At 35.3% G+C, this 1,153,433-nt stretch overlaps 19 protein-coding genes and 1 non-coding gene across 45 annotated transcripts; 10 read left to right on the top strand and 10 right to left on the bottom strand.

Annotated features, from left to right (window-relative positions):
* Positions 1-144,285: 144,285 nt before the first annotated feature.
* Positions 144,286-170,101, top strand: Pc (chromodomain protein polycomb). Its single transcript, XM_073087759.1, has 3 exons — positions 144,286-144,445; positions 145,052-145,450; positions 167,542-170,101. Exons 2-3 carry the CDS (start codon positions 145,382-145,384, stop codon positions 168,322-168,324), a joined length of 852 nt encoding a protein of 283 aa, XP_072943860.1. The 5' UTR covers positions 144,286-144,445; positions 145,052-145,381; the 3' UTR covers positions 168,325-170,101.
* A 976-nt stretch (positions 170,102-171,077) lies between these two features.
* On the top strand, positions 171,078-173,554 carry LOC140753373 (uncharacterized). Its single transcript, XM_073087932.1, has 2 exons — positions 171,078-171,532; positions 171,861-173,554. Exons 1-2 carry the CDS (start codon positions 171,206-171,208, stop codon positions 172,374-172,376), a joined length of 843 nt encoding a protein of 280 aa, XP_072944033.1. The 5' UTR covers positions 171,078-171,205; the 3' UTR covers positions 172,377-173,554.
* A 2,063-nt stretch (positions 173,555-175,617) lies between these two features.
* Positions 175,618-181,697, top strand: LOC140753179 (alpha-L-fucosidase-like). The gene is made up of 7 exons (XM_073087606.1): positions 175,618-175,781; positions 178,040-178,424; positions 178,997-179,135; positions 179,400-179,866; positions 180,216-180,356; positions 180,786-181,147; positions 181,582-181,697. The coding sequence occupies exons 2-7, from the start codon at positions 178,043-178,045 to the stop codon at positions 181,675-181,677; spliced, it is 1,587 nt and encodes a 528-aa protein (XP_072943707.1). The 5' UTR covers positions 175,618-175,781; positions 178,040-178,042; the 3' UTR covers positions 181,678-181,697.
* A 191-nt stretch (positions 181,698-181,888) lies between these two features.
* LOC140753180 (tissue alpha-L-fucosidase-like) lies at positions 181,889-188,297 on the bottom strand. Of its 3 annotated transcripts, none has more exons than XM_073087607.1 (7): positions 187,893-188,297; positions 186,922-187,179; positions 186,074-186,212; positions 185,384-185,850; positions 185,081-185,221; positions 182,948-183,309; positions 181,889-182,054 (listed from the first exon to the last, which is right to left on the bottom strand). In XM_073087607.1, exons 1-7 carry the CDS (start codon positions 187,921-187,923, stop codon positions 181,959-181,961), a joined length of 1,494 nt encoding a protein of 497 aa, XP_072943708.1. In that variant the 5' UTR covers positions 187,924-188,297; the 3' UTR covers positions 181,889-181,958. The 3 variants fall into 3 exon arrangements, with proteins under 3 accessions (XP_072943708.1, XP_072943709.1, XP_072943710.1); XM_073087608.1 differs by having other exon boundaries at positions 186,922-187,171; positions 187,893-188,296; XM_073087609.1 differs by having other exon boundaries at positions 186,922-187,171; positions 187,948-188,296.
* A 5,310-nt stretch (positions 188,298-193,607) lies between these two features.
* Positions 193,608-206,612, bottom strand: Tbc1d8-9 (TBC1 domain family member 8/9). The gene is made up of 18 exons (XM_073087317.1): positions 206,402-206,612; positions 206,135-206,301; positions 205,498-205,665; positions 204,158-204,254; positions 203,297-203,560; positions 202,756-203,020; positions 201,249-201,448; positions 199,850-199,973; positions 199,173-199,452; positions 198,533-198,726; positions 197,850-198,044; positions 197,445-197,594; positions 196,923-197,111; positions 196,475-196,654; positions 195,850-196,162; positions 195,278-195,487; positions 194,677-194,783; positions 193,608-194,191 (listed from the first exon to the last, which is right to left on the bottom strand). The coding sequence occupies exons 1-18, from the start codon at positions 206,443-206,445 to the stop codon at positions 193,958-193,960; spliced, it is 3,381 nt and encodes a 1,126-aa protein (XP_072943418.1). The 5' UTR covers positions 206,446-206,612; the 3' UTR covers positions 193,608-193,957.
* A 1,827-nt stretch (positions 206,613-208,439) lies between these two features.
* Positions 208,440-217,762, top strand: rogdi (rogdi atypical leucine zipper). Of its 2 annotated transcripts, none has more exons than XM_073087460.1 (7): positions 208,440-208,629; positions 208,727-208,798; positions 210,051-210,182; positions 210,617-210,774; positions 211,257-211,377; positions 211,668-211,874; positions 213,580-217,762. In XM_073087460.1, exons 1-7 carry the CDS (start codon positions 208,594-208,596, stop codon positions 213,646-213,648), a joined length of 795 nt encoding a protein of 264 aa, XP_072943561.1. In that variant the 5' UTR covers positions 208,440-208,593; the 3' UTR covers positions 213,649-217,762. The 2 variants fall into 2 exon arrangements, with proteins under 2 accessions (XP_072943561.1, XP_072943560.1); XM_073087459.1 differs by having other exon boundaries at positions 208,442-208,629; positions 211,665-211,874.
* A 644-nt stretch (positions 217,763-218,406) lies between these two features.
* On the top strand, positions 218,407-232,240 carry LOC140753128 (sorting nexin-13). Of its 4 annotated transcripts, XM_073087521.1 has the most exons (25): positions 218,407-218,659; positions 218,734-218,845; positions 219,073-219,287; positions 219,745-219,968; positions 220,182-220,334; positions 220,674-220,846; positions 221,041-221,157; positions 221,418-221,532; positions 221,667-221,795; positions 222,090-222,310; positions 222,659-222,720; positions 222,865-222,905; positions 223,295-223,462; positions 224,571-224,666; positions 225,051-225,164; positions 225,889-226,022; positions 226,513-226,725; positions 227,151-227,183; positions 227,764-227,860; positions 227,975-228,054; positions 228,285-228,403; positions 228,539-228,607; positions 228,709-228,815; positions 229,210-229,323; positions 229,748-232,240. In XM_073087521.1, exons 1-25 carry the CDS (start codon positions 218,547-218,549, stop codon positions 229,852-229,854), a joined length of 3,126 nt encoding a protein of 1,041 aa, XP_072943622.1. In that variant the 5' UTR covers positions 218,407-218,546; the 3' UTR covers positions 229,855-232,240. The 4 variants fall into 4 exon arrangements, with proteins under 4 accessions (XP_072943622.1, XP_072943625.1, XP_072943624.1 ...); XM_073087524.1 differs by lacking the exon at positions 223,295-223,462; XM_073087523.1 differs by lacking the exon at positions 227,151-227,183.
* Positions 232,241-255,090: 22,850 nt separating this feature from the next.
* Positions 255,091-255,543, bottom strand: LOC140753078 (uncharacterized). The gene is made up of 2 exons (XM_073087455.1): positions 255,334-255,543; positions 255,091-255,210 (listed from the first exon to the last, which is right to left on the bottom strand). Exons 1-2 carry the CDS (start codon positions 255,541-255,543, stop codon positions 255,091-255,093), a joined length of 330 nt encoding a protein of 109 aa, XP_072943556.1.
* A 72,556-nt stretch (positions 255,544-328,099) lies between these two features.
* On the bottom strand, positions 328,100-328,171 carry TRNAD-GUC (transfer RNA aspartic acid (anticodon GUC)). The gene has a single exon. It is a non-coding gene; the product is annotated as a tRNA-Asp (tRNA).
* Positions 328,172-353,891: 25,720 nt separating this feature from the next.
* On the bottom strand, positions 353,892-989,842 carry Rbp6 (RNA-binding protein 6). 11 transcript variants are annotated; one of them, XM_073088079.1, is made up of 15 exons: positions 989,452-989,833; positions 989,335-989,375; positions 759,151-759,232; positions 694,631-694,715; positions 674,703-674,744; positions 556,043-556,135; positions 492,090-492,138; positions 393,628-393,710; positions 378,759-378,843; positions 376,842-376,874; positions 375,892-375,972; positions 363,675-363,740; positions 362,682-362,902; positions 359,373-359,438; positions 353,892-358,396 (listed from the first exon to the last, which is right to left on the bottom strand). In XM_073088079.1, the coding sequence occupies exons 1-14, from the start codon at positions 989,715-989,717 to the stop codon at positions 359,397-359,399; spliced, it is 1,269 nt and encodes a 422-aa protein (XP_072944180.1). In that variant the 5' UTR covers positions 989,718-989,833; the 3' UTR covers positions 353,892-358,396; positions 359,373-359,396. The 11 variants fall into 11 exon arrangements, with proteins under 11 accessions (XP_072944180.1, XP_072944181.1, XP_072944182.1 ...); XM_073088080.1 differs by lacking the exon at positions 376,842-376,874 and having other exon boundaries at positions 989,452-989,842; XM_073088081.1 differs by lacking the exon at positions 363,675-363,740.
* Positions 989,843-999,954: 10,112 nt separating this feature from the next.
* Positions 999,955-1,006,702, bottom strand: LOC140753556 (uncharacterized). The gene is made up of 9 exons (XM_073088255.1): positions 1,006,408-1,006,702; positions 1,005,848-1,006,051; positions 1,005,291-1,005,359; positions 1,004,743-1,004,886; positions 1,004,242-1,004,445; positions 1,003,775-1,003,915; positions 1,002,952-1,003,692; positions 1,002,354-1,002,580; positions 999,955-1,001,763 (listed from the first exon to the last, which is right to left on the bottom strand). The coding sequence occupies exons 1-9, from the start codon at positions 1,006,552-1,006,554 to the stop codon at positions 1,001,130-1,001,132; spliced, it is 2,511 nt and encodes an 836-aa protein (XP_072944356.1). The 5' UTR covers positions 1,006,555-1,006,702; the 3' UTR covers positions 999,955-1,001,129.
* A 2,315-nt stretch (positions 1,006,703-1,009,017) lies between these two features.
* Positions 1,009,018-1,012,052, top strand: Idh (isocitrate dehydrogenase [NADP] cytoplasmic). Of its 2 annotated transcripts, none has more exons than XM_073087572.1 (2): positions 1,009,018-1,009,155; positions 1,010,642-1,012,052. In XM_073087572.1, the coding sequence occupies exon 2, from the start codon at positions 1,010,662-1,010,664 to the stop codon at positions 1,011,886-1,011,888; it is 1,227 nt and encodes a 408-aa protein (XP_072943673.1). In that variant the 5' UTR covers positions 1,009,018-1,009,155; positions 1,010,642-1,010,661; the 3' UTR covers positions 1,011,889-1,012,052. The 2 variants fall into 2 exon arrangements, with proteins under 2 accessions (XP_072943673.1, XP_072943674.1); XM_073087573.1 differs by having other exon boundaries at positions 1,009,061-1,009,183.
* Positions 1,012,053-1,016,586: 4,534 nt separating this feature from the next.
* On the top strand, positions 1,016,587-1,067,127 carry LOC140753233 (uncharacterized). 2 transcript variants are annotated; one of them, XM_073087707.1, is made up of 10 exons: positions 1,016,587-1,016,821; positions 1,039,454-1,039,598; positions 1,052,475-1,052,606; positions 1,056,715-1,057,359; positions 1,057,439-1,057,644; positions 1,058,100-1,058,187; positions 1,058,642-1,058,789; positions 1,061,118-1,061,243; positions 1,063,048-1,063,172; positions 1,064,648-1,067,127. In XM_073087707.1, the coding sequence occupies exons 1-10, from the start codon at positions 1,016,762-1,016,764 to the stop codon at positions 1,064,674-1,064,676; spliced, it is 1,704 nt and encodes a 567-aa protein (XP_072943808.1). In that variant the 5' UTR covers positions 1,016,587-1,016,761; the 3' UTR covers positions 1,064,677-1,067,127. The 2 variants fall into 2 exon arrangements, with proteins under 2 accessions (XP_072943808.1, XP_072943807.1); XM_073087706.1 differs by having other exon boundaries at positions 1,058,100-1,058,199.
* Positions 1,067,128-1,070,613: 3,486 nt separating this feature from the next.
* Positions 1,070,614-1,086,298, top strand: LOC140753077 (uncharacterized). The gene is made up of 9 exons (XM_073087454.1): positions 1,070,614-1,070,753; positions 1,073,652-1,073,929; positions 1,074,015-1,074,261; positions 1,074,488-1,074,788; positions 1,074,886-1,076,108; positions 1,081,395-1,081,564; positions 1,082,584-1,082,845; positions 1,084,252-1,084,537; positions 1,085,021-1,086,298. Exons 2-9 carry the CDS (start codon positions 1,073,680-1,073,682, stop codon positions 1,086,215-1,086,217), a joined length of 3,936 nt encoding a protein of 1,311 aa, XP_072943555.1. The 5' UTR covers positions 1,070,614-1,070,753; positions 1,073,652-1,073,679; the 3' UTR covers positions 1,086,218-1,086,298.
* Positions 1,086,299-1,086,836: 538 nt separating this feature from the next.
* slv (sugar transporter SWEET1) lies at positions 1,086,837-1,091,211 on the bottom strand. The gene is made up of 5 exons (XM_073087512.1): positions 1,091,017-1,091,211; positions 1,090,817-1,090,894; positions 1,090,508-1,090,734; positions 1,089,175-1,089,350; positions 1,086,837-1,088,484 (listed from the first exon to the last, which is right to left on the bottom strand). Exons 1-5 carry the CDS (start codon positions 1,091,091-1,091,093, stop codon positions 1,088,377-1,088,379), a joined length of 666 nt encoding a protein of 221 aa, XP_072943613.1. The 5' UTR covers positions 1,091,094-1,091,211; the 3' UTR covers positions 1,086,837-1,088,376.
* A 774-nt stretch (positions 1,091,212-1,091,985) lies between these two features.
* Iml1 (GATOR complex protein Iml1) lies at positions 1,091,986-1,115,440 on the top strand. Of its 6 annotated transcripts, none has more exons than XM_073087826.1 (27): positions 1,091,986-1,092,239; positions 1,092,819-1,092,956; positions 1,093,570-1,093,739; positions 1,093,997-1,094,263; positions 1,094,616-1,094,758; positions 1,095,041-1,095,228; positions 1,095,454-1,095,931; positions 1,096,377-1,096,522; positions 1,097,093-1,097,293; positions 1,097,891-1,098,043; positions 1,098,497-1,098,652; positions 1,099,905-1,099,919; positions 1,101,249-1,101,466; positions 1,101,946-1,102,109; positions 1,102,549-1,102,723; positions 1,103,083-1,103,280; positions 1,104,959-1,105,042; positions 1,107,791-1,107,831; positions 1,108,960-1,109,031; positions 1,109,259-1,109,457; positions 1,110,019-1,110,124; positions 1,110,557-1,110,778; positions 1,111,198-1,111,358; positions 1,111,883-1,112,051; positions 1,112,572-1,112,800; positions 1,114,324-1,114,423; positions 1,115,186-1,115,440. In XM_073087826.1, the coding sequence occupies exons 1-27, from the start codon at positions 1,092,197-1,092,199 to the stop codon at positions 1,115,387-1,115,389; spliced, it is 4,440 nt and encodes a 1,479-aa protein (XP_072943927.1). In that variant the 5' UTR covers positions 1,091,986-1,092,196; the 3' UTR covers positions 1,115,390-1,115,440. The 6 variants fall into 6 exon arrangements, with proteins under 6 accessions (XP_072943927.1, XP_072943925.1, XP_072943928.1 ...); XM_073087824.1 differs by lacking the exon at positions 1,107,791-1,107,831 and adding an exon at positions 1,106,696-1,106,778; XM_073087827.1 differs by lacking the exons at positions 1,104,959-1,105,042; positions 1,107,791-1,107,831 and adding exons at positions 1,103,740-1,103,757; positions 1,106,696-1,106,778.
* A 75-nt stretch (positions 1,115,441-1,115,515) lies between these two features.
* On the bottom strand, positions 1,115,516-1,118,406 carry Caspase1 (caspase-1). Its single transcript, XM_073087832.1, has one exon. The coding sequence runs from the start codon at positions 1,118,187-1,118,189 to the stop codon at positions 1,117,305-1,117,307; it is 885 nt and encodes a 294-aa protein (XP_072943933.1). The 5' UTR covers positions 1,118,190-1,118,406; the 3' UTR covers positions 1,115,516-1,117,304.
* A 405-nt stretch (positions 1,118,407-1,118,811) lies between these two features.
* BBS9 (Bardet-Biedl syndrome 9) lies at positions 1,118,812-1,124,865 on the top strand. 2 transcript variants are annotated; one of them, XM_073087866.1, is made up of 11 exons: positions 1,118,812-1,119,358; positions 1,119,740-1,119,828; positions 1,119,949-1,120,213; positions 1,120,767-1,120,878; positions 1,121,200-1,121,341; positions 1,121,554-1,121,868; positions 1,122,062-1,122,544; positions 1,122,900-1,123,216; positions 1,123,853-1,124,028; positions 1,124,268-1,124,397; positions 1,124,520-1,124,865. In XM_073087866.1, exons 1-11 carry the CDS (start codon positions 1,119,102-1,119,104, stop codon positions 1,124,766-1,124,768), a joined length of 2,535 nt encoding a protein of 844 aa, XP_072943967.1. In that variant the 5' UTR covers positions 1,118,812-1,119,101; the 3' UTR covers positions 1,124,769-1,124,865. The 2 variants fall into 2 exon arrangements, with proteins under 2 accessions (XP_072943967.1, XP_072943968.1); XM_073087867.1 differs by lacking the exon at positions 1,118,812-1,119,358 and adding an exon at positions 1,119,429-1,119,564.
* Positions 1,124,749-1,137,636, bottom strand: LOC140753333 (obg-like ATPase 1). Of its 2 annotated transcripts, none has more exons than XM_073087873.1 (11): positions 1,137,499-1,137,636; positions 1,136,682-1,136,867; positions 1,129,602-1,129,658; positions 1,129,174-1,129,301; positions 1,128,627-1,128,802; positions 1,128,076-1,128,153; positions 1,127,763-1,127,860; positions 1,127,314-1,127,451; positions 1,126,885-1,126,981; positions 1,126,176-1,126,323; positions 1,124,749-1,125,665 (listed from the first exon to the last, which is right to left on the bottom strand). In XM_073087873.1, exons 2-11 carry the CDS (start codon positions 1,136,864-1,136,866, stop codon positions 1,125,580-1,125,582), a joined length of 1,191 nt encoding a protein of 396 aa, XP_072943974.1. In that variant the 5' UTR covers position 1,136,867; positions 1,137,499-1,137,636; the 3' UTR covers positions 1,124,749-1,125,579. The 2 variants fall into 2 exon arrangements, with proteins under 2 accessions (XP_072943974.1, XP_072943975.1); XM_073087874.1 differs by having other exon boundaries at positions 1,137,448-1,137,626.
* A 457-nt stretch (positions 1,137,637-1,138,093) lies between these two features.
* On the bottom strand, positions 1,138,094-1,139,596 carry LOC140753231 (protein Asterix). Its single transcript, XM_073087703.1, has 4 exons — positions 1,139,407-1,139,596; positions 1,138,965-1,139,076; positions 1,138,530-1,138,645; positions 1,138,094-1,138,266 (listed from the first exon to the last, which is right to left on the bottom strand). Exons 2-4 carry the CDS (start codon positions 1,139,074-1,139,076, stop codon positions 1,138,171-1,138,173), a joined length of 324 nt encoding a protein of 107 aa, XP_072943804.1. The 5' UTR covers positions 1,139,407-1,139,596; the 3' UTR covers positions 1,138,094-1,138,170.
* Positions 1,139,597-1,153,433: the final 13,837 nt, after the last annotated feature.

Below are 1,153,433 nucleotides of genomic sequence, written 5' to 3'. Positions count from 1 at the left end.
ATCATATCTCCTTTATTAACAATATTTTAACAGGCTGTTGCACACTGTCTGTTAAGTAGTACTTGCCTAGTCTTAAAAAACTCAGCCTTTTGATCGAGAGGTGCGAGGTTTAAAATAAAATTGATTCAATTTTATGTTGATTAGGTACAGAATTCTACGGGCGGCAGTTACTAGACACCATGAGGGAGTAGTATTTTTATTTTTATCATTTGTTGTTATAGCTGCCACTAAATTACGGTTCACAAGATATATCCCTGTATATCTACGTTTAGCAGAAGTTTAGTAACAGAGTTTTACTCTTTACTTACGGCACCATAAAAAACGTATAGAGAATATATTTTATAGGAGCTATATGTAGGTACTTAAAACATACTAACATGTTACGTAGAAATGTTTTATTCGACATATAGTAAACAGCAACCATTTTATGAATCCTTTAAACACAAAATACTATAAATTCCGTATACCAACGTTGTTTGTGGCTGGTTGCAACGAAATTCCAATTGATGGCTTCAATGAAATAAATGCACGGCGGCGCGCGCTGCGTGCCTCGCTGTGGGGGTGACTGTGAATTTGAAATATTTGGGACATGACGTTAAAGTGAAATAATGTGGGGATTTTTTTTGGGGTAGAAAACTATGTAGGTAGTGTTGAATGGCAATTCCTAACCTTCATAAGATATATAGTCCTAAAAAGATTTTCTTGTGAAAATACGTATGAAATATGTTCCCGTAAGGATAAATTTATAATTATTATTAAATTGATCCAAATGATTAATTTCACTTATAGCTCTTCTCAACGCTTTACTGTGGCTCTTTCTGATGCTATTTTAGGGAAGAAAATAAAAGTACCTTCCTATTCTAGTGGACATTTTGCAAAAAAAAACAATAATTTAATAATATCTTTTAATTTCTTGTTCCCTTAGGAACTTCTTAATAAAAAACGTATAAAACTCTCTAAACTACTCTTAAATAGAATTTTAGAATTAAGAAAGAAAGAAACATTTATCCGGATAATTGCAACACCAATGAAATACTATAACAGAAAGAGACAAAAAAATTACAACGTTGTATTAAAAAAAATCTCTATTAGGTACCTCTATTAATTAGGTACTTAAGAGAGGAATGTATAGTATATGTAGTAATTCATTCTATTACCATAAAAGACATAAAATTGAAGAGTTTAAAAATAATAAGGGACTGTCCTCACAAAAACCTTTATCGCTTGGTGAGCGTCGTTCATCTCGAGAGGCAATTTATTTATTTTTTATCAACCCTCGCCTTTTCCCATGCTAGCCCGTTAGCCTTTTTACAAGCTATTTTTTGTTCGGAAGTAAATTAATTATGATGAATGAACCTTCAAACACGTTGTAGAACACTTCCGCTTGCGGCTTATAGAAAATAAATATTTGCTGTTAATTGAATAAATTGGTCATTATTATTTGACGGTCAACTTTATATCAGTCTACGTCTCGGTTTGTGTCTCGGTGGTAGAGTCAGGTCTCAAGCAGTGAAAGCCAAAGTCCGCCATAGGTACTTACCGAGTGTGTGGTAGCCATTATACATCTGCACAACTGTAACGTAATAATAATTATTGAAATTGTTAGGTATATATGAGTAATTCGGACATTACTAAAATAAGTTAAAAACAGTTAAAAAAGAGGTTCTACAACATTAGCGGAGGCTATTTATTTCCCATCTCTCGTGGGGCAACTCCAAAACTATATACCACCACACTTTCTTCTATTTCTGCATAATAACAGTAAGTTTACAGGGTGTAACAAGCCCTCAGTAGAGCAACGTATCTGGCGTTGCTCCTCTGAAGGCTACCATCCTCTTTTAAATCTCATCTGGCGTTGATTATCGATCTCCACAGGCAGAAGTAGCCACTGTCCATTTGGTGATGTGCATGTTCGCTTATGCGATTTCGTAATAAAAACACCTTTTGTTTGATCGCGTTAAACTTGAAAACCACTTAGTTAAGATTTAGATGGACGTTTACACAAAGACAAAGGACGGAACTTATCTTAATTATTTACAGGAATTTACCTTTAACTTCAAAATATCAAAATTTCTTCGTACACATATTATAGCCAACTCGTAAAAAACATACATTAAGTACATCTACGTCTTATATAAAACCGATTTTAATATTTTGTAAAATATTAATAGGTAATAGAAATTAAATTATAATCTCATTAATCTCATTGCCAATCTACTTATAAACTGAAATACGTAATTATCAGTTTTTGCCACTAAAACAACTAATTATTATATCTAATAATAACTGAACTAACAATTAACATACCGTAGAATTATTATTATTCGTAATTATTTTAAATTACCTAACACTATAATGTGCCATTAAATTGAGTTGCTTTAGGTAATTGTCTCAGGACCACCTATCAAGCGATGCTATAAGAAGCGGTAATCAAGCGATATTAAATTTTAAGGCAATATAAATATGAAGCAATATGAATATGCTTTGCTATTTTACAGCAAAGAAGGAGCGAACTATCTGATGTTACACGGTCTGCCGTCCAATAACAATCTCATACACCACAGGAATCGTAATTGATACGTCGCTGTTTTTGAAACCAAAGGTGGCCATCTTTGTTTTACCGTCGATCGGCTTTTTCTCGATTAGACTCTATGTCATCTATCAATCCCAAATTTCCACGCCTGCGTTATACAATGCCTGCATTCTTAATAAAGTATTTAAATAAAAACAATAGTAACAACACTGTCATAATGTTCGAATACGTGGTCGTACAGCCGCCATAATCAAAACATGCAGAGTTCGATCCTTCCACGTCAATACCTTGTTTCATGGTTGTCATATGAATAAATACGAAGACTTACATCTAAATATCTCTAAAAATCAGCGGATTGGGTCTGGGGTGTGATCCTCGGATGCCGCGAAGTCGCATGAAAGACCCAGTTTCTTAACGATTAGGCTATCACTGCTTAGACGCTTAAATACTGTGTCGCTAGTTTATCGCTTCACTCCATCAGTGAGACACCCGCTTAACGACCGTGCGTAATTAACACCAGCGCTGCTAATGACATACGATAAATGTACTGGCAGTTATAATGAGTGTTTACTTTTATTACCTGTGAATTTCTCAATAATAATGTCCATTTGCGGTTTCATGAGAATAATAAAGTGCTCGTAGTAATTGCCGTAGTGTGGTTATTGGCATAAAATATGTGCATGTATGCGCGTAAATAAGCGCATGGGTTTAACTTGTGAAGTAACGTAACGTAGTTGTTATTATAAGGCGGCACTTTGCGGATATCCTACTTATAAAGTTAGGATAAAAACATCTACTCAACACTCACTACTAATGTGTTTGATGTGATAGGTATATTTAAAATCGTTCAGTATGCACCTTCTGCTTCCAAAATTTCATACATGCGCATGCAAAATAAAATATACACCATTAACATCATGTCCATTCATAAGTGAATTCATACTACTACTAATAAGTGTTAATAGTAGTATGAATCGCTCCTTTTGTGTTTGGTAGTATAGTCCGCGCCAAACTGCTAGTCGGCTCTGAATATAGAAATAAGTCACCGCGCCATAGCAAATTGTATGACTACACCTGCTCGCAACAACTTCAAAACGGACTAGCAGTTTGGCCCGGATTATAACTGATTTACCAAAGTTGCCAACGTCACGTGGTATCTAGAATTGAATAGGTGATCTCTAGTAGTAAAATTTTATATGTTCTCTCATGCTTGGAATGATACGTCATTAAGCCATCGGTCCTGGTTGTTATCAACGGGTAACCGTCATTAAACCTTATCTGAGAGCTTACTAGTAAATTGATAATAATGCTTCGGAGGACACCTTGTACATCAGTTTTTATCACTGAAAACAGCCACTAAAATTTGTCGAAGGCTGCATAGAAGATTTAAAAACATCTAACCTAATTTGACGCGTAGTATCTCAGGCCTACCCCTGTTATCGGTAGAGACTCTTACCCAACAGTGGGACATGAAAATGATTGCAACCAATAAGTTGAAATATCCTTTATGTTTAATGTTTTTGAGACTAATATTATCGCGGACTTGACGCATTTTATTATGTCACCTTACTCATGTCTTTATGTTAAATGATTTTAACAGACAAAACAAATACATATTTGCCCATACATTTCCAGCACCCCCAAAGTACCTACTGTATCAGAACTGGTTGAAAATGTATGTAAAATGGCTGTTTTTGTATTTGTTTACGTATTAAACAAATACAGAAACAGTCATTTTTGTAAAAACGTAAAAACTCATACTAAGGGTCTGTGGATTTAAGATTAAAATTATCGCGAATGCGTTTTGTTATAATACGCGGTTGTCTATTCTTTTGTTTAGTTTATTTTATAGACTAAATATTTACTCTTATTATCTTACGAACATATTTGATAGTCATGAAGTTACCAAAACTGATCAAAACTTTTTCTATAACCAAAAATAGCAAAGTAAACTTTAGCAACTCTATAATCGAAATATTAGATGGGGAGGAGCCCCTTTATTCCCGGGGGCAAAAAGTTGTTTCCGGGAATTTGACTTCCAACTTCGGTAGGCTGTTCGAGTCCCGGGGAAAGTTTTAATAAAACTCGCTAACTTTCGACAGTATTAAGTGCTGAAACTTGTCATTTATTTCGTTAATTTAGATTTCGTGGGCTTGTCAAGCGTGATTTTATTAGTAAGTGGCAATTCGACAACTTAAATAGTCTTTGATTTTACCTTTGTTTATTTATAGAAGTGTCTATGTGTATCTATTTCAAATGTTTAGGTAAATAAGTACCTAACGCATCAAAATGTACATAAACAGTATCTATTAAGTAGGTAATGACGAATATAATTGTTTTCCGCAATGGTGACGGAAAGACGTTTTCTACTTCTACAATATACATAGGTACATCCTGCGATAATTTTAAGCGCTTAATTAAAGCGACTAATTTAAGCGATTGCGATTAATTTAAGCGCTGATTTGTTCAGGTTTGTGGGGAATGGTAAGATAGAAGCATTCAAACTTAGTCGTCAGGAGTACCTGTGGCCAAAGGTAGGACTGCAATATTATCTGGGATTATTTATAGATGTCTATATAGGACACAGGCCACTTACCTGAAGGACTCATCTGCTGCTCTCGGTTTTTTAATTCAATAAATGTAATGGCTTTACACATTTTATCTTTCTGTTTCGAACACGGCCACCACATTGCCCAAAATTGCTTGATATAAGTCACGAGGTTAATTCCCGAGAGACGGGAATCCCGGGAGAGTTGGGATTTCCGTCCCGTATATTAAATGGTGCGCCAATAAAGGGTCTTCTCGTACATATATCGCCACAATTTCTAATCTTAAAAATTAAAAATTTATTTAGGTATCAAAAGAGACTTACCTATAAGAATTTCATTTAGATACCTAAGTATGTAAGTCTTTTATTATTATCAGTGGGGTGTCACCACTGATAATAACTGACCGTCACACCGAGCAGTGCTTTGTAGCAATTTCACTTTTGAAGGTTGTGGTAAAAGCCTGTGGTAAAAAAAAACCTTATACACACAAAACTTCAAACTCAAACACACCTCAAACCTCCAGTTATCACTGAACTCAAGCACAATGAGTAAGATTAATCGAAAACACGTCGTAAGGTAAAAACGACAATACCGGTACCGTAAATTAATCGCGTGTGACAGAGGGTCCCGGCAATCCCGGCGCTGCCTCGTAATTGCCAATCCCGCGCTAAGCACACAATTAACATCCCTCTCAATTGATATTCTTTATTTGTTACTTAGAGGTTTAATTATAAGTAGGTAAATAAACATTTATGTAATAGTTTCGTAATAGTGTTCATAACATTGATATCCATGTGTCACCATTATTTTAATGTTTTATTCATAACTTTTTTTATTTGTAAGTGGAAAAAAATACTAATTTGGTAAAAAAACTGTTAAATACGCGATAAAAAAATTAAATGTTTTAAACTTGACTTCCATAAATGATAAAACAACGCGTTAAAATTATGGACGGTTTAAATGTAATTGTATGCAGAATTAATTCAGCAAATGTAATAAATATTCATAGGAAATATTTTGAGTAATACCCTATACACATAGAAAACCCATACAACTTATGTACTAAAAATATCATATAAAAACAAATACCTACCAAAAAAACTGATAAAATCTTTCCCAAAAGTTGCGTAAATAGTAATTAGGGTATATGCCACTATAATGGAAAGCGTATGTAAATAATAATTTATTCAGAGCAACGGCACAAATGTCGGCTAGTGTTGGGGTGGATAACAACTAACAAGGGGATGCAGCACTTTGTAGGGGAGGAAACACGGTAGGCACCGGCTCGCTGAGACGAATATTGAATTTAAAATAAATTGTTTTTTTACAAGGAATTTAAATCCGTGCTATAAAAATATTTTATCTTTTTATGTGTAGGTATAAATTAGCCACGTGTCGTTTTTTCGTACCTACACGCTAATATTCTAAACCGCAAAACAATTTTTAATAGATATTTGTGAGCGTGCATGGTTGGTTAAAGTTCAAAAGATAGGATAGGTAGATAGGTACTTGTAAACCTAATAGGTGGCACTGTTGCAGCTAAGTGTTATCATTTATCAAGCAAAAAATTATAGATCCCTACAAAAATACAATAATAGGCAAATAAAATACACTTTCATTAGCACTTGCGTGCACTATACAATATACAATATCATTAAATAAATAAATAAATTATAAAGATGTCCTGTACGAATTTGTCGATCAAATTATTCTACCCGTTAAATATGTATAATTTAAAATGGAAATTAAGTTACAGCGTTGAATAAAAAATCATTTTAATTCTAATATTTTATTCATTATACTCGTGTGCGAATGCAAAAAGTCTTTCAAGTTTGGTTAGTCTGTCAAGGTTAATCAAATGCAAGCCAATTTGTTATATGTATAAACTTAATAATTTTGCATGGTATGCATAATTTGCCAATTTATTATTATGAATATGATGAAATACATCAAGGATATTTCTTTGCTATTTGAATTCGAAATATTTTAACTTTAAAAGAATTCATATTAATAACTAATTTAAATATAAAATGTAAAGTATGCTACTATTAACACATTAATAACACAAAACATTATTTTTTAAGGTTTTTATGAAACCGTCAAGATCATTATGGATGCCATTAGCCAGTGATATATTCTGATTTATTTTAATATTTATTCCCTAATAAATAAGATTTTTTACTATAAATAAAAAAGAACACTAAACATATCTTTATGTAGGTACCTACAAACCGGTGCAGTATGTTTGTATCCGATAACTCAAAAAGTAATTGATGGATTGACTCGGTATTTTTACACAACATCGTATTTGTATACCTACAGAAATGATTTTATATACTCGTATTCTTAACTTTGTGTAAAAATATCGATGCCGAATTTAACTATTGAAAATGTTGTAAAATAAAATTAAAAAATAATGTTGTAGCGAGACCGCCCCCGATCTGGCACTAACTGGGGCCCTCACCCCAACCGTGAAGTTTGGACGACGGTAATCTGATTCAGAGCCAGTTAGGGACAGGTAAAGTGCTTTTTGCACGCCGATTTGAACCTGTTTACTATTGAAACCGGGCTTTAGGGGCCCTAAGTTGCTTTAATTGGACTTCACTATTCAGAATGTCGATTGAATGAAATACCAATCAATAAGTTCTGTGCTCTATACGTTCTGTTTTTTAAGTTCAAAAGACTAATATTTTTCCTGTAAAGGTAATAGTCATTGCATAATAGTCATTCACAAATTGTACTTATCTCATTAAAATATTTTTAATAACTTCCAATTTACATGTTCGTCGTATAGATATAACTTATTAATATTAATGGCTCGACTTGGCGGAGGCACTGCCGTGCCTCCAGATTATATTTCAAAACCATGTTTGTATAGTATTTTGGTATAAATAACTACTATCGGGCTTAAGTAGGTACTAGACGCTCCCAATTATAATTATAACATACCTATGCAGATATTAATGATACCTATAAATATATATTAACAAATTTCCAGTTCATAAATACGTTTCAACGACTTTAAACGAAATATTTCCATAGTCATGAAATAACACTTGCAATAAAATGTACCTAATTACCTATAGGTAAACAAAACAGTAGGAAATATGCCTACCAGCACATATTAATCCAACCTTTACTTCTTATATGAATGAAAACAATTTTAAAATTCTGATTCTCATTCTGAGAGGAGACCCGTGCCCTGCAGTGGGGCAGTAATGGGTTGATGATGGAGATGAAGAAAAAAACATTTATCATGTAGTGAGATAGTAAATAGTTGATGACGTATCATACATACCTGATTCGTTTTAAAAAAATAATTAAATATACATGCTAGTTACAAATGAAGTGTCGCATCAACAAACTATTAACAAAAAATAGCTAATCTTCAAAAGCTAATATTTAACCTACAAATGTTTTATCCGACATAATTCTATCCAAAAGTCATTAATCAATGTTCCTTCTTAATAACGTCTTTATTAAAAGTAGGCATCACGATTATTGCCGTGTAAAAAATCCCCTCCGCCTTCAAAGAAAAATGAATAAAACTCAAAGGTAAAGCTTTGATATTATATTCTTCTCATATCTTCATTTTCTTTTCATATCTTTTCACCTTTGTTTGTTAATTGAAGCGTCGATCGGGCATGTAGTTCATAGATGTCAAGTGGACATTGAGCCGGCCCGCTGAAATATACGCTTGTATTCAAGAAGGTTTAGTTCCATAGTAGGTACCTAAATTAGGGACTGCTATAATGATGGTTGTAAAATCACTTATGTCCGATTTAAAATTAAACAGCGATGGTTTTAGATTACCATCAAAGCAGTCTCCTATCGGTCTGACCGATCTGGTTCCGGGTTCAATCCCCGTCGACACCGACATGCCCGCGTAAAACTGCTAGTCCGCTCTGAATATAGAAATGCATAACGTCTCCATAGCAAATTGTACGACTACATCTGCTCGGAACAACTTCAGAGCGGAATAGTAGTTTGGCGATAACTACCTATAAATGACTAGAATGATCTATACTCTGCGGACCTATAGTTTTTTCTGTAAGCGTCTTTTTTTTTTAAATATAATATAGGAGTAGCAGACGAGCATGCATTCCACCTGATACGCCTAGATTAAACTGGAACGCCTCGGAAAAGTAGTCCTACCACACCCTTCAACCCAGAACACAGCAGCGCTGAACACTACTAATACTATTATTACATATTAGGTATTCAGCGTATTTTCAGTTTTCGAAATTTTATAGTAACCAACAGTTCAATCCAATCTTTATGGAAACTCGCTCACCGACAATTTACCGACCATAGCCTATTGCACGGGATTGGAACTATTAAAAATCACCTCATCTAAGATAACAAAATGGAAGCATAAATCAAAGTTCGAAACCGTAAATCTGCATTGAGGCCATTCATTCTCATTCAGCAATGGGATCGGAAAATAAAATTAACGCTCAATATTGGACGGAGACGCGCAATTTCATGCACCATTAGTAATACACGGAGTCATTCTGGTGCAATAGTTCACAAGGATTTCGCCCTTGTGTTTAAATGGCTAAGGGTTATAATAGCGTGGCGGGATAATGATTAGCTGATCATAGGGTTTGCACCTGTTACTAACAGAGAAGAATGTAATAGATGCTTTTAATTGCGTTGACAATTATCGTATTATTTACTTCTGTATGAAATGGTGCCGAAGCCTGGTATTCATACCATACAGTTCCAATGAATTTAGAGAGTAAGCAGAATGTACTTTTATACCGTAGGAACCTAGGTCTCTTTTAGCTTCGCTAATGGCCCCATTAGACTATAATGACCTTTTTAATTTTAATACATATTTTGACGACGACCGGCTTGACGGAGCGATCTCCAAACAAATCTGACACGCAGAGGGTTCCTGGTTCGATCTCCGGCCAGACTGATGAATTTAGAATTACTAGCGGAAGTAGAATTAGTAATTAATACTTTATCTCGCGGTTAAAACTATAACATAGCTTTTTTCTCCGGTGAAAAACACATTGTCGGTAATGCCGAAGAAATTGAACCACGAAGGGTCCTGTAAACTATTAATTAAGTGGAATTTACGAATCAACAACAATCGTCATGTAGCATCAGCGCATGTATTTTGATTTCTGATCACATTCGTAAATCGTTTATATGTACATATACTGTATTTGTCATTGAAGAAGTAAAGCATCTGTCACCAACCTCTGGCGTTTTTTATTCCTTTTAGTAACATATTAGTTGTACAATACCAGTTAGTCTAGGAACCTATTGCACATATGCTACAAGGTATGAGAGAATAAACATTCTCCTCCTAGTCTAGGATGTAGCATGCTAGCCTAGGGTTTAAAAGGCTAGCATACTACATCCTAGACTAGACCATATGCGTTGTATAATATTGTCATATTCAACTAAACGCAGGCCTATTAAATATTTTAGCGACTAGACATAGAGATATAGACATATTTTAAGCGACAGAAACAGACATTTATACAGTTTCCATTTTAAATTAACATCATTGCGGAAAAAATATTAGGGACGGCGATTCTTTCCGAAAAAGATAGATTCAAATCGATTCACAAAAAAATCGACGCCCAAAGAATCGATTCTCCAAAAATAATTAAAAAATGTCCATAATACATTTAACCAAATTCGAAAATATCGATTCATTACTGAAGAATGATTAAAATAATCGATCTTTTTGCGACAAAAATTCGATTCTTCGATTAATCGATCTTAGATCGCCATCTCTAGAAATGATATCCCGCTAATGGCAACCCTGGCCAGCATCTGTTAGACGAGCGATTACATTCGCCACGCCATTAGCGTCGCGCGCCAAATGCTAATTCATCGCCACCAATTACCGTATTATTTGATCAGGAAAGACGCATATTTTAGCGCAATTTGCAAATGGAGCTCGCTACTCTATGATATTTATGGTGTAGCCGCCGTAATTAAGATAAAATAAATGCATGCATTGATTTGATTTGATTTGAAACGAGCCGCAAACAACCCTATAGTCAATAGTGTGTAACGCGCATCGCTCGGCTCGCGAATGAAAAATAAATGACCGAGTAGTAGTATTTTTGTAATTTTAATTTCCATTTAAATTCCACATTTATTTAGCAATAAACGTAATGAATTACATTACGTGTGCTAATTAAATTCTGTATGTTTTAACAATTTGCAGAGCATTTTCATTTTTTCTATGGGATTTGATGAATTATACAGGTATATTCCGCTTCTGGGGTTTATATTACAAGTGTGGCCCGCCTTTAGTTTATTTTGCCACTGAGTGGCCCTTGACTGCTAAAAGGTTGCCGACCGCTGGATTAAGGTATTACCACAGGCAGATCCAGGATTTACCTGTTCGATCCAGCAGTGGCTGCGAATTTTTGATGACGACTGTGGAAAAACGTAGAGCTACCGGGGGTAACTAAAGATGGGGTAGCGTGGCTGAGTCCGCGCTATACTACCAAGAATGTGTGTACCTGTTTTTTTTTTGTTGACCTGGGGGAAACCTTCAAAAGTTACTCGACGCCATGTAAGTGACACCGGGTTATGTGGGGCTTTTACCGCACTAAAAACCCCCCCGTGGCCGTCCTCCGCGTATATCTGCCCTAGGGGGCACCCTGGTGATTATAGCGATATGCGACCACACAAACAGCTGTCCTTCCCGGGGTCGCTTGCTGGACAGGCAGAGAATACCGTAGCCCTATTCTGGTCCCAGTCCTACAGGGACAACACGGGTTTGAATCTATCCTTCATTGTTCATTAGCGATTCGAGCTATATCCGAATTTTACATTTATTTACTCTTGTGTCTCTTGTACTCTTGTATATTAGGTATAGGTCATACCTAATGAAATTACATATATCGAAAAAGTTTATCGTAATGACCGTATTAATTCACGGAACTACGATACTTCGATAAACTAAACAAGCCAATGGTAAATAAAAACGAAAAATATTGTAAGTATAGGTGATAGGCATGTAGAAACGTGGGGTTTAGTGGAATTTGAGGAACATTAATAGAAGCCAGAAGAACCGATGAAAATTTAATGACAACGTTTGAAGGAAGCAATGACATAGAAAAACAATATACTTAACAACGTATTGTAAAAGAAATGTACATTAAAACCTGCTGCGCTAACTAAAATATTAAAATACATAAGCAAATAGTGCGTCGCCTACAGTAAGGTTAACCGCTTATAAGGTTTAACGGCTGCTAACTAATGACAAACAAATGACAATACCACCACAATCTTAACATTTCCGCTAAATGGATACAATTAAGCCACTGGGTCACCAACCATTTTCGGAGCTTGCCTGATCTTGCATACAATTTTTGTAATTATATTAATTTATTTTATCATCATTCTTGGGTATTAGTGGTATTATTGACTTTATAATGCTTCAAGAAATTTGATAAGAGTCCATTGAGTAGCTACCTAGATTTGCATCATCAAGTGTGGCGAATAGCATGATATTAATTAGACACACAATAAGATGTTTTAATTAACTTTTATGTTTATAATTAATGTTATATTCGCCCTCTAATTGAGCGAGGCGACTCCAATTAGACTAATTGTATAGGTAAATATTGCTTGATTTTTCCAAATTTCCCGGAAAAGACAGGAAAGAAACATTGCTTAATGATTTAAGAGTTGACTTGTCGTATGAAAGTATATTTCTTTCGTACTCTTGATTCAAAGGGGACTATTTTTAACATGATATGAAAGAGACTTAAAAGCATAGCACATATATTTATTTTGTGCCTGTAGTTCCGGGACTAGAATAGGGTTACGGTATCCCCTGCCTGTCGTAAGAGGCGACTAAAAGGGGGCTTCCGCGGTTGCGGGCGGCAAGAGCTCGAACCGTCCAGTATGCTACCCCGGGAAGGACGGTGGTACGTCTGGCCGCATACAGTCGTAATCACCAGATGTTGTGGCAGGAGCGAACACTTCGCCAGGGCAGAGCCCGATTCGGGCATAGCGCTTGGAGGACTCCCGTTATGTTCCGTCGGAGATCCCGGAGTTCTCCAACAAGCGCTGAGGACGGCTACCGGGGGGGTTTTAGTGCGGTAAAAATCCCACATAACCCGACGTCGCTCCCACGTGATAGGGTACCTTTTGAAGGTTTCCCCTCGAAAAGAAAAAAAAAGGTATACGTATTTTACCATGCAAGAAAAATCGTCATTATCATCATCAACCCATTATTTCCGAACTGCTTGACAGACTCTCCGATGACAAAGATTAATCATGAGCAAGCATCATGAGCATGGGTGGATTTAGAGATTTCGCATACGTAACTTTACAAAATTTTAGAAACTTTACAAAACATTACAAAAATAAAACGCTTTCTACACTCACAACCCCACACTAGGATTCCCTGTATCGTATGCGCTATGGATGGATGTAAAGCGATTGTAATCATAATATTTAAATTTAATTGTTTTCGAACCACAAATTCATTTGTGTTAACTGCAGTTGTTAGCACTGCAGAACAATCGAGATCATAATGAGATTTGACGTCGAGTTATATTTACAGAATAGTACAGGTAGTGGTAAACAAGTCATGACGTAACATTTATTTTGGCTGAGTTGTCACAAGAGGCTGCCAACAATGCTACAAGCAGATAACATCTGACAAGCAAGGACTGCCTTATGGCCTTACGTAACTCATCTGCATTTGAAACATGTCATTAGACGACACCGTATTTGGTTTCGAATGGGCATTTATGTTAAAACTAGGTCGGAAGGCTTTTATATTGTAATCTAAGAGACTTATTAAAATAAGAATAAAATACTAAAGTTTGATACTCGATCTGTCAATCGGGGGTACAATTCCAAATCCCAGGCATCTCTAATTTTTCCAGGGTGCTATGCCGGTGAACCAGTGATAGCCTAGTGGTTAAGATACTTGGCCTCTTGATCGAGGGGTTCGAGGTTCAAATCCCAGGCACGCACTTCTGATTATTAAAATTTCTGCGCGTATTATAAATAAATTATCACTTGTGTAAACGGGGAAGGAAAACATCGTGACGAAACCAGCATTCTTGAGAAATCTTAAAAGTTTTTGAAGGTATGTGAAGTCTACCAATTCGCACTTGGCCAGAACGGTGGACTATGGCCTAATCATTGTCATTCTGAGATCTGTGCCAAGCAGTGGGACGGTAAAGTGTGGATACCGGTTGAGGCAATGATCGTGAGGAAATCTGTAGGTCTGAGTGTTCTTTAAAAATAATAGTCAGAGGTATGTGAAGTCTTTGCACTTGTCCAGATGAGAGGAAATGCCCTTGCGACCCTTGCCCACCCACACCCACACCCTTCAAACCGGTACACTGCAATAATCTACAGATACTACTAGGCAGAAATTGTTGAAATGGATGCCTTTGGATATTGAAAACGAAATACGCCAGCTTCATACGTCAAATTTCGACATTCTATTCATAAAACTAAAACACTATCACACAGTTAATTGCATCTACCGTGCTCGCATAATCTACAATAGCTACCGTCGGTCGGTATATTTATAAATCGGCCCATTGTTTGTGGCCACACGATCGGTGTTATTAAATCTGCGTGCATTCCGCGTTTCAAAACACGTACCCGTGGCCACCGGCGTGACTAAATGGAAATATACCCCGCGTGTACAAACATTGTGGTGTGGAACGACCAGTGTATGTAGAGCTCACGTGAAATTTGCGCTCATAGCTCTGCCGTACTAATTGTTAGTGCCAATTAGTAGAATGCCTCTTAATTTTACACTATGAATACCTTGTGTAGGTGCAATGTTACACAAGCCCCCGATCTCTTATCGCAAATTTTCTGTATCTCTTATTGCTAATTTTCTGTAATTCAAACCAAGTGTGAATGAATTACTGTGAAAACTTAGATGGTTGAGGTACTTACCTAGTGGAAATCTATCAGATCCAGATCGTTTTCTTTACTAAACAACTTTTTTTCTTAGAGCTAGAACGTCGCCGTACTTTATCGTACTTTTTCTTTTTGACTTTTTACGCTGGGAAGAGTGGAAAGAATCTCTTGTTGGCGTTTCATTTACTTTATGTACCTACTTTCCTACCAGGAAATATAAATAAATAGTATTAAAAGCAATACTAGCAAAGCATTATATTAAAAAGCAATGATATTTTTAATCTTGGTCTTAATTTTGGCGTCCTTTGCTCACTGTTCAGGTTTGAAAAACATAATCTTTGGAAGACGACCAATGAAGAAAATGATCGCGAACCTGAGAGTTATTAACAATTCTCAAATCGTGAAAAGTTTACCAATCCGCAGTTGACAATTAGCCATACGGCCTGGTGTTTCCCATATATAACATAATCCAATAGTGGAAGAGCAATGGGTAAATTAGAGTACATTTGTAAGGATCCGCTAAAAATTACACATAATAAATACACGTCTTAGCTAGAAGTAAAAATCGTGTAGCAACATTGACGAGCAGTTTAACTGTCCTAATAGATATGGCCTTGCCGATCTATTTTTGCACTTGTTAAAATTGCAGATACATTGACGATTGCGCTAAGTGCGTTTGTAGATCTAATTTATTAGCTTCAAGGCTAAGTCTAAGTGTAGAGTTTGCTCCAGGAATCTTTCGATTATGTAGAGACCCGTGCTCATAAGTAGGTAAAAACGATAAGATGTTATAATAAGTAAGCTGATTTGTATTATTCGTGGAGTGGCGCAGAGGTCGCCATTCCTGTCTGTTACGCGGAGAGTACTGGGTTCAATCTCTGGCCTTGCCTTCACCTGAATATAGATTACTGTTCGTGGTCAGAGTGTGACCAGAACAGTGAAAATAAACACAATCATTGTTTGAGGCTATTAGCGCAAAAAAAACCTGTTTACGTGTTAGCTTTCAAGGTTGCTTTTACTGAGCCTTTTACAGAATCCTATTGCCTAATGAGTACCAAAATATTAATAATTATGTTCCGCTCATTTATCCATTTGTCGGGCTTTTAAAGACCTGTAGCTTTTGTATGTACTGTAATCGGTAGAGAGTAGCCGATATATATTTTAACAGACAATTTGAATAGATCCCTTTAAATGTATTTAAAATAAATAAGTACGTAAAAGAAAATATATTTTTTAGAAAACACACAATATACTTTATTACTAGTTAAAAAGTATCATAATATGTAACCCTTCAAAGACTAAGTAAGTTAAAGGGTAGCCTAGGTTAAGGATATGCAAATTTATAGCACGTTATTATTAATACCTACTGTTTATTAATACGAGGACCTACTAGTACTATCTAGCATAACTGTCATACCATTATTCAACAGCTTAACACCGTCAAGTGACGGCGGATCAACTTTGAGTGGTCGCTAATACTGAATGCGTCAACACCGTGATAAGCGTGATAAGATTACGTCCAATGTTCACCGTGGCTGAAGGATTTGTATTTGATTACCGCCAATGTATTATGTACCTACCGAGTGTAGATATATGAATTTTAATTTCATTTTCAAGAGATTATTTTTTTAGTTTGTAAGTTCCTGTATATGAATGTGAAATTGGCGCGTCAATCTAGCGCACTTCACTAAAGTCAGTGCCTCTGGATATGTATAATCAAATTAAAAACATTAGTCCGATCTGAAGTCGATCACAGCACCAGCGCGTTTTTACCCCAAAAAACTTAATTTATATGCGTACAAACATCATACTAAAAACTAAATATAATTTAGGTACACTACTCACCTTAGCACTAATCTCTGTTTTAAACAGGTAATTCCGTTACAAATTTTAATCATGTATAAATAGTTAATTAGTGATAATTAGGTCACGCATTTCACCATTAACATGATTGGAAATGTCAAGGCCTCTTCGTTGGCGACTTAAATACACCAATTATAAACAAATTCTTACATTTTTTGCAACAATTCTTGCTCCATTACCACAATTCGTAATTGTGCAAGTTTTTTTACCATAACACGTGTACCGATTAACTTAAAACCCGATAGTGTAGTAAGACTGCTAATGAACATCGATTAGCTACAACTACAAAAAGACTAGCTACATCACTACAAAATACTAATAGAATGAGCAAGCCACATTGCTACACGCATACGAATCACGAATTAATGGTAATATTAATTCCTTTTACAATTTATTAACAAGTTAATGATTGTAAATTGGTATTAAGCATCTTTGTCTATGTAAAATATGCGTACATTTAAATGCATTGTAAGTTTGTGAATTAAGAAAATTGTTTCAATTGATTAAACACAAGGTGTATGGATAAATACATAGTCTATAACATCACGAAATACAAATTTTATCTTGGAATGACCTTTCTTGTACTTTTTGCAATAATTTATTTGCGTTTTACTTTTATAACTACATATTACCAATTTATGAGTTTGTTTCTCTGTTTTACAACATTTTTAATTGAAATAAGTATCAATAAATTTACATACTTTTTTAAATGTAATATTTAAAACCTGTAGTCTTGTATAGTTTTACTAAGTAAGAAACAATAATTATAACAATTATGTAAATAGAAATAAAATGTAATGATATTTTCATATACGATTACAATTTAATAAATGCAGTAATTTAAGAGGATGTGAGTGGGGTACTCATCTCTTCATCAATTATAATTATTTTTACTTCCATATGTGTTACCGATCTATTGCGTAATGACAAAGCAATTAGTTATGCTCGCTACACACCTACGTAAGTACCTATTGTCTATGGTCATTCAAACGCACACCATAAATATTACGAAACAAATTTAATTACGTCATCAGCACGCATCCCTCCACTGTTGCCGTTTCAATGGCATTTAACTGTATCAATAAAATAATTATCCAATCATGAGCAATTTACTCGGATTGTCCCGGGGGTTTCTATCTCTATCCCTCTTACAACAGTTACATACATCCGTCTCGCTCTGCTAGTAGCGGGTCCGCCGGTGACACAAGTCAATTGTGGCCTGCGGTTAACCAGTTTATCTTGACCTCTGCTAGTTCGAAAATGCGTAACACTTGTATTGACAGGTTGAGGTGCAGTTCTGTTGGTGAAGTATTGTGTTCTGAGCTTGAAACTCTATCGCAAGATAATTTATTAGCGTTTATGGATTCATCTAATCCTTCACTTTAATAAAGAGTATTATTTACCTATTGTTCTTATACTAGGTATTATTCTAATTTAACAGCGAAGGGAAACAATATTCTAATTTTAAGAGTGTAGTAATATCAAGCTTCCCAAGATAGTTCTAACATAATCTTAAGAGATGAAGTCTTAAGAACTTAGAGAGTCTTAAGACAGAATTCTTTTCATTTCTGCTGTCAAAATTACCTTACACCACGAAAACAGTTGTCACCATAAGTCTTCCACTAATCACTTAGACTACCAACTACTTGAGACACATCACACAACTCATTATGCTATCTTATTAATTTTAGTCTCATAATTTCCTCAGAATCGTCCAATTATCGGAATACTGCAAATGCACTTAGCAGGAATATACCGTCGGCGAGCAATTCGGAATCATTAATTTTTTCACACCGGATTCAATGGGACTTGAATGAAATTTCCTTCATTATTATCGTACGCAGTTTAACTATACCTCTATATACAAAACTTCTTATATAACTCCTCATTAATATAATCGCACGAGTTTTAGTCGTGCTCGTCTTTTAAACATAATCTTCATATTTTTTGGTAAAAATATTCTTCATCTTTTGGTATAAGAATTTACAATTATTTTAATAGCGAGTCATAAATAGTCCCTAACCCTCTAATTACCGATGTAAAAATAATTGATCTGATTAGCTATTCCAACGTAACTACTCTATTTCTTTCATCATCACCAAACACAAAACAAAAGTTATCATCTTTTGCCGACTTCAATCCTATAAAATCCTATTTATGATTTGTCCCAGAAGTTTATTTCTAGTAGAAGTCACTTATTATCTACTCCCTTATCAATGATTGAAATATCCTACGAAATCAAAACCAATTATTTCCTACTGTAAACTTACTGATGAAACAAAGAAACAAAACTATTGTGAAGCTTTATTTCAAAAACATCTTCATTCTCGGTCTACTAATAGACACCATATTGTTTCAGCAATAAATTATTTTAAGGACCAATAAATAATAATAGAACGTCAGGCGTTAACTTCAAAGCGGCGCTATAAAACTGAGGTTTTTAACTACCTATTCAGTTAAATTAGATTTGACCAACAATAACAGCTGAGAGAGGTATGGATTTTGGCCTCCCATGACGAATATCTGTACCTTTCCTTTTTTATAAAGGTTAATTTTAGCATACCTGTGTAAAGGTACTTATATAAAGGTGGTACAGTCCTTTGTAGTTTGACACCGCAAACTCCAGTGGCATACCTATTTCTGACTAATAACAAAAAGTTATAACTTTGCTGAGTTTTATATAAACGAGGTCTTCCAAAATATTCCTCATAAGAAGCAAAGCATCTGTGGCTGACCTTAGGTACCTACAACTCCAACCCTATCTGGAGTTGATTGCAAGTATTATAGCTTGATTATAGCTGTTGCCACTTGGCTTTCAGTTGACCTGCATGTTCCTTTGCTACTGCTAAATTATAAACAGTTTTATAGTAAGTATTATCCCTACCTACCTAGTTAGTAATATTCTACCTGTACCCTTACCATGAGTTTTTACGTTTTGACAAATATGACTGTTTTGGTATTTGTTGACGTATTTGCCCATACAATTTCCAATCAGCGCTCCTAGCGGATTGTATCAGAACTATAGTGTCAGTAACGTAACATTAAATGTCTAAATTGACAAAATGGCGCTTTATGTTTTGTCTTTCTTTTTTGCGAACATGTGAGGCAGACAAAAAAATTGAGCACTTACTTATTTTTACGTTTACTCAGTTTACTGAAGCAAACAGAACAGAATAATGGATTGAGTAAACGTAACGTAAAATTGTCGGTAGTTTTGAAAACTCATGGTGAGGATAATCTTTAAGCTACAATTCTTGAAATTTGCCGTATATAACGAGACAAAATAATCCTCAATAATCCATTCCAAAATAATCCTCAAGAGTATCAAAGCGGAATAACAATAGTTCAGTTAAATAACCTTAACCTTAGTTAGCGGAATAACCTTAGTTTAGTTCAGTTGAACTGCATGTTCCTTTGGTACTTCTTAATTGTATATTTTTTTTATATTAATGTTTACTTCTACAATTCTTTGGAAGTTCGCCGTATATTTTAACAAATTACAGCCTGCAATATCTTCGCGATATGTCAGACGTAACAAAGTCTGGCATCCTGTCTTGGTTCTTAAACTATACAGAAGCGCATACGTAAACTGTTTGCTGTGCGACCATTCCACTCACTGCACTTTACACAGTTGTGGATACAACGTGTATCCTGTTTGCACATAATATTCTATTGGAGACAAACCAGTATGATACATCATTTTTTTATTTGTTTTTTTTTGGGAACCATACAATATTTAATACATACAATAACTTTCATGTAGACGTAATAAAATCAGTGAAGTTTCTGCGTACATTATAATTGGGACCTACAGCTACAGGGACTATGCAGCCAGCCCAAACCACACACGTCGCACATAACGCACCCGACAAAGGAAAAGTGTAATTTGAGGTATATAAAACTAAAACATGAATAAAAATGTAGTCTTAAAATTATTTACTTCCTATTTAGCCCCCATAATGGATTCATCTTTAAAATTCTTTTATAGTCCTCTTGTATTTACCCGACTACAAAGTGTAATAACTCGTGGGTGTACGAATGATATTCTGATTTTAACACGCCCTGCAGCCCAAACGGCTTATCGGATCTTAATACATAAGGTGTTTTTCATTACGTATAAATTGTGGGATATAGGCGATATTTTTAAGCTAATGTTTTTTTGCGTTTTAATAATTCTCTACTTAGTTTATATAGGAAATTCCTTCGTAAAGTTAGCGCTGTCTGTCAGCCAGTGTCCAGTTATTATAAAGATAATAAATGTCGCAATTTATATCCTGTTCCTGACAGTAAATCATGGATACCGAGATGAATAGAATATCCTAAATTGGTTACAACTAAGCGACGTGTGGTCGTACTTGCGCCCGCATAGCTGCCATTTGTGGTGCGTAGTGCCATTAAATTCTATAGTGGTGAGCGTGGTCGACCACCATATACGGGCACGTTGGCCCTCGGGCAGAATGTGGTGAGGATTGATGTAAAAATGAATAATAAAAGTATTTTTCTATACGGATTTATAACAACATAGTCAATTTTGTAGAAAATTCAAGTGGATAAAAACAAATAGGTGTCGGAGGAAAAATTAGAGAAGAAAGGAAAATCGGGATTTTCTCAGAGACAGAGAAGACTTTGTTAACGACAAATAATTTTAAACGGAGTTGACCTTGAATATTAATGCCTCATTAAAAAAATAAAGACAAATAAAAATAGAAATGGTGGTACTAATCTTGTGGTTTGACTCCGGAGGCACCACCGCATCACTCAATTCTGCCTAATCAGAGCCGTGTTCATGTCTTTATATTATAAAGACTTTACATGTCCATTATGGGCACTAGCTTCCCAAAAACAATGAGAAACCTGAAGCTTACTCTACCACATTACTTATATGCATTTTCTCGCAGAACGCATTATTTTATTCATATTTTATAGAAGTGATTCCACCTGATTCGTTGTCACTTCTGCATAATGGGATGGTTGCTTAATAATTAGTGAAGAGCTATATAATAAGTAATCCACACCCTTTCACCGAAAAGTAAGTATTGCTTCACGCACGAAACGTGTGTGGTGGTTGTACGTCTCCGGTTGAAACAAATCATTTGTAGTTTGTACCACCCTTTGATGAGTAAATATACTTCGCCGCCTTGAAATTAAATGAAGCCACAAACGGCTGATTTGTCAGTTATTTTTTTAATTCTTGCCAAAAAAAACATTTTTAGAGAAAATTTACGAATAACTACTGTTTAATTTACATGATCTTTTATATAAAATTCTCGTGTCACAATGTTAGTTACCGTACTCCTCCGAAACGACTTTACCGATTTTCCCCTAAATTTTATATGCATATTCAGTAGGCCTGAGAATCAGCTTCTATCTGTTATTCATACCCCTAAGAGATAAGGGTTGTTCACTGTTAACTTTTTATTTTATATGGCAACACAACGTTTGGTCACCTATTAATGAATAAATAAGTATTTTAAATATTTTTGGGACATTTTAGCACGGAGATGTGGCAAAACTTTTTTACGCGACTATTTCAATTCTCAAAACTGGTTACATTTTCTTGTTAGGGTAAGCAATCTTTACAAATCTATTTACCTTAAAAATATTCAACATAAAGAGATTTCGTACATTATAATCCTCAAAAATATGTTTTTCGCTCATTTCCACAAATCACACGAAACACGAGTATCTATCTATGTTCATTTGCCATGTTAAGTGGGCCATCGGCCGTCAAACGGACCAAATGCACGTTCACACCGTTATCGGTTTGCATCTGACGGTCGTTGCCCCGAATTGGCGAGAACAAATCACTTCGCAGATTTCGTTCTAATCGCTGTGCGTCGCTTTCACGACACATTTTAGGCGATTTTAATAGTATAACAGTAAGTTTAAAATTTGACTAAAATTCATGTTTATTCATAATTTTAATTCAGAATTCAGACGACCCGCGTGGCGGAGCGGTCACCATGCCGGACTGACGCGCAGAGGGCCCCGGGTTCGATCCCCGGCCAGACAGATTTCTAAATGATGAATTTAGATTTCTGTTTCTGGGTCTGGGTGTTTGTGTATTTGTGTCTGTGTGTGTCCATAGCACCCACGATACAGGGAATCCTAGTGTGGAGCTGTGAGTGTGGAAAGCGTTTAAATAAAATATAGATCAAAAAAAAAAATAGAATATGTTGTTAGCGTAAATAAGATCCTATCTGTATCCTATATGTATTATTAATTTCTTTGTCGATATTAAATGCAGATTCTTCTAGATATGCATTTAGGAAGACTAATTTGAGAATTTTATAATTGAAAAAAATACATTTTACTGTAAAAAAGTGTTTGATTTGATAATATTCCAGAATCTACATAAAAGGAAATGTAAATATAAGTACTGAATTTAAAAAGGGCCAGTAACTGATTTTGTTTGCCAAATGAATCTTTGACAGATTAAATATATTCACAATTTTAAGTATTTACAGTTAGTATGACCATATACTTGCTCACAACAGCGAAAATACACTCTATTTGAAGAAAATTGTAAATACCTACTGTATTAAATTTCGCAAACAACTGAACTGTTCTAGGCAGGTCAGCTTGCACAGACTAGATATCTTCAGAATTTAAAGTAGTTGTAAGTGGGATATCAGCCGTCAAAGTAAATGCACGTTCGCACCGTTATCGGTTTGCATCTGACGGTCGTTGCCCCGAATTGGCGAGAGCAAATCACTTCGCAGATTTGGGACTATTGCTAGGGCTGGCTTGATTGATAAAAAATCTAACAGAAAAAATGTTAAATATGGATATAATACATTCTATATACATCAATTAACTTATTACTCATTTATTTTTATTGACCAAACACAGTTGTTGTATCAAACCTTGAAGACGTGCAAAAAAACTTGCTGTTGTCAAGAGACTTAGGAGCCATTTCGATGGAGAGAGTTTCTTGCAAGTTTCGGGTCGAGTATTCGTAATCAACTATCACAATCGTTTCAAAATGTTCACACACAGGCAAGAACTAAAATCTCGCTTACGATTATGTCATACGAGACTCGCATATGACTAATCGCCAGGCGATAATCGTCTATGTTTGTTTACACGACGAAATTATAGTACGGAGATTCTTTGTGAGAATCTCGACTTGTATAAACACAATCTCGTATGACATATTTTGAAGCTCGTACGAGTATTGTACAAATCAATTTGAATCGTTTTCAGTGCGAGATTTATCTTTCGAGTTTAGTGATTATCCAATTGTAATTTAAGGCACAACGTGTTATTTGCTCCCAAACCATTTCTTCTCGCTGTCCATTTTTTAACCCAACACCTTTTTCTTATGTTTCCGTTTAATCACAAGAATTAATTAGACGAAAAAATAAGATATAATTAAAAATTAAAACACCCTCGCGCACTGCACACAATTGCGCAATTGTCATAAAACCCAAAATACGATTATTGCTTTCAAGTTCTGTTTACACGGTCGCAATAAAATATTCCATACGAGGCAATTATCGCCTAAGGCAACGAGCGAGAAGAGCGAATGTTTAGACGAACAAAATATTTTATATTCCTTTGATAATCGTATATTCGAGACGAGAAACTCTCTTCATCTAAATGGGGCATTAGCGTACGAGTATTAATCTGTGGCTTTCAAGTTTCTATGTAATAGAAAATCATCTATTTATTTTTTCATTTCTTTGGTTTGCTTAGTAGTCGCTTTTTTACACTATCCTCTCTTTACCATTGAAATGAAGAAAAATAAATACTGATTATTCTGGAGACACGGTAGTGTCCCTGCAAAGTCGAGCGAAACAAAATAATAAGGACACATCCGTACCATTACTTTTTCCTTTCCACCTGTAATCTTATGGATTAAGCTAGAAGCCTAAATTTTCAGTGACCAAGTGGAAACAATTCATAACAATCTAGTTGGATAGATACTCCTTTATTTTACTGTAGGGACTGATGAGCTTATTACTTCATCACCTATGACTATGATGTATGTGTATGGATTCCTTTGTCTGCTTTGCTATATTACTATATGCTTATGTGTAGAAGTGTTTATATCGTATACCTCCTACTTAGTTCAATAATATACGTATCTGTCACAATTGTATGGTTCATGTTCAAGTTCTAAGTTATAAGATGGTTGTATTGTATGACTTCTATCATATTTGGATTGGAGTTGGTAAGAAAAAAAAAATAGGTATATCCATTCGATAATATCATTCGGAATCCATAAACGGAACGAAATGCAGAAAAATTTCTAATATACTCGTACCTAATGATAATAATCTGAAGCGAATTTTGTAAGTTTGTTTTTAAAACGTCAGCAAGAAAACCGAAGGCGTACCTAGTTTAAACACAATTCATGCTCCAGATGATAAGGGGAACAGAAGCAGATCGGCTGTCGTAATCTCATGAATCCATTTCGAACATTGATGTGTTTATCGTGCCAGAGACAGCCCTATTAATGGGGCAATTGCTAGCGAGCGGTCAACGCACCGCGCGTCACGCGACGCCGCGCGCTCTAATGCGCTTAGATTACTGCCTACTGTACTACCAGCCTTCCCTGAACTCCTGGTACCCGAACACCTACCCCGGAGCCGTCTGGCAACGTACTAAGCCTGGGAGGGGCGGCGAACAAGTTACACTGGTTAGACGACTGCAGTATTACGCGAACACAGCTATTTGCTGAGGTTTCGTACATGCCTTCTGTCAGCGTTTTAAAATAGTTTCGACTTATGCCACGAGTAGCGGCTTCCGCATGCTCTGTCTATTTAACGATGCGTCGTATAAATAAAGGAGCACAGGTATCCTTACATAATTTAAGAAGACTAGATCGTTACATAGGAGACTTCTGAGTAATTTACTGTTGTGTAGAATATATAGTTAGTAATGTAGTGTAGTGCTAAATAGAATTTTATATATTTATCATCCAAATTAATTTTAAAAAATCTTGCTAACGATATTGATATTTCTGGATTAATGTTAAACAATGCATCGATCATCGATTTCTTAAATTGCGTGATTCAAAACTCATCATGAATAAATTGTAAATGCATTTTTATTTTCCAGGGCTGAATATTTTCCCCTTAGAGGAAATGGCAATCCCAACTATCAATGTACACAATAAAACTGACCCCTCCGCTATTAGCGGATAATTTGCCAAATTCCTCACCATCCCATTCCGCAAAAATATAAAAGGGAAAAGATCCAGTTGTCATTCCTTTAATCCCATTGCATTTTACAGAACATAACTATCTACTCGTTATTAGGTCCAATATTTTATTTACTTTTACTATTAGTTCGTATTACGTCCGTATTACCTACCTATAAAGAGTAGATAGGTAAAATTTTTGGGTGATTTTCTTTACGTAAAGTTTCAAAAAAAAAGTTTAAACATGAATGGTTAATAAGTTAAAAATAAAATTATAAGTGCCTACCAAATAATAAACGGGTTTTTTCAGTCAATCAAAATATACTTAACTTTACATAACACTTCCTTAGAAGGCACTTAAAGTAAGCTGACCTTAAGTGACCATCATTATCGTATTATATAATAATTACCTACATGGACGATAAAAACGTGATTTGCAATAACTGCAGCTTTGCTAGCTCATTTAGTTTAAGTCATGAGTTATTTATTTGAAATAATATTTTTTGTGGCAAAGATGATGTTATGGAGTTTATTTTGTCGCTTCTTAGAGAACGGTAACAGAAACACTGCGAGGTACCTGATATTATATTTTATGGGCGTGCAAAAGGAATGCTAAATTAAAAATAAATAAAATAAAAATCTCATCATCATCATCATCAACCCATTACTGTCCTACTGCTGGGCACGGGTCTCCCCTCAGAATGAGAAGGATTAGGCCATAGTCCACCGCGCTGGCCAAGTGCGTATTGGTAGACTTCACATACCTTTGAGTTTTTTTAATAAAAATCTACTTTAAATAAAATCTATTATTTTGATTTTTTTTTATAAATTGCATAGCACAACAAAGCTACCATAAATTTATATATAAGAATGTCTATAGATTAAACATTTTTTTTTTTTTTTTTTTTTTTTTTATAATATAAGAGTAGCAGACGAGCATGCAGTCCACCTGATGGTAAGTGGCTACTGCCGCCCATGGACATCTGTAATCAACCCCAGATAGGATTAGATATTCCTACCTGAGGTCGGCCACAGATGCGCCGCTACCCCTGAGGACTAAGCTGGAACGCCTCGGAAAAGTCTGTCTCCCTTACCACACCCTTCAAACCGGAACACAGCAGCGCTTAACACTGCTGTTATTAGGTAGAAATAGGTGTGGCGGTGGTGCCGCCGGAGTCGAACCACAAAGGGTTCTACCACCTTTTAAACATTAGAAAACATTGATATCAACTATTTAAAATTCGAACACGAAACATTTTGCTCTCAATATTGTCAAATGTTTCGCTGTGTTTTAACAAATAACCAAAACACAACTACAAAATTACACAACTTGTGACAAATAAAACCACAAATAGAAACGAATGCCTGGATTATTATCTCGTTACGTCGAAAATTGCCAAGAATTCATCTCCCCTAAGATACATCAACACACACAATAGGATTGATCTGCCGGCCATCAAGCGATAATTTGCCGATTTTCCCTTTTCCATTCCTGAGTTTTGGGTTCCCGTTTGTTTTTGAACTACAATTATGCTCTCGATGTTTCGTTGTTATTTTGATTGGTTTAAAGGTTCGTTAAAATTTCTCTTTCCGTTTCAACGTATTTATTCGTGCCTTATTTGATATTATTTTTTGCAAAACATATTCATTTCATGTCTTTTCTCTCGACAGAATGAATTTGTAAAATTGTTTGAGTATAGTAAAATTGCTTATATGTAATGGTATTCAAGATATTCAATACATAGAAACTACCGAATTACCAGACACAAAAAGTACATATAATCAACAATTCTATTTTTTGAAGTGACGAGTTTAGGTCTCTCCCCGTTTGTTAAAAAAGAAAGACAGAAATCATGGCCAGCAGTGGCAAATATAAAAATGATATACTGACTACAAACAAAAACAACTTAAGATTAGCACAATTGTTTATTTAGACTTAAGTAAGTAAATTAAAAATAAAAGATTTTATTTCAATTCAAAACTGAAAGGTTAAATCTTTTAAATACCATCATAATAAGGATACCAGCTAAAGTACGGACTAATCTCAAACAAGCTTAATCCCTATTTACCTAAAGTGTTAAATTTGAATCCAGCTCAAATTGCCAAGCCGTATTTCATACGGAGGCAATGACCGATTTGTCGTTGAACGGCAAAGCAATTAACGAGCATCTCCGAGCGAGATGCCATCAGCACCCGCGCTTCACGCCGGATACAGATCTGCCGTTAATTTAGATGAACGCCTCACCGCTGCATATTTTTTATATATTGCTTTGCTTTTTGTATGAAATTGAAATGGCTAAAATGTATGCGGTACACTTAACGATAGGTAAATAATCATTGGCTTTAAACATTTGTTGCGGACTAGATTTTTTTGAAATCTAACTAAAGTTAGTTACAGATGAATTGCTACCCCTGAAAGGTAGCAACCACTTTCATGCCAGAACCCAGCAGGGCTTGACACTGCTATTATTAGGTAGAAAAGTGTGGCACTGATTCCGCCGAAGTCAAACTACAGGGGGTTCTACCACCTTTAAGTATGTTTCCTTTACTACATCTTTTACATGAAAAAGCAATAACAAATTGGAGACATCACTGGTAACTGAAGAGTTTTAAAGTAGTTCAGAATCACTAACAAAACCTCTAAAACACTATAACAGTATGATTATGCATCCAGAACTTCGAAACTGCAAATAGTTGGCCGGTGTCGGAACCTCGAAACTAGTTCGCCCGCAAACCTCCGTTTAACTGTGGCAAGCTTAAACTTTATGCAAATAACTGAACGCTATCTACTCTCCTACACCCACGCTAGTCTGTGCTAGAGACCTACACAAAGACCTTTAGACAAATAGCCAGAGCTAAAACAATGAAATCTAAATCTTAGTCTGAATTCGTCTAAAGTTTGTCCGTTCGAGATTAAAGTAGTACTGTCGCCCATGGATATGTGTATCTCAGTCCAAGAATGACCTGAAGGCGATCACAGTTGCGTTGACACTTCTAAGGACTAAAATGGTTTTCCACTGAAACGCAAGAACTGCTCCACGCTAGAAATAGGTGTGACGATGTTGCGTCCTCAATGGAAACATACCATTTGTCAAATATGGTAGAAGCCTTTGTGCGTCAACTGCGGGGGCACCACCCCCACACCTATTTCTGCCCAACCCAGCAGTGGTTAACATTGCTGTTATTAGGCAGAAATGGGTGTGGCGGTATCGCCGGAGTCAAACCAAAGAGAGTTCCACCACCTTTAATTATTTTTCCTTTACTACATCTTTCAGATGAGAACACAGCAGCGAATGAACGTATTTCGAAAACATCGCTGCTAACTAAAAAGTTTTAAAATTAGAATCACTAACAAAACCTCTAAAACAGTATTATTATGCATCCAGAACTTTGAAACTGCAAATAGTTGGCCGGTGTCGGAACCTCGAAACTAGTTCGCCCGCAAACCTACGCTTAACTGTGGCAAGCTTAAACTTTATGCAAATAACTGAACGCTATCTACTCTCCTACACCCACGCTAGTCTGTACCAGAGACCTACACAAAGACCTTTAGACAAATAGCCAGAGCTAAAACAATGAAATCTAAATCTTTGTCTAAAATTGCCTATACTTTGTCTGTTCGAGACATAAGTAGACAGTAGATAAGTGGAAATAAGTGCCGTCCATGGATATCTGTACCCTTAATATAAGTTTTTACGTTTTGCAAAAATGACTGTTTTTGTATTTCTTTACGTATTTACCCATACATATCCATCAGCGCCCCTAGCGGACTGTGTCAGAACTGATACTGAAGGGTACTGTATCTAAGTCCAAATAGAAGCTGCAGCCGATAACAGATGCGTTGCCACTTCTGAGGACTTTGATGGTCACTGATTTACATATAAGTCAGCCGGGATCCACATACTTATACAAAACACACTGAGAACTGAGAACTGCTTCTTGCTACAAATAGGTGTGGCATTGATGCGTCCTCAATGGAAACAAACCATTTGTCAAAGGTGGAAGAACTCCTAGTGCTTCGACTCCGACGCCACTACCGCCACACATATTTCTGCTTAATAAGCTGTTATCTGGGGTTGATCACATAGGTACGTCCATGGGGGGCAGTGGCCACTTATCATGAAGTGAACTGCATGCTTGTCTGCTACTCCTATAAAACATAATCGGTTACACTAGAAACAACTTAATGCTCTTTGCTGCATCCATCGCATTAAGAAAGCTACAATCACAACAATATCGTAGTATAGTTAGTTACCTACTGTTAGCATAACGTTATTTAATACCAATAAACTTAGTTGGAAACTGCAAATTGACTACCGACCGAAATTAAATGCTAGTTCAAAACTCTCGGAATGAGTTCGCACCGCAAACTCTGTAGTTAACAGTTGCAAACTACTTTGTGCTTCGGTGAGAACATTTGCAGCTATATTCAAGTGTAGGTCCGTGATATCAGATTATACTCTGACAAAATTTCATATGTATAATAAGATTCAACGATTCATGTCTATAACAGACAGCGAAGGCTTAAAATAATAGAGTCACGTTTATAGGTTTCCGTACTGAAAGAGCAAAAACGGAATCCTATCACTGAGCCTTCGCTGTCTGTTCTGTCTATCCGTCTGTCAAAGGGCACTATTCCTTGAACTGTAAAAGATAGACACTTGATTTTTTACACAGTAAGTATAACGGTGGCCGCTATGACAACAAATACTTAAAATAAAAATAACAACTTCTAAGCTTATATTACTCTATTTTCACTTTTGGTAGTGCCTAAGTAAGTTGGGAAGACATTTAGGGAAACTTTGTAAAAGTTAGTTGTTTTCGAATGGGTTTAAGCTCCATAAAAAGGATAAACTTTCGATTGTCGTCTTTCACTTCTTCAGTGTTTTTTTGAATAAATGCTAAGGTATTAATTATTTGTTTAACGTATTAATTATTTTGTTGTTGTGTTACTATGTGATATCATATCACATAGTTACTAAAAATAGATGTAACATTTTTGACACGGAATCCTCCTCGCACTCCTTCCACTCGCACTTAGCCACTTATTTCCCTTTGGGTACAGAACCCTAAAAAACTACACTTGACACTACAATTCTTATAACTATATCATAGTATAGTTATTTATTATCATAACAACGTTATTTGAATATAAACTAAGTTGGAAACTGCAAATTGACTACCGACCGAAATTAAATGCTAGTTCAAAACTCTCGGAATGAGTTCGCACCGCAAACTCTGTAGATAACAGTTGCAAACTACTTTGTGCTTCTGTGGGAACATCTGCAGCTATATGCAGCCTACGTTGTCTGTCCGTGTCATAGAGCTCAATCTCTTGAACCGTAAAAAGCACTTAAAATGTTTACAGAGCATATTCTGATATCACGGACATACCTACACTTTAATATATAGAACAATCGAAACACATCGTATACCTAAGTATCTACCTACCTTAGTACCAAATAGCCTTAATACCCTTCAAATCAGACCACCGCACTTACCTGTTATATTGCAGAAATATGCAGTAGTGTCGCTCACATAAATCCACCAAGTTAATTTGCGACTTTTAGACATGAACAATGATTAAACAGTAGTCAAGTGACCCATACGTAGTACCTAATCTCACAAACACCTCAAGTAGCTATGTTTATCTAACATCAACTATAATAAATCGAAGTCCACTCAAGTCACGACAGCTGAAAAAATCTCTCTGCACGCCACATGACATCATAGAGCATCTTAATTAAATGTTTAAAGTGTTTCTCATCACTAATCATAGCTTTAAATAGATTAAACATTTGTAGAGGTTACACTTCACACAATGATACCAAATAGGTATGGTGCAGGTTTTGCGGTGTTAGAGTCAATTAGGGTATTACAGTTTTAGGCAGGACAATACTGATCTACCTTAAGTTGCAAGTTACGTAGGTACTAGGTTGATATCTGTGCCTGTTATCAATAGTGAAACTTAGGTAAAATGTTTTGAGTACTGAAGATTGACATTTGACTATTAAGTATAGAGATAGACATGTGTAATTTACCCCAAATAAAATTGGAATGCTACCTAAAGACCGACACAGATGCTCCCTGAGGACTACGTTGGAACACCTTGTATAAGATTGTCTCCTTACCACACCCTTCAAAGTAGAACACAGCAGCACTTAACCATGTTGTCATTAGCCAAAAACAGATGCGGCGGTGCTGCCTCCAGAATCGAACCACAAAGGGTTTACCTTCAAAATTGGTGACAGCCCTATCAAAGTAGGCATTAACACTAGAACAAGAAATCCCTCTGCATCTTTTTAGTCATTATGATAAAATATTTAAGTGTGTTTCTCATCACAAATCACTGGCTCAGCGGACGCTGTCAAAACATAAATAAAGGCGCCTACACACGCGGTTCAAGTAAAGGGGCTCACAGACAGGAAGAGCGGCCGCTCCGGCTTAATGGATTTATTTAGATGTCATTTTTTATGTGGGCGGGGGCTCGGTGTGAGGTGTGCCCGAAGAATATGTGGATACGACCGATATTACGCGGTTTATATTTTTTAGTATTGGGGATAACGGTTGTGGAAAACTCTCGTTGGTGTTATATTTTGCTGATATCTTCACGACTAGTTTCTGGCAGCATTTGTCAGCTGCTTTTTTCTTGGTAGTTTTTTTTTCTTTAGAAGCTAATTAGTTAGGTGTAAAGCAGCAGAATAAGCAAGGCAAAACTGACTTTAGGAAGCCTCGGTTTTTTTTTTAAAAAACGTAGAGTTGATTTTTTTACAGTTTCATGTACGACAACTCAAGTTATATGAAACTTTACAAAATTCTTTTATACATACTTACAAACCTAACCTATCTGATAACTGACTTAATTTACTTTAGTTAGTATAAAGAGTATTATAAAGCGTTGATTGTATGCACAACGTCACTTGTAGAGTTAAGTTGCAATAAGGCGATGTATAGGTAACTAACTTCATAAAGCTATTTTAGTCACAACTTCATCTTTTTACGGAAAAAATCACAAATTAAATTTCGTTCGACCTTTTTCTACTTCTGCAACTATAAAATATACTGTTTCACGTATGTCTTTGGACTTTTAGGTACAAGCCTATCACAACGATTTTTCTATTGTTAAAAAATTAAAGATGTTTATATCTATATCTATCAGCTATCAGGTATAATTTAGTTAGACATCATAGCTAATTTATATATTGTTCTTGAGCACCTAATTTTATTCAAAGTTATTTATAAATTAACAAAAAAAGGAAAAAAAAAACAATCAAATTCATCTGTATTAAAATTAATAAGAAATCACAACCGTATCCATACTAATCTTTCGTTAATAAACGTAAGCCCTCCGTTATCCCTTGAACGCGTGTTCCATCTCAGCGGGCTATGCGCCTGTGTGCGTCACCCAGTGCACACATGCATGTTTTAATGCATTTCGCACCAACACACAGACGGAGACCGTGTCTGGACACACGCGTCGGTGTTAGACCTTAGTGTGTGTGGTATTTTGATTGGTCATGCATTTTACGTGTTTATGGCCAGGGTCTTCCAACGCGGCGGGCAATAAAAGTGATAATTTATATCGAGATCTCTACCTAAGGGCGTCGGAGGCTGTTTCTGATAAGGCGCCTAATTTGTGTAACTTACACTTATCGGGTTACGAGTGCGGGCTGGGTGGTAATCAACTTGTATGTTTATTGCGGCGGATTATGACAGTTTTGAGAATAAATTGATTTTGCGTCAGTATAAAGAAGTATAGAATCGCTTTTGAGTGGAACCGGTATACCTAATATAATGGGCTATTGTTAAAGTTCTTACATTTTTGTGATAGATGGAGCAAACGAGCACACAGCTGATGTAAAGGGTTACTTACTAGCACCTCCACACACTTGCGTGGAAAGAAACTACTATCAAAAATAAGTACCTATCATATACCATGTAGATACCAATAAACTGTAATTCAACCGAGGACTGAGTTAAAATGCCTCGCAAAAGCGCTTCTGCCATACCACAACCTTTAAACCAAAATATAACAACACTACACTGCTAAGCCAAGAATTTGGCCAATGATGGTCCCCAAGGATGGTAAGCGAAAGTTAGGAGTTCAACCATTTTGTTTAGTGCTTAATTTACATCGCTAACCTTGGATAGGAAAGGAAGACTAGAAGTTCCATATAAAACCGGGAAAATATACATAGCTGCCATTGCGCACCGGATATATGAAAATGGGACTTTTAGACTAAGCTATTCAGATAATTTTCTAATACGGCATACTTCAAAAAACTCTGTCCTAGCCCTCGATGTACTCAACACAATAGGCAACTCCTTTAGTATTATAATACGTCTTTAAACGGTGATAACTGATAAGATACTTTAGATCAGTGCACCTTCTACTGTAGGCATGGTTACTTTTACAGAGAAAATAAAACTATTGGGACTAAATTTCATGATTCTTCAGTAATCTCCCAATATATTTTCAAACAGAAACTCTGAGACAACAAAGCAGTAATATGACGAAACTTCTGCCGTAATGGATCAAACAGAATATTAATAAAGTTCCTTTGTAACAACTTACATAGTGAAACTACTTTTGAATCGTTTTTTTAACCTACTAAGGTAGGTACTTCATAAGGTACCTGTAGGTTATAAGTACCTTATAAGTTACGTATATCTAATAGGTAGGCCTACTATTGTCCCTGTAGTACCGGGACCAGAAAAGGGCTACGGTATCCCTTGCCTGTCGTAAGAGGCGACTAAAAGGGGCTTCCGGGGTTGCGGGCGGCAAGAGTGGGAGCTCAAACCGTCCAGCAAGCGACCCCGGGAAGGACAGCGGTGTGGTCGCATATCGCTGTAGTCACCAGGGGATGTGAGAGGAGCGTAAATTGCTCCCCCCAGGGCAGAGCCCGATAAAAGGGCATCGCGTTAGGAGGACTCCGGTTGTGTTCCGTTGGAGATCCCGGAGTTCTCAACCAAACGCTGAGGACGGCCACCGGGGGGGTTTTAGTGCGGTAAAAATCCCACATAACCCGGCGTCACTCCCATGGCGTCGGGTACCTTTTGAAGGTTTCCCCCTCGTCAACAAAAAAAAAATAAAGGTAGGCCTACTATGTATAACTTCTTTCTAGCACATAGGTAGCTATTAGGATGTTAAAAAAGAATTGTATTAGGTATTATCTAATGTATTGAATTTATATGAAATCTGTGTGGTGTGAGGTAAGGAGAGCATATCCTAGAACTAAACTCTTCTCCTGTAAAGCGAGGAAAGCAACCAATGAATTAAATCGAACAGAAAGGCCACTGCATGTATTTACAGTCTTTCATCTACCTTTTTTTTTTCTTTTTTTGATGACAAGAGATAAATTTCAAAAGGTTCCGGTTTGGTAAAGGAAGGTTCCGTTTAGTGAGAGCGACGCCGTATCATGTGGGATTTTGACAGCATTAAAATCCCGCCCCTAGTGACCGTCCTCGACTCTTGTCCACCAAGAACAACTCCCTGAACTCCAACAGAACACAACTGGAGTCCCTAAAAGACGATGCCCATATCAGGCTCTGCCCTGGAGGAGCAATTTACGCTGTTCCTATACCATCTGATTTTACAACCCTATTCGGCCACGCATACCGCCTTCCATCGCTAGTCGCTTGCTGTACGGTTCGAGCTCCCCCACTCTGACCGTCCGTGATTCCAGAAGCCCCCTTTTTTTGCCCCTTACGTCATACTGGAGATACCGTAGCCTTATTCTGATCCCGGGACTACAGAGACAATTCATCTACATACATACTGTAGGCACTAACAGGCATAGCCAAAATATGATGGCAAATTACTAGATGTATATGGTGTGTATGACTGGATGTGATAGGTAAATTAAAAAAGGCTTATTTTTAAACTGATACGCGTGTACCAAACAGACGCAGTAATCTACTGACGTTAGGCCAGGTTTGTCCCTGTAGTCTCGAGAGTAGAATAGTGCTACGGTATCCCCTGCTTGTCGTAAGAGGCGACTAAAAGCGGGCTTCCGGGGTTGCGGGCGGCAAGAGTGGGAGCTCGAACCGTCCAGCAAGCAACCCCGGGGAGGACTGCGGTATGTGTGGCCAAATACCGTCGTAAACACGAGGTGTGCGGGAGGAGCGTAAACTGCTCCCCCCAGGGCAGAGCCCGGTAGGGGCATCGCGCTCGGAGGACACCGATTGTATTCCATCGGAGATCCCGGAATTCTCTGCCAAGCGCTGAGGACGGCCACCTGGGGAGTTTTAGTGCGGTAAAAATCCCACGTACCCCGGCGTCGCTCCCACGTCATCGGGTACCTTTTGAAGGTTTCCCCATCGTAAACAAAAAAAAGACGAAGAATCGTTACTTTTATGTAGATGCCTCATTTATGTATTATTTACCAATCTGCAGGATAATCCGTAGTTTTCCAAGGACTCGAGTCACCAAGCCGGTCTGACACATAATAGGTTCTGGATTCGATCGGCGGTCAGACTGACATATGAAGGATGAATTCGGGGTCTGGGTGCTTGTCTTTGTGTCCATGGCATGGGTAGAAAGCGTCTTTTGTCCAAAGTTTTGTGCGTTCCTTACTCGGATTTATTTATCGATGTTTAATACGGGTTCACAAAGATTGAAAGATATTCATATTAACTACACTTTGATAGCTAAGCCGTTATATACTTATATCCACCCTATAAGTTGAATGTAACTGTTTCAGTGGGATTTTTAGTAGGTAGATTTCAAATTTACTTACGGTCGAATCCGAGATTTCACTGCATTTCATGACGGGAATAATCTTCCCTTGATTTCCGATAAATTAATCATCTTAAGGCTTTTCGAAAAGCGCATTATGACAGTTTTTGCAGTGAATATTAGGTACCTAATTTACTTTCGGATGGGTTCGAAGCTTCGATAGCAAATATAGGTACGTATCTACTAAGTAAAAGTAGTGTAATACTTTGTACGTTTTTACTACTATAACTTTATTAGGTATGTCTACCAACTTACAAACTTAAATAACTAACATACTTACCTACCAACTAAAATACTTTTCGTATTTTTGAAACCATAGCTCAAATTTTTCTCCCCGTAATGTATGGGACAGTACCCAAAATAGCGTTCATTCTGCAGCTGTCGTGTACATAAATAAAAGTAGGTATCTATTTGTATTATTTACGGAATAGTCCCCATCTTTACCTGTCAGTTTTGCTAAAAGCCAAACGCCCTCGCGCCAAAACGTCTAACCCACACACGAATACAATCTTCACCGTGAACATTTTGCATGAGTGTGGAATAAAAATTCTTGTTTGTGTTACAAGCACGCTTTATCGCTTCGTCTCAAATAAGCGTTTAAGCTCACAGTTACTTTGAAGCGCTGCAAATTATCATCATAACAAAGTTTTAAGCGTGTGTGCGTGGGATCCCTTTGATACTTATAGCGAATGAAGCGCTTAAGGAAAAGTTAACGTTTAAAGTAAGGTAATAATGTAGAGCTTTAAGCGCTGGGAGGTTGATCGGGCAGATCGATAGCAGCCGTGCGATGTTGCCGCACTGCCCCCCTCGGAGCAAGCTGGGTCTTTGTACTCGAGTACTCTTGCAAAGGGCGGCATTAAGTTGGAAACAGATAAATCGGAGCATTTCAAGAAACATTTCGAGAGTGGATGCGGATTCTTTATTCAAATTTTCAAAACATTCTAAGAGCCCTTTGAAGGCTTCATATTCTATACAAAATAAGTTTGTACTTTAATTAAAAGCTATCTACTTTAATAACATGTCATGTTATTTAGCATTGTTTTGGGTAGCAATAGTTAGTTGGGTAGGTAGGTATTTAGGTACATTTGCTACGTAAATAACACTTTTGTGAAAAGTTTAACTTAGGTTAAAGTTATGTTTTCTCCCTAAAAACTAATATAATTATGATAAACACTAACAATTTTCTTGATTTAAGTCACGTTAATGTACATTTTTTAAAACTTACCACCACCATAACCACTCTAAAACCAATGAAGGATTTTTATAGTTGTTACATTTTTGCAGCAAAACACATTTGTGTTACATTAGAACGCAACGTAACTCTTTAATTCAAAAATAATGAGGTAGGTTAAGTAGGTTAAGTAGGTAAAGTACTAAGGTTAAGTTGAAAGGTATGAGTTATGAAGGTGGTAGAACCCACTATGGTTCGACTCCGGTGGCACCACCGCTACATCTATTTCTTCCTTATAACAGGAGTGTTAAGCGCTGCTGTGTTCTGGTTTGAAGGGTGTGATAAGGGAAACACACTTTGCCGAGGCGTTCCAGCTTACTCCTCAGAGGTAGCGGCGCATCTGTGGCCGCCCTCAGGTACGAATATTTTATCCTATCCGGGGTTGATTACAGATGTCCATGGGCTACAGTAGCCACTTACCATCAGGCATGCATGCTCGTCTGCTATTCCTATATTATAAAAAAAAGGTAGGACTCCTGTGTTTCGACTAGGGAAGTACTACGGCTACGTAGTACTTCCCTAGTCTACCGTTCTACTTGTGCTATGGAAGGTTATGGATGTGGGCAACTTAAACATGAAGACACTATCTAGGCCTAGAAGTAGACGCTACGGCTACAGTAAGAATCTGTTCTATAAAAAGCCATAAAGCAAAAATAATTGTAGCGGTAGTGCCGCCTTCGGTACCAATTTACCTACATGAGAGTTTCTGTACCCTTACCATGAGTTTTCAAAACATCCCACAATTTTACGTTACGTTTACACAATCCATTATTCTGTTCCGTTTGCTTCAGTAGACTGAGTAAACATAACAATATGTAAGTGCTCAAGTCTTTTTGTCTGCCTCACATGTTCGCAAAAAAGAGAGACAAAACATAAAGCGCCATTTTGTCAATTTAGACATTTAATGTTACGTTACTGACACTATAGTTCTGATACAATCCACTAGGGGCACTGATTGGAAATTGTATGGGCAAATACGTAAAGAATAGGGGTCGCAATACCGGACCATCTAAGCAAAACCGGTATTTTCGGCACTGACCCCAGACAAATCCCGGTATTCCGGTTTTTTCGATATTTTCGAGATTAAGATAAAGTTACTAATTTTTATTAAGCATTTTACTATGTAATGTTAATTTAGTGGAATTCCGAAGGAAAATAGGTCCTATTACTTAATACCAAGTTAATTACAGAAGTTTATGATTTATTAACGACGTTATGAGTTCCGAATTCATCAATAAATGAATTATATAAAAATATATGTGGAAAGCTGGAAAAAAATATCTCTGTAGTCGTGCACTCTTGACAGAGTGGTCGTGGCATGATGATGACAACTGGTCAGTCATCCACAGCTGCCTTGAACAGACGCTATTGCGATCCTTCGCCACCGCCTTCTATGCTGGCCTTGCGGCAACACTCGACGAGGGAACACTGTGTGCTAGATTTAATAAGGTCTGTTCAGCGAGTAGGCGATCTGCCGCGTGACCTCTTTCCATCCACCTTTCACGGAACTACAACCGTACTACTGAGTTCTCGTCCCTAAATATGCGGCCGAAATATTTTAGTATACTAATCCAGATAATCGTAGATCCAGAGAATAGTATTTCTAGGGCATCAATTTTACGGCGATCTTGCATCCGAATCGTCTACGTCTCTGCAGCGTAGAGAAGGATAGGAAAAACTAGACTTTTCATAAGTCTTATATGTAATCTAACGATAAGGCAGACGGGCTACCTGATGGAAAGCAGTCACCGTCGCCTATGGACATTTGCAACACCAGAGGAGTCGCCAATGAATCGCCGGCTTTGAAGGAGAGCTCTTTTTACACCCCTCTTGAAGAGCCCCATGTCATAGTCCTGAGGGAATACCTCAGGAGAAAGTTCATTCCACATTTTGCACGTACGCGGCAAAAATGAACGATCAAACCGAACCGTGGAGGACCGCCACGGGTCCAGTTGATGTGGATGGAACTTCATCCTTCGGCGAGAGGTGCGATGAAGGAAAGCCGGCTTAGGCACCAGATCAAACAGTTCCTCAGAACACTCACCATTGTAAAGTCGGTAGAACTCGCAGAGGGAACCTATGTCCCTCCGCAGGCTTAAGGGTTCTAACCGATCAGAGATCGCTGGGTCATCGACGATTCGCACCGCGCGTTTCTGTACGGAGTCAAGTGGGTTAAGCTGGTATTGTGGTGCCCCTGCCCAGGGATGCAAGCAGTACTCCATGTGGGGCCTCACTTGCGCTTCATAAAGCAGAAAGAGTCGGCCCCCAGTGAAGTACTCCTTGGCTCTGTTCAGGACGCCCAGGTTCTTTGAAGCCAACTTGGCTTTAACTTCCAAATGACTCCGATACTGCACGTCACACGAGATGTTAACTCCCAGAATCCCTACACTTTTACCAATGGTGAGCGGGGTACTTTGGAACTTAGGCGCTATGACGAATGGGGCTTTTTTAGCGGTAAACGCGCAGACTTGTGTCTTCGTGGGGTTGAACTCAACAAGGGTAAGACGACCCCATTCCAAGACCTGCTCCAGAGAGTTCTCGATTTCAGACACAAGTCGGATTCTGCTTTCTTCCACGAATGTCCGAGAGGTGTCTGCACGGCCTGTGTACATACCATCTCCCGTGCTATGATTTGCATAGCAATGAATGCCACCGGTTAATAGCAGCAAATCATTGATATGCAGAATAAAAAGCGTGGGAGATAATACAGACCCTTGGGGCACGCCAGCGTTGATGAGCTCCGTGTCTGAGCAGCACCCGTCAACTACGACCTTAATATGCCGCTCAGACAGAAAGCTGGCTGTCTATGTACACAACCTCTCGGGAAGACCTTAAGATGGTAACTTCGCGAGAAGGACCCTATGCCAGAGCCGGTCAAAGGCCTTAGCGATGTCCAGGCTTTCGGCCAATGCCTTCCCGTTGCTCTCAACAGCTTGTTCCCAAAGGTGAATGAGGTACACAAGAAGATCACCAGCTGATCGGCCCTTGCGACAACCATATTGGTCTGTCTTGGTGTTTTTTGATATGTTGCGGTTCCTCCAAATCTTATCAAGCCTATCGACAGCAGATCTTGTTAAAGCGAAGATCGTGTTGGCGGGTTGTTTCTTGACGCCTAGTGTCATAATTGTCATTGTTATAAAGTATTTTGAAAATATATCATCTTCCTCTAAATGTTTCTTTTATTGTGATACACTCAAAAAATATAGCATAAAACTATAGTTACTGCACTTCGTTGTCGACCCTTTTGTATGAAGTGTAATGAAAATAGTGTGGGCCCAGTGTCGTGGTCACTGTCCATTTTCCCAGACGCGATTACATATGGTATGCAACATGTCAACCTCGAGTTCATCCATTGATCGAAACACTTCAATAGGAATATCATCTATATTAATTGCTTTGTCGCGTTTTAATAAGTTAAATAGCAGCGCGTACTTCATCTTTGAATATACATAGATGGTTCTTTTTGTATATCGGTCGGTAAGGTCGACTATTAGAGAAAAGTGATATGAAGTATTTTGCCATACATTGACGATTTCCTTAATTTCGGTAACAATCACACCATCAGAATCCTCAATAGCCCATGTTCTGGATTTAAATTGATGGGTTATACATCGGATTTTTGAAGAGATCTTTTATTTCAAATCGAACCTTTTCTTTAGCTCTCCGACGAAGTTATACAATACGCCAAGTCTCACCTGACATCCAATGCTGTATGTGTTGATTTTCATAGGTTGTGTCGATTGTAACGCTTGTTTAATATGGACTTTTGCATTGTGCCAGAGTCCATTGGAGTCAATTTATATGACTATAACTTTATTTTGTTTTATTTTACTAAAAACCGAAAATACCGAATATCCCGGTTTTTGTGAAATTAAAACCGGTATTAATAAGACCTAAATTTGGCCCGGTATCCCGGTATTTTCGAAATCTCGAATACCGGATTGCGACCCCTAGTAAAGAAATACCAAAACAGTCATATTTGTCAAAACGTAAAAACACATGGTAAGGATACTGAATACAACCCATTTTTAAGTCCCACTCAAGCATCCAATAACTTAAGAATAGAACCTGATGGAGCATATTCCACAATACTGAAGAACGTAGGTAGATGATAGAGACTTGTGAAATGAAGTTTATTCGGAATTTCAAATGTATTTACTTTAGTATTTTATTCTCTACGGCCCTACAAGGTCTGAGGTACTCATGGCTATTTAGATACAGCAGGTTTAGAATACGATCTTATTAAAGTACATACTTACCGGCACGGAAGGATTCCTATTCTGCTATAGGTACGGTCCGTTTCTCGGTAAGCTCTACCTTTTAAAGCATAATATTTAGCTGTTTGATTTTTTTTTCAGAATTGATCTGTAGGTATTATTAAAGTCATTATATAATTAAAATAAAATATAAATACTGTAACTTTTTCTATTTTTGATCCACCAGTTACGCATACCTAAGGTGACCTAAATAATAAGCCCGGACACGTGTATCTCTTGTTCGCACTAAAGATCCCGAACTAAATGAAAAAACTGTAATAGGTACATAGGCAGTTACAGCTTGGATCTAAGATACAAGCGATACGAATTCGGTACGGTACAGTAACGTTACGGTATTCCATGCCGGCTGTAAGAGGCAACTAAAAATTGGCTCTCAGAAATACGGGCGGTAAAACTGGAGCTCGCACCGTTCAGTTAGGGACCCAGGTAGGAAGATGGTATGTATCGCTGCGTACCATCGTAAGTATCCCAAGGTGCGGGACTACGTTAATGCTTTCCTGGACCGAGTCCAGAGACCCGAGACAGAGATGACTCCAGTACGTTCAGTTGGCGATTTCTGAACCCTATGTAGCTATAGGCAGGCCATCGAAAGAGTTTTAGTGCAGTCATCATCCGTACCCATTACTGTCCCAGTGCTGGATACGGGTCTCTTATCTGGAGGAAAAGGATTAGGCCATAGTCCACCGGAGCGACCACATGAATATTGGTAGACTTCACATATCTTCGTTTCCTCACGATGTTTTCCTTCACCGTTTAAGCAAGTGATAAATAATTTGTAAAATGCACATAACTTTGACAAATTAGAGGTGCTTGTCTGGGATTTGAACCTCGGACCCTTCGATTAGATAAGAGGCCGAGTTTTTTACCACTAGGCTGTCATTACTTTTTATTTATTTACTCTTTATCGACCATGTTAAAAACAGTGTGGTGCAAAAGGCGAACTTAATCATAAATAACATTTTCTCAGTAAGTAGTTCCTTCAGTAGAATCCATAAAATCCTTTGTCTCTCTCAAAATATTGTTTCAAAGTTTCGAACCTTTACTACTACTATTTCTAGCTAGCATTTATTTTATTTTAAAGACTTTTATAGCTAACTGATCCAATTAAGTCTGAGATCCAACTAAGTACCTATTTATCCATTTATCACATAAACCAAAAACCAAAAAGCCGACATAAGCCGTTTATCATAAACATGCATTATCATGCGTGTAATGACGTCATCGCATGAATATTAAGTCCCCATTATCACCCTTATCTACGTAAATTCTAAAAATAATTACCTACTTAGGTATATCAGTGGAAAACTTTATAAATACATTAGGTACTAGTAAATTTTATTTTAATTATTAGTAAAACGCTGCTATTCAATTTGATGTATATTTAACTTTTGACTTTGATCGCCGTCTTTTTAATCGACATACTTTTTATAGATAGTTATAGGTACATAGTTATTAGTAAATTAATACAGTTATACCAGCTCTCCTGATGCTTATATGGATATTTTATTATGTAACAGGTACTCACGATATGCGTTTTTTAATATCTTCATTGGAACTTCAACAAAGAAGATGGTTTTAAGTTAGCCCAAACATGGAATCCAGTGGATAGCTTATGCATGTCACTAATAGTGCACGGTAAGTACGGTGCGTAAGGATATTGTTAGTGTTGTGTGTCGTGATATGAAACCTAGAAAAAAAAACGTACTAGACGTAGGGTAGATAGATTAATCTACCACTAGTACTTGTCAATTATCGTACTCTAAAACCATGGATTCCGACAAAATTTAGGCAAGGTTTGGAAATCTGGATTGACAGCTTAACGTACCAAAGCACGGAACCGAGCTTAAGATTTAACCACCTACCGTTACCAATCTAAATTCCTACCTACATGGGTGACCATACTCCTAATCCCCGTACCCGTCATTACATATTTTTAAACCAGTTAAATGATGACCAGATAACCGACGTACACAACGCACTTAAATATTTTGCTGATGAAAGACGAAATAAAGCAAATTAGTCACTCTCCTACTCTAGTTTTTGCTCTGTCTACAGGTATTACGTATATTTTTACGTTATAACTTAATTTATACAGCTTTAAAATCAAATTAAAACTTCACTATCTTCATTCATAAAACAAGGGTAACAACAGATCCACGGTCGACATAACGTGGGACTCTTAATCTGTCTAGGGTTGATCATTGATGTCTAGGGGCGGCAGTTGCCATTAACTACAAGGTTGACTGTAATTTTCTATAAGAAAGTACTCAGTAGTAGTACGAGTAGGTACTCGTACTACTCATATATCGTACTCGTACTCATATATAGGTATATATGAGTACGAGTACGAGTTCGAACATAGGTATGTTATGTTGTAAAAACATACCTATGCTAAAATTTTAAGTAGAGAACATGACAACCAAACCTGAGTATTAAATTTTATTTGGACAAAACCAGTCCTCGTCAGCGCTGATAACATCTTAATCCGCTGTCGACCCAATTGACACAAAATAACATGGTCGTCGCATCAAAACTGCCTGTCATCAACAACATTATTTAACCAGTTGTCCTACTGGGCACAGGTCTTCTTATTGAAAAGGGTTTGGGCATACGACATGCGATTAATAAACTTCTAAATTAAACCCTATATATCTTTTCTACTGGATAATCTTACACAGACTTCTTTATTAATCCCGAGTGGATATAGCAGCACTATTTGAATTTTACATTTAATCTTGAATGTTCCGTGACATGTATGATTACAAACGAAATTACATTTAAACGTTACACTTATTGGTAAGATTTTAACCGCGGTAATTAATCATCATCATCATCATCATCAAAATTTAATTATGTCGATCATAACAAAGTCACATCTAAAAAAAAAACTATGAAATTTTATATAGCAAATGTAAATGTAAAATATGTTATCTGTATTTTTTCAGTTTATTTCTCTACACATTGCACTGCTGTGCACGGACTGAAGTGTTCGAGAGTCTTTGGAGCGTGTTCAAAAGACTATTAAGTAATAATACCAACTCGAATCTTTATAAAACCTCGGAATAATATTATTATTATCATAGTAGAAAATACAACAAGAAATTTAATTTTATAATAGTACATTTTTCTTCTACAAGAAACATGATATTATAATGAAAATACAAATATATACAAACCATACGATCAACCCACTCAAATTGATTGAATTCGTACAATCGTAAAAAAATATAAATAATATTAGGTATATATTACCTAATATTATTAATATTTTCTTATCTATCGAGCTACGCACCGCAATAATACATTTTGAATTGTACATAAAAAATAATAAGGTAAATAAAACTAAAACGCGATAAATAAAATGTAAATTATTTTTAAAACATTATTAACATATCATTACAATAAAATAAAAATAAAAATTAAATAATTAAAAGTCAGTAATTAAATTAAAAGTCATGAGTTAGTACAATTTTATCGACGCGTGAATCACGGCACACGGCGTTGATTTAGGCCTAAATGGAATGGACCAAACGGTGTGGAAATTTGTAATTAAGCTACCGTAAAGTATATTCAAGTAAAAAACCGTTTTTTGTAATTATAATGAGGAATAATTTAATTAGTGTTAATTTATAATTTAATTAAGTATGTAGTCGTCTAACTCGAAATCACACTGCTTGATGGAATATTATTAAGATAACAAACAACACTGCGAGATTTCGTTTTTCACATACATTCGTTAGTTAATAAACAACTAAAACGTACTTTAATAAAAATATCTCTATAATATTATTTGTGTATATTCAATAACTGAATTATCTTCACACTGTGTACGCACGAAAATCGATCCAACGTTGTTATAACTTATAATGTACGTTTGTGTGAAGGAGACTGTTTGTACGCGTTCGTTGCCAAGATTAATTGGATCGAGGTCGGGGGGCCGTTGCCTAGGACCCTCCCAGGGCGTTCCACGTGACCTCTGCGGGACGAGGCCGCCAGCGGCGCCGCCGCGGCCCGCGTGCGGTCGCAACCTGCCACTTTGTACGCAGCATACCAAGAGCCCAGAATACACAAAGAGATTAGATACCGACTCACAATGCCAGTCGCGAAGACCTTCCTCGTCCCCCTTTTTCTATAACAAATTAACAGTATGAAACGCCGTTGCTTCAAATGCCAGAGCTCCACATAAATTGGGCAAGATAACTCCGTTGTGTACAACCAGTCGCGTTGAACTTCCTCTCCCTTTTTTCCGCATTATAAATACACGCAAGGAAACGTCTTTGTTCCGAGTGTCAGGTCTTCACTTAAAATGGATAACTACTTTACCCGCTCTTGTGAATAACCGATTAGTATGACCTTCCCTTCTCCGCTCGCCTCGTTTGAAATGTATGCAATGTTTCTCGGGCAGGCAAAATGTGAAGGGTCTATCTGTATTGGACATATTATAACTGTTTTAGAAAAACTGAGCTGGTATAAATATTACATAGGCTAAGTACATAGATACGGTATCTATTGTTTTTATCGGTTACTTTGTTGTAATCACAAGGAAGGAAACGGATAATTAGAATTAAGTGCTTAAGTACGAACAGTAGCCGAGTATAAAGTTATACAGGTTTTTGTTACATAGCTTTCATACCTACATGGTTTAGGAATATATAGTTCAATGATCGTATTTTTGTATTATCTTTTGGCAAAAGTCACACAGTATTCATAGTTACAAATGTTAAATACTAATTTATTTGAACATCAATGTATAATGTCAAGGTAAGTACACAATGGGTAAACAGTGAAATGATATTAAGTGAAATATATTTATTTTGTATAGGCCAATGGTGCCGCCGTTACAAATTGTCAGTTACAATATTTTCTTAAACTACTACCGGATCGGAACGCGACCTCTACTGAGAAGATCCGGTAAGAAACTCAGTGGGTTTATCTTATTTAATTTTAAAAATAATTATTCTCTTGTTTCCTTTTTTTAAATGCCATTATTTTTACATATAATTAATAAAGCATTACTTACAATAAGTAAGTAATAACAATAAAGCTAGAGATGCGCCGAATAGTGGTTTCGCCGAATAACCGAATACCAAATAATATTCGGTTTAACCTTTACCGAACCGAATATTCGGCCGAATTATTCGGTTAACCATTTCTTTATTGTCAGTTTGCCAATTATGTGTGTTCATTAACACTTTACAATGTTGATTTGAGTTTTAAAAATAAATACTGATTTAAAGTTTAAAATAAATGTTCACTATACTAACTATAGATTAAGTAATAAGTGTGTTGACTTGAGGTATCAAAATAAATGTTGATTTGAAGTTTAATTGCTTTATTTTGTTAGCTTTATTCAACACATTATTCATACGATTTGAGTTTGACTTGTAATATAACTTTTGTGTTTTAGTCCTGTACCATGTCGTGTACACAAGAAAATAGAAATACTCGAACCGAATATATTCGGGACCAAAACCGAACAATTCGGCCGAATACAAATAGCAAAAAAGATGCCGAATACGCCGAATACCGAATACCAAACGAATATTCGGCGCATCTCTAAATAAAGCAGTACCTACAATAATTAAAAAAACGTGCTAGCAGGATAAATATAATAATTGGATGAATAATTTCCTGTACTTTAAGAATATTATGTGGTAACTATATACCTAAATAAATAATTTACCTTATAAAAACAAATTTAATTTTAGCGATGACCGTGTCAAACTGTCGACTTAATTCAATGTTACATTTATATTACGTATTATTATTACGTATATACGTATACGTACGTAGTATTATTACGTATTATTGCATTTATATTACGGCCATTTACAAACTACAAAGTATGTACGATAATTTTATGCATAATGTACCTACCTTCGATTTTATCGAGATCTGGACGGTGGTTCTCTTCAGCTCTGCCAGATTAACTGCAGATACATCGTGAAGTTACCGTGTGTACCTATCTGCTAAGCCGCCACCATATCAGTTTCAGTACAAAGCACGACCACGTTGATTTGTTATCAGACGCTACAGTGGGCAGTCAGACAAGGAGACGTCAAATGCCGAAGCTGTTTACCGCTGCGATGGAAGATGTGTTCAAGCGGAATGGAAGGATTAACGTTTACATTAATGGCGAATACTTCCCATACTTTCAATTTGCCGATGAAGTAGTGAAGCAATCATGAGAGACCTCAGCACAATATTAGGCGACCTAAACAATGTCTGTCTGTGAGCGTAGACAAGACAAAAATCATGTGCAATGTCTATCGAATATCACAAATCACATGTTACACGCTGTAGTGGGCGGCATTCCTCTCTTAGTTTTTATAGAGTGAGTACCAATTTTTACCTGAGACAACAATCTGGATGGGTAAGTATAGGTATAAAATAGAGGTAGTACTTACTTGAAGCATCCAACTCGACTGGGCTACTGTTAATATACGAAAAGGAAATTACGATTAAAAAATCTTTAAAGGAAGAGCGAGCGGAAGGGCTGCAAAGACTTAAAAGGGTTTAATTAGATATCTTAAATAATCAAATATTTATTTAACCGTACTCCAACATGACGAACATTAGACTTTTATTTGTCGGCATTATCATTATTATCACAAAGTAGTTTATATTAGTAACTTCACCTATGATGTGGACAATATCTTACACTGTACGAGTACTTCTTATGCAGCTATGCTATTATTTATTTTGTTCACTTTTTTACGTAGTTATGCGTCGTAATCATAGCATTTGGTGCAAGGTAGTGGCTTTTTGGCATCACGGGTCACATATTAGCTACATAAAGTCTCCTACTAAGCTACATAAGGCTACTTCCGATGGAGGGCCACAGTCGGAAATGGTGTCTAAAATTTAGACGACGCAATGACGGACGAAAAATAGTTTCTAGAAGTTTCTAGTTTCATTGGCTGCCGGTTGCCGATCGTTGACTAATGCTGTCCAGCTCGGTCGGTGTCGGATAAGAATAAATCACGAAGCGTTTTTCTTCTACTTTCCGCTGTTAACGCAGAATAGCTGTATTGTATTTTAAAAATGACATCCAATTTTTTTATATTCTTTGCTTCCGAGATTGTCTAATAAAAAACAGCGACTCAGCGTCGGCGCGAGACGGAAGAAAAACGCTCTATGAGTGTGAGCCGTGAGCGCCATGAAATAGCATTACATAAAAATACATCCGGTATAAAATAAATATCGATTCAAAATTTTAAGAATTTAACCTCATTCAGAGAATTCAACAATAAATTAATTTATACCTACGCACTTCTAATAATCAACTTAATAATCAACTTTTTACTCACCAAAAACTGAATTCACACCATTCTAATAAGCAGATATTGTCAAATGTCAATCGTGTTAGATAAGCCCGTCCTACCATAAATTGACCATCAATAAGTAGGTACCGGAGTAAAAAATGATAGAAACTACGACGGATCTATTTTTTTTCGTAAATCGCTTGATGAGGAAGATGATGAAAGAAAGAAAGAAAGTTTCCTAACTAAGACCACCGATCGGACCGGCTTTTTTGTTTAGTTACAGATGTCCATGGCAGTAGTGTCGGTCGTGAGATAGAGCTGCAGATATCAGTCTAGGCGCCAGGTGGCAAGGGATTACTAAAAGCCTAATGTAAAAAATATATTAATAATGCATATAATTTATTTTGTATAAACGCTATTTTTTTATATTCTTCAGCACTACAGTGGCGGCTCTAGAGTGTGAAAGAACTTTCCGCATAAAAAAAAGCGTTCCTATTTTTCTACCTGGGAAATTAAGAAGACCTCGCAAAACTTATACTCGTAGTATAGCACTGCCACGATAGATGTGTAATAAGAGAAATATATTTTTGAAACGTTGATAATATTATTGATTATTTAACAAAACACCGAAATAGAATTTACGCGATGTTATAGTCAGCTAAAAGGCGCTGAAAGAAAATCTTGCTCTTCCCTCTTCCCTGGACGGCCTGTGGTGGAATGATCGCTGTAGATATTCTCGGAGCGATATAACATGGGGCTCTTTAAAAAAGGTGCTAATAGAGCTCTCATATAAAGCCGGCGATGCATTGGCGACTCCCCTTGTGTTGCAAATGTCCAAAGGCGGCGTTGACTTTTTTCATCTTTTTACTTTCCATCAAGTAGCACGTCTGCCTAATCGTTAGGTTAAACAATAAAAATGTTTTTAATTCAATAAAATATGCTTCCCGCACCCAATCGATACATGTACCAAATGATCGTACAATTTAAAAAACCGACTCTATATTTCTAACCTGATAATTCCATGGTTGGACACAGGTTTCTCGTCAGAATAAGCGAGATTAAGATATACATATACTAATACATTCATACACTACGCCATGTGTATTTTACTGCATTCAGATAAGGAGACTAGTACCTAATTATTATAAAACATAAAACCCTTCTGTAAAAATAATTAACTGAAAAGAAATAAAATAGCCTATGTCGCTACCACAATTTAGAGGAATCGCACATTATATGTTAAAATCCGTCAGGCCGTCTTGGCATTATGTAGGGCTCGAATAATAAGCTTGAAATACATTACCCTCCGCAATCGGATAAAAGGAATATGACCATTTTGAAAGTACTACTGTCGTCGTCGTGAAAGTACGAACGTCGACTCTACATAATAAGGATCCGTTTACTATTCAGCTATTTCTTTACAATTAATAAAATTAATCATATTATTATTCTAGTGAAAAATGTTTACGATAATAAAACACACATAACACTAATATGGATAACACGTAATGAACTTGCTAATATTCTATTTTTAGGTGAAATATTAGTATCCCTTAGGTACTTGAACGTGTTTATCGTCTCGCTGCTTCGAAATAAAACTGAATTTCAGCCAATTAATTAAGTTAGTAATACTTTTTAACATCAACACATACGAAATAATACTTCACTTGTTAGTTATCACCGACTGATTGTTTTTTTAAGCCTGGTTTATGGTCTTATAATTGTGGTGACATTTGTTTACATTTTTCGTTTATATGTTTTGTGACTTCCTAAAGTTTATTGCATACACTCACAATATTACATCTATACGTATCTATTATATAATAAAAGTTACATCATCAAAATAATATCTATGTATAATAAAGGTACGTAATGTACTTGTAATACGTAAAGATAATAGAGTGTGTGTAACTGTGTATGAAAATACGCCTATGTAACATAATGTTTGGTCATGTAAAAATATTCGCGTTAAAACATTCCTTAGTAACCGCATTGCTAGTAATGAAACGTTCCGCGTTATTTTCGTATGAGTTCCGCGTACTATTCAACTTTGGGCACTCATGGCGAGCCGGTCCCAGTTTGCATAACGCTCGCTCGACCCGATTGCCTTGTGTGAAGCGTGTGTGACGTCGTGTGTCTGGGGAGTTGCGCAGTGCGCGCTGACTACCAGGCAATCATAACACGAAAGCGGCTGCAAACACGTTCCCCTCGTGTCTCAAAACAAATCACTACACAACATCAAATAAACCGTAAGTACACACATTACAGTCCAATCGAATAAACAAGGCACTTATGACATTACGGTGCGGCAAAATGCAATAAAAACAATAAAATGCTGCTTGAACGAAAATGAACTCTATTATCACGCAGGCCGCGTTGCGTGATAATAGAGTATTCAGTATTTTATACGGTTCTTACGCTATTATAATACTGTGTAAGTTTAATCAGTGGCCGCAGTACGTAGTACAGCGGTGTCGAGGCCAAGCGTCACAATTACCTCCTCGTGTTCGTGCGGCCCTGGTACAAATGCCCGCTATGTCGCGGCACGCGCCATCATTTCCCGTACACCGACGACCGATCGGGCCAGAGATAATATTTTATCGACTCTACTAGTGACGCTACACGAGCCCGTACCATTTGTACGCTATGCAATATTTATGATTTATATTTCTAATCTACGTTCTTTGATTTAAAATTCTGTTACTTGCCATTATCGTACACTCAAGAGATTAAATAAACTTATTCTATTTTGAGAATTAATGTTTTTAAATTAACATTATCGTAATAATAATTAACGAATGATTTTTTTTTATTTTAAGATATAATCAAAAATAATTAATACAACGGATAATATAAAAATATAGATAATCATTTCAAAGAATCTTTACTAATTAGACACGAAATATTCCTCATAATGGTTGGTCGCAATATTACGCAACGATTTTACACAAACGGCACAAAAAGAATAAACAAACTTATATCAGTCGACGATGTTGTACGACCAAGGTAGAACAGGACACATACGGAGTTAAGAACTGACACAATGCCGCTAACCAAACATTCCACTTTATAATTTCCTCCACTTTGCTTTTTATCAAGCACTAATGCGACCCGGCCGGTTCCCGAGACAAATTCATCCTACAAAAAAGGAATGTCAACCACGCCAAAATGATCCTTAAGCATCGACTCTATTAGGGCAACATGAATCTGTAAAGCATAACAGAAATTCCTCGGACGCTACAGAAAACTCGACCAATTTAGTAGTAGCGGAGTTTTTGATGACGTGCCGAGGATCATGAAACACAAATTCCTCAGTAAAAACGACTCTATCTCAATACACTACAGTTGTCGTTTTATTTGTACAATGGTACCCGATGGTTTGCTAACTCATTTCTTCGTAAGAATTTTCCATAAGCGGGAACGTGATGGAATCGTAGCCCGACTGGGCTGGCCTAAGTATGTTAGAAGAAAGAGAAGGGACTAACAGGCCCTGCCTTTTAGAGGACCGTGGGTGTCTTGTTTGTAGCAAGAAAAGGAAGGACGTAAATAATGCTTGAAAAGAAAAGGACGGAGATAAGGGGAGTTGGCTCGTCGGGAGCACGCGTGGCACGCCGAGGCACGTGGATTTAGCGCCGCGGGTTCATGGGCGCCTGGTATTCAAGATCGCTTGCGTGTCGGTCGAGGTGGCGCGGTGCGTGCCCGCGCCGCACCGCAGTCATGGCAACAAGTGCTATCGAGCGAGCGAACTACATGCGTCACGAAGCGCCGACATCGTTCGGAATATAAAGGAATCTTCACGATCATTCGCCGAACTTTCTTTGAGAATTCTACCGTTTTTACATGATAATACAGGTTATGCTTGCATTGTGCTAACATTGTACTAAGGCAATGTTCACTTGCAATGTACCAAACATAGTAAATTAATATTACATAACTTGTCAAATGATTAAAGGTCTAAATTGGCACAATTAACAATTTTATTATTATTGATTATTATTATCCTTTGGATAAATAAACGTTTGCTAAGCTCGCGAAATAGACATAAGCTGCATGTTATTCAAATGTTTGTCCGTCACCTTTTATTGATTTTGACACGTACGTTCTTATTAGTGATCGAAGCGTACAACGTACATTTCAAAAGTATATAAAAGTATGATTGAGTGAAAACATAAATGCAAGCACCTCTGTCTAACAAAAAATACATCTTAAATTATTTCAACAAAGACAAAGATTTTAAACAGCACATAAACTGCAGGTGAACGGTAATTATTCAGTATATGTAGGTATAAGCATTCCTTAATGAAAACACTAGCGCTAAAGTAGACACTTGCATTATAAATGGGCTAATTAATTGATATTGTCGATATGTATTAGGACACAAAAACGATCGAAATTATTGTTGACAACCATTTCCGTACACGGCTTTGTTTGCTTTTACTTAAAGTACGTTTTAAAAATTGTTCATAATATTTCTCGGAGTGGCTCCTGCACTACAATCTTATACTAAACATATCTTTGGGTAAAGGTCCTAATCGCTTGCACTGGTTCTATAATTAATTTAAAAAATCAAAAACCCGACTGCACCAAAAAGGCTGAAGTAGAATTTCCAAAAGCAGTGAAATAGGCATTTCATTATTTTTATCCAGAAAGCCAAATACAAAGTTTCATAGTAGGTGTCTGCTTCAAAACCAAAAAATGTTCAAACAATATTATCCTATTTTATTTTATCCTCGTAGTGTTCATTTACGCTATATAAAGAACCTATGTGTAAAATTCCAGCACGCTTAAGTTCAGCGGTTTCCCTTTGCGTTGATCTCTGGCACATCAACTCTCTCATTTAGTCAGACAGTCATCTCGATGTGTATATACGAGTATATATGTACTAGCTGACCCGGCAAACGTTGTGTTTCCATATAAATAAAAAAATGTTAAGGATGAACAAAAGGGTTGTTCATCACTTAGGTGTAAAAAAATAGATAGTGGCCGATTCTCAGACCTACTATGTATATAAAATTTGGTGAAAATCGGTGAAGCCGTTTCGGAGGAGTACGGTAACTAACACGAGAATTTTATATATAAGATATATTATATAATGTATGTGTAATCTCCTCTTAATTTCCTTTATTTTGACACCCTACTCGATAGGTTTGGTTAACTTTTTTAAAACGTGTTACTATTTCGCGAAAAAATTCACCATTTACGGTCTATAAAATATATAACTTCAGTAAATCAAAGTTTCGGTCATTATTTTACCTCGTTAGAGGTAGCATTTCATTATTTTTATCCAACAAGCCTGATACAAAATGTCATAGTGTTTGCTTCAAAATTGACGATAGTTCAAATGAACTTTTAACCCTTATTTTACCCTCTACGGGGATGATTTTTCGGAGGGGGATAAATAAGTGCGTCCTTGTTCCTATCCAGAAAGCCAAATACAAAATTTTATAGTAGTTGCTTCAAAATTAAAGGATTTTAAAAAAACTGTTTCCCCTATTTTACCCTCTTAAGGGTAGAATTTCCAAAAGGCCTTTCTTAGTACTTATTCAAGCTATATAGAGAACCTGTGTGCAAAATTTCAGAACTGTAAAGTCATTGGTTTAGGCTGTACGTTGATTTCTGAAAAATGAAAAAGTCATTTAGTTAGTCAGTCAGTCAGTCACCTTACTGTTTTATATATATACAAATATGTTTTTATAATCTCCGTTCAATTTCCTTTCATTTGATACCCTACTCGATAGGTTCGGTTAACTTTATTTTTTAAATGTGTTACTATTTCGCGCCAAAAATCCGCCATTTTGATTTTTTTTTACTAACACCAAGGACACTCGGGTCATTGAGACAAATATAATGACACTTTAACTGTTGAAATTCATCCAGCCGTTTGTTAGATCGGATCAAATAAAGAAAGACAAACATACAAGATACGCGCGAAAAACATAACCCTTCCTTGGCAGTCGGGTAAAAATTAAAATAATTTCATCTTATAAAATGCCGTAATTCTAAATTACAGACATGGCATTACATTTTTTGCATTTATCTAGATTATTTCGAAAAGTTTCATAATTAAATCGATATCTTCATGTGAAAATATGAATTAATAACTTAATCATAGCACTGCCTATTTTGTTTAAATAATTTGATTTCCTTTTATGATTGGTACCAATAACAACAATAACAACGTAACATTGGTAATGTACATACTTCATAGTAACATGTTCATGCTTAAATGTAGAAATTTGACAACATTTTATTTACAGCGGATCTTGGCATGTACAAATGTACCAACTCGACAAAAACAACAAACTCTGTGAATATTTCAAATGGTTCAAAAATACACGATCACACAGACACACCAACTTTTAATTATATATATATAAGATAAGATATAAGATAGTGACGGGAAAAAACAGTAAGTAAAATAATATTTTTATGTTACGAATATCATTATGTTAATGTATAATATACGAATGCGAATAAATGCATTGTATGACAAAGTAGTTACGGCAGATGAGTGAACACATGGCATCGAGCCTTAACTGCCTTGCCGAATGATTAATTAATATTTACTCGCTAAAAACTGAGTTCAATGATAAACGAGCGTTAATTACGAGCACGGGCGTTCTTGCCACGAGCGTGCAATTCAAATTTGAAACTGATTAAAAAGTTTTTAAAGTTGTATGAACTCTACCAATTTGCAATTGACCAGTGCGGTAGACTAGGCGAAAAGGCCCTAGGCTAGGCCCTCTCACTTTGTCCCTGTAGTACCGGGATCAGAATAGGGCTACGGTATCCCCTGCCTGTCGTAAGAGGCGACTAAAAGGGGGCTTCCGGGGTTGCGGGCGGCAAGAGTGGGAGCTCGAACCGTCCAGCAAGCAACCCCGGGAAGGACGACGATATGTGTGGTCGCATACCGACGTAAACACCAGACGGTTTGGGAGGAGCGGTAAAAACCCCACATAACCCGGCGTCGCTCCCACGTCGTCGTCAAAAAAAAAAAAAAAAAAAAAGGCCCTCTCACTTGAGAAGAGACCTGCATCCAGCAGTACCTACTACAGTAATGGGTTAACGCCGAATGAAAATAATATTACCAATGTTATCTTACATTAGTGACAACTAAAAAACTTAATTTTGACATAAAAGGTAGCACTGAGATTAAGTTCCTAAAAATCTAAACCAAAAAAATTGATTTTCACCTAAATAGAGCTAAAACATCGAGTTCATCGTGACACCTGCCAAATGTAGAACATCAGCCTCGAAAACATAAAAAACAAACAAAACATGTACCTACATAGATGAAATTTCATCTGTAATTTTTAAATTACAGCATTAATAAGATTATGACAAGAAAAACTAATATCTTTCGCTGTATTTACAGGTCAATTTAATAATCGGCGCGAGTGTTAGGCTAATTTTAGTTCTTACTTCGAACGTGCAAGAAGTGGAATATACTTCCTGCGGAGGTATTCTTGGAGAGCTATACCACAAAGCTCTTGAAAAATGGTGCATAAAGAGTTCTCCTCCGAAGGCAGTGATGCATTGGCTACTTCTCTGGTGTTACTAATGTCTATAGACGACGGTCACTGCTGTTGCAAGTAGCTCTGTTTCATCGATTAGGTAACAGTTGCCACCGCACCTGAGTCTCGAAGTTTTCCCATCTTTAAGATACAACCCTAAAACAGCTCCACCCACGTGAGCTCCTGGCGTTTTCCGATTTGTGTGGGATTATCCAGAATTACCGCAGGTTACTCACCGTAATTGCCTCTATGTTTTATAAAAATACCGTAAAAATAGAATCGCCAGTTTCTAAGACAAACAGCACATGAATGTTAAAAGTTTTGTATTAGGTTCATTGAAATAAGCGTAGGTACTTATTTTATCAGCTTATCCAAATAAATAGGTACCTATACTATGAGCATACAAAGTTGCAATCGTTTTCAAATTACACGACAGACACTTTAAACTATAACCTATATAGTTTTAAACAACTTTTAATGTACAGTCATACATCGAAATTACTTTACATGCTCATAAATAAAATAAGCGTAGGTACAAAGAATACCGATGTGCATGATGTCACGCATTACACGTAAGATATTTCTGGTAAATACTGAGTTTATTAAGACGGGAAAAGAATTTATTATGCAATAATATTTAGAATTTGGTATATGATTTCTTTTTTTTTACGTAATCACTTGATTTTACCCGAGGCCTATGTTTTTATTTTTACAGGTAATAATGTTTAATAAACGATATATTCTTAGAAAATACAAGTTAATGAATGAAATTTTTAAATTCTTTCCAACTAGTAATACAATAAGAGAAGGAAAGTATTTAACTAATATTTTATGAATGATATTATGCATGACTGAATGTAAAATATTTCCCGGCAATAATTGTGTTGTGTAGAGAACTGTAGAGTCACGAAACGAAAAACAGACGTTTTTCCAGTTTTATTAGTTGATCTTGACCTTTTTTTTCAAAATATCCAAATTATCAGATTTTCCGCCATTTAAATCACATTTAAACACATTATTGATATTAAAAGAGTACTTAGCACCGAAACCCGAACATAAAAACAATCAGAATCGTCGTTGTTTCAAGTAAGTAGTTCGAGAGCAGCGACACTACTATCAAACCTGAAGAAATCTTCTCTTTAAAATGACTGCGTAGCCTTAATGACCTGATTTAAAGACTGGACTAAGCCAGACGAATTTTAGAACCTCGTGAAGTGTTAAAACTAAAGAACTAAATCATTTGAGGCAAGAACGCATCTATGGCCGACTAAGATTTTCGACGGCGGTAAATCTGGATCCAGTTAGGTATGTTAAGAAAAAATCTTAGATATTATTGATAATATTGCCGCCTTTCCACAGAGTATATTATTCTTCATTTTCAGTTTTACTATTGGGTACTAGTAACTTTATATTAAAAATACTTTTTACGGTTATTGTCTATATTAGCTCTGTTGCGAGAGCCATATGCATACAAAACTCTCAGATCAAAACAATATAGGTTCATAGGTATCTAGGTACATTAACCAGTGTATATATTTACATGTCATTGACCTTTATGGGTCATGAGTAAAGCTGTACTTAGAACTCTCTGGACATCAATTAGGTATGGTGACGGATGCGCCACTCTTAAATTACACTAACAAACAATATCTTCGAGTATTTATATTATAAATAGCTAATATAGTTTAGATGGCTACCCAGCTTTAACCGACTTAAAACCTAGGGAAGAAGGTAAGATAAATAAACTTCATTCTTCAGCAATACCGAAGTACTATACCGTTGGACTCTTAGTATCGTAGTTATAGCAATGACAACTTTTGTACCTACATTACAAACATTTTTAGTGATCTAGAGTGCCATGTGTAACCGTTTACAGGTGTCTGTAAATCCTAAGAGTACGACTCGTATGACGTACCACAGGCTGTGTAGTGTGTAGTCCGCGTAAAACTGCTAGTCCACTCTGAATATAGATATAAATCGCGTCGCCATAGCAAATTGTATGACTATATCTGCTCGCAACAACTTCAGAGCAGACTAGTAGTTTGAAGCGGACTATACCTACTCAATTTAGCTGTATAATAAAAGCCTTCTGTGCTCTAGTTTCGATGATGAAGTAAGAATTAAATACTTGCTCTAAAGACATCTTGATCTCTAGCTCTCAGATAGAACTTCAATCCTATTTAGAGTTAACGTTCTTAGATGATATTGACTACTTGTCACCTGGTATGGCATACCCTTTTGATATTGCAGTTTGCCAAAAATCTGTATCAATCTCATACCACCACAACACTGTAAATTTCCGTGACCGAAACTTCGAAGGTGTGGCAGTGGTCTTACTGTAATCAAACTTAGATTTGCTGGTGCTATCTTTTAACACTTTCTACCTATCACACCACCCATAACGCAAAAAGCAGTACGTTTGCAGTAAAATCAAACCCACCAATAAAATTAAATCAACTTGTCAATCCTCTCAGACATCGTAAATCATCTCATCATACTAAGTGACGTCACATCACAGCAATAAATAGTCATTTCCATTTCGCGCCTACAGCGTTGGCGACGCAATCATTCCCTCATCACAAGACTATTTCTATCAATCACCTATAAACAACATTATTATGTAGTTAAAAACAAATTTTCTTTCAATTCTAAACATTATTTCTGTTGTAACAAAGATGTAGCAGACTGAATATAACCGCAATAAGTTTGTAGCGGATTCCAAAAATTCCTTCTTCAAAATTCAAACGTAACCCGAGGCGTCGTTCGGAGTTTCCCGCGCGACTCAATTCGGGTTTTAGACAAGGACAGAGCATACAAACTCGCACACGTTAGAAAGGGACAGCGAATAGTAATAGACGAGGGTTGCAATTGATTGAAAAGGGTAACGCGCCCTATTCAAACCGACTCCCTAAGGCGGGTGGGGTTTGAAAGCTATTAAAATGAAGCGTGTCCGCATTTTTTTGTTTCGTTATTTAATTTCGCGATGGAGGACCTGAATGCAATTTACATGGCAGACATGTTTGCACATATGGAGGCCGCACATGTGTGTGGTTAAGTGACCATGCGCCTCGACTCGGGCGGGACGGTATTTCTGTAGTTTTTCTGTTTGTTTCTAATTATATAAGTTTTGAAGACCCCAATAAAAGCTAAAATGTCTCATACCTATATATTATGAATCAAATAGATACGGAAACCTATCATCCTTGTTTTGTTAATACTTAAACAACAACTGGGCACAGTGCTTTCAGAATTAGTAGGATTACGTCGTGCCACTACGCTGAATAAGCGCGCATTGGTAGGTTTTGTTCATCTTTGAAGGATTTTTTCACAGAATTCTGAGGCATCTACCTACCTATCAATTTAATTTACTACACTTCAATACATTTCTTCTTGAAAACAAAACTCGATATTTGGAAATAGTTTCTCGTCGTCAACAAATATAAAATTACCCTCTAATCTTGGATTTTTATCATAATTTTAACAAAAAGCGTACCTAATAACTTTATAACATTATTCTACAATATTCCCCAACTTTCATTCATTGATTAATTTATTTACTGGAATAAGTTAGAAAAGGTCTTAAAATTATTTGCAAGTCTCTTATCCTGCCTTGTCGGCATATAATTTTACAGACAGTTATGTAATATTATGCACACTATATTTAATTCTAAAAAATAATATTTTAATTGAAAAATCGGAACATACTAAATTTATTTAAAAAATTAAATTGACTAATATAAATTGAATTCTAATAATATTAATGTCAAACAAATAAGTAAGTTTTAGTCAAATTTCATTTTCATTGTATAAAATTACACCTTAAATTAAGTAGGTACTAGATACTGATATTTTAATGAATTGGGAGGGCGATTATTTAGTACAAACGCTATAAAATACATGTTTGTCCCACCAAGGTGCCAGACATGTGGTCACGTTAGGTATGTGACATCATCCTGAGTCAACGTCAGAATTGGACGTACAAATATGGTGCTGTTAAATGTCGGTTGGCAGCAATGATATTCTACGAATTTTTTGTGATAAAATCAGCGGAAGACCTCATTTTATTTTATTTGTACGAGTTACATATTACATACACAAACTTATAAAACAGGTATTAAGTATTTCCATTTGTGTTCTGGATCTTGAAGATAGGTAGTTATGATTTCGGAATTTCTTTAAATATTTTTATTAAATAGATCTAAAGAGCAGGGGGTTATAATTTTATACTTGATCCAGTAGGTATTTTGAGGGTGGTAGAACTTTTCTTCGTACAAGTTGATATGACAACATCATTTCCTCTCCTGTATCTATACCTTCTTTTTTATTTACGAGGAGGAAACCTTCAAAAGGTACCCGTTGGAGCGATACAGGGTTATGTGGGATTCTTACCGCACTAAAACCCCCCCGGTGGCCGTCCTCGGCGTTGCCAAGAGGACTCCGGGATCTCCTACGGAACGCAACCGGATTCCTTCGAACGCGTTGCCCCTTCGGGCTCCGCCTAGGTGAGCTTCAGGGCTCACCACACCGTCTGGTGTTTACGAAGGCATGCGACCACACACACCGCCGTCCTTCCCGGAGTTGCTTGCTGGACGGCTCAACCTCCCTATCTTGCTACAAGCAATCCCGGAAGCCCGCTTTTAGTCGCCTTTAGGACAGGCAGGGGATACCGTAGCCCTATTCTAGTCCCGGGACTGCAGGGACACCTGTATCTACACCTTTATTTTTTTTTTTTGACAAGGGGGGATCCTTCAAAAGGTACCCAGTGTCGTGGGAGCGACGCGGGGTTATGTGGGATTTTTACCGCACTAAAGCCCTCCCGGTGGCCATCCTCACCGCTGCGAAGAGGACTCCGGGATCTCCAAGGGAACGCAACCGGAGTCCTCTGAACGTGTTGCCCCATCAGGCTCCGCCCAGGTGAGCCCAGGCGCTCTCCACACCGTCTGGTGTTTACGACGGCATGCGACCACACATATCGCCGTCCTTCCCGGGGTCGCCTGCTGGACGGGACGAGCTCCCAATCTTGCCGCAAGCAACCCCGGAAGTCCCCTTTTAGTCGCCTTTAACGACAGGCAGGGGATACCGTAGCCCTATTCTAGTCCCGGGACTACAGGGACACCTGTATCTACACCTAACAGTGACAGTGACTGCTGTGTTAAATTGTAGGATACAACATATAGTAAGATAGAACAACGTTTGAAGGTGGTAGAACTATTTGTGGTTCGACTCCGGCGACGTCACCGCCACACACTACGCCTACACTTTTGTTTTTTGTTTCGGGGTAGAAACATGATATACCTATGCCCTCTATTTACAGTACTACGTCCCTCTGCATTGGATGCAGAAATAGTCAAATTTAGCCCATCTAGTTCACAATAACGTATAGTGCCAACGTCCCGTCTGATACATTAGTCACGCGTTATCGCTCGCCTCCGCTATCAGCCTCTGATAACATTCGTGATATGTAACGTCATCCTGGCCACTACGCTTTACACTTTAGATATGTGCATCGTGTGTACAAATAAATAAATTTCATGTCTTTGTCTTTCCATTTGAAGCTCAAAAAGGCCTATGGCCTTAAGCAATTGACTACGTTACCATTCCTCCATCGCACCACTCGCCGAAAGGAAGCTCCATCGACATCAACTGGAATGGCCGTCCTCCACGGTTCGGTTTGCACGGACGTTCTTGCCACGAACGTGTAAGATGTGGAATGAGCTTCCTCCTGTGGTATTCTCGGACAATGACATGGGGCTGTTCAAAAAAGGTGCAAAAAGAGCTCTCATCTAAAGCCGGCGATGCATTGGCGACTCCTCTGGTGTTGCAATTGTCCATAGGCGGCGTTGACTACTTTCAATCAGGTAGCACGTCTGCTTAATCCTTAGATTAAACAATAAAAAAAATTGGTAGTGAAATCACGAGACTGAATTTATTTCAGTACAGTTTAAAATTTTAATTCTTAAAACAATTCCACCTAATTGTAAGTGGCTATTGCCGAACATGGACCTGTAATAAACCTGTAATAAACTTCAGATAAGATTAGATTCCTAACTGAGGTCGGCCACAGATTCGTTGCTGGCTCCTGGGGACTTAGACGGAATGCCTCAGAAAAAAATATTTTCCGTACCACACCCTTTAAACCAGAACGTAGTAGAGTTTATTAACAATAGTGGTGCCTTCGAAAATGAACCACAATGGGCACAATGAACTCTCATAATTGAGAACATCTATATCTTCTGATATTGTTATGCTTTACCATCCTCTTTAAACCAGGAGCCTGTATATTATTATGAAACATTTCCTACTTCAAATAATTAGGTAATTTTCAAACATCAGTTTTCGACGGATTTTATTAAAAAATAACTCTCTTAATTCATGATAATGATAATGTAAACAAATAACTGTAAGTATTTTAATAACTGCATGATATTTGGTTGCAACTTCAAGGTAAAATGAAGTAAACAAATAACTACAAGTATTTTAATACCTGCATGATATTTCGTTGCAACTTCAAAGTAAAATAAAGTAAGCAAATAACTATAAGTATTTTAATAACTGCATGATATTTCGTTCCAACTTCAAAGTAAAACGAATATACCTAAATCATTGTTTTAAATATACCAGCAATAAGCAACACATTTCCTTTATCACGTCGTGTTATCAGTGAGTTATTATGTTTATTTTTCAAGAGTTATGGCCAAGGGCGGCAGAGATAGATGTTAATTATTTACATTAATGATACGTCTCCAAGATGTTCGTTGTCCGAGATAAATGTGTTGTTTCCGCGTATATATTAGTGTGTAAGTTTTATTTATTAATACTTTATTGTACAATTAATATTTCCTTCATACGGCGTACTAAATGCTAAGTAGCTATGATAACCATCTACCAGTTAAACACGGAAGCAGAATCGAGAATTAAAACTGTACGGACGGAAAAGAAATGGATTTTTTTAATTCTAAAAAAAAATATGATCGATATTGATTAGGTATGTGAGATTTCTACCGCACTAAACCCGAAGTGGCTGTCCTCGGCGCTGCATAGGAGACTCCGGGATCTTCAAGAAAAGCAACCGGAGTCCTCTAAGCGCGTTGCCCCGTCGTGCTCCGCTCAATACACTCACCATACCATCTGGTGTGTACTTATGCGGTCATACACCGCCATCCTTCCTGTAGTCAATGGCTCGGCGGTTCGAGCTCCAATGTTTGTGACCCGCAACCCCGGATGCCCTCTTTTAGTCGTCTTCTGACCGAAAAAAATACCTGCCTAGTCTTAATATTTCCTTTTTTAAGCTAAAACTCTCATATATAGGCGAGATTGAACTATAAGCAACCAAATGACCTGGAATGCTTCTAGAAAAGGCGGTCACATTTGATCTTTTTCATTTGATACCGTTTCATTTGTATGTTTCGTATTTATGTTGGTATAAAGTACTATAAAGTCTGTAAAAGTCTATCACTATTAGCCTTAACCTCTTACATAAATAAATCGTGTCTTTCGTTTAATAATGTAAACAGAATATTATCATAAGTTTCGCAGTAATAATAAAAATCAGTTATGTCGGAGGTTATCGGGAGAAAATATTTTATTTCTGCCTACGTAGTTATCTTAACATAGTCGGCAGGACATTATTCTGATGTAACAATTTTATAACGAAATTATGATAACATGCTGAAACCTTTCGTGTAGTATATACAGTAGTAATTTGAATTTAAACTTGAACGCACTCCGTGCTTATTCATAATTGGACTTAAAAACGGCCTCACTCGATGCTCCTACTTGTAACTCATTTATTTATTAGGCAAGTTGATTTAGTCCCTGTAGTTCCGGGACCAGAATTGGGCTACGGTATCTCCTGCCTGTCGTAAGAGGCTACTAAAAGGGGCTTCCGGGGTTGCGGGTCGTAAGAGTGGGAGCTCGAACCGCCCGGACAGCGACCCCGGGAAGGACGGCGGTATGTGTGGTCGCATTCCGTTGTACACACCAGACGGTGTGGCGAGCGTCACGCTTAGCTGGGAGGAGCCCGATGGGGCAACGCGCTAAGAGGACTCCGGTTGCGTTCCTCTGGAGATCCCGGAGTCCTCTACGCAGCGGGGACGGCACCGGGGGGGTTTTAGTGCGGTAAAAATCCCACATAACCCCGTGCCGCTCCCACGGCACAGGGTACCTTTTGAAGGATTCCCCCTCGTAACCAAAAAAAAAAGTCAAGTTGATTTAAATGTATGAGGCGACTGTCCTCAGAAGCGGCAACGCATTTGTGATCGACTTTATTTAGAGTGTCTGTTCTATGTGGAGTTAATTAAAGATGTATGTTTAGAAGGTGTGGTAGAACTCTTTGTGGTTCGACTCCGGCGGCACCACCGCCACACCTATTTCTGCCTAATAACAGCAGTGTTAAGCGCTGCTGTTCCGTTTTGAAGGGTGTGGTAAGGTTAGTCCTCAGGGGTAGCGGCGCATCTGTGGTCGACCTCCGGTAGGAATATCTAACCCTATTTGGGTTTGATCACAGATGTCCATGTGCGGCAGTAGCCACTTACCAACAGGTGGACTGCATGCTCGTCTGTTTCTCCTATATTATAAAAAAAAATTTAGATTATCGGCAATGAATGCGGACTGCATGCTCGATTGCTACTTTCATCCTATAAAAAATATTTTTATATTGATTGCATTAACAATAATGACAGCGATTTCTTAGACGGAGCGTTAAGCGTTTACCCTTGAACAGTGTCTTGTGCGAACTTTAATGTATCCTCATCCTCAAGATTTATCTTGAGAGTAAAAACATATTTTATTAGTTTGGTTTAACGTGTAATACATGGTAATATAGAGCTACATAAAGTTTTATTACATTACGTTTTAGCTTATTTTTCATCTACGGTCAACCTTAGATATATTTCCAATCTATTTAAAAAGAGTAAGCGCTCGTTTACCACTTCATTTTCTTAAAAAAACCTAGACACCTATTACAATTTTTATATGTTAATATACCTACTAGCTATAATAAGCAAACTCTAATTTAATATTTAATGTTACTTTATATTAAATAAAGTATCGACCGTCAACTTATTTTATAAACCATCTGTTTACTCGAAACTGTACAGTGTAACATAAAATGTTAACATGAACAATAAACTATTGACTTCACGGCTCACTAAGCACTATATTTTACTTAAGTCTTCATTGTTCTTACTAATATTGTCTTATAACTATAGAAACTCGGAGTCTTGAACACCTGGGTTTGCGCAACCTACACGTAATCAAACATTTGCGATTCCAACGTCATATAGGTATTAATCAACTTAATAGTGGTTAAAGGTAATCATTTTAACTACATGGAATTGTTCGCGATTCGACAAGTGCATTCATTGCACCTTGCTATTTTAAGATGATAGAATCCTCGTTTGCAGCCTCGGGATGTACGCCTCTACCTTACCTCATCATCATCATCAACAACACATTGCTGGGCACAGGTCTCCTCTCATAATGAGAAGGATTAGGCCATAGTCCAACGTGCTGGCCAAGTGCGTATTGGTAGACTTACATAGCTTTGAGATTATTTTTTTATAAGTCTCTCAGGTTTGCAGGTTTTCTCGCGATGTTTTCCTTCACCGTTTAGCAAGTGATAATTAATTTCTAATACGCACATAACTTTTAAAAATCAGAGGTTGGGAGAGCCTGGGATTTGAACCTCGGACCCCTCGATCGAGAGGCCGAGTTTCTTAACCACTAGGCTATCACGGCTACCATACCTATTTCTGCTTAATAACAGGAGCGTTCAGCGCTGTTGTGTTGCGTTTTGAAAGGTGTGGTAAGGGAGACATATCTATTTGAGGCGCCCAACTTAGTCCTTAAGCTTTGAAATGCATCGGCGATCTCCGGTACCTAGGGATCTATATCGAGGGTTGATCACAGTTGTCCATGGGCGACAATGGCTCACCATCAGGTGGATGCATCCTCGTTTGATACTTGCTCTATATAATAAAAAAAAACTTAATAGTGAAGATATCGCATTTTGATCATATGTAAAATGTAATAAGGTAGACTATATATAGTATACATAGCGTTAGCTATTAAGCGTTCCAAGTTAGACCGAATGCTGGATACCATGGTCCGCGATATAACGGACGGACACGGTCCAAATGGCACTGAAGCTACTCCTGAGAGCCTACTTTGAAACGCCTAGGGTAAGTATATGTCCCTTACCTTTCAAAGCGGAAAAAGGGTTGCCGGTGGTATCTTCAAAGACGTGACTTCACAAAATTTTTTACCGCCTTCAAACCTTCACCTTCACCTCCGTGGTTCAAAAGTACGTACTTCATATTCTTTGGTCCTTACTATTTGTCTTTATGTATTGTAAGGTAAAGTTAATTTGTGGGGCTTCATTACAGTTTCAAGGCTAGAAACGTCAGCACCTGGTCGCGAGACAAAGTCCAGGATAACACGGCATTTGCGACTTAGTAGTGAGTTGGAAACCTTAGTAACGTCTCGTAATAAAGAATTTTACGAGCCATTGTGAAAATTTTACGAGACACCTCTTCACGATTGACTTCTGACTGTAAATTGTATTTTCTATGTCTCTTACGTTAATAGCTCTCGCTTAAATGTTATTGTTTGTAGCAGAGTAAGCGAATAGACTCCTAGTGCTATACAGTCCTGTGTAGTATCCGTTAGCCAATTGTATCAATTTTATTTTTATTTTATGTACTTATCATGCGATGTTCCATTTTGCTTTGAAGGACATAGTAAAGGAGAGTAATGTAATTTAGGATGAATTAGGTACAGATATCCATGGACAGTCCCTGTAGTTCCGGGACCAGAATAGGGCTACGGTATCCCCTGCCTGTCGTAAGAGGCGACTAAAAGGGGCTCTCGGGTGGCAAGATTGGGAGTTCTAACCGCCCGGCTTGCGGCCCCGGGAAGGACGGCGGTATGTGTGGTCGCATTTCGTATACATCAGACGGTGTGGTGAATCAATCTCACCTGGGCGGAGCCCGACGGGGCAGTGCGCTGAGAGGACTCCGGTTGCGTTCCTTTGGAGATCCCGGAGTCCTCTACGCAGCGCCGAGGTCGGCCACCGGGGCGGTATTTAGTGCGGTAAAAATCCTACATAACCCCGTGTCTCTCCCACGGCACTGGATACCTGTTGAAGGTTTTCCCCTGGAAAAAAAGATATCCATCACTTCCATTTTTGCTACTTCAATGTAATCTTATATAGGCATAAAATTCTCGTGTCACAATGATGGTTACCGTGCTCCTCCGAAACGGCTTTACTGATTTTCACCAAATTTTATATGCATATTCAGTATATCTGAGAATCGGCTACTATATATTTTTCATACCCCTAAGACTTAGGGGTATGAAACTTAGACTTAGGGCCTAAGTGATAACGGTTGTTCCCCCTTAACATTTTTTTACAGCTAGTTAACAGCTAGTAAAAATATATTATTCATTCATTCTATGGCTCTACGATTGAAATTTTAGTGGGCAAATTAAGATAAATACTATAATATTTTTTTTAGTAGAAACAATCTTCGTGCAAACTTTATCGTGCACGTCATGCATAGTTCACAGACTTACTTGTATGTAAAATGTTATTTGAAGTCTATCTGAGTAGTTAATCCTAGTTCGTAGTTGGGATGGAAACAACATTGTAATTATGAGTTACGGCTCATTTGACGTCAGACGTCTATTCCATCTAAGCTTATTATTATACCTGCTGCTATTCATTAGACAGTAGAACTAAAAAAGATCTACTTTCATATTAGAAAATAGCAGTTTTTTTATAATCTAGGAGTAACAGACAAGCATGCAATCCACCTGATGGTAAGTGGCTACTGCCGCCCATGGACATCTGGAATCAACAAAATTCACAGAGTTCTACCACCTTTAAGAAGGTTTAGCAGTTATTCCAACATATCAACGGTGTCCACAACTTTATTTATTCATACGTAGGTATATAAACAAGAAAGACGAATGGTGTGGACAAGTCTATGCAATCACCAGTTTCCTTGAAGCACACAATGGGCGGAGCACAAGGAAGCAACATTAGCATCGTTGAATCATCGGACTATGTTGTTTGTCGGACTATTGTTTGTATGTCATGTTTTGTTATAAACGTTTTTTTGATGATTTGTCCCAGTGCTGGTCATGAACTTGCTTGGACTTGTTTTATTTCACAGACAAAACTGTGTGGTCTGAAGTAGCTTCCATATAGCCTTATAGTGGCCTCAGCCGTTCTAATTAGATCAATAAAATAAATAAATAAATAGCATATCCCATGAGCCCTGAAGTTTTATTCATCATCAACCCGTTATTCCCCTCAGAATGAGAAGGATTAGGCTTTAGTCCACCGTGCTGGCCATGTGCGTATTGCTAGACTTCAGATAGATTTGAGATTTGTTTTTATAAATTCTCTCAGGCGTGCAGGTTTTCTTACGATGTTTTCCTTCACCGTTTAAGCAAGTGATAATTATTTTTAATACGCACATAACTTTGAAAAATGAGAGGTGCTTCCTGGTCTTTGAACCTTAGACCCTTCCATCAAGAGACCGAGTTTCTTATCCACTAGGCTCACTGCTTATATTCCATTAGCCCTGAGGTATATTCCATTAAGTCTGTAATTATAGATGAAACTTTTTTAAAAGATATACGTTATGGAGTTTCTATCGCCGCTTTTGCCATAACGGAACACGTTGCAATGTGGTGGTGGATTATTGATTTTCTGAAGGAGTTCTGTGAATTCTTATAATAAAATACACACACCGGCACAATTAGGGGAACATTAAAAAAAGGTCGAATTTTTTCAATAGTTCTCGGTATCTTGACAAGTTGTTATTATTTATGTATTGATACCCTCTCTTGAAATTGACTCACGTGCAATCATCTCATTTACAAGTATGGTGACAGGATTTATTGCTCTTTAAGAATTTGTTGACACTTAGCATTAGAATTGTTTCTGATAAGATTAACATCGTATGTGCCGGAAAAAGCGCCTAAACTCGAGACAGCTCATCGTGTGGCAAGATACGGGTTTGCTCGTGAGCATCAAGATTGGTCAAGTGAGTGGAATCGCGTTTTATTCACCGATGAAAGCCGCTTTTGCGTAAATTACGTAGACGTGAGAGAAAGGATGTGGAGGTATTGAGGAGAACGATATAATCAGACAAATTTCACAGAAACGGTGTCTTATGGTGGAGGGTCGGTGATGGTATGAGTATTTTTTTTTTTAATATAATATAAGGGTAGCAGACGAGCATGCAGTCCACCTGATGGTAAGTGGCCACTGCCGCCCATGGACATCTGCAATCAACCCCAGATAGGACTAGATATTCCTACCTGAGGTCAGCCACAGTTGCGCTGCTACCCCTGAGGACTAAGCTGGAACGCCTCGGAATAGTCTGTCTCCCTTACCACACCCTTCGAACCGGAACACAGCAGCACCTAACACTGCTGTTATTAGGTAGAAATAGGTGTGGCGGTGGTGCCGCCGGAGTCGAACACAAAGGGTTCTACCACCTTCTAAAGGTGGTGGTGGGAGGTGGCATCTGTTTAGGAGGAAAATAGTTAATCCTGATTCCTGACGATCCTGATGAGGAAAATGGGATAAAATTATTAAAATCGTGTATTGTCATCGGTTCTTGATAATTGTTCAAAAATTTAAATTAATCGGACCGTTCAAAGTGGGTAAAAATCGAGTTCAAAGATTCAGTTACATACATACAGGTGAAGTTAATTAAAGCGTGGTAAAAATAGTAGGTGTTATGGTGGCGCTGCCGTTGCGGAAACGGGAAAAAATCTATCACATTCCATAATATTGCATTGATTAAGCGAAGAGGGAAACATCACATGTCTTTGCCACATGGTGGAGAAATATCAGACATGTAGATTTACCATTAACATGAATTTTAATTAAACTATTTTAGCACAAAAATCGTCAAGGAAACTCAAATGATGCTATATCATTACCTCTATAATATAGCACCAATACTATTACTTCTATCAATACCTCTTAAAATGTGTATGGAAAATAACGAGAGGCATTTTGAAGAGAAGAGGAAAATGTTTATTGAAATTATCTCGGTTTTGAACCGTCGGCCTTCATTTTGATAAAATATTTTCGTCTGTAGCTATGCAACGGCTTCGATATTTCTTTACAGTGATGTAATTGCTCCATATTGGTTTGAAAGGTAAAACTATTACCTGGGATTTACATAAAATAGTCCCACGGCTTGTACAAATCGTAACCTATCAACAAAAGCCACGTCAGATGCGGTAAAGAGTTAATGGACGATTGAGGCTAAAGATCTTAGTGAGAAGCCTTAAGGACCGCTTTTGAATAAACATCGTATTTCTGCACTTCGGATGCCACGTTTTTTTATCTCACCTGATGTTAAGCGAGATGCAGCCTTGGACAAAACATGCTCGCCTAGAAATAGCCCGTTCAAGTATTCACCCTTGACTTAAATCCCATGTTGTACCTATGTATCGGGAAACAATGAAGGCGGAGGCAGGCCATCGGTTCAAGTTATCATTAGATAGTAGTTACTAAACTCTGACAGGGAGCTAATAAGCAGCTTAGAAACATTCGACATGGATCGGTTACTAATCCGTAGTTTCCTTCAGCAATTCGAATTAAAACAGTGACATGGAGTATCTAATATTTCTTCCATTACGCTCCAGGCCTCTCGCAGTTGTTGCAAACGGCGTTGACGACGAATTGCGGCGTTCAAAATTAACCCTTTCATCACAGCAACATATTTAGTCTTGATTACGAATGTCCACTATTTCATTTCTACTCCTACTTCGTACTTTAATTTAATATCTATACTTGTATTCCATGAAAATTACATGGTAGAGTCCACGAATGTATTACATACTAATGTTGGTAGCGTTGATGAATGCAGTCTAGATGTTTAAGCGTCGTATTCAAGGAGAAGGTTTTGGAATAAGGCTCCATATCGATTTAATAACGACTAATTACACTAATCAGGATGAACACAGATGGATCAGTAAATCAGTAGTTTACGGATTATAATAGGTAGCAATGACTGTAGATGCCACGTACCGGAACAAATGAAATAGAAAATTAATTGATATTACTCGTATATATGCATGACACGGACATTCGGACATTCCGTACCTTGTATATATTTTAATGTATGTATGAGTGAAATAGGCTAAATATGTATGGTATGTATGATGGTGTAATATGTAGGTGTATGAGAACTAATGATGTAGGAACATCCATTAATTTACTCTTTATTTGACTTTTACCCAATTGTTTATTTAAACATTCAAGTTTCATGGAACATATTGTGTATACTTTTAAGGTCAAAAAAGATTACAGCTTGCATTCAGCTGAACATATCTACCATGACGTGTTGCCAAACTGTCAATTTTAACTGTCTCGGCTGGAAACTAGTCGATTTGGATTCAAGATAAGGTCTAAATGATGCAAATTAAAGAAGGAATATGACCAAGACGAACTATTACAAGATTTAAATAAATCCCAAGCAAAAAAATGTTTAGACAAAATAAATCCCAGTTCGAATTTCGAATTATACTCAGTACAATGCCACGCAGTGTTTGCTCTACGGGCACAGAGCTCAAACAAGGCCAAAAAGCGGTAAAATAAAAAATCTGCCAACTGACATCGATTCTATCGCCGCGTAAAAAACGAACAATAACGACATCACGCGTCCCGCTACCCTCGGCGGCAGACTTCCTAACATTAAAGCGACAAGGTTCTAACTGTGAAACACGTTCTCATATACACTCTATTGCTATTAGCAAAGAGTCGGCGTTATCCTCGTACAACGCGATAGAACCGTGTCATAGTAGGCGCCAACAAATTAAAGCTATCTTGGAATCTGTCGTCGAGGCATGCGACGTTGCCGCTCTTGGCAGGCCACGGCGTTGCTTTCCTATGTATATGTGTGTTCTGGCACAACTGGCGCCGAATATTTATTGTATACTAACAGAATACTGACGCGCTGTTAGGGCGACACGGTTCTACGGCACGAAGGGAATTTCAAAGTAAACTCTATTGCGGGACCGTAAAGTTGTGATGCGAGCTCTGTTTAGTTTGAGACCTTGTGTTTATAAGGAGTTTTTCTATGTGACCGTCCAGGTGGCTATGTATAGGTCGTGTGGCGTTCAATATGCGCTCTGAATATCACGCGGCGGTCTTAAGCTGGACATTTATAGTGCGTAATTAATTTAATGTATGAGTGAACGTTATTTAGAAGGCGACTGGAATTCATGAATACATTAAATACCTAGCAATCGTGACGCAAGCTAAGATAAGTGTTTCGTACGGCCTCGTCTTAATGATTATATGAATAAATTGTTCGTTTCATTTATAATGTATGAATACGTTATTCATTGGTGAGAATACAGTGAGAATTGTTATTTCACGTGGCGTTAGTATAGGTTTCTTGGCAGTAGCTGTGGATTTAGTAGGAATTCTACTCCATTTGCTTTGCATATTTGTCTTACAAGAGTCGGGTGCAACAACCGTGAGGTTAAGAAAGAGATGAATAATAAAAGGCATATAGGTACTCACAAAATTGAAAGAATACAATTTGTTAATTGAGTTATAAACAATGATTATAGAGAATATTCTCTAGTGACTGCAATAACATATTTAGATTAAAGTAACGCCTGTTATTAATATTCAACCTATGTATTTTACTCTACCAAAGATCGATCTCTAGTTAGCAACCAATAACCAACCAACAACCAACTTAATATTCTATCATTAAAGGTATATAATATGACGTAGGTAAATGTATTTATCTACTTGTCTATGAATTAGAGTCAAAAATTTCTAAGCCTTCCTACGTCTACCTATCTATACCTAAAAGTACCTCGTTGATAGGTAATTGATATCTAGATAGGTATATTGAAATTAAAAGCATTTTTCCAATAACTTGGCAAGATTCTACTATACCTAGGAATGAAGCCACTGCTCTGGAGTAGCAAAAAGTTTCAACTAGACTACACTTTATTTGGTAAAAATTTAATTATAACTTTCATAACTACCTGGTAACACGATAACTACCCAGGCAGCACAACTACCCAGGCAGGTAGATATTATGTTCACTTATCTTGTCACCTTGCAAACTGGTTATTCGATTCTGTTAAAAACCAAGTAGCTACTTCTTAAACATCCTGGTTCCATCCATGTGAGCGGCATAATTATCATGCATGAAAATTTAATTACTACCCATATTTGACAAACATGACTGCTTAATAGGACAAAAATAAATATCGAATCGTACTAAAACTAGATGGTCTATTCTGAAAAGTACAAGAGATACGCACGAATGTTGTCATTGGTGGCAAAATTAGAACAAGTCTAGGATAGGTGTCCATGTAGTATCGGGACCAGAATAGAACTACGGTATGCCCTGCCTGCCTAATGCTTTTAGGGTTGCGGGCGGCAAAAGTTAGAGAGCTCGAACTGCCCAGCTAGCCACCCGGGAAGGATAATGCCTGCAAATCGTCCTAAACAAACAAAGGTGTAGTGAGTGTAATTCACCATAGCAGAGCCCAACCAAGGAACTGCGTTTAGAGGTCTCCGGTCGCGTTCCTTTGGAGTCCCGAAGACCTCCACGTAGCGCTGAGAAGGGTCATCGAGGGGGTTTGGTTGGTAAAAATCCCGTATAATCCAGTGTCGCTCTCACGGAACTGGGGGTTTTGAAAATTTCCTCAAAAACAAAAACAAATGGTAACAGAAAAAATATTCTTTCTAAGAACTAACACGGAACAAGTTATAAAAATGATTCTGCCCTATACATATCCTATAAACTAAAACACAACTGTGCCTCTCGGCTGCAGTAAACCAAATAAGAATGGTGATCATGCATCATAAACGAAAATTAAAAATTGTACCATTTCTAAATAATATAATGAATACTGAGACAGTGTTAGCGACAAACAAATCATGTATCATTTTAAAATATCGATTTATGTGGCTAACAGTAGCGCTCTGGAATTACAATTACCTACCTATATCGCGGTTAAATTATTCAATCACACGATCAACCAATTAGTTACCACAATTTCGGCACTTCATAAAGAAAGAATAACGAATATGATTTTGCTTTTAGGAATGTATTTGTAATAAAATTATGTCAAAAGTAGTGATAGCCTAGTGGTTAAGAAACTCAACCTCTGATTTTTCAAAGTTATGTGCCACTTCTTGATTGCGGGTGGCACAAATGAAAGCTCAAACTGCTAAACTGTGAAGGAAAACATCGCGAGGATACCTGCATACCTGAAAGATTTATAAAAAAAATACTCTCAAAAGTACGTGAAGTCTATCAATACGCACTTGGCCAGCGCGATGGACTATGGCCTAATCCTTCTCATTATGAGAGGAGACCCGTGCCTAGCAGTACAATAATGGGTTGATGATGATGATGAAATTATATCAAGACCATAGAGTTATAGGTAGATAGACATTTGACAATTGCTAGTAGGCAGAAATTGTCAAATTTCGATCTTTGGTAGGAAAAATATCAGACAGGTTGATTATTACGTATAGGCGTAACTTAAAGAACCGAAAATATAGGTAGAAGAATATAGATGCCTAGTATAAAATAACAATGTATAAAAATATACCTATGAACACCTAAATCATACAGGGAATCCCGAATGAATCCGCTATCATTAAGATTTTTGATATATGTTCGAAATCTGAGTACCTACATCGAAATCTGGATATATTGTCTGCCTTTGACGCAACCACAACTTATGATATAGAAAAAATGCAGTTTTTATGATACTTTTATGATAGTCAATATAATGTTAAGTAGATGAGGTAAGGAAAGCCTTTTCCTATGCGTTCCAGCTTATCTATTGCTCAGGAGTATCAACATATTTGTAACCTCAGGTAAGAATCTAATCCTATCTGGGGTTGATTACAGATGCCATGGGCGGCAGTATCCACTAACCATCAAATGGAGTGCATGCTCGTCTGATACTTCTATAGGTATTATAGAAAAGGTAGCTTCTGCTGTTCTGATCAGATAACTCCAAGTAAGAACCCATGATCGGTTACAGAATTGTTGCAACTCCCGAGGACTTGCTTATCACTTCTTTGCAATGTCTCTGCCTGGACCAGCAGACTTGACTTGTACAGTCACCAATACAATTTTGGACCCATAAATGAGTACATTGGACACAACTATCGGATGAAACAACTGTCAACATTGTTTTTCGGACATCTCGCAGGACTCTTCATCTCGTAGGCTTACTCCTCGTGTAGCTCATCCGGATCAGAAAATCATTATATGATCAGACAAGTAGAGTTCTGACTGACATTTTGACGACTATTGATTTCTAGAACTCTAGAACACCGTAACTTTTCGTTATTGTATCTATAGAACATAATTATGGAAAGTATGTGGCCACATTGCTGCAATAGATCCAGGGACTTATTCAACCTTAAACTTTTATAATTTCTAAAAGTTTGGAAAATCCAAAAGTGCACGACTCATAATGCTCATTTAATTATGAAATATAAAAAAAAAATACTTAAGTCGTTCAAAATTAATTGCCGAAAAAACAGCTGTAGTAGAAAGAAGGTACTGCACAAGCGCCCCTGGTGGAATAAATGTACATAATATCTATAGATATACAGTCTTGTAGTTTTCGTTTTTTATTAATTGCAATTAAACGACACTGAATTAATTAATCATTCGCATTCAGTGACCTACAATCGTCGATTAGAATTAAAAAAAAAATTAACTCAAATGATGGATTTTTTCACAAGTTACAGTGTTTTCAGGTTTCACACATGACGGACAGGAAATTTTTTTGACCTATTTTGGTGTTTTTTTCCAATTCTATTGCAGTAAATCAATTTTTAAAAAGTATGGAATTAATCTCCATTAAATGATCTCGACAATAGTATGCAAAATATCTTGATTCCGTGAACTATCAAGGCTATAATAATAAAAATAGCCGCCAAAATGAAGCGAAAAAAATTTTTCGATCGTAAAGCACTCTCTGATGCTTCGCATCATGAGTCGTGCAATAATTGATTTACCAAATATAAGCATGAGTTAAAAGATAGGTAGCTAAGTTTTAAAATTCCGTATCCAAGTTGTTTTTACATTTACTAAGAGCAATCCTTAGTTGTTCTAACTTATGTTCTAACTAATACACGATGATTAAAGCATGCTAGATAATTAATAGCCTCTATGATGAATTCTTCTTCGTATTCTAAAAGATCCCTATTATGTACTTACCGACCTATTTAAAATATAAAGGGTAAAACAGTGAACAGAGTACAAAAGTCAAATTATTTTATACACTTTAAAGAACAAGGCAAGTTAATTTTATTATCAAACAATGTTTGAACCAGTCGAAGAATCCGATATTTCATATCATGAAAGTCAGCTCAGAATTCCTTTTAGTACCTACATACCTACAAGGGTGACTTAAGTAAGACAGTAACGGCATTAGTAGAGTCAGTAAAAACAATTTAAACACATTAATTAATTAATTAATCTCTCAATTTTTTTTTTGCAACAACCCAATAAAAAATAACACACAACTAGGAGTACATAACCACACACTACACAGCCAGTTAAGTGCAATCGAATGTTTTTGAAAAGTCTGAAAGTGCGGGCTGGCAACGCCGCACTGATCCAAGCTAGTGCCGCCGTTAGAAAGCGGTGTTTCTAATCTGAACGCAGTCATTGACTCCGCGCGCCGCGTACCCGAACGTTTCGAGACCAATCCAATAATAATTCAGAAATCCTCTATCCATGCGCTGGATTATTTACTAAGTATTGGATATTTCTTTGCTTTTTACATAGATAAGTATAGATATCTCACAGCCTTGTAATTGAAGGAAGCCATTAAATGGCTTAAACAGCTGACAAATGTGTCAGCCATTTAATGGTTGTCATGATGTAATTTACGCGGAACAATGCCATGTGCAGTTGGTGCAATAACACAAAATCGAAGAAAAAGTGCGGAGAAATATCGTTTCATTCGTGAATGATCTAAAAACTACATTTAAATATTTTTCAAACACGAAAAAAGATGACAGTGACAATTTCAATTGTCAAAACTGGTTACATTTTCGTGTTAGGAGTAATCTTTACTAATCTATAGCTTTTTAGCAAAACCCTTAATCATATGTAACGGTATGTTTGTTAAGTGTTACTTATTAGCTTAAACTTGATAGGAATGTTTGAACGAACCTACAACTATTTATGTCCCACTGTTGACCACGGGTTTCTCTATAACTGGGGAAGGACTGTAACATACCACACTATGCTACTCCAATACAAATTTGGTTTTATTTAAATTCCCTACAAGGCTCTTAACAACAAATAACGGATCCTATCCTGTTAAAGCAATTGAAACTGACTAAATGACCTTCGAAGCATAGAAGCGTGCACGAAATTTAACCACCAGCGTTCACCTATGCGACTTCTTTGTAGAGCGGTACCTACTCCTCTACTTTTGATTTTAGTCCTATGGAATTCTCTATTAACTAAAATGGCTACTACCTCCAATAAATAACCCCAGAAAAGTTCAGAGTCCTACCGGGTCGGCCACAGAAACCCCTGAGCACTAAGTTGGACCGCCTCGGAGAAGTATGTCTCCTTACCTCTCTCTTTAAACCAGAAACCTGTTAGATGTTGCCTAATAACGGCAGTGGCAAGTTGTTTAGCAACGGCAGTCGCACCACAGAGGGTTCTACCACCTTCAAACAGTGTACTGGTACTGTTATAAAATACTTTAGTCTGGTTCATTAAGTTAGAAATATATATCTACTAATTTTGTTCCTGCTTAATCTTTAGCAACAATGCCCTTGTGACTAGGTTCTCACTGGTAAGCCTTTTGTGAGCGTTAAATTTACTTATTTTTAGGTATCTAGTAGGACTTATCGCGATGTTTTCCTTCGTTTACATGGTTAAAAATCGGAGAAAAGAGATCATAAAGGTCAATTAGTATTCAACTGCAGGGCATGGGTTTCTCTCAAAGTGAGAACGCTTTAAAGATGGTGGTAGAACCCTTTGTACGAGTAGTTCGACTCCGGCGGCACCACCGCTACACCTATTTCTACCTAATAACAGCAGTGTTAGGCGCTGCTGTGTTCCGGTTTGAAGGGTGTGGTAAGGGAGACATACTTTTCCGAGGCGTTCCAGCTTAGTCCTTAGGGGTAGCGGCGCATCTGTGACCGACCTCAGGTAGGAATATCTAATCATATCTGGGGTTGATTACAGATGACCATGGGCGGCAGTAGCCACTTACCATCAGGTGGGCTGCATGCTCGTCTGCTACTCCAATATTATAAAAAAAACTAAGTATGCGTAGTCCACCGCGCTACCCAAGTGTGGATCGGTAGACTTCATACACCCTTGAGAACTTTTCAAGCATGGTTTCCGATGTATTCCTCCATGGTTTAAGCAAGTAATAGGTAAATTTCTAATACTCACATACCTTTGAAAAATCAATTTCAAATTTCAAATCAAATCAACATCTGTATTTTTTGAACATATAAGAATACTAGCTGACCCGGCATACGTTGTGTTGCCATATAAATAAAAAAAATGTTAAGGGTGAACAATCCTTATCACTTAGGGATATGAAAAATACACAGTAGCCGATTCTCAGACCTACTGAATATGCATATAAAATTTGGTGAAAATCGGTAAAGCCGTTTCGGAGGAGTACGGTATATACATTGTGACACGAGAATTTTATATATAAGATGTACTTTTAGTAATAGGTATGTATTAAAATAGCCGATCACAAGATATTTCATATTGCGTATTAAATTGACTATAAGACATGTATTTGGTGGCAGCTGTTCCAGCGGAAGCGATAAGCGATAGCGTTATCAGCTGTCGACACCTGGATGGATCTACCGCCGTGTAACATCTTATTTAGATATACCATAAGAGATTAAAATAATCGTAACTTATTTTAGAGCAATCCTGTATGGAAATCGACAAATCGTTTTTCTGAAAGAGAATTGTTCCGTTTTGGTTAAATTGTACCACTTAGGTATTTAATTAAGAAGGATTTCTTAAGTGACAGCTATGTCTAGAATAAAATAGTCACAGGCAATTTCATTGGTTTATCACTCACGACTCCAACGTTACATATAACTGTGTTTAATAAGAGGAGTGTTACATGATGTATTCAGGTTTAAACGGTATGACAAAGGAAAGTTATTTTCGAAAGAGTAGGACCGGACAATCTAACTTAGCATTCAGCCACAACAACATACCAGCGGCCTGCTTCAGGTAAGAGCTCAAACCTATCTAGGGTTGATTTAAAAATCTTCGTGGTCTTAGGAACACGGTGAAGTTTTGCCGCATATCGTCGCGTGCCCCCGCGACTAACACGAACCCATATGGTTTCCACATATACCTATATACAAAATATAATAGATGAAGATTAGCAGCAGAAGCCACTTATCTTCACGTGAACTGCATGTTCGTGTGTTACTCGGGGGAAACATTTTTTGGAGGTCTTACTTATCCGTCCATCGATAGTTACTTAAAGACCTGCTAATAACGATCTCCTTTAGAAATAAAGCTCAGACATAATCACACACTTAGTTCTGTGCGTCGGTGATCACAAATCTACCTAGATAAATCGCAGAGAGACGCTACTGAAAATGTTTCGGATTTAATTCCTTACAAATTACCTACTTTTGTCACAGAAAAACGGACACGACTTTATTTTTATATGTATTGTTTACATCTCCTGAAAAGGTTTTGACTATCTCCGTGCCTAGACTAATCCATAAAACGCTTTTACTCCTTTAATGTCCCACCATTGGACGACAGAAGGGAAGCATAGGCCATACCACACAACGCTGGATTAGGTATTTAAAATACTCCATAATCGGTTTCACGCTTGGCTATTCCAACAACCCGTTCCAAAAATCGCATTTGTGGTTGCGAACCATGATGCTAAGGTACGCTTTCTACACTCACAGCCCCATACTAGGATTCCCTGTATCATGGGTTCCATGTATTTGACGACCCGCGTGGCGGAGCGGCCACCATACCGGTCTGACGCGTAAAGGGTCCCGGGTTCGATCCCCGGCCAGACAGATATCTAAATGATGAATTTAGATTTCTGTTTCTGGGTCTGGGTGTTTGTGTATTTGTCTATGTGTGTGTCCATGGCACCCACGACACAGGGAATCCTAGTGTGGGGCTATGTGTGTAGAAAGCGTTTATTTATTTATACACACAGATACAAATACACAAACACCCAGACCCAGAAACAGAAACCTAAATTCATCATTTAGATTTCTGTCTGGCCGGAGATCAAACCCGGGAACTGCGCGTCAAACCGGTATGGTGACTGCTCCGCCACGCGGGTCGCAAGTATGGAGCATATAGTACCACGCTGAGTCTGATTTAATGATCGGTATCATTCGTAATTGCACAGAAATGCTTATCAGATAGAACAGTTGCGTGACAGGCGGACTTACGTGTTACTCGTTAAGGTAGTTCCTCACTGAGAAGATATAATATGCATTCATTAAAGTAATGCGTTAATTATTGAACCCGTCAAGCTTTCTGATTGAACTTTTAGTGGAATGACCCAACTTACGTTTTTGATCTACGACTAGAGATTTTTATGAGAGATTTATTTGCTTGAATCGTGTGAAGAAGAGAGACGAATTTGTCATGTTTGTGTTTTGCATTTAAAAAGATACATTTTTTTAATACATTCTCTAGTAGATAGTAAAATTATTCATACAGACCTGCCCCGTGTCAGATACGTGCCGTGGTAGACAAAATATTATTTTCCTAACAATTTGTAGGTACTGACGTATAATGTCGTAAAGGAGACCGCGTGGACTGGGCCAGGCTAGTAAATATATTATATAGACAAACTGAATTTTGTCTGACTCGGTCCCTGTGTGATACTTTCAATTTCTGTAGATAAAAACTCATGAAGATACAATAACTACTATATGTATTGCCATTTATCATTTTCATTAGATAGTTTGGTACTCGATACGGTATTCAAATTTTTTTTATCAGCTTAAGCGATTTGAAAGCGATCAGTCCTGTGTAGTATACGGCGTTATAGTTAATACGAAATCAATTACAGTAGGATATAATTACAATAGTTCCATTATTAATCAAAATATTTCTATATCACGGAAAATGATATCACAGTGTAAAGCGGTCTTAATCCCAGATAGATTAATTAGCATCGCAATTAAATTAAATAAGCACATTCTTCCAATACCTGACGGCTTGTGTTTTCTTTTATGATAATGACGGCACATAACACGCATGTCTTTAAAATGATGATAAATACCTTCGATATAATGAACATTGTTTTTGTGTGGTAGATACGTACCTATTTAATAAAACGGGAAACTGACCATGCGATCCATCTAATGGTAACTATAACTGCCACTAGTAGTAATTAACTAAATATAACTTATATACTCCACCATAGTTAATATACATATAATAATGTTCAAGTAGCTACCTACCTTTTGTTAAGGAGGTTTTGTTACCCTTTTGATTTTGTTAACGAGAGGGAAACCTTCAAAAGGTACCCGGTGCCGTGGGAGCGACACAGGATTATGTAGGATTTTTACCGCTCTAAAACCCCCCGGTGGCCGTCCTCAGCGATGCGAAGAGGGCTCCGGGATCTCCAACAGAACGCAACCGAAGTCCTGTAAACGCGTTACCCCTTCGGGCTCCGCTCAGGCCAGCTTCAGGACTCGCCACATCGTCTGGTATTTACGACGGTATGCGACCAAACATACCGCCGTCCTCTCCGAGGTCGCTTGCCAAACGGTTCGTTCCTCCACAATTGCCGGCCGCAACCTCGGAGTTCCGTTATAGTCTCTTACAACAAGCTAGGGATACCGTAGCCCTATTCTGGTCTCGGAACTACAGGGACATTAAGGTACCTTTTTTTTATAATATAGGAGTAACAGACGAGCATGCAGTCCACATAATGATAAGTGGCTACTGCCGCCCATGGACATCTATTTTCAACCCTAGATTGGATTACATATTCCTACCTGATGTCGGCCACAGATGCGCCGTTACCCCTGAAGACGAAGTTCGAATGCCTCGGAAAAGTATGTCTCCCTTACCACACCCATCAAACCAGAACACAGCAACGCTTAACACCGCTGTTTATGAGGCACAAATAGATGTGGCGGTGGTGGCGCCGGAGTCGAACCACAAAGGGTTATACCACCTTCAAATCTATCTAGTATCTAATATCTAGCAATCGATCATTTTGTCCGGTGGATGGTAAGTGGTCACGACATATGAATGTCACCTAAGTAAGACGGCAATTACACCACCAAAACTACAACTACTTCTCGTACAAAATATTAAGATATAGCGGTGATACCTCCCCGATCGAACCATACTGATTCTCTCACAACTCCTGTATTTTTTGCGCTAAAGTCCTTTACACAAAATTAGTTAAAACCAAAAACCCACTGAATTGCTCAGTCATTGTCTGTGTAAACTGTAGCCAATCGCCGATGAATCGCCATTGTTCGGAGTTAAGCACAGGGTTTTTTACGTTTTATCCTGTTTCTTTGTTTTAAATATCCTTTTAAAGGCAGGTTTAGTCCTCGATCATGAAAGGGATTATTATGAATCTACTAATGAATAAATCTAAAAAATATTTTCTATGATAAAGGTAAACATATCGGAAATCATTTGTGTTGCCTTAAAATTATTTAATCAAGTCTTTTCGTAATCAAAAATCAATTATTTTATTAAAAAAAGGTTCTTTACAGGTCAATTTCGTTACGATTTCTACCGATGAACTTCCTTATGAGAAATACCTCGGGAGTAGGCGAAGTATACGTCTTCCATTTAAACAGTTTATATTTTTTCGGCTTTTTACAGACAATTGATACGTACCTACTACTTTTTTTGTTGAAATATTTTTTTTATTCGCGGGCAATATATTTTTTAAAATCAACGGAAAAAATGTTCCTTTTATGCGGACAAGGCCCTACGGTCGTATAAATCCGGCCCTGGTCCAATTTATCTAAACTCTTGCGTCGCTGACTGAACAAGAGCATCATTGTTTGTCACAAACAGTAGCCAATAGCTGATAGGCCGGCATTGTTCAAAGCCCTTTGTCTTGTCTGCTTTGTTAGAGTTTTTTATCAAACCTTCTAAGTCAATCGTTTTCAATGTGACTAGGATGAAAACAAATTCAGATAATGTATTTTAACAGTTTATTATCAATGTTTTTTTCTTCTTATTTGTAGATTATCTTCACTATTGATTCATCCTGAGCAAATAACTGCTTAATTTCTAATTCTCTCTAAAACATATTCAAAAAAGTTCCATGAAAGATAAAATACGTATACCTACCTACAATTGGTATTAGGTATTAGGTACCTTACTAAAATTTAGTAGGTAGGTATTTATGCTTGTATTTCTGGAATTACCACATCAATTACGGAATTTTGTAACCCATCTATTAAAATATTATTATTTAAATTAAAATAATTTATGTCCACCAAACAAAAAACTAGTTTTATTAATGTGACTACATCGACAACGTCCCTCAGACATTCCCTTTGATGCACTTGACGATAAAGACTGCGTTGATCGCCTTCTCCCTCTTATCGTGTGAATTAGAAAGGGATGTCTTGTTTTAGTTAAGGGTCCCCATCACTCACTCAAGCACAGTAGCAAATCATTGACAATGGACTATTTTATTTATTCATTCCTGATAAATCCTACAGTAATGTTTAATGGATATGATTCCTAGATAAACAAATATTCTATAATATTAAAATGATTGTTTTGTTAATAGAAAAATACCTAGGATTTTTTGATAGGTACATACTAAAAACTTTTGAATATTAATATATTAATGGTAAATGATTTTTTAAATGAAATAAAATTAAAATATATGTATTTTGTATTTTAAAATCAACCGCTTATAATGGATATATAAAAAAATGAAAAGATGACTAATCAGTTAACAACTAAACTCTTCAAAGAAATAAAAAACAATGAAGACTATAACATTAACAAACGTAAAAAACAACAAAAAGTATAATCTGTTAAAACACTTGCGTCCTTACATTCGACCAGTCATTGTCTAGTGGGAACAGTAGCCAATCAGTGGCCGACCATTGTTACATTCTTTGAACATTTCGAAGCTACTGTATTTTCTACAATATTATCTTAAGTGTGGGTCATAAACGTCAATTGCATGATTTAGGGGACTTCTTGTTAAAAATAATAAAATTTTGTTACGGTAGAAATGATACAACAGTTAAGGATATACAATTTGGTGTAATAGATAGAGATAGGTACTTTTGACTGGCTAGATAATTTTTCTTCAACTTAAGTCTCATAAATAAGAACCTGAATATAAAATAGTTGTAAGTAGGTACCTACTTGCACTATATTAGCTTATATTATTGCTGCGTTAGCTTCCATTTGTACGATTGGTTCATAAACTTAATTTTACCATACCATACCATAATTTTACCATGGTACCTTGACACATAATTACACATGTCATGCTTCGTAACTTATATATTAACAGTCAAATATGATGTAGTAGGTGTAAATTCGTATATAATTAAAATTACAGCTAATTATACTGTCGAAGAAAACATTAGCAAGTCACATCACTAGCCGCATATTCACAAAGCTACGAAACTTTAACTTGCCACCTACCGTGGGGTACCAAGGCAGCATATTCCAGTAAGTTAATACCGCGTTAATAATTAAGTAATATCCAATTTGGGCGGAACGTCAATGTTTATTAACACGTCTCGCTCCACTGCTCAGGAGCTGCTGACTCACGTCCCTACTGCCGGCAACAAGATATCGTATCTACGAAGTCTCGGATAATAAAATTAAGTTTACTGACTGGTGATAGAGTTTTACGTTTACATTTATTTTATGTATATTACTTATTTTGGATTGAAGGTGGTAGAACCCTTTGTGGTTCGACTCTGGCGGCACCACCGCCACACCTATTTCTACCTAATAACAGCAGCGTTAGGCGCTGTTGTGTTCCGGTTTGAAGGGTGTGGTAAGAGAGACATACTTTTCCGAGGCGTTCCAACTTAGTCCTCAGGGGTAGCGGCGCATCTGTGGCCGACCTCAGGTAGGAATATCTAATCCTATCTGGGGTTGATTACAGATGTCCATGGGCGGCAGTAGCCACTTACCATCTGGTAAGTGGCTACTGCCGCCTGCATGTAAGGTGGACTGCATGCTCGTCTGCTACTCTTATATTATAAAAAAAAAAAAAAAAATTAAAAAAAAAAAATGTATTCGAATGTACAATCTGCAGCCTTAGATGAGTAAAATACAAGTAATTATCGTAAGTACATAGTTACCTATCGCATGTACTTTATTCTGTCAAAACTAGTTGATTGAAGAAGAATAAGGTTCCAAAATTGGCATCTACAAACTGCAAACCTACCATTTACAACGATGTTTATGTTTGATTTATTTACTTGTGTTTTGTCTACACGTTTCTTAAATTATAAAACATTGCTTTTGACCTTCTAATCTTGCCAAATCGTACTGCTTCGCTAGAACAGGTCAACAATATTTATTTCTAATTTGGCACACATTATACATATGATTTGTCTTAAATTTAACAACATGCTTTACTATCGCCTAAACGAATGCCCCAGGAATTGATATAATATACCTACCTATACTTTACTGAATTATCCTATGTTTTTATAGAATATCATAAGTAGAACTTTCTAAAAAAAACATTATTGTCGTTAGGCATTCGGGTAATCGATAATCCGAATAATCGAATGTATTAAGAACAGCCACTTTTGTGCACGTTAGGTGCATGTACACATGTACATGTAAGTATATGTTATGTGTTTATTAAAAACAACAATTACATGCTAACGAAAATCAATGTTTATAAAAAAATATTAAAAGATACATTTTCCAACATAGGTAGGTACTATGTATTTACGTACTTGCATATTTTCTTAGGTTGGTAGTTCGGATAATCGCGAGTCCAGAAGACCAAGGTCTGGATAACCGACTTTCTACTGTATTTCCATGTCTATTCTGTGAGTGGCATTAGGTAGGTACTATTGAAACGGTGTCGCAGTCGTGACATGGCTAATCAGATTAAGTCAAGATCAATACTTTTCTAATTACCACAAATTAGTTCTTTCTTCACACTTAGTACTGAACAAATTAAGTAATTAATAAGATATTATTAAAAAGTAAATAGGTTTATAAGGTCTCTCACAAACGATCTAGTGTCTCATTATTTGTACATATTATATTATGAATAACAGTTAATCAGAAATATGTTTCCTTTTACCTGAGACATACCTATTCATTATAAAATATCTAAACCATAATATTTTTTAATATACTATGTGATATTACAACTTAATAGATGAGACATTTTAATATGCGGCAAATGCATACCGTCATTTTGTAAAAAATCTATTTCTCATGTGTAAATAGTTTAGATAAAAGAACACTTAGCGGAGGCACTGCCATGCCTCCAGATTTAAATATCGGAAAAAGAGAAACCTAAGTAAAAATACAAGAGTCTGTTAACTATGTAGGTATTAGATACCTTTCCATATTTCGACATACCTACATCCAATTCCCATTCTCAATTTATTTTTTCTACACACTTCACACTTGTAAGCTTTAGGTAGATACCAAAGCTACAATAAAAAACCTAAATGTCTAAACCAAACCTAGCTTACAGGAAGCCTAATCGTTTATTGAAACGTCTTGCGTCATTACCGCCGACCTCCCAATCGCTGAGTCACAGCTGAGTCAACCACCAGGGTGGTCAGCTACCGCTTGTGTCATGCCTAATGTTGTTTTAATGCCACTGTTTGACGATTTGAGCGGCGCCTGCGCATCATTGCTTGATGTAGTTTCTTTGAAAAATGGGATTTGATTTTTGGATTTTTTGTGATTTTGTGATTACTGAGTAGACATTGTCAAGGTTTTCCCGCTTAACACTACCACAATCCTAGATTAATTAATAGTTGACACATGAGTCCCTTTTATCAGGGAGGCTAACTACCGATATGCCATTTCTCGTTCGCATAATTCACGGTAGCTTATGCCAGTACTTGCTTTATTATACTGTATGCATAAATTATTAATCAGCATGTAGATTAATAGAATGAGAATTAGAAAGTGGTAGAGTACTTAGTGGTTCGACTCCAGAGGAACCACCGCCTTGTTTGGCTAATAACAGCAATGTTAGCACAGTATCAGAGGCCAACTTAGTCCTCACGTGTAGCAATGCACGTAGGTATTGTCAAGTTCCGCTAAAACTCCAGTTCTATTTTGAGTTCGTGCTATTGAAACATATTGCGATAATATGTGAGACATTGCAAAAACATTGCGATTCCGATTTGTTTCCTCCCTTTGGTCGTGTTTTCCCTTCCTGCACCCCACGCTACTCGTTCCTGCATCGTTAGGGCATTACGCACACTGGCGCCGATTCATTATCCATTTTGATTGCCCTTTTCATAACGATTGTACAACCCAGTGATATAGATCTCGACACTGGAAAACTTTGAAAAAGGTTTTATTCCTTGATACGCGTATTTGCAAAAATATAGTTATAAAGCGCATAATAGGTATTATGTAGACGGATATTATATTTTTCTGTTATAACATATTCTATTCTATAAATTGTCGTTTTTAGAGTCCGGTAACTATAACTAAATCTTTGTGTAACTATATATGTGTATATATTCTACGTTTTAAACGCTTTTGAAGCTGTAGTAGGTAGAATTTTTTTTTTTTTTTTTTATAATATAAGAGTAGCAGACGAGCATGCAGTCCACCTGATGGTAAGTGGCTACTGCCGCCCATGGACATCTGTAATCAACCCCAGATAGGATTAGATATTCCTACCTGAGGTCGGGCACAGATGCGCCGCTACCCCTGAGGATTAAGCTGGAACGCCTCGGAAAAGTCTGTCTCCCTTACCACATCCTTCAAACCGGAACACAGCAGCGCCTAACACTGCTGTTATTAGGTAGAAATAGGTGTGGCGGTGGTGCCGCCGGAGTCGAACCACAAAGGGTTCTACCACCTTCAAAATAATTATATAAGTGAGGCTGTGTCACCAACTATTTTAAAAAATCTTAAAAAGGAAACAAACAATAAATAAACATAAAAAAATGCCTACCTACATGAGTTCAAACCTTACTTGGACAATTTATACAGATATACTGTGCAATAATATTTTACTATCAGTAAAATAGGTAGGTAAGTAGAAAGTTAAGTTAATTAATTCGCATCACGTAACAGTCAAAGCAAGAAATACACTACTTAAATATATTCAATAAATTATTTAGAAGTTAATGAAATGTTAAAAGTTTCGAGAACATTCTTTGAGCAAATTTTAAAAACATCAAAACCCTCATGAATATTTATGACGGCGCCTGAAGAGCGTTAGAAAAACTTGTTAACGAGTTTTAAAATCGACATTGTGTTGAAAAAAACAGGATTTTATAATTTTGTTTAAACTACCAACGAATTAATTTCTATTTTGCACTCATATCTATCAAGGAACAACAAAAAATTAAATATAAAACATACTGTAAAAGAGGATTAATTGACAAATCTCCTGGCAACGGAATAAATAGGTATATAGAATCCCAAATAAACGTAAAGTCCTACCTAGATCGGCCCTAGATGTATTGCTACCTACCCCTGAAGACTAAGTTTGATCGCCTCGAATAAGTATGGTGACGTACGTAGTAACTATTTATTAATTTGTGCTATGGTTCAGAGTTTGTGAACCTGAACGAAGCACCACATAACAGTGCATGTTATAAGGCAAAAATGGGTATAGCGGTGATGCCTCCGGATTCGCTGCACAAGGAATTTTGACTTCTTCAAAAAGTTTTTTAAAGAAACTCTCAAATATGTACTCGTAGGTGTAATCTTCATAATGTTCGCCTTCAACTTTAACCCAAGTGAGTTGCATTTGCATGCATTTGTCTCATATCTGCAACGCTGAAGAATCGTGTACAAAGGCCCTATTAAACGAAGGGGGGTAGAGGGGTAGTGGAGTGCAACGGGGCGGAATAGAGCTAACATTGGCTGTAGATTGTGGATAGTTTGTATGGATACGGCTATAACTTAACTACTTAACTGAAAGTATTCAGTTTCTTTTACTTTTCTAACGACAGCTACGACTATTAATGGTTGATGGAATAATTTTTGGAGTAATTTTGGTTCAGTCTTTTGTGAAAAGTAGATTGAAATAAAATGAAAAGATAATAAAAGTATATTTAAACACGGAACAGAGGCTTGGTCATGCATTAGCGTCACAATGCTAGACACCGGGCTCTTCTCAGAGCAAAAAGAGTTTAAGTCATAGTCCACCTTGCTGGTCAATTACCTATTGATAGATTTAACACACCTTAGACAACTTCTTTGGTGGAACTCTCAGTCTTTCAGGCGTCTTACCATGATTGCCTTCAACGTCATCAATTTGTTACCACGCTTTTATTAGCTTGACCTGTTCGTTTGAACACTTATCAAGAACCGATGACAATAGATACACAATTTTAATAGTTTTGTCCCGATCTTTTCATCAGGATCGTCAGGATTAACCATTTTCCTTGTGCGATTTTAGCGTGGTTTTTAGTTTTTAAACTATAATTATTTTTATATTCATCTCTTACGAAACAACTTCATTTATGTATCCTGGCTACTACATCCTAACGTATTATATGTATTTATTACTAAGTAGTACCAAAGTAATTTTATTTATTAATAGAAATATTTCAAAGTAGGTTCATACCTAATAACCACTTCTATAGTATTATCTAAAGAAAGGACGTGTGTTCCTTCTAATAAGAATAAGAATGAATAAAATATAATACAACCACACATTTATATCACGTATTCATATCACGCAAGGCACCTATGTACTTATATAGTCCAGTCTGGTCTAGACAGTCGGATAAGCAAAGCACGAGAGCAGTAGAGCGGAAGGCTAACAGTAGCTGCTGACGTAGGGTTGTCACGTCACTACCTATCACTGACTGCAAATGTTACTGATATTCAACTTTAATGTACTATTAAATGCCAAAATATTTAATCGTATTATGCAAATATATTATACCTTATATTTACTTCCTTATAATTAGAATATTACCAACTAACGTACTTAAAAAAATATACTTATCGTGAACTTGAAAATTAATGTTTCCGATCGGAAGTTGATTTAAATGATTTGGCAATTCTCAATCACATCACCACCATCGCACCTAGCTATGTAACAATAGTATTGAACAATGTTGTATTCTAGTTAAAAGGCTATGACTGACCACCAATAGAGTAGAGTCTTCAGCCCTTCGACCCTTAGATAACTTTCATCGTTTCAGAAATAGACTGTTGATTTCCAATGCGCCTTTGCACGTAGTGTAAAAATCAGAATCAAGGGTATAATCCGCGCCAAACTGCTAGTCCGCTCTGAAGTTGTTGCGAGCATGTGTAGTCATTTGCTATGGCGACGCAATTCATTTCTATATTCAGAGCGGACGAGCAGTTTTACGCGGACTATACAAAGCGTTAACCATATACCTACCTAATAATATCAATTTCAAGTTACATTATTTTTTTCATCGCTTGCCAACCCTAACCGCCGATCGCTTACGGGCATTGGCTACCGTATTATGTATCGGGCAGGGAATTCCCATTGCTACCTAATAACGCAGTGAAACCGATTCCCATTGCCACTTAATAGTTATTAGTTATGCAACAAAACCACTGCAGTTCCCACCGCATTACGTTGCCCTGTCATACGTATTGTTCAGTGAATATGTGGTTTGGTTCAAGGTTTACCATATAATATCGAGGCTTCAAGCCATAAGGGCGTATAAGTAATATATCTTTTCAGGACACAGAAAAACTTAATACCTTTTCTTTACGTTACATTTTTTTCATTCTTTATTAAAAAAAGGATTAATATGTTACGATGAAACGAATTACTGTGAAACTAATGACGTAATAAAAAAAACCTATTCTTTGTTTATGAGCTCCTGTGGTTGAAGGTGGTAGAGACCTTTGTGGTTCGACTCCGGTGGTACCACCGCCGAACCTACTTTTATTTTGATAATTTTAAGTTAAGTTAAGTTGTTGTGAGCGGGTAGTCATACAATTTGCTATGGCGACGCGATTTTTTTCTATATCCAGAGCAGACTAGCAGTTTTATGCGGATTACCTATAAGTATAGCTCAAATTAAGTATTCAAAAAAGGAATTAAAAACAACTGGTACTTCACAACAAAGTAGAGATCGTCAGGATGCTGCGATAAGATCAAGTAGCTGACAGTCAGTTAAGGACGGCAACATTACACGATTAATTGCCAGTTTGAGACAAATTTCCTTTTTTTTATTATTAAGATTACAAAAATAGAACACGTGCATGCAGACCATCTGATGGTTGGTGGCAACTGCCGCCATGGACATTTAAAATCAACCTCAAATAGGATTAGTGTGTAAAACCTGTAATGATTGAACGTTAAACAGGTGCGTTTCTATCCTTGTTATTAGACGAAGATAAGGTAGGTACGGCGTAGATAGGTAGTGATTCCAAACCTCATGATGATGATGTCAAACCTCAGAAGTGCCACCTCTCAAGTGGTACCTAATTTAAATAATAAGCTGAAAACCTTAGAGGTCCCACCTCGATCCTACGACCTCTTAGGTGTAGTCGTTATAAAAATTAAATAATATGCTGAATTGATTGTAATAAATTAATGTCGAATTCAGCCCTCCTTTCTGCTTTAAGTATCTTCAATTGCCAAATTGATGAAAACGGAAAATTCTTTTAGTGGAACATATCAACTAAAACAACCTATAGTCTGATTCATAATTAGGTGTCCAAAATGTAAACAAAGGTGTTGACCTATCAAGGAAATACGTTTCAAATGGTAGTTTCTTATTTTTGACAATTTTAAATTAATACAACAATAATAAAATAATAATCTAAATAAATTAAAATCAATTCACATTTTCCAACATTTATACTAACTCAATTTCATTTTATATAGTAATAATAATAAAAAAACATAATTTATGGTAGAAAATCAAATTATGATAATAGTAACACAATTGGGAGCCTAAACATTTTTTTATGCCGCCATTTTTAAGTCTCGTAGTTGATATTATTCATTTTCGTGATCGTATTCGAACTCAAATGTTTTCTTGTTTTCATAGCGAGTTTTTTTTAATTGTGTGCAGTTATTAAGTTTTAATTTTTTGTTGAGTTTGTGAAAGTTTTCGTTTCTTGTTAATTTGGTAGGGTTTGCAATACCTGTAATCGTATTTCGACAATGACATTTCTTTGTTTACATTTTAGACACCTAATTATGAATCAGACTATACCTAAGTACATACTCCTAGTGGAATAGATATATTTGTGGAAATTGCGATGGATAGTATCGAACATAGCATTTTTTTCTTGTCTATGTGTCTGAGTGTCTTAGTAAGCATAGCGTATATATAAACAGCAAAATATAATTTGCAAAAAGTATTCATAAAAAATGAGACATGGTATTAACAATACAATACAATACAATACAATACAATACAATACAATACAATACAATACAATACAATACAATACAATACAATACAATACAATACAATACAATACAATACAATACTCTTTATTGTACACCAGATTTATAGTAACAAACAAAAATACAAAATAAACATTAATTAAAGGTACAACTGGCGGCCTTATCGCTAAATAGCGATATCTTCCAGGCAACCGTTTACAAATAGGAAGAAAGTAATATTGTATAAAAAGAGATCCAGGGTAGGGGTGTACATGAGTATAATGTAGCGAGAGTCATATTTTAAATATATCAGCAGCTAGAGTAGTAAAGAATGGAAGAAAAGGAGAGAAAGAGGAGAATACATAAAGTAGGAAATAATAGAATAGTATAAAAATAACAGAGTAACTAGGAAGCAGATTATAATGATAGATAAAATTCTTTTACCTGATTTTTAAAAGAATCCAGTGACTGCGCACGTCGGATAGTAATCGGTAAGGCATTCCATAGGCGCACAGCCACTGCAGTAAAAGATTTACTAAAGAATGATGAAGAAGAAGAAGGAGTTAATAGGGAAAGGTTTTTATTGGAGCGCAGTAAATGTGTATCGTGAGACAGATGCAAGTAATGGAAACGCTCTTTTAAATAATTAGGTGTGTTAGGGTTAAACAAGATGCAGTATAAAGCAGAAAGTATATGAGTATTCCGACGAAGACGAATTGGGAGCCACTTGAGTTTATTACGATACTCAGAGACGTGATCATATTTACGAATTCCAAATATGAATCGGATAAATAAGTTTTGGATACGCTCAAGCTTATTTAATTGCTCCACGGTTAGATCTAGATAGCAAACATCTGCATAATCAAGGATAGGATGTAGTAGACATAATGAAAGCGAGATTTTCGTCGCAATTGGTAGGAAATTGCGAAGCCTCCGGAGGGATCCCATGGCCGAAAACACTTTCCTGCTCACCTCGTTGACCTGAGGAACCCATGAAAGATAGCAATCCATGTAGATACCTAAGTTTTTCACATTTTCTCTTAGAGGTAGGTACGTGGACGCCGTCAAAGAAAATTAAAGGTAGATGAGCAAAATCGACCTCATGCAATAATCTAGAGCTACCAATTACAATAGCTTGGGTTTTTTTCTGGATTTACTTTTAATCCATGCAACTGGCATCAGTTCGAGATACGAGTCAGATCAGTATTTGTAATACCGATGGCTTTAGGTAAGTCATCAATCGGGGATTTATAATAAATCTGTAAGTCATCGGCATATAGGTGGTAGAATGAAGATAAATTATGAGATATTGAATCGATATAAATAGAAAAGAGGAGAGGAGACAACACGCCACCTTGCGGTACGCCAGCAGTAATGGTTGACGTTGACCAAGTTGAATAGCTGTCATTATCCATTATTCGCTGTCTGCGCCCATACAAGTAACTCTGAAACCAGTCAATCACAGCCGGAGATATTTTAAGAGACTGTAAGGTAGCAAGCAAGATGTCGAAATCCATTGTATTAAATGCATTGTAGATAAGATCATATACACAGGTAGATAAGATTTTCTAAGGCCTCCGTAATAAAATATATTATTTTTATTTCGTCCCGTGACGAACTCCGAATAATGGCTATCTGTATTTTCCGTGAGTAATGACAGAAACGTCAACATTTAAAATTTTGAATTTACTCTTTATGTATGTTCAATATTTCGGAGGTCCAACGAGCGAACCCACGTACAAGCTAGTTATTAATTAAAATCACACAAACATAACTCACGATACAGCAGTAGTTATATAGATAAGGCCGTGACATAAATTCCAGTTTAATCATAGCCTTTTCTGCCGCAAGGAGCCAAATATGGTCGCTGTCGTAAAAATAAATTCACTTCTTCGGCCGAATCCTTGTAAGAAGCGCCATACATCTTACCATCAGTTTTTATGTTGGCCGACCAAGGTGATAATTATCTTTGCATTATGCAGGTGACAAAAAAAACATAGGGCATGTGAACTGTGGCTCGGACGCTTTGAAAAATGCGCCGGGTGCTAGACGGTGCCTAGTTTACCGAAAATAAATATTTTATGACAAACTGCAAAAAACAAAAACTTTAGGCACGTGAAGGGTTGTTTGGACGAGACCACAGGTTCGGACGCTTAGAAAGTGTGCCGGATGCTAGATGATTCCTATTTTTCCGAAAATAAATATTTTCTGACAAACTGCAAAAAAAAACAAAAACTTTAGGCACGTGAACGATGGTTCGGATGCTTGAGTGCGTCCAGTGGCGAATACTGTCTAGTTTTTTTCATAATTAATATTTTATGACACAGTGCAAAAACATAAAAACTTTAGGTAGGTACGTACACTGTTGTATGGATCTTTGAAAAATGCGTCCGGCGGCTAATGGTGCCTAGTTATCCAAAAATAAACATAGGTATTCTGTGACACATTGCAAAAAGAACACATGTTATTGTACGGATACTTTTGGTTGTAGACTAGTTTTGTTGAATATATGTTACCTAAAAATGTATTGTTGTTCGTCTATTGTAACTGAATAGACAATTAAGGATCTGTTGAAATAGAGACAGTAAAAGTAAAGAGTTTTTTATATAAATTATGATAGCACGATGGTCGTCTGCCGTATCACAGGACCAATCTTTTGCTGTGAGGGCCAAATGTCGACTAGAAATCTTTAATCAATATAAGTAAAACTACTTTTAATAAGAGTACATAAATGTCTTATACTTTAACGGTAATACAATTTATACTATTCAGACATTTTTATACTATTTCGGTGTATACCTAACTACATAGGTATACAAAAATATTTTTTTGTTATTTTTTCTGTAATTTAATTGTGTTGTAAAGTAGGTATATCGTATTGTTATAATTAGGTCTAAAGTAAACTGAAACAATTACCCAATCAAACGTCATTAATTTGTAACCTGGTACCGCGTATCTTGGGTTGCCACCGAAAAAACGGCTCTCGGCCGGTCGGACCAGTTCCGAGCTTCGCAGAATCCGCGGCAACGAGAAAAGGAGAAAAAAGCAAATTGCTATTAACTGCCCGCCGCGGGAATGTCGTCAAGGCTTTCAACTCAAGCACTCTAGCTGCTCTACTCTACACTTGCGTGCTCTACTGAAACACCTTATTGTTGGCTGTACTCATAATTGGGTTATCGTTGTATTATTACCGCCTTATTATTAACGAAGGTATTTAAATATAAACCTACCACATTTTAATCTCTTTGAAGTGCTAAATAATAGTAACTCTTTTTATGTTCATATGTTTTTATGTTCTTAGATCAGGATTTCTGTATTAATGAATAGTATTGATTTATATAGATCTCACAAAAAAATGGGCTGTTTAAGGACTCAGATCCATACATAAGGAGTACGATTAAACATCGCATAGGTTTATTTTTATAAATAAATATATATTGCTCAATCTTTGGGAAGCTCTGGGATCTTCAGTGGACGGTTGCTAATTTCTCAACCGACGCTTTTAGGTTACCGCTAAGGTCTCTTAACAAATACGATAACATGAAACTTTTCACAAAACACGAAAAAGACTCCACCAAAACAAGTCTTAGCCATATAGTACGTTAAGAGTTAAAACTGACAGCAACCATTTCTATCATATGATCCATGTTCCTTGAGAGAGTTTGTGAGCTTAGAGTCAAAACAATTTGAATATGTCGCTTATGATACATAAGGCTATTTGCACGTAATAGAAACGTTAGCAAATTCAAATACATGTCATTCCGAGGCAGCCATAAAGTTAACGTTGCATGCAAGTTACTGCGAATATAACATGAACTGTTTCCATGGGATGGGAATTTGCCAATATTCGCAAACTATAAAACTGGAGCAAGTATCCGTAGTTGTGGATTGATAACTGTTATTTTGTTGGCTTATTTGCTAAATTGGACGCCATCTAGACAAGTCTGATTATGAAGCTATTTAAAATTAGTAATATTGAAAACAGTTAAACGGATTTTCACAAAACTGAGACGCAAAAATAATTATATGAAAGTACTAGCAGAACCCGCGGCTTCGCCCGCGAAAAAAAAATCATATGACTGTAATTGTAAATTTGTATCTTTAACAATTATAACTATAAAGTAGCATTAATATTTCATTAATATTTTTTTTTACATTTTTTTTTCGTCACTGTGTCCTAAATTGGTCAAGCTTTCTTCAGAAAAATACACTAAAATTCTTCCAGGTTCCTGGTTCTTTCCAGGGTCGTTGGCTGGGCGGTTAAAGCTCCCATTCTTACCGCCTGCAACCCCAGAAATCTCCCTTTAGTCTCTTGCTACAGGCGGGGGATACTGTAGCCATGTTCTAGCCCAAAATTTTAATCCAAGGTCTATGTATCTACCATACCCCACGGCAGGGAAAAAATGTCGGCAAGCAGTGTATCCAAAGTGGTTGCGATTTAATCAGTATACCAAAATGTGAATGTGATTCCAAAATTCCATGTGAATAGAATTACGCATTATCATATATGAAATTTGCACCTATCCACGTTATCGTGTAGTTGTGCTTACGTGTAAATAGACCCTATCTTAAATTTATTTTTCTAACTTGGAACGTAAAAGTTTCCCGTATAATACATTTACCAATAATTTTACCTCCTTAGTGGAAAAGCATTCCTATGTACATATATATCAATAAATAGGAATATTCATTAGTAAATTTCGGAAAGCTAATGTTCAACACCAGCGGTCAGCAAGCCGTGACCTACGGGTGGTGTATGGCCCGCGTCTCTCTTGTCGCCCGCGGGTCTACGCGTTATTAAAAAAACCGTTGCTCTGCATTTCAGCACGCGCAATACATTCCCATGTTAAAAAAATATGTTACGACGGCCCGTGGAATATCGCCCTGCACTCTGTTATTTTTCCAAACACTCCAAAGAAGTATAACTTCAATAACGGTTTTTAGAGAAACTTTCTTTACTTATAGTACTCTAATGGGGCTGATTGTTAAGTAGCTAAAAATGCTGAAACAGGTGTGTAAACAGAAAGGCATACTGTATACACCGTTTTGTAGCCGTCTTAAGGGTTGATCTACATTAAGCAGTGACTCAGATACTTCATTCTGTCTAATAATAATTTTCGTAGTGCTTCCTTCCAAATTAAAGGATTATAAAAAAAAGTTCCTACCTCTATTCAACGACCTTAAGGGTTGATTTTTCAAAAACGAAAAAAATAAGTATTAGGTATATTAATTGCAATCAGAAAGCCAAATATTAAGTTTAATAGACTTTGCTTCATAATCAGCTTATTTCTATTCTAAACACACTATCAACCCCTATATTTCCCACTTAGGCATAAGTTTTCCATAAATGGTGTTAAAAAAGTTCTATCATTCCCAACCAGAAAGCCAATTGCTAATTTTTGCAGCCTTTGCTTCCAAATTAGCGGTTTTTAAAATAAAGTTGCATCCCCTATTAAACGACCCTAAGGGTTGATTTTCCATAAACGGTGAAATAAGTGTCCTATTATTTTCAATTGGAAAGCCGAATACCAAATTCCATAGACATTGCTTCAAAATCTGCAGACTTCTAAACGTAGTTTTTACCCCTATTTAACCTTCTTAAGGGTAGATTTTCCATAAACGGTGTTAAAAAAGCTCTATTATTTCGAACCAAAAAGCTAAAAACATATTTTAACAGGCTTTGTTTCCAAATTACCGGATTTTAAAATAACGTTCCATTCCCTATTAAACGACCTTAAGGGTTGATTTTCCAAAAACGGTATAAAAGGTTCCCTATTATTTCAATCAGAAAGCCAAATACCAATTTTCATAGACTTTGCTTCAAAATCTGCGGACTTCTTAACCAAGTTTATACCCCTATTTTACCCTCTTAAGGGTATATTTTCCATAAAAATTGTTAAAGAAGCTCTATTATTTCGAACCAGAAAGATAAATGCTAGTTTTAGAGTCCTTGTTTCCAAATAAACGGATTTTTAAAAATAAAGTTCCATCCCTTATTTACCCTTAAAGACCTTAAGGGTTGATTTTCCAAAAACAATGAAATAGGTATTTACTTATTTTCTACGAAAAAGCCAAATACCGACTTTCATAGAGATTACATCAAAATTGGGGGACTTTCAAACAAACTTACAACCCTTATTTATCCCAATAAGGGTTGATTTTCCAAAAACGATATAATAGGTTCCCTATTATTTCAATGAGAAAGCCAAATACCAATTTTCATAGACTTTGCTTCAAAATCTGCGGACTTCTAAACGAAGTTTCTACTCCTATTTTACCCTCTTAAGGGATGATTTTCCAAAAACAATGAAATAGGTGTTTAATTATTTTCTACCGATAATCCAAATACCGATTTTCATAGAGATTACATCAAAACTGACTGGAGGACTTTCATACAAACTTACAACCCTTATTTAACCTACATAAGGGTTGATTTTCCATAAAAGGTAGAATTAAAGTTCCACTATATCTATCAGTAAAGCAATGGCTTACTTTCATAGTGATGGCTTTCAAATTGGCAAATTTAAAATAAACTGTCAACCCCTATTTTACCAACTTAAGGGTAGATTTTCCAAAAATGGAATAGAATAAGGTAATTATTTATTTTCTATCGTAAATCCAAATCCCTCTTTTTATAGAGTTTACATCAAAATTGGGGGAGTTTCATACAAACTTACAACCCTTATTTAACCCACGTAAGGGTTGATTTTCCATAAACGGTAGAATTAAAGTTCTACTATATGTAACCAGTCAGGCAATGGCTAACTTTCCTAGTGCTGGCTTCCAAAATGGCTGATTTTAAAATAAGCTGTCAACCCCTATTTAACCACCTTAAGGGATGATTTTGAAAAAACTCTTAAATTATATTTTTATTATTTTAAATTAGAAAGCTAAATATGAATTTTCATCGAATTTGCTTTAAAATTGACGGACTTTCATACTAACTTTCAACCCCTATTTAACCCCCTTAATGGTGGAATATCAAAAAATCCGTTCTTAGTGCGCATCTACATTGTAAAGTGAAGCTATATTCCAAATTTCATGATTGTAGCTTCAGTAGTTTAGCCAAAACCTTGATTAATACGTTTTGAACGTGAGTATCTTTTCGCTTTTATATATATAGATAGGTAAATCTTAATAGGGTGTGACTCCGGATTTTTTTCCCCCTAAATATCGTAAAATGAAATGTTTGTGTAAAACTTGCTAATCTAATTCTTGTAAAATGCTATTATATATTATAGTTTTTGAAAAAAAACCATTGTTATTGGGATATCTGAAAGAAAACAAACCAATCCATTTACCGTAAAATCATAACCATAAATGTAAAAGTTACCTTAAAAATACGATTGCAATATTACATATTCGCATACAATCATAGGATGATTCGTCTTGACATAGTCAGAAAACCGGTTATGGAAACACCACATAAGGTGGTAATTTAGCGACATTATCGCTTTACGACTTTTATAAGTAAAAAAGAAAGATACTTCACTGCCTTAAAATTGAATGAAGCCAAAAAAAGACGATTCTATCGGCTATTTTTTTAATTCTTGACAAATAAAAAACATTTTTAGAGAACATTTACGTACAATTAACTAATACTACGTTATTTGGGTAACAAATAAATAAGTATTTCAAACATTTTATAGACATTTTAGAACGGAGACGTGGCGAAACTTTATTTACGCAACATTTTCAATTCTCAAATCTTGTTACACTTTCTTGTTAGGAGTGATCAATCTATGTATTTTACTAGTCTAAGTTTACGACAGATAACTGTTGCGAGCCACTGTAGAAACTGTAGATCATCGTGTAACGCGCCTCTCGAGGGCTTTTTATGGTAATGGAAAATAAATGACACGACGCAAAGGTCGCTTGATTCATACTTTTAGGTAGCATTTTCGACGTTTTTAGATTTTTAATAGGACTTCTTTTTATGTCACTTTTAGGCATTTTGGGAGATCCCATTCCGTTAAAGGAAGAAGGACATTTTACATCTTTTTACTCTGAATTGAATTATTATTTTAATAACTTAAATTATTTTCTAGTTTTTAGTTCGGTTAGCAATAAAAGCGTGTTTTTTTTTTTTAGTTATTTTTAACTATTATTTATTTTTAATTTTTTTGTCTATGACAAACTCATAAATTGGTGAATTAATTAATCAAATAAGGATAATGAGCAACTGTTATAAAATTATTACATTGTCATCGGTCCTTAATACGTGTGCAAAGTTTCAAATTAATCAGCGTTGTGGAAATCGGCGAAAATTGAGCTCAAAGATTCCGTATATACATAGATACAATCAAGCTAATAAAAACGTATTAAAAAAGATATTATAATAGATAATAAGATGTCATAGAAAAGATTGTTAGATAAAATAAATAATTGAGCTGTTATTGAATATTTTATTATATAACATAGTTTTACAGAAATAATTAAGTTAGGTCATAGATTAGTAAAGATTACTCACTCCTAACAAGAAAATGTACCAGTTTTGACAATTGAAATTGTCACTGTCATCTATTTTCGTGTTTGAAATATATTTAAAAAATGTAGTTTTTAGATCATTTACTAATGAAACGATATTTCTCCGCACTTTTTCTTCGAGTTCGTGTTTTTGCACCACTAGACCTCTCATGTCGGCATTGTTCCGCGTAAATTACACCATGACAGCCATTAAATGTTTAAGCCATTTAATGGATTCCTTCAATTACAAGGCGGTGAGATAGCTCTTCTTTAGCTGTAGGCAAATAATGACAATACTACCTACTACCTAAGGCAGTGATAGCCTAGTGGTTAAGAAACTCAGCCTCTCGATCGAGGGTCCGAGGTTCAAATCCCAGGCACGCACCTCTGATTTTTCGAAATTATGTGCGTATTAGAAATTAATTATCACTTGCTAAAAACGGTGAAGGAAAACATCGTGAGGAAACCTGCATACCTGAGAGATTTAGAAAAAAAAACAAAATCTCAAAGGTATGTGAACTCTACCAATACGCACTTGGCCAGCGCGGTGGACTATGGCCTAATCCTTCTCATTCTGAGAGGAGACCCATGCCCAGCAGTGGGACAATAATGGGATGATGATGATGATACCTACTACTGTTCCCCGGTCGCTATGAACACATGCAAAGATGAATGCATAAACATCCAGGATAGAAATATTCAACATTTAATACGGTTAGATATGGCTGGGGATTGAATCTGGAACCCACTGAGAGTCAGACGGTGACCGTTCCGCCACATGGGTTGTCAGGTAGAAAAATGCATTTAATATTAAATTAGAGCATCACCTTTCCCATCTCATTACTCACAATGAAGAGCTTGACTATTCTATTATATCGAATCTATGTAGGTTACAACGACCTAGTGGAGCGAAGTCAATTAATAGAGGAATTAATGGTGCAAAGGTCAACCGGATGCGGCTTATCTCGAAGGTAATCAATCTGGCATCGGCGAGATTGCATTCCGTAACACGATATCTGTGTCACTTGCTTCGTATGTGGGATTCGTTTGAGAAAATACGAGCTTTCTTGTTTATTGGTGTGTGGTATTAATATGATGAAACGATCTATGATTATTTTTTCGATTGTTAACAAAATACAGCTTCCCCCGGTAACTTACGAATTGAGAAAGGCACCAAGGTTGAAGGTGGTAGAACCCTTTGTGGTTCGATTTCGGCGGCACCACCGCCACACCTATTTCTACCTAATAACAGGAGTGTTAAGCGCTGCTGTGTTCCGGTTTGAAGGGTGTGGTAAGGGAGACAGACTTTCCCGAGGCGTTCCAGCTTAGTCCTCAGGGGTAGCGGCGCATCTGTGGCCGACCTCAGGTAGAAATATCTAATCCTATCTGGGGTTGATTACAGATGTCCATGGGCGGCAGTAGCCACAGCCATCAGGTGGACTGCATGCTCGTCTGCTACTCTTATAATATAAAAAAAAAAAAAAAAAACCAAGTGAAAACTTCCCATCGTAACTTAAAAACATGGCTCTAATCTAGTAGCATTGATTTATTTCTGTAATTTTTCCACTAGTGTACACTATTTTTAGGTCCCGTTGGTAAGCATGGGCCTCTTCTCGCAAGACATATACATATTATACATTGGTGCAATTTATTGTCAGAAGTTTTAAATTGCCTAAAAAAATTTACGACTGCTATCCAATGATAATAAATAAGAGTGAAGGCTTATCGAACTCCAAATACTGGAGCATGAAATTTAGTTTAAAATCTGACTCGTTGCTCCACTCTAGGTAGTCTCTGTTTGATGAATCGGATCTTATAAACATGTGGGGAAATGCGGAACTCTACTTTTCAAACATAAGTTGATATATTCACTGAAAATCCTAATAAATATAATTGTATAAAATAGTAGCTCTTTGCATCACATGTTTTCAACCTGTGGAGAAATATGGAAGTGTATTTTTCTTTAAATAAGAATGTAACAAATCACTGAACATCCTAATAAATACAGTTGCTTGTTGCGTCAGTACCCTTACCATGAGTTTTCAAAACATCTCACAATTGTACGTTACGTTTACTCAATCCATTATTCTGTTCCGTTTGCTTCAGTAGACTGGGTAAGCGTAACAATAAGTAAGTGCTCAAGTCTTTTTGTCTGCCTCACATGTTCGCAAAAAAGAGAGAGACAAAACATAAAGCGCCATTTTGTCAATTTAGACATTTAATGTTACATTACTTACACTATAGTTCTAGTACAATCCGCTAGGGGCGCTCATTGGAATTTGTATGGGCCAATACGTAAACAAATGCCAAAACAGTCATATTTGTCAAAACGTAAAAACTCGTTTTAAGGGTACAGATCTTATGAACCTGTGGAGAAGTTCGAATGTCTACAATTCCCAAAATAAGCCGACATATTCACTGAAAATCCTAGTAAATACAATAACATTTTAATTATAATACTGTTGTTTATATTTTGCAAAGTAAGCTATCCAATTTACGTCCGACACCTTGAATAATGTTTATGGCCCGTGAAGCCATTCTAATCCATCAATTCGCTATGGCCAGACGCCAATTAGTTGAATGCAGTGTTGTACTAATGAAACCAAGGATTTCAGTTAAAGTTTTTTTAACATGGGGCCTATTAAAGCCTGTTATTAATAGTCGATCGATCCAATGTTTTGCCTACGATAGATCGATAATTAACAACTAGTATAAGCATTGTCAAATTTCAATTAGTAGGTAAAATTTAGTACCTATACAGATTATTAGCGAGTTTAGAGAAAAATTGACAAATACCTACATAGTAGATACCTATCGATTTATGGTTTTCAAAACATTCGATAGATTGATTGTTAATATCAGACCTAAGCCTAGATGCTTACCAATAGAAACACGGTGCTCAAAAATGTTCGAACTGGTAATACATATAATTGAGTTTGAAAAATATTCGTGAGTATGTCATTTACCTGCGTACCTGCTACATTAAGTACGCTATTGAAGTAGGTTACTTTATTTACTTTTATATTTTTTACATATATGCAGTGATTATAATTTTTCGAAGTTATGTGCGTATTAGAAATTAATTATCACTTGCTACAAACGGTGAAAGAAAACATCGTGAGGAAACCTGCATACCTGAGAGATAGATAAAAAAAATCTCAAAGGTATGTGAAGTCTACCAATGCGCACTTGGCCAGCGCGATGGGCTATAGCCTAATCCTTCTCATTATGAGAAGAGACCCGTGCTTAGCAGTGGGACAGTAATAGGTTGATGTTGTTGATGATGATGATATTTTTACATGACAGTTGATTGATCGTATAAGTAGACTGTAAAGACATTTATTTTTAAGCACTGAATATTTATTTGAGTAAAAGCACACCATGACATGCGTAGAGAAACGTTTATGGCCGCAAAGCTATTCCAACCCGCCATTAGTATGCCCTGGACGCCTGTCAATTAGCCGAATGGTGTTGCCAGTTTTAGCGAGAGCGGGTTTTTGCCACGGCTAATTGTTACCGGGTACGTACAACCTGACAAGTCTGTTATTTGTTTTAATACTGCCAATTTTAATACTTCTACTCGCTGTGCTATTTTAATTTAAGCAGATGCTTTTGTTATTGACGTCATTCAGATTCCTGCAATATTTTTGTCTTGTTAAGATCTGCTATAAGTACTTATATTTACACGTATAGTCTTGCAAGCCAATTTTATAGGACCTAATTTATTTACTTAAATTGTAAAGGTGTAAGAATTAAATATGAACACTTCGTAGCCTGACTCCTGCGGCGCCACCGCCTATTTCTGCATAATAACATCAATCTTAAGTGCTGATGTGTTCTGGTTTGAAGGGTGTGGTAAGAGAGACATACTTTTCCGAGGCATATCAGCTTAGTCTTCAGGAGTAGCATTGCATCTGTGGCCAAACGCAGGTAGGAATTTAACCCAAAGTGGGGTTGATTACAGATGTCAATGAGCGGCAGTATCCACTTACCATCAGGTTCGTCTGCTACTCTTACCCATATAAAAAAAAAATATCCAATATCCAGCTAACTAGCTATAATATAGAATGATAAATAGGCAATAACGTACTTATATAAATTCTTATGCCTTCTTACGGTATCTGATAGATGTATTATTCTTTTATTACTTTACGTATACAGTTATTATCATACATTTAAATATTTATGTATATTCGTAAGTTCCTTTTTGGTTTTATTACTACTTGAGTTCATTAACCTTGTCATGAAAAATATTTCTGTAGCGATAAGGCTGTTGATACTTTGCAAATATTTTGAACTTACAATGTTTTTGTTGTGTGCAATAAACTATTTATTTGGTTTGTCTATAATAAAAAAATCTATACAATTTAAGTTTTTTCTGATGGTAGTATCGCGTCTGATTCAAATGTGAGGTTCACCTTCTATTTGGTTACATCATCATCATCAACAACCCATTACTGTCCCACTGCTGGGCACGGGTCTCCACTCATAATGAGAAGAATTAGGCCATAGTCCACCGCGCTGGCCAAGTGCGTATTGGTAGACTTCACATACCTTTCAGATGATTTTTATCTATCTCTCAGGTATGCAGGTTTCCTCACGATGTTTTCCTTCACCGTTAAGCAAGTGATAATAAATTAAGAGGTGCGTGCCTGGGATTTGAACCTAGGACCCCTCGATCGAGAGGCCAACTTTCTTAACCACTAGGCCATCACTGCTTGGTTTAGCTATTTGGTTTTGTACAAACATTAGTGGCAGCCACTTATCACCAGGTGGACTGCAAGCTACTTTGGTACGTTAGTTTTACGAGAAGAAAGAGGAAATAACGTTTCACGACTGTGAATAATTACGCATTGTAATTTGTATGAACACACCTCAAAATATAACCTCTTTCGAATACATTTATAATAAAATAACATTCCTAAAAATATAGTTACATAAAAGTCGTTGAGACTCTACCATAACCGATATTATGATAGAGTGGATGCCGTAGTAACCGCACTGCTGGCTCCCCGCCAAATGTCGAGATAAAATAGTGCTTTCGAGAGCTAGCCGCAGAATTGATGATATTCCGCTCAAACTGGGTTGTAGAGTTTGGGTTTGAATTTTAAATCTACAATTTTATGAATCTTTAACTGACATTCGTTTTTAATAGTGAAGGTTCAATATGAACATTATTGAAATATTCTTCTGTAAATCTACATATCTAAAATGTTTATTTAGAAAATTTAGTTTAGTTATGTCTCTTATTCCTTTGTTCATTATTAGATTTTGATGGGATGGGTAAAATAAAAAAGAATATCTTCATTGGATCTGCTCGCATACTTTAATAGATTTTTTAAAGTAGTTGTTTTAATTATTCCGTATAAATTACTATTGTTTGCCACGAAATCTCTTTCAATCGAAATACAATTTGATTTAGTTTTCTTTTTTTGTTTTGAAATCTATATGTAGTAGGTAAGGTATGTTTAGTATAATTTCGGTTCCGAATGATGATGACGAAACTAACATTATTAGAGTGACAATGCACCGTCCATCTATACGTGACTCCATCACACCCGTAACGAAACTTCATTAACATCGTTACAGATACAACACAACCCCCCTAAAGGCACTAGTTCGCTCCACTCAGCGCAATCAGCTAAAAGCCGAAATCATTTTCCAATTTCATTTCCTCGTCCACTGGAAATGGCAGAACAAAGGCTATCCGTCCCAGCCCCGCGCCCTTCGCAAGGGGTGGCGACCCCCCAACCCCACAACCCCCTAAGGGAACGCGTACACTAATTGCGCGTCTAAATTGGGGTAATGCATGAGCGCTGGATTTTAATAAAGTATGAAGCCGGATCAAAGCGGCCATTCGTTTTAGTTAGCGAGGCTTTGCTTGTCTAGCGTAATCCGGCACTCGTTTTAATAAGGACACGACCAGTGTGACGCCTTATTTAAACTCTATGCATATTCATGTGTGCCTGGTCGCATTTTTCTGGAATAATTACACTCTGGCTTGCTTAGCGCATGTTAATTACTTCACATACGTTAAGATAGCTAGCTACTGCATTTAAAACATTAATTAGAATTGGTAGTTTTGTAAAAAGTAGGTAATATTTAAAATTTAAATAAGTAAAATTATACATTTGGAAAGTTAGTTAATTATTCCAGAAATTAAAATGCTTTATTACCTTCTTTTAAGCCTAACAAAAATATATCTTATTAAATATAACTTTCAAATTTAGCAAACATCTCATACAATACTACAAATCTTCATTCATAGCTCAATACAAGAGATCAAAGGCAAAGATCTGTAAAATGCTGTCTCGTGGAAATCGCGTAAAATCGTGGAAGCATGCAATAACGCGGAAAACAGAATAGCCTTGCGTGACAAATAAGTTTCCTCATAAACGCGGCTTAGGGCAATATCAGCAATACGCAATATCCAGGCAGCACGGCACGCACGCTACGTACTGCTGAGTCACCAAACGCCTCGGAAAACCGACATAAACTCGATTGAAACGCCGTAAATAAAACATGCCGCGGCGATCCCTTCGAAGCATTCGCGTTATTGAGTTACGTGATCCCCGAAGCGTTTTGCCGCCAAAACAACGAACATTTTGCCCCCCGGCGCGCGTAAAAACATCACCGCGCCGGGCGAGAGCGAGGAGACCGGCCGCAGGACAGAAAGGGACCGAGAACTTAATATTTTATCAGTCATCTCCTCATCAACCCGGCCCGCACCGCTCTAAAGGAAACCTTAAAGCGAAAGCCCAAAGTTCAACATGAGGCAGCAAGTATTCAGATTGCGTGTGTGCCCTTACGTCGGTGAAAGGAAACTACAACCACACCCACGTATAATGTTGCCGCAACAAAAAACGTGTGAGAAGAAATAATGAGCGGTTACTGGCGAGCCGAGACGAGACGATTTCATATTTTTTTACAAAACTTTAATTGATTAGCAAAGTTTGAGTACACGAACGTGGGCTCGGGCAATGAATGATGAATAAGGGATCCCAGTCTGATTACAAATTCAAATGCGAGATGTAGATGAGCCAGAGATCGGCGCCGGTTGAAATTCAATGAGATTTCGTGGCCATGCATGTCTCGGCGAGTCGATTGTTCGACAAATTGTCATTCCATGTTCATGCTTCAGATTTTCTTTGTGCGATAAACAGACAATGCGGAAACGCGATGTGGGTAAACACGTCATGCTGTGCGTGAGGTCGCTGAATAAAAACGATATCCAATCGATACAACCTACTGCTGAACCTCAATTATAAACCCGTAGCCCTTATTTACATACCCTTGTCAATGTTATCCTTTGTCATTTGTTTCACTGATACTATATTACCTTATTTGATTACATTTAATTAATAAAAAAGGCAAATTACAATGATAATTACATGTTTGTGGTTGAGTCCGTTGACTTACTTCTATTACATATAATAAGTCGTAAATTAATTAGAACTTTTAGAAACTACTCGTATTAAATAAACTAGAACTATTAAAGAAACTATTGAATAAACGATTCCGTATTCGCTAAATTAATATGTCAATAATCGTTATCAATGTCAAATCATCATCATCATCAACCCATTGCTGTCCCACTGCTGGGCACGGGTCTCCTCTCAGAATGAGTAGGATTAGGCCTAAATGTTGAATTACAATAGACAAACGCCAAGAAGTTTAATTAACAAACACATGATTAAGCACATGATACCTACATACCTATTTCTGTTCCCCAGCTGAACACTGCTGGTCTGTCCTACATTGAGTCGTAATATCAGGTAATGTTTTATCTTACTATTAAACCAAGTATCTACCTCATCGTGAATTCCTAATACGCTCATGATGTCATTATTCAGATGTAAGAGAATTAGAGGCTTAGTATTGAAACCTGGACGATTGCCAAAATTCCTGCAAATCGAAGTACCTATACGTGATCCCAATATAACTGTGAATGTATATATGTAAGATAATGATCTCTAACACGTTTGTTTCAATGAAAAACAGCGTTAGACGTCTTGGAATCGAAATTAAATCGCCCAAACACCATTTTGCACAACGGCGGTAAATCTTATAATCTTAACTGCAGCCTTCATCACATATAGAGGTAGTTGAAAAACTAAATTCTCTTGTGGATTCACAATAATGTTGAAGATAATAGAATCCTTTGCGTTTCAACTTCGAAGACACCACGGTTACACCTCTTCTACCTAGTAGATGCGAATTCGCAACGCAGAAAATTGCGATGCGAATTGCTGCGATGCGATATCGTGCGGCGTAGCGTCTCTCAGGGAGACCAACAACAACAACCACTGTGCGATGCGAATCAATTCGCAAGTTCTTGCGATGCGTCGAGGGAGCTCGCAGATTTTTGCGATGCGACGTCGCATCGCAGTTTTGTGTACGAACCCTTAGTCCTCAGGTGAAGCAACGCCTTTGTGGCGTTACCTTACCTACCACTAGTACCTTATCAGGATTGGCTACAGTCGGTTACAGTTGCCCATGTGTGGCAGTAGCCACGGTGCTGATCGTTTGTTATTTCAATATTATGAACAAACACAGAGGCAGATGAAAGCATTCTTCTAGATCTAAAATACTTTTTCTTTACAAATAATACTGTGAACACGCGGCATGCGTTCGGACAATAAGTACACGCTGATTGGCTTAAGCTGCACGCTCATTAGCTCGGGTTACACGCTAATTGGCTTACACGTGCCGTATGATTAGCCGGATATTTGTAGGATATTTAAGATCTATTTGACTGACGTAATATCGGATTTTTTTCATTAGAACTCGCTTTTTTACGTGGTAGACAAGTACCTAAAGGTAGAAATAGATCCGGTGGTAGTACCATTACCATTAGTAGTTAAACCACGAAAAGTTTTAGGACCTTTATATGAAATCAAGCCGTGATAGCTAGGTCTTAACTCGGCCTCTCAATGGAAAGATCCGATGTTAGAATCCCAGGCTCTATTGGCTTGTCCCTGTAGTTCCGGGACCAGAATAGGGCTACGGTATCCCCTGCCTGTCGTAAGAGGCGACTAAAAGGGGCTTCCGGGGTTGCGGGCGGCAAGAGTGGGAGCTCGAACCGCCCGGCTAGTGACCCCGGGAAGGACGGCGGTATGTGTGGTCGCATACCGTCGTGCCCACCAGACGGTGTGGCGAGCATCAGGCTCACCTGGGCAGAGCCCGATGGGGCAACGCGCTAAGAGGACTCCGGTTGCGTTCCTTTGGAGATCCCGGAGTCCTCTACGCAGCGCCGAGGACGGCCACCGGGGGGATTTTAGTGCGGTAAGAATCCCACATAACTCCGTGCCGCTCCCACGGCATAGGGTACCTTTTGAAGGTTTCCCCCTCGTAAACAAAAAAAAAAAAAAGGCTCTATTGGCTGAGAAAACCTGCATACGTAGGTATCTAAAAGATCTTTAACAAAAAGGTATGTAGACTTATAGAGGTCTATTAATTCGTAATCAGCCAGCGCTGTAGACCATGGTCAGAACTCCTCTCACTCTGAGCCCCCTGCCCTTCAGTAGGACAATATTGAGTCGATGGTGATAATGATTAGGTATAATATGAAATCATACGTCTCATCTGAAGGAATACGGATGCTTTTCTTGTAAGTATGCATGCTCGCATATACGTATGTATAATTAATATATAATTATATTAGTAGTAGTTAGTGAGTTTTAGGTGAATGGTATAATATTAACTACACCTTTCAGCTAAAACTCACTCACCTAACGCTATTTTATCCCTATAAACTAATAGATGGCGGTAGCGCACTCGACCGATGTAGAGTTCTACCACCTTTACCGCGTGTACCCATCTAATGTTAATTGGTCGTAGCGGGACTCTAACTGGGAGAGCAAACACGGCGTAGGATGGCTGGACACGGAACCCGTTTCAACGAAGTAATGGACCCCATGTAATTGTGTTGGCACGAATGGAAATTGTGTTTAAACAATATTTACATGTGAGTACAGTACAATAAACCCTTACCATGAGTTTTTACGTTTTGACAAATATGACTGTTTTGATATTTGCTTACGTATTGGCCCATACAATTTCCAAGTTCTGATACAATCCGCTAGGGGCGCTGATTGGAAATTGTATGGGCAAATACGTAAACAAATACCAAAACTGTCATATTTGTCAAAACGTAAAGACTCATGGTAATGGTACAGAATAGGTGAATACTAAGTTGCAATAGGATAAATATCAGCTTTCTTGCTTTCCCGTTATTTTTAGGGTTTCGTATCTATGTCATGACCTTATGACGAAAAAACAGACCCCTTATTAATTTACTAAGCATTCGTGTGTCTGTCTGCCTGTCCGTTTGTCACGGCCATTTCCCTGAATCCAGTGGATTGACGGTGTCCGTGCGGTCATGTTCCGGAAGATATGAATACGTTAAGTTAATACACATACTAAATTTAAAAGAATATCTATTTATATTTTACATTTACCCCCTTATTGCCCCTTTACATTCACTATCAATTGTAGGTAGGTAAGAATATGCCACTAGAAATAATGATTATTTGCTTTAACAGTGGCGAAAGACAACGTGATTAAACCTATATGGCTATATAAGGGATCTCTAAAAAAGTTCTCAAAAATCCACACTTTGCCGACGTGATGGTCTAAGCCCTTTCCACTATTAGAGAAGACCGACGTCCTGCAACGAGACAAATGGGTTTCATCATACTATCCTAAATTGGAAAAACCGATCTTCTCACCAAAAACGGATAACCCGTTTTACTCGGGCGCATTAGACTATAAATACCTTATTAATACAATAAGGATAACATTATCCGTGAAGTAATAACATATATATTTTTATCTGCGTACGAATTTTACAAAAACAAGTTATTAATAAATCGCTACATTGTTAAATACATACATATATCTACTTACCTACAATGAAGCACGGAAAAACCCACATTGTGTTTCGTAACGCTTTGAAATTCCGATTAATTAGTTTAACGAAAATTCCACGATGAAGTTATGAAGACAGCGAAAGCCAATGAATTCAAAAGGCACATGACCGAGTTTCAGTGGCGTCTTTTTGGATGGACTTATCCCAAAAACCTTATCAAATAATAACCTCGATGGCGTTCCTCGACTCCTTCCTCGACTTAATAGAAGGCTCCGGAATCTCTTAGGGACCGCAACTGAAGTCCTTTGGTACCCCAGTCAGGCTCAACAAGAACTTTCGTTCATCCAATACCTTTAAATATTTAAGACGATATGCGACCACACTTATCCTTATTATTGCAGGGATCACTGTCTGGGTGGTTACAGCTTCTTTATCACAGGATACCGGAGCTGGTGTTATGACAGGGATCTTATCTACTAAGATTATTTACGTTCAAAGCGTAGAAAATTAGTATTATATACCTGCCTGGTAAATTAATTAAGGCATCTCAATAAACTTCAAACCTATCCGCCTCGGCATCACCGCAATTAGAAGACTAACAAATCACCCTACATAATTTCAATTAACTTTTCATAATACTTAAATGGCGGCTTAGACTCACGGATTTTATATGTATTAGCTACATAGAAACCAATTGTTTGAACTTTCTTGTTGAGCGAAGTGTAATATTAAGCAGCGTCGGTCACGCACGGCAGGAGCGGTCACGGGTACGGAAGGCTGATAGTGATTATCGCCCATTATTAATAAATCAATCTATCAAATGTTTGGCCTTCCAAAGATTAAATTTTGACATCTTCTGCCTACTAGACATTGTCCAATTTCAATTTTTGGTAGGCAAGAATTGGATAGATTTATTATAAATCAGGGGCGTAAACCTTCCATATGATTCCATGCTTCGGAAGGTATCGTCATTAGTCGGTACCGGTGCACCGGTTTCGTCTTTTTATAAAAATACTCGGGTAATAATCGTCTTCATTTGTGAATTTGCCGGGTGAAAATATCGAGCTTGGATTAGCCACTTGTCTGTAAGTAGGTACCTACTCTCTTCCAGCTACCAGTTATTAAGTAGTTATAGGTTCAAGTGATGTTAGAAGTGATGAAATTCATCCGTACCCATACCGACCCGTAGTAGAGTGTTGTTCGAAAGATGTGTAGGTATCTTATAGAGTTAAAGCAAAATTGCTCTTCAACACTTACAGACTAACACCTATTTCTACATAGTACAAATATTTTGTTACGTCTATAATGTACAAAAAATACATATGCGTTATAATATTTTGCACATTTTAGATATATTTGTAATTTGTATGAAAACAATTATTATCCTCTACCTACTTCCTAAGTACCGCACATGTACCACATTTAAAATTCCCTCAATTGCATAACATATTTTATTCTTGTACATAATACCTACTTTCAAATATGTATGTACTATGTAGTTAATATTATAATATTATATTATAATACTCCGTACTCTACAGACAAACTGGAGAAACTTACCGCCTCTCGCTAAACTCTATTTAACTTTATAGTCCGTTTCTTATTCAAAGTTAGTTTACATATTACATAATAACATATGATACTTTGCAATTAAAAAAAAAGGACGTTGGAAATTCAATAGATACAAAATATAAAAAGTATTTTATGGAAGGTAACTTATAAAGAAATAAGGAGTTCTAGACCTTTCAAACGATACTTGAAAACTGATGTTGTAGCGATGAACAGGAAAAACGAGTACCGAAGTATGAATTTAATTACAATCAATATCAGAAAATTAAATTAATCATTTTCATGTTCATGTATTATTTTAAAAACATAGGTAAGTACTTAAATATAACGACAATTATAATAATTGCAAGCTCTATTACACTCATAGATATCTTAATTTTAAGATATTTAGAAATAACAGACACATACTACATTTTTATGTAAATTATTTCTCAATATAATTGCATTTTTCTCAACATTAACGTAGAGTGCCGTTGCAGTGACGAAACGGTGGTAGAGGCGGTAGAGCTAACGTAATGGTGAGGCAACTCAGTTGCGTCGCTACATTGCGCATAGCTTACATAAATTCATAAGACTTCATTACGTAGGTATTAATTTTACGGAATACATTAGTATAAAAAAAATATGTATCGTTAATATGGAGATACATAATAATATTACCACGATATGAATTATTATGATTATTTTTAGGTTTATTTCGAAATGCGGAATGCAGAATTTGTTTAAAATTATCGAGCACCCAACACTTTTATAACAGTGACATTAATTCTCATCAATCATATTATTCGTATGTTATTAATTATTTTTGACTATCAAAGCGTTGTTTTTACTTTTTTAACTATAATTTATTTTTTACCTTCCTCTCCCGTGGCTTTCTTACTAAATAACACGAACATAAGTGATGAGTCGTCAAATCATTGATTTCTATTGACAATGATTATAGTAAAAAAATACTTATTATGATAAATAGCTAATAAAATAAGATGGTATTTTCCGTGATGTTTTTTCCTTGGAACAGAAATAATTATGACAAACAACAAAAATGATAAACCATGATTGTTATTTAATCTTTTCCAGAAAATCCACGTTAGGTACCTACCTACGTACTTAAATAAAATATTTATAGGCATTACCACGTATCGAAAGTCAGTGGTTCTCGTTCATGTGTTACCAATACCTAGCTTAAAATCACCAGGCACAGAGCGTTCAAAGGAAAACCACGAAATTTTAGTCAGTAAGTGTCCGATATACCTCATTCTTTATAACCAAGGATATCTCCAAGTTGACAAGAAAGGAGGAACAAGTAGTGCGTCCCTGGTAAGCAGCTGGTAGTAGCAGTTATTACATGGTTTAGTCGAGGTGGTAGAATCCTTTGTGGTTCGACTCTGGCGGAAACACGCCATACCTATTTCTGCTTATTAACAGCAATGTTGCCGCTGCTGCGACATAATTTTCCGAGGCATCCCAACTTAGTCCTCAGAGGTAGCGGCGCACCTGTCACCGACCAGAGGTAGGAATCAATCTTATCTGGGGTTGATTACAGAAGTCCATGGGCAGCAGTAGCCACATACCATCAGGCGGACTTCATGCTCGTCTGCTACTCTTATATTATAAAAAAAAACTCTGAAGCACGTGTGCATCACAATCAATAGTTCAACATAGACAACACTGAAAGCGGTCGCTCTTTTCTTAAATTAGGTATAGTCCGCGCCAAACCGCTAGTCCGCTCTGAAGTTGTTGCGAGCAGGTGTAGTCATACAATTTGCTATGGCGACGCGACTCATTTCTTTCTATATTCAGAGCTGACTAGCAGTTTCGCGCAGACTATAGATACCTATCTAATCTTATGTCTTAATAATGGTGGCAGAGATCTCCTCATATTAAGAAAGGCTTAGATCATAGTCGATGACGTGAACCAAACAAGGATTGGTATAGATATTTCACATACTTTAAGAATACCTACCGTATTAAAATGAACTAGCCTTTCACTCGTGGCTTCGCTTGCGGCCCGAGGTTTTTATTTATCCCTCGGGAACGGTACTTTTCCGGAAAATAGGTGTCCTATTACTTTTATAAATCCCTGAGAAGTCTATACGAAATTTCATGACAATCAGTTATGTAGTTCAACGAAGTCAAACAAACAAACGCATTCGCATTTTTAATAACAGTTAGGATATAAGGCTGACCGCCCATTGTTTCAGTATCGCTTGAGTTACTTTAGCTTTAGCCGTTAAGTAGTGGTTACCGTGATCGCCAAGACTGCTGTAAAACCTCGTAAATAGTATTTAGCAGCTTATACATCTTTGCAGACACCCAAACAACAAATTGGACGCCCGAACGCCAACGGCTTAAGTAACTTTTCAGTAGATAAGTGACTAAATTGTAGTGTTTTAATTATAGTAGACAAAATTAGAGCTGCTTTACGACAAGTTTACAACCTACTACTAGTTTTGCTATAGCGGTGATATCCTAGTGGTTAAGAAACTCTGCCTCTCGATCGAGGGGTCCGAGGTTCAAATCCCAGGCATGCACCTCTGATTTTTTCAAAGTTATGTGCGTATTAGAAATTAATTATCACTTGCTAAACGGTGAAGGAAAAACATCGTGAGGAAACCTACATACCTGAGAAATTTATTAAAAAAAAAAAATCTCAAAGGTATTTGAAGTCTACCAATACGCACTTGTTCAGCGCGGTGGATTATGGCCTAATCCTTCTCATTATGAGAGGAGACCCGTGCCCAGCAGTGGGACAATAATGGATTTTTGATGATGATGATGATACTAGTTTTGCACATCCACACAGAGCTGATAGTTAATGCGACAAGATTTACCTACAGTCTGACCTATAATATGACTTACAGAAACCGTTTTCTTTTTAGGTAATGTAGGGTAAAAAAATATATGTATAACTAAAGCAATGGCGTGAGTTAACGGCATCTTCCCCAGACTTGCACTGAATAAGGTTTCGCGGAAAACCTATTTCGTATAAATTAGTAAAATGACCCTATGTACCTTGGCAACTGATGAAAAAGGGCCTCCCTGATGCGAATTCGTCCATACCTGGATAAAACTACCTATTCTATGCCACTACCAACATGTCGCTCAAAGTCAACAATTTCGGTCATGATAATAATCAACTAAGATCTTAATTGATAATTAGATATTTATTGATATTTGTTTATTACAATTAAGTTCATATAGACAGTATGCAGATAACTGATAAAGTAGTACGAAATAAAAACGTAAGTCTCTGAATAAAGTACTAGTAATATTAAAATAAATTAACAAGCAACACAGCGTATAAAAACTAGCGAGTGTTTCTCATTTACTTCGCGCCAAGCGAACGGTAACGCAAGCGTGGCAAAAACACCGCATCAGCTCTAAAAATACTCTCCACAAACACTCCAAGCTAATACCGCCTCTACCCGGCTCTACCAAATGTACACGTAGAGTTCCAATGCATTCACTACTCTTTACATGTGTGCGTAACGTTGCGATAAAGTAAACTCACTGCTAGCTTGTTTACGCTGCACATTCAAGCTATTTTGACCTTTATAATCTAAATCTTAGGTACTATAACGAGCGTCATCGTGAAATGAAACTAAAGAATCTATAGTTCTAACGCTACGCCAGTGTGTGTAACCTTGTTGCGTAAATATTGTTTGTTCGTTAGTGTGAGTGCGATTCAAATTGAGAACGTTGCGCGCGTGTGTGCGTTCCGAATGAGGTTATCAAGTTTACGTGTGTGCGATAGAGCGAGGGTTCGGGTTTTATTCTTTTTAATAATTTTATTCGGCGTCCCGGTTTCTCACTGAAAGGGTCAAGTGCGTGAATAAAGCCGTTTCCTCACTTACAATACGATGTTATTCGGGAACTGGAATATTGTGTCGTGGTACTATAATTTACATTTAATGCAAGAATTACAAGTCATTATTTTCTGACAATTATGTACCTAAGTACCTAGATGTACTGATGCAGCATTAAGTTTAGCTTCTTTATTATTTACGTATTTCAAAATTTAGTATGTATGTATTCAGTATGTTGTAGGTCTCCCAAGTCACAGCCACTCATAACTTCTCTAACATCTCATGATATACCCAAAGTACTCCACTGAATATGAGTAGGACAGACATCCTATCTAAAGCCAAACATAGACCTTGTTGTTTCTGTAAACTAAGTTTTAATGCCTCAGAATTACCAGGCTTCATACACCGTATAGCTTTGCTTCGGTGTTTTGAGGCAAACTTCAAAAATACTGTATAGTATTGCCAATACTGTGGAAGTATGAAGAGTTCCATAGCCTTCACTGTGTTCCGCAAATGTGGTAAAATTGACAAAATGTAATAGGAAGAAAAGCCAAGAATCCAGCGGATGTAACTTCATATTTCAGTAATTGAACGTATTACTCACGTTGGACGACGGTGTAAAAACTTGGCTTCAAATGTTTAGAACATGTACATTATTGTAATACTCATCTTTATACCCTTTCTTTTAATAGTCTTAAGCATATTTTGAACATTTTCTACCTTGAAGCAGTTGAATTCGTAACATACACATGAATTTCTTTCTATAAAGTCGTATCTAAGTTTTTTCTTTTTATTTTCTTTCTTAAAATTCTTCATTATTTCCGTAATATTTACATGAACATGAATTTCGTGTTTTTAACAACATGTGCTATCGTTTTCTTTCAATCTAAGGTACCTATAATGCTATAAATTTAATTTATGAATGAAACCGTCTTCTCTAGATACGTATTTTTCTTTCGAATTTTACTCGCAATATATTATTTTGCGATTTACTCTATTAGTGGTACCTATATAATTTGCTACACTACTCATGCCATTTTTTAAATCAATTACCACATTCACAATAGCAGCCGTCTTTAATTCATCTCAAATCTACACGTCATCAGTGGACACGCAGCCTTACTTCCTATAAAGACGTCTCGTGACGTGGGAACGGCTTATGACGTCCATTATTTATGACTTAGAGCTAATCCTTTGATCGTGTGCATTTCTTTGTGATTGGTTCACGGCTTTGTCCGATTTCTATGCTCAATGAAGTTGTTTAACAGAATGATTTTCAGATGAACGTTAGACAGACTCATGGATAGGTACGTTAGGCTTATAATACGTCAGTAAGCTTAACCGTTGGTGACTTATAAATACCTATTTATGAGACTAAGGGTAATTATTTTTGCGTAGTGAGTTAATGCTTAAAAGTAGTGATAACCTAATGATTAAGAAACTCGGCCTCTCGAACGAGGGATCCAAGGTTCCAATTCCAGGCACGCACCTCTGATTTTTCAAACTTATATGCGTATTAGAAATTAATTATCACTTATAGATATCACTAAACGGTGAAGGAAATCATCGTGAGGAAACCTGCATACCTGAGAGTTTTATAAAAAAAACCTCAAAGGTACACTTATGTGAAGTCTACCAATACGCACTTGGTCAGCGCGGTGGACTATGACCTAATCCTTCTCATCCTGAGAGGAGACCCGTGCCCAGCAGTGAGACAGTAATGAGTTGATGATGAGTAAAGGCTTAGATTACACATTTTGCATTTTCAAGGCGGTAGAATTCTTGCACACACTGCGGCAGCGCCTACTTCTGATTTATGATATAGCAGTCTTCATGGAAGGAGGAAGCACTTACCTACTCCAAGTATTCGAAATTAAGCTGAACCTCAGATGTAGCAACGTGTTTATTGTCGACCTCAGTAAGAACTCCAATCCTACTTAGGGTTGATTACAAATAACTGAATATCAAGGTGACCTCTTGTTATTAGATGAACTACATTTTTTATATTATAGGAGTAGCAATTGACCATGCAATCCACAGATTCTGTAACTCCATATAGAAATGGGGTAAGTACTTCAAAAAAAAAAAGAAAATGTTGAAAAAGCTCTCCTTCAAAGCCGGCGATGCATTGGCGACTCCTCAGATGTTGCAAATGTTCATTAGGCGAGGTTAACTACTTTCCATCAGGTAGCACGTCTGCATTATCGTTAGGCTCAAAAAAAAAACTTACTAAAGCCACTCCTGAGGACTAAGATGATTCCTCTTATGTTACCTAATTCAATCGCTCCTTTGCTGCCTCTGTTACATTAAACAAACATTTTATCGGAAAGGATGGCGGGAGTCGTATTAGGTAATCCAACAATAAATAAAACGTAAACCATTTGATTTTACCTCCCAGCGTTAGAATTATTGTTTGCGTTATTCCTTGGCTGAAATATTTATGATTAATGGAATTAGATCAAATAGCAGCATTTTTACTATGTTTTGCTGTGTCGTGTTATTAATTGTCGTGCTTGAGGAACGACATAATATTCAACAGCTAAGCTTGCTTTTCATATTTATAAATAACTTACTGCACTCAGTCAGTATTCCGTGTCCTGTGTACATAGCTAGCACACAAATACTACAACGTAACTAGTAAACATTTAGAGGAATACAATCTGAATTCTTCTTAACTTCGGTCTACAACGGTGGAATACATTATTTAAAATAAGGTATAGGTATTAATATGACTGCACCAGGTAGATCGACAATGTATAGACTTGCTTCAAATAGCGACAATTTAATTATCACCTCACATCGCAAGTCAACTAAGCTTTTATGAATGCAGTTACGTTAAATTAAGCCACATTTCGTAGCACACAGTACCAATACTTTACAACTGCGATAAAGATTCGATTATCCAAGTTCTAGGAACGGCGGACGTGTGCGGCGCTCGTTAGCGGCCCCTGGAATCCTGCTCCGACAACCAGTTCCACGGCTGACTCTCGGCCGGAGTTTAGGTAACTCGCACCAATTTAGACGTGCCTCTTATCGCTCGGGCTTATGTTGTGCTGGTATTCGGTGACGTAATTGTATTGCTTAATTAGTAAATTTGTAGCTTCATCCGCAGAAATTAAATAGCAAATTCGTACTGTGTATCCTATATATAGAATCTTGTCGTAAAAGGTATAAATAGCAAACAGGTACGCAGACTATTCACGGGTAATAATTCCAGCCTAACCATGAGGAAATAAACATAAATACGAGAATTGCTACACCTTATTGCATTTATTTTTAAGAGTTTGACTTCGGTAGTTAGGTTTGTAGGAAGGCAAAGCAATCTCCTTCAAATCTGGCGAAGATTTAGCGTCTCCTCTGACGTTGCACATTTTCAAACAACGATGACGGTTCCATCAGGTAGCTTCTACCCTTTTTCCTTATCGTTATTATTTGGTTTAATTATACTTATAAGAAATCAAAATTCAAATGTTAATATGTAATACTTTAAATTATAAAAGACAAAATGTAAAGGAATTTTACGACTGTTATCAAAATAACGTGGCTATAAGCAGTATATTACATAGTTCACATTTCTATAACATAGTTATATTTGAACGATAGGATACTGCGCACGCGCGGCTTTTGCGAGTGGGAAATAAATTATTATATTTTAGACGCTTTTCTACAAACACCGAGGTTTTTTTTTAATTATAATATAGAAGTAGCAGACGAGCATGCAGTCCACCTGATGGTAAGAGTCTACTGCCGCCCATGGACATCTGTAATCAACCCCAGATAGGATTAGATATTCCTACCTGAGGTCGGCCACAGATCCGCCGCTACCCCTGTGGACTAAGCTGACACGCCTCGGAAAAGTATGTCTCCCTTACCACACCCTTCAAAACGGAACACAGCAGCGCCTAGCACTGCTGTTATGAGGCAGAAATAGGTGTGGCGGTGGTACCGCCGGAGTCGAACCACAAAGGGTTCTACCACCTTCAATATACTTACTTGCCTATTGTCGAAAAATTCGCAACAACCTTATGCCGTATCCGCATGCTTGGTGTTGTTCATAAACTCCAAATCTCTATAGACATATGACTTGATTTAAAGCTATGCTACAAGCGCTTATAAACCTACACAAGCCAAGCCAAACGTTCTATCTACACCTTTAAATTTGTACCAGTTTGGAAAGCGATCATACGCGGCTCGCGTGCTCTGATTATATGGGAAGGATATGGCCGATACGTCGTGCGTTGGTTTTTATTTGTTACTTACACCTTTTGAAGGTTCTTCTCTACAATAAAAATAAGACATTTGTAATAAAATAAAATAAAATAAAATATACAAAATGATAATGTAGGTAGGTAGGTAGGTAGGTAGGTGGGTAGTTTGTAAGTGAAATTATTTATATACATGTATGTTACCTCATTAAAAGAATTTTGCTCGCTGTATATATTGCATATATCTATATCATTTTCCAATATGAAATCGATACCCACAATGTATCGCTTAATCGCTTTTATTACTACAAAAAAGGTACTTAGATACATTATCAATTTATAATTCCTAAAAGTCCGATTATCTATAATATAATCTAGAGCATATCCATAATCTATTAGACATGATTACATCAACAGTTACATAGTATAGTCAAATTTCAAAATTCAGCGTTAATTAACCTTGTTTACGTTGTAGCACGACAAAGAAATTCTAAATACTCAAATAGCAATTAGCTAATAAAATAAAATTTAAACGACTCGGATTCAGCGATCGATATTGTAAAATCGAAATATCTGCACCCTTTTTGTAATAGGAATGCTCGAGGAGATAAAAATTCAACCCAGCTCGTGTTTTTAATAAAATTACAGCAGCCCGTGGGGAGGAAACCGGGTGCCGGGTGAGGCGGCGGGGTGACAGGGTGACGGGGGTGTCGGGGTGGCGGGGGTGACAGGGTGAGCGGAAATTGAAAACCTCGCGGCTTCGCTACCCTCCCTTATCGCTCACACTCGCACTCTTATGGGTTCAATGGAGTGTGGTTTGTGATTCATGACCACTCTGTGTTAGCGCTCTGTTGTTATTTAATTAAAATTCTTTCGCGCTTCGTGGTGTCCGCTACTTTCTTTTTTGTAGCTAAAAGGTAAGGGATGTTCTACTATTAATTGTCGTAAACATGTCACATAGTTAACTAATGATTTTTGGTATGCAAATGGACGCTTGCTTGGTTAGAAGAAGCTCTGGGCTACACCAACAGTGTGAAACTGCTGCGATCTATGTTTAAGGGTTTAATACAGTTTCATAGGATACCTATCAATATTTCTTAATTTACCTAAATAATTCTACAATGAACATGAACATTATCCGTCATTGACTCGGTACAATAATTTTAAAGCCATAGTTACTTTAAACCAGCAACGCAGACCGTGCGCAAGTATCGGCACTTGTACCGGAAATGTCACGCGCAAACCGTCGCGAAAGCTATTGTTGCTGTCTAGACGTGACGCAATATCTATTTGTCACGTTCTTATATTTCACGTGTCTTCGTTTGTAATGTTAGAAAGTTCATGATATAATGTCAGAACAGCACTTGTAGGTAAAAGAAATGTCACGTCTTTCGGTCTCTGACACAAAAAAGTCTTAAAGGCACGTGACTCGGATTATTTTAAGCAAGCATCGTTCCTAGTGTGTCGTATAACTACGTAACGTGTCCCTGTCTGTGACGTTTGGAAGCGCGTAACTAGACATCCTAAACTTGGTACGCAGACTGCGCAAACGGCGGCACTTGTACGTTACGCGTCGTTGTTATCGCAAATATAGACACAACGATAAGTTATATATGAGTCTTGTGTCTGAATTGCTTGTCTTCAATTGCGCCTTATTGCGCTAGCAGACATGCTTCTATTTGCATTAGAGAATCGCGTTTTGATGATAACATCAATGCCGCATCACGGTGTGAACGGCTTTCTGCGTTCGATCGTAGTATCGAAAACACGCGTTTTAGGGACTACACAGTTACTATAGGTACCTACGACATTTTGCATCTAACTGAGTTATTTCGCTTTCGAAGAAGTGTTAATCTAGGATCGCTGCAAATAGCCGTTTTTAACTCTGTGGTGCGAACTCTCTGGTCGCTGAGTTTAGCCTAGCTGCTTCTTTTAGCGTCGTTATTGGCCGATACTTAAAGTAGTAAATTTGCTGGGGGCCCTAATAAGGGCCGCTACAGTTTTATGTGCGCTTTTGTGTGCCATTACCGGCTAGAATCGGCCAAAGATGCATTGCTATCACTGACAACCAAATTGGAACTCATCCGCCGCACCAACATATAATAAAACAGTGCAATAGATCAAAGAATATTAAAACCAGAGGTAGGTCTAACTATTAACCTACAGATTAGAGTGATACAACCACCTACAAGGGATACAAGATTTAATTAATCAAGGCGCACGAGTCGTTTATCAATCGCAACTGACAACTGTTGACTATTGTTCAATGTCTGCGACTTATACTTATTCATTTGTATTCCTTTCTATTCAATTCACAGGAACAACACTCGTATAGTATAAACGTGAGTATTAGAAATAATATGTGATTCCATAATATAAAATAACTTTTCTCTATATCTGTCCGTCTCTACATTTATCCTAATTATTTATAATACTGGGTAGTCAGCTCTCCATAATTCTTTAGTTTATTGAAACAACATCCGATAATGTCACTATTCATTTTATTTAATTTGTTGAGTAAGAATAGTAATGAATGGTTTAAAATGTAATTATGGATAATCAAGAATCTATTAAAGTCCCATTTAGGCCATAGTCAATAGTTTTTCCACAGATAATTCTTACAGCACGTTTTAATTCAAAATTCTTTTGCTTATGAGAAATTTCTTACAAATGAAGTTTTAGAGCCACTTGCCTTAACTTCCATAATTTTAAAGCTCTGAAACTAACTTATATTCCCTCAAAATTTTACACTTCCCTCAACATTTCACTTCAGTCAAATTTACACCAAATCTCACACTAAGCCCCCTTTAAACCTAAACCATCAAACCCCGTGTAAACCGTAACCAAACACTCGGGACAAGAGACAAGACAATGGGAGCAGGGGTCGATCCGTCATGCCCGTGTCCATTGAAGTGTCACACCGCGCCACTGGTAACAAAAGATACGATTAAAACAGCGCCGGCCCTGACTTCATAATCTCAGATCGTTTCAATATACAGATAGATTGATCCATGATCCATGGTTTGACTCCGGACCTTCGCCACACCTACCTATTCCTGCCTCGTAGTAGTGGCAAGCGATCCTGTGTTGTGGTTTTAAAAGTGTGGCAAAGAGAGGCATCAGAAGTAGCAGCTTATTCCTTGGGAGAAGCATAATTATGTGTCTTAGTTCCAATCCATATAGCCTCCAATCCTACTTTGGGGTTTATTACGAATTGGACTACGACATTACGATTACGAAAATGGAAAGAGGAATCATGCTTGTATCCATTTGTCATTACAATACGCCACAGGTAACAAAAGATATGATTAAAACTGTGTGCCTGAGTAAACTATTAAAAACCCTTCGCAGTACTTCGGTAGTACTTCAGGAGTGGAAACTCCTGAAGTACTACCGCCTCACCTACTTTTGCCTTGTAGCGGCAAGGGAAAGACACGAGATGCATCTTACTCCTTGGGAGAAGCAATCCATCTGTGGCTTATATTCAATTCTTAAAGACTCCCATTATATTTTGGACTTGATTACAGATTTCCATGTGCGCTAGTGACAATGGAAGGAAGTAACGCTTGTAATCCATTTGTCATTGGTTAGCAAGAGATCCATCCACTTTGCGCTCGATTGCAAATTTTCACGTGAGCCAGTGACTATGGAAGCAGGGATCGATCCGTTATGCCAGTGTCCATTGAAGTGTCACTACACTACGCCACTGGTAACAAAGGGTAGGTACGATTAAAGCAACGTGCCTTGACTTCGATATCTTTGTCGCTGCAATATAAAGATAGAACTAGTGGTTCGACTTTGGAGGCACCATCGTCAATCCTATTTCTGCCTTATAACAGTCGTGGTAAGCGCCACTAATGTGCAAAATGTAGCAGTTCTTGTTTACAGGAACCCTGTTTACTTCTATAATATTAAGGCAGATAATAAAGTTGCAGTCCACCTGATAGAAAATAGTCACTGCCTGTCTATTAAGAACTGTAACCACCTTGATATAAAACAGGACTACGATGGTCACCTTAAATGTAAGTCGGTGTGAGCAGCCTGCGGCAAGAAGAAATGAAATGAAACTAGAATACTTATCGAATTCGACCTAGGTTCATCGATCGAATTCTCCACCCACACGTTCAAGCGCCGGTCACGGGTAGTTTTGAAAAAAGCCCGGGCACGCTGGCATTCTTTTTATAATGAGAAGATTAAGACCATAGTCCACCGCGTTGGCCGAGTGTTGTAGGTATCCTTATAGCTTTATAAGTGGTAGACTTCATACACCTGTGAAAAAATTGTTTTAGAGATCCCTCTGACTAGTTTTCTTCGCGATGTTTTCGTTCACCGACAAAGCAATGGATAATTGCATATAATTACAATCATGCAATATTTGCATTAATTACAAGCTTGCATATAATTTGATACAAAAAAGCAGTACGCATCTGGAATTCGAAGCTCAGACTCTCCGATCACAAAGCCGAGTTTCAACCACCAGGATTCTGATACAGCACAATATGAAGCACAAATTCCTACAGGTACTCTGTAGGGTGGGTGTGGGTCAGGGGGCGGCGGGTGTCATGTTGACTCGAATAATAACGAGGCGGCCGGTTAATCTGCACGGAGCTGTGAATACGAGCAAACAAGCATGCAATCAACGGATAACATTGTGATAATGAACAGATACAGTATGGAAATTTATCTATGAAGCTCGTAAAGTGATTTTAGTCATCAGTAAATCTTTTTAATCTTTCTTTTATTTAATATTTAGGTATTATTACCCCAAATTGAAATACTTCTTAGCAAAACTCTTAGACATGGTCGTAACACCATCAATAGGTGTGTATAGGTAATACATAAAATAATATATTATTCAAATGTCTCTAAGAAAATTAAAAGAAAGACTTGACAAAAACTTTCTATAAGTGGGTACGTAAATAAACCAAACATATTTTACCATCTATGGTTTTTATAACCTAAAAGAAAACCAACTATTTCCTCTCTTTTAGGTAAGCAACCAATACAAGAACTCTAGAACAATCCAAAAAACCAAAAGTCGGTTATCATTCAACCACAATGCGCCATTATTCCGCCATAACCGTCCACATGCCCGCCATGTGGCGACGACAATTAGACGCCTCACAATCATTCTCTATGCATCACTGACCGGAATTAATCGGTCGGCGAGTCTCTATTGTAGAGTGCTGTAAGCACCATTAATGTACTACAAATGGGTGGTAATAACCACCTTCTAACGCATCATTTGGTATTTACACGCTGTTTAAACAAATTAACGAGTATATTATTTAATAACTGAACCTAGAGCAGGTGCTTAAAGCCTACGTGGTGTCATTATTAAGGTGCCAATACCACAACTACTTGCTTTATCACAGCAATATTAAAGGTTGCTGTAGTGTAGCTAAAATAGAGTGGTAGGGCAACGACACTTATCTGTCTACACCAGACGTTCTATCATACACCTCGGGAGTAGCAACCATCTGTGCGCATCCTCTAACTGATGCGCAAACTGATGCACATCCCTTGATCTCTGTTTGGGCTTTATTACAAGTATTCACTTACTCACCATCAGGCAGACTACAAACTCGTTAGCTAGTTCAGGTTCTCAAAAAAGCACTAGACAGGTCACCTGTTGATCAATGGCCATTACGAAACAGGGGAATCGATAATACATAATCAACATTCAAGGTCCTTTTTATTATGATGACTTTTAATATGATGGCTGTTACAAACGAGCTTACAGTCCACCTGGTGGTAAATAGGCACTGCTTAAAGACATCTGCAACCAACTCTATATAGAACAGGTGTTCTACCTGAAGCCTGACTGAGATGGTCGCCACATACTACATTCAATCGGCATCCAAACCGTCTACCGAAACACAAGCACCGAACTTCGTCATGCTTCAAATAGATGTGGCGGTCATATCCCTTCGTTTAAAGTATACTGTTTCTATCGTGCAAATAGATTTTATGGAGAATTCATCAGAAGAAATATCCTTCAAATCTTATTACATGCAAACCGGACTTTCACTTGGTAAAGTTATGTCTTCATTTAGTTGCTTTAGAGTTTCCCATATGAAATTTATCTCATTTTAATAAGCTAAAAGACTTTCGGTGTGTACCTTGACTGTAATTACTGTACATACCTACTCCACATACAAAATATGTACACAAAATAGAGCAATTAGTAGAAATAAATAGGTACAGTCCGCGCGAAACTGCCTGTCCGCTCTGAATATACGAGTAGAAATGAGTTGCGTCGCCATAGCAAATTGTATGATATCTGCTCGCAACAACTTAAGAGCGGACTAGCAGTTTGGCGTGGACTATAATTAATTTTATGACGTTGTTACTTTTCATACCAAACTTCAATATTTGTTTTAGGGCACTATTAAAAGTGTAAAATGTGTAGAATGTGTAAGCATGAATCACTTTCTATTTTACTCATCAGGTATATACACATATGTTACTCAAATATTGAATAACTGTGATACAATATTTTTAACCAACTTTGTCAGGAGGGTAAAGTTTTTGCTTATGATTTTAAACAAAATATAGATAGTTACTTCAATCAGAAATATAATGATGATATATATGGAGCATAGGTTAATGTAAAAGAGTTGGCAGAGTTCTTGTTTGAAGGGTCTAGTGAGGAAGTCGGAACGCCTGACGTGTGGAAGACCGATTTAGTCCTTTGGGATAGCACCACGTCTATGTTCGACCAGCTAGAACTCCAATCCTATTTAGGGTTGACTACAGATGTCCATTACTGCACGAATAGTAGCTCTACATATTCCTTTGGTACTTTATTTCTTGGATAGGTATTCACTTATTTATGTAATGTATATTTTAAAAGATACCTCGTTCAATTAATGACTCGTTCAATTGTGTGCTTGATAAGTGTATCCAGGCCTCCCAATTGTCCCTGTAGTTCCGGCACCAGACTAGGGCTACGATATACCTCACCTGTCGTAAGAGGCGACTAAAAGGGGGATTCCCGGGTCGCGGGCGACAAGAATAAGAGCTCAAACCGCCCGGCCACGGAGCGACTCCAGGAAGGACAGCGGAATGTGTGGTTGCATACCGTCGTACGCACCAGACGTTGTTACGAGCATCATGCCCACCTAGGCAGAGCCCAATGGGGTAACGCGTTAAGAGGACTCCGGTTGCGTTCCTTTAAAGTTTCCGTAGTCCTTTAGGCAGCGCCGAATACGGCCACCGGAGGGGTTTTAATGCGATAAGAATCCCACATAACCCTGTATCGCTCCCATAGTACCGGATACTTTTTGAAGATTTCCCCCTCGTTAAAAAAATGGCCTCCCAGTTGTAAGGAAAGCCCGTGCACCTTAGGTATCTATAAGTAGCAGACAAGCCGCTATGATATGGAACGAATCGTGGATTTCCCTACGCCGATTCAGTGTTTTCTATTTAGATTTTTAATTGAATTTGTTAGTTTCTTCCTAATCAATTTAAATGTATCCTGCTTTATAGGTTTATCCGGGTAGGTGCTTATCTAAATATTTTGTAATATATTTAATGAAATAATTGAATTATAAAAATATAAAGGTTATATGATAGGTATAAATAACACTGTGGTTTATGTAGCATACGACAAGGATACAATACATAAGTAGTCGCCTAAGTAGGTATTCATGAAAATAAAAAATAAAATTATTAACACGTTAGGTCATTGTAGGTACATAAAGTACACACCTAATTCATATACAATAATGTCTGCAATGGATTACGTAAATAACCAATTCAATGCATTGACTCAGTAAAAAACAATAGCCACAAAACACGGGAAACAATAGCTCATCATCTAAAATTATCTCTTAACAAATCATAAATAATGGGCCCGCCTCGGCAGCCATAAAAAATGGTAGGCACCCATACAAAAACCTAACTATGTGCTTCGGTTAGCAAAAAATCGGCGTCAAATTTTAAATGCCTCCACAAAACTTTTTAATTTCGAAAGCAAAGGGAAAAGGTTCCACAATGAAACTGAAAAGCACCCTGGCTTGCCACCTTTTCCTTTACACTTTTCAGCATAAAGCGCTAAATTGTTTGTCTTAACTAAACTGTATTTCGCTTTACAGCGCTGTAGCGGTTAACAGGGTTGGGTAGCCCGCAGCCACGCATAAAGGGTATCAATATCCCGCTAACAACTTCCCGCCAAGCGAAATTAAACCAAAACTACCGGTAAACAAAATGTAATATGCCGTGTTTGGTGAGATCCATTGTATTAAACCTTACATAGGGGACGCGCTTGTACAAACTGCTCGTAATATTGACAATGGATGTTCTGAGAACGAGCCGGTTTTTGCAATGCCGCGAATTTCTCAACGTCCCATCTCCATGTGGCTCGGCGTACAAAGGAATAAGTTGAGTTTCAATTGCGAAATGCCAAACAATGTTGGAATGTAATAACAAAGTGGAGTAACAGAGAGCAACTTTTGTTGTGATTTAACGTTATTAATATGTAGGTACTTTACTACCACTACCATTATAGGTAATTCTACTACCATAAACCTTAATATTTTTAAACGACGTAGTAGCACAGATTAATAAATACTAGTTACCTTATGACAAAGACCAATAATAATTTCGATGGTGTATCAATTGTACTACTTTTTATTCTCTAAAAACTTTAGATAATATTATTATTCACAAACCAAGTGATTTTATAAATAAATCTATAAAATTGTAATCCGGTATTTAAAAAAGATCTATATTATAAACTCCAATTAGGTACCAATTATTTCCACAAATATAAATATAGATTTCTATTTTTATGTGTGTCTTTGGCACCCATGACAGAGAATGCTAGGGTAGTAGGATGTAGTAAGCGTCTTTTCTAAAAAATAGCCAAACAAAATTTCCCCACTACACATTCAAGCTCTACATAACAAATAACTTATTATTTGTTCCATTCTCCATAGAAAATCAACGTATAAGTAGGTATCTACATATTAATAGTTATTTCTGTTGTGTGTTCGGTGACAAACGTCCGGCATCAGAAGACACGTTTTATTTCCATCCCGACAAAGGGGCCGCCTACAAGTAAATCATTAGGCATTTATAGCTAGGGTTGTCAACTTTTATATCTTTTTTCAAAATATTCAATCTATTTACTTACGTATACACTTCCAAAAAATAGAGAAAACGCTAAGGCTGCGGCCCTACCGGTGAAGCGATGGCGACATGACGGCGGTTTAATATGTAATTGAAAACAAATAAACATAAAGTCGTGGTCGCACCGAAACGATGGTCGAAAATTATTTGAATATCGTGAATATATAGTAAAGTATCTAATAACTGCCACGAATTTGCGCTATGATGTAAATGTGCAAAGTCTACCGCCTGACTTAACCAGCGCTGCCAGCTTTTAAGCAATTTAGCCAGTAAGCTACGATTCGCTGGGTTATCGCTCCAGGCCTAAAACGACGAAACATGCCTCCTAATAGAGGCCTATCGCACAAAGTATTTATAAGAGTAGGTTTTCACAACCAATCGCCAAGAGTTCGCCCTACCAACGCTTTTTAAGAATAGGCAATCAATGTGGCCACTGAACCACCGCAACGATATGACTTCGCTAGCGCGACTTATTCGGTTTCCTTGTCGACGCGACATTCGAAGTTTGGACTACTTAGTAGGTACCTATCGCTATTAGTCACACGAAATTTTTGTGGGAGCTGCCTGTTGGACTTGAACTTGCCAGGAAATAGGAAGGCTAAATAAAATATAGAAAAAGTCTTCTACGCATCTTCTTCTATAGAAAAAGTCTTCTTTTTATTGGTGCTAGAACCCTTTGTGATTCGACTCCAGCGGCACCACCGCCACACCTATTTCTGCCTGATAACAGCAGTGTTAAACTTTGCTGCCTTCTAGTTGTGAAGGGCCACACCTTTAAGAGAGACATACATTTCCAAGGCGTTCCAACTTAGGGGTAGCGGCGCATCTGTGACCGATATCCAGTAGAAATATCTAATCCTATCTGGGGTTATTTACAGATGTTCGTGGGCGGCAGCAGCCACTTACCATAAAACACTCACTACACATAGATACTATTTTATTATAGGTGCGATTAGCAGCCCTAGTTATAACCGTTACATTGTTTTATTTTCGGAGAATTCCGAGAAGACTATTGCATATGCACATTTAAATTATATTTTATATCTTCCTGATAAGCATACTCCTATAACATTTGTCACACCATGGGTAAGGTAATTACCATAAATAAATTTGGATTTTTTTATTTAGGTATATCTAAATTCTGTCAGTTGAGAGTTATATAATCTTCAATAGTTAAAATTTCTTGGATCATAAGTGGAGTTTCTTGGAATATAATCTATCATTCTTATAATCAAAAACCCGTAACCAAAACATATTTTTCTCTATACAAGAGTATCATCACAGAATAAATAATGAAGGGTTTGACACTAAATTTAGGTACATTTCCTTTCTGGATCTGGGTATTTGTGAACTCATCTTAATGTGGGTTCGTGGCGCAACAGAAATATCGAATGTAATATGACTGTAGAAAGCGTGAACCATTACCACCTACCTACCTATTACGTGAAAAATACAAAAGATGTAAAGAAACAGTGACACATTTCCATCACGACTACAAAGAACAGTCAACTCAAGTGATTGTAAAAGAAAACCATGTCGACCATTAACAAATCGTGTGCCGGCAAATGAGAAAGTGCACACATACACCACAGTCACGTTCTAATCGTGATTACCGTTGTGTGCGTAGATACCTCAACGATAAATACGTATCTAATATGACAATGCGTGTGAAATTTTACGTTTATAATAGGCTCTTGTGTGTGTGACTGCATATAGATACAAAGTACTTACTATTTTATTTCTTTTACGGTAATCCGGCTCGAAGGATCACTAAACATAGTTTTACTGCAACCAATATTAGGTAATATACTTAGTTAGTATCTATAGAATTTACTTAATTAAGTTTTATCGAAAATAAGGCACCAAAATAATAATTAAATTAATAGCTTTTATACCTACTTACATCAGATAGGGTTTGAATACGGATCTTAATTTATCTTAATGCCATTCACCACCAAGACACCAACTTTATGCAAAAATTAAAATAGAATATAAATATACCCACTACCTTCAATACTTTCCAATATTTATTCACGTATACCCAGATACTTGTCAAATACTGGCGTTCGCACCTATATGTACCTATGTATGTATGTATTAGCAAGATAGACACCGAAGCGTGTCGGTCATTAACTAACCCAGTCACGTCTCTCGTCACAGATATCGCACGACACGAATGTCGGTCCGCGATTACGAGACACAGCGAAACTATTTTACTAATAAACTGACGTATTTCTTACAGAGACTTGTGTTTTTTTTTTAAATATAGGTAGGAGTAGCAGACGAACGTGCAGTCGACCTGATGATAAGTGGCTACAGCCGCCCATGGACATCTGTAATCAACCTCAGATAGGATTAGATATTCCTACCTAAGGTCGGCCACAGATGCGCCGCCACCCCTGAGGACTAAGCTGGAGTGCCTCGAAAAAGTATGTCTCCCTTACCACACCCTTCAAACAAAAACACACTAGCGCTTAACGCTGCTGTTATGAGGCAGAAATAGTTGAGGCGGTGTTGCCGCCGGAGTCGAACCACAGTGTTCATTGGTCTCAAGTGGATAGAGCAGGTACATCTGAATTTTGCTTTCACTCTTGTAGATCCCGTGATTTGCAAGATCGCAAGCGAAATTACATAGACTTGCCGGGAAGAGAAGTCGTAGCACTATGAAATCACGGCCCTTTTTACACTGTTTAATCAATCCGATGTAGAGAATCACACTATCCCTGCAGAAAAACAAGAAATAAAATAGAAATCAAACATCCATGTTAGACAATTCCTATTAAAACTTGCATATAATTAAATCTACAAATAAGCCTTCGGGTCTACCTACACATTATTAGGTACTAGACATTCGAACTTTATCAAAAGTAGTTAAAACTTTGACCACGTCGCTGCCACATAAGTATTTTTCCTTATTAAATCAAGCGATGCCGAATTTTGGTTTAAGATGTAGGTAATAGGGGAGTATCATGTAGATAAAAAAATGTCATTCTAGGGCAAGCAACTTCTAGCTTACTTTGGTTGGAATCGCATCATCCGCAGAGTCCCATGAAGTGAACGCTGTTGGGGCCGCAGTAGACATCCGCAATCCCGACATATAGCGCTCCTCTCGGTATGCTGGTTAGAGTCCGGCATATCCTCTCCGTTGCTCCCAAAACAGAGAGGGACCCCGGAGTCGGATTTCCCAAAGTGAAAAAAGGTAAGACTCGCATCCTAATTGCAATTTAATCACTTATTTAAGAGGAACACAGATAGGAATCCTAGATATCTGGATTTTATTCTATATAATCCATGTTTATATGTGGCAGTAGCCACTTACCTAGGTAGGTACCATTAGGGAGACTTTATTCTATAAGATTTAATCATATCCTAGGTATCCCATTCATTTATTGGTTATGACTGTACCTTTTCTAATAGATTTTCACATTTTTAAATAATTTATTTACTCTTTTACATTATTCATGCACAAATGCGTAGATACTATAACCTACGCCTTTCTTTTAGTTACTCATTTACATTACTGACGCACAAATGCATACGTGCACCTTCACTTATTAAGTCATTTTTTTATTTTTATCAATCAATATCCAAAACCGTTATAAGACACATCCTGTGCGATTCCAAGTCCCAAGATAAACACCGCAAGGGATATAACGATACAGATAACATCTCGTGACGCTCCGGCGGGCAGGCGGTTGACTTGCGACCTGCATGTATTAACCACAGATAATAAAAACGGAATTTCTTTTTTTGTGATCACGTCATCTGGTTTTGTTATATCTGTGTTTTGTAGCAGTGTTGATTTATTTATAAATTACATCTCATTGTTAAGAGTTTAAATACATAGGATCATTGATGAAGTCTCATGTAATAAATGTTCCCTACCACCACTTTTCAAATGGGTGTAATCTGAACTCACGAAATCCATAGTTTCCGTTTCCATAGTCTGAAATTTCGGGATTTCTTACTAACGGTTGTCTCACTTGATGATGATGATTACTTACCTATATTAACACTGTTACAAATAAATCCTGCTTCGTAGAGTTCTTCGTATACCTAAATCCGTTCGAATAATTGCATACCCACCCACCTATGTCAATAAATTGTTTTCTCGGATCATAAGTGAACATTTTACTACATCGAAGAACTTTAGTCCTAAAAATATTAATTGTTTATTGCCAAAACCATCATTAGAAATACTTAACATTTACCAACTCATGTTGGAAAATTTTAGGCTCCAACGGTAGGTAAATCTTACAATTTACCGTTAAATGGTAAATCCTAAGATACAACTATACGGTAAATCGTAAGATTTACCAACTTACAAATAGTAAATCTTACGATTAACACTTCGTTCGGACTGTTACAGTAACATGTTAATCAGTACTACAAATTAATATTGGCATGAAAGAGTCTCGGAATTAAAAAAGGTCAAACAGTATTTTTTGTCTCTACAATTTAAATTATGATTAATGTGATCCAACAATATTTATGAAGTCTGTCATTCCATTAAAAATGCTGATTGATTTATAAAATAAGATTTTATAAGGGTAATCAATTATTTTTATGTAACTATATATCTACCTACCTAATTGGGTTCAATAGAAGGTTGTAGAACCATACGTGGTTGGATTCTGGAGACACCACCGCCACATATATTTCTGTCTTCTAACAACTGTAGTTTTAACCGCTGCTGCGTTCGGCAGCAGTTTGAAACGATTTGAAAGGTATGGCAAAGGACAAACTTAAGTAAGTACGACATACACTCTAGTACACCAGACGTTCCAACTTAATCCTCAGAGGGTAACAACTCATTTGTGGTCGACCTCGTGTAGGATTTCAATGCTATCCGGGAACCATAACCTTTGTTTTTGTTGACGAGGGGAAACCTTCAAAAGGTACCCGACACCATGTGAGTGATGCCGGGTTATGTGGGACTTTTACCGCACTAAAAAACCCCCGGTGGCCGTCCTCGGCGTTTGGTGGAGAACTCCGGGATCTCCGACGGAACACAACTGGAATCCGGCAACTATTACCTACAGATGTCCATGAGCGCTAACTTTTCATTAGATGATTAAATGCTCCTTTCCCATTTCTATCTACCTGATAAAAAAATACGTTAAATTTCTATTCTTTACAGGCTTATAGGGTTAAAATTCGAAACCAGTTTATACCTACGTCGCTGTTAGTTTCCACGCTTTTATTCGAGAAGAGAAGAGCCGCTCTACCAGTTACAACCTGACGATCGGTAAGTGAAATCCACTATGTATAGATACTGTAAATACTACCACTGCCACACACATCACACAAAGCTAATGTACCTATTCCCGTCTATAGTAGTTGGCACCTAAGTATAACACAAAGTTGATGCAGACCTGTTGTGGTAGATTAGGTAGGAATATCCGTGGGCTACTGAAGCTACTTCACCATCACTATGACGACCCGCGTGGCGGAACAGTCACCATACCGGTCTTACGCGCAAAGAGTTCCGGGTACGTTCCCCGGCCAGACAGATATTTTAATGATGAATTTAGATATCTATTCTGAGTCTAGATGTTTGTGTATTCGTCTATGTGTGTGGTCCATGGCACCCACGACCCAGGGAATCCTAGTGTGAGGCTGGGAGTGTAGAAAACGTTTATATATTTATTATTTTATTTATCTATACTTCTACCATTACTTCACACACATTTGCTATTTCCATCACATAAAATGTTCGTGTGATTTATCTTATCACTTTAAAGGATAAGAAGATAACAAATTCAAATTGATTAATGGATTTTCCAATAAACGCGTGTATTGTTGACGTAAATAGATATAGGTATTATCTCCACTCAAACGATTGATTAAATCCCCACAAATCGCTCGTATCAGTTACTACGCAAATGTCTTATCTACATACTGGATATATAGGCATATAAGATAAACTATATATTGAACAACAGACTAATAACATAGTTATTTATAAAGTTCAAATCGGGAGTTGGAGTTTCAAATGTTGCGCAATTCAGATTTTTAGATAATACAATCTATGAAAAATGAAATACATACCTACCTACCTGCAATAACGCCTAAAGAAAGCTAGAAGAGCGGGCCTGTGAGGTAGTCTTGGACGTAATAGTTCGCGACTGGGATCGCTCAATATAGTTCGCGGCTCCAAAACAAACTACACTCCATACCATCACCGACCCTCCACCATAAGACACCGATTCTGTGAAATTTGTCTGATTATATCGTTCTCCTCGATACCTCCACATCCTTTCTCTCCCGTCTACGTAATTTACGCAAAAGCGGCGTTCATCGGTGAATAAAACGCGATTCCACTCACTTAACCAATCTTGATGCTCACGAGCAAACCCTAATCTTGCCACACGATGAGCTGTCTCGAGTTTAGGCCCTTTTGCCGTCGAGTAACCTACCGCCTAACTCAGATACTCACCGGACATGGCTGTTTCGGTGAGTATCTGAATAGAATAGGGAGGGAAGAGACGGCCCAATGTCATCATTGTGGGCATGACGAGGATTCCGCACAGCATACGCTGCAGTACTGCCCCGCGTGGGACTCGCAGCGGCGGACCCTCATCGAAAAAGTGGGACCGGATCTCTCTCCATCGGCCATCGTTGGGGCGATGGTTCAGCGCAGCGAAGCCTGGGATGGCATGATCACCTTCTGCGACATAGTCATGTCCGCGAAGGAAGACGCCGAGCGAGCAAGGGAGCGCGCTGAACTCGCTCGAAGAAGGAGTCGCCGCAGGCGTAGGTAACGCCCACCGGCGCGGTGTCCCTGTAGTTCCGGGACCAGAATAGGGCTACGGTATCCCCTGCCTGTCGTAAGAGGCGACTAAAAGGGGGCTTCCGGGGTTGCGGACGGCAAGAGTGGGAGCTCGAACCGCCCGGCCAGCAACCCCGGGATGGACGGCGGTATGTGTGGTCGCATACCGTCGTGAACATCAGATGGTGTGGTGAGTTTCAGGCTCATCTGGGCGGAGCCCGACGGGGCAACGCGCCAAGTGGACTCCGGTTGCGTTCCGTTGGAGATCCCGGAGTCCTCTACGCAGCGCCGAGGACAGCCACCGGGGGGGTTTTAGTGCGGTAAGAATCCCACATAACCCCGTGTCGCTCCCACGGCATAGGGTACCTTTTGAAGGTTTCCCCCTCGTCAACAAAAAAAAAAAAAAAAAAAAAAAGGCCCTTTTGCCGGCACATACGATCTTAATCCAACTTCGTTGAGACGTCTCCTAACTGTTCGTTCACTGACATTAACATTACATACCTCAGCCAGTTGATTTCGAGTCTGAACAGCGGTTTGTCGAAGATTTCTTAAAGTTTGCAAGATGATAAATCGGTCATCAACGGTGGTTGTTGTCCGATTTCTGCCTTGTCCTCGCCTGCGCACGTAAGATCCCGACTCCCTGTAGCGTTGAACAACACGATGAATCACTGATGTCGATACACCCAAAGCTCGACCTACTGAGCGGTAGGTTCGAGCGGTACGTACCCTCTTCGATCATGGTTACAGCCCTGGCCACTGAAGTTGCTGGCAAATCACTCATTTCGTATCATAATGGTGTACACAATTCAAAAACAAACAGTGGAATGAGCCACGGTCACTATGTAGAGCACCCAACAAAGATCTTATCAGAAACAATTCTAACGCTAAGTGTCAATCAATTCTTAAAGAGCAATAAATCCTGTCACCACACTTGTAAATGAGATGATTGCACTTGAGCCAATTTCTAGAGAGGGTATAAATACATAAATAATAACAACTTGTCAAGATACTGCGAACTATTAAAAAAATACACCTTTTTTTAATGTTCCCGTAATTGTGCCGGTGCGTATAGTTCGCTACTTTTTATAATATAAGAGTAGCAGACGAGCATGCAGTCCACCATGGTAAGTGGCTACTGCCGCCCATGGATATCTGTAATCCACCCCAGATAGGTTTAGATATTTCTACCTGAGGCCGGCCACAGATGCACCGCTACCCCTGGGGACTAAGCTGGAACGCCTCGGAAAAGTCTGTCTCTCTTACCACACCCTTCAAACCGCGCCTAACACTGCTCTTATTATGTAGAAATAGGTGTGGCGGTGGTGCCGCCGGAGTCGAACCACAAAGGGTTCTACCACCTTCTAGTACTTTTAGTTCCTTTACTCCCAGCTGCTTACCGAACAGTTGGGATTTGTCAACTGAAGAACAGATGCCAAAAAATCTGCCTTTTTTCTATCAATTTGTTGATTTGAATTTAGTAGATTATGTGACAAGATAAAATATTCATAAAATATGACGACATTAGTTCGGTTACCGCCATTTTTTACTAGTTCAGAAGCTAACGAACTATGGAGCGAAAAATCGGGGATCTAGTTCGCGTAGTTCATCTGTGGGAGCTCTTCCGACTAGTTCGTTCGCGAACTGTACAAGAATACTGTGCGGTCTACTTAATTTAAGTTTTATACCCAAAAGTTAAAAATGGGACCCTATTAGTAAGCATCCGTTGTAGGTCCGTCTGCGAGGTAGAGTCCTATAACGGCTCTACCTATCTCTTCAACCGTAGATTGGATTGGCACTTAACTTACAGAGGGTAGGTATATACTAGGTATCTATGGTCATAATAAAACAGACATAGCCTACATATAAAAACATAACCTACTATAGTCCGCGTAAAACTGCGAGTCCGCTCTGAATTTAGAAATGAATCGCGTCGCCATAGCAAATTGTGTGACTTCACCTGCTCGCAACAACTTCAGAGCGGAATAGCAATTTGGCGCTGACTATACCTACTATGTTATGCGGGAGAGCTGGTCGAAAGTTTCAAGCTCTCACTTCGTGTAAGGGAGACATAGCTAGGTACTTATTCGAGGTATTCCAACGTAGTCTTCAGGGGTAGCAACACATCTGTACCCTTACCAGGAGTTTTTACGTTTTGACAAATATGCCTGTTTTGGTATTTGTTTACGTATTGGCCCATACTATTTCCAAGTTCTGACACAATCCGCTAGGGGCGCTGATTGGAAATTATATGGGCAAATACGTAAATAAATACCTACCAAAACAGTCATATTTGTCAAAACGTAAAAACTCCTGGTAAGGGTACTGTTGCCGATTCTAGGTAGAACTCTACAGATGTGCCAACATGGCACATAGGCACTAGTATCTATCAGTTGCAGACTGCATCTTTTTTGCTACTTCTTAGGTATAAAAAGTCCTAAATTAATTTGTTCCTAAGTCAGTATTGCTATTATTTGGTAGATACGTAGATATAACAAGGTATAACATTCAATTTTAGTTGTTATAACAAGCCGAGCCGGACCAAAGTCACAACTTGTTGAAGGGAAGGGAACGGCGGCCTTAAGCCGTGTTGCGACGCCACGTGGCTTCAATCGCTGTGCCGCGTAGAGTGAGACGGAGCGCTCTTGCTGCACTCTTCTTACCGTAGGCAAAATGGCAAGTTCTATGGCATAATTCTATGGTTAAATAAGAGTATTAGGTGCTTACGCTTCGTTTTTTAAATCATTTACATAATTCATATTTTTCATTTGGATGGCTTCGTATGCAGTTTTTTTATTCAAACCTAGCGGTAACACAGACGGGCAATGGATGTATCTAATGGAAAGCAGTCACCGTATCCTATGGACATTTGCAACACCAGGAAAGTTTCTAATTCGCCGGCTTTACCCACATAAGAGCTCTTTTTGCACCTTTCCTGAAGAGTCCCATGTCGTAGCGCTCCGGAAATAAATAGGTAGGTACATCGGGAAGAAGTTTATTCCACATTTTGCAAGATCAAGGCAGAAGGGATTGTGCAAGTTGAAATTTGGTGAACCGTTACGGTTCCAGTTGGTGTGGTTGGTTCCATCGGGTCTTCGGCAAGTGGCGCAATGGAAGAAAAGTGATGTAGGGACCAGGTCAATATTAGGTAACTAATCTGAGTTGTTAGAAGTTTGCCTGTCATATTTCTACGTCGACACATTGTTATCCTGGACTTCTTTTAAAATGAGGAGAGTTGAAATAATAAAAATATTTTTACCTAGTTATATAATACTTATACCCAAATCTGTATCAACAGCTTTCATCAACATAAGAAATCACGACACGACATCCTGTCGCCGTAAGGTCATATTGAGGTGATGCGCCGTTCCGAGGAAATCTACAATGCGCATCGCACAGAACCACAACACAGCGTCATAATTATTGTGGTGAGGCGCAGACTCTAATAAATCTACGTCGCGTAATGCACAGAACTACGACACAGCGTCATATTGCAGTGAAGCGCCGTTCCAAGGAAATCTACAACGCGCATCGCACAGAATGACTACACAGATTCATATTGCAGTGAAGCGCCGTTCCGAGTAAATCTACGACGCGCAACGCACAGAATGACGACTCAGCTTCATATTGCAGGGAAGCGCCGTTCCGAGGAAATATACGACGCTCTTCGCACAGAATGACTACACAGATTCATATTGCAGTGAAGCGCCGTTCCGAGGAAATCTACATCGCGCATCGCACAGCATGACTACACAGATTCATATTGCAGTGAAGCGCCGTTCCGAGGAAATATACGACGCGCTTCGCACAGAATGACTACACAGATTCATATTGCAATGAAGCGCCGTTCCGAGGAAATCTACGACGCGCATCGCACATAACCACGACACAGCGTCATAATTATTGTGGTGAGGCGCAGACTCTAATAAATCTACGACGCGTATTGCACAGAACTACGACACAGCGTCATATTGCGGTGATGCGCCGTTCCGAGGAAATCTACGACGCGCATCGCACAGAACCACAACACAGCGTGATATTGCGGTGATGTGCCGTTCTTAGGAATCCTAAGACGCGCATCGCACAGAGCCACGACACACGACACATTGTAGAGTATCACGATTCACGATACAACCTCATGTTGCGGAGAGGCACTGTTCCGTGGAAATCTACGACATGCATTGCAAAGAACCACGATACAGCGTCATATTGCGGTGATGCGCAGTGCCGAGTAAATCTACGACGCGCATCGCACAGAATGACGGCACAGCTTCATATTGCAGGGAAGCGCCGTTCCGAGGAAATATACGACGCGCTTCGCACAGAATGACTACACAGCTTCATATTGCAGTGAAGCGCCGTTCAGAGAAAATTTACGACGCTCATCGCACAGAATGACTACACAGATTCATATTGCAGTGAAGCGCCGTTCCGAGGAAATCTACGACGCGCATCGCACAGAATGACGACACAGCTTCATTTTGCAGTGAAGCGCCGTTCCGAGGAAATCTACGACGCGCACCGCACAGAATGACTACACAGATTCATATTGCGGTGAGGCGCAGTGCCGAGTAAATCTACGATGCACATCGCACAGAATGACGACACAGCTTCATATTGCAGTGAAGCGCCGTTCCGAGGAAATCTACGTTGCGCATCGTGCAGAGTCTCGACACAGCGTCAAATTGCGGTGATGCGCAGTGCCGAGTAAATCTACATCGCATCGCACAGAACCACGCCTCAACGTCATATTGCGGTGAAGCGCAGTGCCGAGTAAATCTAAGTCGCGCATAGCACAGAACTACGACTCAACGTCATATTGCGGTGAAGCGCAGTGCCCAGTAAATCTACGTCGCGCATTGCGCAGAATCTCGACTCAACGTCGAATATGTCTCGGCGCAGTGCCGTGAATCTCCAATACGCGGCGTAAAGGATCACAACATTCACAACACATTCAGTGGCATCTCAGTTCAGTGCCATGGAAATCTTCGATAGGTACGGATCGTATCTACAGAATTACTACAGAACATCACGGTGCGGCTCAGCAAAGTGCCGAAGAAATCTACTATGCGCGAAATATGATCGCGAAGGTTCGATCGAAATCGGTTTACTCATTTCCAAAACTAGGTAGCTTACAAAAGCCATCATAGAATATACGTAAGTGCAAAAAACCGACGTTTCATTTTGTTTTTTAAGTTTGACTAGTGAACAATCATTGCAAGCTATTTCACGTATTATAGATACGTAACCACTTGAGGGCCAGAGAGAAGAACGAGATGTTCTTACATACCTACTAGGTACCTACCTAAATGTCTAGGTAGGTACATAGGTTACATCGAATTTATAAAAATACTTAGGTACCTACATACGAATGATCAAGGTTAGTAGTCATAAAAAAACTATAAATTGCGACCCAAAATACAATACCATTCGTTCGCCACATTTACAAGACCCATAATAACGACCCATAAATCAAACGTAGTGTCAAAAAGCACACGGTATCTGCCGCTGGCAAGCCGTGTATATTATCGCGCCATATCTCCCTACAGCGACGCCGACAGAATAAATAAATGCGCCTCGCCCGGATCCGGCGACCCTTCGTCAAGCGTAATCCAAAATGTCCGTTTATTTTTCTATATGACTCGTACAAAAAACAACGCTGAGTTCGACCGATGTTCGGCTGGAGCGAGACGCAAATACCCCACGGACGGATCTCCGCGGATGGGGCGGGCTCTGCCTCCTTCCCATTGGCCGATCGCATGCATTGCCCGCCGCCTGCGCCAATCCACCAATAGCGATCGCTCGCTCGGCGCCCGTCCCGCTCCCCGCGCACCCCAAAATACCGACCTTTCACGAATGCCGAACCGATTCGATACGACCGAAAATGCCTTAGTTACTACACGCGCGCTCTCTTGGCTAGACGCTTTCGCTGACATTTTTACCGAAAATATAAATTACCGGTTTTCACTCGCTGGTAGCGGTTACGTGCGTTTCTGATGTGGATTTCGAGTTCGTTTCGGCGATTTTATTTTTTTGCTGATATATAAAGGTAATAATACTGTACAATTACTCTATAATATTACAGGAACGTAAAAATATATACAACTCTCCGTGCAGTTCGGCAGTTCAGCGAGAAAAACGCGAATTATAGCAACGTTTTAATGCCGGATGATCGAACGTAAAAGCGGTGTCCTCGTAATCAACGTAGGCCGGTCGGCGCGGCAACGTCGCGCGTAAATAATAGGGTAGGCGCTCGGTCTTTCTCTCGCAGCTGGCGCAGAGCGGCAACGTCGCGCGCCGCCGTGCCTCTCCGCGCCGCGGGGAACCGCTGCCGAACGAGACGCATTCACCGACGCAATATACCTACCAAGCCGACACGAAGTTCAATGACGATATTGTTTGTCGTGTTGCCAATAGTTATAATACGCTTACGAAACGGCGCACTGCTAATGTTAACTAACTTATCTATACTATTTATATACTTACCTACTTTTGTTATGTACTTCTATTATATACAATCGAATAAGGACAATCTTATTGGTAACTCTAAAAACAATAATCCTTTAGATAACACTTTTTGAACTCAATTTTATATTAAACGCTATCATGAGGCTGAAATTTCGAACATACCGTTGAAAATAATACTTGTTTACAGATATTGAACGGGTGTTTGTGTACCCGTGGCGCACTCTGTCGGAGTTTGGCGAAAGAAGCCGCGGGACGCGCGGGGCGGGGGCATCCTCCCCCTACTTCAGTTCGGTCGCAACTTGCCAAGGAGAGGACGTATCGCTGCGCGGTCCGTGCACAGGATCGTTCGCGCGGCAACTTTGAACAGTGACAGTGCGAACAGTGTATGTTGTGATTGTAATGTGTGTCGGATTGCGGTGCGCCACAAATTGGATGCAGTGATAGGATCACACCGATCGGATTGCAGTGTATTTTGGATTTGGATTCCTGGATTTTTAAAAAACTTTCCAAACTGGGGATGCACAAGATGGAATTGGGCGACAGCGTGTACGCTGCCGAGCGAATTATGAAGAAAAGAATTAGAAAGGTGAGCTTTAATTCTTTTGCGAAAGCGATCACGATTCTCCCCACTTGCGAAACTCGCGTCTGAGATCACATATCACCCGCCTAATATTCTTCGCCTTATAAAACTGCTTATTTGGCAACAAATGACCGGCCGCATCGCTTGCACAAAACACGCTGGAATAACGCTTTGTAGATAAAAATATGCATGGCTTTTTAATTTAGATTTTGTGTATTAATCCGAGCATTGTTCAGGAGCAGCTGTTCCACTATCGCAAGGGTTTTGGGTTCCTTTTCACCGATGTTTTCGTCCCTTATTATTATCAGGGCTCCCCTTACACCGGCTTATGTTCCGAGGGCCGCAGTGAGAAAATGAATACGTCTTTATGAATGGTTCCCTTCTTAAGATCGAATAGAGTTTTTGACAGTAATCAGGTTCGCATGAGACCAGTGTAAGGGGCAACCTTGTAGCGTTGACGACTCCTGGTTCTTTAATGTTTAGACGCTTCCCGTTACCAGGCGAGACACGACGGTGGTATTATAGTGCTTTCAGTGTTTATTTTGGTTGCACCCGCGGAAACTCGTGAATATAACGCACGTGTGTGGCATTCAACATACTAACAATTTTTTGTTACTGGGACTGTAGAACATTTAACAGGTAAGAATTGTTGTATTGTTTTGGAGCTGTTTTTAAATCACGGCCAGTCTTCACAACTTTTATTATTAGGATATCAGAAAACAAGAGAGCAATATGTAGGTAAATATTAGCTAAATGCAATTGTAGCATGTAATATAAACTAAGTAACAATGACACCAGTTAACCGCAGCGAAATTGCATCTTTGATGGTCGGATAACGAAGCTGCACCAAAACACATATTAAATTTTATGTTGTTTAAATACTTTGAATATTTTAATGGTGCAATGATTCTTTATACAATTGAAGATGTTTAATTAATATTTTGGGAGTCTGATCCAGAGATTAGGTAAGTACATAGATGTTAAGTGTTGTGAAATTTTGAAATCATATCTATTATAAATATATAGTTGCTATTGCGGTTTCAGAAAATTATAGTTTTCAATTATGACATACATGAAATATTGTTTATTGTAATGCGGCGTATTACTGACTTGATGACAAAAATAACTTAATACTTTATGTTAATAATAAAAGTTCTTGGTATTTCTAAATTTAAGCAGCCAACCATCATCTCTTTATGTACCTAAATGAATAGTCTATTCCTAAACTACCAAAAACGAATCATTTATTGAGATTCTACCAGACATCTGAGACATTCGTTGCGAATTCTAAGGACTAAGTTAGAATTCCTAATGTTTTAAGTCATCTCAATTATTTTTATAAAAAATTCAAGGAACCATAATAGTAAGAACGTGCGTTCTCAAACCTTAGTGCTTCTTTCTTAGTTAAGCTATTACAGTACCACTATCGGGCGCGGGTCCTTTCGAAATTCCATCGATATGACCATAGTTCACCACCTTGGATGGTTGTGTTAACACAGTCTTATAGGTACCTAGTTTATATATATCTAATTATAGTTTCTAAATGTTAGCATGTGTCTTGGTTCTGAAACGCCAGGAAATTACTGTACTATGCTTCACCAAGGTATAGTTAATGGTGCCACGTGCTGCCCTATCTGATAGTCGGAAGATTGTAACTTACAAAAAGGCCTCCTACGTGCGTAACGATCGCTACGTCACAGCTACAATTGAGACCGCCTTCTAATCCGTGTACTTAGGATAAATAATTAAGTGCTAAGTATTTGTTTTTCACGAAATTTGTTGCCTATAATTGTGATTTTTATTACGCTCTTTGTTATCCATTAGTAAGCAGTCTTTATTGGGGTATTTAACTCTGTCGCTGAATTACATACTTAATTTCTACATAATATTTTCCCATCAGCAATATTGTACAACATATTAAATATAGTCCTTTTGCTGAGAGTGAGATTCTCCCCATGGGTTAGGGAGCCCCCGTTACTAACGTAAGATAGTAAGAATTAGTCTGTAGTTTCTATGGCATTTCTAATAATATAATTTTGAAGGTGGTAGAACCCTTTGTGGTTCGACTCCGGCGGCACCACCGCCACACCTATTTCTACCTAATAACAGCAGTGTTAAGCACTGCTGTGTTCCGGTTTGAAGGGTGTGGTAAGGGAGACAGACTTTTCCGAGGCGTTCCAGCTTAGTCCTCAGGGGTAGCGGCGCATCTGCGGCCGACCTCAGGTAGGAATATCTAATCCTATCTGGGGTTGATTACAGATGTCCATGGGCGGCAGTATCCACTTACCATCAGGTGGACTGCATGCTCGTCTGCTACTCTTATATTATTAAAAAAAAATATATTTAATACATGACGAAGATTGTAATGTTGGATATCCTTTTATGTGGTCACGTACAACTGAATGTCTCATTTGGTTGCCCAAGACACATGTTGTTCCTACGTAAGGTGATCATGTGTATTAAGTCCGTTTTTTCTGAACTACCTCTTCGTAGATGGATGCCATCACATGTGTGCTAGTGTCCACTAGTCTTATAACAAATGTCTGCTTCACTACTTAGTAAGTGCGTATGTTATACTATTAGAATATCCATAATGATTTGCTGAGAAACTACTTACGAATAACGAGCATTTTAAGATTAAGTTATCCTGTAGCTTTAACCATGTCCGAAGAGATAGGTCATTAGACAGTAGATATCATGTTGAGAGACCCCAGCCCATTAGTGAAACATAATTTTTTTTATAAATTAAAACCTTAGAACCTTAATATTTTCCCTATCTTCACATGCAATTCCTTTTTAAGTAAATATTTCAACTAATATGACAAGTGTTTGTCTATCCTAGACGAAATTTACTTCCACAATAAGGTATCATGGAACGAAATATGAGGTAATTTTATATAGTTAATACGATCTTGCAAGGCCCTATTTTATTTTTATTATTGAACAGATTTTACATTTAGATTATTATATCGTTGACAAATATTAAATCGTTAAATATATGTATGTTACGTACAAAGTCCTTCATCATATAATGAAATCTATTTCATTAAATAATTAAAAACTAAGGGTCGCTAAGGGCTAATAATTGTTAACGTAAGTAAGTACCTACGTAAAAGTAGTCTTTACGCACGTGAGAACAATACGTCATACGTTACCGTCAAAAGTCTCATAAACGTTAGTGACAGTGCCTATATTTTAATCTCAAGCAAATCACCTCGTAAAATATTATGACGTCAATAACGTACGTTAAAGTATTCTTTGTATTTCGAATAGAAGCCGATAACAAACGTAGTGCAGGATAAGTTGTAGGCCTGGAAAACTAAATCAGAATGCCTCGTGAGTCTCTAGGTGACCACACCCTTCAAATCGGGACACATCAGCATAATATTAAGCAACAGTAAAATGACACCCTCCAATCCAATTAAGGATACGAATGACGCCTGATTTAACGTCTTCCATCATTGTCATGCAGTATTTTAAATAAAGTTTCTCTGATTGGGTACCTACTTATTATACATTAACACACATGTGAATATTCCCTTGATTTAATCCCCCTATTAACAATCTGTTATCATTTTTATTGAACAAAACATCACTACGTAAACTACATGTCACAGAGTTTCATATAACTGACAACACAGTTTACGCTTTCCAGTGTAGAATATCAGCCCTTACCCTTAAATCTCATCGGCTTTCTTTACTCAGCTCTAAATGACACACGCATAACAGTAATATTTACCTACACCGTTTAGTTTTCAGCAGGGAATCGATCCTTTGCGTGTCAGGTAAGAAGTTAGCAATGGCACGATAATAAATATCATATTTTAATGAGCATGTTTTTCAAACTAAGCTCATATAGAGTACCGTCGTAGGTACCATCGATGTATTTGACTTCATAAATTACATTCGAAGAATATTAATTAAGCACATGTGTTAATTATATAAAAAGTGCTACTCTGGGGACTCGGAAAAAGCAGATATAGCCTAGTGTTCAAGTAACTCGGCCTCTTGGTGGAGGGGTCCGAGATTCAAATCCCACGCACCCCTAAATTTTCAAAGTTATGTGCGGAAGGTGAAGGAAAACATAGTGTTGAAACTTGCATATTAATCTTAAAAAATAAAGGTTTCTAGGGTTTGTGAAGTCTACCAATTCGCACTTAGCCAGCACGGTGGACTAGAGCCTAATTTTTCTCATTATGAGAGGAGTTCCGTGCCCAGCAGTGCTCACTTTAAAAAATATGTATCTATGAATGCATACTATATTGATTTTAGGTGCCTTGGAATTTGAAATAAAGCGATGTTAAATATATTGCATAGTATTACCTACTTTTAATTGATTTGTTATTTCCGTTTGGTTCTACCGAAGAACTCGATCGATAAAACCAGAATAACATAGTATTTAGTTATTTGATTAATAAATCACTTTTGGAAAGCAAAACATAAATTATCAACATGAATAATCCATGAAACGTTATACAGAAACTATAGTCGTCACAATTTAATAGGCCCATTTTGACACATGTCATCCTAATGTCATTAATGTTTTAAACTAACTTTTTAGTAGGGAGTTTACGACCACGTGACGACTAGAACTTGCGACTTCAAACCATTCGTAAGAAACCATAATCGATTAACTTTCAAATAATCGAATCTTAGAATTACCAATAATTCATTATTTATCGCTTTTTCATCATGACAACAATAAAATAATCCAGACTTTGTTTATTAGTGAATGATAAAACGAAAAAATGCAGTTTACGAGCGATGCTTTATTTAATCTTCTAAATATGATTAAATTTTTAAATTACACTAGAATTTATTTTCTTTTCTTCTTTTTTATAAAATATTTAGATGATTTAGAAAAATATTTAATAAATATTCTGTTTACTTAATATTTATTAAGCTATACAATACGATTTGGGGTTGTTATCGATTTGTTGTAAAAATCGGTTTCTTTGGTTATTGATTTGTATATCACATTCTTAGAGCCTAGCGATGACATGTGTCAAAATGGGCCTATTAAATTGTGACGACTATAAGAAATTGCTTCTTATCGAAACACTTAAGTGTTAATTTACCGTGTTCTAATACATGTACTGTTTTTAGTTAGACGTTAAATTAATCAACAAATCTACATATTAATTTGAAGTACGTATCTAAATTTCATCCAATTAGTTCACAGTATTTTCTTAGTAAATTCATTATTATGTCAACCCGTAACCTAAAAGTTTCCAATGGCTTCTCTAGCGCCGTGTCAAATTTGGGAAACTACTTAATAGCACAAGAAAATACAAGCGACAAACAATGTACCTTATCGAAATCAAATAGAGACTACTTCAGCACAAAAAGCGTTCGCCTTGTTATCTGCCGACACGGCCTAACATAAACGATCCACATCTCTTACTTAATTTTCAACTTTGTTGCGTTCGATGTAACGCGTAGTATTGGCTGCGTATGGTCCGTAGCGAGCAACTCCTACAGAGTGCTGTGGCCCTGGTATCTTGGCGTAAACCCGCCAGTATTCGGCATCGGCCGAACACGCGTCGAGTGCGCATGCTCCCCGCCATTACGGCCGGCCAATCAGCGTCGAGCAGTCCCCGGCTGAGCAAAAATACCTCGCCGCCGCATATCACACGTAAACAAATAATCTAAGAATAGATTTACGATTAAATCGTCTAAACATAGTTTATAAATCCTCTTTCAATATTTTATCTAACACTTTAATGAGTTTATACTAAAATTCTGTTACTAGCTTTACTTATCGTATCGTACTCAAACCCCGTAGTCAGTTGTCGTACCAAATAATTCCCACAAATGTTACTAGATGGCGTTATTTCATATTTCTTGAAGTACCGTGAAAAATATATTAAGGATAAATAAAAAAATGAGTAATACATATATCTAGACACAGAATAAATATTTTTATGTTGTGATTGTTGAGACAAAATCTCAGCTCACCAACTGTGTAATAATCTGGTGTCCATTAAGAAAATGAAGAACGATATATTTATTAAAGAAGGAATAGATAGTTTAAAAAATATAGTGTATTAATGGGAATAAGGAAGTACCTATAATATTCACACGAGTGATTACGACTCTTAACGGTTTTCGATTATGTCTTGAGAAAAATAATTGTTTATAAAAAAAATTTAACACCGGTCACGCGTGGCGAAGACAAAATTCGAAAGGAGCGATTAGGCGGATCCAAAAATTTCACAAAGCTCGTTCCGATCGGATACAAAGCGGCCAAATTTTCTATAAATAATCGCCTGACAATGCGTTGCCGTAATTTTATCCGTCCCTATATCGAAATGACATAAAAAACTCAAAGGAAACAAGGCAGTGAGTAGAGACGAATGATGTAATAAAATTATTTTTTATTACTATGTTTTTTATACATTTTATATGTTAAAGATTATTGTAGATTGTTAAAGACTTTATAGAATGTTTGTAAGTCATTATTTTTGTTTAAAAATGTAGGTACAAGTTATTTACTTCGATTCGTATGAATTGTTAGAAAACAGAAAATTGCTATTAAAGTTGCTTAATGTTATTTAATTGTTAAATCAGATTTATTGTTTATTACCTTATTGTTATTTCAAGAAATATTTTGGTTATTTTATTAGGGATCTGATCTATTTTAGTTCAAGGCTATTAATTTAAACAGCGACATTGCCATTGCAATTCAATTTATTAATTCACACTGCATAACATTATAGTATTCAGTCATTTTCGGCATAAATTCCGACGTAACTTCTTTTTGCAAAACTAAATTTAGTAATAAGGCCTCTCTTTTCACGTCTTAATTCTTAAAGCATACCTTCATTATAACCACCCTATGTACCCGTTGCGTAGGTAACCCACCACCCCTCGGAACATAAAAACTTTCCTATGTGAACTCACCCTATATTTAGAGAGCATACTTAATCGCGTACGTTCGCTTCGAATATTAAAGTATTGAATGGGGCACGTCATATTGCAGCCCCACACAATTATAGCGGAGACAGCATTGTCTGTCACGCACACTCGCGAATACATTCCGTTATATTTGAGGCCACAGATAACGATAGAACAGTAGTTCAAGTTTGCTTTTATTACTGTCTGTCTGTCTTTTATTAAGTCTAAAACAACGTCTTTACTCATTACTCCTCATTTTAATAGAGTTACTCATATTACGACATGCTACAAGTTTTTAACATAAATCATGTCAAACCGAACTGAACTCGAAGGTTTAGGATGGAACAGGTTTAAAATACATAAGCCTGTGTTTGGAATGTCGACATTTTCTACCTGAAGCATACTGATAACCTACTTTACCAAAGTTGCTCTTCTAAACTAACTAGTGCCTAAATTAAAATGTGAAAAATTTATGTCAATGTAGCATACTTCCATTCTTAAATAAAACATGTTTAATTTATTGTTCAACGCTGTTAATATATTTAACAATATAATCTGACGATCACACAATGTATTCTATTGAACTACTGAATCTAAATTGTCTACGTTCGCACCGCGTGCAGGCACACCGCTGAGAACTAACGATCTGTTGATAAAAGCGATCCATTCCAATCTCAATCGTAACTGCATCTCGCGTGAGATGATATTCGATCCAACCCGTCCAGATAAGATGCATTTGAAATACGACACCTTTATCCGTGGCACTGATCTCGTTGTTTTTTTTCTTAAATTTCGCTCCATTTTCGAAACAACTCCTTTGCATTGCGGCAACAGAGTACACAATATCGAGACCGTTACAGGAGGCAGTAAAAAGTTCGAGGCGAGTTTTCGCTTCGCCGTCATTATAGTAATGCGCCTCGCCGGCGGTCGTCATGCCCCACGCATTATTATGTAAATATAAAACGAAAAGGAAAGGTCGGTGTTTTTGTGTACCCCGCTATCTGATGCAGATAAGAATTGTAATTAGTGAAGGATATAGACGTGGTAGAGACGCCGCTGCAGGTGAGATGTTCCCACGTGACTGATCGATAATTGTTTTTAGTTAATCTAGCTGTCAAAATTTATAAATTCGGGACAATTGACTCAAGATTAAATTCCAATAAAATTAGTTGGATATTTTGATTATTTGGTGTTTATTCGTGGTTCACACGACGTTTATTGATGCATAAGTGTTTAGTAAACAATATGTGGAATATCTACTTCGGTGTTCCCACGGTGCTATGACATGGGCCCCTTAAGAAGGTCTCCTTTTGTCACATTTATTCTATACTACGTTACTGCAGATATCTATGATGACAAAATTTGAATGATCAAGAGTAGCTGCTTACCAAACTGGATCTAATCGTGCCTTTAAAACATTGAAATTAGAGTTTCATTTCGGTAAGTACATATCTATTTGACGCTAGAAAACTTTTTCAAATGTCCAAAATTTTAACAACATAATTTAAAATAACTATGCCCATTTTTATATCTTTTTTATTCTCATACCTACTGAATCTTTTCATACACCAGTTTTGGAACTCGTTTTTTCACTGCCATTCTTTTCATTACAAACTGGCTGCAACGTATTGTCAGTATCGCGACTGTATCCGAATTTTCAACATCCCAAAACAATAACCATGGAAGTTGTATTGTCTGTAATAACATTATTTGTTTATTGTTTAATATTTTCAATAACAGCGGAATGCAATCAGTTACGGCATTGTTATGAAGGGTCGAGAAGGGTCATGATATCAGAATTTTTGTAGTATCTCCCTCCTGCCACGAGCAGCCGGTCTGTATCTGTAGTATCTGTACCGACAGCCACGCCGTGGGTTAGTCCCCTTAATTGAGTTATTAGTGACGTATTTATTTTGGGATTATGCTGAGTATAACTGTCATGTCGGAAATAGTACCTATATGGTCGTGTTTTTCATTTAAGTACCTATACTGAAAATCTCGTTATCTATTGTCATTCCAAACTATACTAAACTATATTTAGAATGAATGTGCAACTGTAACGAAATTCAGTAGGATAACAACTATCGTTAAGTAATTCTGTGGAACCAGTTCTATATTCTATAATCAGAAATAACTAACATTAAGAACCACAAACATGTGTTTATTCTTAGAAAATAGTTGCAATTTTTATAGAATCCTCAATTAAGCAGCAGTTTCCGTACCATTATCCTGTTAAATATTTTAATGTTTCGTTTTTACGTTACGTTCAAAAGCTTAGTACTTGGACAAACGTAATAACTAATGGTACTGCTCATTATATTAGAAATACCATAGAAAGGGTCGTCTAACACGGTCCGCACAAGTGTTTGCTCTCAGACTTAGCCGCAAGAGGGTCGGCACTGTCGGAAACCCCCTTTGTGTTCCGAGGGCTGCTTACCTTACCCGCTCGTGTAATTTGTTCAAATATCCCACTTAAGGGCTTATCGGTATTCTACAGATTCGTTTACACAAAAGTTAGAAGAAAAGATTTTACCGTATTTAAAAACGAACTCTTTATGTTGATGATGTTGTACGTACTCAACATAAAGTCTTATTTTGTAGCTTCTAATAATTTTGCCCTAGCATTAGAATTTCGTTTTAACTTAATACGTGTCTGTCTTATTCATCAATATCTACCCAATACCGAGCTCTTCTGAGAAGAATATTAAGGCAATAGTTGTATGCATGCGGAGCATTATCGAGTACAATTGCTACTAGAACAATCAATTTAGGAACCCATCAAAATAATTGGCTGCCAATTACCGCCTCTAAATTGACAAGAAGTTACGAAATAACCTGATAAAACTTTGAATCGTTTATAAAATGCAAAAGTTTTTTTTTTAAAGTGAATGCAGTTTTAGCATTGGCGTTTGTAGGAAACAATAAAAGATATCCCTGGCGTTTAATATTCTTAACAGTCCGTATCTCTCAAGAGGCCATCAGCGAACCGCGTCGCGCGCCTGACAGTGCATCGATTTAATTGTCGTCAAGTCGATGACCGTGGACCGCTAAGTAAAGTTGCCGTTACCAAACCATCCTACTCAAACATCCATTAGGCACTAAACTCCTAGTACTCATCACAACCGTTTAAACTGTTGTACGGGTGAAACGAGACGTAAGGAACACAATGTTTAGATACTCCTCCACGTTACTAATCAATTTCATTCAGATGTAATAAAATGCAAATAGCTCCATGTTTGTGTACGTAATTCTATTATCACAACCTAGTGCAGCGTACAAGACGTCACACTTGAATGAACGCATACATAATCCATTCATCGTCACAATCAAAGTACACGACTAGCCCGTAGCGCGGCTGCGCCGAGACTGACTGACGTGCGCCCGGTGCCATCTGCGAGTGCCGGGTTCGCCGTCGCGCCGGCCCGCAAACTTGCTTACCTTGTCTGACATATCAATTTTCTCCTCGCACACCGCTTCGATTGCAAACGTACCTACCAACCGCCTCGCCGCTTCTATACTCCTGGTATTTGTGTTACGAAAGAATACGCGGATAATGCAGGGCTGAAGACAAAAAAAATACTCAACGATGCTTCATCATTCACATTCATTTCGAAACACTTTTGCGAACAAAAACAAACAGCGCAGACACAGGAAACATTTCGTAAAATGCGAATATTATATATTTTATTTAATTCCATTTGTTTTGGTGTGTAGAGGTTCCCCAAAATAAATAAATAGAATAACCAAACAATTATTTATTGTAGGTACCAACTGTTTATGTATTGTTTGTTAAAAAAAAAACCTTTATTTTAGCAATCGCATTATCTATTCAAGTACTGTGAGTGACATTAGGTAGACGGCTCGAATGGTGTCCTATGGAACCGTCACGTAAGGCGCGCCGGAGGTCTGTACGCATGTAGAATAATTAACAGTTGCCGCAGGGTGTCTATACTCGTTCAAATTAACCAGGTGAGAATGTTGGTTTTATATTAACTAGTTAAGCAAACCTGTTATGCGGTTTACCTGCCTATTTAGCCAATGGTTTCTGGCCTAATCTCCCTATGTGCAACGTTTATCAGATGATTAAAATAAATTATTGCAATTCATTATAATTTTGTGAATAAAGTTGTTAGTTTAACATTATAGGTGTAATAGTTACAAGTAATAATTTATTTGTTTCATCAATCTTGACATTGATAATTGGCAAGTTTATCTAGAATAGCTCATTAATAAATGGCAGTATGAATTAGACGAACTATTTAATTGGCACCACTTCAGACGAGTCTGTATTGTTACGAAGCTTAACACGAAAGGGAGTAATGAGTACCAGTTCTGCAGTTGGAGCGTTCTATATTAGCACATTAATTGACGTAGTATCTATGTTATGAATCGAAACAATATAAGCTTTATCATATAAATCAAATATAAAAAAAAACTGTCTAAAATTTAGATGTACCTACGTATCTAAAATATATTTTCAGAACTTGTCTCTGCTTTTTATCCGGTTCGAAATTTCTAAATTGAAAGTCAATTTAGATACGATTCCCAATTACCAAATGCGTATTCTATGTATATATTTATTACTAAACTCGCTATACAAGTAGGCTAATTAAAATTGTCCAATTGCCGAAACAAGTATTTTACAATCACTATACGAAATCGTAGCCTAAATATGGAGTGATTGACATATTATTTACATGTAGTTATCGTGCATAAGTATGTAGTGCATAGACGTTTAAGCACTAACATTTTTAGTCTACGTAGATAATAACGTAACACGTAAAAAGACACTCAACAGTTCATCAATCATTTGCATTAAGATTTATTATAAATAATTAACATAATTTGTCGTTGTTATGTGTGTGTACAATGCATTTCGTAATAAAGTTATTTCTTTCTTTCTTCTTCTTTCATTACGGTAGAGTTGGCAAAAAAATAATAACAAGATCACCGCTATAATAACCCCGGGCACTCCGACCGAGATTCATCTGACGTTTTTCCACCTCCACCCACCCTGATCCCTCCAGCGCCCTTTAACACCTCGCGAGGGTCGCTCAGCGTCGAAATTAAACGCTACAATTCAATTATATTCGAATATACACCATCAGCCACTTGGAATTGGAGTCTGTATCGTTCGTAGAAATCCTTAAAGCAATAATGTTAAGTTTGGTTGTGATATTGTAATGGGACCATTTACAAAGGGATCATAGCACATGTAATTTTGGTGTAATTTACCTTTAAGCTTTAGGTGTATTTTCTTCAAAAAATCTGGAAATCATGCAAGTAGATACATCGTAGAACTTGGGATTCTTCCTGTGGTTTCTTCACTGCCACAGATATGTTATCCAAATTACGTCATGTTATTGTTAGTTTATTTTCTACCGAATAGGTATGAAATAAACCATTCTTTTCTTTTCTGTCTTTCTTATCTACCTACTCGTCCTTTCCAATATAGGTAATTGCACATAGAGCATTCATCTCGTAAATTCTTCATTATTTCAAATGGGTAGTTATACCCAAAGCATCTCCTTCTAAGTCAAAGAGATTAACGAGGAATTTGTTCTCTACTCCACCTATGTGGTCGTGAAGTGAAGTTATCTACAACAGCACCGTCCTTGTGAAGTGAACGTCGGAAGGATGGCGCTAATTGACGAGGTGTCGGCCGTGTCGTCACGCTTTCCTCGCCGCGACAATGCTCCGAAGGTTCGGTCACGCGCCACGGCTCGTACCTACCATGCTCTATTGTGCCCATAACCGCGCCACTGGGTAAAAACTTACTTGGCTTGCATTCCATCGCGTTGTTTGCGTTGAGATAAATTTAGGACTATGTTTAAGTAATTACGTCTGATATAAATATTGCTCCAGGTCTAGGTGTCTTCTGAGGCTCTGAGTTTCTGTCTATGTCCAAGCACTATATAAAAGTTTAGTGTTTTGATTTTTTTCATTTGAATATAGTTGGAAAATGTTATTTATTGTTATTTAGTTAATCTGTGTGTCACTGCCGTGCCTCCATTCTCTTTATTTCTTCTAAATATCGTTTTTAAATCAGACGCACAGATAACTTTATAAAATAGTTCTATAATATTAGATACTCGTAAGTAGAGATGGGCAAAACACCCGGTTTAAACCCAGTACTGGGTTTAAACCCGATAAAGACCCGTTTATATACCCTCCCACAGGGTATTTATTTGGGTATTTAAAAATGATTTCATAAAATCTGTAGACAGTTTTTAAAATAGTTCAAATATTTATTGAATCGATATACTAGAAGTTTATACGGTATTTTCAACGTTTTACATTTTTTAATGTTATATTTTTGATGTTTTACCTACTTTTTTACCCGACTGCCACAGAAGGGTTATGTTTTTTGCGTATATTTTGTATGTTTGTAAATCTTTTTAATACATTCGGGTCTGGCTAGATAAATCTCGACCGTTAAGGTGTCGTTATATTTGTCTAAAATACCAAAGTGTCATTTTTTCATAGATAGGAGTTTGAAATGAAGTTACGAGGCCAGTTGTAATAAAAAATTAAACTGCATTATTACATTTTTGAAAATCCGGGAATTGATCGAGTTCATTTAAAAAAAATCATCCTGTATTATTCCATCATCGCATAGTGTCGAAAAGTGTTTTTTTTTTTTTAATGAGACTTTTCCTTTAGTTTTTCGTATAACATTACTTCCTAGAATTTGATCCTTATAAGCGACACTATCCGACAGTGATTCCCGATTAGGGAAATAGATATTTTAAAAAAACTAATGCAGTTTTGGTTTATCTCAAAATCGGCCTCGTAACTCGTTCTAGAATAACAACGGGACGTGGACATTGTTTGAAATTTGCATCAAAAGCATAGGCTGATTGGCTTCTTACTTAAGTCTGCTTCTATAATGGCGTGATAAAATGCCATTTTGGCGCTGTAAATGTCTTTTTACAGTGCATATTTAGTACAGTATCATCATCATAGTAATAATTGCGCTTAAAAAGGATAGATATGCATGAAAATAGTAAATACCCGAATAAAAACCTATTTCTTCCCAAGGACCGGGTAAAACCCCGGTTTATTCCCGATGGGTTTAAACCCTTTGCCCATCTCTACTCGTAAGTAAATTGAAATAGAAATTAAACGATAAGTGATATCTAAATAACTATTAGTAGACATCTTGGCAACTAAACTTAGTTATCTTTAAATTGTAAACTAATTGAGTGCCACTTAATACTGCGCAACCACAAGATCACCTGCATTAGTTAACAAACGGTTGCCGAAATTTCACGAGCATTTAACTCAGAATAGGAGTTTCACGGGTAATTCATGGCTGCAACGGAGCGATTTGAGAGGATCCTGTTTAAACGGCTGATCGGTCCCTGCGGGCAACAGCCCGAGCCATTAATCTCCACCCTCACCCCCTTACACCCCCTACCCCAAACCAGGAAGATAGCGAACAATTTGCGACAGCCTAATAGGCGATGAAATGTGACCGCGACAAAATAAAACTTTAGATAGTTCTTTGGTGGTAACAAAATATAAAGATAATTGTGAACGAAACCAAAGTAAAATATATAAAAAATAATAAACTAAGTCTCAAATTAATTAAAAAAACATGAGTTTTATTTACTTAAACAAAATTCCATTAATCCGCATGAGAGCAGCGTTTACGCTTTATGCTATTAAGGAAAAGACGCCTCACTACCAGAAAATAGTGGACATAAAATACCTTTTGATAAACTAACCATTTATTTATTTGTATAATAGTTGTCTTTCACACAAACTTCAATGTGTTCAATGCTTTTCTCATGTTTATGACGTAGTCTCCAGTCCAATAAAAGATACTGGTTTAGCCTTCAAAAAAGTTAAAGGACTTTTTATGGCTGTTCTTTATAGATAATTATGACCATGTTATTATGAGGTGCGGGACAAAGATGAAAAGATTATTAGTTCTAAGGACCGCGGTAAAAAATAGGCGTCAGTAAAGCGTGAAGCTTGAGAAAGATTTATTGTTCTTAAGTATAGTAATGCGGTTGTGACATGTAATAAAATAACAATCGATGTGAATTAAGTATCTATTGAATTATTGTGTATTACTAAATTCTTTGAAGTACTTAAAACCGACGGTTTGCGTGCACATTCGCACGCATATTTTTTTTATTCCGAATGTATCCCATTCATTTTGAAACAATAAACATATTAAAAGTCACTCAGTTAGCTTGAAATTTAAAGACATGTTAGTCATCTCCATGAGATATATTTTTTTAATCAGTGGTAGATACCATCGCAATATGTCACAGAATTGTTCCTATTGCGACGTCCTTTTCGTCATGATGTTTCGAAGTCTATACGAAGAACATCACGACGTGATTTTCTATGTTCTATAGCGATTCACGGAATTCCACAGGACAAAGCTTTACGGGACTGGTTCCGTCCGTGTCCACATTTCCGCTGGAGCAGTTAATTATCATTGCAACAGCCGCTGGCGCCGTGCCAGCTAGTTTTGTCCTTTGTCTATCTTTCCTATCTACATCTACCCCATTCACTTCACACCCAATACCGTACGAGTGCATCGTAAATTGTGATAGAAATTGTCCATCCTTTGCCTGTTTCTGTATAGGTACATGTGAAGTCGCTGGTGATAGTTTCGAAGTAATTGCAAATTTCTAGCTCGTAATTTTATAAGCTTATTTGCGAGTTTCGACTTATACTGCTTGGCTGTTCTAAAAAGTTATTGAACAGATTAGTATTATTCTTTCTATGATGAGGACAAGGAATAAAAACATAAGCTAGGGCTACTTTCAAGCATTAAAATGTCTAGAGTAACTGAGTAAAATCGAAAATCCGTATGTTGAAGTTACGAGGACATTACCGTTAGATACGTAAAAAGGTTTTAGATTAATGCTGCCACTAAAAATGTCATCCTCTCAAAAAATCTACTGTTAAGAAAATAACAAGACGCTTCGTTCCTACGTCGGTATTTAAACTTGTGAACTAGCTTACAACTAAGTATTTTACTGGTTACTATTCTCGTTTTACGTTCCTCTAATAACCTTCAGCGACTGGCGTTCATCCAACAAGCCTTGTCATCGTCATCCTAATTATCCATTACAAACAGTTTGTTTTGAAAACAGTATTATAAAATGAGACAAGAGGATTATAAGCTTATTCCTTAAACCGTTCCTATGGTCCTGGCGTTCCTCCAACTATTGATTTCTTCGTATCTCATCTACCTGTCATCCATAGTTCATGTCGTGTATTTATTTGAAAACAAATCTTCACGGTTGTCCTAACTACGAGAGTAGTGTAAATTGCAATAACTGTCTTGTATATTTAGACTCGGTGACTCTACAGATTGAAATATTAGTGCGTCTAATGAATTACGCCTCCTTTATTTTAATGTTTTCTACGTAAGTGTCGCTAATACAGTAAAATGGTTACAGGCACTCTGTACAAATTATGTAAATTATAAGCCCTGCGTTTAAGTGAAGTGTTGAGTTGGACATTTTGATACTTACCTAGTTCCTTATAAAATGGTTTTCCATTCTACTATCCTAATATCTGGCTATCTCATTACTCACATTTTCCAATTGACAAAGTTATGTAGGTATCTACCCGATAAATATATAGTTAAAAAAAGGAAATAGATATAAATATCATGTAGCCACATTTCGATCAAGATAATCACTAACCAAGAACTGCGATTAATTCCTAATGACCCCTATATTCTTAAACCCTTTTCGAATATCTTTTCCCTAATAAGAATTGATTGGAACCGGCTTAAGTCATTATTTGACCTCTGGTCTGACTGCAGCTACTGATTTATGCCCATTACAATGCAGATCAACTGCGACATTATTTAAATATGCGGGCCCCCGACTCGAGGGAGCCCACGGTTCACGTTATTATGATTTGTAGCGTCACCGGCCTACGAATGGATTAGAATTGAAAAATGTAACCAGATTATATCGAACAACAGTAGGTACGTGCCCACTCACGACATTAGATATATTTAAGATTTATCTAAAATTAAAGATACATTTCTTTACTGCACGTACCTACATACTAAATCGAAAATTACTTTTTTTCAAAATATCCTGAATGAATTATTTTTGTATTTCATATTACACTAACAGTCATAGATGCGTAGATCATCTACGTAAGTTTCAATCTTCTTATTCAGATTGAAATATAAATTTATTAATTCAAAAACTGTTTGTCTGTCCAGCCAATCTTAAAAACATGAAGTAAGATTAACGGATCTTAAAAACGATTCAATTGATCACACAATTAAAAATTTCTATTGCTGTATCAAATTTAATTTAAAGAGTAATATAATAGCAAATACGTGGATACTCAAAATACTACATACAGAAAATTGTAATACAGGAAAATTAGGTATTTCTTGAAATATTTGAAAACAACGAAACAAAATCCCAGTTACCTTGAAACATTTAAATAATCAAAGATTACCAATTTAGAGGGAATTGGACTTAAAGAGGTATATTTATTTTACCATTGGTAAATGATGTCACCATATTATAAGTACCAATGAAATGACTAAAAAATAGGTATATTTCCCGCATCATACAGGTAAACTATTATATAACAAACGGGGGCAGTTTGAACCTGATTGAATATGCAAATACTGCAGCCGCTAGCGCCCCGATATCGTTCAAAGTAACGTCGGTTCCATAACTTCCCAGCGGAAGAAATGTCTGCTTGATATTTATTAAACTGAATAGGTGCCTATTGAAATCTTTGCCTATAAAAATAATATTCAGAATTGTATTCGCAACTTACTTTTGTAACATTGCCAAAGCCAAAACATATAAACATTACACGATTTTTTTTTCTATCATTTATTCATCTGTATAAATGCAGTATTATTATCTATTCATGAATTAAACGTGGTAGAACCCTTAGTGGTTCGACTCCGGCGGTACCACCGCCACACCTATTTCTACCTAATAACAGCAGTGTTAGGCGCTGCTGTGTTCCGGTTTGAAGGGTGTGGTAAGGGAGACAGACTTTTCCGAGGCGTTTCAGTTTTATCCTCAGGGGTAGCAGCGCATCTGTGGCCGACCTCAGGTAGGAATATCTAATCCTATCTGGGGTTGATTACAGATGTCCATGGGCGGCAGTAGCCACTTACCATCAGGTGGACTGTATGCTCGTCTGCTACTCCTATATTATAAAAAAGATCGTGTATCTGCGTCTATCTTCTAGCGAATTATCTAAAAAGCTAATTCAATTTTGCCGTAATTTTGTTTCAAAAAGTGTTACAAATGACGTGAGCTCTTGTTTTCCCGAAAATTAAGATTCATATCGAAAACGTAAGACGATGTCCGGAAATTTAATCAATTTAAGTGAAAACGAAAAGTCGCCTCGGTCCCGTAGTGAATCTGTAACAATAGTTTTGTTCCAGTAACAAATATGTTGTTTCGGTAAATAGAGATGTAATTCCGTAGCTCATAAAACCGGCTATTCTGAATAACAATACCTATTGAAACTGCAGCAAAAATATAAGAATATAAACTTTGAATAAGATAAAACTTTATTTAAGACTCAAGGTTCAAACGAACAAGCAGACCAACTAAGGGTAAGATCACTGCTCGTGAACAGCTGTAACAAACTCTATAACACCTAATATTAGAACATCGATTCTAACGAAAGGCGAATTACAAATGCGTTTTCACTAGTGAAGTAGTGAGGACTACGATATTCGCCTTATATTATGTCAGTCAACCGTCATCAACCTCCTTCCATGGAAATGCATAAGCTTCACGCTACGAATAGTTTGGGGGTGGCACCACCTACACAGATTCTACCGTATTTTAGTTATTCTTCTTTGGCGTTTCTTTCTTAACGGAGCAGTCGTGATCATCGCAACACATTTTTGGATGAGGGCTAATGTAGCTCCCTTAACGATGTTAGGTACCTACTAGCATTTACCTCGCCCAGCAGATTTTCTGGTACAAACATGAAATAGCTCGCCCAAATCTTAAATATTAATTAATATAAAGAACCAAGATATGTTACTTTTCTTGTCCCCTTGGTAATGTTTTACATAAAACTAGCACAGCGAGGGATTGAATAATCAAAAGAAAAGTCCGAAATTAGAACAGTAGATAGCAAAGTTATCAAAACTATATACCTAATAGCTAGCTCGTTAACAAACCAGGTAAAATTAATGAGAATAAATTTTGCGAATTATCCGAATACGCATGGACAAAGAGATTACCAAGTAGATATTGAGTAGCTATCTAATGTTTCTTTCCCTGTGGATTTGGCTAAGACCTGTTAATGATCAATCTATCCAATTTTTGCTTGTCAAAGAGCGATATTTTGACGATTACTAGATCTAAAGTTGATAGACTTTGATATTGACTATTTTTGATATGCAAAACATAAGGAACATAAAACGATTATTAATAACACGTGTAAGTCCTATAAAAATACTAAAGCCTCCTCTTTTTACGAAGACTTAAAGTATTATGTATGTTAAGCTATAATTATTGTTAGAATGGACTCACCGTTTGCAAGAACCTGACTAAACCGCTTACCAAAAAACTGAAATTCTGAAATAAATGAAACAACAGACGCATATTACGAGTAGCAACATAACAGCAATACTACACAAAACTAAAATTTTCGTCGTAAAAGGTGAAAAGTGGACTGCGTTCGTAGTGATCGAGCGAAGGCGTCAAATCCGTAGCTGGAGTACGAACTTTCTAATACCCCTTAGAATATAATTTTGGACAGTTCTAGAAATAATATCTACTCGATGTCATAAAACTTGGATAATGAGGATTTTAAATATTAAAATCTACAAGTAAGATAAAATGGAGCATTTCAAAAATTACCTATATCCAAATGAAAATTCATCATTAGAAATGTTTTTGGCTCTCAGAGACTATTTTTAAGTTAAATCTGGAAATTTAAACATACGTAAATTTACTTGGCTATCTTAATTGGGCAAGCATTTGATCAAATCACAATAGAACCATGATAGAAATATGTGAATCTGAATAAAAATTAATTGTTTAATATCTAGAAGTTTTCGCTATATTGATTCCAGTTACATATCTTCTTTAACTATTGTATCTAGGCCCGACGCTGGCCGAAACTGGCTAGTCGGGAGCATACTCTGCCAAGCTACTCCAGTCTCTTGTCTGTTCATCAATACATTCAACAACAGCGTATTGCGAACCCATCCAAACCGGCAAGACCACAGTATCATTGGCCCATCGATGGTACCTGCGGATTAGCGTAATTACGCCGCGCATTAATTACTCGACGACCGATCGGCTCTAATTGGCGTCTATGCTCCCGAGACATGGTCCGCCCATGGCGCGATTATAACCATCAAACCTGCCACGGTATACCAACTCGTCTTAGGAGGGATTGTAGACCTTATGCGGAGATATGAAGAGCGATGTTAACAGTAAAGTTACCGTGGGAGGTTCGGCACAGGCGGGCGGGGGTGGAGGGAGACGCGGCGGGGGCGGGGCCCCTCTCCCTTCGCCCCGCCTGTCGTCCAATCGTCGCTCGTCAGCCGCACGACCTCACCTTGCCCACACGTCCCAACGGGTCCTTTTATTATTTTTTATTTTAATATGCAACGTTTTTGTTCGGTTACGGCTTAATGTTATTGTTAACGGAGACCCGTGGAGCTTATTTAGTGCGCCTTTTACACTTTACACGCTATTTGGTATATTTTTCTTTGGGGTTTATCATGACTAGTTTTCATACTTTATTGAATTAGTGTATTAATTTGGAATAAAAATATTTTTTGTGTATCAATACTAGATTTGTGATATAATATGGCAATGAACATGGTTCACTGAAATTAAAAACTAATTTGTATAATCAATGGAGAATATTAGTACAGAAGTTTTATAAAACACAGGACGTCGCTGCAAAGTCACAGCGTTCGAAACGAATTTCCGACTCACCCTCCATCAGTAAAACCAATAAGACTCGAGGGTTTGAAATACGCGCGTCGGGACAGGAACGCCCTAAGTGTTCCGTGGCGTAACTTAATTTGAACCTTGAAGGATCGGGTTTAAAGGTGTTTAGTCGGACCAGAAGTGAAAGGTCGGTGATAAAGTGCGGTTTTATATTGGGCCCGGTTGTAATTTGCGACGTCGCCACAGGTGTCGGTTACGAGTGTTGCGACGTTTTCCTGTGCTTTTAGTGTTCTTTGGCGATGGATTTATACACTCATTCGCCAGTTATAATTGGAAAAGCATAGCTGCACACTTTTAGATGGAACTGTCACTGTGTTCTTCACCTTAGTGTGGATGAAAAGTTTCAATTCTTATCATGCATGTAAATTTGGTTGTCGATAAGTCTTTATCATGTTATATCTACAATATAAAATGGTAGGTCAACTTTTTCATACCGCATTTTTTTTTATAAGTCTTTATCATGTTATATCTACAATATAAAATGGTAGGTCAACTTTTTCATACCGCATTTTTTTTTGGCCATGGACAATGATTTTATTAACATGGCAAGCTGCTTTATTTTTGTTATTTAGTTATAAGTGCCTACATATGCTTTACTTTTCTATGTACATATGTGCTCTTCATAGAAATTGTCTGCTTACCTACCACCTAATAGTATTTATGATAATGAGGTACCTATGTAAATACCTATTCCTACCTATTTCAAAATTGGCAACAGGTTTTATATTTTTAAGATCCACGTTTAGTATTGCATGTTATTCACACTGCATGTATAGAATAACGGGGCACGTATGTGGTTATCAGGGGTATGTTTCGGGTTCGATCCCGGGGGAGATACCGCGACAGCTGGCAGGAGCAGGTGCGCCCGAAATGGCTCGCGAACCGCTCGGCGTGGCTTTTCGACCTTTTTTAGGCCCTTTTCAATTTATTTATCTACCTGTCTGGTTTTCTCGGATATAGGAATAAAAATGTAAGTTAACCCTTTAACGGATCCAAACGCAAGTTCAGTAAGATGGGTATTATTAACCCGACAGACTCTGCTAATAACCGTTATTTCAAACGGCTGCACGTTACATTTGTGGGAATTGCGAATACTAATCTGCAAGGTTGTGCAACCCTCCCCCGAGCACGCCACCGGCGGCAGCGGCCAGGCCGGCCAGTCACGCCACGCCAGCGCGCCAGTTCGGCCGCTCCCTTCCGTCGTCATGAACCGTGACTAATCGCACACTTTTTCAATTCCAGAACAAGGTGGAGTACTTCGTGAAATGGAAAGGGTGGAAGCCGAAACACAACACCTGGGAGCCGGAGGAGAACATTCTGGACCCGAGGCTCATCCAGAGCTTCGAGCGCGAGGAGGGGCGCCGGCACGGCCGCAAGCGCGAGCGCGAGCACTCGCCCGTCGAGCGCGCGCGCAGCGCCTCCGAGGAGCGCCACCCCGTGCCCGGCAAGCGCAAGGCCGAGGTGCTGTCCATGGAGTCCGGCAAGATCGGCGTCACGATCACCATGAGCCCGCCCGCCAAGCGCCACGACTCCGCCAAGCCGAACGGCGCGCGGACGACCCTCGCCGCGCCGCCGCCGCCCGCCGCGCCGCCCGGCGGAGCGCCCGCGCCCGCCTCGCCCGCCGCCGAGGCCGCCGCGCCCAAGACCGGGCCCCGTCGGCCGCCGCACTCCCCGGAGGAGGCGGACGCGCACACGCCGCCGGAGCGCGAGCGGCGCACCGACACGCAGCCGACGGCGACGACGCCCGCGGAGCCACGAGGCGCACGCCCGCCGCCGCCCGCGCCGCAACCCGAGGACGAGGACTCGTGGGGCGAGCCGCCCGCGCCGCTAGCCGCGCCGCCGCCGCCGCCGCCGCCGCCGCAGCCCCGCCGCGGCGCCGCCTACTGGATGGCGCGCTCGCCGGTCGTCGACCAGATCTTCATCACGGACGTCACCGTCAACCTGCAGACGGTCACCATCCGGGAGTGCCGCACCGAGAAGGGCTTCTTCAGGGCGCGTGAGCCGCGCCCGCTCGACGTCACGTAAGGGACCGCCGGCCCCGGACTGTACATATGTAGGTAGCTAGTATTTATTTGGGCGCCGCGTCGAGTCGCGCCAGAGCGAAGGACGAACCTCGATGCCCTTTCGTAGGCCTAAACGATTCGTATGGTTGTACCTGTTGTGGACCGAGTGAAATTATTGTAGGTAATCGTAATGTGACCACCGTTTACCTGTAGGCAAGAGAGTAAGCAGATTATTGTCAATTGTTAAAAATAGATTATCTATTGTTTGTTGAATTATTGATAACGCAGACTGGTTACTGTACCTCCAGTGAACACCAATCCTAATTGCTATAAGTACATTTACAGTAGATTTAGATGATGGCTTGAAGGCGATTTTTTATATTTCTAGTGATTGTAATAAACAATAATTGCAGCTTTTCTAATACCTAATTTACGATAATATTGAGCAGCAACGATAATATTTATATAGAATATACGCCTATTACGATTAAATTTATGTTAGAATGAATTAAATTTGTGAAATGACGAAATATAATTCATTTTATCATAGGGTATTTTACATTGTAATTTTATTAAATGATATTAATTTACCATACCTAAATATTAATTTGAATCTCTTGGCAATGTCTTAAGACAAGAGTCATCTTTGTATTATTTAAGATCAACGATAATAATGTGGCAACCCTCTTTATAAATAGTGTACCTATAATGAATTCGTTAAAATTCGTTTACATTTTGTTTTATTTTTTGTTGTTGTTATTTATGTCAACTTATTTTTAATTATTGTTCCACTAAATGTCTTTCGTGAATTATATTAACTGTAATGTAAGTTATTTATGGACTTAATGTATGGGCGATTTTCTTTGAAATGATGGACAAAGTCTACCCAATTGAAGATAATAATTAATTTATATTTTTTCATGTTTCTACCAATGTATTCAATGAATGAATAAGCCGTTTATAACGAATAATAATGAATTATGTATCTATTATAATTTTAGGGCCTTGTCAAACGATACAAAGTACTAATTAATGTTTCTATATATGTATTTATTATTATCAGAATGTAGTAGTATAGTAGGCATAAATTATAATTTTGTCATGTAAGTAATCAAGACTTAAGAATATTTTCCAATATAATTGATAACGAAAATTGCAAAATTTTATGCAATGTATTGAATCCATGATTTTTAAATTTACTGTTATTAAAACCAAACTTTGAAATCTTTTTACGATAGTGTGTAAAAAGCAATAGATCATATGTTTATCTAATCATGAACTTGCCTTAATTAAATAAAAGTATATGATATTTTGTTTCAAATCAATAATCTTATTACAAGAATGTTGAATAACTTGTGCTACATATCCTATGTGATGGTACTGCCAATATAAATGTTATACTTAATTCTCTATATAACTAAATTATATAATTTCTAATTAAAAGTGCAAAATCACCAGTATAAACCAGTTAAATGTATGTTTGACAAGGTATAAACAGCTCTTGGTTTATGAAATGAACTGATTGTTTTATTTAGTGCATAGTTGCAAATAAGTTTTATTTTAGAAGGAGGATTCAGAACGCTTCTGTTGTGTTCCTTATCTCTTATTGTTACATTTTTGGTTCCTCTTATCACTAGAGAATGCGTAGCTGTATTGTTTGAGTTAATGCATTTTTAAGGAGACGGTTTTTGTAAATATTGTACATAATTATATATAAGAATAGAGAGCACTTGTTTTATAATGTGATAGCCTCTCACATTGTAGTCTGTAAATAAATGAAAATGAATTAGTAATTATAATTATGATGTTTTCTTTACCTATCCCTGCCTACATACTATTAAATAATGATCACTTAACTCTTACACAGTAACAAACACAAACTGTACTTACACTTTGTATGATATTCTTGTATTTCGGATGCGTTGCTACCCCTGATGATGTAATTAAAGATTTTGTTTTAATGCACATCATGTAGCGTCATAAACGTAATATAACACTGATACACTGACTGCAAATAGAACTATACTATTAGCAACGATCTATTAGTCACTGCGACCGTCACTGAAAAAGTTTAAATTCAAATTGGTTCATTGGTTCTTAATTTAAACTCAGTCTTGTTTAACTATAACTTCCTTTGGGCTGTCATAGGCTAGTAATTTATTAAGAAAGAAAGAATATAAGAAGAAAGAATAGTAATTTATTAAGAAAAAATAATAGTACATTACGATACGAGGACGAAAAATTTTTTTCTGACAAGTGTGAGTTTGCAGGCCGAGCCGCAGGCGAGGACTGCAATCACACGAGTCAGAAAAACATTTTTCGTCCGCGTGTTGTATAAAATTTTATATTACGGGGTCGGAAATGGGGGTTTTGCGCACGCGAAGCGTGCGTAAAACGTCAATTTACGCACGCCGTGATATAAATTACTATTTTGTGGATCAATGTTTTGTTTCTGTTATTTAATTTGACATTAAAAGAGGTTACAGATATCTGAAATCCGTGTATAACATAAATTATTGTAAATAATTATAGATATTAGATTTCACCGATTTAAGACTTTTTCTAATTTTTAACTGGACGTTATTCAATATTCAGTTCGATACTAGATGGCGCTGATATGCAGCGGCAGGAATTTAGCAATATTTATTATTAATCAAGTCTATTTTTGATTAAAATATATAAACATATGCATAAAAAAATTAATAACATTTTAATCAAATTATAGTTAAGATCATACATTTTATGAAGTATTGAAAACTGGTCATATTGTTGTATTGAGTTAGCAACACCGGATAGTTTAGTTTAGCAAACGATCTAACGATCGGTCGTCAAATGCTATTTTACGTGTGCTCAAAATCTGCTGTTTACGTTTAATTCCATCGATTTCGCTAACAAATCGTGCGATGGAGTGGTCAAAAGAGAAGACTCTTAAGTTGATCGAGTTGTTGCAACTGAACGCAACTCTATGGAACCCGTCACTGTGCGATACACGGAGAGATAAACAAAAACGCAAAGAAGAACTTCGTGTGATAGCGGAGGTTTTAGGCATTTCTGTTCCAGATACGACTAAGAAAATACAGCACCTTAGGACACAATACAACAGAGAATCAGCTAGGGAAGCTAGGGCTAACGCTGAGGATCCTAACTACAGATATGTCAGTAATTGGTACGCCTTCGAATACTTACACTTCATGAAGGATTCAAGCAAACCTTACAGAGTCTTTCTTTCGGTAAGTCAATTGCCCAATAATTAAAATAATTAATTTCATAATATGTGACCTCTAAATAAAGATAAAATTTGAATTTAGAAAACATCATTATATTTTTTATTTAAATTAAATAGTTGAAATTTTATTATAAAGTGCCTAGATTTGTTAATATAATAACTAGATAATATACTGAACAGCAACAGCAGTTTGCTATATTTAGCCTGATTCAGCTTAAAAAATATAATCAAAACTATAATCTTTATGTCCAAAAAAACAAATAACAATAGGAAAATAAATAATAATTACATACATCTGCTCTATACTTTATATAGTTTTTCTCAAATTTCAGGAGGATAATGCTGAAGTGAATAGCTCAGTCAATTCAAATGACACCACCACATCTGCTGAAACTAAAGTTGCAAATGTTTCACCACAGCACAAAGTGGCCCGGACTGAATTATATCAAAGCTTTAAACCTGAAATTGTATATCCATCAGCACCGCCCACCAGAGATGAGTTCACAGTATTTGGAGAATACATAGCCAATGAGTTACGGTCCTTAAAGGGGGAGAAAAACCTGCTGGTTGCAAAGAAGAAAATTCAAGATGTGATATTTGAAGTTAAAATGAGTATGATTAGTGAATCTCGAGAACAAGGCTCTACTTGTACTGTATACACCCATACTACACAACCTCATAATGCCACATCAATTCACAGTGGGAAGCTATTCACCACCCCTATAATGAGTACTATAGCTAATATTGATCAGTTGAACAGTACCCACACCCCGCCTACTGCAGCAATAAGTGAAATCATAATTAATGGTGCATGCCACTATACAAACTTTAAAGTGGACACCCAATAGCAATCCCAAATATATCCATCAGTAAATCTGAAGGTTTCACCAACACAAATTGACTTTTCAAGAGCAATGTTTATGTGAAAAAAAAAGTATTCCTACTGTGAGTTGATAGTGAACTTTCTAAAGCATCAGATGAAGATATTTCTTATTTTATTGCATTTTACTGTTGAGTATTCAGTTTAGTTAAATAATTGAATGTCCTTTCTGTACTTATACTTTAAGTAATTGTTTCAAAGAGAAGCCAGGGTCTAATTTTGGTATATATCCCTATAAGGGATTGCAACAGAATATTAATGGGTAAATAGTTAAACTTCATGATGAAATTTTTACACAAATGAGAAACAACATTACAGGGAGTAATGGCTATCATGTTACTGCCTAGTTCTGCCTGGTTTATATATCAAAAACCACAGAAGCTTGTCATGAATATATGTCTTGTTATCTCATAAGTCAAGCATTGCTCACATCAGTGCCATAATACTAATGTATAATATATATTTGTTAAATACCATGTTTGTAATGCATAAGTGTCTATTCCATTAGTTTGTAAGGTGTTATGTAGAAATTTCTAGTCATATTATGTCATTATGCTAAGGACTATATTTTTATGACATCATTGTAAGTTTAGACTAAAGTCATACAATATACTCATAAACTATTTTTTCACCTAAAATATAAAACAGTGTTAGTTATGCTAGCTTATAAAAATTGTGATTGTATAACTGTATTTCTGTATTTTTAGACACTAATGTTTAAATAGGATATCTATTTAAAATAAACGACATACAGAAAGCACCGAATTGATTTTATAACATGTAGGTTTTTTTTTTAATCTACACTTAGCCATAAACAGCGATAAAATAATGCACTATTTTATTACTATATGTAATATTTTTTTGAATTGTTTTTTTATCGCACTGTGAATTAAAAGCATGTGGAACTATTTGTACAACAATTGATTGGGAAAGTCCGCGCCAAACTGCTAGTACGCTATGAATTTTCTATGGCGACGCGATTCATTTCTATATTCAGAGCGGACTATCAGTTTTACGCTGATTTCTATTATGTCAGGTACAATGCAAGAATTTGTAATAAGTATTTTTATTTTATATAATGATCTCAATGTGGCTTGACCATATGTTATGAAATAAAGCAGTGATAAATAAACATTTCAATTTCTTCATATCATCCCTGTTAAAAAATCCTCTTCCCTAAACAAATGATATATTGAAACTATATCAATGCCTGTAACAAAATTATTTATCTAATGATTCTAGCCAAGTTCTTCACAGCCATTACCATTACCACGCAGCATTTTTTAGAATATGTGTATGATTTTAAGAATTAATTTTCGAAACCGTTTTGACTACATAATTATGATTTTACATAGGCCTCTGATTTTTCAATGTTATATGCGTAGGTATTAGAAATTAATTATATTATCTGTTGCTTTATCGACGAGGGAAAACATCGTAAGAAAAACCAGAATATCTGTGAAAACTTAAAAAAAATAACTTCAAAGATATGTAAAGTCTACGAATACGCACTTGGCCCATACTTGGCCAGTGCAGTGGACTAAGGCCTAATGTCATTCTGAGTGGAGACCTGTGCCCAGCAGGACTAATTATTATATCATTTAAAAAAGTATTGTGGTTAAAATAAATTTGTAGCGACGGGAGGGCTAAGCGATATTCCGGCGGTAACTCGTACATAAATTACACAATACGTATACCTAATATTGATTTTCCTTAACAAATAGTAATACAGTGTATTCATTAGCCACTGTTATCTTCGATTCTTATAGTACAGCAACATATAAATAAATACGAACTCCTGCTGGCTGATAATAAATAAATGTTAAGGCTGGTTCACACTAGGTTGTATCAAGTTTTTAAGAACTTTCATTCAATTACTTTTAACATTTTTGTGGTTACATATAAATAACCACTGACTCATGGTTTCAGTTTTATGGTAAATAATAATAATAATCATTTAAAATAGGTATAGAAGTAGCTCCCCAGCCACATCAGACATAATAGAACCGTATAGCCCGAGCACAGTATCATATACCCCATCATTAGCTTCAATTGACGAGGAGGTCAGAGATTTAGAAACACCCAACTTAGATGTTGCGCGGGAGAGGAACACCCTGTTACCCGCGTCCACTAAGGCTGGGAGACCGAGAGTGCGCATGAGATGGAATGATGATGTAAACTTGTTTATCATGCGCACATATTACTATATTACTAAATTAGAAACAGATAAAACTATATACAGAAAGCGGCTATTTGACAGATTTAAACTTAATTATCCTGACGTAAAAGTTACGGAGCAACGTATTTCCGAACAAATGCGAGCAATTCTTAGAAATAAACTCCTTTCAGATGCGGTAATTAAACAAATAAAGACAGACAGTTTACATAGTGCCTCTGGTACTTTCCACTACAGGTGTAATTCCGAAACATTTATTAAATAGTTTAAAAATCCTTAACCTTCCACCTCAAACATATTACACAATGCAAAAAGCCGCCATACTCAACACCTGTCGAATAGTACGCAAGTTCCTAACAAATAATGATAACGAAACGACAGACATGACTGACTTACCCACTTTATAAACCACTCAGATACACTTGGTGAATAACCCGTGTGTCTGAAGGATTAACCCCGTAAAAGGGAGAAGAAAATTAGGAATCAATAAAAATAATCATTTATTTCAGACAATATAGACAAAGATACAAAAGTATAATTGAATACAGAGGTCCATATCATATATACCTTACAGACTAACATACATACTAATATATACATAAATGCGACGATACAAAGAGTAAGGATTTGGTGTAGCAATTTTGAAACGAGAAGAATCCTACTAATCATCATATTTCTGTCTTATAGTAAATCTAAAAGCCCTTGTCCTACTAGGTACTAGTTTGACTGAACAAGAGGTCGCAATAGGCACGCTAGATCAGAATCATACTTAGCTAAATTGTGCAACGGATTTTTTATCCCGTATTTTATTTTACTAATTACAGGTTAGGACTTATTTTGTTCTAGCCTGAAAATGGCACGCTCCTGTAAATACAGTTCATCTTACCACACTTCGAGACTAACCACTTCGTGAAAATGTATCCCAACCGTTATACATCGCCATATGTATATTTACCTAATAAACATGTTTAACATAAATATTATTGTTTTCGATATCACTCGTTTGCTTGTTATGTACAATGTTTAATAATTATATATTTTATTTGTAATTTACCCATATAACATTTCAGTGTCGATTGTTAGTTGTACTTGTTAAATCATAAATAGAATTAAAAAAAGTCTTAACTTTTTGTGCGAGTACTTATGGTTGAACCACTGTTTAGGTAGATATATACCTATAACAGTTTAATTCTACAGGTAAGAGTTATTTAATTTGAATACCTATGTAGGCGTACCTAGGTACCTAGTTTTTTCATATTTTACGTACCTATTTAGTACTTATGTATGAAGTAGCAAACGGATAAGTAATCCAATGATATTGTGGTCAGTGTCGTCCATCGATATTTGTAATCGAGTTGACCCAAAGAGTCACGAGTCCACCGGTCCATTTTAGACGCGTTGTACTTCTGAAGACTTGGATTTTCTCCTATTTTAAATTTACCTTATGAGATCATTTTCACACGACATTTATACAGCGGATACCTTTTACCTACGGATACTTATGTGTGACGGCAGATATTATAAATACCTAATCTTGGCGACCGGTATGCCCTTAAAAAATACATGACACGTAATACCATAAGCGGCCGATAAAGGTCACCTTGATCAAATCGCGATACGTACCTCGATGATTGATATTGTGTTTGTAATGTGGTATTTATGGTTTGAGAATCAAATATCAATAGTCTGCAAATAAAGATTATCGAGTAGTCCTAAAGTAGAACACATTTAACTACCCCGCGCTTTTTTACTAGTATGTAGGTAGGAAGGTTCATGTTAATCAGCTAAATATCTATATAAATAAACCAGACGCGGTAGTCAAAGATATTCTTGAATGATTTTGACCATGTTGGGAGTGCGTGGTACGCAAAACTCCATGAATACCAGTAGGTTTCATTGGTAGGTTCACCATTCATGAAGTTGGTTGAACCCTATGTGGTGCGATTCCAGACATTCCACCGTCACACCTGTTTCTGCCTTTTAACCGTGTTAAGTGCTTCTGTGTACTTGGTTAAAGCGTGTGCTAATGATATTACGATATACTAATACAGAATAAGGCGTTCCAACTAAGTCTTCAGGTCCCTCAGGAGTAGCAACGAGTCTGTGTGTCGCCGACTTCAATAATTATATCAGGGGCTGACTACAGATCTCTATAAGCGGCAGTAGCCACATACTATCAGATATAGCTCTCAGCCACAGTATAAGGATCTATATTTGTAACGTGTCTCAGCTCAGCTCATTCGCTTTTATAATAAAAATGGTAACGCTTGTCGGCTAGATGATTGGTGATCGAGTTTTTTGCTCTTCACTTACGTATTTGCATTAATTGATTAGATTCGTTATTGTAAATTAAACATGCTAAAGCAAAGTAAATCGTTCACAATGATGCTATTTACAATTTTTATTAAAGTGTAACTAAGAAATTTTCGAATAAAAAGATAAAGATTAACTAAGAATATTTAAAAAATAGAGATAGGAAATGTAGGGCCTAAAATAACTTAAGACCAATGATATATATAAAAAAACTAGAGGTAGGTATATAGTTATTATATCATTGCTAAAAGATAATAAAAAGGCCAGTAAAACTACTTAAAAAAGATTAGAGAAATTTAAATGCAATAATAGTAATTTTCCTAATAAGCCCCTGTTTTAAATACTTATTCATTATTTTTATTGTTATTTTCCAAGTCTTATTGGGGGAAATGAATATAAGGCCACATTTTTATTCCTCCGCGAACGTTGGCCATATTTGAGTAACACAACATATTTTTTATTACGTATAAATTAAGGCAAAAGCCTGAAATATCTTAAGCACCCGCCACCAATAACAGCCACAAAATGGCATGATTTCAGTACATACTTAATAATATAATATACATATTTTGTGCGCTCGTGTTAGCTCGCAATGGATTGGTTAATACACTTACCTATATCTAAGACCTATTCTATGCTCCACGGTATGCTATATACAATTTGATCACTTGATTAGAGCGTTGTAGTTCCTTCATTATTTTTTAGTAATCTTTGATAAACAATTTCATATAATAATAGATCTGATTACTATAATAAAGTCATTTCCATTTAGGACATGTTAACGCATATCGTGCAATAATTATTCTAAAAACGTGATCATCATAAATATATATTATTAAAATTATAACTTATAAAATTAACTAGTTTAAATTTCTGTATCTAATTTGTCTAAATTTTTGAAGAAGAACATGATGATACTTTTATAAAAATACTAACTCAAAAATAAAGGCCAATAACCTGGTAGCTGGGTCTGCGATTTATAGAAGAAACATTTAAAAAAGGTGAATGTTTAGGCGGTGAAGTGAAATAATTTGAAAAATATATTATTGATGACATTTTATCATTATGTGCATTGAATGAATTGTTTCAAATAGTATTAGAAACAGTGAAATAACGTACTCAAAGTATTACTTACTTTACAGAAAATGAATTTGCTGATGCTTTTTGTTCTGGTGGGCATAACCAGTGCTAAAGTAAGAAAAGTTAAAACTTCCACTACACAATTTTCCGTCAAAACCGCCGAAAAGGTATATGACAATAGCGACGATTTTTTAAATAAAATAATAGAAAGTGAGACATTGAACGTATTTCCAACATCACCCACATTAGAAGATGAAGTTACAGAAGAGACAGTTACGGAATACGTAAGTCCTACGGTGGGCAAGAGGTATGCGCCGCAGTGGAGCTCCTTGGACACTAGGCCGCTTCCGGAGTGGTATGACCGGGCTAAGGTGGGCATCTTTCTCCATTGGGGGGTGTACTCAGTGCCAGGGTTTGGCTCCGAGTGGTTCTGGAGTAACTGGGAAGGTAAGAAGATCTTCATGCCGTCATTATAATTATTTATGAACGTCTCTATAGAAATGATTTACTTAATCATCCGATAGTGGAATTTTTACGACTTTACAGATTTTTGAATAAAAGCCATATAATTCATTAATTATACGATTATTAGCAACGGTCTATTGTTCGATATGTTCTAAATATTTTCTTATAAGGTACATAATATTTTCTTAACATACTTTATAAGTAATAATATGAATATGTTTGTATGTTAAGACAAAACATAGGTATATAATTCTGTGAATATTATTAAATATATTCTACTATACACATAAAGTAGTTAGTTGGTATTGTTGATCAAAGATGTTATTTTATTATGTCTGCTTGTTTAGCGCTTATATCTATCACAATACATTATAAAAATAGGAGATATTATAGACTTGATATTTTAATGGTCTATTTTTTAAGTATAATTACTAATGATATTCATCCAACATATACATTAAACTGCTAACTTATATGGCTAAGCTATAATTCATCGATACACGAACTTGTGTCAATTATATACACTGTTAGTAAAGATTAATTGTCATAAACAGGTGGCAACAAAGACATTGAGGACTTTATGAACAAGACGTACCCCCCAGGATTCACATACCAAGAGTTTGCTCCTCTGTTCAAAGGAGAGTTCTTCGATCCTAATGCTTGGGCAGAATTATTTTCTAAAGCAGGTGCCAAGTAAGTGAATTATAAAACTGATAATGATAGTCAGTTATACTGATGTTAGATAATATGTTGAGATTTATTTATTATTTATTATAACTATATTGTAAGACATCCACCTAGTTGAAACTGTTTAAAAAGAACTGTTCTATAAAATCAATGTGCAAAAGCTATTATTAATATGACATAATATGCTAAATATAGATCACATTATAATTAATAATAATTAGATAATGTTTCAATCTCTTAAATATCTAAAGACTCTTCATTCCCTTCTAGGTATGTAGTTCTCACAAGCAAACATCATGATGGTTTCACAATGTTCCCATCAAGACGTTCCTTTAGTTGGAACTCAGTTGATGTTGGACCAAAACGTGACATTGTTGGAGAATTAGCTCAAGCTGTGAGGAACAATGACATGAAGTTTGGAGTCTACCACTCTCTGTATGAGTGGTACAACCCTATATACTTGGAGGATAAGAAAGCACTATTTCTAAGACGCAACTACCCTCAGACTAAAGTGTGGCCGGATATCCAGCAACTGGTAAATGACTACAAGCCGTCAGTGTTATGGTCTGATGGGGATTGGGAAGCCTTTGATTCATACTGGAACTCGACAGATCTCCTTGCTTGGCTCTACAATGACAGTCCGGTGAAAGATGAAATAGTTGTGAATGACCGCTGGGGTATTGGGATACCGTGTCATCATGGTGACTTCTACAACTGTGCTGATAGATACAATCCTGGTAAGACTTTATGATAATTGCCAATTTTTAATTACACCCAAAAATATATGTTAAATCAGTTGGTACTTGATGAAGAACAGAGATGAGAAGTGAGGTTTTTAAAATAAATATCCAATTTAAATTCAGTATTCGTTGAATGTTCCAATAATGTCTTCCTGTCTTTGTTCTGTGGAATGGAAATGGTGGACATAGAAAATGTTTGTCTATTAAATATTATATCGATAAATGTTATATTATTCTCTTCTGTTTTATGCATTCATATAATTGTGTATTGTAGATCTTAAGCAGCAACATTTGTTTGTTGTATATCAACATTATATAACGTTAATAATTGCTTGACTTGTTACAGGAACTCTCCAAAATCACAAGTGGGAGAATGCATTTACTGTTGATTCCAAGTCTTGGGGCTACAGACGGAACATGGCTTTGAGTGAAATACTGAGCATCAACCAGCTGATTAAGGAAGTTGTCACTACAGTCAGTTGTGGAGGTAATATTCAGTTTCTGTAGGGCAATAAAAATCTTCAAGCTGTTGTGTTCTGGTTGGAAGGGTGTGATGACACACAGTCAGTATTTAACAAAGGGGTAGTAACACATTTGCAATCAAATCCAGATAGGACTTCTGTTTCTACTGTTTCGAGTAGACTACAGATTTCGACACGAGGCAATGACTAATACGGTACTCACGATATGCGGTTTACCCGTTACATAGTAAAATGTCTCGATTCCGCGATAATTTTAGTTGTAATTGGTTGTGTAGTTGGTTAATGTTTATTATTATTTTAATTTTAAAAGTGGGATACATAAAGTCCGTCTACAAATAACACATCAAAATTGCCGACAACACATCTGTGTAAGAAGCACATAACTTTAAAATAATAATAAAAAAAATGACTTAAAAAGGGAATAATCATTACAGGAAACGTTTTAATCAACATTGGTCCAACGAAAGAAGGGACGATAGCTCCCATATTCCAAGAGCGACTGCTGACCCTCGGATTGTGGTTATCAATCAACGGAGAGGCAATATACGACACCTCTCCGTGGACCTACCAGAATGACACCTTGAATCCAGATGTTTGGTACACCTGCAAGAAGACTGAGTATGATGGATTACACCCAACATCCCCTCCACAAAATGCTAATGATGTGCCGGTTATATACGCGATACTGCTGCGATGGCCAGCAGATGATGTACTGAAACTAGAGAACGTGGCAAACTCCCTCCACGCTGGAACTTACCAAATTCAAATGCTTGGCGTTAACGGGCCTTCCTTAAACGTAAGTTTTATTTTTATGCGCTTACACTCTGGGGATTGCGTGTAATGTAAGAATAAGGAAACTGTGACAATTAAGCGAGAATAAATTTTCCGAAAAGGTGAATACGTAGGTTTTCACGAACTGTTGAATAGGAGTGCCGGATTCGTTGAATACAGCTTCCTGATCGAAGAAATACCGCTTCAAGTAGTAGTAGGCATAAGATTACTTCAGCAACCCCTCTCAAGTCGAAACTAGATTCGTACCCAACATTGGGAAAGTACAGGGTTGACGACGAGCGGTTAAATTTAAACGGTTTAAAATTTCACTACTAAAACTATTTCGCTTAAATAAGACAATTTCATATCACAGAAATGAAGTGTAGCTACTAAAAGGAGTATAAGGAAATTTAAATTTTAGGGTACTTAATTTAAAACTACATTTTTGTTTTGTTTCAGTGGAGAATTAACAGAGGGATAGCTTACATTCATCTTCCCGATAGAAATACAGTTTCGTCGAGGCACGCCTGGGCATTGCGATTTGTGCGTAAATAAAATATAAATTTTGTAATTAAGTATTTGTTTCATTTTATTAACCGATTTTGTATTTTACAAATAATCCTATAATACAATGTTTCGTGGACATATTTCGGAAATTAAATATTCTATTTCTCATCCTTTTTGTGGCATAAAGTTTTTAAGGCGTGTAGCTTTATGGTTCCGCCCAGAACCGTGCCTAGGGGGTTAATAAAAAAGACACAACTAATCAATTTTATAATTATTCATATTTTTGTTTATTATTGTACAATCAGTTTAATAAAGTCACTACCAGCTTGCTAGTTAGTAAAGAGTTTCAACGCCCATGCATGTTGTGATTTCGTCGTCGATCTATCAGGCAGCTGGATACTAATAAGGCCATTGGAATACGTCCACTGAAATAAAGGTATTTCGTGTTAACTAGATAAGAATGAGTGAAAGGTACCAATAGATATAATTTCCTCCTTCCACAATATTAACAGCAAGTTCACAAACAAACGTACCTATAGTTTGATACATATATAATGACCCAAATCGTATACAGATGAAGGTGGCAGATCGTTCTGTGGTTCGCTTTCGGCGGCATCACAGCTACAGCTATTTCTGCCTTATAACAGCAATGGTAGGCGCTGCTGTGTTCTGGTTTGAGTTGTGTGGTAAGGGACATACTTTTGTGATTCGACTAGCGAATCTGTGGCCGACTTCAGGAATCTAATCTTATTTGGAGTTGATTACAGATGTCTGTGAGAGGCAGTGGCCACTTACCATTAGTTGGACCGCATACTCGTTTTCAATACTTGACTTTGCATAGCGTAGTGGTGTATTGTGGTTTTCGATGTTTACAAAAGTTGTATATGACATCGTATTTTCCTATAATAATAGCAGGAAACTGCGTAACGCTCGCTCATAATTAGCAGCTAACCATAGGTACGTTTGATCTGAATACATTGGAGAGAGATTAACACCACCTTCCCATACTATATAAAGTTGGCAATTTGTTGAGGTCTTCTACATGCAAAACGCAGTTACTACGGAATGTCCTTATTAAGGGAGGTTTTCATTCGTCAGTGCCAAGATTTACTAATCCGAATTATAAAGTTCATAAGTCAGTGAACGAAACAAAATATGGGTCGGCATTACTTTTAAACCATTTAAAAGTTGAGAGGTAATAGTGTGTTATTACAAAAAAGGGTCCACTTAAACTAAGTGGGTCATTTGAAAATGTCAATAAACATGACTATGAGACATTACTAACTATTCAAGTATGTACTTAACCTAAATTACTTACTTTTAAGTATGTGTCATTGTTGCCCATCAGTTGTATTTGGTAATTGCCTCTTTGTAGATAAGACCAGAGGTCTCTTACTTTAAGGACATTATCTGAAGGCCATTTAAGGAACATCGCGTATATCGCTGTAACAACATCGTTTCTTCGAGGAACTGCTGTTGGGTGAACGTCGTCATACCGAGTCTTGGTGCATGTATACCATACGTCGTGATTTTCCGAGTCATTCTGATAAAACCATGGAGATGTTCCGTATATAGCTTCCCCGTTGACACTGAGCCAGTCGCCCAAGGAAACTAGTCTCTCTTGAAATATGGGCGCTATTGTACCTTCTTTAGTAGGGCCCACGTTGATTAAAACGTTGCCTGTAATGCATAAAAAAGGCTAAAAAAATATGTACCTACCTACTTTGGCTTAAATAGTAATGAATTTGATTTTATCATAAGGCAGCCCCATTTATATGAGACGCACAAAGGAGATGTTTCATTTTCGGCCATCTCATGTACACTATATCTAAAAAACACGAATAATTTGTATAATTGAAGAAAAATACACATATATTTTGATAACTTGAAGTATTCCTGTTTAAAAATATTTAAAATAAGCATTCCTCATTGAAATATTAAATATGGCGGAATACTGTCAATGTCAAGTTTTCAAAACTGTCGATGTCGGTCTGGAACCTATGTGTTGTGTACCCCACACATAGGTTATTATACTCTTTGGATGTCGGTAATTCAGTATTTCGCTGTTTTTGTCGTAAAGTTATTGTTACCTTAGTACTTTACAACCTGGCTTTTGTTTTGGGTATCCTGTCATTATTTCTGAATTTAATTAATTATTTATAATAATTATAACAAAACCACCATTTAAATAGTATCTGGTTTTATAGATGTAAGTGACATGTCAAATTAAAAAAGAAGAAGTTATCAATTTGATATGTGTAAAAGTGGATATATACGTATTATAATAATATAATAGTGGACTCCAATGTAAACGTTGAATAAATATGTACTGATGAGAAGATTCCATTTTAATCCTGAATATGTTTCTGCGCTGTGCTGCTTACGATTTTGGACTGATTCTACCTTACTTGTTTATCCAGCTTATGTTTTATGGACTCTTGTCATTTTCGTGCGATCGCTGTGGATTGTGTTGACAAGGATTCGATATCATCAGGTTGAAATAATCGTTAATAATTTTAAACTAGAGAAGCTAATCTTTTTACATTTCTCTTCTTTTAGATAATTACAATAGCAAGACAAGGACATTCTTGGGATGACAAAATAATCAGTTATTATTGCAACTGTATCGCTGGGCAACGAAACGTACTCGTAGGTAGTTGCGCTCACATTATGACCATTGTTTGATGTTTGGGCTGAGCTCGTCACAGGATATTACAGAACCTGCTACATGATTGGATGAAAATATTGATAAGGGAAGATTTTGAAAATGAATAAATAATGTATCTAAGTGAAGAATAAGTAAAATATTACCAAATGTGTACTTAAAGTTGTTTTATTTACACACTTAAATGTTTTAACTAAAATAAATTGGTATAGAAGTACATATTTTGGTATGTTTGTTTTAAGTCAAGATTTATGAAAGTAAATATAATTAATGTTTATCAAATATAGGCATTGTTTCTCAATACATACAATACAATATTTATATATCTACGCCCATTCGCGTAAAAAATATATTAAAAAGTATATAATGTATATAGTAAGTTAAAATAGAATGACAGATGACATTATTACGGTAATCATTACCGCCATGATGTTTTTCCACTGTTATGTTGCAAGTTTAAGTGTAAATTATTGTTTTTTAACAATTAAACGAACATGATTTGAAGAAAATGAACCCCTACGAATTGTTCTTTGCAAGTTTTCTTAGTTTTTAGTATAGTGTACAAAAGGTGGCCGGGAGCCCATACATTTTGAAACATCTCCTTTACACAAGTTCACAAAAGTAACAAAACATCTGTGTCATCATTGTGGTCAAACAAATAAATCCAGTCATTTAAGTGTCCATGAATTGTCATAAAAGTTTTAATACCCTCACTCATATAAATAATATACTTATAACTCTTCTTATAACTTATATAAGTAATGTAATTATAACTTAAATAAATACCCCCACAGCTGACTGTAGTCACAACTTCTTTGATTAGTCGGTTGATACTCAATATATCAAATATTGCTATGTTTCTCCTGTATCCCCAGGCCTTTGAGTCAAGAGGAAAAGCGTTTTCCCATTTGTGGTTTTGAAGTTCACCTAAAAATAAAATTAAGTGGTATACAATTAGTTTAATCGTTAATTTTGTATCTATTAATTAATTTAATAATTAAATAGCAACCTGGGCATTATCAAAAACGATTATGATAATATTTAAGATACTACCTGGCTAAGAAATATAGGTATATGAAATTTTATTACCAGGGTTATAAGCATCCGCGCAATTGAAGAAGTCTCCATGGTGGCAATAAGACCCGATGCCCCATCTATCGTTGACGACTATTTCATCTTTTACTGGACTATCGTTGTACAACCAAGCCAGCAGTTCTGTGGAATTCCAGTACTTATCCGTAGCATCCCAGTCGCCGTCCGCCCATAGCACTGACGGCTTGTAATCGTTGATCAGCTGTTTTATATCCGGCCACAGTTTTCCCTTGGGATAAATTTGGGTAGTAAAGTCGGCTCCTTTGTCTTCCAAATACATTGGATTGAACCATTCATACAAGGAATGATAGATGCCAAATTTCATATTTCTTTTCCGGATGGATGTAGCGAGTTCCCTGACTAAATCTCGCTTCGGACCGACTTCTAGTGCGTTCCAACTAAAAGAGCGTCTTGATGGATATAAAGTGTAACCGTCGTGGTGTTTGGTAGTGAGGACGACGTATCTAAAAGAAAGATTGCAATCAAACTACTCGTAAGTAAGTAGGTACATAATGATCCAAATTTCTAAGGAAATTATATTAGGTAGATAGGTACCTATATGATAAATGACTGTATCCATTTAAACAGTTAATGTATGTTAACATAAAGTCTATCATTCTTAAGCAATATACAAGATAAACCGCAAAAGGACACTCGTAAAGCCGATAGAAAAAACAAAAATATTACTTAGCGCCTGCTTTTTCAAACAATGCTGCCCAAAAGTCAGGATCGAAGAATTCAGCCTTAAACATAGGAGCAAACTCTTGGTACGTGAACCATGGAGGATAGTTATTTTTCATAAAATCCTTAATATTCTTATCTCCTCCTGGAAAAACATTATGGGTTAAGATTGTCAATCATGTATTTCGTAGAAATTATCTAGAAAAATAGATAGTTAGAAGTTTGAGGGTAGTAGAACCCTTTGTGGTTCGACTGTGGCGGTGGTGCCGCCGCATAACAGCAGTGTTAAACGCTGCCGTGATCTGGTTTGAAGGAGTGGTAAGTGAGACACTTTTCCGAGGGGTTCCAGCTTAGTCCTCAGGGGTAACGACGCATCTGTGGTAGGATATTTAAAAATCAGATAGGAATATTTAATCCTATCTGAGGGTGATTAAAGATGTCTAAAGGCGGCAGTAGCAACTTACCATCAGGTGGACTGCATGCTCGTCTGCTACTTCTATATTATAAAGAAAAACAGTTAGGTACAAAACATTTAAGTACTTATAAGTAAACTTCTTATGAATAACCAATGGAAATACCGACTGAAATTTACTAGAAACCGCGGTTAACTGAACAGGATATTTAAAATGTTAACTCTTGTGTGTAGGCAGAAGTAATGCCAGTGTTTAGTTCCCGGCCAGCCAAATAAAATTAAGCAGATTTCTGCTTTCGGTCTGCCCCTTCGTGTTTTCGTTTTTACGTCAGTGTTTTGAACCCCAACAGAGAATATAACGAAGCTATGAATTAAAAAGTGAGCACTTATCAGGTGGTTTGCAAGTTCCTTATCACAACACACTTGGTATACGAACACTCACCGATCCAATGATTCCAAAACCACTCAGAGCCGTATCCTGGCACGGAGTACACTCCCCAGTGGACGAAGATGCCAACCTTGGCGCGATCATACCATTCAGGCAGCGGCCGGCTGTCCAAGTCGCTCCAATCGGGCAAATACCGATGTTCCGTGTCATTAACTATATGAAGTGTGTTGTCGACCACACCACGTGGAGTTCTCTTCGCGTATATGCAACATATCAAGACTAGAAGCGTCGGTATTTTCATTTCCTGCAATTTTAATAATCGGATAATTATTGGCGGTAGTGTTCTTTTTATAAGGTTACAATACGTACTTAAGTATCAAATGAAATCAGCTCCGATTAACGATTTACATATTTCAAACTTTAATAATGAAAAATACCTCTATTAGATTATCTAGATCTTAGATATTAACATTAAGTATCAGTTGCTAAAACATTTTGAGAAAGTCAACACGCACGAGAATTTTTAAATAAAATTGAGATGAGAGGAGTCTACCAGTCCGCATTTGGCCATTGTGGTTAACTATAGCCGTCTATGTCTTAAGCCCTATTTATTTTAGGAGTAGACCCGTGAAACAGTGGGATAGTAATGAGTCGACGACCATTAAAATAATAGCTCTTTGTAGATATGCTAAAAGTGTGAATGCTATTGACATATGCAGTCCACTCAGAAAATAAACTCTTATTATAATTTTATAATTAAGATGATTTAATTAGTATCTAGTAATACGCCAATTTTATTACGACAATAAAATTTATTATATCGACGACGCTATCCGCATTCAATAAAATAAGTTATCAGATATAATTATAATATTAGACTGGTAAATGTAAGCATGAACGATTCATAAGGAAAACTTTTAAGATGAAAATAATGTTATGAGCTCACATTCGAATATACACCAGACAGGTTTTAAAAGATGATTAAGAAAAAATAATAAAGGTATGATTAGGAAAATATCACTTACCGTAATAGGTGCTTACATATATTGGGTTCATAGAATTATCTATAGTTTAACTTACTTCACTTCACTTCATTCACTGCATTAATAATATATATTTGTTTCTCCTTAATTATTAAGCCGATTTAATAATAACATGTCAGCTCTTCATCGCGTCTTGTTTACAACTAACTAACTAAGTAGTGAACCTAAAAGGATGGGTCAACCAACGCAAGACAACGCATTTAAATAAGTTATAACAAGATTTTGCTCATCGCAAAATCGATATTATGTAACTGATAGTTACCCGAGAATGCTCGGGGTAATTAAACTTTGTTTAACGATAAACTTAGAATATAATGACCTCGCAACACCGATTAACCTTAGCCAGCTTACTACTGCTGCTTCCGTGGTTCAAACACGTGTTGGTAGTTGGTACTATGTAAGGTAGGACATATTTTTATAATACGTGTGTTGTGCTGAAGGTGGGCGGTGCACAATGCACGTATTAAAATATATAATAACTGGTTTACGGATTGCTGCAAATTTTCTTCGAACTTTATAGCGTGGATTTCCGCATAGTAACGCCTATGCATTCCGCATAGTTTTACGATTTCCATTCATATTTTGTTAAGGTTGCAGGAAATACCCAATTCGTTATACAAAAAAGCAGATGTAGTTTCTGAGGTATTCCCAAAGTACGGTACGATAAATGTACCTACTGAATTCTTAAAACAGGCGTAAAAAGGACTTTTCTAATTAATTTTATGTTTTTAAGAGCTGTGGATTTTGTAATAATTAAATAAATAAATAAATAAAATTCAGACTACGCATTAGGACGATTAACATAAGTGATATATTTTAATGAAGTACATTCATAAAAACAATTTTAAAATATTTTTTAGGGATAGATATTTCAAATAATTAAGGTAATTTAACTCTAGGTAGTTAGAGTTTGCTGAGACTTTGGTTTCGGTAGTCAGTTATCACCAGATTGTCAAGGGTAATTTTTTGAACGATTCAACCGAGTTAAGTGTTTTTTAAAAAATCAATAAAACGATCGAACAACGTCGAACAAATATTTATTTCATAACCAAGTTACATTATCTTAGTAACCTCACAGACATAACTTATTTTAAACGAAAAAATGCTATATAATAAATTAATAAGCCGTGATTAGGTATGTCGTTCGTGGAAAGTTTATTGATACTCGTACATTCAGAAAATAAGTTACATATGTATCTATACGAAACACATTTGATTTTTCAGTAACTTAGTTCGCTGTTGATTTTGTGAAAACTATGCTAATATATTCGTATACTATCACCAACGATGACCTACTAATGTTTAACAGAGTACAGTAATATGCTATTTTTGTTAAATGTTATCATGCTATTTTATTATGCAATTTGCAGTAGGTAAGCATAATTGCTTAAATAGGTAATCGTAATTTAGTTCTCAGATAAACTTAATTAGCATGAATTTTATAACTATTAGTGAAATGCAAAGTGTCGTTATGATGTGGAGTCGCATATTAAGGTCGCTGCAGAGTTTAGAGATACCACGAACAAATGCAGCAAGTATATGAAACGTAACTGGCTAAAAGAGAAAGAAAATGCGTGCTCGTTCTCTTTTGACCTTAAAGTAATATATGAAACGAAGCCTCTCTTTCTATCTTCACTTATATCTCCCTGTCAGCTTCCGTTCGCCTCACACGATCGCACTTTTCGTAACGCTCTCGTCACGCATCCAACTTACTCCCCAAGTCAAGCGTAGGTAAAGAAATTTTACTTCAAAAATGGCATAAGAAAATAGCCTGACATAAATAGAATTACGTAGAATAAAATAATGCTTTAAGAGGATTAAGGTCAATGTGGTATTGTATAATAATATACCATGGTATGATTGCATAACTATATTTTTGCTTACTATTATATTGCGAGCCGTAAAAATATACATAAAAATATTTAGCCGCAAATTATATACACTATTGTTAGTAGGTACATATACATTATACATTTTGGTTAAGTATACACAATTTCATAAAACAGTGGTATGTATTATAGGTTCAAGTATAAATCAATTTGCCGCATCATATTTTACCATGGTTCTTAACTGTGACTAATTTTAAAGACCATACAAACATACTTAACTGGAAATAACAGTAACTGACTTTTTCCTCCATCAAGCTACAAAATGGTATCATATTAACTAAAGGAAATCTGGAGTACTAATTATATTGAACATAAATCATTAACCTCAGACCGAAGATTTTTTGTTCATACGTTTAATATAAATAGCATAGATTAGTAAAGATTACTCACTCCTAACAAGAAAATGTAACCAGTTTTGACGATTGAAATTGTCACTGTCATCTATTATCGTGTTAGAAAAATGTCGTTTTTAGATCATTTACGAAACGATGTTTCCGCACTTTTCTTAGATTTTTTTGCACCACTTAAATGCGTCGGTATTGTTTTGCCTAAATTACACCATGAAAGCCATTAGATGGCTGACAGAATTGTCAGCCGTTTAAGCCATTTTCATTTACAAGGTAGTGAGATATCTATACTTATCTATGATAAATAGTAATAAGAATAGCGAAACGATTCATTCACAATTGCTGATTTACAAAGTTTAGAGGCTCAGCCTTACTCCTTTTTGTCCGACGCGGTAACCATTAAATAAGTAAATGGTTTTGGCAGAATCAGGAGGTACTTTTGTAAAAGATCTTTATCCAAGCCCTTACATTATGTTCACTGATAATCACAAACTTCTTTCAGAGAGATTTTATCCTAGTCACCGTGATTGGCTGTACAATACGAGTTGGTGACAGAAGTAGAGGAATAACTTATTATAACAGGGAGATTGTAATATCAACTGAAGAAAGAAGTGGAACTATTTCTGGATGACACCACACCATAATTTAAATCGTTGCAACATTAAAATTACTTTTTACCTTAATATATAAATTAAATAGTTTACCGATATTGAAAAATAAAATTATGATTGACACAAGCACAGAAATCTTAAGCTATTAACAAAATTTTAATGTGGGTACATTTTTAATATGGAAATACTTATTTTACTTGTGCAAATACACCTCGACAAACATGCTTTAAACATTATTATATTTCAGCTAGGTAAAACAGTTCGAAGCACAATTCACCGTAACTCATACATACTAGTTATAATAATAGTAGCTGACCCGGCAAACGTTGTGTTGCTATATAAATAAAGAAATGTTAAGGGTGAACAGCCCTTATCACTTGGGGGTATAAAAAATAGATAGTAGCCGATTCTCAGACCTACTGAATATGCATATGAAATTTGATGAAAATCGGTAAAGCCATTTCGGAGGAGTACGGTAACTAACATTGTGACACGAGAATTTTATATATAAGACCAATCTTAGTTACAAGAATAACAAATTCCATCCAAATAGTGTGGTGTAGAAAAAATTTAGGAAACTAACGCTTTATTTTAACAGCATGGCCATAATATCATAAAATGAACTATAAGTACGCTTGTACGCAAAAAACGTAAGTACCTATGTATGAGTTACGGTATGTTATAACTTTATTTATGATATGATTACGATAATTATACTAATAAGCTACACATACGTTTAGAGTGTATTGTCTAATTTTGTATTGCTTATTTATCGTACGCTTAATTTGTATCGACTGTATTTATTTATTTATTTATTATATAACAGGTTGTGTGCCAAACTTGAACTTGGACACAGATCTTGTAAAACTGGGGAAAGGTAAGTTAGGAAGGTTCCGATAGGAGGAACAAGATACGGATTACTTGCGTTGGATGTTTTTAAACCGCCCATAAGGCCTCCAGGAAGGTTTAAAGGCTGCTATCCAACTAGGGTCAACAGCTCAACGTACCTTCCAAAGCACATAAGTGAGCAAACAGTTATTCCACTAGCGGTTATCCATCCAATTCCTAACCGCGCTCACGTTGCTTAACTTCACTATATTTAGTGTTTATTAAGAGTGCATATATACATGCACTTTTATTTAAAATTCGTTGTAACGTCTAACCTAAGGGCTAAATTGTAAGCAGACAAAAATAAAAGATAATAATATATACACTTCTTTGATTAATTAGCTTATAGAAAAATATATTGCTTTATTTGTATTGCAGCGATCAGTGCAATAAACATAGTGCATTTTGAAACATTCGAATTTTACGACATAATTATCAGACAATGATCGAATAAAAGCATGTATTTTAAAAACGAGTGATTTTTTTTACAAGTTGCCAGTTAGAAATAGGGAAATAAACAGTTTTTTTTTTAAATAGTGAAATAGTTCAATTGACAAATAATACACACCCAATCCTACTTGAGAATGCTATTTTGAACAAAATAACAGTTTAGATCAACCACACTGTTTTTTGGATGCCGTTACAACATCATTCGTTCAATATTATTAAACAATCATTTGATACTAGGACAATATTACTAATTTTAACATTATTAATATAAACAAAAAACTATTTGTTAAAACGAAATTATGCTATTAAAGATACATTTTTCAATTGCCTAATAAATTTTATTTTCATACAGCGGGCGTTCTAACTATTAGCCACTCTATCAGCAGGGTAGTTTAAAATGTATGTATTGCTTAAAATATTCGTGTTCAATTACTTTCAGTTGCAAACATTATTTTTAGGAAATACTCCAATACTGTAGCACATGATATACAGAGTTATATATGATCACTAGGGAAATACGTGTGGCAACATATTATGTTGATGAATAAGGGGACATAAGCACATTTTTGCGTTTATCGTGCATATGCATATCCTAGTAGTCGGTCTAAGCTTAAAATAAACTTAAAACATCTTAATAACTAATCTTTGTTAGTTAAATTCCTTCTATACATATATAACTTGGTTGTGTTATTAGCAAATGACATTGAAACTTAGGATTAATATTGTTTGCTGCTTATAACTAATATGGCTACATATTTGTTTATTAGTAACTTTAATATTATATATTGTTACATAAAGGCATCAGAAAAGTTAATTCGTGGCATTCAAAAAAGTAGTTGCCATCGGTAATTTTATTGGGAATGTATATTTAAGTTTACCGCGAAAAGCTTAATTTTATAAAAATACATCTTGCAACGCTAACTCCTTAATTGTTCTAGACGTTATAATTTCGTTATTTATTGTATTTCCAAGCTCCTATTTTACGTACATACAAACTTTTTGACTACAATATTTTATGATACATAAATAGAAATAGAACGATTACAGAAATAATCAATTCCCGTCGTTTTAAATCCATGTTTAAATTAGGGTAAGCATTTTTATTATATTAATTATAAGATAAGGCTAACGACGACTTCATTTACGCAGCAACTCTATAAACTATTGTTTCTTAAATAATTTTAATATACAATTCCGGCTTAATCAAGTACATGTGCCAAATTAAAAAAAAAATGTCCAATTATTTCAGTTTTAGTAGATTTTTTTAAAAACACTTATTTATTACGTATTATAACCAAAAACAAATATGCGGAAAAGGCAAAAACATGAAAACGGTCAAGATATTTGGTTAGCTTATATAAAAAACATCTTGAATCATGATTGTTTGCGATATTTTTATTTATTTATTTTTGTTTAGTTTGTAAGTAATATATTAAAAGCTATAAATTATTATAATAGCAGAATTTTACATGAAGATTTTTTTATTGACTTTTTAATGTGTTACATTGAAAAATCATGATTATTTGTCAACACATACATACTGACCAATATGACAGATTACCTGTGGTCAGTGAAGTTATAAATAAAAAGTTTATATTTATTGGCATAATTGGAATTATGATTATGTATGTAAACTTAAAATATTTTTTAATAATTTACGGCATATAGCCTTTATAGGTAGAGCTTACAACAAAATCGCTAATTTCAAAAATGTTCACATTGTAGACTTTGTTATTTCTACAAATGTTCTAATAACATCATGTTTGCATGATTTAAGAAAATCAAATAAAAATGATGTTTTAATTTAAAAAATAGATTTACACCAGTCAATGCAGGGTTATTCAACCCTGAGTAACTCTTTTCTACGAAACCGATTGGAGTCTGTCCCGTTGCCTCAGCGCTTCGAGTTTGGGCATCAGTGGCCACTGCTTGTTGAAGAACTCCTCTAAAGGTGGCTCGGCCAGCATGGTAGCGAGGAACTGCTCCAGGGTTATGGACCATACTCCGTCGGATGAGGGCTCACTCTCCCTGGATGGGGAAGGTGGTCCTTGACGGCTCTCTTGGTCTGGGTCCGTGGTGTTGCCATTGGGGTCCACCTGTAAACAGTTTTATAGTATTTTTGGAAAATTCTATTTTAATTACATTTAAAAAAAAAATATGGCATTTTTGATCAGTAATCTAAAAAACTTTGAAACATTATTTAACTGGATGTTTTTTCGGAATATATCTAGGATTTTTGTAAATTTTGAAGCTCATCGACTTAGGCTGGTTCCACACCGATTAATGTAGACGGAAAGAAATAAACTAGGACACTGTCACATCACAAATGGACTGAAAGGGTTTACCCGTTAAATGCGCGTCTATTACACACATTGTAACTTTTTTAAATATGGAAAATCAATTTAAATATATACGTTATGTATTGTATACTGCACGTATATTGCTTGTTTTGATTAAGATTCAAAATGGCGTTATTTCTCTATTATCTTTGTTTTGTATCGCAAGTGAGTAAGAGACACAATCAAAACTGTTTTGTATTACATTTTTTATTGAGACAAGTGATAAATAACTGAATACTGACCACAAAACTGGGTTGTGCAGCTGCCGCTAAGTAGAGACTGTCTTGCGATATCTCGCGACCCAACTCTGGTCTATGGTTCAGTTCGCCAAGTTGCAACAGGATCGTACCTGCAGTACATAAAGTACAGTGTTAAAAATTATACATACAAGGTGGCATATATTATATAGGGTAATTTTTACAAGTAGGCCTGGGTCATAAATCTGAAACTATATGGATTGGCAAAAACATTAAAAGGAGTTACGTACGATTTAGAAGTTATATATACACTACACACCGCAAAGGTTTCAGCACCGGTCATACACGCGGTCCGGCACAGCACTTTTACTTACTTTATTTGGATGCTTGGTGGAGCAACTGAACTTAAAAAAAATATGTGAATTAATTAATTGTCGCACCCGTTAAAAGCGCGTTTTTGATACTAATACGAATTTAGTATGTTAAGCGTGCCAGAAAGGTGTGGATGATGTCGGATGTCGGGTCCGCCAGCGCGCACGACGGCCCCGCTTCACCCGCTAGCGCCCGGGCGGGCGAGTCTCGGCCGCACTCCGTCCGTCTGCCGGGCGTCAGCTGCACGCCGCTCGCGTTCGTCCGGCACACTCACCCGCGGCGGCCACGGCCTCGTACAGCAGCGCGGAGTGGTGTGCGAGGTGGTGCAGCGCAGCCAGCAGGCGCAGGAAGTGCGCGCGCGGCAGCGGCGGCGCGGCGCGCGGCGCGGCGGGCGAGCCCGGCGTGGACGCGCCGCCCGCCGGCAGCCCCGCCAGCGCGCACGCCCGCACGCACTCCGCCGCGCTCGCACCCGCTTGAGACCATTCTAGAAAATAATCGTTTTAATAATAATAATGCAATACAGACAAAACTACAATCAAACTTTTCTTATAATATAGGGGTAGCAGATAAGCATGCAGTCCACCTGATAGTAGGTGGCTACTGCCACCCATGGACATCTGAAATCTACCCCAGATAGGATATTCCTACCTGAGATCGGCCACAGATGCGCTGCTACCCCAGAGGACTAAGCTAGAACGCCTCGGAAAGTATGTATCTCTTACCACACCCTTCAAACCAGAACACAGCAGCACTTAGCACCGCTGTTATGAGGCAGAAATATTATAAGTGTGGCGGTCGTGCCACCGAAGTCAAACCAAACCTGTTATTAAATTACAATATTCTCACCTGATTGACTATACGCGCTGTCACTAGATTTGTCCATATTGTAGCTATCGTCCGCCTGCGTGGCAGAAGTGGCACCTGGCTCTGGAGTTGAAGAATTTTCCATACTCTCGAAGAACGACATAGCATCAGCCGCGACCTCTTCCCCGGTGTCGGTGAAGTGCGCGGGCCGGAGCTCGGTAGGGGAGAGTAGGGGTGGCGCGTGCGCACAGTATAACGCACGTAATCGCTGCGGGGCGTCGCCGCGCGCTGACAGCCCTATCGCCACGCTGAGCCCCCGAGCGGATACCAGACCATCGTCGTCGTTGTCCACTAGCTAGAAGCGTACAATTAATAAATTAATTCTGGCTGTTTTTGAACCTATTTTTTTCTATTATTATTATACTAACTGATAGATTACGTACACAATACACATTTAGCTGGCAAGACTAAAAGCATAAAATTTTGCACAAGGTTTCCTAAATACGAATTCAAAATTTATTTATTCAAATTATAAATTCTTGTAGCCTTATATAGGCCAAAATTTGACTTTGACTATAGGTATATTATTAGATTAATCTTCGATAAGACTTTGACGTAATATTTGTTGACAACTAAATAAATTAAAAAATCAAATTGAAACATTCACCTTAAACATCCTAGCTGCAATCGCCTCAGCATAATCCCCATTAGCCCAAGGAGAGAGTGCAGTGAACAAGGTCTTGAATTGTCCATAGTCTAATCTGTACGCTTCATAAGGGGCCTCGAGTCGCTCGCATGGCACCCGCTTCGCCCAGAGAAGTTCTTCCCTGATCACACTTAGTAACTCCTACAAAATAAATAAAACATAGTCTAACCAAGATCTTTTAAGATCATGCGTGCGGCTGTATGTATGTATTCATGTGTGTGTCTGTTTATTTGCGCGCGTGTGTACATATATGTATAAGAGCGCGTGCTTGCGTCTGAATGTATGTATTCATGTGTGTGTGTGTGTGTGTGTGTGTTTGTCAGCATGTAGATTTATTTAGCAAAACGTTAATTACTACTGTCTTACACACTATCTTATAGCTTATGCCCGTAAAAATACTATGAAATACCTGTAACTCATTAGGCTCGAGCAGCTTGTCCTGTTGCAAGGCTCTAAGCGTGTTCTTCTCGAGACTCTCTTCCAGTTGTCTGACCACCCTCAAGCGGTGCTTCAGACGCAAATGTTCTATATTCTCGCTGCTTACACTCGCACCGAACGATCGGTAGGACTGATAGACCAATTCTTGGACTTTTATGGTCTGTAAAATAAAAATACGAATTTTACCACCATTTTCTTTTAAATTTCTGTTAAAAAATGTGATGGACAATTGTACATTAACAACGTGTGGTGATTTTGGCAATTTTTGGACACCCCATTCCCGATTTTTGCAATGTCGAAGGAGTCGTTCCGACCCCCTCCTTTTCCCCCACCCTCCCTGGAATCTCACATGAGATAGTGCAAAATTCACATTCGAATTTAACCTATTCTTCTCGCAATTTTACATTGCTTCTTGCAGAAATGCAGTTTCATTTATTGCATCATTACATTATATCATTGCATTATAATGTTTAGTGCATCAACTTGTACATACCCTCTCAGCAGTCCTTGGTTCAGTGGACAGCGCCATCGCCTCCTCATTGTATATCCCCTCAAGGTAGTCGTTCAGCACTTGCATCGCTTGTCCGTCCTCCGAGCACTTGAGAAGCTTATCACGGTTTATGTCCAAAATTGTTAATGTTACCTGAGAAAAAAAGAAATCTAGGTTTTAATTTAGGTTATCACTTGACCCCTTGGACAATATGAATAACCTCGCCGGACTATATTTCCACCTCATAACAACAGTGTTAGTATGTAATGATATATTATAGAAGTGACAAGTAGGAGGAGACAACAGTAATATCTTCTGCAAAGTTATTAATCTGCTGCAGTCATCAAAATTAAATGGAATATAAAATCAGCTTTTTCTAAAATACAGTCAAGATAGGACAAATCTCACCTGAAAGATAACCTTAGCCCCATCATAGAAGAAGCAGTCCATCACGTTGACAGCACACTCGTACGGCATCACACTGATGAAGAGCGTCAGGAACCAGGATAGGGAGATCATCTTCATCATGCCCAGCTCGTTCAACTTCGCATGCAATTCCGGCAGGTGGGTCTTAGTCAGGTCTTCTAAGACGCCTTGGTCTACCTGTTGTAACAAGCGGTTCGGTAGAGTAACAACCATCTATTTATCTACTTATTTATTTATTTAATTAGAACCAGTTTACCACCAAAAAAATACTACAATATTTCTTAACATGGTCTCCATTAACAAGCCTGCCTAATTTATATACCTTGGTAGGAGACCCCTGTTATTGGATATGAGAAGTACAGTGAAATATGTAATTTGATTTATTTTATGAAGGTACCAAATGTTTGCCTGTTTTTTTTGCTATATAATGTAATAATCTTGGTTGTATATAAAGTATTGTTTGACGACAGCCAAAAATTAAAATAATATTACGAGAAAAAATTATAAAATAAGTGACTTAGGCTAGTGTCAACTACGTTCACATAAAAATCGCATTAAAATCGATTTTGCCGTTTCTAAATAAAAATATAAAGTACCGGTAATTAACTTATTAAAATTAACAGATAAAAAATAATAATTTACAAATAGAATGTATAAATACATACCAAAGCACCAACGACCCTTGTGTTGTAGTAATCAGGAAGTAGGGTCTCGCATATGGTCGCTAGTAGCCAGAAAGCCTGCTCTTCGGGACAGTAGATGAGCAACACGGAGGCCACTATGTTCATCGCTTGGCAGTACCCTATCGTCGGGTTCTTCAGTGCATACGCGCATAGTACGCGACGTAGTGCTGATATACCTGTGCAAATGTAAAAACAATATCAATCATTTGAAAATGGGTATAATTTATGGATTGTTGTTAATTTATTAGTGCTGAATACTGTTCCACAATTGGGCACGGGTAGTTTTTAAGAATAAGAAGTGTTTAGACTTCAAGCAAATATTATTACTTATTTATTTATTTTAAGGTTCACCAACACAAGAAGTTTATCCGTCCTTCATTTCTAACACATAATTTATTGGTCAATCGTGTTCTTGCAATTACAGGTGAACACAGCTTACATATTTATTCTCACAAAAAATCGTTATAATCATTACATAGGTACTACATAATTATTATTACTTAAAAAAGCTGAATAACAATATTATGATTAAAATTTTATTACATTATAATGAGAAAGTCCCAAATAAATTATCAGCTATCAAATTACATATTGTTACACAATCAAATCTTCTGGCACTTACCAACATCATTTTGAAAGGCTGGATGTTCAGGCAGGGACCTGTGGAGATCCCGTTCGATTTCATCATTAGCCTGGTTCTTCGAGGATAAGGCCTCGTTCACCAGTCTCTCGTACAAGCCCTTATTCTGGGCCTTTTGGAGTATGGACCCCGAGAACACGCTCCACAGTTCCCCCCGTAGAAACTCTGGTATGCCATGGACCACTAGTTCACTGCCAGCGGTCGTTTGGTACATGCTGACGCCTCGGCCGACCTCTGCCATATGGTCTTCCCATTGCTTTTCCTGCAATAATATATTATTACATAAGAAGTAAAAAATCTTATCAGATAAAAAATATGCAATGCAAGTTGCATTAAAAGAACTGTAAGATACGAGTACTTCTTAAAAGAGAAACTGTATGATTTCAACTGTAGTTACTATAAGAACTTTACATTAAAACTGAGTTAAAAGAGATTGGCAAATACAGTAAAAATAAATATGATGAAGGATTCAACAAATGTTGGTACTCACTGCATGTAATCTAATATTCTGTCATGAAGGAAGCACTTGACTTAAAAAAATTGATAGAAGTGCGCCAACCAGTATATTCTGATTATAGGTGAACAAAAAATATAAAGAAATTTTAATGACAACCATTTCCTATAAGAACAATTCTAAAAAGATATTTATATAAACCTACCTTCTTCTGCTGGATCTGTTTGATGGTGGAAGTTTGGTGTGTCCGAAACAGTGTCATCAGGGGTGGTTGTGGCGTCCATTCACCCTCTTCCGGCACCCTGGCGACCGCCTTCGATGCCTTCTCCCTATACATATCACTGTCCACTCACAATTTAGAAATGGTTTCAACTAGTAAATCATTGAATTTCAAACCATATTCCAAAATGCAGTAAGCACCCAAGATTTAGTAGTGGTTATAGGCCCATTCCTTTGTCAGCTATAGATACCAAAAATCCATCATCCTGATGTAATTTTGATAAAAATGAAATTAGTTAGAGGAATTTCCATTAGTATTAAGTATGCGAATAATATTTATTAATAAGCTATTATACCCAGTACCAGGGATGCAACTACGCGTAAATAAGTTTATTTTTCGTACTTATACTCGTACACATATATTCCTACAGGAAGAATAAGGATTATATTCAGTTTCTTATCATACCAGAACACAGATTAAACAAATAAATGAGACAGAAATAAGGGAAAAGTGAGGGTATGACACTGAAATGAATAGAGTACAATTTTCCCTACAATAAACACGAAGGATGTTGAGTTTATAGATTCATTTTGCTATCCTGGTACCATAAAATATTATGATATTTCATACAAATTCCACAATGCAACGATTATAACGTATGCATGTCTTAAAATGTTTTTATTACACCATATAACAACCGAGAATACAGTGGGTGATGTCACGCTAACGAATAATTAACAGGCGGATCACGTAAAACTCATCTGCATTACAGCTGTAACAAATTAGAGTAGTTAACATGTTAGTTGGATTTCAATAGAAGAGGCAAAAATATATGAAACATCATTTCATCTATATTGTCTACATTTTTTGTCGAAAACGGTTTGTTTGTTTGTTTGACTATACCAATGAAGGCTATATTCTTACAGCGTTAAAGATTACTATGTACAAATAAAACAACAACGTGAATGAGGAGTCATTCTCAGAATTTTGTCAAAAATTACTGTTATTACTATTTCAGTCCTAAAGTTGAAGAGTTGATTTTGTATCTAAAGGTGGTTTCATTCAATTAACGTTTCACTTTTTGCGGTGATTTAATTCGAATCCGATAAATTTCATACATTTTGTCCTGAGAAACTTTTCATTGTTATTGTGAATCAGTAAGTCAGTCATTCACAAATCATGCACATTTAGTAAAGTATAAATTGATCAGTTAGTTTTATAAGAAATCCAATAAGGTTATCTAATTTTTTAGAAGATCCATTCATTACACCAAAGCAAACCTGCAAACTTCAAATTAAAATAAACTGCAAGTATCCATATTATGCACTTGGTTAAATGTTAAAATCTTGGTTTACATGCACCCATATTGTTCCATCATACTCACTTAGGCAGCTTAGCGAGCAGCTCGGATATCTTATGCACGAGGAAGTCGCGGTCGGAGATGTTGCCGAAGAGGAAGCTGGTGTGGTGCGCGGTGGTGATGAGGATGCTGCCCGTATCCCCACCCCCCGCGCCACCAGCATCCGCGCGCTCCACTTGATGCACGTTGCGGAGCGGGATCGTTAAACGGACTAGGTGTGGCACCTGAAATGGTAATACATCAGTAATCAACCCCCTGTGTCAATGCTGGACACGGGTCTCGTTTCAGAATGGGAAAAAATATGCAATGGTCCACCGGGCTTGCCTAGTGTTACGTACAAGACGCCACATACTCTTATACAATTTTTTTAAGATCAGGTATGCAGGTTTCCTCACGATATTCCTCACGGTTACAGGAAGTGATAATTTATTACTCACATAACTTGAAAAAATCATAGATGCGTGCCTGGGATTCGAATCTCGGACACCTTCATCAATAGGCTGAGTTTCAACCACCAGGCTATCACTGCTTATAAAATATTTATTTTACCATAATCATTTAAGTAAATTTGAGGATTTTATCGATAGCACTAAACCCCGATAGCCATCAATTTGAAAAAAAAAACAATACGGTCGTCAAACAAAAAAGATGAAAATGTTAATTGTTTTGTCGCAACCTATTTATATAACAATGATGGCGATGACTTATATGTTATGAGGTGATTCTCTATCAACTTTTAGGGGAACTGGAAAACATAGAATAACTTTAGAATATACGTAAACTGAAAAGTATGCTGTTAATCTCCTCCAAAACCATACCCAAATATGTCTAATGTGAATCAAATTTCATACCACTAGGCTATCAATTTTACTTATACACGATTACAAAATAATTGTGAAATAGAGCATCTGTTTAGACGTGAGTCACGATAGGTATATTTGAGATATTCGCAGTAAAATATGTTTGTGCGGTATTGATGTATTGAACAATATCGGTCAGTCATTACGGGTCATCACGCGCGCAAATATACTAACAAGGTTACTTTGTTTATGTACTAAGCTTTATCTGGATTTGTTTTTGTTTTAAACATCGACTATGTTACTAATACTTATTCGAAAATTTGCTTTCGAAAAATAAATATTTTCTTAAATAAAGAATATCTGTTAGAACCCGTTAAGGGTATATATGTAACCCTGTATCGTGAATTCGTGTAAATATGGTAGAATAAAGGCCGAAAATAGTTAATTAATTGTCTATTCCCTAAAGAGCGTTATAGTAATAAACTGCTTTGGAGGTCACACTCAGCTATCGCACGATCGCGGTTGGTATCATTAAAGTAGTCGTTAAACCCTCTAAAACGCCTTTTGGGCGGTTCAAAAATAGAAACGATAGGCTTGCGACTAATCCGTAAGTTCTCCCATCAATTCGCATCGCATTATTATGGAGTATGTTATTGGTTATTAAATTGAATAAAATCTTTTATTTTTAATTCAAAATAGGTTCTTATCAAAGCAAGTTGTTAGAAACTCACCCGACTATCGAAGCAGATGAAATTCTGCGACAGAAACAATCTTCCCCAGTTGTGTTTCTTATTGTACGGAGTCCACAGCGTACATTCTTCAGTGCCGTCCAGTTTCTCGTACTGCGGTAGACGGAACCTCAGCGTGTACAGATTGGACTGTTTCCTCGCGTCTAAGTCACGCTTTAGGAACGACGGCTTCTTGGGAACGTTCTTGCTGAGTTTAGTCAGGAGGTCTTTGTCGATGTTGAAGCTTCCAGATTTATCGTCGATTAATCTATAAAGAATATACAGTATTTAGTAAAGCAGAATATGCTTAATAAAACACTCATATTGTATGATACAAAAACTTACACTAATGGAGTCACCATGAAATTTTGCTTAGAAGTTTATGAACTTTATAGCACAAATGAGCGCTAATAAGGGATATTTACATCAAGGAGTAAATATAGGAGATGGAAACATGCAGCTAAGTAAAGAGAGTAGCATATTAAAATGTCAACCCGTACTACATACTTATTATTATTAACTTTGTTATTGATTGTTAACTTACTGTTTCATAGCAATGTTAGCTAACTGCTGCATCAAGGCAAATGTCTCATTCTTCTTCAGGAACATGGTGAAGTAATGTTCTCCATCTCTCGTGACAATCTTGATTGAATCAGGGAACAGCAAACTGTTTGTTTTGGCAAGTTCTGTCACGTCAGCCCATCGGATTTTGATTGTGGTTTTTGTTCCAAAAATGAATGAGTAGAAGCACATGTAGTGCACTGAGAGATAGATCCATCCTTGACGGGGAAGCTTGCCCTTCCAGTAACTAAAAATAAGAGTAATTATAATTTTGTAGTGAACATGAATTACCATCTGCATCTGATATTCTGACTACAGTTTTTAGTTACACACATAATAGGAATTTGTAAATGATAAAGATGTGTCTAAAATAGTCATATTATATAATATTATTAAATAGAGATTAGTGAATTGTTTTTATTTGATCCCAATAGTTCACCAAGTACAATAGTAAGTCTTAACTACTACTTGAGTGTATAGGGGTGGCTCCAATGCTACATTTATTTCTTTGAGCCCTTTCTATATAGTCTTTTGTTTTAAAAATCCATAATAAGCCATTATATCTTTAACAGAAGTTAGTTATCTTATTATTTCCTTTTTTAAAGTTGCATTTGTATGCTGAGTACATAATAGTGAATAAAATGAACTTGTAGATAAATCTATGAATATTATTACAATATAACTTTATCTGAGAGAATTTTTAAACCTAAGTGCACTTAGTACATTGACGACAAACAATGACATGTGATAAGCTCTGTTAGTCATGTATAACAAAGTGGTTTAAAGCTTATCACTTGATACCTGCACTTTATGAATATCTATATTATCTAACTCTATCAGTTACCTGCACGAGTAGTAACAGACCAGCTTCTCATCTTTGGGCATATTGAATCTTTGGTGGAAATCATAATCAACATTTTTATATGTGATTGTATCTTCATCTGTAAACAAGAAAACATTTTTTTTTTGTTTTATTCGTTAAAAAAAACTAATATAAAATTTAATATCAAAATATAATTGGTTATATGTGTGTCAATGACACATACAACAACAATTTATGCACAACATAGGGAAATCTAGTGTGTGTCTATAAGTGTCGATAGTGCCTCACATATTAACTTATAAGTATACCAGTTTAGGAGATACACATTATTTATTTGGATATTTGCTATACAAATAGGAATTAAATTTATTACATTTTTAAATGTACATTTTTTATAAGACAATATTTAAGTATATAATTACAATATACCCTATTAATTAGATGTAATCAATATGACATCTATTAACTATGTATTATATCTATATATGTTTTACTAAGTAAATTATATAAAGCAAATATGTACTTAAACTTATAACTAATAACATTACATATTTACGATGAATATTTAAGTGCACCCAACCCCAATAAAAACAATCTTATCAGTATGCAACATTCTATTGAAGGTTTGTCCAACTGTCAGCATGGATGATGCAAAACTGAACTACATATACTATGAACTACATTATGAACTTCTTTATTATGTATTTCAGAATTCATTAAAATTGAAATCTCAGGAACACATGTACATTTCAGAAATAAATATTACTTGATTTACTTGTAAAATTATACTTTGTGAAAACAGACATGCTTAGAGCTTGATTATAATGTTATTTAAGATGTCTATAATTTACAAGTGGCTAACATAGTGTGCCAAACACATGTTATCCAAAGGAGAGAAACATCCCCATCAATAGCCATGACCTTGTATGACATGGAGAGTATTGAGGAGTTTGATCGTGATTAAATCATTGATGCTGTTCATTGGTGGCTATAAAGCAGAAGAATCTCCCAATTACTTCAATAATTCGAAAGTAAATGTTTATATGAAATATGTAGTACATAATTATATGATCTGGTAACGTAAGACTTCTTTTAATAGAAGAAAACAAAACACTGTTGCATACATTAAAAATTTTAAAGCAATATCTGCAACTAAAACAAACAAACCTTCCCACTTCACACTTCAACATTCAAAAGCCTAAAAAGAGAGTCCCCTAGAGATTTATAGGGAATAATAAACACAAGGGGCGTACGTCGCTCGACTGACTGCCCCCCCACGATACTCATATAAATTCATAACCCTGTGCTGAATGTTCACAAGAAACAGATTGCATAAATAACATATTAAAAAAAAAACAAACCTTCCGTCAAGTTTTCTTGCTCTGTAGCTATTATGGAATTTATTTTACAGCAGACAAACTCGGTTATCTCCTCCTCAGTGTCAAAGGAATGTAAAGTCGGGCTGACATTCTCAAACAGCCAACGCCAGTCTTGTCGTATCTCTTGTTCAGTTAGAGCTGTGGCTATCACTAGTACAAAATAGTATTATATTTAACATAGTTCATGGTGTATAATAAAATCAAAATAACTTTCTTTATTTTATTGTCAGTAAGACATTAACATTGCTGCTAACATAGATGAAAATGAAATAACTAAATTGACTCCTATTGTACCCTATTTCATAATAAGATAACCCTGTGAACTTGCTGCAATATATCAAATGAAAGCTCAAATTTGATTGGTTTACACTGCAAACTGGTGGGTATGACCCTTGTTCACTTAATTTGTGTAAGATAATACCATAAACCATATCTTCAATTAGGAATCAACTTACTTCTGCCATCTATTTTTTAAAACCTAAAGAAACTGGATAATATTTTATTAACTAAAATATATTAATTTCAGAAACATCAGATGGTTACAGACAGCATTAATAAAGTAAAGAGCAGATAATATTAAGTCTAGTTAAGGTCACTATAAAAAAAAAAATCATAGTACCATAATAAATTTCTGAGTTCGGAGTTTGATGCAATATTCTGTAGGGCGCCGGTTTTGTGTCTCGTACGCTGTCGAGAGTCCCGACGAGTAAAGACGAGAGCCCTTTCGATTTTCCGTGCCCCTTTCGTCTTTGTAGCACGAAATACAACGTTACTTCGTCACTGTCCCTATAGAATAAACATTAGGCACATACATTACTTTATGAATAAAACAACAATTTAAGCGTTTGCGTATGGAAGATAAGAAACAAATAAATAGTCAAATTACCACAGCGCAGTCTTGATAAACACCTCCTGAGGTTTGATCCACATCTTAAATTTTTACACTAATAATGTTCTCATTAACTGCTGACTCGCTCAGGGAAAGTGTTCAACATTTTTGGGATTTCGGGACTTTTTTACCAATAACAAAACAATGAAAAGGTGTAAGTAAGCACTGCAATCAGATCAACTTTTGAAATTGACAATTTGACAGTAAAAGTCAAAGACGTCATAGGTGTATGTCAGATGTCATTCTCTAACGTCATAATATATTATGAGCATAGATTATATTAAACATTAAAGGCCCACGCATACAAAAGCGTTTAGCAGTGCGAACTGAGACAACGTGTTGCACAGCATGCCTTTACCAAGATCATTTCTCAACGCAAATACTTCTCGGTTCATCTGCGGCTATGGGCATAACTTTTGGGCATACAAAATCATAATTTTTCAGTTGAAAGCAGAAATCTTTATCACAAAAAACGTTGCGCTACAATCCGCAGCATTTTTTTAAGCGTGTCAGCTTTAATAGGGATCTTTCACAACAAAGCTTAATTTGAAGGAGGATATATTTAATGTCTAGAAAAGTTTATTGCGTTGAAATGGTTCAAAATCATTAAATTAGGTTACGTAAGTGTAGTACAAAAAATGCGCCAAAATGTTACGATTTATTTTAGACCCGAATAGTAGAGGTTCTGTATATTATTGTCCACTGCTCTAAAATTTCATACCCTTTTGCCACACTATCTTCAAAATAGTTCAAGAGTTTTCAAACTGTTACTTTTCGGTTTTGTATCATGTCTTTCATTTATGATCACTAATAATAACAAAACCAGTTTGTTTTAAAATTATTGTTGACAACCCAATCAGGATGTTCGTGTCATGAAGAAGGTTAAATTATTGGTTTGTATTTTAAACATTAAATTTAATGTTAAGGAAAAGAAGAATTCTCATTTTAAGGACTTTATTGACAACAATGGGACTCAATTTAAGAAAGGAAAATAAATTATATAGCTATAATAGTAATAATAATAATCAGTAACAGTTTTAATTTAATGAGGTCTATTGAAATTCAACCTATAGAGATCTCAAAATTAATGATGTTGCTCCTTTTCTGCAATTCGTCTTTGTGTTTCAGCCCAATTTTTAACATTTGCATCAGAGTTTGCCAAGGCATGTATTTTGCTAATGAAGTACAGGGAGACGACGCATGAAAGTGGATAATACATCCAAATGTTATTATTTTTCATATAATAAAAATATGGGAATTGAGCCATTTTTGCTGAAAATGTATATGGATACTTCATATGTCGTCCAGATTTTCTGAAAAAATAAAGAGATTAGTACAAGAAAATCTTATCTTACTTTGCTACAATATTATTTTCAAAATACTAGTTAGGTATATTAGAACGATAGCGATTATTGCTGGTATATTGCTTTTCTGGTATAATTTAAGAAGGCGGCATACATGACTTTTACATATATATTAAAATAGAAAACGTAATACAATGTAAATATTTTTATTTACCCAGCAATGATTCCAGCTTCTCTCAAAGCATTTTCCATTTGAGTGTATAAAGCTTGAAGTTGCTTAGGAAAAACCATCCTGGATCTTTTTGAATAACGTAAAATTTCTGATAAACTATAGAATGATAATGCTCAAATAATGGTGTAGGTGAATCAAATTTAATAAACCGTCAAATATTCTTACTTTTTTATAACTACCATTCCATTAAGTTGTAATGGCCTATTCGATAATAATATATTAAATAATATTTTATAATAAAATAATGTATGAGATTGATGTAAGTACCTTTTTTAAATTCAACTGTTTGTCCTCTGCCATACAGTTAAATAAGTAAGGAAAATTAAGTAGAAATTGAGACAAAAGGAAAAGGAAGGCAAAAGGAAAACAGTCGGGCGGACCGAATATGTTGTTAACCGTTTAGATGAAAGATGATTGGCACATTTATGTTATAATCTGTTTTATAGATTACCTACATTTTTTAATCATGTCATTGTCAATTTATGTATTTCATTTGGCAAATTGGCAACGGCAACACTTACAATCATCTCTCAATGACTTGAGGGCGAGTACTTTGTATGCTGAATAGTGAATAGTGAATATTTGTCTTTTCCATAGCTCTTTTTATAATAAACGTTTAATCAAAAGCAAAAGTGTTATTAGAATATATAGCAATGAACGACAACGAAAAAGAAGAGGCTGCTAATTTGGTGTGAATCCTTATACACTCTTGTGAATAATTGATACTATTGTAATGGTAATTGATTGCCTATTTTCAATTTTACAATGCCTGCAATTTGGTTTTAGAAAGAAGAGTTTGAATGGGTGCTCCGTGAAGAAGTTCACGCCATATTACATCAACTCCATACGGTTTTAGTGGTAAGTGATATTTAGTTCAACATGTTATGCTGCAAATAATATTGTTATCGTTATTTCATTGAATTGCCGCAAAGCAGCTCAAGTATACTTTATAGTATCCAACTTATGCTTTAGGCTGGTACCAAAATTGTCATATAATAAGTGTAAAAATATGATATAACAAAATATCTTGTAAGTATTTTCGTATTATGTACTATTCACTCTTTGAGGGATTAACATTTGAAATTGTTAAACACCTCTATATAACTATTACCTATATAAAATGTATAAAAAACCTTCCTGATGTGGCATATAAGCCATTTCCTTCTATACTATTTACCTCTTAAGTTAAAACACCTTTGGTTATGATGGACAGGTTTCCTTCAAGGCTTTAGAACTATATATGGTATACACAGTTTAAAAAAGGTAATTTTAGATGGAAGCAGTTATATACCCCTCTATATACATTGGTTGTATGATTACTCAATATAACCTTAATAACTCAAGTGTTGCTTGCATTCAATTGTCAATTAAACAGATATCCTGTTATCACAATGTGTTAATCCAATTGCTTGATTGTTTGTCAATGAAACCTAATCTTTGCAAATCAATATTAATAAATTAATACTCAGTCTTTGGAATGAAATATAATATCAGTGCATCTTAAGAGATACATGTCAATGTAATAATGATAAACTGTTCATTTGTGATGATGAAATTGTAATAAATTCATTTTATGAATCCATTTTTCTTTTGTTGCCTCTCCAATTAGTCATGGTTGGCAATGAGCTGAGCATATTTCTCTGTAATCAATGTAAGCCGAAAGAGATCTGTGGCTCTCTTAATCCCTGTCTATTCCTAGAAGTACCTTAATCACAATTTCCTCCCATGACTAAGCCTACTTTTCCCAATTTTTTCCATTTTTATGAGTTGTAAGACTTGTAACTACTGTGCTTATACATAAATGCGTCAGAAATTTAACACTGGTGGTTTGCAAGTCATTGTGTTGCTAGGTGACATGTCCTTTAAATTCCTCAATGGTGAGTTTTTGAATCCAAGATATTAACATTATGCATCTTATTTCTACATTTTGACCACAATCATCATTACTATTGCTCCATTAAATAGTAAATCAATAATTGGAAGAATACCTACATAAACATATAATTTCATACCTGAGATGTGACTCAAATGTTCTTCAAGATGTGTGGATTTTACCTAAAACTATCCTAGGATTGGGATTAGGATTTTACCTTCATTATTTTATCCTCAGGAATGCGCTCACAGATTTCCAGTGCCTTTATATGGCAACGAAGGGCAGAAACAGGACAAGTTTATTTTGACCTCCCAACCTGAACAGCTGAAATGTATTGTCACTTTAACTGGTGATAGCATCACACATGCAGTAAGTATATAATATAACAGTTTATAAGCAGATAATATAGGTGATTTCTTTTTCAAAATAAATTCATTTGATTCCTGGCTAAGGAAAATGATTTTTTAATAATGTAATGAGGCAGTTTTGGTTTTTATCAAAAATGACCTCAAACCTCCTTTCATCATTATTTTGCTATTTCTAATAAGTTTGGGTTTGGCCAGGCCTGTATAAAAAATTCAACCTGTATATTATTTCACACCACTCTTTAAATAATATGCAATGGACAGGTATTGTTATAAACATTTAACAATATTTAGATTATATATTTCAAAGTTTATGACAGGATTTTACAATATGACTTTATACTATCACAATTTGATAATCTCTTTTGTCATAATCATTATTATGTTACTAGCAGTTCTGAGTATCATAATCCAAAGTGTTCTTATATCACTTATTAGGACATAAGCTTCAAAGTGTTGCGTCAAATGCACACAATATGCCGCACATCCATCAATCAAGATGGGCCGTGGAAACTGCAACAGATTCAGGATGCAGCTAATCATCTCCAGCAAGCCATCGGCTACATTGACAATGTAGATAAGCACTATGTATTTAGGTATGGTATAATATATTACTTATGTATTAATAAGGCATGTTATTTAGACTATATCTAACATAGAATACCTATGAGTGATTATTTTTATTATGAGGAATAGTTAACATTAAAAGAAATTTCAAACATTTTTCGGCCCCTCGAATCTGGGGTGTTATAGTAAAGACACAATTTTCCATCTTTTTCTGTTAGATACATCTTATATATAATATTCTTGTGTCACAATGTTAGTTACCATACTCCTCCGAAACGACTTAACCAATTTTCACCAAATTTTATATATGTATATATATATATTCAGTAGGTCAGAGAGTCCGCTACTATCTATTTTTCATACCCCTAAGGGTTGTTCACCCTTAACATTTTTTTATATATATGGCAACATAACGTTTGCCAGGTCAGCTAGTTTTCATTTTACATATATAATTACTGAAAAATAAAGAAATATCCAATAGTAACTTGTAAATATCTTAATGTTTACTCAGGTGTTCAGAAGAGGTGTTGCACATAATACAATGTTTGCTTGGATCTCTTCAGCGAGCTCGCACTGCTTTAGTACTGCCAAAGAAAAAGACTATTGATGAACTTATGAAAAGTAGGAACATGGTAAGTACTCGTAAATGTTCCACAGACCACAAGTCTAAACGTTTTTTTTCATTTCGCAAATAAATATGCAATCCACTGATTGTAACCGCTATTTGACATGTATTCAACTCAAATATAATTGAACTTGCACATGAGAAAACTCACAGACATTGCTCTTGAGAACAAACTTGAAATGCCACATAAAAATATGTAAATAAATCCTTCACAAGATTTATATATCATATTAACATACAATATAATGAAAAATTAAATTTTCAGTTAAAAAAATATTATTAAAATGTTCACAGAAGGCCCTCTCGCCAAACCTGCCGGAAGACCTAGCGATATCCTTCTACATCCAATCACATAAGTTGATATTTGTGTCGTACCAACTGAGTTCAGTGCATGGTACCATGCGTATAGACTCGTGCCAAGCGGACTGTGCTGTGCCGTGGCTGAGCGATGTGCTGTTCATGCTGACAGCGGCTCTGCATATGTGTCAGCAGCTGAAGGATAAGGTGAGTTGAATTCTTCTATCAGTTGCTCTGTCTCTTTGGGTCAATCTGCCAAATTCTAATTTAAAGATTGAAGAAAAAAATGTTTAACATAGTAAATAATCTTGTGTAGAGATAATGTAACATGATAATACAGATATATACATTTCCTGATATAGACAAGTATTGGATTAGTTAGAGTAACATGTCTGTGATTTGTTAGGGTTACTGGGTTACATAACTGAAATAAAAAAGACCTCACTGGATGAGTTGGTTATTCATCTTTCTTTTTTTCTGTAATAAGAGTGTTAAACTATTTAAACTTACAACATATTAACAAATATAAATAAATAATACAAAATGGTCGCACTTGTATGTTTCTCGCTCATACGTCATAGAGAATGAGCGAAAGGCAAATAGAAATAAAAATGAATTTTATTTTCCATTAAAATTATTGTTCACTCAAATTTACTCCAGAAATAAGTTTTAGATGTTAAGTTATTACAAAATACTTTATAGTACAGAACCATCTATTTTAAATCCAAACTCACTCTTAACGAATGCTGTATCTGGTATTCTGATTTGTGTAAGATGAAGAGTAATTGATTTGGACAAAATCCTTTCGTTATCTCGATGTGTTGACGTGCGTACTGATAAGATTTCGGCAATTGTTAAATTTACGGTAGTATCTCATTACTATACAGTGATAACAGTATGATAACGGGAAGGCTAGGTCGCATGGTAATAAAGTTAAAGGACCAATTACAAGTTTTAAAAGTTTTCACTCATGCCATATAGTGGAAATTGTTATCTAATCTTAATATGGTATATAAATATACGATAGGCCTTGTAACAATTCGGAGTATCCACACTTAGTGGGTTGGTTAGTTTATTTAAATAAGACCAAAGACAAAGGCATAAACAGATGACGTCACTAATGTTATCAATGACCAACCTATGTTTTAGGTGGTCATCATACCAGTCTGTAAAGAACTCTGGGTATGATCTCTAGTCTAATGACTGGCTTTTTGGTCAGAGTAGGGTTATTTGTGTAATCATCCTTGCCTGATTTGTCTATTAGTATAGGAAGCGTCAATCAAATGATGAATTTATCATGGCTAAGTGTTTCTGATTCTGTGCACATAACAGTAGAGTTAAACGGTGACGGAAAACATCGTGAGGAAACCTGCACACCTGAGAGATTGATATAAAAAAAAAAAACTCAAAGGTATGTGTGAAGTCTACCAATACGCACTTGGCCAGCGCGGTGGACTATGGCCTAATCCTTTTCATTCTGAGAGGAGACCCGTGCCCAGCATTGGGACAATAATGGGTTCATGATGAACATTAGAGTTGGACTAGAAAAGCTTTTCACAAGAAAGAATAGGTTTAAAGCTCGAAGGCGTGATCGTTGATAATATGTAGGAGGGGGAAGTTTATTAGGTCCGAATAATGTACTTAACGTACTTTTTTTTCGCCGATTCATTAGAGGAGCGAAAATCTACTCTATGGTACATGAGATATTATCTGATGTACATATTTAATGTTTGAAATTAAACCATTTTACTAAGAAATCAGTCAAGGGGTAGATAAGCTTGGGGGCCCCCACGGAAGTTATCCCATCTGCTAAACGCCACATCAACTATACAATCAGTTTGTGCGTCCTAAAAAAATCTGAGACTATTAAGCTTTCATCTGATATTTATATTTGTAATTGTTTTTTTTTCAGCTTTGTGTCTTCTCTCAGTACAAAGATTTCACAGTTGGATCAAGATCTGCATCAATGGTATTGAACTAAACTTCTACTGTTTCTCAAAACGTATTAAACATTGTCAACACCAATCCTAACATGCTCATGGGGTGATGCGACAAGGAAATTATCTCCAATAGGCAACAAACATTTGCCTTGTCATTATCACGTGATTATGATAGGACAGTAGAAAAAATCTACAGAGTATAAATAGTTTTATTTTAGTAGAATATTTTGTTCTAAGAGTATATTTATAATAGTCTTTTATCTCTTTAATGGATGTCATTATTTAATAATTATTAGTATTATCATGACAGTGTGTTAGTTTACAGATTAACATTTTTCTTTATCAAAGTTGAATTTAGTTAGATAATTACAACTCGATTAACTTAAATAGACACCTGGCTGGGATGCGATCCTCTTTCCGTTCGTCTTAGCCATGTTAGCTTAGTACAGATAACATCTTTGTTAATAAAAAATAAACAATTGATTTATTTATTTTTTAATTACCATATTTAAAAAAAGGTGGGACAAAGGCGGACTAATGCTAAATAGCATTTTCCAGCAGACAACCTTAGGCATGTGCAGAACAACTATAAAGGAAATATATAAATTTTAGTATTTTTAATAAAAGTAACAAGTAAGTATAGCCAAACACCTTGTTCTTTCCTAAACATATGCCGAAAGAATATATATTATGTTATGTATCTCATATTTAATTTGAAACATGCCATATTAAAATATCCAAAGTAATGAAAATATATTTGACCAGGCACTCAGTCAAATAACAGATATAAATAACAGGTGTTAGTATTTATTTTTACATTGGGCTTTTTTGTAGCGTATGAATATGATTTCTTAGGGTCAGGTGTCTAGTTAAATTACCCTTACCATAGATATACTTTTTCTCTAATCGGTGTTGACATTTGTAACTAGATTAAAAAAAAAAACAAATAATTGTACTGTATCCCTACGTGTATTTATTTAATAATAGTTATCAAGTCCATTGTTGATATTCTTGTTGACTATGTTGTAACATTTGTAACATAATGTATAGATAAAGTATAAACTAATATTAGATATACAAACAATGAGGATTGGAGGTCAGGTTTAGTCAATATTTATTTAGCGACTTAACTCAAACGTATGACATTGTATCGACATAAATGTTATTGCTTTTTTGTAAAACTGTAACAAGTAATTGGAATACAATTTTGTTAGATGTTATTAATTAAAACCATAGATTTAAATAGCAGATACATCCTTATTTAATAAAGCCGTGCGTCACAATGACGTTGACATGTGACATTGAAAGGAATTAAGAGATAAAAGTTGTCTTCTACTCTTGATATTATTGTCCGACGGTTATTCTCACAAAATTTAATACAATGACCGAACTGAACTTTATTGATAAAAATCACGTAAATTTGTTGATAAAAGCTTAATTCCAAATAATAATGATCAATCGTTATGTCGATGTCTTGTCGTACGTGTGAATTAAGGCTTACTTCAGATCAAAGTTGCTAATCTTGATCTATATGCAATATAATTTGCTGACCGTAAGATAAATGATACTGTAGCTTTTGTATTACTTTACCAGGAATTCTGTTGTGTCCAAAATGCTATGAATGCTAGTATGATATAAAAATATACACTTTGTGTGAATATGGATTAGTTGAAAAGTATACATGAATGAACCTTTAAAACTCCAGTCTTTATCTTCCAAACATTCTTCAATCTATTCTCTTAAGGAGTCAATCCACTTTCCGATCGAACGCCGATAGAGTTGGTTAATGAAACACTTATCAGATTAGAGATTATCGGAATGTGGATAGAGCCCTTTAATATTCCTATTATTAGTATCTTAGTACGTCCTGTTACCTGTTTAACTTTAAAAAATACGTAATATATAAGAAAATATAACTTTTCTATATAACGTAATGTGCGATTGCTGCGTACAATAAGTACAAAACGGGGGTAGATGTAACTGTTATATTGAAATTTAACTTTATTTATTATTTAAATACTAACTTTCATTTACTTACTCCGTATTTCCTACGACTTCTTTATAACGCTAGAAACTATATACCTACCATTTTATAATAAAGGAGGTATTTATTTACATATTAATTGGCAAAAAATAAATTTATTGGGTAATCAAACATTGCGAAATGTTTAGTCTGAATTTTAAGTTCCATTATTTATTCGAAAATATATTAGAGGGCAGAATAGGAGGCTACTTTTAGATATGTTCGTATTAGTATTAGAAAAAGCGACATTTATTTCCTATATTTTATAATAAGGTTATTTATTCTATCAGTGCACAATTGGGATAGATCTGAAAGTTATAATGTTGTATGTAAGAGTATAGACCACTTCGAGTGTGTGCATTGTTAATTTTAAGGTTATTTTCATTCACTTGTAATATTTAAAAGTACTCGAAGGGCGCCCGCTAAACTGACGCGGATGCACGCTCGCGTGTTTGTATTAAAAAATTGTGTGAAGCGTCAATGACGCGCGGGCGTGCGATGGGTTTTTCACGAACGAGTATACTGTTTCTCCAAATTAATTACTTGAGCGCCCCCGTTACATACCGCATGTTATAGTCCGCGCTAAACTTCTAGTCCGCTCGCAAGTTGTTGCGCGCAGGTTTAGTTAGCATATACTCCGTAACGTAAGCACACTAACGCAGCTATGTACCCGATGGTGCGAGCGAGCAGCGCACGAGTGCTGGGGGGGTGCCAGCGCTGTCTTCGTCCCGCTAATATCTAGAATTTACTACTGCGTCGCGACTCGTTTCTATATTCGGAGCGGGCTAGCAATTTGGCGCGGACTATACACGCGGCGAACGACTACAGCGCGTCTCAAGCGGAGCGGTTGCCTGCTCTGTGCACAAGGCTCTGTTTAGCGGACGCCCTAAACATTTCCCTTTTGTCCTTTGATCTATAAAACAACCTACAAAATTACTGGTTGTTTAAATGTATTAGTGGTTGTCAAAAAGAATGATATTGTTTTATTTTAAATTTAAAACGAAGAAGTTAAATTTTAATCTGAAAAAATTGAAACGATTTGTATCTGAACAAAATGAACCGGTCCATTTGATTGCATTTAAAACACTTTTATAAAAAAAATATATGATATGTGCCAGCCTACTCGTATACATTCATTGCAGTCATTATTTAAGTTATCCAAAAAATATTCCACAATAATTGTTAATACTAATAAAGCATGTTTTATTTTACCGTAATTAGTGTAATTAATCAGCATTGCATTTTAAATTTACAATATTGGCAAAGAAATGTGATAGTAGATAATGTTAAGATGTAGTATTTGATTAATTTATCTTCCTTTGTTTTGTGTGTACATTTTATAAATACTAAACAGAATGAGTACCTATAATTAAATTTGGGAATGTACGATTTCTCCTTAATATGCAAAATTTCAATAATTTAAGTAAAATGTAATGGTTCCGCGACGGTATAGAGTTTAAAATCACACCTAACCATGGCGTTATTGTCCGTCAATTAATAAGTAAAAAATCTCTTTATTTTTTGCCTACCAAAGATTGATATTTGACTACATTTACTAGAGAGATTTCAATCTTTCGTTGACAAACATTGGATAGATTGTGTATTAACGGACGTACGACGTACAAAGAAGAGGTATTCAGTATAACTTTATTGGTGGTATTCATATTTATCAAAATTTGTTAAATAAAAATGTCCACAGTCAATCCACTTCTAGTATTATTTAATTAACATCAACTAAAATTAAAAGTTATAAAATTGCACATTAAAATTATATAAAATGCACATTTGGCAATTTTGGAGTAGTTAGTTATGTAATATAGCAACCCTTATAAACTGCTTAAAATATTTATTCACACCTATTCATAAGTTTTATTTCGTTAAATGAGTGCCGCTATATTTTATAGGATGAGTGCATAGATAATTTATAATCTTAATGTTCACTGTATGTTTTATTTAATATTTTAGATGCGTGTTAATGTTTTCGACTGTGAAGCAATGACCACTTTATTTAACACGTTCGACAATAAAATTGTAATCTAGTATTAAAATATTAGGTAGTCTAAAGACTAACTATATTGCATAAACAGTTCTCGTGGTCGTGTTGTATTTGAATAAACTGAAATGCTGTTACATTTATGCCTTTTATTTCTTTGTTGTTTTTGTAATTTTTACAGAAATCCTTGTATAATACCCTATTAATTTTATTGTAATGTCAATATTATTCTTATATTATCTTTTATTTATGGTTTTCGCTAAATAATAATACGCTTAAACCTAGGGTACCGTTAATAAAAAAATTGAGAGTTAAAAAAGGGAAGAGAGACAATCCTTATGCTATTTTTTATAACCGAAGCCGTAGATCCGTAGATCCGTAGACAAACAAACAGATAAACTGTAGAACCTTCTATTTTAGATCTAATTATTTTTCAAAGTAAAATTAAGGTTATAACAAGCTGACTGCCAGTGAAAGTTTTATCAAAATCGTTTCAGCCGTTTTAGGGACTACCTGTAATAAACATACAGACAGATGGATGGGATGGATGGATGGAATGGATGGATGGATGGGCAGACGGCGAAAATAATAATTATTGCGTATACTATATATACACTACCTCTTATGAATTTAGTAAAAAAACTTATTTTTGCATTACAGAATCTTCAATTTTATTTTGGGGGTTTTATCTTAGGCGGCGCTATAATTAGAAGCTAGAACCACAATACATCTTTAAAAAACAGAACTGCCACTTTACTGTCAATGTCAAGTGGACAGTGACAAATTCCGGGACGTCAGACGTGACAGCAGCTTTATTTATTTTTTAGCGAAGTATTTCGTATTCGTGTTTTCTTCTAAAATGTTTATTTTTGTTCGTTATTATTAAAATTTACAGTAAACGACCAAAATATTCCACGAACGCAATGGCCAAACGAATTCTCGGGTGGTTCGGCCTCATTTCCGTAATAACCATTGCCTTACTTGGATTTAGTGTCTACTTAACGCTCATTACTTTTCTCATTTCATTTATATTGGGGTGAGTAAACAGGGTAAGTAATCTCTATGTGTACAATGATCCGATGGTTGTATTAACTGCTTATTTCTTTTTAGTGTGACGACTATCTTGTATCTTAACTACGACAATAAGAAAATATTCTCAGCGGATATAGATTGTCTAGATGATCCGTTGCAGCAAACTAACTATTCTATTCAATCGTCCAAGGTAAGTGAAGTGCTTGTTATTTTTCATTTTTTTAGTATTTGAGATAATATAATATAAAGATGTTTGATTTGATTTAAATTTTAACTTCAAGGCAAGTTTTCTTCCTAATTATTTTTCATTAAGAGTTGTAGTGGCCCCTAGATTAGGTGAATTGTTATGTCTGTTTTCTTGTTTTCATGATAATCAAATTAATATGATAACTATGTGAAATCCTGTTTATTTTCCAGGTACTGCAATTATTCTACAATGATGCCCCATTACCAAAATTTGACAGTAGGATCACAGGTAGTGAGACTGTGGACTCTTTCCTCAATGAAATTATAGCAATAATAATTGGTGACTATGTAACCCCATGGTACGAGGTGATGACCAATGATCAGGAGTTCACATCACATGCAATAAAGCGCTTGGTGGTGACTGCTGGAGCTAATATTGCTAATAGGTAAGTTTAGAGTGACTGACCTTCTAAGATGTTTGATATAAAATATTATCTATAATACCAATGAAATACTGGTAGCAATGGATTGATACTAATTTTAATTTTTTACTAGTCAACCAGTCTGAGATGGTTGGTGAAAATGTATTGATGCAAATAGATAACAGTTATATGAATTAAAATAATATTAATTTAGCAAATAACATTATTCTCAAATCAATTATGGATTGTTCAGAGTTTCTCACTGTATTCAATGATATAAATCACACTAAATTTTACTATTAAGTGAATTGGTTACAAGTTTTTTTTAAGAACATCTTTATTTATGGTTAATACAAACATTTATAATAAAAATATACAGTAGTGGGGAAAAACTGGCCTGGCAGTGGTCATAAAAAGTATTGCAGTCATTAAAATGTACATTATACTGATATAAATCTAATGTAGACATTAAAAATTGCAGAGTAAAAAGTGTGGATTGGATCCACCTCCTCTCCACAAAGTTTCCTGAAGAGTTGACAATGCATTTGAAGCTATTCAAGCAGTCCAGGGTTAGACTGAAGCATATACAGCTGGTAAATGCAAAGGAGGTTGCCAATGGAAGCATGAGACAGAGTCCAAAGAAACAAGAAGAGAAGAAAACTCATAGGCGAAATAAGAGTGATACAGATATTTCTTGGCCACCAGGTATATTGTTAGCCTAAATTACTCTTATGTAACATGAAATGTTTTATTTTAAAATAAATAAATATAGAATATAGTGAAATTGATACAAGTTACTATATGTATTCAATCAAATAGTTAATAGTTTTTACTTTTATGGGGTATTTGGGAAAATCATGACGGTGACTTTTTCATATTATTATAATTTTAATAAAACTAGTAAATATCTTTTTACAGATACTCAAACATGTGGTAAATCAAAATTTTACGACAGCTCTGAGCACTTAAGTGGGAATAATTTGAAAGATCTATTTTTTGACTTGGAGTGTTCAATAGAGAACTTACAGTTATGCCGGGACATTTATTGCACAGATTCTGAGAAAGAATATGGTAAGGGTTACATAAGCTTTATTATTCAGTTTTACAGTAATGTACATTATACATATTGTATACAAATATTTGAATGATATTTATAAAGGATAAGCATGGTCAAAATAACTGTAGATGTTTTGTTGCTGCGAAAAGTATGTTTGTGTCTGTATTTGTGTAAATTGTAAATGTATAATGTGTGTAAATAATAAATAGTAAAAAAAATAGACTAAAATATTTTTAACAAAATATAAATGTAACATCAGTTGTTATGAATTGGAATAATCAATTGCTATTTTCTTACAATATATTTAAATTTAATGCTATGTACTGTTGTTCTAAGTTTAAATTGTTTTACAGCATTGTTATGTGAAGTGTCCGAGACTGTGCTATACTTGGTAGCCCCTGAAGAAACATGGCGTTGTCATGCATTGAAGATGATTCTAATTGAGTTGCTATCGTCTGTTGTGTTGCGACCCCTAATTAATTTGTTGAGCGACCCTGATATAATTAATAGAGCAATTATAAGAACTGTAAGTACATCAGAATATATTTTTCAATTGAAAATTTAAACATGAAAAGTACTAAGATTAATCGATTTATATATAAAAGTAACCATTAACCAATGCTATGACTTTTGAACGGCGATCATGTTATAACATAATATAATAATAATTACATAAGAGAGTCAATTAATTATTGTAACATATTTTATAATTCTTTTCAGTGTTGTCGAGACAATTGCTTGTCGTCTGAACTGTTCTTAATGGTTATAAGATGCTGTGGAGATGCTGAGGAACTCGACGCAACCCTGGAGTTAGTACAAAAGGATATTCAAAAACTTGTAAGTATGTTCAGAATGCTTAGAATAATATTATTCTTAGAATAGTAACTAAAATGAAACAATTTCTTCACCTAAGTCAATGTGCTACTAGGATTAGATAGATGTATTGAGGAAACTTTATGCATACGTAGTGTGTGCACAGCACCACAAGAATGTTATTAAAAATATATTAAGGTTGGTGATACACATAACGACTTTTTACAATATCCACCCTATAGTTATAAATTTTGTAAAATTGGTTCTATGGTATATTTTTAAAGCATTCGAGAGATAGTGCCGGCGAGTGGGAGCTGCAGGACAGGCAGAAGTTATCGTCTTTACAGTATTTATCTAGAATTATACAAGCCAGAAGAGCTACTTTGGGACCACAAGAAGGTAAATGAATATTTTATGTTCTTCACCTTTATATTTTTACCTTAAAATTTCTTTTTTGCTTAATACTATGTAAAAAAAATTCTTTGAGGCAGAGTATCAGTAATATTTTTTTTCAAAATCTTGAAATGTTTTAGGCGCATCAAACACAAGCAATACTGAGAAGGTATCAGAGGAAGTAATGCGATCGTTGAAGTTCATTCGAGCGACTGCCGCGTGGAGATCGAATGCCCAGTACTTACTAGAAATAGAGCTGAATGAAGCAGGTAAGACTTCCAGTTAGAAATGTATTGTTAGAGGCCAATAACGTATAGAAGTGTGTAGTTTGAACCCCATAACTATACTTTGGTTGGCCTATCGGTAGAAACACCGGATTTAGAGTCACATATTTGACCAATAAGGTCTGATTCTTTCTAGAACTGAGTAATTTTATACTGAAATTACAATATAAAAAAATAGTTTTCTATAATACCTTATTTCTTACTCTTCTCGCGTTTTTTTTTGTCTGCATAATCCACTGTCAAAATCGTCGGTTACATTTATTTGGCCTATTATTTTAGACGCGGCTAATACTTCCAAAGCTGTTATCGACAACCTTCGCTCGTCTGCTCTGGAACTGTGCGATTTGTATCTATCACCGAACAGACCTCCGGTAATGGGTATACCAGAGAACTGTCATGCGGAGTTAGTTAGGAAGATCACCACTGAAGGCGAGGACTTCACTAATAACCCGGTCGCTTGCTTTGACGACGTCCAGAAATGTGTCTGTGATGCCTTGGAGGTGAGTTGTTTTAGACATACTTTTGAGATACAAAATGAAAATATAAATGAATATGTTTATTTCTAAATGACGCCAATACGCAATGTATTAACTTGGGGAACTATTATAGTACATATTAATCATGGATTCAATTGTTTCATTTTAAATTTATCATTGTCAGTTTAAGGAAATCAATACGAAATAAACTATTTTAAACAATGTCCAACAACTACCATCCATGTCTTGCAAAAAATTAAATGCAATCAATAAATTGTAATTGATTTAAAGTACATATTGTTATATGGTAGTTTATTATTTCTTTTATATATTGCAAAATATCTTTACTCGTTCATATTTTTATCCATTTAGGATGACCCTTCATGGCAATCTGACTTTATGATGGACAGTGAAGATGGTTTAGATAAAAATAGGTAAATATTCTATAAGTTATTTTATAAATAATAGCTATAATTTAAACAGTAATTAAATATTTTTTATACATGTTATTGAAAATATCAAACAAGAAACTTTTATATACTTTAATGTTGTTATTATACTAGAAAATATATTTTCAGCGACTGTAAAAAGGACACGAAATCGGAAAAGAAATACGGCGGTAAGTGTTTTAGCTATTATTAAGTATATAACTATTACTAACAATTATAATTATTGTATACACTTGTAGTGTATCATTAACACCTTTATGTTATTAGAGTTTATAACAATAAGTGCAGAATACAGTTTCTATATACAGAAGTGTTCTGTATAATTAATGCCTCTAAGACACAAATTTAATCTTATTTGTGTTGCATAAGACGTCAACCGCAAACATAATATTCTATTATTAGAAAATACCCTACGTATGTTTGCACTAAAATATATTTTTTGTTACATGTCTAACCAAAAATCGCTTAACCGAACACATGTCATGCAACATGTCCATTGTAAATGTACAAACATGTTCAAACATGTCATATAACAAACACATAATTTACTCACACGCAGACAAATGCAAGCGTATAATGAAGACGTGTCTGAACCAGTTGCCGAGGTTGTTCCACAAGTCCAAGTACAAATATGACTTTCAGAGCAAATCGTCCACTTTCCCCCGTACTTTCACCCGGCGGGCACCTTGTAACAAGAATCACACGATACCCAAATGCAGTACTTGTGGTATTGTTATGTATATAACATGGATTTAAATCACAGATGCGCCCTAGGTCTGATAAATGTGCCAAAAAACTTTAAAATCATAATTTTAAAAACCGTCCAGAAATTCTAAACGGTACAAAGGTGTTTGTAGTGTTTAGTATTCTGTCTTCTACGGATTGAAATGGTGGTATTATTTATTAATGTTGTACTATAATGCATTTGGATTAAAGTACATAATTACTTTAATCCAAATGCATATATAATGAGAAGATAAAAAATTGTAATATCCTTGTAATTATGAATATTTTTTTACATTTTTTGCATCTTTTGTATGGTAAAGCAAAAAACTTTTGATGTATAAAATTAATTTGTATTATCAACCTATTTTGTCTAGATTTATAAGACAATTTATTTGAATTCAGTTTTACCCATTCGAGGTATCAAATATGTCATACTATTGAATTAAAAAAGGTGTATCTATGATTTAAATCTATGTATACGAGTTTCAAAGTGTGTCTTTAATAAATAGTATAGAGTTTGGCAGTTTGAAGAGAGATTTAGTTAGTCATAGGATGTTAGAAAATTACATAGCTATTATGAATATTATGTAAAAAAATATAACATTTCTTATATAGATATAAAATTAGTTTTTGTATATTTATCTATACAAATGAATCGATTTTCAAAGCATTTTATTTTTGCGCAAATATAGAATGACAGGGAAACATAGCTAATCGAAAATATATGTAGTCAAATATCTATGCTTTTCTATTTTAACTGAAAACTTTCTTAATATGATATTATTATTATATTTACATGATTTAAACATTGTATTTTGTTGTACAAAGCAGTTGTATACAGTGAATCAATAGGATTGGATAAAAATGTGTATGGTATTTTAAAGTAAACCATTTTTGAAAAGTGCGTATTTTGCGTGTGACATGTTATTTATTGCAATAAGTATAATAATTTAATTATTAATTAATTACAGTTCAGTGTTCGTATTTCTCACATACATTTATATTTTGTTTCATTGGTACTTTATGTAGGCTTAGTAGTTTTGAGGGAGTGTATTTATTTAAAGGAAATTAATGTTTTTGGAGTACAAGTAACTGTATAATGCTTGTAGGTGAAACGATGTTGCCAGTTCCTGGCGCGAGGCACAATAGGTCGCGTTCGGATATAGTTGGCAACTTTGCACAGAGGATGATCAATGAGAGTGCTGGTATGTCATTTTAATTCTTTTATCGCTATTAGCAACACATTAGCGTTCAATTGCATGTAACAGTTCCCCATTGCTGAAGCCTTCACCTACAATAAAATATACATCTTTCTATTTGAATCAATTTAAAAGTAACTTGTTATATTTTCTATTTTTAAAATAAAAATATGAAAAGGTGCAACTCCCAGACATGTATATCTTTTTATTTCCCCATAAAGCAAGTGTTGCAGTAAGCTTAAAGGATGAATTCTTGGACTTATCCTTGTTATCATTAGAAAAATCGTTATGAAAAGAATATTCTTTTCATCGTTAATCTCATTGTAGATTATGTTTCGAAGAATAAAATGTCAATAAAATAGGTGATTCATTCTCATTGTGCTTTTACAGGGCCTTCAAATTTATCGTCGACCAGCTCTGGCAGTTTGTCATTTTCACATACAGAGATAAGTGAAAGAGCCAAAAATATGATGTCACCTTTGACAGCGTATATAATTGAAACCGGTGAGAGATTTCATTACAATATATCAAATCAAATCAAATCAATACTTTTTATTGTACCCAATAAAAGAAGATACATATAAAAAAAATATATATTTTATTTTAAAACTGTTTTATATGGTGCAAGTGCACATGATCTATAAGCAAGCATAGACTCGTATGCTTATTGTAAGCTACATATAGTCTACGTGATTAGTGACTATGGCACTTATAATTGGATTAATGGAGTGGCATATACACTATATGTGCGAGCAACTTAAACAAAATCTTGATTTAACCTTAATTCTTTAATAGAGATATTGTTTGATTGTATCTTAGAAACCTAACTAGTATATGATAATCTTTTTTTTATAATATATGAGTAGCAAACGAGCATGCAGTCCACCTGATGGTAAGTGACTATTGCCGCCCATGAACATTTGCAATCAACCCCAGGTAGGATTAGATATTCCTACCTGCGGTCGACCACAGATGCGCCGTTACCCCTGAGGACTAAGCTGGAACGCCTCGGAAATGTCTCCCTTACCACATCCTTCAAACCAGAATACAGCGCTTAAATAATACTGTTAATTGCCAGAAATAGATATGGCAGTGTTGTCGCCGGAGTCGAACCACAGAGGGTTCCATCACTCTACTACACTTTTCCCTTTATAACTTTATATATGTCCTTTAAATTATTGGAAATATGTATACTAGATAAACCCTATAAATATGTTTCCGTTTCCAGCTCTGGTACAAGACAAGGGGCGTACGTTTGGTATCTACGCGATAGCGGTGACGCGCGCCTCCGACAACGAGGTGTGGCACATCTACCGGCGGTACAGCGACTTCTATGACCTGCACACAGCCATTAAAGATAAGGTTGGCTTGTATAATTAATAAAAACAGTTATTTATGATTCTTAAAATGCTGCTAAAATTAAAATTTAAACATTATCGCTATTTATTTTATTTTAAGAAAGGTCGTCTTCTATGACTTGCATACAGCCATTAAAGATAAGGTTGGCTTGTATAAATAAAAAATAGATTTTTGTTATTTGTTATTTAAAATGCCGTCAAGACTCCGCCCTATGGAACATTAGTCTTATTTATATCTTATTTTTTCATTTTGGAAATGGGCGGGATCATTTGTTTTAATAAAAATGTAATCTAAAATGGCAAAACGATTTACCTCTCACTTGTTACCTACAATGTCAACGAAAAATATACAAAAGCCTGACATTTTTCATTTCAATTTTTATTGAATTAAGTTAAATATGTGGCGAAATTGTTTTTTATATTTCTGTAGACTGAAGTTTGTTACATGATAAAACTACATGTTTAAATGTAACATTCTAATAAATTTTCCCCAGTGGCCCGAGTTGTCAAATTTGCCGTTCCCGGCGAAGAAAACGTTTCAGAACACGTCGCGTTCCGTCCTCGAGAACCGCAAGAGGATGCTCAACAACTACCTGCAAAGTTTGACGAGCATTTCCCGAGACTCCAGATATATGGCGTTGCTGTCGGCCGACTATCTTGGTGGCTTCCTCAGTCCAGAGATTCAGACTGAGAGGCACGGGAATACGGTAGGTGGCAAATGTTATATACTAATGCAAAATTGAATTGAGACGTACATAAAAATACAAATTTTGTAATTTCGAATATGTCTACTGAACGGGGTAATTGTGTAGCCATGTCAGAATATAATAAATTAAAGTATGTCACATACTGAACCTTTAAATTCAAATTCATTAAAATTATAAACATAGGGATCAGGTTCGCCTCTTAGCAGTTAAGTAACATCTAATAATTATCATTGGTCCATAATAAGACGATATGTCCCACACGTTATTGCCCGTTATTGATACTCATTCTATCATATTTTTTCTTACCAACAACATTGTAGTCGAACATTGAATGAATTAACTGTTGTGTCATTCAAAGATTGTCGAATAGAATGTAAAATTATTGTTGCATTATTGACATATTATGACAGTATTATTGTTCATAGCCTGTCGAATTGGAATATCGCAAACTACCAAAGGTATGAACTCTAAGTGCTATGCATGTTTTGTGACGGCAATATATTTTACACACCTATGTACGAGTATTTAGATTAATTAATATTTCGAAATTATTTAAAATATGATGTTTATTTTATTTCTCTTTTTCAGCGTATTTATAATTAAAATATACGTATTTATCTAATAGAAAAATTGTATATGAGCGATTAATAAGAATGTTTTTGTGCTTCTATATGCATTATTTTTATTTAGATATTTACTATAATGTAATATTATGTTATAATATGTATTAGTCGGTACTCAACTGGTTTTCAAAAATAACTTAAAATATAACATTGGTAGTATTAGCCATTTACAATTTGATTGATACATGTAATTTAGTGACTTGCGTAGCTCATAGATATTGCTTTGCAATATGATTTAGTTTTGTCTTTTGCTTTATAATAATGCCAAATTAGAGAAGGAAAAACATACATGCATACGATATCATTTGCTTTTAGTTTCTTGCGTGTTAAATAGAAACTTTTCTTACTCTAAAATATCTAGATACTCTAAAATAACTTTATTTCCTTTGGGACATAATGATTTATCCTTTCTTAGATCGACGCCCTTCTGGTTAATTCCTTAAGGGCTGGTATGCGGACCTTGAAGAACATGCCTGATCAATTCGCGAACACAGTTGATGGTGTCATGGACGGTAATAAAATATTATATTACCAAAAAAGATAAATATATAGAAGATACATAATTTGGTATTAATTTATTACCATAAATGTGAATAGTTTATAGTTATGTTCTCATATTGTTTTAGGCATTTCGAAGGTGTTTCAAGGCAAAAGCGGCGAGAATTTTGATGGCTTTAAAAGTGGAAATTCCTCAGACGGACCGGACGTAAGTTTTCATTGTGACGTAAGCACAATGTCATAATTCTTATCAGAGGATGTAATCATACATTCTTGGATGAATTTAACGTCATTCGTAAATGGTTTTTAATATAAAAATATCGTGTACCAATAAAATCTAATATGTAAATTGCATTAATGATAATGAATATAAATTTCAATATTTAATTTTAAAGACAACTGTCATAAAATTCTTACTGAAACTTAATATTATTATAGGACGGCGATGAAAGTGTACCTTTACGGTTGCTAGAAGAAGTCCTCGGTATCAAAGGGCTTTGGTTGAGGCGACGATTGCTGGCACCCCTTAGGACTTTGATCGCAGATCGAGTTAATAAGTGAGTTCTAATTACTTCTATAACTTTATGGCTATGTAGAGTGTAATTTTTATATCCTATTCAACTGGTATCTAGATATTGTGTTATTTTTTATTTATTTACCTTTGCTGATATCGATCCTATTTTTTTTCCCAGGAAAGTATTAGAGCTGGTATCGTCTCTGACTTCTCCACGTAACGTCGTACAATATCTAAAAACGTTTAAGTAAGTTACGCGATTTGATTTATTTTCATAGAAGGAATGAATGAATGAACGAATGAATAAAAATAGAACAATATAATAATTAACGAATATGGTGTGTTTAGGCAATGGTTGACCAGTCGGAATAACCCGAGCCAGGCGAATAGAGACGCGGCGACTAAAGCCCGGACACGAGTTGCTGCGAAGGTGGCTTTGCTGTCCGCTGCATCAGGTGACTACGATATAGTATTTTAATGGTATAAATGTCAGGTTGCAAAGAAAATAAGGATCGAATCTGAAGAAGAGTATAATTACTAGTAATTAGATTGAGACCGCACCACTCACGGGAATAGGTATTTGTTTTTATTTTAATGCTTTATATTCTGACATTTTTCGCACTGTAAAAATAAGTTTTTATTAAACTTGTTTGAATAATGAATGTAATTGAAAATAACGGATTTCGTCTGTGTTTGTTACTTAAAGAGAACGAATGAGATGCGAAATAGGAACGACGCCATTTTGCATTTACATGAAAACGTACCGATTGAAAAGAAATATGTGATAATGTATTAGATACTAGTGAAATTTATTTTGGTAATCAGTTAATTTTTTTTTTGTTCTTACAGATGACTTAAGGCATATAGTGGGGTCGGATGCTGCCAGGAGAGGCCTTCTAACTGTCTTCGATCTCTTCCAAACGCAAGAGATTAACAGGCGACTAATATTTGTGTTGCTTGAAGGTATGTTCATGTAATAAAAAAGTTAGCATACATATATCTACGATGATTATAATATGACTATTGATATAACATGATTTAAAGGTGGTAGAACCCTTTGAAGTTCGTCTTCGTTTATACACACACAAACACACGTATATCTGTCTTATAACAGCAGTGTCACGTGATGCTTTTTTGATTTAAAACATGTGTTAAATATGTATGTCATAAGCTTATACGAGGAATTCCATTTTAGATAGATAGAAATGCATCTGATGTGACTTGTCATGGGTTTGATGTCCATGAGCAGCAATAACCACCATTGGGTAGGCTACGTTTAGTTCAGTGTCATACAAAAAAGTACGTTTTCTTTCGAATGTTTTCTTCACAATGGATGCCGTTAATAATTTTAAATACAAATATATATTTTTTATAATTCTATTTTCAGCAACATTATGCAACCTATTCCCTGAAAACAATATTCAGGAATTGTTCAAGAAGTTATACTCAAATTCGCCGCGAGTGCCTGCAGCTAAAAAGAATGTAAACGTATGATACAGTATATCAATAGGTTTGGTAGTTAAATTTAATTCTTGCACACATTGACGTACCGACAAATGGTGGATTATTTTGGAAATTTAATCTTTATTTATTATATTTAATAATAATAGTTACTTTGTACTGATTTTTTTTTCTAAAAAATATTAGTCACATTGTTATGACGTCAACTACTAAATTGGTGTCATTGTAAACGAAACTTAGTCGTGTTTTAAAATAAATTCCTGTATTTTTGCTCAAAAATATCTGTTACATATTAAGTGGCATAGGCAGACGCAATTGAATATTTGACATCTACGAAAATACTTTCGTAGATGACATATTATGTTCGATGTGCTATATATTATCCACATTATTATGCTTGTTTAAAAGTATTGTTTTCATTTGATGCTACCCTTTGGCCATTTGTCGGTATTTTAATGCAAGCATTAGGAAGATTGCATTTAATTATCGTTGGTATTTTGTAATAACAATTTTAGAAAAATATGCTCAAATATTAAATTATTTATTTATATATTTAGAAAATTAATGAAATTTATTATTATTTATGTCTATTAAAAATCTGATCTGCGTAATGTATTTAGATTAAGTTAAATATCGAAAAGTATAATAATGTTTTTTGAAGTGACTTAAAGAAATGTCTCGTACTTTAATTTATGGAAGAATTGTAATTTTAAGAAATGAATGTTACTCAAAACGGAGTTCCACTTTATGGTATAATACGCGCCAAACTGCAAGTCCGCTCTGAAGTTGTTGCGAGCAGGTGCAGTCATACAATTTGCTATGGTGACGCGATTTATTTCTATATTCAGAGCGGACTAGCAGTGTTACGCGGACTAATCTTGAAATCCGTGGTTTTCTTGACCGCAACACACTTAACGTCTCGACTTATTTTATTACTTGGTTAGAATAAATTCTTTTGACCTAGTGGAGTGGGATCAAGAATTGTATTTGGCGTATTTAATTTGTTAAACGTATTATTATATTATATAACAACCTCAGAGTTTCGTGTACGTGCATTAAATATCACATTATCATTTATGTAGAAATTATAAATAGGGAACACTTGTTTGTGTAGATACAAATTTATAAAATATTGAAATTGGAATGACCTGTGAAAATCAATGATTTTTTTTATTATACACGTATAATCGTACACACGAATTTGTCATTTTTATGTATTGGCTTTAGTATTGATGTTTGTTTATTCTATTATTATGTATATTTTTTCGTTTATAGTAAATGAGTATGAGTTTGCTTAATATCGTTAAAACATTTTTTTAACGATGGTCAAATATCTTGTTTCAATTAGGATTGTAATCTAGAATGGCAGCATTTGTATTCGCAGCTCGCTTTTTCTAGTTTGTGAGCAAGAATCACACACAAAAGTCTCCATTTTGGTTTATATTATTTACTAAAACTTTATGATAAAATATAGAAATATGTTTAATTTGTTGTGAAGTGCACGATGCTTCTAGTAATCTATAATAGTGAAAATATATAGCAAAAATTTATCACGTTATATTATTTGAAAATATTGTGATGTTATGTCAAATACATAATAAGTATTATTATAATTATTTCATTTTGTAGTTAGGGACGTAGTGTTAATAAAAAAATATTATCGCGTATTTAATTTAAACTCACTTTTCTATTTTTATAATGGGTACATGCGAACTTTTCGTAAATCATCTCCATTGTAATGGTAATATTTTAGTTAATATAGGATAATTTATATTGTTTAATTTATACATGATGACCCAGCAGGGCTACAGAATATTGAGTGATAGTTTCAATAGAAATTGTAATTGAAATTGGCAGCATTATTGTTTTCCTTCATTCGCTTCAACGTGTAAGCGATAAACAAAGAGATGTTTAAAAATTAATGTGATTAATTGCCTTAAATCGAAAAAAAGGTGATTATAAATATATAGTTTATTTTTTATTTTTTCACGCTGTATCATTATAATAGGTAATTATTATATGTTAAATTATTTACTTTTAATATTCACGAGACATTTAACTAGTATCCCACTTTTTTCAAATATCTCACATATTTTTAATAGAACATTTTCAAATTCAAATTCATTGTTATGATCGTGCTATGAATTGTCAACTCTATAATTCAAATGTATAATATCTTAAAATAAATATTTATAACATATCAATATTATAGTAATTTTCATAATTACTACATGCATTAGTAAGTGTGATATTGTGTTAATTAACAAGGTTTCGTCGAATAGATCGATTGTGTATTAGTAACTAATTTGTTCATTGTTTGTAGTTTAGTAAACATTCCAAGATGGATATTATGAAGCAATAAAATGTACCTAACACGTATTATTTATGTCTTTAATAAAGTTATATTGAAATTAAATAACGAGTTCTTTTTTATTACAATCTTTCATTGCCATTTGAAAGAAACAACATTTAAAAACAGCTTGTTAAAATGAAAATTTTGGGTTTGAGTTGCGTTTATTAAATTTCGTAATAATAATTAACAAGTTAAGGGGACGATTTTGATTATACGTCACATACTCTCAAAAGCATATACATACACACCAGACACACATACTGACCAGATTCATTAGATATTTTTCCTTCCCTGAGAATAATAAATAGACTACGTTACGACGACGTTGTATGAAGTCTTCATAGTATAAAATTAGTTTATAATATACTAAAATAATCATATAGAACCTAAGAAAAAATCTGTTATAAAACACAGGTGTATTCAGCGTTCGTTTGGCTCAGCCTAATAAACATAATAAACATACAAGGATGCAGTTGAGGAAATAAGTTTTCATCTTATTTCTGAGATTATGGATGAACTTAAGTACTTAATCATTTTAGGTTTCAGGAGAGTAACTTCCTCCTCGCGGAAGACCCGGCCCTGGCCGCAGAGACATCATGCGTACCTTTAAATAAAATTTAATATCTATAAATTTTTATTTCACAGGTTTGCACAATACAAAGTACATTTGAAACAGTGTCTCTTATTTTAGATTGACCAACATTTTGCTTCGCTTCGATAAATGGGGTATTCTTACAGACGACATAGAGACCTGCGACTTTTTTCAGATAGCGCACATTCGCTAAAGCTTTTCCATTTCCTCAATTGGGAGCTTTAACGTTTATTGGCCTTTTAACTAAATTATAGTTGGCTTTTGAAAAATCCGTCGCAATAGCTACGAACTATTTTATAGCTATTGCGTAGCTCAACATTTTTTAAACGATACCTTAGTTAAATATTTTGAATCATTTTTTACGTAGCATAGGTACATACGTACATAATATATCCCACCCGATAATGTAATCAATATTTACGATAAAGTGTTAATGAATAAACACTGGCTGGGGCTAGGATATTTATCATTTACTTTGAAAAGAACGACACACATATTATTTTATTTTCTTGTGTACCTACCCATATTCTTTGAAATTAGTTACTGAAGATAGAAATTATATTTGTACCTATTCATATGTATCATGTAATATGTACGCTCACCGACATCAATTGATTTAACCACCCCTTAAATTGCAATAAAGCAATGAGGCACTCCTATTAAAATAAGATTAGAAAAGAAGGTATATTAGATCTTTAAGCTTCGCTTCAAGTTTTACCTTTTATTTCTCTTTTGCTGACCTTACTCTGAAACCAGCTATTTGCCGATTCGCTGACGGCAGTGGTTCAGCCGCGGATGCGACTGCCATTGTCACGTCAGATGCAACTTGATAAATGGCGATCAGGGTACAATAAGTAAAACCGGATGATTCCTTTTTACCTTGTCCGGGAGATAGAGACGAGCTTTTTACTCTAGACGAGCGGTATTTTATCAATGCAATCAGCTCGCGACTCATAGTTAGGTAGGTACTGATATATTTTCACAATTTAATTATGAAGTCAATTATTTAAGTTGCATAATCTATGTTTAAAAAAATAAACAAAAATATAAATTCCATTTTTGTCATATTTTAAAAAACGGTAATGTATTAAACATTTGATTTATTCGTTCATATATATAAACAAATAATCAAAATAATCTCTAATGCTTAGATTGAAAAGCTCATTTTCTGGCTTATAGCGATGCTAATACGAGTAAGTATTTTAAGAATTGACGTAAAGAGATAATCTCGTTGGCCATAGGAAATCCAAATCTTACCTCAAACGGTAAACAATTTCACGGATAGTGGTTCAATTTAATTGGGTTATCTTTTTTCCCATTGGTTACGGCACTGTACCGTCGTCAGGATTGACAGCGAACAAATGATGCATCTGGAATCGGTAACATTAGGCAGGGTAGCATTCCTAAACATTGGAACCTGAGTCACTACTATTGACATGTCAACTGCGGAGTGGGGTTGAGTGATAGAGGGTAGAACGCGATCATCGCTTTCATGTTCTCACCCCACGATCGATGCAGGAAGCGAGGGTGAAGCGGAGTTGCGATTTCGGCGGTAAAATAAATTGCTCGTAGTCGAATTTACTCAGTGATTAAAGTTAGTAATAATTAGTTTGTGCGCCACATCTATTACTACAATTACCAATAGTACACACACGTTTTGAAATAGTTGTTTAAATTGTAAAAAGGGTAATTTATAGTAGTATTAAAATACGGTTTTGGAATCCATAAAGCGAAGAATATCGGAAATCTTTTTAAAGGTTACCTACCTTTAAGTAAGTCATATGCTTAAAATGTAAGTACCAAGTTGTGCTTGGTCATAATTATTGTCTAAATACATCTCAATTTGTGTAAAATTCTGTCTAGTTCCATATATTAAATACTTGCCGGGGTCGTAGTCTAAGATTCCTTAAATCGTTGATCGTATTTCAATCATTATTACTGTTATACCAAATTCTTGTAAAAATGAACTTAGAAAATCACAATGACCAGCAAACTCGGCGTAAAATGCGTGTCCTTTGCAAGCCGAATTCAACGTTGCCGTGAAATAATTTGTAAACAAAAGCGCCCTACACTGTTTTAAAAGGCAGAATTGTTTCCGCTATTACGCTGGCCTTTGCAGAGTCCCGCGCCAATAAATGTAGGTGGGTATTTAGCAGACTATTTACTGCGCGACACTCCGCTCTCGACTCCACTAATGCTCTTAATTATTTTTGCCAGTGTAAGCTGTTTTTCTGACGGGGAAATGCAATTGCAACATTTTGCATTTCGCCCCTCCCCGCCGCCCGCCGCGTCGCTCTCATTACGTACTCCGCTGCCGTCCGCCACGGCTGAGATCTCAGAATAATTAGACTTTAAATCAAGAGTAGCAAAGCGGTCAACCGCTGAATGTGGTATGAATAGTCAATCGTCATTAAATTGTTCAGCTTTGGTAGTCTAATGCGATCGGTCGATAGACTTACCTTCTGAAGAGTATAAAAGGGCACCTACTAACGTCCTTTCGGCCCTTGTTCGGCCATATTGAAGTGATTTACTGCGCCTACGTAACCTTGATGCCGGTTGTACGACGAGGATCATATTGAATAGAAGATAAAAAGGCCAGTTTCTTCAAAATTCGTGCACTTATCCTGAGCCGTAAACATTATTTTAAGGTTGAAAGTCAGAACGCGAATTTTCTGGAACGAAGCGTTTATTTACTTTTTGCAGCAATTAATTCGTAACAAAACGTATGATGCTCATACGTGCTCTGTTCGTTGTACAACAAACAGTGAAAATTAAATTAATACAGCCCGGTGATGTTCGCTTAAAATTTAAGCAGCGCAAGATTTAAACGGCAGCTCACATTTCGTAGGTACGTAATTACGCGGGCCGCGCGGCGCAACGTGCCAAATCGCTTACTCGCGACTCCGCTCGCTGCCATTGTGGAGCCGTGCTCGAGCATGCTTTAATCTTGCACACCTTTATTGTTTTCTTGACCACGCAATTCATGTTTATTTTATTGCGTTTTGTTAGTGAACTGGCAGTTGTCCTGACTTTGAGTTATCACTGTTATATACGGACAGACTTGTTCAAAAGTAAAATGGGGTTAACCCCAAAAATAAATGGTAATTTTGCAACCTCAATGTAAAACATTAAGAATACACAGAAGGAGTTTATTTGTCTATGTTAGGCATGGTTATTATTTTAGATCATTAAATAATTTTAGAAGTTTTTCAATAAGTAGACATTAACAGCGTCTTTCAAAATCTCATATTGAGGTGCATTCGTACTTTTAACACTAGAGCCATTTGTGTTCTGAATCTTCAACGGAGACTGCAATTTAACCGTCACTAGAAGGTGACAGACCTTTGCGCATTTTTCAGTTGATTTGACCTTTGTGTCTATTCTAGCACTTGTATTGCCTCACTTCAGTTTGTTACCCAATAGCTTCGATCACTAGTTCTTATTAGTGATCGAAGCTATTGGGTAACAATCTGAGACTGAGTTGTAACCATTGCAGTTACTGTAACCAAAAAGCCAGTGTGTACGACTTACGTGGCTCGCGAGCCTGCCGCGAACGCTCGTGGCGAACCGACGATTCATGCGTACACATAATATTTAAGAGCACTTTACTGTATCAGTTCGGTTACAGTGACAGCTCGTCAATACCCAGCTTATAGTTAATGCATGGTTAAAATAATCACTCCATTGGAAGTGATACCTACTTAACAGGAGTATCATTAATGGTCGAATGTGTCGGTTCATTGACTACGTTTGTATGGATTGTTACATTACATTTACAATTTTCATTCGTGTGTCAATTTACTATAAATTATATGAATTGTTCACCTCTACGCCTAATTGAAGGTAATGGCATCGATTTATAACTAAATTTAATTATCGACAATCAAGTTATGTCTACAGAAAATATATTGTTGTACTGGTACTGTCCTTGGGAGTACATTTTTAAGGGTTTTGGACAATAAGCTGCAAACTCAATCATAACGATAATGACATGAAATATAATATTTTCAATCACGGATGGCCCGATGTAGCTTTATTAGTATACAAACGTACTTACATTACTTAACCACTTATATAAAATATCGTATTTTATGTTGAATAGTTAGCATTTCACATTAAATAGTGATATGTACACATCAATACGTTTGAATAGAGCCGAAAAAGATCGTGTATCTCCAATACAAGCGTGCATTCGGGTTCACAGGCAGTGAAAAGCGTTATAAATAAAATATTCAAGCGCATTCACTAGTCGATAGTACGTATTAAACCGTTACATTTGGCCAACGCACGGTACATTTGGCCAATGTACGGAGATGCGGTAAAACGCAGCTATTTTTCAATTATATGGCGTCGCCACAAATGCTCTGTTTATTGAAAACGCTTAACCATGATTTGCACAGCGTTGCAAATCGCAAATATTAAACAGTATCACATAACGAGCACCAATGCCGTATCTGATTAGACGCACAGCACCGCGGCAGGAGGGGATCAGTAAGTTAATATACCGTCTTGATGGAGATTAAATTATTACTTGAGTTTGTCTAAATACGTGTAAGAATTATGACTTTAATTAAACTGAATTAAATATAAATATTTGCTTAAAAATAATCCCGTAAAAGGAACTAATTTTTTTCTGGAGGAATTAAACATAATAATTGGGGATATTCAATATTATACTTAACAATATAAAAAAATTGTGTATTATTTTTTTGCTTTGATCAAGCACTTTTGGTGTATTGTTCTAATCCTTTTCATTATAAGACACATTTATCCATCTGCCGGCTTAAACAATTTATATGCATAGATACTTGCATGTCCTAGCGCATTACAGTCATGGGTTGTCATAACTTACTGATTCGCCTCCACTATGGCGTTGAACACAATCAAATGGCTGTTCTGATGCAGTTTAATAAGCATACCGGGCTTGAACTAATAAATCAAACTGATTTGATTATTTACTGCCGGTTGCGGCACGTATCTACGTATTTGCCGGATTACATTAGATTTCCCGTATTAGCGCTTAGTACTGCGATTGTAGGAGCCTAGCCGTCTAGGTATTGAATAGGGCTGGCGATGATCAAGAAATTGCAATGTTTGTTACTTGAGTGAATATATACATAAGTACAGTCAGAGAGTAATAAATATCTTCATAAATTTTATTCGAATTACAATCGCAAGTATTTACTTAGTAAAACTAATACTGACTGGCTGCACAGCTGTATGACATTATAGACAAGAGTTTTTAATATGACGGAGAAAAGTATTAATAAGAATGTTTTTTTAGGCTTAAAAAATATTTTTTATTATTTCGTCACATAAATTGATCCTTAAAATTAGTTTATAGCAGCGCTTTGTTGAAAATGTACCTACTATATTTTTCAGTAAATTAGAAAGTCTGCTTTAGCACAATTTCAAAATCAAACATAAACAAAAAAGATCATCATTGTCGAGTTAAATTTCAAAATTATTTCTAAACTCCAAGGTAGAGCCGACAACCCTAGCTATAATAGGCTGTTGAGTCCACCCTGAATTCATACGACGATCCCTGGTCGGCAACTGCCGCCGGCGTTCTTCCAAGCGCTACTAGTTAATTATAATGAAGATGTAGAGAGCAATTTGTAGAGTTGATGTAAACGATTGATGTAAGCGTTTAGTCTGTAACAGTATAATTATTTGCTACTGTTATCTACACTATTGAACAAATACTTAATAATAAGTAGACGGCAAAAGGGAAGAGTAACTTAACTACTATAATAGTTCTTCCAGCCCAACTATATTGTGTTTTTTACAACCTTCAAGTCATGTATTAAAAATAAAAAAGCTTCATAGAAATGTGCCTATTCTTAATAAAGTATTTGAAGGGAAAAACGAATTATAAAAAGAAGAAAAAATAAAAACAAAATTAATGTGTATTAGGATTTTATCACCCAACTCTTTAATTAAAAAAGTTTAGGCGTATCGAAAAAAATAAATTGAAGTTAGAAATGTTAGGACCGTAATTTTTTACACAAATTAACACTTGACTCCATTATGGAAACTTAAAAATTGTTTACCTACTGATTTCAAAAGAGTACCGCGTACTGTTCTTAATATTTGGTGTTATTTCTGTTAAAACTATTGTACCTAGTTGTAAATTGTTTGAACATGACACTTGTCATGTGCTGTATATAGTGATAGTATTATTCCTTTGAGTGGCGCAGGAAGCGAAGGTGGGAGTCAATTCCGGAGAGTACAGCATCTCCTACGTATCTATCTACAGCTATCTACGCGGTGTCTACGACGAAACCCTTGTTTTAGGCTTAACCCCAAATTTAAGTCCAGCAGTGGGCTCTTAAGAGCTGTTGGATGGACGAATGTCGTCCCCACGTTGACCGTACGGTAACGGGAGTAAAAAAAAATCAGATCCTTAAAAACAATTTCTTTACTTCACAATTTTATTTCCTTGTACATTTACTAAATTACCACGGTGATTTGTGTATCGCTTTCAATTTTATTCCTCAGCGTGAATATGAGTTAAGAGCGCTCCAAGGTTCGATTCCCGATGCAGGGCGATAAAGCGTGTGAAAGATTCATCATAGCCCCCGGGGGACCGATTCCTCTTCAAACTTGTAGCCGACCCTCCGCCCTCTTGCTCCGTTATATCATATTTTTCAAAATTTCCCTCAACTTTGCCCGAGAAATTTGAAAGCTCGACCAAGCCGAAGTTTTTACATTGAATCCGATTGTCGATTTCCGCTGCCGTCATTTATGCGATAACTTATAAGATACAATGGTCGAGTTTCTTACTTGTGGATGTTCAGATTTCTTAGAGAAAGTTGCGGCTTTAACACTTTCGGCAAAGGGATATCGTGCGGTTGAACAACGTATTTTTGTTGCTAAAGTTATCTCAACGCCAATGTAATTTCTCTAAGTCTTATAGCGTGGTGATAGACCCAGTATTGTTAGACCGGGGAGGTGTCACTGCGACACCCAGACGCACCGAGACGCAGTTCTGCACAGTAGAAGGTTGTGGATGCCGAACGACTTACATATAAGGTGAAATGATAGTTTGTATAAGAAATGGTTACAAATGTCACTTAACTACTATAAAACAAGTGATTAAGAACGTGATCACCGCCATGCAATCTAGTCTGTATTTAACCCTATATAGGTTTATTGCCCTATTTGAGGAGCCTTGCTGTTTCCGAGGACTGACTTAAAACACTTCCTGTAAGTATTACTTATTTATCAGAACCATCAAGCCAAAACATAGCAGCGTTTCAGACGGCTAGGCGAAAAAAGAATTAGTCGTGGTGACTCCAGGAACTATGAAGGGTTCTACCACGTCTATAGTAATCCAAAAAGTTCACAGCAAATACTACATAATTACGAACGGTTGAGCGTTCTAAAATGTATTTCCAGCACAGTTTCCAGCTAGATCGATATTCATTAATTACTTTCCCACACCCGTTAATTAAATGCAACGAGTGCATACACATGCTCTCAGGTATTAAAATTTAATCAAGTATTTAAGGGTGGTACAACTCTTCGTGGTTTGATTGTAGAGGAATCGCGAAATATACCTATTTCTGCTACGAGTATATACAAGCGGTAGGTATAAATTCGTTGTTTTGGTCTGATATAAGACAAAGTAAGATCTGTGTTGTTCTTAGTCCAAGAGAACCAACACATCTATGATCGGCTTTAGGTAGGATTTCCGTTCTATTATCCAGAATTCATAAACTCCATGAAGCTCCGAATACAAATGAATGTGAATGTGAAGTTTAATAAAAATGATGTCAGAAACAACGTACTAAGTAGATCAAAACGGTCAATAGAAATTACTCTTTTCTTCCGTCATAGCCTACCGCGTCATAGGCCATAGTCTACCGCGCCAAAGGCCAAGTGCGGATTGGTAAACTACATATAGATACTTTTTTCAAAGATTTCTCAGGTATGCAGGTTTCGTCAAGATGTTTTCCTTTACCGTTTAAGCAAGTGACACTTAATTTCTAATACGCACATAACTTTGAAAAATCACAGATGCATGCCTGGAATTTGCAATTTTAACCACTAGGCTATTACTGCTTAACCACTAACCCGTATGATCCACCAGTAATCTACATGGGAAAAGCGTGTTAGCGTATCTTCTAGGCATTTTAGTTTCGGGACAAAACCAGTCCCCAGTAGTGGGACATAAAAAAGCTAACAGAATTACATAACACACACCACTGCTCAATTTGCAACACACATTATTTACTTACCGTTTCATCCTTACACGAGGACCAACTATTTGCCAAACAGCTGTACTTATTTGCATACGTAAATATACGTGTTATACGAATTATTCCGTTTGTATATATAATGGTCGGTCCAGTAAACTGCTTATACTTAGCAGGTGTGTAATCAGCATGAGTAAACAAGATTGCTCGTGTGTGTATTGCGGACACGACGTGCTTAATTCGTCCACTTCCGGTTACATGGATTATTGAATTGATCCACAGATTAATAATTTGATTGGAATGATTCAACTTATGATTCAATTACCTGTTTAGAAACTAGAACACGCTTTGGATACTTCATCAATTCCTGATTGACTACAACAAAAGGTCTTGTTGACGACGGTGATAAAAAGGTAACATCACCTTAACTTAATCCTGATTTTTAACAGTTTTAAGTGATGCTGTGATCTAGTTGAAAGAGGTGGTAATAATGCTTGACCTGAGGTAATGTATTTAGCTTAATTACTTAAAGGTGTTAAGAGATTTATAAAAATAAAATCAATACGCACTTGGCCAGCGCGGTGGACTATGACCTAATCCTTCTCATTATGAGAGGAGACCCGTGCCCAGCAGTATGACAATAGTGGGTTGGTGATGTTTTAAAGGTGTAATTTAATTTGTAATTTTGACCTCCATGACACTACCAACACAGTTATTTCCCAAATGCTGCTATAATTCAGTTTTAAAGATATGGTATGACGGACACAGAAGATATTACTTCCTGCCAGCAGGCAGTCTTTATAAATATCAAGGCATCTGTGATTCAAACAAGATGTAAATCCTATTTAGGTTTGATTATAGATCTCCAAGGGCAGTCAGCACTGACCATTGAGTGAACTTCACGCTTATTTGGTACTCTCTTAAAAATGTAATTGAAAAATGCCTTATTTGTTTGTAAATGGTCACAAAAGTAAACAATGTAGAGGAAAATCCTTTTCGTGCGTCCCTGTAAAGCGCTTACGGTGCTTGGAAACGCCAAAACATTTCGACTCACCGTTGACAACGTTTTGGTTTAAAACTCCAGCAAAAACAATTCGGTTTGCGTTTGCGAAAAAAATAAATAGGTCACCTTTAGAGAACTAACTTTTTATAAAATATCTTATAGCCTGCTGCTATTAATATGCGGCACTTAAGTCTAACTTATTTACGATTCGATTGTGGTGTAATCACTGCTACGATAGTTTTTTTTTGTATAATGATAGACTGGTAGTGCATTTGGTCAGTTTCCAAAATTAGTTTTTTTATGTCTTCCAGTTGGACTCGGGTCGCTTTTCGCAACTGAGGAAGGGATCATCCGTCTTTGGTGTATTTTTTTTTGGCGGATGATAATGACAGCACACTATTACAGGTAAATATCAAAACACACAAAATCGAATGTTAATAAATAATATAAATTCATTGCTACTATCCATTAAAAAGATCGATACATTGACCCGTAAAATCGATTAATCGATCACATATAGACATCTCTTGTTTAGATTGCACGTCGTAGAGACAACACAAGAGAAACGAAAAATGGTTCGATTTTTAATGGATGTGTCAACTGAACCCGTATATGTATTTTCGCTCTAAAATTTTTCTGTTTGTAAAAATTGCATGGGGGTACTTGTACCCGAACACAATACAAACTACCGAAAAGCAATACTAGGATAAACCCGAAGCTTTGTGTTTTATGTGGAGTTTTGCGGTTGGATACACCGTGTGGACCAGGGTTCGGATCCAGAACATGAAGAACACAAAATTGCCATGTGTATATATGTATCTCTAAATTTGTATTACAGAATCTGCTTGTCAATTTTTTTTGGTGAGGATTTCCGATTTTATACAAGCTTTGAGCATTAAATTTTTATTTGAACGCAAATAATAAAAATATACATGTCTGGTCTCAATTTAAAATTTTGGTTTTTAGCACTAACAGACTAATTACTGACCTTTGATCTACACGCATACAATATTTTTCGTAACACTACATACAATATATATGACAGAAGGCACTTAGCACATAAATGTCTATGCCGTCTAACGTTCTACATATTAGTGCAAAATGCACTACGTAGGCGGTATTGGCTACATGCTACATGTTGTGTCCAGCTACATGCGGTATAGCTTGTAGAAGGTATGTAGTGTGTTGACAATGCTGCTGTGAATTGGACCTGCCACGTAAATTTGGATATACATTCGTATATAGTGCATAGTATACAATTTCCAAGTCGTATATCTACACTAATATTATAAAGAGGAAAACTTTGTTTGTTTGTTTGGTTGTAATGAATAGGCTGAAAAACTACCGGACCGATTTAAAAATTCTTTCACCATTCGAAAGCTACATTATCCATGAGTAACATAGGCTATATTGTATATGAAATATATTTGATAAATAGATTTTGAGGCGGTATAAAGTTTGCAGGGTCAGCTAGTTTTACATATATTAACAAATGCATTCGATATTAACAGATAGTATGGAGTAGTAGTCACCAAAAAAATATAGTAGTCTTCTGGAAAAATAGACTGACAGAGAGATTCGGGTTCGATACCTCGATAATACTCGTAAATAAAGGGTTGTAAAGTTGTAAAGGGTTGTAAACGTTTTGGGTAAAGTTTTTGTGCCTTTAAGGATGTTTTAAATTCAGTACTCTAACAATTTTAGTATGGGGATATGATTGTAGAAAAAAATTTCAAAATGTCTATCTCAATATTTTTTAAAATTTATTTATTCCTCTTTCTGTTGACATGTTAATTAGGCTAATCCTAAGAACATTTTACCTATATGCGTGATCATTTGACTATCTTCGGAAGCTCTTTTACGTGATGGTTACTAATTTAGTACCAATTCAATGAAACCTAAAATAACTCTACTAATAGCATAATGCTATCAGATAAACCATTTAACCTCTAACATTTAACGCCGTACGTTTGAGGCTCCAGAGGTGAGCCACGGCGTCCAGTATACATAGTATACATACATTATGAGGCAGTTATATATTACAACTACATATAAATACATATGTCTGCTCGGCCGTTATTACATTTTTAATTTAAGGTAATATTCGTCAAAAGTCTATCTACTGTACCCTTACCAGGAGTTTTTACGTTTCGACAAATATAACTGTTTTGGTATTTGTTTACGTATTTGCCCATACAAATTCCAATCAGCGCCCCTAGCGGATTGTGTCAGAACTAAGAAATCGTATTGCCCATACGTAAACAAATACCAAAACAGTTATATTTGTCGAAACGTAAAAACTCCTGGTAAGGGTACTGATATATCTCAATAATGTTTACGAAGTTTGTTGTTTATGCATGTAAAATTTTATTAATTTTGCAAAATTATTAAAATTATTATAATTGCAATTAATATAGTTGATGTCATAGTTTAATCCAAATATAAATAATTTCAAATCATTAAATGTGCATATAAAATAATTGACTTAGTATATGATTTTCGATAAAGGTTTAAAAGTTTAAAATTTAATTCAGGATCTTGATAATTAGAAGATCTATAGGTAAAACTTGGTATTCAAAAAGGCTTCTAAAACATACGTACTATTCATATCTTCCTTCGTCTATTTTTACTTTAAGGTCCTTTATATAAATTTTCTTTCAAAAGGTAGTTTTAGGAGTAGGAGAAGGTACATTTAGAACGACGCAAACAAAGCCTCGTGTAAACGCTAGTGCTTTGTAAAGTCCGCAAGATGCTAGAGGTGCATCTACGCAGCTACGAATGGTATACCTTACGTACCCACAATTTGTACAAGCCACGCGCCTACGAGATATATGTGCTACGTAGCTACGAATATCTTGCAGCGTAGCGCCACCGCAAGCTACGACTCTGGTTATATATTCATTTCGGCTTGTAATGAAAACCTACGGAAATACCTACGCAATATTAAAATAAATTTCAGTTAAAACTATGGTTTTAATTAACTTAATATTGTCAACGTTTATGTAAAGTTTATTGATAACTATTGCGTAGGATTTTATTTTTATGTAGTTAGTAATAAAGATTTCAGTGTTAAATATAGGTTTCGTTTATTTTATCAGCCTCAAATTATAATATACGGTTACACACAGTTAAACAATATTTACAATTTCAATATAGATATTTAAGCAAAAAGTGAATACGGCTAGTTGGTTTTTTAACTATGTCGTTCATTTTTTATAGATATTCAGTTCAATTAACAACTAATCTTTTTATTATATGCTATTTCAGATAGTATTACGATTTTACAGCACGAGAATATGAGAGATAGATTTAAAATATGATTGGAATGGATTTTACTCACATACAAAGTTGCTACCTAGAAAAATCTCTCGAATAACTTCAATTTTTATCTGGAATTGAATAAACCAACGTCCAGCTCAAGAATGTTTTCCACATTGTGTAAGTTTTACTTTGTTAGTTATTAAACTAATATTATTGCGAACACATAGTTTAAAAGTACCGAATGTCTTATTCAGCAAGTTGAACGGCAAAGGGATCTGAGACGGCCCCGTATGACTCCGGAGCAAGTTCAATAAATGTCGCGAAACTTTTACAAAACATTCTTTACTTCCATCCGACATGTTTGGTTTTTAGATTTTCACTCGAATGAGTTTCACTATCTCGTCCCTTAGTTATGGTTCGTCTCAATCCCCATTTTGATTCAATTTGCCGCTTAGTGGCGGATGATTTGATTTCGGCTTTTACTTTTTACTTAAATTTCGCTTTTGTATTCGATTTTCGCTACTTATGTGATTTGTGAAGTATTACTTACTGTAGGTTAATAGATAGTAAATAGAGAGCTAATTTTATCGAGAACCGTTTCAGACTATACATGAAAATGAGAGTGCGTAGGTACATTTATATATTATTATATGGAATTATATATAAAGTATAATGTAATACAAATAAATTATTTTGTTTTTTAATGACGTTTACGAAAAAACTACTCTGATAACGATTTATTAATGTGGATTCTAACTGTTTTTGTATATAAGTACCTTATAAGGACATAAGTACCCAATTTATACGCTATTAAAAATAAGTACGACATCCAATCATCAGAAAATTATCTAATTTCAATATGTGTCCTGGATTCGTTCTTATATACTTATGTATGGTTGGTACATATATAAGTTCTAACCTCTTAAAATTAAAGCGTTAAGAGCATGGAAAATGTGTTTATACTAAAACGAAATTGTCAAAGTAATTAGAGCATATTTTGTTCTACAAACGTGTTTGTGTACTGTCACAATTTGACGCCAAAAATTTAGGTCGTATTTTATTTATAAGAAAAGAAAAATACATTTAAAGAGATACAGCGTTTCGTCGACATTTTTATTTCACGAGAATTTTCAAGATTCGCTTTTCGGAGTGCCATCGTTAAACGTGTATAAATCTTAATTTATTGCAGTAGAATTCTCTCGCAACTTACATCGTGCTTTAAGCTCGAATGTAAAGACTGTTTCGAAACTGATGACAGCGGACGGAATAACTTAATTCCGATGGAGAGCACTTATAAAGAATGGGACTTGAAAGACAAGCGCGATTGTCACGGCTCTCTTCAGATGCGAGTCGCCGTGAATATTTTTTTACATAATGGAAGCAGCTTAGAGTAGGTAAAGAAGTACGAGGATAAGGTACATCTCATCGTGGCACCTTACAAGAGACATACTAACTTAATCCTCACAAGTGGTATACTACCAGCCTATTTGTCACCAGCCTGTTATAAGACTCTGATCTTGTTGGAGCTGATTGCTATGGCTAGAAGCTATTATTTGGTATTATTAAATGATGGAGTACATTATTGTTTTCAACTTTCATTTCAACAGCGCCGAGGTATACATATGTGTCGGAAATGAGTCTGCCTGTGTGGGTGTATCACCAACATCAACTGCGGTAACCACTCGCGTGGCACACTAGTGATCCAGGTTCACTTCTAGATTAGACAGATATCTAAAACAAGATATATTTGGACGGTAGATGGTCGTGCATTTGTCACTATGTGCCCACGGCATTAACACAGATAATCCTAAAATGGGCTGTCATTGCAGAATACAAATCAGTAAAATAATAAGGCAGCGCTCGTTAAGCCGTTGTAGTTGGAGATACAATAAAATAAATACACGAGGAATGAACTTCGAATTACCGGGAACCTTGTTCAGCTTAAAATAATTAAGATTCTTTGTCCAGGCGCCAGCAGTTTGACTTAGCGCATGAAGTTTCTGCAGTTTCGGTTTTCGTGACAAGTCATTTTTAGCATCAAGTAGGGATGGCGATTCTTTCCGCAAAAGACTGAATCGATTCGAATCGATGTGTAATAAATCACAAAAAAATCGAGGCTCAAAGAATCGATTCTCCAAAAATAGATCTTCGATCTTTTTCAGCTAAAAATGGCGAAGATAGCGAAAAAAAAGGTCGTCAGTCCTGACGAGTAACAAGCACTGAAATTTCTACAACACATTTAAACAACTCTGAAAACATCGCCTTTTTTTGATTGATTGATTTGATTTTGATTTTCTAGGATGAAAGATCGATTCATTACTGGAGATCGATTAAAATAATTGATTTTTTAAGGGTACGTTTTCTATTTTAACATAAGCTTTTGTTCTCGACTTGCATATAAGACGAATAAGAATGAAGAATGGAAAAAACAACCATAATTTCAAGTGACCTTTAAGTTAATCTCTGGTTTACTTTTGATGACCTTAACATGTGGTGATGATTAAGACCTTTGAAGGCTGACCTTTGGTTCTATATAGTTTTAAAAGGTCAAATTCTGGTTCTATTTGTGAGATTTCAATCAAAGTAATGACATTATTAAATTCGGACAGTGATATTTTAAATCAAATAAGATTGATTAAATTCTATTTTGTGTTTTTGGCTTTTTTGCAGGCGGGTTTAAATAGTACTACATATGAAAACACTTCTCTCAATATCGTCATTGCTCAAGTCCTTCCTATCCCAGATACGACAACAGTTCGACTGGCTTCGATGTTATTTCTGAAGGCTAGTTTGAAATCTTTAAAATAAGTAATTATGTTTGTTTCCTGTAACAAACTCTTTTAAACAAAAGCAGCGCCAAATGCAAAAATATTTTTTGAGAAAAAACAACTTTAAAGACATAATCCAGAGGAATGACGTAGGTTACAGCATTACATGACGCTGTGAAAGATTGCAATTCAGATTTCAGGTACCGTTTTCTTACTATCATAGCAAAATAAAAAAACAAAAATATATTTTTCTTTGTTCTGCATTATTTTAAAAAGTTTGTTAGCGGCGACATTTCGTCACGTTTCTATTTTACGTCGAGGGGGCGAGTAATTCCGCAGGGGCGAGCAGAGGGCGCTCGAGGCGGCTCGAGTGGCCGCAGCGAACTGTGTTTGTTGCAGGTTTTTTAATTTTATACATTTTTAGCCCACCCCAAATTAGTACCTATTCTAAAATGTTTACGTGTTTTCCGCGCACGTTTTTGTATGCAACCCTTAAATGTCTGATGGTGTGGTTAAATGCAAATTATTTGGTTTATAAAATAATTCATATATTTTTTTAACATGTAGTATTTATTACTAATTGCAATAAAACAGAATGTCCTTAAACTATTTTAATTAAAATGCTTGCCATCAAATTTTTATAACGTTGATTAACTGTGTAGAGCATACATTACATCTGATTGTAAATGAACACTGTTATCCAAAAAAAATTGTAGTCAATCTCAGATCGGAGTCCTATCGTCGGTAAGGTTAAAATAATTAAAAATATATATAGTCAGTAAGTCTTTACTTCTGTATGACAATTTTTGCCTATCACAGATTACTAAACTGAGGAAGCTTAGAGTTATATTGATCGAAATAATGTAATACACACATATACGATATTGAATCTATTCGAAGTAAATTTACCTAAATGCAAATGATATGTCGGTTTTGAGCGTAGCGCACTATAACAGTTACAATCTTCATTAGAAAAGCAATTTATCTTTTTCAAGTATCTTCATGTGCAGTGATCCTTATAATGTAGAATTAATTAGTATTTTTCATATACAGTGGCAATTGGATTTACTATTTTTCAGTAGCGATGTAGCGTACACTAAACACGAACCGATAATTGTAAAATTGTAGAAGTTTAATCGGTGGCGATAATGAAAAACATGTAAATTATATAAGCACTTCGGTGCATTTGTTGCAGCCATTCCAACAAGCAATTATCGACAATATAAAACGGATAGCAATATTATAGTCCGGACTTCGAGCAATTTTATTCTTGTAATTTTACTAAAAAGTAAGGCAAAAAGTGTAGCAAAAAAGTATAATTTCATAAGTAAGTGACTCGGCTCTTATGGCACGGAGCGGTAAAACTTTATGTCGGTTTAAAATTGTATTGAAAACTTTTACATAAAAAGTTAGAATGATGTCAATCCTGGACGGAGTTGGGAAGGTTCTAGATTTTATTCAGGTGTTAAATATAGGGTGTAACTTTTATTAGAGAAATATTAATAAAATTGTGCTAATAACGGAAATATTATGTTTCTTTAGGACGAAGTAATCCTTGGATTACCAAAGAAGTGTTAATTACTACTCGTATGTTTTAATTTTTCTTTAGTCTTACAAATTGTTTATTAAATTTTACGGTTAATCATAGTTAAGATGTAAACGTAGTTATCGAATATCACAGATATTTCCCGATTTTTTTAAATATATACAATTTTTGCCAACGAGAGATCGAAGTTTGATAATTTCCATGCAAGTGATGTTTTAAGTTAGAAATCACCATATTTATTCTCATGTTAAAAATGTTTATGTTAATAATACACGTCTAAGAATAAGATCGCAAAACGATACCGTATATATCTTTTCTACAATAAAAAACGTTTCTTTTATTTTACAACGATTCTAATACACATTTCTTTTTAATTGAGCCCGCGTCGAGACGAGCTTTGAGCTTTATTCTCGTAAACATAGAGTTAAAAAGCAGGTAAACCACAAAATCTCGGTTTGGCCTGTTGACTTCTCGTCTCGAGGCACCGTCCGAGTTGTTATAATAACACGTGGTGTGTAGAGCGATGTTCCAATTGCTCTACATAAAGAATACAAGACGTACAACAAATTGTTACAAATGATATGTGTTTTAGGCGTTTTAGTGAAAAAAAAAAACCAAATCATTTAAATGAAGAAAATTTTGAGAAAGAGTTTTAAATATCTTTTATATTTTTTTAATTTAAACCTTTGACAACAATTGTAATAATTTTGGGGACATTTTATAAGTATTTATTAAATAAAATTAAAGATAATTTATACAACCATCCATTGAACGAGTATACAGTGACGCGGAAGAATTAAAATTTAGTTGAATAACTTGACACATTTCGTTTCGTACGTCATCAGCGATTGGTGCTATCAAGTGGTACCATATTGCCGGTGCTGAAGTCGGCAAGTGTCTTGATAAGTCAATTCATAATGTAGCGGTGTCGGCCTAAAAACGTGCTATCACAAAGAGTATCACGAGGGCGGGGGCGGTGCGAGGTCACGCCGCGGAGAGCACTTTGCTTTGTTCAACTGGCAACAATGCCTACTACACCGAGGAACCACTCGGGCCTACTTGTATCGGTTGCAAGCGATGTTTCGCTCCGGATTAGGGGCGAGTCGTAATTATACGATATTTATACTCCCTCACCACTTGTGTAGCGTAAAGACGTCGTGTAGCATTTTTCGATTCCAATAAAAAGTTACAACCGCGTCAAAATGTAAAAATGTTGGTCAAGAACTAATTTAAGAATTGATAGAGGTGTATATATACTAATAAGCATGTAATCCACGTCGTAAGGTAAGATGGTAAGTGGCTGTCGCCGACGGACAACTGCATTCAGTCTCAAATACGATTGGAGACATAACTTGTAAATAACATTCAATTGAAATGCTTGATATTTTAAGTAATATGGTATTATTTCTCTCTCACCAATCTCAATCACAAAATAGATTAACTATTTTTGTAACCTACAGTTACAAAAATAGTTGTACGAAATCCCATATTTATTTTTACAATTCACTTTAAGGAGGGTACAATTTTTATTGTACAACTTCGTAAAATACTTACACCTTCAAAAACGTCCAAATTTATTTTTTTACCCCAAATCTACGGACAAATCCCTTAAGTGGCTACACGGACGTCGGGACACCGTTATGATACTATAATTCGATGCCGGTATAATTTTTTGGCAAAGAAAATTAATGTGAGCCGAACGCTCGCCAAATTGCGTAGATTATCTCCAATTGGTGTGTGCCGCTGGCGACGGACAAACGTATTACGATTGATGTTTGGCCAGCCTCTCGGAACTACCTGTTATTTTATACGTTTTCTATGTGATTCCTTCTGCTACGTCTTATTATATTTGGTACAAAACATTAAACTCATTTAACGGTAAGCGATCACAAGATAGTCGTATATGAAATAAATTTCAAATGGAAAATTCGATCACGAGTTTACCTTATGTGTTTGTTTGTGGAACGACAGAGCTTTGTTTTAAAGAATTATATAAAACCTGGTGCATTTAAGGTGTGTAAGAAATAGGTGTGATATTTTGTATGATATGTAAAATAGATGGATAGAAAATTATACTTTATGACGTTTCATGGAATAATTTCACAAGCTTTTCTGAATAATTCGCAGACATATCGTTTTCTTAAGACGGTTTCCTACACTTTAAAGTAAAAACATGTAACAATGTATTTCTAATACATAAATATCTGAAAAATAAGACTTCAAAAATATTACTAAGATTTTCCCCTTCATACAACTTACACACTACCAATATTATCCAATATTCCTAGTTAACATGGCGTCGTGACCGGAACACACGGTGGGGTGATTCAATTTGGTTTCCGTACAAATCTCATTTCCCGTATATGTAAATGAGGTACATATGAAATGTAATTGCTTAGCCGAAGGTGATGATGGCTCCTTAGGGCGCGTTTATGGAGAAATAAGGTTATATGTTACGAGCGTACAGCCTGCTAATCTGAAATCAGCTTGTTATGTAGACGTAGTAACTATATAGTAACTATATAGGTTTTGAAGGTGGTAGAACCCATTTTGGTTCGACTCCGGCGGCACCACCGCAACACCTATTTCTACCTAATAACAGTAGTGTTAAGCGCTGCTGTGTTCCGGTTTGAAGGGTGTGGTAAGGGAGACAGACTTTTCCGAGGCGTTCCAGCTTAGTCCTCAGGGGTAGCGGCGCATCTGTGCCCGACCTCAGGTAGGAATATCCAATCCTATCTGAGATTGATTACAGATGTCCATGGGCGGCAGTAGCCACTTACCATGGACTTACTTACATGGTGGACTGCATGCTCGTCTGCTACTCTTATATTATAAAAAAAAATATATAGACTGTTAATACGTAATAATTGACTTGCATAAGCATATACTGCAAACGTATTATAAAGAAATTGTAAATTTCTAAAGATTATTGTACTGATGTAATAGTACGTTGCTACTGCCGCCGTCATGGACATCTGTAATCAACCTTAGATAGGATTAGATATTCCTACCTGAGGTTGGTCATAGATGCGCCCCTTCCCCTGGGGACTAAGCTGGAATGCCTCGGAAAAATATGTCCCATCAAAGAAGAACGCAGCAGCGCTTAACACTGCAGTTAAAATCAGGCGGAAATAGGTGTGTAGGGAAAACCTTCAAAAGGTACTCGATGCCGTGAGAGCGACATGCGTGAGCGGGATTATATGGGATTCTTATCTCTCTCCAAAGGATCGCAACCGGAGTCCTCTTAGCGCGTTGCCCCGTCGGGCTCCGCCCAGGTGTGCTTGACGCTCGCCACTTCTTCTGGTGTGCACGACGGTATGCGACCACATATACCGCCGTCCTTCCCGGGGTCGTTTGCCGGGCGCTTCGAGCTCCCACTCTTGCCGCCCGCGACCCTAGAAGCTCCTTTTAGTCACCTCTTAAGACAGGCAGGGGATACCATAGCCCTATTCTTGTCCTGGAACTACAGGGACAACATTCAGTTATGCCTAGCGAGTACGACTTTCTTAGGCCATATTAATATTAATGACAAAATAGACTGATATACGTATACGAGAATAAAGTTGCGATTACAATGGTTAAAATTGTCACTATAACGCAATGATATAACATACAAACCCGGTTTGCTCCGTACTCCGACTAAGTGCCGCGGTTTGTTCTTTGTAGTGCGGAACTGGCCGGAGAGCTCCGCCGCGTCCACTGGAATTTGTCGCTGAGTTGAGCCACAAAACCGCAAGGCTGCGCATGCAATTTCTACTAAATGTCACCCTTTTCTTGTAGGGTTAATCTACATTTTACTTCACTTCTTAGTTTTGTGAAGTCTACCGATTTGTACTTGGCCAGCGCGGTGGACTACAGCCACTTTAACCATTCTGAGAGAATATCGGTGTCCAACAGTGCAAAGTTTAACTAGAAATAAATACAACGAAGTAAATATAGCCAACTTTGTATTTATAAGCGCAGCCATACATAAGATCTATTAGACTCATGTAATGATTAGAGTTTGTGTAGCGCGCACAAGTTGATTAGGTTATTTTGTTAATTTATACAAAAAAAAAACCATTAAGATGATAAAGCTTCGGATCAAGCGGTTAAAATTGTCACTATAACGCAATGATATAACATACAAACGCGGTTTGCTCTGTACTCAGACTAAGTGCCGCGGTTTGTTCTTTGTAGTGCGGAACTGGCCGGAGAACTCCGCCGCGTCCACTGGAATTTGTCGCTGAGTTGAGCCACAAAACCGCAGGGCCGCTGTGCATGCTATTTCTACTAAATGTCACCTTTTTCTTGTAAAGGATAATCTGCATTTTAGCGAATGCAACCGTAGTGTGAAGTGATAAATAATATTAATTTAATATCGTAACAAAGACCTAACCAACGTAAATTACTTCACTGTAAAATTTTTTTTTCATTGAAAATATTTCGTAGTCAGCGAAATATCATTTAATTAATACTTAAGAAATAAAATTGCTTAGTCACAAGTATATTTTTATTTATATCTAAGGTAAGATATATCACAATTGAAGAAACATGTTAGAATAGTTTAATACGGTGATACGATAGATCTTAAAGTTCGTAGTCCAACTAAGTGTACGTCGCGGTGTGTTCTTTGTAGTGCGGAACTAACCAGAGAACTGAACCGCAAGTCCGCTGGAATTTGTCGCGGCGAGTTGAGCCACAAAACCGCAGGGGTCGCACTATATGTGTGCCTACTTACTGTTAGTTGTACCTTGTTAAGGTAACTTGTATATATATCCATAAGTAGATATAAATAAAGTTTGAAAGAAGAAAGTAATGTTTACTTATAAATGTGTGTTTGAAGGTGGTTGAACCCTTTGTGGTTCGACTCCGGCGGCACTACCGCCACACCTGTTTCTGCCTCATAACATCAGTTTTAGGGCTGCTGTGTTGTAGTTTGAAGGGTGTGGTAGGGGATACATACTTATCCGTGACGTTTCAGCTTAGTCCTCAGGGGTAGCGGTGCATCTGTGATCGACCTCAGGTAGGTATATACCTCCTCGTATCCTTTTTTTTTTGTTTACGAGGGGGAAACCATCAAAAGGTACCCAACGACGTGCGAGCGACGCCGGGTTATGTGGGACTTTTACCGCATTAAAACCCCCCCGGTAGCCGTCAGCGCTTGGCGGAGAACTCCGGGATCTCCGAACACAACCGGAGTCCTCCGAGCGCGATGCCCCTATCGGGCTCTGCCCTTGGGGGAGCAAATTACGCTCCTCCCGCACACCTGGTGTTTACGACGGTATGCGGCCACACACACCGCCGTCCTTCCCGGGGTTGCTTGTTGGACGGTTGGAGCTCCCACTCTTGCCGCCCGCAATACCGGAAGCCCCCTTTTAGTCGCCTTTTACGACAGGGGATACCGTAGCCCTATTCTAGTCCCGGGATTACAGGGACACCGCGCCTGGGGGCGTTATCTACGCCTTCGGCGCCTCCTTCTCCGCGCGGGATCGGCGCCCTCTCTGGCCCTTTCGGCGTCCTTTTTTGCGAGCATAACGTGGTCGCAGAATGCGACCACGTTATCTTACGCTTCATCTGAACGGACCATCGTTGCAACCACATTCTCCGGGGAGAGGTCCGGCCCTATGTGCTGCACCAGGATCTGCCGCTCGGCCTGCCACGCTGGGCACTCCTCGAGCGTGTGCTGCGCAAAATCCTGGGCATGTCCACAATGGTGGCACTGCGCTGAGGCCTCCCTGCTTTTTCTGTGCAGGTACTCACCGAAGCAGCCATGTCCGGTGAGCATCTGTGTCAGCCGGTAGGTGACGCGTTTCTTCCCTTGTAGCCAGGCTCGGAAGCTGGGCAGGATCGCACTGACCACGCGTTGGCGTGCGCCCCGTGGCTCCTGCAGCCTATCACGCCAGCGTCTTAGGGCGCGCCGGCTGGCTCTCGTCCGGAGTACTTCGACCGTCCCATCGTTAGGAGGATGGCCCCTCTGGCGGAGGCCGCGGATCTCAAAAAAGATCTCTGCGGTCATATCCGCCAGACCTCCTAATATCCTATCCTATCCTATCTGTGTTTGATTACAGATGTCCATGGGCGGCAGTAGCCATTTTACATCAGGTGAACTGCATGCTCGTCTGCTGCTCCTATATTTAAAAAAAAATAAGGTGCTAGAACAGTTTGTGCTTCGTCTGTAGACGTACTATGGCCGCTCTTTATACGCCTAAAACAGTAGTATGAAGCTCTGGCATATTTTAGTTTGAAGTGAGATAAGGGCTCTCCCTTATATCATACTTGAAATTCATATATCTCTATATGACAGAGATTCGAGAAATTTAAATTTAATCCCTCAGGATTATTTCAGGTAGACGAGCAAGAAATCTGTAGCCGAATTCAGGTAGGACTCCTATCCTTTTGGGGACAATTATCCATAGTCAATATTGGCCACCCACTATCATTTAATTCGTTTGTTTATTCCATTATATGAAAACTTACACTTGGCTACTGTTATAGCCTTTTTTACTTTTTCAATCATTCCCAGTAATAGGCTAATAGTTTTGGGCTGTTAAAATAAAATTAAAAATATACAAAATCATACACAAACGAAATTACATAAACAAATTTAAAGCGGGCTTCCAAAATATGTTTTATCCAACTCGTTTTAATCGTGTTTGTTCAAAATATTGTGGTTATGATTTATCATACAGTGCATAATACCAACAAAGGCTAAGCTGCGGTTAATTCTTTGTATAAAACTAACCGACAGATCAGTTCCCCACAGATCCGCTTAACGCGTGCCACAAACCCACAGTTGCTTCATATTTTTATGTAGTTAAGAATAATGCTTGCTTTATTTCTTTTAACAATGTTTATTATAAGCATTTTTTGATCTTTAAACGTAATATGTTAGTTGTTGGGTTGTGTGAGTAGTTTTCAGGTTAGACAGAATTCAGATTTGGTGACTTCATTACATTTTAGGCAGCAGTAATTAGTCGCATCCATGCCGTACGGTGTGATGAGGCGAACATATTTTTAAATAAGATTCTTGTAGTCATTGAACATGAAATCCATTAGAGATTAGATTGTAAAATGTCCATTCAATTATAAAATATCATTGTTGCCATATAGGACAGAGGTTTTAGTTTAAGTAGTCCATACGTGAGACGGGCCCTGTAGTGGGCAGACGTCGTCGAGACCGCGGACGAATGCATAGCGTACCCGCCGTCCCGACCAAGGGCGTACAGTGGAAAAAAAAGTCTATATGTATATTTGTCACATGTTGCCATGAAGATAAGATTTTTTTATAATTTTAGAGTAGCAGACGAGCATGCAGTCCACCTGATGGTAAATGGCTACTGCGGCCCATGGGCATCTGTAATTAAACACAGATAGGATTACATATTCCTACCTAAGGTCGGCCACAGATGCGCTACCCCTGAGGATTAAGCTGGAACGCCTCGGAAAAGTATGTCTCCCTTACCACACCCTTCAAAACGGAACACAGCAGCGCCTAACACTGCTGTTACTAGGCAGAAATACGAGATGTGTGGCGGTGGTGCCGCCGGACTGCAACCACAAAGGGTTCTACCACCTTCTAGATGCCATTAAGATGGTCGCCTTATATGTAAGGCAGCCGGCATTCACTCCCTTGCACCGAAATGCAAAATTTCTTCACGATAGAAAAAATATGCAGTTGCAGCCATATTGTCACATACGGTTATATCATATTGGTTCTATCATCTTTCAAAATTCAAAACATTTGCATGAAGCTTAATATAATCAAGATTCTCAACCGTAGCATTGCATGCGCATCAAATAGAACTTCCGTCTTCATAGGCTTTGGTTGTTTATTTTTATTTTATTTTATTTATCATTGGGTTACACGAACAAAGTGAACACTTATACATTGTCTAAACATATCACATTGAACTTAAATCTAAGTGTCACCTCAATTACAGGTGTAAACTACATTCTGAAAGCAACTACGTACTAAACATTAAATAAAATGATCGACAATTGGTTGTGAACAATATTGGTCAATTGTTATGAGAAGTTTGGTACTTCAAAAAAACAATCATCTTGTGTAATTGAGCAATAACAATGAATCAGCTTTGTTGTCCGTAATATGTAAAAAATAATCAGTTCATAAAATGTCTATCAATTAATTTATCAATCAGCTCACTTTTTATAAAAATCGTATCTGTTTGTCGTTGAGCACTTTGTCTTTAAGGATTAACTTTAGAAGCGACTGAAGCGAATTTGATTTTTTTTTATATATATATATAGAGTTTTGCGTGACAAGACAGGTATTATGCCGTCTATAGGTACACAGAAAGAACTGGGAGGGGTAGCTCATATTACGTAAAAAGAGTATCGTCACAGATTCACAAAACCACCGTGAGAGCTGTAGCGCAGCTCTAAATTCGTTCCACAAACCGCATTTGCCGCTTTATGTGGTGCCAGTTGTGTAATCTACTTAGTTCTTTCCTTGTTAAGGTCTAGCTCGTGTTGTTTTAAGTGTAACTGAGAATCCGAAAGCACTTAACCGCTAACCAAACTTGTTATGGATATTTCGGGAAACGTTATTATTTTGTTGATATTTGCATTCAGTTAAGGTTTGTTAATACTATCTATTTTAAAATGATTTTTATTTATATGTTTTTTGTTATACTTCACCTTCCTACGTAGTAAAAGTAATCTTAAGTGGTTACAGCCGTTTAGGCACGTGTACAATCAACCCCAAATATGATTGGATCCCAAATTTAAGACAACCTTAGCTACCCCTTATAGACTAAGTTGGAAGGCCTCGTCTCGTTGAAGTGGCAATAGTGTTATTATAAAGCAATATATAGGTATACGCATATATTTACGTGTGTAGGTTCTGAGAAAATGATAATTATATAAAAAAGAGGATAAAATCCAACTTCAAGTTTAACAATGATAAATATAAGCTCAAAGTGAGACAGATACAATTATATATTACACACATTTCGCCCACATCTCTTGTCTGTCGCTGTTACATATACTTGTACATACATATCGTGTTCTAGTAATAATGTGCTGCGAAAAAATGTTTCTGTCTTTCTCGTGCGATACTCGTAGGTACATACATACATCTTAGTGGGACATAGACCCGCTATAGTGTTTACAACTACATTTTCTTTCACAGAATTGTTCGCGTGTCCTAAAATCTCAGTGTATTTTCTCCTTTATTCCGTTACAATTTCCAACGTGGAGACGAATCAGAGGAAGCTTTCCAATGAGTGCAATTCTTTGTTCCGTTTAAAACTATTGTTTGATATTTGAAAGAGGGGAAAAGGGCGTCCTATTGAACCATGAATCAATGGGGCGGATCTCGATTTAGAAGATCCATTTGAAGTGGAATAATTTTCTTTTGGAAATCACTGGAAGCAAAAACGCACTTGTTCATATATTTGCATAGAACGTGCAGAGGCGAGCGTTTAAGTAGAAAGTCCGGCTAAATGCCGGAATGCAGGAGTGCTTTTTGCTTTGTTACACAACAGTAACTATAGTATGAAAGGAAATGATTTTCCATTTCTCTTACTCCGAGGTCGCACAATGACGCATTTTGTCGTAAGCTGCAGTTATACTGAATCATTTTTTGAATAATTGGCTTACTAGTAAAATTTTATTTCAGCTACCGTTTTGATTAAAAAAATAAGTACATGAATGTAAATATTGTCACAATAATATTCAAAATGTGTCAAAATTAATGAATAAACATTAAAGGTATGCTCAACCTCATAAAGAGACCTGAGTTAAAGCAAGGGCAGCAAATTCTGCGTAAAATTACCCAATAGGCACGACTTCTCTATAGGCACAGTCACAATGTATAAATATTCAACTTCTTTCTACTCATTGTTTTGAGTATTGGTTTCTTTATAATCGCACCCAAATCTAGGAATACGTCCACTCCTACAACATTCTCCAATGCTCATTGCAGACAGGTGCCAACCTTCATATTATTTCTAACATATTTCTGATTTAGCAGTCTAGTAAGTTTGCAAAACTTCTCCATCTATTTTCAGTACATTTATGATACTTATCGTCCAGACCTAAGTAATCTAGATCATCTATCTTATTGATAGTCGGACCAGAAATTTTTCTTTGCGGGTCAGTAGAAGCAACGTGCGTGTTCGAAATAAATTAATTACACTTTAACGGTTAGGGAAAATGCGAAGAAAAAGTTCTCCACAATGGTCTAAATGTTTACAAATGAGGAAAGAAGTATTTATTGTACCGCCATCGGCTATTACTTACGATGAGCGTGAACTTAAATATTTAAGAATAAGAATTCATTCGATAAAATAACAAAGGTATTGTAAAATATTAGATGGGGACGTAAAGTTTTAGTTGGCTCTAGCAGGTACTTGTAATAGACGCGAGTGGAAAGTAGTAAAGTTTGAAGGTGTCCACTTAACATCAAGTGACCTGGACGTACTTTTGCTACATCTACTACCTATAATAATATTAGAAAATAAAGTTATTATAACTTATTAAAAACAAACAAATTAGTATATAGTAGGTACTTCTGCTTTACAATGACTTTATATTATGTGTGGGCAGCAATGATCACTCACTGTAAGGTGGATTGCATTCAAATTTCCTACTTCAGTCTTATAAACCATTGGCAAAATCTAGATCTTATTACAGGTGTACTTAAGTATTACGGCCTTTTTTATCCTAAAACGAAACTCATGTATGTTGTTTTAAAACTAGCTATTTTTGTGTCGTACAAGCAAAGAACTTTGCTTTTTAACATTGAAACAAAACGGAGTTCTATCAGATGAAACATAACAATAAGGGAGCGGATTATGATTGTCCATTAAAAATAATGCCACAAGAAATGTGCGGGAGTGGACATCGTACAATTGTGTCCAGGTACCTCCATTACCACTCACGTTACTTTCAATGCAGTGAACGTAAGAAATAGAGGACTTCACACAAAAAGAACTCAAAGTGCTTTATTCTTACCGATTGTACCGAGTGCGGTTTAATTGCATGGTAGAACTTTACAGTGCCACACTTTTATTTGTATTGGATGAATTTAGATTCGATTCCTTTGCAGCGCCGCGCCGCCCGAGAAATACGAGTAATATAGAAATCGATGCAATTTCCTCCGTCGCAACTATTGAAACTTTTTATGGCAACAATTTTAAACTCCGATACTTAATTCGAAGTTGCTTATGTATCGCATCGTGTTTTTAAATGAATCCACTGTACGCTGGGAACATTGTTAGCGGAGCGTCTGAGTTGGAAGTTGTTTAAAGTGGCAATTGTTTTGGTCCAGCGTTTGTAGGTTTCAGAAGAAAAGAGCGTGGGTTTGTTTCCGCTGCCTCTTCCGCCGCCGCTCCCGTCCGCAACGCTCACACTCACCTATGCCCTCTAGAGACAATAGCGAGCCAATAAAACTTTTATCGCCCGCTATGATTTTGGAAACATTTTGCGAGATGACTTCTATAAAAATCACGTTTTATTTAGACAGTTTCGACGAATTCTTGCACTTTATTGACGTCCAAGCTAAGCTTTACTACGTTAGCGTTAAGGAATTTTCCTTGAGCCCTCCGTTCTCTCCCTCTTTGACGATTATTCGAATACTTTTTGCTCCGAAGACAAAGGAATTGAACAGTAAATATTACACTGGAAACATAATTTATTCTTCAGCTTTATAGATGTTCAAATTCAGTCGTTTGTGGGAGTTTATTTCGTTTTGCAAATGTTAATCTCGAACTGTTAAGGATATGCTGGCCTAAAATGGAAAATATCTTTAAGTTAGTTGAACCACAGTGATTCAACTTCAACGGTACTACAGCCACATTATGTTTGCATTAGTGCTTGAAGAGCTTCATTCTGGTTCATACGTGGTAAGCCAAACCTAAATGTGCGACATCTTACTCCTCAAGTTTAACACCATAACAGATGGCACTGTTAGTGTGGTTGGAATAGAAGGCTTATTAAAAGCAATCTGCCTAATGAATACACCAAATCTGATTGCGCAAACAAGAAAAAATGCGACTTTGTCTCTCACTTCCATATCTATCAAATACGAAATTAAATGAAACGTTAAAGGACGCTCCAGAATACTTCATATTGTAGTTCATTTGAAAAAGATAGACGATCTTGTCTACGAAATGAACTTTTTCTCCACAAAGAAAACATTTTACCTGTTTATATTTTGGCCGTTGGAGGAGGAACAGTAGTGGTTAGGGGTAGGGGTAGGGGTTGAGATAAGAATCAAATAGATGTTGTTTCGCTGCATAGAGCTCTGTCGCGTGGAGCATATGCACGTGGCGACAAATGGTGTCAACATCTTGACACTTGCCGCTGAGAAATTGTGATTCAAGTGCAGATTACATACATAAGACATGTGGAGTATACCTACCGTTATATAGAAACCACCAAGTTATCCTATCTAACGTGTGAATAAGCGGAATACGCCCTTTAATAAAATTGTATTTACCTATGGAGACTATGGACCTATCATAAAAAAAATAATGAAGATTTATATTTTCTTAGTGAAACTTTTATTGGTCAATTGCTCTAAATCTTATATTTTCAATTAAAGAGGCGATTTTTATTGATCAGTTAGAGATTAACCAGTAGATCCATAGAAATTATAAAAACTTATTTTCTTAATTTTCAAATATTGAAACTTCAATTCTTTTCCCGGTTTCACAACGTACTCAAAGGGCCTAAACATCAGATCTATTTGTAATTATTTATTATTAACATAAACAAATTAACTTTATAGTTAAGTTAACCATGGCATGCGATTACAATAACCATGGCATGCGATTTATTTGCCACCGAGAGCGGTTCATTTCGATGCTATTGTTACCTAATTAACTGAAACGTTCAATTTTATTTTAACTCGATACGAAATACATTTTAATATGCATGGTTCCGCAAACACCGTCCGTGGTATTTCATCGGCGCAACACATTTCTACCATGAATCTGAGCAAAATATTTTAATGGCCTTAATTCGTGTGGACGCGTTGCAATAAAAATATGTAACAGAATTTATTTAATTTAAGGTCAAAATACATTTTAAACCTTTATGAAAAAGCACATGAAAATGCGCGCCAAAGTGCTCGTAACAACATAAAATATTTCTGGTAATATTGCGGTTACCTGCGACAAGCAGTTGTGGGGTATTTCCAAAGAGATTTTTGTAAATAATTGCTTTTGTATTGTAGTCCCGCTTTAAATGTGTGCGTGTGCCGGCGTTGAGAGAGCCGTAACGTAGTTTTGTTTCAAAAAATTGTAATGGAGTGGACAGTGTCGTTTCGTTTTTAACGAACTATTGTGTGGGGTTTGCGTGTATTTTTTATGCGCGAACGTTTAAAGATTCAAGACTATTGGATCGCGGTACACGTTTCACCTGAAGTATGTTTTGGGTGACGTAACAGTCATGAAATGTATTTTGGCAGAGCGATAAGGAAATGACAAAGAAAACAAACTACAGTCCGCTTCGGCCGAAAATTTGTGAGGGAGGAAACGGGCCAAGGCGCGGGAGAAGATAGCGGATGTCAAAGTTATTGGAACGATGTCAGAGATCGCTCGGAGCGGATATCTATCTACCTTTGCACTGTTTCCTCGCTCTTAGGTAGCTGCCAGTAAAATTATTATTACAGCGACAGCATAGTAGCCAAGACGGTGCGTTTTGTAAAATTATTTACTATGTATTTGATGCTAGCAATCCAGTCGATACTGTGCCAGACTATGCTGCATAAAATATGCATGTTTTAAATCACACTATCATCATATTATATTGGTATTTTAACAACGTTGTTACTTACTGGAATGAAGGGAAAATTGCCAATTACTGGTACGAATGGACTAATTTGTACTCCGCATAGGATGTTAAACTGTTCGAAGGTCCACGACAACGTCTTTGAGGTACTCGACGAGGTTATTATGACTAGATAGCACACTTTGAACCTTATTGAAGGCCTTATAGGCCGTTTGAAAAAATCTGGCACGGATTGCTTACTAACCAGTCGAATAATCTTCTTTGGAGCATCGTAATATTCTGCAGGCTCTTAGTAGTTGTAGGAAGAGAGTAGGTTTCCTAACAAAATGTATTGTAATTAAGAATTCTAAAGTAGTTGTATTCAGGTAGCGGGGAGCACGGATGCGATTGACGCATTTGTCTTCGTAGCCGAACAATTTCTATGGGCGACCCATTTAATTTAACGGACAATGTACAGTGCAGAGCGATTTGTCAAGGGAATGAATTTCAACAAAGGGCTTATTCATTTGAATGGCAACTTGTTGTACGACCGTTTTAATTTCATAAGTCGTTTATCATAATCAAGGGTGGGAGGGGGTGGGGGTGTCCACAACCCGTGTCACTGTCTCCGCGATTGCGCTGACGGAGACGTTACATACCCTCGGACAATGCGGATATTTTGTACCCCGGTTTAATGCGTTCGTATGCCCACTTCATGTCAAGGGACCCTTCGGTAAAACCGCAGATTATTATGTTGTATAAGTAATATATGGCATAAATTTCAGTTTGGTTATAACTCTGTTGATTGATTTACTTTTATAAAAAGTAACGTAACACAATAAAGCGTTAAGTATTTATGGAAATATATGTTTTACTAATTTAAATCCCCAGCGTGAGCCCGTCTCGAACTTTATCTATTTTTAGTTTTTTTTTATAGTATAGGAGTAGCAGACAAGCATGCAGTCCACCTGATGGTAAGTGGCTACAACCGTCCATGGACATCTGTAATCAACCCCAGATGGGATTAGATATTCCTACCTGAGGTCAGCCACAGATACGCCGCTACCCCTGATGTCTAAGCTGGAACGCCTCGGAAAAGTATGTCTCCCTGAGGGAGACATACTGAATGAGAGAGGTGAGACCACACTCTTCAAAACGGAACACAGCAGCGCCTAACACTGCTGTTATTAGGCAGAAATAGGTGTAGCGGTGGTGCCGCCGGAGTCGAACCACAAAGGGTTCTACCACCTTCCACCTTAGTATTAATTTTATTTATTTATAATAAAGTGTAAATAATTTCAAGATTTTTCTTGGTCCATTAAATTTTATACTTTTCATTCGACATTTACGTAATGAATCCATTTACCACCACGTATACGGCAATATAGAAAACTCAAAACTTAATTTCCAGTAAAACATTTTAATATCTTTTTTGTCTTTTACCTCTTACAAATAAACAAAAAACAATATAGAACGAATTTCTCTTTACACTTATCAGAATTTCATAAACAGCTTCAGTTGTTTTCCGGAATTATCCTTTTGAGTCAATTAGCCGCTGTGCTTTAAGCTAGTTCGGTGTGTTTGGTTTAACGAAAGCTTGCGTTAAGCTCGTTTTGTTCAGCACTAACGTTTCAAAGTACGCATTGTAAGTACCTAACATTATTGTTCGATTGTTGCGAAAATCTAAGAGGGAAAATAGGAATAATTACGTTAGATATTATATGGAAATTTGCTCCTATAAATATAAAAATATAAATGAAATGAAATAATTAATTTCTTATTTATGTTATTACAGCGTAATTTTTGAAGGTGATAGAACCCTTTGTGGTTTGACTCCGGCGGCACCACCACCACACCTATTACTGCCTCATAAAAGCAGTGTTAAACGTTGCTGTGTTTTGGTTTGAAGAGTGTGGTAAGGGAGACATGCTTTTCAGATGCGTTCCAGCTCAGTTCTCAAGGGTAGCGGCGCAACATTGTCCGTCCTCAGGGAGGAATATCTAATCCTATCTGGCTGGCTGCAGTAGCCACTTACCATCAGGTGGACTGCACGCTCGTCTGCTACTCCTATATTACATTAAAAAAAAATAACTTATTTATTTTTAAAAGAAATGTAAAATGAATTTTAATTTTATAACCGCTTACTAAAAACTTTTAATTTTTCGCGTATGCAGGTACCGAAATATTTTTCATTTCAAAGACATTTTCAAAGCTATGTCAATATGAAAAACAATATCGCTGACTTTTTTCCGCAAATAGATGCGTGATTTTTTCTACGATTTTAATGTTCGGAGCCATTTTTTCAAACGTACTCAGTGTGTACGGCAAATATTGCTTTCAGCAAATAAGTTTGAATATGCCTTTCAGCTTTGTACCGAATGAGCTTTACCGTGCCTACAACGCATTTTACATATACATGTAGAGTGGATCGAGTTCGATTAATTATTGCACTGGAATTTTTATTTTTACAAGAAAGTGTAATTATAATTTTGTGCAAAAATAAACAGAACACTTATGACTTTCTCTTTTTTACACTTAATTATATATATTGTAAATTAGAAGTCATTTGTATACATTTTTAGCTGTAATTCTTTTCTTGTTATTTAGTTACAAATTATTATCAAAGTTGTTCTAACATAATAAAAATAACAGAACACTTAAAAATATATAACGTTTCAATATGACTTAATTTTGTCCAAAAAATAGGTAGGACCATAATTTATAGGAAAACAAATATGGCCCTATCTGAAGGACTTCAATTACGATCGGTAATGTTATTTCTATGTCAGTGTCAAATTTTTCAAATACATATGCTAAAAATCGGTAAAAGAATAAACGGACTAAATATATGAAACAGCTTAACATTATCAAATAACATGTTACTGCGATAATAACAACACTGTAAAACAAAGTATATAAAAAGCCTTTATTAGTGCAAAAGTTATATACTCGTTACATTACTCCAAGTTTCAAGTCCCAGCATTCAGAATCTATGTTAGCGTATAGCTCTACTACGGGATAAATTCGAGCAGCTCGTCGGTTGCTAATAAGCCGGCACCGGCCTATATTTCTAATCCAATATGCTCGATTCGGTTAGACGTGCAATCTTCGACCGTATTGCATTGGCTATGACCCTCCCTATAATAGAACGGACTGGCTGACGCTGACTAACTGCCCATGTACCAGTTTCAATATGTTACAGGAGCAATTCTGTTTTAGAATATAAATTAACCGAGTTTAAATCAAGCTCCTGGACGTTTGAATGCCTTTTAGAAGCACTTGCAAGAGCTAGGTAACATTAGGTCTTAACGATAGTTATCGGTAAACTTCTACCTGTAGTTTCGGGACTAGTATAGGGCTACGGTATCCCCTGCCTGTCGTAAGAGGCGACTAAAAGGGGGCTTCCGGGGTTGCGGGCGGCAAGGGTGGGAGCTTGAACCGTCCAGCAAGCGACCCCGGGAAGGAAGGCGGTATGTGTATGGGTCGCATACCGTCGCAAACACCAGATGGTGTGGGAGGAGCGAAAACTGCTCCCCAGGGCAGAGCCCGATCGGGGTATCGCGCTTGGAGGACTCCGGTTGTGTCCGTCGGAGATCCCGAAGTTCTCCAGCAAGAGTTGAGGACGGCCAGTGGGGGGTTTTAATGCGGTAAAAATCCCACATAACCCAGCATCGCGTCCACGTCGTCAAGTACCTTTTAAAGGTTTCCACCTCGTAAAGAAAAAAAAAGTTATCGTTAAACTATAACGTCTCAGTTCTATTAATTAAAAAAAAAACCGGTCCTAAGATTCGATTACTGCGGCATTTTATCGTTTTACTTCATAGTTCGCGTGACGAGAAAGTATCGACACGAGAAGTGTGAACAGAAACTATTGAGAATTCTTATAAGTTCCAACGTTCTAGGAAATCTTGATAAATTGTGTTCTCTCACTAGTCGTTTATTTAAAAATATTGAAAATATAAGAAAATCAGTTTTGCGGACACTATCTTAGTAAAAGTGGTAGAGAACGCTGTTTGGTGGACACCGGATGAACCACCCTAGTCTACCTATTTCTTTTTGATGGCAACATTGATTACTATTGCTGTGCTCTGCTTTGAAGAGTGTGGTCATGCCCATTGGATTAGCAATGATCCGACCAAGTTTTTGGAGTTCTCAATACTCTTTAAGTTCATTACAGATGTGCATGACTAAGACTAACACTTATGTATACTTAACAAATTGACTTGTTCTTCTACTATTTCCATGTCATGAAAAATCAAGTAATATCTTGACAGATACCCTAATTTTGATAATGTCGTCAGATATCCAGAGAGCAAAGGAATTAGACATTAGATTAGAACATTTTTTTCGGCAAAACCAGCCCTTTGTTTAAAGATATTGTATAAGTACCTTTCTCGTATAGACGCTACGCCAGCGTATAATAACGATCGTGTGGGGACCGACCCTAAACGCGGCCCTACTTGATAATTCTATTCCGCGAATGCCGCTCGCTGTCAACATGGCGATTTGCATTCGCTATTGCCTAATGATTGGTCGGCATCGAACTTTAATATTGTGGATGAAATGCGCATTTTATATTCACGTAAGTAGACGGACATGAAGGCTGAAATCATTTCACCGTTAGTGGAATTGATAGGACAATAAATTTATAAAATGCAATTTGTTGCAATTTTAAAATCGATTTGGAGTATCAATTTATAATGTTTGTGGCCTTTCGTGCAGTTCTATTTCTCGATATACATTAATAAAAAATGAGATTTGAGTTTTGTGCATGCATATCACAAAAACGACAGAATAAAATGTTATTCTTATCATGTAGTTATATATTATTTTTATCTGTGTTTGACTAGATAGGAATGCTATCCTATTTTTATTTACAGTATTTCCATGGGTGATCGTGACAAAAATTTCGTTTGTTGCTTCCATTACCCAAAAAAATGTATTATACAGTTTCACTGAGAAACAGTAGTCCTATTGAAAAGCTCACTCGGACCGAATAGAAGATCTCCTGTCCTAATCCATAAAAATACCTTAGATGGAAGGTGTGGAATGTGCGTACCCGAAAAGGATCCATGAAGGGATTGAAGCTCGAACGTTTATAAGTAACACGTACGACATTCATCCAAATTGAGTTCATAGTCTGAGAGGAAGAGAATTCCCAAAATGTTTTATATAAAACTTTATTAGGTACTTAAAGTAGTGGGATTTTTTCTTTAAGTGAGTCGCGGTCGATATTCAATAGTTCGGCGTCAACCAATTTCATACGAATACTTTTGATTTTCAACATTAGTTTACAAATCAGAAGCTCTATTCCTTCGCAAGCGGCACGCAATCCATTATTTCTTGCAGACGTCCCGGCGATCGAAATCTAAATAATAAAGATCGCGAGCCATCCCCTCCGTGGGGTAGGCTTAGTACGAAATTGGAGTAATAAAAGAGGAATGCCTGCGAAAGTTTCGCAATAAAGCCAACGAGTATCGACTGTTAAGAAGTAAAGAGTTCTCGAGTATAATGGCCCATGTACATAAGTCGTGGTTATTTATACTAGTTTAAACTTTGTAGTGATTCCACTCTGTGCCGCCTACGACTCAGAAAAATTGGCGCAATAAAACTCTTTTATTTATTCAGACGCTTACGCTTAGTGTTTTTGCGTATTGGACGTTTTTTGAATAAAATAGTAAGTAAAACTCGAGATGGTTGGGTCTTGAGTAGTTTTTGAAATAGTTGTACTTATTTTTATCTCTTACGATGTATATTGAAGGCCGTTACTTTTTCTTATCCAAGAAATACAAGTAGTGTATAACTTATTTTATTTTTAAGATTGAAGTAACGATGGAGCATACAGTCTACTTGAAGGCAAGTGGTTAAAGTCGCTCATGAACATTAGTAACCTACTCAATAATTATAGAATGCCTATTTAGGCGTGGCGGTGGTACCACTTCGGTTAAACCTTACTTTCTTTTATTGTTTAACAGGATGCCATTTTAAGACCTTTTTACATAGCATTGCTTTAATAAGCGAAAGTAATAAAAAGTAAAGTATGTACACGCCCTTGTTTGTCCAACATCTAATTCAAGATCTAATCTTCAGAATCCCCCGCGGACGACACGATAAGTATTTTACTGAATAGTGGTCAAAGCTTAAGAGCTCATAACGCTGGATACGTCATAACAGTATAAAAATTTCATATCTTTCTTTATTCTCGGACTGATTTCATCTCTGAAGCCGGCGCATCCGAATCGATGTCAGCGGGCCTCCTAAATCGTGCAAAACTTGGAATTTGCGATCACCATTTTTCGTTACGTTAAAAGCAAAGTTCGCGAAACGAGGAATAAGTTAAATTAGATTGAAATCGCGATATTAAGTACACTTTGTGGCGAATTTAATTTGTTTATTATAATTGTAACCAGCTCGGACCCTTAGGAGGCTAAATTAGGCGAGGTTAGGTTAATTAGCAGGAAGGTTGCGTTTGTAATTATGCGAGGTATAATGAGAGCTCCGGCGTTAAATCTTATTTGCGAAAAGACAAATGGTCGCGAAGATGCTCTCGTGTTTCGTGAGATATTAGCGTGTAATGGAAACCAATAGACAAATTATGGGGCTCACGTAAGCGTAGGTGTCGGTGCAGCCGTTTTTCGAGTTCGCGTAAAATAATTACACGGCGGCTGTGACGTATGGCCGCTATTTAAAGCGGTCTGAGAGCGATCGCGGCGATAAACACTCGCAATTAAAGCATTGGGAGGCGACGCACGCTTTCTTTGTACTACTCCTAATGGAGATTTGTATTTGTATCTTCGAGCCGAGAAGTTTTTTTGTATAAAGGAAGTAGAAACCCGCGTGCAGTCTTCCTGATCTTAAGTAATTAGGGGCACATCTGTAGGCAAATTTGAGTACAATGTTAATTAAAATACAAAACACAAATATTGGATATTTCTATCTAAGTATGGTACAAGTATATTAACTTCACGTACCTTTTTTTTTTTTTTTTTTTTTGTTAACGAGGGGGAAACCTTCAAAAGGTACCCGGTGCCGTGGGAGCGACACGGGGTTATGTGGGACTCTTACCGCACTAAAACCCCCCCGGTGGCCGTCCTCGGCGCTGCGTAGAGGACTCCGGGATCTCCAACGGAACGCAACCGGAGTCCTCTTAGCGCTGTGCCCCGTCGGGCTCCGCCCAGGTGAGCTTGATACTCACCACACCGTCTGGTGTGCACGACGGTATGCGACCACACATACCGCATAATATAATGCAATAATATAATATACGCATAGTATAATGTTAATTAAAATACAAAACACAAATATTGGATATTTCTATCTAAGTATGGTACAAGTATATTAACTTCACGTACCTACACTTATGCTAACCAAACCTAACCTGCTATTATAAGACTAGTTAAATCCATAGATGAGTTATAGATATTGTTACTTTTTGTTAAGAGATTGACTAGATTAACTTACAACCAATAATTAATTTGAATGTGCCACAACATAGCTACCCGAGATTAGAATACACAATTTTTAAAACTAAGTTCGAAATGCTGAAAATAGCATCCGTTAGTCTATGAATCGCACTATTTGCACTGATCCAGGTATATTAGCAAAAATCGATTAGTTTAATTGTATCATTACGTACATAGTAAATTCCCGTGTAGATATTGGTCAATTAGGTAAATAACTGTAGGGACCTCGCTCGGCCCGTTAGTAATGAGTGCCGTCGAGTGAATTTAGTGAGCACTACATATTTAGTTGAGCTATTTACTCAGTAGACACCTAAAGGTGCAAAGCGTATTCTTGTATCATGATAGGGTAATTTAAAAGATAAAGTAAAACTAAGTAATGTGTAAATAATGTCACCTATACATAGGTTAGGTATGATCTTTAGCATGAACTACTTAAAAGGGATTGAAGGATTACAAATTCTATCTGTACCTATCGTTACTAACGGGATCTTGATAGATGGATTCTTAAAAATTATAAACATAAATTATTGTTTGTATTTTTGTTTACTCGTAAACCTAAATGGTTTTCAATTGCCTGCCTTGTTGAATTCTAGTTTTAAAGGTTTAAAGACTTTTAAGAGATATTTTAGCGTTTTTTTCTTAGATAGATAGATCAAGTAAGAGTCATAAAACTTTTAAGAATGTATGATTAAAGATGACAAATCCAAAAGTTTCAACAGTAGCATTGTGCCAATTGAATAGAAAATAAATTGATCAAGAGTGAGTCTGACTCACACGGGTATGGTTCCGTATGTATTATGTTTATACAACCGGTCATTTGATTCACTAAGCCTTATGAAGTACCTATTTAACTATATTTATACATTAATTTTAAACAGATGTAATTTTAACCAACATATTATTTGTAATGAAGCATAATTGTTGTGGAATGTCCGACATCATTAATTTTCTAAGAAATTAAAATTGATATATTGTTTTTTTTTTTTTATAAAAATAAACATATTTACCCCCCTTAACTAGGCTAGTCTGGGGATATGCTAATGAGAACATTATGTTGTATATATGTTACTGTTATATAGTATAGGTAAACAAATACGCTGTAATGCAAGGTATACTTGTCGTTTGTTGTATTGAACGTATTTAAGTAGCGACTGAAATATCATTCATACGATAAAAATCTCGAAACATATTTTGAAGATATTTTAACCGAATTCATGTCTGATGTATTTAGTAATTATCATTTATATTTCATTTTCTGTACCTATCCAATAATCTTTGATTTAAAATTGAATAAAACGCATCAAAAAAACTTTTGAGGTTTTTCAAACAACCTTTTATCACGGATACTGATATACGGATCACTAAAAATGACTGTGACAGAGTATGTCTGACTGATGCCAAACAGGAATGGGGTCAATATCAACTTCAGAAGATAGAATTTTATTTACACTACATATCTGAAAGTTTTAGGGGAACAAGTTTCGGTGATATCTTTATTGTTGCGAACGAACCAAAGATTTTATTTTAAGAAAATTGCATTGTCTCAGCTTATACTTGATGCTGTATTATTGAATTAGTTTTGGCATTATACTGTAGAAAGCATTTTAAACTTATTATCTTTTTCAAAAATATGGTTTATCCGTTTTTAAAATTCGCTTGAACACGACGTTCTAGCTTAGTCTGAGAGGGAAGAATCAGGCTTCGATCCTGTCATAGCTACGTTTATTTGTTTTTTAATCAAGACACTTTTTTTCTTTACTAGAGAAATACGGAGGCGCCAACGTAAATATGGCTGCAAATATCTTTTATTTTATTTTCTACTATGCCACTTTGATGCCTCGTCACGGCTCTAATCAAGTCATATTTTTAATGTACCGTTAATAAAATCTTCGAAGAACAAAGTACGCTCATACATACCATAGCAGTCGCATTGGTAAAATTAGTAAAACTGATTGCTATGTATAATATGTTGTATAATATGAATGCGACTTAAGTTTGTAGGAAAAATAATTTTTGATTAGACGCACAAAAAATTGTTGCTGTAATTATAAATCATAATTTGTAGAGTCGCTATAACTTTTATGGTTTAAGAATGTTTAAGATTAAGCTATGTTAACAAAATTTCTTTTAGAAAACTGGTAAACATTATTTATTCGTACGTATTATGAATGAATATTATCATTACTTAGGTTAGGTAGATTATGTTCAATACCAACTACACAAATTCCTTAGATCAGTTAAGGATACATACGTCGAACCTTTATGAAATTTATATTAATTGAGCAAGAATACTAAAAAAAAAACAACTTTACCTTTTAAGAGTTTATGAGTTAAAATTTGATATAAAAATTCAGGTTGCGTAAACAATAGTGCCCGTGGCAGATATATGCTTACGGGTCTGATAGTATCCGATAAGGTTGATCACGGAAGTCGAAGGGTAAATCCATGGGTCGATGAGAGGAATCCCTTATAGCTGTTTAAGGGTACGCCATTAAGTTCACTATCGGACCATCTTGGATGTAATTAACTTTTAGGTGCTACGAAAGTTTATTTTTTCATTCGACGAAAATAGACTGAAACAGAAATGAAAATGGGACGTTTCGGTTAATTGACAAATCTGGGTAGGATATGTGGTCGATTACTGATGTGTTACATATTAATTTTGAAGAGTACTAAGTTATATAAGTACTATTCTTTCTATTGATTGAAATTGAATGAAGCCACAAACGGCTGAATTGTCAGTTATTTTTTTGAATCATTGACAAATAAAAAATATTTTATAGAAAATTTCCGATTAAATAACTAATACTGCGTCACTGCGTCATTCGAAATCCGTAATCAAAACCACATAGGATCGGAGTCCTAACTGACGTCGGCTACACATGAGGTTCTACTCCTGAGGACTAAGTTGGAATGCCTCAATTACCACGGCTTACACCGTTACTAGTTACTAAATCCCTTATTTCAGGAAATTGGACAAAATCTTGCTGTAAGCCTGTAATTTTGTAATTATAAAACGCGATTTTTTAGACCTCAACATCAAAGCTAAGTCAGGCAAAAGATTTCTAATGTCTTGAAATCTCCTCAGAAAGTAATTTTACGTAATTTTTGTATTCCTCGGTAATTTATTTCTCTCAAACAGACCCTTATAATTTAGACCAACTAGGGCGAGCTAGGATATTACGGGGCTCGGAAACGATTTGGGCAGAGGTCTGGGCACTTCGGAAAAACTCATTTGGAAGGTCCAATCATTTACCGAAGAACCATAAATCTTTCAAGTACTTACATGTAAAAACTATAACGAATCGTCGACGCTACGAAATGTAATGTAACATGATTGAATTTCAAAGTGTAAACTTTTCTGTTGAGACGGGTATTTATTACAGAAATCACTTTTTAAAATATATTGTGTAATTTCTTGAATTACTTTTGGGAACATATTTTTTCTTGATAATCTTTCAGGTGTGTAGGTCAAGATTAAATAAATATATTTTTATTACATGGGCAAAACTTTTAAAAATCATATGTTGAGAGGTCGAGTTTTAACTACTAGATTGCCTTTGTTTTATTTCTTGAACGTAATTACATGAATTATATTACAATTATAATGTTATTCGATAGAATATATATTTTAGCTAAATCAACCCCGCATACATTGCACGAAACGCAGTTAGCAATTTCAGATTAGGCAAGTGCACTCACAGCCAGCGTGTAAATGCTAACAACGCAAATTTATTCCAGTTACCGGATTAACGGTCCATCGTGGCCACTCGCAGTAATTATGTGCGCGGCCCGCGGATGTCACTGGTATTCAACTCTTCGTTGCAATAATTCGAAATTCAAATTTACGCCGTACGTAATGCCATATCGATCAGAAATTCGATCGTCACTATTGGCACTATCATTGCAAACATTCGAATTTTGAATTTACGTCACATGTAAAGGCATATAGATCAAAAATTCGATTGGCTCTATTGGCACTATCATTACGAAATTTAAATGTACGCTATACTAATGATCATATCAATAAAAAAATCGATTGTCACTATTGCTACAAGGATTATTGCAAACATTAGAAACTCGAGTTATGTTCTACTAATGAACATATTGATTAGAAAATCCATTAACTACCAGCACTCCATATAAGATTAGTGAAATATAAAATTACTCTGAGCTTAATGGTATACCAATCGATCAGTAATTTTGATCGTCACTATCATTGCCAATATATAATCGAATTTACATCGTACCTATATAATTAGCGTATGTATTAGAAATTCGATCATCACTACTGGTAAAAACATTCCAACTATTTATTATATGAAAGTGTACATAAAACAAAAATAAAGTATGTGGACGAAATTTTACACTCACAATTTCATGTTCTGAATGATGCCGTAAATTGAATGATACGTAAATCGGATTAAAGCTGTTATTGCAATAACCATTTATATTGTCCTATTAAACACGTTGATAATAAAAAGATTACTAATTTTGATACTAAATACATAGCAATATAATTTATAGTATTAATATAATATCAAAATCTACACTGTAATTATGATATTGAATAAAATAACACGAAAACGAATTAAAACTGCGTATACAATCATTGAATACGATTGAAATTTTTAACTAATTTCACAGCATTGAAGTCAAAATATACACAAAATATAAAGCATTTGTAGTGAGCTATTTAATATATTACTGATGGTTTATGTATCATCTGAAATCAGATATTTTGGAACTAATGTAATATTCGAACTTATTCTACGACTAATGATACTGAAGACATCAAGTGCTCACCTTTTTCTTCGTACTTTTAATTTTAAATAAGCAGACTCTATCATAACAATAAAGTTTGAATATAATATGTAATACAAAACGCTGGCATTCAACGATATCCGATTAGGCAATGTTCTCATGGTCTGTGCGTAAACACAACATTGCAAATGTTTCATTTACCGAACGATTGGTCCGTCGTGGACATTCGCGGCAGTTATGTGGGCAGTCTGCCGATGTCACTGGTATTCAACACATCATTGCAATTTGAAATTAAATATATTTACTAAGTTACCAGATCGATTACATGCAAATTTAATATTTTTGTGCAATGTGAGTAGAATATAACATTATATGTAATACAAAACGCTAGCAGTCAACGATATCCGATTAGGCAATGCTCTCACGGTCTGTGCGTAAACACAACATTGCAAATGTTTCATTTACCGGACGATTGGTCCGTCGTGGACATTCGCGGCGATTATGTGCGCAGTGTGCGGACGTCACCGGTATTCAACCCACCATTGCAATTTGAAAATAGAATGTATTTTGAAAGTAGAATGTATTCTTATGCAATTTCAGTAGAATATAACATTATATGTTATTCAAAACGCTAGCAGTCAACGATATCCGATTAGGCAATGTTCTCACGGTCTGTGCGTAAACACAACATTGCAAATGTTTCATTTACCGGACGATTGGTCCGTCGTGGACATTCGCGACAGTTATGTGCGCAGTCTGCGGATGTCACTGGTATTCAACTCATCATTGCAATTTGAAAGTAGAATGTATTTCCTTTCGTCATATTCATTCTTGAAATAGTTATATCTTTTGAAAATAAGTTGCAAAATGACTATTCTTATGAAATTTATTTGGAATAGAACACATTACAACATGGATCAGGGTATTTTTAATAGCTTGGGTAGTATCTATGTATGTATGTAACGGAATCTTTGCGCTCAATTTTCACCAATTTCCACAACTCTGATTAATATAAATCTTTGTACACGTATTAAGGACAGATGACAATGCAATAATTTGATAAAAGTTTCCCATTATCCTTATGAAATTAATTAATTCCCCATTTTTTTAAATTACAATATAATAGTTTATGAAAACAAACCTACAATGATTTGTTTTCGTAAACTATTAATATTCGTTTCGTAACTGTTAAAACATTTCTAAAACGAAATTGATGCTATAAAACTAATTAATTTAAAATTTGATTGGGTAACGCAATTGCAATTCTATCGGGAATCGATTTAGAATTTGAATTAATTGCATGGGAATGTCAATACTATAATCGGATTCCACGTTACTACATTTATTTAGAACTGTTATTACAATATCTATTAGGAACTATGGTACGTCTCTAAATAGGAAATGGTAATTTACGCCTGTTACTAGATTAACGGTTCATTGTAACGCATTGCCAGTAATTATGTGTGTGGGCCGCGATGCACACTGAATATTTACCGGCGTTACATCACAAACTGTCATGAATCGTCATCGTTATCGACGGATATTTGCGTAGTGTCTCGTCTATGCGTATGTTCTATAAAATACACTGTTCTGCTTTATAACGATGAATTAACAGTTGCAGTTTTGTTTGGTTTGGTAACCGGCTTATGCGAGACGTTCTATGTATACAGATTACCCCTGTGGATCTTGTAGGAAAGCGGGATATGTAATCGACCTTAGGTATGGCTAAAATGAGTCATCTATTTAATTTAAGATTCCATGTTCTCTTGTTACATCGATTGTACGAAAACATTGTCAAATTCTGTTTTTGCTATGTAATTTCAGTAAGATATATTAAGTCTAAATATTTGTAACATTAACTATGCAACTATCATATTTTTTTTCATGTTTCTAATTATTTGATAATATAACCATAGTGTTGAAAACATTAGTTTTTTTTAACACTAACAACTATTGTTTGTTCTATTATACAATGTTGGAAGATACAAGTTGAAACAAAAACAAAATTGTTTCAAATTATTGAGCAATTGCGCGTCAATATAACTTTTAACCTTTTCAGAAGCCACATCATAAATTGTTTAGTGCCGGTTACGATGTTCAAATTGAAGAATGAAAGTATAAGGCCTCCCTCTTTGTTTGCCCTTTATGAAGGGATTCAATGTATAAAGCAATATACCGGAATGGGCCATAATTCGAATAACATTTCTGTGACCTTTCGGTGGGTCCATCAAAGCGACTTTGTCTATTTGTGAATAAAAAATAGGAAGCTTAATAAAAGAAAAACGATATTACTATCGATGGGTATAAGTATTGTACATGGTAATCAGTGGGATAGGAGACAAAAAGTGTGAATTAATCGCGGGCGATACGGACCGACAATAAACTTGGTCGGGCTAAATTGCACGCTACTTGAAGGCGTTAATAAAAATCGTGGGGCGTCGAAATTAAGGGCTCTATACGGAGCGTCGTCATTAGGACCGAAATAGGGTTGTATCCTGGTGGTTGTAATAAGTCATGTCTGCCGCAGGACCGACCCCCGGCCGCCCCCCGCAATCCCGCGCCATTACCCGACCTAGCTGAGATAGCTAAGTATGATCGACGATCAGTTTAACGGGCCATAGCAAGACGATCTGATCACGGGCCTAGTACGACTAGTCATTTAACTTGGCGAGTCTTAGGTCACTATCTATGATTGAAATGATGATGAGTTTGTGTTATTGTTGGAAGGTCTGTGGAAGATGGCTGCGTGTAAGGTTATTGGGTAGAAGTTCTATTCGAGTTTTATAATTAAAGTTTATTTATTCATTTATTATACTAGTACTGACTATACACAAAGATGCATAAATTCCAGTACGTTACGTTGGTTATCAATAAAATAAATAAATAGATAATTGATAACAATATTGTTCATAATTAGTCGTAAACCAATGGTTTCTTCGATAACGCACAATTGAACGGCGAGGTGGAATATGATCCAGATCGCTCCCAGTGGTGAGGAGAGATCTGTGCGCGTCAGTGGAACATTAACAGTATTATAGCCATCTCTTGTTCTTAGAAAAATAAATCACTAAATGTCCAAACACAAAATAATGACTCTACATACCACCTCTATTAATAGAAGTACAAAAAGATAGATCCAAAAAACAAAGTATCTTCGAACACCGCAGGCCGAACAATAAATTGTCACATAATATTTTTTCGAGAGAATGCCATGTAAATACCCAGCACACACAAATCCTGAGTAAGCTGGAGCACTTTCCTGGGTCCCCGGTATCAGTTCGGTCCATAAACTGCGCCTCCCCGCGGCCTTCCGCTCTGCCCCCGCTCCACGTAAGCCTCCAGACTAAATAGCGAACAGAGGGCGAATAACGTACAATTGGATATTTTTTATATAAAACCGAAATAGAAAACGAGCATGCAGTCTGTCTCATGGTTAGTGGATACTGCCGCCCATGGACATCTGTGATAAGATAAAAGTCCAACCTGAGATTGGTCACTGATGCGTGAGGACTGACCCCTGAGGACTAAATTGGCAACGTTGAACACTGGTGTAGTTGTTATTAGGCAGAAAAAGGTATGGCGGTGGTACCTGAGTTTAATGACAGAGGATTCTACCACCTTTAAAATATAGTTTTCCATTGCATTTTTTTGTCGTTGTCGACCCATTACTGCTGCATTCCCACTGCTGAGCTCAGATCACTTTTTAGATGAGAGGAGTTTAGGCCATAGTCCATCGCGCTGGCCATGCGTGTAGGTTTTCACAAAACTTTCAAGAATCAGAGGCGCGAGCCTGAAGTTTCATGAAATGCCGAGATTCAAACACTAAGCTATCACTGCCTAGTTATATTCTGTCGCTCTACATGAACTTTATGCTATGAAGTGTATGCTTATTAATTATCATGATTCTGATATTTGTTACTCGTACATCAAAAACGTGTATGAAATGCTTTATTTATTATTAAGGATTAAGGATGTTTCCTGTTATTTCATAATGTCACGAGATTTTTTTTAGAAGGCGATATATAAAATATCTGTCGACTCTTATAGAATGTAGGCCCTTTACAATAATATATCGGGGGCAGGTCTAGGCGTTGAAAGCGGATGACGTAATACCAGATGCTGGCGCGGCATCCTAATCATCCTTATCATCTTTCCCCTACATATACAATATATTGTATATTATTGTATTTTTTCCTCCTACCTAATTTTCATTCTACTAGATTAGGTAGAATGAAAATATATTCGTTATAAACGAGTATTCTTTGCTTTTACTAATATAATATTTTAATCTCATAGCTTATGTGCATGCATATGAAGCATGTGAAATAGGTTTTTTTTTAAATAAATCAATAAGTATATTTGCCTTATATAACTTATATCCTAAGTTATGCACATGCTCTACGACGTAGCAGCTACGAGTGTAGAGACATATTGACATGTTTATTTTGATTGTAACATACATGCATGCATATAACTTATTTTTGTTCTCAGCGGTATTGTGATATATTATGTACCTATCTTTAACCAGTATTCCGATATCATATAAACTATTGTAAACATTTCTTTTTTAGAAAAAGACAATGTAGCATTAGCAAACGGGTTTTGTATATTTCGAAACGGATAACGAGGTACCTTTCTTTAATCTAAAAGTTCTTGTTCTCTAAAATATCTTGCGTATATTATAAAGGACTCTGTGTACACCGAATCATATTTTGTGTACACCAAATTAGATTCTGTGAACATCGAATCAGATTTTGTGTGAAACGAATATATTTTGTGCACAGATTCTGTGTACGTCGTAACGTATTTTGTGCATACCGAACCGGATTTTTGTGCCACAACAAGCTGTTACTGCACGGCTATTTACTCTCGTGGTTAAGCTGTGCCATTTTTTAAACTGCGTGCTCGAGCCAGTTCCGCTGTATCGACGTTCCCAAGTAACTTTTATTTTCTTCACAAAGTAATGAATGTTGCGTTAGTTTTATTTAGTAGCCGCTACATTGCAGCGTAATTATAGCCAGAGAAATAAGATCTAAACCAGTTGATCTTCTTACTCTTATTAATCTGACCATTTATAGTGAGTAAAAATCGAGTTCAAATATTCCATAACATACGCAGATACAAGTCTAGCTAATAAAAGCATGGTAAGATTGCATACACGCGTACCTTAGTTCTCAGATGATATGATATTTGTACCGTTGTTGCTGTCCACATTTACAATCACTCTAAGAATTGGTTAGACGTTTTGCAACATTTAGGGACATTTTATTTAGTCCCTCAAGTCTCGTAAAATTGTCGCCTATTCCATAGAAAACAGTTCAAAAACGCAGTAAATGTTTATATATCACAGTGAGACCTTCAGACCTTCATTAGAGTAACAAGAGCAGAGGCTTAAGTAGCAAACAGGGTGTTCAGTAGAATGTGTGGACAGTTCCAGGGGCTTGTCGCGGCTCGCGCCGACCGCACGAGAGCCGCTGAGTGTGGCAATTAAAACTTGCGAATGTCAAGTGCGGTACCTGCCGAGACCGGGCGTTATTATTTTTTACTAGCTAAGCCCCACAACGCTTTCAGTTTGATATTAATTATTAGGAACGTAAATACAGGTTCTGTTCCTACTTTTGTTAGAATTTTGGTGCAAAAAGTGTAGAAATAAACCCTTACAAAAAAATTAAATGCGGTCTAAAAACAAGTCAACCCATGTATAATTCTTTGAGTTTTACAGATACAAACATAGAAAAGCTAAACTTACAGACAAGCAAGCAGAAATCCACCGAAATTTTAACTTTCTATATACAACTTTAAGCTTAGTATCACGCGTTAATTTTTTGTAATTTTTATTTGATTTAATAGGTTTGATTTAATGATGCCATTGGACCCCAAATTCGTAGCTCATTAAAGGTGTACTGCTACCAAATTTCCCGGATACTTGACGCACATAATTATAGTAATTAAACGCAAACTTGCTCGATGTTTGTTCCACTGGATGGTATCGTAAGTTTGAGTAAATTCCGAAAATGTTCTGCGCTTTGAAGTGCACTAAACGTATGTGAGTGCACAGTAATTAAGTTGAAACACACGAATATGGCAAATATTTTGGGTTTAGAAATTCGGTATTTACAGTTTACATTAAAATAATATTTGATGTTTGTGCTATTTGAGTATCGGTTACATTACATTGATTGAAATTAGGGAAATGTAGGTAGAAATTAGCCAAATTAAAGTGCAGCATGGACTTACTTTATATAACGAATTATCCTGAAATAAATTGGCTGCGATCTGTCTGTACTAAATTATCGGTAGGTACTCAGTGTGCTTTATTAGAATTATGTTCGTATTTCTGCCTAATAACAGTAGTGTTAGGTGCTGCTATGTTCCCTTTTGAAGGGTGTGGTAAGGGAGATATACTGTTCCGAGGCGTTCCAGCTTAGTCCTCAGGGGTAGCGGTAGTTTTCGACCTCAGGTAGGAATATCTAATCCTATCTGGGATTGATTACAGATGTCCATGGGCGGCAGTGGCCACTTACCATCAGGTGGACTGCATGCTCGTCTGCTACTCCTACATTATAAATAAATAAAGAATAACGTGCGTGTCATACATCGGTTCTATTGATAGTTATTTATCAAGTGGCGTTATTCTTTTAATGTGTGTTTTTGATTTTGTTTTCTTACATGTTTTTATTATCAATATTTCACCTGATAAAAGTGGTTATGATCATCTATAGATATCTATAATCTGCTTCACACGAGTAAATCACTAATGTGTGATGATTTTTGGTTTCCACTCTTCAACTAATTTGAAACAACACATATTCTCCACAATATCAGACTCTTGAAACTTAATACAAAGTCTTATATTCAAAGAGGCAGGCAGAGGCGTTTTAAAAACGCAGGCTCAACGCGGTCATTAACGATTTCATAAAAGGCTTATGGGCTACCCTTCCGGTTCCCTCTGTCATATTTCTCATGAACTCTAACGTTTCCGAAACTCTTACAAAATGTGAGGCGCTGGATTACCTGCAACAAGTTTTTATGTGTAACGTTACGAGAGTGGAAAGGGTCTGCTTCTAGTAATATAAAAAATAATTGACCTGTGTTGTCAGTAGCTTTATAATAATTTAGTAATACTGTCTGTACCTGTTACTAAATTAACCGATGATTAATTAAAGGAAAATAAAAGAATAGAAAGATGTTTGTTATCATCCGATATTTTTCGTATTTATAGGAACTTAGGGTATTTAAACTAAAAGTTTTACAGCTGGAGGTTAGGGTTCATTCGTTAAAATGGTGCTTGCTATTGCTATATTTGCTATGTAGCAATTTGTGATAAAAGCAACAAAGCGATCTTAACGGGTGTAAAATACTTTTTAGAATTGTTAAGTATGTATCAGAATGTGTAGTGTATGTTAATTGATTTTTGACTTATTAATTGTTAGTTTAAAATGTAAGTAATATACTTTACGAAATAATATTTTTTATAAAGCACAGACATCGCAGCGGGATTAACTAGTATACAACGAACGACCTCGCCAGTACGGGAATCTGTGTTCGAGTTTCTTTACGAACCTCTCAAGGTATGGTTTCCCTTTTCATAAAAACGATGTGTGCCAGATCTTTCGGATGTTGTACGAAATTTCGATAGAAAAGCAGCTGCGAAGGGTTTTAGTTCTCTCAGATGTATTGTAATTTATATTTATAACTCAGTGTAATGGCAAAAATATAAGGAACATGTTTGTTTATGAAATTATTGTTATCAGTTTATTGGCATTGGTGACCATTATTGCCCATAGTGGGATACAGGTCTTCTGACAGGATAAGAATGTCAGAAGACCTGTAACCCACTATATAATGATATGAATCTATGTTTTAGCTGATTACTCAGAAAAGATGAAGTAAGTTTTTTTAACTCACCCACATAACATAGATTGGCCACTTCAAAGAGGGGTATATACAAAATTCAATGTGTTTTTGTCGACTTATTAAATATTTGTAAGTACCATTATACCTATGTAAAATAAAGAAGTAGAAATGGATAAATGGGCATGGGTCCATATATCCATTACTATTTCTGTTAGTCTATTGTACAACAAACTTAAACTTAACTAATAAACCTTAAATACCGTGGACAACATTACATCTTTGGAATTTCTCTTGACTTAAAAGTAAAATCACAAAGCGATCTTAACAGGTGAATCATGATCCATTTTGGTCATCATCCAAAAATAGTGTAATATGTATAATCGAGTACGTAATTATAACAACAATTAAACAATTCTCTACACTGTTTCAAAATGCATCCATTTTAATTTTGTTCCGTCAGCAAACTCAAAAATAGCAAGCCGCAAGAGTCGTTTCAGTAAAAAGCTTAACAAGTTGAAAATTGAAAATAGTTTGGCCCCGCCTGAGCGGTCCCGTAATGATATTACTGTGGACTCGAACTGTTAATTCAGCCGATTAAAAAGTTTAATATTTTTTGGCAGATTTATTGTTGGCAGTCGGGTTAAATTACGCTGCAGCTCGCATGTTCTCTGATTTATTTATCTTTTTAACGGTTTAATAAGGGCCATAAACAATTATCCCGCTAAATTATATTACTCGTATATCCCTTATTTGCTTGAATTAAAATGCACACGAGCTGAAAAGTTTAACGCTTCCGTGCTGTAAAGAGATTTTAATGGATATTTTTGGAAGAAGCTAAATTATATGGTGTATCATATAAATAATTATGGAACAATTGTGATAGAGTGATATTTTATCACTCGTATGTTAATTGAGATTGACATTTAAACAGGTGGCGACCACTTAACATAAGTGGCCACAAATTAGGAGCATTCTTAGTTTGGTATTTTAATAAGATAATTTTAAATTGAAGGTGGTAATTGGTGGAATTGGTGGTGGTGGTGGTGGTGGTGGTGGTGGTGGTGATTAATTTGAAGGTGGTAGAACCCTTTGTGGTTCGACTCCGGCGGCACCACCGCCACACCTATTTCTACCTAATAACAGCAGTGTTAGGCGCTGCTGTGTTCCGGTTTGAAGGGTGTGGTAAGGGAGACAGACTTTTCCGAGGCGTTCCATCTTAGTCCTCAGGGGTAGCGGCGCATCTGTGGCCGACCTCAGGTAGGAATATCAAATCCTATCTGGGATTGATTACAAATGTCCATGGGCGGCAGTAGCCACTTACCATCACGTGGACTGCAAGCTCGTCTGCTACTCTGATATTATAAAAAAAAAAAAAAAAAAAAAAAAAAAAGATAACTAGATTATTATTATGATAAACATAAAAAAACAACTGCTGAAAAATATAGTCTACATCTTATAAATTAAAATCCTTCAAGCTATTTGAGCTGGCATAAAATAAGACATACTACAAACGATCGAAAAACATTACCCTCCGCAGTTACGCAAAAGGTGTATCATATCTTTTATCTTAGTAACTAGAACATTAAAAGGCTTAGTACTAAACGAATGGTCCTTACATTACGAATCATAATAGTTATTTATTATTCCGCTATTATTCCATAAAATATTTATTACCTCATTTAAGACAAGTCTGAGAAGTATAGAAATAACTCGGAGACTTCGGAAATGGATTTCAATTTGAGTGTAAATTCCAGTTCATTTATCTAAGTAGGAGAGTTTAATCTGTCTTCAGCCGTTCCTGAACTGTCGTCGGATTACTGGCCATTACGTTATTACAGATGTGCTCGTAGTTTCGTGGCCCTGGTATACTGAATATGTTTCGCTAACTTAAGCAATAATGCGTACATTCCGACTCTAGTAAATGATTGATAGTTTCAAATTTTTATATGTGATAAATGCTCTAGAAAATTAGTTTCACAGACAGTTCTGATTGCGTCATTGGTCATAATCATAAACAATCTAATAGACTCCTAAAAGATACCTAATAATTTATGATATTTATAAGCAAGTATGTAACATCAAATTGTAACTCAATTTCCAAAAAAAACAGTTCAGTTTTTGTCTGATGAGATGGCCTTTGTAAACTTTGTGTGGATTGATTTTGCGAACTGGGATAAGGCTGTAACATACTCAATCACGCAGCGCCAACGGATTGGTGAGAAAAGTGAAGAAGAGCTATTTAAGACGCATCTTTTTTTTATAATATAAGAGTAGCAGACGAGCATGCAGTCCACCTGATGGTAAGTGGCTACAGCCGCCCATGGACATCTGTAATCAACCCCAGATAGGATTAAGCTGGAACGCCTGGAACGACCCAGACCCCTGAGAACTAAGCTGGAACGCCTCGGAAAAGTCTGTCTCCCTTACCACACCCTTCAAAACGGAACACAGCAGCGTCTAACACTGCTGTTATTAGGTAGACTTAGGTGTGGCGGTGGTGCCGCCGGAGTCGAACCACAAAGGGTTCTACCACCTTTAAAATGTGTTTGTATATGACTATAACGTCTCCAATGCGATTTAACAAATACTATTTAAGTATCACAACTCTCTTTTGAAATGTCGTTAGAAGCTGGAGAACACAATATTGTCCATAACCCATCACTAATCTAACTGCGATCCCAGACTTTGCTCAACTTTGCTCGGACAACGACCTAAACAAGCACGTTTCATGCTCAATATCTTTAATTTGGTCTCAACAGGAGTCAGTGACCTTTTGCCAATACGGTTCTAATTCTTAACACCTCGTTACTTATTCCGTCAGAATTGAGAGCTCACGACAGGAGCCTGACGACTGAATTCAATTCACCCGCTGGAGCTCTGCCTGGCTTATATAGATAGTTGCTCAGTACCGTTATTAAGATATGTAATCGGCTTACCGATTGAATAGGTATAGTAATCACACTTAACTTACGTAGGTATATACAGAAATGGTGACTTTGCTCGGTTATTACTTCTGCTTAGTGACGAGAACTTAGGTAAGGTTTTAATGTGCTACATATACTTGTTCACGGCATATTATGTCTATGTGTTTATAGTAGACATTTTATTTAGAGCTTTTGATTTTATGAAATTTTATGAAAATACGCCGACTTCAAAATAATGAAACAAGATAAAAAATATTATGAAATTAGTATTGGTTAAATCGATTTTTTAGGTTTAGCGCTCCAAAACCTGAAGAACCTAAAACAATATCACTTGGGTTAGGATGTAGCTTCGACACGAAGTCAACTATTCCAATGCATCAGTTAATTTTATAGTCAAATCTAATGATAAAACAGACAGGTTACCTGATGAAGGCTATGGATGGAGGGTAGTCATCATCGCTTATATACAATTGTATGAACATTCGTAAAAACAGACCAATTGGCAGTTGATATTATTGAGCCTACTTGACGAGTATCATAAAAAATATCTGAATGAAAGCGGGATTATTTTTTGAAGCCGATAAAATTATGAGTTAAATTTTAAATGTTTCTTAAGTAAGTTCTGCTCAAAATTTACGGAAAAGTAGCTATTTAAATGAAGATTTTTCATCTTTTCATATTAATTATAATTTATTAAATTTTCGTAGCTTTTCATAACTTTACTAATTCAACTTCTCATTAATACTGTTTCATATTACCGGTATTCGAAAAATAAGTTCATATGAAGTCAGTTAAAACTATAAAATTTTTGAATTTCGAGAAATTGTTTAATACACGTAACTATTTCACCATTTGAACATTACTCAGTGTTTTTAAGAGCGCAAAGTTGCCAAGAAGAAGTCCTTGAATTGGCGCAATAAAATTTATTTGCAACTTCAAGGCTTCGCTATCTTTATTGGACAGGAGCGTGAAATACAGGATCCGTACAAATGATAAAGTACTTACAAATATGTACTACCTTCTCACTGCTTGATCTTTTTCCAATTTTAGTGTGACCGTTCTAATTTATCTTCAAAATCATTTTAAGGGTAGCAATTAAGGTAGCAATGAAAAAATAAAGGTATATTTAATATTAAGACACTACCATAATAATTTTGAAATTCGGCTGTCTATTAATAACTATGGAAAAGTATTTGATTTTCAAGTATTGAACTGCAATTAATACAGATGGACGTGGAAATCAGGCATTTTTGTTTTTTTTTATCAATTACATTAATTTCTAAAAGAATAAAGGAAAGAATAAATGTAATTTTTAATAAACGTTTTTCTGTATAATATTTGTTTATTGAACTTTAATAAATAAGCCTTTTTTGTAAACTTAAATTTTGCCGAAACGAAGAAATAATTTAATTTTTACTTAAGTATCTATTCCTAAAAATATTTACTAAGCTTTTGTTATAAGCCACCATTTCACCGTCTATATTTCGTTCTACTTAACCAATTCCTTTTACAAATGTAGCAGTTCCAGTACGGTGGGTTTCGCGGGAAAGCATTTTATGTGTGTAATTGACACAATAAAATATGATAATATTCGCGAAGCGGGTTTTATCTAGCAAAATCTTCGGTGCAAGCGCTAGAATCAATTGTTCGCTTGCGGCTAACGGGCTCGCAGGCGATAAGCGAAACTTACGACGCCTTTTGTACTCTGAATACTTTATTGTGATCTTCGTTTTCGATTATTTTTGTAAATTCCGTCTGCCGTATCGGTAACGGTGCGAAATCTTAAGTGCTAAAGGGAAATCTAGTGGATTATTGTATTGTTATTTATAAATAATGATGTTACATGGCTATTTTATTTTGTAGAAGGGTAAATTTTTATGTATGTGCGCGTGCGAGCGTTAAGAAGTTGAAGCGGGTAAGGAAGGCTGCTTCCTTGTTAGTTATTTGTACCACAGTGACTAGTGTTCTGGGTGACTCTGACTACTAAGCAGTGGTCATTGTCACCCAAACACACCTGTAACCAATCTCAAATGAAACCGAAATCCTGCCTGAGGTCAGTCATAAGTGCAGCCCCTGAAGAATAATTTACAATGCTCTAGAAACTCTATCACACTTTTCAAACTACAAAAATACGATTAAGCAAGTTGTTAATGTAAATCTGTTGCAATGATCATACAGTTGGAGTATGTAGTAGAACATTATATTTTGTGGAGGTTGTAACTATTCTGGCTAATGTGGACGCCAAAAGGCATCCTTTCCGAGCCGCGGGGTATCTACCGGATATGCGGAGATACGAGGGAGCATTAGGTACAAATGAGCGTTGGATATCGCTAATGGGTACATTTTTAGTACGTTATTTAATATAGGTATTTATTTAAATGGTTTTTTATTGCTTTTAAAATTAAATACCTTTTGTAAAATGGTATTGGATTAATAAACAAATATTGTTTAGTAATGGGTAAAATTATATAGAGGTCTACAAGTATTCAAGTTTGTAAATAATTAATAGATGGCGCAATTGAAAAACTCACATACAATAATATTTTCTAAAATCGGCTGTCAAATCGAATCAAAAGAAGCTGAAATTAATACCACTACTGGCCAATCATTGCATGAAAAAGACCCACACCAGGATTCCCTATAACGTGGGTGCCACGAACATACACAAGCAAATACACAACATCCAGACCTAGAACAGATAACTAAATTCAGCACTCAGATATCAGCCTGGACAAGGATTGAACCCGGAACCCTCTACGCGTTTGACCGGTACAGTGACCGCTTCGTAGGTCGTTAAATTTTATTTAATCTATTTTTTGCTCCAAGATCCACCACCGAAACCAAGGTCCGATTAAAACGAACCGATAAATGGATAATTCTATTTTATGCTCAATAGTTATGCATTTATGTTAAGTACTTGCATAGATTACGTGAACAGCCTTGCAAGTGGGTCACGGTTGGATGTCTAGGAAGGTCAAGATATCAAGAGTTGACTCAAAGTGCTTCACTATCTAATAATGCTAATGGTCTTCCGTCTCCAGTATTACCTGCTCCATAATGTCACAAAGCTTCCAATAATCCTCCGATACGCTTTGAACGATTTTAAGCAGTGCATAAGCAAAATGTATCTATTGCAGTTGAACAGTCAGATTCCTCTAAGGATTAAGCTTGAATTTCGCTTTATACATATGTGCCCTTTCAAATTAAAAAACTGACGATGTACTGTTTTAAGCTGCCATAAGACACATAACAGCGAAGATAGTAGAACCCTCAGTGGATAGACTCCAGCAGCATCACCGCCACACCTATTTTTGCCAAATAACAGTAGTGTGTAGCGTTGCTGTGTTCTGGTTTGAAGGGGTGATAAGGGACATACTTTTCAGCTTAGTACTCAGGGGTAATGGCGCATCTGTGGCCGACCTCAGGTCGGAATCTAATTTTGTCTATTGTTGATTTCAAATGTCCACGGGCGGCAGTAGCCATTAATATATAAAATGCCCCTATAATATAAAAAACAGATGTAGTGTCTGAGTCAAAATAATAAAACCACATCCTACCTTCTAATTAGATCGTATTAACGAAATGTCTTAAAATGTATTGCCATTATTTCCCCGCTATTCGGAACAAGTCTGACCAAAGCTCCAGCTTGAACTTGTTTGAACGATTTCTCTGTGCACGAGTATCAAAGAGAAAAAGGGGTCGAGGAGCAATTTTTCGAGCTATAAACATCAATATAAAAAATCTCTCGATCTAGACTGCGGTCCGGGTACAAATAAAGTTGTAGTTCCACCGTGTCCACGTCGGAGAGCATATATCATTTTTATCGCTCGCACTCGGCCCGACCGTTTATTCATTGCTTACGTATTGCACACACGGTTGTATGATGACTAGCCGGCAACCATTGGTTCTCGGTAACGATTTGGTTTTAAGGATTTTGTGAGTTCGAGTACATTTTCGACATATTTTTCCGAGAGGTTCCAATGTTGACTACAACTATCAAAATTTGTGTGGTAAGGGCGACATACGTTTCTGAGGCATTCCAGCAATGTCCTCATGAGTAGCGGTGCACCTGTGGCTGATTTCAGGTAGGACACTAATCTCATCTGGAGTTGATTGAAAATTTCCATGGATGGTAGTAGCCACTAACCATCAGGTGGACTATATGCTATTTCTTTATTAATTCGAAATAAGTTTTATCGTTGGCCGTAACAACGGATTTAAAGAGATCGAGTAAGTAATTATCATTTTTGTTTGAGGAATATTTTGACGAGTAACAAATCTGATTCTGAGAAATCCGTGAAATTGAATATATATTTATTCTTGGTTTACATAAAATATTTCTTTTGGTTCTCGGAATAACGAAATCGGTTTAAGTATTTGGTGAGATGGGGTGAGCAATTGTTATAATTGCTTATAAGCAATATTTTTGCGCCTTTGTACATATATGTTGTAGTTTTATTGATAGTTGAATATTGTTTATTTACAATTCGAGTCCAACGTTATAATCTCTATGTTTAGCAGTAATTCTATTTACTTTTATAAATAATTTATTAAAATTGAATAATTAATATTCAACTGTATAATTTTATTCGTAAATCCATAGTAAGGCCAGCCACGAAGCCATGCGGCCAACGGAGACAGTGTTTCTTTTTTTACAAACTACCTTTTAGTCAACTACGCAATTGAAGATTAATGGTCTGTTTGTTTGTCACAGCTTAGTGGAACAAAGGCCCATTACGTCACTATTATCTTGCGTGAGCTTGCAAATAATTTAGGTTTTTAAGGCTAAGCTTGTCTAGTCGGCCGCATTTTGAAGTGTTGTTAAGAGTATTTAATTACGTTGCTTTTTTCAAATTTTTTTGGTCATGTGTAATAAATTATATTTATGTTTCTTTTTTTTTAAATAGTATTTGGCAATTTTCAGCGATACTTTTGCCAATATTTTCCACACAAAGGTATTTTGAGAAAATGTTTAACTTTATAGTTTAAGCACAAGTGCTTAAATTTAAAGTTCCTTGTACTTGTTTACGCTATATAGAGAACCTATGTGAAAAATTTTGGACCTGTAAAGTCAGTGGTTTCGGCTGTACGTTGATTTCTGATAAATGAATTAGTTATTTAGTTAGTCAGTCACCTTGCTGTTTTGTTATGTTAAATATGTTTTTATAATATCAGATTAAATTCTTTCCATTGATACTCTACACAATGGGTTCGGTTAACTTTTTATTTGAAATGTGTTACTATTTCGCGCCAAAAATCCACCATTTTGATTTTTTTTCTAACACCTCTCTAAGGACACTCGGGTCATTGAGACAAATGTAATGACAAATACCTGACGAAATTCATCCAGCTGTTTGTTAGATCCGATCGAATAAAGGAAGACAAACTTACAGGATACGCGCGAAAAACATAAACGTTCCTTGGCAGTCGGGTAAAAAAGGGAATCCACTACTGAAACCTGCCCTACTTATCCATAAGTATAAGAATAATTCGTTGGTGCTTTTGAAAAGGCGAAACCTTTACGGGGATAGAACCTGAAAATTTACTATTAACAAATAGTGGGCGAGTGTACCAAGCCATTGAAATGTACAATGTTTAAGTAGGCTTAAGCGTAAAATTAATGAGCAGTCACGGCGTCTGTTTATTTATGTTAAAATTGTAGAGATTTGGATTTTCTTTCACTATGCTACTTTTGAACAAAGTCTGTTGGTCTGTACTTTAATTTTCATTCGAATTATTTAAATCTAAATATTTTACAACTGAATATATTAATAAAAACTACAACGCAAGATTTTGCTAGCAAAACTAAGGATGTTCATCAAAACTAGAAGTTGTCTCCTTATGAATTCCTTACATTTTTATTTTTAAGTTTATATTACATTTTATAATAATTAATTTTATTAGTATTGAGTAATAAAAGATTTAAGTTAACGCTTTGACAATTTACAAAGTTATATTTATTATGGTTAGTATGTAAAAAGGCATACAATGTAATTTATTATATTTGTTTATTCCAACTACGCTTTTCAATTTTCAGAAAATTTACAGATTATTCATTTCGAGCTTTCAATCGGCCCATCAAAGGGCTTGTGATGTGTCGTTGACCTCAAAATAAAATTAATAAAACAGCCCAAGTCATGAATTTTATGCTTTTCTATACTTTAAAATGTCAATACTCTTCTATTATGTGTTTGAGTATCTGTACGTAGCTGTAGGTTATCTTCAAAGTGGCTACATGGCTTTTAACAAGAGTTTCAGGATGATATAGATACATATGACTTTACAGGTAGTCAAATGGAATTCTCTTTATCGCATTTAGGTATCCTGTTTGAAATCTGCAAAACAAAACACGGCAAAAATGTAAACTAAAATCAAATTGCTTAAACCGACAACATGCCGCCATAGACATAGCACAAACGTTGGTTAGCAAGAAGTTCCCACCATCAAAGGGCCCAGATGCCATTGAACCCGGAAATCAAATGAAATGAAACGGTCACGCGATACATGCGTCAATCTGTTTGACTTTGTCCTTTGAAGCACGTTGCACCCCCTGTGGTTTGCGATGGTCACGTTATAAGAAATATCCTCGAAATAATCCATGAAATGGCATGTGAAACATTTGGAGAAATATCGAAAAGTGGTTTGACAGTTGGTTTAAACGAAATGGCCAGCTAAATTACTTGTAGTATTTTACCAATATTAAAAAGCTAATAAATTAAATTTATTATACGTGTTACAATTTTATTTAAGTACAGGTAACGGGGAAGAAACTTGTAATTTAAAGAGAGGCTTAAGATTTCTGCAGTAATAATCTCTTAGCCATACTAGGATTGTCTATGACGTGAATGCTACAGATAGAGACGAGAATTCTGTCCCCTTACGCAGATCTAGAAAAAAAAAGAATTTAACATCGACTGTCTGACCTGGGGATCGAATCCGGAACTCTCTAAGTGCCAGACTGGTTTGCCACTTTTCCATACAGGCGGGCGAATATACTAAAATAGTTTGTAAAATTATGTTCCTTTAAACTATATATCTTCTCCTTATATGTGTAGTTGCTCATAGTACTTTACACTCATTACAATTGTCACGTAATATTGCCTATAATGAAACGAACAAGCGATTATATCACAACAATCGATACGAGAATGCAAGTTGAACGAGACGGGGGAGACAATACGCATATTAATCAGACAATCTGAATGGCGTTAATTAGCTGTGCCAGCGACAGGCCCGCCCATAGCGCGGCGTCGTACTCACTGTTACATTGATTGTTTAGAGAAGCAATATTAATGCTTTCTACAGTTATAGGTCCTAGGATCCTTATAATGGCGGACACTACATATTCAAACCGAGAATACAAATAACTAGACGCAGGCGAAAGATTTAAAGTTTTCATTTTGATGTTTGTATAGCCAGCGTCGAACCTGGAACCTTCTGTGTGTGCGATCATACGGAGATCGCCAAACCAGGCGTCAATTTATCATTAGGGCGATTTTTTTGTCGCGCGTGTTTACACTCACACGCGCGTTTGATATTTGATATTTGAATGCTTTGCAAGTCGTATGCGTGTAAAACGATAGAACGATAAAAAACTATATACACGAGTCGTTTTAACTTAGTTCTTACGCTTAACATGTAAAATGTGAATTTCTGATTTCAGGCAGGTAGGAAAAAGGTAGGTCCTTACTTACTGACAGATCGATCTGTTAGAACTATTAAATTTATAGTTTCAATGAAAACCAGAACGCTCAATATAAGCTTATGTGAAAATTGTGTCTATTACACGTGTTTTAACTTATTCAGAAAGAATATAGGACATGTTAAGAAACGCAGACAAGGCATGTTAAGCGCTCATTTACATGTTAATAGCGCGTACGCTCAAAGACTTTCGAGAATGCTTGATAGTGCACACGTATCACTCATAAGCGTTCTACTTTACGATTATCGATTTTATTACATTTAATAGGCATAATTATAAAATTTCAAAGTATATAATAAAGTACGAGAACGAAGGATAATGTGCTTTCATATCCATGTTATTATTATGTACACTCAAAATTGGTCAAAAGTGCTTAATGCATACATGATATTCATAATCATGTTTCTCTAATTTACTACAAATACAATTTTCAATTTTATTATACTCCAGAAATAATTATCTGTATTTCATTATTCCAGATCGGTAGATTATAATAAATATACACTACAGCGCAATCAACATCTATTTTAGAATGTAATATTTATTTATAAAATGTTTTATCATCCATATGGTTAAATTAAGTACACGTTAAAGTATATTTGGTATCCCAATTACCCTATACATAGCCTTCAAATTGCCAATGATCTTATAACTGACATGTGGGTGTTCATTATAAATGTAGGGCATGCTAAGAAACGAAGACAAGGCATGTTGAGCGCTCATTTACATGTTAATAGCGCGTACGCTCAAAGACGTTCAAGAAGGCTCTGCCGATAGTGCACACGTGTCACTCATGAAGTCTGTACTTACGATTAAACGGATTTTTTATTAAATTGAAGCAGCTAATGTGCATGCAGTACCCTGATGCAGCCGACGAACATCTGTAATGAACCATAAACAAGATTAAGATCAAAGGCTAGAATAAGTATAGGGGGATGGAGATCCTACATCATATCCCAACAAATTGATTGCTACCACTCAGAACTAAGTAAGTGTCCAAATATGTAAGTAAGTAAATGTCTAAGTATGCCTCTGCCTACTTACCTTTAACTTAGAACACCGTAGCGTTTGACATGGTTGTTATCAGGTACAAATAGTGTTTACGGTGGTGCCGCCGGACACGAACCGTACAGGGTTCTACCACCTTTATATACATCGTATTTTTTAAACAAATATGGGCAAAATATAGTCTAAACAGCCAATCTATAACAAGATCAAAGAAATATACTAAATAACACATTTTCTAGCCATTTTTACGGAACATTCTTTTAGATTACGTCGATAACTTGGAGTAACATTTAAAACATCAAGAAAAAGATATTCTTACTTCCATATAAATTCCGGCCAATCACTAGAGTGTTATAAAGAGCACAGAAAATGTGATTAAACTTACTTTGAAAACCTTGCTTTGTAGATCTTGCTGCATCCATTCCATTTACGTTTTAATCTGTATTAAAACCATGGAACCATGAAGGCTGGCCTAATTACCGCCATTAGTTAATGACGACTAAGTTGACAGATGCTCAGATTCATTAAAATGAAGCAGATAATGTGCATTCGCTCATTGCAACTTTTCAATGCCAGTATTAACTCAACGTTACAGAACGCATTTTCCTATCTTTGTTTTGAAATAAGGAATTTTATTTTATTGCTAGAAATAGACTGAACATTTCTAGGGAATGTTTTATTTCACTGCTACTACCACATTCTGTTTGATTTTTACAATAGTCTGTTTACACGGTATTGAGTGCTGGGTTTTCTGTACGGAATACACCTATAATACGAAGAAATAAGTGGCGACTTTGATGACTTGTTGGAATATCTTTTGTGATAGTTAATGTTTACTCGTATGATGGCTTTGGCCTTTTGTGTCAGAATAATACAAGATATATGAGACATCTATATTTCACTCGTATAAAGTTATAGATACCTAATTTTAAAGATAATTTCCCAAAAAAAGAAACAGTACTTTAATTGCTTTGATGTTTCCAATGGAAATTTCGACGTAATTGTGTTAACGCCATTAATTTCAAATAACAAAGTTGGTGATATTTTGGGAAATATTAATTTATAAACAATATATCATCAACGCTATTGGAGACAATTACGCTGTTTTGTCATGAACCAAAGTGGGACAGAGTATTATGAAAATTAAATACCCAGTTAGGTTCGCACGAATAATGTTTTGCGCTAATAATTCACTTTTATTGTACCTAACTCACGCCCTTTGCTATATTTATTGCTCACCTTCCTTGTTCGTACTACATCGACGTAAAATATGATGTGGCGGGTTATAATAGGCGTATCCTATACATCAATTAATAATTAAACTATAATTACGCTGGACGGAAGTCGAGTTCGTATAGTAATATTTAAGTTCATGGATTATTCAGAGGTTACGGTAATAGAATTTGTTTGTTTTTGTGTCACAGAAAATGCTTAATATTAAGAGGTTATAACAGTGTATGGCATGCCATGTGGCGTCGGTCGAACAACACTACCCAAGTCATTCCTTGATGTCGTATTACGGACTACGGGATAACATTTAAAGGATGGTCAGTAGCATTTTTTTGCGAAGTTATTTATCTACTGTCGTCACTAATACGCACACAGTCGTCAAAAATATGCATAGCCAGATGTGATGGTGGCAAAATTTCTGTTTATTTGACAATATTCAAATGAGGGTATGTTTTTGGGTACATGTCTTAAATTAGTAATACTGAAAATTAAATTATACTAAATATAGTAATTTAAGAGGTTGTTTGTACTTTAAATGCCTTTGTAAAAAAAATAGTAATATGAATACCGGAGGTTGCGACAACGCAGAACTCTAAAAAGTACGCATTAACACATTTAGAATTAACTATACCATCAACAATAATTTTAAAGGTGGTAGAACCCTTTGTGGTTCGACTCCGGCGGCACCACCGCCACACCTATTTCTACCTAATAACAGCAGTGTTAAGCGCTGCTGTGTTCCGGTTTGAAGGGTGTGGTAAGGGAGACAGACTTTTCCGAGGCGTTCCAGCTTGGTCCTCAGGGGTAGCGGCGCATCTGTGGCCGACCTCAGGTAGGAATATCTAATCCTACCTGGGGTTGATTACAGATGTCCATGGGCGGCAGTAGCCACTTACCATCAGGTAGACTGCATGCTCGTCTGATACTCTTATATTATAAAAAAAAAAAAAACCCTTACCACTTAGGGGCATGAAAAATAGATAGCAGCCGATTCTCAGACCTACTGAATATGAATATAAAATTTGGTGAAAATCGGTAAATCCGAGGAGTACGGTAACTAACATTGTGACACGAGAATTTTATAAATAAGATTACAATACATCGTGGAATGTAACTTTGTGAATATTCACGGTACAATCTACCGAGAATAAATCGCATATGTAAGTGCCTTGACATAACGTTCGGAGCGTGTACATGTACGATTGGATCGACGTTAATGTGGTAGTTTGGGCTATCGCTCGGAAGAAGCGAGTGTGTTTGACAGCAGGTCGATTATAACGCTAGTTTAGATACAGTGATACAGCAAGGGTTTTCACAACGCACGACACGACGCGACGAAATAAATGTGGTTACGATACCAAGTATCATTTGTTTTTGTAGACCTTCTTGAGGGTTTGATAATCACGTCTGTCTGTGTGTCACAGGGCTCTCTTGAACACTAATAGATAGATACTTGTGTTTTTTTCAGAGCATGTATCTATACAGAGCTATATCTAACTAGTATCAGTAACTCACATCGACAGGTTTTAAACTGCACTTATAATGATAAAATTGTTTCGCCAAAAACAATCAAACCACTGATCAAGTGAAGTCTATCGTATGTGGTGTGGCTAGACTGGAAATCGTGTCGTATGGTACGTGAAAAAACGTTTTCCCAAACGTACGAACGCTATGTAAAAACGTATGAATATATTCTGTAACGTTAGTATGAGTTTTTACGTTTTTACAAAAAAAATACTGTTTGTATTTGTTTACGTATTTTCCATACATTTTCAATCAGTTCTGATACAGTCCGCTAGGGGCGCTGATTGGAAATGTATGGGTAAAAACTCATACTAAGGGTACTGATGTCTCTGTTGTGTCGTGTCGTGTAGTACATAGTGACAGAATGGCTTTATAGCTATAGATTCAAATTATAGATGTGTCATTCAGTCGAAAATGCGTAGCATTTTTTGATGATAATATTTGTCAGAACGGCGTCAACCTGACATTTAGCGGAATAAATAGATTTGTCTCTTTTGCTGCTATGAAAATGGAGCATTTTACACACTTAATTTTTTAGGCAGTGATAGCCTAGTGGTTAAGAAACTCGTACTCTCGATCGAGGGGTCCGAGGTTCAAATCCCAGGCACGCACCTCTGATTTTTCAAAATTACGTGCGTATTAGAAACTAATTATCACTTGCTAAACGCTGAAGGAAAACGTCGTGAGGAAACCTGCATATCTGAGAGATTTATAAAAAAAAACACAAAGGTATGTGAAGTCTACCAATACGCACTTGGCCAGCGTGGTGGACTATGGCCTAATCCTTCTCATTATGAGAAGAGACCCGTGCCCAGCAGTGAGACGTTGATGGGTTGATGATAATGATGATGATTTTTTTATGTACTAGACTTGTCTATTTGTCATATGTTAAAAACATAACTTACATTTTAGTACGATGTAATTCTTGACGAGCGTGTCAAGAAGAGATTAAAATTCAGTTTTACGATGTTGACTTGACTGCAACCCATTGCAAGGAATGGGTCTTTTCATAAACTTGCTGCTTCTGACTCGCCGGGGTATACTTCATCATACTGCTCCATAGCGGACTGGTGGTGCATACGATGTCAATTTTCGTTGCACTTTGCATTTTATTGCCTATTTATTTAATCAATTGCAAATATATTTAAATGCTATGGTAGAATGGTGATATATCACTAAATTCTATTTCCGATATAGGTAATAAAGGTGAGCTGTTCGAGATTAATGTAGCCGCCATATTGTTTTATTTCGGTCGTAGAGATAAATGATTATTTTCATTATTCAAACGCGGCATAATATATGTGTGCCGTTAACCAATAACCACAGGAGTAATTTAAATTGAACTAAAAGTAGATAGACTTAGGTGTACAGTTATTTCAGTATCAAAATTATTGGAAAGAAATATTGTACAAAGTGACTAAATAGACTTCTAATTAGTTCTGGTAGAAGATATATACTGTCAGTTATTACATCAGTTAAATAAATCTAATGTAAAGGCAGTGATAGCCTAGTGGTTTAGAAACTCGGCCTCTCGATTGAGGGGTCCGAGGTTCAAATCCCAGGCACGCACCTCTGATTTTTCAAAGTTATGTGCGTATTAGAAATTAATTATCGCTTGCTAAACGGTGAAGGAAAACATCGTGAGGAAACCTGCATACCTTAAAGATTTATGAAAAAAAAAATCTCAAAGGTATGTGAAATCTACCAATACGCACTTGGCCAGCGCGGTAGACTATGGCCTAACCCTTCTCATTATGATAGGAGAACCGTGCCCAGCAGTGGGACGTTAATGGGTACGGATGGTGTACGGATTTTTGTGATGCTCTCGTCGAAGCCTATCAGGGAGTCGTTTTCTAGTTTACATTTAGTCTAAATTATCTAGTTATTTTGGTAGAAAAGAAATCGGTATCAAAACTGTATTATTTATAGATCTGTGACATCGAGACATCTTTAATTACTCAGAAGCTAAAGTAGTCAGCTTATATTATCCGGAATGTACTAATTATACTTTGCAGAATATACACGAAGAGTACTACTGTATCTACAAGCCTGCTTATTTATTCTGAAAACATAAGCTTGTACATTAGCATGTGGGAGCAAACAATCCGTAGGCATTAACTAGTAAGCACTTTAAATACTCTAAAATAGACCAATAATACGTTTTATATACTACAAAATTTACTAGTACCGAACTTCTAAGCTCTACCCGCTCTACCTTACAAGTCAACTGCGCTTTACCTCATTTCATACAGGAAAATACCCCTAAGACAAACTTATAGAGCAGGTAGTCAAGAAAGGATTCCATAAATTATTAAATTACTCCATTGCGGAGGTTTAGCGCAAGCGTAAACTTATGTGTACTTACGTGCACTTATGTGCAGGAACATTCAATAGCCCCGGGTACTACATATTGTCGCAAGACCATGCTCACTTGTCGCACCGAGGATTTGTTAACTATAAGCGATAAACTGTACTACATAGTACCTATAAAGAGGGTTTGTTTTGTGGCGGAAGCAAATGAGTGCACCAGATGGGAGTGGTCGTACCACCTATGGACATCTGAAATCAACTCGAAGCGCGAAGGTTTGTGGTTCGACTCCGGTGGCACCACCGCCACACTTATTTCTACCTAATAACATGAGTGTTAGGCGCTGCTGTATTTCGGTTTGAAGGATGTGGTAAGGGAGACAGACCTTCCCGAGGCGTTCCAGCTTAGTCCTCAGGGGTAGCGGCGCATCTGTGGCCGACCTCAGGTAGGTATGGCTAATCCTATCTGGGGTTGATTACAGATGTTCATGGGCGGCAGTAGCCACTTACCATCAGGTGGTCTGCATGCTCGTCTGCTACTCCTATATTATAAAAAAAATAATTACAAATAAGATTGGAGTTCTACTTGAAGTCAGTCGCAGATGTGTTACAGCCCTATTGATAATGTAGAAATATCTCGTGTAGATGATACTCTTCCAAAAATTTAAAAGCACAGCAATCCCTATTGCTGTTGTTATAATACAGAAATATGTTTGTGTTCGATAGTCATCTCAAATTATGCATTCGTTAATTTGTATGTCTGTACTACAGACGTAAGAAAATATTTTTAACCGTAATACCGACTGAAAAAATTCATTTCATATCTTGTAATGGCGGATATCCTAAGAAATAATCAAACAATAAGTAGGCAATTTTAAAGGAGAACCAAAATAAGAAGCCAGTTGCAGTTGCAGTATTTCAAAGTTTTAAATTTCGAAGGAGTTTTATAATTAAGCAAATGCATTTTGAATAATATAAATATACTTATTAAATATTATAATAACATGGATCAGTTCGCTAGTGATAAGACCAGTGGATTACTTTATACTACTCCAAGTTTACACAGATATGCTTGATTGCAGACTACTCTAGTGGCTCTAACTATAATTTTGTAATACGTATGTCTATAATATTAGGTATTTATCATCAAGTAAAAACTAAAATTATTAGAAAATCTGTTTATCTATATGTTGACAAGCCAATTTTACAAGTTTTAATAGGGTTTATTCCTGTAGAAAGCTGTAAAAATTACCTCGACTATGTATATAGTTTTGAAAACAAACACCTTTAATGAGGATTGTAATTTCAAACATACAAATTTAACAGAGTATATAATTAATATTCATTAAATATATATTAGCTTTCAACACGATGCTTTTATATTATTGAAATTGCCATCATTGAATTTAACAACTGACTAAGTCCAGTTGGCTAGAATATTTGAAATATGTCTTTTATGAAACACGATACTATGAAGTATTATGTAACACATTTACATCATATTACAACAGCGTAGGATCAACAACGACAACATTGTTTGACGATTTTTGAGGCATAGTACCTCAGATAATCTACTTGTTTTCTTATCTCTAGTATGAAGATTAACGAATTTGCTATCCACGTAAACTTACAACCGATTGCGGCACAGTTACACATCGTACCTGTTGAGCAAATAATAATAAAGCGCTGCAGTGCTGTTTTACGGACGTCGCAATGTTGAAGTTTTACGCGCCATAACCGTACTGCCATCGGAGAACGTAATTAAATCGATTGCAACTCTTAAGAATCACATTGTTATTATGTAGGCAGTTACTTTCGTTTTTCATATATTTTAGAGGCTTTTTGAATGGTTTGCAATATAAAGTATACACTTAACATTTGGCTATTTCATGCAATATATATTTGTGTATTGTCATATTATTCTAATTTGTAGTATCATAATTATCTACGTAGTATTCGTAGCGATTCGGTTACACGCTTTACCTGTTGAGCAAATAATAATAAAGCGCTGCAGTGCTTTTTTACGGACGTCGCCATGTTGATGTTTTACGCGCCATAACCGTACTGCCATCGGGAGAACGTAATTAAATCCGCTCTCGCGTAAACTGTTGCAACTCTTAAGAGCCACATTGTGATTTTGTAGGACTTTTGTTTTAGATATATATAAGAGGTTTTTTAAAGGTTTTCAATATAAAGTATACACTTAACATTTGCTTATTTCATGCAATACATACAGTCCTCGTACTTACGGCATGATAGGCTCTAGAAATACGCGACGTGAATCGAAACGACGTAAGTCGAGACATACTTTTTCAAATCTTTAAATGTAAAACTCAAGGGTTAGGATCTACACGGACTCAAAATTTAATTAATAACTTTATTTATAACAAAGGATATACTTTATTATCAAAAGTAACATACTTTATTATCAAAACTAAGTTAAAATAATTTTATTGACCTCGCGAAAAGTGAATTTTCTTATGCCGTAAATCGAAGCAATTTACGTAAGCTTGAGGAATAGTGTCAAAACATTGTTCGACGTAACTTGAAACGACGTAACTTGAAATGACGTAAATCGAAACGACGTAAATCGAAACGACGTAAGTCGAGGACTGTCTGTATATATTTGTGAACTGTCATATTATTCTAATTTGTAGTATCAATATTATCTACCTAATCTTATAGCCTATTACGATTCGGTTACACTCTTTACCTGTTGAGCAAATAATAATAAAGCGCTGCAGTGCTGTTTTACGGACGTCGCCATGTTGACGTTTTACGCGCCATAACCGTACTGCCATCGGGAGAACGTAATTAAATCCGCTGTCGCGTAAACTGTTGCAACTCCTCGGAGTTACATTGTGATTTTAGTGGGCCGTTTCTTTTTCTTTAGACTTTATGCCCCCGTAAACAATGCGGCGCGTCAAACAAACTGATTCGAGTTCGGTACCGTCATAATGGTGCCGTCTTTTCTTAAAATTGTGAAAGAAATAAAAAATAAAAATGTTCGTGGCGAATCTTGTCTTCTTTATACATTAATAGTGAATTAATAATGAATTGGAATTTCGAAGTATTCTGGCCATAAAAGATGTTAATGTTTATTTGTTTTTGTTTGTCTATATCCCTTTTGTGTTATCTTTTCCTCTGTTTTTCCTGTCATAATTGCTCTAAGCTTCAAGATAGTTGAATGTCTAAAATTAGCATGTATAAATTATGTTAAAATCTATTACCGTATTATGTGTCAAGATGAAATATGTTAAGCGTATTCTGAATGAAGTATGTGGCTAGGCAGACGAAGTATAAGAATAGGTTAGTAAAAGCTGGGCCCTAAACATCAGTCCTCAATTCGTGAATGTTAAAGTCAGATTATCAGTGCTACAATTAGATTATTTGGCAAAGAAATTAAAAATGCAAATGTCAACTGCTTCGATTGAGTGCACGTAGTTTTCACATTTTACACCTTTCAAATAGCCGACGAGGGTCCAATTCCAATCTTATTTTTCAATCAATCGTTACGAGACAATTTATTTAAGAACGACTTTTCCGTTTACCGACATGTCCAGAAGTACGGGTTAACAAAGATGCGATTTAATTTAAATAAATTGTAGTGACAATAAATTAAAGATTTTTTATTTTAAATGGTTGCAAAAGTATGTTGCATCACTCAAGGTACCTACTTGAGTACCGTTAGGCGCTATCGTATTTCGATTTACAGGGTGTGATAATCCTTTAAGTATTTTTTTAGCTTTAAGTCCTCTACGTATCTATGGTCGTTTTTAATTTTTAATTATAATTTTAAATAAAATCTTGTCTTAGTCCTATAAATTGATTTAGAAAAATAGAATAAATATACGATTGTTTATGCTTTTATCTATAGTTTGCTATTCTACAGATATACCTATCTGTCCTTACGCGTCAGGAAGTAATAAGAGAGGCATAAATACCATCCATTTGATGGAACCCAGTAGAAGATTTGAATGGATTACGGTCGACTGTCCAACAGACTATGTAATAGGTTTTCCACTACGTTTACAAAGCAAATGGAGAGCGAACCTAAAAAGCAGAGATATTGAATCATAGTGAAAAGCTCTTCAAGTGAATAGTATTGAATTTTTTCTACCTTTCACAAACTACCTTTTAACTCTACAAACTTAACAAGTTTTAGAAGAATTTAGAACTCATTTATGTATTAAAAAAAGTGTGTGTGTGTCAGCTACGACGCACGATTGGAGTTTACTCCTTACGAACGATAATTATGATATATATCGAATAGAAAAAAAGGGTAAATGAATGCATCTGCTAAAATGATAAGAGAAACAAACATATATCTGTAATTATTCGGATTATTTATATTACTTCAATAATGCGTATTACATAAAGTATGTTACAAAATAATATAAATAATAATAATAATAATAATTGTGTTCAATTTATACAAATCCAATTTTAGGATGATTGATTTCTTTCACTTTGAATTATAATATCATTCTTAAATACTGTAATTATCGTAATACGCAGGCGCGCAACACACACGTACAAACATACGCACACATTCAACTCTCAGACTGGAGGTAGTGAACTACGAGTATACAGTGAGACTACGAAGTATCGCGCAAAGAGGAGACCCCGAGAATGAGATACGCTGTGTAATGTATTCCATCTCATTCTTTTACACGTTCAATCCTACAGATATATATGTTTGTCTCTTTCTACGTTACGCCTCAACTTTTCGTGTTACACTTGATTTTACTCCTCATAAAATTTCCGTACCGGGCCTTATAACTCAAATCGTTTCTTAAGGAGTAAACTCCAAAAATAAACTACTCTACTCTACAGAAACTTATTGTTATATACGTTTTAACTAGATATTATGTAAAAATAGTAGTTGGTTTTTAAAATAAGTGCAATAAAAATAGTTTCAGTCCCAGAAAATTTATTTCAATTGGAATCAATTTGAAAACCTGAAGTTCACTTCACTTCACTACAAAAGGATCATAATAAATATTGCGTGTATTTAACCCCATCAATCAATTATTAAATCAATTATTAAAATTGATTTAAGTACAAAATTCCATTTTCAAATTTTCAACGAATTCCAAGATAAATTATGTACACAGGTATAGAAATTACATCATACTAAAATAATACCTGCGCAGAAATGTGAAAAATGTTTCAACATTTATCACCCGCAGTTAGTAATTGTGGTAACATAATTTATTACGCCTAGTTATTGTAAAATCTGTTAAGTCTTGGAGCGAGTGTAAGTAATTATGTAAGTAATTTATTGGGCCATATGTTAAATACCATTTATCAACGATATAAAGCCGCAATAATAAATGTAGCGTGTAATAAAAGAGCCATATAAAAGTTGTTAAATTTGAAAAACGTAGTTTAATCATGAAAAAGATTGTATTAAAAAGATTATGTTGGGTTTACACTTTCAAACGTTTTAATTAATAACTTTATTAGAGGGATAGTACGATAAACATATATTTCGCTTATATTTTATTTTATTTTTTGTTACGATATGCATAACGTATTTAGTAGCTAGAGATAAAGACTATACATAATACCGCTTATTTCGAGATTTTTACGAAATGTTTTACATAATAGGGGCATAAAATTTATTAAAAAAATATCGTTTAACCATAATATAAATCGTAATAATCTTGTTTGTTATCTAGGTTGTTATTTATGTATTATTAACTGTTTGTAATATTTTTTTAAGTAGGAATTTATAGCCGTCTTTAACTATAAACTGTTGATGAATTGAGACTTTTTTTGCGAAGGTCAAAGAAAAAGTAATATGAATTTACAAACATTTCATTACTATTATACGTTATTAATACAAAGTTTTGTATTAAACCTCCATAACGACTGAGAATTAATTTGTTTGACATCGCATTTATCCAGGTATTTTTGGTTAAGATATTTTAGTTGAAAGTTGCAAATGTTTTTGAGCTATTAAATTCATTTAGATCTGTATCGTGTACCGACTCGTCTACATAGTCGTGAATTAGGTGCATTAGGAGACTGGCCTCGTACTACACTGACAATGCGTTTATCCCTGATTATACCCTAGACCGCTCCTTACACAGCACCCAAAAGTAGCCTTTAGGTTTATTGCTATTAAGACCAGAATTCCCTGTACACCTATATTATTTTGAGACCTTGTTAGGGCGTGGGGGACCGAGTATTTGTAGTAAGAGATAACACGAGCCGGTAGTGGGACCTGTTGATGATAAGCGTCGTCGATAAGGCTTCGTCTGATGGACTGGTTCGGCCAGAATTTCGGTGAATGTATATTTCATGACTTGATTAAATAGTTCACGCTCTGAATTTAGTTCCACTGCACGTGGGCTGATACCGTTGCATTGTAATTTCAGGAACGTTTCGTTACGTACTCGGCTTGTTGGATACTTGGTTGCTTCGTTTGCGTTAAGTAAGCCTTTTAACGATGCTTTAAATAAGTTCACCTGTATTTAATTGGCGAAGGGGAATTTAACCTACTTTTAATGATGTTATCGTATGAAGTTAATTTTTTACAATAAATTCAATTAGCGTAAAAAATGGGTATCATTGCCTTGATTTTGTCTGATTGTGAACTGAAAAGGAATTTTCAAAAGAATTTGAGTTCAATTGGGTTGTTTTAAAAACTCTAGTCCTTTATTATATTTATCTGGAGGCTTATATTTATCAGCGGACTTATACTGCTGAACAATTTTAATATTATCATATCAATATTATCATTATCGGGTAACTGAGGAGACGAACGGAGAACAGAAAACTCATAACTATCATTTACATGGTTTGGTAAGGGATTAAACTTGGGAACAACGCGTCACCGTTACAATGGGATGCCACTTCTTGTATATCATTCCAAATGTTTTCATATTTATGTTTCACCCAAACTAATAACCACATACAAAAATACCCGATGGAGTTAATGTAACTTTCAAAAAAGTACAGCACCATTTCCTAGGAGATTCGCGCTGTTTAACCTCTAATGTGAGAGAGATAATTTTGACGCTACATTTTGTACCGAGAATATTTCTGTAACTGACGCTCGCTTAAAATTTTAAGTTACAGTACCACGTGATTATATGCAGTATTATTTTACTATCCGTTGTAGATAAAAGATTAATTTAAAGTTGCAACGAATAGTGGTTCGATTTTTATAGCGCATTGGGCTAAATATTTCAAGGGCTTTTAAAGTGATGAAATTCTCAAATATAACTTTATTCTTATCTGAGGCCATTTGAAAGACTAAGTAAATAAAATTGAAAGTACGTATACCGCTATCTTGGGGCTATAGGCGCTATGAACGATAGACAGCGAAAATTTAGGTAAATTCATTATTTACATTTTCGACTGGAGGTCCAATCTGGTCTTCAACCGCGCGGATTGTCAATTCATCCGACTGCATGAATTGACATTGCATCTAACGTTGCTACTAATACTTATTTGCTACCTTACAGAGCATTTACACAAAAGTACATGATAAGTCGACTACCAGTTTTACCGCAATAGGCAATACATTTGACGATATTACCGCTTTTTGTTGATAAACGGTCCCGCACCCTTGCAGGCTGCTGTTTATGTGGCCATTAACTTGAAATACCTATTTATTAATGAGTAATCTGTCGTAATTAGTAATAACGCCTCGCACGTGCCGCGTAACGCGAATGTAACTTACGTGCGTGTGACGTTATATCGTTTTCTTGTCGCACTAAACTCATTGAGTGATAATTCGTCTTAACTAACGATACTATACGTAAATCTATAGATCTGTTGTTAAATGTATACAGCGCCATCTGTCTTCAAACTACGAAGGTAAGGACTGTATGGAGACGTACGTTTGAGTGCGTAAGATTTGATTATTATCACGTGACAGGGGTAGTCAGCAAAATTTAAAAAATGAAGTGTTTCATTGAAAATAAATTAGTACAAATATACGATACACATTATTTATTAGTCTGAAGCATTAAAATGCAACAATAAGAAAGTACGTAAAAAAAGAAAAATGTAAGTCTGCAAAAATTAATGATACGAAAAATAATCTAAAATATATTTTTGTCAATGAGTTTTTAAATAATAATGAACGTGAAAATAAATTTTATGCTTATTTCGAGCAATAAACCGGTTTATTATTTATATATTCATATAACTCGATTGTTTGAAATCCTAGTACGCATTCTAATCGGCTGCAGGCGCCTGCGTGGACACTAATCCGATTACAGCGTCCGCCATTCATCAAAACGTCAACATCAAAGGAGTGTGTCGCTATTATTTAGCAATCGGACATTATGACGTGTCTATGTTATTTGATATCTTACATTCTATTGTTTGCTGAACAATAGTATAATTGACAGTCTTGGATATCATACCTACAATGGATATCATATAAATAAAACTGAAGAGTTTGTTTTTAATGGCCAAATGACAGCATTTTACTAAATTCGTACGAAAGTATAAAAGTATTCGGTAATTACAAAAAAAAACATTTTTTTTTGTTTATATGTTTGTTTCTTACGTCTAATCTCAGAAGCGGCTGAAGCAATTTTGAAATGACTCTAACTGGCTTAAGGCTTACTTTAACTTGGCAAGAATTTCAGATTCTGATACGGTGTTATAAATGTACTTGCCTGTAGTTTTAATTTAAAAGCAACATATTTAAAATTTCAAAGATATTTAAATATCTCTAAAATTTTAAATACGTATGTTAACTATCTAGTTTTACAAGCAAGCTTTTTTGTTTTACTAATTCTTAATTCCCTAATACATTTAAAAAGACTAGTTCGAATACACTAATTAATTCATAAGTGACATTACAAGTAAAATAAAGACGCCTTTAGAAAACAATTCTTCACGTTCACGAAAGACTAATTTAGAACATTAAACCTTGCGAAGCTTTAATTAAGATCCTTTGTTTCTTAATTAAATTATATTATCATACGTCATATTACTGGTTCGTGTTATAAATTAACACCTATTGTTTAAATGTCATATCATATTGAAACTAACGCTATCCGTTTTACATATGACCTAAATGTTAACGCTCCTATTAATTTCGTGTTTATCATTAGAATATCTGTGACAAATACATTGTGAAATCCGGGTTAGAGGAAATGAAGATTGATTTTAGGTTTTAGTGTTAGATTCGTTAGAAGGTATCTTCATAGATGAGTTATATTACATGTTCTAAAATAAATTAGTGCGTGAATTGAACGCCTGCGTTATTTCGGGATTTTCATTTCGAATTCGTTTTTTATACTTATTCTTAACTTTGAAAAGAAACCTAAAAAAGGAATACATTTAAAAACTAATTAGCTCTCATAACAACAATCCAGTTCAATCAATCCATTCAATACTATACAAGTTAATTCTGTACCTAAATATGCGAAAATATTTGCCATAATTTCAAACTTCCCTCAAAAGTTTATCGCTAAATATCTTGTTCAGAAATTCCCGCAAGAGAAAAAAAGCGAAGTCTTCGTAGCAAATTGTTTAAATCGAGTAGCTCTATTCGGCAAAGTAATAGGTACTGATACTTTATCACAACGAGAGTAGGGAACTTTAAGTGATCTACAACCGGTTCGAAATTCTCCCAAGCTACTCTTGATGAAGTATAGTTGAAACTTTTTAGTTCGAAACTTGTAAAAGATATTACATAACCATGATTTACTTCGCATTCTTGCCCGCGAAATTGCCGGTCTTTCATTTCAATATCGTAAATTTCGTTACCAAATTGGTAACGCCAATAGATACACCGATTCAAAATATCACCGTAATAAAATTAATGAATAGACACTCCCCCGAATATCGGAGCATTGTCGGCAAATACCTTGCCGTAATTATTATAAATAAATGTGCAAAGTTCCCGAACTTGAACCATTTATTACACGTCAATACACGCTAGGCATTTCAAATAATGCTTTGTCTTTGTAAGGCCAAACCACAATATATTCACTTCCACTTGTATTTTAGGAAAGTTATCAATCTACTAAGTATTATCCTGTGACCTATATAAAAAAAAAACATATTGTCTTTTAGATACATCATGCTACCTAGTCTTATGTTTTTTAGAAAGTAGGTAAGTCGTTATTGTTCATGAGATGGAATCTTTATTTAGATATCGGGGAAGATGGAAAGAAGCCACACAAAAGTACTAGCATTTTATTGGAAATGTTTGCAGTTAAAAATAGATGTAATGAAGGGGGCTTCCTTGTTCCAGGGCGCATGGTAACAGTCGGATGTAAATTATTATAAGGATTAGAAAATTGTGTAGGCCGCTTAAGCTCTATCCCAAATAATGATTACTGGACCTTTTACTAGTATTTCCAATGAAATCTCGCTAAGAGGGTCATGGTATATATTTTTGCCTGTTATTAGGTGGTTGTGGTAGGAATTGGGGCCGACAGGACGCATAATGATGACAAAAGATTTCGTAGTCCATATGTAGTTACTGACGGAGGAAAGAGACCCTTGAAATAATGAAGTCTATAAGATGAAAGTTCCGAGTTGGAGCGACCTCACCATTTACTATATTTTATGTGCTCACATACTTGAACAGCTCTTACAAAAAACGTGTATGTGTGAGTGCGATAAAATAACGTTCTGCGCAAAATTTTTAGAAGTTTTACTTCTTACGACGGACTAGTTATTTCTCTTTATATTTTAACTGTAATATGATAATTAAAGAAAAAATGTTTTAGTCACCCTAAAGAAGTGTCACTTCTAATGCGTGTACATAAAATACGCAGTTACTTTTTTATATTTTAGGACATAAAGCTAAAAAAGTTTTTAATATAAAGGTTATGATGATGGACCGTTCTAAGATAAAATCTGGTCCTTGTCTTTATTATTATTCATATTCAGTATTATAATTGTTTTTTACATTTATACCACACCGTAGAAATTTCCTCAGTGCATGAGTACGGCAAAACTACGGCCACATATATTTAATACTGTATGTTTAACTCTAATTAATACCTCAAACGTTGTAACGCATCTGTAGTCGTCCTTCCGTGGGACGTATATTTGGAGTTAACTGATATCCACTCCTAGTGACCATGTAACATCAGGTACATTAAGTTCACCCGAACCGGCTATTTCCATAACTTAAAAACTGTAATACGAGGCTCCCACGTAATATTTCCATATCGAAATCCCTATATTTTACAGCAATGCAAATCGTGCTTTCTTTCGAACCGAAGATTCTTATCCGTAGTAATAAAGCGAACGGTCCAGGTTTATAACCTTTTTTTATCCCTCGCAATAACACGGGGAGTTGATAACTTTGCTGAACTGAGAATAGGTGGCGGACTCTAGCCAATCATCAATCAATTGTTAATCAAGTCTGACCTCGGCCGTAGAGCCGTCGTAAAGAATAGGCATTTCCACTACCTCATTACTGAAGCTGTAATTAGTGAAATCGATATCCATTATTAATGTTCTATACGGTGTCTTGTAATTATCGCGGTTCTAGTTGAAATGTAAATGAACGATAAAAGAACGATTTATGTATGTCAATAATATAGGGCAATGTCCTTTAATTAGAGCTACGACGCTGTTTCAGACGCTTGTTTAATTAATAACGAAATAAAATTGACGTTATTAAACATTTTGTGTGTTTTGTGTATAATTTTTTTGTAGTTTCTTCAAAGACGAAAACGAATAATAATTATTAAATTGTTTAAGTATTTTTTCTGAAACTTTAAAAGGCGTGCTTTTAGATTGGGGGCGCAAGCATATCTAAAAGAATACGATATGTTTAGTTATTATTTAAAATTGTATAATAGATGTTTTGTACTTGTTTTATGGGTAATTTATTAATTTAATACAGAGAGTTCTGGCAGTGACGGATGACAAAATGTATATTGCAATTCCAACGTACATTATTATACATACACATAATATCAACTAGATTAAATATATTAACTATATAATATGCGTACTGCATTAACGTGTAATTGATTACATTCAACGACGTTAATTACATATAATACTGGCCATAAATAGCTTCTCGCAGCATTTACATTACACACCATCTACTCGTAGTATGTCATTTTAAAGTACGGATACATCCAAAAATGATGTTACAAATAATATTTGTAATATGTTTATGTCCCACTGTTGGGAACTGATTCAACTTTTCAACTGGGACAAGCCTAGAGAATAGCCTATGGCAATGTAAGAATAGGGCCTCTTATATAAAGATTAAGGATTATTACGCAATGCTAGCAACAGGATCTTTGACTTAACATGTTCTTCGAAGCACGAAAGTACGTATACAATTTTGTGTCTACCGATCATAAGAATATGTGTGCGTCTAGCTTAATATAATTAGTTGTCATAATATTACACACAAGAGCCTAACATCTGATTGGTTGAAATATGCCTTTTCTCAAAAACGCTTTTATACAGAACAAATGTTATCGAATAAGCAGTAGCAAATACATTTTGTAAGGATCAAATCGTTCACGTTCACGTGTAAAAAATGTACACCGTATGTACACTCATTGTTTCCGGACTTATCAAGTATAAACTGTGATTTGTTTGTTTTTCAATAGCGCACTACACACATATTACACTAACCATGTATTTACGTTACATAAACCCATTTGGGTTTGATGTCACGTTATTATTGAATAGAACATAATTATATCGAATAGTTGATGTATGAAAAGTGCAGTCAATTGTTTTCAAAGGAATTACATTTTCCCGGCTGAACATCTCCTGCCTTCCGCAGAAAGCGCGTTTTTATCGTATACGACAAAAAACGAGTAGTACAAAGCCGTTTGAATCTAGCCTGATATAAGGGTACAGAGATTTTCAACATCTACAGTTACTGTCATTTGAACCCATCACTACCACATAGGCCTGCGCGCAATGGTCCAAATTATCTATACTGCGCTTATGTACGCCGAACAATTGTTTATTAATGCATATTAATGACGTAAAACAATCTAAATAGCGCTAATTAGCTCTGAAGTTAACAGTCGAGCAATCACTGTCTGTTAAACACGCTTTGTTACATAAACAACGCACTGTTGTTACTATTGGTTAACGAATGGTTGCTTTACGACCAAAATTGACATCCAAATTGCGTTTAAGTTCAGTTTATTTAGAAAACAACTAAGGCCCCGCGACTTTGTTTGCGTGTCCTAGCGTAAGGATTTAAAAATTAATAAATAATGAATATTTAATGCGTTCGTTCATAACTAAACACTAGGATTTCTTGTCAGGTGTAAGAAATATATGTAGCCGACTATATAAATATCTACATTCATACATAAAACCAAATATATCACCCATAATATATGTTCGTCTGCCTGTTTTTCCGGGAATAGAAGCCCGAACTTCCTTGCAGCAGATATGTGTGTTGACACGAATTATAATGTATGTATGTACGTATGTATTCGCGTTAGAAAGTTTCACTTTTTTGGCGGTGGTGACAATATAATATTATCAAGAATTGCATCGCATTGCGCTTGCTGATTTTTAACACGTTTTTATTAGCTAGGGTTGTGGGCGCTTTTCGAAAACTGATAAATCGAGCACTCCACGCTTTTTCACAATTATACTATTTAGTTTTCCTTAATTGATTCCTAGGTTGAAAATTATTTTCTACTTTTTAGTTGATTTTATCATAAAAGCGTGTTTTTTTAGTTTTTTTTAACTATATTTATTTACGTACAGACGGCTGTCATAGTATTGATGAATTTGAAAATACTAATTAATATTAAAAGGCTAATATTGCTGATTAGTCTGATGTTGGCTGATTGTCTTCGTACTGCATTGTGGCCTTTGTACTGAACAGTGTTTGTTACTGAGTTACTCATAGAACTTTAGATTGCTATTCGTATGTACCCACATTTGTTCGTAATGTCGCGTTTGAACACATGATCAGTACATTTTAGTAAATTAAAATAATTCAAAAACAGGACTTCAATGTATGAGTGTCTTTTAAAGAAGTAGAAACGACTTCTTTTTTTTATTTCATGCAATATATTTGAGCATACATCCAATAAAATTTATGTTATTCTGCAGTCAATTCCTAGAGAAAAACTAAGAATCCTATTAGTCATTGCTACGGTTGAGGGCTAAGTAAAAGTAGAATTGCGTACTTTCTGAATCAAAGTTTTCAAACATTCATGTTATGAGGTAGAAATAAATGTGACGTCGAATTCCACATAAAGGCGATAGTTTTTATGGCAAAATAATAATAACGATTGTTTAATCGTTATTATTATTTTGCCATAAACCTATGATATAACCATTTGGTTATATCATAGGTTTAAAACTGTATTCTTTCGATTCCTGGCTAAGCAAAAAACATTTTTTAAATCTAAAGATGTGGTTTTGGTAAAAATCGGCATTAGAACTCATTTGAGTATTTTTCACTATTTCTTTCGGATTTGGCCATGAAGGATCACTTAAAAATTTCACCCTGTATGTTATACACATACCTTATCAGGAGCCTTATCAGGAGCCTTATCATCTAATACTATATCAGTACTAAATAGCACATAATTTTGTGACTTCAAAATAAAATTGTCTATTCAAGTAAACAACATTAGAATTCAATTTGAAAGTTCGCTTACGCCGCGATACTTTAGGTATGCGGCAAGTGCAACGCACGCAGACTGCCGGCTCTCGAATTAATGATGTGAAAAACTACACAAACAAGTGTCATTGTGGAATAGTGTGTAGAGTACTTATCGTTACCGCTCCCTAGGTTTTATTTATCGCTACCTAATACTCCTGGGTTTATCTGTCTTGGTTTAATTTGCTACTTACTGATATAAGTATATGGTAAAGTAAATGGGACATTGGTTGTCCGAAAAGTAAGCTAACATATTTTTCCGTTTATAGAACCATTTGTCCTAATATGGATCTATGGAGAAAACGAGAAAAAAGAACAAAAAAAATTTTGTTTAATAAATTACCCATGTTGGGAAAAGCAAATTTAATGTAAAGTATTTATTTGCTACGACGAAGGTACTTTGTACATTTTCCTTACACTACAGAGTATTCCCTTTTATGTAGCTTATAAGAGGGGCGCAATATATAAACCGCTTGATACTTAAGCATTTTTTTGGAAAACCTGTAAGAGTCGAATCAAAATATTTCACGAACCAACAGACTTGCAAGATATATTGATATTCATATAGACTGATATGTAGATATATTTATAATTAAGCCTGTGTGACATGAGATGACTAAATTAAAAATTCCAGTCGAATGCTGCGGAAGTGGTGGGCGAACACTTGAGGAGAGAGCGTCGAAGTGGAATTACACGGGATTTTTACATTTGTAATTAAATTGGATTTTACAGTGAACTTTTACAGAAGAATTTTTGAGTGTACATACTACATACAGTACATACGTAATTTTGTAGATATTACCTTATTTAAATACTTTATTTTAGTATTAAAATTACTTACATACTTAATTACATCAATACTTAATTACATCAATTTAATTACACCTGACATATACATGTATATATACACCTGACATATACATGTACATATACACCTGACATGTATATGTAAGGTGTAATTAAATTGATGTAATTATACACTTTATTCACCTATTTAAAATATCGTTGAATATTTGATATTGTACTTTAGTTGTGTATAAAGGATATGGATGCCCTTATAGAAGGTAAAACTCATTAATAGGTACATAATTATGATGTTGCGTATCAAGCAATCGTTATGTTAGAATAACAAAGTTTTTTTAAATAAAATGAATTATTCATTACATTTTGTACAATTTTATATTCTAGGATAAAACACTTAAATATATTTAGTGACTGTATTTTGCCCATAACCAAAAATGTAAATCCGTTTTAGACTTTTAGTTAAATATTACAATGACACCTTTCAGTCATTGCAGCACTTTTTCCAAATTTTAAAATTTTTTTGTTCGGATGTTTTTGATAATCCATCTGAATCGATTGAAAGGTCAATGCATGTTATTCATAACAAAGATCGATAGTTGTTTACTTTGTCAACGGAGATGAGTGTAACGCCCTTACAGTAACTGCGTGTGTCAGGTCTAATTAGAACCATTCAAATAGCTGATTAATATGCGCGGTCTATGCACAGATGGTCTATTGTGGGGTGACAGGTAAATTATGCGCGCGAAGTGAAATGATGTGATTATGTCCGATATTGTAAAACCGGCTGACGTTATGGAAAAATCAGATTTACACAATATGTTCCGTGTTTGAAAGTAATTGATGTTTAAGTAATATTTCATGTTAAATAATTTACGTAATCATATAAGTAATAAATACGAATGAATCTTAAATATTTTTTAGAATCAAATGTAAATCTTAGTTGAAGATGAGCGCATTAAATTGTATTAGGAACTTAGTACCCTACTAAGTACAACTTAATTCACAGGACTCTTTGCGACAGCGGTAGACACTTTCTGAATCGACCCTGGACGCACCTCCGCCACACCTTTTTCTGCCTCATAACAGCGGCGTTGGGTGCTGCTGTGTTCCGGTTTGAAGGGTGTGTAAGGGAGCCGCACTTTTCCGAGGCGTTCCAGCTTAGTCCTCAGCGGAAGCAGCACATCTATTGCCGACTTCAGGTAGGAATATCTAATCCTATCTGGGGTTGATAATAGATATCCATGAGCGGCAGTGGTCACTTACCACCAGGTAGACTGCAAGGTAATTTCATACTCTTATAAAAATACTACATAAGATTAATAACGCCTTTAGATTAGAATCTCCTGTACCTACACACCTAGTTTATAATTAATCTTATAACGTAATATGATAATGTTGTACTTACAATACTTAGCTATAGATATCACAGAATGAGATATCCACGGCGGGCATCTGTCATGTCAGTGAGTGTAGAACAATGCGGCACAACAAACACGGTAGGTCGTGGTAGATCGATCTCCCTAACACATTGTTTGAACTACCTATATGATTATATTTAAGAAAAACATGTTTTCAAATAATATTCCATCACTATGTGGGTACACTACATTTAAGTGAAATTCTGTCTAATAATGTTTTGAGTTTAAAACTACATGCTAATACTCTTTAGTTAAATAATAGTCTTTAAAACAGTGATGCCATTTGAAAAATCTACGTTTTTACAGATGGAATCACTGTTTTAATGTTATGAATAAATAATCCGCTTGTTACGCTTTTAGGGCGCACCGCTGAACTCAATGATTTTAAAACATATGGATTTAATGAAAAAATATATTAGCAACATTTTTCTAACACACCAACAAGTACAAGATCTAAATAGCCCTATGTTAACCAAATTGATTTTCGACCTTGGAATCGTACTAGGTACCACAAGTTGGCCTATATCACACTTAAATACGCATATCACAAGCCTTTGACACTTAAAGTTGGTGTCCAATTATCCGAAATAGAGTTATTGTTTCCCTAATAACTTCTAGTAAAAGACGTGGTAAATTACAGTCATGCCCACAATATTCCAACTTCGAGTTTCCGATTTACTCTCAATTTATTTTATTCTGCTGCACGAAGTTCAGAATAGGGCCATTAACAATTGAAGCGGTCTTTTGAACTAATTAAAAATGGGCGCGTCTTCGACACAATTTAGACTATTTAAGTGCTTACGGCCCGTTTCTGTCCAAGTTCAAGTTGTTTCGAATAAAGAATTAATTATGAAGTAGAGAAGGCTAAGTTAGCGGGAGAGCGGGCGACTTGCGAGTTGGAACCGGTTACAATTTGTGGGAACGTAGCAGGTGTGACACAGGCCTGGAAACTTGCGCCCGACACACGCTTTGTTGCCTTCTCAGATGATAAACTTGATTTGAATCGCAGATTGCATCTCTTTTAAATATAACTGCTGCGCTATTGTTTTGGCTCAAACTTACATCTGCATATTTTAAGCTGAATAACCACTTGTAATTTTTAACTAGGGCGTAAAAGTGTTTTTGTGGTGACCCATTTTTTACTTTTTTGTGATTTAAATAAAAGCAAATTTAAAATTACTATGCTGTCGTAATTTTTTCTGCACTCCAAACGCGTAAATTTGCGGAAAATGTGATAATTTAACAAAAGTTGAATGCGCGATACTCCATTGTAATTATAGTTTTAAGCCGTAATTTATTGCTAAGCCAAATAATGAAAATTCAAGTGATTGATGCTATTAAATATAGTAGATCTACGAGCACTTCAGAGCAAGCCATTGATGTATTTTAGAATAATTACCCAGAGACCAAGACCTGAAATTAAAGCTCAATATTTCCCTAAGGCATGGAATTATTCGTGACGGCGTTAATTATTTAAAGCGCCACTTTATCGCGTGATTGATCAATTTTCTTCGTTTCATCTCGTTTGTAGAGATCTCAGGGCGATTTCTCATTTATTCCATGCCATTATTTGATTGATTTCTTGTTTATCAGCGTTTTACTACAATTTTACAGCGATTATAATTGCATTACGATGCTGATTATGCCCATGGGAAATGCAATAAATACAAATTACAAGTTTTATTTTATTTTTTATATACCTACGATATATAAAAAATATACCTTTATATACCTACGATTGCATGATCGGTCTTCAAAAAAACAAAATATTAATATCTATTTTGTTCATGAATTAACCAAATTTTAGCATTGAACTCAGAAGCTAAAACCCTGATAGAAGTACTCGGCAAAATTCGTCTCGGCTCATTTGGGCTAGCTCTTATATCACCGTAATAGCCTTTGACCTTTGGACAGAGAATAGAATACAATAAGCTCTATATCTGGGGCGGGTTGCGACATAATCGTTGTTTACCAGTTGTTTTGTTAATAGTAATTGACTTCACTGCCAACGTTATCTTCATCGCTTACCTTTATCTTTAGGTCATATTATTTTGTATAGAATACTTTGCAAGGTTTTAGAAGTAAAGTCTTAGTGGTATGACAAGTTTTTTGAGTGGCGAGCAATTTAAATTTTTGGAGGTAAAAATAATTGTCACGTGTTTTAACAGAAACATGCCACGAAGAAACTTTTATTGCTGATATTGTGTGGAGTCTCACAACGTGTCAAATGAATATTGTGTGTGCAAGTAAAACATTTTTGAAGTCTAACAATCGGTAAGGAATTAGGGCCTTGTCAGAAGAGTTCTGGTATCTTATTGTAATAGAACGGATTGTGAAACAGGTGAGTTCTTATTAGGTATTACAAAGACATAAATTGAGATTTTGGTAATGGGAGATTCGTGCCAGACGACATGATCATCCCTCGTATTGGGGGATCTTCTTATAATATGTATATCGGTAAGATAACGAAGATTACATGTCATATAAGCTTTTAAGTACTTAAAAGGAAACTGTAATATAGAGTTCATACCAATAAATATTGATCAATTTTATAATAGTTTTAATGGCCTTATCCATTTTAAAATTGGTACTCTCGTAAATCAAGTCCCCTATAAAGTCACATATTTTTCATTTCGAATATATTTTCACATTTCATAATAACTTACAATGGGTTCGAAAATATTTAATATGTGTACGTAATAACATACAAAGCTAATATGATACTTATGGAACCCTTAAAGATCGTTTTTTTTTGTTTCGGACCACTTATCTAGATCTGTATTTGAAATGTACGATTTTATCAGGGAAACGGAGGATATAAATAACAAGTAACAAAATATATACTCGTATTAAATATTGTAATGCTTTAGATAATTTATAATATTTGCGTTCGAATGTCGTGTAAACAGCGATTACATAACTTTTCTGAGCGAAATATTTATTCTATTTTAACTATGTTCTATAATACATTCAATAACATACATATATAATCAAGTAGGCTCGTCACGAGTTTATCACAAAATCACATGTACGCAGCACTTACACAAAATAAATATACGAAATGAACATGACCATTATTATTATGAAACCTCTACGCTTTATTAAAGTGAGATTAAACCCTCCGAGCTTATGTTATCCGAAACTATTACGCCTTACAACTACACACTCACTCCGGTCCAAAACTGTTGTAATTAAACAAAGCAATCTAGTCTCACGCCGCACTGTATCGAGCCATAACCTAAGAAGGCTACGTGTTTACGGCAACATTACAATCTACTACATACGTTATAATTAATAGTCCATTACTTTAATCACAACAGGCGTACGCTACGTTAATCACGTTCGAGATTATGGATTTGACTTATTAGTACATAATTAAATTACCTATGTACCTACTAGATGTATGAGTGAGGATGTCGTTTTGACTAATGACTTGTGCGAGGCCAGCACAATCAACAGATGACAAGCAATTAATTAAATTAATTGCGGGCAGCCGGACCGACGTGCGCTCGAGTGGTGCGGGCTCCGCAAGGGCCGGCCCTTGGCTTCAGTTGAACCCAACTAGTATAATAACACGATAGAGACGTTTCACGGATTATAGCGTTGTGTTTCATACGTAATCTGTTCCAGTCAGGAGTGTAAATTTCGGCTTCAAACACGTTGTCTGGATAGTTTTCACCAGAAAAACATTGTTAGAAAATATGTCTGAAAATTCTCCATAATATTTTCAGATTCTTTGTTCACCTAATCATGGATGCGGTTAAATCGATTTTGACGGGACTTTCACAGCATTTTTCATTTCAAAACTTTGTGGTGAGTGACATAGGCAACTTGTTCCCCGGGGTTAAAGGCTTTTGATAAAATATGAAAGGAGGTGCACGCGGGCGGACACACGAGTGAAAACTTTATTTATAATAAAAAGTATATTGCACTTTTATATTTATCTGAATATAGCACTGCTAACTATTTTAAAGAAAAACATGAATTTATTAGCGTCATGTGATATAAAGCCTTTCCGTTAATTTATCGGAAATATATTCGACTTCTTTATTATTATAATGTAATTCTTTAACAATACTGCATATATAAAGGCATTTAGAACGTTTGACTAATGACTTGTATAGGACATCAAATTTAACAGATGACAAGCAATTAATTGAATTAATTGCGGGCAGTCGGACTTACGTGCGCTCAAGTGGTTGAGAGCTCCGCAGGGGCCGGCCCTCGACATGTGAATCCAACTAGTATAATGACATTATACTAACATTTCTGAGATTACATTCACGTTGGAGCATATATTATTATTTGCTTGTATTTTTATGATCGAAATTATGTTTTTGTATGTATATTCGGATATAAATCTTGAGTCATTTAAGTGGTGGTTCATGATGTCTCATTAGACAAAATCGAAAATAATCGACAAAAGATCGTAGTGGCAGTTCAATTTTAATGATGACAACAGGTCTCTGAGTTTGCTGTAAAAATGAATTCCAGGATATGGCAGGATTAACATTTTAAAAGGTCTTATATTTTATAAATAAAGTAGTTCTATTATACATTGGATAATGCAGTTGTAACATAGTATATAAGGATAGGATATGAGACGTTTTACTAATGATCCATATAAGAGCACAATCAACAGATGACAAGCAATTAATTCAATTAATTGCGGGCAGCCGGACTGATGTGTGCGTCCAAGTGGGTCCTATGGGACCGGGTCTCGACTTCAACTCAAGATTGCGTCAACAGGGAAATGTTCAAGTAAATCTCAAATGCATCAAGTGTTAATGTGCAAACATCTAATCCAAGACTTGGAGGAATATTCCTAGTCAGTGTGAATTAATTACACTCGGGTATGTGATGGTCAGACCTATCACGTTCGGGCGAGTGGCCTTCAGATACATCACGGTCGGGTGCACGGTTGTATCACGATCGGGTATATGATGATCAGACATCAAACATGATCACGCATCGATCGAATTCGGAAATATGAACCGCGCGCGCAGTTTTTTTAATGTTATTTCATTCTACTTATAACATATACATTCGCATGCGTACGTTAACGTATTTTGACCGTGAGTCCCCGCTCCCTCTTTGTTGTCTGTCCTCTTAGTCTACACAAATTCTAAGTTAGATCGCAATCGACTTTCCTTCAACCAATTTGGAATTAGTAATGACTGTTTAATCCCACTTGTGTGACTCCTACGGTTCGCTATCCTATTCCACAATATTATTCATAAAAACCATGCAAATAACAAAATATTTTCTGGCGTACATATCAAAACTGTACATTCATCAGTATAAGAGCCTCCCATCAAAAATCCTGCTTTAAAGGGGTTGATTTATTATACTTTCAGCTTTTAAATGGATAAAACCATAAAATCCATTATAAAATTGACAACTGTCGATAGGTTTGGAACTCTGCTGTAGTTTTGGCTTTGGCCAAAAGCCGGCGTGACGTCACGACGTGACGCTTTGTGCGGTCGTATTAACTTTTTAGTCCCGGTTTATTAAAATCGTTCGCTACAAATTTTCATGAAAATTTCATGAAATGTTACGTATTAGCGTTATGTTTTAACATTTACGTGGAAAACAGTGAACCTGTGATCTACCTACTTGTGGAGCTTAACACTTATAAAGAAAGCCGATAAAAAGATGAATAAAAATGCTCTGCGTTTTCACCGATATTTGAATGTCAATATAAACATACTTTATAAATAACAGCTTTTATAAGTATGCTCAATTGTAGACCATTCAGCTATAGCTATATCAGAATACCGTTATCATTTTGCGAAGTATTTTTACAAAACTGAAATAGAATTCAAAGTAGGGAAAGTCTATTGTAGCGATTTTTTTACATCAGGAAAATATCAGCAATGATCGAAAAACGTATTTATCTCAATGCGTACCAAACCCGAATACAGACATGTATAGGATAGCAAGCGAAGGACACACGATTACGGCTGACAAGGCAATTAATAAGGGCAGATGGCGATTGAGCACGAGTCACCCGCCTGACCGGTATTAATCATAGGCATGCTGCCGGATTCCGTGTCGCGAAGGACTCTACTTGCCTTGGTAACCCTTTTTATATCCCACTGATAGCGTAGAACTGCCATAACTAAGGCCTGGAGTGTACTCAAAAATGTTGTTATACTGTACATGTATTTATTACTGTACGTATGACGCTAATTGAATTTACCTTATAATATACAAGTTGATATTATGTTCTCTCGAGGTGGAGTCTACATATATGTCCTTATGACTTCAAGACGTCTTTTGAGTTGTAGTATAGCCAAACCCATTTAAATATACATATGGATGATGGTACGCATTTTCAGGCTGGATTCCTTGTCGGGCAAATATCAAAATAGATTTAGATGTTTGGTCTGGATGAAAGTGTAGGTATTTTTATATTTTTATGGCATCGAAAAATCGGTATGTCCCAGTGAAAAAGATACATCAGCTTATACGGCTAGTAGATTTTATCATTAAATTTCATACATGAAAATACACAAAAGTAGACCGTCCTAATAATATAAGTAAACATTCAACGATAATTTCATATAACAAAGCATTTCAAATCTACTAGAAATACTAAACACTTTATACGCCGCTTGATTTAACAATCGTCTTGCGACGTCGAAGTACCGAAAAGTACGCAAACATACCGTTTGAGTAAGTACTACCTATAAAACGTGACTCATAAAATTGCCGTCAGATTTTCATATCTCAGTTGTGCCCTGAAAATGAAGCCCTAAACACAACAACGTAGCATCTCGGCCTGGTCCATAAACTAAATGCGATCTGAGATATTTGCGGTGAATAAGAAATTCCCTCTCATTACTTGTGTCACTCGAGTCTGCGAACACTTATCATCAGCGATAGTATCGTCGCTGAGAGTAAAATATGTGAGAAACTCAGTACAGTCGAGCGCTATCTAGTTGACGTCATTACTGTCCCACTGTTGGGCACTGATTTCAGAATGGGAAGGATTAGGACATGGTCGACTTCGCTGGATAAGTACCCATTGGTATTCTTTGAAAGATCTACCAGGTATAAAGGTTTCGTCACGATGTTTTACTTCAACGTTAAAGCAAGTGACAATATAATTAATTTTTAATACGCACATAACTTTAAAAAATCAGGGGCGCATGCCTGGAATTCGAACCACGGATCCCTCGATTGAATTTCAACCACTACACCATCACTCTATCTAGTATTGAAATGTTTTTATACTAAAACGCCAGCAAAACGAACGCTCGGGAAATTTTAAAGCCGAATCTGAGTGTTTGGATAGTTTGATATAAAATCGGAAAAGGCTACCAAACTTTGCATCAAATTTTTGGTTTTGCTGATGTTTTTATTTCTTGCTCAACAGCTCAATAGTTATTTTTCTAGTAAAGAGTTTTTTAGACAAGAATAAGTTTAAGCTTTATGCAATTTGTAGGAGAGAGTTTCAATATGATGCAATGAATGCAAAGGTCGTAACGTAATCAACTTTAAGTAGGCTACTATAAGATTTATAATCGAATTATAAAGCGTTAACGAAGTGAATCACAGTCCTGTGTTATATACAAGTTTATATAATATTTAACTTAATTGATGTCGAAAAAGAACTGGCCATCATTTTTTTTTTGTAACGTAAGAGTAGCAGACGAGCGTGCAGTCCACCTGATGGTAAGTGGCTACTACCACTGATGAACATCAGTAATCAACCCCAGATAGGATTAGATATTCCTACCTGAGGTCGGCCACAGATGCACCGCTACCCCTGAGGACTAAGCTGGAACGTCTCGGAAAAGTATGACTCCCTTACCACACCCTTCAAAACGGAACACAGCAGCGCCTAACACTGCTGTTATAAGGCAGAAATAGGTATGGCGGTGGTGCCGCTGGATTCGCACCACAAAGGGTTCTACCACCTTCGAAATTTATCAAATCAAGATGCCACTACTGTTGAGAACTGAGCCGACTTGTACAAGCTGCATGCATTCCCACAAATTATAACACAGTGTTGTAGTGTAGAAGCTATTTGACCGAAAGATAAACTTTGCAATATTTGGTTTGTAAAAAATAAATTGCGTTAATAAAACATCTACCCTTTAAATTTTAAACGTAGTTTGTGTACTACTATTTTTTGCACAAAACCTATTAATGCCTTTATTTACTATGTATAAGAGTATGCAAATTGTTATCTGATGGAAATTGTTAGACTGTATGTCATAATTCAATAGACATTCTCCATACGTAATAAGGATACACGTATCGGGCTCCTTAATGACATTTTACTTGCTTGATTGTTGCTGTCACGATATCAAAGTAGGGAGGTGGTTAATTAAAACTTCTATAAGAGGACTTGGACGTACTCCTGGCAGCTTGTGGTTAGCATCTCGACTTAGCGACTCACCTGGAGGGTTGAGACCAGATCTTAATATTTAATGCTCTGTATGGTTTTTCTTGTAGTTTGTGAGGTTTGTTTATTGTAGAGCTAGTTAGTATGTTTAGTTTACTGACTTAAATTTTAATTGGTGATGGTAGTCTTCGGCGGTAATATATTATTTTCATTTTTAAAGATGATGCCTTTCTCTTAACAGTAACTTCTAATAGAGATCACTAAAATTTTAAATCGTCTTATAAAAAGCTTTGAGCCCATAACAACTCTTCTATATTATAGCCGTATTTATAATTTAATTCACACTTTTTAAAGTCATCTATGTCAAAAAAATTTACTAAATTTTAAATGTCTTAACGCACTTTCAAAAAAAATCATTAAATACATTAGTCAACTTAGCAGAGTTAACTTTCAATCTTTAACTGGTGGATTATATGTTATACAAACTTATGTATATACATGCTTGTACATAATAGACATATAGGATTTCCTAATTAATCCCGCAATACATATCATATTGAATGACAATATTGTCTCAGCGTGAAATGCACGTCGATTGTATACATGACTAATGACTTAAGGAGGATTCATTACGTATTAATGCGTGTATTAGTGAAATATCTTAGATTCCGATGGCCATTCTCAGTCTATGTACATTTAGTAGTTCAACGCAGACCGTATCTAGTATGTATTTCTATGCAAAAAGTACATATGCCATATACATTATATATTTCTATATGACATACAGAAAATTTATATTTATTTTGTTAAATTATTATATATTATTATTAAAAATTCATGAAGTTTTATTTTTAATTTTTTATAATATGGAGTAGCTGGAGTAGCGGACGAGCATGCGGTCCACCAGATGGCAAGTGGTTACTGCTGTCCATGGGCCATATGTAATCAAACTTAGATAAGTTTAGTTTCCTACCTGAGGTAGGCCACGGATGAGTCACTACCCCTGAGGACTATCACTGTATATTGCTAATTAGTTTCTAATGACTGTCCTGTGATAGGTTACTTTCATTTTATTTCTTACAAAATAAACATATGTAAATCATTATAGATTATTCTCAGTTTTTCAAACACACGAACGCCAAAGTACGAAACTAGTTTAAAATTCTGCACGGATTAAGTAACATAGTTAGCGAGTAACTTTTCAACTATCATTTTGAGCAGGTTTAGTTGGAAAGGTATTATGCATGACGCAACCAAGACGGCAATTCCATCAAGCGGAGGATGTGCCAGTGATCTTGCTCTTATCGAGCACCTGTGGACTACTGCATAAAACGGTCCATTCTCAGAATAGATACTTCACCGTAAACTAGATTGAACATACATAAAGTTAACGAAAAGTCAGCTTGTATGTTGCGATAAGTACCTACCCGTAGTATGAGATTTACGTTTTTACAAAAATACCTGTTTTTGTATTTGTTTACGTATTCGCCCATACATTTTCAATCAGCGCCCCTAGCAGACTGTATCAGAATTGATTGTAAATGTATGGTAAATACCTAAAGACAAAAACAGTACAAAAAATAGATATGTATTATCATACTTTAATACTAGTACTTCTATTTTTATCATTAGATTCATGATTAAAGTTGACATCTCATTTTATGGACGATGAAGCCAACATAAAGTTAACATAAAGATTGTTTGATATGGAACAATTATATTTTAAGGCTATACATCTATGACATGGAACAACAAACCGATCTATCAAAATTACTATGGTTAAAGGCATTTAATTAAAGAAGCATGACATGTATGAGATAATGATTGACGTTTGACATTTCACGTTGATGCTTGAATTTCAGTTTAGTGTTACATTACACAACAATGAGAGTAAATGGACAGATTTAGATATATAATATATTGTAAGACAAATAATGCTTTCTATAATCATAACCCCAGATTAAATATACCTGTGTTGGAGGTACCAATTAGATTAACACTGATTATGTTGTACTGTAATAGTGAGAATCATAAAATGAATATTAGATAAATTTTAAGATTGTCTGCGATTTTAGAAGATTGTTATTTTTCAGTTGTCAATTAAAATAATAAACACTTTGACACGGAATAAATAGTATCAACTAAAGTGCCGTACAACATTAAAATGTTTATTATCACTTTGCTAGTTCCACAGCGCAATAAATTCTTATCTCACGCAATTAACGATTAATTGATGAAAAGTGTTGGAATTGCTGGAATGAGGCGAACACTTTTAACGCGCAATGAAATTGCACTTGCTCAGTACTGCGCTGTGTGCGTCGCAGCTCTGAGTCAATGAAATTAAGCCCGTGTCGCGCACAATGAGTGATTTATTAGCGGTTAATCGTAACAGAATGTTGCTGTTGTCCCAAAAATAGGTAAACAATGGTTACTGATTAAAATATTCAAATACTGCAGTAATGTATATCATGTTGTAATATATTTATAATTGTTATTTAATAATATATGGTACAAAAAAAATTAACTTTCGCTTGAACACCTGAATCTCCGACTACCGCATGGCGGGATTCTTACGACAAAGCTATCGACAACTGATAACAATATGGTATTCTCAATTGTACGTAAACAGCAAACAGACTCAAGTAAAGATCAAGAAATAAAGAAATGTTAATTCACCAAAAGCATAATATTTGATACTTAAATAAAAAATGATTGTATTACTCAAATAAAATATAACTACATTGTTTAAACTTTATCGGATGATGCTTTCGCAGTTTCATATTCATATAATATACTCGTATTACCTAAACTATCGTGTACAGTACTTTATTCTTTATAGGTAAAAATGTATTTATCAAAAAAAAAATTACCTCCCCGGCGGGGAATCGAACCCCGGTCTCCCGCGTGACAGGCGGGGATACTGACCACTATACTACCGAGGATTATTGGTTAATACCAAAATATAAGCTTATTACAATAAACATAATTACTGTTTCATTGTTAATTATCTTTTAATTGATTAATGGCTATTATCACAATGTTTAATTAGTTTTGGAGATAATAAATAATGCATCAAGATAGCTTATGATTTACTGGACAGTTCCACCTTTAAAACGATAGTAATATGAATTATGTTTTACCGACACCTATATCGCATATAATTAAAATATTAAATTGAAACTAAATAAGTGCCCGTATTGATTCTGTGTGTACTTATATATTCTACATGTGTAAAATTACATAATGTGATGTTAATAGAGTGAAAGGTGGTGGTAATGTGAGAATAGGATGATATTGTGTATTTATCACCAAGTACATTTTTTTAAAACCTGTAGCTTATAGATTTCCTAGTTTCATTTATAGAAGATGACAGATTGATTGGCACTTTACCTTTACATACAGTGAGATGTGAAATTAATTCAGTTTCGTGGAAAAATAATGCATCAGGAAGTAAATTAAGGGCGGAAGACCACAAGGTGTCGTAAAATCCTTTCCGTGGGAGGGTGGTCGACGCATCTGAATGATATATCGCGCCACATAGGTTTTCTTGCGGATTGAAGCTAAGCGCCTTACACTTATTAAATGTCGAGCTTGCGCACTTAAGTCTTAGTGGAATAGAAAATATATTAAATACATCGGGTAATGAATTAATGTATTTAGAAGTTTTATACAGTAGTTACAATTAAGAAATACATAATATTAGTCGCATTGTAACTCAACATTTTTACTACGTTTCCGTTTTAGTTATTAAGGTAGAGTTTAGTGCGATTATTTTGTATGCTTAGGTTGTGTTTTGTGATTTTTGCAAAATAAAATATAAGCAATTGTAGTATAGAGGTAAGCTTACATTTGTGAGATTGGTATTCAATTTTCTAACAATTATTATTACTATTATTTTTATTTCAAAATTCCTCCTTTATTATACATGTAAACCTCGTAATTATTTAAAAAAAACAAGCGAAACAAAACAAAGAGTTAATGTTTTGCATCGGCAAGCATTATTTACCTATTTTTGACAACAGCAACATTCTGTTACGATTAACCGCTAATAAATCACTCATTGTGCGCGACACGGGCTTAATTTCATTGACTCAGAGCTGCGACGCACACAGCGCAGTACTGAGCAAGTGCAATTTCATTGCACGTTAAAAATGTTCGCCTCATTCCAGCAATTCCAACACTTTTCACTAATTAATCGTTAATTGTGTGAGATAGGAATTTATTGCGCTCTGGAAGTTGCAAAGTGATAATAAATATTTAATGTTGCTCAGCCTGTTCGCTTAAAACATAATGTATTACGTTCTGTTAACTGCCCAATTTGTGAAAAAAATTAAAGTTCAATGACGCATTATATTGGACTAGGTTTTCGTCCACTAATTGAGTGAGTGTGGTCGATAGCAATGAAATTGTTTCAAATATTATGTCAAATTAGGTTTGTGTTCATTAATGGAAGGTATGTTTAAATTGGGCAATTTATTACAAGTCACTAACGTTTAAATATTAAAACTTAAAATGTAAAAATATTTTAAAATGGGTACTATATAAGTCAGATAGGGAATTTCCAAAAAACAAGATTTTTTCATCCCTACTATAGTGAAACAGCCTAAACCAACTACAAACGCCACAAAATTTATATCACCCTATTTATAGCGAAACTGCCGCGCGTTCCACCAGCGTGCCGGGAGCGCCATGTTTCAAGGTGCAGCTCTTAATTGTGAGGTGGTACGCATACTTCTCTTTCATATGGACATCGTAAATCAGCGCCACCTAGCGAAATTAAAACCGGGCCGTGCAGGCATTAATTTGGTACAACGAAACGGTGAGCAGCGGCCTCTGACGGAGACAGATTTCGTGGTCTTAACACCGAAATTGGGAACGGCAGGTCACTGGGTTTTGAAACTTGGACATGAAATATTATAGGGAAAATCGGAGCAGTTACGAAGAGTTTTTGGAAATGAGTGAAGTTTTTGCCGAGTAATTTTTTTAGGTATAATATTGGTCTCATTGGAAAGGATCTATATTTTAAAAAAGATATGGGTTCACTCATACTCTTGCTTCTTTTGATATTGTTGCGGACGGCGAATAAAATAGTCTTAAGTTGTGATTGTAAATTGTTTTTTAAATGCATAAATTGTTATTTAGTTAAGGTTTATGTTATATTACGTTTTGTTATGTATTAGAAATAAGTTTTATGTAAATAAATAAAGGAAAAATATAAAAACCCCTAGGATAGAAAGAGAGGGACATGTATGAGCGAGATAGCGTGTTAGAGAGAGAGGGCTATAGGAAGTGAGCGAGACGGGAATAAGAGCGACTGCTGCGTTAGCCCCCCGTCGGTTGTAACACTCACTTTGCCACTTAAGGTGGCTAGAAATAGGGTCCGACACGCTCCGGAAAATAGAAGAATATTGTAAATGGTCAAGAAAAGAAAATACAGGAAGAAAAATTCAATAGGAGTTTTTATAGCAAACCCGTACTCAACATTGGTCCTTCGATCGGCGGATACAGAAAAAAGAAGCAACCAGCGCGTCTACAATGAACACACGAAGCAAGAAGACCCACTCCGAGTCCGGCATCGGCGAATCGGAGCACCCTCCGCCAGGTGGGCGGGGGCTGTTCCACCGTATATATGAAGAATCGCCGAGATCGCCATCGACCGCAGTCCTCACCGGGACGCCCGCCGGTACATCCGTCGGGAGGATCCCACCAGGAAGGGTCCTCGAGCGCTCACCTGTACGCAGCACCGCACACCCCGAGCACCCCACGTCGCAAGAGATACCGTCGCGCTCCAAGTCGCCTATATGCCGGCCCACGTCTCCGGCATATAGCGCGGCGCCCAGTATACGTTCGCATCGTTCGTCGGTCAGCGTCGCGGCACGAGTTAGGCTAGTCGAATACGAAGCGGAAAAGGAGCTAGCTGAATTAGAAGAGAGAAGAATACAACTAAAGAAGACGTTAGTAAAGAAGCGGCTAGAAGCGGAAATCTCTGCGATCGAAGCGGAAGAAAGGGGGGAAACTATCTGCGACCAAGAAAGAATACACGACTGGGTGAACAAGAGCCACGAACACGCCGGAACGCAAGTACACAGGGAACAGGAGGTCCTACCTCCCCCGTTAGAAGTACGGGGGGAGGAACGGCCTCGGCAGAGGGGAAGGGGCATCGAACAATTAGCAAACGCCTTAGAGAAGATGATGCACGTACGACCCCCGCCGCGGCAAACGTCGGAGCTCCCAGCATTCTCCGGGTCCGTCATGGAGTGGCTACCCTTCAAAGCAGCAGTAGAAGATTCGACGCGTCTCTACAAATTCAGCGCCACAGAAAATTTATTGCGGCTTCGAAACAGTCTCCGTGGGGAAGCGAGAGAGACAGTGCTCTCTCAACTGTACACGGCGACTCACCCGGACAGCATAATGAAGACGCTAGAAATGAAATACGGTCGACCTGAATATATCTTCGATAAAGCAATGGAAGAACTGAAGAGACTCCCCAAGGTCGGCAACTCCAGCAGCGAATTGAATGAATTGGCCATCAAGTTACAGAACGTCGTCTACACTATGAAGAGTGTGGACCACCGTGGTTATCTACGAAATCCATTACTGATAAGGGATGTAATGGAGAAGCTAAGCCCTCACCTGGTGAGCAAATGGGCGGAATACGCGGCGATCAACGAAGGGAAGATTGCATACAGCGACGAAATCACAATACTCTCGGAGTTCCTGATGGGTGAAGCAGACAGGGTACTACGCTACACGCACACGGCGAGGAACAGCGCTCCGGGGCTTCTCAGAGGGGAGAGGCCAGTAAGGAGGACAGCACCTCGGGAGAAGGTCTATTCTACGAGTGAATCGACGCGTGAAGAGCGAACACCTAGCTGTCTACGATGCCAGTCTACAAGCCATCACACTCCGAAGTGCCCTCAGCTGAAGGAACTCACCATCAACGACAGGTGGAATTGGGCGAAGGAACAGCGGTTATGCTTCAAATGCATGACACGAAGACACAGTAGAACCACATGCAGAGCGAAGCCGTGCGGAGTCGACGGGTGTAGCATGCAGCATCACGCCATCCTACACAAGACTGCAGAGCCCGCCAGGAGGGTGGAGACTTCTGAGTGCACAGATCAGGGTGCACCCGCAGCGGTCATGAGCGTCACATCAAAGGTGGCACCAAGAGCGGTGCTATTGAAGACATGTGAAGTAAAACTCAGCGGTCCACGGGGGGAGATAAGGACGCACGCCCTCCTGGACGAGGGGTCTACGGTAACCCTTATAGATGAAGAATTGGCAAGTCACCTCACCAGCGGCGGACCGAACCAACCTCTAAACATAAGAGGTATCAATGAACAAAGAAGAATCGACAGCAAGGCGGTCAAGATTCAAATCAAAGGTCTACACGAACATGAAGCATACTCCGTGACAGCCCGCACGGTGAAGGGACTTCAATTGCATCATCAGCGCGTACCTCAGAACCTGGAGCGGTATGCACACCTGCGAGTCGTAAGGGAGAAAATCAGCACGGGGGAAGCTCGACCTCGCATACTAATAGGCACCGACAATTGGCACTTAATAGTGTCCCGACAGCTGCGCGCCGGCAAGAAGAACGAACCTGCCGCATCAAGAACAAAGCTGGGATGGGTTCTACATGGGTCGGTACCTAGGAGGTTCGTCTATCAGGACCAGGCGGCTGTGCTTCACGTCTGCACGGGCGACATACAGTTACAGAAGCTCGTCGAGTCGCATTTCGACGTGGACTCGCTCGGCGTATCTACGAAAGAGAAGATTAACAAGTACGACAAGAGGGCCAGCGACATCTTCGAGGCGACCGCCAGACGGAAGGACGGACACTTCGAAGTGGGTCTACCTTGGAAAACTGACAACCCCACACTCCCCGACAGCTACGAGCAAGCATACAAGAGGTTACGCACATTGGAAAAGAAGATGGAAAATGAGCCCACATTCAAGAAGGAATACAGCGCTCAAGTGGCTAACTTGCTGAAGAAGGGTTACGCAGAAGCATGCGACGGCAACGAAGAAAGAAGTAACGTCAAGTGGTACTTACCTCACTTCGCGGTTGTCAACATTAACAAGCCAAACAAGATACGAATGGTATTCGACGCAGCGGCCAAGATTAACGGAGTCAGCTTGAACGACTACCTGCTGGAGGGGCCCGACCTGTTGGCGTCTCTGATTAAGATCCTGTTTGGTTTCCGCGAAAAGAAGATCGCGGTGACGGCGGACATAGAAGAAATGTTCCTCCGAGTGAAGATACGTAGCGAAGATCAACCAGCCCAGATGTTCCTATGGCGGGACGAGTCCAGTGAAGCCCCGCGCAAGTACAAGATGACGTCAATGATATTTGGGGCCTCGAGTTCGCCGTACCTCGCTCACAGCGTGAGAAACAAGAATGCCGCCGATTACGAAGAGGGATACCCGGAAGCTGCGCGAGCCATAAGGGAACGCCATTACATGGATGACTATTTAGATAGCTTTCAGTCAGAAGAGGAAGCTATAAAGGTCATAAGGGACGTCATTCATGTACACGAACAAGCCAGCTTCAATCTGCGGGGATGGAACTCCAATAGCCCAGCTGTCCTCGCGAGTATTCCCGACACGAAGAAATCGAAGAATGTCAACGTGCAACTGACGACACACCAGTCGGAGAAGACCCTGGGACTAAGGTGGAACCCGAGCGAAGACACCATAGGCTTCAATACGGACATTAAGAGGGTCCCCACCGAAGTCAAGTGTCAACAGCGAGCACCGACCAAGCGTGAAGCACTGAGCGCCGTCATGTCAATATACGATCCCCTGGGCCTCGTAAGCCAGTACACGATCACCGGGAAGATATTGCTACAGCAACTATGGGTCAAGAAGGTCGGCTGGGATGAAGAGCTACCTAGGGAGGAAGCCGAAGAGTTCCAGCAATGGGTCGCCGGACTACAAGACATCTCGAACTTGGCCTTACCACGTTGCTACAGCCGCGACATGACTCCGAGCTCAGAGCTACAGCTGCACATATTCAACGACGCGAGTGAACAGGCCTACGCAACCACGGCGTATTGGAGGATCACCCATAAGGATGGCACCGTGGAAGTTGTACAAGTCATGGGCAAGGCTAAGGTGGCGCCGTTGAAATTACTCACGATTCCCAGGTTGGAGCTACAGGCAGCACTCATCGGGGCGCGTATGGCGAGCACCATCCTGAAGGAACACGAATGGAAACCAGGGCGAGTCTACTACTGGACGGACTCCAAGACGGTACTTCATTGGATAAGGAACGATAAGAAGAAGTACACACCGTTCGTGGCGCATCGACTGGCGGAAATAGGCGAGCTGTCCCAGGTGGAAGATTGGCGATGGGTGCCCACGGCCAACAACGTAGCCGACGACGCCACGCGAATCGAAACGAAGAAGATCACTGGCGCAGACCGATGGTTCACCGGGCCGTCATTCCTGAGCTTACCAGAGGAGGAATGGCCTACCGAAGCTACAAGCAGTGACACTTCAGAAGAGGCGGCGTACACCATCACCACAGACGACATCACGGACCGCATGGGCTGCCTGCCGGACATAACGAGGTTCTCCGCCTACAGACGACTCATAAGGGCCACAGCGCTAGTTCAACTCTACGTACAGAAGCTAAGAACAAAGAACAGAAGCCTGCTGTTAGAAGTCTCCCACATACAAGACGCCGAGCTGCGGTGGATACGACAAGCACAACAGGACTCCTTCGGCGAAGATCTACGTAGACTGCGGGCTGGACAGCACTTACACCGGCATAGTAAACTAGCGAAGTTGGACCCCGTCATCGAAGAAGGAACACTGAAGGCCCGAGGCAGAATAGGAGCCTCTAAGACGTCGACGCACTCGAACCGACCTATAATATTGGATGGTGGTCACCCCTTCACACGCCTACTAGTGATGGACTACCATCGAAACGCCGGACACGCTAATAACGAGAGGGTCGTAAACGAGCTGCGACAAAAATACGTTATATTTCGACTACGACCGACAGTAAGGAAAATGGCTAAGGAATGTCAATTTTGCAAAATAAGGAAAGCAACGCCGCAAACACCGCCACGAGGGGACTTACCAGAAGAGAGGACAAGTCCAGGGCATCGACCGTTCAACTACTGCGGCGTGGATTACTTCGGCCCCCTAACAGTCACTATTGGGCGCCGACATGAGAAGAGATGGTGCGCACTGTTTACCTGCTTAACTACACGAGCAGTGTATTTGGAATTGGTGTCATCGCTGTCGACCGACTCGGCAATTATGGCACTCCGAAGGATGGCCGCCAGAAGAGGATGGCCACAGGTGATCTTCTCAGACAACGCAACGAACTTCAGAGGTGCTGACGTCGAGCTAAGAAACGCGTACCGGGCATGGGGTCCGGAGCTACATAACTTCTGTCTACAGTATGGAACCAGCTGGCGTTTTATCCCACCGGGGGCTCCGCACATGGGCGGGGCATGGGAGCGGCTCGTGCGGTCAGTCAAGACCGCGCTGAGCACCACACTGAACGAGAAGTCACCCAAAGAAGAAGTCCTTCAAACGCTACTGGTGGAGGCCGAGTACTGTGTCAACGCTCGGCCACTCACGCACGTCTCCGTGGATCCCGCCGACTCAGAAGCACTAACCCCCAACCACTTCCTGATTGGGTCGTCGACCGGGCTGCCGCTGACGGGACCCTGCGAGGAAGCCGACCGCAGCGTGTGGAGAAAAGCACAGGCGCTGGCGGACCAGTTCTGGGGGCGGTGGGTCAAGGAGTACCTGCCGACGCTGATACCTCGAGGACAAGAGACAAGGGCATCACGACAACTACGGGTCGGCGACCTGGTCATCGTGGTCGACAACACGCTACCCCGCAACACATGGCCACGCGGCATCGTCGAGCGAGTGCACGAGGGACCCGACGGCATCGTTCGCTCAGCAGACGTGAGGACCAGGGGAGGAGTCTTCAGGAGGCCCGTGGTGAAGCTCGCCGTCCTCCAGATAGGGAGGGCTACGACGGAGCTGCGCCGGGGGGAGGATGTTGCGGACGGCGAATAAAATAGTCTTAAGTTGTGATTGTAAATTGTTTTTTAAATGCATAAATTGTTATTTAGTTAAGGTTTATGTTATATTACGTTTTGTTATGTATTAGAAATAAGTTTTATGTAAATAAATAAAGGAAAAATATAAAAACCCCTAGGATAGAAAGAGAGGGACATGTATGAGCGAGATAGCGTGTTAGAGAGAGAGGGCTATAGGAAGTGAGCGAGACGGGAATAAGAGCGACTGCTGCGTTAGCCCCCCGTCGGTTGTAACACTCACTTTGCCACTTAAGGTGGCTAGAAATAGGGTCCGACACGCTCCGGAAAATAGAAGAATATTGTAAATGGTCAAGAAAAGAAAATACAGGAAGAAAAATTCAATAGGAGTTTTTATAGCAAACCCGTACTCAACAGATATATTTGACCGGTTCTGCTGGAATAGTATTTTTTGGATGGTAAATATGTATATTACAAAATTTAAGAGCATTTTTGTATAGATACATTTTAAAAAACTTAACGGAGAGAACATATACACTTTATCTGTTAATTTTGTTTACATAATAACAATAATTATGGTATTCAATAATTTTACGTGCCAAAAAATTAAAAAAAGTTATTTGTTATCTATTGAGTAAATGGTGATTGGAGAAGCAAGCGAGCTTGCAGTCCACCTAACCCGTGACGAACTGCATCCGCACCCTTCCAGGGAAAGGTAGAGTTGTTAGAAGTAGGTGTGACAGTGGTACTTCCCCGTCACACAATGTTTGCTATATTAACGTTCTGTACCCTTACCAGGAGTTTTACGTTTTGACAAATATGACTGTTTTGGTATTTGTTTACGTATTTATACCATACAATTCCAATCAGCGCCCCTAGCGGATTGTGTCAGAACTTGGAAATAGTATGGGCCAATACGTAAACAAATACCAAAACAGTCATATTTGTCAAAACGTAAAAACTCATGGTAAGGGTACTGACCGGATAGATGCTGGTCCAACGCAAACTGATTACATGTAAAGTCCACAATAATCTCGTCCATCCATTTAATGAACTAATAGCATACTGAAGTTTATTTTCCAAATATTTAGTTAACTGTTCCAATGATCACTAGATCTGATTTATTTTATTCAATTCTATTCGTATTTGATTCTGCCGCTTCGCTATTTCAACTCCCATACGAGTACATAACCAATATTTATTTTCGAAACAGAATTTGAAATTTCGTGTCATTGTATTGTTCCTATATTAAAATACACAAGCGAATATTTATGTTACTTCTTTATTTGAATTTACATATTCATAGTTAGTTTTTGTAGCTTAAAATATTCCAAAACGCATACATTGTCAAATATTATTCTATTTTCATTAGGTATGTGTGTTATTTTTAAAGTCAATGATTTTATATTTAGTGTCTTAAAAAAATAATACTAGCTTTTGCCTGCGACTTATGTATTCTTGATATAATTTTTGGTTTTTCATTTCAGCTTTATTTAAAGAAAAATAGTTTTAACTAAATTAAAACCTAATGTTTAATTCGTTTTAAACATGTAATCCAACATATAAGCCGCAATCAAAATCAAGCATTATTCTTCATATTATCAAGGAAAGACGCTATCTAGAAATGAATTTCCTCACCTTTTCTTTACCAAAATGGAAGATTTAAGCTTGCAGCTGTTGCTATGAGTATTTCGTGTGAAATATTAAATCTGGAGTGCGCTCGCGAGGAGGTTACAAATTAAAACACCTGATGATCACAGTTAAAGGTTAAAGTTTGTGTACGTGCTTCACGAAATGTTGCGATTTGTACGTGATTTTCGAATAAATTAAACGATTCGAACACATTCTCAGATGTTCTATACTTGTTTGAGTTGTAAAGTTTCGCTTTGAGCAGCGATTGAAAAGGAGTTTAACTGTTAGTTTTAAGGAGACATTAACTGCGAAATTACGCGAGGAATATGATACAGATTTCAAGCCCTCAAATAATAGATATAGCATATATATACAATCATAGTCACTTAGCGAAATTATTAATTGTTTTTTATACTTTCCATGATCATTGAAACAAAGTTATTGAACCCGGAACTCTCTGATTGTTACTGAGAACCATAAACAGGGACTGCTCTACCAAGCACAACATTTAAGTTTTATTTATTTATCAGAGGTTTTAATATAATTTAAAAGAAATAGAACAACAGAGGAGTACCTACATATTTATTTTAGGTCTTGTAGACTTGATGTATAATGTGATATACTGAAATATACCCAGCAATGTAAGAACGAAAGCACATCAAAATCCGATTAGTGGCAGTAGATATTAGAGCACAAAGACATTTCCATTTTCGAGAGCATGTTTGTAGAATTAAAATATATTTACACGGTATTTCCATTAAATCACACTGAAGTACCTTGGTTTGTAGGCGGTATTATTCAGATTGCCATAGTTTGCCGTGTTCAAAAATAACCAAGTTTTAGTGTTTTTAGTATCAAATAATATAACAATACATACACGAGAGAATTTTGTCACACATCTTTACGAAATTTATCCTTTCTCCTTATTAATTATTAATCTTTTAATGGTTAATAACGAAAGTACATGGGCGTTTTTCGCATAGTATGTCAATTAGCATCGTTATAACATCTTATAATAAAATTTATCGCAATGCATATGTATAAATATTGAAAAAAAAAAGATGAAGTAGGTAAATGTTATTTATCAAAGAATGTTGTAATGATTCATTCGCCCTGAATAAGGTATTTTAAAAGTGGTAGAGCAATATTTGAATTGCAATAGCTATATTAATATTTTGGTTTAAAGGGTCGGTAACCTGAAATTTAAAGTCTGTTATTATATGACGGGGTATACGTTATAATTAACGACATTCGTAGTTATAACTTGATAGATTCTAAACAAAAACCTTTGAATGTAAACAACAGTAGCAGTACCAACGCCCTAATTCCCATATCCGTGAGTAGTAGTGGCGCCTAATCATGAGGTCGCAGTAATCACGCCGGAGTGCCGCGGCGGCTTTGTCTCGGTTCCACTCTTGCACCAAGTTTTTGTGCAATGACAATGTATGTATTCCTACGAAAGACTACTATTTTTCGTATCTTTTGCCGCATTTTAAAGAAATGTGTCCGTTTGAAATTGTGGTTTGAAATATTTTGTATTTACAAATAGGTATGTATGTATCTAAACTCAGTTCTTTTTTGCACTATTTGGAAAAATAAATATGCTTGTAGTCTCATTGATTATTCGATGTTAAAGGTTATTTTCGCTCTTAGATATAGAGTTTTCAACCGTCGTAGCAATTTATCGTATTTGTTCTCTCTTTTGGGATTACATCACAGGCTTACGTACAAATACAAGATATAAACTTGTACTCTATTTTCATAATGTTTGCTTTTAATAATTGTTTTTTCCGTGTACAAAAACTTATAAATAAAATCATATACGAAGTATGGAAAAAATGTTATATTTTAGTTACTAGACAGATTGTCTATATTTTCCGACATTTTTTGCAATACGTTTCAGCTTCAATATTCGGCAAAGTGCAAGTCAAATAGTCAAATATTTCATATAGGAAAGCCTTTTAAAAACTTTCTGTTATAAAATACTGTATTTTAAAACGGTAACTTTATTGTGAAAATACTATAGTAAGTAAAAAAAAAAAATAGTGTTGGCAACCCTACTTGGATCCCTTCAAAAATATTACATTAACATTGTATAGTGGGAACATCATTATGTTTTTTGGACAGAGATTATTGTTGGCAATAAGGCAAAGTTGGACCATATGATAGGATTATGTAAATTATTTAATTTTAAAGTTAAGATAAATCCAGTAGATAATAGTTTTCGCTATTGACAAATGATGCCGTAACATATCATGCTGTAACAGAGTATTTGGTTAGTACGGCTATTATTTTCTGCCACACAGAATTTATGTTCCGAAAATAGTCCAAACCGCTAATTTATAAATACGACTCGTCTCATACATAAAGCCGGCAGTGTGCGTCTAATAATATATTTTAACTCGATGTGCGGACTATAAAACATATGAACAGGTGCTTTATCATGTGGCAAAGCCGGGTGTCAGAGTGTAGCGCCTGTATGATGTACAGGGACCTTATAGGCTTACGTTCAACCCCAGTTTACACGGAATCTCTGGTTGAAATTAGTGGTTTCTATAATAGATTTTAAAGGAGTTTTCGTTGCAGAGGATAAAAAATAACGATATATCTCGGCGTGTTGGCAGCAATAATTTAGGTGCAGCGTTTATGCGAAGCTTCGTTGGAAACGGTTTTGTTTAAGCCTGCTTGTGACGCTGAAAAATTATTTTTTCCCGATGCGTTGGACTGCCAAAAGTCTTAATGCTATTGCAACCTGTTGCGCCGCTAAAAGAAATAAAGAAATGCCGGACAAGTGAATTCAATGCCTCATATGTTCAGATAACTGTAGAGTTATGTTAGTACGTGGTCTTTTAGTGGAATGAATGGAACCGTTTAATAAAGCAGATTTGTTAGTTCTTATAAAGTAACTTTTTTGTTGCGTAGTTAATACTTTGAACTACTATGAAATACGAGTATGTAGTATGTGATTTTCAAGTTTAACAAAAATGTAATCGATATCTTGAACACGTATACTACTAATATTTATTTTTCCTGTAATTATAATAATGTTTTGGATTGTTTGAAGAATCATAAAAACATTTTTTAACGTTTTGTCATATAAACGTATATGGCAAAGAAAGACGAGAATATAAAAAAATGAGCTATTTTATTGAAGAATTAAACTATCTTTTTGAACTTATATTACAACTTTAATTACCTTAAATGTGTGTTGTTAAATTTAAGCATCACGTTCATGATTATTGCCACTAAAATTTAATAGTTATCTTATAATAATTAAACCTAGCAGAAGCCATTACCATAGTTGAGTGTCAAACGTTATTACGCTTACATTTTCCTCTTAATACCGTAAACGATTCAACTGTTCACTAATTAAGTAAATGTTGTGGTATTTAGGTTCCTTCATGATGTACTTAAGCTCTCAAGTAGTTAAGGTTAGAAATAGGAATATTAATCGCTCTATCGGAGAGTTCTTAGAATGAGTATTATTATGAAAATGCGTAGTATTAGGAGTGAGGAATGAGTATATTGAGTTTTTATTGGGAACGTATTCACTATAACATAGTTTATACATGTATTATTTTATAAAATTATTTTTATATTACACACATGATTTGACTGCCACTTTAAAATGTTGACTCTAGTTAATTAAATCTCTGATGAACTAAGTTTGATACTTAGTTCATCAGAGATTTAAGCCAGACTTTTAGGCACAAAAGAAAGTCCAATTTCATTCAAATTTAATTTATTCAAAATTGATTCATATAGAATACTTATTGAAAGTCATCAAACTACCACCGCTTCGGAAGGTGTTTCGATATGGAGAAGAAGCGGCGCAAGAAACTCCATACGTGTGCAAATTATAAGTGCAACAATATACGTGTGCAAGTGCATTGTAATTCATGCTATGTGGTCGTTATAGAAAAAATAAAATATTTTGAAGTTCACATCATGATAAACGCTAATGCTAATAACTTATAGCAGACATTACACCAGTTCTGGTATCTAATTTTAGTTTATTGTAAAACATACATGTATTGTAGGTACTGAAACTATTTCTGTTAAGTACCATAAACTAACTTAGTTCAAGCTTTAATTCAGTCTTAGATTTGTTTACATAACTAAGTTAAGAAAATCAACCATTCCTGCGAAATAAACTGACAAATAATTGAGAATTAACTGAGTATTTCGAAGCAGAGGTAAGAAATACAAAAGTACGATTTCAGTGGAAGACAATAATCCTTGAAGTTTTCAGTGCCGATTCACGAGCGACAACAGCGAGACAATTACCATTTATTTACCTTTTCTTTTCCCAATTAGGCGAGCTTACCCGATTTTCCTCACAAAAGGAATGAGCGATCAAAATTTAACGTAATTCTCGGTACTCGGGGGCTACTATCAAATTACATGTCCATCGCGAGAGGTTATTCTAAACGGACGTGACTTAAAAGGGAATACAGTGCATTTATTAGTTCTTAGTTGATAGATTAGTCTTAACAAACAAGATTAAATTGGAGAGAATTTATAAATTCATGAAGAACAATCCCTTTCCCGAAACTGATGTCAGAATTTTAAGTTCGTCTCGGGAAGATTGCGAGGAAGTTAGTTAATCCAGTTGACTGCTTGCAACTCGAACAACTAAATTCGCTCAGCCGATTAACGGAGCTGAGTTTGTGATGCTTGCATTCAATATAGTGGGTATGTAAGAATACCTTTTATAATGATTTTAATTGTTATTGCCTGCGGTATTACTGACTTACTTATTTACGTCGTAGAGAGCTTACGCGAGGCTTGTAAGCAAGTCCATAGAGACTCCAGTCTACTTTTAATTAAGTAGCCTTAATTTTTTATAAACTAGGAATATTTAGTTGCATTAGAAACACTGAAATAAAAAATGTTTCAACAAGAACAAATAATTTAGCAGCTAAGTTTTTGTTGCATGAATTATACAAAAAAAAACAATGCAAATGAATATTGCTTCCCCCAGTTTTAATAACAATACAATTATTCCACAAAAAAACGACAACAATACAATAAGAATACGTCTTTTGTTAACGTCGTAAATTACGCGAAACTTGAACGTAAATTACATTGCAATCGTTTGTTTATAAAGTTCCAGTCACAGTAAATCATTGGGCGATATATATTTTTTTATTTTAATGCCTTTCGCCTATGAAGCAGCTCGTTATCGAAAAAATATAGCTATAACTCAAAGACGCATGACATTTTAATGTACAGACGTACAAAATATTTTCTGATCTTACAAATCGAGTGGCAATAACCGTTTGAGATGTTATTTCTTTAGTTATCGCGACATTAGGATTTTGTTACCGATTGAATTTTTGTTTTTTTTCGAATACTGTACCCTTACCAGGAGTTTTTACGTTTCGACAAATATGACTGTTTTGGTATTTGTTTATGTATTTGCCCATACAAATTCCAATCAGCGCCCCTAGCGGAATGTGTCAGAAATAGGAAATCGTATGGGCCAATACGTAAACAAATACCAAAACAGTCATATTTGTCGAAACGTAAAAACTCCTGGTATCGGTACTGGATGAAATTGATACGTTTTTTACATGTGTTGATCATTATCATCAGCCCATTAATGCCTCACTGCTGGGAACGGGTCTCCTCTCAGAATAAGAAGTATTAGTCGTAGTTGGTAGTGCGTTGATAATTGATAATATTTGTTGTTATTATTTTATGTCATTCAGGAAGTACAGTTATTCGTAGATAATGTTACGTTATCTCTCCATATAAGAAAATTGATCTTATTTTTGCAGGTAAATTATACATTAAATGTCACTATTGGATTTGTGTGTAATAAAAATGATTTGTGTAAATATATTTAAGTCTCGGATTATTCATTGTACATATTTTTATTCTCTTTTTTAAGATAAATTCCATGTGCCACTATGAGATATTGTTTCCATATTTGGAGCCAGTACCGACTTAAGGTGTAAAAATATACTAATAAACGTGTGAAAATTCTAAGCGGAAATAAATGTGTGACATTTGAATTTTCCAAAATCACAGCAAAACTTAAATAGGTTTTTGTGGAGGGAATGTGTAGAACTTAAAACAGTTAGATTGAGTTGCAAGTAAATACAATTAGATGCCGTAAGCCACCGCTGAACTTCTAATAAGATTAAACGCACAACTTGAACGAGGAACAAGTGGCAACGAGTGATATACAAACAAATTGCACTACACCTATATGTAGATATGCGAGGAATGTGCAACTAAGATTGGATGTCGGCTTAGTACTGTTGTTTTGAACTTTGAAAATTGTTGATCTTCATTTAGTTTGCTTAAAAATGCCTATTTTAGGGTTCCGTACCAAAGAGTATAAACGGAACCCTATTACTAAGACTCCGCTGGCTGTCCGTCTGTCACAGGGATATATTTCTGGAACCGTAATAGATAGACACTTGTAATTTTTTCAGATAATGTATAACGGTGGCCGCTATAACAACAAATACTAAAAAAAATGAATATAGAAAGCGGTCCCCATACAACAAACCGGTATTTTTCGAACTAACTCTTGAACAGTTATACATAGATAATTCAAATTTGTATGTAGCAATGTATGTTCTTCAATGGCTGTAAAAAAAAGTGAAAATTTTGGTGGTACGGAAGCCTCGAAACCGGAAGGTTCGACTTGCACTTGGCCATTTATTTATATTACATATTACTTTTATTTATTCGGTCCCGGAAAAGGATATAAATATAATATTATTATATACGTGTATTTAATTAGGTCAATGTATAATGGAAGCTACTTAATTGATTATTTACGGAATCACTTTCTTCTATATTAGATCTACCTCTAGTGTATATAGGTAGGATTTGGCAAATGATAAACCCAGATATAATATGCGTTGGTAATTTAAAACATAAACACTGATATTAATAAAAATAATGATATGAAATAATTGATGTCACGATGTCCTAAAAATCAATAGAAACAGTACGATATATAATTTTGTAATTTCAAAAAGTACCATTTATTATGGTATAGAAGTGAAGTAGAAGAAGCCAGCGAGTGTGCTTTCCACACGATGGTAAATGTCTATTGCCACCCTGTCTAATATCACCATAAATGTCTAATGGATATCTGTAGTCAATTTCAGATAATATTAAATTCCTGCTTTAGAACGGCCTCAGGTGCGTATCCCATCCCTTAGGACTAGGTTAGAATGTCTCGCAAAAGTATATTTCCCTTATCACATCATTCAAACCAGAATGCAGCAGCGCTTAACTATTATTATATAGGAATAGGTGTGAGGGTTCACCTTCAAGATAAACATTATAACATGGGTAGGTATTAAAGGAAATATAATTATATTGCTAGTTATATTAAAGGAAATATAACTAGCAATATAAAATATAAATTGACAGGAGAAATACAAAATTGTTTAAAGCTCATTATAATTTCAAAACAAATGTAAATTAATGTAACGCAGCACAATCCCTAATACGCATAGTTGAGTGCCTGCTGTAATCGTGGAATTTCACGTTCGGTTGATTTTGAATCTCCCGTCGAATTGCGAAGATGATTCCGATAATGTGTTGCGTAAGCCCGGGATACAACATGACAGTGGCACTACTCGATACACCTTAAGCCTCGACTACACGTGAGCGATATTGTACTGTAATTGCCAACTTATGTCGACGAGGCAAGCGCTTTAATTATCCCCCTCGCCCACTCGCGCGTGAAGATTATTTCGTCTGCCAAATGCAAATGGATTTTATTTATCGAGCGAGATTATAAGGGAAATATATAAACGCTATTATGCGATTTGTGATTAGTTGCCGTTCAAACAGTGTTTCGCACTAGAATAAGCGATAACAGCTACAAATTCAAATTCAAATTTCATTTATTAAAAAGTGATTCATATAGATCACTTTTTGAAAGTGAACAAACTACCACCGCTTTGGAAGGTGTTTTAAAACTGGTTACATTTCTTGTTAAGAGTGAGTTATCTTTACTAATGTATCCATAAATACTATATTTTGTTTGTATATCAGGTAACGTAGGATGAGAGATAAGTTGATAACAGCATTTACGATTTGACATCGATATACATAGTATACATATGTATATAGTTATATAGTTATAGCGGAGTTTCTAACAAAATACAGTACGTATTGTTTGGTATTTAATTACAAAATGCCACGTATTGTTAGGAGGGCCATGACAGCTTGTGCTGTGAGTCTGTCAGGTTGCATCCGAGGATTACACAACACTATCGGAATTACCTCGCAATTCGGAGAGATTCAAAACTGATTGATCTTAAAATACGATCAGTGAAGTTCGTTAAAAGCGATTCACTATAGTTTCGGCCTGGTGGACTCGCTAATAAAATGTATTTAATAGTATGTAATATGTGTAAATGTATTAGTATTAGTATAACATAAAAAAAATGTTCAGTAATTTTGTCACACATCTTTTACTTAAAATTAGGCGATGTTATAAGAATTGACATAGCGTGGGTATAAGTCTAAAACCATACCCACTACTTTTCACGCAGACGAACCTGGTAAAGATGTTTGTATGAATTAAAAATGTTTATAGAACTGTTGTTTGCTTAAGTACAAAGAAAGTGTAATGAATTCCTTCAATTTACATTATAAATTCCATTTTGCATCGGTCTGGCTGTAAAATAAATTTAACACTCCATACACGCTTAGCTTAGTTACGTCACGTGTACAGCGGATACCGCAAATAAGTGGTATTATATTTCACCCGGGCTTACATTAATACCGAAACAAAATTTTATCACTGTTAGAAGTCCTATAACATTATTCGAATAACAAAATTACCGGTACTATTTCAAATCGGATTCAAATAACATTAACGTGCCGGTAATCCTATGGAGCAGTACGAAGCGGACCTCGTTGGAATAAAATGTGCAGTTCCGAATAAATATAATGGGTAACACGATTTTGCAGATGCGAGAATTTAATCGATTGTGCTTTTATCTATCGGACGGCTAAATTGTTTCGGCAAATCCAAGATAATCTCCCCCCGCCGCGCATCGTTCCCATTATCCGGTTAAAACTGAACGCTTGGCAATAATAACTGGAGTTGCAGCGCAGGTAATACTCCCTCGATACCAAGTAATCCTTAAGAAATAATGACGATACGTTTCTACTTCAACGTACTAATTTAATATTATCGGACCGATGCTTAGAGGCTTGAGTTATTATTAATCCATATGGTATTTCCAGCCAGCTTACATGTTTTATAAGTTTATAAGTCCACTGTTGGAGGTAAGCTTCCTCTAGAATTATAGAGTTTTCGAAGTTGGTTGGTTATGTATGTATATAACCACGCTTGGGGTTATATGTTGAATGTAATACATAACTATACAGGCAGATTCTGTTGCTTATCTTGTGGATTAACAGGGAGCAGTCCGTCTGGATCTGACATCACAAAAACGTGTAAAAATATAAGCAGGAAGCGCACGCCGTGACGTAAATTGGTTACTTTGGTTCATGAACAATCCTAATTAACCCCGTAGTATGGATGTAGTTACCTTTGTTAAGCTTGAGAGTCCTACCTCAGTTTTATTACTGATGCAATAACTTGAAGATTAAATTGGAACGTCACCTCATCACACACTTCCAAGTAGCATTACATCGTAATTTGAATTTGCATATGGCGGTGGTGATCATTGGCCAACGAAACAAGGTAACGTATTACCTGTAACGGATCTAAAAATCTGTAATAGCCAATAATTGTTCATTAAAAAGGGGAGGTGCTTTAACTCGCAGTTAACGGACTATTATAAAATTTTACGCCAGAATTTACCTCCATTGCTAATGCTGCCTATTCCCTAACCACAAAACCAATAATTTTAAATGATGCAAAACCAGCTCTTTTCAGATAGATTTCTTTAGAAGCACTTATAGAGGTCGCTTGCGCTTTTAAATGAGATATAATCTGGATATTTCCGATAAAATTGGATTTTAGGATTTCTGCAAAAGTAGGTCAACGCCATTTTGATATGGGTTTGATTTAAATCATCTCAGAGGTAGCTAATATTGATTTCAGGCTTTTTTACATTTTTGGAGTTGGCTTCATCATTGAGCGATAATATTGGAGCGTAATACATCTTACTTCTTTACTCATTACAAGTATTATTTAAGAGAATTATCAGATACTAAAACATTTCGTGTATAAATTATTATAATTTTACACGACTATTTTAAAAATGTGGTAATTTCTACTGCTTATGGAAAATCGGGGTTTTAAATAATAGGTGCTTTACTACTTCTGATATATTACGATACGGCACCGGAAAATAGTAACCTAACCTAACCACACCACACTATACATGATTTACATTGAAAGTAAACTGGTAAACTGCTACAACGAGGTAAAAGTGATGCGATGGCGGTGCCGCCGCAGTTAGAAGTAATGGATGTACCGCGACTTTCCTTTAAAGTATATGTGTAGTACAAACAGGCCTTGAACTTCCTAACAATGTAATGGACTTTATGGTATTGAATGGTAAGAGGTATCCCAAAATCCACGTCTTAACAGATAAGTATATAAAAGCACTAACCTTGCCTTCAAGTAGCTCTGCGGACTAGTATCGTGTTAGGGATGAAGCGCACGCCGCTGTCACAGGGCACAAGGAAGTAAGCACGACTTGATCTTCCTGATGAATAATCTCTTTGCACTTCACAAGGCATACGCGGTAGAACACTAGTTTACTTGGACAACAGGAGAGGGAGGTCACGTACAGAACGCTTGTATGTTCTCACCGAGTACTAGATGACGACTGATTGCAAGTGACATTAAAGAAAACTGTGGATTTTTTAACATCTACCCACCCACAAGTTGACAAGGATTGAACAGTAAAATATTCAGTTTAAAACATTGACATGGAATGATTAATCAATCAATTTGAAAGTTGGTAGAACTAGTAGGTATGGTTCGACTACTACCGCCCCACCTATTTCTAGCGTAAAACAGTTTTTGTATATCGGTGGAAGTGTCGTCTTATGCCAGCTGACATAAGACGACCACTTTACGTACGCGAGTTGCGATCCTAATGTTTTTCTTTTTTTTTTTTACAGTATAAGAGTAGCAGACGAGCATGCAGTCCACCTGATGGTAAGTGGCTACTGCCACCCATGGACATCTGTAATCAACCCCAGATAGGAGTAGATATTCCTATCTGATGTCGGCCACAGATGCGCCGCTACCCCTGAGGACTAAGCTGGAACGCCTCGGAAAAGTCTGTCTCCCTTACCACACCCTTCAAACCGGAACACAGCAGCGCCTAACACTGCTGTTATTAGGTAGAAATAATGTGATCGACTTCAGATAGAATTCATGATTTATAAGGGGGTTATTGATCCCACACATTCACGGGTGGTTAAAACAATTTACCATCACGAGAATTGCATTTGCTACTCCAATAAAAAATGTCCTTTAAATACATTATGAGCAAAACCAAAAACAGTAGGTACGACCTAAGAATTTATCTTCGTTGCTTAGTGCTATTCCCGTGCAACCGCAGTAGAGCGATAATTTTAAATGATGCGAAATCTCCGCTATTTTTCACACATTTTGCTCACAATTTGGACAGCTTTACCGTAGTCGTTGCCACGTTATCGCGTTATGTTTTATTTTAGCGTGCAATGAAATTGACACATCCACTTTGGCCGCGCACAGAATTGCAAAAATGATGAGACGTATTTACATACTTGTTTGCATATTGTTCGCTTTTAACGTTGTAACTGCTTAATTTTGTCAACTTTATTTCGTGATTTTGTTAAATTCTTCAAGTATATTACAATGGAAAGTTTGTACTGAACGGGACCTAGTTGTGTTTATAGTAAGAATAAAAAAGTGTGAATAGACTTTAATATTTATGCTTATTACACATTTTTAAAAGAGGTAGGTACGAGTAGTACTACAATTTATAAGGATTTAGTATGCAGCACACACTGGAGAATAAGTCGTTGTGATTTGGTAACATGTCATGGCTTCCAAATCCTATCGAAATCCTATCCTATCGGAACTGAAGTTTTTCATAAATGTGGAGTACAATAATTATTTCAATCAAACAAAGGTTTGAAAAGGGACTTATGCATTTTTTTGTTATACAGAACAAATTTCAAAGACCCATAGATTTTAAATGAAAATTTTTATTGCGAACCAAAAATGTATTACTTTGCAAATTTTAACAAACTATAAATGTAATTAATCCATACTCATAAATAAAGCACTTAGGTAATATTCTTTCTAATAACAAGTATATTGTTATACTTAGAAACTTAATTATTATCGTTACAACGTACTTAAAGTTGTCAAGCAAAACAAACTAGTACAAATGAGCTTGTTATTCCATGCTCTAAGGTATGAGATACCTACGTACTGTAATTACCGAAACTTTGTAGCCGTTGCTCTTCACGTTACAAATTGTTACAGCTTATACTTGTGTTCATTTACTGTTTAACACTCCATAATAATTTAAAGGACTCCAAAAAATAGAAAGATTATGAGGAAATAATTGGGAATTATTTTGAAGGTAAAACCTTTTGTGGTTCGAGTCCGGCGGCAGCATCGCCACACCTATTTCTACCTAATAACAGCAGTAATAAGCGCTGCTGGGTTCTGGTTTGTAGAATGTGCTAAGAGAGTCGTACTTTTTTAAGCATTTCAGCTTAGTCCTCAGGAGTAGCGGCTCGCTTGTGGCCGACCTTAGGTAGGAATCTTATTCTATCTGGGGTTGATTGCAAATGGCCTTGGGCGGCAGTTGCCACTTACCATCAAGTGTCATGCAGTACTCGTTTGCTATTCTAATATTATATATGCATATTTATGCATACCTTTTTTGCACGTGCACGTATACTATGTGAGAGGGAGGGTGGTCCATACTGCATGGTTTAAAATATATACCATCAAACATATTGGTAGCGGATAGTTGTAAAGTAGTTTATCTTAACTTTTTTTGCATGGATTTCCTCAAAGTAACGACTGATACAATGAACTACAATTATGTTCATTATTCAAAGCTAAGGAGTGTAAATTTCGGCCCCTTATATTAGGGGCCAGGTGTATTTCCATTTTAGGAGAAATTCCAGGTTAAATTTGTAAAATAGTTCCTCTAATTTTTTAGTCGTGTGCGTATTAGTTAATATTTATGTGATTTATATTATCGAGAGAAAATCTGACGATTTTGTGATTTTCTTTAATAAACTTTTCAAAGGCTTTTAAGATCTACCAATCCGCTAGCAACCTAAACTATCCTGCTCAGGGAACATCCGTGCCAAGAATGTCTCCCACCTTAATTTGAATTCTTTTTCTCTACTGTACCTCTAGTTTATTTTATAAATGTTTATTTCTGTGTTATCTACAATTGAAGTCAGTTAGTATTTCTCAGTTACTGTTTTGATGAAACAACAGTCTATAATGTAAGAAGTTTGTAAGTTGCTTGTCTCTACAACTTTTCAGTTCGTTACGAAAATGCGGGATGCATATTTAGTTTGTATCAAACTTAACTTAACGAGCTGTACCCATGACTCCGGTAGCTTGTTTTATTAAGATAGGTTAAATGCTTAAAGGAGTTACTAAGTATGGTTAACGGTATCTGGTACTGTTTGAGCTATTACAATAGATCCAGATCCAATATTATAAAAATGTTTGAACTCAATAATAGTTCAAAATTAAAGTGTATTCCTTGCTTCGATTGTGACACTGTTTCTATCCAATAGCTGTAATGTTATGCGCTGTTGTCAGTATAAAATAATTATAGGTCGCTCTTCACCCTGGCGAACTGTCACCTCGTCACCTGTGACGAACTGAGGAAGATGGCGCGTAACTGCTGGATTCAGACGGCTCGGGAACGGTGGCGCAGCTAACGGGAGGCCAATGTTCAGCAGTTGACGTTCAAAGGCTGCTGAGCTGAACTGGTGGTGCTGTAGTGGTGTTTAAATGAGGCAATTTAATTTAGTCCTTAGGGATAGCAACATCAGTAGCTATTTTCAGATTGGACTACAGTCTTATTCAGGCCTGACTACAGCCGTTCAAAGATGGCATAGACTACAAATCTATTTTAAAGGAACAAAAGGAAATACCTGTGTTTGAATGTCATAACTTAAACGATAAATTCTTTACATCAAAATCAAATCAAATCATTTTTTTTTATTCAAAATAGGTTCTTTACAGAGCACTTTTTGAATGTCAAACTATCACCACTTCACAAGGTGTTTCGTTATGGAGAATAAGCATCAGAAAATATTGATCAGAACCTACAGAAATATATGTTTATGTTTGTTTACAACGTGTATCTTAATATGACATTGCTATGCTGTGTGTATTTTCTGTACACAAATAGTCCCACAGAATAGTTTTTTTCCGTGAGTAGTAAGCACTAGTTAAAAAACGAACGAGGTTTACATTACAGAATGTAACAATGTTCAATGTTTAACAGATTATTTCCATAAAAGTTCCTCGGCGTTGCGAATAGAGTCACGTAATGTATAAGGTGGTGCTATATTACAGGTGAAGGTGCCTCACTGCCGGTGGACGTGGTCTGCTACGAATAAAGGCCGTATGTCGAACGGAATTGCCCTCAACTGTGCTCAATACGTTTTGATATTTGATTCCATATACCTTGTAAGTTAAAGCTAATTTGGAAACAATTTTAGTTAATAAATGATTTTTTAATCTTAATATCTATTGTGTCCTTATAAAATGCCATTCAATTCATAAAGAAACTTCATGAAACTTTTATAAGCCCTAATCTAGCGTCTTTATAAATTCTACTGCAAGTATGTACCTACACTAAACACGATTTTCAGACTCATAAAATAAATGCAGACAAAGTCGTACGGCACGGCTAGACACTATCATAGAATTAGAAGGTTAAGGTCAGAAAATGCTTACATAGATTTCTATTAGCGCTTTTTAGCGCTCTGAATAGAGTCACGTATCGTATAAGATGGTGCTTTGTTACAGGTAAAGGCGACTCTCGGCGTGGGACGTGGTATGCTCCAAGTAACGACCGAATGTCGAACAAACTACCATCAAGTGATATATGAGTAGTTTATATAAGAAAGTTGATTCGATAAGAATGCATTTATAAGTGACAGATAAAGTGTATGCAAGATATATTTATTATGGAGTCACGTATATGCGCTATGTAACAGGTAAAGGCACCTCTCTCTAGGATGTTACGATTCAAGGTTTTATATTGAAGCTACCTTCAATAATCCATTTGATATTTTATTCTCTTGTTTAAATTTAATGTAAGAAAGTCCAATGTTATAAATTAGTAAATAAATGTGAATGCAATATCTAATATAATTTATTTTTCTGTTCATTTACATGATAAGCTCTCTCTATTGTTTTGTGCCACTGAGATTAAGCTATGTGTTGTTAGTCCCCCAAGTATAGTCTTTTACTTTTAAAATAATCAAATAGATGTTTATAATTGTGAGATCAAGATCATCTTAGTAGAGACATGAGTATAATCGAACTACATATTATGTTACAGGCGATTCTCACTCTGTAGTTGACTCCGAATGACGGCCGAAAGGCCATACATTTAACTGAATGCCTTTAAGTGTATTATAAATTGTTAAAGTTTGTTAAGATCATTGTTGTGTTTATTATATATCCTTAAGAGCTATTACAATTAGATTTAGGATCACTAGTACAGTATATGTATAATTTAAGAAGCAATGTTTCTGTGACTAACTTAACATGAATTTTCCATCTCATTTACAGGTGACCAGGCGACAGTAACTATTTTTTTATTGTTTTATTATATGCAAGTTTTATTAATATTCATTCTAAAAATAATATATGTACTTATACCGAATTTCATCAGGAAATCTTTTCGTACATTGTTAGTCATAGTAAACTCGTAACTTATATTTTATTGTGTGTTCTGGTGTTTCAGTATAAGTGATTATTTTAGTGTCTTAAAGTTAAGGGAAAAGGAATTAGGGTAAGAAATGAAACAACTGGTTATTGTTTGAACAATGTCCATATTATATTTATTACCACATACACACGGCACGATGTGAACCTTGTCTTAAATCATTGTATTATAATAGGTATATGTACATTGCACAATGTGTATACATACATCGCCATACACGCGTGCCTCGAAGGGCTGTATGATTATATATATCATAGTATTATGTACGTTATAATAATGTAATTCCAATAAGATAAAGTGCACTGGTGCACGGAATCGGGCGGCGGACATACCCGCCGCTGTTTACAAAATGTATGATATTAATATTATTATAATTATTTAATAAAGAGATGCCGTAAAAACTAATTTTATTCATCAATACGATTTATATCCATATTGTATACAGATTCATGTAACATATTATACACGAAGAAATGACGAAAATAATGCGCCGACACCGCGACGAGACACGTCGCGGATCGTTCGCCTATCGTTATCTCCTTTCTCTAAAATTTTAAATGTACATGACACCAAATTCGAACGTATATAAATCCAAATTTACTTTAATGTAAAATCTTAGGTAATTGATTTTTATTGCTATAGAAAATCAGTCAGCACGCGAAGCACGTAATCGAGAAGTAAGAACCGCGAGAACGAAACGAAGCGGGCGGCGTTGCGCGGGGCGGGGATGCCGGGAGGGGAGCGGGAGAGTGCACGTGCACGCGCACGGCCGCGCGCCGGGCCGCCTCGGCCCGCCGTGAATTCTCAAACGCTTTTCTCACAGACACGCTCTTATGCTGATATTAAACAACCGATCGGTCGAACTCGGTTCGTGCGGAGCCAATGCGCGTCCGGTTCTACGCGACTAAGTATACCTTTGGTCCTTGAAACATTAAGTTGGCCATCGCCGAGTATGCAAAGCTACTGATCTAAGGCCGCCACGGCGACTCTACGAACTTTACCAGTCTGTCACTTTATTAGATTAAAATTAATTATTATCTTTAATAACAATATAAAGTAGATCGAGTGTAAATTAATATAGAATGTCATTATACAAAATATAATAAATTATCTTTTTTAAATTTTATATTATATAGATGGATATCATACGATAAGTCGCAGTTAGGATCACATAAAGAATTTTTAAAATAAATTTGAGATCTCGCTTATGATTACGTAGTCTTTATTCTGATATAGAACATATTTCTAAAATGGTGACAAATAAAATGAACTAACGCGTATATAAACAAGCGAGCTATACCAGCGACGCGGCGGCGACGGCCGAGACCGCGCCGGCCCGCCGTGGCTGAGTGCGCTTCACGCCCAGGCCATAGCATGTACCGTTTCCCAGGTGGACTATAAAATTTAGAAAGTTTCTCATTTATTTCAAATTTTCATACGATGCAAAGCTTGTTTTCCTATGTCAACAGTAGTTTTTATTTCTTTTAACAGCTAAGATGGTCGTAGCTAAAGGAATTTAGGAAAATTAATTTTCTGATATTTTCGATACGACAAGCAACTTACAAATTTATACCAAATTTATTTTAAATGCAGTAATTTTTTTTTATAAAGTTATTCCAAAAATGCAGATTATTAAACAAAAATTAAATGCAGTGGCCCGTGCATGTCGCTCTAAAGGGGACACTAAAGAAAAACTTACAAACTGTAATAACAAATCATAACAACAATAATGAAACTAACCTCCGTCAAGCTAATCCTGATTGTCCTGTAGCTCAAATGAGTCTAATAATATTGATCAGATGGTATCGACTAATACGTCTTTTTACACATGCGGCTAACTAGGTATATATACAATAGTAATTGTCATTACGTCTCGGTGCAATCGCGGCGAACCGATGGCTTCTCACGAACGCGGCGAAACGAACGTCTCTCACTATAAAATGTTAGTTTGTTTGTACTCGATCTCGCACGGGATAGCGGCCGTGTACGCTTCTCCTACATTAAAAAGGTCGGTAAGAAAATATAATTATAGTGAGGATGTGAGAGTGAATGAGACGACCGGCGACGACGCGCGCGTCGCGCCGCTCCGCCGCCGGTCCAGGCCTAACGATTGTAACATTTTTATCGTAATAATTAAATATTCTAAGAAAAAATGTCTTAAATACCTACAACACCGTAAATATAAAACAAATAATTACGTTATTTTGTTAGGTATGATATCGATTTTTCCGACCGTCCTAATAGACTCACACCTTTCGTTTTCATTATCAATTTCCTAGCTAACGTTTAACAAGATAATCGCGGTCGCGTCTCCTGCGGTGTGTGCGGCGCGGGCTCGCGAGCGGTCGCGCGGTGGGGGCGCGGAGTCGCGCGAGGTGGCGACGCCGGCCGCTCGGTGCTGCCCTTACGAACGATGTCTCGGCACGAATGAACAAAAAACGCGAAGCGAGCGCGCCGCCCGGCGACGGGCGCGCTCCGTTTAACACTCCAATATTCAATTAACTACATACTCACAAGTAATTAATTACCTTTAAAAAGAATATTGATTTACTTCGTATCATTTTCAATATTTTTTTTTGTAACAGGAAACATTTATATTCATAACGTATTTATATAATAATAGCATTTAAAAGATTGTTCATTATTATTACCTAAAATTTAATACCTAGATTTATAATATTAATGTTTAATTGATGTAGATAATGAGTAATTATAATCGTAAATAACGAATGAATGCAACCGAGAGCACACGCGCGGGCGCACGCGCGCCTCGCTGCTGCTACCTAGACAAGTGGTCGAAAGTTCGAAACGTCTTCAGTACGAGTACCTAACGAATATGATTAATGAATTGACTTCATGTTTTACTACATTACCTCGAACCTGAGCGTTTTGGCTGTGATTTTAAAATCCCTGTCTTCGGTTTATTGAAATGGTATGTCATGTAACTACATCAAACTTCTGTACGAAAATGTTATTGTTATAATATTACTTTGATTAAAACTTTAAATACGACTAAGTACTGTGTGACTCCGCGTTTTAAGTGGAGCCGCGTAAATTTCCAACAGTGGTCTTACATTAAGTTAAATACAATCGTAAGAAACAATGAAATATTAATTACGTAATGCACAAAATGTTATTTATTATAATTACAATACCTACTTTCAAAGGTACAAGATAGAAACGAATTATTATCTTAACGCGATGAGAGATATTATGAAATGTTCCGACTTAGCTTCCCAAACGTCCTTATGAATCGTAAATATGATCATATTATCCTTAGGATAAAAATTTATATCATAATACATATTATTAGAAAGTATGTATACGCGTAACTAACATAGTCTTATACGGAATATAATAATAAAGTACGGAAATTATAATCGAGAAAGTCCGCTACTGAAATCGAACAGCTGTTCAAAGAGGTGATTTTATACAATTCGAATTAGGCGAAAATAATTACATTCATAGGTAAAATATGCGCAATATGTAGTATTATAGTAATTACGTTAATATTTGACATTAATATTAAAAATAGATTGAATAAAATATGTGTTGTTTAACGTGCGAGGAGGCGCGCAGCGGACGCGCGGTCGCGAACCGCGTTATTGTCTCCGGTCCGGCCCGACGCCGGTCGCCGGCCGCCGCGCGGCGGTCCGCCTCGGCCGCCGGCCCCCGGTCGCCGGGCCGCTCGCCAGTCGCCGGGTCTCGCCGGCTTGCCGGGTGTCCGGCCCGACCGGCCTCTACCAACCTTATACCGCTACCGACAATCAACTCTGTACACGCGGAACACGAGGGAGGGTTAAGCTTAACGCGAATATAATCAAAGCTTCTGTAGAATCAAACGAACTTAACATCAGAGAATCAAACCGGATAAGCTTTTATCAAAAATCTTAATGTTGTCAAGGTGACGTAATAATCATACATGTCGAAGAATCGATCCTACTTATGAAGTTATGGTCTCGCGCGTCGAAAGTCGGAGACATGCATGTTATATATTATACCTTATACTGTAAGTTTAACTATGAATAATAAAGTATTTTAAGATATACCTCCCTGCAAGTAAATCGCTAGATGCATTTTATATTACGATTTTTTTTTGTAATTTATCCTTTATTATTTTGACAACACATCTACGGTACAGTCGAAAGCGAGAATAATTTGAAAAAATACCTGTTTAATCAATAGAACTATCTCTCGTTCACACGACAAAAAGTATATGTATCGTTATTTACAATAGAGGTGAGTTGGGGTCGGGGGGAGGAGGGTAGGGTAGGGTGTGGGAGGTCGTCGGGAGTGGGTTACGGCTTGAGATTGAGATGCCGCGGTCGACGGATCGGTCCGCGCAGTGGCCGGACGGATTAGACGACCGTCGCCGATGCGGCGCGCCGTGCGGTGGAGGCGACGCCGCGCAGGCGGGCACGGCATGCGCACGGGAGTCGCGGCGGCGAAGCGGGCGCACGTTTATCCGGGACGTGGAGACGCTGCCGGGAGCGAGGAGGGCGCCGGGAGACCCGTAGGCGACCGGGGCGCACGCGCTGGGATCTTGGAAGGCTTGCGTCGGCTCGCTGCGCACCGCCACGCCGCTCGCCACCTGCGTGCAAACAAAATGTTTGTGCAACACACGGTTTATTCACTGCTAAACATTTCACTCCTGAGAAATCAGTTTATTACGATTAGCATCTATCATTATTATAGAATAAAATAACAAAAAGTTATATTTTTATGTTTTTTCCTTTAGTCGAGTATTTCTCAGGAGGGAAATTTAAAACTCTAATTTAACTAAACTAAACTATGATTATAAGGTACACTAATAACTATTTACTATTACGTTCATTTATTTGGAATCGCTAGCTAGGTGCGTCAATCTAGTAGTAGGTAATAGATTGCACTACATGATTACTACGTTCATCTGATTTTCTATCAAAATACATTTTTCATTTATCCATGAAAAATAAATATAAATAGCGTAACGTAGTTACGTCGACTTGTCTAACAAAATATATGTGTGAATAATAAGTGAATAATTAAAATTAGATAATTTTTACAAAATTTTAATTCAGTAATAAAATGTTATTTACATATTATACATAAAATGATATAAAATCTAATTACAGTTATATTTTGCGGACACAACTATATCTAGTCTTTTATAAAAATAACTATACAACAATGTGTTTTGATTAAATATAGATGAATGAATTAATCACGCAGCCGTATCATATACTATAAGCTAATGATTGACTTTGTTACAATATAAACCTTATCATAGAAAATAAAAACTTAATTAATTGTATAATTCACGTACACGTCCTGTCACGTACACGTACACCCCACTACCAACTACCGCAGCTTCTAATAAGCCTTAACCAATTTTAACGGTTACCGTAACTGATATGAACTCTAAACTCTAAGCATGATCTTAAATTATTTGTATTAGTGTAATTTAAGCGCTTATGTTTGCGGTGGCTATAATTACCCGCGACATAGCTCGTTCTTTTAAATGCCGTTTCGCGTAACGACATTTTAATTAGGCGGGATGAGAGTGCACATTAAAAAATAATACTCACGTTAATATTTGTGCTATAACACTTTCAATGATAACCGTTGGTAAAAGCCGCGGGGATCAGGGGGCCCTGGAATTAGAGAAAAGTAAAAGGGTCAGTTCGCTAAAGCCGTGTGAATTCCGATCGCCGATCTAGCATTAGAAAGTTTTAATTAGACTATTAGAAGTTTTATCGCCAATCGACCGGTGGATTCAATTGTGAGTGCGCAAATCATAATTGAATGGAGGTATAAAATGTCGAGTGGACCGTTAACCTCCCGGGGCAGATTTAAAGGTAGTAAGTTCTGGTTCGCAGTCGATAGAGCGGTAGCGGGCTCAGTGGCCAACAAAATAAAAACAGCGAGTGGATGAGTTAGAGCTGCGCGTGACCGCTCGGCAACGGTAATTACACCGCTTGTTCTCCTTGATTTACGGTTATTGCCCGTGGGGGCATTCCCGTTACCTAATAAGATCGTTTTACACCCGGGAACCACATGCGCCGCGCCGCTCCGGACCGGCCGGAGGCTGGACCGTTCATTCTCTCATTAGCGACGTATTTGTTTTACCCCAACGATTACGGACGATTGAGTTAATATCCCGTTTGATATATGAATCGCCTGAAACGGAAGGGTAACTCATTGTAGTGCTCGGCTAAGCGTAAAATGCACTCGTGCTGTAATTGCTTGAGTGTCGTTTGCATCACACATCAAATCTATTACGGGTCTACGTAGGTTCTACGTAACTACGGATCTATGAAAAAATGTATAGAAGCTCGAACTTGAAAATTGTAAGACGAGAAGACGTGAGGAGTTAAGATCTTGTGGCGGTGGCGGCTGGCGGGTGCCGACAAGCAATGAAGACTGATGGCGTCTCCGGGAAGCAGTTATGGAGCTCGGTCGCAGTTTTAAAAAGCCATTACCCGAAGCAGTGCACCGCGTAGATTGCTGCCATCGCCCGTCGCCTTGCTCATATTTCGGAACACTTTATAATCGCATCTCTCACGCTTCACTTGCTCGCTAACTTATGGTGATTATGCTCTAAGAGCGACAAGGAAGATCGGTTCAGTAATGAGATTGGACCGTCTCGCTAAAATTTTAGTGTCGTCGGCTGCTAATTGCGTCTGCGGTACTCGTCGTGCGCCTCGCGAACTATCTTAAGGGCGCGGCTTGCAGGTACCTGTCATATCTTATCACGCCACAATAAAGCTCAGACAATTACAACATATAGTTTGAAAAATCACCGGAAATTCACCATCCACGAAGCGCGAATCGACCAGTGAGAAACAAAACAGAACAAACATTAATTTGAATTCCATGACAGTTGAAACTTCTCGAGGAGGACAATTTTCTGAATTGCCTTCATTTGAGTCTCACTGAAATGGGCATTTTTGAACATAAAGTAATAAATGAAAAAAGTTGGAATCGAAAGTTAATAACTTCATCCCATTTATCACAAAATAAAATAAGTATTAAACTTTTCTTATATTCATTGTGCGAGGTACTGCTCTATCGCGGAATCTTTTGACCTCCTGACGTACTTTCGTGACATAGACAAAGTAACAAATAGACTCCAAATATTAAGCATTTACTTTTTGGAATAAAAAAGTGAATTGTAATAACATTAAAGAAATATATTATGTACGCCTACAAATTTGTTCTATGTAGCGCGTTTGTCAATACTTCAATATTTAATTAAAGGCAAAATGTTATGTAGTGTTAGTACTGTTCGTGGATCTAAATAAATTATAAACTGAACCAAGAGTAATAATAGTAATAATATTTATATTTTAATCTGTCCCGTGGTCTCAGTATACTAGGTACGTAATTGGCTACTTTTAGTTTGCACTTTCAAGAAGTTTGAAGTAAGCTGGTTAGTTAGTAACATGGCTAAGTTTGTTAAGGATTATTTTAATGTTAATTGGTTAAAAGATTCCTTAAATTAAGTTACTTTAGGTTTAAAGAAGGTTAAGGTTACTAAATATTAGACAATTATGGATTAGTAATACTTACCCCCTGGTCTCAATGAGGCATATATTTCCAACTGCAGGTAATTCCTCGTCAAAGGTAGAGGCTTTCCTTTCTATTAGCGATATGCCATACTTACTGACTATGAGTAAAATTACTAGTTAAACTATTTATTACTAGGTATATAATATAATGTTAAATAAAATCAGTAATCTGCACCATTAACATTCCTACCTATCTAACAGTTATGTAAACATTATTATATTAATTCGTTACATAACATTATCAATTTAAAATTTGTCAGTAACATAAAAAATTCAAAAGTTTTTTCTTACTCTTGTTAATAAAGTTAATTTTGTTTAGACCAAAATTTGACTTAAGCACATTTTAATTGAAATCGGTACTTAATTCCTTATCTTACAAATTATGACTTATACCTATGATAATTATGCCTTTCATGATCTTAATCATCCACGATAGAGTAACTTAACATAGCTGTATTTGAGATTGCAAAACTAAATTACATTTTCACTCTTTCTAGAGTTGTTCTATACTGTACTGTAGAGTTGTTTTGCACTCGCGATCGTTTTTCGCAGATTTTGTTACTAGAAATAGGTATATTTCCTCGCGTAGCGAAATAAATCTAATTTTATGTTCCCTTCCAAAGCTAAACTACCACTCTAGGACTTTCTTCCAAACTTCAAATGAATGAAACTTATCAAATCATACTGTTTAATTGCTCTGTCGTGAATGTGATAACTTATTTTATTTATAAATTTAACTAATAATACATTCTGTTAAGTTTACTCTTAATATCTAAGATATTTTTAGAACTAAGAGCAAGAAATAGGTTATTGAAGTGAAACTTCATTAGCTACAATGGTGATGTCGCTTTTTTATTGAATCATCATTATCATTATTAGGTGTAATAAAAATGTTAAATGGCGAATGATAGAAAATAACGTAATAGCGAATATTTATGCAAAGTATCATAAAGTCAAAAATAAATAAAGAATAATGGCATTTTTAAAATGATAACTTTTTATGTATTTTGAAAATAGAAGTCAGACAGTTATAATAGTAGAAGGTAGAAGTTAGTTGGAAATAGATCATTCTTTGCCCACTATATAATTACCGAAAACCAAAACTTGTTACGGAAATTATAGTATATATAAAGTTAATGCTTGAAATATCAAAGTGTAAGTACCGTAACGTAAAGACAGTCACATTAAACCATTAAACTTGTTGCGAAGTTTCACTTCTCAATCTATATCTTCCACATTGGGTACAATTCTTAAAATTACACTTATTACTCCTTAATATTACAGTTAATCCGAGTTAAGTTTAGTTAATGTAATATTTAAACTTACAGGGGTGTAGTTGAGGGGCGCGCGGCTGACGGCTATGGCTGGGAAGCCGGATGGCTGGGGGCTGGCGGCTTGCACGTAGCCAACGCTTTCAGCAGCGGAGCCGTAGACATCCAGAGCAGGGCCCGGGGAGCTCGCAGCGGGGAAGCCGGCGCGGCCTCCAGCGGTGTGGGGGGAGGCAGGCGGCCCGAACCCAGCTGCAGCGGCCTGGTAGTTGTTCATCACTGTGGAGACAAAGCGTGTGTCAAACTTGTCCATTTCACATGAAAATTTGCTCAATAGATAGTGATCACTACAGAACATAACATAGCGCTTTCTTTTAAAGTATAATATTTTTATTGCAACAAATAATGATGAAATACTTGACTTTGAAGCAATTGGATCTAAAAAGAGATGAAGGAAGCATTTTCTTTTAGCACCATGTCAGGTTCGATGATTGCTAAAAGTTCAGAAGTTTTATCTGGTTTTGATTAAGTGCAAAAATCTTCTTGTACATGTATGCTATAAATAAGTATAAAGATTAAAAAAATTGTTTCATTGAAAGTAAAGTTGATGTAGATTATGAAAATTGATTTAAATATGCTGAAATTTTCTTAAATTAAATTAGATAAAGCTTATATTATTCCCTAGGTTTCTTTGATTTCATAACGTTTAATTTCTTGGACAAAGACATTGCAGCGTGGAGTATGAATGGACTAAAGCGTAGTGTTTACATTTTTTTGACTTAACTTTACCTGGAGTAGAAAGGGAACAAACAATAGAATTACGACACCAACACAAACACAACGAGTAACGATTACCACAAAAGCAACATTTCGCATATAACATAGAAATGAAACGTGAATTCTGTTTGTAAGACAATGTAGATGAAAGAGACTGTATGTATTGTAGTAGAGATGTGTGTGTGTTTTGTTCGTTGATTTTTTTAATGTTTATGTTTGTTGTTGTGTTATGATTGTAAATGCGATGAGTGGTAGTATGGAATGGTATGCGTACCTGAGAGCGCTTGCGCGAGCAGCGGTGTGTTGTTATTCGGAGTGAGTTGTCCGTTGGTCAGGTCAACTGGAAACATACACACGGTTCGCATTCGCTACACGTACACGAGTGACGCGCACACTCGTTATCTCATTACACACACATCCATGACTGAACCATCCAAATTCGACTAAAAATTCAAACTCGACCGACCTCAAATCCCTTCAGATTGAACGATGAACTGTCAATGTAATCCCAACTCCATATTAAAGTTCAGATAAACTTGGCGCGTAAATGCATGAATAATTTAACCGTCGGAGACTGATGCCGCGCTGACGAATGAGGACAGTCAAGACCGAGATTATGTCGGAACAAAAAAATATCACGTATGTCACGTGCATTCAAATGAAAAAGCGGGCTCGAAGTTTCGCGCGTATAAATCACGGAGGACGAAAAAAACTTTTACAAAATATCCAGTAAATTATCTGACGTGAGTTCTCGGTGGCAGGCGCCGGCCCGCTTATTGAATAGGGAGTGGCATTAGCATACGGTGCACGTCGCAGTGGTTTCAGGCCCGCTCGCTCCACACTCAGCGACGCTACCCGCCACGCTCTCGCTTATAATTATGTTGCGCGACATTTGAATTATAATTTCGTGAATAATCTTTTTAGATGTTACGATTATCAACTTTTGAAAATTTATTTCAATTAATAATGCTAAATAATTGCGAGTGTGTACTAAATTAGCTAAATTTAAATATTGCTTGCTTCAAATATAGTTTAGCTATAAAATTTGTATTAAACATTGTTGTATTAATGTTTAATAAATAATTGACATAATGAAAATTGTCGTGAATGTACTCGTAGCAAAATCCGTCAAGTAATATTTTATTAATGTAAACTTTATGAATTATTATGTTAAAGTCAAAGTCTGCATGAGTAAAAACCCTGGAACTAAAATATTATAGAGCAGACAAGAAAAAAATCTAAGTGTAAAACTCCTTTAAATTCTAACAAGAAGCGGATTAATAATTCTCGTTCACGTTTTTGCCTGTTCATAGTGACACCATTAGCTCTATTGGCTTGTACGACAAATTTTATTTTTGTCAGATGCGCGAGTTATGATTTAGTGTGAAAAATGGAGGTCCGCGGTCGCACCAGGTGATTACCGGCCTGTGAGTGACTTTGCAAAAAAAGTACAATATAAGTAATGGAGGATGAATGATAGATGGCGCCGCTCTCGCCTCCGCGCCTGCGCCCGCGTCCGCTCCGGCCCGCCGCAAAATGCTGACACATTTTAATAACATTACCGTGCGATGTGAGAGGCTATTTATTTGAGGGTAGCCTCGTAATAAATAAGAATTTGAGTAGTGGCGCAGACACGTCTACGGATCGTTAACGTGTCGATCGCGTATAGCTCATTCCTTTCCCATTACTTTAACGGACGGCTATCTCACTTATATTTATTAAGTAATTCAGGCAGGCGTTCGTAATATTTCAGCACAGAGAGTGTAGATGTTTGTGAATATACTATGAAGATACATCGACTGCCGGAGAGGAGTCGCTAATTTCGTTTAGTGAATATACGTGTATGGCGCACTGAATGGGTTTGAAGTATAGTGGAAACTGCAATTTATTGAGCCATTTGCATATTTACAGTTTCAATCGTACTTCACAGCTGGGTCGTTACCAATAAAGTCACAAACAGGCCCGCTTGAACCTGCGCTGAGGCGTGTGCCCGACCTCAAATAATTTACGACTTCAATAATTCACTTTACCGGCTCAGAGGCGCGAGAAGCAACTTCATAGTTCTACGGTCATATCTGTGTCGGACGTTAACTTCGCGCCACTCCAGGCGAGTGCTCGGTTTGTAGTCATGTTAAAACACATGCTCCGAATGTAATTTGTGCGTGTAATCACTCAAGTTTCTCGGCAAGAACCGCAGGTTCACTGAATATGAGTTCTGTGCCGACTGAGGCCGTCTTACTGAAAGTTAAGTGTTTCAAAAACAGTTTGACGCATCACGTTCACTTAAATGTGAATAAGTTCGCCAAGGAAGAGAAATAAATAGGGTCGGCGGAGAATAACGGCTGCCAATTTCCAATTTTATTAGTTCAGCCGTGAAGTCGTAGTGACCCTCTTATCGAGGTACAAGGTGATTCGCACCCCGACTACGTCTGGTCTCACCTCACGGGAAGCACACATTCATCTATAAATTCAGAGGCCGTCTTGCGCGAGCTATTCGAACTTTCATAATTGCGAAGTTCGGGGAAACTTAATAATTCTTCTTCAGAAGTAGGATGACGGCCGTACGAAATATTCACGGGGCGTACTCTTGCCGTAAGACCCGCCCTGTAGCGACGAGTACATTACGCGTGGCTTACGTGTAACAATGTTCAACTTTGCTTGAAATATCTGGCAACTTTTTTTTGATGCGTGGGTATTTTAGAGTTTACTGAAAAGGAAACAACCGAATACTTTGTAAACTGTAAAGTATTATTCAGAGTTTCGTACAACACATCCGTCACATCGCGGGTACACGAGTTCTTTTTGTGTGGCGAACAAAGAATATGAAATACCTTGTTAAAAATTTATGTATTAAAAAATTGTTACATTGACGACACAATAGTCCAAGTCCACCGCTGGAATTCTGTCCCATGTCGTCATTCGCTTCATTTATAAAGTTTTGAGGCGGTGACATTGTACTTTCATAAGGAGTAATTTAAAATGTACGTGTAGTCGGGATATAATATGATTATGTATATCACGCACCCTTGCGGAGCTAAAAAGGAAAACGTTCACAAATTCTTTAGTTTGGCGCTCGCATCCCTCACCTATGAGATCGCAATACTTCATTTCGCACTCGGCACGATTGAAATGTTTTATTTCAGCGTTTACGGTGGATCTCGACCCTACACGGATCGTACCGAAAATGTATATTTAATAGGTGCCATCAATAACCAGCGAAGATGATACGTTTTCGCTGCTTTTCGATCGTTTAACCGCTACGACTTATCACAATTGCAAATTAATCGAATATCTATTCTGTTTGCTGGCCGACACGCACGCGCCATCGCCATGATTTGTAATTCAAAGAAGGTAACTCGTATATTTTCGTACCTCTCTGAAATCTAATATGATTTTGTCACTACAAAAGTTAATCAGGCAATTTCAGAACATAAACCTAAAGGGATTCAACTGACAATACTTAGAAATAGGGAAGTCGATTTAAATCTAACATGCGCATGTCATGGTTCAGTCATAGATAGCAACAAGAAATATGAAAAACATATAAAGCGACAATAAGAAAAGCAAAACGAATCAATTATGAATAAATCGAATAAACACAGTTAATAAAATTATTAAAATATTAGTCTACGGATTACTGAACTCCTCAATGTATGAAAACATCATCTACTCATGTTAACAATTTGTATTTACTTGCGGATTAATTCCGCTTACATCTACGTAAGTACTAAAACAATTTTGATCGCTGACTATTCTATTTACATGATAGAAATAGGGCTACCCATAATATTCTAATGGCAATTTAGTTACAATTTATAAAAATCACTTCACTTTGAGCCTAATATACGATTTGCCTAAGGCACAACAATTTAAATTACAATAAAAAATCTATTCTATATCTTAAAAATAAACGGAATTACGGCTATATGTAGAGTTTGCACCACCAATCACATCATTTTACCACAAATTTTCTAACGCTTACAATTACTACAGACTAAAAATGTTGTACTTTTTAAGCGGTATCCATTTTTATAACTTTACCGACACTGTCCTAAAACACAGTGACATTAAATCGACTATTTCGAAAGCTTGAACTAATATTTAATTACAAGAATATTAATAAAAACGCCCGCATTTTTAAATATAACTAAGAGTCTAGTCTATTCGGAAAGTCCGCTAGTTTAATATTATTAATGGCCAGATCGACTCTACAAAATTTGCCTACTTTGACTGTCTTTGACCTTCTAATATTTTTTCTATTCTATTACTATTAATGTTCGTCTAATACTGTTCTAATTAATTTTGAAAACTCTAGTAACGACTACCACACTTTAGATTTTCTTATCTTCGCAATGATTACTCACAAATTTTACCAACACTATTCTATTTTCAAAGTAGTACCTACAGTACAATACGGATCAAACTTTATTAATTTTCAAATAGAAACGTTACTCGCCCTATGTTTGTTGCCGACGGCATTCTCCTTCGCCGGACTGCTGTTTTCTTGTTATCGGGTTATCACTACCATAATCGTTTCAAATCGGAAACGATGTTTGTGTCTATTTTATGTACACAAAATACCCGCACATAAGTCTTTCCTCCTCGAGTTTTAATGGTCATTCTCTTAGCAATAAACAAGTTGTAACAAATATAATTAAGTAAAATGTAATCTCTCCGGAGTAAACAAGTGTGTAGGATCTCGAAAGAGCAAAGACTTACTACGCACGTATCAGATTGAATGCGAGGGATTTGTGCTCAAGTCGACGAATACTAGAAGAGATCAGTATGCTAATTGAACTGATTATATGTCCTTTCGGATCCATTTTCTGGCGATGATATTCTACTATAAAAGTTTATGGGCGATGGAGCTCGCTAGACTAGCGTTTAGGTTAGGTAGTCAAATCTATAGACATTCATACAAAACTATCTAAAGAGTAAGTAAATAAAAATCTGACCCATCCAAACACAGCACTCGTATCTATTTCGGCGTTTGGTACAAGCCGAACGCTAGATCGTACTCTATTTCTAGTATTTACATGTGTATCTAAGGAGACCTGTCGAGTTTAACACGAAACGAGGTTGCGCTGCGCTCCGACCTAAGCAACAAGCACTAAACGTAACAGTTAGTTACTAACACAATTAACGGTCGAATATCTTAAATTACGAATGGAGTTGGCACCGTTCGCGACGCACGGCCACTCGCCGCCTCGCCAGCTAATTATTTGGATTCAAACTGACGTGCGACGGCTGTGACCCTTTAAGGAATTCGGTTTCGAGGCGCTAATTTGTCCTAACATCCTTCCCTTACTTTTATTTCGGGTGACTCCTGTAATTGCTAATTTAATTTGTACGGAAGGTACTGCGGGCTTTTTGCTTTTTTAGGATTTCGTACGCATTTTCTCCGCGGCAACCGAGTGCAAGTGAATAGCGCGGAACTATGCAAAATAGTTGTGTGGGTGTGTCTGGTTCGCGGGCTGCATTCTGAGGGCGAGCGTGTTGAATGTGAGGAATGTCGGAGATGCGGCGAAGGGTGGCCCGCGGTCGCACGTGCCTACCTCCTGGGGGCCGGCACACTCGGCCACGAGGCACTAGGCACAAGGCACTAGGCACTCGACATTCGGTGCACATGCGCTTATCGCACGAGACGGGGTGCGCCGCGGACACCACGCTGCACGTGCCGCATTGGATGAGTCAGAAAACGAAAGCCACGTTAAAATGCGTCTGAACCGCGAGGGTGAACGCTCGAATAAAGTTCGATAATAACGAGGAATAATCAAACTTCACCGCACGCTAGCCAACTCCACGCTACACACTATCTCTTCCAGTTTATTTCGGTCGCAATCGATATGCGAACGAATGTTAAGTAAGTGAGGCCGTGATCGACCTCCATTGCTAAACGATCATTGGACAGTAAACGACAAAACGTTTTGCTTATACAACGGCAAAATCCTTTATTTTAAAATAGAGCGGCTTCACAATATAATAACCTTATGATTACATTATGCAAGACGATATGTCGAACAGCGATAAGAACAATACTATTGACTTATTATATAATTTTAATACATTAAAGATTTGACACATGGGTTACAATACAATACGAAAAAATATGTGCATAAAGTATAATATTATAATTACCTAACATTATTTATCTAATGAAATTATTGGAATTACTTCCTGAGGGATACCGCATTTGAAACAATTTTGCTATATTCCATATTGAATTACAATTACATTATCGTATCGAGCTATAGGGGCAAACCTAGCCGGGCGTAAAGCACGTTAGCATCTGCGAATTCGCGGTTTCTATAATTTACGGAGTGACCTGCGACATTGCATTCCTTGTGTACGAAACGAGGGTGGGTGGGAACGGGGGCGTGATACCAAAGAGATGTTCGCTTGAGAAAAGATTTATTTGTATTCGTAAGAATTCCGGGAGCCGTTATCGGGTGTTCCGGGTAAAAGCGGTTAAGTAGTGGCGTGTGGTGGTCGCGGCGGCGCGGCGTAGCGGCGGCCTACGAGGCCTGCCCGAGCGCGTCCGGGTTAACATACTCCACACCGACCAACAGGCGACTTTCCGCCGGTATAACTCCCACTACACCTGCGGCAACAAAATAAAAAAAGCTACAAAGCCGGCAACGGAACTGAGGAGGGCTCCGCCGACCGGACCGCGGCAAAAAATAAAGCAAACAGAAAGTATTTAAAAGGTTTCAGCTACTTTACGGAGCCCTGATATAAATTGTTTAAAATAAGAATGGAGGAAGTAAAGTTGGGAAAAAGTAATATACTGCGCGAACGTAATGTAAAAACGGAGAGGATCCCATGGACCCCATAGAATCTTTATGGGGAAACTTGAAATTGATAGTTTCCTGTTTACTGTTTTCGGGCTATTTAAAATTGTAGGCACGCACAGAATGATGGACTGGTTTATGATTTTTGTTTTGTATAAAGGCAACCCCGTTTGTATCACGCACACGATGCAGGGAGGAGGGGATCATTACATGTTATCGTTCCCATAGATGGTACCACCAAAATCGTTCGACGATAACGGTGTTATTTACTTAATAATTCATTTAGTATTAGTATAAGTAGACACGCAAGTACATAGAATACAGGGGTGTAATTCAATGTAGCCGAAATGCTTATGTCCGGTCACAATTACGTTATTTCATGGACATCTATTATTCTTAACGCCAAGCTATTATTGTAATGACGATGTGAACGATACGATTTTCTAATGTCTTTATAACAAACGATAGCCACACGTAAAGATAGCGATATTATGCGATATAATAATCAAGCTTATTATATATGACTAGTTTAGAGGATGGCGATAAGGACGGTCGCACACGTAGCGATTTTTATGTTCGAATTAACTTATACGTTATATAATAATTTCGATACAAAATCTTAATTTTGAGAAATAAATTATTGCGAGGCGTGGCGATACTGCAACGATACAACGATAGAGCCTGATCGGCGAGCGACAGAGCGATAGAGCGATACCGATCGTTGCGGAGAAGTACCTCATTATTGCGTTAATATTCAAAAACATTGAATCATTTCACAATAACATTAACACGAATAATGTAAGCATAAAATAGTTGTATCCAAAAATATTACATAATAACAACAATAAATATTATTATCAATAACGTTGTTGCTTAAGCAGTGTAAATATTTAAAATATAAAAGAGACATAACTTTGAAACTCAAAGCAAGTGTATAAACTACATAAGTATATGTTATATTTTATTAATTATAGCGAATATTCAATAAGGTATTAAAATAACACTTTTCAAGCTCGATTATAGTATTTAAAATTTAATTTGTGGATAAATAAATCGAGTCTAAACTAATGCTAATTAGATAGATATTAATTATGATCTACGTAAACAAAGGTCTATGATGTCGTTAATTCCTACTCATCCTCTAAACTTAGTAATTTGAAATTAATTAGTCTACTCTTACTACCTATTCGATATTAGTTATACGTTACTCTTAGATATATAGAAACTGCTAAAGGGTCCGATTATAGAGAAAATGATGCTGACATACCTTGCTTGTTCGTATATTATCAATTCAAATTATCATGATATATACGATGTAACATTGTTATAAGTTATCAGATTCTCTATAACCGTATCCAAACTATTGACTGAACACAACATGAAAATAAGTATCAACCGTAGAAGAAGACAGAATAAAAATAGAAAAATCGGATGTATTTTGATTGGTACTTAAAACAAACTGCTTCTAAAACATTTGATTTGCCATACTTTGTCCAATTGTGTATCGATAATTTTTTTACTATGCATTTTTATTGTAACTTCAAACAACAGTTTTCAAACTCCACCTCTATGTCAAGCTATTAAGTAGAATGAACAGCTAAAACAAAAAGAAATACACTTCTATCCACTGAATAAATAAACAACGTTATTACGTAAACGACGTATGAGCGTCGTTCGGTTTGACGTACGTTAAAGTTTTATTAATCACATATAGGTATTATTACGAACAATAAGTGCTACTTGTATTTATTTTCGAATATCATATTCATGGCACCGACTATGATAAATGACAGGTTATTAATTAACTTACTGTTATAAATACCGAACGGGCTTATCACGTTGAAGTTCCGTAACAAGGTGATGACAAAAGAGTTTTATTTGAAAACTGTTTGTTTTTTATTATATGAGTCATAAATATTTTAAATTACAGTTATGTGGTAATTATCGGGTAATATACGTTCATATAACTGTAATGAATATAATTTTAGTTTAAGAAATGTTTTTAGAAATAACATAATTTATAATAAAGTGAATACTCTAATAATGTATTGTCATCGAAACCAAACGTGTATGCACAATTTTAGCTCAATAGATTGAGATTAGGTGGTATAAAATTCAGTTGCATGATGTGACCTTCACATAAATAGTATGTAATAATAAGGCAGTTAAATAAAAGTTTGTAAAGTAATGGAAGTTAACACGAACATTGCCACCCCTGAAATTAAAAGTACTACTTTTTTTGATAATTGTACCACCCTTCAAGCGAGAACACAATAGCCTAACCACTGTTGGTAAAGGTAGAAATAAGGATGTTAGAGATGTCATAATCGAACCACCTTCGTATGTGCATATGAGACTTTTGTCCCATCACTGCACATGGGTTACCTCCTAACATTCAAGCAATTTTAGAATTTTCTATTGAGAACAAGTTTACTAAACTGAATTTACTTTAATGTAAAAAGCATTAAAATAGAAACGTGCGACATCGATTTATATGCATACACTGGGATTTGGACCAGCCCTACTAATATTTATTAAGTCTTTACAAAGTAAACAGCTATGAAATATTACAATATTAATCTTGTCATTGGATTTTCGCCCTGATAAGATTATTCTTAGAAACTCGTCACATTAAATGTAATATACGGGTATCATTTAGGTGTTTTGGAAATTCTAATAATTTAAATGAAAGGCAGATTCCTAGTATTGTTAATCATCAACTAATCTCAGACATGCCATTAAAACTATTTGGGAAAATTTATTTATCAGTATCATATATTATTATTTTTTCCAGGAATGAATTCGAATTGCTTTTACTGAAATGTAATTGAAATAAATCAAAAACTTAATAAAAATAATATTATAAATGTTAGTGTTCAGTCCACTCTAATCTATAGAAATTCAAACACTATGCTACAACATGCTACGTAGAGGATAAGATATATTCTAATATGATAGACAGGAAAAACCTACGTCTAATATAACGCTATCGGAAAACGCTATAACCTACACGGGCTAAGTCAATATGCGGAATACCTAAGCCTCTAAGATAACGCCTAGATAATCTGCGCTATCCCTATAATTGTATTCCAAAGTTTCCGTACTCGTTTTTATCCCGGTTAGTTCCGGATACGACGGACCGTTGGTCTAGGGAATTCAGCAGATTTATTCGTCGACGTGGTGCAAACTATGTGTAAACCGGGCCCTCGTGACTCGCACATTTCCCACGCTGAACTCACGAGAAAACCATCTTATATATTACTTTAATTTTTTTTGCCGTTTTATTAACACCACGCGGAAACGTCGAGCGGATATTTTTCATTTATACTCATTCCACTGTGAACAACTTTGAAATAGTGTATTATAAGTTCGAGAACTGTCTTCCTTCCGACGGTACGTGCGATCGTTTTCCAACTTCGAGGAAGAGACTACTCCATATTAAAGGCTCACAACGAACTTCTGGGTCGCGGAGGCGGCACTTTGTCATAGCATCAGCTGTTTCAAAGGATGGTGCCGCTTTTGATTCCATAATAAAATCTTATAATGTTAAATAAGCGTTCTTGTACGTGTGACAGCTTAATCAACTTCGAGGATTTTTTAAAGTTTATATAAAGGAGGAAGTTCTCAATTCAAGTAGTTTTATGAAGAATATTTGGAAATATCGGTGCAAATAGATCTATTATATGAACTGACCTGACGATGTCTTCAAGAGTCAAATTGTTGTTTAAACCTCTTGAGCATATTTTGGAGTGTTTTTTTAATAAATACAATAATGATCCGCAACTAATCTATTTAAGAATAAGATACCGGTCGGCCGGGTATAGTTAAATTAAATACGGGTAAGCTTCTACGTCACACGAAATGGACTTAAATTAACATTGATATGGTGAAATTTAATTAATTGCTTCTAGTAAAATAACCTTAATGTACAAACGGTGATGTAATTTCAAACGATTGAAGTATTACAGTAACATGATTAGATTTTGAAGAATCTATTTATGATGTGATGCGGGAAATATTAACTTACTTCACAGCTATGACATAAGTTAATATGGAAAATTATTTCGCACCGCTACAATTTACAAGATAAAGGTTTTAATTTTACTAAACTTTCCTTTTAATTTCATTTCCTGTAGCTTCAAAGTATCGCAACAAAAGCTATTACAAAATTATACCGTTAGCAAAACTTACAGCATTCTCTACTAGTATGTACTCTAGGGTGGGCGGATTATCTAGTCGAATCAGCTCGTAACTCACTTCGACGATTATATTGATTTAAACGGTCCGCTCGCATTCACTTGTGTAATTATTGAACCGCTTCATTGTTCAATTATATTTACAACTGAACTAACGGCCGCAGTCGGCGTTTTTGTAGCAGGCAGCTTGAAACGTCTGTCTCGCGTGCCGTAAAACGCTGGCTTCGAGGTAATTAGCGCGGAACCATTTGTACGACTACTCCGAAAGAAAAACGTAGTCAAGCGTGGTCACTGGATCGACAGCGATAACATCAATCGCCGCTAGCCAAATCAAAGGGCGTAGCGAAACTCACTTTATGCGCGGTACCTACACTTAAATCGAAATTTCCAAACTCCGCGATTCCAAATTCCGCGCGTTCAGTCGAAAAAATGCCCGATGCCGTCGGAAAAATTATTGCTCCCGAGAAGAAAGTCAAAGCTTAGCGGCACAATTACGGTAGAGCGAAGGCAGCTCAAGAACGTTGTGTAGACAAATACAAGAAGAGTATTTGTGCAGCTGTGCCCAACCCCGGCCCGCACCGATTAGGGAGCTCGCGGCCGCGCCCGATCGGAACGCCTGTTCTGTTCGTTAGTTTTTCATTACACGAAACAACAAACTATACCAAAATAAATAAAAGACGCAACAAAAAATATAACTTTATCGCCGGTTTCGGCGGGATCGACTAAAAGCCTCCGGTAAAACCTACGTTTAATTAGTGAAAATTCTTTTCGTCTGTCCCGAGATTTACATAGAAGTCACCACAGAAAGGACGTCACTTTTTTCAGTACTTTTGTTTGAATCTGTTTAAATCTCTTTTAAAAGCTTTCGCTGTTAATGAGGAGTGGGCGATAGCGTGATACTAGGTAACGACGGGCGCGAGGCGGGCGGGCGGGGGAGCGTACGCGGTATTTGCGCTAGAGTGTTTGCTTGACGCGTAGCATTTGAGAATCGTTAGGGCGAATCGTCTGTAAACATACAGCGAGGCGCTCGCATTTGGCCGGATTGTCTCGAAGTTATTCTGAAGATAAACGATAAATTGCGTTTCTCAAAACTTGGACGTTTTGTAATTGACGGCGTGGCAGATTTATCTAGATGGTTCAGTCATTGTTAGAGGTGTTAACTTGTTAGTAAAGTTGTTAGTGAGAGTTCACACGAACTTTTGCCGGTGCCTTGGCACGAGTTAGTGAAATGGGAAGTTAGGACACAATCACCAGAGTTATAGATACGAAAAGCGTATGCGTCGTTAAGTTCACGAATGACGAGTAGGAGATCGGTTAGCGAATCTGTGTCGGTTGCGAATCGTTAGCGGTTAGTGGAATGCATTGTCGCCGGCGCGAGTTCACAGATGCATGGCGTGTACATTGTAAACCCCACTGAGCTCGAGTGGGTGGTATGGCAGGAGAGTCGCCAGGTGGTGGTAATGATTGCCGGACAGTTGGTGGTGCAAGCTCGCCAGGGGATTACCTGCAGGGTATGGCAGCCCGAAGCTAGGATAGCCCGAATAGCTACGTCCTGCCGCGTAGGCGGCGTACGCTGCGGGGAAACCTGTACAACAAAAAGCACATGTTACATATGGCATCAGAGTAATTAAAAGCGGAAATCGGAATGCATGCTCTCGTTTATCGGTGTGTTAATTTCGACATGTTGTTCCTGCCGCCGATCGGCCGATACGAACTTTTGGTGTGTATCGCTCGTACCGATGGCACAGTTCGAAAATAGAGCCGTCACATAAAAGGTAGGTAAAGTATATCGTACAAGCTCGGTACGACATAGCTTTGGACAATGTCCAGCAGATGATATTTTATACACATCGCTTAATGTAGCACGGTATGAGTGGAGTAACAACGATACAGCTATAATAGATTTTAGATCTAGGGCATTTCATTACATTATTTAATTAGAAAACAAACCAAATGCTATACTAGTTCAAACATGACTATTTATATGTGGCTAAATCGAAATACAGTACACTAGTGTGTTGTGTTAAAAATATGCAATACTTTTAGAGTATGGACCGCGAATATGGAGTCCGATATAAAAATGTAAAATGAATGATGGCCGGACCGTCAACGGAGGCTGATATGATTACCACACCGGATCGTTTATCATATTATTGCCAATCAAAATAGTGTATCTGTCTGGCCACCACGATCCATCATCTAACTGATGGACGCTACGCGAAGTACGTTGCTTTCGATACAATCAATTCATTAGACTATTGACGTTACCTATCACTTTACCGTGTTATCTAATTAATCCCTACAAGATCCGTTTTGGTATACCTAATGTACAGGAGAATAATATTCGGTTACGTTCAAATAACGCAAGCATTCTCTCCGACGTTGGCAATGAATCGAGAAATGCGGAAGTAGCGAAATGGAGTGGCTTTAAAAATAAAATGTGAATAAACTTACCGTCAGGAAGAGCACCCAATGACCACATGAAATCTAGAAATGTAAAAACATTTACATAAATTGATCGATCCTTACATTTATATAATGTGTGTGCTAATTACATTTATAATGGAGTATAATATTATAAACTTGATAGAAAGTGTGCCGTGAGACACTATTTTGCTTGGCGAAAATGTTTCATGTGAATTGCATAATATTTAATATATAGGAGTATTATAGATATTTAGATTACATTAATACACAACATTCAAAAGTTCTAATAGAAATCTACTATCAAAAAAGTTCTCTAGAATGATTTCAATGGGGTATGTTAGTAATATCTATCACCATCAATGATTACAATAATATAACCTTCCATTGAATCGTTAATCTATTCTACATAGTGTTAGTCTATATCTAAACATGTTAAACAAACAGACGTTTTTAAATATTTAAGAAATGTTTTTTATTAATCTAAATTCTACGAAAATTCACCTACTTATTAAGTTAATACAATTAATTCTATTAGTTTACGAGAGCTACGATCGATAATACAATTCCACTGTATTATGAATACCTTACTTCCGTAAACAGTAACAAATAATTAATTAATCGTGTAAAATTAGAACACAAACTAAATATAAACTAATAGTGAACATTATGTTAAGTCTTTTTGGCATTGCACAAAATAAATAAATATAATTAATTAAAAGTAAGGGAAAATCATAATTAAGTATCTAATCAAAAATACTAATGGTACACAATAAGGTTAATTTAACCTAAACTATTTATTTTGCTTGACAAAATAAAATAAATATTAAGTAAACTAAGTATCACAAAACTCATAATAACATCCAATGTTAATAGGTACCTCGTTTCTTCCACTGATAACATTTTTGAAAAGCCGACATCGAGTGTAAAGCTAGTTTATAATAAAAAGCTAAAGAATATAATACCATTTAAGAAAATATTATTTAGAACACCTCACCAAATTAGCCGCAATGACAATAAACTTGCTTCGCTAACGGATTAGTTTCGTATCATGGATGGATATGTGGCAAAACTGGCAAGAATCAGCAGAACCTTTAGGCCCTTCTTAATATCCCATATCAAATGCTACTTAGAAATAAGAAATGAGAAAAGACCAGGCTCAGCACTATTTGTTCTATCTATGTCGAAATTAAACGGAATTAAGCACCTACTACCTGGTAGAAAAATATTGTTCTCTATCAACCCTACGTAAAATTGTTCCAGAATCCTTTTCTACTGATCGAAAAAATGTAATTAATTTATGTATAAATCGTTACATTATAACTGACTCTATGGCTTCTCTAATTTATGTCGATACACATTTCGAAAATCTGCTAACTATCGATTGTCTAATGGCATTACTAAAAATAAGACACTTTGGATATTATCAGTTTCCTTAAAGTACAATTTAAAAGTCGCTAACAGGACGCGAGAGAGCAGAGGAATGTAAGAGAAAAGTAGGAATGGATAGGAAAAGTTTGCCAGCGCAGCGTAGTCGGAGTTCAATAAGTGCTACTCAGAATGTTCGAAACGATAAATGGGGCGGGTTTCAGAAGGGATGGTGAGGATGTTGCTGGAAGAAGATCGCGGATCAGAGGGGCAAGGGGGTCGGAATGGTGGTGTGAGTGAGGGGAGAGTAGATGGTGGGGATGTCGAGAGCGTGTGCGCCGAGGAGTTCGGAGACGGAGTATGCGAGAGGCGGGATGGTGAGCGGTGTGAGAGTCGGGCGCGGCGGGCGCGGCGCGGGGCGCAGGGCGGCGAGCGCGCGGCGGTAGACGGCTGCGTGCGCGCCGCTCATTCCCGCGCCCACGCCCGCGCCTGCGACCAACAGCTGCGCCGGCGCATGGACGGGGTAGGGAGCGTACCGCACGCCAGCGCCGGCGGCCACGGCGCTACCTAACAACTCACCGTACGCCCCGCGTCCGGCGGCTCTCGTCTTCGCCAGGTTAGCTGGTAGCATCACTTCTTTCGGCTGTGCTTTTTTGCATTCCACCTATAACAAACAAAATCAATTTTAACAATGGCTGCATCATTAAATAATATAAAAGTCTGATCTAGCATTTATCTTACATAAACGGACGATGTTTTTTTCTTAAACTAAAGTGTACGGCTTCACTCCGCGTACAAACAGCAAAATATTCAGTTCCTAATTAATTCTATTGAACAGAAATTCACATATATATTTTTGGAGCAAAATATATGTACAACCTTTGTCTTTATCTACGTATTGTTGAAATATAAGACCAAAGCTTCAATTATAATAATATTGTGACGTTGATTGCTATTGTATTCGAGAGTTGAGCAAATACTATCTGAAGATCGGGTGAATCGCAAAATTGTAGAAGAGAGGAGGCGACGAAATCGGTCCACAATCCGTTATGCTTCACGGTTCGACTCACAAATTGAATTTTAATATGCTTAGCCAAGTCAAGGAGCTTATCATAGAATACTTATTATTCAGCAGAAAAAAATACAAGCTTCTAAATAATTATGTCGTATCTTTTATGGGGACGCCATCGTAGTTATTATCTGTCATCGCTAATGAAAATCAATCTTACCATAATAGAAGCTTCAACATAAGAACTGAAAATATTAGAAACTAATAACTCTTATCTTTTGACAAGCGAAGAAAATTGATATCATTTCTAATTAAATCCCACATTTAATCGATCCATTAAGCAATTTTAGCGAACAGTATGGTACTTGTATCTTCCTCCCCTTGCCGAAGGGGGACGGCTGGAGGCAAGTATAAATTACCTAATCTACGCTAACCCTCTAGCAATAGAAATTTCGCTACCGAGCAGAATCGTTACAGAAAGTACATAGGCTTTAAATTACGCTAAAACCAGTTTAAACCAGATAGATAACTTCATTAATGGCTACTCGTTTCGATGCACACGCAATGTCTCACCCTGATTTAGTGTTACACAATGTATAACAAAGGAATATAATGGAAAAGAAACGTACAATTGATTTGTTTAAACGAATCATTACATTCAAAAACGTTTTGCAAAGTTACATTTTCATAGCTGTGCATTATCGCACCGCGGTCGGGTGTGAGTACGAGGGTACATAAAGACCCGTCCACATTTGTCACGCGGACGTCACGAGCCGACAAATGAAGGCTTTGCCGTGGCGTTCGCGCACTTTGTGCACTTTGCACAACTTTCTGCGCCGACATGAAACTACGTGCTTGTGCATTAACGCGGGGAAGCGAGCGAGGCTTCACAGCGCCGAGTGTCTTCCCACGAACTTTTATACCTAGATAACGCTGAATAATCAACATGTAAAGCTAAAGTTGGGAGCCTAGATTGTGACTACGTATGAGTCGTAAAGACTGCCGAGTATTACCGTCTTTTTCTTTAGAACAAAAGCATTGTATTCGGAATTGACCTACATTTATTTCGTGAGGCTCGTATTAAAACTTATTCTATACGAAAGTTTTACAATGGGAGCGGGAGGTGAATCGTTCCATAACTCTGGCGTTCTTCGATCTTCCGCGACATAAAAATAGTGAGTGTCGCAATTTGTCAGGCCCGATAAAGCTTTACAAATGAACCGGCGCCTACGCTACGGTCGCTGTGACGTGGTCACCCTCATTTGTTCAGCACGCGACTGAGGGGACGCGCCGGACAAATGCCAGCATATCTACTTCTAAACTGATAGCGCGACATTGAAATTTGTAAGCTTCGGGGTCCCAAAACTAATCTGTTAAATGTATCACTGAAATCAGTTTAGTTTAGTGAAGTCGACCCAAAACGCTAAAGCGGCGACTCAATATTCAACTCTATTCTGCAGCGGGAAGTAATTCCGCTTTAAACCTACCTACAATAATCCAAACGGCTATGAAGAAAATTCAGTCGGGGGATCCGATGTTAATTGATGTCGCGTCGCTGGCGAGCGGAGTGGGAAACAAAAGCTCACAAACAATTCGCATCGGAGTTCGCAATCCCGATCAAGCGTTCGAAATCGCGACGCAGTTTAATGACACGAAAAATAACAAAGGTAAATTGTATTTAGCCCCGCTAGGTAGGCACGCCCTCGGGGCGATATATCGATCGTCGGATCGAGGAGTATTCAACACCGACGCAAAGATTTCGGTTTAACCGAGCGAACTTAAGATCTGCTCCAATACCCCTCAGCTTAATGCTCAGACTCGATCTTTCCCGCACTGAAATTCTGCTCCTAATCCTATCGATATATGAGAAATTTAATTGTTTCGCCAGAAAACACCGCGTTATATGCCTCACCACCTACGTTGATCATTCGCGAATGGATTTGAATTAATGCGAATCTGAAGGCAGTCATTAAATTTACGCCCGATTTGATACGAGCGAAATACTTTTAAGGTAAAACAAATTCGTACATGAAAGTCATAAATTTAAGAGCAAGGAGCGAGCATTGTTTCGAAAGTGTTATCGTTGGAATAGAAAATCTTATATGGCGCATAATGACGACAAAGATTGTGAAGTTGTGTTGGAATTCTGGTGTTTTCCAATTTTCCTAGCGATGACGCTCGAAAGAGCTATCGGTCGTGGGTTGATGCTTTTTTAATTCACCTTTACGGACCTTCAGAACGAACATAAAAAGTGCCGAAATATAATAGGAATCATAAAAATCTCGAAATTATATTGCAAATAAACGGCCAATGCGTTCTTTTGAAAGCCGATTTGGATGTTCAAAACACCGTATTTTTATAATATAAATGTTTCCCTCAACATATTCTGAAAATATGTTCTTCGGGTATTAATGATTTGAGTGAGGTGTACTTATAAAATTTCAATTTTCAATCAAAAGATAGCTTGCCTCAATATTCTGCGAAAAAGGAATATATTTTCACCATCTTGTTTTCAATCCATTCAGAGATATATAAAGTCAGTTTCCCGTACGCAAAAGTTTTGCACTTACAGCACATATTGATAGGTATTGCACGAGATTCTACGTTCTTGAACATGTGTCCCGACAATGTTATTTCAGTGGTTATGTGGGATTACTAAATGGTTGAACTTTCGGCATTAATACCTCGGCATGCTGAAGATCCCACTTGGGGTTCGAAGAAACAACAAAATAAAGCAACTCGCAAGTGCAGCACAACTTCGTGGTAGTGTAAACATTATTTCTATCTTGTTGTAGGAGTGTTTGTTCTCTTGTTTTCTGATTGGTAGTGATGAATGTGGCGGAATAAAATTTTCTGGATAGTTCAAAACTATGGGCTAAAAATACATAATATTGTTTAAAGTGTGTTAAAAAGTTCATGGGCATCATATTTATTCAACATGAAGTTCGTCTTTTGTGAGCGCTATTCTAAACACAGAAGTAAGATTTTATACTTGTTTCACGACATAATATTTTAAGTGTTTACTGTAATAAGTATATTCAAAGCTAGTATTAATTTATTTACGAACATTTTCTTACATTTAAACTTGACAGACGTTTTTGTTACATTGGATCTTAACGACATTACGTGTGGGTATATCTCAATTAAATTTAGTATGTTTCAAGCACAATTGTGACACAAACTTGAAGGAGTGAATTTGGCATATTGTAGGATGAGGCTTGATCGTACGAGTACGCCTACACGTACGTACGAGATAAACGCAGACGAGGGGGCGGGGGAGCGGCGGGTGCTAGATAAGTTTATCAGGGAAACCTCTCGCCTTCGTATTGACAGAGCGTCGCTAGCTTGCCCTGATTGCCGTTAAACGGAAGCAGTCGTGGGAACCGGAGAGTAGGTATGAGGCAAATGTACCAACGCCGATAAAAACGACGTTGTCAGGCGCATTGCTTTTATCTAATTTTCGGCAACGTTCAGAAAACAGTGGCGCTCCGCTTCGAAATGATAAAAAGTTTCCGAGAAAATCGAGTCGTTTTTAAAGAGCACCATTATTGTAGTCCAAAGCAGAGTTTCTTGAAAATACGGTTTATTTATAGTCTCCGTTTTTGCTTTACTCAAATTTATAAAGGTTTCATCATTTGGGCGGTTTTATGATTTTTATCGCGTTGGGAGTAAACATTTAATTTTATTACGCGCATATTGTTCGTCTTCAAAGCGATGTATCAATTGAAAAGTGATTCTTTATAGTGTACGCACTCGGGAGTGTTCATAAAAATTTGATAACTGAGCGAAAAAACGTTGGAGCGCACGAAGGTTACGTAAAGATGAGTCACAAATCTTGCGCTCAACAGGTCACGGATAATGAAATACTCTGCCGCACCCCAGGAGTTCTTTCCATATTTACGTAACTGTTGTACGAAGGAAGATAAGCGGGAGTCGTCGTTTTTCGTTGAATTTCAGCGCAGTTACTTAAAGTGTTGGTGTATTTACTGACGGCGAGGGGAGACCGGGGTAAGGTGGGATGTAATGCGAAATACAAATCAGATATGCGATCGAGCGTCGTTGTCGATAAGCGCCGTTACCTGCAGCTTCGGATGGCCCTCCAGCCACTCGTGTATTTCGCGTTTTATATTGAAACGTTGGAAATAAATTTCGATCGGATACGAACGTCTGCCTGACGCTATAAAGTGATGTAAATCGAACGAATTCATGGATGGTCTATATAAATATTTTTACGATAATTTGCTATCGATTACATATTATTTACACTCTGATAGATAGATACTAAAATAAGTATGTACTTCACTGCATCTCTTTGTCTCTAATTACTAAAACTTAAATATTAATCATTTATAGTTACGAATAATATAGCGACTACTTTAAAGATCGTCTGCTTAAGTTAATATACAGTCATTAATCTGGGCGATATAATGGGTTAGATAAATAAATAAGGCTTTTAAGTCTCTTAGTTTGCAAAACGGGTTTTCTACCATGCCTTTGTATTAATATACGTATAAACGCTCTGTAATGGCCGAAGCCACTAGCCCAGCCATTTTGGCTATTTATTTTTTATGATATAGGATGAAAACCAAGAACACCCATTTTCCAGTTATTACGGCAATTTGAGGGACCGTACATTTTTTATTATAGCACTGATAATGTCTATTTAGAAACGTCCATGACTTCTAATAAAGGATTTAATAAAAGAGGTATCTAGAGCATTGGTAAGTCGTATGTATTTTATCTATTGGAAGTAGCTTTAAATATGGTAAAAGGAGCTGTTCCGATCGGGAAGGTCCCATGGCCCCACACTTATTTCGAGTGTGAAGCAGTTGCGTTTCGTTGAAAGGGTGTAGAGGCAGACAGATTTATATTCGAGGCAACCATCTTAATTATTGGGAGAGGCAAGGCATCTGTGATCGATATCCCGTTATCTTGTACATATATCCATTAGCGAAAAGGACCAGTTGCCACCAGGATAAAAGGAGTTATTGTTAAAGTCGATCGCAATTGTGTTAAGAATTATACACATTTGATTAATAATTCCTTTAAGTCGGAGTAAAGTACCACAAAATTGCTGCTACAAGGTAGAAAACGCGTGAGTAGTCGTAAAGTAATAAAATAACATAAATTCTATTAGAACAAAACAAACAAACGAAGGTACAAAGACAGCGTAATTGCATAACAAATTCTATTGGAAACATACAAACAGCACATAATGTTTGAAGGAAATACAATTCTACAGAAGACAGCGTATGTTCGTGTTGAATTTTAAATCATATTGGCTTATACGCCGTCATAGAAATGTTAGTTAGGTATTAAATATTAAGACGAGGCATAGGGGCCTTGTAACATTCATTGCGTCGTGGAAACGGAGCACGCCGCGGGCTATTCTGGGGGAGCGATCGAACTACTCGTACATTATTGCGACAGTTTTATTACGGTTTTTGCACGAAAAACGACAGTCTACCGCGTATCTGTTTTTGACGTTAATCGAACGAAATAATATAAAATGAAGGCTTATTTTTTACTTTATTGAAGAAAATGTTGCAGTTTTATTACTGAATATTATATTGATTAATTTTGTGTTGTTTGAAGATTTATAACGATGTAATAGATCTTGTGGGACTAACATGCCTGTTGAAATGCTATAGTGTCTTTTAGTCAGAATTAACATTAAAATTACTTACGTGATAATACCGTTCGAGTATTAGTTATATAATTAATTATCTTCTGTAGTTAATCAATAGGCTTACAATAAAATAATAGGAAAATATAACGATCTTTTCCTAATCTTACAAGCCCCGAACAAAACAGGCAATTCGAACTCAAAAATACCATATTGTAGTCAATAGCAAACGCTACAACAATTTTTACAATTTTAACCGTAGTCGATTCGTAGATGATTTCAAATGATACAACAATTTCTACGATTTTTAAGGCAGTCGAGTCGTAGTCGATTTCAAATGCTACAACAATTTCTACGATTTTTACGGTAGTCGAGTCGTAGTCGATTTCAAATGCTACAACAATTTCTACGATTTTTACGGTAGTCGAGTCGTAGTCGATTTCAAATGCTACAACAATTTCTACGATTTTTACGGCAGTCGAGTTGTAGTCGATTTCAAACGCTACAACTATTAATTCTACGATTGTAACCGTAGTCAAAGTGTAGATAGTTCCAAATGCTACAATAATATCTACGAGTTTCCGAATCGTAGTCGAATAAGTACCATGAAATTTTTCCATTGTTTATAATAAGTAAATTGCATTATTTTTAAGATATTTTTGATATCTATTTTGCAGCTGTATATGAAACAAAGTTACTAAAATATTCATTAAGGTAGTAAAGAAGAAAATAAGAATTAATTGTCCTCGGCGTTTTCATTTGGCAATGTAAAAATCTCGTGCTACAAACGAGAATTTTGGTAAAAGCAAGTGGGTCTGACAAAGAAAACAAATAGCAGACGTACTGCCAACTCAGCAGCGTTAGGAGCCGTTTGCAATTGTAAGCGAGCGTGATTACCACCGACTCGTTGCTTAACTAATTCGTATCAAGCTTAAGAGGCACTAGAATGTACTGGAAAACGTATAAAACGTTTCAGAATGACCACCGAGGACGGCGACCGCGTCGTTTAACCAATTGAAACGCGAATATAATGAAATTTGTATAATATTAAGCTCAGACGGAACGGTGTCCCTATAAAAGTGTTTCCATGTACGAATTGAAATGCTCCGACAAATTCAACGGCGAAATTCAAATAAAATTGCAAACGATATATTGAGTCTGAAAAAGCTGTTATGGAGCATCTAAGAGGACGATTTGCATTTAAGTGCCTAATTGTTGAACATCCCGTATCTGTTATGTCCGTTAATGCAGCTACAATTTGCAAAATTGGACGTTCTCGTGTCGGCAAATGTATGTCTTATTGTCTTTCCTTGGCAAACGTTTTCTGCTTCCATAATGTAATAAAACTCGGTCAGGTAGAGTAAGGAGGAAATTACAAAGGCAAATCACGATCTTATCGGATGGTATCATTAATTATTTAAACATATCTATGTGCGCTATTTGCTTGATTATTTTTATTCGTTTTATGGCTAGGTAAATTGTTTTTCCTTTATTAGCAAGTAAGAGAGTAAGAAATCTTACTTGTAAAACAAATGACAGTTATATTTACTCGAAGTGCGCACAAAACAAAGTGTAAGACAAATTTGGTTGAAATTCAGAATTAATACCAGCCCACGGGGAAGTTTATGATGCACGTACATATAAGCTGTAGCAATTAGTAGTAATTAAGTAGGTAGGGGCGTCGGGCGGCAGCGGCAGTGCCTTGTCACCCGCCGCCGTCTAGATTAAGGTCTGCGGCACGTGGTCTCCGCGCTCGTAACTTGTTTTGCATGAATCTGTAGGCGACTTTCATATGACTCTCGAGAGAGACATGGTTCAGCACCTCTAATGTAAATGAAATTGTGTGCAAGAAATAAAGCAGGGCTTCTCGGCCGCTATTTATCGCCGCTCGCGTCTCCTAACTCCTCCGTAATGGGGACGCGGAGACGCGACACGGAGCGCAGTAATGAACCGGCCTGCCCTAACGTATGGCCTTTATTGATCACTCCTGCGCCCTCCGCACTGTCACCGTTTTATTGTCTCCCCACGCACCTCCGCCATTTCAATTATAGACGCCGAAAGCTTTCTTAAAATATTATGAACCGCGGCGAACATTTGTTACGTGGATATGATACTTGCCGCTCGCAGGCGTTGTTTTTGCGAAACGACGCGGGCGTTCCGACTACATATTCTATTCGTACTACGTTTACGATGGTCGACAATCGTAAAGCAAGTTTGCTAACTACTCGGGGATCGATAGTTATAGACGTGGAGCCGGTAATCCCAGAGGTTTACTCGACGTAAAACTTCTGATATAAGAAGGTGAACTGGATAGGCTAAGAAACAATACGAAGGCGAAATGAAAAGGGGCGAAATTAGATTACTGTGCCGTGTATTAGATTCGTCTATTGCGTGCGTTCTCTTGTAGGGAGGTGTTTACTTGTATGAAGTGAAGTGTACCGCACGTGTGATTAATTAATTTTCTTTCACGCTTCGAATTTAAGTTCGAGTCAAAATCGTTAACGGCCGGAAAGGCCTGTTGAGCCATAATTTACGTCTTTGCGTCCTTAAGTCAGTTGCGTCACTTGGGAATTGCGTGCCGTGTGTGCTTTATAACCATTAAATTTATATTGTGTACGTACATAGGAAATTGGGTAGCTGTTCGAATAGTGATTGCTGTCAGGTTATAATCGAACTTTAGTATATTTACTCAAAAAGTTTGAAGCCAATATCCAAATATTACTTAAGATTTTCTATGTGTTCATTTTAATTCAAATTATAATGTTACTTAGGAAAAGATTACATTTTTGTATGAAAATCAATATTTGACAGATTACAAATTTAAGTAACTCGATTGATCGGAGACGTTATTTTACTTACGTAACATAGAAAGCTTTAATTTCTTATTCAAAATAGTATTTACTTATCTATAACAAGACGTATTTATTAACTAGTAGAGTTAAACAATCGCACGTATTGTATGTCTAACAAAACTCTAATATAGTTATGCTGACGTTTGAATCACGAGAGCTCAGTTACAAAGCATCTCAGTTGCCACCTCCTTTTTAATTCAAATCATTCGCTATTGTAGCGTCGGCAAAGACTGCAGAGCGCTCCCAAATCTCGTTAGCAGCAATGCTTGCATCCTGTGAACTCGACGCAAGCGTCATGGTTTCGTTTGTATTATTAATGACACGACGACGCGATGCGGCGGCGACGCTTCCCATTTCCTCGCATTCTATTAGCATGACGAAATTGAAACTTTTCATTCACCCATCCCTTTCCATCCATCCTTTCCTTCTCACTTCACCTTATTGAAATCGAACATGTAAAGAGACTTTCATATAAATGCCCCACCAACTTTTCAATAAAAAGTTAGTCGGGCTGTGAAAAAATCTTTAAAGAAAAAGGTCCACGTAAAATCTCGCCAAATCTGGCCTTACAAGTTGCCAATTGCAAGTTTCAATGAAAGGGGACTGTCACAAAAAGCGCTTGATATATAGAAGGCGCAAAAATGGCCGCGGACGAATCGATAAAGCTTAGAAGAAGCGCGCTGGGTCTTGCTAAAACGGGAAGTTTATGGTAATCACGGTTGCGAAGGAACACGTGATTGATTGTCCGACGCAGCCGTGGAAAGGGGATGATCGGGCAGAGCCGAAACTCAGTTACTAGAAATGTCTCTTTGACGAAGATCCGATGGTTCCGCTCGGATCACCGATGGAACCTCGTTCTAATACCAAAAAAGTAATGTTATCCACTTTGACAAGCTCCAAATTCCCTCCCTTATCAGAAAGGTTGTTAGACCATTTCTTAATGGTAGTAACGACAAGGGTGCGCTATACGGCCTCACACCAGTTAAGACGCAAAGAGAAATGGCGATCGAGGATCTCAAGATTTAAGTGGCAGTTTCAAACGTGCCTACTTTTAGTGTTATTTCCTAAACGGAAACCATTTGTTTGCCTCATGTACGATCGAGGAGAAAAATGTACGCAATACCCAAATGCTTTCGCAGAAGTGCTTATGCGGGACGATTACTTGAAGGAAAGTGCGCTTTTGTGTCATTTCTCATTTTGTTACGTTTCCAATACGATGCACAAACACTATTTTCTATTTTACCTGCAAATGCGCTAACGTTACGAACATATTTCTGGTTTTTGGTTCTTATAACATTCAAGAGAAAACATCAAGAAATATTTATATTTACAATCATTATCGCGATCTGTTTTCTTTTTCGGAGTCGAGCATTACCCGAGTGCATTTGAACAGCTGTGGCTTAAAGCAAAGCCGTTGGAAATCTTCACGAGATTTTGTGCGTGGCAAGATGATTTAAATTGAGCAAGGCTCAGGTGCGAATAGGGTGCCGGAGAATCCAGCAAATAGAAATTGATGTTGGGAGGTGAAATCTAAACTGCACTATATTTTACACATTCTGTGGCACGTGTCTGCTTTGTTAAAATTCATGGTAAGCGGAAGCAATTAAGAGAGTAATGTGTAAGGACGTAATAGAGTGACGAGAACATGTTGAAAGCACTTAAATGGGACCCCTATTTATGTTCCAAAATGCAGTGGGCCTTCGCTTGTGTCTATGAAGACTTAAATGGAAATTTAGAATTGATTGCGTTTCAGACTTTTTATAATTACACGATTGATACATGATGATTGATGTGATCATTATATTATCAAGAGTAAATTTCGAGTCTACAGTCTATAAAAAGAAACTAGTTTTGATAACTCACAAATGTAGACAATGTATACAAGTAGACACATCATAAGATGGAGTGAGAGAATCAATAAAGCTCTAATTACTAAGTACCATAGTAGGTATAGGTTTTCAATGGTAAGTTGTTTAGTTACGGGGACCATATTATTATAGAAATATACTTGATAATTAAATAAACAATGTAGGTATTAGTTGTTGTCAACATAAACTTCGAAATGTTTCCAGGATTCAGTACCATTCCGTTTTATTTCCATGTAGAAAATCAAGATAACAAACAGGTTTTATGGATGAGAAGTGAGAATGAAGATATTTTTTGTTATTCAAAGTAAGCCGCAGTATCACCCTATCGCTCGGCTCGGGAAGAGCTATTAGCTTAACGACCATTTTAATATAAGAGATGACATATTAAATTTACGACGCAAGCTACTCGTGGCGTTAACTTCGGTGCTGTCGTGACGCCTCTGTCTTCTTTATTGCGTACGTAAATATAACTATCCGAACATCGCCGTTTATGATGTGCCAAAGCAAATTTTTAATGGTGGCTTTGTTTACGTGTCAAGTGTAGTAACGTTAATATTCCGTGTGTAACATAAACTGCGATCTACAACAATGTATCGTTACTATTTACTTCGATACTTTGTAACTTTTTGGCTTAAATTGTTTACGTACTACGGAAAAAGAGTTTCCCGTAACATTGATCGTTAGGGCCGCACGCAAAAGGGGAAACTAATAAGCGATTACTTCCCGCGTCCCGTGCACATTAGGGAATCATTATCTTTAATTTTAATGATTGTTGTTATATCATTACTATTTTTCGTTACTATTATATACACTATAGAGTAAAATAAATAAAGAACAAAAAAGAAGCTTGAGTAATATCATTATATTAGCATTTATTTTGTAATAACGCAATAGTTATTCAGTTATCAGCAATTTAACTTTAATTAATGCAATCCATGAACAATATTTGGACATAAACAATAAGTATATTCAATTAGGTACATTTGTGACACATTCCTATTAAATGTGTCTGCTTTACCCCACCCTACAAACCAGAACACAGTATTACTATGTAGCACATGATACTAACACAGAAATAGGTGTGGCTATGATGCTTTTATAGTCTAACACATAAGTACTCAAAACTTTACATTAATGTCGCATAAATTGTCCAATACTAAAGTTTGTAATTATATATTCCTACCAATATATGAAAGTTAAATGTTATTTATCTTTCATGATGTATTTTATTCGCCTTAAGTTTGTATAGTGTGCGCGCTATCTATGTTTCTATGAACTGTAATATACGGTACGTACACCTGCATAGTGGTAAGAAAAAACGCACAATAGGTAAGTAAGCATGAGACGTGAAATGCGGCTGCCTACGTAGACTTTGATTACTCTTCTGCCTAGTCATTGGGCCTAGGCGTGGAACGGAACGGCAGGTTTTTATTAACACACGGTGACGTGTACCTACATTAGGCGGCATGCCGACGTTGCAGGGAGAAGCTCTTTGCACACCTCTCGTTTTGCACGGAAGCGAACCGTAATTACTCTAAAACACTACCCATTTGTTTGATGTCTTTGTTCGTTGTTTGCTCCACTTAGGGCGAACATCACCCTTGCGATTCCTCCCGACATGGTGTGAGATTCGTACAGCCATTATGGAGCTAGACAATAGCGCGGGACAAAAAACAAGCATTAATAATCACGAATATGAATCGACGTGGGGTGATATCAGCGCCCCAGGTTTCAGTGTAAAGCGAGCTCGAGTGGCGTTGTAGATAATGGCTCCGACGTCTCTATGAGGCACTAAAGTATCGATTTTTTTACTGTTAACTCGCATTTAGGCAGTTTCGTGAGGCATTTTAACTGGCAGTAAATTTTGATGCCGATAATTTAGGTTGCTCGACTTTTAAACTATCGTAACAACAAACTTTAGGTCTAATAAACATGATCGAAGTGTATTGATTTTTAAATTAAAGCCCGTAACGTGTTGATAAAATGACGTGCCCGATCTTAAAGTACTAGGTCATGCTGTCTGTGCAACGCTAGAAAATAATCTCGCATATTACTTTCAAGAACAACGCCACATGCTACATGACAATGTTATATTTCCTGAAGCACAAAACAAATGAACGCGCGGATATAAAGCGCAATACTCTGTTTGTCTAACGTTTTGTATTCTGCGGTTCGTCGTACTCAAATGGTATTAAAGTAGCCATTTAATTTTAATAAATGAGCTTACAACAAATACAGTTAATAACCGACTTTGAAATTTCGCGTTCATTGTCGTTGTAATTATGGCATAATTACTTTTATTGATGCTATCAAATGCTGCGTAAATGGTACAATTAATTTAGTTGCGTTCTAAAATTTTCACTAGAATTACATTTTCGTGTTAGTGGAAGATAGGATAATTTGTGATGCGTGTTACAGTTTAATCTGGGGCAGGTTTTATGGCTACACATGATTGTAATGGTCTTGTAAGGGCGGTCGGTAATGTATTGCGACAAATGAACGGTGTTATTCAATATGGAGCGGCTATTGTTATGATGAATTATCGTTGTATTGATCAATTTGTTTACGTTAATGGTTCTCGGTTTTCGTTTCTAGTTGCGTAATCTAAATTAAAGCGAACCAAATATTTACTTTAAATGTGAATATCAAAAAAACATTTTTAATACAATATCCGAAGTTGTTGAAAAAGAATTTCAGTTTAAAAAATATTTTTCCAAATATTCTATCCGTTAAATTTGATTAATCGTTTAAATAGGTATTACGCTGAACTAAAATATTTTAATTAATAATATATACTAATTTTGGAGAAGGTAGATACAAGTGGTAAGAATTGAAGATTTGGTCTCAATATTTACAATTTATTTACGAAAAGTTTGAAAGAGTGTATTGAAAACATGACCTACAGATTTTTAATCAAAATATATTTTGCTTTAAAAATACGTCTTCTGAGCGTATTAAATAAAAGAAAAAGTTCATTATTTGTTCGTTGAACATTATTTTCCCGAGTCATAATACCGCAATGGAGCTATTATTGAAGCGTTATTAGAGGCCGATAGCAGCAAATAATTGCTTATTTAGTAGCCGTGTGAGAAAATATAAAAGAAAATCATCCAATATCACGGAAAACATTCTTGTGTTTCATTGGACATAATTGTTAACTAAAGGCGTTGAATAAGCCAAAACGGATTGCAAATAAAAACAAAACATTCGTGTGGACTGGAACTAAAGAACAAATTGTTGTGACATCGGTTTAATTTCTTTAAGATTATCTGACTACATCTCGAATACACATGTCACTTGAGGGTTTTCTCGTTGGCTGCGGCGAAAAAAGAAAATCAAAACACAGTAAAGGCGCGTTTTAGTGGCATTTTATTGGCCCTGTTTGGACCGCTGCCAACGGTCTTCTTTCGCCTCTAATTGATATCCACTGGTGGTAGAAATCTCTTACCTCTCGGCTACGTCACATTTATTTGTGTGACACTGTTTTATTTGACAGAAAAATATAAAAGTTGAAATCAATGAACAATTTGAAAATTTGTGAACTTTAAGTATGAATTTACTATAGTGTAGTTATTACTTACAATGTTATTACTACATTACTACATTTACTACAGAAATATTTTTATAAAAATAGACTCAATTACATTTACTTGGATAAAATTTTGAAGATTTTATTAAAGTACTTAAAACTAGTACACAATCACCTAGGTCATATACCTCTAAGACTGGCACTACTAAAATATTATTGCGCCGGTTCATCAAAATTTTTATAGGACACTATTTCAAAGACACTCACAGATGCGTTTACTTGCTTGTGTCAACTAAGATGGAATGCCTGTTATAGTCCGCGTAAAACCGCTAGTCCGCTAGTCTGAATCTCGCCGCTATAGTAAATTGTATGACTACACCTGCTCGCAACAACTACAGAGCGGACTAGCAGTTTGGCGCAACCTATACTTAAGTAACTACTTCAAATTTTTCAAACAACACCATCCCACACGTACTACAGCTTTTAAGATTTGGTAGTAGTGCTCACATTCGATACAGAGAGTTCTTAAGTACTAGAAATGTCAAACAATATAAATACACTTACCATTTTGTTGTTGATTTCGTGAAAGTGGATTTCGCACACCTTATCTACTATATCCTCGCTTTGAAATGTGACAAACCCGAAACCTGTAACAAGATAAAACGTATATTAATTTCAGTTGTAGTATTTGTAAATCCCTACCGCATTGTAATACAAGCTTTCATCTCCTATACTAGTACCCTTACCATGAGTTTTTACGTTTTGACAAATATGGCTGTTTTGGTATTTGTTTACGTATTGCCCATAAGAATTTCCAATCGGCGAAAACTCATGGTAAGGGTACAGTTAGGGGATTCATTTATTAAAAATAGTTTTTTAGTACTTATTTGATTCGGAAATTCTAGGGAATTTCATTCATACAAGCGATTTACTTTGTCTCTCACGCGTTTCGTTTGGTGAACCCACCTATAATCTATAACCAAGAATTATGCTGTTAAGTATTAATACTTTAAAGTTAAAATACCTTACTAAATGGCAATAAAAAAATGAATGCAAAAATGCATAAGGGCATAATACATGTTTTACGTCAATCGCCTGTTTATAGATTTTTTTTTAAATAAAATCAAACATATGCCGCTTGTCTGTCGCTCGAGCAATAAAATAGACGCCCGAGCTTTAGTTTTTTAAACAACTGTGCAGTAGAATAAGCGACAAGATAGCGACTAGCCTACGAAACTATCGCTCACTCGATAGTAGCCAATGATCGGTCGAACTAAACGTAATTATGATATTTTACACAGGTGTATCTTGTATCTTATAAATCATGAGCACTAACGATATAAAGTATCATCTCATTTATGTAGATCGCCGTGTAATAAATCGTACATAAATCCTACGTAGTAAACACGTGAGTTCTATTTAGAGAAACAGTTTTATCTTCCTGTCGTTTCTATGTATCTAGTGGATCTGGCAGTTATATTGTCCTTTTGTATTGAAAGGGTATTGTATGTAATATTCGTCATAATAAAATTCAGTAGTTGCCGTAGACATGTCTCTAATTAGACATAAAAAATATAAACATTTGGGTTGAAACATATACCGGGGACTTAATGAGTGACATAAATTCTATTTCTGCTAAACTGGATCTTAAGGGTTTCCTTGCAGTACAATATTATAAGGAGTAATTAAAAGCTAATTCGTTGGCATACGCCTTCTTGCTTTTTGTGGAAAAAAAGATAAAAAAGAGGTTTGGCGTGAAAATTAAAAGGCAAGGAGTATTTGAATAGAAAATTAGTTTTTGTTTTAAAAGGACGAAATTTAGGATTCATTTATTTTTTGCATAAGTCCGTTACGATCAATGCGGCATGACGTCAGGGCAATAAAGAAAAGGGACCAAGCCCGTCCGCACTGCGGAAGGGGAAGGGAGATTGATAAAAGTTCTTAGAAAAAAAACTTACTTCATTCTTTTACATCAATTTCAATCGTTGCAATACTTCAAACAAATGTAACTATAAAGAATTTACTTCGTTAGCTCGCAACGAAAAGCTTTGATATTGTTTTAATTAAAGCCAATCGACGTCAAGTTAATTTGAAAGGCGCGTCAATTTTCGAAAACAAGCGATATTGTTCGTGGCGCGTGATGCGAGTTGCGCCAACCATCGGCACAACCAGAAGAATTTAATAACCTCGGACTGTGAACGACGAACTGACTAAAGAATTATTCCCTCCGCTATTTTATTGGTACACCGAAATATTTCAACCAAAATTTTTGGATCAACTTGCTTCGTTAATGTTTAGAACCTACAGTTTCTTTGTGCAACATGAATTATAAATTTGAATTACGTACCTACTCGTCATTCAGAATCGTTTTCCGATATTTACCGAAGCCCAAACAACAAGTAACTTGAAAGCTTACAATCTGCCACACAAATAAATCCCTCAACTTCGTAAACCTTAAGACACCTTAAGACACCTTAAGACACCTGACATTGTCGAAGTTTCTGCTTAAAGTAGCAAGCGGTACATGGCGATGAGCGGGCGTGTTACTGTTAACGATTAAGACACACACGTGACGTGTCCACCCTCCACGGCAAACAGCATTAGCGACCCGTAAACAATAGGTGGCGCCGCTCGCGATTATGCTGACACCTATGATGGAAATGGCGGACGCATTCCCTCGCTTGAGCAAAAACTTTCAACTTCCGTCCCGTTCCCACCCAGTGACAACGTCACGTGTCACGATTAAACATTCATTATGGATTAGGGTTAACTAAAATCAGCATTACCACCCTTATGCTTGTCGACAAAGAAGCTACAATCCATATTTCCCACCCACTTTCTGGAACATAAACGTCGCACCGCGCAATGTTACACCTTTCATGTCTGCTGATATTTAGAAAGTTGACGACGGCTCTTTGTTAATATTTAGTCCATCACCCTTCGCGATTTGAACGAGATGACCTAAACAAACAGCGCAATCCGCTCTGAAACTAGGGCGCATTTGGTATTTCACGCGCGACCGGGTGGCTTTCCGTAGGAATTGAGGCAAAGATAGTAACACCCCGAAAAGGCAAATAAGGGTTCAGTTGAGTTCCGTAGATGACCGTATTTTCTTTATGCATTATAGGTCGGTCCCAAATATTACAAAAAGTAAATCGTTTCCGCTCTATTGTCCTTCTATATAAATGTGATTTGAAGCCGTGGGTGTCTAGTTGAATTTGTTGTGGACCGACAAAAAGCGTTGTCATACTCAAATAATAAGTGAAATAGAGATTCGGGGGATGGTGGACAGTTATGTAGTTGCGTGGCGAGTAGAAACGATTCCCTCCCTTATTTATGCGGGTCTGTAAACTGAATAAAGTGGGAAGTAAGCAACGTCGAGGGCCGGGAAGTTATCTGCGGGTCCGGCGTCCGTGTAAATATAAAATTGGATCAATTAAAGCAAATAAATATTCGAATAGAAAGGCCGTTAGTGAGCGTGACGATTTTATCGATTCGTAGCCACAATCGGGAACGGAAGCCGTCAATACAATGGCCGCAGAAGTTGGAAATGAAACGTTAAGAGAATAGAGAGAAATAGCATTGTCACTGACCACGTAAAAAGTTTTGGGTTTCACGTTGCCTTTGTGTGTTCGCCGTAGATAAATGGGGCATTTTCGCGAAATTCGTCCGCGTCACTTCTCGTAACAATGGGGAAGATAAATAATCTCTGCGTAAGAAAAGGATTCCGTAAACATAATTATTCGAACTCGCAATTGTTACTGTGGAAGTACGCTAATGAAAGTTCTCCAGCGACGTTCGAGAAATTAACTTTATTTTTCCCGGCTTCAATTAGAGTACCTTTATTTTTTAGAAGCAATAGTTACTTTAATTAAAATCTGCAGGCTTACGGGTGATTCGAAGTAACAAGCCCGGTCGGCACCGGAAAGTTTTTCCAGATGACTTTGCCCTATAATATAACTGTTTATAATTTAAAACGAATTTACTAAAATTCACTTTTGATAAAAACACAAAATTCTACAAAACTTTATCAACAAAGAAATCCAATACAATATTGCAATAGGAATCGGTAAAGTTTCAAAGAACGCCTATAACAGTGTAATAGGGAGTGCGATCGCACCTGGGATGACGATCGTTACTTTTAATATAAGAAGCGAAAGGTTGAAGCAAAGATTATGAATGTGTCTCCCGATATCGAATATCTCGACACATCTGTCGAGCGGCACGTGGGGCTGACAGTGGGCGGGCGGCCGGCTCCCCATCGGGCCACAAGCAGTATAATCCGCCGGCACTGTATGAAACACCGGCCGGTGGCGTTTATGACGCTATAATAACCGTATAAAACGCGACTTATTGTAGGCGTCGATAACGGACGTTATACAACCCTAGGCCTCCATTTCGTGACGCTGTGATACATTTTTCTGTGCAACCGACGCCTTCCGTTTGACTTTACCGGGCGTTTGTGTGCACTATACACACAAGCTTACGTGTTTGTGTGTAATATAATGTGATATACATGTAAATCAAATGTTTTTCAGTAGAAAACAGTTTAAATCTTTTGTTAATAAAACTTTATTAGTTAGTAGGTAAAATTATATTAGTTAATAATGTCAAAACCTATAACAGAATACTTATTCTTTAAAGAAATCACTGTTCGAAGGTTATCTTATTATAAAATATATTAGTTGAATATATTGAAATTCGAAATGACAAAATATTTGCATCTGGATTATGCAAAGCAATATCTAATCAAAAATTGACTGGTGCTCTGGGGTAGGGATAGCCGTTGTACGCCCCAACCCCATACAGAGGGTCTGCTACTGTATAGTTATACAGTTATACTATAGTATACGAGTTCATGTTAGGCCTAATTGAATGAGACAGCAATATATCGCTGAATCAAGCGAACTCGACAATTTTTGCCCTTGTTTTGTATGAAATGAAAGTAATTCTACGTTCGCGGTAACAAGCAAGTTTTCATTAGGATCGAGCTCAACAAGCACTCAGTTGAGCGTCGCTGAAGTTGTCCGCCGGTCCGACGTCCAAACTTTTGTTGTTGTTCGCTTCATTATTGTAATACGAAATACGTAGCCATAATTAAGAGATGCTAGGGAATTGTCCCTTTTCTGACGTAATAGTTGGACGGAAGTTTTATCAGCGAGTTCGCATCGCATAATGTTCGCTACGTAAATAATTGCCGGATTGCGATACGGATTCGTCTGACAGACTGTGATAGTTTCGTATTAGAAACTCGGCTTCTCGATTGACAGGTCCTAGGTTCGAGTCCGTCCGATTTTTCGAAGTTATGTGCGTATTAGAAATTAGTTATCACTTACCCAAAAGACAAAAGAAAACATTTTAAGAAAATTTACGCACCGTTACGACTTTAAAAAACCTTTTCAAGAATAAGTGAAGTCTGCGAATTCCCACTTTGTTAGTACGGTGATCTGTGCCCTAAACTATCATCTGTGCAGAGACCCGTACCAAGCATTAAGATAGAAATGGATCGATAGCAACTCATCTGACATAACATGTTAATACCGATAGTTATTAGGGAATAAATAAGCACTACAAATAAGCGACTGGATCGCCGAAACCTTTGCACGCGATGAATGATTATTAGAAACCAATTACCGTTACGTTTGTTTTTGTTTGTAGGTACAGTACACCAATCTCACGCGTAATCTACGCCCTTAATTATATTTCCAATATTATTATTTTTTCGTGAAACTAAGGTATTAGGTATGTAAACGTGGTAATAAAATAAATATATGACTTGTTTCGTCGACTACCGATGGTAATGTTTTTCGAGTGTATGTTTGTCTTATTTTTCGGCACGCCCTACAGACTAAAGGGCTTGATGGATTTGGAAATATATGGCGTAGCTTTTTATAAAATTAAGTGTCACACATATGTATGTATTTGTAGCAGGTACTCATTACCACCCATGTATCTTTAAATAGAATTGAAGTACTATCTGAATGCTGTATTATCCCCGAGAACTAAGCATCACAGAAGGCTAGGTTCAATCTTAGGCTAGGCAGACAGCTAAATGTTAAATTTAGCTTTTTCGGGTCTGAGTACTCGTGTCTCATCCAAGTCATTGTAGCACACGGAAGTATTAGGAACTATAGGTATACAAACCGTCAATCGATTAACAATTAAGAATTAAAATAATATTATGTTAGTTGTTAACAAAACCACTTCAAAATCGTATACGCACTCACGATGTTATCTTACGCTAGTATCAAATATTTGCGTACATTACAATTTGCTTTAGGGCACGGCTGAGCCCTTAAGCAAACATTGTTACAAAAAGTTGTGAACTCATGTTTAGGAATATGTACAAACAGTTTATCGAAAATGTTGTTTCGAAGAATAATAAACGGGCCTGATTCCAAAGCAAATATGTGTCGAGACTCTAATGCATTCGATGTGGAGTCTAAAGTAGCTCACAGGATCTGGAGTCTAAAGTAATCGTCTCATAGTTATTTCATATACGGCTTTTTCATTTACGGCATATATTTTAGCTGCTTATTAATACCGTAATATTAATATGAGCTTAAAACTACTATGTTAAGCGCATGAAGCTTTGTATAGAAGTTCCTTGTAGAACGTATAATTAAAAATGTTCCAGAGCCATGAGGCAGTATTTTTGAAAATTCATTATTATGAGGGATAAAAAGGTTGTGTAAGTTTAAGTCATTTCTTCTTGACTCCTTCATTTTATTCTAGCGTAAACCAATCTTTACTCGTACGCTTTGAAACATCTGCCCAAATGCAAACTTCGGCGAACAAAATGGCGGATAAAAGCTGTTGCAAAAAGAATTGGCTTCTCTTCATTTTCTCTATTGTGAAGTTGAATGGAACACAAACAATCAACTTTCTCGCCGGGCTGATTGTGTGGAGACACCCTTATTGTCTACGTTCAGGTAAGTAGAGGGAACACAATTGGCTACTTTGTGCGTCGACCTGTTCAACTTTTAAATTCAGAAACTTTAGTCTTATTTAGGTACGTTTCCCACTTTACCAAGATTTTGTTAAGGAAAGCCCGATGGAAACCTGCCTTTCATTAGAAGTTTTTATATGTTTATTTGGCATGTTCAATTATTATAACGAAGGCATTGTCAATTTCTAATTTACTGCGGCACTTTTAAGATTTTTTTAATAGACCATATAATTTTTAAAATCCATAATTTGATTTAAAATTGATTAAAGTATTTTTATACGAAATTCAGTAAGCTACGACCGATTTGAAAGGTATTTCGACATTTCATTAGCAGGTACTATTTCTCTTTCATCAAAAAATGGCCTGCCTATAAACCACTTACACGAAAACTCGAACTTATCAACGAGCGAAAGGAAATTCTGTCATAAATCAAGCACATCGATTTTTACAGCTATATAACGTTACAGTGGAAATATTCGAGAGTAGCCGTTACGCCGCAACCGGTGGAACAATTTATCAAGAGCAACAGAACCCTCGTCCAGTCGGTTGATGGCAATGCCATAAATATTTACTTTAATAAGATTCCGTCCCTTTATTCGCGACACTGTTGTTTTACGACACACTTTGGCTCTCGATCGCCGTGCGACCTGGTCGGCGTGTGCGCATTATTTTTTTAGTATCGGTATCCCTGTAAAACGAGTACACTATTGTATTAGACGCTAAAATCGACGATAAACATATTTTCCCAATAAAACCGAACTCACTCACATTTTACAGGAAACCCCACGAAATTAATCTCATGATTGCGTTGCACAACAATAACAGCTATAAATAGGGAAAAGTTGTTATTACGGGCATTTTGGTAAATTAGTCAAAGAAATCAGTGCCACGCACGTCTAGTAATTTACATACAGTCTCAACAAGGGTACAACTAGCAGCTATTACCGCCCCTAAAACTTTGAAGCGGGAATAATATATGTATTTAGAATATTTCGATTCTATTTTAGTAGGTTCAAGTTTCATATGCGCGTTCATGAACCAAACTTTTCAAAATGTTTGCTTTTAAAATAGCTGTTATATTCAAAAGTTATTTTCTTCATTTATTACGTACTTTAAAATATGAAAGTTTTATTTTAAATTAGACATATGGAGCCCTTTACTCGAACCCCTATGTCTGCCTTAAAGGGTCTTACTGGGTGAGGGTACAAATAAAGATATTGTTAGTTTAATGTACCTTAGCTACAAGTTGTGTCTAGAGGCCCTTGTTGTGTTGAAGGAGGGTTGGAATCCTACTCAGATGTTGGTTTAGGACTCCGTAACTTAAGCTAATAGCAACCTAACATATTTACCCTATGAGCTTCCGTATTTTCCCTTTTTGTCATTTATACCCAGCATGGAACTAAAGGTTAGATACTGTAACTACAAATCCATTTTTGTTCGAATTTAGATCTTATAGAATATATTTCCATCTAGGGCTATCAGTTAGGGCCGTGGTCGACTGTCGACAAAACGATATTAAAATTGTTCTGTTTTATAAGAATAATTTCGTTATTGAATTACAAAATTTTATGTTTTTCTTATTAAATAAAATTTATTTCGTATCGTAATAAAAATTATAGCTTAGTCTACTTTCTCGATAATAAGGCTGTTTTTACAGAGTTTAACACGTCTGAGAACGGTATTAATAACTGTTATTCTTTATGTGATACGTAGGATTCCTCATATTGTATTTCTTTGTAATTATATTTTCATAATGAGCATGCTTTTGAATGAAAGAAATGAATTGTACTAACAGGTACTGCAGTAGTGACTCCAATCATATTGTATATAAATAAATATAGACATAAATCTGTATACAAAATTGAAGCACCATGCAGTGCGGAATAGGCATAAGGGTAGCAATCAATTTCAAATACGCACTTCGAAAAATTTGCAGCATATCCGACCAAACGCGTGGGTGGCTGAAATTTATATCTACCACTGGGCGTATTTTCCAATAGACATCTAAAATATTACTTTACATTACAAACTGCTGGTTATTATCACTCCTACGCACCTTCAATGAGAATGACGCAGATGGTACAGAATTGCTAAGATTATAGCCATGATTATAATTAAATTATTGCTAATATTATATCGGAAATATACCTATAGTTTTGTTGTGAATTGGTATCAATAGTTAGCTTTGTAGTTGTTTGACGGAATTGATCGTTTTTCTTCGGAGAACATTTTGATGTTTTTAATTTTGGATCCGCCTTAAAATCATTGTTCTATGACAACAACTACAATTCTACAGGAACACAGAACCGCTTCACGCTACAAATGGATGTAGCGGTCGGTACCTCCCCGGTCGAACCATACTGGCTCTACCACATTAAATTACAACAAAAGTTTTTAGTTAAGAGCAACATGAATAACAAATATAACATTTACATTTAATTGCCATACTTTATGAACAAAGATGTAGCCAGACAATTACAACGGAAGCTGCCACTAATCAGTGCAATTAGCCGTGTTATCGTCATCGCGTCATCTAGGGGATGTTGGCGATCAATACACGTGAAGGTAAAGTAACTATATTGTCTTGTTACAGTCAATTATATAGATAGTCAAGGGCATGAATCTCATATATATTTCGATTTAGATATCGTTCAAATCAGCATTCATTTATGTTTTAGGTAAACACAGATTGTTTACCTTTTTCGACATAAATATTTATGAATCTTCCGGCCCAGGATAATCGGGTTTATTGTATTAATTTTTCATGGTATTTAGCTTTATTGTAGTAATAATGTCGTATTTATATTATAATTTAAATTGTGACTATAACATAAACTTAGATACATAGCATTTCAACATTGCGAAGTTAAAAATAAACAGTAGTGTCGTCCGCAATAATACTTCCTTTTACGGACGTTTCGATTAAAATTCAAAAGCAGACACGTTCTAATAACAGAGGGACGTTCCCATATGAAGTTCAATTTTCTTTCACCCCACGAACGCTTTGACAAAGAGGACGACAAGGGCTATATTGTTGGTCCATTGGACAGTTTGTCTACAGCGGTATGATCGTTGCGGTCATTCGGGATCGCAGCGAGATCGCCGCGTGAGACGCGTAATCCCGCTGGGAAGACGTGCCCGGGACGCGAGGGCCGGGATTTGCGGGATCATCGGACACAAGACTAGAATACCCCTGTTGTGGTTACAATACTCCACTTGCAACGGCTCAAACGATTCCTAACTACCCACTTGTTACCCTAACTACTTTAATCGATTTCGGAAAGCAGATCTCTCCGGTATATTTTAATAATAGCCAACCGACCTCCCTGATAGTTTCTAATAACGATCTAGGCGCACCCTGTGCGGCTATTTCGTTACGTTAATCTTAGTGCTCTCGACAGCGTTTTAACAAACATTGTTTATTATATTATTAAAGTAACTCCTCATTGACATTGCAAAAATAACTTTAAATAAGATAATAATTATTTCAAATTAATAGCAGGTGTGTTAATTTCCTTCAAAGTTTAGGCGTAATGAATCACCAATTCACGATGTAACAAAAAACAAATTATAACCAGTTTAAACCAGAAAATAGCAGCACTATATTGCTGCGACACAGTAGAAAACGTGACGACTTGGACATGAACGAAGGGTTCCACTACTTCTTCTATTACTAATACTATAAGTAGCTTGTAATTCAACATCAGCATTTAAAGCTTCGACGGAAATAGCGTTGGGTCCGTTAATATGGTTTTAATTGCGTATATAAGCAACGGGTCCGTTGGCACATTGGAATGCAAGACGCGTGCCGCGGACTCGCCCAAATTCGGAATGAAGACGCTACTTGCACGTACGCCACGGTTCACTTGTTAGGAAGACCGCAGCGAGAAAACCAAATATTTACTATCGCCCAAATACAAAACTTTGCACTAAAAAAGAGCCATTCCAGAAGTTCGCAGTGGAGTTGCGTGGGTCGTATTTTAAGGAACACTTGGAGATCTTTTTGGGAATGGTGTCAGTTTGTTTTGTGGCCACGCGTTTGCTACTGCTACTGTTTTTGTGCTGATTTAGCAAATGTGTTCGTGTGTTCATTTTAGACCGTAAGGACTATGTTTAGTTTGAAGTTCTCGTGATCGAACTATCAAATCAACATTTTCTGGGATGAGGTAACATAGAGAAATTTAAGACGTTTTCCTTTAGGATAACTGTTAATTATTTTATATAAAAACTTTTATTGAATCCCATAATACAATCCGGATCTTTGAGTGACTAGGGTGAAACGAATGCTACGAGACTATCACTATAAAAGGACACATTGCGGTCAATACGAACCCTTGATAAATGCACCTTGATAAATTTATACAAACTTTATAATATTAAGTTTTATATTATATCTCCACAATTAATAAACAAACAAGTTACAGAGCAGAATAATAGAATCATTCCATACAATCACACTTCGTTGTTATTCGTTGAACTTAGTGAAAAGATTTCTTGAATATAATTGAACATTTGAAATTTTCAATTTGCACGCTTTATACAAATAGAAGACGAGAAAGCACTAACAAAGCTCCCCGCGCCTTATTCTGATCATATAATTTTTCATTTCTTTTATCTCTCTCACTCTTTCACACGTAATACTGCAAGTATCTTTTATGTTAGCGTGGGATTACATTGTAGAAAATTAGCGCAATTTTTTAGTCTTTTCATTACTGGATTGTTAAGGCTCTTGCCATTGTCTTCTTTGCTTATTATTAAATGTACGTATGAATTTATGGCCGTTTTGTGCTACAATTTAATATAAATTAACAATGAAATCCGATTAGCATTTGAACGGCGCTTTGAATGTGAAATCTGTTGTGAAGAGAAAATTATCAGATGGAATTTAAGTTCTGTAATTATGTATATAGCAAAACAAATGTTTTTTAACTTTAGTTTAATTTACGTATTTATTTTATATAGGTACGTAATTTAATAAACGTATGGTATAATACTTAGATAAATGTGTATAATCATCTTCAGGTATCTTTGTAATATAGTACAATAATTAAAGAAGGCTGAAAATGAAAATAAATATTAAGATTACAATCTTGCATATATGCACATAAAATGTATAATCAACGCAGATTACAATACTCTTTTAATTAACGGGTACCATAACTCTAGTCTCTTCGGATTCCCCGCATAGCAATTTTATTATTATAATAGAAATTCACTTAAAGTAGCTTCGATCATTAATATTTCTGCATAATTATAAACAGCGAAGGAAGCTTTATTGAAGAGATTTCAAGCTTATTTTCCATATAGTACTTAACGGTCTAGTGACGTCATCAGCTTACTTGAAAAGCTACTGCAGTGCAATGAATGTCAACGATTAAGCTAAGCTTTTTTAGCTTTTTTCCATGAACTTAAGCTTATGGCTCTCAACTTTGTTTCAGAATTCGTATATAGAGCTTATATTATATGAACTTTTAAATCACACCACTTATTATGAACCACTTTGTAAATTATAAAATAAATTAAGAATGAGTAGTTTTTTATATGCTGACACTGTAAAACTTTTTCTGAGGTGAAAAATAAGGCATGAGGACTTATAGAGTAATAATAGTATAGTAATAATAATGCTTTGTTTCATATAAAGAAATCAAAGTCTTATTATTTATTTTCCAGCAGCAATACTCAGAACTTATTAAATAGAATACGAGTAAGCGGAACCGACGTAATTGCTTTAATTAACTTAGTACTGCTAATAAATGTTAAATCGTTTCAATTATACCAATTAAATACTAAAAATTAGAATTTCATTTCTCTTTTCTGTAAAGTGTATTTAAATTGGGTAATTTAGAAATATGAATATTTTGTTATTCATTGCATTGTGTTATTTATTTAACTTCATACGAGATACTTTTGTATATAAATCGGTCCTAGTCATCTTAATTAAAACTTAGTCGTTTTTTAAGTTGAAAATCTTGTTATATACTTAACTAGTGGTGCCCGCGGCTTCGCCCGCATTTTAAAGATATAATATGACATACATAAAACAGAAAATTCGTACCTTCATTGGAATGACAGTGGTGCCATCTGTCGAAAATTGGTCTTACCAACTCCCAAACCTTCGTGGGCTCTTGGACAACAACTTTGCAAAAGATCATCACTTGATCAAATGCATAGTTTCCGATTTTATAAAATGTATACAGACAAATATTCATTTTTATATAAATAGATAGATGATCGACTAACATGGATAAGTAAAGTAAATTATGAAAAAATCTAATTTCGATCTTCTGGGTTGAAAGATCGATTCACTGAATCTATCCATTACTGGAGATCGATTAAAATAATCGACTTTTTGGTCCAAAAGATCGATTCTCTGGTTAATCGATCTTAGATCGCCATCCCTAGTTCCCGTGGGATTTCCGGGATAAAAACTATCCTATGTCCGTTCTCGGGTCTCAGACTATCTTTGTACAAAATTTCATTAAAATCGGTTCAGTGGTTTAGGCGTGAAGAAAAGACAACCAGACAGACAGACAGACAGACAGACAGACAGAGTTACTTTCGGATTTATAATATTAGTAAGGATTACAGGCGATTTAAAATTATTTTAGGTAAAGTCCATACTACTAATAGCGAATTTAAATGTGCATTACTATTCACAAAACGTTAGATAAACATAACGTACCAAAGTTATACATGGCGCAAGAACAAGCGATAATGAAATCAGGCTTATGTTTAAATACATATACTTGTGGCTCATGCTATCAGCATTCTTTAAAATGTTAACCGGAGCTACTAGGCTACGTATCAGCTCAACAATGAGTTCATATTGCAACCAATTGCTTCATATAAAACTAATCCTCCGTTTTCTAGCTGTAAGCAAAGTCGATCGATGGATCTCGATGCGGTGAGCGAGCGTAATCGCGGCGCGCAAATACATTCTGCACTCGTTGCGCGCTCTCCGGCAGGTGGCGCGTGTGTGCACAAGCCCTTATGAGTGCGAGAACAATGGACCGATAGCTCAAAAGGGTTTCCGACTTCGCAAATGGTAGATGAGTGCGCTATATACTCATAAAGATGTAGCTATCTAAAAAGTTGAAACACTGTAGGTACTGTCGTATGTAAAAATATATTTTTTGGCTCTTGATATTTTTTATTTTCAAACAGTTGCTTCAGTAGCTTGAATTTGCAAATTTATAGGCAGTTTGCTATCAAAAAAGTAGGTAAACCTGTTGTTAAATAGTTAAGTCAATAATAATTATAAACATCTGTAATCAATACTATATAAGATTGAGGTCCTGAGGTCCGCAGATACATGACTATTCACTAGAATTACGTTGGTATGCCTCACACTTTTCCGGCTAAGCACAGTATGTTGATAAGCTTATTAGGAAAAAACAGGCATGACGGTGATGCTACTAAAGTCGAACCTCAAGGATTTCTACTAAATTCAAATATGTCCCATATTGAAAAAATCCAGGTATATAGTTTAGTAAAGGTTAAAGTATAACATTAACATAGAACGTTTTCCCTTCTTTACGTCGCAGAAAATTGGATTTAAAAATAGCAGCGTACAATCGTTAAGTACAAAGGACTCGAATCACATAATGTGAAACACCGGGTGTTGTATAGACCGTCGATTACTTTGATTGTAGCGTATGTATAATGCCTTCTACCTTCAGCTAACCTCCCACACTATAGTCGATAGAAATAATGAACCATAATCTTATTATTTTTTTTTTTTTTTACCTAACGATACGGCAGATGGGCTACCTGGTGCAAAACAGCCACCGTCGCCTATGGACATTCGCAACACCAGAGGAGTCGCCAATGCATCGCCGGTTTTTAAGGAGATATATATAATTATATGACAATAATTCTTGTGTAAACTTCACCTCTTAGTTCATCCGCCTTCGAAATGAATTACCAAAAATGTCTTCCATTATATAAATAACTCGTGTGTAAAATTCCATTCTTTTAGATCCAACGGATTCATTTTTGCGTTGAATAATATCAACTTTATTATCTATATATTATCATCCATGAAATGCTTGTGTTGAATGTCAACGTTTGTATTTGATTCAATTCAGTTTTAAAAATGTGCCCACTTGTACCAAAATGTATGTAACATTGTATATCACAGTGCATCAGAGGCTATTTTACAGAGCTAAAGCAGATAATAAGTTCCCCCATAATCGAACAATGAATGGTTCTACCACCTTTTTAAAAGGTTGATTCTTTTTAATTGTAATAAATAAAAAGGAAATAATTGTAAAATCATTGTACTAAATGTCACTAAAATAATATAATGTAAACGTGATTATAAATTCAAACAAATACAACTCGACACATTCACAAATAAAAGTACTATCAAGCTTTTAGGAAAATGCACAACTATTTGAAGTAAATAAAGGCCTGAAAAGTCGTTATAAATCAATTGAAACGGTCCTAAATTTTAAGTCAGCAGTAAAAGCAATTTAATGTACTAAACTAGTGATATATTAGTGTTGTATGACTAACTTATTTTTTATAATATAGAAGTAGCAGACGAGCATGCAGTCCACCTGATGGTACGTGGCTACTGCCGCCCATGGGCATCCATAATCCACCCCAGATAGGATTCGATATTTCTACCTGAGGTCGGCCACAGATGCGTCGCTACCCTTGAGGGCTAGGCTGGAACTCCTCGTAAGTATGTCTTCCTTATTACACCCTTCAAACCAGAACACATCAGCTCTTAACACTGCTGCTATGAGGCAAAAATAGGTGTGGCTTAATATACAAGAGTTGGTAAACGTCTGCAGTTTTAAAAATGCACCTCCCTTTTACATTTAAATTTGAAAACTTGTCCGGTCCGTTCGACCTGGTACCGGTAAAAGGGTATTACTTATGAATCAATAGTTAATGAGTATCAATGGGAGGCTTTTGAAACTGGCAGTCTGTGTGCATTCTCGGCGCATCATTAATATTGAAAGTTACTCCGAGTCTATTGTCTCTGGAGTGGCCGCTTCTTTGTATATTATACGTCGACTCTACTCAAACGAACTACTCATTTCCTTTAGTCAAAAGTTTCCCTCAATATTATATCGGCTTGAGTCTCCGTAATATTATTTCTTTTCATGCCGGCATTACTGCGAAGACTTTATTCAAAGCAATTTTAATACCGCTTTCTTCAATTTTAAAATTTGTATTATTTAGTGCGGATGTCTCCACTCCAGGAGCGTTGTGTAAAAGTGCCGTTTTAATAAAGTTGGAACGTATTGCGGAGAAGGCGGGTGCAGGAGTTGAAATTAACCTGACTACCTCGCACTCGCGTCTGGTATTGTCGAGTGAGTGACGCTATCTGATTGCCCTTGCGGTCAACACGGTTTATTCCGAGCGTCTGTTGATTTCGCATTGCACGCGAAAATGCACAGACGACACGCATGCACGCTCTTTGAAGTTTAAATCCAAGGTTTGCTGCAACAATTGTCTTTACTATTTCACGTTCTGTTTATACGTAGCAGTTTGAGTGTTCAAAGAAATAAAAGATGTTGCAGATAAAATTGCACGAGTGTTAGACATAATTAAATGTAAAAATGAGTATCCTGCTTTACTGAATCATCAACGCAAAGCACAACTCGCTGAAGCTAGAAATCTAAAAATTGGAGTGTATATTCATTTCATGAAGTAAGCATCCACTACGAACAAGTTTTCAAAGGGCGAAAAATGTGGAAATTTTATTTATGCAAGCCAGAATAACTTGCTAACGAGGCCGTGGGCCAGTACACAAGCACTGATATTATTAACCATTATTGTGGCTTTAATACAGGTGAATATCCAACATTTTTATATCCGATGAATAGATAAAATATTTTTTAATTGGGAACCCTAGTATTCTCAAGCATGTCAACCCATCATTGTTCGACTGATGGTACGGGTCTTCTCTCAGAGTGAGGGTTTAGGCTTTAATCCTCCACACGACAATTGCTAATTGGTAGACTTTTGACACCTTTAAGAACTTTTTTTGCAAAACTCTAAGGCATATAGATATTTACGCGATGTTTTACGTTTAACGTAACGTAACGCGAATGATAATTTCTAATACGCACATCATTTTGGAAAATAAGAGGTGCATGTATTGGATTCAACTCGGACTTTTACATTAGAAGACCAATTCCAAAGCATTAGGCTACCCCTTGTATAAACGTGCAATTACACATGTTTTATTTTTACAAAAAATACTTTGAACATTGTATTCTAGCGATGTATACTGCGTATATAAAACACGAGACCGAAACTAGTACAAAGTACACATTTAGCGGGAAAGATCGATGGTGATTTGTTGGGTGGCAAAACTTACGATTTCTTTCACTCCGAGTACTGTTCCCTCGTGCAACATAAATACAAAGAAGTCCTGAACCGAAGCTTCGACCAAACTTACAGAAAAACTAACGGAGCAGAAATGATTTCGGTCATTTGGGTCCGCCACAGAACAAATATCGCGCAGAAATGGCTTCCGTTGTGTTTACAATGGAAAGTAGTGACGAAACATTTTTTGGCGATAAAAGGGATGTAGCATCGAATTGTAACACTGTTTACTATGACAGTATTGTTCTTAAGTAGATGAATTTTAAATTAAAGAACCCCTTTAATAGTAGTTTTTATTTCAAACATTATTTGAAATAGTTTTCGGCAATGTTTCTTAATAATTAATTGATCATAAGTTTGAAAAGCTTTACCTTTCTATCCAACGTTTTTCCGAACAAATATTGAAATTTTAGAAGGCAGAAATTGTCAATTTGATTAATTGTTAACAATAAGCGTAATAAGACATTTTAATTTTGAATTAATATTTTTCACATGTACATTTAACACACATGTTTTAACACATCGCCCCCACCGTAGTCAATGTGAAAACGAAAGATTACAGGACCGATTGCTCTCCCCAAACGCACACGAGCGTGAATAATATCATTCTTTATTATGTTATCACGACCAGTTGGCTACATTGTATTAAGTATTAAAGATGTACTCTACTTCGGACGGGTTGAAATAGCAAATAAATCGCTGGCAACAAACAGCGAATTAAATTTAAAGAAAATTTAATTTAATTTAATGGCCTCGTTAGAAGTACAGTTATTTATTTCACATAATTTAATGGATTAATAATAAAATCCAATTAAATTAAAAAAGCTAAGATAAGCATTTTTTTTCAAAACCAACAGATAGCTTATAACACTTCTAAGGCTACGAAAATTTACCAATCCATACATGGCCAGGATGGTGGATAGCTAATCTCTAATTACTCTGTATGATACACTGTATAATTGCTCTGTCTATAATTTTTTTTTAACGCGAAATTATTTATCGCTTGTAGTTTATCGAATTTAATGTGACAAATGCAAACGAGAAATATAGTTTACTTTAGAATTGCAAACTTTCCGTTTTAATGTAACTCGCTTTAGGTAAGTTATTGCATTTTTTTTTCATTTTAATCTAGTACTCAACGTCACTGACAGCAACGTAGGTACAGGGTGTTTAGAAAATTTAAGAGCGATTTTTATATTACATTCGCTCGCTATAAATGTCATGCTATTGTAACGAGTTATAACTTTTGAAGCACAAAATTATAATCCGACTGAAAATTGTGCAAGTAGATTTTTATTAAAGTTAGTTTCAATTTAGCAAATTTCTAATTTCTCGGCTTTTTAATGCTATAATCCTTGTACGCAGTATTAAAGATTTATTGTAAGCATTCGTATATTTTTATAACAACAAAAATATTACAAGAACTTCAGTCCGTCTTAAATTTACGCCTTCCATTAAGTCCTGATTAGATTGCGTCTAATTTTACCAAAAATCTTGGAAGGACGACTCACGAACAAACGCGGTGACTCCCTTATACAATTTTTCCCGTGAAACTATTTTAATTAAAGCCGGCCGATCGAAAGGAGTTTATAGAGGGACAAATCGTTCGGGAGACTATAGATTGGGAATGTTCAATTTCGGAGGCTGCCTCCCGATGAAGCTCGATGCGGCCAGTAATTGTCGTGGACATTAACATTTACGATAATGACCGAGCTCGGATTGATACGCTATCACGTCTTCAGCAACAAGGACATATCAGTTTAATCCGTTTCATGTACGCCATTCGATATGATGCTATATTACTGTTATATGATACAAATAGGCGTTAGTTCCTTGATTGTAAATGTCACGGCTGAATCAAATATGTTTATATGTAAGAGGAAAATATTAGATAGGTTTTCGTATAAATAATTTTGTTAAATTGCGTTCTTTTAATCAGAATGTCCATCATTATAATCATCATTATCCACCAGGCAAAATCTGCTATTTGTTATATAATTTAATAGGCTGAATTGAAGTACTGAGAACTTGGTATTGATATTATTTCCCCTTGAGCCCTAAAATATAAAAATATTTTTTTACATTTTTGGCTTAAAAACTTTTTTACAGTAAGTTAATTAAGTAAAATGTAAGTTTTTTTCCAAATGGTCTTTACACTGTTTGAGCCGTTGAAAAAAAAACAATATTTTTTTATATAATATTCGTTCCTAAAGAGTGGAAAAATATTACATTTTTGGGGACTCCACAAATGAGTACAGAATGCAACAACTCCCAACGATTCGAGTATCAAGTTTCCAATTAATTCGTACAAATGGTATAGCTATTTGGAAACAATTATTAAAATTGTCTGCAATTTTAGAACTTTATGGTAAATGTTAAATTAGAACTGAATTACATGCTATTATGAAGCAATTGTGATAACTTTTACTAATGATATTTATTTGAAATAACTTTTAAATAATAAAATTATTAATTTTCCACTACTACTAAGCTTCTTTATTTCTCCCTATAATTAAGTAAAGAATATAGTCCATGGTGGTTCAGTGTAGATTCCTTAAAAATATTTAAACTTATACTATAATTGGATTGTAAGAATGATAAAACCATTATTTTAATTCTTCTTAACCCGGGAGGTATCACATAATACAAAAACCCGAGGGATCTTGAAAATCCGAGATGACAAATATCTGGACAGTTAATCTTCGTCTTAATTTTTTTTTCCATGACACTGATAGGGGGCCGTTTAGAAAATGGCCGTCTTAGAGATATCTCTACGTTTTTCTGATATTTTATCAAAAAATGGCATGTAGAGATTATAGTTCGTGGATGAAATTACTATGTGTTTTTATATTTTTGTTATTGAAAGAAATAACAATGTTGCATTTTTCATCCAGAGCTTGTACCTGCTTATATTATTAATACAGCTAATATGATTACTACAAAATGTAAACCAATTAGTCCTAATGGTTTCCTTCAAAATCTAAAATTCAATTCAATAAAGCTGTTATGCAGAAGACATAAACCCAATCACTTTGTTAATAAAAATTCTACTTGGCTATAACGATACAGTCAAATCCTTTGTATTACATTTGTATGAGTGAACGAAAAATAAATAGAAACTGAAGAAATATCACGAAGAAAACTAAAGGATAGCCATGCGTCTATAATGTATCAGATTCAATAACAGTACAACTGTTGCTCGCTCGAAGAGCATAAATAAAATATATCTACGAATCTATACACATATTATAAATCGACTTCAACACTTTCGTAAAATAAGCCTTTTGAACGATGTAGAATAATAAATAAGTGAATGGGGAGTACGTGCCTCGTGTCTGTTGTGCTGAAAGTCGGTGCAAAAAATACTTTTTGCGGTACCTACGAGACGGGCCGGGTTATGAATGTACCCTTATCTCACCCTCGAGCTCTCACCGGGGAGTCTAGCCTCCATAATGACGCGTCTCGAAAGATGCAAGCCTAAAAAACTGTAAGCTGCCTTGCAATTTTACGGTCCGTTGTTAGCTCCCTCCCATGCGTGGACACGCACACATTTGTGTAATATGTAATAAGTTGTATGAGACGCCACACCGCATAATAGCCGTGGAAATGTTGCTTTATTTACGTAAAAATTCAAAGTGGAATAAAGAAAATTTTCCCCAGCCGCATGTCACTGGCGGTCGGTAATAATAAATGCAGCGGCGTTTGAAATTCAGTTTGATTGCTAGGTAGGTTCTTCTATTGACTGCGGTCGGCAGCGTAAAATTATATTTTCCCGACATTTATCGTCGTGAATACTTTATAGTGAGACATTTTGTAATCACCCGTACGAAGTATTAAATTATTATAGCAGCAAAACATTATAACGGAAAGAGAATATATTATCACTAGATCGGAAAAGAGTAATAAAAAGACTAATAAAATTGTTGGAAAATTGTACATTTGTATGTGTTGTACCGTTTTTATGAGGAAATGTATTATTTAAGGAACTTAGAAATATGAACACCGACATACGCAGACTCGGTTTTAATTTTTTTATGTCACAGAATAAAAATGAGTATTTATTTAACTTGATTCCATTGTAATAGGCTACGTAGGTTAATCGTAAAATATTGTATAGTATACAACATTAAACCATCTGGTTGACACTAAGTAACTGTCATTGAAATAATTATTTATGGAACTTATCATACAAGTCATATGTCTCTTAGTTAATAACTTTAGAAGACTTACAAAGGCTTGCATTACTGCAATGGAAGAAACTTCAAGCTAAAAATACTTCGAAACATTCCGAAATACTCAGTTTTAATACGGAATAAAAGTTGAAAGTTTATAACACAACTTTAAGCTCTCATTATGCACAGAGACTTGGCACTCATTAGTGGCAAAGTATTTACAATAAAAGTTGAGGTTCAAGCAGTTTACTTAGCAAGAAATACTATCTAAATATTAAAAGTTAAGTACAGCGTACTACAATGCGAATTTTCGAACTTTTGTCTAGTCTGTATTTACTATGTATTGTTAAGAAAGGATTTATTTCTCTACAAATTATGATCTCTAATCATCATGATTTTCGATTTTGCGGCATTTTGGCATTTTGGCATTGCAAAAATTTTGCGGCATTATTGGCTATGGATCTCTTCCCACACTGAGGAAGGTCTGAAAAATACTTCAGCACACTTCCCCACAGTGGATTGGTGACAGTATGTAATATCATCTTTTAATTATTTTTTCTGTAACTATTAGCTTTTCTGAAATAATCCTTTATCAGTACTATAACATTTAATTTACTTGAAAAATCCTATTTAAAAAGTTTTCATAATTATAAAGTATTAAAATATAAAGTTTTACAAAACAAACTTGAAAACGATGACAATTAAATTTTCATACAAGCAAATACCGTTTGCTTACAAGAGACGGTAAATACGCGGCGAGCCGCACAATTTATTTATTTAAAATAGAATGGAGTGTATTCTTAAAACATTCGTGTTTGCAGTGACAAGACGTAGCGTAAGAGTGCCTTTGTAGTCGGCCACCGGGGGCTTCATTAGACGCCACCACCGAGCGCCGGGGGAGTGCAACGTCACTCGGAGCCACGGTACCACATCCAATGTGAAATATATTATCTACCTCCTTGAGCCATATATCGTACTGCTTACTACAAAACGTCTTAAAGTTTTTTAAAGGAAATCTTAAATCACGTGCTACGATTTTATGCTTATTTGCCGATTTTCCAAAACAAATATGTTATCTATTAGATGTGTATGTGTTGTTAAGACTAATGCAGCATATAGGTGCATCTATAAGATGCATTATTAATATTCATCTATCTTAATTTGTAGTATAAATCTTCCGTAGACAGAACATTGGATAGATTACTAACAGGCAAAAGTTGGAAAGACTCGTGTCAGCATAAATGTTTATCACACCTATTGAACTAAAAATGTATGAGATTCAATTCTGATTTTCTTACTTTCGTAAATAAGGGCTTGAAATGAGTACTGTTACTACAAAAATGCATATCATATCAAAATTATTTCAGAAATAAATCAGTAACCTTAATAAACGTGTGGAGCGCTATACTGAATATAAATATACCGCGAAATAAGATATATATAGATCGCGAAATAAGTTTAGACGTCGTTCCGTGGTTCAAGCTCAATAAGCGGAAGCTTTCGACTCATTGACTTGATGCGATTTTATTTCGTCCTCGTATTCGTATGGAATTCGATGCGACGATGTTCCGTTGTACGGAATTTGACAACATTGTTTCTGTGGTAGATACCCTAAAATTTTATTATGTTTCTGATAACGAGGTACTAGTCGATAATGAAATCCGTGATCGTATACTTCTGACGTCATCGTTAGTGATAGAGTAACGTGTGAATAAAATAAATAAATAATCTATTATTCAAACCCCAACATGTCATTTAAAACAGACGGACTGACTTATTCCTTTTAAAGAGTACCACCCCATCTTTAACTTTAGAATAAGAGTCCAATCATTAAAAGTAGCTACAATATCAGGTGAAATAAACATACTATCAGCATTTTGGTATATAAAATTAAAATTTTCAATATTTTTGGACCGTTGAAATTGTTAAAATATGAAAAAGACTAACTTAGTAAGAACTCGAGAATAAGGTTCAATATGAAATATAAAACATATCTTTTATTTCCATTTCATTCAAAGTATCCTCACACAAAAGTTCAAATCCGTTAATATTTTCTTTAAATGCTAATATTAGAATAAATCACAAGACGAAATATTTCATGAGATGAGATATATGGCCGCTCGAACGCACGCAGCTGCTCGTACCCAACTGATCCCCTCTGGGAGAAACAAACAGGGTAAAAACTTGCGAACGTTACCTACGTACAATCCAACTTGTAGGTGAGTGAGCATTCTCTCGTTTGAACGATTCTCTGTAAATTTACTCTATTCGCTAAATCGACGGGTAAAGGGTGGAATGAAAGTGTAATCAAGAAAATGTGTGCGAATTATACGTATTCATTGTTCTATTTTGTTGAGTAAATTGCCGTTTTTGGAAGCTAGGGGTAGGCGAATTTACAATTTTGTTATGTTACACTAGAAATAGCAACAACTGAATTGTTATAAAAAAGACGATTATAACGATACCTCATAATTATATTAAAGTCCGTCCTTTGGATTTAAATTTAGGTATCGGTACACATTATCTACTCGAAACTCTATGCGCGAAAAATATTCTCTTGAAGACCACTTTACACTTACATGTATTATTAAAATATCTAATGTCTCGTGAATGAAAATAAGTAAAAACAAAAATTTAATCATACAAATTCTCGAGATAGGCGCCACCGAGTAATTAAGCAACAAACATAACAATATGACTGACTTTACTACGAATCAATTTCGTTAGTGAAATGTATGCAAAAGCTTAATGATGGTCAAATAAACGAGTTAAATTTGACGAAACTGTTGGAAATTGAAAAAGTAAGCGTAAATATTGCGGAGACAACAACAAAATTCAAGGGAGACAATATGGATCTTTTGTTATTTTTACAGTTATTCCTACGTGTGAATCCTTTCCGCACAAACAACAAGACAAGACGTATACTATTTAATAACGCAAACACCGAAATGATGTAAATACAGCGGCAAATATGACGCGACGTCGAAACATGTTTACGTGTTGCAAACTTTCGTCTTGCGTTTGTCAACTCAGAACAGACGAAACTCGGCAACACAATTTGTTCACGTTTGGATTTTAGCATCACGTTTACACTATCCAGAAATTGTTGTGACGTCAGCATATTCTGTTAAAAATAGAACGCATTGAGTTTTCTGACGTCACTCGGTCATTGGCATGCAACGCAAGATGTACGACTGGATCAAAACTTTGATATTGCTGGCAGCATGTGGCGCGGTACGGATGAAATATTCGTTGGTATCTTGACGATATATGTAAAGCCGGTATACCAATATTGGCTTTACGAACTTAATTTGAGTCGCGACATATTTAGATATACCTTAATAACTAGCGCTATCAAATACATATTTAAATAGATAGCAAGCTGAGAGAGTTCAACGTAAATTTCTTCGAAATGTTAATGAAAATAAAACATTAAATTTGTCAATTAAATATTATTTCGGATATATGTACGGAAGTTCATTATTTATCTATGCTGTAGTTTAAAAGGCTACCCGGTTAAATCTAAAACATATTTGGTTATTAGTGCATTGGTAAAGTTTTTACACGATTGTTATTACACACATTATGATTTCAAAAGGGTTCGAATTTAAGACGTTTATCAGGCTGTTACAAATTGCTAAATCTTCGTTAATTATCACACTATTGTACACGACGTATAATCTCACATCTATTTCATAACGGAAACAGTTTTTTATATTAACATATTTATCGCCACATTTCAATAAGTTTGAAAGTTAAGACGTTTACCAGGCTGTCATAACGGGGGAACATGTTTACGCGCTCGTCAGCAAATCCTCCGCCGTGAGGTACAAATTGTCGTCGCGCCCGCGGCAACGTAGTGTTATGAAACTTGGGTCCCAGGTAGGTAGAGCAAACAATTTATACACTGAATAAATATCTTTATCCTGCTTTGAAGTTTGCATCTATTTTAAAGTATTATAATGTACCTAGATACATGGCTATGCAAATTTTGCACAAGCTTTTTGGGAATAGCTAGCCGTGATTTTAGTTTGGGCATGTTATGGTCAAACTGCTAAAGCTATCGATATAAATATATAACGGTATTAACTGTTAATTATAATAGATGAATATATTTTTATCAAAATATTTCAGTTGCGAGGTTATGATAACGTTACTGTTGGTTTTTAAAAGACCAATATGTGTATTCAATATTGAGTGAAAAACCGACAATGGCGGGTCTGCTAAAGTCACCATGAATTTTACGCCAATTAAAAATAAACTTATCTAGTATACGGCTTAAGGAAGTGCAAAGAGACTCGTAGTATTTCCCACTATTAGACACGGCTCTTACTCTACTATCGGAAAAGGCTTAAAGCATAACATGCTGCTATAGTATGAAGGGCTACGGGATTACTCCAGAATTTGAATACAAACATCCAACATTTCGTGATAACAGAAAATTTAACAAGGATCCTTTCTCTTCATAAGTATTTTAAACTCAAGAAGAAGATGTAATAGCACTATTAAAGTAGTATAGAACTTAAACTCCGCACCGCAAGTAAAGAGAGAAACAGCGCAAACAATTTGTTCGCCGCTTATACGCTGTGTAAATATTCTTATCTTCATAATGTAGATAGAGGTTTCGCTATTTGGATTATAGCTGCTGTTTTGGCGGATAAGCCTCATTTTCAGAATATCTTATCCTTTACTATTAAACGAGCCAGTGTCTCTATACGTGATAAAATATAATGTGTGTAATAAACTGTGTGTGATTTCCAAATAGTTGTATTTTTTCTCGTCTTATGCTTTTTGTTCGATACCAAAATATAATACACAATTATTTTTTGGATTATCTGTTTGTATGTCTATACGAGTTAGCTTTGAATAATTAAGCTATAATTATGACTTATATGCAAAGACAGAAGATTTTAGAGTGATAGGGATAAATCATGTTTATAAACATGCATTTATAACAGAAAAATATATTGTGATATAAATTTAATACGACTTAAATGTTATTATACGTAATGTTATAAAGATACCAACATGTGCACAACAATTTGTCTTCAAAACTGGGTTCTACAGAGAGCTTCGGTCCTTCAAACTTAGGTGGGCAGGCGATGCGGAAATAATGAGACAAGTTATAAAAATGTTCAAAAATCCTTTCATAATACTTTTCCACGACAAAAGGATTTTTGCGTTCACAATAATTTTACAGGTAGAATTCGTGGTTCGACTGTAAAGGGACCGTCACACCTATTTTTGCGTAATAAAAGCAAGTTTAAACGCTGCTGCGTTCTGGAGTGGTAGTGCTGACATATTGTAGGTATTTATAATTTAATATTTCGAGGTAGTAACGCATTTTTAGTATGTTAAATATTCTAACTTAACCACAAGCACGGTTATTAAGCAAATAATGTTGGCATTTTGTCCAAATAGTTATTATTTATTACAAGACTACCAATACAATGATTAATTGTCTATAGTACATGGTGTTATTGTGTAACAAAAGTTTAAAAAAGTACGACCTCTTTTCCAACTTCTCATGTCACCTGTTAATTCGCTTTGGAAGAAATCCATTACTATAATGCATTTTATAAACCCGTCAGTTTAGTTAATTCGAACGCAAATCCGATTAAGTGTGAAAGTGTATAAAACGTAGGTACTGCGCGTTTGAACACGTTTTGTCGGAAATTGTCGACATTGACAAATATTCAATCTATGTTAAAAGTTTTTTAACAAAATGTTACCGTTAAAAGCGTGTACTACGCGATAGTGACATCGATTACTCGTTTTAAAACATGGGTAAATTTTGTCGAGATATAAATTATTTTGCTTTTCGAAAAATAATTTATGAAATATTTAGAAAATTTGTTTATAGTTGAAGTATTACAAATAGTATATTTGTCACAGAAATAACAATTAACAAATTAATTTGATACTTCAAAGATTTTGATTAGTAAATGTGATTAATATGAAATCAAAAAACTTACTGAATCACTGAAAGCTAGATCGCGATTTGTTCTTCCCAGAATTACGTAGTAAATTAAATTATAACTCGTTATTTATTTTACATTTTACTCCTTGTTTTAAATTAAGAACTAAAGTACATTAATCGTCAGCATTTTAATAAATTGTACAAAAGGTATTAAATAAATACAAAATTAGGTTATGTACATTGTACAATTATTTAAGATCATTACGTCTTTCCCTAAAGAGCCGTTATGACGATCTCGACTCAATTATTACCAGCCATGCCGTAAAGCAATTACCGTAATAGTCCACTTAATATAAACGACTTCACTAAATATTACATGCACAGATATTGGTGAACTCAATATTTATGTAAATAATGATTTCCTCTTAATTGCAAGACCAGGCCGGGTCGTCTTTCAACACTAATGAACTCAAACGTAATAGATATTTTCTGACCTATTATAATACTAAATTGTTGAATTTGTAGCGAAACGAAGGGAGAGGTATTCTTGGGAAAAATCACATACATTTCTCTGAATTAATAACGGAATATTATACTTTGTTTTGTTATTATTTCAAATTTGGTTACATTTGGAGTTGATGTTTGTGAGTATTGTAGATATAATATTTCATAGTTGATGTGTAAAATTTTGATTATTTTGTACATTATAATGTTCGGGATCATTATATTATAAGGATATTATTTGACCCTTTTTATTTTTGTTTCAAACCTTCAACTTAATATGGTATGACAAAGGAAAAAGTTGAAAATTCGTAGTTCAGCGTATAACACAATAGTTAAAAAGCAGAATTTTATTTAACTATAAAAGAGGTCGTTTAAAGCCCAGTACTTCCGTCGAAAGTACAAGTGATAAGCTTAGAACCATGTAATGGATACGCTGTAGAATTACCGGAAAACCATTGATGGTAACCTCTGTGATTTATGTGGGGTTTAATCACACAGTTTGTATTAATGAAAGGGATTTTTATCAGATCTATAAGTCTTTAAAGGGGTCGAGAGTCTTTGTTATGACCGTGGAGCACGCCTGCGATAATTGCTGGTGGCCGGTACCCCGGAAACAGATAAAATATGTTCACGCACGCCTCGATAGGTGAGCGGAACCGTATTCTACAGTTTATGCGTAATCCGTTCCAACCTCGTAAATGCCTTTAGCTACTCTAAAATAGATCGGAAAACGGTAGACATAAAGTAAAAAGGTTATTTCACTACTGTTTATATTGCTTTTCTATATTGAATACAATTTATAAGTCAATATCTTCTTGGTGTTCTTTTATAACATGACACACAATTTGGTATGCCGTCAATTCACAATGAGAAATGGTATTAACCCCTTTTTGGTTTTTGAACTAAGAATAAATAAAGAAAATCTAATAATAATAGTCGTCTAGAAGTATAACTTCTTTAAAGACATGTTTGGAAACTATCTTAAAAATCCCTCGTTGCAAGAAAGTGGCTTAAGTAGAGCTTAAGCCTAAGCTTAAGTATGCCTTAAGCTTAACGTAGCAAGGTGTTCCACAAGATTAGGAACACAAATATGATAATAATTTCAGTATGCTAATGGAAACCAAAGCCATTTGAAAATGCATTTGAAGAACAAAGTTTAGCGAACAGTCGTTAAGAGAATCTTTTCTACTTTTGACCGCAGTTCAAAGAATAAAGTACAAAGCAAGGGCCCGTTGCATCCTGTTTAAGTTCGATAGTGCAGTGGAATTGCTAAAAAGCATCGTGAACAAAGTTACGAACACTTCTAATCTTCCGGTCGGGTAGGAGTTCAGATATTCTGAATCTAGCCTAACTTGAGTTCAAAATGTGATTATGCCAGAACAGAGACAGTCTTCGCCACCTTTATTCAACTTTTTCTTAACTCCTAATAGTGGTAACATTGTGAGTTCAAAAAAGCAATTTCGCGATTCTACCGACCTACGGTTTATGGTAATGCCGCGGTCCCGTCTATACCTTTGTTTAAAATTGTGCAATACTTATTTCGAAACTGCGCTCTGGTTTTCACGTGCCTTACACAATGGCAGGGGAAGTTTCAGAGCGGAGAATAAGACCGAGGCGCTATGGTTCCACGGCCTGCGGAGGGGCGTGGAACCACCCTGCATGTCAGTGCGGGTGGGTGACGCGGTTATCGAAGTGGGCAGGTGCATGAGGTACTTGGGGCTCGTGTTGGACAGCCGCTGGCGTTTCGACGAGCATTTTGACCGTCTGGTCCCCCGGATTCACAAGGTAGCGGGTGCTTTGCACAAACTGCTACCAAATCTAGGGGGACCAAGGGAGGAAGTCCGCCGCCTCTACGCAGGTGTCGTGCGCTCTGTCGCGCTCTACGGTGCGCCCGTATGGTCTAATAGACTGTCGGGCTGCCGGCGCCGCGCGGCCAAATTGAATGCCGCGCAGCGTATGATCGCGATCAGAGTCGCACGAGGATACCGGACTATTTCGTATGAGGCGGCCACAGTCCTGGCGCGGTTTCCGCCCCTGGACATTCTGGCGGATATGACTGCTGAGATCTTTTTTAAGATCCGCAGTCTCCGCCAGAGTGGCCATCCTCCTAACGCTGAGACGGTCGAAGTGCTCCGGACGAGAGCCAGCTGGCACGCCCTAAGATGCTGGCGTGATAGGCTCCAGGAGCCACGGGGCGCACGCCAACGCGTGGTCCGTGCGATCCTGCCCAGCTTCCGAGCTTGGCTAGAAAGGAAGAAACGCGTCACCTACCGGCTGACACAGGTGCTCACCGGACATGGCTGCTTCGGTGAGTACCTGCACAGGATAGGCAGGGAGGCCTCAGCGCAGTGCCATCATTGCGGCCATGCCCAGGATTCTGCGCAGCACACCCTCGAGGACTGCCCAGCGTGGCAACCCGAGCGGCAGATCCTGGTGCAGAATATAGGGCCGGACCTCTCCCCGGAGACTGTTGTTGCGGCAATGGTCCGTTCTGGCGAAGCGTGGGATAGCGTGGTCGCGTTCTGCGACCGCGTTATGCTCGCAAAAGAGGACGCCGAACGGGCCAGGGAGCGCGCTGATCCCGCGCGGAGAAGGAGACGCCGAAGGCGTAGATAGCGCCCCCGGCGCGGTGTCCCTGTAGTCTCGGGAATAGAATAGGGCTACGGTATCCCCTGCCTGTCGTAAGAGGCGACTAAAAGGGGGCTTCCGGGGTTGCGGGTGGCAAGAGTGGGAGCTCGGACCGTCCAGCAAGCAACCCCGGGAAGGACGACGGTATGTGTGGTCGCATACCGTCGTAAACACCAGATGGTGTGGGAGGAGCCAAAAGTGCTCCCCCAGGGTAGAGCCCGATCGGGGCATTGCGCTTGGAGGACTCCGGTTGTGTTCCCTCGGAGATCCCGGAGTTCTCCAACAAGCGTTGAGGACGACCACCGGGGGGGTTTTAGTGCGGTAAAAATCCCACATAACCCGGCGTCGCTCCCACGTCGTCGGGTACCTTTTGAAGGTTTCCCCCTCGTAAACAAAAAAAAAAAAAAAAAAAAAAAAAAAAAAAGGGGAAGTTTCAGAATCTTTGTTTGGCTAGCGGATACAGTTTGAAATAACTCCTGTATTTTTAAAAGAACACGAATTCGATTCTTAGTTTACATGTTTGGTTACATGGAAGTTTGTGATGATGGCTTACATTTTAATGTGGATGAATTTTCACTTTTTACGAAGTAGTTAACGAGTACGCAGCGTATCTGATGGTAAGTTGTCATTGCCGCTTATTGACATTTGTAACCATTGACACGTGTATTGAAGGTGGTAGAACCTTTTGTGGTTCGACTCTGGCGGCACCACCGCCACACCTATTTCTGCCTAATAACAGCAGTATTAGGCGCTGCTGTGTTCCGTTTTGCAGGGTGTGATAAGGGAGACATACTTTTCCGAGGCGTTCCAGCTTATCCGTGAGGGTAGGGTGGCGGCGCATCTGTGGCCAACTTCAGGTAGGAATATCTAATCCTATCTGGAGTTGATTACAGATATCTATGAGCGGCAGTAGCCACTTATCATCAGGTGGACTGTATGCTTGTCTGCTACTCCTATATTATAAAAAAATAACTCTAATCAACCTGAGGTTGATCCTTAATGCATGGGCACTCTTTAGGACTGTTGTTGAATGCCCCGTGTATACGAGTATTACAACTATACACCATTACACAGCATCGATTGACTACTGCTATTAGAAATGTGTGTGGCTGTAATACCAATGAATATTATAAAACGTTCAAAATTCGTTGGAATGTGAAGTGTGAAATGAAAATGATTTCGCAGTGAGGCAACAGTAATGTAACAGATACAGCCGGCGGCGTTGGGCGGACGACGGCGAGGTTCCGGCCCGGCTTATCACAGCCGATAACGCGTGCTACATATGTACTAACATTATTGTATAGCTCTACATTTTGACCCAAATATGTAACATTTCAATATAATGCGGATTTAAGGGATTCAAAAGGAAACCGCGAATCTGATATGCTTAACTGTTTCGCTAAATGAGATTTTCATTATTGGGTTTTTGTTAATGTATAAAATGAGGAAGTAAATTACGATCCGATAAAACATACATTATTGCAGAAAACAGAGCTATCGGTGGAAAAATTCATGTGGTGAAGTGGTTACCGTGTATTCATATTATACAATGACAAAGACGATTTCAGGCTAACTGCAAGTGAATAAATAAATCAATATCTATTAAGATCTGGGTGTATACCCACGACATAGGAACTAAGTATGAGATATCACTGTGATCTCTTTAAATTGAATAATGTATATCCTTAAAGAGAAATGAGCTCGTATTTCTCCATCAATTATTAGTATAAATAGATAATTGATTGAGAACACTAATTCTTTTCAAGGCGATCGCATCGAACTGAGATAACTCCGCTTATTTCCGAAATTAGTTCCCAACTACAGCGTTATCGAAACTTGTACACGGCTCGATTGGCCCAATCTGTGTAATATTACACAAGTTCTTGATTAAATTTAATAAAACCAAGACGGTTACCTAATTGCGCGGGGGAAGTTTCATTAACGACTGTTCGATTCTCACAGTTCCGTCGTATTCGATCGATGTCGCTTTCCAGAACCACGAACAAAAGATCCAGCAGGAATTTTAATTCTATATCACGGCTTTAAGATTGAATCATTCGATGCGGGGAAATTGAGCGGCGAGTAGGGAAGGCACTTGTGCTTAATGAGATCTGTAAATGCCATAACGCGATCTAATCATCGATTCGGTCCGATTTTCTTTATTATATCCTTTGTTCATTTGTACAATTGACGGAAAATCGCCAAAAGAATTTCGGGGAAGGCAAAATTCTCAAAATGTGGAAAATAATATAACGTCATTATATTTTAATGCCGTTGATTCTATTTAGATATCAGACAAAAACGTATTTATTTATTGGGAATACAGCAAACGATTTTTCCTTGTACTATAATTACACGCAAAAAACAGAGACATGCTAATGTCATTTACAATCATCAAATATGATTCTTATTCTACGTCGATCACAGGTGAGTTATCGCTTAATGAGTAAGCTGGAATTCCTCATTTACCTTTTACTCATTACTACATTACTAATAATTTAATATATAATTAAAATTATATTTGTGCATATAATAAATCCGAAAAGTTTACGTATTGCCATAAATTATCTATTAAAGTTACTTTTTATTACACTTTGCATGAGCGCCAAAACTGTGGCATGAAATTCTACGGTTGTTTCAGCAACATAGAAATCAAAATCATAAATCGAGCTCACGCTTATCCGAATTTTATGTGCGAATGGCGTTGTAAGGAACATGTCTGATAGCTTACGAGATGAAAGCGATTGAATGAAAGCGTACAAAAATTCAATACTAAAGCTGATGACAATATGATTGAAAAAATTACGTGATTCTCATGTTGAAGAAAAAGGGTGAAGTTAGAAAATCGTTAAGCGAGTTAATTTTTTATCGTTTAGTCGCGCTTTGTGCGGCGACGAAGTGACGTTAAAAATGCGGGAAGTAAAAATCGCGCGAACTACATATGTCAACGGTTTTCAAAATGGCGCACTTCCGGTTGCAATGTGTCACGCGCGATTCATGCGACTGTGTCGGCTGTCGATACGCGAATGTGTTGACAGTGTTAATAAAATAACCCCTTATTTCCTGATAGATTTGATGGAAGTAACATTTGTACATGTGTCAACAAATGATATAACAAATGTTACAAATATCATAATTATATGCAAGAAAGAAGTGACTGATCCACAGATTAACGCGCGGTCGAAGCCGCAGAATTTATAGTTCTGAATTTTGCAGAGAGGTTTTTAGTAAGTAATGAAAGTGATTTCTGGAAATTCCACCCCTAAGCGGTTTAAATAAGTGTCAAAAGTTCCTATGAAAATCTTTCTTAGTTTGTGGGTTACATACGTGAAATATTATTTTCGTGAATGTTTCGATTGCTTTAGTTTTGCTTCAAATAGATTTAACATACCTTTAAATAGCTTTAAAATAGCTGTATGTTTTTTTTTAATTTATTGTGCTGCTACGCGGGCTGGCCTCAGGTAAAAACACGTCATAGATACGGTTTATATACATACATACACATCGTTCATATTACAACGTTGAATAATTCAACCAATGCAAAATCCCTTTAACTAACAAAACATTTATACACAAGACAAGACAATAAAGCACGCTTTGGTGATTACACAAAGTTGTTATTAAACGTGCTGAAGCACACCTCGTTAACTCGACTTGGAATCTTAACACGAATAGGTTCAGCGGTTACCGCTTATTAAACTTCCTTCTACCTTCAACTTATACCACGGCTTACGAGTACCCATTAACACTTGTAAGTCTGTAACTATTCAGACTTTGTTTTGCATAATTTTGCGGCGTTCGAAAGCTGATTTTCAGCCCTTGGTTGAGTCGTACTTTGTTATTTGGTAACTATAACTATGTGTACTATGTGTATTACTAAACATTTTTTGGTAACTAGATCGATTATAACGTTTTTCATTGTTAAGGTTATATTGTAGTAGATGAACTATAGCAATACTAGCAGACCCGGCAAACCTTGTGTTGTCATATAAATAAAAAAATGTTATCACTTAGGGGTTATAAAAAATAGATAGTAGCCGATTCTCAGACCTATTGAATATGCATATAAAAGGAGAATGCCCATTCATGGTACTGATTTTTCTCATGCGTCAAAATGAAAGTAATATTAAAATTATTTTTTGATTTTTTTACATAATTTGTCGATCAGAATAGTTTCTTTGAACAGGGGATTCCATTTAAGATAAAATAAGACGAAATGTTGATTGTTGTTCTTATAAATTAAAATGGCGGAATTTTATACTCGGAATTCAATATGATCTATTAGTGTTTTGACTAATGATTTTTCTCATGCATCAAAATGAAAGTAATATTAAAATTATTTTTTGATTTTTTTACATAGTTTGTCGAACAGAATAGTTTCTTTGAACAAGGGGGTTCCATTTAAGATAAAATAAGACGAAATGTTGATTGTTGTTTTTAAAAATTAAAATGGCGGTATTTTATACTCGGAATTCATTATTTTAGGTTTTTAGAATTATTTTAGGTTTTTTTACCTACTACCTTTAAAAGTAAATGGAATATGTTAATCGAACTACATTATAGGTACCTACTATCAGTTAAAACCGACCATCAATCTACCGTCGGATATTTTCGATTTTGAGGTTATGTAACATTTCGGTAAATAACTTCAGAACCCGGGTGCTGATCTAAAAAATAATTATTGGTGGTAGTATTTGGTTAATTATACATCGTCCACAACAAGTTTCAATTTGATGCAACTCTGGACGGCGGTCCATACTTTCATGGGCATTGTCCTTTGGTGAAAATCGGTAAAGCCGTTTCGGAAGAGTGCAGTAACTAACATTGTGACACGAGAATTTTATACATAAGGTAATGCGAGTTAAATGGCACACAACTGATTGCAATTGATAAATATACGGTTTCACAATTGTTATAAATATTTGAATACAATACAATTCGTCATTAAATTATCAGGGGTTGTTAAAGTATACAAAAGTAAAATAAATCAATTTCATGCATAATGGGTAACGTTGGTTCGTAAACAAATAATTAAGTATTCAATGTTTTTTGTTTTAATATAATAAAATGTAAAATCCAGAAAACGTTAAAACATTTTAAATGTTTAACCAGTGCACAACAAGTGGGAAGATAAATGCGCAAATAGAAACAATATGAGTCCAGGATTAATGAAGTAGCTCCGATATCAGTTATTGGCTGCAACACGGAGAATGGAGAGACCGCCGTGAAAAAAGACCGTCTGACGGTAAAAGCAAAGCGGAAATAAAACCGGCATTAATTTAATCGAAACTCCTCTTCATTAGTTGCAGTCGTGTGGTTGAATGGACAAACAAATAAAAATGTTTGATCTCGCCAGTTATGCAATTGGACCGATATTGGAATCACTACAATCGGACGGGTGCTCCGTCGGTTATCGTTTTGTTGCGAGTTGCTAATACTCTCCATTTATATTTATAGGAAAACGTCAGAACCATTCATCGTCCGCATATTTGAACTTTCCGCTTTTAAAATATTGATAACGTCAATAGACGCTCGGATTGCTTTTTATCTGATCCCCCAGTAGTTCTAAATCGGTTGAATTAGATTATATATTCGTGCCAACAACAGACAATCGAGTAACGAGACAAAGCGAACTTCGTAAAGCACTTGAAAAGAGAAAAACTCGAACGGGAGTGCAGGTGTTGAACTTTTTTTATTTCCACTTGATTGAAATACGTACTGAGTACACGGCAAACCTGCTGTCTATAATGTTAGTAAGGTATTAGTCCGTAAGCGTAAAATTGCGTGAATTTTAATTGCTTTACGGTTTGTTCGACAAAAATTCTGGCCTTATCGCCCAATCTCGTAATGAAACGCGATGTAATTGATAAGAACTTATACAAATTACACAAAATGTTACCTTTTTCTTGAACCAAACCGTGATATTATGTTTTGTTTCTGAAACATTAAGTCACTATTTGCGTAATTAAAAGTACCTCGAAATAATTTTCCCTAGATTTGCCGAGCATTTTATTTCGGTAGTTATAATTGGACATTTTAGTGTTAGTAAAAATATTCGTTACGTGACATAGCTTGGAAAATAACTTATTTTCGGAACGACTATTCAGTGAAAGATGCGGCACACGGTGCCATTAATTAGAGCAGAATATTTGAAGATTACTTATTGGTACTTAATAACTGCGGAAGCAAACGAACGACAAAGAAATAGTCGTAGCGAGTGAAATGGAAACGTAGGTAAAATATTTGCAGTGGAAGTGATTCGCAAAAATAATAAGCCGTTGAAGATACGGGCGGAGACACGTAGGTAGGTGCGGTGCTCGAGTCGAGTGGCCTGCCGCGTTCGTTAGCTACCACGTGATAGAGGAGTCCCACTCTTCGCCTCTTTTCATTAGGAAGTAATTCAGAGTGCCGGGCACTCTTCCGCTTCATTCCTCCACGTTTGTGCCGAGGAGAGTGCTCGTGGCCTCACTGAATCAGGTAAGGCTTTTGTGACAAGATTAAAGAGAACACGGTTTCTCGGCGCCCGGACGTATTCTCCGCGTTCTAAATTTGGAATTAGGGCCTCGCTTGTCGCGAAAAATTGCACCGCTGTTTCGCTAAGCGCTCAGTTGTAAACAATTCTTGGGTTTTATTAAATGACGAGATTATGCGCGCTACTCTGTAAGAGGGAAATGTTGTGCATCATTTTGTTTGTAACGTAATCTATAATATACCTTTTTTTTTTTTTTTTTTTTTTTTTTTTTTTTTTTTTTTTTTTGTTTACGAGGGGGAAACCTTCAAAAGGTACCCGACGACGTGGGAGCGACGCCGGGTTATGTGGGACTTTTACCGCACTAAAACCCCCCCGGTAGCCGTCCTCAGCGCTTGGCGGAGAACTCCGGGATCTCCGATGGAACACAACCGGAGTCCTCCGAGCGCGATGCCCCTATTGGGCTCTGCCCTTGGGGGAGCAATTTACGCTCCTCCCGCACACCTGGTGTTTACGACGGCATGCGGCTACACACACCGCCGTCCTTCCCGGGGTTGCTTGTTGGACGGCTTGAGCTCCCACTCTTGCCGCCCGCAATCCCGGAAGCCCCCTTTTAGTCGCCTTTTACGACAGGCAGGGGATACCGTAGCCCTGTTCTAATCCCGGGACTACAGGGAAAAATCTATAATATACCTATATAAGTATGTAACAGGTTTAAGAATCAGCCTATATACTGCTCTCTTTTTATTTAATCAATTTGAGCAAATGAATACCAAAAAGAGGAAGGCATTTTAAATGATAGACAGGTAATCTAATTATGTTTAAAATTGTATAGGTATTGTATATACTTTAATTAAAACTTCTTGTCTAGCCATATTATAGAATTAATGAACGTAATTTATAGTAATTCATACTGATTGTTGAATATTAAACATTGAACTATTAATGTAATTCAACAACAGACTTTTCAACATTTGATCAGACGAATGAGGCATGATATTTCCGTTGCGAAGAGTAAAATATTATTGTATTGACACGAGTGTAAGCTATATCTAGTTATCCACGTCGATATCACGTACAATTTTAAAATATCTCCTAGGATGACGTTCACAGACGTATAGAAATTTCAAGATGCGATACCCGGTCCCCGGTTGGATTCTACGCCAAAAATTATTGCAGAACGTCATTTTAGAGAAATTACTCGCTCGTGAAACGCTGTGTGAGAACAATTTGGTAATGCATTTCTTGCTATCTCTATATCTTAGGACGTAAGGACATCTTTCATGCTGTAGTTTAAAGGATGACAACCTATACTTGTCATATAAAACTGGGGAAAGAGTTTGGAATAGTATCTGAGACTATTTTTATTGGTAAAAAGGTTGTTTGTAAAAGAATACACTTTGAAGTAAATATGAATTATGTAAGAAATTACGTTTTTACGCATTAGCTATAAATAATGTTTGATGTAATCGTTACATCTGTGCTTGTATCGTTACATCTGTGCGTGTATAAACATCGTGTGCAATTAAATAATCTGGCCCTGTATTTTCATTTTATTTATTTTATTCGTGCAGACAATTATGCTTACTATATAATAATATTATTATACTTATCCTTTTATATCCATTAATACGAATAGGGTAGTAGATTTAATATTAGTCGAAGTTATGTCTAAATTTAGATAACTATTGTGAACACATATTGGTGTGTACATCTATGACATTATGTTTTGTACGTAATGGCAAAAGACTCAAAGAGAAAATATTCGAATAAGCTCAGGTTCTTCGTAGATAAGAAATCTAAGATGTTCACCTAAATATAGATACTTATCGAAGTAGCGTACGGGAGTTCACAATACAAGATGGGTTTTATTAAGATGGAGCTCAACGTTCGTATAACATTATATATTTACTTCATTATAATATGGATTATACATTATTATTATTGAAATTTTAAAATATTTTTAAAATATGCTTTTGGAAATGAAGACGGTGGAACTTTTAGTGGTTTGACTTCGGAGGTACCACCACAAATATTTTTTCTACTTTATAATACAATAAAGAATAAATGCATCCGTGATATGGTTTAAACTGTTCTAAAATGACTTCCACTAAGCATTCCAGTTTAGCTCTCAGGGGTTACTTGAAGATAGAACTATACGTCTGTTTTTCTTTGATTACATATTGAATCAAAGAATGCATGGGCGGCAGTGGTAATCATGCCGGTAATCATGTAAATTCCTCGATTGTTCCTCAGAAAAAAAATATAACATTTTACTCTCAGATATCAAATTCCAACTTAACGGTGACAGGTTTTAATTAGACAATTTAAACGTCACTGTATCCGAAAATAACGATGGTTCGTTAGATGGAGTCGATACATCAATCTTGATTGGACGTTATATTATTTTAGAAAAATAACGTACAACTGTTTTATATTTAGGCGTTAGTTTTCGGTTGCAAATTGATTATTCAACGCTCTAGCGGTCGCGTTTAAAATATTAGATTAAACATTAATTACTTTACTAACCGATTCAATTCATGTTGAGTAGAATATTTGAAATTGATTTCACAAATACATTTAGTTTGTATAATTATTATCGAGTTCTATATTAAATGATTCACTTTTTACAGTATAACTGAAAAGTAACATTCGTATCAATATCTAGTTCAAATAGCTATATAACCAGGGGATTTTAAAGGATATAAACAAAGGGACCCACTCACAAGTTAAATACTAACTCATTACAAGGCCCGGGGGAACCAAAAAACATAAACGGGGCTTCAAGTTGACCCTTGTGCCTAGACCAAGTCTATTAAATAAGGTCGGTTCACTTAAAATGGCCCTTGAGATTGCAAAACCCGATTTACTGGAGAGTCTTAAAATGAGCAATAAAAATAATAATTATCCTAATTGTTTGGTTCGTATTAAGCGGCATTTTAGGTTTTATGCCATTAAATTGGATTTAATATTGTGATTAAATTTTAGGAAAACTACATATGTTTAATGTATAATTTATATGAGTACGAAAGTGGATATGAACATATAATTTTATTTATCTGATATCATGTAATTCTATATTTTACTGCTTACAATTTTGATATAATTTGAGGTTGAAAATTAATTCGCAGTCCATAATTTTCCCCTGTGAATCTTACAAGTTACTAAGAAATTAAAAGCGTAATGAGCCAATCGTAAACTCTGCGTTGGTTATCAGTAAATTCCACTAGATCTGAAGTTTCCAAGAATAAAACCCATTAAGCAGTCGACTGACGAATGGCATCCGTGAATTTACCTAATAATAGCAGGTGCATATAACTAGCGAGGAGGTATTTACGCAAAAAGCGTATCAGTCGGATCAATCTGCGTTTATCGGCGGACGAAATCTGTAGCGCGTGTGTAAGGCACGTACACCGCGCACTATCGCGCTCTGCGATCGCGTAGCGAACGATATTAGTACCATTCGTCTTTGTCGTACCGTTCCCTAATTTGAATAATCGTAGGTGAGAATGCAGAGTGATTTGCCGCAACGTACGAAGGCTTCAAGAAAGCTATAAGAAGCTATATGTCTTACAGATTGCCGTAAGCTCCTTCCGCTACCCTAACCGACGAAAACGCAAATCCCCTACAAAACGAAACTCACATAACTAAGTAATACAAAAGAACTGTGAAAAATAAATGCGAAGTGAGAATTTTCTCATTACACCACAAATCAACTGTTAAAACAAATATTTAAAAAGAGAAAGGAATTCGCAGACTACAAAATACTCCTCATCCCTGGCTACTGGGAAACGTGAAATCCGATTTAATTTATTTTTATCGCGGGGCTTTATAATTTCATTTTCGCACTTTCCATTTCGAGAGAACGCCGGCGCCGCGGACTGCCGTTCTATCCGAATGAGATCTCTACGAAATCAGGTACAAAAGAACGATAATGAACGCTCACTGCTTGCTACGTAATCTAAATTATTATACGAGTCGAAATTCTTACTTGGCAGCGAAAGAAATCTACTTTATCTTGGGCACCGGGAGATGTTTAATAAAATTAAAACGTCTGAGTCTGAGAAGGCCCCTTTCGATGTTTACTGTGGCTCTGTAACAGTATTTCAATTCTAATTTTCTCTCGCTTCTTAGCGACAGTTTTGTTATAATCTGCGATTGACAGTACATTTTAAACCATCAGCAGTCTCAATCAGAATCAAAGTAATATAAATAAATCTCAAACATATACATACGAGTATACCAATTAAACTTTATCTACTAAAGAACTTATACCGGTCAATTTTCCGTCGAGTTATTTGAAATTATATTTGTGTTACTGAATTGGATCCATTTTAAAGTTTGATCGAGAATGTCACAGCGAGTTAGAAAGTATGATAGCTTCTGCACGAAATGTCATCCTGAATCATGCCAGGCAGGTCGGAAGAATGCAACGGCGAGTGCAAAGTTTTCGATGTTTCTTAAAATATTATTTTTCTACAGGGTTGATCTGTAGTTTATCTATAGCGGAACAACTCTTAAGTTAGTTATTTCTTTAATTTTTGATTCAATGAATGATTTTGTGATCTTTATAGGTTCAAGAAATAGCATAGCAGCGTTCAAATAAGTTATCTTATGATGCAGTGGTTCCATCTCAGTTATATAAGGAAAATTTATTTAACGATTATTTTGTATTTAACGATGACTATCTTTGAGACAGGAGGCCCAATCATCATTATTATGCTACTAGATGCCATTCCGCCTCTTTGCACCAACTATATTTTCCGGCTTCTTTTTCCTTACCAACCGACGACTGACTTGTATCAACTTCATAACTTGTTAAACACAACTTTAAGAAATATCAGATAAGTAAGAAAAAGTCCTGGGGAGATTCAAAGGAGACGGTATCTTGTAACATTTCCGGAACTGTTGGCTTTGGAGATAGGGATAATCCTTTGACATTTCATTTGGCGTGTACTCCATTAGGGATACACTTAAAACAACATAATTAAGTATCACAGAGATGATCTGAGATTATATTCGAGGGGAGTTCCGTAAAACACTCTGAATGGAGCAGACGTCTCTTGAAATAACCGTTTCGGTAATCACGAATTGTCATACCAGTGAACTGAGCTCTGAGCTGTAATTAGGCAAATGCAGCATGTAACGCGCGTCGGGAGCGCGGCCCGCGACGAGCCGGCTCGCTCCGTCGTATTGTTCCCCGTAATGATTATATAACCGTACTTTTACTACACAATTAAAATTTAACCGTTCCTAAAATTGTACGGAAGATTTGCAATACTCTATTTCGTCTCAACGAAGCGTAACTAACCCTCGTTGAGGATGCTCAAATCAGAAATTACAGAGGAGTCGCATATAAATATGGAAGGTAGATTTTCTATATTTATATAATGTGGATTCGGTAGGCTACAAAGACGACATAGTACCTAGGTAAAATATCAAGCCATTAGCAGATGAAACTTGATGTGGAATACCGAATAGAGTGAATTATTGTCGAGGCAGCGAAATATGAAGCAGAAAGTAACATTCTGTTAGGGGAGTTGTGAAGGGTTTCAACGGGAAGGTTAAAATGTTCTTGGGGACTTCGCCGCCACATTCGGAGTTTATAAGGCGCCTTATTCGAAATAACAACGCGAACCAACGCGGATGTCTAACTTAAATAGGATTTAATATTCCTATCCGACGAGTTTCTTGAAGGAGCGTGTGTAATCAAAATCTGCACTGCAAAACTTTGCACGAGAATCTCCTAGCAATTGCAGGGGTCTGTAAAAAACTGAAATGAACTTGTCGCTTAAACTAATTTCATTCCCAACTTTGTGTTAGAATAGTTATTTTGTGTTGCACAGTTTTTTCCCTAACCGAGTTGTTCACAGTTTAAAAATCAATTTCTTAGAACTTGAGTGAGGGTAAGTTGTGAGGTGTTTACTTCTTCCGACGGCGGGGAAATGTGAACGAAAACTTAAACAGGGTTTTCATTTTGAAATTAAATAACTTAGAAAAAATATTTACTTGCAAGTTTCGCTATAGGAAGTCAAATTTCAATGACTCATGCTAAAAGTATTAAAGACGCCGCGATAATATTTCATTTCCTTGGAGAAACATAAAAACATTTCCTTTTAAGTAGGTCTATCCTGACGCCATTAGTAATTGATATTTACGAGTCTATTTAAAGGAAAATATCTGAAGTGCGACTAATGGAATCGAGTTCTTTCGAGTATAATTGAAATAAATTGTTCCGAATACAGTAATGATACAGTTGAAGACGCTCCGTAGTTCTTTGGAGGAGGAAAAACTATTAAACGTGACTAAGTAGGTTTGCGACAGCGAACGGAGTGGCCCTTGTCCTTCAAGTGTGCAATTAGTCCGGTTTTTGCTGCACTGGATGTTTAGACTAATGATTGGATGTTGAGGGAGCTAGATGCGGTTGTTTACGAACACAACAAACGCTGATTTATCGCCACGCTTCGACTATCCCCTTTATTTAGGGTTTCATGATTTCTCAATTTAATAAAATCAACTCATTTCATTTATACCATCGGGTGATTTATTATTTTATCAATAAGCTTGCTTTATATTTCTTTGCTAATTACAACTTAACTCCAAATTTAATCTAAAAAAAGGAAAATAAATTTACTTCCCGTTCATACAAATTCATGGTTTAATTTACGTGCAGATCATTCAAAAAGATTTACGAGAGAAAGTGGGAGTGTTGCTACGAGATTTGTTAATAAGATGCGCATGTACATTAGAACACAATAATACCCGGATGCGTTCATAACATGCAAATGTGTGGGCGGGGCGCAAGAAACTTGGCAGCCACCGAGCGGTCGCACGATCCTGCAAATCTGCGCACTATGCTTATCAGCTCTGATTCATACTTACGTCGTACACAACGACAAAACACTCGCGTACACACACCGCAAGAGTGGCAATATTACTTAGTGAATGCGGTACCACCGCTCATTTTATTTTGTGGATAAGGACGCTCGTATGGCCCGGGATTCACCGACGCTTTGTCGGGGGAAAAGAATGGATAGTGATGAGAAATGTGCCGGAATAATTTATCTTTGGGTTAGTTTAGAGAACGAAGCTTGTCTGTGACAGAACCGCGCGGACGACGGCTTATTTCTAATTCAGGGACGCGTTTTCGAAGGGAAGATAAAGCGCTGCGTGTGAATAACTGAATACAAACGATGACTCGCAAACTCGCTCGGAGCCGGAACGACGGCGCCGTTGCTAATCCGAACGATATCTACCTGCAGGAAAAACGGGGAACCGGAAAGTGTTGCGACGACAACAATTTTTTACCCGTAAGTCGTTACAAAAATACGGATAACAGCGCACGTGCCGTTTATGGCTGAAGATGTCGCGGAGACGCAAGCACAAAGCACCCGAGATTTATTGGCTCGCCGTAAACGTCTGTAGGAGGAAGTTTGTACACTTGAGCCCGACAAATCGCAATATTTAACGTTCAACTATTTCCATCAATTTGTTCTATGAAGAAAGGGAAAACTTAAATTGGAGCGATTAAAGCGCGCACCCTCTAGTGATTGATTTCTGAGCGGAGACGCTGCCCACCGCGCCGGAGCATTGTGCCCCTAGATTTATTTCTGTTTCCTCGTTTTTATTGCGTACTCAGATCTTATAACGAAACAGTTACGGCTGTTAAAAGGTTTTATTGGTTAACCTTCGGCGTATGCGGTCATAAAATAGATTCGTAACCAAAGAATCGTACGCGTTTCACTAGATTTATAACTGTATCACGTGAAAACGAAACAAATTTGCTCTATAGAAGGATATAAAAGTGTAGCTATAGCAGGAATTTATAGGGAAATTGTGAAAATCTCGGTATAATAAAAACATTCGATTGAATATTATATGAAAAGAGTTTTACGGGTTTCACTCATTTCCGTTTGGTTTATTGCCTATCTTATACGGAGTCTGTGTTTCCAGTTTAAAGTACCCGGAAAGGGAGTTGTGGCTTGATTTGCGACCTTAGAAATCTCTGCCTTGTAATGAATGGAATGTGTCACAAATGGGGTTATATTAAGTGAGATTGTTTTAGGACACCAATTAAAATTGTTAATACGGCAATGATCAGATCTAAAGTGGCGCGGTCCCCTCGAGCCTACGAGCAAATTCACTTAATTTACCGTTCGCGCTGAGGACCCGCTGAAACTTTACGCACTTAATAAACTCGCTAGACGAATTAAAATTCCGCCGGTTTTGCAACAATGCCGAATGCCGTTAACTCGTTCGCTCCGGTTATTAATAAGGGACACCGGTTGCCGATTTATCTACAAAAATAATGACAGCGGACCTCCGCTAATCAAAATTAACAAGTTTATGTTCGGACGCCTGATGGCGCCGAGTTGCGGTGTCGCTTCTCTATTTAAATATGCAAATGATTTTTGAGTGTGCGGCGTCGGAGTTTGGTTGCAGGTTGTTTAGCATAAGCAAATCGGCGCTTCGTTGTTCATGAGCTCCCACGGACTACTTCGAGTGTTAGACGAGCGGGAATAAATAATCTCGCTGTTACGCTTTCCACGAGGGCCGATCGTAAATCAGTACGAGACGAAATTTCCGTCTAATGTGAATGTAAAATTTAGAGAACAATGCCGCTACATAGTTTCGCGGGATCTCTTTAACAAAGTTGTGCGTACTGTTGTTTAAATGAGCCTTATCTCCAATTGTGGGGTGAGGAACGAAGGTTGCGTTGTTTTAGCAGTATCTCATCCAATAACTAGGTAAACTTCTCGAATTATTTAAGTTCAGTAATAAATTTCTTAATTGTCATCGCAGTAATGAAAGTATATATACGAGAGCGTACTATGTGCGACGCACTCGTAGCGAGTATAAAGTTTTATTAAAGAATTACTATATCGGACAAAGCGTTCCCATTCTTTTTATGTAAAACGAATCTCCATTATTATCGCGCAATACTAGCGGCAATAATCTCGGAGTAATATAATTTTAGTACCCAATTTAATTAACGTGGTACTTGTAAATCCAATTACAATCGAAGCGGGTTTATCGTATATTTCAGTAAATAAACACAGTTAAGATCGCGGGGTAACGTTGAACAACGGTAATAATAACATTTTGAATGCTCCTTTAGTTCGTTTGGTAGTATCAGAGAGAGCTTTATCAGTAATTGAACACGAACATTTGAATCCGGGATTATATTGGGAAGTTTCGCCCGTGACCCTTTCGGCATTATAGTGTTATAATCCGAATGGAACTACCATCTTTATTTATGTTGTTCGCTAACTAGTTCTGATTGTGTTATTGTGTTATGTAAATCGATAAGATATTGCTACACCGGCTCGGGTCATGCCTTGATTTGCACATTGCACTGGCTCGTGATTTGGCTTGGATTGCCTATCTTCGGAACTACCTAGGTAAACTATTATATTCTAGTCTGTCTTTAGAGTAATGAAATTCCATGTTCACTAGTTGGGTGCCTCTCATCTATATTAAATGTTTAAAGAATGAAACATGATTGCAAGAATTGCAAGAACTGCCGCTCGTGTAAAAGCTACCTTAAGAGTATTTATGTATTTTTACTATGTTACTCAAAAAAGAAATAGTTGCCAAAATATGAACACAGATTAACCTAACATTAATTAAAAATTTCGTAGTAGACGCGTCCCGAATATTCCCCAATAAAAGTTCACCTCAATATCCTTTTATATTTAATATCAAATATTAACAAGAGGCGAGTGTCCCGGCAAGAACACTCATTAACCGGCGGTGGCAGTTAAAGATGTTTCTGACAGTAACCGAGAGTCCATTAAAGTTAAAGGAAGCCTCGCCGCAGACGAGTGTAAATAATAACTGAGTGGTTTCAACATCTCTATAAAGATGCTATGTTTTTCAGCTACTGACGAAGGGACACGTTTGATCAAACGCGATTAAAGACAAGCGGGAAATTAAGTTCAAGTGGCGACATATGAAATGCTAGTTCATCATCAACCCATTACTGTCCCACTGCTGGGCACGGGTCTCCTCTCAGAATGAGAAGGATTAGGCCATAGTCCACCGCGCTGGCCAAGTGCGTATTGGTAGACTTCACATACCTTTAAGATTTTTATCTCTCAGGTATGCAGGTTTCCTCACGATGTTTATCTTCACCGTTTAAGCAAGTGATAATTAATTTCTAATACGCACATAAATTTGAAAATCAGAGGTGCGTGCCTGGGATTTGAACCTCGGACTCCTTGATCGAGAGGCCGCGTTTCTTAACCATTAGGCTATCACTGCCATGAAATGCTAGTTATGCGGCCAAAAGTCTAGAAAAAAATGTATTATTTAATGCTGTTTAATGACGAGATTAGTCTTTACAAAGATTACATTTTCAGCTGCTGAATATGTCTCAAGAGGTTATTTAAAAATCGTGTCAACTTACCAACCGACCGCCTAATGGATTCTTTTCGTTATTCTATTAAATAAATAGCGACAATATAAAACTTTGTTAGTTCTGGCTAAGGTTTCAGCTGTAGAATATGAAAAAGTCACGTAGCTACGTTATGATAATATTTGGATGAAATAAAATTTACATTATATATTTAATTTACTTCATGTTTATGCATCAAACATTATTTATGAGCTTATTACCAACCGCAGTGTATTTTTGGGTTAGTAATATTATTACAAGTTAAATTTTCAACAAAATGTATCTATTCTGTACGCACAAATTAAATTTAGTACTAACGTTATATTGGTATAGTAACGTAAATACACTCGCGAGTCTAACTGGCAACAAAGTTTTATTAAATATCTATTGATCAAACTTTTGGCTTACATTAATATCCTTGGAGGCACCAAGAACTTGTAAGGGGATACGCTTAATCCGCCTCCGAGATTTATATCACACCGCGTAGGTAACGCAGTGCGGCTATAGTCTACGGTCTACGGTTCTACGGAGCTACGGTTCGTAGCTCGTAGATACCCATATATGCCACGCTACGCCTTACAATGAGAACGTTTTAAAGCAGCAAAATGTGGGACACACCGGTTTTTACATTGTAATTTAAACCGCCCGTACAAAATATAACTTCACCTGTCTATTTAAAACAAAATATTACACTATAAAGGAACCTCAAGACCCTATTTGGTGGAAGATTTAAATTCACCACTTTGTTTCGTCGCATGTTCAAAACTGTAGTTTTTAAGCGATAAAGCTGCTTAAATAAGGTAATAAATGTGGTGTTGAAGCATGTTTTTTGTTATCAAAAACTAACTCACAGTCCATTTACTAAGTGAGTCGAGTGTGAATAACGATCGTTAAAAAAGAACCAGTGATCATTTTCTATGCCCAAACACACACCTATAAAGAAGTTATCGACCCAACTATCTAATTTACCCGAAGGTATTGTACTCTTTCAAATAACATTTCAGTAATCCATTCAACTCGTTTCTATCCTTCGAGAACGTAAAGCGTTACTAGTAGTCGTTCACAACTCGAGTAGAACACGTCGCAATCCTCAAGATTATTGTAAAAGGACTTAATATTTCGCGATATGTGGATAAAATAAAGGTTTATTCGACATGAATGTCTACACGGTACATTGCTCCTTATATGGGGATTGTAGTCTAAGAACGAGTAAGCAAATAAAGTAATACGACAGGCGTATCACCTGCTGCCGAGTGAGGCTTTCCCACGCGTTCTAACGTTTTCACTTTGCAACATAATACCGGTAAACGCTAATTTGCTTTTGTTCTTATTGTACGCAGCTATTTCGGTTTCTAAGCTTCCTCTAAATGCAGATAATCTCCGCTTAGTTTGTTGTATCCTCGTATGTTTAAAACAATGAGTTTGTAGATCCGATACCAGTTACTCTTGATATACCTACCTGCTTTGCGTAACTAATTTTAAGTGGCTTATGAGAACTGTTAAGCTCTTGCAGTAAGGCGATTTAATTTAAACATTTAACATCTTAGCGCTTTATATCCACATTTAGCAATAACGTGCAAAATGTTCTAGAATTTGCGATATCTACGACGAATTTACACAAAATGTAATCCTTATTTATTGCTGACACTTTCGGTTAAAATAGGCCGCGTATTAATCAAGTCATAATTACCAGAATATTATTAATTACGTGGGAGCCGTCGTAATCGAATGCAGACGTGGAGCGTGTAATCAAAGTTTACTAATTTTCAAAGATTAGATGGTACGTATCGATTAAATACATAACACTCGAACGAAACTTCTGGTTGGTTAATCAACAAGGAGGAAAGATAAAACCGAAAGTTTAATCGTAATTCACGTTATGATTACAGGGTGCCCTCCGTAGGCATCAAAGTTGTCGAAATGAGCGATGTTGAAGGCAAGCGTGAAATCATTAAGGCAGGAGATAATACGGTTGAGCTAATGAACCGGCGTGTCCTACGCCCCTACTCAGATAACTCGTGCCTCTCTCCCTTCCTCAATTATCTTCGCAGATATCTTAAGGCTGATTTTCTCTTGAGCGTGTAGTTGACAGAAGCAAGTTATTTAGTCGCGGGAACAAATGGAGTCGTCTGTGTTGCAAATGTAACCAGTGAGGACGTTTCGAGCTGTATTTTACTCGCATATTTGAATATTATGTTTGTTATGTGAATAACAATTTTAAGGGACTACAAATTTGAGTTATTACGCTTGTTCGTTTTCGATAATTGTCAATCCATCAAAATGTTGTCTAATATATTTTCGTTACAACCTACTAGAAGTAAAATATTATTTTTTGCGCTTACATTTTTCTTAAAACATATAATAAATATTGCAGTAAAAGTTGTATTTTAAACGTATCTTGAAAGAAAGGAAATATCACGGAAGGAAATCTAAATTTTATGTGCATAGCAACTAGTCCCTACAACTTAAATCTGGGTTGTTAGTCACGTTGCATGATCAGCAGAAATTTATGCGATTTAAAGCTGAATTCGAGCCGGAGTCGTGTAAGTTTCGACAGAGGTTTCGAGAATAGTTGGTAGAATATATGTTTGCAGATGAGCCCCGGTGTCGCTTCGACTCCACACTTAGTTGGATTATATTCGCGTCATTAATCGGCGAAATTACCTTCCGTGGTCGACCCTCCGTAGCTTACAGAATCTTCAATTAGAACCACATTTCCAATTTCAAAATGATGGTTTAGTTTCCTAAAGTGACAATGGATCTTAATAAGTTTGCGCTTTTGATTACAAAATTTCGAAATCTTTATAACAATTGATCTGAATTGAAAGTAAATATATTAGATAAATTATTTTTCTACTATTATAAATTCTTAATATCACAAATATATGTAAGTTAAGGGTCACGTCCAGTAAATATAATTTATTAATAAAATTATTTGATAAAATAAATCGAAAAGCATTAATTCTTATAGCGTTATCTCAAAATACAAAAGTAGATCGGAATTAGGTCCCATTATATTTCGAAGACTACATTATAAAGCAAAGTTAAAAGGCTAACCAAAAAAATATAAGCAGAGTTTCAATATTGGGACACTGGGATGAGAGATGGACGGTCTTGTGGAGACGTCAGCGATCAATCAGCCGTGTGACTAATACCATCTATCAATACGTCACGGTGACGGCCCACGCCAGATGGCAGGACTGGTGCTCCGATATTAAATATCAATTTTCAACTAGCTATATACTCGTACTTCTATTTTATAACGGATTAATGCTTCGCTGATGACTTTTTTCAGTGGAGGCAATTTATTTCGGATTTTTTCACGTTGGATTTTTTTTTGGTTTGTGGAAATTGAAAATATTTTAGAAGTACCGCGCTTTGCTTTGCGTCTAAAGATTTTTCCCAAATAGTAACTTTTTTGTGAAAACATTATATAAGACTAGAAAATAAAACTTTGTCACAATAAAGACAATATTTTGTTTAAATTGTTTCAACATACAGAAAATACTCAAAACAATCATCTATATCGCATGATACGTATCGTCTTATTTTTCGAATATATTTTTTTGTATAAAAGGTGTGCCATGTGCCAATAAACAATAATCTTTTGTCCTATGGCAACAAAATCGCTAAATCCAAAAAAATTAACACCCCACACAGAGAGCGGAATGGAAACCCTTTATTTATTTTTAATATGGCAGCAAAGGAACGAGTTAATCGGGAGTGTTAGCGGGCACACGTACATATCCAAATCGGACACTTTTATGACATCAGACACTCGGCGCTAAATGCGGCGGCTTAAAAAGGGTTGATGGCGAATAACCTTGTCACCTGAAAAGCTTGGGATATAACGGTACCTTCATCAGAGCCGGACGTTCATTGATAATTAATGGGTGGTGCCAGTGTAACGAAAACAAACGACGGGTGGTACTCGCACGATAACGATTAATATCTTTGCGCGGCAAAAACAAACCTACGCTCGTGGCCGCGTGATAAATCATATCTCCGAGGCGCAAAAATAAATGAAGCTAATGATAAATGGCGACGAATTCGCGGAGTGGTGTCCTCGATTGAGTCTAGTTCAACATTAAACCCTTCGGAGACGGAGATCTTGAATGCAAAACGCAATTGTTCTATAGAGAACGTACCAAAAATTTCGAAGTTTAAATAATTTATATCATCCAAAATCATTTTACTTAAAATGTTTGCTTAAAAGCTCTGTTTAATTATTTTTACGTAAGGTTGTAATTAATTAATTAATTTCTGTGGCAGAACTTGTTAACAATTTATCTACTTAAACTTGAAACGTTTACTTATCTATTCAGTATTTATAGTAAGACCTAAATAAGTTTTATAAGTCTAAAATTGAGAGACTAAAATGAAATGTATGTCTTAACAATTGTCTAAATAACTTAGATGTACTAAACTATAAGTATAAATACGATCAACCACTCTTCAGATTACGTCTTAATCCCATGAAAATCTTTGATACTGTCAATCATTCAGTAAGGAAAATATCCCGACGGTGAACTGTCAAATATTTATCCTTTTTTCTTACGCTTCCAATGCCAATATCAGTGCCTCTGGAATTCCGGAATGTAGGCATTGAGACTTTTTCCTTTGCAAGTTATTCAACGATTTACCCTGAACTGAACACAATAAACATTTCTGTCTATCATTCAATAGTCTCTTTATTTAAATAAATTTACTTGAGATTTGTTTTTATTGGACAGTATCTCCAAAATGAGTTTGTCTTTGATTTTTGTTTTGTTTTCTTTTCTTTTTATAACTTGAACGTTAAGCGCTGCTGCAAATTGAAGGGTGTGCCGATACAACTTAATCCTCTTGAGTGGGAATTCTATGTCTAAACGCTTATAATATTTCATTCATGTATACGAGTAGGCCCATTATAAACCAAGTGTCTTATGACACACTATAAGCCCAATAGAAAACCTTATACCGTAAAAAACTTACAAATAAATTGGATATCGGTTACAATTCCAACCGTCGAATCATAATGCTATCAATATAACACTATCAAACCGAGTAGTGGGACTGCGAAAGACTTTATTTGATTTTACGATAATGGCGCAGGAGCGAGCGGACCTCCCCAGGTACTGCCACGAGCTCGGAAATTGCGTTAACCACATTCGAGGACCAGGAAATTAGAAACGTTCAAGGATGTAATCGAATGCCTCTCTCAAGCATAGAATAAACTCGCCTTTGTAACCCCAAGACGTCGAACGAACTATGCATACTTATTCGGCGAGTGTCAAATGATGTGTTATGATCGATTGGTGTGAGTAGATCCATTTCAGATTTACTTCTCAACTATCCTTTATTTTGTGGTAATGTTTGTAATACTAATAGATAATGAAAATACTGATTATGTGTTATTAGATATATTTGAAAAATGTAAACGTATCAGCCGTATAAGGATTACAATTAGTTCCTCAAAAATTAGGTGACACTTAATTCTAGTAGTTTTAATTTCCGTAAATTTTTAGTAGTTAGTTTATTCCGTCAGTTTTTCGTAATAAATATTTTACAACATTGTAGGCGTAATCTCCGCTTAATCTGTATGAATAAAACTATCAAAGACTTACTTTAAGGACTCTTTGTTTCAAAGGTATCCAAAGAAGGCACTCGTACGGAATTTAATCAGGACGAGAGCGGAACAAATAGGAGGTGTAGCAAGAGATACCTGACCAAACGTGCTCGCAGGCCTGTTTACCTGTACTTTAAACGCCAGAAGTGAGTCGGCGACGTGAGCTCGACGGTCGCCGGCAACCAACTGCGCTAATTGCGTTAGTGATCCCCTTTACCCCCACCCCCGTCCAAAGTAAACGACTCTACTTACAGTGCAAACAACTCAAGTTTACCAGGAAAAATTCGCAAATCTAATTATTAAAGTCTCAACGGTATGCCGTCGCGAAAACAATATCATGTCATGTAAGAGCACTAAAATATTTCCGAGAAGAATATAAGTGAGATGGAACCTTCCAGAGACTTAATTTATCGTTATTCATCGTCTAAGTAAATATTTAAGCCCCCGGGTGAACTATAACGGTTAACAGTTATTTATTTCCAGTCTCGGAGACTTTAATTTCGTAAATTAAAATTCGAATCCTTTTCTCCTCTGGCACCGCTCAAAATGTTCAGAGTAACAGCATTATATTCATTATGGAGGTAACGTTCATAATAGTGCCGCACTGCACTCCGTCGATAACAATGAAATATCAGAATAGGTATTTGAATTTCCGTCTGTATTGAACTTAAATGAACAATGAGGGAGAAATACAATCTTAATTTAAAGACGTGATTATTTTATAAAAGCGCTTCGATTGTAGGCACGCGTGATCGTCGGCAGAAATCACGGCACGTAGAAAGAATTGCTGCAGAATGCACTTATTGCATTTAAGCACTGAGATAATAAATAAAACAACATATTACAAAATCTAAGTGTCCAATTAAATAATGAACAAGATTGAAAAGGCTACTATTAAAGACTGGAATATTATAAAAGGCGTATACAAAGTATTTGTTGACTTTTACAATACGATTATTCTACATAACGAGGTTGTTATTGTTTGCCATTTGTGTTTTTGTTAAGTATTTAATAGTGTTCTTTTATAAACAAAACAAAATACTATAAATAGTAATATCAATATACTTCGAGTATTGAAATATTTCTTAATCAAACTACGATATAAAGTAAATTGGGTTCGTATAATTAAATCTATTCTATAAGGTGAATAAGAAGCCAGATTGCGGGCCGAATTAATTATAATAACATACAAAGAAATGTTGCGAAAATGGGGATTGCGAACCAAGCTGGAACTATCGGGATATTATATTTCCAACGTATTGATCCCCTAGGATAGCGTGTTCGGTTTCGTTTCGGTACAAGTTTTCAATCCCTCTGCGTTTTGGGAGTTGCACTGGACAATCTTATCAGGGAGGGAGGAGGGGAAGATTTTCCACTGTCCGGCGCCCTCTCACCTTTAAGGATTTCCCCCGGCGCAAAACCAGGGATTGCCGATTGGATTTCAAATTATTATGCGTGTAGTCGCCCTATAAGGGCTCTGCATTTTTAACGTTCCGTTTTCTTTTGCGGAAGGGATTTAATAGGATGCTCGATATAGAATTTTCCGACCCTCGAAACAAAATACGCATTTAGACCTCCCTTCTCGAAATACTTGGCTATATTTATAAAATCTAAATAGGGTTATGGATCATTTTGAGTTAAATTAGATAGATATTTAATAAACTCGACGTTTAATACTTTTAGGAGTTCTTAATTTGCTTATTTTAATAAGATTACATTTTACCTTTTAATTTTAGTAGACAATTTCTATACTTCCCGTTTCCAATAGACGATTATAATAGTATGATATTAAAGTTGGTAACAGGCAGAGTAAATACTGTAAAGGATGTAGGCAGCAAAGGCAAACGAAAGTTCTTAGTTCGGATCACATTAGAGACCGCGCGGCTCACAACCGGAGATAATGCCATTGCAATACTGGGATCCGATTGTATTGGCAAATTGGATCAAATGCAGCGCTCACCGTACAAAAGATAAGAACGGATAGGGGCACTAGACACATGTAGCGGCTATCGTGCCATTCTGAACCTACTTATGACGATCGAAACGATTCTCTAGACCCATTCCACGAACGGAAGGTACCTCGTTCCTTTTTAATCTTTTCTTACCCGATCCCATTCATTCGTGAATCCGATAAGGGTCGACTTCAACGTACCTACATACTCATTATTCGTCCATGATTTATTTCTGAGCGCGGATAATGAGGCAGGTTAATTTATATAACTATTGAACGTAGTGTAGCGTGTAACAAAGTTTCGTATTGGAGCGTAAGGAAACGTAATCGAGGGGCACGTTTTGAACGACCGAAAATGAGCTGGACGGGACCCGGAATAAATGAGTTAGCCTCTGCCTTTGTTAGGGATCTTTCGTTCGACCGTCTCTATACTTGTCTTGGAGATACTGATACGCATTCTGCTGAAAATATATGTATAGTTCAAGTTTTTTGCAGGTCATCATCATCAATCTATTACTGGTACTGGACGCGGATAGCTCTCAGACTGAAAAGGGTTAAGGTCGTAGTCTTCCACCCTGACAGTGTGTAAGAAATTACACCTTTTATAATATTGTGGAATTATCAGACATTTAAATTAGTTAGTTTCCCGTAGTTGAAGGGAGTTAGACAAGGGAGGGATTGGCACACAAAAGGGTTGCATTCACTGCAACCCTCTTCCGAATTAGTTAGAAAAAATTGTGTATGCACATTGCACAAATCATCGGAATCAGGCCGAAATTCTTAGCAGTGTTCCACATTTTTTTCGTAATAATAATTTGAGTTATACAAAATGTATTAGAACGTATTTTACTATCAATTCATATCAAACATTGTCGCAAATTGCGAGCCATTCCAAGCTGTTTTTTGCGTGGAATGAAAAAATATTGTCCATGTAAACGGCAATGCAGATTATTACTGCCCGTCAGGGACACATAAAGAGCTGTATAAGGAATGTAATGGAGGGCTTTGGCTTGATAAGACAATATACTTGATAAGTAATATACTGAGATTTTGTTTCCTATTTTCATCGTTGGAGTATTAGTGTTTATTTTGTTATGGTGTAGTTATTGGGGATAATTTTATTTTATGGCGTTTTATGTACAAATTGCAGTATTAATATTTAATGTATGGCAGAGGAGAGTCACTTATGCGAACAATTCTGATTTCTGCTGGTTATTCTAGCAATCTATGTATTTTATTTACAAATAAATCCAAATTTGGCAATATTGGCTAAGATAAATATTGCATTAGTCAATAAAAGTAATAACACATAGGCTAACCTTATCTAAAGTCTACCTACATTCATCATTGTCATTTATGACGATTAAAATGGAACATCTCGAAAACTGAATCTACCTTTCTAAGGCATAATTTCGTACCAGACGACTACCATATACTCGTTACAAAGAAAAAAGGGGAAAAATAATCTGTACTTATACAAGTTTTTATACAGATCACTCATTTACAAAATCATCGCGATCATCGCGTACTAACAAAAGGGTTCATTCCACCGTCATTACAGGGTGAATTTTAAATTCAATGCGAGGAAGTTCCACTCAACTATGTATGAAGGACCGGTCCTCTCCATGCGAGTCACATCCGGTCGCACGCATACACTACGAACCTTCATTGTCTGCTAGAGCTCAAGGTAAACCGATTACGTGCTAAAAATTCATAAAGCCATTGTCATCCCCATGCAGAGCATCTAATGTTTAGTAAGCGGTCTCGCAAATTACACATGTATTTTGCAATTTGATCTTTCAATTTTTCAACGCTTTAAAGGTCCGAATAAAACCCGAAAAGCAGCACGAAAAATTACTGATATTTTAATAAAGTCGTTAAACCGGTGTTGAAAATAAAAATCTCAATCGCGACTTGTTAAACAATACGGCACGCTTAGGCTTATCTCCCCTTGACGATATCATTATTTCCCTTTTTGCAAAAATTTACCGAGCAAAAACAGGCGCGGGGCTGGCATACTAATTCCTCTCGGTCAATATATCGGTATCGGGCGGCGCGTCAGCCCAACGTAATTCAAATGGTAAAATCTATTCACAATAAAACAGAAGCGAGCAATTTCAGTGTTAAATCTCATAATTCAAATTTCTCTCGCTGTTTACCGGCCACGCTTCGAACCGCTATATAAACTCTCAAAATCTACCCACATCCGTAGCGAAAGCCTGCTCCGTTATTTATGGAAAGCCACGTTTCATTGTTGTTGTCGGTTTTCATTTTAACGTTTAATTTTTTTTCTGTTTATGGTGTTTTCGTGATCGCTGGAGCCTACACAATCATTTGTTTTTCGGTGCGCTCTTCCGACGCATTTAGTTCCGGAGATGTGATTTATGTAGAGTACCTACCGGGCACTCCACGTACGTTCAGGACGGTATAGATCACGTACGAAGGAAGTCTAATGCGTGCCGACGAAATGCGGTTGTTTTGCGTTATGTAAAGAAGGATAATGCCCATTTGCCGCCGCCCTACCATAAAACCGAGGTGATTTACTGGAAAATACCGCTTATTTGCATCGCCAATACATCTTCCTGTGTGAGCATAAAACATTGGGATGTAAAACCGAACGGACGAAATAAGATATGAATGGCCACTTGCACATAGAATCCGAGATTTTACAGCCATCACATATCTTTAAGTGAAATACGGCTCCATCTTATATTGGATAGCTTCAACATTATGTTCTCACGACTTGATGTCAATTGAAAAAAGGTTTAGTCTCGTACGTTTTATCGGGAAGGAGTTATTTGGGCTTTTGACAATTTAAATTATTTATATATTATCTATTTATGTGAAAATCTTTTTTTTTCCTTCTAGTATACATACTTATAATTAAGTTAAATACAATAAATAAACTGTGCTATATTTCGATTTAAACGCTGAGGATTAAAGTTCGTGTTAGGCTCTTAGATTTATAGTTTAAGTCCTTAGCCGTTTATTCTATTTGACAGATGAATATACCGATTTCATACATCTTTTCTGCAAAACATATGCTCTATGATATACACTACTTACAAAAAAGTTTTACAACAACGTCATTCAGCTTTTAACAATCCACGTCACGAACTCAATGGCAGTCATCAGACATTAATAGAAAACTAATAACTTCTACACAAAAGAAGTAAACCGTCCATATAAATGACAGAGCGTACCCACAACCTCGTGGAATGAGCTTTTAAGCTCGTGTGTTTTTTGTACGCGTACGCCGGAAGCGTTAGTTCCAATGCGGGGTACCACCCTTCATACATACTTAAGTACCCCGCTTTAGTATCGCAAAAATGTAATTAAAATTCACATCATCCGACCCGTTGTCGAGAGGAGAGATAACTACCGCATTGTTTAAAATGTCCACGCTCGGAAATTAAATGTTTGTTATGTTTCTAGATAGAGTTTTGAAAATTCAAACGGTTCAAATATAAAGCATTTTGCATATGACATGTATTTTTTACACTTTCATTATTTATTTTTAGAAATACTAACTTAGGAATACGAGGTCTTTAGTATAAAGACAAGTTTGAGGCTTGATACTCTCCAGTATAGTTTTTTGTAAGATTATTGACGTTATATCCCTGCGAAATAAATAATGTAAGACTGACCAGTAATAGCTGCGATCTGTTGTAATATACGTGACCGCTACTGACAAATTTACATGAGAATTTTGAAAAAATACACCTAAAATTTTTGACGTAGCTTTTTTAGGCTACTATTAGGAAGAGAAAGCTTTAAATTCTGAGTTTAATAAATCTACGAGCAACATTAAGGGTTGCAAAATGATTCAGCAATAAATTCAAGATGTTGATTTAAATTTAAATCCACCTTCAATAATAAACGAACTTAAATTCATGAATCTTTAAGCTGTTTACAGAGGTGCGATTATACTATGTAATTATTTGTCTTTAAATTACCATTGATATTAAAGCGTATTACGTTAGCATACTGACTACTATTTCAATTTAATTCCACTATATTCTAGAGTAATCTCGTAAGACTGAAACAAAATTGATTGCGTATCAAATACGATATATAAACCACAAAATCTTGCGTTTCTAACCATTATCACTCATGTAAACCTGTCAGCGCGGTCCAATATTTCACCCCCGGGTGTGCTTGTACATACCTGCAATCAAAGAAAGGTTGATAAATATAGAATAGTGATCAAGCAAGGCACGCAAACCATTAAACAGAAACAATAGATAACGTCCAAAAATACAAAGTAAACAGTGAAAGATGGCGAAAAGATACGGTGAGGTGTGGTGGAAAATCATTTTTCACTAGGAGTCGCCTGATACAAGCTAATGCTTTACGCCACTTCGTTCCACCGGGCTCGACCGTTATTCTGATAGATAGGAAATGAAGACAGATTAACCTCGCGTGACTTTACAAGGTGACGGCAACGTGCCTGCGACCAAAGTTAGTCAAATATAACGGCAATCCTTTACGTTTAATGTGTCCTGATTCCTGTGTTTGGGAACTCATGATAATTCATCCTATGTTTCTTAGGGTCGGATTCATGGTGTTACTACAATTTATATACGTATATATTTTTAATGTTTTTAATAATAATAATATTTTTTATCATTATTGTCAGTGGTAGTTTCGAATCAAGATTAGCTTATGTGCCAAGTGGTTATTTTAATTATATATTTTTTCTATCTATCTTAATTTCTAAGTCTATCTTAATTTAATTACAAAAGCTTTTTTCTACTCTTCAGGACTAAGACGGAATGTCTCGAGACGGACAGTAGATCTTTTATACTACAGTCTTCAAGTTACAGTGCTAACACAATACGAGAGGTAATATGAAACAAATCTCGCGCGGAATGTTCAGTGGTTACGTTGCACGTACAATACATTACAACGCCATAGCTCATTACTCAGCCGTGGCGCACTGACATAGCTAATAAATTCCAATTGTAGCTAAATTGAAGCTCGGCTGTGAACAATCAATGACGTACGGCTTTACCCATTACAGGTCATGACACTCATATGTACAGCACTTTACTCATTAGTCGTCAGTATGAACCAATCACTACATTTGATTAGTGACTTTGGTTCACACTTAAATAGATGAAGGATCACGAGGTTATTCAGCGATTTGCTCAAAGTTTTAGTATTTGGCTTTGTAAATAAGCTTTCAATACATTTTAGAATAAATACAAATCTAAAGCTTTTTAATACGTTTATTATAAGCGCTTCAGTGGTTTAAACATGAAAATAAGTGTCATATAATATAGTATTTTATTGTAATAGCGAGTATTATTAAAAATTTTTGTTACCATTTTTAATTTATATTCAGATAAATTCTGAATACTTTTATATGTAATATTGAATTATGGTAAGAAATAATGCTTATCTGTTGACATTCGATCTAATGTTGTTCATGGAAAAATGTACTAATATTAATTCATTTAATCATTTACCTATATTCTCATGGATTAGTAACAACATAAAATACAATAGAACAATTTCTTCAAGGATTATAAGCGCTTTGTACTACTATAAGTGTAATTTATGTATGCGACAATTAGTTTCACTGTGGATCTAATTGTTGATTACATTTCATCACTAATTTGTCATTCATGACTGTTTGATTTCACTAATGCCTATATGAGTGTATAGTAAGCCAAGGCCTAAAGTGGTTTCCCGAGCAGACATATCGATTTGAGGTTTTTAGTGGGATAGTGATAGTTTTAATAATTTTAGCTATAGTTAAAGCCTTTCAAATTGCATAAAAACTTAAACACTCTGTAAAGTCATTGACACACTGTGAACTATTCATGTCCCGTCAAAAATAATCAAATTTATATTATAATACTGGCAAGGTAAATTTTATAACTGTATATAAATCTAAATTGTGTAATAAATATATTCCAATGCTTATATTTAAGTCTGTCATTCGTTATTATACCATCCGTGCTAGAAAGGCAGAGTTATGATTTTGTAACAAACTAAAGTGACCCACTTTTACCTATTATATACTGCTTTACAACTTATAATGGACTTATCACTAGAGAAAATTGGCTATGAACGAGCAGCGTTGTATAGGAACTAGGAAAATGTGGCACTTTGAACATAATATGTAGGTGGTGTAACTAAGTGGGTTCTTCCATCAACGTATGACATTAGAAGGAGAGTGTGCTAAGATAAAATTGCACTTAAATATGTATAAAATGTGTATTGTTCAAAGTTTTCTATTTTGCTTATTTGCATTTGCGTAACGTTTGCATATTTATAAAATCTATTTATAATCTAATTACAGGCTGGAACAGCTGGGAAAAATTGAGTTGAACAACAGCGCCACTCCTTTCTTTCTTTTGAAATCTTTCTATGTCGGTGAAATCTTGAAAATATCTGTCTAAATGTGTGTATTAAAATAATTTCAATCCAACAATTACATGAGTTTTTTTTTAAATATTTCCTGTAACGTTATCTACTAAACGTGGCTAAATAAGTATTGCCTTTCAACCGTAGATATTAAGATGAAATGGTTTAGTAATAACCTTACTTACGTACTAAATACTCTTATATCCTTCCTTTAAAAAGCATTTTATCTTTTAAGTAGAATGGACCATTTAATCAAAATATACCGTGAGTGCAGTTCAAACGTTATATCATGTCATTTTATAAGGTCTAAACCTCCCTTGAGGATAAAATATCGTTTTGTACATGACGTATATTGGTTAAGTGGACGTAAAGTGGGACATTGGCCATTGCAGTATTTCTTGATGTCACGTAATATATATGAAGAAAGCGTGGCTATATTTCAGTTGTTTTCTAATGGTCAAATGTTCCTAAATTTTATTGGTTCTATACTACGTACTTATTGCATTTGTTGTTTCTCCTATAAGTCGCTATTATGAAAAGTTATATTGTGTTTAACTGCGAACATACTTTTTTAAATAGCTTATAAAGATGTTTCTGACAAAACACGTTTTAGGGTAAAAATACTGTGATAAAATTATAATGAAAATCTTTTTCACCCAAAAATTTATAATTATTCCAAATTATATCGAAATTCCTATATCTTAAACACAAAACTAAGTAGTTTATAATATATTTTACATTTACTTATAGTACTATTAATCAGCGTACATAAATAAATAGCCACTAAAAGGCAAAGGCATTTCGAAAATCTCCCCTTCCCTCCGCTGGTTTGTAATTATAAAAGGAATTTTAATTTCAAGTACAAAATTCGTAATATGTTTCCACATTTGAGTACGGTGACGTGCGTGTAAACAAAGCGATAGACGCCCTCATGTTTACACATAATGCGAGCTAATTATATTTTTTATGTCTGTCAACCCACCGCGAAATAAGTTATGGCTCTATTAAGCACTTGTTTAACAGATTTTTTATTTTTTGCGTTTATTTTAATTAAAAGCTTCGTGTGCATACCGTTCGTATAATGTACGCTATGAAACATTAGCAGGAACTATAAATGTGTGTAGATACGTTGGGTTAGACGGTTTTTGTAACGTTAATGAACTCAGGCAGATGTATTGAAATAGTACTTGGACTTGTCGACGCTCGTATTGGTAGAGGTTGTGAATGAAGTCAATATTATCTATGTACATGTAATTTTATTTTCACTTTAGGATTTTAATCAAATAGTAGTAACACATGGCTACTTATTATTATACTTATAGATAACTAAGTTATATTAACTGATATAAGTAAATCCGCATTATAATACCATAAAAACTGTTGAAGTTGTGTTAAAGGCATGTTACTAGCTATCTACTACCGAAATTGCTACAAAAATACTACTAGTGGCTAAAGTCTTGGATGTGTAAGTTGGTATATAATTTTGATAAGGTTAATTATTTTCATATATTTTCGTAAGCAGGTTAATTTTATAGGTAGTTAATTGTCCGGCTCGGACCATTAGCTTGCATTAAACGAAACAGCCAAAAGCAAAGTAATGTTAAAAATTAATACGAAACGCGAAACTCTCGTTTATTTTTATTTTGGGAATCATTTATTTTCGTCAAACAATTAGGCAGGAGCCCGTCGGTAGCGAGGTCGAGGCGCGGCAGCGCTGCGGAAGAAACTTCGCGTCACATCAGCTACCCTATCGAAAAAAAAGAGTTGTTTTTACGTAGGTTTTATTGCATAATCCCTGCCAATAACTAAGGATAATGCGTCGCTCATGCGACAGCGATACGTCGAGATGAAACTTCGAAATGACATTTTCGAGAGCCGAGTAAATCCAGATTTGTTGCTGCAAGACTGACTTTCTAATTCCGTTCCCGAGGAGAACTTTGTGAAACGTATACCGTGTATTCGAGTCCTGCAAGCGACCACGAGTGGCCTACGCCTAATCCGATCCGCGGTGGAATCGCTCCGGAAAGTTGTTTTCCACCGAGTCCGCTCCGTTTTATAATCGTCGCGTACTACACAAATACTTTGATTAATTCGCACCGCACTTCGAGTGAGCTAAAACGAAAGTGATGTATCAACTCTAATCCCTTTACCTACGTCAATTGCCCGGATTTAACCTTAATCTGAAACAACTGTTGTTTCCGATACAGTGGCTTAAGTATTCATTGTGTCGCGTTATATGCTTAAAAATAATTAATTAAAACCCGTTAAGCCCGTCATTGATTTTTGTCCCATTGTTGAATTTTACACCAGAGTAATTTGATCACTGATGATTGATATTTAATTACCTATACGTTTAATATAAAAAATGGTTAATCTCCATGCATTATATTTTATGGTAGTACAATTTGCTTTTGTATACGGGGTAATTTTCAAAATTACTGAACTCTCTTTTCGGTTCAAAATCTCTTCTATCTTTAAGTAACATAAATTATATTTATTTTGATGAATACAAAGATTATTTTTAGATTTATTATTCTTATCTTGTTAATTAATACTAGTATATACGTCTCATACGACAGGATCCAAGACAGACAGACCTACAAACTTTAGGAAATAATTGAGGTGCTACAAATGTACGTCCGATATGCATACTCCCTATTAATTTACCAGTATTAGTACTGTCATAAACAATAACAACATAAACATACTTTATAATATTACTAGCACCTGTGGGTGAAGTGCCCTCACACCTGTGAAATGACAAGGGTCGACTACATTATTTGTGATGTTCACTAATAGAATTGTAAATATGTTCTTAATTGAATTGTATAATATAAATATTGCGAATTATGTTAGCGTAAACATTATAATCAGCAGTGATAGCCTAGTGGTTAAGAAACTCGGCCTCTCGATTGAGGGGTCCGAGGTTCAAATCCCAAACCTCTGATTTTTCAAAGTTATGTGCGTATTAGAAATTAATTATCACTTGCTAAATCGTGAAGGAAAACATCGTGAAACCTGCATACCTGAGATAAAAAAAAATCTCAAAGGTATGTGAAGTCTACCAATACGCACTTGGCCAGCGCGGTGGACTATGGCCTAATACTTTTCATTATGAGAAGAGACCCGTGCACAGCAGTGGGACAGTAATGGGTTGTGGTTGATGATGATGACGATGAAACATTATAATCATGTTTAGAACCAAAAGCCATTTTAAATTTCCGTAGTAACTATGTGTTTTTATTTCTAAGCTTACTTTTGATTTGACTTAAACAGAAATATTCTAAATCGCTAAAATGTGATAATACGACTTATTATAAGATAGTATCACTGTAATTATGACCATACCAGCCTGATATGCTGAGTGGTCTGGGTTCTAGTCCAAGTCTTGGTCACATGTAGATTATTAATTTAGATTTTGTTTTCCAAGTGTGGGAAATACCCAGACCCATGTAACATATAAACCCATGCATATACCAATATGGATAGATAGACTAGTTAATGTAGATATAAAGGTTACCGTGTAAATTGTTAATATTTTACCTGCAAGTGACATCGAAATGAAATCCCGAGGTGGTTGCAACGAATTAAATTGAAAACATTATGGTAATACACGTCATTTACGTGTTAGTGTGATATCAGTGCAAGGGACAGGTGTCCGCATTCAACGTTTTATAATACCCATTTACCAAATGTACTACACAGATATACCATTTAGGTCTTATTTACGCTTTCCAAATTCAGTTTCGTAATCAGTGCTTGTCTTTAACCAACTAGAATTCGAATCTAGACGAGATATTCTATCCATTATTTAGTAGCGCTGGTAATTGAAATTAAGAAAAGCGCTTTTTCAAAAATAATGAAAATAAGCGACGCGGGAATCGAAAATAATTAGCATCCCGAATTTTTCGAAACATAGTTCAAAATACGTACTCGTAGTAACAAAAAAACGCAACAACAAGTAAACGTAGTAAAAGTAGTAGTGTAGTAACAAAAAAAAACGCAATGTTTTATTCCATTTTTTCGCCTTAACTGTCACTGGCTGTCGATATTTGAATTTGACAATTCATACACAGATTCCGATTATCCTAAACAGTTTTTCTGTGTATTAAAAAACAAAGTACAACAAAGTAGATATTTTGTATAAAAGACAACTTAGATTGGGAAACATTAAGACAAACTGCGATTTGCATGTTTATATAAATTGCAAAACGTATATATGTGCTTACATATATCAGTAATGCATCCCCATGCATGTTCGTCATTTTTATTCCATTAAAATGAACTTTCTTGAACTCCGAGAAACTACTTAGAGTCGGGTATCATCAAAAGTGTATTACGCTGTCTAGATAGTTACTCGTGGTTGAACTGAATTTCCTAGTATCGTCCGTATTATGATTGATTGCATGAAGTTATCGATTCATGGAATTCGGGCGGAAGGCGAATGGGTAGCTTACAAGGCAATCAGCAGGCAGAAGCTTTATTAACCCGTCAGGGCAGTACGGGTCGGCCTAATCAATCGGTGTTCGCGTGTCGACCGCCCTATCTGTCTCTGGCCGATTGGGCCCAGATAACGCAGCCGACGCAAGATTACCTACGTATACGGGAATGGCCCATTTATAAAATTAACTTCTTTTATCTTCCCAAATAGACAGCATTACCCAGAGTAAATAAGTCTAAAGTGCCTACTACCCAACGAATGGGCCGATATTAATGCTCGATCGCCTCCCTTCCACCCGGCATAATATAATTGTGAGATAGACGTGAGAAGATCCGCCATAATAAAATATTGTGATTTTTATCATTATTTGTACACGTCTGGGAAAGAAAGTCGATTTATGAGGTACCTCGTATTTTTATACGTACTTACGTTCAATCTTATTAGGTTTCGTTGTGCGATAAAATATAGACAGGTACGGCTCCAACTGATAATAAATAGGAAAACTAAATAATAAATATCAGACAGTTGGAGAAACAAAAGTATTTTAATTAGTTTTGTAAGTTTAATTTAAGTTCCGTAAGCCTTGCGGGTATTGAAATGCATTTAAATATGACACTCACGTCGGTCGAAGCGGTGAAAAATACTTTATACACTTCAGAATTTTCTAGTTTTCATAAATCACCGAGCGTTGAATACCAGGGAGGGAGAAGTTTTAAAGTAAAGTCGGGTAAACTCGCAGCGGAACTTTCTATGAGATTAAAGTCATAATTTACTTGATGAGAGGGCATTATGTTGTCGAATATGAAATTGGACACCCTATTAAAGAGCTGATTTCCTTAAATGAGACTTTTTAAAATTGAAAAGAGAAAAAGTGCGTCGAGGGCGGAGATAATTCGTAAGTATGGTGGGGTTGTTGAGAATAACCGTACGTTTTGTAGATAGGGAAAGGGACTGGCTCATTAACGTCATCGCAGATCCGCGGGAGTTTATGTCGGCTGATATCTTTAAGGTATTTACGAAACAGGTAAGCGGGCGCAATCTAGGTGCTCGCAATGAAAAAATTTCCGCGCCCGTCGTAATCCTCCGAAGCGCGCTTTAAGAGCCTCACAATTTAATACTAAGTATCGCAATTTCAACACGACGGTAAGCCGGTCGTCTGAGAGGGTTGAAAAAAATGATACACGTCGAGTGGGGGAAGCAATCGGGGTTAGTTAAGGCAGCTGCTTCCAGGCGATAACACTTAAGGTGTTTTACAGTGTAAGGAGGTAGTCAAAGTTGTTCGTTGTTTCCGCAAACTTGTTTCCATCATCGGTCGTTCAAGCGCACAGCGGGCCGTACTCACAAGTTGGTATTACTTGGTATGTTTTTGTTTTCTTGGTAGGTATGCTTTTGATTTGTGGATACGTGAGATTTAAAGTTATTTTTTTGTGCTTAAAAAGTACTTAAGGTGTTAAAATTTCTTAGTGCCCCTACCACACATTCCTGTGTTATTACACCACGTAAATGTGTGCGGCACTACTGTTTCTTTACTTCATCTTTAAGGATAGTTGCGCATTAATGACAACTTTTCAATCGAGCGAATTTCTAAGAATTCACAAAAATATCTATAACATAAATAATCTTTGATTAAAAGTATAAATTGCGATCATTCACATTCTACAATTGATAAACTAGGAACCTAAGTGCCACTCATTTTTTTATGTCTCTCTCGCTCATTTACCCGAGTTTAACCGAATGAGCATTTCAACGTCATTGATTAAATTGATTTCCTTTCCAAGTGTAGGGTGCGCTCGAATCGCACATCAAAAAAGCGGCAGTAAGCAGTTCATTCGGTTTCCAATACCTCCCAAAGTTATTTAATATTAAGCGGGAATAAACCGATACAATAACATTGGCCAATCGAATGCCAAAACGCTCACCATATGGACACCCGTTCGCGTAATATAATTACCGACGCAACGTACAACTGAACGATAACAAATACATTTCCGATATAATGAGTAATAAGCTCTCGTGTTTAAAATTTACACTCAAACGATAAACTTAATCAGTTTTATTAATCAAAACCTACATAGTTCCAAGCAATTTATTGAACACGACCTCGTTAAGGGGATGAGCGCTAAAGCTCCCGGTTTAAATTATGTACGTATTTCATTTAATGCGATATCCACCATCGAAGGTATTTCCGAAAACGAGGATATGTTTTTGTTGATGGTATCGCATCACGCGCACCGAATGCGTTAATAGCTTATTATATTTTTCGAAATTGAGCGCTGTATTTATGTTATTGAAATCGGGAATTAAGTTTTATAAAATGCACCAGGGAAATGCTTTCACTCATGTGAGCATTGCGGTAATGAAAGAGAACATAAACTTAGTATAAAGACAAGACATGGACGTCCATTTTTCTTTTACCACCACTGGGGAAAACTGTTAGTGGCTAATCATTGATGAATATTTTAATCTGTTAATAAGATCTCAAGATTTAATTACTGATTTATAATAATAGCGACTAATGACCTCAAAGTTTTACCATTTTTTAATCGCAAGTGTTGCTGCAAAATTTGTGTGCTGATACACTTCTTATTTATCTGCAAGTAAAGTGGATATTTCATCACACTTTTAATCTATTCCATTATGTTTAAAATAACAATGTAATAAAATAAGCATACAAGTAGTTAATAAGATTTAAAATCAGTCTCTTCCACTTTGAAACAACAAATTCCGCTCAGTAAATAACATTAACTTAATTCGTTTTAGCTTTAAAAGAGAAATAAGAGAGCCGCTTCGGGTTATTTAATCCCTTTGGCCATCACTAAATGAGAAATAACTTTAGCCGAACAAGCAACAGATTTGGAGCACGACGCAATAATCGTAGGTAGGTATCGAATTCTCGGTAATGGCCCCTGCTGAATTAATTAGCGGGTATCGTACGAACCGGGGCAGGTGTGCACGGGGCTTTACAGCGCCATTACGCTACGAAATACAAGGGGGTTGGACCGCTTGAGCGATTGACCGCACGCGTTTCAAGCTTTTACGTGCATACGTAACATTTAGAGAAGACATTAAAACAATACAGTTCCTATCCCAAACAACTGAACACTAAAACGTGCTCCATTTTATTGAACAACATTATATCTCCAGTTATTACTATTATCTACGCCATTATATTCGAACCACGCTTAGTGATATAACCGTGTCGCGTTTAATCAAATCGCTTTTCGAATAAATGGAGCGTAGACGAATCAATAGCACGAATTCAATTTACAATTCAACGTACATCACTGACGTATCAATTGTTCAATCTGAAAGAAGACAGATAAACGCATAGATCTGGCGATCGTTCACGATGAAAAAGACTGGAGATTCATCGATAGGATGCGGGAGTATCAAAGTGAAAAATGTACATTTGGATGGCGTTAATTCGTTTAATTTCCGGTGAGAGAGCGGCGCGGGGAGAGTCCGTTCAGATTAATTCAGCGCCGACGCTGTCACAGATAAGGGCGCTGAAATAAATTGAAAATGTTCAGATTGATTTGAATACCATCTAGGATATATCTACCGAGTGGACGCCGTAATCTCGGAAACCCAATACCTATCACGAATTCCACGGGCCTCATGAAAAATTGTGACGCTAATAAATAAATTAAATTTTCCTCGGCGCCGTCAAAAGTTACTAGAAGCACAATCATGTACGAGGAATATAAGCCAACAAATTTCAATTTTCAGGTGACATTTAGGCAGTAAATGAATAATAATTATCTCGATATTTCTTATGAGATGAAAATGGAGACGAAATAAATTTTATTTAAGAGCCACGTCCAGCGAAAGACGTTTCGGCGGTTCGCAAATAGCCGAATCTGAAGATTGTCTATTAAATCGTTTATAAAATGGCAAAATTAATGCAATCGGTGCGAGCGAGCTGAGATGGGACATCGTTGAAGGCGCTCGTGATCCGAATGTCAAATGAACTCGAGTGACACCCTTACTTAGACCCTCGCTGCCGGGAGCTCGACCCGCCATTTACATATTGCGATTTTGTATCGATAACAATTAGGAGATGGAAAATTTCCTGTGCGCTTAACAACTAGAATATTAAACGGGGAGAGCTTACGTTTTCAGTATTTCAGAGTGATTTTGTATTTTCGAGTTAACACTAGTACCTTAGACGGAAAGGCCAGGTGTGGCTGTACAAACAGAGTAGCCTAAACTTGCAAATGAAGACACGCCACAACGAACATCCAGTGAGTGGCGTGCTGCTGTGAAATTCAGAGAATCAAAACGTCCGAACGTGAAACAAATTGATTGCCGTGCGATCTGCAGGCGCCAATCTCGACGTCCGATTGGTAATAGCGCATGCTAAACTTATTAGCCAAACGGAAAATGGCATTAGCAGACGTACTCCCATCCACCCTCCCGTGAAACTTCATTCGTTCGTCAAAGTTGACACTGTTGCACGTAAGTGATTGTTGCGACCAATCAAACGCTGGCTTAATTGGCGGAACTCGACTCGCAGGCTCCAAATGAAACTGCTAAACTAGTTTGACTTTAAAAAAATCCAGCTGAAAAGGCAAAGGCCGAACAGATTCAGCGGGTCGAGTTTTAATTTGAAAGGATAACATTCGTCGACGTCTAGTGAAATGGCCGCTCCAAAACGTTAAAACAATTTATCCTAGGTAATCCCGGAGTGTCAGATGATAATAAGAGTGACATTTAGAGCGGGCTAGCGGCGCGGCGGTTAATTCTGCAGCGGCAGTGGCGGCCGATTGTGACACGAACTAAACCCTGTTGCCACCAGTAAAACCCATCAGGTGCGAGCCTTCCCAATCTAATATTGTTCAGGCAGTGAGTAGCCGCTCGCTTAATTTTATTTGCTTTATACAGGCTTGCAGCGTTGTTTTGACAGCATTTTCGTGTCGATCGACATTTAGTGTAGAGATTAATGTCAATCAATTTATTGGAAAAACAATACAGTAGTAGGGCCGTAGACGGAATGGAATACGATGCGATATTATAAGCTTGTAAACTGAAAGTAGGTATGTACACACGTTTTTATTAGAACAAAGACAACGTCATTTGCCGAAGCCATTAGCTAAGAATACAAACTGTGCTATTCCATTAAAACAACGCGATCCATATCCCCGCAGAGCGAACACAATTATTCGCATTCAGTCAACAAAGACATAGAAGAGAATCGCACAAAGAGACCATTTCATAAGTTAAAGCGTTACTGACGATAGTTGTCTGAGCGCAACTAGTGATGCAGTAAATCCTATGAGCAGAGTTCCTAACTATCCTTTCTTGCGTCTTTAGAACATTGTCTCTTACTACTGTCCTCAAAGCATTAATTTTGAAAATCATCAGGATCATTAGGATGACTAACTTAAAGCAACTTAGTCCCTAAGCAAAGCATTCGTGATTTACTCTAGATGTGTTATGCAGCAGACATTTAATAGCAAATAAACCAATATACCCTTTTCTAGTGATACCATGTAACTATACTACATAATTTACAAATAAGCAATGATTAAGGGGTGCAATTAAAATTATAATAATAATAATATTTGCTGTGAGATATAAATAATATGATTAGTTATACCTTCGATAGTCAAAATTGGAAGATGGAAATCCAGACCACAGAAAACTTTTAACAATAGATATTCCTACATTGTACAAAAAAGCACAATAACCCAATTGAAATATTATACAGAAAATGAGCCGCGATATTTATGATAAATTTCTATACGTCACGTAAGAAAACAAGAAACAAAAAGGATTGGGCCTCACGAAACTTATTCTATTTTGTACCTCCGAACATTCGCTAACAAATACGTAAGAGAAATAAACACTGATTCATATTTTCGTCGAGTCCGTAGCGAATATGAATCTTGTAGTAGGAGATCAAGAGAGATCTTGGCCACACAATTCCCTGTGAGGATAGCGGAGAGAAAAGTAAGGCGATTAATCCCACAGGGTACTGGGGAGAATTTATTATAAAACGGTTTCGTCCGAAGCTTTACAGTACCTATTCTCAACCTACACGCTGCATGTGGTCTAAGAATTTTTCATTAGAGACCAAATATTATGATAGGTTTTTGACTATAAGTTTTGGATAGTTTGAGAGTTTAGTTCTAAGATTAAAAAATAAATTGTTGTTAAGTTTTGGAAGGTAGAATCAGTTTTTTTTTATAATATAGGAGTAGCAGACTAGTGTGCAGTTCACCTGATGATAAGTGACTACTGCCGCCCATGGATGTCTGTAATCAACCCCAGATAGGATTAGATATTCCTAGGTCGGCCACAGATGCGCTGCTACCCCTGAGGACTAAGCTGGAACGCCTCGGAAAAGTATGTCTTATTCTTGTACTAAAATGTATATTCGTTGCTTATCTACGAAGTACCCATACTCATTGCAAAGTGAATTAATATGTCAGATACAGCAATACAGATACACAGAGTTGGATTATTTGACCTTTACTGGCAATTTTAAATATGGTTTGTTCAATTGGCAGTATGCACTGCCCTTGGAGATCGTATAAATATGTATGTTCATACAAGTACGTATTAAATTCCTTTATTAAATTTACAATACTTTTTCTATCCAACTTATGGATAAACCTAGTAAAGCGGTGAATTAGTTAATGAAGTATCTTTCTGTAATGACTTTGCAAATATAGTGAAAAACATTCTGAAAATGTTCCTATTAGGCGTTTATGAAAAAATATAGAATTATAAATTAAATTAACCAAGTAACACCGCGATCGAATCAATATTAATTCAATACAATCAAAATATTCTATTTATTACAAATTAAGTTTTATCATCCAATATGATACAATTAATTATGAATGGCCGTTTCACTGCAATGCATACGTTTTAAGTAGGAATTTTAGGTTATAGAATTTAATAATAATGCTCGCCCGGATTTTGGTACAAGATAATCCGGAACGCTTATTAAATTGTTTGAAATTACAAAGCTATGCAGTACAGGTTTAGGGGACCAGTGGTTATTCACGCTTGTTATAGAGATGGTCATGAATTTATATTGTAGGTGAAATAGTGAAAAAAGTAGAGAGTTTCCGCGTCTGACTGTGGATGTCGACTGGTTTACATATGAGGCGACGGTTTTAATCCTTAGAAGTTGTAACGCTTCTGTGATCAGCTTCAGGTACAACCACTGGACTAGTTACAAATGTCCATGAGCGGCAGATACTGCTTATCATCAGAACTGCATACTCATTTCCGACTATAATTAAAAAAATGTGTTTTTATAACCGATAACATACATAATAATTTCCGTGTGGTTCGCATTTATTCTGTAATGGACGTAGGGAACGATGTATTGACCACCCTATTTTAAGCATTTACCGTCCCATAGACAGTAGAGTCCACCTTAAGTAGTAAAGTTGTCCTGCCTACTTCAAATTGAAACAAGTGCAGCCGAAGACAAAGTGAAAATATCTTATGCTAGTAATATGTGTCTAACCACACTCTATAATTGTGAACATAGTGCTACTATAAGCCTAAAAAGACGATGCTGTGAAGATTTCCTGCAAAGGATAAAACGAAAAAAAACCTTATATCCCTGAAAATTGTCCGTTACTTCAATACAACAGAATAGTGAGCACACACGACAAAGTACATTTAGCAGTAGATATAATACCGAAAGACATACTGTGATACAACACGAAAGCTCTTCAAAGATCGCGTGACATAATACAAAAGAGCAAATAGGTACTTTTTACGTAAAAGGTTATTTAGTGTTATCGATTATTTAACGTTCCACTAAAACTGTGCTGCAGAATGTCAGGTCCCCACCTGCGTAAATGCCAGTCGACAAAGCCACGCTACCAAGGGAGCCGCTGTAATGATAATAAATTTATTAGCAGCCGCTTTTTAGGGACTATCCAAAAATTATAGCGGTTTGGTTCAATTAATTTGTGTATGGCATTTCGTGGTTCAATTAATTTCGTGATGTAATGATTTTTAGGAATTACATATTGTGGGCGTCTCGCTCTATATGATAAAAAATCATATGCAATACTAGTGAGCACTAGTAACCCTTCAATCGATATTATCTCCACGTAGAAAAACAATCTAAATTGAAACCCTTTCATACACTTAAATCTGCCTAAAACTTTTAAAGTTATGACGTGGTAGCAGGTGTAACTGCCGTTATAATCAAAGTGTAATGAGTTTTTAGTTACATACAACAATTACTCATATATAAATGACGTTGAATATAAAAAAATACGTATCTATTAGCTACGTTCGACACTCAAACGTAAAACCTAAATTCTTGTCAGCAAACAACATTAGCACGTTTTATTCTGACAGCTCTTTTTATTAACATTTCAGTGACTAATCAGCAGTCAAACAACGATCTAAGGAAGATCGCTGTTGAAATTTGTGAAGCTTTGAGCAATTAAGCAGGACATTTTGTAGTGAAACAGCAAAACACTCAATTCTACTGCGAATTTATTTTCTGTAACGTCGGCATGACATATTAATTTAATCCTATATGTCACTGTCAAATTAGAGACACTAAACCATAGGCATATCAACCGCAGTGACATTTCTAAACATGAGGGGAACAAATGGATCTGACATTTAGTAAGTCTTTAGCGACCTTGGCTCCAATGCAGAATAGGCAGAAGGGTTGTGTCTCCAATTATAATAAGATATACTCGTATTCGTTCCATTGTGACGAGTCAGGGATATAACGCCACTCGGCGTGATTGAGTGACACCATTTTAATAATTAAAATTTGGCGTGCCTTACTGTCTTTAGGGTGTTTTGATTTTAATGTTTTCCGAGAATTTTACGGTACTCAACAGATATTGTAGGTTGGAGATATAATATTGTGTTTCTCCACAGGATGGGTTGGTTACTTCTCAATTAAAGTAAGAACTATCCTCTCCGCAATAAAAAAATCTTTAGCAGTCTAGCAGGGTTACGGTATTACGGATTCTTAACATAAGAATTTTGAATAATTATGTAAGTTTTCAGCAGTAACTACGAATTCATACAAATGAGGTGAAAAAAAACATTACAGTGGTCCGTTACGAAAAGGTAATGCCTTGAAATAACATTAAATTAAACTCTTTATTGTAGAGATGTCACATTAGTGTCAGAAGCCTAATTTTGCACACCACAAAATGCGATGATGGATTTGCGAGCTCGTAATATCATTATCGTTATGAATAAAAAATAAATAGCATAACAATACCAGACAGAAATACACAAAGCTTACATTTTAAAACTATCTAGACAACCATACAAAGTTTCGTTCTCGAAGGAAACACAGGGCGGAGGAAGTGACGTCACGGCTGACGGTGTAAATAATTGCTCTGTCGAACACACCTGCCGGCGAAAGAAAATTAAGCGAAACGCAATTTGACTGAGTGATAAAGCACCTAGAGCGCTGGATCAGTTTAATGAGGAGTTACGGACGAAAAATTGCTCCTGATTAATTTATAATCTCATTTCCATTATTAACGCCTGCCATTAATTGCCCCGTAATTATCTCCCTCATAATTTACGTAATGCTTCCCCGTTACGAAATTTCTAAGTTATTATAGATGTACAAGTAAATTACTTGGATATTTTGTTGAATCGCTTTGTCACACACATAAAACGGCGTACCGATAACGCTCTGTCGTGCGACACACGCCCCGCAATCGCTTTTATGCGCTCCTTGCATGATATCCACCCTTAAAGACTACAATACCTACACCAATCAAGAACCGGTAGGATCGTAAAAAGAGACTCTTTTATCCAAATTACTATCAGATTACTTTTTATTCGAGTTGCTAACCCACTCCGGATAATTAGCGATAACAGTTACCGTGTCGGACGGACGAAACTTGTCGCACATTTTGCGGCGTGCAAATTGCAAAGGTAACAGCGGCTCGGGTGTTTATTGACAAATTCATAAACATTGACTCACACATAAAATGGCGTTTCGTGCTCCCAAACGTGAACGAGCAAACACGTTCCATATTTTCATGGGATTCAAATAAAAATAAAGTGGATGACCGGAGGCGGTCTAATTTAATATGAGCGGACATGTCGTCATGTGGCCCATGCCTGCTTCCATTTTATTGCTCGGGAGACTGAATACAGTAATGTTTCATGCGGCCAGTGTTTGTCAGCTGTTAAACAGTTTTGTTATTGCCGGACGGACATTTCTGTGCCTATTTGCATAATTGAACGGCCACTTGAAGGCACCACCATTGTTATACTCTGCCGAGCCATTTGTCAGATTCGTCGTATCATTTATGCATGCTCATAACGAGAGCCGCACCGTTTTTCTGGGCTATTCATTATTTCGCCTTTGTTGTTTTTTATCCCGTAGCCACTCATACTCTAAGAATGATCTACGTAACAGTGTACACTTTTCATTATATTGACACGACCGACCGCATTTTTCATGCAAACTTGAAATGATTTTTCCCGGACTTAGTGGCCAAAATTCGTTTACTAAATCAAAGTACACTAGAGTATTACGATACGAAGACTACTTTTAGTAAAACATCTCAAATACTTTTAAATGTCTATTTTAATGCCTAAATATTTTTATTGTTGATAAAGATAAATACCGATTATTATAACCGTCTATATAAAATTCTCGTGTCACAGCGTTAGTTACCGTACTCCTCTGAAACGGCTTTACCGATTTTCACCAAATTGTATGTGCATATACAGTAGGTCTGAGAATCGGCTACTATGTATTTTTCATACCTCCAAGTGATAAGGATTGTTCATCCTTAACATTTTTTTTATTAATATGGCAACACAACGTATGCCGGGACAGCTAGTAACCGTCTAAATTGGTTGAAGCTTTAAAAATATAGTATGAACAATTTCGGTCTATTTACACCATGCGCAGAAGTGGATTAACTGGATTACTGATAATAGTTTGAAATGCGTTTGTGAGCAAACAAACTACTAGGTCACTATAACGGCAGTAAAACTCCGAACTAGCTGTTTCGTAACAAACATCTGAGAGTGAGTACCGAAGTTTCGAAGTGAGCCAATCAAAAGCGTTAATCGGGTTTGTTTGTAAAATAACTAGGTAAGTAGGATCAGTATCGATCAAATCAGGCGACAGTAAAAAAGTCGTAAAATCGTGCAGTTGTAGTACAAGGCGTTATCTTAAAACGTAAATGTTTAATGGCACAAGCCACTTGGAGCTCGTACCTTACGATTCGATTTTAAACTGATGACTTTTAGAAGATGTTTCGGAAATAGCTACTTGAGGTCGTGAACTGCTGAGCACTTAAAAGAAACGCTATTAGCGTCTGACACGACTTCAAATACCAACGCGGCATGCATTAAAGTACCAATAACCGACAAACAATAATGTTTTCTTCTTAAAATTTCATTTGTAAATATTAAAGTACACATTACATTTTATATTCGTTCAATTGTAAATTTAAATATGCCTTCTCCTGCCGTAAAACAAAAGAGAAGCGCTGTTTGTTTAAATACGTCCAGAGCTCATTATTTAACCAATTTTAACAAAACTTTACATAATAATTGAGTAAATATTTGGCTTATATTCGTACGATAAGTCAGAAAGTCTGCGTGATAAAAGCATTCAATATAAAATTTGGTGATGACGAGTAGTTTTTAATCAAAATGTAGTTCTAAAATAGAAAAAAAATATTTTTATTTTTAAATTATAGCACGAAATTTGAATACAATTTCCGCTTTCGGTATTATAAATTTTGTAATGAGTAACCTTGTTAGGAGGGCAAATATTATGTGTGGGCGTATAAATAGAATGTTGGTAGGCTATAATTTATTATTTGAATAGTGCTCTATATTTCGACTTTAGTACAGCCATACTGAAATTTATTGCCGGGATCTACATATATTTCAGTGGCAAATTTGAAAATAGCGCCACTCCATGCGGCGTTACGGACGTGGTAACCCATTTAATCATTAAGTTACACGTTTACGAGTTAATTTTATCAGGATTTTCAGTCGTTTACATACAAAGTTATGTTTGGATTTATAATATTTGCTTACAATTCAGATTTTAACTAAATTAAATAAATTTGTAATTTTCTAGCGTCCGGATGAATAGTTTTGCTGTGTACTATGCCATGTACCGTGCGGGTAACAACCACAATGATTTAGTTTTATTTGCCTAATGAAATAGCAAATAAAAAGTACGGCCAACCTGATGTAAAGTGATCACAGCGATCAAAAAATATGCCACGCTAACTCCATGCTAAGATGAGCCTAATTAAATGCACTGCTATTGTGGACTAAGATGTAACTTCTCAAACAGATAAGTCCTCCTATACCAGAATATATAGCTACACTACTATTGAAAAAATAGGTGTGGTGGGTGTCAACAGTCAACAGGTTCCATATTCGATTTCCACATATAATTTCCATGAGTATTCTGGTATAAGTCAAATATCCAACTCTCTTATTTTGGATGGTCTGAATAAGCTCTTATTTCCATCCCATGCCTATCTTTTGCACAAGTTGGCCGGTAAATCTATACTTATTTAATTACCTTAATACTTTTTATTTCAAGACTGTTTAGGTATTATCGTTTCAAAATCGTAATAGATCAAAAATTGTTTATGTAATTAATCTATTAAAATAATCATAATAGTAAAGAGCTACGGCTTCCGTTTGTTTGCGATTAAACATAATTTTGCACTCACCGTGTATCGTTACGCTTGAAAACATCAGCTCATTACTTAACATTCTATTGCAAAATTCTGAACCTTTCCCTGAATAGGCGTTCTTCGAGTAAAAATTTTCTATATTTTTCTTACTTAAGGCGAAATTAATCGAGGGCCTTTGCGGACATCAATAAAACCCCAGGCCATTGTTAGGAATGATTACAAGGATGTTTTTCAAGCAAATGTTAATTTTTATTACAGAAATACTCATTTATTACGTACTTTGAAGTATTTGTTGTTACGGCGAAGTCTTTTACAACGAAGCCGACACCGTTTTTGTTTTTTTTTCCCTCTAAAATATTGGTGCCTTTTCTTCATAATTTAAATAAATGTAGGTATTTTAGAATAATCATTTTCGTCTTCAAACAAAATGAATAAAAACGTAATGAACGAGATGTGTCGAGTGTTACGGCGCCTAGATTTATTTTGCACAATTGGAATGGCGAATTCATTAATTTAGTAACAATATAACAACAATGAATGAACGCAATTAAGCTGGATGTAATTAATAGGCGCAAATAATGGAACGCGGTGATTGATCAGTAATAGCTACTAGGTCTGATTGACGGTTTTAATTTTCTGCGAGGAGGTGTAGAAGGGTTGAAGGGTTGAACGGTTGAAGTGTGGCAGGCGCCTGGGCTTGTCACAGCTCGACAGAAAACGGTCAGGTCCTCAGGGCTTGCGGCCGCTTGATATCTACGAAACGTATCGTAGTTTCACAGCCAAAACGAAACTTTCCGGCACAACTGAATACGAAATGAGAGGTTGAATTTCATAACAGTTTTACAACCACCACATATCAGCTAGCGTTATCACTGATAGAAACAAAAAGGGGAAACTGTTAAATTAACGCCAGCGTTCAACGGCGACGCCATAACAATAACGTCAACCGCTCACATAACGGGTTTAATTTACAAAACCATTATCGCGAACGTACGAGCAACTTCTCATTCTACTGCCAATAAATTCACTTACCAGTAGCCTGTTGAAGGCTTGTTTAGCGTTCGGTAATAATACAGCAAAACGTTAATTAAATATGTAAATGCGGCAAGATCTAAATGATCGGCCGCGAGGCTCGCAAATTACTTTTGTGAAGCATCTACTAAGTGAGTGTTAGACTCGCCACGACACCGACTCACTTATTTTCGAGAATGGAGTATAACGTATTTCAATTTTAAGCGATTTCGGTTAGTGAGCTAAACACTTTACGGGCTATATTTCGTTGGTGAGAGAGAGGTGGTTAGGTCGTTATTCGCTTGATGCCAGTCAATTATAACCTTCTATTCGATTTGATGCCCGTTTGGTCCCTTGGGCTGCTCGTTGCTCGCTTTGGCTAGCAAAGTTTAAATTAATTCTCGATTGATACATCACATCTCGCCAGTGCTGTGATTTTTAAATACCCTCAGGGCCCATTTCATAACGTAGCGCCACGTCAAATAGACTAATCAGAACTTTGATCGTTGTGTTTTTATACACAACTCCTCAAAATACCTACTAATTGTATTACGAAAGTTCTCAAGTAAAATTAATTTTCGGAAGAAATTTTGAATCGACTCTGTTTGTGATTGACTGTGTTTCGTTTCCCATTTAATATTTTATTTGAACCTCAAAGGCATTATATTTTTGTCAATTTTTCAATTTTTACCCGACTGCCTAGGAAGGGTTATGTTTTTCGCGCGTATCTTGTATGTTTGTCTTTCTTTATTTGATCCGATCTAAAAAGCGGCTGGATGAATTTCAACAGTTAAGGTGTCATTATATTTGTCTCAATGACCCGAGTGTCCTTAGATAGGTGTTAGTAAAAAAAAATCAAAATGGCGGATTTTTGGCGCGAAATAGTAACACATTTAAAAAAAAAAGTTAACCGAACCTATCGAGTAGGGTATCAAATGAAAGGAAATTAAACGGAGATTATAAACACATATTTGTATATATATAAAATAACACGGTGACTGACTGATTGACTAATTAAATGACTTTTTCATTTTTCAGAAATCAACGTACACCCTAAACCAAGGACCTTACAGTTCTGAAATTTTGCACATAGGTTCTCTATATAGCGTGAATAAGTACTAAGAAAGGCCTTTTGGAAATTCCACCCTTAAGAGGGTAAAATAGGTGAAAACAATTTTTTTGAAATCCTTTAATTTTGAAGCAACTACTATAAAATTTTGTATTTGGCTTTCTGGATAGGTACAAGGACACACTTAGTTATCCCCCTCCGAAAAATCAACCCCTTAGAGGGTAAAATAAGGGTTAAAAGTTCATTTGAACAATCGTCAATTTTGAAGCAAACACTATGAAATTTTGTATCAGGCTTGTTCGATAAAAATAATGAAATTCTACCTCTAACAAGGTAAAATAATGACCGAAACTTTGATTTACTGAAGTTATATATTTTATAGACCGTAAATGGTGGATTTTTTCGCGATATAATAACACGTTTTTAAAAAAGTTAACCAAACCTATCGAGTAAGGTGTCAAAATAAAGGAAATTACACATACATTATATGTATAATATATCTTATATATAAAATTCTCGTGCTAGTTACCGTACTCCTCCGAAACGGCTTCACCGATTTTCACCAAATATTATATACCTACCTACATATTCAGTAGGTCTGAGTATAGGCTACTATCTATTTTTTTTACCCTTAAGTAAGGGGATAAGGGTTGTTCACCCTTAATTTTTTTTATTTATATGGCAACACAACGTTTGCAGGGTCAGCTAGTACATATGTACTCGTATAACACATCGAGATGACTGTCTGACTAAATGAGCGAGTTGCTATGCCAGAGATCAACGCAAAGGGAAACCGCTGAACTTAAGCGTACTCGAATTTTACACATAGATTCTTTATATAGCGTAAATGAGCACTACGAGGATAAAATAGGATAATATTACATATTTGAACATCTTTTGTTTTTGAAGTAGACACCTACTATGAAACTTTGTATTTGGCTTTTTGGATAAAAATAATGAAATGCTTATTTCACTGCTTTTGGAAATTCTACTTCAGCCTTTTTAGTGCAGTCGGGTTTTTGATTTTTTTAATTATTGTAGTAGGCGATATATTTTGTGTTTGAAGAAAGGAAAATGTAGGTTTAGACCAGTTATTTTCCCCCTTTAAAAATAGAACATATTGAAATGATTTTCATTTTGTTCCTGATGCATTAGATAAAAGACTTATGGAGACGCTACAACAATGTTTCAGTTCAGATTCAGGTGTGAAAATATTTTTAATAAAAATGTAAAATAAATTGAATTAAATTATCCATTAGACATAAAATTTCAATAAAATAATTACATTGGATGATAAACAGAACCACTTTAACCGGTCCATGCTTTCAATTTATAAACCGGAATTACACGTTCGTGTTTGTACTGTATGCTATGGTCGACAGGGCCGGCGAAGCTATGTGTTTTTTATGCAAATTTCATTTGGCCGCTTGATATTCGCAACCGACTGGGTAAATTCGCGACGAATCGTGTGTGACATTTAATTGACAAGTGAGTAAAATGTGAAATTTCATTGAAAATGTAGTGATATTGGCAGCCATGTTTTCAATGCACTCGTTTCGATGGTGCAGTGCCAACGACATCTGTCAATACATTAAACAAACTTAAATAATTTAATTTTTCCACCCAAAGGGCTGACGACCCGCGGCCGCGTTGGTGATAATAGTTAATTAAAATTGTTTTATGAAAACCGTACGTCCAAATTGGGAGATTAATATTCCGCGGTTATTGGATCACTGTTTTTATTGGGTAATAAAGCACAAATGGATTCACTAATTGGTCGCAGCATTGTCCAATTTAGTGCTGTCGGGTATTATTTACTACCTTCCACCTGTGGTTTTGTGTTTGAAAAATTTTAATCTAAGCCTTAGAAAAACTTACTACCTATTTAAAGTTTTTTTGAATCGAATCCAATTCTGAATTCAAATTCATATGATAACTGTTAAAAGTGATTTCTTTAGCGCTTTTTAAGCCGTAAAGATACTCTATAACGAAATTCTTGAAGAAAGTATCTTTAAAAATACATCGTTTTTAACATCATTTAATTACTGGCATTATTATTCCATGACAATATTTAACAATCAGCATCTACATTGTACATTTTCTGAACTGTAATCATCAATTTTCTTACCTTAACTTCAAACGCTAATCTCCTCACTATAACCATATCCTGTGGAAGTTTAAGTGCATAACAGCTTAGTTTGTTTTTCTTGTATTTAACCGGTGGCCGTACGAACGATAATTACGCGTCTCGGGCGAACTCATCCCGAGCACCTGTTGCCTCAACGACTCTAACTAAAATTTAGTGCCATACGTGTTACCGGCCCATCTTATATGCGACACATGTGTATAATTTCGGGCGGTTAACCGATATTACGCAGCTGGGAACGCAACTAAGACTGGAGCTATGCATACATGTGTCAGAATCGTGGAGCATGTATTATCATTTTGCCTGGTAAGTGCTGCGATTGAGATTATGTATTCAATTCAGAGGTTTGTGGATTTCTTGCGGTGTTTGACTTGATTTCAGTTATTAGAATATATTAAGTTTTTAAGAGCATTAAAGCTTTATGACTTCACATACATCAACAAACCTGGCGAGAACTGTAAGGATTATTGTAAAATTGTGTGTAAAATGACAAAATTAAAACGAATTCTTTGGATTGTATAAACCTACATCTAAAATCATGTTTTGTGGATGAAAGGTTTAAAGTATATCTGAAGGAATAAATGTATAAAATTTTCTGCAACATTTTTGCACAGAAACCTTAAATTGTCTTTTAGTAAGCGTTTTTCTAGATTTCTCGAGTAGAGTATATCGGGGCGGGGACGAATTTGCTTCGCTCGGAGGTGCATAGCAGTAATCCTGTTACATTTTACTGTGTTCGTTTATGAACTGACGCCCGAAGAGTCGACAGTAAAACTTTCATAGGATTGTTACATAGGAGCGAACTAAATAAAGGATAGTTATTCACCAGCCGAGCCTTCGTGGCCGTCGTCTTTACGCCGATTTTATGTTGCATGAGCAAAATACTGCTGTAATTCCAATACGGGAAAATGTATATTACTCCGAATCCTCAGTAGAATCTGACAATGCGGGGATTTCTTAAAAGAGCCCCGGGCTAGGTGAGGGTAGGCGCGATTCGGGCTTGTTACATAAAAATCCAGTTATCGCGGCCGAGGTCGACAGATTACTTTCTTGTTAAGAGGATGAAAACAAGAGTTCGTTTCAACGAAGAAATAAATATGAACATTTTAAGTGCCACGTCTTTCCTTATTTGCGAAATTCGAACAAAGAAATTTATCGGGAGGCGCCCAATTTTTTAAGCTAATACAATCCTTCTTATTCCGGAAAATATCCGATTTACTTATGATTTCACAAAGTAATTTAAATAAAACCATTGTTTTGCAATTTAAAAATGACAAGGCCTGCCAGTCTATGTAAAAAAGAAATAAAAATATGGTCGAGTCAGCAACAGAATTTTTAAATGACTTTCCTATATTCAAAGTGGTCGCCGATACCGGAATAAAATGACAAAAGATTTTTGAGCGTCCGCCCGAAATAAATTTCGCTGGAAAAAATAATTTATGCAGTCATTACAGCGCAGTCATAATAAAACCATAAAAAAACCTATTATTCGCAGTCGAGGAGCGAATTAAACAATACGCATCGCACGGTCGGACGACGAAACAATTCGCTTTATATTTCAAATTGTGCAAAAGTAATCAGTCGATTTATTCCCGTCGCTTCTGGAATGATCTCTCGGCTGCGGCGGCAAACACGCAATTTGTCCTGGGCGTTAAATCGACCACAAACAAAACGGGCGGCACTCGTGCCGCGCCATCATTCACCTGTGGTCGCCCATGATAATGAGATGGACCTACTGTTCAACATATTAGACTGATTGCAATTGTGCGCTGTAGGCACGGACGCACGGAGCGACCACACCCGCATTCCGGCCGATTGAAACGCCACCCTGCGGACAGGTGTCAGAATGTCGTAATGGAACATCAATTTAAAAGATTTGCGCAAGTTGAGAATTAAAAAGTCTATCCTCGAAATGTTCAGCTATTTTCGAACACTAGAATAAGTACGGATTAGGCATATACCTAACTAAATATAAAATCGCAGTGCTTTAAATTTCCGACTGTCAACTTTGTTGATTTAAAAAAGTGCCGATATGAGTCGCACGACGTAAGCTTATTAATGCTGCAAAAATCAACTTAAGCTACTTACCATTACTTTTTAATCAGATTATGTAATAAAAAGATTACATAATAAAAGTATTAAAGTTACGCGAGCGTGCTATGGTAACCGCCAACCCATATTGTCGGTGCGGTCAACGAGGTAATGAGATGGGTTTGAAATTTCGCGTTCTCTTTGTCGAAATGCACTGCAATATGCGTTATGGTTGCAATTTCACACTAACCAATTTATTACTTTGTTATATGTTACTTTAAAAAGGTGAATACCATATCCATTTTAGTTATCAAGTTGCAAGATCAAGAGTGAGTAAGTACGTTATCTATTTATTTTTACTTCATAATCAAATGAGAATAAAAAATTGTTATAATAATATAGCAAATTTACTCAAATGCGTATTGGTGAACTTCACGCATATTTGAAAATTAAACTAAGAACTCTCAGCTTTTTATGTACCTAATGTGCATTCACTAAATTATTTAGCTTCACCGTCAAAACATGTGACAATGTTAGATCGTGATGTGAAATTGAAATTTACCTTATTAGTGCTGTTATTACAAATTTTATTGATAGCGATTGCAACAGTACTACCCAGATTGAATAAACGCTTTTTACTTTTATTTGTATTTTTTTTATTTTAGGTACCTACTGTGAATTGTGACTTGTGATTCCGTCCAAATTGCTTCAAAGTAACTTTTAAATTTATAACTTTAAAGGTTTGTTTTGGAAAAAACTTATTCAAAGTTACCAATATATTATAGGAAAATCCAATAAGGAGAAAAATATCCTTATCCCATATAACGACATTGCTAGCGACAGTAAATTATTGGGGGCCATAAATAAAAGTAATTGTTCCAAGTGGGCTGGGATTTTTTCCATAATTTTATTATGAAAAAGTTAACGGGGACCATTAGAGGTAGCATTCGGAATCGTCCGAACCAACTTTGGCGATATCCCACAGGGTATGACATAAAGAGATTTTCGAAGCAACTTTGTAGGTACTAAATTAACGGGATAACGCTCTTTAGGCGCTAAGTTTTACCCGGTGTAATTAACTTGGTCTTAGTAATTAAGATGGTTAATAAATGGGTGCGTAGTAAGTCGCTTTGAGATAATTATGTCAGGAATCCTTTAATACAAGCAAAACAAGCGGTTTTGGCGTGTCGAAAGTACTCCAGTTATGTCTTAGTGAGATTCGTTACGGTAGTTTAAACTAATCTTCTCCGCTAAGTACTCTTTCTCACGACTGAACGAGGTAATCGCCCTGTAGATTCTTAGTTGTGTTACAGGTTAACTCAAACCAAAAGAAGGCAAGACTTAGTATTAAAAAAAAACTGCTGATTGGCGTGTATTAAGAACACAAATTTGGTAGGGCGTATACAAAGGGAGGGCAAGGAGGCTCCAAGCTTGTATTTCTCCTTATAGGAAGACCTTTTTCTCCATAAATTCCCTAAAAGCTTACCTTCGGCTGGATGAAAACTATGGGCGTACATATAGGATAGATATGTTAAGGGGTGTCCAACAACAGTGGTATAATAGAATCGGCGAAAAAAGTCTTTGATTTTTTAAATTTTATTTTTAACCTTATGCTCAGGAAGTCTGGAACCGACAAAGTAAAATTATCGTATGGATACTAATGCAGTTATAATAATCATCGATTTAAAACACTAATTCTACCCGCAGAAAACAAGCAAGAACTTAACTTCTACCTACTACATTTACTTCCGACTATCGTTTTCTAAATTTGAATCTAATGACGTCATTCCACTTGGACGGTGAATGTTGAGTGTAATTGCGGGTAGTTAGTTCCACGGAGCCGTCGTCCGTAGCCAGTCAGCAGTTTAGCCTGACATGTAACGTTTACGCTTAGTTAGGACATCTTGAATATGTTAAATTCGCGTTTTATACTATCTTTTAGAAATTTGTACAAAGACACTAAAATAACTTAGATTTAAGTCCTATCGCGTTTTCATACTATCTTTTAGAAATTTGTACACAGACACTAAAATAATTTAGATTTAAGGGTTCGGGCTTTGTTATGTGAATTCGCCTAGTTATCAAGGAGATTACATTTTTCAGGCCTAACTATTACAACGACACTAACAGTGCCATCAGCGAAGTTAACATCACACTAGTCATCGATATTCTACGAGATGGCGTTAGTTGTCAAAACAAATAAGTATTCGTCTATTTTTTTATTTAAATAAACTTGAAAAACACAATACCAAATCAAATTGATCGCTTAATTTTACATATAAAAAATCATCAAAAGTTATTACTCACGCGCATCAAATAAAAGTTTATCAAACGTAGGTATGAAGCAGTAAAGGAGGCAGTATGTCGGTAATTAAAGCAAATATGACCGTAATAACTGAAATTATGCTCATTCTAGATGGCGTGCACTAAATCATCGAGGGAACTCACGACCGTACCTATTAACTCTATTTACAACTTTTATTGCAGTAAGACTTGAACTAATGTCTTATGGACGAATAAAAGGGTCAGGTTATTTAGGGGAACTCTGTTGGGGTTGGTATTTTACAAACTTACTACTTGTTTTTCGTTTTTATGCTTTATATTCTCATTTTATCGTTACAGAAAAATTAAATGAACATATTAGTTTAATTTAATGATTTTTAAAGTAAATTGGCAAGTTTGTTGTATTATTTGTTTTTATTTATTAAGTACAATTTAAAAAGAAATATATTATTGTAACTTTTGTTCATGAACAGAAATATAACAAATTATTAACAAAGACATAGAACAAAACAAAAATACATTAGAAAATAAAAAAAAATACTTGAAAAATGCCGATCATCATTCATTGTAATAAAGGTCATACCGTACAAGACTGAGTGCTTGTAACTAGTCATAATGACAACAATCGTCATTTATCGGCACAAAGCTAATACGAAGCCATCGGTTCCATAATTACGACACCATACACTTATTTGTCGAGTGCCTCATTGTTAAGAATGCTGACAATGCGTGCTTGCATTGCCCTATCTCGCTGTGTTGCACAGTGAGCAGGTAAGCTAGCACTTCTTGTATGAGACAAATACCTAACTAATGCTTTTTATGCGTAGCCCCACACTATTTTTCCTGTGTTGGTGATACACAAACCCTGGAAAATGGAATGGAAATCCAAATTCATTATTTATATATCTAGTCTAGCCGAGGATCGAACCTAGAACCCACTGCGTGTCAGATTGCTGTGGAAGTGACCATAGTAGCAGCCCTCCACGTGATTCAATTTTCTTCCATTTTGTCCGGTACTGCCTAAATGATTTAAATACCTATCTATAAACCGATGCTTTGTTTAAAATAACTTCCCAAGCTTAAGTATGTAGTGATAGAAGTAACTCATGTAAAATAATTCGCCAAGTACGAGACGAATTCGTACATGGAGGCTTCCGTACCACCAAATGTATGGAGACACCCTTTAATATTCAACTTTATTTTATGTTTAGTATTTGTTGTTATAGCTGCCACCGTTATGCCTCCTCTGTAAAAATTTCATCTGTCTATCTATTACGGTTCCGGAGATATAGCCCTGTGACAGACGGACAGATGGACAGACAGCGAAGTCCTAGTAATAGGGTTCCGTTTTTACCCTTTGGGTACGGAACCCTAAAAATGATAGTATTATTACAAATCTGTGTATTCTTCATACACATACGCATACAGACATACATAACACATTGCCTGTCATAGTCTCATGATATCTTTATGTCAAGAAATAAGTAATGACATGTGTTAAGTTGCTGAAATATGGGTCACGTCTGCAATGGTTGTTTAACGGTTATTACATTGTCATTTACCTCGTGAACTCACTTACTAGGTCACAGTTAAACGAGTGCCTTACAATGAATGACTTTTCAATCGTATCCACTATTCACCTTCGAGTATGTCGTTGAGCTTTCCACTATGTCATTTCCCGCACTCTTTTCACAATCCCTTTCTAAGGCAGGTCCGTAGGAAGTGATTTGCTAAAACACACTCCTAATGTACATTGTGAAAGCGCTAGCTCCTTAATGCCTCATTGACGATCAATTCAACGCTTCGATTTATTGCCATCCGTTCTTAAGAAGCCATTGTTGTTGCTTCCAAAGGAGTCATAGGTTTGAATCAGAATGATATTCCCTTTGGTTATTGGCATTAAAGTTGATAGTGGGAAGTAACGTTTATATCTATCCCGCCTACTTAAGTTTGTGTAAGTTAACGATAAATGTTCCACTGTTCACTAAGCTCTTTAATTCTAGGTTCCACATTTATTTTTCAACTAATAAAATAAGTATTAACAATAGTTACAAACTTGAATTTAATTTGACGAACAACTAAAATTAAGTTTTTGAGATACTGATATTAAATTTGATTCCTCCAATAAAAACGAAAAACGTAATTAAAATAAAGTAAATCGTTCACTTAATTTAATTCGATTCCATGAATATTTATTAGCTCGTAAAACAAAGTACATATAAGGGTACTGCCGTCTTATTCAACCCAAATAACTTGAACATATCTAAATTGAAATCCGGGGTACATCTAAATCTTCAAAGGGACGTAAATATCGGCGCACACTTTGGACAATTTCGCGTACGATAGATACCCAACGTGGAAAACAGAGACGCTAAAATGTTCCGAGTATTTTCTATACCACTTCTCGCCGCTAACCCTCTGGGACGGGAATCTCCCACTAACGTGTAAATAGACTTATTGCAAACGGGAGATATGGCTGCCCGTCGACCTGTTAATATTTTAGTGCGGGTTATGAGGTAAATAAATAAATTGCTTGTTTCCTACGTATTAATTGTAATGAGAATTACGTAGTTAGACTTTTGCGGGAAGCTGAATTTAATCCGACTTTAGAACTGCAACGCGAAATGGAACTCCAAACTTCGGTATGGAAGCTTATTTAAATTTGAATAAGGAAGGAAATGTGTGTTATAAACTGTTGAAAGGAATGCTATTATAATTGGTTCGTCAGAGTTTCGAATATTTCTTTTATTCGCTGTCTACTTTCGTTCTGAAAGAATTTTTTTGCACCTGATGTCCGAGGATCGGGAATATATTGAAACATTATTAAAGGACGTTGTACAATATTACTTCTTCATATACAAAATGATCTTTATATTGTATAGTCGAAATAAGGAAGATGGGAGATTCTATTGTGTTAATAAAATCATCATGTACAAAAGCCCTAAGATATAAAATATGAATAGAATATTTGAGTAAAATTTCATAAACAGAACAGACATATAAACACAACAAAAGTATTTTTCAATAAAATATTCGTACTGACGTTGATTAATATCTTTTTCATCGCAAGCCGTACGTTGTAAAAAGAATTAAACAAGAGACAATTGTTGTTGAAAAGGGTGTCATTATAATACGTACGCCTCGGAGCTTCCCCTAATGCAAACTGCATTGTACCTAAGGATAAATTATATATGGAGTTTTTAATGCACTGAAACTTTGTTACCGATATTGTGAACTACTCGTAAATCCAAAGAAAGATAATATTCGCATTTGTGTAAACAATTTTGCTAACAATGTTTATTCAGATTTTTTGATCGAACTTGCAGGTATATTCGATTTTTTTTGCTAGAATATCTTTCGTGTTTGACTATTTAGTAATCATTTGATAACAAATAAGGTGATACAATTATTTTTAGTAGTACAGCTATTTCTATTTTTAGTAGTATCAGGAGAGTACAGTCATTGTGTTTGATTTTAATGGTAGAAATATTAACACGAGCTATTCCAACTTAGTCTTTAGTAATGGAGTTTAATTAGAACTCCTATATTTTTTTGTAATCAGTTACAAGTGTCCATGGTCAGTAACTTAACAACCAATGCGAAACAGGCTCATTTGTTGCGTGATTCCTCGAAAAACACCAAAATTTGCATATACAATAATATCAATCGAGTTAAGTAGATTTGCGCCGTCACCTCGAATGCATTTAGTGTATACATTAGGCAGGTTATAGTTTATGCAAATGCTTGGCGGCTGGCGTGATTACGGAGCGGCCCCGAGAGGTTCGGTTCCCACTTTATCTCATATGCATCACGCTAGATGCATTCTCAACCGCGGCATCCCGTGGGACCATGCGTCGGTTCAACGGAGCGATACTACCTACTACTTTGTTATGTTGCCGTGCAACCTTCGATATGTTTGCTTATGGTAAGTATGAAAGTAATATCGTTTTCAATATTTTCTGTGTAGCTATTGGGTATGTCCGTCTGATAGTAAGTGGTATCTGCGACTTGATCAATGTTTTTAATCTTACATTGATAGAGTTATTTGGTGAAAGGATATATTAGAGTTGCTGCACTTAAAGGCTAACCTAAAATTGGGTATTTAACGAATGGAAGTAAAATTTGCGCATTTAGAAAATATTGGTTAAAGGTTAGTAGTCTTAACGAAATCTGATTTATATTTCACACAATCACAGCAATAAATTTTAGAAGCAAGTTTGTTGAGTCACACAACTAATTTCAGTATAAGATAAAGTATATAGAAATATATTTATCACATTTTTAATAAATTAAAGTAAAATTTCCTTTAATTCATAATTGTCACAAATGTCAACTTGTAACCATTAATAAGACAGTTACGAATAGTTAGGTAATCAGATTATATTGCATCCAAAAATTCATCATAGAAATACTATAAGAATATTAATAATACATAACATCTAAACATTGCTCCAGAATCCAAATTCTTCACTGTAAATAACAAGTTACGTTTAAGTAAGAAACAAAAACAATAGGAAGTACCAAACAAACTTGGTAGCTTCAGTGGAATAATGAACGTAGTCCACTCAAAGCGAACATTGTTTTAAAGTGAATTAAGTGTAATACACGTTATATTAACAAGGGCAGCCGCAAGATGCATCTGAGCTTAAAGTATTCCCGTTCTCCCCACGGCTGCCACGTGCTGCCACTTAGCACTCGCTGAATACACATTTAAACACACAAAATCCTACATACTACTCTTATATGAGACGCGCAAAGATCAAAATCCTTTGTTCTTAAGAGCCAAGTAAGACGGCAGACTGAGTGTCTGCCTCAACCGAGAGCTCCTTCAGTAGCTTTAACGGTACGTATTAGAATTGCCTCGACGTGTACAAAAATAGTTGAATTGAAGTGCTCCGAAGATTCTATTCGGAACAAATAAAGACGCTCTCGGATTTAAATAAATGTAGGAGCTGCATTAAACATTCAAAATATTGTTTTCGAACAGAGAGTGTTTTGTTTGAAGTATTACACACGTAAGCTATCATTATGTACGGTGAGTATTATTTATTTTTCAGAATAACAAATGGATTTGGACTCTGACGCTAAGAGCTTGCGTATTGTCTTCGAGGTCTTCGATTATGTACAAAACAGGTTGAGTCAATCGGACAATTGTAATTATAAGATCCCTACTTAGGTCGACGTCTAGTTACTTATTCATATCCTATAATAGATGCCTATTTAGATAATTATATAAAATACTAGCTGACCCGGCGGTTGTGTTGCCATATAAATAAAAAAATGTTAAGAGTGAAGAACCACTATCACCTAGGGGTATGAATAATTATAGTTCAAAAAACTAAAAAACACGCTTTTATGATAAAATCAACTAAAAAGTAGAAAAAGGAAAAAAAGTGGAAAAAGTGTGGGGTGCTCCATTTATCAGGTTCGAAAAGCACCCCACACTTTTTCCACAATTATACTATTTACTGGTCCTTAATTGATTCTTAGATTGAAAATTATTTTCTACTTTTTAGTTGATTTTATCATAAAAGCGTGTTTTTTAGTTTTTTGAACTATAATTATTTATTAATTTTTAGTATTTCTCGTTATAGCGACCACCATTATTCATCGTTTGTAAAAAAATCAAGTGTCTATCTATTACGATTTAAGAGATAAAGCCCAACGACAGACGAACAGACCGCAGAGGGTTTCGTTTTAACCTTTGAGTACGGAATCCTAAAAATCATTCTACAAGAGCGCATTATAGATATGTTTCAGAACATTTGAGTTATAGGGTAATAACATTATTATTTTCTAAACTAAAAATCACGATATAAAAGTTACGCCTATTGAAACTAAATAGCAATAATTATTTGCAATCTAAAGTTGCGATGAACTTTGCTGAAGGTGTTTGAAAAATCTCGCCTCGAAAATCGTTAATCCAGAGGATGTTGATAAGGACAATGGTACAAAACTATTATTAAAATATTGAATTGTCATCGGTCCTTAATAAGTATGCCAAATTTCGAGTTAATCCGACGTTTTGAAGGGGGTTAAAATCATGTTCAAAGATTCCGTTACATACTAACATACCAACATACCAACATACATACGTCTGAAGCTAATAAAAGCGTGTTAAAAATAGATAGTAGCCGATTCTCAGACCTACTGAATATACATATAAAATTTGGTTAAAATCGGTAAAGGCGTTTCGGAGGAGTACGGTAACTAACATTGTGACACGAGAATTTATTATATAAGATTACTACTAAGTGCTCCCTACAATAAACATGGGTACCTATCTACATATTGGTATATCATAGATAGCATTACCAAACTGAGATCATTTTATTAAATTCTGATAATTATATTTTGGTTTCAGAACAATAATTACCGAGACGAATTTGGAGAGAAAAACATTATTTAAAGTACAAAATTTCATCCAAATCGTCGGCCCTTTTTCCGAGAAACCTCACGTACGAGTGGCGACATGAAATGTGTTTAAAGATTTTCAAGTTATTAAATAATACTTATTGAGGCCACTGATGAACATTGTTTTAAGTCCATTCTCAACAACAGTAAGAAAACATTCATTTCACTCAGCCATAAAGTGTCTTATGATGCGAAAATAAAAAGCGAACGCGAGGGAATAGGCGGACGACTTAAGAAACGCGTTGAAAGAAATTTTATGGGGCCGGGCGAAAACGATCGCCATTTATGATTCACGCAATAGGCGTCTTTACACATCACGAATGTCGAATGAAATATAGATAACACTACTCTTATGCAAAGTGAGAGGTGAAATTTTCACGGTAGCAGGCACGCACTGGAAGCAATGTGTCCCACCGGTGCGAGGTGGCTCGTGCGACCAAATGGAATCCACCCCGCCGAGATTGGTTCCGCTAGTTTTTTTTTGTTTAATATTTATGAACTTCGGGTCTCACATGTCGCGTTTTACCTTCGCATAATGGCATTTGCTTCAAGCTTCGCTACCGTTTTGTGTGATGCTCGCGTGAAAACATCAGTACGGGTATATTTTCGGCTGTGTATTACTTTGCTTTGTAATAGGGGTTGGGAAAAAGGTACGCCACCCTACGTGGTTCGACTGTGACAGCACTACCGCTGTAATTACTTGGTCACAAATTGTTACTACTTGAGCACTAAATTGTAACGCCTCCAGAAAGAGTAACATATCACACCTTTTAAATTAATAAACAATAGCGATTACGGGAAGTCTTAAGTTTTTTGAGTAGTTTTTTCATTCGTAATTTTGATGTTTCTATAATTTACTTGTCATTTAAATTCTAGTTTTTTAAAATAATAATTAATAATATCCCCGTAATCCTTTAGATTTGAAGTTATAAATCATATTTATAGATTTATATTGAAATTAAATGTCTAAGTCATTTAACGCAAAATAAAATAATTTTAGGAGACAATGGCGGATTAAGGGATGGGAAACCGTTAATTATTTTTTCAACCAAAAGCGGCCATAAATAAAAGTAAAGGGTGCTATTAAACGCATTATTCGCGCATATTTAATGTACTGAAAAGGCTAAAAGGTTTTTATTTTCACAGATTCAACAGCTTCATATAAAGTCACCCTTTAAATTAAGCCCTTATTCAACACCTGATTTATAAACAAAAATGCGCGATCAGGGAAGTGGATAGCTTCCAAAAAAGTGTCGGATTTAAGGCTTTTTGACGACGATTATTATATCCGAGCGATGAACGCTTTGAATATACGAAAAAATTATCCATATGTTCCTCTTTGTGGGCATATGCAAAGAATTCGGGCTACGTAACGTGGAAGTTATCGTACAATGCACCGGCAAAGCTGAAAAATTCATATTATCAGTTTTCAGTCCGCTCGTCTCTCCGTCACAAAAACAATTTCACGCACGTAGAGCTGCGGGCGAAATGTAACATGCCTAAAATAAAACTCGGTATTGTTGTTAGGCACTTGTAGATTGTGCCTGGTACGCGTTGGCACCGATAGAAACTGTAGATAAGGGTCTATGTGCCGTATAGAGGTGAGCGTCGAACGAAAGCCGAGCTAATTTGGTATGTTAATAGAGCGAGCGATTTGATTATTGAGATTAATAATTGAATGGGTCGAAGCGTCGTCTTGCGGGCCGAGTGGGTACCGCGAAAAATAGATAATAAAATGTATTGAAATGGCTGCGGGCCGGCTTATCCGGTTGAAAGTCAATGAATATTTGATTTCAATTTTTTTCCCGACGTCGCCGTGAAGTATTCACGCCATACCTAATTTGATTTTCACCATTCCGGCCGTTTGCCGGGGCAGTTTGCATTCATATTCAGCCTGAATACGCGTTTGGGTTGCCTTTGCCCGGGTTTGATACAAATAAACAGCGGATATTTTTACATTTCTTGCCAGGATAACCCGACCCAACTGATTACGTTCCGGGGATAATAACCCGGTAGTATCGGGTGGTATAAGACATTTTTGATATTAAAATATTACACGTACACAACATGCCTGAAGTGTTCGGATTATATTAATAGAATGGCGATAGGAATTGAAGATATTCCTGGCGTTTCTCTAATGAATATTAACCGGAACACGTCAATTCCCGAGAATAAATTCATTAAATTTTTGAAATACTATCTCATTATATTTACAGTATATACAATCTTTTTATAAGATTTAGTGAAATAGCAAACGAAAATATAGTCCCCCTGGTATGTGGTAATTACCATTAATGAAGATCTATAACTAGCCGTTTAGAATGTAGGTTCTACCTAAGGCCACACACAAATGATTGTCCACTTTCGAGGACTAAAGTGGTCGCCTCTCATCGCCTCAGCCATTCCACTAAATGCATGAAGTGCTTTACGCTAGAGCTAGATGTGGTGATGGTTCCTTCTCGATCAAACTACTATAGTTTTTCCACCATTTAGATCACTTTCTAATTACTGAATAATGCATATAGTAAGTGCCCAACGCATTTACTAAGTATTCGAACTTTAAAGAAATCGACATAAAAGTTCGTAGAGCTAAGCAGTTTTACAAGGGAAGGTTTTATTTCTCTGTTTCTACTAATTACAAAGTGAGGGACCTCAAATATCATCCAAGTGACACGCAAAGGTCGTGAAACTTGGAAACGGGGGTAATTGATGATGCGTTCTGTTTGTTACTCCATTGTAACAAGGTCCTTTTCGCCTCGCCTGCGATAAAACAGGATTCGTTTTTGCGAACTTGCATAAATGACGGCGCAACGATATTTCACCCAGCCTGAATATTTGGGTCAACCTGTTTTTGTGTAATGGGATAACAAAAGTAAATTTAACATTGTATTTGCTGTAACTGCTTCTAGGGAACCTTCGTCGGCAACAAAAGATGGCCGCCCTTGATACGATTTCCGTGAATTTAATTAAAATCTTACGCGTTGTGGGGATAATGAAAGCAACTGATTACATAAGTCCCAGCTTGTGGTGCTTAGACGCACAATTTATTTGCTTGCTTATGTCAAAATGATTAAGGTGCGCCATCTGCCGCAGGTTCCTTCAAATATTCCGTGCTGTCTTAATTGATTAACATACGCAGTGTCTTAACGTGATATTAAACTCTTTTGATGGGAATAAACTGGGTGGATATAATCTGGCATCTGAGCATTTTAATTTCGTAGTGGTTTGCGTCAAATATGCATAACATAAAGTGGAATATATTACATAGTATATACTTTATACTTTTTTTTTATTTAATGGTAGGTAGTTCTAATTTCCAAATTTATAATGCTTTATTATTTTTAAGTTCACATTTCTGCAGATATATCAATCACGTGTGATAATTTTATCATTATATAAATAAAAAAAAACGATATCTACAGTCATAGCCCCACATTTTGATTTTTGTTGTGACGTGGGTACCAAGAACGATAAAAAAGGACAAACATTAACACCCACACCCAGAACAGAAATCTAAATTTATCGTTTATAGCTGCCTAGCTGGGGATCGAATCTAGAACCAACTGTGTGTCATCATATTATTTTTAATTATAATTATTCCGAAATATAATGTACCTACAATTTTTTTTCTTGAACTTTTAGTACCTATAACGACAAGAAATAAACACATTTCATGCTTATTTCACTTTCGCCCATACTATATTAGACAACAATACCGAGAAATCTTCGCGTAGAAACCATATATTTTATTCGGGCGTCGATTTGTTATTTATTAGTCGGGAATAGTCTGAACACGAGGGGGAAAGCGAAAACGGTGAACCTGTTTAGTGATGTCGATACCTTCAGCTAGGGTTGCCAACATTTTTTGGAAGAGCTAAACAAATATACACCAAAAAAATAAGCACATATTATGAAAGTAGCAAACGAGCTTGCAATTCATAGATAATCAACCCTGGATATAATATGGATGGTATAAGTTCTGGAGCTACTACAGATAGATTGCGCTGAGCGCAGAACACTGTTGTTATTAGTCGAAAAACGCGGAAACCATTTAAATTTTGAATAAAGTCTACATTACTTAATGTTTTAACGAAGTACATGTTATTTTTTCAACATTTGGTGTACTTATGATTTTATTTTAGAATATTTCTGTAGCAAACGACTATGCATTACATTTGATGGTAAGTGATCACTGTGACGCATTGACATTTGTAACTAACTCCATATACAAAAGGAATTCCACCTGAAGCCTGCTCCTCTTAGAGACTGAAATATTCGTCTTATATATTACGTAAGTAAGCTGACATCTACACCCTTATATCACTTCTTTAAGCTCGAAATAGGTGTGAATAGTATGAATAGACGGAATAGTATGAAAACCAGTAAAGTACAATATTATATAGAGTACAGTCGGCAACCCTACTTCTAACCCACGTTTTGGTACGCCACTGTCGGTACCATTGTCGGAAAGTTATCTTACTTTTTCTTGTTACCAAAAATGAGTTTAATATTTATTCATTTTGTAAATCATTGATAACATAAATTGATAATGACGACGTTAATAAAACTCATACGTTTAAATATTTTTTAAACCCAAAATGAAATACGATGTATATTTCTGTAAAGGATGTTTAATTAAAATTGAACGAACATGTTTTCATTTCTTATTTGCATAAAAATTAGTTCGATATATAGGAGTTTAATTATCGCAGCGAACATCGAGCGAACTATTTACTCTAGGAATATTTGTGCCACTGTTATTTTATTTTACAGAGTGGTAATGGAAACTTTCATTTTCTAACGAAGTCTACGTGGGTAGTGCACAGATCTATTGTTAGGAGTTTTAAATAAAATAATATTTCCGTTATAATTTAGTATCAGACCGTATACCTATGTATTTACTACTTCTTACATGATAAAACCGGTATTAAAATTTACGAGAACATGAGTCAATGACGCGTAACGCAAAAATGTTATTATTGTTTCCTCATGTGAAATGTAAACCTTCGGAAGTTTCGTTTGCAAGGAAAAACATGGTGACATGGCGTCTCGTGCGTGTCCCTTAGCCAAGTTACGAGGTAAGTTGTATTATATGTTATTACCCTACGTCTTTTAATACGTTTTATCGTTTCCATCAATAGTAATACGTATTCAAAATGCCATAAAAAATTAAATACAATCGTAATAATTTTGATTGATAGCTCAGAATATATAAATGCAAGAAGGTAGTTTAATTTAAATAGTTGGATGGTAAATAGCGATTCTAAAATCGAAAAGTTCAAATATCGAACTTTAGTCGAACACCTACGCACTAGTAAATACTGGAACGGAATAGCAAGAGCTTTTATACGATTGGAAATGGCTTTGGATGGTGAACGAGTATGAACATGGACGGTACTGAAGTAAATGCCGACATTAAATGCGCTGGTTCCAACATTCATCACAGTGCGGACAAATCATCATGAGTAAAATGAACACAGTCTGCAGAGACAGACGCTGAATTAAAAAAGTCATTACTACTTTTTTATAAATTATTTGTAGACTGAATACCTGTCCGCGATATTAAAAAGGGCCATTTTTCTAACTATTATCCTCGTCTAGAGCTGAATAAAATATTATGGTTACAATGCGTTTAATAAACAATCAAATTTTCACTTACCTCTGTGCCTGTTGGTCTGTTTGTCGAACATTAGCATGGCGTCCTCAATCTGTAACAAAAAAGAAGACATAAAGTAAAGTTCAACTGAAAAGATCGCGAGGAAAAATAGCGAAAAACAAGGGCGTCGTGCGCGATTTGAGCCCCGCCCCGGCAATAAAACACTCCGGCGTTGTAATAACGAATAAGCACCGGTACAGAGTAAACCACATGCTGCAAATAAACTTTGATAAGCGGGGGCGAGCAGGTAATAACGTATTCATAGAGAAATAAATGGAAAGTCGGCGGTTAGGACACGCGAACAGAGATGCGCTGTCACAGTTCACCCGACCAGTCATACACCTAAATTTGGCCACGAAGGAACGTTTTTAAAACTCCCCATTCGCCACCAAAACAGCGGTAAAACCGAACCGGCGAAATTGCATTGTAATATTAATGTAATCGTCACGCACACTGATATATACGTAATTATAAATTCGTTCCTTATCAAATTTTCAGTCGCGTATGAGACGTGTCACGGGAAAGGTTCGGAACTGAGATGACCCACGTTAAAAATATGAGTTCGTACAAAAACGGGTTCTCGGTTTGACAGGTGAGGGCTCTAGGGTTTTGTCTGGCGTCAAAGTCGCCAGCGTAGGCCGTTCCCTCGGGCGACATTACGCGGGAACTCGACGCAACGCACTCCCGATGATCGACGTCGAATACCCGTAACAGGTGACCTTTCCCTGAATTATTCTTACCTGTAGGAACGTTTGTTTAGTGGTGATTTGTTTGAGCGAGAATTGTTAAGCTTTTGTTTGGGCACGCGTGAACCGGACAACCCTCCTTTGTGGTGAATAAAAAATTTGATACAATATTGAGTAGACTGAAGTTGGCACTTTTTTCAGCCTTCGCACCTTTTTACGTTTGGGTAATGTTACGGAACAAGGATGGATTGTCACGGGTTATTTTTCAGGTGCTGGATATTCCCTTGTTGACTGTTATTTTGTTTCACGTTATGTTACCTCTAACTAACCTCTGCTCATAATTTAGTGTTTTATGAAAATGTAAACTACCCACGTTCTTACAAAACAAAATGTAAATTATTCTAAATGTCACTTATTTTGTTTATTAATAAATATGGTTCTACAAAGTAATTTTCATGCTATATGTGAATGAAGGCTTCCTTATTTTTTATAATAATTTTGTAGAATATAAAGTAGTATTTTTTGATGTTCATATAATCTCCATACTCGCAAAATACAAAAAAAACATTTTTTAGATGTATACACTTTAGACAAATGAATCCATATAGAAAATAAATCAAACAGTCACATCGTTTAAGGCTGAGCCAAAAATAAAGCATTAATTTTATAAAAAAAAATGTATATTAGAGTAGAGGAATTAAAAAATAGGTCCAGTAAATCTCAGATTTCCTCTACCATTTAAATAAAATTCATCTCTTTAAGAAATGATAAAAAATACATTCTTTGAGCCAGCGTATATAATTTAAGTAGCTAACCGTAAAATCATTTTCTAATAGCGGAGGAGATATTTTTTCCCCACTTATAAATTAATCTTACGACGTCGCTCAGTTATTACTAGCGTCTAGATTTCATATAGCAATGCAATGTGCAATAAACGCTTAGCAAGAAATGAAATTCTTACTACATTCTTTGCGTTTCATTATGCCGCGGTATTATAAAAACTACACACAATGGATTGAAGAAAATGTATGTGGGTTTTAAGACGCAGAATATATTATTATTATAGTCTTCCTACGCGATAGTGTTATAGAGATTTGTAGTTAGCTACACGTGTTTAGTACGGTTTATTTAATGTTTCTAAATAGTGAAAACGTGCTTTGAAAAATTATTAACAGAACTACACGTATGTTGCTACATTTTAAAGTAATTTGTTGCTATGGCATTTGTTAATACTTAAAAGTACAGTGGCTTTTAAGTTGTAAGCAGTATCAAATAAATTACAAAAGTTTTGTGGCAGCTAAAAATATTTCATTAAAAATATCACTAACAATTTTAATGAACAAATTTTGTTGTCCAACATTAAAACACTAGAACATGTATTTCAACCTTCAAGTGCGAAATGATTACTAACAAATTTAAATATAGTTATCCCTTTTTTCATTCCCATGTCACCGTTCCTAGAAAGAGACAGGTGTTGTACAGGTCACTCCCTGGCCCCAAGGGCGATGTTACGGTGAAATCGAAGTTTGGCCCGATGATCAGTGCGAGGCCTCCGAGGTGTCATTTGATATTGATTTTGATTTCGTTAAAGTGACTTGTATTTGGGACTATATGAGTACAGTAAAGGGGTAACAAGATTTTAATGTGTGTTGAATTTAAATCGGTATAAAGAATTTTGAATTACATTGAATCTTGTCGCTTGGATAGAAAGAAGCGTCTATTTATTTGACTTACATTTTGTAGACTTTGTAAATGTATGTCATTAACTAAGTGTCGTATAAAGTACCTACAGAAATATTTAAAATATACTCTTAGAATTAGTACTTTCCTAATATAGTTGAGCATAATACGCTCGATAGCATCTTACTTTCACGAGTAAGTATTTATCTTACTGCTTTAATATTTCAGTGTTCATGAAAATTTTAGTCTAAAAATTTACGTTATATGCTACGTCAGTGTACAAATAAAGCAATTGCGTTATCAGTTTTGTCATCACTAAGTGAATCCGTCCTTCATGTTACTGCAGTACAAAATCCGCATTTTGTAAAAGTAGAATTTAGCAACTTGTATTTAATTTCGAGTCTCGCCTCGTTTCACAACGAAAACTCTATTTTATATTGTTTATAGCACAAGTTATTGTAGTTGTATCTAAGTTGAAGTGCTCCGCGGTTTATTATTTGTACCGTCTGATGTTCGCGACATATTATGACGTAGAGTTGAAGCGTAGTTTTGTTTGTCACTTGAGAATAAACATCGTTCTAGCTCGCTACCACCGTAGACGGCTGACACCTTTATGGAAAATATACTATGTTTGAAAAATGACTAAGCTTTTAAGAACAGGAAGTTTCGGACTCAAAATAGTTTTGCAGTGCAAAATAGTTATTTTCCCCTGTTCCCCTTAAACGCTGTATTTTTTACTTTGTAAATATCATAGGTCCTCATATAAATTTCAAAGACTGTTAAGCTTCAAGCTCAGATAAAAATAAAAATACTATTCTATTATCTGTTATCGATATTAAAATCAGCTCAGTTTAAAATCGTCAATTTGTTGTACAATAGGGCGCATTTCTATGAAAACTAAATACAAGTATAGAATAATTTCAGCGTTCCGTAGAATCACGTAAACTTAAGTGCTCCTGACAAGTTGAGGTCTAATATGAACATTTATGAACACTTCGGCGCGTGACCAGTCTAATTCGCCTTTTAATATTCGCCCAATGTGAGGCGTCCTTGTGTGGGATTCCCAACAACTTTGCTAATACCACTTGCTAGCACCTTTGTCACTAGCATGTCTTATCCAAGACATCATTCCTAAGATATGTTTATCAATTGTATGTCAATACAGAGTTGAGATTACAGTTATATGCTTACAAGTTGAGTGCTCATTATGCGTATGGTTATTAGTTAGATTTTATGGCTAAGTAATAATATGAGTCCAAACGATTATTTTTATAACAAGTAGTTGTTGAGCTTAGTACTTTACGGAAAATGAATGTTGCTATGAAACCTTATTTATACTACAAACATAAGCATCGCTTGTATTTTCACTTTTGCATTGGAATTTGTTTAACCAAAACGCTGTTATTCATATTTGGTTAATTGCTTACACCTACGACATTGTAGCACCTATGCCGTTTTGTAGCACTTTTAGTTTGGACGTTTGGGCGTCCAATAGTCCAAACGCATTCACCGTGGATGATGGAGTGACAAGCATCAGATCGAACGGCTTGGTGTAAATTGGAGACAATGTAAGGTCGGAATTTTACGGCCACCCCGGACAGAATAAAACAAGTTTTTTACTGATTGTTTACAACTTTCCGCCTTTGCCTATCGCTGTTTACTTTGTTTATCGCGGATATTTATGGCGTTGTTAAATTGTTTTAGAGTTTAATTAAAATTGGAGTTTTATTTTGCTATCCAGTTTCGTTATATTTACTTTTTGGATAGGAAACATTTTTCTGTTAATATTAAAACAGCGTATTCGTAACTGGTTTAAAATTTTGTTTTTCAAATGCGATATGAATGTTATTACAAAACTAGGATAAAACTAGTCTACAATAGCCTTCATGTTCAGGAGATCCAATGGAATGTCACTCGCACAATTCCCTCTAATGTTCGTAACTGAGCACTCCCTATTATTAAGTATTTTATTTAAGGAGGAGACCCTCGCGTCCCCGGAGGTACCTGTCGCATTAATTTGCGAAACGTAGGTAGTACTTGCTCCTTAAAGCTTAATTTTTTCCCTTCCTTTGTCATTTACGAGATTTAGTACGCCGTTACAGATTTCAGACATTCTGATAACTTGTTTTATGTCACTTCGCTGTTAAACCTAATCATATTTTAGCTGAAATTGTTAAATAATGCCTTTGTGTCGTAGTTTCGACTTCTTGGAAGTTTTTCAGAAAATTTTCCAGGTAACTCTGTTTAATATTGGATTATACGTTTACATTCTCTTAAAGTGTATAGAAAATAAGTTCGAATGAAATTTATTATTTGATATAACAAACACTGGAGAGTTTTATTTGATATTGCATTATATAACTTTATTTGTTTAACCATCTGAAATGTTTACTTTATTCTAGTCACATTTTTCTTTGGTAAAACATATATCGAACAAAACAGTTTTGTTTGATATTGATCTATAGTTTCGTGTGCTTAAAGATTCCGAAAATTCTTCGAAAATTAATTCAGAACATACATTGGTACGTTCATAAACTAGATGGGCAATACCGGATCGCGAGTGTAAGTACACGAATTCTGAATTACGAGCATTCGCCGCAATCCATCAAAGCCAGCATGCGATATCGCTATTCGTACACCAGCATTTGTCAGTGGAACTAATATCAGAACAATCGTTATGCGGCTTACGCACGAGCCGGCGTACACGATATGTCGTGTACAAAAATTGTTAATCCGAGGCACATATTTGATTCCTTATATTTCTGTAAAAACATTTGAATCTGCAAATAAAATCCGGCTGCTTTAAAATATAGCCTGAGTTATTCATACTATTTACATGAATCCAACTATACTTGATATTATTATGTTAAAACCTGTTAAGCCGTATGGGCGGCAGAACGTGCTAGTACGCACATACATACAAAAAAAATTGCCGTCCTCAGTTGGTAAAAAGCAGAAATAAATTTGGACTAAATTGTATACGTAATATTTTTTTTAATATGAAGTATAAAGTTTACTATAATTACTATAACCTAAAAAAACTTCACACCACAACTTTTTTAGTACAATCTTACATTAATCATAAGTCTCAGTCACTGTCACGATTTTACTATCACGATTGCATGACGTGACTTCTTTGACTGAACATAACATAGCACCTAGATTAAATTTGCATCGAGTTACACGTGTCAAAACAATATCGGATAGTGTGTCAACGGCCTTAGGTTATTTGCAAACGTGTGCACCGTGTCCTGTTTGTCAGTTTGTGTGCACGTCTACACGGTTGGCTCTGACGCATTGATTTGCAAACAACGTTCGTTCGTGCTTCCCTGGTACCTACAACGCAACATTCGGTCCTAAGGGCCACATAAACAATTTCATTACATTCCCCCATAATTTCATCATGTCCATTGTACACTTATAACCGTATTTAGCCATTAAGGTACAACATACAGCAACGTGAACATACCTACTGCGTGAACTTTTAATTAGCGCGCAGTTTTGAAGGGTGCTTGTCCTAGTAAAAACAACAACTTTCGTGGCAATACTTAAAAAAATATTTTTTAAATGAATTTCATGTTTACTACGTACTGGAAATGTTTATGAAAAGAGACTCTGAATCTCTGTTTTGTTCATTACATTTCAGTTATACAAATTAACAATAAAATAACGTTTTTATTAGGTATTTCAAAATGGTACAAGATATTCAATAATTGAGTTATTTTATGAATAAATGCGCAATGAATAGCATGTAAAAACTTTAATATAATAGTATTAATATAATAATAACTTTAATATAATAATATTAAAGTTTTTATTCAATCAATATATTTTTCATTACCTTGACAAGTAAACCATTACTTAGAAACGTAGTTTTAAAGTTGTATTAAAATATTTCGTGCAATAATTACGCGGTAATTCATTTACTTATACAATCACCCCCAGAAATGAAGCTATACATTACTTCCAAAGTTGGGCGTCTAATGATTACAATCATTCATCCTGCCAAATTAGAAATGTCAGATGCTAAGAGGTATTTGCGAAACATGCAATTGTTTTCTCACTTCGGTCGGTTAGCGGTTACTTTGGCAGTTCGGAACAAGCGGCCGGTCGTAATGGTCAGGTTCTTGTCAATCAAAATACCAGTTTCTCGAACAATGCTTCTTGTCTGTCCGTTTGGTTAGGAGCTGTTTTGCATATATTAACTTCGACTACAGTCTGGCTTGGGGAAGCCGGGCGATTGAATAAGTTTTGTTTGCGATCTCTAAGGGTGGTGTGAATTGTGATGAAAAACTTCTGCTTTATATTGAAGCAAAGTACAAAATTACTAAATATAATACTTATGCGAATGTATGAATAATTACACAAAATAATTCTAGTATGTATAAAATCATTTGATATAGTTGTATCACTAGTTAGTAGAAAATAATGGATTTTTTAAATTAAAATAAACAATAGCAGTACACAAGTCGATCCAAATGGTATCGCCGTTTAAGAACGCGTGGTCACATAACATTACCAAAATCGAATTAGGGCCGCCCACTTTTGGCAAGTCGCTCCAAAGTAGGAGCAAACCCAATAAAAACGAATCAGAATAAGGAGAGTTCGGGAAATGGCATAAAGAAAAAGTTTTAATTTGTTTAAATATTTCCGCGGCTTCGAGTTCCCTTGGTGACTCAAGTTGCGTAGTAATAAGTTGCCCGCGGCGACCTAATGGGACGAGCCACCTGGTCTTAAGGCGACATAACAATTAACTTGAAGAAGAAAATATTAGTTGAGCTAATAGACCCACTCAGATACACTCCGCCCTCTGCCCTCCATAAATAACACCCCTTCCTGAGGCTCTACAATTTTGTCGTATTTACGTAATGATTCTCCAAGGAGAGAACTCTCGGGAACGGATACTTGGTGTACGGTTTTATCCCTGTGTTTTTATAGGCGAATTGATTGGGAAGCGCCAGGAATAATATCGGCGCCGGATTACTTCTAGCCGAAGTTTCGGACGTGTATTAACTGTTTCTGTTATTAATACAGTTAGGTAGGGACGTTCGAGGCCGATAATGAAAATTCGTTGCCATGAGAAATAAGAATACGTGAGTGTGTGTTTGTTAAGATTGGATTTTATATGCTTTAGTAAAACTGTAATTTGCTTGTCTGTTTGTTCTCGAAACACAAATAATATTGCATGTATTTTGATTCGATTTTGTGTTTAAAAGCCTAAGTTTCAGACCTACAGCTTTCAGCGATGACGGCACTAGTCAATGAATAAAATCATTTTTATATACTTGGTATTTCCTTATAATAAAAATAAGGATGAGCCTTAAAAATAATGATGACAAGGCTTAATATTAGAGCCTAAATAATGCAACGATCTCATACTTGACAAATAGACCGAAACATGAAACGATTACTAAAACATATCTCAACGAATCAACCTCAGCATAATAAGGAAACCATTAACAGATTACGCATACATCACAGTAACTTTATTAACGCGAATTAACTATCTCAACTTCACGAAGTACGCCTCAAATCCTATTAACAATTACAGGTGCCTTAAACCGTGAAGGATCGATGAATAAAATATGAAAGAAGTTCACGAATACCCGAGAAACGTTTTTGGTATTTGAATAATCACTTTAACAAACAAAATTCGACGGATCCACTTCATTACTTATTAACCTGCACTTGAATACGGGCAAACAAAGTAAGGTAGGTTCGTGTCTACAATCGAATTGGAAAAGCCCTCACATATGTTTATTATTTTTATTCTGTTTGTGATTTAAGTGTACAGAAGTCGGGGATTTTCAAGAAAGTAGAATGAATATCAAAGCATAAATAACAGTATTGGAAATAGATAAAGATTTCAGAATGACAGCCTCTTGAAGTTGTATTCCGTGATGCAATTTATTGTACGAGAGCTTTATAGATTGTATTAGTGCATAATCCATATTCTTTTGAGTTTTGCTTGAAACTTGAAGAACTTCTTGGCGAGGAATAATCATGAGTTTAAGATCTGGTTGGAAATTCATGTATTTAGGAATAGAAATGTTTTACAAAAATCCATTATTGTTTATTTTTACGACTTGTTGAGTGATACTTGCTTGTATTGGATTGTTTTATTCATTTTGATAGAACTTTTACAGTCCCGCTGTCCTCCCGAAACGAATCTCTTAGAATAAAGTATTTAGATTTTACACGATGAAATGATTAATTTCCATAGTTCATTACATTGACCAAATGTGAGTTACAAGACTTTGCGTGTCACTAACCTACTCATACCTATATTTTTTTTTGTAATAGTCTAGTAGCTTTAATAAAAAAATGTGTCGATAGTCACTGCCCCAAACTAGGACTCCTGTGACGTGGGGCCACGGACACACACATAGACACAACACAAACACGTAGACGCAGAAACAGACATCTATATTCATCATTAAAATATATGTCTGGCCAGAGATCGAAACCAGAACCCTTTGCGCGTCAGACCGGTAGTGTGACCGCTCCACCACGCGGGTATAAGTAAAATAACATTTCATCACGGAATATCGATAAGTCTACACACGGCGTCGGAATTTTAAGCGAAACTTGTAGGCCGACGATCGACCTAAACTTTGTTAAGAACCTTATACACTTAATACCTTTTAATTGCATGACTTGTCCCAACACGCGACCCGTAATAAACTTATCACTCGGAGTAAGCCCATCACTTTTAATGATTAGAGCATTTCTCGAACTTTTGAACACTTTAAAAGTTAGGACCTGGCTTCAACAGCGGCCCGATGTTAATTACCAACTTTTTAAAAACTGCAACTCATAATAGACAGCCTGGGTGAAAGATGAATGACGTGTTGGGGTTTTTCATTACATTTCCCCCGAAAGTTTGGAAAAATTGGCGAACAAAAACAAGTTGAATTTGACGGCAGCCTGTTTTAAAACGTGAAAGGGCTTGAGGGTTGCATCCTGTTAGAATGAATAGAGCTCTATGATTATGAGAAGGGTTATGAAATGATTTTTTTGATAAGGTAACGAGTGATTTCATTTATCTTTTTACTGTAATAACATTGATAATATATTTAACGACTTTATTTTGGTTAAAACACTAACGTAGGCGATAGACGCAGGTGGGTGCACAAACATAAAAATATAGGGAAATATAGACAGTCCAAAAAGATACGATTATAGAGTTAATAATAAAATGTATAGGACGTAGATATAATGTATTTCAATTGGGGAAATATACCTCCATAAATATGAAGATAAGAACTGCTGCTTCTTGTGTTTGGGTGGAAGGATTTGGGTGCTGGCTGGCTTACACCCGACGAGACAAAGTCTTCAAGAGCATTACGTACCGCATCTGTGATCGGCTTCAGGTAGAATCCCTTTGTGCAGTTGCAGATATCCTTGGGCAAAAGTGACCACTAACTATCAAGTGGTGTGTGTAGCTTCGTTTTATGTAATAAATGAAATGGAAACCAATTATGAGCAAGTAACTGAAGAGGTAGCATTTACAAATAGTATTGTCATGCTTCTGTCAGTTGCATTTATATCTTTGCAGCGTTCCCTCTGTATCTCCGTCTAAAACGAGTCTCAGTTGCTGCTATAACTAGTTATTCAGAGCTAAAATCTTATGTAAACCTGCAGTAGCGCAGTGCAGCTGGAGTCAACGTAAATTCGTTTAGTTAATTCAGGTACAATCTCTTTTGCGCTCAATAGCCAATTTTCAGGATCGACAATGTGTACATTTTGTAGAATCGCGAGCTTTTCGCTAGTTTGACGGTTACCCGTTAGTTGTGCAGTTAAATAATGTGGCATATACTAATATTCTCATCGATATGATACGTATGTTGGTAAATTTACATATTATTGCATATTTTCACAAAAAAAATCGTTGATTTCATAAGCCTAAAATACATGAAAATTTCTACATAAGAATCACGCTAAGTGTCATCTGAAGGTGGTAGAATATTTTGGTTTTTGCTTTTGATACCATCGTCATATCTACTCACATTTCTAGTAGAATAGATTTTATTTTTCTTATAACATTACGAGTAGCATAGCGTCTTTATATTATAGTGTTAGGAGTCTGGTAAGACGTTATCAAGTGGGATGAATACTTGCTACTTTTACGTGAGATAGAAACAATTTTAAATTTGTATATAATTATACACTTTGACATATAAGACAGTAAGATACATTCTTAACCCAATTTCCTTTTATACTGTTTGATAAAAAAATAACAGTTTGAAAAATGGCGGGCGAGGCGGAGCGGTTGCAGGCGATAGCAACTTAATGACGCTACTGAAGTTTCACTCGTTAGTCTTACGTAGAGTTGCCAGTCATTACCCGCTACGTATAGGAAGTCTGCCACATACGCTTCCATTTTGAAATTTGTAGTACAAGTTTCTTTAACAATAAACTTGCGATTGTAGCTCTGCAACAATGCCCTATATGATTCATATCCAATATGCTCATCTAAGAAGTAAAATAAATAATCCACAATTTAATCACATTAAGATGGACTAAAAGCCTGTATGTCATTTCAGAATCATCTAAGATATATGTAAAAAGTTTCTTCGACTCCATATCAGATTCGAAAATGCGTACTTTAACTTGACTTATAAATTATGACTCAACGATATGTAACAAAAGCCAGAATATAAATTAACAAAGTTCAAAACACTCATCTAATGGAATAATTCATTTGTCCTTTGATTTCGCGAATTATGCTACTGACGCTCTTCATCTTGAGCACTTATCATGAATAGAGTTGACATCCATTGTGATATTTTATTATTACCCTGTGAAATGCAACCAGGCGAGGGGAAATTGTTAAATCCTTACAATAGACTGTCTGTCTTCGTCGGGTCGAGTGCGAAAAGTTGAACAAGGAGCTCAACTGTGAGTTTGATAAAGGATTACTAAATTATAATCTAACAAGGCGAAGTTTTGAACGTTGGTCAATGGACACTTGAGTTTTGGAGCTCGAGTTCAGTGCGGCTGCATCTTGCGCGGTCGAGGCGTGCCTGCACTCCAGCTACTTCACTTTCAATCTGCATATAAATCGGATATCCATAATGACGTTGCTATCGCAAGCATCCCGAAATTCGTTCAAAATCCGATAAGCCCTGCCCGTGAAAGCCCTAATCCACAGAAGTTTGGATGACCCCGATAGTAGATAGACCTACCGTCTTCTATTATGTAAATTATCAGCCACATGAAACTTTCGGTCGACCACTGCGGCTACTAAGTTTACGGGCAAAAGTTACGATATTGATCTACGGCCGTATCTTTTGGAAGATCGAATCTGGTACGTACGTACCTAATGGAATGGGACGAGGGACCACAAACGTAGTAGTTTGGAAACTCCTCTACCGGATTATCAGTTAGTTTAAATCAAGACGAAATTATTTATCTATAATTTTGTTTTAATGTAACAGACACATTAAGACGACTTAGAAGTATGCTTGACTGGAAATCAATCCTAGACTCTCCATACGGCGGAAAGGTATGATAATCCAAATTTCATAAGGTTATGCTTGAGCTGGCATATAGTTTAGCTGTAACACCAATACCCCAATTTTCATACCGACAAGCTTTAACAACCTATCCAATGATAACAACCGGGACCGACAGCTAACGTGCCCTCCGAAGCATGGAATAGCATTATTAAAGTAAAATCCGTGTGAAAATGAAGAGGTCGTTGTGTGGGGCGGACGCCTGCTGCTGGTAACGACAGGCGTAAATGACCCGCGCACAAAACACGCTCGTCCGGTTCGTACGGACGACTACGTCACTGCCGCTCGTTCACGTACTCTATAATCTGTATTGCGACTAATAGGCATAAAAATAAAATACAATCCGAACGCGAACGAATTTTTTGCTTCCATGCAAAGGTTTATTTTACAATATATTTCTCTTGTTACCCCGAAAATTGCTTGAAATTCACTACAAAAATTGTTTCAGTTCAATATCAAGCCCCACAAACTTTTTGATGGATCTAAAAGTAAGATATTTTAATAATGATCATTATTCATTCGCTCAATTCGAAACAAGTGCGCGATATTACCAAGTTGAGGATTACTTAGATCGACGTTTTCTCGAGACTTTTTAGGCCTTCCATTTCCTATATGTAACTTTGCTTTTAAAACCGTCTCAGTTCTAGCTGAGAGCGCGAAATTAAAAGTTTGTGTGTCTGGTCGTTTCGTTCAGCTGTCGTCTAAAATTTCGTAAAAAATATTTTATTAATGTTTCCCTTCTGAAAGTTAAACGGAATGTTGTTGAAAACAGCATGGAAACGCTACTATATAATGTAGTTAATATAATAATTCTGTCTATATAAGACGGGGCCAGTCTTCCAAAAGAGCCTTATTTTCATAAGGTATGGGCCTTGCCCTGACCCAGTTCCTTTTAATCCATCGCTTACCTATAAGGTTTTATTGGCAATGGCCCATTACGACCTACATTATCAACATCATCATCCGATTTTACTATTTCCAGTCACGTAATCTTGAACGACGAATATAAACTATACGCCTAGCATAGTTCTCCCTATATACTCGGATAGGGACTCGATTCAATTTGTATGAATGGCAAAGTGAGAGGGAAATATATTATCGCGAAACTTTTTCAATAACACTCGAGCAGTAAAATATCATGTCATTTTACATCCTTTTTGGTTTTTTGCATGGAAGTTCGTACTGGAATCAACTTCTAAGACAAATATGAATAGGGAAATGAATTATATGGAAAGCTCCTTCTGCGTGACGCGTGAGAGATTGCGTCGTTTTGCGTCGACCTTTGAATTTAACCAGTCGTTTGTGTGCCGCAGAACTTGCCTCGAGGTTACATTAAGCCGATTGCGGGCGTCAATCAAAACCCGCCTTTTTGCGAGATACCGTAATATACGCACAAAACCAACCAGATACTTAGGCTAATGTTTTTATTATGTGTTTTTATTTTCCTAGCGCCGGTTAGGTTGCGGAAAATCTTACTCGTAATATTCGGAATCAGCTGATGTATACGTTACGCAAAACAAACTTTGAATAATAATTTAATAAATTGGGATATTATAGGGGCATTAAATAGTGATGGATTCAAATAAATTGAAATAAAGTAATAAAATCTATAATGTTATCTGTTTAAAGACGTTTAAATTTACGGTCTCAAGATGCTTACAGAAAAATCTTAAATCTCCCATATATTTTTTGTTGAATCATATATAATTTTCGACAGCGTATTATGTAGGTAAGAGAAGTGTTAGGTCAATCGTACGTAATGGTAGAAACACTCGTTCTTCTTTAATATATTTCTATCTACCATCATGACTATATCGACTAATCCCCAATAATTTAGAACACGGCATAGCTACCGAGAAGCTCGTTACAATACAATAACTAATTCTTAGTTCGAAGATGCATAAATCTATACTTAGCGGAACGCCCGATTCAAAGTAACGATACGACCCATTTTCCGATCGAGGTGCGCCTATCGGCTGATAAATTGCAAGTTTCGCCGACTTGTCCTATAGAAAAGCGACGAACGACAGACAAAATTAATATAAGGAACATTTGTTGTATAATACAGGAGTGATCGTAAGTGGCTTACTGCCACCCATGGACATCTGTAATCCACCCCAGGTAGTATTAAATATTCCTACCTGAGGTCGGCCACACATGCGCCGCTACTTTTGAGGGGTAAGATGGAATGCCTGGGATAAGTATGTCTTCCTTACCACACCCAAACCAGAACACAGCAGCGCTTAACACTGCTCTTATGAGAAAGAAATAGGTGAGGCAGTAGTGCCGCCGGAGTCGAACCACAAAGGGTTCTACCAACTTCAAATAACAAGTTATTTGATTTAAAACGACAAATGCCTGAGGTATTACTGTATAAGTTATTATTCCGTTCTCGTCACCGTTGCTAATACACTTTAGGAACCTTTTACCAAATAAAAAAATCCCTCGGTGTTTCTCAGAACAGATAAGGCAAGATTAGGAGTAGGTATAGGTTTAATCTGTGATTTTCATAAGAATTTTGTGTCAGATAAGTATCTGATATCGTCATCTTCATATTTAAACGAAAATAAGGATTTCGCTGGACAAGTGACAAACAGTATAGAATTTTGAAAAACTTATAGAAAGTAGTTCATTGCCTAATTGCCCATTGAATAGTGTTTGTTTTCCGTATCTAAGTATGCTTTTATAGATAAGTCTGAAATTTGGTTAAAAGAAAAGTGTCCAAAATTTGTCATAAGATATAAATATAATCAATAAATTTCAGAAATATTTACTCATCAATAATGAATGTATTTCTAAACTGATTCGTTATACGTTTCCAATCGGACATGTCCCTTAGAACGCTTCCAAGTAATTGTACACAAATTTCGTCCGATGGCTTCCTTGAGTTGCCAAAGTTTCAACAATTACTTTAACTTGCAATTTATGGCCCGCACCACCAATAAGTGGGTCGGGCACAGGTGGGTGTCTTTCAAAATTGTACTTTTTTACTTTCAGTGCCAAATTCCGTGTTCCGCATACCTTCGTTGTAATAAATTAGGCTGTTTTAGTGAGGTTGGGTATTATTTTTCTTAATGTTAAATGTGTATAATTGTTATTATTTTAATCCGGCGAGTATACCTATTGACAAGAGATTGTAGATTTAATTTGTAGATTTTAATTGTTTTTATCAATTTTTCTTCTCTATAATGTCAAATACAAGTAGAGTCGATAGTCCACAACATTTTTTACCCTCTACTAGCTCTATCTATAACTGGCTGAAATATATTTCAGCCAGTTATTGGCCTTCTCTGGAAGGTCTGAAGTAGACTCGTTTATTTTCATCTCATACAAGTCTTGAGCTATTCATCTCTATCGAACCGACTTTTGGTATTGATATTAAAGGACGCCCTTAGCGCAGTCTGAATGTAAGCACACACCCATTATTTGCTTACCATCCATCGACACAGTTATAAATCCAACACCTGCAAGTCGAGACGGTCTTATGAGAGAATAAACTTGATTAATACGCAAAACAATGCTCAGGGTGGCGTGAAACATCGCACGTCATTCATCACAGCATGCGTGCGCACGCCCGTGGCGGCTCCGCAAACATCGGCCCATTTGAAAGGATTAACGGTGCTTTAACCATACTATTACTAATTGTTGAGACGCGTATGCCACGTAATACCATTGTTAATTGATCGGGGACAAGCATTAAATTTGTCAATTTAAGACGCGGTTAGGTTACGATTTTATGCTCCGGTTAGAAACGTATACATCTTGAAGTACAGTCACTTGGTTGTATATGACTAAAATATGCTTTGTATTGTATAATTATGGCTATTTAATAATACATTTGCCATTGAATGGTCACTATTTACTGTTATAATTTTTTCTCCTGTTACGTTTCAATCTCTTTATAAATACAAAAAAAAAAAGTTATAAGTCGATAACTGATTTAGTGATTCACAAATTTAATTTTGAATTGCATGTAATATCATTTTAACCGTTCCCTATATAATAGTCTTAAAAGCGACATAATACTAAGTTAAATTGCGATGTTGGAATTATAAACTGTAAGCGTTTTCAAGCCGAAGTAGCTGGTCTGCAAAAAATTCAGCGCAACAAGCATTGAACTAAGTAATCCATTTATTGTGAATGAAATAAAGATGGCGAGATTGGCTGGATCACAACGCACTTACACAAATTTCGTTCCCGTGTCTTCGACGATGAATAATAGATGCTAGCCGCAAGTGGAGTTCGACCTTCGATACTAGGGATGGACCAAATTCCCCATTATATTGTGGACTAATGGTAGTCTTTATTTTTTACCTGTGTGGTATTTGCAATTAATTATCGTTGAATCATTTTATTTGATATCATTTCTCTTTATGAATAACATAAGCATATACGACTTAATCTTGTAATTCAGCTTAGAAATAATAATTTGATGTGTGAGTCTTTTTTGCATTTTTTGTAGTAAGCTTAAGAAGGCTTTGTGTATTTTGGTTCCTGTGAAATAAAATTTAAGTCAATCATATTTTGATATTCAATAAAGACTTTGTTCTATTGCAGTATTTTACTATTAAATGCGATTTTTATGTTTAATATTTAAGTACGAGAAATTGCGCAATGGACATCCCTAACTAACCTTAACGCTTCACTGCCCACTCACTGATATCGTTAAGCGCTACACGTCAATTTATATTATATAACAAAAACCAATTTTCTTATATTATTCGTATCACTGAATATATATACGATTTTTATTGTTAATTACATTTTTATTACATTACTGCTACGGTAAATTTATTTTACATGTTGGAACAAAATTTACAAGTTACGAAAATGACAGGTATTAATAGTGACAGGTATACAGCTGTCATTTTCGCAACTCGCAAATTTCTGTATTATATTCTTGTAGCATTGTTTTAAGTAAAAACGTTGCTATCACATCGACAGATAGCAAAAATAATAATAAAAGTTCTGGTTGGTTCTATTGCACAGAATATACGTAGCTTCCGTGCAGAAAACATTGGCTATTTACGGAAGTTTATTCACAAAGCATGGATTCATACAATGAACTGTGTAAATAAAGCTAACTATACTGCGAAAAAATAAATACGATTTTATCATTCATTCTATTTGCTTTTAACTTAATTAAGTATAACAAACATTTTGTTAAGCGATTGAACGGGATTTACCTGAAATTAGTAAAATAGTTTGTCATAGATTTTGAAAGTATTTGAGGTCAATTTATGAACTTTATCATTTTTAGAAACATACCGAAATAAATCACACCGAAGTGTCTATATAAATGCGATCGAGTAATTTGTCCGAAAACATTCAAACGTGACTATTTTATGAATAAAAGTTAATTTGAAAGCAATCACATTATTCGAAAACATCAAGCACATCGATAGATATCTGTGTACTTTGAATGGAACGCGTGTTATTTGCAACACGAATTTCCATCTGCTGATAGGTAAAAAGCGTCGATTTTGTATAGAGGACGATAAATAAAAACGAAGTCCACATTTCGTAGTGTTACTTTATAAGCGAAGCACATCGGGCCGGGCGCGGCGCTGCAAATGGCGCGAAACGACAATTTTAAAGCACAACATTGAATATACGGACGCGAAAAAGGGTGCGTGCACGTATGTGGTCGTCATTTTATACCTCGCTACTTTATACGTATGTTCTACTACTTAATTTTAGGTAATGTTTACTAAGAAATCTACAGTAAATTATATTATTAATGATTATTAATAATCAAAACCCTATTGAATTGTGAAATTAAAAAAAAATAGTAAAAAATCTTTTTATTTTTGTAAATAATAGGTAGGTATTGTAAAAAAATTAAACTCGATTTTTTAAAGTTGTTTGTTAGCTGTGGTTTTTAAATATATTTTCTAAAATCAAACATGATCATTGCTGATGCGACAAGCAGCTTCAAATAAACGCACCTGTACATAAAATGTTGCTAACCGGCGTCCGTACGTGCGCGGCGATTACTCGCTTCCCGCTTGTAGCAGCAGTAGTATACCGCGCTTTTAACGCATTACCATGAATAATATATACTCAAATTGAAATGTCGCACTCGTGTCGCTCAGACAGCCTGCCTCTCGCTGTCAGCCTCCTGTATTTTAGCCCTCCTGATCGTTCCGCCAATAGGCTTTACCTTTTATCGAGACTACTCGTACTTTGGTTTATGTGACGTGAACTACGAGAGTGCTTTAAATTTTCAACGTACTGTAATATCAGTGCCATTTAGCGTATATTTATGAAACACTTTGATAGATTTAAAATTAAATTTCATTTTCATTTGAACATCCTACTAGAACAGTATATTCTGCAAAGCCATTCTTATATGATTTATGTTTTATAAGAGAGAGGCTGGTACTTTATCCTACTCTAGGACTATCCGTCGAAATATACAAAACGATTACGTGAAAAGACTATAAAGATGATTGGACGTTCACAATTAAGTGAGTGTCTCTTTATCGAGAACAATTTAATGTAACGCGGGGCTTAATTTCCTACTCAAAATAAGTGCTTGTTAAAACAGAGCAGAGATAATTATCAAAAGATCCAAAGGCGAAGTAACAATATAATTTCGAAAATTACTTTCAACAAATAGTCCTCTTCTTTGTACCGCCCCACGTAAAACGGAAGCGCCACAAATTGCCGCCTTAAATATTTAATTTCTTGAGAAAACGGATTAGCGAGTGTTCATCCCCTTTCTCTTCATATAATAATGCATTTGTTTGTCTGTGCGTTCGTTCTTAACTTAAGTTTGCTTCGCGAATTATTCCACGGAAGTGGATACAACTAATAAGTCTTATAACTTACATACATTTAGGTAGAATAATAATTAATTAGCAAGCATTCCATTAAAAGATCTTCTTTTCTCATCACAAAGTAACATTTTAAACTGATGAAAAGCTAAGGAATCAACGAGGGCCATTAGCGAATTAACCCTTAAGAAATTAACACGCACAGAACACAAATTTTCCTTGAGTTCCACTAAATGGCCCAACGACGACAAAATAAAGCATTTATATACGCCCATAATTCAGGTTGGTATTAAACTAAGAATCGCATGTTCATTATGCGAATTAAGCGAGATTTCCTTAGAAACTATTAAAAGGGATCGCACGATCTCTGACCCTAAGAAACGTATAAAGCGGGGGTCACCTTCAGAAATCAAAGCCGGGCCTTATTTATGACCTGGCTATCCTCGGCCAAGATAAGTCTCGGTATTATACATAAGGAGTTTATACTGTTAAGGCCACCTTACTTCGCACAGATAAGATCTCCATTAGTCGTGTTCATTCATCGTGTGCGTGGACGCGGTTCAAGGAGCGATCTCCGGGTCACATAATTACACTTATAGGGGGCGCACAAACACACAAGCGGTTCGGAAATCTGATACGCTCGCCTTTTACGGCTTTAACGACGTATCCGGGAAGGATAATTATCCCCATATTGATAGTTTCGTAGCGGGTCCATTAAAAAAACCTGACGCTTTTTTTTTGCAAATGTTTCATTATTTTATTGGCATTGTGATTTTCACAGGCCGGGTGACCTAATAATGTGTATATTGGATATCTGTTACTGGACATGTGATAGCGACTTTTCTACGGAGTGACACCTGTCTAGACTATCTGTTACATTCATATACCAAATTTTATCATAATATCAGACCCTTTACCCGTACGGAAAATCAAATACAGGTCTGTGAAAAATATATTATATCTTTTTATCTCTGGCTTCTTACTTCTTAAAAATGTGGCATTTGAACTAAGTAGGTGAAATATAATCTACAATTTCATTAACTGGGTTTTCTACCCAGAGTCAATAAAGGAATATTTATTTTCAAATCCAAGGCAATAATCAATTTTTGATTGTTTTGATTTTGAAGCTTGTTGCTTACATACTTAAGTAAATACTTTTATATGTTAAACCAACCGAAAAAACCCACCCCAAATCCAGTACTTACAGGGTTTACTTATCTGGAGATTTGCCGTTGGGCTAATCCTAAGGTAGTGCATGGTTCAAATAAGTTTGTTTAATGTTCAGAAGTAAGCATTAGTGCCGAGTTTCGGCCCGTACGGGTCCGTCCGTAATCAGATTAATTAGGCGATTTTGCGGGCGTTATTAAAAGTTGAGCCGGCTAAACGCAGCCTACTAATGTTGTCCAGTACAAGGGAATAGCGATAAACGATAAGAAAGTGATTAGGATTGTTTTACTTTGATATTATGACGGAGAAACTTCTTCATTTTGGATTTGCACTTTTGTAAATGAGGCATAAAAATAATTTTGAAACCTACGCAGATAGTACGCATTTTTTCGTAAAGTTCTATAATGAGGGTGTGTGTCTCTAAATACAAATAGATAGCTTTTGGTGCTACGCTATCATTCGAGGTAATTAAGTGAAATTTGAAATTAATCAGTGACGAGAGTTGAAAAATATTCTAACGAATTTTCGAAATATGTATCGTTGATCGTCGGCGATAGAACAGATCCTTTATTTCCCTAAGATAGCTGGCTTATGCGGCCAGTACATGCTGCTTAGCAAATATTATACGTGTGTCCGGAATTCTCTTTAATGTTTTAGTATTTTCGACTGAGGTTGTGAACTCCCCGTTTTGTTTGTGCGCTACAGTGGGCGGCCGGAATAATTCACTTAAGCTTAACTGGGAAAGATAATTAGGATTCTACGTTGGTTGATGCAAAATGAACGCGAAAAACAAGGTAGAAGATTTTTCGTGCTCATTCAGAAATTGAATTTTATATTTGTAGACGAAAGTTTTAACGAGATGAACACATTTTTTCTTTACATTTGGAGTCGGAAAGCGTCGCTTTCATTTTCTTAATTACACATGTGTAAGTATTAAATGCAGGGCTATTTCCATGCGAGTCGCCTTTTCGTGTGGATGCGTTTCGTGAATAGCACGTAGATTCAGTGTGTCGTGAACGGGAGGTATTGAGAGCTGAGAGATAGGTGTTATGCAACGTGACAATGTGGGCAGACCGTCCTGCAGGTAGGTCGAATATACGAGTAGGTCTCTTAGCGGTAGATCACGGCCCGCTGGGCATGAACGCGCGACCGAACACGGCTCGTGTGCTGTCAATCATAAAAAACAAAAAAGTCGCTGGAATTCCAGCGGGTGACTCTGTTTAGTGTTGGTGCATCCAAATGTGTAAACCTTTTGTCACACATAAAATATATATTCATGCATTTACAAAAAGACGTGTCTTTACTCTTTTTACGTGTAGTTTGCGTAAAAAATAACGAATAAAAATCGATTTCGGCGTCTACTTGCCTCATACTAAAAAGGGGAAAAGAATCGCAACGCTGATTACCTTAATGGAAAAGCCGTTTAATTTTTTCGTAATAAAACAAATAACGAAATAAAAACTGGACTGCATGCCCGTTTCATAAATACATGAGCTCGGTGACTACTTAATACCATACTACGTTTCTATAACTACTTTACCTTCATAAAAGTATTACGATAAGGGAGCTTTGAAATGTATAGGACATAAAATACTGAATTAAATCGTACAAAAAGTCATTAGACATTTACGTGAAACTGGCGTTATTTCCTTTGAACTGTAATGGTGCATTGCTTAGTTGAATTGTATTGCGGATTTTTTCTCTGTAATGTTCGCTTTTACCGGTCAGTAGCAGGCACATGTGTCTCTGAGCTGAACGCGATAAAGGATCTGTTTCACCTCATTAGAGTAATGCATAGCGAATCGAAGAATTATGTGAAGAAATGTAATTTTGCAATGCAAAGTGTTCAAATTACAATACAATATCCTCGTATTGTAATTTAAATTGCCGTCACAATTTACCTTTATAGCCATTATTTTTTCATGACAATACTATCTCGTGTGTCAAAAGTCATTATAATTAGATTAGCTTCTATATTTAATCAATAGTATATTTTTTTTGTAGTTCTTATTTATCAAAAATTGTACGTTAAAAGCGTAACGAAAGCTTTTGGCCTTAATATATTAATATTATATTTTGGTCTAAAAGTTTTCAACAGTTGTATGTAACAATAAGTTTTATCGCTTGCGCAAATAATATTTGCTCGCAGGTGATGAGACAAAGGCTTTACTGCTTCGTGCACCGATTCGACTGGTGCCTTTGTTATTTCCTCTTTGTTGCTTTGAAAGGTGGCTGTATTGTTTTCTCGTTGGAATCGTACGAGATTGCGCTAAAAGTCGAGATTAGTGACAACGTGATGTGTGTGTAAGCTACTTAATTTGGGAACTTAACTCTGTAACCACTGTGATTCTTAGCCGACCTTTCTTTGGTTTTCGATAAAACCTTAAAAGCTGTAGAGAATTTTAACTCTTTTATTCGTTTTGTTTTATTTTTGAACGCGCAAAAAGAAGTATAATCGATAAAAAGAATTGTAACTTTACTTTGATGTAGTTGCCATCAACCCGCATTGATAATATCTGAATGCTTCAGGCATCCCCTGTTTATGGATAGAAACTCGTGCCCGGCAGTGGATAAAAAGGGTTGTAATCAAATATTACTGTAGATCTTATGCGATAATAAACATACACCAGAAAGAAATATTTTGACTAATGACTTCAATGTGCATGGCGGTATTAGACATCAACAGAGTTTAATACCGCATCTCTTTTTTCATAATTGTCGTTATTGACAAAAAATTAACTCTATCTTTAATTCAAACAATAAGCTTCATCCGTACGTAAATGTATTCCACCCTAGACTCCATGTTAATGGTGATACGACCATTAGCTCAATACCATGCGACGCGTAGGCCGGTGCGAATTATGCAGAGACTCAATTTGATTACGCCCCTAGTTGTCGCACGTCTAATGATCGCCCAACGGTCGTGACGTCGGCCGTCCGTCTTCCGTCTCCGTGTCGTTTTACTGCAAGACTATTTTGGACACCGTCGGATATGTTTAATGCTATTTACAGGTGATTTTAGGGTAATTTTGCTTGATTATGTTCTGGTTTTGTCTTGTTCTTCGGATATTTATTCCTAAAGATTGGCTGTTAGTTTTTTTGATATTTTCAACCTTTTATAGAACGAGATATGTGTTTTATTATTCGATTTAAGTTTTGTTAACCAAGTCATTCATATTCGTATTAATAAATTAAATTAAAATACCATTCTCATGCGGAGCTAGCATGGTATTGAGTAAATTCATACATTGCTATTGCAATTTGCCAAGGAGCGGAAAGATCTTGACGATCAGGTTTGACGATGCCTTAAAAATTGTAGTATGTTAATAAATAAATCATAAAATTAAATTATAATATCATCTGATTTATATACCTATTCTTTAACTTATTTTATACTCATATCCATAACAGTGTAACGGCTATTACCACAATATCATGCTATGCGTCGCCGGTGCGAATTATGCAGGGACTCAATTTGATTACGTATCCCTTGTTGTCAGACGTCTAATAATCACGGAGCATTCGTGACTTCGTTCGTCTCCATGTCACATTATTGCAAGTCTATTTAGAACAACGTGAGACGTTACTTAGTTATTTGAACGTGTTTTACGTAGTTATTATTTTTCCTCTTACAAATGTTAAAAATCAACCGACCTGAATAATACATTCAGGTCGGTTGATTTTTAATATTCCCGATAAAGATATTATATTCATATGGCATTCAAATAAGATACAATCCTTAAAACCGTAGGTATCTATGTGAAGAATTTTAATTGACTACCTACAGAACAAATTCGAAATTATATCCTCCATAGCTACAGTTATAATTCCTAATAAATAGGACAGTAGGTAACAGTGCTCTGAACCTTCCATTGGGGAATAATTCGGTCGATTAATAACAGAGTAGATTCGAAATTTATCGTATTGCGACTTCACGGTCCGTAAAGATTTCGGGCTGTTTAAATTAAATTCCGTATCTACCCCAAAAAACGGAAAGTGGAAAGGATACAATGGTACTATAAGTATAAGGATACATATAAATGTATTCTTGGCGTGTCATCAGCATTATCACCCAAAATGGACAATTCGCCCCCTTGAGGAGCCCAAAGGGTTGGGTTTTGATAGACACTCAATAATTGAAGTAGTTGAAATTCCAAACGCATTGCTGCGGCCACACCTGAGGGAGCGGGCGGGAGGACGTTTAACGGGAAACAATAACGTTAATGTTTATTATAATGCCCGATTTATTGGCGATTCTCATTTACGGTCCACGCTCGGAGTTAAATTTGCGCGGGCTTATTAACGCGTCGCACGCGCTGCGTTCCATTTTACTGCGGTCCGGCTTAACTGCCTCATGTAGCTTAATTAAAACTAAAACGACTCGGTAAATACATTGATCAGCCTAATTCCCTTTGTATTTTCGCGTTATCAACTGGTTTTTGCGGTCGATTGAAGATACGAATGGTGAATTATAATTTAACAGGCATTAAAATGATGGCGAGCTATTTGTGGTAATACACGCGTGTGCTAAGCTCGTAATTATTGGAGTTCGTTAGTGTCGGCGATATTTTCCCCCGGGATCGAAACTCGGTTAGCAATTCTGAGTTCCACGGTGCGTGTAACTAATCTTGTAACGTCGTACCGCTTTGTTACCTTTGTTTGGAATAGGGATATAGATTTGCCAAAGTTACCCCTGCGTTTGGTATACAAAGAGAACGTAACTAAACTAGGCCTCGCGAAGTTCGAACGTATGCAGATTATCTCTAGAAACAATAGGAAATATATTGCCTGCGGTTTTCCAAGTTAATGTAATTATATAAAGATGAAATCGTGGAACAGTAATAATTCTATCGAGACTGGTTTAAGTTATAACACCAATCGTATTCGTGAAAATTCAGTAATCTTTTAGGTATTTAGTTTTAAGGTATATTTTTTGTATTTTGTGAAAGAATTTTAGTTACATTAATTTTATTTTAGTAACTTAAGGCTCTTATGATAGTGAGTCACTTCAGACAGTATTATTTCAAAGTACCATTTATAACCTACGTATATAAGCTTATACAGCGGATTGGTAAGAACTGTAATAGGACTTAAGCTAATGGCCACTCCGTTTATACTAACGAGGTGAAGGAGAACTATACCATCTGCAGGTATATCCATAATTATAGTAACCCTCACCGTTAGTTATGATACCCTTTCACCACTTGACATTTTATAACCATGTGACAGGTAATTATATCCTTCGCTGACAGGTGCCTATTTATTACATGGCGTATTTTATTAATAGCGAAGTTTTATCTATATATCTATACATATACGTTCTAATTGCCACTGGTAAAAATGACAATCAGTTACTATTTTACTTTACATGAGCTGTGCCACGTGTTTTCCCTCGTGTTTATAAGTTAGTTAAATACTTTAGAGATTTTATGGGTTTTAGTTTATTTGCGCGAAACGCTAATTCTTTTTCTTTAAAAAAGTAGCCTATGTTACTTGTACCATCAGCTAACTGTAAGTGAAAATCTCGCCAAAATCGGTGCAGACATTTCCGTAACAAAAATACAGACAAATGTTTAGTAACTGTTTTTTTGGGTGATAAATACTGTATATACGTTCAAATATAATAAGAGAAAAACTGTTATTTTGTTACTGCAAAGAAACCCTTCAATTTCATTCATTTGTTTAGATAATAATCGTGAAAATAAATTTAAATCGAACACACGACGTAGCGACTCTATTAACTATATAAAAGATAATCGTTCACACGTAAGGCTTCCTTCAGGGTGTGGGTTACGAATTTATGTGCAAATACGCTTCGGGACTGGCCGATGTGCTAATGAAAGGTAATACATTATTCAACCTTTGAATTATACAGTGGCATGTAAATCGATATTTGCACCGCATAGCCACAACTGCCGACGGAATCATTCGCAGAATGAGCGGAATTGTCGCCGAGGGGGAGCAAATCTCCGTAATTGTTTGATAGATATTAATTAATGTCCACGACTTCGTTTGCGGTGACTTTTAGTTTTGTTTTCGATGATGGAATTTTATTATTAAATTGTGTAGATTCGAGAAATTTTATGTAAGCGCTATAAAATACCGTAATTTATTTGGTCCAAGCTTTTGTAATATTGTAGTAGGTAAATCAGCCTGATCGTAGAAATTACTGCTATTTATAGACACCTTTAATCAACTTCTTAAAGAATCGGATTTCTAACTAAAATCAGACACAGGTGGAAAAGTTGCCTTCAAAATATCTCGTGTAATTCTTTTCCTTATCTCACCCTAGAACATATATATAAGGTCAAAATCGTTATACAATCAGAATTTGTTTTTGTGGTTGAAAATCAATACTTATATGATTGTTAACGTAAAAATAAAGTAGATTGATACGTTTATCCATTTGCCAATTTTTAAATTCATCTGGCGAAATTACTTTGTTCAATACCCCTCAAGCACTGCAATATGAAATTGTTATTAAATGTATTGGCTGTGAATTTCTTTTTGTTAATATACATATGTATCGTGGGTTTCCAATTTGGAATAAAATATTGAACATATCGATTTCAGATGTATTTAATATACGTACTGTCGTACTTATACTAATACAAAGACATAGAACGCGTATTAAGCATTGATTGAAATAACATCATAAATTGCTTTTTCTACACAACTTTAGGGATCAGTTTTCGCGAACAGGCTAGTGTTTATAGGGCTAATAAAAATCAATTCCGGCCAATTTGCGATACGCGTGTGAGTATCGACACGCGAAACATTTTATTGAGAATCGCAAAATGGAAAATCTCACTCGGATGGCCACGTACAGGCGTTGATTAGTACGGTAGAAACAAAAACTATTCCCGAACCGGGCGCAATAAACGAAGTGGAAAAAGTCGATACGAGAGAGGACGATCTGATTGTAGGACGTAAGCGGCAATCGCAGATATGCGTTTTACAGTGAATGCGCGCCATTTTTAAATGATTACTGTCCCCCAGCCCCCGTGCCTCAACCCCGACCCCCGACCCTCGACCCCTCGCACCCCCGGCCGTGCAGATGCTCTCGACTCATAACCATTGATTGCTCTGCACAATCGGACCGCAGAGCTCACGCACAGCCCCCTCACAAAGGACCGCTCAATCAATTAGATAAAAGAAACACGACTACAAGACTTTTAATATCCCTCCAAGTATTCTAAGCATTACTCGTACCTAATATTCATCCATATTTCAAAATTTTGAAGGTTCAAATAAATCATACACTTACTGCATTACAGCAGCAATGTCGGTAAATCATAAAATAGTCACAATTTAGATGTAATATTTTCACGACACGAACACGAAAATTTGTAGTCGTAGCGAATCTACTACGAAATACCGACCATCTAGTTAGAGTCGCGAACCAAGCCAAGCACCAAAATTTGTTGCAGTGCACTTGAAAACTACTAGTACATACTTACCTTCTCCCAATTAAAAGTTTTACAAGTATTTATTTCAGTATTGCGGATAGACAAAAATTATTTAGAAAGTGCAATAGCGTTGTGAAACATTTATTATTTCATGCGAATTCCCAACGGTGGATCCCAACGACATCGAAACACGTTATAGCAACACAAACATAAACGTATCAAATAACTGAATAAAATGAAAAAACGTCCGTTGCGAGAACGAATTCATTCGTCGGATATGTAAAATGTTAAAACATTCATCTGCCCGCAGTTTCGTACACCGGAATTCATGGACGAATATGGAGCACACAAAACTGCCGCTAGAGCAAACCTCACCGCATCAAAACAAAGAGTAGCACATTTGATTAAAATAAATAAAAGGAATCATATAGCGAGCGGCGTCCGTACCCATCTGGCGTTGCATTCAGTGCTCCCGAAATTTTACAAACGTATCGGCGTGCCCGCTGCCTTCCTTAAAACAAATCCAACTAAAATAGACTCGTTTAGCTTTAGACGCGAATAAAATTAGCAGAGCGAACTCATTCCCATTCAGAGCCTCAGTCAAGGATTTTATATAGGACCAAAGATTTTTTTATAACACGAACATTTATTTGATTAAAATTGACTTGTATGTGGGAGGCAGCGCCGTATAAGATTGTTATTGGTTTTGTGTATGCTTACAATGTGAAATCCATTTTATTAAATTAAAACTACTTCTTTATTGTTTTTATATAAATAGTAATGGATATCTATTTATTTTCTACTGTTTGCAATGCGTATTATGTGTGTTGTCATTTAATATTTTATTTTTATTTTACGTTATTCTTTAGAATATATTCTCAACAAAAAGTTATAGCTAATTTAAAGATTCTATAATTTTAAGTCTATTTTGTTATACTTTGATATAAAAGTTTTAAGTACCTAATTATGTACAACGAGAGATACTTCAGATACTTTGAAAATAAAATGGCAAGGTCGTTGAATAATACGAACGACTGCGCCGTCATAAATATAGTACCGTCGTAGACGCATGTCGTATACGAGGAAGACACAACACTCCAAAATGGCATATCTATTCTAAACGGAAGCTAAAATAGTATCGAGTTACAATTCGTACAGAAAATCTAGACGTTCGTTGGCTAGATTCCAATCGAGAAGTGATCATATCTGTCAATATTCGTTGAGAATACTGTGCGTTTAAACCCATTTTGTGACGCCGGAACAATGAGAATGAGACGGTTTTTAAATGAACAAACTCACCCGACAAAAACCCTGTCCAATATTCTAGTTGACTCTCTAACCGCTTTTAATCTAATTACGACAACTGAGTTACCACTTTGCGAGGCTCGAGCAATTTCTTTTAATAAGTTGAAATTTTGAGGACGCCTGAAACAACTTTTTAATTAAAGATAATCAGACTTAACGTCAGCAATAACGCGGTGTCACGGAGGCGAACTCTAAATAAATAATACCGCTGACGTCTCGCCGTCCGTCTACAAGAGCATGGTTTATTGGTAATTACGGCAAGTGGTAAAACTTGACTTTGCGGTGCGCTCCGCTCGAGAAAATGCACATTTGTGGAGTTTGTAGTCGTGAAATGGATTCTAGTTTGAAACAGAAGGGGTGCTTCTACTGAACGTAGTTAGGTGATATTGCACTCGTTAGACTACTGCGGTACGAGCACGCTTGCACGTTATATGAACTGTCTACCTATACGAATTCCGACCCCTTACATGGATTGTAATTGCCAGACCCCGACACCCATTTGCGTCTGTATCTAGTTGTGCGTTTAGACAATAATGCTCAACATTGTACGCTGCTTCAGAATGCTGTTATGTGATTTCAAGGAATGACGTTCACATATATAGAGATAAAATTAAATACATGAATGTTTGAGTTCGATGTAAGTTTTGCAGTGAATTTCGATGCGGTTTGTAGAACATACTTAGTTCGTTTGTAGGTGCAATTCGCAGTTAGATTTTTATTGTATAGAAGTAGCAAACGTCTGGATAGAAAGTGGGTACCGCTACCCATGGATTGGATCAGCCACAGATGCGTTGCTAGTCATGATAACTAAGTTAGAACGCCTAGAATAAGGGATATTTTTTTACTTAATTTTATGAGATGTGAAACATATTGAAATCAAGAAAAGCCAGTAGAAAGAGCTCATGGTTATGTGACCAAATGAAGCATCTACTAGTGACACTATTATACAAATATACCTCAGTTTGTTTGGGAGACTCAGTACAATTTACCTCCGTATACAGTATCTTTGAGTTGTCAAGTTACGCGGCAACATTTGGTCGAGATTTACATACAATTTCATATTCATATAGAATTAGGTAGCAGGTCAGGAGGCACTCGATGCCGTCGACTACGGAACCACCCGGCTCGCTAAGTTGACAGACATACGACCGCCACTCATTCTATTATAAATTACGCCAAAGCGAAACATTTTGCATGCCCCGAATTCACTTAAGTCTGCAGAAATTGTAATATCGTCCGAAATATGACATACTTTCAGAAATTATTAAATATGAATACGTTTTTGAAAGCAAACATTTCGTGCGACCAACAAAACAGCTCTGCTACTTATGTTATAGAAATATAAATTAGTAAAATCATCATGATTGATGCGGTTTCATTTACATTATTTAGTTAGTATCATAATGACGCCCGTTTATTAATTTTCGACTACATAAAACAAATTTCAAAACATTGTTGCCGTAACAAGAGATTCGAATTAAAAGATAAACAAACCGCTTGAACCACAACAATGTATTAATTTGTTTTATTTCGCGCTATTGAAAGTAACAATAACTCATATTGCTGATGCGAAAAAGACAAACGAAAGATAAGCAGTGCAAGTTTTATTGAATAAAAACTTTACTCTTGCATACTAATGCTAAAATTTGTATTCGACTGAGTTTGCTTGACTTTTCATTAAGTTTCTCGTTTCGTCGAGCGAGAGATGAAAATCAAAGTTATCATTAAGTCTGATTAAGCATCTTACAAATCGCTGTTGTTATTTTCTTTGTTCTAAAGTGAGAATTATGTTCGCATCGATTGTTTATTAAATGTTGTATCAAAGTTAGTGCATGTCTTGGATTTCCATTCGTTTCAAAAGACAATAAGCGTTTGAACACGGCACGTATGCGCTGAGAATGTTTTATCAAAATATGTGACGAAATTTCTCTTTCCATGAAAACGGGACGTATTCAAGCCGGAGCTAAAATAAACTGCTCACAATACAAAAGTCAATGTGACAGACGCTGCTCGCAGGTAGATTGCGAAGACATAGAAAGAGTGCACTAAGTAGCGAAGATGGAGACTCGGTGTGCATTAGGCGAATTAAAAATTTTTCCTCGTACGCTACATCATTTGTTTCCGAATGCAAAGACGTAGTCGACGATGTTATGTAAATTTTAGTGTAAAGTAAAGCAACAGCCTATTATAATTCCAGTTGTATGCGAAGGCCTTTCCTTATTCAAGGTTTGCTAAGTAAAATCTGCAGCGTTCTATGTAACACAGTGTTATGAATTTCACATAACGTCTAAGTCTTTTTGCTTACTATTTATCTAGTTGTGCGATTTTAATAAACATGTATTAATTTTAACATGAACCCCAGTACGCCTAACTTTAAGAATTCACTGAAGCTTATTTTCATTTTTTTGTAATATTGAAGTAACAGATAAGATTGTGGTCCAATTTAGTTAAAGTGGCCACTACCACCCATGAGTATCTGCATAAAGAACATGTGATATGTCTGAACCCGATTTCAGATCATTGCCATTTCTGTTGACAAAGGTAATGTAAGCTTGAAGCAAGGCGACATATATATTCGTCCACTGATGCGCAAGAACTGCTTTGAGTTAGAATTCGATAAAAATGAGGTACCGGAAAACCATACTCTTTCTATCTTTCCCATCCTCTACATTAATATAAACAAAATTAGGTCCTACCCCTAGGTACAGCGATAAAGATTTTTTCATACAACGTTAACTCAACCGATCGTGTGCAATGCTTATCACATTAAACATATTTCTGCACTGATCACTACGATTACCTGTTCGCTCGTTGCCCATTCGAATCAATGCAATGCTCTTTGAGCGTGCTCATCGCTTATCGCGCCCTTTGATGCCTGTCTAAACGTTTGATTCAACTCTTTAGCTGCCTATTTATGTTTTATATGACGCTCTAATACAATGTCCGAGTTTGGATCTCGTCTTGCTGATTTTAACGAGAATTGTCTGTATTAGAATTTGGTTATTCACTTCATCTGTAATTAATATTCAAAATAATTTGAAGTCTACGTCGCATTAGATACGACCAGCTCGATCAGTGGGATAATCGTGAGTTAATGATGGTGGTTCAAATATAAAAACTTAACCTAATATTGACTTAAAACTCCGGTGAAGACAATATTGCTGTACCAAAATGCTGCAAAAAAGGAAGAGGTATTGTATGGTCGTCATGATTTTTATGCCGCTGAAATTAAATAGTATACAGTGTAATATCATTAGGGTTTACATAAACTTTCATCGATTTAAACTAGGGTAAAATATTACAAAAGGAAAAAACTTTAGAGCTTCGGATGTCCTATCAATGAGAAATAGCAACCATTAAATATAATATACGTTTTTGTAATGAAATTCAGAACGGGTCGCTAGTAAATAATTCGGTTAACATAGCTAACTACGCAGGTTTTACCGAACAGGCCACGTCATAAATTCTGGACATGTGTTCTCTATGAACCCTGTTATTGGAATTACTTCGAGCACTCCTATTACCTGGGATCAATTGATGACCTATAAGATAAGGATCCTATTGTAATTTCGGGATCACGAGTATAAGTAACTACTGAAAGGTTATGTGGGCTTTTCATTTGCGTTTCTCTTTGTATGTTCCGTAAATTGTTTAGTTTTTAACGATAATTTTTTTATTAACCCTAAGATTCATTTATTTAATTTACATAATAAGTAATATCGATATAGGTAAGATGAAATTTTACATATGATACAAAACGGATTAAAATTCAATGTTATTTTAAACTGTATTAACTTTCTTTAATATTCATGATTAGCCAAATGAATAGTGTTTTACTACTGGGTACGGGTCGAAAACAGTTTTGGGCATAGTCCCCCACGCTAGCCCAATGGAGATGGGTATAGTTCACATACTTTAGAGAACTTTTTTCTGTTTTCTTATGATATTTTTTTCCGCCGTTAAGCCCAGTAATAGTAAATTCCTAATACACAAATCAGTCTAATCATTCCAAAAATCATTAGCCATACTTTCAATCTCTGAAAAATCTAACGTGAGCGATCTAAACTTAACCACTCGTAGATTATTTTAATAAAAGTCTAAGTATTCTATTCCGAGTATCCTTAAGCTCCAGTATTTGCTTATCATAAGTCGCAATTATTACGGTTAGTGGTTGGTTTACCTTGCGGTGCACTTAAATGGATAATCCGTTTGTAATCAGATCCAATAAGCCTTTAGACAGCGGCCTATCTGGGCAAACATTATCAATTTCTGAACCAAATTGAAATTATGACCATAATTTTATTATTACTTGAAACAATCAACTAAGTTTGAAATTTAGAATAATAGATATATCTCCAAAACTTAAAAAGACCTAATCTATCGTTGTTACCGCGCTTTCATTAGCTTGAGTTGTATCTATGTATGTATGTAACGGAACGTATGTATGTAACGAGCTCGATTTTTACCCACTTGGAACGGTCCGATTAATTTAAAATTTTGAACAATTTTCAAGAACCGGTGACAATACACGATTTTGATAATTTTATTCCTTCTCCTCATCAGGTTCAGGAATCAGCATTAACGATTTTCCTTGTGCGATTTTAGCGTGGTTTGTAGTTTTAAAACTATAATTATTTAGAACCAATGAATGAATGAACGAATGAATAATAATGTACATGTGAGTAAATCGAATGGTAGACATTAAACAGACGTACACGCAAGTCCGAAACTTCTAGTTACCTTTTGATGAATTAATTTGTATTCCACGCGATATCCTTTGATCAAAGAACCGTGGCGGTTCACCACACCACTCAACTTTACGTATTTTGGGGCTACCCTACAACTCCCTTTTCTATTTGTGTTGGAATGACCACTATACGGATATCCTATAGCACCCTCTTTAGTGTAGGTATAAATTACTATACGTTAAGTAGTTTTACTGGACGTTTAATGTATACGCATTAAAGTAGATAAATTTTGGTTGTAATTTGTGCTTTAAATAATTTATTATGGATTGCCTTGGCGCAGTAATCATCACGTCAGCTTGCCAAGAGCGTTCCGGGTACGATTACTAGCCAGGTGGTTTAATTAATAATTTTACAAAAGTATTTATTAAATCTGGAATATTTTGTGTGGGTAGCGACAATTGAACATTATTTATATGTATAAGTAATGAATCTTATATGATTCATATAGTAATGATCTAGTGAAGTGATCATTTCATATTAAAAGCGTATACTGGACTTAATTTCAAGGTTTTGTTTCAACTATAAGTAGAAATACAAGTAATAGTACAATAATATGCATTTAGAAACCATCCAAGTTCCCTCGCTTCTCAATAGGTACCTCCCAAAAACTGACTGACAGTCCGACAATCCCCTTTCGCCACCCTGTTAAATAGTTCAGATATCTGTTTGTGTTCCAAATTGCATTGCAGTGTTTCAATCACCTACATCACTATTTGTAGTCATTATATCGACTATTCGAAATTGCAGATTCGGGCCAATGAAATAGATTTTGAGATAGCAACGCAAACCTACTTACGCACCGGTTCAAATAACCGAATGGAAGCCAAAAGCCAAAGCCATTGCCAAATAAATAAACTTAGCAATGCGATTAGCGTACACATCGAAATACTTTCCCTAAACTATTTTGTAACTCATAAAATATTTAGTTGCGTGGGTATAAACCGCAATGAGCCGAACAGAGCCTTTCAAAGCTGAAACCCATACGCATTTAGTTTAGAAAACCTCCGACAAGAATTACTAAGGTCAAACGTAATAAATTTTGTTTTAGCCCACAAACTATGTGGTCAGAGATTTTCGGGGAGCGCGGCCTTTTGTTTTGTCGATGCCTACTTTATTCCACGTAATCCATTAAGACATATAACGAATAGTCGGAGAAGGGAGAGATTTCATTGACAGCCTCTTAACTGGTGATCCCGCGCCAAAGATTTGTAATGTGTAAAGGGGTTCGCCCTTCCCACGACAGTTCGGGTCGGGATGCGGTTTTCTGAAAGCTATTTGTTATGATTTCAAACAAGACACTGTCAGATGAAATGGCTTTTGTGCTTTATTTTCTGGTCGGGATATTTTTAGAAGCCGTCGTAATACGCGCCGAAACAAATGCCGGCTCGTGCGCTTGTGTTTAATATTAACGGATGTATGTCCGATGCCAATGTAATTATGGTTCTTGTCATTTAAATGTGTTAAGCGCAGATAACATTAAATTATTATTATCTATAGGCACTTCATTATTTAGATCTATAAGGGCCTTTTCTTGGCATGCGTGCCACGTGCACGCGGATCGCAAAAGAGTACAGTTAACGCCAGTTGTTAATAATCAATCTATCTAATGTATTTCTTACCAAACACTGACATTTGACAATTTGCCTATATTAGACAGTGTCAAATTTTAATCTTTAGTAGGTATAAAATGGACAGATTGATTATTAAAGGACACCATTCACGCGTGCGACTGATCTGCATGACCTGCGTGGGACATCATCTGTATGGCAAGAAAATTGCCCTGAAGAGAGGACGGAAGGTTGGATTAGTCACGTTAAGTTAGGGCATCTAAAAAGGAAAATGTACGAGTATAACTGTGAGAATAATTTACGACATAAACATCATAAATTACGTATAGTACATACTCAATTAGATTGAAATCAAAATACAATAGTTTAAAACAAAAAGCAGCCAGAAATAAATGAAAATGCATTTAAGAATTTGAAAGTTCCTTAATTTCCTGTAAACATAACATCTCCGAATGAGACGTCACGGGAGACTTGTTCTGCTCGAAATTGTACAACAACAACTAAAGTGTCGAAACTAATAACTAAGAAGTTCTTAAAGCAATAATAAATAAAGTCGACGAAGAAAGGTGACATGGAATATGAAACAAACAAAACACCGAACTCTACAACAAATAATCGAGATCTGCGAAACTCGAAAAGATGTTTTTAACTTAAGACGGTAAGATGTTCCTCAGAATAAAAATAAATCAGTCTTGCTGGCACAATTGCTTTATGTTTTTCACGAAAAGAAACAGGAGAGTAATAACTTCTCAACCAATTACAACACTAGTTACATTAATCCGAATCCGGCCGTTTCAGATAGGGGTTTCAAAACAAGTCACCCTTCGAATGAATCCCGAAAAAGCATAAATATCAATGGTTAGGAGGGCTCAAGCCATTTAAGCGGCAAGAGGACGCGCACTCAAATGCGTTTTACGACGGATCACATAGAGATTCGGAAATGATCAATATCATATTCCATCCAAGAAAATTCCACCTAGATAAAAATGTCACAAAATGTTATTACCGGAAACATAAATATATCATATTATAAAATTGTATCCAATGAATTGAAATTCAACCTTTAAGATACTTTAAATCACATAACTTTAGGTATCCTGCCGAGAACACTAAATTGATTTTCACAAAGAATAATAATATGAAAATGCATTTTCCCTGTCATAAAATGAAATAACACTGATAAAAATACAAATGTATTGGCTAAACGACTACAACTGTTAGTAGAGCCATTTAACAAAAATGGATGTTATGTTTATCAGAATAGTCACGAACGCAAGCAAAAACAGCGATTCATTTTACAGTAAACGTTATGGAATCGTTAAATTTTTCCCCAGCGTACGGTAACGACACGATTATATAATTAACGTTTATTCGCACGCACACAAATCCTGCTAAGTGAAGCCTACACTTTGATATGATAATAAATTAAATAAACGTCATAAATACCACACCAAAATTAAATTAACGGATTTTGCGTACTCAAATGTAAAGTAAGTGATTAAGCGTTTCTAACATGTGTTCGCTCCCCGAGGACTAATACGTTATGTGGCATAATTACTTTAGACAAAACGGTGCGCCAATTTAGGGAAGATGAAGAAGAATCGCAGGTGTAAATACCCTGCTATTGCGCTTTCCATCAACGGCCTCTCCGTCCTCGGCGTGGTGAGCTTTGTCTATTCAAAAATCAGTTCTAAGACAGAGAAAATGAGCTTCATTGTAGCTGGCACGGCAAAATGCTCCGGACTATTACCTCGTAGCGCGTTTGCGGTGTAACCACGTCCCGGACAACGGAACATTTAGAGCCAATTCCCGGCTGGCTTGTTGTATGAACAATTAAGTGTGCCAACCTGCCCCGCGCGGGAAGAAACGTAATGAATGTTTAGTGCTGCTAAGTGCTATGTCTAATGCTCGTATCGTTACACTGCAAATAGTACCCACTGTCCCGTTTGCGGCGCCCGCCCACCCTAAACTGGCAGTAACTTGTTGAGTACAGATTTTAACGTATGTTTTATTCCGAGAATAAAATACGACTGTTTAAATTTTACCGACTAGCGTATCGTTGATAAACTGTAAATACGTTCAGAGAAATTCTCACCCAACCGCATTTACACCCTTGCGAGCTCCAGTAACTTACCTGAAATGATAATAAAACATATAAAGAACATCCTGCTCTATCGAGTGTAACAATATGTTTTCTAAGTCTGAACAAAGCCCGTTCGCCATAATGAGCGTTGCGTGCGGCGCGTCAAACATGTAAGCAAACAATTTAGGCACGCCTGAGTAAATACGACTGTGAAATATCTTTGCCCGGGCGCCGACGGAGTGCGGTCTGTAGGTGGGTGCTCCGTAGCGAATTTGCGCTCAGCGTCATCTTTTCACAAAGCTTTTGTTGATAATGAAATACAAATAGTATCCTTCAGCCGAACTGCAGCGTTGTGTAAGGAAAATCTGGGGGAATATTTGTGTAGGAGTCAAGAACGCGGGGCGAAAGGTGGAGAATGTGAGCGTTATTTAATCATTTCTAATGTGTTCTTAGTTCGTTTGGAACACGGATAGCGGTTCCATGTTTTACTTCCGTTTAAAGTACCATAATAAACTACATGTCGGCAGGGTTGAGCGGGATAAATTAATTCAAATTAGCTAAGGGAAAAGGGCCCTAAGAAATGGCCAGCCCCGGAACCGCGTCTGTATTTTAACGGCGTTGAGACAAAGGTGTTGTTACAAAGGATTGGGGTGTGTTATTGTTTCGTGCACCACTGTGTTCATTTATCTGTGTGCTTAGGGAATATTTTTACAAAACGTGTAGATATAAAGCAAATTGGATAAAAGAACTTTGTTTATTACATTTACTTTACTGAAGCTCCATTATTTAAGTCTGTGTCGTAATTTACAGTTATACATATATCTTTTATATATTTTGGCATATTTTATTGGGTGCTAGGGAGTACTAACATCTCTACTCCAAATGTCAACCTCACCTGCACGTGGTGCACCTGCTAATCAACAGACGGGGCTATGACGACCGACTGATGGCGGAATAACCATCCGATAACTTGCTGGGCAAAGTCATACGGGCAGCGGCGGGCAGCAGCGCCGCTTGCTCACGAAGATGCCTAGCACTGCGATCACCAACCCGCTTGCCCAGCGTGGTGATTAGGGCAAACAAAAACCCCCATGGAAAGTGCCACAACAGAACGGCCCCCAGTTCCCGGCAGCCCTACTATTCCTGGCCAAGGTAGCGGTCATGGTCACGGTAGGGCAGGGGGTGCGAAGAATCCCCGGGCTACGGCAGGCTACCATCGACGACTGTTTTTGGCGACTTACAACGGAAGAACACTGCGACTGGACGAACACATGACGGAACTCGAAGTAGAGTTGAGAAATATAAACTGGCATATTCTGGGATTATCAGAAGTTCGAAGAGAGGGCGAGGACACGATGACCCTAGAATCCGGAAATCTCCTCTATTTTCGAGAGGGTGACCATCTTTCCCAAGGTGGCGTGGGATTCCTCGTCAACAAAGTCCTCATAAATAACATAGTGGAGGTCAGCAGTGTGTCGAACAGGGTAGCATACCTCATACTTAAACTAACCAACAGGTATAGCCTAAAGGTTATACAGGTATATGCGCCGACTTCGACACACTCCGATGAAGATGTTGAAGCCTTATACGAAGATATCGTTACGGCTATCAACAAAACATCTAAGACCCACTTCACCGTTATTATGGGAGACTTCAATGCCAAAGTGGGAGTACAAGAATTCGACGAATCGGTTATTGGACCATATGGTTTCGGACGCAGAAATCACAGGGGGCAAATGCTGGTGAACTTCCTGGAGGGACAGGGGCTTTTCTTAATGAATTCATTCTTTAAGAAAGGGCCCCAAAGGAAGTGGACCTGGAAAAGCCCCGACAATGTGACAAAAAATGAGATCGATTTCATCATGACGGATAAAAGGCGCATATTCAGAGATGTCTCGGTGATTAATAGATTTAACACTGGAAGCGATCACCGGCTTCTAAGAGCCACTCTGGATTTAGACTACAGGCTTGAGAGGCGCCGCTTGATGAGGTCGACGCTCCGTCCAAATGCGTTCGAAATCAAGGCCGATTCCAAAATGTTCCAATTAGAACTCAAAAACCGATTTGATTCGCTGGAAACCACGGCTAATGTTGACGAAGAACTACATAATTTGGTGGAGATTGTTCGTACTGCGGGTCGAAGGCATTTCGGGCAACGTCGGAATACTAGAGAGTCTAAACTCTCCAGCGAAACTCTGGAGCTTATGAGGAAAAGACGAGAAACGACACAGGCCGCATCAGATTGGCAGTTTTCCAGCAGACACATTAAAAGGCTGATAAGACGAGACTTACGCCGCTCGAACACTCTCAGGATTCGGGAAGTGATCGAGCGGAATAAGGGATATAAGACCTTATCGCAACCGCTGGGAAAAAGCCATCTGAACACAATCCGTTCATCACAAGGCACACTGGTCTCCTCTACTCCAGAGATTCTCGCTGAAACTGAGAAATTTTATAAACAGCTGTATTCCGCACGTGCTCCGAAGCCTTCGGCCCGTGTTGACGATCAAAGGGCCGAATTAACACGCCACTTCACCGAAGACCTCCCCGATGTCGACCTGGGCGAGATTAGGATCGCTCTTGAACAACTTAAAAACAACAGAGCTCCGGGAGATGACGGAGTTACAACAGAACTTCTGAAAGCTGGAGGACTCCCTCTGCTTCGCGAGTTACAGAGGCTGTTTAACTCCGTCATTCATAGTGGTACAACACCGGAAGCGTGGAGCAGGAGTGTGACAGTGCTGTTCTTTAAAAAGGGCGACAAAACTCTTCTAAAGAACTATAGGCCTATCGCACTCCTGAGTCACGTGTACAAGCTGTTCTCAAGAGTGATTACGAACCGTCTCGCCCAGAAACTTGACGACTTCCAGCCGCCGGAACAGGCAGGGTTTCGAAAAGGCTACAGCACCGTAGACCACATTCATACCATACGCCAGATTATACAGAAAACTGAAGAATATAATCTGCCTCTATGCCTGGCGTTTGTGGACTACGAAAAAGCCTTCGACTCCATCGAAACCTGGGCTGTTCTGGAGTCACTGCAGAGATGCCGCATAGATTGGCGATACATAGAGGTGATGAAATGTCTTTATAATGCCGCCACGATGACCGTCCAAATTCGAAACCAGCAGACGAATCCTATCCAACTGCGTCGAGGCGTAAGACAGGGCGATATAATATCGCCGAAACTGTTTACGAACGCATTGGAGGACGTCTTTAAAACGCTAAACTGGGATGGACGGGGCATCAATATTAATGGCGAGTACATTTCACACCTCCGTTTCGCTGACGATATCGTCATCTTAGCGGAGTCTCTGCAGGACATCGAAGAGATGCTGCACAGCCTGAATGATGCGTCCCGACGTGTTGGTCTCGGCATGAACCTCGACAAGACAAAGGTCATGTTTAACGAGCGCGTCATGCCGAGACCGGTAATAGTTGAAACATCGGCTATTGAAGTTGTTTCTGAGTACATTTATTTGGGCCAAACCCTAAGACTCGGCAGGAACAACTTCAATCGTGAAATCGACCGACGCATACAGTCGGGCTGGGCAGCATACAGGAAATTTCGTCAAGTCTTCTCGTCGCCAATACCACAATGCCTAAAGACTAAGGTCTTCAACCAGTGCGTCTTGCCGGCCATGACCTACGCTGCCGAAACGTGGACCCTGACATTGGGACTAGTCCACAAGCTAAAGGTAGCTCAGCGAGCTATGGAACGAGCTATGCTCGGCGTCTCTTTGCGGGATAAAATCCGTAATACGGAGATCCGGCAAAGAACTGGAGTAACCGACATAGCTCAAAGAATTAGCAAGCTGAAGTGGCAGTGGGCTGGTCACATATGTCGCAGAACCGATGGCCGATGGGGCAGGCGAGTTCTCGAGTGGCGACCACGAATCGGCAGACGGAGTGTAGGACGCCCCCCGGCGCGCTGGACCGACGACCTAAAGAAGGCTGGTGGTAGTGGCTGGATGAGAGCAGCGCAGGACCGAGTGCTGTGGCACACCCTAGGGGAGGCCTATGTCCAGCAGTGGAACGATAAAGGCTGAAGTGATGATGATGATGATGATATTTTATATTTCCCAACCACTACACTTGCTACGAATTTTAAAACTATGTAAACAAAATTTATTGCATGTTTTTAAGGTATAATAATTTATTTATTATAAATTACTGCTCGGAAATTATATTTACGGACTGAAATTTTCTTATCAATCAATTAACGATTTTAAATCTGAAAATACTATAGCAGTAAATTTTAACGAGTGTTGAAATAACAAAAAAAAAACGTTTCAAATATTTCATATCGAAAAACTCCAATGATATTTATTTGCTCAATTAATTCTTCGCGTGATGAAATGTTATAGGCAGGGAGTCGTTATTAAAATGGTATTCAAATAAATCCATGTATTAACGTACACGTTTTCGTGTATTAAAATGTTCGGGGGTGAATTTAGCTGATTGCAATATGAAAGTGCTTCGGAACTACAGACTGCGAATGGATTGAAATGTTCACAAATCAGCAAGTTTCGGCGTAAATAGAAACAGCCGACAAACTCGGTGCATTAAGGACAATACGTAGAACAGGATTGCGCATATATTAACGAGTTGTCCTTTGGCGAGATATCTCGGCAAGTTCGCCTTGTGAGACGATTTACATTACTTCCGAAATAGTGAGGCTCGCCAAGGCATTGAAACTTCTACTAAGGTGACTTCAGTTACGCACATTATTTATAAATAACGTATCGTGTCCAAAAGAACTTTACAACCGCGATTGGCTTTACTGCCAATATTTTTTTTCAATAAGATGAACAGCCAATACTCAAATGGGTATATATACGAGAACTATTATTATCACCCTTATAAGCTCCTATTTAGTTTCAATATTCGATTATTACAATTTTGTAATCAAGTTTTAACTCGCCAATACCAGATTAATTCGATGCTGGCGATATGATGTTACAAATTATAGATTACAACATTTTTAGTCTTCTATTTTTGATTCCAAATTTTTGCACACTTCACCCCTTGCCTTTATAAATTCACTGTTTGACAGAGGTAGGGGGTTTTAACAAGAGCCACTGTGCTTGGCTATGCGCGTTGTTGACTGCAATAAAATCAGTCTAAATCAAAATATTTTATTCAATGTAGATTCTATAGAGCATTTGTTTTGAACGTCAGTTATTACACAGGGAAATCTCGTTGAACATCTGTATTTAATTCCCATGGGGTTTAATCCTATTCCACGAAACCAAGACAATAACAAAGATCATACTACTCCAAGACACCACCCGACAAGTTATGTATTACATTCATACAATAAAATTTTATTCCAAGTATGTTGCCTTACCTCTCCACCTATATTAAAATTCTCGAGTAGGTTATATTGGAAAGACTTAAGGTCTTGTACTTTTAAACAGAGGGGAACTCGGCAAACTGCAAAACGAACTTGTCTAAGAACGACGGTGCAGGATCCACGGATGTTCCTTAAACTATTTTTGCATTACAGATACTTGCGAGTTCCGTCGAAAACTCCGATTTTGTTTTCCGTTGCTTCGCATTTTGGTACGGAATTAAAGTACTTGTAGCCGTGTTTCAACGTTGCTTTGCTGTAAATGGTTTAAATATTATCTGAATTTGGACTGGTACTTCCTTATGGTACAAAGATATTTTCGTCTCATTCATTAATAACAAGCCTATAAGAAATCCTTGTACTGAGAATACCATTGTGAAGATGTTATGATAGCTTTTTTAAAGATGTTTATGATAAATTGTCATAATATTATATAAGTTAAAAAAAATTAATAAAACAGCATTAATTTTTGGCGGACATGACCCCTCTGAAAATTCGACGCATTTTAATGTCGTGCACTCATTTTAGCCATCAAATAAGTCTCCCCTCGCATCCGTTTATCCACAAAGCTAACTCATTCCACATTCGACGCTACTGCATTCTGGCAACAAACATCATTTCGAATACGCACTGAGCCGTCACGACCCCTTCTATTAGCTCACAGTACGCGACGGTTCTAATCAAAAAAAGGAATCTGGAAGTGAAATCGTGTTACAGCGAGCAAAGGCTAACAAAGCCATTCTCATTACGCTAACGAGGCTGAAGCACTATCTAATCACAGCTCAGTTGCCAAATTACGCGGTTCACTGTTTAAATGTGGGCTTACTTTAATCTCACGCGATGTAGAGTACCTACGTAACCACTATACCCGAAAGCAACCTTACCAACACACGCTCTTCATTATGTTATTATCCCCGCTAAGAATCGCAACAATGGTTATTTTATGACAGGCTTCATTTTATTAACCAATTTGTTCGATTATTACAACTGAAATTGTATTACGTAATGCAAACCTAATTGTTATGATATTGGGTAACTTGTACAATGAAATTAGAATCTAGTAGTGATATCATTTGCTCAGTTCCTATTTCTGTTACGGCAGTCGATAAAAAGCTTTGTGTAACCGTGTGATTAAGTCCTCAGCTACCTGGATTAAAATGTAATAATGGAGCTAGATTAAAATGTGCGCTTCGGCAAATACAATCCTTTCAAAGCTTTCCATATTCGAATCGAATCCAATTATATCACTAGTTCAAACATGCGAATCCGGTTTTCCTCGTAGAGTAGCCAGCTAAGCTTTGTCGGGAGCAGAAATAATTTGCGAGGTAAGCCTACCAGTGAACGTATGCAGAACGTAGGTTCGCACCCATCGGGACACGTTTATCTTTCGCCGTAAACCTGTAGGATAAGTCGTGCTATATCGTCTTTACCGTAAAGGTAGCAACCCGAGAAACGTTCGAGAAGAACATATACATGAGAAAATTTAGGAGTTATTTTTGCTTGCATTTTGAAATTACTGTGGTGTTTGGTGTAGCTTTTTGTTTTAATTTACTACAATTCTAACTCATGTGTACATGTTATCTTTATTGTTAAACTAACTTTTGGTTGAGGTTTGACGGGTAGTTATTTTACGTTATTTTGTTAGTATGCAGTGCTGGGCAAAGCAAACTATGAAGCTCGTTAGGTTATGTTCATTGTAGCCAAACAATTTAATTTTGAAAATGGTATTGGAAAAGTTACTTTTTCATATATTTGTTTAACTTTTATTTTTATTAGCTTCATGAAATAAAATTACCAATGTACAAATCCTTAAGTATAACGTACATTCACCTCAGGTAAAAGTTAAAGCTAAAACAAATATAGTGAGACTTTCCCTCACTCGTCCTTACACGGTTGTAAGTTCTGATCCCGGCATCGCCAACTTATCACTTAGCCACCACGAATTAATTCAGTAAGCTTATATCCGAAAGCGGTGACCGCGTCGATAACTCAGTAGGCCTTTATCGTTATAGGCTCGATACTACTGTAATTTATTCCGGAGAGCCAAATTAAATATAAAACGTCGTTGCGGTGTATCACTGTTAGTGACTGTGATAAATGAAGCCATTAGTAACGCGAGCTGTACTTTTTTCGGTTCATCCGTCGACGGCCCGGGGGTTGCGGCGGGAGTTTGTGGACAATTTCATTAGAAAACGTTATAAGTGTGTCGGCTAGGGTGACGCGGGGTGGCACCGCCGGGGCGGAATTACAAGCGGCGCGATAAATTTCGTCGCCCGCGACATTAGGCCTGCGGCGAAATAAGGGCGATAGGCGATAGCCGGTGCACGGAAAACGCGTCGATTTTAACACCGATTTAAAACTAGTCTGTACACTAAAAACGTCACATAAACAACACTAAGCACTATCGCAATCTATTTTCCGAAGCGCCCGTGGAATCAAAAGCTAAAACAAAATCCCCAAAAGTCTTGGAAAACAAATCTTACTTAATTAAAAATGCTTTAAAGACACTGGAGCAACAGTATTATTGTTTCTAGGCGTGCCGGAGCAAACAATTGTAGATTCAGTGAGGTCTCAAAACCCACTGAATAAAAAAACAACTGCCGTTACTCAGAGGACACACTGAAGGTCTTTTAACTAGGGAGAGGCGTTTATGGACTTTGAACCGCCGCGTGCCGTCGATGGAAAGAGTCATGTTTACTTTTAGACTTGTTTCGTCGAGTGAAATTCATTTATGTAATAAAATAACCAACCTAAAAAGCTAAAAGGTCGCCTCTTTGGCCTTATGGCACTGTAAGGTAAAAATTTGCTTATTTTGCGGTGTGCGCTGAAATGGCTCCCATTTTTTGCCACTCACCGCATCCCGCAAGGAGACAGTTTGACTAGCGAGGTATTGACACCTTATGTACCTGAGTATTACCTTACAGTATTATAAATTACAATAATCGTGTTATTTACTAAAATCCGGTAGCAAAATTCCTATGATATCAACTCTACTTACGAAATATCTTATTATTATTTTACAAGAATGTACAAATTAGATTTTATTAGGCTCAGATTAATTTATCAGTGGAATAGCTAACTTAAATCAGTTATTACTTATTAGTATTGGTTGGGTAACGAACTAAACGAATATTTTCTTTAGTATCAAAAATCTCAGATATAATTCAGTGCTAAGCGAATGCAAGACAGACTCACAAAACTTGCCAAAATATTGGCATTATAAAGTTAATAATGGAAGTACAAAATATTGTTTTAGTATAATAGAGGAATAATCTACAGGAATCAAGATCGTGCATCTATCGCTAAGTGTCATACTTCCTTTTCCGTTGGAAGACAGACGGTAAAAACAAAATGAACGCAAATAAACGTTAAACACTGGCACTTAAGAGCGTTTTCATTAAGGCTACAACGTTGCATGTTTGTTACCATCGTTTAGAAAAAACTAATTAGGCTTGACAGAGGGTGTCTTGAGAGTATACAAAGATTTTCCCATTTAACATAGCGAGACGTTGCAGTGACTTTGATAGGGTGCGTTCTTTATTTGATTTGCTTTATTGCTAAAAGTAGGTTTTTGACATCAAAACCATTATCATAGTAAATATAAAGTACAATTTTCATTGTGGTTAAAATTTTGCTAAAGTATTAAAGGTCAAATATATAATAAATATTTTGATATATTTTTTTAAGTTAAAAAATATTTAACATGAAAATGAAAATTTTAAAGAAGTTCCCGAAAAATATTATTTACTCTACATGTCTTGTCTCTACCTACTCCCCCCGTCTCTACATCGCCTTGTCACTGTATATTGCACTATAAAAAAACTAATTACGATAGACGGAGGGAGAGTTTCGTCACAGCACTGTCTTGCAATCCAAAGATTTCACCATTAAGCATTGGAAGACGTCGACGCCGATTCACTTCATTAATTATCCCGTTTTCTCTTATCTCCTTTTTTGTGCGCTTTGCATGGCTGTTATTGCCTCATGCTCGATTTTGTCGAGTAATTTTCACTTATTTTTTTATGTTGCTATTTATGTACGCTTAAGCAATGTCAGTGCTTATTTGAAAGCAGAGAACAATCACAGATAAGTCTTTATTAGTATTTGGCGTTGAATACTGATGTCCGCGGATGGCAGTTACTCAATATCAGATGGATTATAAGCTCGTTTGATATTTTTATAAAAAGCCAAACAAAGTGCATATAGTCAAAATACATAATATCTGCATAAGTTTTCACGTTTACTTGAAAAAAAATCTAAAGTGATCAGGTCAAACCATCTATCATAGATTGCATTCTACTCTTATATGCATTTTATACCGAGTATAGATCCTTATTTCACTTAACAAGAGCAGAAGTCTAATAAAAGAACGTAGGTAAATAAAAATGACGTCACAAATGCTCCGATGGAGGCTAATAAAAAAACAAGAGAGGTAAAGTCATCGATGAAAACAGTACGGCATACAATGTTACAGGCTGTTCTATTGTATTTCGCTTTGTTAGTATTTGCTTTTATTAGTCCGCCTTTGAAAGCTCCAAGTGTTGTAGTTTTTATGGCCCGCTCACAACGCTAGCGGCTAAATGCTTAATATGCAATAAATTCAATGATCCCACTAGTTAGTTGATATCTACATCGCTTTTCTGTTTTATACGCGCGTCGTTGGAGTTTATAAGTGGATAAAAATATAAGTTTATGTTTTAGATAGCGTGTTTGTTTTATGAAATACTGTTCTTCGTAATTGTGAAAAATTAAAATAATCTAGTATTTGAGATTCAAGATTTTATTTAAACGTCGTCTTTCTTTTGTTACCGTTAACGTAAACTTGTTCTATGTGTTTTTTTACCCTACTACCCCTACCTGCCCCCCGACCCTGCTACCCCTGAGGACTAAGCTGGAACTCCTCGGAAAAAGTCTGCCATATATGTAGTAGTATGTATGTGTTATGTATGTAGTTGTCAATAGCACCTTTTAGGCACACTTTGACATTTAAGGTTAACTATTATTCTCTGTAACATGATATTGAGATCGAAAATAAAATGTCATTTGCAAAAAGAGCTCCATTTTCACAATAGCATTGATACAGAATTTATATTGATAAATATTCAATATTGTAAAAAACTGAAGAGTAAAACTCCTCTACGCTTAAAAGCTTCCATCGTGCAATACTGCATCTAAAATACAAAAGTTTAGTTACCGTCGGGTAAGTAAGGATCCAATTGGCATGCATTAGGCATTAAATCTACGCCGCTATCTATATTCAAATCCAGAACAGCTTGGACGCTATAAGACCGTTATTTAACACATATTTATTGACTCCGATCGGATTTTCAGACTCTAAATTCGCTATAAACTTTTTTACAAAGACACATTATCTAACTCAATTGCTTTGGATAACAGTAAAGCAAATTTTATTACTTCGACTCTGATGAAAGTAGGCTTTTATTGATTTTAAAGAAAGCATTCGAGTATTTAAATGTTTGTGATAGGCGTAAAGATTTAATGCGACAGTTAATTGTTTGAGTGTTAAAAAACTGAATTGTTTGGGAATGGAAGGTGTATTTAATTGTTTAATGTCTACGTTTTTTTACTTATACCGATAGAATAGGTATTTTTAGTTTGTAATTAACTCACAAAAGTCTTAAAAATGTATTAAAATGATTGTATTCTTTTTAATCTTTCATTGCTTTCCAGTAATTCAAAAAAATGGACACCATAGACTTTATAACTTTTAGAGAATTTACGTAGCTTTCGGTTCTATCATCAACCCATTACTACGAAGTAACTATTTATTAATCTGTGCCATTACTGTCCCACTGCTGGGCACCTCTCAGAGTAAGAAGGTTTTAGGCAATAGTTCACCGTACTGGCCAAGTGAATTGGTAGGTTTAATACACCTTTCGATTTTTTTAAGAAATCTTAGGCGTCTTGGTTTCCTCATGATATTCACATTCACCATCAAAGCATGTAATAATAAATTACCAATACGCACATAACTGAAAAATCAGAGGCGTAACTGGAATTCAACCCTCGGATCTTCCGATTGAAAGGCTGAAATTCCACCAGCACCATAATCCAATATGTAATCCTATCGTTCAGTGTAATTACTTGTATAACGTCTACTGTCTAGTCTAAAACTGCGATATAACTAGCGTGATACGCCTGTCAATGTGTGCTAACGATGAAGGAATATTCCCGGATACGTCAAAAATGTACATGCTCATTAACCGGGGAACTGAAGCGAAAGGAACTACAATGAGTTTCGAGCTTCCACCCGAAACCAAAATAGTTTTCCTCTTTAACCGAGTATTCATTTTCCCTGTCTTTTTTCGGCAACTTTCAGCAGCTTTTCGTTTTGTAACTCGAAACTTTTCTGTCATATGAATAAAGTAAAAAAGTAGATGAGTCAAGATTTTGTACTATACTTTTATATGAATGCCTATTTAGAGAAACTAAACTACACATATTTGTGAAATATAAAGCATGCCTTAATCATTTAATTTGTTCATTAAATGTATAAAATTAAGTTCCTATATTTTGTACGTATTTAAGCTTTCTTAGATGAAAATAACGTTCGTAACCTAACTTCAAGACGAAATCTTGGTTAGTCTTGGAAATTATTGGAAACTATTATACCAATTTTTCTAAGTTTTCATAGGAATACAACTACAAATCCTTTTAATTGTAATTTATTATTAGGATACACCCGTAGATTTAGAATAGAAATTGATACATATAGCCACAAAACGAAACTGTGTAACTTTATAATTTGTTTCAACTACAAAGCAATTATCTTTACAACCCTAACATTTCAATAACGTCTGTATCTAGAACTCGAAAACATGCGAAGAAGAGCGTACCTACAGTAACACAAATCGATTCGAACTGAAACTCTATTGCGACTTTAACATTTGCGCAAAACACGAGTGCAGCTTCCAATTCCGCGTACATTTCGCTATATTAAATCCTCCATGCAATGTCGCCGTATTCAATCTGGCACGACCGTACCTTGATGTTACGAAATACAGGGTTGAGATGATATAAAACACATGTTGCGCACGGTATGAGATCTTCTGAGCGTCCTATAATTCAAAAATGAGATCAGTACGCTTGATGGAATAGTTTATTGCGATATGTTATTGGTTTGCTGGTATTTGAGAGTTACGCGGTATTATTATGGAAACAAATAAATAAAATGGTCAGTTTAAAAAGCAAAATTGTAGCCAAATTGCTATTGAAAATTTCGGAATATATTTTCTGTCAACATGTCGCTTTTGGAAACTTAAAACGATAATTACTGTTTGATGATTTTTATACGAAGATAAATGATTTTACAGTTTAATTTTAATACAGTATGTTTTCTGAATTAACTGTATTGTCATATGAAACATTCAGCTGAAACTTGAACTAAATTACAATGTTATGTGTAGCATCATCTAATAAAAATCTTTCCTTTTATGAATATTTTTTTAAAACGTTACGTTTATACAAAAAGAAAAATATTCCGGTAAAAAAATGGAAATCCTGTGCGAGTTACGTGTATTTGACAGCAGGTGACGGACGTTACTGGAAACACGGTAACACCGGCAGGTAATATGGCTCTTGATCTTTGAAAATTTATTCACAAATTTAACAAAAAAATCTCCATGTGAACTTTTTATCATATCCCCATGTTGTACGCAGGTTCCGGTTGAAAATTTCCACTAATTTACATAATTATTATACAAGAATTTTTACCCAAGATGCAGAAGCATTGTTATGTATTATTATTAAAATATTTTAATCAAAACTTATTAAAATCCTAGTTACTATTATATACTTTAGGAATCATATCAAATTTTGTATAATAAAAAGATTAAATTAAACAAAGGTGAAAACATTGTGTACTTTGTATTGCAAAAGACAAAACTAAGAATTCTTTACACTAGAAGACATGCAATATAAGAGAACACATATATCTAACATATAGTGTAATATAGAATAGTACATACCTGTAGTATAGTATGTATTAGAATTATATACATGTACCGTATATGTATAAGGTAGATCGACCGTTCTAAAATAAACAAATCCTGCGCGGGTTCCTGCATTTGACAGGAGTTGATGGACGTTACCCACAAACAGACCGTGATGGTGGTCGATCCGCAACACGGCCCTTGGGAGTTACCTATCTTTATTTATACGTATCAAACGAGTAAGGGTAGTTCGGTGTTGGTTTTCCGTGAAATATTGTTTTATTTGGGATTGAAGTTAAAAATATTGTAAACGTTGTTACTTCAAAAGAAAATACTGAAAATGTACAAGCTACTCAATGTTATATTTTAATTTGGTTATAAAAGATATGAATGAAAAGTTAATTATCATTTAAATAAAATGCAAAATTGATTATTTTCAATTTTATTCTCTAAGAACGGGACCATAAATATTAAGTGACGTGGACCTACGTGTTTATTATGAAAAAGTTTATATTTCAAAGTATGTGTTCTTTCGACGTTTTATAGGGATAGCAAATATTCAATACGGGCACGATAAAAACAATATTTATATTGAAGGTGGAAGAACTCTTCGGGGATCAACTGCAACGGTACCGTGTTCACACATATTTCTGACAGAGGCGTGTCCTGATTTGGCAGATATAAAGTATCTGTGACTGATTTCATCTAGAAACCTGTTCTAACTAAGACCGGTTACATGTACCAAAAAGGCTACATGTTTATTGCTCATCTGCCAATTCCGTTATATAAAATCAGAAATGCTATAGTTTTGTAATTCGTACTCAAAGCGGAAAAAAAATTTGTTAATTGAAAGAGCTGAAATTGAATTAGCTGGGAGCTTCAAAGATATTATAATGAGAGAGTTTTGTATGTATGTCTGCTCTCACGGGTTCGGTCGCGTAGGTAATTCCATTAATCTCATACATTAGCATCGAGGAGACGGGTCGGCGCCATTTGATCTCGGAGATTCAACTGAACTTGTTTTTTGTACAATTACTATCTGTACCTTACGTATGCCTTTACATATAAATTATGAATTATCGTATTTCATAGCACTCAGCTCTATTGTTTAATATTACAGTGAACAGATTAGATATTCATATTATATGACGGCGAATTGATACACCGATTTATGTAGAAATACAAAAATTATTTATGTTATTTCACTTTTCCGTCTTATAAAAAGATAAATATACCTACTTATTAATCGGTGTATACCAAATCTATAACGCGTAAACATAAAACTCAAAAAGCATTATTTATTATTTTGTCTGTCAACTTGTCTGGATAATTTTATGCGAATATTGAAAACGTTTGAAAGTTCGGTTTTCTGCAGATCAAGCTGTTGAATTTCAAATACAAAAGTCTTTTTGCGTTTATAAATTTATCCATTTTCACGCAGACCAAGCTGCCGAATTTCAAACACAGAAAGTCCATAAAGCCCGTCGAACAAAATACTTTTCGCTTATTATTTGGGTTTATTCAAAGCGAAATCTTCTATAAGCGCAAACAATTTTTCCCAACACAATTGGGCTGCACTTTAGTGTTTGAATCAAATCCCTTGGCCGTCGCGGACCTAGTCACGACACCTCCATTTATACCCAAATTCAGGCGAGCCCACCCGAACCCGAATAATCCACCGAGGGCTATCCGGCGTTCTCGTTTGTTGAAACGCCAAATCGCAGCACATTATTCTAATTCGCTTTCACGATAGCTTTCGAAGAAGCTATTTATTCCCGCCGTAAGCTCAATTCGCGGCCGCTCGGCTCTGAGCTACGTAGTTTAAATTATGGATGGTGTAGTATCTCAAATAATATTTCTGATGTGCACTGAACCGCGGATAAATCACGAAGATTGCCTCATTTAGCAAAAATTTAGATTAGGATAATTCCTTTGTGTAAGCATTCATTTGCTGATACAAACTCACTGAAATTTTGACGTTTTGAGAATTGCTTAATCTTTTCTGTGACTAATAGTTTAACAACTATATAAACAATTACGAATTCGCATCTTATTAACAGTATGTAGATCATAATAGAGATAACCTTTCCACGCACTCATTTTGGTAACGCACTAACTCAAAGCCGGAAAATAAATACTTCACTACACTAGCGAAACTCAGTCACCAATTACGAAAAATAGGGAAATATCCCTCATATATCATGATATAATGTCGGAACACATGTGGCAATCTCTATTTCACAGAAGTGCCTCAGAAGTGAAAGATATTTGAGATATAAAAACACGTGCCCAATGCTAATAAAGTTGGGCAATATCGGAAAGGTATTTTGTATGAACGGTTTTTCAGGGAGACCAGAAAAAGGGGAATAAAACGAAAAGAAACGAAAGTGGAAATATGACCAAGTCATATTTTATTTACTGCATACAATAGAACCTTTATCACTGCTGTATCGAGTTACTACGTTTCGAAATATGTTCCGTTTAAGGGACAAAGTAAACACGATTGTATCTGCCATCCACATTTATATCTTTTGAAGCTATGAAAAGAAATATATGAATAAAACGAATATATTTTTTACCAGAACAAGACCAGAAACATTTAGTATTTTTTGTATGACATTAAGTCATACAAAAAATACTAAATGAACTTTATAAACTTGTCAATTCAATAAAATGTTAAGTCTTACACGACGCATCATCCACTAGAAAATGTTTCCATGAGCCCTTTTATATCGAATACAATTTTAGCCGTTTCCCAACATCGTACTTTTCATATTCGCAACGCAGTAAAACATTCTAAACAAACGTTGGATGCATAAGATTTACGTGAGCGAACAGCGTAGCGACAGTGGCTCAGGCAAGGGTTAAAAATAAAAGCAAACGAGTTGAGTGAAACAAGGAAATAAACCGAGCGCAGACCAGACTGAAGACGGCAAAGCGTTCTATCGGTAAGACTCAATAATTGGATTCGAAGGGAAAGAATTTTAGCGAAAAAAATGTTCGACAATTTGTCAGTCAGCTAGGCGGGGATCTCGACATGATCGTGCTTCATCATCGTTTTTTCGTCAAAGTGCCTTGCCCTACCACGGAATTCTTATTACTCACCCGCTTTTACATTTCGTGTATACTAAACTCACTTTCCCTAAATAACTTTAATTCAGTTCGTCCGTCCTAAATAGCGGAAATCGAGCTGCGTTATTGCGCCCGGCGAGCCTTATTTACTTTTTTTTACAATAGAAACAGGACACATTTTCTTGAATTAAGTGAGGATTACGTGTCTAAGACAAATTTATTTTTACTTTTGTTGTAACTTTGAGTTTTAATTTATTGAGAGAGTATTTACAGTTATTCATCTATAATAGTAGCCAACATTTCGCGTCAAACATTAGTGAGGGCCATTGTCTATCAGAGTATTTGTTAGGACTGATGGACACAGATAAATAATGGGTTAGTCCGTCATTTAGGCCGTCATTGTGTTTATGAATTTCCAATAAACCGATGCCGAGGTGCAGCGTACTAAAATAAATATGTTGTGATAACTCATGCATCGATTCGGGTAAGCTTGCAGCGAATACAGTTTAGCCGGCGCGCGGCATACGGCCCAGCCGGCTTCACGTGTGAAAAATACCTTTTCATCTAGGGAATTCGTGCGGAGATGCCGAACTCTTATATTTATAAGGAGAAACGCGAAATAAAGAAACCGAATGGATGGAAAAAACGTACGGAGTCTCGCTCGCAACGGTTGTAGATCTCACTGATTGTGAGATACGTCGTGCCGCACCTTGAATTATTTGACACTTTGAATTGTCACCGCCCGCTCGTTTCTGTTGTTATTTTTCGCCATTTCCCTTACACGTCAGTGGAAAATGCGTAAGCAATAAAACTAACTGAAACTTGTTACAATGCGCCTCTTGTTTGAATACTGTCGAGACTGGGTTAACAATATAATTTATGTCGCTCTTTTCTTCGCAAGTCAAAACGCTCGTAAATATTAGGACAGGTTTCTTTTTATTTTATCGAGAGTTTTAGTGAAATATCCTGATTTATACTTAAATGTTTAAAGATATCGATAGTCGTTAATATAAAAATACGACTTATCTTGGTTTATATTTTATCTTCCAACCAGGTCTGTGACCCTTTGGAAAGCTATATAAAATTTACTTGTAAATGAGAAGTGTATTTCTTAAGTTATAATTAAATCGTGGTTTTTGTACAGTTCCTTTCATAAGTTCCGTCTGTTTTAATTTCATCTACATCAACTTTGTCTTCTATAATCTTTTCCTAACAATATTTCCACCCAAATCTCAACACCGATCTTTTCCTCTCGATTTTTTTCAAAGCCATCACGAAATAAATGAATTAGCATACCTAATTGTCTCTTGAAATGGGAACAAAAAATGGAGAGCCCCTCCGCAGAATCCGGACAGTTTTCTACGAGGCAATCAAAATTTAGGAATAATTTAACAGCTCAATCCACATGCAAAGTCGTGTTTTTAAAACAGGAAAGTTAACGTAGGAATAAAAGTTACGCAAGACGGGGAAAAGAGAGATTGAAATATTTTAATTAACGTCAGCCAGAAAAGTGAGGATATTAATTAGCCGACCCTAAATCGGCTTTGCAAGCTTACCGAGTCGGGTCCGCGATGTCGACTTAGAGAAAGTATTCACACACGCGTGAAACGAACCTCATTCGATTCAGAAGGAGCCAAAGCTCCTTATTCAAAAATAAGACGCTGATTCTCTGTTGTGAGCTCAATCGGATGCCTACTTTGATTTTCTCATTTCAAAGGCAATCCTTTCGTAAAATTATATGATGGAGATAAATGAAACGTTATAAGACTATTTTGTAGATCTGAGAGACGAATATATGTTATTATTTGATAACGTTTTGAAGGTGGTAGAACCCTTTGTAGTTCGACTCTGGCACCACCACCACACCTATTTCTACCGGCACCAGCAGTGAACAGCAGTGTTCCGGTTTGAAGGTTGTGGTAAGGGAGATAGACTTTTCCGAGGCGTTCCAGCTTAGTCCTAAGGGATAGCGGCGCATCTGTGGCCGACCTCAGGTAGGAATATCTAATCTTATCTGGGGTTGATTACAGATGTCCATGGGCGGCAGTAGCCACTTACCATCAGGTGGACTGCATGCTCGTCTGCTACTCCTATATTATAAAAAAAAAATGTTTTGCTATAATGGCTCGAGCTGTAAAACATTTATCGCGATGCACTACCAGATACTGTTGCGTTACAATTTGCTTTTTATAAATCGGCTTATATCGTTCCATCGATTCCCGCATTGTAAAAGGATAAGCTAGTTGGCGCGTGAACGAATGGCTATAAAATATCAATTAAGTTAATTTTAACGCTTCGTTTTTTGTTAAAATAAAAAAAGATTTACAACATTGCTGAGGCGATGTATTGATTATCCAGTGAACAGTTATTACTATTAAAAACTTATAAAAAGGCTATTAATAATATTAAAATCAGTTCAGTTGAATTTATATTTATAGAATATATGTAGTACACTTTTTAGAATCGGTACGTATCATTAAGGAATACTTGTAAGACCTCATAGCCGATAATATATCTATCTTGTAATGTTTGTTATGTGGTGATGGCCTAAAATACATAATTATAGTAACCATTTGACAACAGGAGTAAGGAATTCATTACATAAAATATTTAACTGCATCTTTCTGTAAAGTCAACTAGATTTACCAATACTGAAAAGTTCATAATTATGTTAAAAAATAATCGTTGCGTATCTGCATATCTAATAAAACTATATCGAAATTTGTATAAATGAATTTAAAATAAACGAATCTGAAGTTTCAAAGTTAATCGCGTTCTAAAATAACAGCAACAATTTTTATCACAAAATAACTACCTAGTTGCAATTCCGCGACATTTTACCTCTGGCTTATTGCTCATATTATAGCTCATATGCGATCCATTCAGTGCACTGGCATTGCCAATCGAAAAATTAACCGTAGAATTTTTCGCAGCATTTGTGAGAATGCGAAACCGTTATCAGAAAAACCGAATGACAAGAATTGGGACAGAGCAAACAGAGCAAAGTGGAGTTCGGCTATCGATTCAAGGTTCTCATTACTTTTTTCGGATTTGCCCCTCTTACGTGTTTGAGTGCACGACGCAACCACGTAGCCTCGGGCGTCGACAATTACACGTACAGTGCTAGACGGCTAATACAAATCGTTCGCCCGAGGGTACATTTATCCCTCCTTCTCAGGGAGAAACTATTACATCATTGTTCCGCCGCATTTCGATTTTTATTCGTACTTATTGGCAGACAAAAGTAGACTCTCCACTGACAACTGTAGGACACAATTTTTTACTGCGCGTGCCATTCGATTCTGTGTCCATCAGATTGCCTCTACAATACTACGGCAAAGTATGCTCCACTTTGCGATATTGTTTCTACATTTATATTGCTCTCGTGTTTACTTGTGCCGCGCTTTTGACTGCAGCTCATAAATGGATTTTTTAAAAAGATTTTATCGTTATCGAAGTGACTTGTTTCAGGCCGGAATATTTATTGCGTTATAGCTGTAATTTATTTAGTAGGTACGTTGTTTGTTTATGATTATTTATTGTTAAATTATTTAATATGAATGTACGTACTATTTTTTGGAACATCGTTAATTTCATATATCGAATATTTGTATTGTTTTTAATGTAGCTTATGTGATTTCACATGTAAAAGTAAGCGTCTCCAACCAGATGACCTGACCATTTATTAAATAGGAATTATCAAAGTACAGAAAAAAAGATTGATAATTTAATTAAACTACTTTCCCATCACCAAGTCTTAAATATGATACAAATACTTAATTTGTATGTATTTTATATTTCAATTGTTTTAATTTAACAAGGAATTAGGAAAAGCATCAACAGATTTTCATTTCTTATGTTTCATTAACAAAATCTGGGAAGCCGTGTTAAATTACATAAAAAAGTCCTTAAGGAGTCTGTACGTGGTCCTGGAGAGCTATTCCAGGAGTAATTAGTTTGCCATTAAGCTAATATATTGCCACTCTAGTACAGCTCGTTCTCGTCCAATGGGAATATAAAAAAGTCAATTCGGAAACCTCGAGCTTCAAGCCCAATTTTATTATAAGCTCGCCATTTGACTTTGCATTTTAGACTGCACTCGATTTGTATTAAGAACATTTTTTTAAATTTATTTCTCGTAATGACAATCTACTTTTAACTACGTTTGCAACCTTAATTTGATGGAAGGATAAGAAATTAGAAAGAATGTTTTAGAAAATATATTTACTTTTTGGTTTGGAAAAGTTGGGAAAGAGTAAGCGTTTCTTTTTTAAAACAAGATGTTGTTAGACGCGCTAAAAATATATAGCGAAAAGCTACAAAAAGGAAGCAAAATGTTACAATAGTAGAGAATGATGCTTCTGTTTACTTATAGAACTTCGTTTTTATTGCATAATAAATTACTCTTTTGACAGAAAACAATATTTACTTGGACATTGTAATAATTATTTCCGTGTTTGTAGCCCAACGGATTAAAAAAATACAAATGCACACAAAAATCTGTTTCTAAATATTAATATGTTGACATTTTGTAGACATGACATTATTTCAAATACGACATAATTTATCTTCAAAAGTTATTAGATTAAATTGATTTTCGAACCCTCACTGAGGCTAAAATATGTAAGCACATTATGTTTCCAACCTAAATACGACTTAGAAAACTTTCTAATACATTAAAGTTGGAAAAGTCAAATTATGTTATACATATTTTCTCGTAGCTCTGGAAACTAAATCAAGGATCAGAAATTTATTCCCAAAGTCTACAAAACTTACTCCGAGGCAAGAGAAACTCCCGGAATATACTCATATGAACAAATACAAGTGTGACGGCACGTTGTTAGTGCAGATCGTTACGACGCTGCTTCTGTTTTCGTTAATATTTCAACATATAGACTAATATTTAATAACTAAATATAAGTACTAAATATTAACTCATAAATATAAAGTACACACGAGAATAAACATAACATTTCAACCTACCAACACGAATTTTTCACATTGATAACGAAATAAGACGAAACTTCACATTCTAATCCAGTTATTAACGCAAAAGAAGCAAAATTAAATATGAGATTCATATAACCAGCATTAAAGGATTTGTAGTCTACAAAATTTTAGTGAACATTATGAAGAACGAGCTTTAAAGATTAACTTTGCATTTCGCAAAGCTACAGCGGTCAAAGCTTACAAATTTTATTTCACGTTCGCTAGAGATAAAACATGAACATGAAACTGCGTCGAAATGGAACAAAAATTACAAGCCGCAATGTCGCCGGTGGATAGGGCTTTAGAGGCCTTCGATCACCCGTCAGCGCATAACCAAATTAGAGCAATTTAAGTCAGGAAATTGGAAACGCTATCGGGCGCTCGGTGCGCTGTTGCAACTCCAACGAAGCTACTGCGCTGGCATTTCAGACATCCACCGTTTCGGCAACCCCGGCTAATGTCGGAACAATGCACGAATCTGGACAGACAGATCCGACCGGCCCCGAAGATAAACGACAATCGTGGAGCGTTGTAACAACTGATTGATATACGGCCTGCGATGATATCGTACCTATAGTGTAGTTAAGCCAAATTCCGGACCTGCCTCAGTTACAGTTCGAGGGTTGCTGACAGTAAACGATGTTTAGTTAGCGATGCAAACGCGTAGGAGCACAGTCTATCCGTACTGAATTGTTTGGCGTTTATACAGTTCCCTAGCTGGAAACAACAATCTGTACAACTTGTTTGTTTTGTAAGATTTATTGGCAAGTACCGCTATTACCGATACAATCTGTATTAGGCCTTATCGGTCTTTATGTATTATAATTTAATATACTTCCGAATGGTTCATGGAAATGTGATGAGGAAAATATTATAACGAGGATCCCTTCTATAAAATTCTTTGAATTCTACCCGGGTTCAAACGAACCAATACAAACTTCTATATTGTTAAATGTTTTGAAATCTTATAAAATGTTGGTATATTAGGTGCGTTTTATTCTAAGTTTATTTTCATTTTTACCGACCCTTTTAAAATAAACTCTCAGCGTATTCTCAATCTCTTCAGCTCCTACCGCACTTCAGATGAATGTACCTATTCCTGTAAACATTTATTAAACATTTTTGAAAAGCTTGCGCTCTTCTTATCTTGAAGAAATGCCTCCATCAATTAAATAAATTAAGAAAGATGTTTCACGTTTGCCTAAAGAGTGAACTTTAAACCCATTTCTAAATTGAGCGATTTCATAATTTTAACATAATTGAACATGTAACATTATTGGAGAAAGTGTTAAGTTGAGAACAAATGTTAACATTGATAGCAAGTAGTTGCACAAGTAGCAGTGAAAGGAAGCACATATCTTGGGAGGTAGTTATCGGAAGGAGCGACGGTCAGAGTTGGGAGCCCGACGGCTAAAACAATAGCGAATCAAGCATGCAACGGAACTTTCTCAAAGACACCCTCTTGTGCGTGCGACGCTTAGCGAAGCTCACTAACTTTATATTGGTTAGGAAACTTCATCGTTAGCCGACGAGAAACCTCGATCCAGTAATATAAGGCATCAGATTGCAAGAGAGCACACTATTAATTTATAGCACTTAGGACGCGTCAGACTTAGGAGGTACTGAAGAGTAACTCCAGACAAACTTTCTCGTAACTTTTAAATTGCTCCCAAATGCCTGGAGAGTCAATATTGAAGAACATTACGAAAAATCCCCAAACAAAACCGCACCAAATAAAGGGATACGGTTATTTTACTTCCGTTTGTGAATCTAAAAATAATATTCGCGAAGACGCAGATATTTTTATTTAAACATCCCGGCCAAAATTCTTGCGAATAAAGTTGTCCGCTTAACATTAAATATAAGATCGCTTTAGCGAGGCAGATAGACAGATAAAGACGGCATACATTTTCATGAGAGAACAGAAAAAAATAAAATATAAGCAATCCGCGGCGAAAAAGTGAGGGCCAAGTGTGCGTTTCAGTCGAGTGGGACAGACATTGGCAGGCAGAGTTCGTCTGTCGGGAACCAGACGGTCGTATGTATCATGGAGGGTAAATGAAAATGGCGCCTTTCACGCAGCTACTTAAACCGACATTAGAAAACCACAAATATTCTAATCGGTGTAGGCTTCAGAGATTACACCGGTCGTTCGGCTAATTAATTTTTAAGTCGGCATCTCGGTGGCGGGCGGCATTCGACGCCGAAGTGAATTCACCAGCGATTTACATATTAATAATAGGTAAGTTGTCATCGCGTTTCTGTTGAATAAAGATTACCATCAAATTACATTTTTATTTCCATTAAACCTTTTGTAGGTGGCCTAGAACTGGTAAATACATTCTTGATTAAGAAAAAAAGCTAACGCTGCCTTTTAATTATTTGTGCTTTTTTATCTAAAAGCTTGATTATATTTTTTAAGAGCCGATTTGCATACAAATGAACATCAAAATGAGCTCTTACACGATACAAAGTGTACAGATAGTATTGTGTACACAATTTGATAGACAAGAATTAAGCGAATATGTGGTGCTACGTGCTGCAGAACTAATTTGCTACCTTTAAACTTTCGCTCGAAATTGCCGCGAGTACTTCACACATAATACGTGTTTGTTTTAGCTTAATCGTCTGACGCTATGAAATTATCTTACTGCCTTATATAAATTCGTTTCAAAATTAAAAGCTCGAATTATTTTACAAAGCTCCATTTTTATTATTAAAAGAATAGATATTTTTATATTCTACACCCTATAATCTAACTTTAAGATACTATGTAGATACTTAAACAAGAAAACGCCAATCAATGTCTTCAGAAGACATTGAAAAATCTATGGATATCCATCCATCTATCTAACTTGTGCGTAAATTTTGCTTGAGCGAGATTTAAATCTTATTTTACGGTGCTTTTATTGCTCGGCAGCTCTTTAAAGAGTGGATTAAAACTACAGAGGCCACGTTATCTTTATAACTCATTAGTACAACGGCTGCAACATCACTTTAAAGTTCGGAATGGGGAGAATTCTATGAAAGAATGCTCTGGGGAGTTCTCACGTATAGATCCGTTTTATTCATGCGATAGGGACCGTTGTGTCGTGACGAACAAAATTTGCGCCGACCGTTCGGGCCATAAATCCGACGTTTCCTAAATCCTTGAAAGGGCACTGTTGAGCAGCTTTCATCAGAAAATTCTCCATTATCTGAAGGAAATCGTTACCGGGGTTCAACCTCGCCCACCCTTCGCCCGACCCGTCGGGCTTTCATTTACGACGGCGTTGCGTGCACGCGTCCCCGCGGCCTTTGCTTCAGGTGGGCGTAGTCATTGTGTTCGGTATTTAAGTGGCTCATTTGATATTCTGAGACAGTTTGCATTCGGAAAGCTCGCACGTGGGGAGAACCAGAGCGGTATCGAGACATCGGAGTCACGGAGCGCACGCACGCCGGCAGCGCGTTGGGTACGGCAGTCGTAATAGGAGGACTTCGATGCGATTGCGACGTGACGTACTGGTGTCGGATATGTGATCCGGTGCGATTTGAGCAGCCCTAAACTCTGTACACATAAGCACACGCACACGCACGTGTTACGGATTGCGCCGAGTTTGCGCAATGTTTATCCACAAATACACTAATGAAGGCACCTACAAAAGCGACTAGATTGTTAATTAAACTTGCTCAAAATGTGACACCCTTACGAAATGATGTCGAGCCGAGAGCACAGTGCACGGCTTGAATGTTATTGAATTAATTTGTAATCAGAATTCTCGGTGTGCGTTCTTAGTGGATCCAATAATAGAATTAATTTATTTATCTTACTGCGGTATACATTTTAGGCTTCTTATGTGACGTGACACGTTTCGATTGGTTCTGACTCAGGTAGTTAATTGGCGGGATAAGTTAGATCACGTGCCCGTTTTATGGAAATCTAGGGATTCGATTTACTTCAGTCGGTAGTTCAGTGTACGTGGCACGTTCATTGTAACAAATTTTATTAAAGAACAGTGAAAGTAATCGAGACTCGTTGTTTATAAGAATTAATAAAGGTATTCAAACATTTTCCTTTGCTGATACTACACTGTACCGAGATTCAGAGATGCTAGTTTTTAATTACAATAATAACGATTACACAGTACGACGTAGTCACAAACGTAATCCAGAAGACCCCATCATTAGACCGACGACCAAAAGGAATAACCATTCCCTTAATCATTATTCTTAAAGACTCTTCATTAAATTCCTTTTATCTCTCCCGGGATATTTCCTTCGCTTGGCATCAATCACATTCACTCCGAAAAACTCGTTGGCTTTATTCTAAACTCTCATAATAGGTAATGAAGGTTTTGATCGTCGCGGGCGGCTGGCTGGGGCCGATTACTTTGAGAGCTAGCACAATGACTCCCCGCTGTACCCAATGTTGAATTCTGAAAAGTTCCTTAGTCCGCATCCATGCTAGATACGGGGCTAATTACGACGAAACTTTTGTAGATAGACACCTGCGCTGACTCGCGGCCGCCAGACAAAAGCCCAACTTATCGCAATCCTCCAGGCCCGACCAAACTGCCAGAGGAAAGTAAACCCTAACTAGCGCATCCAAGACTCTGGTTAAAATACCAATTTTGAGTCGACGCGTCGATAGATTGGTGCTAAAACGACTCTTATTCGATATCGATCCAACTTCAAGGAATTGTTTCCTGATTGAAAACTTCTACTTTTTAGTTTTTTCGAGAGTAATCATTGTAAGGGTGGGTTTATCACTTCTTTACCAGAAGTAAATTGTGTTACATTATCTTAGTAATATCGAATGGTAAGACGAATATGATTATAATCATAGAGACGGAGTTACAAAATAAATATATCATCACCATCATAACAATCTGGGGCAATAGTCTTTTTTCAGGGCTTTAGTCATGCATAATAACAGAAGATAAAAAAAATATAATTACGGTTCCGATTAAAATAAAAATGACGTGAATTGATTTAACGAAATTCTTTATCATAAAAAGTAAGCAAAGTAGGTATAAAATGTACCTAGTGTATCTTAAAAAAGACGTGATATTTTCTAAAAACCTAGCGTTCAGCTAATACCAGTCGTGACATGACAGCATGAAACATGAATTCGGCTTTATTCTTCTAAAAAGTTCTACGTAAATTATGTTTCGTAACGAAAAGTTGCCTCAATTTGCCCACTCAACTCTGACGCGGTCTCCCGAGCGCGATGACGTTACAACTTGAATTCTTTTATAATGACGTGTACAAGATAATTCTAAATAGAATGAGGTTGTGGTCTGTCAGTGATTTTGAGGTGGCCGGAAAGTTTCTGGTTACGTGTGGATTGGGCGGACGGCAATTAGAGTTTAATCTAGAAGACGGACGATATCTGCTCTGCTTCTGCTATGGTCACCAATACACAAAGCCAAATACTTATAACTATTGGTGAGACCTCCCATTTTATATGCAATGGATGTAGGTTTGTGATTATTCTTGAGTATTTCTTCTGAATATCTCTATGAAGATATTACAATATTTTTAAGTTTTTTTGAAGTGTACGTAGGTATGTAGGTATGTGTTAAGTAGACATGTCCGTACATAATTGTAAAATTGCTTTGTTGTGTATAATATGCATTATTTCAATTAAATTTAGCTAAGTACTCACCGGTCCGAATTGTTCGAAGTAATTCTTGACATCTTCCAGCGTTGTGGGTGCTGATAGCCCGCCAACGAAGATTTTCTTTGTCCTGGTCACCATCTGCAAGGGAGGAGAATGTTTTTAGTTTTGTTGCTAATTCCAAATTCATTTTAAATAACAATGTTATTATTAAATGTTTTTTTTTTATAGAAGAAGGAAATGATAATGTTATTTGTGGTTCGCGTGGTTTTATAATTGTCTATGGTTTTATTATAATTACAATCAGACGTCACGATCGTGTGAGACACCGTGTCGTGATTTTTTACGATGCAAATTTTCATGTTACGCGACGATGAATTTATATAATTATTTAGCTGTTATTTTGATTATTGACTAAGATATTTTCAGTAATTGTTTGTTTGTACGAAGTAATCTTGAAAACAACGAAATCAATTTAAATGAAACTTTTAACATAATCATAAAGGAATATATAGTGAAAGATATATACTACTATGTATCAAAAATATTTTGAGTAATTGCGAAAAATATACCTAATAATACTACACTAAAATGCATATAATCAGATTTGAACGTAGAGTCTATTGTTATTTAGTAAATATATACCATCTTTCAATCTTGAAAAGATATTGCCAGATGACGCAATAATCATGATTATAATACAAATCGTATAACATACATTGTAATGACATGGGTGGCAACTACATCCCAAGGATTGTTATCCAGCTAATGCGAAAACAATTAGAAGCGAGCACACCAGGCGGTCGAAATGTAAGAATAATTACCGTTAATATATTATGCAATCCACCCTCAGAGGTTAGCGAGGGATAGCGGATATTTCTGAAGAACGCATAATACCTACGTAATGGGCAACGAGACCGACGCCACACTGTTCAGATTGTTTTTCAAATAAATACAGCTTTACTATGAAAACTTCTTTCATCTGCTTATCATTCTGTATTTATACAATAATTTACTTCACCTTACCTACACTGTACAGTGTAATGGAATTCATTATATATTTTTATCGTTACTCGAAAAAGATCCCTATGCATTCATTTTCAACATAATACAAATAAACATGTAAACATTAACAAAAATATGTATATAGTATCGTTATAAATTAAGATTATTGCATGTTTTACTAAATGAATTCGTCGGTTTCCAAATTACCTATAGATTTAAAAACCCATACCGTACAAATTTATTATACTGAATAAATTTATAGAGAGGCCAAATCCTGTCTTAGGATAATATCTCAAAGCATTTATTATAACGCAATAAGTTATTCTTGAGTTAGTTTTTAATGACGTCTTAATTAAATCAACGCTCCTAAATCGCGTCGCCTTACATAAATTGACTTACACAACTCGAAAGGGATGGTAGATTTATTTATCTAATGCATATTTTAACAATCAAAGCGTGGGCGTTTAAGCGGATTCCATTATAATGTCAATATCGCCGCACGGCTCGATCTCAAAGACCGTACCTGGTTCTTCTTGAATATTTATGCGGGGTAATAACGTTGCAAAAAGCATACGACAGGATAACAATGGACGTCGAGATTTTTTTCAGGATTCTATCGGTAACGAAGGAAAATGACTGCTGTGCTGTAATTATGTTGCGTTCTGACGAGTCTGGGGGATAATGGGGAGGTTTTATCTACAAAACGTCAGCTAGAGACAGATTACATTGATATTGAAAAAACAGAAGTGGCGTGCAGAAAAGCGCTCTTGCAAGTTGATAGACTGGAGTAATGATATTTATGACGTTCGAGAATGAGACTGATGTCAGTCAAACACAAGACTAAAACGAGATGCTAATTACTTCGATGAAAATAAACTAAAATGAAAGAGCAGACATTTAAAAATGAGTTTCGTTAGCCAACAGCGCCCCCTTACAAAAGCTTATTTGATAACAGGTGTAAGGGTAGATTGGGGGTTTAAGTATCAACTGGACAATATAGTCGACAAGTCAAACAGTTTAACCCACGTATCTAAGCTCGACAGCGCTTTTGAAAACGAACCCGGCATTAATTTAACAAAACTGATGAGTAAGGGAAGAAGACCCTTTACACAAAAGTTAATGAGTTATTCTATTATTAAAAAGAGATGACATTTGTAATTAAAATTCTATTTTAGTCCGCTTTTATTTATTTGCCTTTGTAACGCGTAAAAAAATGTTCAGAAATAAAATGTTTTTCTTTTGGTTACTTATAATTAATTATAGTGTCAGTTTAGAGTAGAAAATCCTGCTAATATAATAAGAAAAGCAAAGATTGATACAATTTTTCCCAGCAAGTTTTATGGGCACCATTTAGGCAGAATAAATTAATCCGTACAACGGTCGAGAGAAATTACACACTTCTTTCAGTCAGCAGAAACACCCGAGAAATGTTATTACATTTCAGGAGGAAAACCCTATTACTATGAGTGGTAAAAGATAATAGCTTTGTGGAAATTGAATAACACAAGATTCGTAAAGTCTAATGTAACTAATATAAGTGAGTGAGGGTCCGTGTTTCGACGATCCCAAACGAAATCACACTCAAAATATACGTAAATGATGAATAAGTGGCGTGGGGAGAGCGGGGACCGGTACGTGTCCAAGTGGCGTGCTCCCCTCCCGCCTTCAGCCTTTTCCCTGCAAATCCCGAGTGTCACAACATTACCCAACCTCCCCATCACGATGTCTTCAAATTGACGCGTTTTTGTCGTTTAATTCCTATTCGCGTTGATTGACTTATAAGACTAATCTACTGTTGTCACTCTTATGTAAGTGTACTATTTAGATAAGAGGATAAATACTTTTTAAAGTTATTAATAATACAAATTTGAAGGTTGTAGAACCCTTCGTGATTCGACTATGGTGGCACTACCACCACTCCTATTTCACTTACAGCAGTGTTAAGCGCTGCTGTGTTCCACGGGTTTATTAAGAAAGATATATTTATTAGAGGCATTCTAACTTAGTCATTAGGGGTGGCCACGTGTCAACCTCAAGTAGGTATTTAACCTTATTTGCGTTTGATTTCAGATGTCTACGGACGACAGTAGCCACCCAGATGGATTGCATGTTTATTTCCTACTTCAATATTTTAGTACTTATATTATTTTAGGTGATTAAAGTAACACAACCCTAAATTATAAGACAATAAGATCGTACATCTTAATTAATTTGCGAATCTATTTCAATACACTTACAATGACGATTTACATAGGCAAGACGTGTTTATATAACTTTTGTAAACACAGTCACATTACAGTTAATGGATTGAACGGGCGCGTGGGTGATTTACGTGTTATATTAGTATGTACTCGTATACATAACTATATTATTTTTATCCTCTTTGAATATCTATGTCATTATGGTATATAAATATTCCTTTCAAATGTCAGCTACAGAAATCCGTTCAACAAAAGAATCCAGTTATACCAAGAATACTTTAAGAAAGAACGAAGAACAATTGTGCCAAGAATAGTCATAAAATTTCTCTATTAAAATGAATTAAATCATTAAACTTTGATATAAATCTAATTGCTTTGAAAAGTTGGAGAGCGGAGAACTTAAGAACCACAAAGACTTAACTCCGAACTATTTGTACCATCAAAAACGTTCGATCAATAAAAATTCTGTGAATAATGAATGAAAAATTGAATAAGAGGCATTCATTAATGCGATTGTAAAGGGGAGACCCGGGGGAGCGAGTGTCAGGTTTACCGGTAGCCACGTCAGCTGAAACTGTTGGCAATTACCTTAAATGTGGACAACGCAGTAGAGTCCAGTGGGAAAATTATTATTCACCGCATATCCAATTTTTGCCCCGCTCTAAATTGGAACGGTACCTGTGATTGCCAGCGTTGTACTGTCGCTAGACGGATTGTTTAGTTGTAGTCGTTTTACAGAGGTAAGGAATGTCGAATAACAACACCAATACGCAAGTACCAATAAACCTTTAAACTACATTTACTTTTAAAATATCCGATTATGTCAAAGTGTTTTGGTAAATTTAAAACAATAAATTATTATTATGTAAAATCATTAAAATAATTATTGTTCTGCTATTCCAACTTTTCCATATATAAAATCGGTACCCTAGCGTACTCAGATTTGCTCATTGACAAATCCATTAATATGTCAATAAGAAGTTTAAGAAGTATTTGCTATATTGGCAGACGACCTCAAATATTAATAATGTGTACATAACTTGGTAACGTCAATAATCCCTATAGATAAGGAATCGCGTTTTCTAACAAACACAGCAATGGAACAGGTAAGAACGGATGCAATCAGTAATTTAAGACTTTAATGATAGCATGAATGAAATCTCATCGTATCTCTCTAAATTAGAACACGTTAGCTATGATTGCTTGTATTAATCATTGCTTCGCTCGCATTGTCGCTAGACAAATCGTTTGGACGCTCTGTTTAAGGACACGAACTTAATCTACCGCGGTGGAGTCATTTGTTTGTGACGGCCCATCCATTTTTGTGTGCCACGCTACTTTGGTTTGCTACTGATAGTGTTTGTTGGACTAATTTTTCAGGCGATGTAACTAATATTGTTTAAGTATCTTTAGCCATTGACGGTGTTTGTGAAATATTGAACGGATTATGTTTTTTATCCCATTCACCCAACTGTGACCGTCATTTTTGATCCTCAAGACATTCTCGTTAAACGGCATTTCTTGTAACGATTTTCTTGTCTAAATCTTTAAATAATATATCCATTAATTCAACAACTTTAATGACATGACTCTCGTTCACTCAGAAAAAGAGCGCTAAAATATTAGTATAAAATACGACACAAAATTTAAATGTGCCGCTGTAAACAGAAACTTCAACAGTCGCAAACGATATTACCCGGTGGTCGCCGCTGCTCACCGCGGTCGTTCCGTTGCGAAAAATACAACAATTTAATTTAGTCTAACTCACTCGCTACAAACCGTGTAGCCGCAGCGCGACAAAAAGCTACACACATCAATTACGTGAACTGTAGTTGCCATGGTCTTGCATGTAGTCGCGAATTTGAGTCATTATTACGACTTCGTATTCAGGTAGATAAGTGTTCATTTACGTACTCATCATATTATAAAAATCACTTATATATTGCTATTCATGTTTCCATTTATAAAAAAAAAATCGGTTGTCTGTAAAGTCGGTTTACTGACGATAGTTGAACGTGACAACGTCATAAGAAAATATTGATGGAATTGTTGCATTTTTCAAAAGAAAATTTTAATTTTATTTATTTGATAGATATTTTGTATGGATATAGAGAAGGAGGTAAATACGCGGAAGCCGATTGTGCCTCTTTATCGCTCGTTCCGCGCTCTCGTTTGCACTTCAAGCCTTAAATGGAACGCCTCAAAGCGAAGTAACGCCGCATGAGTCATGTTTTTTGATGCGGCGCGGCCGGCTCGATCGAATTATAAGACGTTGTCACGTCAAAATGTGTCTTAGAACAACAGATATACCTACACACATCAATTACGTGAAGTGTAGTTACCATGGTCTTGCATGTAGTCGCGAATTTGAGTCATTATTACGAGTTTATAGACATAGACAAGCGTTCGTTCATGTTGTTGTAATAACATAACGATCGCTAATGTATTGATAGACTATTACCGTTTCCATTTATATGGAACTGCGTGAGTTAGAATAGCAGATACCTACCTCCACACACATCTATTACGTGAACTGTAGGTGCCATGGTCTTGCATATAGTCGCGAATTTGAGTCATTATTACGAGTTTGTAGTCATACAGACAAGCGTTCGTTCATATCGTTGTCATATCATAAATATCGCTAACACATTGCTCGACTATTAACAATTCCATTCAATTCTTAAATAACTCTGTATTCTAGAGTAACAGATATATCTACACATCAGTTAGATGATCTGTATTTTCCATGGATACAAGAGTATGTAGTCGTGAATTTCATACATTATTACGAGTATGTAGTAATTGCTAGTTCGTTGGCAGACTCTTAATGTTCCCATTCATAAAGAACTCCGAGTGTAGGAATAATACGAGTAGATTGATACAAATATTGCTTAGAATATTAGTAGATTATTAATAATAGAAATACTAGTATCTGTTATATAGAATAGATAATTCCATAATTGATACATACATCACACCAAAATTAACGAAAACCAGACAAGATCAAATATAATACCATTGACTTTACCTTGGTATATAAATCTGTATTTTATATGGCTGAGTCATTAAAATATGTACCATTATAAATATAAGCTTTGGCGTAAGTACGTGATTTTGATTGCAGATTGGAATCGCCCCTGACTGGTCGACATTTAGTTTTGAATGAAAATCATTATTTGCAATCTATAGGAACTGAAACAGTTTTTATTTTACACACTTCGTACAATACGTCTATGTTTGAATAGTTCGGATAGGTTATACTCGTATATATTTGTGTAATGGCATTTGTGACATGTGATTATTAAGATACTGACAATATTGATATGATATATTTCTTAGAATTAACTAAGCTTCTTTAATAACAAGTGAATGAAGTATAAAAGAACCATGATTTTTATAAAAGCAACCTGACTGCTTAAAATAAAGCCCACTTCAATCCCACATGTTTTTAGAAAACGAGATATTTATTACGACACATATTACTTCACATACTCTCCCGAGTCAGATAAATAATAATAAAAATCTACTTGTACTTTTATTATTCATCCAATGATTTTTATACAGCAGAACATATACGAGTAAATATTTGTATCGTTTGTTAATTGCATCGATAGAGTTGAATAATAGACAAAAGTCACAAACCGCTGGCATAGTCACTACATTCTAACTAGAATTGTAACGTGTATCGCAATACTACATATTGCAATTTTCTATTCCCATCTACTCTCCATACTACAACAGAACATAGTTTTTCGCAACTAAAAATGCCACTGCAATTTGTATTTGGTCCCATGAGGTAAGCGGAAAAAGTGCAATAAATATTTGACTACCGTCATTTCGAATCGTTTGTTGTTTACACAAAATTCTCTATGAATTTCAAATACCAAAAGCTTCTCTATACCTAGGCACATTGTTGCGACTACATTTTACAGGTAAAGGAATTGTATTCTAAAATACCGACGCACCCAACGTCACCATTCACACAATTATGTAGACGCAGACATTTTTACTATTTGAAATACTCTCTATCTCTGTGATGTTCAAAAATATTTTAGTCAGTTGAAAGCATTTTCTTTTAAATTTTCCTGCGGTACGAAAGAGTGAATATCACTTGTAGCAGTGCCTGCAGCCGAGACAATATTAATCAATTTTTACATGGAGGGAATTATTTCGGTGGATCCCGCATTTTGCCGGTACAAAGGTTACCGACAATCAACGCTGACGTTGCATTTCATTTTTGTCCATCCACAGCCTCCGCTCGGCTTACCGGGTCTTTGTCTTCCTCGTTTATTTTAACCACATTCATGACTTTACTTATCTCCCTAACCCGTCTCGCTTCATTCTTGATCCGAATTTTCGAATTAATATCACTCTCACTCATTCTCTCATTGCTCATCTTTTAGACGCCAGACACATTCGTTTTCGAGAATCTATAACAATAATTCAACCATTAGAACCTCAGTGGCATTATCTGATGTGGCGCTATATAAATGGTTATATCTGTAACGTTCTCCAGCGCAGCGAGCATTCCGCATAGATAGGGGGATGATCCCGTCTTTTCGTGTCGCACACCTTATCTACTTCACAGCTCATTAGGTCTCGCACGGGGCGGTTGCCAACAGATCTATGCCATTTGTAACAATACAAAGACCGCACGGATGGCAAATGGTGATTCCAAGGCTTAGGTTGCCAGTCTCGTTAGTTTAGTCTACGACTCGCGACGCGACGTAAAATAAGTACGTCGTCGGTTGTGGCGTACGACGTCAGGCGACGCAAGACAGTAACCGCGTACGTTCTAAATGGCAGACATTAACGGAACGTTATTGCTTCTCGGCTTCACCAACACTTGTACAGTATTAATCTCTATCTCGTTCTGATGCTCGCTGTCTGTCGCTTTGTACTCTTGTTAATTCCGAGAATAACTAGACTTGGCTCCACCTAGCATTGTTATTCAGGAACCGATATGATTTAAATTATTGAGACAGATATGTGTTTCAATAACTCAAACTGCTGGCTTAAATGGAATCTGTTGCGGCATCCGGCAAGTGTTTGTTTTGTGGCGTATTGCAGACATCCAAATAAATGATATGACTTTGAGTCTGACTGTTTGACTGTTTATAGATTTGAAAGGAGGAAAGTTTTACAATCTACTTTCATTTATTCACCATTGAATCTATAGTTATAAAGAACAATAAGACTTTAAATAAAAAAAAAAACATTATAGGTACTGCAATTTAAACTTTAATAAAATGTACGGTGTAAATAAAAAATCATCGAAGTGACTGTGTGTTTTCATTCAATATTCGATAAAGCGAGCACAAACAAGTAAATACGAAGGAAAAAGCGAATGCATGTAAATGAGCATACTTCTCAGAATTACGTCGTGAGCTGAATAAATAACGCGTGATCGATGCGTTGATAAGCCCGTGAAAAATTTAAAGAGGATCCGTACAATCGCAGAAATGGATGAAGTGGGTACGGTGTGGCTTATATATGAGTATGTCTGTTTCTTTTACTTTTTACGTCTTATTACTTGGGCCTTCGGCGTGCGAACAAAAGGCCACTTCTTTCGAGTCTTTCAACGAATAGGTGCACCCTTATATACGTATTATTATTATATTTGCGTTGTGATATTATTGGGAATAAAATGATTCGTATTTTTACCGTAGGCAACAAGGCATCGCTTTTCGTAAGTATAGAATTTTAGCTAGTGCGCAAAAAGATTTCTACTGAAGTAATCACTTAAGCAAGTAAAATGTGCCCAGATGCGAGCTTGCTACTTGAGAGCGCATTCACAAAACAATAGGCACATTTAGCCGTCTAAAAAGAGAAATGGCTCCGCGCACTTGTCATCGAAAGCCATTCGAAACACATCGGAATGACTTTATATACACACAGGGGTTTGGCATTCATGTAGTAGGAACATACCTACTTTCCTTTATGCAGTCGCGCCTAGCGAGTGGATGAAAGCGAGACGCTACGAGCTGACTTGTCGCTTATTCCCCCTTCTTAGTAAATGCAAAAACTATGCTCGTACCGCGCCTAGGCTATTGTTAAGATTGGCTCTGACGGCTTTGTTTTGGAAGCACAGACTAATGTAAAATTTCGTCACGTGATACTGCCATCTGCCACCCTCAAAATAAGACTCAAAATATATCTCCGTCAACATCTTTCGAACAAAATTTTCAATTGTAAAGAAAGTTGGCTTTCTCAATAGCGGACTCATCATAGAGACTTTTCTCGTGTTAAAAGTGAAGGATACGAGATATTCCGAATTTTTCTTTTTTTGTCACGCATAATCAAATAAAACTTGATTTTATGTTTCGAGTCAAATTATAAGCCGAGGGGAGGGCGAAATAAAAAGTGAATAATGAATGTGGAGGCCGAATCCGGGACCGCGCGGCCGTAGCAATTATTTTGTTTCGAGTACCATCAACATGGTTCGTTCTTTCAAATTTTCATACATTAGGCAAATGTCGAGAATGCGTAATAAGGACCTAAATGTTGTAAGCCGTCGTGGGGTCACATTTAGACCGGAGGGTCTGGACAATCGAGTACGTTTCCTGTGACCTTCGACATATCCATAAAACCGTTCTGAGTACGCTGTCAAATGTCTAAGTAGGCAAAACCTTGTAATACATTAATTTTACTCTTGTAGAATAATTACCGAGTAAGATATAACTGAACGTTTTACTTAGCTACGATTTATCAAAGAATAAGTTTCTTTTAAAAACAATACTAGATTTTATTAATAGCAAAAAAGAAGCATGGCGTGATCTTTATGATTAATGGCTTGGGACTGAAGACAAATAATTCATTCTTTATCGTGAGATAGTTCAACAATATCAATTTAAAAATTGTCAGTAAAATTATTTGAATTACCATTATAGCTATGGTTGTTTGAAGAAAGACTATTGCTATAATATGAATTCAAAATTAAATCTATTTTACTTTTTAATTCTCCAAAGTAACATAAAGTTAGATTGGAACATAATTACGAGTATCTTGAGAACATTTATCTTTGAATACTAAATTTCAGTTTCCAACGCTACGTAACCTATCTATAATGTATCACTTACCACAGTTACACGTATATCACTCAGAAAGTTCTTATACTATCACTAAACAACTTCTTGACGTCTCTAAAGGCTTTCGAGCTCACTCACACACAGAAATGTGCTAGAAAATGTATGGCGCGCCATTCGCGGGAGTAAATAAATACGAACTACAGAAACAAGTGTCACGTATGACGGAGTCTGCCTACAAAACATGCAATCCCTATGAATGATTACCATCTGACTGAACTCTATATGCCTTGTAACCGTATTTTTTCGGGATCCCCGCTAAAGAAAACGACGTCCTTATAAAGAAGACAATGCGAAATGAGACATGCCACATACATGTAATAGTAGAAATTCGCATGACACTTGTAGCGTGGGTTGAGCGTTTTCGTCTCCACATCGGTCGATAGTGTTGACGAACAAAATAGCTCCCCTCCGGGGGAGTGTGGTGTCAAGAGGCTATAGGATTAAACTTAAACTGGGTTTGCCCGCAGTTTAATTATACAAAAGGTATGTACTCACGTACCACTTGCGAAAATGTTCTGTTTCTCTGGCACATAAGTTAGAAATTAGTTAATTATAACCTTTACTCCGAGCGAAATGGCAAATAGAATATAAAATTAGATACTTATGTAGAAAGTGACACCGAAAGATGATAATATGGGCGCATTAATTCTTAACAAAACAGTGTGTACGAAACGGAGTTACTAAAAGAGTTATTGGATTGGTGTAAAAATTTTGAGTTCAGTTATAAACTTTCGGCAATGGCGCATTGCAGAATTAAACTTTGCTCAAAATAATTACTTATACGTTATTATTGTGCATGTGTGCGTATTAGTGGTATTAAAACTAGTTTTTTCTCGGTACAGTTGTTGTAAATTGTTTTATAGTAGATATTCGGTAGTGAGGCATGATATCATGAATTTGTGGAGGTTCTAAGACGCCTTTGATATTTTATTTAAAATATTTTGACATTTAATAAAATATTGTTAGGAAATCTCTCATCACTAGATTTATCCTTAATGTTTTCAAAGTTGTGTAAAGGCTACGAAACCTATGTTAGCCAACATGGTGAACTATTGCACATACCCTTCTTATTTTAGGAGGTGCCCAGCTGTGGGGCACTAGTGGGTCGTTGATTATAATAAGCGAAGACGATGCCAATAAATTTTAAGCGTTCTTCTGAAACGTGCTGGCTGAATGAAATAGGACGTTATATTTCAAGATTACGGGATCGTAATCTCCTTAGAAATTTAATAATAGGGATCATACGACAAGAAAATATATCCATTTTTCCACTCTTACATACTTTCCTTGATTTATTGCATTATTCTAGGAAACTGTAAAATTTTAAAATATTACTATAAATTATGTAAGTTTTGCTATGTAAAGGTATAAAGACCCAATAATCTAAACAGATGATATATATTGAACAAGAATTATATTTAACAAAACTTTTTTTTATTATTGTTATATACTGCAACCATTGGAACCTACAGAAGAAATGCTTCCATCAAAAGCTCGACTTCCTTCATTATGGCTCAACATGACATATTGTTAGCGATGCGAAGCGCCAAGCTACAGATGCCTCTACATTGTCTACGGCACTCAAAACTGAAATTTGCCGTCGAGACGACAAAGCAAAACGAATTGCTTCAGGAATCAATAGATTTCGTTATATTCGATCGTCCGCTCGCCGTAGCATGTTGAGTCAATAAATGCCAAAGTGAAGAAAAAAACGAATCGTTGGCACTAATTGTTCAGCCTATAAGCCCTGACGTGATTCAATACAATCTCGGGCGAATGAATGAATGGTCCGAAGTACTTTTGTCCCAGCTCCCCTTATGACAGATTTGCACCCTCTCTCCCCATCGGCGTATGTATTTGACGCAAGATTTATTCCTGGTGCCGGTAAGCAGGGAATCGGAATGTATAGAATCTGGAAGAATGTAAGCGATAATAACAGACGACAGAAGTCTTGGATCGATTTCTGTGCAAACTTTTGAGACTTTTCAAGACAAAGTCTTATTCATGTACCTATCGCATCTGATAATAGTGATTTATTGTGCTGAAATATAACACAAATGTTATTTCAAGTAAACATCTGAGACATTCCGAAAATTAGTTCTGAAGTAGTTTTACCTGATGAGTTTTCATATAAGAATACAAAGCATCAAGAAAATACAAAACAATCGTCCAATATCTTTCTTATCTAGATATAATAAATATTACAATAATTCCAGTCGTTTTTATATAAAATAAATAGAAATCATGTATGAAGTTCGTTTAATGTCGAGTGTAAAGCGCATTTTTTACGTAGTAATTCTTTATATAGAAGTACTTTAAAAAATCACGTTAAGGATCAGTGACCTCCCGTAATGAGTATCAGTAACCCTAAAAAGAACAGGTGGAGCTACACCTAAAGTTGTTCACATATGCATTGTCTTTGAGGTTAGGTTAGGTTAGTCTTCAGAGAACAAAATTAAAAAAAAACTTGAAACAAAATCACTTTTCAAACCATATTTTTTTTAATTCAGAAATCGGTGTTACTTCTTGTATATGAGAAAAAAGAAAGTATGTTTGGTACGCCGCAGACAAACCGAAAATGAACTAATTAAGGAGACTTGGCTTCAATCTTTAATAAGTAAGTTACTCTTTGACTAAATAAGGAAACCTGAACGTGAACCTGAACTATACATATATGAAATAGACATTACATGTACAATTAAACAACCACTTTATAACATTAGTATGATATTCATAGAAAATATCGGAAAATTATCTCCAAACGCATAAACTTTTCTAGATATCTAAAACACGAGATTCAGATTTACTATTCAATTTGTAGCCACTGAAGCCACGGACAAATGAATCATAGAAACTATGCCGGATATTCTGGAACTTTCCATCAATAGAATCGTTATGGCCGCTGGAATGCTTGTCTATATTTGAATAAATATTCAATATTGGAATTTCATTACTTCGGATGTTGGCATTAATTGTTTGGTAAATTAACGTTGCAAACTGTTTAAAATATATTTTGTAATGTCAATATTAATTAAAGATTATTGTTTATAGTACTTAGTATACTTTTAGAAAGTTATGATATTTAAAATTTAAAATAAATATTGTCAGTTCATTTTCATGTAGACATTTTCTGATATTTCTAAAAATAACACATTGGTCACTTTCATGACTATACAAAGTAATTGTTCATAGCTTTTGCTCCCAAAATAAAATTTCATTCGAAAGTCTTACCACATTAGCTCAAAGAATTAAACGTACAATGCTTAAGTCAGTGGAAAAACGAATTCAAAATTAAGTTTCTTCTTCCCTACTTATTTTACTTTAAGATGAAATAATTTTTAATGTGGACCGTTTAAAATTACGTAAACCTCCAACGCCAGTGCAACTCTTGGACGTCTTGTTGCATAATGCCGTCCCACGTTTTAAATTTTAAGTCGATCAAACTTTTTACGTAGCAGAATGTCATTTATATGGATGACGTTATGCATGAACGCTTATAAAAAGATGACGTCGCTTTATTGGCTTTAGGTAAAAAATGTTGCCAGTAATTTTATCGCGACATGTGGCTTCGTATTATATACTCCTGCCTGCGGTGGAAATTGAAAAGCTTACGTACGGTATATCTAATTCCATTTCCATGGCTAAATAAGGGATTTAAAACTTTAAATAACTATTTTGAGGATTTTTTTCCAGGCAACAAGTAATCAGTTATCTTCTAAAATAGGAGCTATACCTGTTTTCGGCGTAGAGCAGTAGCATAAGTGCGACTTTCAAAATGATATAGTATGAAAGATATAGTTACGAGGTTTTTCAAATTAGTCCTAAGGAATACCAATGCAAGAGTAGTAAACCTCAGGTAGAACTTTAATCCCATTTAAGGTGAATTATAAACATCTAATAACAATAACTACTTAACATCGTCGACTATAAAGACTAAGCGTCTCCTACTTTTAATTTCTTAGTCTTAATCTTATCCTTTGATAAATGAGCACGAACAGACAAAATTAAAACTCTTTTAGCGTTTTTCGATTGATTAAGACGGCAGTAAAGGGATACTTAAAGTATTACGCGGCAGAAGGAACGACTTTTATCAGTTGAGACATAAAACTAGTTCAAGCTCAAGTGCGTACTTGAGACGCTGACTAAGGATGCGTAAGATTACCGACTGATTGCTACGTGTTGAGGATACATCGACGAAGAAACTAAATAGACTCCTTATAAGCTTTTTTCCTTGTTAGAGTATGAACAGAGCAAGATATTGCGTGCTGATTGTCTTAATAAATCAATGTGATGCGGAAGAGTAATGATAGAAGTCTATGTTTAATTTGTCAATGAAAGGATTATTATACCTTTTCTTTTCATTACTGTGTAAAAAATAATTTACTGTTTGGTTTTATAACACTTTTGTTCTCGTTATAGTAAAAATAACTCAGAAAGTCAGCGTAAATATAACGTAGAGTAAAAAGTAACTAGAAAATTATTATTTGTATAAAAAAGTGTAATTTCGCGTCGAGGAAGCTGTAGCTAGTGCCAAATTGAGGCTTAAGTCGGGGCTGCAGTTAATTGTAATAACCTTCGGGCGAGGGTGAGTGTGGAGTGTCAGGGGGCGAGGGGCGTGCGGGGGGCGAGTTTGTTGCGCAGGCGCATCGGGCCGGGCACTCGAGCACGCGCCGCTCGTCAAGCGCTCTCGAGGAGCCACTCGGCTCCCGCCGCGTCGAATTGAAAAGATACCTACGCCGACACCGCACTGAATATTCGCTCACGTATCAAAACCGTAAAATGCAAATCTATGCAGTGCGGTCGTCTAGAGTGCTCAGCGGGCCCGGCTCGCGCACCGCGTTTCATCAAATGCAATCTGACTCGAATTATCATACACAAGTAGTTAGTCAAGCGAGTGACATTGTTAAAAGTAATACCGGTTTTTATTTCTCATTTTCTCACGTTTAGCCACTCGGTGAACTGTTTTGCAATTTATTTTTTGCTTCTCACCTGCTTTCTCTCAGTTTCAGGTCAAAATGAGTTAATGACTATTTTTTATGCAGGTGACATTTACATAAATAAAACGTTTTACAAATTAAAACGAGATTGAATGGATGAATGTTGCGAACTTGGATACGTGTTTTTGTTTACGTTTCCCATTAGTTTTCCTCTAATTCGGCGAGCGTATACAAAATCAAATTACAACATCCATCTAGCTAGCCTAATAGTATCCCGGACACGTTAATAGAAAACGCAAACGAATGCGGTGCGACACGAGATGGAAGCGCGGGGGTCACAGGACGCGGCGTCTGCTCTCGCTGTATAAATGCCATACAAACTAACGTGCACATGTACACAGTACGATCCAATTTATAATGCGGACAAGCCACACTGAAATGGATTTACAGCTGCAAACCTGCTTGTCTTTGATGAGGGTCTATTTTAGGATGCCCGCCGAGCGCACCGAAACATTCCAATATTCGAACCGATATATTATTATTACGTACGAATCCGAATCGATGCCGTGTTATAAAATTTATTACGCACTCGTCTCTTCGACGTTTCTTATTTGTAAACAGGCGCTTGAGCAACTCCTAGCGGGGCCCTCGATGATGTTTGATGTCTCGTTAAAAATAAAATCGCCCGTGAATTGACACGAATAAATCCGTAACGTAACTAATTTGTCGACAGACACGCCGAGGGACATTCTCGAAATAATTCAGTGACGTTCGATAGGATGGGGGATTATGATTAAAACTTTAATGAGATTAGAATGAAAAAGGCTAAGACGTGTTAGGAGGTGATAATAATTTTTCAGTGAATTCTGTAATTTGTTCGGAATAAAGTAATATGTCACGTCCAAAACTATAGCCGTCGCTTACTGCTAAATCCTTTCGCTAATTTCGGATTGCGTAAGGCTCTTAAGCCGGTAGGCTAACGCTTCGGTTCTAACGTTTGTCGTGGATTTAGGTGACATGTTTAAGTTTAGTGTAATCCGTAGTAGGTGAACTAAAGTCCGCAGTGTCTTTTAGGCACGCCTACTCAGTATGCGAGCGCTTTCCTTCACATCCGTTGTACGAGGCCGCGGAAGGAGTTCCGTACACAAAATAGTATGTTTATGTTCAGTTCTTTTAGAATTCCTCGTCGCAGTTGACTCTTCGTGCCGACATGTCGCGACAAGGCGCACAAAATATAGCTATACTTACTTCGAAAAGCTCGGGGACAGATATGTAATGAAATTTAAATGATGTTTTAGTGCCCTAAGACACTAAAATATACTTCGGTCGACCCTGTAACTTCTTTAAAGCAATTTTAGTTTTATCTGTATTTTATTTTAGCGCCGTATGTAACCGTATCACAAAAACTCGTGAAACATTTCTCGTTATAGCATCAAAAGTTGCTTGAATCAAAGGAACAAAGTAACAATTTTGGTTCGAACCGAGCTAACCGGCTTTTGGTAAAACCGAAAAACTCGTCAAGTAGAAAATTTAAAAGCCACAGCGCGAAACAAATTGCAATGGTATTTTAAAAGGACTTTTTGGGAAAATCAACTGATTAACTGAGCAAGTGCTCGTATAGTAGTGGCTTTATGAGCGGATAGCTTAGTTCGAGATATTTGCCGCACTAATCTCCATTTAAAGAACGGTCGTACGATCCTCGAGCCTAGGATTACGGAACTTGCGTGACACTAATTAAGTCGGAATTAAGGGCGAGCCTATATCAAGAACCGCAGCGGGAGTTATAAATGAAAGGGTATTACGAGCGTTCACTATTACAACTAGTGCTATATGAAAAACTGGTAAAGTACTCGCCCGATTTGTATAACATGATGTTTTATGCAAACATGTTTTATGAAATGGAACTTTTAATAAGAATCTGGAAGCGATGTAGCGCTTACGGCCTTGCTACGCTACCATGTTGCTTTCAATAAAAGCTTACATTAGGTCCCGACTGCTCGCGGTAGCGGAGAGCGACTTATCAAGCGATGAGCGGCGCGATTTCGATAAAACTTATGCTTTTAAACAGGCGGATTTAAGCAACTGATGTGCTATTAATTTTTTACTCGTTTTTTTATACAAAAGATCAAAATTTGACAAGTGCCTTTAAAAACGGACAAATTTTGATGTTAGGTGCAATAAACCTTTTTACTTTTAAGGTTAATAATTTTATTTACATAGGATCACATAAGGATTATGACCTAAGTCCTTCTAATTCCTAATAGGTTCATGATCGTATATTCTAGCCTAGTATTCCAACACTAATGAGATTCAAATACTAAATAAAAACACAGAGAAAAAGTTACATTTCAACAATAGAATATCTGAAGACCTTAGTATTTTTAGGTCTTCTTTAAGTGGTTAAAATATATTGTTATCTTAGACTAGTAATGCCACTAATATCAAGATCACCCCTAAACAATTGAAGGACTTTTCAAAAGCAACATTAAGTGGTCAGTCGCAGTTAACATCGCTAAGTACATTAGCCGTTTGAGGTCCACTTTGTTGTTTGGGACAAGCTTATAGATGAACTTAACTTGTGATGAGTTAAAAGGGTCAAATGGTCATATGTTAATGTACCTATTTTAATTTCTTGTTACTATGCAAAATATTTAATTATTAGGTTTTTTTATAACTTGTAGATTCAGTTTAAGGCTGATATTGAAGTTAATTGATTTTCAATGAAGGTGATGATAGTCTGATAAAATCAGTATTTAATAGCATAAGATCATCAGCCATTTATTGGTTATCGATGCCTATAGTCTGCAAATATCTTTTACTATATACACCAATTCGGAAGATATGCAAATCATATATCTCGTGGTTGTTTCATTATTTTATTTGAAATTTGTATGAAATATTGATATGAACTGTTTATCAATCACATCCGAAAATATGTCATTCCGATATTTCGATAATCCTTCCGACCGAGAATCTAACACAAATCCTACTTAGCCGTAACTTTCACTAAAGTAGACAGTCGCTTTGATGGCTCTTAACATTGACGAGCTAAGGCGAGTTTATTCAAACTTTTCTACTTATTAACTTGTCTATTAAGGATTTATTTGCGGCGTCTGCGTCCTCCTTCACGGTCCATAAATCAAGTTGGCAAATATAAAAGCGCGGGGTAAATCAGAGATTGGGCATCGGCTGAGCGTGGTATTGGAGCCTCGACTATCCGTTGTAAGCTGCTCCCGCGCGCCTAATCCCGTGCTCGCAGCGCCGGTTAGGCCCACTACGTAAATTTGTGTAATTTGGAATCTAGGCCAAGTGCCAAGGGATCGAGCTGCTTCGCGGCAATGGTGATTGATATGACTAGCGAATCCCCTCCCGTGTCTCACCCCTGTCACTCGCCTAGACGGTTCGATGCATTTGTAATAAGCTCAGCGATGCTCCGTCCTGATCCGATACAGATAATATCATCTTTTAATAGACATCCGCACGCCGATAGACGGCTCGTAAATCACTAGCTCGCTACAGTTATTATGCTCGAAAAAGCGAATTTAATTACCATTCCGTTCGCAATAAAAACTATTCAATGTGGCGTTTCAAAATTGGCGATTGAGACTTTTTTCAGTAAAAAACGGCCGTATTTCAGGATCAGGTTGTTACACTGCGTTGCAGTGATTTTAATGCGTCGGTGCGCGAATGTGAATTTCTGCTTCCCACAACACATTTCAAAGCGATACATATCTTTTTTAACACATAAATTTGTATTACCGGGTACTACACGCGAATGCGTCTCGAACCTTCGCAGCGGCACGGTGGGAGAAACTGAATTTCAAATACGCAAAATCCTGTGGTTGCTTCCAACGCTCGCTCTTCAATTTATGCCATTAGTGGCCTAGCGCTCGTTGTAAAATATATGAAATATGTGAATTTTATAATCATAGAGTAAAATTTGTTTGAAGTAAAGTATTTCAAAAGGATTACGGGGCCATATTTGAGGTTTATATTTGTTGGCTAGTTTATACATGATTTTGAATTTATGAGTAGGTACTTTTGATGTTATAATATTACTCATATTGAGACATATCATTATTTATCCGACTACACGAGAAACTTTAGGTTATTTCCGAATTTTACTCTAAAATGTAACTAGTTCACAACGTTTCTTCGAGGAAAAATCTGCATGGATTTAAAACGCTATTTACGGAAATAAATTGTCGTGGAGAGCGGGCGATAAAAGACAAATTTGTTTTGCGGTTCAACTTAGTCTCTAATTCGTCTCGCTCGCAAACCTAATCCTGAAATCTGGCGGGGCCTCGTCAGGGCGAGTGGGAAAGGGACGGGGAGATAGATTCGGAAAATAAACGTGCACCAGAACGATAGGAGCAAAACCTCCGTCAGTTTTGTAAATTACAATAAACCGTGGAGTAGATCGTGGGCAGAATTCGTGATGCCTCTTCATGCCACGACAATAGGCTTAAATCCGGCCGACCGCCCGCTCTCATACTGCAGATGTGAGCTCTCGACACCTATTAACCGAACCATTTTACTGATACAGAGATATTGGCGATATTAAAACACAGCATCCCAATTCATTTATACGATGCCATCCGTGGATGCGGTTTTTTGAGCTTTTAAATATTAATTGATAATCGGAAATACTATTAAATTAATATGCTTTCAATTAAAGAGACATATAAGTTACTTTTGTTTGAACGACACGTTTGTTTTTTTAATCCAGCATTTTTTTGTTGTTAGACACTATTACAGTTGAATAGGAATTACGACACGGTATTAGGTATTTAAGGATTCTGCTAAGGACATGAAAATTTGAATGGATCGAGCGACGATATCGACAAATCGACGGTACAGTACGACCTTGTTATTATTTGAAAGGTCCCATAATGTTAATTCGGGCGTCACGCAACTTTCTTGGCGTTCACTCGTCAGAATAAAAACTATATAATGTGATATTTCGTTATCATGAAGCGACCTCGGCGAGCCCTGAGCACGAATATGAATAAAGAACGGCCGCCCGAAAAGAGACTATCTCTTGACAAGCGCTGAAGGATTGGTCTTCATCACGCACAAATTTCCCCGAAACGTTTTGTGTACACGTATTCAGGTACACGTTCAACAAAGAGTTTCTCGAGGCGATCATAATCGAGAACTTGGAGTGGCGTTCGATAAAAATTGAATTTCTACCTTTCGCAAACGAGGCTGGGGCTTCGAAGATTTACCTATAACGCTATCCTATTTACAGACTGGGAAATTCTATTTGCTTAAAGGTCGAATGGAGGCAATATCGTGGACGTCGCGCTGCGGGCGGGAGATGCAATAAGCGGAGGGGCCAGCGGAGCCGTCGCCAATTTAAAGAAAGCCCACTGAACCGAAAGACAAGCGCATTGGCGGCTCACGAACACCGCACCTACTCGTCCGCTCTAAGGCTTCTCATATAATTTTCAATCCAGCGAGCTTTAAAATCGATTGTTCTTTGTAAGTGTAAAATGAATCGAGAGAATGCTGTGCACCGTCGTAAATTAATTTACGCCTTTATTTTTAGACATCTTGTTATTTTATTCGAGATAAAAATGTTTTAGATTTTTTATATAAAAGTATTTTAATGTTATTTAAAATTTACAAAATAAAACAGATAATAAATATAACTAGACGGATAAAATGTTTGGGATTCCGTCATTCTTCTTTATGTAAATATCGCAGAAATATATGTAAGTGCCACGCGATAATCATAACGAAATAGGCGAAACAAGAGAGCTTAATAAAACATAAATGTCTCATCCCGCGTTATTCGCTTAGAACAATTGTTTCCTCCGTCCTCTAATCTCCTCGAAATAGAAACACAAATCGGCAATATATCTTGGCTGAATTTTGTTTATACGAGTTTACTACTACTGCCACTTAATATACACCAAATGAAACCACAACATTTGCGTACCAGGCGTAATATACGGGTTACGTATGGTGACCATATGGCACGTTTTCAACGGGATTGTATTTTATCGAGACAATCCGGTTTTAGTGTACTATAATCAATTTCAATAATGATTCGTTTTTAATAAATATTTCTAAATAAGTGTCTACGTGTAAGTATAAGTTATTATTTCATTAAAATATATTTGAGAATATTTTTTTGAAATTTCATTATAATAAACTAATACTAATACTATTTAGGCGCGTTTGGGAAATCAAATTGCACTGTTTTAGGAGACCCATGTTGCTTGCGCTCATAAATCACATCTTTTATTGCTTTCAATTGTAACCAGCGCCATCTACCTTAAAAATAAAATTATTACATGATGCGGTAATGATATGGTATTTTTGTATGTGTTCAAAATGTGGTAGTAATGTAATAGGATTTAGTATATACACAAATTTCTGCAAGGCAACATTCTTCATTCTGCACAGTTTATGAAATATATTTATATTATAATCAAATGGGATTGAATCCTACCTGTGGCTTATTCCAACGTGTTGCTATGCCTAAGGGTTAAGTTGGAATGTCCTATCCTAACCACACCAGGCAAAACAGAAATAAGTTTGGTTGTGAATTCATCGGAGTCGAACGACAAAGGGCACAAGTTCCTTAAAAGCTTTCAAAGTTATTTCACGAATAAGTGCGTAATGTTGGCTTATCTGTCTTTGATACCTGTTTAATGAAAGGGTTGATCGTAAATCTACACGTTTAAACTTAATACGGCGTCCTATTGGGCTTTACTCCCGCCAACGGTTAGTAATTAATGTGCTACCATCATAGAGAAAGTTTTACAACTATGAGTATTGAAACTACATAAGTATGAAAGTTCCGAGCGAGGTGAGAGCTTCTCACGTTCAACTCTAATACGAGTTTAAATATGATAATACGATTAATTGTGTCTGATCACTAGAGCATTTAACTAAAATGCTGCTGATATAAGTGGCAATATACGTCTGAAATGCTTTTCGAACTTTTATACGTTTTTTGGAATTTTTGATTTAGAATTTTAAAGTTAAAGTTTGAGATTCGTTTATTGATTTATACATACTAATAAAATTGAAGTGTTTGTTTGTAAATTTATAATAACAGCATGTTACAAAATGTATTTAAAAGCATACTTGCAACAAAAAAATTATAATTAAAATTTTTGTCTGCCTGTCTGTGTGTCTGTTTATTCCAGCTAATCTTCGAAACGGCTGGACTGATTTAGATATTACTTTTACTGGTCTCAGTAGTTATTTATTTTGAGTAACTTAGGCTACTTTCAATTTAGAGAAAGCATTATTAGGGTTCGAAGCAAAAAATTAAAACTCATGAGATTCTCAAAGTATTTATACTTTTAAACCACGGTAAAAGAGCTCGTAGAAAATAAAATACAATTAGTATATTATTATATACAGTAATGCAAGCTATAAAACGATAGTAACTGAATTATAAAAGGACCTAAACTCGAGGTGAATCGACATAAGGCGGTGAAGATATCGAGGCTTGAGAAAAGCCGTGAATTAATAAGTAGAGGCAACCCTCACTTCCCTTGGGAAGTAGTGGGCACGTTATAATAATAAGCTTCTAAACAAACTACAAGTAATTACAACAAGAACAACCACTATTACTTCGTCAAATAGCCCAAGGCAATGGCGGTCTTGTTTTACATTCAATTATGTGGGGCGGTCAATTACAAGTACTGGAATGCGGGTGGGTTCCTAGTTCACGCTCTTAATTCGGAATGGTTACCCTTTAAGGTCCCACTGCTGGGGATAGGTCTCTACAACTGCAGGAGGCGTGTATACTCCGCCACTCAGTTCCAATTGAAAATGGTGGAGGACGGTACACTTGTAACCAACCATTCGATGTTTCAAACCATTTATAAGAACCCTGCCAACTTTAACGATTATTTTTATTTATATTAAAAAGAGGGATATAAAATGCCTTCCTAAGGACAGAAGCTTGCATAAAACTAATAATCACCCATCCAATCACAGTCACACTCAAGTTTTTTAAGTCAATTAACAGTCTACACAAACCGCGGCATCGTAACGCTTAAGTTCTGATTATTCAACTAAAATGAAATCTTTGTCCTGATCTGTTAAATCTATGACTATTAAATCTGTATCATCGTAACCCTTTATCGTTGCCAAAAGTTATTCTTTTCAACGATAGACAAAGGCTGTTCGTTTTAGAAAATTTACTATTGTTCGTCTTAGAAATGGTTTGAGTACCTTTCAATCAATCATTTTTATTTGAAATCAATGTAAGTGAAACTAATTAGCTACGTATTCAATAAATATGTATATACTCGTAATTAACTAACAAGACAAGTTTATTTTTAGTTAAGTAAAGAATATTTCTTTTTCAGTATTTTTCCATAAGATTATTGTTGGCGACAAGGTTGCCCCGCCCCCTCGTTATTATTTCTGTAATAATAAAAATATGAAATATTTTTACCGATACTTACTGGTAAATTAGTTTTAGTGAATATTAACTTCATTTCTGTATTTATATTAACATAACATCAATATAAATTCATTGCGTCCAGTAAGGGTCATTATATAATGTTAGTATCTTTCAGGATCACGCAACTGTGTTCTAGCTACACATTTAAGTATCATTTATCATTGTTAATCCTTTCATCTTTTGAATACTTTACTTCTTTACTGTCCATGTTTTTGGAATTAATAGTTTTCAAAATAATATTTTTATATTTCGCTATTTTAACCACTTAAAATATGTTACATTTTTTTTTAACGTTTATAACTATAGATCAATTATTCTTCCAGCCTATCATTTTTGCAATCTTGATTTTTCAAGAATAAGACCAAAACCTAGGTACCAAAACTGACCAATACGCAATATAATCGTAAGTACAGTAAGGATGATATATCACATCCTGCAGGATGACACAACCGAGCTGTGCGTGCGACATTTAAGTTTCATCTATCATCATTCCCCCTCTTCGATCATTAGTACTGTTTACTCCACGCCCGAGACAGGAACACCGCATTGCTGTTAGTCCAATTTTCTTGATTCCTCTATAAACAGGTAAGTGACAATACTGTACAAATGTCCTATAAACTAGTACCATTTGATATGTGTCGGTCTAATGATTTGCTCTGTTTGAAAAAATATAATATATAAAATGACTATTTATGATTTCTATGAAACAAAGATGAGTTGCTTAGGTATTTACTTAGGTGCAATCATAAAAAGGAGAAAATTTTATCAGTAAGTTCGTAAATAATTAAGAATTCCAATGTGTGATTGATTTTTCCGAAATTAAAAACAGTTTTACTGATATTTTGCCAATTTTGCAATAACACGAAATAATCATTTTACAAATGAGACGGTAATTGTAAATAATTCAGCCACGTTCATTTTCGAAGCGCATGGCATATAATTAAAATAACAGCGGTGATCAAGTTTCAAAAAGTCCAATTTCTATGGCAATTTTCCGGAATAAATAACGGTAAGTTGCTGGAATTATTTACGGCGGAATTTAAATATTGAATAATTGTTGTTTTAAGTATAAAAACAATTGATACGCTTCGAGTTTTCATCAATATTACATTTATATTATTTTTATTGAGGTCAATTTGGACTACCGAGTAAAAAATGTAAGGTCCCAATCAATTCTCTTGGGTGTCCGCTGACTTTTTTTAATTTTTAATCGAGCTTCCAACAAACTCCTTGTATAAGAAACCATAACGAAGACAACATATTTAATCGAAGTCAGAATTTTAGTAAATTTCCCATCAAATTTAGTTATTTTGAAAAAAAATTAAGAAGAGAGAACTTTCTCATGAAAACATACAAAAATTACACGAGATCATGAAGTGAAAATTATTTTAAGTGACGGATTTTTCAACTAAATTTATTTACTTATTTTATTAAATTTATTACAAGCAAAGTCACTGAAAAAGTTAGTTTTGAATAAATGTATTGTATAAGAGATACTCGTAATCATAGGTTTATTTTCAAACGAGTCTGAACTAATGTTGGATGTACAATACAAATAGTACGACAATGCACTTTTACAAAGCTTTGAAATTTCCCTTTGAGTTTGAGCTCATGCGCCATATCTACAGTATTAATTACGACGTACGGAATTACGTGACATTTTTTATTATAGGAATTTATTAACATCTATCACTTGTTTTAAATACTTTTATATATGGAATATTATGACATATATTATTTTTAATTTTAGTAGAATTAGCTTATTAGCGTTTTCTAATTTATTTTTCCGAAATGGATTATTCCGAAGTTATTATTGGATTTATAGGTCTTTATTGTTTCACTGATCTTTTCTTTGAAAAGTAAATTGTTATTAAAAATTTATATATTTCGTTTTACTTCATTCAAGCGTTACAAACTTTACTGATATGAGAAAAAAAACTTTTTTTGCTAAACATTTTCAAAGTCCGTGACATATTTTCTTTATTCAAAGCCGCGCATACGCATTAGAATTTGTTAGTTTATACTAACACATTCGCCATCAAATCCAAAACAATATTCCCTATCGCAACACCTTCTGTTTCATGTAAGATTAGCTTCTATACATTAGCCTCGATATACAGATTTACAAGATATTGCTCTAAAGTGCCGAGCGGAAACTAATTTACGGTACACGTTCAGTAGTGAACAACTGAACAAGTCCTGTTTGTGTATAGAACAATGTATCGATCATGTTCACTCTTGTTCAAACTGTTCTGTTCTTATGAAATAATTAGTGTTGCGTTTTATCGATATTGTTCATTAATCAGAATATACATATGAAAAAATAAAAAATATATATATTCTGTATTTTTTGCGTTCTTTCCTTATTAATTAAGTTTATACTTTTTATTTAACTTGCTTTGTTAGTTCATACGTATGTTAGTGCCAAATCTTGTAACTTAAGTTTAAACCTGTTAACTCTAACCGATTGAGCAGATTTTTTACATCGACGTTTGCTTATGATGATATCTTAACCCCAATATACTAAAAGCTTATTTATAACATTTTCTTTATGAAATTATATTTCGGTAAACCTCCTACATCAAAAGCTAATGTGATATAAGGTTTTATAGAAAACATTTGACGCAGCTATAAATTGTTACAAGTTAGAATGTACATTAAAAACAAAAGTTTTTGGTAGAGATCTTAAATTGTTAGATAAAAGTTTTTATTCCTTTTATTTCACTTCCGTAAATCCTAACTCGGATATAAGTTTTGTACGGAATTGTGAAAGGTCGGAAAAATGTTCAAGGTTGAGCCCAAGCGGATCACGGCAAAGATAATACCCCTCCGGACTATTTCCAAGTGGATTAAGACACGCATTTATGTATTTTTATATTTTTCGCAGCGAAGGATCAATTTTTATCTTTTAATTATTATAGCGGATTACAGTTTTAAAGGAAATTGAGTTAATAAATATAATTGTTTGTAACAATAGTGGATACAGTACAGTAGAATATAGTAAAATCATTTATTTTTAGTGGAAAATGTAATATGCTTTGTTTTAAGGGTTATTTTTGATATCATCTCATGTACCCAATATATTTTGGTCTTTGTAAGGCAATACAAGTAAAGTATTTGCTGAAAAAAGCTACTAAAACATAAATAGTATTTTTCCTTTTAATTTCTGGAATCGATTACTTTTTCATTCAATTATCTAACTAGTTAACGATGTTAGATAATAAAACACAAAGAACAGGGACAGACGTAAATTGCATCCAAGTTATATCCATTACGCCTTATCGCTGTAACGCGTAAAAGCTTCCTATAAATAACCCAACTTTCCCAGTAACACGACAGAACTAAAAAGTGAAAAAACACCCGAGTTTCTGTCAAGGCTCAAAAACTTAAGCCGTAACTTTAAGCTACTCAAGCCATGTCACGCCGAACGTAGTTTTACATTTTGCCATAAGGAAGATGTGACTTCGCCTGAACTGAACCTTTAACGGGTAAAGTAAGTTTTTTCAATAACTCCACATAATATTATTTCATTGCCTTACTCATTCTAGGAATCGATGCCAAAATTACTATGGCAGTCTTTGTACATTTTGAATGTAAATAATTGACAAGGAAAATGTTAAGCGGATTGGATTGTATTTAAAATATACGAAATATTGATTTGAATACAAAAGCAAAGTCGTACGTTATAGATAGAATATGGTTGCTACGGAAAATTTTCTGTATTCATATTCCTCCTTTGTGAATTTTATAAGACAAAATTTGCGACATTAGTGCCTATTTGTGATATTGGTAAGGAAAATCTTTGGCGCGTTCTATTGAGCATTATTTTTTGATTTTTATAATTATGTTGTCATGTAATATTATGAAGTTTAGTGGTACCAAGATTTAAAAATGGTACGATATGCCCTAACGCTGAAATAAACTGGATTTTCTTTGTCTGCTGAAAAAAATGTGATGTAGATAATAAATATGTTATGAAACATTTGGTTTTTGGTTACAAATTAATGTTCTAATCTATTAGTAGCGTAACGCAATAAAACAGAAGGTAATCTCTGATAACAGGTGACAAATGAGCAAACGCTCACGCGATCAAAATGTTGATGATAACGATATCAGGTAAAATGCACTTTTTTAATTATACAGATTTAGTTGTTTACATGTTCGTTTTACTGTTAGACAAATAGACAGTTTTTTGGTATGTTACTACAATTGTGCTTCAAATCCTCTTTTTTTAAAGCTAAAAAATAACAAAGTTATACCAATCATATTATTTCAATAATACAAAACAAGCAGAGAGATATAAATTCCGAAAACGCTTATTCTAAATCCGGTTAGCTCGTTTAGGTCGGTTTGAAGCATTTAAAAAATTCGTACAACATACAAATAGTTTTAGTTCTATTTTATAATGTCAGATATGGTTGCTAGTTGGGATTATTTTTAGAAGGGACGCCAGACGGGTGAGGGTAAACTCCACCCTTCGCGTCGGTCAATTCGTACGACATGTCGAGACGGTTTTCTCTTTTATCTTTTTCTTTTCACGGAGATTCATATTAACATTTACGATTTCGTTTCGTGTCGTCTCTCGCTATTTTAAGTGGGAGTAGCTAATATTTTTTTAGCGGCTTTCCGCTTTTCCGATGTTTGCCCTCCAAAGTTTATTACGTTTTATTCGACAACATAATATATAAGTCAGCGGATTTTAACGTAGCTATTAAATGACTGGTAGAAAAATTTACACATTATCTTTTGTTGAGTATAATATGTGAATAGTCGCAATTTCACTAACATTTTGAATAAAAGTGTAGAAGTAATGCATTTTTATAATTAGATTATCAAAAATAAAATTTGTTTTATTCTAAGAACTCTGTTAAAAATATGACTGTTTGTAGAATCAACAGGTATGAGTGAAAATTTCTGACTAGTCTTTCGGCTGAATAAAAATAACTTCCGTTCTTATTTTAGGCATGAAAATACTGGATAAATCCGTCCACAACTTAATACGAATTTAAAAGGTGAACGGCTGACACAAATGAAATAACAGATAATACGCCGTGGCTTTTCTGATTGACTTTACGAGAAGTCACGCAAAACATGTATTAAGAACAATGCATGAAATTATTATGGACTAGTTCTGAAAGACAATCAACGAACTCGTTCAGAAACTTTATGTGCCGTGTTTGACATAATGTATCGATTTTTTTATACATTTTATGCGTCGCAATTTTATTATAAATAAAATAAAATTGCGGCGATATTTTGTGTGGAATGGCAAAATAAAATAAAAATAAAGCATTTTTATTGATAAATTATATTTCGGTTGGAATTTTTAAACGATTCTATTCTTATTATTTGTTTTATTGACGTGGTATGATTAATTTAAATATATACTGCTTTTTAAGTAAAATAAATATAATATAATAACACAGAAAGGAAAAAAGTCGTCCATAAAATTGATTTTACGGATCCCGTTCGTGAAATTAACTTAGAAATAATGATGAATTGTAAAAACTTATTATATTATTTTGGCGCCTTATAACTGCCGATTAAATACAGCGAGTGATTCCTTCTGAAAATATGAACAATAACGAAGTAATACTTAGCTATAAAGTACCTGTTATTATTATTTTAATTATTATCGTACCTTACTTGCCATACTGAGAAAGTTCGACGCTGGAACCAAGATAAATTTCAATATTAATTCGTTTCACGGCACAAAATGTTCATAGCTGGAGATAACACTTATGTTGTTATTACTTGCAATTTATATTTATTATTTCTAATTTTACTAATCTATTTAATGAAATATTTCTATTACTTTTATAGCACAGCGTTGCACAATATTATTTTGTATTTTTGTGTAATTGCCACTTACTATCTGAAATTATATACTTTAGTATATTCAATTAATTTAGTCTTTATAAATATTTAAAACTGGAATATATTTAGAACTTTTTCAACAATAAAATATAATGGTTCCCGATTTTATTGAAAAAATGCCAAAGAAATTTCGTAGAAAAAGTGGGAAAACTTGAACCGTTCACAGTTAATATCACCATTACATGCGATCCTACAATTTTATTTGGAGCTATTAGCGTAGCGCCCTTATCTTATCGCGAAATTCGAACATAAATACAAAACATTACGATCGTACTACAACGGATTCGGATCAGTTCTAGGGTAAGGAAACGGACGAGATTCGCACTCGGAGTTTTCGCAGGGGCAGGTCGATTAATCTGTTTGTTGTTTTTATCGAGGGTCGAGAACGGCGAGCGGAGAGCGACACGACGGCGCCGCGCGGCCGACGGCGGCCACTCGCGGTACCGCAAAGTGCATCCGAAGCGCGCACTCCACTCGACAAACTTTACGCTCCCGAAATAAACTTTTCGCAACGCGCGCTATCGATCACCGACGGCGTAGATGCTCTCAAACGCGCCGAAGACGCTCCTGACGTACTAACCCTGATCGGCGTACGGGTCGGGTCCGGCTCGGAGATAGGTTGCGGGAGCACTCGCGCGGTTGCGATCGGGAGCACTGACTTGAGCACTTTGGACATGTAAAGTCGGAGCGGACACGTGATAGAAACGCGCGGCGCGGCCGGCGTCGGCGCTAGAGGAGCGGCGCGACCGAGTGAGCGCGAGCGGAGAGTCCCCACGCGCCCCACGCGCCCCACGCGCCGAGCCAGCGCGCGCACGGCCCGCCCCGCATCGACCGCCACCCCCACCCCACCGCGCCACCGCCCCCCCGGCCCAGCGCCGCGACGCCCGACTGTTTTTCTCTCGGCACCGACCGGGGGACGCACCTGATTTTTTCCGTGATATTTTTTCCTCCCTCTCCTCGCGACGCGATCCGTTCGCTTTCATTACGGTTTCGAGTTTGATTTATCACCGCAGCGACTCTGAAATATTCTTGCGATGGTACCGGCTGTCGAACTCTCACCTCCGATTAGCATCGATTAATAGAAATTAGCGTCCAACTAATGAATCAATTCCAAAAACCTTACAAAAAATATTAAAAACAGTATTTTCTTTATTTTCCACATATTATTTTTTGTAAGAAAGTAATAAACATTATATTATAACTGAAATAATACTTTCCTGCCTTTTGAATATACTATATTGATAAGATATTTTTTTAATTACAAATAAATTCATAACAATAATAATGTAATAATTACGAAAGCAATAAGCTATTAAATCCTAGTCCTAAATTATGCTCAATATCACTAATATCAAATGTTAAAAAACATAAAAATCACATACACAACGATTAACAGAATAATAAACTTATGAGTGATAAGTTAGACTGCATGGCTGCGTAGCGGTGGTCTACGGCGTAGCCGGCGGTGCCTTCACATTGGCCGCTAATAAGATGCACGCGGCCCAATGATTGGTATTCGCCGGACACCACTTCTCAACGACTAACATATTTGGCCGCGATTCAATTTTAATGTTTTCATATTTGTGCTATAACTTTTGGTAAAGAGGAAAATAAAGTATCTCAACGGGGGAAAGAAGTTATTTGTAAACGTTGACGTCTCGGCATTTTCATGCAAAGTATGAGGCACCCTTGTTCTATTTTGAAATTGTTTTGGTGGTCGGTATGCGGTTTCGTATAGTTTGATGCGTCAGCTATGATGGTAGTCGAGATTGAAAAGTGGTCGCTATTGCATATGTTGCAATAAAAGTTTTAAGACACTGACGGATGTAATATGAGGTTAGCCAAAATGTATTAAACTTACTCTTCCTATTTTTATGTCGGTTCAAGTTAAATTCAAAGTAGCCAGCTCTTTGAATACTGTTTCATATTTTAAAATTTAAATGTATTTCTAGTGAAATTTGCTAAAGGAATAAGATTTACATAATCTACGTGTAAGTTTATTAATGTCATACTTATGCAGTTTTCAAGATAGAACCTTCAAATGTTCAAGTTTGAATTGTGGAAATACAATTCCTGTATATATTATGTCTGCAGCAAGGTGTGTAACTCTAAGGTGAATATTAATAAGATGCACTGCTTAGTAAGCGAAGGTGCGGTTTCTACTTAGTCATGGAGTGTTATAACGCCCTTCAATACACCATCAATCATTTTATTCCATAGATTGTGATTATCCACCGTTTACAAAGGGAATTTAAAACTAAGTGTCTTTTCCAATAGTTAAAATAATTACTTTAACAAGTTAGCTATTCTTGTACTTAATTGTATCGCTATTGATTATTTTATTGCTTTTAATCATAGTGCAGGGTGTAGTCTGCGAATGTAATATAAGAATCATTAGTTCTAAAACTAAAATTAACAGCTTAATTTAAACTTAATGAGCATTTAAACATTGTTTAACTAAACTAGATAGGTTTACTCTGAAATCCACTAAACTAAGGACGTGAGGTACGGTAGCATGTATCATTCCGACTTAAGGCTTCCTGCCGACGAGCAGTCGTAACTGTCGCCGCTGACAACCCCTAACTATTAATGGGGAGCTCTATTACAAACAATATTGCCAATAGTACAGCACTGCTGGCAAGGAAGGACGCACTAATAATGATATATATTCACTACGTTGTTATGCACAAATCTGTTTATCTTCAATTTAATGTACATTTAGTGTGCAGTAAGATTAATTTGTGATTTTTTATACATTACTTTAACTTGTGGAGTAATGTAATAGTAAGCTTCAGACTTTATCCGGTTATAAGTGAAACTATGATGCGTGGAGCAAGCAGTATAATCCATGATCCATCAGGTCAAATATACAGGCAGACATAAACTTCCTTTGTTGGAGTCAATGCGATCTTCACAATGGTTGTGTATGAATATTGGTGATCGTCGATGGATACTGTTTATTCATCAACACAATGCAAGTTGTCTATCTCTGGTATATTAAGGTATTTAATCTTAGTGGTCTCCGACGACTTATGTGCTGAATAGAAATCATAATATCTTAATCATACGAAGTGTACAGCAGTGTAATGACCGTAAATAAGTATATTAATAAGCGTTTCAATTTTGTTTGAACTGTAAAAGTAGGTATGTAAAAGTGGTTTGACAAAGATTAGAAGGCATCCGAAGAAATCAAAATGTTGACGGGGCTCATAAATATTGTTATTTATTTACTTACTTACTTTTTGGTTCCTATACTGATGTGACTACTTAATCAGACAAGCCGCATTTCATAATTGTATAATGAACGCATAATTATTCCTCTGTATGTCTTAAAAATCTTTGTGCAAATATCACGGAATAGGTATACTTGGACTACTCCAAATACAATAAATCTTATTAGACTTATTATTCAGACAATATCAAAAGATATGACCAACCATTACCCTTACCTTAACTAAACCCACTTTATCAGATGAGAAATCGGTAGAGTCAGAAAGCGGTAGTTGCGGGAATCGATACGAATGATAGAACTACGTCTCTAAATTTAAAGCTCCATCTAGCTTTCTGAATCTATTTACAACTCGTGACATACATAAGACACCTGCGGTCTGAGCTCCGGTAAGGGTAGCCTGATAAGTATTTATGTCCATACTCAAAATAGAGTTAGCAGCTTAAGACCGTATTCAGCGATCTATTTCCAACAGACCATTCGCTACTTCGATGCATGACATGATTGTTATATAGGTCAGATGATCATAAGGGATTTATCTAGTAGTCATAACAAATAACGATAAACTTTACGAACGCCAATAAGACAGAACTAAGAGAATGATAAATGAAATAATAATGATACGTTTTCATTTTATACGACACGTGTGTACGTCATCGTTACATCAAAGCACCGAAGTAGTAACTTGGCGGCGTTCATTAAAAAGAGCCACAAAACAGTTTGTACGACATACTTTCCGACGAAACGGTAGAAATTAAAAATAATCACCGGAGTACGGGCACGGAAGCAGAGATATGAAAAATAATAGGCGTGTCTACCTGCCGACCTACCGGGTCAGGATGTACGGGACAACGATTACATGGGGCTGAAATCTTGCGTTTTATGAAACGCGAAACGGTCATGCAACTTTATAGTTGAGACGGCTATTGAAAACCCTGTTGCCTACCATCCTAACACTGTTATGTTGTCTTGTTATTAAGATGCATTGTGTATGTTGTTGATATAAATTTTCACACTTAGATATGAGTCCAAGTGAGTGAGTTAGTTTTGAATATAATGTAAGTTATTGTGAGGAAGTTATATTCTAGACTTTTCTACAGTGTTCAGTATGTTGTGTGAAGTGCACACTTAGAACACAATTATTTACTAATATTATTTTTATTTTTAGTAACATAGTTTTAGATTAGATGTTATTTTTACAAAGTTAGAATCCATCTAATGCGACTAGACTATTGTAATTAACCCCACATAAGATTAAAATCTTTTCTGAGGTCGCTTGTAATTGCGCCGTTATAACTGACAATTAACGTGGAATCTCATGTAAGTACTATATTTGGAAACATTCTTCTTACCAGAAGTAATGTGCATTTAGCACTGCGGTCCTGCAGTCCATGTGATGGTAAGCGCTAACTGGTGCCCATGGATTTCTATATTCTACCTCTATTTGAGGTTGAACCCTTAAGACTAAGTTGCAATACCTCATATAAGTTTGGCTTATTTTATTTTTGACACCAGCACTCAAAAAACGCTGTTTTAAGGCATAAATGGGAATGACGGTGACTACGATCGAATTACAAACTGCCCTAAACAATGACCTTAACGAAATTGCATTATTTCTATGATTCCAACATGCACCACAAACACACTGCTTTGCGGCAAATCTTACACGTGAAAGCAGTAATTCACTTGGAATTACTTGGAATGGGATGCCTTTTGTTTGTGTTGTAGGCATGATTAATTACGCACTGCGTGCACTGACAGCGAAGCGATCTTGGAACCTCGCGGAAGGATGTGTCACTTGCAGATTTATGAAAAATTGCTCATTTTGTTAAGTAATTGATATTTTACCCTTTTGTAGTATGAAAGAGGGTTTGTTTTTCATACGATAGAATAAGAAATTCAGCATTTTAACTAGTAACTGTCAATTATAGTGTAAGAAATTGTACCTAATTTAAAACGAGGGTACCTAGACTTTGATACAGAAGACATTGTAAAACTGAAAGTGTTTTTGGAGGTGTTTTTCGCGGTTTGAGAGCAAAATGCTCATATGTTGCAAGAGTTTATGGCATCAGTGAACTATATCAACATTTGCTACTTTGATCATACAGGATACTAAACGACATTATTAGATGAATTTAATATTTACCATTCGAGTTTACGCACTTGATGGGTTCTGTAACTTCACACTTCCCTATCTTGGACAAACGTTTCATAAAATTACCACCTCAAAATGACCTTTCTTTACATAAAATCTATATAAGTGTACACCATATAATTTTACATCATAACCAAGACTTTACATCAGATTTCAAAGCATTATAACAAAGATTAGTATAGCGTTGTATTAGTTATGATGCAGTGGCTAATTTACCCTTTACATTACTCTACAATCTGTTTCAATCTGCTATTGTAGTAAACCCTTTGATGTTCTTCCGTTACAATCAGTAATGTAATGTTCCCAGTCAGTTATAATCTAATCCTGGCTGCAGTCAGAGTGAAACGGGGCATACCATTGTCTTTTGGTATATAGGTCCTATATATTTTACGGGCTTTGGTATCTGAACTAAATTCTTTGCATTTTTTTTAAATAAAAACATTAAATAAAGATTCAAAAGAAGTTGACTGTACGAATCAACATAGTTAGGTTTTAGAACATATTTGACTGAATTGAAATGTCGCATTAGATATGTCTTAAACTGCCCTTTCATTCAAAACACAGAAGACCTAACACTGTTGTATAATATAATTTAATAGTAAACATATTTTAAATCCTAATAATATATTATTCATATGATATCTTCCATGACATTTTTTATAGGTTGGATGGTGGTGGTTGGAGGGTGGTATAATGTAAATTAAAATAATAAAGAGAGTATGTAGTAGTGTGAGTAAGTAAGAGTGTAGATAAAAGGAAAACGGAAAGCCTTCCATGTATTAAGCCATACTACAGCAGGAATAATTAAACATAGCGACAGTATTTTAGGAGCTAAACAAACTTATTCAAGTTTTGATACTTTATATATGTCAATGTATTTAATATGCTAGTATTTCAACGCATTTACTATTTTACAGCTAGCAATGCATATAAACGTACATAATGAGTTAAAATCGAATCTCTGGTAGTTGCAGAGACGGTTTATTGTCTACTGGGAGTTAGAACACTGCAATTGTAGAAGCCATCTTTGACTTGTTAGTTTATATCCCAACCGATTTTGCTTATGAGATAGAATTATAGATATACATTATGTTATATAGTTGAAGTTTAATATTCTTGAAATGATTATGTCGTATGTATATTTATACTTGTACGTTTTAGTACAATGGAGATGTACAGTATATAATTATGCATTTTAAAGTAATAATAAAAATCCCCACTGAAGTATTATTAAAATGTTATCTATATGAGTATGAGTTAACTGGCGGCAACCCTATTTGTTTCCCATCGCTGGGCACTGATCCCGAGACTGAATGGGGCTTGAAGTATTCTCCACTACACTTTACTGGATTGATTTGGCTACATGTGCATTGAAAAGAAATTTAACATGAATAGATCATTAATACCTTGTAGGTAAAATTGTGAATCAGTGTATATACAAAGTTATTTAAAAATATATTAATTTCTAATTATGTTTCTTAATTAATCTTACTTTTAATACCGCACAATAATATTAACTTCAAAAGCAGAGTAAACATTACTTTAGTGATGGAAAATAATAAATAATGTAGAATGTAGATACTTTCATATTTTCTAAGGCTGATTCTAGAATAAAGGCGTGGGCCGCAAACGAGTAGGAAGATAGTTGATTACAACAAGCAATTTTAAATTAACATTTGTTCAGTAAAATTTTACTCAAGATAATCTTCAATATTAGAGAAATAATTTTCTTGTAGACTGTGATTTCATGTAATTCAAGAACAACAATTTAAATTATCTCTCTACTATTATACTAACTTTAGTTAAAACAATCACTAAAGAAGGTTTGTAAATAACAAAGCGAATGAAATCTTAGAAATTGTGATGCTTAATTTATTTAAGAGAGATGTTCAAGAGATTTAATTGTATACAATGATAGCGAGCTTTTTAAAAAGATTTTGTTCAGAAAATCGTAAAGCAAATGGCGAAGTTTACGAGCGGGAACACGTTAATGTACAGTACGGTAAAAGGAAAAACTCTCACTCCGTACAATCGACTAGGGTTTTATATGCTTTTAAAATATATTATAAAAGAAATTAAATTTTAAAAGTACTTTAAAATTCGACGTTGCAACATTAAATCCATTTCCGCTTTCATGTAATTAATTGGAGGTTTAAAGACTGAAATAACACAAGCAATTAAGCAACAATCCGGCAGAGATAAAGCGGCGTGATTGCGACGATCGGCGGTACCGATAGTGCAAAACAGATAAAACTCTCATCAAATACAATCAGCGGTCGCCTGGACAGGGCTTAAACCTAGGCCTGTATATCCCGCCATTTCCTCGGGGCAAATTTCATTACCACTAGCTTGTCCAATAATCCAAAGCGGACAAGTGCCTTAATCTACCCGCGCCAGTTCGATTCCAACTCTTAAACGCGCCACTTGCTTCATTTTTACGTATAATCCACTTTTAATTGCCTCCCCACTGAGGCATTATTAAATTTTAAACAGAAATTAATTATAAAAACAAGTCTCAAAGGCCGCCGATGTGACAACGGATGATATCGTTGTTAATTTATTTAAGAAAGAGTTAAGAAGACTTTGTTTCTGTTTGATGTAATCATCGATTAAGATTTAAGATATTGGCCCGTCAACGACAGAAGATTAGACAAAATCCCCGCTTAATCAATTCAGTGAGGGATTCAATAGTTTGTAATTAAAATTGTGTTTAAATGAAAAGGTTTAAGTCGATTTGAAGCACTTCTTCAAACCATCTTACTTTTTGATTTTAGATTATTTGTTTATATCCAATTCTTAATGATACGCTCACATACTTACAACATATACCTTTGAATTATTAAATAAAAAAGTTTTTAAGAGGATAAAATGTTATCCATATTAACACTTATGGTTTATGCCTTTTGATTTACCTTTACCGTATCTACGTGGAAATTGAACCACGTTGTCTATTAAATTAAAATAGAAACATTAAGCTGCAAGCGTAAAAAAGAATATGTGTTGAATACATTAAGCATTCAAAATAAATGTAATGACAACGAGCATAGTCGACAACTAACATGTCCTTAAGTTATCTAACATAGAACGTGACCACATGTCTTAATTAAAATAACCCTTACTACCTCTTAGTTATTAGAAGGCTAATGCTAGTGACCCGTTCCAGAAAGGAGAGATTCGCTGTAGTCATAGCATTAGAAATGACTGTCAGTAAATACAATATATAGTTGATCCATTACAGAATGTCTGAGGATTTAAATCTTGTAGACGCTTCCTACCTGCTGGCATCTAGGAAAAAAAACTGTTCTATTATAGGTGGACATCACACCAAATATAATATTATTAGGATGTAAATGCGTGCGTTGATAATATGAAAAGTCTTTGAAGAAAGTATCATTCGAAGCGGAACAGCATTTGGCGTTTAGAGCGGCGCTGTAGACAGCTGTCATTGCACGCTGGCGTCGCGCCAAATGATTGTACGCTATCACAAAACGCTCCTTCCAAACGCTATACCGTGTAATCTGTGTAATTTTATAATTATAAGCCAATCAGAGCTTGACGTCACACTTGTTTTTCGCTTTATCTATATCCAAAAGTAAGGACGAGGCACATTGATAAATTGTTTACTGACTAAAGTTGTTTATTTTCGGACTGGCCGTAATATCAAAATAAAATAACGGGTAAATTCAAATTTTTAAATATTGACGTTTTATTCATTAGACACAAAAATACAGCCAGTCATAAATCGGAACTCGTCAAATAAGGCTTTTCATTTTATTTATTTATTGATGGTCACAAGACCTAGAGGCTGAATGTACAGCACTTGGAGGTATTTATATAGATTTTATCATCTGCATTATTATCACAAGTACCTACACAAGCATTCAAAAATACTGAAAGTGTTTCCTATTTTCTGTTCGGAAATAGAAATAGCAGCGGTAAGATATCATTTTGTGGTACATAATATTATGAATCCATTTTATTGGTCCTGTACGTTAATGTTTATATTTAATTAGATCGAAACATTTATGTTTAACTACATGCGATACGATTATCATTAATTTTTATTTCACGCAATGATGATAAACAATTATTTAAATGATTTCACATACGAAAATAATTATGATAAATTATTATGAATACGTTAAAATTATAATTTTGTGGTGGTGCGTGTTTCGTGATAAAGCTCGTAACATTACAAAATAATGATATCTGTACGAATGTGATATTAAAGTGATGCACCATTGACGAAATCATTTTTAATTCTGCCGATAGCCGGTTAAATATTTAACACGTCTGTAATTATGTATTGCCTCATTTACGTTGCAATCTGTACAAACAAATAAAATTAATGTTTATGTCTGCTATATTGAAATGCTTGCGAAAGCTTATTTGAACGATACCAAATATTAAAACTGATATCTACCTATCTATTTCAAAAGGATTTAGAGTTGCTAGGTTAAGTGGTATAATCTGGTAGAATAATGATTATCAAATTTATGTTTTATTTAATTTTGTTACACCGTAATGATATTTATTTATAAATACAAACTTCAAATAACTATAATTACAAATATTGAGAAATATATTTTCACTAAAGTAGAAAACTCTAATGCATTTATTTCAGTTCGTATTTCCCACAGACAGTTGATTATAATCAACTGTAAATAGAACAGGCATCCTAAATTAGCCTCGTTTAAGCTGTGCACCCATAATAAGGTGTTATATCTACTACAACTACATCGAAAATTTCCTCATTACAACTAAAACACAACAAACAATAAAAATAACATATAACAAAATTACTCTAACCGTTAATGACGGTAATCTGTAATGCGACACGATTCGAACAATTTGTAGGTACATACAGTACAGCAGAAACGTAGAGTAGAATAGATACGTCATAGTAGATCGACACGACGTCACCGATGTCTGTGAACCGCGCGGATTAATCGAAGACTGCAGTTACGATTAGTCGATGATTAATGCTCGCACTGCGACGCCATCTGCCGAATTAATTGCTTCATTTCCTCTAGACGGCTCCAAATGGAATTTTGTACTTCGATTCGGGACGCCATTTTTGTTCACTCAGTTCGCTCGTTCAGGTGTGTTTTACTACGTGATTTACGGCCCTACATTTAAATAGATTTTTTTGGAAGCGCTTAATTCGCACCTCCGTTGTAACTAGAATGAGAGTGTTTAAATACTGGATACGGTTTTATTTAAATGGGTTAATTTGAAATTGAACGTGTTTGGAGATAATTGGTATTGCTAGGAATTTGGAAATAAATTTACTTATCATACTACTATCATTATTACATTGAATATTTTGAATAGTTCTGAGATCCTTAAGAAAAAAGGAACTAGTTACTTCAAGATTAGGACTTTTAATATATGTTTCATGCAATCCCTTACATGAAGCATAACTACATTTGTCAGTTAACTGATGTTTCCGCCGAGAATCCAACTGTAAAGGTTGTATCAGTTAAACAACAGGCAAGATGTGAAGTCACTATTGGTCAGCAGACACCAAGAAAGATAGAAGTTCTACCTGAGATCGGTAACAGGCACTTTGCTACCTTTTTGAATTAAATTGGAATGTATGTGAAGTCATTATTGGCCAGCAGTCACCAGTATCAGACTCCAAGAAAGACAAAAGCTCTTCCTGAAATCGGTAACAGATACTTAGCTACCTTTTTGGATGTTTTCCTACCCTTTAAACTCAAACTGAAATGTCATATCGCTGTTTTAGAGCAGATAACGTAAATGAAACTGCGATAGGTACCACTTTGAAAGATTGTCAGCCCTTCAATTATAACGAATAACATAGTAAACAAATATCCAATGTATGCGGGTGGGGAAGAATTTGATGGTTTAAGAACGAGTTGAACTCCTTTGTGAGCTTGGAAACTTTTTACAAAAGAGGGCCCGCATGATTTGTGAATGCGTGTAATTTTTCACGTCATATGTTTTGTAACGATTTTCCGACCAAACAGTTTACCGAATAAAGTTCGCTATTGTGTCGGAGAGACTTTTTGGCGTGAGTTTAGCCTTTTTCTTAGTCAGTTATGGAAAGTTTTATAATATTTGACGGATTAGCTTGCGCTGCGAAAGATTAGAACTACATTATATTATTTTCTTTCATTTTACTTACATTATCTTTTTTTATTAAGCGTTGTATTCATTTCAATTCGCCAAAGAGTAATTTATTTAAAAGTCAATAACTTCAACAACAAAAGAATATAATCGTTTAGTTTTAATTGATTATTTTAAGATTGAAGTACACACATTTAGGTAGAAAGATGAAATATACCTTTTGTTACGAGACCGTCACATGACTTTAAATAACGTATTGTGACCGCAAGGCCCACGGCTATGAACTATTTGAGCTATCGATATCTGTCACCACATCTATCGGGATTGACGGGTTTTGGCCGCGAATATAAAGTAGGTTTACAAAGCTTATATTTTGAAAGGTGCAACTCTTTGTGCATGGTTGAATTATGGGTATATTCAGTAGCACATCAATTTGTAACTTATAAACGCATTGTTATCCTATACTATCTTAAGTTGTTTAAAAAAATAGGTCTTATTTTGATTATTCGAGTTAGTCAAAACACTAAAATGTTTATTACTATTAAATATTTTTAGTCAGAAACATTTTATCAACCTTTATTATGTAAAAAATCTGGACTCAAGATAAAAGTCCTAAATTGTCTTGAGAAAAAATCTTCAACACATTGAGCTAGCCCTGCAATAGTAATAACGCATGTTTTATCAGGAAAAGATAAGGCATAAAAGTTTAAAAATAGCAGTGACATCAAACGCCCGCTTTTCACTTCTAAAACACTTAAAAAATCCATACATACTACCTGCTCCAGATATGTGCACCTACCCCTAATACTTCGTATAATGTTATACTTTCATAAAGCCAATCCCTTGTCGCCGCAGTGTATTAGTCAGTTGAGTGCTGGTTGCTCGAGGCTTTGAGCTATCGAGGCCTGTCAGCGAATCTATCGAGATTGACGGGCTTTGGCCAGCGGACTAAATGGAATTTTACAACGCTTTATCAACTTTGAAACCCCGTCAAAAGATTTAAAACCCGCCCACTCTTGTAAATTGCTTTGAAGACAGGTAGTATAAAATTTGATATTTAAGAGAGACGAATTTAGGTTATCGTTATTTGACGGAAATTAGTGAAGTTTTAATTATAGTAGACATTCATAAAATATTGATCGTCCGTTATAGTTGATGCTTTCTTAATATTTGTCCAATTAGTTCTCTTTTAAAATATGTCAGAATATAGAATACAACACACATTTTTATTTTTGTATTATCTTATTAATAATATACAGATTTTCACGCAAAAATCCGGTCACTAATTCCGAAATGACATTTTGTCTAAGTAAAAGAAGTGCTCTCGTACGTCCTGGTTTCATACACCGCACTATATCACACATAGTAAATCCAAACGTCATAACGTAACCCTTGCCGTATTCCCTGTAGATTAATACAACAAAGGAGAATTAAGTGGCAGACAGCGCGGTGTGCCGAGCCGCGACCAACCTAAGTACGAACCACTTCCTCCCACCTTCATACCGAACACTCTACGCAACATATGTCTCCTACACAATTTTTATCACAAAAAGAAGCGAGCGGTCTCCGTTTTATTTTCTTTTTCACTTGTTTAATACGATTTGGATTCCATCCAATGCAAATTGGTTTATTCTATGCGAGTTACAAAACAAACTGATTAGGTAAATCAACACTACAGGCGTTTTCGATTACGATTTCACCGACGGAACGGCAGCTGCCTAATTAACATAATCCGGTTTGGAAATAAGCAAAGTTAATTTTGTATAAACTTTAAACATTTTCCGTTTTAAATTCAGACAGTTCGGCTGTCGCGAACGCACGATCATTTTGAATTCACTCGGCCCGTAGTCATTTTTCAAAAGCGATTTCGCTTCCAACTACATTCATTTACACTTAATAATTGTGTTCGGTCGCGGCTGCTGACTCATTATCATATAAATGAGAGAGAAAAAGCAACGGTCGGCCATTAATCAAGAGAATGGAGCAACAACACTGGCTAATACACTTATCAACTTTAATTCAATAATCCGGCGGCGCTCGCGCTGGACCTCCCAACTGGACTTTTCGTAACGTGAAAAATAAGTGGGGAATGGAACGCACGACCTCACACACTAATCCCAATTAATTGCAACCTACCTACTGCTTCGAACGAGATAACTCTCATACCGAAATATATATTTTGCCTCGATTATTCAAATGCGTTCTTAATTGAACTGGCCAACCATTCGTATTTTATACTTAGTAGTGAATTATTACGATATTTAAAACATCATTAACGTTGCTTCTGTAGTTTATGCCTGAAGGTTAGAGAACACATTTTTGTTATTCCTAAAAAGTATATAATATAACTAAGAAATATCTCAGTAACTATATAATCCCCTTAATCTAATGCGCTTAAGTTTGGACCGTGTACGCCGTAATCTATTGTTTAAACTGTTATGCGAAAATAAATTTGCCAACAAAAAGTATCTTAAATTATGCCAAGGCATAAATAAGAAGCGACTACGGCGTAGCAACGTAGCTGAAACGTAGCGATCTACGGAGGTAAGCGTAGCAAGCGCCACTTGTGACATCGTGCACCGTAATTCGGTACCTCTAAACTCTTTAAAACTATTACCATAATTCTATGTTCACATTTTGTTATGGCGGGTCTTGCTGTTCGTTCGTAATATGTAATACATTGCAGCTTGTAGCGCAGATAATTAATTCGTATAGTGAAATATATTGTGCAATGGAGTTATGGTCAAACGCCCAGCGCAGATTTAATGCGCTAATTATGTACGGTATTCGCTTGGATGACGTTGGTAATGGAGTTATGCAACGTCTTGACTTGTGACCTTTACAATTCAGAACAACAGAAATCACTTTGTAAAACAATGAGTACGAAATTGGAAATCGAATAGTACTCTAATTGGAATTCAAAGCGTGACTATAGTTATGCGGACCTCTATTTTTTTAATCAATCATAGCTATTACAATAATCAAAAATAATTTAAGAGTTCAGTGTTAGACACGTTTATTTTTAAATGAAACCATTATAAACGTAACTAGTTAATATATTAAAACGAAAAGAGCATAATATCAAAATCAGCTACCCCAGTTTTGTAAGAGCGAACGTAAAGGTTTCACGATCCAATTTCATGCCTTCGTGAACTCATGCACCAATGGTCTACCCACCAGAGAAATTTCACTAACACAAAGTTATGATTAATTGAGGCAATAATATGAAGACTATGCTACATTGTCCCGCGCTGAAATCTTAGGAAACAAAGACCACAGAGAACTTATTCAGTAATGTCGTTTCTTGAAAGATTTAATATTCTTTTGTTACCATATAATATTATACTAAAGAAAATTATAATATTTCACTGAAACTATGTGGAATTTATGCATGAATCTATATAGTGTCTGCTGTAGAACAGCAAAACTGTTGTCTTTTGGTTGAAGGGTGTATGAGGGTAGATAATATTTTATCTACTATATGTATTGATTAAAACTCGTTTTCAGAGCAGCAACGTATCTGTGGTCAATCACTGACAGCACATTATGTTAAAATTGATTTCCAAACCATACATTTTAATGGCAATATTTTACATGACCATAACAATGTTACTTATTTGATGTCATTAAAAATAATGGAGTTAAGTATTATATAACGCTATAAATAAACATTAAAATACTAAAGTAACCCTTACCTTCCACATCTCATTAAATATCCCATTAACAACAAATCCAAATGGGTTGCAACCCTGGCTACGACAAAAGTGTTTTACCTACATTTCAAATTTATTTTCACTCCTAACCGCTATAAATTTAAGTCCGAACCTTGCATTATTTAGACCTTTATAAAATATAATAGCTTAGGGTCTACAAATAGTGGTAATATATGCTTAACTCCTTTTCAAACAAGCGTAATATTTTGTTATTCGACTTTGTAATTCATAATGGTACCGTGACCGCTGCGAACGCTCAAACTAAAATATTTAAGAGCATCTATAAAATCTTCGGAGTTGGGTACAATGCTAAAATATTGTGCAACATGATTTGTTCCACTTTATTGCTTGGCGTTGTAACAACTTTATAATTAAAGCCACAGCGAATTCATTACTTAGCGCTACCGAGCCACGTGTTGCTCGTACAGATGCCGTACAGCTATATAAAAGTCTGAGTTTAGATTTTTCTCAAAACAATGCCTATATACGGCTCTCCCGAGAGCTGGATATTCCTTACAACAGTTCTGACTTTCATAGCGAAGACAAAGGAACTTCCTACGTCCCAACAAAAACTCATCCACGCCAGATGATGTGTCTATGGCGAGAAATTGCAAAAAAAGGAAAAAGTAACTTATACGTGGTACGTATGTATGAGGAATTTTAAAACGAGACGTTTTTTTCCTCCTTCTCGTTGAAGAAAACTGTAGCGGATGCGAGAGGATAGACAATGGGCGGGCTTTCTGTACTTTTTTAGATATCTGGCGTGAGCAAAAGCGAATGTAGATGAGCCTTGCCCGCGCCGTCCCCGCCGCCCTGCTTAACTACTCGTACAAACACAAAAGTCCTTACATAAATCTTGTCCCTGGGAGAACTCTCGCGGCGCCAACTCACCTCTTAAGGTACTACGCACTCTCCATTCTCTTCATTCGATAACACAACAAATTACAATTTCACTTTGCTTCTTTGCCCACTTTGCGTAATTTGTCACAATGTTACTAACATTATGAACACGAAAGCTTGTTAGTACATTTGTTCCGTCTCTACGGCACAATAACAAATCTGTTTAAAATTTCACTGACATGTAATCTTTAAGTGTCGGTAAACATAATGTGATGTGATGTGGTAAAAATAGGATTTAGTTTTTGTAAATAACTATATTATTGACATGCCTAAATGACCTTACTATAAAAGGTGTCTCCTTTAAGTTAGGAGGCCAATGCAAATAAGCAAAGCCGCGAATAAAGCTAGTTGCGAATATATATTTGATGTCACCGATAATATCCAACGGCCTACACAATTTTAGGTCTTACGTAGGCATCGTCGTTTTATTTTCTAACGCTTATTTTATTTGCCAAATACATATGTATTTTCGTTCGTAATTTATTTTGCCATTTAAACATTTTGTAGTAGATACATTTCTTTTTTAACGGTTATGTCTCATTTTACTTTTAACATTTTCGGTCATAAGTACGCAGTAAATGTATGAGAAGTCGTAAATATTATCACTGGGCGCCGTACTTTGCCCTAATCTAGATAGTCATTAGCCCCAAAATGTTTTTAGCTGTATTTGAAGAACATTTTACATTGTACTATATATTGATATTCGTAGCAATAAAATATTTAGGTTATGATATACGACTTTTTTATTTTTTTATACGACTACGTGTGATCATTTGCAAGTGAATTTAATAAAATAGATAAAGCTAGGAATATTTTTATATATTTAATGAAAAAATAATAATAGAATCTGCCTGAGTAAACTATGTAGATAAAGTTATTTTTTAATATCAATTTACATCTTTTTAATAAACATTTAATCGTATTAACACAGTAATTTAAACTCGTAACCCTTATTAACGAACTAACAATTTAACAAACCCATCTAAACTTAGAGCTAAGTACATTAGAGTAGTAAAAGTCACTTCGGTACGTAAGAATTTTCCCTTAATCCATATACTACGCGGCACCGCTAGACTTATATTTAACGAACTTATATTTAATAATGAAAAAATAATAATAGAATCTGCCTGAGTAAACTATGTAGATAAGGTTATTTTAATATCAATTTACATTTTGTTAATAAACATTTAATCGTATTAACACAGTAATTTAAACTCGAAACCTTTATTAACGAACTAACAATTTAACAAACCCATCTAAACTCGGAGCTAAGTACATTAGAGTAGTAAAAGTCACTTCGGTACGTAAGAATTTTCCCTTAATCCATATACTACGCGGCACCGCTAGACTTACAGACTGTTAAATATTCACAGCATAACTTTTATGAAGGTAGACCGCATTTGCTTGCCGCCCGGATTTAATTAACGATTTCCTACAAGGTCTTTGTCACTCAGTCCGTATTATAAGTCAAATGTAGTTGCTGTTAAACTTGACGGCTTGTGGTTGAGAGTAGATATATGGTAGACAACAAAGATACAATAAGATGTAGGTTGTTGTATATTAGATATTTTGTTGATATGAATAGGTTTCTTTCACCTATTCTTGACTATGCCAATGCATGCTTTGATATTCAGCATGCAACTACAACCTATTTATTTTATTACGTTCAGCAACGTAATGTAACATTATACATATTTTTAAATGAAATCTAGTTACAATGCAAACAATGAACGATCACTTAGAGGTTAACATCACATGCAATACAGATGTGAAAGTGTTAATGAGACTAAAATAACAAACTTTATATACTAAAAAATAAAACAACACAAAATCTATCCACAATACCTTACCGTTTTATTTTGCTCACCTTACCTTTACATTGATTCTTATTAATACATAATTACTGCTATTAATTATTATTGTTATTGTAATATAGTGCGTTTCATAATAACTAAATAAAAGTTTTTCGGTCGATGTATTTATAAACCGGGAAAATTCATATATTCATATGAGTTTATAATCTCATAAGGCGATTTGGACTGTGGTATCAACTTGATAAAGGTTACATTATTATTCAACTCCAGGATTACTACCACTTTATAATTTTAATTTATATTTTATCGTAATATATTTTGTATTATTTGTGTATTATTTTTCAACGACTAAATCCTCTTCTCTTCATAGTTGCTCGTCCTTAATATCACAAGTACCTTATACCGTAGATAAGTAAATGTACCAGTTTCTATTAAACTTAGGTGACGCGGCGGTGCAATATTAACAATTTTGTAATTTGAAACTTAAGTAAACAGAAGGGTGGAAATGATATGAGACGCGTTAATATATTATTACGATCTTCACACAAATTACAAGAAGACTACATCCAATGATAACTTCGAAATTATTGTGGTAATTTATGTTATGTTGTTGAAGGGAAACTTAATTAAAGTTAAAGAAGATTGAAGTAAAACGAACATGTATAAAGTATTTGTTTGAGTCTATATATAACAGTGAACCTAAGCAGTTATTATGCCACAAATTATATTTCGGCAACCGTGCCACCTATCCGTTAAAGAGGAAGAGAAAGCTAAGTTTAAAGAGGAAATACACCCCATAAACGTATAAAATCCTACTGAAGTCGGATGAACGGTTTTGAAAATTAGAGAAAAGTATCTACGTATCTCTAATTTTCGAAGCTATTCTTCTATCTAGAAGCAAGAAGAAATTTATCGTGGATGCTATGAAAGCGTATAACAAAGATCAGAACCAGTGTTAAGTGCGACGGTGTCTAGTAGAATAGAGTAAAGATGCGACTTGAACACAAGACGTTCCAATATAGTCATAGACGACGACAATTCATCTGTGACTGACCTCAGGTTAGGCTCTTATTAAGAGTTGATTGCAAGCATGCAGTAATTATTACTTACCATTACACCCAATAGTCTACTACTTGAATTCCATACAAAATAAATTTAACAAAATCCACAAGCAATGTCACACAACAAAAGCTAAGTGTTTGTTTATTATGTTGGACGATATCATCCATAAATACCACTTAGTGTATTATTGCCCACAATAATTCCTACAAATAGGTTATTATTATCGGCTCCGCTCCGTGGTATGGGTATTGGACAACAAGCGAGCCTACACGAATAAACGAACGTAATATTTTTCTTATAGAAATATCAAAAAAATTGCCTATTTGTTCCTGCCAAATACACTTCAAATATGTTGGTAGATTAACGAGCGACTAAGTCTACTCGTAAATGCAAAAGTTTGTTCGATGTTTGGTCCTCTATAACTTCGTAATTCTGAACGGATCTACAGACATTTTGCATGTAAATTATAGTCTGAATTAACACATAGACTTTATATACATAAATCTGAATTAATTTCCCAAGTATGTGATTCATTGCGTAATAGAAACATAGTATTACGCGTAAGGATAAGTCTCTGCGATTAGGAGACATTTATACTTATAAGATACGTTATAATTGTGACATGCCTTAATCAAGAAAGAAACTTACACATTATAAAACAGACGGTTCTTTACTATTTACTGATATTTGGAAACATAGCTCTTTTTTACAGTAAATAAAAATCCAAAGCGAAACTGAGGCTTACGGAGTAAACTTGACTCAATCCAAGTAATATTTTAATAAAGAAATGTTGTCATCAAAACGGCCGTGTTGATTAGGCGAATAGGGAGTCCGGAGATTGGGCCTCTTCCATTTCTGGGCCGTGTATCAAAATTATTCTGCAAGTTTATGTCTACTAAACGCTTTCAATGAAAATGAGACTATAAAGTTTCCGGGCGACGCGGAATGATTCTATTACGAATATGAAATGTTATTACCTCGGACGGATTATAAGCAGGAGCAGGTTCTCACAAATGAAATTGCTTCCCTCCTTTGGAATCCATTTTAAGGATGAACGATATAATTCTTACGAGTAAAGACATTGTCAAGTGTCTGATGCGATTATTACAATGATGCGTCTTTAATAGAATCTTGCTCTAACTTCCAATGCGCGCGTTCTTAACTGTTCTTAATTGATTGAAAGTATTAATTACTTTTTAAACACCTGTGCTTGTTGTATATAGTTTAGAGTATATGTATATGTGTTTAATGTTAAATATGAAGTAGTAACGAATGAACGTAGAAGTCTTTGTTATTCGACTCCGGAGACACCACGACACCTTTGTCTGCCTAAATCAGGACTATGATTCGCTGTTGTAATCCGGAAAGGCAGACATACTTATTGAAGCTGTTTTAACTTAGTCATCAATGGTAGCAACGCATCTGTGGTCAATCTCATGTAGGACTTTAATCTTATCTCAGATCGATTACAGATGTCTATGGGTAGCAGTAGCCATCAAGCAGTACCAAGGTGTACTACATACTCGTTTGCTTGTATGGGTATGGTGCTCAGACATGAGTATACATTACAGAAGTTGGGAACATTAATGGGTTGCAGCCATACATAATATACTAATATTTAGCGTAACTTTTCCCACAAATTAAGTAGGTGAGGATATTCCACCACGCTGCTTCTGTGCGGATTATGCGAAGTGTCATTCGGTGAGGATTTAAAGGTTTAATGAACTCCCCGTGGTTTGCCTACGACAGTACAATCGAGACTTTTATAACAACAGTTACTGGATTAAAATATTGTAATTTTAATAATGTACTACTGACGTAATACTGTCCATTTATTTATTGATATGAATATATAAGACTGTTGTAAGTTGTGGATATATTTTTGCTCTATTTTGTCTGGTTTACAGAAAATTTGCATATAAAACAACCATATCTTTGTACTTCTATTCTTGGGTCCTAACAGCAATTTATCATCATCGAATCAAAAGGCCAATCCTTTTGATTCGATGATCAAACAAAAACTAACGTTAGACTTGTTTGTTTTTGGTGTAGCAATGCATCTTTAGCTAACCTCATGTAAGGCTCTAATCCTAGTAGCAGTTTATTGTTACAAACTTGTATGGCTTACCACTTACTATCAGGTAGACTACATGCTTCTTTGCTTCTATGCCATAACAATAGTCCCTATGCGCACAAATATTTTCTCATAAATAATTTCATAACCAGTTTCCACCGGTCCAGACTTCCCTATCAATTCGCAAATTAATCTGTGCCTATATCAATATTTCAATGTACTCGTATAACTTTCTACGTCTGATCGCGATAATCGCAGACAGGGGGAGGAAATGAAAGGGGTCTGCCGCCAGCGTCGGTGCAAGCTCGGTGCGTTATTACGAAATTAGAATAATTTTAGGTCCATTTCTTTTGAATTCATACGCTGTTTTTGGGTTTAAACTATGGCTGTTTGATTAATAACTTTGACGTTAAAACCTGTGGTCAATGATTGTATAGGAATTGTCAAATTCGGGAATAAATCCTTTATAATTTAAATCCTATTTCAATCAATAGTAGAATAACAAAAACTAGATATAGTATTTGTGAGTAAGCCATTTTTGAGGTAATTATGTAAATAACTTACATTTCATGAAATAAACTTATGGAAAAATTGATACGTACGTAAATAACTGATTTCAGTTTAAATCTGCCTGTTTGATTCTAAAAGTCTGAGTTGACGTAGAACGAATACATTTTTAGTATTATTTCCCTTTGTCTTTCCCTTTAAAAAGATTGAAAGCATTCAGTAGCTGCTAACTTACAAAAATATATGTATTTTTTTAAATTTCTGTAAGAATATAAACGACCCCATTCAACTCTAAAGATGTAGATCTAAATTAAAATTTCCTTACAAACATTAAGTACGTGTAACTTCGCACACTTCACTTCATTCTATGCTATTTTATAACGCCCGTAATTATTTTTACTACTTAAAGACACATTGTAGCTCGCTAGTCTGTAATTAAATACTTTGGAAGATATATTTTCATTCGTAAGTTAAACGTTTCGTCGGTTTAAAGAGCGCTTTAGTTAACATTGAACAAAAGAAGCGTTGTAATGTACTTACAGAACGTATGAACTTTGCGATGTTATATTTACATTGTAATAGTTCGCGGATTTAACTAGCTTGAAATATATATGAAGGTTTTGGCATTGGAACCTAGTACCTGACCATCTTTTTTATAAATCTGGTCTAGAACAGACTTACGTCGGTGTAAAGACAGATTCACCTAAAGGGCAGACGTAGGTGGATACCAGATTTTCATTATCATTGATCCATTATGACATACCACGCCTCTGCCAAGAATTTGTATTATCGGTGACTGAGAAAATTGAAGTTACCTTGAAGTATGTGTAGCCATTAATCTTACCTGGAAAAAAGAAATAATTTCGATTAGAACAAAGCATTACCTTATTAATTTAAACTAAAGACATTTCTCTGATATTAATTGAATAGCGAATGCCTGGCTCCACTCACGTGGATAAAACATTCCGTTGAGAAATTCTTCATATAAGTAGACTTATTCTAACGATGCATCGAAGGTTCACTAATGAATCGGTGGAGAAAGGGCGACGCAGTGGAGTGTAAGCACCCGAAAGACCCAAGACCCTCCTGCACCGGACACTATGAAAACTAGTTATTTATATAAGCACATCCCTCGTTCTAAAGGTTGGTACTCACAAAGAGCGTTCGCGTGTAATGTAAGTAATCGGAAACGAGCAATCAATACTTAGTGAGCTTCTAGCTGAATGCGGAGTTAAGTCGCAATACGGTGCAGAAACTTGTAATGTTACAATTCTGAATGTCGCACATTAAAATGGGTATTAAAGTGTACACTGTGCACCGTCTGTAACGTTAATTAAAATTTAATTTAATTGAAGTGCATATACAGTAGGTATAACATAAATAAAGTTTGATATCGATGATTAAATAGACATAGTGCCTCAGTTAAAGATAATCAATATTGTTGAGTTAGTATTCTCTAAGGGAATCTTGAAAAAAAAATGAAAACGACTTAGAACATTAAACAAAAATCCTCTCAAATTTATACACACTTGTAACACTCTGAGATATTCACAAAATGTAAAACAACAATTATTATCAAAATACCTACAAAATATTTCCACATATTTACACTAAACATTAATACCTTACATAGTTAAATTCTGGAATATATGAGCTTTAACAGCCCAAAAGGGAGCCCTAATTTTATCTCAGGGGAAGGATATTACAACCTATTCAAATCCTATTTGTACCTGTGTTAAAAAGGCAATTTATATTTCATTTATACTAAGCTTTACGGCGAATATCCCCCTGTCTACAGATTTTATTTTGTACAATGAAAAGAAATTGGCATAATGAATACGTGCGCTCGTCACTGCGTGTGGTAATAAAAAACAGCGTCATGTTTATAAAAGACACTAATTACCCACCAAACAAAAAGGATTCTACGCGTAGCTTTTTGTTATTCAGACATTTTTAATAGGGACACAAATATGAGAGAATTGAAAACAATTTTTCATCACTATCGTCATTGTTTTCGTCTAATTTAACAAACCAAATAAACACTTGTAATGCCATAAAAAACAATGTTTTAAAATGGTACTTTTAAGAACATAAAGCTCGTGTTCGTTTGAAAATTTTATGTGGGCGCGAATTCCATATTCGTGCGCGCTTCACGCGAATTCTCATACAATTTTTATATATTCAATTCTGTCAGTGACCCGAAAACAATATACAGGATAATCGTGATTCTGCGTCGTAAAAAAATAATGCGCGGCGGATCCGCGGGGCGGGGACCAAGCGGAATAATAAAAACACCGTAACACCCGACCGTTCTAGTAGCCACCGCATAATTCTTGACAAATTAGATTTTTGCTAGGTATTGCTGGCTAAGACGAAATTACAGTTGACTTTGACTCGAGTGCAGGCTTTTAAACGTGAATTAGAGGCCGCGTCGCTCAACCGTTAATGGCGTATTATGACGGAGTGGATGTCGCCTGTAAAAATTATGTAGCCATTCCAAGTTTTTCAACCATACTAAATTTTTTGTTAGCAGTAATGAACGGGGAAAGCGAACCACTCATAATGTGATCCTTCTATCCAGATGATCGTTAATCTCTCGCGATTAAATTTAGGATAGCGGCAATCTTTCGCTAAATCAGTCATTAATCAGGTAGGTTATTATAAAGTGCAATGTAACTGATTTTGTTGAAATAATTCTACAGTTCATTTTTCAGCAGCCTTAATAACTTTTTATTTAGTAAAAATATTATGTGCTTAAACTCATGATATTTTAGGCAAGTGACTAATTGGGTCTGTAAACATTTCAAATTTGATTTTATAGTTACAAATTTTACAGTTACAATTAAATATTAATGTTAACATCATTTTATTATACTAATATGTAGACAAAATGCATTGAATGAAAACAATACAAATGAACTGAAAGTAGTGTAAACAAGGATTTTGCGTTAACATAGTTCAATAAGTTAACACATATAACATGTTTGAACATAATAGCGTTTGTACAAGTCATCGTCGTAGGGTGCGCACACAATCGGGCACCGCGCGCCATCTGCCGGATGTTTTACAATGTTTATGAGGTTTATCGGGAACCGTGCGTAAATTCAACGAACGCACCATATCATTATTGTGAATATCTGTAAATTCTGTAAAGATATCTGGTATTTATCTATCTTTTATTGTCTTTTACGAAAAAAGATTCCAAATAATATTAAGTTACGTTAAGTTAACCATAAATACACTGTAAATACAATTTCGCATTTTATATGTTTAATATAGGACAGAAAAATAGTTCATGAATTTTTACGGAACAAAAAAATAGTTAACCCTATTCAAGTATAAAATTACACATAATTTACTAAGCCGAATATGAAACTCGGGCCTACGTTTATACGCTTTAATTTTTTAACGTACCCAAAACCACGTTATGCGTTGTGTCTACAGCGCCCGAGTATAATCGGGCTGCGGCCGCCATCTGCCGGAAGTTTTACAATGTTTATGAGCTCCATCGGGAAGCGTACATAAATTTAAGCGATCGGACACGTACAACCCTATAACTGCTTAACTGAATAACCTTAATTGTTTAAAATTTAAACGTTGGTTTTTTCATTAAATATTTATGGAATGCTGTTCATTACGTATTTAAGTCATCCGTTGCTGTTTACAGTTATATGTATGTTGGTTTTAATAATACCGTCATTGTATTGTTTTAAGTCAAATTCTTAACGATGTAGCTGTGTGTTACTTTTTGATGTCCGTATAATACATTTGATGTACAATCTGTTTCTTATTGTCTAATGTTTATGTACCCATAATCGACCATAAATATGTCATTACTAAATAGATAAAAAAAACAAACTTATCCATTAATGCTACGGAATCCAACTCTCAACTAAAACTTAAAATATTCCGAAAACATTTTTTTAATTTTTGTTGGAATTTTGCTGACTTAAAATAATTAAATGTACAAAAATCTGTACGTAATGTTAGAATAACGTGTTACGTGTGGCGTTCATTTAGTTAATTAAATCATTGTTAATCTGATATCTTTATTAGCGGTCACCCGACGGTGCAAAAAAGCAATTACACATGCAACTAATTATGAAATACTCACTTTTTTGCGATATTGTCAGCATAATTATAATGGAAAAATACACATTGTATTTCGTACACACTCTTAGGAATGTAGTGCGAATAAAATGTATTATCAATGTTATAAAAATAGTTTGTCCAGATATCCGAGAAAAATAGTTGGCTAATTAGGCGGTATAGTCTATTTAATTTCTAAGATATTTTTAAAAATAAACAGGTAGGTATGTGATTTTATGACGATTATCTTTACTAATAGCCCTGAAGTGTGACCACGGTGTAGCTGAAGTTATACTATAAAGAATTCTACCTCGTAATTCAACCACCTACCTCTTTGTATGTACATCTTTAAATCTGTTTACTTAATAAAAAAATCGCGAATATGAAGATTTAATAAACGACGTCGAAAATCTACTACACAAAAAGCTTGTAACTACAAGAAAAGCAATATTATTTTAAAGTTCGTATTAATCCAAAAATCTTGTACCGTAAAATGTTCCGGCGTACCTCGTAGGATTTCGGAAAGAAAGCTGCTTCGTAAAACTTCTATCCGAACTCCCGTGTAATCTTACTTATAAAAATAAACTTTTGCATTAACTGATTTTGAATCAGGGGCGAAGAAGTTTCCAAGGTGGGCTAACCCATGCCGTCGCGTCTCTTCCGAAGTTGCGGAGTCAATCAACCGGAAAATAGAAACAAATACTCGTAAATACGCTTTAGTAGTTTTGACTTGATAAGCGTAAGTAGACTCAAGCTAAAATTTATGTAACAGTTTGGTAGATAATGTAAAAGTTGCTGGATAAGACCGGCTTACGGGCTTCGTGCGCTCTCTGGCTAAGTATTATTGACATCATGAAACTCTCTGCGTTATGTTTTAATGTTATCATATTTTCTCCAGAAATGTGTAAGTAGCAAAGAACTAGTTACAAATAATGCACATATATTACAAAATTGTACGATTCGCGACTGTAGTCAAACTAACGACTTTATAGAACATTGCCGTAGGGCTTAATATCATTATACCGCTGAATCTTCGCTTTATTGACGACGCAATTGGATTCATGACAATAAACAATTGATATACCTATAACTCGTCATAAATAATGACGTGCATTAATATCAGCCACAAATCCTACGTTACAGCTAATCAAAATCGTCCATCAGAAAAGGAAAGTGGATTTTTTGTATCTAAGAATACTTTAAGAGACCCTCGTATTTCGCGTGAAAGGGGCTCGATTTTCAATCTTCAAATTTTTTTCACTCCCTTTTCGGATAGAGCGTTGGAGACTATACGTGTCGTACTTTTGCCGAAGCCGAGCGTAATTAAGGTGCAAAGATATTCGAAGTCTGCCGACTAGGGGAGCCTGAAGGACCCTTCAGTGGTCGGCTGTGTACTCAAAACAGATGAGTGTTGCGTAGGCTGCCGTTATTTCTCTGTTCAGTACGTTCAAAAGATTCAAAGTAAAATTAATTGGGTTAAAGCAAGATTCTTTTTTCGCAACTTTGCTGGTTTTTAACAAAAGCCAGAATGAAAGGCCGGTCAAAATTGCGTAACTCCCACATTCGTAATAGGCATATCAAATTAACTTTGGCTCTTCGATCTCATCTGATAAAAGTCATGAAAAGTAAAACAAAAGCATCGAACCAAATCTTATTAGGGGCCCAACTTATAATCCACATTACATTAATTTCTCCGGAGACGTCTCAAACTAACCGATAGCTGGTGCGCGGCACAATCGTATGTTTATTGAGAAATTGCCTAATCTCTAAGAGCTACAAAACAAAACCACATTGGAAATGTTGAACTAAAGTATTTCTTCCCTCCGAGGATGCTAGTGGTGGTACCCTTGTCTGCGCTAACCGATCACACCCTTAAGGCTCCCGAATTACTGTCCGGACTGATTACCGCCGCCCCTCCCCGCGTCCCGCACAGACCCGTCCGCAGACCTCACCCTCCCCAAGCCCTACGTCAACTATTATTTGTGTTTCCTACTTATAATTTGTGAGCTGGAAAAGTTCGAGAAACACCACTCGTTTAATATATTTATACATATTAGTATAATTGAATTGTCTGTCTGTGATTTACGTCTCCCATTTGATTCTTTGTATGATATTGAAAGTCAAAAACTTAATGAGGATGTTTTTTTTCTGTTTATTAGAGTTAATTTAAATAATACATTATGATGATATATGATTTTGACTGGATTTAGGCGACTTACAGGAGAAATAAACTACGTTTTCTCGAGAAGGGAATCATACCTAAACTATAAGGAGACCCAAGCACTCCCCGTGAACTTTCATAGCGCATTGGGATCATTTATTAGCGATATTCGATTAGTCAATACTTAAGCCAAACCAAATCGGACAAATGTGATTGCCCGAATAATATTGTTAGGTCGATTTGCGGCGAACAACATAAAACATTTTTCGCTTTCTGAATAATAAATCTCATTTGAATAACTCGTAAAACCTGTTTAATGAATTGCTACTGGTTTTAATAGGATTTATTGCCTTTTAAAAGCAGTTACGTATGAGTGTGTACAATTTTCCAACAGAATACTTTAATTAGGTTTTATACTCACTATTTTAAATTTACATCAATAAGGTACATTATTCATATGATTGCACTTTATGCGTGTTTATTACCAACTTTAAAATGGAATAAAAAAATACTATAAATATGAAAATTGATAGGGTAAAAATTAAGTTAGAGAATGCCTTTTCTTTGATAGAATACCCTTTGAACCAAAAGACAAGCACTTATTTCTATATTATAATATTTAGTTTATAACATATTTATAAAATAGAAATAGACGATATTGTCTCCTTAGTCAAACCACTAAGTGTCTTCCACCTTTATATTACCTAAAGATTTTACCATCAGAAATATTGCGATCTGTAAAATCTTCAAGAGCGACAAACATGTGCGCAAAATGTACGGAGAATTTAATGCTCTTACATGCTTGATTTTCGCGGAAGATGAAATAAATGTGCTCATTGGCGCGAAACGAAATCATCGTCCCGAATGTCTCGGAACAACAAAAGCTGTCTTGTACGTGTTTTACATAATTTTCTTTAAACGGAACACAATATTTACGGGCTTACATGTATCGTCTTAAGGGGATCGGTAATGGTTTCTTTAAGTTAGTGGAACATGTTCTTGAAAATCGCCAGTGCTTATGATTTCTTTAGTGTTTTTAGATTATATAAAGGGTGGACACGACTAGAGTGCTCATTTAAATAAAGAGTGAAAAAATATTTGTTATGTTAAAATGTTGACAGTTTGCCTGCCTTATTGGTTGAATGTAATCCTTCTGTTATAGCATCTAATTATTACAACTCCTGATTTATTTGGAATTGAGATTATTATCGTATGACACTTGTATTTAATAAAAACATGAATTTCGAACAATATTTTCTGCAAATTCGCCAATCTAATTAATAACTTTGATATTTATTTAAAGAATATCTAATTCATAAAAACTTTATATACTATATTGAATTTTATTTCAATGTATTAAAATGTTCAAATATCAGTGAAACAGAGAACGTAACCAGAATCATAAGTACGCGAAATAAATATTTAAAAACATTTCCATTTAGTACCTACAACTTTTATCAAGTTATTTCATAAACTTGAGGAAAATAAGCTTCTTAAGGTACTTCACTAAGAACGGACACGTTTATCTACGTTAAAAGTGTGGTAATTTATCTCATTTCGCAAATAAGATTTATTTCAGACTAAGTTTCACCCCTGGGGGCCTAGCCAAGTTGACATTCTACAGTCGCTTGCGCTGTAGAAACGCTATAGAAACGCTAAAATGTATGAAATTATCAATGATCACGTGATCAAAATAGCGAAGTAGAAAAGTCGTAGCCAAGTTACACGATAGAATAGAACGCTAGCGATTCTACAATGCTCATGTCATTGCTTTTTTCCATACAAATGACAATCTTTGACAACCTTTCAACAACCTTTTGACTTTTTTGTCAAATTTGTTAGCGAAGCGTATTCTAAGATAAATGTCATAGTGAGCGATCGCGCCGACCCTGTAGAAAACGTAAACGCTAATAAAATGGCGGATATTGTATCAGCTGTTTTTACTTCACGACGCGCTATCACTGCATTATAGACTTTAATTACTTTTGATCATTTGAAAATGTATACTTTAAATGTGTTGAAATTTGAATATGGCTCTCTATAACTAGGGTACCCTAAAATATTATAGAAATGTATTACACAGTCGTTTTTCTATTTTAAATTAATAGGAGCATATAATATAATAGATAGATACGATAGAACATAGAGTTATTCCAGTGTTTAAATAAAAATATTGTCTCAGTTTAACTGTTTTATTGCATAATTATTAATCTTCTCATATTAGCTTTACTTGTAACTAAACCATTTATTTACATCTTAAAAGAAAATATAATATTAATATCTGTATCCTATTTTTCATTATTATCTCCTGATTCAATAGCAATCTCCCTGTCTAAGCATAAAGCTAGTGGTTATGAGGTTTCATTTGTTGGCATGGCATGTGTGGTATACACCCAGTGGCATTTTCATTTATAATAATTGCCTCCTTGGAATCCGCTCCTACGATGGAAGAAGATCCTGAGTAGCCCTCCTTTTGATGAGCTTTAAAGTGCGGGTGGAATTCATAAGTTCACTAGCAAGTTCATTGAAGTGTCTTAATATGAACGAGTATATGATTTTAGTTTATTTGTCACTTTCTCTCTCACCGTTGTCTCTGTGGCATAAGCATTTTCGATTGGAAGCGCTGTATGATGTCCAAGTTTGAGTTGGATGCGGTTCCCCCAAAGTTCGGATCCATATGACCATATCGGTTTTAGTATGGATTTGTAGTGGACAAGTTCGTTGCTGAGAGACTTTCGTGCCATGAGCCAGTAAATCTTAACAAGTTGGACGTCCAGATATTTTCCTTTGGGCATACGTATCCTAAATTACAAGTACAAGTAGGTAATTTTATACAAAATACATGCAATCGCTGTTACTGTCATTAGTAATATCGCTATGAACAATTTGTATACTCTTTGTAAACAATCACTAATCACCATAGTTACCGTCCATAAACACATTATTAAGTTTAGTTTTTGCAAATAATTTTAAATAATAAAATACATGTGCTATAAAATATGGTATATTTTTTTATTTATATTATGATGATATATTGTAATATTACTATTAAATAATTAATCATTACCATGTAGCTATTTTGGCTGGTGTAGAAACCAGACGATATTGTATTTGACGCCTAATTGATGTAAATGTGATAGCTAACCATAGACTTATCATATATGTAGAATGATATTAGCTAACGAATAGAATAGAAAACGAATAGAATGCAAAGTTTGTAACATGGCTAGCCCCCCTGGTTTCACTCGTGTGGATTCTTATTTGATAATACGACCCTTGGGAACTGCATATTTAGTCGCAGTAAATGGGAACACATTTTAAATGTTTATACCGTGATATTAAAGTTATTATATCCTATATTTTATTGGATTAATGATTTGGTGATAAACTTTTTGACTTATTTTTGACATTGGAATATAGTGTTTTCTTTTCGCTGTTTCTCTATTACTTTAATTTAGTCTAAAAATCTGGTAACTGTAGTCAAATAAAAATATCTATAAGGGATCTGAATTATAAAACAAATAAACGACCAAAATAAAAAATAAAAAATAAAAAAATAAACAATGAAAATGAAAACAAACAGTATGTTTACAAACACGTTAATGAAGAAGGAAACACAAAATATTATCTAAATCAGTTCTTCCGCTTTTTATTTCTAAACATTTTTTTCTTTGAAGACACGAACAATTTAATATCCTGCTTAAGATATATGTGTAGTCGAAATATTATAAACCGTTGCGAGATAGTGTAGGTAAGTTCTCGACTAGATAATACGAGGTAAGCAAGGTCTCGAGACGCTGGGCGGAGCTTATCGGACGCATCGGAAGATGGATCGCGGGGCAATCAGTTAATGCATATGCGGTTCAAACTGCAAACTGGATCTTGGCATGTAGACATTGATACAAATTAAACTATCACGTGAGCTACACCTACTCGTTGCGTATTATTATTATGTTATTGAGACTGGCTTTTCCACTACTAAAGTCATGTATTTTATACCTGTATAATATTAAGTATAAGTAAGAAGACATTAGACGCATCGGAAGATGGATCGCGGGGCAATCAGTTAATGCGTATGCGGTTCAAACTGCAAACTGGAACTTGGCATGTAGACATTGATACAAATTAAACTACCAAGTGAGCTGCATCTACCTACCTGAGCTAAATCTACCTCGTTGTTTTGTATGGTTGTTATATGTATAGTTGAGAGATGTTTTGCTACCACTAAAGACTTTTCTTTTATACCTGTATATTATATGTGTGATTAAAAAAAATCCGATGCTTCCGAAAATATATTGTGGGTTTAAATATTTATCAGCTCGTCTCTAACTTTGAAATATCAATAAAGAGCCATAAAAAGTTGATAAAAGCAGATGAAGAAATGATAAAAATTACATTTTATTTCCAAACGATTTCAAATCCTTTCCACAATAGCGTATCCGTGGAGTAACGCATCGCGGGCAAAGGTAACAAAAATAAGGTCCACATTTAAAAGATAGATGACGTCGTTCGGATAATTCTGTTATCAGCACTGGAAGGGCGCCCCCGCGGTCGTATACTTAGTCGGCCGTTTCCTACGACGTTAAGTCCTTATAAAGGTAACTGTTTCACTGAAAAACTCCCTATTTCTGTGACAAAGCACGCCTTTAGCCACCCAAGTGAAAATTCTAAAAGATTCCCTGTTTACTCGACGAAATCTAATCTTTAACGCCGTTACCTCGCGAAATATAACGCAACATTTGAGGAAGAATATATTCTGAACAGTAACGGCATAACGTCGCGTAAAACAAAACTAGGATGGGAAAACAAATAGTTATGATGACGTCACATCGCACACAACAGATAACGAAATGTAGGTATCCCCGGGGACAAGAATATCATATAAGCATAGAGACAGAATTACTTTCTCAACTTTAGATTTATTGGCCATCGCGTAAGTTCGCTCAGCAGCTTTTAGTTGTTCTTAATACTAAATCATATTTATAAGATTACTGATTTCTGTCCGATAAAAACAAGGTGAGCTAGACGAACAAATATCATATCTCCACTGACGTGTTATAAATTTATTTGTTTGATTCTGTGTATTGTTTTGTAACAACAAAATATATATGGAGAAAATCTGTCAGGGTTTTCTTTTAAACCCTACATATAGTTATTAGAAATTATCCGTCTTTAGTTTTGTTCTAAAAGTTTAATATTTGGACAATTAAATAATGATTGATTCAAAATTAACTGTTATTTAAATTTGGAATACCAGGGGCCAGGGCCGTATTCAACACACGAAAAAAACCATAAATGAATTTTATTCACCTTTACCAATATTCGATACATATTTTAATCATCATAAAAACCCATCGCATGTTTTATGGAAACCACACCCCATGCGCAATAAATCGCAAATACAGTAACGTTCATTGGTTCTATGAAATCAATATCTTCGAGTCGGTCATAATAGTGAACTTACACTTTGAAGAACCTAAAAATAAAATAAATTCAAATGTGAATCGATAATTGTTTAATAAAAAGAATTTGTCTATTCCCATATATATAGAAATAAAAATTACAAGCTTATATCGTCATCATTTATTTTACATTATTGTTCTTGTATGAAATTATTATACAGTATTACAAACAAACTTACAGTGTTAACGGTCTTACTTAAATATGTTTCTTTTTTATAATACAGGTGTAGCAGACGAGCATGCAGTCCACCTTATGGTAAGTAGCTACTGCCGCCCATGGACACTTGTAATCAACCCCAGATAGAATTTGATATTTCTACCTGATGTCGGCCACAGATGCGCCGCTACCCCTAAGGACTAAGCTGGAACGCTTCGGAAAAGTATGTCTCCCTTACCACACTTTTCAAAAAGGAACACAGCAGCGCCTAACATTGCTGTTATTAGGCAGAAATACGTATGTATACGTATTTGTATAATAAATACGTTATTTATATCACTTAATTAACATTATTATTATGTGTTGGTATTGGTATATTATATCTAACATTGGGAGGATCCGGCCGACATTGTTCTTGACAAATACATTTGTTTTATGAAACGACAAACGGGAAAGAAAGTATGTTAAAACATCACATGGAAATGACATGCGTATCTTAAGTGCGATTTGTGTTCAATTTTTCTACTCATTGTAGCATGAAGAAAGAAATTTGAAGTGCTGTCAGGGGTGAGTTGTAACAGTTGTATTTGTTTTAACAATGTTGTAAAAATGTATTTCAAATGTAAAAACAGTTTGATTATTTATTTTTAATTAAAAAATGTTGATAAATAGGGATTCAAATATCTCTGCGTAGGATTTCAATTTATTTTTGTTAAATTAATGCCTTTAAAGGACTAAAGTATTTGTAATTCTAAAAATAAGGAACACGTTAAGCTGCATACTACGTTGCACTTTGTACATTCAGTAAGAATATACTTTAATCTACATATTATACCTTATAAGCCATGGTTACGGTCAACTGCTTAAAATGTTCATTATTTTGTAACTTTATTTACAAGAGTACGTACTGACGGCTGACTAACATAGTTTTACCATGAGGCGATCATCTTAGTAAGTGATTGTCTTGAAATAGATAGCTCTCTATTATATATCCTCCATCTTCCTCTATATTATGGACTTGGTTGCAGATGTATATGCGCAGGAGTAACTACATACCATCAGATGGACTGCTAGCTCGCTCGTTACTTGAATCTTATAAAAATAAATAAATGCTCGCTTTTACAGGCACTGTCTGATTTATTACAGTAAAAATGATGGCATTAAAAAATGAGAATAATTATTATTAAAAAAAAAAAGACAAACCCACTGAGTTTCTTACCGGATCTTCTCAGTAGAGGTCGCGTCCCGATCCGGTAGTAGTTTAAGAAAAATATTGTACCTGACAATTTGTAAGTGCCGTCGTTGGCCTATACAAAATAAATATGTTTCATTAATTAAGACATAATAACATCATAAAACTAAACATTTCCTAACTACTCCCGACTCGAACTGCTATGTTTATTCATACAAAGACATATTCCGTGATCCGTTAAATAAGTATTAAGTGAGTGGCGCTGACTTCCGCGCATATGTGCGCGTTGCACGCATCGCCACACCCACTCGCTACTTCGGGATTATAATAAGAAGAGGTAAGAGATAAAATAAAAAATATGATATACAAAAATACTTTTGGATTTTACATATCTGTGGGTTTTACAGTTGTATCTTATGTTGTTGAATGGGAGTATGAATATAACAATTTCAAAATAAGAGCCGATTAAGATCAATCGAAGTACTTGGTCAATGTTGACCTTCCATTTGAGGTTCAGATTCGAATCCCAGGAACGTCTTATTCTAAAGGTCAAGTGAGTTTTGGAAATATTATCAATTGCTTCAACGAAAATGGTGTCTCCTGAAATATTATTATAATATTTATATTTTAGCATGATGATCCTACGAGTATATGATAAATTTATTATTATAAGACCTATATGATTTGACACGCAGTGAATCTCAAGTTCGATCTCCGACCAGACAGATAACTAAATGGTGAATTAAGATTTCAGTTCCAAATTTGGTGTGAAAGTATTTTTTTTGTGTGTAACCCAGAAAAACCCAGAAAAAATCTTATGTGGAGCCATAAATGAATACAGCATAAATACAATATAATTAATTAAATCTCTGTATAAAAAACTTTTAACTACCATCTTCATAATATTACTACAAGGATTACAAAAATGATAAATTCACCGTAGAGGGTAAAATTTAGGTAAAAGTGCGTGAAAACAATAACGATTCGCGAACAAACTCCTTGCCCTAAGCTAGTATAAATTATTGCTCGAAGAACATTTGTGCGGAAAATGTTTATTATGACTTTAATAGTAACATTTTTTCGGTTATAATTATTAGGCATTCCCGCTAAGTCCTCGGATGATAACGCACCTGAGACCAACCTTAAATACAAGTGGCTTCTTTGAAGTAAGGTATACGTGGGTTTGAGTAGCCGGTTGCCATTAGCCGAATTATACCTTATTCTGCTTCATATTATGAAAATACAGCTAATGGGTGTATAAAATGTTTGTAAAGCAACTTGTACGTATGTAATATGAGATGTTTTTTCCTTACAAGGCTGAATGAACATGTAGACTACTTCATTTTTATTCAGATGTACATACGTAAGTAAACATTGCTTTATTGTAATTAAGTTTAATATCTTTATTAGTATGGTTATTATTGACGGGTGTTAAAATTGTATATAAATATTAATTTGTTTTATTATTTACATTTAAAGCCAAGAATATAATAAAATATCTACAATACTATTCTTTATAAAGTATATGTAATTTTTTACTTTGTCATCAAAATTCGATCGTAGGTATTTTTTGTCTTTTTTTAGTAATCTCCATTTAAGTTCGTCAACTGAATAGCTACCAAAAAAAAGCCTGAATACCGTTTGACAAACAAAAAAGGAAAATGTTCTTAACCGTTTTGTCTTAGCCTATTAACAAAATCTATGACATTATATTGTCCCACACAAAAGACAACTCACGCCTTATAAAATATTAAGTTCAGTACAAGTGTACTATATTTATGTGTAGTCTTGCCGCACCGTAGTCGTTCCTTGAGTGGCTAGTTACAATGACGAGGCAGATAAAGCGGCTCGATAACGTGAAATAGCAAGGTGAAAACGTGGCGAGAAAATAGCATTATTAACCTCCCGGGCATAATACCCCGCCAGTGCGCCAGATATGGTAATGATTATGTAAATCCCCTCCTCACAGGTACATCTCGCGAACGTTATATACTTATTAAAACCAAGATTGCCAGACCGACGGGATTGTATAGAAATACTGGTTTGAGTGATAGAAGTTAACGTGTGTAGACTGCCTAAGATTAGGCGGTTGGCAGATTGTAAGAACTAACTAGTGAGATACATAGGTGTGGAAGTAGGGCCTTCGGAAACAACCACCACGGGTTCTACCACCTTTAAAAAGACCGTAGGGGAAATTGTCTTCAAAGAAATTTTCTATTTGGAAATATATTTTTTTTGGGGAGTTATAATTTTGAAAATTTTTCTTTCGGGAAGCGCGTCGTTTTGAAAAGTGATCTTTATGAGTCTAAGAAACCAACTAGAAAAAACTTATGACACCTTAAAAATCATCATAAAATACTATACGTTGCTGTTAAGTAGTCTTTGAATCTAATGGATAGTAGCCAGCGCGTCAGCTAGTCAAAGGCTGCTGTAAATGAAATGTAGCGATGGTGCCCCTACATTCTCAAGTTCACGATAACTACGTCAGAAACGCTCAACCACCGCTAAATTTTTACGACGCCAGTAATTCCAAATCTCAGGTTGCCTGAAATCGGACTATCGACGCTCCGGCACTAGGCGACTCTCTTTTCAATTTTCTTAGTTTCCCGCTCCAAGCAGCGAAGTATTGTATGGCCAGATTCTTATCTCTCTGAAAAGCTATTTAGCTAAATGGAATTTACAGAGCCTGCACTGCAGTTCGACGAAGTAAATTGTAATATTTAAAGTCTCAAAATTTGAGTCTAACCGCTCATTGTATTGGGGCGTTATTTTTAATTTTATTGTTTTCTTTCACTTCTCCGTTAATTGAAATTATTTATTTTTATTCTTCAACTTGTTAAGTGATACTACAAACCCCAAACATTACGTAGCTTACTTCAGTTTAACAGAAATCCTATATGAAGTTGATCGCATATATGTCGTTTCTTCGAACATCTGAATTAAGAGTTAATCAGTGTACTCATCCAAATTAAATTATTACAAACAATTTATAACTCAAAGTATATTATGAGATCGTAGCAACATCAACAAAGACACCAAGAATCCTTTAATAACAAGATAATTAAAATGATGAAAAGTATTTAATTCGGTACTTCTTAACTAAGTGCTATACTGCGCAATAAATTCCTCTGTTGACAAACATCGCTAAACAATTACAGCGGAGCGCCGTTGAAAATGTTAAACTTGAATCACCTAATTGAGCTCCGTTAATCAAGAGCACGAAGTTTTCACAAGTGCTTAAATTATTTGCCTCAAACATAAAACATCGCCATTCAAAGCGCTTCTTGAATATTTCCACGCAGACGTCGAGCTGAACACAAACTGTAATAGAAAATATTGAGAACGCGAACGAAACATCAAAAATACTAACCTCAGATCTGTTTAATGAACTTAATGAGGAGAGCTCGAAGTTGTATAGCAAATGAAACTTCACGGAAGCATCTTGCAAGTTTCATTTCTGGATGCTGTTACAACACTTGAACAACTTTGCGGAACGAAATGAAATGCAATGTAAAATAATATCCTTCCTGTCTGTGTATTAACATCACAATAGAACAACCGTGGGCGTTTACTTATTCTTGGCTTATTTTACTTGTGAGTAAGGGTGCGTTTATACGAAGCGATTTGTATGAAGTCGCGCACTTGAACATTATAATTATTTTACAGGTCTCGTTATTATAACAGAACTTATTTCAGTTTACTTCTTAAAGTTTTGGTTATGCGTTGTCGTGAGTAATCGTAGTAAGTAAGGCTTTGTAGAAGTAAAATCATTCTGTTGTGAGTGATATGAGTGTCTTTTTTAAACGATGTGTATCAACGTACATATGTTGGTAATAAATAAAAAGGTTTTGAAGGTGGTAGAACCAATATGTTTCGAATAAGCATGTACTACTACTAGATCTATTTCTAGTGTGAAGCAGTCCAGTTTCAGTGGAAGGGAGCGGATGAAGGAAGATAAGGTGATCATCTCAGACCTCAGCAATAGGTCTGTTCATGCTCATGGCTTCATGTTCTACACGGTAACAGATGTTCACGAGCGGCAGTAATTAAATCAGGCTTAAGTACACCTACTCTCTAGACGATAAAAATATGTATTATAAGCTAATGGTCTAGCAAAGTACTACACTTATGCAGTAACCATGATGAATAACGCTTAACTGATGTCAACAATATTGTGTGTGACATGATAACCGTACGCCTACTATTAAAACCCACATTTATATCAAAACAGTATAATAAGAAGCGCTCCCTAAAAATCAATTAGCCGCAGACATTGTCGTGTTTCATACGTATATACGTAGCTACGTTATATATTGTTTACAGATGCGCACCGAGTCTGGTGCTGTCAGCCACCATTCCCATAAATATCACTCTTGCCCAGAATATCGAATTGACGACTCGCAACGCCACTGCACCCACAGGAATTGTATGGAAACATGACAGTAGCTCACATCGAAATTGACTAGTTTATTAACTTGCTTTGTCTGTTTTTGGTCATATTTTTGGCTTGCGTTTGTGACTGCTTTTTCGTGATTGTTCTTTTTCGACTGTATAATGCAAGACTGTGTAAAGTAAGCGTAATGTGTATAAATAATAATGATAAAAGAAAATCAAATAATTGTTTGGTGATATTAATATTAATCTCTCACTTTGGGTATGCGAGCATTTATGTTCGTAATTGACTTTTTTTAAAGTATTTGAATTATTTTTTTAAAGTCAGGTGAAAATTATCACAAGACTAAGGTGTCTTTGTTTATCAAGAGCTCAATATCATTTCGAACCATTTGTAATTTTTTATACTAAATATATAATTTTACACGCATAATCTAAGCCCTTTTGGTTTTAAAAGTAGACACCATCAATCAGAAGTCCATTGATATACCGAAAAAAGAATACAACAAACGCACGCAAATGTACAAATATTGCGAAAAGAAAAACACAAAAACTTTTATACACAACATAAAATCTATGTTGTTGTATACAGAAACAGGAAGCAACAAAACAGGAAGAAAGGGAGACAGCAAACTGACACTAGATGTAATAAAGGGATTGGAAAATAATTCTAACAAAAAGCAAGTCTCCAAAACTTACGTCAGACACTCAGTAAAATGAAATACGTAGCCGGCACCGGCCTTTGGTAAATGGTTTAATATCGAAATGTGATCACTTAGCGCAATCTCCTACAAAAGAAAAAAAATATAGAAAAAACCCCGAACGTACTTAGCTTTTACCAGAAATCGAAATATGTATGTATCAAATTTTACGAAATGCACAAAAAGCAAAAACAAATTGGATTGATGATAGCGTTTCAATCCACTTCATGGTTTGGATATGGGGTAGTCTTTTTGTTGGTTGTAATATCTAGGATTCAATTGTATATTTTATACTGAGCTCGGTAGACAAAGCGGCAAGTACTACTAATAAGCTTATACATACAAACTATAATTAATCAATGAATTGAAACGAAAATGTAAAATGAGATTTAAGTTCGACGAAAGTACGACACATTGCTTAATCTCGACAGCGAATAAATTATACACGTATAGTATAGTGACAATCGCATCGCTATAGAAATTGCGAATTTCTTTTAAGTGTCGCAGCGTTAGCTGCTACTTTTTAAAATATTTTTGTCAATTGTTGGAATATATCCAAACCATACCATTTTGGAGTTTATCATCAAACATAGGTCACTGTCAAAAGTTAAAAGTATTGCGCGATGCAATCTAAACCGACTGCGTGAACAAAACAAATATTATTTGATGGTTAGAACGTTTACACTTTATCTCTTATTTTTTGCCAATTAAAAATTCACAACACAGGACCGTCCGTTGAATTCTTCATTTCAGCAAAAGCACCCAAGAGGAAAATATTTACGCTTTTTCGAAATGCAGAAATCAAGTAACAAGGAATCGGTTTTAGCGAAGAGAAGCGTCAGGGAACTGTTGAATAAAACGGGAGCATTGCGAAGTAATAATGGTTACCTTGCTGGAGTATGGATAAAATCCGTTAGATTTTAACGTACCAATATTTCACTGGTAAATGTATACATTTTATCCATTCACGCGGAAAAAGTAAAGGACGTTAAGCATAAGTTAAGAAAAAATATTGTGACTATATATAAATAGTTTTTTGTGGAGGTGGATATATGTATACTTATGTACTATTACACTAAAGGGTTATCGAAATTAAAGATAACGTATAGGATGTATATATAATGTGCCAATGCTAAAAAACTTTTTTCGACAACTCTAAATAAAACAGCAAATACGTGAACAATGTTTTAAAAGTAATTTATTAACGTTCATACAATGTTAAAGAAATTTGTGACGTGAGAGAGTAATACTAAATTATATAATGCGGTGTTGAGGCGTGTCGCTCGTGATTAAAAGGATATATTTTAAAGTAATGTAAGTGTATTAAATGCACTTCGTTTAATTTTAACAGCACATTTTTACGAAATAAGAGCTCGGTAACTCTCTTAACGCAACTTACTTTTAAAACGAACGTAAGAAATTTTAATTTGAAAGTCTTAAACGCTTAGTTACAATAATTTAATAGCTACTGTTTCCGTGTACTAAATAAAAAGTGTTTGAAGTAGGATAGCTGAAGAGACAAAATTAATTAATATTTACTAAGTGCTTTTAATATAATTTCTTTGAATAATACAAATTTACGTAATCCTTTCTAATATTATAAATTAGTTTAATCGACAAATTCATCAGCGTGATTTTTTGGTGATACAATCCGAAATCTCCATAAAAACATTCCTATGTTACACGCATGCATGCGTGAATAAAATCATGCATGCATGCATGCGTGCAAAAATCCCATTTTGTATAATAGATAAGTACTTATACATTTCTTAAGTTAATATTAGTAATTAATATTTAGGTAGTGTCGCATAAAAAACAGTCAAGTCAAACGTAACTGAAGTTTAAAATGAGTTATAATACTATTTTCTTGTGTTTATTTGGCTTATACACAGAAATGTGGTATTGATGCCCTCAATTTTCATTTGTGGGCTTCAATACCACATTCTATCATACTTCAATATAACAATAAAATTTATAGGTGCCTCTTAAACGAATCATCACTATAAGAAGAGAGCGTGAAATTATAGAAAATAATAACTGTTAAGCAATACATATAAGTCAATACGTATTATTTCTATGCTATATATCGCAGTCGTGCTTAGTGCAGTCCCCGATCTAATCACGATCGAGTCCCGCGTGCCATTTCCTGCCCACTCGTTGATCGCTTGGTATAAGTACATCAGTTTTATTCGCTACTTATATCCTGATCTTTTAATGCGCTTTATTCCTATAAGTCAGTTTGATTATTGTCTCTGTACATCACTATGTACTTATAAAAATGTTGTTGTTATATCCTAATCTTTTAATTATACATTTTCATATAAGCCGCATTGATATTTATTTATCAATCCTGATATTTTTTTATATAGACCATAGCATATTTGACTTGATTCTTATAAGTCCGGTATGTATTTAAGTGCTTTTTTCATGTCCGATTTGTCTCTTTATTTTATTATGTCGGTTAACATAATTTTCATTATGGCTCTTGATAATTTCACTTTACCCATATAAGCCAGGTTGATATTTATGTATTTTATCCATATAATAAAATTATTGTTGATATTTTGTCTGTGCATAATGGTATGTAATAGCAGTTGGTCTCTAGTGCAGTCCCCAATCTAATCATCATTAAGTGATCCACTTGTCATACGTAAACAATTGGTGTGCCAATATGATTACACTCAGGTCGCATAATATATACCTTATATACATATATGAAATTGTGCATATCTGCGAAGGTAGTTTTGGGCTTATGGTTGAAATTTGGGCTTACCATAAAATTATCTATCACTTGTTATAATAGCAAAGGAAAACACCACTACAAATGCTATAATTATGAGTATTATTTTGAGAAAAAAGTTCTTAAGGATATGTGAAGTCTACCAATTCGCACTTAGCCTCAACCACATTAGTGGAAAAAATTGCACAAAATCTTCATCTCCACTAAAATACTGTGCCATTGTCTTGAAACTAAACGAATATGAATCCAATATATTTAGTACTATAAGATAATATAGTTTTTATCCCCAATCGGATCTGGGCAGAGAAGGTAATATCCTTATTTATTTCCGCTGGGTGTTGGCCCGCTAATTGCGACTCCGCTATCTAGTGATTTTCCACGATCTCGCCTCTTATTGTAATTACTTGCGATATTTATGCACAGTTATCAGTATTAATAAGACCTAGATTAATGACTTGTTGTCATCCTTTCATAAATAGAAGTAATAAATGAAATCCCGTTGTCTTTCATAGCCGACGACACAATATTTAACAGAATCATAATTAATTAAAGTACCCAAAAATATCGATTTTAAACAATCCCTTTATGGTTTAAGGTAGACATTAGTAAAACACGAAATATTTCACTATGTGTGTTTCTTAGTAATTACATTAATAAACCCTTTAAATACATTGAAACGGAAAATTCGTTCACGATTCGGAAGCAGCATCAAATGCGGCGAGATTCACTATAATAGCGACTACAGAAATGCAAATAGAATTGATTGGCTCTCTACGTCCTAGTGCCCCATCTACCTGCCGTTCCACTGTACATTTTAGTCCACACTTGAATGCCGTATGTAGCAACTGGATTGGGGCTTAATAAGACCTTTCCATTAACATCGGGCGTGTTTACTATTTGAATAAGAAAATCAGTTTAGCGAGTCACCAAAATCCGTATAATACGAGCAAATTTATTAGCGATTGCGAACACGAAAATGTTTCTCGGGACTCGGAGCTAGCCTGCACGTTACTATTTCGTTGTTGCGATTCATTTCACTGTACTACGGATAAGTACCTACGCACATTACGGCCTAGTCGTAATTTGGTCTCGGCATACTTCTATTTACGCATTGCAAACACGTACCAGTACATAGGTCGAGAGGCGTACCGCTGTGCGCCCTTCGTAACATCGACAGTATTCAAATTCTATCCAACTACCGGAGTTAAGCTCCCGTTGTGAATAGATAAGATTAATGGTAGCTTCGTACGACGTATAGGCGCGTCGGCGTTGCTACGATCGGGCGATACCTGCGCCTTGTCGTTGATTACAGGTATCGTCCGTCTGCCTATTCCGTGCCTATTCCGTACCGATGCCGATGTTCTGAACCTGCGGTTTGTGAAACTCATTCGGTATATCGGAACGAATGCGCGCGTGCGGCCCGATTTCGACGTCATTTCTAGTTCAGTAAATAGGAGAGTAATTAGTCTTGCAGCGATCTGACTTTTGCGTGCATTTGTAATTATTGGAGTAGCGTGTTTAATTTAACGTAGAACAAAATAATTTTATATGCACTTCGCATTGCTACGTACTTTTATGTTTTCCCTTTTTATGTGAAATTGCCATAACCAAGTGAAGTTATTTTAACGTTAGTAAAAAATGTTGCAAATATCTATTACCTATATAAAAATACACCGTTTTTTTATTAATATATTCCCTTTCATTTATATTATTTTACCCTAAAATTAATTCATCCTTTGTTTTAGTTATTCATTTTGTATGTGTATTTTTGGATTTCCACTCATTTATTTTTAATGTTTAAATAACTATTCACATTTATAGATCATAACACGTAAGCCTGACAACTAAGCTGATAGTGTTGGCGATAGTTGGGTGTAATAAATTCCAAGACACACCATTCTGTGTAGCCAAAGCCTACGAATATATCTACGAGTCTACGACAATATCGCTACGAATCTACAACTGCTACGGTATATTAGACCTTGTTGATAGAAACCTGCCACCAAAGTTGTATGTTAGTTCAAATTTACTTGATACTTAATGTTTTTAAAGAAATAACACTTTAATATAATCCTAACAGAAAAGTGGTACTCTGGACAAAATGGCTTCAAAATAGGACAAGATTTTAAAGTATTTTTAGAGGAATTTTGAAGCATTATATCGTCATGGTTTCTTCCCGGATTAAAGCAATGATTAACTTATGATAGAAACTGATAGACTGAAACAGATGTCATCTGTTGATGAATATTAACAACTTATGTTTCATTTTAATAGCACCATGAACTTAAGTGGTCTTATATAAACAAATTTATTTTATATATTCACTTAGAAACGTTAAATAAAAATGTGCACGTTTAAAGTTATACAATAAGATCATCTACACACTCAGTACCCTTAGTATGAATTTTTACGTTTTTACAAAAGCGATCGTTTTCGTATTTGTTTACGTATTTGCCTATACATTTCCAATCAGCGCCCCTAGCGGAGTATATCAGAACTGATTGGAAATGTATGGGATATTCCTTAAACAAATACAAAAATACTCATTTTTGAAACGTAAAAACTCATACTAAGGGTACAGTGCACATAAAAATTCACGACAAACGATAGAACAAAATGTCTGAATTCAATAACAAAAGAATGCAATACTCCTGTCGCGTTTCCAATATGAATATGCATGCCACCTCAAAGTGCAAATGCGGCAAACGAATCTTTACTGATGCTTCAAGCGATAAAATTTTCAATGAGCTTGAACGCTCTTTTACACGAAATGTAAGGCGCTATCGAATGAAGAGGGTGTCGTATAGGAACAGTGAAATAGGTATAAGATATTAAACTCTTCTTCAGTTACATGATGTACGAGTATTTTAACTTAGTCGTCTGTAGCATTAATGGATCTGTGACTGGCCTTAGATTAGATTCGAATCATATTTGTCAAGTAACTATCGATAAAAATAAATATCGATGCTCTTGAAGAGTTCACTATTGTGATTGTAAACACATAAAGAAAGAAACGTACTTATCCAGACCCAAAGGTGAAATTTCAGTTCTTCATTTACCTGGTGGCATGGCTGGCATGATAAGCCCATGCAGTTATACAATAAGAATCTTTAAACGTTAAAATGTTTCGTGTAATGTAATTTAACATTCAGAGGAATTTCAGTATTAGTTACATTTCATTGAGCATATTTACCTAACAGAGTTGGTAGTTGTATTTTCAAATAGTTACAAATAACTTTAACGTTCGAAATTCTCTAAACTATATCTGAGTGTTGCTAACTGAACTGTGGCCATGAGCAATGAAGGATAATTCTAGCACTAACTATTAACTAAATCATTATGCTCAAATTAAGCACTATTATATAGGGTGAATATTTCAGGTGGGTTTTCATAGGGATAAATGCGGAAAAGAGGTACCAGGCCGATTTTGCTAAAAACGAAAACTGCATCATTCGGTTTTCAAAAATCGATTTCCCTAGCCTAGCTCGAACGAGTTTAATTAAAAATATTTATTTCACAATTTGGTGGTGTCGCTTATAAGGACTGACAAACTAAAGGAAAGCACTCGGAGAAATAAAAACCGGAAGTCTCTAAAAGTAAAAAAAGTGTAGATTATACAATGTACCTGTAAAGCGTCTGCAAACATTAATGCTTGCCATTGAAACATTTTAGTAGTTTAGTACTTAGTGCAAAGCCTTAATAGGTACCCGCGAACAAAAACAACGGAAGCTGCCACTCTTTCATACTCCACAAGTAGTCACGATGATAATCAAAAACTGAAAGCCTGTCTGGCGAGCGGCGTGCGACACTGCAGAGCGCTGTACTTTATCTATGTATAGAACTTTACCCTTTAAAAGGTTTTAAAAGTACTCATATACAAATAAGGAATTATTAGTCTTGACTGACTAGCATCGTGCAAATTGAGATCTAGTTTAACAAATTGTTAAGTGATTTATTTAGAAATAATAAGGGAATTTAAAAAAATCGGTTTAAGATCTATTTGCTGTCTCAGACATGTTCTGGGAAATAAAGAAATATGTGAATTAGCTTAACTAGCTATACTGTATCATGAATTGATGGAATTGTTGATTTTTTTTATATCATGCGCATAAATTCAGCTAATAAAATATAGTAATTTTAACATCCTGTCGCGAAATCAATCTATAATCTTCAAAAATGAAAACAAAAGCTAAAAAACGACCGATACAGTGGTTTTCAACTTCACAAACTTTTACCTACTTATTAATAACTAATCAGATCCATTTATAGTCAAATTGCTCGACACCTAAAATATACAGAGGTGTGACATTTGGCATTGTGTGATTATTAATATTGGTCAATCAGTGCTTATTCATGTCTATTTGCATTTTAATGGCCGCAGCCGACAAGTATTGCATTATGGAGAACCTAAATTAGAGAAATTGCGTTGGTTGGTGGGTAATTACGGATTAATTTTCCATGAGCGCAACAGTGACAAGTGTCAAGACGTTACTCGTGTGCAGGTAATTAGCTATTTTAGTATGACTATTATTATCAGAAGGATCAGTGTTCTAACGCTAATGCATTAAATATCATTTCCATTAAACCACACGGTTTTGAGTGGAAGTATATTTTTTTAGCTATAAAGGAGTAGTCAATTGGATCACTGAAATTGAAGAAGAGATTTTTGTACTTTTTGATCCTCATTGAAAAGAGTTTTCGATTATTTCGTATATTTGATCCCCCACTTAAATTGAATAATCACAACATTATGTGTACTATACATGCAAACATATACGTAATGTTTAAATACGTCATGTACGGTTGATAAAATATGTTTGATATTATTATGAAGAGCACACAAAGTTGATGACGGATGACTAGCTAGCACTAAATAATACGTTTCCTTCTTTATAAAATTGTACCCACTATAGTTGTATTTCTTCATACAAAATCTCATTTTGAACTAACAATGCAGTACAATGTAATCTACGGAAATGCATCCACAGCAAAAACAATGTGATAAACAACAATACTGCAATAGATAAGTATACTCGTATTTCGAGTAAGTTAAGAATAACCACAGACTGTAAAAAAATGTAAAGTTGCCACATTATCTCATATTATAACACTTACAATTATAGCCTGTACAGTAATTTTACACAAGACTTTTTCTGTGAATAATTCTATTTGAATTTCGATTGTTTGTTTGAATAATATCCGTAGCATTACCATGAGTTGGCATAGAAACGCCACTATAGAAATTGTAAATAGAAAACTATTGTCATATTGCTAGTGAATAACATAACTACTATCGTTACGGTATTTCTTGACAACGTCTGTCAAATTAATGACTCATGGGACCGAATTTGTATGGCAATAGATCATAATGACATTCGCTAGCGATTTGATTTCGATAGGTTTTTTACGTTACGAGTGGCTCACACTACGGAATTTAGTTCTACGAGTAACCACCAGAGGCGCTGTACAATTTTTCATACATTTATTTTACGCAGTCGCTAGCGAGTAATACTTTTGTAAACTCATGGTAGTCCTACAGGAGTTGCAACGCATCTATGAACAACCTTAGGTAGGATTTGTATCTTATCATGATGCCATTATAGATTAATAAAGATTACTCATTCCTAACAAGAAAGTGTAACCAGTTTTTAACCGACTTCAAAAAGGAGGTGGTTATCAATTCGGCCGGTATCTTTTTTTTTTTCTTTTTTTTTATGTATGTACACGAATCACTCTGCCGTTAGTGGACAGATTTTAATAATTCTTTTTTTATTATATAGAGACGAGCTGGAAGTTGGTCTCATTTAAATATGGTTAGGATCCATCGACGGGTTCTGGAGAAAATGAGGGGAACTCCTCAAACCATGTAAATATAACAGCCATAACTTCGCCGTTTATGAACCTATTTTAATGCCTTTAATTTCGTGTGAATACAATTGCTACAAGTTGGTCCCATTTAAATATGATGACGATCAGAGCGGCTTCTGGAGACAAAATATGTAACTCCACAACCGATGGGTATAATTGAGTTTTGTTTGAAGATATTTGGTGTAGGTTCTAATGAAATTGCAAAACCAGTTTATCATTGACTATTTAAGGGTCTGATAATGTGGCTCGGTGACAAAATATGTAACTCCTCAACCGATGGGAATAATTGAGTTGTGTTTGAAGATATTTGTTGTAGGTTCTAATGAAATTACAAAGCCAGTTCATCATTAACTATTTAAGGGTCTGATAATGTGGCTCGGAGACAAAATATGTAACTCCTCAACCGATGGGAATAATGGAGTTGTGTTTGAAGATATTTGGTGTAGGTTCTAATGAAATTACAAAGCCAGTTCATCATTGACTATTTAAGGGTCTGATAATGTGGCTCGGAGACAAAATATGTAACTCCTCAACCGATGGGAATAATTGAGTTGTGTTTGAAGATATTTGGTGTAGGTTCTAATGAAATTGCAAAGCCAGTTCATCATTGACTATTTAAGGGTCTGATAATGTGGCTCGGAGACAAAATATGTAACTCCTCAACCGATGGGAATAATTGAGTTGTGTTTGAAGATATTTGGTGTAGGTTCTAATGAAATTGCGAAGCCAATTCATCATTGACTATTTAAGGGTCTGATAATGTGGCTCGGAGACAAAATTTGTAACTCCTCAACCGATGGGAATAATTGAGTTGTGTTTGAAGATATTTGGTGTAGGTTCTAATGAAATTGCAAAGCCAGTTCATCATGGACTATTTAAGGGTCTGATAATGTGGCTCGGAGACAAAATATGTAACTCCTCAACCGATGGGAATAATTGAGTTGTGTTTGAAGATATTTGGGTTAGGTTCTAATGAAATTACAAAGCCAGTTCATCATTGACTATTTAAGGGTTTGATAATGTGGCTCAGAGTCAAAATATGTAACTCCTCAACCGATGGGAATAATTGAGTTGTGTTTGAAGATATTTGGTGTAGGTTCTAATGAAATTGCAAAGCCAGTTCATCATTGACTATTTAGTTAGATTAAGTTGGAACATATAAGACAATATAAAACAACGGTTCCAATCAATGTAAATTCAGACCTTACCTTCATTCATGATCACGTTTATACAATTTTATATTGTATTTATATAAATGTTAGTATGTCATCACTAAAAAGGGTGAAAAAAAATTTTTAACAAAAAAATACAACCGACTTCTATGACACGTTGTAGTGACATAGACGTCGGTTGTATTTTTTTGTTAAAAATTTTTGACAATTGAAATTGTCACCGTCATCTGTTCTCGTGTTTGAAAAATATTACAAAAAAGGTTAGTTTTCAGATCACTTACGAATGAAACGATATTTCTCCGCACATTACCTTCGATTTCGTATTTTTGCACCACGTAACTGCGCATGTCGGCATTGTTCCGCGTATATTACACCATGACACCAATTAACTTGCTGACGGAATTGTCAGTCAGTTTAAGCCATTTAATAGCTTCTTTCAATTACAAGGCGGTGAGATATCTATACTTATCTATGGATGCCATATACAAATAAGTGAATTGCGCTCCTTAAAATTAAAAAATATATTTTAAATAAGATAATAGAGTGTGAAAACATCATCAGTAATAGGTATCAGATACAACATGGCAATATGGTAATTATGATGACGAAGATGACAGAAAACACCATACCACATTCACTCCAACTACAGTATGTTTCCAGCTTTACGCACGATGACAAAGCGCTGTGAGCTGTCGTTTTATCCATCCTGACTTATTTGTAACGTATTGTTGGGTACAAAAGATAAATATCTAGTATAATCTCTCAATTCAATCAGTCATTGGAAATGCTTACAAATCCTTGTTGTTTCAATAAAAATGATATCTCGACAAAAGTTTTGATAGATTTCAGGATAATCTCGTATTACCTTCTCGGGGTAAGTGAAACTGATCTGCCGTCGATAATATAACATCGCAAATGCCCTTTTTGGGATTTATTGTCGAAATATCAAAAGTTTTGTCGTGCCTTCACGTAATGTGCCTCTATATCAGTTGGATGCTTGTAAATAAAAACGAATCAGTTTACTTCTGAAAGTCATTCGATGTTCGATAAACATATTTTATTTATGTACTAAAGGTCCCCTAACTGCGATCTACGATTTTTGATTTAAGTACGCAGAGTATGAAAAAAGTGTTTATAAATTTTGGATAATAACTTACATAAATATTTCTTGATATGTTTTTGTTTTTTATAACATAGGAGTAGTAGATGAGCATGCAATCCACCTGATGGTAAGTGGCTTCTGCCGCCTATATACAATGTACATAATATGTAATCAACCCCAGATAAGATGAGGGTTCCACCACTTGCAAATAATAATAAATAACGAATTTAGTGAGTATAAAGGTATTTTATATAATTAAAAATAAAACAGTTATAATAAATGTTATATTCATAAGGCAAAAATAACTATACAGAAATCCAATTATAAGAGAAATTTCTATACGAATTTCCGGCACCTACTACGTCCGAGTTTCTAAAATCGTACCACACAAGGTTTAACAGTTGATACAGTTTGCGAGGCCTTTTATACGTAGTTTTAACAACATTATACCGACAGAAACATGACACTAGGCAGGATAATCTACTAATAAGCTACGGTATAGGGTGGTGCGGTAGGTCACGTCCTATTCGCCTCAGGCACTATCGTATGTTTTTACCAAACAAACCTATTTATAGTACTTTCATTTGTATTACCCGTTATTCTTTATTTAATCTTATTTAATATCGTTTTTGTAAGCCAATGTACATTGGGGTTATCAAAGTCTAAAATCTAAATACTGATAACCCACTACGAATAGAGAAATTTAATTCCAGCTGATTTTAAAGTTGCTTATTTCATATCATCATCGATCCTACCTACATGCTCAGACTTCCTATTTTGTTGTTTTTAAATGATTAAGTAGCAAACGAGCTTGCAGTTCATAGTAAGTGGTCACTGTCACGCATTGAGAGATGTAAATAACTCGATATGGAATAGGGAGTTCTTTCTAAAGTGGATACGGATGCGTTGTCATTCCTAATGACTACTAACGCTAGAAATGTGTATATCTTTTCTTACACCAGTTGACATACTGGTTTCGTACCTTTAAATAATATTATTTCATCCAGTGGTGATAATTAGATTTTGGTCATACTATAATTTTTACGTACATCCTCTACATAATAAAATAATGATTCTATTTCTATAAGTAATTTTCTTACAACGTAAATACTGCAAATTATGGCGTGATAACAGACCAGTTATAACAATTTTGCACGACTACTAATTAAAATCAAGCATAGTGTTTACGTGCTCTTTACTGCCACGGTCTTAAGATAGGATTTTGATTGAAGATCGCGTTTATAACTATTTGATTTGAATCCAAATGAAACAGAAGCAGTTCACTAACAGGTGTAGTTTCGGTATCGCAAAATCTTATTTAATTGAATGATAACAGCCGCAAGACACCACTCTGTTTATGTAAATTTGATTCAGTTATTAGACCCTCCTCAGACGATTAGGCAGTTCTCATGAAATTTCGAAACTCCGTTCCGATGTTTCATTTTACATGATTTGGTGATACTGGTTTGGTTTATGCACTACTTGGTAATAATTTACATTTGGATTCGTTGTTTTCTATGGTATTCGAGTTATTGCAATAGGTGATTTATTAGGTATAAACTTTCGTTATTTGGTCAGTAAAAAAATATCGCGCAGCAAGAAACTTAGTAATCATACACTTTTTTTAAGGAACTCCTGTGTAAAATTGTATAAGTATCTAGACTGATTTGTTTAGAGGACGTGTGTGTTCATGACTCAGTGTACGTCTAAATCAGTTTGAAAATAATGAAGTTCGTACTCAACATAAGCATCTAAATCATCTCTCACCCATAATACATTTTATTTGTCTAAAACGCAATTAAATAGCAAACCTTCATTAAATTCTCACTTCAGGACACGACTAGACGCAGTCTGCACGGTGTCAACATACTCGTACTCTCAGCTAGACACGTCTCGGATCACCCTATCGGCCGCATCGCACATAAGTGGCTACGGAGGACCAAATAGGCACCCTTGCCGTACCTTGCCCTTACCGCCTGCGCTTTAGACCAGATATTCGTTCTTGAATAATTAGTTCATTAGTTTAAAGTTGTGGCGGTTCGTTTAGACCGTCACTCTACTGTTAACTTTATTGTACTACTTTACAGATATTAATAAATGTTTATTGTACAACTAATTATTTAGAATACTATTGTGTTATTAATTATATTATCTAGTTTATTTATAATATTCATGTGTATTTCTGTATCTATGGCAAGTCTCTATTTCTTTGCCACTGCCTATGGCAACACAGAGGCGTCCATGTTTTTTACACACTTCGCACAAAACCCCGTTCGAGTAAACGTTGAGATTTAAAAGCGACTTTTATTTGCGTAACCCGAACATTAACACGCCCGCAATTTATACACCAAATGGTATTCATTTTTATAAAGTAATCGATTTATTAGTCTAACCACACGCTTAATCAAGGATATTTGTTTTGGTCGTTATCATTGGCAGTGGTGGCAGTCTCCAAATTTAGTTGGGGGCCATATGTGCAGTTTGAAAATATCCTAGTCACACTGGCTACTAACTTATCCGTCAGTTTCAGCTGTCATTTTAGAAGCTGAACTGTAGAAAAACCGATTAATTTATAAAATGTAGTTACATTACATCAAACGTCCATTAAATTTGCACAATTCCTTTACAGCACGGTAGGCGCAGTCTGCTTGGCGCCAACATATTCTCAGCTACGCACACGTCGCCTCGGATCACCCTATCGGCCGCATCGCACATAAGTGGCTACGGAGGATCAAATAGGCACTTACCCTCACCGCACTGAGCGCTTTAGACTAGATGGTGTACGATCACGCTATCTATTGATATTGTATAATATGGTATTTGTTTTTATGAAGTAGGTAATTATTTTATTAGTTTGTGCACACGCTTAATAAAGGATGTTTGTTTTAGTGTGATCATTGGATAGCTATTTCCAAATCTAGTTCGAGGCCTTGTGCAGTTTGAAAACATCCAAATCCGACTTGTTACTAACCTGTATCTCAATTTCAGCCATTCTAAGATTCTAAACCGTAAAAAAATCTTTTAATTTATAACATGTAGTTACATAATATCAAACGTCCATTAAATTTGCACAAGTCCTTTACAGCACGGTAGGCGCAGTCTGCTTGGCGCCAACATATTCTCAGCTACGCACACGTCGCCTCGGATCACCCTATCGGCCGCATCGCACATAAGTGGCTACGGAGGATCAAATAGGCACTTACCCTCACCGCACTGAGCGCTTTAGACTAGATGGTGTACGATTATGCTATCAATAGATATTCGTTTTCATGACGTAATTGATTTACTACTCTATGGACACTCTAGGAAGGAAGGATATTTGTTTAATGATCAATATATGTTTGTTTTATCATAAAAAGTATAACTTTTATTGTGTATGATGGTACTTAACTTTTTCTAAATTGTTATTAGAGAGTATGAGTAAGTTATAAATAATAAGTACACTAATGCCGAAATATCTTACAGACCGGATTATCTTTTGAAGGTGGTAGAACCCTTTGTGGTTTGACTCCGGCGGCACCACCGCCACACCTATTTCTACCTAATAACAGCAGTGTTAGGAGCTGCTGTTTTCCGGTTTGAAGGGAGACAGATTTTTCCGAGGCGTTCCAGATTAGTCCTCAGGGGTAGCGGCGCATCTGTGGCCGACCTCAGGTAGGAATATCTTATCTTATCTGGGGTTGATTACAGATGTCTATGGGCGGCACTAGCCACTTACCATCAGGTGGACTGCATGCTCGTCTGCTACTCTTACATTATAAAACAAAAATCTTACAGACTTTTAACAGATACATTAATTCGTCTTAAACATTCGACTACAAATGAATACCTATACTATATAACACGGCTTCACTTTGCTTAAGCTATAATTTTATTACATTCGAGTTGTTCGCAGAATATGACATTACAGTTTTGTTTTGCACTAAAAGTCTAACAGCTCGAATCTGGACGTGATAACTGCGAAGGTTTTCCGAACGGTTAACAACATTCCATGCACATTGTCGGGAAGCAATTCCCACTCAATCCGTATCGTCAACAAGTACAAACTTACGCGGCGCACGTGCGTCCGTATCAATAGTATAACAAATAGGCTGATATTTCGTCAGGAATAACCCGAATCAAGTTTCAGTGCGAAAGCTTTTGTGCGTGGCAGGTGAAAAAGTGAGAGGCTTGATTTATTCGTATACTGGCGCCGCCTATCGCCGGATGATTGAACGGAGAACGTGTTTATACATCGACCGAAGCATGAAATATGACAACTGAACGCTTCCAAGTCTTTCTATTTTTAATAGTTGCTTGCAACGAAATTCTTAAAGGACAGAGTTATAAACATGAGCTAGAAAAGTGACACTATAGTTAATATCACAATTAGCTGAATATCTATGATACCCTCATATACAATAGGATTTCCTAATAAAGAGGACAATTGCGGCTACTTCTTGGTGAACTCAGACGCATTACTTCTAAGAAAAATCATGCTGCCCATCTCATGGAATTAATAACTTAATTGTCTTCTATGACATTCACTGGAAAGAAGGGGCGTATATCGAAACTCACGCCTTACTCATATCCTGTCCTACTCTTGATTATGATGTGAATACCCTTGCAACCTTAGGTCTACTTTATATTTTCTGGAGGGGCAGTGACGGTGATTGATAAAACCTAGGACTAAGTAGGTATATTGTTTAGAATATAAGGCAATCAATATGAGCTATACATATTAAAATTATTTGTTTAGAGTACCTAGACTAAAATAACCAAAATTTGAGCATAAACTACCGAAGTCCTTTACGTATAATATTATTGCTGCTACGACACAAGCGGCGATCTTATAACGCGGGACCCGACAAGACTTTTAATATTAGAAATATCGAGGCGATACGAATACAAAAATTTGATTTATGTCAGTATTGCACGTTGTATTGTTTCTTACGATATGCTTTATTCTTTCCTGTCAAATGCCTCGTTCTGTTATGCACGGCTGTGTTTACATTGTTTGTATTATATTCAAAAAGTACAACTACATAGGTTATGATTTAATATGACTATTGTATATTCAAGATGCTGTAGGTAAATTCAATAAAATCTACACAGAAACTTCCACTCGCGGAACTTCACGACACAGCTTTAAACGACGATTTTACGATTTAGTAATAGAAGGAAGTTAATAGGAAGAATTTAGATATTCTACAAGAAAAAAATTATAACTTTTAAAGTATAAAGTGTATGTTGCTTCCTGTTATGTGTATGTTCTAACATAGTTCACAAATGTAGCAAAAAATGCAAGGCATATTCCACAGCTGTGCCGACCGTACAGTTGCTACATTAGTTTGGATACCTTAGTTTAATCTCTTCTTGGATTGAGTCCATATGTAGCAGTGTCATTTTAGCATCAAGTGAACTGTAAGCTGGTTTTCTACATAAATATCACAAACGAACACTTCACATTTCATTAATTTTCCATGAAAATCGACCCAGACAAAATAGTGATGAAATAAAAAATGTCTTTTATATTTTTTATTGTTGCACCAATTAAGTCTAGAAAATGGCAGTTATCTTATAAATAGCCAGACTTATGTACATATGTGTAGGTATATGGATGTAGTCAAAGTCTGGCAAGTTTACAAGTCAAAGGAAGCGTTCCCTATATGATCGAAGGGTGCTTAAGTACATATTGCTTGCGGCCCTATTTGTTTATCCAACATGTTGTTCAAATGCTGTCATTATTATGCCATTACCAAAATTCGCTTTTGTACCACAATATTATTAGCTAATAATGTATTATGTAGGCCTGTCTATCTTATCATTTCTATTGTTCTATAACGAAATTGTAACACAACAAATCTATCTAGCTCACTTAAAAATATTATACCCGCATAGTTTAAAATTTGGATTGTTATAGAAACTTTGATGCCAATTAATTGTGATTAAATAAAAATAGAAACATTTTTTTCTAAATCAGTAACCTCTTTGAAGTAGGAAACCTAAAAATATAACACTGAAAAGTAGCGGAAAATTATCTCTAATAACTGCCGAAATAGAACATAATAAATGATTCTATAAATAATATGAAGAAAGTAAAATCATTTTCCACGAGTATTTCTTCCAATACGTAACCACCGAAATCCCTCATTAAAGATAAATTTGTGGCAGTCAAAAAATAACACATTTCTGACAAAAAATATCTACAACTCGTGTTGTGCTTTAATAAATAGTATGTTTTAGTATACAATAAAGAGAGTACCATCTACTATTTAATCCTTTCTACTAAATCCTTAGAAAACAACCAATACCGTCTTTCAACTAGCACTCAATCTATTCCTCAGTCACAGGCACAGCCATGAAAACGCTACAATAAGTTAGTACGGAGCTAACAAAACCGTCCCTCGGTAATAAATTAGAAATAGGCGCAATCAGGCCAGTAAACTAAAATACATAAAATCCGGCACAATGAACTTGGCCCACGTATTACAGCGTGCAAGTAATAGGGCACTTGCTATAATATGTGTGGCTGAGTGTCGACAGCCGATATTGACTTTGATAAACGACCGAGTCAGTGTCGCCCTACAAGAAGCCACGTCATTTACTTTGGTGCATTGCGGTCTACATCTTTTTTAAGTATTTACTGGACATTGCCTACAAATGCTTACATTAAAGCTGTGTTTAAAACGTCACATATTACCTATATATTGTGTCCAATGTTATTGTAGTAGCGTATTTAAAGACGAGCTAAGTCTTAGTGGAGCCCAAAATGCTGATTAAGATTTTATCTAACCAAATAACACAGATCTTTGAAACCAGAATAAGTTTTAAACGTGGGGGTGATTCTTCATGGTTCAATTGCGGCACTGGTACGTTGAGTCTTTCCAATTTATTCTTTAAGGGCAGCAAAGTATTTTCAGATTCTAAGACGTCTGCTTGAAAACGATTCTTATACTTGAGATTGTTTATAGATATCCATGAACGGTAACGAGCATTTAATATCAGGAGGACTACATGCTCGTTTGTTGATTCTACTACATAAAAGAGAAGGCCAAGTTTTATTAAAAATAATTAAACTCAAATATAGAAATTGCGTTAAAAAGCATTTATTCTTATGGATTTTATTTTGAATATCAACTACCTTTCACATGCTAAATTCAACTAAATATTATGAATTCCACAAACGAGCAAAATACAAATATTTGATTGTCACACAAATATTTTTGTCCCTTGCGATTTCAATACAATACGATTCAGTGCTATACTAGTAACTGTCAATAATGATTCTGTATCGAATGGAAATCAAATATTTTGGAGGTAAAACACTTATAACATACTATTAAAACATTATAGTTAAGGGCTATTGCGTTCTGTTTTGAAGGTGGCAAAGGAGACCGAGACGTTCCGAGAAGATTTATCCCCGGCGTTCCAACGTAGTCTTCAGGGGTAGCAATGCATCTCTGGCCAACCTTATATGCATATATATATAGCATAGCATACTTTCGGGCCTGGCTGAAGAGCAGGGGTAGAGTGACCTACCGCCTTACTCAGATACTCACCGGACATGGCTGTTTCGGTGAGTATTTGAACAGGATACAGAGGGAGGAGACGGCCCAGTGACATCATTGCGAGCACGACGAGGATTCCACACAGCACACGCTGCAGTACTGCCCAGCTAAGGAGTCGCAGCGGCGGATCCTCGTCGAAAATGTGGGACCGGGTCTCTCTCCGTCGGCCATCGTCGGGGCGATGGTTCAGCGTAGCGAAGCCTATATAGGACTGATCTCTATATAGACTCTATATAGAACTGATCTTGGAAAGGTGGACTGCTTGCTCATTTGCCACTTCAATATTACAAAATGTGGTAGAACCCTTTGTAGTTCGACTCCGGAGGCACCACCTCCTCGCCTATCTGCCTAACAAAAGCAGCGTTAAGCGCTGCTTTGGTCCGATTTGAAGGATGTGGTAAGAGAGACATACTTTTTCGAGGCATTTAACCTTATTCCTCAGAGGTAACGGCGCATCTATGGCCGATCTCCGAGAAATATATCTAATCCTATCTGGGGTTGATTCCAGATATTCATGGGCGGCAGTAGCCATTTACCATCAGGTGGGCTACATGCGTCTGCTACTCCTATATTATATAAAAAAATCATCCGTGCCCAACCACAGGCATGACTGATCTTATATGGGGTCGATTACAGACGTCCATGGACTGCAATAGCCGCTTACCATAGCTGGACTACATGCATTTGCCATATTACAAAAAAATCAATATTACAAAAACACAACGCTGCTGCAGCTCGTGAAACAAAGCATCGAACCCTTGCAGAAGGGTTCCATCGCAGTTATCTTACCAACCCTACCCTTGTTTACACTCTATCCGCGTAGTTTTTATGACTACTAACGTGATATTACGTCCAACAAGAGTGCTTATGGTAGTCCTTTATTTGTTTGATACAGTTTATTGCACGTAAGTGGGATATTGTAAGTGAACGCTATACAGTTCCGAGGTCTATCCGAAGCTGAGTGGATGGTTTTTATGTTTGCTCAGCGGATATATTATAATGTTATTTATTGAAGAACCGCGAATCGATCTACAGCTCAAATAAAGAAAAATTAAAAGCATTCGAATGTTAGTGCAAATATTTTTTGGTTTAAAAATAAATATAGTACAAAATAATGCTAGTGGTATTCAATAGTAGATTTAAATTTGAAACTATGCTATGGATTTGAAGAAGAATACAGTAGTTATAATCACAGAAAAAGCAGCACATTTGCGATCAAATATTATTTGAATCTTTTTCGATCTTTTTATAATTAATCTTCAATATGATAATGATCTAGAAGTATGATCGTATTATTCTCTGAGGAATTAGACTCTATAACTAATGAACCTACAGTTCTTACAATTATTATTATGGACTGAAGCGGCATTGCTAATATTGAACATGATAAGCGGGTAAGTCCAGCTAACGAGCACAGTTGTATTGATGTTCAATATTATGCAAATTCTGTCAGAATTTCAGCTTCTATCAATGATAACCACATAATAAGTCTCAGTGATAGCCACACAATGAGTTACAAATTAAAGGATGTCTTGATAATATTAAACGTGATAAAAAGATATGGCCAGAAAAATAAAATCAACGGGTTGCATTCCGGAAGTGCTGGCACAAGCGAAACCTTTCGAAACCTATTTGAATAATAAAATATAATAAATAAAAAATGAAACTGACACCCATTGACATATTTTGTCTATTATGACTTTTTGACTTTTGACTTTTGCTTTGCCGTCTTACGAATTTTCGATCAGGCCACGTTTTATGACGCAAGTTTTACATTTTTTACCGAAAGAACTGTAGGCTGTGCACAGAAAGTGCACAAAACCGCTAAAGAAGTTGTCACTTCAAATATATTTATGTATTGATCTTTAAAATAAAGATGTTGTTTTATAAGCATCCATTAGTAATAGCTACACGATTTACAGTTAATAAAAGTCTACAGTCAATTGAAATGTCAGGTGTTGATAATATTGATCATGATAAGCGAATAGGTCTTTTTTTTTTTTGTTTACGAGGGGGAAACCTTCAAAAGGTACCCGGTGTCGTGGGAGCGACGTAGGGTTATGTGGGATTCTTACCGCACTAAAACCCCCCCGGTGGCCGTCCTCGGCGCTGCGTAGAGGGCTCCGGGATCTCCAAAGGAACGCAACCGGAGCCCTCTTAGCGCGTTGCTCCGTCGGGCTCCGCCCAGGTGAGCTTGGCGCTCGCCACACCGTCTGGTGCGTACGACGGTATGCGACCACACATACCGCCGTCCTTCCCGGGGCCGCTGGCTGGGCGGTTCGAGCTCCCACTCTTGCCACCCGCAACCCCGGAAGCCCCCTTTTAGTCGCCTCTTACGACAGGCAGGAGATACCGTAGTCCTATTCTACTCCCGCAACTACAGGGACGCCGCGCCGATGGGCGTTATATACGCCCGCGGCGACTCCTCCTCCGAGCAGGTCCAGCGCGCTCCCTAGCTCTCTCGGCGTCTTCCTTTGCGGACATTACTATGTCGCAGAACGTGATCATGCCCTCCCAGGCTTCGCTGCGCTGAACCATCGCTCCAACAATGGCCGCTGGAGAGAGGTCCGGTCCCACTTTTGACACGAGGATCCGCCGCTGAGACTCCCACGCTGGGCAGTACTGCAGCGTGTGCTGTGCGGAATCCTCGTGATACCCGCAATGATGACACTGGGCCGTTTCCTCCCTCTGTATCCTGTTCAGATACTCACCGAAACAGCCATGTCCGGTGAGTATCTGGGTCAACCGAAAGGTGACACGACCTTTGCTACGCAGCCAAGCTCGAAAGTTCGGTACGATAGCGTCGACCACCCGTTGGCGTATATTACGTGGTTCCAAGAGTTGATCACGCCAGCACCTCAGAGCATGCCACCTGGCTCTCCTCCGAAGCGCTTCAACCGTTTCTCTGGGTTCAGTCCTCTGACGGAGGTCGTGGATCTTATTAAAGACCCGTGCGTCCATATCCGCCAGAATGTCGAGGGGCGGAAACCGCCCCAGGACTGTCGTCGCCTCATACGATATGGTACGATACCCACGGGTGACTCTGATCGCGATCGTATGTTGCGCGGAATTAAGTTTCCGCGCAAGGCGCCGGCAGCCGGACAACCAGTCCGACCATACCGGCGCACCGTAGAGCGCGATCGAGCGTATCACACCCGCGTAGAGGCGACGGACTTCTTCCCTTGGTCCCCCGAGATTTGGCAGTAGTCTGTGCATTGCACCCGCTACCTTATGAATCCGGGGGACGAGACGGCTAAAGTGCTCGTCAAAACGCCAGTGGCCGTCCAGTATTAGGCCGAGGTACTTCATGTACCTGCCTATCCGGACGTCCGTTTCTCCGACACGCACTGAGGTCTCAGCTGGTTCGACCCTCGACCTGTGGAACCACATCGCCTCGGTTTTTTGGGAAGCGAATAGGTCTAACCTAACCTAACCTAAGATACAATGAATAGGCTACATTGCGTGCAAATAGAATGAAACAAACATACACTCAAAAAACATTCTCATCCCCAATCAGGTAAAAATAAAGCAATCTTCGACATAATTTTCAAAATCGACGCACTACCGTTTGGTCGTATATTATCATTATAATAATTATTTACTCCAACATATTCTATCATAGACATATTAGAATCTAGGGTCCTTAATGATTGGATGCCTGCAAGCAACTAGCTGATAGCATTTGCATAATATTGATCGTCCATACAAAGTCACTCATTAGCTACTCTGATCCGCTTACCATGCAGTGTTACCAGCCTCTACGTATCAATTTCAACTATTACGTCAGATCATGAAGTATATTGTTTCTGTATTTAAATTTCTTTTTTATTTTATAATAATTGAATTTAAATTAATTTTGCAGGTGGTAGAACCCTTTATGGTTCGGCTCCGGCATCACAGCTGCCACACCTATATCTGCCTAATAACAGCAGTATTAAGCACTACTGTGTTCTGGTTTGAAGAGTGGTAAGAGAGACATACTTTTCCGAGGCATTCCAGCTTAGTCCTTAGGGGTAGCCACGCATCTGTGAGCGACCTCAGGTAGGAATATCTAATCCTATCTGGGGTAGGAAACAGATGTAGAAGGCGGCTGCGACGTAAACCTATTTGATGTAGCTATATTATTTACCTGTTCTTCATGAAAAGCAAAGTGATTTATTTTTACTTATTCGTCTTTGGGAATTAATTAGGAGACAATAGAAATCAACCTACAGCGGTATATATGACATTTTACTGGATGAACTGACCGAATGTTTGCAGGAAGTCATGCTATTTCCGGAATTGACTGGTGATATTATTATAATGGTTCAACAACCGTATAATCCGATTATGATGCCTCCACCAGTTTGCAAGTTTCCTGTGAAATTTGTCCGTTAGGTCTATTTGGAAATTGTATTCCAATACAATATGGATACGGTGAAATCGATTCAAGTCATGGATTGGGTCTCTCTAAAATAATTCTTGGAATAAAATCGCGGTTTAATATCATCGAGTATATGCTTATGTTAAATTTGAGCAAATTCGTCTCATTATTTATTTGATAATTGGGTTATGTCGAACAGTTTGATATAATCAAAGATCAATAATAAAGGTCTATGAGGCAGAACATCTCGGATTTAATATCTAGCAGAGATGCTTATATGTATAATTTTTCTCTTGTATATTTTTTTGTCTTTTTTTCGATGAAAATATGTGTAACTGATTAATTTCTTACAAATTTTCTCAATGTTTATTTTTTCTGGATCTTACATTCATATTTTATACACAAAATAAGCGTTTCAGATAGCGTAAAGGGTAGGGTTAGGAATATAGAAGATAATATAATTCTTTACAATATATAATTAAATCTGAAAATGTACTAAAATATATTTACATAAAACATTGAAATTATTCATAATAATAACAAATGAAAATACCACGAATGTCCTATTAAACGTTCTATTAAAACGGTATAAACGATGCAGTACAAAATAGTGGCTAAATCGAACTATGTGGTATAGCCCAAGGTTGTGTGATACTCACCCAGAAATAAGCGTGAGCATTTGCATAATATTGAAACGTCAGCGATACGGATCCTCAGAGCTCATTAACGTAATTGATCGGCTTTCAGCTAGTCCAGAATCAATCGCACGTCCCACCCATTGATTTGCATTAATTACCGAATCGAATGTCACATATCATCAATGCTCTCATAAAGCAAATGATTATTTTGATGGACTCCCCGTTTGATTATAAACGATCGTTGCCGATATTAAACTGAATCGAAAAGCTTTTAGTAAAGCAAACAGTTAGTGAAGCTGAATTGCCTGGACGTAAAAGAAGGAGACGTGAGTAAACGTGAAACATTCTGCTCGGTGCTCTACAAAAATATTATATTGAACTCAGGTACATGAAAAATTAAAAACGTTAGTGCGGGTACGCTGAGAAGAATGGTTTTAATCAATTTAAAACAGCTTTAAAAGCATTTAGAAGAGATTGTCTGAACGTAACGGGCGGATATTCGGAATTGTGATGACGTTGCCGGCCAGTCAGACGTCAAAAACTATAACAGCCGGTATTATGGCACACAATGGAGCTTTCTCTTAGAGAATTAATTTCGTAACAAAGCATGTGAAGCGATTTCTAGACTGACAAATATGAAACCATTTTCAAAGCTAAATGAAAATCATATTCACGCTGTAGTAACTATTATTGCAAATGAAGTGGTTTTAGGATTTCCAAACTATATTCTGTACATTTTCATTGTGAAACGTTCACTATCACATTGTTCGTTATATTCTAATTAGGTATAAATATTTAAACTGCAATCATGAATGTTTTATATGGGCAGATGAATGTATATAATAAATAATAGGTTATTTTTATGTCCTTAAAAATCACAATAAAAGTTAACAAAGCATTTTATTGTATCGTATATTGTTTTCTCATTTATACAGATTCGGTTTTCCATTAAAATATTTTCGCATTGAATGGAATGAGCGACGGCATCGAATCGGTTGCCAAAAAGATAATACAAACTCTATCCCGTGCACCGCACAATACAGAAATCCCAACCTGCAAAGTAAATGCACCTTCAAAAGGGGCGAGTAGCAATCTAGCGGGGAATAATTTTTCCGTGCGATTGCGATGCGATGTTTTGGCGCATCGTTCGACAAATAGCCGCCGTCGTAGTCCGCAGGGCGCTACGCTGACTTTACAATTTCTACCTCCGCTCCACTCGCAGGCATAGCCTGAAAAAATTTCGAGATTGGCGAGCGCACGGCGAAGCCTTGGGGTGTCGGCCGCCGATTCGCCGCGTTGCAACACGGAGATTGTGCCGTCTGTTTTGTTTGCCTCTTACCGTCTTATTTCCGTACAGAAAAATTGTATGAGCGCGAAATTGTTGTTTGCAAATTGTTTCAAATATTGCATGCTTACCTACTTTTTAAAGTTGCCACTTGCACGTTCATGTGGAAATGAGAAAGTTCTGGACAGTTGCGACCGTGCTCGCTTCACTGGCGAGAGAAAAATTATAAAGCGATTATAAACCAAATGAGGATGCTATCTAGTTAGTAGTTAAATAGATCATTCTCATTCTTGGAAACGTTCCCTAACTTAATAAACGACAAGAGTAGGAAGCTTCGCGTGAAAGTTGAGAGCGTATGCTATCTCATGCAAATTACGGCAGATTTATCATAAGACGTCTCCGTAATTGCGACGTGAGGAGATATGGCGGGAGCGCTTAAAGCCAGTCTCCAGAAAAAAAGGCAATTAAAGGGATAAACTGGAGCAGTTATGTCGGGCGTCACGCTCGCGATATCTCGAGAGAGCGGCAACGCAGCGCACGCTCGTGCTTGCCGGGTTCACAAGTTAACATAAAATTCGACAATTATATATTACTAGCTGACCCGGCAAACGTTGTGTTGCCATATAAATAAAAAAAATGTTAGGGGTGAACAACCCTTATCACTTACGGGTTTGAAAAATAGATAGAATATTTGAAACTGCGATGGTAGCGAAGTCTGTCGAATCCAATGTGAAACATTCCAAAATCAACAACTACTTACGAATTAAAAATTAATAAAGAAAAACCTTTTCCCACGGACTAAATTCTGAATCTAAACCATTCTCAAGTCCCCTTGAACACACACAACAAATTTTATCAAAATCAGTCCAGTCGTTTAGGAGGACCTCAGTGACATACACACGCATATAAGAAATACATAAATAAAGATTTACAAAAGTACACAAACAATCTTACTACCGAAAAAAGTCTAAATCTAAACTCGGTATAAAATAACCTAAGTATTTTTATTAGTTCTTATAAAACGTAGAAATTGTGATTGAGTTTCAAGCATGTCAAAATAAGCAAAAAATATATATCACGCAAAAAATCTCAACAATACTAAATAAAAGCAAAGGTTATTGAAAAAGTAATTAGAACTAACCAACGCAACTATGCGTCATTGGGGCGAGTATTAAGTTAAACTACCGATTTAATACATATACTGTAGCTTAAGCTCCGCGCAACACGCAAAGGGCGTGGAGCAATATCATAGACTACAGACTGGAGACGGAGCAGAACATCCGCCGCGACGCTATTGCACTTGACGCCTTAGGCTATGTACATACGAGGCAGGGGACACGCTACTGTTGCCTGAAAGTAAGCTATTTTACGTACGTGGTTATGGTTACACAAATATCGCTGTACTCGTTGTAAAGATATTGAATTGCAATATCAAAATGCGGAATCAAGCGCAATCCGCATATAAGCTTTATGATTGCCTTTTGCAATAGCTTTTTAACTGTGATAGGTGTGTTCAAGGTAACAGTGCGTTATGAGTACACGCATAATCTTTACGTAACGTAAAAGCGTAAAGCGTAAGAAATACAACTGTTAGCCTATAATAAAATCCTGACCAAAGATGAAATAAGATAGCATGACATTATAAGCTATAAAATTGTTTTATTATCTTTTAGATTTCGTACACCTAAATGTTGTATATACCACTTATAATAACATTTAACAGCTCTGTAGGATATAAATGTAAATCCCTCGACAATCTTACGAAAATTAATCGACTTAATCAAAATCTAGTTGCGCATTAACCGCTTGTCGAAAATCGGGGGTGCGGCGGCAATCCTAATCGTGTATATCCAACCTAAAACCAGCTAAAAGCAATACAGTTATTTGATTTAAGTCGGTTGTGTACCCCGCCTTCCGCTGGATTGTGTTTGTCCTGGTTTGGCAGATGTCAAAGTTGTATGTTTTGAAACAAAGCGTCGCTTTTGTTTGCTATGTTTGTTCAGATATTAAGTTTCCTAGCAGATATCGTACATACATTATTTAGATACTAAGACCAGACTGAGGCCAGACGGTAATTATGCGGTAATAAACTTGGATGTCTAATATCTTCAATCAATAAATGTAGCTACGCAAATACTCATATTTGTATAAATGTTGTACAGTGATTGCATATTATTATTCTATGCCAAGTCTATATTAACTGTATAATTCAGTTATTCCTAGGAAAGATTCCTCCACATAATATTACATAGCACTGATATAGGTTCATTAGAGAAAAACTATATTCATCGGCACAAATAAAATAATATACCTACGGCACATTTTTTTTTCAAAATTCGGTAAAAATCCGACATCGATATCAGAATAGCGGATTTTTCACACATTTTACCTTTTATCTCTCATGCTAGTCATAGAGTGATAAAAAATTAATGCATGTAAAACGTAAAATTGACAGCTAAAACTGTGGCGGGATATTCGAAAAAATTGTCGACTGTGTCCATTGTATTAACTTTTCATACATAGTGAAACTAGTTAGTTTTTGTGGCGCACTACGCCGTTGTTACTTCGCGTTGTCCAATTTTAGCTTGCATAGGTGTGACATTAAGCCCCATGGTGAAGTATCGCATGTAGAAGCATAGACGTCGTAAAGAAATAGACTCCTCATAGGTAATTACTAGAAAGGATCTAGGGAGATTGCTTTGGAAACAAGTGTAATATTTAACGTTTGGTAATTGATAATAATTAAGGTTTGACTTTGAAGTTTCAGGGACACAGGCTGATCGTGTTGAAAAATGAGGCATATTCAATTTGAAAAAATCTATAACTACTTTTGGTACAAAACATAACGAGAAATTGAAACTTATAATTATAAATTCAAAAGTAAAACTGGTACGGTGTGGTTTACATTTCTATGGCTTTACTTTGCATAACATGTGACTGATTTACTATTTCTTATTTAAATATAAAAAAACATAGTTTCATATTAGGAGTCTATTTGGCTACCTTATCTGTGTAGTTCTCGTAGGTTCTCATGTTACAAAAGAGAACAGTGCGTACGCCTGTGTATTAAGAATGGCTATACATACGTCGATATGAAAACAGGGCTCTTCATCGTTTAGAAGATGAGAGAAGCGAAAACAGTACAGTTTTGATATGCCTACTTACGATCCCTAGTAACTTATCACTATGTAAACAGATATCAAATTATTATTGCCACCTTTGGTCATCTGCTACTGACTTCAAAAAGATACAAAAATCATAGGACGTATCACCGGTATTATTTACAATTTCTATTTATTTTATACGTTACGTGATACACAAACAAAAACATATAATGGACTTACTTTATAAGCAAATTTCTAGGATTTTGAATATACAAAATATTAGTTAATACATCAAACATGGTTAATTATATGTACTCAAAATAAAATAATTAAACTCTCCCAAAAGCCTAGTAACTAGGCAGGACACTAAAACAGTAATTACGGTGCTTGTCCTTGCTGAAACTACCCGAACATATTTCATACAAAAGGGTTTAAATCGAACATCCTCATAACTGTGAGTTTACGGGCTAAGTAATGTGTTTCAATATAAATTAAGTAAATAGCAGCTTTTAAATACTCAGCTATAGCAAAGATTCGGGTGAATCTAGGAATTGGCTATCCGATTATTAGGAAGACGTACGTCACCGAGGAGTTCCAACTTAGTCCTAAAAGCTAGCAAAACATGTGTGGTCGACCAAATTTAGGCTTCTAATCTTATCTGGAGTGTATTACAGGAGTTTATGAGCAGCAATAGCCACTTACCATCTGATGGACCGTATGCTTCTTTGTTGCTTCAATATTATAAAATAAAGGATTGTTCAAATCAAATCATTTTTTTATTCAAAATAGGTTCTTTACAGAGCACTTTTTGAATGTCAATACAACTACCGCCACTTTACAAGGTGTTTCGTGTTCCTTGGTTAACAATATTCTGAGGATTACTTAGTCATTTTAGCGGACAAAAATTTGGAATAAGTTATTTGGAGTTATCAAGATAATCGCGCTTGATAGCTTATTTTGTTCATGAAAGCCCAATTTGTAAAACCTTAGAAAAGTTAAAAAAAAACACTAACATTATAAGTAGGTACTGTGCGGGACGACGCGAACAGCTGACTCAAGATTCGACGTAATTATAAGTTTGAAATTGTTTACTTAATTTATAGTTAATAATAGTTCATAAGTTGTAATAAATAAAGACTTCATTATTCGTAACACACGATCAGCTGATCAATATTGTATAGTTCAATGGCCGACGCTAAACAGCTGACTCCAACTCGATCAGCTGATCATAGCAGTAAGACGTAGTTACGTAAACAGCTGATAGTTTTTAATGTAATTTATTGATGTTTTTATTATGTTTGAATAGTGTTTTACTTATGTTTTATTGTTAATAGTATATAATAGGATTTAATAGAATAGGGAAAATAGATAATAGTTTAAGTTTTGTAAATGTATTAAAATAAATATTTCGTAATAGTTTATAGGGCATAGGTATAGGTGTCAATTATAATAGGTTTTGCAATAGTTTAGGTTTTAATAGAAGTTTAAATAGAAATATGTAAATTCCTAAACAAACTAAATAGATTATTATTATTATTATTGTGAATCCTCGATTCAAGGCCACAGTTTGAACAGGTTCGTACAGGTCCGTACAGGTTTAGACATAGAATAACGGGAAATAGTTGTAATTGGCCAAAATGCCTATACTGCTGCCTAAACCTGCTTCTAGTTGTGGTACTTGAGTCGGGGATATAAATAGGCCAGATTTTCAAATTTTCATTCAGTACTGGCAATAGACCTATGGAACAAAGGAATAAATGGAACAAGAGTAAAACAAGGGATTTCAATTCTTCCAACCCAGCAATTATAGTAATGTGCCCCTGCACATTTAATGGTCCTTCGAAAGCCGAATATTGAAGAAATTGAAGAATAGTAAGTAATATTATCGTTCCAATTGTCATTTTTGTGTATTAGCAAGAAGAATGCCGATCACACGCTCCGTGGGAAAAGAACGCCGAGACTCGACGGAAACGAAGCCCTCCTCGTCTGACGCGACCACTGGGACCTCCGCTACGGGCACAACAGAAACGTCGGCCACGGGAACCACCGCGACCGACACTACTGGGGGAACCTCCGCTACAGACACGTCCGTCACGACGAAGGGTACAGTAGCGTCAGTGGCCACTGGCACCACGATGGCCAGGCCGGCTGCGACCATTTTCAAGAATCCTGTCGAGCTCACCGCCAGTACTGATTCACCGACAGTAATACAGAAGCCTTCAGAAGCACATAGTCAGCATGGTTCGCGCGCTCCGAGTCGACGCGCCGGATCCACGCGGTCAAAGGCTTACAAGATAGCCAAGGCCAAAGAAGAACTTATACGACTGCAAGTGGAACTTGCAACAGCACGCCTCGCCGTTATAGAAGCAGAAGACGACGATGACGACGTCTCCGAGTACTCAAGAACAGAAGCCGACACCAGGGTCGACGACTGGTTGGAACAGCAAGCGCAACCGAGGCTAGCCATAGCCGACGAGCCGCACCTACCTCTCCGCGAAATAGAAACAGAAATAGAAGCCATCACGGAAGAGACAAGGCCGGTTCAACAGAATAATAGTACAGCGCACCATACCCAACCAGATCCGCGAGTACATACAACGGCGGGAGCTCAAGCACCGGCGGGAGTCCACGCGCAGCCAGACTTCTCTCAACTTACGTCAGCGATAACACAGGCCATCAAAGCTAGCCAGCGGTCCTCAAAGTTTGTTGAATTACCGACTTTTAACGGTAATTATCAGGACTGGCTACCTTTTAGAGCAGCATATATGGAAACAGAAGAGTCTTTTTCAATAGTAGAAAATATTAATAGGTTAAGAAGACATCTTATAGGAAGAGCTAAGGAAGCAGTTGAAAGCTTATTGATCACCAACGCGCACCCATCCGATGTTATGAAGACCTTGGAAATGAGATTCGGTAGATCGGAGATGATAGCAATGGCCGAAATAGACACATTGAGAACACTGCCGCGCCTCTGCGAGTCGCCTAGGGATATTTGCGTGTTCTCTACTAAGGTTACAAACGCCGTGTCTACACTTCGGGCATTGAAATGCGTCTACTATCTCTACAATCCGGAGGTATCTAAGGTAATGGTGGACAAGCTTACTCCTACTTTACGTTACAGATATTACGACTTTGCTGCAACACAACCGAAAGAAGAGCCTGACTTATTGAAGTTTGAAAAATTTATGAAGAGAGAAGCTGAGCTGTGCGGACCCTATGCACTCCCCGAACAGATGGCACCGCCGATGTATAGTAATAGACGTCCTCAGAAGACACATACAGTATTAGAAAAGCAGTCTACAGTTATACAGAAATGCCCCGTATGTGAAGAAACAGGTCACATCGCGACGGACTGCAAACAGTTTAAAGAAGCAAACGAAAGCACAAGATGGGATATAGCAAAGAAGAAACGACTATGCTTTCGGTGTCTACGCTTCAGAAACAAGACTCACAACTGCCGAACGAAGCCGTGTGGTATTAATAGTTGTAAGTATTTTCATAACAGGTTACTACACTTCAACAGAACAGAAAAGGCAGAAACAGAAGAGAAGTCAACAGAGGTCATTAACTCCGCGTGGACTACAGCCAGACCTACAAAGAAGCAAACCTTTTTGAAAATAATCCCGGTGCAGGCAACAGGTCCCAAGAATACGGTCAACACTTACGCGTTATTGGATGACGGGTCTACAGTTACGCTGATAGACGACAGCCTTGCCTACGAAATAGGGGCAAAGGGACCCATCGACCCACTACGTATAGAAGCAATCAACGAGTTGAAAACAGCTGAAACAAAGTCAAGAAGAGTTAGCATCACACTCAACGGGTTGAACAACCACACAGCAAGCATTCAAGCGAGAACTATCAAGAACCTGCACGTATCGCCGCAGGAAATAGCAAGACAACAGATCGAAGAATGTGAACACTTGCGAGATCTTAGCGACGTACTTTCCTATGAAGATGCGAAGCCTACCATACTCATCGGTCAAGACAACTGGCATCTCCTTCTAGCATCAAGAGTGAGAAGGGGAAAGAAGAACCAACCGGTAGCGTCTCTCACGCCACTTGGGTGGGTACTTCACGGAAGCCACAACCGAATTATTGGACGTACCGTTAACTTCGTGTCACACATTACAGAAGCGCCGCAGGAAGATAAGCTTGAAGATCTCATGAAGCATTACTTCGCAATGGACTCGCTATGCATCAACCCTAAGAAGCCACAGTCGGACCCTGAAGAGCAAGCCTTACGTATCTTACAGAAAAATACAACCCAAACAGAAGAAGGAAGATACGAAACCGCTCTACTATGGAAAAAAGAAGAGGTCGACTTGCCTAACAACTACGACAACTCGTTGACACGTCTTATGCACATAGAAAAGAAGCTTGACCGTAATTCTCAATTAAAACAGAAGTATACAGAACAGATGGACGCGCTTATCAAGAAAGGATACGCCGAGCCTGCACCGAGGACGAAGACTCCCAATAGAACTTGGTATTTACCGCACTTCGCGGTAGTGAACCCAATGAAGCCAGATAAACTCCGAGTGGTACACGACGCCGCAGCGAAGACTAAGGGTGTCGCACTCAACGACTTGCTGTTGAAAGGTCCAGATCTACTGCAATCACTTCCAGGGGTCGTGATGAAGTTCCGACAGCATATGGTTGCAGTAACAGCTGACATTAAGGAAATGTTCATGCAAGTGAAGTTGAGAACAGAAGACAGAGACGCTCTTAGGTACCTGTGGCGAGGGAACCGTCGTGACGATCAACCACCCGAGGAGTATAGAATGACATCACTCATCTTCGGAGCTTCAAGTTCGCCGTCAACAGCAATATTCGTTAAGAACTTGAACGCTAAGAAGTATGAAGAGACCGAGCCAGAAGCAGCCTCCGCCATTATAGAGAAGCATTACGTCGACGACTACCTGGACAGCTTTAGAAGCCTCGAAGAAGCCATACGTATCACTTCAAGCGTGCGTGATATACATAGAAGAGCTTGCTTCGAGTTGAAACAATGGAAGTCCAACACGCCCGCGCTACTACAAGCACTAGGGGAACAGGAGTCGTCACAGGACATAGAACTCTATAAGGCGGGAGAGCAGCTGGAACGTGTGTTAGGAATCGTATGGAGACCGGATACAGACGAACTTACCTTCAACCTCAATTTAACGCGTGTGCCTCGTGAACTTATAGATGGGAAAACACCGACGAAGAGAGAAGCCCTACGTATAGTTATGTCGCTTTTTGATCCGTTAGGCTTTGCTTCACCAGTTACTATAAAAGCTAAGCAGATTTTACAGGAACTCTGGCGGCGTGGGACATCGTGGGACGAGAAAATAGAAGATCACATAGCGGAACAGTGGCGCGACGGGATGGTACATTTGAGAAGCCTCTCGAATATAGCAATACCAAGAAGATACCTACAGTACAGCGACGCTACATCCCTTCAGCTCCACGTGTTCACCGACGCCAGCGAGTCAGCCTACGCAGCGGTATTGTATTGGAGAGCAACGGCACCCAACGGCGACGTCAGCATATCACTAATTATGTCCAAGGCCAAGGTGGCACCTTTAAAGTTAACATCTATACCTAGGTTAGAGTTACAAGCTGCAGTGATGGGAACTCGCCTCGCCGACGCCGTCGTTAAAGAACATCAACGAAAGCCGGACTCAAGAACGTTCTGGACGGACAGCCGCACAGTACTCTCATGGATCAAGGCTGGTTCGCGCTCTTACAAGTCGTATGTGGCACATCGCATAGCGGCTATAGAAGAAGGTACAAAGGTAAGTGAGTGGCGCTGGGTGCCAACGAAGTCCAACGTGGCGGACGATGCCACAAGAAATGTCCCAATAGGGTTCAATAAGAACCACAGGTGGTATAGGGGACCGGACTTCCTACACGAGGATTCGAGCACCTGGCCAATAGAAAATTCTGCGTCGTATCCATCAGAACCTACAGGTGAAGAAAGAACACACAACATAGTAACAGAACGAGGTCTGAAGCTGGCTGAAGGTCTACCGGAGATGTCTAGATTTTCAAATTGGGATAGATTACGTTTCACTACAGCAAGGGTTTTACAGTTTATACAGCTTTGCAGGACGTCTAAACAGCGGGTCAATTACAAGAGGACTAGACGAAACGCTCAAGCGGACCCCGACTGGCGACGTCAAAAGAAGACACCGGTGGCTCCACAGGTAAAGCATAGAAAAATAGAACAAGCCAAGTGTTATATCTCCGTGCCCGCAGAACTCCTCCGAGAAGCAGAAGAATTATTAATGCGTTCATCGCAAGAAAGTTCATTTCAGGTTGATATAGATAACATGAAACGTCAGAAGCCTATAGACAGAGATAGCCGATTACATCGATTAAGTGTCAAGTATGAAAATGGTGCCCTGAGACTCCGAAGCCGCATCGAAGCAATAGAAGCCGTCACAAATGTGGTCAAGAACCCCATGGTGTTGGACGGTGACCATCCTACAGTCAAACTATGGATACACAGCATCCATAAACAGATGCACCACAGCGGAGTCGAGGCCACGGTAAACGAGTGTCGACAAAGGTATTGGGTTCTACGGTTACGTCCGGTGACGCGCACTATAATACGACAATGTCTCAGATGCCGAATGAAGACTCAAGCACCGCCGTACCCGAGAACCGGAGACCTACCATCGTGTCGCTTGGCACATCACAAGCGACCTTTCACATACACAGGAGTCGACTACTTCGGGCCGCTTACAGTAACAGTCGGGCGTACCAATCAGAAGAGGTATGTAGCTATCTTCACCTGTCTAACCACACGTGCTATTCATCTAGAAGTTACAGCATCGCTCACCACCGACTCTGCGGTGATGGCGCTCCGGCGGATGATGGCGCGCCGTGGACGTCCGGCGCAAATATGGTCGGACAACGGCACCAACCTGAGGGGCGCTGACAAGGAACTACGGCAGGCGATCGACGCAGCCACAGCGGAGGAGGCTGCTAAGAAGATCATCTCGTGGCGATTCATCCCACCTGGCGCGCCCTTCATGGGAGGCGCGTGGGAAAGGCTCGTGCGCTCCGTGAAAACTGCACTGCAAGCAACGCTTCACGAACGACATCCAGCAGAAGAAGTTCTCACGACGCTCCTGGCAGAGGTGGAATATACAGTGAACAGCCGACCTCTCACCCACGTGTCAGTGAGCGCCGAGGACCCAGAAGCGCTTACACCGAACCATTTCCTACTCGGCGGGAACGGAAGAGTATCGACCCCGGGAGAGTTCAACGACCGCGACACCATATGCAAGAACAGCTGGCGTGCCGCGCAGAGATTAACCGACATATTCTGGACAAGATGGCTTCGAGAGTACCTTCCTGAGCTTCAACACCGGCGGGAGCCCCACGGAAGAGGGGCAACAGTGAAGATCGGCGACTTAGTACAAATATTGGATAGTAACCTACCTAGGAACATATGGGTTCGAGGTCGGGTCATCGCAACATTTCCGGGTCCAGACAACATAGTAAGAACAGTCGACGTGGCAACCAAGGGAGGAGTTCTACGCCGGCCAGTGAGGAAGCTGGTAGTGCTGCCTATAGAAGACGTCGCCCCAGCACCGACAGAAGATGCAACACAGCTGCACGGCGGGAGAAATGTGCGGGACGACGCGAACAGCTGACTCAAGATTCGACGTAATTATAAGTTTGAAATTGTTTACTTAATTTATAGTTAATAATAGTTCATAAGTTGTAATAAATAAAGACTTCATTATTCGTAACACACGATCAGCTGATCAATATTGTATAGTTCAATGGCCGACGCTAAACAGCTGACTCCAACTCGATCAGCTGATCATAGCAGTAAGACGTAGTTACGTAAACAGCTGATAGTTTTTAATGTAATTTATTGATGTTTTTATTATGTTTGAATAGTGTTTTACTTATGTTTTATTGTTAATAGTATATAATAGGATTTAATAGAATAGGGAAAATAGATAATAGTTTAAGTTTTGTAAATGTATTAAAATAAATATTTCGTAATAGTTTATAGGGCATAGGTATAGGTGTCAATTATAATAGGTTTTGCAATAGTTTAGGTTTTAATAGAAGTTTAAATAGAAATATGTAAATTCCTAAACAAACTAAATAGATTATTATTATTATTATTGTGAATCCTCGATTCAAGGCCACAGTTTGAACAGGTTCGTACAGGTCCGTACAGGTTTAGACATAGAATAACGGGAAATAGTTGTAATTGGCCAAAATGCCTATACTGCTGCCTAAACCTGCTTCTAGTTGTGGTACTTGAGTCGGGGATATAAATAGGCCAGATTTTCAAATTTTCATTCAGTACTGGCAATAGACCTATGGAACAAAGGAATAAATGGAACAAGAGTAAAACAAGGGATTTCAATTCTTCCAACCCAGCAATTATAGTAATGTGCCCCTGCACAGGTACATTTTAAGATTTAAGCATAGCATTCAATCTCAAGTCTTGGTGTTATATCTTTACATATCCTATAACTCTTTTAGAACTAACATCAAAATATGATAGACTAGAAAAAGGTGGATTGGCCTCTCTAAGAAGATATTAAGGTTAGTTTACAACTCAAACATATTTCATGTAACGGACGTCAATAAGGACGTCGGCGTGCTCGCAGTCCTGATGAGGCAGTAACTTGCTCGACGACCCATCATGTGCGATGACACCCCATTACCCCGGACTTACTCCGCTAAAATGTTCTCAAACATAACTAACTACGGTTAGGACTTGACATGCCCCAAGTAGGAAATGCCCGTTCGCGTATAAACTTCGTGGAGCTATTTGCGTCAACTGTTAATTGTTTTGTAACGATATCTATACTCTTACTATCTGTTTTTACGTTTCGACAAATATGACTGTTTTGCTATTTGTTTACGTATTTGCCCATACAGATTCCAATCAGCCGCCCCTAGCGGATTGTATCAGAACTATAGTGTCAGTAACGTAACATTAAATGTCTAAATTGACAAAATGGCGCTTTATGTTTTGTCTCTCTTTTTTGCGAACATGTGAGCAAAAAGAATTGAGCACTTACTTATTCTTACGTTTACTCAGTCTACTGAAGCAAACGGAACAGAATTATGGATTGAATAAACGTAAAGTAAAATTGTGGGATGTTTTGAAAACTCATGGTAAGGGTACTGTTTTTATGAAAGATAATGATTGGGTGTAATATACTGCTCACCTTAAGTTAGCGAGTCAAATATATAAATAATAGTAATTGGCATGAAAAAATCATCAGTTTCTCCAATCGAATTACAACAACAATTTTATTAGTCTACATGAATCGTGGTCATAACTTTGTTATTAACATTGAAGCAGCAGAAATATTGTTTGTTATTAGCATGGACCAGTTATCGTCAAGTTGGCCAGAAATAGATATGGTGGCTGTGATATGTGTATGGTGTGGTGAAATGCTGTACCACTTAAAACTTTACTATTTCAACATTTACCAGTTTTGTATCTTAGCATTAGACATGATTAAGTAAATTTGACCTGTAGTAGTGGCTAAATGTTAAATTGAAGATCCCATTACAGAAAACTATAACATAGGTACTACGAGTATGTAATTTACCGTACGATGTTCGCACCACTTGAAGAAATAATTAAATATTCGTTAGAAATTATTACTTTGAGTTACAATCATAGATTAGTAAAGATTATTCACTCTTAACACATTTTCGTGTTTGAAAACTATTAAAAAAAATGTAGTTTTTAAATCATTTACGAATGAAACGATATTTCTCCGCACCTTTTCTTCAATTTCGTGTTTTTTCACCACTTAACTGCGCATGTCGGCATTATTCCGCGTAATTTACACCATGATGATGATGGCTATCAAATGGCTGACAGAATTGTCAACCGTTTAAGCCATTTAATGGCTTTCTTCAATTACAAGGCTATCTATAATTATCTATGATTACAATATAGATTATAGATTTATAGATATTTAGTATTTAGCGTAAGGGCTAATAAATAATCGATTACTAAACCTTAAACAGTTATTTATTCGGTTCAAACCGCGTTCCTTTTCAGCCTAAATATAAGTAACGTTATAGACCTCCGGGCGGTATTTCAATCATGTTTTGTCTTCCCGAAAAGCATTCCGTATTACCTCGGTTTTTACATGTTATTTTTATGTTAGCGATTTCACATCAACTTTATTATATCTACGTACGACAACAGATTTTAGGATTTAGGATTTGACTTTTTATATCCAGATAGAGGTACTTTGAATGGCATTTACTGAATCAGGAAAGTGTGAAAATTTAATTAAAAGAATAATACAGGTATTTTTGAAAATTACACGCACGACGTAATTTCGTTTTGGCTATTTAATTTGTATCGTAAACAAGCGTTTAATCCCTAAAATACGTGTTCATTTTACATCCGGTATGCACATACAAATTATTTTCGGCTGCCTCACTCGCAATCTGCGCAGGTTGCGATCGTAGCCGTAATAAATATTACACACTTTTGTAAAAACCGGATGCCGCCCCTAACTGCTTTAAAATAGGGTGAGTGTTGGGAAATATTAGATTTAATTGGAAATTCTGAAAAATATTTATACCTAATTCTGCCTAATAACAGCAGTGTTAGGCACTGCTGTGTTCCGTTTTAAGGGAGACAGACTTTTCTGAGGCATTCCAGCTCAGTCCTCAGGGGTAGCGGCGCATCTGTGGCCGACCACAGGTAGGAACTTCTATCTGGGGCTGCCTACAGATGTCCATGGGCGGCAGTAGCCACTTACCATCAGGTGGACTGCATGCTCGTCTGCTACTCCTATATAAGTAGTATTAAAATGATGGTTTTTAATCAAGACTGTTAACCCAAAAGCATCAATGTGTGTAGGTGATATTTAATTGTCTTTGAACATCAATATTGTATACCTCAAATTAATAAATTCCAAAAGGCTCACCATAGACCAAAGGTGGAATTAAAAAAAAACTACTCGTATGTGCACAGTTTTATTTATTTATAAATACTTACATAGTAAATAGGTATATAAGTCCGAAATTAGAAACATAAATTTTCTTTGAAAAACTACTTGAAAATTTCAAGTTTTGTATTTTCGCCAAAAAAACAAATTGTTTTTAAATTTGCAAAATATTGTTAATTTATAGTAACACATTCTCTTCACGCGTATAACCACGAAATTCTTTACTCTCCTACTATTAGACAGGAGTCTTATCTCCCTTGTAAATGATGCGGTATAGAATCGGTATATAACCCTTACCTGTGCACACCCATTAGGCCGAGTTAGCGTACCCACCGTACTTTTCATCCCGAAATTCCTAACCGCGAATTTAATATTTAACCTCACCCTTGTCTAGAGCATTTACCGGCCGTTGTATCCCAAAATACTTTCGCTATCTGTAGAGTGTCCGGTAGGTTTTTTAATCGCCCGGACACCACTTGACGTGTGCCCGTGATGGATGACGGGCTCGTCCGGGTCACGTTTTGTCATTTTATTAATACTTAAATTGGCTGCCAGTGACGGGCGAAATGCTATGGACCGATTTTTTGACCGGTGCAATGAATGTCTTATGGGTTACTTAAGACATCCGCGAGATTGAAGACTTCCTTTTGTGGGTTTGACAGTTGTGTATAAAAAAATAATAGATATTTTGAAATAAAATTTGCAATTACACAGCAAACTGACTAATAATAATTTGAAGATTTTAAATAATAAAATTCTACCATTCTGCACCCCCTATCCACTCACAGGTCTGTTGGAAGAAATTTCTTATAGAAATAAACAGTGCCTTTGTACATACTATTTCTTTATATGTGTTTTTCTTTTTTTTCTTGTATCTGTATTGTGTGTGCATAAATAGTAAATAAATAATAAGAATGGTCGTCCATTTTGGGTTAAAGTTTCTTTATCTGACTTTCTAAACATCTCCATAACAACACAAGGATCTTTTATTTTTACCCTGGTTTAAAAAGAGTAATAAATTAACAAAAAAATACCTATTACAATCCAGTCAATTCACCAGAACATTTTCAGTTAAACTACCTATTTGTGCAGAGTATTTCCCGTATCAGTTCATCCATACTAATAACCAAATTGGATTTATTCGACCGCAACGGTTTTCATAGGTAACCCTACATTAACAAACAGGACGAACAGAAGATGAAGTTACTTGTAGTGTGTCGTGTGGGAGAGCGATAACGCAAGTAATGATTGATATACTCGCGTCTCTGTTCAAACTAATGACAGGGCGAGAGTGTTGACTTTCAAGTTATTAATTAATATTGCTATTATTTCGGCAACATGATTACACACTTCGTGACAGCGTAAAACTGGGGACGTGATACGAAGCGAACGGCGTGTTACGTTTTAATATACAAATGGAAATGGAATACTTATGGAAGTACACTGAGTGTCTGTCACGTATTTTTTCAGTAACAAATACGGGTGACATTTGACTTAGATGTAAAAGGTAAGTAGTATTTATATACACGGCGTTCCAGGATTTTGGGTGTAAAATTAAATGATATATATATTTTTTTAATTTAATGTAATTATAGGATGTAAAAATCGGTCTATGTACGAGGCTTATTCCTGAAGCATTATCGATTTAATTTTTTATGCTGATAATTTATACAGTATAAAGATATTGATAACTACTTTGAAATTGTTCGCTAAAAATACAAAATGTTTATTTATACATTTGATAAAAGTACTAAATACTACAAGTATAATTGGTAGATCATCAATATCATTGCTATCTTCAAGCTTCAAAGTATTTAGTGGATTAGAATAACGTAAATAAAATAACTTTGACGCTAAAACTTCACTTTACGTATCAGTTCTGCGCGTCAATTGATATCAGACACCGGAAACAGTTTCAAATTTAATAGGAAACGAGTTTATATCTCATGCATAACATGAAGCGATCACGAGCTAAGAACACAAGGTGAAACTGTGTTACGGCGGGAACACCTGATCTGACTGTCAATGCCGTGCAACTGCACGCAGGGGAATCATTTCTATGCTTCGCTTCGATTTGCCGTTTTAATTTCTTGGAACAAACTGATTCTACTAGTTTCTTCTACTTTTTACAGCTGGTTTTGAAGAGTTTTAGCCGACACTAGAATTTGATGTCTATAAGGCTGCCAGTCCCCTTTGGAGTAGTGTGGTAGAGTATATGTTCACGTTTCTTCAGGTGCAGAAGACAACTGAAGAAACCGACAACGATGGTGGTGAACCCTTTGTGGTTCGACTCCAGCGACACCACCACCACACCTATTTCTGCCTCATAAAAGCAGTGTTAAACGCTACTGTGTTCTGGTTTGAAGGGTGTGGTAAGGGAGACACACTTTTTGAGGCGTTCCAGATAAGTTCTCGGGAGTAGCGGCGCATCTGCGGCCGACCTCAGGTAGTAATATCTAATCCTATCTGGGGTTCATATCAGATGTCAACGGGCGGCAGTACCCACTAACCATCAGGTGGACTGCATGTTCGTTTGCTACTTCTATATTATAAAAAAAAAAACTGTGGAAGGTAATGTTTACGTGCGTATTTATGTTTTGTTAGTATGTTTCAGTCTTTGGCTTACAGCTATACTCGTACAACCCTACAGCTTACTGGATTTTATCATATTAATATTCGTTGGATTCCTCTAAACTGTGGAAGGACATAGGCTATATTTCAAGCCGACGAAGGTTTTCTAATAACGTCTAGTTATTGAAATTATTTTCCTTATTCATTATTTATTGTACATAACGTAAGTAATTTTAATTTTAACTTCTCCCCTAATGAACAACAAATAAAACACTACAACCACGCACATAATGTGCTAATCTTTTTATAATTTTAATTCAATTTTAACTTGATAAAAAGCTATTGAACAATAGTTTGAATATGAAAAATGTAATTCTATTAAACCTTGGAGGTTACAGACAGGTCTTAATTAAAATCGCAACATCGTTAACAAAACATCACAATCTAAAGTGCATGCGAGATCGCACAACAATGCATTATTTTAATAGAAGTATATTATAATTAAAACTTTATATGTATGTATGTAATTAAATGTATGGTAAGCGTTTTGCATATTAATACGTATATTTCAAGGTTGTAGAATTCTTTGTGGTTCGACTCCGGCGGCACCACCGCCACACCCATTTATACCTAACAACAGCAGTGTTAACGCTGCTGTGTTCTAGTTTGAAGGGTGTGGTAAGGCAGACATACTTATCCGAGGCGTTCCAGCGTAGGCCTCAAGGGTAGCGGCGCATCTGTAACTGACTTCAGGTAGAAATGTAATCCTATCTGGAGTTTATTACGATGTTAAACAAACGCTATGTTAAAAAGCGTAATATAAACTAAGTGATTATTTGACTGACAAAACGGTGTGGTCTGAAGTAGTTCCAGCTCCACATGTACCATTAGGTTAAGTTTAACATTGTCAAAACATTTTTTAAAAGATGTGTATTATGGAGTTTCTTTCGATGCTTCTTTTCCATAACGAAACACCTTGTGAAGTGGTGGTAGCTGTATTGACATTCAAAAAGTGCTCTGTAAAGAACCTATTTTGAATTAAAAAAAAATGATTTGATTTGATTTGATGTCCATGGGGGACAGTAGCCACTTACCATCGATGGATTGCACGCTCGTCTGCTACTCCTATATAAAAAAAAACCCTAAAGGTGATTGGCTTCAGGCTCGTTGATGAAGTTTGTTTATAAACGATGTTTTACTGTCAGCGATTATTTTCTAGAGATGTTAAAACCTAGAGGTGTAGAGGTGCCTGTACCATCAGAATAGCTATTTTTGTTTTCTAAAATTAGTTAAAAGTGTTACATCATGTTATAATAAAAGTACTAACATTACTAAAATTGCTACTGTATCGTAATTTAATAACTTTTAACGTGGGTTAGGTTTTCAATTTATGTTATTAAAATTGTTAGAGGCACATAAAACATCCTCATACGTTGTATTAAAGTAATTGTTGACAAGAAGTATGTTAGAAATTCATAAAATATACGAGAGAAAGCTAAGTTATGAAGGTCCCAACATGATTAAATGCAATTTCTTTACGAAGTATGCTACCGTTCTGGAACTTTTGCTTTTTAACTGACTTCATAAGATCGTATCCTTAACTCTACCGATATTTGAGTGATTATAACTTTATCTTATCTATACTAATATTATAAAGAGGCAAACATTTTTTGTTTGTTTGATTGTAATGAATAGGTTCAAAAACTACTGGACCGATTATAAAAAATATTTCACCATTCGAAAGCTACATTACCCACGAGTAACATAGGCTATATTTTATATGAAATATATTTGATAAATAGATTTTGAGGCGGTACAAAGTCTGCCAGGTCAGCTAGTACCAGATATATTCGTGTTGCTTTGTTTTTATTTAGTGGAAAGTATATAAGACACATACATACTAGGTATAATGTATTTTTGACTGTCCAAAGGTTGTCTGACACAACTTTTATTGAATTATTTATATGCACTTGTATTCCGAAATATTTTGCCAGGTTAATAAACAGTAAATAAATATATGACATAAATCAGATATATAAATAATTTGCGATACTCTTAGATCACTGTTGTATTATTTTCCTAGTAACTGACAATCATTTACTTGATCCAAAATGCTTTTGTAGCTCCATCAATTGCCGATAAATTAATCACCTTGAGGTAGCCCGTCTTTAATATTTCAATTAATCATATTTATCCAAAAATGGTCGGTATATTTATTTTTTCGCAGTCAATCATAAAAGTGTATACTTCTTAAGAAAAATACTTAATATGAACTTCACTGCAAAACAATACAACTAAAGCAACTGCTTTTCATAATGATATTCTTCTACGAATCCGAACAAAGTTGAAGTTTATTCGATTGCATTATTTTATTCGAAATTGGATTTGTGGACTACGATAAATCGTCTCCGATATAGTCTCCGTTTATATGACATTCTACAGTTCTATCCGAGAATAAAATTGAGTCAGAAGTTTATCCGCGACATTTTCAATTAAACGGCCCTAATCGACGTCGTAACGGTCGCCGAATTCGGTAGCATTTGTAATCACCTCGGCGCGAGTTTATACTCTTTAATGGACTTTGGTGAAGTAGTTCCAACTCTCCTTACTGGTAAGATATTTGAGGAAAAACTAGCGCCCCCGAGTGGTGAAGTTGGGAACTATGGCAGACGTAAAGAGCGTGGCGTGGCGAGCGCGGCGGACCCAGTTGGCGCGATTTAACGTGTTTCATTAAACGTTTTGTCGGTGTAATCGCAAGTAATTTAAGTGAAGAGAGCCGAGCTTCCGACTTGGTAAGTATTTTGTGTTTTCTTTTTTAATTACTTCGTTTTAACTTTGTTGTCGGGCTTTAAAAGCTGACTGACAGCCAAATAACAAAGTTCTTTGTAACTATTTAGGGTGGGTTTAATGAAATTGTAGGCTTTTTATACGATAGCGCCTTACAAAATAGGCGATTTTGTTGTCTGGTTACACGAAATCGCACTCGAACTGCTTTTATTGTAGTTTTTATAACTCTTAACACGTTTGGCGGTACCATATTTATGCCTAGTACGGTCAGCAACGGTTAAGTTAGCAATTTTTGCGATATTAAGTTCGTAGAATTTTTTAGTTGTCTTGTTTTCATATAAAAGTATAAAACGGACATACGGTTTATCTGCAGCTCATAGAAATATATCCTTCAACTCTAATTAGGGTTACAGTTCTGAGGCCATACTAGTAAACCATTGTAAAAACTACTCATGGATTAAGTAGGAACATTTTGAAAATATTGTAGTAAAAGAAAATATTAGTATTCTTCATCTCGTAACGAAGGTTACCTTGTCATTATCTAGTAAGTTTAATTACTCTTACTAGAGTTTAACTGAAATAACGCCGAATCTTGCGCCGCGGTCCATACCATTTCTATTACTCACATAAAAACCATGAAACCGATTGTAAACTCGGTCATAAAACATAATTTTATTATTTCACCGCTCACCCATAAATAAAAACTGAAGCTTGATAAATATCTAAAGCTTGCACGACAACACCTCGGTGCCGGTGCGTCGTTAATTAAAGGTAAAGCACAATATAACAGGCGTGATTAATGCCGGAGTCTTCGGCTGCAGCCTCACTGCGGCAGTGGGACTTATGCGCCGCTGGACAGTAGTTATGACCGCCAGTCCAACTATAATTCAACCCTTGCGTCTGTGCAGTCATTGTAACACACCTTTGTGACGCGTACAACGGTCAACATAACGTCTATCGCTAGGTTCCAAGTTCGATCCTTGGCCAAGCAGAAACACTAAATTTAGATTTCCATCAATCACAGTCCATTCGTACGTGAACCCATTATGATAGGTGAAGTGAAGTGTACAAAGTTGTTGTTTTTTTCATAATTATAATGCTATTAAAAACGATGTATTGTTCTAAATTGATTTCTGAGGTACAATAGAATTTTATAGCAGTAAGATATCTTGAAGAACAGAATCCATTCTGAAAGGTTCGGGTAGATATTTAAGCGCCACTTGTATCTGTTTCTATGCAACAGTATTCTTTAATGCTGTGGTCTATACTCTATTATGTATGCACTGTATTGTAGTACAGTTATTGAATATTCTCTATGTGACAAAACAGTATTTAAAAACATTAATGTCATACTCTTGGTTTATTGTTAGAAAGTGATTTATTCTTAGAAAAGTAACTGCATCCGTACTAGCACCTGCTCCATTATTGGAAAATCCACCTTCATTACTAAATGACGTCATAACTTACGTAGTCTACGAAATTTCCCAGATCGGCAAGAAAACTTGTCAATGACGGGAATCGATGCGTTCACGCTACAGTAAGTACTTCGGTAAGTAGAACTTACGAGTTATCGTTCTAATCTAAGACTATATACGGGCTACGATTATATACGGTATAAAATACGAGTAGATTATTATGTTTATTTGGAGGTACAACTAGTTATTTTTTATTTTACACGGCGTTACAAGTACAAGATGTAACTTATAAGTTATACAATTTCGTAAAGAATATAAATAACTTAAATCAAAAGGATTTATCTTATATATAAAATGCTCGTGTCACAATGTTTGTTACCATACTCCTCCGAAACGGCTTCACTGATTTTCACCATATTTTATATGCATATTCAGTAGGTCTGAGAATCGGCTACTATCTATTTTTCTTACCCCTAAGTGATAAGGGTTGTTTACCCTTAATATTTTTATTTATATGGCAACACAACGTTTGCCGGGTCAGCTTGTATTATTATATAAATAATTAAATAATGACTATACATTACAGAATTATTATAAAAACAAATACCCCACTGCTTAATAAAAAATATTTATTCTATGTCGTTTCTACAATTGAGACGAATACAACGATCGTACCAACCTCGTATGTTAAAACCTATAAAGCCCTTTGGGTTGTAGGGCGTGCCAAAAACGAGACTGATAAGAATATTTTTTTGTAAATGTTTATTCAAAATAACGTACTCAAAATTGGAACTCGATTTTGGGATACCAATGGTTAAGCGGCTTAACGTCTAAAAAAAATATTGTTAGAAAATGAAAAGAGAAATGCATATTATTTTATGGGTGGCGATTCAGCGCATTCGCTCCGTATAAATATGTAAGCGGAGGAAACGCTGACGTCTGCGTTCCGCCGCGTCGGTGCGGAAACCGCGTCAATTAACTTGGCCGATGACATATTAGCCTTTGTTCCCCGCTCCCAGCATTACCCCTACGTGTTTACTTGCAAGAAATTCACCACACGTAGATTTATTTGTCTACGGCATTTTCAATCTTGTAGGAAACAAGCGGCGACTATTTTTTACTCTTGAGTGCATATGCCGCGCCGGACCCGTCGTCAATAATTGTCAATAATCTCAAAATTTGACCAGCGGAAACGAAAAGATTTTTTAATATAAAAATTCAATATCTGGTGAAGTCATCTGCCAGATGCTGGGCAATTAAATTCCCCTGAATCAATTCTAAATTAAATAGATCCACTGTGAAAAAACAAAGTTTAGTGACTGTCAATGTCAAACAAAGAAGATGAAAAAAGTTTTTTCTTCCAATTCCATTTTCTTTCACGATTCCTCTTTCACAGTCTCTAAAAGTTTTGAAAATAAGAGGTTTTCGCGAGAGTCTCAATTATCGATAAAGACGATATTAAAAATTCGTTTGTTTTGTTCTTAGCTCGCGCCTGGAAAGCGTTGTCCCCTTTTTTCCATTGTTTGCATAAGAAGGGAGCAGAACCAGCAAAAACGATAATCAGAAATTTGAATTTTCTGCGCCGCAAGTACTGATGAAATCATCCGATTTCGTGCGTCGTTTATCATCGTAATTAATTAGAGGAACAAAAAAGTTATTATCTTTGCTCTTGAGAAAATTGTTTACGTCACCCAACAGGTCGCGCAATTTCGAAGTTACTTCGTCTCTTATTTCAATTCCATCGTTATTTACCTTCGGAGATACCGTCGCTCGAGCATCCTCAGACGCCGGACGATATCGCATTAAGAATCAAGAGCCCGTCGTTATTATCGAAGGATCTATAGACCGTCAAAATTTACATACATAGTTGCCGTTTGGTAGTACTGTGATGAAGGAACATGCTCTAAATTTATTCGTGAGCATTATAGTGTAACATGTATGAGGCAGTGCTCCCTTAATGTATTCATGTAATTCGCATAGCCGGCATCCCCTTTGACCGGCCACGCAACACCGCACTGGCTGCCCGGATAGAGTAATATAACCTGATGTTTTAAAACCATCCATCACGTTTAATGTCCATATAAAAGAAGGAGCTAGCGTGCCGCCTCTTTCCGCGGATTTTTCTGATAACATTATAATTCGATACGAATTTTATTTACATTACCAATTTCGTATCGGAACGGAAAACATAAATCTGCACGAAGTTTAGACACGATAATTAAAACCTTTACAAAGTTTAACTCCGCAGTTCTACGGGCGATTTGTCAATACTTCTCATTTTTTATTTAAATAAAAAATGAGAGGAAGTCTCGCGAGTCGAATTTGTTACTTGCGTTACTTTATTTATAGCTTTGTCGGAAATATTGAATAAATTAAAATAAAACGAGATTTACAGGCTTTAAAGTTATTTATCGTGCAAGAAAATCGTTTAGCTGACACTTTTTGTATTGGTTTCCGTAATCCGGGGCCACAAATAGAATCGTGTACCTATTCTTGTCCTTTCACAAGTAATTGCAAAGTTTTGACGCCGAAGTTAAAATCTATAGTTATAGACAAAGTTGTATTCAACAGCCGAATTTCAGAAACTGTAGTGGGGTTGAATAAAGCCCGAAGTATCTACTTGAATATAAAAACGTAGCTATGGAAAGCTAGCGTCAGAAGCCAATTTACATTAAATGCGGTGGGCCCCAGTCTCATACTTGTTGGAATCCACAAAGCCGGGCAGTCAGCAACTGAGCTGATTAAGCTATCTCTCAAATGTACACGTTTCTTTTTGCACTAATATAAATGTAATTTAGATATTAAATGCAATTTCGCAGCGAAAGCACCTTCATTTCGCTCAAACTTTAAGCGTTTTATGTTAGAAGTATTATGGATGGCACGATAGTCTACGTCTTACTGTTAAATTTAACGTTTTAACATTTAAATGAGATTTGAAGTTATTTCAATTTAAGATTTTAATGTATATTATATTAAATTTCCTCTAAAATATTTTGCTACTTAAAGTAATACTTCATCATCAACTCTTTACTGTCGGGCAAGGGCTTACTTTCAGAATAAATGCTTTCATTGCAAACAGTTTATAATAGTTTCTACTGATAAATAGCGGAACTGCTTTGATATTAATTTAGAACTTGTCGTGGTTTTTATTTATCTTATTATGTCAAAGAGAAGACACACGTATAATCCGTCTAATATTTCATAGTTACTAAGAATTAACTTTCTAATAATAACATATACATATACATGTGCAGTATGCACTTTAATTTATTTGGGCTACACTACTTTGGGTAGTCATTAAAATTGAATGGAATACGAATTTATTTGCAAGGTTGATATCGTAGAAAGTAACGTTGGAAAGATTGGTTCTACAAAATATATCAAAAAAAAAAGAAAAAACCAAGCTGCTACAGTTTTTTTATGTCTCACTGCTGGGCACGGATCATTCGCCAGTATTGGGCGCGGTCTGAAATATACACCTCTACGTTACTCCAAAGCAAAAATATACAACAAGCAAATTCCTTATTAATGTAAGTCGTAACGAAATAAGGGAGAGATGAAATACGGAATTAAACTAAGTATGTCTTTACGCAATTCAATCAGAGGGGTAACAAGAACACGGGCGGTCTTAAGATCACAACCCGCATACTAAATTATAAGCCCTTAGTTATTTATGCATCATGAGCCAACATCTTAATAGCCAGCACGAGTTATGTCCAGCCTAAAATAATATTTTGTGTAAATGTTTGAAAATAAACAAGCCGTGTTGAACCGGTACGTTTTACATTCACAATATATCGTGAGTTTGCTGTTCTAGGACGGTTTTGCGGGCATTTAATGTTTGACTGAGCCTAATAAAGCATGGAATAATTTTCAATTTATATCCGGCCACAATGGAATTATACGAACACTTACCTTTGGGTGTGCTCTTCGGGGAAACGCCACTTTAGGGTCAATCTGAAATGTAAAACAAACGGTTAGATTCAAGTTAAATTGTAATTATATTCAAACTTTGCTACGTTGGGGTCCACTTTTGAGAAGCGCATTTATGTTTGTCATCATTTTACGGTCCCGTTCTCAATTTATTTTGGGTCAACCTAAAATAATTCATACCCGTATTATATTCGGAAAATTATGCTTACACACATTGCATTTAGACATTTTCTATTTGTATGAAGATTTTTTGTTTTAAAATCTCAAATTAATTTACTTTTACAAGGATTTTTCAATCTAGAAATTAAACGCAAGCTATGTTCATAATAATAGGGTTTTTACACTTAGACAATATCCACATTAATAGGTTTGTTCCATTTACATACTAAGCAACATATGGTTTGATAATCATTCCTCTTATCTATAAATAAGAAAAAAAAATGTAAAAGCCACTTGACCTAAGCAGAACGGACTCGCACACAAAAGAATCATTGGGACGTTTCCGCCCAACTAATCACAGACCGCACATCAAACTGGTAGCGAGCGATAAATTCGCATCGTCCTATGCGGCTGCTTTGTGCACTGTCCGATCCTAAAATCCCGCCCAAAAAAGCATCGGACTGAAAATCCTGCGCCGTGGTCCTGTCACTCGATTTCTCCTCTCGTCTTTTTCATGTAACCGAGCGCCACTATTTCATACGTGGCACTGTTTAAGCCCTCAGATTTTCTCTCGGCAACGAGCGGCCGAACGCTTTAGTTCTTTTTGCTCGTGTCTCGACGCGCGGGTGACCGTTATAAACGCAAAATATAAACCCAAAGAAGCTACCTTTGACATTTTTAGAGGTAAAACGTTTCATTTCCACTCGCGTTGGCCGTTTTGTTAAGCGGCTTCTAAATTCTATAGAAGTTTTTTGTTTGCCATCAACTTTGTAGGTGCGATGTTTCAATAATCTGTTGGGTTCAGCGAGGATTATGTTCGTCTTTCATTCAATGCACGTTTAGCTTTTTATTTTTGACTGTATATTGAAATAACGATAATTTAACTTATGAAGAAAACTTTTTTCAAATGCCGTTTTATATTTAACATACGTGTGTAGCTAATCTATTTTTACATTACTACGTGTGATGAGACTCATAAATTCACTCAGATACACACAACTTATTTTAAAAAATATTCAAGATTTTGTCATTAACAATAAAATAAAAATTTAACTCCAGAATTTTAAGTGGAAAATAATTTAGTGGTGTTCTAATAATCTTTCAGGCGTAATTTTAATGTAGGTAATTCACGATGAACAGGAAACGTAGGCGTCTACGTCTGCGTAATTACGAAGCAAGCGTGAGAGAATAATTTAAAAGATTTCGCCCAGGAGGACTGCATTATTACAATATCAGGGAAACGGCTTTACAGCGTCATTCATACATTCTTAATTATTTAATTATCTTTCGAGTGCGCCGCGGAATAACGCAGCTGCAGAAAATCCGGTATAATTTGATCAAATTGGATTTTCACCCGGGAGAATATTCATTTTTACGTTTAAGTAATAATATTGTAATTAGGAGCGAAGGTTAGCGTTTGTGGATGTTTGTACGTGTAAAATAATATCTTTATGTGTCCACACGGAGAGTATTAAAACGTTGTTGCCGACGCTTCCATTGACTTACGTGAGCAATTTTACACGCGTTGTAAAATGACCACGTATTGTAGCGCCAGCAAAATCATTAAAATTTTATGAAGAATAATTTTAAAGGATTTGATATTATAAATTAGTCATACAATTAAACTTCTGACATATTACATTAAACTTATTATAATGTACCCGTGTACAGTAGACACAGCCTATTTGATTTGGGTTCAAACATTGTTAGTATATTACGTTAGTTAGTCTATAACAAGCTCGTAGATGTTAATGATTCTAATAAGTTTATATTGAAATATAATTTCAATTAACGTATAAGTTAAAAGACACAACAAAGTTTAAACGACTATTCTCATACTTAATGATTTATTAGACGTCGACAAAAAAATGTTGTTAAGCTTTGCTTTTAATTATGCTTGTTTAAATAATTATTAACAATTTTGATTTGTTAGGTAAGTAGGTGTAATTCTGTATTAAAAGCAAGTTATTATTTGATGAAGTCAATTGATAATCGGATTTAGGTCTCCGAACATCACATCGGGTACATCGGGCACCTTTTGAAGGTTTCCCCCCTCGTGAACAAAAAAAAAAGTCTCCGAACTAAAAATAGTGTCATAATAATTAATTATTCTAACCTAAACTGAGCTAACCTTAATTTGCATGTTACACAAATATTTGATTGTAAACTCATATTAAAATATGGACCAGCCACATCAGGTACAAAATCCACCTAGTGTTGAAAACGAATAAAAGGCGTTGTAAAATGACCACCAAGTATACAAAGCAAGCAGAAAAATCATAAAACCCCAGATGTGGCGCTAAAGCGATTAAGCGGGTCGATGATAAATTTTAACGAGTTATTTTAATGGAAGCGATCGCAGTCAGTGGCGAGCGGCAGCCTGTGTCGATAGAAAAATAAAAGTGCGCACCAAAAGACTTTCAGACTTTCATTTGTGACTCCCGAGCTTTATTTTAAGATATTTTGTAAAGTTTTAATGATAATTACTCTCTTAGACCGGACTAACTTTACTCTTTTGAATAACCGGTATCTGTAATTAGAGCTAAATACGTCTAATTAAAAACTTGGGAAACTGAACTTTAAAAATATGAGTACATTGATATAATAATTATAGGTATACTTGATGAGATTAACAACTTATTTATTTATCTGCGAGATGTATCCCGCTACTATTATTTACGTTTTGGAAAACGTTCAAATAATGTTAAAGTAAGTATAAAGCTAATAATGTTTTTTTGCTAAATTTCGAGATTACATAAATATTCTCACATATTGTGTATATTTCTTGGAATAGGCCATATTTAAAAGTATACATTTATTTTTTTGATCCACAATTGGGCTTCTAGATATCTATCTTTACAAATATTAAAAAGTCCAATACGCACAAACCTTCAACGATGAAACGTTCGTAGATTATTCAAATGAGCTTTATTATTTCAATACAACGCAATGTGCCCTTAACAAATCACGGGTACGAGCATAAACTTGCTCATATCAACCCGCACGCAAAATTGACAACGAAACATCAATATCGTACGAATGTGACATTTTGATATGGAACCATTTGCGTGATTACAATCGACGCAGTGGCGCACCCTCCTTAGCCGACCCCCTACAACTTCCCTTGCGATAAAGATTGACATCGCGGCTTTTAAATTTCGAATTATCCTAACTCCAACACTAATGGACGAACTAAAGTACACCTTAAACCAAACGCGGTATAAGCCAACTTTCGTATCGGGATAGGAAATTTTAGCGTGTCATCACAAGAAAAGATTGCAGGAGAAAGCACATTAGTGGGATATCACTACTGGGGACTGATTCGCGATGCGACGTAATGGTCGATCGCGTTATTTTCTAACCTAATTTCTCAGTGTATAATTTCTATATTTATGTGTTTAATTAAAATATTTTTATAGTCATTTGAAAATAAATGAATATATATTCGCCAAATTGCCTGTGAAAATATGTCCGCAAGTAATTATAATTAAAATTAAATATACATACATTGTGTGTTGATTAAATAATGTGGAATGACATTGACATTAAAAAATACGCGTGTTATCTTCATCTTTTGAGTTGTCAAAATGAATGTAAAAAAAGAAAGTAAATAATCGTTCTTTACAACTAATTTGATCTGTTTTTTTATTTTCTTTAGAAAGGTCTTATGAGCTCTTCTTTGGCGCGGGATTAGTTTTTGACAAGTTACGACGAAACAAACTAGATTCCGTGTCAATACACGGAATCTAGTTTGTCATAGTGAATCAGTCCCCTGGTTGGAAAAGAGCATGTCGTTTTGTGTACTCGTCGCGATGCCATCGACGTAAAGTCGATTTCACTAAATTTTATATTAAGTAAACATTCGGTGTCGGTATGGTCTGTGCCTTGTGATTTATAAGACGTGTGTTGCTTCTAGGTTATTAGAGGTTTGATAAATATGTCTATTGATTTAAGATATGATGTTAAAATATAATTTATGTGACTATACAACTTTAAGCAAGCGACAGAGAGCGTAATAATATAATAGGATGAATATATTATATTTTATAACAGTACAAAAGAAGCAAACGAGCATGCAATCCATCTAAAGGTAAGCGCCTACTGCCGCTCATGAACTGTAATAAACCCTAAATAAGATTTCTATATAAGGTCAGGCACAAATGCGTTTCTATTCCTAAGGACTAAGTTGCAATGCCTCGGATATTTCTCCTCACACACACTTTAAACCAGAACACAGCAGTACTTACCACAGCTGCTCTTTAGGTAAGTAGCTTTGATTTTACGAATATAATAAACGCTTTGAAGAGTCAATGTATTACGCAATTAAAAGCAAAAACGTAATTACACGTATTAATATGCGTATATAGATGCCATACCATACGAACGGTACCTGTTAACGACTAATCAATATCCGTATTTGTACATGATAATATCCATTGTTATAGATAGCTATCTGCTATCTATCACCCTATCTATCACCCTAGTGTCGATTTACTACAACCTTACCATCTGAACCGATACAAATGGATTATCTGATCTTCAATCCGAGATGACTAAAATACATAGATAGTTCACTCCTAACAAGAAAGTGTAACCAGTTTAAAGAATTGAAATTTTTGCGTAATTAATGTTTTGCCACGTCTCCGTGATAAAATGTTTGAAATACTTATTGATTTATTACGTAAATTATGTAGTATTAGCTATTTATACGTTTTCTCTAAAAATATTTTTATTTGTCTAGAATTCAAAAAAATAACTGACAAGTCAGCCTTTTGCGACTTCATCCAATTTCATGGCGGTGACGTATCTTTATTTTTACTTATCAAAGTCTTCAATGGATGGTCGCTACTCGATACTGTTCTATTATGTGTGATTCATTCTATTTGTGATGTTTTATGAATTGCGCTTGTTGATAAATAATAGACAGATTATATAGAATGGTTATTACTAAACACTGTTGTGTACCTAAGCAAATATAAGTTTCATCTTATATCTTTCTTATGTGGCGCGTCGATTACAGTATTATAGTAGTAGTCTGACTCCAGATTCTGATTCCTAATTAGGTACGTAAGACATCGATATCTTAAATAGGAATTTATATTTTGGGTCTTTTTGTTTATACATTGTTCCTAAGAAATAACAAATCTTGAACACAAATTTTGCGTTGAACTATGCGTGTAACAAACTTATTGGTACTCATAAACATTACTACTACCGAATAGTCCAATTAATTGTAACATGTCCTCTCTGAATGAGAGAAATTGTACCATTGTACTCCATGTCACGCTTAGGTTGGTAGAGACACACCTTTTGGAAATATTACAAACATTTTCAGACATGTCGGTTTCTTTACGATGTTTTTATACACCTTTCTACAAATAATATAAAGCGGATTTAACCATTTTAGTAATCGGATTTCAGTATTTTTGCGTACTAAATCTAAAACACTATTTTAAAATGTAGTTCTGTTAACTTTACAAAAATACTAAAAAAACTTCACAAATTAACAATTTCTCTTGAAAATCATTGCGCAATTCCAAAAATATTATTATCTTATAAACGTCTTTACGAGCTAAGTTTATGCATAGCAAAATCGTGCATTCCTGCACATACAAAAATCTAGCTTGTGTTATTAAATTCTGAACTAAATCTAATAAACGTCGCGACAGCCGAGCTAAGTACAAGAAAGTTTAATGACGCGCACTCACACTAACTGAATTTATTTACGTGCAGCGACGTAAGTGTCGGAGGACGTTAACTGGGACCGCATCATTTGCTGTTCAGTCGACACTCGCACTCTAACTCCTCCTAATTGGAACGAATTTGGCTCCAGGTGCAACACTCGACTTGGCTCAAGATTAGGGGCGAGCAAGATTTGCAATAGCGAGTATATTTCCAGCATATTTGGAACATGCTCCCCGCTATTCCCTTTGAAATATTCGATGTGCAACGCGCGACTTGTGGCCACCCCGTCACCCACGTGCGCTCACTAACTAGAATTAAATTAAGAACAATATTTACCCTCCGCCGAGATACATGATATTGCGCAGCTAAGCTCCAGTAATGTTCAGTGACGACTTATGTATCCACATTCTTAGAATAAGCCGGATAAGTGGTTCTACGCGGCCTTAATTAGAACACTACTTAATACAAAGTGGAGAATGAGCCACTAAAGTTCGAGCAATGAGTTTGTTCAGCAAATAGCGGGATCAGACTGATATGTGAAGTTGGAGTGTGTTAATAATGCCAAAACAAATGCAAACAGGCTGCAACACGATCGGAAAACACTTGACACAGATTGTTTATAAAGTAGGGTTTGCTTAACGCCCGCAGAGACAAGCAGTAATGAAACCCCGCGAGGGAGGCTCGACAAACGTCATTACTGGGGCACGCATAAATATGCAAGGCAGGTAACGCACATTTTCATGCGACGTCGCAAGAATTTTATCGCTCGTTTAATTCTGTGAGAAAAAATGGGATTCTTGTCGGTGTAACGCGAGACAGACGATTGCGTGGGAACCGACCCGCTGCCCGTCGAGCCTCCTCGCACCTAAGTGCAACCAAAGTATATTTCCTCCACTTTGTTAGATATTACTTACTCTTAAATACCGCCGTCGAAAGCGTAAACGGAAGGGAAGAGACGTAATCTTATCCATCAGACTAACCTTATTCGTTTGGCGCTAATGTGGGCGCTCGGGGTTGTTAGACGCCCGCCTATTAACGTGTGTTTTATTCATCGTCCTTTTCCTGCACTATGTGTTACACGTCCGCTTCAATTGCCGGGAAACTTAACGGCATACTTCTTTTTTCTTATTGCCCTGTTAATTTTGCTGGCGGGTTGTTTAATGCGGGGCGAGGGACGATTGGAAGGCAAAGTGTTTGGGGATTTCGTGATTTTCGGAAAGTGTCTTGCTAAAAGTTAGAGAATTCGGGAGCCAGACTAATCCGCTTAGACGGCTTATTACAATTGACAGGATAAATCGAGGCAAAGTTAAAGCTTATCTGAGGAGTCTGGCAGCACTAAACCAGCACCGGTGGGGTACGATGTGGCCGGCGGTCTCGTGAGACGAAGATTACGCACTATTTGCCTTTCGACGTCCAGACAGTTGTTATTAATGTTGACAATACAAACTAACAAGCGTTGGATAAGGATTTGTTAAATAAAAAGTAATTTTCCGAATGGAAATTGTTTTTTAATTAACATTATATTTTTGTGTAAATAAAATTTAATACAATCTCCTTAAAGCGAGTCTTTTCATTAAATGTTTTTACCAAGCTTTCATTTTGATTTATATTACTACATTGAGTAAAACTTATTCATACCAATATTAAATACCAGTATTAATTGTTAAAGTAATACTGTCTATCTGTCTGCTACGTTTTCACGACTAAATAATAATAATGGTTATTTAAATATACTTAAAGAATATAATTTACTCTTTTATTACATTTTGTTCGATTTTATTATTATTTACATTGGAAATATTCCGCGATCCAACCAACATAATACTAGGTACTAAAGTATTACAGGTACTAAAGTATTTTATAAATAGAAGTAGTTTTTCTTTACCCTATGTTCCCTGACAAGATACTACCCAGTAGTATTGAATTCTGCATAATTTTTGCATAAGTTACATAAAACGGATACGTCGATCGAAAACTTTCTGGCGTAGTAAGGTAATGTTATTTGCATGGAAGAAATTGATGAACATTCTACACGCAGATACGTGTCGCGTTTCCAAAATAGTCAGAAAGTAGCTATACTTAAAAAGAAATAAATAAATAAACAACAATTTTATCATTTTTATGAAATGGATCGAGAAACATTTTTTTCGGGTGTAATTTTTAAGTTTGGCGCAGAGCAGAATATGGGTATAACAATTATCTTATATACAAATTCTCGTGTCACAATATTAGTTACCGTACTCCTCCGAAAAGGTTTAACCGATTTTACACCAAATTTTATATGCATATTCAGTAGGTCTGAGAATCGGCTACTATCTATTTTTCATACCCCTAAGTGATAAGGGTTGTTCAGCCTTAACATTTCTTTATTTACATGGCAACACAACATTTGCCGGGTCAGCTAGTCATATATAAAAAATCTGGCATATACCTAGAATATATAAAAGATGTTGCATAAATTATAAACTATACTCATCATCATGATCCTGATCATGGTTATTTAAATAAACCATATTTTATAGTACAAAAGTTAAAAACACTAAAAATGAGCTTTAAAAGTAGTTTAACATTCAACCACAAGCACAAAAGTCCTCATTAAGACGAATTAAGTTAGCCCAAACTCGAGTGTAGTTTTATTGCTTTGCACTCTTGACCACTTGTTCTCTAATTAGCACAATGGCATGATAATATTCTACTGTCATATGATATTATTTTTTATGGAGTCAATTCTGTTATAATTTTTGGAATAACTAAAGAGTTCTTGCCAATGTCAGTAACATAGTTGGACGAACCCAATGATACCTCAGATCATCATCAACCCATTACTGCCCCACTGCTGGGCACAGGTCTCCCCTGATAATGAGAAGGATTAGGCCATAGTCCACGGCGCTGGCCAAGTGCGTATTGGTAAACTTCAAAAGTTTTTTTTTTAATAAATCTCTCAGGTATGCGGGTTTCCTCACGATGTTTTCCTTCACCATTTAGCAAGTGATAATTAATTTCTAATACGCACATAACTTTGAAAAATCAGAGGTGCGTGCCTAGGATTTGAACCTCTGACCCCTCTGTCAAGCCCTTTAGATTGTAGGGCGTGCCAAAGAATGAGACATAATTTATATAAAAACGCTCGAAAAACATTACCCTCTGCAATCGGCTAAAAGTAGGTACTTTTAAATTCTGATAAACAATTAAATCTTATCCGTGGGTAAAAGGTATTGTAGATTAAGTGACTGATTATGATGTCATATTTTTTCTGGCAAAAAATAGGTATTTTACAAATGTTTATAGGCAAAAGAATTAACCACCATATTAATTATCGTCGTTATATTAATGCAATTTTTTTGTGATTTATAACGAATAAAATCTTCGCCAACATGTCCTTAGAGCTTTAAGAACATCATCTATTAATATGAATAACGAATCTATTTATTTTATTATTCATTCTTCACATAAAAATCAAAACGCTTGACCAACTTTATTCAACATAACTTTGGTTGTACAAATTGTAGTTCACATCAAACTCACCGCTCCTGGCGTTCAAAGATCGAGGAACATTAGCAGTACAGACAGACATCCAGCGCAGATATTTGCAGTCCAAACAGACTTAGAGCTAAGGCACTCTGCGCATGTCACAGTTACTGTATTATTTATTAACTACCAACTAGCTTCCGATGCTACTTTATTCTATTGTGCAACTGTATACGCCTGATGTCCGAGTCGAGGAAGTTAGCTGCGAACTGACAGGAACTTTTCGTGCATAGAATGAATAAGCCTGTCAGGCTACGTAAACAACCGAAATACTTGGTGTATTATTTAGTTCGGAACGTCCTAAACCGACTTTATAAAGCCGAGAAATGCGCATTCAAATTGTTTGCGATTCAAATCTTTTGTGGCTATCCAAAGTAAAGTTATTGTTCCGGCAGACTACAAGTAAGCAATTGAAGTGAGGTTTATAAACCCAATTGAAGTTTGTTTTAAACTTAGATGTTGCTTGCTATTCGAAGTGAAAAAGATCTGTTTTGGAAAGTAAGTATTTAGTTATAAAAGTTTATACAAAATAGATAAACATAGTATTAGCATTCGTCTAAACATTGAGTTCCTGTGTGAATTCTGAAGGTACTACCGTCACACCTATTTCTGCTTTTAAATAACAGCAATGTTAACTGCTGTGTTTTTACATTTGAATTGAAACTTTTTTGATATAATTATACTTTAAAATTAATTTATGCAGAATATATTCATGGTTTACACATTTAAATCTATATATTATGTTAATAATGACACATACTCCACACTTATAATTTAAATATCTGACTAACTGGATAGAATAATAAAATCCTAAAGTTAACGTCTAATTACAGTACATACAGAATGTAGGCACGGTAAAACAAATAACAATCATGGAGCCGCACATCCCAGAGACGCGAGTAAAATCAGCCACAAACAGAAACTTGTCTACGTTTGCGTAGTCGGCGGTGTTATTGGGAGACCCCGTGCTACTAAAGGACTCTATATTAAGCATTCCTGTCCCCCAATCTCTTCAGGTGGGCGCGGGACATACACTCAACTTCAACTTATTATTTCGGGGCCGCATGCGAAGCGTTTGTTTTTCTTGTACCTACGCCTGCAATATACTTATATATGTACATATATTTCATCCCTTTATTAAATTCCCTGAGTGGTTCTGTTCTTAAATGTGTTATTTCTATTTATATTTCCCTCCAGCTGCATGCTTATTGAGCGAATGACGAGATTCGTTCGCATGAAAGGCGCATTCTGTTATCGAAATTACGTTCAGGATTTGCAGATTTACGGGCATTGTACTGTCGGGTTATCTCAACTGTGAAAGCTCGTTTTGAAACGGCATTTGAATCGTCCATCATTAATGAACTCGTTATAACGTTAATTGTTGCCACAATCGGCCTCGGCGTGGCATTAAAACGACATTAAAAATGTACGTACAGCATTTAAAGATTCCCATTTCGCGGTACTCGCGTGCGGGCGATTTACGAAAGCTACTGGCCCCGTGCCCGTTAAAGCAGATTACGGTCGAAAAAAAATCAACAGCTCTTGGCGTTATGAGTTAATTTTGGAAGAATAACGCGGGCGTCGGTTAGTGTTTCCCTTTATTTGGTGTTCCGGCCGCTCGGTTTGTTTAAACGGGTAATCCAGTGCAAAAACACGTCCAGCCTACATTATGTAGTGGTGGCATACAAATGTATATTGTTTGCGATGGTGCCCGAGGGTAATTGTTGGCCGATAAAAATCACTTAGTGTTTTCGTAATAACCACTAGACATAACCGTTTGCCGCTAACGGTAAATACGCAACGTTTTGAGGATTGTATTCGGCATACGGTAGTACGGACGATAATGCGCGGTCGTAAGCCACATGCATGCAACCAATGTTTATTTGGCAGTTTTATCTCTTCAGTAAAGTCCTCGTTATTTCATACGACCTTTCTTGAAACACGAAACCCTTTTTTGGCAATGCCGTGCTTAGATAACTGGCCGCTTAAGCGAGTAGGTATAAGTACCCCCAAGAGAAATTTATGCACTTGTTTCGTACTGTTGTTTCAAAATATTTATTTAGTTCTGAATGTTTTAGCTCATGTCGTCATATCGCGGGGTAAGGTAATATACTAGTCTTTTTATTAAGTTTTATATTTTTAAAATAAAATCACGATTCATAATTTAAGATTAAATTACTATATACTTATAACAAAACGTAGTTTTAGCAGAATAAGGTGCCCTATAGAACAATTTAAACTCTATAGAACCTTTAAAGTATTATGGCATTTTTTTAGTTTAGCCAATTACAAAGCGTTTCAACAACGCAAAGTATAATGTAACACTACTTATATCAGCTAATCATAGTATTTTACTTGACAACATAAATGTATCTTTATTAAACAACTTATCATTTTAAAATAAACTACCGCAAGTCTTTGGAACGCGTGCGCGCCATAATTCAAAGGTGCCGATAAGAGAAAAAATGAAGTCTGCGTACCGAGCGCGCCGGTCTCAAACGTGTTTACAAGTTATGCAATAATTCAAATAGCGTACTACCAGCAAATTTATGCAGTTGCACGGTAACATACTTCAATGGCTGCATTGAAAAGCATTTTATTTCAATGGACGGCGGCGACTACGTACCACTTACGTCACATTTCCGAACAGACTGCCGAACGTGGTAGTGTGAATTTATGATCAAGCGAAATAAATTCCCGAAAAACTACGCTTTAATTCTGTTTTTTGAACTCTAGTCAAGTTCACGTACAGATTTATGTTAAACTTTCTATTTTGGAAACATGTTTCAATATGATAGAATTCCTAGAATTTGGCAGAAATTAGAATTCCTGGAACCACTACACGGTTATAGCAACAATGTAGAGCTGTTCTGTTTTATGCTATATGTCAAATCTTGCAATCAAGCAGGTAAGCTAATGGACATCAGTTACATGTGTATATTTTCAAAATATCAGATGTAGTTGGTCTAAACAAATAATTTGCACATTTCGATAATTAAGTTAAATAAATGTGTCAAAATTAGAAGAAATCGGGGAATACAAGAATTTAATCAAGACTTTTTTGAAAACTGCTCGTTACAGATTGCTGTTTGCAAAGAGAACTTTAAAACGAAATCTTTTTCGTGCCTTTGACAAATCAGATGTATCAATTTTTAATTAATCTAAGCGTAGAGAAAGTAATGTAATGGTAAAAAAAAAACATTTTTTGTTTATTTTACTTATATATGTCTGTAGCACATCGTACTAACTATATTTTATAACTGAGTGTGTCGAACGTGTTAGGCGGCAATGTATATTTATGATCATGCGAATTAAATGTGTCGAACTCGGACGTGATTCGGGAATGCGCGTCGGAATTTAATTAACACATTTTTGTAATACGCAGCGTGGCGTGAAATTCGTCGCAAATCTTCTTATCTATTCTATAATTATTAAGGTAACTAAACCAAAAAAAAAAAAACGTTTTTGATAATACAAATCCACGATTTTTTTATTTATAAATTTTACTAAGAATACGTACATTTGCTCCAAATGCTGGCTGGCACGGCTACGTACTATCTACGTTGCGTTTCGAACAGACTGCGTCGAACGTGTTAGGCGGCAATGTAAATTTATGATCATGCGAATTAAATGCGTCGAACTCGGACGTAATTCGGAATTGAATTAACACATTTTTTGTAATACGCAACGCGGCGTGAAATTCGTATCAAATCTTCTTATATTTTACTTCGCACTATTATAACTATTTATAAATCAAGTTTGATAATTTTTAAGGTAACTAACACTAAAACAACGTTTTTGATAATTCAAATCCACGATTATTTTTTGAATTTTATAAATTTTACTAAAAAGACGTACATTCGCTACAAATGTATGCATATTTCGTGCCTGGCTGGCACGGCTACGTACTACGAGTATCTACGTCGCGTTTCGAACAGACTGCGTCGAACGTGTTAGGCGGCAATGTAAATTATGTAAATTTATGATCATGCGAATTAAATGCGTCGAACCCGGACGTGATTCGGGAATGCGCGTCGGAATTTAATTAACAGCTTTTTGCACTTGACTGCTTGGCGCGGATTTCGTCGTACGGCTAAGTACTTACGTTATTACGCGTTATTACATTCAAAAATAGTTTTTAACCGACTTCGAAAAAGGAGGAGGTTACTCAATTCGACCGTATATATTTTTTTTTTTTTTTTTTATGTTTGTTCGGCGATTTTTTCGCGATGCCGCGACCGATCGACATGATTCATACACCATTGTATGCGGCTAGTTTCACAGGGGGTCCCATTTCGAGGAAATTTGAAAATTTCCGCCAGTTTTCCCGGAAAATTGGAAAAACCCGATTTCATATAAACTTGAATAAGTCGAGTATTTCTTAACCAATTTTAATTTTCTTTTTTTCATATGAAAGGGTGTTTCGTTGCGGTACTTTCCTACCTTAACATTAGTACGCTCTGATGATTAGAATTTAAGTTATGGGGTGGAACTCATCATCACTACCCCTGCTTTTTACATATTTTATGACAACTTACCTTCTGCCCACTCAATTCTCATGAAACTTAAAATGAACATTGAGTGTCTAGGTTATCATGATATGATGGAAAATTTGACCTTCAACTCTTCAACCCTGATAATGCAGAAGTGCCTCCTACCTCAACCATACAAGTTAGGCATTTGGAACTTATGGATATTTAATAAAGTCGATAAGTTGAGATATATGATGGAAAACTTGACCTTCCACTCTTCAACTCTGATAATGCAGAGGTGCCTCCTGCCTCAGCCATACAAGTTAGGCATTTGATGCTTATGAATATTCAATAAGGTTAATAGGTAGAGATATATGATGGAAAATTTGACCTTCTACTCTTCAACTCTGATAATGCAGAAGTGCCTCCTGCCTCAATCATACAAATTAGGCATTTGGAGCTTACGAATATATGATAAGGTCTTTGAGTAGAGACATATGATGGAAGATATGACCTTCAATTCTTCAATCCTGATGATGCAGAGGTGCCTCCCATGTAAAGTATATAGATTAGACATTTGTTGTAATGAAGTAGCTAGACAGAGATATATGATGAAAAATTTGACCATCAACTCCTTTTTCTTTTCTTAACTATTGAATTAAGGTAAATTGGACCGGTTCACTCGCAGAGTTTTACCACCTAGTTTGATTTATTTACTTATCTGTTCCTACCTAACCTAGCCAATAATTAGTATCTCATAAAGCTTAAAGAATTGGTTAGGTTAGGTTGGAACATATAAGACAATATAAAACTAAGCGAGAAGGGCGCGGCAGCGCCCTGCGAGCGGGTGGGTCCAATCCGTATCTATTCAGACCTTACCTTTATTCATGATCACATTTATACAATTTTACATAATATTAATACAAACGTTAGCATATCATCACTAAAAAGGGTGAAAAAAAAAATTTTAACAAAAAAATAAAACCGACTTCTATGTCACTACAAAGTAAAAAAAATTGAAATAAATGTTGGTTTAGTACATATTTCTGAAGTCGGCGCTCATATTGGACACGCTGTTATCAAACGAAATATATTGAGCGCCGACTTCAGAAATATGTACTAAACCAACATTTATTTCAATTTTTTTTACTTTGTAGTGACATAGAAGTCGGTTTTATTTTTTTGTTAAAATTTTTTTTATATATTATTATTTTCAAGCCAAAATTTTACCGCTGTTGGACACGAGCTTCCTCTCCCAATAATAAAGTTTAGGCTAAATACTTTTCAATTTTTTTATAACTAAATTAATCTTTTTATACAGGTATAGCTTTTAGTATGAGTAACTACAGTTATTTTACGAAAGAATGCTATGCTTGTGCTATTGTGCTTGAGAGTTTTGTATATTAATATTACATTAAGTATTAATCAAACTATGCTGAGGTAACTTAAACATGATTATTTGAATAAGTATTTAAAAGGTCATGTAGGTATTTAACAAAAGTACAGAGATTTTCCTTATTTTTAGTTCGAGAATTTTAACATAACCTAGATGCTTCTTTGTGTTTTATGCTGACGTATTCTACTATTCATTAAATTCCGTGTAGTCTCGTTATACTCACTGGAAGGTATTTAAGAGTCATCTCGGAATTCTGCTCCACGCAGATCCGGTCGCGACAATGGGGAACGCTAGAGACCCGCGCGTAACAGGAAAAGGAATTTTTAATTGGCCTCTAAATAAAAGCCCATAGCCCTTAAATAAAACCTTTGCTGGATTTTATTAAATCTAGCCGTAAACGAAAATTTTCCACTGGCTCATTAATACACCGAAACATTTTTATTTATGAAAAATGTTCGACATAATGCAGTAGGTAGAGTTTTAGCCAGATGTAGCCTTCAGTTTAATCGAATTGGCAGCTCAAATTGAGATCGGCCTCAACGTGATAGTGAAAAAATGAAACAGTAATCTCGTTGCAACATCGAGGGCTTTGCTAATACCGAAATGCATTAAATCAAATATCCATCTTATAATCACGCTTATACAACCTCCGTGTATGAAACCGCATGAAATATGGAAAGTTTGTGGCTGCGGGAAAAATTTAATTTTTAACGAAATTCTAAAGTTACATGCTTTGAGGTTGACGTGATTTATTAGCGCAGGATCGCATTTGCCATTTATCGGCAAACCGGAAAATATCATACAATACATCAATGAATACAGCTTTAGATATAATAATTATAGAATATATGTTATAATAAATATTAAACGATAGATAACTTTGTTTTTAAAAGTATTGGTTATATTTATTTTCGTTTATTAATAAACATTTCATTAACCTTACCTTCACGCGAATTACTATCGCACTATTAAAGCCCGTTAGTTATTATAATAAAGGAAAATGAAACATCAAATTAAATTTATATTTTTTGTATTAAAATAAATCTTAATACCTTTCGCCTAAAGACTAACAGAAGAAAATCCGTCCCAACTATTAAAATTCCCGCAAACTCATAGGATCAGAACGAGATTCGTTAACTCTAAATGTATTCGTATTTTATTCGTAATAGTTAAAGTAAATAAAGTTATTTCTTATACGATAACTTAGGTGTATTCGTTTGAAACATTTCCAATCGATAAGCCTTGGAACAAAGTTGATTGAAGCACTGAAGTTTCAATATTTCTTAATAAAATATAAATGGGGAAAGTTTACTTATATTTGAAGGATGAAATGGCCTGAAGCAGCGATAACAAGACGCCTCTATTATATCTGAAATCTAAATTAATTATCAACTATTATTAAAATGCGGTAGACCGCATACTTTTGCAGTTAATTTTATGTTTTACTTTTCTCATTTATAGATAGAAATTGTTCGTTATTTACTTAATAAACTTATTTTGAGAGTTTCATTACAAAATCTAAAACATTTATTACAAATGAATGTTTTGTGACATTTGATAGTTATTGATATAGCAATAAATAGCCGCCATCTATTAACGAATACTAATCGATTTTTAAAGTAAAATCTTATAACAAAAAGAAAACTTGTTTTACCCCACTTTGCTTAATTGTTTCTGTTTACAGACAAATTAATATCATAATTATTCATAATTATTAAAATACTTCATACATATTTTTTTCATATCATTTATTATTGATCAGCTAAATCGTAAATATGACTACTCGTAAATATTGATGAATGCAGAACTCCCGAAAAACCTTGTTACGAGTACTTACGCCATCAATTTACGACGCGGAGACATGCGATTAACTTTTCCCTATAGATACCGTATTGAAGTAACAAAGCTCACTTATAGATAACATAAATAAAGTACCATATGCCGCTACTAGGCATTTTTTACACAAAAATATTTTTTGGATATTATTTTTAAACATTATTAAATATTGCGTTGTGGTTTAAAGTTTTAAAAATTATTTAAGTCTGTATTTATACTGACTTTCTGTCTTCTATATGTATAATACAAGGAAATTACGTTCGAGCGTATATTTTTATAATTATTTATTTATTTAAAGAGCATAGAATACGTTTTAATTGTAAGATTTTGAAATAATTATATAACTATAAAATTCAGAAATGCCTATTTTAATGGAACTTTTGTCCAAAACTGTAATTCAAAGTAGATACATATCGTACATTATCGCCATCATATTAACATCACGCATTTGTGTAGTTCCGAACCCAAAAAAAATACTTCAACTTTATTCAAGAAAACTTATACCACAGACTTAGAATTTTATCTATGATTTATACAGATGTTTGACGTTTAATAATGATAGTCGCCAACGGAACCGCGGGTAATATAAGTAGCAGTGAACGTAAACACTATCGCGATCTTCTGAGTTCGTTTTATGTAAATTGAGAAAATGCTCCCTCTTCTCGCTCGATTTGCGAGGCTTCGGCTAATCTTCCGCCAGTCGACTACAATTTAATCAAAGTAAACAACGACGGAGGCTGTAATTTATCTAGATTATTTCGCGGCGAGTGATTGTAATCGACTTTTTTCCCGATCTGTACACACACTTGCTCCTTATGTCTTGTCGGGGTAGTAGATTATTTCTATTGATATCATTGTATAGTGATCTATTGTATGTAAGATTTCTGTTCTCTTGCCGAAGTTATGTAGATTAAGAAAGTTTTGATTCTTATTGATATATATTAGCGCGAGTCAGTTTAAAAAACCGTAGGACAAAAACTACACAACGTCATTCCTATTGGATCACATAATTCGTATGCTATTTCATAATTCGTACTTTTCTCAAGTGATCCACGCCGATTTAGCATTGAAATTGTGGAGACACCCCCATCTATGGCTTAGTGTATAATTTTGTATAAACTGCAATCATGTTTACTTTTTGCAAATAGCTATCGAGAGCATGTTAGATTAAGCAATAAATCTACACCAATTTCTATTTACACAGATTTTAAAATAAACACCAGAACTCAAAACTATTCAAAAATAGTTTAAAAACGAATTAACCTAATTGAACTGAATGTGTACGGGCTGAATTTTGAGGCCAATACCGGCTACTACAAATAGCAAAATCAATATTGCACAAAAACAATAATAAAAACTATACAACTCTTCCAACCAAACAAATATAAACCAAAATTTCTAATCCCCCAAATAAAAACCGTAATAGATTATGCGAAGATTGTGTCTATTTTCTTCCGAAAAATAAATATAATAGATTTTCTTTACGAAGCAAAAAAGGAACTGAGCAAGAAAAAGTAGAGATAAGCATTTACGTTTTCCAACAGAACAGCAGAACTGCTGAAATGGCAACATCTATGCGAAAAAAGCCACAGTAATGACTAGTCGTTTATAAAATGTGCCTTACGAAATTCATAAAGCTGAATTCAGTGTGATTTTCGCCTTGTAATTTTCACGTAATAAACAGTTTATAGCAGTGATAGCCGAGTGGCATTTCGGCCCAGGTCGGAGCCCTGGATTTGAATCCAAGTTAAATATTTAGACTGATATAAAATTATTGTATTTTTTTCTTTTTAATATGCTACTTTAGGAAACAAAAAGTCCTTCTATAATTTAATTGGAATATGCTGACAATCTCATTATGAACTCTAAGATATGTAAATACTAACATTTACCTCGCGTAGTTAATCGGGTGGTACTTAATACAATACTTCATTTAAGTATGTAAATTTTACAAAATATTTCGCGGAATATATTTCTCATTAAATACTCGTAATATATAGGTCAGCGCCATAAAATCAAATTGTCGAACACCGAGCCTCTCAACGCTTCGAATACCATACAAGTAGAAAAATTAGAGGCACTAGTGATTTCTCGTTTTATGATAGCTGCAGAGTTATTTGGCCAGGGGACAGGCGAATTTATGTCATCTCGGATGGGACAATAAACTTTCACAGGGAATCAGAACTTGCCCGGACAGATATAACGCCGAGGTAGGAAATCAAGACGTTTCCTTCTCGTTATTAATTCATGCATTCCCGGTAAATGGTTTATGCATTTAGCTATTTATCACGGCTATTACGTTTCGAGGAAACCGAATACGGATTAAACTGTGTTCTTGAAGTGTTTGTTTGGGTAACCGTTTCATTTAAACAACGGTTTAGAGTTCATGGTTAGGGAATGCATAATCTCTCATCTCATCTTTCAATTTATTGTTGATGAAATTAAATATCACGTATTTTTTTCTGTTTGTTTCATTTTCCTGCAAAAAATTGCTAAATGGTGCATTTCTATAGTTTTATTGTCTGTGTCTAGGATCGTTACTGTTAGGATATTACTGTTGGTAAAATAAATAAAAAATATTTATTTATACGTTTTACCTCATGTAACCCATTTTTTCCGATAAATTTGTAAGTAGAAAGTAATTCAATTCAATAAATAATATTAAGTAATTGTATTCGAAAAACTAACATTAAGAATTTTTTGAATTACCTGTTTAAATGCTAAGTGCTTATGCATAATTTCCGATGACAAATTTGTTGATAGGTGTATGGAAGCTGAATTGTAATATAAAATATTATTATATCATTAAGAGTAGTTAGTAAAATAGTACTCACCTTTTTACCGTCTAATTCGTGTGTGCCTTGCGCTAAAACTTTGTCTACGCTAGCTGGGTCACCGAATGTAATGAAGCCAAAGCCCCTGAAACAAAAAAAAAACATAAATGCATAATATACCACAAGAACGCCACACCACAACTACTTAGCATATATGGCTAAAGAATTACGCACACAACAATATTAAGTACGAAATGTAAACAGAATCACGAGTATCATTATAAAAAGTAACCCCACATATCACATGCAGAATAAGAGACAGTTTCACCTAGAATATTCATAGATAATTAGCGACCACATGCGCAAAGTATCATCAACAACACAAAGGCAGAGCGGAAAAAAAATCATACAAGTGGTACCGTAGAAAAACATAGTATTACGTAAATGAGTCTGAGGGGATATTATAAAGGGGATGCCTAGAAAAGTTTCTAAGCCATTATTTTTCAAAGCTTATTACGATAAGCAGGGCTGCCATCCTTTGTTTACTGGGATATCGCAGAAAGAAATGATGTGGGTAGGTATTGACGCTTAGAATCTTCTATTTTTATTTGAATAATTAGTGTCGCTCGTTGGGTTTATTTTATTATTCTTTACTTACATTATAATAAATGTATATTGTTAATTTATCAATGTAAAAGAAATTAGATACTTACATTCGTAAAATAGTATAGAATGTAACGGAATTATCCGATCTTTTACATCACTAAAGATAGTAAAGGCTTAAATTTACCCTGACTAAGTTCCAAAATCCCATTGTAGATTTATTTATCAATTCTTTAATGTCCCATTACGTAATTATATTTAATATTCAACCATAATTGTCATTTCTACTATCATATATTTTTACTTCTAAATATATTTAGAAACACAAGGACAGTTACCTAATACTTATTTTACTTATTACTATTTAATACATCCATCCATACATAAATACCCTTCCTTTTATCGAACGGATTGATTCAGTAACAGATGAGATTTTAACCGAGATTCAGAAACCTGGTTCGAATCTGATAAAGAATGATTAGTCACCTAAATCGATCATAAGATACTTCATTCTGAAGGTATCCAAACTTTGGAACTAGTCGACTGAATACCGATCGATCACTGACGCCAGAAATGGTAGTGCATTGATCATGCATTAGTTATACCTTTGTGAACTATGAAAACATCTTTTACGGCACTTTTGTAAGTAACTCCTAACACTAGTTTGTACTTTTTTGATAATATAAGAGTAACAAACGAGCATGCAGTCCATCTGACGTTAAGTGGCTACTGCCACCCATAAACAGATTTAATCAATCCAAGATAGGATTAGATATTCCTTCCCGAGGTCGGCCACAGCTGCGCGGCTACCCCTAGCTGGAACGCCTCGGAAAGTTATTTCTCCATTACCATACGCTTCAAACCAGAAATCACCAGCTGTTAAAGCCTTAGACAGCAATAGATGTGACGGTGGTGCCGCCGGTATCGAACCACAAAGTGTTCTACAACTTTCAAATCGATTGGTATCTTCTTTAAATTGAATCGTAAAATGGTTTTTCAAATTCTTATTAAATTTCAAGAATTTTCCATACAATCTCAGGTGTACCGACAAGTTTTGACAAGGCAGGTACATAATGCTGAAATTGTTATGACCAAAATTTTATTAAGTTTTTAAAGTAGCATTAGGTTCTTAACGTATTAGGTTTATTTTTATAGTTTAATCTTAAAACTTGTTCTATTACTGTTTGTAAGTGTTCCGTAGTCACGTATAATATAACCTTTATAATTTATCTCTTTGTCCATATACCACAGCCATTTTACTTTATTTGAATATTGGATTTTGGAAGGTCACGGAACAATATACAATTATGTACTGTATATTTTGAAAATAAAAATTAGAAGTGGCAGCGGAGTTGATTAGTAGAAAAAAAGATACTTTATAACATAATTAGCGATTCGAGTGCTTTTCGTCAACGCGTCGCTGATTTTGAAGTACACCCTGCAACCTTTCATATCTTTACCTATTTTCATTTGCTATACTAACTAACCAAATACAATCTATCTCATCTATCATATCTCTCGTCTTTTTATATCAGCATAAATAATTTGTGCGGTGACTGGCTATCGGTTAAAGCTCGGCCTCTTAATCTGGGATCAGAGCTTTGAATAACACACACTTTTTTATGTGTATTAAAAATTAATGATCATTTTGTACTCGTATAAAAGTGAAGGAAAATAACGCGAGGAAACGCACGCGCCTTAGAAGTGCTATAAACTATCTCAAACTAGGATTTGACCTTTCTCTCTCTGACTTTGTACTAATAATAGGACAATAATGGGTTGTCGACAACATAATTTGTCTCCCATATTACTGTAATTATTGTTACACTAACAAGGACAAAATCTTTGATTGCTAGATGCCACTTGTTGCAAAAGATTTGTAAAAAAATGTCGTTTCATTTATTTTATTTAAGAATACCTTATATAAAAAATTCTCGTGTCACAATGTTAGTTACCAAACGTAGTCCTCCGAAACGGCTTTACCGATTTTCACGAAATTTTATATGCATATTCAGTAGGTCTGAGAATCGGCTACTATCTATTTTTCATACCCCTAAGTGTTTTTAACCCTTAACGTTTTTTATTTATATGGTAACACAACGTTTGCCGGCTCTGCCAGTAGGTACTTTAAAAATATAAGAACACATATACCAAAAATAGTGATAGATTTTATTTAAAATAGTAAGAAATAGGTAAAGTGCGAAATCAGTGCCTCAAGTGTGTGCAGAGGTGCCTCGCTGATTGCGAGAGGCGCTCGTTGCGCCTCGAACACGTTTGTATTTATTTTATTCAGTACGATTGGATTGTACGGTCCAGAAAATTGTCAGTCTTAAAACGGTTACTTGGAGAGTATTTTACTTATTTTCTTGTTAAGAAAAACAATTTCGCACACGGCGAAATTGTATTTCTTAACAAGAAAATTAGTTAAATTAGTTAAGACTTAAAATATATAAATTCTAAATAGTACATAATTCGTCAAAAATAATTACAAATAATAATTCAATAAATTATTAATACTTTATTTAAATTATTTGAAGCGTTTGCAATACTAGAAATAAAAATAGTTATTATAATCAACTTGGAGATAAAGTCATGCAACACAGCGTAAGAGTAAGAGTAAGGTTTCTTAATCCTATAAACATACTTATTTATATAAAGTGTGGGTGGTGTAAATTTATTCGTAGATAGCCATAAGCTGATATCTTTATATACAAAGCATTATGCATGCAGCATTTATTATTCCCGCATAAAAAGTACTTCGAAATAACGTCAAAGTTAATATTTTAAACAAGTAAATTGAATAATAACACAGCGATTTTCAGTAAGTCGACGCTGGCCACGAGCGCGCCGGCGATAAATAATAAAAAGCCTTCTCCACTTTAGGACTTGCAAAAATCACAATTTATAGAGCATTTTAATTTCACTTAGCCGATCCATATTTTACATGTGGTAGCGCGCCCGCCCGGGCTCCCAACTCGAATTAATACTAAATTGAAATTGTAAAAATGGAAATACAATTTTCTCGTTGTACCCCACCCACGCTCCTTGCCGTGTTGCCAGAAATGTGTTGTAATAACACCATCTTCCCTAATATTTTTAAGTGGCGCCTTCAAGTTACGAAAAGGTCAAGTGAGAATAGGCCCCGAGCGATAAATGTTTAATCCTTAACAACTTCGCCGTGATTTTGCAAGGATATTGCAGGTAAAACCATAACGTTGAAAGTTAGAGAATTTACCCGCTTATAGAACGGAGAAGTGCCAATTTAATTTTTAATAAATGTTTATTGCTCTATCAAGCTGCAAACTTATCTTAGTAGTATTCATATTATGCTATGTACATTGTATGTATTTCATAAGAAATGTATGTATTATTTATATGCCACGTGATAAACATAACACGTCATATACACGTATTAACCATTTAACATAGATTCTTAAGTAGATTCCTTAAATAACTATTTTTGAAAGTTAATAGCTTAAGTGTTTGTTTTATGGAAAAAATGCAGGGAAAGAAACTCGGACACACCTTTCTTTCTCCATAAAAAATCTTCTTCCATAAAGTAGGTACAATAGATAAATATATTGCCAATATTGTACATTAAGCGAAACAATCGTATCCTTTTTCGCGAAAAACGTGTTAAATCTACTCGAGTCTTTACAAGATTCATGGCTTAATCCACCCGCTTTTCATACTTGTACATGAAATCGTATAGGAGGGGTGCTTGCGTATGGAAATTGAAAATAACGAGAGCCTCCGTTCACGCCGTGCATCGAACCGTCTACGTACAATGCGACCACTAATAATCGACCCGCCTCATCCTTTCACTCTTTGCTATCTGCACCTATCTTTCTTCCAATACAAGAGATGTTGGGGCTCTCGTAAACTTGGTAACACTACGCCGGCTACGTCAAGAGGCCCTTACGGAACGGAGTTACGTCCTACTTATCTTTTAGGAGACGATGCCTTATTTTCTTCCTGCAGGTGAGCCGTAGCTTCTTTAACATGCCAATAATAGGCTTATTTTATTGATTGAAATCATGTTTTAACTGTAAGTTTTAAATAGCTTTTTATCGAATTCTTTTACATGTCAATGAAAGGTTTTTCAATTAATAAATTTCAAAATATTTGCTTGTCACATTTAACTGTAAGTGATTGTGTTTAAGTCTTTTTTTAATAAAGTTGATATATTTAGAAGGAAACAGCTAGAGATATATTTTTATTTTATTTCATAAAAATATATCTCTAGCTGTTCATATCACGATATGCGGTTTTTAATGTTTTTATTATTAGTCTAAAACCATATATATATATTCATAGTTCAGTTTGTTTTTACGATAAATTTTCCCAAGCGACTTATTAAGTAGCTTAAGTAGCGTTATTAATTAACCATAGTGTTTAGCGATACACTAGTGCTAGTTTAGCGGAGCTGTGTTGTGGTTTCCTGTCCCTCTTCGGTTATGCACAATGGAGCTTATACGGCTCAGCCGGTAGCAGGCGTAACCGCGTTCCCTTAATTTATGGATGACGAGATTTTGATACTGGCGCTCCGTATAGTTATCCACTTACAACGGAACGAGTGGCTACCGAATGACGTCAGTGCCTCCACATTATACTGCAACTTGCGAAATTGCTTAGTTACGAAGTTACAATATGTATAGTTGAGATTAGTTGGTAACTATAAAGTAGTCTTAATTTAAACGAATTCATCGTTTCCGCCGCACCGCACACAAACAGACCAGATAATCCACTCGACTATTGTGTTTGGACAAACTCGAAGAAAATAAATATAGGACGGGGCGGAGGTAAAACCCTAAACCGCAACGTCAGGAACAAATAGCGGTAACTCCCGTATTCATGGCTCATGGCTGCAGCCTCGGGTGGAAACCGATAGCAATTACTGGCAGAATTAATATCACGCCCCAAATGTTGCTCGCACATTTATACGTATCGAGTGCAATATTGTCTCCTTTATTAGTTGCCGGGACAAATGCTGCCGCTGTCGTAATTCCACCCTCATTTCGGTCTTCGATTGCCGCCTTTCTTATTGAATCTTGACGATAATTAATATTTCTTACGGCCGATACCGCTGAGGTATCTGGACCTGACGCGATAACTGCGATCGCATTAACTTTACTAAGCAAACAACAACTCAGTGCTTACATCCTATAGTTTTTTTCCTGTATTTTTTGCAAATATGCGTGGTAAGGGAGAAATGCCTACATAAGTAGGTATACGTCGGATAACCAAGGCCTACCAACTTAGTCCTCAGAAGTGGCAACAAATCTGTTGCCAGCCTCCGGTAGATGTCTAATATTATCTTGGGTTGATTACAGGTGTCCATGGACAGAGGTAACCACTTACCATCAGATGGAAACTTGCTCGTTTGTTACTTCGATATTATGAAAAAAGCAAACGATGATCCAAAATCAAAGCATAATGATAAGTCCGTGCGAGAAAAAAATAGATATCTCCATAAATAATTCGCAGCTAAATGAAGTAATCCAATAATTAATCTAAATGGACCGTACAACCGAATGGTTCAAAACAATCAGCTCTGCCGCAAAATACGCGCATTAAATGAAGTGAATGGCCGCCTCCGGGGGATCCCTGATAAATTAAATTGATTAGAATCCGGTTCGATGTTGGCCGATGTAGCCGCGTAAAAATAAAGCCAAGTGAAAAATAACGCGTCTAGCTGATCATGATTTTTATGAGTTACAGTGAGAAAATTCTCCCGTAATATTTTTTGCCGTTTCGCATTTGCGACTTGATCACTGATTTTCGCAATGGCTAGTGTATTTTGCAGTGAAGAAGTTGCAAAAAAATGTGTTGGTGTTTATGTAACTTTCGAATAAGTTTCGACAAGTTGGATTAAAAGACGTTTTGTTGATTTCTTTTTAAAGCAAAGTTTTACTTCTAAAGTACTTCATAAACCTGGTACACTCAAATAAAAAAATATAGGAGGTTTATTAGACCAAAACCTGTTGAAAACTTTCCACAAACCGCTCTAAGCATTCAAACAAAAATGTCTTTTAATGAGCTAAGTATCCGTATTTAAATTCTGGCGTACAATCAAGGAACTACTGCCAAAATATGCTATATAAAGATGCTGTTCAGAGCTCCGTTAGGAAAGCCTTAAACGGCGATTAAAATTTAAGCTCGAATTTAGACAGCCTAATCTCCGTTGCGCCGCTCCACTGCACTTTGGAAGCTGACACAAATAAAAGACAATAGGCTGGTGTAATTTTGTATAATGACGACGGAGTTGCGAGGTAGACTATCTATCGTGGTTTGCCAAGAAGGGCGCTTTATAGGGTTAGCAACTCAAATTCGGGCAGGCGTAAACTAGATAGCGTTTGTAGGAAAGCGAAAGGTTGATTGTTTATGTGTAGGGGTGTTGTCTTTCTGTTAAAATCTTGCTGCTACGTTCAATTAACGCCCCTTATTGATACTCAATCTATCTAAATATTGCCTTAAATTAATATTACAAATTGTCAAACTTCGATCTTTGCAAAGCATTGGATAAATATATTAATTACATGATTATGTCACTTGAATACTAGTTTCTATAACTTTAGCTCGATCTTTTTATATTGTGTTAATTGATCTGATTGTAACAACGATATGGACCCAATTAATTTGCTCCACGTTTTCACGTTGTTGTCTATCACTATCTAAAATCATATTTTCATTTGAACTTTATAAAAAGTGTCATATGGAACAGAAGTATCTCTAAAGCCAATCTTTTTACAAATCTGCTTTCAAAATCGGCCCCTATAAATAAACAAACAAACTTTTAAAAGCCTACCCATATTTTGATAATCCCAAATAAACGTAAATAATTGTGTAGACCAATTTTATTTTTTTATATTTGTGGCAACCCTACTATACATAACTCTACACCCACTTCAACCAACGATTTGAACGCCTGTCCATCTTTTGATAATGCCAATATAAGTAAATAATTTTGTAAATACATGTTTGATGTACATTTGTGGCAACCCTACTGTACATCACTCTACACCCGCTTCTGCATGTCGTCGCAACCGAAGGCTTATCGGCTGCAGCGCACGCCGTGTTTATTTATCGCCGACTGAGAGTACAAGCCTACAGAAACGCCGCGACTTGTGCAATAACATCGTGGAGTGACGAACGTATGTATATTGCTTGTTTCATACTAACGGGAAACCCTTCTTTACCGAACGTATGAGTTATTGAGTAGGTAAGGAATGAGTATCAATGTTGAGTTTATAAATATGGTTCTTGTTTGTAATTTCTGTATCTGCATTCGTTGTAACATAAAAGGGTCGTACATGAAGTTACGAATGAAACATTTTACTTTGACTACATTAACCCAAGCATTTTTATACCATACAGAAGCCATGATTCGTCTATTCTATACTTTTTTGACATATTATTAATCGGAGTCTTTGAACTGGCTATGTAGCTCCGGTGGCGAATAGACCACTCCATGTCTACCCATGCGTGTTAAAAAGGCGACTAAGGGTATACTATTTACATTACACTATTAGATGGATAGTTTCCTCTACTTTGGCGATTAACACACTACTGCAATGGTCCTTGGCTGCTGGGTTTGACAACGCTTGCCGTAATTCCCGATGTCTTGCTTAGTGTTAAGATCTCTTCGTGGGATCTGCCTAACTAGCTACCATCTTCTGGCTGGAGTCTACCGTCAATAACGACTATGTTTTGTATATAAATACATATCCAAAATAGTTACACACATAAATGGGCGGCAGTAATCACTTATAATCAGGTGTACTGCAAGACCGTTTGCTTTTAATCTTGTAAAGATAGAAAAATAACATTATAAGGAATCCTAGATGCCTGATGGTATTCGATATTCGATCCGATAATGGTCAATACTCTTCTCATTCTCTGACGCGATCCATACCCAACACAGAAATAATAATGGCTTTACGATAATATCCATAAATGAGGCCCGCTTATCCGTATTCCTCTAGTGCTTTACTTAACAACGTACGTGACATCGTAATATGCAATTAACTTGAGCTAATTATGCGTACGTATACACAATTGTTGGTGTAACAAGCTCAATAATTCATCGCATATTATTTGTTTACAGTCTGCATTGAGTATTGTTTGCCGAATGAGTACAAGGATACCGCGATAGAGGCCAATGTGTACACAGTTAATAATTACACAGGCATATGGTGCATTATCGATTATAATGTGTTTAGTGTTATAATGGCCGGATATTATATTGGACTGGACGTGGTTATTTAATTAACGTAATGTAGACTCTATAGATAATATCATTAACTAACTCCAAAAAGAGTTATTGGCAGATTAATCGATACCTTGGGCGACCGAGCTTCGCTCAGCGTGTTGTCCGTATCATCAGTACCCTTAGTATGACATTTTATGTTTGATCTTCATGAAGCGCCTCTATCGGATTATATTAGAACTAAAATGTGTTAGTATAGTTTCAAACAGTTCTACTATCGGCGTCCTAACGAATTCGATCTCGCTCATCGAGGCATAAACAATTGATATCTAACGATTTGGTAGTTACAAATTTGACATTCTACACAAATACAACCGAGTCATCGAATCAAGATCGTGCTATCGAGCTGTTGATTCGATTGATTGTATGCTCGAATTAAAACTGATGCTAAGAGCACAGATTTGAATTATAATTTTTTAAAACAGTATATTGCCTCTCATATAATGCCCCCATAGCACTATACCAAACAATACGCAATCAATAGAAAGCCTAATCAGCCAGAATCAGTATAAACTAGGTATATTCAAATAGAAACTAAACGCATGAAATTGACAAACCCGCTCATAATCATTTCTGTTTCAATTCATTTACACAAATGGACATAGGAAAGATAAAACTTAACCACAATACGATTAACTGATAAATGTATGCAATTCAAAGTAATCTCGTTCACCGCAAACTTGCAATATGAACACATTAAAATAAAATGGTTTGAAATTCAATATTAAATTGTTAAGCTTTGATTGCCTCTATTACACAGCGCATGTAGAATAGATAGTGTAAGTTGGGTAACTATTTTATTAACTTTTCGCGTGGTTTGTATTAACTTTTGGGTAATTTGTGTTGTGAAATTGTCGATGTTTTAATATTATGACTAATTGCTAGTGGCTTTTATGCGCACGACACATCGTAGGGCAAATTAGGTAAGTCGTAAGTCTCAGTAGTCGTCACTGCTATACAGTCATCACTGTAATTATTAAAATACCGCATATATATATATGTGTGGGATTGTGGAAATGAGAGGTTGATGGTGATATTTAATTCTTATTTTATTTCTCAGAGCTCATGTCAAATCCTACGTACATCGTTTTAAACTCACTCCAACTGACTTCCTTCTTCAGTGTTGCTACTTTTACTCAATCAAACTACGTGTTGCTACTTTTACTCCATCAAACTACGTATATATATATTAGCTATTTTTATAGTCACGATAAATGTGTTGTAGCTTTGATTTTTTAAATGAATATCCTTATTCCAATATTCCATATGTGGGATTGTGGAAATGAGAGGTTGATGGTGATATTTAATTCTTATTTTATTTCTCAGAGCTCATGTCAAATCCTACGATACTTGCTGATACATACTTGGAGAAGATTAAATTAAATAGTTGCATACTAATCGTTGCAATACATCTAATTCAATTGTTGTTAGACTGTAACTAGTGAAACTGATGCTGAAACGTACCTGACTGTAATACCTACAAGTATAAATCAATACCTTGGAAAGCATTGATTTACGACCACTGACTACAGTATACAAATAATGTATTTGTAATATTCAGATTATAATCTACTATGTAATATAATTAATTCGTGACCGGTAACGGAAAACCCGCCCATTGTGGATTAAGGGATTGTATATTACAAACGCATATTGCGCCGAATACAGTATTGTATTTTACAAATTATACAATGAAAGCAGCAGATTCAGTATATAATACAAGCAGTGATAGCCTAGTGGCTAAGAAACTCGGCCTTGATCTAGGTGTCCGAGGTTCAAATCCTGATTCTCTGATTTTTCAAAGTTATGTGCGTATTAGAAGTTAACATCGTGAGGGAACCTGCATACCTGAGAATTCTTAAAAGAAAAAAAAGTTTTTAAAGGCATGTGAAGTCTACCAATACACACTTCGCCAGCTCCGTGGACTATGGCCTAATCCTTCTCAATCTGAGAGGAGACCCGTGCCCAACAGTGGGATAGTAATGGGTTGATGATGATGACAATGAAATAAGCTGACAAATATTCACGATATTTATGAAGCGCTGGAAGATTTATTTAGGTTATTTTTGGCTGAAGTAACAGGTAGCGCCTATTACACCTTTAGTTTATGTACTGTGTTTTCTGTAGCATTCTCGTTGTTTATGGTTTAGAGGCGGTAATATTTATACACGAGGCGTCAGTAGCCGCAGGAGATAGAACGAATCTATGATCGACTGTAGAAACATCTTATTTCTAATTTCTATTTCTATAACAAAAAAATACGTACGGATCGTTTGTGCATCAGGCTTCTTTTTCAGTTGCTTTTTAGTTGGTACCTATATATTTAAGGGTTAAATCTTGCAAGTTAAATTTGACTCACATCATGGTGTCTGATCGATGTGCATTTTTGCATACACGACTTGTTTAGATTACAGTAAGCATATTTTTAGCTTAATGATTCTTTATCCATTGACGCCTACGTGGCGCTTTAAATATTTTTATTACCATTATATTGGTGTCAAATAAAATTGCCTTCTGAGAATAATATGAAAGAAACATTGTTTTGAAAACCTTTTTGATACAGGTAAATTATATATTTGTCATAAGCCCAGTTACAATGAGTTATTTTTTGCTCGCAAACTTGCTATTTACGTGTAATCCCCATTAGACCTAGAGGTATTACATTATTTACGTATACATACAGTACATTAAATTTCTGTGTCAATTTTTATTTAATGTCTATCTAGTAGTAAAAGATTAAATTGTAAATCACGAAACATTATCTCGAAACAAACAGTTGTGTACAGAATAGCTAAAGCGTGTTTTAATAAACAGAAATTGAATTGCGGCCGCTTTATTTCCGCCTGTCTCGAGTACTAAGTAAGCGCAGTCTAAATCGCAACCTGGCAAGAACGGACAAAGCCGGCAGCATTATTCCATTCACCCAAAATACATTAGGCAATAGTTAGCCATTAGAGTGTTATTATTTGACCAGGCGAAGGTGGCGTGCCGGACGGCCGTTACGCCCCAGCGAAATTTACACTGGCAGATACGTACCGGAATACCAGACGGTCCGATATTAAAACGTCTGCAGCTTTTGTGCAGAAACTAAGTGGGACCGTTTAGAACGCTCCGACACGGGCAGCGGAGATAAAAGTTTATGAGTTATACATAAAACGATTTTCAAATCATATTTATGAGTGTCGTCCGAACATCTGCGATGGCAGTTCGCGGGGAAATTGAAACCGAGTGCATAACGCTTTCACGAACAATTTAAGTTTGTATTGTGCTCATGGCACGAACGATGAGCTTTTTGCGACGGTCAGCAGATCCGACCAACTTTATTGTTGTTTTGTGCACGGTTTCTGTGTCTTTAGTGGGTTTGTGGAATATATTCTAGTGGCAAACTTTACTCAATACCGTGGTATCTCCAATGGTTCTCTAATAGTTACTGAGCTCCTAAATAGTTTGGGTTATAGATATGTCTCTTGTTATAATACTAGTGATTATACTCATGTGATTTAATTTTACGCATTCTTATTATAGAGTCTTAGATGTAAAGGCAGAAAATATGCTTAAAAACAGACACTTCAACAAAATTTACTGAATAAATAATTATAAATTCTTTAGAAAAATAAACTTATTTTTTCAAAATAAAATTAAAAGTAAACTGTAGTCTTAACCTCTAAAAACACTAACTAAAAGGTGAAATTGTGAATAATATAAACCAGAATTTGGTGAAAGCACTGCCGTCCATCTAGATTGAAGGTGAAGTATATATTATATATTTCTTTTTAATTGTATACCATATAACAAGAATAAATAGATTAACTCAAAGAAATCAGTCTAGTTAGAGACGATCGTTGTCTGAAGAATCGGAGATAACCATTGAGAGTGAGCGATATTATGAAAGCATTCGATTTTATTCCCAAAATATAGATAGCACAAGTTTTATTTTCAATTTTTACAGATATTTATACTTTATTATAGAAAGAGCTACGAAATTACTTTCTTATATGGGCTGGAAGTAAATAGTAGGAACTTTATAAATCGTTTTAACAAAATACGCTTCTTTATAAAGTGGAAGATATGCAAAGGCATGTCCTTAATAAACTTTGCATTTATTCAACAAATAAATCATGTATATTATTTCATACACTGTTACATGGGTGTAGAACCGTAAAAGCTTCCTAATTCTTATATGAATACGTTTAAATCTAAGTCTGGAGCAAGAGCGACAAGAGACGAGTTATCTTACCCACAGTGTGGCTAAGTCAGCGAAACTTGAGTGTAATTTAATTTGCATGTGGAGCAAAGGCAAAGGCGACAGCGGTAGAAAGAGCGGGAGCGTGTAATATCTTTGAACAATTGTTTTTTAAATAATTACATCCTGAGTAATATCTTGAGTTGCTGTTAGAAAAATTCAAGCATTTAGCGTTAGCGTATTAATGCATTATCAAAGATTGAATAGTAAATATATGTAATACCTAATAAAGTTATATAAATCAAACATGATGCAATTATGCATTAAATTGACTTAAGCAATGATACGCTTAGCTAATTCAGTATGAGAACTTTTATAACCAGAGTAAGCTCTAGAAAGAACGCGATTGGTGGTATAGGTAGGTTGAAGTTTCAAAGTGACCTTATTGTAATATTCGGTGACAGAATTGTTAAGGTCAGTGCTCATAAAAAGGTGAACGGTGTTTTTCTCACCTTAAGACTTACAATAATATTTTTATCTAAATATTTTTTGGACATGAAAGAATCTGATTTGACACCATTTATTTTTGAAAGTCAAGCGCAGGCGAGCGGGTTTATTGCTTGTTTTATAGCTCAACAAGTTTTAGAGTATAATTCAGCTGAGTGCTATAGCGAATCTGCCAGAGTTTTTCTGGATTAATCGGGCCTGATTTGACCTTCTCCCTTATATGAAAAACCTGATTTTGCAACCGTTTACCGGTACTCCTGAATCTTTTAGTATATGTTAAATAGAAAGATTTTCGTATACTGCTGCTGCTTTTTAGGTAGATAGACATACCTACATGACGCATCCCAATTTAGTTCTCAGGGCTATCAATGCATCCAACCTCTGGAAACCTCTCCTATTTGTCGTTGATTACAAATGATCATGAAGAAGTATCAACAGAGAACCTGAACCACGTTTCTGCATCATGACCAAAGTAGTTGATTATGGCATAAAATCTTTTGTATTCTGAGAAGAGACCTGCATCCGCAAGTAAAATATTTTAAACAACAATTTAAGAAAATTCAACAGAGTAGATTTAAAACAAAGTAAAGAAATATGTAAAGTGTTTCAAATTTAACATTCAGACGTTACGTATTTCCAGAAGCTCGTATAAAATTATTAATACAAGACCTAAAAAGCTTATTAAGCAGCGTTTGCGATGTGCTTGAGGCACAAACCCAGCACCACGGTACTCCGTCGCGCTTCGTATGTCAAAGTCTTCCATTGCAACTAAAACGTTTCTTAGAATGCATTAATCATACTATTTTAACTTCAGCCACTTCAAAACTTACTTGGAAATGTATAACCGTTATAACAACGCATTTTATAACTTTTACACATAGCATTTTTTATTTAAGTTCTGTGTACAATATTTTTACGTGTTACTTATATTACTAAGACGGTAAAGAATGCAGCAATGTTTTAAAATCTCAAATTTGCTGCGAAACTTCTTAGTAAGTGTAAAGATTCATTTCATCACAACATTTGATGAAATTTATGAAACCCGTGCCAAAATTAAAGTCAACACCAACTTAAATAACAATAATCAAAATTACAAAGAGAACGACGTGTAAATACGGAATAAACTCACAAATTTGTATGGTTTCGGGAAATTCATTTTCCTCAGGACTTGCAGACCGAAATAAAAGATAACCACACACTCCTCGTTACACCTTGATAAGACGTCCACTTAATTAAAACAAACGTTCGAGACAAAATAATAAGGTACTTAAGTCAGCAGTCAGTGAGCACAATCATACTAATATTAACCCTTAAGAGCCATCGTTGAAAATGAGACGCTCCTTTAATTTTCTAGAAATCGCCTCGGCTCGAACACCGTTTTAATTCGACAAGAGGAGCCAGCAATCAAAAGAACTAACGGGCTCCAACGAGACATTACCATACGCGAGAGGGGCTTTGCAAACGACGCTGTATTAGTTCTCAACTGATTACATTCCTCGCTCGCACGAAGAACTCGCAGTTAAGTAGCGACGAATAAACTTCATTACACCGAGTTAAGTATCGGGAATTATATGGAGGTATTATCTTCGAATGACACTGCTAACACTTACGAGTGTACGATAGACGCTAACGTAGGGATGGCGATTCTTTCCGAAAAAGATCGATTCTTGAATCGATTCAAAGTGCAATAAATCGATTCCCAAAAAAAAATGAGGCACAAAGAATCGATTCCCCAAAAATCGACCTTCGATCTTTTCAGCTAGAAAGGGCGAAGAGAAACGGTCATCAGGACCAAACAAGCACTGAAATACGTTTCCGAGAGCAAAAAATGTCTATAACACTTTCAACCAATATTCGAAAAGATCGAATTTCGATTTTCTAGGTTGAAAGATTGATTCACTGAATCGATCCATTACTGGAGATCGATTAAAAATCGATTTTTTGGGCCCAAAAGATCGACTTTTCAATTAATCGGCATATCGCCATCCCTACGCTAACGTCGCAATATTCCGACATGCGTGTCCCGCGCGACACCTGGTGCGCCGGCAAGCATTTAAATTCACGGTACCTGAATAACTATGCATCCACAAATTTTCTTTGAACCCCGCACAGCACAAAAGCAGTCTGAGTTTTATTTTATGCAAAAGGATTCTGGTGTAGGCTGATAGAGTGCGGCCCTTTACGAGAGTAAATAGTGGCCCGATAGAGGTTCGGCAGAAGAGATCTAAATCAGTCTTTGTCTCGCATTAACAGCTATCCTTTTGAGAATTTCCAACTGTACTAAAGCTGAAACGTGAAATGTATTGAATGTTGAAATCTTTCAACCTTCTATATACGGATTTTAAAAAGGTATTCTAAAGCTCTTTGGGTGCTATTTGAAAATTTTTCTACATTCCGATTGGTGAAACGTCCTTTACATCTATCTATGGAAATTGAAGAGCTTATTGCTGAAAATGTTGGCATTATTCCTTTACCTTATCTGTACTATTGAAGTTGAGTTAGAGTTTTAAGTTACTTATATAAATGCGAATTGTTTAAATACGCCCTGTTTTCTGGATTTAATTAGACAATCCCTCCTAGTACTAATTGCTTATTCCAGAGTTTCTTGATCCTTTTCTTATCCGTAGCTAAATTACACAATGTTTTATGGTAATGATAAAGGTAAGTCCTACTATAGTTAAGAACATTGATTAACAAGCTATGATATCACCTGTGTGGCCTTAATACGTGACTAATGAATTTATTCTATGCTTTAATGATAATTTAAAATCTTTAAGATATAATTTTCATTTGGCGTTTTATCCAACATTCATAGTGTTGATGACCAGTAAATCTTAAATTACTTCACTAGCACTAAATATCGTATTTACTTAACCTGCTTCGAGTTTTCGATTATCCACGACTCAACTACGTTCAAGATCATATTAATATTATTCTAATATAATCAAACTACTAATTTGTAGGCTATAAACTACGCAAGTTTAACTTGTTCAGAATCTGGCGTACCTACGTAACTGTTTGTCGCACATATAATATCTACTGTGACAAAATAAGTTTTAATTAATGGATTGGTACTAAGAGAGATGCGTAGCGATTGGGGATAGCGTTCTGTTACAAACATGTCAGGTGGTGGTGCCATAGGCATGTATTCTGCCAAACCGGGAAATTTATTATGTTGTTAGAACAAAGGCTTTGTTGCCTAAAACATTTATCTTCTTTGATTATAATGAATCATGGATTTACTTTAATTCCGATTACGCAGTAGATTTAATATACGGTTATATGGGCATATCACTGAAAGTTGTGAATTGAACAAAAATACTAAAGAACATGTTTTCGCAAAAACAATAATAAAAAGAGGTTTGACTAACGTATTCAATGGAACTTATTGACGTCTTCCATAACATTGGAAATGATATTTGGCCGACGATAACGCCAACCGCCGACAGTGTGTTAATGTCGAGGGGTAATAGCCAGATATAAATCACGATCGATCGAAGTAGACGGAGCACAAAAGCGTAAGAAAAACAATTTACCGACATAACTAATAACAGGAAGTCACCTCGTTACTCACAAGTGAATGGTACGTCGACAATCTCGCGAGCGCGCCCTCCACTTCTCGACTTAATGAATGAGAATAATTTTGCCAAAATACTTCGGAGAGACGGGACACACGCTCCGGGAATTTTTCAATTTGCAACTGACATAATGTAATAAGAGTTACACCGAGGATGCCGGCGCTGCGTAATTAATAACCTGTGAAATATTACCTGTTACAATGAATTTAGAGGATAAAAGTTGAGTGATAAATTTAAATAACAAGGGAGTACTTTCCGAGTCCCCGAAATACTTGGGAATAGTTTCAGTAGTCCGGGTGATAAGTGGATGGTGGGTGTCAGGACCGGGTGCCTTGCGCGATTCGTAAGTTTGTACTCGCGTGCCTAATGAACGCGTGAACGCGGAATAACTTCGCGAAAGCTTGAATAATGTATGTTAACGAGATGTTTTTCTTGAACGAATCTCATTAACCCACTTTCCGATTGTGTAAATGTAAAGTTTTGGAACTTCTTGCTGGATGGAATCTTTTATTCGACTTTTAAATTGAATAACGTTGAATTAAAGTGAATACGTTGTCATTTATTCAAATGGCTAAAAGATGCGTCTTTGCGATTTTTAAGTCGCAGTCTCGTGTGTTTTTGCAAAATCATTTAAATCGCACCTGCTTTTGAGGCAAACATTTACGTCTGGGCTGTGTTGCTGAAACGCCCAATATTCGTAAAAATTTGGTCTTGTTGTGGCTGCAACTTAATTTTTTACTATATCATGTGTTCAAACCACTTCAATGTTCTCGTAAAGTTTGTATCCAATCCTTAACCTAAAGAGTAATTGGTTTCTGCTTGGACTTCGTTATATTTTCCATTTATATCAAAATCTGCATGAACCGTTTAAAATCAGATGAAAAGAACACTGTTTACTTATAAGTATTTATAACATAAAATAGACGAATAATTACGAAAAACAACAATTATTTTAGTTACCAATTTTCAATAATAATCTAGGACACAAAATAGAAAGTTTGGTGATAGCAAAGTTCTAACCCTAGTGAAAGGTTCTATTCGATAAAATAAATTAAAAGCTCATCAACCTTAAGCTTAGGACAAGCTCATTTATTTTTGCAATTTAGATACATTTTATTGTGAAATAGAACAAAGATAAACTTTTACCCCTAAATCTAATCTAGGTAACCTTAAATCTAATAAAGGTCTACAGACAACTTAAATGTCAACGAGGGTGAGACCGTCGTAAATAACTAGAAAAGACTTAGTAATAAAAAATAGAAACACTGGAAACTAGATAAATTGAAATAATTTATCAGAAAAACGATGAACTGAAATGGGTACATAGTTAATCAAGTAAGACACTCAAGTGACGCTTCATCACCAATTCTTCACTGTCTGACTGCTGAGTACGGGAAATTTATTTCAGAATTAGAAAAGTTTTTACCTACTGTAGTACGTCACGATAACCGACCTGTATATTAGTAGGTTACCGCAGAAGTCATATGGAAAAAGTTGTCAAAGGAAAAGTTTGAAAATCTTTATTTTAATTTTCAAAAGATTTGTTTCTGTAGGTATTAATAAAGTAAATTAGGTAGGCAATTTTTAATATGTACTTAACAATTACGTTGTCTGTCTGAGTTACACTTCGATTTTCGACTTAATAAGCCAAATTAATAGTTGTATTTTAAACATTTGAACCCTTTTAAATTAAGTACAAAATTTAATATCAATTATCAAATATTACCACAATAATTCATAAATTACAAAATCAACAATGAATTTCCAAAAAGCTGGTTAGCTTTTTGGATATTAGTTGTGGTTACAAAATCTGCCTAATTTTCATTATACAAATTAGGAAAGTAATGTGGACATTAAAATAGATTCATACTGAGGGTTTATTAATTACATTACCTTAATATTAACTTTTTCGGAAGATAAGAAAAACTTCAGATATCTGATCCAGCCCACAGGACCAAACGCTTCCGGAAGAAAAAGTTCAGACAAAATTATTTATTAATATGTCTGTCTGTCTTATTCGAATAATTATTAGTAACGAATTTATTGTAAAGTAATTTATTTTATCCTTTAATTTAAAGTTTATATTGTAAAACTATTAAATGGATAAATAGGATCAATACCTGCAGCTTTAACATTTTTGTTTGGTAGAAAATAACATAGCAACTATATAAACCAAACATAATAATACCATTTATGATTTTGTTTTAAGTGTATATTGTAAAATTATCAAATTGATAACTAGCTCGTCTTGTACGAAATACCTACAACTTCAATATTTTAATTTGATAGTAAATAAGATAGCAACCTTTCGTGTATTAATTCAAAGAGATAGAACGTAATGTACTCACTCACATTATTTCGCGCTTAAAATCAGTACACAGCAGTGCGAGCGAAGCAGAAATGTAACATGGGCGCGATCATCCAAAAACGAGCCTCCTACGGATTCTATATTAAATCCGTTACATAATCACATACAGATGACTGGCTAAAATCGAATTCCGTTTATTGCGTCCATAAAATTTACCGATATTATCTCAAGCGGGCCAACTGGGCTATAAAAGTAATCCTTCTATTTTAATGGTCGTCCAACCTGCGGGATGCAACTATGTTCGATGTGCACGCCATCGCATCTCGTAACGTCGGGTGGAAAAGTTTTTGTGATACCGTCATAAAGTTTTTACTTCGGACTATTCAGGTATGGAACGCGGATGGGATTGAGCTGGACATGCCAACGAAAAAAGTTATAAAAGTAGAGAGGATTCTTAAATTAAAGAGAAGGAATTGCTATTTATCAATTCGGCCGTCTCTTATGCTTAGAATGTATTTAAATTTCATGAATATTTGTATTATTTATAGTACCTACCTATCTCTTTTGATAATGATTTTCTAAGATTGCGTGATATGTGGAATATTATAAAATGATTAATATGTTAACAATATTCAGTTTATTTCGCTAAATAAAATTTCCTGCTTATTTTGTTTATGAATGTGCTTTGTGAAGTATAAGTAATAATTAAACAATTTTATAATAAATGTTAAAAACTTTAATCCTATTTTACTCGTAGCAAAACTTTGCAGACGAAATATATCAAAATTCTTCCATCAATTTTATATGTATTCAAACACAGAGCTCGTTTAAAAGGTATTTCTGCAATAAATTGCATGAACAATGCTGTTGTTCTTCGCAGAACTAGAACCGATATAGCATTATAAATATTCACACATAATCCTTCGCCCTGCGTTGTTTAATCGGCGCGTTAAATTCGTGAAAAGTCGAGAACATATCAAATATTAACATAGCAAGAGCGTTGTTTCGGAAAATTGGATAATATCGCTCTAGCATCTAAATCTGAGCACGTTCGCTCTGATAAAAATTAACCTTTTAGTAACGTTCATACTAAATGGTCTTCCATCGAAAATTAAATCTCGGATAGCCGACTTTCTATAGAAATCGCGTCCTTATTCGGATCCTCGAACCACCATTAATCAAGTGTAACTGAAGTTTCACGCTACCTTCCGAATCTAATTTTACAAACAAAGAAAGCGAAAACCTGTCTACCTTTATCAATCAAAACTGTTTGAAAATTCTATTCCGTTAGTTCATACTGGAGGCGCGCAACGGAGACAATTGGAAAAATGTATCACGAATAAAAAGTCGTATCGGAATGTAATATCGAGAGGACGCAACGGAATATTCTTGTCAACTGAAAATAAAGGGTCGGGAAATACAGTGACAGGTTGTGAGTGGACAGTGGTCTTCCGAAACGGGCACAAGTTTCGAATAAATAAACCTGGAGCAAATAACCACGTCACCTTCACGTGCTTCGTTCTGTCATTGAAAAGAGCACCTGCCCGATATGACATTCTCTGACAAGGAAAGTCAGACTATTGTTAATTTTGCCGTGAAAAGAACTATTTTGGTAAAAGGATTTTCCCCGTAAAATATCTTTGGGATGACCTTAAACGAATCCTTGGGAGCATTATGATTTATACGTGTGTTTTTGATTTATATACCATTCACGTGAAATGTGGAAGATTAACGCACTTTCGCGTAGCGGTACAAATTATACCTACCTAATTGTTGTGGTGGGTTGAAAATATATTTCTCTCATAGTAAAATAGCTTGACTATATTTTATCGCAATCTAAAATGAACATTTATAATAAAGTCGTTGAACTAATATTTACTACGAGGGCACAGTACGGATTTGAGTTTCAACACATGATTATCTACCCATTATTATCCCATTGTTTGGCTCAGGTCTTTTCATAATTAAAAAGGCTTAGGTCACAGACATCTACGCTTGCTATTGTGGTTCTTAGACTTCCCAAAAAAAAACAATCTTTATTTCGAATTGCGTATAATTTGTATGTACCTACCCCTAACGCAGAGAAATACTAATTTATATTTTTCGCCGTTGCAATCGTATCGGTAACTAAATCATTGCCTTGATTAAGCTTAATTTTATCGTGATTGAAAATTAATGAATTTAACCTACAAATTATATCCACAAAACGTCGGTACCTATTGCACGCTAATAAACAAAATCACATTAAACTGAACCTATATTATTTTGAATGTGAGTTGATCCCATGTGCACTATCGTTTTGATATCGAATAGCAATAAGCAATAAATACTAATTATTATCTGTATACTAAAAACTGTAATGAAATAATTCGATATTAATGTTCGAAGGATATCAGATTAAATATCTATGTGGTTAGATAATTGTTATTCTATAACATTTATTATTAAAATCATATTCAAAATGACTTAAATACGAGTACAATATGGTTTTATATAAATGAATACAATCATTTCACTTCATATACTTAATTTTCCCTTAGGATTTAAACTAGTAGTAAACGCGCAATCAAAGCTAGATTTGATTTAACATCAAGCAATTTTAAATTCCAGAGAAAATCGAGATTTCCTTAAATAATTCCGAAGGGCATTTAAAATAGCCCCAACTTTCAAGGATAGAAGCTCCGCCTGAAAATAAGCCGGAGACTCGACAAATCTAGAGAATTGCTATAGAATCCGGTAGCCCGCTTCCATCACATTTGACTAGCCAAACATTCCACTATCCTCTGCGATTGACTTAAATTCATTGATTTCGCAGTGAAAAAAGCAATTTCACCTTTCCCCCTTTTACGAACCCCACCCTTTACATATTAAGGAAGCAATATTATGCAAATTGATAGTTAGACTTTTCCGCTCGTAATCCGGAATAAATGAAATGTAAAAATATTTTCTATTTCTACCGGATGTACTTATTATGTGGAAAATTTAAATAACGAAAATATTTTTAGTGACAACATTTTACTGCGACCTTTTTAATGTTTTTGGAAGCAACCCCTATTTTTATGTTATGTTACTTATAACAAAATTGTGTCTAAATATATTAAATCATCATATAACATTTAATATAAAACCGCTTTCATATTTCTAATATTTATCTACTCTTTTCCTTAGAGGTAGTAAAAACTTAAAAGTATTAATTAAATGTTACATGTGAAAAAGGTTACATCTATAATAATCAATTACAAAAATATAGTACAAAAGTTCAACCAAGATCAATTGATAATATAATGAGAATAAATCAAAGAAAAATAGTAGTGGTTGAAATCCATTAAAAGTACTGAATACAGAGCTCTCTCGTCGTATATAGATAGTCCTATTTGTCCCTGTAGTTCCGGGACTAGAATAGTGCTACGGTATCCCCTACCTGTCGTAAGAGGAGTTTCGAAGGTGGTAGAACCCTTTGAGGTTCGACTCCGGCGGCACCACCGCCACACCTATTTCCACCTAATAACAGCAGTGTTAGGCGCTGCTGTGTTCCGGTTTGAAGGGTGTGGTAAGGGAGACAGACTTTTCCGAGGCGTTTCAGCTTAGTCCTCAGGGGTAGCGGCGCATCTGTGGGCGTCCTCAAGTAGGAATATCTAATCCTATCTGGGGTTGATTACAGATGTCCATGGGCGGCAGTAGCCACTTACCATCAGGTGGACTGCATGCTCGTCTGCTACTCTTATATTATAAAAAAAAGGAGGCGACTAAAAGGGGGCTACCGGGGTTGCCGGCGGCAAGAGTGGGAGCTCGAACCGTCCGGAGAGCAACCCTGGGAAAGAAGGGTGGCGGCGACGGCGGCGCATGCCGTCGTAACACCAGATTTGCGGGAGGAGCGTAAAGTGCTCCCCCCAGGGCAGATGCCGACCGCGGCATCGCGCTCGGAGGACTCCGGTTGTGTTCCATTGGAGATCCCAGAGTTCTCCACCAAGCGCTGAGGACGGCCACCGCGGGGGGGTTTTAGTGCGGTAAAAATCCTACATAACTCGGCGTCGCTCCCACGTCGTCGGGTACCTTTTGAAGGTTTCCCCCTCGAAAACAAAAAAAAGAAGCATGTTTAAAAATTAGTGCATTTTCCATTTTTCCTCAAATCGGAATAAATTTATCAATACATTATTATTCCATTTCCACCTATATTAAGTTGGCCAAGTTGCGGAGTAAGTTCTCAAGTCGCAACAAACAAGTCCCAAGTCCGTTACACTACGAGACTGCGAGACGCTGTCACCGCATCCTGCTGCATCGGCCCATTACACTTTATTAATTTCACTGAAACTATACACTTATAATGTTTGAGTATGCTTGCAGATACATATTTGAAGGTGATACTCTTTGGCATTTGCAAGCACCACCGTTACATCTATTTCCGCCTTATGACATCAGTGTTAAGTGCTTCTAAGCTGCGTTCCGGTTTAAAAGATGTTGTAAGGGATACTCGAGTTGGAGGCTCTCCAACTTATTCTTCAGGGGCAGCACCGCATCTGTGGTCCACCGTATGTAGGACTTTAATCATATCTAAAATTGATAACAAATTTCCATGAACGGCAATAGCTACTCACCATCAGGTTACCTTCTCGTTTGCTACGTTTGTGTGTTTATAAACAAATACAGATAAGAATCTTTGTGGTTTTGGTTGCAGCAGCATATTCAAATATAAGCCTAAGGTCTCTACAAATTTACTGTAGAATATAGGCTACTAGTACAAAGTAGACTTAACGGGAAACGGTGGCAACTTCCTTTGGAGCCCAATAGCGGCAGCACAACTGCTACAGCTATTACAGCTACTTTAATGTTCTTCTACTTCTATGTGTATAGCTGTTCTAGTTTGAAGTTAAAGCTACAGCTTACGACCTGAGGTATGGACCTTAGCATATTCTAGTTTATTTAAAAATGTTCACGGGGGCAACTATTTATTGTTACTTCAAATTCCTTAAAAATCTACTGCTGAATAAAGGGTCTTCCCTATACAAGTTTTACCTTAGCTTGGCTCTGCGTGTAGGTGGCTACAAAAGGTAAATAACTTCGCAAGGTCTTACTTAATGATATCCATAAGAGACCTCATAGTCTAAGTTTAAGGTTCTTTTGTTGTAACCACCAATAGTTATGTCACCACAAAAATTTTATACATCGCAAACAGGGTAGTTCTTTGAGAAATATCACTCAGATTGTAATTACCATACTTACATTTAAACACACTTCATATTATTTGTATTAATGTTTTTTTAAGTCTTAATCTTCTAATTATCTAAACTATAAAATATTGGACACATTTCACCAAACGTTACCAAAAGTAGTGTTTTTAAAATGTAAACACCGATTACAATTGGAAGGGGTTAGCGTACATTTAATTGCAGTTTAATACCTTAAACACCGTGGTAGATAGCATCGGGGTAATAGCGATAGCTATCATAACAACGTTGCCACTGATTGTTTACATTTGTCGTAACGCAGGTGTCGCCTGTCACGGTTCAACCTAGTTAAGCTAACATTATAATTTCAGTGTTTAGCGGGTTACCGACGTAACATTTGTAACGCGCTAAGAATTAGAACCGTGTTGAGAATTGATTTCTGTTCGCGGTACGCATTTAACCATTTTGTTAAGTACTAAAAGTATCGTTCTAGTTATATAATATGTTAGGCAAATCGTAATATGTGCCACTGTTGGGCATAAGTCTCCAATCCTGCTGAAGCAGAACTCCATTATTTTGCTCCAGAATTATTTGGTGGCATAATGCGTATTTAGTCTAAAATATCCCAGAGTAGAATACAAGCAGAAGGTCAAGTATTTATTACATTAAGAGAAAGATTTAATTAATTAAATTTTTCTACACTTCAGTAGAATTTAAGGTATCTTTTTTTTTAGGGGGAAACCTTCAAAAGGTACTCGACAACGTGGGAGCGACGCCGGGTTATGTGGAATTTTTACCGCACTAAAACCCTCCTGGTGGCCTTCCTCTGCGCTGCGTAGAGGGCTCCGGGATCTCCAAAGGAACGCAACCGGAGTCCTCTTAGCGCGTTGCCCCGTCGGGCTCCGCCCAGGTGAGCTTGACGCTCGCCACACCATCTGGTGTGCACGACGGTATACGACCACACATACCGTCGTCCTTCCCGGGGTTGCTGGCCGGGCGGTTCGAGTTCCCACTCTTGCCGCTCGCAACCCCGGAAGCCCCCTTTTAGTCGCCTCTTACGACAGGCAGGGGATACCGTAGCCCTATTCTAGTCCCGGAACTACAGGGACAAGAATTTAAGGTATATTCGGTTTAATTAGCAGAAATTATTGTACAAAGACATTTACTACATCTCTTAATTTTGATTCTAAATTTTAAGTGTAATATCATCGAATACTTTATGTGTGGGAATTGTTTCTTGGAGGAATAAAATTTACCGACCATTAAGTACGTCAGAATAGGAATAGAGAACCCTCTCACTATGGGATGTATGGTGGACTATCCACGTTCTTACCGTAAATTTCGTAAAGTTCATGAAAGAATCAAATTCAGAAGGAAGGCAGTAGTGATTTTCTATGAAGCTAGCAACTACATTTTTATAGGAGAGAAAACTACACTATATTTTTTGCATTTATGACAAGCAGTGGGCTTCTAAAAGTCTATAAGTGTATGGATTAATATAATAATTAATTAATATTTATAATTTCTGAAAATTCATTTTAATGTTTATTTTCAATGCAGTTCTGCTAATATAATTGTTTTGATAAATATGCGTAAAATTTACTAAAGCATTTATCCCGAAAATATAGCTACTTCTTTTTTCATACGCATTTTATTCGTACAATTCGTTTTTGCATGTACTGAACCATAATTCGTGACTTGTCGATTTCAGATCTATCGATTCGATCTCGAGTCAGACCGTGCCTGAAAGTTGTGGTGAACACGGAAAGTCATCGAACGCACGCAAGCCGTTTATGTTGCCACATAATATGTAAGATATGCTCACACAACGTTAGAATACATGATAACAATAATGTAGAATAATAATGAATACGATTTTTTCAAAGATTGGAGTAGTAGACGTAAATGCAGTCTAATGGGAAGTGGTCACTGCTGCCCATGGACATCTTTAACTAGGTTCATATAGACTATTTCTTCTAGTTCTTCTAGGTTCTACATGAAGCTGATTACATTGCTACTTTTGAGGGGTAAGATTGTCGTCTCATGCGTCGACCGTTTCGTTGGAACAGTGCGGGTGCCGGTTCTTCAAACGAAAGTCAAAACTAGTTCACTTTAAAAATTGGAATAATATTTTCTTGGGAATAATTTCTATTTCGAAACTAAAAAAATGTAGTGGTCCGAGGTTATTACAATAATGAGGTAGTTAATGTTACGATGTTTCCCTATGATAGTATTGAAGATTTCGTGGAGACCATCGGCTTCAATTTCAATTTTCACCAATGAAAGTTACAAAGTATGTTTACTAGAATATAAATAATGACCTCTTACTTTACAATGAAGGAAACCATCATAATAAACCCTTCATATTATCTCTATAGCCTCAATAGCTCATCCGAAACTATAAGGAATAGCCTCATGAGCCACCGTTGGCCAACATGGTGATGATGATGAGGTGATCCAGATGTAGGTGCACAATGATGAACCAATATTTCTTTACACACATAACAAAATAATGTTATTTCCTTCCTTAATAAGGCGCTGCTTGTGTGAGATAACGAAATTGTATTTCTTGAACGCAAAATGAAGAATAAAATGCTTTTTGTACTTAAGTATTACAGAACGTGTACTTTAGATGTACAAGTATAACTAAAACAGCCTACATTAATTTTAGAATATAAGAAAATAATCTGTTTTATTGTTGTTGACTTGGTAACAAAAAGTAAATCGAATTAACATTTAAGTAAAAGCAATTTGAAAAATCTCCGTAAAACTGCTTCCTCGGGGACATCCCTGAAAGGTCTCGAAAGTGATTCGATGCATTAATTAGGATCCACAGAGCGAGATTTACAATTACATAGGCTCCTATAAACAAACTTGATTGCTTTACAAAAACTCAAATAACTAAGGCAGTGTCTCAAGTAGAGGTTCATTTGAATATCAAAGACGAAATTCAAATTACGGCGTTTACAATAAAGGCTCAGCCGGTACGGTATTACGAGCTGATGTAAATTTCCGATACTCATTTCGAGGATGAAGTTCAGATGTCTGCGTCGCAATCCGCGATTCGAACGCAGGACTAAATAAAGCAGTCAATTTTGCTATGCATTTACAAGTAAATCAAATTTCAGATTGTGTCCGTGATTTCAATTTTGCCTTACTCTAAGCGTGTTCTGTTTATATTTAAACGGGAGTAACTTAGAAAACCTATTTTTCGGTTTATTTTAGGTCTATTTGAAGATTTTTATAACTTTCATAGCCGATAGAGTCCGCATCGTGGAGGTAGAGACGACCAGGGAGGTACTAACATGACACCCATTGCTGCGTTTGGATGGATGGGTGTAGATGTCAGTTGGGTCTATTATTAGGCGGCCATCTTAGTCCTCAGGAGTGTACTTAGATCGGCTTCAGGTAGAAACTGTTATATATGTTATCACAGACACTGAAGATCAGTGGCCGTGGTTCGTCGCGACGAGGCTGAGTGGGATCCTTTTGTTAAATTTTACTGCAGCAATGTTCTGATTTGAGAGTGATGTTTACTATTATTACAAAATTATATGCCATATAATGTTGTAGTACTTTTTACAAATAAATATTTCTTTCTTTCTTTCCAGATATCCACGAGCGGCAATGATTACCAACCATCAGATGGACTGCACTTATTTTTTTCTTTTCCAATCTTATAAAACACATATTCAACATGTATTTTGACTTAAATACGTATAAATTCCTAAACAGGCAGTAAATACAGATACTTTTACGGTAGTAAAATAGTATCTACGTAAAGCTTCAAACCGGTGTAAAGAGGTCCCTTGAGGGGAACCTGGCTTACTTATATAATTTAAAAGATATTCAACGGCCTAAAGAGGTACATCTATATATTTTATATTTTATTAAATATTGGAAGAGATGTTAAAATCTGTAAAAGATTTGGTGGAAATATTTTTAGTAACTGTCATAAAAATATTATTTTTCCAGTGTAAAACACAGGCTAAATATTTTTTTTTACCTTAACTATCCTAATAATAATAACAATCAAATCAACCTTAACAAAAATAAAAAAATATTTATTTGTAAAAGTAATTATACTTCTGAAATATTCTATGTTTTCTTGAACCCGTATGTATATACGTTTACTTAAAAAAATGCGTTATGTTTCTTAAACATTGGTATTTGCTTTACATATTAAGATATAATTTTATCCAAAATAAATATTTACAAAATACAGTAACTAAACACTACACTCATTAAACATATCAAACCTGAACATCAAAATAAATATAGTTCAAAAAACTAAAAAACACGCTTTTATGATAAAATCAACTAAAAGGTAGAAAATAATTTTCAATCTAAGAATCAATTAAGGAACAGTAAATAGTATAAATGTGAAAAAAGCGAGGGGTACTCCATTTATCAGGTTCGAAAAGTGCCCCACAGGTTCGAAAATCGTTAATCTTGAGGATGTTGATAAGGACAATGGTAAAAAATTATTAAAATCGTATATAGTCATCGGTTTTTGATAATTCTTAAAAAAATTGAATTAAACTGAACGTTCAAAGTGGATAGAAATCGGGTTCAAATATTCCGTTACTTGTTAGTTACATACATACAACCCAAGCTAATAAAACAGTGTTAAAAACAACAAAAAAAAAACAAAAAGAAACAAAATAAGTCAATACTAAAGCAAATAACTCCAAAGAAATACGCTGGGAGTGCGTCAGTCGGTTTATCTGTCCCCTCTGACCCACAATTTATTCGAAGCCTTTACGGTTGACTTAAATGCCAAAGCAAAGCAGCTACGTCGCAAATCACACTTGTACCTACTTTTTCGTCCTTTAAGCTTCAATTAAGTGGAGGTTTATCTACTGTATAAATACGATGTTCATGTTATTTGGGTACTAGGTCAGAGATTTTGTACTGATTTTTAATGTAACAATACAAAATATTATTTTAAGAATAATTTAATATTTAGAAAAGTTAAATAAATGTTCTTGACTACATTATTTACTATTAGATATACATTTGTATTTGACAAATTAAAAAAGATAACGTATACTCTAGCCAGGAAAATTAACGTAATTTGGTAATGTAAGTATATTTTAACGAAACTTTAGGCACAACGTCTACATACACACCTACCTATCGCTAAGAGCATAAATAAAATTAAATGCAATGATTAAATCAAAATTATAACTTTTTTGTAAATCCTTGTCTTATAAAATCCTTTAACATGTTGTTACTACGATACGATACTTAACTACAATATATAAAAGAAAATAGAAAGTAATCATAATTCCTCCCTCTCCTTTATCGGTAAAGTGACAATGCAAAGAGGTAATGATCGCGAGCTGTTTTTGATTACTCCCTGCAATGTTTCCTGTTGCATCTTTCTTTTTCTTTGAAATATTCTGCTAATTAAGGAAGGAGTAGGGGCTGAAGATTTCCTGCTGGCCTTGCAGATTACTGGCCGTATCTCGGAGAAAAATGTTACTCACCGTCAACGTTCCTTTCGTGGTTTATCTTTTTATACCTTACATAAATAGGTTCTAGTGTAAATGGGCTGCATCATTAGTGTGGAAATATTACAGTGAGTCGAGAAATGTTACGATATTTCATTAAATTTAATGCAAATGCTTCATTGAAATTTTAGCATAAATATCAAGTGAAAAGCAACAGTATTGGAGTGAATGCAGCCCGCTTGAATCAATTAACGTCAAATACGTTCTTGCTTGAATTGCTTCTGAGATAACATCTTCAGCAACGGACAATAGAGCTATTATGTGGGTGGCTTCATCTGGGTATGTACGGGCGCAACTGGCAGCTTGCACTGTATGGAAAACAAGCCCATGTATGCCTACTAGTGGTTGAATATTAAAAAGATAGGTTACGTCGTTGTCTATTATTATCCGCCGATTACTGTTTCATTGTTAAGTTGTAATATAATCTCAATATATAAGGGGTTTAGGATTTAATCCTCATTTGATTCGATGTCGCCAAATTAAAATATCTTTACAAAGAACTTTTCAAAGCGGTATTAGGTGCACAAAAATTATAATAATCATCGGTTAGCTCACGAAAAATAGGAATAATATTTTTGCCTTTTTTCTTTTTTACCCTTCATTACCTATAGCAAAATTTTTCGTCTAACTTTAGTTATGATGAGAATGAGATAAACCGATTTTGGGAAGCATTAAAGGAAAAATAAACTCTCTTAAAATAATTTATTAAATTTAAATTACATAATACTAAAACCAATCTAGAACCAAGTTTACAATACTATATGTCATGCTTAGTAACGCTGTAGTGCATGTTTGCATGTACAGTATGTATGACTGAAGTCGCAAGCATTGTTATGCAAATATTCGTGGTTGAGCTTGCATCGTGAGTAAGACAAAGCGACGTTGACGGCTCATATCAACTATATCGTTTGGATCATCATCTACATACTATAATATATACTAAAATAAAAGTAAAGTAGTAGTATTGTTGATCTAAGTGTGTAAGCATTACGACTTTACCTCATGTTGTTTTTTTATCGGATATTATTATACTTACAAGGTGGTAGAACCCTTTGTGGTTCGACTCTGGCGGCACCACCGCCACGCCTGTTTCTGCCCTATAACAGCAGTGGTAAGCGCTGCTGTGTTCTGGTTTGAAGGGTGTGGTAAGGGAGACCTACTTTTCCGGGGCGTTCCATCTTAGTCCTCAGGGGTAGCGGCGCATCTGTGGCCGACCTCCGGTACGTATATCTGATCCTATCTGGAGTCGATTAGATATGTCCATGGGCGGCAGTAGTCACTTACCATTAGGTGGACTGCATACTCCTCTGCTACTCCATATTATAAAAAATACTTAGAAACAGACTCTTATAGATCCAATTATTATTATTAATTATTATTTTGTGTATTGCGTGTTGAAAGAACACCAAAAAGACCATTTCTGATCTATAAGAGTCTGTTTCTAAGTATTTTTTTAGATATCTATATTAATAGATACAAAAATAATAATATAGCATAGAAATATTAAAAATGATTTCACTTCCAACTCAGTGACAACATCTTTATGGCCTTCTGATCAGACTCCTATTCTATCTGATTATCTTTCTAAATTTTTAATGATAAATGTTTATGAAGTCTGTCCTTCTATAAGTTTTAAACAAGGAGTATTAGATGAGATTAAAAGAAAAGTAAAGTTTTGTATATAAATAGCTCACACAACGACACACAAAAACGACAAACACAGACTTGTAACCTTCTAAATTCATAATGAATACATCGAAAATAAAACCCAGGACTTCACATATGAGAGTAGCTACCTACCTACCCCTATCCGTATACCTACGAACCTATAGCCTAGGTATGAATGAAATCCGAACTATTGTTATGCAAATACTCGTGGTTGGGTTTGCTACGTTGGCAAGACAAAGCTACGTTGACGGATATTGGCTTCAGCTCGGTCTCGTATGGAAACACTCATATCTTAACCTAAAATATTGTTTTGGGATATAAATATTTTCGAACGATTTTCTATAGCTTTTATACACAATATATTAAGTAAGTAGTAAATATCACTTTGATAGTTGGAAGTCGCTGCTGCCCATGAACATCAGTACCCTTATGAGATTTTAGGTTTTGACAAATATGACTGTTTTGTATTTGTTTACGTATTTGCCAATACAAATTCAAATCAGCGCCTCTATCGGATTGTACCAGAACTATAGTGTCAGTAACATAACATTAAATGTCTAAATTGACAAAATGGCGCTTTATTCTTTGTCTCTCTTTTTTACGAACATGTGAAGCAGACAAAAAGACTTGAGCACTTACTTATTGTTACGTTTACTCAGTCTACTGAAGGAAACGGAACAGAATAATGGATATAGTAAACCTAACGTAAAGTTGTGGAATGTTTTGATAATGGTAAGGGTACTGTACCCAAGTCCGTATAGAAAAGAGGTTCTACCTAAACTCGATCACAGATGGTCGATCTAACTATAATCGATCGAAAGTAAGATGAGACGAAGCGACCCACACATTATGTAGGTAGTCAGCCCTTCCAGGATGTGGGTGTCGAAACACAAAATTACCTTACGCTAAAAATAGGTGTGTTTGTACTTCTCCGATCGAACCATACTGTTTCTGTCACATTTAACTAGCATGTAGTATGTACAGGTTTTTCCTATTCCATCGTCAAACTAGCTGACCCGGCAAACGTTGTGTTGCCATATAAATAAAAAAATGTTAAGGGTGAACAACCCTTATAACTTGGGGTATGAAAAATAGATAGCAGCCGATTCTCAGACCTACTGAATATGCATATAAAATTTGGTGAAAATCGGTAAAGCCGTTTCGGAGGAGTACGTTAACTAAAATTGTGACACGAGAATTTTATATATAAGAGAATATATCAAAGGAATTAACTGTATAAAAACGTACCTACTCCTAAATATTCGGAGTGTTGAGGTGTAAACGCGGGTACACGCGGATAAATGGCATAGAATTACAAATGGCCCTTTCATTTCTTCTCTGGGGGCATCTCAGTATCAGATGCATAGCCTTGAGATGCAAAGTGTGAGGCGAACGAGAGCTTTTTATATTTGCGCCAGCCATGGGTGGATTTGCATAATATTGCTTCTTTAACATTTGTACTGTATACGTGCTGTGGAGTTTTTAGAAATATCAGGTCTCGGTTTGTACTAGATTTGTGCTAGATTTAATATACTGTTAATACTTAAGGTAAGGTAATAGGTAGGTCTAAAAAGGATTTAGAGTTAATATATTTTCAGACGTTCTTTTCCACGTTTTTTGATTTTTAACATATTTTTGTGATTGTAAAGAAATATAGAATGCAGTCCTATCGCTTATGCTACAGGTAAAACTATTCAAGTAACTGATATAGGTAACAAAATTAGTTTGAAAAATTAATCCACTATCAAATTGTCAATTAGGTTTATTATGGCAATATCAAATATGAAAATTAATACACAAAACATTTTTCCAGTTGCCGAAATACTAAATCTACATACCCTAAATTAAATGAGAAATGATTCAGCGACCTAATTTCATAGTCCCATCTATTTCACTTACAACGTTAATGAACGTGATTAAACTAATTAAACAGGCTGTGATTACCGAAATAATAAGCTTTTACATCAACAAAGGTTGTCACTGATTGACCCGATATTGTGATAAGCCATCCAATGCAGAATAGATGACATTATTGACATTTGACTCGTCCTCCAAAATGTACGAGCTTTAAGCTTATTCCACTGAAGTTATGAATAATGGATAATTTATAAGATATATTACGAAAATTCAAAAATGGATAAAACGTTTTAAATGCAGAAAGCAACGTAATACCTCTTTTATATTTAATATTACTGATTGTAATTGTAAATCCGTTCGGTTTATGAGGATTATTTTTGTTCGAATAAATATCCCGACTATTCGACTGCCGCGGGGCACGTGGTTTGATAGATCGAAGATCGTATCACAAGTATCGTATCTATAACCGTCACTTATAAATATTGCTCCGAAAAATATTTATTTTACACATGTTTGTTGTTGAAAGTTGTTTATGTTGCTTTTGTCTTCCATTTTATTAACCAAGGAACAAGTCTTTTTATAAGATTGCGGAGTAACAATCGAACTTGAATTCCACGTGATGGTAAGTGATCACTACCGGCCAAGGACATTTGTACCCTTAGTATGAGTTTTTACGTTTTTACAAAAATTACTGTTTTTGTTTTTGATTACGTATTTCCCATACTATCAATCAGTTCTGATACAATCCGCTAGGGGCGCTGATTGGGAATGTATGGGCAAATACGTAAGGGTACTGTAACCAATTTCATATAGAACATGTTCTACCTGAAGCCGATTGCAGATGCGTTGCCCTTCTTGAAGACTAAGATGTTAATCTTATACGTAAGGCAACCAGAAATTAATGTGGCGATGGTATCTTTCCATTCCAACCATACTGGTTCTACCATCTTTAAAATAAACAGCAATTATATTTCAAGTAGTACAGTAGGAAATAAGTTGAATGTATAATAAGTATAAAACTATAAACCATTGGTCTACTAAAGATAAACGTACTGAAAATAAATACTACAGTAGATAAATTACAAAGAGTTATAATTTATTCTATGAATATGAAAAGGTATTTAAAAATAAACTAACAATCTAACTCGCCCGTATAGCGATACAGTAAATCACGTTACAAAACCGTGTTAATTTTATTAAAGCGACGTTTTAAAATACACGATCGTTGTAAATAATGTTTGAAAACTCTAAAACTGTGTGTACAAGTAATTACAGGCATGAAAACATTGCACGTGTTGACAAGGTGTCGAGTTAGAGTGTTAGGTGTTGATGTTATTTAAGATATTATTTTTAACGTGTAAACATTTTTAGCATCAACATTTTAAAATCAGCATAGGTACGGTTCTTCCTTTATTCGTCAAGAAACCATTACTGTCCCACTGCTGGGCACGGGTCTCCTCTCAGAATGAGAAGGATTAGGCCATAGTCCACCGCGCTGGCCAAGTGCGTATTGGTAGACATCACATACCTTTGAGTTTTTTTTAATATAAATCTCTCAGGTATGCAGGTTTCTTCACGATGTTTCCTTCGCGGTCTTTTTAAACAAGTGATAATAAATTTCTTATCCGCACATAACTTTGAAAAAATCAGAGGTGCGTGCCTGGGATTTGAACCTCGGACCCCTCATTCGAGAGGCCGAGTTTCTTAACCATTAGGCTTTCACTGTTCAAAACGTCTTCCTTTATTACACACCTATTATTAGTTTTAATTTTAGATATACTATTCTGACATGTTGTTGTAGCTGTGTTTGTGATTGAGGTCTTGCTATCCCAGAGGACTAAGTTGGACTGCCTTGTATTCGGATCTTTCTCACATTACGCTCTTCAATCTAGTACACGTTTGTATGAGAGAAAAACAAGTATGGTGGTGGGGCCTCCAGAATCACACTATGAAGAGCTATACCTAAATACGTGCGTATCTACGAAAATCAGGAAGGCCGGTCTTTCGTTGTGTTGGAACACTTCGTGCGTCCTGCGCGTCATCTACCACAACGGCTGCTGAGAATATTGTTAGAACTATTAATTTAAAATAATATAAAGAAATATATTAATTCTTTGCTTTAGAAACAATACGAAAATACATAAATAGATAAAGTGTAATTTCTTAGCAATTATTTCTTGCGCTTCTTCTGATTTTTAACAGTAAGCCTTTACGAAGAGGCCTACATAAATTTATTATATTTTGAAGTATAACGATAAAATATTTTAAATAAATAGTAAAATATAACTTCCAGAAAGTTTATGATTTAATCAAAAAGAATAGCAAAAAATTAGCTCCAACTCCGACCCTATTACGTATTCTACATATTAAAATTCGTCAACGACCCTTAGAATGTCACGTACAACTATAGTTGGTGCGCAGTACGAGTATTATGAAAACCGCGTGCGTAAAAAATCACGAAGGGGAGGGTGGTGTCGCGGTAATTGCTGGCAATTTGTAATGGCCGTCTGATTGCCGGGCGGAACGTCGACTCTAAACTGCGCTATTAATTTCGTACATTTGATTAACGAAACTACTTGTTATGGTAATGAACGAAAGAATGCACGGCAGCGTTAGCGGTGTCGACACCTTTGGGTTTGCGTTTTCACTACGCTTGTTAGGGAGCTTTCATGTTTAAATGTTTATGTAGATTTGCGGTATTGATTAGTTATTTATGTCGTGGACATTTTTTTTTGTAACTTAATTAGAAACGAAGTAGGTGGACCATTTGACGTCCCTGTAGTTCCGGAAGTAGAATAGGACTACGTTATCCGGTACCCTTCTTATCCAGAGAGGAAGACGCATGTCCACGTGACATAAGTGGACTAAAGCGAAACTTTGTTATGTAGGAATAATGGTGTACCTATAATGACAATCGGTTCCAGAGATAGAGCCCTGTGATAGACGGGCAGAGACCGAAGTCTTAGTAATAGGATTCCGTTTATACCCTTTGGGTACCTAAAAAACGGCGTTATCTTAACTTCAAGATCTATCAGAACTTAATTCAACGAAATGGTTTTAACTAGGTAAGGTTACACGTGCGCCTACAAATTAAAGCCTTATAATTTCCTCGTGCCCGTAATTACCAGGGTTTTCCCTTTAACTAGAACTCAATACGGCCGCGATGAATGGACAGCAAGTACCAAGGTAATTGGTTTTCAATATTTTACTTCACGATCAGTAAACATAGATTAGGTATTTCAAAGGAAGTTTAAATTAAAGAGTTTATATATATATTTGCATCATGGTATAGTTAGGTTAAGTTATCTTGTATCTCTGATTGATTTATATTTGACACATATTTCAGAACCACTTATTATCAATTGGTAATAAACTCTTGAATGATACTTTGGTCACCATGTCCTTATTACTACTAAATAGTTGAACGTATTTAGTATATGTACATTCCAAAAGACATTAAAGCCTTCTGAGTTTATCATTTAAAACTCAGCTGTATAATACCATAGATTAGTAAAGATACGTCGCCGCCTTGAAATTGAATGAAGCCACAAACGGCTTATAAGTAAGTTCTTTTTTGAATTCTTGACAAATAAAAACATTTTTAGAGAAAATTTACGAATAAATAACTAACGAGTGAGTAATCTTTACTAATCTGTGTATAACACTGTAAAGTTAAATTGTTTTTGGAAGCGTGTTTTCATTTCCTATTTACTTTTCTACATATTTACTAAAGTCAGAACCTTTAATTTAAACTACTATTTAAATTTAAACAGGTCTGCTTGTACCACATTTAAAATAACTAAATCAATTTCAGTTCCTAAATCTGTGCATTCACAAAGCTAGCTCAGTCGATATGCAGATGCGGATATTTATTTCTATTCACTCAAAGGTAGGTGTATAAAGCTCTCAATTCCTCATCCTTTGAATGATGTTATCACGATTTCCCAAATGTTTCGCTCTTTTTGATCTAAATTCTTTATATTTGCCTTTGGCTCTGCCTTTTGCTACCACACATCACAATTCTTTTGTGGAACGATAAGACTTGGTAAAAAATCGAGTGTTTATTCTTGCACTGCACGGCAAACGGAATGCCTTTTTGGTTACTTTCTGTTTAAAGATGGCCATGCTTGGCTTTAGTGTTTTATATATTGTATATCAATAAAGTTGGAATGGGGTATATATATTATTTGTACTATACAATAATATTAGACTACAAATTTCAGCATCAGAATTGAACAATACAATCACTTTATCAAATGTAAAATTAAAACTTTTTATTGAAATTGTGAAAGCAGCCCTCAATAATATCTTCGAAAATGTAAACGTCCTTATAATAAGTAAGGCGTAGGTAGACGAAATTGAATATCATTAAGCTGGCCCTATCTCGATATGATAAATTTATTCACGATCCAACTTTTAAGAAGAGATTAATGCTGAATAAAAATAATCAAGATATTCGTGGCATTAAAAACTAAGTTAAAGTGACAAAAAAGACAATTTTAATTAAACTTTCCAGAATCATTATCAGATAACATTACCTATTCATTAATTTTTAATGGTCCTTAAGCCGGCCTGCCTGATAATTTTTGCAAACCCTCCACAAGACAGGAAATGACATAAAATTTATCTCCGAACCTTGGAATTACTTTGTATCAACTTAGTGAAGATATGGTAATCCGCAGGTTTATATCTTTGAGGCAAACTGTTTTATTGGAATCGGAAAAATGTATATGTGTATGTTAATACGATAGAAGCAATATAAGTTTAAAATATTTTATATCGAAAAAGATACAATTGTGTCAAGTAGTTAATAGATGGCGTTGTCTCATCAATACTGCTGATTACAATAATTAAGCTAATTTATTTTAAATAAATTAGCTACTACTAACTACTTTTACGTAGTTCTTCGTTCACCAAGTAATTATAAATTGCTGCAAATATGTTATTTTTTTTTGAATTACATTAAGGTGAAACAAAAGGGTCAATTGCTTATACAACAACTTCAACGTAATCGGTGCGGTTCGGTGCGTTTCCACAATTGGGTTAACTTAGTTCAAATATTACCTGCTACTACTATAAATATAAATTTCCTTAGTAATCAATATGTAACATACTGAAGATGAAATAGACAATGTTTCCGTAAAGTTTTCATTAATAGAGGCTTATGGAGCGTCAATGAATTATCCGCGCTACGGGGTATTTATTGAAGGGAGACGGTCGGCCATAACCCAAGAGGAATATAACGCATTCAAATATCTACGAAATTTATCAACCTTCGAGCAGTGGGTCCAATACGTTTGGGTCGTTTATGGCATATTACAGATGGAAGACTCGTCAGCTCTCCGCCGGAAAAGTCAATTTGACGCAGATTACGGAGCAACTGAAGGAAATCTTACTAAAATGCGAATGTTTGTAGACATTTCAACTGATATGAATAATGATAAAACGCAGGAATTGAATATCAAATTAGATGTTTATTGACGAATTGAAACTGATATACTGCCGGTACCTTATACATAATTGTAATAGGCACGCAAAACAGATCTATCTGATAATAATAATTATTATTCATTTTTAAATGTCATAATATGTTTAGTAAATGCTGTAATAAATGATTAAATGAGACCGGTGAAAATTCCTATTAATTGGCATTCAAATCAAATTAATTAGTTACTACCCAAACCACTTGAATGGAGTTTCAAATAAAGCGAAGAGCGATATATGGAGTGTGGCTAAACGTCCACTGAGTGGGCAGTGTAACTCCATGGGCGCGTTTCGCGACGATGTTCTATTACAAAAGGGAATTGGATCTTGATTCATTGGTTCGGAAAATCGGCAGCGTACCTTGATAATTTCATTTCTGTACAATTTGACCGCGTCCGTGGTCAGACGATTCTTGGGGGCCTCGCGGACCCGAACACAATACATGGACTCCCCAACGGATCTCACACAATACTAAGCTTTTATTGCCTCCTTGTACAATCTCCCATTACCTACACGGATTCGCAACTGGGAATCAGTTTCGCTACAGTTTTTCTATCCCCTTTGAGCGATTTGTCTCGTACTAGTTTCGGGAGTCGATCTCATTTCATTTCGCTGAAAATTAGATATTATTTCAGTAACAAGATATATAATCCCCGCGCGTCCCAAACCATTTCTTTATGGAATTTAAAAGCGTGTATTGTGCTCGGCAATAATGGCAGCGCAGATATCGGAAGGAGCACTAACATCAAAAATATCGCATTAGAGGCTGCCTTTATCGCGCGCGTCTCTCGGCGACCCCGTCCAGCTTTTACAGAGATTGTATTGGCGCAAATACGACGTGGCGATACTGTAAATACACTTTCTGGCGGCACAAATTGAAAAATTTGTAAAATTCATGAATATGAATAAGTGTTTCGTCCCCGTGAATGGGACATCAATTATGCAAAATGTACTCGTATTGCATTGATCGGTACCGCGGCGCGGGTTGGTTGATTCGATCCGTTGCGACGCGCAAAATCGATATCGTCCTGTTCATCAATTGCATATCTGTCGGCGACTCATCTTGTATCAATATTTATTGAAATATTTTCCCGTCGCAGGAAACCATTTCAAATATTTACTCAAAAGTTCTGTATTTTGGTCCGGTATTTTCTCTGTATCCGTGCTTTTACAGACTGATTACGTTCATGGCTATGATTAATACTTGCATCTTTCGTTAAGGTATTTTCTTTTTAATTATTTTTAGAACATACAAAAGTCATTGCTGACTTCATTAGGGTATTCAAATAAATTGAGTATTTATCGAATATTCTGTTAGAGCTTCAAAAATACTCCTAACGGAGCATTTCCGAACCGGAGTACTAAAGCTGGCAACGTTTACAGCGAACGTTGTCTACAAATTACAGGACGCGGAGGGTACGCGTACTTCTTCCATTCAAAGCTTTGTGGTTTTCAGCTGTTTTCAGCTTAACTTGCACTCCTCTTCCCCTGTGATCGAAATGCGATGAATTTGTAAATTGTATGCGTTTTTTGTAGCTTTTTGTAGCTTGTTTTGTTTAATTTAATTCGACATTGTGAGGTTTCGAAGATTCTTTGCCGCGTCTGCATTCTTGGCACTTACCGCAAACTCCAAATCTTTACAAACGTTTGGCATATTTTTTGGTACAACTTGCAAAATAAACCAAGTCAAACGCTTTATCCTCACGTTTGAATTTGTAACGGTTTCTTGGGTTCCACGTGTATATGAGAATGTATTAAATTATAATTACAAGACTTGAATAGGTAGTTATGCTAAGCAAACCATGCAAATTATTTTATAATTATTAAGTAGTACTTAGTAAGTATTTTGTAATAAACTCCAAATAATGAAGTAAATATAAAGTTGAATACTTTATATCATAACATATTTAATTTTTAACAAGATGAAAACAAAAATAAATAATATCGAAGCAATAATATCCGCACATAATGCAATATACTACCGTTTCAAATTAAACACGACTAAAAAACTTTTTAGATACGATTTGCATCCAGATCTATGGATTGTCTATGAATAAAACCCACAGTCTAGACAGTCGTTCCAAAGAATTAAGTAAACAGATTTTTACTGAACCGAATAGACGCCACAATGTACAGAGCGGGCGTTGTCAACTGCAAATTACAGGACTTTGGTGTTCGCACTTCTTCCATTCAAAGCTTTGTGGGTTTCAGCTGTTTTCGGCTTAACTTGCACTCTTCCTCCCCTGTGATCGAAATGCGATGAAATAGCGAATTGTATGCATTCGTTCCGCAATTCTGTAATTTGACAACAATTTGCATGTAATGTCGGTGCTCGAATAAAAGACAGATGTTTTCAAATAGTCTTTGACGATACCTAGAACCACGTTTTGAAATAGAATTGAAAGATTGCTACATTTTAAAGTCTCGATTTGTAAATCGAAATGTGAAATCCTGGTACTGGGTACAAGGGTTAAGATTATAAACGCGCTTTAAAGCGGAATAATTATGATATCTGACATCGAAGAAAATAAACTGGCGTATTTAAAAAAAACAAATGTTAATCATGCTACTTCAATAAATTAAGCAAACGGGCGTAATTATCGCCTGATTTAAAATAAAATGTTATTACTGCTATCAATGGCTATAATTATGTTATAAACTCTATGTATGTCCTGACTTCGAGCACACTTGTCTACTCCAAGGGCTAAGTCAAACGCATTATGGTAATAGCGGTTTACTTATCAAGTGGTACATTAAGTGATTGCACTGAAGTGATTGCATCGAAATAAGGTAAGTGAAGTCTATGATTCAATCATAAGCGATATTAAAGATCAAAAAGTGTAACCTAAACACCACAATAAATTGCAATAAAATATACTGTTGATTATTAATTCAAAGATGGAAAGAGCAGACAGTGCAATGTCCTTTTGAAAAGACCTTCGAAATTTCGAGTCGACTTTAATTGAGTTTTGCTTTTGAACTCCAAATCCCAGTTAATGACATCTGAAAACCGAAGATATAAACATATTTATTGTGTATAATATTCGAGATTAGGCTGGACTCTGTACTCCTCCATGCACACAACGCAACAACACATTACTTACGTAAAATAGTTATCAATCTGATGAGCATCTGTCGCGCACACACACTCGTACCTAGATAAATATGAAGTATATTTTAATTGCTTATTTGCTTTGTAATGCGGAACCTAATGCGGGACATAATATAATTATATTGTATAAAATCTATAAACGTACCATACATTTCATTGGATGTCATTTCTGTACAACATAAACGTTCACTACCACTGCACGACGTTGTCTTCCTCAAAATTTGTATCTCACAAAAATACAGCCCTGCATTTCCCTAATGAAAGCTCCGTATAATACGACTCGGTAACAAACGTTGGAAATAATTTACGCTAAAGGGTTGCTGCATTTACATAAATATTAGGTAGCGATAGCCGCAAACATAAACATTACACACGATAAGTGAAATTTATGCAGATTTCATGTAAGTATTTGTATTTCATAATTTAAGAATGAAAATATGCTTTTTGCGTTAAGGAATCCGTCGCTTTGCATTTTTCCGTGGCGTTAAAATGCACGCTTATTTGTTGTCGTGGAATCAAAATATTTATTCAAATATGGCCACGTTCTAGACTTGAAATGGGGATATATGAATCTGAGAATTAATTCTTATATTCTGTAAATAGCATGCTAACTTAATTTTTAATCTTCACTGCTTTTTTTGTGATAGTGTTTAATATTTATGAAGCTGCAAAGTACTGAAGCATCAACCTTACTTTGCAGATAATTTAACTATTTAAACTGTAAGAGGATGATAATATCATCTATATATTTTACATTCCTAAATTCCTCTTCCGTTTGCTTTAAACTATTTAATAAATAACTTGTCACTTAATACTTATACTCTTCACAAAGCGGTCATATTTTAACGTTGGCTTTTCTAGAATGCTTGATGTTCCACCACCAATCTTCTCCGCTTGTTACTAACTTAATACGTTCATTCATTGGACATTAATTGCTGCCTTAATTTAGCCACATTGATATTTGTCTTTTGGTCGTATGCTATCCTCTCAACTTAGACTACTTCCCAAACAAGCACTACTCTACAATTTAATAAAACACTAAGTAACACATATAAAATATGAAGACAGTAACAATTTTTCAGTCTGTCAGTTTTTCATTACTATATTTTCATACAAAAATATCGTATAGAACGTAGCATTTCGTTTAGTAAAGGTGTCTCTACGTATGTAACTGTAGGGGTTATATTGTACCGTGAACACCGCGGGGTGACTTGTAGGGGGTATTTGTCGCTGTCGCGCCACACTACCCGCCCGCGACTACTGCTTCATATTACTCACTACTCACTACATTATTTGCTCACATCAGCCACTAAAACCGTATTCAGAATAGTGATTTGTCTTTTTAACCTATGGGTTGGTTTGAATAAGGATACGGTTACGGCGCTTTGCACTGTGCTTAAGCAAATATGTCAACGTTAAGTCGTTACTTTTCCATTCTTCACTCTTACTCTTGAATTTTCTATTGATACATATTATTGAATTAATGGAAGGAAGCATGAAAATGTGACAAATTTTATCAAATCACTCATAAGGTCCCCAACATAATTTCAATTCATGAACACTGCGAATTAGATATAAGTATCGAAACATTAAGAAAACGATATAGGCGCGCATAAAATTTAACCACTAACGGTCACCCATCCAGGGCGGCCGCGCTTGACATTGCTTAATTTCGTAGACCGCTTAAGGATTCGATACATAGCGGAGCTATACACACCGCAATTGTTATTATCTATGACTACTAACATTAATATATGCGCCAATAAAATATTTCAACCAGTCATAAAATGCATAAAATACTATGAACAAAAGTGTTAGTTAATATTTAAAAAAACATTGTTATTTCCATTGCATTAAAACGTTATCATCATTACGAGTGAAAGCATCGCTCATTAAGTAAAATCAGACAAAAATATCTTAGCTAAGAAATTTCCTGACGAACATAAAGCTAATACGTTCGTCTGACGGACCTCATTTTGTCGCTGGAATTTTAATTCTCTCAAAGCTTTGCAAGACTTAATGTTATGATAGGCAATATAACTTTTATAGATACAGAAAAATACCATTTTGTCATTAAATTAACGTTAAAACGTTTTGTATTATTATCGCTCCATATCGATGTAAGAATTTTCTTTCAAAGTCAGAAAGGATTAACAATTTTAAAAACTCACAAAAAGTAAATGCAAAATTGATCCTTTGGCGAATTGCACACATAAGTAAATATACAGCAGACAGGCAGAAACTGGTTAAAATATAACATGAATAGCAGAATCGAAATTTAGAAAAAAATGGATTGGTGTCTCAACGATGTTTCCAGTCACTGATTAAAACAAGTAATAATGACTGGTCTCTCTATTCAGCGCATAATTTCTGAAACAATGTATTCTGCAAAATAGAACTTGAACCGTGAGCCAAATAATCCCATTACAACATAATTCAGTACATTTGTTGGACATTAAAATCACTGGAATAGCAACAAAAGCACACTCAACTAAACCGATATCCACTTACTCCCCGGAACAACTATCTCGGCACGTTCTGTCAATAATTTCCTTTGAACATCACAGATCTTGCTCGAGAACAAATCGAGATGCAGTAAACATCGAATAAAGCGGCTTGTCTATAAAATATCATTTCTAGCTCTTAGGTTTTTGTTTTCCATTGAATCCCGTTCCACAAGTGGGCAATAATTGAAAACGAAACTCTTTTGCGAAGCGAGATCGCGAGACACAGTATAAACGCGCTCAAAATAGATTGAACGAATAAAATTTTCAGTCGAAATTCGCACGAAGCGCCGTCGCGGGAGGCGCTCTGTATCTTTTTACTTTGTAACCTTACTTTTTATTCCATTAGCGCGCGTGTGAGGCCCCTCTAGCCAAATATCGTGGAATAATAAAAGCTGTTTAGTAATGATAATGCGGAACGCAGCTCACGCCACACTAGTCTAACTGAATTAAACTTGTGGGCCATGAGTTTCGTGTTTATGCTTATTGCTGTGGCAAATTAGTTTGTTTTTGAACTAACCTTCGCTTGAACGTGCTTCATTTATTTCGAGTGGGCGCATATTTTTTTTTCTTTCATATAATACAACCAATTGCTAAAAAGTAAAGAGGAAACATCTTGAGGAAACTTACGATTTGGAACTGTAAGTATAAGTTTTGTAATTACCTAAAGTGAATCCACACATGAACAGTGTGGCCAGATTATGGTTTACAAACCTACCTTATTTTAATTTTTTAGGTTTATCGTACAGTTCACCTAATGAGGATAAGAAAAGTAATCCTATCAGAAAAACAACAAAGATGGTATCTGCGTTGATAACTTATCGCTAAGGTAACTTAAAACACCGCATAAATAAGTCTACCTTACCACTTCAAACTAGCTGACACTAGCTGAACCGCTAAATTACCACCTCACCTTTTGTATTCTAAGATTTTTTCCAGATGCAAAGCTAAGTTTTAAAGGCCGCGAGTTGAATGCAATATTATTGTTGGAAGACTTAGTCTTACAACTGTTGGTAAAAAACTGAGTCACATTTAAGTCCAGGAAAATCCGGGAGCATTTCAAATTGTGATCCTCTCCGTAGCTCTCTTTACTTTATATGCGCAATGTACAACTCTATTGCTCTAACACAAACTTTTTATTTCCGTTTATACTGAGTCAATCGTCCGCGAACATTTTTCAGGCAAACTTTAACAGTGGAGGCAATCGCTCCTGAAATTCGAAAATGAAATCGTTCTGAGCGTCGCCAAGATTTATCGATGGATGTTTGAATTTACTTTGAAACTCTCCGAGCATAAAACTTATGACACGTAATCGTATATTCTAGTCAAGATCCCTTCGAAGGTAGCGAATCTTCTCAGAAAATTAATTTTATATTACACGATGTATTGGAACTTATTTCAATCCGCGAAGGTAAGAATATTCTATGAATACAGAATTATAATAGCGCAAAAAAGAAGATAAAAACATACGTGAATTCTATAATAATATATAAAGTCACGCCATTTCAAATGTAGGTTATCTTTATAATGGTTATGAAACTTATGAATTTGAACTACTATAATTTATTGCCAATCTATACATATCAATAGAATTTGAGGGTCTGTTTTTAATATCGAAATATTCTTTTTACTACATGCCTAAGAATATACATACGGTACAAACACCAAAAATAACATTTTTTACAATTTTTGTCTGTCTGTCTGTCTGTTTGTTCTGGCTAATCTCTGAAATGGCTAGACCGATTTTGACGGGACTTTTATTGGCAGGTAGCTGATGTGATAAAGGGTAACTTCGGCTACTTATATTTTAGAACTAGCTGTGTTTCTTTTTAACGTGGGTGAAACCGCGAGGCATAGCTAGTCTTAATAAGCTAGCTTAAATAAAATAAGAGTGGTATGAGGTGGATTACTAAGAACGTGCTATCATTTTAAACTTTAGAATCTTAAGTGAGGTAAGATTACCCATGAAATAATCTTATACATATACTATGAACATTAAACATACGAGTACAGCCATGAGGCCTAAGAGGTGATGGTTGCCACTGATTTAAAACTTTATCGCCTTAAAAACTTTAAAACATGAATCGTTAAATTCAGACCTGATACTCGTAAATAGAGGAAAAATTTTTAACAAAAAATACAACCGACTTCTATGTCACTACAAAGTAAAAAATAATTCAAATAAATGTTGGTTTAGTACATATTTCTGAAGTCGGCGCTCATATTAGATACGCTGTTGACATCGTTATCCAACGAAATATATTGATACGCTCATATTAGATACGCTGTTGACATCGTTATCCAACGAAATATATTGAGCGCCGACTTCAGAAATATGTACTAAACCAACATTTATTTGAATTATTTTTTACTTTGTAGTGACATAGAAGTCGGTTGTATTTTTTGTTAAAAATTTTTTTTCACCCTTTTTAGTGATGACATAATAACATTTATATTAATACAATATAAAATTGTATAAACGAGATCACGAATTAAGGTAAGGTCTGAATTTACATTGATTGGAACCGCCCGCTCGCAGGGCGCTGCCGCGCCCTGCTCGCTTAGTTTTATATTGTCTTATATGTTCCAACCTAACCTAACTAAATAGTCAATGATGAACTGGCTTTGCAATTTCATTAGAACCTACAGCAAATATCTTCAAACACAACTCAATTATTCCCATTGGTTGAGGAGTTACATATTTTGTCTCCGAGCCACATTATCAGATCCTCAAATAGTCAATGATAAACTGGCCTCGCAATTTCATTAGAACCTACACCAAATATCTTCAAACACAAGTCAATTATTCCCATCGGTTGAGGAGTTACATATTTTGACTCCGAGCCACATTATCAGACCCTTAAATAGTCAAAGATAAACTGGTTTTTCAATTTCATTAGAACCTACACCAAATATCTTCAAACACAACTCAATTATTCCCATCGGTTGAGGAGTTACATATTTTGTCTCCGAGCCACATTAGCAGACCCTTAAATAGTCAATGATGAACTGGCTTTGTAATTTCATTAGAACGTACATCAAATATCTTCAAACACAACTCCATTATTCCCATCGGTTGAGGAGTTACATATTTTGACTCCGAGCCACATTATCAGACCCTTAAATAGTCAAAGATAAACTGGTTTTTCAATTTCATTAGAACCTACACCAAATATCTTCAAACAAAACTCAATTATACCCATCAGTTGAGGAGTTACATATTTTGCCTCCAGAACCCACTCTGATCCTCATCATATTTAAATGGGACCAACTTGTAGCAATTGTCCACACACGAAATTAAAGGCATTAAAATAGGTTCATAAACGGCGAAGTTATGGCTGTTATATTTACATGGGTGGAGGAGTTCCCCTCTTTTTCTCCAGAACCAATCGATGGATCCTAACCATATTTAAATGGGACCAACTCGCAGCTCGTCTCTACACAATAAAAAAAGAATTATTAAAATCGGTCCACTAACGGCGGGGTAATTGCTGTACATACATAAAAAAAAAAAAAAAAAAAAAAAAAAGATACCGGCCGAATTGATAACCTCCTCCTTTTTGAAGTCGGTTAAAAATTGAGGGACTTTTCTCATAAACCCCAATTTTGTGTCATTTCTGACGTATTTATGATACCATACCCCACCGCCATTTTCAAGAAAAGTCGCAAATTTAAATACTTCCAAAATTTTACACGGAGCAAAATTCTACTATGAAAAAATATCTCGGTAGGCATTAACGTATTTACTCATGGAAACTATGCCTTTTTAGTCCATTACTGTTCCATTGCTGTGCACAGGTCTTCTCTCAAACTGTCGCCAGCAACCGTTAGCGATGGTCATCGATGGTATGTATTAGAAATTAATTTCATCACATTGTCTATGATAATTAATTTTAAATACGCTCATAATATCGAAACAATTATTTATGCTTATAACTGAAACCTCTGACGTGTCAAAATGACTTCAAAGAATCATGAAAGGTAATCGCTGCTAAGATACGAGTAACATAATGTAGATCATATTTTATAAATCAAAAAGAAAATCTTACACCTGATTAATTTTGATCAAACCAGAAAGAAAGTAACATTGTGTATAAAAGAAACGACATAGCCAATGAAACACTGCTTTACCTGTTTTACTGAGCTGTTACGACGGCAAGGTGAACACGTACCAACGCAGTGACACCCGTGATGTATTTACGACAATCTCCCGTAAAGATTTACGAAATTCTGCAATTTGAAAGCAACGTAACTTTCACAAAATGGTGGGGTACAGCCAGTTAATATAAATTGGATCATGTAGGTATGTACTTTGTGTGTTTTAAAAAGTAACATAGAAAAAAATAGTGGTAGAACCCTTTATGGTACGACTCCGGCGGCACCACCGCCACACCTATTTCTACCTAATAACAGCAGTGTTAGGCGCTGCTGTGTTCCGGTTTGAAGGGTGTGGCAAGGGAGACAGACTTTTCCGAGGCTTTCCAGCTTAGTCCTCAGAGGAAGCGGCGCATCTGTGGCCGACCTCAAGTAGGAATATCTATTCCTATCTGGGGTTGATTACAAATGTCCATGGGCGGCAGTAGCCACTTACCATCAGGTGGACTGCATGCTCGTCTGCTAGTCTTATATTATAAAATAAAAAAAAAATGGAAATTAACTTTGTGTTTCTAATAGAGGACATACTATTTTATTTAAGTTATGTGCATATTGGCTTGTTTTTTATTGGATATCATTACATTTTTACCATCCAAGTAAAGATTATACGTGATGATATTTAAACTGACGTTATTTTTGGATGCCTGTATTCTGACCGTATATTTAGATATTATGAGATTTTTTAACACATTTTCTCTCTCACCTAAATCCAAACTGCCAACCTGCTCTTACAGTTAAGATTTACTTGGTATACACGGTTTCTTTTCCACCTTAGAAACTAAGAAGTCGGTTAAAAATACTTTTATTTTGATACAAACATTACGACATGGCCGTTGAAAGAGTGCTCGGTACTGTTTTACGGGTCGCAAGGTAAACGCGCACGTACCTACGTGTTGACACCCTGATATATTTACGACAATCCGCACAGTTTTAAGAAATATCCAAGCGATACCCTGTTTCACGAAGCGACAGTTTTTGCACGATACATGTTTGTATCCCCAATATTTATTAGCGGGTCAAGTGTTGAATTGTATATGTGAATGAGAAGATATATTGCGATCGAAATAAAGTAAACCAAAATGCTCAAAGGACCTCACGCAAGTGTTTGTTGTGCTTACTTTTTCTGTATTTTATTAAACCTTTTGGAGACGAAATAACTGTTGCTGAAGTAGGCCAGATTAAAGGTATACCTTATATATCTTTCATATTACTCCTACTATTATAGTTAGCACCTCTGTAATTAATTGTAGGTGCTACACTTGAGAAGTAATTTGAAGCGAGGTGATTAAAAAGGTACACTATTTCACAGGTATTTCATCTTCCTATCTTGAAGATGAAATTGGTGATTTACACTTTCAATCAGAAACAAACGTGAAGTATGTTAATTGTTACATTTTTTTAAGTATTTTTTTCCAAAATCTGGAACAACCGGTAAAAATTTATTAAGCTCATGTCCGAATGACAAAAATGTGTGTATGTAAAACGTCAACCATTTCCAGTTTTACATTCTTCGTAATATACGCTATACTAATAATGTTAAGATTCAAAATGTATCGTTTATCTTATTAATAGTTCCAAAATGTAAAAATCAACTAAAACATTTATCATTATATTTCACAAATACCATTACACAGCCATGTTTACCACATTCTGATCCTGTGAGGTATTGAGTCTTCTGCCGATATTTCATCTTTACTTCTGCAATTTTCAACCTGAAATTCTTCAACCACTTCAATAGACGTTTAGCTCCCCCACGCAATTTAAAATCAGAATGACGCATTATAAAGGAGATATTGAGGAGACCTGACTTAAAAATTCCAATAAAAATCTGAAAATCGGTTTCTGTGAGGTCGATATTTCATTTCATCTCATTCACACTGCGTCTAGACTTCCAATGGTGGAATTGCTTATACATATCCGTATAAATAATACATGAGATGGATGTATGAGTCCAAGCCTTCATTTTGTACGAGCCACTTGTGAAATTAACAAGTTTTTATTGGCATTCCTCCATAGAAAGCTCTTTCTAAAATAGCTTAGGTGCGCAAATTGTGAAAAAGAATTGAATTGAATTGAACAGACTTCTGATTCTTAGCTCGTGTATACTTATGCATTGATTCGCAATTCTGGGTACAATGCGGCAAAATTCTAATTTTCTGAAGAAATTTTGCATGCTATTATTTCACTAATAGACTGTTTTTAGTTCAATCTTTAAAATATAATATGCATTTTCTTTTGTAGCTAAACGTTATTATTTTTTAATTAGATATGTTGTAAAAATCTAAAGTAAGTCCGATAATATGTGTATAATTGTATTCGTATTTTAAATTGACAACCATAAGTTAAGGTGCACTTGTACTTTTGCCCTACATCGCCCCATTGCTCAGTACAGCAAGATAAAGTAATAAATATGTGAAAAAATAAACACAAAACAAGATTGCGAAGGGTTACAGAACGAAACAGAAGGTGCCTACCTAATCCGGTCGTTTTTATTTCCATATAATCAGATAATATATTCCCTCTCATATCGCATTCGCTATTGGATTCTTTATTTTGATATCTGGAATCTGTCAATATATCTCCTTAGAAGATACTTCGACAAATAATTCAGTGAGAAAATATTTCTTTATTTTCCGATCCCAAATATCACGTGTTATCACGCTGTCAATACTGAGGCAGGTAAGTCATAAGACAGTTCACCTATCCCGTTCAAGATAAAGATTTTTAAAGTCAATATCTTTAGGTAAGAGGCAAATGTCCGACCATCTATCCGACGTTTTTGATTATTTTTCGAGTCTAAAGTAGCATTATTTTAAGAGAAGGCTTAATAATAATAAATATAGTATTAGTATACATTATTGACTCGCGAGTCGCACTATTTCTGCGTCAGATGACTTATATGAGCATTTCACAAAATAGAGAAAAAAAACTATAACAATTTTAAACCTAAAAATTCTAACACAAGAGCGCTGGTGCCCTAGTAAAATATAAAACAAAGTCCCCAGCTAGAACAAAGCGGAACCTTTTGGATTTTGACGCGAGAATCAATCACGCAGTCATGTGTAATGGTATCTATTTGTTCGTGTCCAGAACTGCAACGTTTAATCCTTGGCACACCGCGAACAGCATGTTCGAATACAATAATCCGCCGTCTCTCCGACTAGAATGTACGCACGCTGTCGCATCTTCAAACCTTTTATAGTATGAATGTAGCAAACGATATGCTATCGATATACTTAGTATCACTGCAGCAGAAATCAAATAGGTCTCAACTAAAACAAATGTACATGACATGTTGAAGGTAGAACCTTTGTGGTTCGACTCCGGCGGCACCCGGCACACCTATTTCTGCCTCATAACAGCAGTGTTAAGCGCTGCTATGTTCTGGTTTTAAGGATGTGGTAAGGGAGACCTACTTTTCCGAGGCGTTCCAGCTTAGTCCTTAGAGGTAGCGGCGCATCTGTGACCGACCTCAGGTACGAATATATAATCCTATCTGGGGTTGATTACAAATGTCCATGGGCGGCAGGAGCCACTTACCATCAGGTGGACTGCATGCTCGTCTGCTACTCCTTATTATAAAAAAACAAGTCAGGAGGTCGAATCAATTGGTCCAAGTGTTCCAACACTAACGCCCACGATTGATGTATCTTTTATTTCTAATTATGGAGATGCTGGTGGTTATCTTCACCAGGTTTTGGAGCCGAGCCTAAAGCTCAGCCAGAACAAACCGAGACTGAAAGGAAGAGAAGTGTTTTGTCACCGTTGCCGGTTCCCTATATCGTCCGCCATCACTAGATATAGCCGTGTCGATTCGAGTGATGGCGATTTTCATATGACAGGAGTCTTGAAAGTGGCCATTAGGTCAATCGTAGTCACGGCACATATCGTTCAATCATCCATCATTTCTATTTTTCTACACTTGTTTTCTTTACTTCTGTATTTAACAGCGCTATTTTACGTTGATAATGCATGTACTAAGAAAACGTATCTACTGAGTATAACGTTAAATGAAACAAGTTATCTAAGCTAGGCAGCTAGCCCAGGTTCTTATACCAATGGGTCCTTTATATATACACGAAACAGAACAACGCACACAATTTAAGTGCATCTACCCACTGCTTTGATTTCCATAAAGTAACTGCTATCTTTAGAACCTCATAAATCGATATCATTTAAATATTAAAACACAATTTACCTGCATAGCGCTTTAAATAACTTATGAAGGGTTTCAACTTGTTCCAAACATAAAATCGAGGTTGAAACTTTAACTTTCTTCAATATCCAAGTTATCAATTCTTAGAAATTTATGTATTGCATTTTCTTGTATATCTGTTTCCATGAAAAATTAAATATTAATATTCTTCGAACTCATATGGCATTGATTCATACTCTTTTTTATGATACGAGTATATGAATAGCAAACGAGCATGCAGTTCACCTGATAGTAAGTGGCTACTGCCGCCCATGGACATTTCTATAATCAACCCCAGATAAGATTAGATTCCTATCTAAGGTCGACCACAGATGCACCGCTTTCCCTGAGAAATGCCTCGGAAAAGTATGTCTTATTATTATTGTCTGTTATTTATGCTCAACTATGAATACTGTAATATAAATAGGCAGTTTTAAGCATGTCCGTTTTAAAATAAAACTCCTGAAGATATAACGAATTCGTTCCCAGTTCACAAGCATCATGGATATTTTCGCTCCGTGTATTGTTAATATTGAATAGAACAGTTCTGCCTCTCGGTTGGAACGTTGCAGTCGTTATATGGCGAAATCGGTAGTGCGCTTACGATCCACTTACGGTACGAGATTCACTGGTAAATTTAACCAAATAGGCTATAAGAGTGAGTGGCGTACTGCAGCGAATGCAACAGTACATAGGGTGGTCTTGTTAGACCGACCCAATCTGGTTCTAACGTAAGGGTTAACCTACGTGCAGACTGGAGTGTCTACGGGAATATTTCGCTGCCTATTTAGTTATTTTCATCCAGATTATGATGGAATGAAATTGTACTATGTTTCCGGATATAGGCTATTGGACAACTTTTGGATACATATAAATTGCTGTTCCATTGTCACATTGCAAAAATATAACTTACTTAATTAACATTTAAATCATTGTGTAAGTACTGATTTGATTTACTAAGAGTTGATGTGTTTAAAACATCATTCAGGATAGGATAGGATTAGGAGGATCCATTAGCTCGGTTTTCTTGTTCCGTCGCTTTAATAGATCTATTGGTAAAAAGGGATTCATATATTTTTCTAATAAAGTTAATTATTGGCATCATAATGTAGCTGAATGTGATTGATCAGGTTATTTCTTCTTAAAATAAAATCAACTGAAATCATTTTCTACTTGTTTTTAAAAAATATTAATAATCGATAAAAATACATATACATATAACATCATTCTGCTGTATAATACAGCAGAATGATGTTAAAATATCGATACGTTAATTGACTTATTGTTTGGCACGTCACGTCACGGTGGTTATTAACAACCTCAACATAACAAAGTATAACTCAATTTCCACTAAACGTTAGATTCGTCAAGCGTGAAATGTAATTTTACTAATAAATAGCGATGTCATTGTGGTTAACGTTTAATCCGATAAAGTGTAGTGATGGACCAGGATGAGTATTGTTAGCTCGCTCGCTCTGATCGCTCCGACAACTTTAGCACTCATGAAGATTGCTATTCCATCTACAGAATGTAACCCGATCTTTCAACTATTCTCCACGCTGTCCGCACAATTCCATGATTTAATTAAAACTGTTTCGATATAGTTCGAGTTTGTAATTAAATTTAGCGGTAGCAGCAAGGTTCGTAGTGCATTTTGCTGTTCTCTGCTGTTTTTGGGTTTGAATTCAGGGACTCTGATTCAATTTAGACACCCATAGAAGTTCTAGGTTCGATTCCCGACCAGAATTAATATCGAAATTATAAATTTATATTTATGATCTGTGGCCGGGTTGTGTAAACGTCTTTATGTATGTCTTTGGCACTCTCGATACAAGGAATTCTAGAGTGAAGTAAGTGTCATATTGTCAAAGGCGTATGGAGTCTATATAGTGCTCGATGGGGCTTACTATCAGTGTTACCAAATTGAAACAACGTTGTAATCTACTCAGGCACATATTTTAAAAGATTTAAAAAAGTATAATTTAATTTTAAATGTTTCAACTTTACAAATCCGAAATCTCTACGGACCCCGGCAACCCAAAACTAAAGCAACTAGTACCAATAAAAGCGACTTTATCGAGTTAAAAACTTTAGAAACGCTAAAGCAGATTTTAAACGCGCTAAAACTTGTAAGTATCGCACGTATTCCTAAAAATATGTTCTTTAAAACGCAGTAAAGATAGTCAGAGCCCATACCGTACGTAAGTAGTTTCCTTTCCGAGTGCGGTGCCAAGAAGATTCGTGTTCCGAGCGACAAGCGTGTACAAGTGAGTTGCTGGCCTACCGTCATATCATAATAACTGTGGATAGCTTCATAGGATGGCCGATTAATGAAGCCGACGTAGTGCACCGCTAGAACGTTGCCGTAATAGTTTTACGACTAACCCCTCGCACCCCTCCCTCCCCACAACCCCCGCTCCACAGACTCTACTACTTGATTATGCATCGCACACTTCCGACCGATTATCGAACTAGTAATGAACGCTACCGCGTACAAATTTTACTAACTTTTAAAATATTCTCTCTTTACTAATTTTTATACGGGAAGTTTTAATTCAATAAAGTATTAAGCTGCATTAGCGCAAGAAATAAGTTTAATTAATTAATTTCCTACGTTCCAGATGTCTACCTGCTAAGTTAATACAATCTTTTCGCTTTACATAATTATCTTGATTATTAAGTTCTTAAATGATAAAACTTCTTACAAAAATCATAAGTTTAAGTGAGTCTTTCAGCTTTGCTGTTAATCAAATATTATTTTACAGCAATATTGTAATAAAAATAAATAAATAATAGTTTAAAAAAACTAAAAAATACACTTTTTATAGAAAATCCAACTAAAAAAAGCGTGGGGACCATGCACCCCATGTCCATAGTTATAAATATTTTATTGATAGATATTGAGTAGAAGGATTATCATTTTGATAATATCTTAAAAAGCACCCCACGCTTTTTTTACAATAAAAAATATTTTTATCTTATTTACACTATTCTTAATTCAATTTTAAAAAAAAATATTTTCTATTTTTTAGTTGGATTTTCTATAAAAAGTGTATTTTTTAAGTTTTTTTAAACTATTATTTATTTTAATTTTTTGGTCGAATTTTTTATAAAAGCGTATTTTTTAGTTTTTTTTAACTATTATTTATTTTTCATTTTTTAGTGATTATTTTAGCGATTATTTTTACGATTATTACGTAGCGTATTATCAAGTTTATCTTTCGAATCAGCATCAGCACCTTTGCTTAGCAGTGCAAAAATGAATATTGGGTCATTGTTTAACACAGCTGTATGAAGTGGTGTTTTACATTGGTGTTTATTTTTATTGTTAACGTGAAAATCCCAAAGGAGTTATTGAATGATATCCGAATTGCCAATGCTAACTGCTTTCTTTCATAATTTATACCATATCCCAGGTCCTCTATCTTGTATAAAAGTAATCACGGAAAAAGGATGATAGAGCATCTTTTAAAAACAGGCGCTGATGGCAATACTCAAGAGAAAAACGGTCAACTGCTTTACATCTAGCCATTTCAAAAGGACGTCGTCCAATCATCGATTTAATATTACAGCATGATGATGTTAATATCAAAAATAATTCTAGAATTTCTTCGCTTTGTGTTGCTGCTGCCTGCAGAGATTTTAAAACTGTTAGTAGTTTAATTAATTTTACAGCTCGAGTTAATAATATAAGTTGTGACTATGACGATGAGCTGAAATCATATATGCCTTTACATTTGGCAGCAAGAAATGGGAACAATGAAATAGTGGAAATCTTGTTAAAGGAAGGTGCAGATGTTGAAGTGCTGAATGAATAAGGATGATGAGACACCGCTTCATGATGCTATTAACAACGGACGCGTCGAAGTTGAGGACAGGTCAGGTCAGGTCAGGTCAGGTCAGGTCAGGTCAGGTCAGGTCAGGTCAAGTCAGGTCAGGTCAGGTTAGGTTAGGTGATCGGCGCGCCTGGTAGATTCCTTTATTGGTCTTAACGCAGACCTTCCGGGTCTCAGGAAAACAAAAATCGCTGATCCTGATTATCCTAGTAAGGATGACGGGTCACAATGTTTAAAATATTGAATTGTCATCGGTCCTTAATAAGTATGCCAAATTTCGAGTAAATCCGACGTTTTAAGGGGGTTAAAATCATGTTCAAAGATTCCGTTACATACTAACATACCAACATACATACGTCTGAAGCTAATAAAAGCGTATTAATATATAAATTTAACGAAAAAGTATAAGAATGAAATGTAATTTTATCAGTTTGTGTACTTAGTTTTGTTAAATTTGTCCTAATATTTAAATTAATTTAGCTTAAATATAACAATATGGCTTAGACTCTAGCGGGGTCCCCCTGGGGGTCTCCAAACACATTTGCTAAAAAACTGCAATCGCAGGCGAATAATTCTATGACACATTTGTGATTTTGTAAAATCAAATAAACTTTTTACACTTTTGAGAGCCTCCATTCAACTTTCCGCCCCGGACCTCCGACCTTAGGCCGCCACTGTGTTTATAATCTCAAAAACTTTATCCCAATCAATAACATTAAATTATTTAAGTGTAATTAATTAAAAATAATAATAAACAGTATTAGCTAAATTATAAATAGTTCTCAAAATTCAAAATACATAAGTATCTAAATAAACCCTTGGACATAATTAAATCAACACAGCGAGTCTTCAAACCCTATGCGGCTTGTTAACGCAATAACTACGCGCCGTCGGCACATTATTCTGACTGATTGCACAGTTGTATTGCAGCCCGGGGGCGCTGGTTTGATTAGGGGTTCGTGTTGGTACTTTCAATGCCTTACGCGATTAGGGATACCGTAATGATAAGCTAGACTGATGCAATTTTGTTAATATGCATTGTGTTCGCGAGTTTGCCCGCGCGGCTCTTGTGTTGGGTTTTGATTTTTACACGGCGAAAATATGTACACGCGAATGGAAAATTTTGTGGAATTTCTCGCGTAAAACATTATTATTGTCCTGTCGGTGTATTTTCCCAAAAATCATTATTATTGTACACATTCTCGTAGTAGATATAGTGAAAATGAGCTTTATGAGATTGTCATCATACAGTATTTTGAAAAGTGTAATCTATTTAAAAAGGATTAAAGTAATATAAGAAAAGACGCAAAAATATTTTTTTTGTCATTTTAATAATGAGTACTTACTTAAATAACAAAAAGGCAGTACCAATTGCCTTCACATAGTTATGCATTTTACTCATTTCTGTAACCAAAAAAGCATAAGAATTGTAACTATGTCGTGACATCTACATGTAGGTATATTCAATTTCAATATTATATTTTTCCGACCGCCATGAAAAACCAGTACCTGTGCCGAATTTAAACCTGTTCAATCCTGGAGTTATTGAGTTATACCGCAGACAGACGGATGGACGGACTGATAACGGATTTATTTTACAAATAAGTAATACCTTTGCTATGGAATACCGAAATAGTTTTCCAACGATTTCTGTCTACGGTATGTAAGTATTTTACGGTATAAAACACACACGTTTTATTAACTTGCTATAGACTAATCTCATAGTATAAAAATGTATCAATAGTACGTATTATTCGTTTGATGTACAGGTTCATCTCCTGTTACTGCAATTTAAAAAAAATATTTGATAAAAAATATTTGTAGGTTTACTTCTAACAATAGAATACCATACCATAACCACACAATATAATGGAATAAGTGATAAGTAAGATTGGTCTCAAATCAATATCTCTCACTGAAAAGTTACCTCATAATACATGTTTGTCTGTTTTACCTTAAAAATAAAATAAAACCAATAGAGACATGCAGGTCTTATATTTAAATGATTCAATTTCAAGTTCATATAATATCTACGATCGCTTATAAAATGACAGTCTAGATAAAGCGACGATGTTCAAAATACCAAGTGCCAAATGATTCGTGCTCTTGTATAAATTAAATACTTTGCGCATCTGTTAAGATATGACGTCGCCGGCGATGGCAGACGGCGGGGCGGCGCGGGGGACGCTCTCAATCCCTCTCATTTAACACCACTCCATTCCTCTGTAGGTGTTTGCCGAAGCGATCCCGGCAAAGGATACGCCTTTTATGGTGCTACTTACAGTCTCATAGTGATACGCGGTTTTATTTCGGACGGCTCGTGTAATGGGACGTACATTTTTCATGCTACGCCAAAGCGAACCCAGTAATCTTTGCATTTATACCGTGATCCTTTATTGATTTTAGATTTTTAGTGGAAAGCGAAACGAATGAAACGGGCGTGAATGGAGACGCGCTCTCTCAAAGCCGGTGTAAGCCCCCGCGATGATATAAACTTCCATTCAAGCGGCACATATCAGAAACCTACCGTTATCCCTACTTTGTAGCTCTGACTCTTTATATCACAAAACGTGCATTAGACTAAATTAAGAAACTCCTAATATCTTTAAATTAAATTGAAAAAATTCACAACTGTTAAATCATATCATCTGCTAAATTCCCCGACAGGAAATGGGCGTCTTAAGTTTACAAACTTGGCCCATAAAATTATGATAAAGGGTTTTGTTTTTACGAGCAAAATAATTTACCCCAAGTCACGTTCAAACATTTAACGCCTATGAAATCAGGAATTATACTGTTTTTGCAGGAAATTAGAGTGGAGGAAATGATTTTGTAACGGAGAACGTACCTACAAATTAATTAAGAATGTAATTGTCTGTTATGCAATCAAAACGAAACCAATTTGGCTGCCCTCGGCTTCAATATAAATTTAGACATTTATAACGATATGCGAATTTATCACGTTTTTCGCGAAGGAAACCCTCGTTTCTTGTGAGGCTTAAAGGGAAAAAAGAAAGGCGACCTACCATTAAAATAAATAAAAGGAAATAAAGCACCGACCGCAAATTATTTCACTTACCTACTTCTTTTTATAAAAATGCGAACGACGCATTAAATTTTGGGGAGAAAGGAAACTCCCTTGTAAGCAATATCGAGCAGGCAAATTTTTCAGATATTGCCTTCAGGTAGCGCACATTTATTATGTACCCGAATATATTACTCTTGATTCATTGACTTTCGATATTGATTTACTTTGCTTGCATAAGCTGTAGTTGGGTAAAGACCGCGGGTAAACTAACTGTTCTTTGACGTAAGAATTAAGTGATAACTTCATATATTTTTAGCAAATATTTTAACTGCTAAAGGCTGGAAACGTACTAAAATTGTGTTGCACGTGTGATCGATTGCAATTACGGACGCCAAATCGTCCAACTTTGTGAAAACAGTTTGTGTGGGAACTACGAAGTGCGTGGTTACAAACTTTAACATTCAAAATGGGCGAATTAGGTTTCCATTTAGATGTTCGCCCCCACATAATTCTTTTATATATGTAACAACCTTCTTTTAGCCTCTATCAATGTAGTCTAAAATATTCCTTAGAAGAATAACAGTCACAAATTATTATCAATATGGGTAAATTGAATTTTTGTTAGTGATACTTTTGAGAAAAAAATATTTTTTATGCATTATTTTATTGACAGGTTTTAAAAGGTCGCTACAAAAGCAGTTTTTTTCCTAACTAATTATGTATTCTAGTTTTATTTTCCTAAACCTGTAAATGAAGTTCCGCTTGACGAAAGAAAGTAAATAATTAGTCTTAGAATAATTTACTCCGTTTTGTGCTGGTATGCATTTTTATCAATTAACTACAACGTTCATTTCATCAAGTTATCTAAAGATTATAATAACAGTTTAACTACAATTAAACAATGACTTCAATTAAATTTTATCCCTTTGGATTTTTATAATAACCATTACAAATAAGTAAATTGTAATAGATACATACTTTTACTACGTACTTTAAGCTTAAAGCAATTTACCAACAATTTAATTTACCAGATAAAATGAAAATTTTAAACATGGAACGTATAAATTTAAAAAGTATATCCTAAAAACTGTATGAAGCAATATAGGTGTCGCGGTCTTTTAAATAAACGCGCACAGCGTTTTGGAACGCTGACAACACCCGCAATGTATTGTGATAATTTTTACACCACGCTTTAATAAATAATAAAAGTATTTTTATTTCACACTGAAAATTATGGACGCACTGTAAATATGTTTGGGCGTAACTTGCATTCCTTGTATGGTGAAAATGAAATGGTGCTTAATTGGTTAAAGCCGATTCCGGCTCTGATTGTACTAAGTGGGTATTTCAAAATACAGATACGAAAATGTACAGTAGATAAGTAAGAAAAAATAAAAATTATAGGATAATAAATTAGGATACTTTCTTTTTTACTTTCATTCACAACCAGATTGTAATAAGTTGTTACTGTTTGGCTTTAAAATTGCAACTGACTCATCAATACCATAGGTATTCGTAATAAACCTACCCTATCTACATTAGAAAGTAAGTAACATAATTATGTGTGAATTTATTTGCCTCTTTTAGATAAACATAGTTAGGTTAAGATTTTTAAAACGAAATAGACTCTTTAATTATAAGAGTCTCTTAACAAACATTGACTCTCCCGAGCAAGAAGTTATATTAGAAGAAACTTACAAACCTAGTTAGGAAAAGTGTTGAGAGTACGTAGCTAATACACCGAGATATATCCTGGAAGGTACGGTCCTCTTAATATTGTTGTTTACGATGCCAACTTCTAAACTGTTATCACTTCCAGCCGGCCGGCGGTACATCTCAGCTTTGGCGTTGTCCACTTGATTTACGTTTACGATAAGGTGTCGACCTAAAAAGTTTCGTGGTTCTTGGACGTGTAGGAAGATTTAAAACCGAAAAACAGCACCGAATATAACCTTCCCTCCAATTCCGTTTGATAACGCAATTTATGATATCTATACTATCATAAAGTTTGTTCAGAAAATACAATACATAAAAAATATTGCGCGAAATATTTTACCTGCGAGCCGTGGAAATTGTGTAAAGTATTGTTTCAAAAATAATATTTAGAATTCGTATTTAATAAATACTGACTTATAATACTTACAATAACACAATTGTAAAGATAGTATTTGTGTAATCTAAAATAATAGATTAGTAAAGATTATTCACTCCTAAAAAGAAAATGTAACCTTTTAACAATTGTCACTGTCATCTATTTTCGTGTTTGAAGAATATTAAAAAATGTAGTTCTTAGATAATTTCCGAATGAAACTATATTTCTCCGCCCTTTTTCTTCTATTTCATGTCTTAACTGCGCATATCGGTATTGTTCCGCGTAAATTACACCATGAAAGCCATTAAATGGCTTACAGAATAGTCAGCAGTTTAAGTCAATTAATGGCTTCCTTCAATTACAAGGCGGTGCGATATCTATACTTATCTATATCTAAAATAAGTAATTCCTACGTATATGTAAGTAGTAGTAGTCTAGTCCGTTCCATTTTTTGCAGTTAAATTTAACTGCGTGAGAATCGCAATGTAGCAGTGAACTTATCTAATTAACGGGGCGTTAACAATAAACCAATAGTTAGAATACCGATAATCATAAACAAAAGACGTTTACGTTAGATTTGGCTCCAAGCACGCAATAATGCCTGCATTCAGGACCAGCTGAGCCACCAATATCTGTCCTCAAGATATTATTACAGCGAAGACTATATTGAGCTGAACTATTTAGCTACGATTCTAAAATCTGTAGGATCCCTAAGACTTAGGGAACGTTACACAGACTTCTTCATTGCTCACAAGTGGATTGAGCAGGAACATCGAAATTTAACTTTTTCTCTTGCCTGTCAAATGATACAATTACATGGTTAAGTCGGAAATATTTTAATCGTAGTGACCGTATCCACCCGAGATTGCAGTTGACATTATCACTACAAAGAAACAATGGAAATATAAAGTGAAAAAAGTTAAATAAAGTTAAAATATCAATTTAAGCACTAACCTTAGATTTAATGCACTTAACGATAAGTTATTTGCAGATATGTCTACAGTATGTTATACATGCCACTATGTCAGAACTCAACTAACCTATCCCAGTAATTGTCCTGGGGATATTATTTGAATTGACTTCGAGCTTTAAACTAAGCTGAACCGTCCCAATATCTGTCCTGGGGATATTATTTTAGCGAAGACGCGGCAATATTGAGTTGTGAAACCAACGATTTACCTAGCAGGAGACTGTTAGCAGAGAAACTTTATCTCGACACTTTGACAACTTATTTCTTGTCTCAAGTTGCTAAGCCACTCAGTTTGTGTACACAGCGGCTTGATTGTTGTGCACCGCGATAGTGATTGTAATGGCGAGGATCAAAGTAAAATTTCAAGGACAGTTGCTTGTAATTAATACGCTGAACCCAATCAATCGACTTGATCCGCTTCGTAACTTTAAAGTTATGAACCCTTAGAATAAGATTTAGTTTAGGTATAAAGATATAAATACCTTCATTGCTTCTCAAAACATGTGTAATAGATGATTATAATAGGAAAGTTGTCTAAATAACAACCACAAATTAACAAAAACATTCCATATGGCTAAGCTTAATGATATATTTTTGAGCAATGTTTCGAACAACAAAGCCGAGGAATTTACTAGAGCAACCTGTAAAGTGGACTGAAATCCTAACTCATTCGACTCGTCCAAACGCTTAATTCGGCTGAAATAATTTGAGTTCCATTGTTAAGTTCCCGAATTTGAAGTCCAACATTTAACTGCTTACAATTCAAAGGTAACCGCAAATTTTGAAACGAGTATGCTCTCTATAGAATTAAAGTTATTTGCAAACCGATAACTTTTATCACGAGTTAGCTAGTTCATAGCATACTCGGATTCGACTGACCCGTTATGTTTGAAAGGAATGCTTTTATCGTTGAGATTATGTATCAACATTTGGGCTTTTTATTCCAGTATATAAATCTAAGGTTACAAATGCCTGTGATTACAACCATTGGCACATCTGACAATTAAAATAAACTATAGCATACAGAGTCTAGTTCTATTAACATGACTGACTGACTGACTGGCATGACTCTACTGCAAAATAATATTACATTAATAAACGTATTTCATTTGAATTTGTACTTTCTGAAGCAGTAAAAAAAGACGTTTTTTTTTCAAATTACGTACATAAAATGTTAATAATTAACGTCTAAAAGATTTTTGAATAACATATTTTTCTAATAAGTTTTATATGGTTCCTTATGCATGTATGCAGAATAAAGTTTTATGATCGGGCACTCTACCTACATCTTTAAAAATATCAATATCATCAAATCAACGTCAAATAACAATATTTGTGGCTGTCTTGGTGTCCAAAGTAAATTAGACATCATAATAGAATTGACATCAGATGTAAAACGTGAAAAGGAACTAAATCCATCCACAATTCGTAGTATCATTTAGTATTTCGTGCTCAATTCTCACAAGTTCAAAGTTAACAAATATTGCTGAAAAGCACATAATCGTCAAGAGACTCACATAACAAACACAATGATAGAATAAACTACATACCTCGACCGCCTCGTTGTTGGATCTTTCATAACCATAACTTCTGTGATTTCGCCGAATTTGTTAAAGTAGTCTCGAAGACTTTCTGCAAGGAAGAGAAAAGCGTAATTTAATTAATCTAGTTGTGAAATATGAGAGCTCGAGGATATATTTCGTAACTTTCAGTGAATGTGAGACTTGTAAGGATATCGTAATGAAGTAATTGCAAGTTGGTTGTCTGCTAAATTGATTACCGTGCTAACACTTCAAATTGGATATGCGTGATCAAAATTTGACAAAATTAGTGTTGCTAGATTGAAATCAGTGTTTTGTATTCTTATATAAATTATCAAGCCAACCAAAATTCTTCATTATCGTGAAATAAAATACTCGGATATCCAAAAACCTGAATAAATATGGACCATTAACTATTGTTGTAAACGAAAAGTCAAAAAAATATTGAGATAATTATGTGCCTCACATACACAAATGCCACAAGTACTACTTAGTACTATTATATATTATACAAAATAGAATAAATAATAATAATAATAATTTTTAAATGATTTATATTAAAATATCGTTCGATAAAGTAGATCTTAATGCAAATAGTTGTTTTATACGAGGGCTTGCTGAACCACTGTATGACGTCACGTTTTTATTTATTTTAATCAAACATTTACTTAATACATTTTACATATGCAAAAAAAAAAGAAAGGTTTGAATAAAATACTGGTGGCACCGCTTCAGCTTTTCACTTATAGTCTGCATATTGGTCTTTTCAAAGAAAGTCCGTGGCACATTTACCCAACACCAGCAACAATAGAAGGGTCCCGTTTTGTAACGCCGAAGCTTTTCGATTCGCAGTTCATAAAAGTAAGACGATAAGAGTCGTTCCCTTCAAATGACTTGAGGACTCAGAATTCAAGCAAGCTCCCAGGATACTTCCAATGTTTATCACATGTAAAGGAGATTTACTCCTGCGGAACATTGGGAGTTTAATACCATGACGTTCTATCTGCTGTTTCAAATTTTAAAACTGTATACTTATACGTGTTCGATTTAGTCGATTATAAGCTCATTGACGATCCACCGATTTACCTCTCGATTAATGCATTTACCTATTACTTATATATGGATATACAACAATGTACCAATTACAGATTGTACAGCGCGTATTATAAAAACATTTTTTTTCTACTACTCGATATAAATACCTAGCTATAAATTATTGATTAAATTTTTACGTAAATTTCGTACATTTCGAAATAGTATTTACGTAGTATTAGTATAATTTATTTTGTATTTAGAATTATTTAGAAGTATTTTATTTACATTTTTCCTTCTAATACCTTGTAAAAATGTCTGTTCAACATCATGTAACTCCTTGCTCCAAGGAGAGTGTGGTCTGCGGTCGCCTTGTATGAGTCACTAATGGATAGGGTGGTAGGCTCCGTTAAAATGAATATGCTGATTTCCCACCTCCGTGTTTTAAGGCTTATTTTACATAATTTCCGGTCAGTAACTGACACATTATTTTGATTAAATATTTTTATGTTATTCAAATATAACGCAAAACATTTTGTAAAGTAAATGTAGTCGTGTTTCGTTTGAAATTGATGTAGATTTAGTGATATGCAGGAGATTAAATGTAAAGGGGTATTGCTTTGGATTTTTGGTTGTTTGAAATTTTGTGGTAGGTACTTTTACTTACAATATACAAATTTTATTAACATCATGTTTATATTTATTTTAAAATATCGATATATAATTAAACTTTGTTTCACGTTTAATCACTCACATACACACATACACACACACACACACACACACCATACACACTCTTCCACGTTTAAAAAAAAAAAAAAATCTCGAGCACTTTGTTTATTTATATATATGTTGAAATATATATATAAATCTCATGCTTTTATTCTTAAGTAATGTGATGAATACTATGTGACGTTTTTTAGCTTAATAAGTGTATTGTAAATCCGTAATTGGCTTCAAGACCTATATTATAAGTTTAGATTGTAAATTGATTGTTACAAGCTGTGGATTTTGTGAATTAAATAAATAAATAAATAAATACATTAGAATGAAATTAAACCTTTTTTTATTTAATGATATAATAGTAAAAGTTGTCAGTATGTAGGAAGGTATATCTTATGGAGTATATCTTGTGGAGTCAATGTACCTACATGCTATCAAAATGTTGACATTAGACAAGTCCACTGAGGAAGACCGCCGCTTCACTTATAGAAATAAATTCTGGTGCGAGCAAGGTAAAGACTAATAGACAGACAAACTGTTTTGTAAAGTTTTGGTATTATGTAAATAAATATAACGTAGGTATATATAAGGATATGTAGAATAAAAACGAAAAAAAATACTGACAAGGACCAAGGTCAACCTTTATGTATTTACATACCAAGGTAATTCACAATACATTAACTTTCCATTATGTAAGGGTTTTCGATTAATACTAATTAAGAACAAACAGGCCAATCACGAGAGGCTTATTGCGGGATACATTCCAATTTAAACTTGCCTTAGATTCGAGAGGAGTGCGCTTCTAAAACCAAATGTTGGACCTTGCTTTTAAAGTCGATTTTCGACTTGTTTCCAAGTGAACTTTTCTAATCTGACCAGCCAGCCCCGGCTTCGGTTCCGCACTTCGAAACAGTAATGAAAAGTAACGATTGCATGTCCATTTCGCCATTAATCACCCCTACTACTTGTTAAAGTACTTATTGGTTTTTAAAAGTAAACTATTGCGCTATAAAATGTGCAAGTCATAGTGTTGTGAAATAAACGATTTTATGTCGATTCTTGTTCGAGTGATTCTTATTTTCCGGCAGCATTTTTAGTGTTTGTATCTTTAGTAGTGGTTAACAGATGTTAATAAATAAGCTGTAATAGCTAGCACGGTGGTATGAATTATAATCCCGTCAAGTAAAATTTTGAGGAATAAACTCGATTTTTATTGGATGGTCCTTTAAAATAGTGGAGTAACATGTCATAACGGCGCCGTATATCGTAATTGAATTTATTTCCAGAAGGTTTGATAACATGTAGAAATCTTGTGAACTCCACTTAACCAGCTTGGTAAATTATAAGCTTAAATGGTCGGTAGTATTTACAGTCAGTACACAATATAAGTGACTAGACACAGGACTAATAACTAGATTAGACTCATAAACAATCAATAGAAATTCGATAGAAATAACTCAACATTTACAACAATGGAATAAGAAATGTTAAAGGCAATCTACAATCTACTAATACATGAAATTAATACAACTAGGTATTTTACAAAACAAAACGAAATCCATTACAATATCATTAAAGTTAGCTACAGATTTTGCTAGATGACGCCTACAAAGCATAGCTGCGTAGGACATCGCCGACTCCGCATAGTTGTTCGACCATAAAATTAAAATTTGGTCTGTGAAGTGTTTTTGCTAAAAATACAATTCGTATCATTGAACTTAGGAAGTAACTCAGTAACTTAGAAAAATGGAATGTAGGAATATAGATTAACATGGTATCAATTCTAGTTTTATGAAATAAGTGGCAAACACCGAAGCCGATCCAAATAAAAAGCGCCTTTGTGATTCGATATCGGTGGCACAGCCATAGGCAACTATTTCTGCCTTAAATTTTGCTATAGGAGCTATTTTTTCGCCACTGAAAAACGTATCCCTTACCGCACCCTTTAAACTAAAACAAAACAGCACTCAACACTGCTGTTATGAGACAGAAATAGGTGTGGCGGTAGTGCCGCCAGACTCGAACCACCTTCATATTAATCCGCAGGGATGTAATACGAGTATATCTATGGCCAAGCTCAGCTAGGAGGCTCAGAAGGTCTACAAACAGCAGACTTACCATCAAATAATCAAGTATGCTACTTCGATGTCATAAAAAAAACCTCTTTAGTAACAAGGTAAATTTATAAAAGTAAATGTTTTTACTCCTAGGGCTAAGTTGGAATACCTTAAAAACAGTTGCTTCACTTCAAATCCGTAACTGCAAATACTGTGGGATAGTGTGGATATATCCTTAAATTGATCAGTTCACGTTACAGATTTTGGCTATGACGCCTACAAAACAGAACTGCGTAGGACAGCGGACTCGGCACAGTTGTTCAACCATAAAATTAGCATTTGGTCGGCGCGTAGCGTTTTCGTTTCGTTCGAACAAGTTGAGGCACCTGAATTATTCGACCGCACTCTCACAGAAATTGTCGATTGGAGATTTTATTTCCTTAAAGCTAAGACAAGGAATATTTTCTCGGAGTTGCCTTCTTCAGTTTCAGGGCTTACTAAGTGCTCTATTTTACGCTATCATATTATACGAATGATATAGATTTTTTATATGATTGAAGTTACAAACAGTCACTCATGGACATACCTGTGTATGTGACCAACTGCAGGAGTTCTAGCTAAAGCAAATTACAAATGCGTTACCGCTTCTGAGGACTTAGTCGCCCCATATGTAGGTAAGTCTACGCTAGAAATAAGTGTGCGGGTACTTCCGTTACGTTGCAACTTTCAAGGTATGTAAATAATATATAATACTATTAAATTAAAATTATTATTATAAATAGTTAAGTTATACACATGATCATAAACATCACTTAAGTACAAGTACATAATAATAAAATTTTACATTCATATTTTATTAAACTATTCCTTAGAAACACTTAAACAAAGCCCTTCTTTGTCTCTATCTTACATTTATTACACAAGTTGAATCACGGGCGACTAATACAGTTCCTGTTCTCCAATGGTAATTTAATTAAGGATTATGTGAAGCCTGCAACAATATTAATCAGTGGGGAAAGAAGAGGGAGGCACCGCATTTGTCATGCCCAACCACCATTAAATTGGACCAGCTTTCGTGAACCAATTGCAACCGATAGCAATCGTATGATGTGGATGGATATGCATAAACTTTGGCACTGTACGTATATTACACGTACACGCCACAATGCGGTTTATTGTATTATAATTGCGGTTAGCCAACATTTTTGAAATGAATTGTGGAATCTCATTAATGCATAATTTTGATAATACCACGTTCTTATAGCGAAATGCTGTTACTAAACTATTGTTGACGTTTAAGAGTAGCTCCATTGGAATTTGAGCCATTCCAGCTTTATAGCCCTCGTTGGAAGACAAAAAGTATGTAAAAGACCTCCCTACGGTCGACTTTTTCATGCCTCTTCGTTACATGTTGATTTCCACACCTAATTGGTGTCCTATTGGTATGATGTATTAAAAATAATTTACACCAAATATGAGACATTATCTATGAATTTAGTCCTCACAGTATCAAACCTCTATTACTACTTAAGTACTTGTCGTTGATTGTATTTTTATGGACGGCAAAACCACTAACAATCATTATTTATTATGATTTTAATTCTAAAAAAAATAACAGGCAGACATTTCGAGATTCTATACATAAACTATCTATAAAATAGTCAATTGACAAGCACAGCTACGACCAACCCTTTGTTCTATAATAAAATAATGTGAAATATCCATTTTCGTTCTGTAATTGTTCATCCAAGAATAATTACGGAAATTCTAAAACAACTTGGACTTCAAATGTTCCCTAATTGGCAGTTTTAATCTACTAACTTTTGTGCGGAATTCAGCGAAACTGGGCAACAACTTGTCGCGGTTGGCGGCGAGCGAATCAAAACCCTCTTACTCAACATTTATTAATGTATTCTCAATAATAAACAAGTCATTAATTTATTATTTCGTTTGTCCAAAGTCAATAACGCTTGAACTTATTTGATTTGAAATGTCACGAATTGATTTACGTCTTGAAATTCCTATTAATCAATGTGTTTAAATTGTTCTAGCTCAAACACAAATAAAACGTTTAGTAACTTTTATAAGCTCAAAACGTAACGATACCCCGTGTTACAGGCACAAATATATGTTTTCATACCTATTTTTTTTATGAAGAACCACTAAATAGGATACAAATATTTTCTGTCCTGATTGTCTGTCTGGGTGGAGAATTTTAAGCTTAGTTCACTATGTGCTAGAAACTTTGAATTCAGAATAAAATTTAGATTCGAACCAAAACGTTAAAATCCATCGCTCGGTTTGGGCTACAGAGCGTTCCAAATAAGTGGAACGTTCATAATACGATGAACATAGAAAAAAATAAACAAAAAGAAAATAGTTATTCAAGAAAAAAGTATTTTTTTTATTTACCAAATAAAACTAAAAATTATAAATTTCTCCTATTGTCATACAATTTTCTCTCCGAAACTGTTATGGAAATTTTTGTGTGTGAATTTTTCTAGCTACGGAAATTCAGTTTTATCTTCCATACATCCTCTGGTATAAATTCCGCACGCACTAGAGTTTTAACAAAGTTGTAGCTATTTTCCCGGTACGTAGGTACCGATGTGCGGTGCCTTCGACCGCGGCGGCTGTTCAACCACCATAAAATTGGAAACTAGACGAACCCACTCGAAATAACCGCCCGTATCATATGAAACAATCGATATTAAAATAGCAGTCATCGTAGATTCGGCTTTATCCGCGCAAATTCATTTATTTGTGCCACGATATATTGGGCTCGGCCGTTCTGTTATAAAAATGTTATTAACGTTTGTGTTATTACGTAATTTATTATTGTTGTTAATTAGGTTTGATCGACGATCACACCTGTTTGGTGCCATCTCCAGTACATGTTACCAACTTCTTTATAGACCTTCAGTTTTCAGTGCTAGTCTGTTCTCGTTTAATGGATGGTTCTTTTAATATGTTGTCTATCGGTAGTACCTCTTTAGTCGGACTATGAATTGTTCTTTCACATTACAAGTTCATCTAAGTAACGACTAGCTTTTTAATAAAATATAGCTTAAATTTGGGTGAGATTATGAACCTTTTTAAATTTAATTACAAAAAAAATCAACTGGTGGCACTTGCTTGTCAAATGGACATATTCAAAATTAAATTCCAAGTACACGATTCGTTCTACCAATTGTTTCCTAATCAAATCTAAATAAAGCGGATGAGCCAACATCTCTCAACCGCTCCCCAATAGTAATGACGCAATCAATCAAAATGTAAACGAAAACAGTCCGCATCGCATATTTTATCTTTAACAATCCTTGCCCAACCAAACCAATTAGCGTAAAAACCTTCCGAACTACAGTCCAATGTTATAAATTTGGCACTTAGCCTGACGCAAATTTTCAGTGCCGTCAGCAAATAAAATGTGCTGCAGTAATAGTTTTGCAACGGTTGCACTAAATTGACACAAAATAACATTTTTCATTCCAAAGCAGTTTTCAATTATGCTGCATTGTATCTGAATACGCGAATTTGGGCGTTTGTTCTAGCCAATAGGCCTGTGAGAGTAAGCTTGTACTGACGGTTAAAGTTTATTAAGTACATTCGCCTGTTTCGTTACCTTTCAAATATTTTATTAAATTATTATCATTAAAGAAATCAATCCAAGAGTAGTGATAGCCTAATGGTTAAGAAACTCGGCCTCTCGATCGAGGGCTCCGAGGTTCAAATCCCAGGCACGCACCTCTGATTTTTTCAAAGTTATGTGCGGATTAGAAATTTATTATCACTTGTTTGAAAATACGGTGAAGGAAACATCGTGAAGAAACCTGCATACCTGAGAGATTTATATAAAAAAAAAAACTCAAAGGTATGTGATGTCTACCAATACGCACTTGGCCAGCGCGGTGGCGTATGGCCTAATCGTATAATCCTATATCCTATAAGGGACAGTATTAATGGGTTGATGATGATGAACAAACGACATAACAGTTTTTAACATGGAATATGTTAAAACCTGTAATGTCGTTTGAACGACTCACAAGTCGCGAGAAAGAATGGGACATACATACATACGCTCGAATAACATTACCTTCCACAGTCAGGTAGTAAAACTAAAACTATTGTGTTGAATGTTTAAATGTCAGCCTATATATAAAACTTACATACTTTGAAGCGAATTTTCGCTAACGATATCTACAATTTACATATCTTATCCGTTTAGGCACAGTGGGTGTGCAACGGTGCCTGATTTAACTGATAGGGTGAGGGTGACATTGCAGGGCATAGGGAACAAAACAAAACAATGCAGTGCCCCAGACGCACCCTGCATTACTGGATGATGCCTAAATTTTTCAAAACAATTTGAATGAACGTACCATGCGATAGGTACGTATACACCGTCATGTTTCTTACAAAATATTTACTCTGTCTTATAGAAAAAAGCTGAACCGTCTTTAGATTATCATATTATTTTTAGCATCACATTCTTAATACAATTTTCATTAATCATACCATCATTTCGTCTGTAACATAATTATTTTTGTTAACCATTACCAAAAAAATTAATACCCCTGCAGTTCTACTGATCCTCTCAAAGATATGGATTTGTATCGATACCGACACAGGTACCAATTGATACCTATTGTTATTCGAACAAAGAAGGACTTGAATCGAGTGAAAATCTTATCAAACTAGAGTTTACACTCGAAGGCTCGCTGGTAACCCGCGCACATCAAAGCGATTGCGCGCTAAAAACGCCACAGAGTATAGAGGAAACGTTGTAAAAATCACGACGACGTGTGAAGTGTCATCCGGCGCGTCTCAGTCGAGTGGCGATCGCTTGTTTTTCCCACTTTCGATAGGTGCCCGGCTCGCTCGCTTCGAGGGCCCTTGCCGCCGATTTTAGCGGCCCTGCACCCGCCTCTGTTTTTTATGAGGTCAAGAGAGCCTCCACAAAAAACACGTTCCGCGATAAATTACGCACTGACACATTCAGATTCGCCCATAATGTACACGATCGTAATATATTGTTTTTTACGATTTTATCCGCGGGTCGTACGTACGTGGTCCGCTTGTGTATTTAATGGCGGAATGACCGGTGGTTATAGCTAGAAATTGGTGCGCAAAAAGTAATTACGGGTTATGATTAATCGATATTATATTTTTTGTGAGAATACCGTACACAACCTTTACAGTGTGATTAACAGTTTTACTGCTTCAGGGTTCGGATTTATCGATACAATAATAAACCTTTTTGTCGTATGGCAATGTCTATGTTACTTTTCTTGATTTAAAGACGGTGGTAAAAATATACTTACAAAAAATAAAAACTAGAATTTATGATTATATCTAGTACTTAGGTACCTACTTGAGGTACAAACCAAAAATACCGTAAAAAATGTTTTTTTGCAATTTGTTAGTCTTTTCCTGCCCAAGACCTCAGGTGCATTGCTAACCAAACCCTTAATTTAAATTTACTTGTATATAGATATTATTAGAACCTCGTGAAGGTGATTCAGTCCACTACCGCCACCTGGATGAGCAAAGGCGAGTCGCAGATGTCCTTTGATCACTTGCTATGAAAATCACTGAGACGTATAATGTTGTATTTATTTTATTTTGTTTACCCTTACTGATTAGCAACATTCTGCGTACTTTACATATTGAACTTGTTTAAAATTATTTTAAGGAGTATTACAAAAAACAAAAATAGTAAACAAAAATGATAATACAAGAAAAATGTATCAATAAACCATAATTCGCGTAGATCCGATAAAATTATGGATTGACTCTGTTTGGGCACTTTTCTTAATTTTTACCTACTTATAACATAACTCCCACGGTATGCATATCCAACTAGGAACATACTATAAGCTTATGAACATGTAAATCGTTATGTTCAATTCGTTCATAAAATACATGCAGTCTACACCATTTAGGTAATATTCAATCAAAGTTAATAATGAGGTCTATAGTTTTTCCTCGGAGAAACAATTCATTAAGTTCATAAATATATTTTTAATATTACTTAATACATATTTGTACAAAGTAGGAAATAGTTGTGGCATAGTATATAGTAATTAACTACAGAGGAAATGTTTTATTAAACTACTTCTAAATGTATGTATATATATCTGCAATAGTTGACGGCAAATCGAAGTAAATTTCAAATACACATAAAAACACACATAAAAAGTTCTTCCCAAGATTAAGTTATAAAGTACTTTGTTAGGTTAAAGGGTTCTTGCCTCTCTGCTACGGCTTGTTATAATAGAGATACACACTTACTTCGTAAGACTAAATCTACGTATATTACATTTATACATAGAAAACTCAATACGCAAATACAGTTACTCTTATAATTCTCGTTTATAATTATTTAAAAGGAACATGAACTATTTTGAAAGGTGGCAATACTGATTTATTAACGCTACATAAACACAACTGACTAAGTAGTTTAAAGGGCGAAACTCGACGAAAGATGTTTGTCACGATAACACTCGTAAGTTTGATTGATTGAGCTATATTTTTATTAGCTCCAAATACGCGGTATTGATGCTTTTTGAATATTACGGGTGTGATCGCTATCGTTTATATATTTAACGATTTGTTTATAACTTAAATGATAAATAGTATGTTATTTGAAAGATGAATTATTGATAGTACTTCATAGACGCCCGGCTTTAAACATATATTAAGATATTTTTTATTTCAATTTTCATAGACTTTTGGTTAAGCTATATTTTTTTAAAATGATTGGCTAAAAATATAATTTATTTTCTATATAATATTAATATTATTATATAATATCTTATTTTCCTTTTTAAATGAAAGTTATGTACCTAATTATATTTTCTTATTTTTTTATATTTAGAAGCTTTTTAAGTCATTAATATACTCGTATGATATAATAGCAAACCTGAATGTTTAAGACATGCACTTTTAGATCTAATTTTTTTATTACTGCGAAAAGTTCTAATTATTATTCCTCATCACAGATTAACGCACGAATAATCTCTATCTATATACACTCCACGCCATCTCCACCAGCTGATGGGTAATTTATTCTCAATAACTATCAAAGCGGTGCAGATGTTGTACAGTTTCAATTTAAGGGCACATAGCAGCGGAAGTTCTCCCCGAAATGAACTTTGAGGAAACTTTGTTCGTCGTGACATTGTCAACTAATCTTCCGACCGCCAGCATAGGAGCTTGTCGCCGACACAATCTGCTTTATGTATGTCGTGGGATGCATTATACACTTTATTTAATATAAACAAGTGTTGTACGATATTGTACTATAAGTTTAGATTTGTTGGTGGTGTTATGTGTTTGTAAAAGAATGATGTTCTCCTTAGCGGTACTGCTGTCACACCTATTTCTGCCTTATACGAGCAGTGCCTATGCTTCTAACGTAAGCGCTGCCAGCTGTATTCTAAGTTTTGGTTTGCATATATACAGTAAAGTATATTATTATAAGAAACGTTCTTAATTTTAATACGAGTACATGGTGCTCAAAGATGACCATTGGTGGCAGTTACCACGTAATAGACTGCAACCTGACTTGTCAAACCTTAAACCCTTTAAATGAGATTACAAAAATTAAAATTTAATAAATTTTAAACTAAGCAGGACTTTCATATAAACATAATTTATTAAACACACCATTATTTTAACATTTAAGAATACTGAAAGCGTTTCATAAAAAAATATACATTTCTACGTTCTAAATATAAATTTAAACGCGAGTATCTTTGTCTTAGGATTTTTAAGATATCATTTATGCAAATGTGGTCCCATCCATATCACTTAGCGTCACGTTTACAATGATTAGTGACGATTGTCGCGTTAGATAATATATTATCAGGTAATACCGTATAATTGTCTTGATCTCTGTCAACAACCGCTACTGTCTTCTGCATGAGATATGAGCTGGCAGGCGATACTGAGCTAATTTTGTTCCATCCATTCATTTGATCGCGAATGTGAATGAGAACAGACAGTGCTTGTAGGAAGCATAATACCGAACGCAACTACATACATAGTTGTATAAATTAAGCTTGAAATAGAAATGATGAGTATATTGTCTTATTACAAGCGTGAACGACAAGCGATGAACGATTTTTCGAGTCACAATTATAGGAATAATAATAATAAAGTATAATGTACTTAGTCTAGTGGGAATATGTATGTAAACATATATAAACCTTAAAACGTGCCTTATATTTAAATATTATCAAATCATTTTTTTTAATGTTTAGTACGTAGTTATCAGAATGTAGTTTACACCTGTAATTGAGGTGTCACTAAGATTTAAGTTCAATGTGATATGTCTAGACAATGTATAAGTGTTCACTTTGTTGGTGTAAATAAAATATTTTTGATTAATTTTTAGCCAACTGCGGAGGGTAATGTTTTTCGAGCGTTTTGCACGCCCTACAGCTCAAACCCCTTGACGGTTTTTAACACGTAAGGTATCTGTAGTTAATTTGTATGCAACAGTAGCAAATTTAAAAGAAATTATTTAGAACCGTCAAAAAAGTTACGTAAGAATGGGACAAGATGGTAAACCATGATTATAAATTACACTGCCTCCTTCATTGCTCGGAATATTAAATGAAGTGCCAAAGTAACAAAAGTCAAATGATCTCCATTGCTTGTAATGCAAAATAATAATTTAAAACACTCAAGAGTTTACTTGTTGATTCCCTTAAATACCTGCTTTGTTTGAATTTCATTTTTCACTTACCTTTTAACCGTTTTTAGGGTTCCGTACTGAGAGGTTAAAAACAGGATCCTATTACTGTACCTCCGTTTTCTATCTGTCGGTTACATGATTCTTTTTCTTAGAATCATGTATTTGTTTTTTTTTTTACTGAGCGTGTCTTACCGCTATAATATATATATAGACGCTATAACACCGAAAAATAGTAAAAATGCCAAATACCAAAAATGAAAAAAGGAAGTCTTATGGAAAAAAAATGTGTCAGCGTTCGGTTTAACTGTTGAATCCTAATCAAAATCTGTATTTAGGTATACAATGCATGCGCTTAAAATAAGTAAAACGTTGAAAATTTTATTATACGGAACCGGTTGCGACTTTGACTCTCATTTGACTATTTTTTTTTATTAATCTACTCCATTTATTCACCGACATTAAGAAACGTTGTAATAAAAAGCACCTATAGATAAAATCCTAACACTTATATTTAATTTCTAAGTGTTAAAACTGCCTAAAACAATTATAACACTAAAAAACGACACCATGATCAAAATATGAATGTAATGGGAAACACAATTTTGAAAGTCGATAATATTCACAAAAAGAGAGGTCAACAGTACCACTTGAAAGACATATGAGACAACAACGTAAAACACGTGAAAAGTACCATAATACAGATTTTGAGAACGTTCAAAGATTCATAAACGCCGCGTTCTCAGTAGGAGTCGTAAACTTGAGTGTAATGTGTCTGAATATCGCATTACGCGTATTATAGGGCGGTAACTCGCGCGTTAGGCTGCGTTGCCACACCTGGTGACACCCATAAACTTATGTTGTGGTTTGGTATCAAACGTCGATGTAGCTAATGTAAACAATGACTTAATAAAGTACCTCACACTTCAATTTTTTTTTCCAGGTAAATGCAGCAATGTCAGCTTGTTTCTGATTTTTGGAAGAAACGCTACTACGGTTGTGTTCCACTTTGAAGGTGGTTACGATAAAAAGCAGATTTTAGTCAACTTAGGCTAGCAACACACTTGGAACAGGGCTCAGGTAACTCTCCAATTCTATGTAGGTCTGGTACATATCTCTGTAAGCGGTAGTTGTTAGGACGCCATTTAAAATCAAGGCTGCAATCCATGCTTACTTACTACTTCCACAAAAAAAAGACTTTAAAAACAGGTACCTATTATAAGATTATTTTTTATAATCTAGATGCACAATATTACTAAGCTTACTAAGATAAACCTACTAAGATTCAATTTTTCAATAAAGAATTAATATCTACATCGTTTTTACTCTTATCGGCTGATATTACATAAGCCTCATCACAAATAAATTATATAACACAGTTTGTAATTCTAACAAAATTACATTCTAAGCGTTTGTACGTTGAAACATAATATTTACTAAGTGGTTGAGTTGCATCGATGAAACAATATCATTAACATTGGTAAATATTTAGCAGAAACGACGACACGACGAAGGCAAAACGGTGCGTCCACAGTGGCCTTTGGTCTAATTTACGATATAAATATTTCATTTCCTTTAAAATTAATTTGCCAATAAATCTGATACCGAAATGTGGGCGAGCGATAAATAGATATTGAATACAGAACAGAACACCAATACAGTTCGTAGACTGTTATAACTGTTCATTCGGCAGTTTCAAGTCAACTAGTCTGGCTTGTAGGGCTGTCATCGTCTATTCCCTAGACACTTCACTAAATACAGAGGCTTAGACGATACTTAAAAGTGACAGGTTTTGTCGTATTTACCTTATTTTAACACTGGTTAAACATACTTTGATTATTTGGTTGATGACTGTTGATTTTTATTTTTAAATTGGAAAAGAAAATAATGGTTAAACGTAGATTTATTTTAAGCGTAGATTTATTTTTAAGTATGTATTATTGAATTTCAAATTGGCATAATTATAGGGAATAGTATCATTATTAAAGTATTCATTATTTCTCATTAATTGTTTGTTTACTTTTATTAACCGTTTTACCGAGTTTCGTATTAGTGTTGTTGTAAAAAAACATTTAATAATTATGTACCATTCATGAGTCTGAATTATCACTATTTTTTTAGCTTGTGCAATCCAAACATTGTCAGTGTGTACGTAAAAGTATGTCCAACTATACCAATGGTTCTCAAAGTTATTTTGTTATGCTAGTCAATTGTCTTTTTTGTGTGCTTGTATTAACGAACAACAAAAAGGATTAACACCTGATAAAGAAATACCTGAAATACAATACGAGTAAATATAAAATTACGTTCGAAATTCGAATGTTGAGTACTAAGTAAATTAATTTAAATACGAACAACCCTAGACTTTAATTTATCGCAGCACCATCTGGGATTACTTGGGGACGCTTCGGAGACGGTCGGTCGAAACGCTTCGATCTTTGATCGTAACTTGTAGCTCAGTTCGACCGAACCTGCCCGGGCATCCGGATCACAAGTTTAAACGTTCGACGCCCAACTTACGTGCTCTAAACAAGCTGAAACAACGTAATGAACGATCCGATATCTGAGATTTAAACTGTTCGGTAATTGCATTCAATTTGAACGAACCTATATGTGAAACAAAATTGTAATGTAATGTAAAACATAATTAAAGGATGTCATGTGGTCAGGTTTATGTATTATACTTTTATATCAACTAGCAATGATAAAATAAGGGGTCATATGATTAATTGCTTTATTTTTATAATATAGGAGTAACAGACGAGCATACAGTCAACCTGTTGGTAAGTGGCTACTGCCGCCCATGGACATCTGTATAAACCCCAGATAGGATTAGATATTCCTACCTGAGGTCGGTACAGATGCGCCGCTACACCTGAGGACTAAGCTGGACGGAAAAGTCTGTCTCCCTTACCACACCCTTCAAACCGGAACACAGCAGCGCCTAACACTGCTGTTATAAGTTAGAAAAAAGTGTGGCAGTGGTACCGCCGGAGTCGAACCACAAAGGGTTCTAACACCAAATTTTAATATTCAATGTTGAGCAATCATGTTTTTTGTTATTTATGAAGTTCTCTTTGTTTAAGAACATGTAAGAACAAAAGTACATTTTGAGTGTTTCTTCCAGATCTAATAGACAGTGCCACGGAAGACGGAGTTTCTTGTAAACTTCAGCCCAAGTTGGATAAGTTTCGGTGCATGCCCTTGCCTGGGATTGAAATGGATACCAAAATACCCTCAGTTGGTTTGTTATTAACTAGCGGCCGCCAGACGTCGTGTCTTTAAGTTTCACGACAGCTTTCGGATACAAACTGTGCCGTGGTTTCATCTACACGCTTTTTCGTGTAGGGATGTAATTTTTTTTAATCAATCCTGTTTTTCTTCCTTCCTTCTTATAATTGCCATCTTGAACTCAATTTATTTATTTTATTGTTTTACCTGGTTGAATATTGTACCCATTCAGAATTTGCAACACCTATGTAGCAACATGTCTCTATTCAGCATGATATGGTGACACATGGACCTACATACAACCAACGAACGAAAGGATATCAAGTTTGTATAAGAACAGCTAATATTAAAATGTTTGTATCAAAATTTTATAATTTCAGTGTCTTAGAAATGGAAACCTAGTGTTTGTATAATATGTAAGTGATATAACAATATTAACTTAGAAGCATATTACCTATTTAATATATTCGTGATTTCATATCATGAACGTAAGCTTCTGGAGTAGCAGCTATTGCTCGTACTTCGTTTAATATGCATGATAAAACGTGTGGGTGACAGCAAATAATCTTGTATGATGCCACCATTAATGAGTCTTATATACATACGAAGGAATAAAATAGACTCCTAATAATATATGTGGATATTTTTCCATTCGATCTAAAATGTGCGCACTCTTCGCGATTTATTATATGACACGCTTAGCCAAAGCAAGACCAACAATATCCGTACACGTAGATTCTAATGAAATCTCTTTATCTCATGCACCTAATATTAGAATTTGTATTTTACATTAACAGTCTGTTCGGATACTTACTCGGTGATTTTATGTTCTATTTTGCTGTATTTGAACATATTTAGAGGGTTCCTAACACTGTGTATGAACGTTAGATCTAAATCTAGCTCTCTTTTATAAGGTACACTCAAAAGCCACTAACAACCTCCAGTAATAATTTCATTTTCCTGTATACCGTTTAAAATAAAACGATTATTTACTTAAGTTATTATAAGGCAATTTATAAAGTAATTTTATCCTTAATAATAATATTAAAAATTACCTTACGCTGCAAAATTCTGCCAAAAAGTCGGTACAATCAGTTATTAATTGGTGTAATTAAACCGTTTTCCTGATAATGAACGTATTTAAATGCTTATTTCATTTTGATTGTTAATAATTTCCGCAACGGCTTCTGACACTTTAAAGTAGGTAACACCCATATCACGTTTCCGATCGAATATTTCACAACAATGAACGGCACTTGAATCATTAAAACCGAAAATTTATAGCTGTATACATACAGATTGTTGTGGCGACCTCCCGCTACTTGTCAAGAGATGGCGCCACGAGTATTCTGAATCACGCTATCGAAGTTATCTAAATATCTGGCATATATACAAGCTCCAAACTGAGACTGTTGGAGCACGGCCGCTCCCCGAGCACGATCACCTAGCCCGGCGGGAGATCTCCCTTTGTCAAATTGTAATGACCCATAAGACAAACATATTTATAGCAAATTAATTCTTTGGTTAATCGCAGTTACATACTAAGATTTAATGAATTCTATTCATCATTATGTTCATCAGATATACTTAATTTTCGCCCAGTAAGCCTACCCCTAACCCAACACATTACTATCTTCTATCAAAGTGAGTAGGATTTTGAAACCATAATCCACAACGCTAAACATGTGCAGTTTGGTAGACTTCTCACGCCTTTGAGAATATTTTCTAAGAACTCTCAGCTAGCCTTAAGATTTTTTTCCTTCAAATTTAAGGCAAGCGATAATTAATTTCTAGTATCACAAATCATAATTTCGAAAGTCTGGGATTCTAACTTAAGATCCCCAGATTTAGAGACCGATTTTAAAGCACAAGTCTGTCACCAGGCAAGCAAGAGTGTACTTAAAATAATTATTGTGTATATACTTCTCTTTTTGTGTGTGTATGATATTCACCACAGAGATCATTGTATACTGCTCTCTATACGTAATGTTTATATATCATTTTTATTAAATATTGCCAAAGTAGCGTCAGCTACAAAATAAAGACATATTAGTGTATGATTTAAATTTTTTAAGTTGAACGGAACGTGGCGGAAGGGTTGAGTTGGCAACACTAAAATAAAAATGTCTCTTGGGTTGTAAGCAATTAAGCGGTAGTATACATTGTGTAAAGAAAAGTAATAAAACTTGAAAATACAGCAACCATCATCTTTTATTTCCATCCCACATTAGTAATTTCAGGTCGAATCCTTTTTATGCACTTTTCTTTACAGACAATATGACATAAATGAAAGTTGTCCCTCAGGAACTGCTTCAGATTTCGGGATAAAAGTAGTCTATATGTTAATCCAAGGCTATAATCTATTCATATGACAAATTTCGTGTAGATCCGTTCTGAAATTACGAAGTTAAAGAGGTACAGATACCCAAACAAACATTATAATCTTGTTTTAGATATTATTTATTGCGATTAAATGTTTCAAAAACAGTCAAAACATAAAATAATTACAAGGAATTTTAACATTGGTATAGTTATTAATAACAAGGGAACAAGAACTAATTTGCTCATCCTGTAAATACGATAAGTTTACAGTTTTTTTTTTAATCTTGTATTTCTTAACTTACCGTATCAATAATAAAAAGTAGGTATAAAACGCACCAAATGAAATCTTTATCAGCGAAAATCTTAGTCATATAGGAAAGTCTGGAAAATTAGCAAAGTCAACTGAGCTAACCTGGATAGGCTCAAGCCTACCCTTTATCAGTTTGCCATCAGAATATTAAAAATCATGTATGTCAATTATGAGAGAGGGTTACATTTTTACCACATATACCACATACATTTATATAATCACTTACTTAATTCGTATTTCATAAAAAAATCTTAGATTTACATAAAATTGAATACATTACTACAAAAATCTATGTCAATTTATACAAAAAAAAAAATGGAATAGACAATTCGAGCCATTTGACAGCAGAAGTATTACAACGTGGTATTTTATATACAAAAAATTGTCCAATAGGTACTATTATCGTGTAAATACCCGTAATTGGGTTATTTGCACATATAACGTATTTATGTTTCAGATTTACAAGTATTTTTAAGCGAAATGCAAAAATTACATATAACGTAAAATTTAAATTACATGCAATGATATGCGATTCAAATCTCACGTTTTTCGAGTGCTGCATACTTATGTCTGTACTGATCTTCAATTTTTATCGCAATGTTTTTAAATAATTATTTTTCCAGTTATAAAAATCAAGGTTCGTATAAATTAAAAGTGTATTTGCAAGTATGCTTACGTAGGAAATTCAATTTGTAAGTGAATGTTATTTACAATAGTTACTTTCTATGTAAATTTTTCTTTCATACTCTAGTTAACATAATTCCAAAACGAGTTAATAATCGAGTTATTAATTAAGTTAACTACGAGTAACTCTTAATTTAGACTACTTTGCAAAATTGTCTATTTTAGGACTTATTCTCTATGTCTTATTCTGAATCCTTTCGTTTTGTACACATAAAATCCATTTAAGACATTTAATAAATTGCTTAATTTTCAATGATTAATATTTTATTATTATTACTTAAATCATTTCATTATTTCGAAAATGGTTAACCAATCTATAACTTCATCCTTCTTATAGAACGTCTATAATAAACGAATATTATTTGTACCTTCATTTAATATTTTGCACTATTAGATACGTATTAGATGAATTAATTTCAATCATAATTAAATTTAAACAACATTTATGAGTATAACGTTATCATTAATTTATACTTGGTGCATTGGGTATTGGATGTTCAACTGCCAATAATGTATTGACAACGTTATTGGAAGCATCCCTATAGAGTATAGAGAAACAGCTTCAAACTTCGCCATGTGAGAATATTGCATGATAATGTTCTCCCTGTTCTGTACAATATTCGTAATGTTAGAGATAATATATAAATACTCAAGATCTTCTAACATTGTTCTTTGGGATAACAATACTTCTGTGCACTGGTTTCAAGTATCTCCGGTTTAAAAGGACATAGGCATGGTCATAGTGGCTACTTATAAACTTGTCACACATAAGACTTGTCTTAGGTATTTTCTAATATATGTTACGCTACAATAAACTAATAAGTAATTAGGTATTCCATACTGATTATCTATCCGATTAAGCTCTCCGGATAAATTAGATCAGGTTGAGATGGATCGACAACCAGAAAAATAAAGAAAGTGTTGGAGGCAAATAACACAACATAGAACAGAGTGTCGTGAAATAGGGGAGCTTATTTCTAGTACCTTCAAAGATTTATAAACAACTAATACAATATGAGTTGTTAAATAACATTTTAGTTTGCATAATATTCAACACATAATATTTAACATTCAGCATATAGCTTCAAAAAGCTTCAAATTCAGCTGAACATTACCCTTTTACGGAATTCCACTCCCACGTTAAGCTAACAGCGTTATGTGAAAATATTTTACAAAATCAAATATTTAACAAGTCCTTGTAGCGAAAAGCAATCTTGTCCAGCGAGGTTTGAATGTGCTAGTGAAATATAATTTCGATCGGGCGGCAATCAGGGCCCGTTGAAGACGGCGCGTGAGGAGACTTCGTAAAATATGTACCTACCTATTCGGACCTATTCGAAAACGCTACAAGCCGCACTCCACGTGCATTGATATCAAAAATTTATGATTTTTTCCAACAACAGCCAATTTACGGGACTCATTTATTGATGTTTCAATCGGTCGACTGACGGTGGTGCTGGCTTACCTGTAACAAATGAAAAATAAATTAGCTCATATAGATTTTAGAAGAAATGTAATAGATGGAATTTTTAACTGCCAAAATATCGTAAATTTAGTTCTGAAATACAAAATCTTCTTTTGAATTTTCATCAGCTTATTTGTTTGAATTTGAATAGTGTCTTAAACTTCGGAAACTCAGGCTACTTACTACAAAAGAGAAACTGTCAACTAAATCCGAAGCTTACATAAACTAAACTCAACTTTCGCAGCAACATTGTCTATTTGTGAATATAATTTAAAAGCAAATGCTAATGCATTTAAAGCTAATGGTTTAGATATTTTAGTCCCATGAATTTATGCAGCATTTCACTATCGATCGTCGAAAAATCCTTGCAAGTATAAGAGCTGCATCATCGAGGCGGTAGAATAGATCACTCCCTGTAGGAAGGCGTCAATCGCCGTCTGATTTATAGAGGGCGCTACGGCAGCTTCGGCGTCGACTAAACTGTCGTACGTTTTGCTCGTGTTGGACCGGGCCACCGGCAAACAAGTCACTCACCTGCCGTTTCTCCCTCATCGAAAATGCGAACCCTAGTAAATGCCTTTATAAACGAATCCATTTTAAATTCCGAATAGTCTACCGAAAACACAAGCGGAACTTCCAGACATGACATGCGTGTTAACGAAATGTTGGCGCTTGGTCAATTTTAGCGAAAATTTTACACAGTTTACCTACCTTTGCTTTTACAACAAATTAAAACGCGTCTAATGGATCTGTCGAAACGGAATTGCGAAGCGAAGTTGAAACGGAAAAGCGTTTTATAGTTTTGGTAAAATAACAGGTCCGCGAAAATATATTAAACAAAAATCTCCAACAGGGAGAATTTGCTGGGTCTTTTATGCAAACTTTCCGCACAAACTTGACCTAAGAATTCAATCAGGACTCGGTTGGCAATAATTGCACGATCCGAGGGCGCACTATTGCGAAACTTTACATCCCGTTGGCGTTCTATTGAAAACATCTTAACGCTATTCGTACTTCTACACGCTAGTGTAATAAATTGTTACTGAGCAAACTACTTGCATCGCGTAAAGTTATTTAATCTCCAAATGCAAACATTTTCGATTACGACATTCACTTCTTTTCCAGGTCGTTTAAGAAAGCAGTACGTTATCGAGAAAATATTGTTGGTGACAGTAACAGCAAAGAAATTATGACTTAGAGATTAAGATTTGGATTTGCATCGACGAAAATATGGAATATAATTGAATCGTTTTAGGAGCATTGAAGAAGTTTTTAGTTCAATTTAACGGCAATCAGGACGGCCGTTGAAGACGGCGCGTGAGCGGAATGGCTAAAATATTAAACGTGCCGGAATGAAGGGACGCCGCGGGACAGCGAGCCACTAATTTGATATTTTATGCTGTATTATACGTCAGGATAAATCATGTTTTAACACAAGTACTCATTTGTACAAATGTATTTTTGTATAATTTTGTATAATGATACTCTTTGTTTTAAAAACATAAATAAGTAGTCAAATTAGATGGTCTTACCACTTATCTCCTATTAAGAGATATTAGCAATACATTCAGTTTTAAATATTCCAGTCGACTTTTCATCCATACCTATTTCATGAAACATTAAGTGTCAATTATTCAGTACAAAAGAATATTACAAAATAATTCTGCCAGTCATGAGATCAAATGTAGTATGTTATAAAATATGCCGTAAGTGAATATAAAAATTACCTAAATTTACAATTACAATAGATAAAACTTCTCGACACATAAGACAAAGTAGCTGAAAACCATAAAATGTAGGTATACTTTGCCTTAAATACATATGTTGCATATCATAAGAGAAATGCGAAATGCGACGATGCATTACGCGATAAAACATATTTTGCGTCGGAACGCGATGTCTAAAACACGACAGTAATATTTTTACGGAGCATTTCAGGATTTTTCTTTTAAACTCTTCCGTTTCTTCACCATTATTCCTTGAGATTTTAATAAGTTATGCAGATTTTTAAAGTTTTATTTTATATGTAGTTAAGTATATAAGTTCCTTGCTATCATAATGTCATTGTTAAAGGCAATTTCAGTTATTATTTTTTTCAAAACAAAACATACATCAATGTATTTTTAAGTATATAGGTCTTGTTGTATTAAAACCATCGCATATTCATTGTGTCCTGTGAATGCAATGGGTTACTATCACTTCAGGTCTACCTGGTCTAAGGACAACTAAGGAATACCTTCCTTTATATCACCCTCAGGGGTTTTAAGCTTTATAGTGGGAGACTATATCATACAATTCCAAAAGGTATAAAGCAAGTAACTTCCCTCTCAAGTTTAAGTTTACCGGTGCAACAATCGGATATTTTAAAAACGAAAATTTCGAATATAATTTATAAAACTCGTTAGTATGAAATTAATGTTACGGTTAATTTGCCTCTAACAAGTTAGCTAACCTTAGTGTTACGACAGTAAAAAAAACACAAACGAAGTTGTTACACAATAGCTTTTTGTAATAAAATTGTCATTATTTCATCATCATTTTTACTTTGTCAGAAAAATACAGTGTACAATGAAACTTGACATTTTTTTATTTATTTACGAGTAACTGTCACGAAAATTTAATGTAGCTTCGATTTTACTATTTTACTATCTTTTGTTTCACAACTGAATTGCACGACTGTGTTTGCATTACATTGTTTGTATAAAATATAGGTCTATCATCAATATTACGATTATGCGAATAATTGGGCAAATGCGAGTAAAATTCGAACACGGAGAGTTCCGTACCACCAAGTTTCCATTTTTCTAGTATTTATTATCAAAGCAGGCAGAGAAGTAAATGCGTTGCGAAAATTTAAACGTATCTATTACGGTTATAATTTAAAAAAGTTGAAAAGTAGCGACTTTTTGTATAGGGACGTCCTTTTATTATCAGCTTTTTTATTTTTAATATTTGTTGTTTTAACGACCCCTATTATACATACTTTTTATTACGGTTCAAGAGATAGACAATGTGAAATATGAACAGACAGCGGAGGCTTAATAATAGGGTTCCGTTTTAACCCTTTGGGAACGGAACCCTAAAAACTCATACGAGATTTAACATATCGTGAAACCTTAATGATACGTGCACGAGTAGAAACCAAACAATTTTACGAATGAACGTGCCAAAGCATACAATAACTGTTGATTTTTAAGGTCATGAGAGTTTGCTTAAAATTGCTCCGTAGATGACGCATCGCCCCTTTTATTGTTCAGAATTTTGATTTCGATTTGTGTACCATTTTGAGCAATTACATTTACATTTGTTTGTTTCCATTTATTTTTTAAACAACTATGCCTGGAATCATATAGGTAGTTGAACTCTTACAAGAAAAGTAAGACAATTTGTTTATTTTATGAACTGTTATGCTGACCATCTCCTTATTAGATATTACCACAAGGCTGCATATAAATTAATAAACAAAATATTCTTTATAATATTAAGTCTAATTAAATGAAGGCAATTCGTCTCTTTAAATGTGTAACAACAAATTTTCACCATCTTTGTATTCCGAAATACGAAAAATAGTGTTATAATGAATTAAAAAGAATTAAAATTTCAAAACAAAAAGAATCTCTAGTAGCGTCGACGATAGTTACGGTTGTGCAATTACAAATAAAAAATAATTAAAGTGAATGGAACTCGGTGATTCTTTGAAATTCGCTTTTGTTGCTTCTCAACACTTAAACACAGTTGAAACTGGCTTTGTTTTTAAATATTATCTTTTAGAATTTGTGCCGGAACGCTAGGCCGACCCTCAACGACTCGTCTTACTTTATTTGCTTCATTTCAAACGAGAGTCAAATTGCTAAGAAGTTTCGGCTTTTGTACATCATTTCCCTTTTTCGCAATAAAAATGTTATTTCGTGGGAGTCTATCATGAAGATGGATACGAAAGCTACTTAATAACGTCAAATGTTTTATTGGGGCCGAAACATTACTTTTAAACTTGATATTCGTAATATTGTTTATCTTTTCTAAAGGTTTTAAGTGCCTTTTTGATGTCCAGTGCATTAATAACTTCATTTTCTATGAGTCTATTATTATAAATGCAAATGATTTAGTTTTTGATATTGATAGAACCTTCTGCTCAAGTTCTGTAGTAATATATGATATTGCTATATCTCGGGCACTCCATTAGCTGCATCAGGGAAATATTTTTTAACATTACCTCGGAGAGACGACCTTATTGGAATTAGTGTATACATATACAAAAACATTAATATCCACAAACTATTATTTTATTGATAATTATATCTGCTAAGAAATTTTAATACCTATTCGGAGTATAAATCCCGGTGATTCCATGCCCAAAATTAATTAGACAAAAATGAACAGCTTAATGATTTTTGTGTTGTTTTTGATTTGTTGCTGGTATATTTACTACATCAGTTAAAAATAATAAAACAAAGTATATGATTGTCGCCTTACTTCGAACAGAGATTTAGCCAGCATAGTCTATGATATCCGCTACGAATGGGCCGAAATCGATGAACTATAAATCCATTGTCTAAGTTTGCACAGACAGTGCTCCTCTGGACTGAGAAGATTAATTTTCTTAGTTTAGATTATTCCGTGACCCATTGTGCAAGCGATAATTGGATTTTCTCAGCTATCTATGATTTAGTTACCTACCAACTTAATTTTATAATAAATTTTCCGGAGTTTCGCAATCAAAGATACGGTTCTTACATTGTTCCTAGGAACTTTAATTATACCTTACTATTAAGTATTCCACAAACCCTTAGTATTAATGGTACTAATATTAGTTTGGTTAAATCTTGATAGCAGTTTTATAACGGAGTGAAGTTGTGTACAGTATAAAAATGACGTAGACCTGCATAACCTGTAGCCCGGGGTGGAACCACGTGGTGGGTCATGCTCACTAAACCATCTCACAAGTAAAGAAGATACTCAACGACAAGAGGATATAACTCTTTTATACTGTCGTGAATTTTGTAGAGAAAATGTTGAAATGAGAGATGAGAAAACCTATTTGGAATTATGTCGAAAATTTCACATTAGTTAATGTTAGAAAAGGATGATGTCTAAAATAGATCATGAAAAATTTCATTAATGACAAAATAGAAACAATCATTTCTCATTTTATATCTTTAAACATTTGATAATAAAAAGTAATGCAACGCTAGGCAAATGTCGGATCGATCAAATCTTATCCACGTTGGACTGATCAGATCAGTCAAATCTATGTCGAATCTTATCGACAAACGAATCTGAACGGCAAGAAAAATTGATTGATCGGTCAACTACAAATCATTATTATGATAGAATAAAGAAATATAAAGAACTTAACATGCATACGAATTGTCATCCATAATGATTTAAAGACATGTAAAGTAGTAGGGGTAACATGAGATACCGCGGTCAACTTTAATGGACAACAGTTAATTTATAAAACACCCCTTTGTATATGACAATAGAGGGTTCTTCGTTCCAGTGATAGTCAGGTAATAAACGAGGACAGTAAAATCTGCAAGTGGTCCAATTATGTCGGTTGCACTCTATAATTTTCACCACTTAAGTATTCTCGGTACAAAATATTACAATCACAGGGAAGCGCTATTAGGTATCGATTGATAGTCGATATAGGTAAGCTATTCTCTATAATTGGATGATATAATTACCTGGGGTTTTCCTCACAGACTGAATACAAACGTGTAAATAAATGAAATGGACGGTATTGATCTTTTCTAATTGTGTTGGAGCTGTGAACGTGGAAGACGGTCCCTTCATTAAATATTACTTAAAAGCGACCGTAAGTAAGTTGTTTGTAGGAAGACGTTGCGACAGGGTTGTCATTTATAAAAAATAAAAAATAAATTTTATTACCACTTGGACGTTATGACATTGTTATTATCATTAGATGGAACAGACTTAAATGACCAATGTTATTTAAGACTAATTCGAAGGAAGGGAGACTGACCGTCGCTAGTGCAGGGCGTTTGTCGTAGTGATGTTTTTAGACGACAGGTCTCGTCGATATTTGGCCGCACGTGCTACGTAGGCGCTTACTAAAATTTTTCATTCAAATTAATTTATATTCGAATTATATCGTTTTTTATAATTAAAAACATTTATCTTAAAGCAAAACAGGTAATGCCATTTTGTCTTTCCCGCTTGGTAAGTTACCACCCTTCGAAGACGACATAGTTTACACTTTATATGAAAAAAAGTTGTTTTACCACACCCGACAAACTATATTATAGAGTATGAGGCTGAATCTCATCATATACATAGTCCTAAGAGAGCTACGAGGCAGAAATACGATAAATAAATAAATAATAAATGATCTTGTAAGATAATTCTTTTCCCTGAAAAACATTTACATTTTGAATTTGGTATACAATTAAACTTCATAAAATTACAAGGCATGAAACATGTAAGTTCAGAGTCCCCGGCGCGGTAGCTATAACTAAATTTAAACTTTATCAGAGTTAAATGTAGTTAGTCGTAATTGCAGGTGTCTATGGAATACGGTGCCCACTAGTGCTTATAATAGCTTTTGTGCACTTAGTTTACTAGTAGCGTTGTATAAATTTACGATAAATATGTGTAACATTATTAAGTTTATAATAACAAGGTTTTATCTAAAACTGACAAAATATTTTCTCAAATAAAATCTCATCATTTGACAACCCTACATAACTTATTGATTCCTGTGCCGTTGATATTATCAACCGCCCAAAACTAGCCTACAACAAATATTAATCACGGTAAGTGACACCAAAGTTAACACGGTTACTAATGCCGGGATCCAAAGATTTTCTGGGAAACGCAAATCATTTCCAACATCTGACCCATTCAACCGAGTCTTTGTGACAGCCCTACGTGGCTTATTGGTTCCGTCTCTTTTTACGTTCTCGTAAATCCGAAGAAAGTTGAAGCGCGGGTAATCAGGACTCGTCTCGAGATTCGACACAAATGTAACATAACCTTTTTTATTTTCCAGTATTCTATTACTATGACGGCGTTTCAAATCGTGAGATAAATTTGAAAATTGCTTTGATCTAACGAAATTATTTATTAGTGGTATGGAAAATACCGTGTGAAACCTTTCTTCAGGTGATTTAATGGTAATGGAAATACAAAAACGTACGTAACATACCTACGTGTAATTTCTATTTCTGTCTATCTTAGGCAAAAAATATTGTAATGTCTCAAATCTGCGTCTAAAATAGGTTTTTTTTTATACTATATATTTTTTAATTCAGAGGTTCTGGCAATTTGGGATACATTTTATAAGAGTGGTATAGTTTCAAAGATATCTGAATATTAGTTCTCAGTTATTTTATATGTAAATGGAAATAGCAACCTAGCTCTATGTCCGCCTGATGGTAAGTGGTCAATGCCGCTTGTGGACAACTGTAATCAGCCGCAGATAGGATTAAAGTCCTACCTAAGGTCGGTAACAGTTACACTGCTACCCTTGAGGACTAAGCTGGAAAGCTTCATCAAAGAATAAAGGGAAACTTTTCACCCTTCCATATTCTTTTAACCGAAAATATTTTACCTCCTTATTACCAACACTTCCGGTATGGTGTTAAAGATATCAGATTATTACGAATGACCTATAATATCTTAGATTAATTGCGCAACGTACTTTACTGAATATTTTCCTTTTGATATATTCAAGGTTAGCCAAAAAATGCCTTCCAGGTAAAGTTCTGATTGTGGCCTCCACTCTGTATGGCTCAGCGGATGCCAAATCGGTGCTGGGCTGTACGCCAAAAAAATATTAAGGTGGAAAATTAATTATGTAACACTGAAGCATTATTACGATTCGTTTTACTAACTAGTACTGCTCTTGGATTCATCTGACGTTGACGAATTCTCAAAAAACCGTAAGTTTTTATATTCTATGCAAAATTAAATGTAAGTTTATTTTAAAATCTTAATATAAAAAATGTGAATGTTTACTTAGATAATGTTTTTGGTAAATAACTTTTGAAATATTGTTATCTAATAGACTCCTAATGCAAAAAAAAATATTGTTACGATAATTCAGTTAATAACAGTGCAGTGTTTTCTAAAAATACTTAAAATATTTCAGTTACCATTAAATTTAAATTTAAAACTGAAAAAAAACGTTATTTGTTCGAATGGAATATAAAATTTAAAGAACAACATAGCTGGATAAATTAAGGAAAAAGGCCAACCAAAGTAATTTGTGTACATTGCTTAAATCTTAGATGCTCGTCAATCTAGCTTTTAACCGCAAAGTAATGTAAAAAAATTGAAAAATATTAAGCTCTAAAGACTTAAAAGCTCTACATTATGATCCCTATTCAGTCTATTACAATAACGCGTTGCGTGTCACTAACCAAATTTGCTTATTGATTCAAATTCCAGCGTAATGTATTATAGATTCCTTTAGGAAGTGACCGACAAATTAGCATGAGGCAGCTAATTACACTCCCTCGACACCGCATCGCTAATGGCACCGCGTTAGCCGTCGGACGCAGAATCGCTAATCAAGACGCATTCGGACAAATTAGTCGGAGCGCGCGAAACGCGTCTAATCAGCGTCACTGCGCCGACATGATGTGATAATTGTGTGTGCACAATCGATTTGCTACCCTAAGTAATTAGAAACCAATTGGGTTGTTCGTTCAATTACAAATAAAACCCAGCAAAAACGAGGACTTTCGCTCAGCACTTTTTTATCGTAGCTACGGGTCTTCTTAACTGGGGAAGATCTAAAGTATTTTTCACCATGCATTGTAATTGTTGTTTCATTTATAAACAATGACTCATCAACCTACTTAAATCTTTTGAATACAAATCCTTCAACATCTCAACACCACAACGTGGAATTGTGGTGTAATATGAAAACAAAAAATATAATATTTAAAGACATGAAATGATATTCCCACCGAGGAAACTCCTAGTTTTTCAACCAAAAACGTCTAAAGATTCTTTCAGCCATTAAAAGTCGTACAAAACAACTGTGATGTAAAAATGCCACGAAAAGCTTCAAAACAAGTACAAAAAGGTGTATGAAAAGTTTCCAAGATGGCAGAGTATCGTAATCGGCAGCCGCCAGCTAATCCTGACGTACTGTTGCCACACTCGCTCATCACGTTGCTACTTGCGGATATTAAAAACTTCTGTAAAGTAACGTAGTTTGACAAACGGGGATACTAAGTCACTGTTTACTGCTCAGGAATCTTCGGTTATTGTGAATTTGGGAGCGGTTTGTGTGAACGGTTTCCGTCAGTTTATTTTTATAGATTCGCTCTGTGGTCTAGAATAGCATTAATACCATCTTCTGGTAGATGTCATAGAAGTCGCTTCCTATGACTCTTTCCAGGTTTTTAGATACTCTAGAACAGCAATACTCATCTCTTCCCGTCAATGTCGCAGGAGGCGACTAAGGAATTTAAACCTGGACATGGGTATCGGCTCTTGATCTACAACGTCACCTATTACTGTTTTGAATTTGTAATTCCTTTCCGTGATAGGTAGACACGGTTACCACCGTAATACCTCTTTTTAGGAAAAACATATGTTCAAAAATAGACTTTTACAAAATAATAATTATATTGATTTTACATAGAAAAGTAGAAAATTGTAAATTGTAATAGCAATTTATATTGGCTTTCATATACAATTTTGTTATTCCAAATTAACCCATAAACAAAATTAAAATGCATACATACCTACATACACAATTCCAAATTATAGCTCTCCCTTTATTTGCAACAACGTGCCTACGTCAAAATAAAAACTAGTGTAAACCGGATCAAGTTTGAAGGCGAGGGAATGAGAGTTAAAAAGCGTTGCAATTCATGCAGCGCAGGTGACCAGGGGTTTATCAGTCTAGTGCAGCGGGGTGGCGTGGGGAGGAGCGGTGGCTTTAGTACCCCAACCGTCACAAATTTTGTGGGACAATCCTGCCACGCTGGTTATATAAGGAAATTTTCATTAAGTATTTGGTGTAATAATGATCTGCGTGATGTGACGTTCATGCAGTTTGACACGTAGTTAGCTTCAGTTTCAACTTCCATCCAGATGGGTATATTATGATGATTGTTAGTTCCTTATGTCAATATAATGAGATTGATTAGTAATAAACTCTCCCTAAAACTAAAGTTAAAAACTCCTTTTTTTATTACACTTGGTATGTTTTCACGATACGATAAAATCGCATTTTAAGACAGATCAAGACATTGACATACCTTATAATAGCAGTTTATTACATTACACTTCAAACCACAATAGTCGCTTACCCTGTTGTAAATGGAGTCTACCACCGTCCTTACTGCTTCACTAAAATCATCCAAAAAGTGTGTCCCATATTGGTGTATCGAATAATTGGCAGCCACAGGTACGGTGCGAGCGTCGCACACACTCGCTATCGCAGCCCGTCGCAGCGTTCCCGTCGCGGATAATCGTCTCATTTATAAAGTTTAGCGGCACAAAGCTGCTCGAGTTTTTGATTGAAAACAAACTTAGAAGGGACAGCCTCATTTGAATAAGTATTCTGCGAATAAAGTGTGGCTTTATGTTTTCCTTTAGGTGTTTTTTTCCCTTTGTTATGCAAAACAATGTTCCACCTTGTTTAGGTACTACACGCTTTATTTTTGAGTGAAAGACTCTTTTGAAGTTAAGCTTTCCTGTATAAATTATTTTATTTTCATTGTATTGTTTAAAGGCAGCCTTTGCGACTTTAATGGCCGTTGTGACGTTTCCATGGAAAATCTTAGTTTTATTGTAAACTGCAAATTATATTTTGTTACGCAGAATGAAGTTGTCGTTCAAAAGATAAATTTATGTTTATTTTATTTAAATAGTTCTCCTTTCCTTATTAAGATATTAAGAGGGATTAATTATATTGAAACACCTATTTGCTTGGTAAATATCATGCATTACAGTATTGAAAAAAATGTTATAGTGTTTAATAAATGAATTTCCATATAGCCAGCTCTCCGTTGATTGGATTTAATATGAATTCGCACTCCCGTGTCATACAAATGTCATGCAAACGAAGTTCCGACTACTAGCTAGTTGCAAATAAAATAAAATAAACATTTTATTCTTTGGTACTAAAACTACACAATAGTCCCGTTTCCATTGAACGTAAACAATTGTTAGTATTGTCGCCACAGAGGAGTTACAACGAGGTGAGCTTACATTTGTTTTATCTCGAGAATTAATGACTTGTCATACTATAAAGTAGCAAGAGATAGGCTATCTTGAAATGTCTATTGTATCAATCAATAATTTAATGGACAACAGACTATCTCATGCATTTATTTTTAAATAATTTTTTTTTTTTGAATTCAATACGAAATTATTAGGTCACAAAAGTATTTTAAGCACTTTTTGTATAGTAAATATGCTAAAGCAGAGAGCGTGACTTTTTGTAATAAAGGTTTTTATTCAAAGTGGCAATATTTATATTTGCCTCTCACGTTCGCTTTAAAGTGTGAGCAAAACATACATAAAATGGACTTATATTAATATTTTTCTATTAACATATTTATAACGATACTATATTTTATTTTTTTGTCCGGGTTCCTTAGAATATCTGTCCGCTACTTTGCCTGGGGCTGTCAATATTTTCTCGACTTCCGATTCAATTCGCGTGGTTAAACAAGGGCCTAACCTGGAGTATTATAATATCATGTGCCCTCGACGTTTACTCACTCTCGCCTTCTGCGACTTCCTTTACAATTTCTCGGAAGAAAATTCTTGGTTTAACAAACTTGTTTCATAGAGATATTATGCGTACTCTGCCTGGGATCTTTTTATTAAACTTGCAGCAATATAGATAAAGAAATTGTGTGGCGGTGTTGTGATATGAACTTGGGCTTTGAGTGAGTATTCAAAAGTAAATTCGGAATTTGTCGACTAATCAAATCTTTCCATCTTCAAATATTTTCACGTAACTTGTATCTAACTTGGCGACGCACTACGTGCTTTTCGACATAACGAATAAATATTGGACATGTTAAACTTATATGTAGTTTAAGCCGAGTCGACATTGTAATACAGGTAAGAGAATTCTAATGATAAAAAACTGGTAAACTATGCGGTTAATAAAAAAAAAAAATTGCATTTCCCTAAGCAAAGGCTTTTTTGATTTTACAACATAAGTTGCAACATAAGATGTGCAACATAAGTTGCCGTAGTTAGATGAAAGTCACATAGGTATTCGCTTTGTGACTTTTATCTTACTCCGTAAATTTCTTTCATCGCAATTTACAGGACAATCCGAAACACGTCATACCCAAACATGATACTAACAAGGGCTTAAAAATAGGCATATCTGGTTACAGAGTATTCAGTTAGTATCCGAAACAAAAATGAATATACTAAAAGTGGGCGATCGCCTGTTGAAATGAATTGCAAACAATATTACATTTTGGAAGCAATCTACGTTAAACCAAAAGGGAATGATGTGGCAGCTCTTTATATTGCAATTTTTGTATCCAAACAAAACGAATTTGCCGCGCAATCAAAGCGGGAATCCGATTGATGACATGGCGGAATAATTGTTTCGTGAAATTGAAAATATCGCGGCTTGTTTCTGTGTAACTCCTTAAAAAGCAATTTACACCACATAACGATAGACTTTATTTTTTATAGGCCCCGCACTCGATGCCAAATTAGATTTTCTTTGTAATACCTACTCGTCAGTATGAGAATTTGGAACACAAAGGATTGTAATTAGTTCTTTGTTGGAATATAAAAGTGTGACAATAGGCACATAATGAGTCTCAAGTTGAAACAATAACTAAGGTCGTCGTAATCCCATTATTGTCCCACTGCTGGGCACGGGGGTGAGGTATTTCTTTTACATTGTAAGTGCTGATTAATATTTAATATACACATAAATTCGAAAAATCAGAGGCGCGTTCCCGGGATTCGAGTCTAAAGCTCCTTTGATAGTCCTGAGTGGCAGAGTTTTAACCGCTCGACGATCAATTAAATACTTAAGGCACTAATTCTTATTGCTTACTCATATCTACTTTACAGTTTCTCGATAGATTCACCATTGAAAATAAACGGAAACAAAACAAGTTAACAAAAATAATAATTAAAAAAACAACAAAATTGATATCTAAACTAGCAGTCAAAAATAACATAAACGGAGTAGTTCTAAATCCACTGGATAGTAACAAGTGGAAACGAATACCGTTAAGATTACACTAACTGGTGTCCGAAGCAGCCACCCCAGGGAGCGCAGGTGTGCTTTATTTTCCCTCGCTCCGGTAGCCACGTGCAGGTGAGATTGTCTTTAACTTGGAGGGTTAAATAAGTGGTCGTGATAATGTTACTTTATTCACAAAATATGACGCGATGTTCTCATTTATTCTTTTAAGGGGTAAACTTTGCAGATTTCTATTTTGTTTGTCGCTAAAACACATGGCCTTACTTTTTTGTTTTAACTAACCATAAAAAGGAGTTTTTTTTTAATTTAATTTTCTTATTTTATACAATTTCTGCCCATCTATGTTAATCTAACGAAGTAACAAGCAACGTAAGGAATTCAAGGAATATCAGCGCATATTTAAATGACCCCAAGTAGACCCCAAACCGTCGTTTCCGCAGATTCGTCCTTTCGTAGATTTCAAGTAATTAGAAGGTGGTAGAACCCTTTGTTATTCATCTTCAGAGGCACCAACGACGTGCCTTTTTCAAATTTTCGCAGATTTCAGCTTTTTTCAGTTTGAATGTTGTGGTATGGAAGGCAAACTTATCCGAGGCGTTCAAACTTAGTAGTCAGTTTAGTAACACATCTGTTGCCAAACTCAGTTCAGAATCCATACTGGGGTTGATGACAGATGTCCATTAACGGTAGTAGCCATTTACCATCAGGTAGATTACATGTTCGTTAAAGAAATATTTTCGTCACATCCTTACAATACTAACATGTAGCACCTACATATAAAGTATAGTACTTTTTTTATCAGATACTAGCTGACCCGGCAAACGTTGTGTTGCCATATAAATAAAAAAATGTTAAGAGTGAACAACCCTTATCACTTTGGGGTATGAAAAATACATAGTAGCCGATTCTCAGACCTACTGAATATGCATATAAAATTTGGTGAAAATCGGTAAAACCGTTTCGGAGGAGTACGGTAACTAACATTGTGACACAAGAATTTTATACTCGTATATAAGATTTCATTTGCCTTCACTATCGAGTCCCATTTGCTACTTAAATACCGTAAAAAATATATCTCAATTCGTAACACAAACATAAATGCTCTAAATTTCACCCCGAGCTGTAGCCTTTTCTCCCTACAATAAACATATTATGTTCTAACAGTAAAATCCCCGAATCTCATCACACCTGTGACATGTACAATAAAACTTTACCAATAAGCAATATTTCACAGTCGACTTCAATCGCAAATGCCAATATATTATGAGGCGATTCCATACGTAGGTATGTATGTACTCGTAAGTCAAAGAATTGGAGATAACTTATCTCTCGCATATTCGTTCTGAACGCCAAGGTTTCAGTCCTGATTTTGCGAAACGTAATCCTTAACTTGTAGAAGTTTCTACAACATGTTATTTTATGTATACTCTTAGTATTTATTCCATCGTTATTTTATTGAATAAATGCTAAGAGTCATAGTTTGATTAAAAGTTTGACTTATAGTTAATTGATTACAATTGAACAAAAAAATTTGACTTTGCAAGTCATCTTCGAGCACATGCTCGAGCACATGCTTAAGCAAACACATAACAAGGGTCGCCATCATCGGACACGATGAGGAGGACATCATCAATATGATCATTTCTATATAGACACTTAAGAGACGCAATCCAAATGATGGGCAACATAGTTTTCTTGTGAAGTTTGTGCGCTTTGTGATTAGTTGATTTCCCTTAGATGTTTAGATGGATTAATGAAACTTAAAATTGACATTTGAACTTCGTAGGCACCACCAGAACATCTTTATGCCTTAAAACAACAAAGTTAAGCGCTGGTGTTTTCTGGTTTGAAGGGTTTGATAAGGGAGACTTGACGGATAGTGATGGAGTCATACTTATTTATAGCGCTACAACTTAGTTCTCAAGGGTAACAATGCATCTGTAGCCCAGATGTTCAAGGGTGGCAATAGACTTACAGTAATGTGACGAGAAAACCCTTTGTATAGAATATTCGTGTTACACAAAGATTCACAACATAAGAAATGACGATTATGCCGAAAAGAAAACTGTAGTTTATTGTGCCCTTACATGTAGGTAATGTACGCCGAAACTTAGCACAAAAAGAGCTTTGAGAAATAAAACCTAACGTAATATTTTTGTAACTTGAATATCACTGAAACTATAGTACAGAGTTATCTTTTATACATGACATAAAACGAACTGAACACGCTACAATATTTCGTCCTTTAGGCTATTGTCCCTGTAGTCTCGGGACTAGAATAGGGCTACTGTATCCCCTGCCTGTCGAATGAGGCGACTAAAAGGGGGCTTCTGGGATTGCGGGCGGCAAGAGTGGGAGCTCGAACCGTGCAGCAAATACCCCCGGGAAGGACGACGGTGTGTGTGGCCGCATACCGTTGTAAACACTAGGTGTGTGGGAGGAGCGTAAACTGCTCCCCCAGGGAAGAGATCGACTGGGGCATCACGCTCGGAGGACTCCGGTTGTGTTCCATCGGAGATCCCGGAGTTCTCCACCAAGCGCCGAGGACGGCAACCGGGGGGGTTTTAGTGCGGTAAAAATCCCACATAACCCGGCGTCGCTCCCACGTCGTCGGGTACCTTTTGAAGGTTTCCCCCTCGTAAACAAAAACCTACCTCCTACCTACCTCCTGTCGAACCTACCTAGTCGAACTTTAATACTTTCACCTTTCTGACATAGTCACAGCTCTAGGCTTTATTTTTCTAACCGCAATACATAAACATATTAGTACATATATATAAAATTCTCGTGTTACAAATTTTAGTTACCGTATTCCTCCGAAACGGCTTTACCGATTTTCACCAAATTTTATATGCATATTCAGTAGGTCTGAGAATCGGCTAATATCTATTTTCATGCCCCTAAGTCATAAGTATTGTTCACCCTAAACATTTTTTTATTTATATGGCAACATAATGTTTTCCGGGTCAGCTAGTAGTACATAAGGTAGAAAAGAAATAGTGCTATTTAAGTCAAACACAAAGTTAATCAGGTTGTCCCAAACATTTATATACACGCCCTTATAATCTAAACTACACACAACCTTACTACTCAAATTAATCATCTATTATATTAATGCGCGTAAGTTATTTACTCTGTCATTGTTCTGAATAAATTAGTGTATGCCGTCTCATATACGGTTCACCTCAAAACTATATACTGAACTTATAGTAACTGTCAATCTTGCTTTTAGAATTAAATCCCAGTATGTATGATATACCTATCAGTCGCTTTTCATTGTATTCTAAGGGTGCCAAGAATGATAAATTATATTTACGATTATGTAATGAATACGATATTTGTTAGTGAAATCCTTCATACAAAAGTAATCATTGAAAAATGTATATTTTTTAATGTAATGGAAAAAGCCTTAGGTGGTAGAACCCTTTGTAGTTCGACTCCGGCGGCACCACCGCTACACCTATTTCTATCTAATAACAGCAGTGTTAGGCGCTGCTGTGTTTCGTTTTGAAAGGTGTGGTAAGGGAGACAGACTTTTCCGAGGCGAGTAGCAGCGCATCTGTAGCCAACTTCAGGTAATATCTAATCCTATCTGGGGTTGATTACAGATGTCCATGGGCAGCAGTAGCCACTTACCATCAGGTGCATGCATCGTCTGCTTCTTCTATATTATAAAAAAAGCCGTAGACTATATTACTTGTTAAATGGTTCCCACCTAAGTACTTCTTCTGTTGGCACTAAATTCGTATTTCGAATCCAACCTAAAATTAGTCACGTAGGCATAGTAGCCATGATGACCAATATTGAAACTAAATATAAGTGTTTCGGTGGTTACTCGCTTTTCCAACCAGAAAATAGTAACACCATAATATAGCCACAATTACTAAGCAGAAATAGGTGTAATCATGATGTCTTTGCACCGCAAGGAGCTTACCATCTTTAAGTATAATTTTAGAGCTTTTTTAAATTTTATTAGAATTTTGTAGCTCATAATATAGTTATCGAACGAAGACTATCTAGGTGTCTTTTATGTATAATTCGAATTTAATTCCTGTTCAAAAACATCTAAACGATTTAGAAATCATCTCTAAGAGTTATGCACTATAAATTAAAATAAATAAAACCTTTGTGCCAAGCTACTGTATTATTAAAAGATGATATTACATAACCGTTAAAGGAAAATGTCTAGAAAATGTGTCGTTGTGATCAAAGCTTAATTGCATTGACCGCGCTTCGACGACGGATGTCCGGTGATCTTGAACGAAGAAAATGGATTAAAATAAAAATAGGACGCAAGGTCCGTTAGAGGATTATGTAGCGGTACATTGTATTGTATTAAAGATGGGATTATTGAGAAGAGTTTGAAAATTGCTTCAATTTTCATATTGGTAGAAATTCGGGGAAAACGTGGAAGTCATTCCATTGTACTCCAGTTTAAGGAGTACCTTATTTCTGGTTAGAGTTCAATATGTTAGACTATAGGTAGTAATAATGGTCAGTGGTAAGAAATACTTACCTTTAGATTCCGTAGTTCGAATCTTAGAGATGTTTTTTTTTTAATTTTCAGATATTGAATTTAGTATAACGCCGAAGAAAATCATTGTGACAAAGCTGGGTATCTAGGAGTTTAACTTAAAGATTTTAAAAGTGCGTGAAAGACAAAAATAGGTAGGTACTTATTAAAAACCGAATGGTAAAGTTCAAAAGTTTAAGTCTCCTTAAACGTATTTACTGTCTAGTCAAGCACCAAAATGTATGCCTTTAAGATTTTGTTTGGCTCCTAAGTCGAATTCTAGTGAAGGCATGTCAAATCGGATTATATTTTTACCGTAGGCAGAAATTTGTTTTATATCACGCAGATCTTTTCGTGAGAATTGTATAAAAATGTTTACTTAATATTCCAAGGAACAAAATTTAATACCGTACCTAAGTAAGCAATTTCTTTTGCGATTTATTCGCTCTTTAACCGAGAAATTGTAAATATGTAGGTACAAGTATATAGGGTTTGCGACAAGCGTCGCCGTCGCAGGAAGCCGCAACACAAAATAAAATTGATACCGCCGCGCCGCGGGCGAGCCGAGAAAAAGCATTTCGATATAAATGACTTTTTAAATTTCATCGTTGCACACAGTTTCTCTATCAATTGTCGAGGCTCGCTCACGTAACTGGATTCCGGGCGGCATTTATTGTGTGCGACGTACAAGATCGCGACTTTTATAACGCAAAAGTCGATAGAGTTGTACGTACCCGAGATTGTGCTGTTACGTTTCATGTTTGTTATGTGGAACGAATGGGTTTATAGGAAAAATGGTTATCTAGAAATCTTAGGACCTTGTGACTTATTCCAGGAATACTACAGTACTCCCTAATTTGTGACGTCGTTATACCCGTGAGAATAATGTAAGGTGTATTTGAATTTGTTGTTGTATATAATTTTAAACATGTAGGTACATAGCGCAGTTTTTTGTTTGAACATGACATATAGGACGTCTGTAACCCAACCCAAATATTTTATCAAACCCAATCAGGTGGTGCTACGAAGGTTAAAAAATATTACAATTTTCCTTATTGTACTTTTTATACATACGCAGTTGTTATAAGACAAGTACTTGCGAATAACGAAGAGTTTTGTATCTTTCAATTTACTTATATAAAGGATTCTACAATCAAATAGTATTTGTAAATATTTTCACTCTTAGTAGTAATATTAAAGCTGTTTTCCCGTAATATTTGGTAACACCACCAAAATTGCCCTGCAAAATATTAATCCGGAAAATTACACCAACAATCAGACGAAGTTCATAGAATGTTAAGTGCCGGCATAGTTGTAAGGTGCAAAAGGAACATGCCGCTATTACTGAAGCTGACATGTGCTCAGACCCGGTAAGAACTTTCATACACATGTTGGCTCGAACGCTAAATATATTGTGCTACAAATTACGCAACAAGTGAAAAGGGTCTGCTCTCATTGGAGCCGGCGGTGCGGCGAACAATTTTCAACCACACGTATTACTCGTGACAATAAAGAGGTGTTATTTAAATGGTCAAAGCTCATACAAGCTTTAGTGTACGTGCTTTGTAAGTCACACTAACTGGTGGTTCGTGTTGTGAGCGTTTTATAGCAGCGGTTCAAAATAAGCTATCGCCGCCTTATGCCCGTTAGTAATAAATCAAACTTAACCAATTTTTGACTATCACAGATCTAAACTTGACTATTCAACAAAAATCTACATATACTCGTATCAAACAATTTTTACTACTACTTAACTATCGTCATATCTTTACTAATACACTTTAAAGTACTTAAGTTCAGCAGTGGGATATCGATTCGTGGTAGTTATTAGAACTATGGCTTATTTTAACTTCGTTTTTTGTCCTAGCTCATCTCCGATGCCACGACCGCCAAACCTCCTTGAACCTAAGGTATACCTGCAATTTTAGCGCTATCGTATTTTGATTTAGAAGATGTGGTAAGGGAGGAAGGTATTTTTATAAAACGTTCGAACTAAGTCTTCACAGCACAGTGAACTAACAACGCATCCGTGCATCCATATAAAATCAAGCTTTCTGAATTAAATTCTCTGCATGTACCAACTGTTAGAGGTTATTATAAATCTTAAGCTATGAATTCAAAAGTAGGTATATAACTCAATATCACATAGCCATTTTCAAGTTCAGCCTGTACTAGTGTGTCTATTACGGTAGATTTGGTAGTGATATCGCTTACACGACAGTTCGGCTTAGGGTGCTATGTGTTTGCACATAGATTGGCACTGAACACGCATATAAGCGATCTGCCTAAATTCAGCTGATCTGGCCCATCGAACTGCTAATTTAGTTACCTACGATTGGTAATTCACTCAGTGCGTAATACCAAGAAGGAAAACAACACAATACCATTTCTTCCAATTTAAATTACGCTTACTTACTTCATATACTATCTATTTTATCTCGAAAGTAGGTGTCTTTAATGATACAGACGATTTTTTGGGACCTTAAGGTTTTCAACAATATACGGACAAGTTTTACAAATACATTACGAACTATGTACCATAATGTAGGCACCGTTGGTAATCTTCCAAGCATAAAAAATACCGTTGTTTTTGATAAAACAACGATATTTTTTGTACGTGTTTTATATGTGTTGATAACACTAATTGGTTACAGAATCGCAAGTATGTCCTAGGAAGGAAGGTAACTCGTGTGCTTTAGTAATTTATTTATTTAAGATGATTTCATCTTATGTTTATTTGTATAATCGACTTAGTACGCATGCCCCCCACTGAGAATTTTTTCTTACTTTATACACTGCACAAAACGTATAAACGGTGTAACTTGAATCGTAATTACATAGCAATAATAAAATAATTACTTATAATCCTAAGTCGATAACTTTACATACATGCGGCATCAAGTCTACGCTGTTAAATTCACACCTCTGTTTGCCATAACAGTAACTACTGAGAGATAAATCCATTATTATTCCGAGCCACTTTACATAGTACTCAGAGGTGTGGGTTTCCATATACATGGTACATCTGTATCGTCTATACAATACATACGCATAGGCTGTTAACTGGAATCAGATTACGAATGTGCATTATGATAGGATTCTAGAATAGGCATTTAGGGGGGAGTCAGTACATTCAAGATCACTGGTGGCCTTTCAACCCAGATTATGTATGTGTTTCGAATAACAATTAGTTGTGGCTTTGTAACTCGAACTCACCCTATTTATACTTTCAAACTGTGTTAGCAATTGTTTTGAGATGATTCGGGAAGATGAATATTTATGTTTTCCAAAAATTGGAAGCGAAAGCTCGTTTGAATTTCATATTTTAATTCTGATTGAATAACTTTTTTGTGTTAACCGTTACAGTCACCTCAAGCAATTGATTGGTAATTTATGAAATAAATTATCTATTGCACTTATTTTAAGCCAATAAAAACATTTTTAAAGACATATAGTTAAGCAAAAACTTTTTATTATTATCGATTATTACGAATTACCTGAGTGTCTGTCAATTTTTTTTATAATATTGGAATAGCAGACGAGCATGCGGTCCACCTGATAGTAGGTAGCTACTGCCGCCCATGGACATTTGTAATCAACCCCAGATAGGATTTCTTCAGATAGGATAGGATCCTTTCTGAGGTCCTATCCTGATACCTATCGTTACACACACACAACAGCTCAATATACCTTACGAAGTTTGTAAGTGCGTATGAAAATAGGCTACCATCGCAATTCCAAACTTTTTTTATTTCTTATTATCAACATTAAAAATATCTTTTACGATAATAACGACACCTTCCTGGTGTTTAGGGTTCCGTACCCGAAGGGTAAAAACGGAACCCTATTACTAAGACTTCGCTGTCTGTCTGTCACAGGGCTCTATCTCTGGAACCGTAACAGATAGACACTTGAAATCTGTACAGAGGATGCATAACGGTGGCCGCTATAACAACAAATACTAAAAATAAAAAAGAGTTGAATACAAAAAGGGGTCCCCATACAACAAACTGCTATTCGATATTTTTCCAACTAACTTTTGAACCGTTATAGGTAGACAGTTCAAATTTTCACAATGTGTGTACTTCAATGGCTGCTATAATAATAAATACTAGAAATTAAAAAAACTTGGTAAAAAATTGGTTGTACGGAACCCTCCAGGTGCGGGTTTCACTTGCACTTGGCCAATTATTATTATTACCAAAAATTATGACGCTTCATTTATAATATTTAACACTCCCCTAATTCTGTTCAAAAACATGGAGTTGTATAATCGGCATTGTTATTCTTCAAGTAGTACTAAGGTCAATCTGAGTGAGCTCTGACGTAATCAGCTTAGGAAGTGCACCAGAACACGAGTAACCTAATGTTATACGTGGGTACTAATTTTCAGGCATTATGCGCTGTGTTCAATTTCCTCGTAGAATTGGGAACTTGAATCGTAACAAGGTAATTATTATAGTATTACGAATATTCCACTCCGTAAATAATACATGAAAAGGTTTATCTTCCTTTTTCATAATTCGGTGAGTGATACCAATCATCCAATATTTATGTATCTTTTCTTTACGTATTGTATACTATAAAATAAACAAAAACGTGTGAAATGAATTAAATTAACTGAAAAGTATGAAAAGTGTCCTCCTATGTCCTACATATTAAAAGAGTATTAGAGGTTAATAAATAGCACTTTAGTTTTTGAGACTCATTTAGGAACAAAAACCGTTCAAATGTAATAATGAACTTAAATCTATAATTATACCTCATTCATATGTCTAAAAGTACTTGTGTAACGAACTTCACGGTCCTTAGACCGCATTAGAAATTAATATGAGCCTATAATTTTTGGATCGTCGGCGATTAAAAAACATTCAAGCCTACTGACCCTAAACCTTTAATTCCCCCTTAGTACACGTGTAAAAGTACCTACAACTTCACGGTATTTAGACGGATCAGAAATTAATAATTTAATTTTCGGTTCCTATGAGCAAAAAACGTTCAAGCGCACTAATGAGCCAACCTTTAATTTCTTAGACCACGTCTGAAAGTATGTAATGAACCGCATGGTCCTCGGAGGGCTACAAGGAAGCAGTGATGCGATCAGCGCACGGACCGCATCAGGAATCAATTAGGAACGGCTGGCGGCCACGACGTGCCTGCCGCATGAATTATTGACGATGCTACTCGTCCGCGCGAACTTCCCCTACCATTCAATCTCGTCGATGTGAACGAGTTGCCGTCAAATTAATGTCGAAAATAGAACGTTCTTGCGAACGATTAATTCCCCTTTTTATGTCGTCATGTAGCATGCTAATTCTGCTAATGGCTAACAAGTACATTATTTGCAGATGCAGATTCCAGGTTTTTTTTTGCAGATGGTAGAAGTATAAAACACTGAGTTTTATGAATGGTTAAGCAACACGCCTAAATCTGTGTCGTTGAAGTAGTGGTCGCATTACTGAACTTTAAGGATATGGTAAGGCTGGCATTTCATTGACACCTGAAAAACAACGCACATGTATGCAAAGTTTCATTATTATGTTTGTACCTCGTTCGTCGAATGAGCAAAGCAAAGACATTTTTTTTTCAATTTTTACTTCATCATTATAATGTTTAATGTTAATTTTCAATTGCGTTACTGAGGATCTACTGTTAAAATTTCGAAGTGATATTTTAAACTCTGGAAAATTTAATATTAAAATTTTAGTTGATCGAAAACACGTAGTTATCAAAATTATTCGAATTGGGGCTTCGTATAATATCAAAATATTTTAGAGCGGGTACACAACGCTAAAATTAAATGTGTCTAGATATAAGTTCTTTATACAACTAATTTTGGGATGGACTATACTACTGAATGCCATTACCATTAATGAAATCACTGGCCTACTCGTAATGTAAGGATTATGTAGTGAGGTAACCCGTGTGAAACCTATGTTGAGCTAATAAGATTCATACTTGAGTGACAATTATAATGATGTTCAAACATTACATTTATAATCCTCATACTCGCCACCCGTAGTTTCTGCATAACAAATAAATCCCACTTCTATTATTTCAGGTACCGTCAATTTTTGTCCCCATATTTCAAGTTAGGGACCATCACCGTACTTTCTTCAACATTATTGTTGCTATATACTGTGACTCTAGATATAATAATAAGGCCCAGAGATAGGATTGGGTGTTGATGTCCAGAGACTTCCCATGATCAATCGACATAATACAAACTACACCGTATAGAGCAATTTGAAAATGTAGTATTTGGTCACATAACATTTTAATTTGTACTAGGCAAACAATAGATGTACAATTGTACATATAGCTCGATTAGCGAGCAAACTCGATTGCCTTGCCAGATTATGCTGTCCGTCATACACTTAGCCGAGTATGGCGGCCAGTTGGACAGGTTTATGCTGTTAAGCTACTTCTGCTATCACTTTGCTGGCGTTTTGACGTATCAAATAAGATTAATTTTTGATTTTCTACATTTGTTCATGGAATGATATGATTTGGTTTATATTTATTTTCTGATAAGGTAGATACCTATCTTCCATGTTACACGTTTTAGAAATTATTAAAATTTTAATTTTATAACCTAGGCGTATGATTTATTTAACAATACACATGTATTAATTGCCACATAAACTGAAATGTGAAATAAAATGGCAGAAATTGACAAAAGTGCGAAAAATTCACATGTGCAGAGCACCATAGCTTCGTCTGTTCCTGAGTGAAATGTCTGTTCTTTATTGTAATGCTGCACTCGAGTACCTGCAGGTCACTTCAGAAAAGATATCACTACTTTGCTGCAATTGTATTGTGAGTTTCACTGATACCTACTGGATGTAAATGGTAAATACTTAAGTGGTAAACTTTGAAATGGTGCAATTCTTCGTAGATATATTGTGCTGTTCTTCATTGTTTGTAATGATGACTGTGAATTCAAACTAAACTAACATAATATTAAATTAAATATAAATAATATTAAATTTAATAAAGAGCTATACCTTCTTAACTTGCAGGATTTTATGGTCGCTTGCTACCTTTATGTCATATGAACACATCGCAATCAGATAAAAAGTACTGTGTTCTACTTATAAGTCTCTACAATTTCTATTTACTATCGAATATAAATGTCTTGAATGAAATAATTATTTATTTACGGCAATTATGTATGAGTCTATGGTCTTATACCTTTATTTACACGAAATCTTATTACAAAACTGTGTATAATAGTGAAATGAAATACAGTTACGTTTTGCATTCCACCTTGTCTTAACGTAATTTCAATATTAATGTACCAGAATCGTTAAAACCAATTTTATTTACGGCAATTAAACGATAATGCATGAGTGTGGTCTTACAACTTCATTTACATGAAATGATATTACAGAAGTGTGTATAAAAGTGAAATATCGTTACGTTTTGCGTTCCACCTTGTCTTGGCGTAATCGGGCTCTGGGGGCGCGGCCGAGGCATTACAGGTCGTTACTATGGCGTAATTGAAACGGTAATGGCGAACTTGAATCTGTTGCAGAGAATTACAGAAGAATTCAGTTTTGTTAATTAGTCTTAATCTTATGGAAGTATTATACGATGCTGGTTTGAGTGTGCAGTGATTTTTTACTTGCGTTTTTGTTTAAACAACGAGGAGTAATTTCGATTAGATAGGCCACATTACATTTATCTGTTAGATAGAAAATTATAATGCATTTAATAGGTTCTTTATTTTATGAAGGAAACTATTGATACTTGTTGTCGAAGATTGATTGATTCCTTAGTAAAGAAAATTACAACAAAGACAACTGATTTTTTTTATTTTTGGTATTCTGACATCTAACTCTTTCAGAGTAGGACAGACACAGCAACGTTGCCATCATATCATATAACAGCAGTTTTAAGCGCTGCTGTGTTCTAGTTTGAAGGATGTGGTAAGGTAGACATACTTTTCCGAGGTATTTCAGCTTAGTCCTCAGGGGTAGCGGTGCATCTGTAGCCGACCTCAGGTAGGAGTATCTAATCCTATCTGGGGTTGATTACAGATGTCCATGGGCGGCAGTATCCACTTACTATCAGGTGGACTGCATGCTCGTCTACTACTCCTATATTATAAAAAATAGCAGCACTTTTATAGTTAAACAGAGGCTACATCACCAATAATTTAAGCTCTAGTTCTAATTTATGCTCTATGTTAAGTTAACAGCAAATATATTTAAATATAAACTTTGAAACTATATCACTCTTTGTTTGATTGTAAATCTTCGTTCATATTATCCTTTAATAAGTCTACTAACTTCGAAATATCTAAATAACTGAAATAGTCAAGAAAAAATCACAATTATAATTAAAAGCGCACATAATTTATTCTATTACTTATCCAACGCTTCGACAGAATATTGCACGTGTCTATTAGTAGAGACAATTTTGTCAAATTTCGATAAATTTTGTAGCGCTCTATTCAAATTCGAATTACCATTTATGTATTCATATTGATGCGATGAATACGGAGCTAAATGGTTCGATTATGAGTGAAGCTTTTTATTGACGCACTATACACGTCTATCACTGAATAATGATGACTTATTTAGTGCAATCACGTACACATTTAAATAACTATGTTACGGTTACATAAAATAATGAATGCACGATAATTACGAATTGATTCCTGAATTTCCTATTTCAAATAATTCCTACGTGATAATTTTGTGCGTTAGTTAATACGTTTCTGTTTGATGTTATTCAAATTGACAAACAATAATTGATGGTTGCTTATTATTAGAATTTTGAATATGCTATATTCTGTGCCTAAAATTATAATCACGGTATTACTTAAATTATTTGTAACAAGTGCAAAATTAAATATCATAGATTTATTTCAATAGCGAAATGCGAATGTTAATGTTTTTCCGAGCTTTTGTATGTACCTACTCGTATGTAGGTATGTCCTATTCTTTGTGACATCCTGCAACCGAAACACCTTAAAGATTTTTAACATGATGAGGATTATCATAGGATTCATCTAAATTATGTGAGTAATATAGAATATACTTTTAAGCACTCAATTTTGTGTTTATAAAGCAATGCAGATGCAGTGATAGCTTAGTGGTTAAGAAACTCAACCTCTGGATCGAGGTCCGAGGTTCCAATCCCAGGCACGCACCTCTGGTTTTTCAAACTTATGTGCGTATTAGAAATTAATTATCACTTGCTAAACGGTGAAGGAAAACATCGTGAGGAAACCTGCATACCTGAGAGATTTATAAAAAAATCTCAAAGCTATGTGAAGTCTACCAATACGCACTTGGCCAGGGCGGTGGACTATGGCCTAGTCCTTCTCATTATGAGAGGAGACCCGTGCCCAGCAGTGGGACAGTAATGGGTTGTTGATGATGATGATAAAAGCAATCGATTTTGAAATAAAGTTGTACGTATTTTTTTACCACAACCGTCAACGAAACAATCTTTTGCATAAATCTGAGTCCTATAAAATATTAATATATTCACCTTATATTAACAATCTACCTATTAACATAACCACTTATAAACAAGCAAGTATTCATAATCTTAAATTTTGAAAGCCACAGATTCATTGTATTAACAGAGAATAAAAACAGAGAAATGGAAATACAAGAGATATTTTAAAAGATCTTAGTAACACTGAATCCACTAGTTAATATTTATACTCAGCTTAGTGCCCCGAAGCTTAGCTTGCACTTAAAACTTTTCGTTTTTACACAAAATTAATTCACTTCTATGTTGCTTTATTCTACATTGAATTTTATATATGCCTTTAGGGCTTTCTAGAATTTCATACTCTAAAACTGAATAAACACATTCGCAAAAAGGTTCTCAACTTGGGGATTTATTATAAATATTGTATAGAAGGGACTCTTCAAAAATATACCTAGGTAATACTGCTTTATTTAGGTAAATACATAAAATTTTAGCGTCATTGTTTATTTTATCGCCTAAGTGAAATTCTTTGAAACACGACTTATCTTAACTTTTTCACAATTTTATTATCTTTAAAACATCTTTAAAAAAATACGATAAGGTTGCAACCAATTGTTACACAGCCTGTTTGTTGTGTAAGTGTCACAGAGCCTTCTTGTTCTTAAAGGCGTGTTAGAATGAGAAGGATCAGGTCATAGTCCACCGCGCTAGCCAAGTGCGTATTGGCAGACTTCACTAACTTTTGAGATATATTTTTTTGAAAAATTTCAAGGTGCGTTGCTGCTATTTGAACCTTTAACCCCTCGATCGAGAAGTTGAGTTTTAACCACTAGGCTATCCTTGTTCTGAAATTGAGTAGAATGGTGTAACTATGATATACCTTATTATTTTAAGTATACAAAGTCAAAAGACATACTCAAAATAGACTTTTCTGAAGCCATCTTAGAAACCCTGACAACTGAAACACAGAAAGAAAATAGGTCCAACATCAAACGCCACCAAAAACGTATTTACCTATATATCAATATCTTAAGCACGACCGCCCTAAAAGGTTCTATTCAATAGTTAAGAATTAGGGCATCGGAAAATCAAAAGCGTTCTCGCATTCAGCTCCGAATGTCAAGGTGTTCACAAGGTCAACTTGTTTACAAACCGTTACTGTTACTTAGGTACTTTTTATTCTTGAATTTTAAGTCATGGAAATGGGCGCTGTCAATCTCTTTCTGTGACGTGGACAGCTGACGTTCGAAATAATACAGGCGAACGTTTTCATATTATAATTTTTCTCTCCGCATTCATATATACGTTAGCTAGGGGTAGTTAAACTATAGAAACAAATAAAAGTGACGTCTGTCTACCAAATCTTAGCCAAAACAGATTAGGTGCGTTTGTTTCTAAGGTGGAAACCGTGTGACCTGTAAACTTACCATGAGTCTTCAAAACATCCCACAATTTTACGTTACGTTTACTCAATCCATTATTCTGTTCCGTTTGCTTCAGTAGACTGAGTAAACGTAACAATAAATAAGTGCTTCAGTATTTTTATCTGCCTCACATGTTCAGAAAAAAGAGGGACAAAACATAAAGCGCCATTTTGTCAATTTAGACATTTAATGTTACTGACACTATAGTTCTGATACAATCCGCTAGGGGCGCTGATTGGAAATTGTATGGGCAAATACGTAAACAAATACCAAAACAGTTATATTTGTCAAAATATAAACACTCATGGTAAGGTTACTAATTACGAAGGTACCAATATCAATCCTATTCAAGTGACGTATTTCAAATGAAGGGTGATAGAATCCTTTGTTGTTTGACTGAGAAGATACCACTGCCACACTTATTTTAACAATGTTAAATTCTTTTGTGTTCTGGTTTGATTAGAGATACAAACTTATAAGAGATATTTTGACTTAGTCCTCAGGTATGGTAACACATATTTAGCCGATATCAGGTAGAAATTCAATCCAATTAGATTTAAAAGTTATATCATAGAATATAGAGTACATACGAATCATGACGTATCTACATCAAAATCAGGCAAATTTTCAGTTTGCAATTAATACAAAGTAATCATAACCCGACATCTATTATCGTATCAGCTACACGGTTACTATCTCTATTGTCACTCTCGTCACGTGTCATATACATTATTATTACACCACGTAGCTATATTATAATTATATCTAATATTGTTATAAGCTAGTACGTGTTATTAAAATTGCATTAGTCAGAGTTACTTGTGTGATAACAGGTATCGGCGTAATTTTTAAATTAAGAAATATAAAAACAAAATACCCACTGCTTAAAAATATAGCCCATGTCACTCAAACAATTTAGAGGAATTAACTTCGCCTTATATTTTAATTCTTTTTATAGTTCGAAAATAACCCTAGCCAGTAAACCGCATCTTACTCCATTTCCATTAGTCGGCATGGCAGCAGCATGATGAAGTATGCACCAGATCTTCCCCAGTTATCCGGAAAGAATATTGGACCCCATTTGTAAGTAACGTCCTTGAGGTATTTCGATACAGTTAATAGCATTTGTTAATAATAGAGGATACTTGTATACTTACCTATCAACGAAAGTTATAATTCAATTTAAAATATTTATTTGAAAGTAAGACATAAACACATGTTTGAATGCATACTTCCAGAAGTAACAGAACATAGTCCAAGACAGAAATAATATCTCAAATAACAATTAGGAGCAATAGCGTTAATTTACAGCTATAGTTGGAGCAAAACAATCCTTTTGAATGCTAACAATGAATCGATCGCTTCGACAATTGGAGCGATGGACCGGAGCGAGCGGGCTCCAACTAATCCGAAGTATGCAAGGCGGCATACTTCGTTGAAATAATTTGTCTAGTTCGGTGAATGTGTAAGTAAATGTAACGGCCCAAACATCTGGCTGGAACTCATTAACCCACTGTTACTGACAACTTTGACTGAGTTGACTTCGCTTATCCAGAACAGTTATTTTAAAGTGTTATTAATTACGCGCTTGTTTTGCTAAAACTATAAGCTTTCATAGTGAGACATTACGTAAAAGTGACAGAGCATACTGATATACACACTATACATATTTACTCTTTTTACGCTTTTTATATGATAAGAGGTAGGTACCCGGAATTGGAACCGCAGCCCTCTCGGTTGAAAGGCTGAGTTTCAATTAAATTCTACGCTTCATTGCATACTAAATTATCACTTCCTTTAATGGTGAAAGAACATTTAGTGAAATCATATACTCTTTAAGAACACGGTCTCAGAGGTGTATAAAGTTTCTTAAATGGTAAACTCCTCCCTTAACCTCTGCCATTCTATGAGGAATTGGGTGTCCACCAATGAGGCAATAACGGGTTGACGATAATGTGGAACATACAGGAGAATGGTAGATTTCTCCAATGTTAAAAAACTTTTTAGCACCGTAACAATAATATTTTATAGTTATTTAAAAACAGATATTTAGAATTTATTCCTCATTTTAAATCATCTTGTAAATAAAAATGGTCCTGAGAGCTATTTTAAGTTAACTTACGCTATTTCTGTGTTATACAAGTTAAAATAGCTCAATTCAGTATTCAGTATTCAGTAATTCAGCATACGTCGATATATGTATTTATTTTAGTATACGCAATAACTCGTTAAATTCATGAGAATCGAATAAACCTAATATCCTTATTATTCTTATCGCTTTTGTTATACTTTATAAAAACATTTCGCAAGATGTAGGTTGCGTAAACTGCGTGGCTGATTCCTGCTTAGTTAAACGTTTACAGGAAATTCGCAAAGCTGAAGAGGGTCGGTGGCCAGCGGGCTACAGAATTCTGGCGATTGTGATGATATATGGGGGCGCATTATTTCTTATCTTTTCTCTTTCTAACTCCACCGCCCATACTTCATTTTCGCCCGTATTATAAACGTTATACATTTCATATCTCATAATAGAAGCGTTGCCTTCATCGCCGGTGTTGGCATTACGCAAATTTTTGGTAATGTGTCATAGGCGCCGAGTCGAAGGCCTTTGTGATATTACATTTTTTGGAGGTATAAATTAATTTTTGTTTGAGCACGCTTAGGAAATTGTTTGTCGAAAATAACACTGTATTGTAGATGAAGTTATCGTTAACAAGATAGCCGACGCGAAAATATTTTCATTGTATAAGGAAAAGGCGACAGACTACGTAATCTTAATTTGAGCGAAATTTAAAGATTCGCTTTAGCCTTTTTGCCATCACAAGAAATATTTCGGTAAGCTTAAGCTCTAATACAAAAAAGTCTATAACAAATGACACATGTTTCACACATGTTACATTAAACTAATTGAATTAGTGGTATTTAGTATAACTGTACATAACTTTTATTAAACTTACACAACAACAATTAAAGTGATATTAAATAATTATGTATCTAAACCAATTCTGTTATATTATGACTTTAGACTTTCAATTCCAGTTGCTTGTCTTCTTATGAACAAATATCGCTTCTATCAATCAGTTCTCTATCACGTTGATCCAATACTGAAAAGATTTAACATAAAAATTGGATACACTAGTTTTGAATAGCTTTCTAAAGCCAACAGTGATTTGCCTAACCCGACATACCGTATCCAAGACACCAGCACTCCAGAGCATAGCATCGTGATATAACAGTATCCAACTACGAGTACAATCACGCCAGCTCACCCATCACTCAGTATGAGCGATTAAGTGGTACATGACGTGAGATACTGAAACGATGTTGCTGACGCGATAATAGATGGCGCCCTGATTGCTTTATAGCAACTGCTAATTGAAACTATGTGCTGATTCCAACTGTTGTGAACATTGCTCGAATATTCTAGACCATTGTAAACGGGTAATTGAGATGGAACAGAACACTAAGTTACGGTGATGAGGGATCTTGGGATATTTCATTGCCATAAGCGAAATGTTGGTCTTATCTAAAAATCTAAAAATTTCATACTAATACTCAGCTATACTTCGAAAGAAGATAGGACGAGTGTTTCGACCAAGAAAGTACTACACCCCCACCCATTTCTGGCGTAAAGCAATATTTGCATTTCGGAAAAAAAAATTGCATAGCAGATGGCGCAAGTATTTATTACCTTCGTTCTATATGGAGATAATTATAAACTTGCATATCGGCTTTAATAACCATTTATCATCAAATGAACAACATACCCATTTCCTACTCCAATCTTATAAAATACCCATATCAATAGAAATCTATTAACTATTAGAACTGGATATTATCAGACGAGCACGTAACCAGTTGCTGAAATTATAATTTTGTTACCGCAGAAATTATAATTTCCATAGGTACCTATATTACCTATATTAAGACAACTGCAAGGCTTGACCACTTATGATTAGGTACCCTCACATAGGACATACTAATTTTTAGCCTCATAAATCTACCTGTAAAAGTAGTAGAACCCTTTGTGGTTCGACCCCGGCGGCACCAACGCCACACCTATTTCTTCCTATACACCTGTTTCTTCTATAAACCTATCTTGGATTGATTACAAAGGTCCATGGGCGGCAGAAGTTATTTACCATCAGACGGACTGCATGATCGTCTACTAATCCTATATCATAAAAAACTCTACCTAGCTGACCTTACGTCAAATACACCACTCTCCCTTCATTATCGCAAGGTTTCCGCTAAATAACCTACGCCCTGCCCTACAGGTCGTTAGTCTCGCATGCGTTTATAATATCTTATGCTCTTTAACGTATCACCTAATGACGTTTAATGCTATTTAGTGCAGAGAGCGTACGGCGACAGCGCTAATAGTGTATAGGTTGTTATAATTAAAGCAAGTCGCTCGGAAGTATTTACGTTTAGTTAGTTGTCGGCGTAATATGTTGGAAGTATACAGTTTTAGTCAATATGGTTTCAACTGTTATCGAGAATTATGTACGTTGTAATGTAAAATCAAAAGCTAAATGAACAGTTTAAATTTGGTAAATAATAATGATAGTTCAGTATTTGAAAAACCAAATGTAATAAATCTAAGTTTTTCGCGTCTGTGTTGCCAAAACTAAGTATAGGACATCGTGGTGGAGTATGTTCCAAACATGTAGGTGTGGTGGTGTAATATTGGGTACATTACATTTTTGTTATAATCTTGATGAATTATAACAAAAATATCTCTCCTTATTTTATATAAGTACCTAGTTTCTATATTATTCAAAAGTTATCCTTATGTATCTTTGAAATAGAGGTCTTTGACTTTTCAACAAATTGTATATATCCAAGTTATTCTAATACAAAAACAACGAGAACTTCTAAATAATTTGAAAGTTTACTTACACAAATTCGAATCTGTTTCAACCAATTGTTAAGTAAACGAGTCTTCAGTCATAACTTTTATAGAATAACAGGAAAAAGTTAAATGATCATCATCATTTTACTACGTTTGAACAAGAAAGATCGTATAACCCGCTTTTGAAAATATTTTTAGACATAGTAAAACCTTCCGTTGATCAATAGCAGCGGCGTCTCCACCACAACACTGTCTCATAACACAAAGCGTTTTAACTTAGTCCTGAGGGACAGCAACGCATCAGTGGTCATAGTTAATTAGAACTCTTATCCTACTTTTTAGTTCTGTAAAAGAATCATGGATGTCCACTCAGATGGAATGCATCTCGTTTGATTATTTCATTTCATAAAACATTCTTTGAAGGATGTTATAATAATCGCAATTACTCAAGAATTATTGTTTAGGAAAATGATAAAAACCTTAACATGCCCTAAGTGAACACACCCGATTGCCAAAATCAGGCCGATCCACACCACTTCAATATCACTGATCTAAGAAAATATATCTTAAGTATAATCGCAACACGGATTTTTCAACGCAGTGCGGTATGAGACTACCATTCATTGCGGTCAATTTGGCGTAATGTAATCAATTGCCGAACCAATAAAATAAATCAGAGGCGACAGTTTTAATTGATACCGCTCAGTAACTGCGAACAGCGCGACTTCGAATGCTTCCACTGTACAAAGGATTGAACTAAGAAAATTACCAGCCGGGAATAATTGGACGCTATAAATAGTGGGGATAGCTAGTAACTAGTTGCTAGAGAAATTAGCGAGTATATAAGTAATAAAGGGATTGATAGCCTCGTGGTTCAAACTCATCCTTTCGATCAAGGGGACGAGGTAGAAATCCTAGGCACGAATTCTGATTTTTTTCAAAATTAAGTACGTAGTAGAAATTAAATATACTTGCTATAACCATGAAAACAGTGCCTTAAACAGAATTCTTAAAAAAAAAGGAAGTTTCCACTTGGTCAGCGCAGTGAATTATGGCCTAAACATTCTACTTTTATAAGAAGAAGCCATGCCCAGCAGTCGGTCATTAATGAGTTCAAGTTTACGAACTACTAATAATTAAGACAGATAAATTACATAAGTTAATAATGTTAATAATGTGGCCCTTTTAACACAAACCTAAGAAAACCGATAGTCAAGCCTTGTGATTTCTTTTCTTAACATTACTACTACGAATCATAAACGAATCAGTTAAGTAAATCAGTTAATTATTTCACTTTTAGTTACCTCAGTGTTAGAAATAAAAATCACAGAAAGAGGTATGAGAAGTGCGATAAATATTTGTCTGACCAATGGCAATGGCATTTATCTAAATGGCCACTCGTTTGGCAAAATTAATGACATTTTTCTAAACGGGTGCGAAATATATAAATTATCCTCGGTTAAAACAGAGATTCAAAAACACGCGAGGCATTATTTTTATAAATCGTCCCCGGAACGTGTCAGAAATGTATCACGTTACTCTTCACGGCGAAAACCAAATAACTACGGATTGGAATAAATAATGTTGTTTTGTTGATTTAAATCCATTTGAAATAGCAATTTCAACTGGAAAAACGAGATTTTACTCCAATCCGACAGAACACAATGGAGCCAAATTTGATTATCTCAATTTTTAATTGCTATCCCGATTTTATATTCAGCTTATTTTTCATTATGGCGGTTACATCGTTCGCTGAAAATCACAGTCATAGAACGAAATTAAATCAATATTTGTACGCGAAACGCTGGTTTTGTAGAAAACCCTTTCGAGTAGTACTTCCACAAATTTGTAAACTGCACTCAACATTAATTAAACAGGACCATGTTTAAATTGGTAACGATTCAACGTTTTACAAGGTTTGTAAACACGGACCGACAACAAGCGATAAAATAGTGGCTGGCCTTTGAGCCCAGGAATGATTGAGTAGTGCTGGGATAGCTGTTTATTTACATATCGGTTCAATTATCGAGTGATACAGCTCATTATCCATTCAAATCGCAGCCTATTGCGTATTTTGCGAGGAAGCCACTGAAAACTTCATAACGGTGTTGACTTTGTTCGGAAACGACTCGCGTAATGGCCTTTGTCGACAAAAAGCGACTGATCGGTCCCAAATCCCCTTTGTCAGCTTTGCTAGTCAGTTGACAACATAATTATCGAGTGTTGTGCAGCAGAACTGGGCCGGTCAACGCACCGGTCGAAATAGAAACGCAACGACAATACGACATCACGAATGTCCACGGGAAACGACGCGGCTGATTACGATACGGCCAGTGTTCAATCACAATGACTTCAGATGATCCACTAAGCCGGACTAGAATGGACCATTGAACATCACGGACATCCAATTATAACGTAGATAATCTTGAATGGAGCTACGTGATATAAGAAAGGAAACGTTAAGAAATAGTAGATAGTTCCCTATACGCTGTTATTTCGAGCATTTATATTTCAGAAATTCTTATTTAACAAACCATTTACAAAAAAGGTATTTTACACGTAATTGTAAGTAAGTGAAAGATATGTTATTAAATCTTCAATTAAAATTAAGAATATATTAATATGGTTAATAATCAATAAACAAGAATACATAAACGTGCTAAATTTTGATAAAGAAACAGCAAGTATTTTTTTCAACCTCATTTTATAAAACATACCTACGTTTCCTACCTGAGATATATATGAGCTACATATGGGGGAACCATCTTAGTCCTCAGAAGTGCAAGAAGCAGCAATGGCCACTTACCATCAGGTGAAAAGCATGAATTTCTTGTTTGCTTCTTTATTATAAAAATCCTTCTGCCCTCAATCAACACTAATGCACAACAATATGCTGTCTAGAAACCACTTTACGTTTTCGGGAGGAACCCGTGCCCAGTATTAAGATATAAAAAGACTTGCAAATATATACCTACTTCGTTACGAATTAGGAAAATCCCACCATAGTTAAGTAACTATAAAATACTCTGCTTGTATCATATCAGATATATCGGTTGAAGCGGTTAGTATTTAATTCGCTAATGCTATACCGTGAACACACTAATGATACGGTACTAGATATAATGGTAAGCTTTCCGAAGGAATAATAACTGGTTGTCAGTAGAGTCTATTATTAAATATCATTTTGATATGAATGTGCTGGAGCTTTATTGCAAGGTGCCACGTTGAATGGCGAGGTGTCATCGTATACATTTCTTTTTGAAATTTGAAAATAAATGTTTGGATTTTCTGTGGTGGATGTATTTTTGCTTCATACGATGAATTGATATGCTATGTAATCTGAGTTATAAAGTCATTCGAAGGAAAGAAAATCATCTAATAAGAAGCATTTTTTCAGTCTTCAAATTGTTATGCTATAAGTGCTATCCTATTTTAATAATATATATTATCTACATGTACACAGCACAAACACAACAGCGCCTAACACTGCTATTATTAGGTAGAAATAGGTGTGTTGGTGGTGCTGCCGGAGTCGAATCACAAAGCGTTCTACCACCTTCAAGGGTGCTACATCTCCTATAAACTAAGGTTGGGTGAATGATTGCTAAAAATTATATGGCTATATATTTCTTACTTTCAATGTTATATGACTGTATTTTAAAAATGGTACACCAACAAAACAGTGTATAAATAATATTATTTTTTTCTGATACGTTTTTTCATTTCAGGAAACGAATTATCTTTAATACCGCTAATATCTGTATCGGATGTTAGTAAGTAGTAATGTTAGTAAGTAGTTATAATTGATTTATGTGACGACAAAGTTTTTGAGCACAAAATATTAAGAGCAAATTAGAACTATTCATAATTTTTAGTAGCACTGAATTTATTAGGTCGGTTACAATAATTAGTTGCACAAAATCTAAAATTTAGTTAAATAATTTGAATATCAACTTAATGAACAAACAAGCGTAAATAATTAATTCAAACACAATTTACAAAGCCTAAGAAGTATTTGAAAAACTAATTCATTTGCATTGAGTAACAATATAAAGTCCAAATTCACAACATGTGACTGAAATTCATATAGCGATGGTTCCGTAAATGCAAATTCTCGGGCGCGGCCATTCATCAAAAGTTAAATACGTTCTCGATAATCCCGCCATTAAGGAATTATGATGCACTTAGCGGCATTCCCGCTGCAGTCCGTAGACAAAGTGAGTTAGCACGCCTCCGCTAGATGGCGTTCAACGAAGCCAAATAAAACCACATTGTTCCGAAAACTGTAATAGATGTCACGCTGCTATGTTTCTTTAAGATGAGTTTTAAAAACTTAGAACTTTTAAAAGTTTACCTACGTTTGTGTTATCGTATCAAAGATATTAAGGTAAGCACTAAAATACTGGCAATATTTTTTACTTGACAGAATTTATGAAAGATTTTTTCATAAGATGCGATATTTTGTCTTATATAAACTTCATAAAACGTTATAAGTGTTACTTACAATCAGAAAATACTTAATTAGGTACTTACATGAATTTAACGTCATGTAGGGACAACTAAATTTAGGTTTAAATATGGCATAATTTCACTGACAAACTACTAGGCGCAAAAAATCTCGCGCACATGTGCCAGAGCGGGCTTAATGTATCAAAATTGTTACAAAAAAAGGGTTGACACTACAAAAACTGTCAAACTGGAACTGTCATTTGGGCTGTGTCCACATCAGTGGGACATGTGTCAATCGTCGCACGATTAATTATAGATTGAACAGTAAACAGGGCGTGGGGGAAGACCTCGCGGCGTTGCGTACCTACCGACAATAAAACAATGGTATCACGTATCATTTTTTATTGTAATAAATTTAAATTATTGATTTTAATTTTAGTATTTACCTATCAAAATTTTCAAAACTACGTTACACTTAATTCGTTAATGAAGTTAACAAGATAATTATTTAATATTGATGATAAAATTAAAATGACAAAAATGATTATCACGAACCTTTTAACATATACAAGTAATAAAAACGTGATCGTAAAAATCTTTTTATAGTAAGCACTTAATTAAGTGTCACTTTATATTAATTTAATTGGGTTGTTTTCTTAAAGTAGTTAAATTTTATGTTAAGGTGAGTTTCACATGTGTGTTGACGTATAAGTAGTGATATTTTTGGGGGAAATTTTTATTTACTCAAATGACACTCAATTCTTTCTAATTATTCGTCCGGTAAGTTTGAATTAATACTTTATATATTTTTTTAATAAAGGTAGGATTCCCACACAAATCAAACTTCTACGAAGCATATTATAAATAAGTATTGCGAATACGAAGAAAACATACAAATTATAAAGTTGATAACCGGATAGGGTTTCCTGGGGCTTCGACGTCGGTACCACAATATCGCCTATTTACGACAAAGTAACAGTACTCACGCTATTGTGTCTTTAAAGGTGTGTCTGAAGGGTTTAAAAGCCCGTGCAATACAACAGAGAACAGAGGCATTTCTATATAGCCTTTTGAAATAGCAACGTATTGGATAAAGCCTTCATTTCGAAGTTAGTTCTCGGTAACTGTACGGTACTGTTGGTAAAACTATGTAAGTTATTTCGCGGATTTGCGCGGATATTTTAAGGAGACGTTATAAAATTTATTAAAATTTTAAGTACCTATGTATTTATAAAATATCATCTATTCTGCTTAATAAAACAATAAAAAAAATACATCGCTGTTCCAAGAAAATACATTAGACTTTTACAATATTTAAAATCCAATTCCATTAGTTTGTAGTTTTAAAAAATAATTATAAAATAGATAAATGATAGAAAAGAGAAATAGTGTATCCTACACATGAAATTGTGTATAAAAATAGTATATTGCAAAATACGCACAAGCAAACCCACGAATGAGAGTCTAGTTAACAAATATAATAAATGACAATGAATTCAGTTGTTTAATGAAATAAGAAAGTTTTGGCTACATTTAAGAATCTTCAGCTTCTGAATAAATGAGCAGGGGAGACCCTTTTGTTTCACTGTTCGTCGGTAAATTGATTACTGAGGTTCTTAAAAATATTACAATTGAAATGCTTGTTGTAATTTTAATTTTACGCTTATAATATTTCGCTGTCTGTTTTAACAACAGTAATAATGCTTTGTAAATTAAACTATAATTTCAATTTAAGTACAAACTTAACTTTTGATTTTAACACTTAGTTTTCTGTCAATTTAGCGAAACGCTGAATTGACCGAAAGCGTAAAGCATTCCCGCACATGTAAATAAATTCATGTGCACATAATGCTACATTTAAGAATTGAAAAACCGGCCCTTAAATTAACACTTTATTAAAATTTTAAAACGACTTATAATTTTTGATTTTTTTATTAATCAGATATGGTATTATTTAATTTTATGTGGCATTCGATACCTTCAAAACGATATCTATTTCTTGCTGAAAGTGAAAATGCAACAAGAAGCTTTCTTGCATTTCAAGTGACGCTGTTTCAAAAGAAATAAAGAGCAGAAGTTTTGAAATAAAACGATTGCGTTGTATAGGCATTGTAGTTCTGGAAAATGCATTATCGGGCGGGTAATAACGACAATTATCCACTCCCCACTATAAAACAGGGACAATGCTAAAGACCTTCACACTGCGGTGCGACGGTTTAGCGCGAAGTTTTAAACAATTTCTCAATGATGTCACGTATTTCACACCTAAGGGTGAGTACCGACGCTCAGTACAATATAGTAGTTTAAACTTGATTTAAACATTCATTTTAAACAAATCGCTTGAAAGAATTAGACCAATTTTATTATAATTGTACTAAAGTTATCCCAGTAGAGTCAGACGGTGCTTTTCCTTCAGAGATTTCTTTTCTTACTACTATGGAGTAAGGATATGTGTCAGATGCACCAATGTGATTGTGGTATTTTTAGTGGAATACAGTTTATTAAATGAAAATCAAGCAATATCATAGTTACCGTTGTAGTTAAGATGAAGTTCAATACACAAAAAGGTAGAAAGGTAACTCTAGATGCTCCACCGCCAAACCTATTTCTACCTTATAGCAACAGTGTTCAGTACGTAGCGTATTCTGGTTTGAAGGGTGAGGTAAGGTACAATTATAAGCGTTCTTACTAAACGCTCTAGGGTAGCAACGCATCAATAGGTGTATAATACGAGTATATTATAAGTAGTCCTCCGAAAATTAAGTTTTAAATTTGGACGTTTCCATAAAAGTGGTCCACATACGTACCTCAGTCAGTACCCACCTTAATATTATGAAAAGCGTAGAGTTTCAGCAAATTGCTTTAAAGCACTGTCCGTGTAAGAACCACTCGTAACTTTTATGCCCTGAGTTATGTAATGAAATGAGGGTAAAATTTTAATTTTTAACTAGAACACAATTCAGGAAGCAGTTGTTTCCGACAACGGACGTGACTTAAGAAATGACTGCTTTGCGAATTTATGTGTTATTGTGTTTCATTAGTAATGTTTGCGTTCTTCAGTGTTATTTAATTTGAGCAATTAAAGTGAGTAATACGTACTAATAAAACGAGTCGAAGACGCTACTATCTGAGAGTAAAGAATCGCTCTCGACTTTTATTCGATCACTGTTTGATTTGTAATGTTTGACCATAAAAAGTACTGTTAGCCAAGTCAGCTATATCGGCTTCTCCGGCCGGGCGTCCGAGGTTCAAATCCCAAGCACGCATCTCTGTTTTGTCAAAGCTATGTGCGTAATATAAATAAATATAATAATCACTTGCTATTACTTACAATAAAGGTAAACATTGTAGTGAAATCCACACGCCTGAGGTCATTAAAAATAGTACTGAAATGTATAACACAGTCTACCAATTTGCAGTAGAAAGCCTTTTTTTAATAGCATACCCTCTAATAAAAGCTAATTGAAGTCACTTCTGTGTTATTTTTAGTTAAATCTTGTTTATTCTATATTTCTCTAACAGAGAATTTAAAATCACTATTACACTATAATTACAAAAGTCGTAACGTTTTTGACCAGAAGTTCTTTTTATTCTTTTCTGAATGTCATTTATAAAGGCGCACATGTGTACCTATATTATTTAACTAATTTATAATAGATCCTTTAAGTTTTTTTTTTATTTCAACATAAAAAGAAACTCTATCTAAATTTTCAATATGACATTCAGAAATATGTTAGATATTTAAACGTTTAACATATTTCTAAATGTTACTTAACCAATAGTGTTCCTTTGTCAACCGGAGATATTTTAGAAACTATTTTAATGGAAGAACCTAGCTCGTAACTTTTGTCAACGTTGATCTACTGCGCTGTAAATAATAATAATGACGTTGTAACTGTCTTTAAATCAGTGTGTAGAGAATCTGACGCCACAAACTTCCGTGTTTGGAACATAGCGTACATTTACAAACTACATGATATTATTATTCGCAGGTAGAACTATATGTGCTTCGACTCCAGTAACATCATCGCCACACATATTTCTGCGTAGTAACAGCAGTGCTAAGTGCTGCTGTGTTCAGGTTTTGAGGGGTAGTAATGCAGATATACTTTTCCAAAGTTTTTCAGTTTACTCCTCAGAGGTACATCGTATCTATGGCTGAGATCAGGTAGGAATCTAAACTTAACTAGGGATTAACTAAGGAAGTCTTCAGGGATTTTTTTAAAACACGTGAAAACTATCTTAATGATCTTTGAATAGATTTTTACTTGAAATCTGCCTAGAAATAATACAACAGACTGATCTTAATTAACGTGATTATTTGAAAAATAAACTATGGGTAGGTACTTTGTAAAATATGTGTTATATGAATTTGACTGTTAGATACTATTACACAATATATCTATCTCCAATTATCAATTAAGCTGAGGTTTATAAAAGCATTTTTCCTTTTTGAAAATCCTAAAACTAAAAGGCTAATGAAAAAATTTTCATTTCCCTCCTCACCTAAGGGATGTGCCTCATCACAGACTAGTAATTATAAATGGAGTACTACATTTCTAGTCTACTGTTTACGATATATCAGTTAATTAGTTAAGTGTAGGTATACTTAGCTTAGTTACAAGGTCAGTTCGTAGATAGCTGACCGCTATAAACTAGGTGCAATGATCCATGCTTAGTAATAATCACCATCCCATGACTTAAGGCGATATTTTTTTCGAATTTATTTTCATATTGTTACAGATTAACATAATTGTTAAACTTTCATTCCGAGGGAAGACCGATAGCCAGCTGTGGAAGATGGGGCCGAACCTTAGGATGAATTGGACAGGATAATGATTACTAGTTCCAAGAAAAAATCACTCCTCATCGTTTACTCGCCGCTACTGCAGCAAGTCGCAAGCCCGACAATTGTCAACAAAGTTTCTCGTCGCCCTCTAATCTTAATTGAAAATTCAATCATTTATTCATCTGATCGAAGTCGTTAAGGCTCTCTAATGGCTCGCGTGCCTTTTTCCTTCGTTTTTACTTCGTATTAAAATGGCTAGCTAATTTTCTCTATGGAGAATCGAAAGTTATAGCCGCAAAGTGCCCACAGGGATCTTTTATAAAAACTCCCGGAACCTTAACTGGAACGGTTTAATAGACTTGCGGTTGACGAAATTTCAAATTAGGCCGTCATAATTATAAACTTTGTTATTTAACTCCACTGTGCTCAATTTCATTGTTGTTCAATTTTTGTCTAAGTGTAAGCGAAAAAAAAACACTTTTATATCTTACGAGCTTTTGCCCGCGGCTTCGCCCGCGTTACAAAGTAATATTTTTATCCCCTATTTTATCCCCTTGGGGGTAGAATTGATCAAAATCCTTTCTTAGCGGATGCCTACGTCATAACATCTACCTGCATTCCAAATTTCAGCCCGATCCGTCCAGTGGTTTGGGCTGTCCGTTGATAGATCACTATGTCAGTCAGTTACCTTTGAGTTATTTAGATTTATATTATATAAAGATTATAAGCTGGCAAATAAAAAAGTGCTGATTCCATATTTCTTACTATCACTCAGACATAACGTTAGTAAAAGTAATTTTAAATTAGATTTAAATCTCTTAAGATGTGTTTTTACCGGAAAAAAGTGAAATATAACGAATACAAACCTGTGAGGATATTATTCTATCTAAAAAAGCAAACTTAAATCAGTTTTAGAGAACTTAAATCTACTTTACATTTTCTATGTGGATGATTGAATTTACAGGTAAGTACGAACATTTGCAGGAAGAAACGAAAATAGAAGTGGGCACCAACGTAATAAAACATGTAAGCTAAATGTTGGAACGAATTGCCGATTTATTTACAGAGGCTGAATAAAAGATACAGAGGTACGACTTTTTCTGACTGCTTAGTGGGTATTTTGTTTTAGTTTCAAAGTCATCTGAACCATTACTGTTTCGTTGGGCACATGTTTTCCTTTGGAATAAAGAGATTTAGGCTTTACTAAGTCATACTCTCCAATGACAGGTTAGCAGATTTCAAACACTAATATTTTCCTTTGCAATTAACGTAAGTGTTCATTATTTTTAACATGCATATGAAATTTAATAAGAAACCTTAGATTTAACACAGATTACAGAAGTTAGATTTTTTATAAACTAAAATATGTAGATGAAATAGTTGCATTGTAAGAAAGTTCTAATTTAATAGTACATATTAATAAGGACAGAGCCGGAGCCTTTAACTACTTTACTATCGTGAAATAAAAATAGGTGGGATGATAGTGGCAGTGTTCCACGAAGTTCTATCACGTTTAGATAGGATACTGAATAGTCACTAATAGTCACAATGCTGTTTGTTACGTCAAAAGCCCAAAAAACGGGGCAACAGTGACACGACAGTAATACCAAGGAAAGTTTCAGTAGCTTTTACTTAAACCAATAAGATCTTAACTCTTCAAGCGCGACAGGAATCTTATTTCTATATTTCTGAGAACTAGGTTCACCCACCCTTCTTTAACTTAGTTTTAGACAGAGGAACCACTTCTTAGAAATTTTGTATAGTATTCTAAAGTGCTTTATCTATATAAATAGATAGAATTAAATTGTCTGTACTTTTAAGTGTCTTTTTTTTTTTTTTTTTTTTTTTTTTTTATAATATGAGAGTAGCAGACGAGCATGCAGTCCACCTGATGGTAAGTGACTACTGCCGCCCATGGACATCTGAAATCAACCCCAGATAGGATTAGATATTCCTACCTGAGGTCGGCCACAGATGCGCCGCTACCCCTGAGGACTAAGCTGGAACGCCTCGGAAAAGTCTATCTCCCTTACCACACCCTTCAAACCGGAACACAGCTGCGCCTAACACTGCTGTTATTAGGTAGAAATAGGTGTGGCGGTGGTGCCGCCGGAGTCGAACCACAAAGGGTTCTACCACCTTCAAAACTATACCGATATGTCTATAACGATGTTTAAATGTTAAATTCTGGAGAACACATGGTTGGTTGGTTTCCATTATTTTTATATCTCACTACTAGGCATAGATCGCTCCTCAATACTGGGGTAGACCTGGAGTCACTCACGCTGCTTCACGTCGGGTTGATAAAGGTGGGTACGGGTAGTCAACAATGATTATGACAAATTTAGCTCCCTAGCCACTTGCAGTCAGTTGGACAGCATCCTCATTTGCCACTTCTATGTCCTAATTTTTTGAAGGTGGTAGATCCCTTTGTGGTTCGACTCCGGCGGCACCACCGCCACACCTATTTCTACCAAATAACAGCAGTGTTAGGCGCTGCTGTGTTCCGGTTTGATAAGGAAGACAGATTTTTCCGAGGCGTTCCAGCTTAGTCCTCAGGGGTAGCGGCGCATCTGTGGCCGACCTCAGGTAGGAATATCTAATCCTATCTGGGGTTGATTACAGATGTCCATGGGCGGCAGCAGCCACTTACCATCAGGTGGACTGTATGCTCGTCTGCTACTCCTATTTTATAAAAAAAAAAGACCAAAGGACTGAGATTAAAAAACCTAATTTTATGAACGCACATAACTATTTTGTTCGAAAACTTTTATATGGTCACGTCTACCATAACATTAAAATAGCGAATTCAGGCATCGACAAAAATAGTAAAATACATCACATCTATTGCTACAATTACATGTTTGTTACATAAACAGAAACAACGGCAAACACATAATTTGGGTAAAAAGACGCACAATATAAACCCTCTTATTTTTATAGCGACTCGCGAGTAACACGCTTAAACGCTTACCAACTCCTCTCATATTTATCCTCCCGACCAGTAGATGTCTTCATAATATAATAAAACTGTTCCACCTTTATTTATCCCTACAATAAAATAAGCTGACAACAGAATATTCTCGTCGGAGTAAAAGAAAAACAAAACAAAAGGTAAAGGGAAAATGCATTTACATTGGAGTTATTGAGTTTCCAATAAACAGTGATAATGAAGTGGCGATACTGCGTCGCTTGGAAGCTGGTATTTATGACTAATATACGCGTATTAGCATATTTTTGCAAATCAATTAATCCATTAATGGTAGTTCGTTATAATATTTAAGTGGTACTGCTCGGATACTAACGAGGGAAAAAGAAACTTAAGTCGTTTCAATATTCAGATTGAAGAAAGTATTTTAGATACCCTTTTTACTCTTGTAAACCAGTACTTTTTATACCATTAACTAGTTATAATAAGTTCGTTGATGTTTTAAAATGCACTAATTAAATATATTCACGTAAAAATACCAATAGATTTTTTTTTCATTCTAATTACAGGTCGACCGTATGACGTAGCAACACTATGCTGGTCCCAAACGCTGGGTACCAGGTTCGAACTCGAACCAGGCAGATAGACTGACTACTTGCGTACTTGTATTTGGATTTTCCAGACATGCAAAGCACAGGTAATCCTACTGTGGTGTAAAAACCGTATTTTTTCAAAGTCCCTCAAATATATACCTAATTACACAACAGTCCGCCCGAATACATTATTTCAACGAATGTGGAACAATAGTGCTATCTCGGTTTCAAGCGCTAAGAGCTCAAAGTTTGTGAGAATTTATTTCATTCTTATGGTACTATTATGCCGTTCTCAGCTACACAACATAAATAATAATGCGGGCCGTTATAGGGTCATTACAGTCGGAACGGGCCGTGTGACGCTACAAGCCCCGCCTCTCCCGCACGTACTGTAGGGATGTTCTGGACAGCCTAAAATAATATTTTTGAATGAAGAAATAGTCATCAGAAATCCATATGAAGACTTATTTGCTACATCGTAAGATATATTGAATTACAAATCGGCAAAGGGACATTCCACTAAGCTACGGCTATGTTCTTAAGTAAAATTGACCGATGTCTGAAAAATATAAATGGCAAGATTTGGGAAACGTAGCAATTCCTGTCTGTAGCAACACTTCTGTTCGCGTTGTTTAAGATGAATAACATTATAATAGGCGTATAGCCTAAAGAATCTTAAGAATTCTTAAGAATCAACAAAACTATGAAAGAAGACCTATTCCTCTTTTAACTACTTAATAACATCTATAGGAGGCAGTGAGGATTAAGATGACTGTTTTAATTAAGTTATAACGAACTTTTTTTCTATTAAAACAAATCATGCGCTAATATTACAAATAAATACTCAAGCAAAATTCCTACTTAATGTTCACCACAAAAGTTATAAACAAAAGATGAATACGGCAAGTATCCAAACAAAGAATACAAATAAGAATTTGGGGAGCATCCCTAGTGTAAATACACTCGTCTGACGTAGTCGTTCAAAGCTTAAGAAAACACACTATCTATATTTTGGTAAGCTCGCTAACTATCTGTTAAAGTGACCTTCGGCGCTTTGGTTAACTTTTAGAACTTGTTTTCGTAAGGGAATTGAAATCAAAGGACCCGAGATCGTAATTAAACTAAGGTGCAGGTAAACTGTGTGGTCTGTTAGCTTAGAGAATCTCAGAGAGATTTATTATATCTTAATTCGTTTAAGAAAAATACAGCTTTTGGAGGGTTTATTTTGTGTTATAATATCAATGTTAACGCTGTTAATAAGCAGTCTGATTTAAACGATGTGTGAGATATAGACTCGAAGGCGAGGCAACTTTGCCTTTATTAGTAGCAACCCATCAGAGGCCGACTTCCACCATCAAGCCCTGTATTCTTTAGTCTGCTGCAAACGGGTCTCCTTAACGAACCTCCAAGTAAAACCAATACCATAGCGTATTGCTCACTTCTAGTAAGATGACAAAAATGCAAGTAACGTATTGACTCGCATCTCGTCATCAACCCATTACTGTCCCACTGCTGGGCACGAGTCTCCTCTCAGAATGAGAAGGATTAGGCCATAGTCCACCGCGCTGGCCAAGTGCGTATTGGTAGACTTCACATACCTTTAAGATTATTTTTTTTTTTTATAAATCTCTCAGGTATGCAGGTTTCCTCACGATGTTTTCCTTCACCGTTTAAGCAAGTGATAATTAATTTCTAATACGCACATAAATTTGAAAATCAGAGGTGCGTGCCTGGGATTTGAACCTCGGACCCCTCGATCGAGAGGCCGTGTTCCTTAACCACTAGGCTATCACTGCTTTTTGATCTTGATCTTGATGATAAAATCATGTACAGTACCATAAGGTATTGCTAACTTCTTGTAAGATGACAAAAATGCAAGTAACGTATTGACTCGCATATGCCTAACGCAAACTTTACAAGCGTCGCTGCGTTACGTCCAGTATCTGACTGAACTCTTTACTCGCGCCCATTGAAGCCGGGATGAAAGCGGGGTCATTACCTGAAACAAAGACGAAAGCCGCTCAAACTGCGCATAAATCGTGCCACGGTGTTTACTCACGACGAGGCTTCCTAGGATGCCGTCAAAGAAAACGCAGCCTAGTTTGCCGGCGAACCTGCACGTTGAATGAAACCTTTTTTATATAATACCAATGTCTCAAAAGGCATTGGCCGTCGTGTTATTATAAGTTTTACAAGGTTTCGTGAATCGAAATATGCATAGGTTTAAGCCTTTTGCAGTATAAGACGGACTATGTGTACGCACATTTACTTAGGAAGTGGACACTCATAAAACCCCTTCTTAAGTTAGTCTAGCCGGCATCTTGTGACTGTATATGTAGATGTAGACTGTAGATAGTAAGTTTTTATTTAAGCTGTAAAGGCCAAGTTTTTAAACCAAATTTATTATTTCGAAGATTTAGGTAGGTACGTGCATTTAAAACGTTGCTAAACGAATCTGACGTTAGGGTCTAAAAACTATCTCTTTTATTATTTTAGATTTTCACTTGTCTGGGGATTGAACCTGGACCCTTTATGACCAACATGTTGACCATTTCGGCTGTGACCTGTGTTATAGTCACCAAAAACACCCCTTATTCCCGTCACCCAAAGTAGAATTTGTTGTTGTGATAGTACCAATAGATAGCACCAGAAAGGCTCAAAACAGTGGTCTATCTCATTGTATGTTCTGATTTGGTCAGTATCTAACATCATAAGAATGAAATTTTCACCATTTACCTACGCTCAGTATACAAGTTTATTACTGTGAAAATATATCTAAATGAGAGTTTGTTCTAAGTTTGTAAATTAATGTATAAAGCTCCAATAAATTTAACAAAATAAGTATGATTACGATGCTGATTTAACAATATGTACCATTGGATGGTTAGCGTTTATTAAATTTGTGTAAGCTGAGCACCATATGACAAATTAATAATGATGAGCTTAAATTAGAAACAGTTGGAAGCCTATAGTGTGACCGTTAACGCTGTGACATTAATTGAACGATATAATGACATGATAATGGATATTTGAAAATGTGGTTAATTAAACTTTGTAATATTAACTTGATTATAAAGGCTTATTTGGGAAGCACATTTACTGTTATTTAAGAGGAATTAACGCAAAATCTAGAATAATGTTGACAGTTATTTAATCAGAATGAAACACCTGTCGGCTGGCGGTCGAAATATCATGTTTACTACTTTGAGGGTTTATCGTAAATATCTCAGAGCGTCACACGGAGATTCTATCGGATGCTTAATTAATGTGACGTATGAAACAAGCCGCCAGTACAGTTGGTTGGGCACTCGCCAATTTCTCTTTTTGCTTTACCACTAAAATGTGCTGTACTTACCATCGGTTCTATCTACGTATCACACATTCTCTCTAGGAATGAGACGCTGAATGCGACGTCGTCGACCACAAATCAGTAGCCACTTTGTTCTTTCACGGTCGCAAACGTTTCTCCGCAGAGAAATCGGTATTGATCTATTTTTAAAGTGATTACTGCACTGTTTGTTATCTTTTGTTCGATTTTCGTTCGCGCTGACAGTTCAACTTAGAATAGCCGTGCCATTGTAAGGAAGATTACACGCTTAATGCTAAACAAAGATCTAATTGTTTAGGTTCCACTCTTTTGTAACAGACGACTTGTAATAATGGCGAAAGTCGAACAGTCGTTACGTGTTTTGTTCGGCTGATTTGAGAATTGTTTCACGAAACTACATGGTTCGTCGACATTGTTACTACGTTTTGAGCACGTTACTTAGAAATTGTTTCTAGTTACTGCTCATACTTATTGAGTCTACAGAGAACGAAGTAATATCGTTTCATTATTCAGATTAAGAAAGTATATAAGTCATGTTCAATACCCAATAATTTATTGATGATAATTGAATAAATGTGCTTAAAACGTATTGAAAGCTCCGGTTTTATATACATATGTATATAAACTTATTATTCTTACTATACTTTCTATATTTGGTATAGGTCATAATAGAAAGCTTTTTTATGACAAAAAACATAATATTCATGTGTATATTAAAATATTACAACATAAACGAATCAAGATCCACATAATTCGCTTCCATCTACGGGACAATGCGTAGATAATAAAATTACAACAATCGCACAATTACAAAATTGACAAAGCGGGTTCGAGTAAAGGGTCCTTATAGTGGAAAATCTTTATAATAGAAAGATGGATTCCTGCGACAAAGGCGATGTGTGCAGAAAAATGCCTCAAATTATATTGAAGTCGGAAAAGGCTAGCACAATAGAAGACTTGTGCGGAGGTCGTAGGCTGCTTGAATGCAGACTAAATCGACTTTACCTATGCCTCCATTTTATTAAAGGACGCCTTCATTTTTGCTAAAGTAACAGTCTTTACTGGATTCATAATATAACCCTCCTTTTTCTAAGTTACACTTTCATATATTCGAACAGAATCTAATAAGGTTTTATTAAAATTTTGTCATTTTTTGTAAATCATTATTTTATACGTAAAAGTAGTAGATACTAGATACATGCATTATCACGTTGTAGAAAGGTTTACTGGATGGTTTAATAATAGGCCACAGTTAAGACGATACCATGAACAATGGAACATGGATAAGAGCTAAAAATAAGATTGCAGAGACTGTGCATCTGTTGCTATCCTTATGAACTAAAATAGAGCTCATCAAAGTCACACGATTTTGTACACAATGATAGTAGCACAATGGTTGCTATACCCGTCACCTATGTGATGGGTTCCGGATTCAATCCTCGGTAAGGTAAGTATCTAAAGTTTGAAGTTCCATAATTACTTTGATATCAGAGCATGTTTCGGGCTTTCAAAATTGGAACATATATGTTTTTACCTATTTATCAAAAGAGGCTTATTATCTTCAAAAACATATATAATTCCTCACATACTATGTTCAGTAAAATACTGTGATGCTTACTGAACACCGTAAACAAACAAATGCGGACACAAATTGTATCTTAATTCTAAATGTAATTGTAGTTGAAAATATACAACAATAAAATAATTTAAAAAATCGAACAGAGCGAGTATAATAAAAGAAAAGCTTGGATTCACCAGAGTGGCGTGTATGGTGGAGCGTTTTAAAACTTGTAAAAGAATCGTCTCCAAGCACTTGCAACGTTCTAGGAAACTTGTAGGTACTATTCTCAGACGCAATAAATGGCGCGATCACTTGCACGCACTACTCGGAAAAGAACCAATCCGGGATTCAATTTAAAATGAATGGAGCTTATAATATACTTTTGTTTTCTATATACAATATATACATTTGTTAAACTATTGTAATTGTTGCTCGCAATGTGTATTTTATGGTTTTCATGAAAATATTTGAATTGTTATTAATACATTTGTACTTTTGACGTGACAACGTCTTAAATTAGGTTGCGGCTGGGAGTCACTTATGAAAAAGTGTAACGCCCGGTAACGTTACGATGAGTCACCGAACGAGAGAGAGGCCCGCCGAATGCCTTGCGTCTCTCTCCCACTCAACTATGATCGGTCTGCCGCGCGCGCAGCACTAGAGACTAAACAAAATATATTTCTATAGTTAAAATTTGTGCAATTCTTATTTTCATTCAATTCCTTGTTCCTATTGTGCAATTTAATTATATTCATATCAATAAATATTCTACCGAGAAAAAGACGTTGTCACGTAAAATCTTCGCCCGTAAAACCGACTTTACAGGCAACCATTTTTTTTTAAGGTTTTTAAGGTAGAACCCGTTGTATTTGGACTCCGGAGGAACTACCGCTATATCTTTTTCGGCCTTATGGTCATGTTCAGTGCTGCTGTGTACCGGTTGAAAGGGTAACTTAGGATACGTACTTAACGTTAGGGAAACATTACATTACGAACATACTTATACGAGGCGTTCCAACTTAGTCCTCAGGGATAGAAACAGATCTGTGGCCGACCGCGCGCAAGACTCTTATCTCAAATGGGGTCGATTACAAATGCCTTAGGCTGAAGTAGCTGAAGTAGATCATTATAAAAAACATTTTTGTTATCTCCAAAATCACAAACAAACAATGTTATTCGAACTCAACGTTTAGAAATAATAGCTACATATCCGGTCATTTAGTTAATTTTACGCTCTTCCAATGCAAATCGCCGTTGTCCGTACCGTTGTTCAATATATTTGAATTGAACTAGCTTCGAAATTGTTACATCGCATGGGGAATACACGCATGAATAAAGTGCATGCTTTGAAACTGCATGTGCAAATGTCCGTGCACCTGTTCGCTGGCGGTGACGTTGACTACAAAAATGTTAGATTAAAATTAGGACTAAGTGCTTTAAACACCATCGTCTTATATATAACATCACATCTCTTATAGTATTCTCATATACTTTATATTTCTTTTTGACTAAGTCTAAATTAAGTTTAATTTTCAATTTGAAGCTGATAGAATTTTTTGTGCCTCTACTCCGGAATTACCGTTTTCATACCTATTTTTTTCTGTTATAACAGCAGACTTAATTTTAAATCACAATTTTAAGCATCCTTCACTGTAAATCTGTTGTTAAAGTTTTCTGTCACACATTCACCTATGTTTATACAACTTTATGTACTTGGACGGTTTTGTATAAAATGTATCTGATTTCATTCATCTTTACGTCGCACTTATATAAATACCAAATTTGATATTTTATAGTGTAAATAATTACCGTAAAAGCGGTAAAGGTAATGAACCCGTCGGAACCCGAAATGGATTGTGCCTCCTCCGGAAGAATTGAAACCAAAAATAAACATTTAAACTTAACTTTACAACATATTTAAGGCTAAATACAGTTTAAATACCTTCTAACTTTAAGATAATCAAACTTTAAAATGTTTCCATTGTTCAGCTTATTGATAAAATAGCTAAACTCAACAAGCTAATTTCAAGTCTGTTAACTCGACGGCGGTTGTTCCAGCGCTATTTGTATCAATTTCTTCAAATCTCGACCATAACAGTCTCACTCTAAACGTTTGAACAAACAACCTTCTGGTTAATTAAAGTATGAAACGTTGTTGGATGAAAATTAAATAGGCTTCAACAAATTGCGTTGGAAACGGCGAGGGTACAGATTCGGCCGCTTTGTGGAAGTGGCGATAATTTGTAAGGTTTTGCTTTAGTATGGTCACTTTTGTTGCGGAGATTGTAATTACACAACGCTTGGTTATGTTAAATATTCAACGGCTTTTTCTTGCAAAGCCGCACCCAGATTCTGTTTGTGGATACCATGAAGTCACACATTTGCTCCTTCCTAACGGTAGAGGTATGTCAATAAATAAATTAGGAACCTGACTCTACGTGCGTCGGAACTGGTGGCAGTCCAACATAAGAAACTTATAATAAAGGGTAAAAATACTAAAGGGCTAAGGAAGATCGTTTATCATTTAGTATTTTAAGATGAAAATTCCAAATCCATTAATTAAGCTCTGGAAATAACTAGTCTTAAAACTGAGATAAATATCTATCACCAAGATAGGTCCTGGGTTGGGTCAAAATATACATAAGGTACCTAAGTATATCTAGGTATATCCAGCTTATATCTATCTAATTGTGGTCTACGGATCTCTGTAATATATTTCTAGAACAGACAGGCACCAGAAGATTGCAACGGAAAAATACTTTATAAACCTACAAAGAAACGTAGCTAATATAAAAATAGCAAATAAGTCGATCGGTTGTGGAGTGCAGTTCAGTGATGAGGCTGACGTTATTCTTCCCTCGTCACACGGCACCGTGACGTTTCATTCATTATGCGAGGCTGAATGCGATCTGCTTGGATAAAGCGCCACTAATTATTTCCGTGCTATCTCGTCATCGAAATGCGGCCGAGATGTGATTCAACAGTATGCGATGTTGTATCGAACGTTCGTTTTATATGGATTTATATCTTTTTTGAACGGATTTTGACGTCTAAGTTTTACTTAATTCGTGTTTTTGGATAGGAAAAATATTTGTCCTGAAGTAAATTAGAGTTAGATTCTTTAAGAAGTTCTAGATTTTTGATACCTAGTTATGCGTGAAATTAAATGCGTCCTCAAGTTGAAACACCGTCAAGGAAATATTGAAGGGATATAAAACATGTTTTTCTTTTATTTATATACAATATTCATTCAATTTCAGTGATTTTACTGAATCGTGATTTCGAATTTCTTTTGCACGTATCTATAACTTAATTTTTTGCTAATTAAATAATATTTCAGAAGCATAACAGAATTAATCATATACGTATAACAAAAGAAGTGTCATATAAAGTTGCTGGATTAAACCATCTTATAAGAAATTATTCTTCTATCTAATCTTTGATTCAAAACACATCTTTGATGTAGTCATCGTTCAGAGTTCTCATATTTCGAAAAATTTCTTGATATATGCAGAGCTTTTTCTTTTGGATAGCTCGTGTTACACAGTCATCCGACCTGTCGTTAACTAATTTGAATCAGTAGGACTACCATGAGTTTACAAAAGTATTACTCGCTAGCGACTGCGTAAAATAAATGTATGAAAAATTGTACAGCGCCTCTGGTGGTTACTCGTAGAACTAAAATCCGTAGTGACGTAACTCGATACGTAAAAAACCTATCGAAATCAAATCGCTAGCGAATGTCATTATGATCTATTGCCATACAAATTCGGTCCCATGAGTCATTAATTTGACAGACGTTGTCAAGAAATACCGTAACGATAGTAGTTATGTTATTCACTAGCAAAATTACAATAGTTTTCTATTTACCATTTCTATAGTGGCGTTTCTATGCCAACTCATGGTAATGCTACAGAAAGTGGGATGGTCACTACGCTGTATATTTTACGAGAACATCAATTCCCACTTCAAAAGGGAAGCGTATGAAGAATATTTTTAACAACTGTCACTTTCAACACACGCTCTTGTCTAATGCCTCGGATATTTTATGAGCCACAAAGATACTATTAACACACCTCATGTAATATCGTTTATGTTGGAGAATGGGTTCGAAACATTTGGTTTCACATGGAAAAAAAATGAGGGGAAAAAGATTATTTTTCAGTTGATTACAATTTTTTGTTACTTTCATTTTATTGCCTTGATTTAACTGCAATGTAAAATGTGTAATGTCTAGTTTTGATAAATGTAATCTTAAATTATATTAGGTACAAGTAAAAATCTTAGGAGTCCACCACATCTTTAAGGGCTTTTTTATAATACGGAGTAGCAGACAAATCATGCAGTCTACCCGCTAAGGTTCTAAGGTGCTACTGCTGCTTAAGGATGTCTGTGTTCAACCCCAGATAAGATTAGATTCCCACCTGCAAAAGTAAATCAGTACCTACTTTATGGACAAGACTTCCAAAAATCAGAGGTGCCCGAAATTACAACCAACGTGGGTGGTCTAAACACAAGGCAAGCTACTTCGTAGAATATAACCCAATGCAAAGTCAGACTTAATACAGCAAGTACATATAGATAATAACACATTTCAGATCGCTACCGTATTTTAAAACATGCGTCGAGTAGGTAAGCCGGGACTCGAAATAATAACGAGATACTTGTGACGTGGATCAACTCCAGGATATAAATAAGACCACAGAATAGATGTTTAGCAGAAATACCTTACGCCATTTAAGGATATTTTATTTACAAATATGAAAAAACCGCAAAGCACCGTTATTAGTTATGTTATATACTCTTGGTTGTACATTTTATTTTTTATTACCAAAAAATGATTCATGATTTTTTTGTAGCATTTTTTTATAAATAGCAATTTTTCACTTTTTCTCAATTTTTGGTAGCGAGGCGGAGGCATAAGATGTTAATCGAAAATTATGAAAAAAATCACACTTTACTTTCTCCTTAGGATACATCTTTTCCGCACTATTAGAACTCCAAAATAAAAAGAAAAAAAAATCCCATACAAGGTCGCTCCACCCTAACCGTTAATCAGTTAAGACACTATTCATTTGACTAATGTTTTGTAATGATAAACCCAAATATGTATTTTATTATTATATTTGTAGTGGTTATGCTACTGATTTGCGACTTAATAAGTTCCTCATTCGATTCCGGTCCAAAGCCGACCTTTAAATTTTGAATCTATACTTTTGTTTTGGGTCTGGGTGTTTCCATAGTTTAATTTATATTAGTTCATTATTTTCACAATATTGGGAAACCGTGTGTGTCATATGTGAGCATATTAAGGCAGAAACTAAGTAAGCGGATCTGTAATATTATCTACTCTTATTATCTTATTTATGTGTACAATTTGCGTAGCCTTTTGCATAAGTCTTTTACCCCCCACAAAAATATTAGGCAACCTAAAAATGAGGGCTGCACGAGGGCTTCGAGGGCTGAATTACAACACCCTTATAGCATACCTACCTTAACTTTAACCAAAACACGTCAGCGTGAACTTTGCTGCTATAACGCGGAAATAGGCTGATGCCGCAACACCTGTAGCGAATCTATAAATCATGGAACGTGCATCTGTATGGCATTTCTGCTTGATATTCTGTCTGTGGATAAGACGGTAACAGGTGCATCGTTACTGTACTACAATGATAGCCATCGCAGTAAGCAGTAGTATTCCAGCTATTTCAGTCCACGATAAAATCTCGAAAATTTTTCCCCAGAGTTATAGGGATTTTAATGAGCTTAAGCTCTATTTTTATTAGTAGTTAGTATGATTACTTGTTTCTATTTATGTTTTAATGGCGCGTCGCACGGTTAAATCTCGTGTCGATAAGATATTCTTTTACTTGAGCTTTTAATCTTTGTTAACCAAAGAATAAGTATTTTTTAATGGAAAATTTGACTTCGCAGTAAGTTTTGGGTTTGATAAGTAATTGTAGGTATGATAAGATTATTTGATTTCAGATAGCTTTTCAATCATGTAAAAAATGCCTCTTATTAAGCTCAAATCGTCAGTAAACTAAAAGGTAAGTACACCTCATGTAATTATTAATAGTTGCACTTATTGTCTAACAATATCAGGCTAATATTACTAACTCATACTATAATCAGCCCGTATAAATATTATAGGAAACTAATCAATATAACTTCGGATATCTGATAAATATAACATGATAGCAATGCGTTTATTTCAGGGGCTGCGTGACTCGCATAAAAATACAGGATCGTATAGGAGAGTTATTCGATACACGAATACTAACTTGGTCACAGTCATATCCGACTCTAACTGGGTCTTCCGAGCGAAACAACTCGTCATAAATATTGCGAATCCGCAGAATAGAATCGAATATGAGGGGAAAATAAAAAAATATATATTAAAATTTCAAAACGAACACAATCCCGGCTATCGGTATCAAAGCACGTCCAATCAAAACGAGACGTGAAAATGAATCAGACCCATTTCGATTCTGTGAATAGCCCCGCTAACTTATTGGCGGTTCTTTATTTGCTGATTGCCGTCTAACACCTCAGCGGGAGCGGATTTGGTTGGTATTTTTATTTAATTAACTTCCACTGTTTGCGGGGAGGCAAGGGTAACAATGCTGACTAATTTACGCGCGCCTCCAGTGGCCTTTCAGTTAAATTTTTCCACCCGCTTTTCAATTTTGATACGCTTCATAATTACATTATATTTATAACGTTATAACGCAGCCATTCATTATAATTATAACGTTTCAAAGCGAACTAAGTCCGTCTGGGAGCGGGAACTCTAAGTATCTTTAATTGAAAGAAACTGCAGTGAACGTAAATACAAGCCAAGTTGAATTCGTTTCTCGCGAACCCGGCGGAAGATAAGGCGATAATAATTCTTCGCGAAATGTCACGAAAGTTCATAACTGATAAAAGTTGAGTCCCTTTTCTTAAATTTTAATAAAGATTTAATTTTCGCGAACGCGCATTTCGGGCGTCGATAACGAAAGTGGGTGATGATGTTGATGATAAGGTTTGATGTGACAAGGGTCCCACGTGTAATCTTAAGTGTCCAAAAATGCTAATTTAAGCATCTTCTACCAAATATTATTAATCATGATATGTATAATTTTAACGCTAACTTACAGCACAAAATAAAAGTGTAATTTCTTGTACATTATTATTCTACAACCAGAATTGTAGAGAACCCTTTGTAGTTTGACTCCGGTGGCACCACCAACACACCTATTCCTACCTAATAACAGCAGTGTTAACCGTGCCCTGATTTGCAGAGTGTGATAAAACAAACTTTTACGAGGTCTTTACTCTTCCATTACATTCTTATTTGAAAAACCCTTAAAACAAAATTAACCCTTTAAAAATAATTTTCAAAATCATGAAACTGTTGTTTGTCAACCATACCTTTCATCAATTTTAGGTCTATATCGACATAAAACTGACACGTGTTATACACTAAACTAGAAACATTTTAAAATAAAATCATCTAAGGAAACACGTTCATTGGAACATTTAAAACTTGAGCGTCGATACTGTTTATTTACGGTGTCTGATAAGTTCAGTGACCCCTCTCAAGATATTACACCGCGCCACGCAAGTTTGTAATTGAAAAAGTTTACGTCGTTTTTAACGGGAAACCTTTATTTGCTTTCCAATTTGTTTTACCGGCCTCAAGTATGTGCACACGTACGGTAGAGTAAGTTTTTTATTGAAATTTTCAAAAGTTTCATAATACTTTCCGTGTTGCTCCTTACCGTTATCGCGAGGTAACCTTTGTTGGGTAAATATTTCTATTTTGTTCAGCTTCAATCTTGTTTGATAAAATACTTGTAAAACATTTTGTGTGTACATTGTTATTTGACAAGTTTGTGACAGGATAGAATATGAAATAAAAAGTTTAAACGAATCGAGGGGAGAATTAATTTTCAACAACGAAATTTATATTTAGTTTAAATATTATCTACATAAAGCAACTTTAGTGAAGCCTCCAACTAAAATAAATACTAAATAGTCCAATTAAATTGATTTGACCAAACATTTAACGCATAACCACGCATACCTGTTTACGCGTTGGAATATGTGCTAATTTAAAGGATTTCAATTTGCAAATACCGGGTTATAATGTTGCACAATAATTAAAGGATCCGTTATTAAACACGACCACATAAAATCAAAAAACAAATAGTATTAATAGCTACATTAATTAGCTTCATAAATTTTAATAACCACTAATTCGACGCCATAATTAGTACAGCATTTACAAATGTAATTAAAGTAGCGATACAATTTTATAAGGTTGCTTGCAACGTTACTTTACAGCGATCGCAATCAATTTTCAATTGCAAATTTGTAACAATAGGTTTGTGACTTGAGCGACTTCTTTATTATTCAGCGATATAAGGAATCCTACTCACGGTGACGATTGTAATCTGAAAATAAACATTTGCCGGATCGTTAACCGTTAATCTGCTTAATAAAGGTTAGCGTGAAGCTTTGTTTAATATACTATTAGTTTAATCCTCTATTCTTGGTTGCCACTACGTGAAATCTTTAGCTTAAATTTTAATAGTATTTTTATTGTCAAAACTGTTCATATAAATAATGTTGATTACCAAAATAAAATCTAATTTTTGGTAGTAATTATGTATGATTCGTCTTGATTATTCATTTATTACATTTATTAAAAATATACGAGCCTGACCACTCAATTTTTATTCATAAGATCACAGTTAAACGTCTTAATTATTAATCTTCGTCTTAATTATTTATTTATCTATACTATAATATTATAAAGAGGAAAACTTTGTTTGTTTGTTTGGTTGTAAAGAATAGGCTCAAAAACTACTGGACCGATTTTAAAAATTCTTTCACCATTCGAAAGCTACATTATCTACGAGTAACATAGGCTATATTTTATATGAAATATATTTGATAAATAGATTTGAGGCGGTACAAAGTTTGCCGGGTCAGCTAGTTAACAATATAAGAGCATGACAGCCGACTATTCACTCAAAATATCACGGTTAAACGAAACGTGTACGTTAATTTAAACAGACGGAAGAAGACAATAGAATACGGTACGATATGATTAACGGACACTAATCCCTTACCGTCAGCGAACACCCTAAGTTGTGTTTAATTGAGTCATTAGTAGCAAGGGAACACGAGGTGAGAATGTGTCAAAAGGTGCACCCGATAAGTTATTGCAATTTCCCCTACATGCACACGAATACATACAAGCTTTTTGTTACAGTAACAACTTCATTTGTGTCTAGATTGCCAGTAATTTGTTTACCAAAGAAAACAAACATGTTTATTATAACGCTTTACAGCCGTTTCGCTGAATTGCAGTGGAAATGCTTCATTGCAATTCCGAAAGCTGTTGGTAATTAATTTTATCGTTGTTTCTGCATAATTATTGCTTGTTCTTATTTCAATAGTCATTTGTATTGGTTACGACCAATATACGTTATGCATTTGTGTTATATCAGATTAAGTTTCTTAACTTATAAAATCATCTATTCAATTTTTGTGAAACACTGATCGATCTTTGGTAGAATGAAAAAAAACTAATGATTTGTTTTGAGGTGCGGTGATTTATTTGAGTCCTTCAAAGCTTGTTTTTACTTATTGTTAAATAATAATAAAATTAATAAAAGCAAACAGTTACTTTTAAGTCATGGCGTTCAAACTTAGTCTTCAGGGGTAGCAACGCATTTATAGATAAAAACCCTACCTTACCTGGGGTTGACAAGTGCAGATGTTCGTGGGCGGCAGTGGCCTCTTACCACCACGTGGACTGTATGATCGTTTGTTACTTGTTTTTTTTTTTAATCAGGTATCGTAATTTGAAAATATAGTTCATGCTAACCCTCAATTATTTCACAAACAGTAATATTGATGTTGTAATCGATACAAATTGGAAGTGTAAACGGTAATAGTGTGACTGCCACTAGTTTATCGATAAGGGCTAATATGTAGGGCTAATATTTTTGAAGGTGGTAGAACCCTTTATGGTTCGACTCCGGCGGCACCACCGCCACACCTATTTCTACCTAATAACAGCAGTGTTAGGCGCTACTGTGTTCGGGTTTGAAGGGTGTGGTATGGGAGACAGACTTTTCCGAAGCGTTCCAGCTTAGTCCTCAGGGGTAGCGGCGCATCTGTGGCTGACCTCAGGTAGGAATATCTAATCCTATCTGTTGATTACAGATGTCCATGGGCGGCAGTAGCTACTTACCATCAGGTGGACTGCATGCTCGTCTGCTACTCTAATATTATAAAAAAAAAATTGAATTGATTGTCGTTTAATGATTATCGATAAGGACGACTATGTTATTTCGGACTCTAATGTACATTGTTAATTGTATGGTGAAGGAAAAGATATACATAAAGATATATCATGATTATGTGAAGTAAGTACGCTAATTTACATAAAGGTAAAGGATTCCTAAGTGTTCAAGTTTAGTCATGGAGATTTTCTTCCAGCAAATACGAGTAACTATGTATGTTATTGACGTAGGTATTCTAAAAATAAATACTTCTTTTGCTTTACTTTACAAAATGGAATTAAAAACCAAACTTAATAAAATAATTTGCACTTAGACATATTTATTTTGCTCGGGAATAACATAAAAACATAAAAACGATAATGTTATTTTCATATTATTTTAAAAATAAATCCATCAAATCATCAAAATATAAAATAAAGATCAGATAGTTCCAAACACGTAAACACTATCTACGAGATCGCTAACGAACGTGAGAAATATCGTGTAAAATTATTGAATATTTTACAGCGGTCTATTGCAACTGGCATTGGTATGAAAGCGTCGAAGCTCGATATCATGCACATAGCTCTGTACTGATTTAGTCAACAGATTAGTATTAAAATATTTTTCCTGCTTATACCCGCACGCGCGTTCCACCGCCGTACCTATTTCTGACTAACAGCAGTGTTAATCATTACTGTGTTCTGGTTTGAAGGATGTGGTAAGGGAGACATTCCTACATACTTTTCTAGCTTATTCCTCAGGGGTAGCGGCGCTGTCCTTAAATTGGAATGCAATCTTATCTGGGGTTGTTTACCGATGTCCATTGGCAGCAGTGGCCACGTACTCGTATATTATAAAAGAAAAAACCGCACGCACGTCCTTTAATTTTATCGTTTCGTTCGTTCATACGTAAACGCACACGGTTCCCGAAGAGACTCAATTCATGAGACGCGCGTGCAACGTACACACGCGTGACTGTATAAACGATTTTACATACATTTTATACTTTTTAACATACTTTACATATCAAATTCAGTTGATATATTGAAGTATTTTAAAAAGTAATGATTGTTATTTGTGTTTGATGGTATTTACTTGCTAATTACTATGTTCTACTTTTACGAACACGGTACGAGTAATACGATCATTTTGAATGTTATTTCTGCGACATATTATTATGTAACATGTATTTTCCTATTTATTTATCCGATTTTTGCATGATGGTGAAGTATACTCTAGGCCTCAATTGCGGAGTCCACCAAGTCCAGCAAAGTTGAAATATGTTTCAATTCAAACACCGAAAAAACATGCGACCATATTGCCTTTACAGAAGATTATAAGCTTCGTTTTATTGCGTTTTCAAAGGGCGTTTGACCAAAACGGTCATAATAACGAGTAGGAGCTTAACTGTGGCCGTGTTCGTGCCAATCAGTTCCGGAAAATATGAAAAATGTGAATCAGTAATCCTTGAAAAAATGCAAAATCACATAAATATGTTTGCAAAAATCTTCAACAGTATTAACATTCGTATTTTTTAAATGTTATGTTAAATGCCTATCAGTTTCCGTTAATATGAAAACTGTGTAGTAATCTCTGATTAGGAAAATCGAAATATAAAATCACAGAAATGAGGGAAATGTTTAGCAGTATTACTATTTATCTTTCAATATCACAAATAATTAAAATATATGACAGAGAAATGATTTGTATTGTTAAGAAATAATATATACAAATAAGTCTTTATGTTAACGCTCTTTATGTATAGGTATTATACCTATCACCGCTCCGCTTTATTTTAATAACTTTTGCAAACAACGTGTAAAATTTTAAAATACAAAAAATCATCTAAACTATCTAAAACAGACGAATATCGATTTCCATATATTACAGCTTTTCGCATGAAATTTTCCCTAGAATATAACTGTGCAATCCTCCTACCTAACTATTCGCGAGTGAAAAGGTAGCATCAGCAAAAGCAGCGTTGGCAAAATCAGCTGACTGCATTGTCCACCGGCGGAGCGGAACGATGCCTGCGCACGGGTTCGATCCATTACGTTCAGTGCTTTATTGTTATCTTTTAAATATACACAGTAATGCTATTATAATTAAGTATAATAACTTTTATACTCGCAACTACACGCTAGGATTATGTATGTTCTGGGTGCCAACCGCATACACTCAAAGATTTGCGGTTGACCCAGACTTTGAGGAGAAATTTGATGTATTTTTCCTTGTGATTGACCTGAGATTGAACATGGAGTTCGCGTGTCCGAGGGTGAATGCTCTGCCGCGTAAAGAAATGTTTCGTATAAAATATTTTATATATGGCATGCAAAGTTCTATGCGTCGCGAATATTACATAAAGACAAGTTCACTATCAAGACGGTCACGACAGACTTTGTTACAATACACTCCAGAATGTTGACACATAGCTAACAAAGGCATGCGGGTCATCAAGCCATTAACTTTTTGGAATATTTACATTCACTATAATTATGTTCTAATTGTACGACTATAGTAGTAGTTGCAAAAAGTTTAAAATCGTGAGGTTATGTAGCAGATTTTCCGACTGCAGCAGCACCTCTACACTTTTTTTTGTATCACCTACTCGTAGCAGTTTTTACGCTCTCTCTTAATTGTTATACATATTAAAGCGAACTTTACCTACTTGTATAGCCCATAGTCCTCAGTTTTATTTGTTACTGTTTTCACACCGTCCACGAAGAGTAGCACATTAATTAATAAAATTCCCTCTCCTTTAAACCTGTTCAGTGCATTTGCGGTAGTAACATTACCAGTAGATGAAACCACTAATAGATTTTTCGATGCGCACTAAAATGAAATGATATTGCATCGTTTCGGCGTAAAGGATTTACAGTTACGCAACAACACCAAACGCGCTCGCCGCGAAATAGCATTCGTTTTCAGTTCGAACTGCGATGCCCGCCAAACTTAATTGCTCTATTGTTAATTACGTAACGTTTCAGCGTCCGCAATGCATTGTTACTAATTTGCGTGGCTGCTTTTATAAGTTTTAATTTCGGACTAAACTCCGTCCGATTACACCGTTTACGGTCGGTCGGTGATCGCTGTGTAATCGGTTTTGATTCGCTGGCTAAGGCTATGGGGCTAATTTATGTTTGTTTAGCAACCGTTAAATCGCTATTTAAATAAGTCAATATTGAGTTGATCTACATGGAAAAATAACTGCCATTTTCTAAAAGGCAAATTCCTTATTTGTACCATATGAAAATCAACCTGCACACACAATTCTTACGATTACTATAATTTTGTAGAAAGGTGGTAGGACTTGTATGGGTAACACTACCACACTTGTTTAGTGTAAAGTAATTTTGGAGTTTAGTTGCAAGGGTGTGGATGCCAGCAAAGTTACATCTAAGGCGACAATCTTTGTCGCCTGAAGAGGAGCGGTAATGAATTTGTGATCGCCTTCAGGTAGTACTGTCCTGTACTCTTACCATTAGTTTTTACGTTTTCACAAATATGACTATTTTGGTATTTGTTTACGTATTTGCCCATACTAATTCCAATAAGCGCCCCTAGCGGATTCTATCAGAACTATAGTGTCAGTAACGTAACATTAAATGTCTAAATTGACAAAATGGCACCTTATGTTTTGTCTCTCTTTTTTGGGAACATGTCAGGCAGACAAAAATATTTGAGCCCTTCCTTAATGTTACGTTCACTCAGTCTACTGAAGCAAACGGAACAGAATAATGGATTGTGTAAACGTAACGTAAAATTGTGGTATGTTTTGAAAACTCATGATACTGTTTTGTAGTATGAAGTTGCTTACACATTTCCATAGGAGGCAGTGACCACTCACGATCAGGTAGAGTGCATGGTCATTTGATATACAATTGTTACAATGTTATAAAAACTTACAGAATCATTTTTATTTTGGTGTCGACAGCATCAAGAATTATCCCTGGCTATACTAAATAGTCGTAGTATTATGTCTATGTTACTAAAGTTAACCAAAATATTTATATCACAAATACAAGTTTAATATTAACTAAGATTTCTAAGAAGACAATAATCTTGTACAAAATAACATTCCTTCAAAGTAAAGAATTTAATTACTAGCTTTATATTAATTAGATACTGCTAAGGATGATGCCACATTCCAGTTAGAATAATATATATCCGCTACTCTACTACTATTATATCTACTATATCTAGCGACTATATCCGCTAAAACAATGTTATATTTTTTTATTTTGATTTTAACTGATATGACATCATTTTCCGAAAGTGGATAACGCATAATTATTCATAATTCGTGGCTTAAAGCAAAGGGGATCAATGTTCTGTGAAAAAAATGTAACTTTTCGTTATGAAAATTTATTTAATTTAGCATTTTGTATCAGGATTAGAATAAGATTAAGAAATGTTGTTATTTGAAGCAGTAAGAGTTAATGTAGTATGAGTTTTGGCCCTACTATGCTGATCATATAGAATTTATTTAAGTTCTTAACTCTGATATATTTTAAATTTGTATTTTTACTCGTATACTTAAAAATTAAGAATTTGGTGGATACGGGTTCATTTAAATATGAGGTGACTACATCAGAAGTAGCAACACATCTACCATCGACTTTAGGTAGAACCCCTATTTTCATTTTTAGATATACCTATGTTACTACCTACCTATTTTGCAAAATTTGATTACCATTTTTCTACTTAACCTATTAAAAAAAAAATGGATAAATAATATAATAACAGAGAAAATTATTTCAAAAATAATACAATGTAATCTAGATCTCTTACAAGATACTTATATATATTAGCTTATCCTTCTATTGTTGTCTATGCTTCATCTATTCTGTCTGTTGTCTGTTCATAGGTAACTGCTACCGTCATGGGGCGTGTCGGAATAAATTGGCCACCGTCGGCAGCGGATTGAGAAATTACAAATACAACGATTAGTTTTGAGCTCATGCTTCATTTAAGACAATCTGATCGGTAAGACAGTCAAATGAACAGAGTGCATCTGTGTGATTATTTATAACGAGGTAATTACGTATAAGTCCAGCAATAGACTGCGTCGTGCTAGTGCGTCATAGGATGCTACGTCAAGATGTTAATGTGGGCTTGATCTCGATTATAAACAATCTAGGATGATCTAACGAATCCTGTTCTTTACCCCCTGTTAATGACCGAAGTAAGCTTGCGTCAAGTGTCTGGCAGTCTATCAGTTGTAATCAGTTGTAGGTAATAGCAAAATAGAAAGATACTATAAAATCGTACAAATTTTCATGGTTAGATTCAAAGACATCACTGTAGCACTACCGTACTTATATACTGTGTAGCAATGTATTGTATTGTCGGGTTCACTAAGACTTTAGAACTAGTTATACTCCAGATTATACTCTTCCTATTTGAGATTACTTACCATTAGGAAGGCGGTGACATAGACTCCAGAAAAGTGGTGCATCTCCTTCCAAGTTTAGCCCGTTGAAAAGGATCATCAGTAGGTATATTTTGTTTTTTTTTTTGTGGATAGGATCATAAAAGTTACCTACTTGTTGTGTTTAGAATTTTATTTTTAATTTTAAACTTTAAGAGCCCGTAATTATATTCCTTTTAGAAAGTTTTCAGTTCTAGTCCCATTTGAATGTAAATTTAATGTAAAACTAAATAAAATGTAATTATTATAACTATAAGATTTTTGGCTACGCTCGCTTACAGTTAAATTATGAGTTTAATTAATCTGAACACTAAACCTAACACATTTAGCCGATATTATAATGAATTATGGACAAAATGTGCTTACTTTTACTAAACAAATTAGAGTCACGGTTCAAAATGTTTGCGGCAACATCTGCTTTTGACGTAATACGATAATCATTAATTCGTCATCCTTTCGAGTTGACGACCAAAAATATAACTAGACTTGATGTTTATAGTTACAGCCATAGATTAGTAAAGATTACTCACTCCTAACGTGAAAATGTAACCAATGTAATTGTCACTGTCATCTATTTTCGTGTTTGAAAAATATTAAAAAAATGTAGTTTTTACATCATTTACGAATGAAACGGTATTATATATAACGCACTTTCTCTTTGATTTCATGTTTTTGCACCACTTATGCATGTCGCCATTGCGCATGTCGCCATTGTTCCGCATAAATTAAACCATGACAGCCATTAAATGGCTGACAGAACTGTCAGCCATTAAGGCCATTTAATGGCTTCCTTCAATTACAAGGCGGTGAGATGTCTATACTTATCTATGGTTACAGCTTACATTTTTAGGTTGATTTTTTCGGTTACACCTAAATATTTGCAAATCTGTGTATATGTTTTTTAATATATATAATATAGGAGTAGCAGACGAGCATGCAGTCCACGTAAGCGCCTACTGCTGCCCATAGACATCCGTATACAACCCCAGATAAGATAAGATATTCCTACTTGAGGTCAACCACAGATGCGTCGTTATTCCTGAGGACTAAGCTGGAACGCCTCGGAAAAGTATGACTCTCTTAACGCTCCCTTGAAACCAGCGCAACAGCGCTTACTGCACTGCTGTTATGAGGCAGAAATAGGTGTGGCGGTGGTGCTGCCGGAGTCGAACCACAAAGGGTTCTACCACCTTCCACACTGTGTAACAAATATAATTGCAATATTATGGTTTTCTACATTCACAGTATATTCAATAATAGAAATAAAAGGAAACACATCGTGGATGTATGAATACTCATAAAGTAAGACGATGGACAGGAACTAAATTCATCATTATTTTAGATATCTACCTGAACTGAGATCAAATCCAGGACTCGTTTTCAAAACTAGATAAATGCCTAGTAATTTCAAAGCTCCCATATGTTGACATATCAACGTGTATAATTATTAAATTACCTATTATATCTGACTTTTATAAATACGGCACCTTTTTATTAATGGTATTTTATTTATTTCTTCTTTTTGATAGATTTCGCCATATCTTAATTAATACCATAAATTAAGTCGCAAGATCTTATTTAATAATTGAAACTGAATTTAATAATCTGTGCAAAACCATGATTATCTGGTTAGTGGCGAGGATGTAGTGTAAACTCGAAAGATTAATTTATTATTAAGTTAAGAGGGTTACCTAACTAAAATTTATATCGTTTTCACCATTGATATGACTGATATGATATGATTGATATATATTACAAGTTATAATTGAATGTTTTCTTAGTCAATAATGGAAAGATGTTTCACTGCAAATTTAATACGAAATTAACTAAATTTAGTTTTAAAAGACTTTTCTCTTCTTTTATATTGGAGATGGCGTCATAAGTAGCACGTAATTTGGTAGTTTGCACATATTAAAAATGAAATAATATCGTTTACTTTACTTTTACTTAATTTCGAAAATTACATATTACTCATCAAATAAACAAAAATGTATTTAAAAAAAATGTTAATTCTGATTAAATACTCATATTAGTGCAGTCATTACTTTGATTTAATATTTGAGATTATCTGTTTAGAAGAAGTTAGTTCTCATTAATATAATATTTTTATATAAAAAAATAACAAGATTATATGAAGAATATTATTGTTAATTCTTTTATATTTGAGTTATTTCCTACTCCCATTATCCGGTATTGCATTCACTTTCGCGGTATTTAAGATTTTAGCACCGCACTATTTTTCATCCATGTCAATAAAGAAGTTTCTCTTCAAACACTGCAAATCAATATAAACAAGTCCGTATGTAATGAATGAACAGAATAAACGCGTGCCTGTAAAAGTCTAATAAATCACCGCCAGAATTACGTCAATGAGTAAAACATAAATGTCTTCATTAAAATGTGCGAAATGGCCTAAATACACAAATGTAAAACACACATAGACACATACGAATACATGCGTACACTCACGACGTAGCAATGTGTGTACACGTGGTCTATCAACACGACTTTCGTTTAAAATGTAGTAAGAATGTCTATTTTCGTTGTAAATTGTTGTAAATGAACTTTTAAACCGGTTCCAATACACGATAATTGCATTGCGTCGCTTGAATGGTGTTCATTGACACGAGTTGCTTCGACTTATACCTCAATTGAAGCAACGTAGCTATGATAATTCTCACGGAAGATACGATTCCTTTTTGGGGTGTGACGATACAGGTGCTGTAACTTATTTTAATTGAATTACACTTACTTACACCTATTTTACGACCAGTGAAGTAATCCCACACTAGCATTCTCGAGTTGTAGATACTAGATTGGAAGAGGTTGTACGTGCAGTTGTCACACCCACTGTCTGACATGCAAAGAGTCTGCGTTCAATCCAGGTGAACACCTTAATGATGCATTTTGATATATGGTGTGAATTATTGTGTTTTTGAACTTATCTTTGCATGTCCATGGCATCCAGGTTTATTCCTAGGTCCTTGTGGTTATTAGTATAGAGTAAATAAAGAGTACTTTTAAAGACACATGATTATGTGTCTTTTTAATAGTGTTTACAGTAATAGAAGAGTCTAAGGAAAGTCATACATTACACATAGTCAGTGCGTTAATTGTAAGTATTTCTACCTATATAAACCACTGATATGCACATGTGTAGCAAATCCAACGTCTGCATGTGATTTCAGCATGCATCATAACAACGCATTGTCTTAATAACAACGCATCCATTATTCCTTCATTTATATGATGATTACTGTTACCAATCATTTTTTTTAATATTCCTTTGTTTTAGTATAAGATTTTAAATATTCTGTAAAGTGTCAATATTTGAGGAATAAGTTCGCATAAAGATAATAGAATTAATACATCACTATATGTGTAGAAATTATATGAATTATTACTTTAATTCTATTTGTAGGTAAATTATGTTTTAATCTCTGTTGTAAAATTTTAATATCTACGTAAGATTTGTACAATATTTTGTAAAGTACGTTACGTTCTAAAATATCTAATACATTTATTAAAAATAAATACATCGCGTATAGAGTAACACCATAAAGTTAAATCAACAAATAAAACCATGTTCAGTCAAGAACAGACAATCTTTCTAAATATAACGTGACTCTACATTGAGGTAGAGTTGTGTACCACCATGATTACGAACTCTATGTTCAAGATGAGTGGGTTGATTTCGTCGAATTAATACAAGCGCAGTAAATCTCTGTCTATGTAAAACGCTCTATTTGTCTCTGTAACTATTATGAAACGCGCAAAACAACACCAATAGGTTCAATACTGTTGATATATTTAGTGCTCTGACTATATTTAACTGGTATAACGTCATGGCAAATGTATGAACATACGTTCTATTAGTGCTTTGGACTTGTTTTAAACAATTAGGATAAGGTTCAAATTGAAGTCGATAAAATAAATAATATATTAAAATTTAGTCAATATATTTTTTATATCGTTTGTCAGTTCCATTCCAATACAAAATCCGTCCAGATAGACAAAAAGACAAATAACTGTACTTAAAAAAATATTTAAATCATACAAATAATTATAAACTTCTGAAATACCTCTTTTCAAAATTAAGTTAAGACATATTATATGCATATATGATAAGACGTCGCCGTTAGCCTATTACTGTCCCATTGCTGGGCACGGGTCTCTCAAATAAAGAAAGATTGAGCCATAGTCCACCATAATGGCCAGGTGCGTATTCTAGACTTCACATTTTTAAGATTTTTTTTATAAATCTTTTAAGTGTGCAGGTTACCTCACCATTTTTCCTTCATCGTTGAAGCAAGTCATAAATTAATTTCTAATACGCACATTACTTTAATATAATAAATATCAGAGTATTTCATTAATAAGTACTGTAGTTAAATTTACTAATTAAATCAGTTTTATTATTTAAATTTATCTTTTGTGTAGAATAAAATATTCATTCCAATGATCAGATTTTTATTATTATTTGAATGTTTTCAATTTGTACTAATGAAAGTATGAATAAGAGAGTTCTAATTAGTACTAGTTTTCGCTTACCAACGTCTACCTTGTTGTTGGCAAGTTAAACTCGAGAGGCTGCAGTCGAGTGCGAGTCCTTTCGATATGGCCGAGACGTGCCCAAGATGCAAAACCACAGAGCAAAGATAGACGTATGTTACCTACGACATGTCATCATCATAAATAATGTATACCGCACCGCCATCTCACCTGAATTATTCAACGGTGACGGACTTTATTAAATTTGTTGTTGCATGAAAATATTAAGACAGGACTCGAGACAAATTAATATGACAACCCTATAAGTGAATAGAGATTATGTTTCCTAAAGTGTTTGAAAAAGTAAGCTAAAGTTTGGTGTTTGAAAATATTCCTGTATAAGCTTTTTATTCTGATCAATTTATCAAATGTTTTTCCTGACAAGGATCGACTTTTGTTCATACTAATTATTATTTAATATTATTATTTAATTATTTAATAAACAACGCTTGATACCAAATTTGACTTCCTATCCTGAAGATCCAGGTCTGATATTTTTAGGATTTTCAGGATAGCTTCTATAGCTATTATAGTATCAACATGTTTCGTTAATATAATTAAAAAATAATTATTAATATTGCCTATCTACCACTACAATTAACTTACGGCGTTTGTTGTAGAGGATTCCAGATTGGATTCCAAACCAGAAATACGCAATATAATTTATTTGGATTTCTGTCGGTCATTTAAATAATTTATATTATATGTGATGTACTTTCTTATACTCGTCTTCGTGGGGTTGTAAGTGCTGCTTATACCAATACTCTGTTTTTTTTAATCAGTGGTCCATTAAGTCCATTAAGTCACGAAACAGATGGTTGGTTTGCCACATGCATCCATTACTTAAACTGTCACGTCCGTCACCGTGAAACCATCCATTCATAAACAGAAAATAAAAGATAGTATTCCAAAATGCATTGAATGCTTGCAAATGAAATGACATTCTTTATTAAAACAATTTAAAAGGAATTTACAATCGTAAATTAAGTAAACTTGAGTCATTTTTAGAATGTTTAAAACTATATCTGAAGAATGTGACAATTTTTATCTCGCTATCACTTTATATGATTCATCGTCTACAGGTTTTTATTTATTTAAGTAACTGTCTATACATTTATTTGTATGTAGTTTAAGCATAGATTAGTAAAGATTACTCACTCCTAACAAGAAAATGTACCCAGTTTTGAGAATTGAAATAGTTGCGCAAGAAAGTTTTGCCACGTCTCCGTGCTAAAATGTCCCTAAAATATTTGAAATAATTATTATAAATTATTTAATAATCATGTAAGTTACGCAGTATTAGTTATTTATTCGTAATTTCTTTCTAAAAATGTTTTTATTTGTCAAGAATTCAAAAAAAGAACTTACATATTATAATAAGCCATTTGCGGCTTCATTCAATTTCAAGGCGGCGAAGTATCCATACTAATCTATGAGTTTAAGTGAAAAAAATATTATACAATGTTCTACCTTCAGCCGACCATGCGTGTCCACGTGAAGACTAAAACACATTCTTCTGATGAAACAAAGAAACGGCTTCACGCTAGAAATAAGTATGGACCTATATAAATCATTTGTATAAAAAGATTTTAACTTACTACAAAGCCGCAAAGAACCGCTATGGTTCTTAATTCGTCGCATACATTTTAAATATTTCATTTTATGAACAAATTATTGCATAACCTTTAACGAGTATTAGTGTTATTTAAAAATAACACAAAGAACGACTGATGTATTGTACGACTGATACAGGGAATTTGCATCAATGACCTGTGATCCCAGACTTCCTCAGATTAGATCTCTCTTATCTGGATCGAACGAACCACTTACGATCGATCTTTTGAACTACATGTCCTCGATACGGTATTGTATGGGATCACGATTTGCATGCATTCGAAGTTATCCTGTCATTGTTATGAAATCTTTAATAGATAACAGTTTTGCCCTAGCCAATTTATATTCTAGTCTTACGTTCGATTTATGTACCCAGTAACTGTTAGGGACGTTACACACGAGCGACTGTTCAAGTCAACGGCAGTCGTTGCTGACTACTGGTGGTGCCAGTCGACGACAGACGCAGACAATCGCTGACTACAGATAGTTCAGATAGTTACAGGCGACGAAAATTGCAGACGGTTGTTGACGACAGATGGCGACAGTCGGACGGTGACGGCGACGACAGTCTACGACAATCGACAACCATTTCTGATGGTCGCTGACCACAGGCGCTGACAGTCGATAACACCGAACATCGGCAATGGTCGTAGTAGTATTAGCTTCTTTATAATACCAATATAGCTACTGTCAAGGAATACTATCTTCGAATAAATTTAATTTAATTAAAACGTATACTTCAAACAAGGACTCTAGATTGAATTCCTGAGTTAAAACAAATTATTATTGTACACTAAGTAATAGTTTTAGTTCTGATACAAATATTATATAATAATTTGTAATATCTTTTTCATATTTTTAATGATTATATATTATCAATACTTACTACAATGACAATGAAAACAAAGGACTGTAGAAGAAACAGACAAAATGAATTCTTCATTACATAAAATACAATAAAACTAGTATACAGGTTCTACTTTCTTGGTTATTTTCTTGCCATTCTTTTTCTTTCAATTTTAATTGGAATTTCAATTGACTGTGCTCATTTAATTCCTTTACGAATAGTTCAGAAATAGCTTTTTCTATCGAGACCTTTGTAAGTTTCAGGTTTGTTCAACCACCAACAGGTAGCGAGTAACTATGTTTTTAACTATTATAATATGCCGCCAAAAAATTACTCAATGTAAAAAAAGTAGCTCGCATATTGTTAATTCTGTTAATATGCTGTTAAAATGAAATATGTAAAATGTATGCGACGAATTAAGAACCATAGCGGTTCTTTGCGGCTTTGTAGTAGGTTAAAATCTTTTTTTACACATAATTTATTTAGGTCCATACCTATTCCTAGCGTGAAGCCGTTTTTATGATTCATTAGAAGGACGTGAATGCCGGCTGACAAACATATAAGTTGGCTATCTTAGTATTCACGTAGCCACGCATCTATGGCCGGCTGCAGGTAGAGCCTGACTATTTATGGAGTTGGTTAAGCAGTGATAGCCTAGTGGTTAAGAAACTCCGCCTCTCGATCGAGGGGTCCGAGGTTCGAATCCCAGGCACGCACCTCTGATCTTTCAAAGTTATGTGCATAAGAAATTAATAAAAGTCTGCAACATTTGTTTCTGTTACTGTATTATTTGATTATATTTTTCTAGTTTAATTTAGTATTTTTATTGTTTCAATTTTGAAATGTATATAATCCTATTATTATTTAATAAATACATTTGTTTGTTGTCATGAATATCGCGTACCGCAAGCAGTGTGACGTGTTGATAATGGTAAAGTTTATTTCTCGCGGACCTATCACATCTGCATAGTGAATAATGAAGCGATGACTCGAGAGTAATTTCAGCATGGAATTGAAGGAAGTTTTGAAGCCACTTTAATGAATGCATCGCAAAGTTTTCTCGTGACTAGCAATTTTCAGTTTTCAGGGCACGAAGCCAATTTTCACTCAAAAATCGACAATATAGGACTATGGGAAATAACAGTAGGTTATGAAATTTCAATGCATTATGCTTATTAATTACTTATGCTTGGCGCATTCTGTCGCAACTTTTCTAAGGGACTGAAGTAAATGAATTAAGTACAACGCCATCTCTCGGCTACGTTGTGAACTAGGTGCAAGTTGAAGCCGAGACACGCCAGACTTATGCTTCGACCTAAAATGATACTTATTTCGTGAATTATACTTTTATTTAGTATTAGCTGACCCGGCAAACTTCGTACCGCCTCTAAGTCTATTTATCAAATATATTTCATATAAAATATGTTACCCGTAGATAATGTAGCTATCGAATGGTGAAATAATTTTTAAAATCAGCCCAGTAGTTTTTGAGCTTATTCTTATTACAACCAAACAAACAAACAAAGGTTTCCTCTTTACAATATTAGTGTAGATATAGAAGATGTAGTTTATTGTATAATATTTAAGCTTACTTATTTAAAGAGTTTTTGTACAGTGCATTGCGTTGCATTCTACCTGATAGAAATTGATCGTGTTTATTAACTCTGAAAATTACCAATGAGCTAATAAAAACAAAGTCGAATAAAAATATACTTAAAAATTCAATTTAGATGCAAAGGTATAAAAATTGAAATAATATAAATATTTTTTTAAACTTTGATAGAGCAAAAAAAAATCAAACCTTAACATGATAAATTGAACGTATGTTTTGTTATTTGATTTGGTTTATTGTAAATTTCACTTTAGTGTTATTTTAAAATACATTAATATAATCTACCCCAAACTTTTACCATGACTCTATTGAACTGAGAAAATTAAACTCATTAATAGCAAGGAAAAGCTTATTTTTTTCAGTATTAATAATATAAATTTCTATTAAAATAACAAATTTATCGTACTAATTCAGTACAACATTCAAAGACATTCAATGACATTTAATAATTATGCATCTGATTTAAATTTAGCTTATAATACAATTGTGAAGTAGCGGTCAATGTGGATATTTATACAAAACTAGCTGACCCGGCAAACGTTGTTACCATATAAATAAAAAAATGTTAAGGGTGAACAACCCTTATCATTTAGGGGTATGAAAAATAGATAGTAGCCGATTCTCAGGGCTACTGAATACGCATCTAAAATTTGGAGAAAATCGGTAAAGCCGTTTCGGAGGAGTACGGTAACTAACATTGTGACACGAGAATTTTATATATAAGATATACATATATACAAGGTATTTAAGGATATTCTTTCTGAATGTCCAAATAATGTTGTCAATGCTTAATCAAAACTTACTTTCAAATCCCTCGTTTCGGTTTAAACTTTAAAGATCAAGATTAGCAATCCCATTCGTGTATTTGACACATACTTTAGGTACCTGGCCATCTAATGAGAAGCCACCATAGGATCGTCATCGAAAGGAAAAATAAAAAATATTTTCCTTATTCTAGAGTCGTTACAGTCGAGGTTATTTTAAGATTTACAACCATATTAATCATACTTGTAAACCGTTATCTACGTGAGAATAAACTGTTGTCATGATTGATGGTCGCTTATCACCTGTTTATTGCTACGATATCGTTGCGTTACGCGTACCATTGTGATATCGGTTTTGGTTTTTGGTATCAGTTTGTAAAACTGTCGTAAGCAATCGTATTATTATAATCCCTGATAAAACTGATTTCGAGGGTACAAATAAATATAGTTTTCGTACTTGAAATAATAATTTTGGAATGTAGTTTACCTGCAGCCAGGGAAACTGTTTTGCTGTCGCGTAACATATGCAATGTTCTAGCGTAGCATATGCGTTTTAACTACTAATATTATGATGTAATTTATAACACCATACAAAACATAAAATTGCGAGTGTTAGTGTGTACATCAATATTGCATTATTGAAATAAAACTTAGCTATATCGTGCATTGTGAAATATAAATAGTATAAATCTATGACAGCGACATAGATAGATAATAAACTTACACTACTTACAATGTAGATATTTTTAATTAAAGTTAGCTATATTGTTCACTACACATTCGAATATCATTTGAAAAACATGCTACTTCATGTCAAAATTCAGAATTCAGAACTTTAGAGACTTTTATGACAACGAAGCTTTACGTTTATAAATAAATATAGTTCAAAAAACTAAAAAACACGCTTTTATGATAAAATCAACTAAAAAGTAGAAAATAATTTTCAATCTGGGAATCAATTAAGGAACAGTAACGGAAAGTGGATACAAATCGGGTTCAAAGATTCCGTTACTGTTACGTACATACATACATACAACCCAAGCTAATAAAAGCGTGTTAAAAAATAACGCAATGTTATTATTTCATAATATATTAGCAATTACATATCGATACAATATAACATCACATTTATGCGTTATGTACTATGAGTACAATATAATTATATACGTATAGAATTTGATGAAATAGTTCATAATATTAATGATGTCATCGGGCGTAAACGGCCTGTGTGCTAATGATCGTGATTTGCAAAACCCAGGAAGCATGCTGGTGTGAATGACGTGGCTGTCTCGCGAACACCTAGCGTGATTAATTTAATGTGATATACTCGTTTTATAATACAATAGCACAAACAGATGTGTGTGTTTGTTTTGTGCATGTAATTTCGGTTGAAGAAATCAGACCACGATGTTAGTGACTTCTGTATGTTTTTTTTGTAACAAGAAATAGCAGACGAGCATGCAGACCTGATGGTAAGTGGCTACTGCCGCCCATGGACATCTGTAATCAACCCCAGATAGGATTAGATATTCCTACCTAAGGTCGATCACACTTGCGCCGCTATTCCTGAAGACTAAGCTGAAACACCTCGGAACAGTATGTCTCCCTTACCACACCTATTGTGGTACCGCCGGAGTCAAAGCACAAAGGGTTCTACCACCTTCTAACTTTATTTTACTTTATGAGCAGTCATCATCATCATCATCGTCAACAACAACAACCCCATCAACAACCGTCAACAATTACTCCCCCACTGCTGGGCACGGATCTCCTCTCATAATGAGAAGGATTAGGCCATAGTCCACCGCGCTGGCCAAGTGCGTATTGGTAGACTTCGCATACCTTTGAGATTTTTTTTTATAAATCTCTCAGGTATGCAGGTTTCCTCACTATGTCTTACTTCACCGTTTAGCAACTGATAATTAATTTCTAATACGCACATAACTTCGAAAAATTAGAGGTGCCTGGGATTTGAACCTCGGATCCCTCGATCGAAACGCCGAGTTTCTTAACCACTAGGCTATCCCTGCTTATGAGCAGTATTCAAACCAAACCAAAAACCCGATAAGTATTTTCATACACATAGTTTAACCCTAAATCGCTTCACAGGCACGAATACGAATGATACACACATTGCCATCGTATTAATAAAGTAAATAAAACGTGTCAATAAAAAGCTACAACGTTTATTTAACGTAACGTGTTGTTTTTATTCAAAGTTTTAATGTTTGATGTTTGATTTGAATGTTTGTTTTTTTTATACACATGTTTATTTTCTGTTAAATATTTTGCGTTTTCTGGAAATGTATCAAAATATGACATTATAGCATCATTTTTATAATGCATAGGTTTTTACAATTTTAAGTTTATTATAATTAATTTATTTATTAAAATATAATAAATAATTATTTTTTTTATTAAAATTTTACCTACGAAATAAGTACTTTAATAACTTTTTAAAATTATTTTACATATAAAAAATCACATGTAATCAAAATGAACATTATGAAATTTGTAATCTACATAATACGAATAACGATAAAAATAACAGGTATTAAACGATAACATCAAAACACAATGATTGTCGATCCTGCCTGTTTACCGATAACCGCATACTATATTATGAAGTAGTTTACTGGTCAGGTTGGCATTTCTGTGGTCCCTTTGTCCTGTCGATGGCCCTCGAAGCTCTACGCGGTTTGGCGGAGTATGCGGGCTAATTCACTACGACAGCTGGTTTATGCGATTTCTGATAATAAGCTTAGCCTCGGTTGGTTTATCTACACAAATAGGTATCGAAGTACGCTCGTATATCTGTGGTTTCGAAATAAATTCTATTTTCGAAGCTTATGCGTTTATTCAACAATACTAGTACATATAGTATTTGAATATTATTTTCCTTACCCGTCTTACTAGTCTTGATTAAGAACTGCGATTCGAGTTAGAGGTTTTATGATTCGGATACCACGTACCTACCCCTGATTTTTCGAAATTATATCCTTATCTAATCTTAATAATAAATTAGCATTAACCGTCTCGTCTTAAAGAGTTCTCCTAATTTAAACGGTGTCAGATGTCCTTCTCACATTTTTACTTGTAAGAGATCGACGCCCATTAGTGGGATTGATGGCTCAATGGTACATCATTGTTTCTCTTTACAGTTAAAATTGTAAATGATACACAATCCTAAGAAGGGCTGAATCGTCTTGGTCGGCTCTGTCTCTAGATTATTGCACAAGAACAACATAAACTACATTTTAATAAAGATTATTTTATTAATGTCGATCTGCTATAATATACCTAATAGGTATAAAATCTGTTTATTCTATTTTTATATTTAGGTGTATTTCAAACTTTTAATAACTTCATACGAAATTGACACACAATGCTATTGATTGCGATATTTTAATACGATCCGATTATTTTGATGATTCACTTAATAACACTTTGATAAAAACTTATGTATATTAATGTAATTAATGTAATGCCCCTCTAAAATAAATGTTACCAACAAATGAAGTTGAACGTGAACCTCAAGTGGCAAGTGGTACGGTGGAACGCCAAGTGTTCGACGCGGCCACTTGCTCACGGCTCTATTCTTCTGTATCCCACTTCAACTGGCTTCCCTCCTTTGTTGCACTAAGGACCTAATTTTGAAGCGAGATTCGTTCACAGTATTAACTGAGAATCAGTTATTGCACACTTCTAGTACCTATAACGCCATCTATCGAGGAAGTGTTGAACAACATATTACGGATTTTTTTTATTTGATATTATGCTTATTTTGTAATTGAGCAGTTTACAAAGTTTATATCACTTCTTATACCGTAGCAAATAATTATTTATTATATTTAGTAATTGATTTCACTGCAAATATCGATCTACTAAAATCTGCTAATTAAATAGATCCGATGGACATTACAATACATAATAAATATGAAGATTATAAAATTATTAATGATATACATATCTAATTATTATTTATAAAGACGTTGGTAGGTACTCTGTTATTTGATTAATTATTATCATACTTAATAAAGACTTTATTTTATATATAAATATAGAATTAATAATGAAAATTATAGGGACTCAAATTCAAACATAGGTTTGTTATGATCCTTAATGCAATTTTCACCTTATTCGAGAGCCGGAAACCCTTATGATAGCTAACATTTTTTTCTCGTAAATCGACGTATAAAAACATTTTTTGTCGGTGTATATCATAAAATTAGTGTGTTAAAAGTTAAGTTTAAGTTTGAGTAGATACTTAATAGCAGTTTCAATAGATTTCTCTAGTTTACGCATCTAACAATAAGTATTCAAGAATGTACATAATGTGGTAACACTACCAAATAAATAGTAAACACAAACAAAGAACGATCAAGAATTACAGATAACCAACAATATACAGATACAGGTGAGACAGATTGTATGCAATTTACGGCAGCAATTAAGACCACGTGTGGGTTTGAAACTAATGGAACTCTTTTATCTACTGTACAACTGAACGATAGATTGGTAAATTTAAATTAAACCCTAGGTTACAAAGGGATCATTTGTATCCTCGCATGTTTATAAGTCTGTCAGTAAATGTTTTGGAATTAACTTTTTTGTAAAAGTCGTGTTTACAAAAAGTTATGTCTTTATTGTGAGTGAAAACAGGAATTACGAGCTCAGTTTACATACCTTTACTAATTAATTTACCAGTGGACTTGCTTGGACCGAGATCAAACCCAGAACTTTCTACCCTATACAAACAAGTGCACCACGCTGCATTATTAAAATCAAAATAAATAGTATGACTTCCGCAAATCATTCGCTATCATTCACACTCTGACTCAGCACAATATTAACAGAAACAATTGAAACAAACGGGGTCATCTAGAAAATCATCATTCATAAAGCAAGAGGCAAGGTGAAGTTCATAAATCGGAATAGCATACCCGCTTCAATACTGCAATCTCCGATGGCAATTAAGACTGTGCCAGTACAGGCTGAAACGAATGGTGCTCTTCAATCAACCAATCAATCTACAATCGCGAACGGTCGCCACTTGCCAGTGACAGCTCAACAAATTTATTGCTCGGAGCGGACGGTAGTTTTCAAATTTCGACGCCTGTTGATCGCTATCGAACATGCATTTGTTCATCTCTTTATACATTAATTGCGTTGAATGAAGTCAACGTTTTGTGTGTTTTAAAAGCTTTCATTAGCTTTCTATGTACGTATGTAAAGGTTTTGCAATTTAAATTCACTGCCATTTAATTGATTGCATTGAGGGATTTTTATGTACCTTCTAGGACAAATGATAATTCAATAATATGATCTTAGTATTAACAAGATATTTTTGTGATTAAAACTTGTTTCGATAAGTAACATATCCCTAGATCATGGATCTGCTAGTGGACAATACTAACATCTACTCAGTAATTAAATAAAAGTTTGTTTATATAAAACTTTTGTATTTTTTAACTTATTTAATCCTTACAAAATTATTGTTTCCCAACGAATATTTTTTCTTTGAAAATACCTATACCTACTAAAAACTTAATTTGCTACTCCAGGAGCTCTACTTACTAAGTCTCTTCTACCGCGTATATTGGTGTTTGGCAATCGCCCGAGGAATTCTCTACACTACTAGTAAAGTTCATGTTTCTATAACGCTAACACTATTATATTACATTTTATTATGCTACTTATTGCTATTGTAACTGTAACTATATACATTTATCTGGTAGACATTCAATATTGTAATGAAACTTGCCTCAGCAAACAATGGTTATGCAAAACTTTTCATGCTTGATTGCGGCAGCACTATCGTTACACGCATTTTTACCCTACAGTAGGTATAGTATATAAAACGCTGCTTTGTTCTATTTGAAAATTTGAGCAGTCGGTAAGGTGAGGCACAGAATGTCACGTAGGTCGATTTGACGGTCATGCCTATACGAGACAGTGGCCTTCCCATAGAACGAACTTTGTGGTAGTTTGCCACTTAAATTGTATAATAGATACCTAATCGGTATTTTTTAATTACGCATTTCAATATTATACAGAAGGAAACAAGTATTTGGTTTAAATAAAAATAAAATTGCTTGGCTTTGACGCCTTAGGAGTAGAGTAGGTACTACCTCCAACCTTCACGTTATGAGGCATGCAATAACCATATTATTGATAGGCATTAGCGTAATTATAAGAATAAAATTATGTATTTTTACACAAGTATAGTCTTGGACTATAGCCTCAATAATCTTACAATTAATTACTTCCTTATTCAACATAAGAATACCATAATTATAATTTGTGACTCCTAACTACAACTACTAACTAGTTGATTATAATAGATCTGTGTTAATATTATGTCTATTTGTCTCGTCTTACAATTTATTTTGTTTGGTGCATAGTATTAAATGTGTGTCAGTTGATTTCAGAGTGTGAAAAGATCATTTACATGGGTACGTATCATTTGCAATCTGGAAATCATATTATATTTTGACGGATAAATAATGAACAATAGTTTTAGTTGTGCAGGCGATCCCTAAGGAAATAATTATATGTATGTTAAAACTTTACGTAAGTACTAGTAGTAGTGTAATATGGCTGTTTTCTTGTTTGTAATTAGACGCCTTGTGTGAACTCGTCCTAAGTATGCAATATCCAACTGTTTGCTCACTTGCTTCGAAGCTGTAATCTCTTGTTCCAGCTAATTTCCTGCGTTAATTGGAGATGTTTTCTCAATATCATGCACAAAGTTTCTATTGCATCTTGCGAGAAGCTCAACTGATCTAGAATATGCTTTCGTTATTGTTGTTCAACTACTAACTACATGAAGGCAGAGACTTAATTAAAATAGAACTTTGCGGTGGAATAAAACGTAACCACATCGTGCTGTTAAAACTTTATGTATTGTAATATAATTATTTACAATATTTGAGTAACATTATACATAATATCACTAAGCATTAATTGCAAGCGTATATCAGTCTTATGTGTTTCCTAAAACTTCGGCTTCATCTGTGTTACTATAAGCTGCAAATTTAATGGAATCTATATGAAGTAGACATCAATTACTCGTACCTACTGTATAGCGTCTCTGAGTAGCACTGCTTTCATTTTTCCATTGGTGTCATAGAAAATAACTAAAAAATCAAAGCTAAAAGACGGGCATAGTCATTTTTCTAGAATGTCTACTTTCATCAGTGAAATAGTGCTTATCTAGATTTATCTAGATGAAGACTAAAACTATGGCTAGTTTCTATGACTAGCTAAAAGGGCTAAAGTTAGTTTCTATTTCTATGGGCTATGTTTATTCCTAACTATCTACAATGTACCGACAATCATATCCAAATGGAATTTGATTCAGTTTTATGAAAACCTTTAAACTCTAAAATATAAGGAATATCTAAATTGCTTAATTAATATGTTAGTTTTACGAATTTAAAACACAGATGGAGCCGAAGAATTACAATATTTAATAATCATTCCAATCAGTTTTCTTTAAACAATATTCATATTTTTATTCACTATGAATTTAGTAGTAGTGAGTATTGTGAATCCCGAGGGAACTGAAACATTTCCCAAATATCAACGTCAGAAAAGTTGAGCAACGCGACGTGGCCGTCACATATCTCGGGCTTCACATGACTCCCTGAAGATCTTTCGGCGATTTACCTGAAAATAAGAAAAAACAATACCGTTAATTTACAGCTCTGGACATTTGCCAAACATTTCATCCAGTCGTCTAAGTTGGTCTAGTCGCAAAAAGAACGAAACAAGTAGACATTTAGACACCTTATGTTTTCCTGATCGGTCATCAAGGGAGCTCGAGATAGGGCTTAGGTGCGAATAGACAATATAAAACCCATTTATATCCTGTCATCGTGACGCAAGAGGCGTGCCAAGGCGTTTTCCAATACCCTCATTTATCACACGCTCCCTGACGTAATGAGACGGATCTTAACCACTCAACGCACGCCCGAAATACTTTGAATTCATTATCAATATTTTGACTGCTTTTTCTCTACCTAATACTTCTTCGATCGTATCTGGTCATTTATCTTTTACATGCGTGATCTTATTTTATTAAACCCCCATTTCTAATTCAGAATCAACATCGATTGACTTTTTCAGAAAAATTAAATCCATATTTTAAAACAAATCGCTATTCGACAGGCCAAATTGAATATACTACTTTCGTAAAATCAGCTTTCGAGAAATCAAATTGTATTGCACGAATAAAACACCTCGTGGCAAATTAGATAAACATTGGGAATATTCTCAAACACTTTTTCAGTCGTTAACAGCGATAGAGAAGATGGATAGCTGTACAATAAATAAACACCTTGACACGATCTGTCAAAATCTTCGCGTTTTGCTTGTCCATAGAGATAAAGGTGTAGCTTCGTGAGATTTTATCGGAATGTACATGGTTATAATAAAAAGAAACAAGTTTAATGATGATTTTAATATGCATTTTATATGTTACTTACTGAAATACGATTTCAAAATACAATGACAAACAATGTAAACGACATAACCAGCTGCATAAATTGAACTCGAGCTTAAGGATTGCTTCGACCACAACATTTCATTTAAAGCAAAAATAAGTTATTCTTGGTAATAACAGTTGCGATTATGTTAATAGAAAGCTAAGCAGGTCCATTCCTAGATAAAAGAAGTCGAGGAAATGTAAATTGCATGAAACGCAGTAAAAGAAACCGTAGATGAATATCAGCGTCAGAAAACGAATACCTAGATTACCTAGGCACCCGAGCTTTTATTTGTTTTCACCGTTTTACAGAACATTAACGATGTTTGCTTTGCCACTCGAAAGCACCAAGAATAACTCGTTACAATCGGTATCCGTATCTATAGGTACAAGACATGGCGTAACAGAAATAATAAACTAAATTGAGAATATAATTTAGTGTTTCGTACGCTGATTTATTGAACGGCGTATATATTTATAGCGAAGTTCACGTACCCATTGCACAACTGAACATATAACCGGTGTATTTTAGTTGTAAATCGTAGGTACTCTACCAATCAGTTTTAGACATTGGAAAATAACGGGAATTAGCGGGAGTCACATGACGGTCACTTGGGCCAACTGTGCTATCGACCGCTGACGCACGTGTCGGAAAAATAAATTTAAATAAACCATAACAATATGCCGGTTTGTATTTCAAAAGACTCGCTTCTAAAACGCCGTAATAACATTATTCTTCTCAATCGACCGCGTCTGTTTTTTAATTAACTATTTCAGATTCCGTCTGTCGCATCGCTTGTTAATTATTGTTCCTGCGGCATTCTATACATATTACACGAATTCTAAATCTTCTGTCAACTTTCTCATGTCAAGACGTTAGTTATCGCAAATATTTAATGAAAAACACATTCATTGAGACAAATAACGGTATTGGTAGCAACTGATATAGTTTATCAATGCATCGCCGTTCAATAAGCCAAGGGTAAACGTAATGGTTATGCAATCAGTAATGAGTTAGATGTATAAACATAGAGTGGTCAGTCCTTATTAGTTGGCAATCAATTAGAGTTTATCAGTAGCATGATAAAGTCTAGGAGTCACGCGGTGAGAAACGGATAGGGTTGCCAACTTTTTTAACATAAACTTTTATACAACTGATGTCACCTCACGCAATGCATTGACTGTAGTTTTTTATTACATTTTCTATTCCTTTTGTATACAAATTGATATCAATAAGACCATAGATTAGTAAAGATTACTTCTAACAAGAAAATGTACCCAGTTTTGACATGTGAAGTAGGTGCGTAAAAAAGTGTTTGCCACGTCTCCGTGCTAAAATGTCCCTAACATATTTGAAATAATTATTTATTTATTATGTAAATTACGCAGTATTAGTCATTTATTCCTAAATTTTCTCTAAAATGTTTTTATTTATCAAGAATTCAAAAAAAGAACTTACTAATGAGCCGTTTGTGGCTTCATTCAATTTCAAGGCGGCGAAGTATCTTTACTAATGTATGAATAAGAAATCGCATATTTAATTTTTTTTTTTCAAAAGCAGCTAATATTTGTTTTGCATATTTACGTATATATGACGCGCGAATGTTCACGAACATTTCTTTTAGGAAAAATTGAACTAAATGTATACATTTTTCACTTACAAACACAACATTTACCACCACCACAACTTACAACATTATTTTTTTTTTTTTTTTTTTTTTTTTTTTTTTTTTTTTTTTTTTATAATATAAGGGTAGCAGACGAGCATGCAGTCCACCTGATGGTAAGTGGCTACTGCCGCCCATGGACATCTGTAATCAACCCCAGATAGGATTAGATATTCCTACCTGAGGTCGGCCACAGATGCGCCGCTACCCCTGAGGACTAAGCTGGAACGCCTCGGAAAAGTCTGTCTCCCTTACCACACCCTTCAAACCGGAACACAGCAGCGCCTAACACTGCTGTTATTAGGTAGAAATAGGTGTGGCGGTGGTGCCGCCGGAGTCGAACCACAAAGGGTTCTACCACCTTCAATTACCAATTCCAATTTACCAATTTACCAATGTTATAGAAATAATGTGATTTACTATGCTCTAATAGTTCTTTATATAGCTAGATAGATACTCAGAGTACTCTTCGAAGCTTGACCAGGAAACAATACTTAAGTAGAGCGTTAAATAGGGCCGGCTCGTCCACGTCGGAAAACTGGACGACTAGAACACTAAACATTAGTGGTCGGACCAAATCTGGTCCACATGTATACGTACAAGTATGGTAGAAAAGCTTGTTGTAGCCTAATGGTTAAATCTCGGCCTCTCGATCAAAGGGTCCAAGGTTCGAATCCAAGGCAAACACCTCTGATTTTCCAAAGTTACGTGAGTATTATAAAATAAAGTTTTCAAAGTCTTGTGAAGTCTTCTAATACGCACTTGGCCAGTGTGGTGGACTACTCCTAATTTTCTCATTATGAAACAAAACCCGTACCACGCAGTGGGACACAGATGGGTTGACAACAACGAAAGGATAAATAAATAATAAAAAAGTAGAAAACGTTATACTCGTAATATTAGGAATCATTGGCAACCATAGCGATGACGCGCGCGGTGCGCAAGCGCAACGCAACATGACGCTACGACTCGAAGTGACGACGGAATGGAAACGATCGTCGCACGCTATAAATCACGGAATATTTTGTGCCACACTCATGCTGTAAACGTGAACTGTCTGGAAAGATGTTTTCGTATTTGTACCTATTACGTTTTATCTATATTATATGTACTCGTATATGTTTTTCACGGTAATATATGGTTTAAGACTTTAAAGATTTATTCATTTTTCTTTTAATTTACAGGGGAAAACAATCTTTTTATAAGGAATATACTATTTTTTATCATTTCAAAATAAAAACGATTTTTTAAGTCTCATCAAGATATCCGATCGAATAAACTTTCATAAAAATAACTACGTCTTGTGGGTAAAGAAAAAATACTGTTTTAATCGTGACAAATGTCCCACATGCCTAATCATCAGCTAGACATCGCAGAATAACTGCCACATAATTTAAAAATAATATCCTTATTTATACGATATCAGATAATTTACTGCTGTACGTTTATACAATATATTTTCCTGCTTATTAACAATGTCACATGATATTCACAATTATATCAATCTCTTTGACTATGATTGAACCGATTTTGAAAATACTTCCCTGCAAATATCGCAGAGGTCAATGACATCAGATTTGTTTTGTACGAAAATATCTCAAGGTATTTGCGTGAAATAAAAAGCGCGTTTAATAAAACTATCATCATTGTGCACCACTCTAAATAATGCACCAAAGAATTCGCATTCGCAAATCACTGACATAAAGTAGGTATTTCTTCATTAAATATCCCACTAGTGTTACGCTCCAACGGCGTCATGTGATGCGTGATGCCGAATCTAATCTGGCAAAGTTTATATAGTCCGACAAAGTTTTGTATGCGTGTGGCGGTTTTTGGAAACAGTGATCTTATCTATCTTTATTATCTTATTCAATATTATTTAACAAAATACTGACCACCTCATCATTCCTAATTGACATAAAAAACCTTGCAATATGTGGCTAGTAATTGCACCTAATCCACGTTCACGAGAACATTTAAATCATCCACAAACGAAAAGCGAGGGAAAGGTTTATCTGTAATTAAAGACAATACACTTGTGTAGAGATAGTGTGAGTGTTTTCAATTTAATTGGTTAAAGCGTGACAATCAGGGCCTGCCGCTTAACAGTATGCAATATCCCCCAGTAAAATGTCTTTAATTTTTACGTTAACTTAAAAAAACTATAACATTCAAAAGTAGATCTTAGGTATTGTCATTAAAATGTATAATTAATCGCGTTATTATTAGAAACTTGTTATAATACGTCAAATATTGAACATAATCGTAAAAAATCCACTTCTTAGGTAATTTTGTAGCAACATTAAGACCAGTGGCGCCCCCGCCACACGCATAGGAAACTTTGTCGACTATATTTATCATTGTTCACTACACACTAAACAACGAAACGAAACATTTGTCATCGGCCACTCGTCATTCGCGGCTTTGCTCTGCTGGATTCTTATCCATTCCATTCCAAAAATATCCAGACACCAATTGCGAAATTTCCTAACGATGTTTTGTGAAGCTCTAGACAGGCTATAAGTATTTAAAACTTTCTAATTTTATCTAGACAACGCGTATTTGTATCTTTGTGCTTTACCACATTAATGACATGTGATTTATGTATATTTTCTTTAGTATACGGAAATATTGAGGATATTATTATTGGAGTGTATTATGTATTCGTTAAGCGAGGGGTCCGAGGTTCAAATCCCAGGCACGCACCTCTGATTTTTCAAACTTATGTGCGTATTAGAAATTAATTATCACTTGCTTAAAACGGTGAAGGAAAACATCGTGAGGAAACCTGCATACCTGAGAGATTTAAATAAAAAAAAAATCTCAAAGGTATGTGAAGTCTACCAACACGCACTTGGCCAGCGCGGTGGACTATGGCCTAATCCTTCTCATTGCGAGAGGAGACCCGAGCCCAGCAGTGGGACATTAATGGGTTGATGACGATGTATTCGTTTATTTTTACTCAAAATTAATAAATTATGAAATACGCCCAAAACGAATGCAATGCATTTGGTTTCTTCATTCCACATGTCATTCCACCTCACAAATCAAATCATTTTTTTTATTCAAAATAGGTTCTTTACAGAAAACTTTTTGAATGTCAATACAACTACCACCACTTCACAAGGTGTTTCGTTATGGAGAAGAAGCGGCGAAAGAAACTCCATAACACACAACTTTAAAAAAAAAAGTTTTAAACAATGGCACTTAACCTAAGGGTACATGTGGAGCTGGGGCTACTTCAGATCAGACCGTTTTATCAGTCAAATAATCACTCAACCTATAGTACGATTTTTTACATACTGTTTGCTTAATGACAAGTTTAAACTTTTTTCTGTGAGATTCAAGATGTGGTCAGGTATTTTGTTGTAGTAGCGATATTTAACGATTTCCATTATAATTCGACTGACTTATAAATGAGGCGACCATTTTAGTCCTCGGATGTGGCAATGCATCTGTGACCGCCTTTAGAACCACTGTTCTGTACGGAGTTGGTAACAAATGAACACAGGCGGCGGTGACCATACCATTAGGGAGGTGAAATACATACTATAAATTGTACTGGAGTTCAGTCACAAAAGGATTTCTGTATGTAAAAACTAAGATGACACGTATCTCTGCATAACCCAACTCCCAAATCAGAACTCAACAGAATAAACTGCTAAAAGTCAGAAGTTTTGTACTAGTTACACAACACTAAAACTATGTATTAAACACATTACTATACTACTACATATCTTTTGATTGACCTGCATTGAAATATATTTATAGTACCTATAGTATGTAGTTCCGAATACCACTATGAAAAAACGCAATAAAATGTTTCAGCTTGGATGAAATATAAAACAATAATAGAATTGGACGCTGTAACAACAGAATTGCGTATCTGCCCGTATCGGCTCGCAAACAAATAAAGAAAACAATAGAGCATCATTTGTTTTGAAAAATTTCAATATCCACGCATGAAAATAAAAGGATTATCTAGGGAGTAAATGAATTAAAATGATAAAGTGTATTTTCCACTAACAGATAAAATTAATGCAGGCATAAATAGTACGAAGTATATTTTGCACTGTCAATTTTCTAATCAAAAAAAGTTTGGCAAACACACTCTTGACGTCATAAAGACTTGTGAGGTCATTCACTTACCTCACGATATTTTCTTGACCGTGAAACTAATTAATATGTAAATAGGAATGATTAATTAAGTTAGATAAAAAAAATAACAGTTCTGAATCCTAAATTCAAACAAAATTAGTTCTTTACATAACCTAATAAGTTTTTACCGTTACCTTTTAAAAAAATTAAACCAATTTAAATTGCTGCTGATGGGTATTTGACAACAAACAAAAATACAGCTACAAGTATGTACATTTTTTGGTAAAATTAAATCAAATAGAGCAACAGTTTACATTTCGTCTAAACATGAAAAACTCAATACTTTAAGAATAAATTTTCAGAACGGGAGTTCTCGTCCTTTATTTTCCTTCGCTGAATTGGTATTCAGTATAAAATAGATTTACATACTAGAGACGATCATGAAGCGTTCAAAACGTCTGTAAAGCTAGAAAGGTCAAGTCGGCAGAATCACTCGTTTTATATCTCAAAATTTAGTGCTCATTTAGTGCTAATTTAGTGCTGATAACAGATATTTGGTGCTGTGATAGGGGGACTAAAAATGAGAACACTGCTAACTTTTCATTAAGCTAGCAGTGACGTCTGTAAAGCTAGAAAGGTCAAGTCGGCAGAATCACTCGTTTTATATCTCAAAATTTAGTGCTCATTTAGTGCTAATTTAGTGCTGATAACAGATATTTGGTGCTGTGATAGGGGGACTAAAAATGAGAACACTGCTAACTTTTCATTAAGCTAGCAGTGACGTCTGTAAAGCTAGAAAGGTCAAGTCGGCAGAATCACTCGTTTTATATCTCAAAATTTAGTGCTCATTTAGTGCTAATTTAGTGCTGATAACAGATATTTGGTGCTGTGATAGGGGGACTAAAAATGAGAACACTGCTAACTTTTCATTAAGCTAGCAGTGTACCATTCGTGACCGCGCTATGATACAGTTGGAGCGAGAGGCACATCAGCTAATAATTTAGTGCTCAATTAGTGCTGCCTGTACAAGCAAACAGATTTTTCAAAAAAAAATTTTTTCAATTTTTAAGTATAGGTAACTGCTGACATAACGATACGAGCAATCATAGAGCTGAAAGATGACTTTAAAATCGGTATTATACCAATAGTACTACTTTTAATTATGTAGATTATTGTACCATTTGACCGTATAAATAACTGATTAGAATTGGGAAATAGTCACTATCCTAAGAATTATCTTATGGTTCCAATTACTTTTTTGGGATTATATGTCAGGAATATTCTGTCCTTCTGTTACCTTGGGGTATTATGATAGAGATTTTCAATGCGTTGAGTTTTTGACAAATGTTAATAATTTAGTCATTGCGAAGTCATTTCCAGTGACCCTACTAAAAAAAATGTTATCGTGTTGGCAGCATAACTCATGACAGAAGAAATCAAATTGAATCTTATCTTTCAGTTGAATCCTCAAATTACAAATTCGACGAAGAAAAAAAAATTATAATTTGAATTTTCGGTAGTTTAAAACCTCAAATTTCTCTAAAACTTGCTCTAAACTTTGATATTGTAAAAATAGTTGTAATAAAAAAAAATCCGTTTATTCGAGTCCTTATCAATAGTATCTCGAACACATGTAATAAATTTCGTTAAAATTTTGTCAACCAATTTTGATAACATCGTTTCAAAAAAACGTGTTTAGAATTTTTAGTTTACGTTTAATTCAGCTTGAGAGCAAAATTTTCCTAAGCTCTATCTCCTACACTGTTACGCCGATCGACTTGAAAATTTGAACGAATATTGTAAACATATTGTAAAATTTCATAAGCTCAATTAAAAAGATTTGATTATTCTGAAGCTCCCAAACCTATGTAACCCTTAAATCACGTAATTCATGAATCGTGGAATTCATTATTGTAAAGGTGAATAGTTCAGAACGCGTATTTAACTTTGATTGTTGTTAATTGAATTGTTGATGAAGTGGTTTATACAACAGATGAATTTCATAGAAAGAAAACTATATTATGTATCTAGAAGTATACAGAGTGACATTATACATACTTCAACATTTAATACAATTTTTTCCTTATATAAAAATGTAAACTTGAAGTTATTAAAAAAAAATAAAATAAAAAAAAAATATTGTCTAAAACTCCTTTACTACAACGACAGCACTAATTGAGCACTAAATAGTGACGTCATTTGATTCCATTAGTATCCATTTTCGAGTCTTCTTCTAGCTCTTAAGACTGCTGGCGTCGTTATACTAGCAGTTGTTGATTTGAAAAAAAATAAAAATAAAATATTTTTAAAAAATCTTTTGCTGCACTGTCAGCACTAATTGAGCACTAAAAAGTGACGTCTTTTAAATCCATTAGTTTCCGTTCTAGAGTCTTCTTCTAGCTCTTAACACTGCTGGCGTCGTTATACTAGCAGTTGTTGATTTGAATAAAAATAAAAAATAAAATATATTTCAAAAATTATTTGCTGTACTGACAGCACTAATTGAGCACTAAATAGTGACGTCATTTGATTCCATTAGTTTCCGTTTTCGAGTCTTCTTCTAGCTCTTGAGACTGCTGGCGTCGTTATACTAGCAGTTGTTGATTTGAAAAAAAAAAAAAAAAATATATATTTAAAAAATCTTTCGCTTTACTGTCAGCACTAATTGAGCACTAAATGGTGACGTCTTTTAATTCCATTAGTTTCCGTTCTAGAGTCTTCTTCTAGCTCTTAACACTGCTGGCGTCGTTATACTAGCAGTTGTTGATTTGAATAAAAATAAAAAAAATATATATTTCAAAAATTATTTGCTGTACTGACAGCACTAATTGAGCACTAAATAGTGACGTCATTTGATTCCATTAGTTTCCGTTTTCGAGTCTTCTTCTAGCTCTTAAGACTGCTGGCGTCGTTATACTAGCACTTGTTGATTTGAAAAAAAATAAAAAAAAATTATATTTAAAAAATCTTTCGCTGTACTGTCAGCACTAATTGAGCACTAAATGGTGACGTCTTTTAATTCCATTAGTTTCCATTCTAGAGTCTTCTTCTAGCTCTTAACACTGCTGGCGTCGTTATACTAGCAGTTGTTGATTTGAATAAAAATAAAAAAAAATTATATTTCAAAAATTATTTGCTGTACTGACAGCACTAATTGAGCACTAAATAGTGACGCCATTTGATTCCATTAGTTTCCGTTTTCGAGTCTTCTTCTAGCTCTTAAGACTGCTGGCGTCGTTATACTAGCAGTTGTTGATTTGAAAAAAAATATACTTAAAAAATCTTTCGCTGTACTGTCAGCACTAATTGAGCACTAAATGGTGACGTCTTTTAATTCCATTAGTTTCCGTTCTAGAGTCTTCTTCTAGCTCTTAACACTGCTGGCGTCGTTATACTAGCAGTTGTTGATTTGAATAAAAATATTTTTTTTTTTTCAAAAAATTCTTGCTATACTGACAGCACTAATTGAGCTCTTAATGGTGACGTCTTTTAATTCCATTAGTTTCCGTTTTAGAGTCTTCTTCTAGCTCTTAAGGCTGCTGGCGACGTCTGTATAGCTAGAAAGGTCAAGTCGGCAGAATCACTCGTTTTATATCTCAAAAGTTTCATTAGTTTCCGTTTTAGAGTACTTTTCTCGCTCTTGAGACTGCTGGAGTCGTTATACTAGCAGTAGTTGATTTGAAAAAAAATAAAAAAAAAAATATATTTCAAAAATTATTTTCTGTACTGACAGCACTAATTGAGCACTAAATAGTGACGTCATTTGATTCCATTAGTTTCCGTTTTCGAGTCTTTTTCTAGCTCTTAAGGCTGCTAGTGTCGTTATACTAGCAGTAGTTAATTTGAAAAAAAAATAAAAAAAATATATTTTTAAAAATATTTTTGCTATACTGACAGCACTAATTGAGCACTAAATGGTGACGTCATTTGATTCCATTTGTTTTCGTTTTCGAGTCTTTTTATAGCTCTCAAGACTGCTAGTAGTTGATTTGAAAAAAAAAAAAAATTTTCACACACACACACACACACACACAGCGGCTCCATCGCTAGGGGAGTCAGGGTCGTTTCCTGTGACCTTATAACGTTGAGATCTGATGAAAACTCGATATTTGCAATACAGAATAATACCTATAACTTTTCGATTATTGAAAATCTTCGATTTTTTTAGCGGGCAGTTGAATAATGATTTTCCTAAAAATTTTTCTGGGTTCACCGGGTGCATTAATTTAGCACTAATTTGTAACTCTTTTCAATTTCACCAATACCGATTTTAAAGTCATCTTTCAGCTCTATGATTGCTCGTATCGTTATGTCAGCAGTTACCTATACTTAAAAATTGAAAAGAATTTTTTTTGAAAAATCTGTTTGCTTGTACAGGTAGCACTAATTGAGCACTAAATTATTAGCTGATGTGCCTCTCGCTCCAACTGTATCATAGCGCGGTCACGAATGGTACACTGCTAGCTTAATGAAAAGTTAGCAGTGTTCTCATTTTTAGTCCCCCTATCACAGCACCAAATATCTGTTATCAGCACTAAATTAGCACTAAATGAGCACTAAATTTTGAGATATAAAACGAGTGATTCTGCCGACTTGACCTTTCTAGCTTTACAGACGTCACTGCTAGCTTAATGAAAAGTTAGCAGTGTTCTCATTTTTAGTCCCCCTATCACAGCACCAAATATCTGTTATCAGCACTAAATTAGCACTAAATGAGCACTAAATTTTGAGATATAAAACGAGTGATTCTGCCGACTTGACCTTTCTAGCTTTACAGACGTCACTGCTAGCTTAATGAAAAGTTAGCAGTGTTCTCATTTTTAGTCCCCCTATCACAGCACCAAATATCTGTTATCAGCACTAAATTAGCACTAAATGAGCACTAAATTTTGAGATATAAAACGAGTGATTCTGCCGACTTGACCTTTCTAGCTTTACAGACGTGCGTTCAAAGGGCGGTATATTCATTCTATTAGGAGTAGGTATGCGGTACATCGAGGACTGACGATTGATATTATAGACAGAGTACAGTTGCACCGATCGCATCAAAGTTCACCCTGACCTCGTTTCAGGAGCACATTATCATTATACACTGGCGACTTAACTACTTTTGCGATGCATTTTTTAGAAAGTGGTAGATTCCTTTGTGGTTCGACTCCGGCGGCACCAGCGCTACACCTATTTCTGACTAATAACAGTAGTGTTAGGCGTTGCTGCGTTCCGTTTTGAAGGGCGTGGTAAGTGAGATATACTTTTCCGAGGCGTTCCAGCTTAATCCTCAGGGGTAGCGGCGCACCTGTGGCTGACCTCAGGTAGGAATATCTAATCCTATCTGGGGTTGCTTATAGATGTACATGGGCAGCAGTAGCTACTTACTATCAGGTGAACTGCATGCTCGTCTGCTACTCCCATATTATAAAAAAAAACACTTTTCAGTGTGTGCTTTTTTATAAAGATAATGATGTGCTGATCACAAATACCACATTTTTCCTGTCTCAATTACAAAAAAGCAATTGTGCAGTTTCGTTTCAAGATCATTAAAGGCAACCTTAATTATATAGACTTTAAATCTATTTTCAACCACAAGAAAGATTACTATGTGAAATTTAAAATAAATCCTAACATGAAAGTGATATATTAGCAATTGATTAAATATTTAAATTAGGCCTCTTATGTCTTTTTTATTTTTATTTCATTTTCTAAATTTAAGTTTAGTTACCAACGAAATAATAAAAATTCAAACTTCTATAATTTTTTTCACGATGTATACAAATAATTAATAATAATCTCATCCTGAATAGCAGGACATTGTCGCTTGTAATTCGCAAGTGTGAAACATCCTAAGCCAACATAAGATCTCATGACTAGACTACTAGAAATATTATGAAATGCGTCAAAATAGCGAATAATTGACATAAAATCATGCTTGCCAAATATAATTGGCAATATTGGCTTGAGTCACTTTTAGAATAATCAAACATGATTGGCTTACGAATCAGTGGTCTATGAAAAGATATCATCAAAGATTTCTGTAATACTAAAACATGATAAATTCGAACGCACATTAATATTATTAAAAACTCTTATATTATTATGTTTCTCTGGGATTTACCTTCTGAAATTTCTTTACGGTTAAAAAATTCATATTTACGTATTCAGTAATTCAATACTTTTTACAAAATCCAATTATTACTCAAAATCGTAATGTGTTATCAACCCATTACTGTCCCACTGCTGGGCACGGATCTCCTCTCCGAATGAGATCGATTAGGCCGTAATGTGTACATGTTATTAACTGTAGTCTTCCCTAGATAGTCTATTTTATTCTCTGGGTGTTGTAAAACTAAATTACTTCGTACAATACATAATAATTGACAAAGACATATTGTTAACGCACCAATTATATAAGCCTAGTTACGCTTGAGCTTTTCTGACCTTAATTCGTACGATTTTAAATTATGGGCAAAATACAATTTAGTAAGCTTCATTTATCAACAGCGAGTCACTACGTATTATCTCTCATGGGCACGTTACAAAAAGAGATTGAGTTTTAATCCTATCAGAGCGCAAAATCCGGAGCGGGAGTGCATAAAATATTTCAATGGATTTTTTTTTATAACGAGGAAGTAGGGCTCGTTGATGTTAAATAATGGTTACTCATATTTAGTGTTACATCAACGATATAAGAAAATTATAGTGATTTTGAAATCTTACATATGAAATATAAAAAAAACAGTCTAGAAAATTTAAAAAAAAAAACGTATTTAGTACTACGAAATAGGCAGTAATAGGTATACAGATTAACTTCAATTTATTTACATACATATTTTTACAGATAATATGGTAGGTAAGGCTTTTCTTGCTAGTTTTTCTGTAGGAGAATATCTTAAATGTAATTAGTGTTAAGAGTGAATAAGTTACATTATGGATGGTTATAAAGAAGCTTAGGGTTTTAAAATGGATAGTCACCTATCGACTAACCAATTAATTCTAAACAACATTCTTAATACAATGTTGAAGAGATGAAATAAGTTTTTGCAAAATTTTTGCCCATTCACAATATAAAATTAAATAATTTGAAACCTTGACAGCATATTGCATTCGCGAAACTGACTACTTACAGGTAACTTCTTCTCAAAAGTAAAACAAAATATATGAGCTATAAATTTTATCTTGAAATGGATAGAAAAGCCGTGTAATCCGTAACAACTTCATAACATCTGTTATTTCAGAAACATAATAAATAATATGTAATACGTATTAGTAATAATATGTCAAAATATGAATATTTATTGACCACACTGAGCCAAATGACTGGACTAAAGCTTACTACAACGACTAAGGTTAGGTCGGTTTAATGGATACTTGGAATCAGTTATAATATGTCAAAGATATTTTATTATTACTTTATACTGTGCTGCTTTAATTCACACTGAGAGAGTTGTGGTTATTTTAAAATATAATATCGCTCTTTGTAGTTTCATATCTTTCGCACTTAAGTCTCAATTATTTTATTTAAGTATTACGAGATGAGTATGGAGTTGATCTAATGTGAAATAATCATTGTAATCATAATGATCTGTACTGTACACTATTTAGGAAGAAAGTAATATAATGAAACATTAGTTAAAAACGTTAAGGATAATAAAAGACACAGGAAAAGCTAGGGAATAGCGAATCTAGGAAAAAAGGAAGAACTGGGCCACATAGCATGCACTAAGGGACACGAGTGCCGCTGTCGGTCACGCTCCACACCTCTCGACTGCTAGGCCGTCTTTGCTCAACTGTTGAACAGCTAGTTATTTTGCTTTGTATCGGCTTAAAAATACTTGGCATTCCTACCGACTACGAACGCTTAGAAACAACCAATTCGATCCAAATTTTTGTTTGAGCTACTTTATATAAAAATATTAATGTTCTTCTACAGCTACAATAAAATTTAAATAGTTCAATTGCATTAATAAAAGAGACTACTTATAGGTACTACTCATAAAATAAAACCAAATATATGAGCCATTAATTTTATCTTCAAATGAGAAGAAAACCCCTGTAATCTACAAGTATAACAAATCAATAACATCGGTTATTTCAGAAACATAATGAAAATATGTAATACTTAGTGGAGACATTATCTCATATTATGCAACAGCAAATCTAAGAAAAAAGGAAGAAACTGGGCCACATGGCATGCACTGAGGGACACGAGTCTCCCGCTGTCGGTCACGCTCCCAACCTCTCAACTGCGAGGCCGCCTTTGCTCAACTGTTGAACAGCCAGTTATTTCGCTTTTTATCGGCTTAAAATATTACCGACTATAAATACATACTTAGAAACAACCGATTTCTAAAATGTTATTTGAACTACAAAACTTTACACCTGTAGACGAATGCAAACATGGGGAAAAGTGTACATTTCGTAATCATCAAATCATAATAACGCTTTCAAGGTGCAAGTAAAGGTAAAAACACTTTTGATAATAATTAATTAAAAAAGATATATGAATAGGTATTTAAAATTATATTAATAGGTATTTGAAAGTGGTAGAACTCGACTGTACTTAAAACACTTACCACACCCATTCTTATTTTGAAACAGTGCATTGATAATCCCTTAACATTAGCTGATAGATTCGTAAGTTCAACAGTCATATGAATAATGACGATGTATTCAATGTAAGGGAATTTAGAAAAAGGGAAAACTGGGCCACATGCAATACACGAAGGATCTCGAGTGCCGTTGTCGATCACGCCTTAAACCTCTCGACGATGAGAGGCAATCTTGGCTTTTTTATCAGTTCGCTCAAACAAGATGAAGTAAAGAGTATTTAGATTCACATGGCATTTGATACTCGTATTAACCTTCTGTTTAAATATAGTGAGCATAAAATACGGGTATTTTTCTGTACCTACTTGCTTTAGCTAATTTTTGGGAGTCAATATAAATGTAACAAATAATACAGACCGTCTATAAATATACTTAAAATTCTCTCGTACTTAAAACTAATTTATTTAATAAATACTAAATTAATATCTAATTTAATACTAGATAAAAAAATTAGGTTTAAAAAATCTTATATATAAAATTCTTGTGTCACAATGTTAGTTACCGTACCTACTCCTCCGAAACGGCTTTACGGATTTTCACCAAATTTTATATGCATATTCAGTAAGTCTGAGAATCGGATACTATCTATTTTTCGTACCCCTAAATGATAATGGTCGTTGACCCTTAACTTTTGCCACAAAGTTTGCCGGGTCAGCTAGTTATCTTATAAAAAATATTGCAACATTTTTGTACGTTTTGTGTACGTGAGACATACGTAGTAACCAATAACACATAAAATGCAACGTAAGGAAAAAATCTAGAAAATGGATAAAAAATCTAGGCCATGCGCAACATCCCAGGGAAGTGAAGTGGCCTTGTTGGTCACGCTCCGAACCTCTCAAACAGAGGATGTCTTATTGGATAGCTGAAGACTAGCTTGTTACTTTGCTCTTTCATTAGCGTGAAATTTATCGCTCCTAATAACGAACGAAAATTCATATCTGTACAAGAATCAAGTTCTTTTGAAACTTGCCAATAGGCAAATTGGATTAAGATTAGCGAACAGTTCGTTTACGTGTAACAAAATTAATTGTCAGGTAATTATCCTAATTAAGAAATAATTAGACAATTACAGATGTTCATGGATCTCTGACATCACAAATAATGGACAGATGGAATGTAAAGATGGATGGATAAATGAGTTCTTTTCCTGTTTACTAGCTATAATAATATTCTTTTAAATGAAAAGACTCAATAATCAAGCCGTAAATAACACAAATAGATGATCTTCATATTGCATTTCTTCAAAAAATTGCAAATCATCTCTCGACAATGTGCGACAATGATCACATAGTGTTTCAAACTTCTGTGTAACATAAGAATATAAAATACTAGTAGTAAAAATAGGCAATGCATTTAATAAAATCAAAGCTACGAAGACTTCATAAGTAGGAATATTGGTAGTATCTAAGTAATGAAAGGAAATAAGATCTACATAGGCAAGGCGTAAGTGAAAATCTGGGTCATGTGCAACGTAGGAAAATGAAGTGACGTTGTTGGTCACGCCCCAATCCTCTCGACATCTTTCGACAGAGAGGACCCAGAGACTTGTAAACGAGTTTTTATTTGTTTATTTATTTTTAATACAATCATTGTTCTTTTAAAATCAATCTGTTGTGTAGTTTTAATGAGGAGCTTTTAGTATTACGTATATTCTAACAAGATTCAATTGTCATTTTAATGCAAGTCATATCATAGGTATTATACATTTGCAAAACATCAAAGCTTCATTTCTCCTATTTTAATGTATTTCCGTTAACTGTATCTTCTGTAACTTGGAATCCGTTCAACCTAATTTTCTTTTCTCTTCCTTCCTTTCTTTTTCTTAGGAAACTACACGACACAACTGGGTGTACAAACACATTATATTTTCCTTAAAAATATAATAATTATAAACTCACGATTAGACAAGTTAAGAATGTAGTTTTGTGAAATATAAATGAGAAAAGTAGAATTATTAATATAAAATATTGCAAGTAAAATAGTCTATGAAAATGGGCTTTGTCGACCACGCTCCAAAACTCTCGACATCTTTCAATAGCAGAAAACTTGTTTGAACGACGGCATTATAAAATTACTTTAGATAAATGAAATATTATGTTACATATAAATTTACATTACAGGCCTAGTAGGAAATGCAGCCCATTTTAATATGATACCGCCATAAAAATTCGAATGAATAAAACTGTCAACTCACGCTCTGAATGTCTTAACATCATTTTTTAACTGAAAGTATATAGAATTTATTTTGATAACACATTTTAATAATGTCGCTAACAATAGTCTTTTTATAATCTAAAAGTTTTTAAAGTACGAAATGCAGTACTTAATCATATCTTCTACACAGTATTAATAAGATATTATTAAATAGATATTTCGCTACTGAAAATGTAATACTAATAAGTAACACGACAAACGAGGTGTTTTACGATATAAAATAATTATTGAAATCAATAACTTATGAATATATAATTGAAACAAGTTTTTTATTTCAGTTGTTCTGGTGTCGGATCAAAACTCGTAATAAAATAACTATACGATAAATTAATTTCGTACACCTGTGAATGCCTATACACAATTAACACGATGACAACGCTATATTGAGTTGATGTGATGATGAAGACAGAAGGTATGCCCATAACACGGAACACCATATTTGGTTTGCGGTAATTCATACTCTGTATAGTTTTTTAAAACCCATTTATTTATTTATTTATTTATTAATTTATGCACACAAAAATACAACATAAAAGAGAGCTATATCTAAAATTTAGTGCAAAGGCACTGCTTATTTCTAAAGAAATTTCTTCCAGCAGACCTGAGATTGGAAATTTGTTAACACCTGGTAAGCGTGCACTTTTAACATAATATATAACGTGAATAATATTATAATATATGAACATATATAAATATAAAGTAATAAAATACACATAAAATATACATATACATTTAATACTTAGATACATAATATTTTCATACTCATACGGTTAAGGAAAGGTAGTGATGTTTTACTCTTTTCTTGAAGATATGGACGTTTTTAGAGTCGCGTATATTTGGAGGGAGCGAATTCCACAACCTGACTGCATGAACAGTGAAGGAGTTGGAATAGGAACTGGTTCTATGTGATGGGAAGTTAAGGAGAGTCTTTAAATGGGTTCTACAGGGAGCAATAGAAGGACGTGCGGGAGAGAAACGCTCTCGCAGATAGGATGGAGAGGTTGGATTGTGACGGATATTATATAGCAAGCATAAAATCCGAGTGTTTCTGCGAAGGCGGATTGGGAGCCACTTGAGATCCTTGCGAAAGTGTGAGACATGGTCAAACTTACGAATTCCGAAGATGAAACGAATACATAGGTTTTGCAAGCGCTCAAGTTTGTTAAGTAGCTCCTCTGTAGCATCCAGGTAACAGGTGTCAGCATAGTCAATAATGGGTTGAATTATTGATTGAGCGAGAGAAATTTTAGTTTTCAAGGGCAAGACATCTTGTAGGCATTTTAGCGAATGAAATGAATGGTGCACCTTACTACTGACTGCACTGACGTGTGCATTCCACGAGAGGGTGGAGTTGATGATAAGCCCAAGATCTTTGACTGTATCACTATATGGTATAAGGGTACCGTCTAAATTTACTGAGCCCAATGATGAAAAGTTTATTAGGCTCCGTGCATGTCTACTACCGATTATGATCGCCTGCGTTTTATGTGGATTAATCTTGAGGCCAAAGGACTTAGACCATTCAGTAATCCGACTTATATTTTCGTTGATTGCAGTGATGGCTAAGTCACATTGCTCCGCAGGAAAGTGGTGGTAAACTTGCAAATCGTCGGCGTAAAGATGACCCATTGTATATTTTACGAGATAAATTACTTTAATTACGCATGATTCATAATGATAGATTAGTATTATGACGCAATTTATAAATATGATAAACATGACATCTGTTGTGAAATAGATGAACTAATTTAAAACAGTGTTTTCGTTGGAATGAAATTTTAGACATATGAAGCAACAATCAATGAAATTCCAAAGGGAAGAAAAATAAATCTATTCTCAGTCTATAAACAAATATTACTCTAACCCCCCTCGAACGAATAATTAAATAGAAATAGTTCTGGAAATAGTCATTTTATACATTTAAACTCTTGTTTTGCACGACCACAATAATAATCAATGACAGAATAATAAGTCACACATACAAAACACCTAATAATTTAAAAAAGCTTGTATTTTTCCCGAGCAACAAGCTCATTAAAGTTCTTTGACTAAGTTTACAGCGTGTAAAACGCTTACAGACATGGCTAACATAATGAGCGCTTAACATGCACTCGTGACTAAGGGCTTTATCACATTGGCGATTGTCGATCACTACCCTTAGTATGAGTTTTTACGTTTGCTCGAAAACGTTCAACGTTTACGAGTTCGCTCATCCAGCGCCTCCGTGGACCGTATCGGAATTAAAATTCCGAAGTATAAGTTTCAAGAACGGAACTATAACGCTATCAAAATTAAATTTAAAATGTAAAAACAAGTACATTCTATTTATATGTAGTTGCAATTGACTATTCAGTTTTTCATAACTCACAATGAGAATTTTTAGTTCCAGTGCTGGCCATGGGGGCGCTGTATGAACGAATTCGTAAACGTTGAACGTTTTCGAGCAAACGTAAAAACTCATACTAAGGGTACACGTGTCTAGCGAGCGATTCATCAACGTGCTCGCCTCGGGTTCTCCACGTGTTCTCGACAACTCCGTTGCATGCACGCGGTGGGGTGAAGCGGTATGAAATTCGCAAATGTAAAATATTAACTGAATGCATAATCAGCAGTTACATCGCGAAGTGGACGCTTTGTATGGCATGTCTTCTTTGGCATGGCATGGCAACTTGTTGCCAAGTCAAAACTATGACAAAGCCATTATAATTTTAATATAGACAATCGGAAATTGTCTGATTAATAGAAATTGTCTAACATACGAGTAGCTTCTTAACCATTACTACATTTATTTTAAAGGTTTACAAAAAATAACCACATTTGAAAGATAAAACTTAAAAATCCCATTGTTTTGCTTACTGTGACGTTTATATTCTGATTATACAGTTACAAAAACACGTTTCATTGTTAAATAACTGCTATATGATTAAACGCTTACGTAAACAACATACGAAATAATAACTCCCGTGTCTCATTAAACTAAAATGGTCAATAAAAGATCGCCGACAATGTAATGACGCGTAATTAAACAAAATTTTAAATAGGTAACAGTTATGTCGCAACTAACAGGACTGTAAACAAGATTTAGTGGCGTTTTAATGGACGCTTTTAAATTTGAGTGACGTGTCATACTAATAACCGGTAGCGAGGTACGACAAAATGTTATTTTGTCTTCCAATAAAATTGTTCTGTCAGATAAATGTTAAATTTATCGAGCGAAGATGGGACTAAAATTATACCTACTAGAGGATCAAACCTCTTTTTATGACAAATTGCTATTGCATACCACGAATACACCTAAAGATGTGAAACATGCCACTAGTATGCGATTTGAGAACATCTCCAAAAGACGTCAATCTAACACTTAAAATTTAGAAATATTTGTGTTGCGACATCATGGCCTGGGCACTTCTGTCATATGTCGGCAGCTCAACTCTTTTGCAAAAAGTATTGTAACATAGAACTTAATGGTAAAAACATATGATTACTGATAACTTCAGGAAATTCTTGACCTATTTCTGACGATCACGTGTTCGACACTTGCATCCCAAAGGTAAGTTTGTCAGCGAAATAATATTTTATCGCTTGTAGTACCATCGTTGTTGGTATTACTAGAAAATGATTGTAGTAAGTCCCGATACTAAACATGCATGTCGTTGCACGATGAAAAAACCGCCTCGCGAAATTTATGACGCTCGTGAACGATTAATGAGAACTTCCGTTACATTTTTACGATGAAATATTATTTGGTTTCAGAGGAACGACATTATACATATTTCATGAAAAAATACTTAATGATGAACAATTTGCGATATCAAAGATATTATCATAAATGAGGAATATTAATAAATGAGACAGGATATATATAGAACTTTACAAACAGTTGAGATATGCAAGAATATTTTTTAAATAATTTGTTTAATATTTAATTAATTATTACGTCCCCATGTTATTGATGTCATTATCTTAATTTTATAATTATTTGGAACAAACATGGAGAGGAGCAAAAAAATTAGTTATAATTTTAATTTGATGATGATTAATGAGTTAAATAACAAATACTAATCATTTGTTTCACGGGATGAATTTATGATTAATGCATTATCATAAAATATAAACAAAAATCCGTCCTTTCTTATTTATCATTTCCATTTTTTTAAAGAACCAGAAATACCTGGAACATTTATAACATAAGAGTTACTTATAGTTTCCAAAATAATCAAATAAGAAGATATCTGTAATTCCTTATAATATTACTATTTTTATGATCTGACGTAAACGCATTCGTTATTATACTTTGAAAATATTTACTTTTAAACTGTTACACTAGTTGACTTATTTAGTAACACGCATATATTATATTAATTATATTTTTAAATCACTGTCATAATTGGCTTATTATAAAACCGATTCATTCGAAAGCTAGTTAACAGAGGGTTATGAAATTCTAAATCAATCAGGGTACTGGTGCAGGGTTAGGCGTCGCGTCAGGTTCCGCCGTCAAACACCAGACTCTTAATTAATTCATGTATGTCGCGTTCGGTCGCTAGTTTCCTACATTTGTTTGGTTTCTATTATATCTCATCCCACATTTACATGTATGTCACTATATTGAAGAAGGCAATATGACATATAATCTAATTTTCAACACAAATATTGAATGAATTATGAAAGTCTTTATTCGGTCATAATTATATTATGACCGAATAAAATATGCCTATTTCATGAAAATATCTGCTATAATAAACTTTAACTTCTACTCCGTTTTTTTATTTCTACAATAAGGCCATATAGCCTGTATAGGTACACATTGTAATCATGTGCAAATCACAGACCTGTGTTTGTTTATAGATCTGGGGTGCAAATATACGAGTATCCAAAATGTGTTTATACTCGTTTTCGAAACAAAAATGTGCGATAGAAAAAGTATTTTCATAAAGGCTTGAGGTTCTAGGCAACGTGTATTAATTCTAAAAAAATATTTAAAAATGTACATCACAAAATATACAGGTTGTTTGATACCGGGAGGGGTAAATATTTACCTAAATCAATCAGTGCACTATTAGAGACGCCGGGCGGCGCGTCGGCTTCCACCATTAACTTCCGGGATAAGTCCCTTAATTAATGCAGGTACGCCACGGCGTCACTTCGCTTATATTATAATAGTGACGTTTTACGTAAAGCTATACATGTATGTACATTGGGGTAGCTAAAACTAAACATGGTAATGATGATAAAGCTATGAAAATAAGTGAGTCCAATGAATTTTCAGAAGACTAAAAATTATGTTTTGAAAATGGTACCTGTCGTATAGATTTAAAAAATAAGGTAATATTAACCTTAGCACAAAACTTAAATTATACCAAATTAAATATGTTTTAATGTAAGACTGTTACAGCATCGCTTGGAAAAGTTTTCACTTAGCTTCGCTATAAGTTATGAAATATTACTTAAGTATTAATTTTATTTTATATCTTTACCTAATTAAGGAGTAACGTACAACTAGATATATTTTTACTACGTGATTTTATTTACAAGTACTAGAATATATCGACGCTGTGAATTTATAGAACAAAACTTCTCTGAGGTGTTAGTTCCTCTTACTATCAAACGCGTCGTCGTGCCAAAGCAGCTTTTAATATTATTGCCACATTTTCACCGATTGCTTTTAAATTATGATGGCAATAACATTCCAAAGACTGCGGTTAAATAGTAACATTGGCTTTACAGCATTTTAAAATGAATGGTGCTTTGGTGAACACCTTGGAAAATTTAGTGTATGTTTATGCTTGTTGTTTGTTTATGCGCGATGAGGCAGAAGACAGACAATTATGAAAACTTTATTAAAAATTATTAATAATTAACAAATAACACTTTTCCTATTTTCACAGCATTATCTACTAATACTGGCTTACTTAAAAAGTGCTTAAAATTATAAGACCACTAGCTGACCCGGCAAACGTTGTGTTGCCATAAAATAAAAAAGAACAACCCTTATCACTTAGGGGTATGAAAAATAGATAGTAGCCGATTCTCAGACCTACTGAATATGCATATAACATTTGGTGAAAATCGGTAAAGCTTCGGAGCAGTACGGTAACTAACATTGCGACACAAGAATTTTATATACGAGTATGTATAAGATTACTGCATTCATGTTTTGATACTCTAGGTACTGAAATAATACAATTTCTCAAATTACAAGTTCAACATAAAATAATTTTCCACTTAAAACATGACAAGATGATTTTCATGGCAACATTTCTCGACTTGTATTATACAGAAAAAGTTCAAAACGAAGTTGCACCAATTAGAATTAAAGAACAGAAACGTAGAGCGCAAACAGAGTTAAGTGTTTGACACAACATCGCAGAGCTTACACCGACGAGCTTTTAAAACTAGTTTGGAGTACGGATTTCGCGAAAAAACACAATTACCGCTACCTGTCTTTTCAAGATGTAAGTAGCCGTATGATTGAATAACTAATAAATGATAATAAGTAGTATTCCCTGGAACTTATATGTCATAGAGAAAGGTATACAAATACCTAGACCCAGAATATTAATATAAATTTGTAATTAAAATGTCTCCATGTTAAATCGATGTACAGGTGGTAAAACCCTTTGTGGTTCGACTCCGGCGGCACCACCGCCACACCTTGCTGCCTTATAATAGCAGTGTTAAGCGCAGCGTTGTTATGGTTTGAAGGGTGTGGTAAGGGAGACACACTCTTCAGAGGCGTTCCAGCATAGTCCTCACGGGTAGCGGCGCATCTGAGGCCGACCTCCGGTATGAATATCTAATCTTATCTGGAGTCGACTACAGATGTCCATGTGCGGCAGTAGCCACTTACCATCAGGTGGACTGCATGCTCGTCTGCTACTCCATATTATAAAAAAAAGAATAACATTATATATTTTAATGAAGCAACCCTTGCTTTAATGATAAAAGGAAACATCGTAAGGACTGTCTGAAGGTATCTCAAGTCTACCATTCTACACAAGGGTAGAATAATTTAGGGTTCGTGAGTAGTCCTATGCCCAACAGTGAAACAGCAATGTGTTGATGAGAGTGATAATTTTTTTAGCATTTCTACCTTTATATCACTAGCAAATTACAAGATATAGTAAACAAGCATGAAGAAGGTAAATTTATCTTATACGTTATTACGTTATCACATGAAAATAAATTCCTCGAAATTTTCCAAACAATAAATACGTATAATTTAAATGCAAATAGGTATGACTGTAAAAATTAAGCTTCTATATTTGTAATGGAAAAACTCGGCAAAAATTCGTCCGCGCGGTGAAAAATTAAATTGTTATGTAAAATTTTAGCCACATCCGAAAATTCTGTATGAATACGCCTGAAGGATAAGCCATAAAGTTGTTCGGAGTCCGCGGGAAAAATTCCCGAAACTACTGCGGGATAAAATTCATAACGGCCCAGCTGTTTGGCTCACCTGTCTCGTAGTACTTCGGAATTTTTAAATTAAATTCTGAATACCGCCAAGTCGACAAAGTTGCGAATTCTTAAAATTCGGTATCGTAATTAATCTTCCGTTTTAATAAACAACCGAACGCAAAGAAAGTAAAGTGGGCGCTTATTCCTTATTAATGGGAAGGATGACGTTAAATCTTGTAATTAATGCAGGTGCTCGTACTAGAGCTAACCTTCCGAGACCCTTCGGCAATTATCGGAAATACGGTTTCTGGTACGCGTCAGTTAACTGTTGTTATTCTCAATGTACTATTAAATATTTTAAGTGAAAACCTTAAATTATAATTATGAAAATAAATTAGTAACAATAGCTGGGCTGTCTATTAAAGGTTCCAAGTTCTAATGTTGAGAAGTAAATTTTGTCTTAATACGAGTAGGTACTCCAATTTACACATGGTTCAAATCAAATAATAATCTTAATAATATGTTAAAATTATTAAGCCGTGTTTTTTTCTGCTGATCGAATAAAAAATTAAAGCCTCTTAAACGCAGATGGGAAGTTACGTGTGAAAAGCATTTAACACAATTCGTTTAAGGAAACGCAATAAAAAAATTCATATTTTCATAAGATTTCTAAAATATTATCCTGTTTCCTTTTGTTTATGGAAATTAAGCGGCTAATAAATTTTAAAGGGCATGGAAAATTCAGGCAATGGTAATCCACGAAATTAAGGTTAAATAATTAAATAAGGTACATTATGGCCTTCAATTACATTCCGAGATAAATCTAGTATGAATTACCTATTAGCCCTTAGGTGTTACATATATTAATTGTGATGATCGTTTTTTTAAATATAATGCCTTTAATGCAATTAACTACTCTATAGGATATTTTGTTAGACAATTGAAGTAAGAAACGTATACATAGGTACATGACTATGTAACAAAAGGATGAAAAATAGTTCTAGTGCATACTTATAAGTCCAGCGTATTTTAATAAGCCTTCAAAAATAATATAGAGTTTTCAAAATATTTATCTAAAGTCACGAAAAATGGTGTGAGTTTTTCAAGTAGGTGGAGAATTCTGAAGAAATGTTAATGTGGTTGAAATTAAAAATATTTTTCTCGAAACTTGGTTCAAATAAGATTTGTGTAGTTTTGTGTTTTCGTACTGTGTGGTTTTAAGTTTTGGAAATTTTCAGTTACCCACTGTTTTCAATGTAACGAGTGCAAACATATATCTTCTTTTTTTAAAAAAAAATGTTATATAATGGAATATGAATTTATTTATGCTACCTAAAAAGCTAACTATTCTATAAGTTTAATATTTCAATATATTGGAGTGCATAATCTAAAAGTTAGGTGTAATATTATTGTTATGTAGTCGTCATGTCACTGTATCATAAAGCACTTCCTTCACGCAAAGTTTGATAAAATAGTTAAAACATTTCATTAAAACTGTTGGAAAACTTTCATCAATTATCGTATCTGAAACGCCACTCCAGGAGAGTTCTGATAAAAGTCTAATCTAAGCGGGCAATCAGAAATCATGGCATCGCACTCTTCCGACGAGCATTGTCGTTAGCAAGTGTGTAAGTGACCCTCACATCGGTCCGTGGCGACGTCAGCGGGGTAGGACACCAAACGCACTTCTGGAGTATGTTATTGATTTTCACCGCCCGGTAGGCGGGGCCAAACCTGTGCGAAAGGGATCACGCGATTGCCCCTCATTAAATCAGAAGAGAAGGCTCTATTTCTCTCAGTTCAGCTCTAATTAAGGACGTACCCATTAACCAACTATTTAAAATAGGTAAGTCTAGAGAAAAACAGTCTGCGAGAGCTATTATAGTCGACCGAAACACTCCAAGTTGTACTATTTACATTTATGCTGCTGGAAATCTTTGAAAACGTAGTTTTCTTCCATTAAACTTTCATCGTACAACTTTTAATAACCAATATAACATCGGCTATAGATTTTGCACTTTCAACGAAGTACTTACTTAGTTGCAAACTGTGGTCAAAGTTCGTTTGCGAGGACTTTACTTTCGATAAGACAGCTAGAAATACTCAAAATGAATCATATAAATCCCTATCACAATTTCTAAAGTTTTACGTACTATAAGTACGAACTAAAACTTTAAAATTAGATTCCTATCAATAACATACGTCAGTTCTTAACTTTTCTCAGATCCTCCTATTATAACTAAGTTCTGCTAAGTGGACTTTCAGTCAAATGCCATTTGAAATCATCATCATCATCAACTTTTTTTTGTCCCACTGCTGGGCACGGGTCTCCTCTCAGAATGAGAAGGATTAAGCCATAGTCCACCGCGCTGGCCAAGAGCGAATTGGTAGACTTCACATACATTTGAATTTTTTTTATATTTACAGTTATCTCAGGTATGGAGGTTTCCTCACGATGTTTCCCTTCACCGTTTAAGCAAGTGATAAATAATTTCTAATACGCACATAATTTTGAAAAATCAGAGGTGCGTGCCTGGTATTTGAACCTCGGACCCCTCGATCGAGAGGCCGAGTTTCATAACCACTAGGCTATCACTGCTGCATTTGAAGGTAAGTGGTCATAACACCATGAATTGCAAAGAACCTATCGTTCTCTTAGCAAATGTGCTATAAGTAGCCAAAATTGAATTTGGACCAATTTTAATATGTTTGGTCGCATATGAGGTACGAGTCACTTGACAAGTATTATTAAATTATTGTTTTATTAACATTAACACTCAAATCCACATGATACCGTTGAATCAAGTTTTTTTAAATGGCATCATACTTATTACGTATTAAAAATAAAGGTTTTAAGAAGAAACTGTTTGGTTTGACAGTTACAGTTAGGCAATTTCAATATAAAAAGTTGAAGCTAAAAAGTATTACAAATTAACTTGTTGCACATAAAATAACTAATGTTATAATGGTGAAGTTGTAACTTTATTTTTCGAATTAGTATAATATTAACACAATTTATTGTGCAGTTATATTAATTTCAAGTTTCATTACCTTTTTATACTTTAAATGCCATAAGGTAGTCATACGCATCTTCATTCTATTGGGAAGCAAAACAATATGTTCGACTTGGCGGGGGCACTACCGTGCCTCCAGATGCACGCAGGAATTAATTAATTATTATCATTTTAGGAAAATATGACAACTTCAATTGTAGGCTTGTATCCTGAAAAAAACTGTACTCGTAACATAAATCGAAAAGTTTTTAAAATAATATCAATTGACAATGATTTGTGTATTGATTATTTCTAAAACTCTTAAAAATACCACAGACAAAGAATAGGTTAAAAACTGAGCTCTATATGTCAATAAAAAAGAAAAATACCAGATGAAACTTATTAACACTCCATTAAATTTCCACTCAAATTAACGTCATAAAGCGCGTTACTTGTACAGTACCCTTACCATGAGTTTCTACGTTTTGACAAATATGACTGTTTTGGTATTTTTTACGTATTTACCCATACAATTTCCAATCAGCGCCCCTAGCGGATTGTGTCAGAACTAGCAAATCGTATGGGCCAATACGTAAACAAATTCCAAAACAGTCATATTTGTCTAAACGTAAAAACTCTTGGTAAGGGTACAGAACTCGTAAAACAGTGTAAACTTGAGTGGGAAAAATTCAACCGTACCAGTGACATTTCCCGAGAGTTCAAAGGGTCACGGCTGTCGGGAACGTAATCGGGACGCCGGGCGATCGTGGCGCGAATAACAATACTCCTGTTTAGAATCCCGGCTCGAATCTGCATAACAGTATGTACGTACACACGATAACAGACTGGAGTGATTTTTGTACAAGCAACTTGATAAAAGGACATCTGTTACTTAGGACGGGAAGGGATTTTTGAGACGTGGAGAGCGTAGTGAGTTGTGCATCCCTTAGAAGGTTATTAGATATTGGATGGAACTAAATATGATATGGTAGACATTAGTAGTGAAAGTAATATTTTTGGTTTATATTTTTAAGTAGTCTTATAGTGGTTCAACTGTAGAGTCACAGTGTCACTGTGGTCCAATCGTAAGGGTTCTAGAACTTTGCCTCAATTTTTTTTTTTTTTAATATAGGAGTAGCAGACGAGCATACAGTCCACCTGATGGTAAGTGGCTACTGCCGCCCATGGACATCTGTAATCAACCCCAGATAGGATCAGATATTCCTACCAGAGCTCGGCCACAGATGCGCCGCTACCCATGAGGACTAAGCTGGAACGCCTCGGAAAAATCTGTCTCCCTAACCACACCCTTCAAAACGGAACACAGCAGCGCCTAACACTGCTGTTACTCGTATTAGGTAGAAATAGGTGTGGCGGTGGTGATGCTGGAGTCGAACCACAAAGGGATTCTACCACCTTCAACTTACTATAACAAAGGGATTTATTCTGTTTACCATTATTAATTTGTAACTTTTTCACTAACTAGAGCAGCAGTATCTGTTATTTATTATAATAAACACTACATTTCCTTAGTGAATAAAAATAATTTTAGTTTACTTACTGCAATATTGACAAGACTTAACTCAGTACCTTGCTGTTTTAAACTAAGCGCAAGAGTAAGTCATAAAGTAGACTTAATATTCTGTTTACCACAGACAAGGAGAATTTTAATGCCTTCTCGGCAAGTTTGAAACTGTTTTCCGCCTTTCTTTATTCGTTGGCTACTATCACACGATTTAAGAGTGAAGTATAAATTGTCACTTACTACGTTTTTCTTTGTAACTTGCTCTCTTATTCTTTCAAGAGATCTCGAGGTATAACCATTTTGATAATTCATTATTTTTCTAATAGAAACAAACGAGTATTAGAGCTAAAGTTGGGTGATTACTACCAACCATGGACGCGGACCAACTCTATATAGATCAGGAGATACAACGAAAATCTATCACTCTTCTGAAGACTAAGATAGAACGCCTAAGACGTAATCTAACTCATTTAACACTGAAATCAGTATATAGCAGCGCTGTAACAACAAGTGTACACGCCACCAGTCTCAGAGAAACGACTCAATGATTCAATTTGAATATGTGCCTGGCCGGGCATCAAACCTTCCTTACCATAGAATATTATGGTTTATCTACTTACAGCTTTCGTCGAAGGTTATCGTGCAGACAAACAGGTTTTCGTTTTTAAAAAAATGACTGTTTTGGTATTTGTTTACGTATTTGCCCATACATTTCCAATCAGCGCCCCTAGCGGATTGTATCAGAATTGATTGAAAATGTTTGGGAAATACGTAAACAAAAATAAAAAGTCATTTTTGTAAAAACGTAAAACCTCATACTAATTTAACAGGACCTTTTGAAATCGCAATTACTCGGTAGAAATAGAAAGTAGCTGAGATAGTAACTATAAGACACAGTATGGACCTTATAGTATTTCATCCAATATTGCAGAAACGGCAAACATCAGACAAGGACTGTATCCGCAGACTTAAGTCCCTCCTCAGTAAGATTGGGATCGTTGACAACTTCAACGGACTTTGTAGGGTCAAGTGGGTCATTGATATTATGATTAAGTATTCCAGTTCAGTTCTGTGAACAGGTACTCTATATTCCTGCGTTTTGTCAAATAATTTATAAAATGCGTTATCTATTTAGCGACTCATTTTAAGTACACTTTGATTGCCTCATCTCCTTTATCAAGTACATTCATAAGTGTATGAAGCTAGTATCCTTCGTCAAAATATGATGACATAAATGCAACGTTACACTTATATTTGGTATAAAGTATCATTTTTCATTCTTTCGATTATTTATTTTCATACTTCAAGCCTAATCCTACATTTACACTTATGTGTTTATTAAAAGAGTAATAAAATATAGAATTTGCTAATACCCAATAAACCTACCACGAAAAGCGTTTCTCGATCCATAAATGCAATAATTAAGTAACCGTCGAAAGCATTCAAATTATTTCCCAAACCCAATTCTTTCTCAACCTAAATGGTTTTAGATTGAAATTTTACAGATAAAAATGCGAAACCAAATACCGGGGCGGTACTAAAATTCGATAATAACTTTCTTCGGAATAGCTTCCTCAGATTTTAATACGTACAATTAGGTACCGAGTGCCGACTGCAAAATTCGCGATATTGCCCTCAAAGATTTTATCGAACCCTTACAATTTTCAATTTGGTTTCGGTCGAACAATAACAATTTGAACGTAAAAGAGGCCTATTTTGAGAAAAAAAGTAAAAAGCGGTCAGCACAATCAAGACTTTCAAGCGCAGAAACATAAATGAAGTCATTAATTATCCGCGATCCCAGTTATTTTTCCCTCCTGACCGCCCTCTGCCACCCGCTTACCGATCCGACTTAAACACATGTCTTATCATTAGCGATTAAGCTAAGCAAAAAGCGCGGTGTTCAATACTTACTGAAACGTAAGGACAAATTTGAACTGCAACACGTGTTTAAATATATATGCCATTAAACGCACATACAGTCGTGGTGAGGAGATCTCCTAGAGGTCAACTTATTAAAGTTGATTAAAGCGAAAACATTAGTTTATAAAAAAAATTGACATTTATATTTTTTCTTTTAATTACTACTGCTAACTACTATACTTTCGGATCCTATACAACATTACGTTTTCGCCAAAGAAGTATATCTTAAAAAATATGATATTTTCTCATCCCATTCTAAATCGAACAATTGCCTTAGAGTGCCTATTTTCATTTTTCCATTAATTTGTTGAAAGTTAAGATGGAATATTTTAAAAAGGCCATCATAAATAGCTCAACAATTTAGTTGTCAACGCTTAACAAGATGAACTCTAGAATAATTCCATAACATCACCCACGGTATATTTCCTGGGTTAAGATAATTAAAAAATAATACAAAGCAGTGACTATATATAGAACGAGCTTTTGCCCACGGCTTCGCTCGCGTTACAAAGTAATATTTTCATCCCCTATTTTATCCCCTTGGGGGTAGAATTGATCAAAATCCTTTCTTAGCGGATGCCTACGTCATAACATCTACCTGCATGTAAATTTCAGCCCGATTCGTCCAGTGGTTTGGGCTGTGCGTTGATAGATCACTACGTCACCTTTGAGTTATATATACTCGTATTTAGATATCGTCCATAAAATAATAAAATGAAAACTTTTAAACGTAACATGAAATTCTTAAAAAAAGACATAATAATTGTTCGTGAAGGTTATCGCTGTCTCATTATTGACTCTTATGACATACTCCTGACATAGGACCCATCTTAGCATGAAAAGATTTAATGCATCACACGAAGCAAGTTGAGATTTGCAGGCAGGTGTGCCTAATTCGAACCCTATACTCCCAGTAGGAAATCCATTGTTAAAAATCTATTGTCTTCAGTTAATTCGCTATTAAAATGACTGTTCTTTCTGCGTCACTCTATTTTAGAGTTATTATATGGATTGCGATGCCCCTGAACGTAGTCGTAATTAACCGAAATGTATGAAAAAAAAATCAAATAGATAATTATTGAGAAATGTGTCGTACACATTCACAAACAATCTCTTAACAGTTTACTTATAAGCGCGAGTCCCGTTTGTCTTTAACAGGTACGTATTTCCAACGCGAAAACCAAAAGGGTCGAACGTCACCTAGTGAGGCGTATAACTGGAAGGATTGACGCGGCGCATTGTTTACCAAAACAATGGGCGACCTCTGTGGAGTCATTAACCCACGCTCGAGTCTGGCTTCAATCTTACCTCGCAACGTTTATGTGAGTTATGCAACTGGTTGTACATTCGTAGATTGCGGGGCTTTAGTTGTAGGAATGAGTTTTTTGCGTCTCAATGTGTCGGTATACTTACATCGAAAAGTGTGAACGATCTATGTTTATGCAACTGGTTGTTTAGTTGTAGATTATAGGGCGATAATAGTAGGAATGAGATGTTTTGAGGCGTCTCAATGTGTCTGTATACTTACAACGAAAAGTGTAAATGATCAACGTTTATTTTAGTTATGCAACTGGTAGTTATAGAAATGGGATGTTGTCCATGCACCCTATGCAACTGCAACAACAAGCTAATATCTTGAAGGTGGTAGAACCCTTTGTGGTTCGACTCCGGCGGCACCACTGCCACATCTATTTCTACCTAATAACAGCAGTGTTAGGCGCTGCTGTGTTCCGTTTTGAAGGGTGTGGTAAGGGAGACAGACTTTTCCGAGGCATTCCAGCTTAGTCCTTAGGGGTAGCGGCGCATCTGTGGCCGACCTCAGGTAGAAATATCTAATCTTATCTGGGGTTGATTACAGATGTCCATAGGCGGCAGTAGCCACTTACCATGAGGTGGACAGCATACTCGTCTGCTACTCCTATATTATAAAAAACTGCCCTTTTGCAGTAGCATCTTATGTAATTGTAGTAACAATTACATTAGAAAAGCTACAAGTGTGCATTCAAGAAGCCTTTCATAATAACTGTTTAAGTTGAACACACACAAGCTTTGCCGTAACCTACAATAAAGTACAAGGAGTTCCTAGCGGACTTCAGACACGTTGCATGCTTTCCAGACACGTGACGCTTAGAAATGTATAAGCTAATAGCACAGCATAAGGATTCCATATTTCTACTGTGCTCGAACCTTCATCTAGCAATATTAAACTATTTAATTTAGGCTAGGATTAGTTTCTACGTTATAATACAAGATTTGTAACTCGAATGTTTTCTATAATGCAATATGCTTATATTTTGGAATATTTTCTTTCATACGTCTCCTAACTTTTGATTACATTCGTTGCTGTACTGGGCAGTTACGAATATATAAATTGTTAGACGATTAATTGAAAGCTCGTCGTTATTCGTACTGTCGTACTGACGAAAAAAGTCATTCATGAAATAGTTAAAAAATAGCATTCTGGCTTCAGTTCTTCGTTTTGGTAAATACACTTTACCAAACCAAATTACAGCCAGAATCAAAAAGGGATTAGACGTAACTCACAATTAAGTTAACAGAAAATTTCAGGCCACATGACAAATTTCAGTTAATTAGAACATTATACTCGTATATCGTGTCCACACCAGACCCCATGATTCTTGAACCTTTGGCAATCTGCCAGATTCGCCACTCGGTAGTTACAACATTGGTACTGAACAACTGACACATCCTCTTCATACTAGAGTATCCACTTGAGTCCAAAGAAATTGGAATTAAATGTTATCGAAACCAAAATGTTTATATACATTTTTAATCTTACTCGTATAGGAAACAAGCATGCAGTTCGCCTGATGGTAAGTGGATACATCCGTCCAGGGACATCTGTATCCCCAGAAAAGATTACATTCCTACCTGAGGTTGACCACAGATTTGCCGCTACCCCTGACTAAGCTGGAACGCCTTAGAAAAAAAAGTATGTCACCCTTACCACCTGTTATTTGCGTGTAATGCATTGTAATTTTCGTTAAATATCGTGCGTGCGCACTGTGGGTAGATTTTATAACTGGAAGCATTGCTAATTCGACTGGTCTGTAGAAACAGTATAATTTTACGACTCCGCAAAACACGCGAAGAATCTCACGTCGCTATAAAACTGAGCAACTTGTGTCACTGTCATCGAGTAAACGATAGACGATACGCATGAGCGAAGCATTTGTAAGCCACGAATGTTTTCCGAGATCTAGCCACAATGGGAGATAACTTTTCTTGATTGAACAGCAAAAGCCTTATTATTTTGTATTAGGAGAAACTCGTACGATGCTAACACAGGTTCACGTAATCCTGAATCCGAATCATAACTAAACATGTAACATCAGTAGCATTACCATGAGTTGGCATAGAAACGCCACTATAGAAATGGTAAATAGAAAACTATTGTCATTTTGCTAGTGAATAACATAACTACTATCGTTACGTTATTTCTTGACAAAGTCTGTCAAATTAATGACTCATGGGACCGAATTTGTATGGCAATAGATCATAATGACATTCGCTAGCGATTTGATTTCGATAGGTTTTTTACGTATCGAGTTACGTCACTACGGATTTTAGTTCTACGAGTAACCACCAGAGGCGCTGTACAATTTTTCATACATTTATTTTACGCAGGCGCTAGCGAGTAATACTTTTGTAAACTCATGGTAGTCCTACAGGTAGGTGAGATTTTTTGGAAAAGTTCCACAGATTTGTAGTTCCTTTGTAATGTAGAGAAATAATGAGAGTGAACTATCTGAAACCTGCATAACGCAGACCATCATTGTTACGGGACACTGATGAATGTGGCATCAAATCAGTGGTAAATGGTACAGATTAATAATTGTTTTTTTTAGTTATAAAAATAATATTCGTCACGTTTATATACATTTTTACCACGCTTTTATTAGCTTGGGTTGTATGTATGTAACGGAATCTTTGAACTCGATTTGTACCTACTTTGAACGGACCGATTAATTTAACACTTATAAAGAACCGATGACAATACACGATTTTAATAATTTTATCTCATTCTCCTCATTAGAATCGTCAGGAATCAGGATTAACGATTTTCTTTGTGTGATTTTAGCGTGGTTTTTAGTTTTTAAACTAAAATTATTATATTTAATCGCGACTGCTTGAAATAAGACAATTCCCTACGACGCAGTGCGCAAGTTATGCTACGTTTATAGTTAAGGACGTAAAATCATTTCTTTATTTAAAACCTCAACCATGACTTCATTTAAAATTATTTTAAGACAATGCAGCAATAAATCTATATGAGAGGTTATGTGTCATTCAAAACTCCTACATGGCCACCAATAATTCTCTGTTTTACATACAGTCTCCTTTTTATTATTTTAAGGGCTTTAAGGAATATCCATTAAATCATACGTATTCACAGTAAAATATCCCGATTTTAGTCTAAAGTGCGGATATATTACTTCTAAAAATAATAATGCGCAGATTTAATAGTTTTTCTAGGCAAGATAAATCATAAATTAAAAAGAATATTGTCGCCTGTCCAACTCATGGGCGTAATGACAGCCGCATTAAGAATATATAATTTATCTCATTCTATTATTCTTAATAAAAACGGTTCCAAGAATATGCCATGCTTGATGGGATGTTCCTTTCAGTAAAGTATTTTTACGCGAACAGATTCCACTCAGATGACCGAATGCTCACTTTTTGATAGGTGGCACGTATATTGATTGCATATTGCCCGTTAGTAATAATATTAACCAATTTTTGCCAACAAAAGTTTTAAATTTATAATTACTGCCTAGAAAATATTTCGAATTTCGAATTTAAGTGCACCAAAATTAGTTAAGATTGATTATTATGAACCGGGCTATAAAAAGGTACCGAAACTGTATCATAGATATTGACAAAATTGATATTTTTATCTATACATTTTATTAAAACATTTTTTAACATTGTTTACAAAACATTGCGATGGCAAGCCATTGTCGACGTGTCATAACATTCATCGGTAACGCAAACATGAACTTCCGCTAACTTCTATTTATTCACAAATGACTTTTAAATATAACATACAGTTTAATGGTTTTAAATACCATTTTTCAATTAGATTAAATAAAAACGCTTTATACACTTACAGCCCCACACTAGGATTCCCTGTGTCGTGGGTACCATGGACATACACATAGACAAATACACAAACACCCAGACCCAGAAACAGAAATCTAAATTCATCATTTAGATATCTGTCTGGCCGGGGATCGAACCCGGGACCCTTTGCGCGTCAGACCGGTGTAGTGAACGCTCCGCTACGCGGGTCGTCATCGAAATAATTATAGATTATTCATTTATCCTTAATTATATTGTCCATGGCGATATAACAGACTGCTAGAGATGATAACTTCGATAGACAAAGGAAAAACAATGCTGCCAATCTAATTCAATCACAATATATACAAATAATGATCACAAATGCAATATTAGCTTATCGTAACTTTATCTTATAACGTAAGTTTTAATAGTAAATAATAATCTTAATTTTTAATAGAAAAATAATTTCTGTTTTAAATTTCCATTTTAAATAGTTACCGACCCATTACGCAAAAAGTGTTCTTTAAAATGGAACTCATATCATAGGGATAGAGTACAGTACTATTGATCGGATAACAGAACAACGTGGAAATTGGCGACACGTGCCAGGGCTCCCGGTGCCCGCTGCCGGATGCCGTCACGTGCCTGGCCGCATCCGATGTGTGTCGATACCACTTTACACACTCGCGCCAAATATTTACAGGTAACGTTAAATCAGAAGCCAGCCTAGTGGTTGAAATTTCTCCTGTTAGGTAATCGGGAGGCCCGAGGTTGTAATCCCTCGCACCTCTGATTTTTCGGTTTTGTGCTTATTAGGAATTAATTATCACTTGCTATAGTCGAATCTTGAGGAGTTTAAAAAAAAACAAGTTCTCAAAGGTGTGGGAAGTTTACCGCGAATTGGTGAACTGGCCAGCGTGGTGGACAATGGCCTTAACTCCTTTTACTCTGAAAGGAGACTCGTGCCAACATTGGGAAAATAAAGGGTTTATGATGATGATAATGAACGTTAAATCAGTTTAGATCGCCCTTACGCTTAGCGCTAACTCTGGAATTATTAAGATAATTATGCAATTGAGCTTTCAAAAGCTTTACACCAAAATTCAAATTGCGATCTGGGGCAATACCGAGAGCTTGTTGCCCTATAATGAAATCCTTTGATGGATAAAACTCAAATTATTCAAATTTCCCTCAGAGATTGCTGATACTGATACTCTAGAAGAGTTCAAAGGGGAAGAAAATAAGAATTTATTAAGATTTGGGATTATTTATTATTTCGATACCTTGCTCCATTATCTTATCTGAGACAATGTCTTTTGTATTGAGATTGAAAGAAAATACGTTCAATTATTTTTACATAACTTTTTTATATAATCGAAAAAGCGCATAATTTAAAAAATAACCAATTAAAGGCCATTTCACACGCTTTCCATTCAACCGTATAGATCTTGCGTAAAGCATCGCCTACATAATTAACATTATTTCTAATCCGATTGTAGTGAATGAAGTAAAATCATTCAGGATTACAAAATCATTTAGAATCATCACAGTCATGAAGAGAAGCAAAGTCCTACCTCTCATTCATTTTAAACAATTCTATCACACGTATATTAGAAAATGTCTAATATTCAAGTATAATTTTTATATGAAATATTTTATGTCAAATTTACTTTCAGACGAATCCAACGATGTGCAGACAACACATTTTTCATACACAGAGTAGACATTAGAGTAGAGCAGCGCAACATTACTATTACAAGTCAAAACATTTACTAAAAAGCAAAGTAAATTATATTCGTCATAAAATTTAAATAGTCCACCCACGCACACATAAGTCTTATTTCTACAAGATTCAGTGCAACAGAAATAATTTTACTTGTAGTAGTAAAAGCAATTCTAGAAGTGATTTTAGAGAACCTTGAATACAGTCGTTCGTTCGTATGTGCACAATGTATCGTTGCACATGAGTATTGCGTCACGAGCTCAAAGCAATGTGCGATTAGGTACCTGTCGTATGCACGGCGACTAAACATAGTATATTAAAAAAGGTCTACACCAAACAGGTTGATATGAATTTCGATAAGGAGGCTCGTGGTTTTAATTTTATACATCACTAATTTTGTGAGGTCAATTACGCTTTTTTAAATAGTGACGGACAATATTATGAGTGTTACAGCCCCACTATTGTTTATAATAAATCAAGATGAAAGTTCTAATTCACGCTTAATCAGCAAGGTAGACACTGACCTATAGAATGTTCAATGACTTTAAGAAGAAAAGCAAGCCCATTAGTAGGAAATTAAAAGACTAATGACAATTGTAATAAATTGAATACCTTAATATAAAGCCAAGTTTGTGGCGAAGGATCGTATTAACATGAAATTTGTCACACATACTGTTTATAACCTAATTATAGGTCAAAAGTTAGACTCACGTGGGTGGAGCCGCGGACAACAGCTAGTTCATCATGTTTAGTAAGGTACATGTAGATGCACAAGTTTTAGATCTTTATGGAGAACGCTTTGTAACTTTTCTAAAGAACTCACAAATTATTTGTACTTCACAGCTTTCGCCATAGCTGGTAGTAAGACAGGTACCGAATTCAACATCAAGGACGCCATGTTAGTGTGCTAGGCAACGCTGCCAGAACTTAGCATCCGTGTCGATATGAACCATTTGGGTCCTATCCGAATTATGCAAAAAATCAGGGTAAAAGCAAAACATCTTTAATCAATTTCGACAGATAGTGTCAAGCACTTTATTTAGTAAATGCCCATGAACTCTACAAGTAGCTCCATTATGGTTTACAAATAAACCGACCCGGGAAGGTATTTTTATATTATATAGGAGTAGCAGGCGAGCATGCAGTCCACCTGATGGTAAGTGGCTGCTGCTGAATCGATTTAAAGTCTATATAATTAAGGTTGCCTTTAATGATCTTGAAACGAAACTGCACAATTGCTTTTTTGTAATTGAGACAGGAAAAATGTGGTATTTGTGATCAGCACATCATTATCTTTATAAAAAAGCACACACTGAAAAGTGTTTTTTTTTTATAATATGGGAGTAGCAGACGAGCATGCAGTCCACCTGATAGTAAGTAGCAACTGCTGCCCATGGACATCTATAAGCAACTCCAGATAGGATTAGATATTCCTACCTGAGGTCACAGATGCGCCGCTACCCCTGAGGACTAAGCTGGAACGCCTCGGAAAAGTCTGTCTCCCTTACCACATCCTTCAAACCGGAACACAGCAGCGCCTAACACTGCTGTTATTAGGTAGAAATAAGTGTGGCGGTGGTGCTGCCGGAGTCGAACCACAAAGGGTTCTACCACCTTAGAAGGTATCGCTTTATGAAGCACTTTTGCGTTTTAGTAGGAGGGTGTGGATGTCGGCTGATTTACATATGAGACGACAATCTTATTTATCAGGAGGACAGTACATCTATGAACAGCTATAACAGGAACACCTCATGGTGTTATCTCAGATGAAACAATAATGTTTCTACTACCTTTAGAAGCTAATTTATAAAGATTGTTAAAAATGCGTTAACACTAATAAAAAACTACACATATTATGTACGTAATATAAATACGTAGTCTATAGTTACAACGTTTATTTATTTAAATTGCAAATAAACAAATATGTCCATGAGGACTCATTGCATTTGTAAGATATTTAATACGTCTATTTATTTCCATTATGCTCAACCATGACTAAACTATCCTTAATGTCTTTTGACTGAGTACTAAAAAAAATATGCGTATTTTTACATCTGTTAAATAAAACTTAGACTTCCTACCAATCTACATATATAACTAGTAAATTACGATCTTAAATATACTAAATGTTTCTAATTTTAACGAAGTGGAGCGAAGTGAAGTTATCATTTTTGTTTTCAGCCCCACACTAGGATTCCCTGTGTCGTGGGTGCTATGGACTTAAATTGATTATTTAGATCTGTCTGGCAGGGAATCGAACCCTGAACCCTCTGCGCGTATTAACTTCTAGAAGGTTCCACATCGCTTCCAGTGAGTCTGTATGCGTTTGTGTATTCGACTTAGCGTGTCCATAGCACGCATGATAATTATAGAGAATCCTAGTGGGAGTAGAATGTTAATTTTTCATGGTCCTCTTGAGAGTAGAATCTCACCAGAAGTGAGACAGTAATGGATTAATGAATTCAAAATGAACATGCATTTTTAGAAATCAGATCCGAAGACCGACGATGCTACTTAACACACTTCCCGACCACAGCTGCCACAAGACAAATTAGGGTGACATTGATGTTGCTGTACCGATAAATAATACTCTCTCAATGAAGGTAGTAGAACCCTTTGTGGTTTGACTCGAGCGGCACCACCGCTGCACCTATTTCTACCTAATAACAGCAATGTTAAGCGCTGCTGTGTTCTGGTTTGAAGGGTATGGTAAGGGAAACATACTTTTTCGAGGCGTTCCATCTTAGTCCTCAGAGATAGCGGCGCACCATGGCCAACTTCAGGTAGGAATCTAATCCTATCTGGGGTTCATTACAGATATCCATAGGCGGCTGTAGCCACTTACCATCAGATGGACTGCATGCTCGTCTCTACCGCTATATTATAAAAAATATCATGATCATTTAATGTCACATATGCATTCGTATACGAGAACACTTTTCAAATGACATCGCAGCCCCAACTTTAGAGCCTATCGATCGAGACCTGAATTCAAACCCGAAATAGCTGTCACAGAACAAGCCGCCCCGCCACTTCAGCTTGAATGTAGTCTTTTATTTCCGAAATAGGTTATAGTTTGAGTCAAACTGTAATAAACGTTACTGTAAGGTGAGGTTTAGACACGATCTTTTGCCATGTACTCTTTCCCGAGATTTTGAAGGTGGTGAACCCTTTGTGGTTCGACTTCGGCGGTACCACCGCCACACCTATTACTACCTAATAACAGTAGTGTTAGGAGCTACTGTGTTCCGGTTTGAAGGATGTGGTAAGGGAGACAGACTTTTCCGAGGCGTCCCAGCTTAGTAATCAGGGGTAGCGGCGCATCTGTGGCAAACCTCAGGAATATCTAATCCAATCTGGGGTTGACTACAGATGTCCATGAGCGGCAGTAGTCACTTACCATCAGGTGGATTGCATGCTCGCCTGCTACTCCCATATTATAAAAAAGTGTATTCTATAAAAAGAATGTATATGTCATCTTATAATATACCGAAAGCTCTTTTTGTTTGAATGTAGGTATAGATAAGGTATAAATGGATTGTATATATATAAATAATTTGTCGGCCACATGCTTAGACATGCGACCACGTGTACAGTATGTCTGAAATTACTTGTGTCCATTTTGATAGACAACAAGACAACACGGATATTATTACAGTAACTGTATTCCTCTTTTACTGATTATCCAAAAATACAATTTAATTGAAAAGCAGATGTAGAAGTCAGAGCTTATTATTTTCTTTTAAAGATGATTCCCTTTGATCCGACTGCGGAGGGTAATGTTTTTCGACAGTATATGTACATATCGACCCCTCCTACATATAATATCGTAACTGCAAAATGACAACTTTACAGGAGAGCGTTTCAAAGTTTCGAATATTCTAAAATGCGCTTAATATCTGCATTTCTTCAGGTATCTCTATGAAATTTGGTATATTTATTTTATTTTATACGCTTTATACGAGTAACATTACTTATATCGATAAAACACATTAAAATAAGGCAATTAATGCAATAAAAACGAAAAGGTACTTTTACGTTACGATATTATACGTAGGAGGGGTCGATATGTAGGTATGTTTGTTTCATTCTTTGGCACTCCCTACAACTCAAACACGCTCTCACTCATATACACAAGAAAATAATTTAAAAAAAAAAACAACAAAACGATTTTATGCGAAATAAATTAACACATATTCATTTCAGTATAAATTCTCATACAAACCGAATCCTAAACTGAAAACCTATAAACCAACGCTGGACTATTAATCAGGTAACTTTCTATTTATTTACACTAAACTGCGGAAGAGTTGAGATTCGTCGAGATATTTAACGAGAGAGCTATTTCGGGATTAACGGAATATTAATTTTTATTCCAACCGACGTGCATGTGTCATAACAAACTGTCATTACAAAAATAAGCTGAAGAACTAATGTGATTTCAGAGTTACGAAAATATATTGCTTTCGAACGCGCGAAAAGAAACTAGTTAATGATGAATAATAATACGATATATTGTCTGTTTGTTTGTTTAAGTATTGCGAAAGAATAATGCACTTGTTTAAATAAAATATTTTGTATTTAAAAGCTTGTAATTAGACTGGTAATTTTATTTCACCATTGACAATAGCAATCACATAATAATATAAACATTTTCACAACCACGTGTATCAAAAAAGTGAGCTCCAATTTGAAGTAGTAAAATATTTCCAAAAAATATAATAATGACATAACGGATGAAAGATGTAACAGAAAAATGAGAATAATATTATTTATAAGCGGTATCGAAACTACAAAGAAAAGATTTGAAGAGTCGAAGTCGCGGGCAAAAATAGTGATTAATGAAAGAATTAATATTTTTATTTTCACAAGATCAGTCATAACGCTGTAGTAGGATTTCCGTGCGTCCATGTCTATTTTATTCAATGCAGATTAAATATATCATCAGATTTTTTTATAAATATGGGGTCCATCAACGCACTTATACTAAGGTCGAATATGATATTAAACTCCAGTCCAGCAATATAGACCTAAAATAAATTAATAAAAACTCAAACTTGGAAAACTCTTCTCCTATTTATATCATCACACCGCATTTAACGACCTTTCAATTAAAAACGCCCTCTACACTCAAAGTCCCACGTTAAGATTTCATATTTCGTGGGTGACCACCTAAAGATGAGCACTGAAAACCCGCAGACCCAGAACAGATATCTAAATTCATCATTGAGGTATCTCTCTGACCGAGAATCTAACCCAGATCCTTTGCGTCTCAGGCCAGTATGGTGACTATGATTTAAAAAGAGAAAATAATAAATACGACGAAAAAACCGCAATCTTTGGACGAATATCTAATTCAAAGGTATAGTATTTAATTTTAACTTTGTAAATGTACATTTCACGATACTTGACTTACGAGTTAGTGAGTCCGTGTGCAAATTGAAAGGAATATTACTATTTGCAGAGGCTCTGCCTGCCTCGTGTGAACGGAGGCTGGCTAGTGGTTTCCAGAGACGGGTATTGTCGACCGCATCTTTTATGCGAGCGCTAGTATTGTGCACAATAGTGTGATGCAAGCTATTCCCACGGCCTAGTCACTTCCTGCGATATTGTACAATAGATAAAATGGATTAGTACGTTAGTTTGATTTTTCTATTTATGTTCTATGCAGGAAAATAGGGCAGCGGAGTTGTTAGAGGAAAGTACTTTAGAGAATAGAAAATCCAGTAGAGACGATACAATTTTCAGTGCACCTGATGTTAAGTGGCGTTGCCGTCTATAGATATTTGTATATAATGATAAAGTAGTAAAAGTTGGATTAGTGATTTACCTTTGCCGGGAAAACTAAAGTTCACCTGATGACCATTGGTGGTGGAGAAAACAATTGGCCAAAGTAGTACCCAGGTGCAAGGTAGTCTTTCGTTCACTAATTCCTTAAAAATACAGTCTGATTCATATAAAGTTACCGCAATTAAATGTAGCAATAATCTCCCCAATAGTCTGTCGACGGTTCCAGTGATGTCAATATACTTGACGGGTATCGACATAATTTACTATATTTACAATAAATTTTAGAAACGTATTAATTTTTCGAAATAGAAATCAGAAAGAAAAAATCTATACGTAAATATGTACTTTACAAAAATTTTACGTAATAATATATACGCAAGAAAGATACCCAAAAATAAATGACTCAGAAGTAGGATCAGCGATCGCAAGATATGAAAATATCCTGAAAATTCCCAATAATATGGGATGATAGCGGCGACGGGTATTAAAGGAGGAATATGCATGAGATTCAGCGCCCTAATCGCTTATAACTATCTACAAGACGCATCATCTAACGCGCAGATGAGCGCAATTAACATACAAATGACGTCTTCGCGATCTATAATAACGTGCATATTAAAATAGATTGCAATTAATATACACTATTATTAAACTGTAACAAATGTTGCATTTCTAAATCTGTTATTAAATAGTCCACCTGATATAGGGACTCTTGCAGAAAATGATTTTTAAAGACATACTTGTCTAAGTGATCTGTACTCTAAACATTTTAAATCCATTACGCATACAATGTGCTCATAAAAAAGATACTAGTAAGAGAGATATATGGACTTTTTTATAACACGGAAGTTGCAAGCGAGCCTGCAGTCAATCTGACCATCATATAACATCCGTAATAGACTCCAGATAATTTTAGTAGATAGACCAAACATACAGCTCTGAAGATCAATAAAAACAATGCGAATAAGATAATTATGTATTCCTTACCGTGGACTTCAATGCAGACGCGCTTAATACTGTTATAAGATACAAATAAGTGAAACAAAAATGAATTATACCCAACAAAAAGTGGAGCTAACACAAAAGTTAAACGTTCTTACTCATCTAGATCAATGTTATTTGTGTTTATTATATCATCTAACCGTGACGATGAAAATTACGAGCCGTGCCAGGTTCGTTAAAAGACAAAATATTCCGTGCTTATGCTAAACTGTTTATGTAAATTGAATAAGTTGTCGCCTTAGCTCTTGATTACAAAGAGAACTTGGAGTTTTGTTTACGATTTAATCGCAGTTGTGTCTTGTTTTCCTTGAGTGTTTATTCACTATGAGACAGCTTGGTACGAGCCTAGGTGACTTGGAATTGCAGGTGTTTAACTTTTGTTAGTTTGAAGTGTGTGCGTAGTTTATACAACTGACACTTACTTTTAAAGATCAAATTCGTCTACATGAATTCTAATAAAATAAGTTAGAATAAGTAACGTATGAAAATCCACACCTCATATATTAAATATTTTTATAATAAACTAAACAAGGGAAGTAGCACAACTAATTAGTTTTAGATTTGTACTTATACTAAAATCATATCATATCCAGTAATATGTGAACAACGCCCTCTGTTATGACTCTGGGGAACAAAATTGGTTAATGATTAAACACTGTGATTTCGCGTAAGTGAATCGTTTAACTGAGTTTAAGTACACTTTGTCTCATACATTATAAATTCAGACAATATTTAGAATTGCCTAAATCTGGAATAAGAGCTTTTTAACTTAAAATTTAGTGTAATAGTGGAAACCACGAAAATTATTAATAATAATAAAGATTTCAAATATTCTACAAATACAATTAAACAAAACTTAAACAAGAATTTACAAAATTTACAATATCGTTATTTTAATAATTCACTATTTTAAATATACTATACGATACTTACAGAATGTATATTATATTTAATATGTAGAGTATAATGTATAAAATCTTTATCGTTAGCCCTAAATATAAAACACAAAAAATAAGCCGTAAATCTGATATTTTCATCGTTACTTTTAAGCCAATTAATAATTAATTATAGTAATTGGAAATTGCGTCTGATCGAGTAACGAGAGAGATTGAACAAGGTTAAGTTACTGCAATATCAATTTACAATTCCTAGTCTTAACGCCTAGATGTTTAGTGAACGGAAAACATTAAGCAAAATAAAACAACTAATCTTTCTTGGTAATAGCTCTGAAATAACGAACTAAAAGTAAGTAACGCAAAGTAACAATATTTGAAAAACTAAAACTTAGACAAAATAGCCTGCCAAAAGAGAAATAATGCTAATCAGATTTTCCTACTAAATTCGTATTTGATATGTGTTAATTTTAAAAACCCTAGATAAAGATGAGTTAGATATTCCTACCTGAGGTCGACCACAGATGTGCCGCTACCCCTGAGGACTAAGTTGAAACGCCTCGGAAAAGTATAGTTTACTACTATTTTTGCTAGTGTTATTTCTTTTAGTTTATGTGCTTCTATTAGTATAATTTATAATTGAATATATGTTTTTTATCGATCGTTTTGAAGGTTTTTAAGACTACTGAACTGACACGCAAAGTCCCGGGTTACAACCCTGATCACGCAAATGTCCAAATAATGTCTGTCTTGGATATGGGTATTTGTATAATTGTCTATATAATTGTGAGTATTGATATCATTCCCAAGCAACAAGGAATCCTAACGTACAGAGAAATGGTAAAACAAATTATTTTTTTTCGAAAAACAAATAAAATTAAAATCTCGTTTCTCTCTCAATTTTAATGCTAGTACAGAGTGCACATGGAAAAAGCATTTGATAGCATAGAAATAGTACAAAATACCTGCACTCATCTCGTTTACAGTTTAAATATTAACAAAGAAAGAGAAAGCATTCTCTGATGTAAATAATGCAAACTCGCCTCTCCATTATTCAGAATAGAGAAACTTTTTATAGTTTGTTAAAATTTGCTTCAAATCCTTCGTAGACGGAGTGCTTTCTAACGCTGTTTTTAGGGTAGAAGCGGAACCCTATTACTAAGACTCCGCTGTCTGTCCGTCTGTCACAGGGTTCTATCTCCTGAACCATAATAGATAAATACTTAAAACTTTTACAGGGTACGTATATAAATACTAAAAATAAAAAAAAGTTTAAAATAAATGGGGGTCGCCATACCGAACCGTAATAGGTAGACAGTTTAAATTTTTACAATGTATATACCTTGAGTGGCTGCTATAATACAAAAAATAAAAAAATATGAAAATGTTGGGCGTACGGAACTCTCCGTGTGCGAGTTCGACTTGCACTTGGCCAATTATTTAAATCAATACCCTTTTAAACTTATTTTTTTCTGCAATCCATATCTTATACAGTGCACTGATTTGAAGGATGTGGTAAGCCGCATGATGACACGGAGCGATCCTGACTTAGTCCTAGGGGATACTACCCATCTGTGACCATATAGGACTTTTGATATACTTGGAATAGGGTTCGTACACAAAACTGCGATGCGACGTCGCATCGCAAAAATCTGCGAGCTCCCTCGACGCATCGCAAGAACTTGCGAATTGATTCGCATCGCACAGTGGTTGTTGTTGTTGGTCACCCTGAGAGACGCTACGCCGCACGATATCGCATCGCAGCAATTCGCATCGCAATTTTCTGCGTTGCGAATTCGCATCGCGTCGCATCGCAGTTTTGTGTTCGAGCCCTTAGGTAGCAGTTGTTTTTAAACTGCATGTTCATTTGTTTTTTATCTTTACAAAAGAGTGACAACAAATTTCAAGTAAAAAAATAATAAACTTTTGGTTTGTAATAATAAAATTGTATTGTTTGATTTAACTAACACTTTTTCTTCTTCTTCATCTTTAAGTAATAAATGACACGTTAAATAAAGATTTATGTTAATATATTATCTGATCAACAAAACTGTAACTGACGGACAATGCTTACATTGATTTTCCTAAAATTGTTATTGACAGGCTATTCTTGAAAAAACTTCTTCTAAAGAATATTAATATATTTGCTACTACAATAAATATTGGTACAAAATTTTTATATCAATTTACTTGTAAACGTGTACTTTTTCCATTTTGTACGATATTGTATGACTTGTCACTGACGTGACAACTGCAAAAATGGCGGTCCCTCTCAACGGGGGGAAGACCTTTTGAATTACAGTGATCTGCTGCTACTCGTCTTGCCTTAATGGCTTCCCGGATTGAATTTCTTGTTCGAATATAACTCTTACTGAATTTTTACTTAATATTATCCTCATAATAAAAGAGTTTTTAAATTTCATTAAAATAACGTTTACTTAATGTTTTCGGAAATTATTTATTTTACTAAACTAAGGTTATCGAAGCTTAATCACTTACTAACTCATATACCTACCATCGACAGCCTTCAACGTTCTTATGAAAAAAACCAAACGATTAAATGAACTTGTTCATCAGAAATAAAGAACATGAGGCAAACATAATAATGAAACACCTCCACCATATTATAAAATTAGGAACCTAAGTGATAGATATAACTTAATAATATATAAATAAGCAAACAATTAAAAACACCTAGACACGGGACACATATATACTTATTTACATCTAACCTAAGATCGAACCCTCTGCGTGTCAAACTACTAACAATTGTGTCAGATTATTAAAATTTGACAACTCCGAAATACTTTTTCGTGCCGGCCTAATAACCAATTTTAGATGGAACGCGAAACGTAGAGGAGTCAATTTAACCGACGGAAATTGCTTCATTCATCGTGTCTGATGACAAAACGGCTTACATTCACTCACCCACTGCTTCACTCCGGGACACAATAATACACAGATCTTCAAAGCAAAGATCAATTTTATAGTCGTTTCTTTCAAAACTTAAGCCCTAACTAACCAAACATCTTATAGTGTATCTTAAATAGCACGACCCGGTACTAATTCAGTTATCAATATGGTTTCAGTATGGTTATTATGGTTTATTTTAAACATTTATCACTTTTGGGACATTACCATTCAAGATGAAGAATGTTGATTTTTTATTTAATAGATGTGTTTGTACATCTAATACGCCTTGTTTTTGCCTACGTTTTGGTAGTGCTTACTGCCAAAGAAGATCTTAAACTAACGTTGTACCTATATAATGTGTTCTACCTTCCACTACAGTTCCACTACAGGGGGTTACCTACATTACAGGATTGACTTTTTTATAAGACTGAAGTAGCCAAGATACTTGCAGCCCACCTGAAGTTAAGTGGTCACTGATGTCCATAGAACGATAACCAACTCTTCTTATATAGAATAATGTTCCACTTGAAGCTTGATGATTGATGCGTAGCAAGTCAGATGGCAGTCTGCACGCCTCTTAATTGAGTTTTAAAATTTGACACTAAACAAGATTTTTACTATTTATTTTTACTGATCGCTTCACGGTTGGATAGCTATATATTTTTTAGACTGCTAGTATTCTTCTACATAGCTTGTCACTAATCAACTAAATAAACACGAGCTCTATTTTTTCTTCTCCAGTGCTGACAGATTCCGATTGTGCGACAGCTACGCTAACAAATATGCGTTGGCTATTATTGGGTTTATACAAATACTGCCACTCAATTTAGGTTAGTAATAATAAAGTAGTTTTTTTACAAAGTGTTATAGAATATATTATAGAAAAATTGAAGACGACTTTATATTACTATACAATACAAAAATTCTTTATTCCACAGCAAATAAAAATATAATAAACTACAATAACGAATAATTAAATGGTACAACAGACTTTGGTGTTCTTCTTATCCTAACGAGTGCGACATATCTCCAAAATATACATATATTCAAATGTAAATTAGCTTTCGAATTAAATAATTAGCATAACGTAAGCTAACCTTCAACCTTAAGGAGTAAAATTTTATATAACATGATTTTAAATATCTCTATCAGATGTGGTTCAGCCACTAAGCCAAGCCGATCCGAAGAAAAATACTTCAGACTTTTATTTTATTACCATTTTCGTAAAAGTATTCAAATTCTAAATTGCAAATTAATACCTATACGTCAAGATGTGTCGATAATTCCCTGCGACATAATTACAGGCTTCCAGGCAGGCGTGTTCTATCTGAAATCGTGACAGCACCTTCCATCAGGTGAGATTAGCGTGAGCCTAACTAGGCAAGCTCAAAGATTCTAACATATACTGATCATGTTTTAAATTCATGAGGTATATAATTTTGTATAAAAAATAAAGTACCGATTATTTTTCAAAATTAAAAAAGGTTAGTTTTTAACATAAGGTACGTTTTTTTTCAATTCATTTTTGTACGAGTTTTTTACAAATAAGGTTAGGAAAATTAGAAATAAATTGTACATACGCATGTTTAAATAATGATTATTTACAATAATTACAATGCGTATTTACAATAATTAAATATTAAACATGTAAATAACGAAAAGTATTAAAGTTTAAAACATCTAATCCTTTACTAATTATTTAAATTACAAAATAAACTAGAATTCAAACGGTATTTATTTTACTTGCGTACTTAGTAAATTCATAAATTAGGGCGATAAATTTCAACACTTAACACTCAAGTAAAAGTCTCGCGCACACTTTAATCTAATTCTAATTAATTTAGCAAGTTAAAGTAATTAGCCTGCCTGTAGTGACCGCAGGCGTAATGGATGTAAAGTGAGATTATTTTTAATATCTGAGCTTTCCTCTAATAAGCTCTAGCAGTAGCAATAACAATATGGCCGCTCGTTACACTTGTATGAAACTTTTAATCTGCACTTATCGCCACGTTGCAAGCGTGTGTGGAAAATTTTATTGAAACTTTTAATATTATAATAAAATAAGGATGTTATAGCTGCTAACAATAAAAAAATACCACACTATAGTTTTCACTCATTTTTACTTTCACTATTTCAGATTCCTTTCTCTATCCGGTGTCTTTTGTGCAAGGGACACATAAAAACGAGTACTCAAAGAGGCCGACCTATCACAAAAACCTAAATTATTCGTTTAGATATCTGTTTGGCCAAGGAACGAACCCAAAGCCAGCATGTCAAATCGGTATGTTGACCGCTGTGCCATACGTATCATCATCATAAGCTATATAATTTAAATAATACTAAAACTACAGTCATATACTGATGTTCATAATTCGAGTAAACGACTCTATTGTAAATTGTCAATAACTGTAATCTTTCTGCAGTTGACTAAATTAATAAAAAGTTATAAGTAAAAATTCATCGGACATAAATAAGATAAGCAAAATCTCCATAACTCATGTCCTAATTACACTTACGAAACTAAAAAAGCGGTCAAACGTTTTTTATTAAGTCCATCCTGCTCGAAAGTTAATTAACGTTCCTAATTAGAGACGTAAAGTACTCCGAGAGTATTCGACAACCTTGCGACCGTTTCAAAAATGTACCCCGAGTGATTGGGGAGGACCGCCAACTGGCACCGAGCCGCCAGCGCCGGCCAACTGCACGGCAGCGCATGTTTCAATGAGCCGATGGTCCAATTAGCTTCATTCATATTTCCTCATGCTCTATAGTAATTTTGGTCAAATATTATAGGTTTGTATTTGGTAAAAATATTCACATATACTAGTGAATATTTTTAAAGGATTAAAGTGGAAAAAGAGCTTACAGTCCACCTGTTGGTAGGCGGTCACTGCCGCCCATGGAAATCTGTAACCATCCATATAGAACAGGGGTATTACCTGAAGCCGATCACAACTAAGTTACCACTCCTGAAAATTACGGTGCTCACCTCATATGTGAATTAGCTGGAATTCACATTAAAATTGAAAAATTATAAAATCAAATTAACTGTCGACTTAATTTTTTAAGCAGTAAAATGTTCAATGGATGATCTGATGATGGTAAATGGTTCTTGTCGATGAATATTTAACTAATAATCTACATTTACTATTCGATTATATCACAATATGGAGATGTGTCCAACCGAGAATCAAACTCTGGTCTTTCAGCGTTACAGATACAGACCACTAAGCTATTCTAGTCGGCAGTAATCATTATCGTTTATTACTGCCGACTAGAATAGGTTAGTGGTTTATAGTATTGTCGTTGAGTACGAGTGACTTTGAATGCTACATTGAGCGTATGCAACTTTGTATTACATTGTCTTTGAAGTGGCTAGATTAGGGGTAATTAATTATTTATTTGCAACATTAACATTCCTAGCTCAGGTGCCTCTCAGAATCTCCTTTTAGAGAGATGAAGGAAAGAAATGTGTAAGTTAAGAGTTATTACTAATTGGTAATGAATTCTGAAATATGCGTTAAACGTCAAACAATACGAGATGTTAACCGTGAGGAACACGAAACTTTCTATATAAAAAAAATTGCCAATGTTCGCTCTAAGAGCCTATTATATACCTACAGGTATTTAATATACCTATTTGATTAAAAAATATAATGAACAATGCCGCCGATGGACACCGGCAAGTTCTGCAACCAAATTCAATAAGGACATGAGTTTTGCCTAAGAACTATGGAAGATATTGGTTGTCTCTACGAACCAATTTCAAACTTTTTGTTCTAAATTACAGTCCTTCAGACCCCCACAAACCAAAAACTAGTTTCACCGGTGATATAAATCTAAATAGATACTTTTTTAAATTTCTACTCGTATAAATATCTTCTAGGTCTCACTGCCGACTTTGATCTAGTGATAATAATGAAATATTTCTATTTTAAAGTTCAATAAATGCAGCGTATTCCTTGATAGAAAACATATTAAATTCCAAGGCTCGAAGGTTTATATGAGTCCTCGTTCGTAGATGTATTAGAAACTCCTTTATTAACGTACGTTTCAATCAATCTATAGTTAGTAGCACGTGCAATATGTAACCCAATTGCAGATAATACTAATGATCGAAAAATATCTCTTTTACTTTTCTTAACACTTTAAGCATTGCCTACTGATGAATATAAGACATATTAACTTCTTATTATGTAACGGGTACTCACGACATGCGTTTTTTTTTTATTGCCGATATCTCGACCCAGTTGCATGGATCGTGGTCACGGCGAAACTGCGGTGGCGGGGAGAAACCGTTGATAAGTACTAGTGGTAGATTAATCTATCTACACTAAGTCTAGTTCGTTTTTCTTTTCTAGGTTCCATATCACGACACACAACACTAACAGCATAAAATGTCTCAATTCCGCGATAATTTTAGTCTAAAATCATAAATTAACTTCTTATACGTTTGGGAAGCTTCTTACCTTCAATACTACTATAACGACTCAAAAAACAACACGATAGGTAATGCTACTATTTAACTTTTCCCTAACTCAGTTGAAAGACTCAAATGAATACACGGCCCAATTAGCTCCATTTATATGCTTTGGCGAAATTTTACAGGAAGTCTTCTCAAATCATTAGACTTTCTACTCACTGTTGGCCTGAAAACGCTGAAATGAATCGATGTTCCTGCTTCCCAGAAATATTAAAGGATGTGTATCGGATTCTGCGTAGTGCACTATTTTATGTAGATAAATTACATCCACTTCCGCATTATATGTAAATCTTGAATGAATATTTTAATAATTAAGAAGATATAACAATTATAACATTAGGAAATGTAACAAAGTTGGGTACTAACTTGATATACTTTTCATAACCTTCATAACATTCCTCTTTGATTTTATATTTTAACCGAATTAAAAGTTCACATATGTATGACTTCATATTACTCAAAAACGGTAAAGATTTAGATTTGCAGGCCGCGCAATTTTCTTAACACATTTTTGAAACGAGCTAAACTAGGTTATATTCTTCTGGGAGTCTCCTTACACGTCCACATTTCTTCAAACGGCAAAAAAGTTACAAGTGCCGTTTACAAAAAGTGAAATACTAGTTTTTCAGTAGATTATCCACTAAGACATTAAGAGAATTTTATTCTATTCTATTTTAGATCTAACGGCAATACTTGTTTCATGTCAGAAAAACGTAACAGTTATTCATTTCTTTTATTATATAAAGTTAAAAGAAACAGGCAGACAGGTGGACAGACAGCGGAGGCTTTGTGCATATTCTGTATAAAGACAGTGCGAAAAATAATATATACATAAAAAAACATAAGAAAATCTTAAAAATTAAATTATTAATTTAAATTATTCACTTAAAAACGAACAGTAGCTATAACTAGTTACCAACATGGCACTCAACAGTACACGGCAAACAAGAGAAGGATTAAATTTAGTTTTGTGTAACAGTATACGTAGTTACCTAACCTTTTAACCTAAATACATAGAGAGCGCGTTTGAAAAGTAATTATTTTTGAAACATTCGGTACGTACAATTTCCATGTTAATTCTTAGAGTACAAAAATAACAGTCTATTCCAATACTAATTCTTTACAAGTACTCACCACTATCGACGAGTTAACAAAGGCGATTTTTTCGCTTAAGAAATAAAGAAAAAATAGGAACTGGTATTTCTAAAATTATAATATATGTCTATCTCCACGAAACCAAAACGTAAGGAACCTACGTACTAGCTATTATTGTAATAAAATATTTTGAAAGGAATAAAAAAAATAAGAACACAAAAATAGTCTCCATGGCAATTTGTGACAAAAATGAAGTTTTTTTACATATAAACACATACATCTGTTTTGTTAACGTCAGTACTTTTATAAACATCTTTCTATTTATTATAAATATTTTCCACCAAAATATAATTAAAAGTGCTCCCACATTTCCCAATCTAAAGAAAAGTCTACTTTTCATTTTAAATTAATATATAATTTTAGCCATCATGTCGAGATATAATATACATTACCAGCCATTGCTCTGTCTGGGCGGCAGTCGAACAAGTCCCTAAGGAATGAGACAAAATTCTCTCCTAATACTTACACGTCGCCGCGGCTGTAAAAGGACCGTTTACATTTTTCACCGTGCTAATTTTATTTGACTCGCCCTGAATATATTATGTCCTATTATTACACTCGCCCTCCGAGCGCTTAAAGCCAACAATGAGGAATTTTTCCTGTTTAAATTGTTAACATTAAATTTCGGGGAATGCTAAAAATCTGATACGTTTTATTACTCATTATTTCGCACTGTGGTTTTTCCGCGAAGTGTGAAAATGATATTAATGAAAATACAATCGCTTTAAATGTATGTAGAGACTATATGTACGTTAATGATGGCAATTTATATAAATAAATCTTTGTCAACCCATTCCTACCCATCCCACTGCACTATCCTTCCCACTGGACGGGTCTCTTCTTAAAATGAGAAAGATTAAGGCCCTACCAATTACCATTCTGGCCATGTGCAAATTGGTAGATATTGTTGATTTTTATATTCTTCTTCAAATATTTCCAGTCGTATAGATTTCGTCGCGATGCTTTCCTTCACCGGTAAAGCAAGTCATATTCAATTTATAATAAACTTAAAAATCAAAGGTACCAATTTGAACAAGGACCCCCCGATTGATAAAGTTTCAACCACTGCTATCAGTACATGTTAATTAACGAATAGGTATAATAAATACTACTAATTATCATGCCTAAGGCATAAACCGTTTAACATAGCCATTACTTTGCTAGCCTTTTAAACGAAGCAGTTTTCGGGTTCGATTATTTATTAACATTTATAGTAAAGTTAGATGACGGTTATTCTAGAGCAAGAAGGTTATCATAATAATGTCAGTTTCAATATATAAAAAAACGTTTTTTGCGTCTAGACCAACTACAACTTGCTAATAACAATAAAGTTATAACTTACATTCACTTACACCAAAATTTAATTCGATTTTTTTATGAATATAACGTGGCATGAATATAACGTCATTATCACGTCATTATTTCATAAGCATTTTCAAATTATAAATACTTAAAATATAATTTACTTATTGTAAATGAGAATTACAGAATAATTGGTGAAAGTCAGTGCAAAAGCCATATTCTTATAAATAGAAATCACAAGTCCTTAATTTAATCTATAACAATATATCTTTCGTAGGCTTCAAGACAGCGGTAATAAGATCTGTGAATATTTTTCATAACTCATTGCTCTGGATATAATCTCATTAATAACTTGGCAACTTACGTTTCTTCCTCATCTACATCGCTGGAAATTGAGTCAAAGAACTTCTCGCAAATTTATTGCATAATTCTACCTGAAACAAGAAGAAAATGTATTAGTGCCATTCTATCTTCTTACTGTAATTGAATTGGAGTCTTAAATGTATTGCATTATCTTGGTCTTATTTCATTCTATTTATATTTTGTTTTTTATACGACGAATAAGTTATCGGGTAAAAAACCTGATGTTATTTTTTAACGCTTTCGACACTCATAACTCCATACTAGTATTTTCTGGTGTTATGGCAGGTACGTTACATAAACATAAATAGAAATACCCAGACCCAGAAAAGAAATATAAATCTAAACTCATCATTGAATATCTGTCAGGCCGGAAATCGAACTCGTAACCCATTGCGTGTCAGACCGATACAGTGACCACTTGGCCACGCTTGTCTTCAGGTATGGTCGATGGTGTTACATTATTATAACATTTTATAAAATTCGTAGAACCGTTCATGAGTCACTATAATCATATCTATTTAAGCTTTTTCACAGTAGTGTCAAGTGCTATTGTATACTGGTTTCAAGGATGTGGCAATGCAGTAAAACTGTCTGACAAAGTCCCTAAAGTGTAGCAACATATCGGTAATGGAATTTAGGTGCAACTTCATTCCTACTTGAAGTTGATTACAAATGTCCGTCAACGGCAGATTCCACTAAGTAGATTTGCTCCTTCAAGATTCCAGTATAATAAGTAAATAAAATCTTAAAATAAAAATAAAATAACGATAAGAACGGATTGTCATTTATTAATAAATAATAATATAAATTAATTATAAGCGGGTATTTAGGAACTGATCTTTAGTGAAATTAATTTATTCGAAGTTTAACCTTGTTTCATACGAAACCAAAAAAAAAATAACGGGTTGCACTCTGGGAGTGGCGACAGAAGTAAAAACTTTCGAAACCTAACATGAAAAAACATATATACGGTCGAATTGAGAAACCTCCTCCATTTTTGAAGTCGGTTAATAAAATATAATAAATATAAAATGAAACTGACACCCATTGACTTTTCTCTATTCTGACAACGGATAACATCTTAACTTTTGCAGTTTGCTTTACGAATCTTACGAATTTTCGATCACATGTCCTGTCGCGAGTTTAACATTTTTTACCATCACAAAAGTGCACAACGCTTCTAAAGAAGTCTTCACTTCAAAAATATGACGACTATTATAAACAAACGAGGCGTCGGTTCCCCGCGGCCCGTGAAAGTCATTAAACGGAGAGAACATTTATTACCTCGCTTTTAATCAACGGGCACATGTCGTTAGGACGCGGCGAAAAAAAGGCGGATCAAATTCAGACGCGTTTAGATGAAACAATTGAACAGCGACACTACGGTCCCTTCGAAAATGTGTCATTGTACATTACTATTACTGAACCCATCATGACAGTTCTCATGAATATTTGGTCCATTTCCTGATTATGTACTTCATAATGATTTCCCGTACAACTTTAATCCTTTATTCATTACATTAAGCTCGAATTTCATTTTTCATTTTATCTTCGAATTTCATATAGTATTCGTATTATAATATCAAATTGAAATAATAATTGAACCCCTTATTAAATAATTTAAATACACAACATAATTACAATTTAACATCAACATTTCAATTCTTTAACCAATACGCCAATAATCAAAATAAAAATACACAAACAAAATAAACATTTCATTGAATGAAATTAAACAGCAAATTTAAACCAGTACGTATTTTAAAGTGTAAATTTTAAATACTTTCCAAAAATGTACGATAAACTACGTAATTAAATGAAGCTTCAAATATTTGGCTTAATCAACTCACTGCATGGCATTATGAGTCGGACAGGAAAAGACGGTTCAATTTCCGAAGCGTTCGGCCGAAACAATCCAATAATAGCGCGTTTCGATCGTTCCGAGTATATCCAACCCGGTTAGGCTACCTGACATGCAACATTAATGGACCCATCAGGCCACTTGTTTTAAATAACTCTTGACCTAACCCAGACTGTCACACTAGAATAGTTTCGCCGGTTTGATATATTCAGAATAACGGAATCTGTGGTGAACTCTATTTTAGCGGTAAATTTTTGAATAGTTAGATTTTAGCTACTCGTATGTATAACTTTTTTGCTATACCTACAGTTCGTAAATATCTTTATGGATTTTTATCGTTTAGTTCGATTATTTACGGACCTCAAAGATTTGAATAGAGATTTCAGAACTACATACTACACGGTAAAAGGCGTTCAACTTAAACTACAGAACTATTATAAAAACTTATACCAGACTGTTTAAAAATATAGTCTACGTCACTTCTACAATTTGGACAAATCTAACGGCATATCACAAAATAATGAAACAATCCAATAATAGCGCGTTTCGATCGTTCCGAGTATATCCGACCCGGTTAGGCTACCTGACATGCAACATTAATGGACCCATCAGCCACTTGTTTTAAATAACTCTTGACCCAACCCAGACTGTCACACTAGAATAGTTTCGCTCGCTTGACGTATCCGGAATAACGGATGCTGGGATGAACTATATTTCTGCAGTAAATTTTTGAACAGTTCACATTTTTAGAGTTTAATAACTTTATTATATTTCATAAGTGTTATTAATAAATGTTTGCACAAAGTTCTAGTTGATAAGAACCTCATAGATAACAACAACTAGCAGGTTATAAGTGATAACATTTAAAAACATGCTAATCCGAATATTTTATCCGATACGTGAAATATTTTTTTTAAATTGTCGGCGGTCGCGTCGTCTATTTTGATTTCATTCCGTAAAAAATACACGTGAGTGTATCTCCACTCTTGTATATTTTTGGGATCTCCCGACTAGCTTTAAGCTACACGAAGTTAGCGTCATAATTACGCGCCACAAATCGTGAACTTTAGTAAGAAATTCCAAAATACTTAATATACTTTTGACTCAGATGCATATGTTCTAAATAACTGCGATAAACATATCGTATTACGAGTAATGCATATCGGTTTTAAGTTTCATCGTTATTCGTACTTTGTAAATCACGGAGTGCTCGACTGACGACTAGTATAAATAATCATGTTTGCCTCGCCATCTGTATAGGAGTCAAATGCGAGACATTGCTCTTAAGTTTACGACGGCATCCATGTGTAACTAAGACCCACAAAGCTAGTATGCCAGCCAATGTTAGGTTTGGCAAGGAAATATGATGCACAATAATCTTCAAGTTAAGCTATTGGATCCTGTCAAGGGTCTAAGCTCTAGAACACAACTGCGACTTGGTATTGTTGCCAAGAGTTGCCAAGTCACCTCTATTTTATTATAGATGGGCTTCGCGGCTTGGCCATCCCGTAACCTCGTGGGTTTTCAATTCTACGCAAGGATCTCTAAAGATTTTCAGGTTATGATCAATTAAAAATATTTCCCTTTAATCTGTTAAATTAGCTCGATAATATTTTCACGGTAGACAGTTTAGTACCTTCAGAGATTATTCGGATAAAGATTAAAAAAAATGAAATATGGAGCAAAAAGACGTATGAGTTCATAAATAATAAGAAGTCAATTAATTCAAATTTACAACCGCTTTATAAATTTATTTATGTAAACCACTACAATCTTGATTAAAAGTTGTAAGACGACAATATGTATATATAATTAGAGAACACAATAGCTTACCAACCTAACAAATAACTTGGCAGAAATAATTGAAACTTACTGCTACTCCAATATTAATTATTTCACTACTGAGAAATTTGCTCTGCTGCAGTACGGGATTAAACTTAGAAAATGGAAAATGAAAATGAGAATCCTTTGTCCAGAGGCTTACCTAAGTTGTTAATATGGCAAAGTTTATACTATGTATGTGCTATTTTCGACCGGGGACATAATTTAATAGTAGTAGTACAAAAGTATGCAGTTCAGTTTTTGGTAAAAAATGACTGCAGCCCGTGAAGCTGCCCATAAATCCAAATAGTTTTTCACAGATGAGGAGCTTTGAGGACCTGAGAAATAAGTTGCAACACCTTTTGTAAGTATAAGATTTTTTTAATGATTCAAGTAGAGCTTGCAATGCACCAGATAGTAAGTAGACACTGCTACCAATGGATATCCATAATCAGCATAAAAACAGGGGCTCTATCTGATACGTTGCTACTTCTTAGGACTAAAAATGGTAGCTTTACACATAAGACAACATGACAACCGGCAGTCACACCGTTCCGCCAAAAAACAACTGATTTAAAGAAATAGGCTCTAAGGCAGCAATATATGTGGTATCGGAGATGCCTCCGCAGTGGAATAATAAAGAGTTCTACAACTTTTTCCGAGTGCCTCAGACGCGAAACAATCATCAGTGCTTAACGTTAGTGTTATTGTTATATTTGGCAGTCTTTTCAGATAATTAATCAAATCATACTGGCTAGTTTTTAACGAGGAAATTTAAAATTTCACGAAATAATTACAATCCACGTTTAAGTGTCAACTTCGCTCTGCTTCGTAATATGACTTGATTGTGATTACCAATTTTCCAATACTAAGTAGTGATTTATAAGCGAAACACTGATCATCCAATCAAAGCTCAATTCACTGGCATGGATTTTAATGTTCACAATTTGACAGAGTAATAAGGTGAAGCTTAACAGTCAGTTATGTAATCTGTATTGGCATAAGCAGAGGGAGTGCAGTATGCGATAACAGGCATAGAGACGTAAGCGTGGAGGCTTAACGCGTGCTATCGGCAAGCGCACGCTTCCATAGAATTAGCCTTGTATCGTCAGTATTTGACATTTAAACAATATACGTTTTGTTGTATTTTAATTCATTGTCTCTTGTGTATTTGGATCTCTTTTGCCAGTTAATTAAAAGGTTTTACGGACACAAAAGCTAGTTAGATTTTTTGTGGACTTCACAAAGGCTTGCAAAAATATAAACGTGAACGGGCTAACGCTTTCTACAGCTATACTCGCACACTTTATGGAGATTTTTCTGTGTCGTTCTGTGGGTGTTATGGACATACAAAGATAAATACACAAACACCCTGGTCCATAAATAACCGAGCGGCGAATTCAAATAGTTTTGCGCTTTCTGACGCTTATTCTATCGCTCGTGTTTACAACCAAACTCGCGTCCAATTCACACACACGTAAACACACAGGCACACATACAGGTGTAACACGCATGCACACGTAAACACGCGCAACAGGAGAAGCACCCTTAAACCAGTAAGGTGATAACTCTGACATGCAGAACTCTGTCATCTCATCTCATCAATGAGTTTGTTCAATGGAGTTTCGATGACAATGATATAAATACAATGAAGCAGTTCAACGTTATACAATGAATGTTCTAAAACAAAACACTATAATTATTATTACAACACAGAAACAGGCAATATTGCAATAAGCAGCAAGCGTGCAATGTGCGATAGTAAGTCTAGAGACAGCGTAAGCACGGGGGCTTACCGCGGACTATCACTGAGTGCAGCACATTTGTTCAGACTTCCACATACATACTCACTCTTGGGCTTACTGAGTGATGTCCTAAGTCTTCTTGTATTGTTAGTTGATTTATGTTCCATAATAAATAAATCATATCGAATGTAGGCCGATGTCTACTGGGACTGGACACTTTCCATGAATTTGAAGGTGATAGAACCTACGTGTTCTAGTTTGAAGGGTGTAGTAATGGAGACGTACTTTTTCGAGGCATTCCAGCTTAGTCTTCAGAGGTAGCGATGCATATTATCAGAAGTTAATTTCACATGTCCATGAGCGGCAGTGGCCACTTACCATTGGGTGGACTGCATGCTCGTCTACTACTCCTATATTAAAAAAAATATGATAGAAGAATTATGGTAAATTATGATGAAAATATGGCACTCCCATAAGTCATTCAAAACAAGGTTGAGTGAGTACTATCCAAAGGCAATGGGGCACGGGATGATGCCCTGCAAAGTATGGAAACGCGCACATTTTTTCACTAACGGTCACCCATCTGCTTCTTTAAGTTCAACCTCAATTCAACAGACCAATCTACCAAACAAGGTGCTAAAAACGTGACTTGGCAATAGAGTGACAAATTCATCAAAATCGCACTCGCCTACTTTTTAATCAATTTGAAAACTAAATTAATTGAATGACAATGGATTGGTGCGAAACAAATGAGTAATCATCATCATAGTACTCACCATATATATCCCATAATATATACAAAGATTTAGGACTTAATTTCATATAAATAATGGCCTAGTATTTTATGGTTTTTCTACGAATCCAAAGAGGTAAAAAAATAATAGAGAAAGTAACCAAAAATATATATCATTATAACGAAATGATTTATCATTTCTATTAGGAGTTTTTCTGCGAAACATGAAAAGATAACATTTTTATTCCACAATAGGTGGATACTGTAAAATAACCACTCAACAATGACATTGTGCGGATGCCCTATTTCCTCGGTAATAACTAGCAGACTGCGCTGGACAATGAATAGGCTGGGGGAACCGCTTCCTATTCAATACGTAAGACTGTCGCGCGGATATTTCTGCAATCTTTTAAGAAATTATAAATGCAAAATATTTCTGGACATTTCACGTACACTTAAACTATCTTAGAAACAAACTGGGCATAATTTTCTTTACGAGCCTAACATTCAAAAAGAGCTGGAGGAAAATAAACAACACTTGTATCTCAACGCAGCCGTCTCATCTGGAGCGGTGGCGAGCTCACGTTTCTTAAGAAGCTCGCTTTATAAACAACGTGGCGCTGTTTACGTTGCGACTCCATCGGCCAACGGAAAACCGGCAATTTTAACAACTACGCCAAACTGAGGAAGTGTTACGAAATAACCTGACTGATGAAGCCATAAATAATCAATAATTCATCGTTTCGTTTCTAAGTTTCATCATCATGTCTATAAAACTTTTAGTGCGACTCAGAATAACACTATCAGAATGCAATCTGCATTACCTGCAGTATGATCCTATTATGAATTATAAACTGGTAAGTCTTTGCGTGCCATTTTCCAACTTCGTTTTCAAGAATGACGTTTGACAAAAGCTATGTATTAGGTATCTTGTACATAAAATATATGTACTCGTATATCAATGGCTGGCAGTATTCACATAAAATCTTCTAGACCATCAATAGCTACTTCTATCACAAAAAAATCCCTATCAATCAATCGTAATCTCCATGACTCAATCAGCGTTACAATCAATATCTTGTCTTGGCAACAAATTTATTTTCTCTAACCTATTTGCATACAAGCTCCAAGAGACAAACGCAACGGTAGCATGATACGGTGTCGAAGGCCTTCAAGCTCTGTTTACTCAAAGAATATCACAGCAAACTTGTGCGTGACTGCGCGCCTGGTATTCACAACTATTATTACATGCATTCCAGGAAAAATAACCGAAGCAGGAACCGACTATTGAATGTTTTCAAGTTGCAACGAGATTCTATTTTTGAACAGCATAGTACTACGTAAGTGACTTGCGCAATATTTTCCCGAGATTAAAGTCGTCGGAACCAATCACAATAAAGGTATTTTAAACCACTCGTAACTGTAGTTGAATTTTTAAAATCACTCCTCTCTGATCACTGATGTTTTAATTTTAAAAACTTCACGTTCTTAAAATACTTGTAAAAGAATTCGTGACCGAAAGGGGATATATTATCTTAACTTGTTACAAAGCAAACAAGATAAGAAGTCTGCCTTGCGTTGCGTTATGTATGAGAAGCGTTATCAGATTACTTAATAGGTATAATGCTGCTTTTTATATGTGTAAGCTACGAAATATTGTTATAGGAAGGAGGTCAACGAACCACGATGATAATAAAACGGGTACATTTCGATGACAGTGATCGATTGTTGGGAAGACCTTAGCTTATGTAAACATCTTCATACTGGGACTAAAGTCAGAAAAATCTGCTATGGAGCGATTTACCTGTGCGACAGCGCAAGACGGATCGAGGGAATATTTATCATCATTGCCTCAAAAATCAACCTCAAAGAGATGATCTATGGGCAAGCGATAGATATGAGATATTGTTTCTCTCGAAAACATTTAAATTTTAAATTCACGAAACAGACACACCGCAATTTGTTATTTCCGAAATATAAAGTTCCCCTCGAATAAATAAAATGGCAATTTAAAGACGTATTGCTTAAAGAATGGGGTCGTGCCACGGCCGTGGTTCATTTAACTTGATCTAAATACTGACATAGTACGCAAATATACATATTCTGAATATATTTGTTTTTATTTGGTGCTATTAAAAATTCTTGTTTGACATACTTGTACATTTTTGTGGACATTGATGGTAGACTTACATTTTTTATAGCATAACTATATAGCAATATTTTAAAATAAATTTTAAATTTTTATAATGGCAGAACCAATATGGTTTTATCGCGAACTTATTACCACCAAACCCATTTCTACCGTAATACAGTTCTTGCGTTTTAGTGGAAAGTTGAGAATCGTCCAAATACCAGCTAACTTACATGTAAGGTAATGATTTTCATTCTTAATAAATAAATATAGTTCAAAAAACTAAAAAACACGCTCTTATGATAAAATCAACAACAAAGCGTGGAGTGCTCCAATTATCAGTTTTCGAAAAGCGCCCCACAATGTTTTCACAATTATACTATTTACTGTTCCTTAATTGATTCCTAGATTGAAAGTTATTTTCTACTTTTTAGTTGATTTTATCATAAAAGCGTGTTTTTTAGTTTTTTGAACTATATTTATCTGGCCGTTTAAAGTGGGTCAAAATCGCGCCCAAAGAAGTCGGTTACAAACATACAAACAAACATACAAACAAACATACAAACATACAGGTGAAGCTAATAAAAAGCGTGTAAAAAAGGCAACGCATCAATGTTCGTTCAAATAGAACACCTGTTTTATATAGAGTTGGTTACACTGACACCAAACTGACACCCCTAGATATCCATGAGTGTCAGTTACTATTTACCATCAGGTGGTCTGAACGCTCGTTTGCTACTTCAATTTATAAAAAAGATGAATAAACTTATTCATAGTAAAAAGTTACTACATATCCAAGTGACTATGTAATGTTGACTTTTGATCTATTTCTGAAAATTACAAATAAAGTTCTTAGTAGTCTTTCTGCATTATAACACATTTATTTCTGACATTTTCGTACGATAGGTAGTTCAGTAATGATAAAACACTATTTTTTACAACCATTTAAAAATAGATAACGTAACTGCGAGTCTATCGTGTGTACGCTCAATATCGGTTTTACTGTATGCTAAAAAGGCCTTAGAAAAATACGTATCCTTTACAAAGTTCGGTACAGCGTACGTTCGGGTACGGCCGCAGTATTTAGTGTGGTAGTGTGTTAGAATTGATATCCGGCCATAAACTATGACGCATTTACTGTAACTATATCCCAGTTCCTACGAGTATCTACAAGTCTTCATTAGTATAAGAGTAGTAAGAAACGGTCATATTAATTAGGTCGATTATGGCCAACTTTAACATCCTTTATACCAATTATAGATCCGTTCTTCAACCAAATTAAGGCAGAATAGGTAGGAAATACGCTATCGTCACAATTAGATTATAGAGTATTGTACTACCTAAAATAGATTTAATTTCTAATAAGCCTTAATAAAACTGAATGCAATGCCGACCATCACGCGTTTTAAGCTCTCACAGTAGAAAACATTAAACTATCGGTGTTAACACGTTATTGTATCAATGCTCGGCTAGAGTGTCTTTTCCGAGGGAGGGGAAAATACGAATTGGTAGACACCATAGTACCAACTAGATATTGATATTCATATATTATATTAAAGTTACACACTAGGAGTTAATTAACAACAAAAGTATACACCAGGTTAAAGGTTGGCCTCTTAAATTATTCAACTTAGTAGCACTAACTTATTCTAACAGTAATAAAATATCAGAATCACCTGTATAATCGTTCAGGTAGTTTACTTGTAACAATATCATATAAGTATCATTAATTTATAAATAGTTATTTTTGAATGCCATAAAAAAGCCTAAAAAAACGACCAAAACTAACTAAAACTATTCTTATGAACAGTTACCCATAAATATAGTGTACAATTACTGTTCAAAGTATGTTCATAAGCAGTTATTTTCTGAAAACGATAACAATTTGTAGTAAACGTAATTGTAGTGGCTGAAAAGTTAAGTGTAATACGACCATAATAGATATAATGACTGTAATCTTTGTATGACTATCAACATGTCACAAGTAACGTGAATTACGGACCACTGACTACGTTAACTTAAACACTTAGTTGAACCACGTACATATTACGGTAGAAAATAAACAACTGACAATTTTCTGATCTAATAAATAAGCAAGTCTTGGTATAACTGAGGTATTTAATACTGAAAAAAAGCTTAAAGTAGTAGATTTATTTGTAGTAAGTCTAGATGCACACCCACCACACCTACATCTGCCTTATAACAAAAGTTAAGAAGTGGTATTTTCGGTTTAAACGTTAGGCAAAAGCATTTAAACATGGAGTCCATCTTAGTTTAGGGTGGCAGTGCATCTGTAGCCCACCTGAATAATATGCTTTCAATTATATTCATTCTCCTTATTTTGAGTTGATGATTCCATCACCAGAAGTAACCAATTCCCAGTCTGCATGTAATTATTTAAATTCCAATGAGTTCTAATTTATCTAAAATATCCATTACTTCTAGTCGTAGTAATTATAATAGATTGCATATTAATATAATAATTAACTATTACTTATTATTCATACTCGTATTACTTATTATTCAAACAATTCACTGTTTACTCGCAACGAAATACTTTTATCACCCACACGATTAAACGTCTTATTTAACTCTTACATCTTTGTTATTAGAATATTCAAAACAAACTATCGCTTAGAGGTTATATCTTAATATAACGGCAATTTTATTTACAGTAAAGCTAATAGAAATCTGTATTATGGTAATGTATAATACGAGGTCGAGGTAACCAAGTAACATTATGAAAAACGGTATTTTATGTTACCCATGAAAACGCAAAGAAAATTATGTAGCGAAGTAACGCAACTGTATGACTGATTGTGAGGACAATTTACGAGCTAATATATTAACAATAGCGGTATCTGGCAGGGTAATGTGCCTGTGTAAGGTATTTCATTGTTGCACCCAGCGAACCACGGCAAGGTACATGTTGTTCCGCCAGCACTAGGCGGCAGGCGAGGCGGCAGGAATTTAAGTCCGCGAAGTCTCATACTAAAAACGTCTAATAAAGGACCAAATAATCACATAAAAATTAAAAAATATCCATAAGGTTGTGCTTGGAAAAACCATAACTCAAAATTCGAAACGATCTTGAATTTTGGAACTTTACTTACTTATTATTTTTTGTCTTTTGGATGGAGCAAAAACCTAACGAAGTATTTCTAGAAATGTTAAGTAGACACTGTTGTCCATGGGTTACTAAATTCATAATCTTAAATAGAGAAAAGCACCATTGCTGATCCCCTAGATCTAGTGGGAGAATGGTTTGAGAAAAAACACAAACAGTCGAAGTTACTGAAAAGTTTTTAGGGACCACATCAGTCAGATTGTCGAAAAAATATAATATAAGTACATACACACCCCTCGATAGTTGTATAACAGCATAGAGCCATCACAAGTTACTCTTGCACGGGCAAACATCTACCGTTTGCAATAAATCGCCTGCCGACACCGAGTACACGGACTAGTCGTAAAACCGAGCGACGACAAGGTTTTAATCGCAGTTTATGATATTCCCATGCCGACGTCGATATCTTGCGGTTGAGCGTGTGGCCACTTCATCATCTTGCGGTCGAATCGATTTTATTGAGATTAAGCTATTATAATTTTGTAATCATGGACGTAAGTAAACGTGAAATTTCGACGGTTTGCCGTAAATCCCAGAAAGTGGAATCAGTCACAAGATTCACGACATGACATTTTCAGCAATTCAAAATACACTTAATAATACCGGTTCTAAGTCTCCTCTCTAATTGATAAAAGATCAGAATGAAAAACAGAGTTGAAAAATGCAAATAGTGCATCTTATACTTTAAGACACGATGACAATTTCTGTGGCGTATATTTTGTCCAATTACAGTAAAAAGTAATATTTACCCATATGTAAAGTGACGGATTTGCACGCCAAAAGCGTGGGAGTAATACAAACTACTGTACTATGATAGCTAACTAAGGTACTAGTGTGCATGTGCATACACAATACGTGGTAATGTATTTTTGATGTTGACTTTCGTTGCGGAATAATTGCAGTCCGGGTTGTTTGCGTAACACGATTAAGAGTTAATTTTCCTCAGTCGGGGACAGTTTGAACTTTGTACAGAAATCCAGTTTCTAGGAGTCCATTTCGTAAGGTTCTATCATCAATTTGAGTATTTAATTACCGAGTCACCTGTATTTAAAACATGTCATCTCCGTTCTCAAGGGTTGTAGTGCATTTTGAGGAATTGTGATTTTCAAATATACGTAAAGTGCGCATATTGTATTATCATGTTAATCTTTGATAGGCAAAACGTATATAAATATATTGATTTATTTATAAATAAGGGGCGATACGAGACATTGGGAAATGTCGGTCTTTGGCTCGAAATAATTGGATAGATTGATTAATATTCATTATCTAATAATGCGTTAATTTTCGAGGATAGCCGCACCATTTAAGGGCATTATTTTGAAATCTGTTCGACTTACTTGTATTTCAAAACTATTTGGTAGTTCATTTGAGATTATTTTTTTATTAACGTCAATGAATTAACAATTCCATAATAGGTGATGTATTTTTGATATTGACTTTCGTTGCGGAATAATTACAGTCCGTGTTGTTTGCGTAACACGATTCAGCGTTAATTTTCCTCAGTCGGGGAACTCGGGGACAGTTTGAACTTTGTACAGAAATCCAGTTTCTAGGAGTCAATTTCGTAAAATCAAACGGAGTATTTCATTAACGTTTCCATGTTCCTGCGTGGCGCTGACGATGTCACAGATTGATTAATCTGTTCGCATGTATATAGTGGATATATCCATAGATTGAATAATGACAAAAATATTTGTAAATCAACGAAATGATTTAATTACTAACGTTAGTAATGCTCGATATTTCATAATTACTTTCCATAGACATTTTGAAATACCGATCTTTGGTCGGTAAAATTGAATGGATTGATTATTATAAACGGACGTAAGTCACCTAGATTTGAACATGCTAACCCCGTTCGCAAGAGTTGTAATGCATTTTAGCGGGTAATTATTATTTTCAAATCTACTTAACATACGCAAGAAATTCTACAATAATATAAAATCATATGAGGTAGTCTTAATTAATTAACTCGCAGGAGCTATAAAAATTGATCAAGTTGACAACTTTGTCTACCTGGGGTCCAATATAACAAATGATGGATCTTGTGAACTCGACGTTAGACGTCGAATTGGCATAGCAAAAAATGCTATGACAAAACTTAATAAAATATGGATCGACAGGAACATCAGCGTGAAAACTAAACGCAAACTGGTGACAACATTGGTTTTCTCAATCTTCCTTTATGGTTCGGAAACGTGGACACTTAAAAAAGCCGAACGTATGCGGATTGATGCCTTCGAGATGTGGTGCTGGAGGAAAATGCTGCGAATATCCTGGACAGCTCACAGAACCAACGCTTCTATCCTACAAGAACTTGGAATCACATGTCGACTGTCAACCATCTGCCTCCGCAGAATTTTTGAGTTTTTCGGCCACATTGCTAGGAGAAGAGGCGAGAACCTGGAAAAGCTTCTGGTAACCGGAAAAGTTGAAGGCAAGAGACCCCGGGGGCGCAGTCCGACGCGTTGGTCTGACCAAATCCGCACAAATCTCGACACCACGGTATACAATGCTCTACACATAGCCGGAAATAGAGGCAGATGGTGCGAGATCATAAAGAGAAAGGTGACTAATAGAGACCACGACCCTCAGCATTGAGGAGAACGATGCAAGGAGGAGGGAATTAATTAACGTTAAAGAATTGACAATGTAGTAAGAGGTGACGTATTTCTGATATTGACTTTCGTTGCGGAATAATTGCAGTCCGTGTTGTTTGCGTAACACGATTCAGCGTTAATTTTCCTCAGTCGGGGAACTCGGGGACAGTTTGAACTTTGTACAGAAATCCAGTTTCTAGGAGTCAATTTCGTAAAGTCAAACGGAGTATTTCATTAACGTTTCCATGTTCCTGCGTGGCGCTGACGAGGTCGCTGTTTGATTAATCTGTTCGCATTTATATAGTGGATATATCCGTTGCTTTAATGATGGTACGAATGTTTGTACAACTTTAATGTTAAATTGCTGTTGCGTACTGGTAAATATAATAAAGCATGATTTACATTTCAAAAATATCTATGAGTAAATAACGAAGTGAAAATGCGTAAATGTTAAATGTTGAATGATATCTATATGTAAATATATTTATTATATTAAACAAAATATGTAGCTTTTACTTATGAGTAATTTCTTAGTTATTTTAATATTGAAAAGACTATTGATCTTGATACAGTACTGAGATGGAACTGACGAGAGGTGGAAAAGGCTTTGTATGAGATGATATAGATATTGTTATTATTTTTAGTGGCTATACATCTCCAAGAAGAACCGAATATCAATCCCAGGAGCGGTTCCACTATTAACCTATATTACTTTCATATAAAATTGGATATTTTATCAAGTTTAATATGCAACTAAACAAGCTCAGGCGTGTTACATGGAGCGTAAGAGATTTTCAATCACTGAAAGCGACTAATCTAATACGCGAATACGCGATGCAAATACTCTAGCAATATCTGCGATATGATTGAAAGTTCGTATTGCATTCAGTGTAATTATTTGAAGAACAGTTGGCGAAGAGGTAACTGTGCCCGTCTGTCATGTACAATGTACATGTAGGTATATTGTTTTCTGTATAAATGTTCGTGGACTTATATAAAGGTAAAGCCTTTAAAATAGGCGGCACCACCACCGTACTAATTCCTGTTTTATAAAAAATCAAGGACTGATATGTTAATAAGATTAAATAATATGCGGTCACCATGCCAATGTACTCGTATCACGCAAAGGAATCTGGGTTCGATTCTGGACCGACAAATACCTTTTACATTTTGTTTAACGGTCTGAATGTATCTGTATTTATCTTTGAGTGTATCAAAGACACATTGAAAAAATCTAGAGTAGGGCTATACGTGTAGGAACCGTTATTTATTTATTCTACGTAAAAATAAGACAAAACGCCTGCATGTAACATTAAATAAATCGCGAGTAGACACTATAGTGGCCATAAAAGGTATGAACACAGCAAAATGAATAAGATGAAGGGTAGATATATTCGTCTGCCCCTAGTTCCTGTCAACAGTCTCTCCCCACCGTCTGGCGGTGATAACGGTCCATTTAGCTGGATCGAAGCGAGATACTGTAATATAATGGCAACTAACTTCCCTTAGGGATTTAGAATCGCTGGGGAGTATTTGAATTATAATTTTAGATTTTTTTTAACGAGTATGATCGTTTGATGGGGAAAATGAAAACGAAGTGTTGAGCAACGTAGTAGTATTTTTATCAATATGCTTTAATAAAATGACGCCTTCTACAAGTTAACCTATTACATGTGTAAGACTGTTTCTTACACATACGAGTATAGTAGGTTAACTTGTGAGGTCCTTGTGAGTTCTATAGATACACACAAAGACAATTAAATAGCTAGACGAAAAACGGCAACGTACATTTATCGTTTAAATTTCTTACAGAACGAACCTGAATCCCCGTGAATATCTACTTAATAAACTACATTTCTAATTTTAAAAATACCCATTAACTCGTTTACGAAATACTGCCGAAGTAACTACTATAAAGTTGGTTAAAGATGTCTAAAGACAAGACCTATTTATCTATCTATAGACAAGTTAGCTATTTCAGTCCTATAAAAAGCATAGGAGACATTAAGAAGTACTTGTAAATTAAAGGCGCATGCCTGAGATTCGAACCTCAGACCCCTAGAACGAGAGAAACTTGTCCTTATCAAACGCAGTGCAAGCACAAGCTGCAATTTGAAGGCGTAATATATGTACATGCGCATGTTACACCCATGTTTTGTACGTCTGTCTATAGATATATTGAACTATATTATTTATAGGATGGTAAGAAGAACAACACGATCCTTGTCCCAGCATACAAGTAGATAAAGCCACCAACCTTGTTTTCCAAGTCGATCTGCATACTATGCTGTCACGTTACTCAACCAACTAGACACGGCCTGGTCTTCCTAAGCAGAACACTATGGTAGAATGGTACTTCACAAGACACTCATGGTAGCATGAGAATACCACGAGAAAAGGTTGCGATAGGGCGAATACGAAACGTTCCTATAAACTCGCCGAACGCCTTACGAGGACTGGTCATAATAACGAGTTAAAAACTTAGGATGAATTTTACTTCTACCCACAAGAACTGAAAAAGTGCAAAGCGTTCGCAATATGTCAGACCATCAATTTTAATAGGACAATAATTATGTCCAATAAATAAGGAAAGCCGTGCCCAGTAGTGGGATCGTAATTCGTTGACGACGACGACAAAATTCAAGTAAACTAACAATTATTCATAAAATTAAAATTATACCTACCCTACCAATGTCGATATCGACCACCTTGCTTACAAAATAGGTAACTAATTGTACCCTTATGAGATATCAATCGCAATGTCGCCAATCTCTTCAATGGTTACAAATTGTAATAACAAAGCATAATTCGAGTAGGAAATTGAGACGTAACGATATCGCAAAGCTGCGGGAGGCTAATTGCAGTAAACAAGATTATTTTACATAGAATTTAATAACATCACTGTAAGTACCTACCGAAGTAGCTATTTTTTATAACTTTCAGATGTTAATGCAGAAGCAAAATCATTTTTTTTAATCGTCTATACTTTCATATAGAATAAATATCATAACCAGAATAGAATAGCTTTTCGCACTGTAGAAATAAATGCAACGGAAGTCCTAAATGAAAATTGGATTGCTAGGTCGGGCAGCGAACCCAAAACTATCGCATAATAAACCAACATGGTGACCGCTCCGACACATAACTAACACAGTAAAGTCTTATCATAAATATTAGAAGATATTATTATATCAAAATACGCTGCTTACGGGGAAACCAAAATCGTGTGTACTTGAAAGCGAAATAACGAGATGTAACAGTCCTAAACAAACACTTGAACACACAAAATAGGTATTACACTTATTACAGGGTATTGCCGCTGTGGGACACGTTACCTAATCCCCCAATTTCGGGAGCAAACCTTGGACAAGCGCCAGCTGCGTTGGGTTCAATATAAACGTATATTAAAATTGAAAAATATTACGCAAAACACCAAACACAACAACACTTTCTAGTCTCACAGCACCACACCAGGATTCCCTGTGTCGTGGGTGCCATGGAAAATTGATCATTTAGATATCTGCCTGGCCGGCGATCGAACCCGGGACCCTTTGCGCGTCAGACCGGTATGGTGGCCGCTCCGCCATGCGGGTTGTCAACACAAAAAAATCACATATATTTATTTATTACAATATATACATTTATTTTATTTATCTCTCAAAGTGCTACATGATTATAAAAACCTGTGAATTAAGACGAATATGTAATTTTACCAACCTGTTCCTATTATCTGACTAAGTTATTATTTAATGTATTTCAACTTTTAACATTCGCATTCATTGTTTCAATAATATAATAAAAGTGTTCGATTTAAAAAATATTCGTGTAAAATTTTGAACGTCGCTTTCAAAATCATAACAATAATTAGGACTATCTGTTGGTGTGACGTGATCCACCCTGTACATCATAAAGTCAGTCATGTGGTTCCCATGTAATAACACATACTAATAGTATTGGTGTTATTGGCACTCTAATTATTTTAGTACGCAGTTTTCTGTCCCCAATAGCGCGTGAAGTAGACAAACTTATGACAAAATGTCTGTCTATCACGACTCTATTGAGTTCGACTTTATAGCCTAAAACTCGACAACAAACAAAAAAAGCGAATACAAACACGTTGCATTTAACAACCTAATAGTCGCTAACAGTAACAATTCAGTGCTGATAGTGTAATTAGTTACATACCGTACTACAATTCAACACGCAATGTTCTAATTGGCGTCCCGTGGAAAAAGTACACAATTGGTTAGTCAACAGGAAACGGTACAACTAGTAATTAAAAAATAAGGACGAAGCGCACTCACTTCATTTCCTTTGAAACAAATAAAAGTTAATGAATGTTTTTACATGTTGTGTAGCGTACACACATTGTATGGGACAAAGACAACTTTACTACGTAGGTTTTTTCACAGAAACATTGGCCAAACTTTTTTAATGTAAGCAGTATGGAGCTTTCAGCCTATTTCATGTTAAGTGGTCACTGGACCATGAACCTATGTAGTATACCCCAATTAATACTTGAGTCATACATAAATTTATACATGAAGTCGATAATATATACTCCGGATAACTGAATTGCAACTGTATCTCTTGAGAATTAGACTTTGCATGTTTCCTTGCCACATTTTTATTACCTAAAATTATGATTACAAAGATTTGGTGTGGTAAGCTTAATTTAGATACGTTTATGCATAGTCTAAAGGGTGCTAAATCAAGAAGGTTTATTTCAACTGGGAAGGTACCATCACCACACTTACTTCTAGTGTTCTTATGTATGGAAGGTAAGGGTATGGAATTTTACATGCCGGCTGACATACATACGAGTATAAGGTGACCAATCTAATCCTCAGGAGTGGTAACGCACTGTTCCATGCAAAGTTAGTTAAAGATCTCCATAGGTGACAGTGATCACTTAGCGTGAGGTGGATGGTACCTGTGCTTGTTTGCTAGTTTAATCTTATTAAAAACTTTGAAAGACAGCTATGCATTGCGATCAAAATTACTTAGGACAGATTTTCTGTTTTAAAGTTATCAGCTGATTCGCATGTTCATTCCTAAAATGTCTGAAATTCAACATGCTGGAATCAAATAGGGACGTAAGTTTCTAGAAACTATTCAAGATGGAAGAATCAAAGTTTCAGGCAGGTATTTTCCGCAAGTTGTGAACCAAAGTAAAATAAAAGTTCTAAGAATTAGACGTAAAAGTCCTTGCAGAAGATGCAATGGACCTTCAATTTACATCGTATGCTCATATTATATTTTTTATTACAAAAATAATCATTATCATTATTAAATTTAACTATTTAATACAGTTCCACATCAGAACTTGCATCTCGTCTCATAATAACAAGGATTTCAGCCTTAGTCCATAACTTTTAGATCTGTCATTTTTTCCATATTCCCTGGATTTATTCTGGATAAAGAGTCCGTAGGCTATATAACATTTTGAATATGTGTTATGTCTCACCTTATCTGTCATGTACAGAACTTTATATAGAATGACCATTAAATTAGTAGCATCTTTCGTAAAAGTTCTCAAACCACATTGCATTGCATCTGGCCGAATATCCTATATAAAATTTTTTTTCTATGCCTGCATGAGCACTTTAAAAATATTGCTAAATAAAGAAACGAACATTATAACAAATTAATTTATATTTAAAAAAGTTTTCAGAAAGTAATGTTATTTTGTGTAAATACATGAAAAGCGCCACATTGAATTTACAAGAAAATTACTAATGTAATCATGCATTGACAGTCAAATCATTTGTGTTTGCAAAATTTCAACTGAATTGGTCGGGATGAACTGGTTTAAAATTCAGTTTTAAGATTTGACCCTCACATACATACGAATTTACAAGGCAAGTTAAAAAAAAGCTTGTGAAAAATTAATATCAAAGAGTTTTTTCTAGTAAAGCTCTCTTATGGTATATTCGGGAATCTCGACATCGCCCTAATATCCGAGTTTTTGAAAGCCATCCAGCATTTCCAATTTTAAGGTGATGACAGACTTGACTACGCTGGTACAGGTGCTGATTGATAAATTTTACACAGTTTAAAACATAGTGAACTCTTAGTTACACGTGATTTTTTCTTCACCTCATAATTAATTCATATCTCAAAAACTCATACTGCATGCTTGACATTCGAACCCTAGACATTCAGAGCGGATACCGAAATTTTCACCACTAAACTATCTATTCTAGTTATACAACACTAATTATATACGTAGTTATAGTTATTGTTTGATATTATGCTCAGTTCAGTCACAGTAGAAATATGAACTGTACATATTTGTACTGTGGTTCAGTCCTATTTAATTCCAGTTGAAATAGTAACCCGCTGTTTTTGTCGCTAATAATTTCTAAACTCGTTCTCTAGTTTACATAAAATAACGCTTTGCAGACTACTAACTTTTCTCCAAACATTCCTACCGACCTTTTGGGCCGAAGGGACAAATTTAAACCACTAATACTACTAATAACAGCCTAACCAGAACAAATCGTTTGGTCGGCAATGGGCCACTCTGGGCACTTTTCCATGTTAATTGCGTTAATTTAAACGACCCTGCAGACATTCGCGATCACTGAGTAGAATCTAAACCTCATTAGAATAATAATAACGTAAGTATCATTTATTCTATTACATTTTGATCTCCAGTTGCCGCTACTGAAGGATCCCTAATATTCCATGATTAGACTTCCTATTTCTTTATTTTATTAGTACGTTGGTAAAATACAGTTTAACTATCTGCGTAGTCGCAGATACTTATGAACTTAATAGTAGATGTAATTATACTAATACGAAAACATACATTTTTGTCATTGTGCGCTAAACGGGAGATCATGACGCCTTACTTTCCCCGCACTAAAACGTGATAATATATTTATCACACAACTAAATAAAACTAGAAAAAATATTTGTGAGTGACGATGGTCCTGTTATATTTATTTTAGTAGGTTGTTTATCTTGTCAGCCCTCTTTAATAGACCATTGACGCTGAGTCGTGAGACTCAAATTATTGAACGGCCAACATATGATACTTTGAAGAAGTCACACACTACAGCGAAGTGCTTAGAGAAACAAATGATCGGTTGCCATTATATATATCCAGAAGTGATTCCTACAAGGGAAATACATCCTTAGACGCAGTCAGTATGGTTGTCTTTGGTATAAAAAATAGTGAGATAAGCAAACAGGTCCGGTCGCTTTCAACGCAGTGCATTCTATTGCGGCCGCAACGAGACATTTGACACGTCCTCGACAATAATATGTGTGTGTAAATCGGAGAAAACGAGACCAGTGCACAGCGGACTTCCTTACCCTCTACATAGTATCAATCGTAAACTCGAAGCAAGTGGAACTGCAATTTCGTCGTAAATATTTCTACACCTTGGTTGATTACCTGCTAAATGTATACGTCTATAATAAAATCGCAGGACTTTCGGGGGTACAGTGAATTCACTTGGTAACCGAGGGCATGTGCGCTCAGGCGTACTTTCGAATATAGAAGGAAAAGTGAGTGACACGTATCAAAGGGAGTATACGTTTGTATAGTACATTCATTCGGCATTCATTCGGTTTTTTCGTGCATATATGCTGACAGCCTTTAAGTATTTTTATTTATAAAATTTTCAGCGTCTTTTCATCCATTCTTTTTAGAGAACTGGTGTTTAAACATCTTTATGGCGAATAACGGTAATATACCGTTTACTTTTCAACGACCGCAGTAAATGCATTCCACCTGACATGTACAACTGACCTAAGATAGGACCGGAGTCTTATCTGAGGTCGGTATTACGCGTTATCCAACTAACCTAAGATCAATACTATCTTAGACTACATCTGAGATCACTCATGAGTGATACATTTATGAATGTACATGGTACATGCATGTTACTATAAAATAATCTGGATACGGGCTTCCTTTAAAATTTGACCTAATCACCGCACCTAACTATGCGTATAGGTAACCAAGTAATCACTACGCAAGAAGAAATCGCTGTCATCTCATGCAATTAATTCTGTATTTACCTTCTATCTTCAGGATGAAAAGAAATAATGATATGATATGATGTTGGCCCCGAGCCAACATCAGTAATATAAAAAATTACATATTTTGTGCAACCCCCTTAAAATACATTTGATTTCATCTCAATCCGTTTATTAATTACACGGGTGAGTGGAAGACACTTCACCCTAACGGCAATAACTTGTTTATCGCGAATGCGGAAACTAAGCCCTTGATGTGATCGAAAAACAGTAAATTCCCATCTGAACCCCAACTCTACTAAATTGGCATTGCATTGTTTTATAAATGAAATGTGAAAAATATTGACGATTTTTTTATATATAATTATGTGGCATGTATTGATATCACACAAGTCAGCCAATGGCTCATGGTTAGGTACCATTCATTTATTTAATGAAATGGTCAAGCCGGTTTACCTATCAAGATATTCTAGCACTATCCTAACAAGTGCTAACTATTAAATATTTAATTGTTATCTATAAAAAAAATTCATAAAAATCAAATGGACATAGATCTAGCATGTACTGGGAGCTTATGCTACTTCTCATTATTTGTTGCGAGTGACTTATGTCATGAGGATATCTATCGTCCATCTCCACGAGCCTACCAGAAACAAAAACTTTTATCTAGTTCACATGCAAACTAAAGTTACATTTTTATTCCCGTCTGCAAACGAAACTACAGCGCGATGCGGAACGGCGAATCTCGTGTTCAGTTAAAAGTGTCGCCGGGAGCAAGTTTTATTCGATATTTTCACGCAGATGATTGAGTTAGGCGGCTTGCGCAGGAGGCTGGGACGCAATCTCCGGTGGTGGTGCGAAAGGCTCCCTGCCCACGGCGCTCCCCCTACCCTTCGCCACCTCGGGCTTCACAGAATCATCTATCCAATTGCTGAACCCTTAACAGTGTTTACTCTGCGACGGAATCCGATAAAAGAAGTGAAACTGTTTTCCGCTGGAGATTTTAAGCTGTCTCTTTGTGATCAATAACGTTTTAGTCAAACAAAATAGTTTAGATACAAACCGGTTTTGTCGCTTTAACAACTGAAATATTAGCTATAAATATTTCTGTCGGGTAATACTACTAAGTATATGCCAAAAGACTCGTTCATCTCCACAAATTTTGTATTTGTCAGTGCACAAAAATATCTTCTCGTCGTAGATTAATTCTATAAAAATCGTTAGAGTGTGTGGGTCTTCGCGTATCTATATATAAGCGGTAAGCAATGTTCATAGATTAAATTAGAATTCCTGAGTAAAAAAAACTGACACTGTTTTGAAGAGAAGGAGCACACGTGTCGTACCGAACCGATTATCTTTGGGTGTTATTTCTACTGTGACGGTGAATTTCCTGCTCGAACAAAAAACGTCTCAACTTCATTAGATCATGTGACCGGCACATCTTCTGGTGTTGGATTCCAAAGAAGAGTAAAAAAATTGACACAACGTGCGCATGTCGGTTTACACTCCTTTTTCTTGACGGCCAGTTGTCAAAAACAAGCAAGCATGAAGCTAGACATCAATCAATGTAGACCTTTATTTTTAGACAAAAGCCGGTGGAGATGTGGATTTTAGCACACGGTAATAGAGAAAGGGACAGGAGAGACGGCCTATTAGTTGTATTTTGTAATCTGTCTTCACATTTTACAAGTCTTTGTATTTTTAACCCATTTATGATTTAGGAGCATTGACCTACAAACTAATGCACGTCGGAATTATGATCAAACGTCCAAGATAAAAGTGCTTCAGCAGCCATTGAACAAGTAATGGTCCAAGTTATAGTCAAAATATCAACAATGTGTCATATGATAAAATTTGTATATTATGTAATTAGCAAGACTAAGTTGTTGTCACAGGCACATTATTATTTAATTTAGGTACTATAATGCTTCAGATGGTGTTTATAATAATCAAGTTTAAATTTAATTTAACATTTTTTACATAAATAGTTGCCTTCTTAAGCAACATACATTCATGCATTTTCGAAAAAGTCTCTTACATTTTGTCAAAAATATTTTACTACGATATAGTAAATTTTTTTTTAGAAAACTTTCTTTGTAAAAATTCTCTTAAAATCGATTCAGCCGTTTCTAAAATTTGTCCTTATAGAAAAACTGTCAAAATGATTAAAAACAGTAGAGGAAAATTAAAGTCTGCTAATGGTAATTTTCCTTATAATCGATTTTTGTACTTCAAAATGTCTTAACTTTAAAAATAAATTGAAATTGAATGATCCGTTTTTTATACATAGTTTTATACTCATTATAGGTAATATGCTTATTAGCGCAGTATCATTTCGTAGAAAACTATAAAAAATATTCATCTCTGTCGGTTTCTTAATCTGTACCGGCGAATATATAAAATGGTTAAGTTGACTTAACTTTCATCCAGAATAATAATTCGGTAACACACGACTTCTATTTACCTAAAATAAATAAATTTATTGCAAAATAAAATTCGGATGTTTTTCGAATCCCTTAACTATATGTAAAATGACGTCATAAATCCTTAACCTGGATGCACAAACTAGAACTTTATAATGATAGAAACTAACTATTCTTAGTGAAATTTTACTAATGAGTGACTAACTTTTCAAAGCTCCACAGAAATAATTGTTCAGACATTGATAAATGTCGTAACTTATGCCTCATGGCTGATATTATGACAGTGATTCCCCGTTCCTAATGACTGAAACAAAGACACGTGACTTTCATCTTGTAATGAAATAAATTATTAACTGAGACGTTTCTGTGTTATTTTTAAAATAACAATACCATTTCTGCGTTCCAGGAATTGTTAATTTTTTTGACGGGTCGTTTTAAACATTTACATCTGTAAATTAAATTATTTTTGTTTATTTTTATTATATAAAAGTATCCACACGTCTTAAATAAATATAACTAATAATAATTTATTAACTATTATAATTATTAATTTAATATATTCTTAAAATTATTTATAGCTATTTAAGTTCAAAAATATAATTAATTTTTATAATAAAAAAGATTAAGATTATAATTAAGCCGTGATTTCATACTGGCCGTTATTGACGTATCGGGGCAGTAAAAAAAATAACAAAACAATTCTAGCGGGAAAACGTAATGTGAAAATTAAATTAACATCTTAGATTTTATTAAAAAACAGCAGTATGATTATAATTATAGTTATTGTTTATTTAAAAACTTTAAACTATGCGCATTGCACATTTTAGAAAAAAATTGACGGTGTTTTTTTGACGTTTTAATGACTTGCACAAAGTCATGAAGGTACGTCTTATTTGTTTGTTTATTATTACAAATGTCCTACAAACACATTAAAATGAATGATTATTACTTTTCCATTTATTTAGTGATAACACAATTTAAAATAGAGATGCTGATTAGTTCCCATATGATAACCGGGCTATCTCTGCTCACAAACCGTGCATACTAAACGTTAGTAAATACGTATTCGTGCATATTTAACCGTACTAAATGCCGCTATATACTAGAGTGTTAGCGTACATTATTCCAATGAGACAGATATTCGAAAATAACGACCCGTTGACAGACTAAACAACTCTTAGTCGCATTGCAAAGCATACACTTTATGTTAATGCTCTTAGATTATTATCGGTGTGAATAGGATTCTACAATTTGTTGCTTCTAATTATTACTTAGGCGTCGGTGTGTAGTGCGTACGTAGGAACGAAAGGTATACTACGAATAGTCCGTGGCTGAATTTAACAGTGCTATCTTGTATATAAAATTCTCGTGTCACAATGTTAGTTACCGTACTCATCCGAAACGGCTTTACTTTTACTTTATTTTATATGCATATTCAGTAGGTCTGAGAATCGACTACTATCTACTTTTCGCATCCCTAAGTGATAAGGGTTTTACACCCTTAACATTTTTTTATTTATATTGCAACACAACGTTTGCCGGGTCAGCTAGTAACTTATAAAATTAAGTAATTGGAGTGAAGTAGTGGTGTATTTTTATTGTGAATGTCATTTATCAAAAATTACTTATACTATTTCTTAATTTTAAATTTCTTTGATAAATCATAACTGATCCAACATTGTGGCAATTAAGTAATTTTGTAGCACTTATAGTTCAGACGTTTTCTAAAGTCAGATAAGATTAAGGAACTAAGAATATTTTTAAGTTTACAACATAGTAAAATAAAAAAAAATCGAGAAAGCATTAATTTTCATATAGCAGGATTCGCAGGAAGTAGGCATAAGCTATTACATTTCGTCCTTTGCTCAGACGTGACGTCACCTTATGTAATTTGAGACTGGTCGTGAAGTCTCACTTCGAGTGAACAGGACGTAGGAATAATTATTTGACTTGACACGAGTTCCTTCTCTCTTACGGTATATTTATAATTTCATTCAGTGTTTAAGTGCTGACTTACTATTGTATTGTATGCCCACCTGTGGCGGGAATATGTTGTACTCAAAATACTATGTTTGTACCATGTACCCATGTTCCACAGTAAATTTGATTTGATTTGATTTACATTGGAGGCAGCCATGTTAGTCCTCGGGAGTGGCAGACTATCTGTTTTTGTCTTTAAGTAGAGACCCTTCAATCATCAAGATAGAAATAACCCTTAGTTATCAAATCTTGTAAAATATACTTAGGAACCTCTATATTTTCATAGTAATTTATTACCACAGCTAAAAAAATGTGTTAATAACTTAATAACCATTTATGTGTAAAATAAGTGCGTATTGTATGTATTTATCACACACACTCGTCACCCAGAAATTTTACTGAGTCACACGTATCTCGTTTTTAATCATTGAGGATTCTGTATTTGATAAGATAAGTTTCCATACTATTTTGCCTTTTAATATGGAATTTTAAAGTATTTTTATATTCTGATAACGATGATAAACTTATTGATTGAAATAATAACTCAAACGGTAGAAATAACGATTTCTTCAAAATAACTATCAAGAAATTGCTAAAGTTAGATTGAAATGTAATAAGATTACCAGATTCGAGAAAGACTCTACTTTGGTCTCGATAAAATTATGCCCTGTAAAACTTTATTTTTTATTTTTCAATAAGTTTTCTATAAAATTAATTTCTTAGTGCCATAAAGTAGATACAATAGTACCATATTTATTTAATAGCTACATAATGTCAACTGTATAATTAAATGAGAATTTCAAAGCTATATCGTGACGACTAAACGAGCTGTAATAAATACTTTTACCTACTTCAGGTAATCTATCTAGCTTATTATTCTAAAAATAAAAATAATGCTTTATTCACCAGAATTCCCTCTATACTGGGTATAAACATTAATGTAAAATAATTGATATAGGCCATAAAGTCTGGCCTCCTTTACACAAGGTCGGACTTTTCCAGATTTGAGGGTGAAAACGCAATTATACCGTCAAGGGTAAAAACTCGTTATTTTATGGACGTAAGAATCACCAAGCACCCATAATCTCAAGAGTGAATGCTTATCCTTTCTGCAAAGACGGCAAACAATAATTCTGAGGGTTGGCAGCTAGCCAAAATTTGCTTTTAATGACTGTTTATACACGCATATGTCAGCTCGGTTAACATTTTCTCTGTACGTTATAGTGGATTCGAATCCATACCTTTAGTGGTGATATGCGACTGCGACACGTAAAATAACTGTACTCTATTAAAATTACCGTTAAAAATGTGATGAGATAATGTGGCTTGTGATTACCGAAGATCAAGGATGTCTACAGTCATTAGGTGTATACAGCGCCTTTTTTATCCTATAACTTTAATCGAGCAATTTTCTCAGGAGCAGCACTTACAATTTGGATAAAGAATGTATTATGTTAAAATAATGGTTTTTCCTCGTTATTTTAGTAACTCCATTTGACATTATCTGTAGAATCAGAAATTATCATGTGATGTTAGCGTCGTTGAAAAAGTGCAATTTTAGAAATATGCATATTATGTAACATTTTAATCTAACTATTAGTAATACCAATCATTGAAATAATGTTAATTTCATAATTTAAGAAACTTTACATATTTATCGGAAAATCTGCGTTGATGGAGAAACAAGTGTGGCAATGATGCCACTAAGTTTCCAATTCTTACGAGTACTTTAAATCAGTTGGAATACCTCGTATAAAATAATATGTCTATCTTTTCACGGCCTTGAAGTTAGAAATTAATTTACTTTAATATTGAAAATAAAACATTTTATTAGATCTTTTTGATTATCTAAAATATTTTATTTAATTACATAAGCTGATTAGAAAAGCTTAATTCAAATAAAAACAAAAAAAATATGATACAAAAGTAACCAATAGTTTCTACGGAATTATCATTAGTATCAGAAACGTTCATGGATAAATACGTACCTTAAATTTTGAAATTGAATTAAAAAAAAAACCTGCGAGTCGTATGAGCTACAACAAACGCTACGTAAGCAGTGAGCTCGGAACTCCGCCATTATTTCTATTGTATAGTTTTAGCAGTAGATGTTTTGCTTGCACTGAGCTATTCATACTCTGAAAAGACGGCTTAAATAATCCACGCTGTATACTACTCCAACGCAATTATTAAACTCTGTAAAAACTTAAGTCTTTATAAATAAGTTTGCTGTATCTTGTTTACTTAGTGTTATACTTAGTGTTATATTGTATTTTTGGTATACATGATTATATACGTTCTACGTGTAGAAGACCAGTAAACCTTGCGTTTTATCAAACAATTAAAAATAAATTCATCTTTTGCATTTCAATAAATATCCTTAAAATCTCCGAATAAATTCACAGCATTGAAAATTGCCGTAAAAAGCTTTCGATTCATATTAAAAATGTCTTTATTTCTGACTAAGCTACAAATATCCTGACCTATAACTCAACGGGCTCAAATGGCCGCCGAATATTTATAAATACGGTAGCGAAGTCCGTAATGCCGGCCGACAGACAGTTGCTAAATTTCAATGTGCTCTACTTCGAATTCCTAGCATCGGCTTTCCCGGCGACAGAATAAACTTCACGAAGTCTCTTGTTTCCAAAGTTGCGACCGTTATGGCGCTTTTATTTATGTTGATAAATATACATGCGATGTACAATAAAAAATCTTTCTAGAAATATATAGTGATTTATTATCTAAATATTTAATTTATAGGCCAATACCATAGTTTAAAGTAGGCCTACCTACCTACCTAATACCACCAAGTAGGTAAATACCTGCGGATGAACATTAAAAATTTCTGTATGCGATATGCCTACAAAAGTACCAAGTTCGTATTGCGATTTGCGACCGACCAACAAAGTTTTGCTAATTTTACTAAAGAAAGCAACCACTCTACAACTGCCACGAACACAAAATAAACTTGACGGTTTCTTTTCTTGTCTTGAGTACACATCTTTTAAGACCACTTTCTTGTTTACTGAAGTGACAAAATAACATCCTCATAACTATACTATGTACATTGCATACATAGGTATATATCATTCTCGCATAATTTTCATAATAAAGAAATAGTACGTAGCGACTCAAACCCAAAACGAGGTCTGGTACAAACTTCCACAGATTAGAGCAGTGTATAATAAAGTTGGCCAAAGGAGCATTTACGCTGCGCATTGTACGTATTCGTTGTAAATTTATGCGCGCATAAATAAATTTTAGCAAGTGCAACGTAGTGCGGATACGGATACGTCAACATCATTACTTGAATTTCACACTAACGGTTACATTAAGATTTGGTTGTACGTAAATAACATAGATGTAATCCGTCAAGTTTAATAAAAATAGCCTTTGAAATTATGGAATTTGCTTTCAATTTCATGTTATGTAATTTGGATTAAGTCAGTCACTCACTCCTCCTTACAGTGGATTCTAATAAAGAAATGTCGACTTTTTGTCTCTTAACAAACACGTAAACAAAATCTTAAAATGTAAAGAATTCTTAAGAAAATTTTAAGCCAAACTTAAATAAATTTGAAATTTATTTTTAACTAGTTTTATAGAAAATTTATCATCTCACATTTTTCTTTTAATATCACCGTCGACTATCGGAAAATTTCCAACTCCACAATACGCTTTAAGGAAGGAATTTGCAAGGAATCGCGACGGAATTTCCCGACGCGTGAACTACGACCATATTTATCCAGCTTTAGGAAGCTTTGAAAATACCCTAAATCCGACATACATTGTGGACCATATTACTAGATGCACTTCCATTTGTGCCCGTGCGCCATGAAGTCAGCCAAATTTTTGAGTTATACTCATATGAAGTGAAGACACTTTATGATCCCGTATCCTAAATTCTGAAAACGCTTTAGCAAACGTTCCATATTGTCATCAATTTGGCTCCAAGTGCTGTTACAGAATTATTCGAGTTGTAATAACCTTGGAACGAGAAAATCGCATGCGAGTATACCAATATCGCCGGCAGTTAGTTGATCTATGACAGAATCTCTTATGCTTCTCATTGGAAGGGTAGGGAGAACTTATAATGATATAGTTATATAGGTAGATAGTTGCCAAACCAACTGCATTGTTATTGCAAATAGAACACTTACAAGGACTTAATTGCGGCCATGACTATTTATGCGGACCTTGATTTCCAAACACGATCACTTTATTTGGAACAGAACTCAACGCACATGCATGAATGCCTTGATATTTTTTTCCGTATTCATGTTATAAAAATGTAGGAAATAAACTATACGTACACATACGCATAGCATGATAACCCTAATCCAAAGCATCCCTGAAAATAATTAAACCATATCGGTTACAAATCGGCCGTGTGCGTGTGTAACTCTGTTACAAGAATAAGAGTTAAAATATAACGGAAGTAGCTGCGATTCTAAGCGATATCTATATGAAATAGAGGCATACTTTCCTTCAACATTTGATAGATAGACTTCGCTTCACAAAATACATGTGATAAAAATGTCGGTGAGCATTTTTGCAAATAGATTTTTACCACCCTAAAGCGTCGGATATGTTAGGCGATAAGGGTGGTACAAAACATTTATAGCCACGAGTGCGTCCGTGAGAGTATGTTCGGGAACGTAATTGCGTTTCTAGGCGTTGTGACATCGTTTCGCGTCTTTATAGGGCAATTACTGACTTTATCTGGCATTGATATTGCATCTAATTTATTCATGCCCCCATCTACATTTAAATAAATACATGCCAGCTGCACTGACCTCCTGTATCCATTTAGTTCTAAGACTTTTCGCTCCGAGCCATTTTATTACCATAAGGCAACTGTTATTCCTTGGCAAAGTCAAGAGACGTTCTAAAACGGAACGTAAACTAAGCGCATCCTACTCAATTCAGTGGTTCGGGAAAAGATTCAATTGATCGGGAATATTTTCGAGCGTGCATTTCAAGAGGCGTTCCTGCATTCAAATATGTTACGTTGGAAATCAAATTGCATGCGATTTAATTATTGGGGTTTCGTTCGGGAACGCGGCGATATGCAAATTTAGAAAATATGTCCGAATGGAGCTTAGTATTGACATTCAGCATTCAGATTCTTGTCACGCCTTGACCTGGCGTTAGCAATGTGGATAACGTGTTTCTTGGACTATAGAAATGCTGAGATAAATGGTACACATTTAGAAACTTGTATGTAAAATGATTAATTATTGATAATGTTAATTTTAATTTTGATTAAGTATGTAAAATTAAAATAACTATTGTTTTAGTATTTTCAAACATAATCAAAATAGCCGGTTGAAACTCCGCCTCTTGGTCGAGGGGTCTGAGGTTCAAATCCCAGACAGGCACATCTAATTTTTCAAAGTTATGTGCTTATTAAAAACTAATTGTCACTTGCTTTAACTGTGAAGAAAAACATCTTGATGTACGTTACGTATGGAGGTCCATACCTGAGAGATAAAAAAATATTTGTCAAAGCTATGTGAAGTCTACCAATACGCACTCTTCCAGCCCGGTTAAGAATGGCTTAATCCTTCTCATTCTGAGAGGAGACACGTGCCCATAAGTGGGACAGTAATGGGTGGACGACGGCGATGATGAAAAAAATCTCCGAAAATTATACTCCGATTTTCTAATAAATTTCTTTGCGAAATAAAAATAAATCGTACCCTAACACTACACCTAACTATCTCTTAATTTATTTCAACAATGCACCAATGTTTTATTCATAAAATACGCGATGCTATTTCAGTCGTAGACTCATATTTTATAGCTGTCACGTTAATACCTAATAAATTTAATACGAAGCTTAATGATAGTGACTTATAATAGTAATGACTGATCTCTATAAATACGTCAGTTTGTTTAATCCTTTTGCAAGATAAAAATAGCATTAAAGGAAGAATCTCATATTATAACTGTTCTCGCATCATACTTAATATGCAAATGAAACTTTTTTTTACTGGGACTTTTATCAGAATAAGAAATAATTTTCGCCAGTGCTTCAAAATCAAATATTTGTGTTACAACTTTGATTTATCTGAATATACAAATTGAGCGATATGCGATATTGATGCGATACGAATTATTGGTAAGTGGCTACTACCGCCCATGGACATTTGTAGTCATACACATCTTGATCATACGAAAAGAACTAATTCTGACATTACTTCTATGATTCAAATGGTTTTTATTAAAAATTAATTTGATATTCACGTTAGACATTTACTCTTAGTACCTATGCCCAAGTTGTCCATTTTACAATCAAATAAGGGAACATTAGGAATTAAATTGATCCACTCAACGATAGTTGGCATGTCAAATAAAACCGGTTTTTACTGCTACCAGCTACTAATAAAACGTTTCGCGCCATTCACGTTTACGTTTACAAAATAAAATAGTTATAAAGTTGTATCTCATGCCCCGTCCACATTATCCCGTCAAATCTGAACCAACATGTAGAAATCTCTGTTTGTTTTAGATAACGGCGTAACATATCACGAAGACATCCTGATTTTTTACCCAAAGATTTTGTGTGCCTACACGAATTCTTATCTCGCTGTCAAAATACACGCTCATTCTTTATCAAAACGTTGAGAAATATTTCATTTTGGAGATGCATGCCTGTGAACACGTTTGCTTACTTTACCTTCCATTTACTTACTGGAATTAGTTGCGAAACTGACGATACGATAATTAATTAGTAATCATGTTAGGTATTCGATAGAGTCAGTTATTAATAAATCATTCCTTTCCGCAAAATCAAACCTGTCAATAATCACAAATAAAATACTCTTGTGTAATCACTAGAAATTGAGACTTAAGAAATGGTCGTTTTTACCTCTTGTAGTAAAGATGTTTTAATAAAGGTTTGTATTTTTAGGAAATGATAATAATCATTTATTACAATGATGAACGAAAATATCGTGGATATAATATATAAGTTCCTAACAATAGTCTCAAAGATGTGTGAATTTTACAAACCCGCACTTGGCCATTAGCTTATACGGACTTATACTAAGACTCTAATACTAAGCTGAGTACCGAACTGATAGGATAATGAACGTAAACTTTGTATTAATTAGTTACTGTTCACTAAATGCTTTCAGTCAGTGTGTGGGATGTTGAATAGTTACCTATTCTAAAATTATTATCATGGAATTGAAATAATTATTACTCGTGAATCCCCAATCACGGGCGCCAGTTCAATACGTTTCCCAGTAATGTAAATAAAGATTGATTTATTTGATTATTTATCTAGTAGCTCTGATGAACGTATGAAATAATTTGTTTTTAACAACGAGCTTTGTCACGCGACTCCGCCTACGTAGGTACCCCCGCTCAAGAATTAACAAATTACGCAGGACCATATTTTTTAGACACAAAGACCTCATAGTATCTAGAAAGTACTTTATCTTTAGACTTTATCTTAACATGGCTAGTTAAAATCAGTTCTGATATAATTTGCAAATCTATTGCGATGTATGCCACTATATAAACTGCGAAAAGATACATACTTAAGTTACTTAAGCTACTTATATTTCTACCTTATAGCACAAGGGCGTTCTGTTTTAATATTATGTTAAGGAAAAAAAATGTGAGCCGTCACGGGACGCCTGGCAGATGTAGGAAACATCGACATTATTTTGTTAAAGTAATATGCAGAAAAGAACATATTGTGATAGGAACTAAATATGTCATAATGATAAAATAAAATATTACGATTTTTTTCCAGATAACGATGACTATTTATTGAATTCGATTGCGCATGGCGCCACACCGTACACACTACTGCATATAGACTGTATATATATACCATCGTATAGCGTACGCCACGGCATGCGTCGCCACGCCAGAAATCGGTTTTACGTGCGGCTATAGATGTTTCACATCAATAATGTATGTAGTTTTTCAGCTTAGTTTTTTGAGCTAATAACACTTTTATAAATAACTTCAGGTAGAGCTGTTAGGATTTTTAGACAAGATAAGTATTCTTGACCACAGTAGCCACTATTATCTGAACTACAGACACGTTTCACCGTTCGTTATCCCACATCCATTATATTTGTTAATTAATAATCATTTATTAATTTAAATAATTATATGTTCACTGTAAAAATGTCAGTTAGTTACAATTGCTCACTATGCTCACAATTAACCTACTATGGTATTGTATAGACTTTTTAATTTGTAATAGATTTTTTATCGATGGAGTATATGTAAAAAACAGTATTTATGTATATATCACACATCAGTTACAACACACGTGCTCATATCCGTAGATATGATAATCCAACTGAACTTAATATGAAATTACTACTATTTCGATTCCATTCCCGACCTCATTTCACCATATATTAATTACCCTAACACTTCACATTATACCTGCCTATTCCAAACGTTTGAATTAATAATTTAACTGGGCTTACAAGTACATTATATTTATATAATTTTCACATATTCATGTGTTTTAGTAATCACCTATCGTAGTATGAATTTTCCGTCATATATACTTAGAAACTTAACGTATGGCAACACCACTTAAAACATTTTCATCTTGGACCCAAGAACTATGTATGTATAAGTGTCCCAATGGTATCTTTCTTACACTATGATAGGATGAGATATTTCAAAAGTAGGAATTAACTAGAAATCTTTATGCACTTGCAGTTACCAAACTTAGATTTTGTTTGTATTTATGCCGATAGTATCTGGTAACTATAAATACGACCATATCACTTAGTGAATTGGAAAAAAAAAAAGTCTATTTAAATTAGTCTATTTAATTACTGTTATCTTATTAAACACGAGTACAATCCACACTAAAATATTATCTTAATTGAATCGAAATTCCGATATCTACCTTTAACTTTAGCCGAGTTAAATATCTATATCTATAACCGAGTTAAATAACTTTAGTCGATTTATATATCACACCCATCTTTAACTTGCATACCGTAGCTAGTCCACTTTTTGATCTGTGAATGTGAATCAGTATTTCAGGCCTCCTAATTATGACATCTTGGTTATTCAGATAAACCGTAACTCCTGCATCTCGGATTGAGCTAACGAAGACGAATTGACATTAGCCGTGACGCATAACAAATTGTTCTGTCTCGCAGGTCTAAGTGCGTCTACAATGTGCACGCAAGTGCTGTTTTCCTGTCGCGGAAGTGGACGCTGACGTTTGTTAATTTAGTCGTTAGTTGTTGCCGGTTCACACTTGCTTCTATTTCAATCTTATACATGCTTGCTTCTTTCTACCTCGAGCATAAGTGTGTTATCTTGAAATTAGATTTGCGTATAAGCAAGGTTTTCGAGTTTTTGATTTATATTAACTGGTAATATGATATTATTTGCTTGTTTTGAAGTACTAGCATTCGTATTATTTTTTAGCATTTTATTGTTATTATTGATAACTTGTAAGGATATAGTAAGTAGTATACATTCTTTTAGATATGGAAATTACCCGTGACGCATAACAAATTGTCTCACAGGTCTAAGTGCGTCTACAATGTGCACGCAAGTGCTGTTTTCCTGTCGCGGAAGTGGACGCTGACGTTTGTTAATTTAGTCGTTAGTTGTTGCCGGTTCGCACTTGATTCTACTTTAATCTTGTCTTATCTCGCCGGAATTAGTACCTACATGTGAACAAGATATTGGATCTTTGAAACGTGTTGGCAGGCAGTTGGAATTAATTTATTATTTTGAGATTGATGATACAACATAGTAAGTAATCAGTTATGTACAAATTACCAAGATCGATTCCCGACATAACAGACTTCTAAACGGTCGACTTAGATCAATATTTTAGAGTGACAAATATTATATCTGAACGAGGAAACCGTACCCTTAAGCTGCATGTACCTATAGTACACATGTTTGACAACTAGAACTACGACTTGTAGGTATATTTCAACATAATCCAAACAAATGCGGAAAACAACACGGCTGCGTTTTACGCACGGCGTGAACGATATAAATGAGTGTATGGCAACGATTATAGCATCAATTCACGATGGCACAACTGCCATCCACATTCACAAAAGCATCCCGCTCCATCTATATATAGAAGCGGTCCATTCACAAACCATTAATTTTGTCAACATACGAATTTAGATTTTTTATTTCATTTTAAGTACTTCTGTATAATACTATTATAGTTTATGAAAAGTTCATTGACCGTGATAGTATTATGTTGATGGTCACAGATTAAAAAAACATAACCCTTCCTCGGCAGTCGGGTAAAAATTACAGTAGCGAAATTTAATACAAAATGAAACTTATTATTTCAATAGCTTTAAAATATGCTAATAAATAATCATCAATCCATTACTGTACCACTGCTGGGCACGGGTCCTCTCTCAGAATGAGAAGGATTAGGTCATAGTCCACCGCGTTGGCCAAGTGCGTATTGGTAGACTTCACATACCTTTGAGATTTTTTTTTTATAAATCTCTCAGGTTTCCTCATGATGTTTTCCTTCATCGTTTAAGCAAGTGATAATTAATTTTTAATACGCACATAATTTTTGAAAATCAGAGGTGCGTGTCTGGGATTTGAACCTCGAACCCCTCGATCGAGAGGCCGTGTTTCTTAACCACTAGGCTATCACTGCTCTTTAATAAATAATAAATAACTAAAATATCTAATTAAAATTTTAATCTTATCTTTGCTTTTTACCCTAGTGCTAATATTTTGAGCGTTTGTATATCATGTATGTTTCATTCTTTGGCTCGCCTTACTGCACAAACTGGACGTAGGATTGATATAGACTATATTTTCGTATATTTAAAGCAGTCGGGTTATTGTTTTTATTATATTTCCATAATTGCTGTTCTGTTACAATACAGTTTTACTATATAGCATTAGTTCAAAGATATTGTTATTTATACCCAAAATGAAAATTAATGCATTATTTTTATGTATAAATCAATTTTGTTGTATGAAAATAATCTCTTTTAAGCTATTTTAATTTTATTAATGATAAAATTACTAATTTGAATTTGAAGATGATTTTAATAAGACTACTATTTGAATCCAGGTGAGGTAAATAATCATTAAAAAGTGATTAAAGAATTTTCTTCAAAATACAGATGCAGATGTGGAAATAATCCAGTAACATCTGAGATTGGGAACTAATGTAATTAAAGATAAAAAATGTCAGAATAATATTTTTTTACTTCTTCATAAATTAAACAGGAAACTAACCTAAACTATAAAATACTAACGGTTTAATTCATTAAATTTACATACTCATTTACCCAATTAAATTAGGCATAGCATAAAAATTATTTCCGATCATTTATTCTCGTAATGTGAATCAGGAAAGCCTTTTAAATGGTGAAATTAATTTATTTTATAGCAGTCTGCAGTGCACCATAAGTCGTAACGTTAGGTCATTTATTAATTAAACATGACTACGGCGAACAATAGCCTATTAGGTGCTTACTCAACTACCGAAGTCGACTGCTTATCAAAAATGAATAAACAAAGCGCCTTCTTACTTTCCGACTATTGGCCTCGGGAACAACGCAACCTTATTATATTTTCAAATTCTTCGTAACTGACATTTATTGTGTTTCTGAATTCATTTTCACCAACTGTTTCGCGCTGTAATTGTTTTTATTTTTTTATTGGGTATATTTTGATTGTTTTGAGTGATACCACAGATAAGATACCTAACCTACTCCTACTAGATACAATTCCTTTCCGAACAGTGTACATAAAAGTTTAGCCTAAATGTATTTGACTAGATACATTAAAGAAAATCTAACTGTTGATCGTTAACTTTTAATTGATCAAGACATACCTTATATTATTAAAATGACGAAATACCTAATGTTACTATAGAGAAATATTATGAACAAGTAAATGAACTTAATGTATAAGTAGGAAAAAAGTTTCTTGGTTCATTTCTTCCTTATAACAGCAGTGGTAAGTGCTATTTTGTTCAGGCTTGAAAGGCACTAGAGAAATTCCTACTTAGACACACTTATCATAAAAATATTGCATTCTTTACTACGTCAATATGTTTAAATTAATAAACATACTTGTGTCAAATATTTTAAGTTTCTACGTAATTCAATTTACCAATTTCACGGCTCACGCGGTCCGTAATACTGGCCTCTTCCTGCTCCTTGTTTATTCAATAAGTCTCTATCTAATTTAGCTTCACCTCTTTGCGCGTACGCTGTCAATATTTTATCACTCAATCTTTGCCCTTTCTAGCAGAACTACAATACATAATAGTTACCCTAACAAGAAATTGAATTTTTAAAAACATCCTGTACCTTAGCTTGATTTTGTGGTCGAGTTACTTTTTAACCGACTTCCCAAAGGAAGGGAGGTTATAGCGTATTTATATGTAGGTACAAGGTTTTTACTCTGACATCGTTTTCATGGAATGTACTTTTGTCAATTTAAGTTATTCAGTCTAATCTTTGTAGATTTAAATGCCTGTAAATAATACCCTGCTTAATTAATTGATACTGTCACGCTTTTTATGATTTATCTGACTATATTCTGAATTTCTCACACAATACAACTATTTTAATATTCATGAATTTTATAGTAAAAATAGATGCAATAGGTACTATTGTTATCCTAATAAGTGTAATTAACATTTGGAATCTTTCCTTTATCGCTGAAGTAAATAATAGAGTAATTTTAACAAGCACATAACATATAATTAGATCTGAAGTAACTGGGTAACAACCTGAGAACCTCGATTTTTCTTCAAAATGTGAGACCAACATCTGTGCCGAAATGTATACCATCTACTGTCATAGGTAAGTTGTATAACAAAAACGCATTAATAAGCCAATACATGTGGTGTTTATTAATCTTTCAATAAATTCTACCGCCCCTTTACAACCAGGACACATATGCCAAAGGAACGAAATTAGCCGGCTCAGCTCAATAGATCAACAGGCCCATGCGACAGTGTTTGGCAGGGAACGACTCATCTGAATAATTTATTTCGCCTCAACAAGATGCACTTTATACGTTTAGAATATTGCAACGACAACAAAACGATCGTATAGATATAAGATCGTATAGAGTCTAGCTGACCCGGCAAACGTTGTGTTGCCATATAATTTAAAAAATGTAAACGGTCAACAACCCTTATCACTTAGGGGTATGAAAAATAGATAATGCATATAACATTTGGTGAAAATCGGTAAAGCCGTTTCGGAGGAATCCGGTAACTAACATTGTGACACGAGAATTTTATATATAAGATAACAAAAGACACGCTAAACAATCTTCATAAATTGTACGATTAAATTTAATGTGAGAGTTTACGAAGGTCGCAGAATGACAGGGCATTTTGTCACATAATCGGATTACTCGGGAACTACGAAACTGACATTTGTGCGGTTCTTAGAATGCTCAATGGAAAGACTTTCTAGACTTTTATAGTGTTGATATTTATATTTGTTCACTTTATGAGCTGGTGCCAAGTCTATAAAACTATAAGCGGCTTAACATTTTAATTCCTCGATTTCGATATTTCAACTCCATAAGTTTATTTTGCATAATAAATCTTTTTAAAGCGGGATTCAGGTAAACAACAGTATTATGCCGTTAATCATTTTATTTTTAACGAGAAAAATCATAGAGCTGAATTTTAAATAGAAATTATTGTGCAATATGTGTAGAAATACGTCTCAATCTATTTATACTTACGAATAGTTTCTTACCTTGAAATTTTTATCATGTTTCAATCAGATCAATCAGATGATTATTGTATATTTTATTAAAGTAAAATAATTAATTAGAACTTATTGAGATTAAGCTTATTGAATGAATGTAACAATTTCTCAGCAAGTACCTACACCAAATATTCTTAATTTTGGATTTTATCTATAACATTTCTCAAACCAACCAAACGATAATAATGTGGACAATTATTTATTTCTAATTTCATAACTGTATTTTTTAAATGCCGCTCAAAACTAACATTCCTGCACTGCCAATATCAACACAAGAAACTGGTGAGCTTACTTTAAAAGCTTGAGGAAGTAACAGCTGAGAAAAGCCACAAAAGGTTCTATACAAACCCAAGGCTGCGACAATGATAGCCTTAAGTGGTTGTAAGACTGGTAAGTGCAAGTAAGACAAGTAACATATACGACCCTTATGTATAAAGTTGCACTTGTCGACTAGACGAGGCTCTTATTCAGAATAGATCTGTCGAACATCTAAAAGTTCATTCACTTCAAAGACGAGATTTTTTAAAATACTGCGCAATGTGCGAAAAGCCTTCGTTCTATATACGTTTATTCTGAATATTGTTTAAACTTAAATAATATCAGTAACATTTCGCTGTACAACAAACCTTAATGATATGTTTAAAAAATACGGTACATTAACGGTTGCTATACTGTATTTTGGTTCTGTATCTGCTTCTATAACTCTAGGTCTGAAATATACCCATAATCTCTATTTTAATCTTCTAATTAACTTGTCTCACGCTTAATTTAATCAAAGCTTCTTTTTTGCCAAGCATATTTTGAATAAATTTATTGGATTTTATTTCCGTGGGCTTAAAGCGAACCGTTTTGTAGCTGTACATTTTCAGAATTGGCAGGGGTGAATGAGCCTTGCGAGTGGATTCGATAAGTCGTTTGTGAATACGCGCTGGTCGCAGAGTGGCTGCGCGTAGCATTTTGTTACACATAATCGGATTAGGGGCGAGTGTCGTCTGCCGGCGTATGCGCCTTGTACGATGTCCGCATATAAATGCGCTTCAACTCGGCTTAACTACATGCTATTTACCAATTCCGCAAAACAACCCTAAACCTTTTATAATTCGTTTTGCCCCATCTTTTAGATTCCAACAGACGTCCCATGTCATCGTACACTATAAAATTACATACCGAAAACGGATGATTTGACGATCTTGTACTCACTCAAATGTAGACGTTACCACACACATAAAGAAAGAGGGACGGAGGCGGAGGGCCAAAACTCGGAGACTTCTATTACACGGATCAATTGGCTTGCGCTCAGGTTCACCGGGTAAAACCCTTCCTGGATCTTCTATGATTACAGCGATGGCTTCCTTCAAATTTAACAAAAATTTGCATGAACAAATCTCAGTATAACATATTGAATAACGCAGGCATTAAGATTTCAAAAGTGATAGAATAATAAAAAGGCATAAAAATGTGCATAATGAAATCTAAATACACAACATTACAACTAAATGTCAACATTAGAATAAACTAATCGTGCTCTTAACGTAATCATGCATAGCGTGACATCGACCGTTATAGGCTCAACAATCTAGAAAGCTCTTGGTCTCAAGCGACTAGACTACGGTGTAAGGTTTGCATCCGGTGGTTCCCGGGAAAGATCTATTTATGCTTATGTTCCGCATGGATTGTTCGTGTCAGAAGCTGTGTTAACAGGGCACGAGCGGTACAATCTACAAAATATTTCTCTCCGGAATCACGTCGGGCAGACTGTGTAAAAATGGAGTGCCTCACTTACCAAACTTCGGAAGATGGCAACTAAGGTGCTCCACCACAATTACCGCTTGCGTAACCCTGGGAAAAATATTTTCTCCGTGAATCTAACGTGTAAGTAATTCTTATTACAGTGATTTTTCTTATATTATACAGGGCATATTGTCTCATTAACTTTGTGAATCAGTTACGTGTATGTAAATACAACATGCTTTACGTATACATTGCTAATACTTAGTGAAGTCGGGGTTGTTCTGCATAAGGGGATTGTACTATACAGTGGTCGTATTACAATTCGGTGTCTTTACTTCAAAGGAACTGAACTCGTCTACGGTAATGTAAAAATCAAAATAAAAACTAAGAACCGCTAGTCGGTACTATAAAATAAACTCTAGAATAACTAATACACAATATCGTCTTCTATGTATACACATGGTTCTAACACACAATTGTAGCAATTGACTAATCAATATTGTTCAATGTACGACATACTTAATAGTTGTATTGAGACAAGAGTGGAGGTAAACAAGAAATACTTTAAACTACAGAATAGAAAATAGAAGTGTTATAATATATTATTTATATTCAGTATTACCATTGAGAGATAATATTAAGAAGTATCGTATCGTATCACCTGTAAAAGATTGATTGCATTAATATGATTATTATGTTCAATATTACATTCCCATGAAAGGCTTTAGAAATGTAGGGAAAATTTATGATATGGATAAATGGAAAATGAACACACAAAACGCACGATAAGAACACAATATTATAATGTTTATAATAAATAATAGATGTTACACGTTATCACAGTACTAAAGTATTGTAACCTCCATAATTAAAATAAGGAACACGTTATTAAGTAAATACCTAACTTGTTTTTATCCAAATGTAGAGTGTACAAATAAGAGAGATCTTGACAGTCAAAAAGCTTTACGTTTGAATACTTTCGAGTATTCTTTTAATACTAACTACGACAGTTCCCTAAAAACACCACCTTCGATTTTTATAAAATATTTATTTAGTTGTTTTTAACGAAATATCTCTACACTGATGTCCTATGTAACTTTAATAACAAAATATCCAAAATAATAAGAACAATATTATAAAGAAAAATATTTACCAGATTAGAGAAATAAATTTATTAGCTGGAAATAACCTAATAATTGCTTACCTATCAATAATATACATGTTAGTAGAATATATGAATATTATTAAGGATTGCATTAATTTTATTGTACAAGGAAAGCATTTCCCGATAATCATAAACGTGGTTATTATAATCACGTACCGTACATTTCCACAGTAAATATGATAAGAGATTGAACCGCTTCTTGTCAAATGTGGATGTTTTTTATGATATGAAAGAAATAAATAAACTATCGTCGTTTGTTAAATAAATATTTAATGGGAATTGATTTTAGACATGAAACAATTCGCAGTGCCTGTATTATTGTCAATAATACAGGCGCCAATACATTAGATAAGTAGCACCAAATTTCTGCAATCGTTCACAGATGCATTACTATATATGATATCTATATGATGGCTATTTTATACAACCTAGCTGCTTAAATACCTACCATTTTAAAAGTGATACATAATTTAGGTCTATGTTCATAGCCACTAAGCCTTAAAATTTTGAATAGGTACATGCGGTTAACTATGCATAGAAGCAGGCTGATTTCAAGGAAATTACTTCAGTGGCGTCATCATCATATCTATTTCTATGTTTTAACAATCATTTGTACATATTGGTACGTATTCTGGTTTGTGGTATCTACGAGTATGTGGTAAGAGAAACGTTTTGAGCTAGTCCTAAGGGGTAACAGCGCCTCTATGGACAACCTCAACCCCGTTTTCGGTTCCCAGCATTATCATCGACGACTTCAATTTTATAAAATATATGACAGATAGTATATATGGTAACAGTAGGATAATCTCATGAACGAATAATAAATATAATGTGACGAACCAAAACTTTCAAACAGTAGACAAGTCTCAGCTTTAGATTTTACGACGCAAACAATTCTTTTCACTATTAATTTGTTGTTGAAGCGATTTGATTGACTCAAAGGCTATTAAAACATTATTCCTTATAATAAAATACATTCCTACTACTTCCGTCCAATTTCGTGATTCGAGAAAAAACCTATTGTGAGGTATAAGAAGGTGAGATAAATAATAAAGAAATATTTGTTCAATAACTTACATATGTATGTCCCATCCCCTCTATTATCATGAACTTTTTCCCGAGAAACGAATTGTTTGTCTATGGATAAAGAAAAAGGGTTGCGTATTATGAAGCATAATAAATTGGATTTTCTACTTTTCGTTTAGTTCATTAGTATTATCTTTTGTGCATAATATTATAATTCACTAATTTTACGACTTTTTATATAAACAAATATGTTGTTTATGTTTAACAAATTTAAAGGTATTGGGAAAACAAATACCTACATGTGAAATTAGTAATTATGTATGGTAATGATTCTTAAGATTTCTTCCCCGTCATAACGGTTCTCATACATTAACATACTATAATTTACTCTGCATGATCGTTTTTGGATATATTTTTTTTAAATAGAAGATTCTCATAGACATAACAAACGAAGTAGCGAGCAAAAGTAACTATACACAAATAAATAAAATTTTAATGTGTAACGACTTTAGACGTTACTTTATTTTGAGCTCAAATTTCGCGCTGCAGATGTTATTTTTTGAGGCTATGAATATGAGCGTATGATTCTTCAGCATGTCCTTCAAAACCCAAAAGGCTTGAGGAATATTAACATATACGGAGTCATTTGATTCGTCTAAATAGTGAGAGTGACATAACCTATATTTTTTAAGCAATAGAGTTCTTTAAATAAAGTAAATAATAACTCTCTAGTTTCTATAAAGTTATGTTACTTACATAAACTAGTTTTTACCCCTAAAAATATTTAAGGATTGGATAACAATGAAAGAAACTGTACGAGTACGTGCGTACAGAATTATATGAATGATAGGTCGTCTTACAGAACGTAGATACATCAAAATACCTATATACCTATTGTATAAGTAACATAACAATACGTAATTTTACTAGTTTAATTGAAAATTCCTGTGTAAACTTGCGTCGTTCGCTATTGACAATTGCGTGTTATCACACCGCGGCATTTGTAATCTTTCGCTATCAAATAATAATGAGTACGCAATGCAGAAGATAATGTTATTTGTTAATTTACCAAATAATAATATTCCCAGATGTTAAAGCGTAATGATAATAAGATAAATAGTACATTACAATACGAGGACGAAAAATTTTTTTCTGACAAGTGTGAGTTTGCAGGCCGAGCCGCAGGCGAGGACTGCAATCACACGAGTCAGAAAAACATTTTTCGTCCGCGTGTTGTATAAAATTTTATATTAAATGGGGGTTTTGCGCACGCGAAGCGTGCGTAAAACGTCCATTTACGCACGCCGTAATATAAAATCTATTATTGACTATAAATCATATACAATAGAATTATGTTTAAAACAAAAACCCGACTGTTTAAAGATATAGCCTATGCCACTACCACAATTTAGACAAACACAATGATAGCTTATAATATGCAAAAATCCGTCAAGAAATTTGGATTGCTCAGTATACCAAAGAATGACACGCTCACAAGATATACACAAGAGATACACGCTCGAAAAACATTACCTTCTGCTATCGGGCTCCGTAAGCTATGAACGTCAAGATATATGACGCACAGGAAAGTACGAGTAGTACGAATAATAACCATACATTAGAATAACATAATGTAACGTGCCTACTTTAAGACTATGAGGAAGATGGCCAATATTAATAACTTTCTATTCAACCAATCAAAACGGCCTTGTCACACGACAACAGCTACTAGCGTGAGTCAAGTGACAGTTTGGCAAACGATAACCCTACGTGAGCGATTCGTTTAATACAAATAGAAACGTTCGAAAACATTTGTTACTTAGGAGGCTAATATACGAGCGATACCCCGCGCTGGCGACCGGCGCCGAAGGTCGGCAGCAGTCGCTAACGACAGTCCGCGGCGGTTCGGACATCAACACGGACTGTCACAATGAAGTGAGATGTGTAACATGTCTACTGCTCATAGACATGTGTAATCTACCTCAGATTAGATTCCTACCTGAGGCCGGCCACAGATGCGCCGCTACGTCTGAGTACTAGAATGTCTCGAACAAGTATATAAACCCACACCCACCCACAATCTGAATTAATTATTTACTTTAATGAGAAAAATTGAAAAAGGAGAAAGGAGCTACGATAGCCTAGAGATATGATTTTTTGTTTTTATGAAAAAGAAAAAAAGAAGTAATTATTTCTTCTCAGTCCAACTATCTGCACTTGACTAGCATGATGGTGTAGGGCTTATCTCAAAAACCAGTGAGTTGATGGTAATTTCAATTCTCATAATGGAGAAGAAAAACGTTGTTAGTTCACCTTGTATGTAAGGCATGTCTATATAATGCATGCGATCGAAGGTTAGAGGGGGAATGAAACAGGAAGCCCTTCTTATTCTAAGAGTAGTACACTAAGTGGAACGTTAATACCAACTGCATTAATCAATATTATATACAATTAACATTAACATGTATATGTTAATGTTACCTAATTGTATATAATTTTATTGGAAGTTGGAATACCCAAAAATATCTGTATATCAAATATCTCACGAAATATGAAATGACATATAAAATTATATTTTTGGAAAACTTGAAAAACCATCCTGTTTCTAACATTTTCTGCTAACATCACAACAACCGCTCAATGTCATAGTTATCGTCTCACGGATACGTCACGCGAATCAGTAATCAAGTCCAGTAGAGTAAGATGCTCCTTGTGACCCCATGGAAACTAATAACAAATAAAACGCAAAGCAATCATTTATGCTTTAGGTTAGTTATTTTTAAGATACCTGCTGTAGTGATCTTTCAGGTCCAAATAGACCACAGATTAGAACCCAGAGTTACAGAAAAAAACGTAGGTAGATATAACTTTTAGGTCCCAAATCTAAGTTCGAAGATGACTGCAGGTTAGAACCCAGCACTACAAAATTAGCTTAGGTATTATTTTTAATGGGAAAAATATTTTCAAAATTATTGAATAAATCATATCATAATAAATATCATATTTAAATTTCATAGAATTTCTAATTTGGAATCTACCGCTTTATAATTTTAGTACAAAATATCCAGACATGTTTTAAAAATAATCTCTACATTACGAAATTTATTTATGTACCTATATCTAGCAATTCCGGTGGATTATTTACAGAAATAATCTTCGTCGATTCATAACTTTAAGATATCAGTTAATGCTATAAGCTTGCTATGACAATATCTTGATATATTAACTCGACCAAACCCCAGTCAATAAAATATTAAATACCAATAAAGTTACAAAATAATAAAATCACAGTTCTTAAAACGTAGAGCAATAAAGTAGAGCATTTCATTACTTTTATGTCTTCTGTACTGTAATAAAAATATAATCAATGTTTTTAAATAGGGTAGGCGAAATAATTTAGGGCTAATAAAATATTACCTTTGTTTTAGGAACCTACCAAGGTAAAGATAAATATCGTGTGGCCTAATTTACCTAATGTGGCAAAGTCCGCATACATTAAAAAAAAACCAAATGTGTATTATAGAGCAGTTCATTAATTTTATATGTACGTTAGTACAATTTATATCTTACATACGTACCTACTACAAGCAAAAAAAATCTTCTCAAAATAATTTGGTAGTATGTAGAGCATTTCAAAACTTTTATAATCATAATTATAATCATAATCATAATTCTTTATTGCATAAATATGGTATTACATAGGATGTTGTACAATTTATAAAGTTCAAACATATTTCACCGGGTAAGGTATGCAATTTTAAGTTTTACATACTAAGTATTAATCTACATTACATTAAACACGTTACACTAATTTAACAAATAATTCATGTTAGAAAATGGAATACAATATTCTGTCAATTATAGATATTTATGTCAATATTAAGTATGTATCATGTCAAATTATATACTCAATTAATTGTAATTCGAGATTATAATGATTATTAATAACGCTTCCTCCGTGTCAAAAACTCAGTTAAAGAGTAGAAACAATTCGTTAGCAACCAATTAAACATTTTTTTCCTAAATATTACAAAAGGTAGATCTTTAAATTCTTCAGGTATGGTATTATAAATTTTTACACACATGCAATAGCAATTCTTTCGATAAAGTTTGGTTTTACTTATTTGTGTTATAGTTGTGTTATAGTTTTGAAGACATCTAAATCTTAATCTTCAATTACAAATAATCACTATATAAAACGACAACGTGTATATAATTTGTTTAATACGATATATGATTGCCATATTATCTTGTAAGTCTTGAAAAAATAGTTTTTTTTTTATTCGTACATTTTTACATATGTACTTTCTGCGGATGCAACATGACCATTTACTGAAAGCATCTTATACGAGTATAAAGCACTGCAATCCATTAGGGACAGTCGACAGCGTAAACTACTATACACTATAGTATAGTTGGCTCCGTAAAAAGCACATTGAAAAGCAAACAAACAGTCATTGTAGTAAGTCGAGCGGGTGCGGTGTCCGGCGGTGGAGGTCGCTCATTGAGCGCTCGCCAATTGAGATAATGGCCTCAAATGCAGATGATTACTGACCCATTCATTGGAAACTAGCTGTTAGTGCGCGCTGCGTTTGCGATTTATATCATTCCGCTACGATAGGGCACTTCTAGTCTATTCAGTAGGTATATCTATACGAATGAATGAAATAGACGATATCCGAATTTTAACGTTGAAAATTAAACGCATGGTTTGTATTGTAAAAGTTTATAATTATTCAACTATATAGGCATTACGACCTTATCTGATGATTAATTATTAAATGTTTATAATCGAATATGGATTCGTTTTTTTATGAATCCAGAGCACTCACAACAGAAGTAATTTCAATGCAGGGTAGTAGTGCGTAGTTGAAAACATTATAGTAATAATGTTAATTAAAAATCGTATTTTTTAATTTAAAACTCCTCAATAATAATTAACAAAGACATTCAGCTATATGTACTATTACCAATTGGTAATAAGTCGCTCTGAAATATACCTATGTCAAACGGCAATTAATCCGAGACGGCGTCAATGTACCAAAATGTAATTTTTTGTAAGAATATCTTAACAATACCACTGTACAGTCTCTATTTGATCTCTTTAGCAATTTAATAACTTCAATGCTAAATACTGATCTATTTGGAAATTAGTTACAGTACTCGGTGCGTTCGCGATATATTTCCACCGATAGGTCGTTACTAGCTCAAATAGACGTATAGATAAACCCGCATGAAATGTTTACCTGCATGCTTTGTATCACTTCCACATTTATTACCTTTGCAGAACTGGATTATTGTTTGTTTATTATACGATACGTAGTCATTTGTAAGAAGTTTCCCGGTGTTGTTAACTATCACAACAAGATAGTTGGAACAACGAGGTGTTATATCGAGATTGTATTTTACATACACATAAAGCAACCTAAGTGACACAACGGTTAAAATAATATTGGTTCCTGCGTAGTCTTAGGTTCGATGACTGGTCGGGTTGTAATCAATTAATTTTAATTTCGAGTTTGATTAAAAGACAATAGTTTTCATAAATACCTATGTGTGTGTCTACGGCATTACCAACATAAAAACCCTAAATAGGTCTGAGACACTTACTTAAAATAATAAAAAAATTGCAGATTTGATTATTAGGTATTTAACTTCATTAAGACGTTATTTTTATAACAACTCCAAACTCAATGTATTAGTCTCTTCCGTCTTTATTAGTAGTATATCGATGGTCTCTTCTGTATAAAGCTGCCTGCTCCTATTACGTCTTTGTTTACTTTATATCCATAAGATATTTCTACGGAATTAATTAAACAATAAGCAAATATGAAGTATTTACTCGAATGCTTCAGATTTTATTAAAAGAGTTGAAATCGAACCCATATCAGGTATCTACTAAAGTTCTATATCTTACCAGGCAAACGTTGTGTTGCCATTTAAATAAAAAAATCGGTAAAGCCGTTTCGGAGAAGTACGGTAACTAACATTGTGACACGAGAATTTTATATATAAGATAATACATAAATATGTATAGTCTTTACGTAGTTCGTTTAAAATTATTTTCGCTATTTATTTGTATTTAATTAAAATTTAAACTCGGTGCCTGGTTGATGACCCGCTTATTTGCAGATTATGTTAATATTTAATCATTTATCCCTGTAATAAGTTTCTGAATATCGGCGTGCAACGCGTAAAGATTAATTAATTTGATTATATACCTACGAAATAAGATTTAATTACACTGTTATTGCGATGATGTATTGATTTATTACACACAAGGTGTTAGTAGGTACTTTATGTTGGATTTAGGTTTTAATTTATGTTAGTTACACCTTTTCGTCTCTTCATCTAAGCCGGGGAGTCTGAGGTTCGAATCCAAGGTCTCTCCTCCTCCTCTGATTTTTCGAAGTTATGTGCTATTATAAATGAATTACCACACGCTATAACGGTGATGGAAAACATCGTAAAGAAAACTACATGCCTGAGAGTTTTTTAGAAAAACCAATTCGCACTTGGCCAGCATGGTGGTCTAAAATCCTATGACTTTGTAAGAAGACCAGCAGGAGAACATTGCTTGACGATGTCATTTTTTATTACTTTGCTTTGCTATATTCTCTTTGAGACTTTCAGTTTTGGAATTACAGACGGACCTTTAATTTTAATTACATACTGGTATTAATTCCATTACAGCACACTTCCAGTGTAAGTTTCCGATAAATAAGCATCAATATTGAAATGTGTGTTTATGTTTAGCTAGCGAGGAACGCTTTTGTTTAATATCAATTGTTGCAATTTGTAAGGTCATAGTGTTTTAGATGTGTATAATAGTACGTACACAGCATGTAGGTAGTAATTTAAACGTATCGATGTACCTATACTTTTATTACTATAAAAACAAAAAAACGATTGTTTAAAAATATAGCGTGTCTCTCTTACAATTTAGACGAAGTCGAAGACGGTTCATGAGTTAAAGTCCGTCAGGCTTTTGGGCTGCAGGGTTTAAGAATGGGACATAGGTACGTTAGAAAAACAACCCCTCATATTCGGATATAAAATTATGGACATATTTCAAAAATTACTTTGATGTAATATTCCGTAAAGTTCAATTTACGAATATTACTAGTAAATATTTTGAATAAGACAAATCTTCAGCTTAAAAATAATATATTGGTTATGCCAATTCAATATTATATTTAATGATACTTAAATCAATAATTTACATAAAGCCACATTCCAATCCTACATAAAATAATAACGATATATCTAACAGGTAAGTTTACCAAACCGACGCACAATTTACAATAATTGCATTACAATATGCTATCATTTGATTTAATAACCAGTAATAATTGCCAAAAATAACTAAGCTAAAGCCTTTTTATCAAAAACATATAGAGATTGCAATACGTACAGAGTCTTATGTTGTAATTGTTCCTATAATTAACGTTACTGTGCAAGATACAATTTTCAAAAATACTTAAAAGACTTAAACAATCCTCTAAGCACTAAACAATCTTGATTGAAACATCTAAGTAACGAACAAATATCAGCCCTACAATCATAATAAAACGAATCACAAAGCAATTTAGCAATTATTTACTAATTATTGATGTTTTTATTAATCAATTATGGCATAATTATTATGAGATATTATTTGAGCGCATTAGTCCTATATCCTTGTGAGAAATTAAACGTGCTTCACCACTTTCTACAACTAAGATAGTCTCCGCATATACCTAATTTCAGCCGCAGCAAGTCATTTTTTACTTGAAGAACTATTTGCAAACTCGTCTAATCCAGTATCCTAATGGAAGTTAACCGAAAAATTGCTCTCACCAAATGCATGACAATGAATTATATACAGCTCGCAAGTTCTTGACCTGCCAATTAGATAATCTCTTGGTAACAAGTGGCTGTGAATGACATTTCTACTTTGCAAAGTGTGGTAAGTGCTGACAGATTGTCAATATTTCAGTTCAGCGCTCATCACTTTTCTAGACTATTATTTTTTGGTGTCATGTTTATTACCTACATGTTTACTAAAACGTCTATCATTCATCTTTATGAAGTACAAGTCCCGTATAGTTGTTTTATTCACATGAACTTCGAGAGACCTAAACCCTTTTGCCGATACGTAGTCGCCACTCCAGAAACTTTTTTCCAAAGTTGTTACTAGTTCGACCGATGCTGTAAGTCCATTACTATTTGACAGCTAAATATATCGGTAAGTTTTGTACGTTCGTTTTGCAAGGAACAAATATACGTTAGGAATTATCAAAAGGTTTAGACCAATATATTCTATATCCCAACATGTACATCCAACGTTATCCTCATATCATTATGAGTATGTGTGAAATAACTTGTTTACTATATACTACCTATTAAAACATCTCTAGCTTATTCTAACTACACAGTCTTCTAGCACTCCAAAATGATCAAACAACACAAATAGAAAACAGATTAATTACGAAAACTGAAACTGATGAACGGCGCCTGATACATATGAAATTTCATACGTATAATTTCCATGAATTTTCCACTCAAATAGGTTGACTGATCCTCAGAAATATTAATATTTCAGTGAGCTGATAATATTGCAAAGAAATCATAAAATTTGAGCCTCTACAAATGTAATGGATTCTTAATAGATGAACCTTACCATATTATTCGGCTACGGAAACATTAAAGTCTGATGGTGATTTGCTTTCAAACAGCAGTAGCTATCCTATAGTAAAGAGAGCACTAGTTTATGAGATATTCCAGCATATTTTTCATATATAAATCTTATTTAAGGTTAGTACACACACCAAGCAATATTTGTTTATTTCAATCATACTATGAAAGACTAGAAAAGAGCATCCTAAAACAATATATGTAATATACAATATTTATACACTATCGACATCCCTGATGAATAGCTGAAAATCATTTATATACTTAAAGATATATCAGATAAGTGCAAAGCTTTCCACAGCCAACCTTTTCGAAATAGACCATAACAACACTGCTGTAATTAGACAGAAACCGGGGTGGCGGTGACGCCTTCAGAGGCGACCCATGAAAGTCCCAGGATACTGGGCACCACAAGGTCATATCACACGCACAATATCGATTACGTGGTAATATATCGCACTAAAATTCAACGTACCATTAAGTCGTGCATGGGCTAACGATATACGTGCAAACTTTCGTCATAACCGAGATTTACGGTGTCATACAAACAGCTATTTTTGAAGTAGTTCGACTCTCTTCACACTTTAATTATAGTAACAATACGATGTACATTTAGCTTTGTAGTTTGCCTTGAAATATAGTCGTTGCAAAGGCCGTGCAAACTGTCGTAATATAATATTAAGTATTATATAACCCACTCTGTCTTTCAGTACGCTAATTCCTTACAAATAACGGGATAGTAAATGTTTTTATTAGAAGCGACTAAGAAATAAGTAATTTGTCTTATATTAAGTGGCCAATTTGCACTTGGCCCACATGGATCTAATGCCTAACCAATGTCACTCTGAGAGGAGGCCCGTACCCAACAGCGGGACAGTAATGGTTAACGATGATGTTAAAGACATATAACTTTAGTAAGAAATAAGTATCATAGATACATACGTTTATTGATTTAGCTTAAGATGTTTTCTTTCATTTCTATCGGCAATAGTATCTGAGATAAAGTAACTTAGAAAACGAGTTTATACTGTATTCTAATTATTTTGAATGCATAAAAATATGTTTAGTTAATATTCATTAACATTACTCTCACTTGGTTTTACTCTTATATAATAAAACGAAGAAATTATTTTTATTCAATGTACTTCCTTTATAAGAAGTGTAAGATAATATAATACATTATATACAGTATTCCTAGCCTCCAAATCATCCAGACATGGATAAATAGGTGATAAAAATTCTAGAATTTAATATTTATTGGCTCCATCGTTCAGCACTTGAAATGAAAACGGCTCATAAATTATTCTATGCGATATCGTAATATTCTTATACCTTTTATAAAATTTCCAGAATGGATTACGCTTTTTGGAATCTTTTTCACACATTTTATAGAGCAAACAATAGAAGGTTGGGAAAAAAATACGATATATTTTTCATCATCAACCCATTACTGTCCCACTGCTGGGCACGGGTCTCCTCTCAGAATGAGAAGGATTAGGCCATAGTCCACCGCGCTGGCCAAGTGCGTATTGGTAGACTTCACATACCTTTAAGATTTTTTATAAATCTCTCAGGTATGCAGGTTTCCTCACGATGTTTTCCTTCACCGTTTAAGCAAGTGATAATTAATTTCTAATACGCACATAAATTTGAAAATCAGAGGTGCGTGCCTGGGATTTGAACCTCGGACCCCTCGATCGAGAGGCCGCGTTTCTTAACCACTAGGCTATCACTGCGATATATTTTTATTAATCATGAATTTGTTATTAAATGCAAGATATTTAGTAAATTCAGTAGAGTTTGCGAATCTATGTATAACTTAATTATTTGTAATATAGAACTGAGAACAACCTGTAAAATATAATGTATATTGTACATTGTTTAATTGATCGGAGTAAAATGAAATTTAACTCAGATTTAAGATATTTTATGTTAAAAGGTCGGTCGTAGATATAACTAATCTTGACTACCATTTCGGAAGACCGAGTTTAAGTCCAACATTCTTCTGATATCTTTATTGCTTATTTTTCTTGATTTATCAATGAATTTACTTATGATTCAAGATTGAAAAAAAATGTATAATACACAATATTCCTTGAAGTTTGTTAACTCTACTAATTCACACTTGGTAACCTAACCTAAACTTTTCTGAACGGAAATGCCCAGCGGTGACACACAAACGGACAGATAAATAATGAATGCAATAGACAGTGAATCTAGAATCGACTAGAGATGACACGAAAGATGGCGTAGAAATGTCAGCGCCGTGTGAATGGACTCAACTTTTTGTTTATTTAGTTTGCATACGTCCGCATACAAGTGCCAACGAGGCAAAGAGAGATCAGAAAAGATTTCAAACAATAAAGTTATTAACTGTTGCTATTTGCGGCGAGTGATGTGTGTCAACGCCAGCGGAATTATATGTAACACCATTTGGAATGAGTGCATTAAGACGTGGCCAATAAAATGTATTTGCTATAATATGCCTCGTTATCTAGGAACTAAGACCATTAAGATCGATTGCGTAACGAAGTTCAATGACGTGACACTTCACCTACTCCACGTCGATATCAATGTCTAAGTGGATTAGTGCATCGGGCTATCACAGACCAGCGATGCGATGCGATGCGTGTGCGCAGCGTAAAGGTCGCCTGTGCAATCGACTCTGCTCAGCAACTCGCTAGCTGTCATTCACGCACGACAGAAATAGGTAATGCTTTGTACCCAACGATTATACTAATGCATTTTTAAACCGCCACAACCGCTTATATTTCGCAAGGCATTGAGATCATGCGCACGCGACGTTTCCGTGCAATCGGGAGTCACTTCTTTTTAATGTTAATTTCATCATTTCACAAAATATCTACTCGCGCCTACGCATATGTCACCAAACATTAGAATAGTAAACATACGTTCTATCTCATGCTCCAGTTACCTAATAACTTTAAATTGAGCTCCCAGTTATCAGAACGGACGGTAGCGAGTCCAATTACAAGTAACGATGGGTAAATGTGTCTAGGAGACGCTTCTTACTGGCAATAATGATGCAAGAATCTCGTGTACGTTATCGTATTACGATTTCCATGGAACTTTAAAAATACCCTTTAAGTAAGTTATTAAGCGTCACCGTTTGTGTCTGTTATTGACTACTCTACAGCATTAGATTACTATGGCTTCCGAACGGCGACACACGTCTTAACACATTAAGGTTCATAAACACCATTATACAAATAAATAAAATTCAAGTATCTTGTACAATGTCAGTTGGCCTGTTTTACAGGCTAATATTGATGACTGATTTGACTTAATAAAAGGTTATCTCAAAAACTATAGCATTCGGCACACGGGAAGTGCGGGCGGTGACACGGGAGAAAACTTGTTATAAATAGCAGTCTAGTATTATGACCGTTTCCGTCACCTCTTCCCTTTTTACATTCCTTTTATATTTGAGTAGCTGTACATCCTGTAAAATAAGATTATTGTGTGTAGATACACAAATGGGCTAGTATAAGGTACGTTTTGAATGTACGGTGTTTTAAAGGACATTTTTAAAATTACATGTACCTATTCTCCCGTTTTGTTAAAAATATTAATACCTGTTAATATTTTTAATACTTAATAAACAATATTAGAGATTCCTTCGTATCTTGTGATTATTAATTCTCATACGATAACGATACGAAGTAGTTATTCTGTTAAAAACCGGACATAGAGACACTAAATACTTTCGGTTTCCAACATTTACACTATGTTGAAACAAACACTTAGGTAGTCGATCTTGTCAATCAGTGGAAGCAAAGTGTACATTAATGCAGGTACAAGGCGCCCACTCGAGTTAAGTGTTTGTATACAATACTACAAGTACTCAATATTATTATGTATTATATGTATTGTAATTTGCTATACCCTTTATTAACGGTATAAACGTATAAAAAGGTGTTAATTATTAAAACTATTCAGTTGCGAAAGTCACAGTAATTTCTGTTCTTTAACTAGTAAATAATTGGTATCGGCAATCGGCATATAAGCCAATCGGTTTTTCTTTTCCGTTAAAGTAAAAACTTAATTAATGATATTTAATACGCATGTTAATCCAAAAGCCAAACTCTTTAAATTGAACCTTCTTTGAGAGAGGTAAGTCATAAATTATAGCAATATGTAAATAAGCCAGTTTCCCTAACCTATCCTAACGTAGACCAGAGACAGGCAGTTTTTTTAAATTACATTTCTTTAAAAATCATGCACCTAGTTTATTACCCTAAATACCAGTAAATATCGTGTCACTTACAATATTTACTTCAAAAACGCAATGTTATGATTTGTACACAGGAATTTCATTAAAATTTCAAATAACACACCGCTTCAGTATCATTTAAAACCAGTAACGTGTAGCGAATAAATCGGACTGTATTTCGCACATCAATTAGGAGACATCACTCCGAATTGAAAAGCATTCGCTAATGGTTTTACGAGTTACAAGTTAATTCGCGTCACATTCGGATTGAGTAAACGTGTTTGTGCCGCTACGTTCGTGATCTTATCATGACATCGAGACACATGTATTGGCATTCTGCCAAAAACTTTCCATTAAATCAGGAAGCTGTAATAAAATTGAACAGCCGAGCCCCTAATAAAATTTGTTTTGTAGTAGAATTTTATCCCTTAAGAGATTATCTATAAAGATAGATGTTGGATAGAATTTTATGATATGTAGAGACGAGCTGCATTATTGCGCAGAAAGTGTACAAATTACCTAATGTTATACAGTTGTTTAAAACCAGCTTAAATAAAAGATAAAAGGTAATTGTAGAAAAAGCAATAATTTACGTATTTTGATGTATTCAAATACGCGATCTACTGTTCAATGAATAATAACTGAAAGACCATAACAATGCTAGTTTTGCTACAATGTGTGACCAGATTTCGAAAAAGTGAAGAAATTTGTAATAAAAAGTTGAAGTTTGATCTATTTCTCCGCTAAGCAAATGTTGAAAGTTTCATAATATATTTGTCAAAGACATCTTTGAAAGGAATTTAATAACACTGTCCCCTAAATAAAGCTCAATCTTCAATCATTCTTTATAAAGTTGAGTTGTTACCAAACAAGTAACACAGATTTTTCTTGTCAGATTTTGATTGCGATAGAAATTGCAATACTCGCTTGACTGACAGTTTCGTAACTTTTTGTTTTGTGCAGATATCTTTTAGTAGAATTTCTTTTTTTAGATCAATAGATTTGAAACTTTCAGTAGCCTGAAACGGTCGTAACTCTTACAAGGTTATGTCAGAGTTTACTGGACTATTGACCTACTCCAGTAAAAACTAGTTTAAAGCATCTATTCTTACTTCATCCTGCGGCTTTCAAGTGTAAGTACTGCAACCGGCTTTCCTTGTATCTGGTATAGAGTTGTAAGATGAGTGTATGAATGGTTTGTATGTAAACAACCGTTGGATTATATTTAATTAAAACCTAGTGCTATCTAGATACTGACTTGCTCGAGTCATTAGCAACTTTCTCAGTAAAAATAATGGCATTGTGTCAGAAAAACAATTGCTCAATAATTCTTTCTGAATGATGATCGTCATTAATTTTCTGAATAAATTTTGGTTTGTACTACAATGACAGAAGCGGATGAACTCTACAAATATACCTACTCAATGGTCGCCAAGAATCACATTTAAATTTAATTGTCTAACTCAATTGCTTCCGGTGAATATTTTATTTCGCTATAAATCCAAAAAATATACTCAATATTTAAGAAATCATATTTAACATTTGTCATACTTTACTTCTTCAAAACAATAAATCTCGCGTCACTATCGCTAAAAACTATAAGCCCTTTAAAATCAAATTATTATTGTTTAGTTTCCCTTTATTTTACGTTCTAAGATAACATTTATCAGCGTCGTAAAGTTACGAATATTTTCATAACGTTGAGTACGTTATGAAAATATTCTTAACTTTATCTACAATTAGTTATTTGTGATGTCAATAAAAGGTCACATTCAATTGTACCTCTAATTTAATTTACCGTGTACGTAGAATCATTAAAATAAACGATCGAAAAATAAATGTAGGTAATCTACTAATTATATTACTCACATTCATCACATTAGACGACGTGTTAATTTATTATTCAAATTCCGAGAGTGTTTATTGTGGAACGGACAGCACATTCTACCTTATAAACAATGCTAGCTATATAGGTAAAGTAAATAACAAGTAATATTATGTAAATATATAGATTTTTAACCCTTTATACTCGTGTTAATGAAAACGCGTCGCTTGATTACCGAGATAATTACTTTCGCCTGCATCGAACTCAATGAATTTTTAATTAATATTGCACGATACGGAAACCAGGCGCTCCTGATCGCAACAACTACTAGATACAATGAGCCATGTGAAACTCATCTACACATGACAAAATTTTGAAAATAAAATAATTTTCCTATAACTTTCAGTAGGTAGGTCTATAGAGGACTCTACAGAGTTCTAGAGTTCTCTACAGCCTGCCTCCCAGTGTACGAAGAATGATCACATAATCTTACTAAAAATAGAGTAGGTACTAAAAATGCGTACCTACCTATATCCAACTACATAAATGTGTAACCAGTTGTAGTCTTCAAAATGAGTATGGTGTTATAATTTTTTAGCCGTTATTCTTAATTCAAATTCTACCACCGTTTTGCAAGAGATAGGATGGTAGTAGCGGTAAGTAGGTTCTTACCTACTTTCGTACTATACCTGCACCATAAATTGGTATCGAGAAATAACCCTACGCATACCTAAAATCGTGTACAAATAAATATTGCTATTCCGAAAAGGATTGTCATTAACATAATTGAGCAATAAAATATTTTATTTCCTTTCATTTTACGTCATTAATAATATGTATGTAGGTTTTCTCACGATATTTTTCTTCGCCGTTAAAACAAGTGATAAATAATTTTAATTCGTACGTAAATTAAAACAGAACTCTTGAATTGATCTAGTCGTCCAGAGTTGTGGGCATAAAAATCCATTAGAATATCATTATTAGCAGGCACGAGATAGCTATGATGAATAAGTTTAAAGCCTATCAAAGAACTAATTTCTAATAAGGGATAAGTTTAAATATAATATTTGACATATAAAATATGTGATAGCAAAATAACGACCCGCGTGACACAAATCAACTCTGTTTTTCATCTATTACGGTACTTTCGCGCTAGATTCACATATCAATAAGTATCTGTCTTGTGACTTCGTAAAATTAACAGCAATTTAACACAAAAATGCAGAATATTGCTTCCGTAACTCAATTTATAATGCGTTAAAATAGATATAAATTACATTTACCAATGAATCAATTGAGACCGCCATTAAAGCGTGACCCTACAAAGGATAAAAACTCAATGGTAATATTAAGTCCCTAAGAATATTTCTAAATGTAAATCCGATCAGAGCGATATCAGCTAGCCTGATTCTCAATCAAGGTCAAAGAATGATAGAGCCGAGATTCATAAATAAAATATGGAGGGGCGACCAGATGTGTTCTCAAAAATATTGCGTTTAGATAGAGAATTATTTTTGGATGAAAAACAAATGAAAATTGGAGCACATTTTTATTTCTATAATCCTCCACGATTTGGATCGTGTTTTTCTACTGTGGCTTTACTACATGGCAGTAAAATATCGCGAAATAAACCTAATATTTAGTATTGTGTAAAGCTTTCAGCGCCTACTCATGATTAACGGGTTTATTCTGTCATCTTAAAAAGTAAGGTCATTGAAGACAATAATATATTGTTTCGCATTCCTAGCTGTTAACTAAGACGGGCTAAGACCTGACCAGACAAAACAATGCGACTAGATTTTTGCAATTTCTTTTTGTCAATATTTTATGCTAAAGAATTGAGGAGCTTGGTACATGAACAAGGCCAAACGGCTGCATCATTTCAAACTAAAAGTAATGACGTAGTTACTAACTTGTTAGCATATTATGTAGGTACTTACAAACAATAATTAGTATTTACTTATTAAAGTACTTGACATAACAAAATTAACGAAATGTTTTTATTACTTTTTTATTCGCTGATATTTCATCCTGGAAATCAAAGTGATCGATATTTTCTATAAACATCAAATGCATCTTGTTGTCATAATATAGATCTAAATATATACCTATTGATCGCGAATGTTAACAAATATCTTAAACTTAATAACAACCATTTATCAAATATACCTAAATGATGAATTGAGATACGAGTAAATATACAATCTGGATCTGGGTGTTTGGTTGTCCATGGTACCCTTGATATAGGAAATCCTAGTTTGAGACTGAATGTAAGAGCGTCTTGACTTTAACAGTCTTCAGATAAATATTTAACAACAGATACCTATCGTATTTCAAGCAATTTGCAAGACTTTATAAGTTATATCTATGAATACTTAACGGTAGATAAAATGAAAAAATGGCGTTTAGCCTAAAAGAATTTTGGTAACATATTAAAATTATATTCAATAGTGTGTAATTATAAACCGTTATAATTAACAATTATATTCATGGATGTATAATTTGCACCTAATTATATGTAGGTACATAAACATTGTGTCCATAATTTAAGTTAATTAGATAGAAAATTAATGGTGTTTTTGTGGCACCCTAATATAGAATAAGTAACTATGTGCTTAATTTTAGAAATTCGATGTTTATATAGTGTTTATTATCTGATGATGAAATTAAATGTACGAATATATGGTAAATTGGTATTAATTGGCTTCTTATATCAAACTATAATGTTAGAACTTATATTATATTTAACTATGCATGAAAAAAGTAGTAAATAAATCGACGTAATTATTTCAATTCAAAAATATCATTTATCTATAACATGACCTCTACAATTATAAGAACCTTACTTGGAGTAGAAGATAGTTTGACTTTCAACAATATTCAGTAAATAAAAGTTCCAGATTCCAATACGGGAATCCACAAAGCTGGTTGAGGCAAAAACATATTTTCTTTATGTTTCTATTTCTTACCTTTTATTAAACGAACATTAATCTGGTATGCAGAGGCTTTTCAAGTACGCTATTTAAACGTTCATGACTGGCTAAGAATCTCACGCGGAGTGTTTAATAAAGATATTATTTTAAAGCGATTTTCTCTTGCTTCTGAACTCTAGACCTGGCTGTATGACTTAAAACGATTTTATAATAACGTCCGTGTAATAAATATTTATTATGGTAGTCGAGAGTTAGTTTTCTCCTTTGTAGTCTAAATTATGTAAAATACAAGAGAAGATAGTAAAGTCGAAGTTAAGTTGTAGGTATCTACTGTGTCGTGTGATTCCGTAATAACAAGAGGACAGATTATCTGATTTTATGTGCATTTTACCTAAATATTGAAGGTGAAGTTGAATTAAAGGAAAAGTAGTAAAAATAATGAAAACACATAAGTACTTAGAAAGGTTAATAACGCGTTTTAATATTCCAGTGAATCTACCGAATAAATAATTAAGTAACAGACCTACCTAAAAAAATATTTAGATAATTAGTATTGTACCTACTTAGGTAAATAGTTAACTAAGTTTATAATAGAAACTGTTAGAAATAGCTAATGGGCGTGAGAAATCTATTCATTTACGACAGGTATTCTCAGATATCTAATGCTCTGCAAATACTAGTTTAAAATGACTTTGTTCTGAAACACATACCTACTGGCATCATAATGGCAAATACGACAAACCAATGTACCTAATCTTTCATAATAATCCGCAATATTACATCATTTTTGTAGGCATGAATGAGACATATTCTGATCGGAAAAGATTATCTGTTACTATTATCATATATGAATGACGCGAATGGGTATTCAAATATTAGATAAAACTTGCGTCACACTTTAAAAGATGCTCCGCTCTGATTTAGAATAACCATAATTGAGTGGGCCGATAAGCATCCCAAACAGTGAGGTGAATAACTTAGTAATTTCTCAATTTAGCACCCGAGGCTCAGTGAAGTATCTATTAGTTAAAGAACAAACGTTACGGTACAGTAGGATTTAAAAAAATAACCTTAGGTTCAAGCTCTCGCTTCACGCCGACGTCAATTAGCATGTCGTTTGAAGATGCACTGCTCCTTGCATCGTATTTCTTAACGCAGTAAGGAATATGAGGAAAACAGAAATCATCTTTACGACTTAAATTTTAGGTCCATTATGCATGCATCTTGTATGAGTTAAGACGTTTTATGGAAACGATAGTCGGTAACGTGGAGTCGTGTGCGCGACACATGAGTAATGACAACAACGCAGTGGCGTGTGTCGTCTAAACCGAACGTTCCCAGATGTGCGTCTGGATGTATGGATTGGAGTTATGCAAGCTACACAGAAATATTTCTAGCTGACAATGCAAACATGGATTCCCGTCTTGATACCAAATTCTGGGGATCGTGACACGTAAGGTTGTATTAATACCAGACAATACTGTATTGCAATGACTAGTTACAATGCCTTCGTATGTAAATAGAATACGGTTAGGTAATTTGATGACTAACTAGTAAACACTTATTTTTTGGTAATAAAAAAATCAAAAAATACATTATAATTTTTCCCTGCCTGTAAATATCCATGAGAAACAAAAAAAATGTAAATTAAAACAATTAAAATTAATTATATCTACATGCAAATTACACTAATTAATATAAACGGTTTGAAGAAGATACGTAATTTGACTTTAACTTTTTCTATACAAGATTATGACCAACTTAAAGTTCCCTGAACTTCTAATAGATAACAAATAACGTTCATGGTTATGATTTATGTTATGCTAATAGACTCGTCACAATATGCTTATATTTAACCGATAGGCACTATATCGATTTGTCAAAGTAATACATTAAATAAAATATATAAAAATAAATTAAAAAATATTTTATTCAAAGCAGATTCTTTACATTTTTTTTAATCAATAATCACACCACAACTTCGTTAGGTGTTTTATTATGAAGAAGAAATATGCACATAATCGATAATATTGGTAAACGAATTACATAACTACATACCGGTATGGAAAACTATATCGATATCAAAGTAATAGCTAGTCTAAAGAAGTTTTCATTAACTATGTAACATCAAAGTAGTAACAATCAAACAAAGTATATACGAGTACCTAATTACATCTTCATATTATTTCACGCAAGGAAAAGACTTTTAAAACTTATCCCGAAAATAAGTTTTATAATTCATTGTTACGGATGTACGAGTAACCCGTAGATCGAAGTAATTCCGTAGCTAAATTTACATTTTAAAACTCGTCTACGTTATTTTTCTGTAGCCGAATGCGTGTCAGCACGGTCTCCCTTATTTATTTGTGGGCAACCGAATTAACTAAACGAAACGTGCATCCGTCCCTACGACCAGAGGGTCTACCACCAACTTTTAAAAACCATCATAGTTCACGAAATATTTAATATATCAATATTGCCTCAACATTATTTTGTTTCGTACCACAACCTCCTTAAAATAATATTGTTTTATTCCTGCCGAGCGATGTAAAAGAATGAGTATTTTGTCTATTCCTTATCCAAAAGGAAACGAGACATAAAAACTACTGTCATCCCTTTCGCACCACGCTCTTAATTGTGTTCCGTCGTACGCAGTTGAACAAACATAAACCCTTATTCATTTTTCACTTATCCATTGTATAAAACCAACTGAAATTGTCATATTTTGCTTAAAAAGTTAAATTTATTGCAAAAAAATAATGAATGATTTCGACCGACATAATAAAAAAATTGCTTATTGTAATATTATAAAAACAATCTTACTTTCATGAGGTCGTGGTACGAAATTTCAATGTATGATTAAAATAATATTGCTTTAAGAGATGGTAGTAGCCCCCCAGTTACTGAACTACTGCTTCAACGTTGTGTAAGAGGGGATTATTCCCAGATTTGCGGTAATGCGGTCGACTCCTCACCCGCTACGTACTCTTTTCTCTTTGACCACTTTTCCTTTTGCCTTTTTCAGCTAAATGAGGCATGTAGAAACTATTTCGCAACTGCAAATCAAAGACTACATTTTTATTTACCGACATGGCGCTCTCTACCTACTACAATTTTTGCCCTAGGTACACGAAAACTTCTTATATTTTGGGTGGCATGGGCCACTATGAACAATGGGCACGAACACTTATTCTCACAACTGAAATATAAATACCTACTTCATATACGCCCGTGATTAGTAATCAACCTATACAATGATTTGCCACTGAAAGATCGACATTTAACAACTTACTCATATTAGAAATTGTCAAATTGTGATCGAGACAAAATTTGAACAGATTGAATACTTATACCGTGCATTGGATATTTACTTCGTCAGGAATCAAACCTGGTACCATGTTCGTATGAGTTCAGTCACCGCTGAGCCATGAAAACCACCAACTTGTTTAGAGAATTCAATTATATTATTAGCTGGCAGCCTCGATCATTTAATATATACGTAATTAATTACTTACTTATTTTACTAAAGATAAATAGATAAATGTTGATCCAAAGATTATAATAATTTAGTTTCAAGTACAAATTTCTTAAGTTTCTTATAAAACGTTCAAGCATTAATTTCACGGTTTAGCGCTGACGTTTTAAATTAACTATTTAAAGATTAAGTTTTTTTAAATATATAAGTATGTAAATTAATTGTATTATAAATAAAGGGAAACAACAAGTGAGTTCCTATCTATGAACTAGCCGTGAAATCGTAGTAGGTATTAGAGCTATATTTACTCAAAATCTATTGTCATGCTGATTATCAGTCTCATTAAGCGCCAATGTTGACAAATTATAGGTTTTTTGTATACCAGTTTAGAATATCGATAATATCTACGTCCATGTGTGAATGCTGTATGTTTATATATTATTAAATTATAATTATGACATAATGTTAGGTATTAAGTAATATTAATTTTAATGATTAATTCGTTTGGGAATTCCTAAGCTACAATGTCATCATGTATTTAGATTATAGTTTATATTACCTATTATCACCATTTCCTTATATTATAAGTTATATTATTATTTGTGAATAATTAATTTTTCATCAGATTAAAAATGACCTCTTCGTTTTTTTGCTTTTAGTCACTGTATCATTTCACAGGTTTTTACATATACATAAAGTACATAGTCGTTTTCGTTTTCTATATTCTGCATTTCAATTTTACATATGTAATTAAAACTTTCAATGTTTCATTTAATTAAATGCTCTCTTTACCTCTATACGCAGGTACCTACAACGCAGTCACGAGTGAGTGCCTCGTCGAACCCTTAAGTAAATGAATATTCCGTCAGAAAATATTTGTTTAATAATTGCAAAATGAATCAATAGGTCCGGATATTTGTAAATCAATTTTACAACGAGAGCAAACTGTAGAAGGTACTGATAGTAATATTGGAGAGGAAATATTTTTTTATTTGCCTGTTTCCGCGTCTAGTATGTCATCAAGGGAGCTTTGGAGCGGACATTAAATAACGACAATCCGTTCGTTCTGCATCAGTCACTCAATGCATTATTCAACGTATGCAAAATCCTTGGATTAATAATAGATGAAGTCGAAGGTGAATTCCTCGCGAGAGACGAAGGAATCGAGTCGTGGCCCTTTCAACTTCTGAAAAGTGGTCCGCTCGTGTCTCGACGGGAAATTAAATGATAATTTGAAGTGTCTTCTTCCAGATGTGTGGTGCCTACACAGTAACTATGGACTTGATAAAAAAAAATAAAGTAAACTTCAGATAAAATTATCATGGTGAAATTTTAATATGATGTTAATTATCATTCATCAAAGAGATATGAGATCATTTAAGTAATTCAAAAATGTAACTAAATTAACATAACTGTTACTAAGAACCGGTAATTCGTAGATTTGGTAGACTATGGATTTAATCAAACTGAGGGACCTGTTGGTAGCGAACATCGCAGACACGTGTCCCACGGGGTCCCAGTAGGGTATTAAGGAAGAAATTAAAACTATTCAAATTATCGGTATCAATGAGATTGTACCAGAGATTAATTAAAGTTACCAGGACAACAAATGCAAGTTGATGCGAAAATCTCATCAGGTACGAATCAGTCGCTCGTTAAAGAAACAAGGGAATTAGTTAACAAAACGGTTGAGCAATTTTCAGAGTTGCGACGCGCACGCGAATGCGAACGAGGCGAACAATCGTCATGGTAATAACCGTAACGAGTTCAACGTCGATCCCGTTCTCATCCGTATTGTGTCGGGTCTGGCCGACCACGCAATGACCTCCCATGTTCGGAAGAAAATTAATTTTCTATTCAACAAAGCTAGGAAGCCTGCAAGCAGTTCAATATAAATCCATCTTAGCATACGAATATTTGAATAAACTTTTCCCGTGACAAACCCGCCACAATATCCCGTTTTGGACTATCTATAAGTTTATCTATAGCTATGTCAAGGTCACCATACTTCATAGAAATCCTTAGAGAGTAATATAAAGGCAATTAGTTATGCTCATTTTATATTTATTTAACAAAAGCCTTGGCTAGGTTTTAAATAGATATTACTGTTGTGACAGCGATAATATGCTTACGAGCCTTAAACAAACATAGAGTATCTAGTTCTTTGAATAAAACGAGATTCCTATTATTGATTTTTTCAACAGTCCTTGGTGTAAATGCATTTAATCTGTGAATGCAATCCACGTCCGAGATCTCTGTCCAATGTAATCTTCGAGTCAACGTGTCAATGATATGTCAGGCGCGAGAAGTGAGTCAGATAATGGAGCTCTACCTTTTGTCTACGGCAGTACGGCTACCTACTCGTTGGAACGGCTTCGCGACGTTGAAATAATGAGTTTCTCCTTTACAAACCAAGTTAGAATATCTAACCTTGCCCCATTTTATACCATTTCAGATATCGCAACAAAGGGGCGCGTATTTTAAATTCGAAGAATAAAAAATATTTTCTCGTAAAAATTGCGGGCAAAAACTAAAATGGCCACAAGAATTTTTAATCATACTCTTTAGAGATTGTGAAATACACACTAAGTAAAGAAAAAGAAGTAATCGTAATTTGAATTCTCTGTGTATATAGTCTACAAATAAAATATTTTCGCGTACGTACGTACCTACATAAGTGTTGAAATATTATCGTATTTTTAGATATGGTTATTGCATTTAATACTACTGTCAAGAATAAAACCTCAGATAATATTTGATTGAAGAGTTAGTTCACGATAGCTCGCTAGATTTATTATACTCCTTTCAACGTTATCGATAAGTTGTGATTGAATTTTTGGTTCGATAATACGCTGAGAATGTTACGCACTAAGAATATTGAAGAATATTTGTGCGTGTGATTAAGTCGCCGGCGCTCCACGCCTTATATAGCGATAACGGTCAATATGTCGTGATACTAAGTAATTTCAAAATTTATCTTATCATCGCAGTCAAACTGAGGTGCAAACATCATAGGCAAATATGTCGCGTTCGGAACACATTTTACACTTCAAATCAATATCCCGCGGTTAAGAAACTTACAAGTTTACGAGTCGCAATATTTAGGAAAACTTTTCTTTTTTCGCTGTTGACCTTTTTAATAAAAGGAATATTTACGTTCAAGTAGCGTTTGGCAAGAAGCCATCAGGGGCTAAGCACCGTAAAAAACCGGCAGCGTGGCCACAAGCAAAGAAACAAGTGCACGCTTAGTTTACTTCGTATTCAATTTTCGACGCAGATATCTAAGTTTTATAGACTCATCTTAGTGAAAACGTCGTCTTAAATTATTGTGGTACTTATTCATTAGTGAAGTTAATAGAAAATTGTTTGAGGATGTTTATAAAATGGAGGACAGACTTTATTACTAATTAAATTACGGAAATGTACTAGGTTTAAGGCGTAATATGCTTTTCCATGAAAATCGTACTAAATTATTTCTAGAAGTAGAGTTCTAAACACGACTAGCTAGCTACACATGTTCCCGGAAAGGTTGAAGATCAATAGATCGGATAGTGCTCGAGTCTCGCTGATGCATCGGCCTAGATTACTCCAGAGAAGAACAAAGTTGGCATAGATATAGGGGGATCAAAGTGCGGCGTGGGCGCACGACCTAATACCGCGGGCGGCGCATCCATTGCGCACGCGCACCCGGCCTTTTACGAGATGCACTAGTGCAATTAATTTCTGCTGCACAATAAAATTGATGACTGTTATTACGATTTCACGTCTCGTTTAGTACAGAGCATTCCATTGACGAATACGATAATGCTACCTAATTACTAATAAAATATATGTGGATCCGCGACATGTAACGTACCTAATTACGATCCAATCAAAAGTTGAAAAGTTTTTCTATGTACTGGAAAGCTAGCACCGCGATTGATTGTTATTGTTTACGTAACGGGATTGGAATAAAACAATAATGAGATTATGACGTGTATTTCAATAAATTTACAAGTACAGATACAGAACATTACTTATTGCCAATTATTTGTACCACACAGGTATCTTTTGAACACGTAAACGAGCCGGTACCGGGTTCTACGTACTTAAGATTGAGGTTATGTTGTGATAACTGTTTAGAGTAAAAGCCGGCAAAGGAACGCTAAACTAGAATTTGGCACTGAAAATGTTTAACATTAAGTACGAATCTCGCTTGCAGCTCGGAGGTGGGACAAAACGGAAGAGCAGTGGAAACTGCGCGCGCACCCGGCATGGCCGCCACCGCACACCTGACTGCCGATACACCTTGACATGTTAACTGAATTACAGCACGTACATAACACGATAATGGGGCTTTAGACGCATCCCTACATGTATCTTATGCCTAAATAATCACGTGCACTACATGCCATTCACCGATAACAACAAGTTCGGAACACGACTAATCAGCTGATTACCAAACTTTTGCCGGTGTTTATAAAGTTAACTTTTGTTTCATCACTGAAAACTTATCGGATTTTTCTTTTCACGCTACGAGAGAACGTATTCACGAGTAATAAGCGAATAGTTAGCCGTCGCCGGTGAGTGCATCGGATGCACTTCCGTCGGTTGCGCGGGCTGAGCGCGGCGGACGACCGACTAGCGTACCTGGACTAGTCTGCCAGCTGAGTCCTCCGACGAACATCTTCCTGCAAGACAAACATTCGGTGATTAGATGCGGATACGCGCAGGGAAGCGCCGGTGCATCCTAGGAAGTGCACGTACCCCGGGTCGTTGGGCACCTCGGCGGGGCTGTGGGCCACATCCTGATTTTGGGTTTCCATGGGCTCGAGCGCCGGCGGCGTGGACCAAGCCGGCGGGCGCACTACGACTACGAGCGAGCGACGACGCGGCGGGGACGGCTCCCGGAGTCGCTCGGTTGCACTACCGACTACCGGCACGAGACTGCCGCGCCGCGGCGCACCCCTCCACGCAGCGGCCGCCGCCGCCCGCCGCCCCGCCGCTCTCGCGCCGCCGCCGCATCGATTCATTCACTCCGTACACAATTATTCATACGGCCGGCACGATGGACGCGAGCAGCGCGCCGGCACCACCACGTGAGCGCGCGCCACGTGCTCGCGCTCCGCCCGCCGCCCGCGCCGCGCGCGCCGGCCGCCCCGCGAGCACGCCCACCGCGCTCCCACTGCCCGCGACCCACCCCCACACCTTGGCCAAACTTTCAAATTTCACCTGTCAAACATTTTATTCACCGACGATCGTTGCGAAACTTATCGAACATATAGAAATCATGCCACTTACGATTCTACGTCGGAAAACTTCCTGGCCGTCATTCATCACTTGTATGTTTTCCTCGCGTGACGCAACTTACACACGCGTTTACAGTTCGCCACGAACACTAACAACGTGATTCTTAAATTTCTACGTTGTTAACAGATAACGATGCGCGAGTGACGACCGAGCGGAAAAATATTGCGAAATCGCGCCAAAGCGAGAGAATGCCATCCCTACGCTGGCTACGAATAATGCTACGCAATAGTAGCGAGTTACGGGTCACTAACACTAACCATTCTCAATACGATTTATAAATTGTTAAAACTTCAAATAAACTTAGCTATGATAATTAATAATGAAGCGTCATTAATTAACCACATTTACAATTACAAAGTGGTATATAATATAATAGGAACGAATATATAAAAAACACATACGTACATATATGTATATATGCCATGAAATAAAAATCATACAACTTTACATAATTTATAAACACATAATTTATTTCCTAATTTCCTTACAACTAATAATAAGAACATGAAAAGTGGACTGAAGACCTTGTAGAAGCTATTATAAAAGTTTACATCAAGATTTACTATCAAAATGTTAATCTGATAACAAATTTCCCATAAAGTACTTAGTTGTTTGCTACACGGCACATTAATACAAAAAAATTACAATCCAATGTTTTAAACAAATTTGTTCTTAATTTTGTCTTAGAACCTCATTCATAAGGGTTCGAAAATAATTTAAATAGTGTCAGAAAAATAAACAAGAATGAGGTCGTATTACACGAGTTATCTGAATCACATCCATCACATTTTAATTAGACTAAGTAGATAGGTATTTAACTTCTCATGAAAGAGAATTCTGTAATTCTTAATGAGAATAAAGTTCTTAAACACCACATTATATATAGCGACACGAACTGTGGATATTACAAAATGAATTAATGAATGAATGACAATAACAATAGACGCCGTTGGCTACAATTAAGCTACATTTTTATTCATATTTTGCATAGGTAATATTTTGATTTCTTCATATATAACTTTCTTTTTACAAAACAGAAATGTGGAAAAAATATCATATTATATTATGTATGTTAAATTACTGCATCTACAGTTACCTTAAATTAAGTTAAATTAATGATAATTAGTTATTTTGTACAATTAATGATCGCGTAAAATGTAAGATTTCAAATAGTCATAATTATGTCATATCCAAATACCACCATCAGAACTCAAAACCATTCATAACTGTCGAACCTACGTACCTAATTTTACAAAAATTCTATTAGTCCAAAATATTGGAGTTTACTCCTTAAGAAACGATTTATGTTATAAGGCCCGGTACGGAAATTTTATGAGGAGTAAAATCAAGTGTAACACGAAAAGTTGAGGCGTAACGGTAACCAAAATATGAATCAAGAGTGCTTTTATTAATTTAAAATACAGTAAGTTCAAATCCCATATGTAAGTAATTATTACAATAAAAATAATTAGCAATATATAAAACATTAAAACGTCATTAACTAATTTGTTTACATTTTTGCATAAATTAAGTTATAGGTTTGATCATTTATAAACACTGTGAAAAATATGAACATTGGCGCCATAATATGATTAACAATCTTTTATGAACGTTTTTAAAGAAGAGTAACATATAAAATCAGTAAGCAATTGAAAAAGATATAATATTAGCAAAATAAGTTTTTAACATAAAGAGGCTTTTGTAAGTTACTGATATATTAATTTAACTTATAAAAATGGATGCATTATTGATCAGCACCATCTATCAACGATAAACGGGCAAAATCAAAACAGTATTATTTAATATTTATTACAGAATTATTGCTAATGAATTATGTTCAAAATAAGTTATATAAAATTAGCAATACGTTTTAAATGAATTCTAGAATTATAAAACATTCAGAAACAATCCAAATTACATATAATAACATGTTTATTGAGTCTCATATAAATTTCATCCGTAAATTGCAACAAGGATATTTTATAGATGGCAAAGAAATTATAATTATTAAGTTTTAAGTTATAAAACGTTTAACATTGTTTTAAATATAAATAATTATATTATATTAAAATTTACTTTAATATAAACAATTATATTAAGTTACCATTATAATATTTGGAACCAAAATACATAGATTGATAAACTTGCAAACTTACAATTTATAAAACTTGCCACTAGATGGCGCTATTTTATATTATTTTGCAACATACTTTATGTAATACGCATTATTGAAGTAATATAAATAATCCGAATAATTACAGATATATGTTTGTTTCTCTTATCATTTTAGCAGATGCGTTCATTTACCTACCCTTTTTTCTATTCGATATATATCATAATTATCATTCGTAAGGAGTAAACTCCAATCGTGCGTCGTAGCTGCCACACACACACTTTTTTATTTTAATAAAAGAACTCTGACGTAGTTTGATTGAGTAAAAGTAGCAACACTGAAGAAGGAAGTCAGTTGGAGTGAGTTTAAAACGATGTACGTAGGATTTGACATGAGCTTTGAGAAATAAAATAAGAATTAAATATCACCATGAACCTCTCATTTCCACAATCCCACATATATATATTCCCACATACATATATATACAGGGTGAATTTTTGAAACGGGCCTTCAGGGCCAAATCCGAAACTATAAGGATTAGCGAAAAATGCTGAAAGGAGTTACGAGGCCAATTTTGATAAAAACTAAAACTGCATCATTACTTTTTTAAAATAACTTTTTTTCTTACTTTTTGGGACGTATATATTAAGAACCTATTTATTAAATATCGACTACTCTCGTAGAAAAATTTCGAAGAGAGGTGAAACACGTATTCATCCATTACGTAGAGCCAAGTCGTAGAGCGGTTTTGTACGCTCGTCAACTTGTAGTTTTGATTAATACTCGTATATTTAAATCTTTCAAAAGTTCAGTGTCGTAACCTGAGACTTATGTTTAACAATGGAGTCTAAATGTCGAAAAATGTGCTCTAATTTAAAAGTATACATCTTTAAAGATGAAGAACTTTAAAATTCAAGTATCAATATTGTGCGATGAAATTTTGTATCCGATTCGTATTCGTTACCATTTTAAAAAACTATTTTAGTACAGATTAAAAAATTCTAATGAAGCAAATAACAGGTACCTTAATAAAACACTATAAACATTTAACGACAAAAAAAATATATTCGTTTGACGCATATTATTTGCTTAAAATATCATATCCTGCGTTACTGAGATTATAATTAATGTTATTATAAACCAAAATTACAGTCACTTTAATTCGCCTCTGACGTTTCTACCTAAGGATTATATACAACTCCGGATCTCCTATTTTAGTACAGTTACAATAGAAATTAAAATAACTCCGGCGCAAATTGACCTAAATTGCTTCTTGATGTGCCGGCGAACCTCCATGCAAAAATAACTACCGACTGCAGCTTCCCAAAGATAGATTTAGAACCGGATCAATACCTTCCGCGTTATATTTATTTTATTCGGAGAATAATGAATGCCCCACGCCAACTAAAATGGCGATGACACCGCAATCTTAAAATACATTTGTAATTATCAGGTGTACATACTGCGAATATGAATCTGTCGCTTATTCAAAAACACTTCAGGAAGTAAGTCTTCCTAATTTGTATGTGTCAGTAGATAAACTACAAATGGTAGTTATGCTAATCAAAAGGCAGACTGATGGAAAAGATGACGATCAAGCGCAAAGCTATGGGGATAGGTACCAAGTATTTCACGACAATTTTAATTTACCTCTTTTTTAAGTTAGGTTAAATTAAAGAAAAATAAAGTGAAAATGGCATGCCCAGAGGCAAACTAGAAACTTGAAAAATAAAGGGACGATTTTCCAATATTCCACCCCTAAGGTGTTAAACTGGAATGCAATTTTGTTTAAATTTATGCAGATTTTGAAGCAATGACTTCGAAAATTAGCCTTTAAGTTAATGTTGAAAGTTAAAGAAACACTGTTTAACAATTCAATCACGGACGGGATTAAATGAGGGTTGAAAGCTTGTTCATAAACTATTTTTGTATTTGTTGATTATCTTTCAAAGAGTATGTTAAGTATATAGGTACTCAATTGATGATACATTGAATAGCTTGTCCAATCATTTCCAAATTTCGGAAAAAATGTTTTTTTTAAATAGTAAAACCTTATGAAAAAATAAATATTGTTCACTTTTTTTTATCGTTACTCTATAGAGAAAACAATCGTGATAATTTCAGTTAACTCATTAAGAGTTGGGTGCCAGTTTACTCACCATGCGATTTTTTCAAATTGTGGGTCATGACCCTTTCGGATCGCAGTCTTTATAAGGGATCGTGAAGCCCTATGAAAATACAAAGTTTAAATTGTGTTTTTAAAGTATTAAAATATATTATCTGTACAATTTAAATTTCGTGCCTTCCATCTAATGTCTTTTTCATGATCTGTGACACTTGTCTATTAATCTCTCTACCCTGCGGAACATTGTAAAGTGAATGTGTGAATTCAAAAGCAATCGAATAAAATCTAATTAATCCACAATTCAGTCATTTAATTGTATCAGTGTTTGTGTACATACCTAGTAAGGGGCTTGTGGTATAAAAAACAAAACATTGCTCTAAAATAAATGAACCAATATTAAAAAATCCCTAGTGACAGCGGGACTTGTGGCTTTGCGATAATTATCGCGAAGGAAACGAAAAATGACACTTTTTTAGGGTAGGTACCCAAATAAGAATAATTTTTAATATTAGGTACTCATCGACAAATAAAATTATTTTCGAAGAATACTCTAAATAATGGATATTTCTATTATTATTATTAAAATAGGCACAATACAAACGATACGAATGCATCCCAAAAAATAAAATTCCTCATAAACTTTTATTCCACTATTTCCAGTAACTCTTCAACGTGTCAGTTAGCGCTGAAACTGGCGACTACATTTAGAACCAAACGAGATAGCATCTAGGTAAAATCAATATTGAGATATCCGTCTAAAATTAAAACTGCAGCCCAGTTGCCTAGTTTAATCTTTAGAAATATTTTTGACGTGAATATTCTATCATTATTTGTATAAAAAGTTAGTAATTTTTAAATATTTTAATTTACCTGCCTGTAAAGTTGTTTTACATTGTTTTACTAAATTAAATTAAAGTTAATTTTTAATGAAAAGCAAAAATCACTCACCGAAACGCAGTCACGCCGAAGAGTGTTTGAATCCTTTTTAAAACTGGCTGTAGCTAATAATTTTCTTACACGTTTATTATTATTTATTCATGAAACACTTTATTTAGACACTTTAACCACTTCAATAAGAGCAATTTGTTTAGTTCCCTCTCTTATTAGCAGTTGTACTAACACATTTTTAACACTTGCGTATTTTTTTTAAGAACGGCAATAGATTTGTTTCTTTCAATCAATATTATTTTTGAGTAGGTATTTGCGTAAATCGTATTAACAACTTTTTTTTAATGCACGACACTTCGCTTCGTGTCAGTATGATGTTAGCTGTCACACCATGAGATGATTACATTATGACACAACAGATGGCACAATTGGTGTAGTTTTAATGGACTTTTGTAACCTACGAACATGTAGAGCAAGCCTCTGTAGCCTAGGCTTTTATTATTTATGTCGTAAAGCGTAGATTTTTGAACACTTTAATTCACTCACATTCATTTAAAATACTATTTCACAGTTCGTGTCGCTAAAAGTTAAATATTAAATCATTTAAAATTCTAATTCTAATAAACTAAATATATAGGTACTCATAGACCTATCGTAAGTTTCACATTCACAAGATGAACACTAGAATATAAGTAGGTACATATGCATTTAATATTAATAAGATAACATCACAACGAACGAACCACATGATACATATATATTCGTAAATACATGAAATTCATTCTTAGTTTACACAACCGCAATATTAAGCGATGAAAGCTTACATTTTTTTACATTATATATATTTTTTTTTTTTGTATTTCGATAGCCTATAATGGCAGGCCTTAACTTGGCGTAGTGTATTAATGAATTAGTATTGCTGTGTTACAAAATAATTAATCCACTATTAAACACGCTATTTATTTCACATATAGGTACATGGTTTAACTCCCTCTCCACTTTTTCTTTTGAAAAAATGTCATATCGGATATTCACGCATTTATTTCAACAGGTATTTTAAGATTTTTTTAAAGTAAGAACTTTAATCTGTAAAAGATGTGTGCAGAAACACATATTTGGATTATTATTAATACTAATTACTTGATCAATTTAGTCTGGTTAAATGACCAAGTACAATTTTTAATTGTAGCACACATACGCCTAGTGTAGACCCACCATAACATTCACATTTTTAAAATCGAAATTTTAAAAATCTAGAAGTAGATTTTGTAGACATTGAAGATATTTACTACAAATAGGTAATTTTAAAATATTTGTTTTATGTAATAAAAGTAATTATCGTTCATACCGTCCATCCGCCTATTTTTAAGTGACCATTATAGACAATGGCCACCTATTACCAAATGTGATTAGTGGTATTTTCTATCACTATTACAAGCTCTCACTAGATGATCAAAAAATAAAAAAATAATTTAAAAAAATGTCGTTAAAATACCTTGCTATACCCTTCATAGTAGACGACATAAGCGCGAACGTTACTTCTATTTCTAAGCACTGACCTACTAAGGCTGTTTTTCCGCCAGTAATAAGTGAGGTAGCTAAGCTATGGGTGTGTTGGAAATTCACCAAGACAATTGCTCAATTTTAATTGCTTAGTTTAGCTTAGCATTAGAGAAAATGGGTTCAACAAAGTCATATTTTTATATGAAAAAATGCGAACTACAGATTGTACCTACGGATGAAACCTATCGATCTATGGCCGAGTTAACTATGTGTCAATCAGATTACCATGTACTAAGAAGTTAATGCGCGTTTGTCACCTTCATAACATATCGTATCCGCTTAGCTTTTGTGGAAATGGCGAAATAGTTCGAAACTTAGCCTCGACCGCTTAGCACTCACCGCTTAGCTTAACATATCTCTAGTGTATAAGCACCCTAATAAACTTCAGGTCGTTGTTCAAAATAAATAGGAAGGAAATATCAATTACAGCGTTTCATATTCATGAATACACGAGTTGCTATTGACCAGCTACATGTGCACCTAAATTACATAGGCTAACATAGAAATTGATCGCGACATAATTATACCACTTTCAAACACATCAAACGATTATTTAATATTTTATTACAAACAGTACACAAGTCGTGAAATATAAATGTTCTAAACACTTTGCCATGTGTTATTTTCCCTATGACTAGGCCCACGCCTACCGCCCTAAGTGAGGCTCCGCCCAATGGCCTTGTTATACTTTATTCATTAATTCACCCGTTACACCGATCATTTATTTTTTAACTTTTATAACTTTGACGCAGGCATTCCTTGTGAACCCACACATTATAAGTCAATTTCCTGATATCTTATTCATTGGTCACTTATTTCTGTCTTCTAATAGCGTGACTGCATTGTTGTTTTAAGTTCAAATAAACTTTAACGTAAAAAGACAAATTTGTACAAGATATTCCAACACTACGTGTACATAGCAACGATATTATATTTTAAGATTGTTTATACGACTAATTCTATAGGCAGATGGACGGCACATCCGTTTGTTATTTTTATTAGCAAAATATATTTTTAGTTAGTTAGGAGTTAGGAGATTAAAATACCCGAATTCGGCTATATTTAAGTAATCATACCGTGTTAAAGTAGAATACCGTGAATTTATGTTACATAAAATTAAATTTATATATAAATAATGTAATAATATGAAGTCCGTAAAAATAAAGACATTTTCTTTGGGAGAAAGTATTAATGTGGTAGTATCCGTGAATTACTACTTGCACACACATTACCGACTTAAGTATTTATTTTATTACGTTTCAAACTAACAAACAATCGTACATTACAAATTGCATCAACCACTCGGTTCCTCCGACCATCATCCATCATACATTTAATAAAGAATACTGAATGTTTAGTATAATAAAAGTCGTTGAAACAAAAAAGTCGACAAGTACTTGACTACAATGATATGATTCATTGACAATAAGCAACAATCACAAACAAAACATCATACGAAAAAAATAACAAAAATATAAAAACAAGCTAAAAGAGATAACAGGCATTTTCACTATAAATATAATAAAGAATATTGCAATTCAAAGCTAAGCTAATAAAACAATGATCTGGGTTATATTTAACAGTGCACAACTCAAATAAGCAACAATTCCACCAGATATAATGTAGAACAACACATTCATTTTTATATTTACGTCCAATTAAAAAAATATTCGCAATTTTAATAACATCAATCTGATGAATAAGATAGATTGATAGCTGACCCTAGACTTCACAATTTTAATTTTCTTACAAACATTCTATGAAACACATTATAGAGTACGTACACACACGTATACATAAAATGAGGCTGTTAGAACCAGAGTACCCTAACTAACAATAACATGATTTACAATATGGAGAAAATAAAAGTGTATGGTCCGCTCTGAAGTTGTTGCGAGGAGGTGTAGTCATACAAATTACTTTAGTTAGACTAAACAACATTTTTAAATTACGAAAATACAAATAGGTCAAAAATCATTAAAATGCCGTTACGCCACTCTGGTTCTAGCAGCCTCAAATTTAAACACAATTATTTTACGTCTTAAATTAATAAATCATGTAGTTGTGCACTGCCAAATAAACCAATTGCCAATTACAATAATAATGCACTTAATAGATATAAGCTATAAAAATGAGAAAACAAATTGCACAAAAGCGTCGCATACACATTATATTTATTAAAGCTTGATATTACGTATATCATTGCAACATGAAACAATTTAAATAAATAAATTAAATAAATAACAACACAACAAACAATTTAAATAAATAAACATAAAAATAAGCTATCCGAGAGAATTATATCGACGAATGAAGTTATTTAATTGTAAGTAACCAAACTTTTTTATACTTTGACTTCACTACAACAAAAGCGACTGGCAATGTAAAATGTTAAATGAGCTAAACATGTATTTATTGTATTAAAATCTTACTCACTGAAATGCATCGTTTTGTTAAAATATTAAATACTAACAAATCATTTTGGTTACATTGGTCACTTAAAGAGAGAGAAATAGACTTTAACCAGTCAGATAAGGACACTCAATGTTTTTCCACTTATTTATACAGAAAGTCTTTATAAAGCTTTTTTAAGTATTGCTATATAAATCATGAATAAACGCTCAAAGATATGATAGATCCGAGTAAATCAATTACTCTAACCAGTTTTTGGCTACTTACAAAAAGTCACTCTCCGTCGCAAAATCACATAAGATTCGTAAGCTTAACAATCAACAACAAACCAAAATATTGCTAAAATAAAAAAAAAGCTAACAAAAAATTAAAAAAAATAAAATCAATTTCAGTCCTGCTCCCAATAAATAAGAGATCCATGATGAGAGACACATGATACACATATTTGTATTGTATTTATATTCAGCAGTATTTTATCATTAGACACAATACGTTAACAGCATTCTATAATAAATTAAGACATGGCAGTGATTTGACCCGTGTTTAAAACTATCAACTAGGTATATAAATAGAAAAATAGTGCCAGCAATTGTTTAATGTGAACACATACTATAAATAATATTAGAATCCCTATAATTATCCTGAATTTAATCGCCTGATACCTGAATTAAATATTGTTCATATGTCATTAGCGTCATTATTATGTAACTATCAATAATTGAGTTTCACCATAATTATAATTAAATAATACTGTGAAAGAAATGGAATGATTTACGATAGATTCCAATCCAAGTAATAAATATATCATATATTATATGTAATTATAAAAAATATTACTAAATAACAATAAAAACTGTCTTTTCCTAACTGGGGTCCTTTGTAAAATAATTATCCATGTGAAATAATACTCACACTATTATTATATTCGACTGGAATCTCTTGCAAATAATAATACCTTTTTAAGTTATAGGTAATACTTTGACATTGAATAATGTAATATTACTTTAAATAACAATATGAGTTCAAAGCGTTTGATTATAGATATACATAATATATGAATAGATTAAATATCACATAAATAATACTGATTTATATAATGTAATGTCATAGATTTTCTTTGGCACACAGTAAACACAACCATGATTCCCCTTAACATACGAAAACAATTTAAAACAATTCGCTAACCTAAGAGGTAGATAATACATATCATTATAATCTTATTACTAGAATTTCTAATACAGAATGAGTATCTTAAATTCTATAAGCATAATATGGAATGCAATTAATTTCTAGGTACAATACGAAGTTGAGCTAACACAGTATGGCAGCAAAGTTTGCCTTGGTATAACGTTAAGAGTAACTTATTCAATTGTGATTGTATTGAAAAAAAGGTAGTTCAAAAAATATGTTTTTCTGTAAAAAAGTGACACAAGACTTAAAGAATATAGTTATTGACTAAAATACTAAATCTGAGATCGCTGTATAATACTTTAAAAATTCATTTTAATTTGGTAAAATTATTTATAGGATATATTTTTCATGTCAGATTATAATAAACCAATGCGAATAGATTAATGTTCTTTTTTTACTCATATTAAAATATATATACGTATTCGCCACTCGGATGGTAACTGATATGCATTTTAGAATTTTACAAAGTAATCCAGCACTAATGCAGTATATATCTAAACTACTAGGAAGAACCCTCCATGTCGTTGAAAACTTTGGGCAGCACTATTCATCATATCCGCAAATCAAGTATGCAGGCTGACTTTCAGAATGGTAGCAATCTTATGAGAAACGGAAGGATAAAGAAAAACTATGTTTGGTACGATACCGCGTACTATATATGCACGTATCATATGATTATCAGGTTTAAATATGTGGCTTAAACCTCTAAAAATAAATTAAATCATCTTATTTAAATTTAACCTGCGATTCCCATCTATATTTCCGAATCTGACATGAAAAAATATATCCTAAACGAGTATTTATTAAAAGCGTATAGTAACGAGACATTTACTTATCAAGGGATTAAATTTTGGGCTGTGCCTTTTCAGCGTTGGACGATAACAAAGCGGACAGAGTGGCATGTGTAGCGCTCAGGTTACCAGATGTGGGGCAAACTACGTTCGGTGGACCAGTATTCAAGATACCACTGGTTCCCGAACTAACAATCGTCACGTTAGGCGGTGGAGTCGAACCACTAGCGAACCCAGTAGACAAGACTTTTTGTGTGTTGTGCATCATGAAAGACTTGGCTGCGCCAGCGCTGCCCAAAGTGAGCACCTTCTTTAGCATAACAGACGAACCACAGCTGTCCATCAAATCCTTACCGTTAATGCTGTCGAAGTCGTTTCCGCTCGCCGACACAATCGTGTTTATCTTCGGCGATGTTGTGTGCAACGCCGGCCTTACTGCGGTCACGTTGAACGACACGCCAGAAGACACTGTGTTCATATTTGACCGGTTTATAATATTCCGCGAGACGATCGCATTGTGCAAAATGTTACCCGTTGGAAAGGATTTCGACGATACGTTGACGTACTGAGTCGGGGTTCCGATTATAGTTCCGTTGGACGTTCTGGTGCCGAAGCCAATCACTGTGGTGCCGCCTCCCTGTGACATTACCGTACTGATGGTTCCACCTTTCGGATTGATTGGTAATCTGTAACACAAAATATAAGAATATAATAGCATTCGAAAACAAAAATTCAATTTTTCGAAAATAGGTCTAAATACCTATATACCTTTAATCCTATTTCAATAAGATACACACTCTGTAAATAATTAGTTATAGCAGTTATAGAAACTCTTGATCGAAAGGTTCGAGATTCAAATCCCAGGCACACATTTCTGATTTTTCAAAGGTATGTGCGTATTAGAAATTAATGATCACTTGCATAAATGGTGCAGGATAACATCGTGAGGAAACCCACATAAGAAAACTTACAAAAAAAAATCTTATGTGAAGTCTACCAACTCGCACTTGACCCAAGGCCCAATCTTTCTCATTCTGAGAGGAAACCCGTACGCCGCAATGGGACATGATGATGACGAAATAATTAATTTAAGTGTTTTTGTCTATTACAGTTCTATCTAATACAGCAGAGACATAGTAACAAGCTTCTGTCTTTAGCATTTGTTTATTGAATTCTAAAAATGCAAAAGACATCTCACCCGCGAATCATCTGACAATTAGTACCGGGGAAATTCTGATTGGGTGCCAAATTCTAAAACTAAAAAAAGACATCTCACCCGCGAATCATCTGCGAGTTCGTCCCTGGTATATTCTGTATGGTGATGGTGGACTGTGGCAGGTGGTGCACGGTGCGCTGCCCGGGCGGCTGCACGGCGCTGGTGTAGTAGTGCACGGTGCTGCCCGTGATGCGCGGCGGCGCCAGCTGCGCCACCGGCACGCTGTGGATCATGCCGCTCGTGGTGGACGCCACTGTGATGCACTTTGTGCTCTGGGGAGACGGGTACTGGAAAATAATGGTTTAAACTATATTAGTAAGTGAAAAGAATTAAACCGTTTTCTATAAAGTGTATCAAAGGAGCAGTCTATCTGATGATAAAGTGGTAACTGCCGCCCATGAACATCAATAACCAACTTTAAATAAAACAAAGACAAGGCCACATATGTAAGTAGTCGACATCCAAACCATTCTATCAAAACAGAATAAGCACTTCACAAATGCAGTTCATCATAACCAACTCAGAATATAATTCCTATGTATTGTCTAAGAAATAAGTAAGAACATAATTTTATAATTTTTCACTTATTAGTTGTCTTACTACATTCAAACAAGTTGTAATTTAAAAAAAAACACTTACATAAAAATATTTTACTTACATTACTTGTATTCAGAGCATTTCCTATGTCAAACTCATCTCCTACCAAAGTAATAGTGTCTGGATTAGCGCCTGTCAGTTTTTCTATTGTTTTTCTAGCATCTGCATCACTTTCAATGTTACCCAAATTCCTGCTTAAGAACTCTATGTCAGACTCCAACAACCCATCAACCAAGTGACTTTGATCATCATTATTAACTTTGCATAAGTCAAAAGCATTATCACTTTCCAACTTTATATCCTCCTCTTTAATTGCTTGTACATTAATATCATCAATATCTTCAACTTTTATCTCATGACCATCCAAATCCTCAACTTTGATACCATTGACTTGATTCAAATCTTCCACTTTTATATCCACTTTGATATCTCGAATATCTTCCACCTTTATATCTGCTAAATCTGTTTGTTCCTTTGGCATTGAAATACCAGCAAAGTCTTTCGAACGATCCGCACTAGTGATATACTGACTTGCATTGAAAGTCCCAGTATCATAGGTATCTGCATTTATTTCTATTTTTATGTCATCAATTTTATATTTATCCTCTGGAATGTTACTTGTAGACGGTTGTGGACTATTGGCATTACTAATATCTCCACTCAAAGACCTCTTAAGCACATAAGCCTTTATTTTTCTTAGCATGAATGGTGGTACCTTAAATCCTGTCAACTCACCAAGCATTGGGAGAGAATTGTGCTTATAAGCATCACTTGCTGCTAGTTCCTCTATATCTTCTAAAACCTGTAAAATCAAATGTTGTGTGAAATTAAATGATAAAGATGTTTGTCTGTATAATAAAATAATTAAAGAATAAAGTGCTCACCATAATATAAGTTTTACCACCAACAGCATTTACCAAATTATGATTGGCTATCCATTCCTTATCCACAGTATCTGCTGGATACCTCAGCAAGCCAGCATGCCTTGTGTACAATCGACCGCGTGAATTACCTAGCCCAAGCACCTGTAACCAAAAAATGTATAACTTGTATTCAACTGTTAGTTTAAAAATATGTTCAATTACTAACTAGTGTGTTTGGAAAATCAAGTCCAATAAATATTGACCAAAAAATTGTTTTGGAGAAGTAAAGTGTGAAGTAACAGAAGTGTATTTATTTGTGAAGTACATGATATCTATAATTGTCCAATGACATTAACTCTTGTTAGTTGAATATGAAGCTTAGATCAGAGATTTGTTCCAATATTATTTATATTTTACTTATAAATATAGTGTGAAATGTTACTAAATTTCAGTAACTCATAACAAAATACAAAATCATGTATACTTACTTTATGAGCATGAGACCCCATAATAAACAGTGTGTCCGGAGTCAACCTGGCAGGATCCCATTTCTCCGGATCTCTTACAGCTGGTGATGGCATTGGCGAGGATGACAAGCTATCTGCACCGTCTTCTTGCTTTATCTTCTTACATTTGGTACCATCAATCTCAATTTCTGGATCTTTACGCTTATTTTGTGTTGCACTTGTTAACTAAAATGGCAACATTAAAGAATAAGACTCAATATCACAGAACTTCCAGTACAATGAAACAAGTTGCTACAATATTCATATTGTGTACTTTATGTTTGATTCTTAGAATAATAAAATAGGTAATACAATGCAAATTTTATTTCATACAACTGTGTTGAAAATATTACATTATACATAATCCATGCATTAGCTGTCTTCAAGGTTATTTTTCTTGTCTTTTTTATGTTTAATACCTAATATATTAATGCATAATTATATGACTAATTTATACAATAATAAAAATAAATAACAACATACTGTATTCACTGTAGTTTGTTTAATAGTTCTCCCATCTAAGCTACTGGCATCAGTGTCACTAGTGTCAAATGGTTGGGCTGGTTTAGAGGGAGTTGTGTACAATAAGCGAGTTGCATCCAACATAGCTCTACACACTGCCCGTACCTAGAAGTGCATTGTTTACATGAATATTACATAAAAATAAACATTGCCACAATTCTTTTAAGACCCAATACTGGGCATGAGTCTTCTTACAACAGAGCAACCATGACCAAGTTGCTCCAATGTATATTAGTAGGTGAACATATTTGTACCAAAAGTATATTTTTTAATTTTCAGTGCGAGAATTGAGACATATTACACATATTTTGCAGTACATCCCTATAAAATAATTCCCATAAAATTTAAAAACGATTATTACAAGTGATACTCATGTACTTTTTTTTCATAGTGACTTTTGAGATATCCCCCATGCACTAAGATCAAATCTACACTGCTCTGTATCAAATGGAATTAGCGCACAGGATATTAAGTCCACATGGAACATCTTAATAATAAAGTTTACATACTTGGTCTTCAGAAACAGATTCATCTCCCAAATTGAGCCTTATGTTATTTACAGCAGGCACGAAGAACTTCTGAAAAACACAAAAACAGCTTATAATAATATTTACATGGTGTTTTAATATCAAGCATTACAAGGTAAATTTTATAGACTTTCAGTAATAGAAGTGAATTAATATGCTCCAATTGTAGAAAAAGGCACAACAAACAAGGTACATTTCTGCCAGAACCTTCAGTCCTTTGGCAGGTAAAACAAATGGATTTTACAATTTTACAACTTATTCACCAAAAAGTAGAAAATTATTTTATGTGTTCCTTCAATGGTTACTGTTGCCCATGACATCTGCAACTAATCTCTGCCTAAATTCTACCACATCGACCACTCTGAGGACTACATTGAAACATATTAATATCTCCAAGTTACCAGACCCTTATAAGTAGAAGACAGTGCCTTCATTATAATCATGCAGAAATATGTGGCACATGCAGGACCAAATTCAAAGGACAAAATGTTCTATGTATGTATGTAGAAATTGAAATAATGAGTAGTAGAAGTACTTACTTCTAAATACTTCTTAATGACTTGATCAATTTCCCTAGTCACAGAGGACTGTATGGTCTGCCGGAGTATGTCCAGGGACTTGTTAGCACTTGCCCGGAACTCTGCAATCGGACGGGAATGCGGCTGTACGGGGCCAGGCAGACTGAACCTTCTGTGCATCGCCGCCAATGTGTTTATTGCTATTTGGCGCGTTATTGGCTGCTTCTGAAACAGAACAATAATGCATTCTATAGAGGTATCTAGGAATCTAAATAGGCCTGATCACAAACCAGAGCTTGTTCTTAGACTCCTCCCTGTGTGTGTGAGAGTGAGGTGACCACTCCACCAAGGGAAGTACTCACATACAAAAAAAGCGTTTGAATTTAGACATAGACTAATGTTCAGTATAGAGGTACAGAGGTAAAAGGCGTCGTAGAAAAGCGCACATAATAAGATTATGGTATATTTGACTTTTGAGATATCAAAAAGTGTGTAATACACTTGGAGTCTATTTGACGTCTGTGTAAATACTTTAAATCCTTTTTCTTTTGTCTATATGTTTACGTAAATAAAATACTTACCGCTTGCATGGTGTTAATAACATTCGTTCGAGTTATCTGTAATGTTTTAGTAGGCGCTTGAAAGCTCCATGTACTGCTTGGGGTGGTTTCCCCTGTAGTAATTTTATGCGAAGCTTCGACGTTACTCCAATTCTTTTGAATCACCATCTCGAAATCTACTTTTTGTCACGAAACACTTGCATACCTCTCCTGAATAAGTTTCAGATCACTTGTCTTTCATTTTCATTGAAAATAAATCAATAAAACACATTTATTATTTACAATTAGGTAGGGATGCCAGATGATGTGAAGTGAAGTGATTTGAGTTGTGAAACTGAAATGTGAATGAATTGTGATATAGCGAAATATCGAACAGCGCTATCCAATGTATCGATGTCTCGTATTCCTACAAAATATCGTATAAACGTATCGTGTCATGATATTTTGTTAATCTATTATCGTCATAGTAAGTAAAATACATTTGATTATAGTTTAGAAGTAAAGACTTCTTACTTTGCAATAGCCCATAAGTCCATTTAAGTATTGCTACATCTACAAAAACTCATCAGATTAGATTTAATTTTATAGCCGTGGCCACAGCCTTAGCAAAAGATACAAAGTATGTACTGCAAAATGGCAACTATGAGCTTTCATAATATTAAGTATATTTGTATTTTATTATCTTTCTTGATTATTTACCTAATTTATTTTCATATTTTAACAAAAGTAGATTAGTAATACAAGAACGAGCATAACGATATTATCGTGTAACTATCGATACAAGCGAAAACAGTACAAAAGTAAATTAAGTCACTACTTTTAGTCACTACTAACTACTTCACTTTTATTATTTCACTGCAATATACGTATTTATACACGAATAATATATTTTTAGATCCGTAAAACATCTGTTTTTGTTAATGTATTGGATAGTAGAGATGTTATATTAGGTTTATTTTTACGTAATCCTATTATTGAATATATTAGCTATCGTATATTATGATACCATACCTATTATAGGATATTAGTCACATATTAGTGAACCGATCACTATTAGCTACTCAATGTAGTATTTATATCTGCGTAGTTAATATTATCTACAATAATTAATATGAAATACAAGATCTCGAGAATATGCACGATATTAATCATGTAGGTATGCCTTTTGCAGAAGTAAACCGGTGAAGGTGATTAAATATTCCTTCATGCTCCAACAGGCTTAGTTGTTTTCAGGCGCATGTTTGTGTGAGTGTGCCGTTTCGAACGCTTGTAGGGAGTGTCCATAATGGTCCATATTTCTATTGTGGCCGCTCGGCGACTGAATGAGAGAAGATGACCGCGGCCGGCAAATCATATTATCATAACGAGGCGACTCGCCTGCTCGCCTCGCTATTTCGCGTCGCTAATATTTGACTAATACCTGGTAACCTATTACTCTGTATTCGCCTATCCTGATATGAATATACATAGCTTGTATTATAATACCTGTACCTATTACTAATATATTAGTCACACCTCTAGATGATATTTTGTTTATCCCTGTAGTTCCGGGACAAGAATAGGGCTACGGTATCCCCTGCCTGTCGTAAGAGGCGACTAAAAGGGGGCTTCTGGGGTCGTGGGTGGCAAGAGTGGGAGCTCGAACCACCCAGCCAACGGCCCCGGGAAGGACGGCGGTATGTGTGGTCGCATACCGTCGTATGCACCAGACGGTGCGGTGAGCGATAAGCTCACCTGGGCGGAGCCCGACGGGGCAATGCGCTAAGAGGACTCCGGTTGCGTTCCTTTGGAGATCCCGGAGTCCTCTACGCAGCGCTGAGGACGGCCACCGGGGGGGGTTTTAGTGCGGTAAGAGTCCCACATAACCCTGTGTCGCTCCCAAGGCATCGGGTACCTTTTGAAGGTTTCCCCCTCGTCAACAAAAAAAAAAAAAAAAAAAAAAAAAAAGATGATATTTTGTTAATCTGTTATCGCTATAGTTAGTAAAATACATGTTGATTATAGTTACGAAGTAAAGAGTTCTTACTTCGCCATAGTTCATTTAAGTATTGCTAGTGCTATACCTTCAAAAACTCATTTTTAGATTAGATTTATAGCCGTTGCTACAGCCTTAGCAAAAGGTACCTCAAAATGGCAACTATGAGCTTTCATATAATAAAGTATATTTTTATTTTATTATCATGAAAAGCTTGATTAATTAACTAATTTATTTTCATATTTTTAACAAAAGTAAGCGATCACAGTACAAAAGTTACTTTTACTTAAAATGGATGTATTTGGTATCCCTCGGGAGAATTTTTTGTCTGGGTCCATTTGGAATCGATTTTACGAAGGAGAAATAAATAATACCAATAATTTATTTTAATTAAAAACATTAAATTTTAATATTTGATGCTAAAATATACCTATTTACACGACTAACTTATTTTCTGTAAAACATCGAATACTTTTTGTTAATGTACTAGATAGAATATTCCGAATACTTAAGTAATACTGATTTACGATTAAGAATTTATAATTATTTTATTTTTATAAATATATTATGAGCGTTGTCAGAGCCCCAAGAGCAGAGGGGTGTGTCCATAGAGAGATCGTATTGTAGTTAGTCAGCTCATTCGAAATATAAATCGAAATCACTATAATACGAATACGCTGAGTATCGAGTATATAAAAGAAAAGAGATAGCGCAGTCAGTCTTGATTGCTTGATTGGTGCTGCTATTTGATTGTACTTGTGACGGTGACGTGACATTTATAGAAATTTAAAAAGGTAAAATACAGAAATAAATTAATAGCGTGTAAGTTATACTTAAATGTATTGTTTTTCAATTGTTTTCTTATAATTGCATTAAAACTACCATTGTTCTAAATATATTTTTATTACATAAACGATAAGAATGCCAAAATGCTAATTATTGGGATTTCGCCATTAGATTGAGATTATAAACCGGTTAAATCATGGTATTCTTATCATGGTATTCATATGGAGATGATATATTAGACGTAAACGCAATTTAATGAAGATTGTGGTGCTATTTGTTAATTAAATTATCAGAATATATTCCCTTTCATCGTCGCTGATGCTAGGGAATGGTGAAAGGGAAGTTAATGAATTTTCACAAAAAAATACGTTAGTCATTACAAATGTAAATAGTTAAACTTATTGATTGGTTGTTGAGTTCCTACTTGAACTTTGATCTCCATGTACATAAAGTAACTTTCAAGGTTTTTCGTTGATTTAAATTTGGACTGGTTACTATGCGTGTTCTACTACGTCAAATGAATAACTGTTTTAAAATGCTTGTCACAGGTGGATCTATATAATTTTGGATTATTCTACCTATACTTTACTTTGGAGGTTAAAGGAAAATGGCTCTAATTTCCTATAAACTCCTTGAATTTTAATTTAAGATACCTTTATTCCGCAAAAACAACAAATACCGAAATGCAAAGCTTTACACATCCTTTAAATTGAAATGAATACTGGTCAAAAAAAAAAAAAGTCAGCTCTGTTTAATGTTTGCAATTACATATTATCCTTTGTGAAAAGAGGGAGGTCCCTCTTTTCTTTTTGAATAGTCTTGGATTTAAAAAAATATCTTAGTGAAAAGTATGATAAAGAAATATCTCTAAATGAGGTAAATATTGCACAAATCCCTCAATACAGTAATTTAATTTTGTTATTATAATAATAGTAATGTAGTTCATAAACATGCTTAAACTATTATACAATGAACAATAATATTATCAAATAGATATTACATGCTGAACCCAGTATGAATATTCACAAACATCTCTTATCAGGATGACTTCTCACTTTCAATAAGATTATTAAATGTGTTAGGGTCATCAGACTCGTTTAGTATAAATAAATTGTTATTTGTTTTGTTGGCTGTTAACTTATCACTACCACATTGAATCAATAACAAAATGATAAGTTTTTGGCAAAATTTTGCATCATAGATTGTTTTAAAAGTTAATGCTTTTCAGAATACATTAATTATATCTATATTGTCACTGGAAAGGCTAAAAGTTAGATATGCAAAAGGGGCCACTTTGCGATTGCGATTTAATTATCATTGATTGTTAAGTGTGTCAAACTTCTATTCATGTAATAAGTTGAAATGTTTTTGGGTGCTCTCTGTTTAACTACTATGGTTTATACCATTGAAAATTTATATTGTATTTCAGAACGATTTGGTTAAATTGTACACATATTTTAATATTATTAACCTGCAATTATAAAATTGTTTCAGATCCATTTTAACATTTCAAAATGTCGAAAATCAAGGCTGGACCAGTTGTAGACATCCTTGGAGATGAAATGACAAGAATTATCTGGGATTTGATTAAAGATAAACTTATTTTGCCATTTTTGGACATTGAGCTTCATACTTATGACTTAGGTATTGAGTACCGTGATAAAACTGAGGATCAAGTCACTATTGACTGTGCTGAAGCTATTAAGAAGTATAATGTTGGTATCAAGTGTGCAACCATCACACCTGATGAGAAAAGAGTAGAAGAATTCAAGTTGAAGAAGATGTGGAAGAGTCCTAATGGCACCATCCGTAACATTTTAGGAGGAACTGTCTTCAGGGAGGCTATTATTTGCAAGAATATACCACGTCTTGTTACCGGTTGGGAGAAGCCAATCATTATTGGCCGTCATGCTCATGCTGACCAATATAAAGCCACTGACTTCGTTGTACCAGGAGAAGGGAAACTCGAGCTTGTGTTCACCCCTGCTTCTGGGGAACCTATCAGGCATGTGGTAAATGATTTCAAGGGTGCTGGTGTTGCCCTTGGTATGTACAACACTGATGCCTCAATTGTTGATTTTGCCCATTCGTCATTCAAGTATGCCTTGGATAGAAAGTACCCTCTGTACTTGAGTACTAAAAATACCATTCTGAAAAAGTATGATGGACGTTTCAAGGACATTTTCCAAGAAATCTATGATAAAGAGTACAAATCTCAATTTGATGCTGCTGGAATTTGGTATGAGCATCGTTTGATTGATGACATGGTGGCTTATGCCATGAAATCTGAAGGAGGCTTTGTTTGGGCTTGTAAGAACTATGATGGTGATGTCCAGTCTGATTCTGTAGCTCAAGGCTATGGATCCTTGGGACTAATGACTTCAGTTCTCATTTGTCCAGATGGCAAAACTGTAGAGGCAGAAGCTGCACATGGAACTGTGACCAGACACTATCGTTTCTACCAGCAAGGAAAAGAGACCTCCACCAATCCCATTGCTTCTATCTTTGCCTGGACCAGAGGTCTCTTGCACAGGGCTAAGTTGGACAACAATGATGACCTGAAAACATTTGCTGAGACCCTGGAGAAGGTGTGCATTGATACTATTGAGTCCGGTGTTATGACTAAAGATCTTGCCATCTGTATTAAGGGCATGAGCAATGTGCAGAGATCAGATTATTTCGAAACATTCGAATTCATGGATAAGCTGGCTGAAAACCTGAAGAAGAGTTTGGGAAAATGACTCTCTTCGAGTCACCTTATGTGTAATCTTTAAATGATTACATATTTTTTCACAATTTGTATTCACAATTATTATTTAATGGAACTAAGGGTATTTGTGTTGGTGGCATTTATTTATTATTCATATATTTTAATATATTAATAAATATAACCCAGTGTTTAGTATTTTTCATTTATTATTCTGACCCTTAACCACAAAATGTCTTCATAATTACACAGAAAAACAATTTTGTGGTAAATTCTGATATCCAATCGCACTATGAATGATAAGGCAATGAGTTCAGCAGTTTGTAAAACCATTACGTAATTGTGATATGCAATCTGAATGCAAGGCACTTGATAAGATATCACAAACCCCAAAATAGCAGTAAACTGTAAAAGTAATAATGACTAACGTAAATACTAAAAGACATTTATTCATGTAACAATAGATGGCGTTGTTCACTATATAGAAAATATGTATTATTTGTTGCAATAATTATTATATATTACGGTTGCATACTGTATTATTAACTTTATCACCGAAAAATAAAATTATTATAATAGTGCACATTAGCAGGTAAATACCTACCACTAGCTAACGAGTTGATGGCAAAGTATCTTCAGTCGGCAATTGACAGATGGCAGCACTTCGAGCGAACTCTCGAATCAAGGTAAATAGAATCGATGCCAATAACATGGCCAATAATGATAACTTATTTACAAAGTTATTAAAGTTTGGTACATAAATGATGTATTTGTGATATTTTTTGAATAAGTCATTTTTGAAATACTGAACAAGATTATGATAAATAACAACATAGTAGTCAGTATTTCTAATAATGCCTGGAATGTAATATTTAATATTATAATTTAAAACTACATAATTATATTTAAGAGTTATCAATCCCTCATATGTTTTAACATGAAGAAGTCAATGCGACAAACTGGCTATGTTGTAGGTATACGATATTAGTAGAATGGTCACTTGGTATAACAGTTTCCTACACAGAATCCATGAATTTGGTCTCCGGACAGAAACTCTTAATTATATGTCATTTTGGTTTATTAAGTACAATATGTACAAAACAGGATTATGATTGTAAAAAGCTAAAAAGATAGGTAGATAAATACATCATATTTCGTTGTAAAATTCTCCATCTTTTCAGTGGATAGGATGTAAGTAGGTACCTTACTTTTACCTATACAATTTAGTTTTTCAAAACCCTGTAACTCACGTGCAGTCAGTTATTGTTTTGCGATACCTGTAATAGTTATATACCTACCTACTTACCTAGTCAGTGTTAAAATAAGATATTTTCAACTTATAATTTCGATCTCATGTTCTCATGTTCTCATATTTTATACAATCCTTTGATAATTTTGTTCTAAATACATTATAGGATAGGGGATAGGATAGGTGCAGCTTCTCACTAAAGTCTTGTTCAAATCACCTTATTACGTTTTCAGTCATTACCCGACTGCCAAGGAAGGGTTATGTTTTTCGCGCGTATCTTGTATGTTTGTCTTTCTTTATTTGATCTGATCTAACAAACGGCTGGATTAATTTCAACAGTTAAGGTGTCATTATATTTGTCTCAATGACCCGAGTGTCCTTAGATAGGTGTTAGTAAAAAAAAATCAAAATGGCGGATTTTTGGCGCGAAATAGTAACACATTTAAAAAAAAAAGTTAAGCGAACCTATCGAGTAGGGTATCAAATGGAAGGAAATTATACGGAGATTATAAAAACATATTTGTATATATATAAAACAGTAAGGTGACTGACTGACTGACTAACTAAATGACTTTTTCATTTTTCAGAAATCAACGTACAGTCTAAACCAAGGACCTTACAGTTCTGAAATTTTGCACACAGGTTCTCTATATAGCTTTAATAAGTACTAAGAAAAGCCTTTTGGAAATTCTACCCTTAAGAGGGTAAAATAGGGGAAAACAGTTTTTTTTGAAATCCTTTAATTTTGAAGCAACTACTATAAAATTTTGTATTTGGCTTTCTGGATAGGAACAAGGACGCACTTATTTATCCCCCTCCGAAAAATTAGCCCCGTAGAAGGTAAAATAAGGGTTAAAAGTTCATTTGAACAATCGTCAATTTTGAAGCAAACACTATGACATTTTGTATCAGGCTTGTTGGATAAAAATAATGAAATGCTACCTCTAACGAGGTAAAATAATGACCGAAACTTTGATTTACCGAAGTTATACATTTTATAGACCTGTAAAGTAAATGGTGAATTTTTTCGCGAAATAGTAACACGTTTTAAAAAAGTTAACCAAATTTATCGAGTAGGGTGTCAAAATAAAGGAAATTAAGAGGAGATTACACATACATTATATAATATATCTTATATATAAAATTCTCGTGTTAGTTACCGTACTCCTCCGAAACGGATTCACCGATTTTCACCAAATTTTATATACATATTCAGTAGGTCTGAGAATCGGCCACTATCTATTTTTTTTACACCTAAGTGATAAGGGTTGTTCATCCTTAACATTTTTTTATTTATATGGCAACACAACGTTTGCTAGGTCAGCTAGTACATATATACTCGTATATACACATCGAGATGACTGTACGACTAAATGAGTGAGTTGCTGTGCCAGAGATCAACGCAAAGGGAAACCGCTGAACTTAAGCGTGCAGGAATTTTACATATAGGTTCTTTATATAGCGTAAATGAACACTACGAGGATAAAATAGGATAATATTGTTTGAACATCTTTTGTTTTTGAAGCAGACACCTACTATGAAACTTTGTATTTGGATAAAAATAATGAAATGCCTATTTCACTGCTTTTGGAAATTCTACTTCAGCCTTTTTGGTGCAGTCGGGTTTTTGATTTTTTTAATTAATTACTTGTCTGTATTCTGTATCATCCCTTGAAGCCTTGATTGTAACAATAAAAATATCTTAAAAATGTTGTTTATCCTAAGAAGTACCTAACTAACTTCCTCTTGCAAACCCTTATTACGTAAAGAATGAATGGTGCTACAGACAACGTAACAACTGGTGTTGTGGGTATTAGGTAGGGAACCACATGGTTATACCTATCATCTTAACTTAGGTATTTACCTCAAGGCGACCTGTGTTTTTTCACCTTTTGTATTGTGTCTTATTGGCGTGTCGATATAAATATAGTTTAGACTTTTAGAGCAAACTTATTTCTAACTTTTTAAATACGTAGGCTTTGTAATAAGAATAACAATTATAGACAAAAAGGCAAGGCGTACTTAGGTACCTATAGGTAGAGCAGGTACTTATCCAAACTCGCGAACTTCAGGTACTGATCTAAGTTCGTATATGTACCTACCTGCATTATGTACTTAGTATTTTAGTAGATACTTATGACAAGAGCTAATATTATTGACGGTACTAAGGTTTAAAGCTTCCAGAGGTAGGTACCTATACGGAAACCTCAACACTGAAGATATCTTGTTTTCCAGGGAATGAACCCAGACCTTGCGCGCGACTGACTGCCTCGTGAGTCGTAAACTGGGAGAGATGCTGATTGCTGGTGCATTCTCCTAAGCTTTTATATGACTAATAATAAAGGGATTTTTGCTGGTAGGTAATTCCCGTAATTCAATACATCGGGTAATAGCTGATGATGTTTAGTCGCCGCTATTCTGCCTAATTCGCAGACCCGCGTGGCGGAGCGGTCACCATGCCGGACTGACGCGCGAAGGGTCCCGGGTTCGATCCCCGGCCAGACAGATATCTAAATGATGAATTTAGATTTCTGTTTCTGGGTCTGGGTGTTTGTGTATTTGTCTATGTGTGTGTTCATGGCACCCACGACACAGGGAATCCTAGTGTAGGGCTGTGAGTGTAGAAAGCGTTTATTTATTTATTTAATTGGAAAACAGCAACATAATAATATACTTATTTTTACTGCGACATGAGTCAATCAAGACTTGCGTTATCATGGTGCACACACAAAAATTTACCTATGTAAAAGTTTTTACTTATCTACATGCACATAACTAAGTATGTGTTCATTTTATTCGGAAAAATACCAGTAGCTAAAAATAATAAGTAAGTAGGTACTTAGGTACATAATTCAGTTATGGTTATGAGCATGAATTTAGCTATCTAATTATCATGTAATTAGGAGTAACGGTTATATTACTTACGTTGGAAATATAAAATAATTTGCAGTTATAAGATTTAAGTTTTGGACTGATAGGTATTTTTACATCATCGTCACTAGAAGATACACTAGATACCTTTAACTTTTACGATTAAATGGATATTTTTGTCCTTACGTACTAGAACTTTGCTAATTGTTACCCTTAGTTAGATATGTTATGTTATGCAATCAATGCATGGAATTGTAAGAAACAGTTCTTAATAAAACTAATATAATTGCCGTTACCTATAGGCACCATATAGGCACACGCCTAATAAAGATGAAAATTTTGTTTCCTATTAGAAAAAAGTATGTAACCGAAATATGTGCTTAGTAGATTTGTATTAGGTTTTTCCTCATTTTCCAGGGTTACCCAAAACGCTATAAAACAACGTTATAAAACGTTTTCCCTTTCTATTACTTACGAATCCCTGTGAGGCAATCAGTAAATAACTTTTCTTAGTGAATTACCGGAGGCGGTCGACGTGGTTTCCCCTACAAGATCGTCCCTCCCGCCAATGCATGCGCCCTCCGTGGAGTGGGCCATTCAGTACCAGAGACGGTTCGCGAAGCTCTCACGGTGCTTACTTCAGTTTGGCGGGTTCAACGTCGCCAACCGCTCGTGCGCAGTGTTGCCACCATCCCAACTGTTTGGCGGGAACGTAAGCTCGCGATCGCGAATACAAACATAACATACAATAAGATCGTAAATCAAAGTTTATGTGATTCCGTGAACGATGACGATGGGAACGATCTTTACGATTTTGCGATGGGTCGCAGTCATGAATATGATAATGGTAAGGTTTTGATTTTATTACTTTTTGGTCTCGATGTATGCCTCCAGACATAGAGACCAGATATCGTAATTTTCAATAAAATGGACCGACGTATTTTTTATTTATTTTACGTATTAATTGTTATTGAACACGTGACAAGAAAATATTATTTTGGTAGTAAATATAATCACAGTTAAAAATAAAAGATGCGTTAAATTAATAGCCAATATTTTAAGTGACAAATATAAAAGATACATTAAACACCCGCCAATATCCTACCCTAACATTTGGTAGGTACTGTAATTCTTATAAAACTGGTACGTTTCATCCGGTGGTGCTTAAGCTTTTCAAGACGTTTTATAGCAATAAAACAACTTAAATCAGTTCCCTGCGTTTACCCTTTCATGAAACTAGCCTATAGGACTTACAAATAGCAATTGTTCACTCGAAAAAAGTCATTGAAGAAACATTTAAATACTAATTCTATTGCACGGAGTTACGCAGTCATGAAAACAAACTTTTGCAACACTTAATTAAATATTTGCACCAAGTAGTACGCACCTGACCATAAATTGTATTGAACGTAAATATAAATGAACGCGTTGTAAATGTTTTAATAGAACTTTTCACCGTTTATGGATCTTAGTAGTCATTAAAATTACTTGCATCGACATACTGGCCACCATTATTTTTTTGCTTTAAGCTCAATTTTATATATACATAGATAATTGGTCTTCACAATTAAAATAATAAGCCGTATCATAGCTGAACAAGTTTTATTACCATTAATTAATATCGTTATATGAACTAAGGTATCGGCGTGGTTTTTAAGGTTTATGGACCTTTATATCACCAAAAACAAATGAAACAAATTAGGATTAATAATTTTGAAGATTTCCCGAAATATCAATTTAGGTCTTAACGAAATCAATGTCTTTTCGCACAAAGGTATTTGGTATGTGCTATTTGTTTTTTTGATTCTGTCGATCAATACTTAAAATATATTTTTCTTTAGACGACTTCATAAAAGGAGATCTTCAATTAAGCCAGTACCCAAGCCTTATCCAATGTTTGCGCTATTACTTTTCGGATTTTGTTGATCTCAAGTTTGTATACTTATTCGGTATGAGATGCCTTTATTAGATGTCTCGAAAGAAGGGATTCTTAGGACCATTATTTTTAATAATTTTCAGTGTGTTCAGTTAGTACGTTAGTAGGTACTTATACGTAAAATGTTTTTTTTTCAGAACAATAAATGAAAAATCGAATTTATAATTTATATCATATCATCATAAATTAGGTAGATATATGCTGTTGCATAAAAATATTTTTGATAACTTATTAAAGTTTAAAAGTTGTAACAATCTAAACTAAAAGTATTTATACGTACCTAATCAGTAGATATGTAAAAATGTAAACCGTTTAAGTAAGCTGAACGAAAACGATCTCTTGTATTATTATAAACCCAATTGCTTAAAGTAAGCAATTGTCGCATTGAACAATCAATTGGAAATGTAAATTGTTAGCACACCACACAGCACAAAAACAAAAACATGTTACTCGGCTGCGTTATTTATTGATTTACAACTTAATACAGGCGGGCGTTTAGTCCATTACCATAAGATGAAGATAACCATCTCGTAACTGTAAGTGTTGCAACATCTTGCATCGTGCATGGAGTGATGTTCGCCCAGAAGCAAGTTTTGTTGTAGCCGCCAATAAGCTCGTGTTAGGCTCGATTTTATTTTGATAAAAAGTGACGAGTTGCCTAAACATACATTATGGCACTTTAAATGGTCGAACCGTTTTTTACCGCAGGTTGTTATGTAGTAGTAATGAAAGAATGTTTTTGTGTCACATAATTGCATTTTAAAGGTAACACGTTGTGATTCGATTTTGGAGGCACTACTACTGTACCAATTTCGTTATGCACTCCTGTGCCCTTAAGTGTGCCTTAACACTTATTTATATTAGGAATTATAACTTAGTCATCATTCCTCAGTAGTAACAAAAGATCTGCTGCCGACATTTGGTAGGGCTCTGAAGCTATGTAGCGTTGATTGCAGGTGTTAATAGGTGGCAGAGGCCACTTTAAGTAATGTGGTCTGCATGTCCTTCTGCTACTTCTATTTTATAAAAAAATAAGTAAGCTTTAACCTACCTATTAACGGCTCTATTCCGTAATTTTCGGAGATAATATATTGGTAATTAGATAAACTGCCGATAATGTTTCTAAATCAAAGATCGTAGTAGTTTAGTCGTTAATTACTTAGAAGCTTCAAGAAAATATCCAAAAATCCGCTAGTGCTATCTGTTTGTCGGCCCAACATCCTAGGCTATGTGTCGGAAATAGGCCAAGATTGGATGAATGCATCTTATTCAGCTACCCCCTAATTAAGCCACTAAGAACCTTCTACTATAGAGTAGCGTTACAGTATTGATGAGGACAGGATGTACGCTGTGAGATGCTTTGTCATCATGAGCAACATTCTGGTCATCTTTGATGTACCGTGAATGTCGAATTCAAACACTAAAACGACACTGAGAGCTGTTTTTAGATTATTGATTAGCTATTTCAGTACATGTTTCCGTTCTTCACGCGCAGAATAGTAATTTCCGGGTATTATTACATTGCAGACATTAATTACTTTCGGATACTTAAAAAATCATTGATTAGACATGTTATGTACAACTCTGTATGATGTCTTGAAGTATATTACAGTCCTTCCTTGTTATCGTGAAAATATCTTCACCCAATAGGAAACTTATTAGTTTTAGACGGGCGCAGTTTTGAACATGGTAGAACACTTTGTTGTTCGACTCCGGCAGCACCAGCGCCACGTCTATTTCTACGTCATAAGAACAGTGTTAAACGCTGCTGTGTTCTGGTTTAAAGGGTGTGGTAAGGGATACATACTTATCCGAGGTGTTCCAGCTTAGTCCTTAGAAGTAGCAGCGCATCTCCGACCTCAGGTAGGAATATATAATCCTATCAGAGGTTGATTACAGATGTCCACGGGCGCTAGTCACTTACCACCAGGTGGACTTCATGCTGGTTTGCTACTCCTATATTATAAAAAAAAGTTGGACCGATTCCGTGCTTTGTAGAAAACTTTAAGCCGTCGTCATTTGTTATCGTCAATAGCAGTCGCTGAATCTCGTACCACTTTTTTGGATGATTGGAAAACGTCTGATATGGGTTGGCCACCTTACATGAATGCGCAGTAGAACGGAGTAGGTACTGGATTACGCTCCAGGTCTCCCTCAGTAATAGGAAACAATTGAAGCCATGTGAAATGGTAAGGGCAACAGCAACCTTACACCTTTCGTTCGTATAAAGTATTTTATAAACATATCCAAACTGATCGGCGTAACGAGCTAATATCGAAGCAGATCGAAGCCATACACTGAAGGGCGTAGCTAGCCGCATGCGACGGAGAACCGCTAGCTTTCGTATCAATTACTAGCGCCGCTCGGCTGCACCGATTACTGACTCTGGTTCACATGATGCCTGTTCATAGCCGTGTGATTACTAGCGAAATGCCTCTGAGTTTCTAGACAAGTACTTTATGGGATCAGTTATCGACTTATTTCCTTCGAAAATTACTTTTTCCTTATATAATATTTGCTCTACTCAAAGCGTTCTGTGCTGTTCAGATTAGATATAAAAATTGCGGGTAACTTTTTTATTTTATTTTTATATAATTATTTATTTTCATTTTTACGTAAAATAACATAACTGCGGATAAATTTAAATTCAAATTCATTAAAATAACCACACATTTCCTATTTAAGCATTAATTTTATACGGCGTTATTTCTATTTAGGTAATAAATCACTGAAATTATTAAATTCTAAAACCCTTTCTATTATTTTGCTATATCTGTAATGACGCATGAAAATACGCTATGCGAAACTAGAGCGTGTGCCTGGTGATAATTTAATTACAGACGGTATCTTATTCATTACGGGCCGACAAACGTACGGAGCCCTCCTACCGAGATTCAAGGAATTTTGATTAAAGTTACATAAGAACGGAGTGCTTAGTTATAGTAATGTTGCCATGTGCATGTTTTGAAACGGGAGTTCAGAAAAATCGAATCGAGTTCGTCGAAACTTATTGACAATAAATTCTAGTAATTTAGTTATTAGGATTGAAAAATTAGATAGGTATTGTACTACATGTAATATACATATGTAAGTAGTTACCTACCTAACAAACCGTAGAGATAACTATTAGTAGTTGAGACTACGAATTTCATTTTAATAGATTTTTTTTTTTATAAATTTTTATCACGAGTTTTTTACACGCAACTCTCGTCTTATTTCCTTAATAATGTAAATAATTTTTGAACAACAATCGTAAATTTAATTCAGTTTTCAGTCTTGTTTAAGTAGGTTATTTTCTTTTTCTATTCCAAGCTCATGTGATGTTTGCATGCATGAATATTTTCCTCATATGTGTAAAAACAATCGTAAACTGACGCAAATATATTTAAGATACATAAAATCTGGCAACTCTAGCTAGGAGACTGATCCAGTGCCGCGTGGGAATCGCATCCAGCCGTGCAATTAGGGAATGCCGGGAGCGAGGGTGCTCAATTACCTTCAGCGGGCAATGTTTTTATTGCGAGACTCCTTCACGATGCCATCAAACCTCCCGAGTAGACAAACACAGTCGGCACACGTTCTGTTTACTTTTATTGCTATTTTTACGATTCTAAAACCTGCTATTGAGGGAACTGGGGACGCGCCTAGGCGCATTGGGAAATATTTTGTGCGACTGCAATATATGGATTACAAGAAATAAAACCTTTAATCCAATATCTAGCAAAATATTAAGATCTGGATAAAACACAAAAGGTCCTTCACCTTGACGTTAAAAACATCTTATTCACACTTTCTATAAAAATATTACCCAACATTACTCAAATAAAAGCTAAGATCTTATATTTATTAACACCCAAAAATAGCTGCCTTAAATAGGTGTTTATTTGGAAAATACTAGCCCAAATTTTTCAATCACGATATTACGCCATCCCTACTGTAATGCAACGCACTCGAGAATCTTGTTGTGTCTATTCACGTTGGTAGCAAGTGCTTGCAGTTTATTTATGTGGAAGAGGCGATACGGAAACAATGCAAGAGCTCGCCTTTGATGTTCAAACAGGTATACCCGTCGTAACATATAAATTCAATATTGTTTTACGAACAGAACAGCCTGATTCATTCGTGCGTTTGTTTTTTCACGTCCAAACGAAATAGGAGCAAAGAGAACACAGCGAGGTCTTTATTTATCTTTTAGGGTTCCGTGTGCACGCTTATTAAGCGTACGCCGACTAACCAACCGTTGGTATATCGGAGTAAGCCGGTTGAAATATTCACAGAATGTATGTTAAATTGGCAGATACCTCATCAAATAAAAAGAATTAACAGTTCAAAGTATGAAAATATGTTTCAACTTTTGTTGCATTATCGTAAAAACGGTATATTATATTAGCATCAAAATTGGTGTGATTATAGTAAAAACGTTAAAACAAAAAAAGGTAAAAACCAGTTAGGTAAAGTGTAAGACACGCTCAAAGTAAGGATATTCCACTGTAAAAACATTTTTAAATACCTAACACAAATATAGGTGCATATTGTATACTGAACTCTCACTGCACGAGATCTAATTGCACTTGATAGAATTTATATTGAATACATGCATTCAAGCGCGGTTCCACCGATATGTTCGCTATGCACGGCTTTTCATTTCTTTCATACAATCCAAAATATTTTGGGGTTTATAGTAGGCTATGGAACACGTCACACAAAAGTTTATCTTAACGCGAAATGGTCATGGAAAAAGTTAAGCTGTTTTAAAGCATTTTTAAAATTACGTATGCAAGGTCCCAAGCAGATTACCTAGGCGTAGAAAATTGATATCTGGAAATCACAAACGGACTGACTATTCGAGTAAATGTACACATAGCTACTTAGTAACAAAGGCCGGCTGTTCAAACATGTATTCTGATTGTATTTTACCTGCCCGCAGGCAATTTTATCTTATGAAAATGAATATGCTAGCATCACCACAAAGTAACCACAAAAATGTCAACAGCGCGCCTTAGCACGTTGTAAAGATTGCAGAGATAAAGCCTGCTTTAAGGTTTCTGTTCAAATTGTTACCTATATTTTAGTGCTATCTTAAATCTTGTGACGTTTTGAAATCTTGTAAATACATTTATAGATAGATAAATGGATTCGTCAATCTTAATACAAGTCTGCAAAATATAAAGTAGTAGATAATTAAACCTATTATTATTATTAAGTTTTACGGATAATCCTTTATCCGCCTAACTTAACATATAACTAACTAACCTAATTAGAAATATCGCCTATCCTGTTTTGTTATAATTTTGAATAAAGATGACATAACATAAGCAGCTACAAGTTAACAAATAGCCAAAACCCCATCCAAATTGATCAAAACTTTTTTAAGATAATCGCGGACATACTAATTTACATAGGTACATATATAGCGGTCGAACACAAAACCTTCTTTATTTAAAGTTAAAAATAGTCCGTAATAAGCGAAGTTTCCACAACGCACCTCAGAATGTGAATTTATTTAAAAGCTAATTAATTTACTTACGCAGAGGTAGACGCGTAGCGAAGTGCGCGGAGCACACGCTTACATTTAAGAGGAACCGCTGCAATAAAGTGTAAATCATTATGTTGTAAGTGCAGCAGACGTACTGAGCACCAAACATTCTCGCAGACGCGTGTTTACTTAACTCCATGTTCATATTTGTTCCCGTACTTTTGCGATGCTAATATGTATGGGGAACTCGTGTATGTTCGTTATGCTAAGTTAGCGCAAACGAAAGTTTTCTCTAGGACTATTCTTTTGTTTTATGCTAAGGTACAAAACGTACATGTACTTATAACAAGAACGTAGAGTAGGTAACGAGTAGGAACGTAGAGTACTACAATGAAAGTAAAGAAATGAAATTTATGCTTTTACGCTATCTTTGTTATTTTATACTTCCTAATACATTTTTCAGTTTGGCAGACCTATATAAATATATGTAGTTCCTTTGCCAGTAGCTGGACACGCATTGCAAAAAGTGAACATGCTTGAGGGGTTACGCATCCTACCGTCTTGATTAAGTGCGAAAGTGATTTGCGAAAATTAGACTAAAAAAATCATTACGTACAATGTATACACTACACTACCATGTATTTATGTCAATGACCCAATCCAATTATTGTTGCATAATAGATGACTTTTTTCAGATTAAATTGGTTTTTTAAGCGTTAACCAATTTACGATCGTAGTGATAACATCGGCCTGGGAGATCGTTCGCGATATGGTAGCAAAGCTTAACGCATTTAGAGTCGCCTAACAATGAAGCTGTGACGAAAAAAGTGAAGCAAAAACGCCTAGACTCTCAGTTACAAAGCTTTGTTGACTTTTCATGTAAGCGCAGACATACGTGAGCACTTATTTTTTTATTAGTCCGTGATATGCCTGGTGTAGCACCTTATATGAGTAGATATATCCCATTAATGAACATTCGAGATAAAGAATTGAGGCTACTTACTCCAACATAACTTACCTACTATATGGAGATACATATCAACGACATAGTGAACTATTAATTTTTACAAAGCTTACCGAAGTTAACTCAAATGCCTCAGAAGCGAAACTACCCAGTATACATTAGCTTTGATAAGGTAGTAAAGAAAATATTAATATTGGAACCGGTAATACGGGCAATTACCGGTAATTCTATAATACCTCCGGGAAGTACGGTATGATTTGCCACCAGCGATTGGAGTATACGGCTTAGAAACGATATTTCGTCTTACCATGAAATACAAATTATTTCATATCATAAAATAAAAGTTTTATTTTTGTTTAAGAACTTTATGAGGATATCTTCTGTGCTCAATTGGACGTGTCTATAGTATGTATAAATACCTAATTTTAATGAAAAAAATATGTAATTCTACAATATTGGCCACGATCTCCGATCACTTAAATATTTTCAAGACGAACATACACAGCTCTATTATATCTCTTGCTTGCAACTTCATATACATCAGTAAGGAAACCTTAGACTATTTTCTCAATTAGCAAAGAGCAGATGCACCATGAATTTCATTCGGACTAAAAGATCATGACTACCGGTGAACCGATCGGTGTAGTCGGCTTTCGAGAAGAGTTCTTTTTACGACTTTTTGAAGAGTCCTGTGTCATAGCGTTCCCAGAATATCTTACAAAAAGAATTGTTAAAAAAAATTCTAGGAATCTTTTCGATTATTATTTTATTAATATTAAAAGTTATTTTATAGGACCCGTCCTCGAGGTGTGGAAGCATCATAATCACAGTGTCATCCTGAAAAAGTATACCCATGGCATACACTGCGAGATGACCTAAGTTGGTCATGTAGTGTATCTAGTAAAGCAACATAACTAAGACCACCTAGTAAGATTAAATCAAAATAGAAATACCACACTGGCTAATTTTAGTGTTAACAACATGGAATAATATTTTGCCACAAAGTCCAAAAATTGAGACAAACTATTTATTACAAAATAGCAATGGTCCTAAATCCATTTCTCCAGTTAATCTCCAGGCCAACGAACTCTGAAAGACCGAACGGATTTCAATTCAGCACATTGTCTTTCGAAAAATAAAGAACATTTGCACGCATTGAGCGAATTTCATCAAAACACAATGGTTTGTGTTATAGTCTCGCGTTACTTCAAATTAGTTGCACTGTTATCTTACCTGGTTTCGTCCTGTTTTTTATTTCCTTTATCCCAGCTGTTACAGTACAGCTTCGTCTGTTGTATTTCTCCATGACATCTTCTCTTTTTATATCTTTGAATCTTTTATTCGATTTTAAATTCGTCGGTGGTCATAGACATGATTTTTCGCGTGATGGATACCGTATATCGTACTAAGTTTTGCATTGTATATTTAGAAGTATGGCGTGCCTCTTAAATTACGGTCAGAGATTACATGTATGATGAACAAGTAACACAACTTATAAGTAGATATGGATTTTTTATCCATCCGTAGATCACGCTAGTCCGTTTTAGGTTTAGAAGAAAAAATACTAAAATCATATGTATATTATTATGTACTGGTAATTTTATGCAATGAAAGTAGTAATCGAGCATGGAGTTCACCAGCATAGATGTAATACCTTGTCATTGTTCATCATCATCATCATCAATCCATTATTGTCCCCCTGCTGGGCACGGGTCTCCTCTCATAATGAGAAGGATTAGGCCATAGTCTACCGCGCTGGCCAAGTGCGTAATGGTAGACTTCAGATACCTTTGAGATTTTTTTATTTTATTAATTTCTCAGGAATGCAGGTTTCCACACGATGTTTCCCGTCACTATTTTAGCAAGTGATAATTAATTTCTAATACGCACATAATTTTGAAAAATATCAGAGGGATTTGAAACTCGGACCCCTCGATCGAGAGGCCGAGTTTCTTAACCACAAGGCTATCTCTGCATTGCACTGTCATTGTTCACCTGATGTTAAGTTACTGCAACTCATGGTTATCTGTGACTCACCCTAAAGGCGATAGCAATTTCTTAATCCAGACCAAATCACACCGCGATATGAACTACAAACATTTGAGAAGAAGTTCATGATTCTGATTAAATTTCTTTTATTTGCTCGTTCTTCGGATTAAATTATGAGCATCAACAATGTTTTTGTTAATATTTTCGTTACTGGCAAGTTATCTGTTACCCACATGAATTGCAGTGATTTATCTTTTGTTAAGGTAAATAATAACGCTTCCTACATTATAGACAATTACAAATGCATATATAAATGCACATATAATAATGAAGAATAACCACCCCTAGAATCTTTTTGAACAGAAATCTAACTTTATCATCTAGATGTCTGTTTGAGCGGCAAACTAACCTGGAACCCTCGCGTATCAGATGATGTGTTGAGCTCTCCGCGCCTCAGGTCGTCAACCTAACCTAAAATATAATCGCAGACAAAACTAGTCATAATAAATACCAGCATCCGTCATGTTTTCCTCGATCTTACGAACACTAAATCTTTTGAGCAAGTGTCATGAATGGACAGTACCGTTGCGTGAGTACCGCCGTCAATGCCTGGTCCGGCGGGTCGCCGTTCGACCCTGTTGCCCTATCGATCCATATAAGTCCAGCCTACAGCCCCCAGACATAGCAATTTGCTTGGGAAAATTTATTTCAGCTAACATTCAAATGCACACAAGGTTCAAACATCAACAGTTAATCCAGCTTGTTTATTACTCATGCCTTAACAGTAAACTATAAATTCAATCTCGTTGATGCGTTATATAAAATAGTTCCTTACAGGGTATCTTATAATATCAACGTATACTACCACAGTATAATTTTATGTCCGTTATGTATATGTAAATAAATTATTTAATATTTACCGACAGTTTGGAGGTAAATATTAAATATTTACCCTTTACCCTTTTCCTGAACACAACTACATATATTTTCGGTGTCATAAACAGAAAAGTTGCATAGAACAATATCTACACTTATCTTAAATGATGATTGTAAACGTGAATAATAAAGATGTTACGACGTTAGATAAGGTTTTCAAGTGGTAGCACAATATAGCGTATATATAATATATAATTATATAACTAGTATTATAATAATTAAATAACTAGTTTTTTTTCCCGCGGCTTCGCCCGCGTTTAAAAGAAAATAATATAACATACTAACATACATAAAACTGAAAATTCGTACCTGCAACTTAGCTAAAGATCATCACTTGATCAAATGCATAGTTTACGATTCAATCCTCACTAATATCGATTAAAATAATCGATGTTTTGGGTGCAAAAGATCGATTCTCCGATTAATCGATCGTAGATCGCCATCCCTAGTTCCCGTGGGATTTCCGGGATAAAAACTATCCTATGTCTTTTCTCGGGTCTCAGACTATCTTTGTACAAAATTTCTTTAAAATCGGTTCAGTGGTTTAGGCGTGAAGAAGAGACAACCGGACAGACAGACAGAGTTACTTTCGGATTTATAATATTAGTAAGGATTAGGAAGGATTCTACCACAACACAGTTTAAAACCAGAGTAACCTGTTGATTCGGATATTGATGTAACTATTTTCTTGAAAATATACAAAAAAGTAAGCCTATAATTCTAGACGACGGGACATGCGCACGATGTCCAATAAAATGTTCACAACATGTACTCCGTAGGTGTGTCAGTGAAATGTAGTTAATTAGTTCATCTTTGTTTTTTGCTCGTGGGAGCGTTTAATTCAATTACCGCATTGACAGGCGATGTCAGCGAACATGACGACCGGCAAAAAGTCTGAACGGACGATTGAGTCCGCGGACTTTATCCACTCATCTGACGTACGACCCACTTACCCCACACAGGCAATAAAACCAATCAGGATAGCAGTTATTAATTAACACAGTTACTTCCGACACAAAAGAGTTAGATAAAAACATAACGGGTTAGGCTTGCACTTAATATGCCGTTAGTTGAAAATGGGCTGTTTAGTTTACTTTAAGGAAAACATCGGAGGTATAAAGGAGACGTCAACTGAATAAAAAGGCAGAATGTAACAGCCGTCATAAAAATAAAAGTGCGGGACGTGCTGCAGCCGCAGGGTACGACACTATGGTGCTGTGTGAATAATCTTATCTATTCGTACATCGCTTCACACGGAACGCAAATGTATGAACCTCGAACGGTATGAGTGTTGTTTATCGTCTTTTCTCTAACGTACTTTGTTGCATTGGGATGTCTTATGAATACATTATTTCTGAAGATGAATGAGAAGTTTAACAATATAAAAACTACTTATTTTAAATAAATATCTATACATTAGTTGAGTTAAAATACTTCATATCAAAATCTTATTGTAAACGAAATATTTAGGTACGTCGAATGCAAACATTTCAAATTTTATGTTCCCAAATTTTATTAGAGTCGTCATTCGATATCGCAAAGCTTGTCTTTCGTTTCCAGAAATCAATGTCGTTTGCGATGTGTGGTGGCCGGTGCCCCTCGCGAGGGTGGCTGCCACCCCCGCTCTATAAATCACTGTCCGTAAGAACCGCATTTCTATATCGGCAAATAATCCCGGTCGGTCACACGACGATGACAACAACTGTAGCACGTGACCCGCTCGGAAATTAATTGTACATACATTGTGGAACATGCGGACAAATTGGACGATCGCTGTTTATTTGATGTTTGATTAAATGTGCCAAATAAATAAACACCTTAAGTACTTAGTTCTATTGAAACGTTGCGTTTTACTTTGGGAATATAAGATACAGACAATTGTCAAACAATATCATTCAAACAGATGCAGGACCCACGTCTTCTAACGTTTCTGACTATAAATTGACTTCTAAACTGCTTAAAATTAAGGGTTCTTTTTTATGTTATATCTGGTTAAAAACACATTTCAATAGTCAAAACTCTAAGTACCATTCAACGCATGGAATCAACTGTATAATTAAAATTGTTTTGTAAAAAAAAAACATTTTTCTCTTCTCTACGATTACGTTTACGTACTATCTTCTCTACTCTACGTTTTATATACCTACCCTTCATCACTCGCAAACGAATCCCAAAAGAGCGACCTGTTTAATATTTCACGTATTCTATTATACATTACGTATTCTGCTATGTAAGGTGAAGATTATACGATGGGACGAGGATATTAACGCTAATACCCAATTATAGACTCGGCAGATAGGCCCGGCTTGGGCAAAGAAGATTAGTTTCCCAACGACAGAGTAGGGGTGACTCTGCACTCTATTGAAATACCCTGATCCTGCCATTGACGGGTCAATTTTTTCCAGTTTCAAACACGTAAAAGATTAAACGATTAGTTTGTTTTCTATATCGAATGTTTATTTTTAAACACAATAGAACATTTAATAAACGTGTTATTGATAATTGAGCATAATTTTATTACTGCGTTTATACGTTCGCTATCAAGACCGGTTTGTAGGCCATATTTCAACGTAGGTGGTAGAACTCACCAGGGTTAAATTGTTTATGAGTAGTATATTATGACAGCAGCAGCCCGTAGCTTTATTTTTAAATGATGTATTCACTTTTGATGTGTGTCTGGATGGACGTATGAATAACTTACTTTTATTAGTAAATAGTAAAGTTACTCGTAAATATCTTCAGAATTTATTACAAATGTCTGTGCGTACTGCGTAATAGTAATTATTTAATACCAAGACTACACGTTCATTTACAACTTAGTGAAATATATATGAAATATATGTAAGTACTAAAGTATTTAAATTCAAATTGTTAATAATCAGATTAAACTATTATAAAGTAGAATACCAAAAGCAATAACGCCGGTTAATAAATTTCTTCGGTCTAAAAAAAGCTTTTATTACTTCTTACAATGTTTTGTTACAGACAGATCCTTCAATTTAATTTATATGCTAACACATGTATACATATTTTACACTACGAACTAAAGCCCCGTAGGTTTCGTAGGCTTTTATCAATGCGTTAGTTTTTACCGCGTAAACTTATATGTACAAGTGGGCCGAAAATGTTGAGTACCGCTGGTCTAGACGATGTTGGGGTGAAAGGGGGAGATATTAATATTACGAAACGATAAAGTTATATTCAATTTGCCATGAGCTTATCAAATACCTTCACGAGCGTGTTTTGCGGGTGAACTTAGAAAGGTTTCTATATTTATTTTATCCTCTGAGCATAAGTTATTATTACTTAAGTTTATGTTTACTTGACAGGTAGGTATATTGTATTTTATTATGATGCCGTTAAATAATTACAATATTGTCAACAACATATTTCAAGGCTTTTAAATTCCACGTTAGTTCTGTTTTACTGTTAATTTTATATTCATTATACTTATAGTCACACAATCATATGCCTTAACTTACATTATGAAAAACATCTGAGACCCGTCAAGACATTTTCTACTCACCTCGGGACATCGAACGAGAGTAAAAAGCGCTATTACGCTAAATGGCTATTACCACCCTTGACCAACTCGACACCTAATCTCGAATAAGGTGACAGATGCGGGTGCATTTAGATAAAACGCCTCTTTCGAATGAAATTGCAGCGATTCTTTTGACCAACACCAGCTAGGCGTGCAATACTGATTGGAGATAGAAATAGGGTGACTGGTCACGTGGAATAGAAGTAAAACTAAGCATGAGTTCGGTACGTGCAACAACATTTTGGCACAAAGTATTTTTTATTCACTTATTACACCCAATACGTAGTTAAAATATACCATATTATTTTTTCCAAAATAATGTTTATAATACCTACTTAAGCTTGTACTTAAGTGTTGTCACCACCACAGACCTTGGATATGCAGAATGCGTCTGAAGAGATAAAAGTAATGCTTATAATATTTCCGTAGGAACATACAAATTACTTACTTCTTAAGTATAAAGTTTGGCTCAATAAGATACTTATTACAATGCCTAATTTAAAAAATTCAATCACCTCTTTAAGAACAAAGTCACCATGAAACACTATTATATATTTAAGCAACTCAAAAAAATGTGCATATTCATTTCGAATAAATTCCACCGCCGTATTTAGAAACAAGAAATATTGCATATAATTTCAAACTACAGACGCCTCAACATTACGAAGCAACAAAAAGTGAACACGGTTAGATATTGTTATGTCGAGCGAACACATTTTTTATAAATCTATCATTCTCTTCATGAGATCGCAATCTATAACAGCACTAACGGTTCACCTTTGACACACAAAGCTGAAGTTCACACCAATTTTTGACAATACGCACGACCGGAATATAAATTTATTCTTGGAGTTCTGTCTTAGATTTTTAAAATGGAAAATCAGAAAGCGCTGTCTATAACATTGTGTAGTCATTTTATTATTTTTAAATACAAACCCCAAATAATCAAAAAGCTGGTCGTCATCGTCAACCCATTAGTGTCCTTTGAGAATGAGAGGGATTTAGGCCATATTCTACAACCTTAGCAAAGCAGGTGTCCTCACGATGTTTTCTTTCACCATTTAATCAAGAGATAAGTAATTAATGATTAGTATACGAAACCTCAGAGTTTTCGTATGAATTACCTATTTTAGAGAAACTATAAGTTAAATGCGACATTATTACCTTATGATACTGAAAACTTGTAAGAGGCTTCTACACATTTTCTATATTCTAAGAGTTGTGTGCGGTGCTCGCTGGTCGTAGTTAAAATAATTGAATTGGAGTGCAGGTCACGCTTGCCAATAAACCTCGATTATGGTTACACATAGTTTTTGATGGAGCTCTAAAATCAACAATAGATTACTAGATGATAGATAAAATAAATAATACCAATGAATAAATTGTATTGTATTGTATTTATCGTGTTTTGCTCGCAATTGCTGCTTGCAACTTGAATTGTCTTCGCCAATTCAAGTTTATTAATAATCATGAATTGCAATTCAGAAAAAGACATTTTAGTAGAATCAATGTTATTGCCTTCTAACAGGAAATATGTACTTTAATTGAGTGAATCTTCTTTATAAATTACACTAATAAACAAAATCATCTCAATATGATTTAAATTATACCTTAGAAGGTAGAGCGGGGACGCAGGACGTCCACCACAAACTAAAATATTTCTTAAGTCATAAAGTGCCTTTTAGTAGGTATATTATATTAATTGATATCATATTATTACACTTTTTGAATTTAATCTGTAAAAGTAAGTAAATTTAAATTATTTTCACCCCACATTTCGAACTCTACCGGTTGCTGTTGAATTTGTAAATAAATCTGGACCTATTTTTTACTACTCCATTGTTCCCAAGACAGCAATCATATTGTTCGAAAAATCGTTTATTTTATCTCCACTTTTAAACTTAATGTTGTGACAGCCCTAGTCTAGATAAGACGAACAATCTAAGATTATAATGTCTTCACTCACGCGAACTTGGTTGTTCACATAGGAACAACCATTATAATTGTGCATTTCTTTAGCAAAAGCCAACTTCCGAGCGTATTAAAGACATTCGTTTTATTTTGTTATTAAGCCATAAATCACTTCATGAACGAGAAAATTTTAGGAGTCACGAATTCTATTTCGTTAAATATCTAAGTAGCTAATTTATTATGACATTAGATATATACTTACTTTCTTGTAATATGTCTATATATAACTGATCAAGAAGAAAATTCTTCTGATAAGATAACATATTGTGTAATATTTTCAAACTTTGATAATTAAGACAGATAAATAAATAACTGAGTATCCATAGACTATACGGAATAACTTAGACCGTACAATATGAATTTGCAAAGAGTCTGAAAAAATAATTTAAATGAATTAGCGTTTGTTTTGTTGATGTTACTTAAGATTCTTATTCTTCTTCTAGTTATAAGCTACTTTATTCACTTTTACGTTCGTTAAAAGTTAAAATTGGCAGCTCTCACGTACCAAGACGCCATAAGCCGTAACCAGTGAACAATATACCTGTTTCATTAAAAAGCTCGGAGCGTTCGCACGCACGACAACTTCCGGCGTCGCCATCTAGCATTCCATTCGTAAATGAGTCCTAAACCTACCACAATACAAGTTAATTTTTACTACCACTCAAAATTTGTATGCACTCTTGAATATTTGAACGTACTCAGCCTCAACTCCTAATTGACATGCCATGTATTGTTTACATTTCTCGGGTAAAATCATAATGACGATATTTTCGGTTTAAATATAGGTAACCTTAATTAACCAGTAAAAACCAGTCGTAGATTGGTAGTTCGAAATCCGGCAAAATTTCGAACGATTGATCGATCGAACATTTTGGGAAAATCTACATGCCTGAGAATTCTATAAAAAGATTATCTCAAATGTATGAAATTTGACAGTCCACAGCCTGAGCATGATGGTCAAATCGTTCTTTATTTGCGAAAATACCTACTTAGCAGTGTAACACTTGCCTTAACGTCTTAAAAACTATTTAAACGAAGTTATAATAAAAAACCGGCTGCAATTGGTAATTCACTTGATAATCAGGAATCTATAACTATACCCGTAATTAAGTAATTGCAATTCCAGACTGCGATTAATCTTTTTATAACGAAAGTTGTGTCGACATTCCACTCCGACTTTTTACAAAAGCGACAAAACCGCACGAACGGCGCCTAGAGACTTAAAGGGGATATCCTTAACCATTTGAGTCGACTAAAGATACGATTTTTTTGCCGCTTTACCTACTTACGGTTACGTCTCCTTGGGGAGCATTTACCATTCTACAGCGCTTAGCTCTGCTATTTATTTTGCGTAATTTTCCATGTATTTACATACCTACTTGATGGTATCGAATCGAAAATAGTTCAAAATGTACATTATATGTATTTTTGATTTACTATAATAGTAATAAGTAACTCTTCGCTTTTTAACTTTAACTTGTATGATGCTCAATTTATCGCTCACATAAGAATTGTTTCCGAAACCTTGTAATTTCGGAACCTGCCATCAAAACTTGTTCTATATAATTAAAAATAGCACTAATAAATAGATAGTCCGCAAAAATAATGAGTTTTCTGGTATCGAAATTGAGGAAGAAATATGTATAAACAGAACTTCAAATACCGTATTCTATTACAAATATAGGTACTGAAAGTAAGTTATTAACTAACAAGTTAAGCAAATGAAAATAGCTCGTATGACTTTTCTTTAATTTCCGCCTATAATTAACCCTTCGACGATGATGGCCCTATACGCGTATATCTTAGAGCAAGAGCCATTAACCTGCTTAACGTTATAAAACGCAGCGACGGCTTGTAAATTTTTCATTCTCGAAGTTATCCCGTTGGAAGGTTACCTCCTGCATAATAAATCTATGTCATAGGTTTACCTATCAATTTACAATATTCTTGTCATGTACTACCTTGGGAATCTTTCTCAAAGCTTATGAGAATACTGTTATTTTCTTATAGAGTTCATCGTCATGTCACACGTAACTCGTACATTCTTTACGCAGGTATGTGCATCTATAATACTACATACTCCATATACGACGGCATCTCATTCCTTGAGTTCCAGTAACATGGGATTATCTTGAAAGTCAATGAAACATAATACCCATGTGTTCTCTTGTTACGCTCTCGTGGTTACATAAATGGGAAGATTCTCATTTCATTTGCCGTGTAGATATCATCTCTGAGCCAAAGTAATTAAAATTATCGGCAACATAATCATCGGCGCTTGTGTCATCACGGTATTTTAATTATAGATTGTGGTAATTATTCTGGTAATTATATGCAAAAAATATTCTGGTAATATCGTATCACGTTTATCGTTTTACTATCGTTTTATCGTTTTACACACGTGATAGCTACATTATCCACATAAGTTTAGTAAAAAAGACTATAGCCAAGTGTGTTTTTGAAGTAGGTATATAGAATACCGTGCAGTTTGAGACTTAACTATGCCTATTAACATAGATATTAATATTTATATATGTATATGTAGGTAGTCCATTTATATATGTAGGTACACTTAATCTGTAATCAGTTCCTGATAAGATTAGATGCCTACAACACAGCGCTTAACGCTACTGTTATAAGCAACGATAGGTGTGGCGGTGGTGCCACTGAAGTCGAACCACAGAGGGATCTACCTTCAAACATAGTTCAAGAATCATAAAATAAGGGTAAAAGTCGAAACGCCTCTCATTTTCAGTGTAGTACAATCCAGTAGTAGGATAATAATGGTTTGACAAACTGAAGTTAAACAAAGTACTGCTCTTATAGGAATGTCGCCAATTACTATATTACAGCGAATGCCGGCAATGTTCACCTACTATTCAAACATCATTATCGCATAAAGGAATGAAAGTTTTCCTCATTTGATTGTAGTCGTGATATTTTCAAACTCGTTAAGTCTGTTTGTCTGTAGATAAACGGACCGCTAATCTATTTTTTGCATTGGAAAGCTCTAGCCGTGAACCTTTCAACTAAATACATTTAAATGGCTAAATAGAGATATTGTACATGATTCCTAGAAGATTTAACCCAAATGTTGTTAAGGAAAGTTTTGCGAGAATCTCTTGATACAACTGCAGGTCAAACTTTTAAATTGCCATTTAATTTTACTACTTAAAATAATTAATTAGTACAGAAACACACGGGAAGAAAATACTTAAAATTCCATATTATATGAGGCCACTGAGAACTTTATGAAAGTTTGTGGTTTTATCAAGTTGTTGAAAGTTTTGTTCGTGCTTCAATTGTTTTTCAATTTAACATTAGAGCAATATTATAGGTAAAGACCGGCACCGAAGGTAACAATGTTGTTTCAATCAATAACGTTCCATAAAATTTCTTTTCGGTCCGTCAATCAGGAAAATATTCTATTACGGCGCTAACTTTCATTTGTTGATTAGTGTCATTGCAAGATAGATTATACTTTCAGACTACGTTCATTATATTTTTATGTTATGTTATTATGTTAGAAGATATTATTGGCAAATATTTATCTGAGTATTAAGGAGAAGTATTTATACAAAGCGTTCCATCATAGTCCTCAGTTCTGTCCGACCTCAAATAGGACTAAAATGTCTGCCTACAATATTTCTACGTGATGTTGAATATTGTTAATGGGCGGCTGTGGTCACTTACCATTAGGTGGATTGCATGCTCATTTGCTTCTGTGATAAAAAAAATACAATATGTAGTGTAAAATACTGTAGGGAAGAATAGGAAGAATTGGTCCGTGGAACTAAGCGAATTAATAAGTTAGTATTATAATAGGTATAAACGAAATGATGACAAAGTTAAATTTTCTTTATTCACATTAAAATAATTTTCTAGTACGTAATAAAAGCAACTCAGCAATAAATAATGTAAGACTTTCATGTCGGACCCTCTTCCTTTCTGAATAATTTCATGTTTCCGGATCTGAATAAGTTATAGGCGCGACGTTTCCGAATTGTTCCGTAAAATTTTAATTTCACTCGATAGGGAAATTCAGAATAGTCCCCTTCTTGTGTTATGGAAATAGAAAGTTTTACCTTTCGCATAATATCAATTTTATTTATAGCTTTGTAGAGGCATTTCTTCGGGTTTAAACGAATAGCAATGTAAGGATGTTTTCCACTACAGATTTGTAAGGTAGCTAAGATGAATGTGTGTCTAATTTCCCAATAAGATTGATTTTTAGGTATATCCTAAGCTCAGCTATCTTATAAACTACTTTAGTGGAAAGGCATAAAGCTACGAGTATATTTTGTCTCAAAGAGAGTTAGTTTTAAGAAGCAACCACGCATTCGTTTGATATCTAGAAGGATTTTATTAGTTTCATGTTATTTAGGATCGATTACAGATGTCCATTGGCGGTAATCATTTTACGTCAAAAAATTAAATATACCTAGTTATTGCGTTGAACTTGAAACACATTAATGTAGGTATAGACATTGCGTTGTAGGTAATATTTGGTTAATGGCGTCGCCACGCAATAATTAGTCTCCTACTGAATGATGCCCAGCGTGGGTATAGCGGACATCCTAATATACGCGAAGACACGCTACATTAGCACTGCACTGCAGCTTATTTGCACTGTGACGTGCACGTGCCACATGCAAAGTAGACCGACATCAGACGTTACTAGAGCGACCGCGATCGGCAAACTACTCAGTGTGTAATAAGTTTTTAATGTTTTTACTATTTAATTTATTGTTTAGTATATGATATGACTATGAGTAGGAAATGAGTATGATTTTCGGTAGCATTTGTTAACGACATGCAGTGACGGTCGGCAGAGATCCCGTGCGACTGCCGCTGACTGGTTAGCGACTGTCACCGGCGTGGTAGAGTGTAGGTCCTATCGCGAAATACGGTATATTTGAAATTGATCACAAATACGTTGTAACCACTTGGAGTTAATTAGAATGCTATATACAAGCATATGTATTTTATAAACGAAGTTTCAAACCATAACAGAAATGCAAGCTGCTGCTGATTTCTGCTATGAAGCAAAAATTGTTGTAGTGGTCGTGTCATCGTATTATCGTAATCCGGATCCGTAATTCTACTGCCTTGAAGTTATATTAAAATACCTCACAAAAGCTAAAATATGCATGTAATAAAACGATTCGCTGACCACGTAGTAAATAATAATTTTACGATTTAATCTTAAATCTACTTATTGTTTCAAGTTATAAAGTAAAATACACGACGTGTTTAATATCGAAAAAATATGACCGTCCTTCAAAACTGGTATAATTGCTAGTTAGCTATGATACGAGCAAACATAATAAAACCAAAACTTTAAGAGACAAAGACAAAGACTATGTGTAATTGTGTATGTAGCGTCCTCTCTACCATCCCGATTCTTTCTTAAGACAGCTTTAGACTAGACGTCAAGTAGAATCCTTCGTTTTGTTAAACCTTTGCAAAGTTTTACGACCTGTCTCCAACCCATCTCATAAAAGAAGCATTGTTACGTACTAGGTATTATAACATTCTTTTTGTTCCCAATGATGTAAAGTTTATTGATGTTGTGAGCTATAAAGCATGCGTCCCGAAGCCATAAAACTTAGAACGCATCAATATGCTTGGATTAGGGTTACCAGAGGCTCGGAATTAGTCTAAATTGTCGATAGACAAAGTTGAAGGCTATTGCCCTTATGGTTCGACTCTGTGTTCCAACTTAGTCCTTACCATATGTGTGGTAATATCTTATATTATCTAGGGTTGATTACAAACGTCCATGAATTTCCCTTCTTCAGTAATCCCTCACCATCATGTTAACTGCGTGCTCATCTGCTGGACCCATAATCTATTATAAAGAATAAAATTTAACCTCATTTGGTAACCCTAGCCTGGTTATCTCCAATAAACTATAGTCTACTATATACTACTATGTTTCTATGTAATACAATACCGATTATGCGAGTTTATCGGCGACTCGGTGGTATAGGTACATGAACTGTTCATCAAAACGCTGCTTTACCTTCTTTAAATTATAAAAAGTACCTTGATGATCTTGCAAAAATAAAACTTTGTCGGTCACTGATTTCGGTAACTTTCTTCCACGTACGTAGAAAGTGGTTTAAAATGTTTCCCACGAAATTTAGTCTAAAAAGGTCACCAGATAAGTTCCGAATTCTTATATTCAAAGAATTTGCGGAAAGTTTCAAGATAAAAAGTGGCAGAGAATTAAAATTGCGAAGCGTTCGAATACGACACTTCAAAAAGCTATACAGTTAATCGAGTAATTGAAAATAAAGAACAGTAGTTGTGTATTTTTTATACCCACAAGTACAACACTATGTAAGAAATACCTGTTCTGGAGCAAAGAAAAAATATTCTATAATTTTCGCCTTTTTAATTCTGTTATAATTGATAATGAGTTAACGACCATAGTGTGATTATTAAGTGAGAGTAAATGTGAGTGATTATTAAAAGTCTAAGGAACAAGGAACAAAGTACTTAATTCAATTATAATTTCTAAATTATTTGAGGTTTTATGAAAATCATATTTAATCATTGACTCATTTACCATCATCGACTCATTGACCGTGACTTAGTAATAGTTTACCTGATACGATAATAGTTTATGTTACATTTATCTTTTTCATTTATTTTCAGATGCAAGCCGCAAGTGGCAGTGCCCTCTTGGGGGCGCAGTGTCGGAGCAACGCGGAGTGCAAAATCTCAAATTCCCTCTGCAACAAGGGAGTCTGCGCTTGTCAACCTTATTACGCACAAGTTGACAACTCTACTTGTCTCGAATGTAAGTGTTTATGCTGTTTATAGAGATTATTCCTCAGTTGCTTTTCAAGGCATTACAAAAGAATTGCAACACAATGCTTGTGTACGACAGAGACGTGACTCCTATTACTTAATCGAATGCTACTTTTTATGATGACAAGAAACCACGTGGCTTCATCCGCACATTCCCCCCATGGGTTTTGGAAATTCAAGCCAGATTCGTTGATATTTTCATACAAAAATATTGTCTATTTTAAGCCCCGTGATCATGAAATTCTCTTCGAAATTCGAAAAAGCTCTTAATGTTCATGAAATTCTCTTCGAAATCAATTTAATCTACCAGATCTACCAGATCAGATTCTTTTTGTTTGGGATCGTGAAAGCAAGAATTTATTAGCCTCTATCGGCGTAATTATTTTCAAATTACAAAACGACTTACATTTAAATAATTTTCGCAAATGTATATAAAATTCTTAAACGCATCAAAAGGAATGTAAAATTGAACTGTAGTGAAATATTTATTTACGCGTAGGCATTTCAAAATTTGACAGACGAATTCTTGTTGAAAAATGTTAGGTATTCTTGTCCAGTTACTGGTAAAAGGCATTTTTCACATCCCATCAACGGTTACGACAATTGCGTTTTGTTTGTGGTTTTCACTTCCAACCGTCCCGATTGCTTCATAAGTGCCTAATCTTCTTTATGTGGTAAATTCTGTGGTGAGCCGTTTAAATTACTTTCACTTAAATGATCGACAACTACCGTCGGCGGGGCTTCATAAAGTTCCAAAAATTAACTTTTGTAACAATAGTGCTTTGTAATAACACCATTAGTGACTAACATAAATCGTTTTCTGAAATCGAAGTTATATTATTTTCATGTAAGTATGTATCTCATTTTCTTTACATATCTTTTAAAAATATAAATAGACGCAAGTTATGCAAATGGACATGCAGTCCATCAGAGAAAGATCCATTTTGGAAAGATCATTGAAACCCATTCAAAACTTTACTTAACTAAGACGAGACTGAGTTCAAACAGCAGCAGCAGTCCTACCTGATGTCGATCAAAAATATGTTGTTGCCCCTTAAGAATCATTTCCAACTCAAACTTTTGTTTGAAATGGTGTGCTAAGACACCATTCCAAACAAAATTTATACGTTGCATTATGACTTTGCTTTCACTGGAATTTTTATTCAAATATTCGCAATTAACCCATCACTGTCAGTTATTGAACGACGGACGGGAAATATTTCAATAACCCAAGTGTGTTATTAAACCGTTTTTTTTATCGTTTTAAACGTCTTTTAGGAATATAATCTATAGACAGGTATCGAATTAGGTCTTTTAATCGTTTAATTAAAACTACTTAAGCCGAAGTGAAAGTATCTTGTATTTAGAAGGTGTTTGAAAAAACGATCGATTAAGAATTGTTTTCAGCCCCGTTTACACTATAGGGTTAAGTGTTTAAATAATTTATATTGTTCGTTTTATTATGTTATTACTAATGAATCTTGTAAATACAGTAATTCCTTATTTCATACCTGTGATTAACCTCTTTCTTATTATTCTTATTACTAATTTTATTACTACATTACTAATGAATCTTGAGATATAATTGTAATTACTTCTTACCTTATTACCTCCCTATTATTTCATACCCGTTATTAACCTCATTCTTATTGCTTCCGTGTTGAAAACTAATGCCGTGGTCCTTCGTAACTAAGATTGCAAATACGATGCCAGAGTCCCTGTCCCACGCAAATTGTTCAGCATTGCATGACGGATATTCTATATTTATGCATCTTCACCAATGATGCCTAATAAAGATGCAAGGTTGCGCCCGCAAAATGTTTTCATGTCCTGTATTTTTATTATCGCTTAATTATTAATTTGAATGTCTTATACTGTACTTTGTTATTCTTAAAGAGGTATCATTATTAAATTACCGAAATACATCTTGCTATGTTTTTATTTCAACTTTTCCAATTCTTTAGTTTTTATAATTATTACAAGTTAACCTGGAAATGGATTATATATTAGGTACCTTCATAATTGGTTTTCAATATAGGCTTACAATATATGGTGTCACAGATTAAATATTTCAAAAATAATCTTGATAATTATATTAACTCCTCATAGATACATATTAATTACTAGTAATTTACAATAGTGTTATCCGTATGTTACATCGTAATAGATGCCTTATTAGAGAATGATAATAGACCTAAATTCCACTTTGTTCGATGCCTTAACCGAGCCTTATTCAAAGAGAATTGGCGACGCGATACTATCGAGCCGCTATCTAAGGCTTTTATTTTGATCGTCCCATAATCCCACGCTTATCTGACTTTCTTCACTCGATTCTTTCATCAAAGTGGGCTCTGCCCAAAACTGGTAAGTGGATCAGGCAGTTACTATAGATTTTCGACCTACAGATGACAGAGTGGTCAACGCACTGATTTTCCCTTTAAGTCATACAAAGCCCATAAGAATGAATATATGATACTTTAACGTTTGATGTGATTTAATTTTAAATTCGATGCTATTGCGTTTCTTCAATTCAATTGAATCGAGCAATTTACTTTATTTATAGCATACTACCTTCCTCCCTCCCTTTCCTTAACGAAGGTTTCAATAAATATTCCTCACGGATGCGGTACGTAACTATATACTCGTAACACAGTTCATACTGGTCCCTGGCCAGTCACACAACATTTTGCACCAGGATACCGCTCTACCGACCCACTGGCTCTACAATCCGCTTACAAATTACCTTAACAATTTGTAACATGTCTACTAAATAATATGTTGTTGATGATAAAATTAACAAATTGTATGGAATAATTAATTTTGTTTAAAAACTGACTAAATTAATGGTTCAATAGGTAAATAGTTTTGTTTGACATTTATCTTCCCATAATTTGATCCTTAGAAGCAACACTATGAGTGGTGAAATAATAGATTGTGTATTTGTTTAAAAGTGAACTCGTTCGATTCCTTGCTAGAAAAATAGATTTATCAAAATCAACTTTTTAACTCCTCACAGCTGTTTTCGCTACTCCTATAGTTTTTGATTTTGCTATTGATGCACCCCTAATAATAATTCACCCTGTACATTTTTTTTATTTACAAGCTGTATTATATATATGTCGTGGATATCGATATAGTTGTTTGATAAGATTGATAATTTTATTATCTGTAACTCAGGTAGACGCCGTGATGTCACTTTTATTTAAAAAGGTGCGCCATGCGGACAGAGTCGTATTCGAGAATGAGGGTAGTTTACTGAGACACCGACCCGGTCACATCTCCAATGCGAAACTGTCGATTTACCTAATTAGCGTTTGATCGCTATGGTTATTTTGCTATACTTGACCGACTAACTGTGATAACTTATTTTATTATTACTGAATTACTGACTGACGTGTCCCTTTAATGTCCTAATTCGTGTTTTCTCCGATATATAGATGTGTATGTTAACCGTAACATAAGCCAAACATCGCATGAATCCGGTTGACATAGTGCCTACCGTCAAGAATCTCATAAACTCATCTCCATCAGAATTTTCAATGCATCTACTAATTCATTTCACTTTATATGGAACCCACACGAAAGTAGAAATCTATTCCTGGATTTAAATAACCTCCATAAAGTTTCTTCTATAAAGATTTATATTTCGACATTAGCTTATTTACAAATACAGTTATGCTGTACCGACCTAATGTATATAGAAGACTATGTTACGAAGAAAACAAAGGTTAATACGCGGCTCGGTATATGGCTCGATTTTAACGGAATAGGTATATTACAATGGAGAAATATAACATTAGCAATATATCATACGCCAGCATCTATAGTTTTGCACTGATTTTTAAGTCAACTGATTGAATTATAACAGGTCTTACCCTTAAAGACCTAAAGACAAGACCTGATGAATATTGTAATATCCAAAGATTAAATAAAAAAAACCTAAAAACGAAGTTGGTGTAAAAACAATCGGGTGCTTAAAATGTATGAGGACTAACCCAAAACATGCTTATTTTGGAAATAAGTAGGTGCTTTGAGGATTTAAGTGGTTTTAATTATCATTAAAAACAAATTAAACCTGTTCATTATTTATAGAATGTCATTATAACGTTCCATAATTTTCCGGTTTTGTAGAGTTACTAAATAATAAAGTGTAGCGTAGCAAAAAAAATGTTCATAACGGTGTTAAGGAATACCATAGTTAAGATAATATGTAATATTTTATTCAAGGCTTTACATGAATTTGAACCACCTTAAAAATACTTACAGAAAATTGAAAATCATATCCTAACTTGATTTACTCGTAAATAATATCTTAAAGAAATTAATGAGAATATCATTTAGAAGCCCAGAAAATAGTTAACAATACTTTTTTAACATTTTTTTACATCAAAATCTACTTCTTTGTTATATTGAAAATAACTTAAATACATAACGTTATAATCCGCGCCAAACTGCTAGTCCGCTCTGAAGTTGTTGCGAGCAGGTGTATTCATACAATTTGGTATGGCGACGCGACTCATTTCTATATTCAGAGCGGACAAGCAGTTTGGTGCGGACTATACCAACGCTGCTAATCGGGAGATTTAACTTTGACCATAATTGGTTTACAACTGCACAAGTCACATTTAAATTGTTTCACTGTTTTTGCATGATACTTGAACGAACACAAATACTTTCCCGTTACAATTTTACAAAAAATCAACTCAATAGTTAGGCACATATAATGTACTACGAAAAAAGTATTAATACAATTTGATTATACTTGTTATTTTTTGTAGCCGGCTTGTTAGTGGTTTATCATCACACATCAGGCATAATTAACTTGTAATCGGATTTCAAGCGGAATGAGCAACGATACGAACAACGGATTAGATTGAGATGTTTGAATGAAACGTAAACGAGCGTGATGCATGACACGCGTGACAGGATGATGGAAGATTTCGGTTCACGTGAGATTTAAAGAGGCAGGACTAAATGCGAAATGGTAGACATGTGCTTGTCAGCTGTCAGTTCGAGTTCCTCGTGGTCAGTGTGCCAAACGTGACCAATCATCGCGTGTACAAGTGTACTCATAACTCGTACATGTTATGTAGAAAAACAGAACGTGCGCGCCGTTTGATGAGGCCCCGCAGCGATGGATTGTAATTTCAATTTGCTTCAATACAAATATTGCAACGCATGCACGACGATGATTAAAGATGTAAATGTAAATAGAATGAGTTCCTGAAATACTTTCAACAATGCTGCCAAATCAGTCACTGTTTTATTTATAAGTAGATAGGTATTTACGTGATCTACATTTATAAATAATAAGTAGCAAATAAAATATGTATTCGTAGGTTCTAAGTAAGAAATAATACTTTTTTATTCAAGACAAAGCTTAAACTACGAGTAAGATTGACGACCCGTGTGGCGGAGCGGGCGCCATACCAGTCTTGATATTTGATTCTCATTAGGTTCATTAGGTTTTTGATTTGGTCCCTGACCAAACAAATATCTAAATGATGAATCTAGATTTATAGCGCAAATAAAATCTGGGAAAGAGGTATCTATACTACATTGGGTACTTGCGCACTGTAAGCTAAATTCATGTATTGTTACATCATTACTAATTGCCTAAAATTATAACTATTAAGCTTATATTAAATTACAATTATTAAAATAAAACTTGTATTTAGAAACGTTTTATTATAAATTTATTCTCTTACATATTCGGTCCTACGGAACTAAGTTTAGATTGAAGAATACAATTGAGATTTTTTACAAATTATTTTTAAAGTATAATAAGTGGAGTGTGGACATTAAACTGACCTTGTTTGCGGGCGAGGTATACTTTATTTTCTTCGCACTTTAATGGAACATGTCGCAATAAATCCTCATTCCGCGTCGCCCAGCTTCATGTGCTATGTACTTAGATTCTATATTATTGAATATATTAATGCAATGCACTTTATAGAATAATTCAATGTGGTATGTGTGTATCAATTAATGGTCTTGAATGACATCAAGGACAAATAAGTCGGATGGTTATATGTTTTCTATAGGTAATCAAGTAAATAATCAATTTTATGTATATGATCCCACACTGTGATTTGTTGAGTCAAATCAAAATGATGGAGATATCATTAATATATCTGTGTAACCCGGGAATGAACCCACAATGCTCTATGTAGCCCGTATGATGACTGCAGCGCTACGTGGGCCGGGCCGCCAAATGTATCTAAAACATATAAACAGGAAATATTAACAAAACGGTTTTTTTAATATTCAGTAATATAAACATAATTATAAATTACTGTTATTAACATTCATAAAACAATCGTATTAATCAATATTTTGTTTTGAACATTCCTTTACGTGCAATGAACTAGAAGGTAGAGAAGGTTTGATTTATTGTAATATAAAAGTATACAACAAACAGGACTAAAAGTGGTTTAAATGCAAATACGCTGAACTGGTTTATTTGTAACGTGGAATTTATTATAGCTATATATTTTAAAATTATTTTGTCTTTGCGTAAAATGTAGCGAAAAAATAAATTAACCGTTTAAATTTATTATCTGTGTTATATTGTTACAGAGCGCGGTATTTAAATATTCAGCGTTTGTTATTTTGTTGCAATGTAACAACACACAGGTTACATTATAGTCATGAGGGTTAACAAAGTACTTAAAATATGTATTTTGTTAAAAAGTATATCTTGTTTCAACATTATTCCTAAGTAATCCAAAAACGTTCAACCTAAAGCTTAGATCTCAAACATTACTCATTATGGTACTATGTTATTTTTTTTTAAATTTTACTTTGTTAAATTTTACTGCAACAATGTTCTGATTTTAAAGTTATGTTTATGTCACACAATGTCGTAGTATTTTTTACAAATAAATATTTCTTTCTTTCTTTAATTTATAAAGATAATATAATAAGTCATAATAATGTTAACACCAATAAACGCCGACGAAGCCGCGGGTGGTGTGATAGTTCGGAATAAGCTTATTGATGTAACGACGGTCACCGTCCACCGTCCGGTCTGCACTCGCAAATTGATCGCAGCATCCGTCTAGGGCAGCTGTGCTCAACCTGACGTTTGTAAGGATGTTGTCTTTTTGGTTTAGTAGAGCATAGAACGAGCTTGCAGCTCACCTGATGACGTGTGGCTTCCGGTCCTGGATATTTCCAAATGACTCCAGAAAAAAATGGTTCCAATTTGAAGTCACAGAAGTGAGTTGCTTTTTGTTGCTCCTAGGACAAAGTTGAAATGACTTACTTTAATGACGTTCTCTTAAACCAAAACACAGTAGCTCTACACCGCTCTTATAATGCAGAAATATATGTGGCAGAGTCGTTGTACGTACTAGTATGTTCTACTACCTGCTTAGTAAATAGAATGTAACGAGGGCTTACAATACTTATTTATAGCCAATTTTGATAAATAAATAGAGATGGAACATAAATCATTTCATAAATCGGACGTGAAGATTGAGAAACATTCTACACTAAAAGCAATAAAAATTCAGCAATCATTACATTACTTTCAACGAAATAAACAAACATACACAAAGATAAGAAACTTAAGATTCCTTACAACATAATACGTAGATAAGAAATATATTTCAATGGCTCTAGGTTCGAAGTATTTAATTTAAAGGATTCATTAGTTACATTTACAACGCCATATATCGTCCTGGTAGAACTTTAAAATGTTTAAGTTGCTCTATTTTGTAATCTAAGAACACCTGAGGCCCAGTGCCTTAACGACTGGCATATATTATAACACATTAACCTAAGTACTGGTGGTACACTACCTGTAATTTAAAATCAACTACATTTTGTTAAAACTATCGGTATAAATATTTTGAATTCGTAGTAGCTTACGAGTGTGCAGTTTATCTGATGGTAAGTTTTCACTGTCGTCGTGAGATAACCACAATGTGGATGTGGATTTCTGGACTTATGGAGTATTTTAGAATATATTGCGTAAGTTCCTGTTTCTTACCAAACAGAATAATAGTTCTGCGAATGAGGTGGTAATTGTACCGGTGAAGTCTACGCAGGCGAACAGATCTACCTCTTGATTGAACTCAAGACTATGTCAAACAATATCTGTATTATTTTTTTTATTTTACAAGTATTTATAATTAAAAGATGCATCAATAATACGCCGACAATATACGTAATCCTTTCCAGTGCTATAGAAATATACAACAACGAATATGCACAAAATTATATATGACATTTAATAGGCATAGTTAAAAATCTTGTTTAACAATATAATTTTGCATATGTCTTTATTATAATAAAGTACCGTTCGCAGCGGTAAAACTAGTGCGTCGCACTTGGTTTTGCGTTTTAATTTACGTAGATTGTGCGTCGTTTACTTTTCCCTGCACGTTACTCAATGGGAAAGCCTCATCATTATGTGAAATAGCCACCATTATATTTAATATAATCTTGAAGGTTTTATCAGAATGAGAAAATATTGCCATCATTACAGACGTTGTTAGTCAGAAACTTGAGTAGATGACGAGAATTTAATCTATCTTTATAATATACATATTTATATTATAACTGTTAATGAAACACGTGAAATTTTAGGCATTTTAATACTCAAATCTGTATTTATGCGACCTACGTAAGGAAGTAAACAATAAAAGGTTAAACGTCTCTGGTCAAGTAAAAATCAATTAATACGTAATTATGGAACATTAAATTGCGATTTCCTCTTTAAATCGAATAGGTAATATCTGTATACCCAATAACCCATTCATCGGTTTAAAGATTAGTTAATTCCTCCTGGAAACAGGGGTTTCGACATAATCGAATGCTTACATGTTTCAATATGCCTGATTCCTGATGAGTGATGTAGACGATCATTAATTTCTAATACGCACATAACTTTGAAAAATCATATAATATGCATGCCTATGTTTCTGGGGTTCCGTTACTTGGAACCCCTGATTTAGAGGTCGAGTTTTTAACACTAGATGTCGGCGCACACCCCACATGAAAATTTTCAAGTTATTAAATGCAATACCTACTATTTAAAAGAAGGCTCGAGTAATACGATGAAGAATTGCTTAATTCACCTGTTCTGATTACCTGTCACGGTAAGCGGGCACGATACGACAATAGTGCCGGGTGCTTCGTACTAAGTACAGTGCACTGTCCATTAGCCCAGATATGCATAGCAGGTGAACAAGTATGGTAATGGTTTCCGAGAAATGACGATTATATAGACGCTACACGGTTCAGTGATTATTATAACAATATATTAAGGAATTAGGGATTAGATATTGTATTAACGAAGTGGAAATTACAATCGTTAATAATTAATAGCACTCGTAGGTAATTAATAAGACTCAATCTGTAAAGATGTTTCGCCTACCAAAGTTCCAAATTTGACAAAGGCTGTACAGTAGGAATTGTCAAATTTCTTTGTTAGGCAAACATTAGGTTGATGGTATATAAATACAAGTACACCGTAGTACCACAGTTTCCATATGTCTACTGTGTTAGTACGGGCACCCAATAGTACGTAAATTATACAAGAAACAAATTAAAAAGTATAATTACACTAAAAAGTATAATGAATTTCAAAATAAAATATAGCTTAGTTATTTTTCGACACAAAGTAAAGTTCGAGAAAATGAATATAAACATTTAATAACATAATGCCTATCCCACATTGTGTTACAATCGGTATTATTGTTTTTGAAAGCTAGCTGTTCTATAGTTGCGTCTCGGTTGACCGTTCTCACGGATAATTCGCAAAAGGTGATTTAGGACTCTTATGATTGTAACCGTTATGTAGATAGAGGGCCTGCGGTCTATAAAAGGCCTGAACTTTACTATAAGGTGCCTGAGCTATGTGGGTGAGCGGAGTTCCGTAAATGTGCGTTCTTTGCCTTGCGTACACCAATCGAATACAGTAATGATGTCATTTATCGAAATAAGAATTTTGATAGTTTGGTTGGTAAGTTCAATATTAACCGACCTGCTATGTTGGATATGAATAATAATTGGATAGGCATTTTCTAAAAATTACAAGAATTTAATCTATAGCTTATCACAATTTAATGGAAAATTGCGGATAGTAGGTATCTAGATTTCATTAATATTATTAGAAAATTCTTAGGTATGCATATTTTCTCACGTTATTTTCCTTCGCCGTCAAAGTAAGGGCCTATTTTTCTGTTACGCCCGCACGGGTATTTCAGGAAAAAGGCCCTCGACAATCATTTTTTGTTTAAAATGTAACTGTCATAAGTTGTAATAACTCGTGAGGTATACTTAAAGTAAATTTATTTTACATACCAGTAGTTACGATTATCTACATCGTGCAGTTAGGAAACGTGTTTATGAATTGTATATTTTGTTTTTACTTCAATTTTATTTCGGTTACATTCTTTAAGCGGTTAATTGTAATTAAAACCCCATTGCAAGTGACGAATCAGCCGACCTTGGCGTACCGCACTGGTGTCTAATTGCAAATCGTTTCGATACAAATCGTTTAACACCATTACACCGAGATATCAGATGTGGATCGAGTCAAAGGCGGTCACCGAGGCGAACACCCACATTCACAATTAGGCCGAAGATTTAATCTTTTGATTGGAAACCGAAAAGTCACGCAAATTATTACTTTTCACGGCCGTCGTACCGCGCCAAATCTAATAAACGCAAGATTCACCTGCGCGATCTTCCTATTGAGATTTATGAACCAAATACTATCTGTCTGTCCGCGTTGCGAACGTGATGAGTTCTAATTGCGAATTAAAATTAGCGCTCATTTGCGTGTCGATCAAAAATAGCAGTAAACGCATTTCTATCTGATTCAAAACTCTCTTCTTTCAATGTAAGGGGCAATTAAATGTACCAAAGCAAGTGCTAAGTAGGTCTACATTACTTTTATGCCTATGCAAAAGATTTTACACTACGCCATGTAATTTCGCTTAAAACACCATATCACTATTTAAGGATTTAGTAGACTTATTCATTAGTTCTACTTGAAGCATGACGGTTCGAAAAGAAAATTAATGAGATTGAAAATTTGAAAAACGGTAACATCAATTTAGTATTTTAGTTTAGAATTAACTGAACAAAGTAAACTAATTTCATGCAATTAACAAGGAGTGGCCGTAATAAATTAGCTATCACCAAGGAACTGTAATAATTACTTAGTAAGTAACGCGGTATTGACGTTCGGGCGATATGGGTTTCAGTAAAACCCCCTACAAACTTGCTTCTTTTAGCATCTGGGATAGCGATTTCGCGATTAGCGAGTCAAATACTTTTGAAACAACAAACGGAAAACGCAACACTGCATTGATGCAGTAGCCAATTTTTGACACAGCGACTAGATGCAGTCGGCATAACATAATGCAGCATTGATGCAATCGTCAAATCGCATATCGCTGATGGTAAAAGTAGCATGTCTACTAGGGCCGTAAATGGTCATATTTTATTCATGTGTATAAATTACACGAATATCTAATGGCTCAATCAACTACTTAAGAACTGACGACGACAAAACTACTTATGTGATGTGACAGTGGCATATGTTTTAATCGCTCGAAAGTTAGCATATGCCTGTTTATGCGGAAGGAAATTTAGCTATCATTAAGTATCAAAAAACAAATACAACACAATTGAGGAACAACTATAAATCATGATGACAGGTGCCGTCTTCGGGGAATTTAATTAACTTGTACTGTAGATTACTTTTTTAACACATGCCAATCATTACATGACACTTTTAGTAAGTGATTTTATTTAGTTCTCAATTAGACAGATTAGAATATACTAACATAGATTAAATACGCACGTTGGTGTATGTTGTGTATGATAGCTATTGGATTGATTTTTTTGGAAGTGATTGCCAAATCAGGGCGGAGATATCTCGTGGAATGTAGGTATTAACCTTATTGGCAGTGGCTTACATATTCGAAATAATGTCAGAAGGAACGTCCATTGGATGCAAATTGATAGCCACACCCGAGGCAACGGTGAACTTGGAATAGGGTCGCGTACGCTTCGGGTCATGAACCCGTCACTCAATTCTGACTGTCCACCTTCGTTCACGCTTTAGAGGATAATAGAAGACAATTTACGCCTTTCAATCCATTAGAATGTGAACAAGTGAAATTTAATGAGGTGTTTTTGCTGCTAATTTATCATCTACTTTCATAATTCATGTTCAAAAAAATCTTTAATTTTATCGAATGTTACGGTATTATCTACACTGACATTCGAAATCTATATTAATAAACAAAGTGGTTCGAAACTACTACCCTCAGCTTTGACATTCTCTTTTCAAGTTTCCGCTGGTTAATAATATCAGTCATAAATACTTTAAAAACTGTAGGTAATATCATGTGTTCATAGTAGACCACACACGCGTATAGAACCTCGCGCCAATCAAATAATGAAGTGTACCAATACGAATGGCTACATGCCGAAGTATTCAATTAAAGCAAGGTTTATATAACAAGTTTTATGCATACCTAATAAATAATAATATAGGTATACCTATAGGCCTCAGTGATTTCTACCCATCGAACTACATAATGGACAGCAGAAATTTAAATTTTTTAGAAGCTAAATTACTACTTAGCTTTGATCCTTTATATGCGTGTGATTGACCCTCACACGCATATGAAGGATCTTGCATACATGTTTGGTGTGTATGAAAATGCATGATTACCTTGATTTTTAATACAAGGACCATTAGCAATACACAATAAATTTGGGTTTAATCCTAAAGGCATTTAATACCTACATATTAAATTACAGTTAAATACTATTAAATATTTTTGATTATGTATGACTTATAATTTTGATGACGACTTATATTTTTTTGTTACAGCCATGCTGTTGGGATCAGAATGCTTGGTTTCCGAGCAGTGCACCCTGAAAGTAGCTTACAGTGCTTGCTTGGATGGAGTATGTCGCTGCACTGACGGACATTTGCAGTTTAGAAAACATACCTGTCTCTCTCGTAAGTACACACTCCATATTATTTTATGCTTTGTCTATTTTCAAATAATTTACAGGATTTGTACGAGTTGCTACGAGTTGCTACGAGTATATTAGATAAGATTATGAATAATCCATCGACTTTCAAAAGGGAAGAGAATAACAAAATGTTATTAACTCAAAGGAAAAAAATAGGCAGATATTGTCGCTAACACATTACTGTCCGAGTGCTGTTCACGGATCTCCTCTTAGGTATAGGTTATAATCTACCGCGCTGGCCAAGTGTGGATTAATAGACTTTACACACCCTTGTAAACTTTTAGGCGTGTAGAGTTCCCCACCATGTTAGGAAGATATATCCCCAAAAATTACTGATGCTATTAGAGATCGTCATTGCAGTCGCATAGTACCTATATATTTTTGCTGCGTTTGTGTGTCAGCGTGGGTAAAAGACCACGCGTGGGTAAGAGACAAACAAAAACCCATTGGACTGCTAGTATGTAAAAAAGTAATTCTAATAAATCTGTAAACTCGCCACGGTAGACATATTGGTTCGGACAAACACGCTATAAGACCAATAATAAGTATATAGCTTTACATAATTACTTTTGACTGTAGGATTTCTATATTTAATTACGGTTTCTACTTGCGCTTAACTATTAATTATGAAAGTGAGTATACTATGTAGTAATTAGCGAGTCCTGTCTTTAAAGTAGTTACACAATAATTGCGGTAAATAAAGACATATGCTTTTACTTACAAGTATTAGTCCGCTCATATGAGCGGAACGGAATTTCGTTATCTGAGCAATCTACATCAATATCCTTTTAAAGTAAGTCCAGTTTAGTTTCACTTACTTTCACTTATTGTTTTTAGTGAGCGTTACAGGTGGTAGCCGCCAAGTTACACAACATAGTCTGGAACAAAAATACTAAATATACAATAGAAGTAAGTCGACTTTGTCGCACATTGTTGGCTATATTCAAACCCTCTGAGTGACTTTAAAATCGGTAGCATACCACGTTATAATACCTGAAACATATAGCTAAGCGGTAGCTTAACCTCTAAGAAAGTACTTTTAAAAATTTGCTATTAAGGGAGGTAACACATTAGCGACAGTTCATATCGACCATATGAACCGTCCCTAATGTTACCTCCCTTAATAGCAATTTTCGCTGTTGACCGAACACAGTCGCTAACAACAAACGGCGTCAGACTATAATCGTCGCCTATTGTCTCCGCCTGTTTTCAGTTTTCAACAGCAGCTGAGCTTTCGGCCGTCTGCCACCTCCTCTCTTCAGCGACCTTCGACGAAGGTCTTCGGCATGAACTCTTCTATGAACTCTTGTACCCATTTTGTATCCCATTCCTCTCCGAGGCACAAAGTTGATTATATTATCTTACAATTAACGGTCCATCTATCAATCCATCCAGAAAGCAAATGTACCTTAGCATTAGATTTAGCGGATCGTTCAAAATTCACTTAGGCTGTAAAACACAAACAATTTAGATTGTTTATAGTTACTTCAGTTGGGCCGCTGTGACGAATCCAACGACTTTTTACTTTTTGTTCTTATCTACCTTAAGTACGCAATCCAGCGTTCACATCGAGGGAGTGATAAGATCAGCATATTCCTTTTATTTCTTACTTACTTTCGATTTCGTTTCCATGGTTCAGTGGTTTATGAATTGACCGCGTTACAAAGATATTGACGCTATGCCTAAATAAGATAAGCCACCGTGTAATTCCATAAAGCAACGTGATGAAAGTCCGGATATCAGAGGCGATTACACCGTTTAGTAACTATAAATAAGTAACCACGACTAAAGATACTAAGTAAAGGTACGATGTAATTCACGCACGTAGTTTACTAATGAATTGGGCAATTTTGTTAACAAGAACTATGGTTAATTTGGCATGATTTTCGACGCTCCTGCCCCCTACTGGGCTCCGGTCTTCTCTCAAAATTTAAAAGGTAGAATAATGTTGTTGCATAGTGAAGGTATAACTGCAACAGTTATCTCCAGCGTGAAGCAGTTCTGGCGTTTCGGTGGACGACGTAGAATGCGAGCTGACATGCATGTTAGACGACCATGTTGACCTGACATGATCATAGGCGAACAAAACTATGATCGACTTCAGGTAGAACGTCTGTTCCATATGAAGTTGCTGAACATGAGTGGTAGAGATCACTTACCATCCAGTGGACTGCATGTCCGTTCGCTACATCAATCTGATAAAGAAAATAATGACATGAAGCATAGATTAGTGAAGATTACTCACTCCTAACAAGAAAATGTAGCCAGTGTTGACAATTGAATATTTGCGTTAAAAAAATTTTGACACGTTTCCGTGCTAAAATATCCCTAAAATATTTGAAATACATGTATATTTATTATGTAAATTACGCAGTATTCGTTATTTATTGTTTTTTTTTGTTATTTAATGTTATTTTATTGTCAAAAATTTTAAAAAATAACTGACAAATCTTTTTGAGGCTTCATTCAATTTCAAGGCGGTGAAGTATCTTTACTTATCAAAGATATAAAGTTAAGAATTTATAACATAGTGTTGTTAAAATCGTTAAAAGTCGTTACTGATTTCACATATCGCTACTATATTTATTGGGAATTCAAGCCAAATATGACTTAAATATACACGCTAGCTAATCGTACGTAATGGTCTAGATTTGTGAGTAGATACATGATTAAATTTATATCTCGTACACTTCATTAGTAAAACCGTTAAAGTACAACGTTTTTGCGTTACACGGATAGACAATCGCGATAGAATCAAGGAACTCTTGAGAAATTCTAACGCAAACACTCTCATTGTATTAAGAAAAGAATGACACGCATTTTCTGACAACTCATTTCAATTGCCAAGACTTAATACACATGCAATTCTTTACTACGCATTTTTAATTATATATGAGGGATTGAATATTTTACCCCAAAGATCTAATTCTCATGACAATAGATGACTTATTTGTACAAAACAAAATTGTAAGAAAGTCCCTATAAAAATATAACTATAAAGTCCCTATACAAATTTGTTCGGTACATAGAGATTAGAACAATATTAGTTACTTAGGTAGACTTTCTTAAAGGACTTTCTATTATTATATTACAATGAACATGGTTTTGTCATTAACAACAAGCTTAATTATCGAAAAATGGAATTAAAATAATACACAAAGTATTACTTATTTAAACATGAGAGAGAGCGTTAAATTGCATTCAAACAAATGTTAAGTAACATACTTTCACACATAATAATTTATCAGTATGCTAGTAATGATAATAAACAAATGGAGTCGTGATTATCTAAATTAAGAACGTCTTACACGATGAATAACATTTGCGTTTCGTGATTTACGGTACGAGATTTGCATATAATAAGCCATCGAATTATCATTTCTGTTTGTACATTCACAACGCCAATACAACACATCGTGGCGTTATGTATAATTTATCTATTGGTTAATTGTTAAGTATGTAAAACAATGTAGTTACGCCATTATATAAATATTTAAAAATAGCTTACAAAATTAACAGAATGTACTTACTGAACTACCTGTACAAGAATTAATTACCATTTCGTGTAGGAAATAATAAAATCGTTTTTGTGTCACGGAAAACAATTACTTATATTATGACAAATTAGTCACTGTTTCTGTCTTTTAGCTACTTTACTTATTACTTATTACAAAATCAACATGTACATAGCATACAGCACTAAATTACTTTACTTTGTAAAAACCGTGCATGTGTGGCACGAAAAACAATTACTTACTTTTTTGATGATAAATTACCTATTAATTCAGTCTGTCGGATAGCAAACGCTTTTTTCAACTGCAAAAAAATTACAACATGTGATTTAGCACCTGGAAATACCCTATTAAGGTGACATACATACTGCAACTTTGTATTTGATATGTCGAAACAGTAATCTCATATATAGAGTCGATTACTAGAGCGTGCAACGCCGGGCCGTATGGTCAGTGTCAAGAAAATTACTAACCACTACTTGCAACGACTTAATACTTTGATAATCACGTCGGCCGACAAGCTAACAGGCCTCATTGAAGCTAATTCGCTGTAAATTAAATTTTATTGCTATATTTCAGCCGCACCGCCTAGTCACGTCTGCTACAGCAATGAACACTGTCGTTTATGGGACAAGGAGACGCACTGCGAATTTGTCATACCGAATCTCTTTGGTCGATGCGCGTGTAATTCGCTCTTCCGTCAAACTGGAGACAAGTGCATACGTCATAAACCAGCCTACTCGACTGAAGCTGTGATTGCTGAACAGGAAGCGGTCATTGTTGATTCTTCAAACGGAACTACTATTGGACACGTCACCATATCAATTCCTAAGCTCCCTACTAATAAAAGTCCAGGATCAGAAGATCCCTTCGGTCCAAATGTATTCATTGACACAGATAACGTACATCCAAGTAAATTACCTTTGTACTCGAGTAAAAATGATGTATTGACTACTCAAGAAAATAGTCCATTATTGCCAGACTTAAAATTGCCCACTAGCGAACCATCAAAACGGCTGCCAGTGTCCAACAGAAAAGACGGTGAACCCAACGAACTGATAAAGGTCGATGAAATGACGGCCAGTTTGCACGCTAATGACCAGCCAGTTTACCGAGTCGTAACGCAACCGACGGTCGAGAAGAAATCCAATAAGAAAGGTGCTTCTAGTAAAGAACAAGGAAAGCCTTTCAAAAATGGACACCAAAAGAAGTCTTCATTAAAAGGTTTGTACCTAATTGATCATTCCAAATAATTTTATACCAAAAAAAGATTGAGATACTTATATCAATTGTTTATTTTCAGACAAACATAGGAATCGTGCCGATGCCATTCCCGGTATCGAACTCGGACCTTCGTCACTTGGAATGCCATGCATCACAGACGATCAGTGTCAAATGGTGGATCCTCACACCCGATGTGCTAACAAGCGATGTGATTGCACGTACCGTACCAATTCTACTTCAGCTTGCTCCGCGCGTAATAGAGGCTGTTTGCCGGGTACTTTCCAAGTAAGTTTAACTATTAACTATTTATTTATGAACATATATGCTGTAAGATATGATACTCACCACATAACCACTTTACACTCTTGATTAAAATTACGTCCACGTGCGTTGCTAGCGTCCTGTGAATATACGTCGCGCGAAATTCTCGGGTTTGATTTCTGGCCTATTGATGGCTAGAGTTTCTTTCACTTATCATATTCATCCCATAACAAGCCAAGATGAGGAATATATATATACCCAAACTTTAAAAAATAAATTAGAACTCGTAATTTAGTTGACCTGATGGCACAGTAGTATTACAGTGACCATATGAGTCTCGTAAAAAATAAAGAACTACATCATTTAACATACACTTACCAACATGACATATTAGCCTATATCTCAAGTGTAAACATGATTGGAAGTCATGGTCCCCTGATTCGAGTGTTATTCAATTGGCATTAATTCAATTGCTTCAGTGTCGGTCAACGGGAGAGTGCATCAGTTGGTACTTCGTGTGCGACGGCCGCAAGGACTGCCCGGACGGATCGGACGAAAAATGCCTAGGTATCGGTAAAGGTTGGTAGCTGGTTTTGCACTTTTTCCTTTTCTGCACATAAAGTAGATTAACCATAGAAAACTCTACTTTCTAGGCTTTGGGATTTTATAAGTAGTTTGTGCGATTGATTAAGGAAGACTAACAATTAGCAAGGGACAAATTGTCATTCACTTCATGGGACAAATTTGGACAAATCGTCCTTGTGATTTAATTTTGTCCCTTTTCATACATCTGATGAAATTTTTGAAAGTTTGATCCAGTTTTATTTTTGATAACTTATTTTTACGGTAGATTAGCATTGTGAAGTAAAACTTCAGTTAGGAAGGACTCAATAAAAATCTTTATCCTCATTCCTCTTTTGATATCTTTAATTTTGAGTTTACGCGACAGGCAACGTCCCACCGTTTGTCTCACACTCGATTGCTCTTGATCGTTATATGGCTGATATAACCTTGTCTCCAGACGGCACAGGTGAGCGTTGTCCGATGCACGCGTTCCGGTGCGGCGGGCCCGGCTCGCGCTGCGTGTCGCGCGCCGCGCGCTGCGACGGCACGCCGCAGTGCCCCGGCGGGGAGGACGAGAGGAACTGCCGCGCCACACGGAGGAAAGGGTGAGTTACTTAACACCTACCTGCTACCATCGAGTAATACTGAAAAACTACCAACTATCCAACATAATCATAATGATAGTGTTTGTCCTAAATGATTCTATTTTTATTTATTTATTATACCTTAACTCACACTGGTATAAAAGGCGAACTTAATGCTAGATTATCTGCCAGTCTTCCTTTAGGCTAAGCAGAAAACGTACAAGTCGGCATTCGCATGTGTAGGAAGAATATACCTATGTACTATATACAATAATTATACATACAATAGGTTACTTAACAAACACACACTCTAGGTGTTGGTTGATAAATGGATGTTGTGTGTGTGAACTCTTTGAAGCTCCTTTATCAGCAGCAGCATCACCGCTGCTTAATACTATTGATGCTATCAATGACAGAAACAGTCGTCAAATGTCGGTAGCGTTGATGCCACCCTATAGTATTACTATTATTGTGTGATTTGAAGGATGTAGTAAGTTAGATTCCCTTTTTTGAAACCTTCTAGCGCAATTCTCACAAGTAGCAAGGTAAGGTAAATTAGTAAGGTAACTAATTAAGTTCGGTTAGGAATTACGAGCTATACAGTATTCACTTTGATCAAATTAAGAAACAATAATCAAATTATCTTTTGTTAATTGCACGGGAGATTTATTACTTTCCATACAAATTCTCACACATACGCATACTCAATCTCTACATAGGTATGTTATTTTTGCTAAAACTATTGCAAACTTCCGCGCACGTAAGGACATGCGAGCCTAGAAATTCCAAGGAGTTAAATCAACTTGAATAGGGACAGGACGGGTTCCGCAACAGATTAACGATAAGCCCGGCAGGAATAAATGGCACCTGTCTCGTGTCCGGGCTCACTATTAGCCTTAGAGAAGGTTATAAAGACGCGGCCACAATAGCAGGGAAGACCACGACTCTGCGACTGCATAACGTACGGATACTGAAAAGAACAATGCACAATGCGACTTTATTTCTTTTTGCCATAATGTTAGTATACTAATAACAGTTTTGTCCAGTGCAGTATATAGTCCACGTTAGGTTTGCTTACTCACGTGATGATGATTACACTTATATTATTTATACGATACTTACTATAGTAGAGTCAAAACACGAGACAAATATACTTAAGCTAGATTATAAAATAACGAAAACCGCACCCAAATCGGATCAGTAAGTTTTGACAAAATCGCGGAGATAGTTTTAAACGTTCTTCCATATATAGCGGTCGAATACACAACCTTCTTTTTTGAAGTTGTTTAAAAAGACAGGGGTAAGTCTAGTATTATAAAGCGTGAGGCCACGTTCCTACTTAACGATTTAAGGAAACGTAAACTTACAAATAAAATAATCCCTAAAGTATTATTCTTGTAACAGGGAAGAATGACACAGGGTAGAACACACATCTTTATGAGATAGCGTGCTACGGCTACTAGCTACACGCTTGATAGTATGACAGTATGCTGACATTTGCTGATCCGAAGAATATTGTATTTCAATTAAAACACCAATAATATATTTAATTCATTTCTCCAAAATGGTGCTAATAATTTGAAAAAATGTTTGTGGCCTGATAATATTTTACTTTCTACTACTAATACTATTCTTTTATTTTATTCTATTATTCTTACTAAAGCAATCTTATTTAAAATAGAGTAACCAGTGGGATAATATATGTATTCACTATTCAATATTAATTATATCTCAATAAATAGTAAAGTTCGCGTGCTTTAAACAGTAGGAGCTTTAATAAATCTGCCTGATGACAAAACGAACGCGCAGAGCGAAACTCGATCGCCCACGTATCCACATATCCATATTATTGGCACAACACGAAAGAATTCGACAAGCTTTAATAAATGAAATAGATAACTACAATCATTAATTATATTTTTTAAGTAAAAACTTCTTTAGCGGCTTTGTGCATTATTGTGATAAGTAAAAAATGTTATACTCGCGTCATTTCACGTGTCCTGATCGAAATTTCGTAAGACGGCAAAGCAAACTATAAAAGTCAAGATGTCATCCGGTGTCAGTATAAAAAAATATGTCAATGGGTGTCAGTTTCATTTTTTATTTATTACCTGTATAGTTATCCAGGTTACGTTTCGACAGTTTACACTTCTGCCGGCATTCCGGGAGTGTTACCCGTTGATTTTTTTTCTAATAGTTATTAGACAAGTTGTCGCCACACAGTCTTATACAGACACACGATTATAGTAAACACACGACACAGTACGTCATATGTGCATGTTAAGCTTGACCGCACGAACCGTAACTTGTCTAACAGTATTTAAAACGAGTTTTTCCACGGTTTTCCAGTTGTCCCCGACACACATTCCGCTGCGGGTCGGGCGAGTGCCTCCCCGACTTCGAGTTCTGCAACGCCATTATCTCCTGCAAGGACGCTTCTGATGAGCCGCCGCATCTCTGCAATGAACAATCCAGGTGAGTTACGTTCAGTATTATAATTAGAAATAGGACGTAATTATATAATTTCTATGATAAGTTCTGTTACTAATAGGTATGATGAGACAATTATCTCATCCAAACAAATTTTCCAGTATAATTAATAAAATAAAATGCATAATTAACGTATTTTACACAAAATATGAAATAGATATCTAATTTATCCTATTCTCATCGTAGCGTAGCAAATTCAAATCTTCAGGAATATAAAACAATTTTTTCACAATGTAATATTTGTTTTTTGTATACACTCATATTCATACCGTATTGATTAATTCTCAATGTTTCCGATTAACTTGATGCTGTTCTTAATTAGAATCAATTTTATGTTAATTACGTGCGCTCATAGATCACTGTTCTGATCGTTAACGTATTATGTATTCAGTCTTAATTAAATGAAGTTAGTATCGTTTTTCCACCGTAATTCATAGTACAGGATTCTTTGAGGGTGAGAAAAAGTAACAAAAAATTTTAAACGAATGAATACATAGCTTTATTTACGAATAGATAGTCGTGAATAGATAATTCACACGTTCCAATAAGATTAGAGCATCATAATGGAAAGTGTGTCATCATTATAGAAGGTGCATGTGCAATTTGACCTCCTAAATCTTATGGGTGTTAGTATTGTTAACGGTATTGTTGAAATTTGTCCCATGTACGCCATATTAAGTCAAACAATCGCCAAGTTAGCTATGCATACCGTATTCGTCCAAACAATAACGGTTTCGTTACGATACCGCATGTCAAAAGAAAATTCGATGCGAAAATACCTAATGTAGAGTAGAACTTAGTACATTACGTATTGTCTGCTTTTGAGGCTCCTAACGGTTATGATAATTAAAATAAACATTAATATATAAAAAGTATAACCAGTATATAAAAATATACTTTTAATATATCCATAAATTTAAAAAATGCGAACTTTTATGCATTTAAATACTTAGTACTCACTAGCGCAGACGAATAGGCGTATGTAAATAAAGTTATTGTGTACATACTCATATACGCTTCTCGACTCGGATTTATTCGACACTTGTCACAATGCACATCCTGCGGGGCGTAACTATTTTAGCGCGAATCGACGGATTATGATCGTCGATGTTTATGAGTACCGTTCGTCATTGTTTGGTGAGTTACTCGGCAGATTTTTCGCGAGTGTCTAAATGTGGCCATACATATGTACTTGGTAGGTATTTATAATTTTACTGCAGGTATATTTTTGATAACCTGATTAGAACTTACTATTGTTGGTTATTGTTAGTTCTTCGAATTATTTTTTAAACAGGATTTATTTGGAGCAACACTTATACAAAAAATCCGACTCGTGTCTCCTGTTAACTTAGAATAGTTAGAACTCGCTCTGTCAACATTTCTGCATGAACTATTTATACATGAGCTGTTAGGTAATTAGGTATGTGAGCTGCCTATGGGCAGCTGAAATAGTGAATAGTGAGCATGAACCCAAATTTAACCTAAACACAAGGCTTTTTCTATTTACGTATATTATTCCGTCAGTTTTTTTATAAGATTTCATGGAGTACTTGCTTCAAGTCCAAGTGTTCAGTCACCCATCGATGTCACACTTCATATAGAAATTTCTACTTGAAGCGGATCACAGAGTTCTTCCCTTTGCTGTTAGCCAATGACAATCTACCACACCAATTTTGAAAAATAAAAATAAAATAATAAGATATTCTACAATCTATGGTACGTAATTACTATGAACGCCCGCGGTGTGATCTTCTCCAACATATATTATATAAAAAAAAACTATTCCCAGATGGCGAGCAGCGGACTTCTGCCCCTTGCGGTGCGGCAACGGGCGCTGCCGGAGCACCGCCGTGGCGTGCTCGGGCCGCGACGGCTGCGGCGACAACAGCGACGAGATCGCCTGCTCTGTCTGCAGTAAGTAGCTTATAATAATATTTTTAGGGTTCCGTACGCAAATGGTAAAAATGGAAAATTAGTAACAACTAAGCCTTCGCTGCCTGCCCGTCTGTCACAGGGCTATATCTCTGGAACCGTAATCGATAGACACATGAACTTTTTACAGATAATCCATAACGGTGGCAGCTATAACAACAAATACTAAAAATAAAATAAATTTGAATATTAAAGGGGATCTCCATACAACAAACCGGATTTTTCGGCATTTTTCGATATAACTGTTAAACCGTACTAGGAAGACGGTTGAAATTTTATAATCCGATAACTACTATAACTGGTATTATAATAAATACAAATAATAACCATAAAACATATTTTAATATAGTTATTTTAATTTTATTATACGTTGTTTACGTATCATTCATCATCACCCCAACGCCATCTATTGTTGTGTCATATAACTAAGTATTGTTGAAAATAATAAAATGAATAAAAATATGTAAAAAATAATGAACATTTGGTGCTACGGAATCCTCCATGTGCGAGTTCGACTCGTACTTGGCGCATTATTTATAAATCACGATGTATGATTTTAGATCGCTGGTTTTATCGGAAATGTAATTTTGAACTCTTGTGCGCTAGTGATAATAATGCATGTGTAAAAATATATAAATACCTATGAGTAATGCCGTCGACCGTGATGCAGCACACACACACTCGCGTCCTCCGAATGGGTCTCCCAAGACCCTTTGTAATAAGTAATACTTATATATCCTCCCGTGAAGAACTTCGAATAATGACTGTATCATTTTCCGTGTATTGTGACAGAAAGGTCAACATTTAAAATTTTTAATTTACTTTTTAATTTTATATAAGTATGTCAGCCAGTTCGAAATACTGAATAGATGCATATTTAAAAAAATACTTGTACCCGATTGCGGATTTTTTCGTATGTATGTCTCATAGTTTGGCACGCCTTGCAGCACAAATGGCTTGACGGATATAACACATGAGGTGTCGTTGGATTTATTTAAATTGTGGACGGTCACATCCACAATTTAAATGAATCCATAGGATAAGCGATAAACGAGTATCTTTGATAAGTAAAGATACTTCGCCGGCTTGAAATTGAATAAAGCCACTAAAAGTCTGATTTGTCAGCTGTTAGTCATTTGTTTTTTTTTTTTAATTTTTGACCCATTAAAATACATTCTAAATATTTTTTACGAATAAATAACGAATACTGCATAATTTGCGCATAAATAAATAAGTATTTTAGGGACATTTTAGCACGGAAACGTGACAAAACTTTTTGACGCAACTATTTTAATTCTCAAAACTGGTTACATTTTCTTGTTAGGAGTGAGTAATCTTCACTAATCTATGAGTGACATAGGCAATTTTTAAGCAGTTTTTTTTTTAAGAAAAGTCGCTTGTCTTCATTTTTTTTAATTACCTTTAATAAAATTATCAATTTTACGTTTAATTTTCAGGATGTCCAGCACCACCACCGTCTCCTTGAAATAATTTAATGAAATTGCGAGCCAGGAAGGATCTCAACACTTTAGTAACATAACATATCGCTTGACGATCTTAAACACTTTAAACAAACTCAATTATAATAAAATAAGTACTATTTTATACAAACTTGAATGTTTTTAGTAGATTCGATCATATTTTCTTGGTGTAATATGTAGTACCAAATTACCTTTATATTTTTAATATTTCTGCTATAGCAACAGTTTCAATTAATCTATAATTAGACCACTTTTATTTATTGCAAAACACTTTGACAAATGAAAACTATTTTGATAACCATATCTTCAATGTACATAGATGACGTATCGTATATTTTACATATTTTATCACGTGCATATAAGTACATAATCGTAAAGTAAATATCTCACATGATTACAAATTAAAGAGCCAACATCATTATCTAATTGTTGTATGTACTTAGTGAAAGCGAAACGATATTATGTCATCTGATATTATTATTTTACTTGCACTATCTACAACTATAGTCAGATCTAATTTTCGTCTCGTATCAATTACCTATTTAATGATTTCTGAATTAAAGTAAAATTTACAGTAGTTTCAGTGTAAAACAAAAACTACTTACAATGAGTAGGTACTCTAATTTTTCAGTTAATTTCTTTACGTGTTTGAGATTCGTATTAAATAAAAAATGATAAATGTTAAACGTAATTAACATGGAAAAAATATGAGATTAATTAAAAATGCAAAAATAAATCAGGTCGCGTCGTTACCAGGGTCGGGTATCGCTTCAATTATTTCATTAATCATTAACGTTAATCATCTCATTCATTAAAATTTCAAGATTACAACTAAAAACAGTTTTGAGGAAACTCGAACTTGAAACTGCCTATCTATAAATCATTGCATACTTTTTCCTTTGACTCTACAAGTTTAAACAATATAACTATAGCATTAGCATAATTAATCTGTACATACGTAATGCTGACCTTAAATGACCTTATTTTTAAGTGTTTAATGTAAACCACACATCCGATAAGACTGAGGAGTGATACTCTGGCACTGTTTTTTGACAAATATTACATTGGGGAGCGCCTTCATTATACTAAATCTTAAAAATTATATAGACATTATATGTAACTTTATACGTTCGTCCTAATCTCCGAAACTACTCAACCGACTTTGATATTTGTGGGTCTATGGTTAGTTACATCTTGAACTATACTTTTGGACTGATAGGTGGCGTTAGTGGTCGAAGTTTAACCTTTTTGTTCTACGGCAGTGACTATTCCAATCCACGTAACGGACAGATCCGGATTCATTTCCCAAAAAACGTATCGAAATTTAAAAAGATATGATTGAGACAGATGCAATATTAACCAATATTAGCCAACATTTAAAAAATAAGCAGAACTTTCAACACAAACGAGATTTATTTTCATAACAACAAAAGAAAAACAATTCCAAATTAAAATAATTACTTCTCATTAAATTTATAGTTACGTCTCGCCCTTCACCCTTGTATAATGAGAACGCGCCCTTAATGTTTAGTATAGTATTGCACTGTACATACGGATTTGTAAGAGTATTGAAATGCACTATTTTATTCTTAGTACACTAAGTCAATTGCATGTAATTTATTATTGTGCGTACTACTAAGTACCCGAAGTCGAATGTGGGGTTGCCGGGTATTGAATACATTTATATTTTACGTAGACGAAGGAACCAAATTGACTCCTAATATTCATTTTCATAGCCAATAGTTTGCGGCGTTTCAGTGTGGAAATCTATTTTATTAAGTTGTAATATAACTACTTTACAATAATGTGCTATCAACATGTGTGATGGAATAATATACAATGTATTTTAAACTTTCTAGTGTGGGATGTACGAGTATACACCACACTTGGTAGCCATTTTCAAACAAAATACAAGACTTTAAGATTCGCATGCAGTCCAAATCTCATTTATTCAATATCACCTAATTCTTATTAATCTATTTTTGATCGATCACACTCTACCACCGCTTTAAAAGTTATTTTGCTATAAAAAAGACTCTGCTTAAAGAACCCCGAATACAATAATAATAGGACTCTATTTGGTTATTTTGTCTATGATATTTTAGTACACCTTGTAGTATTTTGTAAACAAATTATATTTTGTTTACATTCACCTTATTTTGGTTTTATTTTGTTTTAGATGTATTTTTAAATTATTTATCCATTTATTCAGAAACTTTATGCAGCTAATAGTGTAGTGTTTTTTTTTTTAATTAAAACGAGTACTTGTAGGAGCATATTTATGGATGTTAATACTAACAATTATTGTAGTTTGGTAATACACGAAGCTATCGTAATGCAAAATAGTTAATAAACTAGACATAAGTTTAGCTTAAGGTATATGATTGTAACTTATTGTAAAATAGTGTGTCTTTGTGTGTGAATGTGATAAAATATATTTATACATTATTTAAAAACTGTTTTATTTGATGCCTTGTGCTCCACATATCAAATTGAAAACTAAATTATCATGTGTCCGCAAACTTGTCAAGCTATCACAAATTCAAGCGTGTAGATAGAGCGTTTGATTTGATTCGTGTAGGTTTAGAAGCGTTTATAGTATTACTTTTGATTGAACCAAACATTTGTAGATGTTTGACATTTGCGACACGCGTGCGGATATAGTAGCACATGTAGTATAGGTAGTCAAAAAATGCTCTGATTTCATTGTTCTATAAAATGACTAGAAAATGTCATAAAGTTCCAAATTCATTAAAGGTCAAATTTCCTTAAAAACCGGTCCTTAGGTACCTACATCTTTTTGTGTACCAAATAGTTTTTCTAATAGAAGCGTGAAAACGATTTAGACCCAATTTTCAAAATGGCGCCGCGGACAATAGTTTCTCACAATATTTAGCTTTAGACTTGACATCCAAAAAAATTAAAATTTCCTCCTCCTCCTCTGGCGCACACGTTAGAAATATAAGAAATAAGGATATAGGAAATTAGAACTGTAACATTTGAATAGAAGTAAATTGTTGATATAACTACGCAGTTGGCTTTTACCTGAATAAAAGAGTTAACACTGCCATCTGTGAAGGTACGTATAAACTATGTGTAGAGGTTACCAATCCGCACCGAAACTTTTGTGTCTCTAGCGCAACAAGCCATATGAAACGTAATAATCCTCGAACATCTCGTAAGATGGAGCTGTATTGTTTAGATTAGTAAAAAATCTTTATATTTCAATTATAGACTGACAAGTGGTAAGCATTCCGTGCAAATTTCTGGGTTCAATTCCGAACAAGAAATTATTAATTTGTATTAGTATAAAGCTTTAGGTCCTAATTCTGCCCAACTAAGCGCAAAAGCGGTAACTCAAAGAAAGCGAGTTTTGAGATAATTGAAGTTATGTAAAAATAGTTATATATATACTTTATGTATAGTTTTTTTTATTTGTTAAATATTATTTATATATTATATAGGGTGTATTTGTTATCACATTAGTTAAATTATCAAAAATGTATAATAATGTACTTTATTCATGAGATACGGTTACACCGCTTAGTAAACTATAGAATTAAAATTGAGATACCGCTTTTTCGTTAGCTCTTCTCAAACATGTGTGTATACAAAAAGGAATGTATTTTCTATCGAATAAAATATGTATTATTTGAAAAAAAAAACAATTAAAATATATATATAACGTTTTTTTATTATTAAAATTTGAAATTACATAAAAAAATATTTAAAAACAAACGGTTTTTGGAAGGAATTTTAGTAGTCAAAAGTAGGGAGTTCTCTCCAAAAGGACATTCTATTTTGTGGTATTATATTTTGAAAAGATTTCAAAATATTTTCTTTTTTGTTTCTTGAAATTCCTTCCGGAGCAGTTTTCTTTTTTGGTGGAGGCAAGACATGACTCACGAATCACTAGTAGGAAAAAAGTCGGGATCGATCGTTTTAATATTACGTTGTAATTGTTTGGATTCCTTAAACTTTTCCCTCAACGCCTTATTTTTTTGTGCTAAAAGCATCATCATTTTCGTATTTCTTTGCGACATGGTTTATCTGTAACAATATTTAATAAGTAATAACTGAATTATTTTATTCATCAAAAACGTTTAGTTATCTTTAACAAACATAATACAAATTATATATTTGGGAAATAAATTAAAATATTGCACTTACGTAATGTAAAGTGCAAATCAACTTATTATCATCGGAACAACAATAACCGTATGGCTGGGAAAATATGATTAAAAATAATGTACTTTATGTTCTGGTAGATCAAGGTCAATTTTGCTAAGTACGAATGCGTACGAGGGCGCGCACGCCAACCGCAAGAAAGTTTAACACAAAATTTCTAATTTTGCAATGATTATGGTTACAAAATGCTAAAATAATATTTAATAGGACTTACCTGAATGTCAATGTATGAAGTTACCCCATTAAGCACCTTAATTTACAGTTTTTTTCTTAATTTTGCACAAATATCATGACCTCTTCACAACAAAAACAAACAAGTTATGACACGAATTTGCGAACGAATTTGCCAAGGGCAGGGATAAATCACTGTAAAATGTATTAGAAATTCGATCTTATCCAGTAAAACCATAAGGGCTAATTTAATTTTGCTATTGCAACCGTATCTCACTAATTCAAAACAATTTGCGTATTATGCAAGCATTAAAATACTAAGCATTATAGCGGTAACTCATTACTGATTTTACTCATCCTACTTACCGCTTATCGGCTAAGCAAAAGTTGTGTATTTATTTAAGAATTTTAGCGATATTTAAATTTGCGGCTGGTTGCCTACGTAATATTAATATACCTCTAACACCCTTAGTGATATATGGTAAAACTGAGATAGAAAAATCTTTCTTAAGGTTTTTTCATACGTTTTGAACAAGATAGTGCTAAATGGCTTAGTCCAGTAGATGCGTATTTTTTAAAGCTATCCGATGGCATAAAAATCAATTTTACGATTTTTTTTGAGATACCGCTTTTGCGCTTAGCAGGGCAGAATTTTAGTGGTCTTGTTTTTAAGCGCGTTTACAACTGACTTTACATTGATTAAGTACATAGATAGCGTACGCCAAAAATATCTACTGTTCCTTTTACTTTTACATTTTAAAAGTATATGCACAGTTTGTATACAAGGGTGTTATTATTATTATTAGTACAGAGCACGTGTTTATTGGTATTGCCAAAGTGACCAACATTATCCCGAACCACTATCCAAAATAACTATCCCCCAAAGTATCTAATTCACTAGGTATAGAAGAACGTGTGATAGAGTTTTCATCGTACACGATGTTACTAGATTTTTCCTTATTTGGGTACTTCTTGTCACGAGTAAAGATTTTCAGAGAATATGGAATATAGGTACAGGTGGGCGTTTATTCCCGCTTCAGCCTATTCACGCTATTACTACTTTATGAGGATATTAAGTATGTAGTGCTAATATCCAGTGGCCTAGTAAGTAACTAACCTTGTATTAACAAGGTTAGTTACTCGTAAGTTACTTACCTTGTATTAAAAAGGTGGTAGAACCCCTTGTGGTTCGACTCCGGCGGCACCACCGCCACACCTATTTCTGCTTAATAACATCAGCGTTAAGCGCTGCTGTGTTCCGTTTTGAAGGGTGTGGTAAGGGAGACATACTTTTCCGAGGCATTCCAGCTTAGTCCTCAGGGGTAGCAGCGCATCTGTGGCCGACCTCAGGTAGGTATATCTAATCCTATCTGGGGTTGATTACAGATGTCCATGGGCGGCAGTAGCCACTTACCATCAGGTGGACTGCATGCTCGTCTGCTACTCCCATATTATAAAAAAAAAAGGTTTTTTAAATTTTCCCACTTTAAAGTATTCTTACGCTATAAACCCACGCACAAATTTACACAGACGAATCCATAGGGTAAGCACGTAACATGTATAAATACAATGTACAACTTCGCGCAGGCGTCGTGAACATCTCCCGAAACTAAAATGGCGTTCCAGCATCCTACGGCTGTACATCTCAGTTAATGGCATGAAGAATATATCTGAAATCTCAATTAAAAGGCTTTATAATCCACGGTAGGAGTTACCAATATGGGTAAGTTTCAATACGAGATGTTTATTATATCAGTAGCTTACGATTTTAAAAGTGTGGCATTATTTTTGATTCAGATAATAAATAAACATTAAGGTGCTCTATTTTGGCGGTTATTCTATTATTTTTCTATTCAAGCTATTAGTAGGTTAATATAAAAATTAGACTTCATAAACGCATATAAAGTTTAGTTTTATTATCAGATACCTATATAGAAATAATCTCTACCTTGTAGAGATTACGAAAAACGAGTAAAATATATTTTGTTGCATTTAAATGTAAAGAATAATTATTTTTCAAATATTGTTTATTACTTAGGACATTAATAGTCCTACATATTGCAAGAAATATATATTAATTGTATATAGATAAAAATAACAAAGATAAAATAACAATCACTTTGATGTTCGATACCTACATATAGGTACCTAATAATTAGGCTAAGATTCTATACGATAAATTAAACAAAGCGAAACGCAATGAAGGGCACTACTTAAGTATTTACACGTCTATAACATTCGACCTTCAAAACTTAATTGTGGTAATCATAAAGCTTAATCATCAGTATTAAATCGTGACCACAAACTTGAATGCTGTTACTCACTCATTTTGTTATCTGCTACGTTTCGTAATGTGTTTACATCATATTTCATACCAGAAATCATTTGCAATCAAATGCTTAAAAATATTCTGCGGGAACTATTAAAATCTAAAGAAGTATAGTGAAATCATAGTTAATCATCTTTATTAGATGTATGATTGTAGAAAATATTTATGTTAAATTGATTAATTATTATAAAATATGTATCTATACAATTTGTAATATTTAGAGCAAACAAACAATTTTGTAACAATAATTTTGTGTTATTAAGTAATATCCTATATATAAAATTCTCACGATGTTCTGTGATGATCGTCACGATGTTAGTTACCGTACTCCTCCGAAACGGCTTTACCGATTTTCACCAAATTTTATATGCATATTCAGTAGGTCTGAGAATCGGCTACTATTTTTCATTTCATTTTTCACACCCCTAAGTGATAAGGGTTGTTCACCCTTATTTTTTTTTATTTATATGTCAACATAACGTTTTCCGGGTCAGCTAGTAATAAACTATATTTTATATTCACCTACTATAATAGAATTGTTAGCAGTGCGAGTTTATAGTGAGCATATTTAGCACGCAATCCAACACATATACTTTGTTTTTTAATTCAATTTCATCCTCAAAACAAGGATTTCTAAATCTAAATCTAAAATTAGTCTAAACCTAAATGGCTAAAGTGGGCTGATATTAATACTGCAATATAGAGTTATTTATAATATATTTTTAGTTTACAGAAATTACAAACAAGACATGTGTTATTATTTACAAATAAAGATGTCGATATCACGTTACTATTTACAAATTACTCGGGTGGTATGAACACGTAAAAACTTACAATCCATTTTCGTTTCACCGTACGTACCTCGTACATGCATGTGAAGTTAATAAAAAATAGTTAACAGTAACAAAAATTGAAAATGTCGGGATAATTTAAAATATTACTGCATATATTTTTAGATCGTAATAATGGAAATAGAGAGGAAGAAGTCATTTTTGTTTTGTGTTGAAGTTTTAAAATGGTTTCTACTACCAATGCCAAGGTTAGTGTAGAGGTAGAAATATACTAAAACAGTTCGTATTTCTGTCCGCGATTACGGAGTTGAGAATCGACATAAAATAAATAGAGAGAAAAAGTTTTTAGGTCCTTATGTAAATACATATACAATACGTAGGTATAGTACCTTAGGTAGGTATAGTTTCTATTAATCCGTTCAGCAATTTCCAAGATTTTCACAAAATCTGCATTTAATAAAATAGATGCAGAAGTTTAGATACATTAAAAATATATAATCGCCAATATATACCAATAAGTTATTCTGTAATAAGTCAATTACATTTTAAATTTATTTTGTTCTTACAAATAATAGGAAAACGTCATAAGGTTTCCAATAAAAACAGAAAAGAATATATAAGAAATAAGAATATTTTCAACATTACGATAACGGTTAAATTTAATTGGTTTATTCCATTATTGATAGTGCACGAATTGTAAGTACACTCGCGAACATACTAATTATTATAGTTCAGTTACAGTTAATTATAATAAATTTGAGTAAAAACCAGGTTACTTCAAAAACGCGATTAGGTACCTATTATGATTTTTTTTATTTTGGGCATTTAAATGATATTTAATTTAATTAAAAATTTAAATAATTACAATACAGTTTTCATAAACAATTATACAATATGTAAACCGAACTACTAAAATTTTATAAATCAAATGAAAGCTTTTAAATTATATTTGTTACTTGATCGTTAGGTATAAGCAAAGAAGTACGTAAATGCCTTTTAGTAAAGAACAAAAGAGTAGATATATAAATAAAATACTCTTTAATAAAGACACTATTATATTCAGCTCATGAGCTTCAAATTGTATCTCTGACCTCACGAGATGTGGTACATGGAATAATGCAAAGTTTCTTCGTGATACCATTTCAAGCTGTTAATATATTCATTCTAATGAGATGCTAATATCAAAACAATGCCTATTATGTAGACAATAAAAATTCAAATTTACACAACAAAAAGAAAAACTGAGGAAAGACTTTTTCGTCAATCGTCATCACCAATGAATGTAGGTAAATGTTAAAATAAGTGCCATTAGCTGGTACCTACTCTACAATTAACAACGATTAGTCCCTAGCGTATTCTATTATCATGTTACACTAGTTGGTATTGTGTGCAATGTAACAATTTGATAAAATACGCCTACACACTCGCCTAGGGCTACATATTTGTGTCATTTTATCAGCATATTTGGATCATTTGCTCTATATATTTTGATATTTTTTAGGTTACGGAAAATCACCAGGATTTTCAATATGAGGCAAATAAAAATAGCGATCTGGGTTCTAACGATCGGCTCCTGCTTTATAACTCTTTTAATATATTACCTATATCATATCCCAGTAACAAAACAGTATGAATTTCCTTTGCCGCTGAAAAAAATCATAGCGAGCAGCACGCACAGAAATGTTCAGGGTACACCTTTTAAACATATACCCTTAAATGAAATATATAACGATCAAAAGGACTATTCTATAGAATTCGAAGAACGTACTAATAAAAAAGGTACCTAAAAAGTCATAACAGATATTATTATAAATGATTTACCTCATATACCTAATATTATTATCATACCTATGTTTTTTTCTAGCTCAAATGCTGAACACACCAGGATGTCAAATACCACTCGCAATGGTCTCGTACGATCTCAAGAAGAACACCAAAGAATCGTCATGTGGAAAACGAGCTGTGTATTTAACGAGAAATGATATAAAATTTCGTGTAATGATAAAAGATAAAATCCTGAGAGAATTCTTAAAAAGCAGTAGAGATTACTACTGTTGTTATAGATTTTTTAAAAATTATCCGAGACCAGGCTATCAAAATACAAAAATACGGTAACATATAAAATATTTTAAATTTCGATTGATTCTATATTTCAGTTGACTCATATAACATTAAAATAATTATGTCTGTTAGAGATATAATTATCGTAGGTTAAGTGGTTACGAATATGTCCGTATTGAGTTCATTCGCCGCTACGAATGTAGACGAATGTAATTACCTAATCTAATTATTACCCAAAGTACATTGCATAATTACTGAAAATGTCTTTTGTTTCAGAGATACGCCATGCAGAATAATTGAAAATGGAAACAGTTATAATTTAGAATCAGACTTTGTTAACGTTTTATGTTTTGAATATGGAGCAAGAAACGCGTCACAAATAATTTATGAAGATGTTTACGCTTTTGCGAAAAAGATCAATATACCTAAACACAATAAAACTAGCTGCAAAGTCAAATATAACGTACTGATGCTTGGAATGGATTCAATGTCTTTGCCACGCTTCGTTCAGACGATGTCTCGCACGGTCAATTATTTTAAAGACAATTTTTGGCTTGGATTTAGAGGATATCACAAGGTAATACTTAAGATTACTGAAAATTTACAAATAACGTTCGATTACGTATTACGATTATATCTACCTAATAACAAAATTTCATGCAAAATTATTTCAGGTGGGCGATAATACTTTTCCAAATTTGATGGCGGCATTTATGGGACGAAATTTGTCCGATATTTCCAAAACGTGTTTAGGAAAAATGGATGAATGCAACCAATTTTTAATATGGAACATATTCAAGGCTACGGGCTACGTAACGGCTTACGGAGAAGATTATCTACGGCTGCCGGACACTTTTAGCAACTCCTACGCTTTCCACAGACCGCCTACTCATCACTACATGCGACCATTCTTCGTCAAAGGAGAAACTGAAATCAATAATAAATCACTTGTATGCGCAGGAAAAGTGCCATCCGGGAGCCATTTGTTAGAGTTTGCACTAGATTTTGTCACCACATACAAAGACACACCATTTTTTGGTCTCTTCTGGATGAACTCTTATAGTCATAATGAAAATAGCCGACCTCAAGACGCAGACAAGATGTTTGAAAACTTCTTTAATCGACTTTCGTATACCGGCGCACTAACAGATACTTTTGTAATATTTTTCAGCGATCATGGCATACGCTTTGGAACTCAGCGCAGTAAAGTGGAATCATATTATGATGAACGTATGCCGATATTGTTTATCTGGACTCCTTTACATTTCAAATGGAAGCACCCGAAAGAGTCCAAAAATTTAGCATACAATCAATTTCGGTTGACTACACACTACGATCTGTTTAATACTCTTCAAGACATTAACCGTATATCAAATTGTACCAATTCGACTTCTAGCTCCATAGGATGTCCGAAGTGCCAAAGCTTATTTAATGTTGTTAGCTCTAATCGCACTTGCCAGGATGTTACAATTCACGATAAATGGTGCAGTTGCCACAAATTGTACCCCCTGGACATTGAAGATACAGAAGGAATGAAGGTCGTTCGATTTGTTGTGGACAACATAAAATCTATGATAAAAAGAATTGAAACGAAAAGGTGTTGGGCTTGCTCAGATCTTTCTTTGAAAAATGTCACGAGAATACATTTTTACTATGACAACGCTAAGATAAAATTAATATATGTTGTAGCATTTACCACGAGCCCAGGAAATGTGTCGTATGAAGCGAGCGTGTCGCGAATAAGGTCAGATATGAAGATCGTGGGACCGGTAAGTGTAATATCAGCCTACAGAGGACTAGGCAAATGTGTAGTACCCAAGATAAATGACTCTAGAACCAAAGATCGCTTGTTTTGCGTATGTCAAAAAACTGATAATTGTCGAATTAACTCAGTTTTGTGATTTAATATGATATAATTTGTCTGTGATAAAAAGTGCTATATTTTAATAATCTTTTTATTTAGCGACGTTTTAATATAATTATCTATGTAATCTAAACCCCGCGCTGCGTCTGTATAACTTTCTATGATAATTTATAATTGTGTAACATTTTATTCTAATAGCTAAATTTGGACTATTGTAAATTTTAAATTCAATATTTAATAAATAGTTATCTTTAAACTAATTATTAAAATAATTTATGGTTTGATAAAATATCTGATTAACATTGTTAAAATACACTTTCTTCAGAATAATAAAATCTATGATAAAATACTGAATTTAAGTTTTGTTACTGAATATACGCACCATTTATGACTATTAATTTACTAAAGTAACATAAAATGCCATGAGCAATTACTTGAACCTACAGCTACAGGTGACTATTAATTAGGAGTTTGTATAATCCCTAGTCGCCCAGTACATTTTTTCAGTACGTTGAAGCATTAGCGTAATTGAGGTGTGGCCCGGTCGACCGCACCTAGCCCAGGCAAGGGCCACTTCGAAATATAGACAAATAGGTACAACAGGTAGCGCAAAAATTCGCAATGTTTCAGAGTGCATAAGTGTCTTTCTTTCTGTCTCTCTGTCTTGTTAGTTGTTTCAGCTATTTCTATTCAGAAAATAACGAAAATATCCTACCTACATGTTATCCATTAATGTTAAGTCCTTTATAGGCATTTCTCATGAATCCCAATTTGGACAGATTTCTTACACAAAATGAACCCTATATAGGTATATTGTTAATTCTTTTAATAGTAGGTATCTAATCAAGAAAGTAAATCCGGCGAGACCTTATGGATTACAATACGACACATAATATTATTTCAGCAAAACGGAAACATAAAATACATAACAGAGACATAAAACTGCGCAGAATGCTATTATTTTTAAAACAACCAAAACATACAAGCAATCAAATATACCTAAAAGGACTATAAGAAGTAATAATTTAAAGCTTTAATGTGCCATATTATATCTACGTTATAATTGTTAGGAACTCATATATTAAATGCTCTCACACAAGTGATCTATTTCTCTGAAGAGGTAGAAAGAGAAGGAATATTCCTGTCAAACTCTAACACTATGATGGATATAATATCAATATACGTATTTTTTATTCATCATTATAGTGTTCGAGTTCAAATTGGTAAGACACGTTTATTTTATAAGACTCATATATACCATTCTTATTAGTGATCGAAGTATATACCCTGTTATTTTATCCTCATTACACACACATAAATAAATACCAGTAAATTTAGAAAATATATTTTTCATAATATATTTTTTTTCGTTGAATTATATAGGTACCTTTAGTAAATGTTGCGCTACTAATATGCTTCGTACAAACGCATGCATTATAAAATATATTATAATATATTGCATTATAATATATAAATGTATGTATGTAATAGAAAATAATTTCAATTATGATTAATAGAATAAATTCTTACATTACTTAGTTTACCTCGTAATTTCTCAGTAACGATTGTGATTATAGGGGAAAATGCACCTAGGCACTATCCTTCTACGTGGGTGGAAAGATAGCAACAGTAGGTACAACTTTTCTAATAACACAAATGTGCCATTGAAAGACGCGAACATATGATTGAAAAATATCTTTCTATTTTACTACGAGCATAGTGCTCTTTAGTTTTTCAGACTTGAAGTTTAATGGGTGCTCTGAAAACCCAGTGTCGACCTCGACCTTCCTAAGGTCAACCCGTAGTTTAAGAGCCTCGTAAGATTATGAAGTACAAGAAGATTTAACAACATAATAGGTATCTCTTATATAGCATACGGGATGTTCCGAAGCAGGCTGGCAGTGAACCAATGAGAGTCACATTCAACACACGTAACACATGAGCTGTAAACATAAACATTTACGTGCGCAAATACAGAACTAATCTGAAATTAACAACAAAATGTGAAAATTGAAGTGTTAAATGGTTTTATAAAAATGACGCGGTTTATATGAGATTTTGTTATCTGTGATTTATGAAATATGTGATCAATCTGAAAATTTTTTACATTTAAAAAATCGTAAGTACTTATTATTTAATTATAATTGTATTTTTACCTTATGATAGAATTGCGAGAAGTAGAGCATAATCGTCAAATTTATTTTTAATCATATCATACAGATTTAGAGATACCTAAATGCATGCAGAAGGGGGACTATTAACCCCTTCTACGTAAATATACGAACTAAATATATTTTTGGAGGCGCTATTAACAAATTTAAAAATTAATATAGGTAACTTTAATAAAATATTCTATATTTTTTACGCGATATACATAACAAGATCCAATATAAAATATATTTATTTATGTGGATAGTCTAGACGCTATTAACTAAATGTCAACTTTAATTGTATGCATTTTAAACATTACTGAAAGTAATTGCAATTAGTTTCAGTAGCAAATCTAGTTTCGGTGACAGTTGAGTGACTGTAACGGTCTCGGCTGATTAGTCTTAAATAAAACATCTAAGTCTAAAAACTTTACGTTACATACATGAGTGATAAAGGAAACATCTAACCTTACGGAAATACATACCTATACCTATTTAGCATGCGAAAGAAACTGATTTTACCTGCATTTTTATTTCATAAGAAATGAAAATTCCATTAAGATCATAGCTGAAATATGTTTACAGTATAGTTAATATGATATTGTCTATCTTTGTAGATGGTTATTAATTCTTAAAAATAATATTTCATCGTTTAAGGTAAGAATGGATCCAAAATTATTAAGTCAGATATGTTGTTGAAGTGTTTAATTATTTATTAATTAATATATTATTATTTATTAAATAGATAATAGCTCCATTTTACATTAAATCAATCAAACGGCGTAACCAAAAACAAAACAAAACTAAATAATCTATATTACCCCGGAAAGAGTTGGTGCATTATCTCGTTAAAATGGTCTTTTATCAGTTGCGCTGCAACGTTATATCATGATCAACACATACCTATTCATCTCATGTTACTACTTCTAGTAATATCCTTGTAAATAATAACGCGATATTATTGTTGGGAGATAATTTAATAAAGTATATACTTACCTAAATATTATCTATAGTTATATCCCTATATCGACCCCTCCTACGTATAATATCGTAACAGCAAAATTACAACTTTACAGGAGTGTTTCAAAGTTTCGAATAAGCTAAAATGCGTATAAAGTCTGCATTTCTTCAGGTATCTTTATGAAATTTGGTTTTATTTTATACGCTTTATAACGTTACTTATGTCGATAAAACACATTAAAATAAAGTAATTAATACAATAAAAACGAAAAGGTACTTTTGTGGGTTACGATTCGATATCTACCTAAAAGATATATCGGGTAGGTATATAGCAATCCGCAGCATCTCATTCGCAAGCTTAATATGGATGCGTCTTGCCTGTAAGAAGTAAATAGGTGTGCTTATACCTACAATGCACAATAGGGCAACAGGTATCTGGTATATAAACCGAAACAACGACACACTAAAAACACTATAATAAAGTAAACCATACGCAAAAATATGTTTGGCAATGATTCCTTCACAGTCGAAGCGGCGATTTGCTACTTTCTAGATCTTTAAAATAGAGACAATACTGAAAATAGGTTTATTTGTTGACACGAGTGAGCTGGCCAATTTTGCATGCATTTAGCGCGACCTGGCGCGGATGCGACGATTCTGTTGTTGGAGTTATTCATTATTTTACGGTTCCGATCTAAATAATGTGCTAGTTGGCATTACCTCGTATGAGTACGTAACAAATTCGTCACATGCCATTCGGACGGCCAATGTAGGTATATTTTAACGTCAAACGATTCAAAGTTTACTTCTCTACGAATATGGTGAGCAGAGATTATTTATTATTACAGTAGGTATTTACTCGTCGTAAACTCGTAGGTATCTTAACGCTTAATTTTTTCACAGGAAAAAATCTATTCATTTGGTGCACATACCATTTTACCTATACATCATTAATATCTAATAATTGAGTATGCCACTCTTCTTGTTAGTGGTCCTCAATTCACGGAAGTGGCTATGTAATTAAAGCACAGGTAGATACTTTGATCACAGAATAGCACAGGCATTAAAAACTTTGTTTCCTGGCGAAGTCAATCAGTTGTTGCCCACTAGTGGTCGTGCCCGTCGAGTTAGGAATAGTGAGGCTGAGTCGGTTGAGGCTACTTTCCTCAGGAGGTTTCGACATGTAGCAGTGAGGGCACTGAGTTCCATTAAATATCTCTGTGCTATCCCATCAGGTATATGGAGTGGCCACCTTACGCGTGAGGGTAGGTATTTTGGTTAGGCTCTACCTGTATATCTTTTTTTTTGTTTGTTTTTGAGGGGGAAACCTTCAAAAGGTACCCGATGACGTGGGAGCGACATCCGGGCATAGATTAGTAAAGATACTTCGGCGCCTTAAAATTGAATGAAGCCACAAACGGCTTATTTTAGTAAGTTCTTTTTCTGAATTCTTGACAAATAAAAACATTTTTAGAGAAAATTTACGAATAAATAACTAATACTGCGTAATTTACGTAATAAATAAATAATTATTTCATATATTTTAGGGATTTTAGCACGGAGACGTGGCAAAACTTTTTTACGAAACTATTTCAATTCTCAAAACTGGGTACATTTTCTTGTTAGGAGTGAGTAATCTTTACTAATCTATGCATCCGGGTTATGTGGGATTTTTACCGCACTGAAACCCCCCCGATGGCCGTCCTCAGCGCTTGGTGGAGAACTCCGGGATCTCCAATGGAACACAACCGGAGTCCTCCGAGCGCGATACCCCGGTCGGACTCTGCCCTGGGGGGAGCACTTTACGCTCCTCCCGCACATCTGGTGTTTACGACGGCATGCGACCACACATGCCGCCGACCTTCCCGGGGTTGGTCTCCGAACGGTTCGAGCTCCCACTCTTGCCGCTGGCAACTCCGGAAGCCCCCTTTTAGTCGCCTCTTACGACAGGCAGGGGATTCCGTAGCCCTATTCTAGTCCGGGAACTACAGGGACAAGAAAGTTTAGGATTTCGAAAGTTATTAAAAAATCAATATAAAGCTACTTATGGTTAGCCATATTGTAGACTTTCTTACAATACGCACACCTATTTCGAATTAATTTTGGATTATGTAGATACCGATACCTATATATTATATATTTAAATAATTAAACAAATATTTTTGTAATTAATTACTCAACTTATCTTTTGTTTCAGCAATTGAAAACTTTTCAGGATGCCTAAATTCCCATACACAAAAATAATAGTCTTAGTGTCATGGATCGCGATTTCCCTTATTTATTATAAAACTAATTTAAATGGGATCTATACGTATGCAAGCAAAACTTATAACCGTAGTAGTAATAGTAATTTTACGGTCCGGAACAACACTTATAAAGGTAAGTATTAATTTATACATTTATCAGTTTTATAGTAGCGTATCTTATCATTTTCAAATCACGGGATATCACCACTTATCACAGAATTATGCGATGTGAATCATATTATTATCTCGGACTAATGTTTAACGCCTGTCATTAGTAATTAATCTAACAAAAGTTTTGTTTACCAAATATCGCAATTGACAATTTTAGGAACCAGAAATTGGTAGGCAAAGTATTGGATCCGCGAACGAATGTGTTTAGCGTACCCGCAGTCCCGACAAAGGGCGTACAGAAGAACACCGCAGGGTTTTAGCCTGTAGGAGTCCGGCATATCCTCTCCTCTGCCCCCGCGGCTGAGAGGAACCCATGCAGGGTTTCTCAAAAAAAAAGGATAGCATTGCATTGGATAGATACATTATTAAAAAAGGGAGCAAGTTATTTATATCGGCTTGAAGTGTTTTATAAGTGATATGATATGCTATGAAAATGCAGCCTATTGTTGCATTGTTTTTATTATTATCATAATATTGTGATTGTTACCTACTAGAGTTTCATACCCGTATCTCACCGTATGCTATTGAATGATTGTCCGCCTATGAATCTAATCAACACCAATGTTTCCGTTTCTCATTTCTATAAATAAAAAAATATTACATATTTGATAAGTAATAAGGAATTAATAAAGACAAATGAGGTTCCCACTATTAACCTAGTGAGTAGAGTGAACACTCTACTTACTAAAAATATTATATTTTAGTCAAGTTGTGTCGCTCATCAATTTTATCTTTAATAGTTTTTTTATATAATGATTTAAATCGTTATGATTATCGGTTCCGTTTTTACCCTAAGGGCTCGGAACCTTATTGCTAAGCCTCCGCTATCTGTCCGTCTGTGCCTATTTATAAAATGTGCAAAAAAGTTCCGCCCACCCTACGCTAAACAACTTATGGGTTCTATAAGATACAAATAAACATAATCTATATAAAACTATGACTACATATATAAAGTAATTTATTCGATGTTTTTCTTCACAGGATCAGAAAAATATTTAATCAACACCCCTGGCTGTTACATTCCGAATTACGCGAAGACATTCCATATAAAAGAAACAAAATTTCATAACAAATTTTGCGGCGTAAGAGCTGTATCAGTTAACAAAATATCCGACAACAAAATTGAATTCAGAGTAGACAAAGTGAAAATGAATACTTACAGTAAGGGAAAAACATACCAGTGTTGCTATAAATTCGGTAGCCCTCTGAACGTTTCTGGAAATGTTAATTTAAAGAAACTGGAGTAAGTTTACTTTTATTATGTTTTATATATTTAACAAATAGTAGGCACAAAATGGACATAAAATGTACCTAGTCTTTGACTTTTGGCAATGACTAAAGTTGTCTATAATAGCATTAAATATCATTGTAGGTATAATAGCTAATCCGCAGGAGTCCCATATGAAGCTAACCTAAACTGTTGCTGTACTAAGTGTGAACACGACATAAAATGAGTGTACCTTATCTCAAACTATTTCCTTTAATACCAGTGAGAGTATAGGGCGAGGCAGTTTTCTAAGGGAAATAGACGTACCCAATGGTGATACCGTCATATTAAGTTCCTACCTAGTGATATGTCTTTATATTTATGTTACTTTTTCATTATTTTTGGATATAATTATAGTTTTACATTATTTATTGTATACCTACCATATCTATAGGGAAATTGAACGAATAACGGTAAAACTGTACTTTATGACCCGTCGAATTTGATGTTTATTTTGGGTGGGGAGAGGGGGGAGGTCATAGGAACTACCCGTGTGAAGGGGGGGGGGGGGGTTGCGGAATTCCCTCCTTTTTTTAATGTTTTTTTTTTTAAATTTTGAGGTTACCTACGTATTTCATTAGGAATTAAGACTAAAAAAATAGGGGATGTACATGATATTGAAAGAATCCTCAACTCCCTCCATCTCACCCCTCATAAATACTCTATAAGCTAGTTCTGAAACAATTACAACGCCAATTTAAACCTAGAAATTGAATATACTAAGGTCGACGGAACCCAGCTTCGCGGGGTTCCTGTTTTTTTTTTGTATTTATTAAACCATCTAACCAAAGCCTAACCAACAAATTCTATTTAATTGACATAATTTATCCAATTAAAACATTAATTTAAACCTAAAATTTGATTATACTAAGGTTGGTTACACTAAGGTTGTTTGCCAGGCCTTAATAGACGCGGCATCGCTGACGCAAAAAATCGATTATTCGAAAAATCGAGTAAATGACTTTTAGCGACTTATTAGCAAATTTGGCGATTACGAATGATTATATTGACGTGATTTAACTTTTCGTGCGAATGAATAATCGACTTTTACGAGTTAATCTCAAAATTTAAAAAAATCATAAAAAAGCAGGTGGTTTCCGCAATTCCATATTCACAGGGAATGCTCCTGTAGTACCCCCCTATCCACCTATATCACTCGCAAAATTCGACGGGTCATAAAGTATAGTTTAGCCCGGATAACTTTAAATATAGGTACGTAGATAATTATGTAAAATTTTAATTAAACTGGTTATGATAAACAATTATCAGGGCATTAATTGCATAAAATATTTTAAGATATCGTAAGTTTAGTACGAAAGAAGATTAAATAATTTAGCATAAAAACTACCTAATAAAATGGTATTAACCCGTTGATATTTTAGGTACTCCACTTGTATACTATTCCAAAATGGATCAAGAGTAGAACTAGAGCAGGAAATTGTGACTGTTTCTTGCCATTCAAAACAAACCAATATCTACGAAGACGCATACATCATCCTGAAGAAACATGTAACAAGCATAAATGAGAAAAATACAAAATCAAATCCATGGAATGTTCTGATACTGGGAATGGATACGATGTCTCGAGCACGGCTGTTTTCGAGTATGCCACAGACCGCTCAGTATTTACGCGAACACAATTGGTTGGACTTCCGAGGATATCAAAAGGTAGGCACCTAATTACAAAACTCGCTTCATTTGTACCTACGTGACTAGGTACCTGCTGTTTATAACCTTTTTACATATCCATGATTCATGAAGCTAGCTTCTAAGAATAAAGTAGGTGAAAAACAAAATTTCCTGAAGAAATAATTTTATTATTATTATTATTATTTGACCATTTGTTACTTTTTATATACGGTTTTATTCAGTTTTATATACTAACTCATGCAAATCGACCTTAAATAACTATTCGACTCAATCATTAGATCATGAAGTCACTCGAACATCCCATATGTTACCGAGAATTCTTTACCCACTTTTTTCTATAACATTACGTCGCAGTTCCGGCATCTATTCAGCTCCATTTAGTTTTTGCTAATAGTTCATTATTATAATTAGCTATAAAGTCTAGTAAAAGACGAGTCAAAAATACACTGGAAACCTTGTGTTTATTTACTCCCATTAAATTTCAACCTATTTTATTTTCAGGTAGGATATAACACTTTTCCCAACGTAATGTCTTTTATGACTGGTAAGAACGTATCCGTTATGTACAAAGCCTGCTCACACGGCTTGGAAGAGTGTAAAAAATTCCTTATCTGGGAAAAATTTAAAAAGGCCGGATACACCACGGCGTATGGAGAGGATTTTTTAAGACTCCCCGATACTTTTTCAAAGTATAACGGGTTTTTGGAACCACCAACCGATCATTACATGAGACCGTTCTTTCTTACTGGGGAGACTATTTCGGGAAATTATGTTTGCACGAAAAAACTTGCATCGCCAAACCATATATTAGACTATGCCTACCAATTTTCAAACGCCTACAAAACAAATAAATTTTACGGAATGTTTTGGATCAATTCTTGTAGTCACAACGGGGATAATAGCCCCACAATTTACGACGAGGATTTTGTTTCCTTTTTCAAGAAAATGTACAAAAGCGGTGTCATGGACAATACATTTATATTATTTTTAAGTGATCATGGAATTAGGTATGGGCGCATGAGGCTTCCGGCGGAGTCTTACTACGAAGAGCGTCTGCCAATGTGCCTAGTTTGGGTGCCAAAAAAGTTCAAGGAGATATTTACTAGACAATATATGAATTTGCAACTGAATCAAGACAGACTAGTCACACCTTACGACTTTTATTTGACAATGTTGGATATATTAAAAGTAACACAGGGATCTAATGAAGTCTCGATATCTGAAGCCTGCCCATTGTGCAAGAGTTTGTTTAAAGAAATATCAGTTCACAGAACATGCGCCGACGCTGGCGTGGATGAGAAATGGTGTTGTTGTCATAACATGAGTGCTGTTGATAAAACCAAGAGCGAAGTTATTCGCAGTTTGCAAGTAGCGGAAGAGGCCTTACAAAAGAGAGCATTTAATACAATTACAACACCGTGTACGAAATGTCACAAGTTTAAAGTAAAATCAATTATAAGAAGCCATTCATATGAAGATTTCGTTAAAAATAAAACGTACTATGTACTAGCTTTTGTCGTAGAACCTGGAAGCATAGCATATGAAGCTGTTGTACAGAAATATAATAGTGAATTTAGTCTCGTGCAATATATGGACACAATAACTCCATATAACACCCGAGGCTTCTGTGTTAAAAACTCGAATGACCGTGGGTTTTGTGTGTGTGAAAAATTGAAAAATTGTAAAACAAACAGATAATGGTATAATCATATTGTTTTATTAGTGAAAATATATACAATTCATAGACAATTTAGTCATGTAGGTAAGTATAAAAAGGACCTAAATATACAATAAAAAAACTATTTTTTAATCGCCTAATTTAATTTCAGATCCTTATTTCAATTTCGTCTTACATAAATCGAAGAGATTTAAATATTTATAATTGGTCTCAGCTGAGCACATCTATTGCTCTCCCATTAATTCATCTATTTTAATATAAATAACTTTAAACTTAGCAAAAATAAATTAGATACATCATTTCCTATACCTATTTATTAGCACCACAACTGTTACATGGAGGTTTAAAAAATGCTTAGTAAACTAATTTAATGGACGGTGTGCTCCTGCCACGGATAACGTAATCAGTTTTGAGATGCAGTAGAGTGAATTGAGCAGACTCGAGAACAAAACGGATTGAGAATACTCGAACTTTTATTGAAATCAAGACAGGATGTAGGGTATTAGGGCGGCGAGCGCGGCCCGTCCTGGGTGACATAATCTTGTTTTGTGGAGCGGCAAAATTTTATAATGTTCAAAATTTTGTATTACATAATATAGGTACATTTCTTATGAAGACCTTTCAACCTTAACAACCAAACAGATTTTTTTTAAGGGCAACAAAATTACAAATATAATTACATACTTTTTTCACCGATTAATTTTAAAGGCTATTCATCTTGAGGACCTGTTTTTTTTTGGCGACCCAATAGTTTTTCAAGATTCCATTTCCGCCCTGAGCGGTTCGAACTAGCGGTACGCCTCTGATACATTGACATTTTTTTAAACTTACTATCGAATCGAGTTACTGTTTAAAGGAAAAGTACATACCACAAATATTAGAACAATCGGTTTTATCGATAGATCCATGTTCGTAGTACAAGACTACTTAGATTTGTTAAGGTGGGTCCAATTCATTAGAGAGTACATTATACCCAGGTGATTTAATAAGATATCTAGTTTTAATGGGAGGTTTTTATCCGTGTCGCGGATTACACCTTCCTTTGAAATATATTTTGTACTACACTGAACATTAAAGATCTACATTACAAATACTCATTATACTGTATGGCCAACAAAAATATCTCACACTATTAAATTATTATTACCTTAAATACAATTATAGTTTAATACTGTAGTCAGATTACATAATTGATTATCCTCGTTATATACACTATTACAGTTAATTTAAAATAATTTAGGTTCCTTGTTATCTAGTTAATAAGTAGTCATGATACGGGGCAATTTTAAAATCTGGAGCCCCCAAATATTCAAAGTTCTTAATTATTGTATTAGATTATTTTATATATAACTTTAATTAAATATTTATTTAATAAAACATATATTTTTTAATTTTGTGTAGAAACAATTTTATAAACGAGCTCCTAATATTTTGGGGTTTTCGAGTCTTAAAGGCCAGGAACATTTTTCAATTATTCTGCATATGTAAAAGTATCTATACAAAGGGCTTGTTTACGTCTTATTAAATAGTCACTACTTAGTTTATCAAACTTTATCTAGCCAAAAAATATTTTAATTAATTACCAGAAACTGTATCCATGTTTATCGCGGTTTTGCCTCCCCCACTTGTATGTAAATGTATTTCTCTACAAAATAATCTTATGATAAGGAGTCAAATTATCTGATTTTTATCTTGTTTTTTAATAGAATGGTTGTTTAATAATTCATTTCAAACACATAATATTATTAATATAAGAAAATAATTAATTTCTGTTTTTATGCCCTTAAATTCGTACTAAATTCGCATAAATTAAAGAACTAAAATTACTGTAGGAAGAAGTTCCCTACTTGACCTATTGTTGACCTATATTTTGTAATGATACACTCTAACAGTTGGAGATTTCCGAAATTCGTCCTCTTAGGGTACATACATCATACATCTCCAATAATGATTTTTATTAATTGAAGTATGTTTTCTTTTTGACAATGGAAAAACAAAATATAATAATTCTTAATGGAACTACTTATTTCAAAGTTATTCATAGTATTCATACTTAAAATTTGTTTCATCCTCATTTTGTACATTATACAGTCTTAAATTAAATCTGGTTGCATGCAGTAATATATCACCGGCAAGTTGTTAAGGAAAATAAATTGCTCACAAAGTCCTATACCTACTTTTATGCTAATATACTCTTAGAGGGTAATCTTTTATAGGATTTACTAGGTATCACAACGAAGACAGCGAGTTGTGCCGTAGCTAATAAACCTCCAATGAAGTTGGGCACCTAGAATAGAAAAAAATATGAAAAGATTGATTAAATGGTAATAGTTTCTAAAAATAGATAAAGATTATAATAAAATAGATATTAATGCAAAGTTTAAAAGTGACTCAATAAGATACTTTTGCTAAGTAATCTTCGCTTTGTTACATATAGTATCTTTATTTTCTTACATATTATAGTAAGAAACAAAAGAGTTTCCCTATCACTGCAAAACTCAACAATTGGGCAACATCAACAATATGGTATAATTATTGCCACATTGTTATGAGTACATTATTAGTCCACATTCAGTTTGACTGACTCATCATAAGATGTTGTTAACTTCAAAATTTAACTTCAATTATGCACATCATTGTTTTAAATAGATAGGTACACTAAGCATTACGCATTTTCAGCTCAAATGCTATGTTATGAATAATAATGTGTTATGAATAAAATATGTGGTTACATAATTACTACAAAACTATTTGGAAGTTAATAACACTTTTTATGATCACAATGTCATATTAGTATATCCCTTAAGTTTTCAATGACAATGAAATTTTCAACAACTCTTAGAGAATTTATAATTCATAGTAAACATCATAAACGGTCAGTTATAAAAAGAACAGCAATTATTACAGTAACCAACTAATAGTTCCTTGAATGTATAATTCATATAATTAAATATTTTTAAAAAAATCATAAACTTACCGAAATATATAAATCTTCTTCTATCACACCATACAAGAACCAAAATACAGATACAAAGAAAGACATGACTATCATTGGGAATGGTAAGCAATCTGTGCATTTAGTTTGTATTACATAGTATAGTTTACTCATCGGCGCTGCAATCATGAGGAGTGTGATAGAGCAAGCACTGAGACCTGGAATAGAACAAAAAATTAAAAAAAAATTAAACAAAGTATAGGTAGTGTATATGTGTGCATCACAGACCTGTACAATACAGGTCGGTGATGTGCAGAGATTGCACGTTTTTCTATTTTTTTAATATAATATAGGAGTAGCAGACGAGCATGCAGTCCACCTGATGATAAGTAGCTACTGCCGCTCATGGACATCTGTAATCAACCGCAGATAGAATTAGATATTCCTACCTGAGGTCGGCCACAGATGTGCCGCTACCCCTGAGGACTAAGCTGGAATGCCTCGGAAAAGTCTGTCTCCCTTACCACACCCTTCAAAACGGAACACAGCAGCGTCTAACACTGCATGTTATTAGGCAGAAATAGGTGTGGCGGTGGTGCCACTGGAGTCGAACCACAAAGGGTTCTACCACCTTCAAGAACATACATACATGTAACAATGACGAGATGATACAATCTAATAATATTAAATTTTCATAATCTTGGAAGTAGCCACATAGTCGACACAGTAGAGTAGATAATGTATTATTTAGTTAACATTCCTATGTCACTGGTTGTAGCACAGCTACCTAATGAAGATTGACAATAGCCTACCAACATAATGCCTAATTTTAGTGAACACATTTAAATAGTCTTGTAACATAACATCAACCTCATTCAAAACTACACGCTAGTTACCTAGAAAATTAATACAATACAAATAATACAGATACAATTAGAAACGTTTAAAAGGAAATTACTGCTAATTAAGTGTTAAGTTTGTGCTACAGAAGTAAAGATCCCCTATAATTTGTGTATGCCTCAAGATATGGGCTCAATAATATGCTAAACAACAAAACGAATGTGTTGAAGGTGGTAGAACCCTTTGTGGTTCGACTCCGGCGGCATCACCGCCACACCTATTTCTACCTAATAACACCAGTGTTAGGCGCTGCTGTGTTCCGATTTGAAGGGTGTGGTAAGGGAGACAGACTTTTCAGAGGCGTTCCCGCTTAGTCCTCAGGGGTAGCGACACATCTGTGGCCGACCTCAGGTAGGAATATCTAATCTTATCTGGGGTTGATTACAGATGTCCATAGGCACAGTAGCCACTTACCATCAGGTAGACTGCATGCTCGTCCGCTATTCCTATATTATAAAAAAAAAAAACAACTTACCTAGTCTCCTCAGTAGTAATTCATTGTCATCTTCCACACAAAAATATCCAATTATGAATAAAGAAGTTGTGACTGTGATAAGAATTTCACGAAGAACATGTGACTTCTTTAAAGTGAATATGTAAAATACAATCACATATGAAATCATCATCGATATACCGATCGTATTCACGAACACAATTATGTTGTCAGGTTTCGCGAGTCCATACAACAGCCATAGATTACAACTGGAATTTTAAAAACACATTTTTATAATGTATATCACATAATATCATATATTCAATACTCAAATGTTTTATTTTTACTTACGAAAGTACTCCGAAAATAAAGGGGAGCGCTGTTGCTTCGCCAGTTGTTTTTTTAATAACATATTGTTTGCAAACAAGTCTGAAACGAAGAGAAAATAAATCATAATGACATAAAGGATATAACCCGCTACGAAACAATGATAACGTAAGCATAAAATAAGCAGAAGCAGCTATTGTTAAATACCAAAAATGTTCACATACATGCCAGACAAAAATTGCAAGATATTAGACAGAATGGCTAGATACGATATAAACTCTTTAAAATCTACTAAATTCATTTTTACAATATAACCCTTTCCATTCACTAATAATATTTATATCATCGTAAACAATGTAATCTCAACTATATAAATACACCAACGCAAATAAATTCGACATTCATTTCAAAGCTTGAGTAGCTTGCTTGACTGATTCAAGATTCAAACTTCAAACATTTCATTTCAAACTTAAAGCTGAAAAATGACATTGTCAAATTTGTCAAGCAAGTCAATATTCAACGTCAATGTCAGTTTTCTCAACGTCATCATCTATAGTCTTTGGTACAGGCATTTATCATTATATACAAGCCAGAACTTTCACAAAAAATATTTCAATGACATATTTGACGGCGCATCCCTAGCGCCATCTATTAAGCTGTGACGAAACAAGATTGTCAGCTGGCAGTCTAGCGGAGCGTCTTGTCGATGGAGCGCCGCCACTATTTTTTTAGAGGAGTATAAAAAAAGGCGGGAAGGTGGAACGCGCCACGTCTGAGACGAATCGCTATTGTTTCGCTTAATTTTTCAATTATCTTTGTTTTCTAATACAATTGTTTGTGTGTGTGTGTGTGATGTGTGATATTTTCAATAATTGGGAACTGATCTTGCTAATTTAACGTGCATAACTTTATTGGAATAAAATTAACTTTTGGTTTTGTGATCTGGCTTGCAAATAATTTTAATAGCCCAAACACCCACGTGAGACGCTATGGCCAATCCTGATGTAGGCGGGCAACCGTCTATATATTAATAAAATACATAACTAGATTTCTCAAAAAATTCTCAGGATCAGTACGTCTGCCGTCAATATAGACATAGACAATTCAATAAACAGTTCAAGGAGTATACTTATAGGCTTTCTGTGGTTCAACCAAGGGCTATAATAGGTTCTGTGGGTTCAACAGTTGTCATGTTGAAGAACTGTCACTTTGTTTTTATTTTTATTCGCGTAATTAATTTCTTTGAAGGAATAAAAGTTGAAGTATAATTTGTTGTTGTTTACTATAATATAATATGTACTTATTTCATATTAAAAATCTTCAATAATGTATAAAACATGTTAAATTCATATAGTAGCAAGATAATATTTGGATACTTCAAGTTATAAAGCTTATAATTTAAAAATGAAGTCATTCAAATTAATCGTCCACCAATCCAGCTTTAGCAGTAAGTCCTCTTCTATATTATTACCCGAAGTCCAAATGATATTTATGTGAATTGTACGGCCCTGTAGTTTTAGTAATCTCATATACCTATAACAGTATTATGATAATTTTAATACCTTGCATGCATGCATCATGAAACAACTCATCCACGGATCTATGAATTAATTGGAATAATTATTAAATTTATAACACTTCCATGATTTATTTAAATTCCATATTTTATCTTCATGAATGGGTAAAGTTGAAATAAATATTAGTAGGAAAGGTTTCATACAATACTTAAAGTTAATCTAAATATATATAATTCAAAGGTGACTGACTGACATAGTGATCTATCAATGCACAGCCTAACCAATGGACGAATCGGGCTGAAATTTGGCATGCAGGTAGATGTTATGACATAGATATCTGCTAAGAAAGGATTCTGATCAATTCTACCCCCAAAGGGATAAAATAGGGGATGAAAATATTACTTCGTAACGCGAGCGAAGCCGCGGGCAAAAGCTTGTGTGTTATATTATGTTCAAACATGTTTATTATAAATTGTCTTTTGTGTGATTCTCTATTTTTGCTACTACAGCTGCGGATTTAATAATCAACCTCAAGGAGTACCCTGGATTGGTGGAAAAAGATATTGTTGAAATATATCACCCAGAAAATGATTACCCAAGATTACTGTTGCAAGTCACCAAAGTTGATGTGTCAGGACGTGGCAGAGGTGAGGATATTTCAACAACATACATACATTTGGTAATGACTTTGTTTTTCATGTTTCGACAAATGTAATGAAATTCAAACTTATTTGTACTGCTGATAAAATTATTTATTTATTTACTCATATCTTACATCTAACATTACAGGGTTGCGTAATGCGTTAGTGTACTTCACCTAATAATTGATGTGCATCCCAAAATTCCCAACTGCAGTTCTTCCATTTTGTATAGTGTAATATGCACAATGTTGCATTACCTTATCATATTTACTGTGTTATTTAAAGAGTGATGTTATGTATTTGGCCTTATCAATATTGTCTCTGTCAGAGCTCAATGTTCTTATTAATTATTAATGGCTCAACCTCAACTATGAGCAATTTATTGAAAAATATTGTTGACCTCTAATATCTTAGAAATATCTTGTAATGTTCCTCGTTCCACTCTCTATTTATCCAAAGCAATAGAAAATAATCAAAAATTGTTGCAGATATTATGTTACATATTCATATTTAAATAAGTATTTCTACTATAAAGTATAACAATCAGTAATATTACTATAATTATTACATAGCCCTTTAATATTTAATCAATACTTAGTACATATTAATCATTTTTCAGACACCATAAGTGTTGAACAAAGTATAGCGACAACATTTCAACTGAGAACATTTGCTGATGTTTATGTCAATAAGGTCAATGTGGCAGATGTTGCCTTGGACTCCGTGGAGCTCACTTTCAAAGAGCAATACATGGGAAGGTCAGAAATGTGGAGGTTGAAGAATCATTTGGTGAGGTTATAAAATTGTAAATTTCATTTTATTTAAATCTATAAATAAAGGCCAGCTAGTCTCTTGTATGTAATAAAAACAAATACAGAAACAGATTACAATTGGAATCCAATTCGAGATTACAACTTCTTCTTGAAAATGAAATCTTTTATATAAGCAATTTAGTATGCATATCACCCACATCAAAAATAGAAATTCAATATCAAGATTTTAAGTATAAATATTTCTATATACTTTATTTTTCAAAATACTTCCAGGTCAGTACTTGTGTGTATTTGAATAAAAAAATTGAGTACTGTGGAGGAGCTATTAGATGCCAAGTGTATGAGATGTGGTCCCAAGGAGACAGGGTGGCTTGTGGAGTCATCACTGAAGATACAAAAATTGTATTCAGATCATCAACTTCAATGGTTTACTTATTTATTCAAATGTCATCAGAAATGTGGGATTTTGATATCCATGGAGATCTGTATTTTGAGAAAGCAGTCAATGGATTTTTAGCTGATCTCTTTGCTAAATGGAAGGTATGAACTTTTGTCTCTCTTTAGTATATTGCAATATATTATTATGTATTACTAGCTGACCCAGCAAACATTGTGTTGCCATATAAATAAAAAAATGTTAAGGGTGAACAACCCTTATCACTTAGGGGTATGAAAAATAGATAGTAGCCGATTCTCAGACCTACTGAATATGCATATATAATTTGGTGAAAATCGGTAAAGCCGTTTCGGAGGAGTATGGTAATTAACATTGTGACACGAGGATTTTATATATATGTATCAATATAATAATAGTGAAAATCAGTCATCCAATAAATAAGTGTCTGGGTCTATTAAGTTGAGCATTACCAAATTTATTTATATCTCATTTCAGAAAAATGGTAGTAACCATGAAGTAACAATAGTTTTGTTTTCAAGAACATTTTACAAAGCAAAATCTCTGGAGGAGTTTCCGCAACACATGAAGGAATGCTTACAAAAAGATTATAGAGGCAGATTCTATGAAGACTTTTACAGGTATATTCTTGTAATGTTCCTACCTTGTGGCTTTCCACTTATTCAAAGCACTTGTGGTTTAACAACTTTTGGTACAGTTGCAATATATTTTTTCACGAAATTCAAGTGATAATAAGTATGTGTCTGACGGTAGGTTGCTACTGTCGCTCATGGACGTCTAATCTACCTGGAGTTTACCCTCTCAACGAGAATGCAACATACAACAGGGTAATACTAACTACTTAAGTGTGCCAGTATGTAACTAAGGTTGAATATCTTCTATTTAATTATTATTTATTACAGAGTGGCAGTCCAAAATGAGAGGTATGAAGACTGGTCGAATGTTCTCCTTCAATTGAGAAGATTGTTTACAGATTACCAAAAGATTGTTTTACAATACCATGAGAGACCCAATATGGAGATACCAACAGCCATAAACTCAACTGCTGCGCAAGGGAATTTTCTTGAAGTTCTCAATATGAGTTTAAATGGTAATATATCTGTGATTTAAAATATCTAAAATATTTAAATATCTCTAGTTTCTTAAGATCATATACAAACTTATATATTTACAATAATGAGTCTTAAAAATTATTTTAAAGTCTGCCCTAAATGAAAGGTTTAAGACCATAGTAGGTATATCAATTCGCACTTGCCAATTTATATACATCACACATTTTTAAGATTTTTAATGATATACTTGTATATTTTTTCAGTTTTTGAAAAACATTACTTAGACAGATGTTTTGACCGCACGGGTCAGCTGAGCGTGGTCATAACACCGGGGGTGGGTGTGTTTGAAGTGGACAGAGAGTTGACCAATGTTACGAAACAGAGAATCATTGACAATGGCGTTGGCAGCGATTTAGTGTGCGTCGGGGAACAACCGTTACATGCAGTACCCTTGCTAAAGTTTCATAATAAAGACAGCAACTTGAACTCAATAGACGACTACTCAATGCCTCACTGGATAAACTTATCATTCTATTCGACCAACAAAAAGGTCGCCTATTCGAACTTCATACCGAGAATCAAATTGCCGCCGAGGAAAAGTCAAGAGCCATTAAAGAAGATGTATGAAGATGAAAATAAAAGCAAGTTATTGAAGGAAGATGAATACATGCATAACTCTATTTTTGATTACGACGCATACGACGCGCAAGTGTTTCAGCTACCCCTAGCTCATAGTACTTGGTAAGTTTTGTAATATAATAAAAAAGGTAATGGGTAGTATAAAAAGTTCTTATTAAATAAATAGAATTATTAGTTTTCCGTACCCAAAGGGTAAAAATGGAACCCTATTACTAAGACTCCGCTGTCTGTCCGTCTGTCTCTCTGTCTGTCCGTCTGTCACAGGGCTCTATCTCTGGAACCATAATAGATAGACACTTGATTTTTTTACAGAGAATGTATAATGGTGGCCGCTATAACAACAAATACTAAAAATAAACAAAGTTTTATATAAAAATGGGTCCCCATCCATCAAACTGGTATTTTTCGAACTGACTGTTGAACCGTTATAGGTAGACAGTTCAAATTTTCACAATGTATATTGTATGTATAAAAAAAAAGATTGGTAGTACGGAACCCGGGGGCGGATTCGTTTTACACTTGACCAATTATGTTTTAATCATTTTAGTGTTCAAAGAGTACAAAGAACAAAGAAAACTTCAGTCGCGGGGTTAGAAGTCAGCAGAAAAAGTCCGCCAGCTACAGCAATACACCACAGGAAAATGTCCGATCCCGACATTCATCACAGTCTAGGAGACATCTTGCTCAGCTGCAGTGAGTATGAGTAATGAGTATGCAATGTACAGCATGTATTTTTTTCGGTATATTCAATAATATTTTCAATGTACATATATTTCAACATAAAATAGTATCTTTTATACTGACCACTCATTATTCTGGAAAATAAAAAAAAAGGAAGTATAGAACTCGTATCCTTTCTAAAATATTTGCCAATTTCAATTAATAATGTGATCAAAAATAGCTACTTTTGTTTATCGTTTTCGCTCACACATTATAGTAAACGAGGGAGAGGTAAATAGGAATTCCATCAAATTAAATCTCAAAAATTAATTTTACCCTTTATTTTAATTGAATCAAGTTATATATTAATCTTCTCCACACTTGACGCCTCACGTGGCGGTGCCGTTAACATACCGGTCTGACGCGCAGATTAGATTCCCGGCCGGCTAGACCTCTAAATGATGAATTTAGATTTCTGTTTCTGGGTCTGAGTGTTTTTTTATATGTCCATATGTGTGTCTATGGCACCCACGATACAGGGAATTCAAGTGTGGGGCTGTGAGTGTAGAAATTTATTAAGCGTTTTTTTTTTATATATTTCAGACAAGTATAGCGTGAACGAAACGAGCAGCGACGTAACCGACTCTCCAATATCGATGAACCGGCTGTCTCCTCGGAGTTCCATTACCACCAACAAGCCGGTCATGCGCACCGGCCGAGCGCTCATCAACCCTTTCGATCCATCCCATGTTACTGTAAAGCTGACTAGTAATAGGCGACGTTGGACGCATATATTTCCTAAAGGTGAGTTTTTTACATATCTCAATGTGTAACATATGGGATTGACTACATCTTTATGAATTTATAGCAACTTTTGAGTTTACATACATACTTGTTTCACGTTCATATGTGATTAGAGTCGTACATTTCCTATAAATAGCTTTTTAATGTTATAACTGAATTTTTGATTGAACAAGAATTGGTTATCTGCTTTTTTAAGGTTGCTCCATAAATCACTGTATGTCAGATACAATGCGTACCCACTTTACTATGGACCACTTAATCTGAGGTTTTAGATACTGATGAAACATATAAGTAATAGACTAATAGCGATGTAATTGAAGCTACCACCGCCACACCTATATCTGCCTAATAAAAGCAGTGTTAAGTGCTACTGTGTTCCAGTTTGAAGAGTGTGATAAGGGAAATATACGTTTACCAGGCGTTTTAGCTTCGCCCTCAAGGGTAGCATTGCGTCTGGGGTCTCTAATCATATTTGGGATTCATGCAGGTGATCATGATCGACACTGGCCGACACTATCAGGTGGACTGCATGCACGTTTGCTACTCCCTTATTATTAAAAATGTAATATAATGTACCTCCCCCTTCCTGGTTTCCAGGTCCCACGGGAGTGCTGATCCAGCAGCATCACTACCAAGCGCGACCCGCGGGAGAACCGGCTTCCCGCACGGAGGAACATCGAGACACCAACGTTCCAAAGGAAAACGGTTCATCAATGATGAACAACAACCATCCCGTTTATCAAGTTGATGGTAAGTCTAATTTTAAAAATGTTTTTTTTTTATTTATCATACAAATTAGCCTATATTTTTGTGAAAGTATTACTTTTCATATATACTTTAGTTGGTTTTTGTTTGAAATTTCTATTGTATTAATATCTATACCTGTATTATGGACATACCGTAATATATCTAAATCTAATGCTTTTATATAGTGTAGTTGCTTATGATAATATTAGTAATTTCTTAATTGATAATATCAGTAAATTAGGTATGACCCACGTGATCTAGTTGTTCTATCGAAAGATTCCAAATTACCTTTACCGTCAGGCGACAAGCGAGAACATGGGGAATTTATTTTTCTAATCTAGATCTGAAGTTTAATTCAGTGTATCCAAAAACAAGAATACAGCTACACTAATGATATTGAGTGTAAAAAAATCATTTTTTTGCTTGGGCATAAAGAATACCCAATTTCGTTTCTAGGTAACATGATGAGTCGCAAGCGTATGATAAGCGCGTCTGGCGCGTTGAGCGTTCTGGGTACGGCTCTGGGTCCGGCGTCCACGACGAACAACGCTTCCCTCGCCCTGCTGTGGGGCGCTACCGGCGAGCAGGAGTGGACACCCGCTCTTACTACAGGTATAGCTGTTCTAATCTATGACTCTTCCTTTGGTCTACATTACTAACTCTAATATTTCCTAACATAGTAGTATAATGTTTAATCAAATACTGGTAACATTATTTAATTTTCATGAACCAAAAATATGTAAATTATCATTGTCTTGTAAATTGTAAATATTATTCAACATTTTAATTTAAGTTTAACATTTTAATTTACATTATTTCATAGCAATCATACTATTATAATCATTTTTCTGTGTACATACAGTGCCATCATCTTTCGAAATTACATAGAAGAATGTGAATGTTCTGCATGATGTTCTCGAAAGTATTGGAAGTGTATTAATCTGAACTTGTATACTGGCTACAGTGTTATGGACAATTGTTTAATTTTGAATGGGAACTAGTGTCCCCAAGTGGACGTCTACAAGATTGATGATGTGGGTGATGTTTAAGGATTATTTTAAGATAGATAGGATCTTCTATGGGTGTACTCGAAATAATCGAGACTTTTGCGAGAATTCAACAACTACGTTGGGATACACATACTTTATTATTTTACATTCGAAGTAACGAAATAGAATAATAATTAATAAGGAAAAGTGTAATATCTCTTAGATGTTACATTAGACAAGTGTCTCGGAACCAATCAGTATTCATCCATTAACTTCTCATATACATAGATTAGTAAAGATTACTCACTCCTAACAAGAAAATGTAACCAGTTTTGAGCATTGAAATTGTCACTGTCATCTATTTTCGCGTTAGAAGAATAATTAAAAAAATGCCGTTTTTAGATCAATTACGACTGAAACGATATTTCTCCGCACTTTTTCTTCGATTTTGTGTTTTTGCACCACTTAACTGCGCATGTCGGCATTGTTCCGCGTAAATTACACCATAATACCTACACCTATCTTTATACTCATACATACATACATCATCATACATGTATGTACTGCATCCCTTCGTGATAAATGAATAATCTGAAGAGAATCGTGCGGTATTACTGAAATATCGTTAAACATTATGATTGCTAACAGCCTAATTGTTTATGAAAACATCCGTTAAATGCATTAAAAATAATTAATTATTTACAGTCTATTTCGTTACTCCGTCTAAGAATGGTGTGCACATTTTATTCTATCAATGATATGCCACTTTGGTGTGTCATGTGCTTATTAACTAAACGATCATATCATTTTAATGTTTCATGAAATCGCCGCATTGAACTATATCTTCAAATCTGGTTGGATCGTTTGCGGCCTAGCGAACCGAGCTATAGGTTTGATATCACATTCATTGGATTTGCATCGAGTAGTTACTGCGAACCCTCCTTCTGTTAGGATAACTATGGAATTGGGGAACTTGGGGGAAATGTTTCGTATTGTAAACGCAAATTGCTTTATAAGGAATGAATAGCGAATTCAATTTGTAAGTTATCGTCCAGTGCAAATGTAGTTTGCTTAGTACCATATGGAATTTGGTTGTATAAGGCAAGTTGCCGTATTTTCGTATTGAAAACTTGCAAGAATTAACAACAGTATAATATGCGACAAAATATAAAAAAATGTACTGTGATCGCAGTGTTTTGAATTTAGTTTGTTTAATTGAAGTTTAAGTATTTTTAATTAGGAAAAATACCCTTAGTATATGTATTTAAAAAAAACACTTTTCAAATATTTTTTGGTTTATACATCTTCCAAAACCTATAGGTACTACAGTAACTACATTTATAACAAGACAATAAGTACAAATGCAACACTTGCTGAGTTCCACTCGCAAACTGCTTGATACAAATTAAATAGCAAATCCAATATTTATATGTCACAATATAATCATAAATATGTATATCATGCGATAAAATATAATACAACATGCTAAGACCATGATTGTAATGAAATCTAGGCTTTATTGTACGGACGAGGCTTAACAAGTTTAAGCATGTTCTTTACTAACAAGTATTTAAATTATGCTAAAGAATTGGGCTGAAATTATAACGGCTTACGGAATTATAATGTGTACAATGGTATGTAAATTCATGTGTAGATAATTTCATGATTTTTTATTTTTTTATATGGTTCGAATTTGTTAATTCTTTATCACCAATAGGATTGCTTGGTTTTCATGGAATGCTATTTCATTGTATGAATTTCAAACAATCCTGTTGATGGAGGTGATACATATCGGTGGAATGGAGAGGGACCCTGAAACATCTACCTTGGTAAAATATATAAAACAGAACATTTTGATGCAAATGTCCATAGGCGACGTTAACTACTTTCCATCAGGTAGCACGTATGCTTTATCGTCAGGTTCAAATATAAAAAAAAATAACTTAATGAAATTATCTATACTTATGCACACTGCTTTATTATCTGTTACTACAAGAATGCTTTCATAATATGTAAAGCTGATATGTGAGATCTAAAATTATACATCATTATCAACTTTGTAATACTAGATCTGCACATCAGTATTGGGTAGTCAGAAAAACTAACACGATCGTACTCTAACTGCATTGGCATTTAACAAAATTATCATAAAGGCTTAACACTAATGCTGTGTAGCAAAATCACTATAACTCTGCAATTTAGAACAATTTTCCTTGCAGGTGTGGATTGGAAGTCTCTCACCATTCCAGCTTGTCTGCCAATAACTACAGATTACTTCCCAGACAAGCGATCTTTACAAAATGACTACTTGGTCTCTGATTACAACTTACTGCCGGATGATGTGAACGCAGATTTCGCACAAAACAGAGCGATTTACAAGGAACCACTCACAACGAATGAGGTGTTTAAGGAATTGGTGTCGCAGCGATTGGCACAGGTAAGTCTATCGCTATTTTAATTATTATCCAATCTATCCAATGTGTATCTACCAAAGATCAAAATTTGACAAATTGTAGTATGAAGTTATTGTCAAATGACAATCTTTAGCAGGGAAAACATTAGATAGATTGACTATTAATAATGTGTGCATGTAATAGCTATTAGTATAACTGATTGATTTAATCGTAAAAATAAAAAATGTGGTTCATCAGTAGAAATTGTGGGCCTTCAAAACCGAGCATAAAATGACTACTTTCGATCAAAGACGTCTGTTAACAAGTAAAGTTGTCTATCGAATAGGAGCTTGTAATTTGCCCTACTTTTTAAACCAGAATACAGCAGAGTTTAAAACTGCTACAATAAAGTTATTTTGTACTCTAATATTTGTGAAGTGGTCATACCACCATAACCGGATTTGGTTGGTTTAACCAATGTTAAGTTTTGTCAAGTAAACAAGTTTTATGTCTTTGTTTCCAGGGATTCCAACTTATAGTGGGCGTGAACGAGAACGAAGTAATAGAAACTCACTGCGGCGCGCCGCCCGCCGCCAGCGCCAAGAGGTACCTGCTGTCCATCGGCCGCATCTTCCACGAGCTCACGTTGCTCGGGAACACCATCACCGTAACCAGATACCGACCCAGGTAACACTGTTTACTGTTTACTGTTTTAAGGAATGCAGATGTAGGTAGACATAAGTAGATGTATGCGCCGATAATTATTATGTATCGTCAATATAATAGGATTAGAAAATTAGTCTAGAAAAACTGGTTCTATATGGAGTTGATTAGAGTTGCCACGGCGGTAGTCACCAGTTTCATTCAGGTGGAAATCAATTACTGCCCTCTTACAGTAAAATAAGTTTTTTAGCTAATGCTTTGTTGCCACGCAACATTTTTAATTACAGTTTATCAATATCATCTCATCAACCGATTCAATACGTCATATCAAGGTTCTAGGCAACCGCTTGCGTTACTAAGATATTTCAAATTATGACATATGTGTACATGAATACTATACCAGACAACCATTTTTTACTAGATGAAAGAGAAGTTTACATAAATCTAAATTTTATAATTTCAGACACCCATACCCACCGTTCAACATCCACTACCGGTACCGGTTCCACGCGCCGAACCACGACACGTACGAGGTCTCCTGGGTGTCTTTCACCACGGAGAAGCTGGAGAACTACAACTGGAACTACATGGATCATTACATCTGCACGAGAGGCGATACGGACTTTGCTCTTGTTGAGGTCTGTAAGATGAGTTCAACAAATATATTGCTTGATATCAAAAATTTAATGTCATGAAAATCGCATACAAAATACAAACAATCATAAATTATCCCACTCTAAAGGAAAAGCACCAGTAATACTGAAAATATTATTAAAATTTGTACATAAGTAGTATAAAAAAAAACTCAGGGAAAAAAGCAAAAAATAAATTAATAAAGTCAATTATTAAAATTATAATGGCCGTCGTATCGGATCTCGCATTTATTCTTTTCATTCCTTATTACAGCATGCATAATTACATAACATTGATAAATAATTATACTCTTTGTAAAACTTTAAAAATATTTTCAACTCAAATATTTTTAATTAATTTTCAGGCAGCTAAATACTGGCGTTTCCGCACACTCCTCCTACCACTGTACAATCCGGCTACGAAGCAGATATTCGAAGACGACTCCACCCACTGCGACATCTACCCAACACCCACGCGGCATGACCTCGACAATCTCACCGAGGGCTTCCTCAAAATGACTGAAACGTATTTTAATAAGGTCAAAAGACCCAACAAGCAGAGGGTAAGTATCGCGTAGAATAGGGAATTAATTAGAAATTACAGAAGTAACGGTTTAAAAGTACAGTCAGAATTATTTACTTTCCGTTTCTCCTATTAATGTCTTAAAAGTGTAAAAAACTGGTATGTTACATAAATATATTATGCCGTTTTTAATTATAAGAGAAAATCACACAAATAAAATCAATTACAATAGCTCGCTTTATTTTAGCTTTCGATTCTTTACGTTGTTCAATATATTGTTAAACTATAATTAATCAAAAATTACTTGAGAGCATTCAGGGAATACCAATTACAGAAAACATAACTTGATCTTTTATGATACTAGTTTATTAAATTTAATCGTGTTATTGGTTAATCTATAAGGAATTTGGATTACCTTGAGTGAACATAGTATTTCGACGTTAGTAATTTATATGCTTGGCATCGGATATATTTTGTAAACAATCTTCTTATTTTAAAGAAATTCCTGGGAGAAACGGTAAATAAATATATTGTAAAATTAAAATATTAATTATTGTACATAGTTATATTGACAATTAATTTAATTTAAATCACAACGTTTTGTAAAGTATATTTCATTTGTAGAGTATTTATATGGAGCTTAGTTTATTGTATTCATCTTAAAATCTTTCATAGGATTTACTTAGATATATTAGTTTGTATATAATTCAGATATCTTGATTGTTAAATGACAGGTTATGTTTCTAAATATGTGCATAAGTCTCTAACTTGTAATTAGCATGAATAATTATTTGCACCTGAATGTATGTGTATGTATGACACGTAGATGAATTGCACTGCATGAATCTTAAGTACAGCACATGTTTTGTTAAAAAAGTTCAACTAAAATGCTTTCACTTTTTCAATATTAATGAATAATTAATAATAATCAGTTCTATTAATTTTCCAATTAACTATAAAACCTCGAACATGAAATTTTAAATCTCACTTGGATTGAAAGTATGTTGCTACTGCGCATGATTTGTACCTACATATATAATTACGGTTGAAAAGACCTTTTTGATTAAAGTAAAGGCATACTGTACTGCATCGTGACTGCATGAGTGTTGTTACTTGTCGTCGATGTCGGTTACTTTCATTCGTTCACTTGCGCACGCGATTTACAATTTCCTGTTTGAGACTACGCATGATCCGAATAATCGGCTGTACCTTCAGGTCGTATGTGCGAATTTGCGTCGTTGTTCTGTCGTGTTACAATCGATGTGTCCTCGCACTCTGTGAGTCTGGACGATAAAGTGCCAAGGCACCAGTAGATGCCTCGTAACGTCGGGCGCTCAACGCCGTCGTTGGGCGGTCGGGGTCCGGAGGCGACAGGCGTCCGAGGTGGCAGAGCCAACACGGTTCGACCGGGGAGGTACCACCGCCACACCTACTTCTAGCGTGAAACACTGTTTCGGTAGAAGGGTGTGATTGCCGGCTGACATGTGTACGAGGCGGACACCTTAGTCCTCGGGGGTGGCAACGCATCTGCGATCGGCTTCAGGTAGAACCCCCGTTCTATATGGAGTCAGTTGCAGTAGCCCGGGCGGCAGGGACCACTTACGATCAGGTGGACTGCATGCTCGTTTGCCGCTTAGTTTAAAAAAAAAAAAGAAAACGTGGGTGCCCCGGTCCGCGAGGCAAGCGGGGTGTGAAGACGTTCGGTGTGGTCGCTGCAGATGGCGGGCGGGTGCGCGGGGTGCGCGGGGGGCGAGTTGACGCGGCGCCGCCACTCCACCTCCATCCTCCCGCGGAGCGCACAGGTACACACCCTCACCCGCACCTCACCCGCGCCTCACCCTCACCCTCACCCCACCTCACCCCACCTCACCCCTACACTCAACACTATCACTGACCGTCATGCATACACTGCGCGACGCATATATTGTTTTTTTTTTACAGATTTTTGGCGCTAGTTACTTACGGATGCTTGTGGCATTATTTCACTATCTTGTATTGTATAGTATTTTATTTATTTAAAATAAATAATAGTTGTATCCACAAAATATGGTGAAAAAGCTTTACCTACTAATAAATAGTTACAAATAATTGTCAACCAAAGGAATAAAACAAGTCAAATGCGTTTCGCGAAAAAGAATCGTAAAAATGAGTCAATTTGAGTTTTGTTAGCTAAGTAATAATTTTATACGCTACATCAAAATTTTGATACATACTTCATGATTTTTCTCGTTTCATGTCCACATTTGAAATATTTAATATTAGTTCATCTTTGGATGTTCAAAATAATCTATTCTTTTTAAAGTATATGATACACAAGAACCGACATACCTTTCTATCTTTAATCCTTTCTAAACTAACGTTATGGAATCAAATAAATAACAATAAGAAATTATTAATATAACCATTCATTCCCTTACACAATACCTAATATAAACTCATTATTTTACCATAACTTATAATAATGTGCATAATTAAACGTTTTTGATATATTATGACTTCTCTATGTTCTGTTTGAACAAATGTTTTTAATTAAAAAAAAATGATAGAATTATAAAAATACGTTCTCGTAAACATAAAATACATTAATTCTTTGATGTGATATATGCAGGAAATGCTCGATGGGTGTCGCATGAATATTTGTTCCCACTTGCTACCAATTGTCCGCGTCCGTTATTGAATTCGGGGTATGAGTTATGAGCTCATTATATTAAGTAATAATTATAATTATTAAATAATTTATTAAACAACCTAATGGACTGGTGTGGCAGTTGACATTTGAGTAACTTATTATGCATTAGTTTAACATTGAATCGCACTAATCGTAACAACTAAACGGATTTTATTCGAACTAATTCAGTTGCCAGTTATTTCTTTAGTTTAATGTAACAGCTACTTTGGGTTTACTACTTATACCTCTGAATAGTTATGTAGTTTGACATCACCTCACGTAGACAACTCTACGCAACACGGCTTGATAACTACTCTCGTAAGTCATCACTTGTTGTAAATTATTGGTAGATATGTACATGTGACATGCGTAAATACGAGCACTGCTTAAAAATATATTTTACCGCACGGTCTGCACTCTCGTTACTGTAATTGTTTGGCTTGTTATGTTTTATTTGAGTAGGCCGATTGATACTTGATTATTTAAAGAATGATGTTGAAATTGGCGTATACTTTTCATAGCTTAAATAAAAAAACAAAGAACGAAGTTTTTTTAAATGAACTGTTCCAATATTTATTAAAATAGATACAAGTAGTAGTAAAAACAGTTGCACGATTATTTAAAAATAAAAAACAAATCTTGCCATAACGTCACATATGAATTTGTATCGGTATTAATTTTGTAATTTTTCGACTATCGAACGCCGATATCGACACCAATCTTGAACAAGATGTAGGTATAAGGTAGAGGTATGCGATGTTAACGAGTGTTGTGTGTGGTGTATCAGGGCGGGGCGTCGAGCTCTCCGTTCAGGGAGCGCGTGGGCAGCACGCGGCTGCCGGACCGCCCGCGTCTGCGAATCGAAGCTGTGTCAGTACCGCACGAAACTTATAATACGCGACGAGCTTTATGACCCTCTGAATAGTTACGAATTTTAATTTAAGCATGCTTCTGAATTGTTTATTATGCAGTGAAATGAGGTATTTTCAGAGCGGTCATACAGTTTAACGCTATACACACATGTACACATGTCATAATAATCTAATAATCAAATGACAGATGGGATACGAATATGTAACTATAGCATACGATATATACTATAACATACGTGGTAATATTTGGATAATACATATAAAATTTACAGCTGATGCTAATTGACCACTTATCGGGTACTGATTTAAACTTTTATGTTTATTATCTTGGTGGAGTGATAGTAACTATCATGTTTATAAGTATATAAATCTTTTGGTCAGAAATATATCCCGTGTATTTTTTAAACTTAATTGCTTTTAGTACTAAAGAAATATCTTAAAATCATGTGTTGTAAGTTATGTATTCGATCCCAATATGTACATAATTTCGTTTCTTCATTGCATTGCAACTATATAATCTTATACACATCTTTTATTACTTGCTGATCACATTTTTTATTTCCCGAATTCAATAAAATATTCGGTGGATTAATAAAAGATTCGTATAATAATTTTTATTGTACTGCATCATATTTTTCATGATTTCCATTTAATGCTTGCTTTGGGAACGGTACGGTGCCTTCGCAAATAGTATCTTTTTTTTTCAATATCTTAATGCCTAGCTTCAGTCTTATTTATATTTCCTGCACATAAGTATTTATTATATTATTTAATACCAATTCAATTTTTAAATTTATTTTGTTGCGTTACCTTTTTATTATTTTCTTCTTTTCCCTTATCTGTAAAAGGAACCACTTTTACCTTTGACTTTATTTTTTACAATTTTATAGAAATAACATTAACTTCTATATTGTTTCCTAAACGATCTTTTTTATCTTTTACAAATGCCTGGTATAGCGTCTAGTTTTGGTTGCTTGTTAATCTTATCCTTACTGAATGTTTCATTGCAGCAAGTTTCACCTACTAAGTCACTAAATACTAGCCAAAACAAGTAAGTACGTTACCGTTTATCATTTTATGTCGAATTCTTTCAGATTGCAAATTAAACAGTATTGGAAATATAAAACAATATCATTATAATTGACATAGTACCTCTATAGTAGTAGTTGTATTTTATTTAATAAACGAAGTATTTAAAAATGCTACAATATTGCAATTTCTTGCTTGAGGCTCAGAACTCATGGGCTGTTTATGTTTCGCCCTGACACGCGAACACATGAAAAGATGTTTTGTTTGATAATGTGAAAGTGTAGGCCGTAGTCATTTTGTTGTTGATTCTGCCACTCCCTTCTTCTCTGTTGGAATTAGAAAGGCTTTAAAATAATTAAAATTTATTTTGTCATGATTTGTAGAAAAAAAATAAGTATAAATATTATTTGCTCATTTATATTCTATGCTAGCTAGATGTCTAGAAATGTACCTTAATTCTTAATTAACCTTTATTAGTGATTAAAATAGTAATGATGCATTTGAATAATATCTACTGTAGTTTTTCTTGCTTAAAGAGCAGTGCCGCAATATGTTGCTATTTCATCTCATTAACTTTTTGATCGATCGATTAATTTATATTCCTAATTAAGCCAGCATCTCTTAAAATATGAAATTATAAGTAAAATCGGATGATAAGTGATAAAATAATTTAATTTAAGAGATACTGGCTCGAAAAATAATATAAACAAAAATGTGTGTGTTTTAACGTTTTTAAATTTAACAATATGTTGTGGATTGGGATATTTGAATATCGGTATAGCCATTAAATTTATCAATTAACGAGTGAAAGCTCTGCTTATTCCTATCGAAATATTAGTTTTCCTTGAAATATTATTCAGTCTTCAAAATATTAATCCAACAATTAATGGTCTTAAATAAAATCTACTACAATTTTTGTTTATGATAGCTTCATGATGATTTTAAGATCATGATTTATTATTTATATCCCAAGATATTCTGATTTTAAATGCTTCTGTGAACATTCTACAATATACATGTTTCATAAATGGTATACATGTTTCATAAACGGTTGGGTGCCCATTGGCTACTTCATTGTCATTTGTCGAAATAAATAAAAAGTACAGTATTGTGCGTATACATATATTCTGAAGTATTCCTGTGTGTATAGGACAGCAGCAAAAACCGTATTGGAGAGGACCCAGTCACAGACCGGTGAATGTGACGATACATACGATGATGGGTATGTTTTTTTTTTACTATGTCTCAAGTGCCTGCCATCATTCATTATCCTAGATTGTAAATGGTTTTACACACTGGAATTAAATAACAAAAACGCTCTAGCTATGATCCAGATTTCTCTGAGCCTTCTTTTAAGTGTCTAATTTGTAGAATACATATTCACATTGTACATGCCGAACATATATACTATTGAATTATAATAAAATGCCTATGTTCATTTAATTTCAGAGTAATAGAACCGAAACTGAAAGCGAACGCCTCACTGGCTGAGATCATCGAGCGCATGCGCAGCACTACCCTCGGAGTGGGGTTCTTGCAGCAGACCGTCAGTCTGCCGTCGCACACCTTCGTCTCCATCTACGCTATACACTGGCTCCAGGCTAATATGGAGAATGTCACCTATGAGAAGGCTACGAACATTATGGAGGTAAACTATTTAACAATACAGATTTTTAAAATTTTAAATCAGAAGTCCTTTGCGATGTAACTGAAGTACTAAGTTCTGTTGTGTTCTGGCTAAAGTTCTAAGTGACTACCTATATCTCCTTCTTACGTTTCTCTTCTTACCTCTACTACATCATTCATATGTATTTATGTATATAATTTCTTTTCTGTATGTGTACACCCTACCTTTCACGATCTCATATATCTTTAACTCCATCCCAAAGGTTGTCTGGAAGAGATCGCTTCTAAGCGATAAGACCGCCTATTTGTATGCTGTCTCATATATTGTTTTTATATCTTGCTTATATTTGGTGTACAAATAAAGAATATGTTGTTGTTGTTGTTGTTGACTACTATGTCAGGTAGACTCCATGCTTGCCAGGTATTTAAATTAAATTAAATAAACTTATCAGAGTTTATATGAAGAAGATTACTTTAAGACTTAAATAAAAATATGTAACACCAGATTATAATCTTTTGGAGGATATACGATTATAACTTGGAAAATGGAGATTTGTTCTCAAATGAGATCTTTTTTTTACAGAAATTACTTCAAGAGAAAATGATTTGTCACGCGTCAGGCGACACGTCTAAACGGTTCGTCGTTGGCTACTACATGTATCACATTCTTCCACAGAAGAAAGATAAAGGTATTACATATTTCTCAATACAATCAAATTTATTTAGTTACATTTAATGTCTCATAAATCATGTTGACAATACTTGATCTTTATTAAAATGTTAATATTTATAGTATAATAGTATTTATAATATATTATTAACGTAAGGGTTTTGGACTTAATGAAGGAGCTATAATATAGATGCTAAAATTTTAGTGTATATAGGTATATAATACCACCTAACTTGTTAGTTTACCTTTTTCATATCTGGACATGGAATTTCCATAAATAAATTGACTTAATATTGATGGTGATTAAACACATAAGTATGAGACGAGAAATGGAATAAATTAAACTTCTTTTAAAGATTACTCAGCTTATATCTTCGATGATGTGATATCCACATTTTTATATGTGGAAGTATTCCTTCCACATATAAAAAACGTTTGTTGTATTATCCAGATCTATCCGACTACGTGAAACCACTAGGCGACTTGCAAAGCTTCGAGAATGAATGGATGGAAGTAGAGGTGCTGGGGCCGCGCTCCCCACTACTAACAAGCGATGCAAGCGCCGGTGCCATCGACATCGGGAACACACCTGTCACTGATAACACCGGTGTACCAGCCTTCCTCTGTGATAACATCGATCCTAACTACATGCAGCTCGGAACTGATCCGGATGGTGAGTAAAGCGAGTAATAAAATATTAATAGTAATGAGTTAAGCCCTTTTACCTTTGATTGTCACATTTTGAGATCACACAAAATCAGGCACATTTACATACTGGATATAACAAATCAGAACTATTAATGAACTTACTATGACTGGTTATTTTTCTCTTGTGCATATTAAATGGTGGTTTAACTTTTGGGAAACACAAAATATTTACAAAATACTTGATTTTTTATACATATAAAAATAGGGAAGAAAATCGGCAGTCAGTGGTCAAAATTTTTTGAAATTTACATAATTTTTTGCTAGCAGGAATAAAGCATATTTTTAATTCTTTTGTTATGTAATCCAGTATACTATTTAGGTACAATCTTGTTATTTTTCTCAACCAAACATTAAGTTATGACACTAACAACGTATTCTCACCAGTGCCACTATACAAGAATACGCACCTGGACATCGACATCAACAACAAGAGCGACCGCATCGAGTGGGGCCACGCGCGCTACCAGGCCACGTTCCGGCCGGACCAGGCCTACGAGATGTGCATCCAGTGGGCCGTCGCCAGCGGGAACATCGTCGCGGATCTGGTATGTGTTGAACATTACTGTAACATAGTATAGCTACACTGCCACTGTACCAGAACACGCACCTGGACATCGACATTGTCATCCTTGGGGAGCGGCAAAGTTATACGATAATTGTGGGAATCTTTCTCCTTTTATAATTTAGAAGTAGCCACAAGCATGCTGTTGGCTACTATGCTCATTTTTCCTGAGAAAAATTGATTTTCTGCCTCTCAATCTCGCGGTCCCACTCAACGCGGTTTCAATCGCGCGGTTTATATCTCAGACCTCTAATTTTTAAGCTATGTGCATCTTAAAAATTAAGTATCGATTGCATCGGATGGACTTCATGTTCCCTTGCTACTACAGTCGTTTTAAAAAATGTGTCTTCCTTACCACACCCTCCCAACCAGAACACAACACAGTGTAACACTGTTGTTATAAGACAGAAATAGGTATGGCGGTGGAGCCTTCTGAGCGAAACCGCGAACGATTCTGGTACCTCGAAAACCCTCTAGATATTAATAACAATACGATTTTCATTACAGATAATAGGTTGGGCGCGTAAAGCTCTGAACTGCCGTCTCCAAATGGTACCGATACCGGCGGATCCTCTCGCCTTGCCGTTCACGTTGAAGTCCGACCCGTTACGAGGACCCATATACGTGCCCCTGAATGAAGCACCATTGCTTAAAAATAAAAGCGCCCTGTTTGAAGGTAAGATGATATATATTACGTATGTATATAACTTAACTTTCGCATATTCTTTCTTTATTTTAGAAAAACATATAATTTTAAGGTTTTCATAATTGTACATGAATCAGACAAGGTTTAAAATACATTTTGAGCTAAATACAAAGTTGTACTTTTAGACAATTTTGTAGACTATTTTATTATTTCAAAAAATTTAATAACATGTAATGCATTCCTTGTTTTCCACCAATAATTATTTGAAGATAAATTTAAATATAATATTATTATTTGTTCGATCTCTTCCTTCTTGGTACAAAAGTAAAATTGTATTTTTCTTATCTTTATTTATGTCTGATGTTTGTGGATATCTCCAACATATTGCATGGCTGTCGAATAAACACATTTCTAAGCAAATACCTATACCTACTAATTGCTAGATTTCCGTCCGTCTGGCAATCATAGTCCGTATGACATGATATGGGTACCATTAACATGTCCTTCTAAATCCAAACTACGAAATGCTAACATAACTCAACCCACCCAGGTTTCCCGGAGGACACGTGGCTGGAGCGTCTGTTCCTGTTCCAAGAGGCGATCGTGGGCCGCTTCGGGTTCATCAAGTGCACGGCGGAGAGCACGTCGCACGGCGAGGGCGTCGGCGACCATCTGTACGTGCACGTCACCGGGAACATGTTCATCCTCATACCCACCAGTGTGAAGAGCCGCCGTACAGCGCTACGGAAACCACCCAATAAGCCGCTTAACTCGAACAGGTGCGTCAATGTTTCTTTATGTATCTTGTATGTAGCAGCATGTTCATCCTCATACCCACCAGTGTGAAGAGCCGCCGTACAGCGCTACGCAAACCACCCAATAAGCCGCTTAACTCGAACAGGTGCGTCAATGTTTCTTTATGTATCTTGCAACATTTTCATCCTCATACCCACCAGTGTAAAGAGCCGCCGTACAGCGCTACGCAAACCGCCCAATAAGCCGCTTAACTCGAACAGGTGCGTCAATGTTTCTTTATGTATCTTGTATGTAGCAGCATGTTCATCCTCATACCCACCAGTGTGAAGAGCCGCCGTACAGCGCTACGTAAACCGCCCAATAAGCCGCTTAACTCGAACAGGTGCGTTACTTCTTTATGTATCTCGTATTTTTATTTAGTGTCGCTTAGTAAGTTTTGCCTTTCAAGTGTTGAATTATTTATGCTCTTCCCCGCAAACATCAATAGTTGCCACACTGCCCTACAAAAGGTGACGACACAATGTCTTGTGGGAACTTTAGGCACCAAGCCTTTCAATGCGAATAGGGGAAATAAAAAATTATTTGTTTACTTCGTGACGTGATTATTTTTTTATTCGTAAATTTAATTAACATTAGATGGATATTATTAAAAAAAAAAACAAACTACTTATGATTTTCATAGAAAATTAACAGGATTTTTCCTCCATATCATTTAAATAAAAACTTAAAATAAACAATACACAGCGTATGTAAATAACAGACAACTAATAACTCAAATTTATACAACTTAACATAGTATAATCCTAAAATCAAAAGTTTTACAATTACAAAGATCTTTTATATACTTCATTATAAAATAATTTCCTCCTTTCTCATTTATAACGCAGACTTGGTCTCAAATGGATATTCCCATATAGGGATTAATATTATGGTTCTACGACATTGATTTATTATAGAAAATATTACGAATACATTTGTGATTCCACACACAAAGGAAAAATCTCAAATAGTAGTTTGTTCCATAAAATAATTAAAGGTCAAGGTACTAAGCATGTCTGGGTACATACAATAGAGACGCTTGCTGTTAGATCGACCTTTACTGAGCTATACAAACGTGAGGTCAATCGCCGTATCGATTAGTATCCGAGCCTTCTTTCAGTGTATGTAAGTTATTTTAAGTTGTTGTAAATTGTTCGGGTTATTTGTGGTATGGATTTTGGCATGTCATGTTTACAGCTTGTTATTAGGTCTTCTACTGAGAAATGAGCGTGGCAGATCATATAAAAAGATCGCAAAGATTAATAATTTTTTAACAGTGACATGCAAATATTAAATTTGTTTATTCCTTTCCTACGCATTCACTCCTTAACTACCAAATATTGTCAGGGGTCCAGAAAGGGACATAGGGTACCTTTTATCCCGAAACAAATCACTATTCCCGAGCGATACATAAAAACAACTATTGTCATCAACCTTTACGAAGCCGCAGGCAAAAGCTAGTCTAAATAGTTAATGGAGTTAATTGCCTTGCTTTCCTTTGTTACAGATATCCGGTGCACTCTGAAGCGGCGCCGAGTCCACACGAAGGCTACATCACGCGACACGTCACCGATAAAAACAAAGACGATTACGACACTAACCGACGGGTTAGTATTAAACACCAAGTTATTAGAAAAAGTCTTTGCTTTTTATTCTAGTAGTAGTTAGTTAAAGGTGGTAGAACCCTTTGTGGTTCGACTCCGGCGGCACCACCGCCACACCTATTTCTACCTAATAACAGCAGTGTTAGGCGCTGCTGTGTTCCGGTTTGAAGGGTGTGGTAAGGGAGACAGACTTTTCCGAGGTGTTCCAGCTTAGTCCTCAGGGGTAGCGGCGCATCTGTGGCCGACCTCAGGTAGGAATATCTAATCCTATCTGGGGTTGATTACAGATGTCCATGGGCGGCAGTAGCCACATCAGGTGGACTGCATGCTCGTCTGCTATTCTTATATTATAAAAAAAAAAAAGCCCTTATAACATTTAAATACTAAGCTCACTTATTCTTAGTATTAATTAATTATTCATTTGACTTTGTGTGCATAAGTTTAAAGAAGTTTAACTAGAACTCACGCTAACCAACGCTCTTCATACTAAATGACTAACCACTTCATGATTCTTAGAAATACATCTTGAAACAATCAATAGTCCTTATGTTTAAGTGTCTATGACATAAACGTACTTTATTATTTGCTTTATATCTATAGTAAATTAATATGCCTATGCCAACTTTTCTGCAGAAATAAATTGAAGTTATCCTTAATTAATAATAATATATTTAAGTCTCTCCAGATACATAATTATGATGGACCACTTTTCTTTGAATCATTGTGGGTTCATGAATAATCAACGATATGTTTTTATTTCAACAGATGGGATTCCTATGGTCATGGAATCACATGATTTCTAAAAAATGGAAATGGACCCAGACACCCGCTACCGGCGACGAAAGCTTCCAAATGAGAATGCTGCGTGATTTCAAGCATTTCTGTGCTAATCAAGAACAAAGGCTAAGTCAGTTTTGGGACGAGTGCTGGGAAATGCAAGAAAAAGCACACGGAATTAAATATTGTTGAATATTTTTTTATTTTTCAGCTCTATATAAAAAATAAATGTATGTAACTTGTTGTTTGTGTTATGTTATGACTTATTTGCTTTTGTACCTATAAAGTTTAATTAAGGGTATTATAAATAAAAATTCATTTAACACTGGAAGAGAAATTTATTGCTTACTTGAAATACAAAAGTTTGTTAACAAAATATGTCATTTCGTTGCATCACAAAAATCTATGAAGAGATTCCTCTGTTACACTTTTTGTGGCAGTAATGAATACTATAATATAAAATTATTATTATTTGTGACTTTCAAGGCACGATATCAAAAATGTCCAATATGATATAGTAAATCTCCTCACAGACATTTTGAACTTATTTTACCATATCCTAACATATCAGTCATTTCAGTACCATTATCACATACACATCTAAATCTGAAATCGACTTACCACCACAAAACTAAATTCATAGATTTACTAATTTTCCAAAACTTCACTTATCAACATTGCATCTAAAATTTTTGTTAAGCACCCTAACATTAAGTAGAAAAAATGTGCATGTGGCAATCAGCACTTATATTATGGCAGTTTGAATTACGTTACTGCTTAAACACTTACAAATACTTTGATCGATAAATCTTAGTTGTACTATTTAAGAATATAGGTTGAATTCTTATTACATAATAGGTAAAGAAATGGGCAAATAAATCAATAAAATCGGAGGTATTCAAAACAACTTATACAAATTGTAAGGTAATGCATTAAGACTAATTCAATGGCAATCAATATTCTGGCTACATTTATGATATGTGCTTAAATGTGCTATGAATTGAAAATTTCAATTATATTAAATACCTCAAACAACCTAAATTTTTCATTATGTTGCAATTATACAAGTATATAATTTTAATACATTAGAGTTCATATTTTTCATGGTAAATATGTTCCAATAATATTATGCAATTTTTAATTATATAAAATTGTGCATTCACCAATAAAAAAGGAATGTTAAGTACATGATAAATTAGATCTGTACTATTGACAATTGTCAACTCACTAACAATGAGTAAAGAATTAATAAAAAGAAATTAAAAAATGCACATTTCCTAAGAGATAATTGAGCACATGTCTGTTATATTTTTATACATACATATAAAATCTAACTCTATTTCGTATAAAATTTCTTTTTCACAGAAATGTTACACATAATTTTTATTCAATTATTAAACTAAAAGATGAAAATTTTTCAAACTAGTACAATTTGACATAATCTCATAGAATCATAAATGCAATTAAAACTTACACATGACTACATTAAAAATTTATAAAATGTAAATCATGTCATGGTAAATTCATCCTTGACATGAAGGGCAGCTAGAATTACTTACATATAATAATTATGTATTATTAAAAAATGGTATAAACATTTGGGATGCAAACAGGATTACCTACAACATTCCATGCAAATTTTTAAACAAGTGAATATTAATCCATACTTGCATAAACAAATTTCATCTACACACTCTTGGACTTATAACTTGTTTAATAATTATTTAATAAAATTAAAAACTCAAATTGGAAGATCAACCAGCTTTGTGTATATAAATCTCATCAGGTATATATTATCTTGATAACATTATATTTTTTTAAACTTGCCTCGTGCATAGTGTTTGAACAGCTACCGAAGCACTCATAGATGTTATTATGCACATTTCCGATGGATTATAATTTAATGAAAGGTGTAATTATTCTATCAGATATTAATCTGACATGAGACAAGCACTAAACCAATTACACTAGAGAAACATGTTGAAATTGGTCTTCCTATAATAATAATTGTTACCTAAAAACAAAATAAAATGATGCTAAAACATAACCATACCACTTTGTGGGTATAATAAAAAACAAAATGGGATGATACACTTTCAGGAGCACCTTACTTCTTGCTGAATAGGAGGAGTCTAGTCATCATGCTAGTGATGCATGGAACTTGTTTCTGCTGATGCATACATGGCATATCTGGAGTATTTGACTCAAAATCAAGTGCCACCTTTTGAGCAACAAATGTAAGCAGAGTTAAAATATCTCGTTCATAGCCAGAGTAGCGTAGTTCTTCACAGAGGGCCTGCATGAACCAGGAACCACGGGTGGTATTCCTCCAAGAATAAAAACCTGGTACGGTTGAGAAGACAATCAAGAAATCAGCATGGATAGGAATCCTGTATGATGCGCTAGAAGATCCATCTGTCTCAGTACGGTTAGTGAGAGTAACTCCACCGTCTAGTTTGTCACCCTGACAAGCTTGAATGAAGAAGAGCTTGGGCTTTCCCGCCAGTGAGGGGCACTTATCAGCTGTGAAATAATACCACAAATTATCAGGCTTGTAATGAGTATCCTTCGCATACAGCATGCCCATCTCGCCATGCGTCAATACTGCGATCACTAAACAATCGTTCTCAGAGTGATCCATATCTGCCGTTTGACGGATATAACTGTTTATATCCTCACATTTTAAGTTGTTCAGCACCGTAATACGAAATCCGAGGTTCTTCAACACTTTGGCCAAGTTGTCGCTGTCTACGTTGGTGCCAGTGCGAGACTTCAGACTGTGGATGTCGAAGTGTTCGTGGTTAAAAATTATGGCCATGCCACGGTATTTGTGGTTCATATTGTAGTACATAGCGTTCCTATCAACTGGCATTCTAGCATAGCGACGCATAGCAGCCGAGGAATCGCTACTACCCCATGCGTCACCTTCATCTCCGCCGCCGTTCGGTCTTTGTTCTTTCTCCCCATTATCCAGAGCTTCGATTTCAGACATAATGATGCACTTTATCGTTTTACCGCTTTAAAAATTCACTACGTATTAGCTATAGTAGTTCTTTTATTAAATTCGTAATTGTAAAAAAAACAAACGGTTCACGATATTGGCAAAAACATGCGAGCGATGCAATGCAGCAATGCCAATGTAAAAATAGTTACTATTATCGTCTTTTGAGATTGAGGTTTCGAAGTAAACAACAAAGGAAAAGGATATGTGATGGTCGCGCAGCCGCAAATTGCAATGACATATTTTGCATAGATAATATTATAAGTTTGCAATTTATCAATAAAAGTAAGTAATAAATTTGTTTTATCTTAATATTAGTAAATAATATTCATTTAAGTGGAAATGTACAAGTTCATGTAAGTACGAAATTCAATTTAAATTTTATTTATTTGACGTTCCATTACAAGTGTGATAATGCTTAATTTTGTCTATTAAATGACGATACAGAGTAATTACGGTGTAGACCAAAGAGTACAGTAGGTGTAGACACTGAGGAGAAAAAAACGACTTTTTAAACTTAAAAACAAAAAAAAACAGACTATTGTAATAATTATAGGAAGAAGAGTCAAGACAGTATAAATAAATTGAAACTCCGGTACGATCAATATGCTTACTTATTTAACTTTGTTTTACCGTAGTTAGATTTAATTATGAAGCCCAATTATAACATTTAGTAACCATCTAAATGCCAGTACTATATTACGGGGCATTTTTGAATAATTACTACATGAAGCTTAAAAATGACCCTGCGTACCTACCCTACTTATGCGATAAAATAAAAATGTTAACACTTGTAAATTTTCATATTAAACAAGTTGCTATGATACAGTAGAGTACAAACATGGGTAGAACATTAAATAATTCTGAGTATTATTTGATTTTTTAAACCTTTGTTCAATAACAATGTCTCTTTTCAAAGTAAAAGAATGGTGGTCTAATGACAAATTACAAAACGAAGGATACTACGAGGGTTTGCAGAACTGCTCTTGTATTAAAGTCGATAAATTCAATTCGAATGGTGACAGTGACTATGTTATTGTTGGCGAAGGATCACAACTCAAAGTCTATAAACCTGGTATTCCGCAAAGTGCTTCTGATATTATACTGGAGCTTCAGTTAGACACGATAGTGTTGCAAATAGAGACTGGAAAGTTTACTGTGTAAGTAAATAGATTGAGACAGTGCGTAGATGTCAAAATCAAAATTGGTGTTGATTTGAAAAAAATGCGCAAAGGAAACACAGGGCCGATAAAGCTTATTCAATATTCGAAAAAAACTTTTAGTGGCTGTTAATCGAACGAGTTAATGCAACATACACACTGTGTTTTTGCGCTGTCTGGTAATGTCGCTTAAGAATATTTATTAGGTAAATGTTAGAACATTAAAATATACTAATTAAAGGTACTCGTTATGAAAAACATAAATTATTTTTTATATTGAAACACTAAGTATTAACTAAGGCCAATTGGTTTCAATACACGACTGTACTCGACGGATTGTATTATATACTCGATATGTAAATATTAATTCTTTCGTTAAAGGGATGCTGAAGATCGACAAATATTGATTCTTCATCCTCATAACTATTCAGTTTATAGCTTACAAAGGAAGGGCTTTAATAATGATGCCGGTAAGTAGGTATAATACATTTATTTAAAGGGTACTTATATAATTTGTATTGCTGTGATATTAAGATTACTATAGTTACTTAGTAAGGATAAAATTGTCAAATATAATTTAATTATTGCAGGAGAACAAAATTACGCAACATTAATTATAAAACATTCATTCACAAGAAAAGCTCATAATATGACTATAGGTCCATTCGGTAGCTCTAAAGCGCGAGATTTATTTTGTATACAAGCGCTCGATGGTACCCTGAGTTTCTTCGATCAAGACACATTTCTCTTCATGTGTATATTTAACGATATCATAGTGCCTGGACCAGTATGTTACATCGCCAACAGTGACTTATTCGTGATGTGTAAGTCGAATTGGGTCATGGAAATATTCAGGTACTATCACCTACCTACTTTACTCTACATCTATAATTATATACTTAGTTTTTTTTTTAATAATATAGGAGTAGCAGATGAGCATACAGTCCACCTGATGATAAATGGCTACTGCCGCCCATGGGCATCTGTAATCAACCCCAGATAGGATTAGATATTCCTACCTGAGGTCGGTCACTGATGCGCCGCTACCCCTGAGGACTAAGCTGGAACGCCTTGGAAAAGTATGTCTCCCTTACCACACCTTTCAAAACGGAACACAGCAGCGCCTAACACTGTTGTTATAAGGCAGAAATAGGTGTAGCGGTGGTGCCGCCGGAGTCGAACCACAAAGGGTTCTACCACCTACTTTACTCTACGTCTATAATTATATACTTAGGTACAATGATATTAAAATATTAAAAATGATATTAATTTATTTATTCACAATTTACATATAATTATTTACAACATTAACCTAAAAAAAGTACTAAAATAATATCTGAAACAGGCTTTAAAAAAACACTTATAAAAAAATAATATTAATACACGTAAATTAATAAACGGATTGCAGTTACCAACAGTTGGAAGAATTTAGTGAGCTGAACGCACGGCAAAATAAGAAAAATATTCCGCAATGGACGTACAACGCCGGTGAAGAAATCTTATCTATTCAAGTGATTCGGGTAAACTTCTAAGTACACTATTTCTATTAAATATTTCTTTGAAGTACATATGGATTTACGTAAATTCCTGTAAAACAATTTGCGTGCGATGTAATATCAGATCACAGGAAAGATATCAGTACCTATAGTACTTATCAATAAATAAGTATTTAAACAAGCTAATTAAAGCGTAATTATATCAGGTTCCGCAATACAATATCGGCCTCGATAATGATTCATGCATTACCTACTGTTTTAAATAGTTTTCCGTATGTTCACCAATTTAAATCAGTTTTAGATGAAACTATGATTTTCTTAAATTATTTTTGTTTCCCATTTCAGACTAGTAGCAATTTTTCCAGCGTTGTCGCTCTTGGAGAACGACATCTGTACTGCTTTCAAGACAATGGTTTGATGAAGTTCATGATTCGCTTCAACTACATACCAATTTGCTTTCATGCCTACCTTATTGGTTGGTATTATGGTAGGTTTAAATTTAACGTCTAATAAGTATTTTGCCAATTGCGTGAAATATATGAAATCAAGAGTTATCAAATACTGTTTCAAGCACATTTACCTAACCTTGTTATTAAGATGCTGATTGATCACATGTAATATCTGAAAAATACTTCGTTCAAATTTTGAATTTATTTAAATATCAAGGTACCCACCTACTTAGTCTCTTCCCAATTACAGAACCGAGTGCAAGGCTGCTTATTATGGTGGCATCAGATGACTCAAAATTATTTGTTTACGAGGGTACGACGTTGTTGTGGTCATGTGACCTATTAGATAGAGCGATAGCGGTGTCAAGATGCTTCGTAAATTCTCTGCCAGGAGGTTTAGTGACTCTTTCCACCAAGGGAATTATAAACGTATGCTATTTGGGCACGGAACCAGATTTGAATTCGAACGCTGCGCCGATTAACGACGCGATGGATCCCCGACAAGTGCAGGCAGAGTTGGAAGCTGTTGAAGAATCACTTCAAAACGTTTTGGACTCGAAAGAAGGTAACAGAAGTAGTAGAAGTAAATAGTTTCATATAGGGATAATGAAGTATAACGATGCGGAGAGGCATATGTAGTACCTACCTACAAGATAGACCGTAATCAGCCCTGGGGCCGGTGGTTGCCTATATGCGACCTAAATAGTTATCCAGTCATGTAATAAGAACTTATTTAAATTATTTATGTACTATTTCAGATACCAATGACTATTTAACAAAAATAGACCAAATCATAAAAATAAAGGCCGACGTTGGCAAACCGGTACAAAATCTCTTTACAACATCAATGAAGGATAATGATCAAGTATTGCATTTGTTGATGTGCCCAGTGGTCGTGATGCTGACGTGTGAAGACCCGAAACTTGTGCAAAGTATCCAAATCACATACGATTGCTCTCCTCCCTTCGAGTGTTCTGAACCAACTATATGCTTGGATACTATCAATGGCACTGAAATAGTAGAAATCCAAGTGTTTTTAACCAGCGAGGCAGATATATCGGATACGTGGATTAGAATCCTATTTACAATCATTGACAGTGCTGGAAAAATATACGTGCTACCGCAAAAAGCATTGTTACCATTGAGCTTGTACTGTTCGCCAGTAACTGCTGATACGGACAACAGTATCCAAATAAACTTGCTTGCAAATCATCCATGCGATTTAAAGGAGATTTTTACAGGTGAGACATATAAAAGAGGTATTAATATTTTATAAGATTCAAGTAGCCTACGGGAATATACCACCGCCTGATGCGAGTATTTAGGTTGGTACTGTCGCAATTAAATAGACATCTGTAACCGGCTCCATAATATAGAGAAGGATTGCTAGTTGAAGTGGATTATTATTGCACATACATCCTTAAGGACTAAGTAAGGTCGCATTAAATACTTACATACACCTTTCATATAAGAAACTAGTACCGCACCAAAATTTTAAAACGATTTTATCATTACACTGGACTTCTTGGGTTGGAATGGCGACCAACTATCTTCAAAAGTCAAATTTTATAATTATTTCCTTATCTATTTTTGTAGACTTCACAACCGAAGAATTGTTAATAAACCATGAGCCAAAGGAATCAATAACATTCTTATACAGAACTACTAAGCAAGTTGTCACAGTGAAAAACAATGCGCAATGGTACTCAATTGAAGCAAGTGAATTTTCCGATATTTCACCATTATTGGATAATTTTATCAATAAACTAATAGAATATCATACACGTATGGGTACGAAGAAGTTTCGGGTTTCTTTTCAGCTGAATATGGAACTCATAAAGCAAATTATACACAAATTTTTAAAAAGTATTGAAGCTCACGCCAAAGAAAGGATTACGTTGCAAACTATGGAAGTAAGTTTTTTAATTACTTAAGTAGGTATCTAATATAATTAAACTACCTTTTGTAACTGTAAAACTTTGTAAGTAGGTACACTCAGTACCTCTGTCCCTGTAGTTTCGGGACCAGAATAGGGCTACGGTATCCCCTGCCTGTCGTAGGAGGCGACTAAAAGGGGGCTTCCGGGGTTGCGGGTGGCAAGAGTGGGAGCTCGAACCGCCCGGTCAGCAACCCCGGGATGGACGGCGGTATGTGTGGTCGCATACTGTCGTACGCACCAGACGGTGTGGCGAGCGTCAAGCTCACCTGGGCAGAACCCGACGGGACAACGCGCTAAGAGGACTCCGGTTGCGTTCCTTTGGAGATCCCGGAGCCCTCTACGCAGCGCCGAGGACGGCCACCGGGGGGGTTTTAGTGCGGTAAGAGTCCCACATAACCCTGCGTCGCTCCCACGGCACCGGGTACCTTTTGAAGGTTTCCCCCTCGTAAACAAAAAAAAAAAAGGTACACTCAGTACCTCACCGGGATTTCCATGTCTTCATACGCTCAAAAATGTGTACCAAAGGGTAATATTTAAGCCAGTAGTAAACCCGAAATCTTACCGGGAAAAATTGTATTACATTTTAATGAGAGTCGATTCTTATTTTTAGAACGAACTCAGCATCCTCCAGAGACAGTTTATGGTGATTCAGAAACGGTTGTTAGTACAGTACGGCTCTTTACCGCCGGGCGACTGCGAACCCTTGGAGTTCCTCATGAGAGATACCCACGAACGCTTGCTTAAGTCTGCTGAATCTGTTATTGAGAGCAGAGAAAAAGTTTGCCGGTAATTATATTAACGTAGAATATGTTTGCTTTATTACATTTACATTATTATATAATTTATCAAACAGAAACTCAGTTGCACCACACTCTATTTCTGTATTTTTCTCCACCAAATGTTGTTGATGTTCGTCCTTAACAAGGATCGTCTCTGAACATTGATTCTTATGATATTTTTCCTTCAACGTGAATGCAATTATGACTTTTCAAGAACATTATAGATTCCCGCTTTTCTTATTACAGAGCTGGATGTACTTTGTCTGCTGTGGGTAATTTAGTAACATGCATACTTAAACATACAGTACATGAAGATTTTACATTTAAACTCATAGATGAAACATTGTCATTATCTTCTTTATATGAGCACTCTCAGGTAATATAAAAGCTTTAGCCAATTTAATATTTTTATCGATATACAGACTTATTTTTTCGCTAAAAATATTAAATGAGTCTGAATATACTCTTATACTGTACTTTTTTATTTAATACTCACAGGAATGGGAAGAAGCAGTAACGCAAGCAACATCGTATTTACTTAATAATGTTATCAAAAAATCTGAGAAGGACAAAGAAAAATTAGCTACAATCACCGACCAAGACGTTCTGTCGCATATAAATCTGAAGAAATTCTTGAAACAACTGCGAATTGTGCTTGAGAAGATGTTTACTGACGCTACTGAAGATTTAAATGACGGCGGAAAGGTCAAAATAACAAGAATAGAGGAACTTGTTGAAGTTCTATAATTATTATCAATAATATATATTATTTAAGCCAACATACGATACACCGTGAGTTTACAATTTTGTTACGTTATACGAATAATGCACTTACTTATACACACCAGTGAAGTATTATTTAATAATAGCGAAGAGATATAAATTATTAAGGCGCGGTCTACATGTAGCTATAACACATATTATCGTAAATATAGCAAGACTCAAATCACAGTATTTAAAACACTAGTAGTAATTAATTCGTTTGTGCTGGTAACCTATATAGGCGATATTAGATTATATACACACAAAAAATCAAAGGGGGATAGAACACGCGAGCTCACGTGTTTACAAGAGTTCAAGTTTGAACGATACCGACTCTCTAAAAGTTTTAAAAGACACTGAAGTTTTCATTGTCATTTCATTTACAAAATTTTAGCTCAATCGGCTTTAAATGCTAGTTTTATTTTTAAGTACAGTTGCAAAATTTTACAACAACATACATACAAACTAACAAGGCAAGTTAAATGAGATCTGGGTATAAAAGCTTATAAAACGATGACGGCTTCATACTACATTATCAAGAAACTATACATATAGTGAATGGTCCTTGCCTAAATAATTTTAGAGTACTTTAAGTACTGCGATTTAGCTGCTTCATAGCTCAACATTCTTGAAAAAAAATCTTACTACAATTTAACCTAATATATACCATAGCTACATATACCGTGCATTAGTGTAAAAAATGTCCTTGCATATCCTAATCCGCGACGTGTAGCAACGTGTACATCGCGAGGTTGAAGTACAACATGTGTACTAACAGCAAAAACACTTTGTTTCGTCATTTCTTCTTAGCGTCCTTCAAGCCGGCGCCCGCGTTGAACTTGAAGAAGATTATATCGCCGTCCTCCACTACGTAATTTCGACCTAGAATGGAAATATGTTTCTATCATACGGCTCTAAATCTAAAATTGGAATATTTTGATGATACATAATTATTGTCCGATTTCATAGAGATATTAAGTCGGGATTTTTACCCATAACTTAGCAGACTTAGAATAAGTCAGTAACCACTGACCACTAACTTTGTTTTTGAAAACTTTGTTATAAAGCAGACTGACAAAGTTGAATAGAGTAATGGATATCAACCAAGTTTCAATAGTAATAAGTAACGAAATTCTAGACTAGAGGACTGTGGATGCGTCTCTTTCTCTACAGTACACAGACAAATAATAGGAATGTAAAATGTCTTGTCTATGCCTATTAATTACCAGCTATACATTGAATTCATATTAAGGGTCTGAAGTAGTCATCTTATATCTCCCGGCGACCATAGTATGACAGATCCATTAAAATACTTTTAATCATATAAGACCATAATTTATGATAAAATTTCCTCATATTTATTGAATTTAAGGTTGTTTATCCGACATTTACCTTGCTGCCGGTATTTGCCAGCTGCCTTGCAAGCTGCCTCAGTGCCCTCCTCTCTGAAGTCCTTGAAGTGCATGACTTCCGCCATAATGAAGCCCTTCTCGAAGTCCGTGTGGATCCTACCAGCGGCTTGGGGCGCTTTTGTACCTTTCTGGAAAATAAATTTCATTGTAATTAGATATAAGCATTGGCTTACATTTTTGGCATAATGTTAATTATATTTTATGGCTGTTAATCGTAAGATAATTGACAATACAATACAATAATACAAAAAACGATTTACAATATGGAGAAAAGTAAAAGTGTATAGTCCGCTCTAAAGTTGTTGCGAGGAGGTGTAGTCATACAATTTACTATGGCGACACGATTAATTTCTATATTCAGAGCGGATAAGCAGTTTTACGCGGACTATACAACATTTTTTAAATTACGAAAATACAGATAGGTCAAAAATCATTAAAATGCAGTTACGCCACTCTGGTTCTAGCAGCCTCAATAATACTATTTTTTATCCTCTTTTAGGATTATTAATCTAGACATTTACGAGCATGTTTCTATCAAGACGGTCTATTAACATAGTCGCAGCAAAACCGTTGCGTGTACTCAATGACATCGCCACGGTACCGCGACATGTTCGTTCGTTGAGATAATCCACTATAAAAATACTAAACTCATAATAATTATGATCGCAATTAGTAAATTATGCACATACCTGTATTGTCCAAGCTTTTACTTCATCAGGGCCAGCAGTGAAGAAGTATTCTAGCTGAAGGGCTTTGTAGCCCTGGACGATAATCTTATCGAGAGCACTGAAATACAAATAAACAATTTTGAAATATTTCTCTTTCAATTTAATTTAGGATTTTAATTATTTTTTTGTTAAATTTGGTCTAGAAATAAAAGTTGAGTGAGAATTAATCCGTGAACATTACATAAAAAAATTGTACCATTTTAGAGTTTTGCAGTGCAATCTGTTTTTTCTTTGTCATAGTTTGCAACGGTTCTGTAAGATGTATTTGGCGTGACAACTTAGTCAAGTGGCAAAATGCATACATAAATAGTCGTTACATATCCCCAAGCACTTGGTTATTTCTTACTCTCATTACATAAAAATGATTAAAAAATAAATTATATATTTTACCTGGGTACATTTTCTTTTAGAAACGCCTCCCTCTCCTGGGGATCCATATCTAACAGTTTACTTTCATAGACACCCGAAAATGGTATAAGTGGCGCGCCGGGGTCATTCTTGTCGATCCATTCCTTCAGCTTTGGTAACCTGGAAACAATAAGTACTAAGTATAGAAAAAAAATTAAGTATAATATGTGCATTTTCAGCTTTGAAATGCATGAACAATTTGCATTTTTATCACAGATATTTTTCGGTGTCAAATATTTAATTTATCAAATTTACTAATACTAAAAGTACAATAGGTAATAATATTTTATATTCTAATTTTGTGAAGTACACGATTATAAAATATTACACGCCAGTGAATGCGACGGCATGGCCTGCATGTATGTTCGATGGATTTAACTCATGGATAGATCAAAAATTACACAAATGAGGTTTAAATATTTAATACATACCATTTATTCTTTCGTCGTATATAATCTTTTTCAGACAGGTTCACAAGATATAGTGCTGGTTTTGATGTGAGGAAGAGGTATTTGTTCAAAACTTCAATCTGAAATGTATATTGTGATGTTATGAAACTTTATCTTCTTCAGAAAATTGTTGTTGAAATTTATAGAAGTTATAAGATTTAATACAAAAACGTGTAAAAGTCTGCACAGCATTATATGGTCTTGATCATTGTGAACTAGGAAATACTTTGAAAGAAACTGATTTTCAAAGAGTCCTTTACAATATAAAAAAATAATAGTATAAGAAATTACTTACATCCGCAGCACTCCAATCACCAAAACGAATGTGTTTTTTCTCATCAACAAGAACAGTCTTAATCTTCATCAAAGAATCCTGTAAATTAAAAGTGAACAAAATATATATTACGATCAACATGGCTTTCACTGCTAGATGCAGATCACATTTTAGAATGTATGTACTTTTTAAACATTTTCTAACATGGTATAGGAAATTTAATAACAGGTGTATCTGCCATGAGTGCCTTTAATAGGCAAATACAGTAAGACAAACAGCCAGACCCAGCATTCTCCACCAAGCGCCGAGGTCGGCCACTGGGGGGGTTTTAGTGCGTTAAGAGTCCCACATAACCCTGTGTCGCTCCCACGGCATCGGGTACCTTTTGAAGGATTCCCCCTCATGAACAAAAAAAAAAAGCCAGACCCAGCTTAGAACCCAAAATTCATAATTTGTACGTTGGCGATAGATTACACCAGAAAACCTCTGCGCGGTAGACCACCAAACTGGTGGCTAAACCATAGCATGAAAGGATATATCTGGGGAATATAATTCAGATAATAAAGTCTTACATATTCCGGTTTAAGTTTCTTCTCGCCGCCACGGTTCACAGAGCGGTCGAGTTTCTCAATGGTCTGCATCAACTGTTCCTCGTCCTTCAGCCGCAACTCCTCGCCGATTGTCTCCAGATCTCGCACCGGGTTCACGTCTCCGTCAACGTGGATCACGTCTTCATCGTCAAATGCACCTGAAATATAGTCAAGTTTAAGCGAGATACCCTTTAACATACTTAATAGAAATTACAATTTCGCCAAAATATTGCGAATCCGGTTGCGTTCCGATGGAGATCTCAGTCCTCTATGTGGCGTTGATGGCCACCTGGCGGTTGTGTGAGAAAAATGCTACGTAATCTGGCGTTGTCACACGGCATTGGATACTTTTTTGAAAGTGTCACCCCTTGTCGATAAAAAGAAAAGGTAGAATCCATTCCGTATGGAGTTGTTCACAGATCACAGTCGTACTTAGACATGTGGCAGGGACCACTTACCATTAGATGGACTGCATGATCATTTGCTACTTCAATCTCATAAAATTTAATCTCATAAAAAATGTACTTACGACATAAATTAAATATGGCATCGCATGCTTTGATATGGGACAAGAAAGCGTTGCCAAGTCCCTGGCCCTCCGCCGCACCGCGCACGAGACCGGCGATGTCGACCACATTCAGGAAAGCTGGTACTTTGCTGCATTAAAAAATATATATTACTGCCTTTAAAACTAAGTCAAAACGAAAGAAAATACCACTCCCAAACGATAGCAAGATCACACAATTTTTACGAATCCAACGATACTTCATATCATAATATAATATGTCAAAAATCTTAAAATCCGTTAAGCCGTTTGGCTGTAGGACGTGTCAGAGACATTTACAGTAACTAACATCGCAGTCCGGTAAAACAGAATGTTATCTTTGTGTAAAACAAAAATTAATATTGTAAACATAATATATGTAATTTCTAAACTATGTGCATTAGTTTACTTACCTTGCAGGCTTATGGTATTGACAAAGGTAGTCAAAACGCTCGTCGGGGACTGGTACCCTACTTGCTGAAACAAAGACAAGTGATCGTTAGATAACTGCATACATTACCTTTATTAGAATTACAATTTAGATAAGAATTAACTTTACCTCTCAGATAGTAGTAACGATTGAACTAAATGAATAATTATTAAAAAGACGAATCATGCATAAACGTAAAATATTTATTGAGAAGATAACAACAAAATTAATATAGCAAAAACTAAACAAGAGGATTAACAACTTTGTTAAACTCCGAACAATAAGAAAGGCTTCTTGAAGATGAAACGACGCTGGAAACTTTTCCGACAGTTCCAGAGTCAATTCTTCGTGGACTGCATCGCGTTGGATACTTCGCAAACGGGTTATCGACAGACCGTAAACGAGAACTTATGTCGTGTATGAGCTTGCAACGAGCATCATAAACCGTGAAGGCCTTTTCATACATTGGTAAAATAGATTTTGTAATTAGTGGATTATTAATTTTAAGAAACAAAGCTACATGCAATAAGCCAGATACTCTAATATCGAGACCGGGATATTTCGGTCTGGCAACAGTAACGGAACAGCATGCTTTGGTCAAAATATTTCCTACAGTTTGTTCTAAATAGCCTAGATTTGGTAAACTCTTTAACGATAACTTCGGAAATGCAGGCTGCTTGAATACAGTAACATCATAATACGTATGAGGTTTAGCTAAAAAAGTTTGTTGACATTTTTCACTACAAAATAAATAATATTTCCCACCGTAACTAGCAGCTAATTTTTTATCACCTTTAACAATTTTCTGAGACGGCAGATTTTTAGCGTATGTAACTATACAAATTCCGTTTTCGTAAAGTAATGTTGGGCTTATTATTTTTACAGCAACTGGAACTTCTGGTACATTTATCTTTCCTTTCAAGTAAACGTTTGGCTTAGATAGACCCAAGTCCATATGATCAGGGCAGAACCAATATAAAGTATCTCCAGACTGGACTAGACCCTTTTTGTCAACAGGGAAGCCACTATGTCGCAGAACATTTTTACGAAGGCAAATTGGACACATATTTTTAAAAGAGGACATTCGTTGTTCAAATATTTCATTGGAGAAACACATTACACGGACCGGTACAATTTTTGTTTTTACGTTACATAAATAATAATTTACTTTCGAAATTATATCCTCAATGTAACGAGTAGTATCATGCAAGCACTGCCACCTTGAGGAGTCTCCACGAACGGTATAAAGATTTTGAATATCGCCGTCTATCCATTGTTTTATTGCGTAGCAATTCTCTTGCCATTTGTCGTATCGATACTCTATAAAGGGTCGTGAATAAGGCGGTTTATATTTCAGTAAGGGAAAATAAACTTCGTTTTGCGAATTTTTCGCGACAGTATATTTACTACAAGTTATGTCGATTATAATAAGTGGATATAGTCCTAATCTCTGAAGTTCACTAGCTTCCGCGGGTTTGTCAGGAAAACCATCGAAAACAAAACCATTTGTTACCACACGGTGATCGATGGTAACAGAATGCACCGCATTCATAATTAATTCACTATCAATGCATTCTCCCAATTGAAGTGTTGCTTTCATTTTAGCAGCTAGTTCTGTCCACTCCATGTTTTCCAAAACGTGCCTTATAGCCTGTCCTCTAGATATGCTGATTAATCCATAACGCTTACCTAGTTTTGACACCAGTTCACTTTTTCCACATTTTCCCGGTCCAATAACACCAATTCGTAGTGGATGTTCCCAGTAGGAGTTGATAGCATTGTTTTCAATATATTTGAGAGGATTAGTTCGAAATTTCGTTACATTAACAATAGAACTCAAAAAATATATATAGGAGCGATGAATGACAGGAAATATTTTATTAATACGTTTACACGCGTTATACGGATTTGATATAGTTTGAGAATTCTCAAATATATAAACAGGACACATTCGATTAAATTTACTTATTAAGTAAAATCCCTCCATTAACAATGTTTCTGCAATGTCACAAGTAATTATGAAAGTTTGTTCAAAAAATGATTCTTGTCTGTTTCTTAAAAAAGAAAGTTTAGGAAGTAGAGTTCTCATGACTTTGACTGCGGATTTATTTCCATTAAGAGATATATTTTTGATTTTTTGCTCACTTAGAATGTCTTTTAATGTTTGTATATTTTCATCGTCTATTTCAAAAATACTCTCCAATCTTGAATTTATTCTTTCTAAAACATCTTCTGCGTTTTCCCATTGCGTCTGGTCAACCGGCTCGGGATTAATTTGAATCATTTCATTATACAAGTTAAACAAATTTGCATCAACATTTGCGGAACCAGAAGGATGAGCGTCAATGATAGCACTTTGAAAAGACGTAGGTACTTCAGGATGAATATCGGTCACGCTCATGTCTTTAAATATGTTGTTTATAATTTCATCAGTTATCAGTTTGATTACTACTTCTTTTGTTATTGTGTCAAACCATTCCTTTTGTACTTTTTCAAATTTAATCCTGACTTCATTTTTTGCTTCATTTAACTGATTTTTCCATCGTTTCAGCATTTTTGATGACAGTCTTTCGAGTGTTTTCTCTGGACTTCCTTGTAAATCGATTATTAAATCAGGTATACAAAAACAAGCCTCCATTTCCTCTACATCAGTAGGTAGTTTTGGAAAACCGTCTAATACAAATCCAATTTCTGAAAAGGGCTTAGTGGACCATAATAATTTAACGAGTTTCTGTATGAACGCAGGAATTAATGGAGCTCCTTTTTCAAAGTAATTGTATAATATCCGTCGAATTTCATTTTCATTTCCTAAAATGTCCGATACGTATTTATCGTTTTCTTCATCTGCTTGAAATTCCATGACAGCTTCGTCATCTATAGGAGTATCTTTGAAACTATTCTCGTATTGTCGACCAAATTTCTTAAAATGTTTAGGTATGAAATAATGGTTGATAAGTTCTGCAAAGTCAACATGGATTAGGCCTAGTTCCTTTGCTATCTGTTTACAAAGAGTTGTTTTCCCACTACCAATACTTCCTATCACGCAAATTCTCAGAGGAGGCAAAGATTTGAATGGTTTACTGAGTGACTGATATTTAGTGACGTCTTTTTGGAATACTTCTAAACATTCTTCCTTAGAAAAGTAATAAGATTTATTATCAAATTGCGTGCAAAAATCTGGTTTCCCTTCCCAAATCACATTATGGTCATAATAAGCAATAGGGCAGTAAATGTTAGTTTCTCCAGAATAATAAGGGTCATTATACGTTAACATATCTTGGATGACATTATATTCATCATCCTTTTCTTCCAATTCAGCGTTGTCTAAAGGTGTGCAAGATAAGCAATAACTTTGTCTTAATTTTAACAACACTTCGTCTAACACTTCAATATCGGTCTTATTTTCAATTTCTACTATAATGACAGCTTTAGAACTTTCCTCCAATTTCAATTTCACAGAATCCCATTCTTCACGGAATTTATCAATTGCTTCAATAAATGATGTAAGCGATTCTGCAGACTCATTTGCCTTATCCTGTTCCATAAAAATGAAATCAAAAACATTAATCAACAACTCTTGTACTAGTATCTGAACGTCTAAAGAAATGTTATCATCGGGCATCTTGTATCGTTGTTTTGTTTTTACTAGAGGGTCAGATGATAAAAGATATCTTTCTTGATATTTTTTGGGTGATTTATCAATAATAAGATATGTCCTTAAAAGGTCTATGTCGACTTCTTTGTTTTCCATTAAAACTATGGTATAGTCAGGTAGTAGTTTATATTCGCCCAGGTATCCCCAGAATTCTGGATCCGATGGAAAAGCATCAATTATAAATTTACCATACCTTTGGTCAGTATCCATAGATTCCTTGTCAATGGTTAATAATATTTGTACCATTTCAGTCATCAGCTCTTCAGTAGTGGGTTCAATATCTTTTTGCAAATCATTGGCCAATATGTATGCAGAGATAGCTTCAGTAACATCTATATCACCGAGCACAGGTAAAGTAGGCCTAACTGTTTCAGTAGTTAATTCGGTCGGAGCATACATTAAAAGATTATTATCTAAAATAGCGGTTTTACATAAGTCTAAATCATTCAGTATAGGTAAAAATGATAGTTTATTTTTTAACTTCTCCATATTTTTCAATTCCTTTTCAGATAAAGGATTTTGCTCCTCTATCAATTCTTCTTCACCTAGAATCCTTGAATTTCTTTGGAATAAACTAACATACTTTTTCAATTCAGATAATACTGAAGTAAGCCATTTATTTAAATTTGAACTTCTTTCTATCTCTGCACTCTGCCACTTCATAAATCTAGCGTCCTCAATGGTGGCTATTATTTCTGACAAAATGGATTTAGAAAAACTATCGTACTTCTTTCGTTTTTCGTTGTTTAAAAAGGTTTTATAACATAAAATTGGTGTGTCAAATAGCCACGACATGCATTCTGCGATCATTGTCTTCCCGGAAGACTTAGTTCCTATAATAATAACTCTACAAGTTGGTTCCAAGTATTCAAGCTTTAGATAAGGTCGGGGATTTTTACAAAATGAAACCATAGCATCTAGTGATGATAAAAGATAGACATGTTTGAATAATGATACGGCCAATTTGGATTTTCCTTCCACTGCTCGCCTTTTTTGTAATTCAACAGGACATCTTGTATACCATAGAGATGGATATCTATTAAAATTCAGAACTCCACTTCTAATGGTATTTAACTGTTTAACTGTACTCCAAAATTCTTCTGGATCTTCAGGAGGCTCTTCAAGATATAAAGGTTTTGGTATAAGAACAGGCTTGATAGACATCAAAAGTAATTTTCCCATAATATAATGTAACATTTGGTGAACAGAGGTGCGGCCATCAATTTTTAATATATATTTAGAATCATAATCCAGAAGCTTTTGCTCTAAGAATGGATCAATACAATTCTTGTAATTACATATCTGATTCACAGAATTAAATTTAAAATTAATTGGATGCTTGCAGCTATATTTTGGGTTGAATATATGACTATCATAAGGTTTACTATAATCAATCATAGTATATTTACTGGGCCACCGTGTTTCTAAGTCACTAAATGATGAAAAAGGATTAAAAGCGTTCATGTTGTTTAAACAATTGAAGTACTTTCGGCTCTTTTTAGTCAATGTATCTATATCTGGACTTATAATATGTATTATGACATCAGGTTTAAAATTGAAAAGTTCTACAGATTGCTCCAACAGAATAATTTTCTTCGTAGTGTAGGAAATATTGCGATAGATAATAACATCACTACAAATATCTAACAGATATTTGGGCATCTCTACAGGTGGCTCTTCTACTTCTTCAGCTTCCACTTCTTCTGGCGGTTGTTCTTCTTCAACCTCTTCTTCATCAGCTTGATCAACTTCACTGCTTACTGAAGAGTGTGGTGATGGTTTTTGTACTTTTTGTTTGGGTTTCTTTCTTTTAAGGTTCCAAATCAAGTCGTAAAGTAACTCATCTACAATTTTTAGAGATTCCTCTGCATACAAATTGTTCATAAGATATTGTTCCCTCTTACTTGAAGTTACAAGAGGTAAACCTGATATAACATATCCCTTATGCTTAACAACCGGTGATTCCAATTTTGTTTGCATAATTTTTAATATATAGTCAAATTTACAAACTTTATTGTGCCTCATATTATAATCTAAACACATTCCTGTGGGACTTTTCTGTTCAATTTCTTCAAGTAAAACATTTCTAGATGACAAATGAACACAATTCAACTTCTTTGAAAGACTTTCACCAAGTGTGTATGAACCAAGCCCTGGTTTTCCTATTATTAAATAACAGGTAGGTTTTATCATTAAATGGGCTTCTTGGGCATCACTATCCGTCCACAGATTGACAAATTCTAAATCAGAAGGCAGTGGTATAGAAGTATTATTAAGGCCAACTATTGCTGCTGCTAAGGGTGGAATATGATCAACATCTTTGGATTTAGTTTTATTTATCAAATTTAAATCACCAGTATATGTAGCATCCTTATTAATTTTAATATGATTGATATTATATTTGTCTGTTACTTTAATATTATGTTCATATCTCTCGTAAGATAACATGATTTCTATGTAGTCTAGAAATTATTTTGCTTGTTTACATTTGATGGATGACCTGACATTGACACTATATTTATTCTATTTGTTATATGCCAGTTCCTATATAACATCATGTTGTTCTATATATGGCTACTGATAATATTTAATTAATATTAAATATGAGTTCAGCCCATTTCGCGGTGTTATGCTGCAGCACACTTGTCAAAATTTTTGTGCTATTGTTTTTAAATTATTATTTTTTATACTTAGTTTTAGGTTTTATTGTGTTTAATTATTGTTTATTTTTTGTGGTTGTTTATTTTTATATAATTGTTTTATTTTTTATTTTTACTATTCCTATGATTATGTATGTGTGCTTGTAGCCAAGTTCTGCGAATAAATGATTTTATTATTATTTAAATAATTATTTAGTGCTTAAAGAACCAATTAATTTTTAAATTTGACCACAACAATTTCCTGAATAATAGAAAACTTAATCCTAGAAAAATCAGTACTGGTCTAGTACCAGTACTGATTAAATTTGATATTCATATTTAAAAATATTTTTAACTATATTTAATAACCAGAGAGCTGGCACATACCTCGGACAGCGAATTAGCCTCGCTATCCAACGAGGGAATGTTGCTAGCATTCTGGGAACTCATCCCAGGGACAGCAATTTAGATGTAGCTTTTTATATTTAATTTAAAATAAAGTTATATTATTTCATCATTTTTTTATATTACTTTAATTATTATAATGTTTTTGTTGTATTTATTATTGTAACAAATCTTGAAAATGAACTATCTTTATAACAAACTTACTAGACAACTTACCTTACTTGACAAACTATACATTTGAAACTATATACAACTTTCTAAATTCACCTACTTTAGTGCTTCCAATATTCCATCCTATAGACGATGACAATGTCAATGCAATTGCATAATATTATGAATTACCTACTAATAAAGATAAAAATACTTATTCTCATTAGGGTCAATGGTGCAAAATGGGAAATTTTCAGCCGCCGCCTGACTCTTCGTTAGCACATTGAAGAATGTGGACTTCCCAACATTTGGTACACCCACTATACCAACTTTTAAATTTGTTCCAACTCTGCCAATAAGAGGCTTTTTTTCTGGCTCTTCCACTTTTTTAGGCGGCATCCTGAAATTTGAAAATATAATTTTTGTTAAGTAGGGAAGAATGTAGGTACTTAATAAACTAAATAAACATAGAGATTTTTCACATCATAGATTACATACACAACACAGGGGAATGGGTGGGTTCTTTGTTATTATTGAAACCATTGGAGAGGTGTGAATGGCAATTATGTAAGCAATATTTATTTATTATTTATGATTTCTTTTTTGAAAATATTTGTCCCATTGTTTACAAAGTTGTGTACAGGGATTATTTTTGTTTATTTTTGCTGACAAATGGGAGGATCAAATATTACTAAACTTTTTAAACGGTAACAATTTAATAAACATTGTAAAATTGTGTTACAATATTGGACGGAGCTATTTTGTTAACAGATGTACTTATTTATTTTGTACAAAATAAATATTTCGAGTACATTTTAATATACAGCAAAACAGGAGAAAAACCAACCTTTTTTCTATTACAACTATGATTAAAGATTATTTTACTTTTAAATAAGATATATACAGACCTACACGTGGATGTAAAAGTAAAAACTATTAATACTACAAGTGAGGAGGCTCAATGTCTATAAATTCATAACCTTATTGTAATTACACCGGTCTTTAAAAGTATAATCCAAGCTACAAAATACCTGAATAGTATGTAACTAAAAGTTACACTTTACTATGTTTATCACTTTAAACGTAATCTTTTTTTTGAAAATCAATCTGTAATCACGAAAGTGCGGTATTTTACCGTAGTCCATGTGTCATACAGATCCACAGATAACTAAAACTATCAGTCTGTCAAGAATCAAGAATAAATATTGAATCAACCACAGACCTGTAACAATATATTATGTTTTTCAAGAGTAGTCTTACTAAGTGAATATTTGGTTAAAATTACAAAATATTAATCGTTTACCTATGAATATCATGTGATATTTAGGCTGAAATAGTTCTACATTGTTTAGTATTAAAATTCTTTAACATTATAATTATTACCTAAAATATTGTTCCTACAAAATAAACCACGATAAAAAGACTAAAGTGAAGGTTTCAGCAACTAACTAAAGAATAATAACAATTACGGTATTTAGAGATTACATTGATAAATTATCGGTCCACAGTTGGTAGATGCAACGAAAACTGTAGATATAATTTTCATAATATTGCATTGCATGTTAAATTATTGTATAAAAGAAAGCACAGTTAAAGGCAAAAGAAAGAGGTATAAAAACAACAATATTTAGCTATAGATAGTTTATTGAACACTCTTTATTTTTTTATAATAAAATTAAAATAACAAATATAATTATTATTTATCATGTAACTGGAGACCAAGGAGGCGACATTGGTCCTGGATTTTGTAGATAAGACATGACCACAGCAGAAATGGACAACATAAAGGAACTTACAATCTGAAAAAGAAAAGAAAATTGTGTTAAAAGTATTCTTAGAAACTTAAGATTTTTCGATTAAAGTATAAATTCCTTCCAGACTTAAGAAAAAATATTAAAAAAATAATTAATTATCGAGTATGCCATAAGTCTTCTAGAATCAAAATGGTAGATTTTGATTACAGGCTAAAATCGGTAACCATAACACAAGCTCTTCTTATTCTAAAAAAAATCAATATTTCACATTGGCATGGTAATGAATCAATAAAAAGAAACCATTTTACCTGTTTTGTATCATCAGTAATTCTGGAGTTTGCAAAACTAATGCTAGAACAAAATACAGATGTCCAAGCACACCATTTCAATCGCATCATGAGCCCACACATGGAGAAGACCATTCCTGAAATTGGGATTTTCAAAAATAACATTTCTTTCAAAATTGTATAACTGTTGTATTATTGGAAAGTGATAGTAAAGTCTTTAAAAACGATAATATAGCTTAATAATCATTGTTTTACGTAAATCATTAATTCAAAAATTTATGGCAACTGGAAAGTTATTTTATATTTTTTAAAGTTTTCTTTTTTTTCGCTTAATTTCTTTATGCATACAATAAATCATCAGATTAGCCTTTATCATTCCACTGCTAGACATAGGCTTCCCTCAAGTTATGTGCAAATACTGGATTTGCTTGTTGCTGGTATAACTTGATCACATACCAAGGATATTCATATAATCGGTTGTTAGATCCTCAGTTGGTGCTGAAGAAGGTGGTGGTGGCTTATAGCGACGCTCACGGTCCACTCTTCTGGGGTCTGATGACAACTGCATCTGTAAAGTAAATAGCTCAATTATAATGAACAATGTAATTCAGTATTCTTGAATAATAAGTCACGTTTAGACATAGGTCATAAAAGAAATAGAAATTCAGGAGGAAAGTTCTAGTTAAGAGTTAAATGACCATGGAAGTAATGTTCCATTTCAGTTGATAGATCATCCAATGTGGAATATTAAATTAGTGCTTTTATTATCTTTGGAGAGTTTTTAAAGACACGGCTCATGTAACTAAAGTTGTACACCTTATTTATTTAATTTAAAAGCAAAATAATCTCTTACAAATAGGTCAGTTAAGTGTGTGAACTGTGAACTGGAATATCTTACCTTTCGCGGTTCGGTTAGTGGGCAGCAAATAATTAAATCTTTTCAGAACTTTTTGTAGTAAAGTTCTGAAATTACGATTATAGTAATCGTTTTAATAGTTTTATAGATTTTACAAAATCATCAAAGCTTCCACTCAATCACAAAAAAATACTGAAATGCAATGACTTATGACAAAATATATGACAGAGAAGCAGTGACAGTCAGATGATATTACGTCGCGATTTCACTAAGCTAAAGGAGTCACCACAGACTACTTATGTAAGTAGTATAGTTATGTATTATCTGTTTCCTTTTTAATATTTGATCTCAAATGGAAGATCCTTGACTATGATAAAGATAATTTTAAATACTATTATTTAAATAAGAACTTACACAAAATTGCTAATCAGCATTCAAATATTTTGTAATAATACTTGGTACGTGCACATATCGCCATCTGTTGGGCAGTAGCTTAACTAAAGGTTTCATGATTTTTCGCCAGTTTTCACAATTTACGGGGATCGCTTTTTTTGGGAAGTCAAATTAAAGATCATGGTTTTTAACATAAATGCCGGTTTAGACATTTCTTTTTAATAATATAGAAGTAATAATTAACCATACATGTCATTGTTCACATTTGCAAAGCTGGAAGCCAGTTAGGCACCATCAGATGGACCGTATGATCGTCTGCTATTCTTTTATCACTTCATCAGTTGTGCACTAGCATTTACGTAATATTTAATCTGCATTTGGAATATTTCTCATCTGCGTAAATATGAAGAGAAATGAGATATGAGAATCTAGATACGCATATTACTCGTACATATTGCATCATCATCATCAACATCATCATCAACCCATTATTGTCCCACTGCTGGGCACGGGTCCCCCCCAGAATGAGAAGGATTAGGCTATAGTCCACCGCGCTAGCCAAGTGCGTTATGGTTGATTTCACATACCTTTGAGATTTTTTGTTAAAAATATCTCAGGTATGCAGGTTTCCTCACGATGTTTTCCTTCACCGTTTGAACAAGTGATAATTAATTTCTAATACGCACATAAATTTGAAAACCAGAGGTTCCTGCCTGGGATTTGAACCTCGGACCCCTCGATCGAGAGGCCGCGTTTTTTAACCACTAGGCCAGGGGTTCCCAATCTTTTGTAACCCGCGGCGCAGTTACAAGTTTAATATTCTTTCACGGCGCCCTGTGCCCTGTCCTAGCTATTTGAAGAAGACAGTCGAAAGAAATAGGTAACTACAATAATACTAGTTACCTTAGGTTGATCGAAACGAAATTTAAAACACCACAATATGAAATTGTACAATACGTTATTATAAAATAATTTAAATGGAAAACAAGAAGAAAGACTTGAGAAAAAACAAAAATTAAATACGATATGTATTCAGTCAAATCAATGTCGTGAGCTAAGTGATCTCCGCGCAGTTTTTCAAAGCGGGGAATATCACTTGACACTGCTATTCTCATTTCTTGCTCCACATTGATCCGATATTTGTTCTTTATCACAGCTACAGCTGAAAACCCAGCTTCACATAGATATGATGTTGCAAACGGAATGAAATTTTTTAATGCTTTGGATGTTAAATTTGGATATTCATTTTGAATCAATGACCAAAACGCCAATATCTGTGGTGTCCAATGATTAGAGGATCGACTCACGGCGCCCCTCTTTACTTTCTACGGCGCACCAGGGCGCCGCGGCGCACACTTTGGGAACCCCTGCACTAGGCTATCACTGCTTTTGCATACCTACACCTATGATAACCTGAACTTTTCTTGCATCAATTTCGTATAAATTGAAGCGACAAAATATTAATGAGCAGACTTTTCACTCGATCTTTGATATGGTAGAGTCGATCATTTAACATCAATCGTCAGTTGTTACTCCGACAATCTCAGAATAACAATACTAGTATTGCTCTGAGACGACAATCGACTTCAAATATATTTTAAAACACGGACCTTGCAAGTAGCGGTCAATGGTGAACTCAATCATTGATCGACGATGGTTCAATCATTGATCATTCGTCGATTGTCGTTTACGAGCAGCCGAAGCTACTACAATAACTGATCGACGATAGATCAACGGGGTATTTCCGACTACCAAGTAGAAATTATGCTCCTGTCAGTCGTTAGCCATATGGCCGTTTTTCGTCCACCATCCACTAAACTTGGGGCTTATACCGATTTTTTTACCATGTTATATGATACATAGTATTTTAAATAGTACCTATAACTTTATAATGGAAAAATATTAAATTTCCCCATTTAGCATCTTCCCACACAAAGGGGATTAGTACCTACCCACAGGATCCAAATTATCTTTACCCACCCTCAAATTGCAAATATAATCACGGTAAAGGTACGTATTTAAGAGGGTAAGAAGCCTTTTTATGTCATCTCGATGCTTGAACCACAAATATGAAAATTCGCTACGCTTTTTATTTTTTGTTTTGTTTTTTTTTAATTGATAATACAACCTTACTGGATAGTGCCATATATCGTGGGAAAATATGCAAACATACCTACCGTGGCTTAAGAGTCTCAAGATGTGGGACAACAACTTGCTTTATTAAAGGAGGTAAGTATCGATTTATTATTTCATTACTAATAATATTTATGAATGAACTAGACCTTATATTAATTCGTCTATCCATCCGCAGTTGGACATCGTGGTGGAATTGCCTTACCGAGAGAATACTCCGACTAGTGCCCAGCAGTGGGATCTCTAAAGGTATGTTGATATTAATGATTTTATATTTCTATAATTTTCAACATAGTTGGTGATGATACGAACCAAACAAATATTATTATATTAAGTATATATTGTTACTACTTAGATACTATTAGTTTTTTTATTAATTTGTTTTATTGAGCAGTTACGTCAGGAATTTCGGTTATGTACATATAGTCCACGTAAAACGGTTAGTCCGCTCTGAATATAGAAATGAATCACGTCGCCATAGCAAATTGTATGACTACATCTGATCGCAACTATGTACTTCAGAGCGGACTAGCAGTTTGGCGCGACTACTAGAGTATACTTAACTATTCATATACATTCTTCATAAGATTCAAGAAAATCTGCTTACTACAAGCAGCAGCACCATATACAAAACAGGGGTTCTATATGAAGTAGATCACAGATGCCTTGCTCCTGTATAATGGTCGCTACATATGTGTGACTGTTATGACACGACAATCGTGTTCTATCCATTAGATATAGTAGTTACTTGTCTATAGGTAGGTAGTTTATTTGCAGTTTTGTCTGTATGATGCCCCATTTTATAAAATCTACTTAGGTACTACTTACGTAATAAATTACTCATATTTTTATGGTCCTTGGTGTCACGGAATGACTATGCATTTTTTAAAAACAACCGTCTACAGTAGGTAGGTACTTGTTGTTGATGGTATTTACCTAGACTTAAAGATAGGTCCTGTAATATAACAAAAGTATATTATTTAGAGCGTAGGTAATGTACGAATCTATAGGCAGACTCGAAACATATTAAGGAACGCGCAGTCGTACATAAACACACCGGCGGAGTATTTTCCGAGGTAATGTCCGAATTATGCAAATAACCTCAATTAATGTAACTGCTATGAAAAAAGGGAAATATTCGGAGGCTTTCGCGTCGAAACGTGGCTCATTCGCGATTGGCCGGACGCGGGCGCACGCCCACTGCCCGCGGCTCGCACGCCGCTACGCCCTGCCTGGGCATTTACATGTGAAATCTAAAATAACACTACTGACCTCGCTGTCACGTGATAAAACTGACCACTTTGCGACCAGCCTAAAAAAGGATCAGTTTTGCATAGGATAGGAGATACCTATGTCTTTTTTAGTCATGAGTTTTGCATTTATGTAGAGTTCTTAATATGTAGAAGTCTAGGAAGGTTGCTATAAAAGGTTGGTTTTGGCAAATACCTTTGTAATATTCAGATGTTTTCCTTAACTTATACCTACCATGAAAAAGGGTCGAAAATAGTCACATACCTACTTATCAACCCTGGGTAATAACAGCTGTTCCTATAGTCTACTTTAAGATATAAGTAAATTAATAACGATAGAACCACATATCTAGGTAGAAAGTGATAGGTACGCAGGTACCTCCAGAGCTGAGGTAGCTGCAGAGCTATAGCTAATAAAAAATCTAATGATAATTGCAATATAATCTCAAAACAAGTGAAACTTTTATATTCAAAAGGGACTGTTGTGAAACGTAGAAACCTTTTCCCCATAGATTTTCCTTACTACAATGCATCAACTACCTAATGCAAATTTAGGCATCTCATTATCCTGGTATAATTACTTAGCTACTTTTAAAAACACATATGTAAGTGCACGTAACAGCTTTAACAAAACGGTAATAACCAGATGGTAAAAAGTATACCTACCTACATACGTTCAACACACAAGCAAATACACGTGCAAAAACTAGCGAATTAAAAGCAAAGTGCCTGTTCATACGTGATGAGAGTTATTGAAATGGTAATGCCACAGCCGTCAGTCTTAATAATGGCAGAAAAACAGCAAACGAGAGGAAATAAGGGCAATTATCCGAGCTGGAGCTTGGAGCATAACACGGGGGCCGTTGTGGGGCGGAACAATTAACTAATATGGCGGATTAATTAGCAGTCTTCGTTTCCCTAAGGATGCTCGAGTGAGGAGTTCGCAGCTGCTACAATACCGTTAAAATTTCAATTACTATTTTAGTAGTGTTTGTTTAGCATTATGAAAATATCGTGTCAGATATCGTTATAAGTTATCCTTATAACGATAGGATGGAAGAAGCAGATCGAAAAATATTTAACTCTAATTCATAAAAGTGCAATGGCCTATTCGTTATAATCATGAGATGTCTAAGGCTCTATATTTTTAATCGTTTTCGAACTTTAATAATGTGTGAGATGAATTATAAAGCTGGCAAACAACACCCTCCAAGGGTATTATCCATGTTACCTATAGATTATGAAGTGTAGACTGAAAAACTGTCCAGTACCTGCTAAGCAGTAAATAACACTTCAAAAACCTCCAAAATGGCGCTATCGTAGCAAAAGTGAAAGTACTTGGAGACAGGTGGAGTGTGCTGAGCTAAAATATTTTATAAATCTGGTGACTAGAGTAATTAACAGATGTTCACGATATCTACAAAACCTCAACTATATATATAGTTCAAAATTATATCAGGAATATAATTTTGGTAAATTTATGGCGCTTATTTAACTTACCTGCCTGCTATAGGTACTATCCTAATTTAACGACTTTCCAAGAACACTTGGATACACAGAGACAGTAGCTAGGTACCTATTCTGTTACTCCTTGGGTACTCTTTACCTCCATGCTCCATAGTATAAAGGTTGTCAACACCGGAGTTTCCGTTGTCTATGCTACGCCTATTTCCTTACTCTTTTGCTTAATTGTAGAAACATTATGAAGTTACATTGTTGGTCGATATCAAAATCACTATAATAATATCTATCTGATTATATCTCTACTTACAGAGTTAATATTTACCTACTCGTGAAACAATGTAATATACCAAATACAATCTACGTATTTTTTTAAATATATAATATAGGAGTAGCAGACGAGCATGCACTTCACCTGATATTAAGTGGCTACTGCCCCCCATGGGAATCTGTAATCGACCCCAGATAGGATTAGATATTCCTACCTGAGGTCGACCACAGATGCGCCGCTACTCCTGAGGACTGAGCTGGAACGCCTCGGAAAAGTATGTCACGGCCACAGCCTTCAAACCAGAATACTGCTGTTATGAGGCAGAAATAGGTGAGGCGGTGGTGCCGCCGCCGGAGTCGAACCACAAAGGGATCTACCACCACAATACTAATAGATAGATATGAATTTCTAAAGGAGATAATAAGAATTTAAGAAATTCACTCTGACCTTCGTATTTGCTTCTTACCTCACCTAGTTACTCGTATAAGAGGTAAAGCCGGGGACAAAGAAAGATTTTACTTCTAAAATTTATAAATGAAGCAGTTTGCGATATATTTAAAAATAGTGAATTGTGTTATGATAATAATCAACAAAGTATCAACAATTGTATCGACCTATTTTCCGATCAGCCTCTAAGTACCTAAAGGTACGTTTAAAGTTTATACTAAAAATTTATTGGGTCGCTCTACCAATATTTTCAAAACCAATTCACTCTCCATAAACGTACTTGGAACCTACTCACAATTACAAAAATGGTAGTTCTATTTTATAATATAATTAATCTTAATATTCTTATGATATCAGCGTTCCCCATTAGGGAACTTGATTCACCAAAAATAATTCGGCAACGATTTCTGCTTAATATCTGCGGTCTGATTCAGACATGATTGTAGCAAAATTAAGTCAAATTACGTAGTGTTCCTAATTTTATTAGCGATTCGACTTAATATACGTCATTACCATGGAGTTCGCTGAGAGGGTAAAACAATAGCTGGGTGTTATTTTGATAAGATATTTATTATTGAAATCGGTGCGATCGCTAAGTATAGACGAGGGGACTGGTAATTCGGTAATCAGTGGTTGCAAGTTCAGGGCTGGGCAAGGTCACCGTCGGGACTCAACGAGATAATTTGGCTTTAAGAGTCGATGGCGTCTCGATGGCGGCCCGTTAGGCGGGGAAAATCTGGGTAATACGACTTAATCATCTAAGTAGTAGCTATTACGTCTCCATAGTTTGAACGGCTTAAATCTAACATCTCTTATATGTGTGGAGGTACCTACGCAAAATCTGCAATGATTTAACATACTTGTATTATCGTGGTAACTAATTTCGTTTTTAGGTGTATGAGTTCTGCTATCGTAGTCTCCATGCGCAAACAGAATGTTTTTTTTGACATTAAAAGTAAAAATCTTATATTAATATTACTAATTCATACTATTTCTTTATATTAATAAACTAGCAGAACCCACGGCTTCGCTCGCGTAAAAAATATGATATGACATACAAATAACTGTAATTTTAAATTTGTACCTTTAATAATTTTAACGATAATACATATTTTTTACATGAATCCTTTCTGCAGTCTGTAGTTTTTTCCAAATACGCCAAAATAAATATAACTTCAATAACGGTTTATAAGGAAACTTTCTTTACTGAGAGTACCCTAATGGGTTTGATTGTTGAGTAGCTAAAAATGCTGAAACAGGTGTCTAAACAGAAAGGCATACTGCATACACCCTTTTATAGCCGTCTTAAGGGTTGATCTAAAAAAACAGTGACTCAGATGCTTCATTGTGTCTAATGATAATGTTCATAGTGCTTCCTTCCAAATTAACTGATTATAAACAAAGTTCCAACCTCTATTTGATGACCTTAAGGATTAATTTTCCAAAAACGGAGAAATAATGTTTATATTGTTACAACCAGAAAGCCAAATATATTTTTTTACAGTCCTTGCTTCCAAATTAACGGTTTTTTAAATGAAGTTTCATCCCTTATTAAACGACCATCCCCTATCAAACGGTAGGGTTGATTTTCAAAAACGGTGAAATAGGTATATTTTCAATCAGAAAGCCGAATACCAAATTACATAGACTTTGCTTCAAAATCTTCGGACTTCTAAACGAAGTTCCTACCCCTATTTTACCCTCTTAACGGTAGATTTTTCATAAACAGTGTTAAAGAAGCTGTATTATTCTGAACCAGAAAGCTAAATGCTATTTTTACAGTCATTGTTTCCAAATTAACGGATTTTAAAATAATGTTCCATACCCTATTAAACGACCCAGAGGGTTGATTTTCCAAAAACGGTGAAATAGGTGTCCTATTATTTTCAATCTGAAAGCCAAATACCAATTTTCATAGACTTTGCTTCAAAATCTGCGGACTTCCAAATGAAGTTTCTACCCCCATTTTACCCTTTTAAGGGTAGAGTTCCAAAAACAAAGAAATAGGTATTTAATTATTTTCTATCGAAAACCCAAATACCGATTTTCATACAGTTTATACAAAACTGGCGGACTTTCATACAAACTCACAACCCTTATTTAACCTACATAGGGGTTGATTTTCCATAAACGGTAGAATTAAAGTTCTACTATATCTAACCAGTAAGGCAATGGCTAACTTTCATAGTGCTGGCTTCCAAAATGGAAAATTTTAGAATAAGCTGTCAGCCCTATTTAACCACCTTAAGGGTTGATTTTGGAAAAACTCTTACATTCGATTTTTATTATTTTAAATCCGAAAGCTAAATATGAACTTTCATCGAGATTGCTTTAAAATTGGCGGACTTTCATACTAAATTTCAACCCCTATTTAACCCCCTTAACGGTGGAATATCAAAAAATGCGTTCTTAATGCGCATCTACATTATAAAATGAAGCTATATTCTAAGTTCCATGGTTCTAACTTCAGTAGTTTAGCCAAAATCTTGATTAATACGTTTTGAACGTGTATATCTTTTCCCTTTTATATATATAGAATTATGGTTTTGTGCCTCACTCGACATAGATAGGTATAGTGTGTCGCGGACTTTTTTGTAGATATTTATAAGATTTACAATTAATTAGAACATTTTATGGTTCTATCTTTTATAGTTCAGGCAGCGTACGCAAAATAAGTAACTTTTCTGAAATATCTTACGGAACCCTATTTTTTTCTAAAATAAAATATAACCTATGTTACTCGTGGATAATGTAGCTTTCGAATGGTGAACGAATTTTTAAAATCGGTGCAGTACTTTCGGAGCCTATTCATTTCAAACAAACAAAAAATCAAACCTTTCCTCTTTATAATATTAAAGTATAGATAGATAAAACAAATACTTATGGGTAGTACCTATGAAAAATCGGTGTGATTTACAATAAGAAAATTGCCATCAATATAATTTTTCAACATTTTATTTCCAACGCTTTTCATCCAAACAACGAAACTAGCTTAAGACTGAAAGTTTTACCTATCCCTTGCATTGAAAGTGGTACCTATCCCTTGCATCAGCGAGTACCTACATTGACGTAGAATATCGCTAGTACTTAGGTAAATGTTGCCTATAGGACTGCCTCTTCCAAGTTAACGGTTTCTAGGAGTTTTATGCATTTATACACCCTGAAATTCAACGTCGAAGCTTTCAAATGTCACGCGCTGACTTAAGCATCAAAAGTCTTGCGGGGCGGAGTTCGCCTCGCGACAATACGTGCCCTGGTGTGACCAAGGTACCTAATTCCAGGTTGAGGGTTCCACTTCCGGAGCCTGCTGGTCGGCAAATTGTCGAAGAAAGGGTGCCGTGCGCCGCCATTGTCAACCGATTCCAACGAATAAAACATTGTTAGCAACGTGTAGCCGATCGGCTTTGTCCCGTCGCGCACTCCTTAATTATGTAGAACAGTAAAAGGGTCATATTTTCTATTAAATTTGTACAATAACACATATATGGTGTTCCTTTTTTAACACTTTTTTACATTTTGTTGAATTAAAGATTCAAGTTAGAAATTTACACTCCGATACGGTAATATAATAGGTATAGGTAGTATTTGTTCATATTTCTTGTTGTGACATCTTGCTTAATATATATTAGTAAGCTGGAACTACTAAAAAACCTTAAAATTCCTAGTTTTATTATTTACTAAAACTTTTATTACAACTTGTCAGGAGAGCAAAACTACGATTTAAAGTTATGTATTAACTACCTAGGTAGGTACTATTTACCGATTTTTTAAAATTAAATTTGTTACAGGAACGATTCTTTTTCCAACTAATCTGGGCATTTATGGCCAGATTGCGATAACTCTACGGACTTAATTGACATCCTCGACAAATATTAACTTAATTTTAAATATTTACATATTTACGTATTTCTTCACATCATCCAAGTTACTGTCAATTTACAGTTTACTTTGTGAGCAAACAACAAGCAACTCGAAACATCCTGTTGATGGCAGCGCATGTGGTGGCAGGGTGATGCTATTGTTCCCTCATGAGCAGATTACTATAATCATTGCGCAGGTAACTCGGTAAATGATAAGGTGTACTCTAGCGCTCAAAACATATGCTTTGTAACTCGTTCGTTCCAGCGGTGAACCCTCTACGCTTGAGAGCTTGTTTTGTTTAAGCAGCCCTTAAATTGAGCTTTTCCTCCCAAAAATTTGTGGCGTTCAGGCAATGTTATGTTATGCTAACTGTAAAAACTATTCCAAAATAATTATTCGATTAAAATATTATAGGCAATATATAATTACTATAGATTATTATAAGTTTTTTTTATAATATGGAATAGCAGACAAGCATGCAGTCAACCTGAGGGTAACCGGCTACTGCCGCCCGATTAGATTCCTACCTGAGGTCGGCCATAGACACGCCACTACTAAGCGTTAATAAGAAAAAATAGTTATGGCAGTGGTGCCGTCGGAGTCGAACCACAAAGAGTTCTACCACCTTCAAATCAAATATCAAGTAATTGTATTTTTAAATAATGACTTGTTCATAGGAATAAAATGGCCCTTTAAACAGTAGCATATAAATAAAAAAATGCAGCAACATTAGGTATATTACAAGGATTTTTTTCTCTCCTTTTGCAAAAGCTTTGTGTCTTCACTCTTCAATATTTGCGTTAACACATCTTAAGCCTCATAATGCATGTGTAGGTACTTGAGTACATTCATGACCTTTCAAGCACGCCAGTGATTGTCTCATTATGCAACACCGAGCGCAGATGCCGCGGCCTGTCATTACAACAAATGGAGCGTCTAACTGAACACCAATAATGATTTGCTGAAAGCGACGTTACTTTGAATACTTGGCACTACCGGCACACCTATTTTGTTATAACAGCAGTGTTAAGAGATGGTGTGTTTTGTTTCAAAACGTGCGAAATTGTTGAAATATTCTCGTTTAGTAAAGTCGTTTAGTAGTAGACAGTTGTGCATGGCATGCTACTCCAATTTTAAAAAAATCTGCACATTTTTAAGCTCTTTCGTAACTTCATTTTTATTTACTTTATGCAGGATATAATCTTAGGAATAATAAAGCTTAACACTTCAAAAATGTCTTAAAATACAAGTATTATGTAAATATTTAGGTAAGTAAGTTGGGTACCTATTGGTTTGGCTAAGTAGACTCACGTAGGTATGTGGATAAAAATAATTGGCCAAGTACGAGTGGAACTCGCACATGGAGGGTTCCGTACAATCAAATGTTTTATTTTTATATATGGCAACAATGCGAAAATGTAATTAGAATTCTAAGTTTATAATTAGTATTACAATGATATAACTTACTTAGTCTAGTTACTTAAAAGAAATAGTCGTCACAATAATTATTCGCATTAAACAACGCAACTACGACAAATAAAATTACTACATTAAAATATATTTTATTGTTCTTATTTGTATTTATTATAATAGCAGTTAGAGTAGTAAACGCATTGTAAAAATTTAAACTGTCTTTCTAATACGGTTTATCAATTGATCGAAAAATGTCGAAAAATATCGGTTTGTTGTATGAAAACCTCCTTTAATCTTCAGCTTTATTTAGTATTTGATATTATGGCGGCTAGCGTTATGCATCCTTTTTAAAAATTACAGTTCCGGATATAGAGCCCAGTGACAGACGGACAAACAGCAAAGTCTTAATAATGGTATAGTAATGGGGTTCCGTTTTTACCCTTTGGGTACGGAACCCTAAAAATATAGTAATTATTTTACTTACGTGGTATAGGTATCATAAATCTAAAAGCTTGCAATTATAAACTGACGTCATATGATTACAAATCAAACTCGGTACTACTAACGCAGTAGACCTACTTGATATCGTCTATGACAAGTCGAATGTCAGGTAGGTAACATAAAACAGGCCATCTTATTATTAGGTATAGAACACCGACGAATAAAATTACCGTGGCCTTTTATTACAGTAAATGGAGCGAAAGGGCCACATTTGATCGTTAAGCTAGCTGCCGGTAAAGCGCTGTCGTATTATTTTACTGTTGTAATATGCTAATAGACATTTGTGAGCGAAAATGCATCGGTAAGGAGGTACAGTCGGCTCCAAAAATAGATAATCAAAATTAAGATTTCAGAAATAAATATACAATTAAGCGTTCATAAGTAGCTTAACACAACTAGCACATAATTAGATGCACATCGTAAAGTTTCAAAAATAAATGAACACTGCATTGTCAAAAGTAGCTGAACAATGTCAAATCATATTTGTAACGTTAGCCATTTTATACATATCGGTGTTCAACTATTTATGAAAGCTTGAGTGTATTTTTGATATCTTTATCTGCTCATCTACTTCTAGAGCTGACTGTACTTACGAGTGCTTGCAACAGAAGTGTACTTATATATGTATGTATAATTATGCATATAGCGCATAGTGTAAAACCTTAAAGTAAGTAGGTAAGCACTTACTTCATTTTGTCTCTTAAAACAGCGTTGTAAAGTTGCTGTTTTTGGGTTAAACAGAGTAAGACAGAGTAAGCGGAGGTTCCAACAAGAAATTAGAGGAATTCAGAGGTCTCCTCTGTAATATAGCGGCACTGATAACCTAATATCACTTAAATTCATGTACGTTGATGTTTAGAATAGAAAAAAGTCCTTTTCAAATTAAAATAAAGACAGGAACAGGTAATGCAAGTAGCAGTTCCATTTAACCCTTTCGTTATCAAGTTACGTAGGTACTAGATAATGTAGATATTATTACTATTTATCTTATTCGTAGCATTCTACGAAGGTAGGCGACATTTGACAATTGCAATTCGGTGTCTACATAGACCATTGGGTCTATCGAGAATAGGGTCATTATGCGGCATCCACGGGTAGAGTCGCGGCCTGTCATTACTGCAAATGGAGCAAATTGTGCGCGTCTAACTGAGCCGCCGGTGCCAACTCTGTTTCGCTACGTATGTTAATGAGGAAGTCATAGAGATGATAGAGACTAAAATCATCAGTAGACATAAGGATGACTATTCAATACCGGGAAACTATATATTTTCGGAGAAAAAATTGTCGCGGTTGATGTTACGAGTAGGAACATGGAGAACTCAACATGTTTACCAGTACATGTGAAGTTCTTTAAGTACAAATCCTATCCAAATTAGCTGTTTTCAATATAGGTTCCTCTATAAAAAAAAAATAATTAATGAAGGTAGAAGGGAAAATATACATACAACCGAACAAAGAACGACCTTTTACAGACTTTTAAAAAGGAGTATGGTAGGCAAGGTTTCGTCTAAATACATAGGTATAGGCAAGGTTTGATTGGTTTGTTATAGGTACCTACTGAAGCTTACAGCTTTTTAATTATTTTGAAATTAGTTGTATAATTTCTTCAAAGTATCAGTAAGTAATATTCAAGAAATAATTTATGGAACTCATCTGCCTATAGATAGACAGTGTTATTTGATTACACTGAGCACGCTATAAAGTTGTCGTGACATTTCCGTAGTACGTTCTTTACGTTTACGTTTATCTTGTTCACGTTTAAACTGTCAAAATTGCTAGTTTGGTGTCGTCAATTTTGTAAATGAAGACATTATCTCATGCATGTCATACGAGGATGTAATTTATTCGAAATGTACGTATTTAGGTACAAGCAGATCTAGAACTAAGTTCTCTAAGAACAGTAGATGCGTATTGCATCGTCATTCCTCACGTTTCTATGTGGGTGAAGGCATACGCCACATAACCAACAATTGAGATGATTATCTAATTGTCGTAAGTCTGTTATTTGTAGCCATTTGCGTAATAGCTGTCGTCTTGTTCAAAGCAATAGGTATTCAATTGCCGTGCTACAGGTGTAGGTATATATGTACAATCATACATCCACGTGTATAGCGGAACCTACTGAAATATTATTGGTAACTTTTGTCTATAAATAAACGTAGCCTACGGTGAAACTCGGTTGCTCAAATGGCAGGTAGACCGAGATTCGAATCAGGGGCCTACAATAATCTTTTAAAAACCATCATAGTTCAGGAAAGTTTTATTTCCTCCTTAAAACAGTAATATTTCCGTCATACATAGTTAAACAAACTTAAACCCTTATTAATTTTTCGCTTATC

The sequence above is a fragment of the Epargyreus clarus genome, unplaced genomic scaffold (genome assembly GCF_041222505.1).
Source record: "Epargyreus clarus isolate Ecla_fem2 unplaced genomic scaffold, WU_Ecla_fem_2.2 ptg000026l, whole genome shotgun sequence".
Lineage (NCBI taxonomy): Eukaryota > Metazoa > Arthropoda > Insecta > Lepidoptera > Hesperiidae > Epargyreus > Epargyreus clarus.
The sequence above is the reverse complement of the archived record's forward strand: the minus strand, read 5'-3'. Positions and strand labels throughout refer to the sequence as shown.

Coding starts and splice junctions, on each gene's coding strand:
- Tbc1d8-9 (XM_073087317.1), bottom strand. CDS start 206,445: ATGTGGATCAAACCTCAGGAGGTGTTTATCAAGACTGCGCTGTG. Junction 206,302..206,401: donor TTTATCAAGACTGCGCTGTG/GTAATTTGACTA, acceptor TTTATTCTATAG/GGACAGTGACGAAGTAACGT. Junction 195,488..195,849: donor CAGCGCGTATAGTCAATCAG/GTGAGAATATTG, acceptor ATTATTTTCTAG/AATGGTCTCAAGCGGGTGCG.
- LOC140753180 (XM_073087607.1), bottom strand. CDS start 187,923: ATGAACCCAATATATGTAAGCACCTATTACG. Junction 187,180..187,892: donor ATATGTAAGCACCTATTACG/GTAAGTGATATT, acceptor TCCGATTATTAA/AATTGCAGGAAATGAAAATA. Junction 185,851..186,073: donor TTTGAAAAAGCAGGCGCTAA/GTAATATTTTTG, acceptor TCTTTCTTTTAG/ATACGTCGTCCTCACTACCA.
- slv (XM_073087512.1), bottom strand. CDS start 1,091,093: ATGAATTTAGTAGATTTTAAAGAGTTTATATCGTATCTAGCCATTCTG. Junction 1,090,735..1,090,816: donor TTTATTTTCGGAGTACTTTC/GTAAGTAAAAAT, acceptor TTAAAATTCCAG/TTGTAATCTATGGCTGTTGT. Junction 1,089,351..1,090,507: donor ATTACTACTGAGGAGACTAG/GTAAGTTGTTTT, acceptor GTTCTATTCCAG/GTCTCAGTGCTTGCTCTATC.
- LOC140753078 (XM_073087455.1), bottom strand. CDS start 255,543: ATGACCGCAGAGATCTTTTTTGAGATCCGCGGCCTCCGCCAGAGGGGC. Junction 255,211..255,333: donor GGCTACAAGGGAAGAAACGC/GTCACCTACCGG, acceptor GATTTTGCGCAG/CACACGCTCGAGGAGTGCCC.
- Iml1 (XM_073087824.1), top strand. CDS start 1,092,197: ATGAAGTCATTCAAATTAATCGTCCACCAATCCAGCTTTAGCA. Junction 1,094,264..1,094,615: donor ATCTCTTTGCTAAATGGAAG/GTATGAACTTTT, acceptor ATCTCATTTCAG/AAAAATGGTAGTAACCATGA. Junction 1,112,052..1,112,571: donor TAAAAGCGCCCTGTTTGAAG/GTAAGATGATAT, acceptor CAACCCACCCAG/GTTTCCCGGAGGACACGTGG.
- LOC140753373 (XM_073087932.1), top strand. CDS start 171,206: ATGGAGTGGTCAAAAGAGAAGACTCTTAAGTTGATCGAGTTGTTGCAA. Junction 171,533..171,860: donor CTTACAGAGTCTTTCTTTCG/GTAAGTCAATTG, acceptor CTCAAATTTCAG/GAGGATAATGCTGAAGTGAA.
- LOC140753333 (XM_073087873.1), bottom strand. CDS start 1,136,866: ATGCCGCCTAAAAAAGTGGAAGAGCCAGAAAAAAAGCCTCTTATTGGC. Junction 1,127,861..1,128,075: donor GTGATTGGAGTGCTGCGGAT/GTAAGTAATTTC, acceptor TATACATTTCAG/ATTGAAGTTTTGAACAAATA. Junction 1,127,452..1,127,762: donor ATACGACGAAAGAATAAATG/GTATGTATTAAA, acceptor TATTGTTTCCAG/GTTACCAAAGCTGAAGGAAT.
- LOC140753231 (XM_073087703.1), bottom strand. CDS start 1,139,076: ATGCAGTTGTCATCAGACCCCAGAAGAGTGGACCGTGAGCGTCGCTAT. Junction 1,138,646..1,138,964: donor CGATTATATGAATATCCTTG/GTATGTGATCAA, acceptor TCCCAATTTCAG/GAATGGTCTTCTCCATGTGT. Junction 1,138,267..1,138,529: donor TTACTGATGATACAAAACAG/GTAAAATGGTTT, acceptor TTTCTTTTTCAG/ATTGTAAGTTCCTTTATGTT.
- Rbp6 (XM_073088079.1), bottom strand. CDS start 989,717: ATGAATCGATGCGGCGGCGGCGCGAGAGCGGCGGGGCGGCGGGCGGCG. Junction 393,711..492,089: donor ACAGACCAACAGGCACAGAG/GTAAGTGAAAAT, acceptor ATCTTGTTACAG/GTTTCGGGTTTGTCACATTT. Junction 375,973..376,841: donor ATTGGGTGCTCTTCCTGACG/GTAAGTTTATTC, acceptor TTTGTTGTACAG/GTTTCCCCGCAGCGTACGCC.
- LOC140753128 (XM_073087521.1), top strand. CDS start 218,547: ATGGCCAAACGAATTCTCGGGTGGTTCGGCCTCATTTCCGTAATAACC. Junction 227,861..227,974: donor AGTTGATGGTGTCATGGACG/GTAATAAAATAT, acceptor ATATTGTTTTAG/GCATTTCGAAGGTGTTTCAA. Junction 228,816..229,209: donor TTTGCTGTCCGCTGCATCAG/GTGACTACGATA, acceptor TTGTTCTTACAG/ATGACTTAAGGCATATAGTG.
- Idh (XM_073087572.1), top strand. CDS start 1,010,662: ATGTCGAAAATCAAGGCTGGACCAGTTGTAGACATCCTTGGAGATGAA.
- Pc (XM_073087759.1), top strand. CDS start 145,382: ATGCACAAGATGGAATTGGGCGACAGCGTGTACGCTGCCGAGCGAATT. Junction 145,451..167,541: donor TGAAGAAAAGAATTAGAAAG/GTGAGCTTTAAT, acceptor TTTCAATTCCAG/AACAAGGTGGAGTACTTCGT.
- LOC140753077 (XM_073087454.1), top strand. CDS start 1,073,680: ATGAGGCAAATAAAAATAGCGATCTGGGTTCTAACGATCGGCTCCTGC. Junction 1,073,930..1,074,014: donor AGAACGTACTAATAAAAAAG/GTACCTAAAAAG, acceptor GTTTTTTTCTAG/CTCAAATGCTGAACACACCA. Junction 1,074,789..1,074,885: donor GATTTAGAGGATATCACAAG/GTAATACTTAAG, acceptor AAATTATTTCAG/GTGGGCGATAATACTTTTCC.
- LOC140753179 (XM_073087606.1), top strand. CDS start 178,043: ATGAATTTGCTGATGCTTTTTGTTCTGGTGGGCATAACCAGTGCTAAA. Junction 179,136..179,399: donor TTTTCTAAAGCAGGTGCCAA/GTAAGTGAATTA, acceptor ATTCCCTTCTAG/GTATGTAGTTCTCACAAGCA. Junction 180,357..180,785: donor CACTACAGTCAGTTGTGGAG/GTAATATTCAGT, acceptor TAATCATTACAG/GAAACGTTTTAATCAACATT.
- LOC140753233 (XM_073087706.1), top strand. CDS start 1,016,762: ATGACGATGGGAACGATCTTTACGATTTTGCGATGGGTCGCAGTCATG. Junction 1,016,822..1,039,453: donor CAGTCATGAATATGATAATG/GTAAGGTTTTGA, acceptor ATTTATTTTCAG/ATGCAAGCCGCAAGTGGCAG. Junction 1,063,173..1,064,647: donor GATCGCCTGCTCTGTCTGCA/GTAAGTAGCTTA, acceptor TTTAATTTTCAG/GATGTCCAGCACCACCACCG.
- rogdi (XM_073087459.1), top strand. CDS start 208,594: ATGAACGACAACGAAAAAGAAGAGGCTGCTAATTTG. Junction 208,799..210,050: donor AACTCCATACGGTTTTAGTG/GTAAGTGATATT, acceptor TTTTATCCTCAG/GAATGCGCTCACAGATTTCC. Junction 211,378..211,664: donor TTATGAAAAGTAGGAACATG/GTAAGTACTCGT, acceptor AAATGTTCACAG/AAGGCCCTCTCGCCAAACCT.
- Caspase1 (XM_073087832.1), bottom strand. CDS start 1,118,189: ATGTCTGAAATCGAAGCTCTGGATAATGGGGAGAAAGAACAAAGACCG.
- BBS9 (XM_073087866.1), top strand. CDS start 1,119,102: ATGTCTCTTTTCAAAGTAAAAGAATGGTGGTCTAATGACAAATTACAA. Junction 1,122,545..1,122,899: donor TTTAAAGGAGATTTTTACAG/GTGAGACATATA, acceptor CTATTTTTGTAG/ACTTCACAACCGAAGAATTG. Junction 1,124,029..1,124,267: donor AGCAGAGAAAAAGTTTGCCG/GTAATTATATTA, acceptor TTCTTATTACAG/AGCTGGATGTACTTTGTCTG.
- LOC140753556 (XM_073088255.1), bottom strand. CDS start 1,006,554: ATGGTGATTCAAAAGAATTGGAGTAACGTCGAAGCTTCGCATAAAATT. Junction 1,006,052..1,006,407: donor TTATTAACACCATGCAAGCG/GTAAGTATTTTA, acceptor GTTCTGTTTCAG/AAGCAGCCAATAACGCGCCA. Junction 1,005,360..1,005,847: donor TCATTAAGAAGTATTTAGAA/GTAAGTACTTCT, acceptor TGTGTTTTTCAG/AAGTTCTTCGTGCCTGCTGT.